This window comes from Chrysemys picta, chromosome 3 (assembly GCF_011386835.1).
Source record: "Chrysemys picta bellii isolate R12L10 chromosome 3, ASM1138683v2, whole genome shotgun sequence".
Classification (NCBI taxonomy): domain Eukaryota; kingdom Metazoa; phylum Chordata; order Testudines; family Emydidae; genus Chrysemys; species Chrysemys picta.
The window spans coordinates 153,629,779-154,732,978 of record NC_088793.1 but is presented as its reverse complement, the minus strand read 5'-3'; the positions used below and the strand labels follow the sequence as shown (position 1 = coordinate 154,732,978).

General features: G+C 43.9%; 9 protein-coding genes, 4 long non-coding RNA genes and 5 other non-coding genes across 51 annotated transcripts in view; 6 read left to right on the top strand and 12 right to left on the bottom strand.

Annotated features, from left to right (window-relative positions):
- Positions 1-19,484, top strand: part of LOC135982473 (centromere protein F-like) — a 240,687-nt gene extending 221,203 nt beyond the window's left edge. For 2 of the 3 annotated variants that reach the window (XR_010599856.1, XR_010599858.1), the window contains 3 exons: positions 6,169-6,270; positions 10,986-11,108; positions 13,469-14,663. The gene's annotated coding sequence lies outside the window, so the exon portion shown is untranslated. Of the gene's footprint in view, positions 1-6,168; positions 6,271-10,985; positions 11,109-13,468; positions 14,664-18,959 lie in introns of those variants that run through there. The other variant, XR_010599857.1, reaches the window with a different exon arrangement.
- Positions 19,485-22,370: 2,886 nt separating this feature from the next.
- LOC135982474 (uncharacterized) lies at positions 22,371-30,253 on the top strand. 2 transcript variants are annotated; one of them, XR_010599860.1, is made up of 4 exons: positions 22,371-22,508; positions 25,290-25,371; positions 28,309-28,389; positions 29,591-30,253. It is a non-coding gene; the product is annotated as an uncharacterized LOC135982474 (long non-coding RNA). The 2 variants fall into 2 exon arrangements; XR_010599859.1 differs by lacking the exon at positions 22,371-22,508 and having other exon boundaries at positions 25,180-25,371.
- Positions 30,254-61,381: 31,128 nt separating this feature from the next.
- LOC135982063 (uncharacterized) lies at positions 61,382-67,637 on the top strand. The gene is made up of 4 exons (XR_010599270.1): positions 61,382-61,495; positions 62,422-62,512; positions 65,892-66,032; positions 67,312-67,637. It is a non-coding gene; the product is annotated as an uncharacterized LOC135982063 (long non-coding RNA).
- Positions 67,638-138,295: 70,658 nt separating this feature from the next.
- On the top strand, positions 138,296-725,525 carry ALK (ALK receptor tyrosine kinase). Of its 4 annotated transcripts, none has more exons than XM_024114624.3 (29): positions 138,296-139,108; positions 292,574-292,693; positions 314,074-314,229; positions 404,090-404,291; positions 516,247-516,374; positions 574,390-574,521; positions 590,756-590,887; positions 600,986-601,086; positions 614,755-614,924; positions 636,919-637,013; positions 638,111-638,254; positions 662,446-662,608; positions 674,180-674,330; positions 677,834-677,965; positions 679,077-679,221; positions 681,500-681,562; positions 683,777-683,875; positions 685,322-685,474; positions 688,534-688,632; positions 690,726-690,912; positions 696,038-696,128; positions 700,000-700,064; positions 701,089-701,218; positions 712,772-712,869; positions 714,925-715,017; positions 716,995-717,096; positions 718,651-718,785; positions 720,037-720,127; positions 722,533-725,525. In XM_024114624.3, the coding sequence occupies exons 1-29, from the start codon at positions 138,436-138,438 to the stop codon at positions 723,235-723,237; spliced, it is 4,755 nt and encodes a 1,584-aa protein (XP_023970392.3). In that variant the 5' UTR covers positions 138,296-138,435; the 3' UTR covers positions 723,238-725,525. The 4 variants fall into 4 exon arrangements, with proteins under 4 accessions (XP_023970392.3, XP_065445386.1, XP_065445387.1 ...); XM_065589314.1 differs by lacking the exon at positions 138,296-139,108 and adding an exon at positions 242,987-243,063; XM_065589315.1 differs by lacking the exons at positions 138,296-139,108; positions 292,574-292,693; positions 314,074-314,229 and adding an exon at positions 379,518-379,648.
- Positions 318,354-358,481, bottom strand: LOC112060545 (uncharacterized). Its single transcript, XR_002889852.3, has 4 exons — positions 358,084-358,481; positions 325,188-325,352; positions 324,935-325,062; positions 318,354-318,479 (listed from the first exon to the last, which is right to left on the bottom strand). It is a non-coding gene; the product is annotated as an uncharacterized LOC112060545 (long non-coding RNA).
- LOC122173528 (uncharacterized) lies at positions 561,275-564,686 on the bottom strand. The gene is made up of 3 exons (XR_006174052.2): positions 563,573-564,686; positions 562,954-563,023; positions 561,275-561,482 (listed from the first exon to the last, which is right to left on the bottom strand). It is a non-coding gene; the product is annotated as an uncharacterized LOC122173528 (long non-coding RNA).
- Positions 725,526-729,264: 3,739 nt separating the features above from the next.
- On the bottom strand, positions 729,265-804,732 carry CLIP4 (CAP-Gly domain containing linker protein family member 4). 14 transcript variants are annotated; one of them, XM_065589324.1, is made up of 17 exons: positions 804,593-804,732; positions 778,142-778,351; positions 764,948-765,001; positions 764,156-764,303; positions 759,034-759,173; positions 757,691-757,784; positions 756,821-756,982; positions 752,966-753,084; positions 748,427-748,663; positions 746,266-746,401; positions 745,335-745,472; positions 741,341-741,427; positions 736,635-736,769; positions 734,332-734,455; positions 733,061-733,125; positions 731,786-731,858; positions 729,265-731,692 (listed from the first exon to the last, which is right to left on the bottom strand). In XM_065589324.1, exons 4-17 carry the CDS (start codon positions 764,286-764,288, stop codon positions 731,371-731,373), a joined length of 1,965 nt encoding a protein of 654 aa, XP_065445396.1. In that variant the 5' UTR covers positions 764,289-764,303; positions 764,948-765,001; positions 778,142-778,351; positions 804,593-804,732; the 3' UTR covers positions 729,265-731,370. The 14 variants fall into 14 exon arrangements, with proteins under 14 accessions (XP_065445396.1, XP_008173186.2, XP_065445392.1 ...); XM_008174964.3 differs by lacking the exon at positions 778,142-778,351 and adding an exon at positions 737,283-737,423; XM_065589320.1 differs by lacking the exon at positions 804,593-804,732 and adding an exon at positions 737,283-737,423.
- On the top strand, positions 784,421-804,342 carry PCARE (photoreceptor cilium actin regulator). Of its 2 annotated transcripts, XM_065589317.1 has the most exons (3): positions 784,421-788,772; positions 793,799-796,524; positions 802,773-804,342. In XM_065589317.1, the coding sequence occupies exons 1-2, from the start codon at positions 784,991-784,993 to the stop codon at positions 793,926-793,928; spliced, it is 3,912 nt and encodes a 1,303-aa protein (XP_065445389.1). In that variant the 5' UTR covers positions 784,421-784,990; the 3' UTR covers positions 793,929-796,524; positions 802,773-804,342. The 2 variants fall into 2 exon arrangements, with proteins under 2 accessions (XP_065445389.1, XP_065445390.1); XM_065589318.1 differs by lacking the exons at positions 793,799-796,524; positions 802,773-804,342 and adding an exon at positions 791,134-791,330.
- Positions 804,733-821,009: 16,277 nt separating the features above from the next.
- TOGARAM2 (TOG array regulator of axonemal microtubules 2) lies at positions 821,010-910,612 on the bottom strand. 2 transcript variants are annotated; one of them, XM_065589309.1, is made up of 20 exons: positions 910,470-910,612; positions 864,800-864,933; positions 862,584-862,718; positions 861,709-861,942; positions 860,821-861,050; positions 858,712-858,899; positions 853,053-853,099; positions 850,731-850,909; positions 849,450-849,621; positions 846,323-846,496; positions 844,156-844,297; positions 842,356-842,461; positions 839,446-839,681; positions 838,073-838,231; positions 836,935-837,052; positions 835,906-836,009; positions 834,943-835,141; positions 833,355-833,571; positions 823,948-824,034; positions 821,010-821,451 (listed from the first exon to the last, which is right to left on the bottom strand). In XM_065589309.1, exons 2-20 carry the CDS (start codon positions 864,825-864,827, stop codon positions 821,195-821,197), a joined length of 3,012 nt encoding a protein of 1,003 aa, XP_065445381.1. In that variant the 5' UTR covers positions 864,828-864,933; positions 910,470-910,612; the 3' UTR covers positions 821,010-821,194. The 2 variants fall into 2 exon arrangements, with proteins under 2 accessions (XP_065445381.1, XP_065445382.1); XM_065589310.1 differs by lacking the exon at positions 910,470-910,612 and adding an exon at positions 902,563-902,692.
- Positions 910,613-916,627: 6,015 nt separating this feature from the next.
- On the bottom strand, positions 916,628-954,633 carry WDR43 (WD repeat domain 43). 4 transcript variants are annotated; one of them, XM_065589312.1, is made up of 19 exons: positions 954,316-954,628; positions 948,668-948,802; positions 944,526-944,647; positions 934,146-934,266; positions 932,929-933,068; positions 932,224-932,326; positions 931,183-931,247; positions 930,538-930,709; positions 929,943-930,029; positions 926,009-926,140; positions 925,327-925,464; positions 923,789-923,875; positions 921,972-922,003; positions 920,326-920,389; positions 919,253-919,366; positions 918,660-918,729; positions 917,969-918,021; positions 917,828-917,838; positions 917,512-917,779 (listed from the first exon to the last, which is right to left on the bottom strand). In XM_065589312.1, the coding sequence occupies exons 1-19, from the start codon at positions 954,541-954,543 to the stop codon at positions 917,650-917,652; spliced, it is 2,004 nt and encodes a 667-aa protein (XP_065445384.1). In that variant the 5' UTR covers positions 954,544-954,628; the 3' UTR covers positions 917,512-917,649. The 4 variants fall into 4 exon arrangements, with proteins under 4 accessions (XP_005289582.2, XP_065445384.1, XP_065445383.1 ...); XM_065589311.1 differs by having other exon boundaries at positions 917,828-917,841; positions 954,316-954,627; XM_005289525.4 differs by having other exon boundaries at positions 916,628-917,841; positions 954,316-954,633.
- Positions 928,749-928,826, bottom strand: LOC112061665 (small nucleolar RNA SNORD53/SNORD92). The gene has a single exon (XR_002890342.1). It is a non-coding gene; the product is annotated as a small nucleolar RNA SNORD53/SNORD92 (small nucleolar RNA).
- On the bottom strand, positions 932,747-932,826 carry LOC112061679 (small nucleolar RNA SNORD53/SNORD92). The gene has a single exon (XR_002890346.1). It is a non-coding gene; the product is annotated as a small nucleolar RNA SNORD53/SNORD92 (small nucleolar RNA).
- LOC112061682 (small nucleolar RNA SNORD53/SNORD92) lies at positions 933,917-934,000 on the bottom strand. The gene has a single exon (XR_002890348.1). It is a non-coding gene; the product is annotated as a small nucleolar RNA SNORD53/SNORD92 (small nucleolar RNA).
- LOC112061669 (small nucleolar RNA SNORD53/SNORD92) lies at positions 938,222-938,299 on the bottom strand. The gene has a single exon (XR_002890343.1). It is a non-coding gene; the product is annotated as a small nucleolar RNA SNORD53/SNORD92 (small nucleolar RNA).
- On the bottom strand, positions 947,561-947,638 carry LOC112061662 (small nucleolar RNA SNORD53/SNORD92). Its single transcript, XR_002890341.1, has one exon. It is a non-coding gene; the product is annotated as a small nucleolar RNA SNORD53/SNORD92 (small nucleolar RNA).
- A 3,128-nt stretch (positions 954,634-957,761) lies between the features above and the next one.
- On the top strand, positions 957,762-968,814 carry TRMT61B (tRNA methyltransferase 61B). Of its 6 annotated transcripts, none has more exons than XR_010599852.1 (8): positions 957,762-959,914; positions 960,893-960,995; positions 963,762-963,952; positions 965,393-965,484; positions 965,979-966,151; positions 966,911-967,104; positions 967,596-967,679; positions 967,873-967,986. XR_010599852.1 is itself a non-coding variant. In XM_005289523.5 (7 exons), exons 1-7 carry the CDS (start codon positions 959,033-959,035, stop codon positions 967,938-967,940), a joined length of 1,593 nt encoding a protein of 530 aa, XP_005289580.2. In that variant the 5' UTR covers positions 957,762-959,032; the 3' UTR covers positions 967,941-968,814. The 6 variants fall into 6 exon arrangements, 3 of the variants coding, with proteins under 3 accessions (XP_005289580.2, XP_005289579.2, XP_005289578.2); XR_006174050.2 differs by having other exon boundaries at positions 965,913-966,151; positions 967,599-967,679; XR_006174049.2 differs by having other exon boundaries at positions 965,913-966,151.
- Positions 968,815-971,228: 2,414 nt separating this feature from the next.
- On the bottom strand, positions 971,229-984,413 carry SPDYA (speedy/RINGO cell cycle regulator family member A). The gene is made up of 5 exons (XM_008174908.4): positions 984,057-984,413; positions 982,481-982,539; positions 982,100-982,185; positions 978,917-979,088; positions 971,229-971,626 (listed from the first exon to the last, which is right to left on the bottom strand). The coding sequence occupies exons 1-5, from the start codon at positions 984,283-984,285 to the stop codon at positions 971,315-971,317; spliced, it is 858 nt and encodes a 285-aa protein (XP_008173130.2). The 5' UTR covers positions 984,286-984,413; the 3' UTR covers positions 971,229-971,314.
- Positions 984,414-1,004,580: 20,167 nt separating this feature from the next.
- PPP1CB (protein phosphatase 1 catalytic subunit beta) lies at positions 1,004,581-1,054,986 on the bottom strand. 5 transcript variants are annotated; one of them, XM_005289520.5, is made up of 8 exons: positions 1,054,209-1,054,986; positions 1,033,680-1,033,811; positions 1,027,251-1,027,481; positions 1,026,778-1,026,882; positions 1,017,395-1,017,466; positions 1,011,352-1,011,503; positions 1,006,971-1,007,105; positions 1,004,581-1,006,317 (listed from the first exon to the last, which is right to left on the bottom strand). In XM_005289520.5, the coding sequence occupies exons 1-8, from the start codon at positions 1,054,258-1,054,260 to the stop codon at positions 1,006,213-1,006,215; spliced, it is 984 nt and encodes a 327-aa protein (XP_005289577.1). In that variant the 5' UTR covers positions 1,054,261-1,054,986; the 3' UTR covers positions 1,004,581-1,006,212. The 5 variants fall into 5 exon arrangements, with proteins under 5 accessions (XP_005289577.1, XP_065445377.1, XP_042704460.2 ...); XM_065589305.1 differs by having other exon boundaries at positions 1,054,032-1,054,402; XM_042848526.2 differs by lacking the exon at positions 1,054,209-1,054,986 and adding an exon at positions 1,053,852-1,054,175.
- Positions 1,054,987-1,103,200: the final 48,214 nt, after the last annotated feature.

The window sequence follows — 1,103,200 nt, the reverse complement described above, 5'->3', positions numbered from 1 at the left end:
CTGCCACCAGCAGCAGCACAGTGGTAAGGGTAGCAGCACCGCAACCCCCCAGCCCCCACAATAACATTGTGACCCCCACACACACACACACACACACAAACACCTTTTTGGATCGGGACCCTACAATTACAACACTGTGACATTTCAGATTTAAATCGCTGAAATCATGAAATTTATGGTTTTTAAAATCCTATGATGGTAAAATTGACCAAAATGGACAGTAGTCCCTACCAATAATATTACATAGAGCAAGAATGACACCTGGTGGCCAATTGTGACCTTAAAGGGTCACTGTCATATAGTTTAACATTTCAAGCCTAAACTACCATAAATTAAGGGGAAAGTTACTTGGATTCTAAACTATCGCAGGCTAAATACTTGGGTAAACTCAAGTTAAGGATGAGAGTCCCTTACAATAAATTTGTAGTAATTAAAAATAACAAGTATTAAAAATACAGGAAATTCAAAGTTAATTTAAACGTAAATCACAACCCAACATTTAAAAATTTGGAAATGAATCATTAAGGCTCTCAAACAACCTCAACTCTGCCTCGTCAGTGACTCTAGCCTCTAATCTTTCTTCCTGGAAAATGTGTTGTTTTTAAGTCCTTCACATAAGAGTTTGCAAGATTAGGTCTCCATACTGAACTGGTGTTTTGATCAAGGGCTTTTTGTACTGGCTCTAGGACAATTTGTAAAAGCCAGTGTATTATCGGTTTAGTGAACAGACCACTGCTATCCCTTTGTAACTTTTTCCCCTTCAGTGGTTATCCATATGCACAGTTTGCTGACGGTGTGCAATGTACCCCACTCACCCAGGTTCAGAGTCTCATGCACTTTGAGCGGCCTCATGTCCTGCACCGAGGGCATAAAAGGGTGGAGCAGGCCAGCCACCACTCAGTTCCTCTCATGCTTCTTGGCTTCGAGATGAACATGGGCAGTGAGCAGTGCTAACAAAATAACTGGCTCTTTTCAAATTTGTGCATAGTATAGATAGGGATAGTTAGTTGTTGCCCATTGGCATTTTGGTTTTTTAACCAGAATAGCTATTTCTTTCTGGTGCCTGGATGGCTTCTTCTAAGTCCCCTGGATTTACATACTGCCCATCAAACAAGGGCACTATACCCTTTAATATTTGGCATTTAAAATATTTATTTTGTCTGGGGGAATATCCCTGGAAAATGTTCTATTTGCAAGTCCTTCACTTGCAGGACCTGCAAATCTAGAGAAGCCCTGCTCCAGATGTACTTAAGGGGTAAAGCAGTGAGACTAGCTTCAGGCCCTGGGTCATAGAATCATCGAATATCAGGGTTGGAAGGGACCTCAGGTGGTCATCTAGTCCAACTCCTTGCTCAAAGCCCAACTTATGCCTTAGGTCCGGACAAAGCGTCTTTAGGACACATCCTGTGTTCCTACTGACAGTTGTCACAGACTTCCATCTGAACTAGCAGATTCACCTGCCTATATTTTTCTCTGAACCACCCGCTTCTAAGGCTGCTGCTATGCTCTCTATGTTGAATGTCAGACATGCTTTGGCATGTTAATTTGCAAAGGATGAAATCTTTTAGATCTTCATCCAGTTAGGTGCATAAATGACTGTGTGAGGGCCTGTTTAATAAGTGGTTAATATGGATTCTCCTGCTTCATTCAGCATTTATTCTACCAGAGCTTAGGCATCATGGCTGATATATTTCTGTTGTGGAAATATGTAAAGCAGCTAGGCTGTTTGGGGAGGCACAGTCTTCCCTACCCGGCCCTCCATACAGTTTTGCACTCCGATGTGGCCCTCGGGCCAAAAAATTTGCCCACCCCTGCTTTAGGGGCAGAGGGACTTGCCTATTTTCAAATGTTAGGCTGTCTTTTATTTTGATCTTAACTCTGAATTACCTTGGTTTCTAATGTTTGATTTTGTTTGTTTTTAATAACTGCAGCATTATTATGAATTTAAAAAAACACTTACATGTACTGTCAACTTTACTCACAGATTTTAATGATTTGTTTGGTTTGGTTTCTGCCTGGGGATTTTCTTGATTATTTTTTTAAGACATTTTGAAATCTTTTCCATGCAAAGAAAGAAAGCTGGCAGAGAGTCCCCGGTGTTATGCAGAGAACAATGGGGGAGCTAAGTAACAGGGAACATTGTAGTGCTTAGAAGTACGATAGGGGCAGCCCCTATGCCTCCGGATCCTGCGCCGCCGGAGCCCGGGAGGGGAAGTGCCCGGCCGGCGGCTGTGGTCCGGAGGCAAGGGGGCTGCCCGAAGCCGGTAGCGCTCGGGCAGCCCGGCTCTTAAACAGAGCCGAAGAGTTGGGGAAGAGCAGAGCCGCCACAGCTGGAGGCTCTGCTCCTCTTCGGCTCTGTTTAAGAGCCGGGCTGCCCGAGCGCTACCGGCTTTGGGCAGCCCCCGTGCCTCTGGACCCTGCGCCGCCGGAGTACAGGAGGGGAAGTGCCCGGCTGGGGGCGCAGGGTCCGGAGGCATAGGGGCTGCCCAAAGCCCGAGCGCTACCGGATTCACGGTTTGCTGGGCAGCCTCCAGACCCTGCGCCCCCGGCTGGGCGCTTCCCCTCCCGGGCTCCAGCTGCGCTGGGGAAGCGCCGGCCGGGGACGCAGAGTCTGGGGGCTGCCCGGCAAACCCTGAAGCCGGTAGAGCTTGGGCAGCCCTTTCCCGGTGGCGGGGAGTGGGAGAGAGGAGGGGGCGGAGTTAGGGCAAGGAAGGGGCGGAGTTGGGGCGGGGCCAGGGGTGGGGAAATGGGCGGGACCAGGGCCCGTGGAGGGTCCTCTTTTTTTATTTATTAGATATGGTAACCCTAGCTAAGTAACAGGGAACATTGTAGTGCTTAGAAGTACGATAGGGGTTAACCAGTCTGTATTCCTCAGGTTCTGTTGTTACCAGGAGGACTGCAGGTTCTGGTGGAGCTTCTGAACTTTGCAGGCACTCTGAGTTGAGATTAGTGGAGAAACTCTGAGGGGCTACAGGAATTCCTGAGAACATGGGGAAGTCCAGCTGAATGTTTTGGCCTCTGCCAATTGCTGCAGCTCCACAATTTTCCTGTGCATTTGGTAGAACATTGTAGCTCATGCAAGTCATGGATTCCATGATTCTTCATATTTATCTTTAGCTTAACTCTTTTCCCATCCCCTTTGTGCCCCTCCATACACACTTAGATGAAAGAAGTTATGTTGCCGTGGAGAAAGGGACCTCCACATGTGTCTTCTGTAGATGTGATGGTTCTCACCTACCCTTTGCTGTCAGGGTTTTAATGGATGCATGCAGATTCTGCTGCCTACTTAAGAATGTTACACCCTATATACAGGATGCTGAAGATTATACCATCACATGAATGGGGGTTAAGAATTTCCCTCTGGAGAGGTACAGTAAGGGCTGTTCTTTGCTACCTCTGTGAGGAGCCCATGGAGAGACGGTCTTGGCTGGGAGTAGGTTGAGGCCAGGGACATTGAGCCAATCCAGTGTTATTACCATGTTTGTATACAGATGTTGAAGTAATTTAACAATGAGAACTTTTGACCTGTGAATAGGCCCTCTCCACTTCAGTGACTGATAGCAAATTGCAGAGGAAAGATTGATTGGTTGCTACTTCTGATGTCACAATGATGCTACTTATGAATCACCTGAGTTACTGAGCAAATTGCAGAGGAAAGATTGATTGGTTGCTACTTCTGATGTCACAATGATGCTACTTATAAATCACCTGAGTTACTGGCATAGCTCTGTCACTATAACCTCTAGGTGTGACTGTTAGGAGCTTTTCTTATTACAGTCTAGCTTCTTTAAATGAGTTGGAAATCTGATTGAATTATATTATATTATTAAATATGGAATATATGAAGAGTCTGGGGTGGTCTGTCACTGGAATATTCAAAGCCAAGAAAAAGGTGAGAGAACAAGTGGTGAATTTTATTAATATTGTGATTTTTTTTAAATTGTTTTCTTTGGCAAAGTAAGAAACTATTTTATGCAGAAAATTAATATCATTTAAAGTGTAACTCTGCTAAACTTGAAAAGTAGATTAATTTATTATACTGTGAAACAGAGATTTTTAGTTCCATTTTAAATGCCAATGTCAACCTGTTGGGTGAGAACCAAATCCACTTCAATTTAGGCTGACACAATTTATTTTAGCCTTTATTATATATGTTTTCAGACAATGCTATTATCACCTATGAATTACATAAACATGCAAAAAAAGATAAGACAAGAAAAGGAAATGCTCAAGTTATCTTTCTTGGGGACAGGGTGACTCTTTTCAAATCTCTGCTGTGCTTGGCTATTTTTCCTCTGTATCTTCTCCACTATTATGTCAATCGTCTATTTTTTTAATCCTCTGTTCTGTAACTTTGCACAGACTCAGTATAGCAAGCTACCTCATCTGTGTCTTTATCCGTATATATTCCACTCTAACCCCCTAATTAAAAGATTCTCCTGCATAAATCACAATAACTAACCCAAATTAATACATTTTTTGCTTATTCTGCTAAAACTTACTTATATCTATGTAGTTCCCAATGCATCTATTCCTTGCTGTCACGCTCACTGGCTCCATGCAGTTGTACTTGCATTACAGCAATTTTTATTCTTTTTACTCATCTGTTTTTGTGGTCTTGAGTTTTTACGTGTTGGACGGGTGGAGGATGAGGGATTGTACCTGACTTACTGAAAGCTAACAGCTCTCTTCTCTACCCTGCTCTCTGCTTGGTCAAGAACTTTATTTCTGAGACACACAAACCAGTTTTCTGATTTACAGACTGTTTCAGAAAAATCTGATGATCTAAAGCAGCAAAAATACATACAAAAAGCAAAAATTCCTTCCTATTTTCTTATAGTTTTATATATAATAATTTCTCTAACATTACTTAGTACATATTTGACTAACACAATTCATTACACAGTTCTCCAACAAAGCTTAACTATGTATGTGCTTGCTCATGGTGGCTCCATAATTTACAGTAGAACTTCAGAGTTACGAACACCAGAGTTACACACTGATCAGTCAACCACACAAATCTCATTTGGAACCAGAAGAACACAATTAGGCAGCAGCAGAGACACCCCCTTTCCCTCTTCCCCCCCCCCCCCCCCCGCAAAAGGCAAATACAGTACTGTACTGTGTTAAACTACTAAGAAATAAAGCAAAAGCAGCATTTTTTCACATCCTTTTAAAATTATATTCAAGTAAATTGTTCATCTTCTGTTTTAAAAGCATCCAACCATGAAGATGATTTAAATCTTAGCAGCAGTTCACTTTTTTATTACCTTTAAAAATAGTTACTTGTCTTAAAGAAAAGATTTCAGAAAATAAAAATGTGTTCTGTGGAGAGAAAAACAGTTATTCTGCTAGGACAGCTTTCTGGTAAATTGGTTGTAAGTCTCCCTAACATGCTGTGAATACAATGAAACTGTAAGAGGCAAAGGAGCGACGGTAGTATTGTGTTCTGAGAAAATGTATAGTAGTGTGCTTTGGACAACTTTCAGACTTTTATCAGCAGATTGTTTTCACAATAGAAATTACACTGGGAATTTATTAAATGGGGTTTCAGTGTACTCTAGTTCTTTATAAACCACCAAAATTACAAGCAATCTATTATTTTAATAAAATGACAGATAAACTGAAACACTTCTAATAGGAGAATTTCCTCTATGACAGATAAACTGAAACGCTTCTTATAGGAATTGATAGCATATTGATTTTCAGTTTAAAATTTCAGTCTAACCTACTTTAAACAATGAAAATTCTTCTGTTCTTGCTGTTCAAAATAGTTCACTAATTTTTTTCAGTTGAATCAATGTGCTGATTCCCAGTAAATTGAAAGTTGCATTGAATTTATCTCTTGTGCCTAAACACTTCTATTTTTTTTTAGTTTTTGCTGCTCATTATTGAAACTTAGCACACACTTGTACTATAGCCAAGTGTAATCTGTTATCAGTTTGGGATGGGATACCTGTGTGGGTGTTCACTAGGTCATGGAAGACTGTAAGCAGTTTTGGGGCAGAGACCATGACTTCCTCGTATGTATGTGGTCTTTTTTTTTTTTTTAACAGTGCCTACTAAAGTGGGGTTTCAATCCTGATTGCGGGGGCGGGATTGCTATTGTAGTACAAATAATAAATATTCCCCTTGCATCACTGTGATTTATGATTAAACTTTTTATAGACTGAAATGATGGAGCAAACCATGGAAAGAGTACAGAAATGGCAAAGAGAAGTTGAAATTAATCGTTGGTCCTTAGAAGAGAAAAGAAAAGAACGGGAAAAGGTAAGACAAGACCCATTTTTTCACAAGTTTAAAGTTGCCTCCAGACTGCTTTACCAGAGTGAACAAGTTGTTCCTTGAGTATTTGTCCATGTAGATTCCACTCTAGGTGCATATGTGCCTCAGGCACGCAACATTGGATTCTTCTTCTTTGAGTGCTTGCTCATGTTGATTCCATATTTGATGTGTGCGCGGCCCCTAGGGCCGGCTTTGGCAACCTATGGAGCCCTGTGCTTATGCGCTGGTACATTGGGCCCTGCTGGCCCCATGCCCTCTCAGTTCCTTCTTTCCACCAGTGACGGTTGTTGGAACGCTTCGTGTTTTCACAAGTCCGATAGTGGTTTCTCTAACTTTGGACTCTGGGTTTTTCTTGTATATCGTTACTGTAGTGTTAGCAGTTAGCATTTAGGAGCGGAATCCCATTAGGGACATAGCCCCAAGGACGGGGTATGGCCGGGTCCCTGGGGTTTAAGCCATGGGCTGGGTGCAGCAAACCTATGTCTATTAGTGACCTGAACACGAGCTGCCTTAAGTGCCTCAGAGAGGCGCATATTAAAGAGAAGTGTAGGATCTGCAAAAACTTCAGACCTCGCACTCTTAAAGACAGGGATATCTGATTAAAAGCCATGTTGATGGAGGCTGCCCTGTGCCCTGCGTTGGAACCATGCCGCTGGAGATTGTGGTGCTCAAGTGTAGTTGGCTACAGCAACTACACTTCCCCAAGTGAGGGACCTTCCTGGGACCAAAGTATTGTATTCCTGCACCTAATGATCTCCCCCGTCTCCCTGTTAGAGCCTTTATCACCTCTCTATCAAGACAGGATTTTTGGTGACTGTTATCTCTGCTCAAAGGATAAACTAGATTTAGGCGTTAATGGCAGGACCTCTTTTACTATATTTCACAAAGACAAGATGACTGTTCTTTGATCTCGCCCTAGGTTCTTATTCAGAGTGGTCTCAGGCTTTTGTTTGCATCAGGGCATAGACCCTCAGTGTTTCCCCCAAAACCTCATTTGACTCCTGGAGAGGCAAAACTTCATATGAGTGGTGTCTTTAGGGCACTTTTCTACCTCCTCCATAGAACAAAGCCTTTCCATAACTGGCCTAGAACTTTTTTTGTAATATTTGGGACAGGTCTAGAGGGCTCATTATTTCAACCCAGAGACTTTTGAAATGGATATTTGACTGCATAAAGATCTTCTGTGAACTAACTAAATTAGATCCACCTTCTCATATTATAGGGTTACCATATTTCAGCAAGCAAAAAAGAGGACGGGAGGAGCCCCGCCCTAGCCCCACCCCCGTCCTGCCCTAGCCCCGCCCCTCCCCCTCCCACTTCCCGCTCCCCTCAGAACCCACAACCCTCTCCCCAGCTCCTTGTCCCCTGACTGCCCCCTCCTGGGACCCCTGCCCCTAACTGCCCCCCAGGACTCCGCCCCCTACCTAAGCCTCCCTGCCTCTTGTCCACTGACTGCCCCCTCCTGAGACCCCCCCAATCCTAACTGGCCCCCTAGGACCCTACCCCCTACCTGTACCCTGACTGCTCCAACCCTTATCCACACCCCCACCCCCAGACAGACCCCTGGGACTCCCACACCCCATCCAACCACTCCCCATCCCCTGACAGCCCCCCCAGAACTCCCGACCCATCTAAACCCCTCTGCTCCCAGTCCCATTGACTGCTCCAATTCCTCTCCCCACTCCTGCCCCCTGACAGCCCCTCCCAGAACTGCCAACCCCCCCCCCCTCGCTCCTTGTCCCCTGACTGCCCCCTCCTGGGATCCCTGCTCCTAACTGCCCTCCAGAACCCCACCCCCTACCTAAGCCTCCCTGTTCCTTATCCCCTAACTGCCCCTTCCTAAGACCCCCCCCAACTGTCCCCCAGGACTCTACCCGCTACCTGCCCAAAACCTTATCCATACTCCCCCAGAAAGCTCCCCCCGAACTCCCAACCCCCCCGTCTCTTGACTGCCCCATCCAAAACCTCCCTGCCCCTTCTCCAACCCCCTGACCCCCTTGTTGTTGGCCTTCACCTAACGTCTCTGTGAGCTTGCTCAGGAATGCCCGGAGCCGTTCGTCCCGGCAGGCTGGCTGGCAGGGGAGGAGGAGCGGGGGCAGAGCTCCAGACTGCCGGAGGCGATCTGCGAATGCAGGGAGGGAGGGAGGGAGGGAGTGATCTCTGCTGCAGGGGGGTGGAAGAGGGGCTCTCTCTGGCTGTCGGAGCCCCATGTAAGTGGCACCATCCAGCCAGCTACCCTGTTAGCCGCGCGCGCTCTGCATGCGGGGCGGGGGAGTCCGGACATTTACAAATTCCCCCCAGATGCTATTTTTAGCTCAAAAATCCGGACATGTCCGGGGGAATCCGGATGAATGGTAACCCTATCATATTAAAGCAAACTATGCTAGGCCCCAAGTGACATGGGCATGCTTGAGGAAGGTTCCTATGTCAGAAATTTGGTAGGGAGCCAGTGGGAGCTCATTGCCTACTTTTATTCAGCAATACTCGCTAGTTGCAACTACTAGATCTGATGCCCAGTTTGTTAGGGCAGTCCTGCAGTCTTTATGTAAATTAGACTCTTGACATCCCCCTCCACAGGGAGATAACTGTTAGTCACCTAAAGTGAGATCCATGTTAACAGATAGTGGGAGACTTACCTTACAGTAATTCTGGTTCTTCTGGCTGTTCTGCCCACATGGACCCCACGACCAGTCCTCTTTCTCTACTATTGTGAAATCCATTAGTTTTGGGATTCTGTATTGGCAAAGAAACTGAGAAGTGGCTGGGCCTGCTTTGCCCTCAGTGTTATGTGTGTGTGAGGGGGGTGTGTGTGTGTGTGCGTGCATATTAAGATACCTGCTGATGCTACACTGTGCACTGTCAACCCAAAAGAACCCAATCTCATGCACATGGGGCACATGCATACCTAGAGCAGGATCCATGTAGCCAAAACAGCTCAAAAGAAACCAGTTAGTGTAAAGAAAATAACTTTTTTGTAATATGATATTCTGATTTTGCTACTAAGGGGCAAACTTTAGTAGCTCATATTCAAATTGAGGGAAAGTTAGTGGGAAAATATTTTAAGTATCTCCACTCTGATCTTCCCTCTTTTATTTTTTTTCTCCTTTGTCACACTCTCCCTTGCTACTTTTATTTGGATTTTTTCTTTTCTTTTAGTTTGGCAGCTGGATGGATCTGCATTTGTTAGTGAAACAATTTATTGGCCTACCACGAATTAAATTGACTAAAGCCATGTTCCCTACCTGTTGATAATAGTAGTCTGGTGATTATAACTTGGTAAGAGGAAGTGAATCCGTATTTCTTCAAGGTAGGCCGGGCAGGCAGGCTACCAATTTGTTCACCTCTAATTTATAGTTAGATGATAAAAAAATCAGAAAAAAGTGTGAACATTTTGCTAGTAATTGGCTCACTTATTCCTGAGTGTGACCCTCGCCACCTGCATTCTTCTGCTCCTGGCAGGCCAGCCCAGGGTAGGAGTGGGCCTTTGGAAAGGGTATGAGGGCAGAGGGGCTGGGGGTAAGTGGGGGAGACATAAAGATTTGGGGAAGTGGATCACCGGGATCCAAGAGGGTTGGGGACTTCATAGGATGGGTCTCTGGCTGGCAATGAGAGTGGGAACAGGCTGTGGGGGTACTTGAGGACATGGGATGGAGCAGGTGTCTTGCTGGAGGATACGAGGGTGCTTAGGAGAAAGCAGAGGGGAAGCACTAGCACTTCACTACCTTCTCCATCTGACAAACCTGCTATGATTTGTTAGAGGGGAGTCCTGCAACTGCTGCCAAGAGAAGTTTGGCAGAGAGGTTTGTTGCAAGGAGACGCCACTAGTGCTTTCCCTTCCCTATCTTCCTCCACTTTCTGCTCCCCCACTTAGCTCTCTCTTTTCCTTACCAACCTCAACACCCTCTACTAAAAGTCCTGTGCCCCTCATAGCCCTATTCCCCAACATAAATTCCCTCTCAAATTCATGTAGAGCCCCAACCATAAGGACCGTGGGGCTGGGAAGAAGCCTCAAAAACTAATTATACCTGGATGGATATCTACTTTGCATCTCCTAAAAATTACAGGAGATGGGCTAGATTCCTAAGGATTTTAGGAGGTGTGCATTAGTGAAGTTCTGCTCCCCCAGAACTGAGGCGGGAGGAGTGAATGCCCCTCTACCAAACTTCTGTTGCTACTCAGTCTTATGTTAAGTCAAATTGAAAAAAACTAAGGCAGTTTCCTCACAAAAAACATTTTTACAGCAGTAAGTTAAACATGTAATCATAGCAAAGCAGGGAATTTTTCCCCCAAAGGATCATGATTATTGGGGATTAGTCTGGTTGCTTAGTTGTAATGCTCAATGTTGTTATGGAGATCTACTTTTGAATTGATACATAAGCTTCATTCCATTATTTGCTAGTATTTTTTTGATCCACCTGTGTTGGTGTAACAGATTCAGTAGGCTACTCTGATTGGCCAAACTGAGTCCTGGCCATTAGTGGCCATAACAGAATTTAGGCTTTACTTAAAAATGGTTTTTAAACTCTTTTTGCTTCTGTAAGAGAGGGCTTTAGTGTAATTAGTAACTATTTACAGAGACTATTTACAGTCCCTCCCCCATGTTTTCCAGTGTTAATAGTTATAGTAACTTGACTAGAAACATGTAACAGGAGTGTGTTTCTCCCTCCGCCCTCCCCCTTCCCCATCTTCTACATTTCTAGGAAGTATTACGTCAGCTCCGTGCCTTACAGACAGTGGCTCAGCAGTGCAAGGAGATAAAACTCAACCAGGACTTGCAGCAAGCCAAGAACGATTACAATGGTCTACGGGCAGAACTTGACAACGTAGGATTTTTAATATCTCAACTATTCAAATGGAAGTGGTGATGCTGAGTTTTTATTTTATGTAAAATTTTAACTGTCCTCTTTTTTGTGTTTAAAGATCTATACATGACTAATATTTAAGTGCAACTAAATACATCACAGGTCAGAGCAAGCTGCGCTATGTTCCTGTCACAGGGTGAGCTGGTCCATTCAAAGACTGGGGCACAGCTGCACTTTTTCTCAGGTTTAGCCCATCTCCCTGTATGATGGGAATGAATACAAGGGTCATGTGACAGAAGCATGCATCTAAACAGGCCTGCTGGTTTAGATGCATGGCAGCCTGTAGTCATTCAAGAGAGAGACCCCCCCCCCCCACGCCCCAAAAGTTCAGAGAGACACACTCTCTCTCCTTAGTTCCCAGGCAGAGAGCCTGTGAAGTGGACAGGTGACAATTTTCCAGAACTCTAAGGCAGAAGACTTTGGGGGGAAGAGATTTACAAGGAACTGGAAACTGTGCAGGGATAAGCCTCCATTGATGGACCTGCAGGATGCAGAAATCCCAGCTAAGGGAGGGGCTGGACTGCAGGGATGGGCATGTTCTGAAAAAAACCTGGAAAAACTTGAGGCCTTATAAACGGAAAGGAATAATTGAGGCTGGTAAGGGTATGTTTGAGTGTTGTGTTATGATAATAAACCAAACTGGAAGAGAGCACTACTGTAAAATCGCCACATGTGATAGCTGGTTTGATGCAAGATTGAAGGTAAACTGAGGTAGCAGATGGGCCCAAAGGCAGTTTGGGGGTAATGCCCTGGAACCGTTCCCTTTAGACTTGTTCGGATTTGAGCACTGCTTCTTTTCTACCCACACTCTCTAATAGAAAACTGCTTTTTTATTTTTGATACACATGGTCTACACTGACTTAATACAGAGGTTCTAAATTTGTCCACGATAGCTGTCCGGCATAGCTATGTGTCATCCTAGCTGTGTGAGCACATTAATCAAACATTTTCTACAGCGGAGAAAATACTAACCACTACACGTACTCTTCTTTCCATGTTTACTCTTGAAACACTCGATTCATACTGAAACTTGGACGTCTAAAGGTTTTTATCCAGAAAAGCGTACTCCTTTCTAGAATGGAGCTAAATTATTTCATTCTCATTTTTTTCTCTCTTGATGTTGGTAATAAATTTACTTCCTTTTTAATTTGGAGTACTATAGAGCTCTTATGACAGATATAATACAGATTAAAAAGGTTGAAAACCAATTAGAATTTGGTGGTGTCACAGTTATGGTCTTGTTAACTTCCTGGTTTAGATAGCGATATAAAGTCAGGTGATAAATTTAAGATTGAGCATAGCACTACACTAATTTCCCTTTCCCCCGAAGAATGTAGTTCTGGAGACAGAGGTGCAAGCTGAATGTCTTTGTTGGTCCATAAATACAGGGAATTAAGGTGTACAAATACTGTTTTTTAAGAACATGTAACCTATTCCTTGAATATATAGTAAGTGGGAAAGGTAGAGTAATTTGTCAATCTCTTGATATTTGTGTGAGAGAAATAAAGCATCTGACTTGCTGTACCCAAACAAAAAGTGAGAACTGTGTTTTTCTCCGACATTTGGATTGTACAGAACTGAGTCTAGTTTGGTATTGATCCTTTCTGTTTGTTGGCTGTTCAATAGCATATTTGGTGATAGCTGATCATCAGTCCAACACCTAAACGTTACCTCTCAAATGAGCAGTTGAGGACTGAGTGGGAATGGGGAAGCATCTTCTAAACCTAATAGGTGCTTGCTTTGACAAAATATGTTACGTTAACAAAAATTGAGAGCAAGTGTTAAATCTGCTGCCCTTATGATTGAACTTAAAAGAAAGCTCTGGTTAGGATTCCCAATGATTAACAGACTGTACTATAAATATTGCTTAAATTATGAATATATTTATACATTACAACTATATACTTGAAAATGTTCCTGAAAATATTTTTCATATCCTTGCCCAGTCTTGAGTTAAAGATTTGTGTTACCTTAACATGTACTGGTTTTGGTATGATAGAGAATCTAGAACCCGGGACTGGACAGTGAAAGGAGGATGGATTTTTCAGATATCTGGCCTATTTTTAATTGTACTTTTTTAAAACCCTCATGCTGAGTTTCAAGGATTAGGGCCAAATTCTGCTCTTAGTTATACAACGCAGAAGTCAACAGTTACTCCAAAGTTCTCTTTCTGTAAGAGGAAGCAGAACATAGCTTATTCTTTTTGCTTTGTTTTATAACGGATCTTTGGAGCTCATCATTTAAAGGGACATCAGGAATTTTTAATTTTTTAAATAGATTAAATATGACTACAAATAAAATGTGATGTGTTTTCCTCATAGGCAATAGCAGTGAATCATCATTTGGAAAACAACTCCAATGAGCTTACAGAGAGGCTGTGCAGAGCAGAAGAGGCTTTACTGGCAAGCCAGTCAAAGGAAAATGAGTTGAGGAGAAACTTTGAGGTAAAGAAATCAGAGGGGCAACTGGAATAATTAACAATTTAAACTGGAAATCAGTAAGAACTGGTGCCATTTAGGCCTTACTGACTCACAGGGGAACTCTGCAAGCTGTGTGTTGGAGAATAGTGTATTTCCACCAGAAGTTGTGTTTCGATACTGTCTTAATCTGGCTGTCCTTTTTTGGACCATCTTAAGACTGTGACAATGTTCCTCCTCTGCCTTGGTGAGCCCTGCGCTTATTGGCGGATTTGCTCACCTCAGAGATTCACGGCAGCCCTCAGTTTGGACACTTTTGTGGCTCAAACCTGCCGTTCATTCAGCTAACCTCATCACTGGCCAGCATGGGGAAAAGGAAGGAGAACAATCCCCGCAGTCTCTGCTGACCCACCTTGGGTCAGGGGGACAGGCCAGGGACCTTCCCCTCTGGTGGGACTCACAGTCCAAGTCAACTCCTCTTAGACTGACCAGATGTCCCGATTTTATAGGGACAGTCCCGATTTTTGGGTCTTTTTCTTATCTAGGCTCCTATTACCCCCCACCCCCTGTCCTGATTTTTGACACTTGCTGTCTGGTCACCCTGACTCCTCTTATATCCAATAGGGGGAAAGGAGAGGGGGGAACCTGGGCCTGCCCTCTACTCTGGGTTTCAGCCCAGGGCCCTGTGGATCGCAGCTGTCTACAGAGTTTCATGTAACACCTGTGTGACAGCTACAACTCCCTGCGCTACTTCCCCATAGCCTCCTCCCAACACCTTCTTTATCCTCACTACAGGACTTTCCTCCTGATGCCAGATAGCATTTGTACTCCTCGGTCTTCCAGCAGCACGCCCTCTCACTCTCAGCTCCTTGCGCACCCTTCACTGGCTGAAGTGAGGTCCTTTTTAAACCAGGTGCCCTGATTAGCCTGCCTATCTTAATTGATTCTAGCAGCTTCTTAATTGGCCCCAGGTGTCCTAATTAGCCTGCCTGCCTTAATTGGTTTCAGAAAATTCCTGATTTTTCTGAAACTGCCCCGTTATCTTACCCAGGGAAAAGGGACCTGCTTAATCTGGGGCTCATATATCTGCCTTCTCTCACTCTCCTGTAGCGGGCCCCTTCCCTGTGGACCCAAACGGCCTCCCCGCCCTTTCACCATAAGCCGGCTACTTGACTTGGTTCTTTCCAGACTGCGCCAAGGAAACATCTATACACGCTCGTGCTCCACACCCTGCACTTCCTCACTCTCGTGTCAGACCCCGACACAAAGTGGCGGGACCTCCTGCCACTTCTAGAGGGTGAGGAGCCCCGGTGGGCCAGCCTATACTCCACCCTGCTCCCAAGGCCTGCCGGGGATGTCAGTTGGCAGCTCCTTCATGGGGCCATGAGTACGGGCATGTACTTGGCGCGGTTCACCCCCGTCCCAGGACACCTGCCTCTTCTGTGGCGTGAGGGAGACCCTGGCGCACGTTTACTTGGAGTACGCCAGGCTGCAGCCCCTATTCCGGGTCCTCACAGATATCCTGTTGCATTTCTGGCTGCACTTTTCCCCTCACCTCCTTATTTATGCACTCTCTATCCGTGGCCCCACAAAGTCTTGGGACCTCCTTGTCAACCTCCTCTTGGTCCTGGCTAAAATGGCCATCTATAAAACCAGGGAGAGGAGGTTGGCGGATGGAGTCTCCTGTGACTGTGGGGCCTCTTTCTGATCCTCCGGCCATTCATGCATCCGGGCAGAGTTCCTCTGGGCGGCGTCCACTGACTCCCTTGACGCCTTCGAGGAGCAGTAGGCGCTGTCCGGGGTTCTCTGCTCAGTTCCCATTCCCATTCAGGTTCCCTTCGGACCCTTTGACCGCACTCCTGTCCCTGTTATTTCATTAGTTGTCCCCCAAAATCACTTGGTTTCCAGGTCTTGTGGATCCCCTGCTAAGGCTGGGGGGATCTTTTAGCAGTGGGCGGGCTTTGGCCCGCCCACTTCCTGGATCCCAATAGGATCACTCTCCTCATAGACTTTAAGGTCAGAAGGGACCATTATGATCATCTGATCTGACCCCTGCATGCTGCAGGCCACAAAACCATCCCTACCCTTCCCTTGACTCTGCTGATGAAGTCCCCAAATCCTGTGTCTTGGTGACTTCAATTGGCAGAGAACCCTCCTGCTAGCGATCCCTGCCCCATGCTGCGGAGGAAGGCGAAAAAACTCCAGGGCCTCAGCCAATCTACCCTGGAGGAAAATTCCTTCCCGACCCCAAATATGGCGATCAGTAAGACCCCGAGCATGTAGGCAAGAGTCTCCAGCCTGACCCTTGTTAGCCATTATACTATTTACCTGCTATTGCTCGGTATTCCTCATCTAATATGTTTTACCATTAAACCATTCCCTCCATAAACTTATCTAATTTAATCTTAAAACCAGACAAGTCCCTCGCCCCCACCGTTTCCCTCGGAAGGCCGTTCCAATATTTCACCCCTCTGACGGTCAGAAACCTTCGTCTAATTTCAAGCCTAAACTTCCCCACTGCCAGTTTCAGCTCCCTGTGCACCAATGTAGCTGAAAAGGGGGCTTTAGCAGGAGGAGAGTCAGGCCCCACGATTTAAGCCACTTTTAAGGCTAAAGTATATTTTTTCTTAACTTGGTTATGACATGGTTTGTGTCTTCTCCACATACACAGGATCATAACAATTACAGGATAAACACGCAGCAGCATGTACCTTTTAAAAAACTCCAAAAGCAAAACCCTACTAAAACAAAACACTACACTGCACACACAATTTGCTCTCTAGGCAGAGGATAAGAACATACCCACACATGACAGACATTAGTCATGTCACAATGAACAAATGGAAAGTCCTTAGGTTGTTTTAAGGCCAGTCATTTAACACTGTATTCTACTCCATATAGGTTTTTATAGTGCACTCATCACTCTAGTGTTTTACAGTGCAGATGGGCATGAGCACACAGCTGAACGCTCTAAGTAAAATTTTTGGTGGAACTTGGTGCAGCAAGACCCTCTGAGTATTTTTAACAATTATTTTGTAAAGAATCTTTGCAGATAGGCAGTTTGGTACAATACACAGAACAGAAGAAGCCACTGAATGAGGCAGGCAGCAAATGCATTTACATTTTTCCTTGTTTACAAAACAGAGCAGCAAAGTGTCAGTTGGCAGATTTCCTGTGTTGTAGCCCTCTGGCCCGACCCTGTCACAAGACCTATAGATGTGATACAAAATAAGGCCCTGATCTTGCAGTTTTTGCAATTGATTCCATGTGGACTGACCCCAGGCACAAAATTAGTTGTATGGTCAGGGTTTCAAAAAATTATTTTGCACCAGCTATACTACAGATAGGGTTACAGTTCATATGGAATTATTTCTCTAATCTAATTATGTCGTATGGTTCAAAAGACTCTTTGTTTAGTCCTAAAAATAAAATATATAAAATATCGGGTTGAGTTCATTTGGAAATTCTAGAATCATTAGCTGCTTCCTAAGTATAAGATTTCATGGAGGAATGGGTACTTTTTTGGTCACACAATCAATTTAAAGCAAGAGAAAATCCCCAAAATGATTTGTACATTTTTACTTTTTCAAGCACTATAGACTAGCATTATCATCAAAATTCTAACTATGAAGCCAGATCCTGACCTGGAATATATCAGCATAGCTCCATTGAAATCAATTAAGTTATTCCAATTTACATGAAAAGGATTTGGCTGTAAATTTTGATTTAAAAAAAAACCTTGATTGTAGATTAAAAGATTTTCCTTTTAATTTGGAATTAGAAGGAAAATGAAAGGGAAGAGAAGTCAGAATAGTCATAGAAGCAACATCCGAGATTTTTTTTTTTTAAGTTCTTATATTGCTGGTGTATCTGAATGCTTTCCAGAGTTAAGAATAATTAAGGTGACTAGCATCTGTTATTTGAGGTTTCTATTTCTCCCATATCCCCCAGAGCAGTGGTTTTCAACCACTGGTCCACAGACCCCTGGGAGTTTGCAGACTGTCTAAGGGGTCCTCGAAAGGTTGTCGTTACAACGGAACAGTGGTTTTCAACCCGTGGTCTGTGGGGATCCACAGATTATGTCTAAGATTTCCAAAGAGGTCTGCGCCTCCATTTGAAATTTTCTAGGGTCCGCAAATGGAAAAGAGGTTGAAAGCCATTGTCCCAGAAGGTAAAGGGTGTGTGGGTGGGGTGGGGTGGGGGGAGTGTAAATATGAAAAATGGTGATGTTAGTTGTCATTCTAAGTTTTTGCAGGAGTGAATTTCATAGTATTGGGCCAGCTCCTGAAAAAGCCCTGTCTCCTGCATGTGCTAGTTTTACTTCTGATGTGTAGACAGTTGTTCCCGAGGAACACAGCTACTGAAGTCTGAGAGAGTAAGATGGTATTTTGGGCCCATGTTCTTTATAACTTCAAAAATAAAGACAGATTTGATTGAGTGTTCTGTTGGGGAATCAGCGGAGTGAGTGAAACATAGGACTGATGTACTCAAGTGAACCTGTATTACTGAGGAGGTGTGCTGCTGTGTTCTGTAACTGTTGCAGATTTTTCAGGGCAGATGCATTCGAGTCTAAATACATTGGATTTCGATTATTCAAACAAGAGTTAATGATGGCCTATGTGATTGAGGCCAAATTGTAATTGCAAATGATGGGATGGGATGTACATGAAGGTGGGAGAATGCATGTCTTGTAAATGGTTTTGTGAAAGTCCAGCATCAGAGCATGGGATTTTTTTGCAGCTATGTTAGGTTGTTGGTTCCAGATTTTTGTTGAATGCTTCTTAATCAGAGCCACTTGTGCTGAGTCACAGCAAGAGGGGCGGGCCATTTAAACCCCTTGAATTTCATTGGTATTTTGAACACAGGAAGCTCAGAATTCCTGCAGCTTTGAGACATTTGTCATACATCAGCATTGTCTAAAAATTTTGTCTCTTGACAACTCTGTATTTTAGAATGATTGATGATAGAGTGTGTGTGTGCTTGTGTGTGTTTCTCGATATAACAGTTGGATATTTTGGACTAGGAGGTTGTGAAACAAAAGGAAAATAACTAGAAGCAGCAACGGTTTTATTCATGTTCTTTGGGTGACTTCTATCCTGTGTCAAGATCTGCTATGGGCAGGCAACAGGGAACTGGTTGCAGCTCCCTGGTTCCATATCCTGAGCCAGCTAAGTACTGCTGTGATCTGTGCCAGCTGGGAGATGTCCCAAAAGGATTGTCTGCCCTCTGAGGATTGCCAAGAGTGCAGTTTGTGTTCCTAAATCATGTAAGTGCTTAGAAACCAAGGCCCAACTTTCCAGAGTCTTCATGGGACTCAGAGGGGTAGTATGCCACATCACACTACTCACAGTTTATTGACTTAATCGACTGTTTTGTAACTAATGTTTTGTTGTAGGAAATGAAGAAGGAAAAAAACCGTCTTTGCTGCCAGTCTGATGAAAAATCACAAAAAATCCATCAGCTGGAAGAAGCACTAAAAATAGCCCAACACCTTCTAAAAGAGACCCAGAAGGATGCTGAAGAGATGAAAAGTGAGTGACACATTTCTACCTATTTAAATCCCGTTACAAACTATTACTTCAGTGTGGGAGATCTGTAAACTTCATTATAAATGGTGATTTGAAGCATCCCCAAGAAATAATAAGTTCCCACTGTGTGATATAGTTACATTAACTTTCAGCTAATACACGCAATTCTCTTTCCAAACTGAGATGGAACTTCTTTATACAAATATACTAACTCATAAAATTATATGGTTTTAAAGCAATTAAAAAGGAGGAATAAATATGTCCCAAACAAAACTATATGGTCAGCAAATTAAATACTACAATGTGCTCCTGTGTTTTAAAATCCCAAGCAAACAAATATACCTCAAACTATTATCCTTTAGCTTGTATATGGACTCCATCAAGCGAAAACGTGATGAAATGTTACCCGCCGAGCCCTAATTTGACTTTTCACTACATTTGTCTATCTGGTTGGGAAAATGCATTTTGTAGACTGAGGTTTAAGAGAACAGGTAATTCTGCTAAATAGCCATTGTAAAGAAGGAGACTGCTCCCACTTATCGCAGTAGAAGTCTAACCTCACTTAATGAGATTTCAAAATTAAATTTATGGACCTAGTCCTGCTCCCATTTTAATCAGTATTTCTGCACTTGCCAATCCATGAGGCCATCCAAATAACTGTTTTGCATTTTGATCTTATTCTTGGCAAGTGGCAACACTTTCGGCTAGCTAAGAAAATGTAATGCCTTCTAAGTCCATTTTCTTGCTTTCGCTATCTTTTTCATAGATTCATTCATAGATTATAGGACTGGAAGGGACCTCGAGAGGTCATCGAGTCCAGTCCCCTGCCCGCATGGCAGGACCAAATACTGTCTAGACCATCCCTGATAGACATTTATCTAACCTACTCTTAAATATCTCCAGAGACGGAGATTCCACAACCTCCCTAGGCAATTTGTTCCAGTGTTTAACCACCCTGACAGTTAGGAACTTTTTCCTAATGTCCAACCTTGCTGCAGTTTAAACCCATTGTTTCTGGTTCTATCCTTAGAGGCTAAGGTGAACAAGTTATCTCCCTCCTCCTTATGACACCCTTTTAGATACCTGTAAACTGCTATCATGTCCCCTCTCAGTCTTCTCTTTTCCAAACTAAACAAACCCAATTCTTTCAGCCTTCCTTCATAGGTCATGTTCTCAAGACCTTTAATCATTCTTGTTGCTCTTCTTTGGACCCTTTCCAATTTCTCCACATCTTTTTTAAAATGCGGCGCCCAGAACTGGACACAATACTCCAGCTGAGGCCTAACCAGAGCAGAGTAGAGCGGAAGAATGACTTCTCGTGTCTTGCTCACAACACACCTGTTAATACATCCCAGAATCATGTTTGCTTTTTTTGCAACAGCATCACACTGTTGACTCATATTTAGCTTGTGGTCCACTATAACTCCTAGATCCCTTTCTGCCGTACTCCTACCTAGACAGTCTTTTCCCATTCTGTATGTGTGAAATTGATTTTTCCTTCCTAAGTGGAGCACTTTGCATTTGTCTTTGTTAAACTTCATCCTGTTTAACTCAGACCATTTCTCCAATTTGTTCAGATCATTTTGAATTATGACTCTGTCCTCCAAAGTAGTTGCAATCCCTCCCAGTTTTATCTGTGGTTCTTAAGGTGTCAAATGGGAGCATTCTCTCAGTTTTCTGGAGGGAATAATTATGAACAAAAAAATAAGTCAGAAGATGTTTGTGCTGTAGCTCTTCACTGCAACCAACAATAACTTGTCCTAATTGAAACATAACTGAATGTGGGTGCCCAGAGTCCTAGACTGTCACCCTAAACCCCCAGACACTTCTTCCTCTCTAAGAAGTCTCTGATTATCCTCTCTAGTTATACCTTTTCCCCCTTGTAATGGAGTGGGACTCACCCCTGCAGCGCCTCCTTCTGGTCATCCAGGGACTTAGCTCATTTCTAGCCAGAGCACCCTCTGATGGTCACCATCCTGCTCGACATTAGCCCCCGTGTCCCTCCCGGACCCTGGTGTCCTCCCCTGTCAGGGTCCTGCCCCCAGCAGTAATCCACTATCTAGGGATTCCCACCCAGGGGAATCCCCACCCCCTATCCTCCACCTTGCCTCAGTGGCTACTGCCAGTCACCCTCTAGCCCTGTTTCACTAGGGCCGGCTGCAGTCTGTAATGGCCACTCATCATTGGCAGGGGACTTTGGACCTGCTGCCTTTCCCTACAACTCAGTACCTCTCTGGGCCTTGGACAAGTTGTCAGCCTGGAGCTCCCCAGCTCCTCTGCCCTTTCCCTAGCCCTGCTTCATTCCAGTACCCTTAGCTTCCCCAACAGCTAGGTCCCTCTCCCTTCAGGGCTAGAGGAAGATTGAGTGAGTGTTTGGCTCACAGCCCTTTTATAAGGGCCAGCTGTGGCCTGATGGGGGCATGGCCCAGCTGTAGCTGCCTCCCCAATCAGCCCAGGCTTGTTGCTTTCCCCAGCCACAGCCCTCTGCAGGGTTGTTCCAATCCCTTCAGGGCTAGAGCGGGCAATTGCCCCGCTACACTCCCCTTTGAATCACCACCCTAAATAATCCTTCTCCAGCCTATGTGTTGACATAGTTCAAATATCTGTTGATTGCTATCATTTCCCTTCCCCTCTCTGTGCCCCTCTTTCTCACCAAGTTCTGGGTCTTGGAGACCTGAATTTTCCTTGTCCTGTAGGAAGGGAATGCGTAGTCTTGTTTTATATGGTAAGTTGGTGTTATTCAATAGAATTCTCTTTGCAATACAGGAAATCTCTTGTATTGTCTGTCTCTCTTAATTTTACTCCATACATCAGTCCATCAAACACCTTGATCATTTTTATATATTCTGGATTTTGACGACAGGAAAATGGACAAATAGGGCACCAAAATTCTTTATCTAGCCATTGATACTGTTACCTGTCAACCATGAGTTTCAGAGTACAAGCCATCAGACCTCAGTGAAGATGGGCTGTAGAAACAGAGTTACAATTGTGAAGCATAGAGCGATTTGACTAGCAGTATGTTCTTTCTGCAAAACTGAATTCTGGCAATGCTATACAACGTCATGGTTTGGGAATAAAGGCAGTTTTCGAACACATACGTAATTATATTCTGAAATACTAAGAAAATTTATTGATAGGTGAAAAATTGAAAATTGTCAATATTGCCAGTTTATAGTGTTACCCATAAAAGCTAATATTGCATATTTGACATAGTTTGCTTTCACAAATTAACCACTTAATTTTTTTTTATTACTATAGATAAGAGTTTGTCTCAGAAAACAGAATTGGAAGCACAAGAAGCCGAGCTTCAGCATTTAAAAAGCAACAATAAATTGCTCCAGGATTCAGTCCAGGAGCTACAACTCGAAAATGGAACCCTTAAGGACATTAACAAGGCTTTAGAAGAAGAAAAAGTAGAATTACTAGAAACAAACATAAGTTTTTCATATAGTTTAATAAGGCATTTCATACTTAAGCTTTTAAGAGCCAAAATATTTATTTGTGTCCTTTTTAATATCTAGTCTCTATTCTAATATAACATTTGCTATAACTTCTCCATTAGTAGCATGGAAATCTCATTAAATCTGTTATCTTATAAACTTCTGGCTATCAAAGATACAGGAGGTCTTTAGCGGGACACCTGAAAACATGATGAAATGTGCACGTTTTGTCTGTTCTGTGGCCCAGCTTTTCTCCTCATTTGGAACAAAGAGGTGATTCCTCTCACCTGTAGAACTGGGAGGTGGACCAGTGTTGTTGCTGAAGGCTCCAGGACTAAGCTCCATCCTTCACCTCAGGCCACCAGAAATTGTGTCCACCAGCAGAACAAGTTGGCGGTTCAGTTTCTCCCAACAACTTTGCTTTATCATTAATTTTTGTTCATTTTTCTGCTATATTGATTTCATTTCAACTTCTTGCTCCTCTTTCTCTCTCCTCAAGTAAGTTCTCTGGATCCGCAAACACAGCACTTCTCAGTAACTCCCTTTGACCACTAGTGCAGTGGTAGAAAAGCCCTGCAAAATCAAGCTAAGTCCAAGTAGTTCAGTGGGCAGCTTTTTAGGGGTCTTAGAGGGTAACCTACGTCTTGCTGCTACAAGCCACCAACCCTTGCTGTGTGAGGGGATGGGGCTTTATTGGGCCAGCGCACTAGTGCCCTGCGTGCGCACATAAACACACCCATTTGAAGCCCTGACTCCATTGTGAGAAGGCTTCATCAGGAGCATGAGGATTCTCAAAGAGATGAGAACCCCACATAGTCTGCTTAGGAATAACACTTGGAAACTCCATATGCTCTGGGTCCCAAAAAGACAAATGGAATTGTCCCCTTTGTAAGGAAGTAATATGTATAATTAATGAGCAGGGAGTATAAACATCAGGCTTTAACTCTTGTCTCTTGCCTTCCCATCCTTAGGATGTGTTTGCTGGGGTTTTCTCCTATATGCGGGTCTCCTGGAGTGCTCTGTATCAGACTCACTGCCCCCTCCCACCCTGGAGTATATCTGGGTGTGCAGAGACACGTGTTACTTCTGTGAAGCCCTGTCTCAGGTGGCAGGGTAATGTAAATTGTTCATCTCTGCTTTCCAACCTGGGATCCTCTTTCAACCAGGGAAGGGGGCCCAAATTTGAGATCACAATGGAGAGGGAATTGTCCCTGTCCGTTCATCAGGTCAAGGACCCAGGCTTTACCAGGGAAAGGAGTTTGGAGTCTCCTCCCCCTCTCCATAGGCTTGCTCAGCGTTGAAGGATTAAAGAGCACTTTAGACAGTGTGTGCCCAGAACAGAGGCACATAAGAATTCCATTCCTTATGTAGCTGCACCATCAGGGGATTACAGAGGCTTCAAGGAGAAATCCCTTCCCATGTTCAAAATGGCTCCTGCTTTACTGAGTAAAAAGCCCCAAGTGGTACTAATTCTCTTCGGAAGGGTGTAGAGAGACACCCTTTCAGGCACCTGGGGCCATCTAGCAAGCTATTCCAACAATCAGCATTTGTCTCAGTACCCCTACTTAGTTGAGAGATGCCCAGAGCAGGGTGATTAGCGTGCTACCTCACTTCTGTAAACAATCGGGGGAAGTACCCCATGTACACAACCACACAAAAAAGAAATCCCAAACCCACATGACTCTCTCAGCACTGGAAGCCAGTGTCTTGAAAAAAACCTCAATAATAATAAACTATCTAGTTTCTCATGCTTTCCTCCTTTGAGATCATCATTTCCGGTTAAAACTAGATGTTAAACTAAAATGTAAGGAAAATTTGAAAGTTTGGGGAACCTAAGTGCAGCAGTAGTCCTACCAGAGAGAGACATCGCCATGCCTCCACTTATGGTGCAAAGGAAACAATACCTTACTTGCCAGGGTCTGTACTTCAAAATTAGACCGTGTTTAAACATGTCTTTTCACTCTGCCCCTAAGATTAACCATAACTGACTGATGTGATATTAAACATAACAGCGCAGTGTCTATACTGCATGTTGTAGCATCATGTTAATGAACACATTAATTAATACCTCATGAAACTTCCCACTGTAGACGTGCCCCTATTGTCTTTAAACTGCTTCTACTACCTCATTATGTCACACGCAACTTGTGAGAGCATATCAGTTCTGATGTATGCAGAATTTCCATCTAAATTATTAATTAAGTGATTCTTCTTATGACAGCACTATTTTTGCTAATAATTTAGATAGGCGTTTTTAGTTTTTAAACCTGTCCATCTAGGTGAATTTCTTCTTATCAATTCCCTCTGCATTTTCTAGCCTGCAGTCTTTTTCTACTTCCATTTGTGGTGAATGACGGACTTTAGTTCTGTGCTCTCGCTTCAGAAATAAACACATGAAAAAGCAATCATGTAGCACAGTGTGGCAAGCAGGCACTGAGTTACAGTGCTCACTCCACTTTGGTTGTTTTGAATATTCTATTTAGATTATTATTTCTCTATCAAGGAAATCTACACACATGTAGCTTTCCAATAAACATGACTTTTATGTTTCTCTGTTGGAATTAGAAGCTGCTATAATTCAATTGTATATTACTAAGTGAATCTATTATACAAATGCATATTATAACTTTTGTCTGGTTTTTTAGTTGCACTGAACTTTCAATGACAGGTGAGATGCCATTAGTGAGAGTATAATGCTTATACAGAAGAATGAAGTTTCCTATTAGCAACTACAAACAATTTTTTATTTTATAGTTGGACAATCAGAAGTCTTCAATTCAACTGAAGAAGCAAAATGGATTTGCTTGCAGTAAAATGAAGACGTGGATGAAATCCTGTAAGCAGCTAGAGAAGGAAAAAAAATTCAGCAGAAACAAATTGCTGAACATGGTGCTCCATTAAAGGAGCAAAAGCCAAGTATGGGGTAGTTTAAGAAGGAAATGCTCTACTAGAATGTTATTATAAGGCTGCAAATCATTCATGGAAGTCATGGTTTCCGTGACCTCTGTGAATTTTGCAGTGCTGGTGCAGCTGATCCCAGGACCACCCCATCAGCTGGGGAAGCCCAAGAGCCAGCCGCACTGGCCGTTGCTCCGGCAGCACTAGGCATGGTCCCTGGTGCTGCCCTGGAGCAGGAGTCTGGGACTAGTGGCAGCGGGATCCTGGGCATCCCCCCAGCAACAGCGTCACCCTGTTCTCTCTCCCCCACTCTCCAGCAGTTTTCAGGATTGTCCCCCCTCCCAGTAGGTAAGATTTAATCACAAGTATTTTTAGTAAAAGTCATGAACAGGTCATGGGTCCGTCACTTTTTGTTTATTGCCCGTGACCTGTCCATGACTTTTACTTAAAATACCCAAGACTAAAACATAGCCTTAATCATGATCCTGTTTCTAACCTTAATGCATTTATTTATACAATATGTTTTCAAAACATGCATTATTACGTTCGATTCAGATGAGGCGCCAGATCCTCAGCTGGTGTAAATCATTATAGTTTCTGAAGCTCTGCCATTCACACCAGCTGAGAATTTGGCCCAAGACCTGTCTCCTCAAATTTCAGAGTCTCCTTCTATGTTATGAATAGAGATTTCCAATGCCTATGTTTTGAAATCAAAAATGACCTTAGGATGAAGGGGAGGCTATTTTTTAAAGAACATTAGAGTGGTGTGTATAACTTCTTGCAATGCTTTGTTTGAGACATGAGAGTGTAAAATGTTGGAGTGTGTCTGTTCTTTCCGTTGCTGGCCATCACAACAAAGAAAATTCACATTCTGGGTATAGATGGCTGATAGTTCAGCATCCACCATGGAGAAATTGACATCTTTTAGAGTTTATACATATGTCCTTCCAAACAGCTTTTGGTGTCCTTCTGGCTTGTAGACAGGGAGAGAGGAGCAACTCTTAAAGTGTTATGATTCAGACAAGTATCAGAGGGGTAGCCGTGTTAGTCTGAATCTGTAAAAAGCAACAGAGGGTCCTGTGGCACCTTTAAGACTAACAGAAGTATTGGGAGCATAAGCTTTCGTGGGTAAGAACCTCATTTCTTTAGATGCTAGTAAGGGAAATTTCCAGAGGCAGGTATAAATCAGTATGGAGATAACGAGGTTAGCTCAATCAGGGAGGGTGAGGTGCTCTGCTAGCAGTTGAGGTGTGAACACCAAGGGAGGAGAAACTGCTTCTGTAGTTGGATAGCCATTCACAGTCTTTGTTTAATCCTGATCTGATGGTGTCAAATTTGCAAATGAACTGGAGCTCAGCAGTTTCTCTTTGGAGTCTGGTCCTGAAGTTTTTTTGCTGTAAGATGGCTACCTTTACACCTGCGATTGTGTGGCCAGGGAGATTGAAGTGATCATCAGTGATCTACAACCCATCCTGGACAATGATCCCTCACTTTCACAGACCTTGGGAGGCAGGCCAGTCCTCGCCCACAGACAACCAGCCAACCTTAAGCATATTCTCACCAGCAACCACGCACCGCACCATAACAACTCTAACTCAGGAACCAAGCCATGCAACAAACCTCGATACCAACTCTGCCCAGATATCTACACCAGCAACACCATCACAGGACCTAACCAGATCAGCTACAACATCACCAGCTCATTCACCTGCACGTCCACCAATGTTATATATGCCATCATGTGCCAGCAATGCCCCTCTGCTATGTACATTGGCCAAACTGGACAGTCACTACGCAAGAGGATAAATGGACACAAATCAGCTATCAGGAATGGCAATATACAAAAACCTGTAGGAGAACACTTCAACCTCCCTGGCCACACAATAGCAGATGTAAAGGTAGCCATCTTACAGCAAAAAAAACTTCAGGACCAAACTACAAAGAGAAACTGCTGAGCTCCAGTTCATTTGCAAATTTGACACCATCAGATCAGGATTAAACAAGGACCGTGAATGACTATCCAACCACAGAAGCAGTTTCTCCTCCCTTGGTGTTCACACCTCAACTGCTAGCAGAGCACCTCACCCTCCCTGATTGAACTAACCTGGTTATCTCCATAGTGATTTATACCTGTCTCTGGAAATTTCCATTACTTGCATCTGAAAAAACATGCTTCAGACAGTTCCTCCATTTTCTAACTATCATCAGCCTGGTACTAGTTGCAGCTTTCTGGGACCAGGAAGTGCTGGAGTTTATTAACTTTAACAAATGTTTTGTAAGACACATACATTGGGGTTTTATTGATCACAAGCTTCAGTCATTTCAAGAGTTGTCAGGGGCTAAGTATAGAGCTAATAGGACAACAGTTTAAAGTGGTCACCACAGTGTGTAAAATATACTACAACTTGGCTGCCATTAGCTAGGGTAAGTTAGGCTAGCAAATATTCATGAGTGTCCAATAAGCAGAATCACTAGCGGTATAAAAAGAGATCCATATTTCTGAGACGAGCTATATTCAATTATATACCCAAAAATTGTTAAAATAATGGTAAGGTGGTAATGTTAAGCACTTAAAAGTTAGGAAATGCCAGAATTAATGTTGCCCATGCATTGTGTGTCCAGGGGCAGATTCCAAAGAATCGGGATACCTGGCACCCTGACAGTAAATATGGCATCAACAGAGATCTCTTCTGTAAAGTAACCTTTACATGATGTCTGGTTTGTTTTATTTGGTATAGTTTACTGTGGTTGCACAAGCACACATCTTATGTACTTAATTAACAAATGAATGATTGAGATCATTGCATTCTAAACTCATCTTTCCAGAGTCTCCTTAAAGTTATTTGTACAGGTAATGACTCTTTCCTTTGGTCAGGTGCTGATGAGGTTGCCATCTCCCTACATGAGAATGAGCCAGAGTATGAGCTAGACGGACTCCCAGAGGTGGTGAAAAAAGGTAATTGTTACTTCATTAGAGGAGAAGAGACCACATTGGTGGGGAGTGTGTGCGCGCACGCTTATCTAAAGAATAGTGTTGTCATATGTGTGACTTGGAAGCATTGTAAAAACTTGGACATCATCGGCCAGATTCAGCCCTCGTATAGGTTGCATAAGTCCATTTAACTCAACTGCTTGTCAGAGCTGAGTTTAGCCGCATGTGCTTTAAAAAAAAGCCCTAGTATACAATTGAGGCTATAGGGGGCTAGTATATTTTGTTGTAGATGTATGTAATTTCTAGTGGTTTTGGGTTTTGGTCGGTGTGATGTCTTCCCATCTGTACAGTTTTGTAGTATTTGATGACAAAAGCAAAACAGCCAAAAATTCTGAAATCCAGAATCCTAATATCAGGTTGTAGTTTTGAAAATCAGTCTAGATACATGTTGTTGACTTTGGGACTCCTCCGAAAACTTTGCAAAAGACCTCTGGCAAAAAGAGAGGGATTCTAGGCCCAGCCATTCCCAGTATAAAACACCTTTTTCTTCTGGTTGAGAGGAAGGGGGGAAATTTTTGCTTAAACATTTTTAACTGAATGTTTTTTCATTGAAATGTGCTGCATTGTCAAAGCCAAAATGTTTCACGGAGATGTATTGATTCAGACAAAGTTTTTGCTGGGAAGGTTTCTGAGGTGCAAAGTGGACTCTTGCAAGGAGGAAGGCCCCCAAATTGAAAACCTGATGTTTTTGATTCAATTTCATTTTGTGAAAGCATTTGAAAGGCTTATGGTTTCATTCCAATCTAGAATAAAAACAAATTTTGAAACCTCGAAAGGTGTCGCAAGACAGAATTGTTGCCCTCCGGCCAGCTCCACTTAGAACAGTAGAAGAGACATCATTTTCAGATGGAAATGATTTTCCAGTTAATGGTGTTCCTTTAAAGGGAAAAGAGAACATTTTCTTGGGGAAAACACTTTTGGCCATTTTAGTAGAGCTGCTGTTGCACAGATCCACACCCTTGCCTGAGTTCACCTATAAAATTCTAGGAACGCAAGATAGTCCTAATAATTCCCCCATTATATTTTATTCAGTGAGTAAATGCCATTTTACTGTCTTAAATTATTACCAGTTGTCATCTCCATCTTGAAATGAGCAAGATCAGATTGATTAGAACAATAAAGTAATTTAAGCAACCTTGGTTAATAGAAGCTGTTTATTTTTTAGGGTTTCCTGCTATTCCTATTGTGAAAACCGACCCTTACATTTTGTGCAGAACAACTTTTCACCTAAGGACCAGTCCCCGTCTTGCTGCCCAAAGCCAAAAATTGTCACCAGGTTCCCAACTTTTACAAAAAGGCAGGTCAGATAATCTTGGGGAGATCTGTAAACCGACAGCTGGTGGCAGCAAATCACAAAAGGTAACTGATCTTAAAAATGTATCTGAATGTGCAGGGCATGGGCAATCCACATCATGTATTTATCTCTCCAAGTGAGTTTGAAGATATGCCGTGTTATTCACACCTCCTTTCTATCTGCCATGAATATAGTGAAGGCAAGGTCATCAATGTAAATACAATCAATAAAGCGTGGCATATAACAAAGATCTGGGCATAATGGTAAACTTAAAATTGTTGGTATGATCAAATCTGTGATCTCATGCCAAGTGCTCATTAACTTGGTAAATAGAAATGAGGTAAATCTTCCCACTTTAATGCTCATCAAGAATATTTGATTATTTCTTGAAAGACCTGGCTGCCTAGAGCAGGGGGTGCGTGTGTGCGTGCATAGATGGATTACACACAAAAGCACTCAAAAGTTCGGATATGCTGGAATGAAGGCTCCTTGTCCCAATCTCTCTGTTCAGCCAGCCCCAGTTCTCTTCTCCTCCTCCTCCTCTTAGCTCTGTGTCTTCTCTCAGTGTCTCCTACACATTCCTTTCCCCGTACCCCCGCCTTCTCTTAGTCTTCTAGTCCTAGCCTCGCCTACTGGCTCCCTGTCCTTGGCCCCCTCCCCTCACCCCCGTTCCAGTCCCAATCTTGGCATACTCCTTGTCCCAGTCTGCCTTCCCACCCCCACCCCCCATTTGCCTTTTGTCCCCTCTGCATTTGAGTCCAGTATCTTCCTCCACCACCGTGCATGTGCACCAGCTTGGAGGGGTCATTGGGAGTACAGGAAAGAAAGGTTCCTGTCTCAGTTCTGGTGCTTGGCCCAAAGCAGCTGGGAAGAACCGTTGCAGGGAAACTCTGGCGTTGACCCCCGTAGGCCTGGGTTGGAGCATATCAGTTGCTCTGTGAGGATGGCTCAGTGCTGTGTTTTCATATCCAGGAGCTGTGGGGAAATGGCACATGTGCAGTCACTCTGTGGGGAATAGCTCATGCGCAGTTTGGTTAGCACTAAGAGCTGTGTGAGATCCAAGTATACGCAGCGAGGATGAAATCTTCAGAGATTTTAGCTGCTAAAAATCTAAGAATTCTCTCTACTGAGGATCTGTGAACTGTGATTTTTTTCAAAGGCTTCTAATTTGGCCAAATTTGGGCAGGTTTTCCTGGGGATGGCAAAAAGCACATTCTCTGACACAAAGGCCACCCCCTGCCAAATGACAAGTCCCTGCTCCAACACATGGAGCTTTTCAAAGAAAAGTTGCCAGAATATTTTAATATGAGAAAAATGTAGATTTCCCTAGCCTTGCTCTTGGGAATAGCTTAACCATTTTGGCTGAAATTCTGCCTCTGTCCCCCACCCCCGAAGAAAAAGAGCATGAGGCAGACATACAGCATAGAAAATTTCAGCCCAAGCAATTAAAGTTTGTAAAGTTATAAGCAGCAGAAAACAGGGTCTTGTAATGGGAGGAGACAGGTAACCTTAATAATAAATGATCCTACTAGCTTTGCCAGTAATATATGTTGGTAACAATTTTGTTTTTGCTGTTGCATTGCTGTGAACTTAGCCAATTTAAACAACACACAAAATCATTCTTTAAGTAACAATCTCTACAAAAACAATCATGCTTCAACAAATTGTTTAAAGAGATATTCTGTTTCCAGAGTTTTCATTTTTTAGGCCCAGACCCTGAAGTCGTTTTTCAGTCCTTATGCAAACTTGATCTGATTTTTTTCCTTTGCTTTTAATTATTGAGGACACTGGAATGAAAATTGATCTCATTCTTTAGAAGTTCTGGTACTGAACTTTGTCTTAATGCTTGTATTGTGATAGCCTCAACCAGACACTGGTAACTGCATGTCCACAATCGGAGATTTTGCCCATTGCTAGAAAAACACTGTTAGAGTGAAGGAACAATTAGAGAGGTGGCACACTATCTCCACAACTCTTAGGTCTAAAAAGGAATGCTTCCACAGTCTCTGCTTTCAGTGGTAAAAATTATTTATTTTTAGTCTTAGCCTTATATTTCTCAAGCTACTATTACAATTACGGAACTGTAAGGACTGGCTTCCCTTTTTCCACTTGACATCAACATTTTAACAGCTTTTATTTTGATAAGTATTGGCGCTAGAAGGATAAGCCCTGATGCTCATCTCTCACACAGGACCCACATCAGTGTAAGTGGGAGGAGAATTGAGACCAATTACCTACACTATCAGAAGCTGTGGCATTTAGGATTTCAGTTGTCGTGAAGCACACATTTATAACTACTGAAGTTTTAACTAATTGATGCTAAAATCATGTCAGAATTTGGTGGGAAGTGCAGGGGAGACAAGGATGATTGTAATAGCAGTGGGGACTGGAATTTGAGATAACCCCAAAGGTATAAATATTGTGAAATTTTTCAACAGTTTTACAAAGCTAGTGTTGAACAGCAGAACATCTGGACAAGATATCCTCTGCAGGCCAGTGTAAATGCTTCAGGATGAAACAACTTTTTCAAGTGCTATTATATTTACGGAATAAACTATAGGACATTTACAAATTCATTATGAAATATCAGTAATTAAACTTAAATTACATATCTCAAAATACAGTTCTGCAGATAAGTGATTGAGCAAGAATAGACTAGACAAGGAATTACTGTGTACTACTCCTTAGCTTTGCCTATACCTTGTTATATTATGTGACTTGCGATTTGTAAAACTTGAACGTGGTGAGGAGTAGGTAGTTGCTGTAAAGCATTCTGCATAGCACTGTTGTATTTTCAAAGTGATCAATATAAACACTGAAGATTCTTGCATTTAGCGGGTGTCTGCTAATTCATGGTATTCGGTTGCTTGGAATGCGTCTCTCACTTCCTGCTGGTACTTAACAAGACTATTTTTTGTTGTGTTGCAGGTAGATGATATTCAACAGTGCCAAGCAGAAACAGCTATTGAACCCATGGAATCTAGCGCAAGATCTCTTTGCATAAATGAGCAACCCACAAAAACTGTTGCTCAGACCTCTAGGGAGAATTTTAACACTCACAAAGGCAGATGTTCCTTGAGCACACAAACATCACCTGTGCAAAATGAAGAAGGCAAAAACTGTATAATACTGTAAACCTGAGTAGTATAAGGGCCCTACCGTCAATAAAACCCTAACCCTGCCTCTTGACCCCTTTACCCTGCCCCTTGACCCCTTAAACCCCACCCACCTGTCACAGGAAGTCCCGCCCCAGGGGGTGTTACGTCCGGGGTCAAGACGTCCACATGACCGGCAGCAAGGTGTGTCATGTGACCCTCCCCCTAAGAACTCCTCCTCGGTATTGGTTTTACCCCGATAGGACCACCTTGAGAGGAGATTTGGCCAGTCAGGGTGAGTTCCAGGGCGGGGTGACCTGTCCGGATGTGGGTCGTGTGACCCCTCTAAGAACTCCTCCACCCCACTGCTTGTTGTAAATTTACGCAATCCCTGGTTCCTAGCCCCATTATACCCCATCCTCGACCGTCGCTTCTTAATCATTCATTTACCTGAGCGACGTCTTTTCTGTTCACCTTGTCAGCTGTGACTCCCCTAAGCTATGATCGCCTTCACCTCTAGGGGGTTGAACAATGAGAGGCCGTCACACTCATCAGGGTGCCTCACAAGGGTTTCGGGGTCAGATTCCAACGTATCCATCAATGGTTGACTCAAAGGGTCCTCCTCGGGACTGTCACTGATGTAGCGCCAAAGTTCAAAGGTGCTCAGGTCTAAAACAAAGTCCGAAGTTCTCACGGGGGTGGTAAAGGAGTCCACCTTTCCTCTCAGCAGCCTTTCCACAATTTCTAAAACACGTGTCCTTGGTAAGAGACGGTCTCTTCTGCTCAGAGCTGGGACTTCTGGGGTAATGGTGCTGCACTCTGACTGGCAGAGGGTGTTGGGAGGAGTTCTTAGAGGGGTAACACGACCCACTTCCGAACAGGTCACCCCGCCCTTGGACTCACCCTAATTGGTCAAATCTCCTCTCTGGGAGGTCCTATCAGGGCAAAACCCATGGTGATTGGTAGAGGGAAGTGGGAGGAGTTCTGAGAGGGGTCACATAAGGCACCTTGCTTATAGTCATGTGGCTGCTTTGACCCCAGAATTAATACCCTCTGGGGCGGGACTTCCTTTGACAGGTGGGCGTGGTTTGATGGGTCAAGGGGTGGGGTTTAAGGGGTCAAGGGACAGGGTTAGGGTTGGATTGACGGTAGGACCCTTATGTTACTAGCCTGCATGTAGTGACTCGGTGTGGTTCCCCTCCTGCCCAGCAGAGGGAGAGCCCTTACAGACACCCAAGTGGGCGGAGTCACCGACGCCTGTTCCCGCCCCCCGCAAGTCAAGGGGCGGTACAGGAAGTATAAAAGCTGGCCGCCAGAGCTCAGTGAGGCCCAGCCACCGCAGGGAGCAGACGTGCGGCCGGGAGTTCCCGGCCAGGAGACCTCCGAGGCTGTTGCCCTAACTGGCTGGAGCTACACCGAGCCCACTACGAGGAGGAGCCGCCAAAGCCCGTCCGCTCCCGTCATTGTGTTAGGAGCCGTCAGACCTGCCCCGCACCAACTACAAAGGCAAGGAGCCCCCAGAGCCCATCCTCCCCTGCTGTTACCCGGAGGAGCCGCCGGAGCCTCAGTGGCCGGATTTCCCCGAGGAGCTGCCAGACCTGCCCCCAAGCTCCGGACGAGAGGAACCGATATTGCTGGACTGGCCCGAGCCCGGCGTGTTTCGGGCAGGATACCCCACTAACCAGCAGAGGTGATAGCCGCTGCTAGGGCCCGGGGCTAGAACGCAGTGGAGTGGGTGGGCCTGCGTCCCCCCCTGCGACCCCCGCTCCACGGGTGGCAGGCTTCCCCCTCACCCAACGCTCAGATGTAGGAGCCTGCACTTACCCCAACTGGGATATTGTTTGCTCAGCCCCTGCACCAAAGGGCCTGAGCTGTGACTGTTTGTGCCCCGCTCTTCTCCAGGGCCTGGGCCCTACCTGAACTTGCTGCTTGTTTGCTCAGCCCCTGCACCAGAGGGCCTGAGCTGTGACTGTTTGTGCCCCACCCTGATCCAGGGCCTGGGCCTCCCAACTGGCTGTTATATTATTGCTCAGCCCCTGCACCAACGGGCCTGAGCTCCCTAACTCTATACGGTTGCTCAGCCCCTGCACCAAAGGGCCTGAGCCCCTGAACTAACTGTTTGTTTGCTCAGCCCCTGCACCAGAGGGCCTGAGCCCTGAACTAACTGGTTGTTTGTTCCACCAGTAGTGAGTCGGTGTGGCTCCCCTCCTGCCCAGGAGGGTCGAGCCCCGGCACGAACCTTCTACACTGCAGTTAGATCACTTCAGATCAAGATAACCTTTGGAAGATAAATAGTTTTCATGACTAGGAATGAAAACTATATGCTCCCTGTTTTTTGTCAAAATAATTGTCAAAATAATTTGTATAATACTTTGAACACTAAATCATTTTTACAGGTCTTGTTGTTAAACATTTCCTGAGAACTATGTCAGGAAAGCTATGTTGAAAGAATGGTCATATCCATTTTTATTTCACAACATGTTGGTAATATAGCTGATCGTTGTACAATGTTCTGTAAATAATTCTGTAGAAACTTGTTTGAGATAAAATTTAATAGAAATGCAGTTAAATACCAAACCACACATTACATTAGCAGTATTCCTTCTGTATATAGATGTTTCATTAAATTTCCAAAACACGTTTCTGAGACTACTCATTACTAGAAGTTCACCTTGATCACCTTGATCGATTGGTCCTTCAGCCCTCGTCTCGATTGCACCAATCACAACACGTCTTCCATTCTTCTTGTATCATGGCCTTCCTTCTCCATGTGCGGCCATGTCTTTTCATGGTAACATCTTCCCATCTCTTTGGAGTTTGGCCGAGTGCAGCTGCTAGTCCATCGATTGTCAGTGAGCCTCACTATATGCCCGGCCTATCGCATTTTACTATGCCTGCTCTCAACAACGACGTTCAGCACTCCACTCTGCTGTCCGATCTCTTCATTGGGGACTCGGTTGTGGATTGAAATTCCCAGAATTCTTCTTTCCATCGCCCTCTCCATGACAACAGTTGCTGCTCCTCTGTCAGCACCCATGTTTCACTACCATACAACATTGCAGTACAGTAATTCCTCGCTTAACATTGTAGTTATGTTCCTGAAAAATATGACTTTACGCGAAACATTGTTAAGCAAAACCAATTTCCCCATAAGAATTAATATAAATGGGTGGGGTTAGGTTCCAGGGAAATTTTTTTCACCAGAGAAAAAACTATACACACACACACACACACACACACACACACACACACACACACACACACACCACATTTTAAACAAACACTTTAATACTGTACACAGCGATGACGATTGTGAAGCTTGGTTGAGGGGGTGGAAGAGAGTGAGATATTTCCCCAGGGAATGCCTTACTGCTAAATGATGAACTATCTTTGGCTGAGCCTTCAAGGGTTAAAATGTTGTTAATGTAGCCTCACACTCTACAAGGCAGCACCAATGGGGGGAGACAGCATGGCAAACAGAGACACACACCTTGTGTGTGGGAGAGAGAGAGAGCGAGAGATGCACATTGCCCCTTTAAGTAAGTACATTGTCTTTTTAAGTCTATCGGGAGTTGAGACAGCAGCTGCTGCCCCAAGCTCTCTCTCTCTCTCTCCATCAGTGTCCCCACCCTGCTCTATATGGAGAAGGGGTAAGTGGGGTGCAGGAGCAGGGGAGAAGGGGAAATCCTGACATTACGCCCCCCCCTTGCACAGCAAGCAGGAGGCTCCCAAGAGCAGCTCCAAGGCAGAGGACAGGAGCAGCACATGGCAGTGGGCGGAGGGACATCTGAACTGCCCGCAATTGACAGCCGGCTGGGCAGCTGCTGCACAGGGAACCTAGGGGAGTGGGAAGCTGAAACGGGGTCCTGCTGGTCCACCCAGATTCTAAGCCCTCAACAGCTAGCTGCAACAGGCTGCTCTTCCTGCAAGCAGTGGACAGAGCAGGCGGCTGCCAAACGACGTTATAAGGTGTCCTAAGTTTCATCCCCACTCTGGACTTTAGAGTACAGATATGGGGGCCTGCATGTGAACCTCTAAACTGAATTACCAGCTTAGATCTGGTTTTGCTGCCACCACTCCCAAGTGCTAACTCCCTTCCTGGGTACCCTTGAGAGACTTCTTCACCAATTCCCTGGTGAACACCGATCCAAACCCTTGGATCTTAAAACAAGGAGAAATTAACCATTCCCCCTCCTTTCTCCCCACCAATTCCTGGTGAGTCCAGATCCAACCCCCTTGGATCTTAAAACAAGGAAAAATCAAGCAGGTTCTTAAAAAGAAGGCTTTTAATTAAAGAAAAGAAAGGTAAAAGAAAACCCTCTGGGAGAGATTAGCATACCAACTACTCTCACAGACAACAGATTCAAAACACAGAGGATGTTCCCCTGGGCAAAAACTTAGTTACACAAAAAATACCCAATTTGATTATTCCCTAATGCCCAAGACAAGTTACAAAGAAAATAAACATAAACCTATATTTCCTTCACCAATACTCACTACTTGATAAAAGGCTGAATTCTGGAGCTTGCCCACTCCGGTCAAAACTTAAACTGAAACTAAACAAAGGAAACTTCCCTCCTTCCTTTTGAAACATCTTATCCCCCCATTGGTTCCTCTGGTCAGGTGTTAGCTAGACTAGGTGAACTTCTTAACCCTTTACAGGTAAAAGAGGCATTAACCCTTAACTATCTGTTATGACATAAGGCAGCATTGTGTAAGGGGACCGTTGCCCCTTACTAACATTCAGTGGGGGTGTTTTGGTTGGCTAGCTCCCAGCACTAAAAGGGGAGGGGTCGATGGGAAATCAGGACCCTGAGACTGACCGTCCCCAGGAGCAATGGCGAGAGGCCAATGCTCCAGATCAGCCTGATTGACAGGGCGGGCAGGCTAATCAGCATGACAGGAGGCCAGGGTGGGTCCCGTCTTCCATGTGAGTTGGAATTGCCTGGGTCAGACTGAGTGGGGCCGAGCTAAGGAGAAAGCAGGGGCCCAAGCTGAGCTGGAGAGCAGAACCGTGCCAGATCCAGAGGGGCCAGAGGCGCAGCCACAGAGCCAGAGACGCAGCGCAGGGAGAGCAGATCCTGTGCTGGGAGCAGAGCTGCAGCCACAGAGCCAGGTGTGGTGAGCAACTGGGACCAGCCAAAGGGGGACCTCGGGCAAAGGGCCCAGCACAGAAAGACACCCCTAGCCAAGGGCCCTTGCAGGCCAGACCGGGCGGGGGGACCTTAACCTGATGGGGGGCTGACGCTGGGAAGAAGGGTCCCACCACTCAAAGCCCGGAGGTGTGTGGCCACCACCATTGCAAGTGTCCAACCCGCAGCATACCTGCAGCACAGCCAGGGCCTGAGAAGGAAATCTGGGACCTACAAGGAACAGACTGCAAAGTGCCCTGATGTCCAGAGACACTGTTTGTGATGTTCCCTGCTACAAAGCAGGGTGATGTGTTTTCCTTTAACCTTTCCCATTTTTCCTTGTTCTTTTCCTTAGATTAATTGTTAATTAAACAACTTGTATTTGTTTAAATTGTATGGAATAATCAGTGGGTCAGGGAGGTGCCCAGTGCAGAGAAGGTACCCTGGAGTGGGGACACCCTAGCCCCTGTCCTAGGTGACCACAGCAGGGTTGGGGGTTGAGCCCCCCAGGAATCCTGGGCACAGCAATCCTGGGCCCAGCCTGGATGGGGTTACGAGGACTCTGCCAGACAGGAGAGTGGAAGGGGAGCCCTCAAGGGCAGGGAGGCCTCTGGGTAAAGGGAGAGGGAGCGAGGACTCAGATTCTTTCGCTAGCCCACTTCACCGGGGTAGTGCAGAAGCCAGGAATGACGGTCATGGCGTTCTTCCAGGAGGTGGGAGATCGGCCGAATCGCTTGCACAAGTTGAAGATGCTGGAGAGCACGAGGCAGCCAGGGTCTCGCTTCTTTAGGAGGCTGTAGGGGATGCCGTCTTTTCTAGGTGCGGTGTTCTTGGTTCTGGAGAGCCTGGCCGTCACCTCTTTAGGGATGAAGTCGGCCTCCAGATCGTCTGCATTGGTAATGTGGGACAGGGGGAGGAGGCACTCCGGGCGCTGCGCGTCATTCCTGGGCACGCTGCCGAACACGCCGTGGAAGTAGTTGTGGAGGCGCTCGGGCAGGATCGTGCAGTAGGACAGGGGCCTGTCGAGGACCTCTCTTACGGCCTTGAGGCAGTTCATCCGGTACAGCTTCTGGATCCTTGAAGCCACTGGGGGTTGTAGCGGCAGCCGGTGTTCCTCCTTCTAACTCCCCTAGTGTTGGTGTCGCGGTGCGGGCCGGGCCGCCTGGGGGCAGGCTGGATGGTCTCCTGGTTCGGTGTCTTCCTGAAGGCAATCTCCACGGACAGCTCGCAGGTGAGTCTGTCAATGAGCGGGTTGAATTCCGTGAAGGAGGCTGCCACTTGGAGTTCCTCAATCCAGGCGGCCTGCCAAGGCGTGGCTGGCCTAGCCGTCGGCCGCTGGTCCTCAGGCTCCTCGGTCGGCGTGGCCAGTGAATTTGTTGCGTGGTCGATGGGTTGTCTTGCTTGTGGTTCGGGGGACTTTTCGATTGGTTCCTGGGGCATAGTCGCCGGTGGGGCAATATCATTGCTGGTTGTTGGTGGAATCTGGATCGGGTCAATGAGTGCGGGGGTGATGCTAGGTCTTCCATGTGCAGCTGTTGTCTGGGGGGGGTTGCTGTGGAAGCGTGCGACCTTCTGGCGGCAGGGATCGGTCTGGTGGCTTTTGGGGCCGTACCGGTCCATCTGACAATGGGGGTCTGGTGTTGCGGTCTGGTTGTGGCATTGACTCCTCTGACAGTGGGAGTTTGCAGAGCAATCTGGGGGGTGGATCCCGTACCCTCGGCGGGTGGGGTTCGCGGTCCAGGCTGAGGAGTCGCGTTGGCTCTTCCTGTGGTTGGTGCTCGTAGGGTAGCCTGAGGGCCGGCGTCGGTTCCGCCGGAGGCAGGATTTCGGGTGGCCATGCGTGGCGGGGTGCTGACCCTTCTTGGGATGGGGTCGCGCTGGTTGGGCGTCGGGAGGGCACTGAGACGCCTCAGCTCAGACTGCTTCCGGGCGACCTGGGAGGATGTGATGGGTCTCCTGCTGGCAGGGGCTCGGTCGACGTCTCCCGCTGCGGGAGGCGTCGTCTCAGTGGTGGGGCCCTGGCCCATCGGTTCGGGGACTGGAGTGAGTCTCTGGGCAGCGGCTGGCAGGGGCGCCCTGTTTCCTTGCAGCACAGGAGCAGTGGGCCGGGGCACATGAGGCGGGGGGGGGGAGGGACCGGAACCGGGGTCGCTGCTGTGCAGTCTTTCTTGCAGCTGGCCTGGTGTGCCTTGCATCTCTTCTGGGACTCGAAGGGCAGGCTGCAGCAGGCGCAGCTGAAGGCGGTGGATTTGTTATGGCACGTCTTCAGGTGCCTGGTGACTCCTCCGAGGAGATGGAAACGTCGGGGCGGCAAGCAGATGGGGCAGATGAGCGCATCAGCGGCAAGGGGGTATTTCAGGTAGATGGTGTCGTCATCCGTCCCCTGTGGAGCAGGGGTACCAGCGGTACCCTGTTTCCCCGAAAATAAGACATCCTCCGAAAATAAGGCCTACTTACAGTTTTGCCTCTCGTTGTAATATAAGGCATCCCCCCGATAATAAGACCTCCCCGATAATAAGGCATCCACCGATAATAAGGCATTTTTCATTTCTGAAAAATAAGACATCCCCTGAAAATAAGACCTAGCGCATCTTTGGGAGCAAAAATTAATATAAGACACTGTCTTATTTTCGGGGAAACAGGGTAGTAGAGGTTTCTCCAGTGAGGGTGTCCTGCTGGGGGCTGGGGGGGTCGTCTCTCAGTGGCGGGGACTGCTGGAGAGCAGGGTATGTGTCTGGTGCCTGCTGGAGGACAGGGGAGCCATCTTGTGATGGCTGGAGCTGTTGGGGAGCAGGGGGCATGACCAGGGACCACAGGACAACAGGGGAGACATCTCGTGGCGGCTGGGGCCTAGTGCAGAGTTCCCTTGGCAGCTGGGGGGCATCAGGGGGAACTTTCAGTAGTTGCAGCTGCTGTGGGGTGATACCTCGTCAGCTGGAGCAGCAGGAGCGTGGAGGGGGTCCCCGGCGATTGGGGCAGCAGGGGAGCGGTTGGGGGGTCCCCCGGTGGCTGGAGCGGCTGGTGGGCAGCGGGGGAGTCACTCAGCAGCTGGAGTGTCAGGTGATGGGTGGGCAGGTCTCTCAGGTTCTGTAGTAGCCGGCAGGTGGCGGGTCGGGGTCTTGTCTGTTGCGGTGCATCGGGGGCTCCTCGGGCACCGTGAGCTGTGGTGGCTGGGGCGCGGGGTGGGAGGCCCCCCGGCGGCTCGGGCAGGTGGTGGGGATCCCCTGGCTGCATAGGCGGCAGCGGCGCAAGGCAGGAGACCCGCGGGGGCTCAGACAGCAGTGGCTGGGGCCAGTGGTGGGAATCCCCTGGCTGCACAGGCGGCAGCAGCAAGGAGCAGGAGATCCCCAGTGGCCAAGGCAGCCGTGACTGTGGCACATGGTGGGGCTCCCCAGGCTGCGGCAGCTGGGGAGCGGAGCAGGAGTCCCCTGGCAACCGGAGCAGCGGCGGCTGCGACGTGCCGCAGGGCGCCCCGCGCTGCCCAGGCAGCGGCAGCCGGGGCGCGGGGCAGGGATCCCCCGGCGGCGGCTTGGGTAGCAGTGGCTGTAGCGCGCTGCAGGGCTCCCTGGACTGCCCAGGAAGCGGCAGCCGGGGCGCGGGGCAGGGGTCCCCAGGCGGCGGCGGCTCGGGCAGCAGTGGCTGGAGCACGCCGCGGGGCTCCTCGGGCTGCTCAGGCAGCGGCAGCCGGGACACGGGGTGGGGCTCCCGGGGCTGCTCCGGCAGTGAAGCCAAGGCACCCCGGGCCAATACAACTCGCCACCCCTGACTAAGAAACACCTTCTGTCATACACAGACAAATCATCATTGTGCTTGTGGGTTTTCTTTAGTAATGTAAGTACCTACCTACTTTTAAAGATGCCCTGGAGTTGCTGCAGTTAATTCCAGATAAAAATGTATGAGCAAGGCACAATAGAAAGGTAGCTCAGGCCTCTAACCACCAGGTGTCACTCTTTCCTTTCTATAAACATAGGTAAGGCAAGAAATCTAGCAACCTCAGTGGTTCCCAAGACAAGTGTGTTATTTTCTATTCTTTGCTTTCACTCTGTGAGCCCTTACTTGGGGTGTAGGACAGTCATCACCTGGACTTCTATTTAACCAGATAAAAACATTATCCAGGGAATTCATGCAAACAGCACAATTCCCTTTTTATTGAATCCAGAATTAAGTTTTGTGATGCACCCGCAATATCTTTGAGCAACCTATTGCTTTTACTTTGGAGTCCAGGCACTGGCCCCATCCCAGTAAGCCTGTTACCCTGTTCTAGTTCTGAGATGAGTAATCACAGGAAGAAAGACTGTATTCTCTCAAAAGCTGGCAATGGATCTCCTGCTCCGTGAGGGGGATGAGCAGAAGGGTTCTCAGCAAGCCAGTATAATCCAGCCACACTGGGCCAAATTCTCTGCTGGTGTAAACTGGAGTAGCTCCATTGAAGACAGTGGAGAAGCACCTAGAAGTAGGGTGACCAGATAGCAAATGTGAAAAATCAGGATGGGGGTGGGGGAAGGGGTAATAGAAGCCTATATAAGAAAAAGACCCAAAAATCAGGCCTGTCCCTATAAAATCGGGACATCTGGTCACCCTACCTAGAAGTATGGATGCTTCTTGCATACTCACAACTTATCTGGCACTCGACTCTGTCAAATTGGTCTTCCTTGTGTGATGTACAGTGCTTCATTTCCATTACATCAATACTGGAGAATTGGCCTGTTTCATGGAATCTCTGTATCCTTTTAACAGAATGTGTGTGCATTTATCTGTACTGGTTTATGCCTCCCTAATTCTGTTATGGTTATTTTTGCCCTGCATGACAAATCAAGGCTGCCAATGCTGTGTGACGGTCACACTGTCTCTTTGAATGGTGTCTGTCTTTTGGTAACTCTGATGGCATCCATCATCCTCATATCTGAGCATCTCAAACAATGAAGTTACCTCCACAACACCGTTGTGAGGAAAAGAAGCATTCTTTCCATTTTATAGATGGGGAATTGAAGCTTAGAGAGATTAAAGCATAGAGAAAGGTAGGAGGCCAAATGAAGACTACTAGATAAGAGATTAAAGTCCAGAATGTCCATGGTAGCATTCTCTGAAATGCTTCCAGTTCCACATACAGGGCCATTTAGACAGGCCGAAACTGTCTCATTCATTCAGTAAGACCCTGCAATGGTGTCCAGAGGCGGGATTTAGCTTTATTAGAAACTGGGGAACCTTTTGGGAAAGGAGGAGCCTGTACTGGAAGTCTGTACATGTTCTATCTAAACCAAACTGGAACCAGATTGCTGGCATGTAAAATTAAAAAGTCATAGGGGACTTTTAAACTAATGGCTGGGGGAAAACTGACAGGTACAGAGGAGCACATGGTTTGAACAGACACATCCCTTAGGGGAGGATTTATTAAAGGGGATACTCTAGTCTAGATCCTATTAGAGGTGAGGATTGAAGTTGATAAAGTACAGGTAGGAATTGAAGAGAAACAGTCAAATGAAAAAGAATCCAATCCAATTACATCACATGAAGGCAGACAACTAAATATTGATAAAGTTTTACAAGTATTTGTATACAAATATTAGAAGTTTAACTACTAAAATGGTGAACTTGAGTGCCTGATATTAAATGAGGATATTGATATAGTAGGCAATACAGAAACTTGGTGGAATGATGATAATCAATGGGACACAGTAATTCCGGGGTACAAAATATATTGGAATGACAGACGAGATCATGCTGATGGGGGTGTGGCACTATATGTGAAAGAAAGCATAGACTCAAGTATGGTAAAAATATTTAATCAATCAAACAGTACCATAGAATCTCTATGGATAATCAATCTGCTAAAACAAGCACTCAAGGAAGACGAGGCCATTGCGGAGAAGCTAAATGAATTCTTTGCATTGGTCTTCACTGCAGAGGATGTGAGGGAGATTCCCACACCTGAGCCATTTTTTTAGGTGACAAATCTGAGGAACTGTCCCAGATTGAGGGGTAAATAGAGGAGGTTTTGAAACAAACTGATTAAACAAACAGTAGTAAGTCACCAGGACCAGATGGTATTCAACCAAGAGTTCTGAAGGAACTCAAATATGAAATTGCAGAACTACTCACTGTGACATATTGCTTAAATCAGCCTCTGTACCAGATGACTGGCAGATAGCTAACATAATGCAGATTTTTAAAAAAGGCTCCAGAGGAGATCCTGGCAAGTGCAGGCCAGTAAGCCTAACTTCAGTACCAGGCAAAATGATTGAAACTATAGTAAAGGACAGAATTATCAGACACAGAAGAATATGGTATGTCGGGGAAGAGTGAACATGGTTTTTGTAAAGGGAAATCATGCCGCACCAATCTAGTAGAATTCTTTGAGTGGGTCAACAAACATGTGGACTAGGGCGATCCAGTGGATATTGTGTCAAAGGCTTTCTGAAAGTCCAAATACAAGGTCCCTCACCAAAGGCTCTTATGCAAAGTAAGCAAACATGGCATAAGAGGGAAGGTCCTCTCTTGGATCAGCAACTGGTTTAAAAAAATAGGAAACAAAGAGTAGGAATAAATGGTCAGTTTTCACAGTGGAGAGAGCTATAATAGTGGGGTTCTCCAAGGATCTGTACTGGGACCTGAGTTGTTCAACATAATCATAACGGCCTGGAAAAAAGGGGTAAACAGTGAGGTGGCAAAGTTTGCAGACAATACAAAATTATTCATGATAGTTAAGTCCAAAGTTGACTGCAGATACATATATACAGTAGAGAGACAGAGCGCGCACACACTTCTGTAACAGTAGGCACTCAAATCCCAGCCTAAATTTTCAAAAATGTCCAGCTGCTCAGCATCTCTGAAAAGTCAGCCCTGGGTATCTCAGTTTGGGCACCCCAAATCATTGGACACTATTGGCAATTGAAGTATAAATGACTTGCCCAGAGTCCCATAGGAAATCTGTGGGACAGCTGGGAACCTTACCCCTTGTATCCCAGTTTAGTGCCTTGCCCACCAGACCATCCTCCCTCCTTTACTGACTCTTCCCTCTCTTCTTTTTCAAAGCAGGCTGTGGGAGGGGGTGGGCACCTTAGTATTTGTCTATCATTCTGCTTCATTGCCAGGAATGCACTTCATTCATTTTGTTTCCCTTCTGAAATATATAAACATTCACTCAGCCCAGCTGCTTCCCTTGTGTTATTCCAATAATGCTTTTCCTGCATCTCCTGGAACATATAAAAAAACCCCAAACCCTATTTTTAAAACAGAAATAGAAAAAGAAAATAACTCATAGTACAATCTCAGTTCTATTTTCCTTGGAGTTTGACTTACGAAATATTCCTGAAGTCTGTGGCTGGCAGCGGAACAGGATGGTGATTTGGGTCTGAAAACATGTAGCCAGCAAATCATTTGATGAACCTAATGGTTCATCTCACTACTCGAGTCCTCATACTTTTTCTCCTGTTAAATACCCTATGATGTTTTCCCATGGCCATCAATATGGCAGAACCCTAACCTAGAAGGAGAGAGTAGTCCATTCATTGGCTCCTCTGCTGAAGCTACTGATAAAAGAACATTTTTTGCTTATTGTGACAGTGGATTTAGTAGTGTTGTTACCTGGCCACTAGGATCTGGGTTGAAACACAAACTCTCATGCCATCTGCCATCAGACAGCTAAGGCAGGAGGAGAGCCCAAAGCATATGCACCACAGTGGGAGCTGGTCCACGATTGGGCATCCTAGTCACCACCGTCACAAATAATAAGTAATAGTAACAATAGCATAGGACACTATTGCCATCCTTAAAGCTAATCTCAGGCTTGCAGGTTTTGCTGATCAGGGCATTGGTGGCCTTCAGGTTAAGCTGCAAGAGTCACCTGTTCTCCCAGGCTTTTCCTGGGGAGGGTTTTGGTAGGGATTATTTTGGAGTGGAAGTTAGGGAAAGGATGTATACTATGGCTGAAGAGCTGCTGAGGGTTAGGACGGATATGTTGTAGATGTGTTTATTTCTTAAAGATAGCAGGGGTTCTGGGATGGCTGTTTCGTTTTAAGGCTGGAGAGCTTTTGTGATGAAGATCCTTTTAAATGTGCATTCAACACAACTGATTGAATTTTAAAATAACCCCCCGTAACCGGCCAGGCCAAAAATCTCGGTGCCCTTAATTTGTAATTTCTAAATACTCTTCAGCAACAAGAGCCAACACACACGAGATATTAACAACAGGCACATTAGACCAGGGCATTCATGGATATAGCTCTCTGGAGTTCCGTTGATTTACACCTGAGGATCTGTCCCCTTGTTTGCCTCTACACTAATCAACAGACCTTGCAAGCCAATAATAAATCAAGTGTAAAAATCAAAGCATAAATACATGAAATATACACTGCACGAAACAGATAGATAGATATATATCTGTCTGTATCCCAGCAGCCCTGGCAAAATCCTGTTTTATTTGTGTGCATAAAATAACTTTTCTTTCTAGCCCTGCAAAAAGCTGCTTGTTCTTAAGCAAAATGTTTCTTCGTGATCCATAAAAATTCTTTTTGGTGGCATTATGTCTGAAAACTCCGTGTGCCCCCTCTGTGTATGCTCTAAGTAATAAACTGCATAGAGGTGGGTTAGTAATTTTGTAGCCTGGCAAAGAGCAAGATAGTGGTTGAGTCAACCTGCCAGGGAATAGGTTTTTTTAAAGAGAGAAATGAAAGTCAGACAAACCGACACTTATTTTCAAACAAATGTATTTGCCAAAGACAGCCCACGCAGTCATTGGTCCTTCTGGAGTTGCACTGAATCATGTACAGAAAATGGCTGTACAGAAAATGAAGACCGCCAAGAGGGAAAAAAAATCCTTGCTCACGTCCAACTAATGACTAGAGGCACCAAATTGCTTTGTTTTTTCCAAACAAGTGATCACCTTAATTAGATGAGTCAGACCACTAAAGGTGGAAGATGAAGGCCAAGGAGCCCATTGGCATCTGATTCAATCTTTTAAACTAACAGGATTATGTATTTCCATGGGGGAGGATGTTTCCCCCACTCAGCTGTACAGCAGCGTGCTATGGTCAGGTGCATTGTGATGTTTTCACCGTGCAGTAAGTATTGGCCAATACTGGACATGATGGACCAGTGGTCTAATCCAGTCCTGCAAACCCTATTTTTCTTTCCAAAATCTAAGTAGCAAGACAATGCACGTGGCCATATTCTCAGTGACACTAAATGGAGGGAGTGGCCGGGAGGAAGGTTGGGAGGAAAGATTAGGAGACATCCTGAAGGCAATGCCACCAAGCCAGGCTGAGGTGAGAGAGGTTAGGCTGAGGGACACAAGTCAAGAGCGGATAGGTAGACTTGCAAGCCATTGGTATAACGTCGGTAGTTGGAGCCATGTAAGCAGTTACGATGACCCAAGAAAAGGCTGTAAAGGAACAAATTTTTTCCTGATTTTTTTCCCATCTGGATCCTGGAATTTCATCAAAATATGAAAAATTTCAACCCCCATCCCAGCCATTTAGAGACCTAAGTGAGAGCACCGTCAATGCAGTGGAGAGAGCAGAAGCCAGGCCGAAGGGGATCTGGTATGGAGCTGGAGGAGGGGAACCCGAGGCAGCAGTTGTATATGGCACTTTCTATAGGATTGGAACTCGAGGGAGACGGGGCAGTGGCTGGTGAGAGGCAGGTGGGCGCAAGGATTGGGGGGCGGCTTTTTGAGAATGGAGGAAAGCAGATTACTGCTAATGTTGTACAGAGTGACAATGAGCTTGAAAGCATTGCCTGGATCACAGAAGTATTCTTGTGTTCCCACGGACACTAACAAGGTCTGCGGAGGTGGGCACAAGTTATTCCACTTCATAGCCAGGATAACATTTGCTTCCTGAATAAGTTATTTAGGCATGATTCTGAAGTCTTCATATGGAGGGATTAGGTTTTGAGCATCCCATTCCCTTTTCCCTGGCTATGTTTCTCTCTCTATTATTATGGGAAGGACCCATGGAAAACCCACAGAATCACAAAGCCATCCCTTTTATGGCATTTCAGAATGCGGGGGCAGTTCATATAGGTGCATATGAAAGAGATGCCAATTGCACATGCATCTTGCTCTATTTTTTGCTTGTATCCTGTGCACAACTCAAGCCAGAATTTGGGTCCTGGACCAGACTTCAAAGGCCTGTGCTTTCCCCTTTATTTTAGTCACAGGAAGGGAACACTCCACAGAAGCACTTTTGCAGTGCTTTGTGACTGGCCATAGCAAAAGCTAAGCAGCAAATAGAAAGATGATGTTTCCTGACCACATAGAAGGAAGGGGAAGAGCGCAGATGAAAGCAGGGACCTATGAACAAGCCAATAGGCAGGCCATGAAAGAGGAGGAAGAAAACAAATGGAATGGAGAGCCATGAATAAGAAATGCAGGAAAATCCACCAGGAATGCAGATAAGGATATACAATGACAGATGGTCCAGATGCTTTGCAATCAAGTTTACCCAAGACAGGGTAAAACAACAGAACCTTTTCCTCCCATAGTAAGGTATGATCATTTGCCTTCCTTTGTAGCTCTGCAGTACATGATTATAGTCCTCAGCCAGGAGGAGTAATAAGGACAATATTGGGCTGAGTGTGCATATACCTTTAAGAGGATGTGACTTTTAGTCTAATGCTAGAAGAGAAAGCAAGCAGACCCGCTGCTGAGCAAGGACTAGCCTCAGTCGAGGAGAAGCAGATAGCTATTGCTCTGCTACTCACTCAAGTTTGCTCGAGATATTGAGATGCTTTTGATTCACATATGCAGAGCCATTAAGAAAACAATGTGGAGGCTTTAATTGTAGGAAAGTGATTGATTAGAGACAGGTGACAGAGGATGACAGGGTAATAAATAAGGCTGTTTACTAGCACTCTGGGAACTAAGTTTGTTAAGTTTTGGGGGTGAGAATCCTTTCTCCTCTCTTACTCAGGGAAAACTTCCATTGGAGTTAGGAGATGGGTTACTCTAAGGATCCAACTTACTTTCCTCAGTGGAGAATTTCCCATGAGTAAGGACTAAAGGAGGATTTCAGGATGTGGCCCTTCAGTTGTTTGGGGAATTCCCATCACTAGTCAGGCCATGAAATATATAGATGAGAAGATCCATTGTTGCATTGGTGACACCTCAGTTCCTCCTGTTCCCTGCCTGTGGCCAGGGCCAACGAGAGTGGGGAAGCCGGTACAAATTACCGGGGCCCGGCGGTCCAGAAGGGGGCCCACGGCCAGGCTTCCCTCCCTCTCGTCAGCCCAGTTTAGCCGGTCCGCCCTTGCTGTGGGGTCCCAAAAAAATTTTTCACCGGGGCCCGAATCCGCTCTCAGTGGCCCTGCCTGTGGCACACAATAATTTAGTCTCTTGAGGGCTGTCTTACTTTGGGTTTTGTGTGTGGAAGCTGGGTGGTGTCATCATATACTAGAGGTCAGACTAGATGATCCAGTGGTCCCTTCTGGTGTTAAATTCCATGAATAACATGTTGAGTAAGAGGACGCTGGCCTCTGTTCTATTTCTGATCATGATCACATATTAAAATCACAGCAAAATAATGGTTTTCCTTCACTTTCTTTCTAGGAAAGTCTCTGAACCCTTCCTCTATATCCAAATTGGTCACCCTCCTCTTACATAGCTCCCCATGAAAAGGGAAGCATGTTCTGAGACACTGACTACTTCTCATGCACCTGGCTGTGATGGCAACATGCTCCTACGCTGCTTTGGAAGCTTGCCTGGCACACGTCTTATTTCATGTACTCCTTAATTCTTCTACCAGGGCACTAAATCTGGACTAATCTGAAATCTGAGGACAATAACAATGCGCTGTGGAACATTAACCATGTGTTAAGACAGCAATTTGTTGTATATTAAGAATGCGGCTGTATTTAGTTTCCCCTTTGAAGTTGCTGATTCATGGATGGAGTGATGTTCTTCTACATTGGGATAGATTAACTGGAGACAGACTCAGAAGTAATAAATAAGGCTGTACAACAAAAAATGCCTGATATTATATTATTTGTGAAATGGTATTTAATCATGTCATTAAAAATGGCATCAACACACACACACCAGGGGGCAGAGTTAAGGTTACACCTGTAATCTTAACTGTGCCAGTTGCTGATTTTCAGAGATTAAATATGAAAATTTAACATCACAAGGATGTAGGGTTTTTGTGGGAGAGTCCTGGGATTCTCTACTCACCACTAGAGTCCCTCCTTCTGACCATGTCTGGGGATTAGCTCTGCCAAGCCGACACCCCTTCCTGCGGTTGCACTCTGTCACTCTCTCATTCTTTCTGTCTTGGGACTTAAATGCTCCCCTATCGTGGTTTGGCCCTCTGGCCAGGTCACTGTAGTTTCCCCTTCTGGGGGGTGTAAGTTCTCAAAGTCTCTCAGGACCCACTATCCCAGGCAGTCTTCTCATTCACGGCCACTACCCCAGTGGCTGGTAGGGGAACCCAGGCCCACCCAGTGCTCTGGGTTTAGACATCATAAATCCTGCATCTTGGCAGGGGGTTGGACTAGGTGACCCTTGTGATCCCTTCTAACCCTATGGTTCTATGATTCCAGCTCAGGGACCCTATGACACACTGCCAAGGTCTGCTTAGACTTCAACCTTGCTACTCTCTCCCTAGGCTGCATCCTACTCCACCTCCCACAGGCTTTTTCCCCCTCCTCCCTTCTTTCAGGGCCAGTCTTCCATCACCCACTCTTTGCCTGGGTTCCCTCCTTCCCCTCTGCCACCCTCTTTCTTTCTCCCTCCACCCCTTTCTTTGTGGCAAAGCAGACTTGAATGAATAGCCTATAGCCATCACTAACTATAATTCCTCACTACTTAGCGCTTTATATCTTCTCACTCTGCCCTGTGTCTTGTCAAGTAATGTAACAGCACTTTTTTGATAATACTCCATTTCCCCGATGTTTTTACTAAATCACATAATGTAATTTTTTTTAAAACCTTAAATCATTTGAATCACTCAGAAAGCTTTTCCCTTTCTTTATCAAAGCCATTACATACCCATAGAAGGTGATCAACTGTTTCTTCCACATTACAGAGTGCACATGGTCCATCTTTTATTCAAAAAAATTTTTTGTTTAAGCCAGTTAGTACTTTAAACAAAAGCAATTCATTAGTCCTGTCCTGGCCCTGAAGTATGTCGTTGTCCTCAATTCTAGGGCACAATTAAAAAAAAAATCTTCCTCTTTTCATTAATCCAAATTTGCCAGTGATCAATGGTGCATCTTTCTCTCCTAAAACCATTCTGCACCTTATCTATAATGCCATTGTTTTTCTAATAGGCAACCTTTCATTCCCTATGTAATTTTATGCAGACAGGATGTAACAGCAATTGGTCTATAGGCATCCACTTTTGTGGATAGTTTGCCTGATTTTCATATTGGAATCACTACTTCGTGTTTCCACCTACATGTATCACTCCTTTCCCCCCATATAGTGATAAATAATTCCAAGATATCTCTGAAAGCAGTTTGAGGGTTATTTAAACATTATGTTACATATATTATCTTTACCTGGGGATGTATTATTGCTGATATCAATAGCTTTCTCAAATTCACATGTACAAAATCATTCAATAGAGTATCTTCATGTTTACCCCAATTACATAATAGATCATGATTCTCTTCAATGCATTGTCTTTTAATCTGGTGGAAAACCTCACTTAGGTTTTCATCATTACTCTCCGCTTGGAGAGTTTCTGCTAAAACTTCTCTCTCATCACCACAACTTCTAACTATATTGTCAATCCCAATATGTGGCTACTTTTAGTCTGAATTCAATTCTCTCTTATTTGCCTTTATATTTCTGATGTCTTGATATCTTTATCTGTCCACAGTACTTCCTCCAGTTCTTTCTTTGATCCTTTTCCAATTGTTTGTACTATTGCCTTACTTCTTTTATATGCCATTAGGTCTTCACTATTCATTGTATTTTTTGTGTTTTTATAGACTATGTTCCTTTCTTTAACTGCCATTTTGCACTCCTCATTCCACCATGGAAGTGAGTTTTTATTTTTGGGGTACTTCAATTTCCTAGGTATGGCTACAGAAACTCATGCTATTAATCACTTGTTACATTGTCTTTGAGATTCTCTGTTATCACTCTCACAATGGTTAACAAAATTCAGTACATTCACTTGTAAATATCTCCCAATTAGCTTTCTTAAAATTCCAAGTGGGTAATTTACCATTACCTTCAACCTTACCTCGAAACCCCTTGAAAAGCAATAAGCATAGGGAAATGATCACTTCCCATTCCTTCTTCCTTATATATTTCAGTTGCATTTACTTGCAATATAGGTGGTTGTAATTCCCAGGTCTAACCAGGAAAATTTAGCATCTGTTGCATTAAATCTAGCTGAAGTGCTATTGTTTAAAACCACTAGATTATTTCCATCTATGAACTTTTCTAAGAATGCATCATTTTTATCAGTTGTCTTACTTCCCCACAATTATGATTATTTAGGTCACCACATATAATATATGGTGTTTTCATTCTTCACTATTCCTTGTAGCTCTGAGCTTTCTAATTTTCCACATAGGTTTTATATGTATTATAAATCCTTAAAGAAATATAACTCTCCTGCATTGGGATCTCAACAGCATTATATTCTAGGCTTCTTCATTCTCTACTGCTATTTAGTTTAATCTTTCCCTGATGAAAGTGCAAATGCCTCCTCTTTCTAGTTTTCAGTCTTGCTTAAGGGCAATATACCCTGGGAATTTAAAAGCAAGTTTTTCAACCAGCCAAGTTCCCTGGATACATACGGCATTTGGTTTAGTTTTCATTGCCAGGATATTTTCTTTTAGTTCTTGGCCTTGTATTATCAGATTGTGCACATTCCAACAAAAGATTGAGATCCCCATATTAGTCATATTTCTCCATTACTTTAATTCAAAATTGCACAAATGCAGTCCATTGACAAGTTGCTAATATAAAAGTATTTTTCTACCACACTTGCTGTTATTCATTTTTTCTGATTTTTCCCCAGTTTGTGATGTACAATTTATCACTTATTTTTTTCATTCTTAGTATATCATCTCTTATTCCTTCCACAGTGTTCTTTATAGAATGAGGTTGTGCCTGCAGTTCACGTTTTCCTATGCTGATTATCTCTCCCCTCTCCATTTGATGCTCTGAGAATCTTCTTTCAGCTTCTGCATAAGATAGGTTATTCACAATTTTTGGTTTTTGTATCTCTTTAGCTTGCCTTGCTGCAACTCACCCTCTATATGTTGGACTGTGATTACCACCCCAGTTACTACATTTGATGTTTGTTGCTTCTATACAGTTTTCATAGGAATACTCTCCCCTACATTTACTGCATCTTATTTTCCCTTTACAAACAGCTGCTACATGCCCATACCCTGGGCAGGAGGCTCTATGGCTTGATTCTGAATATTTGAAACCCTAGTATTACTCTCTCAGGTAGAGTCCCTCCCTTAAATGTAATCAGTACAGCTGCTGATGGTTTGTTTTCTCATCCTCCTCTACTAATTAGTCATTTACTTACTAAATACTTCATCTTCTCCTATGCTATTAGTTATCTGATCATTCATCAGCTGTAATGGCACACTACATATTACCTCCTTTATTCCAGTCAAATACTTGGGGAGCTGACAACTTCTTTTAAACTTTTAATATTTTAATTTTTAGGAGTTTATCAATTTGCTCTTTGTTTTTTCATTCAATTAAAAGATCACCCTTTCATAGCCTCCTAGCTCTTACAATATCCCCTATGCTTTTTTTCAAATCCAGTTAGCTATTTTCACAGGGTTAACAGCATCTAATCTTATTTCTTTGACTAGGAATTTTACAATTATAGCATTCGGGTTTATTTCCTTCCCTCAGCTTTGCTTTCTTACTGATATCATCATCATCTGCTCCTACTCCTTTTCCTTCCCCCACTCCCTTTGTATCTATTCTCTTTCTCTAATAGATGCTTCTTTGGTTTCATTTAGAGTCAGAGAATTCTCCACCAACCCTCTTTCTATGGCAAAACAACTTGTCAGCTTACTGGCTTTATATTAGCCCAGCCCATACCTGCTCAGGTGAACTTCATCCTCCACAGGGCCGGCTCCAGGCACCAGCCCACCAAGCTTGTGCTTGGGGAGGCACCTGGAGTGGGGCGGCGCATTGCAGTGCTCCGGCCACCGGGGAGAGCGGGGCCACGGCCGGGCTCGCCACCCTCCCCCCGGCGCTCTGGCCGCCAGGGAGAGCGGAGCCCCGGCCGGGTACTACGCCCTCCTCCCAGGGCTCCGGCCGCCCTCCCCCCCGGCGCCCTCCCCCCGGCCACCGGGGAGAGCAGAGCCCCAGCCAGGGCTCACCGCCCTCCCCCCGGGGCTCCGGCCGCCCTCCCCCCGTGCCCTCCCCTGCCACGCTGGGGGGAGGGGGGGCGGCCGGAGGCTTTTTTGCCTGGGGCGGCAAAAAAGCCAGAGCCGGCCCTGATCCTCCAGTCAGGGGTTTCTCCTCCAGCCTAGTCCACTCATGTGGGGCCTACTTTAACTGGCCCTTGCTGAGCTTCCTTAACCCTTTCAGGGCTGGTGTGGGGCGAACACCCCGTCACAGAGACGCGTGTATTTATTTAACTACAGTCACAAACTCTCCTCTTGTTCTTTACTTAATCTATAGATCTCTAAGCATGCGGCAAAGATAAAAAAGCACTGTTATCCCATTTTACAGATAAGGAAACTGAGCCAGAGAGGGGCTAAATGACCCACCCAAGAAGAAGAGCTGGTAAAAGAACTCTGGTTTCCTAGCTCCTAGTCCTATGCTCTGTCCACTGGCCACACTGCTTCCCTACTTCTAGCCCACTGCAGTCGATAAGGTTTCGTGGGTGGAATTGTGAGGAGAATTTTGGCTCATGTATTACAGCAGGGCTGTCCAAAGTACAGCCCCCACAAATAACCACCAGATCTCTATGTTCAATAAGGAAGTACAACCGCCGGATCTAGCCTGCTGAGAATCCTCTTGGTGTTGGGAGCTCTCAGCAGGTTCACTGCCAGCGTACCCAGTCTCTGTTCCCACCCTCTTCTAGGCCCTAGCACAGGGGACAAATTGGGGAAGGGGGGATCAAGACAGGGAGTAGGCAGGGCATGGCTCACTGTCCTCTACCTAGTCACAGCTAGTATTCAGTCCTTTAGGGAATGTTTCAAACAGACCTTGGCTTTTGGCTGCTCTACGCAAGGGCCAAACCAGCCCAGATGAACCATGACCATTAGGGAACTGTAACCAGTTTTCTGACTCTCCACGCTCTCTCCTTCACTTAGTGGATCTAGGTACAGGAAAGAATCTGGTCCTCTTTATTCATTGCAAGAAAACGCAACTAACAAGCCACATGTATCGGACAATACAAGGTAATGGCAAAAAGCACGGTTATGCACTGATGGAGTGTGTAAATCCCACATTGGTAGACAAGGGTTAACGAGCCTGAGAGCTCATTTAGCCCACTTGTTGTACCTAGACAGGTGTTCGATTCAATTCCTTATTAAACGCTTCCGGGGTGCTTCAGAAAGGAAGGAGTGGGCACCTAGAAGGGAGGACTACAATTATAAGCTAGAGTTCCCTCACTTTGCGGAAAGACCTATGGGGTGGGCACAGATATGCAGCCAGCCAATTTTGGTTGGATGTATTCCTGGGGGTTTCATCATATGATATAATCTTGAATTAAAGATTAATCTTTAATTCCTGGAGACTCCAGGGCAACCCTGGAGGGTTTGTGACCCTACTAGTCCTATGTCTTGGTGTTCTGGATGTGGAACAGGGATCTGGGGAGAGCCTGATGAACTGTAAGCCCAGGATGTGCAGAAATGGCGTAAGTTGTGTTTGGGCTTGTTGAGTTCTTCTGGGAAGTAACCTGGGGACCCCCTGCTGTGATAGAAGAGTGGGATTAAAGAGCAGTTTAGCAGGGGTGGGAGATGTAGTATTGATGACCAGTATTGTATCGGACAGTGTTTGACACATTGAAACCCTGGAAGGGGTGAGGCTGAATGTGATGCTGTCTGGAGGGCTGAGTCATTGGAAGAACCAGAGCAACAAAGGATCTGAACCATGGTTGGAAGGAATTGACTAAGGGAGAAAGTCCTGTAATGCCAATCCCAGCCATGAGGGGGCATGCTGACTTGTGGTCATACTTCTACATATGTCTATTTAATTCTGATCAAACACATGTAAGTAAATGTATATACAAATACCAGGGCTGGGCTTTTGGCAAGTTGCTAATTGATTTGGGCCTCCCTGAATTATCTGTCTATACAGAATTCCAGCAGCCCCCTTTCCAAAGGTGTGACTCGTACCCATTCTCCTAAGCACATAGGCTTAAATGCACTATGGTGCTTAGGTACCTAAGTCCCAGTTTTGGCTCCCCTGAGATCCACTATACTCCTGCTTAACCTAAACTCACTTGTTGCCTAAGTTTTCAGAATAAAATTTCTTTGATGCCTATGTTTCTGCCTCTTGGCATGTGCACTGCTGCCTCCCTCTAGGTGTCTGAGTGCCTATCCCCTGCCTAAGCCCCAGAGCAAGTCACGAACCAGCAGAAGACGTGTTCAGCCACCTAAGTTGCGTGCAGGGCCCAATCCACTAGGGGCAGGGCTCCGGAGCCACATGCGGCTCTTCAGAAGTTAATATGCGGCTCCTTGTATAGGCACCAACTCCGCGGCTGGAGCTACAGGCGCCAACTTTCCAATGTGCCGGGGGGTGCTCACTGCTCAAGCCCTGGCTCTGCTACAGCCCCAGCCCCCACTCCACCCCTTCCCTCCCCCTCCCCTGAGCCTGATATACCCTTGCTCCTCCCCCTGCCGCTCCGAGCTTCCTGCACGCCACAAAACAGCTGATTGGGAGGTGCAGGGAGGGAAGGAGAGGTGCTGATCGGCAGGCCTGCTGGTGGGTGGGAGGCACTTGGAGTGGGGGCGGAGTTGATGGGGGGCTGCTGATGTATTACTGTGGCTCTTTGGCAATGTACATTGGTAAATTCTGGCTCCTTCTCAGGTTGGCCACCCCTGTGCTAGGGGTGTTTAGAGGCCACCTACTGGATCAGGTCCGGTCAAAATCCTGCCAGAGGAGGAAGTGGTGCCCATCTTATGACTTTTAGCCCAGTGGGTAGAGCACTCACCTGGGCTGTGGAAGACAGAGACCTGAGTTCAATTCCCCCCTCTCTGCTAGAAAGGGAGAGACGATTTGAACAGGGGCCTCCCACCGCTCAGGGTGGTGCGCTAACCACTAGGCTGGGGCTATTATGATGTGGAGCTGCCTCAGTCTCTCCTGCTGAAGATGTTCCACTGTGGATTAAATAAGAAAAGAGTGTTTGGAGCAGGGGGACTGGAACCTGGGTCTTACCATGGGTGACCTAACCGCTGGGCTACAGAGTCATTCTCTCTCTCGCTCTAATCCAATGACTACTTAAGTATTTATCTACAGTGGAACAGCTTCAATTGGAGAGACTGGGGGAGCCCCAGCTCAGTGGTTAGAGCAAGTTCCTGAGAGGTGGAAGCCCTCCCTGCTCAAATCCGTTCTTCCAGCAGGGGAAATTGAACCAGAGTCTCCAACATTCCAGGTGAGCGTTCTAGCCACTGGATTGAAACTGATAAGGTGGGCACCACCTCCTCAGCGAGCTACTTGGTGTGGAGCAAGGCAAGTGCCTAACTCATTCCCACAAGAGACACCTAAGCCGCCTGACTCCTAGTCCCCAATTGTAGACCGCTAAGGAAAGAGAGGCACCTTCCTGAAACCCGGACTTAGGCACCTATCTCCATGAGAGGGCCAGGGCTTAGAACAACCCCATCTAGTTGGCATCTTTCATTGGCTAGCTAAGGCAGCTCCCTGCCTAGCATGGGTGCTTTTGTGGATCACATTCTAAGGTGCTTGTCTCTCCCCCACATTCATTGTAGAGGGAGCCTAGGCTTAGGCACCTCACTCAGCTTTGTGGATTGCATGGTTGTTCCTGTGGTTTTCTAGGCACCTAACAGTGAGGCACCATAATACTCAGTGTCCCAGTGCCTAAGTCCCTCTGTGGATCCCAGCCATTTGCCATCGAACCCATGAGAGGAACTTGCCCAGGAAAACCTAAAATGGGGCCTAATAATTCTCCGCAAGCCAAAGCCAGGAAGAGACTGAGTTCTGGGAAGGTGGGATGCCAGATCCCCTTTTGGTAGTATAGTGTGTGGCTATGAAAATGAGGCACCAAACCTCAAGCACACACTCAACAAGAATCCACCCCCCCTACTTGAACTCTCCCTGGCCTCTGGAATGTGAGTCTTCTTCACCGCCTCCCTCTGCCCGAGGGAAGGGGCTGGGTAAATCCTTTTATTTGGCTGTGTTGCTGGTAACCTTGCTGCATCCATTGGGGAAATTCACTATTTTTTATCAGGGCTGTTGATATTCTGGGCATGTTTCTCTCATCTTGTCCCCCAGGCATAGCAATTGATATTCTATAAACTGCTGCCTCGTGTTTGGTCAGGCTGTTTTTACAATTCGCTTTTAAGTTTCCCCTAAAACTTGCCTACTAAGAGTTTTTGTATAATTGCTCCTCTGGATTTGGATTTCAACATGGTATCACTTCTTCCAATCAACCATAGATGCTTTTCACCTCCAACGTTGTCAATCCATGGAGCCATCTTAATTGGATGATCTGTACTGCTTGAATGGTAGCTTAATAATGATTACAAAACCAGATCTTTACCATTTTATTTTAATTTGACTAACTCCTTCCTCTGTTTATTTGATAAATTTTCTCCAGAGGCTCCCTCTTAATTGAAGCCATACTTGAGCTGTAGATCTAGCAAAGAGGTTTCTTTAGCACTCCTTAACATATTAGCTTGTGAGATCTGATGAGCACTTAGATACGTGGGGTTGAGGTAGGCCTGTTTGGCTTGTGACTCTCCAAGAAATAGCTAGGTGTTTCATGAAGTGCTGATGGTGATCAATAGGTGGTGCCTTTTCCTTTGAGCCAGTACTAATCTGAAAACCCCAGCGTAGTGATGTGTTGGAGGGCTTTAGCTGGATGAGTCATCAGACTGAGGTCCCGACCAGTTATGGTCATGATAGTGATGGGTGATGCTCAAAATAAGTGGTAACCCTCTCTCTTCATGCACTTTCATTTCTCATCTTCCAAATAAAATCAACCAACCAGCTGAACAATTTGAGGCTCTTTCTAACTCCTGTGCTCTCTTTCCTACCACTGGTCCACTTACTGGAAATGAGCAGGAAGCCCTCTCTGCTCTGCTCCGATCCCTAATTCACCTTTCACCCCTTTGCCAGGTCATAGGCCCTGACCTCAAACTTCCTCAACTTTTGAAAAATTACAGAATGGCAAATGGAAAAATAGAGAGAAAGGGGAGGGGGAGGGAAGAAGAAGCGGGGAGGAATCCCAAACCCTGGACATCACTGATTTTATTGCCCTCGTTGGAAAAATGTGGGGAACATAGGGGGAAAGGAAAATTTAAAAATTGGATTTATTTTGCAAAAAGGCTCTGTTTTGCCTTTGCAGGATGAAAATGACTGACATTTTTCATGCATTTTTCAAATTGTTTTTGACCAGCTCCAGGTCTGACAATGTACTTCAGAGCTTGGTCTCTAGTGATGTATCTGCTCAGAGTGAACATGCAAATAGGAATCCCAAACGCCTGAAAACGGACTCAGTGAGTCTAAAGTGTTAAAATGTTACACTCCATGGTCCTTCATTGCCTGTTTTAGTATAAACACCCAAAACATGTTTGATCTGACTTTTCCCAAGACTTGGGGGGCCCCAGTGCAGCCACTTCTTCCCTGCCCTTGATATCCTGGAGATTGGGTTGGATGGTGGGGAGACCAAAACCTTGGTTCCAAGCACTCCTGAAGTTTGACTCCAGATTTAAACTTCATGGTTAAAATTCACTCAGATTGGCCTCTACTAGAAGCATCTTCACACTGCCAATGTAGAATTGTTCTCTAGCTTCTCTGGTGATGTCTTCAGTCTGATTTTTTTTTTCATTATTAATGATGCAATGGGGCTCTCCTCGGTAAATTGTTTGACAACCTAACAGACCTCACTGTCTGGAAATCTTTCTTGAGATTCACCCTAAATTTTCTCTTTGCTTCAGTTCACCCTGGTGTTCTCCTAGTGATAGCCCATTGGACATATAGTATTCCTCCCACTTCTCTTTGGTGTTTAGACTCTTGTAGAGAGTTTTAAGAGCTCTTCCCTCACCCATACCCTGTAAATAAATTATCTTCGTATTTCCTCAAGTCAATCTCCAGCTCCAAATTTCTCTTGTCTTGCTAGCCGATAATGCTTGTCAGGTTCAAGATCTTTGTGTGTGGGGGTTCACCATACACAGGCTCACTGACCAGGGAAGAGGGGGCAAAGGGGTCAATTGCCCAGGGGCCTGGCAATTTAAAAGGATCCGAGTGGCATCCGGGAGCCCCTCTCATGATCGATCAGCTGAGCACTAGCTCTGGTTCATGACTTCACGTCCTGCCCGTCCTCTGGGCAGCAAGTGCAGGCTGGAGAGGAGCCTGGCTCCCTTGGGGTGCGGGGCCAGGGCTGAAGCTCCTTTGCTCTGCCAGCTGCCCACACGGGTTCCTCAGTGACTGGGGGTTCAATACATTGCCCTCCTGTTTTCCTGCAGCCTGCGCTGGGATCTGAGCCCGGAGGGGGGGTGTGGCTCGTGGGGGCACCAGCAGGTGCTTCCCACCCCTGGGATCCCCACCTCTGATGTCACAGCTGTGCAATGGCCAAGTGTCCTCCAATGGGCCGTGCATTCCCGCTGGGAGCAGGTCTGAGGCCGGCCAGGAGATAAAGCCTGGGTCAGAGACATTCATCCCCTTGGCCTCTCGGAGCATTTCAGGACCCCTTCCACATTCAGACATTATGTGAGTATATATTTTTTAATCTTTTAAAATATTTGCTTTATTATTGTATATTTTAACTTTGTTGGCCATATTCAGTTGCATCCTGTACAGCAGTTTTTTCCTTGTCTTTAGACTATACATGAATCACGATTAGGTGGTTAATTAGCCTACTTGATACTTCAGTTGTTTTCTTACTTTGTGCTTCTTTAAATGTTTTATATATTCATTAATTTCATTCCATAATGTATTTATTTAATTTAAATATATAATTCAAAATTAACAAATTCTACAGCTTATATTTAGGCTCACAATATGTTTAATACTGGTGCTGTAACTGAAAAAAAATAGTTAACTAGGTCAAGCAATGCCACAACTTACGCATAGTGGGTTATAATGTGTTATCAATAGGATAAAAAGTAGTGTTGTAAAACTCAGCCATCCCTTTCTAGGAGAGCCATTGACTGTTCTGCCCTGGGGCCCGGAATTGCTGTCGGCGGGCCTGACTCCACACTTGCCCTGAAAGGGTTAATGTAGGCTAAGCAGGGGGCCAATTAACCAGATAGGCCACAGCTGAGGGGACTCAGGTGGTTTAAGTAGTCCCTGAACTGAGTGAGGATGCCCAGCTGAGGAGGAAGGAGCTGGCCTGGGCTTATAAAGACAGGAAGTTGACCATAGAGGGGAGGTTTCAGGGGAAGTAGTCTGCAGTCACTCTCTGGGAGGTGTGTTTGGGGCTGCAGAGGTAAGTAGCCTATAATTACTCCTTAGGGGAGTGGGGAGAGCCAGAAGGTAAGGCAAGGCTCAGGGGAAAGGTAGCAAGATTCAGGAGGGTGCAGACTTTGGTTGCTGCCTAGTGGGTCCCTGAACTGGAACCTGGAGTAGAGGGTGGATCTCTGAGCTGGAACCTGGAGTAGAGGCTGGGTCTTGGTTCACCTACCAGTCACTGAGGAAGTGGCACATGTCCTGGGATAATCTCCCTGAAAAACTTTGGTATCATGGAAGGGGAAACATGTATAGGGACCAGGCCAGAGGGCCATGTCACAAAGAAGGGGCACCCAGAGACATGGCAGCAGTAGGATATGAAGTGTAAGGGGGCCCTGGACCTGGAAAAAGCTAATTCCTAGAGTGGCCAGGAGGAGGCACTCCTAGCAGTGAGTGCCCCTGTGACAGTATTACTGTCACTTCTGCCCCCACTTCCCAGCATCACAACCTCTGTATTATAAAAGTTTCTCTGCACCTTGCCAAGATGCCTTGAGAGAATTAAATGGAAACAAGTAAAGATGTTAGTCATTTACTCAGTCCTCTGAGTAACCCTGCAAGTTCCTCAGGTTTGTTCTTTGGCAAAATATCCCACTTCATGCTTTGTACTTTCTGGTCTCTACAACAGAAGGCTGTAGAAAGAGGGCCTCTGTGCGCTCTGCCTCTTCTCTTCCCCTCACCCCCCCCCCCCCTGCTTTCCCTTTTGGGAATGGTTTTAAAGCCACTTTTCTAAGCAGGGCAGTTTGACTTTCACAGCTTGTTCTGTGGCAGGAGAACAGTATCACTAGAGCAGTGGCTCTGTCTGTGGGTCACACCCTCCCAAAGGGGTCACAACTAATTTATATGATGACGAGTTGGCTCCTTTTCTAGCCTTGGCCTGAAGTGTACATTCTCATTTGCCTCTTGCAGTCCAGTCCTCAGATGCCAGTGGCACCGATTAGATTCCTGCAGAGTGGGACCTGGAAGCTCCTTTGAAGAACCACACTAAGCCACACTGGAGGTATGTAGTTGCTACATGCACACAGAACTAAAGGGCATTTTCCTTGACATTCCTGGCACATACAACAGCAACAAAGTTGTCAGCCCATGTGTCCACTAAAGCTTAAAGGAAGAAGGGAGATGCACACAAATGAGGTGGCCATGGAGAGCTCCAACCAGGGTGACTAAGGAATATTAGATGACTGTTGTTTCTCAGGCATTTTTAGTGGAGTGTGGAAAGAAAGGCTTAAGATGCCACCTATCTACATCACGCTCTGGGCCTGATTCATTGCCCATTTAAGTCAAAGGGAGTGCTTCCATTAACTGTAATGAGGTTTGGCTCAAGTCTTATATGCAAATATTCTAGGTAGAGCTGGTAGTGATGCCTATAAGTTAAAGTTGCATAACACTTTTTTTCTTTTAAGAACCTTTTTAGGTTGTTTGTAACTCTGCCAAATTTCAACTGTTTGGGCTGAAATTTGCCAAGCTGGATGTCTGCTTCAGGCTGACTTGTTCTGGAAAGACTCTATCTGCACTAAGCACACCCTGTCCCCTCTCAAATCCTATGTGCCAACCAGACTGCACATGTGCCCTCCCCACAGAATGACTGAGCATGCTCCATCCCCACACAGTTCCTACCTGCAGTGCTGACTAGACTGTGCAAGCACCATCCAACGGAGCATGCTTATCCATGCCTCTCCTGTGCTCTCCAAGTCCCTGCTGTTGGCCACCAGACAGCATGGAGGAGGAGTACACAGTATGACTGGAATTTGGTGGGGTGAAGACTGGGTGGGGGTGGGAAAGGCAGGAATTGTGGGAAGAGGGACTGAGGTAGTTGTGTTGTGGGGGGGCAGGAGCTAGGTGTCAGGACAGGAGCTAAGAAGGGTAATGGGTAGGAGCTGTAGAAAAAGAAAGAAATAAGTGAAGGGCAAGGATGGGATCTGGGAGATGTGAAGTGAATGAAGCCGAGAATTGAATGAAGAGAAAAGGTGGTCTAATGGGTAAAGCAGTTCAGTACTGCCCTGGAGAACTGGATTCTGTCCCTGCCTCTGCCACAGAGGTCCTATGTGGTGCTGGAAAAGTCAAAATGTTCAGCTGATCACTAACTGTGTTCTTCATCTGCTGGGTGCCCAACGTGACCTCCTTAGGGTCTGAAGTGTGAGTGCTCTCAGCTGCAGCTGAAATCCATAGGAGGTAGAAGCTGTGCTTTGAACATCTACAGTGCTATGGAAATACTAAGTACTCTGAAAAATCAGGCCCTGGGCACCCAAAGTCAGTGGATACTTTTGACAAAGTTAGCCCTAATCTCTCTGTGCCTCAGTTCCCGCATCTGTTTATAAAATGGGGGTTGAGGGTAAGATCATTAATGTTTGCAGCACATTAATGTTTGCACACTCTAGTGATGAGTGCCATCTAAAAGCCCACAAGAAAATCAATAGTTCTGCATTCAGAGCAGGATTTAGATGTGTGGACAATAGTCCTGGGGCCTCACACTGAATGAGGATAAAAAGTATTGGACAGCTGCCCGTTCGCTGAGTCCTGTCCATCCTGTGCACTGACTGAGGCAGGAGACCTGTGGAAAAAGGAGTGTGATCAATGTAAGTAAATACAATGTGCATATGGATTATGAGAAGGGGCTTGAATTCAGGATGCACAGGCACCTTTAGTTCTGGTGTTTCCTAACTTTTGAGTACTCCATTTTGCAACCTTAATGTTTTCTTAATGTGGTTGGTCTGGATGTACTAGTACATTAAAATACACTGATTTGAAAGCTTTTAGATAGTATCTTTAATGGGCACGTTGCAGAGTGGGAATCTTGAGAGACTATTTATACCCACTCTTCAAGCTTAGCTAGGGCTCATATTAAGAGTGATGCGAGGCTGATCTTGTCCACAGACGTCAGTCCTGAAATATATCCGCTCCCTAAGTTGATTTGCATAGGACCCAGGAAAACAACAACATTGAAAGTAAAGTGTAAACATTGAGCAAAACCTGTAAAAAATGTCAAATAGGCAGACGCAAAGAGGTCAGAGTATCAGAAAATCTATGTGGCATTAACCTAAACTGCAGAGAAGAAATTAGCTCTGCACAATACCTACTTGAGGGGAAAGAGCTACGCACGTTTTCATGTTCTAGCTCTGCTAAGCAGTAGGGTGGATGTTTAAGCCTTAGGGTACGTCTTCACTACCCACCGTATCGGTGGGTAGCAATCTATTTATCCGGGATCGATATATCGCGTCTTAACAAGACGCGATATATCGATCCCCAAACGCACTCACCATCAACTCCGGAACTCCACCAGAGCGAGCGGCGGTAGCACAGTCGACGGGGGAGCCGCGGCTGTCAATCCCGCACTGTCTGGACCCCAGGTAATTTGATCCAAGATACTTCGACAATAGCGTAGCTGAAGTTGCGTATCTTGGATCGATTTTCCCCCCCCCCCCCCCCCAAGTGTAGACCAGCCCTTAGTATGCTGGCAGTTGCACAGTACTTTAGAAAACTTAGGGGATGTGTGGGTATATAGTAATACAATTGGAGAAAAGGGAGGTGGATTTTTAGGTTAGCCAGTCCATGGTTGGGCTGTCCCTGTTGCCACCTTTGGAGATGACTACACAATTTCAGTGCTTGATATTACTCCTATTGAGGTTATTGGCAAAATTACCACCAATTTCAGTGGTGCAGGATCAGCTAGTAGGATTTCTAACTTGCTATTTATCTTACTCTTCTCCTCCTGTTCTCTGTAGCACTGCCTAAACAGCTCCTCTCTCCTTGGGGCCAGATTGCCCCGTTGTGGAGTGCCACAGGAGGAGACTTTTTTTATTGAGAAATGTCAGTTATGATCGCTTGGTAGCCTCATTGTCCCACCAGGAGGCAGGGTTTGTCCCTCCCTTTCCACTGAAAAATAGCCCACAAACCTGGCAGATCCCAGGAGAGCCCATGTGGAGGCTCTCTACCCCAGAAGTGGCTCTGGTCCACAGTGGTACCTCTGTTCCCAGGTGGCATGACTCCGTTGGAGCCATAATACCAAGGCCTCTCACCTGGCTGCAGTGGCTCTTGATGTTGGCAGGTGGGTGGGTTTCCTGCAGGGCAGATGTGCAGAAATGTTCATCCAGCCTGGGGCTGTATTCAATTGCTTTTGAGGGAGGATGAGGGGCTTCCCTCTGGAACCTGCCCCAACTCTATTCCCTCCTGCTGCATGGAGCCCATGCCACCCAGAGATCCCTCCACAGGGCCAGTGAGGTGATGTCCCTGCCTACAGAGGGACTGAGATTCACCCATGAATTTCGGAACAGTCTGGCCCTTGGGATTCACATCTGTCTTTATGCAAATGACTATCATATCCCCTCTTACTCATCTGACCAAACTGTGCTTGCTGTATTGGTGTTTTGTTTTTTAATTAGTTGCCTGTTCAAAGCCCTCAAATGCTTGACAGACAGAAAATGGGATGATCACACCTATTCATGTGGATATGGAAGAACGACTTAGATGTTACAGATGGTTTCAGGCACAGCCTAATCCCCAAAACTAACCGAGTATTACAGGTAAATTAAAGGAGACCAATGTGAAACAGCTACGTGGATTATTCCACACGTACACACTTCAGTTCACACTGAAGGTGTAAGCGAAGTTACACCTTCAAACTAATGTTCTCCTCGGTCAAACAGACACACACAAAGGCTAGACTTCGTTCCAAACAGGCTGATTTGGCATTCTCCTGCTGTGCTGCAAAGGCATTGTAGCTTTCAAAATATGGCCCCCTTGTTTGCATTTATGCTGGCATAGACCGCAGGATCCTTGTAGGCAATAACTCTTAACGCTTTTCATCTGAGGATCTCAAAGTCCTTACCAAACATTGAAGAATTAAGCCTTGTAAACTCCCTCCCATCATGTGGCAGAGCAGTATTAGTATCCCCATTTTACAAGGGGGGAGGGGGGAACTGAGTCATACAGAAGTTAGCAACTGGCCCAAGCTCAATTAATGACTTAGTGCAGAGGTGGGCAAACTACAGCCTGTGGGCCACATCTGGCCTGTGGGACCATCCTGCCTGGCCCTTGAGCTCCTGGCTGGGGAGGCTAGCCCCTCCCCTGCTGTCTCTCTTCTTCTTCTCCCCCCGCCCCCCCAGCTCAGCTCGCCAAGCCGCCAGTGCTCTGGATGGTGGGGCTCCAAGCTCCTGTTGGGCAGCATGGCTGGCTCTGGCCGGGCAGTGTGGCTGCCAGTCCTGGCACTCTAAACGACATGGTAAGGGGGTGGGGAGCAGGGGGGCTGGATAAGGGGCAGAGGATCCCGGGGCAACAGGGAGCGGTTGGATAGGCGTGGGAGTCCTGGGGGGCCTGGCAGGGGGTGGGGGTTGGATAGGGGTTGGGGCAGTCAGGGGACAGGGAGCAGGGGGAGTTGGATATTGGGTAGGGTCCCGGGGGGGGGGAGGGCAGTTAGGGGCAGGGAGTCCCAAGAGGGGGCAGTCAGGGGACAAGGGAACTGGGGGGAGGTGGGGGCCAGGCTGTTTGGGGAGGCACGGCCTTCCCTACCCAGCCCTCCATACAGTTTTGAAACCCTGCTGTGGCCCTCAGGCCAAAAAGTTTGCCCACCCCTGACTTAGTGGCAGAACTGGGACTAGAACTCAGAACTTCTGTACTCCCTGCAGTAGCCTAAGGATTATAATGCATTTATGGGCTGATGGCCTCCTTGAGATGTTCTCTGAAGCATCATTGAGTAGAAGTTCAGAGGAGGAAACTCTAAAAGCAAATACTATTTGGAAAATGTATAAAACATGTTGTGATTTATAAAAGCAATATTTTAAAATCATATTTATTCTTTTGGAGCAATTTACAGATCAATGAAGACAGCACTGTGTACACAGATGAAAACAAATATCCGTCTCCAGCCCAGCGATTGCATTAGAAGAAAATATTGTTACACACAGCAGTCCAGGAAGGAAAAAAGAATATAAATGTTGCTGTCCTGGAACCCTATGCTCCAACAGAAAAGTGTCCCCCCACACTCATGCTATATGTTTAGAGACTTCCCATCCCACCTAGCAACACAGAAGGGGCAATAAACACATGGGAGGGTGAGGGAGGACTATAGTCCCCTGAAATCTGTCTTTAATCCCCCACGGGGAATTGCCCCCCCCCCCACCCCCAGCTTGAGAACCTGCAATAGGGTGTTATTGGGTGTATACCCCACACTGACTGAGGCCTTGTCTACACTACGAGAGTAGTTCGATTTTACTTGCATCGAATTTTTGGAATCGATATTGCAAAGTCGAATGTGTGTGTCCACACTAAGGACAGTAATTCGACTTTGTGAGTCCACACTAACGGTGAAAGCGTCGACATTCGAAGCGGTGCACTGTGGTCAGCTATCCCACAGTTCCCGCAGTCCCCTCTGCCCATTGGAATTCTGGGTGTAGCCGCTAATGCCTTCTGGGTAACAAAATGTGTCGAGGGTGCTTTTGGGTAACTGTCGTCATCCGTCCATCACTCCCGCCCTCCCTCCCTGAAAGCGCCGGCGGGAAATCAGTTCACGCACTTTTCTAGTCAGTGACAGCGCGGGCGCCACAGCACTGCGAGCATGGAGCACGCTGCGACCATCGCTGCAGTTGTAGCCGCTCTCAATGCCTCGCAGCTTATCATACAGGTTTCCCTGAGGCAGATGCAGAAAAGTCAGGCGAGGAGGCTACGGCACCGCGGTGATGGCCTGAAGTCTGAGAGTAGCACAGACCTCTCAAAGCACGGGACCCAGCGCCGAGGACATCACGGTGGCAATGGGTCATGTTGATGCCGTGGAACGGCGATTCTGGGCACGGGAAACAAGCACTGAGTGGTGGGACCGCATAGTGCTGCAGGTCTGGGATGAATCCCAGTGGCTGCGAAACTTTCGCATGCGGAAGGGAACTTTCCTGGAACTTTGTGAGTTGCTGTCCCCTGCCCTGAAGCGCAATGACACCCGGTTGCGAGCTGCACTGACTGTCCAGAAGCGAGTGGCCATAGCCCTCTGGAAGCTTGCAACGCCAGACAGGTACCGGTCAGTCGCGAACCAGTTTGGGGTGGGCAAATCTACCGTGGGGGTTGTTGTGTTGCAAGTAGCGAAGGCAATCGTTGATGTACTGCTGCCAAAGGTAGTGACCGTGGGAAACGTGGAGGCGATCATAGATGGCTTCGCAGCGATGGGATTCCCAAACTGCGGTGGGGCCATAGATGGAACTCACATCCCTATCCTGGCACCGGCCCACCAGGCCAGCCAGTACATTAACCGAAAGGGCTACTTTTCCATGGTGCTGCAAGCATTGGTGGACCACAGGGGACGTTTTACCAACATCTACGTGGGATGGCCGGGCAAGGTTCATGACGCTCATGTTTTCAGGAACTCTGGTCTGTTTAGACGGCTGCAGCAAGGTATTTACTTCCTGGACCACAAAATAACTGTTGGGGATGTGGAGATGCCTATAGTCATCCTCGGGGACCCAGCCTACCCGCTAATGCCCTGGCTCATGAAGCCCTATACTGGCGCCCTGGACACTGAAAAAGAACTCTTCAACTACCGGCTGAGCAAGTGCAGAATGGTGGTGGAGTGTGCTTTTGGCCGTCTCAAGGGGAGATGGAGAAGCTTACTGACTCGCTGTGATCTCAGCGAAACCAATATCCCCATTGTTATAGCAGCTTGCTGTGTGCTCCACAATCTCTGTGAGAGCAAGGGGGAGACCTTTATGGCGGGGTGGGAGGTTGAGGAAAATAGCCTGGCTGCTGATTACGCACAGCCAGACAGCCGGGCGATTAGAAGAGACCAGCGGGAAGCGCTGTGCATCCGGGAGGCTTTGAAAGCAAAGTTCCTGAGTGAGCAGGGTAACCTGTGACTTTAAAGTTTGTGTACAGAGAAGCTGAACCTGCCCCCGTTTCTTTACCCTGTTAATGTTGACTATCCTATCCAGTTACATACCCCCTTCACCCCCCTTCCAACAGACGTTTCAAAATAAAAATAGTTCTACTTTGTTAATGCACACCGTTTTCTTTAATACTGTTTTCGCAGGAATTTTTTAAAACTGGGATGCAGACTGTGGTGCGGAGCGGGTGTAGTGTAGTGACGCGAATGAAGCTTCTAAACTCAAGGATTGACAGGCTCCGCTGCGGTGGGATGGTTGTTTCAACGGAGCCTGTCACCCCTCCTGATTGGGACTGTGTGTATGGGGGGGCTATGTGACTTTGTGGCAGGGGGAGGATGGTTACAGATCCCCTGCTGCGTGGCTCTGTGATCCTGCATAAGGACCGCCGCTTAAGATCTGTAACTGCCCTCCCCCGCCACAAAGTCACAGAGCAACCCACCCCCCACCACATAACATGAAAACCACCTCCCAGACTAACCAGGGTAACTAGTCACTGCACTGTGTATGTGCCCTGCTGCTGTACCTGCCCCCGCCTATGTACCCTGCCAAAGGTGACTGTCCTGTCCAATTACCAACCCCCTTTCCCCTCCTCCTCCAAAAGAACATGATTGAAACAGTAGTTAACAGAAACGTATTTTTTATTATCAACTACACATGGAACTGGGAGGTGAAACTTGGACGGGGGCTTGTGTCAGGCGGGAAGGAAAGAACTTTTCAAATTTTGGGGAATGAGAGCCTTCTGCTACTAGAGCTCTCTGCAGGGGTGGAGTGAGAGTTAGCACGGACTCTGCCGCCTCTCCTTCTTTGCACTTTGGGTGAGGTGGGTATGGGACTTGGTGGCGGGGGAGGGCAGTTAGAGATGGACTGCAGCGGGGCTCTGTCCTCCTGCCTCCGTTCCTGCAGAACATCCACAAGGCGCCGGAGCATGTCTGTTTGCTCCCTCAGTAGTCCAAGCAGCGTTTGAGTCACCTGCTGGTCTTCCTGCCGCCACCTCTCCTCCCGATCCATGTTTGCTTGGTGCATTTGGGTCAAGTTCTCCCGCCACTGGGTCTGCTGTGCTGCCTGGGCTTGGGAACAGGCCATAAGCTCCGAGAACATGTCCTCCCGTGTCCTCTTCTTCCTACGCCTAATCCGCGCTAACCTCTGGGAGTGTGATGCCAGGCTAGGTTGTGAGACAGTCGCAGATGGGGCTGTGGAAATGGGAAAAAGGGAGTGAATTCCTCAGAAAGATAAATGTAGTTGTGAACAAAGAACATAGTCTTTCTCTGTGAACAAGACCATGCACAGCACCTATCACATGCGCACTCAGCACAAGGTCGAATTCTCGGCCTTCGCATTCAGTGCCTGGGGTCTTGCACAGCACATTTGAGAAGCGGGGCAGCACAACGGAATTTCTGTTGCAGGCAGACATGGTAAGCCGTAGACTTGTGGCAGTTTAAAACTTTTATATTACCACTGGCCTCATTTCACATTTAAAGCAATGTCAGTCCCTGCTGCCAGCAATCCGGCAAGCGGGAACTCTGCCCCTGTCCCACCCCCTCGCGGCTGTCCCCGGGAACGATCCCTTTCGGCTGCTCCTCTCCCGCCTCCACCGCGTGGCTGCAAACCAGCGGTTACAGTTCTGTAAAGGAACGGGCAAGCAGTCCCAACACTAACATTCCCCTACCTAATTCAAAGCAGGTCACCATGGGCGACATCACCCTGATGAGGATCTCTGAGAGCGAGAGAGAGAGAATGCTCCGGGAAAGCCTCCAAAGACCAGGGCCGTATGCCGCCTTGCTGTGCAGAGCAATGATTCCCGAGTACTTGATAGTCTCGTGGCGCGGCAACGTGTCGTACTTCGGAGGACCCAATAAGGCCGCTCTCCCCAGGAACCTCATGCAACGGCTTTCCAATTACCTCCAGGAGAGCTTCATCGAGATGTCCCAGGAGGATTACTGCTCTATCCCCGGACATATAGACCGCATTTTACTGTAGCTGCAGTAGCAGGGACTAAACAGTAGAGCGGCTTGGGCAGGACAATCACGGAAAACCGGACATTGCTAGATTTTTTTTTTTCAAAACTTGCACTGCCCATGACTGAACCGTTAAGCGCCTAGGGCAAAGTAATCATGAACAACCCATTCTTTTAATTGTTAATATTCCTGTTCTGTTAAAAATAAATGTTTAGATGTTTACAACACTTACTGGCTGATCCTTCCCCAGATTCTGTGTCCGGGGTAACGGCTGGGCACGCTTGGTAGGGGATCTCTGTAAGGGTGATGAAGAGATCCTGGCTGTCGGGGAAATCAGCGTTGTGAGCGCTGCCGACTGCCTCGCCCTCCTCATCTCCTTCCTCATCTTCCCCGTCCCCTAACATGTCCGAGGAACCGGCCGTGGACACTATCCCATCCTCAGAGTCCACGGTCAGTGGTGGGGTAGTGGTGGCGGCCGCACCGAGGATGGAATGCAGTGCCTCGTAGAAACGGGATGTCTGGGGATGGGATCTGGAGCGTCCGTTTGCCTCTTTGGTCTTCTGGTAGCCTTGTCTCAGCTCCTTGATTTTCACGCGGCACTGCGTTGCATCCCGGCTGTATCCTCTCTCTGACATGTCTTTAGAGATCTTCTCATAGATCTTTGCATTCCATTTCTTGGAGCGCAGCTCAGAAAGCACGGACTCATTGCCCCACACAGCGATGAGATCCAAGACTTCCCGATCAGTCCATGCTGGGGCCCTCTTTCTATTCACAGACTGCACGGCCATCACTGCTGGAGAGCTCTGCATCGTTGCCAGTGCTGCTGTGATCGCCACGATGTCCAGACAGGAAATGAGATTCAAACTGGCCAGACAGGAAAAGGAATTCAAATTCAAATTTTCCCGGGGCTTTTCCTGTGTGGCTGGTCAGAGCATCCGAGCTCGTACTGCTGTCCAGAGCGTCAACAGAGTGGTGCACTGTGGGATAGCTCCCGGAGCTATTAGCGTCGATTTCCATCCACACCTACCCTAATTCGACATGGCCATGTCGAATTTAGCGCTACTCCCCTCGTCGGGGAGGAGTACAGAAGTCGAATTAAAGAGACCTCTATGTCGAACTAAATAGCATCGCAGTGTGGACGGGTGCAGGGTTAATTCGATGTAACGGCGCTAACTTCGACATAAACGCCTAGTGTAGACCAGGCCTGAGCAAGAGCTAGCTGGAAGTGGAGCGCTCAGTGAGGGCACCTAGTTGCCTCTACAGGGTTGGCCAGGCCCACTTAAAGATAAGTCACAACTTGGAGAGGAGCTGGCTGGTTATTACTATGAGGAGATGAAGCCCAGAGTAGAGGGGGGCTGCAGGGAGAGAGGTAAAGAAGAACTCTGAAGTCCCTATCTTGGCAGTAGTGTGTGGAGAGACTGACAGGGTCAAAGATGAAGCCCGGGAGGAGAGTTAGTCCTGGGATCCTCACCTGAGTAGAGAATTCTCACAAGAGGCAATGAGTCAGACAGCGAAGCCACTGGTGGAGTGAGCTCTGACAAGGGCAGGTCCTGTACCTCTGGAGAAGAAGTCCAGGGAAGTATTCAACTGAGGAACAGAGCACAGGGGAAACTTGGGGGACAGAAATTCAAGCAGGAGGAGGGCAGAAGTGGCTTAAGTTTATATTTTCAGAGGTGATTTGTTGGAGGACTCCAGGGGGAATCCTATAAGATCCTACCCTGAAAGAAGAGTGAACCTAGAGAGGTTTGAAACCCTGACCCAAGGGGTGTAGGACTGCTGGGCTCAGTCAGCCTCACACAAGCTCTTGGAACTATTTGTTGGAGTCTCCATTACCCTGGAAAAAGGCTGGCCCTAGACCAAATGGCACCCCAGGCAAGGAGCGTCTTCAGTGCATCCTCCCCCTCCATTTTGAATGCCTTTAGAAGGTTCCATGAGATTCTACAAAGGTCCAGAAAGTTCTAGGAGGTTAGTGAAAAATTAATCCATATATGGAATGCCTGAAACATTTTACTGTAAACATTCTATTTTCCATTTTTGTCGCTAACAACAAAAACAGCACCCAAGCTCGGTGCCCCTCCAAGCCTGGCACCCAAGGTGGTCACCTGCCCCTAAATCCAGCCTTGCCTGGAAGGAGTGAGGGTGGGGATTGTAAGTGACCTGGCTGTGGGGGTTGAGTCACAAGAAGCGGCAGAGGACTGAAATGAGCAGGGCAGGGGGCATTAGATGAGAGCCTGATGTGCCACACCCAGCCATGAGGGGGCGAACCAGAAGGGAGCCCATTTGTCTACAGGGGGATTGACTGTGTTGTAGTGGAGGATTTTAAACAAAGAATTATATTAGGATTTATTAAAATAGATGTCCATAATGCAACATACCTCTAGCAAACCTTTTGCTCGTGTTTATATTCCAGTGGTTGATGAATGTGGGACCACTCCTCTTGCTTATACTTATAGGTTCTGATCCCAGGCCCTTTGTCACCAGAAATACTCCTATTCATATCAACAAACTTTGAATCAGGCCCATAACCACTATAGACAGAAAACAGAGTGAATTATTTTGTATTAAGAATGCTAGAGTCTGTGTCTCAGAAGTACAGGGGCCAGCATAGCCAGAAGATGGCAGTGTGAATCAAGTTTACAGCAGCAGATTCTTTGATTTTTCTCAAATCTAGTTTCTCCTGGGCTGCTGAGCTGCCATTCTCTTCTCCCGTTTGTACCATTTAGCTGCATCTGACTGCAAACTGTTTGTGGCACCTGCAAAGCCATTAGGAAGATCCCATCAAATTTGCAAAGCCCTCTAGGACATACTTCCTGTTCTCTTTTTCTCTGCTGCTGACTTAAACGTTCTGTAGTTCCATTATAAAGTAGGCACCAGCTGTTTTTTATCTCAAATGCTAATCTACCCCTTATGAGACATTCATGACTCTGTGTGGTGTCACTGCTGCATATTGCAATCAGATGACGAAGGCTTTCACCCACAGCCACAAATAAATGCAAGTGCATGACTGCCACTGTGCGTTTAAATCTGTTGCTCATTGGGATTTTTTTTAAATATTGTGTTTTCTGTCCAAGAGGTCTTTGCTGTGTGACGCTCTTGGAAGGAACACATTCCTTTAGGAAAAATATAGAGAGGAATAGCTGCTCTGTGGATGATTATGGAGGATTAGTCAATGTTCATCCCTACTAGGGATGCTGAATAGTATGAAGATTTCCGGTCAACATCCCTGGCTGAGCTTGTGAAAGCCATGCCCTCAGCTGAATGGCATTTCTGTCCGTAATCTTATAGCTTTTGGACACTACATCTGATAACTAGAACATGCCTTGAAATTTTAGAATTTATCAGTGGCCAGAATCTTATTGATTTTTGAGGGAAAACTAGAAAAACAAAAGGAAAAAGCAGGAGGCCTGTGGAGCTGTTGCCATCCTATTAGCACAGTCACGGTTTCAAACACCTCTGCAATTGTCTGTAGACTACAAAAACATGGTTGATGTCTCCCATTAATGCCTTCCAGCATAACAATATACCATCTCATCTCTGCCCAGCTTCCTGATAGGACACTTAGTGTACCAGCATGTTCAACTGTCTCCCAGACAGAAGAATAATAGTGGGAAGGGAAGAAAGATGGGGGCATGCACACAGCCTTGGCATGGAGGAGAAAAGGGGCCCCTGGTATGGGGTAAATGGGTGTGAACAGTGAGCCCCTAGGAATCAATAGGAGTTGGGTGTCCAAATATCTTTGTTGATCTGGGCAGATGGTAATATTAAAAAGTTTCTTTGCACAGGATATATGGCAGTTAGGTCTAATCCTGCATTTTTTGTATACTCCAAATGTCTACAGGCTTCAAGAGACAAGGTGGGTGAGGTCATATCTTTTATTGGGCCAACTTCTGCTCGAAAGCTTGTCTCTCTCACCAACAGTAAAGGATATGACCTCACCCACCTTGTCTATCTAATATCCAGTGGTGCAAGTGGAATCCATTTCTTACTGGTATGGGGGAGGGGGGCACGTGACCTCATCACGTGACTCATCCCCAGCCTGGGGCCCCCACGCGCGCCCCGTCCTCTCCCCATGATCCACCCCCCTTACTTGGGGGGGGGGCTCCTCTGTCCTCTTCCCACTGTGCTGGAGACTTCGGAACCACAGCTGCGAAAGGAGCAGAACGTGGGGCTGCCACGCCCGCAGCATCTCCAGCCTGGTTGTACTGCCTCAGCCCTTCCAGCCAGGTTCTCTTCCGTCTGTACAGCAGCCAGCCCCGCTGAAGAACAGGGATGGAGTGGGGGGCTGGGGGCAATACAGCAGCCGCAGCGGAGGAGCTGCCGGCATGGGGCTGCCTGGTGGCCCCACATTCTGCTCCTTTCACTGCTGCAGTTCCCAGGAGTGCCCTGCAGTTCAGGACTCTCCTGGAAACCGCAACGGCGAAAGGAGAAGAATGTGGAAAGGAGCCCAATGCTCTGCTGCTCCTCTTTCCAGTATGCCATACCAGCTATAAATATCTTGCTGGTATGGTGTACCATACTGTACCACCTTACTTGCACTGCTGCTAGTTGATAGAAAAATGGGAGGGAGGAAATCTCTCACACAAAAATCAACCAGATTTTTTTCTAACTCAACAGCCTTGAAAGTTGACATCTTCGTTTAGCCGTCTTCTATAGCACAGATTGCACCAAAGGCAAACACTGCTGTGCTGACAGACCTAAGCTTTGCTCTGGAGACAGCTGCTTGGATAAGAAAGGACTTCAGTTTCCATGCTCTGTGTAATTCTTGGCCATTCTACCTATCATCAAACACGCATAGTCTTTGGGGATGGCTGTGCCACCAGAGTGACCTCAGTTGATGGTGTCACACCAAGCATTGTGTAGTGAAATTCCCAGATCTGGCTCAGTCCTGGGAATCCACAAATCTCTGGGGTTGCCCAAGGTAGAATCAGGGCATGCACCCCTTTGCATGTCGATTGGAGAGTTTGAGAGCACAGTATGCTGGGGTGGTTTTGTGCAGTGTGGCGACATAGCTGAAGAACACAGTGTTTTTAATGTAATGAACAATTGAAGGAAGGCTAGATCTTGGCAAGACTAACATTTTGCACAAAGTCAAACCACTTTATGCTCAGGATTTGGCACTGACAGGGTATATGGAATGCCTTAGCCCCTCCAAGTCTGCCTGTATAAGGATCCAGCTTTCTGACCCACATAGAAATTCTGTACACATTCTACCAACTAATGCCAAATACAGAGGTGGTTTCTGGGCTGGAGATTCCTTTCCCGGAATGAGACTGGCAAATCAACTAGCTTTTGGGACACCACACAGCCTGCAGCTACTTTCAGCTTCCTGACATTGCTGGTCCAGGTAAGAGTTGAACCAGCGACCTACAAGTCAACAGCAGTATATTTGGCAGTCAATCTTCTGAGCCATCCAATCCTCTTTTATAAAAGCCTTTCTGAAAAGGCTAGACAAATACTTTGGAGAACTCCGTGTGGGCTAGAACTGCTAAGAGGTCATGAACTGCTCTGAACATCCTGGTCCAAACCTCTTATCTAAACAATGGAGTTAAGATCAGAAAATAATGAAATCCTATTTTCAATTCTCCTATTCTTTCAATTGTCACAGCTTCGAGGATGATGGTTTGGAATAAATGGAATATTTAAAAGCCCAGCCAAGCGCTACTTACTGACAAAATAGCAATTTGTATGTGCTCAGTGCTTCTGGCAGTCTTGATGCAGAGTTCACATGCTAAATGAATCCTTTTTCTTTCATCATTCAACGTATTAACTTGAGGTCATGCTCCATAGACATTTGAAAGCAGTACCAGTCTTGTGTCAATCACAGCTATGCACAGAAGGGGCATCGAAGGAATTAGTCAGTATAATAGACATAGCCAGCTTGTGTGTATGTCCCCATAGGACTGAAATGATGGCCTTAGGGACTAACATGATCTCAGGGTGTTTTTAGCATAATTGAACGGAAATTTTCATGTCATTTCAGGCCCAATATTTAGAGTGATCTGTCAAACCTACTGATCACACAAATGTCTTTATGAATTTTAAAAAATATTTTATTTTTTAAAAAGGCAGTGACAACACTTTGTGTTTGGGGTCATGGCCCTCCAATGACATTGTGCCACTTCAATGGGAAGGAAAACTGACCGAGCTAGCTTGAAGATCAAAGCTGTGTTGAAGTGCAGAAGGCCTCAATGGTGGGAGGAGAACCTGATTACTAAAAAAAATTCTTTCAGCAGCAATAACTGCAGATGCTAGTAGCATAAGGGATTTTATATCATTTCACTAACAATAAATAACCTATGCTAAGAGACTGTTATTGAAGTTGAAAAGTCAAGCCCTTCAAAATTAGGAAATGCCAGCATTCCGAGTTGCCTGTGCAACCTTAACACTTCCTCCTCAACCTCTTGTATGTATGCAGTCTTTAATTACAAGATCGCATGCTATTTTTGCAAAGGACCCCGGCTCATTCAATGCACATGAATAAAACCTGGGGGAGAAGGCGGAATCTATCATAAGCCACTGTATTGATCACAACCTCCCAAGTGGTCAGCAACATTTGAAATCGGGCCCTTCAGATCTGCAGCACAGACCTTTGCCACTTGAGCTAAAGGACTAACTCTATTGCAGCTCTTCCCCTCTTTGGGCCAGCATACAACGTTCAACATACTAAACCGGTGGGTTACATATTCTTCCTGTTAGGAGGGCTTGTTCCCAGCAACTGAGTCCTACCGACAGCATTTATGTCTCTTGTAACATCCCCCTGAATGAGTCTTTAGATGTGATTGAATGCAAGACTTTTAACATTACTGCAGAGATCTCTATCACTTGAACTGAAATATGGGTTTGCAATGAGTGTACTTCTCATGCATTATGCAGGTCCTTGCAGACAAATGATGATAAAACCTTTATACCAGACCACTCCACACCATCTCATCTTTTGTTTATGGCACATATGTTCCTGAAAAAACTATTTCACAAATGCTTGAGAGACTTTTAAAAGAACCTCTTGCTCCTGCTTTTTTGTGTCCCTCCCTCTCTGACACTGGGCTCTGTTAGGGTCTGATATAGTGCATCCAGGACTAGAGGTGGTCAGGAACTCTTCAACAAACTTTTTTTAATTTTATTTTTATTGCAAGGTGCTGATTTGTTGAATACAAAACTTTTCCCAGGAAAGGGTGACAAACTTCTTATATTGAAAAAATGTGAAAAAGTTCCCAAATATTCAATGTTTTATTTTTTTGCAATGTTGTTGTAGCCATGTTGATCCCAGGAATATGCTAATCTTTAAGGTTTTTATTAAGCAAAGGGAAGTGTGGCGATTTTTTTTTTCTTTCACAGGCAAGTAAACAAATTATTAGCCCCTACAGAACTATTTTTGTGTCCAGGAAGATGTTAAAATAATTCAATATTCCTAACTGTTGTGTGCCAGCTATTCAGACCTCACTAGACAATGATTCAAGCACATGCCAGAAACTGTTTGCCAGAAACTGGGAATGGGCAACAGGGGATGGATCATTTGATGATTACTTGTTCTGTTCATTCCCTGTGGGGCACCTGGCATTGGCCACTGTTGGAAGACAGGATACTGGGCTAGATGGACCTTTGGTTTGACCCACTATGGCCATTCTTATGTTCTTAAGATTTCAGCTGGCATCACTCTCATGATTACAAGGTATTTTACAAATGTCTATAAAAGGATGGGTCCAGTCGGAGCTCAGTCGGATAACTTGACCCGCCAGATATGAGGGTAAGAGGGTCACTATACTGGTTACAGAGCAGAGGAGTTCTTCCATAATCTCTCTGGGAAGGAGTTCTGTCAGTCTCACCTGGTTAAATTTGGAAAGACCTTTAGATAATCAGGGTTGGTCTGTACCCTGCTGCCTTGTGGAGTTGACCTTAGGCTGTGTGGGACCCCAAACGAGAAGGGGATTCTAAGCATCCAGTGTGAGGGAGAGGGCGATCTTCCTCTCAGCTTCCGCTGCCAGTAGGAGCAAGTGACTCCCCATGCAGTCCCACATTTGTAGAGGTGACTATAGTGAGAGTGGAACTGGAGAAAAAGGATCAGTTTTTCAGGAGGAACCAAGTGTCATGTGATACCAGAGGCTCGGGAAAGCAAGCTGGGCCAGTGTGCTACTAGACGAACACGGGCCTCTTAGTACGTAACAATATATGCTCAGTGAAGATCTGATTCCTACAATTCTGCCTGCCTGCTGCATTGCTTATTGTTAATCATAGAAGCGTGCAGCTGGAAGGGATCTTGAGAGCTCATCTAGTCCATACCCCTGCACCAAGGCAGGACCAAATATATCTAGACCATCCCTGACAGATCTTTGTCTAACCTGCTCTCAAAAATGTCCAATGATGGGGATTCTACCTCCTTTGGAAGCCTATTCCACAATTTAACTATCTGTACAGTTAGAAAATTTTCCTAATATCTCACCTAAATCTCCCTTGCTGCCGATTTGCTTCTTGTCCTAACTCCAGGGGACATGGAGAACAGTAGATCACCATCCTCTTTGTAACAGCTCTTGACCTATTTGGAGACTTGTCAGGTCCCTCCCCTTCAGGGCCGGCTCCAGCGTTTTTGCCAACCCAAGCGGGGAAAAAAAAAGGAAGCCACGATCAGCGGTGCTCTGCCGCCGCATCATTCTTGGCTGCAATTCAGCGGCAGGTCCTTCCCTCTGAGAAGGAGAGAGGGACCTGCCGCCGAAGAGCCGGACATGCCGCCCCTCTCTGTTGGCCGCCCCAAGCACCTGCTTGCTGCGCTGGTGCCTGGAGCCGGCCCTGCTCCCCTTAGTCATCTTTTCTCAGTTGGAATGAAACCAACTGGCCCAGTCTGTGAGTTGAGTCTTCTCAGGGCCTTTCCAAGCAAGGAGCTGCATCAGATAGCTATTGCATGAATAATTCTGAAAGCTGGCCCTGTTTCCTTATGATCTTTGCTATAAGGGTCTTGTCTGCACCTCATCTAAATTTATATAATTGTCTTGGCAGCTGTAGAATGAATGACTAGACGACTTATTGCTTTAATTTTTTTTATATGTGTGTGTGTGTGTGTGTGTGTGTGTGTGTGTATATATATATATATATATATATATATATATATATATATATATATATATATTTATTATCAATAGTTACCTATTTGTCTTTTTATTAATCTAAAACTTGTCAAAGTATAATACAAATTGCTCAAACAGCTTTTCAGCTGAAAACAGACATTCAGAGAGCTCACAAGCTCACCATTCAACTTTTGCTTAAATACTTATATTGCATATTTTTATACTGTGCATTAAAAGTATGTCAGTGGGAATGTGTGCTGATGGCAAACTCCATGCGTTCCACCAACACTTGTTCACTGATTAGTCTAATTTTGGAAGCATGTTGTAATGATAAAATTTGCCACTAGGAAGGAGCAAGAGGGCGCTTTGTTGCAAAGCAGATTACAGTAAAGAAGGTAGAGTTACATAATTAATTAAGAGGAAAGACAGTTAGGGAGCCTTCTGAGATCCTCAGCTGATCTAAATTGATGTTGGTCCATAGAAAGTGATGGAGTAACTTTGATTTACACCAGCAGAGGATCTGGGCCTATAAATTATCCATATAGAAGAGTATGCAAGAATTGTACTATATCTTGAATAAGTAGAGATGGGCCAATAAACAAAACCTTGGATCTGAACACTGAGGTGTTTGAATCTGAACTTTGATCCAGGTCAGATTTGCACATAGCCTTTATTATAATGGGTAAAACCAAAATCTGGATCTGAACTTTGAGGTGCTCAGAATCCAGATCCAAGCTTTGCAGCTTAGTCCCATACATAAAATAAAGCTGTCCCCCTTGTGGACCCTAAGCACCGTCCCATCCTGATTTTACAGGGGCACCCACTCCTTGTATCTTCACTGTGACCACACCAGGCTCAGGTTTAAACATTAAAAGCCGCATTATGAATGGGCCTCCAGAAATGTACCTAGAAGGAGTGTGCATGTAGCCATTTGTACGAGTGTCATCTTGCTTTTCTGGGCACAAAGGGTCACCAGCAGATGTACCCAGATTGCCATTTGTAGGCACAACAGAAGGTTTTTAGGTGTGATCATGGATGTAGGCCCATTGAAAAGTTCTCTAGGTCCCTCCCTCCCTGCAGAATTTCATTATTTTAAAATTAAGCCCTTTTTTGGCTCTAGACCAACTGCCAAAGAGCAAGGGCCAGATTCTCAGCTAGTCTAAATCATCATAGCTCCATTGGAGATGCTGCTACTGTCAGCCTTTCCGGTTGCCTCTTCACAAAACTGCTTTACTCCAAGCTTTGCAAGACTGATGTTAGTATGTGCTTGGGTGCTGTGAAGCTACCTACATTAATGGACGTTTATTATGAGCCTCGTTCAAATACCACTGCAGTCAGTCAACCTTTGGATCAGGCCCTAGGTCCCTTGAGAGGCTCATATTTAAGGGGCTGTGCAATTCAAGTGCAGTATTATTGGGCTGTGAAACCAACCACAGTGAGGATCTGCAAGTAGAGTAAGAACTTAAGTGTCATTTAGCTATGACCTTAATGAAGAACCATCCCATGGCGTAGACCCCTAGCGCTGTATGTTCCATGCAGGTAAGTACCAAGAATTCACCCTCTGTGCTGAATCCAACCAAGTAAGAGATATCACATCTCTACTCCTTTGCAAGTCCTGCAGACCACTACAGTCATTTTCTCCCCATAGAGCACATGCGGCTAGCACAGCTACTTTTTGCTGTGGCTACTTCTGTCTGCCAGGGAAAAGACGCCGCTTGCTCAAAACACTCAAGCTCCATGTTAAGGTAGCGATAGCTCACGTCAGCTGCCTTGATTCACACGCTGCAGTGTAACAAATGGGAACTATGACCTGCTGCGCAAGCCATTGTGCCAGTGAGTGTTTGATCCAATGTTTCCATTTCTGACCGGGACCTTGCTTAAGAAATGTTTCTTTTGTTGGTAAAAAGGATTTTAATCAGCTTCAATGACGCATGGTGAGGTGACACTTGTTTCTGCATGAACCCAACAATTGCATTAGTCCATTTTGAATGTACAGTATTAATGTAATTACATAATGTGCTGGTCTTAAGGCTGTATTGCAGAGAAGCAGGTTCAGTGAAGTTAAACTGGTTTCCTTCTATGATGATCCAGAAGTATTTACCATACAGCAAAGCAGAGGAGCACTTAGACTTTGGGGGCCTGATTCCGTCTATGCTAATCCGTCACACTAATGTAAAACTGGAATAACAGAGTGGTGAGTCAGGCTTCTGCTATTAATGTGAACTTTTATGAAATTCACCCTTGTGCAGAGGGCCAGCATATGACATGTGTGGCACTTAGGAGCTGATTGAAGCCATCAAAATAGAATACTTAGACTATTTTGATGGCGTAAGTAGGACTTAAATAATGTATAGCATAGACCAGTGGTTCTCAAACTTTTGTATTGATGACTCATTTCAGATAGCAAGCCTCTGAGTGTGACCCCCCCTTATAAAAAAGTATTTGTAATTTATATCTTTAACACCATTATAAAGGCTGGAGGTGAAGTGGGATTTGGGGTGGAGGCTGACAACTCATGACCCCCCATGTAAGAACCTCATGACCCCCTGAGGGGTCCCGACCCCCAATTTGAGAACCTCTGGCATAGACCCTGTGCTGGATCTTTGTCCAGGAGTGAATTTCACTATTAGCACTGGTGCAACATGCCTCAGTGACAGCCCTGGAGACTGATGGCTTCTCTTTGTACATAGAGCAGGTACAGCATGACCAGAAGTCTTACAAAATTCCCCCAGTGTTTCTCCTGACCCCAGATGTGGAGGGATTCCCTCTAATGTAGAGAAGATAGGCTAAGGGATGATTGGACTATGGAGATTGGGTGCTGTGAAGCACCCAATGTGTGTGTGTGTGTTTGTGAGATTTGGACATGGGTCCATTGGGAACTGGACAGAAACCTACCAATTCAGTTCACACAGCAATCAGATGGTAACAGCTATAGGACCCAAACAGAAAATATCTGCTTAATATCTGGCTCACACATACATAAGGACACTATTTTTATCTGGGGAGCAAATTCCTTCACCACCACTCCAGTTAATCCTATTTACATAATCATGAATCACCAGTGGCAAGTGTCTGATTCCATTTATCCCTCAAAAACTAAACCATGGGATCTTTAACAACCACTTATTTGACATCTCATCCTAAAGAGAGACCTTCCTGGCATATTCCAGGATAGTGAGAGTGGCAGACAAAAGCACCATCTATCAAGTCACCCACTGCACTTCTTTGGAAGGTCTCCCATCCACATAGCAACCAAACAACTCCAACCCCGTTGGCACTTAAGATCTGGCAATAGCACAGCAAGTAGTGGGTATAACTTTGGCAAGATAGTCTAGAAACAAATGTAATCTGTGCTGCTGGAGAAAATAGCACCATCCAGGCCAGATTGTTGGAATGCAAACATTCAGAGTATGTTTCCATACTAACCACAATCTCTAATTCCAGAAAAGTTTTTCCTCTATACTATGTGAACTGAAAACTTAACTTTTGTAATACATCAAACTCCTGCTTTGAATGACTGAAGTTCTGCACTATTTTCTACTCATTAAGATATTTATGGAGAGGTCGGATCTGCACTTGAGCCTACCTTGAGGGTGTAATTGTGTGTTGCTAATGTAGTGGCTGGAGTTGGTGATCCAAACCGCAGCATATGAAAGGTCAGTATGCAAACTACAAGGTTGCATAGCAAAATGGGAGGAAATATGGAGCCCAATTTAAAAGCGTCAGAAAGCAAAAGAAGGGTAAGGGCACTGAATGAGAGAGACTCGAGACTAGGACTTTACAAGTGGGCTTGTATGGCAGTGAAAATAGAAAGAAGCTTCTTTAAAAAAAAAATTCCCGCCCATTCTATGTTGCTAACAACTTAAACATGAAAACAATGGATAGAACAAAGAAACAAGTTACAGATATGGGGCTAACTCGTTAATTGCTTTAAATGGATGCCAATTTCAGTAGAGCTGTATCCATTTACACAAGCTGAGGATGAGGCCCATAAATCAGGATAGCTAATGAGATATGTAAGAGGACAAACATAGCACAGAATTCTTAACCTACAGAGTCAAATTCTGCTCTGTTACACCAGTGAAAATCCAGAATGAGACCACCTATGTCAGCTGAGGTACTCTGGATTTGTAATTCGTAAATGAGAGCAGAACTTGGTCCATAACCTTCATGTAAGAATTTATCTATTGACATTTTACTCTGTTTCATGTGACATATAAATGTAACTCTGGATTCTGGTGACAAGAAAATTAATGCTAAGCCTGGTGGAGCATTGTTACCAGGATTCATTTCCTCAGATAATTGTAAAACAATATTGTATTGTAACAAAAACAAATCAGCTCAGATTTTGTACTTTGCAATTGTGTCCTTGGATCCCGTTCATGCATTTGTATCACAATGTCAGCAGGGCTCCTCTGACTTTCATGGAAGCAGGCACTCAGATCCTATAATGACGAGGGCCTGATCTATCTATTTACTTATGACCGTCATCCCCACAGATTCTGAGCATCTAGATCAATAGATCAGGCCTAACACGACATAAGGTGATAATGTGAATTGGAATCTTGCTAAAACTGTGTTAGAAAAGGAAAATCCTGTTGACTTTTTGCCATAGTTGCTGTTGAATTCTGTCCTTCCCTTTTCTCATTCCTGTTAATTAAAAAAAAAAAAGTGAAGTAGGGTTTTAAAAAAGAAGAATCACCATGAAATACCATTAATTTGTCTACTCATCACTTTGGAGGGGGAATATACAGCCTCGAATCAGTGTACAAAGTGCTTCACATTAACTAACGTTAGTTATCCTTGTACTGAGACAGAAAGGAGAGCCCTGAACCTATCTGTGTCAATAACAGCAAGGAGAACAGAAACTTGGCCATTTTTTTTGGTTCTCCAAAGGGTTCATAACAATCCAAATTTTAAATCACAGAAGGTTAGAAGCCAATGGAGCTGCTCTGATTTATACCAGCTGAGGAACTGGCCCACTACATACTTTTCTGTTAAAAATGGCCATGTTCCACCTTGAGGTGATTGCATTTCAGTGGTAGGTGTCTTGCACCGAGTTTGTAAAGGTTTCAGAGAGGTAGCCGTCTTCGTCTGTATCAGCAAAAACAACGAGGAGTCCTTGTGGCACCTTAGAGACTAACAAATTTAAAGTACTTTGAGTTCCTTTGGGATGAAAGTCATACTGGCAATGTAAGTATTACTACATGTATCTGTTCATTGGCATGGAGAAGAGTTATTGCTGTGCCTGGCAGTTATTTAGAAATCAGGACAGAGATAAGTTTATGGGCTAAATTCTTGGTTTGGCTGATCTACATTTGGCTCAGGACCCAGGAAGAGCAGGGACAAAGGGTGTTTACACTACCTTTATGCCCCACCTACCTCTGATCCTAAGGCTGGCTGCTGCCCAATTTGGCCGAGGAGTGACTGTTCTCGCTGGTACTTAGCTACCAACATCCCCAAAGGGGCAGTCCAACAACTGTGGATTGCAGGAGCATAGGGCATGCTTCTTTTCCACTGCCCTGCCAGGCGACCACCTTGAGAATCAGTCATACTGGGGGAATTCTCAGTTGGCCAATTAGCCTATTTTATGGCTTCTTTATGGAGCACAGACTGGGGCCCTACCAGGGCTAAGAAACAGGCCCCACATTCAGGGGATCAGATGGCAAATCTTAACTGACCCAATGCTCTCAGCTATGATACTATCTATTCCATACATTTGGTAAAGAAATACCTGAGCTCTGTCACTTCCTTTACAAGAGACATGGTGGAATATGCCCTCTTGCATGAAAGCAGGTTCTGTCCTAAAGACTGTTCTTTCTATAGTGCATTTTACAGTCACAAGAAAACTAGTTCTCCCTCCCCACCCTGAAACCACATCCTGCATATGCCACCGCTACATGGCTGCTCACCTCCCTTTAGAGGCGTTTCCTGAGTACATCAAGATTGCCTTGATAAATCAAAGGCAGCACTGAAATTATTTCAAAACAAACAAAAAAAGCTGGCAGTCCTTTTCTCCTTTAATTTGAAGGCTTTCCTCTGAAAGGGTCTCTTGGTCATACATGACAACACAACACAGGAGCAATCCGGAGGCTGGTGGTGGAAACAAAACAAAAAGCAACCTCAGATCTTCTGTCCTCCTGACATTCCCAAATACAAATCACTTTAATTACCTCTTCAAACACTGCCGAGTGATAAACTGCAAGGTGGATCTCTTCTTCCCTTCTTTACGCCGTATTTTTAGGTAGCTGTTAGGATATGCAATGGCTTTGTTGAACAACAGTCCTTAGTCATTTGTGCAATGTCACAAGGATAGGGAGGAAGGAGTGACCATCACAAACTGGTTATGATGAATGGAAGACACTCAGTCTGTGCTAACTCATACAAGAATTGCATAAATGTCAACGGGCCAAGTCCCCACCCTGTCCTCAACAGAACACCAGATCCTGTGTGAAGGGCCAAATTTTTCCTTTTCCTGAAGCTTGGCTTTACTGGTAACTTCACAACATAGCCTTCCAAACCTCCAAGTTTGGCTGCTCTGAACATTTGCCTCTAGGGAAGAGGCGATCCTGGTTCTCTGTGGTCCAAATCAATATTCGCACCCTCATTTGGTCGGAGTTAATTGGACCCATCTGCCATCAGGACTCAATTACCGCAAATCTCATATGATTCAGCATTAACAGTAGTTATTTCTGAATGTAGAGTGACTGACCACAAATTTGCCCCATTCCATTAGGTATCCCCTATATTAATATATAAACAAACACTCGGGTAATGATCTTTAAGACAAAATTGGGAAGTTTTAAGTGCAACCACTGTGCTGCTAGCACTCTGCACGCAGTGCTAGTGTCCTGTATTTGAGAGGGGCCAGGGCTAAAGGCTTCAGATAGCATGGTGATGTGTGTGGCATAGAATACCTATGGCTGGGATTTTCCAAGGAGATTGGGAGTTAGATGCCCAATTCCCAATGGATCTCAATGAGATTTGGGCACTTGCTCCCTTAAGGTCCTTTGAAACTCCCAGCCTAGATGGACAGAGATTGGATCCTGCCCTGTGCAGGTTGGCATTAGGCCAGTGTGCAAAACTTCCGTGAACCCAGTAGATCCACTATCTTGAAGATTCCCCCCACCCCCCAGCCTGGTGGTGTGAAGCTGCTGAAGCAGATCTTAGGCCCCCTTCTTTCCAGTTGCTGGTGTTTCGGGGGTGTCTAAGCAAAGGTAACACAGCTGGGTTGTAATCGCCTGCTGCTGCTGGAAGGGTGTCTGAGGGGATTGCCAGCTAATGTAGCTTAAAACAGCCATCCGGTGAATGGAATTTATGTTCTGGTATAGCCCAACATTTATGGTACCAGGATCAGAGTAACACAGAGATGACTTAAGATGGTCACCTTTGTACTGCACCCCTGACATCCCATTCTCAGTGGCACAAAGTACTCCTCAAGCCCAGCTCTGGCTGTGAGCCAAGCTGTAAAACCCACACAATACGTCTAATTGTGCCATGCCATACAATGTACTGGGGATGATACCTTACTGACCCAGGTGGTGTACATCCCAAATCCATTCATGGCAGGAACCATGTTCACGGGAACCACAAATATAGCGAAAAAGTGAATTTTGACTCCTAAGCATGAATTTTTGCACCAGAAAGTTGGTTGTAAGAGTTACAGTCCTCCAATCAGAGAACAGAAACAACTCCATGTGTCTAGTCCAAGCTAAGCTACGCAAATCCAGTTTCAAATACTCACCAAGGCTTGTTCAGCAACAAGCTACAGACCAAGAATAATTCATAGAATGTTTTCAGAGAATAATTCTGAACAACAGTCTGAAGGAATCATGACTGACTCAGTGATTCACAAACAAAAAAGGAAGCAGTTTGTTGAATAAATTATTCACTGGGATTTACTTGCTCCGCTCTAGTTTCCCTTAGAAAGTAAATGGAGTGCTGGTGAAAATTGCCAGCCTGGCAGCCCTAGGGATGGAAGGAGATGACCTCAGAGCACAAGCAGCATCAGCAGAGGCACTGAAACCTGCCTCATGCACTCCACCCATGTACCTGAACGTGTTCTCTCTCTCTCTTGTTCTACAGACCAATTCATTCTCCATGGCCCACATGGTCCTGGGCCTTTCTGCTGACCCAGTTGACTAGGCAACAAAAGAATGCCAATTGTGATGGTGGGTTTTGTGATGTGGGTGCCTAGGGTCAGACCCTGGGTGCTACTTAGAGTGACCAGATGTCCCGATTTTACAGGGAGAGTCCTGATATTCGGGGCTTTTTCTTATATGGGCATCTAGTACTCCCCTTCTCTGTCCTGATTTTTTTACACTTTCTATGTGGTCACCCTACTGCCACTCCAGCACCACTCTGTGCCACTCTGGCAATGCAAAGCAGGTTGTAAGTTGCCCTAAGTGAGCAGCTGAGCAGTCCCCTCTGACATAGATGGCTCTAAGCCATTCCCTCCCAGCCCTCCCAGTGCAGGGGGCATACTAGAGGGGATCAGAGACATGGCTGGCATGAGCTGGCACTTTTCCACTAGCCTAATGGCCCCTTGGGGGTTGTTACAAGCTTGCATAGTTTAGAACAGCCCTAAAAGCTAGGAAGAGAATAGCAAAAAAGTCACAAATGTCTCTTTTCCAGCTCCTGCTCCTTAGCTGCTTCCAGTGCTTTCTCTGCATGTATTCAGTTCCATCCTACGGCCTCACATTCATTCTGCAATACTTATGCCGCATAAGAGCCATCCACACTGAACTGCGCTGATTCAAAATGGTGACCTCTTTGGAAGAGTTTCTGGTTCTCCATGATGAATCTTCTGGCATGTCCTTAGAATAAGATGTGCATTTGCTTCCACTGTAATAGTGTTGAACTTATTTAAACTCTGTGTCAGTTGGACATAGAATTCTGCATTTCCTGGCTTAACCTGCGCTGCAGAGTGGCTGTACAGCCGCCATATGCTACCCCTAAAGTGGCTGCATTTCAGTAGCCGGTGAAGCATCTGGCTGTGTCTCTACATTGCAAAGCACTTTGGGATCCTTCAAGATGAAGGGTATTATACAAATGTAGGCTGATATTATTAGTATATTATTACGCAGTCACAGACAAAGTCGTATTGTTTCACGACTTGTTCAACATTTCTAAAAATACCAGACAAATGTCTTTTTATTTGACCTGTTTAAGGCGATGTCATAGATCATTTGCGTGTTTAACAGTTCTCAAAACATCAGTGTGCGTGTGCTCACAAAATAGATATCTTCTCACGCCTTTTCCCCTCCTCTTGAATGCCATGAGAAATTATTTAAGGAAGTTTTAATGAAATGCATCTGTCACTTATGAAGATAAATAGGCGGAGTATGGCTTTCCATTACTGGAAATGGCAGAATTAAATTAGAAAATTACAATCCTCAGCATCTTCCCTGACTTGTTTTTGCATAATGTGTTAGAAAATATGCCCACATCGGCAGAATGCTGCAGTACCAATGGAGCATGTCGTAAAACAAGACTTCTTTTTATAGTTGTTTTGTTAGTTTGCATTGGGGAATTTTCTTACATGGCCAATTTTGATCCCATTTCTGGCTTCATGAAAACGCACTTAGTAGGGGAGGGTGAACCAGTTTCTGTGAAATTGAGACCATCTCACACTCAGATTTCTGGAAACCAGAACTTCATGTGACACCCCTCCCTTTTAACAGAGCTAGCCTTTTAGCCCTATGTAGGGGATTCTTGGCTAACTTTTTTTTTAAATCAAGGGGTAAACACTGTACTAATGTAAATGGGTGCAACTCTATGGATCTCAGAGATTGGCCAGTTTACACCTGCAGTGAGTTTGACCCCAAGACTCTATCCTTCAAAAAGTAAACTGATAAGTCATGCAAACTGATTGGAGCTTCATTTCTAGGGCAGCAAGCCTGGGTGGGGGGAACCTACTGTACAGATTCTGACCCTGCCCCCCCCCCCCACACACACACACACACACACAGTATGAAACATGAGTCAGTACAATTTGGCATGTATCCCAAAGAATAACCTCACTGGCCCACCCCACTATTTTTAGGATAGCCTTGTGCTCAGTGTTGTGATCATCATGGTCAGAAGTGGGTACACGTGGGAGGGAAGAAGCAAAATATTACTCCACAGCTTGCACCAACGTGTTCTAGCTGGCTCTGGTTGTTGAAATACACAGGCCAGGCCCCTCTGAGGCTTGGTCCACACTACCAATTTGTATTGGTATAATTACGTCACTCGGGAATAATCTAAATAGGTGAGAGATAGAAAAGGCACTTTATTATTCCTATTTTACAGATGGGGAATTGAAGCACAAAGAGATTTAGGGCTTGTGTAAAGGAATGTTTCATTTGTGGCAAGCGGGGGTGTGAACCTACCTTGCACTAGCTTGCTGTGGTCTAACCATCCCTGTGGACCTTGCTGACACACTTTTACAATTCATTGGTTCGCTTTAGTCCATTTTCAAATGGGACTAGATCAAAGCCCATTAATGAACTGTTAACACCAGTCAGCGTGGTCCCCACGGAAAGTCAGACCAGGCAGTCTACTGCATGGTAGTTTCACCCGCCCCTATGTTGTCACAAACTAAATGTTCATGTAGACAAGCCCTGATTTTCCCAAGGTCACATAGAGAGTTTGTGGCACAGCAAGAACTGACCCTCTTTCTTGAGTCCTAGTCCAGTGCCTCAGCCATAAGACTATTGTTGCAAATCTAGGTGCTTGTAGACTAGAGCTGGAGAGGTGATCAGCAACTGGAAATTTCACTGACGAGGATTCTATAATCTGAGGAACAAAACAAATCCATGGAGGGGCAGAGAGAAACAATGATTCTCTCTTGTTCCTTCACAGGAAGATTTTGATTTTTTTTTCTTTTAAATTTTATTTTTATTCAATTGGCATTTTCAAATTATTCTGCAGGCAGGGGCCTGTGATGGGACCTATGTACTCTGCCGTGTACAAGGCAAATAGAGTTAAACTTTTGGAGGGCTGGTCTACACACAGATTTTGTACCAGCATAAGTGTAATGGTTACAGTTTATTGCCCTAAACTTACTGTAATAAGCTGTACTTGTATTAGCACCTTTATCCCGGTGTAACGTCTGCCACAGTAGGATATTGTACCACTTTACACCAGTTTCAAACTAATATAATTATAGCAGTACAAAAATTGTGTGCATTATTATTATAATTATTTATTATCCTAGAGACTAGCAGCCCATCATGGACCAGGACCCCACTGTGAGGTTCTGTACAAACACAGAAGGAAAAAGACTGTCCAAGAAAGCAAAGCACCCACAATAGGGCTCAAGCCCACAACCCTGAGGTTAGTTTGCAGTGTTGCTGTAGCCATGTTGGTCCCAGAATATTAATTAGGGAGACAAAGGGATCTCCTGCCGACAAAAAACTTCCACCTCCAACGAGAGGCAGTGCGCTGTTCACACCGGCGCTTTTCGTTGGTAAAACTTTTGTCATTCAGGGGTGTGTGTGTTTTTTTAACACCCCGAATGACAAAAGTTTTACCAACGAAGATCCAGTGTAGACAAAGCCTCAAATTAAGGCTCCTTTAAGGAGTTGCAAGTTGGGCCTGAGGCACTCATTATCACTAGTCACTTTTGGAAATGCAGGCCCATGTAATAACATCACACACTACGAAAGGATCTTTGTAATGTGGTTTTTAGTTTCATAATCTCCCATTTTACATTTTTGTTTTGCTTCCTTCATGTTGAGAACACAACACTCCAGCAGAATGTTGGACAACTAATGAGCTACCTTCCCTACTGTCTCAAGCATGAAGGTCGTGAACTCATTAGTATGCATCTAAATGTTTATACTTGCTAAAAGTAAGATGTGCCATTAATATGCATCACAAAGCAGAGTTATCACAGAAAGAGAATACACAGGAACTATTTTAATCTCCAGACAGGTGGGGGGGGGGGAAACAATAGAAACCCTTTTATATTTCATAATATTATCAAGAAAGATTAAAAATATTTGATTAATTAAAAGTCATTAACAGATGGTTGTGTTAATAGATTCAAAGATTCCAAGGCCACAAGGGACCATTATGATAGTCTAATCTCCTGTACAACACGGGCCATAGAACTTCCCAAAAATAATTCATAGAGCAGAGCTTTTAGAAAACATCCCATCTGGATTTAAAAATGGTCAGTGATGGAGAATCCAGCATGACCCGTGGCAAATTGTTTCAGTTAGTTATCCTTACTCTTAAAAATGTATGCCTTATGTCTATTTGTCTAGCTTCAACTTTCAGCCATTGGATCATGTTACACATTTCTCTGCTCGACTGACGAGCCCGTTATTAAATATTTGTTCCCCATGTGGGTAGTTATACACTAATCAAGACACCCCTTAATGTTCCCTTTGTTAAGATAAGTAGATTGAGCTCCTTGAATCTGTCACTACAAAGCAGGTTTTCTAATCCGTTAATAATTCTCATGGCTCTTCTCTGAACGGTCTCCAATTTATCAACATCCTTCCTGAATTATGGATATCAGAACAGGACACAGTATTCCAGCAGCGGGTGCACCAGTGCCAAATACAGAGGTAAAATAACCTCTCTACTCCTACTGGAGATTCCCCTGTTTATGTATCCAAGGAAGATTTTCTCCTCTAGGTGTTATGAGCTGGCAGTATAGGAATAGTGAATGTATAACATTTGTTCATCAAAAAGATCCTTCAGTGAATGTTTGGTCAGAGCTAGGGCTGTGTGAAACACTTGCAACCATCCTTAGTCAGAGTCGAAGACAGGTGCAAAGTCTGACATGAGTACAGGATGTTTACGTAGCTGGTTTGTAAAAAGAGGGAAATGTTATAACTTTTTAATATTTTCCCTCCCATTTTTTTCAAAAATTCAAACTGAGAAATAAAAAAAGCCAACCAGCTCCAACCTAAATTTGTGAAACTTTCATGAGACACCTGCAAGAAAAAAGGAAGAAGTGGGAGCCACCCACCAGAAACCCTTAAGATATTAAAGATATTTAGGGCGGGTTCCGGGGCTGTTTGAGAGAAAAAAAGAGCTGTGGTAAGCACCACTAGGGAAAGCAATTAAAGGTGGCACTCATCACACTCCAGACTGCAGCAATTGGCTTCCTGCCTGCCCCAGACAAACTGACCTGCAGGGCTCAACTCACAAAATTCAGCATGAAATGAACCCTGCATGGTTTGCCCAGGTCTTGGCTTTAGCAACCACATCATTGAGGAGTGTAGTTTTTCCAGTAGAGATCCAGTAACTTCCCTTTCTGACTGTGTACAGGAAGAGCTGAACAAATCTGAACAGGGAGGTAAACATTTGGCAAAGAGGAATAGCATCCAAAATAAAATATAGATAGGATCTGACATTCTGGATCTGGCCAAAGGTCAATCCGTTCTCGGATCCTGCCTCCACCAGGGGTCAATATTGAAAAGGTGACTAACTCCCATAATCGTCCTAGCTAATTATGGAATCTAGTCAGACCATTTATACCATGGAGTGGACATTCCTTGCTGACCCCAGCAGATGATAGGTTTATGCTCTGAAGCTTTGAGATTTGATTACTCTTACTTTAGCTGGCATAGCGCTGCATGTTATTAGTATTCATAACATGGTCAAAAAAAACCTTCTAAAACTCCAGCCTCAGTATTTAACTCCATGACCATCTTTTCAACATATTCCACAGACTGACTTCATGCTGTGCAGAGAGGTATTTCATTTTATTTTTTTCTAAATCTATTGCCCTTTAATTTCATCAAGTGACTGCTTCTTCTCTCTGTCCTGCCACACAATCTGGGATGAGTGCCTTCTCCTCTATGGTTCCTGTCACCTGGAGCAGCCTTTCCTGTATCTCTTTGCTTCATTGGTTCTCCATCTCATCTGAAAGCTTCTCCTTTCCCCCTTACCTCTATCCCTTTCCCTCTTTCTCTGCTCTTATTTATCTCTGCAGTTGCACTGCTGGATTCTGTCGAGCATTTTGGAGATGAAGTTTGCATGACAGTTGGAATACAAAATAAAGGCCGGTTCCTTTAGCTTTTACTCATGCGAGCATCTCTAGTGAAGTCAATGGGACTACTTGTGCGAGCAAGAGTGGCCAGATCAGCTGTGCTTTCTTAAGGAAGAGGTTAAAATGAAGAGCGATCAGTTTCACTGTGGCCTTCCTAATGTTAAATACTCACCTTGAGTCCAGAGCACTTGGGAGCTCCACAGATTATGAGGGGCAAAATTAGTTTCCATCCCCAGTATGGAGAAATGTGTGTTCAGACAACCACTAAATATGTATAATGGCACTTCTTGCATTAGAGACTTTGCTTCTGTGCCCATAGGGGAGCATGTGTAACCCACACACCTTCTGTCCCATCTAGTGGCACCGAGACCACTTAGAGAGAGAGATAAAATGAGTCTGCTCTACAATCTTAGCTAACAGCCAGTTGGCTTTTAGCTCATGCGGTAGAGGCTCTTGCTTTAAGCTCCAGAGGTCCCTGGTTTGATCCCATGTGCTGACGACTGGGGTCTGTTGGCATTACACATGCACCCGCCCACTTGGCCTGGAGAGAGACAACAAGCAGAGTGTTGCCTCCACAGAATATCTCCCCCTTTCCCTGACACCCCCGAAGCCCTTCCTCTGGGATCCAGATTTAAGGTTTGGGTGTGAGGGGTGGGGAGTAAGTTGCACTTGGCAGCATGTGCAAAAGCCCACAAGGCAAAGAGGATTAAATTACTGCTGGACAAGTCTAAGATTCTTGCAGCAGCTGCCGTAGAGGGTGTGTGCTGGCCTCACAGTCCCTGCTGTCAAGGAGCTGAGGGAACCAGACAGTAGTGCAGAAGCACAGGTTCTCTGTGTGGAAGGTCCATGAATCCCCTATGACCTGCAAGAATTTGAGGTGATCTGTGCTTTGAGGGACTAAATGCCTGGCTTCTTCCATGGTAAAGAGTGTGACAGATATGGCAATTTCCTGCAGTATTGTGGGCAAACCTTATTGAATTAAGTTTAGGTATCTTGGGAGTTCATTATATTAGAAATGCAAAGTTTATGGATTACTGAGGGATTGAATTTTACATCGCTGGGGGGAAAGATGTGGCCAATTGAGACCTTGGGAAGTGTTATGAGCTCCCAAGGACTATTATAAACAATATGTCCGACAAAACAAAGCTAAGTGGGGTCCCTAGGAAATACCTGGGGCAAACTGAATACAAATTACACCCTCTGCCTATATGCAAAGATGCAACCTTTGAAGCTTTGCTCTGGGGAGGGAGCCACTCTCTGGCTGATTACCTATTCATGGTCTCTGCAGGTCAGAAGCCCAAATAGCATAAAGGAATGATTCTCAGATTCATGAGCATGCTTGTTCTGAGATACAGCTGTTATGAACTTGTGAGCACTGAAAAACTCCTTGGTGGAGTCTGAAGAACTGTTTACTGGTTGGAGACATTGTTGGAGTTGGGGGTGATTTCTGGTAAGCTTATTCATATGTGTGTAGGTTCTTTTATTGTTTAGCTGTTTTCTCTGTAATGTTTTTACTTTAAGCATAAATGTGCTTGCTCAGAAAGGGCTGTGTGGTACCTTATACTTATAGGCAATTACACTGTTTATAGCTTCTGAGGAGAAAGCAAAGCAGGTCTGTTTAGGCAGTCTGACTTGCTGGGGAACTCACAGTGTAGGCAGGTGTCATGGGGCAAGTACGCCCCATTACCCTGGGGCTGGGATAAGGGCATGGTAACCCCACAGTTAAGTCTATATGGCTGTCCTCAGCCTCAGGACTGCATGGTCCAATGGTCAGCGCTAATAGGCAAATGGTGAGAGTCAGTAGGACGCCCCTCGGCTTCAGGGAAGAATGGCCCAATGGCTAGTCCCTTCCTGGGCTACTTCCTACCGTGACTCCTGCAGTTGAAGTCAGGGTGTTTTGGGAGTCTCTTGGCTCCTCAGGCAATGACTGCAATTTCCCTGAGGCACCTGTGGATGTCCGTCTGGGCCTCAGCATCTCCTGCTCCCAAGGTCTGGGATCCCAGCTGCTCCTTGGCTGGAGCCAGCAAGGTGAATTTTTCCTCCTCAGCAGTCCACCTAGACCGAGCTGGGCTGCTCCCTTTTATACTGCAGCAGCAGGGTTGAGGGGGCGTGGCTATAGCACCCCCTGGTTTGCAGTAGTTTCCATTATATACAGGGTTTACAGTTTGGTTCAATGGCTCTCTGCATTCCCCTATAAAAATTTGTTCCAGCACCCTGGATATAACCGGCTTTTAAATTGGATATTTAACTCCCATGGCACCCAGTAACTCACATGCAAAAGGACTGGGGGGGGGGGGGGGGGGGGGGGGAGGTTGCTTTGTTTAAATATGCTGTTGGAGTAGGGGTGTTAATTAATGATTATTTAAGAAAAAGATGAAACAAAAAGACATGTGTGTCTGAAGTAAAGGAAAATTGAAATCATCTAACAACGGTTAATCTCTAAGGGCCCTTCCTGCCTTCATGGGAGCGAAGTTTGCTCAGCATCTCATAGGATTAGGCCCTGAGTAAACAGCATGGATTTTCTGCTGACTAGGTCAGTGCGTGCTGGGGGGGGCAGGGGGCTGAGGGGGTGTAAGGGAGGCTATTTCTTGCCAATGCACTGAAGGCAACAGCAGCTTAAATTGTTTTTAAATTGGTGAATATAAAAAAGTGGTGAGAGCATTTACATTGCGTATTAACGGAGATAATCATCTAGTGCTGAAGGTCCCCATTTGTCTTTTGTTAAGGCTGTAAAGCAAGGAAACATTGCTTCTTGTTCTGTCATCTGCCACCACTGAGAACAGCCTAGCTCAGTGGTGGGCAACCTGCGGCCCGCGGGCCACATGCAGACCATCAGGGTAATCCGATTGCGGGCTGCGAGACATTTTGCTGACATTGACCATCTGCAGGCATGACCCCCCACAGCTCCCAGTGGCCACAGTTCACCATTCCTGGCCAATGGGAGCTGCGGGAAGCAGCGGGCCGCAGGTTGCCCACCACTGGCAATACTCCAGATGTGGCCTCACCCGTGCCGAAATAGAGGGGAATAATCACTTCCCTCGATCTGCTGGCAATGCTTCTACTAATGCAGCCCAAATATGCACACTGCTGACTCATATCCAGCTTCTCGTCCACTGTAATCCCCAGGTCCTTTTCTGCAGAACTGTCGCTTTGCCATTTGGTACCCAGCCTGTAGCAGTGCAGGACTCTGCACTTGTCCTTGTTGAACCTCATCAGATTTCTTTTGGCCCAATCTTCCAATTTGTCTAGGTCACTCTGGGCCCTCTCCCTACCTTCCAGCCTATCTACCTCTCCCCCCAGCTTAGTGTCATCCGTGAACTTGCTGAGGGTGCAATCTATCCCATCACCCAGATCATTAATGAAGATGTTGAACAAAACCGGCCCCAGGACTGACCCTTGGGGACTGATACGAATGGTGTGTGGCTTCCAGTCACTTTTGCAGTCCCGGTGAGCTGGGGCCATGCAGGAACCTGCCCAATCCACAGTGTAAATTAAGAATAGCTTCAGTGCTGTTTTAGTCTTTGCTTCAGGGCTCCCTAAAATCCTTAGGAATCAGAATAACCATAGCACAGTGATGTCACAGGATCGGGACATGAGTGGTTATGCCTAGTGCTTGGATCAGGAGTCAGTGGCCAGGAATCAGAGTCTAGAGTCAGAACCAGATTACTTAGAGTGAGGCCAGGCTGGGAAAAAGCAATCACAAGAGCTATGCCAGCTTTGGGCAAATGCTTCGTGCAGCTACTGGACAGCTGCTGTGGCTGGGTTTGAGAGTCCGTCTGCTGACTCTTCCAACCAATCAGGCAGCCTACTACAGGCCAGCTGCACTTATTAGGTTGTCTGGAAACTGCCTGTGATTCCTGACAAGAGCACAGGTCTGGCCAAATCCCTAATTCACCCCCTGTATTGGTGGTTAGGAGCAGAACTTGGGTAGAGGTCCTGGGACAACTCTATTGTAACTGGGGAGGCCCTCTGTGCAGGATGTATACTTAGGGGGCTTTTTCCACTCACCTTAAGGCCCTTTGATGCTGCCAGAGTGGCCTTAGGGGGGTATTGCTACACTGCAGCTGGACACGTACTTCCCAGCTCGGGTAGACAGACAAGGGCTAACTCTGCTCAAGCTAGCATGCTAAAAATAGCAGTGTAGCCAAGGGTAGCATGGGCGCTGGCTTTGGCTAGCTGCCCGACCAGGTAACCAGAAGGTCTGGGCGGGGGAGGAGGGGTGCTTGTACTCAAGTGGCTAGTCCAAGTTTCTGCCTGTGCTACACCTGGCTACATTGCTATTTTTAGCACCCTTGCCTGAGCAGAGTTAGTGCATGTCTGTCTACCTAAGCAGAAAGCACTCTCCCAGCTGCAAGGCAGACCTACCCTTAGTGTAACTGAGACTCAGTAATGAAAGTTAATGCTTGCAGCAGTCCTATGTGTGAGAGAGTCTTATCCCCTGTTTACAGATAGGGAAATTAAGACTCACCAATTTAAGTGACTGGCCTAAGGCCATTTAAAAAGTCAGTTTCAAAGTGGGGATTATAATTTGGAAGCTCTTGTCACCCCATCCCACAGTCAGCATGCTAGATCATAATCTAGGTCCTTTGTGGTGTGGAGGGGATGGACAATCAACTAAACTATCCTCTCAGAGTCTAATACTTTACTGATGTTTTACTTGGACACAGTCCAAGAAGAGGGGTCCACAGAGATTAATTGTCTTCTAGCCTGTTTTGAAATATAAGTCAGTCGTTCCATGCCTTTTTTCATACCGTAAACATTCTTTATTTCCTAAAAGTGAGTGAAACTTGAACAATGTGGGGATTTCCAGGCTTTCACCACAGAGGACTTTCACAGAAGAAATAGCACCCTGACCCCTCCCCTCCGCCATCTAACTTTAACTTTTAGAGATCTACCCTAAGATTTTCACTCAAGAATTGGTAGGATTGTTTGGACCCAATCTGCCTAACTTTTCCCCACCCCGCATTTTCTAGTTCCCTTTGAACTCATCACCCTAAAAATGAATCAAATGAGTTGTCCTGTGACATCCAGCATCACTATTAGATTCAGATCCAAGCTGTGTAATTTACAAAAGACAATTGTATTATGCAGGGCTTATAGGCAGAGCCTTTGATTGGCTGTTGAACTCACTTTTTAACCTAGAGATCTCCGGGGTACATTGACATTGGTGAAAGAAATAACATTACCTGGGGTTGAGCTATTTGAATTTACCCCCTGTTGAAAACCACTTGAATGCAGAGATTTCTGCACCCTTTGCTCTTGCCAGATGCTGTCTAAAAAGAAGTTGCAAGTCCTGCTAAATTGGTGTTTGGAGTACAGATTTCCAGACTGCAGATTCTGGAGATACACACATACATAAACAGTGAAATTAAATTAAAAGATGGCAACTTTGAAACTGATACCAGGAAAGATTTTTTTCATGCAATGCATATCTAGGCTATGGAACTCACTGCCACAGGAAGTCATTGAGACCAAGAACTTCACAAGATTCAAGAAAGGCATGTAGATGAAAAACAAGACTATCCAGAGTTATCATAAATAAAGCTAACATAATTTTTGGAAGGGATTTTAAACCTCGTTCTTCAAAGCTTACACCAGTCTCTGTTAGAGATCAAGATGGGACCTAATGTGGAGGATAGATTATCCCACATCTGCCTACTTCAAGGTTCTTACACTTTCCTTTGAAATATCTGGTGCTGGCCACTGTCAGAGAGGAGATACTGTACTAGATGGACCTCAAGTCAGAGCCAGTATGTCAATTCCCATGTATCTATGTTCACTGTGTGGGCTATAGTCTGACTCAGTAGACACAGAATTAGTGCTCCTGTCTGGTTTTCTTGAGTTGGAAAGTGATCACCAGGTAGTATTTTGATATGATCACACTAATAATGTTTGGTTTTGAAAGCCTTATGAAAAAGTCCTATAGAATTTAATAGGTTGAAACCAATAGACTTCTACAGAAATGTCTTTCCAAGCCTGTCTCCAGTGTCTTGCCAATTGAATAGAATGAGATTGCTGCTCTAGAATTGTCTTAAAAATTCCATAGAAGGGTAACTACTCTCTTAAATACTATAGGACATTTCTGTAAGGGTTTAAACACATGGTGAAAAGCCCAAGACTGATAGCTCTGAGGACCCTAGAATAGGTACAGCATGGACAATGACACTGCAAACCTTCCTCAACGGTGCATTGGAGAAACCCTACCATAGTAATGTAAGGGTAATAATTATACTTAATGCTTTTAAAGGCTCTGAAAGTGAAAAGCACAATGTACAGATCCTTTCACCACTCCTGTGAAGCAGTATTATTGTTTTCATTTTACAAAAGGGGAAACTGAGCCAGAAAGGTTAAGTGAATTGTTCTAGGAAGTGGTTGGGATTAGAACTCCAGAATTCTAAGCTCTCACTCCTATATACAAATCACTATATAACACTTCACTGTAATAATTAAACCATCATCTGACTTTTGGCCACTGTTGACTTGGTCTGGATTCAAACAGATGGCTTATTCAAAGGCTTTGTATTTCATTACTTACCCCTCAATTCATCCAGTCCTTTTTCTGCTTTATGGCTTAGGGGCTCAGTGATATGATTCAGAGCCTTCCTGCTCTATTTTACTAGTTTAAATTCAACACAGGTTGGCATTAGCCCAAAAGTTATTACCTAATGACGGCTGTTCCACAGCCCCTGTGAATAAAGTATGTGTGTATACGTGCGTGCACGTGGGGGGGGAGGAGAGGATATGCTCAGTCCAATTCCCAGTGGATCTGCCTCTTCTAATACATTCCTCATGATATTGGAGAACCAGTCAATTAACCTCTCTCATATTTAACCTTACCCCACTGAGAGATTAGCTGAGCCTCTGCCCCCTTGATGTGAGTTCAGGGTATCAGTGCCAGAATAGAGGATCATCAACACGCATTTCATCTCACGGATGACTTGAGGAATGTCAAGAGAGGCTGCACTTATTTTAGGTAACATTTCTCACTGCTCTCCAGCTTCCCCATTGTCTTAGCATCAGCAGCCATTTAAATGCACTATAAGCTTTCAATATCTTTCCTAACTCAGCGTAAGCAAATATTGATCATGACAGAGATAGTAATTGCATTCATGATAATAGATGGTCCATTGGCTGCACCCATTAAGACTGGTTTAATGACAGAAAAACAGCTGTAATTGCCTATCTGGAGAGACAAGGTTGATGTTGCAGCAGATTGGACCCTATTAATAATAGTAAAGTCAGTGGTTACATTGGCACATTTATATTTGTGTATATGCCTTCCACGGAGTCTGAAAGATGTTAGTGAAAGATGCATTGCAGGCTATGGCCTAGTGTAGAATCTTCTCCATGTAAATAAGATTAAAAGGATGAACTGGTGGTCAAAGTACCAGAGGAATGAGGAGGCTGGGTGTGACGTTGCACTCTATATGATTTTATGAAAATATGCTAATGAGTATGAATATAATGTAACTGGAATATGCTTCATGCAAAAGATCTCTCATAAGGTATCATTTCAAAGCTTATAATCTACTGAGTGTGGCCATCCTATTTGTATAAATGTATCACTCTTGTATCTGAAACTAGATATATGAAATATAACTCTGAGGGCCTATTGTAATTATGCAAAGTGTGGGCCATTAATGGTGGTTTGGAACCTTGATGGCTCCCATTAACCAGGGCAATTCACTGTGGATGGCTCTGTTTGCAGGCAGGCCTTCCTGTGAGTCAGGCTGGGAGGAATGAAGGCTTGGGGTCTCACAGTGACATGTGATCATGTCACCTGAACTGGAATCCATCTTTAACCTGTTTTTTTTTCCATTGAGAAGGAGGGGGTGGGAACCCAGAAGGACAAGGATTCCTGCCTTATGCAAAAGATATATAAGTGGATGGAACAGAACAAAGTGGCAGCCATCATGAGAAATCCCCTAGCCCCCACCTGAGCTGGAACAAGGGCTATACCAGGGGAAGGGATTGTGCCCAGACTAGGAAGGCGTCCAGTCTGTGAAAGAAACTTATTGAAACATCTCTTAGGGTGAGATTTTATCTGTATTCAGCTTTATTACTGTATTAGACTTAGATTTGCATGTTTTATTTTATTTTACTTGGAAATTCACTTTGTTCTGTCTGCTACTACTTGGAACCACTTAAATCCTACCTTCTGTATTTAATAAAATCACTTTTTACTTATTAGTTAACCCAGAGTATGTATTAATACCTGGGGAGAGGGGGGCAAACAGCTGTGCCTATCTCTCTATCAGTGTTATAGAGGGCGAACAATTTATGATTTTACCTTGTACAAGCCTTATACAGGGTAAAACTGATTTATTTGGGGTTTAGACCCCATTGGGAGTTGGGCATCTGAGTGCTAAAGACAGGACCACATCTGTAAACTGCTTTCAGGTTAGGTCTGCAGTTTTGGGGCACGTGGTTCAGATACTGGGTCTGTATTGGAGCAGACTGGCGTGTCTGGCTCAGCGAGACGAGGTGCTGGAGTCCCGAGCTGGCAGGGAAGCAGGGGCAGAAGTAGTCTTGGCACATCAGTTGGCAGTTTCCAAGGGGGTTTCTGTGATCCAACCCATCATACTGGGTTCTAAGTATTGCTCTGTCACAGGTTTCCTGTAGGGCCATAGATAAATAATTGACAGTCAAAAGTGGCTTCTAATTTTGGTGCTTCAATTTTTAGATGCCCACTTTTTAATTCATGGGGCCTGATTTTCAGAGATGTTGAGCCCCCGTTGCAGTTTCCTTTGACTTTGACCAGGAAAGCAAAGTAATCCAGTGGATTTGACACTGGTCTGGAAATCAGGAGACCCAGCTATTCCTGCATGACCATCCACTCCTCCCACATCCAGCAGAAGAACTGGCTCCATTACATATACCAAGCCCTCAAGCAGCATCTATCTGCTACAACACAGGGGGACTCAGCCCGGCGTCAATACTGAGTTTCACTGGAGTCCCCATTGACAACGTCGACAGAGACAATGTGCTGTCTATATAGATGTTTATGTCGCTGTATGTAATGTCTATAAGAGGTAATGTTATATGTTGTATAAAACTGCTTTCAAGGGGGGAAAATCAGAATTGCTCAAACAGGTATCAGATATTAGGTTTTTTGGGACTGGAGCTCAGACTTGTTATACCCTGGAGCAGGAGGATCTGGGCTCTCTGCCTCCTGTTGCCATGTAGTGCTGAATGGCTCAGCTGTACAGCACAGTGACAAAGATGAAGGGCTAAGTGGCCATGCTTTTCTTACAATACAATTGGTGCCTTTGTCGAGTGCTGATATGGAGACGTCTGTGAGCAGATTCATACAGATTAAAAGGGAAACTCTGAAAAAGCTCAACATGAGTTCCCTATTCCTAAGGGAGAGTTTTATTACTGTGTTTCCTTAATAAATTATGCATTTCCAATATTGTTTGCTATTCTGTTATTAAACACTTCTTGGGGGGGGGGAGAAATAATATGGGGAAAATACAATTTTAGGCACCATTTACTTTTAGTAAGAATAAAAAAAGAGGAAACAACTAGATCTAGTAGTCAAGAATATGTCTGTAGTGTCTCTTTCTGGTAACTGCTGAGCCTCACAATCCATAGCAAGGTATTTGCGAGGATGTGTGTGTGTGTGTGTGTGTGTGTGCGCTGATATGTACAGACATTATAAAATTTGACCATAGAAGTTGGCCATTCTGTACGGTTGAATAAAGCTGTTTGTCATGGGGGAAATATGAAAAAGGTGTAAAAATCATAACATTTGCTTTAAAAATATTTTTCATTTACATAAACTTTATCGTCACTTAGAAAAATCTGAGTAAATGTGTACTGTTTCTTTAAATCTGTTGCAGGCATTCAGACTGAAGATGTCAGGGGAAGTTTTCTAATGAAACAGAGATACACAGTAGCTTTAGGCATAATGCTGCATTCATTATTTACATGAAGTTCCTTGTTTGGAGTTTGTAACCCTTTTATGTAATTCTTTATCATCACATGACAGAGTGTTTTTTTAAACAATTTCATAATTTGAAAGCAACACATAACACTAAATACAATATTTTTATAAAACATAACAGCCAGTGTCTTGCTTGTTATACATTGCCTAATTATATACTTTTAGAGTTCTCCTGTCATCTCTATGGACATCTTTATACAAAGCAAAGGCGCACTCTGCAGAAGCACAGTTTGCTGGTAAAAAGGCATTTTCATTCAATAGATGAAAGATCTGGAAATCAAAAATTCAGTTCACACCTCGTCGGCATTGGGCTAATGTGAGTTGGTTCGGATGAAGTATGTATGTGGGCTGCAAACACTCACTGTGCAGGTCTGTTATCTTCAAACACTGGAAACAATTCAAAAATATCTCTGTTCCCCACCATAAAAGTTTTGGCTTTCTGTGGATCAAAACCTCCATGAGATTTCGAAAAAAAATGGTTGCAGGGCTGATTTAAAATGTCTGGCAGATTCATCCACATCATTCCCAATCTTTAGTGAACTTTTGCTTAGTTTCTTTTTTTTTTATAAGTGTGTATAGGGTGTTTTCTGTGGGTGTACAAGCAGCAAGGACTTGCAGATAATCAAAGCAAGATGTGACTGACATTTTAAGGACTTTGTTAAGGTGTCCATAACTTTTCTAACATACAGTTCTAGAACTTCGCAGTTTTCTCAAATCCTTGGTCCCATCCCACCAACATTCTGGGGAATGTAAAACTGCTGAACTTAGTTTTGTGCTTTTTCAGCACCCTATGGGCCTGATTTTCCACTGCTCTGCATCTTGTGCAGTCATTTATCCCTGCGTAAACTGGCTGTAAACACTACCAAGTCAGAATGGTAGAAATATAGTCACACTTTGTACAGATATAAATGACTGCACAAGGTGCAAGCGAGAATCAAATGTTGACTTCAAGGTATTGTCCATAACAGTTAGGAGAATTGCCTGAAACCAACTGTTCCACCACACATGGCAAGTGTTGGGAGTACATCTGAGGACACTTCCTGTTACATCTAGAAATACACAGAACCTTCCTTTTTTTGCTAGGCATGCAGTGAAGCAACATATAACTCTTATTCTAGGTCACTTGCTTTTGAAAAAAAGTTTTTCTCCATTGGTCACCAGCAAGAATGAGTAGAGGTACTGTGTACTTGGCATGGACAGGATTTGGGAACATAGGGTTCTCATTTTCCAAGCTGGTGAGCAATCAAATCTCTAATTGAAGTCAATGGGCGCAGTGACACATGTTCAGCATCTCTGACAGTCAGACCCTAGGCCAATAAAATTAGGCAGCTAAATAAGAGTGGCCCGATCGACAAAGATGCTGATCATTCACAGCTTCCACTGAAGTCAGAGGAAGTTTGCTGGTGAAAAATCTCAGAAAAATCAGACCATTGACATAAGTGTCTAACATTAGGCACCTAAGTTTGACAGTGTTGATCACAGGTTTCAAGTATCTTTGGAATGCTTTAAGCAGGTATGTAGCACTGTCGGGAATAAAAACCTGATACATTATTTTGATTATCTGAACTTGCCAAGGGCTTCTATTTCAGCTTCACTTACAGGCTTAAAATTAACAGGTTCAACATAATTAACAGTTATGTAAGTTACTTGGACTCCAACTAGTTAACAGTCATCACTGCAATCAACACTAAGTATCACAAGCACATTCCACATATATCTGTCCATAGAATCAGTTGTTTTATCACATAGGAAAGAAAGTCCTCTGCAGTCAACCAACCTGTCCTTGTTATTTGAGTTGGCGGGTCTCAAAAAGTGCTGGCAAATGCAGAATTTGCATTTGACAAGGTATGGGACTAAACCCAGTTTCTTTTACATTGCTTTCCAGCAGGGCCAGATTAACTCTCCTGTGGGTCCAGGGCTATTAGATTTTGTGGGGCCCCTTTATAGAAGTCTTTTTCCTAATTTAAAACAAAATGATCACAATTATGGAATCGAGGCTATTAACACTATACTAAACTTGCCTTTTAATTAACAAAGCCATTCTGTGGTTACATTTCAGAATTAAAACATGTAGAATATAGTTAAGTTAATTCAAAATAGCCTACTTCTTACCTTAGAACTGCTGTTATATTAGTTTCTTTCTGGGAGGGAGTTTGGGTGCAGGAGGGGGCTCCAGGCTGGGGCAGAGTGTTGGGGTGCAGAAGAGGGTAAGAGGTGCGGGTTCTGGGAGGGAGTTTGGTGCAGGAGGGGATTCTGACCTGGGGCAGAGGGTTGGGGTGCAGGAGGGGGTGTGAGGTGCAGGCTCCATTGGGGAGGTGCTTACCACTGGTGGCTCCTGGCCAGCAGCGCAGCAGGGCTCAGGCAGGCTGCATGCCGCTCCCAGAAGCAGCTAGCTGCTGGCACGTCTCTGCGCACCCCTAGGGGGAGGGGGATAGTGTGTCTCCGTGCGCTGCCCGTGCCTGCAAGTGCTGCCTCTGCAGTGTTCCTGGTCAATGGGCGCTGCGGAGATGGTGCCCCTGTGTTAATCCGGCCCTGCTTTCCGGATGTTTGGTTGATCTATCAAGCGGACAGCCAGTCTCACTACTGCTCTCTGTCAAAGTGCTTGGGAGTGACTCACCTCTCCCTAAAGATGTAGGTAAGAGCCTGTGGAGTCACTGAGCTGTGGGGGGTGGATGGGTGGAGCATAGGCAGTCAAACAGAGAGAAACCAGAGGCACCCCCTACATTCAGTGGAGTCATGTTCTGTAGCCAATCTTCTGATTCTGCTGCATGCCCCTAGAATGTGCCTCCTGGAGATAGGTCACAGACCCAGCGCACAGCATCTCTATAAGGGGAGCCAGGGCACTGAGAAGCTTATAGTGTCAGCCCTACTGGGGAAGGGGCACACGCCTTCTGATTGGCTGTTTTCCCCTATTGCCCCACCTCCTGGAAGAACAGCAGCCAATAAAAAGCTGCTGCAGAAAGCAGGTAGTACTCTCTGGACCACATCCCCTCAGGAGCCAATGGGAGTGAAAAGACCCCAGTTGCTCAGGTCCCCTCCACCTCCTGGTGCAAGCAAAGGGGTGGCTCTTGTGCTCTTTGCTGCAAAACCCAGCCTGGGAAGGGGAAAAGGGACCCCCTGCAGCAATCTCAGGCCTGGGTGGGGGAGGTGCAGAGCCCCAGGAGTTTCAGGAGAAGCAGAAGTGAGGCTATGGGGCAGAATAGGGGGTGGGGCGAGGGCTGGGCAAATGGGATAGATGTCCTGCCTTTTTCAGCGCCCCTTAAGCATTAATGCCCCAGCTCTGCACCTTCCTCACCAATGGTTTCTAAAGTCTCCTCCCTGCAGTTGTATGCCGGGGGGCTTGCGACTCATCCTTTCACTGCAATGCTTGACTCAGCAGTACATTAGCTCTGTGGACAGCAGGTGAGACCCCATGACTGTTTTTTGGGTGGAAAGTGGGGAAAAATCATGGATGGGTCTGTGATCATTTGACCAAAAAATTGCAGCAGGGCGGTCAGATATGAATACTTGCCTGAGTTGCTGCTTGTAGTACCCGAAGGTGATTTTTACTCAATTTGCTTTAAGAACACATATGACCTACGACACCAGTGTAGAAATAGTTTGAGCCTTCTCAGTGTACTTGTTCCATTCTAAGAGAGTGAGAGGTTTGAGTATCACAGCTTGTATGGAATCCAGAAATTGTTTCATCAGTTGCTGATGTGCTTCACAGTCCTGGGGGAAAAGAACTGACTTATCTTATTCATCAGAAATTATTGCCTGCCTTGAGTATGCACTGTGCTGCTTTAGTGTAGAGCAGAAGAATTCAGTCAAGCAGCTTGCTTTTCAGGACAGGCTGATTCTTTAAGCCATTGTTCATGTCAATAAGAATAGGATCAGACCCTAATGTTGGACCAAATTCATCCCTAGTGTAACTTCTTTGACTTTCTGGATCGGGATCACTGGGTGCTCTTTAAGAAACAATATCCTCCAATTAATACCTCTCTAGTATCTGTGAAACTAGCATGTTCCTGATTTGACTAGTGGTCTTGATATTTTGGCCATCTCTGAAAATACCATGAAATGGCCCCCTTTCCTCTCCCACAATCAACTCATTCCAGGGCAAGTAAATGTTTGTGCCTGGATATTGATCATCTATGCACACTCAGGGAAGCTATCCTACTGATGATGATTTTCCTTATTGATGATGTGACTGAGCCTACAACAACAAAGTCTGCAGCACAGACAAGTGCAGTGTCAACGTGCTTTTAGTTGGGTTACAGAATTCTTCATCCACACCAATCTATCCCCTAAACTCACTTCCTATCCATATTCTCTCTACCCTCTCTTTGACCATGCCTGCCTTCAAATAGATCCACACACCTGCTCTGGCTTTAAATCCAACCCACTGCACTGTAGCCCAGTGAAGGGAGGAGATTTAAGGGCAATTCTACACTTAAAATGCCACTGTTGCACTTTAATGAAGATGCACTAAGCTGACAGGAGAGAGCGCTCCCATTGGTATAGTTAATGCACCTCCCTGAGCAGTGGAAGCTATGTGGGTGGGAGAAACTCTCCTGCTGACAAAGAACTCTCTATGTGGGGAGTTAGGTCAGTATAACTACATCGCTGAGGGGTATGCATTTTTCACACCCCTGAGTGATGTAGTTATACCGATATAGGCCTGTAGTGTAGACCAGACCTTACAGAAGAGGTAAAATTATCAAATATTCCTACCCTATTTTACATCACATCAAAGATTAAAAAAAAATGCAAGATTTGAAACACAAACAATGGTGGCATTTTTCCATTCTGAATGGGCTAGTCTATCTTACTCAGTTTTTTTTTGTCCCAGATCTTGCTTCTAGGCCAGTGTGTCTTGTTTAACAGCCTGAGGCATGTTCATCATTTATTTGTTTTTCCTTAATGACCAACTATTGTGCTGATGCACCCTGCTGCTGGGTGATATTAACAATCAGTGGTTTACTGCTGACACTTGAAAATCTGGGCATTAAGTGGGGGATTAAAATTGTCAATCAAAGGCACCTGCTTACATCTCTGACCTGCTCTGTCCCTTATACCAAACATACAACAAAAGAATGCTTGAGTCATTCAGGAAGAGAAGGGATGAGTCTGGATGAAGGTGGGGCAATCTTTTATAGGAAGAGTGACCAATCTATTCTTATTTTCCTTGAACTATGCCAGGGATGTATAAAAACCAGTGATTAAATGCAACATCAGATGAAAGAGCAGCAGCTTGGCTGGAACTGAGCACCCAGTCTGTAGTCATGCTCTTAATTAGAACACAAACGTTGTCAAATAGTAACATTATCACCTATAATTGGTCCAACAGAAAGAAACAGTAATTGTGACATTAGCAGCCAGATTGCTTTCAGGAAGGATCTTTGTTCAAAATGGAAACACACTAATTGCCATAATGAGATAGATGAAAGAATGAATGTAGTGAGAGAGGCTATTATACTTTATCCCAGTGCATGGAAATCTACTGTAGATCCAGTTAAAAGGCAGGTGTTTTATGCAGAGTGGTGAAAAAAATAATGTGCATTGTTAATTCACTGCTTCTTTCTCTGGGAGTTAGAATAGCTACATAAAGCATAGCGAAGCCAGAGTCTGCTTTCTATTACATCCGTGTAAATTCGGAGTACCTCCACTGAAATCAATGGAAATGCATCGGTGTAAATTTCCCCCCCAACGTACAAGACCTGGATAACCAGTCTTCTCTCACTCTTACTCTTCTTCAGAAGTCTCACTCTTCTGATCACGGATAGGGTGACTAATAATATAATGAGCTGTGCCTATTACAGGGCCGGCTCTAGGCACCAGCCTAGCAAGCAGGTGCTTGGGGCGGCCACTCCAGAGAGGGGCGGCATGTCCAGCTATTCGGCGGCAATTCGGAGGACGGTCCCTCACTCCCGCTTGGCGCGAAGGACCTCCCACCGAATTGCCGCCGCAGATCAAGATCGCGGCTTTTTTTTTTTTTTTTTTGGCTGCTTGTGGCGGCCAAAACCTTGGAGCCGGCCCTGGCCTGTTATAAATAAAATTTTAGTAGACAGCAAATACTCTTGTAAGGCCCAAGAATGAGAGATTTGTCTGAATAAGAAAATATAGAATTTGGCCCTTAATTTGTTCCTTCTCAATCCAACACATCTGAACAGGCATTTCAGCTTCAGCAACCAGTAAGGACTGAATGTATGCAGTGTTTTACATGCCACATACTGAGGGACTGTTAGCTGTCTGCTCCATGAGGTGATATCTTTGCCTCTATAGCCCCTAGAACAATTCATAATGCCATATCCCATTGTAAGCGCTTGTCCAGTTTGTTGGGTGCTGTTGTCTGCCTAATTGCCCCCTATGCTTGGTACTAAACAGGTGATTGCTATGCTGCTTTGAAATGTGCACATTCTCTGATCATTCGTGTGTGTGTGTGTGTGTGTGTGTGTGTGTGTGTGTTTGGAGGCAAGGGAATCCATGACGCATCCACCTTATCCTCCTTCAGATCCCTCCTTAAGCCTTACTTCTGCTGTGATACCTACAAAAAACTGGCATCCCAAAATGGCTAAGCTACTGCTTATTATGTAAAAACAAGCTCATTTTACTCTTACCTTTGTCTCCTGGGCTCTTCATCTTTTCATCCACCTATTGCATCTTGTCATAGTTAGGGCTTGTCCATGCTACAGGCTATGTCACGCAGGGGTTTGAATAAGCCTGACAACATAGCTACCACCTCTCGGGAAGTGGTTTTGTTATGCTAATGGGAGAGCCCTCTATATTGGTGCAGTTGCACCGCTGTAGCACTTCTAGGCCTTGGCTACACTTGCAGCTGTACAGCGCTGTGAGGTAAACCTGTCTTCGTACAGCTGAGTAGGGAAAAGCGCTGCAGTCTGTCCACACTGACAGCTGACAGCGCAGTGGTGTGGCCACACTTGTAACATTTGCAACTGTGTTGGGAGCAGTGCATTATGGGCAGCTATCCCAGAATTCATGTGGCTGAAACGTGCTTTTCAAAACGGGGGGTGGGGGTGGATTGTGACAGGGAGTGTGGGGGGAGAGAGAGTGCTTTTTGGAGCATGTCAGCTCTCTATTTTGCAAGTTCCGAACTCCCGGCCCCCTGCTCATTCATTTACTCACTCAAAGCAAGCTGCAAATTGTTTGGTTTTCTCTGTGGTACGAGCTTTGAAACCGGCACTTCCGCATTCCTGCAGCCGGTCACAACAATGGAGAGGATTGGCCACTTGACAAGGTGATTAGTGCAAGTGTTTACACTCACACCTCTGAGTCGGTAGCCACTCTGCTGCACTGTTATTCCTCTCGGAGATGTGGAGTACCTGTAGCAGTGTACCCAGGGAGATACAGCGCTGCAAGTGCCCTGCCAGTGTGGACGGGAAGTGAGTTACAGTGCTGGGGGAGGCTTTACAGTGCTGTAACTTGCAAGTGTAGCCAAGGCCCTAGTGTAAACTAGCCCCTAGACCAGTGGTTCTCAAACATTTTTTTTGCGGACCACTTGAAAATTGCTGAGAGCCTCAGCAGAGCACTTAATGATCTTTCCAAATGTTGTTTGTACCGTTAGCTAACTATTGTACAGCACTTCGGATAAAAGCGCTATATAAATAATAATTAAGGTTTTTTTGTTCTACTAATAAAAGCACACAGCTCATATTTTAATATCAGTAGTCTTAGCTTTCTAATGCAATGGATGTGCCCTCTCTCCCCCGCCGCGGGAGCCCCCGAGCTGGGGCTGGGAAGGAGAGGGGACTCTCTCCCACCACAGCAGCCACAGAGCTGGGAAAAGTCGGCTCTTTCTCTGGCCCAAATTCTCCCCACCCTCTTCTCACCTCACTGCCCCCTCCCACCTACCCCCTATTCCCGCCAAGGCCACCACTCACCTTACATGTGCATCTTCTCCAGGGTCCAGGCACCTAATTAGGTGATTGGCACTTCATTTTCTTGTGTGCAGCCACCCAGGCACACACGTTAGAGGGAACTATCCGTGGACCACCTGAATGGAACTCACAGACCACTGGTGGTCCACAGACCACAGTTTGAGAACCTCTGCCCTAGACTGTGAACTCTCTGTGGCAGGGACTATTTTTGTATTATGTTGACTGGGGTCCTGAGGTATGACTGTGGCACAAATAATCATGACCTGTCCAATCTGAGTTGTGAGTGCCTTGGGGGCGGGGAACCTGTCTCTCCCTCTATTTTGTACAGCACCACGCACAGTAATGGCACTCAAATTATACCAATTTCTTCCCTAAACCTAGCTCACAATGACCATTCTTCAAATCTCCCCTTCCAGTCCGTGGTTTGGGTTATTTCACCTGAATTGTCTTACACTTTCTCATTGTATTACTTCCTGCCCATATTATTAGTCTTTGTCATGCTGTCTGGAGTGGCTCATGACTGATAGTGCTTACCTCAGGGCAGATTGTCATAAACAGAGAAGACACCCCAAACTGGAGGTGTGTTCTATAATTACATTTCACCAAGCCAGTAACAAATATGAACTCCTGGATCACTATAACAGTCTTACCAATGGAGTCAGAGACAGTCCCCTTAGACTCTTCACTATCTTGCCAACCAAACTGGTCTCAGTTATAAATGGTCACTTACACCAAAAATCACACCATATTCTGTTTGCTTCTAGTCCCAAGAGACCAGTCACTTACCCCAGATCACTCGGTACCCTAGATGTTACACCAAAGACAATGCCTGTAGCCAATCCTGTAAACTATGTAAAGGTTTAGTAATGAGGAAAAAGGAATAAGGGAGTTATTTACAGGTTAAAGCAGGGAAACATATACACACAAATGAGTTACCATCTAAATCCGAAATGTGACAGAGCTGTAGTGATCTGTCAATTCAAACTGTCTTTCAGGGCAGCCCTGGGGATCTCTGGCTTCAGTTTGGTGTCTCTAGCTCTGTCAGAGTTCAAACAGCCAAAAAGATGGGAAATTTTCTTGTCTTTGTTTTATTTCCTTCATTCAGCCTCCAAGCCCACAGCAAGCTTCCTTGCATGTAGAGGTTTCAAGATGCAATAGAGCCATTAACCAATCCTTTGTTTTGCAATGTTCCTTGATGGCCCGTCTGATCATTTTTCAGGGTTGTTTGGGGAAGGGATGATTCCTGTGCGTGGGCTCACAAGTTCAGAGCAAACATTTTTAAAGTTATAAAGCAAAACGTACATATTATAGCATAGAATACAGACATTACAAGTGAGATTAATGCATGCAACAATTTACAAGTATTTCATAGAGTCTAAACACTAAATACATTCTTATAAGACTAATACCCATTTTAAGCAAAACTAACATATAGGTGAACTGGTCTGATCTCCAGCTATGAATCTGTCCATTCTTACCTAATGTTTGCAGTCTTGGCAAGAGCTGGCACCTGGTTTGCCAGCATCACAGTCTTGGTATTATTTCTCTGTTCTTATTTGTGTATGCAACCTTTCCTAAGTTGGTATCATCTGTGAATTTAACACTGAACATAAGAACATAAGAATGGCCATACAGGGTCAGACCAAAGGTCCATCTAGCCCAGTATCCTGTCATCTGACAGTGGCCAATACCAGATGCTTCAGAGGGAATGAACAGAACAAGTAATCGCCAAGTGATCTATCCCGTGTCACCCATTGCCAGCTTCTGGCAAACAAAGGCTAGGGACACCATCCCTGCCCCGCATGGCTAATAGCCATTGATGGACCTATCCTCCATGATTTTTTTCAAGTTCTTTTTTGAACCCTGTTATAGTCTTGGCGTTCACAACATCCTCTGGCAAAAAGTTCCACAGGTTGACTGTGCGTTAAGTGAAGAAAACCTTCCCTTTGTTTGTTGTAAACCTGCTGCCTATTCATTTCATTTTTTGACCCTTCGTTCTTGTGTTATGAGAAGGAGTAAATAACACTTCCTTGTTTACTTTCTCCACACCAGTCATGATTTTATAGACCTCTATCATATCCCCCTTAGTCTTCTCTTTTCCAATCTGATTAATCCTGGGATGAAAGTAATTTAAAGGACTTACCGGTACACAGAGCGGCTGGGCTCCTGGGCAAGGTGGGGAGGGGGTGATTCTAGACCCCCAGAAGGGGTGGGGCCTCAGGCAGAAAGGTGGGGCCAGGGCCAGATTCCCCCAGCCAGCCCTTCAGCACTGCCCAGCCTGCACTGCCCAGAGCTCCAGCGGCAATTTAAAGGGCCTGGGGCTTCTTCCCCCTCGGGGATCACAGAGCCTGAACACTGCAATTTTATAGCCCTGCAGCCCAAGTCTGCTGACATGGGCCAGCCGCGGGTGTTTTATTGCAGTGTAGACATAACCCGACCCTCTCCTCAACACATTTCAGTTTGCTATGGTCCTGTAGTCAATTTTCAGTCCACATGATAGGACTCAGATCTAGTAATACTTCTTGCTGTGTTGTGACAAATGTTTACTAAAGTCAGGGTATATTAAAAATCTACTGCATCCCCTCCAACCACTGTACAATTGTCATTTGAGCCCCGAAGAGTAATCATGTTTGTCTGGTACAACTTGATAAAGTCCATGCTCTTTAGCGCTTGTGTTTTTTTTTATCCTCTGGACTTGGAGAATATTAGTTCTCAGTGGTCCAGACCCTGGTGTTAACTGGGGTAGTTCCACTGTCATCTGAGGCATTGGCCCACTGTCTCTTCCATTAGTTTATTAGAGCTAAAATGTAGACTAACCAAGCTGACTTTTTCCCTCTCTTGATAAAGATCAGCACCACATTTACTTTTTTCTCCATCCTCCGAGATCTCCTAGGTTCTCCTTGACTTTTCAGAACCAACTGCCAGTGGTACAGTCAATTCATTAGCTAAATTAAGACCCTGTGATGTGTATCATCCAGACCTGCTGATATAGATCTATCATATTTTTTCCAAGTATTTCCTTACAGACCTTTTATTAGCAGCTGTACAGACAGGCTCTCCATTACTTCCCAATTGTCCATACCACTTTTTGTGTTAAAGATCAATTTAAAAAAGAGTGAAAAAGCAGCTCAAACATTGTCGAGCCCTCATTGATTGTTGGCTCTTTCTTCATTTATTAATGGACCCACCTTTTCTTTTTCTCCCCTGATATAATAAAAGACATTCTTATACCATTTAATACCTATTAAAAGAGGCACTTTCTGATTCAGCTTTTACTCTGAATACCAGTTTTTGAAACAGTGATGTGGTGGAATAAGTGGATGCACATCTGTAGTCTTTACATCTAATATACTAACTGGCTTCTTCTGCCTATGATGCTCTCTTAAATCTTATTATGTTAGCTGATCCTCATGAAAATTATTTTGTGGGGGGGTTTTTGCACATCAAAAACTATGTTAGTGGGAGTTTTTGTGCATAGGAAATGTGAGGCCAGGTCACAACCCCCAATTTCACTCTGCCATTGATGGCAGATTACATTGTCTGTTGGTCTGCTTTTCCCACAAGCATCTTCATGGCTTCTTTCACACTGTCCCTTATCCAGGGAATACCCTTCCCAATAATAAAAAAGGGGGGGTACTTGTTGCACCTTAGGCCTGGTCTACACTACGAGTTTAGGTCGAATTTAGCAGCGTTAAATCAAATTAAGCCTGGAAACATCCACACAACGAAGCCCTTTTTTTCGACTTAAAGGGCCCTTTAAACTGGTTTCTTTACTCCACCTCCGACAAGGGGATTAGCGCTGAAATCGGCCTTTCTGGGTCGGATTTGGGGTAGTGTGGACGGAATTCGATGGTATTGGCCTCCGGGAGCTATCCCAGAGTGCTTCATTGTGACCGCTCTGGACAGCACTCTCAACTCAGATGCACTGACCAGGTAGACAGGAAAAGCCCCGCAAACTTTTGAATTTCATTTCCTGTTTGCCCAGCGTGGAGAGCACAGGTGACCACGCAGAGCTCATCAGCACAGGTAACCATGATGGAGTCCCAGGATCGCAAAAGAGCTCCATCATGGACCGAACGGGAGGTACGGGATCTGCTCGCCATATGGGGAGATGAATCAGTGCTAGCTGAACTCCATAGCAGTAAATGAAATGGCAAAATATTAGAAAAAGTCTCAAAGGCCATGAAGGACAGAGGCCATAACAGGGATGCACAGCAGTGCCGCGTGAAAATTAAGGCGCTAAGGCAAGCCTACCACAAAGCCAGAGAGGCAAACGGAAGGTCTGGGGCTGAGCCGCAGACATGCCGCTTCTACGCGGAGCTGCATGCCATGCTAGTGGGTGCAGCCACCACTACCCCAACTGTGTGCTTTGACTCCATCAATGGAGAATCACGCAACAGGGAAGTGGGTTCGGGGTACGAGGAAGATGATGATGAAGACAATGAAGATAGCTCACAGCAAGGAAGCGGAGAAACCGGTTTCCCCAACAGCCAGGATATGTTTATCACCCTGGACCTGGAACCAGTAACCCCCAAACTCACCCAAGGCGTGCTCCCAGACCCTGAGGGCGCACAAGGGACTTCTGGTGAGTATACCTTTGTAAATATTACACATGATTTAAAAGCAAGCGTGTTTAATGATTAATTTTCCCTGGCAATCGTGGCCAGTACAGCTACTGGAAAAGTCTGTTAACGTGTATGGGGATGGAGCAGAAATCCTCCAGGGACATCTCCAGAAAGCTCTCCTTCATGTACTCCCAAAGCCTTTGCAAAAGTTTTCTTGGGAGGGCTGCCTTATCCCGTCCGCCATGGTAGGACACTTTACCATGCCAGGCCAGTAGCACATAGTCTGGAATCATTGCATAACAAAGCATGGCAGCGTATGGTCCCGGTGTTTGCTGGCATGCAGACAACATCCATTCCTTATCTCTCTTTGTTATCCTCAGGAGAGTGATATCATTCACGGTCACCTGGTTGAAATGGGGTGATTTTATTAAGGGGACATTCAGAGGTGCCTGTTCCTGCTTGGCTGAACAGAAATATTCCCCGCTGTTAGCCACGCAGTGAGGGGGAGGGGTGAAGTGATCATCCCAGAGAATTGGGTGTGTGCGGGGGAGGGGGGTTAGTTGGGTTTGTGCTGCATGTTAACCTGGAAACCACAGCCCCTCTTTTTACATTGCAAACCCATTTTAAATGGCCAACGCAATGGGTGCTTGGTATGGGAAATGAGGGCGCTGCTGTTTGAAACCATTCCCACATGTTATGAAGGTTAAAAAAGCCAAAAGACTGTGGCTTACCACATGGCTGCCTGCAAGCCGAATTCTGTTGCCTGGCACTGCGTGAGTGCTCTCTCACACCAAACCGGCAGGCCCTCAATATAAGAGGAAAAATGCGACCTTGTAACGAAAGCACATGTGCCGTGTAATGTGAACAGCAAAATTTAACGTGAAAGAGTGTACCCATTGTTCTCTAAAATGTGTCTTTTTTAACCACCTCTCCCTTTTCCTCCACCAGCTGCAAATGTTTCTCCTTCGCAGAGGCTAGTGAAGATTAGAAAGAGAAAACGACGGACTCGGGATGATATGTTCTCGGAACTCCAGATGTCCTCCCACACTGACAGAGCACAGCAGAATGCATGGAGGCAGTCAATGTCAGAGTGCAGAAAAGCACACTATGAACGAGAGGAGAGGTGGCGGGCTGAATCACAGGCTAAAGAGAGCAAGTGGCAGGCTGAAGAGGATAGGTGGCATCAGCTTGCTGACAGAAGGCAAGAGTCGATGTTCTGGCTGCTGGAGCATCAAACTGATATGCTCCAGCGTATGGTTGAGCTGCAGGAAAGGCAGCAGGAGCAGAGACCGCCGCTACAGCCCCTGTGTAACCAACAGCCCTCCTCCCCAAGTTCCATAGCCTCCTCACCCAGACGCCCAAGAATGTGGTGGGGGGGCCTCTGGCCACCCAGCCACTCCACCCCAGATGATTGCCCAAGCATCAGAAGGCTGGCCTTCGATAAGAGTTAAAGTTTTAAAGTTTTAAACTGCAGTGTGTCCTTGTCCTTCACTCCTCCCCCACCCCTCCTGGGCTACCTTGGCAGTTATCCCCCTAGTTGTGTGATGAATTAATAAAGAATGCATGAATGTGAAGTAACAATGACTTTATTGCCTCTGCAAGCGGTGCTCGAAGCAGGGAGGGGAGGGTGGTTAGCTTACAGGGAAGTAGAGTGAACCGGTTGGGGGGCGGGAGAGTTCATCAAGGAGAAACAAACAGAAGTTTCACACCATAGCCTGGCCAGTCACAAAACTGGTTTTCAAAGCTTCTCTGATGTGCACCACGCCCTGCTGTACTCTTCTAACTGCCCCAGTCTCTGGCTGTGCGTAATCAGCAGCCAGGCGATTTGCCTCAACCTCCCACCCCGCCATAAATGTCTTCCCCCTTACTCTCACAGATATTGTGGAGCGCACAGCAAGCAGCAATAACAATGGGTATATTGGTTTCGCTGAGGTCTATCCGAGTCAGTAAACTGCACCAGCACACTTTTAAACGTCCAAATGCACATTCTACCACCATTCTGCACTTGCTCAGCCTATAGTTGAACAGGTCCTGACTACTGTCCATGCTGCCTGTGTACGGCTTCATGAGCCATGGCATTAAGGGGTAGGCTGGGTCCCCAAGGATAACTATAGGCATTTCAACATCCCCAACGGTTATTTTCTGGTCCGGGAAGAAAGTCCCTTCCTCCAGCTTTTGAAACAGACCAGAATTCCTGAAGACGCGAGCATCATGTACCTTTCCCAGCCATCCCAAATTGATGTTAGTGAAACATCCCTTGTGATCCACCAGGGCTTGCAGCAGCATTGAAAAGTACCCTTTTCGGTTTATGTACTCGATGGCTTGGTGCTCCGGTGACAAGATAGGGATATGGGTTCCGTCTATCGCCCCACCACAGTTTGGGAATCCCATTGCAGCAAAGCCATCCACTATGGCCTGCACGTTTCCCAGAGTCACTACCCTTGATATCAGCAGGTCTTTGATTGCCCTGGCAACTTGGTTCACAGCAGCCCCCACAGTAGATTTGCCCACTCCAAATTGATTCCTGACTGACCGGTAGCTGTCTGGCGTTGCAAGCTTCCACAGGGCTATCACCATTCGCTTCTCAACTGTGAGGGCTGCTCTCATCCTGGTATTCTGGCGCTTCAGGGCAGGGGAAAGCAAGTCACAAAGTTCCATGAGAGTGCCCTTACACATGCGAAAGTTTTGCAGCCACTGGGAATCGTCCCACACCTGCAACACGATGTGGTCACACCAGTCTGTGCTTGTTTCCCGGGTCCAGAATCGGTGTTCCACGGCATGAACCTGCCCCAGTAACACCATGATTTACACATTGCTGGGGCCCATACTTTGGGAGAGGTCTATGTCCATGTCAATTTCTTCATCACTCTCGTCACCGCGTTGCAATCGCCTCCTCACCTGTTTTTGCTTTGGCATGTTTTGGCTCTGCATATAGTCCAGGACAATGCGCATGGTGTTCATAGTGCTCATAATTGCCGCAGTGATCTGAGCGGGCTTCATGATCCCAGTGCTATGGCGTCTGGGCTCAAAAAAGGCGCGAAACTATTGTCTGACGGAGGGAGGGAGGGAGGGGTGGGTGACGACATGCTTACAGGGAATTAAAATCAACAAAGGTGGCTGTGCATCAGGGAGAAACATAAACAACTGTCACACAGAATGCCCCCCCCCCCAAAGATTGAACTCAAAACCCTGGGTTTATCAGGCCATTGATTTCACGGAGGAAAGGGGAAGCAAATGAATACAGAACAAATCTGGTCCATCTATCTTTTACATCTTAGGCTGGCAGCAGACATGCAGCATGACTGATAGCCATTGACATCTTCTGGGTGCTTGGCAGAAAATGGTGCATTACGACTGCTAGCCATCATCGTCAAGACGGTGCAATAGGACTGCCAGCAGGACTGAGTCTCCAGGAGACAAAACATGTCTGCCCAGGCGCCTCTGACCGAACTCACTGAGGAGTAGGAAGATGATGGATACCAGTCGTAATACAGCATCTGCTGCCAAAAGGCAAGGAGCTACTGCTGTATAGCAATGCAGTCCCACGTCTGCCAGCACCCAGATATATATGGTGATGGTGAGCTGAGCTGAGCTGAGCGGGCTCCATGCTTGCCGTGGTATGTCATCTGCACAGGTAACCCAGGAAAAAAGGCGCGAAACAATTGTCGGCCGTTGCTCTCATGGAGGGTGGGGTGCCTGACGACATATACCCAGAATCCCCCGCGACACTGTTTTTGCCTCATCAGGCATTGGAATCTCAACCCAGAATTCCAATGTGCGGCGGAGACTGCGGGAACTGTGGGATAGCTAACTACAGTGCAACGCTCCGGAAGTCGACGCTAGCCTCGGTACTGTGGACGCGGTCCGCCGACTTAATGCACTTAGAGCATTTTATGTGGCGACACACACAATCGACTGTATAAAACCGGCTTCTATAAATTCAACCTAATTTCGTAGTGTAGGCATACCCTTAGAGACTAACAAATTTATTTGAGCATAAGCTTTCGTGGGCAACAGCCCACTTCATCGGATGCAATCAATTCATATAGCCACCTCTATGTGTAAAACACCCAGCACAACTGATTCTTACTGAGACTTTTGGAGTGCTGCTATTGTACAAACAAACAGTAATCTGACCTATTCCACAGAAAAAGAACGAAGATGATTATTTGAGGCCACTTTGCTGGTTATTTAGATGACTGCATGTAAGTAATTAAACATTAAGTAAATTATGTTTAAAATGTTTCTTCTTTTTTTCCCAACAGAAAAGCATGTAATTTTAATAATGCTGTGAAAACACATTATGAAGATGGCAGTGAATGAAACATTAATCAAATATTCAAATTTTATTAACATAGTCTCTTAGTAGTTAACCATAATGCTAAACAAAAAGTAGTCTGAATTTGAAAACTATTGTAGAGCGCTGCTTCAGTCCTTCTCCTAACTTCAAATTATACTTTTAAAACAATACACAAAAATAAAATTACAGAAGTTAAGAATAAATTAATTCAGTTAGGCCCTAAAGAAAATTAATTTCACACAATTTTTTTCTGTGTTTGCCACTAACCAGGCAAATAGAGCAACTGCCTATGTAACCAAAACAATCTAGCTGCATAACAAATATTCTCATTTTTAAGTTAAGACTTCTGGGACAAAAATGGAGACAGTAATTTATTGGAAAACTTATCAAGAGTTCTCGTAATTTACCAAACCCTTCCTCAGGTACACACTTCAACAAACATAGGCCTGAATTCTGCCCTTTTTATGCATGGGCAACTCCAACTGAAGTTATTGAGAATTTCCTTGTGTCAATAAGTGTGTGGCTCAATGATAGTTATATTGGCACCTGTGAAGGTAGGGGTATAATTTTTTTCCAAAATATTTTAAAATGGGCACCTCAAGTTAGGCTTCTAACTGCATATCTATGCACCCGCTTAAGTGGATGGAGTTTCAAAAGTGCAGAGTACCCAGCAGTTCACACTGGCTATAATGATGTTTGAAAATCAAACTACTTGTCTAGGCCTCCAAATATGGAGTAAAGAGAATGGATTTTACAGCTGGTTTGAAGAATGGAAAATCAATTTCGGAAAGTTTGGTTTCCAAAAAAACAAAACAAAAATTTCAATTTGAAATGCAACAGAATGAAAAGGTTTGTGTCCTCTAGAAATTTTCCCTTCATAAATTTGTTAAAAAGCCCCCCCAAAAAACAGAAGTGACCTTTTCCCATGAAAAATGGGGTTTTGGCAGGGAAAGTTTACAGTCAAAAATTTTCCGTCAGCTCTCATAGATTTTCAAAAATCTTGCCCTTTATTTCTGTATTTCTCAAAAGGACACAAAGGGTGAAATCCCATCCCCACTGAACTCAAAGGGAGTTTTGTCACTGGATTTCCTCCAAGATTGTTTCTAATTTACAAAAGCCCATTGTGTCTCTGTCCTACAGCCACCAGTGGCTCATGAGTGGAACCCACACATGAGGAACAAAGAAAGCACATAGCCCTTCAGGTTCTATGCAAAATGTTTTGTAGTAGTTCACAATGTAGCAACCTATATAGTTTGGAGCAGCTTAGGGAAGAGAATAATGGCAACCTGTGGATTCCCTGATGAGAAGTGAAACTGTATTAGGTTTCATTAAATTAGCTATTAGCCATGTGTGTGAAGTACTATTCTTTCTTGGATGGAAACAGAACTGCTTGGTTCTGTGTTATAGACCCTATACTGCTAAGATTCTCCATTGATTTAAAGTGACAGGAACCTGTGTTTTTGGAAAAGGAATATCTCGGGTTTATTTTTGCTGCCAGCGTGAAATTAGAAATGGCCATGTTGGTGAGCACCGTAATGACCACTATGAAGTTCTTCATGGAGAAGAATTTGTTGCACTATTTTATCTTCAAATCTATCCCAGGGTGGTATTGACCAAAAGGTTAACAGTTGTTCAGTGGACTTCTGTGAAATAAGTTGCTGTTGTCAGCCAAGTTCCAAAAGATGATAGATGGCTGCTGTACATCACAAAAGCTCACATTGTCCTATTCAACATCTGTGGTGGCAGTCGTAGCAGAGAGGTCAGAGATTGAATGGGTATGGTGTCTGAGCTACCCTTTGAACTCTAGGGGTACCTATACACTGCAATTAAAAACCCACGGCTGTCCCGTGCCAGCTGACTTGGATTTGCAGTCCTCAGGCTACGGAGCTGTTTAATTGAAGGGTAGATGTTTGGGCTCGGGCTGGAGCCTGGGGTCTAGGACACTGAGAAGTGGGAGGATCCCAGAGCTTAGGCTCCAAGCCGAGTTGAAATGCGTACACTGCAATTAAACAGCCCCTTAGCCAAGGACCGCAACCCTGAGGCAGCAGGCAGGGGCCAACTATCGGTGTCTAATTGCAGTGTAGACATACCCTAGAATGATGTGGTGCCCCCAGGATAAGGCTGTGGCACATTAGTGAGGCAGTGTGGGGGAAGCTTGCACTGCCATATGCTATACTTCTTCTGTAGATAAATAGAAGACTGCCATTTCCAGTGATGTGAAACTGACACCTTTTACACAACCTTGACTTCCTACTTGTTGTGGAGGTCATTGAATACTTTGGACAATTTCAAGAGTAAACAACATGATCTTACTTAGCAGATCAGATATAAATGAATTCATCAAAATTCATCACTGAAACTACTTAGTGGTTGAGTTGAAAATCTGAATTGGGGCCCTAGTCTTGCATGATTAAAATCAAAAGGAGTTTTGCCATTGACTTCAGCGAGCATAGAATCAAAACCTAGATGATCAACAACTAGAAATATTGAGGAATGAAAGCTTTAGAACTCCCCTAGTGGAAACTTTATTGGATGGAAATCTCATTTGCACAATCAGGCAAACAGCCTAAAATAAACTACTCAAAGAGACTTTTTAGAACATTTTCTTCCTGTACTCAACATTACATTTTCTCCAATAAATGGCATTTTTTGTGGGAGGAGGGTAAGAGGCTTGCTAGTATGTAGTGCTCAGCAGTGGTAAGATGCAAGTCCAAAATAATTTGCTGGAACAGGTTTGGGGAAACACAGACATTAATGTGATTCAACCTGCTATAGAATAAGAGGATACTTACTGAAATTAAGGACCAGCAATAAGGAACCTTGGGTTAAACAAGAGCATACAAACCAATTTTTAACACTTTTATGTTGCATTTTATATTATAGAATAGTTTTATGTATTGGCATCTTTTGGAATGTAATGAATTTGCAGAAAGAATTGTCTATTATGGCAAAAGCCTAATAACTTAAGGAATGATCCTCTTTCCAATTGATGTCAAAGGGAGATTTTTTGTAGTTGTGTCTCTGACTTGGACCCACCAGTGGATCATGCGTGGAATGCATATATGAGGAACAAAGAGTGCGTGGCTCTTCCTATTCTGTGCAAAAATGTTTTGAACACAATGTAGCAACCTCTGTAGTTTGGAGCAGCAGGGAAGAGCATAGTAGTAACTTGCTGGTTCCCTGACAAGAAGTAAAACCATATTAGGTTCCCTTAAATTTTGTGTGTTTGTGTAAATTAATCTAATAAATTGTATCTGGGGGAGTGATGGGGATGGAAAACCTGATGTTGATGATGGAACCCAGCTGAGAAGGAACAGGTGGAACTGATATAGATCCAGGAAGTCAGCAGTAGCAAGGGGGCTGCAGGGGAAGTAGTTTGCAGTCACTTCCTGGGAGAAGGGAGGTGTGTTTGGGGCTATAGAGTTTAGTCTGTGGTTACTCTGTGGAAAGAGGGAATTTGCATTGGTAAACCTAGAGAGTGGGGAGCCAGAAGATGTAGGAAGGAGTCTAGGGAAAAGCAACAGGGTCTGGGAGAAAGTAGACCATGGTTGATAGACATAGGGTCTCTGGACTGGAACCTGGAGTAGAGGATGGGGCTGGGTTCCCCTACCAGTCATAGGGGAAGTGGTTCAGACTAGGCAGTGGAGCAGAAGACTGCCTGGGACAGTCATCAGATAGGGCTTTGCCATCTTTGAAGGTGAGGAGTATAGTGACCTGGATGGAGGGCCAAGCCATGAAGAATAAGCACCCTGAGCCACAGAGAGATGCTGTGGTACAATGAACAAGTGGCAGAAGAGAGTGTCAGATCTGGAAAGAGCTCCTCCCCAGAAGAGACAGGAGGAGGTGTGCTAATGGTGAGTGGACCCTGTAACAACATGTGTATGTAGTATAGCTCCTTGTTGGATGGAATCAGCACTGCTTGGTTCTGTGTCATGGACTCTCTACTTCTTAGAATTAATGGAGATTTTCCTTTAGCTTTAAGTGGCAGGAGCCTGTGCTTTTTGAAGAGAAGCATCTCGGTTTTATTTCTGCTACCAATGTGAAATTGCAATTGGCCATGGTGATGTGCACCATAATGATAACCATGAAGTCTTACATGGCCAGGGATTTGTTGCAATATTTTATTTTATTTCAGAACACCAACTCATTTATTAGAGATACTCGATTGCATGCCGTACCTTTTTCTTCCTTCACTTTTTATGGAAATCTTAATTTGTATCTGTCCCAGCAAGTACTGTGAATTCATAGGTTTCCTCAAATATGTAAAGTAAACATTTTAGCAGTTAGGCAGCACTTAACATTTAACTTGCAGAGGTGGTAGTAAAATAGCCCTGTTGCAAGGTGTTGTCAAATGTCACCGGTGTGGTGCTCTGCTCTGTTCGATGATGATAACAGTTGGCTGCGTGCGTGTGTTCCCTCTGTGTGCTGCCCCAGCTCTGCGCAGATAGCTGACACAGCAGACCCCGAGAGAACTCCCAATGACCACAGACTCTGATAAGGTACGAAGGCACCCGGCCAGGTTTATTGTCAAACAAAGCACAGTAATAGTTCCCCGCAGACTCTACGGTACATACTACAAATATGTGCCCCCTGACAATGGACTGGCTAAGTCAGTGGCAGGACACTCCACTGTCCCCTATGCCAGACAAAGACATCCACTCAGGGATGCATTCTTATACACATGTACAAACAAGTTACACATCACTCCTGACGTATTGAGCTAAAACCCCTCCACACCTTGGGGTGCTGCCTCTCTCCTAGTACATGTTGGTTCAAACAAACAAGTCTATCCATCATATTATCCTTTTGACCCTGTCTTTTAGGATGGGTCAGCCTGTTCCTCATTATCTCTGTGGAATGTGTTGGTATTGGAGTGTTCTGGTGCCATCCTGGCCCATGTTTATCCTATTAGTGCTTGATACCCTTTAGATATGTGTATACGTCCAATTAGCAGCCTTCTTCTTGCCAACTTCTGTGAGCAGGGCCTGCCTCTGGCTCATAGCTTAACTTTGCTTTATGTTAGAAAAGTCTTGACCATTACTTTAGCTCAGGTCTCAAACCGGGCCTCAGGGCCTCATCTTACCACATTAGGTAGGCTTTCTAAAGTTCTGGTAAGATAAAATGGGTAACTGATTATTTTAGTGTAAAGCTTCCCTTAAAATCCTATCTGCCAAAGATAAAAAAGAGGAACAAAAGGGTTTATTGGGAGCAAAATTCTCAGGTATATCATGTCAGAATTTTTGGCTACTTGTTGCCAGAATATTGGACTTAATGTGGGAATTTCTGCCTCTTCTACCATAGGTGCGGAAGACCCTACAAGCAGCAGAATTGGTGTGGTTTCACTGTGCTGGGAGGGAGGAGGTGGAACTGGCAGGCTTGAAGTGCATATGCAGGGGAGTCAATGTTCCCAGGTGTGTATAGAGCCAAGATTGGCGAGAAACTCGCAGTCACACAAATCCAGTCCAACTCCCTGTGAAGAAGGGACATATAAGCAGCAAGGACTCCTGTGGTTTTAGGCCTGCACAGTGACGGTAATGAAGACACTCCACAACAATCCTATATTCTGTTTGAATTCTTCCTCCTAGGAGTTATTTCAGGGAAGTTCTCTGGCCTGTGTTATGCAGGAGGTCAGACTAGATGATCACAATGGTCCCTTCTTGCCTTAGAACTTATGAGCTCTTTCCTCCTTTATCCTATGTAGAAACTGCCCCCTCCAAACACGTGTGCACAGCATGATTGTCTTGATTTCAAATAGGTAGAACTCTCTCTTGGTAATTTTCAGTGATTCTCAAAGAATAAATACCCCCATTGTGGGGAGGAAGTGAAGGCTGGATGGCTCAGTGAGAGGTCGAGATGACAAGTTAAAATCTATCCTAGGGTGGTATTGACCAGAAGTTTAACAGTCGTTCATTGGACTCATGTGAAATAAGTGGCTGTTTGTCAGCCAAGTTCCAAAAGATAATAGATGGCTGCTGTAAACCACATTGTCCTACTCAACTTCCTTGGTGGAGAGGTCAGAGCTTGAATGGGTATGGTGCAGGAATGGCTAAAGTTTCCTAAAAGTAGGGGAGCCACCGGCACCTGAACCATGGCCCTGCCCTGCCCCCGTGCCACCCCTTCCCCTGAGGCCCTGCTACCATGCCACCTCTTCCCCCCCAAGACCCTGCCCCTTGCTCGCTCCTCTCCATCCCCTCCTCCCATCACTTGCCCTTATGGACGGTAAAAAGTGATGGGGCCATGGCCCCTTTGCCCCTCCCCATTCTGGTGCCCCTGGTATGGTGTCTGAGCTAGCCTCTGAACTCTAGATGTGGCCCCCGACTGAGGCAGCGTGGGAGGAAGCTTGCACTGCCACACACTATACTACTTCTGTAGCTAAGTAGACGGCTGTTTCTGGTGAGGTGAAACTGACACCTTTCATGCAACCTAAACTTCCCAGTTGTTGTGGAGATCATTGAATAGTTTGAATATTTTTCAGAGAATAACAGTGTGGGCTAGAGAGCCTGGGGCTAAGCCAACCTGATCAAAGAACGAGCCCCACCTGAGGGAAATCAGGAAAGTCCCCATAAGAAGGGAACCCAGGCCTAAGTGTGGGACAAAGCCTGTCGGGAGAGAGTAAGAAAACTTTCTAGGCAGGGAGGCCTGGGAGAGACCGTAACTGACCAGGGAAGAGACCCGCAGGGTAAGCAAGAGATGAGGTAGGAAGTGGCCCAGGAAAAACTGCAACACAGATAAAGGAGAAAACCTAGCTGTGCAGTATAGGGGTCCCGGGCTGAACCTGGAGTAGAGGGTGAAACTGGGTTCCCCTACCAGCCCCTAGAAAGGGAGGGGGGTACAGGCCCATTGTAAGGGTTGTCCTGCCTGGCAAGGGGGCAGTAGTCTGCGCCAAAGACTGGCCTAGGATGAGCCCCAAAGAGTGCAGAAGGACTTTTATGTCTGTTAAAGATGTTTTTGGACACTTCATTTGAGACAACTGGAGCTGCAGGAGGGGTGGTGTGAAGATGGTGCGGTCTGGCTGAAGGGCTGAGTTATTGACCAAGGAACTGCCACAGTGCTGGAGTGGTGTGACCAGAATCCCAGGGGAGCCAGCTGAGGTCACTCAATTAGGGTGAACTGCAAAGAATGGGGCAGGCAATCCCCAAAGCTGGTAGATATTCCAATACTTAAATTTATCAAGCCAGCACAAAGCAGCTTCCATTATACCTCATGGGTTACTCAGAAGTCAACAACAGTTCCCTTAAAGAAACCCAGCCTCAGGCCTCCACGAAGTCAGGTATGATGAGGATTTCTGAAAATCTTATTTCATCATATAAAAAACGGTTCTGCCAATCCCAAAGGATTGGACACATTACCTCCCAGGTTAATGAGTATTCCAGACCTTTCCCAAATACACTTACAGCCAATTCTTATTAACTAAACTAAAATTTATTAAAAAAGAAAAGGGAGAGAGAATTGGTTAAAAGAACAATATACATACAGACATGAGTCAATCTTGAGATTCAGATTCATAGCAGAAGTGGTGAGCTTTGTAGATGCATAGAGTTCTTTCAGAAATAGTTCAAAGTAGGGCTGTCGATTAATTGCAGTTAACTCACGCAATTAACTCAAAAAATTAATCACAATTAAAAAGAATTGTGATTAATCACAGTTTTAATCACACTGTTAAACAATAGAATACCAATTGAAATGTATTAAATATTTTGATGTTTTTCTACATTTTCATATATATTCTGTGTTGTAATTGAAATCAAAGCGTGTATTTTTTTTATTATAAATATTTGCACTGTAAAAATGATAAACAAAAGAAACAGTATTTTTCAATTGTACTCATACAAGTACTGTAGTGCAGTCTTGTTGTTGTGAAAGTGCCACTTACAAATGTAGATTTTTTTTTGTTATATAATTGCACTCAAGAAACAAAACAATGTAAAACTTCAGAGCCTACAAGTCCACTCAGTCCTACTTCTTGTTCACCCAATTGCTAAGACAAACACATTTGTTTACATTTACAGGAGATAATGCTGCCCTCTTCTTATTTACAGTGTCACCAGAAAGTGAGAAAAGGCATTTGCATGGCACTTTTGTAGCCGGATTGCAAGGTATTTACATGCCAGATATGCTAAACATCTGTATGCCCCTTCATGCTTCGGCCACCATTCCAGAAGACATGCTTCCATGCTGATGGTGCTCATTAAAAAAATAATGTGTTAATTAAATTTGTGACTGAACTCCTTGGGGGAGAATTGTACATCCCCTGCTCTGTTTTACCCGCATTCTGCCATATATTTCATGTTATAGCAGTCTTGGATGATGACCCAGCATATGTTGTTCATTTTAAGAACACTTTCACTGCAGATTTGACAAAATGCAAAGAAGGTACCAATGTGAGATTTCTAAAGATAGCTACAGTACTCGACCCAAAATTTAAGAATCTGAAGTGCCTTCCAAAATCTGAGAGGGATGAGGTGTGGAGTATGCTTTCAAAAGTCTTATGAGAGCAACACTCCAATGTGGAAACTACAAAACCCGAAACACCAAAAAAGAAAATCAACCTTCTGCTGGTGGCATCTGACTCAAATAATGAAAATGAACATGCGTCGGTTTGAACTGCTTTGGATCGTTATCAAGCAGAACCCATCATCAGCATTGACGCATGTCCTCTGGAATGGTGGTTGAAGCATAAAGGGACATATGAATCTTTAACACATCTGGCACATAAACATCTTGTGACGCCAGCTTCAACAGTGCCATGCGAATGCCTGTTCTCACTTTCAGGTGACATTGTAAACAAGAAGCAGGCAACATTATCTCCTGCAAATGTAAACAAACTTGTTTGTCTGAGCAGTTGGCTGAACAAGAAGTAGGACTGAGGGACTTGCAGACTCTAAAATTGTACATTGTTTTATTTTTGAATGCAGTTTTTTGTACATAATTCTACATTTGTAAGTTCAACTTCCATGATAAGGAGATTGCATTACAGTACTTGTATGAGGTGCATTGAAAAATACAATTCTTTTGTTTTTTTACAGTGCAAATATTTGTAATAAAAAATAAATATAAAGTGAGCACTGCACACTTTGTATTGTGTTGTAATTGAAATTGATATATTTGAAAATGTAGAAAACATCCAAAATATTTAAATAAGTAGTATTCTATTATTGTTTAACAGTGCAATTAGAAACGGTTAATTTTTTTAATCGCTTGACAGCCCGAGTTCAAAGGTTATAGTCCAATATTTGTATTCAGGGCCGTCCACTCAGAACTGGGATCTCGGTCCTTGTGGCTTAGGCTTCCCCTGCATGAAACCTCATGCAGATCTGAGATGACAGGATCAGGACCCACGTCATTTTTATAGGCCTTCTTTGATAGCTCGGAGTCCCTCTGCAAACAACAAACACTCATTTCCTAAGCATCACCGGTAATTATCCACAGAGATCAACATAAGGCAATTGCCTGTTTTTCCACCATTCGCAGATGATTTGCTATACATTTCAAAGAGATGAATATAGCGATATCCTATGTTTACAGTTCATTTAAATGCTAAGATGTTCTTTTGATCTCTGAATTAACAGAATACAGCATAGACAGGGACTGTTTGATTACACTGACTTCTACCAATATATATGTAAATACACAAACATTATCTCCCCATATGTTTTTATGGGTTAAATTTGATTCATTTATCCTGCAGGATGCTTAACCCTTTCTGGTCATGCGTCACAAGTGGCCATTGGCAAGGGGTGCTAGCCCAGCAAGAGAGCTCCGACACACCACCTGACCATAAGGGGGTGAGTAGTGGTAAGTGGTCTCCATGTAACAGAGTAAACAACAGACTTTGGGAGACGTGATCTTGCTTAATGGGAAGTTAGAATAATTTAATTAATCCAATTTTTTGGTAAATATTTAATGGCTGAGTTGAAAATCTGCATTAGGGTCCTGATCCTGAACTATTATAATCAATGGGAGCTTTGTCATTGACCTCAATGAGCATAGGATCAAGTCCTGTGCTTGATGATCAACAACTGGAAACACTGAGGTGTCATAGTTCAGGGAAACTGCACCTGTATTCCCATTCCATGGTCCAGTGAGGGCACCCACTTCTAGGCTCCCAGCCCCTCAGCTGTCATCTTTCTTGGGCAGAGAAGTGAATCTCTCTCCTTCCTGAGTGGGATTGTTCCAGGCTGCACAATTCTGAACACATAAGCATTGCAGAGAAAACATTAAAACAATAAAAGAAGCTACATGCGTGCAAATAAGCTTAGCAGTGATCACCCTCAACTGCAACAAGGGATCTGGTAGGAGTCAGTCCTTCAGACCCTATGCAGGGTTTTTTTCTGTGATTATAAATTCATTACATCTTTCTCAGAACAAGAACTCTCATGAACCTTTGAGTCCCTCCTTTATAATGTTTGGGCCTTTGATTTTGTCCTCACATAACAGACAATCAGCGGAGGTCGCCTCCTCGGGGTGATTCTTCAAAAGGCTGAGCTCTTGCATAATTGGATGGTGTACATTTGCATATTCATCCCCTCAGATATTTCCTGGGAACCTATTTAAGTATAAAAGTTAATTCTTGTCTGGCCCATTGTTTCAAATAGTCCTTTCGAGCTCATACCGCTTCCTATGGTTTACATGGGCTATGTCTCCCCCCTTAGAGATGCTACACGCAATCCCCCAATAATGCATAAATATTTGCATTTTTTTAATATGATCAACTCTTAAGATTAACTTAATTCAATAAGGTTTGTGCAGGACATGGCAGGAAATTGCCATATCTGTCACATGAGGAATGAAAGCTATAAAAGTTCCCTAGTGGAATCTTTATTTGATGGAAATCTGATTCATTCAAGTAGGCAAACAGCCTGCAATAAACTAGTCAAAGAGACTTTTAGAACATTTTCTTCCAGTGCACTGTATTTCATTTTCTCCAATTGCTATTTTTGTAAGAAACTTGCTACTGTATAGCGCTCAACATGATTAAGATGACAGGCCAAAATAATTTGGTGGAATGGGGTAAGTTTGAGGATCGATTTCTCAAGTCTCACTAATGCAGACATTAATGTGATTCTAGCTGCTACTGTATAAGAGGATACTGAATGGGAAAAACAACAATAAGACTATGATTAATTCATTCCATCTTTTATATATTTCAAATAAGGATCCTTGGCTTAAATAAGAGCATAAAGATCAAATGTTAACCCTTGTATATTGCATTTTATATTATATAATAGCTTGATGTGCTTGCATCTTTCTGAATGTACTAAATTACACATTTAAAAAAAAATCTGTTTGTGGCTAAAGCCTGATACCTAAGGGCATGGGATCTTCTTTCTAACTGACATTAATGGGAGCTTTGCTAATTACTCTAATTGAGGCATCATCAGGCCCTAAAATACTACAGGCCAAATTCAGAAGTGATCAGTGCAATCATAAGTCACATGTTGGGTAAGTGAGTCTAATGAAACCTAAAACAGTGAAAGTTACAAGCTGTGGGGATTGTAGGGCCCACTGAGGTCAATGGAAAGACTGCCACTGTCTTTAGTGGGCTTTAGTTAAGGGAGTTTAAAGGCCAAAGACTATGGAATATGGCACCAGTATGCTTTTTGTATTAAAAATATTATATACCTGAGTGTTACTATGCTGATTGATCTTAGTTCTTCGGCTCGTGTGTAGAAAAGATCCTTATTATATTTTTATAATACTGTGGCTATAAATTACAGCCTCTATTTGCACTACAATTATAGCATGGTTACTCTGTGATTATACTTCACAATACCTGTAACTAACACTGTTTTTTTTATTGCCAAAAGAACTAACTATGTGACAGAATAATTACTCTGTAACTACTATGTAATACCTGGATTATAAAAATACATGCATTGAGTACGAAGTACAGGGCAATAAGTAATTCATGCAGGCAACTTCCAGTAAAATGAATAATACTTGGTTATCAAGAAACATAATTACCCTACTTACAGTCTAACACTTAGAACTGGTCAAAAAAAGGAAAAATAGCTTCATAAATCTTTGAAATTATTTTCATTCCAAACTGATTTCCCACCCCCCATCCCCAGCCACACACACACTTTTTTTTTTAACCCTTTTGGGTATTTTAAAATGTTTATTTTAAAAATTGGTCTCCCTCCCCCACTTTTCCTCACTTTTTTTCAATGTTTTCTTCTGAATGCAATAGAATGAGTGATGTCCCCAGTTTGTTTGGGAAATTTCTTCAACTTTTGAGGAGTTAGAGTAGGAAAAAGGAGAATGGAAGGTAAAGGAGGGGGGATATTTTTCACTTTTCTTTCAAACAACCCTGGACATCATTCATTCTATTGCATTTAATAACAAGGTGCGGGAGAGGGGAATAGGAGAGGAATGGGACAAATACGAGAGGAAGTGTGGGGGGGAATAACTGAAAAGAAGAAAAGCCAAACAATGTCAGATTCTGACATTTCTAGTTTTGAGAAACACATTTAATAAAGGCTTTTGTGAACAATTTTACTTTTTTTGGGGGGGGAGCCTTTTTTGTTAATGCTTTAAACAAAACAAACATTCAACCAGCTCCAGTAACTGCATATGTAAACACTGGTTTACATATTATTTCTCTTTAATTTTTGCCATACAATACCTTCAAAAGCATTAGGTTTGCCAAATAACTAAAGGCCTGATCCAAAACCCATGGAAGTCAGTGAGAATCTTTCCACTAACTTTTGGGGGCTTTGGGTCGGACCTGAAGGGGCCAATACTGGTTCCTGTTCTGGCCCTTAGACACTGCTCTGCTGAGGTAAAAGGACCAAGAAATTGCTGCAAGGAGCTGAGGAGAAATCCCTGGGTGCAGGAGTAACATAAGGCTCTTTGATGGGATATTTTGCCTTCTTGAGGGTAGTGGTGCCTACTGGTACCTGTCATGAGGTATTAGCCCTTTAATATTTTGAAAGGTCTGATATCTTCTAGTGTTGTGTTTGTGTGTGTGTGTGTGTGTGTGTGTGTGTGTGTGTGTATATATATATATATATATAATATTATGAAGTAGTCATGAGGAATAAATCCAGCTCAGGAGGAAATGCCATCACTGTGCCTGGCAGAGAGGATGGGGCAAGGCTCCCTTCTTTCCCAACCAATTGGGGATGAGCTGGGAGAAGTGGACTAGCATGAGGGTGGCTTCCTACCTTATAGCACTGTAGATGCTAGCAGGCTGGCTTGTCTGAGGCCCACTTGGGGGAAGGCTCTACAGCTGGCTGACTTACAACTTCGCTCCAAGGAGGACAGCTGCAAACTCCCGGCTTAAGGAGAGAGGTAGTAAATGCCTGAATTAGCCAGCTCCAGGAGGAGGGCCGTGTTCCTGTTTCAGGAAAGACCAAGACTGAAGGGTAACCCAGAAGGAACCGACATCAGGGCTCAGAGGGCAGGTTTCAGAGAAGCCCAAAAGTCAAAAGAGAGGATTTTGTTTATCTGGGACTCTTGTTTAGATTTGTTACCCTAAAAAGGGCTTGAACTCAGAGTGAACCAGCTGGAGGGCTGAGCCACATGATCACTGGGAGAGACAGAAAACCCAGGGAGAAGGAAACTGAGGTAGAGAGTGTCTGCAACACCACACTTAGCCTGCAGGGGCTGCTACAGAGCAGTCATGCCCTGTGACAGGCTGATGAGCAGCCCTATTATACTATCCCTCCTCACAGGCAAGACGGGGCATGTCTATAGCGCTCATTACTCCCGGGATTTGTGGTTTAGCACAAATCATAGGCAGTTGTGGGTAGGGTGCCAGGGGGCTGTTCTTAAAAGACCCTCAGTATATATCCAAACATAAGAACGGCCATACTGGGTCAGACTAATGATCCATCTAGCCCAGGATTCTGTCTTTGGACAATGGCCAGTACTAGCTGCTTCAGAGGGAATGAACAGAACAGGGCAATTTTGAGTGATTCATCCCCTGTCATCCAGTCTGAGCTTCTGGCAGTTGGAGACTAAGGCTTGGTCTACACTAAACCCCCAAATCGAACTAAGGTACGCAACTTCAGCTATGTGAATAACGTAGCTGAAGTCGACGTACCTTAGTTCGAACTTACCGCCGTCCAGACCCGGCAGGCAGGCTCCCCCGTCGACTCCGCGTACTCCTCGCGGCGAGCAGGATTACCGGAGTCGACGGGGAGCACTTCTGAGTTCGATTTATCGCGTCCAGACAAGACGCGATAAATCGAACCCAGAAGTTCGATTGCCTGCCGCCGAACCAGCGCGGTAAGTATAGACAAGCCCAAAGGGATTCCGGGGCATGGGGTTGCATGCCTGACCATCTTAGCTATTAGCCATTGATGGACCTATCCTCCATGACCTTATCTAATTCTCTTTTGAACCTACTTAGACATTTGGCCTTCACAACATCCCCTGGCAACAAGTTCCACAGGCTGACTGTGCCTTGTGTGAAGAAGTTCTTTCTTATGTTTGTTTTTAAACTTGCTGCCTATAAATGTCAGTGGGTGACCCCTAATTTTTCCAGGGCTGCCTGGGGGGGGGCAAGTGGGGCAATTTGCCCTGGGCCCCGCAGGGACCCCCATGAGAATATACTATTCTATAGTATTGCAACTTTTTTTATGGAAGGGGCCCCCGAAATTGCTTTGCCCCAGGCCCCTTGAATCCTTTGGGTGGCCCTGAATTTTTCTTATGTGAAGGGGTAAATAACACTTCCCTATTCACCATTCATGATCTTGTAGAATATCACCTCTATCATTGTATTGCCCTCCTCACCACCACCACCTCCAATCCAGCAAACCACAATCTGACTCAAAAAAACCCTTTGCTGCTTTCCCCTTCGGATTGTGACTCACAAGATGCAGGACAGAATCTGTCTCCGTGTTACCTTAATGAGCTTGATGCTGTGTGTTAGGCCAGGTCTACACTACCCCCCTAATTCGAACTAAGGTACGCAACTTCAGCTACGTGAATAACGTAGCTGAAGTTCGAAATACCTTAGTTCGAACTTACCTTGGTCCACACTTGGCAGGCAGGCTCCCCCGTCGACTCCGCGGTACTCCTCTCGCCGAGCTGGAGTACCGCAGTCGACGGTGAGCACTTCCGGGTTCGACTTATCGCGTCCAGACTAGACGCGATAAGTCGAACCCAGAAGTTCGATCGCTCGCCGCCGAACTACCAGGTAAGTGTAGCCAAGGCCTTAGACATGACTTTGTCTAAGGAAGAGAGTGAATTTCTCTGGATCTCTTCTATAAAGAAGTATTTAAAACCATAGACAACTAATATTAAGTGTTTGAGTAATTTTTTTAAACTCTTACTTTCAATGTAGGGGTCAACCTACAAAACAAGATGAATATTCTCTTTCCAACTTTTAAATCTTTCCAGGATCTCATCGTGAATTACAAATAATCCCTCTTCTTTATTTTTTTTTATAAATCCAAATAACTATCAGTGTATAGTTCCCCCCATTGCAGAGGCTAGTTCTCGTCACATGATGCATAGAGGGTCTTACATGGGGCACCTCTGCTATGGAGGTATGAATTCTACATTTACAGCTGTTTTAAATACTGAAAAGTAAGAGCTAGCACTCTATTGACAGGTGTGGAAATGGAGACATGGAGGTTAGGCTCCTTTGAAAACACCTGCCTTGAAGGGATAAGCACCCTGAAAATCTCCGTTTGAGACTTGCCTAAAGTCACACAGGACATTAGTCAGTAGCACAGATGAAAAAAACAGAACCCAGATCTCCTCCCACCCCTCGTCCCCTACTCGCTCCACTGGCTTCTTCACTAGAGGAATCTTTTCGCCTCCCACCCTCGTACAATTTATTGTCATTAAAAGTCATTTCCGCAGATGAATTGCAACTGTGCGGATCACAGAGGTGGTGAACTAAACGCCTCTTCTCGCAGATGTCATCGTTTTGAGTCGTGAACTTGCTTTGCTTGTGCTTGATCTGCTTAATCTTTTGATGCATAATTAGGGAAAGGGCATTATTGCCAAATCCCCTTCAAAGGCTCTCGTTTGCCTCCAGCAGCCAGCCAGCCTGCTTCTCCACCAGTCACACGGAGCAGGGGGAGGGGAAGGGATGGTAGTGCTTTTCTCAATGAAGACACCCCCGCTAGCCTGAGCCTCCTCCCTCTCTCAGATCATTTGAATAATAATGTCCCCTGAACACGCCATTGGCTGGTGGGAGCAAGACTCAGGCGTGACGTTAGCGGTGGCAGGGTAATACCTGGCTTGTGGCGGGTAGTTGGAGCCTGTAAAAAATCCTTGCACCGGCCGCGAGCGGACCAGGCAGCTGTGAACCAGCGACTGCCACGAGCGGCGGCGGCAGCAGCGGCGGCGGCTGGCACTATAGACCGGCGGGCGGCTGCAGCTCTCCGGGGGGGCGTGAAGCTGCTGAGCCCCTCACTCAGCCTCTCACCTCCTCCCGCCACGGACACGCGCAGCGGCTCCACAAATGTGATGGTTCAAGGTGCCGAGAGCAGTAAGATGTAGGGAGCTGGCCGGGGGACCCACTATCTGAGCTCGTCCGCCCCACCAGCCGCTACAGCTACTCCAGAAAACCAGCAGCAACTGGCCAAGGGACCCAAGGGGAGGCACTGGAGAGCCGGGCGTAGAGACTGGGGGGGACCCCCCCAAACTGAGGTCCCGTCTCACCCCAGCAGCCAGCCACTCCAGAAACCCGCCAGGACCCGTCCAAGGACAGGGCCAGCTCAGAGTGCAGGCGCAGCCAGTCGGGCTGGAGCAGGGTGTCTCCGGCCAGTGACGGGAGGGGAATCGGGAACAGGAGTTGGGCTGCTCCTGAAGTTCAGCGTGGGGTTTCCTCCTGCAAAGGGTCGGGCAAGAAGAAACGTCGCAGCGAGCAGCCCAGGCGCGCGCGAGAGACTCTCTGCAACTAGCCGGGGATGGGATCAGCTCCGGCCCCAGACGCAGCCCTGCCTTCCAGGAGAGCAGCCGAGCCGGGGCTGCCCGCTGGGGAAGGTGTGCGCTGCTGAGGGGGGAGCGGGCCAGCCCAGCCGCACTTGTGAATGGCCGTGTCGTGCAGAGGAGTGTGAGAAGAGACACCCTCGTGTCTGCACATCGGGCTCGGACACACGCATCCGGCCAGCGGCGGGCTCCGGTGAGAGAGGACAGCGGCTCGCTTGGATCTGGCTGGTGATTGACTAGGAGGGATTGCCAGGAATCCAGTGGGTCCCAGGGGTGCCTGAGCGGGGAGGCGATCCAGGGATTCCCTTGGCTCCCTGCAGCTCCTGCTGGTGACGGAGTAGAGGGATCCAGCGGCTCTCCTGAGCTCTTGCAAGTGAGGGAGTCGGGGAATCACCCGGCAACCCCCGTGAATCCAGCTGGTGACTGAGTCGTGGGGATCCCCTAGAACCCAGTGACTCCTTCCCCCATCACATGCTAATATGAAAGCTGCCAGCCTTTCCCCCTTCTTTGTGGCCACCGTGCTCCTCTCCTTCCCCCCAGCCCTGAGCTTGGAAGAGAGGACCCCTCTCGCCGGCTCCCGGCCTGGGCAGCAGCTGCAGCGAGAACCCCCCAGCTTCTCCCGGCTCCAGAGGAAGAGCCTGGCGGTAGATTTCATCGTCCCTTCCCTGTTCCGGACCTACCTGCGGGACCTGCTGCTGGGCGGAGGGGAAGCAGTGGGCTGGCTCCGGGCGCGCTGCAGCCTGGTGCTGGAGTGCTCGCCCCTGCTTCGGGCGGCGAACTCCTGGCTTCCCGGGGCCGGATCCCCGCAGCAGCCAGCCCGGCCTCGAGCCCTGTCCAAGGTGCTGAAAGGGGGCTCGGTGCGAAAGCTCCGCCGAGCCAAGCAGCTGGTGCTGGAGGTGGGAGAGGGGAGCCTGCGGGAGGGCTGCGCCTGGGACCCGACCCAGGCAGCGGGCGAAGAAGCAGAGCCAGCTGCTGGCGAGCTGGAGTTTAACCTCACCGAGCTGTTCAGCTGGTGGATCCGCTCCGGAGAAGGAAGGCTGAGGATCCGGCTGATGCCCGAGAGGAAAGCGGCATTCATGGGCAGGGAGAGCAGCTTATCCGCGGCGATCAGAGCCTCCCAGCCCCGCCTGCTCTTTCAGATCTCCAGGAGAGGTGAGCAGTTGCGTTGCGTGCCCTGGCGTTATAACTTGCGCCCGTATAAGCTCAGTGTTTCCACCTAGCCCTGAGAACTTCCCCTTGGGGCTGATCGGGCCAGTTACTCTGCCCATTTACCGTCTCCCTTACACTGAGGCTGGGGAAAGTTCGGAGAACATGCCAGGATCCAAGCCCTTGTTTGTTCTCGCCCCACCGCCTGTGTTTACACCTCCTGAGTGGGGGGGCGGGAGCTTCCTTGCGCCTCCAGAGTACCATCCCTCTGGACGCGACTAAACGAGCCCTGCAAAGGGGACTTGTCGCTCTGGTTCGTCAAAGACACGTCTGAAGAGCGTGTTGTGTTGGGACCACACTAGATTGCATCAAATGGCCGGGGTCAAAAATAAATACCTGGGGGATCCTCCCTGGAAGTCTCCCGCCACACTCTCTGCTGACCCCACAACGCCTCGGGCTCCCTACGAGAGGTTTCTCTTCTCATTCTGCAAACTGGCCAGTCTGAATTGTGCATCCAGCTGCAGAGCGCAAAGCAGACAACATACATGGAAGGAGAGGAGGTGTGTGTGAATAAGGGACATTTAGAAGTGGTTTTCCTTCCTCTTCCCTCCCTTATTCCATCCTCCCACCTCCGTTCTGTGGCCGGCCGCTCCCAGTGGCAGTGGCTGGCAGTAATCAGCACTGCAGATTTCTTTACAGGGGGGTCCTGCAATGCTGTCTTATCTGCTCTATCTAGAAACATTCGTGCTGGTTCAATAATATAGCCTCGGTTAAACACCTTCGCTCGAGATTTCCCTGCTCTCCTATCTCCCCCAGCTCCAGCAGGACGAGTGGCCAGGAGAATGCCGCCTTCTATTAAGTAAGAGGGGAAAGGACCTAGAGACTCGCTGTGTGGCTAATCTTGGTTTTGAGGGACGGGCTATATCCCTCTGCCTCTGAGAAATAGTAGGGCGCAAATGCTAGATTCCTGCTTTTTCCACACACTTGATTGTTTGTAAAGAAAAATCAATTCGAGTTGGGGCTTTTTCCTCGTGTCTTGTTTTTGGTACGCTTTAGTAGAACAGAATGTGCCAGGGGATGATCGCAGTGGGGAAGATGATGTAGAAAACATCCGTCTGTTTTGTTAAACCGGGTGAGTTTGTTTGTTCCATTCAGACACAGGGACTCGAAGTCCAGCTACTCATCCATAGTGTAGTCCTGCTCTCCTTGAAGTCAATGGCAATACTGCCGCTGACCTAAGCAGTGCAGGATCCGGATCTATAAAGTGGAGAAATAGGGTATTAATTTGGTAATAACGGAGGCAAACCTCACTGTAGTGCAACGAGTGATTTCCAGGTTCTCCTCTATCACCAACCCCAAGGTAGCAAAAACACTGATACAATTATCAATTGCAACACAATTATCAATAGCAACACAATGAGGCATGAATATGATGAAGGGGCACAGCGTGATAGCAAATGCCCAGAACAAATATACGGCATGAGAACGCAGTTGATTCTCCTTCAGCTGGATATAAAGTGGGGCTTAATTGAACTTCTTCACCCTTTTGAATCAAGGAGTCTAAAGTGAACTGGCATTGCAAAGGTTAAAGTAGTAGGGAGGACAACAGCTCTGTTAGCACTGATACTTCTCTAATGAATCAAGCTATGTAAGGACAACTTGAATTCCTCAGATAAAAGGTCTTTGTTCTGTGCCAGTAAAGGAGATTTCTTCTCATTATCCACAATTATTTAAGCTCTAATATTAGCTTTCTTTTGTTGTCTCCTACAGAAAGAACATAAGCCCTAATGGACAGCATAGCCAAATACTTTGACCCAGGGAGAGTAGTTGGGTAGCTATTTAATGGACCGCAGAATATACTTAAGTAAAGTCTGAAGAGACAAGTTACTACTGGGGCTTGAAGCACAATGCTGAAGCAGCCAGCTTTGAGCTCATAACTGAAAAAATGGGCCAGCAGTTTAAATTGGTTGAAACTAACTTCAGGGGACCCACTTCAGATTTTCACTGGTATAAAACTGAAATCAGACTGGGCTTTCAAAGCTGGGTCTATACAGACCTGACAAAAAAAAAGTGGGCTTTTTCTTACAGCCAGATAACTAAAACAGGTCATTGATCTGGCTGTAAAATCCTAATGGAGACCAAACACATGTAGCGTTTACTATGATGTAGCTAGGTAGGATTCTTTCCCCCCTCCCCACTATGGCTGACCTCACATAGCTACATCATAGTAAAACTCTCTTCTGTCTCCATTGAGACTTAACAGTGTCACAACTAGCCCATGTTAGTTATCTTGCTGGTTCTGTTAACTTTTTTCCTTCAGTGAAGCCATTGCTAAAGGAGTTGTCTTCGATGTTTAAGAAAAACCATGGTTGAGCCTGAGTTAACATGCTCCACATTCATGCAACAAAATGCCTCTCTCTGTGCTACATGGTGAGGTAGCCACCACTGCCTGAGCTAGAGGGCAAACCCCGAGATATCTGTTAAGGTACATTTACCCTGAGGTAACTGCAGTGAAGACATGTTGCCAAAGGTAGTCTCAACAGTTAAGGCTTGTTGGTCCTTCAATCCATTCCCATAAGCTCCCTGACCAGAAATAAACTGTCAATCTCCCTCTGCTCAGCTCCCTCCTCCCCTCTGCCCAACTTCCTGTTTGCAGTTTCTTACCCGGCTGTGGCCAAGATCCCAGCTGAAATGGGGGACACAGTTTCTAAAACCAATTTAGCTCCACTGGTTGGAGCAGTGATGGGAGGTGTAGTGTCTGGGCGTGTATTCCTCAGGAATAAAGTTATATTTAACCTGTGTTAAGTGAACCCATGTTAGCTAACTGGTGTTACACTCCTAGTGAAAAAAAAAAAGGCAGCTGTACATTTAGCCCACGTTAGATGGTAAACCCTAATACGTTTTACAATGCCAGAGGCCATAGGCCAAAGGAAGGTGTGCTTTTTGTTTTTACTGGAGATCATCAATGTGCATTAGTGATCTCAGTGTAAAAGCCTAGCAGAGACCAGGCTTTACCTTGATGTGTCTCAGCAAGGTCCCTGCCAAGTGATGGGATAGTGTTGAGCATGATTAAAAACTACAGAGACTTGGCTCCACTTGGATTTTATACCAAGATAGCTCATGTGCTTTCATTACCTCACTGTAATCCGTACAGGGATGGCTCTATGTTTTTTGCCGCCCCAAGCACGGCAGTCAGGTGGCTTTCAGCGGCGCACCTCTGGGCGGTCCGCTGGTCACGCGGATTCGGCGGCATGCCTGCGGGTGATCTTCTGGTCACGCGTCATTGGCGTCCCCGCAGCTGAATTGCTGCTGAAGCCACGGGACCAGCGGACCTCCCACAGGCATGCCACTGAAAGCCGCCTGCCTGCTGCCCTCACAGCGACCGGCAGGCTGCCCCTCGCGGATTGCCGCCACAGGCATGCGTTTGGTGCGCTGGTGCTTGGAGCCATCCCTGAATCCGGAGATGCCCAGGATTGTAGTTCATATAGGGTATATCTATGCTGCAATTAGACACCCAGTTGACTCAAGCTTGTGCTAAAGACGGGTTCCGGAACACAGGCGGGCTAAGAGGCCATGGCCCTCCCACTTTTTGCCATGGGCCCAGCCCTCTGCTCGTCTTTTTTTCCCCCTGAGGCTCTGCCCCTGGCCAGACAGGAAGCTGAAGCCCAGCTCAGGTAAGAGAAGCCCAGGGAGCCTGGGCAGCTGTGGGGAGCCGCAGCAGACCCTCCACCTGCCTGGGGTGGGGGGCCCAATGCAGTCCCTGACCCATGTCCCCATCCCCTGGACTCCCTGCCCAGGGCAGATGGAGGATCTGTGGATCTCTACAGCTGCCTGGGTGGCTTTTGCTATGGCCCAACTACAGCTCTTCGGCCCCCAGGGCCTCAACTGAAAGCCAGGCCGGTAAGAGCTGCACGGCCAGCTGTGGGGAGCCGTGGATCCTCCATCTGCCCTGGGTGATGGACCCGGGGGTTCTGGCCACAGGCCAGGGGCTGCTCTTGGGGCTCCCCCAGCCTGGCTCTGACTTCCAGTTTGTCGGGGGGGCAAGGCCTTGGGGGAAGAGGAGGGGCAGAGGCATGGCCCTGGACGGGGGGGGGGGTCCTCATTCCCCCCCACCACACACACTTTTAGGAAAACTCCGTCACCCCTGGCTAAAGAGCTGTTTAACTGTGGTGCAAACATTTGGCCTTGGGCTGCAGCCTGAGCTCTGAGACTCTCTCATTTTGCAGGGTCCTAGAGCCTGAGCTCAAACATCTATACTGCAGTTAAACAGCCCCTTAGTTGGAGTCAGCTGGCATGGGCCAATCACGGGTTTTATTGCAGTGTAGACACACCTGTACAGACATAATTACATATTTTTGCCAAATGGTCCAAGATTAAATTTTGGTTAGATGGGAAGGGAGCCAAAAGTGGCTAAACTGTGTTTGGCTTTGCATTATTCTTTAGCTGTCCCACTCACTCAAGGATATTTAGTGAGTTAGCCCTCCCCCTTGTCAACAAGTCTTGCTAAGAGATGTTACCACACAGAATTGTGTTTGGTGGGGAGAGAGAGAAAAATTAATAAAGGATGGTACTAAGGGAACCATTGTTGTTCAGTAGACAAACCATAAAGATTCCAGGAACTTCCACAAAATATGCCTGTGAAAATTCTCAGGGCCAAATTACTGTCCCACTCCCATGGACATGAAATACTCTATATGAAATTTCGCCCTTCACAGAAGGCCTGTTCATCACCTATGCACCACTAAAGACCAACTTATGCCTTCTGGAGTCATGATAGGGTATGTGGTCTAGAAGTTAGAGTGGATCTGCATAGCTGTGAACCCACTGGCCATGCTACTAACCCTTCTTTGAACCAACCCTAAATCATCTGCTCTATGGTGCCACAGAGACTGACCACAGATTACTTATGCAGGTTGTGTGGAAGATCCCTCCATGTCAGTTCCACTGCAATTGGAATGAATACACACCTGGGCGTAAGTGGGGTTTAAGTAGTGTATAGGCCTTGTGCCGGCCCTCTTTGCAGGGAGTGAATGCCCCCCTACATGCAGTGGAACAGACATGAAGACACCATTGTGGCAGCATGGAACAGGGTAGTTTAGAAGAGGTCTAGTAGCATGACCAATGGATCTACAGCTACCTGGATAATCCACTATGGCCTAATTACTAGACCAGGCATTCTCTCACATATTAACATCACAGGTAGTCAGCACGCTTACAGTAGGACACCTGGTCTACAAATGTTAAGTGGGTTTCTTGTGAGTCTAGTCAGAAGATTTAATAAGCTATGATGCCTGTAAAATAATTTCCTGTGATTAATTACTACTTACATATGCTAAGGTGGGAAATGTTCATTAAAAAGGGGGCACAGTGGGATGAAAATGACTCATACCTTCCTCAAAAGGCCAAAGTACTTCCATTCATAAAATAGATTTAAAATTCCAATTATAATTTTTAAATAGCAATGCATAACTTATCCCTCCCTGGCTGGGGAGAGATTTCTCCTCCTCTGTGGTCTTCACATGGAATTATACTAACTTGCCACATGTGTCATGTCTGAAACAACAGCTGTCTTCTCAGCACTCACTACATAGCGGTGTCCCTACCAGAGCTATTGCAATACTGACATTTCCTAGCAACTAAACTGTACTGCTGCCGGGTGCTGCTACCATGGGCCTGATTCTCATTTACACTAAGGCCCGTTACACCATTCTGGCAGAAAAAAAGGGGATGCAAAAATACTTTTTAAAGTGGCCTTTATGTGAATGAAAACTGGACTGTGTGGGTAAAATACTGGCCCTGTTGAAGTTAATAGGAGTTTTGCCAAGGATTTCAGTGCTGCCAGGATTTCACTCATATTTTTACTTTTGTCTTTACTTTACTATTTGTTGCTATTTGCTTCCCAACAACAAAGTTGGGGTTGGGCAATAGTGAATCCAGCTGCCCTAAGGGCAGGGAGTAGGTAGAGGGGTTCAATCACCTTCTCATTAGTGTTTGTCTGTCATTCTCCTACATCCTAACTATGTACCTGGGACCTGATTTTGTTCCCACTTAAGTCAATGGTAAAACTCCCATTAACTTCAGTGGATCAACCCTTGCAGCACAGCTTCTGAAGTGCTTCCTTGTTGTGCAAGTGGTTCATCCCTAGTTCCTGACTCTTTGTCTAGACTTGGGGGTTTAACAGTCAGTGGCTGGCGGGTATTGTAACTGCACCAGTGCAAACCCCAAGGAAAGCCACAATTTGCACCAGTTGGATACTGCTTAAAGCCAAGGTAAACTCAACCAGTGCAAATTGGGGCTTTTCTTGTCTGCACTGGGGGCAGCACTCTTTAAAATCAGGTTTCTGATGCAAATATTTGTGTTTGATTTCAGTTTTGCTTTCTGCAAATTTCCTTTTACTATTGCTTAAAACTCACTGCTCCCATGAACATTCCTGCCAGTGAACTCATGCACTAAAATATTAACGGCAAGCAAACACAAAAAGGGTACAAATATAGATAAAGCGCATTCGTTTTTTTATTTGCGTGAATATTCACAGCATGCTCTTAAGGTATTTTCCCTGCTCTCCTTGCGGTGGCTCTATTTCTTCCAGTTGTAAAAATGGGGAATAAATATCTTCTTCACCTGGGATGGTGGGAGACTTGAACACTTTATTGTACAAATGCAAAGACATTGCTCAAAATCAGAGACAGTTGATAAATCTGTTTTGCACGGTGTATTTGAATGGTATCTGAACTTAGTCGGGTCACTTGGTTCACAGTGCATCTTGTGTGAACATTATCTGAGAAATCATGATCTGCCTGTGAGCCGTACACATGTGAATCAGCTATAGAAAGGTGAGAAAAAAGTAATGGTATTTTGCACTTATCCACACAGCTGATAGGAAGATCAGCATCATTATCTCCATGTTATCTATATCTTGGTATAGATAACATCTGTTTGCTCCAGATGCTAAGATCAATATTTTTTCGAAGTATTGGCTAATGTTGGGTGCCTCCATTGTTGCATGCCCAAATTGAGACACAATGGTGGGCTTGATTTTTTATTTTTTTCCAGAATTGCTGAGTTGCAACAACTCCAACTGAAGCAAAGAGGCTCAGCACCACTGATTATCAGGGTCCAACTGATCCAGGCTGGTCACTCAAAATTTAAGGCACCCAAACTTAGACCCTTTGTAAAAAAATTTTGGCTTCAGTGACCATGGCACAGTGACCAGGCACATGGCAATTCAATGGCGGAGCTGGAACCCAGGTCTCTTGACTTTTAAATCCTGCTCTATCCCTGGGATCACGGTACTGTCCTTCTGAATCATCTTCAGAGATAAGTGCTGCTGTACAGACTGAAATGCCTAACTCAGAAAGGTCCTTTCTGAAATGTGCCACATTTGTCTTGTTTCTCTAATTCAGAAAAATTTGGTTGGAGAAAAATGTCATGGAAGCATAAATGCAGATTTGATAAGTCTGACCTTTCTTCTCTTCCAAACAATAAATGTCAGGAAGCTTAAAATGACAAGGTGGAATGGTTGGAGGTTATTTATGTGTTTAAATATTTAGGCAAGAAACACATTTTGAGAATAAAGTCTAATATACATAAGGATTTTGATTTATGACTGTGTCTGTCTAGAAATTTCATAGCTGTCACTATGCTGCATACCATGGTTACTCAGAAATTCACTGTGACTGCATGGCCAGAACTTAGATCTTCCTGAAGCTATAACCCCTGTCAATTGTGCTAAAAGAGAATCCCCTTTAGCTGCTAGCAATATAGGGCTTCTGACACACTATGTACTTCTGATTGCATCCAGTAGATGGGAGTGGTAGACTAAATTAGCCAATTTATTACCCTAGAATAGGCACTGAAAAAAAAAAACAAAGTACTGTACAGAGGTGGTGGCCAACTTGGGAAAATCTGTTTATCGAAGGTGAAAATGATCCTTGATTTGCAAGAACAGAATACCGAATAATACTTTGCATTTACATAGCACGTATTTGCTAGAGAATCTCAAGGTGCTGCACAGAGTGGAAACTAAAAATCAAATTCTGTGCTAACTTATTCCACATACAACTATATTAACTGGGGGTGTGGGTCATCATGGAGTGTGTGGCACAGACAGATCATGCAGGAGGCAGCATTGTTTAGTGGCTAGAGCAGTGAACTTGTCAGGAGCGGTGCGTTTTCTATATGCAGTTGTGCCACTGACTTGCTGTGTGACATTGAGCAAATCTGTAACATCCAGCATCTGTCTCTGTGTTACCTTCCCCATAAGTAAAGTGGGGATAAATTTTAATCCCCTTTCGAAATCCTTAGAGGAAAGCTGCCATCATATTAGCACAAAGCCTTATTGTTCATGAGGCTGTTACAGAGAGAGCATGAATCTTACAGGCCGAACCTCAAGATTTTTGTAAGTTCTAAGTAGAAAAACGCAATCAGATGTACAATCTTCCCGTGCTAATCAGAATACATCTTCCCCACACCTGCCTTTTTTGTGATAGGAAACCCCAGAAACTTCAGTGTAATCTCAATTTTTTTGGTCTACCATGTCTGCTGTGGTATAACAAATTCATGTTTCTGCTTTTTGGGGAAAAAATGCAATCCTCTTCTCTGAAATTTCACCCTGTTTTAGGACCAAACTGAAGTATTCAGTCCTGGCTCCACAGAGGTATTTCAGCACGACACCCCATCACATTTTTAGGCACCACTGCCATCCCTGAAACTCCCACTGGGCTGCCGCCTCACCCTGTAGGCACACAATTTTGTTCAGTACCTAAGTTTTTGCAGTAAAAGTTCCCTAGGCATCTATCTCATGCTGCTGCCTCACTCTAGGCATCTGGATGCCTATCTCCCACTTAAGTCCCAGAGTGATCCATGAACCTGGGGAATATAGGTGTTACTCTGCCTAACTCATGTGGGGCTTAATCCAATGGACATGCGCAGAGACCACCTTTCTCTACACAAAACTCCTGAGGTGGTGTTTGCTGTGATTTTTCTAGGCACCTAACAGTTTGGCTTTGCAGTGGTCACTCTTGCAACACCTACGAGCCTTTTGTGGAGCTGGGCCTTGGATATATTGTCTGACTTCTATGTGTGGGACTTTGGCAAATGTTTAATCTTCAGTGCCATGGTTAGAGTGCTCACCTGGGATATGGGAGACAACTAGTTTACATTCTCCTCTGTTTGCTGAAGAGAAGGGATTTGAACAGGGATCTGGCACCCCTACAGCTCAGTGGTTAGGTCACCTGAAATTCATTCTTTCTCTGGGCCAAGTAATATTTAATTACTGAATTATAATGGAACAACGTCAATAGGAGAGATTGAGAGAGAGAGAGAGCCTCATCTGCTTATTCCATGGTCCATCTGAGACGTGGCATTTGAAGGCTTCAAACCATCAAAACCACTTGTGGGCAAAACTGAGCTGGCAATCTTCAGAAAATAGACTTTTTACATAAGACTTCTGGTCATTGCTGGAAACACCATGAGAATAGGTTCCCACCTCATATTTCCAGTTCTGGTCCCAGCAAAATCAAACAACCCATAAGCTGTGAGTAAGGCAGAGTGGGCTGCACCTCCATGCTGAAGAAGAGGTGTGATAAGTCTGTTTCAGACTTGGATTTCCCATGTGGTAACATATTGTAGTCAAGTGAATAGCTGCAGCCTTCTCCTGCACACATCTTCCCTGTAACAAGCAGATCTCCAATTTCACACATTCAAAATTATGCACCTGGAGAAAACTGCAATCCCATTTTCAATTAACGGGCTGGGCCTGGGGGAAGCATGTGACTCTGCAGCAGGTGACCAGGAAGCAGACCATGAATAGAGAGCTTCTAAACACAGTGAGTAGGTGAGGATAGTCTCCTGCTACAGTGATGTGTGGTGTATATAGGGCCAGCCTTTGGGGTGGATTGTATGGGCCCCTGCCCAGGAGGGCGCTCTGCACAGACTTTGGATTCCCACCTGACCTGCTGCTGAGAGACCAGCTGGGCTGACAGAGGTGGCACCACAGGCAGGCAAGCAGCAGCAGTAGCATGGGGGAGGGGGAGAGACGCGAGCTGCAGGGAACAGTTGGATGACCAGCAGTCAGAGCCAGGTGACTCCTCTGGAGCAGGGGTGCTCCTCCTTTGGACTGTTCCACATATGCAGCTGCTGATGTTCCTGCCCCTCCCTGAGTTGCCACTGGCCACTCTGGACTGGGAGCATCCTCCTGTCTGTTCTGCAGGGGGCTGATGGTGGGGTGTCCGCCGCCCTCCCCCATGTACAGGATTTCCACTAAGCTAGGATGACAGGACAGGGGGAATCTGTGTGTGCTGCTGCCTCTCTGGTCCAGAGCTGCTGGCAGCTGCTTGTGTCAGAACAAGCCTTGTTCAGGCTCCTGATCCTGAGTGCTTTCTTGAAGAGACAGTGCACTCACTCACTCAGGTGCGCACACACACTCCCCTCAACACACACACACCAGGGCTCCCTGAATCCAGGTCACTTCCCCACCTGGGCTGTGCTGAGGCATCAGGAGCTGCTGCTCTCCTGGCAGGGGCGGCTCTAGGCACCAGCAAAGCAAGCACGTGCTTGGGGCAGCCCATTTGCAGGGGCAGCAGGGATCCAGCATGGGAGCTGAGAAACAAGAGGGGGCCCTGGGAGCTGTAGTTCCTTGGTTAGCTCCCTGCCTATAGAGCCAGTCCTGGAGCAGGGAAAGAACTACGTTTCCCAGCATTCCCTTGGCCACTACCAACAGGAAAGAGGAGGAGGGAGTGAGGAAGCTGAGACCTCATGCTGCAGTGAATGGAGAGCTGCACTGTGAAGGTAGGGATACCATGTTTTAACATTCAAAAAATAGGACACTCCACGGGGAGGGAGGGTAGCCCCACCCTGCCCCCATCCACTCCTTCCGACTGCCCCACACAGAAACCCTAACCCATCCAACCCCTCCTGCTCCCTGTCCCCTGATCACCCCCTCCCGGGATAACACCCCTTATCTAAGCCTCCCTTCTCCTTGTCCCCAACTGCACCCTCCTGAGGACCCCCCCAACTTTCCCCCTAGGACCTCACCCCCTACCTGTCCCCTGACAAACCCCCGGGACTCCCATGCCTATCCAACCGCTGCCTGTCCCCTGACTGCCCCCCCGAACCTCCGCCCCTTCCAACCCCCCAGCCCCCTTACTGTGCCACTCAGACCAGCATGTCTGGCTCCATGCAGCGCCAGACACACTGCTGCATACATGCTGCCATGCTCCCCAGCAGAGCCACAGCTCCCTCCCTGCCAGTACCTGCCTTCCAGATTTGAACACCTCAAAATTCAGGAGTGCTCAAGCTCAGTTTGGGCAGCTGTTTCTTCATTTCTCCCAGATCAAATATACTGATCCACTGTAACTTGCTGTAGAAAAAGTAGGATAAAATTGAGCAAGAAATGCTTCCCAGTGGTTCTTAGGACTGGAATTGCTATTTTCAACAGCCATTGCTTTTTTTGTTTGTTTAAAAGGAAGACAGTGATATTGCATTGTCATATTCCCCATAGAAAGAAAGAGGAACAAAAGAATAATAAAGGCACCTCAACTTTTCTTCATTTATGTAGGACAGTCTTATAATATGCATCCAGATATCCTTCAATCACACAAGCTGAAAATTGTTCCACTTTACTGCAGTTCTGTAACCATATGGGAACCAATCCTGTCTATGTTCTGTGCACATCTAAAATTCCTGCTGAATGACCTGCCGTGGGGAACGAGTTACCAGTGACCCAGGGCTGCGGCGGAAGGAGGGTGCAGATGGTGGGGGGAAGAGAGCCTAGGGCTGGGGTGGCAGGAGGTGTGTGTGTGAGGCAATGGTGGGGGGGGGGGATGAGGGAGCCCAGGGCTGGGGCAGCAGGGGGGTCCGGCGAGGAGCCAAGGGCTGGGACGGGGGGAAGCCAAATTTTTTTTTGCTTGGGGTGGCAAAAAACCTAGAGCCGGCCCTGTCTCCTGCCCTCCCCTTACACAGCCCACAGGAAAAGTGACCTGGATGCAGGAAGCCCTGACATAGGGCTGCATGGGGCAGAGGAGGAGCAGTCCAGTGGGAGAGCAAGCAGCAATGCCAGCTGCTTTGTGCCTCCAGGAGAGGGATGCAAGGGTTAGGGGTGAAGGGGGCACAATGCAGGGGTTAGGGGCTCAGGAGGGAAGTGCAGGGGGTAGGAGTGAAGCAGGCACAGTGCAGGGGTTGGGGTGCAGGAAGGGAGTGCAGAGGTTGAGGTGAAGGGGGCACACAGTGCAGGCGTTAGGGGCACAGGAGGGGGCAGGTATTGGGGTGCAGGAGGCATGCACAGTGCAGGGGTTGGGGACTCAGGAGGGAGGTGCAGAGAGTAGGAGTGAAGGGGTAGAGGAATTGTGGCACAGGAGGGGAGTGCTGGGGTTGGGGTGAAGGGGGCACAGTTCAGGGTGAGGGGCACAGGAGGCGGTAGATGTTGGGTGCAGAGTTTGGGAGTGAAGGGGATGTAGGGATTGGGGTGCAGGAGGGGGAGCAGGCATTGGGGCAAAGGGGGCACAGTGCAGGGGTTAGATGGGAGGGTGGGGAGCCAATGGGGGCCAGGGGCACTGGGAGGTGCCATGTCCACAGGGGCCAGGAGTACCAAAATGCAAGTTCACCCAGGGTGCCATTTTCCCTAAGGCCTGTCCCCGTATTGAACAGTTGTCATTGCTGGGTGCTATAAGGGGGCCCCATGCACTTGTTTCCTTTGTTCTAATTATTGAGAAGTAAATCTATACTTCATATATATTGCAAAGTAGAAGGCAAAGTTCCTGTGGCGTTGTAAATGCCATATGCATTGGCAAATACAGATTCTCCCCTTCTCTTCACACTATTTTTAGTGCTGTTATATCTTCAAATGTTTTTCATCACTTTTTTCCAATCTCTTAGCTGTAAGCACTATAAGGCCTATGACACACTTGAGCATATGGAAGTTCTGACTTCTTTTAAGAATTTAGATTAGAATCCATACACTTGGATTCTCTCACTTCTACCAATTCCCATTAAATAAAGACCAAAATGCCTGGTGCTTTAGAATGCCTTTCATCTGAGAATCTAAGTGCTTTGCAGGTGCTAATTAAGCCTTAGCAGCCCTGTGACAATACTGAGTATTTATATCCATTTTACAGACTGCTCATAAAATTTAGAGTTGGAAAAACCTTGTTAGATAATTAAACCAGCCTGCAAGTGCAGGATAGTCTTCTCATAGAGAATGTCAAATACTGTTACACTCTATTCTCACCAAGAAGCAAGAATTAAGGCATAGAAATTCTCTGTATTTTGCCCACGATTATATAGCAAGTCAGGAATAGAACCCCAAAGTCTTGTTCTCTAAACACCAAACTATGCCTGCCTAGATCCTATACCAACACCCCACGCCCCCAGCCAAAAAAAGTTTTTTCTCGGCTCCTACCCCTTAGACAATTCTGCTTTTTGGTATGTTCCTCATCAGATGTATATTTTTTTTAATTTAAATTGTGTTCTCAAAAAGAACTAAGATAACTTTGCTCTGTTGGGGACCTCAAATTCTGTCTTCAGAAACTGCCCTATGGCCTTTGTTAGTAGCACTGTGTATTAAAGTATGTAGTCATTAGGGAGCATGATGGTATGGTTATTTCTGAGGGAGGTTTCGTTATTGATGCTAATTAAACTTGAAGCTAATGAGAAAGGATTACTTTTCAGGGCTTAAGACGAGGCCAGAATAGTTATTAAAGGTTAATTATTCTTCTAAAAGACTCAATTTCAGCAACAAATCATTTTATCAACTCTTTTCTTTCATGCTGGAAGAGACTTGTTTGAAGGGGATTTGAAATATAATTGCAACACTGACCTCATCTAGCTCTTGATCAGCAATCTCTTTCCATCAGCAAAAGGTTAATACAATGTTTAAAGAAAAGGAATTCCATGTATCCTCTACATATGGACAGTTCAGAATAAGTCTCCCGGCAAATATTTCCTGCTAATCTTCTGCTTGATTTCCTTGGTGTAACTTTTTAACTTTGAAAAGTATAGAATTCCTCCATGCCCAAAGATGTAATGGGTGCTCTCCAAACGGCCACATCATGGAGAATCTGATAGGCCATAGATAAGATTGCTTGGAGACATGCACTTCAAGATGATCTCAGCTCCCTCTGTTTTACACAGAGACGGAGTTTAGCCTTAACAATTGGCATGGCTCCCTTTCATATTTACTAACTAGTAGGGGAGAGAGAGATGCGTGCTCCCACCTCTGGTTTTTCACATGAGAGCTGTTACTCTGACAAACTATAGGTAGCTTGTCAGGGGGCAACTCTTCTCCTCCCCCTTCATGGCCCTCCTGCCAGAAACCTTACTTATCCCCCCACATTGTCACCCACACGGTCCTTTTTGTCCCTCATGCTTCCCAGGTGTACCACATAATGAGAGACCTTCTGCATCACAGCAGGCTTTCATGCCCTGCACAACAAGCTACGGTAGTATGCTACAGGAGGAGCAGCAACAGCTTGCTTGTGGGGGTAGGAAAGTCTGAGGAGACTCTCTTAGTGCAACTTTAGGCCCCCCATCCTCTCTCACTCCTGTACAAACAGAAGAGAGGTGGGAGACCACAGCTGGTTTTAAGCAGGAGAAGGGGTAGACGGCAGGTCTGCTCACAGGAGGAGAAGGCTTTTTGCAGGCTGGGAGGTTCCATCCCTTCCTTCCTGGGGAAGATGTACTGACTCACCCTGCTCCCTCCAACTTTGCCCCTACTCCTGGAAAACTGCTTTTGGCAGCTAGGCTTCTTCTCTGTTCCTTGGAGAGACAAACAGGGGCCTAGGACAGCAGCAATGGAACCCTGTAGGGAGGTAGGGCTGGGCCTTAATTCTCTGTGTTGGGGTGGGATGGCTTAATTCTCTATACTGGAGGTGTAAGGGCTGAATTAAATGTGTGGGGGAGAGGGGAGAATATCAGTCTTAATTGTAAGGGAGGCAGCCTGGACACCCAAATATCTTCTCTTGGTATCCCATGAGAATCCCTGGCAGGGGACCCTCTTTGCAACCCCCCGTCTGTGTGAAGCATCTGCTGTTATCATGTTACAATTAGTGATGTTACTGCAGAGGCCAAAGGCTATTGTCTATATTGGAAGGTGGTGCTCTGGACTCCAGAGAGCCAGTCAGATAGTGGCAGGTGGCAGCTTACAGCAGCCTCTCATTATGGTGTTATGTAACATTTAAATAAAAATAATTTAATGCTTTTATATAAGCTTAACAGGAACACCCTTCCTGTTCAACTCTCCCATCAGTAGCAGGTCACAAAACTGGTCTCTTTCTTTCACACAGTGAAGGAAGACCCTTGAAAATAGGTTTTAGATTTCCAAAAAAAAAAAAATCCCATTATCTGTCAATTATGATGTGAGGTGCAACAAAAGCCTGATATCCCACATTTCAGTCATTTGTCATACTTTGAAGGCTTGGCTGACAGATCTGAAGGCTGATGGGTATGATCCCAAAACACAGCATAGCTCCAACTCCAAAGGCCTCCCAGAAACCCCATGCTATCCTAATCCTCTTCCCTGCCCCATTCACAGACCAGCTCTCACTTTGGTTCTCTTCTTCCTTGCCTGGTATTCCCTAATTTTATTGGAGGACTTGTTTTGGGTTTTGTATGTGTATTCCAAGTTGTCTCAGCTCTTAACAGAGAGGCAGGAAAATCCAACTCTTCTCCCAGCTGTTTTGAATTAAATTGATATTAACAAAGCCAAACAGGCAAATGAATTTTGAACAGTCTGAAAAACTTCTCTTGCCTTCCCTATTAATCAAGTTTAATTTCAGGGTACCTTTGAGGTTATTTGAAAGTTCCTCCAGCTGTTTGTACAGTCTTTTGGGAGAAGTAAGCTAGACACGATCCTGTTCTTACCTAATATAAAAGACAAGCAAAACTTAAGCCAAAAAATCAGGTGTTTATTAGAATACACAAAGGAGCGAACAAACAAAAGCCTCAAACTACAAACCCAATTTCTATTTTCCTCTTGAAGGTCACCTTAAATGATTTATATATTTGGCATTCTATCCCACCATCAGTGCTTAATTTGTGCTACGGCTCGCCAGGGCTGAACTCCAGCACCTCTGGGCTTGGCAGTTCATAGCCCTGGCACCTGTGGGCTTGCTGCATCAGTTACTAAAGTAAAAATATTACTTGAGCCTACCACCAGATTTTTCCGCTGAGCTCCTTATTGACTGCAGTGGGGAATATTGTGCTTGGGTTAGTGGCAAGGGATGACCCTTGCCACACCTGTAAGATTGTAAAACTCTTCAGAGTTTTCCCTGTTTAGGAATGAGACAATGTGGTGTCAGTTGCTGATTTAGGTGTGGGGCTGTGGGACCATAGAACTAGGCAGTGGGATCAGGCGGCAGAGAGAGATGTGGTGGTCTATGCATTAAAGCAACAAAAACTTGTATTGAACAACTTGGTTATTTGTACTGAAAGAACACAACACAAATAAGGCAGAAGGCACCGCTTGTTGTTGACTACAAACAGCACCTCCTTCTCTGTCCCTGCAGGCCAGAACCTCACCTTCCAATGTGGAAGATGCTCCTTTGACCTCTGCAGCCACATCCTGACATAAACAGTTGCTCTACACAGGTGTCAGGCTTTAGAGCACCCTGGAGATTGCTGTTTTGCCCTCAGGAACAAGAGTTCCCTCTCTACAGTAGTGTGTGTGTAATTATATATATATATATATATACAGTAGTGTCTCTGTGTGTGTGTGTGTGTGTGTAATATATATGTAGGTAGATAGTTGTTGTTAATTGATATCTTACGTGGGAGCTGTCTGCTGCCAAACCTACTGAGATTGGAAAGGCTCTACTTGTGAAAAGCCCTGTTCCAGTCTTGAGTGTGAGAGGAAGCAAAGCTTTTTTGTTGCTGTCAAGGACCTGCAATTTTTGCAGGACTTTGTCTCTTATTAGTGCCTAAGGAATATCTAGGGGATCCATCTGAACAAGGCCCTCCTATTTTCTTTTGAAAAGAGGCTTCGTTTGTGAGGGGGAAGCTGGTATCTTTTGTTGTGTGCATTGTACTATGTTCTTGGAAGCCCCCAAGCATGCAGCAAGCATTATGCAAGGTTGCACTGGGGATGAGCCTCATTAATAGGGCTCTGTGAGAGAGCCTGCGATGCTGTACCTGTTACAAGGCTAGAACTCCTGTTTCTGGCTCCATCAATAGGACACCATTCACCAGCATTGAATTAACTTGAAAAGTAACATCCTGTGTCTCACATTCCTCCTAATGGTGTCCTCTCCAAAAATAATAATAATAAAAAAAAGTTCTTTTCCATTTATAACTGCATCCCCATTCATTCCACTCTGCTGAGTTCAGAGTGAAGTGCAAATGATAACATTTGAAGTGCTAACTTTCCAGGAGTAATTAAGGTTTTAAATCATCTGAGCATTTCTGGATCAGCCACAGGGCATGACTTTTCTTCCCTTGCCTTGCCAATCTAAAATCCTTTCTTATTTCCACACACAAAAGCTGCATAAAGTTTTAAGACCTGATTCAATAGCACTTTATGGATAATGAGTATGGCTTATATTAAGTCTTCAAAAAACAGCCTATGCATAAGACTTAATGTATTGAAGTTTATCACCAGTGTAACCTATTTGGAGTGGCAGGTTTTTTGTATTGGCTATAAAACCATATAAAATATACTGACTTGAAGAAAAAGCAATTTAAAGGAACTGGTCTCCTTTAGTTCCCTGTAGCATATTTAGGTGCTAGTTATTCCCCATAGCTAGTGTTTAAGGAGTATGTCAATTTCTCTTGAGGGGGGCAGATTGGTTGGTTCATTTAAACTGGATTGGACAAAGCAGTGCATAAATGAATATGCTACAGGGAACAATCCCGTCCTGGCAAAGGGGATGTGCTAAATTATCTAATGGGCCAAGGGGATAGTCCCTGAAGCTAATTTTGTCATACATATCTTTTCTAATGATGGGTGGATTCAGAGTTTTTAGATATTCTATATAAAGAAAAATTCAACACTTGAATCTAAAGCTTATCCAAATTACCGGAAGTTCTTGAATCTACAAAACTCATCAGGATATGCCATGTGCACAAACTTTCTCCAGAGATTTTCAGTATGGCTCGATTCTGGTCCAGTTGGAAATAAAGGAAGCACATTGATCATGGGATTTTGTGAAGATGTGCCTGGATCCAAGCATCTCCACCCTCCATTTCCAGCAATTTGGCATGTTTGGGCTTATCTGGGACATGGAAGGGCATGAAAATATGTTTGTGTGAGAACGTAAAGGTGACTTTTTCTAACTTCATAAAAATTCTGGGCAAAGCTTCAGGGAGTTGAGTTCTTATGCTATGGAAGCCCTACAGCTTAAGGGTAAAATGGTCTAATATAAATTGTGGTGGCTGGAGGGAGGAAACATAACTTAGATTCCATGCATGGACAACGCACAAAGTTCTCTTCTCATCATCATTAAAACTTCAGATGAAGGATCGAGTTCTAATCCCGACTAATTATTCAAATGGAACCTTTTGATGTTCACCCAGCTTTAAATTGATCAGGTTTTCTAGTCAGTTTTTTCTCCCTGCCTGTGTTGGCCCTCTCCATAGCTTTCTGTATTAGGCCTGCCTGAGTGGTAACTCTCCTAGTAAGATGCTGCCTGCTTGTCTCTCTTTGCCTTTTTGGTGTGAATGCAGAGTTCTAAAATGCATTGGGAGTTGCATCGTGGCCTTGCTTTGACACCTCTAAATATGTGAGTAATGGGGACACTTAAAACCGATTTTCCATGTGAAGGATATTCAGGAATGAGGAATCCCAAATTGTGTGCAGTAGAGCTTGGAGAGGAGAGCTGTTCAGCAAGATTAATGAGAAGGGAGATTTCTAGTCTGGTGAAATACACAATGCTGAGTAGGAAATAAACAATGAAACACTGGATTGAGTGTCCCAGGGACTCTGAGTGGAATCATGTGTGGATGATGGATACTAAGCAATCCTGGAGCGCTTTCCCTTTGAGGTCCTTAAAGTGCTTGGAAGACTGTAGGTCTCATGACACCCTGGTGAGGTAGCTAAATGATTGTTTCCATGTCACAGAAGAATAAACTTAGGTACAGAGAGTTTAAGTGACCTCCTCAGGGCTGAACATTGAGTCAGTGGTAGTATTGAGACTAAAACCCGGGAGTCTTGATTACATATTATAACTGCTAAAGTATGGGAAAGCAAAACATTTGGAAGAACAGAACTAAAATCAAATAGAAACACAACTGATTTCAGACAATGGAGGGCATGAGAAAGTTATAGACAAGAAGAACAAATAGAAAAGAAAATAAAGATGGATTTTTCTAATAGTATACATTTTGTTTCAAAGGCTGCGGCTATCAGAGCAATGAATTGTCAGCTTGGGTTGCAATTAGGGATAGGGTTATTGAGGGGATGGAGGAGTAAGGTTGTAGACATGGAAGGAGTCATGTAGCTGCACACTTCACCAAAAAGGGCACTAGAAAAATGACAAAGTAGAGCTCACTTTTATAGATCTTTTAATATAATAATAATAATTGGAGGACATTTGAACTTGGTTGTGGAGAAGTTGAAGCTATATGATTATAGCTCTTAGTTTCTGAGTTTAAAACCATATGGCAATGACTTTCCCTTAGAGCACCTTTAATTCAGAATGATCTCAAAGAACCTCGCCAGCTGATATACAAACGACATACTTACAGAAATGAATTCTTCCACCAAATCACTTCTAGGGTGAAGCCCAGCAACTGTTTGTCATTGCACAGCAATGCTACAAAGAATTTAGTGGCAGTGGCAGCATGAGAGGGAAGAATACCACATCCCACTGAAGCTACAGGGGGATTTTAACGGCCTGGTGTTGCCAGGACTTTGGCTCAACTAAAATATTCTCTGTTCAACATTCAGCCCCAATATATAGCCTGCTTAATTCATGTACTATAAAGAAGGCCTGAATGTCTTATTTTATATTGGCAATTAAGGGGTGAAATCCTGGTCCCACTGAAGTCCATATTAAAACTACAATTGACTTCAGTGAGGCCAGGATGTCAGTCTAGATCTTGTCTAGCCATTTTTTCCCCTTGGAAGTCTCTATGAGCAACTGGAAAGCTGTATGTTCATTACATCAGAGAAATTATGCAAGTGAAACTTGATTAAATAAAAATCAATTCCCTTCTCAATTAGCTTGAAACTGTCTTTTAAGACACATGCAACTCCTCTCTAAGGTTCAATAAACAACAATAAAAAGCAGAATAACTAATATTTTGGTGGGGAATAAAATATCTAGGTCTTTATATATCCTAATAAAGCAAATAAAAGGCACAATCTAATATTTTTTTCCTTTGCAAATAAAGTTTAAGGTTACAGAGTGGTGGTAGCTATGAAGGGTTTCACCAGGGTGATGGTGGGCAATAGTATTGATGAAATCTAACTGATGGTGGCTCAGGGATCGTTGTTAGGATTCTGTGGCTAGGTTAATGGTGTAGTGCAAGTGAAATCTGCAAGCAGGTAAAATAATTCTGACTTTAGAGTGGAAAACAGCCAGTAATAAGCAGCCGCGCAGTAATCAGATGCAGAAGGGCTTATCCTAAAGTACAATGACTTGAAAGATGGCAATGACGGTAGATAACCATAAAGAGGGATATGAAACTGAGAATAAATAGAGCAATATCCTCTAAACTGTAAAGAGCTGGAGCATAGTACCTGGAAAGAAATTCAGGAGTTATTACTTGAGAAAGTTCCCTAAAGCTATCAGGCAGATGTGCAGCTGGTGAATAGACTACTCACTAGAATCTGGACTGAACTGAGACAGTGAAATCAAAGGGGATGGCATCATTTCCTCTGCCGGGCACTATTTCACTTCAATATGAAGTGGAGTCCTGTGAATATAGTAGTCATCATGATACCATAGGAATGATGGAAGGGACAGAATCAGCCAGGTCCCAAATTTAAGCTACATTATGTAAATGCAGTTTCTGTTCCCTATGTCATCCTTAATGTAATCTTGAGAATCAGGGCTCCTAAGTGTATTGAGTTTGTTTGAAGGACCGCACTAGGGGCCTGGTCCGAAGTGCACTGAAGTCAACGGAAATCTGTCCATTTATTTCAACAGGTCTTAGATGACTAAGGAGTTTATAAAGCCTTCAAATTACCAGGTAGCATGTGAATGCTGTTTCTATCTCATGGTTGCTGGGAAGGTTGTGTGAAATGAATTGATGGGATTCAGCCGAGTTCCCAGGAAACAGGTATCTGAATAAAATAACAGAGTCTCAGCAGAGAGAGGTGGATGCTTCTTGGGGGAGACAGGGCACACAAACATTGCCTGGCCTGTTTTCTGTCAGACAATAACAGCCTTCTCCTGTAAACTGGCCCTGCTGATGCCTCTGAGTCTGTTTTCCCCACCTGTTTTCAGATGTCACCAGCCAAAAGATTGAAGGGAACCATCTTCTGATCCCTACCAAACCTCAATGAATGAGGGTTTGGGCACATTGTGCATATCTTTTGTGTGATAAACTGAGCTTCAAGGTATCAAATCCAGCACCTTTCACCAGCACTTAGACCATTTAGAAATCAGAGAAAACACTGGTGCTGGGTTTGTTTTTGACCCCATATTGTCCTCGCGCTTGTCAAATGTGCATGTGGGATAATGAAAGCCCTTGTTCTTAAATGCTTGTCACTGACTGGTGGGAAAGGCTTGGGCTTAGTCTGGCTTGTTGTAGTCTAGAGGGCTAGCTTGTGCTGTTCTCCTAAGCTGGTCTTCTGTTGGATCTTAGGCCTGAGGCGTCTCATGGCAGGGATTTGGGTCATATGTGCTAGGATCATCTCCCTTAGGGAGAAAGTGTCAGATTCTGGCCCCAAGCAGATCTGCCTTGACAGGAGGAATATGGGGCTTAACTAAGGGCTGTTTCTGTAGGCATTTTATGAACATATAACCCCTCTTTAAGAGATACTCAAGGAAAAGCTGTCATGTTATAGCTATTCTGACTAGTTCTATATCTACAGCAAACCTGAAAGATAATCAGTAGCAAGGGGACAAACTACTGGATGAACAATGTGTTGGCTAGACAGGAAAGTGGCTTGTAATTTTAGGGGGCGGGAGCTGAGACTATTTCAGCACTTGGAAAAGTTGACCTCGAATCGCTACAAAACTACATAGAAGCCTATTTTCTAACTACATGCAGAGAAAAATGTGTCACACTAAAAATATGAGCCAATAACTCATTCCCTGTTTTGTGGTTGCCAGTTTACGTGGTTTTTCAGTAAATGGAGACTTATACCAATATATTTAGTTGCCACCATTCCACCCCAATGAATTTAGATTAAAGTATTGTTTTATTTTACTTAATATTGTGTGCAACCTGATCTACTGGAGCTGAAAGGAGAAGGACATAAACCCAAAATGAGGGACCAAAGAAAACTATTAGTGCCAGGAGCTGAGTTCTGGAAGGTGACACTCTTTTGGCAGCACTAGCATTTCCATGCTCTCATGAACCTGCATTTTCATGTGCAGTAGTCACATTAATCAAAGTTAAGATTGCACTAAATTTGTGTGGGATGGAGATAAATGTGGGGTCTAACCCAGGGATAGTCAATAAGCAGACCATGGGCCAAATCTGGACTACCTGATGCTTTTGAATGGACCCCGAAATCTTTTTATTTACTTATTATTTTCTCTGGAGTCTGGACCTTGACCAAGAAATTTGGACCTTGACAAAAAATAATTGACTACCCCTAGTCTAACCTGTAGTGCTATGGATGAACTGAATGAGTTGTCTTATCTACATAGCTGGGGAATATCTCTGTGTTGATACTTCAAGTTTGGTAACAAGCTCTGACCTACTATAGACTTTAATCCTTCCAGTCTTTCATCTCTTAACACTTTACACAGTTTATTTTGTTCCCTCTCCCTCTTTTTTGTACATGCTGTGATGTATTGGCTAGTTTGAATGGATGTGAATGCTGCTCTCTACGTGACAGAATCAGCTGTGTGTCACAGGTCCCATCCCACTAAGAGTTTCTCCTTTTAGAATAGTTATTGGGGGGGCTGTTTTCTTGAAGCAGATGCTGTTGAGTTCAGTCCTGCTATCATGTGATGTTCCAAATGGCCATGGTTTGCTGCGTAATGACAGGTATGAAATTCTGAGGTATCCATGGAGCCTGACCCATCCCCTCTCAAACTGGAACAAATGTAACGTGTGATCTTACAAAATCACTGCTGCCTATAGTTGTGGCATTTAATTTAAAGAGGCCACAACCCAATTTCCAGCTCCACTGAAGACAGTAATGAACATTGCCTTTCCACTTCCAATAAATTCTTTGGGCTGCTCTTCTGGGGCAGACAAAGTTGTGCTCTATTTCCCTTCATGGTCTATGCATTCTTAATACCCTCCTCCTCTTTTTTTTTTTTTTTGTATAGACCAGCAATTTGGAAATCTCTGTAGCTTGGAATGTCATGCTCAGATTTATTGTGTTCCCATACACCTGGCTGCTCACCATGTGGGTCAGCAGAATAAAGCAATGTTCAAAGCAAGGGACTCATTAGGATAGTCTCCAAAGTCTTTTGACAAGATCCTTGAGCCCTGAGTCACACATGAGTTCTCAAAGTACTTTAAAGAAGAGCTCAGGTGTTTGGTTGCTAAACAAGACTAGTTTAACACTCACAGGGCCAGCATGTTAACCCTTTAACACTTCTTTGCTGTCATCTCCATTAACAGCCCAGTGAAATTGTTTAATATTTGTATTGCGTTAGCATCTAGAGACTCTAGTTAAGGATTGGGGCTGCATGGTACTAGGCACTTTACATAAGTATACCCTGAACATGGTTCCAGTGCCACAGAACTTACAATATAAGTATAGAATGACCCAACAGGTGGATCCAACAGAAAGACCAGGGGAACGCAAGGTAAGTGAGATAATTAGGATGAGAGAGATGGATAGGCTGTTCATGGGACGTGTTGCAGTTGCATCCTTCTCAGACATCCCAGGAATACATAGTGGCAGCCCGGCAATTAACAAGTATGATATCCCTTTAGAAAAGTATTTATTTAGAAAGCTGAGAAATGTAACGTCTGTAGAAAAGAGAACAACGATGGACCTAACCCATTCTATTTTCTACTCTACTCCTTACAAACAAACTCAGCCACCCTGAGGTTGCATTTCCAGGGTACATTTTCCAGAAAGTCTTCTTCCAGCTAACATCAGTTGGACCTGCTTCTAGCCAGCTTGAATTGACTGGTTAAAAATATTGTTTCTCTTGGGAAGGAGGGGGAAATAATTCTGTAATCTTCTTTGATGCCAGAAAAATTACGGAGTGAGTTTTTGAAAAATATAAATTGCAGGAAAATAAGAAAAGAGGACCTCCTAAGGCATACTGATATTTGTAAAGTAAGTCTTTTGTATCTGCTTCTGGGGTGTGTGTGTGTGTGTGTGTGTGTGTCAGAGAGAGTGAGATGAAGGAGGCTAGGCAGCAGTTTGGTTGAAGTATCCTTTGTTAGGATTACCCTAAAGAAACAGACTAAATTGGTGTGTGTGTGTGTGTGGGGGGGGGAGTTAGAATTAAACCTTGTCTGTTGGGGAGGGAGCTTTGTTGAGACTCAGCTTAGTAACATTGGGATCGCTAATGTGAATGGCTCTCCAGGTCTGGCATAGACCTTCTACTCTAAGGCTATCTATGCTGGATTTTCGTCATTAAAACTTTTGTCAGTCAGGGATGTGAAAAAACCACACCCCTGACCGACAACAGTTTTACCGATGAAAAGCGCCGGTGTGGACAGTGCTTTGTTGGTGAGAGACACTCCTGCCGACAAAGCTACCGCCCCTTGTTGGGGGTGGTTTTATTTTGTCGACCGGAAAGCTCTCTCCAGCCTAAAAGAGTCACTGTCCTGCTTACCTTATAGCGGCATTGCTGTAGTGGCACAGCTGTGCCGCTGTAAGGTGCACAGGGCAGACATAGCCTCTGTTATGCCAGGGATCTGGACTGGTGCACTGCCTACTCAGGATGGTGGAGTGCGAAGACCACATTGGTACTTGCCCTTCTGATCTGTGCTGTGTGCTCCTTGGATGTATCCAAGGATCTGTGCCATGATGTGTGTTATACAGAGATGGCCCCCACTAGGAAGCTAAAAATCTACCCCCCTTTGCCTCCAAATTTCAGGGGGAGGAGTTGTTTCTAATCTCTAGAGTCAAACTAGGTCTTTACAGTTGTAATTTTAAATTGGATTTAAAACCTGCAGGATCCTATTTTCCACTTCAGATGTGGCAATAATCTTAGAATCCTAGAATCTCAGGGTTGGAAGGGACCTCAGGAGGTCATCTAGTCCCATCCCCTGCTCAAAGCAGGACCAATCCCCAGACAGATTTTTGCCCCAGATCCCTAAATGGCCCCCTCAAGGATTTAACTCACAACCCTGGGTTTAGCAGGCCAATGCTCAAACCACTGAGCTATCCCTCCCCCACTTGTGTCAATGGCCTTTTATGTAAGTTTGCATGTCAGATCTTAAGAGACAAATGAACCTTACAAGCTGTTCACCATTTTGTGCTGACGTCAGGAAAAGAGTTTACAGTCTTTCAATGCCGAGCAACCTGTCTCCTGGTTCTGCCTTGAGACCTAGCCTCACACTGATGTGTAATCAAACCCCACCTCCTCAGATGATCTCATGGATACATTTAATTTTCATAGCAACACCCATCATTACTAGAGTAACATCCCAAATCCTGCATTACTTTAATAGATCTATTTGAATGAAACTGTTATTGAATTCTAAAGTGTCTCTCAACACTTAAATTAACACTGAGCAACTTTCAGAGTCCCTTCATGCATAGAGAGATACCTGGAAAGCAATGAGCAGTTTTTCAGTCTTTCATCCATCATTTAAAATGAGTTTTGTGTTTAAAAAAAAAAAAGACTACTTCCTTCCTGTCATAAGTAGGAGCAAATGGCTTTGGATTGTCACTTTGACAAACTTTGAAGTATTAGTGGTGTTATGGGCTAAGGAACCAGCCATCTGAGTCTTCCATGTGTCAGTGTTATTATGAGATACCAAAAGGACCAGAGGAATATGTCTTGACTATTTAATAAATCTTATCTCTGTGGGTGAACTGATTTTTGGATGGTTTCGTAACCAACAGAACCCTAATTGGCTATATTCTGTCTCCAAAATAACTGCTGGAATGAGACATTTTATAGAGCTGTATATTGCTTTTCCATAACCTCAAACTGGTTTTTATACCCCAAAATGGCATGTTAGCGTGGATACCACACCAATGGTGGTTCTGTATGGTGCCTGTATGGTTCTAACAACTTAATGGGTGATGTAAATGAATTTATTCTGGATGGGTGTACTATCAAACTCTTCTTCTAAGATTTTACTATAGAATATGATACAAAATGTGTATGTGGCACTTTGCACATAATCATCCCAGAGTGGGGGAAATTCAAAAGTAAATTAAATCTTACTTGGCATGTAACCAAAGAAAAGATTCTCTTTAGGATCATATACTGTGCCCATTGCTGTGATATCTGAGCATGTGATACGGCTACAATTTCAGTTCTGATGTAAAAACAAAGAGGGGATAAGCTTTACAAACCTACATATTTAAGATTTTCAAATTCCAGGAACAGACGAAACACAATTTCCAATTATATTTGAACTTAAAATAGGGAGTTGACAGAGAAGAGGACTCAGAAGGGCAATGAGGGAAATAGTTAAATTTGTAGTGTCCAAATGTTCAAAATATTATGCAGGCTTTTAGCCTTGCCATTTCCATTTGACTTTAATAGGAGCTCAAAATACTTTGAAAATTGGCCCCATAAAGTAAGTGCAATGTGCCAGATACAGTTTTGCAGCTAATATGAGATTAATATTCAGCCAGTCAAGGTAGAACTGGTGTCTTTTTAACATCGTCTTCTGAGATAATCATTGGGTCCGACTCTCATTTCACACTTATACTGGTGTGAATCTGGAGTAACTCAATTGGGCTTTCCCCCTCCCTCCCCCCAGATCCTATGGGTCTGATTCTGACCTCATGTACACTTGAGGTTCACTGTCAGTTTCAAAGGAGTTACTCCAGACTTACACTGGTGTTAGATGAGAAGTTGGGCCCATTGCATCTTGAAAATGTATCATCACAATGCTGTGTGTCCACATTACTCTTTTGGGGAACGTGAGGGTGTTGAATTAGCACAAGAAAGATTTTGGGATGCTGTTCATATCATTCGAGCCTAGTTTCCAGGGCAATGGACAGTTCCATAAAAATGGGAATGGGTGTCATCTGCACCAAAGTCAGTGGTGTTAACCCAATGTGAGATTTGAATCAAGCCCATAGGATCTAGAGCTGGTCCCAAATGAAATACCCTGCATCCCTCAAAGTTTGAATTTGGAACCAAATGTCAAGACTAGCTCTTATTTCCATAATGTGCTGAACTCCCGGAACTTCAGGAAAGTTCAGATTCATGTCCTAACTTTGAAGTCCATGCCCATCTCTGACAGGATCATTCAAACTAGAGATGGAACAGACCTGTTAAATCCTCTTGGCAGGCTCACCCAGTACTGGCCAATAATGGATTGCTGCCAATGGATATCGAGTGAACATTTGCAGAGCACACTGATAAATCCCAGAATACTAAAAAGGCATCTGTGAGTAGTGTGTGAGAGCTGCGACTCAGCAGCATAACTGGGACTACTGAATTAATTTTATACATAAGAGAAATATTCATGTTTAGCTTTCCTGAGAGCCCGAACCAAACCAGGACGAGGTCAGCAGATTGAACAGTGTGTAAGTAACAAACTGGCACAGCAGACTTAAGTAAGAAGCAGAATTCTATGAGGCCCTGAAATGCACTGTGCAATGCTAAATCAGCTGTGTTCAGCAGAGTGTGGGAAAAACACTGTCGTCTGTCTGAAGCCAAAGAACGTTACCAACCCTTACAAGGGTGGCATTGATGAGTTGTTCCTATACAGAAGGATATATTTCCAAAAGAGGGTATATACTGAAGTCATTCACTGCATCATGACAGCCTATTCCAATGGCTGAGGTGGGAAACAATATGGGATTATGAATGTCACTAAATCAGCGGTAGGGGTGGAGAACAGGCCATACAAATGGTCTCATTGCATTACTAGACTTTCTGATCCCAAAGTGTTTTAGGGGATGCTTTAAATTAATGATTGTGTGCTGTTAATACATTGTCCCAGCATACATAGTTTGCATGATCTTCCTACGTTTACCTACTTCCCTGTCTAGCAACCACCCGCTGGCTGCTTACTTTACTTTCTGGCATCTGAGTATGTGTATCAAGAGAATAGGTTTCTGCTCTCTGGCAGGTGGCCCTGATACAATTGCAACCTGCACTGCTGTGCTTCAATCTGGCTCTTCCCTTCACAGAGGAGTACTAGATAGGAGTCAGCAATGCCAACTACTCATAGTTCACTCCTAAAGAGTCCATAGACAAACACCCGAGACTCACTGCAGGCTCAGAAGAATGAAAAATCTAGGGTGGGATTGAAGGATCCCATAACATAGGAATGAGATCAGCAGGGCTAAATACGGATGATGTAAATCATTGAGGATAGTTGTAGGGATTGTGGAGAGGGTCTGGTTGACATGCATTCCCAAAAGCATTCCCAATTCCACAAGCAGTGAAAGTACTTGGAGTCAAAAATAGGAAGACAAATTTTTTGGCTGGTAGTATTTCAAAATTGCTTAAACAAAGCCAAGAACTGTAGCAAGAGCGCATAGCCCTCCCACCCCCACACCTGCATAACTCCATTGAATTCAATGGTGCTAAGCCCTCTAAGAACCTGGCTGCAAGTCTGCATTACATAGCACTTTGTGAATGCTACGAGCCTCATCTCAGCATGTAGTATCTGGAATGGGCTCTTTAGAACAGCTAAAAAGGAGGTGACCTCCACTATCCTGGTCAGGTTTCTAATCTCTGTCTACTGGGAGACAGTTTGGTCCTGTGAAGGCAGCACTGGACTGGGAGTCAGGAGACCACTACATTGGGAAACCTCCTTCCCAGCTCTGCCATTGGCATCCTCTATGATCTTGGGTAAACCACTTTCCCTTTTTGCTTTGTTTCTCCAGCTGTAAAATGGGGATAATGATACCATCCTCCTTTGTAAAGCTTTTGAGATCTGTGGCTAGAAAGCATTCTAGAAGAGATATGTATTTATTTATTAAGCACACTATTAAAACTAGAGCAGTACTCTTTCCAGGCACTGGAGGAATCTGAAGAGAGACGTCTTGAGGACTTGATTTTATGGATATTAAGATGTATATTTTTACAGGGGAGGATAGGGGGGAGAATTAAAAACAGTCTCTTCGGGTATACCCGCCTTAAGCACGTTTGTGACAGGGAAGATTTTCTGCCCAGTTTGTAATGGGTAAAGACAGCGTGCCTGAACTGCTATAGGGAAAATTCAGCAAGATGTTTGGTCACCCTACTCCTAGACGGGTACTCTGTAAATCACCTTTTTGAAAAGTTGGACTTCTGGTCATCCTAATAACAAGCTCTTTCCCCCAAAACACTCAGCTTTTTTCTACACCAGTTGAAAGAGCGCAAACCACTGTGTGGACACTGTTTCAGTGTGAGTGTCTTACTTGAGTTTAGCTTAAACCTTTTTCAAATCAACTTAAGACAAATTGAAATAAACCTGGCTTAAACCAAAATAAGCATACCACATAGGTTTTTGCACCAGTTTAAGTAAATTGGTTTAAAATCACACCCTAAGTTTAAATTGGTGCAACTCTGCATGTAGACAAGTCCTTACAGATTAAATTATTCAGCATTGTAGTGAATGAGGGATATTTATGGAGTGCCATAGTGAATTGTTAATTAACTTGTGATTTTTGAATATAGTGCAAAAAATGGATTGACATGATGGGGAGGGAGAGCATGAAGGTAGATAAATGGCAGTTTGAAAAATACAAGTGATGAGGACCCTGCATATTGTGTCTGGTAAGGTTGCCGCCTCTCCTGCCTCACAGCTGGACTGATGAGAATGTTACAGGTCTGACACTTAAGTGACAGGTACCCAGAGATCTTGCATTTGGAATGCGGTGGCATCTTTCAAAACAGTGATAGTTGTATACATAATTAAAAAGGCATAATTGCAGCAGATTTATGCAAACTATCTTGTTTTTTGATATTCCATTCAGTAAAAACTGCAAGTCAAAGAATCACCTGATCAGTGGGAAATATTAACATATTGTGTTTTAAATCAAAAATTTTTGTAATCTCTTTGAGAATGAGAGGAACATGACTTAGGATAAAAAGTAACTGTTCAGGATACTGAATCAGTGCTGTCAATCTAGGATCTTTTATGTGAACTAAAACTCATTTTACATTGATGAATATATATTGTCATTATTCTTTGTCCCTACATTAGCTCTAGATGAAAAGTTATGTAAATGAGGGGGCTTCTGCAAGGTGCTGGGCTGTCATGCTAGTAGAAGCCATTTGATTAGAGTTGGTTGAATTATTCATTGTGAATTTAGCCCCTATTTCTGTGTGAATGGTGTTTGTGAACTTGGCCCTCATTTGGGCAATTCCTTTTTTTATGAGAGGAGTACAAGATTATTATTTCACGCATCATTGCTTTATGTGCCTCCAGGCTATTGTTGTGGGCCTGTCTGAAGTATTGTGTTAGCTAAGTATTCAGTTGTTTAAAACAGGGGTCACTCTGTAACACATACTTCCAGATGTGATGGGTCTTCACCCCACACTTGCTCTGAAAGGGTTAAAGCAGATTGAGAAGGGGGCTAATTAACCCAACAAGCCACAGCTGAGGAGAATCAGGTGGCTAAGCAATCCCCTGACTGAGGGAGGGTGCCCAGCCGAGGAGGAATGAGCTGGGTGGACAGGAAATTGGCAGTTGAGGGGGCTTCTAGAAAAGTCTGCCGTCACTCTCTGGGAGAAGGGAGGAGAATTTGGAGGCTGCAGGGACAGGTAGCTTACAGTTACTCAGGGAGAGTTAGGGGGTTGGTAAACCCCAGAGAGCAGGGAATGCCAAATAGTGGGAAAGGCAGTAAGGTATAAAAGGAAACTGTTGGCTAGAGGGTCCCTGAGTCGGAATCCAGAGTAGATTGGGTGGACCTGGGTTCCCCTGTCAGCCACTTGAGGGAGTGGCAGTATATGGTGGTGAATGGGAAGACTGTTTGGGACCATTGAAGGAACCCTTTGGTACCCCAGAAAGGGAAAATATGTGTAGTGACCTTGCTGGAGGGCAGCAGCAGCTTATGGAATGAGAAAGAGACAGCGTGCAACCGCTGGAAGGGGTGTCCATCTGGTGAGCTATTCCCCAGAACAGGCAGGAGGAGGTGCCAGCCTGCGGTGAGCGAAGCAGCCCATCACACCACATCATTGCCATTTGTTGCTGATAGAAGCTTTAATTCATTAATGTAAGGCTGAAATTTGTTCAACTCTTCAGCTATGGATTGTTTGGGAACTGTGTGCATTAGCTATTTGCTACTCTTGATGTGCGATTGGTCACCTGTGTCACATAGGGTACAATTTTCAAAAGCTCCAAAGTGACTCAGGTGCTTTTGGAAACAGGTGGTAGGCTCCTATGTCCCATTGATTTTTCAGTGGTGCCAAGGCACCTAAATCACTTATTGTTTAGGTAATTTTTTTTTCTATCATCATGTGCCTGCTGCTTGCCTGAAGCTTCTTAAAGAGGAGAGTACCAAATGAATTTTAGTTGAATGATCCTGTGTCAAAAGTCCTGAAACTTGTATGATGCATGAAAATATTCACAAATACCCAGCAGCTGTCAAAATTTCCTGATACACAGGTAATATGATCCTACTTTGTGAACTCGTGATAGGAGCTAAAATCACTGCTTTTATTTGTGAAGTTTTTCCAATCGAAGTTGGGAGCTACAGCTCAGGCACTGGCAATACACGCTCCCTGACTGTTGTGTGTCACTTTTGCTGTGGAGGGACTATCCTTTGGGAGTAAGGAGGAAATTCAGTCTCCTTCACTCATGCACTCTTTGTCCTCTGAGTTGCAGTGCTAGTGTTGTGGTGTAAATGCTTGTCTGTAAAGCATTTGGCTGAACCCACCATTAAATATTACACAGCCCACTGAACAGCCACCAGAGATCAATTGCCTGTAGGTGCTACTGACCTCTGTTAAATTCAAGCTTATGCTCTGTATTCCATTTCCTGTTCGCTTATCCTTTAAAGAGAAGAGCCCATACAGTGTCACTTTCCAACAAAAGATTGTCATGCTGCGACTACAACACCAGCTGTCAGGCTTCCATGCAGTTTTGCCCCAGAATGTCCTAGAACTATGGAAGAAAGGTGGGGGGCAGCAAAGTGGAAAAAATACTATAAAGCACAAGATGCACTGACTGAGCAGATGTGCTGCATTTTATAATCAAAGCCCTGGAAAAAGTAAAAAGTCAAGCACTATAAAGCATGACCATTGATTTTTATTTAATTGTCTCCTACCCTTTCTTGCATAGGGGCACTTGAATTCAGAATATTTACAGTTGGCTGAGCAGTTTGCTATGGTATTAAACTGCAGTAATATGTTTTTTTTCCCCCTTGCTTCTTTCATGTTGCAGTATCCTGAAATACAGGGCTCATCAAATTTCAAGGAATATTTGACAGAGAGAGATAAAATGGAAGTCTTGATTTAAAGACAAGCAATTGTGTGATCATGTAAAACCCTGAAGTGAAAGAGTTTCTTTCATGCAGAGCTTCGTGAGTAAACCAGTGCAGTGGTTCCTGGACTTAAGTTTGAAGATCTCCAATTGTGCTTGAGCTAGGGTGACCAGATGTCCCGATTTTTATAGGGACAGTCCTGATTTTTAGGGTCTTTTTCTTATATAAGCTCTTATAACCTCCCATCCCCTGTTCCAATTTTTCATGCTTGCTGTCTGGTCACCCTAGCTTGAGCACTTCTCTCTATGGACCACCAAGAACCACTTTTGAGTGGTGGGTAGAGTTCCATGAGAGAATCTTATTCTTTTTGCATAGTGATCCATAAAATGAAAGAATTGAGCCATTAGTTTAGTGCAGTATGTCTTGAATATAAAGTATGTGACATACCAAACCTCAAGCATTAGTATAGCACAAGTTGCAAAACTTGCCCAGTGAGAACCAACTTTGTTCATTTAAATGCAGTATATGGGCTAGGCCGGTGTAGTGCTTTAATCTATATATTTATAGGAGGTAAGGGCAGCATTGCCTACAGCTGAGGTTGCCCAACACTTCTCATCATAAGACGCTGTTTTTAGTTTCTTATACGGTGCTAAACTTTAACAGTTTGGGCTGAAATTTCCCATGCTGGGTGTCTGCCTAAGGCTGCATTCTGGAAAGTTTCAGCTAAAATGATTGACACTTCCAAGAATGAGATTTAGAAACAAAATATAGTCTTGCCAATATATACATGTATATTTAACTCTGACTGCCATTTCATTGAGAAGTTCAAGCTCCTATGTGCTATGGAGCAGGAAGTTGAAATTTGGCAGCAGGGTGGCCCTTGCATCAGGGACATGCCTTTGCCATCCTTGTGAAAACCTACCCTAATTTGTCCATATTATGAGTCTTTGGACAATCTGTTTGCATACGATTGATAGACTTGTTAAGAGAACAAGATTCTGTAAGCAGGTCAAGCTTTGACGATTTTCAGAGCATTCTGCAAAATTGGCAAAAAGGTGAAAGACTTCCTGTAGTAACTGTAGACAAGTAAATGCAAGTGTGCGACGAAAGAGCCTGTGCTTGCAAACACGTATGCATGCCCAAGCAGGTGTACACCTCCCCACAACCAGCCAGCAAATATGGGAGAATTGAGGAACAGAATGTGCTAAGTACCTGGAGACTGTTGTGGCAGACATCTTAGAAATACATGACATTCAGATAGGATTTAATGTTTATATTTCTAAAAGTATTCAAAGGATGATGGATCTTCCATCAAATACTGTACTTAAGCTCCATGCCTGCTTTGTAACAGTAAGTCATTCATGATAAAGTGCTTCCTTTTTTTTTTCTTTTGGAGAGACTGATTCTAGAGCAGTTGGATAACCAATTCTCTGCAGTCTTTTCCAAGACAGGATGAGTGCTATAAGACACTGATGGAAGGATTAATGAGCACTGTCAATTACAGTAATAACAAAGAGCTGAAGCCAACTCAGTGAATGCTAAGAGGTATGTGGCAGTGTTTGCAGAGCCACAATTGGGATTTCTGAAGGGTTGTCACTGATTCTAAATCAAGCCATTGATTTATTGAACAAGCAGTTGTTTCCAGAGCTATACCACTGATCTATAAACCATGTGTCAGATTTCTTCATCATTCAGTGATCGCTAAATCATTGCATGCTAGTGATTTGTATGTATTTATGGAGAAGTGTGATGGAGACAAAGCCAACAAGTTAAACAGCATCAATTTAATCAATCAGTGGAACATGCCTGACTTTTAGAAGTTGAGATTAAAGGGAAATGAGAAAACATTTTCGTCAAGGGCATATTCAGTTCACTAAAGTTATTGAGAATCAAGTCTACAAATACCCTTGCTTTGGAAAATGGGTTGGATTTCAATATGAAATGGTATTTTTCAATTCCTGCCATAAACTGTGTTGTGCTAATGGAATGCAGCAGTTCTTTATCTGGGCACACACAAGCCAGAGGTGGATGCATTTCACTGGAAGAACTGATTACTGCTGGATATCTCGGTGTGTGTATAGTGGTGTGTGTGTGTGTATTGTTTTTCTCTGAAGATCTCAAAAGACTAGGCAATTGTATCTGTTGCCACTTCTGTTATTAAGGTTGCAAAATGTTTTTCATTCCAACTGCTTTGTTTCAGAAAGTTGAGCCTCTGGGCTGAAGCATACCTGGAAAGTGATTTTTGGACAGGAATGGTTCAACCAATTTGGAATATGAAAGGTGTTTGCTCTATAACCCAAACATCTAGAAGTTGATGTCCATGTAAGATATTAGCTTAGGGCCTGATTCTTTAACATATTTAAATGCTAGTCAACTAACCCAGTTTCCTCTGTTCTTGCGTACTTTTTAATAATTAATGACTCCAAGAGCTATTCAGGCCTCAAAGTATAATTTATACTTTATAAAGGATATAATTTATTAATCAGCTGAATAATTTGTGAATTGGCAACAGAAATACAGAAAGTCTCAAGGGATGTGAGTTGATATGCATATGGACATAGTGGTGTTACAAAAAATTACCATTAAAATATGCTATTGTGGCATGTATATTTTTGTGAAAATGTTGCAGTGTACAAAGGACTATTCCACTCTGTTCTTCTGCTCTCCTTCTCTTTGTACTTTAAAATGCTTAAACATGTCCTAAAATAGACTCAAGTCTCTCGAGAGTGGGGGGTACAGGAACAGCATAACTTAACATTTACTGAGCTTCTGTAAAAGAAGGTTAAAATTTCTGTCCTGATTCTTTCAGCCTGTCTTTAGGTTTCTTTTCTATCTGTTCTACACATCTGTGATGGCTGTTTTCTCAATCTGTAGAAGTTTCCCTCTTGTACAAGAACCAATAGCATTTCTGAAAAGCAGGACATTTTCTGCTTGAACTTCCTCGCTTGCCAAAAAGGCTGGCCCAGCCTCTATGGCAGCATTCCATTGTCAATCTAGGTCCTAGGAGTACATCTCTCAGCATGTCTGTCCATTTATTCCTTTCTCTTTCAGGGCTGAAGGGTAAACCCTGCCAATCAGGGTGATAAAAAATCTGTGTGTGTGGTTTTTTGTTTGTTTGTTTGTTTTAACTGGATTCTTATTTAAATAAATGAAGCACAGGTTTCCTACTTTAAAATTAAATTTGAAATTGACAACCTATTTTTAAGCATAAACTTACTATCAGCTATTGAAATTTAAATTAAATTAAGCAGTACATCTTTGCAGCAAAGTTTTAAAGAAAGTCATACTACTGAACTGGTGGAAGTCTCTGGCTGAACACCTATAACTAGAGTTTGCTGAAATTCTAAACCAGCTTTTGAAAGCAGTAGCTTCGTCTGCTTATTTAATTAATTCAGTTCAGTGACTGGTTCATGCAAAATTAAGAAACCAACTGGGAGTTGGAAAAAGCAGGAAAGCTTGTTTTCCTCATCTAATATGTGCCAAAAACTAGGTATGAGAGGATAAGATCTACTAGTTCCAAAAATTATGAAGGACATGGTGACCAGAAACAATCGGATCAAACCATTACCAAAACTTCTTTAATATATCAGTTTAGTTTTAAATGTAAAACATATTTTGATAAACTTCTTATGTATCCAGCACATTTTAAGATATTTTATTTAATAAAAAACTCCAAACATTGTTTGTGCATTTTTAAATGAATTTGATTTTTTTCCATCCAAATAATTTTTGTTGTGTTTTGTTAAACTTGATCTAATAAATGAGGCATCATTTACCATTTTCTAACATAACATCAAAATTAAGAATCTCAATAAATGTAAGCTATATAAACATGTATAGTTATTGTGTATCCTTCTGATAAGCCCCCCCCCCCACCCCCAAAAAACACCACCAAATATAGAGTAAAGGCAAAACAACATGTCTATAATTTCCTAAAGACAGACATTCTTAGTGGTTGGCAAATAGGTAAAAACTACAAACACAGAACATGATTAAAATCAGTAATTTAAGGTTGCTTGTTGATTTTAAATCATGGTTAAAATAAGGATTTATATCACTTTGATTTAAATTGTTACTTTGCTGCCAATCATAAGCCCCAATCCTGGAAAGGGATGTGCACAGGCAGACCTCTATGCCTGAATGGAGCCCCATTGACTCTGTCCCTTTTTTGTAGGATCGGGCCATTGTAAGTGACTCCTGATTTTGTATATGTTCTCAGGCATAGAATCAAGCTGCCATCTTGTTAAGTGATACACCCAGAATGCTTTTTATCAAGCATCTGGCTTGGGAACCATAGAAATTAGAGATGAACCAGACCTATTGGATCATGTGGTATGTCTCCCTGCCTGATAGTGGTATTCTTGAGCCACATCCTGAAATCTTTGATTGTGTGGGAGAATTTTTGCCTGGGGTGTAAGAACTGAATAAACACCTGATGAGGTCATTCAGGGGCTGTATTGTCTGTATAGAACAGGGGATTGGGGATCATGACCCTCTGCCTCACTGTGTGACCTCGAGTAAGCCACTTAATGTCTCTGTGCCTCATTTATGAAATAGATACAATACAATAACTATGTCTGTCAGTTCCCTTCCTCCACTCTGAACTTTGGGGTACAGATGTGGGGACCTGCATGAAAGACCCCCTAAGCTTATATTCTACCAGTTTAGGTTAAAAACTTCCCCAAGGCACAAATTCCTTTCCTTGTCCTTGGATGGTATTGCTGCCACCGCCAAGTGATTTACACAAAAATTCAGGGAAGGGTAACTTGGAATCCCTATCCCCCCAAACCCCTTCACCCCCTTTCCTGGGGAGGCTTGAGAATAATATATCAACCAATTGGTTAGCGATGGGAGCACTGACCAGACCCTTTGTCTTCAGGCCACTGAAAATCAATCTGGTTCTTAAAAGAAGAACTTTATTTAAAGAAAGAGTAAAAGAATCACACCTGCAAAATCAGGATGGATGGTAACTTTAAAGGGTAATAAGATTTTAAAACACAGAGGACTCCCCTCTAGGCTCAGCTTACAAAACAGGAATAAAACTACCTCTGTAGCATAGGAAAATTCACAAGCTAAAACAAGATAACCTAACGCATTTCCTTGCCTTACTTACAATTTCTGAGATTTTTAGATGGATTATTCCAGGTAAATTTTTCAGGAGATGTTGTACCTGCTTGGCTTCTCTCTCCATCCGGAGAGGGAACAGACAGAGAACAAACAGAGGCTTCTCTCTCCTCCTCCGGACTCTCTCTCCCCCCCCCCCCCACTCCCATTTGAAATTATTTTCTTTCCTCATTGGTCCTTCTGGTCAGGTGCCAACTAGGTTTTTGAACTGTTTAACCCCTACAAGTAAGGCAATTCAGTACAGCTGCCATGGAGGGATTTTATGCTACTCTTTCCTCTATATTTATGACAACGTCAATAAGGTCTTGTGATTAATATTTGTAAAGCATGTTCTGAGGAAAGGAACTATACCACAGTAGTAGTAGTATCCACTACAATATACATTCAATACAGTACATGATCTTCATTATCAGCTTTATATAGAGTTGGTCAGAAAATGAATTTTATTTTCACAATGGAAAATTCCACAAAAATGAGAGAAATTTTGTTCATTAGTATTTTCCATAGGAAATTTCAAGTGGTGTGTGTGTGTGTGGGGGGGGAAATGCCATGCCACGCCACTTCCTTAATTTTTAAAACTTGCTCATTGTTTTATTTTCAGGTAATCGTTCAGTTTTATTTTTTTTATTATATTTTGGGCCTATTATAGACTTACGCTAAACTCCACATTTAAGGGTGCAGTGCAGTCCCCTCTGTTCATAAACTCCCCTACTTAGCATTTAGAAGACTATTATCCATCAGGCTTTATTAAGCTCTTGTTTCAAGACAATGAGTTATATTTTATTAGTTACTTCCATAGGTGCTGGAACTGGGGGTGCTGCAGTACCCCCTGGCTTGAAGTGGTTTCCATCATATACAGGGTTTGCAGTTTGGTTCAATGGCTCTCAGCACCCCCACTATAAAAACTGTTCCAGCACCCCTGGTTACTTCCAGTTGCTTCTCAACAGGAAAACTGGTAGTCACTGACCCGCACACTCTTCCATACCATGCCCAAGTAACTTGTAACTCAGAATGGGTTAGGAAGTGTCACCCAAGAAAAATGCTTCAATTTCTCAGTTTTGGGTGTTTGCACTAGTAACTTTGTCCCACAAATATCTTTCCAGACCTTTTTATGTTTGGCATTATTTTTATGTTTAAGGAAACACTATAAGACTTCAGGTCTTCATGTAAAAATGTGTCTGCAGGTTTACACCTACATTTGTGCCTGAAAATATATAAATTAGGGACCTTGCTAGACATTTGTGTGCGTACATAATTGTGGTAGCAAATGTAAATGTGCAAGTGCCAGTGTACATTTTTGTATGCAGGTTTCATTATTTGAAAATTAGGCTTAAAAGGCATTTCTTTAGGGAGTTTACTATTCTAGACCCACAGAAGCTTTGTGAGGAACTGGTGCTTTCCCTAAGGGACTAGATTTCCTTTATTTCTATTTGTTTGGATGCTGTACGAATGTCTACTAGGTTCCTAAGGGAATAAATAAAGACTGCACTTTTGAAAAATGTATGTTAGATTCCTGCTCTGAAGAGCCTATAATCTAAATTAAAAGTGACATGGAAGAAGTGGGGATTTAAGAAGCATTTAAAGAGGCGAGGATGGTGGATTACTAAATAGAGAGTGTAGCAAAAGACAGTGATAGAAGGAAATGAATAGGGTATCAAGGCACTATGAGGGGAAGCAATTAACATTCTTCACGAGGTCAAATAACTGTGCATTTGCCACAAAATGATGTTGAGGTTTGACTAGACCAACATCTAGTCAATGAATGGATACACTGAGCTCCTTGAACCAAGCTCAGACTTTGGCTAAACAGCATTCTATGAACATGACAGAATCTGGTGCCCCAGGCATGTTATGAATCTAAAATTAGAAATGAGAATTTTCTCTCTACTTCCCATAATCCTCAAGAAATAAGCTTCCTATATACTGATTCCTTGGATTTTCATTCAGGTTTCTATCCTTAAGTATGGCCTTGGTTTGATCAAAAATCCTATATTTGCATCAAATGGATCAACAAATGATATAAAGAATTTCATTAAAATCAGTTCAGAGTGAGAGTGGATCTCCATACAGTGGAAGTTACTTGCCTTCCCTTTCACACATCAGTTCATCCACATTAAACCTAATGTAAGCTCTTTTGAGGTTTGAAATTTTTGTCCTTTTTATGTTTCTGCCCTTCCTAATTTTGATCCAGACTAGAATTGGAAATGCACAAATATTGCAAGAAAGTCATATTGCACTCTTTTTTAAATCTGAGGATCTCACAATGCTTTACAAATTCACCAAGCCTCAGAACACTCCCATGAGCTAGGTAGGTTGCATAGATGTGGAATGTGGGGCTTAGTAACTAGGACTACAGAACAAGACCAGTGATAGGAAGTCAGAATCCCCAGGTTCTCTTCTCTATTCAGTCCAAGTTAATGAACACACTGGCTGCTGGTCTCATAGGATTTCGGACTAAACCAAAACTCAAAATAATGGAAAACTTGCAAAACAGACTCTATTGCAAGATTTACAGGCTAATACCCATACTACTTTGATCTGGAAAAGAGTCTCTTGAAACTGAAGTGAATTGCCAAATCAACTGAGATTCAAGCATCTCTAGTATTTTGGGTATTAACCAGAAATATGAAGGTGGATATAACCACAACTACTTTTACATCATAGCCTTCTGCATGGAGTAAAGGTTATGCCTTGCTCCCTCTTAGAGTGACACTTTTTCTTTCACATACTCATCTGATTTGATATACAGTAATTAATTTCTAGGAGCTCTTACTCTAATTCACCTGAAAGTTCAAGGATGTTATACTGGGATATCTGCTAATTAATCAAAGGTTATATGTTGGCCATTAATCAAGGATTTCTTGTGAGATCCAGTGCCTCAAATACTGTAAGCAATATATGTGTCAGTGATAAGTAGTAACAATATTAGCTTGTTTAAAATAGATCTTAGTGCTTGGTAGGTTGTGTTAACAGACAAAGCCTAAGATAATGTGCATACAATTTATTTGGTTTTCACTGTCAATTGGTAGGCAGTAAAAGTCCTCTCAGACCCTTGCGGAAATGTGGAATTAAAATAATCAAGTGCTCTTGTGCTAATTCTCCTTTCCCTCCCAAATCTCCTTTCCCTGCTGTGGGATCAGAGAGAGAATGGGTACTTCTGCAGAGAGCTAGAGAATGACCTAATGCAGAAGTCCCTCACTTTATTAAGTCTGCTTTACAACACATCCTGATCTTCTCTAAGAATTAAAGGGTCAAGAATTCTGAGTTCAACTTAATTTATTATTTAAAGGTGGGGAGAAGTTATTATGGTCAGTGGTTTCACTGACAGTGGATAAAACAAAAGGTAAAACTCCCTGATGATCACCATGCCATAGCTTAGCTTAGCTTAGCTTTAGAGTATGCTGAATGCACTGAGATTAGGGTTACCATTTGTCCGGATTCCCCCGGACATGTCCGGCTTTTTGAGCTAAAAATAGCATCCAGGGGGAATTTGTAAATGTCCGGACTCCCCCGCCCTCCCCCGCATGCAGAGCGCGCGCGGCTAACAGGGCAGCCGGCCAGATGGTGCCACTTACATGGGGCTCCGACAGCCAGAAAGAGCCCCTCCTCCCCCCTGCAGCAGAGCTCCCTCCCTCCCTGCATTCGCAGATCGCCTCCGGCAGTCTGGAGCTCCTCCCCCGCTGCTGCCCAGCGTGCCGGGACGAACGGCTCAGGCAGTTCCTGAGCAAGTTCACAGAGACATTAGGCGAAGAAAGGCCAACAACAAGGGGGCCAGGGGGTCAGAGAAGGGGCAGGGAGGTTCTGGAGGGGGCAGTCAAGAGACGGGAGGGCGGGAGTTGGGGGGGGGGGCTTTCTGAGGGTGGGGGTGTGGATAAGGCTTTGGGCAGTCAGGGTACAGGTAGGGGGTAGGGTCCTGGGGGGTATTTGGCGGGGAGTCTTAGGAGGGGGCAGTCAGGGGACAAGAGGCAGGGAGGCTTAGGTAGGGGGTGGAGTCCTGGGGGGCAGTTAGGGGCAGGGGTCCCAGGAGGGGGCAGTCAGGGGACAAGGAGTGGGGGAGAGGGTTGGGAGTTCTGGGGGCGGGGCTGTCAGGGGGCAGGGGTAGGGAGAGGGATCAGAGCAGTCAGGGGACAAGGAGCAGAGGGGTTTAGATGGGTCGGGAGTTCTGGGGGGGGGGCTGTCGGGGTGGAGAGTGGTTGGATGGGGCGTGGGAGTCCCAGGGGTCTGTCTGGGGGCTGGGGATGTGGATAAGGTTTTGGGCAGTCAGGGTACAGGTAGGGGGTACGGTCCTGGAGGGCATTTGGGGGGGTCTTAGGAGGGGGCAGTCAGGGGACAAGAGGCAGGGAAGCTTAGGTAGGGGGTGGAGTCCTGGGGGGCAGTTAGGGGCAGGGGTCCCAGGAGGGGGCAGTCAGGGGACAAGGAGCCGGGGGAGGGTTGGGGGTTCTGAGGGGGGGGGAGTGGGAGAGGCAGAGGCGGGGCTAGTGCAGGATGGGGCGGGGCCAGGGCAGGACGGGGGCGGGGCTCCTCCCATCCTCTTTTTTGCTTGCTGAAATATGGTAACCCAAGATATCCTTATCTTCACAGTTCATCAGACCATAGGTAAACACACATGGCATAAACTAAAGCTAATCTACAGCATTGTCAATCCTGATGATGTAAAGAGATCTCCGTTCACGTTGCATAACCCAAGGGTGAGGTCTGACGTTGTCAGTGTTATGCCTCCGGTTATTCCTCGGGTGCTCCTTAAATCAAACCACTGAGATGCAACAGTGAACTAAATAAGTAGAAGCTGTATTGATTCTGTCTGTTCACACAGACAGGAAATGAGCCAACAGGAAGCAGACATGACTGGCTAATGCTGATATGTCACTGGGTGCTGCTCTTCTGGTGTCCCTTTCCACTGGCTGCCTGGTGCTGTGATATGGCTCTTTTCCCTCATAAAATACATAAACTTCTTTTAAAACACTGAAGTTTCTTGATTATTTAGCATTTTTGAGCACCCAAAATTTTGCTGGGCACTTCACAGAAACAAGTAAAGACATGGTCCCTGCCCTAAAGAGCTTAGAGTTTAAGGTCTGATCTACACTTAAAAAGATTGATCAGCAGAACATTGTCTGCAAGGGGTATAGGTGTTTCATTTGGGTGGGTGGTAAGTTTATGAAATGAAATTAATGGGCAGCAAGTTTAAAACAAATAAAAGGAAGGTAGTCTTCACACAGTGCACAGTCAACCTGTGGAACTCCTTGCCTGAGGGGGTTGTGAAGTCTAGGACTATAACAGGGTTTAAAAGAGAACTAGATAAATTCATGGAGGTAAAGTCCATTAATGGCTATTAGCCAGGTTGGGTAAGGAATGGTGTCCCTAGCCTCTGTTTGCCAGAGGGTGGAAATGGATGGCAGGAGAGAGATCACTTGATCATTACCTGTTAGGCTCACTCCCTCTAGGGCACCTGGCATTGGCCACTGTCAGCAGACAGGATACTGGGCTGGATGGACCTTTGGTCTGACCCAGTATGGCCATTCTTATGTTGTTTTTTGTTTAATTCCTGATACACGTATGCCAATAAAAGCCCTAGTGTTGTTGCAGGTATATCCATATATGGCACTTTATATCAGTATAACTTATTTTGCTTCACCGAAAGCTTCAGTAAACCTTAAGTAGAGAAGGCCTCACATGACATCAAATGCCCAATCTAGTGTCCCTGAAGTCAATGGACGTCTTTTCATTGATTTCATTGGAAGCAGCAGCCCTCAAGTGAGGGTAATAAACAGACAAGGGGCGAGGAGGGGCAATGCGTACAATAAGCTCCTTTTAGATACATTTAGATATAGTAAGGATCCTATAAAGCAAAACACCTAAGCATGTGCTTAAAATCAACACATCTGGTAGTTTTGATCTTATGCCTTGTATGTATTTTTCTTGCTTCTTATCAAACTGTCTTTTTTTTTAAGAGATGGTGGGAGGGGGTATCTAACCAAACCTCTTTAGCTGAACTACCTCTTCCTTTCTATCAAAAAGAGTGAGGCCCCAGGGGAATGCTCACATGAACCATTCCTCAACATGTCATTTGCGGGCTTGGCTTTGCCAAAACCCAAACCCCCACCCCTTTGCTCATCTCTACTTACTTTATTGTGGCCCAAAGCAAAGATTGCGTGTTCAGAATGTTGCTTGTGGGCAGTATTCTGTACATGTGTTTCTATTTATGTCTAACTCTGTATGGAATAACACTTGTCTCTGCTCCTTCATAATGGTCAATAAATTATTTAAATACAAATAAATTAATCCCAAGAGGAATTTTATGTCTCAGAAGAAAAAGTTACATGCCAGGAGCCTTTCCTGTTTGCCCAGTCCTGGTCCCTCCTGAGTAGAAGCTGCCAGATGTATAGAAAGTCATATGGTATATGATACGTTAGTGATGTGGGCAGTTTTCCCCCAGGGAGTCTATATTGAGGGCAGGCTGCAAACTCCATTTCCAGAGAATACATCAACATTGTACTTGTAATCTAAGTGTAATTTGAAGCCAGGTTATGGAAAAACTTCAGTGTATGCACACTGAGCCTTTTGTAGGAACAGAGCCTTTGTATGTCCTTTAGATTTATTTGTAATAGGGGATTAGTCTGTCATGATCCCCATTTCATTATTCCTTGGAAGCAAAAAGCTCAAGTCTCTCTCTTTTTTTTTTTTTTAAATGGAAAACATTATTCAACCTTTAAAATTGCTTGGTCGGTGGTTCTCAATTTTTCATATTTTGCCACGCTGTCATCGTTGTGTAATTAGAACATTAAAACATGCACCTGATTAGATCCAATTATAATCTAGATTTTGCTTTCTAGCAATCTGAATGTGCTGTAGTATTGGTTTCTTTGTGTTCTGTGAGATTCTGGGCTCTTCATAATGATTCTATATACCCATAATTGCTAGCCAAGCTGCATACATATAGCAGTGATGCTAGAACTTGGGTTTATCCCCTATTAAATTTTGTTCTGTAGAGCACTCATTGTCTCAACATTCTGATTTAATAGCTTCACCTTATGCCGAGAAACAGGATCACCTCTCAGAACTAGGTCGCCAAAGTTATGTTCAAAGTGGCCCTCCCAGTTCTTGGGAAAGCATGGGGGTGACTTTGGTAAAACCAGAAGGAAGAATCTGCAAATGTTGGGATAGATGATCTCTAGAGAGAAGACTCCACAATCCTCCATTCTCAGAACCCAGGCTTCTCCCACTTGAGTCATCCTCTTTTGTAGTCTCATTAACTGTAGGGTTTATATGTGCTCCATAACTGAGTCACTAGATGGCAAGATCACATTTGAGCAGGTCTGATGCCATCTAACAGGCATAGTTTGACTTCTATATTTGCAGGGGGGTGGGGGCAGCTCCAGTCAGGACAATGGGGCTGTGTATGTGGGGGCAAATTCTGCACCTGACTGAAGCTTCTAGTTTTTTTGGGGGGAGGGAGGCAATGCCCTCTGCCCCAAAACTATATACCCATGCCAGTAGGGAACAGCAGTCCAGATACAGTGTTGCCATCTCTTGCAATTTTATTGCAAGTCTTGCATTATTTGGTGGATTTTATTTTTCTTAAAGTCCCAAGTGCTGGAATCAAGAGATGGCATCAGACTCTCAGCTTTTATTTTAAAACACACAAAAAAGTCTCTAGCCTTCATGGTTTCAGCAAAAAAATTGAAAATGTGAAATGAGTGCACCCGAAAAGCTCAGAAACAAGCTTGGTGTTTTAAAAGAACCCAACATTTATAATTTACAAAATCTCATGATTTTGGGGGGTCCCTGACTCATTCATGGTTTTTTAAACACTTGTGGTTGACAATACTGGAGAGAGGTGCCAGCAAAGAATTCAGATCCAAATTTAGATTTGGAATGCATTTGATGTTTGAGGGTTTGGATCAGGAAGCCACATCTACAATTAAAACAAACTTTCCTTCTCTCTAAACACAGGAAATACTGGACAAGTATCCACCTCAGATTAAGGCCCCAAAGCCAAAATGTTGAGTCTTTGTTCTGAATTTCCTCATAAATTAAACACCCTGCCCCCTTGTGGTTTAACTTCCAAGTATCTTGGTCTGTAACTTGACATAGGTGTGGATGTCAATGTATTCAGTATTCCAGAGCACCCAAATTTATTTTTACTATTGTATCTTATTAATACTGGTGTGGGTGTTGTAAGGCAACAGTGATGGATACTATGTTATTACATACTTAAGAGCCACCATATACCTTGAGTCTGAATGACTTATTTTAGATTAAAAAGAAACCATTAAATAGCAAGGGGGACAGAGGGGAGGGGCTCAGTAAGAGGGCACAGTGTCTCTCCTCTATAGCAGCTCTGAGAACAAAATGTCAGCTGTCGCTGCCCAGAGGAGGCATTCTTAGAAACATAAAGGCATGGTACATGGAGAACAAAGTTTGATAACTATACACTGCACTGTGAAACCTACTGTACATAGCTTATGTGGCATCACCTTATGAAAGGATTAAACCTCCCAAGGTGACTCTTATGGGTTGCTTTAGCTCAGTATATGGATGGGCCAAAATTTTCCATTAAAACAGTTGATGGAATTTTGTTTCAGTAAACTTTTTTTCACAGAATCATCTACTTTGTAGAAAATGTCATTGTTTTTCACAGAAAAACCACATACCCCTAAACTGAAATGTGTATATATATATTTTTTTTATTTGGAAATCCTGCCACAGTGCCTCATGGATTTGCTAGTTAAGTAGCTCCATGTTCCCATTCTTCTCTATGGACTGGGCCCCCTGCTGGATTACATCTCTCATGATGTATTGCCTTCCTTGACTAACGGGGTGTGATGCATAATGGGAGATGTAGTCAGACCCTGGAGTCCAGTTTACAGAGAAGAATGGGAGCATGACTCATCTGAACTACAACTCCCATAAGGCACCGCAGTAGCATTTTCAAATTGAAATATTTTGGTTTTGGGGGGGAGGAAATATTTGAAGTTCTGCCAAAAACACAAAAGTTTTTATTTTTATATATATATAAAACAAGATACAGAAAATCCACAAAGAAAAAAATTTGACATGGAGAGACTTTTTAATTGGATATTTGTGTTTATTTACGTAGAAGAATTGCTGGATATCTCCACAAACTGTGGATGTCTGGTAAATTTCATCATCATCCACACAACAGACTGTTTATAGTTTTGTATTGCAGTTATTCTATTTTTATCAGTTGCCCTAGCAGTTTAGAATTTAACTAGCATACCATTGACAAATCGCTCCTTTTTGTAAGGAGGTAGTGTATATTCATTTATATTTAAAAGTAAAAGAAAAAAAATTGCTGCTTTCCAAAGCAAATAGGACAAACTTACCTGTGGAAGAGACTTTATTTCCAGCTTCCAAAAAGCATAATATATTGACTATGATGATATATTTATGCTGCTTTTCAAGGTTTTTTTTTTTTTTTTTTTAATAAAATCTCTTCCACTGCTGAGTTTGTCCTACTTGATTTGGCAAAGATTGATTCATAATTTTCTTACGTTTGAAGGTTACGTTCACACGTTCATGTTTCTAACTTCCTTGCTCAAATGCAAGTACCATGGGTATCCATAGAACAGCGCTAACAATGTGTGAGGATATGTATGCTGTTTTAAAAAAAAAAAAAGAAAAAAAATTGTAGTAGGAATCCAAGCTGTGTGTGTCTGGGGAAGGTTCTAAGCAGAAACCCTTTAGAGATGAGAAAGGAAGCAGAGTGGTGTTAGGGATTATACTGTTTTCCTATAGTACTCTCTCACTACTGAGACCATAGTTGCAGTTGCATCAGAACTCAGTTTTACAGGATCTACACCTTAATGTCTCACTCCCCACCCTGACTTTTTTTCCTTTTGTAAACCTGTCCGGGAGGGTTTGAACCAAATTTCAGCTACTCTTAATGCGTGTGGAATGGTCTCCAATGTGCATTTTTTGTGTTTGTGAGTTGTTAGGCTCTTTAGGGAACTTGAGAAAACCAGAATGCCAGATCACCTCGCCCCATGCACACTTGTTGCCCCCTGCTGCTGCCTCACCAGCAACATTGTGACATCACAGATAAGCAGCCACTCCATCACTCCCTCCCTCAGTTGATTTGCAGACCTGGGGGGAGTCACTGTTGCCTGGGCTGTCATGGCAACAGCTGCCTTTGATAACTGATTTCCTTCAGACTGCCACAGTATTATTAGAGAGAAGGCTCCCAGGGGGAGCTGTAATGAAAGCAGAATGGGTTTGGGTATGCTCCTGCTGTGCTCCTTTGGATTTGTACTAGGGTAAATTACACAGATTCCTTACAAAGGATAATTGTTTGTGACTTTCTTCAAAAAAGGTTACATGAAACTAAGATGCAAAATTCCAGCTCCTTTCCATGGATATTGTTTATCTGCTTCTTACAATTTTGGGGGAGGGGGCTGTGTCTGTCTGAATATTTACCTTTTAAAAACAGTGGGAAACGATAGCTGATTCCCTCCTCAGTTTTCTGTTATGTTTTACTGCAACTTCTAAATGACTTTATTTTAAATGGTGTATCTATTTTTTTCCATACTACTGTGAAATACTTTTCAGTACTTCTTACTTTTCATTACATTAAAACTCTCTCTCTTTCCCTTCCCCCTCCAATACTGGAAGATATATATTGAATTCAATTGACTTGTTTATGTGATTCAGGTGTGTCAAGATTCAATGAACTATATTGCTGTAGTTTAACGATGTCATATAAAACATCTTTATTCTACATTGTTTTATATATAAATCATAAAATATCGTTCTATTAAAGAGAATTCACAAACAAAACCTACATATAACATTAGTTAAGGTTGCTTTTATCAATGCACTAAACAATTAAAAAAGAATTGGGAAATACAAAGTTAAGGATTAAAAGGTTTCAAAGTGAAGCACTTGCACTTTAGGAAATGAATATGCAACCTTAATTTGTCTCCTTTGTGTATATGGGTAATGATAGTCATTAGCTATTGCTACCCTGGGGAGTTGGTATTATTATCCCTGTCTCTGGCACAGAGTTCCTATGTCATGTTATGCAAGTCACTTAAACCAAACTTTTTGTGGTGTAGTAATTTCTACAAGCAATTAAAAGCTTTCTCAAAATACATACTCACAAGGGAGGTGCATTAGGGTCGCATGGGCGACCTTCCTAACTTAAGTGCTTGACTTTGCAGCCTTTTAATCCTTAACTTTGTATTCTGTTTTTGGTTTAGTTTGAGGCTCTCATCAATAACTAAGGTTCCATAAATTCCACCCCCCATAAGGGATCGTTATGATGATCTAGGCTGATCTCCTGTATAACACAAACCATTTAACTTCCCCCAAATAATTCCTAGAGCAGAGCTTTTAGAAATGCATCCAACATTGGGTTTTTGTGAGTTCCACATAAAAATTAAGTAGTGAATATTGGGTTTTTATGTTACTTAACAAGTCAGTGGTAGATACTTTTACACAGATACTCAGAATTTGGAGGACATTACAATATTTTATGGTTAGCTTACAGGCCTAAATTACATGACAGTACTGACTGTCCCTTTAAAATATGGGGGCAAAGTGGAGTAAATCACTTACTCAGACCTTGTCTACACTACAGGGAAAAGTCAATCTATTTCTAAGCTACACAATTTTGAGTTACATGAATAGTTTAACTCGCGTCGGTGTAACTTAGATCCAATTACTGCGGGGTCCACACTAGGCAATGCCGACGGGAGATGCTCTCCCATCGACTCCCCTTACTCGTTTCTATCTGATGGAGTACAGGGGTTGATGGGAGAGCAATCTGCAGTTGATTTAGCAGGTCTAGACCCACTAAATCAACTGCTGATGCACCGATCGCTGCGCATCAATCCCCTGGTAAGTGTAGACAAGCCGAGGCAATATAAATGCATGGATATTTTAGGTACAAGTATTACAGCACTTTCCTAGGGTTGAATTTAGAGAGATGTTAAGGCCTGCTGAATGCCAGCTCAGTGATACCATGTCAAATGCCATGGCTTTGTAGCAACTCATGTTCTCGGAGTGTCATGGGTTGCATCTGTCAGCTGGTGACCAAAAGCTAAAGAGTGGATTGGGCGACACTGCTTTAGCTAGGCTGACAAGTGTCCTGAATTTATCATGGGTCTTGCAATATTTGCTCTTTTTCTTAAAGTCCCAGGCCCCTGGAGTGGTGTGACCATGTGAGAATCTTGACTGTGATTAAGAAACGTTTTTAGCCCTCATACGTGCAGAGAAAAGGCTGACGACCTGATCCCTGAAGGATTGAAAGACACTCAGAACAAACCCAAACTGTATTAGTTTTAAACTGGATGGATTGACTTTTAAATCAAAGCCATTTAAATGACTGATTTTAATCATGATGTAAATCAGCAAACAGGGAAATCTTGATTTAAATCATCACATTTAATCTTGTTGTATATTGTCCTTTTTAGTCACCTCCCTAAAGAGAGGTAAATTCTCCCAGGTTGGTAACCATTAAAACATGCTGATTTGCCAAAAAAAAAAAAAGTAGCCTTTACATTAAATTTGGTGCTGCTTTTTGCTCAACAGGTGTGCACACTATATCTATACACATTTATTTAAGCAATTATAGCTTAACTTGATTTTATTCAGATTCTTAATGTTTACATATTTCATTATGTTTGAAATTGGTGAATGATAGATTTTCAACTTACAAAATTAAGTTTTTACTTGTGATTTGTGCCAAGCACTATTTGGATAGAAATTGAAATAAAAATCCAAAGAACAGCATTTAAATTTTTTGTATTTAGTTTAGTTAAATAAAATTACCTCTTTAAATGTGCTGGATACATAAGGGGGAAAATAGTTCATCAAAACATGTTTTTGCATTTAAAACTGATGTATTCAACAAAGGAAATAGATCTCATCCTCTCACACCTAACTTTTATTCATAGATTGGAAGAGGAAAATGAGTTTTCCTGCTTTTTCAACTCCCAATTGGTTTCTTAACTTTGAATGAATTACAGTAACAGAACTGAAATAGCTAAACAAACTGAAATGAAGAAAATATTATCTCTACACTTGCGGAAGAGGCTACTGCTGTCAAAAAAAGGTTTGGCATCTTGACAAAATCTAGTTTCAGGTGCTTATCCAGTGACTTCCACCAGTTCAGTGGCTTGACTTTCTTTAAAACTTGGTAGCAAACAAGTCCGGTTAATATTTTAAAATTTATTTTACATTGTTTTAATAGATTATAGTAAGATTGTGTCTTAAAATAGGTTGCCATAATTTCAAAGTTAACTTTTAGTAGATTTTTTTTTTAAAAAGCTGTATTTTTGGTATTTAAATTAAAAATAAGATTTAAATAAATTGATATTTGGGGTGGTCTTTAAGTGATTACTTTTGATCCACTTCAATTTTAAAATCTCATGATTGCTGGTCTCATGTTTGGGGATCTGACTCATGATTTTTGAAAGCTTGACGTTGTCAATGCTTCAAAAAGCCAGATCATCCTCTCCCACAGTAAAGTGTGTGTGGTGGTGGGGGGGGGGATGCCCACTAGCACCCCTCGGAGAGATTCTCTACCATACCCCACCTGTGGGGGGCTGTGAGGGTTTGCTCCCTGCAGAAAAGTGTGCATAGGCTGTACCCACACCTGGTGTATCCCCAGGGATTTGTATGAGGTCAGGACCATCCACATGGATAGCCTATGGTCTCCTGCACCAGCTTTCAGGCAAGGCGGATCACCTGGCAACATGGTTCCAATCAAAATGTGAATTTCAAGTCTTCATTTACGTTCTGTTAATGATCTGGGAACTGTAAAATGTGCTTTTTAATAAAAGCATTCTCATTTAATCTAATTATTTCTACAACTCAAGGCACATGAGATTAAAAGGCATTTTTCACAGTTTGATTAATGGACTGAGTTTGTATCTTATGTTTTTGTGAATCTGGGTTTATTTTTTTTCCAGGCATTCTTTATCCCTTAGTATCTTGAGGCCCAGTATCAAAGAGGGGCTTCATAGAATAAAGAGTATCTTCCATGTGCTACTTAAAAATAATAATTTTGGACTATAAATCTGTGGATTCTGAATAAGGTTGAGTTGATCAGGACCATCTATTGGGTCAAATATAAAGAAACAGAAAAGTAAACATTTTGAGGTCTGAAGACAACATGGTATTTCTAATGATTTTTAATCCTCTGTGGAAAATTTAAATAAGGTTGCAATACACCTAGAACCAGGGAAAAAACATTGCTGGATTTCTGTAACTGTTCTTTTCTGTTTGTTGGGCTGAATGACTGAGGAATGTTGCATATTGACTTGTCATGCATTTCATTCTTTCCTTTTGTGGAGTCTGCTGCTTTCAAACTGGAGCTGGGTGAATGACTTCTCAGTTTGCAGGCTGTTTCAAAAATTGTGTCAGGTGGGAGGAGGGAGTACTGTGGTTGTTTTGGGTTAAACTTAATTCAAAAATTGCTCCAAAAAAAAAGAGACCTTCAGTGGATCAAAACACCTGTCTGGTTGTTCTTTATAATTTGCACTATGAATGGCTATTCACTGTCACTGGGCAAGGGAAAGAGTCTGACTGATGCTATATTCTGGTAGTTAAGGCACTTTTATATGTGGGAAACCCACATTCAGGTGCCTGCTCCACTGACTATTTGTACACAGTGGAACAGTTTCAACCAGAGAGATTGAGCCCTGCCCCCAAAATATCTTTGGGCCTACTGGTTAGGATACTCTCCTGCATCATGGGATGCCCAAATCCCTTTGCCACATCAGGCAGGGGGGAATTGAACCTGTGTCTTCCACATTCCAGGTGAGTGCTCTAACCACTGGACTAATAATTATAATGAAGCTGCCTCCTCCTTTGCCTCCCTTTTTTATTTTTTTGCTGAAACTATTTGGCAAATTTGTGTCAAATTCACATATAGATTTTTGGGTCAACCACAACTGCATTTTTCAGTCAAATGATTTGTCTGAAAAAATTCACTGCTGCCCTTTCCTGGATGGAATCAATACTGCTCAAATGTGTATCTGGCCCTGTATTGCTGTCAGGCCTGGGAGATTTTGTTAGCACAAGTGAAGGAGTCTTTGCTTAGAACTCAGAGCCTGCTGTTTCAAAACTATCTCCAATGTCATCATGAAGTTCCACATGGCCCACAGTGATAAGAGCAAAGACCTAAGGGGCTGCTGATTTGTTACAGTATGATTATTAAAATATAAAATATGCCCAATTTTTTTAAACAAAAATTACATTGGATGCTCAGCAACCCAAATATTCTAAAACATTAACAAGGACACAAGCATTGTGTTTCTCTTTATAGTCTTTGAAAATAATAGAAGAGGTATCGTCTAGGAATGTTACCTATTATTATTTTGGAAGGATATGGGGGAGGGGAGCAGGTAGGTATGGGGAGGGTGGTTAACTAGTTTGAGAGTGACTTTTTAAAAAGTCAATCATCTCTTGCATTAATGTTGGACCCAGAAATATCTGAAGGGCACCCACTTCATGCTTATGTGCCTTACCTCTGATCAAGCACATAAGTAGTTGAATGTGTCTCAAATGCCCACTATAAAATGTTTAGCTAGGTTTTATTTGATCTAAATCTTTAGTGCATGACAAGAACATAAGAATGGCCATACTGGATCAAACCAGTGGTCCATCTAGCCCAGTATCCTAGTCCAACAGTGGCCAGTGCCAGATGCTTCATAAGGAATGAAGAGAACAGGGAAATGTTTCTAGTGAATCATACCCTGTCATCCAGTGTCAGCTTCTGGCAATCAGAGGTTTAGGGACACCTGGAGCATGGGATTGTCCCCCTCACCATCTTAGCTAACAGCCATTGATGGATCTGTCCATGACTGTATCTAATTCTTTTCTGAAACCACTTATATTTTTGGCCTTCACAACATCCCCTGGCAATGAGTTCCACAGGTTGACCATGCATTGTGTGAAATACTTCCTTATGTTTTTAAACCTGCTGCTATTTAATTTCATTGGGTGACCCCTGGTTCCAGTATCATGGGAAGGAGTAAATAACACTCACTTTATTCATTCTCTGCACATCATTCATGATTTTATAGACCTCCATCATATCACCCCTCAGTTGTCTCTCTTTAATCTCTCTTCATATGGAAGCTGTTTCACACCTCTATTTTTGTTGCCCCTTTCTGTACTTTTTCCACTGCTAATACCTTTTTTGAGATGGAGTGACCAGAACTGCACACCGTATTCAAGGTGTGAACGAACCGTGGATTTATATAGTGGTGTTGTGATATTTACTGTCTTATCTATCCCTTTCCTACTGGTTCCTAACATTATTTTTTGACTGCTGCTGCATAGTGAGCAGATGTTTTCAGAGAACTATCCACGGTGACCCAAGATCTTTCGTGAGTGGTAACAGTTAATTTAGACCCCATCATTTTGCATGTATAGTTGGGAATGTTTCCCAGTGCGCATTACTCTGCAGTTATCAACATGGCATTTCATCTGCCATTTTGTTGCCAGTCACTCAGTTACTGTTTTGAGTAATTTTGTATAATCTACAAACTTTGCTACCTCACTGTTTACCACCTTTTTCAAATCATTTATGAATATGTTGAACAATACAGGTCCCAATAGAGATCCTTGGAGTACCCCACTATTTACCACTTTCCATTGTGAAAGCTAACCATTCATTCCTATCCTTTGTTTCCTGTCTTTTAACCAGTTGCTGATCCCATGACTTTCCTCTCATCCCATGAGAAAAGCCTTTGGTGTGGAACCTTGTCAAAGGCTTTCTGAAAGTCCAAGTACATTATATCAAGTGGATCACCCTTGTCCACCTGCTTGTGGACCCCCCTCAGAGTATTCTAATAGATTTGTAAAGGGAAATCATGCCTCACCAAAGCCATGTTGACTCTTCCCCAACATATAGTGTTCATCTTGGTGTCTGATAATTCTGGTCTTTAGTATTGTTTCAACCAATTTGCCTAGCACTGAAGTTAGGTTTACTGGCATGTAATTGCCAGGACCACCTCTGGAAACTTTTTAAAAAAAATCAGTATAACATTTGCTATCCTCCAGTCTTTTGATACTGAGGTCCATTTAAGCAATTGGTTCCATACCACAGTTAGTAGTTCTGCCATTTCATATCTGAATTCCTTCAACACTCCTGGGTGAATAACAAGTTACCAGGACCAGATGGTTTTGTTAAATTTATCAATTTGTTCAAAACCTCCTCTACTACCACCTCAATGTGGGGCAAGTGACAAATCTGAGGAACTGTCTCAGATTGAGGTGTCAGTAGAGGAGCTTTTGAACAAATTGATAAATTTAACAGTAATAAGTGACCAGGATGAGACAGTGTTCACCCAAGAGTGCTGAAGGAACTCAAATATGAAATGGCAGAACTACTAACTCTGGTATGTAACTGATCACTTAAATGGGCCTCTCTACCAGATGACTGGAAGATATCCCTGTTAAACTTGCTTTTTATTTTTTTTTAAACAAAACAAAAATGTTTAGATGTTGAATTAAATAGTTAATGAGAAAATATCTCTCAAAAATAATTGACAAAGAGAAAATTTCATGTGAATCCCAGTTACTCACTTAGGTGGAGCACTTGTACTGTCCAGAGCAGCATTTGGATGTCATTTTGCTAGGCAGATGAATTATGGAGATGACTGATCTGCATCTGCATGGAGCTAGCAGCACAAGTTTGGTAATGGGAACATGTGTTTTTTTATGGGCTCAATCCTGAATCCTTTACTCCTGGAAAAACTCCCACTGACTTCAGTGAGTAAGGCCTGAGTAAGGAGTAGAAGCTTGAGCCTTTAACACAATGGAAATGCTACATTTCTGCAGTTATAGGGGGCTATGAAGTGGCCCACTAAGAAAGGACTGGCTCTCTCTTCATGTGCCATGGAACAGAGCTCTATTTCTCTCATTCTTTGTGCCAGAATGCAGGCAGGGTTGGGGTAACGTCAGGGGGAAATAGGTGTCCAGTGGCTATGCAAACAGCACAGATCCACTGGCTTGAAACCAATATAGGGGATGCAGTGGACCACAGCAGCCACTCCTCTCCATGCTTCCACATGTCCCCTAGTTGCCTCCCATACCAGTGGCATATCTAGCATGGTTAGGGTTGAAGATCATCTTTCTTTATCATGGCCCAGTTACACTAAGCAGAGCCCTTTACTGCAGACTCAACTCTGTTTCTCAGGGTTTACCTGTAAGCACGTTAGCAAAGCTAAGCTAACATGCAATGAAGTGGAGTTCATGTCTAGATCCTCATCCAAAGGTTGGCTGCTTATAACACTGGGATTTCATGAAGTATCAAGAGGCTCTGTAAAGCTCTGCTTCTGTCTAAATGGCATGTTTCTTCAGTCACACGCCTCCAAGGTTTCTTAACCTTGGTCTTGCAATAAGCAGTTGAATCCTGTCATTTTAGGAATAGAATGCATTAAAAGACACTTTCTTGAAATAAAAGCACAGTCTCCGCTTTTATTGATGCATCAGTGTGCTAAACAAGCTTCCAAATGCAGCTGCAAAAGGCAGGAATGGTGCAGTGTGACCAATATTAACCACTACAGAATTTATTGCTCTGAATAATTGTGGGATGGCTTGGAGACCATTGTTCGACTGGAGTGCAGTTTCCTCCTGAGACTCAGAAGCTTATTTTTCTCATTCATTGCACACTGGAACCATGTTGCTGCTGCTTCAAGTGCAGAAAGGAGTAGCATAAACATTTTAATATTGCATGAGGTTTGTGTAAGCCTGAATGATTGTGTGAATGCTAAAACTGTAACATACAAGCACAAGTGAGAACAACCAGCTAAGATTGTCCAGTCTTATCAACTGGATAAACCATTGTGTGTGGCTTGTTAATATAACATTTTGTTCCCCCTCCTGGGCTATTTCACACACAGACATTAAAAACAAATATCCTGCTTCCCATTTTTAATGTTGCCTTAAACTTACCCCTTACCAGTAGGCTAGGGTTACCATAGTTTGTGCCTCCCAAAGGAGGACACTCCACGGGGCCCCGCCCCCAGCCCTGCCCCAACTCCGCCCCCTCCCCAAAGTCTCCGCCCCCTCCCCTGCTTCCCGCGAACATTTGAGTCGCGGGAAGCCTGAAGCAGGTAAGGGGGAGTGTGGGGGGAGGAGGCGCGGCTCAGGCTGGCCCCGGCCCTGGGGTGCCGGGCCCGGCCTCCGGCCGACCACCCCCCAGCCCGCCCAGCACTGCGGTCCCCGGCCCGGCCCCCGGGCCACCGGCCGAGCACCCCCGGCACCGCACTGCCGGTCCCCAGCCCGGCCCCCGGCACCGCCGGCCCGGCCTGGCACCGCCGGCCCGGCCCCCGAGCCGCCGGTGCCAGCCCGGCCCCCGAGCCCCCGGCCCGGCCCCGCCGGCGCCCCCGGCCTGGCCCCGGCGGAGCCCCCGAGCCCCCGGCCCGGCCCCGCCGGCCCGGCCCTGGAGCCCCCGGCCAGGCACCGCACCGCTGGCCCGGCCCCCAAGCCCCCGGCCCGGCCCCGCTCCGCCGGCCCGGCCCGGCCCCCAAGTCCCCGTCCCGGCCCCCAAGCCCCCAGCCCGACCCCCGAGCACCCGCACGGCCGGCCCGGCATGTCCCGATTTTCCCGGACATGTCCGGCTTTTTGGGCTTTCCCCCCGGACGGGGATTTGGAGCCCAAAAAGCCGTACATGTCCAGGAAAATCCGGACGTATGGTTACCCTACAGTAGGCACTTATGGCTCATTACATCCAGCCAACTATTCCACCATAGGGAATGATCTCAGATTCATAGTGTGAATGGGGGCTTTCATTTGGATAAATTTGTAGAACACCTCCAGACTTTATTAGCAACCTCTACACACAATGCTGAAGAATCACTTCACGTACCATTGTTGCTGTGGTCCTAATATAAGACAGTAGCCTTGGTTAAGGGAAATGGCAGAACCACACCTTAGAAACTGCTGAAGAGCAAAGCTAGAAAAATTCAGACACTGGAATAAGGTGCAAATTTTTAACTGTGAGGGTAATTAACCATTTGAACAACTTATTGAGGGATATGGTGGATTCTCCACCACTTGCAACCTTGAAATCAAGATAGGAGGTCTTAAGTTGCTATAGTTCATACAAAGTTTCCTGGGTGAGGTTTTTTTGGCCTGGGCTATGCAGGAGGTCAGATTAGATGATCATAATGGTCCTTTCTAGCCTTTAAAATCTATGAAATCATTTGCCCTAATCTGATCAAAAAGTCTGAAATGAGGACTGCAAAATCTTTCGAGCTTTAGTTTACTTCCTAAAAAGGCTTAATATTTGATGTTTGACCAACAAACTAATGGAAACACTCTGCTTTTGGCTCGTGTCTGTCCAGGGAACTTATCTGTCTCATCACCATAGTACCTGAGTGCCTCACAATTTTTATTCCTCCCCATGTAACCTCTTGTACTCTGCAGCAGCTGCAATAGCGATAAATTTAGGAAGGGTGAAGATGAGTGATCTTGTCTATTTTCTGGAGTTATAGCTGGTTTGGTTAGAGAAGGTTTGTGGTGGGAAGAGTAGAGGATTGCTAGAGAATTAGGAATAATTGAGGAACTTTAGTATGGTTCAATTAGGCAAATGTTTTCAGATTAGTTTCATCCCCATTCAGAAATGAAGTGTAAATGAATCCTGAGCTACTTACAAATAAACAAGACCATGGGGAAGAAAATAAGCAATTTTTGTCAATCTAAGGTACTTGGATGGCTCCTAATTACCATAGTATCTAAGTATGTCACAATGTACTTCTCCTCACAACACCCATGTAAGTTAAGGAAGTACTATTATCCCTGTGAAAGACCTAAGGACCTGAGGAATTGGCATAGTATGGAACTGAACCTGGGTGGCTTTAGGCTGAGATCCTAACCACTGGAATATCCTGCCTGTCTAGCAATGTCTTGTTAAGTGGCACTATCCATACCTGGTCTTTGTGGAAAATGCATAAAATGTTCGTGAAAGGTTCTAGGTCTCCTACCCACAGATGGGACTAGCACAGGCACAAGCAGGGCAAATTTCCCACATACCACCATTGTGCCTCAGCCCTGCCCTGAAGGGGCCACCCCAAGGAGTGAGATGTGAGTACTGGCTCTGTGCCCTGTTCAAAATTTGCAGATGGCCAATTATAGTATTAGGCTCTTCTGATGTGGATACTTGACCCATCCAAGAACAGGACTGGGACCCACCAATTTATTTTACATAAGGCAGTGAACAGTCCTCAGGTGGCAACAATTTTCAGTCATTGCTGTCATGCACTAGATCAGGAGCCTCAAAGTCCCGGGCCACCTGCGGCCCGAGAACCTCCCCACTGCAGCCCACAGAGGAGAGATGCAGGCAGCATCCTGCTGGCAATGTCTGCTGCTGGCGCCGCCCCCCGCAGCTCCCATTGTCTGGGGGAGAGGGACAGATATCCTCATTAGTTGCTGTGCAGAGTCAGCCATGGAGACAGCGTCACTTTTTTCCACAACGAATATAAACAAGTCAAAATACCAAACACAACTATCTGATGCACACCTTGCTGCAATCCTGAAGGTTTCAACTGCTCGGTCACTGAGGCCAGACATCCACAAACTGACAGAACTAAAGCATTGCCAGGTGTCTGGCAAAAACTCTCTGGCAGGCAAAAAATTGTATAAAGTTGTATGACAGTTTTATTTCTAAGAAATTCAAAATAAAAAATATACAATATAAATGTTTTCTTTCCTGAATACCATCTTCGGTGACATTATTGGCTCGCTGGGAGGATTTGAGGACTGGCACTGGCCCTAAGGTAAATTGAGTTTGAGACCCTCGCACTAGATTCAAACTGGTGATTTGCAGGTGAAAAGCCTCCATCTCCCATTAGCAGTTTTCTTATCTGGAGAGTCACAGGGTTGGAGGGAGGAAGTTTTAAACACAATCATCAGTAAAATAACATCCATGACTTGCCTTTTCTTTTCTCCAGCTAATCCTGCATTTCTTGCTTGCTAGTGTAAAGACAAGGTCAGGCTTTGGGAAAGTCCTGTCAAGAGCAGATCTAGAGGAATAGTGCTATAATGAATCATTAATCTTCATCTGAATTCTGAGTAACTGATCTGGTTCTATTCTATAGAGGTTCTTATACCATGCTCATCACCATAGTACTATATGAGTGTCTTCCAGAAGTGAATTAAGCAGTGTGACTACACATCTCACATTTGTTCTCTCATCCTCTCACCAGGGGGAAAAGTGTGTGTGCAGTCGAGTTATTTGTTTTAGGTGTGTTTATTTTTTTTTAAATATATAGGTTGCTCTGTGTGTTAGAAAAGGCAAGGTCAAAGAAATGTGCCTTACACATAGATTGGAAGGTGGTGAGGTTTATGATAGTCCTTACTACTTGTGAAAGTTCATTCCACAGTTTCAGGCTAGCCCTCGAGAGAGTTCTCTCCCACACACAAGTTCTCCCAATTCTGTCTCCTATTGTAGAGAGTTCCATTGTACCTGAGAAGCAAAGTTGTCAGCCACGGTCTTTGACATACTTTGCACAAGTAAAGGCTATAAATGTTTGTGTGCAGATGGTGGTGGGCTAAGCGGCCATGCAGAGATGCCTCTGCAAACTGTGAACATGAACTCTGAGCTGACTCTGAAGTGGAATTTCTCTGGATTTACAAGGGTAACTAAGATCAGAATGTGGTCTATGGTGTCTGTAACAATTTTCATATTTGCTTAGGGAAAATGTTTTCCCTCTTAGGTCAAAATAATTCTCTTGCCATTTAATGAGATGAATAATAAAGGGAATAAATCAGTGAACTTTCTTGGTTGGTTAGTTTTTGGTTCCCCCCCCTCCTTTTTTGTCTCCCAGCTGACAGTGGGCTTAGCAACAGTTACAACTGCAACAGTATTCATATACTAAGGTCACAAATTATATCATTTTAACAGTAGCATCTCTTTCTGTAAATATCTCCTTGGCTGTTGGATCCCAGTCTGTGTGGATTATTTCATGCTGGTCTAAAAACTATGAAGCAAGGTTAGGCACTTTAAAACAGGAAATAAAGAAAAGTTGCCCATTGATAAAACTGTTTGAGCAGCTCCATATTTGTCAGGTGTTAATGATGCATGTTGTTGGGTTTGTTTTGGAAGACACGCACCGTACCATGTTTAAGGCACTGTGTAAGTCAGTCATATCTCAAAGTGCTGAGTACCCTGCTTCTCATTGGCTTCAATTGAGGGTGTTGAGCACCTCACAAGATTAGACACACTTGTTGTGATTCTTTTGTGAACAATATTGTCTCAGCCCATCACAAAGTTGCTACCATCACTATTTAGTTTTCCTAGTTTCTATTCTCCCTCATGGTAGAGACAAGACAGGAGTAGGCTGTAATGAGTATAGAGGGGGGGCTCTTAAGTGAGGCCACTGGACGCTGACAAACCCTGTCATTCTCACTCAGGCCAACAGGGAAACAGCCTGCTCTGCCTAATGTATTCAGTGTTGTGAGCATGTTGGTCCCAGACCCAGGATATTAGAGAGACAAGGTGTGTGAGGTAATATCTTTTTACTGAACTTGGTCCAATAAAAGATATTACCTCACCCATCTGCTCAGCCTAATGTCATTAGTAGAGCTGTTAGCAAAATGGCCTCACAGAAAATTTCAATAAAAACAAACAAACACACACAAAAATAATTTTCATTAACATTTGGGGTGAAAATTTTGTTTTTTTTCTACAAGTTTTCAGTTTTCTGCCAAAAAGTGTTTTCCTTAGATCCTGGCTTGGATTAAGCAATGATGAGAAGGAACTGCTGTCTACCTTACGCTTTCCCCTCAATCTCACGTTGCTCTGCATTCTGCCTCATTACAATGCACTCAGGAAATGTGGTTAAAATGGACAAATTATTCTAATGGCATTCAAAGAAAAGATGGGTAAATCTATCCATCTAGGTTTTTGCTCTTTTTTTCTCCCCGTCCTCTACCTCGGTAGTATCTGTCACACCAGACATATATTTAAATAAACTTTATTCTAATTACAAGAAGCTATTTTTAAAATAGCTGCTATTAAACACCCAACATTTAGCCATAGCTGCCACAGTTACTTTCTGTACTATATATAGAGGGGAAGCCTGCTATCTGAGATAGCGTCTATGTAGTGTAATGCTTGCAAATGCTGAAACTTTGTTTCTTTAAAATTTAAAAAGTAGAGCAGCTATTTGTGAATGTAAATATTAGAGATGGAAGCCTAACTGATGTCTATGGAAACTGATGTCTATGGAAGCTTCAGCATCTCTGAAAATCAGGTCATTTTTTTTTTTTTTTTTGGTGCCTAAATAGGGACTTAGGATTCTAAATTTAGGTGCCCATTTTTGAAAATCTAGGCCCATGCTTTAATTCTTAATTAATAGGGCAACTAGGGTTACCATATGTCCGTTTTTTCCCAGACATGTCCGGCTTTTTGGTAATCAAACCCCCGTCCGGGGGGAATTGCCAAAAAGCCGAACATGTCCGGGAAAAATACCGGCCGGGCACTTCCCCTCCCGGGCTCCAGCTGCTCTGCTCCTCCCCTGACTCTTCGGCTCTGTTTAAGAGCCAAGCTGCCCGAGCGCTCCAGCTTTGGGCAGCCCCCTTGCCTCCGGACCCTGAGCCGCCGGCCGGGCACTTCCCCTCCCGGGCTCCAGCTGCTCTGCTCCGGCAGCGCAGGGTCCAGAGGCAAGGGGGCTGCCCGAAGCCGGTAGCGCTTGGGCAGCTTGGCTCTTAAACAGAGCCGAAGAGTCAGGGGAGGAGCACAACAGCCGGAGCCCGGGAGGGGAAGTGCCCGGCTGGGGGCGCAAGGTCCGGAGGCATGGGGGCTGCCCGAAGCCTGAGCGCTACCGGCTTCACGGGTCTGGGGGCTGCCCGGCAAACCGTGAAGCCAGTAGCACTCGGGCAGCCCTTTTCGCGTGGCTGGGAGGGAGGAGGAGGAGTTAGGGTGGGGACTTTGGGGAAGGGGCGGGGAATAGGCGGAGTTGGGGCAGGGCCGGGGTGGGAAAGGGGCGGGGCCAGGGCCTGTGGAGTGTCCTCTTTTTTTTATTTTTTAAATATGGTAACCCTAGGGTAAGAAACTTTCATGTTTATAGCACCTTTCATCCAGCAAGACCAAAAATAAAGCACTTCATAAAATTCACAAACTTTAGAGGTTCTCTAAAGCAGGGGTCTCAAACTCAAATGACCATGAGGGCCACATGAGGACTAGTACATTGGCCCGAGGGCCACATTACTGACACCTCCCCCCCTCCACTCTCCCCCCCCGCTGCCCTCGGCCCTGCCCCCACTCCACCCCTTCCATGAGGCCCCGCCCCTGCCCTGCCTCTTCCCACCCCTTCCCTGACCCCATTCCAACCCCTTCCCCGAAATCCCCACCCCAACTCTGCCCCCTCCCTGCCCCCAGGGGGTGCAGGAGGGGTGTGGGGTATGGTGGGGGCTCAGGGCAGGGAGTTGGGGTGTGGGGTGCAGGAGGGGTGAGGGGTACAGCAAGGGGTCAGGGTGTAGGGTGCGGCAGGGGGATCAGGGCAGTGGGTTGGGGTGCAGGGTGCGTCAGGGGGCTCAGGGCAGGGGTCGGGGTGCAGGGTGCGGCAGGGGGTCGGGGCACAGGAGGGGTGCGGCGTGGGGCTCAGGGCAGTGGGTTGGGATGCAGGAGGAGTGCGGGGTGAGGCAGGGGGTCGGGGTGCAGCAGGGGGCTCAGGGCAGGGGTTCAGCTGCAGGACGGGTTCGGGGGGTAGGGCATGGACCGGCGCATACCGGGGGCAGGCTCCCTGCCTGCCTGTCTGCCCTGCCCTCACAAAAGGCTGGAACGTGGGGAAGCGGGGGCGGAGGGGCTGTGTGTTTCTGTTGCTTGAGGCACTGCCTCCAGCAACTCCTATTGGCCGCGGATCCCCGTTCCCGGCCAATGGGAGCTGCTGGGGGCGCTGCCTAAAGCAACAGCCACACACAGCCCCTCCGCCCCCCCCTTCCCCACGTTCCAGCCTCTTCCCAGAGCTGGGCAGGGCAGGGCAGGCAGGCAGGCAGCCTGCCCTGCTCCCGGTGCACGTCTGGCCACCGTTCTGGTAAACACTGGGGGAGGGTGGGGGGGCTGTGAGGGGCTCGCGGGCCGCAGAAAATCATCCTGTGGGCCGCGTGTTTCAGACCCCTGCTCTAAAGTGTGGCCCATGATATATAGCAGGTCAGACTAGATTATCTGTTGGTCTCTCTGGCCTTCAATTCTGTGACTTCATTTCAAAATTTCCTGAACCATTTTTTAAACATCTGATTTAAAAAAAATTAGATTAAACAATTTTTTAGGGTTGAACAAGACATTTTGTTTGAACCATAACCAATCTTTTTTTGGACTTTCTTTGGAATTGTCAGTGACCTGAAAAACACATAATTTGTACAGCTCTCACATACACCCCTGAGTAGTTTACCCAGAGCTTTACATTTACTTGCCATAAGGAATGTGTAAATTAAGTGGAGACAATTGACATCCACATTTGAGACAAGCTTCCTCTGATCTGCGCATTTGGTGGAACTTACCTAAATAAATAATGTGCTTGCCACTGCCTTAGGACTTGTCTGCACAAATATTTAGTTCATGGCATGCTGGGGTGTGAATCTGCTGCACAGTGCTGACAGACACTAACAGTTTGTTAGTGTGCTTTGATCTACTCCCAAAGATCAAAGTGCCCTAATGAACTGCTAGTGTTTGTCAGCACGTCCATAGGACAGGCTAGTGTGGTGTAGATTCATATCCCAGGTTTCTGTGAACTAAATGCTTTTGTGTAGAAAAGCCTTTAAATTCATTACAATCAGTTGAATTAAAACTGGGTTTCAGGGATTCTCATGATTTGCTAAGGCCCCTCTACAGTGAGAATTAGTTCTTGTTTGAAAGGTGCAAACGTGGTTTCATGTTTAGCCATAGCTTTCTGGAAAGATGCTAACATGGCTTCAAATACCCAGTGTAGTTAAGGCAGCATCCAAATGCTTATGAAGTGCTATAGAACTGTTGAAGGCTGTTTAGATACAACTAGCTTATAATGGGTAGACATGCTTGTTACAACAGATGAGGCGTTAGCTGCATTCAGGTGATGCTTTGATGGTCTGAGAGGTAATTTCTCACATTTTATCAGTGATTGACAAAGGATGCCTTACACCCTGGCTAATTAAAAATGGATTATACCATGAGAACTGGAGGTACTAAAGTGCTTTAATGAATAATTGGGGGAATTTAAAAATCCTGCTGTGTTTTTTCCTTAATTTGCAGCAATTCATTTAACAATTGCATCTCTGTGACAGGCACAGAAGAAGATTTGGTACTTACAAAAGAAAAAGTAACAAGGAATGAAAGAAAAGGAACATTTGAGGCTTGCAGCTTTGGGAAGAAAAATCATGAACAAATATTTTTGAGGATATGTTTTTAGCTAAGCCTTTCTCCTTCAGATAATTTAATCTGTTCCACAGACTTCTTTTTATCCAGCTCCCATATCCCGCATCCCCCAGTCTTAAGTAATGGCTGGGTGACGATATCTCTGGCGCTGCTCTTGCTTAAGGTTCTCCTGCTGGAGGCTTTGGCTGTCACCACGCCAGTGCATTTTGGTGAGAGTCTATGATTCTTTAATCATGCCTGTTACCTTCTGAGGTTATCACCAAAGTTTGAACTTGTGAAGGAGCTCGCATCCCTGAGGTCATCCCATGGAGTTTTAATGCTAGGCCTACTTCCTATGGGGATGTGTGAAGTGGTCCACAGTCCAGTCAATGTCTGGCTAATTTGTACCAGGATTTATGGGAACTTTGTCTACAGTGGCAAAACAAAACACACACACACCCCCAACAACAAAAACCATGGCAGTGAGTCTCTGAACCCAGGGTCTACAGACTTGGGCGCATGGGGCTCATGCTATGGCACTAAAAATAGCTTGTAAATGTTCTGGCTGAGGCTGAATCTTGGCCTTTGAATACCAGGCTGGCAGAGGGGTGGTTTCAGAGCCCAGGCTTCAGCCTGAGCCAGAACATCTACACAGCTATTTTTAGCATCATATAGCAAAACCCCATGAGCCGGGCTCTAAGACTCTCTGCCACAGATTTGTTTTCAGGGTAGGACATACTCCAAGTGTGTTGACACCAACAATAATACTGTAACAAACTGTCTGCCAGGTTTGTGTACCTTACCACAGCTCCAGTATCTTCGTTCAATAGGTATGCAACAAAGAAAGGAGTTTGGCCCAATATCGCCACAATTTTATACAAACAGTTTAATTTGTCTGTATTTATTCAGGCTTTCATTATTCATGTGAGTCAGACTTGATGGATGATATTCAATTCACTAAAATTCTATTAGCTCAAGCTATGAATTATAGAGGTGAATTTAAGATTAAGTGACTTGTGGGGAATGACAGCGTAAAAGCTATTAAAAATAGACTATTATAGATTAAATTGAAAAAAAAAAGACAGACATTTTAAATGCTTGGGAAGAGACACTACATCTGAGTCTCCCTTACACCGAAGCCAATTAAAATTTATATTACTATAGCATTGTTATGTAAATATAGCTTACTTTCTCTTTAAGGTTCCTTTACACTGTCAGAGTGATCTAAAGTGGCCTTAGTGTAAATGAAAATCTTCCCACTAGGCGGAGTGGTGTGTGTATGTATAGGTCTACTACATAGATGAGTTCAAGTTCACTTTATTAGAAGATGTGTTCTATTGTAGGATCCATATTTGGCATCTGATCTTTTGAATTTGTTAAAAGGCCACTTCACCTTGAATGGTCCCTGGAAATGTGTGTTAACTACTTATGCTAACTAGTCTTTTCCTCCTTGTATTTAGCTGTAACACTAAGGACTTGTCTACACTTACATTTTATAGCGCTCTAACTTGCTGGCTCGGGGTGTGAAAGTTTGAGTGCTTTAAAGTGCTGGTGTGGACAGGCTCTTTGAAGTGTCTAGTGTAGACATAGCCTGAGTACATTTCCCAGACCTGAAGAGCAGTTTTGTATAAGCTTGAAAGCCTCTCGCTCATATCATCAGAAAGTGTCCCAATAAAGGATATTACCTCACCCATCTTGTCCCTCTCATATTCTGGGACCAACATCGCTACAACAACACTGCATACGGTAATCTTCCCCGTCTAAAGAGGGCTGCTGAAGTACTCAGTGGCATGTCCCCTCTAAAGTGATCCATCAGAAAGACATGGTATCCTGGCGAGGGATAGAGAAAATGGTCCAAATGGGAGTGCAGCGATGCTTCTACAAATTCTTATATGTAATGCCTAGATACTTAGGTGGATGGGCAAATCAGAAGCAGATTGATTACATATCAAATTTCAAGTAAAAGACAGACAGAGTTTGGAGGACAGGCAAGTTCTTTTTCGAGTGCTTGCTCATATCAATTCCAGTTAGGTGTGTGGGCGTGCCGCGTGCACGGATGTCGGAAATTTTTCCCTAGCAGCTACCCGTCAGGCCGGCTGTGCAGCCCCCTGGAGTGGCGCCGATATGGCGCTCTATATACGACCCTGCCAGCTCAACCCCCCTTCAGTTCCTTCTTACTGCCAGTGACGGTTGTTGGAACAGTGGTCTCTTGCTCACAAGTGCTCCACTAAACTCTATCTCTTCTACTTATCTTTGTATACAGTTACCCATTGTTAGTTAATTCTCTTTAGTTGTTAAGTATAGTCTTTAGCAGTTGGGGGGGGAGGGAGAAGAGTGCCCCACAGGGCTCCAGGGCATGCCGTCCCAGGGCCCCCATCTCGCCGGGAAGCCTCGCGCTCCTGGACTCCCCACAGCTGCAGGTGGAGGAGGTCATGCTGCTCTCTACACTGGACACTTTTGAAGCCGCTAAGGGGCTCATCGAAATGACAGCGCCCAAGTCCCCAGTCTCAAGGCCGCCTCTACCTCATGGCCTGGTACCATCAAGAGGCAAACTGGCAATGTTCGGGCCGTCTGCCCCCGGACCAGCGTCTCTGCGCTGCTCTGAGTCCCGGCACCACTCCTGCATGCGGCACCAGTCCAACTTGCGGCACTGGTCTCGCAACCCTGATCCTTGGAGCCGTTCCTGTTTGAGGTGGTCGTCAGCTGATAGGTTGTGGTCCCGCTTGAGGTCTAGGTCCTGCTCTGAGACTCACATAGACCTAGGACTGCACTCCCCAGTCCTCGTTCGATGGGCCGACACCACTCCACACAGTGGCACCTCACCACAGCACCGGTCCCTGACATGGCACCGCACCTCACCTCACCGTGGCACCGCTCTCCATCGCGGCACCGGTCCCCGACACTGCACCGGTCACGATCGCATTCTCGGCACCACTCCCCATCGAGGCGAATCCCGACTTCTCGATGCCGGTTGATCTCCCGGTACCGTTCCCCGCAACGGCACCGCTGGTCACCATCCAGATCCCGTCACTCTTTGAGGCACCCTTTCTGCCCGTCGGAGGATGCGGAGGCCTCCCTGGCACAATCACGCACCACCCCTCCTTGGCAGTCCCACTCCCGGTCACCCTCCTTCAGGTCAGGTAGGGCATCGGAAGTACCCCGATTGGGTCCGGGAAGTCTCAGACAGGATGCTTCAGCGCCCCACTGGCAGCCCCAGTAGCAGTTCTGGACCCCTTGGGCATACCACCAGGCCCCGGGCGCCCCTCCTGGAATCCCTCCGCCATCACGTTCGGGGTCCCGTCTCCCCAAGGCAATCCTCAGCCACCCTCCTCCAGACCCTGCATAAACTTTGGACTCAGCCCCACCCCCGGTGGTGGCTACAGCCGGTGCTCAGGAGGAACCGGCAGATCAGGAGGCGGTCACGGATCCGGCCCTGCCAGTTGCTTCCTCCTCATTGTCCCCTGACGAGGCGGTGGCGGGTGCGTCCACATCTGGCCCACCACCCATGAACTACAGGGCCCCGATGGGTGGCCCTGAACATGAACCTCCAGATGGAGGAGGTGGTCGAGGAAGAGGACCCTACGATGGATATTCTCACAGCAGAAGTGGTCTCTAGGGTAGCCCTGTCAGTCATAAAAACCATCCAATCAAACGCCAAAACTATTTGGCAGACTCTGGCCTCCATCCCCCCTATGGCCAAAGGAGACGAAAGAAAGTACTTTGTCCCCACTAAGGGGTATGAATATCTCTCTACCCATTTCCCCCTTGCCCCTCTTCCCTCCCCCCCCCCCCCCCCCGTGCTCCCTGGTGGTGGAAGCGGTGAAAGGGAATGAGAGGGAGAGTCAGCAGGGGCCAGCTCCTAAATCAAGAGATGCAAAACTCTTGGATCTCTTTTTGGGAGAAAGGTTTATTCTATGGGTGGCCTCTCCCTTCGGATTGCTAACCAGCTTGCGATCTTTAGCAGATACAGTTACAACTCATGGTCTGCAGTTCAGAAGTTCAAAGAGCTTCTTCCATCTGAGTCACGGACAGAGCTGAGAGCCATTGCCAAGGAGGGCAGACTAGTGGCTTGGACTTCTCTCCAGGGTTCCCTAGATACCGCGGATGCGGCAGCGTGTACACTGGCATCCCGTATCACCATGCAGTGCAATGCCTGGCTCCCATCCTCGGGTCTCCCGCCGGAGGTTCAGCAAACGATCCAGGACCTCCTGTTTGATGGTCAGGGTCTCTTTGCTGAACAAACGAACTCCAGACTGCATAGCCTGAAAGACTCGCGTATCACCATTAAGTCTCTTGGCATGCATACCCCGGCAACACAGAGAGCCATTCAAACCCCAGCCCACCCAGCAGCGGTCGTTCCCGGCTAGACCCAGGCAGTACTTCTCCCGCAGGAGGAGCAGATACACTTGGTGTAGGCCATCGTGCCCTCCTTCTGGGCAGGGCCAGGGACAGTCCAAGCCCCCTCTGGGCCCTAAGCACCCCTTTTGAAGATGCGCACGAGGACAGATTAAGAGTCCACCACCCGGTCAGCTATCCTCCCTTTCTGAACTGTCTATCCCGCTTCTACCATGCATGGTCCCTTATTACATCGGACCAGTGGGTGCTCTGCATGGTAGAGGTGGGCTATTCTATTCACTTCTGCTTTTTCCCACCCTCCCACACACCTTGCCCATCCCTCTTCAGGGACCCCTCTCATGAGCAACTCCTTATCCAGGAGGTCCAGTCCCTCCTCGCTCTAGGAGCAGGTGCCTCGAGCTCAGAGGCAAGGGTTTCTACTCACGCTACTTCCTCGTCCCCAAGGCAAAAGGGGGCCTATGGCCTGCCCTAGATCTCAGGGAACTCAACAAGTACATCATCAGCTTGAAGTTCCGCATGGTCTCCTTGAACACGATCATTCCCTCCCTGGATCCGGGAGACTGGGTACGCCGCCCTCGATATGAAGGATGCTTATTTTCACGTTTCAATCACCCCGTCTCACAGATGGTTTCTCCGCTTCGTGGTGAACAAGATGCATTATCAGTTCACGGCCCTCCCATTCGGCCTGTGCATGGGTCCTCGCGTCGTCACCAAATGCGTGGCCATCGTGGCAGCTTTTCTTCGTCACCATCACATGCATGTCTACCTGTATCTGGATGACTGGCTCATCCGAGGCCAGTCTCGCCAATAGGTAGAATCACAGGTGCAAATGGTCAGATACACGTTCGAGCGCTTAGGCATCATTCTCCATGCCAACAAAACTGTTCTCACCCCAACCCAAACAATAGAGTTTATTGGGGCAGTCCTGGATGCGAATCAAGCAAGAGCGTTCCTCCCAGAGGCCCGACGTCTAGCTCTTGCACCCAGGCTGCAACAGTTTGGACATGGGGTATACCCTCAATTCCCTATGTTGGTGGCTGGACCCCCACATGGTGGGCGCTGGGGTTCCGTTCCACCCTCCCAAGCCCGCTCTGACCCTGGTAAAGGATGCGTCCGTGCTGGGCTGGGGAGCACATCTCGGGAACCTGACGACTCGGGGCCTATGGCAAGTAGAGAACCTGGCTCTGCATATCAACATCAAATAGCTCAGGGCTATCCGCTTCGTGTGCCAAGCGTTCCTGTCCCACTTGCAGGGCCATTATGTAGCGATGCTGACGGACAATACCATGGTCATGTTTTATATAAACAAGCAAGGCGGAGCCCGGTCATCTCCTCTCTGTCAGGAAGCCCTCCTACTATGAACAGGAGTACTTGTGGCACCTTAGAGACTAACAAATTTATTTGAGCATAAGCTTTCGTGGGCTACAGCCCACTTCATCGGATGCATAGAATGGAAGATATAATAAGAGTGTGTGTGTGTGTGTGTGTGTGTGTGTGTAGGTAGAGAGAGAGAAAGAGAGAGAGAGAGAGAGAGACTCTAAGAGGCTAATTAATTAAGATGACCTATTATCAGCAGGAAAAATACTACGTGATAATCAAGATGGTCAATTACAAACAGTTGACGAGAGGTTAAGGATAGTTATCATAAGGAAATAGATTCAAGTAGTGTAATGACTCAGCCATTCCCAGTCTCTATTCAAGCCAGAGTTAATGGTATCTAATTTGCAAATCAATTCAAGCTCAGCAGTTTCTCGTTGGAGTCTGTTTTTGAAGTCTTTTTGTTGCAAAATTGCTACCTTCAGGTCTGTTACTGAGTGGCCAGAGAGGTTGAAGTGTTCTCCTACTGGTTTTTGAGTGTTATGATTCCTGATGTCAGATTTGTGTCCATTTATTCCTACTATGGGAATTCTGCCTAGCCCACTCCATCCTTCTCCAAGCTTCATACCTGCCGGGCGTTCAGAACGTACTGGCGGACAGCTTGAGCAAACGGTTCCTTACACACAAATGGTCGATTCGTCCGGACATTATCCACTCCATCTTCTGCAGTTGGGGGTTTCCCTGAATCGATCTGTTCGCCACGCGGGCCAACAGGAAGTGCCCAACCTTCTGCTTCTTCCGGGGGCACAGTCCGGGCTCGATTGCAGATGCCTTCCTGATCCCATGGTCCGGTCAACTATATTATATGCCTTTCCGCCATTTCCACTCATCCACAAGGTGCTTCTCAAGGTCCGCAGGGACAAGGCAGACGTTGTACTGGTGGCCCTAGCTTGGCCTCGCCAGTGCTGGTACTCCACCCTCTTGGACCTGTCGATCTAGTCCCCGATGCGTCTACCTTTCCCTCCTGACCTCATATTGCAGAATCACGGTCATCTCCACCCGGACCTTCAGTCACTCCACCTCATGGCTGGGAGGGTCTGTGGTTGAACCAAGCAGATCTTGCCCGTTCGGACCCTGTGAGGCAGGTGTTCCTGGAAAGCCGCAAGCCTTCTACCAGGAACACTTACAAAGCAAAATGGAAAAGGTTTTATATCTGGTGTGCCCAACGTCAGGTGCTTCCCCCTCCAGGCTTCAATCCCAGACTATCTGGTGCACTTGAAAGACCAGCGCCTGGCATTTGGTTCTCTTAAGGTCCACCTTGCGGCTATTTTGGTGTTTCACCCAGGGGTTTCCGAGCACTCCGTGTTTGCATACCCCATCGTGGGACGTTTCCTAAAAGGACTGGAAAAAAACAATCCCCCGATGAAGCCCCCTGTCCCGGCCTGGGACCTTAATTTTAGTCCTTTCTTGTCTCCTGGGTCCTCCTTTTGAGCAGTTAACTTCCTGCTCACTCCTCTACCTCTCCTGGAAGGTTGCCTTCTTAGTGGCCATCACCTCGGCATGATGCGTTTCTGAGCTACAGGCCCGTATACCATTTTTCATAAGAACAAGGTGCAGCTTAGGCCTCACCCAGGCTTCCTGCCAAAAGTCATGTCCTGCTTTCATGTCAGCCAGGATATTTTCCTGCCAGTTTTTTATCCAAAACCGCACGCCAGCCTTCATGAGCAGCAGCTGCATTCGCTGGACATTAGAAAGGCACTCGCTTTCTACATAGACAGAATGAAGCTGTTCCACAAAATAACCCAGTTGTTCGTCACTCTAGCGGAGTGGATGAAAGGTTTGGCGATCTCTTTCCAGCGGATATCCTCCTGGATCACGGCATGTATTCGCACTTGTTATGAGTTGGTGAAGGTCCCTCTGCCTGTTACAGCTCAATCCACGAGGGCTCAGGCCTCATCAGCAGCCTTCCTGGCACATGTACCCCGCCAGGAAATCTGCAGAGCTGCCACGTGGTCTTCAGTGCACACCTTCACGTCACACTATGCCATCGTCCACCAATCGAGGGATGATGCAGCCTTCGGCAGGGCGATACTTCAGTCTGCGATACCTTAACTCCGACCCCACCTCCGATGTAAGGCTTGGGAGTCACCTAACTGGAATTGATTATGAGCAAGCACTTGAAGAAGAAAAAACAGTTACTCACCCTTTTGTAACTGTTGTTCTTAGAGATGTGTTGTTCATATCTATTTCATTCCCCCACACCTTCCCCTTCTTCTTCTGCCGGAGTTGCCGGCAAGAAGGAACTGAAGGGAGGTCGGGCCGGCAGGGTCGTATATAGAGCGCCATATTGGCGCCACTCCAGGGGGCTCCACAGCTGGCCCGACAGGTAGCTGCTAGGGAAAAGTTTCTGACATCCCTGCATGCGGCACGCCCACACACCTAACTGGAATAGATATGAGCAACACATCTCTAAGAACAACAGTTACAAGAGGGTGAGTAACTGTTTTTTCTCTGTCAAGAATCTTAGTGCTATGTTCAAAAGAATGTATTCTATAACAACTTGGTGTTCTGTATCAATTCTCAGTCAATGTATACCTTCAAGACAGCGGCACTGCTATGGGTACCCACATGGCTCCACAGTATGCCAACATTTTTATGGCTGACTTAGAACAACGCTTCCTCAGCTCTCGTCCCCTAATGCCCATACTCTACACGTGCTACGTTGATGACATCTTCATCATCTGGACCCATGGAAAAGAAGTCCTTGAGGAATTCCACCATGATTTCAACAATTTCCATCCCACCATCAATCTCAGCCTGGACCAGTCCACACAAGAAATTCGCTTCCTGGACACTACAGTGCTAATAAATGATGGTCACATAAACACCACCCTATACCGGAAACCTACTGACCACTATATTTACCTACATGCCTCCAGCTTTCATCCAGACCACATCACATGATCCATTGTCTACAGCCAAGATACAACCGCAGTTGCTCCAATCCCTCAGACAGAGATAAACACCTACGAGATCTCTATCAAGTGTTCTTAAAACTAGAATACCCAGCTGCTGAAGTGAAGAAACAGAATACCCAGAAGTCACCTACTCCAGGACACGCCCAACAAAGAAAGTAACAGAACGCCACTAGCTGTCACCTTCAGACCCCAACTAAAACCTCTCCAGTGCATCATCAAGGATCTACAACCTATCCTGAAGGCTGATCCCTCACTCTCACAGATCTAGGGAGACAGACCAGACCTCGCTTACAGACAGTCCCCCAACCTGAAGCAAATACTCACCAGCAACCACACAACAAAAACACTAACCCAGGAACCTATCCTTGCAACACAGTTGTGTGTGTGTGTGTGTGTGTGTGATATATATATATATATATATATATATAAAAATCTTCCTACTATATTTTCGACATCTGATGAAGTGGGCTTTAGCCCATGAAAGCTTATGCCCAAATAAATTTGTTAGTTTTGAAGGTGCCGCAAGTACTCCTCATTCTTTTGCTGATACAGACTAACATGGCTACCACTTTGAAATCTGTCATCAATTCTCAGTCAGTGACTTATCAGATTTGTTCAGCATAACAAGTCAAAACAAGATTTTTTTTTTCTAACTGCCAGCATGGTGAACTCATGCTGTTGTTGGAAAATCAAGTTGTTTTTTTCTGTTTCACACATCATCATTGCCCATGATAAAGAACTTAAAATGTGAACTTGACAATTTTATTAGTGCTGCATGAGGCAAAACAGCACTCAGCTCACTCATCCACACCTATGCTGAGATTGAAAGGCTGAAAGTGCTAAAAAATCCTCTCCCTCCCCCCCCTTTTTTTTTAAATGTGGTCAGAATGTTAAGATGACCCCCCCAGAAGATGCACAGGGATCAGATAAGGGCAGTAGCAAAGTTCCACAGGTTCTTTCACAATCGATTTTTTTTTTTTATTTCTGGCGATCGCTGCAGCAAACAATAGACAAAACTCAGAAGCTGTCAGAAGTCGTCCATAAATTCTGATGCTCATCTGAACTATTTCCATATAATCAGGATTAAATTTGGTCTTAACTGATCACAGCAAACAGTTTATTCATGGAATCTAATCTCTTTTGATGTCCACTACTTATCCTCAAGCCGTTGGAACTACCATAAACTTGTTCTTTCAAAATTATTTGTTGACTGTTTTATGCAAATATGTTTGACTGAGCTCTTCACTGAGTGTATTGGTGAAATATTTGATGGTGTGAATTTACAGTTCTGTTTTTACTGCAAACACAGGTCACATGGTATTTTCCCAGCAGGTTCAGGTTTCCAGTGTGCAAATGCTTGTGATTACAAATTACAATTTTATCTCAATTTTCTATCCCACTATTCACTTAAAAATTATTGTTCCGGTGAACATTCCTGCCAGTAAATGTGCATGCTAGAATAGTCACAGAAAGAGACGACAAAAAGGGAAGCGAATCTGCAGTAAACGTGAATTTGTCCCTAATGATTTTTTGAAGTATTTTCCCAGCACTAATCAGAGATGCTCAGTTGTGCCAAATCAGACTGAAAAGCTCAGGAGAAAAGGCTTCGTGTGAGGCTCATTAGTTTCTGCTTCTGAGCAGGCCAGAAATACATCAATCTTCATAGGGCTATTTCAACACTTACTTTTTTTTGATCATGCTCCCTACTGAGGCCAGGAAGTATGGAGGCTCATGAAATTGAAAAAACAACTAGCCAAACCCTTTATTTTTATTTTTAATCCTCAACATCTGTTTGTTTCATGTTTGGATCAAGGGATAGGCAAAGTTTTGAGTCAAATGGTGGGTGCCATTAAAACCTCAGCATTCACCACTGTAGATAGAGACTGCATGTTCTGCAGACAGGTACTCTTCCTATCCTTAGAAAATGAAATCAGTCAGTGCGGAGCAGCAAATATTGAGTTTTCATGGGCACCTTCTGTATTTAGCCCATCCTTCATAGCCACACTTTAAAGAATGTGCAGTGGAAAAATACCTGCTTATTATTTTTACAACTTATATGGCCATTAAAATGCAATTTTACTCAGTAGACATAGCACTATGGGGCTCCTTATTCATAGTGTCTCACTGTTTTTTCCATCTTAAATATGCTCACTTTGTAAATAAGATGGCAATTCTCCTTCCTTTCCCATTTGCCAGCTCCACATACTGTACCCTTGGCTCCCAACAGTCAAACTGGCTTTTTTCCTTTGCATAGATCAGGTCCAATTTTAGATGGACTGTAAGCACTCAGTTATACCTGTGCAATTCCATTGTCTTGTATTATGCCCTCAGTGACACCTGTATACAGCCACGTAAGGCTAATGGAGATACAGTTATCACACTGAAGGCATAATTTGAAGACAAGTATGCAACCCTGTTAACCGTTACTGGATTTGTGACCGTGTCATGGAGGACATAATGTAAAGACTTTAGGTTGCACAGGAACAGGTGAGGGTCTAATATGGGCAGCAGAACCCCAATTAGTGATTGTGGTTTGCAAGATGGAAAGAGCCCAGGATTAGCTTATGGAGCTGACAGGTAAGACTTAATTTTTTGGGGGGGTTATCTGCAAAATGAGCAAACAGGACCTGGAAATGAATGAGGCACAATTAATTTGAAACCCCGTGGTGCCACTACTTCTTCAGAAAAAGGAATGAGGCGTACTTGTGGAACCTTAGAGACTAACAAATTTATTTGCGCATAGGCTTTCGTGGGCTAAAACACACTTCATCGAATGCATGCAGTGGAAAATACAGTAGGAAGATAGATATAGAGATATATATACACAGAGAGAACATGAAAAAATGGGTGTTGCCATACCAACTATAACGAGACTAAGGTACTTCTTCAGAGTTACTTTTTTCAGTGTTGAAATCACACTTTAAGTAGTTTTGAAGAATGTTTGAATTTTCAGATGATTTTTTTTTTAATTGCTGGAACGTGAACTATTAGCCCTGTTAGTCTGGGTCTGTAAAAAGCAACAGAGAGTCCTGTGGCACCTTTAAGACTAACAGATGTATTGGAGCATAAGCTTTCATGGGTGAATGCCCACTTCGTCGGATGCATCTGACGAAGTGGGCATTCACCCATGAAAGCTTATGCTCCAACACATCTGTTAGTCTTAAAGGTGCCACAGGACTCTGAGTACATACTATTCAATGAGAGTAAGGGTGGCAGGACTGAGTCCTTAATTTCTAACCCAGTGGTTCTGAACCTATTTACCATTGTGGGCCACATATGTGGCCCACAATGTATTATATGGGCCAAATCCAATACTACCTGTATGGCCCTGAGGATGTCACATGGGCCACAGCTCTGTGCTGATTGGGTCGCAAGCGGCCCACGGGCCACAGGTTGAGAACCACTACCCCATGTGTAAAACAGAGGCAATGCTCCTGTGAACCTGCCTTATTAGCTCATGTTGGTTCTGCTGGCTCATTAATGCCACCCTAGATATAAGGGGGGAAATGGTGTGGATCTGAGGCACAGAGGAACCTATGCTCTGGACTGAGCAGTCCTGAGGGAGCAACCCGAGAAGATCCTAAGATGTATGTTGTTGCCTTTGGGGAAAAAATTAACAATAAATACCAGGAAGGGGGTAAGGTTTTAGACTAAATGCAATGAGTGGATCACGTTTTAGAGCAGGCTGGGAAAGACACTTGTTTATACCACCGTTAGGTATTTCCTAGTGTGTGGTGATGGTGTTATCTGACACTGACCTCCAGCACAGTGTCATCTGTTATAATCTGTTGACCTTATTTGGAGATAACATTACTGTCAATCCTTGAGACATGCTGGGAATCAGCCTCGCTACTTTTTTTGTTTGCTCCCTAGTATGTTTGTCTCATCAGTCCTGAGGTTATCTAAATCATGACTCTATAGCCAGAAGGCATACAGCTAATATCCTCCTTGAAAATGCATTTGAGTAACGCTGCATATATTTTACAGATTTTATTTCCATTCTGTAATATTCTAACTGCCTTCTTCGTTGATATACAACCTCTAGATACGGTCCTGTAGTAATGGAAAAAATACTATATTTTTTTCCTGGCCTTCCTCTCCTTGTTCTCTAATTCTCCTTCCCCTTGAAATATGATCCACTTTGTTCTTTCTATTTCTGATACATGCGCTTATTATGCATCTTGATCCATTTAGGTATTTGCCATTACTGCTTATTACTTAACCCAGGCTAATTTCACTTCCCTGGAGTTCTCTCATTGTTTGTGCCTAGCTCATTTGCAGTATTAATGAGAGACTGTCAAGCTCGAAGTAATATATTTGAAAAATGAAAATTTTCAGTTTCAATAATTTACTATATTATTTTAAGTAAGTGAAAGCACATTAAAAAGTTTATTTTGATTTTTTTTTTTTTAAAAAAAGGCAAGATGCTATAAAAATACAATTACTTTTATTTCCACTATCTCTGTTTACTTTTTTATATTTCTTTCAGTGTACTATGAAAATAAACTGGTCAGTTTCACTTTGATTTTTGTGCACTAGGACCTTGATTGCATGTCTGGACCTCCAATGCTGTCGTGGCCAGCTGATTTTCATTTTCTTTCCCCCTGCTGACAGTCGCTCCTTTGCTGTGGTTGTCTCTCTTCCATAACTCTTCCCTCTGGCCAGCTCACAATATTAATGTCCACCCCTTCTGAAGTAACAGCCCAATGCAAAACAGTTCAATGTCTTCACAAGAGAGTCTTTGGCCCCAATTCCAGGTCTCTGGTCCTCACACATTTGCCTCAGGGCTTTCTAATGTCCTTGTCCACTTCTTTGGACTCCTGCCAGTGGCTGGCAGGGAAACCTGGGCCCTCCCACTACACTGGATTCCAGCCTAGGGACCCTATAACCAGCAGCCAAGGTCTTCACTGTCCCACTCCTTGTTGCTGTTTCCCTGAACTTCTTCCTACCCAGCTCTTGTCAGGCTCTCTTCCCTGTAATTTCTCTGGGATGACCCTTCTTTCAGGGCTAGGAGCCAAGAGCTTATTCTTCCTCTCCTCCCGCTAGCTTTTCTTCCTCCACACCTCTCTGTTCTCAAGTGACTGCAGACTCCTTTCCTGCATCCCCTTTCTTCTTCTTTCTTTGTTTTTTTTTTGTTTTTTTTGTTTTTTTGTTTTTGGCATAGCTGACTCGCTTTCTGAGTCTAAGACCGCCATGTACTGTACTTTTTCATGATTTAGTCTCTCACCTTTCCTGGTGTTCTTAAAGAGCCTTTTGTTGGGTTGGGGCTCATTTTCCTTGTATTTTTGATACATATTATAAAGAAATTTCTGTTATTTTAAGGCCTCTGAGTTTTCTATAGAAACATCTCCTTTCACGCGTACAGCCTTTACAATATCAAAGGATATGATCTATCATTTCCTGGACCTTATGTGTTGCTCATAATCCATTTTTGTGCATGTTAGTTACATAAGAGAATATAAGAACAGCCCTACTGGGTCAGACCAAAGGCCCGTCTAGGCCCGTATCCTGTCTTCAGACAGTAGCCAGTGCCAGGTGCCCCAAAGGGAATGAACAGAACAGGTAATCATCAAGTGATCCCATCCCCTGTCACTCATTCCCAGCTTCTGACAAACAGAGGCTAGGGACACCATTCCTGCCCATCCTGGCGAATAACCATTGATGGACCTATCCTCCATGAATTTATCTAGTTCTTTTTTGAACCCTGTTATGGTCTTGGCCTTCACAACATCCCTTGGCAAGGAGTTCCATAGGTTAACTGTGTGTTGTGTGAAGAAATACTTCCTTTTATTTGTTTTAAACCTACTGCCTATTTATTTCATTTGGTGACCCCTAGTTCTTGTGTTATGAGAAATTAATTAGAAATAAATTACTATTTAATCCACAATGCCCTGTTAGAATTCTAACTAGCCACTTCACTCTTGTTTTCAGGACCTTTTGATTATATTAATTTTATCAACTGTAGGGCATATTTATTGGAATTTTTTCCCCTTTGTTTCATTTGCATACAGTTCTTGCCATTCCTTCCTTAGTTAATTTTTGATTAGGTGTTTAAATTCCAGTTTACTTAAGAGGATTCTTAGGTCAACGTATTCATATTAATTACCTATTTATCCACTAATTTGTTGCCTGGTATCTCTACGTGCACGGGGATCCATGCCATCACTATGGTTCTATCTAATTATGCAAATGTAGTTGTTTGCAGCAATACTTCATTAAGAATATCATTTCTGCTGTTAGTCTTACCACTGTAAATTGCCCACAGCCCTGATAAGGAGTCTGTCAGGATGGTCATGGAAGTTGGCCACGCAGCTAAAGCCCAATTTAGTGTTAGCATAAGCCCTATTAGCTCATTTGTAAAGAACAAGAGAAAATAAGAATAGCTATATTGGGTCTTCCAACAGGAGGTGGTGCCAGATGCTTTGGAGGCAATGAACAGAACAGGGAAATTTATTGTATGATCCATCCCCTATTTTCTGGTCCCAGCTTCTGGCAGTCAGATGCTTAGTGACATCGAGAGCATGGTGTTGCATCTGTGACCATCTTGGCTAATAGCCATTGATGGACCTATCCTCCATAAGTTTATCTAATTCTTTTCTGAACCCACTTATACTTTTGGCCTTCACAACATCCCCTTGCAATGAGTTCTACAGGTTGACTGTGTATTGTGTGAAGAAATACTTCTTTATGTTTGTTTTAAATGTGCTGCCTGTTGTTTTTATTGAGTGACCCCTGGTTCCTGTGTTATGGGTAAATAACCCTTCCTTATTTACGCTCTCCACAACATTCATGATTTTAGAGACATCTATCATATTGCCCCACAGTCATCTCTTTTTAATCTCTCTCCATACAGAAGGTGTTCCATACCCCTAATAATTTTTGTTGCCCATCTCTGCATTTTTTCCAATTCTAATTTTTTTTTTGATTTGGGGGAAGGGAGCACAATACTGTGCACAGTATTCAAGGTGTGGGCATACTATAGCTTTATATAATGGTGTTTTGATATTTATTGTCTTATTATCTATTCCTTTCCTAATGGTTCCTAACTTTGTTAGCTTTTTTTGACTGCTGCTGCACATTGAGCAGATCTTTTCAGAGAGCTCTCCACGATGAATCCAACATCTTTCTCAAGTGGTAACAGCTTATTTAGATCCCATCATTTTATGTATATATAGTTGGGATTATATTTTCCAATGTGCATTACTTTACATTTATCAACATTAAATTTCATCTGCCATTTTGATGCCCAGTCACCAAGTTCTTTGAGATCCTTTTGTAAGTCTTCAGTCAGCTGTGGACTTAGCGGATGATACAAAATTACTCAAGATAGTTAATTTGCCACCTCCCTGCCTACCCCTTTTTCCAGATCATGTATGAATATGTTGAACAGCACTTGTCCCATTCTTTGGTGGGACCCCACCATTTACCTCTTTCCACTGTGAAAACGGATAGTTTATTCCTATTCTCTGTTTCCTATTTTTTTAACCAGTTGCTGATCCCATGATTACTTACTTTGCTTAAGAGCCTTTGTAGGACCATGTCAAAGGCTTTCTGAAAGTCCATATTCATTATGTCCCCTGGATCACCTGAGCCCTCATGCTTGTTGACAACCACCAAGAATTCTAATAGTTTTATTAGGCATAATTTCCCTTTACAAAAGCTGTTTTGACTTGGCCCCAATATGTTGTGTTCATCTAGGTGTCTGATAATTCTGTTCTTTACTGTAGTTTCAACCAGTTTGCCTGGTACTGAAGTTGGGTTTACTGGCCTGCAATTGGCAGAATCACCTCTGGAGCAGTGTTTTTTAAATTGACATCACATTATCTGTCTTCCAGTCATCTGGTACAGAGTCTGATTTAACTGATAAGTTACTGTTAGTAGTTTTGCTATTTCATATTTGAGTTCTTTCAGAACTCTTGCCACACGTGGTCAGGACTGAGGTACATTGGCAGGATGGCTGCCTATATGGACCAGTGGATAAGGCACTCAAGTTGGTAACCAGACGTCCTGCATTCCATCCCATCTCTGCTACTGACTCAAGTCACTTTTTCTCTATAGACCTCAGTTTCCCTCTTTTTGTAAAATGGTGATATTGACACATCTTTCTAAATAATTTTGAGATCTATGGTTTAGAAGTAGTATAAGAAGAGGGGGGAGAAAGCTGGCACTGCTGCTTCCCATCATCTAACTTTTGTGTGGTTCAACAGATAATTTCTACTTCCAGAGATGTGACTTGTTAGTGCTGAATTTACACCTTTAGGGTATTTTTTTTTAATTGTCAGGAAAATTACATAAGTGACCGTGTAGTGAGGCGGCCTGGCTCCCACTCGCCCCTGTGAGGGACGAGTCAGAACCACTGCCAGAGTGGGCGGAGTCACCACCGCCTGTCCCCGCCCCCCGGAAGTCATGGGGTGGGACAGGAAGTATAAAGGCCCGGCCCCAGTGCTCAGTTGCGGCCCGACCGCGGGAGAGGGCAGATGCTGGTGCCTGAGCTCCTGCTGGGCCGCGCCTGCCCCGGGCCCGGTATCCTGAGGAGGACTCGCTGCGCCTGCCCCGAGCCCGGTATCCGGAGGAGCGGACTTAACTTCCCCTCACCAAGGGTCCGGAGGAGCCGCCCAATCTACCCAGCGCTCGCTGCCCTGAGGAGCCCATGATCTGGGACACGGCAGACGAGGCTAAGGACATGCAGGTACCCATGGAGGAGGAGATGGGAAGTGGCCCGGGGATAGCAGACCCCAAACCCATATCAGTGTGTTGCGGTCACGATCCCCACTGACCCAGCAGCAGACGGGTTGCTGCTGACAGGGCCCCGGGTTGGAACACAGTGGAGTGGGTGGGCCTGTGTTCCCCCCTGCCATCCCACGCTGGGTGGCAGTCTCTCCTCCTCCCCTGCCTGAGGGCCTGAGCCCTGAACTCACTGTTTGTTTGCTCAGCCCTTGCCTGAGGGCCTGAGTCCGGGACTACTGATTGCTCGCAACCCCGCCCCAACTTAGGGCTTGGACCTGCGAGACTGATCTGTTCCCCAGCCTCGTGGAGTGAGGCGGCCTGGCTCCCACTCGCCCCTGCGAGGGACGAGCCCCACCCTGGACATCTACACGTGGTGCCTTCTCCGAGGAGTTCCGCCCAGGATGTGGGCGCGAACTCTCGACCCGGGGAGAAGGGGAACAGCAGGAGAAAGGTCCCCCTCCCGAGAGATGGATCTGTCCCAGCTCCTGGCTCTAATGACGGAAACCCAGGAGCGACAGCAGGCAGCCCAGTCGCGACAGCAACAGGAGCAACAGGCCGCCCAGCAGCAGCAGCTCGTTGAGCAGCTGGGAGCCCAACAGAATCACCTCATTCAAGAGCTGGTTACCCAGCACCAGGACTTCCAGCGGCAATGTCTCCAGCAGCTCGCAGCGGCACTGGCCCGACCTGGGGAGGCCGGGCCAGGACCCCACGGCCCAGCCCCCCGATCCGGCTGACAAAGATGGTACCCGGTGACGACCCCGAAGCCTTTCTCGTCACCTTTGAGCAAGTGGCGGTCGTCGTGGGTTAGGCCCAGGACCAATGGGCTTCCATCTTGGCCCCGTACCTGACTGGGACTGCGCAGACGGTCTACCGAGGCCTGTTGGTGGAGGCCGCCCAGGACTACAGCCAAGTAAAGGCCACGATTCTGGACGCCCTGGATGTGAGTCCAGAAACTTTCTGACAGCGGTTTAGGAGTCTGACCTATCCCACCGGGGCCTGGCCTCAGAGGGTGGCCCAGGAACTCCGGGAGACCTGTAAGCGGTGGTTGCAACCCGAACGCAGGACCTCGGAGGAGCTAATGGAACAGGTGGTACTAGAACAGTTCACCCAGGTTCTCCCTTCACGAGGAAGAGCCTGGGTCCTCCGCCACAGGCCGGCGACCCTGGCCGCCGCTGTTACCCTAATGGAGGACTTCCTGGCGGCTGAAATGCCAATAGACCGGGCGGTCCGTGCAGTTCCACCAGCGACGGAGAGACCTAACCCCGAGAGAAGGGGGGCGCCAGCCTGAGTGAACCTACGGGGCTCCCCCTGGGAGGCTGAGGCCAGGACTCGTCCTCCGGGGGCACCCGGGCGATCCGCTCGGACCCCAGCTCCCGCGCCACACCGGGGTCCTCCTGGGGGCAACCCCGGGACGCAGCTATGGGCGGAACAAGCAGCCCTGGGCCCCTGTTTCTCCTGCGGGGAGTATGGCCATGTCCAGTGGGATTGCCTGGGGCTGGAATGTACCTTTGGCCAGGTCTGCTCAGGGGAAACTCGTGCCCGCCCTTCACAAGCTGCTAAGATCACCGTACCCGTGGTTATTGAAGGATACCCGAAGGTGGCCCTCCTTGACTCGGGCTGCGGACAGACGCTAGTCTGCCGACATTTAGATCCCCAGGCTGACGCCTGGCTGGGAGAGATTCGGCTGCAGTGCATCCATGGGGACGTACAGCCCTACCGGAGTGCCTGGGCCCAATTGACGATTGAGGGAGTCACCCGGCCGATGGTGGTTGGCCTCGCTCCACGACTGGCATACCCTGTAATCCTGGGTCAAGACTGGCCCGAGTTTCCCGCCGTCCTCCGTTGCCATGCCGGGAGCAGCCCGCAGGTCACGCCGGCCTTGGAAGGGGAGGCCCCAGAGAGTGAGGGAGAAGAGAGGGAAGCCCCTGAGCCTCCCAACTCGACCGCAGAACCAGAGGACGGTCCCTTGGCCCCCACGGACTTTTGCCGGGATCAACACGCCGACCCCACACTCCAGCGGGCCTACGAACAATTGGCCACTGTGGATGGGACGGTATTCAACCCCGGTCGAGTGGCCCAGAGTTGCGGCAGGAGTGCCTGTATCGCGTCGAACAGGACCCCCACACGGGGGAGACCCGGACCCAACTCCTTGTTCCCCGCTGTCATTGGCGGGCCATCATGCAGCTGGCCCACGACGTCCCCACGGCGAGACACCTCCGTCACAAGAAGACTATGGCCCAGATCTTGGGACGCTTCTTCTGGCCGGGGGTGTACCAGGAGGTAAAGAATTATTGTAATTCCTGCCCAGATTGCCAGTTGGCTGCCCCGGTGCAGACTCCCAAGGCCCTGTTGGTCCCAATGCCCTTAATCGAGACCCCTTTGGAGCGCGTGGCCATGGACCTGGTGGGGCCTCTTCCCAAGAGCAGTGCGGGATTTCAGTACATCTTAGTGATGTTGGACTATGCCACCTGGTTCCCCGAAGTAATTCCCCTCCGAAACATCACAACCCATACCATCACCGATGAGCTGGTGAAGGTTTTTGCCCGGGTCGGCCTACCCCGCGAGATCCTTATGGATCAGGGGACTAACTTTACTTTGCGGTTGCTCCGGCAGGTGTATGAACTTCTGGGGGTCAAGCAACTGCGAACGTCAGTCTATCATCCCCAGACTGACGGGCTGGTCGAGAGGTTCAACCGGACCCTAAAAGATATGCTCCATAAGTTTCCCCAGGAGGACCTTTGCCGATGGGATCAGCTACTCCCACCCTTGCTCCTGGCGGTCCTAGAGGTTCCCCAGTCGTCGACCAAGTTCTCGCCGTTCGAACTGCTGTACGGCCGTCGACCCCGGGGCCTATTGGACCTAATGAGGGAAACTTGGGAGCAAACCTCTTCACTGGCCCAGGGCCTCTTAAAGTACGTGCTCCAGCTCCAGGAGTGACTTAAGCAGGCTGCGGCCCAGGCACAAGAGAATTTGAAAGCTGCCCAGGAGGCGCAAGCCCAGACGTACAACCGGGACGCACAAACATGGGACTTTCAACCCGGAGACTGGGTATTACGCCTCCTCCCCCCCTCCAGCAAGTCGAAGATTCTGGCTCGCTGGCAAGGGCCGTATGAGGTGGTCCGGAAGGTGGGCCTGGTTATATATGAGATCGACCAGCCCGATCGGAAGAAGAGGATACAGCGGTACCACGTCAACCTTCTCAAGCCCTGGCGAGAACGGGAAGGGCTTCTGATTGACCCCTACCCACCAGAACCCGAGCTAGGGCCCCAGATAGCCCATACTCAGGACCCTGAGGAACCCCAACTTGGGGATACCCTAATGGAGGACCAACTTAAGCAGAGCCGGTGCCTCCTGCGAGCCTTCCCCCACACCTTCACGGCCCAACCGGGGTCCACCATCCTGGTATACCATAGGATCCAGACTGAGCCAGGGGTGGTGATTCAGGGCGCGACCAGGCCCTTGCCATATCACCAGAGATGCGTCGTGGATGAGGAGGTACGGGCGATGCTGGACTTGTGGGTGATTGAACACGCACAGTGAGTGGCGTAGTCCAATCGTGCTGATACCTGTTTGTTTGCTCAGCCCCTGACCGAGGGCCTGAGAACCTGAACTCACTGTTTGTTTGCTCAGCCCCGGCCTGAGCCTGGGACTACTGATTGCTCGCGACCCCGCCCCAACTTAGGGCTTGGACCTGCGAGACTGATCTGTTCCCCAGCCTCGTGGAGTGAGGCGGCCTGGCTCCCACTCGCCCCTGCGAGGGACGAGTCCCACCCTGGACGTCTACAGACCGGTTAGGTTCATCTGAAAGTGCATTTTTGACCTGATTTTTGCAGTCTCTGTGCACTGAAATATCCCATTGAGTGCAATATAGGTGAAACTTTAAACTTAAGTGCTGGCTGGTGCAGCCAAGCTGTTAGTCTGATGGACTGGTACAATTGCTTGAAAATGCTGAGAATCACTTTTGTGGACTGTATTCTAAATATGATTGGTCCTTTATGAAAGATTATGGTATTGTGCTAGGGATACATTGTATTTGCTATATTTTTCATCAAAATTCTGTCATCTTTTTCCAATCTGTGCTACAGAGTTCTCCCTGAATTGTTACATCTGATGAGTTCTGCAGGCTGTGATCCAATATCCTGACTTTATTTGCAATTTGATAACAGCATGATAACTTCCCGCCAGTAAATGCACAGAGAGGATGGAAATAAAACAATACGAATTGTTGAATAAATCTAGAAGAATATTGGAATCCAAAGTAGAAATATGCATTTAGGAAGGCTGGATGGCTCAGTCTATTGGTAATAAAATCCAGAGCCTTTCACTTCTAAATTGTAAGTATGGTAGGAGGCCAGGCCAGGCCAATAGTGAATGGAAATCATTACTGGCTGATGGCTGTTCAGTAGCCTATGTAAAAGAGCTGCCACTCAGTCTAGTGGCTAGTGGACATGCCACACATAAAATATTAGGCATTCAAGTACAATGTGGTTGCGCTTGGTATGTTCCTATTTTACAAGTGGAGCCAAAGAGAAATGAGGCACAGAGAGGTTAAAGGCCCAATCCAACTCCTGCTGAAGTTAATGGGGAGCTTTTCTGCTGACTTCACTGGAAGATAGATCAGTTAGTAAGGCCGTGTGTACACCTCAACTGCTACAATAGGTCAGCCACAGCAGTGCAGCTGTGGCACATAGTGTTTTTCCATCAGTGTAGTTAATCCACCACTCCTGAGAGGTGGTAGCTAGGATGATGGAAGAATTCCTCCATTGATCTTGCTTCATCTATCTCGGTAGTTATGTCAATCTAACGATGGTGCTCAGGGTGCAAAATTGTTCACAGCCCTGAATGATGTAGCTTGGTCAATCTAATTTTTAATGTAAACCAGACCTAAGGTCTTGATCCAAAGCCCATGGGAGTCTGACTTTCATAGACTTCAATTGACTTTGAATCAGGCCCTAAGTAACTGTTTGTGGCAGAATTGGAATGATAACATAGGTCTTTCCATGCCTAGTTTTGTGTCTTAATCATCCCATAAGCTACCACAACAGCTGGCACTATGATACTCTTCTTAGCAGCCTCAAAAAAAGAGGTAAAAAATCTAACATGCAAAGAGAGAACAGTTAGTTCGCATCACAAGGTGCAACTGCCACAACAAAGCTGAATTACATTACGGGTGTTTCAAAGCACTCGGCTGCTGTCATTACAGTACCTGTTCTGTGGACATATAGTGCATTTAAACCTCCATGTCTGCCACTTGGTATGTTGCATAAGTGCTCAAGGGCCTGATCCGACTGCTGTTGAAGTCAACGGAGTCCTTCATTTGATTTCACTAAGATTTGGACTGAGTCCTAAAATTTGTATACAGCAGTTTGTAGGAGCCTCATCCTGCAAACTATTAACTCAGGCAAATGGTTCCACTGACCTCAGTGGGTCAGCTCATGTGAGTACTCATGCAGGGCCAGGCTTTAGATTTACAGTGCTACCCATTTCTATGGAATTTTAAGCAATATTACATCATCCCTCACCAGTGCACAGAGCATCACTTACTTTTTACAATGCCTCATAAGATCATAGTCCACAATAGCTGCTTCCTTTCTCTTCTTATATCCTGACTGAATTGTGAAAAGACAGAGGTGAATGGCTATGAATATTGAAAATCAAGGTCTGCAGCTTTGGTTTCTTCACACAGCGTTGAGGCAATGCATGTGAAGAGTAAATGTGTCCACTCCTGAAACTTCATTCTTATGATTCAAAAAAAAAAAAAAAAAAAATCCGTACGGCTAAAAAGAAAACGGTGCTAAATGAACCCATTCTTTTGCTATAGGTCATTGTGCCTCCCTGGGTTTCACTATCCATTCAGTCTTACTATAATTTTAAGACTACAATCTTGTCATTTGCTTGGCTGATAGGCTCTAAATTGGCTCTTGGTATATATTCAGCGAGCTTTTTGCTTAATATTGGCTTGTCTATTCCAGTATTTTTTTTCCACCCTGAATGAAATTGGCTGCTGAAATGATGAAATCTGTACTGGTTGCATGGGTGTTCTTAGTTTTGCTTGATCATTTCCTAGTAGATGGTGGTAAATTTGTTTCTTGATCCTCTTGGGTAAGAGCCTAGGATACTGAGTTGTTCATCCTTGTTAGTCACAAGTAGAGATTTACATTGTTAATCTTATTTGAAATATAATTGCTTGAATCCTGTATTTAGAGCAGATTTCCTTAGTTGATTGGGTGGATAAACAAATAAGGATCAGATTTTTTTCAAAAGTCCCTGAGTGATTTAGGAATGTAAGTGCCATTGAAAATCCATTAGACTTCCACTCCTAAATCACTTAGAACTTCTGAAAATCTCACATTATGCTACTAGTTGGGGTTCAGTTCCTCAAACAGATCAGTATAATTAATGCCAGTCAATATGGTTTTATAGAAAGTAGGTCTTTCAATCAAACTTGATATCACTTTTTGTTTATGAATTTGGACTTCTGAAAGGCATTTGGCCTAATTCAACAAGCCATTCTGGGGTGTGTGTGTGTATATATATTATTAGCACTATACAAAATCAGTGTAGCCCATATTAAAAAGCTGGGAACTGATAAATGTCAAAAAGTTATTGTCCACGGGCAATAATCATCCTGTAGGGGTGTTTCTAGTGGGGTTCCACAGAGATCTGTTCTCAGCCTAATTCTATTCAATATTTCTATCAATGATCTGGACTGGAAGAAAATATAAAACCATTGCTGGTAAAATTTGCAGATGATGCTCAAAAATTTGTGGAAATAACAATGGGGACTGGTCAATTACACAGACCAACCTGGATTGCTTGGTAGGGACAACTTCGAACAATCTGCATTTTAACAACGCTAAATGCAAGATCATGCATTTAGGAACAAAGAATGTTGGTCACACTGAGATGATGGGAGAAAATATCCTGGAATGCAGTGACCCTGAAAAAGACTTGGGGATCATGGTAGATAACCATTGGAACATGAGCTTCCAGTTTAATGCTGTAGCTAGGATTGTGAATGCGATCCTTGGATGCATAAGCAGGAGAATATCAAGTAGGAATAAGAAGGTGGTATTACCCCTATATAAGGTATTAGTGAGAATGTTACTGGAACACTCTGTTCAGTTCCGGCATCCACACTTCAAGAAGAATGTAGAAAATTAGGAAAGGCTTCGGAAAACTTCTGCAAGAAAGATGTGATCTCTGGAAAAGATCTCTTATAGTGACAGAAGTAAGAAGTTGAAAAATTTATCCAAGAGGGAGTGTACCGGTGACTTGATCACATCTACACGAGAAAAAGATTTCTGATAGTAGTTGACTCTTAAACCTAATAAGAAAAGGCATGTTGAGATCCCAGTTGTTGGAAGCTGAAGCTAGACATATTTAGACTAGAAAAAAGGTACAAATTTTTAACAGGGTAGTTAGGTAAATTGTTCCAATAGTTAGAGATGTGATGGATTTTCCAGCACTTTGCCTGTAAACGAAGACTGGATGTCTTTCTAAAATATATGCTATAGTTCAAAGAAGTTTTTGGGCTTGATGCTGAAATGACTGGGTAATGTTCTATGGCCTGTGTTTTGAAGGAATTAAACTTGATAGTCACCATGGTACCACCAGGCATTAAAATAAAAATCTCTGAATCCTAGCTTCTGTATGGAATTCCATTGAGTTCAGTGGGATTCTGCAAGAGAGTCAGGATCCTTGTGCACTGATCTGTTTGCTGGATCTTGCATTTGCTTTCTGACTTGCTGGTGTTTACTTGGCCAGATTATAACAGTGTTGCCAACCTAAGAGATAGGGAGAGAAGGTTTTGAAGAGAAGTATGGAGGGAAAATCTCTTCTGCACCAGTATTTTATTTACTGTTATGTTCATAGCCTTCACCATATCCTATACACAGGCAAGTAATTATTGTGACTATGGGCTTTGTTTTTTCCTTTCCCTTGCATTTATTTTCATGTGGGAGGAGATTGTGTGGCTCCAAGTTGGCAAACTTGAAAGGTAAAGATAGTTTTGTTAGGTGGCTGATCCAGTCTACTGATTTGTTAGTTAGTTTGGGGTGGAACTTGAGCTAGATCAGATGTACACTTACTACTGTATAGTAGTACTATTAGGACACTGTGCCCAAAATTTTCAAACTTGGGTGCTCAACCGTAGACACCTAAATAAGGCCTGATCCTGCAACACTTACACACATGCTTAACTTTACAGCTGTGAATGATCCCATTGAACTTAATGAGACTACTTACAGTAGTAAGAGTTAAGCACATGCATATATGTTTGTAGGACTGGGGACTACGTGGCCTGATTTTTCAGAGGCACTGAGCTCGTACAACTCCTATTGATACTAGTGAAAGCTATGGGTGCGCAGCATTTCTGGGAAAAAAATGTTAGCGGGTGCTTTCATATTCACTGGCAGCCAGTGCCTCCTGCCCGCCAGAGGCCCTGCCGATCAACACCTCCCCCTCCCTCCCAGCGCCACCTGCCCACTGCGATCAGCTATTCTGCAGTGTGCAGGGGATGAGCAGGGATGGGGCACACTTGGGGGAGGGGGCGGAACTGGGCAGGCAGAGGTGGGGCTTGGGGCAGAGCAGGGGTGGGAGGAGGCAGGGCGGGGGTTGAGCACCCCCAAGGCAAGGAGGAAACGGGGGCCTGTGATCAGGCCATTTATTTAAGCATCTAAATATTAATTTGGGTGGCTGTTTTAGGCACCCAGTTTTGAACCCCATGGTCTTTGTCTTTCCAAGGACGACAACATCACTGTGTTCAACCTAATCTAAGAAATGCATCTTGTTGGCATTGCTTCTGTAGACAGTAGGAGTCTGGCAGAGTATGAGTTGCATATTATTTCCACTTGTTTAAAAAAAAATGCAGCAACTCACTTAAATAACTTATAAGTGGTACTCTTTAATGACAAATCAATGAATGACTAAATGACAATAGATTCCCATATACATATTGTATTTGTATTAATGCCACATTAGATCATCTGTCTTTTATTGTGTTAGATATTAAATTCATTCATTAAACAGGAGAGCCAGCAATTTCTTCACGAGTTTCTCATTGTTGCTGTCTGAGGCCCCAATTCAGAAAGCATCCCTATTCAAGATAGCACTTGAGCATGTGCTTAAGTGCCTTGAATAGGGATGAATTAACACATGCCTAAGGGCTTTCCAGGATGGGATCCAGAGAACTGTGCAAAAGTGGTGAAAATAAATCCCTGAAATCTCTCTTCAAAATGCCCGTTGTTTTATTTTGGGCAATTCTCTCCCATTCAAATGCAAGTTTCCCCTGATTTCATGGAATGGTTAACTTTATATAGACAATCTATGAAAATTGACATTTAAAAAAAAATTGGAAGTTGCCTTTTATTTGTAGATAGGATTGTTTTCACTGGAAAATGTAGCTTGGTTATGTATGAAATGAGCCTATTTTCAAGTTTGTGTCTAAATACGGAGAGGAAAAACATAATCTCTCTTGAGCAACCGAATGGGGAAGCCTTGTGGCCTTCTACTTCGGTCTAAAGAAGCCAAGTCAACTATTTCTTCCATTTTTCCTATAGGGCTGGTCGAAATTTTTTCACTGAAAAATTTTCTCACCAGAAAAGGTGGCTTAATTGAAAACAACATTTCCAGACCCAGTCTAGTTTCCTACTACAAAGAATGTGTCATACTGATGATGTGTTTTGCTTGGAGTTATCTTTCATTTGTAATACACCATGGCCCCATTCATATTCAGACACCATGCTTGCCAGTGACGCTTGAGGCCAAGAGCACAAAAAAGACGGGTATGGTACCACTTGAGCTAAAAGAGAACTACTTTAGCTATGAATAAGTAGTAAGGTGTTACAGTTGCTGGTACAAGTCACTAGTGGAAAACATGGTCACATGCATTAAACTGTGTATTACTAGCCATACAAAACTGACTCTAAGAAGCAATAGTTACTGGAATTATTTCCTATCTAATGGGTACGTTTTGAAGTCCACCTTGCTTTCTACTGGATTGGCCATAACAGGAATCATCATCTGAAAAGATCCCACAAATCCTTTATTTTTACTTAAATGACCTAAACTGTTCCTTTATTTTTGTTCTTTCCATTTGTTCATAAATTGTAATAGATCGCAGCACTACATCACTCTCTGTGTTTCAGTGGGGAAATACAAGTATCTCTAGAAAAAACAACGAGGAGTCCTTGTGGCACCTTAGAGACTAACAAATTTATTTGGGCATAAGCTTTTGTGGGCTATAATATAGCAGATATAAATGTTTTGGAGGCACGTACCTTTTCATTGAGATATTTCATTGACAATATTGTCAAAAGTGTCAAGTGGGGCAGCAGGGAGTGATACGATTGGAAGCAAATGAAGACGGTGAAATCATTTTGTGCTTAGGCAAAAACTACTGAACAGTTTGCATATAGTGGTGTGTTGTTGTTTTTTTTTTAAACTCTCATTTTGCATGTTTCAAGGTAAAACAAATACAAGACTTGTAAGCTTTTGGCTTTCTGAAACAATGGCAAACTGTGAGGGTCTTTACTGACGAATGATTAATCCCTGACCTTGGATTCAAATATTCATGTCAGTTGCACTGGAAAAACTGTCTCTGCTGCATAACTTACTTTCAAGTGATATTTGCCATCATTGGTTTGTCCTTGCACAGCAGATTGAAGAACAGGGACAGAATGAGAACAAAGAGAGTGAGTTAGCATGAACATGGAGATTTATTATTTATCTGTTCACCATAAAATAGACTTTAGGTGATAGAGACTAGATAGCAGAGGGGACTGAGAATGATACATAGAACTTTTTAGCACCAAGGCACTGTTACACTCATATAAGCCAGATTTGAAACAGCCCTTGTCTCCACTCTATGGGTCATCAACTGGTACCGAACCCTGAGCATTCAGTGGCAAAGCAAGTCTCTACCACTAGAAAGAAAGGAATAATTCAATTAAGTAGTAGTGGTAGGAGGCTGTTATCCTTTATGCAGGCTAGTCATTAGTGGAGAGCACAACACGTTTATTCAGTCGGTTACAGTAGAAGTGTTCAAAAGTCTTTACCCTTTGACTTTTGCTGTCTATGTAAAATGAATTGGTGGTCTCAGCCTAGTTCCTATTATCAAATAGATACTAATTGGCCCTCTTAAGTCTTGGTAGAGAGGCCAAGTACTTAAGAGATTGATCCAGAGCTCATAAAAGTCAATAAGGATCGTTACATTGATTTCACTTGGCTTTGGGTCAAGGCCTGAATGAACTATGGAGACTGAACTCTTATCACCTCTCACCTCCTGTAGTGGTCCCTAAAAAAACAGAGTTGAAGCTCTTTTGGCAGAGCAGACAGGGTAATGTTTGCATTATCACTGATGGTATTAGTAATGTGAGTTCAGAATCAAGCCCAGTAAAATTATCACTTAAGAGCTGTTTTAAAGTTACAGGAATCACATTTCTTCAGCTTTGCATTAAATGATTAGTGATTTTCACTTACAATTAGGCCTTGTCTTAATTTGGGAAATGCCCAGCAATTGGTGTTGCCACACCAGTATAGATTCCCAAGTGTACACAAAGACAAGCTGGGGTTTGCTGACCCCTGAATTAGGGTTATTCCCTAGTATAGTCCTTCAGAATCAGATGCGATTACATGCCATGCTCTGGTGTTTGGGTAAAATAAGGTTGTTTGTAGTGGTGGTGGAGCCATGTTGGTCCCAGGATATTAGAGAGAGAAGGTAGGTGAGGTAATATCTTTTATTGGACCAACTTCTGTGGGTGAAAGAGATGAGCTTTCGAGCTACAGAGAGCTAAAGAAGAGCTTTTTGTAGTTCAAAAGCTTGTCTCTTTCATTAACAGAAGTTGGCCTAATAAAACACGACACATTTTTAACTTGTTACCATCCCAAAAAACTGTGTGCATTAAAACAAATGTGTAAACATTTTTATTCATTTTTTGAATAGTGTCATGTAAAATACAGCACTGTACAAATGTTTTTAAAGTGATTCCTCTTAGGGTTGGTAAATCCCTGCATTTGGGCTTGAACAAAGCTGACCTCTCTTGAAGGTGCTAGTAAACACCTCTGTAGTTTCATCTTCTCTTGTTTGTTGTTTCAGGTTGTAGTTTTACATACATACGAGATGGGTAAGCCAAATTCTTGCTTAAGAGATGCTAAATTATTACCATAAATCTTATATTGTTTGCTGTTAAATTATTATGAGTTGTGCTCCCAGGCACTAAAGACTGCACAAAACAATCAAATGTGTTCATATTTTCTGTTTTATGAATTTAAATTATGGTAGTGTTCTTTTCCTCTACCCTGTTTCTCATAGTTCTCTGTGGATATCCACAGATGGAAGCTGCTTGTAGCTAAGGCTGGTCTCTTCCCCCCCCCCTCATGGATTGTGAGATTCCTTTAGTTTTGCAAGTCAAATAAAAAGTCATGGCTGTTCAACAACCCTCTACGCCGCTCCTTTAGCTTTCATGGGGGGATGAGGACAGGTAGGAAGAGGAATTAGGTTTTTATAACCATAAGAGCTAGAAACCTTCTAATCATGACTCAAGTGTAACTGATAGCTCAGTGGTTTGAGCATTGGCCTGCTAAACCCAGGGTTGTGGATACAGGACTGTCTTCCTAAGTCATACCAACATACAGCACTTCTACAGAGCATTCCTTTTCTTCATATGTAGATATGATTAAAGATGACAAAGATCTAAAATCATGTCATTAAGAAATGAATAACAAGCTTGATCAAAACAAGATCTACTATCATTTTTACAATTTATTAATATCATAAACATATTACTGGTTTTTCCTATTTGAGTTTAATATGATTGTTTTTTAAAAACCCACTGATATATAGGTGGTATCTCTATTTTAAAAATGTGTGCTGTTGGTGAGGAGTGATTCAATTAAACTCAAGAGTTTTTTGCATTCTTTTGGCAAGTATAAATCTTTTTTTAATTTTTTCCACCCCATTTCTTTTCTATGACAAACCACATGCCTTAATAACAATACAGCTTGCATTTCTAAGCAACATCTAAGCTCCTTACAAACTATGCATAATCAAGAATCCTTTTCCCCCCATCGTCACTGAAATGCAGCCACCTGTTGAGTGGAATGCAGCAGCTGGTTAGGCTTTGTCTACAGTGCAGGTTAGGTCGGCATTACTTATGTCACTCAGGGGTGTGAATAAACCATCCCCCGCCCTGAGTGATGTAAGTTACATTGACATAAGTGCCAGTGTGGACAGCGCTATGTCAGCAGGAGGGCCTGTGTCAGTGGGAGAAGTAGTCTATGCTACAGACCTTACAGTGGCATAGCTGTACCGCCACAGCTGCACTGCATAAGGTCTCCTGTGTAGCCTCTCTATACCAACGGGAGGGAGCTCTCTTGCCAGCATAATTAAACCATCCCCAATGAGCAGCAGTAGCTATATCAGAGGGAGATGCTCTCCTGTTGTCACAGCACTTTCCACACTGGCGCTTTTGTTGGTGTAACTTGTTGGTCAGGGAATGTTTTTGTTTTGTTTCGCCCCCCCTTCCCCCCACGCCCGTGACCGACAAAAGTTTTGCCAACAAAGTGCTAGTGTAGACAAATCCATAGCTACTGCCATTCAGGGGAGCTGAAGTAATTAAGTGAACAGAAGAGTTCTCCCTTAAGCTTAGAGTGGCACTCTAGTGTAGCCATAGCCTAATAATATATGGCATTGATACACAATGATCGGAGGTAGTAGATAATTACTGAAAGTGGAATTTGGCTGTGGGACCGGGGTTAATACTCCAGTTTTGAAAATAAGTGCTTCCGGGATTTCTTTAACGGTCAGGAGCTCAGTTTAACTCTGGAAGGTGACATTTCCTACTCCACAGTACCCCTTATGCCATGCTGGGATTTTAGTTTGGCAGCAATACAGAGGAAAAAAATGCCACTTAGTGAACCACCAAAACTACTACTGCCTGTGGTACTTAAGTATTCCTTTGGTTATATCCCTTCCCATCCCTCCCACTCCTTGCATGTTGCTTCTCTTAGGGCTGGTCCACACTAACCCCCCAGTTCGAACTAAGATTCGCAACTTCAGCTATGTGAATAACGTAGCTGAAGTCGAAGTACCTTAATTCGAACTACAAAGTACTTACCGCGGGTCCACACGCGGCAGGCAGGCTCCCCCGTCAACTCTGCATACTCCTCTCGCGGAGCAGGCGTACCGGCATCGACGGCGAGCACTTCCGGGATCAATTTATCGCGTCTAGACAAGATGCGATAAATTGATCCCAGAAGATTGATTGCTTACCGCCGAACCCGGAGGTTAAGTATAGACGTACCCTTAGATTGTAAACTATTTAGGGCAGGGGCTATGTGACCAATATGTATGTATAGTGCTTGGCACAATGGAGCCCAAGTCCTGATAGGAGCACTAGGTCACTCTCCTAACAGAAATGATACATAATTATAACAAGTCTTCTGATTTTCCTCCAAGATTGTAGGACATGATAGAAACTGTATAGCTTCCCCTCAACTATGTCTGACTAGGACTGTAATAACTTGTGTGCAAGCTCAGCAGTATTAGCACTCTCATATATATACTGTCCCTCTTGGCTCTTTTGTATACAAAATGAATCTCCTTTTGGAGAGTGACTGCTAATGGCAGAGTTGGGGGAAAACTAAACTAAATTGACAAGATACCTGAGCCACTTGCCTGTATGACTTGGCAAACTGCCAAGCTTCAATACTAAGCACACACATTGCACTGTTGTCTCATTTCTGTAATAGGATTTCTAAGCTTGCTACTAAGTCTGTTATTGTAAAATAGAAGTAGAGGCAACAAAGATGCCCCTTCTCCATCCTGTGTGGCTGACCACACATTGGAATAAGTATACACAGACAATTCATCAGGGTTGCAACCTTTTTACCAACCTTCTTTCACATGCACTCTCATTTCACCAGCTGGTTTTAGGGGCACTATGCACGAGTGGCAGAAATGTTAGTATTTGCATGGGAAAGTAGACAGCGCTTTCATAATTGGCACAAGGAGAGACTAGGTAGAAAACTTTTGGAAAGAGTAAGTGTCTGGAGAAGCACTGTCAGATTTACATTATGAGTGAACATCACAGCAGAGAGCCTGGTCCTCAGTCATGTGTGGGAAACATGATAAATGGAAGACTTAACTTATTTCAGAGTTTAATGATTTCATCAGTTTCATCCTGTTTAATTAATATGTGACTAGGTAGAAGCTTTTTTTGCAAGCGGCAAGGCTTAAAACCCTTCTTAGCTTTACTGTAGCAAGGTCATATGGTCTAATAGTTATAACAGGCACTAGACATTAAGACTTCTGTTTTTTATTTGCAGCTCTGCCCTTGACTCTCGTGTGACCTTGGACAAACCCCATTTTATTGATGGATAATGTGGATTTTGATATTTACTTGTCTCGCAAGAGTGTTGTGAAGATCAACTAATGTAATGTCTGTAAAGTGTTTTGAGACCCTTGGGTGGGAGGAGCTATGAAATTGCAAAATATGGTTAATAATTAGCGTTAATGACATAAACAATACAAATAAGTCAAAAGACAAGACCAATGTCATTTGTTTAGTGCTTTCAACATCTTGTGCAGCTGGCAGATAGAGAATGGAGCATTCCCATTACACCATTCTCTCAAGCCATGTCCACGTCAACTTCTGCTCCACGGTGCTGGAACTGTTTGGATGAAGCAAGCAAGAGCAGCTGTATACAGTCCTTTTGAATTTTCCTTTCCCTAGAAAAGGGCAGTTTGCAGATGGTGGCTCAGCATCCATTGGAATTATTGGTCCCACATGAGTTGGGGAGCTTTACTTTGAATAAAGGCCTTGGCTCTGGAGTTTTTCAGAGGTACTATGCAGCTGCGGCTCCCATTGACTTTCGTTGGAGTTGCAGGCGTTCAGCAGCTCTGAAAAATAGAGACATCTGGTGTTTTCAGGACCAAATATCCGTGGTGGTGGTCAGTCATATACCATCCCATTGCATATAGTTTGTCTAGTTGTAATCAACAGGGATTATTAATTTTAGACAATAGCAGCAGAAATGGATGGCACCATAACACTATCAAAATTGTATCCATCAAATAGCTTATTTTCAGGTATGTGACTAAAAAATAATGCAGGACTAACCCCTAATACTGTCTTGAGACAATATTCCCTTCATAAACTTAAGAGCAAAGATAGCTGAGCTCAGAGTTTCAGAGTATATCTTACACTTTTTGTATTTTCAAAATCCTTTTACCCTTTTCTTGAGGGAGAGTGCCCATGTACTACTTCTTCCTCATCGGTCCCTTCCTTTTTTATCCACAAGGCCCCTTCTACCACCACCTTTCCTCATTTACTAAATGTTATCCTGTTAAAAACAATGAAATTCTTTAATAACATTCCCTTCCCCTTACCTGCACATTGTGGACCCTGTGGGGACTTGCCTGTATGCTCTGGGGTTCCCGATGGGCATAAATTATTTATTTTTAATATTATATTAAAATAGGGCAGATGTATTCTTATCAGTGGAACTGGAGTAAGGGAGTTAGGCTGGAAGCAACTCAGTCAGATGGAAAGAGCAGTGCACAGGGAAGTTTCACTTGTTCAACCTAACCTGCAATGAGCTTCATTCTTTTTGAATGAAATAGGCTTGTGGGAGAGGTGCAAAGTGCCCCCTCTCTGGCCCCTTAGAAATTAGCCAAGAAAGATAAACTACCATTGGGCTGTATCAGTTCTTCCTCAGATCCCCCTGCCCTCTAACCTAGCATCCTTCCCTATGGTGCAATGGAGCTGAGTTGCCCTGGAGACAGGTTGGAGGTGTCACTGGGGTCCAGAGCTGGTATGAAGGCAAGGGACCTCCATGCAGATCCTTGGGGACCTGCAAGGCTTGTGAGGGTTGACTTTGCAGCCTCATCTATGTTAGGTGAGGTTGGGGAGCAATCCTTGCCCCTGGCTGGAATCCTTGCACAGATTTTGTCTTATAGACACCCCTTCCCCGTCATCAGAGGGGATGTTATGGGATAATAGGACTGCAGAATGATTTACAGGAGGTGTCAGTCCTCCAGGAAAATATTTGCCCCTGACTCTTTGCGCTGAGATCCTAAGCCCCTATTTCTGTTTTCTTGGTAGCACACTTGCTCATAGAGTTGCTCACTAAATTAAAATAGCATGAAATAGAAGATAAGGAGAAACAGCATTTTTCCTTCAAACCTCATGCTGACTTTAAAGTGAGTCAGAAGGAGAACACTGTGCTGCAATTTATTTTTCTTAAACCAACTTTTAATCTGCATTGAAGTAACTACCCCCCCCACTCCCCCCCCCCCACACACAACTCCTCAATTCCTTGGAACACCATTTTCAATTTTCAGACAACTCTTAGCAAATTGAAAACTGGGCTGCAAAGGTGAGAAGAGGGTGGTGTAGGGTCAGAGATTTCTTACAGCCTGGTGAAGTTAGTGTAGCAATGGTTTCAGGACTTTGTTGATTAAAAGTCCTACTGGCATTCTCCAGTGTGGCTGCAAAATTTTTTTGTAAAAATGGGTACAGACCTCTGCTGTTGCACATGGACAAGAGACCAGACTCTGCTGTAATGAATGTAAAGAGGATTCATTATTTGGATCTTGATGCAGATAGAGGCCTGGAAGTTTTTATCTGACTCTTTAGTTTGCAGACTGTGGGCTTGTCTTCACTGCAAAATTGACTTGAGTGCTGCTGCCTTTGTCCACACAACACACAAACCCTTAAATGAGTGTGGTGGTGCGTTTTACTTAAGTTGCTGGCCCATTGGGGGGGTATAGACTAAAGCTCATTTAGTACAACTTGTCAGCTGCTGACATGACTGCTCTGCCGTATGGAGGCAAGCTTGTTCCGCTCAAGTGCTGCTAGTCTTCCAATGCCTTCCCACAATTCCAATGTTGCCAACTTCAAAAGATCAAAAATCATGTCAGATCCCCCAAAAATCATGAATTAAAAAAAAATATATTGTAGTTTTTGGTTTGTCTTGGTTTTTGAACTCCCCTTCCCCTTGCACGTGGGTGGGTGGGAAAAGGGGAGATATAATTTAGTGCTGCACTGTTTCCCAAGTCTAGTGGGTAGGGGTTTGGCCCTACATCTGTTCATCTCTTGCCCAGAAGTTAATTCTGTCCCACAACCTCCAAACCAGTCTTGTCCTCCCATCAGTTCAGTTCAACCCCCCTCCACCCTTATCTCTGCTCCTTCTGGGGCTCTTTCCCTCACACATAGGAAAAGGGAGTGGGGGCTTTAGGGAGGTCCTCTCCCTGTTCCAGGCTGGGGGAAGGGAGCAGGGCCGGCTCCAGTGTTTTTGCTGCCCCAAGTGGCGAGGGGGGGGGGAAGCCGCAATCGGCTTCATTATTCAGCGGCAGGTCTTTCCCTCCAAGAGGGACTGAGGGACCGGCCGCCGAAGACCCAGATGTGCTGCCCCAAGCACCTGCTTGCTGCGCTGGTACCTGGAGCCGGCCCTAGAAGGGAGGCAGCTCTGGTGTCTGTTCTCCTCCTCCTCCTCCCTCCCAAGTGTTGCAGGGAGGGGGGGGGCTGTTCTTTCCCTGTTGCTCATGGGAGGGGAGGAGGAGGAGCTGCCTTGAGCTGCTGGGCTCGTAAACTCCCTCCTCCTTCTCCTTCTCTCCCATGAGAAGGGCTTTGGGTTGCTAAGGGGAGGGGAAAGAGCTCTTGCTTCCTGAAGCAGTACTGAGTGGTTGCACTGCCTCAGGAGGTGGTTAAATGGGGCAGGCAGCCAATCAGAGGACTTACAAGAAGCTCCAGCTCTCTAGCAATGTGTCATTGCAAGTCCACATCAGATGTGGAAAAAAATCCATGAAAGTTGGTAACACTGGAATTCCCCTCAGGTGTCCAGAAAGGCCAGAGAAGTTATCCCAGAATTTATGGGGAGAGAATTCATAGAGCAGCTTAGCTTATTGAAGTGCAAAGAACTGGAGTCCTGCCTCCAGAATTCATAGACTCTCAGATGTGAGTTTAGTGCGAGTGTGGACAAAATAGCTTGAGTGAGACATTTTGCAGTGTCGCTGCTCTCACTCAACCTAGGCTAACACAAGAAGTAACTCAAGCAAACTATACTGAAGACATACCCTGACCTTCTCACCTGTGCTGCCTAATGTCACCACACAGGGCTTCCCTAAATCCTGAACTGGATTACCAAGTCATAGAAGGGCTGCTTATTGCACTTGTTAGTAACTTTTAATTCTGAGCTGAAGATCAATAAACCATGCTGCTCAGCTCCTTATCGCCCTCATACACATTGTATCGGGGTGAAAGTAAGTCCAGTGACTTACCGGTACGCTGGGGCCAGCTCTGGCCCTGGAAGGGGCGGGGCTGAGGGACTCAGAGCCGGCCCCAGGCCACCCTGTAAGTTAAGTGCCTCCGCTCCCCCCGGGTAGCAGCAGCAGCTCTGGGGGCTATTTAAAGGACCCAGGGCTCCCCTGCTGCTACCGCCCTGGCCCTGTAAATAGCCGCGGGAGCCCTGGGGAAGCAGCAGGGCTCCCGCGGCTATTTAAAGGACCTGGGAGGCAGAGGCAGCTGGAGCCCCAGGCCCTTTAAATAGCCCCTGGAGTCCCCCGCTACCCCGGGCTCTGGGGGCTATTTAAAGGGCCTGGGGCTCCCCTGCTTCTACTGCCCTGGCCCTGTAAATAGCCGCCGGAGCCCTGGAGTAGTGGCGGTGGGGCTCCGGCAGCTATTTAAAGGGCCGGGACGGTAGAAGCAGCGAGAGCCCCAGACATTTTAAATAGCCCCCAGAGCCCTGCAGCCCTACCCCGGAGCTCCAGCAGTGGGGCTCTGGTGGCAATTTAAAGCCCCTGCTGGGAGCCCCAGGCCCTTTAAATTGCCCCCTGGGGAAGCCGGGCCGCCCCGGTACAGCAAACCGGCTCTTGCTGGTATGCCGTACCGGGGCATACCGGCTTACTTTCACCTCTGCATTGTACCCTCCCCCTTGACAAGATACATGAAGCACTCCTAGCTTCTCTACTCACCCACAACTCCCCTACATAAGTGTCCCAACTCCCCTCTTCACTCCACAGGAGAGCCAAGTAGTAACCTCAATGGGATTAGTTTCTATGATAAGATTTCAGGAATGTCACAATGAAGCCTAAAATGTCTGCACAGTCAGTGTGAAGCCATGGAAACAGCTACAAGCATGGATGGGGGCTCTCTTTGTTCATGTTTCCATGTTCAATCACCACCGGGTTTCAGTCTACCACCATCCTGTTTTTAAGTTCTCAGCCATTTTGACTTCACAAATTCCACCCATTTGGTGTAAACCTACAATAAGGCATGAAGCTATGCCATGCCAAATGTGTTCAACTGTTATCAGACATAACTCATCCAATTGCCACTCCTACTTTACAGATAATTTGTATGCAACAGTTTCATTTGATGTATGAGGGAGACTGCACAGATGGTGAGCTGCTTAGCACAACTACCATATCCATGCACCCACCTGCACAAATCACACACATCTCCCAGCACAAACCTCCAAGAAACACACAACCATGCATGCAACTACACAACCAGCATACACAAAAACCCCAAACATACATAGCCCTTCAGTGCAATACACACACCCTGATTTGCCACCCCCACAAATCAATGCACATCTTGCAGTATTCTCATTCTGTCTGCATGTCACTCTGAAGCCTAGAATATCTATTGAGTCCATGTGAAGTGCTGGAAACAGCTCAGAGCATAGCTGAGAGGTGTCTCTGTTCAGAACATCACCAGGTTCAACCATCATTGGGACCTGTGGAAACCACCTGGAATGTTGGCAGGCAAAGGTTCTGTGGCAGTTGGAATGTGACAGTTGCTCAGAGGGGGTGGGAGTAACAGCTATGGGAGGGACAAAGAGGTGGTGGTGCCTGCAACCAGGGGGCTGCTCTGCATAAACCATGGGGAACATGTTAACACAGCAACCTTGCTGAGTACAACACAGCACATGAAAATAAGAGCCCTCATTTCTGGTTTTTAAACACACGACTTTATGAATTGCACCCTTGGGAGAGCACAAGCTTTCAGCTACTGGTAATTTCATAATTCCACAGAGCCTGTTAACTTGTAAAGGTTGTAGCCTATACTGGAAATGTGCATGATGTAGGGATGGTTGGCTTCTGTTGCAAGAGAGTGAGGCCGGATGGCTGGAGTTAATTTTTATATATATGTCTTACATTTGTACGTTAATTTGCAAAACTGTAACTGTGCCCATAGTTTTTAAACGCATAGGATTTTTGTTGGTTTAATGAAGTCATATTTTGGCTTTAATGTTAAGCAGCACCTTAACTTGAAGTTAACAAGGTAATTTGTGTGTTTTGTTTCAGCATGGTTCTCAGGGCCGGCTCTATGCACCAGCAAAGCAAGCAGGTGCTTGGGGCGGCAAATTTGCAGGGGCACAAGAATCCAGCCTGGGAGCTGAGAACCAACAGGGGGCCCTGGGAGCTGTAGTTCCTTGCTTAGCTCCCTGCCTATAGAGCCAGCCCTGGAGCAGGGAAAGAACTACATTTCCTAGCATTCCCTTGGCCTCTACCAACAGGAAAGGGAAGGCGTGTGGAACTGAAACCTCATGCTGCAGCTTGCTGTAACCGGTAGGGACAGAGCCAGCTCTAGGTTTTTTACTGCCCCCCCACCCCAGCCCTGGGCTCCCCCCGCACCCCTGTGTTGCCCCAGCCCTGGACTCTCCCCCGCCCACACCCCCTGCTGCCCCAGCTCTGGCCCCCACCTACACCCCCCGCTGCCTCAGCCCTGGGCTCTCCCCCCACTTGCACCACCTGCTGCCCCAGCCCTGGGCTCTTCTCCCCCTCCCCTGCACCCGCACCCCCTGCTGCCCCAGCCCTGGGCTCTCCCCCCACACCTGCACCCCCTGCCACCCCAGCCTGGGCTCTTCCCACCTTCCCACCCCCCTCGCACCCACACCTCCTGCTGCCCCAGCCCTGGGTTCTCCCCCAAAGAAGAAATTGGGGGGACTAAATGGACGGTGCACCTCTCTATCTGAAGCCTAGCAAGGCAGGTACGTGGATCCCACTAGAATTTAAAATGAGAAGTAAAGGAGGGGAGGCTCTGGACCTGGGCAGCTTTAGATACAGTACCAGGCACTTAGGAGGATTTCCACTTCTGAGCTATGGAAACAGAAATTGACTTTTCCTTTCCAGATATAGCTAATATTCAGAAAGGGAATCTAGCACCTGCCTTCCAGATTTGAACACCCTCAAAATTCAGGAGTGCTCAAGCTCAATTTCGGCAGCTGTTACTTCATTTCCCCCAAATCAAATATACTGATCCACTGTAACTTGCTGTAGAAAAAGTAGAATAAACTGAGCAAGAAATACTTCCCAGTGGTTATTAGGACTGGAATTGCTATTTTCAACAGCCATTGCTTTTTTATTATTATTATTTATTATTATTTTAAGTTTTAATTTTATTTGTTTAAAAGGAAGACAGTGATATTGCATTGGCAAATTCCCCATAGAAACAAAGAATGGAACAAAAGAATAATAAAGGCACCTCAACTTTTCCTCATTTATGTAGGACAGTCTTATAATATGCATCCAGATATCCTCCAGTCACACAAGCTGAAAATTGTTCCACTTTACTGCAGTTCTGTAACCATATGGGAACCAATCCTGTCTGTGTTCTGTGCACATCCAAAATTCCTGCTGAATGACCCGCCCTGGGAGCGAGTTACCAGTGACCCAGGGCTGGGGGTGCAGGAGGGTGCAGTGGGGTGGGGGGGCAGCCAAAATTTTTTTTGCTTGGGGCAGCAAAAAACCTAGAGCCGGCCCTGATGGTTCTCAATGTGTGCTTAAAGGGAAGTGCCAAATGCAAGTCACTTATGGGTACATGGCTGCTCTTCAAATCCCATTCAGTAGCAATGTGACATGGTTTCTTGAGTCATTCTAAAGCTGTCCCCTCATGGCATAAGTAGAAAAGAAATGCCGGCACTGTGCTGTTAAACCAGGTGTCGGCAACCTACAGCACGCGTGCCAAACACGGCCTGCGAGCCGATTCTGAGAGGCACGCTGCTGCCCGGGGAGAGGAGGAGGAGGCGGAGGGGCCGGAAAGCACCAAGCTGGGGGAAGAAGCGGGGGAGGACGGAAGCTTGGCTGCCACAGGACCAAGCTTCTCCCTCCTGCCCCTGCAGGGGAGAGCGGTGTGTGGGGGGTCCCGGCCCCCCACCCCACTCAGCTCCCCCGCCCACCGCTCTCCCCTGCGGGGGCAGGAGGCAGAATCTTGGTCCTGCGGCAGCCAAGCTCCCCACCCCTCCCCCGCTTCTTCCCACAATGTGGTGCATTCCGGCCCCTCCTCCTCCTTCTCCCCCCCCCCTGCCGGCGACGGCCCTTGCGAGGGGGAGGGGGAGCGGAGCTGAGTCAAGCGGCAGCGTGCTCGCTGGTCCGTAGAGGAGGCAGAGAGAGGTAAGGACAGGCTATTGGGAAGGGGGTGGAACAGGGCATATCCCTCCCAGCCCCCTGCCATGAGCCGCGCCGAGCACCCCAGCCTTCTGCCCTGCACCTCCCACCCCCCCCCAAGCCCTCTGCCCTGCACCCCCCACACCCTTCCCAGCCTTGTGCCCTACACCTCCACCCCCCCAGCCCTCTGCCCTGCACCCCCCACACCCAGCCTTGTGCCCTGCACCTCCACCCCCCCAGCCCTCTGCCCTGCACGCCCCACACACATCCAGCCTTGTGCCCTGCACCTCCACACCCCCCCCAGCCCTCTGCCCTGACCTCCCTCCACACCCCCCCAGCCTTCTGCCCTGCACCCCCCCCCACACCCAGCCATCTGCCCTGCCCCTCCACACACCCTCCAGCCCTCTGCCCTGCCCCTCCACACCCCCCCCCAGCCCTCTGCCCTGCCCCCCGACACCCAGCCCTCTGCCCTGCCCTTCCACACCCCCCCAGCCCTCTGCCCTGCCCCCCGACACCCAGCCCTCTGCCCTGCCCCTCCACACACCCCCAGCCTTGTGCCCTGTACCTCCCCTCCACACCCCCCCCAGCCCTCTGCCCTGCACCTCCCCTCCACACACCCCCAGCCCTCTGCCCTGCCCCCCAACACCCAGCCCTCTGCCCTGCACCTCCCCCCAACACCCAGCCTTCTGCCCTGCACCTCCACACACCCCCAGCCCTCTGCCCTGACCTCGAGTCACCCCGCTCAGCCCGCTGCAGGCCTAGGTGAACAGAACCCCAGGCTGGCAGTGAGCTGAGCAGGCTGGCGGTGTAAGATCAGCATTTTAATTTAATTTTAAAGGAAGCTTCTTAAACATTTTGAAAACCTTGTTTACTTTACATACAACAATAGTTTAGTTATATAATATAGACTTATAGAGAGAGACCTTCTAAAAAACATTAACATGTATTACCGGCACGCGAAACCTTAAATTAAAGTGAATAAATGAAGACTCGGCACACCACTTCTGAAAGGTTGCCTACCCCTGTGTTAAACTAAACTTCCAGGTTGATGAATTAGCTGTTTCAGCAACAAGGCCCATTGAAGGGAGATCAGAAGATAAATGACTGTCAAATGGTTGAGCAATGTTAAGGTCAATTGTTGCTGAGGTCAGTTTTATTGAACAATGGGCCTATTTCTGAAGGGTCACATAATGCTAATAATAATTTTTGCTTTAATGAAAGTACTAAGCATGGTGAAGGGAGAATTAACTTTTAAATGTTAGAATTAAATATTTTTTTAAACTGGGGATTTTCAGACCATCTGATTAAATTTTATTCCAATCAATGTGAAATATCTGTACAGTGAAAATATGCTTTAGAAAATAATTTGACTGAATGCCAAAAACAAATTGACTTTTTTTCCCTTTACCAATTGACTTTGAATTGCTAGTGTATATACAGTGAATAGTTAATGTATAGTTAAGGATTCAAATTTGCCAGGGCTTGAAAAACCTACTAAATGAGGGCAAATAGAAATTATACCCAGGCAAGTAGGATGAGTGGGAACAGCAACTGTAATGTGCTCTGTGTGTGTGTGTGTGTGTGTGTGTGTGTGTGTACGTACACCTTTTGGGAAAGGAGAAGTCTATAGAGGATGGGCTCCACTTAAATCAAAATGGAAACAGATTGCTGGCATGTAAAATGTAAAAAGGTCGTAGAGGAGTTTTTAAACTAACAGCTGGGGGAAAGCCAACAGGTGCAGAGATGCCAGGGCTGGCTCCAGGCACCAGCGGAGGAAGTGCGTGCCTGGGGTGGCGCATGCTAAGGGGCGGCATTCAGTCCATTCTTGGGGCGGCACAGTCTGCGCGGCTTCTTTTTTTTTTTTTTTTTGCTTGGGGCAGCAAAAATTGTAGAGCCGGCCCTGAGTGGAGCACACGGTTTGGACAGATACATCCCTTAGGGGAGGATTTATTAAAGGGGATACTTTATATACTAATAAAGAGGAGAGGATAGAAGTTGATAAAGTATAGGTAGGAACTGAAGAGAAACAGTCAAAAGAGTCTCCATTTCTCCTTTAACAGGAGGAGAGAGAATGAGAACAGCTGCCCCCATAAGTTGCTAGTAAGTGCCCACAAGTAAGCTCTGCTGGTGGGTGTCATGGAGTCCCCGGGCGATGCTCTGGAACTGCTCCCCACAAAGCCAGTCAGGACTTTGGGGAGCCTCCTCTCCCATGGAGCAGACTGTCTTCAGGGCAAGAAGCTCACACGGCTTCACCTCCTGGGTTTCTCCTGGGAGCATTCAGCATATGCCCCTCCATGCGCTTCCCACAGCGAGTCCGCCCAGGCGGGGTCCTGGGGGAGCCAGAGGGTCCTGCACGCACCCCCACTTTGCAGTCAGACGTGACTCTCAGCCAGCCAGTAAAACAGAGGTTTATTAGATGACAGGAACACGGTCTAAAACAGAGCTTGTAGGTCCAGAGAACCGGATCCCTCCGCCGGGTCCATTCTGGGGCCCAGCAAGCCAGACACTCCCGTCTGCCCTCACTCCTAGTCCCCAGCCAGCTCCAAACTGAAACCCCCTCCAGCCCCTCCTTCTCTGCTGAGTTCCTTTACCGGACCACCTGACCTCTTTGTTCTCCCACACCTTTAGCATCCCTTTGCAGGGAGGAAGGGCCTGGCCATTAGTTGCTAGGCAACAGAGGGTGGGTCAGAAACTGCGGCACCCACACAATATTCAGAGGAAACATTAAGAACAGTCCCACTTCATCACAGTGGGTATGTCTACACTGCCTCAGGAGGTGCAATTGCACCTCATAGAGGCAAGCCTGAGCTGATTGTGATCTAGAGTGCAATGTAGACATATTCAGTGAACATTTTGAAGATTTGATGTTTGTCCTGTCATCACTGAATTTGGGGTTAGGGGAACTATGCAGATGGAGGTCTGGAATCAGCCTGAATGTTCCTTGCTTCAGCCTTCCTGCTCATGTCATTGAATTTAACTCATAACAAAAGCCATTAATTATTCTGTTTCACCGCTAGGCTCTTAACTACAGTTGTTCCAAACACAGTAAGTACAAATAGTTTGATTTAACTTGCCAGTCCATTGTGGCCTCTTATACCTACTTTACGCACACATAACTGACTATAGAAAGTGGAAGGCATTGGAAAATCAGACCCTTAATTTTACGTACCCCACAGCTGGTCTTTTTTTTGATGATACAATGCTGATTTTTTTCCAGGACTTGTATCAAGGAGGTTATTAGTAAATATACCTGTTTTTTTCAGACTGCTTAGTCCTCTCCCACTCTATCTCCCTCCCAGAGTCTCTTCTTTCCTCCTTTCCCTTCTTTATTTCTTCTTTCTTTTCTTCCATGCTCCCAATTTTCCTTCTTGGCCTTGGCCCTTCAAAGGCACTAGAAAGAGTTCATAACCCCGCTATTTGTGGCAGCTACCTCCCCCCTGCCCACCCCAAATGTTAGAGAGCACTGGTCTGATTTTCAGAATTGCTGAGTCCCTGCAGCTTCCCTTGGCTCCAGTCTGAGTTGTGGAATGCTGTGCTGTACTTCCAGAAAATCAGGCCATACATTTTTATCTTTCTTTTGTGTGTGTCTGTGTGTGTGTGTGCGCGCGCACGTGGGTGTTTCACAGCAACCTTGGAGAACTGTATTTTTCTCTCTAGTCTCATCTATTTTCAGTTCCTTGTCTCTCCCTTTATTGCACGCAGCCCTCCTGGTCTGCAAGAATTACTTTCTCTTCATAAATTATTAGTATATTTTGTTGGAGGGCTCGGTTGGCTGCTCCACAGATCTGACATGCACTCCACGGAGAACCAACAGCAGCATACTCCTTGGCTGTGTGCAGGCAGCCGTAGCTCATGTTAAGGATGCCAAATGTTCTTTTGATGGTGGCTGAGGGTTCTTAGCTCATATAATCCTTTGTCTGCGTGAGCTTCTGTCAGAGCCTCACGAAAGAAGGCTAGACACTAAAGCACAATGAAAAATCAGCAATCACCTATAAAGCCTTTCTTGTTCTTTATTTTCCACTCCTGTTGCGGATGGGGTTGGAAACACCATGAAGGTTTGAATGTGTTTCAGGGTGGGGTCTATGATCTGTGACTGACGCCGGGATATACAAGAGATGGGCTCCATATGCGAGTTCCTTCAAGGGATCTTGTCTGGTTAAAAATAATGTATTTAAAGAAGGGGCCTTATTCATCATTTTCGTATGACCCCTTTGTACCTGCTTGGTGCAAAGGGGCTGTAGAGCAGATGTAAAGCTCCCTTCTCTTAATGAATATAATCCGTGCAAGGGACACTGTGGTGCTCCTCAAGACTCCCCCTCCCATGCAGAGGGCACAGCAGGGATGGGAGTAGTATGGTCTGGGCAGTGCTACCGTCTGGTGATTCTGTATAGTACAGACCCGTTTACGCGCCGATGTTGGGAGTCAAGCCGTCACGACCGCGTGTTAACAGATTGCGGGTTAAGAGGGCCATGCTGAAATATCTTAAGATAACTATATATACACATGTATAATTATCTAGGATTACATATGTATTCACAGCATCCGAAATACTGCAGGCCTATCCGTTAACAGCGCTTTGCAAGAATATAAATTCAAATGTGTAATCTAATAAAAACATTATTATTACTACACAGGCGTGAAAGTAACTCAGGACACTTACCGGTATGGGGCGGGAGCGGTTCTGGTCCCTGGAAGGGGCGAGGCCTCGGGCGGAAGGGACTAGGGGTCAGCATCCCCCAGCCAGCCCTTCCACGCCTCCTGGTCCGCTCTGCCCGGGGTTCCCGTGGCGATTTAAAGGGCCTGGGGCTCCGGACACCACTCCTGCAGTAGCAATGTCCAGAACCCCGGTCCCTTTTAAATCGCCGGTCCCGGGGGCCAAAGGGGCAGGGACCTTAAAGCGCCGCAGGGTCCTTTGCCGTGGCAGCGCTTTAACGTTGCTGCGCGCCCCCAGCAGCGCTTTAATGTCCCTGCCCTTTTTGCCTCCCCCGTCAGCGGCCCTGCTGGTGGGGGGGCGGAGGAGGGGCAGCCACATTAAAGCGCCTCCATGGCAGTGCTTTAAGGACGGTCCTTTGCTGTGGCAGCACTTTAACATTGCTGCCCTCCCCCCCCCCCCCGTCAGCAGTAAAGATGTACAACACGTTTCTGCTCCGCACTTCCTGTCAATTTCTGTCAGTGAGTTAGTGAGCAAATCTGTAGCGCTACATAGCAAATTCCTGTACCATGTGTTAACGAGTCTCGCGTGTTAAATGGGTAGCACTGGGAGGCATGGCGCTACCGCACGTTAAGCGGATTCGCGTGTAAATGGGTCTATACTGTACCTATGCAATGGCCCATAGGATTTATCTACACTGCAACCTTAAGGGAGCCTCCCAGTGAGTAGACAGACTCACGCTAGCTCTGCTCAAGCTTGCATACTAAAAATAGCAGTGTGGACATTGCCGCCCAGGCAGTGGCTTGGGCTAGCCACCCCATTTTGGATCCATGTTGTCAGGCAACCTAGGACTTGTGTGCCCCAAGTCTGAGCTGCTGCCTGTGCCACAACATCCACACTGCTATTTTGAACACACTAACTCAAGTGGATCTAGCACAGGTATATATAACTGAACTAGGAGCCACGCTCCCAGCTACAGGGTAGACCTATCTATAGAGACCACTGAACCAGGGATTCAAATAAGGGCAGCTTTCAGGACTGTCTGAGCCTGCACTGGGGCCCGTGTCAGCTCCAATTATCCCCTTAATAATGAAGCCCAATCTGCCTAGCCTCCATCTCCACACTTAAATGTATCCACCTAATTCCTTACCCGTAGGGCACATTGCAATTTAGATTAGTCCCTCTAATGTCTTAAAATCTCATTCACTTTTCACTCTTTATGCAATTTACTTTTTGCATTTTATTCAGCTTGGACTGTGGAAGTACACAAGTTTCACTTTCGGGCTCTCATGCACTAGCATAATGCTGCAGTGTTTGGGTTGCACACACTATAAGGTAAATTTTTACTCACTGGGACAATTTTGACTTGTTGGAAATTACCTAGCAACATTGGGCACACATTTCCATCCTCGTTCTGCAACTGGGTCTGTGTAGCTGGACTCTGTATGTCTGTGAAGAGCTTGGTGGCTCTACAAGGGGTTCAGCTGTGCAAATTGGGTTGCAGAATCAATGCTAAAATGTTCAAGTACTGTTATTTATTTAACCCTAATCTGAATAACCCAGAATAGCTTAGTCTGGAAAACTGGGCTGGTGTCTGAAACAGCTTACCCTATTTGTGTCAAACTGGTTGAATAATTGGACAGAACTACCCCCCCCCCCCGAATTGCTGAAGAATAGAAAAAGCACATGGATAATTGATGTGATGATCTCATTAGATTAACTGTAGAGCTGGTCAAATGCTAAAAAATAATAATAAAAATTAATAGTATAGGTCACCTGGGCATGTGGAACTTCAGTGGCATGTGGGAACCTCACTTCTGTAGTGTCCTTTGGAAATTCAAGCCTTGTTTGTCAATTGATTGGAAAAAAGGCACATGGTTTGTATATATTATTCATCCAGCTGTTTACGATATTCTGGCCCAGCTGGAACCAGGAACCAGCACAGAGGTGTATGATAATGTGCTTGTGTGTTTTGCAGATGGGGGAAGACAACGGGAAATCAGTTGCACACTTACTAATCTACAAATAAAGGTGGGGCATTGTTTAGGGTTACCATATTTCAGCAAGCAAAAAAAGAGGATGGGAGGAGCCCCGCCCCCATCCTGCCCTAGCCCCGCCTCTGCCCCTCCCACTTCCCCCCCTCAGAACCCTCAACCCTTGCCCGGCTCCTTGTCCCCTGACTGCCCAAAACCTTATCCACACCCCCACCCCCAGACAGACCCCTGGGACTCCCACGCCCCATCCAACCACTCTCCACCCCCTGACAGCCCCCCCCCCAGAACTCCCAACCCTCTCCCCCGCTCCTTGTCCCCTGACTGCCTCCTCCTGGGACCCCTGCTCCTAACTGCCCTCCAGAACCCCACCTCCTACCTAAGCCTCCCTGTTCCTTGTCCCCTAACTGCCCCCTCCTAAGATCACCCCCCCAAATGCCCCCCAGGACCCTACCCGCTACCTGTACCCTGACTGCCCAAAACCTTATCCACACCCCCCCCCACCCCCAGAATGCCCCCCCCGAACTCCCGACCCCCCCGTCTCTTGACTTCCCCCTCCAGAACCTCCCTGCCCCTTTTCCGACCCCCTGGCCCCCTTGTTGTTGGCCTTTCTTCGCCTAATGTCTCTGTGAACTTGCTCAGGAACTGCCTGAGCCATTCATCCTGGCATGCTGGGCAGCAGCGGGGGAGGAGCTCCAGACTGCCGGAGGCGATCTGCGAATGCAGGGAGGGAGGGAGCTCTGCTGCAGGGGGGAGGAGGGGAAGTGCGGACATTTACAAATTCCCCCCGGACGCTATTTTTAGCTCAAAAAGCCGGACATGTCCGGGGGAATCCAGACGAATGGTAACCCTAGCATTGTTGGTGGCTCGGCTGAGTCCTTATTAGCTCTAATTAATCTATCCTTGCATAGTATCATTAGTAGTAGTATTGTTTAAAAAATGGATTTACAAAATGCCTTTCATTTGATGATCATAACCACTTTACAGTGCCCCTGTGAGCTTGGATGTTTAATTTTTACAAATGGCTAAATTAAGGCATTTTCGGCCCACACGTTATGTGGTCATTACACCAATGCAAAGAGGGTGTAATATGCTCCCAAATCAGAATGGTTGCATTTTACACCCATTGTATATTTAGTTTGCACCGGTTTAAATATCTACACAAGGTGCTGAGCCACAAAGAATCAGGCTAAATGACTTGTAAAACATCACAAAGTTGGGACTAGAGATGGTGGGCAGCAGAACTGGGAGTAAAATAGAATCCAGGAGTCCTGTGTCCTAGGCCACTTAGTTGTGTCTTGAGTATAGTCAAGACACACATCTTGCAATATGTAAGATTTTTGTTCTTTTTGTTTAGAAGAAAATGAATAACAGCTGTTACTATTTTTTTTATTAGTTTGGCAAACTTTTTATTTGCACCCTTAGGAGCAATGGACATCTTGTGCGGAGAGACAAACGAATGGATGTAACAATGGCTTCTTAGTCACAAAGCAGTAAAATATTACGATCTTCATTTGTAATGCTGTTATACAAATATATGGGTCTGTTCATCATGTCATCCAACTGTAATGTGTTTATACAACTGCAGATTCCATTGCCTCATGCAATCAAAAAGTGAAAGCTTTGCCAAACAAGAGAGTGATCCCAGAACACTTTTAATAGGAATCTGATCAAAAACCAAAAAGAGTTTATCTTTTAAAGAAAAAAGATAGATTTGTTTTGCGGTTGGAGGGGAATATTTTCCCCATGTACAGCATTCTGCAGTTTGGCCTGGTGAATTCTGATTTTATTTTTTTTCCGGATTCCTCAGGAGTGGCCTCTGTTGGGGAAAGGGATATCAGAATTGATGAAGCATGGATCTGACCTGCAAATCCAATAGTCTTGAATATGTTAACTGCATGGCAGAACCAGGTTTAAAAAAAATAAAATTATATTAAAAAAAAATCTATCAGGTAAAACTCGAGAGTATTTTCCGTCCAACATCAGAACAAGATGAGGGATGTCATCCAGGGTATAGTTTATTGGAGTTTAAAATTCAAGGTAACATATGGTAACAGAAGACACGGTAGTGAAATTGGGGTTTCAAGTATATAGTGTTGTGGTGGTTTCAGAACATTTCCAAAATTGGAGGGCATATCTTCATTGCTGTTCAACTTTTACAGGGTCAAATTTTTAGCTATGCTCAGTATCAGTTGGGTGCAGCTGAAAAATGGGCTTCAAATAAGCTTATAACAGCATCCTAATCCTAATGAATAGAGCCCTGTGCGGATACAAAATTTGTATCTGCATCCAATCCGTGATCTGCAAACATAGGCCGCAGATATCCCGCACCCATGGAAGAGAGTTCTGCAAATTTGCAGGGCTCTACTAATGTATAGTTGGTTCTGTACTGTCTGTAGTGCATGTCAGAAAAGCCTCTGGGCTGCTCTAAAGTACACTGATTGGCTATGGCCCCTCAGGGGCGGGTCACCAGCTAACGATCACTGAAGTGCTGTAATACTCAGGCCATGCCTTCTCCTGCACACAACACCAGTGGTTGTGGAGAAACCATCTTTGTCAACTAAGCCAGTTGGAGATTCCCTTCTCAACACACTAGGGATTCTCCACCATGGGAGATTTGGCTGTTTCTGGCCTCTGCACACAACTGAAGTGGCACAGAGGGGCAGGATCACAGATGAGAATCAGTCTTCTTGGGTAAAATTTTCAAAGCTGCCACCTAAATGATTTAAGAGATGAGGGTCAGATTTACAAAGGTATTTCAGCACCTGAAGATACAGATAGGCAGCTAGTGGGAATTTCAAAAGGGCCTAAGCAAGTTGGGTACCTAATTCACTTTGGCACCTAGTGGGATTTTCTAAAGATGCTATCTGCAGCCTCAGATACCTAAATACCTTTGTAAATCTGAACTTTAGGCGCTTAAGTCCCATTGACTTTCAATGTGACTATAGTTCTGAGAGCCTAAATCCCTTTTGAAAATCAGACGTGGGCTCCTATGCCACTTAAGCACTTGTGAAAATTTTACCCCTTGTTTCTAAACTAAGATTAAGCTTTTGCAGAATGTAATTTCGGCTGTGTAAGCCGTCTTTTTATTTTCACAGTTGGTAACACTGAGGCCTTGAAAGAGGCGCAGGAGTGAAGTAGGATAATCAAGCAACTCATTGATCCAAACTTAATCTGCTGCAACAGCCTCAGCAAATGCGAACAATGGTTTTTTTTCTTCTTTCTATAATTCAGGGAACAGCCTCTGCCAATATCCCAATAATGCCTGAGGCCCTGACGCTTTTGTCGAACACACTGCAGGCTTGCACAGATCAAATGAAACTCATTTATTATTATTATTTGAGTTTAAGCTCCAGGTGTAGAATTACTTTTGATTTTTTGGGACCAACCTAATAATGCCAAAGAAGTAAAAAAAAAAAAAAAAAAAGAGAAATTCAGCTGATTGTGGTTTTAAGGTTGTTTTAGGATTCAGGTTTTACTGTCTTCAGGAGTGAATATGGAGTATTGTATTTCTCCAAGGTTAACTGAAAAAGAACACAATACCTTGCACTTGTAACACCCAAAGAGCTTAGTGTTTTCCCAAAGCTATGAGAGGTCGGATTGGGGCACAGTTCTGAGAAACAGGAAATCTTGCATTCTAGTGCTGGCTCTGATACTGACTCTGTTTGAATGTGGGCACATCATTTAAACTATTTCCCCCACCTGTAAATGGGAATATTATGTATCCCAAAGTACCCAGCCAAGCAGTGTGATTCCCCTAGATATGCTAGCACTGCAGATACAATCATTACTGAGAGAAGGACAAGTTAAAAGCAAACTCATCTAGGCAGTTCAGATTGGTCTTTGTACCTTGGTGTTTAACAACTGGGACTCTCTTTTTTTTTTTTTTTTTTTTTGCGCTATTAAGGTTTTAATTTTGGTTTTAACTGTATAATAATATTTTACACTTTCAAAGAGCTTTTATACCCAGTAACCCTCCCAACACTCCTGTGTGGTAAATCAGAATAATTATCCTGACTTTACAAATGAGGAAGTGATTTGACTATGGCCACACAGGACTGTAGCAGATCTGGGATTAAAACACAGGGATTTGGCTACTAGCTTTGTTCTCAGTTGACTAAACACTGACTTTATACATTCTATAATAAGATTTAAAAATTGTCATGATTTATTTTAAAATTTGACCCTTGCATGCTTTATTTCAGTGGTTCTTTTGTCCTGGTGACCCCTTTCACATAGCAAGCTTCTGAGTGCGACCCCCCAGTTATAAATTAAAAACACTTTTTTATATAACACCATTATAAGTGCTGGAGGTGAAGGCTGACAGCTCGTGACCCCCCCCATGTAATAACCTTGTAATCCCCTGTTTGAGAACCCCTGCTTTATTTATACCACTACACCAGTGTATTTAATTGTATTACTATATAGTTGTTTGGCTGTACTGTTTATTATTTCAATTAATACAGCTTCACTCAAAATTAAGTGAAGGATATAAGGGTGACATCCAGAAACATACAAGTCAGGAGCAATTGGGCAGCTAAGCAGCGTATTAACTGTATAGTATGAAGGAGAATTCTGTCTGCCAGCAAGTGGCAACTAATAGCATTGCCATCAGTCTCAGATGGGCTAGGACAAACTTGCAATGTAGAAGAGATACATCGGTTTATCAGAGATTATAATATTAGACCATGGGAAAAGAGCTCGATATGGGGCTCCTGCACTGAGTGCACGGAACAATTAGACAAGCTAGTGAACCCAATCCCTATATAGTGAAAAATACAATATGACTGACAGAGCTGAGTGTGAAACTCTTAATGGACAGAGTCAATTGTTTTCCACAATCAGCCAACCCACAGGTTACTAGAGAGGATAATCCGTATTTAGATAACTAAATTACTGCTATTAATTTATACATTTGGGTCCCGAGATAAAATATTTAAATACAATTTTAACTTTAAGCATGCGAACAATCCCCTGTGGGGCTACTTAGGAGCTTAACATTAAGCATGTTCTTAAGTACTTTGCTGGGTCAGGGCTTAGGCTACATCATTGATATTGAGTACACGGGTGCTAAACAAACAAAAAATAATAGATACCATGCATATGAGTGTACTCAGCAAAAGGATCTGTAGTCACAGGACACAGAAGGCAGCAAACTGAAATTTGCTGATGCTCGCTCCTGCAACCTGGCCCTAGACAGCAGTCGGCTGTAAAGAGACCAAAATCCTGGCTCCCACATGTTTCTAAGCCCCCAGGTCTGGGTAATGGCTGATCACTGTTCCTACCTTTTGGGTCTCTTAGGCACACTCAAGGATGTCTGGCACTCTTCTTGGACAGTGGGATGCCAGAGTCTGGCTGCCTTAGACCCTAGAACCAGTGCTACAGCCCTCCAGCCCTAGGTATCTAAGACACATTTCCCCAGAGTTCCACATGGCTGTGGGAGCTCTGGGTTCCCAATTAATCCCTTCAGGGACAATGTGCAGGCAGGCAAGGAACATACAAGAATTTAGCATAGAGTTGCTTAACTACAAACACATTTTATTCTTAAATTGCACTGTAGTATTACAGATCTTTGGAAAACAACACAACAATCCTGAACATAATTCCCCTGGTCTGAGCTCACCACTCCTGTGAGTCCAGGGTTTCGTCAGGGTCTTTCGAGCAGGCAGCCCATACTGTCTTCTGGTGCTAGTCATCTTGCACCTGGCCTTGGTTAGACCAATAAGACAGAACTCAGCCCTTAAATAGGGTGTGTCTCTCTCTATACCATGTATTCCACTCAGAGGTACCACATCCCACTCCATGCAGGCTTCACTTTCAGAGACCCATTGCACCATAAAGGGTGGGCCAGCAGTTGAGTCATTCTTAGGGTGACCAGATAGCAAGTGTGAAAAATCGGGACGGGTGGTGGGGGGTAATAAGAGTCCATATTTTTTTTAAAAAAGCCCCAAATATCGTCTGTCCCTATAAAATCGGGATATCTGGTCACCTTAGTCATTCTTAAACAGTGGCCCTCCATCTTGGTGTCTCTTTTCCCCCCGACAGTTCTCAAGGAGTGTCAAATACCCCACCTAGGTAGGGAAGGTTTCCCAATTGGCTGTGCATATACAAGATGAAACTAGTTTTCAACACAGAATACCAAAATGGAAACAGGCATACAAAATGGAGGACAGGCCTGTCCCGCTCTGTCATGCTCACCAGAAGTGTATTTGATTTGATTCCATTGCTCTCAGAATAAAGAGAGGCACCATGCCTCTGTGACTAGTGCATTGCACTGGGATAATAGGCCTGATGACACTTGCCCACCTTTCTAAAGCACTTCAAGATGTCAGGATAAAAGGCACTACTTATTATCATCTCTGTCTTTTGTCTAACTGTACGAGTTTCATCAAATCCTTGCGCAAGTGGTTGCCATTTAATTCACCATTACTTCAGTTACTAATGTTTTCCTGTAAATATGATCCAAATAAGAAATTAATGAGCAAATGGTATTTATTGATTGTATTCAATAAATTACATTTTATGGTTGATGGTATTAAGGTATTGCTTTCAGTTTCCAACTGGAATTTTTGTTCCCAAAATAACGTTGTGATTTTTGCTGCTTTAATATAAAACAATTTTTTAAATGCAAAAACATTATACTTCCCATCTCACCCTGGAAATGGGCCAGGGTTCAGTCAAAGTTCACAAATCTTTTAATGGACATAGTCTGAGTTGAAAAAATAAATACAAGTTCATCCACTGTGTAACTCCATGGGCTTGGTAGTAGAGTCACTGCAGGAATGAATTTAGCCTGGTATATCCTTGTAAACATTTCACAGTTAGAGTTGTCCTTGGAATTGGAGAAATCCACCACTCTGACTGCTCTTATCCTTATCAATGGCTGAGGGTAGACAACCTCTTGAGATCTTACATGCGTCCTTGTTTCAGTCTAAAGAAAAGAAAAAGGAGGACACTGGATTAAATATGAAGTTGAGTAAGATTTGAGGTTCATTCATTTTGAAATTTTAGTCAGTGAAGTTGTAATATCAGGGAATAAAAGTTAATGTGGTGGGTTTTCTGTATGTGTGTTTTTGTTGTTTAATTATGTTTTATATGATGAGATCTAGGCCAAAACCCAAAGTCTGGAAAAATCAATATGTGGAACAAGGAAAGTGTGTTTTTTCTGAATCTGTTGGAGGGTGCAAAAATTGGATTATGTCCCAGTAGTACTGGGTTTTATACTAAATCTTTATTGCCTGGAGCTGAGCCATTAGTGTGATACTGGCAGAGATATTGCTTATATTACAAAGAGGATTTTTTTTATTTAGTAAAGTATCTCCTTGATGTTTTGCCAAGACATTAAGGGCTATATTCATTAGAAAAATCTCTGGCTTTCTGCCCCATGGTAGCTACAGATAGTGGTGAATTCGGCTTCTGCTCCAGGCCAGCCTACTTGCCCTAACATTGGTGGGAATGTGGAATGCTTTGTTTTTGGTGCACAGGTTTAGGACACAATGGGCATGACATTTTTGTTTTCCTGTTTACCTACCAAACATTGTAGCAGGCTAATAAATCCTGATTTTTAACTCCCGAACTGAATGTAATTTACTAGTGATGTTAAAATGTTGTTCAGCTCTCAAGAGTGACTATCCAAAAATGGTACTTTCTTAGCCAATAGATCTATTTCGTGTGTGCAATCAGACTAATTTCTGCTAATGTTAGTCACAATATAATATATTTTATTGTTTTTGACTTCAGCTATGGGAGAGTGAGCTGGATGCTTTTCCTTCTTACACAACCTCAATAGAATTTTGATTAAGTTTCAGTCAGTTATGCACTTGTGCAACCTCATGGTTTCACTGAAAGCATAATTTGGCCTGCAGAATCTTTGTTATTGGTTATGGTGCACAAGATGGGAAAAGCCCACTTTGACTCTAGAATCCTGGGTTAAGTTTGCAGGGCTGACAGTTAAAGAAAAAAATGTTGATTTGCAAACTGTGCATATCTCATCTGGAAATCATTAAGAGCATAAATAGATAGCCACATCATACACCCCCTTTTTTTGGATCTCCTTTTCAGAGTGGAACTGCTTTTAAAAGCTTTGGAGATTTCATTCAATTTGGCTAAGGAAGTGATCATTTGGAGACAGCTCTGAACGGCTAATGTCTGCAAAATTGGACTAGAAATGTTAACATTTCTTTCCGTGTTCTGGCACTTCTGCTTTTGTTACTGATCAAAAGCTGAATGTACATCGGTGCATCACAAACAAAAAGCAATGCAGTGTAGGGGAGAGAAGGGGAATAAATTAAACAAGCTTTTTTCAGATCTCATTAAAAGTTAAGATTGTTTCTTATTTTATCCCAAATAGATCTGATTGTCCATTCATAAGGCCTCACAAAAATGGACTCGAAAATGACAGGTTGGGTTTTGATTATTGCATTGTGAACGCCCTGCCAACAGTGGTAGATTTGTGGCAAACCCATTTCCGACTAAAATAAGAATGACATTGTGCCATATAACAATTGGCTCTGAAACACTACAGAGCCATCCAAGCTACAGGGTTCCATCCCGGATTTAATTTTATATACCTCAAAAATCAAGAGTGGTCAGAGCTAGGGTTGCGGTTCAGGCCCACTTCTAGTAAATGTAGGAGGTTCCAAACTCCAGCTGCTTTTGACATAAACAACAAGTTAAATCAGGTTGGAGACAGTAAAGAGACCGACCACACTGATGCCTTGTCTACACTTAGAAGCTTACAGTGGCACAGTTGTACTGATACAGCTGCACTGCTGTAAGAGCTCTTGTGTAACCGCATTATGCTGATGGGAGAGAGCTCTCCTGTCGACATAATAAAAGCTCATTAAGCAGCAGTAGCTATGTCGGTGGGAGAGCATCTCCCGCTGACATTGTGCCGTGCACATAAATTTTGCCGGCATAAGCGCTCAAGTCGCTCAGGGGCGTGTTTTTTCACACCTCCGAGTAACAAATGGTTTGCCAACTGAAGTGCTAGTGTAGACATGGCCTGAGAAGCAAGGTCAGTTGCATTTCAGAATAGTGGAGAGTGAAGAGGGTAGAATCCTTGGAGGGTAAATTTTCTCTCTCTCTCACGCGTGCGCACACACCCACACCCGAAAGCAAAAGAACTGCTGGAAGCTTAAAGCCCAAAGTAGAGAAACTGAATTTGCGATTCATGCAGTCTGCACTGGAAGATGATGTGAATTCCTGAGACAAGTGAGCTGGATTTCTGATCAACCGATCTGTGTGTGAACAGGTATGCTACTGAGATAGTGACAAACAGAAAACCAGGCCAAATTTTTTTTTAGCAACTAGATGACAGGAGAAGACATTGGAAATCGTGGACTGTTTCTCTTGATAACTAAATTGTGGGTGTTGGGGGTGAGAACAGGCAAATTCTTATGAGCAAGGACAGAGTATGCTTTTCCTTCTGTGAGAAGCAGAAATCTGCTGCGGTCTTGCTTGCTCAGCAATGTAGAATTTCAGATTAGTAATTTCCACCTCTGATGTTCACCCTTCTCAAAACCACAGTTATTTCCTTTAGATATTCTAAAGTAAATTTAGTTCTGGTGGAAGGTATCTGGCTGATTATTCTCTGAAGAATGAAATCCTCCCTCCTTCTCTTGAACAGCTATAGCACAGGCAGGGGTGGTGCAAGCTTCCCCATCTGTGTGCTTCAGTCCTGACCTGGAGGGACCTCATTTCTAGGGGGAAAAGAGTAAGATTGAAGAGTAAACTCGTTCAATCCTTGGCCTCTCTGCTGAGACTAATAACAGATCTTCCAATTACGAAGGTGGTTTATGTGATGGGGACAATGGTCCACGGAGATCACCAAATGCCATTAGCTGGCAATACGTTCAGTTCGTTCCTTGTGAAGCTGCATTAAACTAGTGACCTAGAGGTGAAAAGCTCTAGAATCTGTTACATTCCCTTGAGCCATCTGATCTTCCTGTAGCTGTGATTTTAAAAAGTTTCCCAAATTGCTTCTCTCTCTCTCTTCACAAGCCACAATTGCGTCAGTGTGGTTATTATATGCTTAAATTTTTATCAAAGGCTTTTGTAAGACACCTTGGCTGAAAAACAGATTCTTTTTTCTTGAGATGGTAAGGAAAAGATATGCTGCCCTCTTTTTTGATCTTGCCTGGATCTCATTTTATCAATGTCATTAAAAATGTTCAATTTGCAGTAAAGTACTTTTGCTTGAGTGCGAGTCTGAGGGGCTGTTTCTAGGAACTGCAGTACGTTATGTTAGTGCTTTTAAGTTCGGAGGGATTTTTGTGCAAAACCCAACACTTTCAAAATGTATCTGGGAGCCAATAGGATTTTCTCTATTAGGGGGAGAAAGGATGCTATGATACCATTATGGGAGGTTTACTGTCTTGTAATCCAATATAGTAGCTTTCACTTGGGTGACTGGGCAACAAAATGGCAGATGAAATTCAATGTTGATAAATACAAAGTATTTGGGTATTTATTCTGTGTTGCAACTGAAATCAATATATTTGAAAATGCAGAAAAACATCCAAAAATATTTAATAAATTTAAATTGGTATTCTATTGTTTAACAGAGCAAATAATCACGATTCATTTTTAAATTGCAATTAATTTTTTGAGTTAATTGCGTGAGTTAACTGTGATTAATCAACAGCCCTAATTATTAGTACTAGTATTAAATATTTTATATGTGGTAGTGCCAGGATATATTATGGATGGTTCCTCTCATCCTCTAAAATAATCAAAAATATAATTTTCACTTGAAATTTTTCATGTGTAGTCTATAGCCAACAGTGTAGTCTTCATCTGAATTTTCAAGTGAATTCACTAGCTGTGTTTGCTTTCCTCTTGGTGTTCACTTTTGCTAATTACTCTAGGGAAGCAAATATACTGATAGGGATGTTCTCCAAAACAGCTAAGTGACTATTGGAGAATACTCACAGGAAGTGCTAGTTGTGAATATTCACCCTTGAAACACGATCTCAAGAGTGGTGTTTGGGCAATTGTGGAAATACCATTAGAACTGGTCACAATGTTTCTGATGGAACGTTTAATCAAGATTGAAATTTTCCACAGGAATGTGTCAATTTTAACAAAATTTCATTTTGGAAAATGAAGCATGTAGACCTTATTTTAATGCAGTGTTTAGACTGTGATGAAATTCATTTTATATTCTAAATTATAATATACAAGTTTAAAAAGTCAAAATCAGAATGAAATGTTTTGATATTTATTGAAAACAGAATGTTTTAATAAATAATAGGATAGCTCCATTAATTTATCTCCTAGAACTGGAAGGGACCTTGAAAGGTCATCGAGTTCAGCCCCCTGCCTTCATTAGCAGGACCAAGTACTGATTTTGCCCCCGATCCCTAGGTGGCCCCCTCAAGGATTGAACTCTCAACCCTGGGTTTAGCAGGCCAATGCTCAAACCACTGAGCTATCTCTCCCCCCTGTTTTAATTGGGGTTTTAAATGGGGTTTTAATTGAAATTTTTGTTGAAAATCTTAGAAATCACAGAATTTCCCACAAAATGGAAATTCCGGTTCCCATATGGTTCTAGTAACCATTCCAAACAGCGTACATTTAAAAAACCAGGAGATTGTCTATGCTATCAGGGCTACAGAGACACAGTTGCAGAGCTATAGCGGCACAGATATAGATGTGTGCTACAGCAACAGAAGGGGTTTTTCTGTTGATTTGTGTAATCCACTTCCCAAAGTGGTGATAGCTACATGGGCAGAAGAATTCTTCTGCCGATGTAGGTATGTCCCCACCAGGGTAAGGTTGGCTTAACTACAGTGATCAGAGGTGTGAATTTTTCACACCCCTGAGAAATGTAGTTAGTTCAATCTAAATTTTAAGTATAACCCAGGGCCAAATGGTGAATTGCTGAAGCAATACTTACAGTCACAACCTCCCCCGCACCCCTAACCAGCTATGCTCATGTAAAACATGTGGTGAGTAATTTCAAAGAACGAATATGTTCATCAAAATTGTGATCTGTGTATGGACAATTGACAAACAGAAAACAAGGACTGAGTCTGACAAATTTGTTATAAATAGTTTCCTCTTTTCTACCATAGGGATAGGATCTATGGTATTAGAAAGGCAGTGCTCTTCTTGCAAAGTTAAAGTATTTGGCTTTTTTTTTCTTATTGCTGAAAACAGTGCAGGAAGGGTGGAAGTAGATGGCTTAATGGGAATGAGATTTTGAATTTTCTCCTCTGTCATTCCTTCAAACATTTAGTTCTTTTCATCCTAGGATCTCAATGCACAGTAAATATCGTCATTCCCATTTTACAGCTAGGGAAACTGAGGCACAGAGTGATGATGTGACTTGTCCAAGATCCCACTGGAGATAAGTGGCAGAGCTGGGAATAGAATTGAGGTATCCTGAGTCCCGGTCCTGTGCCCTACCGATTGAACCATAAGCAAGTTGGCATTTATTTATTATTAAACATTTCTCTGGTGCTCATGACTATAGTCTGTGCAACTCACAAACATTAATGAACCAGTCCTCACAACACCCTCATGAGGTAGATCCATATTATCTTTGGTTTATACAGTTCAGTCTCCATTGCTCTTACCTGGGTACCTTTAATCAGCACTGAATTCATCTTAAAAGCAAAAGCATTTTAGAAGACATGCATGTAAATAAAAACACTCCAAGAATCAGAAATAAGGTACCACTAAAGAAAACAACTAACCAACTCACTCGTGACAGCTAGCAATGATTCCTCCCCGATTATTCCTTAAGGGCCTTTATTTGCAAGCACCTTATGCCTGGAGGATTTGCTAGATGGAAAAACCAAGGGAGAAGTCTCCTTAAAGAGGTGTCATCTGTCATGACAAGTTGCTGGTCCTGACGAGACTTGTGCTGAGACCGCATTATGATGACTGATGAGGCCATCAGGAGCAGTTAACTCAGCCATTTGTAATAATTTCTCTTTCAGAACTTTAGGTAATCGCTTTGGGAAATTCTTTTCGAACAGCACAGGGTCTGAGGGGAAAAAGGAGCTAAGTTATTTCACTTATGCAGGAAAGGATTTAGACAGTCATAAACTCGGGGGGGGGGGGGGAAAACAGCTCAGAATAAAATATCATATTGCCCTTCTGGATATTCCTGCAAGGCCATTTATTTTTTGAATAGTGAAAGCACTTTCCATGTTCTGCCTCTATTCCAGATTAACAGCATTTTCTTCTCTGTAAGGCACATTAAAGCCACCCAACAGGTTTGGATGGATGGCCAGAGCAGGAGACTTGGGGAGGGGGGGCAAGAATACTTGCATCTATTCTCAGCTCTGCTACTGGCTAGCTGTGAGAACTTGGGCAAATCTCTTTGTGGCTCAGTTTCCCTATCATCTGTAAAATGTATCCAATATTAGAACAATTTCCCCTCACAAACTGTTTCATCCCATCAAGTTCAGATTCTCACCCATAAAGCTCTTTGCAACTCTACCCCTCCTTACTTATGTGCTCTTGTTGCTTAAGTTCTCTCCCCCCTCTTCTTCCTGCCAATGCTGCTAGCTTTGACCTAACTAATAAAGGTTGGCGCAAGTCAGGGATATTCACTAAGGAACACACCGCTCACCCCATTTATACAATGTATATATTTTGGCCACCACCCTCTCATATCTTGTTTGGTTTGTCTTCTTAGGTTATGAGGGACTGTCTTCTTGGGTGCATGGACAGCTCCTAGCACACTGTGAGCTCTACCAGAATACAGATGATGATAATAATTGACAGCCTAGAAGTAACTTCTGCTGCTTGAGCTAAAGCACAGCCTCCATGAACTGGTACCAATTAGCATGTCACAGAAGTGAGCAGTTCTGATTCCATGCAGTAGAGGGCAGTGGTAGCTGTTCATTATAACACTCACTGGCTTTGCAGAATTGTTGAGGATTAGTTAGAGCTTAAAATCTTGTGATAAAAGGTGCTGTACAGAGCAAAACTATATCATACTACAAAAAGGCATATCTCTTATATACTTTACAGTGTCTCTTTTTCTCTTTTCCAACTGAAAAACAAAATGACGAGGTACTTTTCCCTACTAGAACTTCCATTTGTAGTCAATTCGCAGGTGCCTATCTGAGTAAAGATAAGAGCGTTTCATGTTTTACTTAGGTGTTTTATGGCCTTCATTTCAGTAGCACTTGCAAAACTTTTTCCTGAGAAATGCTTCCACATATTTAAATACCCCACAGATGTAGCCAGAGATGATATCTTTTACCTTAAAAAACATAAAATATTGTAGCAAAAATAGACAATATAAGCATGTTGGCATCCTTCCCGGTAAATGGAATATGAATGAGATTTTATTGTTACTGCCGAGACAGCTGGATTTTAGATTGAAATAGTCTTCTCATCCTTTTGCTATTTCTAGAGATAATGCAACTTTCCTAGCAATAACAAATGGCTTGTATTTTCTCTGCTGCAGAAACATCTTGTGAGTTCATTGTCTCTTTGCAATGGTACTTCTCAACAGAAAAGTCTAATGCTGCAAATAAATTATATTAAATACACAAAAAGGCAGGAAATTCATAACTCTGCTTCCTTCCAGCAATCATAATTTGTTTCCATTGTGCATATGTAGTGCTTCATATAATTCTATAGAGCATTACCATTAGTGCCTTCACACAGTAGGTACGTTTTAGAAGTGCATTCCAGTTTTAGAGAAATGACAGGGTTCGGAGATATTCCTGTACTTAAAATGGGCAATAGGTCTAGAGCTAGGCTGCCTTTTTAAGCATAGTATCAGAGGGGTAGCCGAGTTAGTCTGAATCTGTAAAAAGCAACAGAGGGTCCTGTGGCACCTTTAAGACTAACAGAAGTATTGGGAGCATAAGCTTTCGTGGGTAAGAACCTCACTTCTTGCATCTGAAGAAGTGAGGTTCTTACCCACGAAAGCTTATGCTCCCAATACTTCTGTTAGTCTTAAAGGTGCCACAGGATCCTCTGTTGCTTTTTAAGCATATGCACTGTATGGAGACACTCCAAGTTTGGTGGCTCTTATGTATTTGACGACTCCATCTTAATGCAACTTTTTGCATTTTATTTCCTGGGAGGGGGGGCGGGGCAAGGAGGGGTCGTTTTAAGAATATAAAGAATTTCAAATGTGAGCTTTAAAAAAAAAAAAGCCACTGAATTCTCACCTGTATCTTTAGTGCCAAAAAATACAATATTAAGATTTTGCAGGTCCCATATTCTGCCTGTGATGTCATAGAACTGGAAGGGACCTCAAGAGGTCATCTAGTTCAGTCCCCTGCATTCAAGGCAGGACTAAGTATTATCTAGACCATCCCTGACAGGTGTTTGTCCAACCTGCTCTTAAAAATCCCCAATGATGGAGATTCCACCGCTTCCCTAGGCAATTTATTCCAGTGTTTAACCATCCTGACAGTTAGGAAGTTTTTCCTAATGTCCAACCTAAACTGCCCTTGCTGCAATTTAAGCCCATTGCTTCTTGTCCCATCCTCAGAGGTTAAGAAGAACAAATTTTCTCCCTCCTCCTTGTAACAACCTTTTATGTATTTGAAAACTTATCATGTCCCTTCTCAGTCTTCTCTTCTCCAGACTAAACAAACCCAATTTTTTCAGTCTTCCCTCATAGGTCATGTTTTCTAGACCTTTAATCATTTTTGTTGCTCTTCTCTGGACTTTTTACAATTTGTCCACATCTTCCCTGAAATGTGGTGCCCAGAACAGGACACAATACTCCAGTTGAGGCCTAATCAGCATGGAGTAGAGTGGAAGAATTACTTCTCGTGTCTTGCTTACAATACTCCTGCTAATACATCCCAGAATGATGTTTGCTTTTTTTGCAGCAGCATTACACTGTTGACTCATATTTAGCTTGTGATCCACTATGACTCCCAGATCCCTTTCCACAGTACTCCTTCCTAGGCAGTCATTTCCCATTTTGTATGTGTGCAACTGATTGTTCCTTCCTAAGTGGAGTACTTTGCATTTGTCCTTATTGAATTTCATCCTATTTACTTCAGACCATTTGTCCAAATCATTCTGAATTTTAATCCTATCCTCCAAAGCACTTGCAACCCTTCCCAGTTTGGTATCGTCCACAAACTTTATAAGTGTGCTCTCTATGCCATTATCTAAATCACTTATGAAGATATTGAACATAACTGGACCCAGAACCAATCCCTGTGGGACCCACTCGTTATGACCTTCCAGCATGACTGTGAACCACTGATAACTACTCTCTGGGAACAATTTTCCAACTAGTTATGCACCCACCTTACAGTAGCTCCATCTAGGTTGTATTTCCCTAGTTTGTTTATGAGAAGGTCATGCGAAACAGTATCAAAAGCTTTACTAAAGTCAAGATATACCACATCTACCGCTTCCGCCCTATCCACAAGGCTTGTTACCCAGTCAAAGAAAGCTATCAGGTTGGTTTGACACAATTTGTTCTTGACAAGTACATGCTGATTGTTATTTATCACCTTATTATCTTCTAGGTGTTTGCAAATTGATTGCTTAATTATTTGCCCCATTATCTTTCAAGGTACAGAAGCTAAACTGACTGGTCTGTAATTCCACGGGTTGTCCTTATTTCCCTTTTTATAGATGAGCACTATATTTGCCTTTTTCCAGTCTTCTGGAATGTCTCCCGTCTTCCATGACTTTTCAAAGATAATTGCTAATGGGTCAGATATCTCCTCAGTCAGCTCCTTGAGTATTCTAGGATGCATTTCATCAGGCTCTGGTGATTTGAAGACATCTAACTTGTCTAAGTAATTTTTGACTTGTTCTTTTCCTATTTTAGCCTCTGATCCTACCTCATTTTCACTGGCATTCACTATGTTAGATGTCCAATCGCCACCAACCTTCTTGGTGAAAACTGAAACAAAGAAATCATTAATCACCTCTGCCATTTTCACATTTTCTGTTGTTCCCCCCTCATTGAGTAATGGGCCTACTCTGTTCTTGGTCTTCCTCTTGCTTCTAATGTATTTGTAGAATGTTTTCTTGTTTCCTTTTATGTCCCTAGCTAGTTTGATCTAGTGTTGTGTCTTGGCTTTTCTAATTTTGTCCCTACATACTTGTGTTATTTGTTTATATTCATCCTTTGTAATTTGACCAAGTTTCCACTTTTTATAGGACTCTTTTTTGAGTTTTAGATCATTGACGATCTCCTGAATAAGTTAGGGTGGTCTCTTGCCATACTTGTCTTTCCTATGCAGTGGGATAATTTGCTCTTGTGCCCTCAATAATGTCTCTTTGAAAAACTGCCAACTGTCTTCAGTTGTTTTTCCCCTTAGACTTGCTTCGCATGGGATTTTACCTACCAACTCCCTGAGTTTGCTAAAATCTGCCTTCTTGAAATCCATTGCCTTTATTGTGCTGTTCTCCCTCCTACCATTCCTTAGAATCATGAACTCTACCATTTCATGATCACTTTCACCCAAGCTGCCCTCCACTTTCAAATTCTCAACCAGTTCTTCCCTATTTGTCAAAATAAAATTTAGAATAGTCTCTCCCCTAGTAGCTTTCTCCACCTTCTGTAAGAAAAACAAAATAAAAATATCTGTAGCTCAAGTATGTGTTATAAGCATAGATTCCACCTCCTGTCTTCTTAGTAGTAGTAGTAGTAGTAGTAGTAGTAATAATAATTAAGGATGGATATACCACTTGGAGAGTGGGTTTTTTTAAAAACCACTATATTTATGCACCTGGCCCCCTTTAGCAGCCATGATTAGTTGAGCACAGTTGCAGGCATGGTAAATATGAGGGCTTTAGTTCATTGAAAAATACCTGATGACTCATGCTGTTCTGATGATTATCCTATGCTGTATGAGCAAGAAGGATTGTGTGCATTGTAAAAAGGTACATTTTCCACATAATGTAGAAGAAAAAGAAAGGAGTAAGGGAGAGAATGCTGTTACTTTGTTTAAGAGAGAAAAATACATAGCAATAACATGGAATACGCTGAAAATGAGTTTAGGAAGGAAAGTAATGAGTAGACAAAGTAATCTTTCAGTCTCCATTTGCACAGGTACTGAATGAATCACCTGGGATGAAGTAAAGACTTTTTCCAGATATTCATTCAGGCCAAACCTGAACTTTTTAAAGTCTCTCAAGTCCTGTATTAGAACTGGTAGAATTTTTTTTCTAAAATACGTATAGGAAAATGAGAACCTTTTTTTTCTTTTAAGCTAGGCTTAATGCAGTATTGGAGTGAGTGGGAGAGAGAAACTTTAAAAGGTGAGGTTTGGTCAGGGCTGAAAGTAACTTAAAGGACTTACCGGTACGCTGGAGTCCTGAGCAGGGCGTGGCCTCAACTGGAAGAGGTGTGGCCTCAACCGGAAGAGGCGGGGACTTTCAAGATTTAAAGGCCCCAGGGGGGTCCAGCTGTGGTTGGGAGCCCCAGCTCCTTTAAATCACCCCGGAGCTCCCAGCTGCAGAGTCACCTGGGAGCCCCAGGGCTCAGGGGCAAATTAAAGGGCCCGGGGCTCCAGCCCCAGCAGAGCTCCAGGCCCTTTAAATCACTGTGGGAGCCCAGCTGCCGGAGCTCCGGTGGGGATTTAAAGGGCCCGGGGATCCCCACAGTGGCTGGAGCCCTGGGCCCTTTAAATCACTGCCGCGGAAGCCAGTCCAGTCCGGCACGGCGTACTGGCTCTTGCTGGTACCGTACCGTACCGTGCCGGCTTACTTTCACCCCTGGGTTTGGTCCAAGTGAATGTAGAGATATGGGGGGAGGAGGGACGACAGAATGTGCATCTATATTAGTTTAGATGGATATATGATAAAATGTGTTTTTAAAAAAAAAAATTCAACCTTTCCTGATCAGCAACAAGAAGTACTAAAAAGGTCTCATAGAGAATCTGCTCTCATGGATTTTGAACTTTTTTTTGCAGACCAGAAAGATTCAGATGAACATCTGCATTTGTGGGTGATCATCCCCCCTGACCCTCTGAAACTTTTGAGATTCTTTCACACTCAGCTTGTTAGGAAATGTTCATCTAAACTTTTTTTTTCTTTTGACCAAACATCAGTGTGAGGAGGTACATTTTCTATAAGTTTTTCCTGAATTTTTTTTTGTTTTTGAATAGCTGTGCTCTTGTATCACTCAACTTCAGATCTGCCTTTTTTTCTTTTGTATTATAAGTACTTGTTAACAAGTTCCTTGTTTTAAGGAAATTCATAAATGTGGAAGGGGATCAATAGGAATTGGTGTGCTGGTAAAAGGAGTTGCATTAGCATTGGGAGGAAATCATCTGAGTACTATAGGCCCCCCCTAAGGCCCCGATCCAAGAATATAAATGTCCATTTTTATTTCCACAGTCAGAAACTGTGACTGTGCATGCAAATGGCCATTAAACCATCTGTCCATTTCAGTGTACAAATACCCCATGTGCATAGGCACTCATGGTAACTGCACACACAAGTGTGGGTGTGTGTTCATTCTAGCAAGTCTTCAATTTGAATATAAAAGGTGGTCCTAAATGTTTGTTTTTGTTTTTGTTTTGTTTTGGTTGTAGACATACCATTTTGATCCCATTTTAGAAAAAGACGAAACAAGGGTAAAAGTCCTTTTTTGAGAGAGACTCCAGAAAGGAATAAGTTTTAATCATGGAAATAGCTGTGCTTAATTCAAAGACGCAGACACTGTGTGGTTTGAAGTTAGCAAGCATAACAGATTATTAAGCCTCTGTCAGGATACCTGCTATTTTGTTTCTTTGAAAGTCCGCCCTTATAAAATGGGTAGATTACTTGATCTTTCTAGAGGTTATGTAGCTGGATCTCCATTCAGCAAACATCCTCACACATAAGTAACTTCATGCATGTAAATAGTCCGGTGAATAATTGTGAGCAAATGCAGAATTGGGGCTCTAGTGTGTGATTTAGAGAACAATTCACTAGCTAACATTGGGAAAGTGCTTTGAGATCCTCAGATGAAAGACCTAAATGCCAAGTCTCTTAAGGCCTTACCCAGTGCCCACTGTGAAGTCGGTTGGAAGGACTCCCATTGATATCAGTGAGTTGTAGATTAAGCTGTTAATGAATAATAACATAGTTGGGGATAAAATACTTGCCTGCAATGAGCAGGCATACACGTGTCCAAAGGGATATGGTCTGTTGGCTATGGATTGTTTAGGTCTCTATTATATTATTACTTAATCCTTCTCTGAATCTATAATTCTTCGAGTGCTTGCTCACGTCCATTCCATTCTAGGTGTGTGCGCACCCACATGCACCATTGTCGGAATTTTTTGCCTTAGTGGTATCTGTAGGGCTGGCTTTGGAACCCGTTGGAGTCCCGTGCTCATGTGCTGATATATGAGGACCGCCGGCCCTCAGTCCTTCAAAGCTGCCACACTCTTTTTCCCCTGAGAATGTAGTGTAGTAAAAATCATGCCTAGCATGAATAAATGATATGGCTATATATACTTAAAGGGATGTTGTCACGTCAAATTTGATTTAGGTTTTGTAAAATCAATAGCTTAAAAAAAGCTAGAGACTAACTGATGTGTTTTGAGAAGTCTTAAAAATCCCCGTGGAAAAAAGTTTAAAAATAAAACAAAAATTTCTCTTCACTGCTTGTAATCCGAGCACTGCTGCCTTGTACAGGTGTTTGAGAACTGAAAGTGAAGTTGACTACAAACAAAACTAAATGAACATTATAAGTAATGAAGCTTTAACATTTCTTTTAGTATTTGCCCACAACAGTATTAGTAACGCAATAAAGGAAGTTTTATGGCTAAGACACTGAACTGGGACTCAGGAGATCTGGTTTTATTCCTAGCTCTGCTACAGACTTCTTGTCTGATGGGTTAATCTCCAGGCTGTTTCCCCATCTGTAAAACTGATATATTAACACTATATTTACTTACAGGGATGTGTGTGGTGCTCAGTTTATATAGTAGTGGGTGATAGATGAATAGATTAAACTCTAATAAAGTCTCCTTTCCTTTAAATAAAAAAAAAGGAGGGGGGCGTTGACAGTGGTACAACATTTAATTTTTTTGAATCGTGTAAAACTGGAAGAAAGTGCTTTGAGAAGGTTGGCCAAGAAGGCCAACAGCATATTGGGCTGTATTAGTAGGAGCATTGCCAGCAGATTGAGGGAAGTGATTATTCCCCTCTATTCGGCACTGGTGAGGCCACTCCTGGAGTATTGTGTCCAGTTTTGGTCCCCACACTACAGAAGGGATGTGGACAAATTGGAGAGAGTCCAGCAGAGGGCAACAAAAATGATTAGGAACAGAGGGTCCTGTGGCACCTTTGAGACTAACAGAAGTACTGGGAGCATAAGCTTTCGTGGGTAAGAACCTCACTTCTTCAGATGCAAAAATGATTAGGAGGCTGGGACACACGACTTACGAGGAGAGGCTGAGGGAACTGGGGTTATTTAGTCTGCAGAAGAGAACAGTGAGGGGGGATTTGATAGCAGCCTTCAACTACCTGAAAGGGGGTTGCAAAGAGGATGGAGTTAGGCTGTTCTCAGTGGTGGCAGATGACAAAACAAGAAGGAATGGTCTCAAGTTGCAGTGGGGGAGGTCTAGGTTGGATATTAGGAAACACTATTTCACTAGGAGGGTAGTGAAGCACTGGAATGGATTACCTAGGGAGGTGGTGGAATCTCCATCCTTAGAGGTTTTTAAGGCCCGGCCTGACAAAGCCCTGGCTAGGATGATTTAGTTGGTGTTGTTCCTGCTTTGAGCAGGGGATGGGACTAGATGACCTTCTGAGGTCTCTTCCAACCCTAATATTCCATGTTTCTATTATTACAATTTTAAGTGCCATTGGCATGACATGGGGTATGAATCCCAAGATGTTGGGCAGTGTTGTTAAGAAACCAAAAGCACAGATGCTTTTGTGAATCCTTTTCTCTGGCCTCTGTATCAGGCTACAAATGTATGGGTGAAAACCGGGACCCAGCTCCATTGAAGTCGAGGGCAAAACTCCCTTTGACTTCAATGGAGCCAAGATTTCACCTGTGTGTGTTTAAAGGTTGGGCCTGGTTAATTTTTTAGTTAATAAGGCAGTTCCTTTATTTAAAAACAAACAAACAAAAACCTTACCATTTTGTCCATGCAGAATAACAGTCTAACCCAAACTGTAGAACTTCTTTTGCTCAGAATGACCTAGTAAATCCTGTCTATCTTTAATTATGATTCTGTAACATCTAAAAACTGATGCTAAGTGCTACCTCCTCCAAATTTAGAAATGTTAAACTTGGCTCTCGCAGGCTTTCTCTCCTCAAATAATTTAGCGCTGGTGAAAAGGTGCCAGATCAATTAATCTGCAGATTGAGCAGGTGCAGAATAGTCAACAGAAGTGCAAGTTTCCCACATTGCCATGCCAGTATATCTCAACATCTACCTGGAGGGTAATCTTTAGTTGAGAGAGGTCTTCAATCTTCATCATTCAGTGCTTGGCCTCTTTGCTGAGATCACCAACAAGGGTGTTAGATGTGGGCCTTTGTCCACTAGGAAGTGTATAGAGATTATCGGTTTATTTAAAAAGGCCATTCAACAAACGTGGAATGGTAAAAAATTTCAGCCACTGCTAACTTGGGCTGGATTTGACTCACTGTTGTAAGGCTCCATATCCCATGACCACTTCCCAGACGCACTATGGAACAAATTCTCAGCTAGCAAAAATCAATGGAAGTTACTGGAGCTATGATTTGGACCAGCTGAGGATCTGTTACTATATTTTTAAGCCCTTCTTAGACTGAGCTGGGTAGGATACGTGTTCTCTACTTTATTTTTGGTAGCACCTACAGTGTGCTAGGTGCTCTCCATTCAGCAAAAGACATGATCCCCATTCCAAATTATTCATAATCTAGAGACAGTCAAGTAGAGCTGGTTGAGGAGGAGAAAAAAAATCCACAAAAAAATTTCAAAGAAACAAAATTTCTTTCCATCTAAATTTTCTTTAGGGATGTGGGGGCAAAATTAAAAAAAATAATCAGACAAATCCCCAAACCTCTTAATTTGGAAACATTGCCACAATTCTTCATGAGAGTTATAGTTCAGGTGCCTCGTGCTCACATTCTCCTCCGTAAGCCAGGCTTCCTGGTTGGACTATATCCTCCCACAATGCACCATGGTCTCCCTTCTTGGAGAGGGGAGGCAGTGCATCATGGGAGTCTCTGGCAATGCATCAGGAGAGATATGGACCTGATGGGAAGCCTGGGTCGTACAGGATAATGGGGATATGAGACAACCAAAACTACACTCTCATGACACACCATGGCAGCTTTTCCAAATCAAAATATTTCAGTTTTGGGGTATTTTGGCTTTTCAATGAAAAAACAACAACAAATGCTTCTATGTAAAGCAGACACCTTGTTTTATCAAAACCTCAATTTTCAGTTAATTTTTTTTTGACAGAAAAGTTTCATCAGCCTTACAAAGAAGTGGTGGGGGGGAGGGGAAAAATCAACATTTAAGGATAGAGGGGTACAATATATGTGTAGTGTTACAAGCAGTTAATTTAACAGAGTATATTTTAAATAAGACGTGTAAAGTATTCCCAGGTTTCTCATCAGCTTATGGTTGTCAGTCAGTATTGTCTATCATTGTGTGTGCTTCATTCAGTATGTTCCAGTGAACTCCCAAAATCTGTATGCATCTGCTACTGCCCACTAAATGCTACCTGCACATTCCTTCTTTTCAATAACAATCCAGCAAAGATTATCTGACACACAAAGCACTGTTTGTTTGTGCATGTCAGTCTTGTAGAGTATGACACAAAATCATTATAACATAATACATTATTAAACATGTTTTCCAACTGAAAAAGATGAGCTGACAGGCTGTCACTGAACATTTTTTTTCACTTAGAAAGGTTTGTAAAATTAAGGAATACATCCTGACTGGTGTTATACCCATCCATGGGTGTAAGTAGAGCTGGCTAACTATTCAGAGCAAATCATTTATCTTAAGAATTTTGTGCTTTTCCTTGTTTTGTGATTTAAGTACAAACAGATCGTGAGTTTAATGATTTTGTTTGCCATTCAAAAGGGTTCGACAGATAATTTATATGAATATATTTCAATCTATGGATTATTCATGATCTCCTCACTCTGACTATTCACTATTGTTCACAGTGTGTGATTGATTGGTCACCTTGATCACATGATATTCTCTCTCTACTGTTATGGAGACTGAAATGTTTATCAACAGGAGGAAAAAAATTGGAGATTTCAAGATGGCAGTGTGAACATGAGGATGAATTAGGCTCTATTTACATATTTGCAAACACACAGTTGTAAGACTTCCACTTTCTGCAAACATTATTGTGATCAGTCATATGGAAAACAGTTATTTATGCCACCAAGTCATCCTCTGCTTTCATTTAAACATGTGAATCATTTTGTAGTATTCCCCAAAGGTGTATTTTGGGAAATTAAGGGAATTAAAGAAGTCACCTGGACTGGAAAACTTGAGGATTTAAACATGGAGGAGGCTTGGAATTTCTTCCAATCAACGGAATGCCTGAAATTTGCATCCCAAGAAAAGGGAAAGGCTCCAGACCCAGATGCGTGAATAATGACCCCAAAAAGATTATTAGGAGTAAGCACAGAGGCTATGGGGACTGGAAAAAAGATTGATCAGCAAAGAAAGCCATAACTTGGAAATTAGAAAATTTAGGGATAAAGTGAGAATTGCCAAAAGTTCAGTTGAATTAGCTCTTGCCAAGGAAATTAAAATAAATAGGGGTTTCAGTTATATAAATAAAAAGAGAATAAGGAAGGATGAGGGTGGGCAGTTATGCAGGGTGAATGGCAAGCAGATTGAAGATAATCTAGCTAAGGCTCAAATACTAAACTAATACTTTGTCTTGGTTTTCTATAAGGATGATGATATGGAACATGGGCATGAAGTCGGGAAGGCTGATGGAACTGAGTGTATAGAATGGGATATTACCGTATCCAAAGTTGGGGGGGGGGAAGAGTTTAATGCACTCAAATTGTGGGTGAGGGAATAATTTCCTTCCCAGAATACTGAAGTAACTTGCACATGAGATTGCTACTCTGGCAAGAAGGATTTTTAATCTGTCTATTCAGGGGTAGTTCCATATAACTGGAGAATAGCTAATGTTGTACCTATATTTTAAAAAGGGGTTGGAGGGACTGATCAAGCAATTATAGACCTGTTACTCTGACCTCAGTAGTATGCAAGGCTTTAGAATGCATTGTGAAGGAAATAACCATTTAAATTCATGGAAGTAAAGGGGAAGTAATGTAACATGGTTTTACCGAAGGTAGATCATGCCAGATAAACTTGATTTCCCTCTTTGAGAAAATAACTGATGATCTTTAAATAAGGAAAATGCTCTAGATCTAATATACGTGGACTCCTGTAAAGCATTTGACATGGAAAATTATTAGTTAAATTAGAGAAGTGGGGTTTAGTACAAGAATTGTAAGGTGGGCAAGGAACTGGCTAAATGGGAGAAGGCAATGGGTTGTGCTGGAAAATGAATTATCGGATGCGAGGGAGGTTGCGAGTGGAGTTCCTCAAGGATCAGTCTTAACACCGGTCTTATTGAATATTTTTATTAATGACCTTGGCAGAAAAAGTAGGCGTGTGCTAATGAAATTTGCTGATGATACAAGGTTGGGAGGCATCATCAATACAGTGGAGGATGGGAATATTACACAGGAAGGTCTGGATGACTTGAAAGACTGGAGAGACAGAAATGGGATGAAATTCAGTAGTACAAAGTGCAAGGTCATGTACTTAAGGTCTAATAATAAGAATTTCTGCTACAGGCTGGGGGCTCATAGTTGGAAGCGACACAGGACACTGGGTGTATGGGTTGTTCACAGGATAACTGAGCCACCAATGTGCCGTGACTGTGAAAAAAGACAAATATGATCCCAGGATTTATTAGGCGAGGAATATCCAGTAGGGACAGAGAAGTACTCATACCATTGTAAAAGATACTGGTGGGACCTTATTTGGAATACTGTGTACAGTGCTGACCACCCATGTTCAAGAAAGATTAATTCAAACTAGAACAGGTGCAGAGAAGAGCTATTTGAATGATAAGGGGAACAGAGGGCCTATCTTATGAGAGGAGACTAGAAGAGCTTGGCTTGCTTAGTCTAGCAAGAAAAAGGCTGGGGGCGGGGGGTGGATGTGATTTTGCTCTATAAATACATCAGGAGGGTAAACACCAGGAAGGGTAAAGAGATATTTAAGCTGAAGGACAATGGTGGACAAGAGCAAATGGGTGTAAATTGGACATGAACAAATTCAGGCTGGAAATTAGAACCATCAAAGGAGGAGTCAGGTTTTGGAAAAGCCTCCCAAAAGGAGTTGGCGGGGGGGCATAAACAACTTAGTTTTAAGAGAGAGATGGACAAATTTGAGTGTTGTTGTATGATGGGATTGCTTGTGTTGGTAGGGGACACTGGGGATCGCTTCTGGTTTTTGTGTTGTGTTCCTAAAACTCATACTTCAGGGTTTCTGCCAGCCACCTGTTGCAGTCAGGAAGGGGATTTGAGGGAAAGGGGTGTTGAGGTCACCCTGCAAGTGGTGACAAGGCTGGTGGAAGCCAGAGTGTGACTGGACTATTGCTGGCTGGCTGCAGCTATACACAGACACTCAGGGTGTGACCTTCATGCTGCTTGAGAGAGGCCCAGGTTGGGAGCTACAGCCACAGAGCATTGGGAGGCACCCAAGGTTGCAGGACAGGTGATGACACAATCCCTTATTAGTCTGGATTGCACCCTCAAATGTGATAGCCTCCTTCCTCTGAAGCATCAAATATGGTTATGGCTGGAGATGGGACAGGGTGGCCATTGGTCTCGTGTGGCACTGTGCATTCTCTCTGTTAGGTGCTTGGTTGACTACTACATGCTCACATGCCTGGGTCTAACTGATCACCATATATGGAGTTGGGAAGGAATTCCCCCCCCCCCCCAGGTCAGATTGGGAGTGACCTTTGTGGGGGTTTCGCCTTTGTTTGCAGCTTGAGGGTGCAGGGATTGCCAGGACTATCTGCGTATATCTCACTTAATCATTTCCCTGCAGCTGTAGGGGACTCAGGCATTGATGCACTTCAGTCTCTCCTACTCTCTCCCTGTAGCACATAATAGTCTAGAATCCTGTGGGCTGTAATCCTTTGGTCTAATTTGTAATATTGGGTTTATGGGTGGGTGTGGTTTGCGATGTGTAGGAGGTCAGACTACATGACCTGGTGGTCCCTTCTGGTCTTAAACTCTATTACTGTAAGTTGTAGGTGTAGCTAAGAGGGGAATTTGACCCAGAGCATTTAAAATATGACTGGTACACCACTCCAGAAGCCTAAAAAACCAGCTACTTACTAGTATGTCAGCTGGAACTAGCCGGTAACTTGAGGGTGAATACAATATGTAAGTTAGAATTAAGGTGAAACCTAGCTCTTGTCAAATTTGTGTAGCAGGAAACATGATAGTACCTGTGTATTCCAAGGCCTAGAGATATTTTGATACCTTAATTTTTTCTCAGTATGTTTTCCACAATGTCCTTGAAACATTCTAAATGTGGAGTTTGGCTGATTCTAGGATCCAAGTTTTATAAGAGCCATTATTGTAAATATGTTCCAGCAATCTGAGATAATTACAAACACAGGTAGAGTAATAAGGCAGTATCCACAGGTAGCACTAAGCAGCAGGTATTTCAATGGAGACTTTTATTAACAGTGTGTGTGAAAGAGTGTGTGTGCACTCATCAAAAAATAACCACAGTGTTTTGTTAAAAATTCAAGATTTTAATATTGTTAAACATTAAAGAAATAGTCTAAACATTTCCAACTTTCAGTAGCAGATTTAGAGTTAGTGGGGCCTTGTGCTCAGCTTCATTTTTGGGGGCCCCCACCACGGGACCCAGCCAAGAAAAAGAACATTTTCTCTTATCTCTCCCGCCCCCTGTTTTTCATTCTTTTTTTCTTCATCCTCCTCCTATATTATAAGTAATAGGAAGTAAATGAAAATAAAGTGAGGCACCTTGATTGTTTTTGTAGTCTAACTTTTTTTTCACAGACCACTTGAAAAGTGCTGAAGGTCTCGGGGACCACTTAATGATCTTTCCAAATATTGTTTGTTCCATTAGCTAATTATTGTAAAGTGCTTTGGATAATAGCGCTTTATAAAAAAAAAATCATAACCTTTCCTCGGTCCACCTGAATGGAGTTCTTAGACCACAGTTTGAGAATTTCTGGTCTAGATGAAAGCTTGTATTTGCATTATGCTGATGTGAAAAATGTGTAAATATAAAAAGTACAGATGATGCATGAATGGAAAAATAAAAGTAAACTTCCTCTGAAGAAACTTATTCAATCTGAAAAAAAAATTTATTCAGATAGTTTTTTTTTTCTACACTTTTTCTTTACAAAATCATCAATTAAGTCATCATAAGTAATATTTTGTAAAGAGGCACTTTCAATTGTCAATATTGCTGAACTTGTCAAATGTTCCTGACTCATCGTATTTCGCAAATAATTTTTAACTAGTTTCAATACAGAAAAAGAAAGTTCACCAGAAGCATTTGTGACAGGTATTGTTAAAGATACTTTCAGAATGGTTTCTACGTTTGAAAAGGTTGCCTGCAAACAGTCACGTACATGTCTATACAAATCAACTGGTGATCTCGAAGCACAGACCTCATCATTTTCGATTAAAATGAATGAAATGTTTAACTTCATCTTCAAAAAGATTTATGTCTATGTCCTCTCGGTAGAATTCACTTAATTTCTTATTGTAGTGGCTTTTAGCATTTCCATCCATACTTCTGTCAAAAAACACGCAAAATAAATCAACAGTTTTCTTTAGAGATTCACCTCTATTCTGCAATTGCACTATTATTGTGTCACAAATAACATTAACTGTCTCAACAATGATCTTCTCTTTCCCTTTTAAATTGATTTCATTGTCTCTAGTTTCATTGAAAAATAACTTCCTGGGTTTTTTTTACGCTTCTCATCGGATATATCAGAGGAACATATATTTTCTGTTAATGCTAGTGCCTCTGCTTTCACGGAGCTATAGTCATTTCAAACATCCATGACAAAACTTGTAACTGAGGCTAACAATTGTGCAGCATTCAATAAATTTGTATCAACCTTTTGCAGTGATTTGCTGATGGCATTAATTCTTTGAAGTAAACAGTTCCACAAAAGAGTAAAAGCAGCAATATCGTACTTTTCAAATTTTTCTACTAAGGATTTTGCTTCAGTTTTCGCACATGGTTTTTCAGAAATTGATGTGGCTATGTCTAATAAGGTTTTCTTTATAACATCATAGCTCATTTTCAAAGCCAAAACAGCATCTGCACGAGCAGACCACCTGGTGTCACAAATTCTTTTGACCGTCAAATGTTTTCCATTTGTCTGCTCCAAGCATGATTATAGAATACTCCACTGATGTGTGGAAACTGGAAAAAAAGGCATACAAGTTTTGAACAAAGTCAAAGTGTAGCTCCCTCACAAAATTCGGCTGCAGCACTGCAGATTAAATTTAAGCAATGGCTGGAACATGGAATGAATAAAGCAGAGGGATTTGCATTGTTCATTCTTGCCTGTAGAAATGAATATTTTCCTGCCATATTTGCGGCATTATCAAAGCTCTGCCCATGACAATTTTTGATATCCAAACCTAAATTTGCAATAATTTCCAAAACTGTTGTTGCTAGACATTCAGAAGTGTGGGATTTTAGTGGGACAAAACAAAGAAATTGCTCTACAACGTCACCATTGCTGGTCACGTATCTTAAAATTAATGTTAATTGGTCTACATGACTCACATCTGGTGTTGAATCAAGTATTATGAAATAGTACTTAGCGTCCTTTACTTCATCAGTGAATTGGTTTCTGAGCTGCTCTGCCATTATAGTGATGAATTCATTGTAGGTTTGGTGCGTTAAAAAGTTGGTCTTCCCTGAGCCACAATACTGATAATTTTTCAAATGTTCATTGAGAAAACTGTCAAATTCCCTAAGATATTCAAGGCAGGTTAAAAAAAATTACCTTTTCGATTTGACAATGATGATTCATCGTGTCGTTTTAGAGGTAATCCCAAAGAAGACAGCAGTTTGACCATGGCAACAACATGTCTCAGCACTTTCCTCCAATAAGAACACTCCTTTTCAAAGTGAGCCAAAAACACGGAATCAATTCTTCCAGATACTTTACACCTTTGAACAAACTTACACGTAGCATTAATATGAGCTTTGGAAGTTTCATGATCAGCGATATGTCTTGCAATGTTTCTCCAATTAGAGTGCCTGTTGACAAATGTTTGTTTTCCTTTACTATGGTCAGGGAATAATTTGCAAATGTAACAGTAGACTGCCTTGGTGGTTTCCGAAAAAATCAACCAATTTCTCATTTCTGTCCCATTTTTCTTCATCCTCAGAAAATGGGACTCATGAAGACCTCTAAATTGCTTTTGTCCTCCAACCTCAGACTCTTTTCTCAAATTTTCCAGATTACCTACATTTTATGGTTTATTTACTAAGAAAAAATCAATATCCAATTCAATAAAAAATATCCCATTAAACAGATTTTGGCCATAATGCATTGTCTTCAGGGTAGGTTTCTTCCCTTATTTTGACAAAATTACCAATATTTTGTAGTTCCATTTACACTTCAGAGTCCACTTGTTCAACTTTTGCAGTTGTCCTGGTATCCCCACAACTCAGCAAGTGATCAGATAATTCAGATGTTTCCTCGCCCATAGTTTTTGATGAATGTCCACTATTCAATACTTCAAGCTTTTAAAAATAAGATGACAAACTGTCTTTTTTCTTAGCTTTGCCTTCTTGCTTCGCCTTCACTTTTTTTGTGTTTTTGACTGCCAGGCTCATAGTGTCACTTCATTATTGCTAAAAAACTGACCTTGATTTTAGGCAGATTTAAAAATGTTTGAAAGAGCAGGGGTATAGTCACGGATGGGCCTGGGTGGGCCGTGGACCACCCAAATAGGTTTAATGCCAGTGGCCCTGGACAGTTCTTAATAGTAGGGTGCTGAAAGCCAGTCCCTCTCCCTTCCAGGCACGGGTTCAGACCTGGGCGCGGATCGCAGGGCAGCATCTGGGACCATAGACATAGGAACTAGGGGTGCGGGCAGGGCTGCTGACAGAATTGCCAGGCTCCGGGGCAAGGTGGGGGGCTGGCTCTTGGCACCCAGAAGGGGCGGGGCCTCAGGTGGAAGGGACAGGGCTGGGGGCCCAGCGCATGAGCAGAGCTGCCATGGAGCTGGAGAAGGAGACAGGAGAGGAGACACCAAGATCTCCATGGCCCAGTGGTCCCACGGTGGCTGGCCCGGAGGAGCGGGCAGAGACCTGCATGGGCTGAACACCCACCAGAAGATGAGGGGGGGGCACAGTTCCCTCAGCGGGCACCTGAGTGCCCTGCTGCCTCCGCACGCTCATCTCTGCTCACCTCCCCCTGCCTGCGGGCTCTGCACTGGTTCCTGCGGCCAGCTCCATCCCCCGGCCAGCCCCCTGCTTCCCACAAGCTCTGTGCCATCCCCCGGCTCCCCACCCTCCCCCCTTGGACTGCGCCCAGCCACCATTCACCAGGCAGCGGCAAGCGGCGTAAACACAGACCGAAGGACTCAGGAGAAGAAGGGGGCAGCCATGCAGCCAGCAGCCAGAGAGAAGTGGAAGTTTCCCCTTCAAAGCGCCGCTTCTCTCCTGCGGCAGTGTGGCCGCCCTGTGCTCCTCCTGCATCGTCCGGCCCACACTCGCCACCGCCCGTACCTCCTGCCCGCTCCCCTGAGGCTGCAGGTGAGCCTCCCTCCCTGCTTTCCTGCCCCCCACAGCTTCTGCCCCCACAGTCCCTCCTGTGGAGCGGGCTGCCCGAGTGCCTGGCTATGGGGCCCCCTGTTGTTGGATGGCACCATGCCAGGGCATGGTACATTTCGCAGTGAATCTGCCCCTGCCAACCTTGACAACTCCCCTTAATTTTTAAAAAAATGTATTTATTTGTTTTGTCCACCCACCTTTCTTTCTAAAATTGGGGGCGGTGGGTGGGAGAGAGAGTGTGTTTATGTATATTAAAGGAGGAAGAAAAACAAAAATGAAAAACAAAGTTATAATTTTTCATGTTATTGAATTGGAAAAATAGAATATTTATATTAATAAGCCACTTTTCATAAAAAAGCATTGAATGAATAATTTTGAACTGCTGTCTCACTCCCTGTATATATGTATGTTGTTTAAAATATAATGTACATATCATTGCATGTGGACTTATATGATCAAGTCCTGACTTCAGCAAATGTAAACTACGACCCTTTTTAATCCAAACTCTCGGTTAGCTGAATGAAATTCAAATTCCCTTCAAGTGCCCAAAGTCAGAATTTGACCCTGAAAGCTCCTTTAGGCAGACAGGTTAAAGATAGCCAAAGATGCAAACGAAGGATTTGAATGTTTAAACCTCTGTACTGAAATATGCCTCCTCTCTATAGTTTATTATATCCTGCCATGCTTCTGGCTACTAAAAATGGAGCTGTCAGCTTCCAGTTGCTAATTCATTTATTTATTTAAAAGGTTAGTGTTACTGCTATAAAAAAAGTGATAAAGCACCATGGCACAAGGAACCAGAAAGGATAGTTGGCATGTTGTGTAAGAGTTAGAGGAAGATTCCGGCTCAGATTCTGCTCCCTTAAGGAAGCAAAAACATTTTATTCTGTAAAATGACAGCAAAATAATTTATTTGTGGATTATTCTCGAGAGACTCATAAAAGCATGAGGAATTTGTTTATTTGATTTGTAGGTCTTACTGTAATTACCTTTCAGGACATGAAATACCTTGGAGCTACAATAAAGTGGAAGAGGAAAGGTCTTTCTTTCTCTTGACCTGTGACTCTTACCTGAAATCAAATAATTAATTCCTCATTGAGGAGCATGGCCTCTTGTCTATACAAAAACCTTTTACCCATCATCTTTCTCTGAAGATGACTTAATTGGGAAGGATTCATAACTTCTGATAGAATCTTCTTGCCTTTGTATTAAGGCCAATAATCCAAGCAAAGACCTTGAGATAAAGTTACAGGATTATAAAGAGTACAGGGAAGCAAAAACATCATTAGGGTAAGATCAATTGAACTGAATCTCAAGGCTGCGTCTACACTATAATATTTTTATAAAATCCTGAATTGTTAACATAAGAATAGCCGTAACAGGTCAGACCAAAGGTCCATCTAGCCCAGTATCCTGTCTACCGACAGTGGCCAAGGTGCCCCAGAGGGAGTGAACCTAACAGGCAATGATCAAGTGATCTCTCTCCTGCCATCCATCTCCATCCTCTGACAAACAGAGGCTAGGGACACCATCCTTACCCATCCTGGCTAATAGCCATTAATGGACTTAACCACCATGAATTTATCCAGTTCTCTTTTAAACGCTGTTATAGTCCTAGCCTTCACAACCTCCTCAGGCAAGGAGTTCCACAAGTTGACTGTGCGCTGAGTGAAGAACTTCCTTTTATTTGTTTTAAACCTGCTGCCTATTAATTTCATTTGGTGACCCCTAGTTCTTGTATTATGGGAATAAGTAAATAACTTTTCCTTATCCACTTTCTCCACATCACTCATGATTTTATATACCTCTATCATATCCCCCCTTAGTCTCCTCTTTTCCAAACTGAAGAGTCCTAGCCTCTTTAATCTCTCCTCATATGGGACCCGTTCCAAACCTCTAATCATTTTAGTTGCCCTTTTCTGAACCTTTTCTAGTGCCAGTATATCTTTTTTGAGATGAGGAGACCACATCTGTACACAGTATTTGAGATGTGGGCATACCATTGATTTATATAAGGGCAATAATATATTCTCAGTCTTATTCTCTATCCCCTTTTTAATGATTCCTAACATCCTGTTTGCTTTTTTGACCGCCTCTGCACACTGCGTGGACATCTTCAGAGAACTATCCATGATGACTCCAAGATCTTTTTCCTGACTCGTTGTAGCTAAATTAGCCCCCATCATATCGGATGTATAGTTGGGGTTATTTTTTCCAATGTGCATTACTTTACATTTATCCACATTAAATTTCATTTGTAATTTTGTTGCCCAATCACTTAGTTTTGTGAGATCTTTTTGAAGTTCTTCGTAGTCTGCTTTGGTCTTAACTATCTTGAGCAGTTTAGTATCATCTGCAAACTTTGCCACCTCACTGTTTACCCCTTTCTCCAGATCATTTATGAGAACTACCATTGGCTTAACTCTCTTCAGTGTTAGCAATAGCAGAAGAGCTAGTGTAGGCAGCGCTCGGGTATTTTTACTACAGTGTCATCTAGCCCTGCTCGGAGACAACTTTAATTCTGACTCCAGAATTTGGATAGGAAAAATCTTATTACACACTTTTGCAGTAAAAGCAAGTGCATTAGTAAGATATATTTCAATCTAGGTGAGGTTGGAGTTAGAGTGGCATGAATCTGAAGAAGGGGGGATATGTGCAATGGTGGGTTATAACTGACATGAAGGTGGGGAGTCTGGCAGAATGTTTGGGTGTTAGGATTTTGGGTTAGTAAGGTATAGTATGCCAAATGAGGTTGGTCTGGGTGTTAACAGTGACTTAACTCTGCTTGTAGGAAATGCAGTTGAGTGGCCTTCACTTTCAGAGGGGCGGGTGTAAGAGAGAGAGTTGGAGGCCTGCTACAAATTTCAGATCGACATCTGACCTTTTCGAGAATTCAGAGGGGTTCACAACCAAGGTTCTATCTCATAGACTCATAGACTCATAGACTTTAAGGTCAGAAGGGACCATTATGATCATCTGGTCTGACCCCCTGCATGCTGCAGGCCATAAAACCGTCCCTACCCCTTCCCTGGACTCTGCTGTTGAAGTCCCCAATCCTGTTTTTAGTGACTGCAATCGGCAGAGACCCTCCTGCTAGAGATCCCTGCCCCATGCTGCGGAGGAAGGCGAAAAACCTCCAGAGGCTCAGCCAATCTGCCCTGGAGGAAAATTCCTTCCCGACCCCAAATGTGGCGATCAGTAAGACCCCGAGCATATAGGCAAGAGTCTCCAGCCCGACCCCGTTAGCCATTATACTATTTACCCACCTTTGCTTGGCTTTCCTTGACTACTATGTTTTACCATTAAACCATTCCCTCCATAAACTTATCTAACTTTATCTTAAAACCAGACAGGTCCGTCGCCCCCACCGTTTCCCTCGGTAGGCCGTTCCAATATTTCACCCCTCTGACGGTCAGAAACCTTCGTCTAATTTCAAGTCTGAACTTCCCCACGGCCAGTTTGTATCCATTCGTTCTGGTATCCACGTTAGTACTAAGCTGGAATAATTCTTCTCCCTCCCTTGTATTAATCCCTCTAATATATTTAAAGATAGCAATCATATCCCCTCTCAGCCTTCGCTTTGTCAGACTAAACAACCCAAGCTCCTCTAGTCTCCTTTCGTACGACAGCTTTTCCATTCCTCTGATCATCCTAGTGGCCCTTCTCTGCACCCGTTCCAGTTTGAGTTCATCTTTTTTAAACATGGGAGACCAGAACTGCACACAGTACTCCAAATGAGGTCTCACCAGCGCCTTGTACAACGGAAGCAGGACCTCCTTATCCCTACTAGATATACCTCGCCTAATGCATCCCAAGACAGCATTGGCTTTTTTCACCGCCACGTCACATTGTCGACTCATAGTCATCCTGCGGTCTACAAGAACCCCTAGGTCCTTCTCCTCTTCCGTTACTTCTAACCAATGCGTCCCCATCTTGTTACTAAAATTGTTATTAGTCATCCCCAAATGCATCACCTTACACTTTTCACTATTAAATTTCATCTTATTTCTGATACTCCAATTCACAAGCTCATTCAAGTCTCCCTGCAGGATATCCCTGTCCTCCTCCGAATTTACAACGCCTCCCACCTTCGTATCATCTGCAAATTTTATCAGCCCACTCCTGCAATCGGTTCCGAGGTCAGTTATAAATAGATTAAATAAAATGGGTCCCAAAACCGAACCTTGAGGCACTCCACTAGTAACCTCCCTCCAACCCGACAGTTCACCCTTTAATACAACCCGCTGCATTCTCCCCAGTAACCAATTCCTTATCCACTTCTGGATTTTCATATCGATCCCCATGTTTTTCAGTTTAACCAATAATTCCTCATGGGGTACAGTATCAAACGCTTTACTGAAATCCAGGTATATTAGGTCCACCGCATTTCCCTTATCTAATAAATCTGTTACTTTCTCAAAGAAGGAGATCAGATTCGTTTGGCACGATCTGCCCTTCGTAAAACCATGTTGTAATTTATCGCAATTGCCACTACCCTCCAGGTCCTCAACTAGTTTCTCTTTCAGAATTTTCTCTAACACCTTGCACACTACAGATGTTAGACTAACAGGCCTGTAGTTACCCGGATCACTTTTTTTCCCTTTCTTGAAAATAGGAACCACATTAGCTATTCTCCAGTCTAACGGGACCACCCCCGAGTTTACAGATTCATTAAATATTATCGCTAACGGGCCTGCTATTTCCCGCGCCAATTCCTTCAATATTCTCGGATGTAGATCGTCCGGTCCTCCCGACTTAGCCCCATTAAGGCGTTCAAGTTTTGTTTCTACCTCGGATACGGTAATCCGCCATCCCGAATGCCCCTCTATAGTGGTGCTAGTATCCCTAATACCTTCATTGGCCTCATTAAACACCGATGCAAAATATTCATTAAGATATTGCGCCATGCCTAGATTGTCTTTAATCTCCTCTCCGGCAATAGACTTCAGCGGTCCCACTTCTTCTTTCTTTGCTTTCTTCCTATTTATGTGGCTGTAAAACCTCTTACTATTGCTTTTAATTCCCCTCGCTAGGTCCAACTCTACACGGCCTTTGGCCTTTCTCACTCTATCTCTACATTCTCTGACTTCACTTAGGTACATTTCCTTACTGATCCCTCCCCTCTTCCACTCTTTATACGCTTTTTGTTTTTTCCTAATCGCCCCTTTGAGTCGGTCGCTCATCCAGCTCGGTCTAAATCTCTTGCTTAGTAATCTTTTTCCCTTTTTTGGAATACAGGCCTCCGACAGCTCATGCATCTTTAACTTAAAGTAATCCCAGGCTTCATCTGCCTTTAAATCCATTAATATGTTTGCCCAATCCACTTCCCTTACCATTCCCCTTAATTTGTTAAAATTGGCCTTTTTAAAATTATAAACCCTAGTCTTTGACTTAATTCTGTTACTCCTTCCATGTATTTTAAACCGAATTAGCTCATGATCACTGGAGCCCAAATTGTCCCCTACTACCACTTCCTCAACAAGGTCCTCATTACTTGCTAGAATCAAATCTAAAATGGCCTCCCCCCTCGTCGGTTCAGTTACCACTTGATGGAGGAATTGATCAGCAAGCACTTCTAGGAGCATCTGAGCCCTGTTATTGCTACTAGCGTTTGTTCCCCAATCTATATCCGGGAAGTTAAAGTCCCCCATAATTACACAGTTTCTGTTAGTAATTACTTCTTTAAACACATTAAATAGTTCCTTATCCATATCCTGGGTCGATCCCGGCGGTCTATAGCACACTCCAAGCACTATCCCCGGAGAGGCTCTAGTAGTCCTATTACCCAGTGTGAGTATTGCCCAGACAGACTCTGTGTTATCTAATCCATCCACTATTATTTCTTTACAGTTTATTTCACTATTGACATACAAGGCCACCCCCCCACCTTTACCTTTGTTCCGGTCTTTCCTAAACAGCGCATACCCCTCCATACCTGTGTTCCAGTCTTGACTGCCATTCCACCACGTTTCCGTTATTCCTACGATATCCGGTTTCAGTTCCTGGACCAAGAGCTCCAATTCCTCCGTTTTATTACCTAGGCTTCTGGCATTGGTGTATAAACACCCTAATGTATGTCGTTTAGCCCGTCTCCCATTAGCAGCACTATATGTTGCGGGCCTCCTTGTGTCCGTCCCCCCTGTCCTTCCTATGTCCAATCTCATCTCCCCGGCTATGTCTCCTCTCCTTTTACTCACCTTTTCCATACTGGAATCTGGCGTGGAGATTAACTGTGCATCTCCCAACCGTCTCCCCAAACTTCCTAGTTTAAAGCTCTTTTGATTAGATGAGCCAGCCTCCCTCCCAGAAGTCTATTTCCTTCCCTACTCAGGTGAAGCCCATCCCGCGAGAACAGGTGTCTGTCCCCGAAAGCCTCCCAGTGGCCATACATCCCAAAGCCCTCCTTATAGCACCACTCCCTTAGCCAACTATTTATTCTCACAATCCTATCAGCCCTTTGCTGCCCTTCCCTCGGAACGGGCAGAATCCCACTAAAGATAATCTGAGCTTCTATCTCCTTGAGCGTCTTCCCCAGCCTGGCATAATCTCCCTTGATCCTCTCTAACGAGAACCTAGCCGTGTCATTCGTTCCCACATGAAGGATTATCAAGGGGTTCTTACCTGCTCCTTTTAGGATCCTTTTCAACCGCAGGTCTATCTACCATGAACATGTATACAAAAATTGCGCTCATTTAGGGCTTTTAGAGATCAAGAGGCCTCAAAGATCTTGTCCTTATGAAGCAGATGATTTGGAAGTAGGATGCTGAATCTCTCCACATTCTGTAGCGTCGATGGATGCTTACCTTATTATGTGACAGGGAGTATTGCCATTGGTCACCCAGTCCCAAATCAAGTGACACACCCTTAATACATGTATTTGTTTGGCTGTTTGTTTAGTGGAGTCAGCCACTTAAAGAACTTCATTTGTTCAATACAGTAACTCCTCACTTAAAGTCGTCCCGGTTAACGTTGTTTCGTGTTACATTGCTGATCAATTAGAGAACATGCTCATTTAAAGTTACACAATGCTCCTTATAATGTTGTTTAGCAGCCACCTGCTTTGTCCACGGCTTGCAGAAAGAGCAGCCCATTGGAGCTAGCTGGTGGGGGCTTGGAACCAGGGTGGACTGGCAGCCCCCCATCAGCTCCCCGCTCCCCTAAGTTCCCTGTGTGGCAGCCATCCAGCAGGCTATCAATTGCCAGCAGTTCAGGCTGTCCCTCCCCCTACTGCCATGTGCTGCTCCTGCCCTCTGCCTTGGAGATGCTCCTGGGAGCCCCCTGCTTATCAAAGGGGTGCTAATGTCAGGGTGTCCCCCTCCCCCTTGCTCCTGCCCCCCCTGCTTATCCCATCTCCATGGTGCAGGGGGAGAACACGGGAGGGAGCTTTCTGGCAGCAGCGGCTGTCTCAACTTACCAATCTACTTAAAAAGGCAATGTACTTAGAGTGGGGTCAGCATACTTAAAGGAGCAATGCGCATCTCTCTCTCTCTCTCTCTCTTCTGTCTCTGTCTGCCATAATGTCTCCCCTCCCTCCATTTGTGCTGCCTTGTAGAGTGTGAGGCTACATTAACAGCAATGTGTTAACCCTTGAGGGCTCAGCCGAGTGCTAGTTCATCATTTAGCCAGTAAGGCATTCCCTGGGAAATATCCCACCCTCTGACTTCACCACCTCAACCAAGTTTCACAATCATCATTGCTGTGTACAGTATTAAATTGTTTGTTTAAAATTTATACTATGTGTACACACACATACAGTATAAATTTTAAACAAACAATTTAATACTGTACACAGCAATGATGAAAAAAATCCCCCTCCTCCCCCCATTTACATTAATTCTTATGGGGAAATTGGATTTGCTTAACATCGTTTCATGTAAAGTCGCATTTTTCAGTAACATAACTACAATGTTAAGCAAGGAGTTACTGTATATTTTACTTTTAAATTCAGCAATACTAGTCTAATGACAGTAAAATTGTTGAAATAGTCAGACCCTAGCAACAAACAGGACTTTTGTAATGAAATCCGACATTACCACCATGATCAAGTCTCAATGAAGGACATAAGTCAACCACTAACCACTTGAGGTTAGATAGACACAAGCCCCACTGCCCCTAGCTAAGTCATTGCATAGTTGTGTATTAAGTTTGTATGTAGGGAGATTACTCCTTTATTTACAGTTAAATATGGGATACTAGACTTGATGGTCCACAGGTCTGATCCACTCTGGCAATATCTATGTTGCTAAATTCCACCCAATAATATATAGTATTCAGTTATTTTACCATAAGTTCGCAAAGGATCAAGATATAGTTCAGCCATCAAGGAAACTAAACTTTTGTCTACAATTCCAGGATGAATGACAAAATAATACTGTGTTGAAGCCAGTTTATATCCTAAAGGTTATTGTTGCAATCGGTAGAGTTAAAGTTAGCATAGATTGTGTCTTTATATGAAAGGCTAGCACTTGATTCTCCTCTTGTTTATGTCATGGTTACTCACAATTTATACCAGTATGAGTGAGATCAGAATCAAGTCCTTGCAATCTTCAGAAAACATAAAAATCTGAATCCTTTGAATTGACCACATTTCCATACCCCTGGAATTCTATTGCACCTGTCAGGCTTGCCTTTTAATTCAGGCACCATTTCTCATATGTGTAGAGTTATCCTGGTTTTGCAAAGTGGATATGGATAAAATTGACCATCGTAACCCATTCTAGTTCATTGTAACAGTCTAAATCCCTGAAGGCTTGTTTCAAACGTTTTAATTTATGCAGCAAAAACTCAGCAGAGCATGAATTGACCTGCTTTATGTGCAGGATTCCAGGTGCAAAAAACAAACACACACATACTAAGCTTAAAGCACTCTGAGGTCAAAGCAAAGCTTGGAAACACAGAGGGGCAGTGTTGACAATTCTGCTGAGCAACAATACTCGTTTTTCATATGTAAAACAAACAATTTATCCTGATTCTCCCTGTGCACATTGATGGGTAAAAGACGTCCTTTCAGCCATTGAAACTATTAAATCCTACTATGAATCTGCTTTGGATTGAAACATAACTGTATATCATTTAATTTTCAGTTTCCAATGGATATGGTATTCTTTATGTCCTGTCATAAACAGCTGCTTAGTACTGCAATGTGCTGTTAAACTGTTTCTGTGTTGTACCCAAGAGGTGACTGCATTTCAGCACTTATTACATATAGTCTGTAAAGCACTTTAGGATCCTTCAGCCTGTTATTTATATTACATTTATTTGCATTTATCCTTTTCTTTTATTTAAAGGTGTGAGCACGTTGGAATCTCCCACAAATATTCCTTCTCTCCCCCTTGATTTCTCTGCCTGGAATTTAACTTGGGTCATGAAAGACTCTTCCCCATTCTTCCCTCACAGCGGACAACATGGTAAGTAGGCTTATTCTCTATTCCCATGCAACTTTACATAAATACTGTATCGGTGTGGTAGTAGTTCAAAACATTAAAATAAGACGGTTCATGTTAAAATAGCCGTGTTCCCCCTGCTATTAGAGAGGGCCTGCACTAGCAGATCAGATTGTTGGGTCATAACCACTACACTTTTAATTTACCTACCTTTATGGTTGGGCCCAAGCCGCTAAACATGTATCTTGGATTGCAAATGCCTCAAAGTGTGTTTGGAGCTGAGAATGTGTTTGGCCTACTATAAAGATAGGGACCATTTTCAAAATTTGGGTTTGTTACATCACCTTCACTGGGGCAAGATGAGAGTGGAACAGATCTGGGATTATGGTTCAGACTATTCTCTGATATGACCTAATTAATGATAATGTAAAACCACATTCATATGGTAGAATGATATGTCAGTGTTTTCCTGGTCAGAGCAGGATGGAATAAAGATATATCCAGCATGCAATTCAGTAAAAGGACTGAAGGAGGATATATCCACTACCAGTTTCTCATGAGAAGAGATAAGGTGGAGAGAGGCTAATAAGATTTACTCACCCCAAGCCTGTAATTATCTGCTTGAGGGAAAAGTTTGACCTACCTATATGAAGGAGTTCCATATATCTTCAAATTTATGTTGCAGCCTTTTATGCTGTGCAATATATATTATTTGTACTGGCATACAATAGCTGCTTCTAGCTGTTGTAGCTGCGTGACTGATGAGGACGCACCAATTTCATTTTAGAAGGGACAGTAGCAAATCCCCCGCCCCCCCAGCTTTCACAGAGGCTTCAAGGAAGATTTCTCATTTATTCTTTATTACTTCATCCTAACCTCTTTAAATTTCTCAGAAATATGATTCCAAGAGAAGGGTTTGTTCTAAGAACCTAAAATCATGTGGATTGGTTCCATCTAATGGAATCACATGTAGATAAATGTACTGTATCTAAGTTTTAAATGACTTACAATGACTTTTGGCTGATTATATAATCTGTCTGGATGAAGTTCTATCAATGCCCAACCCACCATTCTGCAATTAATGGCAGGAAATCGATTGTATATGTTACACGAAGATGATCCCTGCTCAGTGCTCCAGAATTGGCAGAGACAATATTTTCATATGTAACCCTTCTGCCAGGTGGAGCTAGCAGCAACAAGGGCGGGGTTCGATATCTAGGGGTTCCTTTTCGACAATACTAAACAAAATCGGTTTGAGCCCGAACCCAGTGGACCTGGGACAATTACACACCACTCCCTGGGCACCTCTAAGAGGCAATAATTCCCCTCTCACAAGCAGAGAGTTTGAGTGTAGCAAAAACTTTTAATAAAAGGAGAGAAGTAACTCAGCATTAATTTGGGAAAACCCTGTAACTAGGTTTCATAAACATAAACCATGAGCAAAAGACCCAAGTAAGTTGGGCAGTGTCCTTTTCCCCTCAGGTTCTTAAGTCCAGCAACCCAAAAGTCCTTTTAATGTGCCCGTCCCACCCCACTCACAGTTTCTGTCCTTGGCCAGTGCAGCCCCAGAGTTCGGAGGTTCATCTGCACAGTTCACCTCCCGCCTTGGGTAGAAGGCGGGGCAAGGAGGCACATTACATGCATTGCCCTGCTGGCCGATTGCCACTCTGCTCTGGCCCTCTCAGCCAGCCACCCTGCTGGTCGTGTGCCTCCCCACCAGCTGCCCTGCTGGCCACTGGCCGTGCCTCTCCGCCAGCTGCCCTGCTGACCACTTGCCAAGATGTTTTCAGGGCCAACCACTTAACACGGCTCTCAGTGATTTCAGCTGTTAGTGGGGGAACCTTGCTGGTGCACGTGGGGCAGGCTCTTGAAATAGAGACACTGTCCCAAAGTAGGCCTAATACTTAGACCAGGGATTGGCCACCTTTGGCACACGGCTCGCCAGGGTAAGCACCCAGGCGGGCCAGGCCGGTTTGTTTACCTGCTGCGTCCGCAGGTTCTGCCGATCACGGCTCCCACTGGCCACAGTTCGCTGCTCCAGGGCAATGGGGGACGGCGGGAAGTCGTGCTTACTGTGGTGGGCTGCGTACCAAAGGTTGCTGATCCCTGACTTAGACCTAAGTATCAGTGATTGCAGCTCTGTAGCATGTAACAAGACTCTCAATTGAGTCTAAATTAGCTCTTTTATTATACCGTGCAGAGAAGAATGGTCAAAGGGTGTCTAGAACCCTTAAACAGGGCCCGCACCACCAGGTACAAATACCTGTCCTCCCCCCCTCAACTCATTGGGCTTTGGAACCCATGTCCCCTGCCTAGCAAGTGCCGTTCAGTTGAGAGTGAGTCCCTCCATCAGGGTATGCCGGGTACAGTTCTGCTGCCCTTGGTTCACACAACAAGGATAACAACCCTTTATTACTCCTGCCCCAATAACAAGGAGACTGGGGATCCAACACCAGCCACAAGTGATCATTTAGGCAAGCAATCCCATCATGCTGAGCACCTAAGCAGGGAGTGTGTGTCCATGCAAACAAGATCAGCTCCTGAAGTCCTTTTCCACTGCTCACCACTAGATGTCAGGAGAGAGCTCATTCAGACTCTGCTTACATCTAGAGAGGTTTCAGAGTAGCAGCCGTGTTAGTCTGTATCCGCAAAAAGAACAGGAGTACTTGTGGCACCTTAGAGACTAACGAATTTATTAGAGCATAAGCTTTCGTGGACTACAGCCCACTTCTTCGGATGCATATAGAGTGGAACGTATATTGAGGAGATATATATACACACATAGAGAGAGCATGAACAGGTGGGAGTTCTCTTACCAACTCTGAGAGGCCAATTAAGTAAGAGAAAAAAACTTTTGAAGTGATAATCAAGATAGCCCAGTACAGACAGTTTGATAAGTCTGAGTGTCTCCGGATAAAGTTGAGAAGTGTGAGCAACAAGGGTGATGTCGTGGTTGGAGTCTGCTATAGACCACCAGACCAGGGGGATGAGGTGGACGATGCTTTCTTCTGGCAACTAGCAGAAGTTGCTAGATCGCAGGCCCTGGTTCTCATGGGAGACTTTAATCACCCTGATATCTGCTGGGAGAGCAATACAGCGGTGCACAGACAATCCAGGAAATTTTTGGAAAGTGTAGGGGACAATTTCCTGGTGCAAGTGCTGGAGGAACCAACTAGGGGCAGAGCTTTTCTTGACCTGCTACTCACAAACAGGGAAGAATTAGTAGGGGAAGCAAAAGTGGATGGGAACCTGGGAGGCAGTGACCATGAGATGGTCGAGTTCAGGATCCTGACACAAGGAAGAAAGGAGAGCAGCAGAATACGGACCCTGGACTTCAGAAAAGCAGACTTTGACTCCCTCAGGGAACAGATGGGCAGGATCCCCTGGGAGAATAACATGAAGGGCAAAGGGGTCCAGGAGAGCTGGCTGTATTTTAAAGAATCCTTATTGAGGTTGCAGGAACAAACCATCCCGATGTGTAGAAAGAATAGTAAATATGGCAGGCGACCAGCTTGGCTAAACAGTGAAATCCTTGCTGATCTTAAACGCAAAAAAGAAACTTACAAGAAGTGGAAGATTGGACAAATGACCAGGGAGGAGTATAAAAATATTGCTCAGGCATGCAGGAGTGAAATCAGGAAGGCCAAATCACACTTGGAGTTGCAGTTTGCAAGAGATGTTAAGAGTAACAAGAAGGGTTTCTACAGGTATGTTAGCAAGAAGAAGAAAATCAAAGAAAGTGTTACTGAATGAGGGAGGCAACCTAGTGACCGAGGATGTGGAAAAGGCTAATGTACTCAATGATTTTTTTGCCTCTGTCTTCACGCACAAGGTCAGCTCCCAGATTGCTGCACTGGGCAGTACAGCATGGGGAGAAGGTGACCAACCCTTTGTGGAGAAAGAAGTGGTTCGGGACTATTTAGAAAAACTGGACGTGCACAAGTCCATGGGGCCGGATGCGCTGCATCCAAGGGTGCTAAAGGAGTTGGCGGGTGAGATTGCAGAGCCATTAGCCATTATTTTTGAAAACTCATGGCGATCGGGGGAGGTCCCAGATGACTGGAAAAAGGCTAATGTAGTGCCCATCTTTAAAAAAGGGAAGAAGGAGGATCCGGGGAACTACAGGCCAGTCAGCCTCACCTCAGTCCCTGGAAAAATCATGGAGCAGGTCCTCAAGGAATCAATTATGAAACATTTAGAGGAGAGGAAAGTGATCAGGAACAGTCAGCATGGATTTACGAAGGGGAAGTCGTACCTGACTAACCTAATTGCCTTCTATGATGAGATAACTGGCTCTGTGGATGAGGGGAAAGCAGTGGATGTGTTATTCCTTGACTTTAGCAAAGCTTTTGATACGGTCTCCCACAGTATTCTTGCCGCCAAGTTAAAGAAGTATGGGCTGGATGAATGGACTGTAAGGTGGATAGAAAGCTGGCTAGATCGTCGGGCTCAACGGGTAGTGATCAATGGCTCCATGTCTAGTTGGCAGCCGGTTTCAAGCGGAGTGCCCCAAGGGTCGGTCCTGGGGCCGGTTTTGTTTAATATCTTTATTAATGATCTGGAGGATGGTGTGGACTGCACTCTCAGCAAGTTTGCAGATGACACTAAACTAGGAGGCGTAGTAGATACACTAGAGGGTAGGGATCGGATACAGAGGGACCTAGACAAATTAGAGGATTGGGCCGAAAAAAACCTGATGAGGTTCAACAAGGACAAGTGCAGAGTCCTGCACTTAGGACGGAAGAATCCCATGCACTGCTACAGACTAGGGACCGAATGGCTAGGTAGCAGTTCTGCAGAAAAGGACCTAGGGGTCACAGTGGACGAGAAGCTGGATATGAGTCAACAGTGTGCTCTTGTTGCCAAGAAGGCTAACGGCATTTTGGGCTGTATAAGTAGGGGCATTGCCAGCAGATCGAGGAATGTGATCGTTCCCCTTTATTCGACATTGGTGAGGCCTCATCTGGAATACTGTGTCCAGTTTTGGGCCCCACACTACAAGAAGGATGTGGAAAAATTGGAAAGAGTCCAGCGGAGGGCAACAAAAATGATTAGGGGTCTGGAGCACATGACTTATGAGGAGAGGCTGAGGGAACTGGGATTGTTTAGTCTCCAGAAGAGAAGAATGAGGGGGGATTTGATAGCAGCCTTCAACTACCTGAAGGGGGGTTCCAAAGAGGATGGAGCTCGGCTGTTCTCAGTGGTGGCAGATGACAGAACAAGGAGCAATGGTCTCAAGTTGCAGTGGGGGAGATCCAGGTTGGATATCAGGAAAAACTATTTCACTAGGAGGGTGGTGAAACACTAGAATGCGTTACCTAGGGAGGTGGTGGAGTCTCATTCCTTGGAGGTTTTTAAGGCCCGGCTTGACAAAGCCCTGGCTGGGATGATTTAGCTGGGAATTGGTCCTGCTTTGAGCAGGGGGTTGGACTAGATGACCTCTTGAGGTCCCTTCCAACTCTGATATTCTATGATTCTATGATTCTATGATAAGAAGTGTGAGAATACTACAAGGGGAGATAGATTCAATGTTTGTAATGGCTCAGCCATTCCCAGTCCTTATTCAATCCTGAGTTGATTGTATCTAGTTTGCATATCAATTCCAGCTCAGCAGTCTCTCGTTGGAGTCTGTTTTTGAAGTTTTTCTGTTGTAAGATAGCCACCCGCAGGTCTGTCATTGAATGGCCAGACAGGTTAAAGTGTTCTCCTACTGGTTTTTGAGTATTATGATTCCTGATGTCAGATTTGTGTCCATTAATTCTTTTGTATAGAGACTGTCCGGTTTGGCCAATGTACATGGCAGAGGGGCATTGCTGGCACATATCACATTGGTAGATGTGCAGGTGAACGAGCCCCTGATGGTATGGCTGATGTGATTATAGAATAGACATATCTATTCAAGTGACATCATCATAGGACCTAATCACATCAGCCATACCTCTGCCATGTACATTGGCAGAGAATAGTCTGAACCATAATCCCAGATCTGTTCCACTTTCATCCTGCCCCAGTGAAGGTGTTGTAACACCTGGGACTGATCTATCTCCCCTAGTAAGTATTCTCACACTTCTTATCAAACTGTCTGTACTGGGCTATCTTGATTATCACTTCAAAAGTTTTTTTCTCTTACTTAATTGGCCTTTCAGAGTTGGTAAGACAACTCCCACCTGTTCATGCTCTCTGTATGTGTGTATATATATCTCCTCAATATATGTTCCACTCTATATGCATCCGAAGAAGTGGGCTGTAGTCCACGAAAGCTTATGCTCTAATAAATTCTTTAGTCTCTAAGGTGCCACAAGTACTCCTGTTCTTTTTGCTTACATCTATAAATCTTTATATTTTCAAAGCTCTTAAAAACCTCAACTAGTTTACTGATAGTATTTGAAGATAGTTCTGAATTTGGGTCAAGTATTTCCTATCGCTTTCAGGATGTGCGGTTCAGAAGAGTGGGAGGAGTCTTGAAGCGGGGCTGATCACTTTTTGTCACCATTGCACCTGGGGGGGTTGGGATTTCCAGAGATTGCTCTGGCCTATGGGTCTGCTTTAACTTACACCTGGACTGCAGTGGACCCCAAGGCACTATCCAGCAACCTGGAATACCCATAGGACAGTTTGCTTTGGCCACACCTCTGTATCCCAGGAACAGTATAGCTTGGGGCCTGGGTGGTGCATGTTTCTGTGTGAAGTAGAGCCACTACACCAGCCCCTGGGGAACAAAACAAGAGGAATTGAGGTGTAAAGGGACTAAACGCAGCCTAGTCAGGGCCCTATTTATTGTTCATCTGGTATAGTTCCTCCTTGCCAGAGGGAGAGGGAGCCTTTGGTATTCTGTGTTATGACACTACTCCCCCCCCCCCCCCCCGCCCCATCTACCTAAAGGGCCCCAAGTCACAAAGGAAATCATTATCAAAGATGGGAACAGAACCCAACTCTTCACAGTCCCAGTTCCTTTACTCTCTGAAATGGCAAAGTATCACTGAGGCCAGATGTGAGGTGGTGTTCTCAGCCAAATCTCCATTTTGACAGAGCCTATCCAGCCATCTATCCAATCTCAAAGGGATTTTTTTTTTTAAATGTAAAAGAAAAAATGTTGAATATCACCAGGTCCCTCTTGCCCCCAACTCTATTGTCTCCTTTGGAAGTTATCCCAAGTCCTCAGTATGTTGGTGTCCTTCACTGGCTCCCTTTGATTAGCTGTCTGCTCAGGATGGGTTTGCACTATAACGCCAAGTGGTTTATACAGAGAAAAGGAGAAATACTTTGCAGTTCTATGGTTTCAAAGCACGTTGCAATCATTAAGTCTCACCTCACTCCTATGAAATGAGTAAGCATCTCCATTTTGCAGGTGGGAAAACTGAGGGACAGAGTGGTTAATCTGCTTCATATGCTCTGCATCACTGTGCGGTGCTCAGATACTACAGTCTTTAATATATTTATCTTCAGAACACCCCTTGAGTGAGGGAAGTGTTATCCCCATTTTAAAGATGGGGAACTCCGGCACCGACTAAGGCCTGGCTCCACAAAGGTACTTAAGTGCCTGACTCTGAGACTTAAGCGCGTGAGTCCCATTTTTAGGCAGCACTGTGATCCACAAAACTGACCGCCTGCTGCCTAAGCTGCTAAACTGCTAAACTCACTCGTGTTTGCAGTAAAAGTTTCCAATGTGCCTATGTTTCTGCCTCTCTGGGCATGCACTCTGCGGCTTCACTCTAGGCCCTGAGATGCCGAAGCCCCAATGCAATCCACAAACTGGGGGAAGACAGATGTTTCCCCACCTAAGTCATGTGCAGGGCCTGAGCTGGTAGGTGAACTCAAGAGCTGCCTAGATCTACATAGAGCACCCTCGGTGAGGGGGAGAGAGGACCTTCCTTATAACCTTTAGTTCAGTGGTTGAGTACTCACTGGAGAAGTGGGAGACCACCAGTGCAATCTTCTACTCTGTCTAAGGAGGAGAAGGGATTTGAACAGGGTCCGTCACCTCTCAGGTGCGTGCCTAAACTGCTGGGCTATGGGATATTCTGAGGTGCTGCTTGTGACAGGTTGGATCACAGAAACCCCCTTGGGAACTGCCAACTGATGTGCCAAGATTACTTCTGCCCCTGCTTTCCCTGCCAGCCTGGGAATCCAGTACCCTGTCTTGCTGAGCCAGTCTGCTCTCACACAGACCCAGGATCTGAACCACCTGCCCCAAAGCTGCAGACTTAACTGAAAGCAACTTACAGAAGTGTTCCTGTCTTTAACACTCAGATGCCCAACTTCCAATGGGGTCTAAACCCCAAATAAATCAATTTTACCCTATATAAAGCGTATACAGGGTAAACTCATAAATTGTTCACTCTCTATAACACGGATAGAGATATGCACAGCTGTTTGCCGGTCCCCCCTCCCTCCCCCCCAGGTATTAATACATACTCTGAGTTAATTAATAAGTAAAAAGTGATTTTATTAAATACAGAAAGTAGGATTTAAGTGGTTCCAAGTAGTAACAGACAGAACAAAGTGAATTACCAAGCATGATAAAATAGAACACACAAGTCTATGTCTAAGAAAACTGAACACAGATAAAAACCTCACCAGTTAGCTTCCTTTTACAGACTAGTCTCCTTCTAATCTGGGTCCAGCAATCACTCACACCCCCTGTAGTTACTGTCCCTTGTTCCAGTTTCTTTCAGGTATCCTTGGGGGTGGAGAGGCTATCTCCTTAGCCAGCTGAAGACAAAATGGAGGGGTCTCCCAGGAGTTTAAATAGACTTTCTCTTGTGGGTGGCGATCCCCTCCTCTCTCCTATGCAAAGTCCAGCTCCAAGATGGAGTTTTGGAGTCACATGGGCAAGCCACATGTCCATGCATGACTCAGTTTTTACCAGCCAAGCCACATTCCTGTGAAAGCTCAGATGTGGATTGGTATCTTCAAGTTCATTGTTGGCTTAAGTGGTTTTTGACTGGGGACTTAATATTGCACTTTTCTCAAGAAGCTGACCAAATGCTCTTCTAGGCTAGTTAAAATCAAGGAATTATACAGCCAATATTCCTAACTTCAAGTACAAAAATGATACATGCATACAAATAGGATTAATTGATTCAGTAGATCATAACCTTTACAGAGATATGTTACATGGCATATGTAGCATAAAACATAGTCTAGTTATGTCATATATACATTCATAAGCATATTCCATAAAGCCTTAGGGGGGGGGCACCATCACAGTGCTCCCTCAATCTCTCCTATTGAAGTTGTTCTTCTTCAGTTAAATCATTGAGTAGTTAGATATGAATTAGGCTAGGGGGAGAGAGAGTGTGAGAATGTCTCACTAGTCTGGTCATTAGGGCACTCACCTGAGAGGTGGAAAATCTCTGTTCAAATCTCTTCTCATCAGCCAGATGGAGGAATTGAACCAGAGCTCTCCCACTTCCTAAGTGAGTTCCCTAACCACAGAGCTAATGGTTAAAGGGAGGGACTCCCCTCCCCCAGCTGTTTTATGTAAATCTAAGTGGCATCTGAGCACACCAATCAGATCAAGCCCCACACATGACTTAGTCAGAGCAGCTATTTCCACCTCCCACCCCAGTTTTGTGGATTGCTAGCAGAGATAGGTGCCATCCTGTAGTCCAGACTTAGGCGCCTATCTCTGTGACAAGTGTGGGGCTTAGGACACACCCATCTCTTCCCATGCATTGTATAGGGAATTTAGCATATATCTACACTGAAATTAAACACCTGTGGCTGTCACTTGCTTGGGCTAAGGGGTCCTAGAACCTGGGCTCCAGCCTGAGCCTAAAAAACTACACTGCAATTAAATAGCCCCTTAGCCTGAGCCCAAGTCAGCTGGCATGGGCCTGCCGTGGATGTTTAAGTGCAATGTACACATACCCTTGGGCACCTAACTCAGGTGTTGTGGATTGCAATATTGTTCCTGTGATTTTTCTAGGTGCTGCAATGTCTAAGTCCTTTTGTGGATGTGGGTCTAACTGACTTAGACAAGGTCACATAAGATGTCTGGGGCAGGGCAAGGAATTTAACTCAAATCTCCTGAGTCCCAGGGTAGTGGCTTAACCACTGACACATCCTTCCTCCTAGGTTAAGTGAGTCATCCCAGGTCACACAGTAAATTACTGATTGTGAAATGTGTCAGAGTAGTAGCTGTGTTAGTCTATATCAGCAAAAACAATGAGGAGTCCTTGTAGCACCTCGTTAGCACTGACCCCCTCACTTGGTAAGGCAAGTCCCATCTTTTCATGTGCTGTATATTTATACCTGCCTACTTTTTTTCACTCCATGCATCTGATGAGGTGGGTTATAGTTCACGAAAGCTTACGCCCAAATAAATGTGTTAGTCTCTAAGGTGCCACAAGGACTCCTCCTTGTTTTTGAATGTGAAATAAAACCTAGACATCCTTTTTCACTAGAGAACTGTCTTTCCCTCTCCTAGAAGAAAGTGCTGCTGTTTGCAGCATTGAGGCACAATTGAGATTATTAGTGAGTGTTTAATAAAACTTCTATTAAAACTCTGTTTGTCTAATAGTCTGATGGGATCCATCTAATTAAGTGACTGGCATTGCTGACGTGGAGAAATATTAGTTTTCTTAATTACTTTTTTCCTGTTGGTCCTGTTAATGGATTAATTTCTTAGATTGAAAGACTGAATAAATTAATTTTTTACCACCAAAAAAAAAAAAACCCTAAACAAAACTAAACTCCCCTCCCCTCCCCTCAAATAAAATAAAATAAAATAAAATAAAAATAAAAAATACTGCTGAATTGGCTGCAATGGTTCTTCCAAGCAAATGTTTATCATCACATTTGTGAAATTACATACAACTGTCCCTAGAGGTAGTCGTCAGCTCCGGCTGTTACTTCAATAGGAAGCTTTTACAATACTCTTCCCGCCGTGTCTCATCAGTGCTAGCAGTTTTCCAGACCTGCTGCTCTACCTGAGCAGTGATTTATTTACCTACCATTGTGGAGATACGGAATTTCACCTGTCCTACAGAGAAGCAAGATTTTTTTTTTTTTTTTTTAATAGGAGCCCAATGTTGTTTAAGGGACAGGAAGAAATTTTAAGAGTCTAGATTTTTAGGCTTTCCTTTATTCTTTCTCCTTGTCAAGCTGCTCTCTCTCCCTCCCACATGGCAGGGACTGAAGAATATGGGGTCAGCAAGCATTCTTAAGCATCTGTCGTGTAGTATATTAAGCTCCCCAGGGGTACGCAGGTTGGCTGCCACCTCACTACCACCTGTCCTTAACGTGAAGCAACCTTGTCTGAGCCTGCTGTGATCAGCTCCCTGAAACCACTAGCCTCTTGCAGCACAAGCACTGTCTTCCAAGCCCTTGCAGGCCTCAATCTCTCTGTACAGGTGGCAATGGGCAGACACCAAATGAAAATACTCAGAGAACTCCGTGCACTGTCCAGCTCCTCATGCACTGAACACTTACAGTATTACCAGATCTGCTGTTTCCAAAGCTACAAAACAGCTTGTAAGATTCAGCGAAGGACCAGCACTTTGCTTAATACCACTGCACTTATACTAAATCTTGTTTTCACTATAAATACATCTATTATTAAAGAATAGATTCAAGTGATAGAGAGTAAGAATATTGGAAACAAATATTACATATAGAACAAAATCAAATATGCTTTCTAGAGACTAAACTTAACTAACAAGTTACTCTCTTATCTAAAGAAGTTTATCTTACTCAACATTCTCTTCAGTGTTTTCAACCAAGCCTGGTTGAGACCCTCTTGTACCCTCTTGCCAGTTGTCATTAAGAGGCTCTTTGGTCACAAACAGAGATTAGACGTTCCTTTTGCTCGGGATAGGGGGACCAAAATCCAGGAAAACAATCTTGCTTTCCTTGTCTCTTTTTTCTCCTTCACCTGTAGACAATATTCCACTGGCAATATGCAATTTATGCAATAACTGATACAAGTATGAAGTACTATACAGTAAGAAAACAAATTGCCTTTTTCTTCTTCTGGTATTCATTTTCCCTAGAAACCACCCTAATTATTTTTTTTGGCAATGAGTCCCCTTTTAAGGCTTGTCAAAATATGACAGTTTGCAGTCTGCTACTATGTTGAGTCAACTGGAATATGAGTTTCCTAACAATCCTCTTTAGAATCAGTTCTTTAGACATTTGTACAGAACGTGCATTAGAAATTTCCTTTCATAGAGATGTTTGTCTTGTGTGCATGAGAGATTTGGGGGACAAATATTTCCATCTCTGAGCACGTGCACTATAGCTGGACCCACATAATCTGCCACTTTCTTATGGCTGGAGGAATGGAAATGAGATCTGTGTTGGCTGTTTTATTCCCCCATGAGATCTCTTGACAGACTGTGCTTATAACTGATTGATGAAGGAATCCTGGTTCCTTTTCTTTGTAGCCTGATTTTGAATGAACAAAGTAGCTGTCACAGATTTTGGTGACTGACTCTACAATGCACATAAAGGAATAGGGAAGACATAAAGTGACTGCTGTCAGTTTAGAGATCCGTGTAACAAACAAATGAGTGGCTGTGTTGTTTAATCTAAGAAGTGGGCACTCAGATGTTATTTGCCACTGTTGGATTAATTTAAAGGCTTTTGGCAGAGTTGAGTTCTCTACCTTTACTTCTCCAAAGATAGAGGTAACATGTCCTAGTGATTAGTGCACAGGCTTAAAGTCAGGACTTCTGAATTTTATTGCCAGCAATTTACAGTGTCTTTGTGGAACAGATGGATCTTCTTATTCTAAGCTCATATGGTATTTTAGATCTAGCAAGGAACATGTTCAGAGTGTGTTCAAATCATTGAGGTAAGGGATAAGTGTTTCTCCCATTTAAAAAATGGCAAGGGGGGTTGGGAGGGTGGATGATGTCACAGGATATCTGACCCTTTATGGGGAATAGGGCCCAGCCCCACCTGTGATTGTGGCTATGTCTACACTACAGATAGTACAGCCACACAACTATGGTGCTGCAGGCTAGGAAGGAGAAGAGAGTAGAGAGGCTCACCTTGACTCTGTTTTTTGAGTATCTTTCATTTATGGGATGGACTTCCCATGACTCTAAGGGTATGTCTACCCTGCTGGCCCATTCTGTCTGACTCAGGCGCGTGGCACTCAAGCTAGGAGACTAATTGCTGTGTAGACCTTTGGGCTCAGGCTGCAGCCCAAGTTCTGAGACCCTCCCAGTCACAGGGTTTGGAGCCTGGGCTCCAGGCCAAGCCAGAGTACCTACACTGCCATTAAACATCCCCATGAGCCTAAGTCAGCTGGCATGGGCCAGCCACCGTTTTTTTAATTGCAGTGCAGACATACCCCAAGACAATGCTAACTTTTGCAAGACATTTGCAATACCAGCCCTCCCCAGGATGTGAAGATGGGACTTTGGGATGGATGGCAAACACATTTGTGGGACGGACCTAATTTCCCTGGGACTGTCCTACAACCAATGCTGCTTTTTCCTGGAAGGTGTGGAGTTAATTTTGAGTGCATCTAGTGCTCCTACAAGCTGTCAAATTGATAGCCAGGGAGAACGAAGTCTAGCATTTTCCCAGCAAATGGGCAGTAACCATGTAAGTTCTTTCACCCTAGCCCCACTACACAGCCCACTGCCACCCACCACTGTCTTAACTTGACATCTCCCTGCACTGTGACAACATTACTGAAGAATCATAGGGTGATTCTTCTTCTTCTGGTGTAGATAGGGTTAAAATGGGATTCAAGACTAACCTTATAGGAGGCCCCCAGACTCCTAAAACTGTCTGTCCCATGCCATCTATACCTAAAAGGAACTGGGAAAGCTTTAGGAACTTGCTTTTTCTCTGAGATTAGTAACTGAAAACTCAATTGTTCAGTCCCCTATCATGAATTAAAAGCTTTATAGGCCTTAAATACTGAGTATATAGAGGTTAGTGGGTGTTAATGGAGGTCCCAGATCTCACTCAGCAGAGCGTTTCTCCACTATACAATTTAAATTATCTCTCTTCCCCAGTGAATAAATGTCAGTACAGTATTTATTTAAAAAGAAACCTACCGTGGTAAGAATGTTTGATCCCTGTCCACTCTCTAGCTTCTGCCATTGTTACAACTGGTAGAGCCACCCTGTTGGGTGTTGGACATGAATTAGTCAAATTTTTGCCAACATAGGCAAGATTTTTGATTTAGATGCCTATATCTGAAAATATGGCGTACGGGACAGCTGGTTAAATACCCAGTTGATATGTTTGTGCATAAGCATAGGGGCTGAGTGTGGGTGGGATTCACACTTAGTCAGAAAAGGGATAAATCAATCCTTGATCATTCCATTTCAAAACATGGTGATCCAAGGGAGGGCTATGATCCTGAAAGTCAGAAAGAGAGGAGATGGAAAAAGACCTTTCTTGCGGGGGGGGGGGAGGGGGGGTTGGAACATACAAACTTATTTATATAAATAAATTCCTTGTTCTTTCCAAAGAGCCAACTCTGGTTTCCCTTACACCAGCTGCCTCATAATGAATGTGTGTGTGTGTACTGGATAGTGAAGGAAGGGGAGCTGTCATATTGAAGGATATTTTCCAGTAGATCTCACTATTAAGATGTTCTTCTTGAGATCTGGTTTATATTTTGTTTTTACTAGGCTTTTTTTGTATAATTGAAAACTTTCACCAGCATAACTAAAATGGAGGTAGTTGCCATTCATATTGGAAAACTTACACCAACATAACTAACATAGATATAGTTATACCAGTGCAAATCCCTAATTATTTTTATTATTTATTTCTGTTCATCACACATAGTTAAGCTTAGCAATAACTCTGTGTTAGTTTGTAATGAAACTGGACTAACTACCAGTCTAAAGAAGACAATGATTATAGCAAACATATGTTGACTGTACCAGAAGTTTTAATAGTTGGCAGTGTGCTACAAGTTATGCACAAATTCTATTTTGAATCAACTATATTGGTTAACCTATCTCTTGGTGAAAAGCTTAATGCTCACTTCAGAAAGGCAGCCACCACATTCAGTCAATTGACCAAGCACATGTGAGATAACAGGAAATTGGCATTAAACACGAAAATGAGTTTACCAGACATGTGTCCTGAGAACACTTCAGTATGGTCCTGAGCACACTGCTGTACAGCAGGCATGAGAGAAGGCTAAACGCCTTCCACCCCCGCTGTCTTCTTCCTATTTTAAATATCAAGTAAGAAACTAAAGTTCCTGATACCATCATCTTTGAGAAAGCAAAATTGCCAACCCTAATTACAGTTCTTAAAAACAGATATCTTCATTGGTTTAGTTATCTGTACTGGATGGATGATGGACTTGTTCTAAAGGACCTACTGCATGGAGAATATGTGGCTGCTCTAAGGCCACTGGGCTGTTGTAGGCTTAGGTTCAAAGATGTTTGCAAGAGGGATTTGAAAACTTCCAACATCAACATTACAAGCTCCAAAGAGTCAGCTAGCAACAGGCTACACTGGAAGGTGGTGCTGGAGGGCTGTGCTATACAAGGGCTGGAAGGAGTCAAAGAGGTTGAAGAGAGGTGGTTGAGAAAGTGGAAAGAACAAAGAGGAAATTACAGCAGGTGTCCTAGCAGCAGTAGAGCACCAGATTCATCTTCTGGCCCTGTGCGTTATGCTTGCACCATCTGTGACAAGGACTGCCATGCAAGAACTAGCCTTTTTAGTAACTTGTGATGCTGCAGCATGACACATAATAACAAAACGGCTTTGGCATTTTCACCATCAACTTTTGAGATGGACAGAAGACATCTGTCTGCTGTGTATTTATTTGTATTATTGTAGCACCTAGGAGCCCCAGTCATGGACCAGAGCCCCATTTGCTAGGTCCTGTTCAAATATAAAACATATACACAAGGTCTTAACATCACTTCTCGATTACGATTTCCTACCTTCTCAATCAGGTAGTGACTTGCTTTATCTTTCTTAGCCAGATTTGGTAAGTTGGCATTTCCTTATATAGCCAGCAAGTTGTGATATACACATTGATGGCTACAACCAAAATCTTAAACAGGTGGGTGTTTACCTTTATTTGATTGTAAGCAACCAAGGTTAATTTATTTTCCATTTAAAAGTATAATGATGTAACAGATTTATTATAAATTGTCTGGACATTCAAGAAACTGGAAGATGTAACGAGCCTTCAACATCTATGCTATATTTTAAAAGTGCCTTTGTGATTTACTGGACTTAGCATCTCCTTTAGAGCATTTATGATCCATAGTGTTCATATAGCTACTGCATAAACACATACCTATAGATATAAATCTTTGTGAAAATCTCATTGCAAAAAAACTACTGAGTATGCACAATTGTCACCTTCTAGTCTTATTTGGGGAGTGGCTGGGGGAGGAAGTGGAAGGGGAGCTTGGAAAAAAATCTCTGTAGGTTCTACTAAATTTAATTACTTCTCCTACAGTGTGTGTATTTGAAAAAGGAAAATGATGGCTTATTTAATCAAATTAACTTCAAAAGCAAACAGTTATTTTCCTACACTGCTAAACACACAGAGAGCATTGTGTAGGATTTAAACATAAGACAAAGATCAGAAAAGACCTGTTGTGGGTGCATTAAAAATTGACCAGTAAATTTGTATTTGTGGAAGGAAGCAATTTGTGGAAGGAACGGATTCTTAGATGTTATAAGGAACCCTATGCTTGTAGATGTGGTATTGTCCTGCAGCAGCTACCAAAGAAGGTTCCTTACAACTCAAGAACAGCTTGTAAATGAGCTTACATATAATATATATGAAAATCATTTACTCTACATTGTGGACTGAGCATTAACTTCATTTGAGAGGAAGAATGGTCCTGTGATTAGGTTGTTGGCCTGGGACTGGGGAGATTTGTTTTCAAGTTCCTCAATACTTTTGATTTTAATTTCAATACCACTGTCTTCCTGTGTGACCTTTAGCAAATCACTTAATCCCCATGCCCTCATTTCCTAACCTGCAGAAAAGTTAGTACTTCCCTAGTACACGAGGGTGTTGTGAGAATAAATTCATTAAAGCTTGTGAAGTGGTCAGATACTATCGTGATAATGCGTGTATAAGTCCCCTAAATAGATATGAATGCTTAATCAAATCAGACACTTTTTTTAAGGTGTATATGAGTCAAATACAGCATCTTCCTATGCAAAATGATCTATTTTAAACGTTGTTCTGAGCTGCATTCAGCCAGGCTGATCCAAGGAGGTATATGTTACACACCTCCCGGCGCCCCATGGGATTCAACACGAGGGAAGACAGGTGTTCTAGTCATCCCCAGCCTTTCCTCTGGGTTCCCATTGCAGACAGGCAGCTTTAACTGCCATGAGGGGCACACTATTGAGGAGATATTTATTTGTTTCTTGTTGAGTTGTATTACTGGAGTGCTTGGATACCTCAGTCATAGACCAGGGTTTCACTGTACTAGGTGCTTTACAAACACAAAACAAAGGCAACAGAGGGTCCTGTGGCACCTTTGAGACTAACAGAAGTATTGGGAGCATAAGCTTTCGTGGGTAAGAACCTTGCATCTGAAGAAGTGAGGTTCTTACCCACGAAAGCTTATGCTCCCAATACTTCTGTTAGTCTCAAAGGTGCCACAGGACCCTCTGTTGCTTTTTACAGATTCAGACTAACATGGCTACCCCTCTGATACTTGAAAACAAAGGCAGTTTCTGTCCTGAGGCGCTTACAGTCTAACTAGAAAACAGAAGGCAACAGGTGATTACAGACAGATGGGGAGCATAAGGAAACAATAAGATAAAACTGAACAGCATAAACAGAGGTTTCAGCAGACCAGCAGCCTAGCTGGTGTCAAGTTTCTGTAGGCATCCCAGTAGGGGAGGGTTTGAAGGAAGACAATGAGATGGCTTTGCGGATATTTAGAGGGAGCCGCTTCCGTGCTTGAGAGGTGGCATGAGAGAAAACACAAAGGTCCTTGTTTGAAAATTGTAACAAATGAGAGATGAAGGGTGGCATCACTAGCACAGTGGAGGCAGGTGGTTATGTCTTGATAGTGTGAAAGAGAAGATGGGTGAGGGAGCATGGACCAGTTAATTTAATGGCTGTCCTTTCCATGCATCCTTTGTGGCATGGGCCACCCAAGGGGGTCAGTTTTGACCTTCTAACATTAGAAAGCCAAAGTTTTTTTTTCATTTCATGATGAGTTTCAGTTACGGGTCAGCTCTTTACAGTTATTGGCCAAGCTATGCATTCTTATAAAGGGAGATTTATAATGTAAATGCTGGGAAGTGGGGGAATGGAAAAGGCAGATGATGATATACAAAATATGCAAGACACATGAAATACATATGTAATAGTGTCATCCATGTCCTCCTTCCGCCTATTGTCTCCTATGCTTATACCTTGCATTTTGTCTCAAATTAGGCACTGAGCCTGGGAGCATTTAGACAGGAGGGTAACTTCACACATGTGAGAAGTCCCATTAAAGTTCTATGGGACTATTTATGTGTACAGTTAATACTTATGTATGTGCCTTTCATGATTGGAGTCTTAGACTGTAGACACTAAAGAGCAGGGATCTTGCAATGTGTTTGTACAGCACTTCGCACAATGGAACCTTGATTCTGGTTGGGGCTTTTGGAGATGCCATAATACAAATTACAAATGTATATGGTATTCTAAATAAATATGGTGCCCCCAGAAACTATTCTGGTGGGGCATATACAAATGTTGGTAGTGATAAATAGTTTAGATTGATGGAAAAGGACGAGTTCAGAACCAGCTCACCAAAAAGTCACATGCTTTTAAATCTCTCTCCTTTGATTCGTGTTGGCATAGGCAGGACTAATATTAAATCATAGGCAGGACTAATATTAAATCAAAGCTGTTTGGCTCTTCTTATGTCTTTTTGTGTGCTGGCACAAAACTGAAGAGACTCTTGCACTTTATAGATTTTTAGTAAATCCTGAAGAATGGAAAACAATGTCAGGAAATTAAGAAAGTTTGGTGGCAGTGTTGTAAACACTGGGTAGCATGTATGTGGAACAGCATCCCCCTGCTGGGTGGAATCAAATCTGCTCTACTATATCATAATTAAGGCTAAAACTTTGTCATGGATATTTTTAGTAAAAGTCACGGATAGGTCCCGGGTAAAAAAGAAAAACTAACAGAAGTGATGACCTGTCTGTGACTTTTACTAAAAATATCCATGACAAAATGGGGATCTGTGGGTTCCCATGCTGTCTGAAGTGGGCAGCTGCGCAGGGGCTAGGAGCTCTCTGCAGTAGCTGGGGGCTGTGGGGTTCCCTGCTGCTCAAGGCGGCCAGGAGCTCTGGGGGTTCCCCCACCACTGGCAGCTCCAGGGGCTTCCGCCACCTGTGGCCGATGGGAGCTCTGGGGTACCCCGCAGCGGCTTGGAGCTCCAGAGCCTATCAGAGGTGGTGTGGGTACCCCGCAGCTCCCTGCCCCTGTGGGTGGTGGGGGACCCTGCAGATCCTGACCACTGCAGGCTGAAGTCACGGAGATCACTGGAAGTCACGACCTCCGTGACTAAATTGTAACCTTAATCATAACCTTTATATTGCTAAAATGTTATCCTCTAACTCTAGAGATAGAGTCAACACATTTGCAATAGAAAGACTTGAGTTCTATCCTTGCTGCTACTGTGTGTTATGCATGTCCATCGATTTGTTACATTTATTATCTCCGTGGTGTGACAAAGGAATTGACAAAATACATGATTAGAAAGTAGAATGTAAAAAAAACAAAAAACAAACACTAGAGCTCGCTGATTCCATTTCCTCATTAAAGAGGTGAATTATCTGAAAGTATAGAGAAAAGGCAATAGTATTAACTTTAGGATTAAAAGATGTTATATCAGCAGGAGAATTGTCTGAACTGCATAAATATATGCAGTCTAGGAAGAAATGAGGTGCTTAACAGAGAATGTAATTGAAGTTTAAAAAAAATCTTAGTTTGACTAATGTCAATTTAAATTATTTGTTTTAATCTCACAATAGTGGCATGAGAGTGGATACTAAAGAAAATCTCCAGAGAACTGCATTTTCCTCCAAAAGGGCCTTAAGTGTAGGCTTTTCAAAAATATCTCAGGGCCAGTTTTTAAAGGTATTTAGGCACCTAAACATGCAGATAAATGCCTTGTGGGATTTTTCAAAAGGGAGTTTGGTTCCTAGATGCTTGGAAAATCCCATTAGGTGCCTGTCTCTATCTTTAGGCACATACACATCTTTATAAATCTGGCCCCGAGTTTATTCAGAAGCACAAGTCTCATCCAAAATCTGTGGACTGTTAACTGCAGACCAAGGCTGGGGAAGTCAACATACTAGGGGGTTTCAAAAAATAAAGGAGGAAAAATCATTGGACATAGTAGTTGGAGATGAATTCAACACGTTACTGTATGTTGTCTTGGACAACTTTACTCCATAATGTGATGGTGAAAATACTGTCTTCCGAGAAGGGAATCTTAATTGCACCAGCATCTTTAGAAAAGTGAAAAGAAAAGAGAACTTGGTGCTGGTAAAAGGTGTGGGTAGCGAGCTTTGGTGGTTGAAGTCCCACTGTCCACAGGACACTCAGCAGCAAATCAAGCTTCCACTGCTGCACTAATGTGCCTCACCTTGAAGGACCACTTTTATGAGTGAAAGGTCACTTCAGTCACCAATGAGCCATTTAACCCCAGGACTCTCTTTTGAGACTGCCATACAATATAGCAGTTGTGCTCACGGTTGGTGAGTTGCAGAACCCCTGTCCTCCAGGAGCTGGTCTGAGACCAGTAATTCATAGACCACTGAACAGTCTTCAGATTGTAATGAGTTTCTATTGACTTGGGCGGAATTTGAACTGACATCCTATAATAGAAAAGCTCTATATCCAATTTCCCTCAAAATCTGAGATATCCAGTCACCTTTCTCTAATCAGGGGTAGTCAATTATTTTTTTTGTCAAAGTCCAAATTTCTTGGTCAAGGTATAGTCAAGGTCCAGACTCCAGAGCAAATAATAAAAAATAACAACAATAATGATAATAAGTAAATAATTTTGGGGTCTCTTCAAACGCGTCTGGTGGTCTGGATTTGGCCCGCAGGCAGTCTGTTGACTACCCCGCTTTAGATCATTTTTTCCCCTGCTTTAAAATCTTTGCTGGCCCTCTTTCCCCCTAAGAGATGTGGTGGCCTCTGGCCCTTCCTCTTGGTTTGCTGCTGCTCTGTTCACCCCACAAGGCAGCTTTAGAGTTTGGTTTATTCTGAACTCCTCTCCTGTCTATCATTTGTTCTGATCTGAACTTACCTGTGTCCTTTTTATTTGGAAAGGGAGTAAAATGCAAGGAGAAACATGACTACAAATAAGTCCTAACTTATTAGTCCTAACTTAGTAAGAAATATGACTGATTAGGAGGGGAGAAGTTGGATTTTATTAATCCTGTATGTACTGTCTCTTTTCCTGTAACAGTGTTTGACTGCAATTTTGAATTGCCTTGTGAGCTGGAATATTCTCCTCCACTGAAGGACAAAGAAAACCACAACAGGACCTGGCACAGAGTGAGTGCAGAGGAGCTAAACTTTTTGGATGGACCAAAGAGAGATCACTCTGAGGATTCACCAAGAGGTAGGATGAGCAAGTGTATTTAGTCTCCTTAAAATAATGGTGGTGTGCTTGTAGATACCACACCCTATACAATGTTTGGGGCAATTCTGTTCCTTTCTCTGTGTCAAGCAACAAGTGAACTTAAGGGAATTGCTCTGTCTGTAGGAAGCAAAATAAGACTGGATTGAAATCCGCTTTGGGATTGTAAAAATCTGAATCAGACTGGACTCTGGACGTTGCACTTGGAGTTGAATAATAATATTTTACACATCTATAGCATCTTTCCTCTGAGGTTATTGGTGGAGGAGAAAGGATGAATTCTGCTTCGCATCACCCTGGGCATACTGAGGCGCATGGAGTTTGATGTGCTCAAAGTCATTCTGTGAGTCAGTAGAAGAGCAGAGAATAAAATCCATGTGTTCTGCATTATTGTCCATTGCTAAACCCTAGGCATAGATGTCTTACTTGTAAGCCAGTGCAGACAAATTTCTTGTCAGGATTTAAGATTTTTCCATCAAAGCTATTTAGAGAGAAAATAAAGACTAAGCATTTGACATTATCATCAGTAAAGCAATGTATATTTAAATAAAGAGATCTAGAAGTAGGAAAAGTAAAAAGTGTGTAAGTTTTCTTTTCTCCCTCTTTTGAATCAAAGATGGCTTCTTTGACCTTCTTGGGTATTTTTTTAATTCTGCTTTTAATCAAACCTGACAACAGCAGCATATTTCATTCAGATTATAAATGACAAAAGGATCAGCAAGCTGCACTTTGCCTTGTTAATCCTAAAAGAGTAACGGCAAATCCCACCCCCCCTTCTACCTGTTGTGGGTACCTGCTTGAAAACTGCCCCTGCTAAAAGTCAGGGTGTCATTTAAGTGGCTGGAACCACAAATGGGAGAGGAAAGTAGGGACACATCCAAATAAATGTTGGGGAAAGTTTCCTCTGCAACCTCACTCTGTATTAGTCTCAGAAAGACATCTTTATTTCTTCTATCTTCACCATGTACTATGCTTTCCCATGTGCTTCCCAAAAAGTATTCTTTATGCATCAGCTTTTAGTGCCTGTTCCTTCAACCTTACTCATGTTGAGTTATCGCATTGATTTAAGAAATTTATCATGGATGGGTAGAAAGACTGGACTGATGAAAGAAATGTCAGGATCAGGACCCCATTGTGCTAGACACCGTACAAACACATAGGATGATGAAGCTTATGTTCATTGCATTTTGTCTTAAATTTGATTGTAAGAAACAATAGGAAGGAAGGGGGGAGAAGAGAAGGAAGAATAGCAGTAATGAGAGCAATTGAAGTAGCCTAGCTAAGTGCGATGCACAAAATAAAGTCCCTGCATCAGAGAGAGATGTACCCAATGCAGGATGCATTGGGTAAACCAGAAATGGGATGCTTTACATGAAGGTGTTAAATATTTAAGTCTTCTCCTTTCACTTCTTATGGAAATTCTGGCTGAATGGGACTTAGAATGAGAAGGGTGGTTGCTTGGTGACCTGCTGTGAGAGGAGGTTCCATACTGAAAGGGCAGTGGGGAGGAAGGCATGGAGACAGAAATGGGAGGTGTGATGAGGCTGGAATAGTTGGTGGAGTAGCGAGAGAATGAAGGAACCCAGTAGGATAAGAAGTCTAAGATCTAGAGAGGGCCTTGAAACCATGAGAAAAGAGTTTAAACTCAGTGGGTGAAATCCTGGCCTTTTTAGGGTATGTCTACACTGCAATTAAAAACTCATGGCTGGCCGGTGCCAGCTGACTCAGGCTAATGGCCTGTTTAATTGCAGTATAGATGTTCGGACTTGGGCCGCAGGCTGGGCTCTAGGACCCTGTGAGATGGGAGGGTCCCAGAGCTTGGGCTGCAACCCGAGCTTCCAACATCTATATCTGTAGTTGAGCAGCCCCTTAGCCCAAGCCCCAGAAGCCCAAGCCAGCTGGCGCAGGCCAGTCACAGGTGTCTAATTGCAATGTAGACATACCCATAGAAGTCAATGGGCGTTTCACCCTTGGGTGAAATCCTGGCCCTCATGTCGTCAGTGTAGTTTTCAAGGGAGTAAATTCTCTATCTGTGAATGTGTTCTGGATCCTGCTTCTGTGATCATTAAGCTTTGAATAATTAGTAATTGGTCTTTCAAGGATTTGTTTTCATTCTGGTGTAAATATTTCAATGTTGGACTGAGGTTTAAAGCCCAACCTGAGCTAGAGGGATAATGAAGTCATTCGGCTGACATGGGGAGGGGACTAGAGTAGGAGCCTGTGCAGTCGATGGAGTCAGACTTGGATTTGTTTGGGGTTTTTAAACAAATAGACAAATTGCGGGTAGTCAATAATTCATTTTGTGGTGACTCAAGCCCTTGCAGCACCTCCTGAAAAGCCTTGCAGTTCCCAAATGACTGTAACTTCTTTTGCATATGAAGATGGATTTGAAAATTCTACACTCATAGGTTTCTATTTTACATCACTTTAATTACAGCTGCTTGGCACAGAGACATTTTGTGTGGTCTGTTTCAATCTGAAATAACTAAGCACAGTAATTCCAACCCCCACTGTTTGTTTCCTGCACGGCGTACTTCCAATTATGCGAGTCCCATTTCATCTCCATTCATGAACTGTAATGAACAGAAGTAAATAAGCAGATAGCATAACCCGATTTTGAGTCATTTTAACTCATCCTTGTCACTTGACTATCAAGTCATGTCAAGTGAATTTCCTATTAATCAAGACAAATACCCCAAGCCTGCTTCCATTATCCTCCCTTTATGTATAAAGATTAGTAGAAATTCACTGATAATATTTGACACTGAGAAGCAATATTCCCAGCTGTGACTTAGACTCAGTGTATGAATTTGGATAAACTTCTCGCAACCCTAGTATCCCCTTTTGAAAAATGGAGGTAATAGCATTTATATACATTTTGAAAACGTTGAGATTCACAGAAAAAAGGTGCTAGTAATTATTCAATGATATTAATTATTACATTATTAAAACCACCTGAATGGTATACTCTTGCTACAGAAAACTAGTGGATATTTGTAAATGAGGCACCTTTCAGTGTATGTATTAGGGAATAACCGTGGTGCATTACAGTTATACAGCAAGCTTTTCACTAAAGGTTCCCCCCTCCCCCAGTTAGTGGATCAATCAGCTATGTCCAAGACAATGCAATAAGTTGTGAATCTGCCACTTTAGGCCCTTATCCTGCAAAGTGTTATATATATGCTTAATTTCTCCCAAGCAACTAGCTCCATTGAAGCCAATGGGATGTTCACATTCTTAAAGTTTATGTGTAAGTCTTTGCAGGTTCAAAGCCTTATTATATTTAAATTTCAGTAGGAGCCTGATTCAAAGTCTACTGAAGACAATGGGAAAGACTTGCACTGACTTTGCTGGAGTCAGGATCAGGCCCATATGCATGTTATTGACTAGGTAACCTGTTGTGGGCTACCACATTTTTTGTAATTCATGAATAAGAAAATAAATGCCATAAAATATTCAGGAATACTGCATCACAGAAAGTATTCATTTATTTTGACAAGTATGATTAATTTTTAATTATTTATGATACTTCGTAATATATTCTACCAGCAAATGTACAGCAATATATTTTGTAGTGAAATATTAGTAATAGATCTTGCTGCAGTGCTATCCCTGCCGTTAAATCTTTGCTAAGAAGGCAGATGAGACAACTAGATTTTTGGTTAAAATGACTGGGTTTGCAGATTAGTGAAGTTCTACTGTATCTGTTTGTTATATCCCAAGTAAAACAGAGAGATTTCTCTCTTCATCAAAAATCAAAATGTGGCCAAACCAGAACCTCTGTCTCTGAATTCTGGATCCAGATCCAAGTTTCCTATGCCTGTGGGTGCCATTCAGACACAGCCCTGAAGTGTGTATGTGTGGGAGGGTTGATTGGGGAGAGGGGTTGAGACTGGGCCACCACATCAAGAGCTCCAGGAAACACTGTGCCTCAGGGATGTACAGTGCTTCCCAGAAAGGCACAATCCTTCTGTGTGCCATTGGTATCACCTCATAAGAAGATGCTGCATGTGCTCTCCAGATCCAGAAGGAATCCAGGCTCTGCCTTTTTCCAACAACATTTGAGGAGAGGGAGGGTGTATATACTGATGCACTTGCAGGGAGCAATATCTGTGTGCTCAGAGTTCAAAGACTACAGTTATGGCTGGCCCGTGAGTCAGATGTACAAGGAGAAAGCAAAGATTCCTTGCAGTCCCGGTACTTCCCCTGTGCCTTCCCTCCTGCTCATCTACCTATGGAAGAAAGAGCAACAGTTAGATTCAAACAGACAAAATGCAAATTGGATCCAAATTTGTATTTTTTCAAATCTCCAGGTCTTCAGATTCAGATCTATAACAGGTTTAAGCCACAAACTCAGAGATCTGTCTTGTATATGAATAGATTTGGGGGAGACAACCCCGTTTAGATGACAGAGTTTCATATCAAGGTTATACTATATTGGAAAACTGAACAATATTTGAAAAAGTTCCTCCATGGAAATGCGATTACACTTCTATCAGAGGAAGACAAATGAGGGGGTAATACCCTAACTTATGTCTGATAGCTTGAGGCTCCCTTGAATTAGAGGTAAAATAAGAATTAAACACACACACACATTTTATTAGTTGAATGATCTTCTTTGACATTGTTGTGGAAATCTGGTAGGTGACAAATCTGAGGAATTGTCACAGATTGAAATGTCATTAGAGGAGGTTTTGGAATTAATTGATAAACTTAACAGTAACAAGACACTGGGTCCAGATGGCATTTACCCAAGAGTTCTGAAAGAACTCAAATATGAAATTGCGAAACTATTAACTATGGTTTGTAACCTGTCCTTTAAATCGGCTTCTGTACCCAATGACTGGAAGATAGCTAATGCAACACCAATATTTAAAAAGGGCTCTAGTCGTGATCCCAGCAATTACAGACTGATAACTCTAACGTCAGTACCGGGCAAATTAATTGAAATAATAGTAAAGAATGAAATTGATAGACACATAGAAGAACATAAATTGTTGGGCAAAAGTCAACATGGTTTCTGTAAAGGGAAATCATGTTTTATTAATCTATTAGAGTTCTTTGAAGGAGTCAACAAACATGTAGACAAGGGGGATTTGGTGGACATAGTGTACTTAAATTTCCAGAAAGCCTTTGACAAGGTCCCTCACCAAAGGTTCTTATGTAAATTAAGTTTTTCATGGGATAAGAGGGAAGATCCTTTCATGGATTGAGAACTGGTTAAAAGACAGGGAACAAAGGGTAGGAATAAATGGTAAATTTTCAGAATGGAGAGGGGTAAATAGTGGTGTTCCCCAAGGGTCAGTCCTAGAACCAATCCTATTCAACTTATTCATAAAAGATCTGGAGAAAGGGGTAAACAGTGAGGTGGCAAAGTTTGCAGACAATACGAAACTGCTCAAGATAGTTAAGACCAAAGCAGACTGTGAAGAACTTCAAAAAGATTTCTCAAAACTAAGTGATTGGGCAACAAAATGGCAAACGAAATTTAATGTGGATAAATGTAAAGTAATGCACATTGGGAAAAATAACCCCAACTATATGTACAATATGATGGGGGTTAATTTAGCTACAACTAATCAGGAAAGAGATCTTGGAGTCATCGTGGATAGTTCTCTTAAGACGTCCATGCAGTGTGCAGCGGCAGTCAAAAAAGCAAACGGGATGTTAGGAATCATTAAAAAAGGGATAGAGAATAAAACGGAGAATATCTTAGTGCCCTTCTATAAATCCATGGTTCGCCCACATCTTGAATACTGCATACAGATGTGGTCTCCTCATCTCAAAAAAGATATACTGGCATTAGAAAAGGTTCAGAGAAGGGCAACTAAAATAATTAGGAATTTGGAACAGGTCCCATATGAGGAGAGATTAAAGAGGCTAGGACTTTTCAGCTTGGAAAAGAGGAGACTAAGGGGGGATATGATAGAGGTCTATAAAATCATGAGTGGTGTGGAGAAAGTGAGTAAGGAAAAGTTATTTACTTCTTCCCATAATATAAGAATTAGGGGCCACCAAATGAAATTAATGAGCGGAAGATTTAAAACAAATAAAAGGAAATTCTTCTTCACACAGCACACAGTCAACCTGTGGAACTCCTTGCCTGAGGAGGTTGTGAAGGCTAGGACTATAACAGGGTTTAAAAGAGAACTAGATAAATTCATGGAGGTTAAGTCCATTAATGGCTATTAGCCAGGATGGGTAAGGAATGGTGTCCCTAGCCTCTGTTTGTCAGAGGATGGAGATGGATGGCAGGAGAGAAATCACTTGATTATTACCTGTTAGGTTTATTCCCTCGGGGGCATCTGACATTGGCCACTGTTGGCAAACAGGATACTGGGCTGGATGGCCCTTTGGTCTGACCCAGTATGGGTCTTATGTTCTTATGTAAAAAATGGAGAGCAAAGGACATAGACGGTGTGGAATGAGACCCAGGCACTGAGAATATTAGCAATCAAAGATAATGAACTACTGGAGTATAAATGCCTACTGCCGTTAATTTATTGTCCCTAGGACAGAGAAAAATGAGGAAGATGCTATAAGATGATAAAGTGATAATCTGGAACAAAATATTAGATATTAAACAAACAGGATGGTATACATCAAAGCATGTGCTAGCAAGAAATTAGCTTTTTCCCCCTTTTCAGGGTTTTTAAGTAGTACAACATTTTTTCCAGTGTAAATACAACCATAAATATCAGCATATTCATCAATGGGGAAAAAATACAGGATGAATACCCAGGAACCAGGTGGACTTGAGCCAGATAGACAAATGAGGAAGAGATATTTTCATGGGTGAAGTAAGAGCTGACTTTGGTCCATAAGACCTGCTTTGAGAAGCGTCTTGAACTGACAGAAATGGACTGAGTTGTCTTTTTAGTGCTGAAAAAAACATTTTTCATTTTTGATAGTCAAAATGAAATGAAATATTTTATTTGTAAATGCAATGCAATTGTTGTATGTCAAAAATAGAAAAACTTTGACAGAATCAAAATTTTGGATTTTGTTGAAAAGCCATTCTTCATCAGAGAAAGGTTTTGCTTTAAAAACAAAACAAAAGACCTTTTACCTCTGACTGCATATTGCACCACCCTTCCGAACTGAAGGGAAAAACGAAGCTCACCTTGTTTGTCGGGACTTAATCCAGATGGTCAAACAGTTTAAAAATGGTTTAAGAACATTTTTGTTAATAAGTGTCACATTTAATCTGTGAGGTCAGTGTTAGTTATTTGTAAACATTAGGATGGCATCAGATATTCATGAAAATATATGCAAATCCTCCTAATCTTTAACAAATTTGAGCCCTAATGGTGATCCAACCAGGAGTGAATTTTTCACTATTGAGTATTCTCCTGCTTAAAAGATTTAGTCATTCAATCAGGGAGCCAAAATATTATCATATGACTTAACTAGATCAACCACACACCACAAATAGTGAATGGATGAGACAAACTATTTGCAAACAGCCCACAGTTTGAAAATTATTCATCCATAGTATTGCAAAGAAAAGATATTCACAGGGTTGATGCACAAGCTCCTTATAAACAGAAGAGGTTAGATTTTTATAATGGATATTGCTTGTAATGAATAGCTCCACCAGCTCTACATCAGATCAGATTTTGTTTGAAGACTGAACATGACAGCATATACATATCAAATACGATCACAGAGCCCCATAGGAACATATACAATATTAAAATACTAAAATGCATCTGATTTTAAAAACACAAACTCCTGATGCCAAAACCCCAAAGTGCCGTGAAGAAAAGATGCCACTTTTCACAACGGTCAGATCCCAGCTCATGCTCCCTCTTCACAGACAAAATGCACTGGATATTCTTGGCATTCTGCAGACTACCCTCCTAGTTAATGATACACTTGTGCCCTGTTATTGCAACATTATTTCACTTTAATGAGCCTGCTCTAAAGAGGCTAAAATATTATCTCATTGTAGGGCTATGTGTTTATTTCTAATTGTGAGTATTATATAATAGTTATATATATTTATACTGAATATGAATGGGTGTGTGGGTTTGTTGGCTTGGAAATCTTATTTGTTTGCTCATTTGTTCCATAATTCAGTTAAGGTTTACCAGGAATTCATCTGAAATGAAGCATCTTCTACTCCCAAAACTGAGAGAGAAAAATTACAGGATATATTAATTTCTGATGCACAGTAAAATTAATGATTTGCTCATTACCTGTGACTACACAATAATTTACAAAGTAGCTACAGAAATTACTTAGCAGATTTGAATTGATGGAAATAGTACTTGACCACTGCTGGACTTGGCATTGTTGTGGGCAGTCCCAGAAGAGAATGGGTATGAAAAATTAACTCCTCTCTCTCATATCTAGAGATGGACCCTCATGGCCAAGGTTGAGAGAGTCATTGGAGGAGCAACATAGAGCAAGCTTGCCTTACTGCAGTCTGTGCTTTCTTTTTTCTAAATAGAGATTATGGGCTTGATCTCACACCACTGAAGCTAATGAGATTTTAGCGATTGGCTTCAATGGTGTAGGATAGGTGCCCCTCATTCTGCAGAGCTATCAAATCAGTCCCTTTTAAACAACACTGCATTTACACACATGCACACTTTTTTCTTTACATAATACATTATTTATAAGCAAAGAGAACATCCACACATTACATAAGGAAGCAGAACACTGAGTAAATGAATTAATGATCATTGAATTATTAGCAGTTGCTTTACTACTATTCTAAGTACTTATTTTAGATTGTTTTGCTGTGCTGACACCAGCTACTACATATCATAAGTGTCAACAAAATGTAACATTTAATTAAGTACATAATTAAATATGACAAAGCGGAGAGTAGAGCTTGCATCTCCTATGGCTTAGCTATAAAATTGTGAGGAGTTTAACACCTAGAACTTCCGTGATCATGGAGTATTTTAGCATCATGTTGGTCCCTTGATGGTCTTAGCATATACACAATATCAAAGGGGATTTTCTCCAGCCCCATTTTTTTGAGTCTATTAAAAGCATTAGTAAATTGACAAGGGAGGTTGGATTAGAATCTATTTATTATTGCTTTTAATGTCAAGTGAAAACAGATTCTCTTTTCTGTTGTATTATACCAAGTACATTTAAACATTCATTCAGGCATATGCATAAGGGTAAGGCAGAGTCCCAGAACTCCAAAAGGTAAGATGCATGTGATAGCAGGCCAGACTCCCACCTAAGGTGGACCTTGACCAGCTAAATTCAGGCAAAGGGTGTTAACCTGCATCTACAGTAGGGAAAAGGTTGTGATTAGGTCAGTGTGTGTTAGCTAACCTCAATTTAACCTCTTTCCCTAAAGAAGCCCACTGGGGTAAAGGAAGACGGTGCATTTGACATATTCTGAATGTTTCTATATATGGTATCATACCAGATGTTTTCTGGGCAAATTATTGCTCTTTCCATTAATGCATCCATAAAGCAAAAGCCAATATAGATGCTTCATAATATATCTTTTCAATTAGAGTTTACATACTTCAGTGCCTCTGGGAAGCAGTGCATCACCAAAAATATTACCCAAGACATCATATATATGCCTTTTGAGGTTAAATCTTCCTTGGGGAAATTGATAATGCGGTTATAGCTGATATCACCAGTTTCATATATTTTAAGTAACAGGCAGGGGGTGGGGAACCACCAAAGTAGTTATTTGGTGCTAGGTTTTTTTCCTTAAAATATATATTCGTTTTACACTGTAGACCAATTATGTTTATTTTAATCCAGTTAAAGTGACTAATGAAGGCTGCAATGTAAAGGCAAGATGCTGAGGTTAGTGTAATTGAGACATCTGTATTCTGTCTGTAGATGTCTTTTTTTATATTTTTCTTAATACCGTGAGATGCATGCAGTGCGTCACTAAGCCATTTCCATAGGTACAAGAATAATTACATTGTAAGTCATGATTTATAAACTATTCCTAAAGTTCGGTCTCATTTTGTTGTATAAAATGCTAGTTGAATGGAGAATATATAGGCATCGGGCCAACTCCTATTTACTTTATTTATGTGAATAATCCCGTCCTTTAAATTGATTTGTAATTAATGGATCAAATTCATCCAGAATGCTAACTCCATTGAAATCAATCAATGAATCTGGCTTCACATGAGCAGGATTTGGCCCATCAGATGAGGCTGTTCTTCTTTTACTTACTTATTTTGAGAGTAACTGTGATAGAATAAGATCCACTGACCAACTTTTTCCCCAACAACAGCCATCTTTACATGTATCAGTGCTTCAGCCACATTCCAAGGGTTCCAGTCTCCTTTTGGTACATCCAGAGTGGATTAAGGGTAGTGCCTTGGGGTCTTGGGGATCCCGGCTGGGATCTAGGAAGGGGGATCTTGTCTTTCCATGTAGTGACACAAACGTTGCAATGTCCTGTTACTGATCACGAATATTTAAAGGTTTACTCCATCCCTAAGCTGGGCCATGTTGCCCTTTATTTAGTATATTGTGTTAGGCACCCAGTTCTCCATAAGGAACTCAAAACCCTTTGGCCTCTAAGTTCAGCCCTATTTCCTACCCAACAGTTGCTCTGTCTAGAGATGCTCCCTTCTTTGGTCTCTCTTTCACCCTTCCTTATTGGACAGGGCCAATTAGAGGTGGGTCAGGAACCATCAAGGCAAACTATTGTAAGTTACTACAGAACAAGACATCAACTCACCTTGCCTTATAGCATGGGGAGTTGAGCAGTTCTAGGTCTCTTCCCATCACTGTGTATTTGTAGGTCTTCTGTGGGGTCTCTGACAGGCCATGGTACACCAAACTTTGTTCCGGAATGCCAACCACTGCCTAGAAAAGAGGTCATTATTTGATCAGTATCCAATCCAGCCCACGCATGCTCAAAAAAACCCAAAATACCAGGACCTTATTCTTATGCTGATCAGTGCAAAGTCTGTAGCCATTAAGATCTTTACCACTATCTTATTGCAAACGAGTCACTCAGCCTGGTCTTCCTCATGGAAAAGTAGGTCAATCGACATCATAGAGCTGGCGTTGACTCATCTTGTCCTCCAGGCTCCTCTCTGAACCACAGACACAGAGAATAAATCTTGAGGCTAAGTCACCATTCTGTCCCCTTTCTGGGTGAAATAAAGGAAAGACTCAAAACAAAATCCTTTGATATGTTAATCCAGAAACAGTCATTTTTCTGATTTACAAACATTCAGGCATCAAAGGAAGGATGAGCGAGCCAAGAACCCATGAACTCAAACTGTACCCAAAATGACCTTTCTCTTGTAATTTTCAAAAAGTTCAGTTACCTTTTTGTTCTCATTGTTTCACAAGATCTTTGCTCTTTCCATGTCTGGTTGGAAGCAGAAATCTCCAACATCTGTGAAAAGCTGTTCTCCTAGGATCTTTGGCTCAACCACAAGCAAGACAGCTAGCCCAACTTTGCAGACTCAGAGGTATCCGGATGGATCCTCTGAAACCTTTGGCATTTGCCATTGGTTGTGATTAAGTGCTGGACAAGCAGCTACAATAACTTCCTTTGTATGGTTCTTGTAGCACCAGCCAACTTGCTTTCATTGACCTTCCAGCATGCAAGTGGAAAAGTCAGGAAAATGAAGGGAAGCATTTTGCTATATACCACAGATTCCAATCTCTTGAGGTTTGGAGCCTTGTAAGGTGTGTTAACAGTATAATGGAGGTCAGTTTGCAAATCTTTTTCACGTGTGTCACAGTAATTTCATTTATCAAAGAGATGGGCCCGAGCTGACCTGGAATTCTGATCTGGATCTTAAACACCCCAAAATTCAAGGATGTTCCAAGTTGAGATTTTTGGTTCACCTCATTGTAAAGATAATTGGCCTCATTGTAAAAAATCTGATTCAGATCCAATTCCAGGTTTGGGTGTCACTCAAAGTTGAGCTGTGAATGGAAATGGGGTTTTGTTTCTGACTCCTCCCTGAGAAGTGACAGCTTTTGATACTGCAAGGTATGGATAGGTCAGGCTTTGCCCAAACAAATTCATGTGCTGCCTTAAGGTCATTTCATCAGAGATGGAAGTTGCTATAACATACACAATTTGGAATTTTCCATACTGAACTCGGTACATTTGGGAACAACAGACCATGTTGTCAGACTCTGGTATCTAACTACAAAATAAAACAGAAGCACTTCAACCCTGAAGACACTGTTCCATTTTTCAGATGGACAGACAGACACGCATCTTCCTAAACTAAGCTCAAAGCTTCCAAAGAGGTGATAATTTAATTCCTCTTCAATTTATTCTGTGACAAGCTAATGATTAAAGGAAAGTGTCTAGGAACAAATACAATGAGATACCGTATGTCTTTATTTAGAAACCATAGATTCTATTAAATGTATTGACTTTCTCCTTTGGCTTGTGTAGTACAAGGAGCATCTATTAAACAAGGGCAGATCCTATTAAATACTGCTTAGTACAGGTGCATGATAAATGAGGGTGTTTACTAATCAATGGCAGCATCTGAATGAATAATACTTGGCACTCTTCATATCAAGTTTTTTTATGAACACTTATATATTAAGCGTCATAATACTGCTTTGAGAGGTAGGTCTTATCCCTACTTTACAGCTAGGTAAACTGAGGTATAGATTAAGCAATCCCATAGTGAGTCAGAGATAGAAATGGGAATAGACTCCAGAATGCCTGGCTCCCTGTCATCTGCTTGAACCACGTCCTACTCATTAAGATATACAGTACTTTAAAACTCTGAGGCAAGGTGAGACCAAAGAATAAGCCAAAGTATAATTGTGGCTCACAGAGTCTGAAAATGCATCCTGCAGCTAGCATTCCTTTTGCAGGCGGGGTGTAGGACAAAGCTGGTTAACAGTTGCTTTTTCTTGTCAACGAGCTCAAACAATTTCTGTTTCTATATCAAGTTGAGGTGAGTCTGACTCACTGTGGAATTTGAATCAGGACTTCCTTAGAGTTCAGGATTGTTCAAATCCAGGATTTTAGTTCAAGTTTATCTCTAGGATCAAAGAAGATTCAGGAACAAGAAATACATTGAAGGTATTTATTTACCTTAAACACTGGAGGGTTGGGTGTGTGGCTATGTGTGTGTATAATTGGATTTGGATTACAGGAAAATTTCTAATGTAGTCCTTAGTGTCACAAAGATTGAGCTCTAGGGGTAAGGGAAGGGGGACCAACTTGCTTCCCAGCTCTGCCATAGACTCCAGGTATGTCTTCAGTGAAGAGTTAACTCAGGTGATCAGTGCCTCGGTGTGTATAAGCATCCATACTCAAGTTAGTGTTTCCTTACTGGTGCTACTCTCCCCTGTGTATGACACTAGGACATCTGGGGGCATTACATCTAGTGGGGGTGTCTAGAAAGAGAACATATCCCAAGTGTTCAACTAATCGAAACAATTGCTCAATATGGCAAGAATGATTTGATGAGAAGGGGACTGGCAAAAACAAATTAACTTGCTGTGTAATTGATATGCCATTTTTATCATTGTAGCCAAATGGTTTTGGGGCTGAGTTATTGAACACTCCTTTATAGCCAGAAGAACCTCATTAGTTACAGTACAAACTTTGGAAAGAGCAGTGGACAACAAATCACTCCTTTTCTGCTTTCCAGGGAAAATAACCAAATCTTAATTTTCCAAAAAGGCACCGTCCACTTTTCTTTTCCCCTCTGTGGCACTGAACTCTTAACAGGCACCATCCCCTCTATCCTTTAAAAGCAGCCATGTTGAGCACACTCGCTGAACCAAAGCATGAAGTCATGCTACTAATCACACTGAAGTAACCTATCCCCTCCAAAATGGGCCTGTTTGTTAGCTTAGTTCAGTGATGACCAATTTTGGGGGAGACAGCTGCTTCAAGTCATCAGACTAAAGAGGACTAAGTTATATCTTTCAGGTAGATAGTATGGTGGGTTACTATGGAGGGGCACTGCTCCACTGTGCCTGCCTTCACTGGGTTAATAACAAAAGTGGCCCTTGCTTCATCTTTCTGCTGGGTGTGTCAGGTGCTTCCCGCTCCACAAAGCAGAGCCAGCTCAGGTGGCTGGTGTGGAGGAGTTGTCATGATACCATGGCCTCTCCTCTCTTCATTTTGGGAAGATTAACTCCACTGTCCGTGTAAGCATCCCTTTGTGGGGTGGCTGGGGCAGCAAAAACACTGGATTATGTGTCGTGCCTGCACAGAGACTTATTGGGTGTGAGCCTTTTATCGTCTCTGACTCTCTCGTGCAACCACAGTGGGCCAGACATAATATGGGCCAAAGGCTTCAGTTTTCACCACCTCCCATTTAGATGTGCTCACTCCTACCACAGTAAAGAGTGGGCTGCCCAAATTCCAGTCTCCTAGTTCAAGCATTGTAGAGATTCAGAGAGCATCCAGGTAAATAGGAGGCAGGCATGGCAGAGCACCCGTTATTGACTAGATCTGGCCAAATGCTTGACTACGCTAGCGGTTCGATATCAAAAATACCTGAGACACCAAATAGCCAAGTGTAGTCAGTTTATTGAAGACAAAGGAGTGCAGCACGAAAAGGAGATACACATACCACTTTTTCAGAGAAGCAATCTCACAATATTCACCCTACATAGTCTTGAGTGCACACTTTTGAAGCAGACCACTTGTGTTTATTTGTCTTGTAGTTATTTACAAACTAAAAGCTTTCTATATGTCAGCCAAGATTCAACCCGCCAGTTTGTAATAGTTTCTTATCTTGTTTTCTTGTACCTTCCTTATCTTTGTTTTCAATACCACATTCCACGTGTCAGGGAGCCTTGGAGGTACCAGGACATACATTCAGACACTTTATTTCTGACACGTTTTTATTTGTCTGTTCCAAGGACGATAACACAATCCACAATTATATTTCTTACATTAACTACCCAATCTTCATATATGATATACGTACAATATTAATGTTGTGCATGTAATATATAATAGTGTGATGTGCCATACGCATTACAAATATATACTGTATATTGGCTAATGCTGCGCAACAGGCACTCCTCATTGAGAGTGAGCTGCAAAGGGACAGTGAGGGGGAGGAGGAAGGCGGAACAACATTTCTTTGCTTCTTTAGAATGTATGAAGGTGGCCTGAAAGGCTGCTTTTTATGTTCATGATATACAAACAGAAGTTAGACAAACATAAAATATTATTGATGGAAGGTTGCAACGTAAGCAGGGCCGGCTCTAACTTTTTTGCTGCCCCAAGCAGCAAAAAAAAGCGCAGCACCGCCGGAACCCCTCCCCGAGCGCCGTGCCCCGCGCCCCCCCCGCCGAGCGCCGCGCCGCCGGAGCCCGTCCCCCCCCCGCCGAGCGCCGCGCCGCCGGAACCCCCCCCGAGCGCCGCGACCCCCCGCCGAGCGCCCCTCTGCCGGAGTGCCCCCCCCTGAATACCACGCCGCCCCCCGCCACCCCAAGATTGGCCGCCCCTTACCAGGTGCCGCCCCAAGCATGTGCATGGTTGCCTGGTGCCTGGAGCCGGCCCTGAATGTAAGAATACTTTTTTTCTTAGAATTCAGAATGAGAACACACAGTACCCCAAAACTGAGAGAAACAAAGCAGTCTGATCTCTAAAATGGAGAGACACAACTTACCCGACCTTACTCTGAGCTGCCTGCCCACAATCACACTCTTCCCTACCAAGCCCCCTGCCTGCAAGCAGGACCAGGAAAATCCCTGAGAATTTAAAGAGATCACATTTTAAATATTTTTCAATACACCACAGTTATATTTGAAATTCAGGTCTTGTCTAAACATTTTTCCCTAGGAGAGGATTCTGTGCGTGACTGGAGACCTAACAGGTCTATGATATCCCAGATATCAAGCAAGTAATTGGAAGTAATTACCAAGAGTAATTGAAAAGGGAAATATTTTTCGTCCAGACTGTCTTAAAGTCTGGTTTGTTTTTTGTTAATAACTATTCAACTCAAATGTCAGACAAAGAGTTGGGCGGAAAGTTTTCCCAATTAAGATTAAAATATCAATATCCCTTTCCTTGACACATGAAAGAGTTCTTAGTCCACTTGTCTGATCCATCCCGAGTGATGTCAACAAAACAGGGAAGTTGAGAAATTTCTTTCTAAAAGTAAAAAAACTAATTCAGGCCTTGGATTTTTGTGATGTAAAAACAAAAATGGGCCCAAATCTAATTTTTTTCCATTTCGTCTTCAGATAGGCCATATTTAAGCATGTCTTTAAACTTTAAAAAGAAGAACAGGAGTACTTGTGGCACCTTAGAGACTAACAAATTTATTAGAGCATAAGCTTTCGTGGACTACAGCCCACTTCTTCGGATGCATATAGAATGGAACATATATTATCTCCTCAATATATGTTCCATTCTATATGCATCCGAAGAAGTGGGCTGTAGTCCACGAAAGCTTATGCTCTAATAAATTTGTTAGTCTCTAAGGTGCCACAAGTACTCCTGTTCTTCTTTTTGCGGATACAGACTAACACGGCTGCTACTCTGAAACCTGTCTTTAAACTTTAAGCATGTGAGTAGGCCCACTGAATTTGGTGGGACCGTTTTCTATGTTAATCGTTAAGAATGTGCTTTAGAGTTTTGCTGGTTTGGAGCAGAATGCTTAGCAGCTTCAATGGTTAAGCCCTTAGAGCACATTTCATCTGTTAGTTTGTGTCTCTTTAGCTGCTGAGATCTGCAGTTTGAATGCTATCCTTCTCTGAACACTGTTACTGGAGGCTAGTGACTTGTTCCCAGCCATCAGACAGGATTACGTTTCTCTGCTTGAAAAGGGACAAAAGACCCCATAAAGATTTTTTCCCCCCTCTTCATTGGCTTAAAGGCTATCAGTGAGAGAACTGAGCAGTTTGTCATCTTTTTCTTACCAGATGTCCCTTTAATTGATGATTTTTTTTACCACCACTATTTTTAAAAATAAAATTGAGCAATGTAGTTTTTTGGCCAATTGACAGCAACTTAATGAGGGGTTGTGACTTTGTAATCAATTTTCATTATCATTGTGTTGCTAATAGTGCCAAAAATAACTCCAGATTTGCTGTTGGGTGATTGATTACTGAAACCATTTAAGAATAATTGATGCTTTATTGCCTAAAGATACTTTTTATTTACACTTTATTTTTAAAGGAATAAAATGAAGACTTTCTGGAAAATATTTCTTTGGCTTACCATACCGAATACAATATAATTTTATTTAGACCACTATTATCATAAATGGACATATGAACTATTACTAAGACAGTATTTTCTTGTGGTTAGAGCAGGAGACTGAAATTCAGAATTTCTAGGTGGTCTTCCTACCTCTGCCACTGATTCGGGATGATGGTGGACATGTCAATGAATCTTTCTGTGTCTGTTGACCCATGACCATGAGTAAAACTTAGGGTGACCAGACAGCAAATGTGAAAAATCGGGACAGGGGCTGGGGGGTAATAGGAGCCTATATAAGAAAAAGACCCAAAAATCGGGACTTTCCCTATAAAATTGGAACATTTGGTCACCCTAGTAAAACTGTGATCGTGTTTAGCAAGCTCAGGGCTTAAAAGGCTGCAGTGCTTCAGTGTCAACGCTACCTATGCCCACAGGAGGGCTTCTCCCATCATAGGGCAGGTCTTCTCTACGAGGGGGAGGGGTTGATTTAAGATACGCAAATTCAGCTACGCAAATAGCGTAGCTGAATTCGACCTATGGGAGCCGACTTACCCTGCTGTGAGGACGGTGGCAAAATCGACCTCCGCGGCTCCCCGTCGACGGCGCTTACTCCCACCTCTGCTGGTGGAGTAAGAGCGTCGATTCGGGGATCGATTGTCACGTCCCGACGAGACGCGATAATTCGATCCCCGAGAGATCGATTTCTACCCGCCGATTCAGGCGGGTAGTGTAGACCTAGCCTTAGTAGGTACTCCACCTGCCCAAGAGGTGTCCATAGGAGAAGACCTCCTGATGTTATAGTGCTGTTTACCTGGGGGAGTTAGGTTGGTATAACTGCGTCACTCCGGGCCCCAGGGTGTGCATTTTCCACACCCCTGAGCAGCATAGTTATACCAACATAAGCTGCTCATGTAGATCAAGCCTCAGTCAGATATTGTGAAACTAAAGGGTTTGACTCAGAAAAAGAACTTTTTTTTAAAGGAAGGTGGGCAAATGTGTTTTCAGCTTACATGTTTATTGTGTCTCAATGATTCAAGAGTAAATCTGCTCAATTTACAAATGAAAAGATGGCTTTCTTAAGTGTTAGCCCTGCAAGCTTAACGTGGAATCTGAAAGCAAAGTCAAGTTTTCTGGTCTTTGCATCTTCAACAATAATGAATATTTTGTGACTGGAACTTCTGCAGTCATCAGTTCTATTGCTAATTGTAACTTAACAATTCTACGGGTGATGCATGAGCAAAATGGAATCTAGCTACTCTCCCAAAAGCTAGGAGTTAAAAAGTTGTTAGTTAACAAAGCAGACGAACTTGATTGGATGCACACATCGTTGCAATCAGTTGAAAGAAAAGGCTGTTTTTACATTGTTTTTACAGCAGAATCTCATTTTAATATTTGTAAAGTGCTTTGAGTTCCTCCAAAGGGAAGGTGCTATAAGTGAATAGTAGTACTATCCCATCTGCAAATGATACTGGATCATTCTGTTCCTTGCCCAGAATTGGGTAGTGAGGATAGATTCACATTAATGTCATCAAATACGTTTTTAACAATGTTAAACCATATCTTCATGAAACTAAATGAGATTTCTCCAAACATAGCTACCTATTTACATGCAGTGTGTACTGTGCAGACCACCTCACTATTTTTAAAGTAACTACCAATCAGCACAAGGAGTCTAGCAGACTCTGCATTCTCCATAATTACACCCAATTTTCCAATTGAATTATCCATGATTTAATTCCTTTGCCTGCATCTGGAGAGCATCAGCAATGTGCAGCTGTTGGGGCTTTGAGAGCTAATTGTTGCTAAATGCATTAGAGTAGCCCTGTTACAATGATTTCAGAAAGTAATTAAAACCCAGCTCACTTCTGGACTAAACTTTCGCTACTCATTTCCAAGTCTGTTGAATCTTGTTGTGAAAGAACCTGTGGGCTAGTCGCATTTGGCACCTGCTGTCACAGACCAATCTCATTCACAGTAAATAGGTTTACGGTAGTAGCACCGAAAGAAAGATAGGCATGTTCAAATGCAAAGATTAACAGAGACATACCAGGGTCTGTTAAACCTAATGGTATGGCTTGGAGACTGCTGATAAATAGGGTTAGTTGTGTTATAATTATGATTGCAAGTCACAAGCTTTTTTTGTAGCTATACAAACAATGGGACAATGGAAATAGCTATACAGATGCCCCTATTTTTTCCGTACAGAATGAAAAATAAGTATGCATTGGGCATGACTCTTTACAGCGCAAGGTCCAATGTGCAGAGCAAGTCCTACGTTCATGTGAATATGGCACCCCTTGGGGTGGGGGTTGCCAAGCATTACAGCTGGGAACAAAAAGTATTTTCTTTTTGGAATAGAAGATGGAAGGGGTAAGAGCATTGAGACTCTCATTGGGTTAGGATAGTAGGGCCCTCCTGCAGGAGGAAGATCATTAGGAAACTGAAGAAACTAGAGTCACCCTAAATGTATCTACAACTTTTTTTTCGTCTCAGCAAGCAGCTGAGGTCTGGGGGTCCAGAAAGGTCATATTGGCAGTGGGTATGGGCAGGCTTGGAAGTTGGAAGTCTGGAAATGGATCTTTCCAGTAGATGCCAGAATGCTGCTAATGCACAATTTTGAATTCAGCTCAACATCTTCCTGTGTTACTGAAGAACTGTGCTCCAACGTTAATATACAATTAATATGTGTGAGGGAGTTTTTGCTCTGATTTTGATCCTATTTAGAGATGGTCTTGTACCAAAATCCTGGAATTTTGGGGAGATCTGAACCTTGTAAATTGGCCCCATCTTAAATTCTGTTGTTCTCAGCAGACATTGATTAGCCAGCCATCAGGGTATCGGTTTACATTATCAAGGCTATCTCTGTGAGCTGATGAGGAGAGACATTCTGGGTTTCCTTTTCTTTTTAGATGGATGATTAGATTATAATAAGAACAGTACAGTCTGTGCAGAGGCCCCAGTTCCACATTTTCCATGGAGACAGAGTATTATGGCCAGAGATGCCCTAAATGCAATCCATGATACTCAAAAATGCTTTCCATGGCAGCCCTTTCTCTGTTAGTGTAGTGTGAAAACAAAGCTGATCAACTGAGAACCAGTTTTAGAACATGATATAGGGGTGGGAGTAGGACATGAGCCTCACAAAACATGAATTCTATTTCCAGCTTTGCCAGTGACTTGCTGTGTAACCTTTTGGGCCTGTCACCTAACCTCTCTGACCTTCAATTACTCCATCTGTAGATTGGGGATAATAATATTCTCCTTTGTAAAGTGCTTTGAGGCATCTATAAATGTGAAGTGCTAATCATTATTTCATGATTTTACTACTTCTCTAATTCAAATGTCAAGCAATTTCTATTTCTCTACCAAGGAAAGTACAAGCAAATGCTATTGTTAAATATATTTCTTTATTTTTAAAAAGTGGCCCAGATAACATAGGTGCATAGTGTTAAGCCTCTGAATTTATATTTAGGCACCAAAATAGAAGTGGACTCAGTGCTGAGCAGCCATACATCACACTGAAGTCCATGGGTGCTTCAGGTGCTCAGCATCTCTGAGCATCAAGACATCTCTATCCTTTGGCCATTATAAATACACAGCCAAATAAAGTTGCAGTCCTCGGCTTGTAGCAAATTGACAGACTTATCATGTGTGCCAACAATTTTAAATGCACCTGAGACCTGATTCTCAGCTGGCGTAAGTCAAGTTAGCCCCATAGAAGTTCATGAAGTTATGCTTATTTCTGAGGATCAAAAGAACAAAACAGCAGTTGGATATTTTGATCCTAATCTATTAAATAAACCGTGGAGGTTCCAACTATCTGTATTGGTGAATTTTCTGTGAACTTGGAGTTGAAACAGACTGCTGATTACCCAGTGTTAATATCTTTAATGCATTTGAAAGGCTTTAGGTTTGTGCTGTGTGTGACACAACGTTCATGCAAGAACCAGCACAATCCTCTAAAGTAACTTGTGGTTTTTGTAAACTATATTTATTATCGTGTAGTTACTTGTTTAGGATGTAGTACAGGAATTTCAGTTCTGCTAACTGAGCCTTCTGGAGAAGTGAAGGGTTCAATATTTATCTTTCTAGTCTCACAAAAAGATGGAAAAACGATATCTTTTGAACAACTATTATTCAAACATTATTTTGATGAGTACAAGTAGACTCTGATTATATCTGAACGATATAAACATGACTGCTTTTGCCTAATGATTATGTCTGGCTCGGGATTGTTTCTTCTTCCAGAGGGAATCATATTGTGCAAGTTTAATGTACCCAGAACACTAAGGCAACAAGCAATTGAATTAGTTTCTCCTTGTGAAAGTTCCCTTTATTTGTTCTGCACAGCCAAAGAGGGAAGCAGATTTCTGCAGTGCTTGTTTGTTAAAGGATTTAAAAATCATTTTGTCCCCAAATTTGACTGCCTTCCAGGGACATAGACAAGCCCCAACATTTAAAGTTTTCATTTAAAAAAAAATAAAGGGGCGGGGGGGAGACAAGGTCTCCTCTGTTCCATGGACAGAGAGGGTGCCCCACAGAAATGAACCATTGTACTTCCACTACAAGTGGCAGGATCTAGGGGACCCATGCAGACAGATCCACATCCATAACATTGTTACAGAGCCCAGCTGCAAAGGGACTCCTCACTAGACAGGGCTTTGGGAGAGGGGGTCATAAAAGGAATAGAGCAGGACCATAGGATCTACTGCAACTTGGATTTACAAGCAATTGCCCCAGTGAGCAGGCCCAGAAGCTATGATGTAAACATCTCCATAGTCTTCCTCCTATCCCATCACATTGGATATTGGGCCAGTTTCCAGTTGAATAGTATCCAGCAATGGGCCCTTCTTAAAAACTTGAAGGTGAGTTGGATTAAGGAGAGTTTTTGACAGATGGGGCACCTCTCTGTAGTCTTGTGTGGAGAACTTTCTGACTAGAATTATGTGAAATTCAGTAGGCCTGATTCTTCTCTCATCCTTGTGTAAATCAAGAGCAATTCCATTGAAGTCAGTAGAGTTCTACTTGTGTAAAACCCAAGTAAAGGCAGAATCAGACCCACTGTGTTTAGCTTGCAGAGGATCTGATTTTTCAGAGGTGCAGCGCATCTACTGCTCTCGTTAACTTCATCTGTAGTTGGGAGTGCCCAGTACTCCTGAAAATAAAGTTGTCACAGGTTCTTATGAACATTCTCTTTGGTTTGATAGGGATGGAAACAAGCTGTAAAGCTTGGATCTAGAGGTGGATTTCAAATGACATAAATTTAGAGTTGTTCACATCCAGGGTTCATCCTGATACAGAGAGAGGGTTAAAATGAAGACAGATTTTAAAAAGTCTCAGTAGCATGCAGTAATCTGTGCTAAACTGCAATCCACAAAAAAAGCAGTAGCCAAATGACATAAAAAGGAAAAGTTCAGCTTGAGTAATGTCAGCAGAGATAGTGTAAAGTAGTTAGCTTGGCAGAACAAAAGATAATGTTCCATTGATAGAAAACCTTTCATCCAGATTAATAATAATGTGTACTAGAATAGTGCTTCTCATCCAAAGATCTTACTGCTTTACAAGCATGAATTAATCTTCATTACACTCCTGCGAGATGCGCACATTTATTAGACCCATTTTACATACGGGAAACTTGAGACAGAAAGGCCAAATGATTTGCCCAAAGGCACACAGTGAGGTGTGTACAGAGCTGAGGATAGAACCCAGGAATCTTGGCTCTCAGTTCCCTGCTCTAACCACTAACCTACAGTGATAACATATGGCTTTAATGCATGGTTTCCAAACTACATATAAATGAGTTGCTTCACTCACCACCCTTCTTGGGTGAAGAGAAGCCTTACTGCTGTGGAACAGGTGACTAACTGTGATGTATGTTGTTTTTTCTCCTTTCCCTAGGTGGATATTATATTTGATCCTGGTAGAATGCTATTCTGTTTGGGATCCCAAGGCTCCCTCTAATTATTTACTTTGTATAGTGATCACAGTGTGCTGGTTCCTGAACAGATAGGTCTGAAGACGTGGGAAGGGAAGAAACAAAAACAGCATGACTGAATAGTGCAATTTAGTTGGCAACTTGTTGGTTTCATGACTTTTGGTTGCTGCTTGTTCTTTCTGCAATTCCTTACATGAACAGTAGATTGTCATCAACCCCACATGTGGCCTCTTCCCTGTAGAGGATAATTGCTGTGGCTCTTAATCTTCTTCCAGGCCAAGGGAAGAGAGAGGCCGATGAATGGCCTCTACTGACATTGCTTCATTGTAGATTGAGGGCTTGTCTACACTTACAGCACTGCAGCAGTGCAGGTGCAGCGCTTAGTGGAGATGTTACCTACGCTGATGAGAGAGCTTCTCCTGTCGGTGTAGGTAGTCCACCTCCCCAAGAGGTGAAGCTATGTCAACAGGAGAAGCTGCCCCATACAACAGGGGTTAGCTCGGTATAACTACATTGCTCAGGGGAGTGGAAAAGTTTGTAATGTAGACCAGGGCTTACTCTTTATAAGAACGGACATGCTGGGTCAGATCAATGCTCTGTCTACCCCAGTATTCTGACTTTGGACAATGGCAAGATGCTTCAGAGAGAATGAACAGAACAGGGCAATTTCGAGTGATCCATCCCTTGTCGTCCAGTCCCAGCTTCTGTCAGGAAGAAGTTTAGGGACACCCAGACTATGAGGTCGCATCCCTGACAATCTTGGCTAATAGCCATTGATGGACCTATCCCCATTAACTTATCTAGTTTTTTGTTTGAACCCAGTTATACTTTGCTTTCACAAGATCCACTGTCAACAAGTTGCACAGGTTGACTGTGCCTTGTGTGAAAAAGCACTTCCTTTTGTTTGTTTTAAACCTGATACCCCTAGTTCTTGTGTTCTGTGAAAGGGTAAATAACACTTTCTTATTTGCTTTCCCAATACCATTCATGATTTTATAGACCTCTCTCTTAGTTGTCTCTTTTCTAAGCTGAATAGATCTAGTCTTTTTAACCTCTCCTCAAATGGAAGCTGTTCCATACCCCTCATCATTTTTGTTGCCCTCTTCTGCACCTTTTCCAATTCAAATATATCTTTGTTTTTTGAGATGAGGCGACCAGAACAGCACGCAGTATTCAAGGTGTGAGTGTACTGTGGATTTATGTAGTGGCATTATGATATTTTCTGGCTTAGTATCGATCCCTTTCCTAATGGTTCCTACATTCTGTTAGCTTTTTTGACTGCCGTTGCACATTGGTATATAGATCTCAGTATTTCTAGTGCATCCATCACTGTAGTATCTAAACTGATGAGCTGGGAGGCACTTGTTGAGGCAGCCTCCTTCCCTTCTCCTTTAAGATTCTGAGTGCTTTAATTTGTATTATTTTGATTATTATTTTACGATGTGTCTAACTTCTCCTCGAGCCTGGGGTATGCTCAACCTCCCATCGCTTCCCAGCCTGAGGTTGATGAGCCAGAGCCTCAGCTTTCTGTAAATCAGTGTAGCTCCATTGACTTCAGTGGAGCACTGCTGATTGACACCAGTTGAGGGTCTAGCCCTCTGTGTTGCTGGCAGGCTGCTGGTCTCTTTTCACTTTCCAAAATCCTTTCATGGGGTTGGCTTGTTTTTTAATGGATTTTAATGTCCTGAAGTCTCCGCAATTCTCCTGAATATATTTTTACAAGCTAGAATGAAGGGAGCTGTGGTTTGTGTTCAGTAATCTCACAGCAGAATGCAGTGGCAGCAAGCCACTTGTAGTGTTTATTTAAATATGTTGTGATGAGGTAAAAACAGGCACTCAGCAGCCTGGTTGGTTCCCTCTGCTCCTCCCAACAATCTTGTGTTGTGAGCTATGCAGTTTGCTTTTGGTAATTGTGCAATTAAGGATGTTGTATTCTAATTACCTGGCCAATTACATGAAATGCAAAATTCCCTGTCAACGCTGCCACAGTGTTCTGAACTGCAGACACTCAAGATTAAGACTGTCCCTTGATGATGAAGTTGATAATTAATAAGAGAGATTTTATTACATTGCACAGAAAATTGAAGGGAGAACAGACTTGGTTTCTGAGTTTATTTTTGATAGGAGGATATTTTCTAACAACTATCATGTTAAATGGTTGTTAACAGTGTCAGGGAGAAAAGCTGGCATTTTTCCTTTGTTTGTTTGTTTAAAATATAATAAAATTTTCATATGTATATCTGGAAGCCATTTCCTGGGCTGCTTGTTCCAGTGCAAACCTCAGTTATAACTGAGGAAAAAGTTCTCCCATCAATTCTCAAACCTAACCACTGGGCTATAGGGTATTCTGAGGGACACATTCACGCCATGAGCCAACTCTCCAAATTCTTGCCCTTGACTGTCTTTTGTGCAGGTTGTGTGTGCTTAGCCAACAGATTGGCCCCCACAGTTGAAATGGGCAGGACAAGGCCTATTCTGAGAATCCCACTGGGGCTTAGGAGTGACTTACAGTGCCAAGCAACTCTGCAGTGTCAGAGTTTAGGCTGCTTTGTGCATGCCGATGGTGGAAATTCAGATGCCATGTGGATTTTACTAGCTGAAACATAAGTGTCTACAGGATTAGGCAGCAGCTGAGCAGTGGTTTTGTAAATGCCAGTGGTGCCTAAATCCCTTTGTGAGTCTAGACTTAGCACCTTTCACATAAAATCAATTACAATAGCAAAGTCCTTAGTGGACTTTGTGATGGTGATAATGGTTATATGCTCAGATGTTCTAATCAGAAGCAAATGGTACCAATCCCTCATTATTAGTACCTCTAAAGGTACATAACTGATCTTTACACATTTCTGAACTTTCCATCCCTCTTGAGGCTTCAAAATTGGGCTGAAAATCTCTCTGACAAGGTAGGTGAGGTAATATCTTTTATTGGACCAACTTCTGTGGCTGGAAGGTACAAACTTTTGAGCCACACAGAGCTCTTCTTCAGCTCGAGAGAAGGAAGCAAGCAGAATGTCTGAGCTAAATACAAGTTGGGACAAATTGTTAAACAAAAAGGAGTAAGGAGCATTGGAGGCAGTCACCTGATATGAAGTGGGCAGGTGGGGGTTAGATTGTTATGCATGAAGGGTTTTAACTGGGCAATTAAGGGTAGCAGGCAGTGTGATGCGTTACAAATTGTTGTAATGAGCCGTAAAATCAGTGTCCCTGCTAGATGCCAAAACCCACGGACTTAACAGAGTTATGAGTTTAAGTTTCCAGGCTTGCCTTTTGAAGGTGTTGTGCAGGTTTCCTTTAAGGGAAAGTATTGAAAGAAGCAATATGGAGTGATTGCTTTGTGAAAAGCGTTCACCCACAGATGATATGGTATTTTTTTGTTTTTTATCATTTTTCTGTGTGTATTCATTCCAGAGTGTAGTGATTGTCTGGTTTCACCCACATAGCTGTTGATGGGGTATTTGATCCACAGCATGGGGTACACAACATCTTGTGGTAAGCATATGTAGGACCCACAAATCTTGAAAGTTGTGTTGTGGGTTTTTTTGTAATCACTTGCAGACAGGCTGCAAATACGATGAGTTTAGCACATCCTTACTTGTGAAATGTTGTTGTTATAATGTTACAGGTGTCTATACTAAGGCCATGGGTACACTTGCAGATGTTGAGCGCTTTGGGTTAAATCAGCCTTCAGAGAGCACATCAGGGAAAGCGCACTAGGGAAAGCGCTCCAGTCTGTGCCACATTCGCGGCACTTGAAGCGGCATTTGGAGCGGTGCATTATGGGCAGCTATCCCACAGAGCACCTCTTCCATTCTGGTGCTGTGGCTTGTGTGAAGGGGGCGTAGGGTCTGGGGCATTCTGGATCCTGTCCCAATGCCCTGTGGTGCATGGCTTCACATCCCAGCAATCCCTGTGTTTCCGTCCACATTTGGCGCCATCTTTCAACAGTTTCTATGCAGAGCGGGCTTTTGGTCTGCGGGAATGGAGCCCGAACTGCTGCAGAACATGCTGACGAGTCTCGCCAGCATGTCTCGTTTGGCAGTCGAGTTACTGCTTAAGATCCAAAGTGACAGTGAGGAGTCCGACGATGATATCGAGTCGTGTAACGCATACGACACAAAATTCCTTGTCTCATCATGGACATGCTCTCCACCGTGGAACGCCGCTTTTGGGCTTGGGAAACAAGCACTGAGTGGTGGGATCACATCATCATGCAAGTCTGGGATGACGAACAGTAGCTGCAGAACTTTCGGATGAGAAAAGCCACTTTCATGGGACTGTGTGCTGAGCTCCCCCCACCCTGCGGCGCAAGGACACGAGATTGAGAGCTGCCCTGCCGGTGGAGAAGCGGATGGCTATTGCAATCTAGAAGCTAGCAACTCCAGACAGCTACCGATCGGTCACTAACCAGTTTGGAGTGGGAAAGTAGATGGTCGGAATTGTGTTGATGCAAGTTTGCAGGGCCATTAATCGCATCCTGCTCAGAAGAACCATGACTCTGGGTAACGTGCATGACATTGTGGCTGGCTTTGAACAAATGGGCTTCCCTAACTGTGGAGGGGCGATAGAAGGCATGCATATTCCAATTCTGGCACCAGCCCACCTAGCCTCCGAGTACATTAATTGGAAGGGGTATTTCTCCATGGTTCTCCAGGCGCTTGTGGATCACCATGGTCATTTCATTGACATTAATGCAGGCTGGTCTGGAAGGGTGCATGATGCACGCATCTTTTGGAACACTGGCCTGTTCAGGAAGCTGCAAGCCGTGACTTTTTTCCCAGACCAGAGGATCACCGTAGGGGAAGTCGAAATGCCCATTGTGATCCTTGGAGACCCCGCTTACCCTTTAATGGCATGGCTCATGAAACCCTAAACAGGGAACCTGGACAGCCACCAGGAACGGTTCAACAACAGGCTGAGCTGGTGCCGAATGACTGTGGAGTGTGCTTTGGGCCGTTTGAAGGGTCGCTGGCGCTCTCTTTATGGGAAGCTGGACTTGGCCAAAGATAGCATCCCTGCAGTTATATCCGCATGCTGTACCCTCCATAACATTTGTGAAGGGAAGAGTGAAAGCTTCACTCAAGCATGGGCCTCGGAGTTTCAACACCTGGAGGCTGAATTTGCACAGCCAGAGAGCAGGGCTATTGGAGGGGCTGCAAGGATTAGGGCTGCCATGAGGGAGCAATTTGAGGCTGAAAGCACCAGTAATGTCTGGTGCTCTGCACTGGAGTTAAGTATAGTGGCTGTGTTTGGTACACTGACTTGCAGTGCTTGTTGCTTTCCTGGGCTAAGGTATATTTTGCTTTATGCACTAATAAAGTACGTTTTCAAAGTAAAAAACTCCATTTATTGAAAAGAAACACAGAAATACCAAAAGGGCGGGGACTGGTTCACTCATAGGCTTGAGTATATCCTGATTTCATACTTTCGAATCCTGTCTGGAGTGCTGTGCGCAGAGTGCTGCACTTCAGGATGGCTATAAGGCATGTTGAGGGGGGCTGAGTGCAGTGGATAAGGGTTGTAGTTTTCGTGGGTGGGTGGTGAAGCTACGGGTGTAGGAGGCAGCTGGGGACGGTAAGAACCCAGATGTTGGGGAAAGTGGGTTGGAGGGGACATGGGGGCACAAGGAGAAGAGTTTTGGGACAAGGGCTGTGGGGGGGGGGGCGAGCGCGGTAGTGTTCCGCCTGCATGGCGATGAGCGCCTGGATAGAGTCCGCTTGGCGCTCCATTATGCTAATCAGCTGTTCTGTGCTTTGCCGCCGGTGCATCGCATTTTCCTGGTGGATCCTCCTTTCGCTCTCCCTCCACTTCTGTGCCTTTCGATTCTCGTTTACAGACTGCTGCATGACTTCATGCAGCATGTCTTCTTTGCTTTTACGCGGCCTCTTCCTGAGTCTTCTCAGTCTGTCGGCCGGTGATAAGAATGACGGCTGAGATCTCAAGGTTGCACCTATACAGGCAAAATGCAACACTTAACAGAGGCAGCATTGTACACACCAGACAGAGCAATGATTCCCCCGCACTTAAGGAGGGCAGTCACAGAAACCATACTTTGCCTGTCCCAAAGCAAGCGCACATGACCCATGGGAGCCCCAGAAATGGTGAGTAAGCACAGGGTCCATGGGGACTGATTGTTTCATGGCTGTACTGTCCTATGGGTTTCTGTGCCTTGGGGAGAGCCAACAGCTGCAGCGGGCACCTACACTGAACACTGTCCCAACATTCTCCACAGGAGTTCGTCCTGGAAGATATCTCGCTGCTGAGGGTGACCAGGGAAGCAAGGGAGGGTCTTCTCCTACAATGCAGCTTCTGCCCTGGCCCATATGCAGCTTGCCTGTGTGCAGCAATGGTCCCCCCTCCTCGACCAAAGAGCCCCTACCTAAAAACTTCCTTCCCAAAAAGAAAGCCGCTTACCAGGAACCTCCTCTGTTGTTTGTCCTTCCCCAAGCATCGGATGCTGCGACTGGTTGCCTTCCTTCTGGCTCGAGAGGAGCTCCTGGCTGCATGCATCTAGGGATTCCGGGGTGTCTCCCCCTGCCTCAGCACCATCGCTCGTGCTTTCCTCCTCCTCTCCCCCCCTTGCTGTGCTGGGCTCAGAAGTGTCCATGGTGGTCGTTGCAGTGGAGGTGGGATCACCCCCAAGTATCGTGTCCAGCTCTTTGTAGAATTTGCAGGTCATGGGGGCAGCATTGGAGCGGCCGTTTGCCTCACGGGCTTTTCAGTAGGCATTCTGCAGCTCCTTCACTTTAACCTGACACTGCACCGCATCCCGGTCATGGCCCCTGTCCATCATGGCCCTTGATATGTGCCCAAAGGTATCGTAATTCCTACGTCTGGAACGCAGCTGGGACTGCACAGCTTCCTCCCCCCAAACACTGATGAGGTCCAGCACCTCGCCATTGCTCCATACTGGGGATCGCCTGGTGCGTGGAGGCATGGTCACCTGGAAAGTTGTGCTGAGAGCATTCCACGCCACGCCAGGCTGAGCAAACAGGAAGAGGATTTTCAAAATTCCCAGGGAATTTAAAGGGCGGGTCTGATGCTTGGTCACCTGAGGACAGGACAGCAGAGTTCAAAAGTGATGACCAGAGTGGCTAGAACAGGCATTGTGGGACACTTCCAGAGGCCAATCAAACCACATTAGGTGTCCACACTGGCGCCGCAGTGCTCCAGCGAGAGCGCAACAAACATTATTCCTCTCGTGGAGGTGGAGTACCAGCAGTGCTCCAGCCGTGGGGTCAGAGCGCTCTACGTGCCTTGCCAGTGTGAACGGGGAGTGAGGTAGAGTGCTCTTGGTGGCTTTATTGGGCTATAACTTGCAAATGTAGCCAAGGCCTAAGCAACAGTGTTGTTTGGTGCTCAGAATCATGTGTTGTGCTTTGGACATTTTGAGCTGTATGCTAAGTACAGGCGGGTTATATTCGTAGCCAAGCTTTGTAAAATGTCTAGCTTTCACCTGGAAATTACTGGGGTGTGAAACCAGAGTATCACAAGTATTGATTAATTTGATACAGGCTGAAAGTTCATTATTTTTGCCAGTGAACATAACTCTTCAGTAGGTTGAAAACAACACCCTGAGTTCACCGAATTTTGTTTTTGACTCAGTTGATATAGGTATACAGGAACTGTTATACTAAATCAGACTAATGGTCTATCTATACCTGTAGAGAGACAAAATGGGTAAGGTAATATCTTTTATTGGACCAACTTCTGTTGGTGAAAGAATCAAGCTTTCAAGCTACACAGCTCTTTTTCAGGTCTGGGAAAGGTGGTCAGTTTCATAGTAAAATACAACATGATGCAACAGATTGTTTAGCATAAGCAGTTAACACCTATTCTAAGGGACCATTCAAGGTGAAGTGTTCCATTAATACCCCTACAGTCATAGGACATAAAAGGGGTAGGGACTAGTGGATTACAGATTGTTGTAAAAAATCATAATCCAGTGTTATTAAAACCATGAATTTTAGGGTCTAGCAAAATTATGAATTTAAGTTTTCAGGCTTCTCTTTTGAACGTGTTGTGAAGGTTTCCTTTGGGGGTGAGGACTGAGAGGTCAGACATGGAGTGATCATTTTGTGAGAAGTGTTCACCCCACGGGTGATATGGTATCTTCACATTTTTCTGTGCGACCAGTATCTCACTGATATTGGCCAGTACCAGCTTAAAAAAAAAAGGGGGGGGGAGGGGAGTGCACGAAACTGTACAGTAGTCTGTTAGGGGATAACCTGCCCCAAGGGTAAATTACTCCTAATATCTAATAGTTTGAGATTTGTTTATATTCTCAAGCATGCTAAGCTCTTGGCCTCAATGATATCTTGTGGCAATGGATTCCACAAGTTAATTGTATGTTGTGTAAACTATTTCCTTTTATTAGTTCTTCTTCGAGTGCTTGCTCATATCCATTCCATTAGGTGTGTGCGCGCCGCATGCACGATCGTCGGAAGATTTTTACCCTAGCAACACCGGCGGGTCGGCTGTGGAGCCCCCTAGAGTGGCGCCTTCATGGCGCTGAATATATACCCCAGCCGACCCGGCGCCCCCTCAGTTCCTTCTTACCGCCCCTGACGGTCGTTGGAACTGTGGAGCGCTGCTTAGCTGTTCTCCACTCTCCCTAGCTTAGTCTGTTATTCGCAGTTATAGTTATAGTTATAGTCCTAGTGTTTATAGTTAAATAGTTCAATAGTTTTTAAAGTTGTTCTAGTTGTTATAATAGTTCAGGGGATTAAGGGGGTCGTCTCCCCCTTTCTCCCCCGGCCGCGGGGCCGGGCTCATGCCCAACGCTCCCGGCTTCAAGCTGTGCGCCTCCTGCGCTAAGCCTATGCCCACGAGCGACCCGCACGACTCCTGTCTGAAGTGCCTGGGAGAGTCCCATCAAACAGATAAGTGCAAGATCTGTAAGGCCTTCAGACCAAGGACCAAGAAGGAGCGGGACTTTCGGCTCCGGCAACTCCTGATGGAGGCGGCACTTAGTCCGGACGCTCCATCTACAAGTCAGGCCCCGGCACCTAGCGCCTCGGTGCGCAGTGCCCCGGCGGCACCGGCCATGACGACCACGCGAGTGGCGTCAGATAAGCCTCCCCGGCACCGGACCTCGTCGGCACCGCAAGCACAGCAAGTGCCTCGGCGCCGGTCATTATCCCCAGGGCATAAGAAAGCCCATAAGACGGGGACCTCCGTGCCGAAGACGCTGGCTCCCCCAGTGCCGGGGGTAGAGCCGCGTCCGCCGGTGGAGCACCGGAAACAGGTGCCTCCAGCACCGTCGACTCCGGCGCCGAGGCCGTTGAGTCCGGTGCAGACGGCGTCTCCACCGAGGCCGGCGGTGATACAGTGCCTCCCGTCGACGCCAGAGACCTTCGCGGCGGCGAGAGACTTAATAGCTCTCACGGAGCCGGCACCGCCTCAACCACCGGCACCGACGGCACCGTTGCCTCGCCCGGTCCAGTCGAGGGGGAAACCTGCCTTGATGCGCCCTCCATCGCAAGGGCTGGAACCTCGGCACCGATCCAGGTCCCGAAGCAGGTCCCCACGCCGCTCGCAGTCCCGGCACCGAATATCACCTCGGCACCGGTCGTACTCGCGGCCAAGATCTTCTTCGCGGCACCGCTCTACGTCTCGGCACCGCTATGATCGTCGGCACCGATCAACGTCGAGACGTAGTTCTCGGCACCGCTACGGTCGACGCTCGACGTCGAGAGGCCGCTCCCGGTACCGGGCATACTCCAGGTCCTCGTCGAGGTCCAGATCCGACTCCCGGCACCGACGAGGTCATCGGCACCGGTCGCGGTCCCGGCACCGATCGCCGGCACCGCGTGGAGATAGATCATCTCCGGACCGGCACCGTGCGGCACCGCAGCCCACGGGAATCGTCTCGACGCTCTCGGCACCGCCATGGCCATCGAGATCGGTGTCTCGCTCCTCGGAGGACCTCTCGAGATCGGCATACCCCCCTCAGGGGCAAGCCGAGGAACAGGACTTGGGCCATTGGCAGAACATAACAGAGGACCATTCTCATGGCCCATCTCACTGGTCGTTTTGGACCCCGTGGGCGTACCATCAGGCGCAAGGGGCTCCAGTTGCTTCGACCTCTCGCTCCGGTCACTCCGTCAGAAGAGCCCCGGAGTCCACCATCTCTCGGCCTCCGCCAGGGGGCATGGAAGCTTCTGTGTCCTCACCACCTGACGCCCTGGACCCAGGCGCAGGTGATGTTCCAGCCCAGGAACAGGGAGAACAGGACCAGCCCTTGGATCCTGTTCCACCGGAGGCATCTTCCTCTTCTTCTCCGGATGAGGCAGTGGCGGGCACATCGTGCACAGGCCCACCTCCAATAGATCTTCGGGCTCACCAGGATCTTCTGCGCAGGATGGCCCGTAACATGGACCTGCAGGCGGAGGAGATAGTGGAGGTGCACGACCCGATCGTGAATATCCTCGGAGCGGATGCCCCATCGAGGGTGGCGTTACCCCTGATCCGCACGATTCAGGCCAATGCTTCTACGATATGGCAGACTCCTGCCTCTATCCCGCCCACAGCGAGAGGGGTGGAAAGGAAATACTTTGTCCCGTCTAAAGACTACGGGTACTTGTATACCCACCCCCAGCCGTGTTCTCTGGTGGTGGCATCAGTGAACGCAAGGGAGCGCCACGGCCAGCAGGCCGCAGCGCCCAAATCAAAGGAGGCTAAGCGCCTCGATTTATTCGGCCGTAAAGTTTACTCAGCCGGGGGGCTGCAACTTAGAGCGGCTAATCAACAGGCGCTCTTAAGCCGCTATAGTTTTAACTCCTGGAACTCTATGGGGAAGTTCAAGGAGTTGGTTCCCCAAGAGTCCAGGGAGGAGTTTGGAGCCCTGGTAGAGGAGGGTAAGAAGGTGGCTCGGACCTCCTTACAGGCCTCCTTAGACATAGCGGACTCTGCTGCGAGAACCCTGGCCTCAGGTATCGCTATGCGGAGGATCTCCTGGCTCCAGGTTTCGGGTCTGCCTCAGGAACTGCAGCAAACCCTGCAGGATCTACCCTTCGAAGGTCAAGGGTTGTTTTCTGAAAAGACGGACTCTCGCCTGCAGAGCCTCAAGGACTCCAGGACGATCATGCGTTCCTTGGGGATGCATGTTGTGGGCCCTCAGCGCAGGCCATTTAGACCGCAGCCTCAGCGCTTCTACCCCCCCCCCCCGCCTCGTCAGAGACAGGACTCGGCCCGGAGGCGAGGGCGAGGTGGTAGAAGAAGGTGGACCGGCCCTCAACCTGGTCAGAACCAGGGGCCACCTAGACCACCTTCAGGCCCTAGGCAGAACTTTTGAAGGTGCGGTCGAGGACGGCGCCCCAGTCATCCCCCAGGATCCAGCCCCCTCCTTTCGGGATCGCCTCTCCCACTTCCACCGTGTTTGGTGCCTTATAACTTCGGACCGTTGGGTCCTTCGCACGGTGGAGAGTGGATACGCTATCCAGTTTTCTTCAATCCCCCCCTCCCACCCCCCTTCCCCGTCCCTCTTCAGGGACCCTTCTCACGAGCAACTTCTTATACAGGAAGTTTCTACGCTCCTCGCTATGGGGGCCATAGAGGAGGTTCCAGTGGAGTTAAGGGGCAGGGGATTTTATTCCCGTTACTTCCTCATTCCCAAGTCCAAAGGAGGTCTGCGACCCATCTTGGACTTGCGCGGACTCAACAAATTCGTAGTAAAGTTGAAGTTCCGCATGGTCTCTCTGGGGGCCATTATCCCTTCCCTCGATCCTGGAGACTGGTTCGCCACCCTCGACATGAAAGACGCATACTTTCACATTGCTATTTACCCGCCCCACAGACGCTTCCTGCGATTCGTGGTAAACAGGGTGCACTACCAATTTGCAGTCCTTCCCTTCGGCCTATCCTCGGCCCCACGGGTGTTCACGAAATGTATGGCTGTCGTGGCAGCGTACCTTCGTCGGCAAGGGATACAGGTGTTCCCGTACCTAGACGACTGGCTGGTACGCGGTCGCACCAAAGAACAAGTTCGAGATCACGTCCACATAATAGTGCACACATTCAACAAGTTGGGTATCCTACTCAACAAGGACAAATCCACTCTAGAACCTACCCAGAGAATAGAATTCATCGGCGCGGTTCTAGACTCCAGACGCGCACAAGCCATCCTGCCAGACAATCGCTTTTGCACCATCACGAGCCTCGTTCAAGGACTCAAGGCCTTCCCAACTACCACGGTAAGGTCGTGCCTTACCCTGCTGGGTCACATGGCTTCCTGCACGTACGTAACCAGGCATGCCAGACTTCTGCTTCGCCCACTCCAGACCTGGGTGTCATCAATATACCGCCCACATCGGGACAGCCTGAATATGGTGGTCACAGTCCCGAACTCGGTCCTGACCTCCCTCACATGGTGGCTAGATCACAATGTGGTTTGCGAAGGCATGCCGTTTCACGCCCCACAACCCTCTCTGCACCTGGTCACAGACGCTTCATCTCTGGGTTGGGGCGCCCATCTCAACGAGCACCATACACAGGGCCTGTGGACTGCACCCCAGCTAGCCCTGCACATCAATGTTCGGGAACTGATGGCGGTACGCCTGGCGTGCCAGGCATTTCTCAATCTCCTACGTGGTCGTTGTGTGTTAGTTCTCATCGACAACACCACGGCCATGTTTTACATCAACAAGCAGGGAGGAGCACGTTCGTCAATTCTATGCCAAGAGGCCATTCGCCTGTGGGACTTCTGCATCGCCCACTCAATCCTTCTCACGGCATCGTTCCTCCCTGGAGTCCAGAACACTTTAGCGGACCGACTCAGCAGGTCCTTTCAAACACACGAGTGGTCTATCCGTCCGGACATCATACATTCCGTTTTCCAGAAGTGGGGGTTTCCCCAGATAGACCTGTTTGCATCTCGAGACAACAGGAAGTGCCACGTGTTCTGCTCCCTGCAAGGTCGAGCTCCCGGCTCCCTCTCGGATGCGTTTCTCCTTCCCTGGAAGGACCACCTGTTTTATGCCTTCCCTCCGTTTCCTCTGGTCCACAAGGTACTGCTCAAATTGCGCAGAGACCAGGCACAGGTGATTCTGATCGCCCCAGCGTGGCCGAGACAACATTGGTACACCACGCTGTTGGAACTCTCGGTTCGGACACCGATCCCGCTTCCATTGTGCCCGGATCTCATCTCTCAGGACCACGGTCGCCTGCGTCATCCCGACCTGCAATCACTCCACCTCACGGCGTGGCTGCTCCATGGTTCACCCAGGCAGAGCAGCAGTGCTCGCACTCTGTCCAACAGATTCTGCTGAGCAGTAGGAAGCCCTCAACACGGACCACATACTTGGCCAAGTGGAAGCGGTTCTCCTGTTGGTGCGAACAACGAGCCACGTCCCCGTTGCACGCACCTATTCCTCTCATTTTGGAATATCTCCTCTCCCTAAAACAGCAGGGGTTGGCGATATCTTCAATTAGAGTTCACCTGGCCGCTATATCGGCCTTTCACCCAGGGGAACTCGCGTCCTCGGTGTTCTCTAACCCCGATGGTCGTTAGATTCCTCAAGGGCTTAGACCGGATGTACCCACAACAACGTCAGCCCGTTCCGACGTGGGACCTCAACCTGGTTCTCTCCAAGCTCACAGGTCCTCCTTTCGAGCCACTGGCCACCTGTTCACTTCTGTACCTATCCTGGAAGACAGCCTTCCTCGTAGCCATCACCTCAGCAAGGCGCGTTTCTGAACTCAGGGCGCTTACATCCGAGCCCCCTTACACAGTTTTTCATGAGGATAAAGTGCAGCTCCGCCCACATCCTGCCTTTCTCCCTAAGGTGGTTTCTCCATTTCATATCAACCAGGATATATTTCTCCCGGTCTTTCACCCTAAACCACATGCTACTCGCCAGGATCAACGTTTGCATTCTCTGGACGTACGCAGGGCCCTGGCCTTCTATATTGACCGCACAAGGCACTTTAGAAAGACGACGCAACTCTTCGTCGCAGTGGCCGACCGAATGAAAGGCTCACCGGTCTCCTCACAACGCCTATCCTCTGGATTACGTCTTGCATCCGGACTTGCTATGACCTGGCAGGTGTCTCAGCACCGCACCTCACCGCTCACTCCACGAGGGCCAGCCTCCTCGACTGCTTTCCTGGCACATGTTCCGATACAGGACATTTGTAGAGCGGCAGGTTTGGTCATCAGTCCACACGTTTACAGCTCACTATGCACTAGTGCAGCAGTCCGGGGACGATGCTGCCTTCGGATCAGCGGTTTTGCACACAGCAATGTCTCACTCCGACCCCACCACCTAAGTTGGGCTTGGGAGTCACCTAATGGAATGGATATGAGCAAGCACTCGAAGAAGAAAAGACGGTTACTCACCGTTGTAACTGTTGTTCTTCGAGATGTGTTGCTCATATCCATTCCAAACCCGCCCCCCGTCCCCACTGTCGGAGTAGCCGGCAAGAAGGAACTGAGGGGGGCGCCGGGTCGGCTGGGGTATATATTCAGCGCCATGAAGGCGCCACTCTAGGGGGCTCCACAGCCGACCCGCCGGTGTTGCTAGGGTAAAAATCTTCCGACGATCGTGCACGCGGCGCGCACACACCTAATGGAATGGATATGAGCAACACATCTCGAAGAACAACAGTTACAACGGTGAGTAACCGTCTTTTTTCAATTGCTACCTTTCAGTTTCATTGATTATGGATTATTTCTAATGTGAACAGTGTTTGTTTTTTTCAGACCTAGGCCAGGTTTTTAGAGGTATGTAGGTGCCTTTGAAAAGCCCACTAGCTATCTATCTGTATTTAGGTGCCTAAATACCACTAGCCATCTATCTGTATATTTAGGTGCCCAAATACCATTAAGTGTCTGGTTCCTAGTCTATAGCAGAAGTCTGTGCTATAACTTGATCTTGAGCTTGTTTTTTAAACCTACCAGACTGCAGTATAAAAATATTTAGCAGAATGTTCTCTTACAACATTCAAACTAAAGCTTTTCTCTAAGTTGAATGGATCGTTACACAATTGCAGTATGCATCGTGCTTCTCTTTTGAGGACAGATTAACTGATGTGATGTAACTCAAGTTACTCAAATACAGGTATAGGCATTTTGTAGCATAAACTATGTATCTGTTATGAAAGTGTTATATATGGGGTGGTTAGATTCATTTTTCAGTTGAAATAATGTACGACTCCTGTTTGATCCCTTTTATCTGTGTTCCCTGCAAGTAGGGCAATAAAAATCTTTAACTGTGTTGTTCTCCAAAACCTTAGGGCTTGTCTACACATAAAGCGCTGCAGCATGTCTGGTGAAGATGCTCTATGCTAATAAAACCACCTCCGTGAGTGGCGGTAGCTATGTTGACGAGAGAACTTCTCCTGCTAACATAGCACTGTTCACACCAGCACTTATGTCAGTGTAACTTATGTCACTTGGGGGAGAGGGCTATTCACACCCCTGAGCAACGTAAGTTATGCCAACATAAGCTGTAGTGTTGACATTGCTTTGGATTTCTTGTTCAGAAAGTCTAATAGTGATATGTATGTCATTATAAAAGGTGTCACCTTTGAGTGATGTGTGCCATTATGAAAGCTGTTGTACTTAATTATAGTTCTAACTAGTACATAAAACATCATTGTAATTAATAAAACTGGGATGCAAATAAAAGGCTTCTTCAGTTAAAGAATTTATCCCATACCTCACAGAGATTTAGAGATTATTACAAGAGAAACTAGGGCCAGGTCTACACTAACCCCCTAATTCGAACTAAGGTACGGAACTTCAGCTACGTGAATAACGTAGCTGAAGTTCGAAGTACCTTAGTTCGAACTTACCTTGGTCCACACTCGGCAGGCAAGCTCCCCCGTCGACTCCGCGGTACTCCTCTCGCCGAGCTGGAGTACCGCAGTCGACGGCGAGCACTTCCGGGTTCGACTTATCGCATCCAGACTAGACGCGATAAGTCGAACCCAGAAGTTCGATCGCTCGCCGCCGAACTACCGGGTAAGTGTAGCCAAGGCCTAGTAGCTTCTCACTATTCCAGATTGGAGCTAGAATGAAGGGGCAAGAGGACCAGGAAGCTGTATCTAAAGGGACACTGTCAAATAGTTTTAAATATAAAGGGTAAAACATGCTCTTGAATGTGCAATGGTAGAGAATCTCCTGGTAATGGAGCTAACTTTGTTCTGCAGAGTCGGGGGAGAGGGAGAGAGAGAGAGAGGCAGGACTGCGTGGTGAGATGTAGACTGTTGCCCCGCATACCTGATGTGCAGCTTTGCTGTATGCTTCAGAAAGTGGGGAAGGGATATGCAAAGGGAAGGGTGAAGCAGAGTCCTGGGGATCTGCTACTATCTGGTTTCTCTTAATGGGATGGAGTGAAATCCTGGCCCCTCTGACATCAGTGAGAGTTTTGCCATTGTCTTCTATGGGGCCAGAATTTCACCTGGGTGTTTACTCAGAGCCATGGAGCTGCTCTGTGAGATGGGGCTTATAGAAAGCAAAGTTTACAAGAAATAAGTAACTGAGTTACTAGGGAAGGAGGGAAATCACTTCTGATAATTTTGTTTTCTAGTAAATGTTGTATACTGTTAAAGTAAAACCATTTGTGTTTCTAATACAGATGTACTAGTTTGCAATATATAATGTTGATATAAAGCCAAAGTCATTGCTGATAAACTTTATTTTGGAAAGAATTCATGCCAGAATATAGCAGCCCGATGCCCAGAAAGCTCACTTTTTCCAGTGCAGAGGTTGCTTTGTCTTTATTTTAACATACAAACAGATCTGTGCACAACAATTAGGTTTTGTAGGATAAATGATGAGGCTCAGTTCCTCCTGAGGTATGTGCATCAAGGGGGTGGAGCCTCAGAGAGCCAAGGGAGAAATGAGAGGGGTGGGGCTGGAGGATGCACATTATCTCATCTGATATCCCAATGGAGTCAGGCTGCATGGGAGCTGGGAAGGGGATTCTGGTGACAAGAGCAAGTGCAGAGGCACTAGTTTTTCACATGGCATCCCATAGATACCTGTGGATTTGCCAGGTTTAGGGGCATTTCTTGGCTACCAAGGGCAAGCCCTTCCCTAGTAGGATGAAATGAGGGGGGGTTAGTACAGCAGGGGTGATGTAGGTCATGTGTAGGTATGAGAGCATATTTTATATATCAGAGAGAGAGAGAATGTATGAATCTAAAATGTTTTAATTCAACCAACATTTTTAAATAATTGAAACATGACTCTGCAAGGCTTGGGAACCCAAGTACAGTACCATTTTACTAGGGCAAAAATAACTAAAAGATGAAACACATTATAAATGGGAAAGTGAAATTGATTAGTCTACAATCACTGACTCTGGGGAAAGAAGTGCAAAGATTAAGTGGCATAAATGATGAAAAGTGATCCATATTTGAGTTTTTCTTCTTTAAATTAATAAAAGTGTTGGGGAAAAAAATCTATGCCTGTGTAACTATTAACATGTAGCTTTCATCTTGTCAGTGTCTTTTTTTTTTTTTTTTTTTAAATCTGATTCCTCCCTATTAGGTTTTTTTTTTTTTAATCCTTTCCTTACTGGATACAGCAAGATAGAGATTCTAAATGACTTTATATAAAATCAATATGGAGTGGCAGCAACTTCTAATAAATTCTTCAGTGGAGTCACAAAAACAGCACAGTCAACGAGTTTGATTTATTTTTGGTGCAAGTGAAATATATTGAAGTAGCACAATCTGCATGTGGCTAGTTTGATTCTTAAACAGAATCTTCTTTTATTTATTTTCCTTATGAAAAAGTCTTCTAGAGTTTAACAAAGAATGATCATCTTTCTTCTGTATGGGATTGTATGCAATTCTACAGCAGAGATATCATTCTCTACTAAATTCCACAGGGCTAGGTTGGCAGTGTCATGGAGTCCCTGGGCGATGCTCTGGAACTGCTCCCTATGAAGCCAGTCAGGACTCTTGTGAAGTCTCCTCTCTGTGAGCAGACTGTCTTCAGGGCAAGAAGCTCACACGGCTTCCACTTTCCTGGGTCTGACCCTGGAGCATTCAGCATCCTCTGCCCCTCCGTGCTCTTCCCACAGCAAGTCTGCCCAGGCGGGGTCCTGGGGAAACCAGAGGGTCCTGCACCCCAACTTTGCAGTCAGACGTGACTCTTAGCCAGCCAGTAAAACAGAGGTTTATTAGATGACAGAAATACGGTCAAAAACAGAGAACAGGCCCCCTCAGCCAGGTCCATTTTGGGGGGCAGCGAGCCAGACACCCACGTCTGCACTCACTCCACGTCCCCAGCCAGCTCCAAACTGAAACTCTCCAGCCCCTCCTCTCTGGCCTTTGTCTCTTTCCCGGGCCAGGAGGTCACCTGATCTTTGTTCTCCAACACCTTCAGTTGGCATCTTTGCAGAGGAGGGACCCAGGTCATTAGTTGCCAAGAGACAGAGTGCCGGCCATTCTCTGTGCATTCTTGGGTGCTGCAACAATTATACACTCTGATCCCCCCACCTAGATACCTAAGAAATGCATAGGGGAAACTGAGGCACCCACACAGTATTCAGAGAAAACATTAAGAGCATTCCCACTTCGTCACAGGCATCTTGCAATTTACCTTGGGCAAAGGGTACAGCAACAGTTGCACTATCCCAGGAGCAGAGCAGGGTGTCTCTCTCTCTTTGGTTTTGACCAGAAATCATATCCTTGATCTGAGGAACCTTCCCAATGAAATTTTCATCGAAACCTATATATTTCTGCAAAACATTTTGATTTTGACAAACTGGCATTTTTCAAGGGAAAAGGGTTTGAAACGTTTTTTGACAAATCAGCTCTAGTGCTAACCCAGAAAACCCACATTCTGGGATCACATCCCTGGTCTGTGATGAGCTGGACACACAGGGAAGTAACCAACAAAGACTCTCCAAACCAATCACTGCAGCAGAGCAAGAAGGCTGCCCATGTCTCCATACAGCCAGCCCTTGTGTATCAGCAGCACTTCATCCTTAGATTATATACTTTCATGGGCTGCCTGGTAGGGTTACCATTCGTCCGGATTTACCTGGACATGTCCTCCTTTTTGTGCTAAAAATAGCGTCCGGGGGGAATTTGTAAAGCACTCACAATGTCCGGGATTTCCCCCCTCCCCCGGCAGAGCAGAGCGAGTGGCTGGGAGGGCTGCAGGAAAGTCCCGGGCTGGACTCAGGAGCAGCTGTAGAGGAGCCGGATCCGCCCTGCATTCTGAGCAAGTGTATCAGCACAAAGTGCAGCCCTCCCCTTTTGCAACTGGGAGCGGTTTCTGCCATGCAGCGTAGCAAAACGGGAGCGAGAGCACTTTGTGCTGATACAAGGGCAGCTCTCCCCTGCAGCCCGGTCTGGGCCAGGGACCGGGTTTTGTTGTGCTGGGGAGCTTAGCCACGTGTCCAGCTCGCACAGAGCCCAACACCCTGTTCTGAGCAGCAGGGTAAGGGGGCCAGGGGGCAGGAGAAGGGGCAGGGAGGTTCTGGAGGGGGCAGTCAAGAAACGGGGGGGGGGCTTTTTGGGGGGAGTGGAGAAAGTTTTGGGCAGTCAGGGTACAGGTAGGGGGTAGGGTCCTGGGGGGCAGTTGGGGGGGTCTTAGGAGGGGGCAGTTAGGGGACAAGGAACAGGGAGTCTTAGGTAGGGGGTGGGGTTCTGGAGGGCAGTTAGGAGCAGGGGTCCCAGGAGGGGGGCAGTCAGGGGACAAGGAGCAGGGGGGTGGGGGGCTGGGAGTTCTGGGGGGGAGCTGTCAGGGGGCAGGAGTGGGGAGAGGGATCGGAGCAGTCAGGGGACAGGGAGCAGAGGGGTTTAGATGGGTTGGGAGTTCTGGGGGGGGCTGTCAGGGGGTGGGGAGTGGTTGGATGGGGTGTGGGAGTCCCAGGGGTCTGTCTGGGGGTGGGGGTGTGGATAAGGGTTGGGGCAGTCAGGGGACAAGAGGCAGGGAGGCTTAGATAGGGAGTGGAGTCCTGGGGGGCAGTTAGGGGCAGGGGTCCCAGGAGGGGGCAGTCAGGGGACAAGGAACGGGGGGAGGGTTGGGGGTTCTGGGGGGGCGGGAAGTGGGAGGGGCAGGGGCGGGGCTCCTCCCGTCCTCTTTTTTGCTTGCTGAAATATGGTAACCCTATTTTAGAGAGAGTCAGATTTTGCATCTTAACTGCAAAGTGAAAGTTTTCAATCTTGCCCACCCATCCTGTGGAGGCTGGAGGGATATTTTCTCCCCCACTGAACTGTGTCCTTATTTATTCTTTTGTCAACATTTCCCCCCCAAGAACAATAAAGTCTGAAACTTAAATGCTTACAAAATATGCATAATAAAGGCTCAATTTTCTTTAATACATGCACAATACAATTTTATGTTTATAATACCAACATTCTTTGACTCTGTTTGCTGTAAGAAAGGGTATTTCCCAAACAAACAAAAAACTGATTTAGAAGAAAGATATCACACTACTTTAAAATATTGTGCACCATATTGTGCAGTTCTCTTAATTTAGCACCCTGTTTCTGATCCAATTATTGTACCCAGGCAGCAATATGGCAGAGGAAGGGCTGGTCAGAAATGTCTAAATTCTAATCCCAGCTTTGCTTGGTGTGCCACAGACTGAACTTTGGCAAGTCATTTTAACTTCTCTGTGCCTCAGTTTCCTCATCGTTAAAAGGAAATAATACTCTATATACACCGTGAGGCTAAATTAAATGCTTCTTCAGAACATTGAGGTTCTCAGATGGAAAGTGATGTATGTGTGCATATAGTAACAGAGTCTGTGCACCCTTAATTTGGCCCCTTGTACATATACATAACGATACAGTGTGTAATTATATAATCCCATACCTTTTTCACCACCATTTTTGTCCCCTTCAGGTTAGATAATTGCTGTCCTTCGCAGCTTAAAAACGTCTTGAAATTGCAGCTAGTGCAGAATTTGGTGGAGTACTCATAAAGTGCCGTTTCACCCAGAGAGCATATTGCACTTCTGCTCTGGTTGCCAGTTGATTTCCATGTGAACTTGATGGGATCATTGTTGGCCTATAAAATCTTAAGTGATTCAGTTTCTAGGTATTGGAGAGATGGCCTCTTTTCTCCCATTTGACACTGCAGCAGCTGTGACCATGAGGAGACTGTGCTAACAGCCCTGGGTTTGAAAGGAAGGGGTATTTTTGGCAGGGTGTTCTGTGTGCCATGCCCTTCACTCTAACATTCCCTTCCTTTCTTGGTTTGCCAGAGCTCAGATTCACTGACCACCTAGGCATGGCATGGCATAGCATAGCATAGCATAGCATGCTGCACTAGCTTCCTGTTCTCCAGAGTCAGGGAATTTGATGGGGGTTAATCTAGACTGGATGTTGGAGGGGAGTTCTTGTTCTACAGCTGGGCAGAGTATATTCTTGACATATTGTCAATGTTTCATTTTGCTGCCTTGCTGGGAAGGGTCTGTGAGTGAGATCATTCTAACTGTCTTGATATATTTGATTTAGTGTATAAAATTTTAGAAACTGTTGTAAGAGCTTAAAGATTGATAGGCACAATAAATCTAAATAAATCCCTTTATGTATAGTAGCAGCAGGGCAGTTTATGTAGTGACTAAATGCAGTGAATGGGTGAACCCACTCAGATAAAGGAATAGACCTTGCCTGTGCCTTATTCATCAACATTCCCCTTTGGCTTCTGTGGGTGTTTTGCTGAATAAGAAGTCCAGGATCAGATCCAATATGCAAGTTGACTTTTTTGACAGTAGTATAAGGGCAAGTCAGTCTCAAACTTTGTGGCAATAGCTGTTCATTGGCATCAGGAAGGAATTCTTTCCCCATGATCAATATTCTATTGCTAGGTTATTTGTGGTGTTAGTGTTTTGCCTTCCTGTGAAGCATCTTGTATTATTGGCTACTGCCAAAGGCGAGACACCAAAAGTGCTGGACCGATGATTAGATCATGTATTGTAACTTCACATTTCTGTGTTGATTGGTTTCGCCTTCCCGCTCCCTCCCCCCAACTTTTAACATATCTTTATTCTTTCTGATTCCAGACAGCACCAGAAGTGGAAGTGCTGAAATGCTTAGAGCTTTTCTGAGTGTTTCTGACCCAGTATTGTAGATTTTGAAGGGTCAGACGGTTTATATAAGTACCACACCTTTTGAGTGCTTGTCTGAAATGCTCTTCCAGATCTTTGCAAGGGCATCCATCATGTTTTTTTAAGAGATCAGTAATGCAGTACTCCATTGGATATTGCCTGTCATACCCAGGGTTTTACTTACAAACTGCTCCTGTGAATAAGAGTTGGTATTCAATTACTCTAGTAAACAATGCTCCACTGGCAGGTAGTAAATAGGTCTTATCTCTTCTAAGCCATGTTGGTAGTGGTTGAAAATCATTGTCCTCTGAGTTGTGCTTGATGGCCTGTATGAAATGAATTAGTTCATAGATTTTAAGACCAGAAGGAACCATTAGATCATCTAGTCTGACCTTCTGTATAACACAGGCCACTGAAGTTCATCCAATTACCTTTTGCATTGAGCCCAATAACTTGTTTGACTAAAGCATATCTTCCAAAAAGGCATCTGTCTTTGGTCTCTTTCCAATTGTTAGTGTGGGATGGTGTCCAGAACAGCAACACCATTGTCATAATGGCTGTTGTTTGCCATCCTTGTAGGCAGCGACAGAAGTGAGGTCAAGGATTTGACTGGGCAGGGAGAATGACTTCCACTCCTGCCCCAGAAGTTGGCCAAGATCAGTGTTGAGACCACATTGGTGGGACAGCATGGAGGGAGATTGCAATGGTGCTGTCCAGTGCCAACACTAGATATTTTCAATGGGCAGAGAACTCTGTTACCTGGACTTGTCCACCCAGAACCTTTCACCAGCACTAATTTTTATTTTTTAATGGGGAAATGGAGTATTTTCTATTGCTTGAAAAGCCCTCCCTATGAAGTGAACAATGCCCGAGATCCAAAATTGCTCCAGCAGGTTAAACAGAGACCAGACTAAAATGTGTGGCAATTACATTACTTACAAAGTTTCAGAGTAGCAGCCGTGTTAGTCTGTATCCGCAAAAAGAAGAACAGGAGGACTTGTGGCACCTTAGAGACTAACAAATTTATTAGAGCATATGCATCCGAAGAAGTGGGCTGTAGTCCACGAAAGCTTATGCTCTAATAAATTTGTTAGTCTCTAAGGTGCCACAAGTCCTCCTGTTCTTCTTATTACTTACAAATACTTTGCACATACATTTGTTATATTTCATCCAGGGCTCAAAGCATGATATTGCAGGTATAAAAAGCTCTTAAAGCCTACCTATTATATCAGTTATTCTGAAAAAATATTAGTTATAAATGAAAAAAGCAGCCATTATTAACAAATAGTCAATTGAACTAAACACTAAATGGAATACTTCTACTCTTAAAAAAATATATAATAATAATCCTCTTAGCCAGTCACAGGCAACTTTCCCCAAATTATCTTTGCATTAGGCACCTGGCCATTGAACAAAACAGCGTTCCTTGGATTTGCCATCACATAACCAGCCTTTTAGTCTGTTCTGTCTGCTTTTGCAGAAACAAAATTCAGGAGCCAAAATCAAAGTGTAACAGTTGATTGTAGAGTTTACTTTTAGCACATCACCAAATTATAGCAATGTCGATGCTTCCTGTTTCAAGAATCAGACAGACAAATAGCCCCATTCCTGTGTCTCTTAATGGGAGATTTGCAGCACTTCCTATCAGAGAGGCTGGTCCGCTCTCCAGGTATAATTTTGAAAGGACATCAGGAAAACTAATTTTTACACACAGACCTCTTGATACCAACTGGCAAAGGGCATAAGAGATGTTTAAGTGTTCTGGGAATCCCCTGGGTCTGGTATTTATCGTCTATTTCACCAAAGGGTGTCATGTGAGGTCTTTAATAAAAGCCTGTGTCACTGGTCATCAATATCATTGTGAAATGTATATATGTATGTATAGATACTGGGTAAGGAGTTGTGTAGATATACTGAGAATTATGTTCTGGAGATATGCAACTGTGAGGGTTGGTCACCAGGAGAGGTGAATAGCAGATTTTTCTCTAGGCAAGAGATGTTTATCCATTTATCTGTTTACAAGTAAATCGAGTATTGTCTGCTTCACAATGGGCAACAATTAGGATTCTAATTCAAATGCTAATGTAGAGCTGGAGGGAACTTCAGAAGGAAACTAACAAGAAGAGGTAAACAGTGAGGGAGAGGCAATCTCTACGGTAAGATATCTATCTATCTATCTTTTTTATATATATATATATATATATATATCCCTTTTCCATGAAGCAAACTTGCAGTTCATTTACTTCCTAGGTGAAGGATGCCAACATGTCCACTTTGCTCTTCAAATACATCAAATGTTTGTTCTGAGATATATATATATATATAGAGAGAGAGAGAGAGAGAGATAGGAAGTAAATGAACTGCAAGTTTGCTTCATGGAAAAGGGATCTTAGCTAAGCTTGTTGAAACCACCGGAGAGAACTTTGGGTTATGTAAGCTTCTTTAGACAGGAGGATAACTTATTAGTTAAGTTTAGTCTCTAGAAAGTGTTATGATTTTGTTTTATATGTAACCTTTTGTTTCCAATATTCTTACGATCTCTTGAATCTCATTCCTTGATAATAAACTTATTCTTGTTTTCCCTATAAATATATCTAAGTTCTGTTTGTTCAGCAAAGCTGCGTTCTAAGGTATAACTAGTAAGCTGGTGTGTACTGTTCCTTTGGGAACAGCAGGCCTGGTAATTCTGAGTGTTTGGTAGATAAGGGGCTGGACTCTACAGGAAATGCTCAGAAGACTCACTAATTTGTAGAGAGGAGGTGAGGCCTACTGTGGCCTGAATGCGGGTGAGGAACACTTGTGTTGCCAGATGCTGGTGTAGTCAGGGAGCTGATGCACGGCAGGCATGCACAAGATTTCCTCGTGCTAAGGGCAGGTGATAGTGAAGTGGGTGCCTCACAACCGTGGGTACCATGGGAAGCATCACACTCATGTCTGCCATAGACTTGCTCTTCTACTATCGCTATTTATTTCTGGTAGTACCTGTGCTGTGCTAGGAGCTTTCGAAGAGAAGAAGAAGCCCCAAGTCCTGAGGAGTTCACAGTGTAAACACAGATGGAAGGTACTAGGTGGAAGGGAAGCAACAAATACACAGCTGTGATAATGTACTTATACAAATAGGACATATCAAATGTGCCCTAGTTACACCTCAAGGATGACACTGTCATTAAGTTTTTTATAGACATCACAATAGAGGTGGGTCTTCAGGAGGGACTTGAACATGGAAAGGGTGATGAGGGCCTTGCATAGAAGCTCAGGAAGCTCTTTCCCTGCATATAATAGAGGAGCATAAAGTCCCTCAAAGACCATTCACAAAGGGATGATTGAGCATAGCAGAGCTCTGCTCCGCCACATCCTTGGAACACCCTCACCTCACCGCTAGTGCACACTTTCCCTCCACCTATACCAGAGGGGCTGCTGGACTAGGAACTGTCCCTGCCACCATCTCTAACCTTACACTAGCAGAAAGCTTCCCTATGTAGGGGGAATTCTTTGGCCATTTCTGGCCCATTTCCATTGACTTGACATTATTTAAGTATCACAAAGTAGACTTGGAGGATTGATGAAACTAACCCTTAGTGTTTTAGTTAGGGATGTGTAGAATCTTGGATTTGCATTCAGTTTGTGGGGAAAGAAAGATATTTGTAAACCTATTTGAATTAGGTTAATACTGATCTGCCCCAAATGGTACCCCTATTGACTAAACACCTCACCCCATTGTTTATAAAGTCCTGTACAGTGGTTAGCACTGCAATGTTAATATTTGACCACAGTTCCAAACAATGATTTGTGTTACCACACTGTTTCCTATAATATAAGAAAATAAAGGCAGTATCTCAGAAACCAAAGTGTAGTTACTGTTGTAGCAGTAAGACCATCATGGCATGTTTCAGAATGCATTGACTGGCCTGTCAGCATTCAAGTTCGTCAGTCACACACCATTTGGCAAGTGGCCTCCATTTTCAATTTGTGCAGGAGGTTAAGAGTGAGTTTAATTAAAAATAGATTTTGTAATTATGCTACAATAAATTTTACGATGGCTTGCATACTATCTCCTTACCTAAGGTATTTATAGAGTGTTAGCCGGAGTTCTTTCTAGTGACTAGTATTATTGAATTGATCATATGTATTGTTTGGTCAGACACCAAAAAAGTAGATTCTTCACCTCTTTTGTTTAGAATTGAAGGCTTTAAAAATAAATTTTGTAATAAATATACAGTATATAGAATAACTGATGGTCAAATTATGTTCTCAATTACATTAAATTTACACTGGTGTATCTCCATTAAATTGAATGGAGTTACTCTGGATTTACACCTGTTTAGCTGTAAGAGCAGAATTTGTCCTTCAGTATTTATACAACACCTTTTCAACCAGAAAGATCCCAAAGCAATTTTAAAATCTCCATTTTGCATAATGTACATTATATCAAGCATTAATAAAACATCTACATCATAAAATATTAGTATTAAAAATTCTTGTCATCTACTTACTTGTCTAGAGGTTTCACACTCCATATTTAACAGATGTCTGGTTTAAGACAGGTGCTGTTCCTATATTTAGTACAGTAATATTCTCTTTCCCTCTTCCTCTGGCTGCAGCCAGAACCCTAGTATGCATTAGACAGTTCAGTATTTCATCTGGTGAAGTGAAATGAACACTCTCTGGGAGCTTTCAGAGTTTTAATTAAACATGTAGATTGCTGCGGAGCAGTATATATTAAAACTTTTATTAAAAACATGGATAAGATATGACGTTAATCAGCAAGAGAGATCTTGGCCTTGCTTTCCTTAATGGACAATATTAGTCATTAGATCATTAGAACCAGTTCAGAGCCCTCTCTCATGCTGTCATTTTGTTAACGCCACTCTCTTATGAGTCACCTTCCCTTTTAGGCAGTAATAAATTTTGTCACCCCCCCAGACACACACTTATTTGATTTGTTGTGTAACTTTCAAGGAAAGGCCATGTTACCTGGCTGAGGAGATTGAGAAAGACACAACTGAAATGAAACCGCTAGTCACTGAATTAGCTTTGTCGGTTCATATTCTGTTTTGATTGATATTCTTTCAAATGCTTCTGGAGCACAAAAGATGTGCTGGGCTCTGGGAATGAACACTTAATCTTGTATCTCCTCCTGCTCCTCCCTCCCCCCACTCGTGGTTGACATTAACTACTTAAGTGAAGTCTGATTTATGTGATCGGCCAATGCTTCCATTTGATACCTCCATTGTTTCCCAAGTAGGATTCCTAAAAGAAAACAAAGCCCTTAAAGAATGTACCCCTCTTATTCTTCCTCCCCCACCTCAGAAAAAGGATGTGCGCTTGAGAATGGAATGACAAACTGATCAGAGAAGCATTCTGTCTTCCTAGCAGTAAAAGCATTTGCAAGACAAGAGATAGGTAATGGGATTTGGAATCTTTCAGCTCAAGGTCGCTGGTTCAAATCCAGTTAGTCATTAGAGGCTGAAAGTCATTACCATTGGTAGGATGTTTGATAGCCAATGTGGAATGAGTTGGAGGGCTCCGTCTAGTTTCCAATGGGCATTTGTCCATATCCTAAATTGGTATTAATTTGCTGCCATATTGGGAGTCTGAGCAGAGAGGCCAAGGGTTGGGTGGGCCATGTACTTCGAGCTACCTCTAGCACAAACTCCATTTGCAATGGCTGGCAAAGCAGTGGGTGGGAAGGCTTTGTTAAGCATTGTTGCTACCTCTGCCGTGTGTGTGTGTGTTCTGAGGAATAGAAGTGAATTTCAATCTTCAGGGCTGGTAATTGGGCATCTTTTATGTATGCTACATTCACTCCAGAATGCCTCGTAGAGGCTAGATATAGGTGACCACCCTTCAAGATTTTCAGTCCTTTTCAGCTCCTGTCACCCTCACCCCCCATCCCCAGCTACTATCAGTCAATGAAATTCAATCAATGATCGCTTGTGCCATGTTATTAACTAGGGATGCAGTGAAGATGGGTTTTAAAAGGAACTGTATAGTCTTAGTCCATATGGATAGTAGAGGTGTCTGTGCAGCGAACAAAAGAGAAAGCCACACCTAATAAATAGAAGTCCTCACATACAGACTGAGTGATCTGTCTTGCACATGGGCTGTATAGTCAGGGTGATGCTGCAAAATGTACTCTCGGAATGCTGGCTGCTCACTTACTTATTTCTAACTAAAATTGTTTAGTAAAGTGAGGCAAAATTTCTCCTGCTCTTGCTGCCTCCTGCTGTTCATGCCCAACTCCTCTTTAGAGTGAGTTGCAGTCTTTATTTTTTTCTTGGTCAGCAGAAAACAGTGTTGGCTTTGTTTGTTTGCTCCTGGCTCAGAAGTGCTTCCTTCTAAGGGCACATCTATACTACCCGCCGGATCGGCGGGTAGTGTTCAATGTATTGGGGATCGATTTATTGCGTCTCGTCTAGACGTGATAAATCGATCCCCGAATTGATGCCTGTACTCCACCTCAGCAGGAGGAGTAAGCAGAGTCGACGGGGGAGCCACGGTGGTTGACTCGCCGCCGTGAGGACAGCCAGGTAAGTCGAACTAAGATACTTCGACTTCAGCTACACAAATAGCATATCGTTATGAAGTTGCATATCTTAGTTCTAATCCCCCTGCACTAGTTTAGCCCAGGCCTTAGAATTAATGCTTCCTCCAGTCATGGTACGGATATGCAGTAAAGTCCAAACATAACAGCTCAAACAGTGAATTAAGAATACTGAGTTCTCTCAGCCGTACTCTATCCAAACAATTGAGGAGTAATCTATATGTTCACACAAAACACTCTTCAAATAATTCCCAACACTGAATATACTTGTAAAATCTTCCATCTGTTTGCAGGTAATTCGTGGCTAAATTAATGGAATAAATTGTTATGCATTATTCATTCAATTCCAGTGATGTGCACCTTAGAAATACATGAAAAATAGAGGCTGCAGAGCAGGTTGCTGTCAGAGCTAGAAATATTTATTCATATTTATATTACAATAGTGTCCAGGAGGCACAGTCAGGGTCTGGGGACCCATAGTACTGAGCACTGTACAAGCACATTGAAACACAGCCCATCACATAGAGATACTATTGGAAGGTCCTAATCCATAGCCTCTTGACTTCAATATTGGACCCCAGGAGGGGAGTGTTTGAAATGAATGAGTTCTTAGAGGGCTTTCATAGAGGGGCAAACAGAGGCAGGGTGCCATAGAGTGACTTCAGGAAATGAGGGGGTGCATGTGTGTGAAACTCCTATTGACTTCAGTGGACTTTGGGTCAGGCCTTGTACCTAATTTTAAACATTGGGCCATGCTTCTTCTATAGCAAATAATTTAAATGATCCTCCTTGTGTCCTACAGTGATGATTGCTGTTTAAAAAAAAAATTAAGCACAAGACCAAAGAGCACAGAAATTTACCCTGTTCAAACATTCTGCAGATCTGAGGATGGGGAGAAATTCCCTGGAGACTCTTATTGTCCCATGAAAAGTTTCAGAGTAGCAGCCGTGTTAGTCTGTATCCGCAAAAAGAAGAACAGGAGGACTTGTGGCACCTTAGAGACTAACAAATTTATTAGAGCATAAGCTTTCGCGGACTACAGCCCACTTCTTCGGATGCATATAGAATGGAACATATATTGAGGAGATATATATACACACAGACAGAGACCTGTTTATGCTCTCTGTCTGTGTGTATATATATCTCCTCAATATATGTTCCATTCTATATGCATCCGAAGAAGTGGGCTGTAGTCCACGAAAGCTTATGCTCTAATAAATTTGTTAGTCTCTAAGGTGCCACAAGTCCTCCTGTTCTTCTTATTGTCCCAGTTTGTGCGCTATCATGAAAACTGCTTTAGAACTGAGTCTCAAGAATGGCTCACTAGAATATTGTTTTGTTTAGTACTCTTCCATCTCTTCACCTTTCCCCCCCTGTACCTCTGTTCTGTTAAGTGCTCCTTTATATTCCTGTTCTTCCATCCCTTGTGCAGTAGTGTTTCATGATTTTGAGGTGTTGCTGAAGGAGATTTCAATTCCCAACTTGTCTGACTCTAATAATCTGTTTATTATTGTGTAGTCTTTTGTCAAACGTAATGTCTGTATGTTTTGTTCTTGAGGGCTAGGAGTTCACATGTAACTCTAACCCGGTGTGGGGATTGATTGTTTCAATATAATGAGGTTTCTCTCTGGAAATGTAATTGCTGGCTTTATCTCTAGTTTACCTTCCTGCCATGTTTTTTTTAAATTGCTATAGGGTTCTACAATAATTTATCTACCATTTTAGCACACAACAATGTGACTACAGGACATGAGACCATTTCTGAAGAAGGAAACAAACTGTACATGAAATTAGACATATTTGTAGGAACCATTATTTCCAAATTGCTTTCTCTTATTTTTGCTTCCACTGTCCCCCAATATTTCTTTTTAGGGAAAATATTGAAAATACCTGCAAAAATGTGTGAAATAACAAAATTGCACAGTGTGAATATTTTTTGTTTCAAAACGGTGCTATTTTAGCATGTGAAGAGAATAGTGTTGATTTCACAATGAAATATGGGGAAATGCCCAGATTTTGAACATTTCTGGTTTTGTTGTGAACATTATATCTTTCCACCTCTGCTGTCATCTTCTGTAGTAAAGATGTCTCCTCTTTCTTGTTCCTTCAGTATGTAAGATGTTTTTAGATACGAAGTGGGCTGTAGTCCACGAAAGCTTATGCTCTAATAAATTTGTTAGTCTCTAAGGTGCCACAAGTACTCCTGTTCTATTTACATAAGAACATAAGAACGGCCATACTGGGTCAGACCAATGGTTCATCTAGCCCAGTATCCTGTCTTCCAACAGTTGCCAATGCCAGATAATCATCAAGTGATCCATCCCATGTCGCCCATTCCCAGCTTCTGGCAAACAGAGGCTAGGGACATTTCAGAAGTGTACGTTACAATCTTTGCCTAAGGAGTTTTCTCAATTACATCAAGTTACCAGTGTTTTTAGTCCTCCAGGCCAGGAGATCCTTTTTTCGCAGGAATCAGAGGGTGCTGTCCTCTTGGTTCCCTATGTAGGGTGACCATATTTCCAAAAAGGGAAAATGGGACACAATGTGGGGCTAGCCCATGCGCCCACCCTGCTCTGTGGGGCTGGCCTGAGCCACTTGCCTGATGCCCCACCCTGCGCAGGGCTGGCCTGAGCCCCCTGTCTCTTCCCGCAAGGCTGAGGCTGGCATCACTGCTCCTCCCCACCCCCACATTTCTCGTGCACACTAATTTTTTGACAAAGTGGGCATTTGTCCTGTTTGCTCTTGCCAATTGATCAAATTGGCAAGAGCAAACGGGACAAATGCCCACTTCGGTCAAAAAATGTCGGGATGGCTGGGACAGGACTTAAAAAAGGGACTGTCCTGGCCAAAATGAGACACACGGTCACCCTGTCCCTAAGGAATAGATAACTAGAATGTCTCTTTTCTTCCCTTCTATTTTCCAAAGCCCATTGCCTTGGCTTAAGAGCCAGGAAATCTTCCATGGTGTGCAGAATCTGCAGCCTGGTGTGCTCACTAAACTGTTTCCTCCCCCACTTGTTAGCTTGAGTGTTTTGTTTGACTTATATGTAAATGTACTTTCATTGTCCTCTCAACTAACAAAGCTTGACCCAGACAGGTAAATCCACATTCTTTTGTCTAAGATGAGATTCTTTTATCCACTGCCTCTGAAACCGATTTTAAGACAATATTTCCAGCACACATACATAATTCTTCACACACCAACTGTACATACATCATGCAATAATATTAATGACCAGTGTGTCACCATTTTTTTTATATAATACCTCAGAAGATGCTGTTTGGCTAAATACTCTGACAACAGTATGTAGGGTGTGCCCTTTGCTATTAGCATCACAGAAGGTCAGGAAGCAGCAATGGAAAGGTAGGATAGATAGGGAAATTAGCAACAGGAGGGAGAATGGATGTATGAAGGAATTTGAGGCAGTTGGATGTAATGAGGAAATAGCAGCAAGGAAGCCAGGTCAGATGGAAGGTGGGAAAATCTCATGGTGGAGATAGAGGAATTGTAAAATGGTAGATGAGCGGAGTGGGAGAGTGTAGATGCAACAAGAGAAGCAGATGTGCAGTAATGGCTAGAATAGAGGGTGAGATCCATGTAGGAATGGCATCCACTATAAGAACTCCCCTAGGTACCCAACAGAGCCAGGTCTGCAAGGTTCATCCATCATCCCCTCTTACCTCTGGTAGGAGTACACGTGCCTTTGTGACTGATGATATTGATGAACATGGAATAAATAAGTTGGTTCTTTACTTATTTATTTAACATATAAATGTAATTAATCTCATTTATTTAGTAAACAGAATTTAGAAGGATAATGAGAGTTTTACTGGCGGCAGTATGGTCCCCTAGAGGCATGCTGCTGTTTACCTGTTAATAAACTCAGTTTTGCTTCATAAAGATTCATTTCAGGTTACTTATTTGTTTAAGCTTCTTTAAACAATTAGGCTAAACAAAGCACAAAAGGGGATTTGTTGGATGGGGAGCTCAGCAATAGGCAAACTTCAGCGTTCTGTGATTAGGTTCAGATTATATTTAACATTTAGTGACGTTCATTCTCCTTTGTTCTGCTCAGGTACTTACATTGCACTCCATCACCACAGTGTCTGAGCTCCTTCCGAAGCTAAGCTACACAAAGTACTAGCATCTGTTGTGTGGTTTGTTCTCTAATCCTGTCCATAGGGGAAAAGGCGCATGTGTGTAAAGCTAATGTAATACATGTTGTTATTTGTGGAGGCACAGTACAAGAAGTGGGCTTTGCATTTGGAGTGTAGAGTGGTGAGGTATGTCGTCATTCTTAGTTTCTGAGTATTTGAGTTCCAATCATGGACCAGTCTCCAAGAAGGCTCCGTCTCCCACACAGACAAACTTTCCCTGTGCAGTAGATTATTCCATCATGCCAGAAGCAAGAAGTTGTTAAGATCCTGGAATGGGAGCCAGTTTTATTCCTCCCTCTCCAGTAAATCCTCTATTTTAATTGGAGACAAAATTCTTCTTCACTTCACATCCTAAACTATTGTGTAGTGTTACTGAGCACTATTAAACAGCTATTGCTTTTCACTTCAGAGATGGTTGCCTTTTAGTGCTAGGTCAAGTGAATCCCTATTTATCACTCGCCTGCAACAAAGAGGTGTTGAGGAATTAATGCTTTATAAAGCACTCTTTAAGATTCTTGGATATAGGGTGCTACAGAAGTGCAAGATGTTAATTCTTATGTTATATATTACCCAATTTTCTCAGGTTTATGCTGTCATTGGTCCAGTTGCGTGCTCCCTCTTGGTCACTTATGAATATGGCCCTCCCAAATTCACAGTCCATTTGGATAAATTTCACAATCATAGAATTTTTAAAATCTTAAATTTCACAGTTTCAGATATTTAAATATGGTGTTGTAACTGTGGGGAGTGGTCACAAGGCTGCTGCAGTGGGGAAGCGATATTGCCACCCTTCTTCTGTGTTGCTGGGCCTTCAGAACTAGGCTCCCAGCCAGCAACCGCGGAGTTTCCTGCAGCGGGGGGAAGTTTCCAGAGGTGAGTCTGACCCATTCCAAGGATCAGCCCATGCAGGGGAAGAGGAACCCCCCCCGCCCCCCCACACCCAGCTAGGACTAGCAGCTGGAGCCCCATGCACAGTAGGAGCCCCTGACTGGGGCACCTCTGGCTCTGGGCCCAGCACTTGGAGGTTAAAGGGGCCTTGGGCTGGCTGTGTGTGTGTGTGGGGGGGGGGGGGGTTTGACCATGGTGCCCTGGGTGGTTGCCCATGTCACCCACCCATAAAGCTGGCCCTGCCCACTGTAAAAAGTGACAACCCCACCTCCATACCACCCTCTCTTCTGTGCTGCTGCTGGCACTGCCTTCAGAGTTCGACTCCCAGCCAGCAGCCACTGCTCTCCGCTCTCTGGCTGGCCAGCTCTGAAGGCAGCTCAGAAGTACGGGTGGCAATCCTGCAACCCCCCTTCAATAGCCAGATTTCACAGGGGAGACCAGATTTCATGGTCCATGACACATTTTTCAAGGCTCTGAATTTGATTGGGCCCTATTCATGAGGCTGCTATCAGTGGATCCAACTGTTGAATCCCCAGATGTTTTAAGCCTCCAGAGTCTGAACAGAGCCAATGCCCTGTTCCTATTTTGGGACTTCTAAGCACAGTCTTGGGGTGCAGATTCTCTGTTTAGCACCTCCTCCTGAGAGCTGCAACCCCATGGCCCATTGTTCAGCTCTGAGAACCCGTGGAGTCCCCTCAGACTTCCTCACCCCTCATAGCTTAAACACACACTGTCCTACACCTCCAGCTACATGGATATTCTGGGCCTACAGTTTACTTCTTCAAGGGGCACATGAATAGTGTAACATAATACACAACGAGATGTTGCACAGGATTCTAAATTCATTGCTCTTTACTGAATCATATGATACTCTCACACACACACACCCTACATGCATGTCCCTGCCTATAGCATCCTTTGGACTGGGCCAGGATCATCTGGGGCTGTTCACAGTCCTGCTGCTGCAGTGTTTGACTTGTGTTCTGAAACATGGAGCCTTCTGTCCCTCACCATCTCTGACCTTGACTGATCTTGCCTTTCCCCCTTTGTTGGCCAAAACTTCCTGTGCATCATTGTCTTCTCCCGGTAAGTCTTTCTTAAAGGCTAGCATCATCACATTGATGTCTTAGTTTTGTTTCGCTGCTGCTAACTTTCCATTCTTCAATCCCCCACCCTTCCTACTGAGGGAAGTTGGAAAGAAGTGTTTTCCACTAGGATGCAGTTACTTTCTTATTCTCCCCAGGTAAGACCTACTCAGGGGCTGATAGTCCTTAACAATGGGCTATTGTCCCTGATCTGGGAGTGATGTACTTTAAAGTCTTGTCAGTGATGGCGGACACATAGAAACAGGGGCTTTCCTTGATACAGCAATTTCATAATAGCTTCACAATGTCAACCAGAATTCCGAAACTACAGATTTCCCAAATCAGCACACATCTTGCCTAAATAATTGCTGTTCAAAATCATAGACTTGACTTTAGTTTAGTTTAAATTTAAAAAGGTTTTGTTTGTGTTTGCCACAATTTGGGTATTCTGTTCATGACCACATCTCTGAGGTTTTTTTCCCCTTTAATTTAATTTAGAAATTACAAAGTCTTTGCACCTACACAAAGAGCCATATGTTATTCATCTTTCTTATTATCCCCAATTAGAGTTTTGTCTGGTGCATGTGTTTTTGTATTTTTTCCTGCAGTGATTAAAGTAAGAGTTATAATCTCAATTACAATGAAACTTTGCGGCAAGCTTATTGGATTTGAGGTGACTTCTATGTGAGTAATTTCCCAACAGCCAAAGTAGACACTCATAATTTCTGGGATTTCAATCCTTTGTAATTTCACAGTGCTATCCAGATACCAGTGCATGCCTGATAGCCAGGTTTCTGTATTTTTTTTTCCTTTAAGGGAAGCATCTGTTCTTCATTAGCTGCAATGTAATTTTACAGAAGGCCATTTTTTCAGACGTTTGGATAATCAGCTTGTTATCAAGGTAGTACAAAGTAATCGCCTGTTGACGTGAGTGTACCAAGCACAGTAAGATAACAGGAGCTGAGTGGCAAGACGGTAGTTTGCCTGAAAAACCCGAGGGTGTTTTTAATATAGACCAGCTGTATATGCTTGCATAGAATAAGATACATTGACAAATAGCTTGGTAAAGTAATGCCTTTGCCTAAAGCCTAAAATACAGTGTTTGTGTAACATCCATAGACTGGAGTAGAACTAAATGAAGATGCATATGACTGAGAAGTTTTAACCTTTAGAAAACGGGCTAGTTTTCAGGAGAATGTTACCTGGGAATTATCTTATTTAAGGGTTTGGGAATTGTGGATCTAGGAGGTGCTACTCTGGAGGTGGGAGGGTCAGGTTTGTTGTTTAGAGGGAGTTTTTCCCCATCCCCAACTTGTCTGTGTGCTGCTGAAAACTTTTCCTTTTACCAGACTCTCACTCCCCATCTGCACCTCCTTCAGTTCGTCTCTGGCTACTGGGTGTTGTGTTTCATGGGAGTGGAAGGCCAAGAGGAGAACTAGCTGAGAGGCAGGTAGGGGTATGTGTGTATGTGTGAGAGAGAGAAATTGTATGTTAGAAGAGATGGAGGGAACCATCTGGATAGTTCTTTTACTGATGGAAAAGGAGAGATCCATATTCAGGTTGGAAGGAGAGTGGTGCGTTCATTATAGCGAGTGAGAAGGGGGGGCTGATAGTGATTAAAGGTGTCTTTTATTTTTTCAGTTGTCTAAGAGATTTCTTTGTGGAATCCTGGGTAAATGTCCCATTAAGGAAGAATGGTAAAATGGTTATGGTAATTTTCCTTTTAAATTTTGATGGCACCCTGTGATTGTTCTCTGTACCTGGCAGAATTAGAGAAGTGTCCACTGGCACCTGGGTGCAGAGAGAGACATTTCTTGCTGCTTGTGTTACTGAAGCAGCAGCATCACGCTGAAAGTCAACACCATGGGCTTTTGCAGCCTGGCTATAAAGGAAAGGTGGGTAGGATATGAAGCAACAGGGGAGAAAGAGACAGATTAAATGAAGAAAACCTGAATTACAAGGACCAAAATCTGCCAGCTGATGGCTTTAGAATGGTGTGAAATAATTGTGGTTGCAACCCAGTTGCTACTGGGTAAGTATCCACATGACAAAAACTCACTGCCATAATTGGCACTCTTAACAGAAGTCTCAAGTGGCCAAGGATTGAATTGTGGCATTATTATTTGTATAGTATCAACAGTACTGCAGGCACTATAGTGAGGACGTAACCAAGCAAGTGACCCATTGATAGAGCTGTTCCACATTTTTTTCATAGAAAATGTTGACTCTTGAATGGAAAATCTAAATCCAAAATGTTGTGGCCAAAACACAAAATATTTTTATTCCAAAATGCATTGTGGTGTTCCATGGGATTTGTAGCTCAGGTGCTTCATGTGCCCATTCTCCCGTGTAGACTGGGCTCCCTAGTCAGACTACATCTCTTCTCAACTACATGGTCTCACCTCTTGGTGAGGAAAGGCTTTGCATCATGGGAGTTACATCATAGTCATCACCGCCACTGTTTTGTTTTTGGCTGTTCAGTTTTTCAAACATAAACAAACAAACTTTCCATGGAAAGGAAACACCTTTCAGGAAAAAAAAATTCACCTCGCTTTCCATTGAAAAAGTTTTGACAGTTTTTGACCAGCCCCACCCATTGCAATACACTATATCATCTTGTCTCCTTAACACTGTTTCTCAGTGATGCTTTATTTTGAGAAGCGGCAGGAAGATACTGGGATTGGGGTTGCAAGGAAAAGTATCTTAAACAGTGGTTTACAGTATGAAAAAGTTTGAGAGCCATTGAATGCAATCCTAAATGCAGTGACCACTAAAAAGACCTGATCCTACTTTTATTGAAGACAATTGGAAGTTTGCCATTGACACCTCAGCAGGTGCTGGAGTATGCCCTTGAATGCTGGGAAATACTCTTCTTGGCTAAAGAAGCAAAGGGACAAGTCTATGTGCAGCTTCTCTGATTAAAGCAACTCTGTATGAAGGCAGCAGAGAAAATAAATTATCAAAAGAAGCCAACATGTGTTATAGATTTCATATTTTAGTTATATACAATCATGTAGAGAACCATTAGATTTTAATTGAACTAGATTTTAATTAGGCTGAGATACATTTTGACAAGAGGAGGTACAGAATATTTGAATGAATTGTGCTTGATATTAACTGTGAATGAATTTACAATACTTCCACTTACTGTCATCTTTGTGGTTTATTTTACATTTCACCTTTTCCCTGCCCCAATTTTACAAACTTTATGTTCCACAAGAGCTTAGTCAAACTGAGTTTCCACTGCATTTTTTACTTTCTGTGCGTGTGGGTGAGCGCACAAATACTTATCCCTGCTCAATGTGTGATTGTGCAGTGCTGGAGTTTTACTTTTTGTTGGACTGCTCAATCTTGACAAAAAGTGTCTCTTCAGATTTCTCCGAGCTTTACATTGTTACAAGCTCAGCCCAGTCCATTAACTGTATAGTTATTAGTTGCTCACGCTTACCTTCACTGTCCAGATATAATTCTGCATCATAAAGGAAACAAAATATTTAGTCCACCTTGTTCCTGCTGGTGAATCCCTCTTCACCTCCTCCTATTCTCTCACTCTTGTCTTACACTTTGAACTCTCTTCCTATCTCAGGTAGGCCAGTCACTCATATCCCTCCTCAAAACTCATTTCTCCCCCCCTCGAAAAGAAGGTCCAAGATAGCTTTTTTTTTTTCTGTGGGTTTCCTGGCACACTTTGTGTTGGGTGTCTACATTGTAAGCACTTCAGGACAAGAGTCTTAGCTTCTGTCATTGGCTTCCTCTGTCATGCAGCACCACTGCATCTGAAGCACTTCCTGTATTTTGTATAATGCCAAGCAGGCAGTTGATGCTTATAAAGAATAGTCATTCCAGTCTGCCATTGCTTCTATGTGAAATGAGAACTATCCTGTGATCAGATTTCCATCCAGCTGTATGTGGCTGGCTTACTGTATTTCCTTAGAGAGCAAGGAACACAATTTTCTTGGCCTGTCATGCTGGGTGGTGACGAAAGACAGTTACCACGTTATAGCTGTTTACTGTTCCAAACTAAGGGAAGTCATTCACTCATTTCAGAGGCTTTCCATGGTTTCTGTGATTCATTTGCTAAGGACTATAAAATTCTATTTTAATCTTTAAAATTGAATGTGCTATATGAAAAAAATGAACATATACACCATTGCCTTAGCTTCTGGATGGTGCTGAAAGTGTTTGGTGCTATTATTCCTTTGGTGTGTGCATGCATGAGTTGTGCTCGGGAGTCCAAACTGACAGCCCTGCAAACCAAAGTCATCTATTTGTGCACCAGACAGGTACAGGATAGGAAGCAACAGTGCATGCTTCCCTACACTGCCCTGCCATTGTGCCTCAAACCTGATCTGGAGGTCCCACCTCTAGGAGTGAGATGGTCATTCCATCTCTATAGTACATTCAGGCCTTGGTCTTTCTATTCACATTGGCAACAAGGCTTTGAGTTAGTGAAGAGAACTCTGAGGACTTATTCATTTTAAACAATGTTCCCATGTCCCTTCAGAGTATTTGGTTAAAAGCCCCTGCTAGTCTCAATACAATCTCCTGTGCATGCTTATTAAAATGACTGTAGAGTAGACATATATAAAACATGCTTCTAAGCATTCATTTTGCTTGCAGTCTGGGAAATCCCAGTATTGTAACAGTATAGGATATCAAGAGTTGGTCCCTCTGCATCAGGGCCAGAATCTTTGGCTTGGCATTCAGGAGTGCTTGGATTTTTGCCTCAGTCAGTTTTTCAGTGGGGGTTATTAGGATCTCAGCCAGATTTCTCCATCTTCTATGGCATCTATAAAACTCCTGGTCTCGCCTCTAATTCCAAATAGAATTCTGAAGAGATGGAAACCAGCTAATAGAACATGCCTTTTATGTTCTATCAGTGCTTAGGTTGTCTCCATCTGCCACTATCCTTCTCTGCTGCCCATTCAGCTGATTCTCTTGTAAGAATGCCAGGAATCAAGGATAACTATATTGTTTTACTTGTGGGAATCGTATCCCTTCTAGCTGTTCAATGCCTAATGCTGCTAGAAGAGGAAGGCTGTTTCCCTTCAAGGCAAGCGTTTAAAGGGAAACTGCCAAAGCAGTGGAAAGGGAATAAAGTCTATCAACTGTCCAAAATGAGGGATGCAGCAATATTTTGATCCCAGACGATTGGGTTGACCAAATGTATGGGTCTGATAGTTTCCTTCTGATTTGTGGAGATGGAAAAGGTTTGCCCATAAATTAATGGAGATATCCTATCTCCTAGAACTGGAAGGGACCTTGATAGGTCATCGAGTCCAGCCCCCTGCCTTCACTAGCAGGACCAAGTACTGATTTTGCCCCAGATCTCTAAGTGGCCCCCTCAAGGATTGAACTCACAATCCTGGGTTTAGCAGGCCAATGCTCTGAGCTAGCCCTCCCCGCCATGGGGTGCTGAAATGCAAAGCTAGTTCTGCAGTGTAGCTACCAATCGGAAAAGTGTACCCCCGCTTGTAGTGCATCCTTAAAGACCAAGGGTCAGCGTGACAAATGTTTGCTTGTATAGTTTATGCAGTATTTATTTATTGTAAGGAAGGACAGAGAACTTGAGCTTTGCTACTAATAACCCACTATTATTTACTTAGCACTCATTCATATCCATTAAGGATTCTGGCCTACAGTGGTCAAATTGGCCTTTCCTGTTTGAAGTAGTACTAATAACACATAAATAAGCAATGGAGGGCACTCAAGAGATAATAGGTGCACCTATTACTACATTGCAGCACACATGAACACTAACACAGCAGTTGTAGTTAGCCAGCAAGATCTGTCCTTATGCTGTTTAAAAAGGACTTATGGAGTATCTGGAAAACCTTCCAGTTGCCATAAGAAACGTTGCCCACAGGAACTGTAAAACGTGCACACTGACCTGCATGGCATATGTGCGCTGATATAGACTTGGTCATAGATTCCAAGGCCAGAAGAGACAATTGTGATCATCTAGTCTGACCTCCTGTATAGCACAGGCCATAAACTTCCCCAATATAATTCCAATTGATCAACATCTTTCTTGAGTTTTGAGTGCCTTAGTGGTGACATGGTGTCAGCACTGAGTTACTACTGCATAAGATCTTGCAACATTTACACTGAAAGCAATAAGGGGACAGAGATGAAACTTAGGTTGTGGGAGACATCCTTTCTGGAATCACTACCCGGAATTGCATAACAGCCCATAGCCTGTGACTGTGCAGAGTGGAGTCTATCAAGGAGCAACTGTGGTAAATCCCACAGGGTTAGATATCGCAAGAAATAGGAGAACTCGGTATTTACTCTTCATCGCTGTGTTATAGTTTACATCACCGCTGCCACTACTTGCTTATTCCTATCGTAGTTTATTTTTCCACCCTCAAAGGGAGACTGTCAGGTTGATTTAGCCCCAGAAATGAGGCTTTGTATAAACAAGGTTTTACCAAACGTAGGATTGATAGAAATGTTGCATGAAGTTTTTTGTTTGAAAGCCAATAAAAATAGCATCTTGTTTGGATTTAAATGTCCTCCTTGTGCCCCAAGTCTTTGTAGTCTTTTGCTAGTGCATCAGAACAGGAAAGTGAAGTGGGCTGGAGAGACAAAGGAAATGCATCTTCTGAATGAAATGCAAAAAGTAAACAAACAGCATAAATGGTGTAAAAGTAAATTAGATTGTACAATCCCTTCTATTTTAATAATCTATCATACTAGTAACAAAATTATTAAAAAAAAAAAAAGACACTGGGCAACATTTTCAAAAGCTTCGAGGTAATTTAGGAGCTTAATTCTCATTGTCATGCAGAGAGACTTAAACTCCTTAGGCACTGTAAATCAGTGGGATTTAGGTTCCTAAGTGACTTTGCTTTTGAAAATTTTACCCAGTGTCTCTTTAAATTTCCAAGGAGTCACTCTTTAGGGTTGTGTTCCTTTTATACAGGGATAGGAGTTTGCAAATTTAATCCTGGGGAAAGGTGCTAGTCTGATGGTGAAGTTCTGTGTGTATCTACAGAACAAGTACAGCACGGCGGCAGTAGTGCAAGCATCACTTACGCTGCCTTACCAATGCATCTTGCTCCTGTACCAACAAGGAGCGTGGCGTGAGGCCACTAACTGAAAATAATTGTCAGATAGAAACAACTTTCAAACTCTACCAAGTACTGGCTTGAATTTGAACCAGTAGCGAAAGGCTTCATCTGCTATGTCTAAGCCACTCTGTCATCCAGTCACCTTGTGTCAGTCCTGTTATCTGCTGGTTACAATTACCGAGTTGGGGTATAGAACTAACATTTGGTAAGAGTCTGTCACAGGGGTGTCAGATGCCCAGTCTATTGATGAACAGGCTTCACTGAAGGGAGTGAGCCAACCCAGGTCCACCTGGGGATAGTTAACTGTCTACACAGCTGGAAGGAAGGCAGTTAATTAAGTAAGGAAGTTAATAAAAGTCTCTTGAGGAGAAAGGAAGCTCCAGAGTTGGAGGAAAGGGAGTTCCTAGGGAGTTGCCTGCACTAGGCAGAAGCTCTCTGGGCAGGGAGACCTGGGAGAGACCCTGAACAAGTAGGGGAAAGACTGCAGAGCTCTCCAGCAGGGGAGAAGCCTGAGGCCTTACAGCTGAAGGAGCTGCTGCTGGAACTTAGAGACTTTTGTTGTGGACTTTTTTTCTCTGAGGTAAGAGTCTTTAAACCCTTGTACAAGTGCTCCATTCAGAAGGCTTAAATAAAGGGAGAGACACCCCTGTAAAGTAGAGTGCTTGGCTTCTTGACTGGGCTGCTCAAGTGACATCACTGTTACCTACTTAAGGAGTGGGTGGAACTGAGGCAGGCCACAGCAGACCCACACTTAGGTGTAAGGGGGTGCTCGGGAGGTGGTGATGCCCCTTCTAACAGGGCCCTTTGAATAAGTCAGCAGTTCGTGTTATCTTGAAGCATCTGAGGCCAAACTTAGAATGTCAGTGAGCGAAAGATAAGCTAGCAGAATGGAGAGTCTGAACACATGAATGTATCTCCTTACATAATTTCAGAAAGAATGGAAAGTGACTAAGTATAGTTAGAAGAGTCAGTATCTTTAAAAGAAGCATAATGTCCACAGCTTTCTAGTTTTGACTCTCAGTGGTCTTTTGTACTTCGGTGTGGGGAGACTTCCTGTGTGTGTCCCTTTTCATATTCTTTTTATAGATTTAAAGAGAGAAGGGGAGGGGGGAAAAAGTTTGGACTGACTACAATCAATTCTACTTAATTGAATTCTAGGGAAAGGTTGTCCCTGCATTCAGGGCTGTATGACCCCCAAGTTCATTATTGGGAAAAAAAATCACTTTGTAAAAGTGGAATTGATTTAAAGAGCATCCTAAAGGCAGGATTATAGCAGATGCAAATGAACAGCATGTCCCATTTGGTGGGCGAATCTCCCCAAGGCTAAGTTTTCATGTTTCAGAGTGAAAGATATACAGTCTTTAATCCATAATGTTCATCAAAGGCCTGAACTTCTGCAGTCTTTACTCATGCAAAACCTACATTGAACCCCAGGGGGTTTGCCTGTGTCAAGAGAGCAGGATATGGTTTCACGTGTTGGAAAAAGTAGTGGCCTTGATATTTTAGTGAGGTTATTAGTTTTGCACAGAGCTCAAAAGTGTGCTAGGAATTTTAAAGTGGTCCCTTCCCCGAAGATTTTATTTTCTAATTTAGTCATGATATATCCCAAATAAGGGAAACAAACAATGACAAGATAGGCTCAGGGTTCTCAGTCTGATGGGCAGGAAATATGACTGTATTACAGGGCAAACATTTTGATTTGTGGAACTGATTCCTCGTACTGTAAAATTCAATATTGATATGGCCAATATTGTCTCATTGTGCCCTTGTATTCCCTCATCTGTCTGTATCACCTCTCATCTTATACTTATATTGCAAGTTCTTTGGAACAGGGACTGTCTTTTTTGTTCTGTTTGTACAGTGCCTAGCCCAAAGCAGTCTTGTCCATAACTGGGGTTCCTACAGTATGGAAATATAAACAATAATAAACAATTGGATGTCTTTTCCAACCCCTCCTTCATATGTGCCATTTCTATAGGACTTTCCAACTCCAGTCCACTACATAGAGAATTAAAACACATATATTAATTAAATAGCTAGCCAACAAGAATCATGTGAAACTAATCAACTCAAATGATGTATATTGTGTGAATGAATAACCACAAGATTGGGAGCCAAGTTTGTTACTAATCCTGGCTGTGCCACTGTTTACTGCATGACTTTGGGCAGTCACTGCACCTTTGTGTCTCAGTGTTCCCCTCTGTAAAATGGAGTTGGTATGTTTTGAGGATTAATCTGACAATGATTGTATAATGTTTTGACCATACAAAATGTTAAATGCCTCAGTGAGTTAGGCACCTAAGGCCTTTTGAAAGTCTGGTCTTAGGCTCCTATGGCACTTTGAGGCTTTTGAAAATTTTGCCTATTCAGTTCTTCTACCCAACGTTTGCCAGTGTCTTTCTCCGCACTCTTCCCTTCACTAACGCACCATGATCACGTTGTTCTTTTTGTGGTTGTCTTGGTCTAATTTTGGTTCCTTAAAGTTAAATGTTGATGACTTACATGAAACTGAAAAACTTTCCCCTTCACACCTAACCAGTATTGCATATTTAGTTCAAACAGTTTCTCAGAAAAATTAAGTTGAGAACTTGCTTCATGTGAGATTTCTGATACAGTACTTCCAAATTCTGGTAGGTGAGACTAGAAAACATTCAAAGGGCAAGGTCTTTCATTTCCAGCATTGGCCAAGCCCATTGTGATGATCTGTTTGCGATTTATTCCTAAATTTTAAAGCCAGAATGTACTGTTGTGATCATCTAGTCCAGGGGTGGGCAAACTATGGCCCGCGGGCCACTTCTGGACCATTAGATGTTTTTATCCAGCCCTCAAGCTTCCACTGGGGACCAGGGTCGGTGGCTTGCTCCACCCGCCTGGCGGTCCCCAGCCCCCAACTCACAATTCCCTTGATGAGCACCATCTTCCGGCATGCAGAGCCACACTGCACAGGCGCAACTTCACTGCATTGTTTCTGGGCTTGGAACCCTGCCCCTACGCGGCAGCCCACCTCTTCCCCCATGCGGCAGCACGCTCAGTTCCCTTCCGATATCCTACGGCCCCACCCTCAAGAGCCTCGAAACCACCCAGGAGTCGCACCCATCCCAGCTAGGGTGCCTTCACCCGTGGCAGTGCCTGATACAGCCACCTTGGTGTCACTGCCGGCAGGGCCCCTAAGAGTTCCCAGTACTGCCCCTATAGAGCTCCCCCCTGTGTCACACCCCATGAGTCCCTCCTCCCCCTACCTCGGTAACATCCCTTATAGAGTCCCCCTCCCCCACCGGGCATTCATGGCCCGCCATACAATTTCCATACCCAGATGTGGCCCTGAGGCCAAAAAGTCTGCCCACCCTTGCTCTAGTCTGACCTCCTACATACCATTGGCCATAGAACCTCACCTAGTAATTTCTGCATCAAGCCTATAACTTCTGTTTGAGATAGAGTACATCTTTTATAAAGAGATCCACTCTTGATTTTAATAATCGACAACATCCCTGCGTAAATTGTTCCAATGGTTAAATACCCTCTCTGTTAAAAAGTTGCCTTTTTTCTACTTTGAATATATCAAACAGCAGCTTCCAACCACTGGATCTCATTGTGCCTTTTTCTGCTAGTAGACATCACTTTAACCTATCAGAAATTTCTTCCCCATGTAAATACTTGTAGACTATGATCAACTCCTCTCTGAAATCTCTTGGATAAACTGAAGAGATTATTATATAGACACTAGATGTCTCTTTATGCTGTATAGGGTGACCAACAGACGTTGACCCTGGTAAATTAAGGAAACGGATCTGGAATGAAAGCTGTGTGAAGCCTACCTATTTGTCTGTAGAAGCAGTTGTTTTCTTTAATGAACAACCACTGGCTAAGAAAAACTATGATCCCATATATCATGGCATGGAAAAAAAACAGGAGAGGGGTGAGGATTTTTCAAATGTCCAGAAAAGTTTGGATGTTTAATATGAGAAGAGGGTTTGGGTCATCTCTTCTCTAAAGATAAGCACATTCTCTAAAATTCAGATATAGATTTAAAAGTCCCCACAGTCTCAGGTATGTTTTGATCCAATGGTTTTGTTCTGCTTATTGCAAAGATTCATTTCAGAATCACTGTTTTGAACACCCCCAAAATTTGGCAGGTGACTTGGATCAGGCACATCCTATTATATCTGAAATGGGACACCCAACCCCAGTGTCGTCAACTCTCCCATGAGTAATGCAGTTTTGGTCATGGCTGGAGCCAGTCTCGCAACAATGGGAAAAGCTCCAACTCTTTCATGAATTTCAGCCCTGTTGAGGAAAAACACTCTGGCTGCTCTCCCCGCATCCTGGGGAGGAGCAACCAATTGGAGCATCTGCAGGAAGCAGAGAGAGCTCTCCAGCAGTTTTTGGGTAGGAAAAGGTGGATATGGAGCTGCCAGCTAGAGCTGAGTGAATAATTGTTTTTTCAGTTTGGTAGCCAAAACTGAAAAATTCCCTAAACATTTCTTCATTTCAAACTCAAAATGATGTTTGTTTGTTTGTGTTTCTCTCTGAAACAAACACAAACAATTTTTTTTGTTTGGGTTGAATTAAATGTTTGGAATATCAATTTGAGTTGACACACTCAGCCCCCATGAACAATGGGTCAATCTACTCACTGCTCCTCTCCCTCCTGGTAACACTAGGCCTCGAGAAGGGAGTGATTAACCCCCTGGAAGTGCCCTCATCAGCCTTGGGAGAGGGGAGAAGGGAACTCTGTAGTGGCTGCCCCTAGGGATGGAAGAAGGTAGTGACGTGTGTCTGCAGTAGGGGACAGAATCACCTCACTGTACACATCTGGGGACTTGGTAATTGTAATAGAGAGAGGCATGCATGTGCACACGCTCTGGAGGTAGATAGGGCAGTTCAAAAAATAAGAAAAGGCCAAAAAATATTTTTTTTTTTTTAAACATGAATTTTAGGGCCAACCTCATGATTTTTTGAGGGGGTCTGACTCCTGATTTTTTAACTCTTGGGGTTGACAATACTGCAGCCTTTACTTCTACAGCCAAATCCTGACACGAAACAGGAGGATATGCGGATGAGTATATAGTATTGATTTTTACTCTTCTCCTTCTGCACGTCTCATTCTCCAAGGGAATAACTCTCAGTAACTGCTCCTTGTTAGATGAGGAGGATAGTGACGTTGCTGCACAGTCTGACTTGTTGCAATGCCCAGTCTGTTCCAGCAATGAGTCAGTTCAGAAACTGTGTGTCCGTTTGTTGTCAGCCTCCTTAATTTTAAAGCTCTTAACCTGCTGAGCATAATGAAATAACCATGCTCAAAGGAAAAGTGATAACTAGAGGTACAGCGTTAGACTTCCTTTCTTATTCTCCCATTAATGTGCACATAGGGATGGTGAAGCCATTAGAACGGGGGCTCTCAAACTGGGGGTTGGAACCCCTCAGGAGGTCGCAAGGTTATTACATGGGTTCGTGAGCTGTCGGCCTCCACCCCAAACCCCGCTTTGTCTCCAGCATTTATAATAGTGTTTTATTTACTTATAAATATATGTGTGTTTTTTTAATTTATGGGGGGGGGTCGCATTCAGAGGCTTGCTATGTGAAAAAGGGGTCACCAGTACAAAAGTTTGAGAACCACCGCTTTAGAAAGTGTATCTACTGCCTCTTTGTTTGTATTGACAGAACAAGCATACTATTTAGCTTTCTCTGTTGCCTCTTCTTCCCAATGCAAGATGAAGCAACCTCTCCTCTCATCTGTTCTCTGAAAGGCGGACCCGAGAGTCACTTGCTGTTTGCCTTTGTCCGTAACAAAGGAGAAAATGCATGATAGCTGATCTGCTGTGCAAGACTGAATTATTTAATTTTTTTTGTCAGTCATTAGGAAGGTTTAATTTCAGTGTTGAATTTTAAGTTTTTAATTAACTAACTACTTTTTTCAGTTCAGTGCTTCTCAGCTGGGAGCAAACTCGCTACTGAATTATTTAGGAATTGGGCCACAACAGCATCTGGTTCTAGTTCCCATTACTGAAGGCAATATCTGGAAATTTAAATTTCCCCCTTTTCTTTCTCTCTGCTATAGAAATCTTAGTCTCAAAGTCAGTTTTTCAGATTGTAAGCTCTTTGGGGCAAGGGTGGTCTTTCTTTTATGTATGTACAGCACCTCAGTCTCTGACTATAGGTACTACTGCAATACAAACCATAAATAGTAAGGATGGAAAAACAGTCTTTTATATTGAGTTCATATTCAGTTCATGCACTATTCTTTAACTGTACGGTAACACGGGCAAGCTGTGAATGAGGCTATGTGTGTGTCTGAGTTCTGATGCTTCTCACTTACGTATACAAGCTTTAGGCTCCCTTTTGGGGGATAGGTGGGGGCCTTAATAGGGATTGGAGTGTATTATTTTTTCCCCCTCACCTTTTCAAGCTGATGTTCCTGGAGCTCTGCCAAAGTTTGCAAGGGTCATAGCAAATAGGTTGTCAAATGCATGAAGGGATTTACATGAGTAGCTGCCTTGTACACAAAGGAGTGTTACCTGGGGAAATTTCCTTGCAAGGTCAATGGGCGAAAAGAGCCCTCCTTGATTTTATATCTTTATTTTGCTTTAAATAATTTCTGAATCTTTATCTTATATTTAGATACTTAGAAATGACTCACTGGGAGTCAGTGTGAGATATAGTCAAAGAAAGGGCCTAACAGTTGGGGCTCTAGGATTTCATTTCCACTTTTGGTCACAGGCTCATTTGAATCATACAACATTTTACTGAACCTCTCCATGCCTCACTATACCTATTTGTAAAATGGGTATAATACTACAATTGGTATGAATTTGTGATGGTTGGTTAATGAGCATTCATTAATTGCTCTGACATTATGTGAAATGTGTTGCATGCCTACAAAGTACTGTATTATGGGTGACATCAGGCCTCATTGACTTTATTAGGTTAGGATTTCACCCTGTTGTTCAAAGCATAGGAATAGCTCTACTCAGTGGTTTGTAATAATTCATAGCAAGCTTTCATCATGTGTTTTAGTCCCTAATGCAACAAAACATGTAGGCACATGCATATCTTTTAGTAGGTGGAGTCCCACTGACGTTGATGGGGATATTCACATACTTATAGTTAAGCACATTTCAGTGGTTTGCTTTAGTGACTGAAATATCCCCTAGCTAACCTTAGACAATCAAGAACTACAGAGATCCATACCGACGTCTTTTCTCAATGCTGCAACCCGGATGACTTTTTTGCCTCCACCTCTTCCATCGTCTGTTGCCTGCTCCCATGTCCCTGCTTTTCAAAACTGTTGTTTTATAGAGCTCCATTCATTGTCTTGACTTTTTTTTTTCTGTACAGCCCCCAATAAACATTGACTGTTAATAGTTTTTAAGGCTCTAATTTAATCTGGTGCAGTATTGAACTAATATGCAAAAGGTAATAAAATCCTTTTAGTAGTAAGATGGAGTTTATGTTCAGAATAAAAATCTATCAATTTTGCAAAGGGTTATAAAACTGCTGCTTTATAACGGTGATCAGATTAAGTTAGTCTGCCTTTGTTTTGGAGAGCTTTGCTTTTCCAGACGATAAGTTAAACTAACAAAACTATGGCCTCTAGTAATTAGAGAGGAAATCTCTCTGAATTGCTACTTCGGACACTTTAAACTAACTTGAGTCTAAGGAGACTCACTGGGTGTATATGTAATTTGGCTTTGGTGTATCGTTTTAGTTATTTTCTTCAAGTAATGCAATCTGCCCGCTTCATTATAAATTCTCATGCTTGCCGTTATTTTTTACTTTTGCCCTTGAGCTCACTGGCCTGTTTAGTGGCTATCACTGTATGGTAATAGACTCATAGACTTTAAGGCCACAAGGGACCATTGTGATCATCTAGTCTGACCTCCTGCACATTGCTGGCCACAAACTCGCCCACCCACTCCTGTAACAGATTCATAACCCCTGGCTGCAGTAGTGAATTCCTCAAATCTTGATTTAAATACCTCAAGTAACAGAATCCACCATTTACTCTAGTTTCAACCTGCAAGTGACCTATGCCCCATGCTGCAGAGGAAGGCAAAAACCCAAGGTCTCTGCTAATCCTTCCTGACCCCAAATATGGTCATAGTTTGAACCCTGAGCATTTTGGCAAGACCCAACAATTAGACAACTGGAAAGAATTCTCCGTAGTAACTCCGAGTCTTTTCTATTTAGTGTCCTATCACTGATAGTTCGGTTTGTTTGCAACTAGCAGTCACAGATTGGCTATATGCCATTGTAGGCAGTCTCATCATACCTTCCAATTGTCAAAGTTAGACTCAGGACTCATAGTTTGTCAGACCACTCTGTTTTATTAGCACAGCGCTCTGCTAATACATTCAGATAATGTGAGCCTCCATGCAAGATTCAAACAGTCTTATTTATACAGATAAAAGGGTGTGAACTAAACAAAGGGACAGAGAGAGCAAAATTGTAAAATATGCATGGAGCATAATATGCATATCCTGCTTCCTTGTTAACTCTTATCGATCTAAGACTAATGCTTCACCAATTGCCCTTAAGTGGCAAGTTAAGCAGTTAATGTCTGCTTTCCTGCCCCCCTGGCTTGCAGCTTTTCTCATTTCTACTTAAAGGTACATACAGCATTTTTTAATTCATTCTATTTCTTTAATATAATTCATTTCACTTTCACAATCCCTCCTTTTGGTCAAGCTTACGCAAAGACCAACAATTACTGGGTTCCACATATTAATAGTTCTTTATCTCTTCGTTCATCAGTGATATTTAACATCATCATATTAGCACTCTGTTTTGGGGCAGTCACCTGGGTGGCATACCTTACACAATTCTGGATACAACAGGAGATTAACTGAAAACATACAAAAATCATTAGGATTCCAAACAGGATAGTCAGGGCTCCCTGAAACAACCAGTTTCCTGTGCCAGAGAAATTGAATAGGTTACTTAGCCACTTCCATAAAGAACTTGGCTCTTCATGGGGAAGATATGCAATTTGTTCTAAGTGACTAGCACGATCTATTACCTCATTGGTGTCGTCAGGTATGAACACACAACATTCTTTCCAATGAGAGCACAGGTCCCTCCTTTGGCCGCCAGCACTATGTCCAATGCCTGACGGTTTTGGAGGGCCATCTGTCGGATCACCCCTGTTTCTTTGGCCAGGGTCTTTAAACTCTCTCCGGTTTCTTTTGCCATTATTTCAACTACTGCTTGTAACCTTAGGAGCCTTTTTGCATGGTGTATTACTCCCCCAAGTGGGATAAGGGAACCGCCAATGGCCTCTTCCCAGGTCAAGGGGCTTATGTTATTTACATACCATTGGGCATCTGATAAGTCCCTTCTTCTTCGCCTGAAATTACGGAGGCGTTCTCGTGGGAAGGACCCTAGCACTCGGAATTGTGGGAAGAGTCGGGCGGGATAACAGATACCTGACCAGTTAGCTGGTAACACAGTATAAGCTTTGGTTCCACAAACCCAATGATGGCCTATTAAGGCTGGGAAGGGTCGGTTGCACCCATTTGTCACATAGGTGCCTACAAAGGAGGAGTAATATCCTCCGAAGGGCACAGGGTAATTCTCCTTACGAGGAGTGGTGTTATTTGCATGGCATTGAAAGATTGTATTGTTTTCACTAAGGTTACTGTAGGGGGAACATGAGCTTGATTTTTCTGTTTGATCCCAGGTTGAGAAAAAAATTCATATCCCCATACCCGGCCCACCACTCTTTAGTTTTGTTTGAATAATCCCATACACCATTGACCACAATATGCTGAAGGCAATGACTTTTTCCCAGATCCAGCCCTGTCCCATTACACACCCAACACCAATGACCTTTTCCCTCCACCACACTTATCCATTTAGATACATTTATTCCCACTGCTTCCCAAGTGTCATTATTGTTCCATGTTCTGTTAAACGGACGAGGTCCTCCAGTGAGGTCTGGGGAATTGAGTGGGATTGCCAGGACAGGAACACCAGCTTGAGAGTGGGATGGGATGTGGCTGCAGACCCAGCAATTAGAAATATTAAGAGTCTGAGCTATCCACACTTGCTGCTGGATAAAAGAATTGTCATTGTGGACTCCCCAGACCTTAAGACACCAGCAGCTGAGGAACAGGCGCCACCAGAGGCACATGTTGCAGGCAAGGCCCTTCCGGTTCTGACAACCTCAACTGAGGGAACCGCAGTCACGGTTTTACATCCACCAGGCAGCAGGCGCTAGGCTCACTACTGCTTCTTTTTGGGCCTTGCTTTAGGTCCTCGTCTGCTTCTGGCAACCCTTACGAGAGCGTAGATGGTAAGGTATTGCAGGCTGTTCCTCTACGTCTTTTTCTGGAGTCAAAATTGACTCTGCGTGGTCCTGAGGTGATTGGTTTGCTGGGGGGTGCCTTCTTACACTGCGAAGCATGTATGCACGCTGTGATGCCATGCACGCTGTGATGCCAGACAGTTTAACAGCCATCTGGATAGTAAGCAGTACCTGATGATTTTTTTGATGTCCTTTAAGTCTCTTTACTCCTTCTTCCTTGACTCTGGCTATAACAATGGCCTTCACACCTTATCTTTTCCTGATGCATACATTCCTTATTCACACAGATTGAGAATACAAACAGTAGTATTTTATATGGAGCAAAAAAGGCATTGCAAATTAAACCTTGTTAAGTTTTACAATCAATAACCATGACAATTTACATTGAGACCCAGGCCTTCAATGTTCCTCTAATCTACTTAACATAGACACAATATGTATATTTAATTAGAGGCCTACTTTGTAATACATATAGGAAACCATAGTAGACATTATAACTTATTCTAAAACAAAAGGGTGACCATAATCAGTCATAAGGATTGTTCTGGTCTGTCATTCCTTTCTGCTATTCAAAAAGGGTGGCTGACAGGGATGAAATCAAATCATACATTAATTCCTATGGGACATTATAAGATCCTGCTCCTACATATCCCCCTTTTGACACCAAGATTATTAATCGCCAGTGTCACTTCTTATTTAGTCCACGTAATAGAAAATACTGGGAGGTGATTTGGGCCTGTGGCTCTAGCTTTGCATACATTTGTTTTATCCAACAGCACATTTTAAACGTTACAATTAAACACATACAATTTAAAATCAAAACCAATTAGGGTTAGTAACATTAGTACGCCAGTAGTTGTGGGAGACCATTCAGAAAATACATTATACCAATGGTAAGCTGTTATGTCTTTCTGCAGTGGCAATTCTTAACATGCTGCCATTTGCATGTATAATATGAATGGTTTGGTTTCCCACATTGCCCTTTTGTTTGTTTTTAGGAACTATATTACCTTTTTATCTTTTGTAAACACAGTACTTACATTACATTTACATTTGTCTATTGGAAGGTTGCTAACACTTCCATTCTTTTAAAACACTTTTCCCCCCAAGAATTAACACATACACATAGCCCACTATACAGTACTTTGGTCTCATTATTCATTTTATCCCACATACAGGATCCTAGTGAGATGTCTTTACTACAGGGCTTTGGGGCAACAGGCATGGATAAGCATACCCACTTTTATTTGTTTCTTATTAGGTTGTCCTGTAGCTGATATTAGCTTTTCCTGAAAGACAAAAATAATATTTTTTCTACCCCTTTTGGGGTGGCATTCATTATTGCTTAAAATATTCCTTTCTTTTACAAATACCCTTGCTGATTGCAGGCAAAACAAGAGGAATTACCTCCATATTTTCCTGTGTTTTTGTTCTATAGGCAGGCCAGGTTTTAATGGCTTCTATCTTTTAAGAGTTATGGGGAAATTATCCCACTGTTCAGTCATTAAATCCATGAGGTGGTGTACCTCAGTTTTCCCTTTACAGCAGACCAAGGTTACAATGTCTTTCCTGCTGTATTAAGCTTTAAGTTTGTTCACAGGTAACAGCTGAAAAGCATCATTACCATAAAGGATTTTTTTTCTTCAAAAATCATACACACTATACATTGTTACAGGGGTACGTAGTAACATTAAATTTATTTTAATTAAAGGTATCTTGTTATACCGTGCCTTTTATTTAGACCATTTGTTTGCTGACCAGGTATGTTCTTTATCTGCAACTTCTTTGTGCTGGCAGTTCTCTCACTTCCTTTATCAGTTAGATAATTTGCATCCACACAGGCTTGGCTTTTGGATTCAAAGCCATTAGCAGAGCTCAGAGACTCTGTCTTAAAAGGAACACAATTAACTTTTACCAGAGTTTTGATTACTTTTAACTCTTGCTTCCAAAACACACACAGAGCTGAAAAAGAACACAGTCTATTGTGGCTCCTTTGGAGCCCGAATAGGATTTTAATTAAGTAGCATGTTTCGTTTGCATTTCTTTCCTTCTATACTTTAACTTTTAAAACATTAGCCATATTAATTTTTACATAAGTGTAACTGTTTCTTTTGTTCTTACAGAGTTTTATTTACCCTTATCAAAGTGACAGTCTGATTACACAGAGCCATTTTAAGGCTCAGTGTTTCTAACATTTCTTCTTTTTGTTTTGTGCACCTCACCCCTGCTGTTGCTTCAGAGGGCCACTGATTTTATTCTTTTCCTACAGCTTTCATTTGCTATTTTGTTACAAAAACAAACAGAATCAAGAATCTCTCCCTATTTTTCTGATTTTGACTGTCCTGCTGCAGTCATGACTTGGTCTTTATTTGAAAACATTTAAATTTAGTAAAGAATCAAGTTACCCCTTAAGGCTTAAATACCAAATCTCAAAGTCAACCAACACTGATTACCTGTGTCTGGCAAAAAGGTCTTTCAGTTTTGCAGCTTTGAATTAAAGAGTCAAATGGATTTTTAGTGGCATTATAAACAAAACAAAACCAATTTATCTTAAACTTACAAAACAGGAGTTTTACAAACCTCACATATTCCCACAGACAGACAGATACATACACATTTTCTCTCCCTTAACATCCCTCTTACACTGCTTTGTTTTTACATAGCTGTACATAGATTACATTACCTTTATACATTTGGGGCAGTTAAGTTCCAATAGAACCCCCCCTATGTTCTTTTAGCAAATTTGACTCAATTGTCCATAGTCAAATTATTTTAATTAGATAGTCTCTTTACCTGGATTATTTACAGACATTCCTCTGGAAAAGGGCCCATTTTTCCTTTAGAATGGCTGCAAAGAAACCAAGAATTCTTTTAACAAGATCCTTTTTAACATTTTCACAAAGTTTAACTGTTTAATTCTCTCTAGTCTCTGTAGAGTTAACTTTTCACTCTCTTTCCTTAAATCACTTGTTTATTTCCCAAAATGACACCTTTATCAACTCAGATTTCACCATTTTAAGTATTGTTCCAGGGGTTCATACTTGCACTTACTCCTGACACTATGCCCTTAGGGCTTCCAACCTGTTTTTTTTTTTTAGTTTCTTTATCTGTTGCTTGCCTGCTTGTCTGGGCCCAATCCTGCTTTTTCCAATGAACCATTTTTGTGAGTGATATTGTGGTCATTTCACAATTTTGAAAGAAATGCTTAAGGAAAGGGCCCAGGAAGGGTGGGGGCTAGTTGAGGAGCCCACCCTCCTTGCTGAATTGGTAATGGAACACTAAAGAATCAGTTTCTGAGGCAGACAACGAAGGGGAACAGAACAAGGGGCATTTTATCCTTTTTACAATGAGAGGGGAGTATGAAGGGAGTTGGGATCGATCCGAGGTTGTTGGTTTTTTTTTTTTTTTTTTTTGTCAGAGAACAGGGTGAAGGGGAGCGCTCAGTCTGGTGGTGGGAGAGGAGGCTTTTAATAAAGCTTTTAATTTATTATTTGAATATTTGAGAGAGGTGAGTTTTGATTTTGTCCACCTACGATTTGCCTCTTCCCACCACTGCATGAAACAATTAACCTCTCCTTTAGCCAATTTAGTTTTAGGCTGACCGAGTTTGTTTTTTTTAAGATGTCCACTCGGTCCTTGTTCCAAGGTTTTAACAGTGGCCACTGAGTTTTGGGATCTCCCTGAGTTAGCCTAGACCATTTTCCCAGAAATTTACAGGAGTCCGGACCCTTCCTAAAACTGAGCCGGCGTTCCTTTAGGGAACTGTCCCGACTTAGACGTCTGGTTACCAATACAGGAGGACTTTACACACACCAATCACACAAGAAGGAAATTCGGGTTCGTCAGAGCGATGCCCGGTGCAACACACAAAAGGAGCCCACAGGCTACTGACTCAATCGCCCTTGCTTTCACACCAAGGGTTTTACCCAAGGTGCGGTGCGGCTGCGATTGTGCAGATTTCACTCACTCAGACCGCGGGGACAGGAACCCCTTGGTCGGCCGATCCCCGGACGGAGATGGCACCCAGACTCAAACACTCCACAGGAGGACGGATAGACACAGAGACAGAACAGTCCTCAGTCCGGACAAAACACAGAAATAATTACCTGACCAGATTCCTGATGTCAGATCCCGGGATCCCTACCAGAACAGAGTGGGAACCAACAGGTTCGATGGCGTAGACCTCACTGTGGTCGTGCACCCTTCCGTTCAGGAGGAGGACCGCTCGGGCCAAATGCCCAGGTGCCAGCTACCACGGTCATTCTACAAAAACGGTCAGGAATCACACAGCCCCAGTGAAGACGGTTGCCATCTCGGTAGAACCTCCAAATTGTCAAAGTTAGACTCAGGACTCATAGTTTGTCAGACCACTCTGTTTTATTAGCACAGCGCTCTGCTAATACATTCAGATAATGTGAGCCTCCATGCAAGATTCAAACAGTCTTATTTATACAGATAAAAGGGTGTGAACTAAACAAAGGGACAGAGAGAGCAAAATTGTAAAATATGCATGGAGCATAATATGCATATCCTGCTTCCTTGTTAACTCTTATCGATCTAAGACTAATGCTTCACCAATTGCCCTTAAGTGGCAAGTTAAGCAGTTAATGTCTGCTTTCCTGCCCCCCTGGCTTGCAGCTTTTCTCATTTCTACTTAAAGGTACATACAGCATTTTTTAATTCATTCTATTTCTTTAATATAATTCATTTCACTTTCACACCCTCAATAAACTTATCAAGCTCAGTCTTGAAACCAGTTAGGCTTTTTGCCCCCACTGCTCCCCTGGGAAGGCTGTTCCAGATCTTCACTTCTCTGATGGTTAAGAACCTTCACCTAATTTTGAACCTAATTTTGAACCTAAACTTGTTGATGGCATTTATATCCATTTGTTCTTGTGTGCTTAACTTAAATAACTTCTCTCCCTCGCTGGTATTTATCCCTCTGATGTAGTTAGAGAGAGCAATACTATCTCCCCTCTGCCTTCTTTAGTTTAAGCTAAACAAGTCAAGCTCCTTGAGTCTCCCTTCATAAGGTATGTTTTCCATTCCTCTGATCATCTGAGTAGCTCTTCTCTGCATCTGTTTGTAGCGAGGTGGTTACCCTGCTCCTGCCCTAAAGGGCTTAAAACAGCCCAAAAGAAGGCTGTGGTTGGGGCAAGAAGCCTGGGGTGATTGGGGAAAGTGGGCTCAGCTGTGGCCATGCCCCAATCAGGCCCAGTTGGCATGTATAAAGAGGCTGGGAGCCAGGAGCTTAGCAGTCTCTCTCTGCACTGAGAGAGAGAAGGGCCTGGCTGCAGGGAGCTGAGACAGAGTATCTGGGTGGAACAGGGCTGGGGAGCTCCAGCCTGGAAAGCCCCAGGCTGCGGCCTAGTAGAAGGTCAAGGGGTACTAGGAGTTGCAGAGGGCAACCCAGGGGTAGGCCAAGGCAGCAGGTCTAAACCCAACCTTGCCAGTGATGAGTAGGCTGATACTGCAGTCTGCCCCAGGGAGTGGGGCTAGACTATGACTGGCAGTAGCCTTATACTGAGGCGAGGTGGAAATAGTGGGTGGGGGTTCCCTGAGGAGGGGAGACCCTAAGACTGAGGGGTTACTGCTATGGGGTAGCACCCTAGGTAAAAGGGCACCGGGGTCCAGGGAGGGACACAGGGGCCAGAGGACAGGCGGATCACGGCCTGCAGAGGGTGCTCCAGGATGCTGGAAGAGCTAATACCTGAGACCAGCAGGAGGCGCCGTAGGGATGAGTCCGCTCCTCTACACTGTTCCAGTTTGAATTCATCTTTCTTAACCATAGGATGCCAGAATTGCACACAATATTCCAGATAAGGTCTCACCAGTCCCTTGCATAATGATACTAACGCTTCCCTACCTCTACTTGAAATACCTTGCCTGATGCATACTAGGACTGCATTAGCCTTTTTCACAGCCGCATCACGTTGGCAGCTCATAGTCATCCTATGATGAACCAATACACCCAAGTCTTTCTCCTCTAGGGTGACCAGATGTCCTGATTTTATAGGTACAGTCCCAATATTTGGGGCTTTTTCTTATATACGCACCTATTACCCCCAACCCCTGTCCTGATTTTTTTCACACTTGCTATCTGGTCATCCTATTCTCCTCCCCTGTCTCTTCCAACTAAGTCCTCATCTTATAGCAAAAATTCGTGTTGTTAGTCCCCTAAATACATAACTAAAAATGTAAATTTAATATAACACCCTTCATCCTGAAGAGCTTTCAAACATCATGGGTTATTGACTTCAGTGAAGCCATATCTGTTTACAGCAGCTGAGGATCTGGCCCCATAGGTACATTGTAAGGAGACCTAGCATCCCCAATGTTCATGCTTCCCATTATAACCCCCTTTTTTTCCACTAAAAAAAGAACAGGAGTACTTGTGGCACCTTAGAGACTAACAAATTTATTTGAGCATAAGCTTTTGTGGACTACAGCCCATAGCCCATGAAAGCTTATGCTCAAATAAATTTGTTAGTCTCTAAGGTGCCACAAGAACTCCTGTTCTTTTTGCAGATACAGACTAACATGGCTGCTACTTTGAAATTTGCTTTCCACTGTAACTTTTTCTGTTTGAGCTGAAATCTTCCATGCTTGGTGTCTGCTTCAGAGAGGTCCCTCAAAGAAGGTATGGATATATTTCCCTTGTTTATGGACACGAGGTCATTCACCAGAGCAACCAGTATGCCTCTACTGTATCCTGGTTTGAAGACTGACTGGGAGGAATCCAGGATACAAGCAACTGAGAGGAAGGATTGATGACTGTTTTTTGTTAGTTTCTCAATTAGCTTGCTTTAAAAAAAGGTTAGAGACTAGGGTGACCAGATCACAGGGATGAAATATCGGGGTGCGGGGGAGGGGCGGAGCAAAAAAAAAAATGGCGGCGGAGCAAAAAAAAAAAGCAGTTTCGCAGGGGTGGGGGCATTAGCAGGTCCCAGCCGTGCCGGCCGCACGTGCTGCCCACCCCAGGGCAAAAGCTGGCCCCAATGCAGAGGAGGCTGGGGATAAAGAGGGCATGGGGCGGGGGGGGACACACACCGATAAGCGGCGGTGCATGTGAGCCGGGGACCCGGGGGCAGCACGGTGCGGGCGTGCAGGGGGCCGGGGCTGGCACAGCCGAGCCTGAGGGGCTCCCCGGGGCTCCAGGCTGGTCAACGGGCAGGAGCCAAGGCTTTTCCCAGCCCGCCGTGGGCACATGCGGTGCGTCCCGCCGCCGGCAGGGAGCCCCGCGCCTCTCCTGTTCGGCTGCGCTCCAGCGGCTCCTTCCCGGCGGGGCGAGCCGCTGGAGCGCAGCCGAGCAGGAGAGGCGCGGGGCTCCCTGGCAGTGGCAGGGAAGTTTATGGGGACCCCGGCTGGCCCCTCGCCCCTGTCCGCCGGCCTCCCCGCCTGGTACAAGTCTCGCCCCCGCAGCCCCTCTTCGCCGCGTGTCTCCGGCGGCCCACGCCCCCGGTCCGCGCTGCCCACCCGGGCCAGAGCCAGCCCCGGCTGCTGCCTGCACGCAGCCCGGGCCATGCCCAGCTAGCCCCCGGCAGCCGCGGCAACTTTCCCTTCCCCTCCCACGCTCCTGGTAGTTGCCCGACCCGCCTCACTCCATCCCCCCTCCACACATCCCTCCTCCTAACCTCCTCCCTCCATGGAGGGATCCAATGGGGGAAGGAGGGGGCGGAGTCGGGGGGGGGGGGCTGAGCGCCGGAGTGGAGGGCAAAATTGCTTTTTTGTCCAGTGTCCCGACCAAACATCGGTCGGGACGCAGGACAAAGAAGGAAATATCGGGACAGTCCCGATGAAATCGGGACGTCTGGTCACCCTATTAGAGACTAGGTGGCAGCTGGCAAAGTGTATAGTAATGGTTACTTTAGTCCACCCACAGTGCCTGTTTTTACAATGGATGATAATTCTCCTCATCCAGGGTGGTGGTGATAATTAGAAGGGATACTAAATGTTCTCTACATTCTTCCAGCAGCCAGAAAGGGTAGGGGTCAGAGTTGCAGAAAGTGGTTCTGCTGTCAATGCTTCCATCTACACGTGCACATGTTGGACAGAAGATGCCTTTCTAACTTCCAACCCTGCAGATGTCTTCTGTTCATCCTGTGCACATTTGATACAAAAATCACTGAGGGGGAGCTCTGCTATGCCCTTTGGAAAAAGTTACTTTTCCAAGTAAGATTGCACTTTAAATGGGGTGGGATTAATGTCTCTAGCACAAATAAAGTTGTCTGTAACCTCGCTTCATTGATGTAGCCTCTCTGAGTGGCAAAGATGAAGTACTGCAAAATACCCAAAGGTTAGCGTGGGGTCTAGGTAGATTTTGGTTGTACAATGAGCAATACGCCTTCAAAATAATGGACAATTGAGACAGGTTTCAGAATACATTTCAGCTGCGACACAGAAATTGTTTTAGACATTTCACATAATGAGCAAAAAAGGCAAATTCCTGTTTGGAGATCTCAGAGTGAGTCTGCCCTGCTCTCCTGAGCTTGTGCACTCTTCAGACTTCATGGATAAAAATGAATTTAGTTCTCATTATAGGTTCCCAGTGCCAAGCCCTAGAGTATTCATTCTCTCTCTCTCTCTCGCATATTTACAGATTCAACCAAAAAATCTCACGGTGCATGCTTCTCTACCAATGTGCCTCAATCCTATTCTGAAGGGACCAGTTTTGAGAAATGAATTCACACTCCTTGCCCAATCACTCACTGGTATCGCTAACGGAAAAGTGGAATTTCTGTCCAGTAGATTAGGTCTGTTCCACCAGTTCAGTTCACACAGGCCATCAAACAGCTGCCAGGTGGTAATGATTTGGTCTGTGTCTTCTAATGCATTCTTATCTGATCGGTGTAAGTCTTTTCATTTGTAAGCTCCTGGGGATAAGTACTGTGGTTTAGACAACATTTGTGTCCTGTATTGCACCGAACACTCTGACAGTGATGATTCTTAAAAAGTAAATATTACACCTTCAGTCCCAAATAATCCCAGCTGAATTTGAACTAGCGAAGACAACAATATGCCATTACTAATCCTTTGAGCCATCATTCCCTTCTCACAGTATGAATTTTAAAATGCTGGAAACAAACCTCCAACCATTGGGCAGTAATTCTTAGTGCAAGATTTATTCATCTATAGAATGTTGCAATCATTAGGGTGCTCTAAATACACTTTAATGTCAGTTGCAATAATTCTTTTGTGCTTATTCTTAAATATCTTTTTTTGTGCAAGGTGTGGAGTGACAGACCATTAATACAGACACTGTAAAAGGAAATAACCAACAAAGATGGAGAAACCCATTATGGGTTGACTGCAAATATTAGGTGGAGAAACAGTGCAGATACACTATGGGAAAGTCCTAAATATCAATTTGCTCAGGCTTCTGATTTGTATCTCGGGGGGATGGACATGCTGGGGATAGGGGGAAGTTTAGGAGCTGGCATTACAAATGCAGACCCCTTTACTCAGCCGTGTTTCTTTGTTTTAAATAATGTTGCTAGCATATAATCACTCTAACTCAAAAATTGCACTTTTTCAGTGGTGGGTGTGAGATTGTAGGATATAGTCTGTGAAACACTTTGGAATCTGACTGGATGAAAGGCACAATTACGTTATAAGGTATTGCACTGAAAGTGTGTGTGAGATATGTCTACTACTGCCCTCTGCTGGATAGAATTAGAATGGCTCAACCAAGTGTCATAACCCTTAAGTTGCAACAGCTAGAGGAGATTTTCTGTTAGCTCGAGTGGTAGTGGCTTATTCTCTTGGTGCAGGAGACTTTCTGTTGAACTGCCCCCATGTAGTTGTGAGTGATCCTAGTGACTGAGCAGCACAGTGAGAGTCATGCAGAACTAAGTGGCTCTGGATTTGAGACACAGTATTGGTTATATTTATTTAGGGGATTACATCTATTCAATCGCAGCACTCAGTTGGCATGATAACTAGTGTCCACTCTAGTTTAAGTGGTGACAGCAGGCTTCTTCCATGTCTCACTAGTGAGTATACCATATCCTAAGATGAAGCATTAGTGTTTTAATTAGCTTCCCCAGTTGCAAACTCTTCACCTCACCCCTGAATAGTAAATATGGGTTACTGCAACATACCAGTGCTTTATTAATTTTTAAAAATCTTACAAGTGGTAGAACATGATACTGACAACTTGTTCTATGAAGGGCTCTTTCATCTCAGTTTATATTCCCTAGGTATCCAACTATCAGTAGAAGTTTGTTTGAAGCTGCAGTGCTCTTTCTTAGTTATTCACCCTGCAAGATCCCCGAGAGCCTCATTAGAGCTGTAAACTACTAAAGGAAAATAGCAGTCCAAGAAAATTACTGATGAAACCTTACAACCCTACAGACCTACACGATGATCTGAGATGCAGCTTGCCACATGGACTTCCTCTTGCTGGAGGAATACTGAAAACTGATAAACAGATTAGGACCCAGTTTTGCCTGGGAACCCACCAGGTGGAAAACAGTATATTTCCTTCTCATTCCCAATGAATAGGCAAACATCACTGCTATATAATGGCTCCTTAGAAAAGTTACAATCCATAACCTAATAAGGATTTTAGACACATTTCTACTGATTTACTGAATTTACCTGGAATCGTACAGGTCTGAAGTTTTGGACCCATCCTTAATGTGTATTAATGTGGCTTTGAAAAGGATCTGCATAATGTTAATAAAACTGCAGTCTACGGGCTGGTATATACTACAGAGTTAGGTTGACTTGGACTGCATTGCTTAGGGCTGTGAAATTTCACTCCCTGTGTGATGTAATTAAGTCGACCTAAGCCCCAGTGTAGACTCTGCTAGGTCTATGGAAAAATTCTTCAGTTGACCCAGCTAGTGCCTCTCAGAGAACTGGATTTACTAAAGTGATGGAAGAACCTTTTTCATAGTAGTAAGTGTCTATGCTACTGTTGTGTTTCTGGTGTAGACATACCCGTAGTAAGGGGTAGACTTAAATGCCTAGATGTATTATGGAAAGATGGGGTCTTCCTCTGAGACATCGGGTATTAGTCTCCGCAGGAAGTAGGAGCTGATGGACCAATGTTTTGTTCTGAAATGGAGAAATTTTATGTACAGTCTGTTATCAGGGATCTTTGAGGTACATGTTTTGCTTCCAGAATCTGCTGTGTGTGTTCACAGCAAATCCATCACTTCTCACCTTCTGGAAATTCTGAAAGCACCACAGCCATACAGAATTCTGAGAGTGCTTCCCTGAGTGTTTATGGAGTAGAATAGCAGTAAGTGCAGCACTAAGGTAAGTGCAGTAGACAGTGCTGTTTCCCTTGAGGGAATTGTGCTTTCAGAAACCAAGGTATGTTTACATCCTCTAAAAATGGTACATTACAGCTCCTGTGCTCTGTTTGTTGGGTAGCCTCCACAAAAGTACATTAAGAGGCTTTCCCTAGTGTGTTTATGTACTGGTCACAAGAGCACGGCTTTGGGGAGGATGGGGAGTTCTGTTGTACTTAAAGTACTGCACAGGATCTTTTCAGGGGGAATAAGACAAAACTCCACATTTATTAGTAATACATGTATTCATTAACACTGTATTATATGCATATAATATATTACACTTACACTCACAAACACACACACAAACACACTCAGTCTTGTTGTTACCAATTAGTTGCTCCCCTTAACTTCACTGGCCAGGTGAGTTAGATGGGGGAGGGGATGGAGCCGGGCTTCTGCCGATCCGGATCGATGCTCCCATGTTGACAAGACGAGACCCGGGGTCCTCTGCAAGACACCTCACTTTTATATCAGCTTTTCTCTTATGCAAATCTATACCAGATTCAAACTCTGTGTCTGTGTCCATTGGTCCTTTGTGCTGCTTTCTTTTGAGTGTTGTCCCAATGCTGCAAAGAGGGTGTTTCCAAAAGAAGGTGCTTGCTTCTAACCCCCGAGGCCGTCGGTATGTCTGCTTGTCTTTAATGAGCCCACTTGACACGTTTTATTGTCCTTGGGTCTGGCTCCCAGCCCCTCTCCAACAGTTGAGGCTGTCTGGAGGTGCTGCCTTCCATGCCTTGCTCATCCACACCTCATTCATTCAACAGGGCAATTGATTAAGAGTGGGGGGCGGGGAGAGGAGCTCTTGTTCTACTGCTAGCAAAAAGAAATTTTTCTTCTATCTTATTCTATCCTTAGGGGCTATAATATTATACCAAGGGTAATGCAAAGTTTCTAAATGAGGCTTTGATACAAAGTCCCATGAAAACAGAGGTCACACGTGGGTAGACCCACCACAAGGTTATATGAAGAGGCACAATGTAAAGTCATATGAAAATTATCAGAGATTTATCTACAGTTCCTCCAGCATGACGCTCTACCCCTCACTTTGGAACAGTGCAGCATGGGATCATTCAATGCAGCTGCCACATAGCACCGTCTGGACTGCTCCATCGCTACGGCTCTGTAACCTTCATGTGGACAGACCTGCACACTTCAGTTCATAGGTAGAATTGAGCATGGGTGAAACAATGAGCAAGTGCTTTGGGGGAGAAAACCCTGTTGTTAATAGCCCAAACGAAGGAGAGTAGTGACTGTCTAACACTTACTGGTTGCTCTGAGGTAGATATCTTTTCCTATTTGAGAGTCTCATTGTCTTTCTAAGTCTAGCCTTGAGCCTGGGCACAAAAGTGGAAGCACTTTTGCTTGGAAGCACTTTTCCTATACCTACTGCAAGTAAGCCGTGAAGGAACCAAAACTGCCTTCTAATTTATGATAGCTTTAAAATCCTACTCCCCATCACAAGGCAATAAGATGAGCCAGTGGCCCCCTGAATCTGGCAAGTTATCAGCAATTATTGCAGGGTTTAGTGTCTTTCTGCCATGAGTAGACATCTCTGCTCTCTTTCATGTCACTGTGATCTCAGTGTTCTTGTGGGGGTGGAAAAATAAAGCTATGAGATTTAATGCTGTAATTCTTGTTGTTCTCAACCACAGAGAGAGATGGGAAAGCACAAGGGTGATGTATACAGTTACCATCTCTTTACTGATCAGCCAAATAAATAAACTCCCTTAAACTTTAGGAAATGTATTTGGTCCAGGTAGTGAGGAGACTTGCACCTCCTTATCTGACACTAAAGGAACTAATAGTAATTCATGGATTCACTTTCTCTCTACTTGCCGCCCATGGAATCTTCTGTCATGAGGGGACTATTTCTGACATTTTACTGCCCAATGCTGCTTTCAGGACAAATATTTGCTAGCTAAAATTGATGTCAAGTATATGCTTGCTAACATGCCTCTGGAGACAGTGTTGTCTAGTTGTCAGAGCAATGAACTGGGAGTCAGGACACCTGGGTTCTATTCCCAACTCTTCCATTGATGTACTGTGTCCCCTTAGGCAAGTTGTTCAGTTGAAAATTTTCAGAAGTGCCCACTGGTATTAGGTGCCTAACTTGAGATATTTAGGATCTGATTTTCAGATGTACTTCCCTTTATTATGGGTGGTTAGCATTTGGAAAATCATGCCCTTGTCTCACACTGGGCATCTGAGAAAGCAAAGCACCTAACATTAGTGAGCACTTTTGAAAGGACTTCAGCCTCTTTGTGCCTCAGTTCTTCCATCAGTTAAATGAGAATACAGAACTTGAAGACTTATTGTGAACATTAATGCCTACTTTAGAAAGCTTTTTGATGTCTGTGATGTAAAGCCTTATGGGAATGCAAAGCAGAGGTAATGCAGGGGGCGGCGGGAGACGTGAGGTCACGTGCTCCCTCTCCCCCATATTTGCTGCTTGGCTTGTACTGAGTATGCTCACATGAACTGAGCATGCTCAGTTACATCTGCTGAAGCCACTGCTCTTACTCTGCCACACCACTATCAGGAGGTAAGGGTCGTCTCTAGTGCAAAGTAGTATTGCCATGTTATCTCACAGGGGTAATGAGTGCATATGGTAAAACAGAAAATATTCTGTATCAAAAACTGGCTCCCTTTTCTATTTGACTAGTGCTTGTTCTATGGAATATTTGGTAAATTGGTATCTGCCAAAAGAGGGTAATTTTGCTTACTCAAGGTGAGCTTTAATCTGCGGAGAGTTCATTAGCTCTGAACCCCTGGATAAGTCTGAGGTGTTATTGAAATAGGATTAAATGAAGGTAGTCGATGTACCAGATAATAATCAAACCTTTCATGTGGATTAAGTGCATATAAAATTAATATGTCAGAATAAATGGCTGAAGCAATAAAAATATCAAGCATTTATCCTGACACAAATAGCTTTGAATATACTGTATGGTTTATAAGAGCACAGCTGATGAATTTGTGCTTTCTATTTATACAGGAAACATAATCACTGTAAGCTTTGTTTAGGATGAGAATACAAATGGGGCCACTGACAGAGCTCTAATATAACCCAACCTGTCAAGTTGGGACCCTATTCCAGAGAGATCAGAGCCATGAACTTTGGATCTAAATCACACAGGAGACGTTTGAAGGGGTGAAGTCCCCAAGCGAATCTCTCTATTAGGAAAACTCTCAAATGTTTGATAAATCCTAATCTACTTCAGTCACCTGTAGATGTAGTGTTTTCCCTGCAAAATTTTCTATGGCATTGTCCACTCTGCATACATTTTTAAATGTCAAATCATTGCTTCAATTCAGTACAGATTCTCAGTCCACGGCATTTTACAAACTGCTTCCTCTATCTGGGGGTCTGAAAAGCACTGTTTTTTAAAAACTCTTGTTCCCTTTTTCTTCCTAGGTTCATTCCTGTTCCTCAATACATCAGAAAGCATGAGCCCCATCATCTTGAGCCCCTGGCTGAGGAGCAGTAGTGAGCAATGCACTATGCAGGTGTCTGTGTACAGGCATCTCCAACAAAGCGGGGACTATATTGCTCGGCTTCTCCCTGCTGACGAAAGTAGCAGTGAAATCCTGTTGGCCCCAAGTCAAGAGAAACATGGGTAAGTCCCCTTTCCAAACCAGAATATTGCTTTTGCTGGTTTTGATACTACATTATCAAAAGAACATTGTATTGTGGTACAAGGCCTCTGCACTTAAGTGGTACATATGTCACACCATGCTCCAAGGTGCATTTAAAAACTGTTAATGCACTTGGATCTACTCCCGTTTCAAAGAGGATTAAATTGCCTTCAGCATGATGCACAGGAACAGTTGGTCCACGGCAGGCTACTGCAGGGTAGATTCACGCCCCAGCTTGTGACATACTAAATGTTCCTGCAGACAAGCCCTATATTTTGTTTAGTAGAATCATTACACTGTTTGCGTCAATAAATGCATATTTATGGTAACATTCAGTTGTTACACAATTTTTTGTTGTCATGACCACAGCCTGAAATGTATCTATTTGTTGTCATGAATTATGCATAATTTTACCATGGCACAATTGTATCTAAGCTGATTAGCCTCTGTAGATGGCTCAGCCACCACTAGAGCAGGACAGACCACCACGCTCAGTGGTTGTGGGTCACACAAAGGCCTAGTGCGGGCTCCCTGTATGGGGTGAATTTTACCCATTGTACCCTAGTTCCAGATAATAGTATGCCTATGCAGAGCCACAAGGAGCTCGCTCACTCCTAGGTTCAAAGCCATCTGCACAATCTTTCTCGCATACCTATTCCCTTCTTTCCCCGTTCCCTCCACTACTGTGCTTAGACTGTGCAGAGAGCCTTCCGTAGATTTTCACTTTTGGTCCCTTAATTGTGTGCGTGTGCATGTGCAGGGCCAGCTCTAGGTTTTTTGCTGCCCCAAGCAATAAAAAATTTTGGCTCCCCCCTTCTCTCCCCCATAACTGCACCCTCCTGCCACCCCAGCCCTGGGTCACTGGTAACTCGCTCCCAGGGCGGGTCATTCAGCAGGAATTTTGGATGTGCACAGAACACAGACAGGATTGGTTCCCATATGGTTACTGAACTGCAGTAAAGTGGAACAATTTTCACCTTGTGTGATTGGAGGATATCTGGATGCATATTATAAGACTGTCCTACATAAATGAGGAAAAGTTGAGGTGCCTTTATTATTCTTTTGTTCCATTCTTTGTTTCTATGGGGAACTTGCCAATGCAATATTACTGTCTTCCTTTTAAACAAATAAAACTAAAACTAAAAAAAAAAAAAAAAAAGCAATGGCTGTTGAAAATAGCAATTCCAGTCCTAATAACCACTGGGAAGCATTTCTTGCTCAATTTATTCTACTTTTTCTACAGCAAGTTACAGTGGATCAGTATATTTGATTTGGGAGAAATGAAGTAACAGCTGCCCAAATTGAGCTTGAGCACTCCTGAATTTTGAGGGTGTTCAAATCTGGAAGGCAGGTGCTAGATTCCCTTTCTGAATATTAGCTAAACCTGGAAAAGAAAAGTCAGTTTCTGCTTCCATGGCTCAGAAATGTAAATCCTCCTACGTGCCTGGTACTGTATCTAAAGCTGCCCAGGTCCTAGTAGAGCCTCCCCTCCCTTACGTTTCATTTTAAATTCTAGTGGGATCTCCCTTGCTAGGCTTCAGATAGAGAGGTGCACTGTCCATTTAGTCCACCCAATTCTTTCTTTGGGGGAGAGGCCAGGGCTGGGGCAGCAGGAGGTGTGTGGGGGGGCGGGGGGCGAGGAAGAAAAGCCCAGGGCTGGGGTGGCAGGAGATGCGGGTGGGGAGAGAGTCCAGGGCTGAGGCGGCAGTGGTGGTGCAGGTGGGGGCCAGAGCTGGGGCAGCAGGGGGTGTGGGCAGGGGAGAGTCCAGGGCTGGGGCAACAGGGGGGTGCGGGGGGAGCCCAGGGCTGGGGTGGGGGGTGGCAAAAAACCTAGAGCTGGCTCTTGTCCCTACCATTCACAGCAAGCTGCAGCATGAGGTTTCAGTTCCACACTCCTTCCCCCTCACTTTCCTGTTAATTGCGGCCAAGGGAATGCTGGGAAATGTAGTTCTTTCCCTGCTCCAGGGCTGGCTCTATAGGCAGGGAGCTAACCAACGAACTACAGCTCCCAGGCCCCCCTGTTGGTTCTCAGCTCCCATGCTGGATTCTTGTGCCCCTGCAAATTTGCCGCCCCAAGCAACTGCTTGCTTTGCTGGTGCCTAGAGCTGGCCCTGTGCATGTGCATATTTGTTATACAGAAGCTCCCTGGATTACACAAGACCCGATTTATGGGTGTGTTTTGTGGTGTGGGGTGTGTGTGGTGGTTTTTTTTTTTTTTTGGCATAATGGTCAGAGATACATTTCCGACTTATGCAAAATTTGAGTTACGCAAGGCATTCCGGAAAGGAACGCTTGCATAAATCGGGAAGCGTCTGTACACATGTTAATTGTCTCTTTAATAAAAAAAAAAAAAAAAAAAAGTGGTCTCTTGCCTCACCAGGGATTTCAGTGCCATTTGTCAGGGAGAGCGTTAGATCTTTCTGGGCTACAATTGGCTGAAATATTTCCTCCTGGTGTAATTAAGATTGATTGTCAGTGACATCTCAATTTGTCAGACTTCCTATACATTTTCTTAAGTTGTGGTTAGCAGCAAAACAGCAGGCCCATAGCTGAACAAATGTATTCTGAATAGTTAAATGCGCTGGTGATTGTTTAATTTAGAATTTAATCGGAATATACGTGAAGCTAACATTCTCTCTGTTCTACTTATTGATTTTTTTACCTCCGTGCCCCAGAATGTGCATTAAGAAGCATAATTTGTACCAAGCATCTTAAACTATCTTTGTTTAATGTAATAGATTAGAGAGAGTGATTATTATATCAAGTCCTGCTGGCTTATGCCAGTAACAAGACATGGTGATTGCCTGATTACTCGGTAAAACAAACTCAATGTTTTCCAGTAACAAAAGGAGAATGTGCAATAAAAAATCTGCCAGGAGACAACCTGACTCACAGGAGTGGGCTGAATGGTTGTATTTCTACTATTATACATGGTCTTTAAAACTGAATAGGAGAGCTAGTGTGCAGCTCTAGATCGTGCTTAGTTCCAGCAATATTATCCAACTTGTAAATTACTCTTGATGTCTGGGGAAAGGTAATTAGGGGAGCTGCAGCAGCTGTCTTCTTCGCTGGCTCTTTGAAAATGCTTTTATTCTGTGTCATGGCTAATAAACATGCTTTGTGCAGAAGTACAGCTTGTGTTGGCAATGCCACTACTGCTTCACATTTGTAGGGTATACTGTTGTGTTAAGGTGCTTTGCTGTACTGCACATAGGCTCTTTAACTTTCAATTTTCACCATTAAATTAAGAAAATGTTGAGAATAATTAAATCTGAGGGTGGGAGGAAAAGCATGTCTAAACTATTGAAACAAACCGTGTGTGTGTGTGTGTGTATCACTGGCATCTACTGGAGACTATCAGAACTGCTCAACTAGATGCCCTAGGCCCTATACTGCTAACAGCTAATGGAGCATCATCTTGCTGAAGTGGTGGGGACTTGTTCTTTTAGAGCAGGAGGATCTGAGTAGTATCTTGGCTGTTGCTGCCAAGTTCCAAATTGCCAAGTTATGCATCCTAGATGACTACCAATTTGATAAACTATATTAGCATATATACCTGTCTTTGAAGCAACAGTGCTGGCACTACAGCAATTCTTCACTCAAACCTCTGTTTATGAACTGAAGGCAGCCCAGTGTGGATTCTGTCCACTCACTTTTCCCGAGTCTCAGGCAGAGCGAATTCTCGCTCTTCCTAATACAGCTATCAAATCTACCTTTCATGTTTGTAAAGTACCTATCACCTTGGTATCAAATGGAGCAAGGAGCACTGAGTAATTAGGACAGGCTTTATTATGATTTTCTGTTCTGTGTAGGGTTCTTATACCATGCTCATCACTAAGGTTAAGATTTTGGCACAGGGATTTTTATTAAAATTCACCAGCAGGACACAGACAATAAACCATAAGTCATGGAAGCCAGAGCCCTGCAGTGCAAGGCTGAAACCAAAGCCCATCGGGGTGGGGGTGGGGGGAAGGGAAGAGAAGCTGGCTGCCTGAGCTCTGCTGGCCCCTGGGGGGGCCTGAAGCGGAAGTCACAGAGATCTGTTAAAGTCATGGAATCCGTGACCAAATCGTATCCTTACTCCTCACCATTGTATGTGAGCATCTCATTTCCCCTCTGCTTTCCTGAAGATGATGAACTGCCAGGATCTCAGCTCTGTAAGTGACAGCGGATCCTCCCAGCACCAGTGGGGAAAAGCTCACTTACTTCCAGTAGTCAGCCTCCAGTTTTTTTTTTCACCCACAGATAACAGTACACCCAAATGCTGGTAATTAGGTGTCTAGCTACCTGACTGCACCCCCAGATTACCTGAAAATCAGGCCCCATAATAGGTAGAGAATACATGTTTTAATGCACTTGAAGGGTAGCCTGATGATAGATTAATTTCAGGTCAGATTTTCTCATCTCTCAAGCAGCTCATAGTGTCAGCTAGTATCTCTCTTCTCCTCTCCCCTCCCCTCCCCCCCTCCCCCCGTAGCCTGAATTACACACATTAATATCTGATAAGGTCTTCATAGCTCATGTACATTTACAGGAGGGAGAAGAAAGTACTGTCAGATACTACTTTTTGATTAGGGGTTGAGCCAACCAACCTGGGTGACCAGACAGCAAGTGTGGAAAAATTGGGACGGGGGTGAGGGATAATAGGAGCCTATATAAGAAAAAGACCCAAAAAATCAGGACTGTCCCTATAAAATCGGGACATCTGGTCACCCTACAACCAACCAAAACTGCTTGTTGGCAGCTTGTGGAGTAGGCATTAAACAGTAGCAGTAGAAGTGTTAAACCATGACACTCTTTTTTTTTTTTTTAACGCTATGTGGGAGGAACTGCCCTCCTCACTACATCCAATATGCAGTTTGCAAGCAAGATCCCAGCCTTGCAGTCCTTATGCACAATGCTCCCATTGAATTTGATGTATATTCTGTGTGCATAAAAACTGTTGGACAGGGTAAATGATGCTCTTCTCACCTGCTTTCACTGCCTTTAGAGTGGATTGTGTACTTCCATGGACTGTGGAGTCATACAAACTGCTGGATCACAGAATAAGAGTCACTACATTACACTGATTATCACATGTGTTGCCTGTTGTATTTCTTGCTTATTTGTTTTATTTGGCTAAAGTTGTCATCCTTTTCATAGGAAGAAAACTAGGTCAATTAAGCAGATTTGTATAGCAATGCATTTTGATGGGATGGGGAGGATGGAAGAGCCCCTGTGGGAAGAATGGGTCAAGAATGATGAACACTTTGAACAGTGCATGGATAATGGAGCTTGGCTTCTGAGGCTGGGAATAGGCTGAGCATAAGGAATCTCTTCACCTTTTATGCAAAAGCCCTAGGCAATCTAATAGAAAATAACTTCATTATAGAATGTTTGTAACATCCTTTATAAATTAATGGAGATTACATCGCTGTTAAATAACTCTAGGATGTGTGTTTTTTAAGTCACATAGTGAAAGGCTCTCATTCTCCACTAAATTCTGCAGGTTTTTGAAGTAACTTTAGTAGAACAGTATTGGTTGAATTGCATTTGAATTCTATAGGAAGTTTCTATGGGAGTGATACATTACTGTACACTGTTGGAATTGGATTAGTTGTGCAGTAAGAGAGCTAGTTGATTTGACTTTGTGGATTCATTTTTTGATGCCAGTCTATTCTGTCTTCTGTTGTACTGCTCTGTGGTCTCTCAGCTGGCAAAGAATCAACTACAAAAGGTAAGGGAAGGAGAATCTGTGCAGTACTTATTGATCCTTTGTAATAAAGAAATCCATTATTCCATCTTGCTGATGCAATTCCTTCCAAGGGTACCTAGCAGCTTCTGATTGTACCAAATGCCACTAGCCATAGGTACTGTATTGTTCTTTTTCTGCTTGCATAATGCTATAGGCATCCTTTCTCATCATTAACTTTTTTAAAGAGGGATTTCTTCTCTTAAATATTGCAGGTGAGGCGATGGCATTTATGTTTTCCAAGCATATTTAGCGAAGCAGTATATTCTAGCAATCTGAGAATCTACTGCAAGTGAGGAACTTCTGGGTTCTAAATCTGGCTTTGTCTGCTGACTCTCTTTGTGGATTTAGACAAGTCATTTCACCTCTCTCTGTGTACCCATGACAAAAAACACAGAATTTAATAAAATACATTAAACAGACTTGCACAAACACGCAGAAAACTGCCGCATAATCTCCCCCCCACAGCCATCTCAACTTCATTTAACCATTTCTCCCCCCCCCTTCTCTTCCTGCCTGAAAAAGCCTAGGACAAGGGTGTGTCTTGATTTTTACAGATAATTTAAATCTGAGCTGTGGTGACACTGGGCAAGAAGTGAGCTCCACAGACCATGGATGACTCCTCACCCAGAGCACCCTGCTGCCATCCCAGTTTAGATGTAGTCCCAAAACAAAGATGGTCTTGTGGTAAAATTACTGGATTGGAGTCAGGGTTCAGTTCTCAGCTCTTCGCCAACATCATATGTAACCTTGGGCAAATCACCTACCCTCCACGAGTCAAAGTTTTCCATCTGTAAAATGGGAGCTAATGATGTTTCCATTCATTCATCCCGTGTCTGTTTTGACTGTAAGCTCTTCAGGGTGTGGGGATTGCCTTTTACTAGGCATATGTACAACATCTAGTTTAATGATCTTGCTATGCATATGCATCACAATAATGTCTAGAGCCTCAGCCAATCTTGGGAGTCATCTACGATTTTCATGTAAAACAATGAAGAGAGGCTTCTCTTAAATAAACAATTTGAAGTGTGAGCATAAATATCTGAACCGAGAGGCTGCAGAATGCACTATTAGTTACATATGTAACTTTACACAGGGCACGCTTAAATGCAAGAGAACACCTACATTTTTAAGGTTCCGACAAAATATGATAGACTGTTCCCTTTCTGATGTGTATAACTTCACTTGAGATGGATTTCACTGATAGATGTCTGAGCAATAAGTGAAGGAACCACCAGCATCTGCCAGATTTGACCTTAGAGACTTGAAGTCTGAAGGTTATTTCTTGTAGTAGTTTCTTTTGCTTTTTATATAATATATATAAAAAAGCAAAGCTGTACTCATCTCTTTAATAGCTCCACAAGCTGAGAAGAAAGAAATTTGCATTCTTGACGCCCTTCAGCTTAAAAGAAATGTCCCCTTGCTAGCTCCTTTTGTTATTGGTGGTAATCTGAACCTATTTGATGTCTCACCCTCTCTCCTCCCACAAATATCTCCAACCACTTTACAGCCACATACTAATGGCTCTTCTACACTAATGTGTTGTGCAGTTATTGGCTGATGGAGACTGTGCTTTAGAACATTAGTGTGCTTTAAAAATCATACCCCTGTAGTGCACATTGCTACACCTTGTAGACAAGCACTGAGCCTCACAGCAGCCTGTTAAGAAGGAAGGTAGCATTTTCTCTTTTGCAGATGATTAAACTGAGCCACAGAGAGGTTAAGATCAATTTTTTTTCACACTTAGGTTCCCATTTTAGCACCCAAATCTGTATTGTGACCCCAAAATAAGTGACCTGATTTTTCAGAGCCACCAATCGAATCTGTTTTAAAGTCTGGGTTTTTTAAAGTTCAGCTCAATTTTGCCAAACCAAGAGATTCAGATAGTTCAGATAAGAATCCAGATATTTGGGTGTTTGTTGAATTTAACCTGTTCAGCCTTTGAAGATCACCTACCACTAATTTGTGATTTCAAAGGGGATGGGTGAAATTCCAATCAATTGCAGACAGAAAACTGGATGTCCTGTAACTTTTTCAGTTCTGGTCTCCTCCAACCAGCTATGCAGAGACTCAGCCAATCTCTCAGAAATGAAATGCAAAGGAAAATCATGAGCAAATCCTTGGCATTGTTGGGGAATCCACCCTCTTTATAACATATTTTTAGATTTGGAAACTCTGTTCATCTCCATCTAACACATTTTTTCATCAAAATCCCTGCCATAGTAAAGGAAAAAAAGACATGTCTGTATGTCTAATGAGGCACCAGGAAGTGTTACATGCTTGCTTATTTTCAGTGGCTAAAATGATTGAATTCATAGTCTTTCAAGGGCTGCTAGGTTGAAATACAGTCCTTCAAAGCCTTGTGTGAAAGCATAAACCTCATGTACAAATGCCTCAAGCCATGAAAGAATTAAATTCCAATGAGACTCAAGTACTAGATTATGTAGATTAAGTTGTCACTTCAGTATTGGAACTATGTCTTTAAATATGTTTGATATATTTCTTTTTAAACTTTTTAGTGAATTTACTGCTGGTGAAGTAAAGTGCTGGATTGCCATTCCTGCAGGCAGAATCCCAGTTTATTCCCAAAACTGGTACAGCATGGGACTGCTCAGGTTCCCACCTCCTACCCGGTCAGTTAACCTTAACTAGAGCTAGGCATATACCTCAGTGTTCCATGATGATTCCCTTGCATAAAAAAAAAATGCACTGGTTGTGTTTGCACCCTGTTTGTATTAGTTTTCTGTGGATTTTTTAGCTAATGAGTCTGCTGGCAGGAATGCTTGTGGAAACAGCACATTTTAAATGAATAATATTAGTGGAAAATAAGTTTTTGAACTCATTACTTTGAGTATTTGCGCTGGAAACATGATTCTGAGAGTCTGTTTGCATAGGTATGGCATGCATCATTATGGTATCCTGTCCAATGAGGCAACAGAAATATATCATGTGGTCTAGTTGTCCAGTCAAAACCAAACCTGTTTGATCTATTTGTCCAGCCTGGGAAGGTTGAGAGCCACTGTGCTATAGAAAGCAACAGAGGGTCCTGTGGCACCTTTGAGACTAACAGAAGTATTGGGAGCATAAGCTTTCGTGGGTAAGAACCTCACTTCTTCAGATGCAAGTTGCATCTGAAGAAGTGAGGTTCTTACCCACGAAAGCTTATGCTCCCAATACTTCTGTTAGTCTCAAAGGTGCCACAGGACCCTCTGTTGCTTTTTACAGATTCAGACTAACACGGCTACCCCTCTGATACTGTGCTATAGCATACTCTAGTGGATCTGACCACTAGGAAATTGTCCTTTCTGTTCAGTCTAAAAATTTCTTTGCTTAATTTTATCCTGTTACTCCTAATGATACCTCCTTAGATCACTCTAAACGATTTCTTCCCACTTTCAAGTACTGTGCATGAAAATGTTCCTCTCATTAACATTTTTAAAATGTTTGTGTCCATCAAAATTATTTGCAGAGTTCGGTTTGGCTGAAATATTTCTGACTTTCCAATGTCTTGTTTTCTTTTATGATTTATTTTTTAAACTCAATTCTTCCTGTTTTATAGATCTCCTGTTCTGCCTTTCTAGCTGAGGGTTATATTTTGTCTTTAAAAAAAACAACAACCAAAAACCCCCTCCTCCATTCATCCTGTACTAATCTTCACATCCCCGCACTGGCCCCTTTTGTGTTGTATATCTGTTTAGACAAGCCAGGATTATTTTCAGTTGTGTTTTCTTTAATGGTTCCTGCATTAAATGTTCCTTTGCCATATAAAATTCCAATCAGTAACTCTAGGACACTCAGTCTGGTTTCCTACAGCCAAAATACTTCCAGCATTTCATTCTGAAGATTAGGCAACATTCCTCATTAATACTGCCAATCTTTTCCCACATTATTTTTCCTGTCCTTTTAAGTAAGCTCTTTCTCATTCCACCATTAGCAAAGTTTTATAACCAGCTGTAGTACAATTGCTCTATATCTCCTAGCTAAGCTCTTCTTTAAGAATATGCTCCTTTAAGTTTGCATATCAATTCTAGCTCAGCAGTCTCTCTTTGGAGTCTGTTTTTGAAGTTTTTTGAAGTTTAAGAATGCTATCAAGCATTCTTAAAACTACAATACCCACCTGCTGAAGTGAAAAAACAGATTGACAGAGCCAGACGAGTACCCAGAAGTCACCTCCTACAAGACAGGCCCAACAAAGAAAATAACAGAACACCACTAGCTGTCACCTTCAGCCCCCAACTAAAACCTCTCCAGCGCATCATCAGAGATCTACAACCTATCCTGAAAGATGATCCTTTACTCTCACAGATCTTGGGAGACAGACCTGTCCTCGCTTACAGACAACCCCCCAACCTAAAGCAAATACTCACCAGCAACCACACATCACTGAACAAAACCACTAACCCAGGAACCTATCCTTGTAACAAACCCCGATGCCAACTCTGTCCACATATCTATTCAAGTGACATCATCATAGGACCTAATCACATCAGCCATACCATCAGGGGCTCGTTCACCTGCACATCTACCAATGTGATATATGCCATCATGTGCCAGCAATGCCCCTCTGCCATGTACATTGGCCAAACCGGACAGTCTCTACGCAAAAGAATTAATGGACACAAATCTGACATCAGGAATCAAAATACTCAAAAACCAGTGGGAGAACACTTTAACCTGTCTGGTCATTCAGTAACAGACCTGCGGGTGGCTATATTACAACAGAAAAACTTCAAAAACAGACTCCAAAGAGAGACTGCTGAGCTGGAATTGATATGCAAACTAGACACAATCAACTCCGGTTTGAATAAGGACTGGGAATGGCTGAGCCATTACAAACATTGACTCTATCTCCCCTTGTAAGTACTCTCACACTTATTATCAAACTGTCTGTACTGGGCTAGCTTGATTACCACTTCAAAAGTTTTTTTTTTTTCTCTTAATTAATTGGCCTCTCAGAGTTGGTAAGACAACTCCCACCTGTTTATGCTCTCTGTATGTGTGTATATATATCTCCTCAATATATGTTCCATTCTATATGCATCCGAAGAAGTGGGCTGTAGTCCACGAAAGCTTATGCTCTAATAAATTTGTTAGTCTCTAAGGTGCCACAAGTACTCCTGTTCTTCTTTTTGTGTTAATTTGGTGGGTTTGTTTTATACTTTGTAAGGGGCTTGGAGATCTTTTGGCATGAAAGCACTAAATATACTTTAGAGGTCAGAATTCACTAATTTCCAGCCTTAAAAGAATAAAAAATGAAGCAAGGAGTTTGCGACAGAGTCTTGCAAAAGTTACAAAGTTCTGACCTGGAAGTGGAACAACCCAAAGTTCAGGAATGTTTGGATCCAGGGATTTGATTCAGCCTATTATGGAAGAGACCTGGGGCTCCATTCCAGACTCTGCTACTGATTTATTTTATGATGTTGGGCAAGTTCTTAACCTCTGACTTTGTTTCGACATCTATGAATGCAGACAATGATACTTACCACCTTTTTATAATGTGTTTTCAGAGCTAAGCATGAAAAACTATGTGTACAGTGATTGCAAACCAATATTGTATTTAACACATTTTCTAACATTTTGTCAAATGGCTGTTTTGTTTTTGTTTGCCACGAAGAATCATAAAACTGGATAGGGCTACTGCAGTAGGAATAAAATCCCAGTAACCTCTGACTCTATACACTAGCTTTTTTCCCCCTGAGTTGTTTCTGAGCCCTGCACCATTTAGAGAAGCTTTTCTGCTCACTAAATTGCATTATGCTTATTCAAAGAATGGATCGGTATGGCAAAAGTGCAGTAGCCTTTGATACATTATCTAAACAGGAACAGCGTAAGAGATTGTGAAGTCCATCCTCTTAGCATTCAGAAGTATATGCCTCCGTACTAGCGGTTTGCAAGGATCACATAGGATCTCTAAGGTCCATTTTTCTTTGGGTATCTAATTCTCTGAATCCTAACTATAGTTGTCATTATTTACAAGAAGCAGTTCATGTTTATGACTTTTCTCAGCAGAGAGCACTTGTAGCTGTTTTTTGTCCCCCTCAGTAATAGGTTGACTAAACCTAATTTTCCATCTGAAATAGAAGCAACAAATGTTTAGCTGATTGAGAATGATTGGAGCTCTTTCTGATCATCCTTGAATTTATCATGTGTTGTTCATGCTAGTGGATTGAGACCACAAAGAGACTAAACTAGACTTTTTTGGACTACAAAAAACAATTCTTATCCAGCATTTGAACCAGTTGCATACCATCATGCTGTCCTTGCTGAGTTCTGCATGAGGGAGAGACTACAGGATATAAGCCCCTGCCCCAAACCTAAACATTGACTGAGGTTGTAAAAAGTTTCTACAACTTTGCTGCGTCTAATAAGAACACAGTGGAAAAGCATAGCATAGTGTTGCAGATGGTCTATTTTAAATGACACACAACCCCTCACAGATCACAGTGACCAGTTTTAACTTACCTCCTGGATGGAGTAAAATTATACTAAAGGGAGAAATGATTTTTAAGAACTTTTTTTTTTAATGATCTGACCTGAATAATCCAATTCATCCTTTTCAATGGAAAAATCCAAAAACTCAGTGCAAGGTGATTGTTGGCTGAAGTTTTAAAATTATTTCAACTATATGATTGCTACCTGTATTAAAGTGAATTGGATGAGTGATTACTATTTTAAGGGACTGATTATCTTAAGGGTTTCTAGCCAAATGTACAATTGTATCAGGAAATATATAACATTCATGTGAGATGATCCATCTGGACATAAGCTTAATGAGGCATGACTATGGGGAACAGAAAGACAGTCTTCTCACATCTAACAACTTTCTACAGTGTCCCCTTTAAGTGACTTGCCTTAGGAGACTAAAGGGGTCACTGGATTGATAATAGGCTCCACTAATATCCTCCATGTGTCAGGAGTTCAAAACCATCCAAAGGCAGTGATGACCAAAAGTTGTCATTTAACATCCTGTGTCAAGCAAGATGCTAGGAGTCTCAGTTCTTAACAGACAAGTATCCACCTTAAACTGGCATTACCTGGCCTCCTTGTTAGCTGTCTCACAAAGGATGCCGACGACTCCATAGAGTCTGAACTCCGTTTTCATTCCTACTCTGTGGGTCAGGGTTAAGATGCATGGCTGGGCAGTATGAGGGGAAGATGACACTGTCCTTGCTATACCTGCTCATGGGTAAAGAGAAGATTTCAATTTCCAGGGTTAAGCCAGCATCAACACTAAAGATGAAATCCTGGCCTCCTGTTGAATTCAATGGAAGCTTTGGGGCCAGGATATCACCCTATATCACTTTGAAATGGTTTGCTTGTGGGGCATCTTCCTTTTCCCTTCCCTTGTCCCTTCAGTGTTCTTCTATCTGAGAAGTCTAGATAAGTTCATCTTTTTCCCTGGGGCATTCAAAAGTGGGGAGAGGGGAATTGTCAAGGTGGGGAGTTGTTCGAGAGGGATTTGACTTTTTCAGTTGGATGGCTCAGTGGTGAGGCTTACCTTGAATTGTACTGCTACTTTTAGGGTGTATTTCTGAGTCATGTCAGGAGCACCTAGAGCATATAAGCAGGTAGCCTTTTTAGCATTCTTGTATGTCAAAAGCACTATCTATGAGAGTTAGGAGTTATTATTTTGTTAAATAAATTGATGTGGTTCTTCCCTCTGGAAGCAGTTTGTGTACTTAACTGTCTATACTTGGATCTGTCCTTGTCCGTTTCTTCCTCCCCTGGGTATCATAGGTGCTGCTAAAGGTGGCATCATTTTGGATATTTAGCTTTAAGCCAAGAATTTATGTATCCAATTATTACTAGCAGCCAGGTGTGAGGTAGCTCAGCTAGATCCCCAACATTAGTGTCATAATATGGGAAATCCTTTTAATGGAAAAAAAAATCACAAACAGCCTTATCTCAGAATCCAGTGGATTTTTATACTGAGTGGATACCATTCATTTTTGAAACTTCACATAATAAATATACAGGTATTAAAAGGTTGACTGAACACAGGTGGGTCTATTAAAAGTAATCTGTCCTGGTTATGAATAAGATTTGTTAATATTTGTGTGGAAAGCTCTGAGGACCAGCACCTGAGAGGGAATGAAACACTTTCCTAGTGGGTTTCACGGGTATTTTCTGACAGCAGAGGAATGGTGAGGAGAGGCGTGTTCTCTAACGGGCACAAGATTCTTTTTTTTTTTTTGCCTGTTTCCTGCAAGCGTGACCCTTTTTGCCACAACCCTTCCAAACTGGCCCTGTCCCAGTCCTACCTCTTCCCCACTCCTGGCTCCTTATTCCAATCCCATTCTCCTCACCTACCTAGTCCCAATTTCCACTCCTCAGTCATCTCACCCCAGTCCTGGTCTCCTTGCCCAGCAAGTCCTAGTGTCACCTCTCCAGACTCCCTTTTCCATGCCCAGTCTTTCCCCCAACTCCTAGTCATTCTCAGGTTTCCCCTCTCTCCCCGAAATTGTCCCTAGTCTGCTTGCCCAGCCAATCCCAGTTCCACATCTTCCATCTGCTTATCTGTTCTGTCTCTCTCATCCACCTTGGCCTCCAGTTGCCCCAATCCCAATCTCCTTTTTCAAGTTTCTCATCCCATTTCTGATTTCCACTTCCCCACTAATTCCTTGTCCCTCTCTCTTTGCTTAGCTAGTCCTACTCCCCTCTACTCCACACCTCAGCTCCTCTTCAAATCGGTCCCTCTTCCAATCACCTCATTCACATTGTCCCACTGGTTCTCAGTACCAGTCTCCTAGCCCAGCCAGTTATTCTTGCTCCCTGGCTCCTTGTGCCAATCAGACTTTTGCCTCCTCTGCACTTGAATCAAGCATCTATTTCCTCTGTGCTGCCTGGGCACCAGCAGAGGAGTCACTGAGCGCACAGGAGAGACAGACTCCCTGCTCTTAGTTCTGGAGCAGCTATCACAGGGAAAGTCTGGCTTTTCCCCCATAGCCCTGGGCTGGAGCATGCTTAGTCATACTTTTGGGATGCACATGTACAGTCTGTTCACACACAGGAGCTGTGAGGGGATGGAGCATTCTCAATTGATCTGTGGGAATGGTTCATATACAGCCTAGTCAGCACTTGGAGCCAGTGTTTCATTTGTAATGAAAGAGGTGCTGAGGCTCAAGCAATTTTTTTTTTACTTTCATAACTGATCCGGGAAGTCCAGAGGTACCGGGGCTATAAACTGCCCCGCTGGGCTCAGCCCTGGCACAAATTAAGCACTGCTAGACACTGAGAGAGGATGAAGTATGCTCAATGAGCATAGAATCTTCAGAGATTTTAGCTGCTAAAAGCTGAGAAGTTTCTACTGAGTATGTGCAAACTGCAATTTACTCTTTTACCCAAGGCTTGTATATTGGCCAAATTTGAGCAGACTTTCACAGGGATGTAAAAAGGCACTTCCCTGATACAAAGGCCACCCTGCTGCTAAATTTCAAGTTCCTACTCTAAAGCATGGGGGGGAAACTTTTCAAAGAAAAGGTCGCCAACATTTTTTTTTAACCTGGATAAACAAATGCATATTTTCCTTAGCCTGACTCTCAGAAACCGCTGAAGCATTTAGCTGACATTTTCCACAAAAAATCAGCCTGAGGCAGACAACTAGCATGGAAAATGTCAGCCCAAATGGTTAAAGTTTTCCAGTGTTGTAAGCAACTGAAAGCAGGGTCTCATAATAGGAAGTGTTGGGCAATCTTAAAAGGCAAAGTTATTTGCCCTGCCTGTAATATGCAGTAGCAGCTTTCATTGAATGATCTCAAAGCCTTTTAGAAACATTAATACCCTAGTGAGGTAGCCAGGTGTTATACAGATATTACAGAAGGAGAACTCAAGACATACAGAGATAAAGTAACTTGCCCAAGTTCACGGCGAATCATTGGCAAAGTCGGCAATAGAACTCATTAGTTCTTAATTCTGTTTCTTGTCCTAGCCACCAGATGACACTCCCTTCTTCACAGGTTGGCTAGCCTTGCACTTGCCCCATTTTCCCCAAAAATGCTCTCTGAAGGATTTATTCCTCCCCGCTCCAGACATCAGCCTTTAAATTAATTGGGGAATGCCTCTCTTCTCAAATTAATCTCCACCCACCCCCAATTTCATGTGCCTTTTGATGCCTGCATTTAATTGCTTTAAAACAGGAAGCTTCAGTGAGCAGGGAAATTAGAAGTTACAAAACCCTGCTGCCTTTTTTACTTATTTTCCTCTATACTCAATTTAATCAATTTTTTTTTAAGCTGGTGAATATCTGATTAGTTTTTCTTGCTGCAAGCTTAGATTCTGAATATCAAATGTATAGATCTCCTCCTGCACTTAGCCAATGTGGTTTTTATCTACAGGTCAGAGTAGAACAAATTCTTCCCTTGTTTTGGAAGCTCTTTTCCTGTAGGGATTCAATCACAAGCTATGACTGAATTGCAAATTGGAAAGGTTGAAAACTCCACTACAGCAACACCAGGGGACAGTTTGGTCGGTTTTCAATTAGATACAGTATTCCTCACTTCCTTTCAGTTTTAGCACTGGGATTAGTGTTCCGTAAGAGCTACAAAGTGCAGTTAATTGTTTATTCAGACTCCAGACCAGACCCTTCTCCCACCCTCGTTTACCCTGGCTTGTGCAGCGTGGCTGAATGCGGGAGAGGCCAGACACCAGGAACAGGGATGGTTGGGGGTGGGGGAAGGGGGGGACAAAGGAGTGCTGTGACTAACTTTTCCTCAAACAATAAAAGTGTTCCTTTTCCCTTCCCAGACCTACCCACCTCCCTGTTCTGTGTAACTCCCATTTGTAAGGGGATGCCGGGGGGTGGTAGTGGAGTGGAGGGGGGGGTAGAGAAGCACTGAAACTGTGTAATCTTCCAAGGGACAAAAGACAGCTCTTGCTAACTTTGGACAAAGTACAGGTTTTCCACAACTGTCCCATTCCCAGCCAGGACTTTTCTAAACCCGCTACCTCCCTTCCCCCAGTCCGTGTGGTGCTGGGCCTGGGCTGCCTGTTTGCTGGCCAAGAAATGCACAGACACAAGGATACAATGATTGGTCATTAATCTGTTTTTAAGACATAACTTCAGCCAAGGTCATAATAATAGTTCATTGGAAATCAATAAAATCATTGCTTTTTGATTTTTTTTTATAGCTGTGTCTAGCTTTGGGACCATTTCAGGCTGGAGCAGAGCAGGGTTTGGGCTTAAAATCTGGAATGAGGGGATATTGGCAGGAAAGGTAGAGATCCATTGTACTCGGGCTCTTGTTCCTGCTGAGGCACAGGGTCCTCCTTGGGTTCATTTTGGGTATAGGTGCAAAATCTCATGCTCCAGGTTTTCCAGGCCATGGTCCTTGTTGCCTCTTCACCCTGGCCCTCATCAGCATCCTGTCAGACAACCACGTGGCAGGGTTGAGGGTGGTAATTGTGAGCTACTTCAGGCTCTGTACTGGGAGCCCTGGAGAGCATCTGCTCCAGCTTGCTGTAGAAAGGGTGTGTATGACGAGCCCTCCTGGAGTGATTATTCAAGTCTTTTGCCCTCCAGGAACCCTTAGGTGCTTTATGTGTTCCTGGCACTGGGCCAGAGTCTGCTCAATGCCTGGCTGCCCCAGCCTCAGTGAAATTTCCTGGTACAGGTGTATGTTTTTGTCACTCTTGACATAGTCATGGAGGACGGTACACTCCAACAACCCATTGACCAGCATCTTGGTGTGATCAGCAGGCCAGGAAACTGCTCTCCAAGCAGGATCCATGTTCATCTGTATTGATCAAGACAATGCAGTGGAAAGCTATTCTGATGTGGTTAGTGCACCTCACTGCTACGCAGTGAAAACAGTGTGACAGGGACCTTTAAAGTTTGGATAAGGGTCAGGAAGAAAAGGGTTCAGTGCATTGTAAAATGGTGGAGGTGGGAGGTGAGGACTACTGAAACTAGAGAGCTGGAGCTCTTTTGCCTCCATCTGCATTGCAAACTAACATGAGTATAAGTCTGTGCCAGAGCCTGAGGCATGTACAGCCATGAGCATGCATACATGTACAGTTGCTAGTGTAAAAATACCTTTAACCAGTATGTTGCATAGACGTTAGAAATGGTCTGTGTACATCTCCTGTACTTAGGGATAGAATATGTTGGAAAATTGGAGTATATTTGCTGTATGATTAATTTGCCTGGCATTGATATTACTTTGCAACTTGCTTATTTTAATGAACTTGGATACAGTAAAACACTATAGCAAAGAATGAAAGTCCCACGTTGTTTCAGATCCTACACAGTTACTCTATTGGGGGAAAAAACTGATTTTGCTATAAAAGGACCTCACTGTATTTACTAACGAGTCAAACAAAAGCTGTCCATCAAATATTCTGGTTTCAAGAATTAAATTTGCTGCATCTCCTAATGTTGTTTGTTTCTAGGACTGATGCAATTGCTTTCCCACAGAACTGACTTTTTTTAATGGCTTCTGTCCTTTGTCTTTTATAATAATTTACCCTATGTTTATGCTTGAATAAGGAGCCTCTGACTCATAATACAATGTGTTTTACAAGCTGCATTCATTTTAACGTAAGAGTACGGTACAGGCATAGCCTACCACACTAATGACCTCTGCAGGTTAATGTCATTCTTTACTGTGGTGTTTCTCAATTACTTATAATAAAGAATTTTGTGTTAGCTGCTCCATTGTTGCCACATGCATGGGTTCACTGCTGGGAGATTTCTTTGCTTTGCGGTGTTTTTGGTGTGACTAAGCCTTGTATTTCAAAACAGATTTTGATGGATTGCTAGAGTTTGGAAGAGTTTCAAACACACTAAATTCCCAGAACATTTTCTCAAGGGCACATTATCGATGATGACAATTATTCATATCTTCCAAGGATAGAAGGGACCATTGTGATCATGTAGTCTGACCTCCTGTTAACACAAGCCATAACGCTTCCCCAAAATAATTCCTAGAACAGAGCTTTTAGACAAACATCCAGTCTTGATTTAAAATTTGTCAGTGATGGACAAATGACTCTTGCTAAATTGTTTGAAGGGTTAATTACTCTCAACATGAAAAATGTGCACCTTATTTCCAGTCTCAATTTGTTTAGCTTCAGCTTCTAGCCATTGGATCAGATTAGACCTTCCTCTGTTAGATTAAAGAGCCCATTCTTAATTATTTGTAGGTACTTATATACTGGAATCAAGTCAAGCCTTAAACATCTCTTTGTTAAGATAGGCTCAAGGTGCTCAATCTATTTATCGCTATGAGGCATGTTTTTATCTAATCGTTCTAGTGGCTCTTCTCTTGAACCCTCTTTAATTTATCATCATACTTCTTGAATTGTGGCTATCTGAACTGGACACAGTAGTTCAGCCGTGGTCGCACCATTGCCAAACAGAGGTAAAATAACCTTTCTACTCCTACTCAACATTCCCTTGTTTATGCATCCCAGGATCAAATGGCGGGAGCTCATGTTCAACTGATTATCCACCACAATTCCTAAATCTTTTTCAGAGTCCCACATCATGTAACTATGACCTGCATTCTTTGTTCCTAGATGTAAACATTTACATTTAGACATATTAAAATTGATATTGTTTGCTTGCACCTAGTTTACCAAGTGGTCCTGGATAGGACTCTATGACAATGACCTATCCTCTTCATTATTATCACTCCCAATTTTTGTTTCATCTGTAAACTTTATCAGTGGTGGTTTTGTTTTCTTCCAGGTCATTAACAAAAATGTGAAATAGCATAGCACGAACTGATCAATGCAAGATCCCATTGGAAACACAGCCGCTCAACAATTCCCCATTTACAATTACATTTGAGACCTATCAGTTGGCCAACTTTTAATCCATTTAAAATATTCCATGTTAATTTTATATTGTTATAGTTTTTAATCAAAATGCTATGCAGTACCAAGTGAAACATCTTACAGAAGTTGAAGTATATTACATCAATACTAGTGACTTTATCAATCAAACTTGGTCAAATAAAAGATTTCAAGTTAGTTTGACAGAATCTATTTTCCATAAACCTTGTGTTTATTTGCTTAAATTTACATTATGCTCCTTTAATTCTTTATTAATCAAGTCCTGTATCAGCTGCTCCATTATCTTGCTCAGGATCAATGTCAAACTGACAGGCCTGTAATTACCTGGGTCATCCTGTTTACCCTTTTTAAAAATTGACACAATATTAGCTTTATTCTAGTCTCCTGGAACTTCCTCAATGCTCCAAAACTTATTGAAAAGTCGAGTGAACTTATTAACAGTCCAGTGAACTTTTCACACAGTTCTTTTACAACTCTTACATGCAAGTTATCTGGACCTGCTGATTTTAAAAAGTCTAGCTTTAGTAGCTTCTGTATAACATCGTCCAGAAATATTAGTGGAATGGAAAGAGCATCATCACCATATGATGAGAGGTTTTTCCCCAAAATACATAACAAAAATATTTATTGAACACTTCTGTCTTTTCTGCAATATTATTGACAATTCTACTATTTTCATCTAGTAACAGACCAATACCATTGTTAGGATTCTATTTGTTCCTAATATTTTTTTAAAATCGCCTTATTGTTCTTTACTCTGCTGGTCATAGATGTCTCCTTGTGTCCCTTGGCTTCCCTTATCAATTTTCTACAGTCCTTAACTTCTGATTTTATATTCATTACTATCAACTTCCCCTTTCTCCATTTGTTATATGTATTTTTATTTTTATTATAGCTGCCTTCACATCCCCTTTAAACCAGGTCTTTTTTTAACCTGCATGGCCTTCTTTCTTGATTGTGGCTTTTTGGGCATTTAGTAAGGGGTTCTTAAATAATTTCCAATTACCATTCATGTTTTCTGACTAAATTCTCCCCCCACCCTCTCCCAGCTGATTTGGCTTTCAGTTATTTTCAGCTTTGTGAAACTGGCCCTATAAAAGTGCCGCGCGCGCGCACACACACATACTGGTCTGGACTTTATTCTGCTTGCACATTATAAATGTGATCAAGTCATGATTAAAGCTACGTTTTAGTCACAGGTATTTTTAGTAAAAGTCACGGTCAGGTCACGGGCAGTAAACAAAAATTCACAACCCCTGACTTGTCCATGAGTTTTATTAAAAATACCAGTGAATAAAACTTGGGGGAGGGGGCTACCTGGGTGGCCGGGCTGCTGGGGAGGGGGGTGGGAGGCACCCGACCCAGGACCCCCGCTGGTGCTGGGGTGGGGCATGAGCGGCAGCATGCAGCCTGGGATCCCCGCTGGTGCTGGAGGGAGAGGAGTTGGCGGGGTTGGCAGGCTCCCTACCTGGCTCCGCGCCTCCCCCCCCAGCAGCAGCAGCAGCAACAACAAACTTTGGGTGTGGGAGAGGGCAGGGGGCTGGGGCACAGGACGGGGTGAGGCAGGCTTTGGGCGGTGTGTACCTGGGGGGCTCCCCGGAAGTGGCAACATCCCCCTCGCTCAGCTGCTAGGCAGAGGTGTGGCCAGGCAGCTCTGCACACTGCCTCAGCCCAGAGCGCTAGCTTCGCAGCTCCCATTGGCAGGGAACCGCAGCCAATGGGAGTTGTGAGGGCCATGCCTGAAGGCCGAGACTGCCCCAGCAGCAGCTGTTGCACCTGACACAGGGACTGCCCGAGCTGCCTCTGAGCCAGATGCACTGGCCGCTGCAGAAGTTGTCTGTGACCTCCCTGACAAACTCATAGCCTTAGTCATGATCACTTGTACCTAAGCTACCATTAATTTCTAATTTCCCTTTATCTGTAAGGACACAGTCTAACAAAGAATTCTTCTGTGTTGGCTGCAACACTTTTTGAGTTAGAAAATTGTTTTCTATAATGTTTAGAAATTCTAAGAACTCTTACTACTGATAGCATGAGACCTCTGGCATACATCACTTAAATTGAATTCCCCCATGATCACGCAGCTTTTTTTCCCCTACACATTATAGATAAGTGTGTAAGGAGGCAGTCATCCTATTCCCTAGTGTGATTTGGTGGTCTGTAACAGACACCGACTACTACCCCATCTTGTGCTTTAACTGTTAGGACATTGATACATTAACGTTCAAGATCACTTTCTTTCAAGTTATCATTTTTGACAGTGTCATTCTCCCTCCTCTTTTGCCCACTTGATCCTTCCTAAATAGGTTATAACCACTGATTTTTGACATTCCAGTCACTCGAATCATTCCACCAGGTTTCAGTAATACCAACGAGATCAAATTTATGCTCATAAATAAGCAGTTCTCTTGTTGTTGTTGTGTGTGTTTGTTACCCTGGCTCCTAGCATTGGTGTATAGGCAATTCAAGAATTTTTTCAGTCTTTTGGTTCCTTGAATAACTTTGTTCTCAACATCTTGATTTTGTGCTGAATGCTCATATCTTCCCGCTTTTTCACCCTCCCCTAATGCTATTAGTTTAATCTTCTCCTGACTACTCTAGCCTACCTGCCCAATAGAAGGGGGACCAATCTCCTCATGAAGTGGAGACTATCCAAACTATACAGCCCTGTCTCACCATAAAGGTGGACCAATGTTCTATAAACCAAAATCCTACACCACTTACTTAGTCAGCAGTTCACTTCCAGTATCCTTTGTCTTTTGCCTTCTGTCTTCTGTTGCTTGTGGGACAGGAAGGATATCAGAGAGGATTGCATTGACATTCTTCTTCACCATGCTTCCAAGTTCCCTGAAGTCATCTACTTTCTGCAAGATATCCTGAAATGCACTGTCCTTAGCGCCAGTATGAATGATCACCTATGGATCTTTGCCCATCAACTTCAGAAGCCTATCTAATCTTAGAGTGAAGTCTCATGTCTTGGCTCTGGGAAGGCACCACACAGTCCTGCTGTCTACCTGTCTCTTACAGAATGTTCTTACAGTTGTGAATATTGAATCTTCAACAAGGATCATCTCTCTTTCTGGGTGGCTAGAGAACTCTTCATGGGCAAGCTTGATTTTTTTCTTATAGCTTGGGCTGAATTGCCATCCACATGTGTCTAGGGTTGCTAACTTTCTAATCACAAAACCAAACTCCTCTGCCCCGTCCCTTCTCCAAGGCCCCCTCTCCCCTCACTCACTTTAACCAGGCTGGGGTAGAGGGTTGGGGTGCGGGAGGGGCTCTGGGCTGAGGGCACGGACTCTGGAGTGGGGCCAGGGATGAGGAGTTTGGGGTGCAGGAGGGGGCTTTGGGCTGGGAACAAAGGGTTTGGAGTGCAGGAGGGGGTGCGGGCTCTGGGGAGGGGCCAGGGATGAGAGGTTTGGGGTGCAGGAGGGGGCTCCAGGCTGGGGGTTGAGGGGGTGAGGGTTCCAGGCTGGGCCAGGGGGTTGGGGTGCAGGAGGGGACTCTGGGCTGGGGCAGGGGGTTGGGGTGTGGGAGGAGGTTGCAGGGTCCCTGCAGCGCTTACCACGGCTCCGAAGAAGCAGCCACCAGGTCTCTGTGGCCTCTAGGCGCATCAGCTGCCAGGTGGCTCTGCGTGGTGCCCGCTGCCTTCGTGCCCGCAGGTGCTGCCCCTCACAGCTCCCATTGGTTGCAGTTCCTGGCCAATGGGAGCTGCAGATCCGGCACTCAGGGCGGGGACAGTGCACGGAGCCTCCCAGCACCTGGCTGTCCCAGCACCTAGGAGCTGCAGGGACCCAGCGGCCGCTTCCGGGAGAAGCGCGGAGCCAGGGCATGTAGGGAGCCTGCCCTAACCCCGGGCCTCTGCTGCGCTGTCGACCAGACTTTTAATGCCCTGCTCGCCGGTGCCGACCGGAGCTGCCAGGGTTCCTTTTCGATTGGGCGTTCCGATCGAAAACTAAACGCCTGGCAACCCTATGTGTGTCCTGGACATCTCTCTCTCTATTCCCTTGCACCTACTGTATTTTGTGAGGTGTCTTCCAGAGTTTCTACATTGTGGATCTGGTATTGATTTGAAACTTCTAGCTGTGTGGAATTCCTCCAAGGGTATGTCTACACTACGAGAGTAGTTCGATTTTACTTAAAGTGAATTTGTGGAACCGATATTACAAAGTCGAACGTATATATCCACACTAAGGAAAGTAATTCGACCTTGTGAGTCCACACTAACGGGGCAAGCATCGACATTGGAAGCGATGAACTGTGGGTAGCCTTCCCGCAGTCCCCGCTGCCCATTGGACTTCTGGGTCGAGCCCCCAATGCCTGCTGGGGCAAAAAATGTGTCGAGGGTGATTTGGGGTAACTGTCGTCATTCAACCCTCACTCCCGCCCTCCCTCTGTGAAAGCACTGACGGGTAATCAGTTCGCGCATTTTCTGGTGAGTGACAGCGCGGACGCCACAGCACCATGAGCATGGAGCCCACTGCGATCATCGCTGCAGTTATGGCTATTGTCAACACCTCGCGCCTTATCATCCACCTTTTTCAGAGGCAGATGCTGAGAAATCGGGCGAGGAGGCTACGGCAGTGCGGTGAGGACATTAAGTCTGAGAGGGGCACAGACCTCTCACAAAGCACGGGACTCCGCGCCGTGGTCATCATGGTGGCAATGGGTCATATTGATGCTGTGGAACGGCAATTCTGGGCCCGGGAAACAAGCACGGACTGGTGGGACCGCATAGTGCTGCAGGTCTGGGATGAATCACAGTGGCTGCGAAACTTTCAGATGCGTAAGGGAACTTTCCTGGAACTTTGTGAGGTTGCTGTCCCCTGCCCTGAAGCGCAAGGACACCTGGATGTGAGCAGCCCTGACTGTCCAGAAGTGAGTGGCCATAGCCCTCTGGAAGCTTGCAACACCAGACAGCTACCGGTCAGTCGCGAATCAATTTGGAGTGGGCAAATCTACTGTGGGGGTTGCTGTGATGCAAGTAGCCAACGCAATCGTTGAGCTACTGCTCTCAAAGGTAGTGACCCTGGGAAACGTGCAGGTGATCATAGATGGCTTTGCTGCAATGGGATTCCCAAACTGCAGTGGGGCTATAGATGGAACTCACATCCCTATCCTGGGACTGGACCACCAGGCCAGCCAGTACATTAACCGAAAGGGCTACTTTTCAATGCTGCAGGCACTGGTGGACCATAGGGGACGTTTTACCAACATCAACATCGGATGGCCGGGCAAGGTTCATGACGCTCGCATTTTCAGGAACTCTGGTCTGTTTAGACGGCTGCAGGAAGGTATTTACTTCCCGGACCACAAAATAACTGTTGGGGATGTGGAGATGCCTATAGTGATCCTCAGGGACCCAGCCTACCTGCTAATGCCCTGGCTCATGAAGCCCTATACAGGCACCCTGGACAGTGATAAAGAACTCTTCAACTACCAGCTGAGCAAGTGCAGAATGGTGGTAGAGTGTGCTTTTGGACGTCTGAAGGGGAGATGGAGAAGCTTACTGACTCGCTCTGATCTCAGCGAAAACAATATCCCCATTGTTATTGCAGCTTGCTGTGTGCTGCACAATTTCTGTGAGAGCAAGGGGGAGACGTTTATGGTGGGGTGGGAGGTTGAGGCAAATCGTCTGGCTGCTGATTTTGCCCAGCCAGACACCCAGGCAATTAGAAGAGCCCAACAGGACGCGCTGTGCATCCGGGAAGATTTGAAAGCTAGGTTCCAGAGTGACCAGGGTAACCTGTGACTATTACACTCCTCTACAGCCAAAATGCTTCTGAAATAAATGTAGTCAAACTTTACTAATTCTGGGTCACTGAGAACGAAAATGATGCTTAAAATTGTTGATTGGCTCTAGTTTTCAAGATATGCTATTGGGTCAGTATATACGACCCTTGACTTGGGAATGGCGGAGGATAAGTGAGTTCTAAAGGGAAGGGATCTCAATTTAAACCAGAAATGACTAAAATACATCTTTGACTGGATCTATGAATAAATCTATGACTGGCTTTGGCCAGTACTTGCTTTTTAGGCAAAACAGTGAATGATGCAATCTGAAGCTGGTATTGCGTCATACCTGATACGAATTGCATCATGTTATTCCTAGAAGTCATGGATGATGCAATCATAACGAAGCTTACATCACTCTGCTGAACAAATTGCCCTATATCAGCTCTAGAAATCATACAGTGTCGTGCTCTCTTATTTGTCAGTGTTTGATTTTGCAAAGGGACACATTTCTGTTTAGCCAAAGTGAGCAGAGATGCCTCGTACTTGTGTGAACAGTGCAGATAACTTCTGCTATGTTTGTGGTGAAGTGACTTTTGCATCACAAAAGCGCAGTATAACCACTATGGTTAAGAAATCCTATCACCTTTATTTTGACTGAAAAATTGGAGATCGGGACAAGAGGTGGACCCCACACATATGCTGCAACACTTGTGCAACAAATCTTCGCCAGTGGTTGAACAGGAAAAGGAAATCTATGCCTTTTGCAGTGCCAATGATTTGGAGAGAGCCAACAGATCATACCAGCAATTGTTCTGCATGGTGCGTCCAGTTGGGAAAGGTGTGTCAAAGAAGAAAAAGTGGACTGTGCATTATCCAAACATTCCATCAGCTATACGCCCAGTACCCCATGGAGAAGGACTGCCGGTTCCTGATGCACCAGAATCATTCTCACTTGAGTCAGACGAGGAAGAGGATGAAACTTCTGGTCCTGAACCATCAATGTCACAGGACCCACGTTTTCTCCCATCATCCTCCTCTGAACCACACCTCATAACACAAGGTGAACTGAATGACCTTGTCAGGGATTTGGAACTATCCAAGAGTAAGGCAGAGCTGTTGGGCTCCAGACTACAGCAGTGGAATCTCCTGGCAGGTGATGTTAGGGTTTCCATGTTCCGTGACCGTCAAAAGGATCTTGTCCCATTCTTCTTCATGGAAGGTGAGCTTGTAGCCTGCAACAACATCGATTGTGTGATGGCAGCCCTCAACCTCGTTCACGATCCAGATCAGTGGAGACTATTCATTGATTCATCGAAGACGAGTCTTAAAGCTGTTTTACTGCATAATGGCAATGTTTTGCCATCAATTCCAGTTGGTCATGCAGTCCATATGAAGGAAACCTATGACAACATGAAACAACTTTTGAGGTGCATAAACTATGACCAACATCAGTGGCAGTTTTGTGGCGATTTGAAGGTTTTTGCTCTCTTGCTTGGTCTGCAGACTGGATACACAAAGTACTGCTGTTTTCTCTGCGAATGGGATAGTCGTGCAAGAGATTCCCACTACATCAAGAAAGATTGGCCACTCCGACAGTCATTGGAGCCTGGGAGGAAAAGTATTCAGCATCCACCACTTGTTGAATCAAGGAAGATTTTACCACCACCCTTACACATCAAGCTGGGTCTGATGAAGAACTTTGTCAAGGCTATTGACAAAACACAAGCAGCTTTCAAGTACCTCCGTGGAAAATTTCCAAGGTTAAGTGAAGCTAAGATAAAGGAAGGTGTCTTTGTTGGTTCTTAGATTCGTGAACTTCTTCGAGATGATGCATTTGACCATGCACTGCGTGGCAAGGAAAAGACGGCATGGAAAGCCTTCCAGTTAGTGACAATAAATTTTCTCGGAAACAACAAGGCAGACAACTACAGGTTGTTGGTGGAAAACCTCCTCAAGGCATACAAAAACCTTGGTTGCAACTTGTCACTAAAGATAAATTTTTTGCACTCTCATCTAGATTTTTTTCCACCGAACTGCGGAGCAGTGAGTGGTGAGCAATTTCACCAGGACATTGCAACAATGGAGAAACACTATCAGGGCAAATGGAGCCCATCAATGCTTGCAGACTATTGCTGGACAGTGACAAGAGATGCTCCATTTAATGAATACAAGAGACAAGCCAAGAAGCGCCGAGTAGACACTGAATAGGACTAAACTATGTACATAATAGTTTTTTGCCTTTTGTTTCATAATAAATTTGATTTATATAACCTTTTTGCTGATTTTTAAAGTGTTACATAAACAGGACAGGTGAAATATTATCATGTAAAGCAACCATAAACACATGAAAAGACCTAGGTTTACAATTTATGATTAAAACTCTACTATCTACACAATATACATAGACATAAAATGTAAAAACTTAAATATCTTAGAAACAGTAGCCAATCAGTTGTTTTAATTGTCATATTTGAATTCAGCACATCAAAATACATAATAAATAGCACATTTTATCTCTGAAGCAGACGACTTCTCAAAAATTGTAGACCAGTGTTACGTTTGTTTAAAGCTGAACCTGTCCCCGTTTCTTTACCCAGTTAAAGTTGACTATCCTCTCCAGTTACCAACCCCCTTCCCCGCCCCTTCCACCTTTAAAAATAAAATAAATGAAACTTTGTTCATTAACACCATTTTCTTTATTAAGGATTTCACGGTAAAGGGTTGAAACTGGGACGCAGACTGTGGTGGGGAGCGGGTGTAGTGATGGAAAGGACGCTTCTAAACTCGAGGAATGACAGGCTCCTGCTCCTAGAGCGGTCCACAGTGGTGGACTGATTGTTTCAACAGAGCCTGCCACCCCTCCTTTTCGGGACTCCGTGTGTGGGGGCTGTGTGACTTTGTGGCATGGGAGGTCGGTTTACAGATCCCCTACTGTGTGGCTCTGTCATCCAGGCTAAGGACCGCTGCATAAGATCTGTAACCGCCCTCCCCCGCCACAAACTCACATAGCCCTCCCACACAGAACATGAAAACCACCTCCCAGACTGACCAACGTGCCTAGTGACTGCAATGTGTGTGTGACCTTCTGCTGAACCTGCCCCCGTGCCTGTACCCTGGTAAAGGTGACTGTCATCTCAATTATTAACCCCCTTTCCCCCCCTTCAAAAACACTATCCTCTAAAAGAATCATAGACTTTAAGGTCAGAAGGGACCATTATGATCGTCTAGTCTGACCTGCACAACGCAGGCCACAGAATCTCACCCACCTACTCCTCTATCAAACCCCTAACCTATGTCTGAGCTATTGAAGTCCTCAAATCGTGGTTTAAAGACTTCAGGGTGCAGAGAATCCACCAGCAAGTGACCCGTGCCCCATGCTGCAGAGGAAGGCGAAAAACCCCCAGGGCCTCTGCCAATCTGCCCCGGAGGAAAATTCCTTCCCAACCCCAAATATGGCGATCAGCTAAACCCCGAGCATGTGGGCAAGACTCACTAGCCAGATACCCAGGAAAGAATTCTCTGTAGTAACTCAGATCCCACCCCATTTAACATCCTACCACAGGCCATTGGGCATATTTACCGCTAATAGTCAAAGACTAATTTAATTGTCAAATTAGGCTATCCCATCATACCATCCCCTCCATAAACTTATCAAGCTTAGTCTTGAAGCCATATATGTCTTTTGCCCCCACTGCTTCCCTTGGAAGGCTGTTCCAGAACTTCACTCCTATGATGGTTCGAAACCTTTGTCTAATTTCAAGTCTAAACTTCCTGATGGCCAGTTTATATCCATTTGTTCTTGTGTCCACATTGGTACTGAGCTTAAATAATTCCTCTCCCTCCCTGGTATTTATTCTTCTGATATATTTATAGAGAGCAATCATATCTCCCCTCAGCCTTCTTTTGGTTAGGCTAAACAAGCCAAGCTCTTTAAGTCTCCTTTCATAAGGTAGGTTTTCCATTCCTCAGATCATCCTAGTAGCCCTTCTCTGTACCTGTTCCGGTTTGAATTCATCCTTCTTAAACATGGGAGACCAGAACTGCACACAGTATTCCAGATGAGGTCTCACCAGTGCCTTGTATAACAGTACTAACACCTCCTTATCTCTACTGGAAATACCTCACCTGATGCATCCCAAGACCGCATTATCTTTTTTCACGGCCATATCACATTGGCAGCTCATAGTTATCCTGTGATCAACCAATACTCCGAGGTCCTTCTCCTCCTCTGTTACTTCCAACTGATGCGTCCCCAGCTTATAACAATAATTCTTGTTATTAATCCCTAAATGCATGACCTTGCACTTTTCACTATTAAATTTCATCCTATTACTATTACTCCAGTTTACAAGGTCATCCAGGTCTTCCTGTATTGTATCCCGGTCCTTCTCTGTATTGGCAATACCTCCCAGCTTTGTGTCATCCGCAAACTTTATCAGCACATTCCCACTTTTTGTGCCAAGGTCAGTAATAAAAAGATTGATCCCAAAACAGATCCCTGAGGAACTCCACTAGTAACCTCCCTCCAGCCTGACAGTTCACCTTTCAGTACGAATGGTTTTTACATATACAGAATAGTGACATAGAGGATCGAGTGGCTTGAAAAAGGATAAAATTCTTCCTTCTAACTGCCTGACACGCTCGAAACCTCACTAGTTTTTTCAGGCTCTAATTAAAACTTTTTAAGCGGAGATGGGTGCAAGTTGTAAAGTTTTCATTCAGACCTAGGTTTTGAAGAGCCCACATTTTGCAGTTCATTAGATTTAGGGTGAGAGCCTCACCCCTGCTCCAGCTCCTTTTTAAGCAGAGTAAAAGAATTGGAGTGGTGTAAAGGGGGTCTAAAAGTTCTTTATCCAGCCAGATATCTCTTCCCGCCCCCCTCGAACCACAGGCACTGTGGAAGACACCTGTAAGGCTGCCCTCAGAGGACTCCTTTGCAAACTCTGACATAGGAGGTGTCCCAGGGGCAAGACATGACAGGGACATGAGACATAGCACTGAAGAGATTCTGGGCAGCGTTGCAGCCTATAGACCAGGACCAGGTGGTTGATGTATGTTAGACAGGCCCCCAGGACAGTCTAAGCTATGCCTGGGGCCTCTCCAGCCCCCGAAAAGCAACCCTGGATCAGGGGAGTACAAAGGTGGCTTAAAGCCACTTAAGACACTTCCTTCCTTGGGCTGTGGGTTCTGTGCTGTTCCTCTTCATCAGACCATAGAAACTTACCTCTGGGTTTTTAACTAAGGCTCAGAAGTAGCCTTTCTTGCAGTATTTTGATGATCCTGATACACTACAGGAAGTGGAGGTGGACAAGAGACCGTAGAAAGACACCAAGTGTGTTAAAATCCACAAAAGGTTCAGGCTGCGTTTTGTGAAAAGATTGTAGATTGGTGCAACTGTGGTCTGGTGGACAAAGTACAAGGTGGGCAACAGGAGCCTGACTCTACGACCACTGACTTGCTGTGTCACCTTGAGAATGTCACTTCACTTCTCTGTTTCTCAGTATTGGAAGACTAATGCTTTGTAAAGATTTTTTTTTTTTAAGCACTACATAAATGCAAACATTTTTTACTGCTTATTGGGCCTTGTTCTGTTAGGTTACACCAATGTAAATCAGGAACAACTCCAAGAAGTCAGTGGAGTTACATCTGTGGAGAAATGGAGTAAGGTCAGCATCTGGTCCAGTACCTCAGAGCTGGGGTTCACAACTTTTAATATTCCCTTGCCAATCCTGAAGTGCTGACTTGGGCAAAACTCCCACTGATGACAATGGCAGTTTTGCTCAAGTAAAGGACATCAGGAATTAGATCTTTCTCTCTCACTACCCTTCCCCACCCCCCACCCCCCACTTCACAGCCTCTGTTACATTCTCTTCTCTTGAGTTTGTGACTTTTGCTTTGAGATTCTTTTTAAACAGAGAATGTGGTGCTGTTTCTGAGAGCTCTTGTACCTCCTCCATGCTGAGATCACTGCTGAAAGATGGCTTTGTTGATCCGTGTTCCACTTTGGAAAAGCCATCAGTGGTACAGAGGGTCCATCCATCTGTTAGAGAATGGAATTCTAAAATAATCTGTAACCGAGTGAAAGAAGCATAAACTCAATGTTTTCAAGCACAGTAAGAAGGGGGCATGGAGAGGAGACCATCTCAGTTTCATTAATCAAAATACGAAATGGGAACAGCTTCCCAGTCATCTACTATTTGCTGCAAAGTAAATCTGTCTTAATATCAGTGCACTGATTTAAAAAAAAAAAAAAGAAAAAAAGAAAAGAAAAAAGTCCATGTCATTAACCTACCACACTCAATGGCAATATGCATTGGGGATATGTGCTATTGCATTTCTTTAATGAAAACTTGAGTAATAAAAGTACTTTTTACTGTACTTTAAAAAACTAGGGCTCTCAGAGGAAGAGCATTAACAATATTTCAAGTTACAAATAAGTATTACATATTTAGCTAATATTCCAAATGATAATTGTATACATAATGGGGGGAAATGATGTATTTAGTATTTTTTTCCCTAACCATATTTGAGATGTTATGTGTCTGGATATATCAGTTCTACCCTATAAATTTAAATGTATACTTTTACAGATGGAGGAGTCTATTGTCCTTGGGTTACATAGGGGATTTACATGTGTAATTACCATTAACTCTAACAGCAGTCAAATGCATAAATCTTTCCCCTTTTCCTTCTGTGTGGGGATGGAAGAATACACCCCTATGTCTGAAATTCAAATAGCTGGTTTGCTGTGCATCTCTGTTTTAGGTTCTACTTGGATGTGCTTGATTTATAGCCCTGTTGGTATAGAAGTGGGAGACTATCAAATATAAAAATCACTGTGTGTGTGTGTGTACACATACAGGCGAGGCATACTGTTTGTGTGTATTACTAATAATATTTTAGATTACTGAAACCGTTTTAAACACGTTTTCATTTTATTATTCTGCTTGTTTTTTTTATTTCTGAGTTTGGACAGTGAATCAAGACTGGTTAGTTTCACTTCCTGTTTATGCTCTAGTCATTTTTATTTTCTTGTTCTCTAGCACTAGCTGTGTCTAGCATTTATGTTCACGACAATGCAAGAGAATGTTTGTTAAAATGTTGATGTCATGGAAACCTTTCTGAATTTATTGGGATTTATAACCCTCTCCTCTTTCTCCCACTTGCCCCCTCTTCTCTTTGTTGTTGTTTTTTTTTTTTAATCTAAATTTGGGGCTGAAAACAGTTTGAAATATCCCATTAAGAATCCTCAGTAGAGCTGTGTGAAACTTATTAGCTGAAAAAAGTCGTTTTGAGCCAAAACTATTCACAAATCTGGCACACATTCACCAAATTGTTTTGGCCCAAAAAAAAAAAAAAAAATTCTTCAGGAGGTCTCCCATATATGGAATGTGGGAGACCCAGGTTCAATTCCCTGCTTTGCCTGATGTGGAGACTGGATTTGAACTTGGGTCTCCCACTTTGCAGAGTGCTCACTAACAACTGACCTATGGGATATTCTGTTGTTGGTGTCTGTCTCTCCTCTTGAAGTTGTTCCACTTCATATAAATAATTAGTCATTGGAGCAGGGATTAGAATAAAGGGCTGGCTTAGCTGACAGGTGCAGGCCCAATTTAAGACAAGACAAGCCCGAACAAGTAATTGCTGAAACAGCTACGTATTGTGAATATTTATACAACAAGGGTTTACAAATAATAGGAAGAAGAGAGATACTTTGGCAACTATATTGTGTGGAACAAGAGTTGGGGTTTCCTTATGGAATTCTGCAGACACTGAGGGATTAAACCTTAAAATTAACTCATGAACTGATGGATTTGGTCAAACCATTAAAAAAGGAGAAGGAATTAGTACTTTAACCTTTCAGCAGAAGGCATTGACTATTAGTAATATGCACTCCATTGCACAAACTTTGAAATGGATTAATATATCTGTAAATACTGCCATTGATTCATTGACTAATAATGTGTCTCAAGCAATTGCTTGCAGCATATTTGGTACTAAACTTGTTATGCATTTAGCTCAGGGAATAGAAAAAATAAAGTGTGTGTGGTGGGGGATGAGTGGTCAAGTGCGTTAAACAGCACACTGAACTGTATCACACTAGTGGAAAACGGAATGTATAATATTGATGAAGAAAACTTGCAGTTTGCAAGGCTAGAAGGCAACCTTAGGTAACATGCAAAATTAATAATGGCACTGTGCCAGTCATGACTGTTATTCCCAGACAGATCGGGAGTCCTAGAGAAATAGTATATGATAACAGTATGGGTACTATTGAGAATGAACCATATAGACAGCACTATCCTAGTGTTGAGTTGGTGACCAGGGACAGTGGAGAGATGAACACTGCATGTTGTCAAAGAATCTAGCATAGATAGTTCTGTGAATGCTCAATACAAGAGAATGCATCTACCTCAGAAGGAGGTTGGGCTCAACTGGTCACCAAGGAGAGAATGAAAGAGGTGGTACAGCTCGGTATCCCAGTGCACACATGCTGTCACTACCACTTTTCAGTTGGGACAGCACCATGCCAAGGTAGCCTGGATGGGTTTTGTCTAAACCTCACCTCTCTGACTCAGATTGGGACCCATGCGCTATAGCCAAGCATATGGATTGAGAAGAACATGATGGAGAAAGTGATGGCCAACACTGAATGGGAATCAGTAGTGACTAATGCCTTTGTACCCATATCTCCCTTGTCCATTAACACAACCGAGTTAGTAAAGAGAAACATACAGCAATTGGTGCCCATTACAAGACTGATAGCCGAGCAACAACAAATTGGGTATGATGCTGTATAGGTTGTGGAAACACCATGGTGGGTCACACCAGAGGAGGTGAGCTAGCACCCCTTGTGAGTACTTCAAGTATAGTCTTAATGGGAGGTCAAACAATAACAGTGATCATGGGAATGTGTTGCTGGATAATAAAATGAAAAAGCAAGCACAGAAAGAGAATTATGGTGGAGATGAAATAAATGCTAACATAAAAGAAAATGAAAAGAAGTGGAATATGGGGCTGGCTTAGCTGACAGGAGCAGGCCCAAGTTAAGGCAAGACAAGCCTGAACAAGTAATTGCTGAAACAACTACCTGTTGCAAATATGTTTTAGTAAAGAAGGGAAGCAGAAACTAACTAAACTAACTATTGTGGCATGTTTATAGTAAACAAAATAGGCAGAAATACCTTGAACTGATAACCTTGCTTTATGCAATGGGCAAAGTGAATGATCTTTACATGCAAGTAGTATAGGTGTCAGTAGCTAGGAAAGATGTATATAAACTGTGTGGTGTGTGAAATGGGTTGGAATTGTGGTATCACCCTATGCCTAAACTCCCTGCCTCTGAGCATGGCCAGTGTGGGCAAAGTGTTGTTACATGCTTAATAAAATAATCTGAGTGACAAGCTGTGGTCAAACTGAGTTTGACCAGAAACTTGTATTGAGGGTTCTTCCAGAACTGGACGAAGTGTTCTGGGTAAGCCAAGTGAAAAAGGTTTCAAAGGGAATCTCAGCTTTGAATCTGGGACTTCCTAATTCTAGGTGAATGCCCAAATCACCCACCGGGCTAGAATCATTCTTGCTCTTTTTCACAGGCCCAATGACTATGCATTGTCATTTATCGAATCATAGAAATGTAGGATGGGAAATGGACCTTGAGAGGTCATCTAGTCTACCTCCCTATGCTGAAGCAGAATCAAGTATACCTAGACTATCTCTGAGAAGCGTTTTGTGGCTGCAGCCACAGCTTGGTGTCCTTTACAAATTTTATAAGCATACTTTCTACCCTATCAACCAAGTCATTAATGAAAATATTGAATAGTACCAGACCCAGGATAGACCTCTGTGGGACCCCTCTGGATATGCCCTGTTGATAGCAAACCGTTAAGAGCTGCTCTTTGAGTACAGTTTTTCAATACATTGTGCATTCATTTGTAATTTAATCTTGACTCATTTTCCTAGTTTGCTTATGAGAATGTCACGTGGAACAGTGTGAAAAGCACTACTAAAATCAAGATGTATCATGTCTACTGCTTCCTCCCTATCCACTAAGCCAGTAATCCTGTCAAAGAAGGAAATTAGATTGATTTGGTATCATTTGTTCTTGACAGATCTATATTACCTATCACCCTATTGTCCTCTGGTGCCGTAAGAACAGTGGGCTTGTTCTTCATAGTGGCAAATTAAGTCATTCATAATGTTTTGTTTGACCCAAAACAGATTTATTTGATTCACTAAATTTAAAAAAAAAATTGAATTTGGTTTGACCCAAACCAATTGTTTTTCTATTGGAACTGCAGAGAACTGAAAAATCAGTTATTTGCTCAGCTCTAGTCTTCAGCCAATCATGCTGTCTATGCGAATAGCCCCTTTCACAATACAGGAGGTGAGCATTTTTTTGAATATACACTTTTTCCTCATGTTAGATTTGCCATTACCTATGACTAGCTAAGAACTGTTCAAATGTAAATCTTGTTGACCAAATGGCAGTTTTACAGTAACTGTGGACTTACAAGCTGAAGAGGAACCCACATTTCTGTAGGATTCCTTCCTGGAGAAGGAGAGTTGAGTTGAAAAAGTAGGAAGCAAAAATGCTGAGAAACCTTCTCAGAGTCTCTCTGTGGGAGATTTCTAGCCCAATTTTGCTCAGGGTTCAGATGAGCTTTGGCAAGCATCTTCTTTTTTGGGTGATTATCTAAACTGAACTTCCAGCCATTTGAAGTGCTGATAGTCAACCTTGACTAGCTGGTGTAAGGGACCGGGGCAGCGGTCAGAGGTTCTGGGGTTCACATGTCAAGGATAGTAGTCAGTGAGCAGGGGTTGGAGAAATTGCTAGAGCTCGGCTCAATAAACCAGAGTCAGGGTCAGAGTCAGGCTAGGGTTCAGACCGGAGATCAGAGGTCGTTCCAGGCTAGAATCAGGAGGCAAGAGTCAGGATCAGATTTAGGCTGGAATTGGATACCACAGATCAGAAGACAAGGTGAGGTCTGGAGTCGCAGCAGGCCAGAAGTCTGAGTGGTTGCCCAGACAGCTTCCAGGGCTAAATAGTGTGCTTGGCCAATCAGAGGGCCTCAGGGTACTGTCACTGTGCTGGAAGGAGGAGGCAGCACCGGTAGCCTTCCTCCCCACTTTACCCTACTCCTGGCTGCTTTGAAGGAACAGGAGTGATATATGTGCCGGGCTATCCCCATGCGCCTGTGAATCAACAGTGGGCTTGTTCATCAAACTGGATTTGTTTGAGTTTTATTGGACACCTAACTTACATGGTATGTTTCTGTTTCCTGACTGGATGAGGATAATTCTTAAAATCAGATTTCTGATAGCATCACTTGCATTTATAAATTTGGTCTTACATTTTTAAAAGCGGCTATTAATTTTGCTGCATCTCAGTTGAGTGCTCAACTTCAGACCCCCTAAGGGGGCCCAGTTTTCAAAAAGTACAGAGAATATGTCCTCTGAAATTCAGAACCCTTTAAGGTGTCTCACATTGGGCACCCAAAACTTGAGGCACCTGAAATAACTAGTAAAGCTGGTTGGGGTTTTTTTGTAAAATAGAAATTTTGATATTTGATTTATTTATTTTGGCAAAAAAAAAATTCTTCCAGGGGAAATTGAAACAAAATATTCAGTTTCAGGTTGCTTTGTCGCTTAACTTTTTAAGCCTAAGGTGCTGTAGTGCCTTCTGGGTATGGTAATTTGGATGCTTCATGCCCCCATTCTTTCCTATGGGCTGGGCTCCTTGGATGGACTTCACCTTTCATGACTGGTGGTGTTGGTGTTCTAACCTACCTGCCATCCACACACACAAACCTCTGACCCACATTTTTGTGATGTTTTTGACCTGGACTAGCCAGCTTATCTGGGGCTATAGGCTGAAAACAGTGCTATTCTCAATCAGGCTGGTAACACCCAACTTTGCAGTGAAGATGCAGGGTAAATCACTCGAGTGCTACTAGTCCTCCAGTACCTTCCCACAATTCCTTTGTGTTTCCACAAGTACAGACAAGTTCTCCCACAACTGACCAGGAAAGAGTCCTAGAGCAGCTCAATTTACTGTAGCATTAACATAAGAACATAAGAACGGCTGTACTGGGTCAGAGCAAAGGTCCATCTAGCCCAGTATCCTGTCTACCGACAGTGGCCAATGCAGGTGCCCCAGAAGGAGTGAACCTAACAGGTAATGATCAAGTGATCTTTCTCCTGCCATCCATCTCCACCCTCTGACAGACAGAGTCTAGGGACACTATTCCTTACCCATTGTGGCTAATAGCCATTAATGGACTTAACCTCCATGAATTTATCCAGTTCTCTTTTTAAACAATGTTCTAGTCCTAGCCTTCAAGAGTCAAGAAGCATGGGATATGACTCCAGAAGTCCTAGAGATATCCATAGCTGCATACAACACCAGTGTGGACTCAGTAACTTGAGTATGGCTTTGCAGTGTGGTCACTCACATCCAAGCTAGGCTAATCTGGGTGTTCAGACCTAGGTGTCAATTACCAGGGTTAACTCTGAATGAAGGATATCATAGGAGTCTTGTTACTGAGGTGTCTCATGAGACGTAGTTCAGCCCTGGGGCCTGACCCACAGGAGAGAGCTGGGGCATGAGGCATGAACTACAACTCCCCTAAGTCACTTCAGCTTCGTAGTCGGATACAGTTTTATGTCAGACTCTAAACAAAATGTTTGGATTTGATTCAACAAATCCAAAAAGAAATGCTTTGACTTTTCCAAATCAAAAATTGTCAGAACTTTTTATTCATGAAAAGAAGAACAGGAGTACTTGTGGCACCTTAGAGACTAACAAATTTATTAGAGCATAAGCTTTCGTGGACTACAGATGCATCCGAAGAAGTGGGCTGTAGTCCACGAAAGCTTATGCTCTAATAAATTTGTTAGTCTCTAAGGTGCCACAAGTACTCCTGTTCTTCTTTTTGCGGATACAGACTAACACGGCTGCTACTCTGAAACCTGTCTTTATTCATGAAAACATTCAAAATTTTGATCTTTCATCCCAAATCAGGATGAAAATTAATGTCAAAATATTGACTTTTCCCACGGGATTAGTCAGTCTTGAAAATATAGGCCTCAAATTTCCCTTTCCTTGAATGTGCTCCTGTCATAACTATAAAGCGAAGGGTAACAGCCCTCCTGTGTACAATACTATAAAATCCCTCCTGGCCAGAGACTCCAAAATCCTTTTACCTGTAAAGGGTTAAGAAGCTCAGGTAACCTGGCTGACACCTGACCCAAAGGACCAATAAGGGGACAAGATACTTTCAAATCTTGGTGGAGGGAAGGCTTTTGTTTGTGCTCTTTGTTTTTGGGGGAGTTCGCTCTTGGGACTAAGAGGGACCAGACATCAATCCATGCTCTCCAAATCTTTCTGAACAAGTCTCTCATATTTCAGACTTGTAAGTACAGCCAGGCAAGGCATGTTAGTTTCATCTTTGTTTTCTCAACTTGTAAATGTACCTTTTACTAGGGTGTTTACCTCTGTTTGCTGTAACTTTGAACCTAAGGCTAGAAGGGGCTCTTTAAGTTTGATTACCCTGTAAAGCTATTTTCCATCCTGATTTTACAGAGATGATTTTTACCTTTTTCTTTAATTAAAAGCCTTCTTTTTAAGAACCTGATTGATTTTTCCTTGTTTTTAGATCCAAGGGGGTTGGATCTTGATCCACCAGGAGTTGGTGGGAGAAAGGAAGGGGGATGGTTAATTTCTCCTTGTTTTAAGATCCAGGGGGTTTGGATCTGTATTCACCAGGGAATTGGTGAAGAGTCTCTCAAGGCTACCCAGGGAAGGGAATTAGCACATTGGGAGTGGTGGCAGCGGACCAGATCTAAGTTGGTAGTTAAGCTTAGAAGTTTTCATGCAGGCCCCCACATCTGTACCCTAAAGTTCAGACTGGGGAAGGAGCCTTGACAGCTCCAATATTTGCTTTAAAATTATTTCCATGAACTTTCCTGCCACTTAACTCATTTGCCTGAAAATTCTGAGAAAGCAAATGCGAAGAGTGTGCAAACAGAGTCAAAGCAAATAAATGTATCCTCCCAATTCTAGATAATACTTAACCTCACGACACCCATATTAATAAACTTAAGTCAGAAATGTTTATGAAGCATCTAGAGGTGCCGAGAAGAGTGGGGCAACGGACATAAAGCCCATAAGTTACTAATATAGAGAAATAAATGGTACATTCTCTGATTTTCCTCCTGCTCTTTCAGGGCTCAATCCAAAGCCTGTTTAATTTGATAGTCTTTCCATTGACTTGAGTAGCTTTGGAATTAGGCCCCAAGTCATCAGCTAGAAGAGCAGTCATCTTTTTTTATATTTCATTTTCCTAATGTGCTGTGAAATATGTGGAATGAGGGACTATGTGAAGCCAATATTGTAATATCCCTCAGCCCTGATGTAAACAGCATGTGGCAGATGGAGGTTCAGGGGGAGATGAATATAGAGATATTTCACCTAAATATGAACCCTTCCCTCCCCCGTCCCCATTTTTAAAAGAAACCTGAAACTGTGCCCATCTCTCCCCAGGCTTACTGCAGTTTCTATCAGGTTTTTCTAAATGAAACCCCAGAAAGTACATTTTATAATGTACATTTTCAACAGCTATAGTAAAATCGCTAAATCATGGATTTAATAAAATAAAATTGTATGTGTTAATTTCAGAGGCATGGCTGCTGACAGAAGTTGTCTTGGGAGCGATAGCAGTGATAGGGGAAGTTTGTGTACATTGAAAGTGTAAAATTAGAGCAGTAGAAAAGTTATTAGTGGCAAAGGGTTTAATCCATACATATGTTGTGTTTTGCACTTCAATAGGACCTTTCAGCTCTAACCCTTAAGTAACTCCCTCAGTTTACAGGACATTAGCTGGATGTTTGTTCTGTGGAACTTTTCTGGACCCTGAGGGTTTTGTTTTGTTTTTGTAACATTACATTGTTTCTTTACACTAGATTTCATTGTGTTTTTGTGTGTTCACCACACCTGAGTCAGATTGGTGTGATCAAAGCCCAGATTTTTCAGCTTCCCGACAGCTGCTCTGCCCTGCTCTGCCCTGGAACACCAATACTAAACTTGGTAGTTATATTTTTTGTGTTAGCTGTAGATGAATGTTTTAAGCTGATAAGATGGGGGTAACTGATGCGGTTGCTCCAAGACTTTCAAAGATATGAAACAGGATTCTGAAATTCATAATTTGTGAGGCCAGAAGGGATTGCTGTGATCACTAATCTGACCTCCTCCATAACACAGGCTATAGAACTTCCCCAGAATAATTCCTGTTTGAACTGTAGCATAGCTTTAAGAAAAACATCCAAACTGGATTTTAAAATTGCCAGTGATGGAGAGTCCACCAGGTAAGTTGATCCAATGGTTAATTACCCTTGCAATTAAATTAAGCCTTATTTCCAGTCTGAATTTGTCTGGTTTCAGCTTCCCGCCACTGGATATTGTAATACCTTTATCCGCTAGACTGAAGAGTCCATTCTCTAAAAGCTATTACCTCATCCACCTTGTCTTTCTAATATCCTGGGACTGACATGGCTACAACTACAGAATCCATTACCAGATATTTATTTTCTCACATAGATACTTACAGACTGTAATCAAGTCACCCCATAACCTCTCTTTGTTAAGCTAAATAGATTCAGCTCCTTGAGTCTATCACAATAGGCATGATTTCTAATCCTTTAATCATTCTTGTGGCTCTTCCCTGAACCTTCTCCAATTTATCAATATTCTTCTTGAATTGAGGACACCAAAACTGTACTCCAGCAGTGGTCACATCCGTGCCAAATACAGGGGTAATATAACTTTTCTCTTCCTACTCAGTATTCCCCTGTTCAGAGAGACAAGGTGGGTGAGGTCTCTCTCACTAACAGAAGTTACTCCAGTAAAAGATATTACAAGTTCTCAAGCTCTGTGTAAGCTTGAGAACTTGGTCCAATAAAAGATATTACTTCACCCACCTTGTCTCGCTAATATCCTGGGACTGGCAGGGCTACAGCAACACGGCACATTCACCAGTATATGTATCCAAGGATCTCATTAGCCCGTTTGGCCACAGTGTTGCACTGAGAGCTCATGTTTAGCTAATTATCTACTATCACCCCCCCCCCCAAGTCTTTTTCAAAGTCTCTGCTTCCCAGAGTCCCCCATCATTTAAGTATGGTCTACATTTTTTGTTCCCAGATGTATACATTAACATTGAGCCATATTAAAACTCACATTGTTTGCTTGCACCCAGCTTACCAAGCACTCCGGATCACTCTGTATCAGTGACCCATCTTCTGCACGATTCACCACTCCCCCAGTCTTTGTATCATCTGCAAACTTTATCAGTGATGATTTTGTTTTCTTTCAAGTCATTGATAAAAATGTTAAATAGCCTAGGGTCAAGTAATGATCCATATGGGATCCCATTAGAAGCACACCCACTCCATGATGATTCCCTGTTTACAGTTACATTTTGAAACCTATCCGTTATCCAGTTTTTAATCAGTGTGCCTTGGTAAGCTTGCATCATTCTTTTTAATCAAAATGTCATGCAATGCCAAGTCAAATGCCTTACAGAAGTTTACAATAATAGTGCATCAACGCTATTATTTTTTTATCAGCCAAACTTGTAATCTCATTTAAATAAAAAGTTGATATCAAGTTTGTTTGACAGGGTCTATTTTCCATAAACCAATATTGTTTGGCATTACCTATATTAACCTCTTTAATTCTTTATTAATTGGGTGGCTTATATGGGACTCCATTATTTTGCCCACGATCAATGTCAGGGTGACAGGCCTATAATTATCCTGGTCATGTTAGGATTATTGGGCTTAACATTTTTATCTTAATTGTAAGCTCAACAGTAAAAAGTATATGAAAGTTCATAAAATGTCACAATAACCTATGTTTTGCCTGTTTGGGAATTAAGCATGGAAAGTAGGTCAAAATATTTTCAATAAAGAATGTAATGAAGAAGTCCAAGAAAATCAGACTGAGAGGCTCAATTATTCCAAACAAAGAAGACCTACTCATGTGATTCAAGGACTGTGATGAGATTGGACTTAATAAACCAGAAGATGTGGGTCAATAAATTAATAGACTAAAATTGGTATGGCAGATATTAGGCCTAATTGATGGACAAAATAATGAGGTGATGAGCTATGCCACCCACTTTTCCCCCTTTTTGGGGTTCTTGAAAAGAGTCTTTGAAAAATCTTGGCAGCTTGTCTCATCTCCCAGTTTATTTTGCATAATCACTCAATTTCAGTTTCAAAATAAATACTTGTTTCAATTTTTTTTCTGTTCTTTCTTGTGTTGGATCAATAAACTTTCAATGTTAGAATGACTGCTTTTGGGTGTAGAAACCTTTGTATCACTGTTGTAATGTTTGACATTGAAAAAGCTTAGAACACCTTTAACTCGTTTGGCCCTTGAGATCCGTACAACAGTCATAACATTTATCCTTTTAAAATATTGGCACAACATTAGCTTTCTTCCAGCCTTATGGAACTTTCTCAGTGTCTCAAGAATTATTGAAAGTCAGCATTAGCAGTCCAACAAGCTCTTTGGCCAGCTGTATCAAAACATTTCGATGCAAGTTGTATAGACCTGATTTTAAAATATGTAACTCTAGTAGTTGCTATTTAACATTCTCTTGAGTTACTGTGGGAAAGGAAAGTGTTTCATAATCATCATGATGCTGTAAATACATCATCATATCCCTCCCCCACATACAGAAGTATTTACTGAACAATTCTGCCTTTTCTGCATTGTTGTTGACAGTTCCACCATTTCCATCTAGCAATAGACCAAAACCATTGTTACGATTCTTTTTGTTCCTAATAAACTTAAAAGAAACCCTCCTCCTTATTGTCCTTAACTCTGCTGGTCATAGATTTCTCTCATGTCCTTTGTTTCCCTTATCAATTTTCTACAATGCCTAGCATCTGATTTAACATTACTATTAACCTCATCTTTCTTCCATTAGTTATGTTTTTTTAATTGTTTTAGCTGTGTTCACTTCCCCTTTAAGCCTGGTTGTTTTTTAATAAGTGCAGCCTTTTTCGATTGTGTTTTTTGGGATACCTAATATAATGTTTTTAAATAATACCCAATTATGATTAACACTTTTCTATTTCATTTCTTCATCCCAGCTGATTTAACTCCTTGTTTTCAGTTTTGTGAAATGGCTCTCTTAAAGTCCCAAGTGTAAATATTTTTCAAACTTAATTCTGTTTGCACATATCAAATGTAATCAAATCACATTACTTGTACCTTCGCTACCACTAATTTTTAGTTTGTAATCAGTTTCTCTTAATCTGTCAAAAGGTCCAGTATAGAATTTTCCCATGTTGGATGGATGAACTCTTTTTGAGTTCTGAAATTGTCATATATAAGATTTAAAAATTCAGTGAATGTTTTAGCATTCCAGCATGTGTCACTCAGATTGAAGTCCTTCATGATCACTTATCTTTTCCCCCCTACACTGTATGGTAGGTAGATGCATAGAAGCCAGCCATCCTGTTCCTAGTGTGATTTGGTGGTTTGTAGCTGATACCAACTAATAATCTATTTTGTGCTTTATCTGTTAAGATATTGATCCTTAAGCATTTCAACATAATTTTTTCCAAGTTGTCAGTGACTGTGAAACAGGTAATGTTATTTTTGTTACTGAGTGCCAATCTCCCTCCCTCTTTGCTTACTCAGTCCTTCCTAATTAGGTTAAAACAATTGATTTTTAACATTCCAATCATGTGAATCATCCCACCACGCTTCAGTAATGTCAACTAGATTGAATTTATGCTCATAAATGAGCACTTCCAATTCCTCTTGTTTGTTACCCAGGCTCCTAGCCTTGGTTTATAGGCAACTAAAGACTTTCTTCCCTTCATTGGGGAAGGAAGTGCCCTCCAAACTAAACAGGAAGTAAGGAAGGATTGAAGCGTAGCTCTCACACAAAATACTCTGAGTATCCCAGCTACATCCCCTTCCACTTTTTTTTTTTAGCACAATTTACTTCTGTTGGGAGATATTTCACTTTATATTGATGATGGGCCCAAACCAACTTTCTAGGCCAAACTCCCCTGAACTTTGGGAAAGTTTCATCCAGATCTGAATCCCAATTTTGTAGTTTGCATCAATGTCTATTTTATATCATTATACTTAATAAATCACCATCCATAAATGTGATCTCCCTGAAGTCAAGACATTCAGAATTTAGGTTCTCCAGGCACCCTGAAGGGGATATATACAGTGATATATAAACATCACGTTTGGGGGTATAAACTCATAACCCACAGGTGTCAGGAAGGATTTTTTTCTTATTCATTTACAGTAATGCATAAATTGCCTAGTGCATTATAGGATTTGGGTTTTTTTTCCTCACTTTGAAGCATCACATATTGGTCAGTGCTACAGGCAAAATGCTGGACTAATTGGATGAATGGCCTGGCAAAATCTGTCTATTTGATACGTCAGTTATTTCCAAAGGAGCTGTAAGTTAAAACATAAACACTGCTACCTCGATACAGAGGGCAAGCTGACTTGCCTGAGATAGAGGAACATAGTGGGTTTAATGTTGTCAGTTTCATATAACAATTCAATATTCCAATGTATCCTTAAACTCTCGTTGTTGTGCAATGGAGAAGGGTTTCCTAGTTTAATTAAGGATGATGGTTTTTCCCCTTTATTATACACTTTGGATTAATCATAAGATATAGGTGTTTAGTCTCATTATACTTTAGTCTGATTATACAGGAGATTTTAATAGACTGCAATTTGCAAATATTAGTACTAGTGTTTTATGTAAATGATTCTAGTCTGTGAAATTCACCTTTAAGGTAATTAAATTAAATAGGATTGGTTCAGGGTATGAACATGTCATGAATATTCTATCTCAAGTTTAGTTTCTTTCATTCAATAGATTAAGAAAATGAGTGCTCTCACATCCCAATTCCCCAGCTCCCTTTCTTACACTCCCTGCCTGTCTTTCTCCCCCAGAACTGTAGGTATATCATCATGGAGGGATGGAAGTCATCGTGGAAAGCGCTGGTCATGGCTCCTACTCTGTTAACTCAGTGAGAGTGTGGCATAGAAGCTGCTACACTAGCTCTTGGCTGCTCTGCCCATACCCTGTACACTGGCTCTCTACCACCAGAGAATCCCCCTGCACTGGGGATTAACCAGCCTCTCTAGATCCTGAAACAAATGTAATGTAGGAGAAGGAAAGACTGTTCCTTTACCTCCTGCAAAGCTATGGCATAAGAGTGTAAAAACTCTATGTGGTGACTGATCAGCTTCAGCACAAGACATCTGCCCCTAGCAGTGTATTTATCTTCTCTTCTGCGTCACTTATTGAGCCCCATTCATAAACCGCCATGATCTGTGAGGGTAAAGCGGAGGAGGAGAATGCCTGTGGGTCCCCTCATCAATGGTGGTAAAATGAGGTATATGAAGATGCTGGCATGTCAGCAAATATGGCTGAGCAACTGCTAACGTCCCCTTGTTAGAGGGACAAGATGCCAGCCTGATCAGCCATGGCTTCAGGAAATACCTGACTTAATTTAGTAATGCTCTTTCTCTTCCTTGTTCTTTGTTGATTAAAATGCTTTGGGGAGATGTTAAAAGTTAACCATGTGTTCCAGAGGTGTAGGGCAGTGGATTCCCCCACCACTGAGTACTGGCTAACCATCTAACGGATCATTTCAAAGCTGTTTTGTGTCATGCAAGAAATGCTGCAGAATGGGAAAGCCAACCAACAAGAAGTAAAATCAAGCTCACCATTAATTCCTGTACACAATGTCCAAGTCCGACAAATGTCTGTTAAAACTCGAAGTGAACTTGATGAAAACTAGGTAGCTCAGGGAAAAAAAATCTGTCTGAACACTGGTAACTATTGCTCAATGTGCACAATTGAACTGGAGGTTAATTGTCAGGTTGCTTCCTAAATCAAAATGGTTTGAAAAGTTTCAATTCTTTAAAGCAGTTATAAATAAGAAATTGACTTTGTAAAAAAGGGCTCCTTGTGATAGCTTGTATCTGCATCTTCTATTCCTGTGCCAAATTCTGTAATGACTAAACAGCCTATCCCTTAATAATAATTAGATTGTAAGTTGTACAGGACAGGAATTTTCTCATTCTGGATAAGTGCAGCACCCTCTTTTAGTTTTTAAAAACTCATTTTAGCAATACGGCCATCCTAGGCATTAAAAAAATCATAAATTGAACCCTCAAAATCATGATGTTGGCTTAAAAATAGCAAACGCTGGGTTCTTCAAGTAGTGTCCCTATGGATGCTTCCCTTCAGCTGCGCATGCACCTTCGATCGGAGATTTTAGGTAGCAGTGCTAATTCAGCCCACACATGCGCTCTACTCTACCTTGTGCTCTGCACCATGGCTAGATAGAGCTGTGCAGGTGAACAACCCTCAGTTCTTTTTTTAACTGCCTCCATCTGAGATGGAGCTGCAGCAGTGTCTGAGTTGAGCTTCTCTCAATTGTAGTTTTTTTTTCTTAGTTTTTCTTAGCTTAGTCAGAGTAGTAGTTAGCAGTAGTTAAATCCATTTAAAAAATTGTTGTAAAGACTGTTGTCTTTTCGGTCTATTTCCTGTGGCTCCCCAGATTTTAAATGTTGCCTTTTCATGCAGGGAGGGCTATTCTGGTGAGTGATGGGCACTCCCAGTGTGTTTGTTTCCTTGGGGAGTCATCCATTCCCCAAAAGTGTAATTTTTGCCTGGCCTTCCTAACGAGCACCAGAAAAGAACCAGGAGACTAAATTGCGCTTCCTCGTGATGGAGAGCTCCCTTTGTCTAGCTTCTTACCCAGGCCAGGGAGATCCCTCCCATATTCTGGTCTCCGAGTAAGTTAACCACCTCAATCTCTTCAGTGCAGTACTCCCTTAGATCTTCTAAGAGGAAGACTCAAGAATCCTCTCAAAATGACTGTAGGAAATGGAGCTCATGTTCCCCAGGTAGGTAATCTACTTCAAAGAAATCTTCATCACTGATTGAGACAAATACTTCGGCACCCGCCAATTCCCAACTCGGTACCCATGAGGCTACAGGTTCCTTAGGTACTGCATGCACCATTTTACCGAAAGAATGTAAGGGTTCTGGCTTCAGAAGATCATTGGTATCATTAGGGGATTGAGGCGTCAAGGAGAAGACTACCTCTTCTAAGTTGGTACTGGTAGAATCAGCCAGGCCCTCGGTACCTACCATTTTGGTACTACAGAAGACCAGATTATCATTTAGCGCAGACACATAAAGAGCACATAAAGCCTACAGTACCATCCACTCCCTCTGCTGCAATCACCTCTGCTCAGGCTGCCGCCTCACCACCACCCACCATGTCGATACTACAGGAGTTTAGATTTTCATGAGACCTCAATGTGACAGAGATGCTTGACTTCTCTTTAAGTAACAATCCGTTCTTGGTACCAAGGACCTCCAGGTCTCCAGACATAGAACCATTACCAACAGAATCACTACCTTTTTTTCTACAAAGTGACGTTGAAGATGATGGGGCTTTCTCATCAGTCTCTCAAATTTCAGTTCAGGGCTCCCCTCCTTGCTATCAGGAGTATTTTTCCAGAGACTTGTATGGAGATGTCTCTCTAGAATATGTTCCACCTTCAAGCTCCGTCCCAGAGGTATGAGCACTCTTGGATGCCCTCACCTATTCTATATGGGCCCCCCTTATTAGCTGTACTGGGATCCCTGGGCAGGGTACTGTCAACAATTCTCTAGAACCCTTAGCATCACTCGTTGCCATGATGGGGTACACAATCCCTCCCTGCCCCGCCCTGTCTCTAAAAAGCCTGAACCACAAGAAGCGATTTTTGAGGAGCAGGAGCCTCGTGCTCCTTGAAAATCTTTTTCTGCCAACCAACATTGCTTCATCTGAGGATGAAGAAGAAATCATGTCTCCCCCATCATCCCTGATTGATGACTTCAAGCAGTTCCAGGATCTCATTAAAAAGATACTAGACTCCTTACACATACCACTTGAGGAGCTTAAGGAGTCATAACATAAACTGCTAGCTATAGAGTCATCTGCCTGAATTGCACTATCTATTAAAGAGGCTCTGCTGGATCCTGCAGAAGTAAACTGGTATACTCCAGCAACAATACTGCCCACCTCTAAAAGGGCTGATGAGAAACATTAAGTTGCATCCAGCTGCAATTAAAAATTCAGAAGTTACCTTGGCCCCGGTGCAAAGATTGGTGTTCATAGGAGCATGTCTCGATGTGGTAGTGGCCAAAGCCTACCTCACAGTGCACAGGTTTACAGTCCTATTGAATTTAATCACTACGGTCCAAATCAGCCCCCAGATATTGGTCAAAAAGTTATCTCCAGTTGTTGGGATAGATGGCAGCTGGTATGTAAGTGATAAACTGCACAAGGTTGCACGTGAGCTGCCTCCAGGAGTGGCTCAAACTTTTTATTTGCCAAGCAAACAAAGCTTGAACAAACTACTGTCAGTCCCTACTATTGTGAAGAAGTCCCTCAACTGGTGGAAAGATCCTCACATTTGCGTAGGAGTCCCCTTTGCTCAACCGTCTCCAATGGTAGTAATGACAGATGCATCTCTGTTTGGATGGGGAGCACATCTTGACATTCACATTTGTGGTCATCTCACAAAAGCACTCTACACATCAACTTGCTGAAACTCAGGGCAGTCAGAAATACCTCTCCATTTTATGCCATTGGTCAGGGGTAAATGTGAAGATCATGACAGACAATATGTTATGCATGTTTTATCTTAACCATCAAAGGGAAGCGAAATCCCCCTCCCTCTGCACCAAAGCCATGAGACTCTGGAATGGTGCATACAAAACCATATCAGTATCTCAGTATCATCTTAATAGCTTATATTTTGGGCATTCAAAACATCACTACAGATACCCTCAGCAGACACGTCTCTCAGGATCAAAAATAGGAGATCGATTCCATTATACTCCAATGCATATTTTAGTGTTGGGGCATCCTACAGATAGACCTGTTCACCACAACCAAAAACAATAAGTGCTTCCAGTTGTGCTAAGAGGTGGACTGGGCTGCCACCTTTTGGGAGATGCCTTTCTCCTTTGTTGGACATTGGGTCTGTTTTATGCATTTCTGCCAACTCCTCTAATATTCATGGTGTAGATCAAGATAAGGAAAGACAAGGCCAGAGTTATTCTGCTGGTTCCAATATGGCCAAGATAGACATGGTTTCCTTACCTCATCCAGTTGGTTACTTATTAACCAATCATCCTCCAGACTGTCCATCTTCTTTCTCAGGATGCCAGTCAAATTCTTCACTCCAACCATAGGGTGCTTTTTCTCAAAGCATGGATGATCAATGATTTGCGGGATTAGAAACAACCTATTCTGAGGAAGTGAGAAGAGTATTATTATATAGCACAAAGCAGACTACTGGTAATACTTATCTACAAAAAATGGACAAGATCAGCCACTGGTGTGACCTGAGACATCTTTCACCTGCATCCTCTTCATTGTCAAATATACTAGATTATATCCTAAAACTGAAAAAGACAGGTTTGTCTTTGAGTTCCATTAAGGTACATTTAGCAGCCCTTACGGCCTTCCATTTCCCGGTGGAGGATTTTTCAGTGTTCACACATCCAATGACTGTGGTTTCTCAAGGTGTTGGGGAATCTTTTTCCATGAATCAAACATTCTAGCCCATTTTGGGAACCTCAACTTGGTGCTTAGATGCCTTATGAGATATCCCTTCGAGCCGGTGGCAACCTGTTCCTTTCTTGACTTATCTATGAAAACAGCCTTCTTGATAGCCATTACTTCTGCTCAAAGAGTTGGGGAGATGGGGGCTCTGATGCCATATTTCTCCTTCACCATATTTTTCAAAGACAAAGTTACATTGTGGCCACTTCCCAAATTCTTACTGAAGGTGGTGTTGGATTTCCACGTTAACCAGCCTATTCACCTTCCAGTTTTCTTTCCTAAACCACACCTGAATAAGGAAGATGAGGGGTTACATAGACTTGAAGTCAAAAGGGCTAAGCCTTTTTGGGTATATCTACACTGCAATTAAAAACCCAATGCTGACCCATGCCAACTGAGTGGGCTCATGGGATTCAGGCAAAGGGGTTGTTTAATTGCAGTGTAGATGTTTGGGTTTGAGCTGGAGCCTGGGCTCTAGGCCCATCTGTGGTGGGAGTTCCCAGAGCTTGGGCTGCAGCCTAAGCCCGAATGTCTACGCTGCAGTTCGGCTCGTGGAGTTCATGCTAAGGGGCTGTTTGAGTCAACTGGCACAGGCCAGCCGTGGCTTTTTAATTGCAGAGCAGACATTCCCTTCGAAAATCTTCCAGGTTGTTTGTGTCTATTGAGGACAGGTCTAAGGGATCTCCAATTTTCAAACAAAGTCGATGGAAATCTGGCTGTGTTACCTTTTGTTATCAGTCTCATGATCTCCAACCTCCTTCTAGAGTACTAACCCATTCAATGAGCTCTTTTTCTACTTCAGTAGCTCTTCTTAAGAATGTTCCCATTGCTGAGATATGTGAAGCTGCAAGTTGGACCTCCGTACACACCTTTTGGAACATTATGCAGTGATTCATGACTCAGCTTCTGATTCTGTGTTTGGCTCTCCTGTAATGTCTTCAATTTTGGACTTGACTCCAAAGCCCCCCCTCTTTGAGGGTAGTGCTCAGTAGTCACCTGAAGTGGAGCCACAACTTAAGCATCAAAGTTTGAAATTATGGCTGAAATCCATTCATGTAAAATCCTGAGCAACTGTACTACTTATGATAAATACAGATAACTGCCATTGGTGTTAACAGGAGTTATCTGTACCTTTAGGGTAGAAACTGGCCTTATTAAACAATAACCAAAGCAATGGTTATACCCTTGTGTGCAGTAGCTGAATAGTAGTCTCAAAAACACTGGTTTTGATTTAACTGCTGTATAGAGCAGCAGTGGATATGCACTTTAGCTCCATCATTCTCAATACATGGATATACCTGGAAAGACCTAGAACAGGGCAGCACTGCTTCCCCATATGTAATGCAACAATGGAAGGTGGGGCATCCCTGAAGCTGTTGATACTACTGATGCTCAACCCCTTAACTCCAGCACCTAGCACAAAGCAGGTCCTGCTCCATGACTGGAGCTCATAGGCACTAGCACAATGCAAATAATAATTTAATAATAACACACATGTATCAGACTGACCCTCGAAGCATTTTCATCTAGCTAACTTTGGGTTCATCTGCTTTGTGTGAGGCTTAAATTTAGGAACAATCTGAACGTTGCTTGTCAATGAATGGTAAGTTTCCGTGGTTCTCAATTCTAAATCGAAATAGTAGAATTATACCAATAATAATATCAAAAAGGCAGATCTGTTCAATAAATATTTCTGTTCTGTATGTAGGGAAAAAACAGAAGATGTAGCCATCAGAACACTTTCCATTCCACTCATATCTCAGAATGATGTTAAACAGCAGCTCTTAATGTTGGACATTTTTAAATCAGCGGGTCCATATAACTTGCCACCAAGAGTTTTAAAAGATCTGGCTGAGGAGCTAGCTGGACTGTTATTGTTCAATGTCTTGGAACAATGGAGAAGTTCCAGAAGACTGGAAGAAACCTAATTTTGTGCCAGTGTTTAAAAACAGCAAAGGGGATAACCCAGGTAATTTTAGGCCTGTCAGTCTGACATCAATCCCGGGCAAGACAGTGGAGCAGCTGATACAGGTCTATATTAATAAAGAACTAAAAGAGTGTAATATAATTAATATCAATCAACATGTGCTTATTGAAAATAGATCCTGTCAAACTAACTTGATTTTTCTTTGAGGTTACAAGTTCAGTTGATAAAGGTAATAGTCTTAATGTAATATACTTTGCCTTCTGCAAGGCATTTGACTTCGTACCACATAAGAAAGATATAAAATGAACATGGCACACATGAAATGAATTAAAAGGTGACAAACCTAATAGGTCTCAAAATAGAATTGTAAACGGGGAATCATCATCGAATGGGTGTGTTTCTTATGGGGTCCTGCAAGGATCAGTTCTTAGCTCTACACTATTTCACATTTTATCAATGATCTGGAAGAAGAAAACATAAAAGCATCACTGACAAAGTTTGCAGATGACTCAAAAATTGGGGGAGTGGTAAATAATAAAGAGGACAAGTCATTGATATGGAGCAATCTGGAATGATTAGTAAGCTGGGTGGAACCAGCAATATGTTCTAATATGGCTAAATGTAAATGTGCACATCTCAGAATAAAGAATGTAGGCTACATTTACACAATGGGGGAACTCTGTTCTTGAAAGTAGTGACTCCAAAAAAGATTTGGGGGTGACAGTGGGTAATCGGCTGAACATGATGAGCTCCTACTGCAACATTGTGCCAAAATGGTTAATGCAATTTATAGATTCATAAACAGGAATCTCAAGTAGGAATAAAGAAGTTATTTTACATCTATATTTGGCAGCAGTGTGATGGCTGCTGGAATGTTGTTTCCAGTTCTGATGTTCACAGTTCAAGAATTGTATTAATAATTGGAAGAGAGTTTAGAGAAGAGCCAAGAGAATGATTAAAGGATTAGAAAATATGCATTATAGTGATACTCAAGGAGCTCCATCTATTTTGCTTAAGAAAGAGAAGGTTTAAGTAGTGAATGTATTACAGTCTAGAACAGGGGTAGGCAACTTATGGCACGCGTGCTGAAGGCGGCACGCAAGCTGATTTTCAGTGGCACTCACACTGCCCGGGTCCTGGCCACCAGTCCGGGGGGCTCTGCATTTTAATTTAATTTTAAATGAGGCTTCTTAAACATTTTAAAAACCTTATTTACTTTACATACAACAATAGTTTAGTTATATATTCTAGGCTTATAGAAAGAGACCGTCTAAAAACATTAAAATGTATTACTGGCACGCAAAACCTTAAATTAGGGTGAATAAATGAAGATTCGGCAACCCCACTTCTGAAAGGTTGCCGACCCCTGGTCTAGAAGTACATATATGGGGAACAAATATTTAATAATGGGCTCTTCTATCTAGCAAAGAAAGGTAACACAATTCAGTGGTTGGAAAGTGAAGCTAGATATAATGCATCAAATTTTAATGGTGAGAGTAATTAACCATTGGAACACTCACCAAGGGTCATGGTGTGTTCTCCATCACTGACCATTCTTAAATCAATATTGGATGTTTTTCTAAAAGATATGCTCTAGAATTATTTTGGGTAAAGTCTGTGCCTTGTATTATAGAGGAGGTTAGAATAGATTATCACAATGGTCCCTTCTGGCCTTGGAATCTAAGAATTGTCAGAATTGTTTCTTGCAGCATCACTGTAGAATGGAAATGAATCAGTCTATACATATGAGGTGGGGAGGGGTTGATTTTTTTTTTCAATTTTAGTTTAAAGTAAAACCTGTCACCCTTAGTTTCTGTTAACATTATATAACCCTGCCCTCTCCTGTTCACCATCCCAGTTTGAGGTTGTTCAAGATAGGGTAGGTCTGCCTTTGCAATTTTTTACACAACTTTAGGGGACCAGGTTGAAGGTTCCTCAATGTGCTCTGCGTCGTATGCCAGAGAGTGTTCACCTCATACCAGACACACTCAGACAAACCACCAGGAACAAAGTGTTATTTTGTAAGGAAACAGAATAGGATTACAGTCCAGCAGCCTCCTGTCTGCTTGCCTCATGTTCCCTGCTTCAGTGCTAAAACTTCCTGCTGGCCTGGGAGGGCAGAGGGTACTTCCTGGCAAGAACCAGCAGTTTGTAGTCCACAACTTTTAGCTTCCACCATGGTTGCTGAAGCACACTGGACCTTGGGCTACAATGAAATGGAAATAAAATTTAAGTTCATTATTACATTATTTGGATTTCAGTTGCAGCACTTTTATTTTAATGAAATGTCCGTTATTCCCCATTATATATTGTTTTTAATATACACCTCTACCCCGATATAACGTGACTTGATATAACATGAATTTGGATATAACGCGGTAAAGCAGCGCTCCGGGGGGGGGGGGGGGGGGGGGGGGGGGGGGGGGCTGCACAGCGCACTCCGGTGGATCAAAGCAAGTTTGATATAATGCGGTTTCACCTATAACGCGGTAAGATTTTTTGGCTCCCGAGGACAGCGTTACATCAGGGTAGAGGGGTATAATGTATAATTGTGACTAGTAAGCTGCTGTCCTGTATTAGACAAAGTAAATTATCCACTGTAAATAATATCTGTGTATGAGAGAAATGTTATAGGAAAGACATTTATTCTGAGTGAAACATTTAGAGATCTTTGCTTATTGGTTTTAATATCGTATTTGAATAGTTCATCTGCATTTTCATTTTGTGAGATAAACTCATCTCTGCAGTATCTCTTTCAAACAGCACAAAGTGCTTTGAGCAATAATGGTTTGTTTTAGGATGCCATCTAAAAATGTGCTGACTTTGGTTACGAATGCAAAAGGTGTGTGATTTAAGAGTACTAGTAGGAGCCACGTACATTAGTGGCCTAGGCACTAGCTGGGTATAGACAATCAGCCACGCCAAGGTTAGTTTTCTGTCCCTTTCTTCAGGGCTCTGTTCATTCTCTTCACAAACGAGGAAAAAAAAGTGTTCAAAAAGTAACACAAACACCACCTTGAGGTCTTCTGGCAGCTACCAGGTACAGCCCTCTCTTCACAGGGTCTGCCTGCATACAGCCTCCTGCTCTGGTTACCAGCTCCTCTTTCCCATTTTCCCCTTTTGTACTGCCCAGCTGAGTGTGGGCTGATCATGCAATGCTGGTCAACTGATTCCCAGCACCTGCCTGCTGGGCTTCTCTCTGGAGCAAGGTGGGCAGCTCCTTGTCTTCTCCCTCCCCACACCTAAGGTTATTAAAGGGGCAGATCTCCCTGCCACAAGTCCAAGTTTAACTTTCTTCAAATAACCACTGAAGTGCTCCTAAAACTTTTCTATAGCACTTTTCATCCCTGGATCTCAAAGCAGTTTGAGTAAGGTACATAAACATTTTAACCCCATTTTACAAATGGGGAAACTGAAGCACAAATGTGAAGTATCTTGCTTGACGTCACACAACAGGTAAACAGGGCCGCCCAGAGGATTCAGGGGGCCTGGGGCAAAGCAATTTCGGGGGTCCCTTCCATAAAAAAAAAGTTGCCATATTATAGAATACTATATTCTTGTGGGGGCCTGGGGCAAATTGCCCCACTTGCTCCCCCCACACCACCCCCTGCCGGGCGGCCCTGCAGGTAAGTGCAGAGCCCAGGTCCCCTGACACCACGTCTGCTGCCCTTTTTACTGGACTATACTGGATCTCTCTGTAATTAGTTTTCTTTTTGACCGAAAATGTCACAGCAGTTTGTTTATGCAGAAATAATTTGCTGAACGCAGAGATAGACACAGAGCAAAACCCTGGGATCCAAACACATCTGTACTTTGAGCAAATCTGGATGAAGATACAGACTTTCTCACTTTAGCAGCTGGAAGCAGCAAACTGGATCTAAACATGCTCAATCTTTTACCCTGCATCTGGATCTGATTTTGGGTTTGAGTCCATCTTCAATTGAAGTTGATCTGAAAGGGAAGTAGAGTACATAAATGTTACCGGACTGGGCGGTAGGGTGGGGGATGTATTCAGCATATAGTAACTAGCCACCATGTTTTGAGCCTCTCTAAAGTCATCTGGTAATCCTAATTCTCTTGAAAACCTCCCCCTCTCCCCTTGTATGCATCATTTTGAGATATAACTGGTACCAGAAATGAGTGCAACTGTCTACTCTTCTGGGATCTGTGATGCCCCAAAATGATACATTCTGGGCTGGTTGAGACCACATGAGATCTTAACACATGCAGAGCCTCATCTGAAACCCTCCTCACCTCTGACCATGTCTCCTTTGCTTCCATGACCAGTTCCTGTCTGTCTGTGACCCTTCACTGAGGCTGTGATGATTACTTCTCTCATCTCTGTGAGAGGTTCTGTGAACTCTGCTGGCTCCATATACACATCACCTAGGAGGTGAAGTAGGCACAGTTCCTAATTGACTCTGCCTTTTCAGCAGCTTCTTTCTACTACTTTGCTGTGGTCACAAGTCTGAGGCAGTGTCTCCAATAAGCATCTCAAACATAGGCTTTTTCATTGTTCTGTATATTCGATGTGCTAAGGTAAGGTGAACAGGAGATTACATGAATCTGCTCACATTAATGAGACTAGAGGGACTCCGTCTTATTGCATTCTCAAGGTGAGGCTCAAAGGTGGGGGCAATAAATTGCTCTGCTCTTTGCTAGCTGGACAAGATTTTTAAAAATCAATTCCAGCATGATCTTGTTACTAGTGTGTATGCAGTACAGCTTGACCTTCCTACCTCATTCAATGTAACCATGTTATCAATTGTTCATTCACCTACCAGCTTTTCTTAAAGGTAAGCTGTGAACCAAATAAAGAGAAAAGTCATACTGGCCATAGCTGAAAGTCAGAATAAAAGTCCATCTTCCTATCAAGTGGATAGGTAGTATCAGGTGGAGTGTAGCAAGAGCAAAAGGTTAGAAGTCATGATTCCTGTGGTCTATTCCCAATTTTGCCACTGGTTTGTGGTGTGAGCAACTCACTGTATCTCAGACTTGTCTCTCTGGAAAATGGGGATAATAACTCCCATCTCAAAAGGGGTGTTGTGAGAATTAATTGATGGTTGTAAAGAGCTCTGTGATCCTTGAATGAAAGGTTCTTGTTCCAAAAATGCCTGAGTTTGTTGTAATTTCTTTAAACAGTAACTTAAAGAAAGGGGAAATAAAAATGGAAGTGGGCACTTTAGCCATGTTTAAATTTTTCATGAAGATGTTCTTGGGAACCAATTTTTTTGAGGCTGAGGAATATGTAAACTGCCTTCTAATTAAACTTAAGCAATATACAAAGGCTCCCTGGTGCTGTAACTTTAGGGTACAATATGCGTTTGATTTTCCCCTAGGCAGAACTGGCTATCAGTGGTATAATTTTCAGAACAAAAATAATGTTTTACTGAACTGGACCAGACTGTAACAAGGTTTGGAACAGCAATCATTTTTAATGGTTCCTTAGAGATTATGGGTAAACTTTTCAAACGCTTGTCTAAAGAAGGTGCATTAATAATAAACCAAGTTATTGTGGCCCACAAATGTAAATTGGGTCTTCACCAAAGTTGGGGCCCAATCCTGCTATGTGATACGCACCCTCTGCTGCCACTGAAGTCAATGGGAGTTGAAAATGCCTCATTTCAACATCTCTGTGGAGGTTTTTCAGCTCCTTCAGCGCAGGATCTTGATGGTTTACTTTTTAATTAATAAATAATTAAGACAAGCAGGGCCGACGCAACCCATTAGGCGACCTAGGCGGTCGCCTAGGGCACTACAATTTGGGGGGTGGCGACCGCGGCGGTATTTCAGCCGCGGGACCTTCCGCCGCCTCTGTGGGGGGCAGCATTTTGGGGCGGGACCTTCCGCCACCTAGGACGTCAGAAAAGCTGGTGGCGCTCCTGAAGACTAGCTTGACCTACCAGGCTCACGGTTTGTTATAGTTCCTCCTGTCTTGAAAGGAGAACTACACAAGATGATGTGGATATTGTAAGGTTGCCCCAAGCAAAGGCAATTGTAAATCACATAATAAAAACTGCAAGTGATCCACTGATTGCTATTTTATAAGGTCTTGATCCAACTTCCATTGAAGTCAATGGAATTTCTCATATGCTTAATTCTAAGCATTAATCTAAGTCTTTGCAAGAATAGAAACTAAATTGTTTCAGAGTCTTAGGACCAGATTTTGAGTTTGCACCCATAAAAATCCATGCATAATGTTTGTTTCTGGAAACTCCATTTGTGCCCACAAAGCACATGAACTTTTTCAGGCACAACATTAAAATTTGTGCCTGAAAATTTGGCCCTTGTCGTATATTGCTGATCTTCCCCTTCCATGACGTGACACAAAAAGCCTCAGTGACTGAAAATATACAAAGCCTGGAGGCCATGAAATGCATTTTTTGTGTATGATTGTACTAAGATATATTAAAATGCTCAAAAGGATTTATGGGGGGACATCAAAATATTCCATATTCCACATCCCATATTCCTTATCTATGTTCTTCAATTTAGTTGAGAGAGAAAGGGGATTTCTAGAGCAACAACTCCCGAAGGCTTTAGGAAGATGGAATATTTAGTTACTTTCAAAATCACTAACAAATTAAAGTGTTTTAAGCCTGAATCTTCATGTGTCCCTTATGCCCAATTGTTCTCTAACACTGGTAGTAATGGAGATGGTCTTGCACAAGAGAGATCAACTTGGTAACTGGAAAAGTAAGCAGGGGGTGATTTAGCTAATCTCTTTTTCTATGCTTGACAAGTGTATTGAGAGCAATTATGACCCATGATTGGGAGGAATGATTGAACAGTTTCAAGTAAAATAAGAACTGACTTGAAACTTAACTCCAAACTCAAACCAAAATGTGGAGGTTTGAGAATATTTTGTTCCATTTTTTTTAAATACGGTAAGTTACTTTTTTCATTTTTGGACGCTTGGGTCCCTCTGTGACATGAAGTTGAAATTGTTAGAACTGTACTTGGGATATTTCGGGTCCTTTCAGAAACAGGGTCCCATTAGAGAGCCTCTTCTCATCAAATTCCATCTCAGTTTTGCAGATTGCGATGGTTTGGATGCTTCTAAGAAGCCTCCATTATGAAAACTGTAGGCCATAATGTGGCTTTAAGCCACTGGCACTAGTAAGGGCCAACGTGAAGGCTAAGCTGCCCCATGGAGAGTTCCTATAATCACTGAAAACTGAATGAAGCTTGGTTTTGAGTGCATTGTCTCCAGGAGCACTGCGGGACAGAAGGGGGTGCAGACAAGAGTGATTCTTGCAACACCCTTTGCAAAAGGCACTTCTGCTGATAAGTGAGAAAGAGGTGGCATTGGGGCATGGCCCCACCCTTGCATCTTCCAGCTTCCTTTGGGGAGGTAGGTGCTACTGGTGGTGCTAGCCTGGAGTCATCTGTTTGCTCCAGGAGAAAAAGAACTGGAATTGTGAATAGCCCCTGCAAAGATTGTGAGGGAGAAAAATTGCTGCAGCTTTTCTTCCTCATGTATGCAGCCCTTGAGTTTAAGTATGTCATGAAAACAGGGTAATAGGAGCTGTCTAAATACTGGTAAAATTAATTAATAGAAGAATCTTGGAACTCCCTGGACATGCTAACTAATGAGATTATTCGTGTATTTGTGGTGTAATTGTGATGCTTTAGAACAAGGACTGCAAGAGTTGAACTGAATGAGAATTTCTCTCTTCAGTCTTTGATCTTCCATCTTGGGGTGAATGTTTATATATTATTGCAGTAGTTCCAGAGGCAGCACCTGAGACCAGGTCTTATTGTGCTAGGCGCTGACCATCCACATAATGAGACAGGCCCTGACCCGGAGAAATCACAATATAAATAAACAAGTTAGGAAAAAGAGGTATCTTACAGTCAAGGAACTGAGACGTACAGAGATGAAGTGACTTGCCCAAGGTCACATAGGAAGTCTGTATCAGAGTTGGGAACTGAACCTAGTTCTCTTCAGTCCCAGTCCAGTGCCTTAATCACAAGACAATCCTTCTTGAAGGAAAAATGAATAAACCTGTTCTTTTTTCCTTGGATAAAGAGAAGAGGAAAGGTCTTGTCATGAATCAGTAACTGGTTAAAAGAGAGGAAACGAATGCTAGGAATAAATGGTCGGTTTTCATAATTTAAAGATGTAAGTAGTGGGGGCCCGCCAAGCATCTGTACAAGGCCTTGTGCTGTTCAATATATTCCTAAATGATCAGGAAATGGGGAGTGAACAGTGAGGGGGCAAAATTTGCAGACAACACAAAATTGCTCAGGATAGTTAAGAGCAAAGCTGACTGTGAGGAGTTACAAAGGGATCTCACAAAACTGGATAACTGGACAACAAAATAGTATATGAAAATCCATGTTGAAAAATGCAGAGTAATGCACACTGGAAAACTTAATCCCAACTGTACTTACAAAATGAGGGGGTCTAAATGAGCTGTTACCACTCGAAAAAGAGATCTTGGAGTCATCGCGGATTGTTCTCTGAAAACATCCACTCAATGTGCAGTGGCAGTCCAAAAAAAACCAAACAAAAAACCCCCTAACAATGTTAGGAATCATTAGTCAAGGGATAGGTATTAAAACAGAAAATATCATAATGCCACTATATACATCCATGGTATCCCCTTAGCTTGAATACTGTGTGCAGTTTTGGTCACACCCTCTCAAAAAACAAAAACAAAAAACAAAAAAAAACCCCATATTAGAATTGGAAAAGGTGCAGAGAAGAGCAATGAAAATGATAAAGGGTATGGAACAGCTTCCATACAAGACTGGGTGCCAGGGAATGTGGTGAAGGCCAAAGATATAACTAGGTTAAAAAAAGAATTAGATAAGTCCATGGAGGATAGGTCCATCAATGGCTATTAGCCAAGATAGTTAGGAATGCACCAGCTCCAGGTGCCCCTAAATCTCCAACTGTCAGAAGCTGTGACTGGATGACAGGGGATAGATCACTTGAAATTTCCCTGTTCATTCCCTCAGAAGCATCTGGCACTGGCTACTGTCAGAGACAGGATACTGCGCTAGATAGATCATTTGTCTGGCATTTTTATGTTCTGTGTTCTTATATATTAAATTGACAACGAGGGTTTGTACAACTTGCGTAGCCACATATCTATCTGGGAAAGAGCTTTATAATGTAAAATGTCTTGTGACTTGCTTACTTACACATTTTAGATTTTCTAGGGAAAGATTGTGGATTTTCATAATTAATCTTTTAAATTGGTGGTCAATTAATCATCAAGTGCAGAGAATATTTCCATATCATTGTCCATTAGTGCCTAGTCTTGCTTGGTGTTGTACTCTTAAATAAACGTGGATCAAAAGCAGAGCACCGTTTTTCCCCTACGTCAGGGATAAATCTGTCCCAGGCAAAATACAATTATGAATGAGAAAATGTGAATGATTTTTTGTCAAGTCAATTCTTAGCCTTGTTTAGAATTATTCTGTGAAGTGAACAGATATAAAGAGGGAAAAAAGTGTGACGGGCCAGATTCCATAGGTAGTGGAACTAGGGATGCGGGGGGGTGCTGCTGCACCCCTTGGCTTGAAGAGGCTTCCATCATATACAAAGTTTATACTTTGGTTCAATGGCTCTGAGCACCCCCACTATACAAATTGTTCCAGTGCCCCTGCCAGATTCTGATCTCAGTTACACTGGTATAAATCCAGAGGGATTCCATTCAACTAAATGGCTTCCCTTTGGGTTTACACCAGAGTAACTGAGTTCTGAATCTGTCCCACTCTGTCTTGTGATTAATTTCCCTTGCTGCATGTGATGTCTATTAGATTCTTGACATGGTTGATAATGTTACCAGCCTGATGGAAAGAGACAAATGTTTGACTTGGGAATACAGCTAATGAGCTGGTCTGTCTTTTCCAGCAGCTGCAAAACAAGACTCTAGTTTTTCAGTAGCCTCTGCAAATTAAATGTCAGTTCTTTATCTGTCTCTCACCCCACCCCCCACCTTCCACACGCAAACTTTTAGGTCTTTACAATTCTTTTTACCAGCAGTTCACCCCCACCAAAACTTCTTGGTATTTTTGTAAGATGGTATTCTCCAACTGTGCACACAACACATGTCCATGAAATTAAGTGTTTTGCTTGTATTGGAATTGAATGAAGCACAATCAAGAAGACCTGCTTTTTAACTGTTGGAAAATTAGGGCTGATTTGTTGATCTGGGACCCTCACTCTGAAGGGACTTCCAGAGCACCAAGTTGCTAGCATGCAAGTGGCACAACATTGTGACACAGCATCAAAATGTCACATTGTTCTGGGACATACTGGCATAACTTGTCCCTGCCTCTTACCATTGACAAATAATAGAAAAAAAGCTGGAAATATAAGCTGTTTCCTATGTTGCTTCCATATCCTGTCTGAGGGGGTGTACGTATGTACCTCAGATGTGCACAATTTATTCAACTATTGAACAACACAAAGGAAGTACTTCCAGTCCTCACCAACCCAATGCTCTTGGTCTCTGGAAGATTGCTTGTTATGGCATTCCCCAAAGTTGAGGATAGATACCATGGTACCTATATTCCATGTTTATGGGACACTTATTTAAATACCCAGATAGATAGATCGATATACAGTACATCATTCATAAAGGAGTGAGAAGGTCTGTGTTGGCAGCATCTTGTTAACCATTTGGAGACTGCGGAAATATGCCTTCTATTCTTGGATAGCAATGAGGAAAATGTCAGCATTTTAAGGGTTAATATCAGTTTACACTATGTATACTTTAGATCATGAACCAAACTCTTGAAGGGATTTTCATGAGGTTGTACAAGAACCAGAGTCATTGAATCTCTTACTTCTTCCCTCCACCCCAAACACCTGCTTTGCAACATAAGCTAACCACAACCTATCCAGTCATCATATATTGTTTGGTTTAGGCCTGATCCTGTAAGGTGCTGGGCCGCCACAGCTCCCCCTGACTTCAGCTCCTGTCGGGGGATCGCTGAGACACCTAGTACCATATACTGTTAAATACCTCAATGAGCAGAGAATTGAAGACATCAGAAATGTTATGCTCATTAAGAAAAACAGGGAGTTCTTTGGAATGTTTTGTATAGGAATCTGGTCTTTTGTTCTCTGCTTTTGAATCTTGCTTTTTTTTTTTGTTTGTTTTTTTTGTTAAAGAGGGTGACAAACTTCTTTTGCCCATAACTAATGGAGTCAGAGCTTTAGTTTTTACATTTGCATTTTAAAAAATGTAATTAACAATTTCAGTGAAATCTTGAATTTTATCAGAATAAAGGAATAAATTTCTCATGAACATTTTCATAGGAATTGCTCCTGTTTTCTAGTTTTCATTGTCTGATGCATCTTTATTTAATTTAATACTGTCTATATCCCAAACTATTTCATAGCACTAAGTGATGCAGTTACAAAAGGGTTATGCGAAGGAAAAAAGATGCCAGTTCAAATGAGAAGCAGAGTTGATGGAGGTACTGGGATATGAAAGCTGTTCCAGATGGCAGGAACTGCACAGGAGAAGGCTCTTGTACTGCTATTGGTGGGGGGATAGAGAACTGGCAGGTTCTAGGTTGATGGGGGAAGCAAGAGAAGGAGTAGAGAGAAACAAAGCCTGAGAAGTGGCCCGTGGCAAGTCTGCATGAGATTTGAAGAACAAGGAGGAGGATTTGAACGAGATCCTAAATGAGCAGGGATCCTGCAGAGTTGTCTGACGATGAGGGTCATATGGTTCTATTTCCTTCAATTAAATTTGAGAACTACTCAGTCTTTCACCTGAATTTGAGAACATCCTCAGACCATGTTCTAAGGATTAAGGAAACACTTTCTAAAATCAGCCTCTGGTTAGTGCAATCAGAGCAAGTGCTTCTGAGATTTTAGTTGCTAGGTAGACATTTGAGTTACTTTTATAAAGCACATCTTAGTTATGCAGTGGTTCCTTTATTTCCACTGGAAAGCTGTGGGGTTTGCGGTGACAGATGGTTAACAACGCTTGTGGTGGAAGCTGCTCAGTGAAGGAATGATCTGTTTCTCAGATGAGTCATGAATTTGAGGCCTTTAGCATGTGTGAGGGTAAGAGATCCCATGACACCCTTCTCAAGAGTAGGCATGCTCCAAGGAGGCTCCTGATCCCTGATGACCTGGTTAAATTCCAAACTCAATTACATTCTGACCTACCTAAAATCCACTCTGTGATTTCAGTTGAATAAATTATCTTTCACTTTCTTTGAAGCTGTGTAGTGTTTCTGGAGCAGAATGGCTGCCTCTTCACTCGGGGTGGCTGTATTTCAGTGGCGAGTGAAGTGATCCATGTAGATAGACTGTAAGGCACTTTGTGATCATTCGGGATGACAAGTGAAATATAAATGTGTCAACCTTACAGTTCCCCTTATGGTCTGGTGCCCTATTTAGAACAGGTAGTTCTTTGTTATAAGCTAACAGAGTTTCTTCTCTAACTGGATTGTATTAGAATGAAGAACAGAGAGCCATTAGGTTCAGTTTTACACTTTGTGGTATGGCCTCACTATTTACAGAATGGGCTGATTTAATTACTGCAGTGGTATATCAATGGCCAAGAGAAATGAACCAGTGCTTTGTGATGTGCTACAGCAATGGGACATCCCAGGGTTGCTTCCTTTAGATGCGTCTGAGAGGACAAGTTTGTGTCTTGAAATGGATCAACATATTAAATTGAGTGTGATGATCCTTTAATGTCCTGCAAGGTAGATTTGCTGGATGAAGGCTTGCCTTATTAAATTCTGGATGGTCCTGCCATCAGGACATGTGGCAACACCAGGGGTGAAAGTAACTTAAAGGACTTACCGGTACTCTGGAGTCCTTAGGAGGGGCGGGGCCTCAACTGGAAGAGGCGTGGCCTCTACCGGAAGAGTCAGAGCCTTTAAATACCCGGGCGCTTTAAATCAGGATTTAAAGGGCTCGGGGCTGTGGTAGCAGCAGCTGGGAGCCCCGGGCCCTTTAAATCACCCCCGGAGCTACCAGCTGCAGAGGGGTCCCTGGCCTCTGGCGGAGCTTTAAAGGGCCCGGGGCTCTGCTGAAGTAGCAGCATCCGGGAGCCCCTGGCCCTTTAAATCACCGCCAGAGCTCCGCTGCCGCTACCCCAGAGCTCCAGCAGCAGGGCTCAGGTGACGATTTAAAGGCCCCCAGAGGGTAGCAGCAGTGGGAGCCCTGAGCCCTTTAAATCGCCACCCGAGCCACGCTGCCGGAGCCCCAGGGTACCCTGGATAATAGGAGCCTCAGACCCTTTAAATCGTCCCCGGAGCCCTGGGGAGGCGGCGGGGCTCCGGCGGCTATTTTAAGGGCCGGGGCTGTAGTGGCTGCCGCAGCCCTGGATCCTTTAAATAGCCGCTGGAGCCCCGCTGCTGCTACCCCAGGGCTCTGGGGACGATTTAAAGGGCCCGGGTGGTAGCTGCGGCAGGCGCCCTGGGTCCTTTATATCGCCGCCCGAGCCCTGCCGCTTCCCCAGGGCTCCGGTAGCAGGGCTCTGGCGGCAATGTAAAGGGCCCAGGGCTCCAGCTGCTGCTGAGAGCCTCAGGCCCTTTAAATTGCTATCCGGGGAAGCCGATCTGCCCCAGTACGACACACCGGCTCTTGCCGGTACGCTGTACTGGGGCGTACTGGCTTACTTTCACCTCTGGGCAACACTCTCAGAAGCCAAGAACTTTTGTGATTTTTTTTTTATACAGAGCACACCACTTTTCTGTGATGTATATGAGGCCTTGGCTACACTTACCCGGTAGTTCGGCGGCGAGCGATCGAACTTCTGGGTTCGACTTATCGCGTCTAGTCTGGACGCGATAAGTCGAACCCGGAAGTGCTCGCCGTCGACTGCGGTACTCCAGCTCGGCGAGAGGAGTACCGCGGAGTCGACGGGGGAGCCTGCCTGCCGAGTGTGGACCAAGGTAAGTTCGAACTAAGGTACTTCGAACTTCAGCTACGTTATTTACGTAGCTGAAGTTGCGTACCTTAGTTCGAATTAGGGGGGTAGTGTAGACCTGGCCTGAGAGAGGCTGTCAGGAGTTTAAAGCAAAAACCTATGTGATGAACAAAAAAAATGATTTTTTTATCTTGGCTCGAAAAGTAGGGAGAAATCTCCAAGCTAAATGGCAGGTTTCATGCATATATATTGATTCCATGATTTGGCATAAATATTTTTTCTTATTTTGTGTTGTTTGAAAGAGTTTCCCCCCACCCCTTTGTAAATTAATTAGAAAGATAACAAAACAAGAACTTGTAATCTCAACCTCTTCAAGTTTCATAGCTCTTTGCATTTGAATCTCTAAATCCAACCCAGCTCTACAATTCTGGTTCTGGATCCGATCCGATCCAAACGCAGAAGGGGGTATTTTTCACTTTTAGATGTAGCCAGAATCTTATGAGAATAGCAGATTTCATTAGAGTTCAACCCAAGATGGCAAATATTTCATGCACTCACCCAGTCTTTTGAGATTTTCATCATTTTGGGCTAAAATCTCATGAGATTTCATAACCACTTAATCCAAACTTGAAACCTATTATCTTGAGTTAGCCTCAAACCTCTGAACCTTCCTCTTTATCTGTGATTTCATTACACTCTCACTCCCACTCACCTCCATGACTAAGGTTGCAAAGTCAAGCAGTCAAACATTAGGCAATGTCAGAATTAAGGGTGGCGCTGCAACCTAAATTTAGCCCCCTTGTGCATTTGCTTTATGACACAGTCTGTATAACATGCAACACTATGCGACAGTTTGAAAGGAAGTGAAGAAAACGGCATCCACTTGAAACTACACAAGTAATTTTGAAGGACCAGAATGTAATTAATAAAGGTGATCAGAAATTTTCCATCAAAAATGCAGTTTCTGCAAAATCAAAACTTTCCATGAGGAAAATCTGCTCTGGAGATCTGTACACTCCACTTTGAATGGTATCTCCCTTTGGCATCTCAAGTGGATAGACCTTTGACTATCTGGGGCAAGGTCAAGCACTACCTTTTCTGTGTGTGAAGCCACTGAGGCTGTTTCAATGAGTTGCCGGCTCTGTAGTTCAGGCCGTACAGCCAATGCTGTGACCAGATGAAAACAGATGTTTGTAATGGAAGTGCTTCTCTGGCTTCAACTACTGCTATGGCCGTTGCTAACATTCTAGTTGTAATATCACTAAAAATACCCCAGCCTAATCCAGCGTATTCTGATTTAAAGAAAACCACCAAAAGTCAAGAAATAGCTAAAAAGAAAGAACATTCATTACTACCTTGGCTTTTGGTATAAGCTAAGAATGTCAGTCTTGAAAATTAAATAGATTTGCTTTATTATTTCTCGCACTGCTACTGGCCATGCAAATGGATTTTGACCTTTTATTCCATAATGTCACAGGCAACAAGGGTTTCCCCTTAGGCTCCCTGGAAAGCAATGTTCTTTTTCCATTTCTATATCATTATGGGCCAAATCCTGCGGTTCCTACTCGGGCAAAGCCTTGTGGGATCCTACTGAGATGAACTGGCATTCTACCTGAGTAAGGCATGCAAGATCTGGATCTCATATCTTCTCATTTGAGATAAATGACTGGTTTGTTTTGTAAAGTGAGAGATACAGAATTAAAATATTAAATCATAAGGACAGAGGCAGTCAATTTAGCAATTTTATTTATTTATTGCACAGTGTAATTTTACCTTCAGCAAGTGTGTACTGTCAAGCAAAACTATATAGAAACTGGGCCCAATTCTGCTCTTGTTTACACAAGCTTATATCTGGAGCAAAACTACTGACTTCATTTTATTTGCTCTGTATTTACACCAGCATAACTGAGAGCAGAATCTGCTGCAGTGTGGGAAGAAGTGTTATGCTACAATTAAAACCTGATCTGCATACAGATTTTGTATTGATTTAATTTAGACATACAATTTTATATTGAAATAATTATACCAGATCAACAACCCTAGTGGGGACACAGCTGTATCAGTATATCAGATACAACTCCCCTTCCCCTTTATACCTGTCTAACTGCATCCACAGAAGTGGGCTGTAGTCCACGAAAGCTTATGCTCTAATAAATTTGTTAGTCTCTAAGGTGCCACAAGTCCTCCTGTTCTTCTTTTTTTAGAAGGGGAGATGTAGCGCTTTAACTCTACTGGAATACTTAAATTGGTATAATGTCTGTGTATAGACATGCCCTTAATCTTTACTGTGAATTCCATGTAGAATTTGAAGTCCCCTCTATAGTTTTCCACATAGGGGAGAACAATCTGGACCACAATTTGAACGAGTGACCAAGAAGACAGAATCCTCCTTATTCCCAAACCAGTCCTCTGAGTCTGCTAGTCCTGCCAACAGAACTTTTTTTTAAGTGACCAATTAACAAGTTGATTTATTAGTTAGTTTAAATTGAATCAGAGAATCATTGTGAGCTCTGTTTTTGAATTTCTTATATAATGTATGAATGACTTGATTAGAGTATTATATCCTTTATCTTCACAGAACGATCATCAGTAATACTGCACACATTTGCACACTTGGGCACCGTTATATTGTCGTAGTAAATGGTTCCCTGGATGTCCTCCCTCTTACCTTACATGGCTCAGACATTGTCTTCTTAGCCTACTGACCTATTTACTTTCTTATTTAGAACAAATGTTCTGTTTTCAGCTTAATAATTCATTTCCCGCCCCCCCCTCCCCCCCATATCCTATCTTCCAAGAATAAGGCCTCCCCGCATGTGTTTAATTACTGCTATCAGGCCAGGCCTACTTACATAGACCTGCCTCAGCATTATCAAAATCTGTCTTAACATCCAAAAATTACTAATCACTCTTAAGAACACATTTTTGATGCTCAGTCTTTATGCCTCTTGGGCCTGATTTGGTGAGGTTTTGAGCACGCTTAGTGGGAGTGGAAGACACAGTCCTTGCAGGATCAGATCCTATAATTTGTATCTGTACCAGAGGGCCAAATGCAGAGGTAAGGTGTAAAATGGTGTAACTTAGGGTATGTCTACACTACGAAATTAGGTCGAATTTATAGAAGCCGGTTTTATAGAAATCAGTTGTATACAGCCGATTGTGTGTGTCCTCACATAAAATGCTCTAAGTGCATTAAGTCGGCGGACCGCATCCACAGTACCGAGGCTAGCGTCGACTTCCGGAGTGTTGCACTATGGGTAGCTATCCCACAGTTCCCTCAGTCTCCGCCGCCCATTGGAATTCTGGGTTGAGATCCCAATGCCTGAATGATGCAAAACAGTGTCGCGGGGGGTTCTGGGTACATATCGTCAGGCACCTCCCGCTCCATCAGAGCAACAGCAGACAATCGATTTGCGCCTTTTTACCTGGGTTACCTGTGCAGACAACATACCACGCCAAGCATGGAGCCCGCTCAGCTCAGCTCAGCTCACTGTCACCATATGTCATCTGGGTGCCAGCAGACATGGTACTGCATTGCTACACAGCAGCAGCTAACTAATTGCCTTTTGGCAGTAGACGGTGCAGTATGACTGGTAGCCTTCATCGGCGATCTGGGTGCTGGCAGATGTGGGGCTGCATTGCTACACAGCAGCAGCCCCTTGCCTTTTGGCAGTAGGTGGTGTATTAAGACTAATATCCATCGTCGTCATATTGCAGTTCGATCATGGGCACCTGGGCAGACATGCTTAGTCCTATCGAACCATCTTGAGGATGATGGCTATCAGTCTTAGTACACTATTTTCTGCCAAGCGCCCAGTATTTTCTGCCAAGCACCCAGAAGATGCCGAGGGCTATCAGTCATGCTGCACCGTCGGCTGCCAGCTTAAGATGTAAAAAATAGATTTGTTCTGTATTCATTTGCTTCCCCCTCCTTCTGTGAAATCAATGGCCTGCTAAACCCAGGGTTTTGAGTTCAATCTTTGGGGGGGCCAGTCTGTGTGACACTTGTTTGTGTTTCTCCCTGATGCACAGCCACCTTTGTTGATTTTAATTCCCTGTACCTGTACGCCATGTCGTCACTCGCCCGCCCCTCCCTCCCTCCATCAGATACTAGTTTTGCGCCTTTTTTCAGACCAGACGCCATAGCACTGGGATCATGGAGCCCGCTCAGATCACCGCAGCAATTATGAGCACTATGAACACCACGCGCATTGTCCTGTAGTATATGCAGAGCCAGGACATGCCAAAGCAAAACCAGGACCGGCCGAGGAGGCGATTGCAGCGCGGTGACGAGAATGATGAGGAAATTGACATGGACATAGACCTCTCACAAGGCACAGGCCCCAGCAATGTGCAAATCATGGTGTTACTGGGGCAGGTTCATGCCGTGGAACGCTGATTCTGGGCCCGGGAAACAAGCACAGACTGGTGCGACCGCATCGTGTTGCAGGTGTAGGACGATTCCCAGTGGCTGCGAAACTTTCGCATGCGTAAGGGCACTTTCATGGAACTTTGTGACTTGCTTTCCCCTGCCCTGAAGCGCCAGAATACCAGGATGAGAGCAGCCCTCACAGTTGAGAAGAGAGTGGCGATAGCCCTGTGGAAGCTTGCAACGCCAGACAGCTACCGGTCAGTCGGGAATCAATTTGGAGTGGGCAAATCTACTGTGGGGGCTGCTGTGATCCAAGTTGCCAGGGCAATCAAAGACCTGCTGATATCAAGGGTAGTGACTCTGGGAAATGTGCAGGCCATAGTGGATGGCTTTGCTGCAATGGGATTCCCAAACTGTGGTGGGGCGATAGACGGAACCTATCTCCCTATCTTGTCACCGGAGCACCAAGCCACCGAGTCCATAAACCGCAAGGGGTACTTTTCAATGCTGCTGCAAGCCCTGGTGGATCACAAGGGATGTTTCACCAACATCAACGTGGGATGGCCGGGAAAGGTACATGATGCTCGCGTCTTCAGGCACTCTGGTCTGTTTCAAAAGCTGGAGGAAGGGACTTTCTTCCCGAACCAGGAACTAACCGTTGGGGATGTTGAAATGCCTATCGTGATCCTTGGGGACCCAGCCTACCCCTTAATGCCATGGCTCATGAAGCCGTACACAGGCAGTCTGGACAGTAGTCAGGACCTGTTCAACTACAGGCTAAGCAAGTGCCGAATAGTGGTGGAATGTGCATTTGGACGTTTAAAAGCGCGCTGGCGCAGCTTACTGACTCGCTCAGACCTCAGCAAAAAGAATATCCCCATTGTTATTGCTGCTTGCTGTGCGCTCCACAATATCTGTGAGAGTAAGGGGGAGACGTTTATGGCGGGATGGGAGGTTGAGGCACATCGCCTGTCCGCTGATTATGCGCAGCCAGACACCAGGGCGGTTAGAAGAGCACAGCAGGGTGCGGTCCGCATCAGAGAAGCTTTGAAAATAAGTTTTGTGACTGGCCAGGCTACGGTGTGAAACTTTTGTTTGTTTCTCCTTGATGAACCCTTCCCCCCCGCCTCCCCCCCAGTTCACTCTACTTCCCTGTAAACCAACCACCCCACCCTCCCCTCCCCCCGCTTGCAGAGGCAATAAAGTCATTGTTACTTCACATTCATGCATTCTTTATTAATTCATCTCACAACTAGGGGGATAATTGCCAAGGTAGCCCGGGATGGGTGGGGGAGGAGGGAAGGAAAAGGACCCACTGCAGTTTAAAACTTTAACTCTTATTGAAGGCCAGCCTTCTGATGCTCGGGCAATCATCTGGGGTGGAGTGACTGGGTGGCCGGAGGCCCCCCCACCGTGTTCTTGGGGGTCTGGGTGAGGAGGCTATGGAACTTGGGGAGGAGGGCTGTTGGTTACACATGGGCTGTAGCTGCGATCTCTGCTCCTGCTGCCTTTCCTGCAGCTCAACCATATGCTGGAGCATATCAGTTTGATGCTCCAGCAGCCGGAGCTTCGACTCTTGCCTTCTGTCTGCAAGCTGACGCCACCTATCATCTTCAGCCCGCCTCTTGCTCTGTTCATCCCATGATTCAGCCTGCCACCTCTCCTCTCGTTCATATTGTGCTTTTCTGTAGTCTGATATTGACTGCCTCCATGCATTCTGCTGTGTTCTGTCAGCGTGGGAGGACATCTGGAGCTCCGAGAACATATCATCCCGAGTCCGCCGTTTTCTCCTTCTAATCTTCACTAGCCTCTGCGAAGGAGAAACATTTGCAGCTGGTGGAGGAAAAGGGAGAGGTGGTTAAAAAAGACACATTTTAGAGAACAATGGGTACACTCTTTCACGTTAAATTTTGCTGTTCACATTACACGGCACATGTGCTTTCGTTACAAGGTCGCATTTTTCCTCTTATAGTGAGGGCCTGCCGGTTTGGTGTGAGAGATCACTCACGCAGTGCCAGGCAACAGAATTCGGCTTGCAGGCAGCCATGGTAAGCCACAGTCTTTTGGCTTTTTTAACCTTCTTAACATGTGGGAATGGTTTCAAACAGTAGCGCCCTCATTTCCCATACCGAGCACCCGTTGGGTTGGCCATTTAAAATGGGTTTGCAATGTAAAAGGAGGGGCTGCGGTTTCCAGGTTAACATGCAGCACAAACCCAACTAACCCCCTTCTCCCGCACACACCCAATTCTCGGGGATGATCACTTCACCCCTCCCCCCCCACTGCATGGCTAACAGCGGGGAACATTTCTGTTCAGCAGAGCAGGAACGGGCACCTCTGAATGTCCCCTTAATAAAATCGCCCCATTTCAACCAGGTGACCGTGAATAATATCACTCTCCTGAGGATAACAAAGAGTGATAAGGAATGGATGTTGTCTGCATGCCAGCAAACACCGGGACCATACGCTGCCATGCTTTGTTATGCAATGATTCCAGACTACTTGCTACTGGCCTGGCGTGGTAAAGTGTCCTACCATGGCGGACGGGATAAGGCAGCCCTCCCCAGAAACCTTTTGCAAAGGCTTTGGGAGAACATGAAGGAGAGCTTTCTGGAGATGTCCCTGGAGGATTTCCGCTCCATCCCCATACACGTTAACAGACTTTTCCAGTAGCTGTACTGGCCATGATTGCCAGGGCAAATTAATCATTAATTATTAAACACTCTTGCTTTTAAATTATGTGTAATATTTACAAAGGTACACTCACCAGAGGTCCCCTGTGTGCCCTCAGGTCTGGAAGCACGCCTTGGATGAGTTCAGGGGTTACTGGTTCCAGGCCCAGGGTAATAAACATATCCTGGCTGTTGGGGAAACCGGTTTCTCTGCTTCCTTGCTGCTGTGAGCTATCTACATTATCTGCATCATCATCTTCTACGTACCCCGAACCCACTTCCCTGTGTGTTTCTCCATTGATGGAGTCAAAGCACACGGTTGGGGTAGTGGTGGCTGCACCCCCTAGCATGGCATGCAGCTCTGTGTAGAAGCGGCATGTTTGCAGCTCTGCCCTGGACCTTCCGTTTGCCTCTCTGGCTTTGTGGTAGGCTTGCCTTAGCTCCCTAATTTTCATGCGGCACTGCTGTGTGTCCCTGTTATGGCCTCTGTCTTTCATGGCCTTTGAGACCTTTTCTAATATTTTGCCATTTCGTTTACCGCTATGGAGTTCAGCTAGCACTGATTCATCTCCCCATATGGCGAGCAGATCCCGTACCTCCCGTTCGGACCATGCTGGAGCTCTTTTGCGATCCTGGGACTCCATCACGGTTACCTGTGCTGATGAGCTCTGCGTGGTCACCTGTGCTCTCCACGCTGGGCAATCAGGAAATGAAATTCAAACGTTCGTGGGGCTTTTCCTGTCTACCTGGTCAGTGCATCTGAGTTGAGAGTGCTGTCCAGAGCGGTCACAATGAAGCACTGTGGGATAGCTCCCGGAGGCCAATACCGTCGAATTCCGTTCACACTACCCCAATTCCGACCCGCTAAGGCCGATTGAGATAGGGTATGGCTACTTTGACTTACACATTCTTATAACCCTTCTGTTAGTTGCTTTCCTTGCTATATGCCTCTCCTCTCGCTCTTTGTTATGTGAGTTTTACCAGCTTACTCAGTTGGCCAAATTCAGTGATAATGAGTAATGGGTATCAGGGCACGTAAGTTACACCTCAGTAGGAGTCCAAGTGAGTCTGAGTTGGGATAATGTGCAGCTTGAGGGGTCCAGAGGGTGGTGTAAATTATTCTGATTTAGATTCCCTTTATTTTCTTAAAATCACTTACATCCACTTCTAAACTTGCCTCCGCTCCCCCCAAAGAGCATCCTTTCTTGGCACTCAGTCTCCTTGTGTAAATGAAACCTAAACAACTAAAGATCATCCATTCAAGAGGAACCCATTGTCACTTTCCAACAGTCTCTAACCCCCAGACAATCTGGTAGTCAGCTCTTAAAGACAAGATGACACTATTTTTTTTTTCTTGCGCTAGATGCGGAGTTGTGTTGTCAGGAGTTGAAAAGTTCAGAAAGAGAATGAAATAGGATCACTTTCTCCGTATATCTAAAAGCACATAAAGTAGAATGGATCCTCTTGCTCTTGCGTTATTATGTATAGAAAAAATTTGAATTCCATTGAACTAATGCTTTAGGCATGTTAGATTGTGCCAAGACTCCAAAAAAATGAGTGCTTGAATTTGCCCTGCACAGCTCTCAGTAAGAAAACAAGAACAACAAACAAACAAGAAATCAATATAAACTTGAGGAAATGCCAAAATGAGTGTCATTGAAGGTATAAAAGCCTTGAAGTAGATCAAAGCAGAAACTGCAATGGCTTCGCAGACATCATCCATATTGTCTTCTCATTCTCACTCAGTAAAGTATCACTTTGTGATACTCTGTGATACTTTATTAGGTAAGACATCAGAGAAGAAAATAAAGACTGTACAACAAAACATGGGGCAGATTCTGTGCTGTCTTTCCTGAGTGGCACAGCATAGAAGGTGCTATCTGGGACAGTTTTGGGGAGGGCTTTCAGCCATTTTTGCATCACCTAGATTCTGGATTACTGCAGGAACAAAACCAAGACTAATGCAAGCTAGGGCTGTCTTGTGGGGGCTGCTCTAATTTACAGTAGCCTCCCCATGGCTGTCTACAGGCTGTGCTGATAGAGGCATGCCCCCTTTCTTGCTCAATCTCTCTCCTTACCTTGACCTTTCACTGCTACTGCACCAGAGAACCCACTCCTAGCCTGTTGTTGCTCTTTAAAATACCTCATTCTCCATTAGAGAAATATATAAACACCTGGATAGGGGCTAAGTCTGTGCAAATAATGGTTTTTTTAGGTCATTGCCAATTTCAGAAAGTTGGAGGGGAGATGTAGTTTTGGATTGGACCAAAAACAAAATATTCGGTAAAATGAATAGGGTAAAAAAAAAAATCACTTCGGGTTGAACTAAACATTTTGTTTTGATTGTGACCATTTGTAATGTCTTTGAATTTTTTAAAATAAAATTTAAGGAAATCTTGAAATTTAAAAGTAATTTCAAACCAAACCATCAAAATGTTTCCTTTTGAAACTCATGAAACAAAATGTTTTGTGCTTTTTTATTTTTTTCCAGAATTTTTGGGGACTTTTCCAAAGTGAATAATTCTACGAAACTTATATGAATTTGTGTAATGTTTCTGTGTTGCCAAATCTAATGTTTTTGCCAAAAAAAGCTTCAGATAAAAAATTTCACCTAGATCAAGTGGGAGCCAGAATATGGGAACTGTAAGTATGGGTTTGTATGTGTCACTTACTGTTCCCTTAAAGACAGGCTCAAAGTTGTCCTCCACCCCAGGACTGTTTAAAAAAGAAGAAGCAGCCGAGAATAATGGTTCTCAACCAGGGGTATGCGTAGGGTTGCCAACTTTCTAACTGCACAAAATGGAACTCCCTTGCCCTACCCCGAGGCCCCACCCCTAACCAACCCCTTCTCTGAGGCCCCACCCCCACTCACTCCAGCCCACCTCCTTCCATTGCTCACTCTCCCCTACCCTCACTCACTTTCATTGGGCTGGGGCAGGGGGTTGGGGTGTGGGTGAGGGCTCCAGCTGGGGTGCAGGCTCTGGGGTGGGGCCAGAAATGAGGGGCTAAGGGTGTGGGAGGGGGCTTTGGGCTGGGGCAGGAGGTTGGGGTGTGGGAGTGGGTAAGGACTCTGGCTGTGGGTGCGGGCTGTGCGCTGGGAATGGGGATGAATGGTTTGGGATGCAGCAGGGCGCTCCGGGCTGGGGCCAAGGGGTTTGGAGTACAGGAGCTGGCTCAAAGCTGGGTCATGGGGTTGGGGTGTAGGAGGGGTTAGGGATGTGGGCTCCGGGAGGGAGTTTGGGTGCAGGACGGGGCTTAGGGCTGGGGTTGGGGTGTGGGAGGGGGTGCAGCCTCTAAGAGGGAGTTTGGGTGCGGGAGAGGGTTCTGACCTGGGGTAGGGGGTGGGGTCTGGGAGGGAGTTAGGGTGCGGGAGGGGGATCCAACTGGGGCAGGGGGTTCAGGGTGCAGGCTCCAGCCGGGAGGTGCTTACCTCAGGCAGCTCCTGGTTGGCGGCACGGCAGGACTAAGGGAGGCTCCCTGCCTGCCCTGGCTCTGCACTGCTCCCGGAAATGGGCGGTATGTCCGACCCCTAGGCAGAGGCGCAGCCAGGTGGCTCTGCGTGGTGCACACTGCTCTTGCCTGCAGGTGCTGCCAAGGAGCTCCTATTGGCTGTGGTTCTTGGCCAATGGGAGCTACAGAGCCGGTGCTCAGGCCGGGGCAGCGTGCGGAGCTTCCCTGGCCATCCCTGCTGCCTGCCACCTCCAGGAGCTGCGTGGAACCAGGGCAGGCAGGAAGCCTGCCTTAGTTCCACTGCACCACCGACTGGACTTTTTGCAGCCTGGTCAGTGATGCTGATTAGAGCTGCCAGGGTCTCTTTTCAACCGGGCATTCTGGGCGAAAAATGGATGCCTGGCAACCCTAAGTACGCGCATCCTTGGGTTATGCAAAGGTCTTCCAGGGGGTACATCAACTCATCTAGATATTTGTCTAATTCTACAACAGGCTACATAAAAAGTACTACATACAGACAATGACTTGTTTATACTGCTGTATATACTATATAATATTTATATTCCAATTGATTTATTTTATAATTATATTGTCAAAATGAGAAAGTAAGTAATTTTTCAGTATTAGTGTGTTGTGACACTTTTTTGTATTTTTATGTCTGATTTTGTAAGCAAGTAGTTTTTAAGTGAAGTGAAACTTGAGATACACAAGACAAATCAGACTCCTGAAAGGGGTGCAGTAGTCTGGAAAGGTTGAGAACCACTGACTTAGAAACATAACTTCCTTATTTCCTTCCCTCTATTTTTTGCCTAGAGGGCCTTCCAATATCTCAGTAGTCACCTGAACTGCAGCTTCCTCAACCTTTAAATGAGTCAGGGTTGGGCCCTAAATCTTGTACCAAGAACTTTCTCCCCAATGCTATTTGTCAGGAGTTTAAAATAAATGGGGTTTGCTAAAAGCAAACAAAAAGTGTACCTTACTAAATATCCCTTCCCCTCTCAGCTGGGGGCTTGAAAAACTATAGCTCTGGTCTCTTGTGATGTCATAACCTACTAGGCTGCCAATGTTCCAGCAAAAGCTGGGACCTAATATTTCTGGACTAAAAAACAAACAGGAAGAACAATAGAAACCTTTACTGAAAACAGTTTGTGGCCTCTTTATGCCTAACAAAGAGCCAGGAAAGTTCATAAGCTTTCTTTTTTCTTTTGCTCTTGACCTTTAAGCTACCACTCAAGAGTCTGACAAAATCAGCATCTTAATGGTTTTTTAATAACAGAGGAGCTGGAATTGCATTCATTGCTTTGGGGGTATTTTAGGATGTGACTTAAACAAGAAGCCTACCCAGTAACCTTAATTTAGAGTTAATCCACTCAAAAATGTTCTGCTCCTAGACCATTGGCAGTGAGAGAGGAGGAAGGAACGAAGAAGAGAGAGAAAATGGGGAGAGGGAGGAGAAAATGGAGTTCCAGTTCCACCAATCTGTGACACTTTCATAAGTGAAAGGCAGTCTAGTGCCTTCCACATCAGAACTTTACAGTCAAAGCACCCAGGTGGCATTATGAAGCCACATAAAATCAAACTGAGAATGGGACCATGAATTGGAGTGCATTAGTCCTACAGCTGCATTGAGGGGGATAAACAGGATAGTGAAAACCGGGGAGGGGGAGAGACCTGTCCCCTCCGATTTAATCAGTCAATTTGGAGGTTCCCACATTTCAGTTTTGAAAACATTGGCCTTTGCTGAGTTTTCATTTTGTAGTGGTGGTGTTTGAATGTTTAATCATCTGCGAATCACCCCTTTTTCCTCATGTTCTCAAACACACCACCTCCATGTGCATCTCTCTGCAATTTTCAAGTCTGCTAAGAAAATAGAATGGTAAATAAACACTAATTGCAAATTGCGCAAAACCTGCTTTTCCTCTGAATTATTTTTCACCAAAAATTGACACGTTAAATCCACAGGCAGAAGGAGTCTCTTCATCCAGTAACTTCATAATCCAATAAGTTACTTTTGAAACCAGCAGCTTTTTCCTAGGGTGTTATCTTTGTTAGATATCTGATTCATCCTTTGTATTTTCTCTGCCCCTTCACAGTGAAACACAAAACACAATTCAGTATCCATCTGGCTTTGCAATTTTTAGCAGGCACAGGAAAAGATAATAAACATTAAATCACAGCAACTGGTCCCCAAAATCTAAAAACCCAATAATAACCTGTTTAATTTTTCTGTATTATGTTCCTGTTTGTGTGGTGTGTGTGTTAGGGAGGCTGTCATTAAATAGAAAAGATGTTTTCTTTACATTGCATATTTCAATGTTTGGTTTTTTTTTAATGAAAATAAACATAAATGCACGTTTTCTCCCTTATGGAATCCAAAATTATTTTTAAAAATTACTTCAATTTATTCTGTTTACATCAAGAAAAAACATAAATATAAATTCTACACAATATTCAAAATTCTAAGGTATATAGAAAAAATATCCTTTTGCTTACTCTCTGTCTACACTGGGAAAATCCACCATATTAGAAAACCTATTAACTAACATGTTTTAGCTGACATAGGCTTTGTCTATACTGAAGGCTTTTATACCTGGAGAAATTGACCTGCATAGTGTTGATTTGCTTTAGACTTCATACCTCTTTAGTGCGCATTCCTGCACTCTAGGTAAGACCTCAAGTGCATAGGTCTTGTGCAGACTCTCTGAACAGGGGCGAACTTCACTTTCATGATATGAAAGTCCACAGTATCCCTTGTTGCTAGATGGACCATTGCTATGTTCTGGAGGGGCATCTTCTGTGTTTCTATTTTATGAAGCTTAATAATACTAATATACTGCCTCTTAACTTATTTCCCTAGGATAAATTAACTAAAGATTTGCTAATTAGTACTGATTAGCAACCTACAGCTCACAAGAGGACAGAATTTTACTATTTGAAGCACTCTCCCAACAGGTGACCTCCTTCATGCAAAAGATAAATTATGAAGGTTTTAATGGGATGTATTTGCTTTAGTCCTCACTTGACAGCCCAATATACCAGGCTAGTTCTAGAGTCCTTATAAGTGAGTCTGTCCTGGTGATTTACATGATTAAAAGAATGAGTGTACACCAGCTCCAGACCGAGGATTGGACATCTGCTGCTCAATTAGAACTAATTTAGCTTGTTTAGAAATGATTTGTGCTGGTGCAATGCAGTATAACTGAAAGTTGTTGATTTCTTTTTTCTCTCTCTACCATAACTTTTTTACTGTTATCTGAAGGGGCCAGATGAAGTCATTTAAGGGAGATGTATTAATTATAAATCATATTTTAATAAAGAGTTCTGAAGAAAAGAATATAAAAACACACACTAGTGTCCAGGTCACAAAAAACATCAGTGTTGGTGTTAATTGGCACCTTTGTTGGCAATCTGAGCAGAGGGGCCATGCACTGAAGGGGTCTTGGAAATTGACCTACTGTCTCACCTTAATATAGCTCCTTCCAGGGTTACAGTTGAGGCAGCTTAATGGGGTAACATGAGAACGCTTGCAGGACTGCTGCTAGTGCTATACTTGTTCTGTAGATGATTAGAGGGTGTCAGGCTTCAGAGTTGTCAGTCTGACACCAGATTGAACTAAAAAATGTTAGCAGATATGGGCCTGGACTAATTAACTAGAACCCTAGAACCAAACCCTTTAGTACTTTGGTGAGGTTTGGACCAGAACTTAGCAGCTTTGAGTGTATTGGCACAAGAGGCTGAACTGGAACTTGTACTGTGAAGAGCACTGACTGTTGAGAAAATTCCAATTTCAGTAGAAAATCTGTAATTTGGCCCCATCTTTAATTAAAAATTAAGAAAAATAGAACAACAGTCTTAATGGATTTAAAGATTAAAGAAGGGAGAATTGCTGAGAAAAATGTGACAAGAAATGGCAGATTAATGCAGATAAATACTGTTGAGAAATACTGGATTGAAAGAGAGCAGACTTTGATTCTATTCCCAGCTCTCCCATTGATCTGCTGTGTGCCTTTTGGCAAGACACTCCTCCTCCCAATATCTGTTTCCCAACCTTTGTCTTGTCTATCTGATTATAAACTCTTTGGGGGCATGGACTGTCTCTTGCTATGATTTTACATGTCTATCACAATGGAGCCCCAGTCTTGATCCCGGCAGTGAGGTGCTACCATTCTATGAACAATACATAATAATAATTACATTATTTTTATCTATTCCATGATATTTTACATGGAGTTCAGAGCTAAAATAGATTTTGCTGTATGTTGGTAGCTTTGACATCTGGGTGCATTGTATGTGACTGGACCCAACCAACGCATTTCCTGTATATTGTAAGTGGTGCTTTGATACATATTCATTTTATATTTTTTAATATTCTTTTCTGCCAGTGCTTTGCAAACGTTAAAGATCTAAGTCTATTGTAACATCCTGACTGACTTAGAACCAGGCCAAAAAGACAGGTCATGAACATTCATGCTTGAAATATTTATGATGCATCTGTACTGCTTGCACACTTATACACATGAGGCAAGAAATGAAATACATTAAAAACAAAGTTTAAATTATGAGCATTCTATGATTTCATTCAATTAAATCATGAAACAAAAATATCATCAATATTAATTTCATTTTCAGTAGAGAAATATGAGATCTCTGATCTAAACATATTTCCCTGCATGATGAGCTAAGAATTGTAATTTCTCCCATTCTTCACCAGGCTCGATTGTAGTTACCATCCACCTTTGCTCTACCCTTTTTATTAAATGTGGAATTGCATTTATTTCCATGATAAATAAAATTTGATTTTTTTAAACAACTTTCAATTAATGAAACAATCATATTTCCTCTTCAGAAATGATGAGCAGCTGTGTGAAACTTTGAGCACCTCTAAACATGGGGCGCTTGCACGGATTTATACACAGCTTGCAAGTGAGACATAAACAAGGTCACCAGTTCTGCAATGAACTCCAGGGGGGTGGACCAAGGCACCCATATGAAACTCCATTGAAGATAATGAGTCTATGTGAATAAACAGGTTTGCTCATAGAGCTCATTGAAAGGTCAGGGTCAAAGTCAAGTGTAAGGCTCATCTGAAGGGTTATTTCTGCTGTCCTGACTAAATTCCAAACCGGATAATTATAGACTCCCTCTCTAACTGCATCTAGCCTATACCCTACAGTATTCTTTGCTTCCTGTTCATACATTCATAGATTCCAAGGCCCGAAAGGACCATTGTGATCCTTTAGTCTGGCCTCCTGTATAGCACAGGCCAGAGAACTTCCCCAAAATAATTCTTACAGCAGAGCTTTTAGGAAAAAACATCCAATCTTGATTTTAAAATTGCCTATGATGGAGAATCCACCATGACTCTTGGTAAATTGGTCCAGTGGTTAATTACCCTCAGTACTAATTCATGCCTTATTTCCAGTCTGAATTTGTCTAGCTTCCACTTCTAGCCATTGGATCATGTCATTGCTTTCTCTGCTAGATTGAAGAGCCCATTATCAAATATTTGTTCCCCATGTAAGTATTTATACCCTGTAATTCAGTCACCCCATAACCTTCTCTTTCTTAAACTAAATAGATTGAGCACCTTAAGTCTATGACTATAAGGCATGTTTTCTAATCCTTTAATCTGTCTCATGGCTCTTCTCTGAACCCTCTTCAATTTATCAGCATCATTCTTAAATTGTGGACACCAGAACTGGATACAGTATTTCAGCAGCACTTGCACTAGTGCCAAATATAGAGGTAAAACCCCCTCTCTATTCCTACTTGAGATTCCCATTTGTGCATCCAAGGATTGCATTAGCCCTTTTGACCACAGCTTTGCATGAGGAGCTCATGTTTAGCTGATTATCCACAACACCCAAATCCTTTTCAGAGCCACTGCTTCCCAGGATAGAGTTCCCCCATCCTGTAAGTATGGCCTATGTTCTTTGTTCCCAGATGTATACATGTACATTGAGCCATATTAAAATGCATATTTTTTTGCTTGTGCCCAGTTCACCTAGCTATCTGGATTATTCTGTATCGGTGACCTATCCTCTTCATTATTTACCACTCCCCCAATTTTTGTATCATCTGCAAATTTTATCAGTGATGATTTTGTTTTCTTCCAGGTCATTAATAAAAATGTTAAATGGTGTAGGGGCGAGAAACGATTCCTGGAGGACCCCACTAGAAAGAACCCACTCAGTGATGATTCCCTGTTTACAATTACACTTTGAGACCTATCGGCCTAGTTTTAACCCATTTAATATGTGTCATGTTAATTTTATATTCATTTTCAATCAAAATGTGCTCTACCAAATGAAATATCTTACACAACTCTAAGTATATTCCATCAACACTATTACCTTTATCAGCTAAAATTGTAATCTCACAAAAAATATCAAATTTCTTTGACAGGATCTATTTTTCATAAGCCCATGTTGATTGGCATTATTTATGCTACCCTCCTTTAATTCTTTATTAATTGAGTCCTGCATCAGTCACTCCATTATCTCGCTCAGGATGGAAGCCACCCTGATAGGTCTATAATTACTTGGGTCATCCCATTTACTCTTTTCAAATATTGGCACAATATTAGCTTTCTTCCAGTATTCTGGAACTTCCTCAGTGTTCCAAGAGTCATTGGAAGTCAACTATCCTACGAGCTCTTTAGCCATCTCTTTTCGAACTCTTGGATGTAATTCTCTGGGCCTGCGGATTTAAAAATGTCTAACTTTAGTAGCTGCTGTTTAACATCCTCCTGAGGTACTAGTGGAATGGAAAGAGTATTATCATCATTATGATATGACTACAACATCTGTTTTTTCCCCCAAATACAGAACAGAAATATTTATTGAACACTTCTGTCTTTTCTGCATTGTTATTGATAACTGTACTATATTCACCATGTTGGATGCAGCACTTTGAATCTGGAAATTGTTGTTTATAATATTAAGAAATCCCAAGGATGTTTTAGTACTGGTAGCATGAGACCTCCAGCATACATGAAATTGAAGTTCCCCATGATCATGCAGCTTTTTCCCCTAAATATGATAGGTTGGTGGATAAGGAGCCAGTCATCCTGTTCGCCAGTGTGATTTGGTGATCTGTACCAAACATCAACTAATACAGTCTTGTACTTTATCTGTTAGGACATTGATCCATAAGAATTCAAGATCATTTTCTTTCAAGTTATCAGTGACTTGAAACAGATAACACCATTTTTTACATAGAGCGCCACTCACTCTCCCTTTTTGCCCTCTCAATCCTTCCTAAATAAGTTATAACCATTGATTTTAACATTCCATTATATCAGTCTTCCCAGGTTTCAGTAATACCCACTAGATCAAATTTATACTAATAAATGAGCAATTCCCATGCCTTTTGTCTGTTGTTCAGGCTCCTAGCAATGATGTATAGGCAATTAAAGAATTTCTTCTCTTTGTATCCTTTGGTTCCTTGATAACCTTTGTTCTCAACATCTTGATTTTGCAACATCAACATTCTGATTCAATTTCTTTCCTCTTTTTACCCTCCCTTTTTGTTTTTAGTTTATTGCCTTTGTGACTACTCTAAGCTAGCATTTCCCTGAGGTGATTGGTTCCCCTTCTACAGAGGTGGAGGCCATCCAAACTGTACAGCTGCCTCTGCCCACAGAAGGTGGACCAATGTTCCACAAAACAAAAACCTTCCACCTGACACCACATTACCTAGTCGGTGGTTCACTTCCAGAATCTTCTTCCTTCACTCTTAGGACAGGAAGAATCTCAGAGAAGATTGTTTTGGGCACTGTTCTTCTTCAGTACACTTCTAAGTTCCCTGAAGTCATTTTTTATATGTGAGAGATTCCCTCAATAGATACTTAGTGTTGATGTGATCCATCAATGGATCATTGCTCATCAACTTCAGAAGCCTATACAATCTTAGAGTGACTTCTTGGTTTCTGGGCTTCCAGGAAGACAGCACCCCATCCTGTTTGTCCACCTGTCCCTTGTGTAATGTTCTTTTAATTTTTCTGAGTATTGAATCCTCAACAAGGATCATCTGTCTTCCTTGGATGGTTGGCAATCTCTTTGTGGACAAGCTTGACTTTCTTACAGCTTGGGCCAAGCTGCCATCCATGAGTGTGCCCTGTACATCCCGCTGGATCTTGCGAGATATCATCCACACCGAACACCTAGTATTGATTGGAACTTCTACTTGTGCAGAATTCTTCCTGGTCCTCTTCTCTCTGGTGGCCACAGCCTGCCCATCCTTGTTGGTCTCAAATCATGCAGAATACCTCCAGCTTGTTCTGTGTTGCTATGCACTGTTAAACACTTGTAGGATTGTATTCTGGAACTGGCTGCATTTCAGTGGCAGGTAAAGTGATTCCTATGTACTGTATATTTTATGGATCTTAGTTTATCATGACCTTTGGGATCTTTGGATGAAAGACATAATACAAGTGTAGTATACTGTTGTCCCTTGGCCAACTAATAACAGATGATGGGGCCTTGCAGGTCAGCTTCCTATTGAAGAAGGAATCAGTCATATGGAATTGGGTTATATTAGCACAAATTGCTTATTTTACACAGTATATACCAGTCCTAGAATGGAGGTGCTCACAAAGCGCACACAGACAATTCCCTCTTTCAGGAATCTCAATCCAAGCATAAATGCCCAGGTCAGAGGAAGCAACTATCCCACAAGAATGTCTCTAGTCAAAAAGATTAAGACACAGAACAAAATCTCTTGCTGCTTAACACAGCTCCCTCATCAACAAGTTACAGCACAAAACTAACAATAATACACCATGTCTCCAAGGAATGTATAGGGTTCTCGCGCTAAGAAAAAGAACTTGTAAGACTGTTATATTGTCATTTGGTGGCTCTTGCCATAACTATTTTATTATTATTACAGATAAATAAGCGTGCATTAGAACATGGAGACAATAAAATGAATTCTGATACAATAGGATCAAGATTTGAATCAACCCTCATTGTGCAAGCCATGTAAAATAATTTTTGTGAAATTTAAATTGAAGCCATACATAGATTTTGCCTATATTTACTCCTTCGTGATTTAGGAAAAAGAGAAGAAGAAGAAAATGGAAGTATATATTTGCTTCAGACTGTGCCATAACTCGAGTCTGCTGAAACTCAAAATGTCCAGTTTTGGGGAAATTTTGTTTCATTCCAATTTGGAACAAAATCAAATATTTTAAGATTTCCTGGGAATCAGAAACACCTACCCATATTTTCAAAACAAAATTTGCTCCCTTGCTGTTATGAATGGTGGGCAGCAGCAAAGTTAACAAAATCATGTCAATTTCAGTAAGACGGTGCCAGGGCTTCCATGGTCCTCAGCTCTGTGGAAATGTCATCCCCAGGCTTTCAGGCTTTTGGTTCCACGGCAGAGAGCCTGGAGTCCCCAACCGCAGTGTGGTCCACATGTAGGGCTTGTCCCTGGAAGAGCAGGCCCTGGAAGCCTGATCTCCCCAGCAGCCCACCAGGTGAGCTGTCAGGAAACTAGGAAGGTTTCATAGGGAAACTTGCCTGTGATTCATCAACCCTGATATAGTGCCTCAAATCATTTTAGTTTCGACAAATTGACATTTTCTGACAAAATGCTGTTTTATTGGAAAATTCCAGCCAGCTCTAGTCATAACTAGATATCCAGGTATTTCTAAAGTGCCGGGCACCATATTTCTTTAATTTGTATTTTATTATTTATTTTAATGTATTTATTTATTTCTGTTAGAACAGTTGGGAATCAGCTTACACACAATTCCTGCCCCAGTGAGCTTTACAACCTATACGTGTAATTATATCTAGTTGCTGACAGTAAAGAGTTAAAAAAAAGTAAGAAATAGATTGAGAAATCAACATGTCCTCTGTGTATTTCTCATTCAATTGATTGTCTCCTTAAATGAGCAAGGATCTTTAGACATCCTTCTCAAACTCTAAGGTCCCTATTATTACATTCTGTTTCATATATACATATTTAAGGCCCAGTGTCATTTCATAAATGAACATCATTTTTTCCCATAATTGACTTGAAATTGGCAACGGAGCCAATTTTATCTTAATTAAAAACTGAATTAAAACTCCTGTGTTCTGGCTCATCTTACTAATTACGTCACCACCAGTTGCCACTCTCCCCCAAATAGATATCTTAAACCTCTTGGCTTTAAGAAAGTTTAATATTTTTGTATTACTTGGAATATTTCTATTTATTTTTGTCTGAGTAACCTTATCCTTTCCTATTTTCATTTCAGTTTATTTCCTGTGCTCTTGTGGTCCTTTGTATACTAATATCTTAATGAATCATTTTTTATCCTTTTGGTTAGTTCTCTGTAACATTCTTTTTACCTTCTGTACAGAATACATTTTATAATTGCAAGGCTCATATCTGCTTACTGCTCCCTTGTATTCTGGATCATATAATCTTGGTTCATGGAACTAATAATGGTTTGAAGCATCCTTAATCTACTACATCCAAGGAAGCAGCCTTGAGAGAGCTCAACTCTTACATTTTGTTCTTCTAGTTGCTGACTACTGTTTGCGCTGAAGTAGCATCTAGAGTCCCATTGTGCAGATGCTGCTGTACAAAAACATAGGGTATGTCTACACTGCAAAAACTGATGTTTTTTAACTCACGTTAGCTAACCCAGGTTAAAATATCAATGCAGACATGACCATTCTGCTTTTAACTCAGATTAGCATTTTGAGTTAATTCCTATAGGGGAGCCTGGGGTTGAACTCACGTTGCTAAACTGAATAAGGGCAGGTCTACACGACTGCTTATGTCAATATAACTGACATTGTTCAGGGGTGTGAAAAAGCCAGCCCCCTGAGTGACAGACATGACACTGACCTAAGTGCCGATGTGGACTATGCTAAGTCAGCAGGAGATGCTCTCCCGCTGACACAGCTAATGCCTCTTGCGGAGGTGGAGTAATACGCCAACGGGAGAGCTCTCGCCTGTTAGCATAAAGCATCTTCAGCAGATGTGCTACAGCAGCGCAACCGCATTGGTGCAGCTGTGCCGACGTAGCACTTCTAGTGTAGACTAGCCCTCAAAGACATTCCCTATTTGACATAATTCATATTCATTATATATACAGCCCCTTTTCGGTTAGCTCTCATTGGCTATTCCTGAGTATTTTCTGACAGGTTGGACAGATAATTTTCACATTGGCTTGTTTGCAAACTGTTTTCTTTGACTAATGACAATTTGTGTCATTGTTTTGATCACCTAAGTCACTGACATATTGTTTCTTTTCTCTGACTTGATGACTGACCCATTATAAAACAGCAAATAATTTTCAGCCAAATAATCATTTGTGCTAAGATGTGGGAAACCCCTGTAATGTGCTAACACTTTCACTAATACCGAGCCGTCATCCAAATGCCTAGAAATAACAAATAATTATATACTTATTCATTTTGATTTATACCTCTAAACAAAGGAAAAAGTGCTCATCCCAAGCTCCGGTTGCCGTGGACCATTATTTAAAATATATAAATGAAGATTTCCCAGAACAGTTACCTCATGAAATATAGTGAACAGATCTCAGTGCTTTGATTTGCAAAAATATTCATGACTCAAAGGGGATTTGGGTGCTATTAAATAACTGAATTGTAAACCATCTTCTCTGCTCTATGGACATTCAATGAACAGCTGCCAGATTGGTCCACCTTTGGGTCCTGTACTAGTATGTCTGAATTCTGTAGAGCTGTTGCACAGTGAAGTTTGGAGTGTGAGAAAATTCACCCTTCAGCCCCTGTGTGTGCTTCTATGGTGTCCTAGGAGTGTTTATTTCATCTGAATTTCCCTCCCTTTTTTTTCTTCCCCTGAAAGGAAAACCTGTTTCTAACATGTAACTAAAAAATTAATTTGATTCCCTGAAAGGTTAAAGACTTCTAGTAATGATGACTTAAAATCTTTATTCCACATCAGAGTGTAAAGGTTAATGGTGCCTCTGAAGACCTTTCCCTCAGTGACTGGCCAATGGAAACTCCAGTAGCTGATTGGTGGCATTTTAGAGGAAGCTTTTAAGTGTTCATCGCATTAAGATTTGCCAGCAGCTGTAGTTGTCGACTGAGCCAAATGTTTCGGTGCGCACTATCAACTTGCACTTATTATTTCCTTAAGAGGCTTAACTGGAAGAATTCGCAAAAGCCCTGGAAAAACATTTTTGGCTGCCTGTTGCTTTCATGTGTTGTTCCCACAGAAACCCACCTCTTGTGAATGTGAATGATTCAGCTGCTTTTCCATGCTCTCTGTAATGGAAGCGATGGGAACGGAATCTCCACAGAGAGAACGCTGTAGGAGAAAGCATTGTAGATCACAGGAGTAAGAGGGCCCATCAAGAATCTACTTCGCTGCGTCTGCACTAGGATGGAGGAATTGGTTCAAATATGAGAAGGATCCACTCAAGCCTTGAATCTGATTCTTTTTTGGAAATTTGAAAAATTATTAATACTTGTTTAATAATTTGTTATGGTCACATGGCTCTGAACTTTTTGGTTGCAGCTGTCAGTGAAAGAGCCAAAACAGCACAGTATTTCTCACCAGAAGCAACACTTTGTTCTCATAACTTTTCAAGTACAGTTATATAGGTTTCAAAGCTTCCAATACACATCTGAAGCTTTAGCTGCTGGTTTATTTTTTTAATGTATTGTTAGTGTGCATGAAATATCATGGAATTAATTGCTTTAGAGACTGAAGTCTTCTACTTTTAGTGGCAAGAAAGTGGCTTATTCAATCTGACCCATTCAGACCTCTGCTGAGACTGCCTATGAAGTTGCCAATATGGCTCCATCCTGGCTTGGAGGGAAAATATTTAGTGGGGAGAATCTGAACCATAGGTGCTGGAACTAGGGGTGCTGCTGCACCCCCTCACTTGAAGTGGCTTCCATTATATACAGGGTTTACAGCTTGATTCCATACCTCTCAGCACCACCACTATACAAATTGTTCCAGCACCCCTGATCTGAACCTGAATCCTTCCTGTGCTTTCAGATGTTGTGTAGGGCACCAACAAAGCCCAAACCACCTCCCCCTCTGTCTATCCTGGGCCTCTCTTCGCATGTTCTGTATGTTAAGTCCCATACGTTTTCTGTATCAGAATAAAGTTCAGTTCGTTCAGGTGGCCCTTTTTGCATGTTCTTCCAGCTACCTATGTCTGCTATGGTAGACACACCGGCTTCATTCTTCACCTATGTCCCAAATATTTCCACCTTCTTTTCTGGATAACTTTAGAGATAAGAGGTGGTTGGATTAGCTGATGAATCTCAGCAAGTGTTATACATTCGTTCCATTCAATATTTAGTATTTTTGTAAGGCATTTGCTTTTGAAAGCATTTAAACACTTGTCTGTAGGGGGAAGAGTGTAGTTCAACCTTCATGGACATTCACTGCTCAAAGAGGGTGAAAACTAATGCCAGTTTTAATAATGTAGAGATCTTGCAGTAACAGGCCCTGACCACCGCTCCTTTCATCAAAGAGCCATCATATGTGAACAGTTTTTGTTCACTACCAACTCTTTGCAGGATTAAAAGAAGTGATCTAGAGGTAAGGCACCTCCCTCCCCTGTAACTGTCTGGTCTCTCACTATAGGGTGCTTTTCCCAAATGAATGAAAGCTTTTGCAGTTCTGCCCATTCCTAGACATACATTATATTTCAGGACAAGATCTCCTGCTTGCTCATTCCATTTTCACCAGAAATCTCTGTACCTGATCCACAGAGTCATCGATGATATTGAATTATTAAAAGTCCTGTTTGTTTAGTGTTTGCTTTCCCATAGGTTTTTATATTGGATTTCTGGCTCAGACCTTGAAACTCTGTGGTTATTTTCCCTTTGTGGTATAAAACAAGAGATGTTCCCATGAAGGTCACAAGTAAGTGTAAGGCTGCTCATAAAGAGTGACTGGGCAGAAGAAGAATAGCTGCAGTCTCTTCTGGCTGGTAATTCACTCAGCCTGATTATTCACCCACATAGAAGGGTCACCAGGCCTTTTTCTAAATGGCTATATTCACGATGATCGACTTCATAGGTTCTCTCGTGCTCTTCACAGAATGTGAAGTATCACAGGAGTTTTCCCTGCTTTGAGCTTGCTGCAATGTTGAACCCATATGCTCAAGAGTGGAGAGTAGGGGGAGGGATGTAGGGATGAGTGAACCAGTTTGGATGAGGAGAGAGCCAGCCCAGACTGAACCTTAGGCCATTTCAGAAGTTTAAAAATGTTTGGTTTCATTTGCCTGCATCCTTTCGCTTTCCCAGATCTTTGCAATTCATAGTTTCATCTGGTAGTGGAAGTATTAAGATACATTGGGTGAGGGGTAGGCATGGGGTATTTTTGATCCCAACTGAACGACAAACTACTAGAACACTGCCATGTCTTTTGCTGACCTATGAGCACGCTCTGTTGTTCACAAGTGCATGTGCACTCATGCTGTCACACTGACCCATTGGCTCTGTGGTGTGCTCTCTGGCCTCTTACATTTGTATTCTCCCACACAAGCTCTCTCTGGCTCACTTGCTCTCCTGTGCTTTTGCTCTTGCTTTCTCCCTGGCTCATGTTCTTTGACTCACTTGCTCTCTCACACACTTTCTAGCTTGTGTGTGATCTGCCATTCTATTCTCTGATGTCCCAATCACAGAGACCCAGACAAATTTCAGTTAAGCAAACACTTGGATGTTTAACCAAAGCTTTGAAACTCAAGGACGTTGAGTTTTGTCCTTTATTAGTGGCTATAAAAAAATCTGCAAAATTCAAGCCTAAATCTCTGAGATAAACCATGCCCATAGCAGCAAGCTGAGTCTGAAGGGTGTGTCTCTGGGGAGATGCCAAAGGCTGCAAGATAATTCATTACAAACTTGGCACATTTAACAATGAAAGTGGGTCTTCCATTTTGAGATTAATTTGAGAGAGAGGAGCAAGGATTGAATCATTTAGACTGAAATTTTAATAATAATCCATAGCATTTTCAAAGGGCTGCACAAATAGGATGGATCATGGAGAAGGGGCAAAGAATAGATTATTTTAATAAATTGTGCTAATCTGCATTTGTATTACTGTGTCAACTGCCCAGTGTACAGGGGGTTGATTTTATTTGGAGTAGCGAGTACATAGCTCAAGAATAAAGATTCAAGAGGTGGCTATTGCAGAACCTTCAGTACCATTTATCCAGAAATATCAATAATTCAACATGGTGCATGAAAGAATGAAGCAGTGGAGGTGAAGTGCTTTGATCAAAGGAGTTACCTCTAATAACGATATTGTACTTTTCATCTTCCAAGTGCTGTGTAGTCATTAACTAATTAAGCTATTGATCTAGCATCTACTCAGCAGGGTACCTGGCAGCTGTTCCTCATGGCACCACTGCAGGGAATCAAAGGGTCCTTCTAAGGGGGAAATTCTCATCCCTTGTGTGGAGCTAGAGTAAGTGGATTTGCATGGAAGTACAATGCAGGGGTATTGTGTGAATATGGGATCCGCCCCTCCCATACCAGAGACAAGGCAACTGCACAGACAAATCGCTACATTTACTACATCCGCCCTGGCCTGTAATAGCTGTGATGTTCATAGACTCCACTGCTCGCCCTTCTGATCCCCCACCTTTGCAGACAATCACTGTGGAGTTTGGATATGCTGTGTGTTGAGAGCTTCAAACAGTCATCCCAAAAATGGAATGACACAGTCTGTCAGAAGAGGCATAAAACTAGATCCTCCCTAAGATATGATAATTTATGAGAATTAAAGATCCCGTGCCAGTTTTGGTAGAGCTCAGGCCTTTACAGCCCTGGTTTTCTGGCCAAATTACAGGTTGGGAAATCATCTTCTCCCTCCCTGAATTTCCCCATTTCTGTTTCACTACTTGACCTAAGTGCTATGTAGTGTTGCTGTGCTCTGTTAATAGGGTTACCACCTATCCAGGTTTTCCCAGGATCATCCCTTTTTTGAGATAGCCGTGCCATGAAATCTGTAAGGGTGCTCAGCACACACTGCCAGCTGTCCAGTTTTATGAGCTCCAGATCATCCTGGATGATGTCTTTTTTTTGTACCTCACAGGTGGTAACCCTATCTGTTAATAACTGTTACATTTCATCCCAGAGGTGGCTGCATTACACTGGGAAGTTAAGTTTTACCAGTGCAACCTGATGAAGGTAACCAAACTTCATTGAACCAGAGTTTAGGTCAACCAGAGTTTAGGTCAACCTCAGTTTACCATCTACCTACTCTGTATATAATGTGTATATTGTGTGTTGATTTAGCCAGAATCCCTCAAGGGAAGAATTTCCCTGTATCTCAGTACAGCCAGCTTCATTATTCTCTGTATAATACTTCCTGTTAAGGAGCTTAGATATCTGATTGAACCAAAATTTCCAAGGCCACTTTTTGAATTGACATGGTCTACATTGGTAAGCATGAAATGTAATATTCATAAGTTACAGAGGTTCATGATTTCTCTGGATGTGATGATGTGACTATTAACATGGGACATTGCCTGCTGGAGACAGCTATTTCACATCCACTAACCTCTCTGTGTCTATATATTTCCCTACTGTATTTTCCACTGCATGCATCCAATGAAGTGGGTTTTAGCCCACAAAAGCTTATACCCAAATAAATTTGTTAGTCTCTAAGGTGCCACAAGTACTCCTCGTTCTTTTTGCTGATACAGACTAACACGGCTACCACTCTGAAACCCTTCAAGATACCAACCCTTATGAGGAAGCAGGAAGTCAAAATCTTCTTAGGAACAGCCAAATGCAGTACTAGAGTAGCTGATTTCTTTTGCAATCCACAGAAAGAGGGTTTGTTCATCTTTACAAAGCAGAAATAAAAATCTGGAAAATTGAATCAGAAAACAACCCACTGCCACCAAAGCACTTGCTATCTGTTTGCTTTGAATATGTGAAGGGCCTTGCTCTTTTCATTATTATCCATAAAGATCGCTCTATTCCCCACAGCTCATGGGTTTTCAGCAGCACTGAATGCCTAGGGCTTGTGCTCCCAATGCCGTAATTGAAACAGCTGTTCTACTTCCTAAATCCTTTATTCATTCACCTTTCAAAATGTTGATGGATCTGTTGTGTGCTCTGGGGTCTTTCTGCAGATGTGATTCTCAAACACAGCCACTTGCTGCACAATAGACCAGGGGAATTTGGTCTATTGTGGTTTTAAATGTGTTATACTATTTAAAAAAGAAAAACCCAAAATGCTGTTCTTAAACCAGAAAGTTCCTCTTTATGCACTTTGGGAGAAACTCACACCACCCAGAAAACCTGAAGGCCTGGTTCTCCATTGCCTTGCATCATCTGCTGTCATTTACACTAGTGCAAAGTGGGTGTAAAATGGTACTAGATTAGACGAGTAGCATTTTACACTCACTTTGCATAGATGTAAATGATTGTACAAGGTTCAGCGCTGGATGTAGGTGGAGCAGAGGAGTTGAGGAGGTAAAAATCTGCCTAACACAGGGTCAGGCTGTGTGGCTGTTATGCAGGCCCCTTGTTCCCCTGCCTGCTCCTCTACAGCTTATGACTGGGAACAGAGGCTGTAGCTCCACACTGCTATTTGCACAGGGCTTTGGGGCCCCTTGTTCCTCCTTCCTCTGAATTACTCTCGGTTGGGGACACTGACATGAAGACCTTTCAGCTACAAATAGCGGTGAGACCTTCCCTCTGCTGAGTGTTTTGATCAAGGTACAATACCTTTCATTAACCCTGTCCCAAGGTCACACAATGAGTCAAGAGATCTACATTAGAAGCTGAGATCTTCTCTACATCAGAGATCAATGGAATACCTCTCAGTTGATTGAAACACACCTTTCATTCACATGAAAAAAACCCTTCCATTGATTGTCAAGGAGGCTACAATCCATGGCAGGTACCCTGATAACTTGCAGAGGTAAATCATCAACTGACTGAGTGCCAGTGTGTACGTATCCTACTGGCATAAATGGAGCAGTCAACTCCCTCAGCTGGTGAACATCAGTCTCAGAAGTCCTCAGCCAGCCAACTGTCCTCACTACCCCCATAACCCTTACCATTAAACCCACCCTAGTCATTGTTCCCCTGCCTGCTGGCGATTGCTGGCTGCAGATAACAATTTGACCATCATATGGTGATAGCTACATGCACTGTAATCTGTGTAAGGCAGCCCTGGAATGGACACAAGGCAAAATCCTAATCCAGTTGCAGGTGGCTGATGTGGATGCACTATTGGTGCTTCTATGAGTGCAAAACAATCAGTCCAGTGCTCTGATGTGGATATGGCCTATGGGCCTTTTTGTTCCTTGCCCTTTCCTCAAACCACCACACCCTGCAGACTCAGTCAACATAAATCTCCTTATGATTGTGGCTCAGGCTCTGAAGCCAAGGGGCGGGGTGGGGGAGCTGAAACTTCAAAGTGCTGTCTATATACCTAGTGGTATTTCTCAGCACAGAATATCCATCCAAAATGTATTCGGATTGGTGCGGAGGCTGCTGAACTTTCCATCATCTAGGAATTGCTAACAAGCTGAAAATGCATGAAACCTTTGAGCTGGGCAGAGGCAAGGGCTACTGTGAGCCATAGGTGAATTTTTATTCAGCAGTATTGATTGTTCTTCCTGGCAGACTCAGAAACTGAGCGCTTTGTGGTTATGTTTGTTAAGGAAAAGTAGAGGTCAGCGTGAGACTTTGAGAGTCAATATAAATCTTAATAGTGATGAAAAAGGCAAAACCCCACTATGTACTGAGCAAGCAATGTGTGGGGGATAAGGTGGGGGAGCTGCAGAGATTAAGATGTGTTTCAGTTCAGACTAGAGCAGAGGTGGGCAAACTACGGCCCGCAGGACCCTCCTGCCCGGCCCCTGAGCCCCTGGCCCGGGAGGCTAGCCCCTGCCCCTCCTCCCCCACAGCCTCAGCTTACTGAGCCGCCAGCACAATGCTCTGGGCGGGGGGGCTTCGAACTCCTGGGGCAGCGCAGCTGCAGAGCCTGGCCTGACCCGGTGCTCTGTGCTGCGTGGTGGCGTGGCTGGCTCCAGCCAGGCGGCGCGGCTGTAGTGCCACCAGCCACCGGTGCTCCAGGCAGCGTGGTAAGGGGGCAGGGAGAAGGGGGGTTGGATAGAGGGCAGGGGAGTTCGCGTTGGTGGTCAGGAGGCGGGGGTGTGGATAGGGGTCAGGGCAGTCAGAGGTGGGGAACGGGTTGAATGGGGGCAGGAGTCCTGGGGGGGGCAGTCAGGAAGGAGAGGAGGGGTTGGATGGGAGGTGGGGAGCAGGGGTTCTGGGGGCAGTTAGTGGACAGGGAGAAGGGGTGGTTGGATGGGGCAGGGGTCCCTGGCGGGGGGCAGTCAGGAATGAGAGGCGGGGTTGGATGGGGTGGCAGGGGGCAGTCGGGGCAGGGGTTCCGGGGGCGGTCAGGGGACAGGGAGCAGGAGGATGGATGGGGCAGAGGTCCTGGGGGGAGGGGAGCCCGTCAGGGAACAGGGGGGATTGGATGGGGCAGGAGTCGGGGGGGGAGAGGTGTCGGGGCGAGAAGCGGGGGGGTCAGATAGGGGGTGGGGCCAGGCCATGCCTGGCTATTTGGGGAGGCACAGCCTCCCCTGACCGGCCCTCCATACAATTTCCAAAACCCGATGTGGCCCTCAGGCCAAAAAGTTTGCCTGCCCCTCGACTAGAGCATCCAGGTAGCTTTATGCTGGAGGGGAGCAATAAGGTAGAGAATCTTACCTGCAAGGAAGCAATTCTGGGAAATAGTAAACAAAAGTATCCTAGTGATAACATGAAGGGGCTGATAAATGTCAGGAAATTCACAGTTGAAGCTGTTTGTCTGTCTTTCTATCACCCTTAGTTAAGCCAGTAGCACATGCTGCATGATGTTATGTAGTGGTGCAAGAAGAATTCATTTCTCACTGGTACGCTGCACCAGCTAAAGAGGAGGGCACGTGACCTCTCATGTGACCCCAGCCCGGGACCCTGCACTCTCCCTCTCCCCTCCCCATGATCCATCCCATGTTACCTGGGTGGAGGGGAGGAGGGTGTGCTCTGTCCTCCTCCTGCTGTGCCAGACTTCTGAACCACAGGGCTCTCCAGAACCGCAGCAGCGAAAGGACCAGAACGTGGGGGCACCGGGTGGCCCCACGCCAGCAGCTGCTTTCAGCGCAGCTGTACTACGTCCAGCCCTGTCCTCCTGCGGGGCTGCTGAACAGACTCCAGACAGGACTCAGAAGACTCAGCAGTGTGGGAAGGCTGGGGGTGATACAGCCGCACTGGAGGAGCTGCCGGTATGGGGTCACCCAGTGGCCCCACATTCTGCTCCTCCCGTGTCTTTCTGGAATGGCATGCCGGGCATAAATAGCTTACTGGTACAGCATACCAGACCATACTGCCCTACTTGCACCACTCATGTTCTGGATCTCTGCGACACCTTCCATCCCAGGAGCTCGAAGCACTTCATTGCTATGCAGACAAACCGTTCCACTGAAGCACTCAAAATAGGGTTTGAGTGGGAATTAAAATGTTGCCTAGCCTTTTTGCTGGCCCTCTGCACAGGAGTGAATTTCACCCATCAGTGAATAACCGTTAGGATATGTCTACACAGCATTTTAGAGAGAGCCTCCCAGCCTGGTCAACAGACTTGGGCTAGCAGGACTCACGCTAGTGCTCTAAAAAGAGCTGTATAGATAGGGCTTTGAAATTGCATCTTGGTTTCAGTCTGAAGCCAAGGGGTGTGGGGGCTGAAACTTCAAAGTGCTGTCTGTAGAGCTATTGTTTAGAGCGCTAGCGTGAACCTTGCTAACCTATCTCTATTGACCCAGGCTGGGAGGCTCACTCCAACTGCTGTATCGACAAACCCTTACAATACCCACGTACAGTAAGTAGTTTGTATTATCCCCATTTTACAGATGGGGAAGCCGAGGTACAGAGAGGTGATATGATTTGTTTAAAGTCACGCAGACAGGCAGTAGCAGAGCCCCCTTATCCCACTTCTCCCTGCACCCTGAGTAAGGGGCAGAGGATGGGTGTCTTCATCCCTCCTACTTACTGGCTAGTGCTGCTGAACTGGCATAGGGTGTGTTGTGTTGTACTTTGTTGCTGGTATAGGCTAGCTTGCCATCCCCCGCCAACCAGGACTCAGAAGTATCTCTGTAATCACGGTGCCTTCTGGGGATACTCCTGGGATAGTGCAACTTATTCACCATCCTTTCTTCAGGTCTGTACCTAAAGACACAAACTATCCCAATGAGTGTGTTCGGTTGTGTGTTGTAAGTACTGCGGTAATAATAAAGGATTTATTACAAATGAAAAAGAACTAGATGTAATACTGAGGGGGAAATAGTGTTGATGGAATAACTATATTGAGGGTATGCATGAATGGAAATGGTTTGGTTTAGCATTAAACACTAAGGACAATCGTAACCTTTTAATGTTATTTTAAAATCGCCATCCAAACAACCTTCAATTTCAGCTGCAATATTAACCTGAGGGAATGAGCCTCTTAGTTCAGACATCTTTATATCTGACTTTCATTGGCCAATAAATGGCACTTTCACATCTTGGGAGTCTGTTTTCAGGGCATAGTACTAGTTAGGGGTTATATTGTTTACTCTGAAAACAGTGTGCAGAGCAAGTATTGACTAAAAAATATGGGACCAAACCAAAACCCCAGATCCAAGTACTCAGACTCAGGGGAAAGACAGATCTCAGATTTGTGGGTAGGACACATCTCAAATATTTGGCCCAAATTTTCAAAAGTGGCCACTAATTTTGACTGCCTTCTGTTTTTTGGATATGCAACTTGAGGTTCCTTGAGGCTGCATTTTAGAAGCATCCAGAATTCCAAATGAAGTCAACACAACCGGAACAGTGCCTTGAACAATCAAACCCATCACGTTTCATATTAAGCACTCAGAAATTGAGGCACTAAAAACCAATAGCCATTTTTCAATTTGGGCCTAAAATATTTAGTCTTGTCATCACAAATATTCTCACGGCCAGTTACAAGAACATTATCTCCTGTGAAGAATAGATGCTACAGAGAGCCTCGCATGCTCTCTCTGCATTTAATTTGGAATCTGAATCCAAATTTCAGTTTTTCTGGGTGGCCTTGTCTAATCTCCAGTGTACCTATTGCTATGGTGAGTCAGTGTTGACTTCCCTAGCTCTACCTCTTAAATAAGTCACTGGGACATTTTATACAATCATTTCTCTCATCTCCTTCCCCCCCCCAAAAAAAAATATTAATAGAATTTCAGGGTTGGAAGGGACCTCAGGAGGTCATCTAGTCCAACCCCCTGCTCAAAGCAGGACCAATCCCCAACTAAATCATCCCAGCCAGGGCTTTGTCAAGCCTGACCTTAAAAACCTCTAAGGAAGGAGATTCCACCGCCTCCCTAGGTAACCCATTCCAGTGCTTCACCACCCTCCTAGTGAAAAAGTTTTTCCTAATATCCAACTTAAACCTCCCCCACTGCAACTTGAGACCATTACTCCTTGTTCTGTCATCAGGTACCACTGAGAACAGTCTAGATCCATCCTCTTTGGAACCCCCTTTCAGGTAGTTGAAAGCAGCTATCAAATCCCCCCTCATTCTTCTCTTCTGCAGACTAAACAATCCCAGATCCCTCAGCCTCTCCTCATAATTGAAGTATTGTTCCTATAAAATATGTAATACAAACAAAAGTCATCTATAACAGGATAGATAACATGGTTTCTACATAAGTAAGAAGATGCACAGCTTTCCAAGCCATCACCCTCACTTCATTCAAAGGCATGCTAAAGACTAAGTTGTGCCCCAAAGCCTGCAAAAACTAAATAAATTCAATTAAAAAAAGAAAACTGTTTGTTCGTTACTAAATACACATCCTCCACGCACCACCAGGCCTCTCTTGTCGGTGCTTACCCTCACTTTGCATCATATCTACATTCTAAATTGTGAGGGACTTTGTCTAACTTATTTATTCTTTGTACCACACCTCACATATACCTGAGCATGATACAAATAATAATTGGTAGAAGGTGCTTCTTCAGATCATAAGAAGAGCCAATGTGTTGTAACTATTGTGATGCTCTGTACCTCAGGGGAACACCCTATACCCCCGTGTTCATATTTATGAAATGATTATGTGGTATCCAATGCAAAGTTTGTCATGTCGGGTGTCTTCGGAAGGCTCATGATGTACTGAGCATTGTTGTTATAGTGGTGTTATAGGTTATAATTTCATGTATATGGGTTATGAGACTGAAAATGTATCCTCATGGCTTAAAGCAAGCCTAGACAAAAACTCTCCAAGAGCAGAGAGGCAGTTCACACCTCATCAGGGCAGGTATGGGACAAACTCAACCCAGCCTCACAGGAACAAAGGACACTGGCCTAAGCAGCAACAGAAGAATCTGTTAGACTCTCGAGGGAGTCACCCCCCTTCCTTTGGTCAGTTTGGAACTGTGATGAGGTAATGCTCACCTGACTCTGAAAGGGGGGGGCAAAGCCAAGAGGGAAGAAAGGACATGATAAAAGGGAGAGACATTTGCCATACTCTTCCTCTCTCTTCCACCTACATCTACAGACACCACAGCAAGCGACTGAAGCACTGATTAAAGGGGAGAGCCTGGCTGAAAGGCAACCAGCCAGCCTGTGGTGAGAAACATCTAAGTTTGTAAGGGCACTGAAAGTATTAAGATCAGTTTAGAATGTTTTGTTTTTATTTCATTTGACTAAATCTGACTTGTTATGCTTAGATTTTAAGTGATTATAAGTCAATCTTTATAGTTAATAAATCGGTTTGTTTATTCTACCTGAAGCAGTGTGTTTGGTTTGAAGCGTGTCAGAGGCTCCCCCTGGGATAACAAGCCTGGTACATATCAATTTCTTTGTTAAATTGACAAACTCATATAAGCTTGTAGTGTCCAGCGGGTATAACTGGACACTGGAAGACGGAGGTTCCTAGGATTGTGTCTGGGACCGGAGACATTGGCTAGTGTCATTCAGTTGCAAGTAGCTGGGAGCAGCTTACATGCTAGAGGCTGTGCGTGAACAGCCCAGGAGTGGGGTTCTCACAGCAGAGCAGGGTAAGGCTGGCTCCCAGAGTCAAGGATTGGAGTGACCTAGCAGATCACTGGTCCAGATAACACTAGAGGGGAACGTCACAACTATCCAGTGGGAGATATCTAAAGTAATGGGTCTGGCAGGGATGGCATCAGATGGTAACGACTTTGTCAAGAGTTCTTTACAGATCTGGACTGGATTTCAGTGAGTCATCTGGAGATGAACGACTCTCTGTCCTCTTATTCATTCTCTGAGCCAACCAGTTCTCCGCTTAATCACTGATCCAATTCATTGATATATTGTTCTGAAACCTACATTATTAAACCCACTAACCTCTGCACACTAATGTATCCGAAGGGATATCAAAGTAGGTATGTGCAGTATCTATTCTCTGACGCAAAACCTTCACTCTCATTCATTCAGCTTTCCAGCATTAAAATATTTTATTATAATGTTTGGCCCATAAACTCTGAGCTAATGTGACCTTTAAACTCCCCTTTAGCCCCAGTCTGAAATTTCACCTCTGCACTCAGTAATAACAATTGCTTTTAATTGGTCATCCAGATGCTGCGTGAGTTCAATTATTTCAAAATAGCCTTGCCATTGGTCTTCTCTTCTGGAAGTCTGACTCATGTTACTCCATTCTGAAGCCTTGATATTGGCTTTTGGTCCATGTCTGTAATGAAAGCAAGATTGTTTTTGACATCAATGGAAATAAGACTCTGTTAGATTCTTGGACAGTGTGTGATATCCTTTAACGTAGGGAACACTCTGTAATACACCCTGCAATATCTATCCAAACTAACTGCTAATGAGGAAAAAATGGCTTGTATGGGAACATAGTCCCATTTCCTTGTTCTGTCTAGGAAGATAGGGAAGGCTGTTTCTGCTCATACTTTGCATAACCTTGGTTCTAAGTTATTCTTTGTAGAGGAACATAGGAATTTATAGACTGGATAAGGCCAGTAGCCAATCTAGTCCAGGGTCCTGCTAGTGGCTAATGTATGATAAATCAGAGGAAAATATAACTCCTGCCAAAAATGCTCCTAGAAAGTTGTGCGATGCTGTCCATTAGTTTGAGGGGATGGAATTTTTTTCTGCCACCACAAAGGCAATTAAATTATTCCCTGAAGCATGAAATTTAATTACCCTTATCCAAGGCATCATGGTTAAGGGTCTTAAGCATAGGACTAGGAATTGTGAATTCCTGAATAGTAATCCCAGCTTTGCCATCAACCTTTCTATGCCTCAGTTTCTCCACATGTAAATTGAGGATAATACATAGGGAAGTTGTCAGGAATCATTGGCTGATGTCTGTACAGTGCTCTGAAGATGGAAGAGTTTATATAAATGCTAAATGTGGCTATAGTAGTCTTAGCTTATATACTGCCAGCAATTTGTTGCTGTCTGTTTACAGCATTCAATTTAATCTCTGTGTTTCATTAAAGCAAATATAATCAGGCTTATGTGTAAATGGGAGGACGTGTGCAAGAGGAGATGGAGCTGAAGAGCCCTCATGCATTAGAGAAACACACTAAAATCTCATGAATTTGAAAAAATTAATATATTTTCTCATAACCAAGGAAGGAGGCAATCACACTTGGCCAACAAAATACATTTGCTAGACATGCAATACATTTGCTAGTACAGCACAATATTGAATTTGTATAAACTGGAATGCTCAGAGACAAAGACCTTGTAAGGGAGTCTTAAAGTATTCCTCAAGGACATTTTTTTAGAAATACCTGCCCTTTAGTGAAATCTGTTCCATTCCAATGGGACCAAACTATTTTCTTGAAAGTCAGTTTGTTCATCATCCGAACAGCCACTATTATCTTCATCCGTATCCCTCTGACCTCTCATCCTCTCCCTGATTTGTCTTTTCCTGTTATTCTCATCTTAACTCCAGATCTGATTCACCTCCGATTGAAGTCCATTAAAATATTCCCATTTACTTCAATGTGAGTTAAACTCTGCGGCGCTATTTCTTCAGTTACTCATGTGATTAAGTCTCTGCAGTACTGAGGCCATAGTTTGTAAGCTCTCCAGAGCAAGGAGACTGTTTTGTAGAATTCCAGGTGATGTGTAGGTAATTTAATAAAAATAATTAGTGTAATCTCTCTGGCAGGGATTCTTCATCAGCCTCTCAAGAAAGGGGTAAACTCCAGGCCTTATGAAAAAAGCCCTGTAGAGAAGGATAGTTCTTCTACAGGTTTGTTTTGTGTCATCATATAGAATTTACAAGAAAATTCTATATCTACTATATAATCATGTGGGATGGTTTACAAATCCTGTGGAAGGGATGTCATTCTCTATTAAATTCTCTGGGCTTAATTGTGAGTCCTCCTCCTTATACCCCAGCCCTGCATGGCCAAGGATCTCTTGTGAGGGCTCCCCACAACATCAGAGCATACATGGAAAGGAAAGCAGCTACTGCCAGGCTGCTAAACCCCCTTTCCTTGCATGTACGTGACTAGAGGCAATAGCCTGATGTGACAGCCCCAAAGGGATGGTTCAGATTGTTTCCTCCCTGGCACAAGCAAGGACATATTAGATTGCAACTCAGTCACAATCTCGTTCATGCCCAGTTTCTAGGGCAAGGGAGCTATGCACTGCTCCTGGTTTACAATCCAGGCCTAAAGATTCTAGAGTAATTTCTGTAGGGCCCTGTTATAATTCTGTAGAACCCTAGTAGTTTAATCTCTATTAAAATAATATAGGACTTCTCCTTGAAGGAACAAAAGCCAGGATATCACTGCAGCCATCCCTTCAGTTTTGTGGCAGAATTTTAACAGAGGTCTCCTAGAAGGTTCCAAGAACCCCTTCCAGCACATCCCTTAGCAAAAAGTCCTGTAGAATTTAATAGAGCTAACAATAGATTCCTATAGAAATTAATGGTCTGAACCAATGCCGGTTAAAGTCCATGGGAATCTTTGCATTGACTTCTATGGGCTTTGGATCAGGGCCTAAGCAGAGCTCTTTAGATAGTATTCTAAAAGCTATGGTATCTAAAAGATAGCAGGATTCCTACTATAGAATCCTATAGGATGGCTTAAATTCTCTATTAAATCCTATATTAAACTGTATCACTATCCATTATGACTTTTTTTTTTTAACAGGGACAAGTTTCACTGAAACATAGTGAAATAAATGCCCATTTTCCTCGTTTCCTTATCCAAGCGTTCTCCAAGTGGAATAGTTAGATACACAATTTCTGATTTGTGCAGGGGGGAGTCCTTCTGTGTTAATGCTGCATCCATAGGCAGCAATATATTACTAACTGCCTCTTTAGAAAATAGCTCTTTTCCAAAAACAGCTAACCAGTGTCCAGGTTCTTTTATTTTAAGTAGTTTTAAGATCAATTAATTGAAATAAATTTAGTGTGGATCATTTAAAATAATCTCAGGGCAATGCAGGGTAACATTAGCATACAGTTTGAGCTAATGGGGAAAAAGTCTACAGAATTTTCTGTGGTTCATTCATATTATTTTCTCTTTCCTGGAATTTTGAGAGGAATCACTTGCAGATCTTTTTCATTTTCTTTCTGCTGCAGCCCAAATAGATCTAATTTGTTCACACCTAATGCAGTATCTGTTGGTAGGCACAGCTTGACTTGAGTCTGGAGGATTATTGACTGCTATAAACCACTTTTAATCATGGAACCATGTGTTGGAAGGACATAGTTCATCTCTTTCCCAAATTCCTCTAGTAGAAGGAGGGAAGAAAAATCTCTTAAGTAATCCTGGTGAGAATTTTGTCTTTTTAATCCTCTCCTTAACAAGGTATTATTTTTAAGGAGCAAGTTTTAACTTTTTCAAAGTACTGTACCTTCATGATGCTGGATGTGTGTTTTGTTTTGAAATACTCTAACCGCAGCTATTGTTGTTGCATTTAATTGTATAGCTCTCAAAAGTGTGCAGAACACTTTAACAAAACAAAACAAATGGGTGAAAATCTGTCCTGAAAATCATAGGTTCTATTAACAGGCATGACATAATAGGCTAAAAAACAAGAGTGGGTGTGGAAGGTGAGGAAGGACATGGGTTTCAGAAATAAGATTCTGCTGATACTCAGTTTAGCTGTGGAGATTTTTAATTTTTTTTAGACATTTTTGTTTATTCGGTGGTCAAGGTAGAAGAGGTGAGCCATAACCAGAGATCCGAGGCCCTGATTCAGGGAGGCACTTAAGCTTGTGCTTCTCACTTAAGCATTTAAGCACTTGCTTAATTGCTTTCCTCAATAGGGATGCTATCCTGGATAATGAGAAAGTTGTGACTTGCCAGACCCGAACTGGGAGGGCATTCTGGATGAAACTCATCCACTTCAAATGGCCTGTACAAGGACCATGCAACACATAAGCCCCTTTTTTGAGGGCATAAGTAGTGACATAGGCCATGTGCTGGCTTTCAGAACAAGAGTGAATTTCACCCTTCATGCATAGAAGTCTTGGGAAGAGTGATTGTGTGAGAAGAGGAGATATATGGAGGATTGAGGATAAAATCATTGATACAGTTAAGTATTTTATTACACCTCCTCACTGAGGGACAAATACTCCAACAAACCAGTTTGTGCACATACATCTGGGGCAGGGATTATCAAAATCCTCTAACCATGCAGTCAGACTGGCATATGTAGGGCATGCATTTTTCAGCTTGAGATTCCATTGCTGGCTCTAGCTGATCATTTTTTCAGAACACTCTGCTTTCCAGAAAGTATTGTGACTGCTTGCACTCAAACATCTTGATGCTCATGTTATCCAGAGAAGCATGCAGAATGACATTTAATGCACTAGTGTATTGGTCGGTATTAATTGGTAATGTACCTCCCCAAATTAAATACTTTGTGAACAACTGTAGGGGGTCTAAAATTATAAATATCTCCCAAAAGTCAAGTTCTTACCAAAAAAAATCTTACTGTGTCCACTGAAACTGATGCTGTGTATAAGCAAAAGTAGTGCTTGGGAGCTAAAAAAGAGCTGGATTGTAACTGTGAGGTTTGGGGAGAGTTGGGATTGTGGGAATGCTTAGGATAGTTTGGGGGGTGACCAGAAAGACTTAACCCTGTGGTTGGTGCTGTGCAACCAATGCCATTAAAGTGCCCAGCATTCTATTCCCAGGACTGTTCTCTTCTTCCTAAAGAGTGTAGAGGAGGTAATGTGTTTGGCCCATGTTGGGGACTGAGGTTCTCTTTTAGTCCTGCAGTGATCCTTCTGACTATGGAAGACTGGCACTAATGAACTCCGAGAGTCCAGTCCAGCCCTTCTGCAAGCACTTGCTCCTCTCAAACTGTGACATGGGCCCTGGTGGCAGAGTTTGGATCTGGGTCTGAAGTTTTCCAAAGTTTGAGAATATTTGGATGAAGGGTTTTGTTTTACTCAAATTCTTGGGCAATGTCAGAAAATCATGACACTTTTAATCTGCATATTGAGCTGTTGTTTATATTCTAAATATTAGAACCATTGAAACAAATTCATCCCTGGTATAACTCTAGTGACTCTACTGGAATTACAACAGTGTTGAATTTGGCCCACTGTGTATCAGGAGAGATAGCAGTCATTGCTCAGTGTCAATCTTGCTTAGTCATCTCTGAGCAACAATGTTCAGAGCCCAAGCCTGGACGAGGACTTGGGATTGTTCCCAATGCAATAACAGGACAGGGAGAAGGAGCCACCGTCCTGTGAACAGTGTCGTCATTCAGATTAGAAGACATTAAATTGTGGTCTCTTCTGCTATTTGATAGGTGTCCAGGAAGACACTAAAGATCTCATAGGATAAAGATTAGGGAGATACTCCTGGTGTCCTCTCTTGATAACACAGGTTTTAATACTCATTGCTGCATGTGAGTTATTGCTGTGTGCCCAGCAGCTGAAGCCTTTTTCCGTACAGCCGTTGATGTGCCAGTATTTAATTCATTGTTTTGAGAAGCACTTTGGAAGATACCCTTCAAATAAAAGGTGTTATGTGAATCTGAATCTTGTTTTACTGTATCCTGTTTGTAGGAGCGGAGAGGGTTACATGTCCAACAGTTATTGAGCACGATTCCACGTTGGATATTTCCCCTCTTCTTGCCTAAATAATAGTTTAAACCCCTTACTGCTACCTTGATAAAATGATTTCTAAAGTGTCACAAAAATGTAGGCTGCTGTAATAGTGTTATGGAAATACAAATAGTTAACCTACCAGCAGATATAATTTACCCTATAGCATACCCTGCTACAGGTCAAGGGTGGGGGGGTGAAGGTTATTTGTTTGGGGGGGGGTTAGATTTTAGAGTGAATGTGATGCTGTAAAAACGTACCAGTGTGATACATCTAGAGCATGATGACTGATCTGTATTTATAGAACAACTACACTGTGGACCGTGAATCTTCTCCCATTCTGATCCACCAATCTTCCTTTATAATGATCCACTTCTAGGCATGAGGACAGCTTCTCTCCATTGGATCATTCACTCCTTGTTTGATGTCCCTGATAAATCTGCCAGTTACTGTCATATTTATAGTGTTTTTTGTGATGTGCCCACCTCTCTACTAGGAAGTGGACTGAGAATTACCCATTTTTTCACATAGATTACTTGAACCTAAACAAATCCATTTCTAGGAAGTTGCACCACAAACTCTGAAGGTTTGTAATGAATCTGGCCTCAAGTGAGCCTACCCTTCCCCTGTCTTGAATTCCAGTGACATAAAATACTTGCTTGGCCACAGCTCTGAAAGTTAATAAAGTTTCAGTGGTAAACTATGAGAGACCTGAGAATTTCAAACTAAAGTTATTGCACCAGTAACTCAGAAAAGCAATTCCTAAAAGTCTTGACACATTTATCCGGAGGGTTAGCGGTAGCACAGAAATGGAAATCATTGTTGAAGGCCACTGTGTACTTGGAATTAAAATCCATCAGTCTTTTGAAATGGAGAGGAATGTTTTTCATGATATACAGATGTTCCTGCATTTTTCAGAGTAAATTATGTCCAAAGCTGGTTCACCCTGCTCGTAGAGAAATTAGTTATCTTTTAGAGATTAAAGGGATACCAGTGAGATGGCTTTAGTCTCCGTGGGTTTTTTTTTTTTGTTTTAAAGGGATGGGTGGGAAAAGAGAGGTGGTTTAAAGAACGGCATATGAATAAAAATGCTTCCATGATTTGATTTGATTTGATTTTCTTTAATTTCAGTGAACACAGGATTTATTTTGCAGGGAATAGCAGGAGGAAGGGTAAGGTGTATATAGCCTTTATTGATTTGAAAGCTGCCTTTGACTCTTTTGATTGTCACTCCTTTGGCTGTGCCTGAAAAGTTACTGGTGTACCTAGCAAGCTCCTCAATCTTCTTGTAGAAATGCATTGCCAAAGTGTGAGCTGTGACTGCTTAGGTAGTAGGATATCCAGTTGGTTTGAGCACAGCAGTGACGTCCATTCAATGTGCGTGGCTGCCCTCAAATGATCTGTTCAACCCCATTATTGACCAAATGATGGAAGCCATCACTAGCTGCATACCCGGGTGATACTGTGTAAGGGGTCGGACTCACCCCTGCGGCACCTCCTGCTGGTCTCTCGGGGAATTAGCTCGACCCAGCCTCCGGAGCGCCCTCTGCAGGCCGGTGATCTGCCTTGTCACTTCTACTGGGCCCTGTGTCCCTCCCAGGACCCGGGTGCCCCTTGCTATGGGTACTGCCCCCTGGCAGTACCCACACACACACTGGGTCTCCCCTCCTAGGGGAACCCCTACCCACTAACCCCACCTCACCTCCGAATAAGGCTACTGCCAGTCACCATCTAGCCCCACTCCCTGGGGCAGACTGCAGTGTCAGCCACTCATCACAGGCAAGGAGGGTTTGGACCTGCTGCCTTGGCCTACACCTGGGTTGCCCTCTGCAACCCCCAGTACCCCTTAGCCTAATGCTAGGCCGCAGCCTGGGGCTTTCCAGGCTGGAGCTCCCCAGCTCCTCAGCCTTTCCCCAGCCCTGCTCCACCCAGGTACTCTGTCTTAACTCCCTGCAGCCAGGCCCTTCTCTCTCTGAGTGCAGAGAGAGACTCTGTCTGAGCTCCTGGCTCCCTGCCTTTATAGGGCCAGCTGAGTCTGTTTGGGGCGTGGCCCCAGCTGCAGCCACTTCCCCCGAATCAGGTTAGCCTTCCCTGCCCCAGCCTTCTCCCAGGGCTGTTGCAAACCCCTCAGGGCAGGAGTGGATGTCCACCCCGCTACATAATAGCATGACTTCTACATAATAGGCCTGGAATATGAGAATTACATGGCTATATTCTCATCCTCATGAACTAATTTCATCAATGCCCATAATTTATATATGGAAAAAGCAAGTAAGCTTGGTTGTCAAGTCAACTGGAAGAAGACCAACCTGATGAAGGTGGCTGATGGACCTCTACTCCTACCCATCATAATCGATGGACAAGAAGTTGAATTCATCAATTCATTTGAACATCTTGGCTCTGTTTACACCAAGGAGGGAAGTTGCCTTGCTAACACGAAGCATCAAATCAGCAAGGCTATGGGTGTTATACACGCTTTTGGGAGCCTGTGTAGTGTCAACACCACATATCAACTCAGACTAAAATGTGTATCTATCAAGCATCAGTGGCTTTTGTCCTTTTGTATGGCTCTGGGCCGCCATAGGGATGCAAATGCACCAGCTGGGCACTTTCAACATGAAGCAGTAATGATGCATTGAAGGCATATGGTGGCTTCATCACATTATAAATGAGGAGGTCAGGCATCAGACCAACCAGCCTCCAGCGTCTCCCAAAGTGATGGTGTTGGGTCAGGTAGCTTGGCCATCTGCTCCATATGTTGGGATCCATACAAATTCTCCAGCTTTATGTTTGATCCAACAAAAGCTGGATGGAGAAAACTTGCACACAGCCTTGCACATGCTGGAGGGATGTCATGGCTTCCAACTTTGCCCCCCTTGGCCTTAATATAGATCAGGATGCAATGCTGGCAGGAGACTGGGCTCTCTGGAAATGGCTGATCTGAAGTGTGTACTCTACATTCCAGAAGCAGGGGAATAAATGAAGATTAGTTTGATGTAAATGTCACCACAGGCGCCAACTTTCCCAGCCCCGCCCCGACCCCGCTCCGGGCCCGCCTCTTCCCCGAGTGCACCATGTAAATTGTGTAGTTTTTTTTCTCAAAAACATCTGCTCCAATGCTCTTTTTACTAAAGATAGATAAATTCCTGTGTCCAGCCCACTTGACAACACCATAATAACAAACCAACATGAAGTGGAGCAATTAGGGATCTTGATAAGGAAACTTCTGTTTCAAGAGTCAATTATAAAAGAGCAACTGCTTCTAAACTTTCTTGCCACTGACCCCATTAAGTTAATCTGAAATAGTTATAATGTTCCTCAAAAATGCCTAATATTGCTGTTTCAAAGTGTCCTAAGGAAGCACAATATTTTTTTTTAAACAATTGCAGCTGCAGTGTATTGGGAATTTTCTAACAGGCCTTATGGAACACCTGTTCTGTTTGTTCCCAGATGACCAATTACAATAAGCTTAAAAGGAAATCTTATATGCTTTTACCCATTTTTTGTTTCGGTATCCTGGAAGAATCTGTGAAAGGAAATGTAAAGAATAGGGGAAAGGCCTATACAACAGGGCTATAGAGTTTCTCAGCTGTATTAATGGTTTGAATATGGCCAAATGGGTAGTGAGCAAACGTTTCCATCATCCAGGGTACTGAACAGACTCATGTGAAATGAGCTGGTGGGTCCAATCTAGCTCCTAGAGTATGAATATTCCTGTCACAAAACATCCCTTTACAACTGTCACTAATTGGTATCTTTATTGGCAACCTCTACACTAGGGGTGGGCAAACTACGGCCCGTGGGCTGCATCTGGCCAATCAGCCATTTTAATCCAGCCCTCGAGCGGGGTCTGGAGCTTGGCCTGCTCCAGTGCTCCAGCCAGGAAGCAGGATCGGGGGCTGCTCTATGCAGCTCCCGAAAGCACCAGTATGTCCCCCCCCCCAGCTCCTATGCGTAGGGGCAGTCAGGGGGCTCCACTCTGCACACTGCCCCCACTCCAAGTGCTGCCCCCACAGCTCCCATTGGCCGGGAACCGCGGCCAATGGGAGCTGCAGGAGCAGCGCCTGTGGATGGGGCAGCATGCAGCAGAGCTGCCTGGCCGCGCCTCCATGTAGGAGCCTGACGGGGGACATGCTGCTGCTGCTGCTACTGGGAGCCACTTGAGGTAAGCGTTGCCCGGAGCCTGCACCCCTGAGCCACCCCCTCCCCCCGGTCCATGCCCCAACCCCCCTCCCCCTCCCACCCTCCGAATTCCTCGGTCCCAGCCCAGAGCACCCTCCTATACTCCGAACCTCTCAGCCCCACCCCAGAGCCCGCAACCACAGCCGGAGCCCTCACCCTCCTGCCCCAGTCCGGAGCTCCCTGCCACACCCTGAACTCCTCATTTCTGGCCCTACCCATCCCCAGCCAGAGCCCTCACCCCCTCCCACACCCCAACCCCAATTCCATGAGCATTCATGACCCACCATACAATTTCCATACCCAGATGTGGCCCTCAGGCCAAAAAGTTTGCCCGCCCCTGCTCTAAACAGTGACCAAGGGTGGAATGAGCCACAGAGTGTGAATTGTCCATTCATGTCCTTTTGTTCCTAAATATAAATCTGTATTTCCTGTAGGTCAGGATTGTGGCATGTTTGTGGGGAAGAGGAAGACTCACATCGTTGTGGCTTGTGTTTATACCTGTTCTGTAGACATACAATGTCAGGGCCAAATATAGGGGTGATGTGTTAAGATGCTGAAAATTGCATGTTAAGGAAGTGCCACGGTATCTAAGTACATGTAACTTTGATGCTGAGTGGCTGGGAAAGTGGGGTGCAGCAGCAAAAACAAGAAGTCGGAGGGTGAGAGGTTTGCATGTAAGGGGCTGGTCTTTAATTTTCTTCCAACCTCTCAGTGAATACATTATGCCAGGATAGACTAAGACTCCATTGTTCCCACTTACACTTGCTTAGCAACATGTAACTTACATTGCCTTACACATCATTTCTGAATTTGGCCCTTAGTCTCCAGGGCCATAGTCAAGTTAAAAGAAAAAAAAGTACAAACTAAGGGAACAGTACAGACAGGGAAATGGGCCATTTTAATTTTAAAAACTCATACGCATTTGGAGTTCCAACCAGCCACATAGAAGCAAAATGCATTACATCAAACAGATATAAAGTCTGGGAAATACAGCTATTCAGCAACCCCCTTTCCCTCTCCACCCCCACCCCCCGAGGATAACTTATTGCCTGAATCTGTATAACAGACTTTGTTGGTGGAAGGCAGGAAGGAGTGATATTTAGAGAAGGCGTGCATGTGTGTGACAGATTTCACAGCTCACTTTGCAAAGGACGTTGGGCTCCTTTTAAACAGCCGCAAGACATCTGCAAGAGATCTCAGAGCTGAGAAGTGTGGCAGATGAGAGAGAGAACCCATCATTAGCTGATGTTATTCATTTGTCATGACATCTCCATTCTTTGGGAAAAAAAATTCTTAGAGGTTTATTTTTGCAGTCTAAGAAAGCAAAGGCCACTGGTGGGGCATCATAGGGGGACAGTATGATAAGCCATGGGAGCTGCTATGTTTGGACATGTGTGCCTTGTAAAATAGCCTCCTTTCTTACCACTCTTGTCCTGTGTTGTTTCCTTTTGCTTTGTGACGAGACCAGATGGGTGCTTCTGCAGAAGAGAGTTGGACACCTTAAGAAACCTTTTCGGATCTCACTGGAATATGTTGCTAGTGGGAACAGGAGTGTAGCTGCCATGGACTCCTTTGCAATGAAGAACTGCAGTTCAGGTAACGTAGAGTATTCCATTCTTTCTAACTCATTGTGTCTTGTTACCTTTTTAGGCAAAAAGGTTTTTGTCAATTATACAATCTTCTTCATATAGTAGAAAGTTCTATTATAGCTAACTTAGTCTCCCCTAAGCGTTCAATGCAGTACATGACATTTTAGTTTTCTGGAAAGTTTAATGATAGCACTTCCATTAAATACAGGCTGTATCATTAATTCAAGCACTTCACTTCAATGTTTCACCCCAGAGGTGGCCACACTTCAATTTAGCTGTATGTATGCAGTTTGTGAATCATGTTGGAATCCTCAGGCATTATATGTAAATGAAGAGTATTATTAGTGGTAGTACTTAGCCTATTGGTTTTTGTGGATTTTATTAAAATATGTCTAGAAAACAGGGATTAGGAAAATTGGTGAAAGTTGATTTAAACATGTTCCTTTTTCAAACTCTCCAGGACAGAGAAATCTATTGAAGACTATACATAATTTTGATCATTATTTGCATTGCCATGCCCAAAAGCGCAGTTACGATTAGAGCCTTGTTATGTTAGCACTGTACAAACACATAGTAAATTGCTTCAATAATTTGTTTCAACAAGAAATGCTACCCTATGATTTCATGACACGAAGGTAAACTGTGGCCGTGTAAGTAACACAATTAATATTAACAACAAGGGGGAAGAAACGCAAGCCATAATAAGGAAAGAACAGGTTCAAGAATATTTAGATATGGTAGATGTATTGAAGGGCTTGATGAAATTCACCCTAGGGTACTTTAGGAACTAGCTAAAGCAATCTTGGACCCATTAGAGGTCATCTTTTGAAAACTCCTTGATGATGGGTGAGACTGGAGAAGGGCAAACATAGTACCAGTACCTATCTTTAAAAGAGGGAAATAATGGTTACCTGGGGAATTATAGACCAGCTGTCTAACTTCAATACCTGGAAAGATACTGGAACAAATTATTAAACAATCAGTTTGTAAGCAGCTAGAGGATAATAGGGTTGTTAGTAATAGCCAACATGGATTTGTCAAGTATAAATTATGCTAAATCAACCTAATTTCCCCCTTTGACAGGTTTACTAGCCTAGTGGATGGGGGAAGCTGTAAATGTGATATATCTTGATTTTAATAATGCTTTAGACACAGTCCCCCATGACATTCCCATAAGCGAACTAGAGAAATATGGTTTAGATTAAATTACTATAATATTGGTGCAAAACTGGTTGAAAGAGTGTGCTCCAAGAGTCGTAATCAGTAGTTCACTCTCGAACTGGGAGCATGAACCTAGTGAAGTCCTGCAAGGCTCAGTCCTGGCTCTGATACTATTCAATATTTTTATTAATGACTTCAATAATAGAGTGGAGAATATACTTCTAAAATGTATGGATGATGTCAAGCTGGGAGGGGTTGAAAGCACTTTGGAGGCCATGTTTAGAATTCAAAATGAGCTTGGTCTGAAATAAACAAGATGAAATTCAACAAAGACAAGTGCAAAGTATTACACTTGAGAAGGAAAAATCAAATGCAAAACTACAAAATTGGGAATAACTGGCTAGGCAGTAGTACTGCAGAAGAAGATCTGGGGGTTATAGTGGATCACAAATTGAATATCAGTCAACAATGTGATGCAGCTACAAAAAATGCTAAATCATTCTGGGGTATTGTGACCTCCCCAGGATACAAACTGGACTTTTGAACCGTGGTGTCCTCTTAGTTCTCCAGACCAGGGTGTCTCTCACATTGCTTTGCGAGTGAAAAGCAGCCTCCCCGGGCTTTGCTCCCACACAGCCATCAGCATGTAAAGGCACACGGAAAGTTACATGAATGCTTTCTCAGCCAATCATGAACAGATACACGGCAACACATGCATATCCCTCAGCCCCAGCCTTGCACACCAGAAATGTGCTGCTTACACTGCCCTTTGGACAGGGCAAGCCCTCATAAGTCTGTCATGTTATCAAAGAAAATGAATATGCCCCAGCCCTTTTTAAACTGAGCAGAGATTCCCCAATCACTTCAATCAAAACACACTGGTTTAGATAAAAGAATAAAACAAGTTTATTAACTGAAGCAACATAGCTAGATTTTAAGTGCGGATAAGTGATGCAGCTATAAAAAGTCAGAATTGGTAACAAAAGAAATAAAAGATAACTACACAGTCTTATTCCTAAACCTTTACCAAGCTAAGAAAAATTTTAAGCAAACTGCTTTTTTCACCACTTTGGATGTTGCAAGCAGTTCATGGTTGTTAGTACATAGGCTGGATTGGGTTCCCTGCCTGGAACCAATCTCCCCAGTTCAAAGTCTTCCAAGCATTCTTGTTGCCGTAGAGATGGGGGAAGAGAAAGGCCAGAGGCCTTTGTTCCCCGTTTTTATATCCTGACATTTTTTACTGGAAAAGTCCTTGCTGGGTTATGTGGTCAGGCAGTTCCATAGCATACATGACCTGCTAGCTGTCCTTCAGGTGAACTGTACATTTCTTGTTTACAACTCCCCTGCTGATGAATGACCGGTTAAGCAGACAGTGCTCTTAGCACCTGGCTGGGTGTTGGCCACCCCATGTTGTCTCTAAAGAGCTAAACTGTGGGTGTTCCCCAGAATTACAACATGCTCCAGTTATAAACATATAGCAAAATCTAATATCACCATATACAATGTTGATACACACATTTTAACAGGAAAATGATGGTCAGAAGGCATGTTTTGTACAAGGTTTATCATAATTTTTTAAAAGTGGTGACCATAGTAATGTAAACTGTCACAGGTATATTAACAGGAGTGATGTATGCAAGATATGAGAGGTAATTGTCCCACTGTACTCAACACTGGTGAGGTCTCAGCTGTATTACTGTGTCCAGTTCTGGGCACCATACTTTGGGAAAGATGTAGATGAACTGGAGAGCAACAAAAATGATAAAAGGATTACAAAACCTGTCCTATGAGGAAGGGCATATTTAGTCGTGAGAAAAGAAGCCTGAGGGGGGATCTAATAAGTCTTCAAATACAGTAAGGGCTGTCATTCAGAGGACAGTGATCAACTGTTCTTTATGTCCACTGACAGTAGGACAAGAAGTAATGGGCTTAATCTGCAGCAAGGTTAGGGAGATTTAGGTTAGATATTAGGGAAAACTTTCTAATTATAAAGATAGTTGAGCATTGGAATAGGCTTCCAAGGGAGGTTGTGGAATCCGTATCACTGGGTTTTTGAACAGCCCATAACATGTTGTGGACTGCATATGCGGCCCACAATTGTAAATAGGTTTAGAACCACTGGGGTAGACAAACACCTGTAAGGGATGGTCAAGGAGGTTTACTTGGTCTTGCCTCAGCATAGGGGGCTGGACTTGATGACTTCTCAAGGTCTCTTCTAGCCCTATCTGTCTATGATGCTATGATATCCTGCTGGTACCGATTCAGATAATATTTCCACAAGCTCTCCTTTCCTGGAGCCAACAGTCCATGTAACAACTGAAAGGTAGCCTTAGCTGAGCCCTAATCAGGCAATAGAAGGCATTGTAGCCCGCTGAATTATTAATATCAGTGGCACTGGGCATACAGCATTACCCAAAGCAAACATTTTCAATTGCTTTGAAGAGGGATTGACACCTTTCTTAAGGTCAGGGCCAGTGCAAGGATGTTTCGCACCCTAGGCAAAACTTCCACCTTGCGCCCTCCCTGCTCCCCGGGCCCTGCGGCAGCCCCCCCTCCTCCCCCCCCGTGAGACCTCCCCCCCCGCGGCAGCTTCCCACCCCCCCCGGCCCGGGGAGCCATGCAGCAGCTCCCCACCCCAGCTCACCTCTGCTCCATCCCCTCCCCAAGCCCTGCAGCAGCACCCCCCTCCGCCCTGAGGCACCTCCCCACCCACCCCTCCGCCCTGAGGTGCCCCCCCCGTGGCAGCTCCCCCCCCCCGCCCGGGGAGCCATGTGGCAGCTCCCCACCCCATCTCACCTCTGCTCTGCCTCCTCCCCGAGCACGCCATCACTCCTCCACTTCTCCCGCCTCCCAGGCTTGCGGCGCCAATCAGCTGTTTGGCGTCGAGCCTGGGAGGGAGAGAAGCAGAGCAGGGCAGCGTGCTCAGGGGAGGAGGCGGAGCAGAGGTGAGCTGGGGCGGGGAATTCTCCGGCGTGCCGCCCCCCACCTCCTTACTTGCTTCAGGCGGCCCTCCCCGTGCCCTCCTGCCCCAGCTCCCTCCGCCTAAATGCTGACGATGACTGGGACGTCCGAAGATCCGGCCGCCACGGTCGCCGCCGAAGAAAATGCCACCCCCCAAATGCTAGTGCCCTGGGCGACCACCTAGGTCACCTAATAGGTTGCACCAGCCCTGCTTAAGGTGACTGATTTCTACCATTAGGGCTATCAATATATACTGTGAGCCAGAAGGGGAATGAATCAGCATGGATTTCAAATGGCTGGATATAACCCTGCTCATTAAACATACACTGTGTACTGTATACAATCCACATGGAATAAGACCACTTGTTCTTTTTCATTAGCTTGTAATTAAGTCATTCATAGGCAGCTTAACATGTGCTACCATATCCTCTTACTAAAGAGAAGACAGCGATGAACAGTAGCGGGTGATGACCTTGGGGTAGGGGAGGGAACAGGAAAAAAAATAAGAAAGGATGAACCTAAATGTACTCTTTCTGCAGCTGTTTGGATCCTATCAGCAGCTTAAGTGCTTAGATGCCATAATAACCAGTGTAGTGTGCTTTATAGATTGAAGTGTTTGGAAAATAACATTCTGAGCAGAAGTATTAACAAGCAATTGTCCAAGGACTTAAATGAGTCTCTCTTTCCCTAAAGAATATTTTTTTGAATTACATATATTTAAACATAAAGGAACAAAAACCATTTTTAGGAAACAGTACTGAGGAAGATAAAGATCTGGATCTGAATTAGACATAAGGTGAGTTTTGAATGAAGGTAGGGATTTGGGTCTGGGTTTAATGGTAGAGAGATCTCACAAAATCTTGATCCCCAAAATAAGTGATATTTTCAGAGAGATGCTTCTCCTGTGAGGTTTCTGTCATTTTGAATATCAGAAATCTCAACGAGTCCTGGTCTCTGACTAGGACTCCTAAGTACTCTGATAATATAAATAATAATTTCTCCAGTCTTGGACAAAAACATCACTAGAACTGAGATTTTGGCTGCACCCGAATTGGAAAATATCCCTTCCCATTTGAGAGCCAAATCTTCAGAATTGAAGCTGGATCTCTGAAATTTGAAGAGGTTTTGGATTGAACTGTCTGGCTCAGTCCCATCTCTGCAAATTGATGATGTGGCAAGTATTTTTTAAAATAGCTTGTCTACCTCTTGTCCTAGGGATCCTTTTGGTATGGAGAGCTGAAAATAAATAAGATGATAAAGGGCAGAAAAAGAATTGAAGAAAAGAGAGAAACAGACCAAATTCTGCTCTGTGTTCCACTGGTGAAACGATGGTGCAAGCCAGGAGAGTTACTCCAGCTTTGCACTGGCAGAACAGAGAACAAGATTTTTACCATTGATGGGGAGAGGCAAGCAATGCAATAGTAGGCTATTAGAGTACAACCCCAATTTTCTAAACTGATCAACTAAACCTCCTGTTTAACTCAAGTTTAATCATGTCCCACAAGTTCATATTGTATTAGTACTATGTCTTCACTGTGCTCTGGATCTCCATACCCTCCTTCTCCTCCAGTGCTAGAAAGAATTAGAAAACCACAAGCATTTTCATTTAACTGCATTTGAGGTCCTTCAAGCCTCAGAATGCAGATACTTAACTGGCCTTGGTCAAGTCACAATGACAAGGGAGAGGATAAATCTAACGTTGGGGGCTTTTTAAGTTTGCTATATCATACCATCCAGAAGTGCACATAACAAATCTATGACACCATGTCATCTTGTTGTTCTAACCCAGTGATTCTCAAACGTTTGTACTGGTGACCCCTTTCACATAGCAAGCCTCTGAGTGCGACCCTCACCCTTATAAATTAAAAACACCTTTTTATATATTTAACACCATTATAAATGCTGGAGGCAAAGTGGAGTTTGGGGTGGAGGCTAACAGCTCGCGACCTCCCCATGTAATAACCTCACAACCCCCTGAGGGATCCCTACCCCCAGTTTAAGAACCGCTGTTCTAACCTGTATTTATTACTACTACCACCACTTCTCTCATGTATCACTTCAGTCCCATTGACTTCAATTCATGAAGAGCTCTGAAGTACATGTTTAAGTCTCATTGACTACAGTAAGATTTAAGCATGTGGTTAAGTACTCTTCCTGATTACAGATGCTTTCCTGAATCAGGGTGTCAGGTTCTGATCTAAAGCCCATAGAAATCAATGGAAAGACAATGCCCATTGCTTCAGTAGCTTTTGGATCAGGTCTTGAAACTGGTAGTATTCTCCATAATAATGAATGGTTGCCATATCCTGTAAATGTGAAACAAATTGTGGTAGTTTATAGAGCAAAATAAGCAGTCCCCTAATCTTAAAAAAGTAACATTTACTATTTAGAACAGTAGATGCCTCCAAAGCAGGCATGAACAAATAAATAAACATTGCTTACCTACAGGAGCGGTGCTAGGGTTTTTGCCACCCTAGGCGGCAGCGCTCCTCCTCAGAGCATTCGGTGGCAGGGGTCCTTCTGCTCCACGTCTTCGGGGGGCTTCGGCGGCGGGTCCCGGAGCGAGTGAAGGATCCGCCCGCCGAATTTCCGCCAAAGACCTGGAGCGGAAGGACCCCTGCCGCCGAATTGCCGCCAAGGATGGCAAAATGCCACCCCGCCAAATCCTGCTGCCCTAGGCGACCGCCTAAGGTCGCCTTGTGGAAGCGCCGGCCCTGCTTACCTATTACAATTGCAGAAAAGTAGCAGCTGACATTAACTCTACTAAAAGAACTTGTCCATTCTCTGAATACAGTGTACTGTAATTGGTATAGCAATATTTTGTAATTAATGGCAATTTCTAGTAATAAAAACAGTTAATTTCCTGAGTAATGTATTGATGTATTAATGGTATTTAATGATTTTCTACTAATATTTTATTGCATTTGTTAAGTAATTAATTTGGTAAGTTAAAAACTTAATGAATTTAAAGTACTTAATTGTAAGTAAATGAGAAGACATTTTTCTTAATCAGGGAAACTGAACATTACTAATTATTTTTACTTAAGTATAGAAGGAGATAAAATACTTATAAAACATGTACAATGTTTAGTGCTGTTCAGTGTCGGATAAAAGTAGTTCCTCAGATACATGGCGTGGCTGAGAGGAGGAAACACTTAGCTTTGAGGTTTTCATGCTTAGAAATCAACCTGGAAAAACATATTAATATATTTTTGTTGTTGCGTGGGGGGAAGAGAGTGTTTCAGTTAACATCTTCAGCAACTCAGCAGTTGCTTTTTCAATTGCAGTTTATGTGCATGAAATATATTTATTACATTCAGAGCTACTAAGTAGCCCCATAGGGATCTCCAGTTAGATTAAATAAAACTTTCTGAAAATTAAGCTGAAAGTTGTTATATAGCTAAAAAATCCAGTGTAGAAAACCTTAAGATGATAGAGAAAGGGGAACAAGCATTTGACCCCAGGGAATGATATTCCTGTGGAAAAAAGTATGGCAAAATAAAGAACTTAGAGAATAATTTTGAAACTCATATGAAAAACTACAAGCAGCCAGTGAAGGGACTTTCCATGCTTCCCCTGATAAGTAATCTGACAGCTGGGTTTCTGAATGAACTATAATTGGCAAATAAATTTTGCTGGATGTCTAGCACAGAGGGGAGTAACAATAATCTGATAATGGCTGGATCCAATCAGGATTGAGTACAGATTTGAGTGATTAAGTCAATGTATATTCCATGAATATTCACTCAAATAAAAACTGAGTTTGTTTCACTTGTGTCTGTTCCCTGTTTGCATTCACTTTCTACAAATTTTCTAGCAAATGAATATGTTGGCAGGGATGTTTGTGGAGTCAGTGAATTGAAGCGAATGACAATGAGCATTTTGTTTGTCAAAAGTTAATTCTAAGTCATAAATGTCAGTATGCCTACCAGAAAAATCTGCTTGTAAGAGTTATCCTTATCCAGTCAGAGAACTGAAGCAATACCATGTGACAAATGTGTCTGATCAGAACTTACACTGTGTGAATTGTAAATATTAAAACCGCACAACAAAATGCTGGCAACAAATCTACGGGTCAAAAATTATTCATAGAAAGTGTCTAGTGAATTGTTTTCTAGTAACAATTTCACTTGAGAGTATTATAAGTTGCTTGCAGAAAATTTATAGAGAGAGGCTAAATTAATCAAATTATGTGCTGTGAATGATTTGCTCAACTCTAATTATATGACAGAGAGAGAAGATTCCTGCTTCCAGTGGGAGCAGACACACCCTTTTGGTATGGTCTGGAGATCCATTGCTCAAGGCCCTTCTGACAGGAGAATTGATAATGAACAGAGCAATGAGCACAGACCATATTGTGAACCTGTTACACAAACTGCTGTGTGAAGAAAGGGGGAATCATGCATCTGAGAACAGCATCTCTGTCCATGTATTACACTGCTCTACAGCCAAAATGCTTCTGAAATAAATGTAGGCAAACTTTACTAATTCTGGGTTACTGAGAACGAAAATGATGCTTAAAATCGTTGATTGGCTCTAGTTTTCAAGATATGCTATTGGGTCAGTATATACAACCCTTGACTTGGGAATGGCGGAGGATAAGTGAGTTCTAAAGGGAAGGGATCTCAATTTAAACCAGAAATGACTAAAATACATCTTTGACTGGATCTATGAATAAATCTATGACTGGGTTTGGACAGTACTTGCTTTTTAGGCAAAACAATGAATGATGCAATCTGAAGCTGGTATTGCGTCATCCATTATATGAACTGCATCATGTTATTCTTAGAAGTCATGGATGATGCAATCATAACGAAGCTTACGTCACTCTGCTGAACAAATTGCCCTATATCAGCTCTAGAAATCATACAGTGTTGTGCTCTCTTATTTGTCAGTGTTTGATTTTGCAAAGGGACACATTTCTGTTTAGCCAAAGTGAGCAGAGATGTCTCGTACTTGTGTGAACAGTGCAGATAACTTCTGCTATGTTTGTGGTGAAGTGACTTTTGCATCACAAAAGCGCAGTATAACCACTATGGTTAAGAAAGCCTATCACCTTTATTTTGGCTGCAAAATTGGAGATCGGGACAAGAGGTGGACCCCACACATATGCTGCAACACTTGTGCAACAAATCTTCGCCGGTGGTTGAACAGGAAAAGGAAATCTATGCCTTTTGCAGTGCCAGTGATTTGGAGAGAGCCAACAGATCATACCAGCAATTGTTACTTCTGCATGGTGTCTCCAGTTGGGAAAGGTGTGTCAAAGAAGAAAAAGTGGACTGTGCATTATCCAAACATTCCATCAGCTATACGCCCAGTACCCCACGGAGAAGGACTGCCGGTTCCTGATGCACCAGAATCATTCTCACTTGAGTCAGACGAGGAAGAGGAAGAGGATGAAACTTCTGGTCCTGAACCATCAATGTCACAGGACCCATGTTTTCTCCCATCCTCCTCCTCTGAACCACACCTCATAACACAAGGTGAACTGAATGACCTTGTCAGGGATTTGGAACTACCCAAGAGTAAGGCAGAGCTGTTGGGTTCCAGACTACAGCAGTGGAATCTCCTGGCAGGTGATGTTAGGGTTTCCATGTTCCGTGACCGTCAAAAGGATCTTGTCCCATTCTTCTTCGTGGAAGGTGAGCTTGTAGCCTGCAACAACATTGATGGTGTGATGGCAGCCCTCAACATCGTTCATGATCCAGATGAGTGGAGACTGTTCATTGATTCATCGAAGACGAGTCTTAAAGCTGTTTTACTGCATAATGGCAATGTTTTGCCATCAATTCCAGTTGGTCTTGCAGTCTATGTGAAGGAAACCTATGACAATATGAAACAACTTTTGAGGTGCATAAACTATGACCAACATCAGTGGCAGCTTTGTGGCGATTTGAAGGTTGTTGCTCTCTTGCTTGGTCTGCAGACTGGATACACAAAGTACTGCTGTTTTCTCTGCGAATGGGATAGTCGTGCAAGGGATTCCCACTACATCAAGAAAGATTGGCCACTCCGACAGTCATTGGAGCCTGGGAGGAAAAGTGTTCAGCATCCACCACTTGTTGAATCAAGGAAGATTTTGTTACCACCCTTACACATCAAGCTGGGTCTGATGAAGAACTCTGTCAAGGCCATTGACAAAACACAAGCAGCTTTCAAGTACCTCCGTGGAAAATTTCCAAGGTTAAGTGAAGCTAAGATAAAGGAAGGTGTCTTTGTTGGTACTCAGATTCATGAACTTCTTCGAGATGATGCATTTGACCATGCACTGCGTGGCAAGGAAAAGACGGCATGGAAAGCCTTCCAGCTAGTGGCAATCAATTTTCTCGGAAACAACAAGGCAGACAACTACAGGTTGTTGATGGAAAACCTCCTCTAGGCATACAAAAGCCTTAGTTGCAACATGTCACTAAAGATAAATTTTTTGCACTCTCATCTAGATTTTTTTCCACCGAACTGCGGAGCAGTGAGCAACGAGCACGGTGAGCGATTTCACCAGGACATTGCAACAATGGAGTAACGCTATCAGGGCAAATGGAGCCCATCAATGCTTGCAGACTATTGCTGGACAGTGACAAGAGATGCTCCATTTAATGAATACAAGAGACAAGCCAAGAAGCGCCGAGTAGACACTGAATAGGACTAAACTATGTACAGAATAGTTTTTTGCCTTTTGTTTCATAATAAATTTGATTTATATAACCCTTTTGCTGATTTTTAAAGTGTTACATAAAGAGGACAGGTGAAATATTATCATGTAAAGCAACCATAAACACATGAAAAGACCTAGGTTTACAATTTAGGATTAAAACTCTACTATCTACACAATATACATAGACATAAAATGTAAAAACTTAAATATCTTAGAAACAGTAGCCAATCAGTTGTTTTAATTGTCATATTTGAATTCAGCACATCAACATACATAATAAATAGCACATTTTATCTCTGAAGCAGACAACTTCTCAAAAATTGTAGACCAGTGTTATTACAGATCCAAAATCAAATTCTGCCTTCATATTTACAGCCCTGCAGCTCCACTGAAACCAGAAGGACTGCATGGGTGTGAAGGTGGGAAGAATTTGGCCTTGCCCAGTGTCATCTAGTTGCCCTGAATCTTGAAGAAGTGAGAAAGTGGCATCCCTTTTGTAATATGGGATTTTCAGAGCAAAGAATTAACTGGATGTTCACCCTTACTATGGAGGTACTATCAAGTTAAGAGCTTGATCCAAAGCTTAGTGAAGTCAATGTGAATCTTTCTGGGGAGTTCATTGGACTTTGGTTCCAGTTGTAGGTCTCCTGCTTTTAAAATAGAAATTTGGCAGATTGGCTGTTTTTTTTCCTTATAGTGGGCTGAGCTATTCTTATAGTTCTGTTGAGTTGGTTCTCCTGTGGATCCAATTTACCTAAGTAAGTGTTTGGAAAGTCTTTGCTGTTTGTTTGCCTTCTAAAGCTTTGGCAGTCAGTTTCTTCTCTGTTCACCTTCACTCTCAAGTGTAGCAGCACTGATTATTCTGATTCTATGTCCTGTTCCAGTAATAATCTCTAGCACTCTAGCATTTTGATCCATTAGGGATGTCATGCTGTGGACAGAGCTACTCTGTAGTTATGAGAATGCAGTGGTCATATGGAATGAAGCTGCAACTGTTGAACAGTTTCCACTGTGGTTTCTGTGTCTGTTTAGGCTAAATAAAGTAAATCCACAACACTGGTGGTCTTTTCCTTTTTCGTTTCCATATTGTTAAATTTTAATGACCAGAACAATAAAAAACGTAAGTCTTAAAACAACATTTTTCCATGGCCTGCCAGAGGAAGCACAGTAGTTCAATTAGTGGTCCATCATTTCATATAATAACCATTGTAAAGATTCTTCAGCTCCATAAATCAACTAGTGGGTGCCATAGCTAACTAGTGATGGTTATGTAATATAATTGTCTATTGACCAAAAGAAATACAACATTTCTGAGCTCACTGGAGAGGGGGTTTTATGAATGTGTATTTAAAAGGCATCTATTTTCCAGGCACCTATCACAACAGCGTGTGGGGAACTCTATGCTGGTGTAACCCTCTTATGCCAAATGCTTTCCTTATCCACAGCATATATGGGGAAGGCAGAGAGTGGGGTATTCTGGGGGCAGAAGCCAGGTATGGTGGAGCTGGTGTAAGGTTTCTTATGTGACATGCACTGGGGTCAGGTGGCTTGGGATCAGGGAAACACAACTGGATCCTTGGCTTCACCCCTCTTGAGAATCTGACCCTTAACTTTCTGTTTAAATGAACTGCGAAGATAGTGCCTGATCTTGGGAGGTACTGAAAGCTCCCTGAGAGGCACTGAATGGCCCTCAGCTCCCACTGTGTATTTGATGGCAGTTTCTAGTGCTCAGTATTTATTAGCATGTTGAACAATCGGCTCTTACACTACTTTTTAACAGTCTATCTGATTTTATCTTGACCTTCCATCCTTAAGTAAAGCTTACTCTAACAGAGGAGCTGTTGATTCAGTGAAAGAAAATTAACTCTGCAATTTGCTTTCCCCACATTGAACTTATTTTTATTACTGTTAATTGCTGCCACTTAGTTCCTGTGATGTTTTAACTGCTCAGATTTATTGACATGGTTGTAGGATTCTCCATTCTCACTTGGGAAATGGGGAAGCAAAGAGATGCCTCACTGATGAAGCCCTTATTTCAAGATGATGTTGCCCCAGATTCAAAAGAAGATTTATGTGATCTGCTCCATTGCACAAGTAGATGACAATCTCTAGTTCACTTTTTTATTCTTTTTAACCATTACGTTTTCAGAAAAGTCTGCTAGTTTTAAACAGAATGGGACAAGTAAGCCCTGGGACCTCACCTGGGAGGAGAAGGCTGGCAAGGAGCCAAAGGAGGCATAGAACAGCCACTGTGCTGGAGCAGTCTCTAGTGATGTGTCCTGAAAGAAGGTCAGGATTTGGACTTCCAGGGAGAGAGCCCTGGGAGGTGCTTAGCTAAGGAACAATGTAAAGGAAACTACAGGGAGATGAAAAGTCAAGCCTGAGGAGGGCAGAAGATGGATTTGTCTCTGTACTTTTAGTTTGGGATTTGGTTGGGGAACTCTAGGGGAGACCCCCAGAGAGTCCTGGATGAACCTAGAGAGGTTGAGGAGGAGAAGGCCTGAGAGGGGCCAGGTTAGGAAGAAGCTGGGAAGCAGCATCAACTAGTCTGAAGAAACAGACTTGGCTGCTGGTTGCAGGGTCCCTGGGCTGGAACCCAGTGTAGAGGGAGGGTCTAGGTTCTCCTACCAGCCACTCACTAGTTAGTGTGAGGCTAGAGAAGGGGATAAGAAACACAGAGAGCCCTGAGAAAATGGAGTGAGAACCCTGGGGTACAGAGTCAGGGCTGAGGATCTGAAACAAGGTCTTGGACTTTGGTTTGTTGGACTACATTACAATAAAAGGTTAGGTTAGGTTGGTTAGTTGAATATCTTAGAGGCCAGCAAACATATTACGCACCTCCATATTTGTGAGGGGCAGGTGTCTGACACCATCCAGCCATCATGTTTTAAATCTTCAAGTGGTCTTTTATATCCTGCTTTCATTGGGTCCAAGTGGAAGATAATTCTCTCTGGTAAGTTGATAGGCATTCAGAGCAGATTACAGTACCACCTTGGAGAGTACTGAGTGAGGAGAGAGTGGAACCTGTTTAGTTAGAAAATAGATCTCTTCTTTCAACTTCAATTTGTACCATTTGATGTTTTTGATCATTCAGCGATGCTTCATCTGAATGGCGTCCAACTTCTTTTCAATCTTGAGAGTGAGGGGCCATGTTTCAGTCCCACGCATCAGAATACTGACCACTGAAGCATTCTATGTTCTCAGCGTTGTTTCTCTACTTATCAGGGTGTTGGGTTTGTGAAAGACGTTCTTGATGAGGCTCTCCATTACTGATGACACTTTTCCAGTGTGGATTTCAAATTCTTTCTTGATGGGATAGCTCAGTGGTTTGAGCATTGGCCTGCTAAACCCAGGGTTGTGAGTTCAATCCTTGAGGGGGCCACTTAGGGATCCGGGGCAAAAATCAGTAATGGGTCCTGCTAGTGAAGGCAGGGGGCTGGACTCAATGACCTTTCGAGGTCCCTTCCAGTTCTATGAGATAGGTATATCTCCACACATGTTATTGACAACAGAGCTGAGGTAGGTGGAATCACCAACAATCTTCATTGGATAGTCTCTCACTAAGATACTAGAACAAGCAACTTATTTGAAATGACTGATGAGAAGAATTTTGGTTTTATCCAAATTTCCAGGCTCATTTTTGCCACTGAGCTTTCCACGGCTTTAAGTGCCACAATTAGCTCATCCATTGATTTGACAACTAGAGATACATCATAAGCAAAATTGACATCAATGAGGTTCTTATCATCAAGGTATATGCCTAAAATTCATTGAAATAGTGTCTGATCAAGCATGTACTCTGATGCTATTGAAGCACTGGAATGGGTTACCTAGGGAGGTGGTGGAATCTTCTTCCTTTTAAGGTCAGGCTTGACAAAGCCCTGGCTGGGATGATTTAGTTGGGAACTGGTCCTGCTTTGAGCAGGGGGTGGACTAGATGACCTCCTGAGGTCCCTTCCAACCCTGATATTCTATGATTCTAAGAAGTCTGGAGTGGCAACACATACTTGCTGAATGCCTGACTTAATTCAGAAGAAGTTAGTTTTTTCTCCGTTTAAGAGAACACAGCTTAAGGAGTCATCATATAAGAGATGAAACATTCTACAGAGCTTGTCAGAGAGGCCTATGAGTTTCAAGATCAGCCAAAGCAATTCCCTGACAACAAAGTCAAATGTGGCTTTAATGTCCACAAATGCAGTGTGACTGGGGTGCTTGAAATCTCGTGCCTTCTCAATAAGCTGACACACTGTGAAGATTTGCTCAATTGTTGGATGGCCAGGAGTGAAGCCAGCATGTTGTGTTCTTCTTTTGCTTCTTAAGATATCAGCAGCTCAGGACAAGACAGAAGCAAAAACTTTCCCCAGGGCCATTAGAAGAGTAATACTGCAATTAATAGTTAACAACAGTCTTATTTACTGCCTTTGAGTTCCCAAAGAGGTAAAATAATGCCTGTTTGCCAGTTGGATGGGATCAACTCAGTTCTCCAGATAATATTGAACAGTATCTGCAGCCACAGAAAAATAGCTGATCCAGCATTTTTTAACAGTTCTGCAGGATTTCCACAGATTCCTGTTGCCTTATTTCCCTGAAGCTTCTTTACATCTCTTTGGATTTTGACGACTGTGAATTTGCCAGGATCGTTATGTGCAGAATGGGTCAACTTTGCAGCAGCTTTAATGTCAGGGTCCACAGAAATTGGGGGTGCATTTAGCTGCTGGATGAAATGTTCACTCCAGTGTGCTGTGCACTCCCCCTCTGTATTGATTACCTGACCAGAACTGAAGTAGACTACACAGAGCGAATGAGCTTTCTGTCAGAGAGGTCGCACAAGTGTTTTTCAGGAGCCGACATCATTCCTAGCAATGGTTTTGGTTTCCATAAAAGCCTTGCTGTCAACGTGTATTGCTTTATTACAAGCAACTTATGGCTTATGATGTGTCATCATATCTCTTTCCTAATGAGCCACACAATGATGTTCAATGATGGTTAAGATATTAGCAGAGACCTAAGCTTCTTGGCTCTTTTTGGGGCCAGCATTGATTATCTGATTGCCCTAGAAGGGGAGGACTTAAATCATTACTTGTGACTCAGGAAGAGAACCAAAGTGGTACTGGTAGATTTGGGGAGCCACACTCAGCCACAAGGAGGCACTCCAGTGGCAAGTCCCCCTTCACAGGCAGCAATAGTTCTTTTTAAATGCAATTAATTAGGCAAAGTAATCAGGACTAATCTGTGAGAGAAATGGTGAATAAGCAGTTTATTGGTTAAATAATAGCTGGTCGGGGGGGGGGGGGGGGTGTTGACATTTTTTTTTTTAAAGCCTATTTTGCAAAACCTAGGGGTTTTTTTGGACACATGGCTTCAATGAAATTTTCTCAAGGCCAGATGGAATTTTGGGTGGCAAAGGCAGGGAAAGAAAGACACTCTAGAATAGCCAATAGCCCAGGCTAGGGCTTTCACCTGGCATGAAAGAGAACAAGGTTGAAGTCCCTGCTCTGCCTGATTTGGAAAACATATTTGAACCCTCAAAAATTTTAGTGAAATGAAATTGTTGTTTTCCATCCAGCCATTTTAAATATGCAGAGGAAAGCAAGTACATAACAATGGGAAGTTAATTAAGCAAAATGATTACATGCACAAGGGATAATCAGTCAGTTTGTAAAATGATCAAGGGCAAAGATAAATGAGGCATTTGAATGAAAGTTAGTCCCTAATGCCAGGAATGTTTCAGTTAGATCCAAGATGAATCAGTGAGGAAAGTTACTAAACCAGGTTGGTAGGCTGGCGAACAAACATGAAAGGGGTATGTGTCAGAAGTGATAGTTATTAGGCACAATTCAGGTGTCAGGGGATGATGCAGAAATAGAGCAACGTCAGCAGCTGAGATTAAAAAAAGCTGCCCGAGTGGCCTTATGCCCTTTTCTCCTTGAATCTGAGAACGGTGCTGTCCCTTACAAACAGGCACTGAACATGGATGAGGATAACTCAGTGAATGAAACAACGCTTGGAAAATGTCAGTATCCAAATGTTCAAGCAGTGAAATGATCAGATTGGCCAAAGAATCTTAGCTCCTTAATAGTAATTTATGGATAAATAGAAATGTGAAAGTATCTGACAGAAATTTCTTCCTGTTTAGTTCTTAAACTTTAGTATATAATGATCACCCCAGTTGGGAGGAGTTGGGCTTAGTGCATAAATTTCATTTTGTAAACTCTTAGCTCTTCTTCAGCTCAAATAAGATTTATACTAATCAAGCTTAAGATAGCACTTTTGCTTCATCCCATCAGGCTAGGTAAAATTCTAGTTTCCCAATTCTATTACCAGTTAAAAACAAAATAAAACATATTTTTAAATGTGCTGAATGACATTAAATGTAGGATTAGAAGTATGGACGATGTGTAAGTAATGATAAACGATCACAAGGTTATTGTACACATTCAAAATGTGTAGGAGACTAGAAAGACTTGACCATCTGTACTGCCCTCCCCCCCCCCCCCCCCCCCGCCCTCCACACACAAGAAGAGGGGTCTGAAAACTGTATCCATGAAGTCCTCTTCTGTCGATCCTATGTTTTTGGAGCACATCTTTTCTTATTGTTGGTGACATGTATTGCTCAGAAGATCTCCAGGGAGGTGCCACTGGGTAGAGCAAATTGGAAAAGCAACCTTAAAGATCCAGGTACATGCAGAAGAAGGTATGATCCTTCCAGGCCACCACAACACCAACAAGGGCTGCTGTCCTCCTTCCCCAGGAAGGATGACACCCAAGTGCTTGAGGAAGCCCAAGAGCCAATGTAAGGTACCAAGGCTAGCAATGACATCACCTGATCCCTGAACTGCAGTCTTGACTCTATTGCTTTGAAGACCAAGCAAGCTAAAGAGATAGTGTTTTTGTCTAAGCAACTTTTTTCATTTTTGTTCTTTTTTTTAAGACTGCCTGGCAAGATCCTTCCCCATCACTTTTTAAGGTGTGCATGAGACAGGGGGCATGTGCATATGTATGCCAAAGAAACAGCACGTGCTTATCCTAATTCTCATAAATCCTAGCTGTATCACTTTGTGTAACTCTGGGGTATCAAAAGAGTGTTTGCACAAACCACTGTACTGACAAGGGAAATTATGGGTTGTTAATCATTTTGCATCATAGGGTACATCTACACTGTAACCAGCGGTGTGATTGCAGCATGTGCAGGCACACATCCACACTAGTTTTAATTTAGCTAGTACAAGTACTGCTAGGAGTGAAGCTGCGGCAGCACTGGCTTCAGCACTGACTGCACAGCCCTGCCAAGGGCTCTGGGTACTTCCTCAGGTGGCTGGACCATGCTGAAGCCCATGGTGCTGCAGCTTCACTGCTACTGGCGCTCACACTAGCTAGATTGAAACTAGCACAAGTATGCCTGCATGTGCTGCAATGACACATACTGACTGCAGTGTAGACATACTATCAGAGAGAGAGATGAGGTGGGAAAAGAATTAACTGTAGAAATTAGGGCTATCAAACAATTAAAAAAATAGAGCGATTAAAAAAATTAATTGAGATTAATTGCACGATTAAACAATAATAGAATACCATTTAAATATTTTTGGATGTTTTCTACATTTTCAAATATATTGATTTCAATTACAACACAGAATACAAAGTGTACAGTGCTCACTTTATATTTATTTTTATTATAAATATTTGCACAATAAAAATAAAAGAAAAAGTACTTTTCAATTCACTTAATATGAGTACTGTAGTGCAGTCTCTTTATCATGAAAGTTGAACTTACAAATGTAGAGTTATGTACAAATAACTGCATTAAAAAGAAAACAATGTAAAACTTTAGCGCCTACAAGTCCACTCAGTCCTATTTCTTGTGCAGCCAATCGCTAAAAGAAACAAGTTTTTTTACATTTATGGGAATTAGTGCTGTCCACTTCTTATTTACAATGTCACCTGAAAGTGAGAACAGATGTTTGCATGGCACTTTTGTAGCTGGCATTGCAAGGTATTTACATGCCAGATGCGTTAAAGATTCATATGCCACTTCATGCTTTGGCCACCATTCCAGAGGACATGCTTCCATGCTGATGACACTTGTTAAAAAAACAATGTGTTAATTAAATTTGTGCCTGAACTCCTTGAGGAGAACTGTATGTCTCCTAATCTGTGTTTTACTCGCATTCTGCCATATATTGCATGTTATAGCAGTCTCAGATGATGACCCAACACATGTTGTTCGTTTTAAAAATGCTTTCGTAGCAGATTTGACAAACGCAAAGAAGATACCAATGTGAGATTTCTAAAGATAGCTACAGCACTCGACCCAAGATTTAAGAATCTGAAGTGCCTCCCAAAATCTGAGAGGGACTGCTTTCAGAAGTCTTAAAAGAGCAACACTCCGATGCAGAAACTACAGAACTTGAATCACCAAAAAAGAAAATCAACCTTCTGCTGGTGACATCTGACTCAGATGATGAAAATGAACATGTGTCGGTCCGCACTGTTTTGAATCGTTATCGAGCAGAATCCGTCATCAGCATGGATGCATGTCCTCTGGAATAGCATGAACGGACATATGAATCTTTAGCGCATCTGACACGTAAATACCTTGCAATGCCACCTACAAAAGTGCCATGCGAACATCTGTTCTCACTTTCAGGTGACATTGTAAATAAGAAGTGGGCAGCATTATTTCCCATAAATGTAAATAAACTTGTTTCTCTTAGCGATTGGATGCACAAGAAGTAGGACTGAGTGGACTTGTAGGCTCTAAAGTATTACATTGTTTTCTTTTTGAATGCAGTTATTTGTACATAACTCTACATTTGTAAGTTCAACTTTCATGATAAAGAGATTGTACTACAGTACTTGTATTAAGTGAATTGAAAAGTACTATTTAGGTTCTAACATTGTTTTGTTTTTGAGTGCAGTTACGTAACAAAAAAACCCTACATTTGTAAGTTGCACTTTCACAGTAAAGAGATTGCACTACAATACTTGTATGAAGTGAATTGAAATATACTATTTCTTTTATAATTTTTACAGTGCAAATATTTGAAATAAAAATAATACAAGGGAGCTCTATACACTTTGTATTCTGTGTTGTAACTGAAATCAATATATTTGAAAATGTAGAAAAACATCCAAAATTTTTAATACATTTCAATTTGGTATTCTGTAGTTTAACAGTGCAATTAAAACTACGATTAATTGTGATTCATTTTTTGAGTTAGTCACTGAGTTAACTGCAATTAATCGACAGCCCTAGTAGAAATCATTCAGAAAGTGGCAACTTTGAAGAAGTCTAGGTACTGCTTTATAGGGCTACAAAGCAGACCATGTCTCCTTAAGTTTCCAAACTTAAGTATGTACAATAATTGGTTATATGTTATGTTAACTTCATAATTCAAATCTCAGTTGTGTTCATTCAGTGATCTGGTCCATTGGAGACTCCATTTCATATTACTGTCAATTTGTTGATATTTTTTAATTCCATTTCAGTTATGACTTAGATATAATTGTGTTTACTACTGAATCAGTAGGATTTATAGCTATCTTTAGTGAAGTTTGTTTAATTTTTAAGTTTGCTTTATTAAGTTGTAACAAAACCCATTGAAATTTTCTTTCAAAAACAGCAAGAAGGGTCACAATACCCTCACCTGGGGTCATAGGTCAAAAAGATAATTTCGTAAGGTATCTCAGAGCCCCTTGGCTCTGTTCCTAAATTAATGCCTTTATCCCTGACAGCCCTCAGAAGTAACAAGATGACCCTTATGAAATTATCATCTTTAAAATACTAAAAAGATACTAAAGGCCAGAGTCCACTACCTGTATTTAGGCTGAGTAATACCTTACTCTGCACAGTAACCTTGTTGGTTCAGTCCGATTACATGGGGAATAAGGCGCTACTCAGCCTGAGTATGGATGGCTAAATCTGGCTCTGTCTGGACCTGAGTCATAAGGTTCATGATCAACCTTAAGTCTGTACAGTAACTCCTCACTTTAAATCGTCTCGCTTAACGTTGTTTCGTTGTTACGTTGCTGATCAATTAGGGAACATACTCATTTAAAGTTGTGCAATGCTCCACTCTTACGTCGTTTGGCTGCCTGCTTTCTCCACAGCTGGTAGAAGGGCCGGCTCTAGGTTTTTTGCTGCCCCAAGCAAAAACATTTTTGCCTGCCCCCCACCCCAGCCCTGGGCCTTCCCCCCCCCCAACTGCACCCTCCTGCCACCCCAGCCCTGGGTCACTGGTAACTCACTCCCAGGGCGGGTCATTCAGCAGGAATTTTGGTTGTGCACAGAACACAGACAGGATTGGTTCCCATATGGTTACAGAACTGCAGTAACGTGGAACAATTTTCAGCTTGTGTTATTGAAGGATATCTGGATGCATATTATAAGACTGTCCTACATAAATGAGGAAACGTTGAGGTGCCTTTATTATTCTTTTGTTCCATTCTTTGTTTCTATGGGGAACTTGCCAATGCAATATTACTGTCTTCCTTTTAAACAAATACAACTAAAACTAAAAAAAGAAAAGAAAAAAAAAGCAATGGCTGTTGAAAATAGCAATTCCAGTCCTAATAACCACTGGGAAGCATTTCTTGCTCAATTTATTCTACTTTTTCTACAGCAAGTTACAGTGGATCAGTATATTTGATTTGGGAGAAATGAAGTAACAGCTGCCCAAATTGAGCTTGAGCACTCCTGAATTTTGAGGGTGTTCAAATCTGGAAGGCAGGTGCTAGATTCCCTTTCTGAATATTAGCTAAACCTGGAAAAGAAAAGTCAGTTTCTGCTTCCATGGCTCAGAAGTGTAAATCCTCCTACGTGCCTGGTACTGTATCTAAAGCTGCCCAGGTCCTAGTAGAGCCTCCCCTCCCTTACGTTTCATTTTAAATTCTAGTGGAATCTCCCTTGTTAGGCTTCAGATAGAGAGGTGCACTGTCCATTTAGTCCACCCAATTCTTTCTTTGGGGGAGAGCCCAGGGCTGGGGCAGCAGGAGGTGCGTGGGGGGGGGGGGGGGGAGAAGAGCCCAGGGCTGGGATGGCAGGAGATGCGGGTGGGGGGAGAGCCCAGGGCTGGGGCGGCAGGGGGGTGCAGGTGGGGGCCAGAGCTGGGGCAGCAGGGGGTGTGGGCGGGGGAGAGTCCAGGGCTGGGGCAACACAGGGGTGCGGGGGGAGCCCTGGGGTGGGAGGCGGCAAAAAACCTAGGGCTGGCTCTGTCCCATACCATTCACAGCAAGCTGCAGCATGAGGTTTCAGTTCCACGCTCCTTCCCCCTCCCTTTCCTGTTAATTGCGGCCAAGGGAATGCTGGGAAATGTAGTTCTTTCCCTGCTCCAGGGCTGGCTCTATAGGCAGGGAGCTAACCAACGAACTACAGCTCCCAGGCCCCCCTGTTGGTTCTCAGCTCCCATGCTGGATTCTTGTGCCCCTGCAAATTTGCCGCCCCAAGCAACTGCTTGCTTTGCTGGTGCCTAGAGCCGGCCCTGGCTGGTAGCCTCCCTATGCCCTCCCCCAGCACCTCCTGCCCGCCCGCAGATTAGCGCCTTCCCCCTTCTCCCCCCGCCTCCTGCCCGCGGCAATCAGCTGGCGTGCGGCATTTTGGAGGCAGGAGGGAGGAGCGAGGACTCGGCACGCAGGCTCCCCCTCCCTCCCCTGCCTCCTGAATGCAGCAAGCCAGCTGATTGCCCTGGGCAGGAGGGGTGGGAGGCGCGCCTCCCCTGCCTCCCGAACGCAGCAATCAACTGGCTTGCGGTGTTTAGAAGGGAGGGGGGAGGAGCCAGGACGCAGCCTGCGAAGTAAAGGGGGAGGAGGTGCAGGGGGAGAAAAGGCGGTTCAAGGGTGGGGGTTTGGGGGAAGGGGTGGAGTGGGCGGGCTGAGGGTTGAGCCCCCCTGCCCCTGGTGCTTGCAGAGTAGGGGAAGCTGCCCTGGAACCTAACCCCTCCTATTTACATTAATTCTTATGGGGAAATTGGATTCGCTTAACATCGTTTCACTTAGTTGCATTTTTCAGGAACATAACTACAATGTTAAGTGAGGAGTTACTGTATAGCACTTTTCATCAATAACTCGCACATGGTTTTACAAAGGAGGGGTAAGGATAACTAGCCTCATATGACAGACAGACAGAAACTGAGGCCCAAATTGGTGGCATGAATCACCCAATGTACCTCAGTAGATCTGCAACAGAGTCAGGAATAGAACCTAGGTTATCTGCCTTCCAGTATTGTTTGCTACCTGCTCGACCATTGTACCCAGAAATGTCTCTGATGTTCAGGAGCATTCAGAGCTAATTTCTGGTACAGGCCCATCTCCAATACTAATTGTACTAAAAATCCAGTCCACAGCTTTTACAACGGAGGCGTTGTTACCTGTGATTACCATAATTACTTATTTCCAAGTACCATAAATGTACACAGATTTTTACAAAATGTTTAGAAAAAATCCTCACAATATCCTTTCCCCAAAGACTATCAAGTTAATCTAGGACATGCAATTACAGTGGGCTACAATTCAGGCACAACATCATTTGTGGTGCTATATGTAATCTGAATTCAGTGCCAGTACAAATAATGAGTAAAAATCTATGTCCATTTTTTCTATGTAGAATTTGAGCTCTTTAAAAAACACCCCACACACACACTTTCATTGTTTTCAATGAATATGTTCATTTTACATTCTGAAATAAGGGAGCTAGCCAAGATTTTCAAAAGTGACTGACAGGAGGCCTAGATTTTGGGGTAATGAACTTGAGACTCCCTAAAGGAGTCTAACTTTCAAAGGGTGAGTGCTCAGTGCTTTCTGCAAATCAAACCCCTTTAAGGTGTCGTAGGTTGGTCACCCAGAATCATTTGTTACATTTGAAAATCTTGGTTAGTATCAGAGATGTATTGTGCTATGGGTTTGTTTTGGTTTTAGAGCTGGCCACCCAAAGCCCAAAGGAAGAGCAATCATCCTGCATAGGAGATAAGAAATTTAGGGGTGCGGTGGATCTCTGAAAGCTCCTAAATGACTAAGAAGCTTTTAAAAATATCATTACTGAACAGCAATATGACACACACTTTCTTGTGGACGTGAGAAGGGAGAAAAGTATATGCTGTACTTTCTTGAAGTAGTGTGACAGAGCACCTCCATAAATGATGTGTACGGCGCTTTTATGTATTCAACTTTTGAAAGCCCCAACTAGTGCTGCATATTGATCCAAAAGTCACACTTGAGTGGAAAGATCTTTATTTTACCAGTCAGCTATTATTACATGAAAGAGATTTTAAGAATCCTTTTTAAGTTCCAGTGGAAATACCCAAAGTTTTGCACAATCAGGAGGTCTTGTGCAATTGAATGAGTCAGCTGGAGTAAGAGTCCAAGTCATTAGGCATTTCTAATGTAAGTGGATTGCGCACAGGGACATAACTGGTGGTGCATCATCATCTTCATAACAAGAATAAAAGGATGAGAGTCTTGCTGGGCTACATTAGTTAACACTTGTGGAAATGACTATCTGGCTTAAAAATTATGAGGTGCTGTTTCTGTGTACTGGACACTAGTTTACATAGATGAAGTTGCTGGCCTGGACAAATCAGTTATCTTGTAAAGGTTGTAGCTGAGGTAGTCACATTCTTGGCGGATGGAGGTGCATAAAAATACAGGATAAACGCTATTTGTTTGCAGCATGGTTGCATTTGGGAGGTGATGGCTGATACTTCAGCTTTGTGGTATTTCTGAAGGGTCTGAGCTGCCCTTGCTGGAGGTTGGTTTGTTTGTTTGTTTGTGTATGCCACAACCTGGAGTAACCATTTTCACAGAGGTCACAGCAATGAGTACACATGCACTCAGGCACAAATTGTGTACTGAAATGTTCAGATGTCATTTACAGCTGCAAGCAATAATTCCCCAAGCCCAGAGGTCATAACATACAGTAAATAATAGAGGATGAAATATGAAAGTTCAGTAGTTCGTTAGTATTATCACTATTAGTTATATTGATTGATATAGAATCACTGGCAAGCCTTGAAGCACTTATTGCCAAAGTGTGTGTGTGTATGTGTGAGAGAGAGAGAGAGGGAGGGAGATACATATACTAGCATTATTGAAACATGAAGGTTGAGAAAGCAAGCACTGAAAGATCAGGAAAATCAAGGTTAAATTTTCTACCCAATGTTAACGCATCTGATGTTTTTATTATATGCAGTGGTAACAAACAGTGATACCATAGCCAAACCCTTTTAGAAACTAGCCAAATGGCTTAGATAGCTAAGTAACTTAACCCCAGTATTTACAGTATGCAAACTATTCCCTACAGTAATTTTAGGGGAGTGTAGGTAATGCTGCGTGAACTTAAAGTAACTTTATGTAGTTTAGGCAAAACCAAGAAGCTTTGAAGAGTGACCAGACTGCCACAGCTTTGATCAGTGAAGGTGCTTGAGCTGCAGCACCTTCTATAAAAGAGAGGGTGCTACATGCAGAGCATTCACTATAAAGGGACTTCAGCTTTGGCATTTACTCTCTCTTGTTTTGAAAGAGCTTGAATTGGTTAACCTTGAGGACATGCAGTAAAGCTGATTTGGTAGATCGTCTGTGGATGAAAACTGTCATAACTCCATTTAAGTCAATGGAGCTCTGACAGTTCACATCACCGAGGATCTGCAGAAAATCTTTACAGAAGTAAAATAACCTCTCTACTCCTACTTGAGAATCCCCTGTTTATGCATCCCAAGATCGCATAAGCTCTTTCGATGACAGCATCACACGGGGAGCTTGTGTTCAGCTGATTATCCACCATGACCTCCAAATCTTTTTCAGAGTCATTGCTTCCCAGAATAGAGTCCTCCATCCTGTAAGCATCATCTATATTCTTTGTTCCTAGATGTATACATTTACATTTAGCGGTATTAGCAAGCATATTGTTTGCTTGTCCCCAGTTTACCCACTGATCCAGATTGCTCTGAATCAGTGACCTGTTTTCTTCTATTTACCACTCCCCCAATTTTTGTGTCATCTGCAAACTTTCTCAGTGATGATTTTATGTTTTCTTCCAGGTCATTGATAAAAATGTTGAATAGCATAGGGCCAAAAATGGATCCCCACTGGAAACACACCTGCTCGATGATGATTCCCCATTTACACTTACATTTTTGAGACCTATCACTTAGCCAGTTTTTAACTCATTTAATGTGTGCCATGTTAATTTTACATTCTAGTTATTAATCAAAATGCTGTGAGCTTCCAAGTCAAATGCCTTACAGATATCTAAGTATATTATGTGAACACTATTACTTTTATCAACCAAATTGGTAATTTCATTAAAAATATATATATATATTGAGTTAGTTTAATGGGATCTATTTTCCATACATCCATTTTTATTTGTGTTAATTACATTACCCTCTTTTAGTTCTTTATTAATCAAATCCTGTATCAGCTACACTATTATCTTCCCCGGGATCGATGTCAGATTGGCAGGCCTATAATTACTTGGGTATTCCCATTTACCTGTTTAAAAATTAGCACAACATTAACTGGACAGTCCAGTGAGCTTCTTAGTCAACTCTTTTAAAAGTCTTGGATGCAAGTTATCTGGACCTACTGATTTAAAAATGTCTGACTTCAATATCTGATGTTTATCATCCTCCTCAGATGCTAGTGGAATGGAAAGAGTATTATCATCACCATATGATATTATATCATGTTTTTCCCCCAAATACAGAATAGAAATATTTATTGAACACTTCTGCCTTTTATGCATTATTATTGATAATTATATCATTTCCATCTAGTAATGGCTCAATACCATAGTCAGGATTCTTTTTGTCCCTAATATATTTTAAAATCTCCTTCTTATGATCCTTAACTCTGCAGGCCATAGATATCTGCTTGTGTCCCTTGGCTTCCCTTATCAATTTTCTACAGTTCCTAACTTCTGCTTTATATTCATTACTATCAACTCCTCCTTTCTTCCATTTGCTATATATATATTTTATAGCTGCCTTCACTTCCCCACATAAACCAGATTGGTCTTTTTTAATCAGCATAGCTGCCTTCCTCAATTGTAGGATTGTGGCTTTGGGGGCAACTAGTAAGGTGTTCTGAAATGATTCACAAGTGTTAGTCACATTTTTCTGTTTAAATTCTGCCACCCAGCAGAATCTAAACTTGTTTGGACATTATTCGGCTTGGATATTATAAATGTGATCAAGTCATGATTACTGGTACCTAAGCTACCATTAACTTTTAGTTCTGTTATCAGTTCTTCTTTATCTGTTAGGACATGTTCTTGTCTTTTTTTATTATTGTTTCTTTTGCTTTTCTGGTAAAAGTGGTTGTCGGTATAGCAATTCTGAAGTAAATTTAAAAATGGTTTTACCTAATAGAAGTCCAAATAATAATGAAAAACATGTCTGGGGAGGAGAGGGGAAGGGAGGCATGGCTGTGGCTGGCCAGGGGCTCCACCGGCTATGTCAGGGAGTTCAGGCCTTCGGCCAGCCCAGAGCTCCTCTGGACGAAGGGACAGGGGTGTTCCGGGCTTTGGCCAACCCGGGGCTCCTCTGGGCAGGTGTGTGTGTGTGTGGGGGGGGGGGCGGGTCTCAGGGCTTCGGCCAGCCCGGGGATCCTCCAGCCATGGGGGGAGGGCGCTCCAGACTTTTCCAGGTGGGGGGCTTGTGGCTCCAGCTGCGGGAGTGCAGGCAGAAGGGGTGCAGACGGGGATTAGCCTTCCCAAAGGGGGGCTCCACCCACTGCTCCTGAGCCTGCCGATCGCCTCCTCACCCGCCGCTTGCCTCCTGTGTCCCTCCTCACTCCCTTGCCACAAACAAATAATAATTAATGGAGATATCCCATCTCCTAGAACTGGAAGGGACCTTGAAAGGTCATCGAGTCCAGCCCCCTGCCTTCACTAGCAGGACCAAGTACTGATTTTGCCCCAGATCCCCAAGTGGCCCCCTCAAGGATTGAACTCACAACCCTGGGTTTAGCAGGCCAATGCTCAAACCACTGAGCTATCCCTCTCCCAGCCCACTGTGAGAACTCCTGCTCGCTGGTGGCTCACTGCTCACCTGCTCACTTCCCCCGCTCACAGCCAGACCCCCCTGTCTGCCTCGTCACCCTGGTGCTGGCTCGCCTCCTTACTCCTCCGCCAGGGCCCACTCGCCTCGCCGTTCACCTCCTCGCCTCCCGTCCACCCGTCTCCAGTCCTCACCCCTCGCCTCCTCACTCTCACCACTCACCTCCTCACTCCCCGCTTGCAGCCAGACCCCCCTGCCTGCCTCATTACCCTGTTGATGGCTCGCCTCCTTACTCCTCTGCCAGGGACCTCTCCCCGCTCGCCTCCTCACCCTTCCCGCCCACTGTTCTCACCCCGTCCTCACCACCTCACCTTGCTCCTTAAGTGTTGTGTGTCTCACCTGTGTCTCCAGAGAGGCAGCGCATGCAGGAGCAACAGGGAGGAAGGCAAGGGGCTGATGCTGCATGGAAACCCCCTGGTGGCCGCATTTGAGAAACAGTGGTCTAATATAGAATTCCCCTGTGTTGGCTGCAATACTTCTTGAGTTAGGAAACTGTCATCTATTAGGTTTAGAAGGTCCAAAGATGTTTTAGTACTGGCACATTCTATAGCCTATTCCTCTAGAAGCAGGAGTCATTTAAGGTGTGTGTGTGTGTGTGTGTGTGTGTGTGTGTGTGTGTGTGTGTGTGTGTGTGTGTGTGTGTGTGTGTGTGTGTAGGCATACATACTAGGGTCATGGATAGCCAGAATGTGGGTGCAAATTTATCCTGGCTTTCCACACTGATTTGCATCTGTTTTGGGGACTAAATGAAACAAGTACAGAACTGAGCCTTTTCTCAGCAGTAAAAATGAATGACGGCTTAATAGGGAATAGGTAGCAAGTATGAGTTGAGGGATTTGACTGAAGTAATGGGAAAGAATAGTTGGAGTCTTAGGTTAATACTAAACCTTGGCTAAGCTAAGAGTGTGTTTAAGTATAACTGGACACCTCACCTCTGGGGCTCATCACACATCATTTGAAAATTGCTCTCTTCCAGATTTGCTCACCCAAGCAGTAAAGCTGGTCACAGCAGCAGCTACATCATCTGGTGAAGGCATCTTCCCTCATACCTATGTGGGTTTCATTGCTGCAGTTGTTCATATAATCTGCATGTGAGAGTTAATAAATGAAACAAGGACAATCTCTTCTCCAGCTAACACAGCCAGGCAACAGAGATATCTTTTTCTCCTTATTTCTCCATCTTTACCTCATGCAGAAGCTTCCTCATTTTGTTCAGCTCAGGCACTAATTCTGCTAACACAAGGAGTTGGTTTTTGTTTGTTTGCACTTGAGCAAAGATCACAGTGTCCTCAGTGGGTAGAGAAGAGGCAGCAAATTATAGCCTGCTGGACACCAGTGGATCTAATTCACAGAAAGACTAACACAGTCCATAGGGCTTAGTGTCACCACAAGTGTTAGCCTGGACTAAACTATCAAGGAATAAACCCCAAACTGCATAGGAGGACATTTATCTCATTCACACTTATGGCTTTTGAGCTCCTTAGATTAGACCTATTTCATCTTAGATACTTATAGGCCCCCATAGTATTTAAGCACCTCACAGTCTTTACTATATTTACCCTTCCAAAACTGTGAGGTTGGGAAAAACTATTTTGAAAATGCAGAATTGAGGCACAAAGAGACTAAGGGCCAGATTTTAAAGGTGTTTAGGCACCTAACACCGACTGAAATGATTGGGAATTAAGCACCTAAACACCTTGAAAAAGCCATCCATCAAAAGGAGAGCCAGGAGGAGTAGGAGAATCGTGCTGAAGAAATGTAGAGTGGAATTTCGAATAGTGCTCGGGGATAGTTTAATTCTGCTCCCTGGGCAGTGGGTGAAGCTTCCCCCTGGGGAGGCTAGCCCCCTGCCCCGCCTCTTCTGGCTGAAACAATTCTTCTGCTCGCTTCTCTCAGCACCCTGTACTGGAGCAGGGCAATGAGAGCTTGGTCAGGGCCACGGAGGGGGGCTGAGAGCCTGAAGCCCCTCCCCCATTCTGCCCCTTCCCCGCGGCCCTGCCCCCACAGTGCCTCTTCCTCCCAAGGCCCCGCCACCCCTAAAGCTCTGTGGCCACAGCAGGGAGCAAGAGCTCCTTCAGCCCTGGGGCCATGGCTGGGGGGGATTTTTACAGGGCCCTGAGCACAGGCCCCGTGTGCTTGTGCAGTAATCCACCACAGCCCCCCTCTCCCTCCAGCAGCCCAAGGTTTGGGGAGGCTTAGCCTCCCCCAGCCTCCATTACCCGCCGCCCATGTTCTGCGGGGATTGAAGTCAATGGTGTTTTACACTCAGAATGTATAAAACCTGCCTATCACTTCTCTGCTTTTAATAGACAACATCAGGCACCGAGTTTTGAACAAACTGATCATGCCCCACGTTGGGTCCTACATACGTAATTTATTATAATAACCTTTCAGGAGGTGTTCAGAGCCTCTGAGGGTAAGGCCATAAAATCTTTGTGAATGATTTTTTAGTACAAGACTAATAGTGCTGGTTTAGAACACCATAGAGTAATGGCAGGATCTGTGCAAGCTTGTCCCACACACCTCTAGCAGAGCACCTCTGTTGTGCCCTGCAACACACCCTTCAGTGCCAGTCTGTAACCTCTCCTGAGTTAAGCATCACTACCTATGCACCATGATGTGGTGGTTTGGCAGCTGGGATATCCGCTCACAAAATCAGAGATGAAAGGAGCCTACAGGTGAGGAGGGTGACTTCAGTGGAATTTAAGCATGTGCATAAGTGTTTTACTGAACTGGAAACATTCCCATTTCACAGATGAGACTGCTCAGGCATAAAGAGCTTAGTGTAAGGCCCCGTGGGTTTAGAACCCAGGCCTGAAGAGCTGCCCGGTAGCTGGCATCTCCATGCTGCCATCCAGCAGCAGCTATAACCAGCTTGTGCCCCCCTGCAGACAACCTGCTGCAGACACAGACCATGGGAAGTCCCACCTCAAGAGGTCTCACAGGCAGCAGCTTCATGGCTCCTGATTAGCTCCACGCCCTATATAAACCCAAGGGATGTTCCAGGATGTGTTCTGGCAACCGTGCGGCTTTCCTGTAGCTGCCACACCATTCCTGCTCCTGAACTCCTGGCTTCGACCTCAGCTTGATTTGGATTTTGCCTCCTGACCCAGACCCTAACTCGGACTCTGACACTTGGTATCGATCTGATTTGGAACCTCACTACAAACTGTTCCACTACTTCCAGCCTCATGTTGGACCTGCTCTGACCCTTGGTCCTGACTGCCCTTGTCAGAATCCTGACAGGTGACTTGCCCAAGGTCTAGAACTGAGGCATGTCTGACACCGAGTCTCGAATGCCCTAAAAGCACTAAGCTCCTAAAAAGCTTTGGTTTCTGTTAACTATATTCCCTTATGGGAGCCTTTTTCAGTCTTTTTGAAAAATCCACATAAATTGAATTACACTTTGGATATCCAATCCTTTGCTCCTTTTCAAAGAGCATTGTGAAGAGCCGTATCACTTTCCAATTACTCCATTACCAGGAGGTGCGGTTCACTCACTCCCATTATCTTGCTTATTTTTATACCCCTGTGAATGACCCTGTCATTTTTGTTTAAGTGGGGACTGTAACTTCATCCCTTAATACAGCCTTTAACAACATTGTCTCTAAGTGATGTTAAGACCTATATTATTATACACAGCCTTTGCCGAGGACTTTAATTCGTGCTCCTTTTGCGTGGATATCTGATTACATTCAGGAGTTAGTCATTTCAAATCCAGTTGTTTAAGATCATTGAGTTCTAGCCTAAATTTCAACTGGTAGGACATTTTAGTTATAATATGCTATTAAGAGTCAGACAGGGAAATTATATTACACTACATTGTGGCAGTTGATGTGATATCTTTATTAGTAGTAGTTAAAGCAGGACGTTGTTTATCTAAATATAAAATTGTCACAAATGTCTTATTTATAGGCTCAGTCACACTTTAATAATTTTAAATACTCCTCTGCAGAAAAGCTGCCACCGTTTGCTTCGTACAAATGGGCTCTTTTCTTATCTCTAGCATTAATTAAAGATGGGCCTCAGTTGTGAAGTTCTGCTTCACTATCAGAATTTCCCCAAAGCTTAAGGGCATTTGGATTAGATATTCCAGCTCTGCCCATTTTAGAGGGAAACTCAAGATACAGTATGTAGTTCAGGTCTAGAGTTGGCTCTCCTTACAAATATTCCCAAAGTCTGAGGGAAGAAGAGGGTTTCAGATCTGATTTATGCCCATCTCAGTTAAGCAGAGGGGGGAGACCTTGAACCACTACTATGCTAGTTACTTTGGAGAAGTAATTAATATGTAATCATACGTGTAAATATATAATGAAACCATCTGTGCTACAGCTATAACCAAGTCAGGGATTCAGTTACAATCTGGTTAAAATTTGTAGTGCTGACTAAAGCAAATTGTGTCCTTATAACCTGAATAAAGTCTTGAGCTGCCCAGGATTTTAACCAGCTTACAGAAACACATTAGATCCCATTGAGAATACAACTTTTAACTGTGTTGTAACAGGTCATGGGACACCTGCACTGTAATCGGTTTCCCTGACATGGTTATAGTTGTAACGTAGGTGAGGCCAACAACTAAATGCTTCTCTTTCTTAAAGCCTATTTAGATTTCAGTGTAATTAACGTGACTAGGAAATGTGAACCAATTTAAATAAAAAAGCCAACCCAGATTTTGGGCCCAAATTCAAATCCAAGCAAAACCTTGTGGACCTTTTTTAATGCAAAAAAATAAGATCTGTTAATTTGTTTAAAATCAGTTTTTTTCATGAGGAAGCAGAAGTCCTGAGCTCCTGTAAAATAAGCAAGAAAGGGCCAGAAATCTCCAAGGGGGAAACCTTACATTGCAGGGTATCTAGTCACAGTTTGAAGACCATTCAGACATTAGGATGAAACCTCTGGACCCTTTCTGAGGTTCACCTGTTACTAATTTGTACCCTACAGTGCTAAATTTTACTGACAAATATATTTAGAATGTTAAGCAAAAGGACTAGCCCCATCTGATCCCACCTCGCTTAGGGCCTGATCCAGTGCTTACTGAAGTCAGTGGGAGTCTTTCCATTGACTTCAATGAGCTTTAGATCAGGCTCTTAATTTGTAAACCATGGTGATCGCTGTTTCTGCATGGGTGGTGTGTTAACAAGATATAACTATGCTAGGAGCCTGCTTTAATGATGGATGATCACATTCCTGCCTTCATTTTCTTGTCATTAAGTACCTGCGAGGTGCCCAAACGCCTCCTCAGCACCTTATTCCTTCACAGCCTGTTGATTGCCACTGATTTCAGGAAAAGGAGAAATTGTAACCAAGTACAGGAGGTGGATGGCTCAGCAGATTGGGCTGTTATGTGGGAGATTTTGCCAAGTTGTTATTGTTTACTATACTGCCACCTAGTGTATGCTTTAGGCCATCGCTGTTACTGTGTGCTGCGTCTTTATTGTGTGCTGTTTATCAGAGGCATGCAAAACTCCGTAGTTTTGGTTCTCAGTGATTTGTATCAAACTCAATTCATGTGTAATTAGACCCTTTTCGGTTCTTTTTTGAGTTCTGGGTTTGAATTAAACCAATAACAGTGTTTATGGGTGAAAGCAGAGGTTTGCACCTGGTTTGGAGTTGCAAAACGGTGAGTTTCAATGTGAAACCATAGTAAATCAGACCAGGTTCTCCTGAAAGGTAGATGACCATTATCAGATCTTTGGATGAAGCCTGGCAGAATTTGTAATATGACCTCTGAACAGGGCAAGCTTTGCATAATTTCAGCTTTGTCATGCAACTTTTGTACAACTCTTGTGTTTATAACAGATACAGCCAGGTACATTGCAGGGAACAATTGTGAAAATACGTGAGATCTGCAGCCGCACTGAGGAAGACATCCATAGGATAGCAAAAGACAGGGGAAATACGTCCCTCTCAATTCTCATAGTGTTTGTGCTGATGATTTATAAAAGCTTTTAGCCTACATCTGCAGTGTTTCTTCTTGCTTTTGTGAGCTGACCTGTATTGTACTGTGTATCAAAGTGATCACAGAGGGGGACACTTTTGTTACATGAACTTTCTAGATGAAATAACTTTTTTCTAGAGATAATCCCAAAGCAAATCTCTGGATACAAACACATGAACTTGGGAGAAGCTTGTATCCAGATTTGACCTTGATGGTCCCACATCACTACATTTTTCTGATATGAAAAGCAATTTTCACTGAAAATTTGAGCACAACTCAGCAATTGTCATATCACCATGTCCTCCAATGACAAAGTCTGGGGATAATTCTGATCACATATCAAAGGCCTCTGTCCATTATTCCACAGAAAGAGTATGATGTTTGATTCAAGTTTTGATGTTGTACAAATCATTGTCTTTTTGATGTACAAACAAGAAGTTTGACACAGTATACATTGCTGTTGGAAGTTAGTGATTTATATAATCACACATGGGATTTGTAAGCCTCTAATTTATTGCATTAATCAGTGAGCACCAAATCAGTTTACAAAATGCATGTAAATCAATTTAATCTGTCACAATAATTGTCAATGTAATTTTTAATGTAAACTTGACAGTAACTCTAATTTCCATACCATTTCTTGCTGAGAAAGCAATAACTCAGCACTTATATAGCACTGTACAAATAATAATCAGTTTTGCTCTGCCATGGAAGCTTGGGGGTGCCATCAGTTGAAGTAGTGGTTTGTGAATATTTACAGGTTTGAGATATTTGTGTAATTTGGAGAATGACATCATAGTCACACTATACACCAATTGCATTTTTGGTGCCATGTTTGAGTCAGTATGCGTGAGAGAGATTTTGCGAGGAAGGGTGCTTCTTACAAACAAAAGATGCAATAACAAGAAGGACCCAGAGACTTAATCAAACAGATGCTGTGTTAGCATATGGCAAGGATTCAGGTGACAATGTCATACTGAACACTGATTGTTTGCATTTGCAGTCTTTACAAGAACACCTTTCATCTGAATGTCTCTCTCTGTGTTACAAACAATAATGAAACCTCTCAACCCCCATGAGATGATGATATCCCCATTTTACAGACAAAGAAATGGAGGCAGAGAGAGAGAGGCAAACTGATTTGCTCAAGGTCACAGAGCAAGTAAGTGACCGAACTTAGGACTCCTGACTCTGATGCCCTAACTGGTAGTTATGCCTCTTGGTGACAATTCAAGAACCAGACCTAATACAAGCTGTGAAATATGTGGTGCCTAATTTGGTGAAGTGACTAAGAGAAGCGATGGAAACTCGCTGCAGTTGACTCCCTTTCACCATCTCTCTTCTTCTCGTATTTAATGCTTTAGTTTTACCAAAGAATGAAATTGGATGGCTTAAGGGACTGGAAGTGGGATGCTAAGTCTTTCACCTCCCCATTTCCACGATGCATTTCATGGACTGCAAAAGGGGTGGTGACTGAAAGCCATGACTTATCTGCAGGCTGTTGAGTGGACTTCATGAAATAAGTTGATACATTTCAATCCAGTTTCTAAGGGTAGTTCACAGAAACTGCTGTCACAACTGGCACCAAAACTGGACTGACTGGGCCTGGGGATTGCATCTGTGCTTTTGCCTTCATTAAAAGCAGAGTTGAGGAGTTCAGTGCAGAGAAAGCTTGCACAGCTGCTGCCTGTGCTGTAGCTGCCTTCTAGACAGAGGGATTTGGCCAGCAGGACTGTAAATCCAGTTCTTTTTGCCAGCTCTAAATTCGCTGGTTTTGTACAGGTCCATTGGAAGCGTCTCTCTTTAGTGAATGTAATGACTGTAACCCATTAAGAACTCACTGGCACTGATCTCGGTAGGCTTTGTGATGTGTTGATGCTTTGGGACTGTGGCTCACCGATTTTATCCCTACTAGATGCTAGGAGGAGGCACTTCTATCCTCTTTGGGACACCTCAGTGACCGGATGTTTAAAATTATATTGCTCATTAAAAAGGAACAGTAATTACACTGGGGTTGGCGTGGGAGGGTTTAGTCGAAATACAGCTGAGGGCTTTTAATACAACTCCACCTTCATAAGAATCCTGCTGGTGCTCATAAAGTAATCTCACAAAATGGGATGGTGAGGCCAGAGTCATTTCTTTGGTTAAGTACAAATTTCAGAGCAGTTAATTTTCTTGCCAATATTTCACTGAACTTTCGGAATGTAACATCTCTGTGAATTATAGATAAAGTTCCAAGACTTTGAGATATTGCAGGTGTGTGAATACTTATCTTTAGACCTTCATTATAGCTAGTGAACTGCATCCCCATCCTATTAAATTAACACCACAGGAGGGCTAGAAGTCAGGTATTTTAATTGCTGTCTTTATAGACTATATAACAGGTATCTGCTGCTCTTGGACACAGCATAAGTGAACTATGCCAGAGGGGGAAACATGGGCAGTTTAAGAAGAGATGAGCGTATGCTAGATACAATGTCATTTATGGGTCATATTTTAAACCAGGAAAGATCTGTGTTCCCCAAGATGGCTGATCTCACAAGATTTCTATTATTCAGGGCTGGAATCCCATGCAAACAACTCATGAGAACTTTGTGCCAATGAACCCTTGCCCTGACTTGGTCTTGAACTGAATAAATACATTGAAAAGACCTATGAGATCACATCTGGTCCACTTCCTGCCCGAGGCAGGGTTGTTCCTTACAGTGTATTCTTCCCTGACTTTGCCCAATCTAGTTCTCAATGTTCCAAGCAATGAAGTTTTCACCACAGCTTTGGGAATCCATTGCACAGCCTAATAGAGCTCTGTGTCAGGGAGTACTTTTTGAAACTCAGCCTAAATGTACTCTCTCTTAGCTTCATCCTAGTTCTCCTAGATACTCTTGGTGATAGGTACTTTATAATATAGTTAGGTAGATCCCTCTCCCTCTTTAATGACCCTTCAAATATTTGCAGGCTTCATCTCATGTCACTTAATGCTGTCTCTTAGCCAATCTAGACCTAATTAGCTCCTTTATTCTTTTCTCCAAACCTCAGCATAAAACTACAGTTACACAGACCTGATTGCCACTTTGTTGGCCTACATCAGTGTGTTTTTCTGTAAACATTCCAGATCTCCGTGTCCTTCAAGGGTGTTCAAGGTTTAGTGCAGAGCATATGTGCAGGAAAGGGCCCTTCTTCTTGACTTTGTTTGATGTCTGGGGTCACCAACCCGTCAGTGGTTTTGCCTCTGGAATTATTTTGTTCAGGCAAAGCAAGCCCCAACTGCACAGCAGGGCACTGAAGAGTGAAGAGCTGCCCCCACCATAGTTTGGCTTTGGATTGCAGAGACACAGGTAGTGTAACTAGTGAGCAATAGCATCCACCCACGGCATCACTATTCTCCAGTGCCCAGATAAGCAGGGGCATGTGCTACAGTGATTTCCTTTTTCATGAATGGAGCTGAAAACTGAACAACCTGCAACAATAGACAGACATCCTTCCAGCCACAAACCTACCATATGTGACCAAAGATGTTCCTCTTCCCTAATAGCAAATGGTCATATGTGATTTCATTTCACTCATGCCTGAGTCTCTTACTGTTGTCATTCCATTTTAGAGAGGTGGAAATTGGGTCCATGAAGGTGGTTTATTGCATTTGCTAGATACAGACATAGAGGAAGGAAACTTCCTTTCCACAGTTTTATATAGTGCACTTCAGTCCTTACCAGTAACACCCTCTGCTATTCCATTCCAGGGCCAGTCCCTTGCACATGGTGTATATACACCCACTCCTGTCTGTTGCATGGAATTGCATATGCTTTAGCACCTGTGATTACCTTGCTCCCTAGTGGCTGATCTGCACAAAGGGCATACCTTAATGCAGTACTGCTGAGAGCTAATGGAGAGATGGTGCTTTTAATTATGCTAGAAGAAGGTTGCATTTTCTGAGCAAAAGATGCTTAGTTCTATCTATGAAGATGCTCGTGTTCAACTTAGCTAGTTAGGAGATGCTTCTCTGTGTCTGTAGGTTTTGTTGCATCATGTCTTAAAATGCACCTCAGACCCAATATGGGAAACCAATAAAAACATATGATTGAGGGAGGTGGCTGAGGAGCCATTACTACAAGGTTCAGAGAAAAGGTCAGAAAGACATTAACAGAAGAAACAATACAGAGGTAGGACTGTATGAGACCAGCAGTCTTCGCTGACCTTTACTATCTCTGAATTTATTTTATTTCCTGGACAGTTGTGATCCAGGGGAGGGGTCATTGGAATAGGAGTCAAGGGATCTGGCAACTGTTAAACCAATGTCTTGGTGTGTTGTCTGAAGTAAGTCATTTAACCAATCCATGCCTCAATTTCCCCATCTGTAAAATTAGAATATCTTTCTACAATGCTTTGAGACCCGTGGATGATACTTTTACTTAGCGCTTATATAGTTTTTAGTGTTGCTGCTGTTTGCATTGTGGTGCCCCAGTTAACCAGGATGAGACGGACAAAACTCACTTTCATTAATGATCTGAGCAGGACTTGAACAAGGTCTCTTGGAGTCAAAGGCAACTGCAGTCACAGACTGTTCATTCAGATCCTTACTAGTTCCAGTTGTAGGTTAGCCTGTATTATTCTTTCCTGAAGCATTCGCTTCATGCTTTCTTTCTTTGTGGCTCTATTTTATTTTGTGTGCAATTCCATATCTTTGGTTGACATTGAGAGAAAAACAGCGTTCAAGCCTGTCACTGCTTTCTATAAATAAACCTGGAGATCTTAGTTAGCCACTTCATGCTTCTGTAAGCATCAGCCCCATGCTGCAAGCAGCATTTATCTTCCAGTGATTATTAACCACTCCAATTAGAGCTACCCCCATGCTAAATTAACAGCTGTGTAAAATGGATTGGAGAACTGAGAGGTGTGATAGGATGGCAGGGGTGTTAGTGAAAGTTGGACCAATCTTTTGTAGTGTCTTTTTTGGAAAAGTACAGGGTAAAAAGTATGCTTTGCCAACTTTTTTAGGATATTCCTTTGTTGTTATATAATATGGAGCTCTGTGATTTGTTTTGGTTAGCACTGAGTTGTCTGGTGGCATTCAAAGTGTTTAGTGTTAGCTAATTAGGTTCCAGTGGTCCTCCAGAGAAGATGGAATCAGACAGCTGTTTCCCTCTGAAATGAGAAACAACCTGTAGGAAGGTGATCTGGGCATTTGAACCTGAACACCAAAGTTCACAGTTCCAGGTGGATCATAGTCAAGACTCCAGTTTGTTCTTTTCCATAATTTCCATTCTTTTCCTGTTGTTCCATAATTAGAATTCCATAATTCCAAACTGTTTGTTATGGGGTTCTTTCACTTTCCTCTAAAAGAGCTGCACACCCCATATTTCACCAAGAGTGTGGGTGTGAGCATTAATTTCTCCACAGCTGTAAACTGTGTAGGTGCCGGTGAGTAAGCGGTTACTAATACATGCTAGAGGGACACATTGCTTTCCTTGTAGAACTGTCTGTTGCAGTTGCTGTTGTTTGCTGCTGATTACTATTAATTCTCCAATGTGTTGTTTGAGTTCAATGATTAGTAAGCAAATAACAGAAGAAAATGATGCATTTTATGGGGAATCCTAAGAAAAATAATAAAACCACTTAGTTTTTGTGCAAGATTAATAGGGAAGTATGCTCTGAGGTGGTTTATTATACTCAATTATTTGTTTTCTCAAGAAGAATGAAGATAAATTTAGCCTGTCAGCCAACTTTCCTAATTGAAAAAGGGAAAAGTGTAAAGTATAGGTACTTATATGTTCTAGTTCCTTATTTAATTATAATTTTAAGAAAGCTACATGTTATTACATCCAGAAAAACTTTGTCTAAAGAACTTTAATGGTGCTCTCATTGTAGTTTCTTACTTCATTCTTTACAAACATTATTGAATTGATTTTTCACAACACCCCTATGAGTTGAGATGGTATTGCTTTCCCCATTTTACACTGAATTGAGACACACAAATTAAAACCAAATCATCAAATTTTGTATGCCCAGTTTTAGAAACTGAAAGCCTGATTTTTTAAAAGCATTTATAGCACTTTATATGTTCAAAGCCGAGCCCCCATTGATCTCAGTTGCAGCTGTGAGTGCTCAGCACTTCTGCAAATCAGCCCCAGGGTCTCCAGTTGCGCACCCAGAAAATGAAGAACACACAAGTATCAGTCAATTGCCTTCACCACAAAATTGCCCTTTCTCTTCCTGCAGTTCCTTGCCTTATTAACTACACACCTTCCAACTCTGCAACAAAAAAGGCAGGAGTCCTACAGACAACAGTCTCCTTTACTGCACAACCTTGTTCTACCCTGAGAGTAGGTCCAACCTGTTCACTGAATGAGGCAGAGGTCCTGTGGGAAAAAATGTGTAATTTAAAACTCTGTCACAATGCATATGCTCAAAGGGGCCAAATGAAGATTGCACAGGCATCCTTAATTCTGGCATTTCCTAACTTCTGAGTGCTTGAGTTTGCAAACTTAATGTTATTTTAACCTGGTTTGGGGTGGGGCGTTTTGTTTGTTTGGAGTGGGAGTGGTTTTAGACTCTTATACCTATGTTTTCCCTGGCCTGTTCCTATCCCTCTCATCCCAGCTCCTGCCCCTGTCCTCCCCATCCTTCCCTTTCCCCATCCTACTTTCTGCCATTTGATTTGATAACATTGCTTAGTGTGGGGGGTTATTATTTATTTCCCTAATCCATTCTTTCTCTTCTCTCTCTGTTACTTTCCTCGCTTTCCTTTTCTTTCCTTTGAGACATTGCCAAGTCATTCTCTCTTGTCATTGGGTGTTTGTACCAAGTTGTGTCTTGCATTTTGCCCTGGCCATAGTTTGAGTAGGTCTCCTCCTGATCTCTTCAGTTAGGGCTTCTCAGTGTTTGGAGCCTGCCATTGCAAATGTGCTGTCTCCAGCCACCAGAATTTACTAATTATCTTTAATTTTTAAAGGTTGAGAATTGGAGGCCCAGAGTGATAAAGTGACAGGTCTAAGGTCACACAAGGTATTTCTACACAGCAGTTGAGAGGTTATTCCCAGTTCAGGTACAGGTACACAGGCTAGCTCTGATTGAGCTAGTCTACTAAACTTAGATGTGTTGGCTGCAACAGCACGGTGACTGGCTGCCATAGTACAATTCTGTCCAACCCCTAGGTATGTGCTCAGATGGCTAGCTCCTGTTATCATGGACAAACTGCTATTTTTAGGTGCTAGCTCAAGCAGAACTCGTGCATGAATGTCTATCCATGCTGGGAATCATACCACCCAGCTGCTTTGTAGACATCCCCACAGTGAGTCAGTGGCAGAACTGGATAAGAGAAAAGAAGAGTCCTGACACCATATTTACTCTAAGCACTAGACAAACTTTTTGGCTCGAGGGCCACATCTGGGTGAGGAAATTGCATGCAGGGCCATGAATGTAGGGTTGGGGTGTGGGAGGGGGTGTGGGAGGAGTGCGGGGTACAGGAAGGGGGTGGGGGCAGAGGAGGGGTGTGGGGTGTACAAGGAGGCTCAGGGAAGGGGGTTGGGGTGCAAGAGTGGGTGTGGAGTGTGGGAAGGGGCTCAGGGCAGGAGCGGGTGCGGAGTGCAGAAGGAGGCTAAGGGCAGGAGTGGGTGTGGAGTGCGGGAGGGGGCTCAGGGCATGGGGTTGGGGTGCAGGAGGGGTGTAAGGTGCAACGGGGGTGGGATGCAGGAACGGTGTAGGGTGCGGCAAGGGGTTGGGGTGCAGGCAGGATGCGGCAGGGGGCTCAGGGCAGGGAGTGTGGGGTGCAGGAGGGGTTTGGGGCATGGGCTCTGGACCAGTGCCACTTGCCTGGAGCGGCTCTGGGGTGGCAGTGATGCGCACTGGGGCCAGGGCAGGCTCCCTGCCTGCCTGCCTGCCCTGGCCCCACGCTGCTCCCAAAAGCGGCCAGCACCACGTCCCTGCGGCCCCTGGGGGGGGGAGAAGAGGGCTCCGCGTTCTGCCCTCGCCTGTAGGTACCTCCCCTGAAGCTCCCATTTGCCATGGTTCCCCATTCCCGGCCAATGGGAGCTGCGGGGGGCAGTGCCTGCAGGGGACGTGGTGTCCGACGCTTCTGGGAGCGGCGCGGGGCCTGCGGCACCATGGGGGTCGCAATCCTGCTGGCTGGATCCAAAGCCCTGACGGGCAGGATCCGGCCGGCGGGCCGTAGTTTGCCCACCCCTGCACTAGACAGTACACTCTCTCTCAGTGTTTAATGCCAGCATTAAATCTCTATATGCTCTGTTTTTAAACACCTCTGATTCAGAAACCTCTGAACTGCCAAAGAGAGAAGCAAATGAAATTGAAAAGCCAGTGATGAATTCTCCTAAAACACAAGGAGCATCAAGGAGGGTTTCAGTTTTAATTACCAGATTAGGGGCTTCAAAATCCAGAAATCTTTTTAAGTGGCATGCCTTGGCCGAGGAAAAGTAAATTAGAGTGCAGAGCTAACCTGTTAAAAATATTTTTGAAGATACGTTAATTAAATATCATACAAATCTCTCTTTTATTTGGGAAGAGTGTGGGGAAAGCTAATCAAGGAAAGCTTCACACGTAGGTATTTCCAGAAGCCACATGCATACAAATAAAATTAAAAACTTTTACCCAGCACACATTAATGCACAATGGAATGGGTTGATACAGAATTGTGCTCCTGCCTCTTAGAATGGAAGCAAAGTAACAAGTGCTGAGCCCATTCCTGCTTCCATTGAAACCAATGGTTATGTTCCCATTGCCTTAAATGGATAGGATGGGGCTCCCGCTGAGGAGTATCTTAGCGAGTGGAATGCCGACAGACCCGGGTGTTGTCAGGTGGGTCCGAACCGGGGACCTGTGGCACTTAGTGCATGAGCCAAAAGCCAACTGGCTGGCTTTTAGCTCATGCTGTAGAGGCTCCTGCACTAAGCTCTAGAGGTCCCCCGTTTGATCCTGCCCGCCGACGACAGGAATCTGTTGGCGTTACAAGTGGGGGCTCATCCTGGATTTCAACTGTGGGAAGTCTCTGAAGCTTGGGTCACACTCCCTCAGCTAGGGGAAGTATGTAACCCACACACCTTCTGGGTGTGGTGTTCTGTTACATCTTGAGGAACTGAGACCACTTAGAGAGAGCATTTAATGACACAGGAGCCAACTTCTTTCTGCTCCGGTGGGTGTTCGCACCCCTGCCCCAACTCTACCCCCGCCTCAAAGTCCCTGCCCTAACTCCGCCCCTCTCTGCCCCTATTGGACCCCTCTCCAAATCCCGGGCCCTGCTTCCGCCCCCAAGTGCGCCACGTTTCCCCTCCTGCCCCTCCCTCCCAGGCTTGCCACGCAAAACAGCTGGGAGGGAGGGGGGAGAAGCAGGACGCGGTGGTGTGCTCAGGGGTGGAGGTGAGCTGGGGCAGGGCGGGGAGCTTTGCTGCTGGTGGGTGCAGAGCACCCACCAATTTTTCCCCGTGGGTGCTCCAGCCATAGAGCACCCATGGAGTCAACGCCTATGATTAATGAGTCTGCTCTACAGCCTTAGCTAACAGCCAGTTGGCTTTTAGCTCATGCAGTAGAGGCTCATGCTGTAGAGGCTCCAGAGGCCCTAGGTTCGATTCTGCATGCCGCCGACCAGGGTCTGTCAGTGTTACACGAGCACTTGCTCACCCATAAAAGTTCAGCAGCATTAGGGTTACCATATTTTGTGCCTCCCAAAGGCGGACACTCCATGGGGCCCCGCCCCCACCCCAACTCCGCCCCCTCCCCAAAGTCTCCGCCCCCTCCCCTGCTTCCCGCGAACATTTGAGTCGCGGGAAGCCTGAAGCAGGTAAGGGGGAGTGTGGGGGAAGGAGGCGCGACCCAGGCTGGCCCCGGCCCCGGGCCCGGCCCCCGGCCGACCACCCCCGGCCCGCCCAGCACTGCGGTCCCCGGCCCCCGGCACCGCACCGCCGTTCCCCGGCCCCCGGCACCACCGGCCCGTCCTGGCACCGCCGGCCCGGCCCCCGAGCCGCCGGTGCCGGCCCGGCCTCCGAGTCCCCGGCCCAGCCCGGCCCCCGAGTCCCCGGCCCAGTCCCGCCGGCGCCCCCGAGCCCCCGGCCGAGCCCCCGAGCCCCTGGCCCGGCCCCGCCGGAGCCCCCGAGCCCCCGGCCCGGCCCTGGAGCCCCCGGCCAGGCACCGCACCGCCGGCCCGGCCCCGGAGCCCCCGGCCCGGCCAGGCACCGCACCGCCGGCCCGGCCCCCAAGCCGCCGGCCCGGCCCGGCCCCCAAGCCCCCGGCCCGGCCCCCGAGCACCCGCACGGCCGGCCCGGCATGTCCCGATTTTCCCGGACATGTCCAGCTTTTTGGGCTTTCCCCCCGGACGGGGATTTGGAGCCCAAAAAGCCGGACATGTCCGGGAAAAGCCGGACGTATGGTAACCCTAAGCAGCATGCTCCTTCACTTTGGGTTCTTGCACACTTTACTCGTGTTTGCAGAGCAGTACAGACCTGCTTTTCAGAAGAACTGAATATCCGCATGTCCCATTGGCTGATAGTTATTACTCTGTGCACTCATCCAGACTCTTCTGCATTTAATCCTTTCCCTGCTGCATGTGGATGTGCTGGTCCAAAAAGAGATTGGCAGCAGTGGGAACTGATGGTTCAAGAGTTTCTGTGGGTTTTACATCCACATATTATATGACTCTGCTGCTTGGATTATCCTGCAGCAACACCATGGTAGATCTACAAATTCCAGGACATCTTCATAAATGTCTGGATACTTTTCAGCATCTCCCTTTTTACTCCTATGACCAAACTGGCAAGGGGGATTGGGCAATGAGTTGCAAGTTCCTGTTCTATGTTCATCCGAGATCAGACAGAAAGGGACCACCTCTCTAGTCACATTAACAGAGGAAGTGATTGGGCTGTGAAGAGGAGTTAGTGGAAATCCTCACTTGCCCAGCTGCACAGAGATTAGGTCAAATTTGTATGATCAGGCATGAGTTCAAATCATGTCATTCATGTCCAGAGCCTGGCACTGGATTCCAATATTTACCAAATTACGGAGTGACTGGAAGCAAGACCTGTGAGATTCTAAGTCTGTGCAGGGCCCCCAAGCCATTGTTTGTGTCTCCTTTCCTTGAAATGTGCCATTTTTTTAATGTTGCTGATTAAATAATAATTTATAAGACACCAAGCCAGCTATGGTACAGCTTAATGACTAGTGTAATTTATGGATACCAACAGCTACACAAACATTGCTGTAAATATAAAACATGTCTCCCACAAATTTTACTTTGATGCCTATTTGATATCATTCATTTTTCTTCCCCCCGTCATCTTTTGTATGTTAGTCGGGGTCTGCGCAAAACTCAGCAATCCTTTCCTCGCAGGCTCTCCTGGGATGAAGCGATTGGGTCTGGAAAATGAAACGCCAAATTAATGTCTTTTTTAATATCAAATGGACATTTTAATTTAAAGCTAGTTAACCCCCCCTTAACATAAATAAAAATGCCTCCATTTAAAAAAAAACAAACAAAAAGAACATTTAAAGTATAATTTTGGGAGGGATGCTTTTCGGTACATATTTTTCTAGCTACCTAAATCTTCTCCTCCTTCGTCCAATCATTCCTTGTGTGTGTAGACACTGAATATGCAAATAGGAGAAGGGAATAATTCATCCAGTGACACTGAACTGAGCCTAATAACTCACCCTGCTGTGATCATGCTATTTCTGTTCTGTGACCTATGCTACAAGCCCAGGTATGTGCACGGCATAATGCAAATCTGAGCTAATTCAAATCTCATGTCAACAGAGATAAATGAACAGATAATATTAATGCTGCTACAAGTGCTGAGGGCCTTGGTGTTTCATCTTGTGTGTTAGTTAGGTAGCAACACAGTGCTCCATAACACCATCCTGGGGCATTGATTTAATACTTACTTGACAGCAGAAGTGAAAGTAAAATGGAGCTCTTACCGGTACAGGGCCAGCTCTGGCCCCCATGGAAGGGGCAGAGCCTTGGGCGGAAGGGTTGGGGCCTCAGGCGGAATGGGCAGGGTTAGGGTCAACATCCCCCAGCCAGTCCATCTGCGCTGCCTGGCCTACATTGCCCCAGGCTCCAGCTGCGATTTAAAGGGTCTGGGGCTCCAGCGGCAGCCGGAGCCCCGGGCCCTTTAAATCGCGGCCCTGGGGCAGCTGCTCCTTCCCCCCCCCCGCCCCGTTGGCGGCCGGGGGGTGGGGCAAAAGGGGCAACGACATTAAAGCACTGCCACGGCAGCGCTTTAACGGCACTGCCCCTTTTACACCTCTCATTGGTGGCCCTGGCGGTAGGGACCCTGCAGGACCACCGATGGGGGGAGTGCAAAAGGGGCAGTGACGTTAAAGCGCTTTAAGCAGGGTCCTTAAAGTGCTGCCACGGCAGTGCTTTAAAGTCAGCGGTATGGGCCGGTACTGATGGACACTTTTTACCAGTACGCCATACCGGCCAGTACCGCCTTACTTTCACCCCTGCTTGACAGGAAGAACGACCTACTGAGTCACCAAAGTCACTTCCTGCAACACCCTGGTTTTCCTCTAGAGATCTCCATATTGACCTAGTCCAACTCTCAGGGCTTGTCTACACTGGCAAGTTTCTGCACAGTAAAGCAGCTTTTTGCGCTCAAACTGCAGACTTGTACACACTGCCACGCCACTTTGTGCGCAGAAACAACTCAGTTGCAGCACTGCAAAACAACCCACCTCAACGAGAGTGGTTAGGCTATTTGCGCAGAGGCTTCAGCACTCCATTGCCAGTGTAGACACCTGATTGCTTTTTGCACTGTCATTGGCCTCCGGCGCTGTCCCATACTGCCTCAAGTGACCGCTCTGCTCATTGTTTTGAACTCACCTGCCCGGGAAACCTGCGCCCTGCCCCTTGCAAAGCTCCATTTCTGACAGCCGTTGCTTGCTGTGCTGATCTGCTCCAGGACACAAAGCAAAACATTAATGTGGATTGCTCATGCTGTTGAACACAGAGGGGTGGGGGGGGGGAGGTGTTCCCCCTGCCTCAGGACTGGTTGCTTCCTGTCACTCTCTGAACTTACAAGACAGCATGTGGACATACTCTCTGTCCCCCAAAACACACTGTCTCTCTCCCCCACTCCATACTCTCACACACTCCCTGTCACACAATTCCCCCCCCACACACACACACCCCTTCAGTTGAAAAGCAGCTGGCAATCTAGTAGGATGCCCATGGAACAATGGGATTGAGAAACCTGCATCATGTGATGCTGTGCCTGCCCCAAGAGGCATTGCAAATTCTTCCCAAAGCACCCTGCAGCCAGTTGCACAGTGGGATATCTACCACAATGCACTGCTCTCTTTGCCGTTGCAAGAGCTGCTAATGTGGATGTGCTCTAGTGTCACAAGGAGCATGGTGTGGACACACAACAGCAGTTTTAATTCCAGCATTTTAATAAAAGTGGTATAACTTGTGGCACAGAAACTTGCCAGTGTAGACATACCCTTAGCCTGTGAAATCTGATGAGGTTTGATTCAGACATGGGAAAGGCTCTAAGCTGTGTCTGTAGGAACTTCCAAACTGTAGATTCTGCAGGGGATAGCATGTTACAAAAAGGAAGATGCACTGTAGAAGTCTATGTAGTCCTTGCTGATAGATTCTCAGGGTTGTCCAGTTTCAGCCACTTGTCTTGTTTCTGTATGTACAGTTCTGGTCTGTAGGAATGTCTTGACCGTAACAGACATACAAGTGCAGTGCGCAGCTTGCACGCTGCAAGCCAGAATTCTGTAAGGCAATCAAAAACTATGAGCTGTCAATAACACAGAGCACCCTGTTTAGAAGCTGGGACCCTTTATTAAAATGGTTTGGCATGTTTGTTTGTTTTCCCCTTCTGAATTTATTTGCACCATAAAATGAGCTTGACAAGAAATAGGGGTTGTTTTTCTACATGCTTCATTAATTTTTAGTTTTGGCAGGCAATATAAATAAAAGTATCAAGCGCACATCTAATTGAATCACCAGCAGTTCTCAACTCTCTGTAGTATCAAGGAACATGATGTAGCTTTGCTGTTTAGCAAGCGTGGATGAGTCAGGCAAACAATGGCTCATTCTGCCAAGGGGCTTTGGGCTCGGTCTCTGATTTTACCTTTGTTATATAAAAGCGGGTAAGAGTTGTAATAGGGAATTTGCAACAATAGCCTACTTTGGATGTGACATTCTTGAAAGGCAGGTCCATGACGCATGGTACTACAGGGGAGGGTCTCTGGTTGTAAGTAGGAAGCAGAGACACTGGAGAGCAGGTGCATTCTTCTATAAATCTATCCACTTTCATAGATTCATACATTTTAAGACCAGAAGGGACCATTGTGAACATCCAGCTTGACCCCCTGCATAACACAGGCCATAGGACTTCCTTGAATTGATTATTGCTTCAGGCCCAGTAGCTGTGGTTGAACTAAAGCGTATCTTCTAGAAAAACATCCAGCCTTGAACCACGGCAGAATCCAAGAGGCTAGGTCCCCAGAAGATTTACAGTATGCAAAGTCAGGTTTATCAGGCTGCATAACTTAGGGCCACTCAGCTGTCAAAGAGATCAAAGGGGTCTCCAACAAGGGACTCTGCAAAGAGATGAGAGACTCCAGCTCACTCCTCCCTGGATGGCCTCTGATATCTTAAAACCACTCAAAGAAAGGGAGAACCTGCAAAAGTCCTGGCTCTGGGTTTAGCTGCAATATTTGGTAATCTAATTAGAGCTGGGCAAAACTTTTTCCACCAGAAATCCAGATTTAGGTCAACCAAAACATTTAGAATATATGTCGAATTCACCAAATGGTTTTGATCAGAAAAAAATCTTTAAAAATATTTGAATCATTTAGTTTCAACATTTTTTAAATACAACATTGTTGGTTTTTTTCAGTTTGGAATGATGATTCATTTTGAAATTTCTGAAATTTCCTTAAAAAATAAAGAGTAAAAAGTTTTAAAAAGCACAAATGAAATGTTTCATTTTGGGTTTGTATAGGGGTGGTCTTCTGTAGAGGGCTGCAGCTGGCCTGCCCTGTCCCAATCCATTAGCCCCACCCACCACACCTGTGAGGGTGCTGTGGGTAGGGTTACCATATTTAAAAAATAAAAAAAGAGGACACTCCACGGGGCCCTGGTCCCGCCACTTTCCTACCCCCTTTCCCACCCTAACTCCGCTCATTCCCCGCCCCTTCCCCAAAGTCTCCGCCCCCTCCCCTGAGCGCCCCGCATTTCCCCTCCTCCCTCCCAGCCACGCGAAAAGGGCTGCCCGAGCGCTACCGGCTTCACGGTTTGCCGGGCAGCCCCCAGCCCCTGTGCCCCTGGCTGGCGCTTCCCCAGCACAGCTGGAGCCCGGGAGGGGAAGCGCCCAGCCGGGGGCGCAGGGTCTGGAGGCTGCCCAGCAAACTGTGAAGCCGGTAGCGCTCGGGCTTCGGGCAGTCCCCATGCCTCCGGACCCTGCGCCCCCGGCCGGGCATTTCCCCTCCCGGGCTCTAGCAGCTGCTGTGCTCCCTGAACTCCTGGGCTCTATAAACGCCGAGTTGCCCGAGCACTACCGGCTTCGGGCAGCCCCCATGCCTCTGGACCCTGCGCCCCCGGAGCCTGGGAGGGGAAGTGCCCGGCTGGCGGCTCAGGGTTCGGAAGCATGGTGGCTGCTCGAACCCGGTAGTGCTCGGGCAGCTTGGCTTTAAACAGAGCAGAAGAGTCAAGGTAGGGAGCACAGCAGCCGTGGGAGGGGAAGTGCCCGGCCGGTGGTATTTTTCCCGGACATGTTCGGCTTTTTGGTAATTCCCCCCCAGATGGAGGTTTGATTACCAAAAAGCCGGACATGTCTGGAAAAAACCGGACGTATGATAACCCTAGCTGTGGGATTTAACTAGCTGGCTAAAGAGGGCTGATTCCCTATTACCAACCCCCCGCCCCCGTCCCCCTCACCACACACACACAAAACCAGGAAGCTGCAAGGTGAGGGAGAGGGACTGCAAAGCTCTCCAGGCAGCAGAGAAACCTGGGATCTTACAGCTGAAAGAACCACTGTTAGAGGAAGCTGAAAGCCAGTAAAGACAAGCAGGGTGGGCTGGGAAGAAGCTGCACAACTGGCAAGGGAGAATCCTGGCCCCAGCTCCTGAGGATTGATCTTAGCAGACCCAAATAATATGGTTTTGGGACATTTAAGTTTTGTCTGGGCCCCAAGGTAAGAGCTTAACTTACTGTTCAAGTGCTCTTCTCAGAGTGCTTTATTAAATGGAGATGCAATGAAGTTAATTAGACTTTGGCTCCTTGACTGGGCTGTTAAAGTAACATCATTGTTACCTTATCAAAGGGAAAACGGAGGTAAGTTGCAGTAGAGCCATAACTGGCCAGAGAGGTTCTCCAAAATAGGCATGTCAAACAAACATTTACAGGGTCCAACAAAACATTTTGTTCAACACCAAACTACTTTTTAAAAAACTTTTTGATTCAATTAAAACACTGAAAAGTGTTTGTTTGGGGTTGACCTGAAACTAATCTTTTTTCCTGATCTTTTTTTTTTTTTTTTGAACAGCCAGCAAACCAAAAAGCCAGTTATGTGCATAGCTTTATTCCTAACCCCATTCATTGTTAAGGCCATTTCATTGTGATAGCAGCCTAGTAAATCCCATGCTCTGGTGCTGGAATCCAGGTATCAGGAGAGAATTAGTCTCTGGGGAAAGCAGCCAGCCCTCCTACGCTCTGGAAGCAACTGCCCAATGGAGAATAGGCTCTTTGGAGGCGACCTCTCACTGTAACAATTGTGGGGAGATGTTTTAGTCTGCTAAACTCATACATGGCTGCTTCAAGCTGGTTTTCCATTTTTGAGTGCACAGCTCCAGTTTACATAATTGTTAAATACTGTAGTTTAACTAGTACAGTACTTTCCCCAGGCAGGATCAGGGCTTACTTTCCACACCGCTCTTTTCTAAGGCAGGATATGTTGTGTGGAGACAGGAGGAGCAGGGGTAAAGAAGGCAGAGCTGAAGCAAAAAGCAAATGGCCCAGGGCGAGCCATAAGTGTGTCTACATTGCAATCAGAGGTGAGATTGGGTTAGCATACCCATGCTAGCTGCCTCGCAAAACTAAAAATACCAGTGAAGATGCATGGGCATAGCCCTGGCACAGGCTAGCAATGCGAATACTTACCCAGGATTCTGAGCAGGTGTGTACAGCCCATGCTAAAGCCTGTGCTACTGCATCTTCACCGCTATTTTTTTTAAACTATTTATTTAGGAAGTTTTTAACAAGTTTACAAATCCTTGTCATGTAAACATCAGAAACAATACAGTCATTACAACAGTTAGCTTTTGTTTAGACACATTATACAGGAATATAGTCCTCATGCTGGATTGAGAGCCCTGGAGACTGAACTCTCTCTTTATCCACAGAATAGGAGAGACCCAGCAAGCAGCAGTGCGAGCTTCCTGTAGCCACTGCCCCAACCCTGATGCACAAGGGTGAGATGGTAAATCATATGGGCACTTGTCCACCAGGAGCTAGACTGAGATCCATCAGTCCATGTCACAGAAGCTAGCAATACCTGTCAGATGTAAGAAATGTTGGTGACTGAGCTATAATTGTTGGCTATATAGCACAACTCCTGATAACATTGGTAGGAAATTAATTGATGCTTCAAAGCAGTATAAGGCCTTTTCCTTGGGAGTGTAAGGGAGACACAAACATTTGAACAGTCCTTGTTTTATAGACACTTCTAAAATTCATAGTCTTTCACATCACATGCTTGTACATTGAATTAGATATGCTGCCCCTTTCTAGTACCTAAGACTGACCATGCAGTGCAAGCAGAGATTTGTTCCACTTTAACATATAACAGCTTATTCTACCCCTTCTCATTAAACATAAGAGTGGCTATACTGGGTCAGACCAATGGTGCATCTACACCAATATCCTGTCTTCTGACAGTGGCCAGTGACAGATGCTTCAGAGGGAATGAACAGAACAGGGCAATTATTGAATGATTCATCTCCTATCGTCCAGTCTGAGTTTCTGGAAGTCAGAGGTTTAACGACACCCAGAGCATGGGGTTGCTTCCCTGACCATGTTGGCTAATAGCTGTTGATGGACCTATCCTCCGTGAACTTATCTAATTCTTTTTTGAACACACTTTCACTTTTGGTCTTCACAACATCCCCTGGCAATGAGTTCCACAGGCTAACTATGTGTTGTGTGAAGTACTTACTTTCATTTGTTTATAAACCTGCTATCTATTAATTTCATTGGGTGACCTCTGGCTCTTGTGTTATGTGAAGGGGTAAATAACACTTCCTTATTCACTTTCTCCACACCATTCATGATTTTGTAGACCTCTATCATATCACCCCATAATTATGTCTTTTCTAAGCTGAAAAGTCAGTCTTTTTAATCTCTCCTCTCATGGAAGTTATTCCAGACCCCTAATCAGTTTCGTTGCCCTTCTCTGTACTTTTTTCCAATTCTATCTCAAAAGATATTTTAGGACAACCAGAACAGCATGCAGTATTCGAGATGTGAGCCTACCATGGATTTATGTGGTGGCAATATGATATTTTATGTCTCATCTATCCATTTCTTAATGGTTGCTAACATACTGTTAGCTATTTTGACTGCGGCTGCACACCGAGTGGATGTTTTCAGAGAAATACCACGATGACTACAAGATCTTTCTTGAATGGTAACAGCTAATTTAGATGCCGTCATTTTATCTGTATAGTCGGGATTATTTTTTCCAGTGTGCATTACTTTGCATTTATCAACATTAAATTTCATCTGCCATTTTCTTGTCTCATCACTCAGTTTTGTGAGATCCCTTTGTAATTCTTCACAGTCAGCTTTCGACATAACTCTCTTGAATAATTTTGTATAATCTGTAAACTTTGTCACCTTTTCCAGATCATTTATGAATATGTTGAACTGCACTGGTCCCCGTACAGACCCCTTGGGAACACCACTATTTACCTCTCTCCATTCTGAAAACTGACCATTTATTCCTACACTTCCTTTCCTATCTTTTAACCAGTTACTAATCCATGAGAGGATCTTCCCTCTTATGACAAGAGTGCTTGCTTTGCTTAAGAGCCTTTAATGAGGGACCTTGTCAAAGGCTTTCTGAAAGTCCAAGTACATTCTATCCACTGGATCACCATTGTCCACCTGTTTATTTACACCCTCAAAGAATTCTAATAGATTTGTGAGGCATGATTTTCCTTTATAAAAGCCATGTTAACGCTTCCCCAATATATCATGTTCATCTATGTGTAAGATAATTCTGTTCTTTACTATAGTTTCAACCAATTTGCCTGGTACTGAAGTTACGCTTACTGGCCTGTATTTGCTAGGATTGCCTCTAGAGCCTTTTTAAAAAAAATATATATATCAATGTTACATTAGCTATCCACTGGTCATCAGGTACAGAGGCTGATTTAAGTGATAGGTTACATACCACAGTTAGTAGTTCTGCAATTTCATATTTGAGTTCCTTCAGACCTCTTGGGTGAATACCATCTGGTCCTGGTGATTTATTACTGTTTAATTTATCAATTTGTTCCAAAACCTCCTCTACTGACACCTCAGTCTGGGACAGTTCCTCAGATGTGTCATCCAAAAAGAATGACTCAGGTACAGGAATCTCTCTGACATCCTCTGCAGTGAAGACCAATGCAAAGAATTCATTTAGTTTCTCCACAATGGCCTTATCTTCCTTGAGTGCTCCTTTAGCACCTCGATCATCCAGAGACCCTGCTGATCATTAGACAGGCTTCCTGCTTCTGCTGTACTTAAAAAATTGTTTTGTTAGTTTTCGGCGTTGCTAATTGTTCTTCAAATTCTTTTTTGGCCTTCCTAATTATACATTTATGCTTGACTTGCCAGAGTTTATGCTCCTTTCTCTTTTCTTTAGTGGGATTTGACTTCCAATTTTTCCAGGATGCCTTTTGCCTCTAACCACCTCTTTTAATCTGCTGTTATAGCCATGATGGCATTTTTTGGTTCCTCTTACTGGTTTTTTTTTTTTTTTTAATTTGGCTGTACATTGAGTTTGAGCCTCTATTATGGTATATTAAAATAGTTACCATGCAGCTTGCAGGCATTTCACTCTTGTGATTATTCCTTTTGCATAGGATTGTGTTTGTAGTACTTCAGACTTTATATTCAGACTGTGTGTTGCAGTCAGAAGATAGCTAGCAAGAGAGCTGGCTTGATGGACAACCTTAGGGTGGTGCAGACATTAAAGCAGCAGTAGTTCTTCCTCTTGATTAGATAGATCAGCAGACCTGGGTTCTCTTTCTGACTCTGCTGTTGATTCATTGTATTGAACTGACTCAGTGAAGTTACTTCATTTCTGTATGCCTCAGTGTCCCCATCTTTAAAATGTAAATAATAGTAGCTAACCATTTTTGTAAATCTCTGTGGTCCTTGTAAAAAAATGTACTATACAAGTATCTAGGAGTATCCCTTTACAGAAAGAAGCACTGGTATGTTTTGAGCTACTGGTATTTGAAGTTGGAAAGTGGATTGCATGTTTCACTCATACAGAGCACAAACTGCAGACTTGTATTTCTTTAGGAGGTAGGAGACCTAAGCTTCAGATTTAGATTCCAAAAAAAGATACACAGAAATGTTATCTGAAGCTTCTTTTAAAAGAGCCAAAGGCACACAAGGTGGTGTGTGTGGTATACTGTGTTATGAGCAATAAATTGACTTGTTAGACAGCCATGATAGGCATGCTGTGTTTTTAGCCAGGTCACCCAGGGCAATGAGGTAGCCAGCTCTCATATGCTAAGAAGCTTAAAGTTAGCCAGTTCTTGGGTGGAAATTCCCAACCCCTCACCAAAAAAAACAAAACAAAAACCCAACAACCAAATGCAAGTGCTACAAGAACTAACTCAGTAGATTGTTTTTTCCCCTCTGAGCTTGAATTAATAGGGACACAATAGGTAATGGTCACTTCTAGTCCATTAAAGAACTCACTACATGTTTGCAACAATTAAGATACTGACCTTGGTGTCCTGGCCAGATTTTCACTTTGGTAAACAAATGTCCTGCCAACCTCAGTTCCCCTGTAGTTTCAGAAGAAGTTATTCAGTCCTCTGAAAGCTGTTGTTTTACAGCATAGCAGTACTATACAGCTGCTTCATTACAATACAGAATAATAATACTTTGTTCTTATAGAGCTTATTTCATAGTAATGAAGGGCTGGAAGGGATCTGGAGATGTCATCAAGTCCAGTCCCCTGCACTGAAGCAGGACCAAGTAATCTTGACTATCCCTGACAGGTATTTGTCCAGCCTGTTCTTAAAAGCCTCCCTTGGAAACCTGCTCCAGAACTTAACTATCTTTATGGTTAGAAATTTTTTCCTAATATCTAATCTAAATCTCCCTTGCTGCAGATTAAGCCCATTACTTCTTGTTCTCCTTTCAGAGGAAATGGAGAACAATTGATCATGGTCCTTTTTTATAACAGCTCTTAATATATTTGAAGGCTATTATGAGGTCACCGCTCAGTCTTCTTTTCTCAAAATGAAACATGCCCAGCATTTTTGAATTTTTTTGCTCAGAAGATATTTAGAAAATCTGCCCTAACATTTGTTGCTCTCTTCTGGGCTCTCCCCAGTTGTCTACTTCTTTCCTGAAACGTCTTGCCCAGAATTGAACAAAGTACTCCAACTGAGGTCTCAACAGTGCCGAATAGCGTGGGACAGTTACCGCCTGTGTCTTACATATGGCACTTCTGTTAAAACATGCCAGAATGATATTAGCCATTTTTGCAAGTGCATCACATTGTTGACACTCATTCAGTTTGTGATCCACTATAACCCCCAGGTCTTTTTCAGCAGTACTACCACTTAGCCTGTTATTCCCATTTTGTAGTTTTGCATTTGATTTTTCTTTCCTAAGTGAAGTGCATTGCACTTGTTTTTATTGACTTTCATCTTGTAGATTTCAGACCAATTTCCTAATTTGTCAAAATTATTTTGAATTCTGATCCTGTCCTCCACAGTGCTTGCAAACCCCTCACCCCCAGCTTGGTATCATCTGCAAATTTTATAACCAGACTCTCCACTCCATTATCCATGAAAATATTGAATAGTATCAGACCCAGGATTGTCCCATTCAAGACCCCACTAGGCACACCCTACCAGTTTGACGGCAAGCCATTGCATTGATAACAACTCTTTGAATATAGGTTTTTTTTTTTTAAGGTTGGTTTGGCATGATTTGTTCTTGAATCTGTGCTGGCTATTCCTTATAACCCTATTATCCTCTACATGCTTACAAATTCATTGTTTAATCATTTATTCCAGTATTTTTCCACATATCAAAGTTATGCTGACTGGTCTATAATTCCCTAGCCCTCTTTGTTCCCCTTTTTAAAGACAGGTGGTATGTTTGCTCTTTCCCAGTCCTCTGCAACCTCTCCCATGCGCCATGAGTTCTCACAGATAATTGCTAGCAGTTCTGAGATTGCTTCAGCTAGTTTAAGTACCTAAGGCTGCATATCATCAGGCCGTACTGACTTGAATATATGTAACTTATCTAAATATTCTTTAGACTATTCTTCCCTATTTTTGCTTATGTTCATTCCCCCTTGTTGTTAATATTAATTGTGTTGAGTTTCTGGTCACCATTAATCTTTTTAGTGAGGACAGAAGCACAATAGGCATTGGCCACATCAGTTTTTTTGATTTGTCATCACTTATTAGCTCTTCTTCCCCACTAAGTAGAGGATCTACAGTTTCCTTCATCTTTCTCTTCCTCCTAATGTATTTAACAAACCTCTTCCTCTTTCCTATTGTGTCTCTTGCTAGCTGTAACTCATTTTGTGCCTTAGCCTTTCTGATTTCATCTCTAGATCTCAAAGCACTTTATGAAGGAAGTCATTATATCCTCATTTTACAGATGATGAAACTGAAGAACAGAGATGGTAAATGACTTTCTTAAAGTCACAAAGCAAATTGATGACAAAAACAGGAATGGCACCCTGGTCTTCTGACTCCCAATCTGGTGCCCCAGGCCCATCCATGCTATGTTCCTGCTTTGCAGCAATGAGTGAAGTGAATCCAATGGACAGCAGGCCAGGTTCTGACCCACCTGTGTAAATCAGGATTATCTCCATGGAAGTTAATAGAGTTTAACTGCTGGTATAGCTCTGGATTTACTAGTAATATTTGGGAGGTACTCACTAGTATAAATGAGAGCAAAATTTGACTCTCAGTTTGGCCTTCTCTTTAGACCCTTCTGCTTGCAAGGTGTTATAACTGATACGGTAAAATAAGGATAATTAAAGCAGGTTAGAAGATTGATATGTTTCTTTAGAATAATTTGACACAATTGCTGACTAGGATGTAGGGTATATGGTAACTAAAGTCTTAAACAAGGAATGTACCTTAATACACAACGCCAGTACCACCATTATCATCAGTTCTACCTTATGGTGGCTAAGTTGCCCCATACATCAGAACATACATTGTCTGGATGTCTGAAGGGGAATTATCATTAGGCTATAAAATCTTGCAGTGAGCTCAGCACTATCTAAAAGCCATTACTGTCTAAACACTGTTTGGCTCATATGAGCTGATGATTTTCCCAGTAAATGGTGGTTCACAGCACAGTTGGCTTCCTTGTTGGTACTCTCTGCTCTCGGGGAGGAGGGGAGAGAGAGGCAATGATTGATCAGCACAACTAGAGGTATGATGCCTCCACGTCATAGGTTAGGCATACTGGCAGGATGGTATAGAAGAAGCTTGCACTGTTTGCAACCCTTTGCTGTTCCAAAGCACCTCAATCTTCAGAGCTGTCAGGGTAGCAGAAAATTTGCACACAATTAAAAACCCATGGCATGTATTGTTTGACATACCACATTTTTTAGAAGTACAGCGATATAGACTATAGGAATTCAACCCTTTTTCTGAAGTATCAGCTCTTCCCCCCCCCACACACAAAAACACTGAAAATGCCTTGAGAACTGTACCTATCTAGTACTTAACGTGGACTGTTGGGCATTAGGAGAAATGAGAAGCTGCTCTAACGTAATGAACACACTATGGTGACCAAGATATCTGAGAAGATAAGAAAGGGCAGAACTGCTAATTCTCTGTCATGATGATATGCACTGCTAGGAATGTTCTTATATTTGCAGTGGGGTGGAGTGGGTAATCCATTAGGTCTTCTGTATCTCTAACTTCCATGATTCTATGGCCATGTGATTGGGATCCCAGCAGACACTGCAGTAGGGATATGGAAAAGAGGGTAATGCAGCAGTCTTAATTGACTTATTTTCCTTCTCTCTAGGATCTTCTTCTGGCTCCAAAATGGCCCTACAGGGTTCCTTCAACTGTTGGAATGGAACAGTAATCAAACTGGGGCAGGCATGTGATTTCATCAGGGACTGCGCAGAGGGAGAGGACGAGGGAGATATGTGCAGTGAGTAAATTCTGACCCCCAGTTTACATCCTTTCACCTCCTTTCTGAAAAATGGGAGCCAGATGTTGCTTCCCAAATCACAGGAGCTTTGAATGAACACATGAAGGCTAATAGCCAGAGAAACAGCCTTGTACCCACCTTGCCTCAGTGACTACTGCCAGTCATCATCTAGCCCCCTCTCACTGGCGCAAACTGCAGTCTGTAATGGCCACTCATCATTGTCAAGGGGGTTGGACCTGCGCCTTTCCCTGCAGCCCCAGTCCCTCCCCTGGCTTTTAGCCAGGCCTCAGCCTGGAAACTCACCTGGCCTGAGCCCCCCAGCTTTGCCTGCCCTTCCCCAACACTGCTCTGCTTGAGGTACCCTGTGCTCCCAGGCAGCTAGACCCTTCTTACTCCAGGGCTGGAATGAGACTGACCCAGTGCCTCCCTTAGCTCTTATATCAGGGCCAGCTGTGGCCTGATTGGGTGTGGCCACAGCTGTGGTTGCTACTCTGCCAGCCTCCCTCAGCTGCTCTCACGCTTTTTCTCCTAGGAGCAGAGTAACTGCCCGGCATACACTATCACACAACTGGGCGTGGGGAGGAATAGCTGGACAGGTGTGAAAAGTGCATATTAACCCCACTTTATAACTGAGGACGTGACCTGTCTGAGGTCACAGAATGAGTCTGGGAAAGAACCTACCTTTCCTGGCTCCTAGTCCTATGCTTTGACCACTAGTCAGTCCTTCCTCCCAAAAATATCTCTGTTTGCTCTTCCTCCTTTTCCTTATTTAAATAGCCATTCCTGGGCAGTCTGCAGTCTGACATAAAGCTATGTCTATGCTACAACCTAAGGGTGAGATTCTGCTGCTCACGTACACATACTCGCACTGGCTCTCCTTGAGCTAACACAAGTATAAAGAGCAGCGTAGTCATGGTGGCACAGGTAGCAGCAGCAGAGGCACAGCTGAACCATCCCAAGTAGAAACCCACTTGAAAACCAGCAGTTATGTACTCGGCACAGCTTAGCCATGCCTCCATTGCTCCTACCTATGCAGCTATCTATGCTCATTCTAGCTCAACGAGAGCCAGTGCAAGTATGTGTATATGAGATGGGGACGCACACCCGTAGCTCACAGTATAGACACAGCCCTATGATGACACATTTTGAGATAATCAGTTTCTTGAGTTTGCCTTAAATTTCTACATTCCTGAATATTTCACCGATGGTTGTACTGTTCCAGAGTCATCTATATAATGGGCTCTGTGATGCATGGTCTTCTTTTTAGTTGTTACTGTAGTAAGACAAATCCTAGATAAATCTGTGACCTCATGCATTGTATCTACCGCAGTTGACTCTTCTCAGCCTTTTAAAGAGATGTCAGTGCTAATAAAAGGTGCTGGATTGACAGTCCTGGAGACTGAATACTTCTGCTTCTCCACAAAACAGGTACATCAAGGGCAGCAAACGGGGGAAGCTTATCCTGTGCTGCCCTGTATGTACCTCAATCCTGACTTGGAGGGAACCAGCTCTAAGGCCAGGCTGAACGACATACTTTTGCTGGCACAACTATGTCAGTCAGGGTGTGATGAACTGTGATCCCTGAACAATCTAGCAGTGTTGGTAGAAGTCTCTAGTAAAAACAACAAGGAGTCCTTGTGGCACCTTAGAGGTTAACAAATGTATTTGGGCATCAGCTTTCATGGGCTAGATATAGTGGCGAAACTGCACGTTTGCCAGTATAGTTCACTTCACTTCTGGGGAACTAGACTAAGCTATGCTGGCAAAAGTGAAACTTTGCCCATATAAGCTCTGTCCACACTTTGCATGCTTTGCCGGTATAGTATACTGTATTCCTACGCTGGCAAAGTGATCCTACTGTATATCTAGCCTAGGAGTAACATGGGAGACCATAGAGAATTCCACCCTCTTTACTTCTAGCAAGTGTGCCAGTCAAATCAATGGTGTCATAAATTTTTATGCAATGTATAACTGGCATCTGAACTAAGAGCACCAACATAGCTCTTATAGGCTACCAAATAGCTTTTAAATGGTTAACTTTTGACATGACCACTAGAGTTTTTACAGGTGAAATTTGTTAATGAGCCTCCCAGCCCGGGTAGAGAGACTCACACTAGGGCCCTAAAAATAGCAGTGTATAGATGTTATAGATCCAGCGGAGGCCTGGACTAGCTACCCCAGCTCAGACCCAGGGCTCAGGTGGGCTTGAGAGCCTGAGCTGCCATCCAAACTGCAACAGCCACACAATTTTTAGCATGCTAAAAATTTAGCAATTTTGAGTCTGTCTACTCGGCGTGGGAGGCTCACTTCCAGCTGCAGTGTTCACATACCCAGTGGTTCACAGCAAACAGGTTTTCATAATAGCAGTGATGCTACATATAATGTTGACCTGAAGCAGATTTGAACTGGCAACCTAGATAAAGCTGTTTTTCACATTACCAATCTCCTGATCCATCCAGTCCTTCTCTGAAACACTGCATTAAAATTAAAATACACTTAAAAATGTCTCACTTACAGATCTCAAAAAATCCCCCTTTTGTCTAAAACCTTCAAGCGTAGCTTTAAAAAAATGTAATGGGATTTTTATTGTATTTTAATATTTAATTAAAAACAATAAATGGTGACAATTAGAATTCTTTTTACCACTGACTATATTTCACGTCATTTCTAGCAGGAAGTTACATTACTTACCCAGCCCAATAAATGGATCGTCTATATATGTGTTTTATGTCTTGTATCTGCTGTGCATAAATTCCTGTCTGTACTGTTAGGAGCATTGTAGTGTGGGAAGTAGAGCTGTACCAGTTGTTATTACGATCCAAGAACCATCCTTCTGGAATAGGACAGACCTATGGGAGCATGCTTATTGTTTCTCTGACAAGGAGGATGCACCTCTGGCCAGCCACAGCATGCACGCACTAGCTGGTGGTGGTGGAGGGGGAGGGGTTGGTTGTGCTCCTAGCTGCCAGATCCCACACCATGGTGGGTCAGCTGGCCAAGCAGCCAATGCCCCTCTCCCAGTGACATGAAATGCATACACCATATATGGCTCATTTCACCCACCATTGAAATGTCAACATCTATAGTCAATGGAGTTATGCAGTCAGAGAATTTGGCCCACTATGTCCAGCTGAAAATACCATGAGAGTAAAACATGAGCAGATTATAATTAATTACCTTAGAAATCTGAGTTCCCATTTTCAGCTCTTGGGGAGAAAATAATAGACAATTTTGAGTTTGACCACAACATAATATTCTGAAAGACAGCATCCTCAGTAAAACTGTGACCCTTCATTCTAGGGTGTGAGAAGAGTGCCACCTCTAGAGTCACTTCCTTCAGTACCTAGGTTTCCAATGGTGTGATAGGCTGCCTGGCCTTCTGAAAAACCTAGTGATTCACGCACCTGACTTCCAGCTCTTTGCCTTCTCTAAAAGCACACTAGACGTGCCTGTCCTTGACCCTAACCTGGGAATCTTTGGATTTTCACCTGCTGCTAGGCCTCAGCCCCCAAAAGGGATGTAGTGGGGGAATGCGGCCTTCCATCTCCACCAGGTCCCAGTCCAGGGCCAGGTGGGAACCAACACTGGAAGGGTCCTCCATACAGCGAGTCTGATTGCTGCTCTGGGCTACTTCCTACTTATATGACCCTTTAGTCTGGGGCCTGGCCCCTGAAGTCCAGTCAGTCATTTAAAGAGTCAAAAGGAGCAAGGATTTGCTGGTTCTCAAAGGGGGTGATGGTTGGAGAAGGTACTGCCTATGGGCCTTACCCACTCTGTGGTCCCCTCTCAGACTCAGCCTGCTGTCTGGCTTCCTGAAGAAGGATTTCTCTCTCCTGCAACCTGTCCACCCCTGTGCCTGGGCTTCTCAGTGCCTTTTAACCCACTCCTCCATCTAGAGCATGTTCAGGAGGCTACTTGAGCCCACTCTTGCCTTTTAGCCCCTTCAGGCCCAGCGTAAGGTTTGTATACCCCATCACAATTGGGTTCTCCAATCTTAAGTACTGACCAAGCCCACCCCTGCTTAGCTCATGAGTACTAGTCCATTCAGTTCTATTATTCAATTCTCTGCTGTTGCAGAGCTGCCCTGACCATATGGGACATTGCCTATTGTTGGCATAAGATTCTTTTGCAGAACAAAAAACAATCAAACATTTTACACATCAATTACATCAGTTTATCAGACCAACACACAATGTACCAAATCTTTTTCAGCATTAAGGTTGTCATTTAGTCCTGATAACTTAAACACTTTCATCAGTGTTTTCAAGCATGGGGAAAAAATGAATCATTGTTGTCGGTTGTTTGAGTTTTTTGTTTTATGTTTTCCCCAAGCATTGCTGCCACATACACAAAAGAACTGTCAGAAAGGGTCAAGCCAAATTATTAACTGATGGTTTCTCTCTTTATGAAGTTCAAGGTCTTGTGTTTTTCTACTGTTTCTTTTGGTTTTGAAGATACTGATTTTGTCTTTTCTTCTTTTTCTTTTGTGTTTTGTTTTGTTCTTTTCCTGCCTCAAAATGATCCCTAAAGCCTGCTGTCTGTTAACACCTCTTTACTTATTAATGGCCAATGAAAATGTCATGATGGTTCTGCTACATACAGCCAATTAGTCTTTGTAGAATAAGTAGAATCAGGGACCCCTGGAGAAAAGAAATGTTGCTGTTTGATTTTTAATCAAACAGTCTTGCAGGGAAAAGAGACCCCCTCAAAGAAGCATAAATGGAATCAGATGCCAAATCATGGTGGTTTGGGGTCATATGTACAAATGTAACAGACTGTCAACAGTGTGCTTGTAAAGGAATTTCCCCTACTGAATATTGATTTCTCCCCCAGTTATCTTGTGATCATGTTAGGATTACTTGAGGGGGGTCCTACAAGACCAACTTCCTGTGATTGCAGGGGAACCTGGATGTATATAATCAAGCTGGTTTATGTCTTTTGTTCTCTCTATTTTGATAGTATTGTGGGGGGGGGGAAGGGGTTGAAGCTCTGCATTTGTGGCTGTCACAGGGATCATGGTGGGGAGTGAAAGAAGTAGAAGAACAAATTAAGATTTCAGGGAGTGGACCATCCTATGGTCACACACAATCCTTGTGTATGAATTTGCCTATGTCTTCACTGGCAAATTCATACACAAGGATTGGAAACTGCTGTGAAGACAGCCCTTGGCCCCCTGATTTAATACAGCCATATAGGTAATGTGGCTGCTATGATGCAAGACTGATGAAAGGACAAATTCTCTTCTGGCATAAAAATTGACACAGCTTTGTTTTACGAAAGCAAAGACTTTATCTCCAGTAGTTTAGATCTGTACTTTTCCGGTGCAGGAGGTGTTGGGGTTTTGGTTTAAGAACATCCCTCATATCAGAGTGCTGTATGTGAGTGGTTCCACAGGTGAGGGAATAGCAAATCAAAGGCTGAAGATGCTCTGATGCCAGATGAGCTAACCCTATTGTGTGTATTATGGATTATGATGTATGGACTGCAGTTACACACCTGAAAACTCTTGGGTGGGGGGAACAATTCCCAAGGGTAACATCACCCTGTGACTGATCGAAACTCTCCCCCATTCACAATGTAGCCCTAATACTTGAAGAGGGAGTCACTCTGAAGTTTGAAAAGCAGCTGCTCTAGGAGAAGCAGGAGAGGAGTTGGAGAGAAGGGAAAGACATTATTTTAGATTCACATTCCTGTGTTACCAAATAAAATAATATAGGGCTCAAGTCCCATTTCAGGCTTTGGTGACTCAAACTCCACTCTGTGTGTGGGTGGAGGAATGTGCATTTATGTCTGTGGGGGGGGATGAGTATTCCTAGCATCTAGACTAGAAATGTGTATTTCAAGTTTCAGTCAGAGTGAGCAAATGACTGCAAAGCATAGGAAATTCTACTGGGCCCCATATACTATCCAGCTGAAAATCTGTGAGGAAAACCAGCTGATTCATCTGTGCATTGGTGATGAATATGACTCAACAGAAGCTACCCAGAGAAGAAATGGTGTGGTGGCATGTCGCCATGCAATGCTCTCTGTAAAAGTGCCCTACCTTCTCCTGTCTTGTGTAAACCTTTGCTAAGTTACAAACCTTTCCCCCCCTCTTTACATTGAAAGGGTTACATCTGACAGAATTCCGATTTCCACCAGTTATGATCTCAAAGTCATTTGGCATTACAAGAAAATCTTTTTTTTGTTTACTGTGGTGAAATGGATAGTTACTTTTTGCACTTCATTTCTGATGGAATTTGGCAGACCAAGTAGTAATGAAAAACATATATGTAGGCAGCTACAGTGTTAAAGATCTATCAGATGCTTTAAGTGTTATCACATTTAGATGCTCCTTTGACCCAGGATCTTGAAACTTCCTTCCATATCCAGTAAAGATTCATAGATTTTTATTTACGGCCAGAAGCGACAATAATGATCATCTAGTCTGTGCTTGTGTATAGCACGTGACATAAGATTTCATCTGTAATTCCTGCATCAAGCCCTTTGAGTCAGAGCATACCTTTTCTAAAGACATCTGATCTTGATTCAAAGATTTCAAGTGATGGAAAATCCACCACATCCTTCCATAAGTTGTTCCAAAGGTTAATTATTGTTGCTGTTAAAGGATGGGATATGTGGGTTAAAATCAGAAACCCCTGAACTTTTACCTACTTCTCAAACCAAACCTGAACCATTCTGAAAGTTTGAAAATACTTAGAGAAGGACCAAGCTGTCATCACTACATCCTTCTTCTTAGATGGAGAGGTCCCAACATGGCCTCTGCTCCCTCTCAGAATCCCTGGAACCTGCCACTCTCCTCTTTTACACAGTAGGCAGCATACGCTGGTCCCACTCTGTATGACTATTCTGCAATGTAAGCCCCGGGGGTAGTGGGACTCAAGTCAGCTGACTCATGTAATCTACACTGTTTCTTAACCCTATGTTAAGACTTTTTCTTGTATCTGGGGCTCTGACGTCCACACTGCACTGACCCAAGTCAGATAACCATATCTGAGAGCCTCTGGCACCCTCCCGAAATGTGGCAGCTCTAGCCATATGACTGATGTTCTGTGAAAAAACTTAATTCCCCACCCTGTATGTTTGAACGACCTGCCAACACCGCCTGCTGAGCAGTCATTTTGCTCTGTGTGCTCCCACCTACCAGAGCCAGCAACATGGAGAACTTTTGAAGAATTTCTCTTGCCTGCGCTTTTGCTCTTGTGTCAGGAAACTGGCAGAGCATCCGTGGGAGCTGGTGGACAATTTGAAGGTGGCTTCTGACCCACTGAAGGTATCCAATGGATTTCATGATGGAGGAGGAATACCCTGGCATGGCAGACTCACACTGGCAGATGCTGCTCAGTACAGTTGGCATAGCCGCTGTGTAGAACAGTGCATCTGGTGCAGGACCACAAGCACAGACTGGTGTGATCACATGGTCGTGCAGACCTGGGATGACCAGCAGTGGGTCCAGAACTTTTGCATGAAGAAAGCTACATTTCTGGAGCTTTGTGAGCAGCTTGCCCTGACCCTCCAGCATAAAGAGAGACACCCGAGGACACCCTTGCCAGCCCAGAAGCAGGTTGCTATAAATGTCTGGAAGCTGGCTACCCCAGACTGCTACAGGTCCGTTGCCAACCAGTTTGGGGTTGGAAAGTTGATTGTAGAGAAATTCATGGCAGAGGTATCTGAGGCAGTCGGATGTGTGGTTTATCCCAAGGTGTTGGCCATTAAAGATATTCCACAGGTAACTGCTGACTTTGAGAGAATGGGGTTTAACTGTGCCGGGGTCATTGATGGAACTCATACCCATAGTTAGCTCTCCTCAAGGAGCACATGAGTACATAAACCACAAAGGGTGGTACTCCATTGTTATGGTGGACCACAGAGGCAGATTTATGAACATCAACGTGGACTTGAAAGTTCACAATGCCAGAGGTTTTTCGTCGCTCAGGATTTTCTACATTCCTGGACAGGCTGTGACATTATTCCCACCAGATGATTTGACAAACAGAGTTACAATCCCCACCATTATTCTAAGGGACCTTGCATGCCCCTTTTGCCTTGTCTTATGAAATCGTACCCTGATTTCAGAGGCCCTGGGAAAAGGTTTAACTATATTCTCAGCAGATGTAGAATGGTGATTGAATGTGATTTGGGCAGATTAAAATACATGTTGGAGATGTCTACAGACCCATTTGGATGTCATCAATGCTGTCCATATTACTGTGGCTTGCTGTGCTTTTCACAAAGTTTGTGAAGCCAGCAGTGAGCCATGTCTCCCTGGATGGACCATGGCAGCGACAGGACGATGAATTGGTACACTCAGCCAGCACATACAACTACCACTGCGGGAACTGGTTGCAACAGGGCAACAGAAGTCAGGGATGCTTTGTGTTCTCACATTATGGACTTGCATGGCCCAGTGGAAGAGAGGGAATAGTATCTGTATGAAAATGCGTATGGGGAGAATGGGACTAATTAAATTTTGGGGTGTGTGTGGGGGGAATTTAGTGCTTGAGAAGTGTGTGAACTTGAGTTTCATGCAATGTAATTATGAATGACATGATGAATAATGAGTTGGGGGGGGAGCAGCATGGGTTTAGGTATAGAATTTATTGAAATGTGAATTGCTGTACCTGGGTAAATAGAGAAATAGTGTGTGCTTGCTACTGCAGAATTTCTCCTGCTCATGTTTTTAGCTTTATTTTCTCAACTCATGATTGTAACAAGTGATGAGTGATAGCAATAACATTTCTTGATGACCTAAAAGTCTTTATTTGTAAACAGGTATTAAAACAGTACAACAGTCACCCAGTGCTGGATAGGCCAGCTGCCTTTACAACACCCAAAAACAAGTACCAGAAGAACATTAAAAAAAAAAAATGCTGGGAGCACTGCAAATCCAGCCCAACCCCCCTACTGCTCCATGTCCCCTATTCTCTTTCCCTTCTTCCCCATTTTCCATGTACTTGGTGCTGGGAGAGGGGAATGAAGGTATCCACAGGAAGGAGATTCAAGGAGGAAGGCTGCATGGAGTTTAGTTACCCTGTCCAGCCACTCATGGGGCCTGAAATCATGGACCACCTGGACATGGAGTTGTTCAAGCTACTGCATGCCTGAGGGTATGCTACGGGGGGATCAGGCCATGCTTTTGGGGAGGCAGTAGGAGCTAGTGCTCTTGCAGCCATGATGGAGATGAGTTGCTGAAATAGGTCTCTCTACTGAGATCTGTCCTCCTACCTTAGCCATGGTTCCTGTTTCAGAAACTGGTTTACAAGCACCTGCTCCCTCTCTGAAACCCTGTCCTCCACCTAGGCGGCTAGCCTCAGCCTGCCCTCCTGCCTCTCAGCTTGGCCTCATTCCAGTAGTGTATCCCTCTGCTTCTGGTACAGGACCACTGTTGAGACCCCTCACAAACACCGACCATAACTTCGTCACAGAAACGCTTCCTTTTGGAATGATCCGGGAAGGTATATTGGGCCAGGGACTGAGTTCTTGATGAACAGCAGCCAGTAGAAATTGAGGGGCCTGAAATAGGACAAGAAACAAAAGGTTATTGTTTAAAGTAGCTTTATGGAGGAGCACAGAATTATTTCTTGTGGAATCTCAAGGACATAAAATGTTACATTTCAAAACTGAATCACCATATATTGTGATGAGGATGCTTCAGTCCACATATTTTCTCTGGACGCATCTGGTTAAGCACAATTACAAAAGTGCAGAGACAATGTGCTATGTTTAAAATTACAACCCCTTTTCAGTTTTATTAAAATTGCACAACTACTTGGCATACTAGGGGGCAGAATAGTGTCCTTGCTACAAAAGGCTTTTTCTATCATTTCTGGCCTTTCACGTTTTGGAAGACATAACTGTTCTTGGGGTGCCCTTTTTTGGCAAAGGGAGATGTTATTCCAAGCTGCTGGTAGGGGAACCTGCAGTGTGTACAGCAGAAGCATTCAAACATGGTGCTGTGGGTGGAGTAGGCTAGTCAGCTATAGAGGAGGGCCTGGAAAATGTGCCCTTCCCTACAGTGTGACTGACTATGTGGAGTTCCGGGTTCAGGAAAAGTTTGCAGCTATTAGCAACCACAATTGTGTCACATTCCATGAGGGAATTAGCAGGATGCTCTGTTAGCTTCCACATGGCTTAGTCTGTTATTACTGCATGCAAACACTCAGATCTTTATAGCTTTCCTCCTTTTCACACCTAGCACAGTTCTGGACAAAAACAGACACCCCACTCACACTTGGGAGAAGTGATTTTGTGACCCGCAGACTGCATGGACTACCTCTAACTGAAATGGATTAGATTTGGAAATGGAAAACCGTTTCCCAAACACACACACTGAGTTCAATGTTTCCAGGCTGCTCCACAGACTGTGGAGTGATTACAAAGCTGTCAATTTCAAGCTCTTACTACTGCAAGGAAAACATGAATGACCCTGGAAAACATGAATGATCCCAGCAAACATCTGTGACTCTGCAGTGAAAATACTCCTTAAAGCTGTTTTTTAAAGTTTCAAAGTCCCAGGTGCCATTTTGAACTCTGTGTGGTGGAGGGGAGGTGGGAGAAGGGGGTGCCAAGGTGGCATGATATAATCTGCCTTTAGCGGATACATGCAGCTTCTCATAATGTATCCGCTAAAGGCAGATTATATCATGCCACTTGATGGGGCGTCTCATAATTTTTGCAGTGCTTCTTGGAGCAGAAATCTCTCCCATTACTGTAACAATAAATTATATGGGAGTTAGAAAGTTACCAGGCTCTGGAGCAGCTTCTGTCTCCACTGGGTTTGCTGCAGGCTCACCAGCAGAGTGTTCTTCAGGATGGGATGGGGTCACACAGCTCTTCCAAGTAGGGACCTAGAATTTGCTTTTGATCCTTATCCACAACCTCCTCTGGGACTGGTTTCATAAACAGAGTCACTTCATATTCCTCACTGGAGCCTGCTGCTGGCTCCCATCAGTCTCCCGGCTGGATTCAGGGGCTAGCCCAGCACCATCCCGACTGAGCAGGTCATCATGAACCAGGGTTGGGCACAGTGCCTAGCACCTGGTCAAACTCCTCATCAAATGGGCATGGTGTTGGTGAGTTGCCCGAGGTGCGGTTCTTGTCCCTGGTTGTCTGGTACTCACTTTTAAGCTTAATACGCTCCCTGCACAGTCACTAGTCTGGAAAAACTGCAAAGCTACCAGCTTTTTAGCTATCTGCTGGTACGCATGATCATTCCTGGTGCTTTTGCTGAAGGCCACAGTTTTATTGGCCTTCCACCAGAGATTCACCAAAATATGGCAGTGTGCCCAAGACCATGAAGCAGCACGCTTTGCAAAAGGCGTGTTCAGTCTGGTCTCCATTGCAAACCCAGGAGGTTCTTCAGTGGTGAGCTGCAGCTGTACGCCGAGGGACATAGGTGGTGCATGAATCCCCCATGCAGGGAGGCTAGCCCCTGGCCCTGCCCTCCTCCCCCCCTTGCAGCCAGAGGAGCCCCACCCCAGCTGCCCTGAGTCCCAGGCCATCCCGGCCGGGCTGTCCAGCCAAAGCACTGGGCAGCCCTAGCCCCAGGCCAGCTGGGTGGCCCATCCTAGCCCCAACCACCACCCGCTTCGGGGGAGAATCTTAGCAAAGATGGAAAGAGGAGCAGTCTGGGCTGGGGCCCTGGGGGAAGAACGGGATGCAGGATGGGGCCTTGGGGTGGCACATGGGCGGGGCCACGCTTAGCTGTTTGGGAAGACTTGGCATCTTCTGGCCTATGATACCCGCCACCCATGCCAAAGGGGGTGGCTTCTGTTTTCAGTTGTCGATTGGAGATTGTTGCGATAGAGAGTGTGACGTTGCACTCTATATGATTTTATGAAATATGCTAATGAGTATGAATATAATGTAACTGGAATACGCTTCATGCAAAAGGTCTCGTGTAAGGTATCGTTATAAAGCTTATAATCTACTGAGTGTGGTCATCCTATTTGTATAGATGTATCACTCTTGTATCTGAAACTAGAAATATAAAATATAACTCTGAGGCCTATTGTAATTATGCAAAGTGTGGGCCATGTAAGTCTTTCCTGTATATGTATGTGCAGGCAAGGGGGTAATGAAGTCTTACAGTGACATGTGATCATGTCACCTGAACTGGAATCCATCTTTAACCTGGTGCTTTTCCATTGAGAAGAAGGGGATGGAAATCCAGAGGGACAAAGGATTCCCACCGTATGCAAAAGATATATAGGGGGGTGGAACAGAACAAAGGAGAGCCATCATGAGAAATCCCCTAGCTCTCACCTGAGCTGGAACAAGGGCTGTATCAGGGGAAAGGATTGTGCCCAGACTAGGAAGACGTCCAGTCTGTAAAAGAAACTTATTGAAACATCTCTGAGGGTGAGATTTTATCTGTATTCAGTTTTATTACTGTATTAGACTCAGACTGGCGTGTCTGGCTCAGCAAGACAGGGTGCTGGAGTCCCGAGCTGGCAGGGAAAGCAGGGGCAGAAGTAGTCTTGGCACATCAGTTGGCAGTTCCCAAGGGGGTTTCTGTGATCCAACCCGTCACAGAGAAAACTAAGGAAGTCAGCCCATGAAATTGTGGGATATTTCTGATGGACTCCCAGGACATGAGTCAAGGGGGGCGTCTACACTGCAAAGCAATAGGGCTGGAACCCTGGGTCCTAGCTTGACTCGTGCTTGAACCCTGCAGGTCCTGAGACACTGGGACCAAGCCCTGAGTTAGCACAATTTCAGTGTAGAAACAAAGGGGGTTAGGTTTGCACCCGAGTTTAAGCTCAAGCTTACGTTGCAGTGTAGACATACCCACTGAGGTTTGAACCTTTTGAGGTTTGCCTATCTCTAATACTATCAAACACACTAGGTTTCATAAAACTCGTGCTCTCCTTAATCAGGCAGAACTCTCACTGAAGTCAATGTGAGTTTTGCCTAGCTAAAAAGTTCAGAAACGTGCACTGTGTATGTGGATATTGCCTTTTCAATCCAGAATTTTTTTTCCTCTCCTCTGTGCAGTGCACAGAGCCCTCACTAATCTGGGTAATGCTAATGAGAGCCTGCTGTGTGGTAACGTGTTTAGAGTGGCTCTATCCTGAAAGCTTTCCATGGAATTGCAATAAATGGGTTCCATTGCTTTTCTACATATACGAAGCATTAAACAATAGTAGTTGAGAATGCAGCACATCTAGAGTGCAGGACATTCAGCAATTCATAATGACATATTTGAGGAGGAGGAAAGAGATGTACTGTGATAGTAATAGCTTTTATTATACATCTCTATTTCTATTATACATCACAATGAGCTGAACTACAGCTTTTTCTAGCCTCCAGGCAGAGTTTGTTGCTTAGATGTCTCCCCCACTGCTTGGGCTTGTTTACAGCATCCCAGACAGGAAAATGCATTCAACCAGACACCACACTGAGTTGTTACAATAGGAATTCAGGGCACACCTGGTTCTGTCATTTTATTCAGATCCCAGCCTGAGGCTGAGATGATGAAATAATCAAGTTCTATAGATCGGTAAAACACAGTGAAGGTTCTGTCGTCTTAGCCTAGAGAGTGTAGGGAAGGCTGCACAAATTTGGAGACTTTAAAAGGCAAAAACTTAAATGTGCTTTTAAAGGTTTGGTTTATGGTAGATTAGATGGCTATGGGATAAGGAGATTTTTTCACTTCCACTGTAGGTCACAGGTTCAAAGCTAGCCCCAGCAGTCCCTCTTGAAAGCCATGGTCGTGTGATGACTGTTGATGGCCTAAGTGGAATGAGTTGGTGATTCTCAGTCCAGTTCCTACCTAAAAAATCAGATGTTCACATCACAGACACAATCATCACAGCAGTGACTAACTGGCCTCCTGAAGAGAGACCAAGAACTAAATAGGCCATGGACTCTGAGCTACCCTTTTAACCTATCTACGTCAGCAGTGAGGCACTTTGGGAGAGCAGAGAAGTTTAGGGCCTAATCCTGTGAGGAGCTGAGTGTCCTGTGATCCTGATGGAGTGAATGGGCATTGACAGCGCTCAGCATCTTGAATGATAGGCCTCTTGTACAGTTGTTGACAAGATGATACTTCTTGAATAAACAGAAAACTTTGGGAGTGGAGTGAGGAAACGGTCTTTTAAACTACTCCTGCAAATGAAGAAGTGAAGGAGGGAAGCATTTTATTAAATCTTGTGGAGCTCAGATACCGCAGTGATGAGGGCCATACATGAGATAGGCCCCTTTAAATAAATACACATGAGAAGATAAAAAGCAACAGAGGGTCCTGTGGCACCTTTAAGACTAACAGAAGTATTGGGAGCATAAGCTTTCATGGGTAAGAACCTCACTTCTTCAGATTCAAGTGACTTGCAAGTGACTTGCATCTGAAGAAGGTTCTTACCCACGAAAGCTTATGCTCCCAATACTTCTGTTAGTCTTAAAGGTGCCACAGGACCCTCTGTTGCTTTTTACAGATTCAGACTAACACAGCTACCCCTCTGATACATGAGAAGATAGGCAGTTTCGGTTTCACGGCTGTCACTTTTGTTTTTTAAATTGCCCTTCACAGCTCCCCAATCCTAGCAGGATTATGTGAGCTATATTGAAATCACATTTTCAAACAACATAATGGAGAATCCATCCTTCCTTCACTCTCTTGCCAAGATACGTATTCAGGATCCTGTGTTTCTCTTGCAAGAGTTAATAGCACTGCCAGTGACCTTTACCAAATCACTTCCCTGTGACTCCTTGCTCCGCATTCAGTGTCTTCCCAGCACAATTAGCTGGAGTTGTAACTTGAGTATTACCCCTAATTCGTCTCCACATACAAAAATCTCAACTTGTAGTTTCAGACCTAACGGTCCCAGTGGGAGCGGTAAAGGAAGAACCCAAGACAGAGGTCCCAGCTCTCAAAGTTTTGCAATGATAATGGATGATAAAATGAACTAATTGGCTACACAAAGTGGTGCTTTAAGATTGAGCTAGCTGGCCTGTCCAGGGTCTGGACTGAAGTAACATAGTGGAGATGCAACAGCTTGAGTTATAACAACTTGTCTGTCAGCAACTAATTCAATCACTCAACTAATCCAGTCATGCTGTGCTGCTAATCAAACCACCCTGTGTAACCCCAGTGTTGTTTTGAAGTGTAGTTGCTATTCACTCTTACTCCTGCTAAAAGGGTTTATTACTCTGCTTTACTCACCTGTGTGTGTGTGTGGTATAACATCTTGAATACCCTGCAATTAGACACCCATGGCTGGCCAGTGCCAACTGACTCAGACTCACAAGGCATGGGCTAAGGGACTGTCAGTCCTCACCAGGGGTGCTCGTACCAATTGTACTATCAATGTGGGGCATTGTGGCCAGCTTCTGAAAGCCAATAACAGTTGACTTAAGCAAGGCAGTATCTACACTGACACTGCATTGACCTAACTACATTGACCTTGATTCTATGCCACTCATGGGGGTGGAGTTATTAGGTCGGCGTACTGGGGCAGATACAGTGGCAGGAGTAAAATTTAAGTGTAGATGCTACCATAGTTAGGTCAACGTAAGCTACCTTGCATCGCTCTAACTCTGTAGTGTAGATCAAACCATAGTGACAGAAAGCCAGTGACTAAGAAAACATTAGGACTTACAATGCAGAACCCCGTTAAAAAACCCAAGCCGGAAACAAAATGAAAGAGTGAGCTTCAAAACTGCAAATAGGGTTTCAGACAAAATGTTCATATTTCATCCCTAAGTGCATTCCAAAGGCAAGGAGGTATTACTATTCCCCTTTCACAGATGTGAGCACTGAGGCACAAAGAAGTGCAATGACTTGCCTGCCCCTGAGCCACTGGACTGCACTGACCTCAGTTAATTGGGGGAGGGGAGCACGGCGGTAAGAGTGCTTTACTGATGAGGATTTTCCCTGCCCAGGTGGAGTTGTGGGGGCCAGAACTTAGGAAAACCATCTCTTGATTTGTAACCTTGAGTAAATTAGTTCCTAGAAGCCACAGAGACCAAGTAAATAGGAAACCCCCCAATGTCACATATGCAGGGATTTGCCCCTCTCTTTCAGCCAACAGTCAAACCTTGAAGTGTTGTCACCTTCCCTCCCCCCCCCCCCCCGCCACTTTGTCATCCATGGCATGATGGGTAAGAGCAAATGGCCATGTGAAGATGGGAAGAGTCAGTCTGCTCCAAAATAACATTCATTGCTTTCCTTCTGCCTGTGCCCAGGAATCCACTCATCAGCTCTTCTGTGTTTTTTGGACTCTCCCTCTTGCAGAAAAGCTCCCCCCTGGCTTTTACTGTTCGTTTGAAGAAGAGGACTGTGGCTGGACCCAGGGCTCTCCCGCCTCTCTCACTTCTCCATGGCAGATCGGAAACCTGGAATACAGCCACTTCCCTTCACTGGAAGGTACGAGGGAATACCAGTAGATACAGGGAATGAATGGCAGGTAACAAAGTGGGCGGGCGGGTGGAGGGGATGCTAAAGGCAGAGGGGGAGGTCTTTTCAGTGCAGAACACAGGATTTGCACTTACCTTGTTTTCATAAGTCCTTTATATTCAGCTTTCAGTGAAACAAAACCTATCTTTCCACCTTAAACACTCTGCGCATGAGACCATTGGGGCTGTCATTGTCCTGTCTGTCTTGTCATTAGAGATTTGGTGTCCCAGGCTTCTGTGCTTTACTTCAGATATGTCCTCATCACTTTTTATCCTCTTCGCATCCTCCTGCCTCTACCCTGCCAAGCCAGCCAGATCCTTCACCCTTCCACAATTCCTTATTTACTTTCTCTTAATCCTGTCTCTGCTTCCCTGCACTCCCCCCACAATTTCAACTTTGCTCTCATAAACTCACAGTATTCAGTGGTTTATATCCTGGGCATTGAACTATCACCAGGCTGATATGTGGCATACAAAACTACCTGCCTCCATGAACATTTTCCCTCATACAGTAGTATAAATCAAAGGAGACATTTATTGCTTATATGCACAGCCACTAAAGGAAAACAGTAATTATACAGAGTAGCATCTGCCATACACGCTATCCCAAAAACACTGTTCAGAGTTAAATAAAACAGTACAGGATTTACAATGGCGCCATGGCGCTGGGCCCAGGCTCCAAAGGGGCCCCGGCCTGACCCGGCCCGCTCTGCTTGGGCTGCACTCCAAGGCCCCGCCAGCTCTTCTCCACCCCTGCCTCTGCCCCCTGCCCACCGTTCTGCTCTCTCCTGTTGGATCATAGGCCAGTCGTGGGCTCGCCTCTGGCCACAGCTGGGGCTGAGAGAGCTGGAGCCCCGTGCCGCCTGGCTGGGGCTGCTGGCCCCACCCCAGCTCCACGCTGCCAGGGGCTGACCCCTCCTCCCCGAACTCCCTGTGCTGTGGCCAGGGGCTGTCCCCCCTCTCCCCAACCCCTTCTCCCCTCCCCGAACTCCCTGTGCTGTGGCCAGGGGCTGTCCCCCCTCTCCCCAACCCCTTCTCCCCTCCCCGAACTCCCCGTGCTGTTGCCAGGGACTGTCCCCACTCTCCCCGATCCCTTCTCCCCTCCCCGAGCTCCGCGTGCCGCTGCCAGGACTGGAGCTGACCCCTCCCCCCACCCCAGCTCCCTGCATCACTGCCAGGAGCTGGGGCTGACACCCTCCCCACACCACTACAAGGGGCTGGGCAGGGGCTGGGACTGGCCCCTCCCCCTCCCCCCCCCCCGCCAAGCTCCATTCTATCTGGGGCTGACCCCCCAAGCCCTGCTTCCTGACACCTCGCGTCGCCACCCCCCCCCCACCAACATGTTCTTCCATGCCCCGCTAGGGGAGTACACTGGACTTTTTTGGTAAACTGGGCATTTTTTCGTTTGCTCTTGCCAAGTGATCAGTTGGCAAGAGCAAATGGTATAAATGCCCGTTTTTGTAAAAAAAAAAAAAAAAAAAAGTCAGGACAGAGCTTAAAAAGGGAACTGTCCCAGCCAAAAGGGGATGTATAGTCATCCTATCTCCAGGCAAGTGGATCCTGAGGGAGTCCGGCCAGGGCGGGAGCAGACCCTGACCTGGCTAATTGTGCCACTCCCAAGAGGCCAGAGTGATTCCCCGCCCTGGCACTGGACCGGCCCCAGCCATGCTGCCAGCTCAGCCTGGCAGACGCCATCACCTTCCAGCAGAGCTGGTGAGTGTGGCCAGGGGGCAGGGTGTGAGGGAGTGGGTCTCCGGAGGTGGGGGAGAGGGGGGCTGCTAGCCAGTGGGAGGTCTGTTGGGGTGGGTGGGAGAGGTCTGTGTATTGGGATGCTGGGGGTCTGAGTGGGGTAGGGTGACCAGATAGCAAATGTGAAAAATCAGGATAGGGGGTGGGGAGCAATAGGAGCCCATAAAAAAAAGCCCCAAATATCGGGACTGTCCCTATAAAATTGGGACATCTGGTCATCCTAGAGTGGGGTGCTGTGTAGTTGTGGTGGTGGGCTGTGGGGAAGTGCATTGGGCAGTAGTGGTGCGGCTGTGTGTGGGGCTGCTGGGCATTGAGGGGGTGTCTTGCGGGGCGGTGGGGGAGGTCTGGGTGTTGGGATGCTGGGCAGTGGGGGGGTGTCATAACTATAAAGGGAAGGGTAATAGCTGTCCTGTGTACAGTACTATAAATCCCTCCTGGCCAGAGACTCCAAAATCCTTTTCCCTGTAAAGGGTTAAGAAGCTCAGGTACCTGGCTGGCATCTGACCTAAAGGACCAATAAGGGGACAAGATACTTTCAAATCTTGGGGGGGGGAAGGCTTTTGTTTGTGTTCTTTGTTTGGGAGAGTGTTCGTTCTCGGGGACTGAGAGGGACCAGACATCAATCCAGGTTCTCCACATCTTTCTAAGCAAGTCTCTCCTATTTCAAACTTGTAAGTAAATAGCCAGGCAAGGCGTGTTAGTTTTCCTTTGTTTTCTCAACTTGTAAATGTACCTTTTACTAGAGTGTTTCTCTTTGTTTGCTGTACTTTGAACCTGAGACTAGAGGGGAGTCCTCTGAGCTCTTTAAGTTTGATTACCCTGTAAGGTTGATTTCCATACTGATTTTACAGAGATGATTTTTACCTTTTTCTTTAATTAAAAACCTTCTTTTTAAGAACCTGATTGATTTTTTCCTTGTTTTAGATCCAAAGGGGTTTTGGATCTTGATTCACCAGGAGTTGGTGGGAGGAAGGAGGGGAATGGTTAATTTCCCCTTGTTTTAAATCCAAGGGGTTGGATTTGTTTTCACCAGGGATTTGGTGAAGGTTTTTCAAGGTTTCCCAGGGAGGGAATCCATTGAAAATGGTGGCAGCCGAACCAGAGCTAAGCTGGTAATTAAGCTTAGAAGTTTTTATGCAGGCCCCTACATTTGTACCCTAAAGTTCAAAGTGGGGATCTCAGTCCTGACATGGTGAATAGCGGTGGGATCATTTTAAACCCAAAAGCCAGTGAGATTTTTTTTTCCTTCTAGCTGCTTGGAAAGCCGAGCTGGAAGTAGATAGATGCATATCTTATCTCTCCTTGCCTGAAGGCAGAGGTGTTAAGTTTTTTTTTACAGGTCCTTTGTTAAGAGAAGGGTTCAATTAGCAAATGACTGGTAAAAGGTATTTACAAGCTGAATTGTTTTTTTTTTCTTTTTACATCCTCCGGAGTAGCTAGTTAGAAAGTTACTGTTAACTCTGCAGCAGCCAGAGCTGAGAGCTTCCCAGTTTCAGCCCACTGCAGAGGGGGTTACCCAGCACAAGAAAACAGGAAAATGACTACCAAAGAAGTAGCTAACAAAATAGAACTGGCCAAACTAGAAGCAGAAGAAAATGAAAGAAAACATCAGAGACTGCTTCAATTAGCAAAACTCGAGACAGAGCAGAGAGAAAGAGAAGAAAAAGCCAAAAAGGAGGCCCATGAAAGAGAGATGGAGCTGGAAAAAGCCAAAGAGGAGGCTCACAAGAGAACTATGGAGCTGAAAGAAAAAGAGATGGAGGAGAGAGAAAAAGAAAGGAAGCATGAACTGGAAGTGGCAAAAGCTAAGCAGGATGCACCAGCCAATGCTAACAACCCCCCTCCCGGTACCACTTCCCATCCCAGAAAATTCCCCATCTACAAGGCAGGCGATGATACTGAGGCCTTCTTAGAAAATTTTGAAAGGGCCTGCCTTGGATACAGCATCACTGCAGACCAGTACATGGTAGAGCTGAGGCCGCAGCTCAGTGGACCCTTAGCAGAGGTGGCGGCTGAAATGCCTAAGGAACACATGAACAGTTATGAACTTTTTAAAAACAAGGCCAGACTCCGAATGGGGCTAACACCCGAGCATGCCCGTCGGCGGTTCAGAGCCCTAAAGTGGAAACCGGATGTGTCATTTACCCGTCATGCCTACCACATTGACAAAAATTGTGATGCCTGGGTATCAGGAGCAAATGTTAAATCTCTGGAAGATCTGCTTTGCCTAGTAAAAATGGAGCAGTTTTTAGAGGGTGTTCCTGAGGAAATAGAAAGGTACATCCTAGATAGGAAGCCCAAAACTGTAACTGAGGCGGGGGAGATTGGAGCCCAATGGGTGGAGGTGGCAGAAAAGAAAAAAACTAGTAGCAGTTGGAGCGAATATCAGAAGGGGCAAGCCGAAACAAAACCTTACCACCGGGGACAACCCAAGGCCCCACCCACATCCCAAGGGAAACCCCAGACGCCTTCTCACCCCACCACAGCAGTATCCACCAACCAACATCGTCCCAGTGATACCTTAGCAGGGCGATGTTTTAAATGTAATGAACTGGGACATATAAAGGCTCACTGCCCCAAGAACCCCAACCGATTACAGTTCATTACACCCCAATCACACCAAAGATCCCCAAACCCAGATGCCTCTCTCATACCCTCGGAGCGAAGGGAAACCTTGAGAGTGGGCGGAAAGAAGGTTACCGCTTGGAGGGACACTGGGGCTCAAGTGTCAACTATCCACCAATCCCTAGTGGACCCCAAACTCATCAACCCAGAGGCTACAGTGACAATTCAACCCTTCGTGTCACAATCTGTAACCTTGCCTACAGCCACGTTGCATGTCCAGTACAAGGGCTGGTCAGGAATGTGGACTTTTGCAGTCTATGACAATTATCCCATTCCCATGCTGCTGGGAGAAGACTTGGCCAACCATGTGAAGGTAGCCAAGAGGGTGGGAATAGTCACCCGCAGCCAGGCTAAGCAAGCTTTCACCCCCATCCCTGTTCCTGAGCCGTCCACCAGGGCCCCGTCTGTGTTACCGGAGACCCAGACAAAGGTGGTGGAACTGGATCCCCTGCCAACGACTGCAACAGCCGTAGTGGATCCAATCCCAGAGACCCAGCCAAAGCCAGTCCCAGAACCGGAACTGGCAACGCAACCAGCACCAGAACCATTGCCAGCCCTGAGTCCAGCGCTTGCAAACCCGTCTACAACTCCAACGCCAGAGGGCACCAGCGAGCCTGAATTGGCAGAAGCAGCAGATAACCCTACCCAAGAGGCTCAGCCAGAGCCTGAGTTACCACATAGTGCTCCAGCGGACAGCGGTTCACAGTCAATGGAAACAGCCCCAGCACCTGCATCGCTTCCAGAGGGACCAAGCCCCAGTCCACAGTCCAAGGAGGAACTGATGTCTCCAGCATCAAGGGAACAGTTCCAGGCCGAGCAGGAAGCAGATGACAACCTTCAGAAAGCTTGGGCGGCGGCGCGGAGCACCCCACCGCCTCTCAGCTCTTCTAACCGATCCCGGTTTGTTGTAGAACAAGGACTTTTATACAAGGAGACTCTTTCGGGTGGGCACCAGGAAGACTGGCATCCTCAAAGGCAGTTGGTAGTTCCCACTAAGTATCGGGTAAAGCTCTTGAGCTTAGCCCATGATCATCCCAGTGGCCATTCTGGGGTGAACAGAACCAAAGACCGGTTGGGGAAGTCCTTCCACTGGGAGGGAATGGGCAAGGACGTTGCTAATTATGTCCGGTCTTGTGAGGTGTGCCAACGAGTGGGAAAACCCCAAGACCAGGTTAAAGCCCCTCTCCAGCCACTACCCATAATTGAGGTCCCATTTCAGCGCGTAGCTGTGGATATTCTGGGTCCTTTCCCAAAGAAGACACCCAGAGGAAAGCAGTACGTACTGACTTTCATGGATTTTGCTACCCGATGGCCGGAAGCAGTACCCTTAAGCAACACCAGGGCTAAAAGTGTGTGCCAGGCATTAACAGACATTTTTGCCAGGGTAGGTTGGCCCTCCGACATCCTTACAGATTCGGGAACTAACTTCCTGGCAGGAACCATGGAAAGCCTGTGGGAAGCTCATGGGGTGAATCACTTGGTTGCCACCCCTTACCACCATGAAACCAATGGCCTGGTGGAGAGGTTTAATGGAACTTTGGGGGCCATGATACGTAAATTTGTAAATGAACACTCCAATGATTGGGACCTCGTGTTGCAGCAGTTACTTTTTGCCTACAGGGCTGTACCACATCCCAGTTTAGGGTTTTCACCATTTGAACTTGTGTATGGCCGTGAGGTTAAGGGGCCATTACAGTTGGTGAAGCAGCAATGGGAGGGGTTTACGCCTTCTCCAGGAACAAACATTCTAGACTTTGTAAGCAACCTACAAAACACCCTCCGACATTCTTTGGCCCTTGCTAAAGAAAACCTAAAGGATGCTCAGGAAGAGCAAAAGGCCTGGTATGATAAACATTCCAGAGAACGGTCCTTCAAGGTAGGAGACCAAGTCATGGTCTTAAAGGCGCTCCAGGCCCATAAAATGGAAGCGTCGTGGGAAGGACCATTCACGGTCCAGGAGCGCCTAGGAGCTGTTAACTATCTCATAGCCTCCCCCACCTCCAACATAAAGCCTAAGGTATACCATGTTAATTCTCTTAAGCCCTTTTATTCCAGAGAATTAAACGTTTGCCAGTTTACAGCCCAGGAAACAGATGATGCGGAGTGGCCTGAAGGTGTCTACTACGAAGGAAAAAAGGATGGTGGCGTGGAAGAGGTGAACCTCTCCACGACCCTTGGACGTCTGCAGCGACAGCAGATCAAGGAGCTGTGCACAAGCTTTGCACCAATTTTCTCAGCCACTCCAGGATGGACCGAACGGGCATACCACTCCATTGACACAGGTAATGCTCACCCTATTAGAACCCCACCCTACCGGGAGTCACCTCATGCCAAAACGGCTATACAAAGGGAGATCCAGGACATGCTACAGATGGGTATAATCCGCCCCTCTAAGAGTGCATGGGCATCTCCAGTGGTTCTAGTTCCCAAACCAGATGGGGAAATACGCTTTTGCGTGGACTACCGTAAGCTAAATGCTGTAACTCGTCCTGACAACTATCCAATGCCACGCACAGATGAGCTATTGGAGAAATTGGGACATGCCCAATTCATCTCTACTTTGGACTTAACCAAGGGGTACTGGCAAGTACCACTAGATGAACCCGCTAAGGAAAGGTCAGCCTTCGTCACCCAGGCAGGGGTGTATGAATTCAATGTACTTCCTTTCGGGTTGCGAAATGCACCCGCCACCTTCCAAAGACTTGTAGATGGTCTCCTAGCGGGATTGGGAGAATCTGCAGTTGCCTACCTCGATGATGTGGCCATTTTTTCTGATTCATGGGCAGAGCACATGGAGCACCTGGAAAAAGTTTTCGAGCGCATCCAGCAGGCAGGACTAACTGTTAAGGCTAAAAAGTGTCAAATAGGCCAAAACAGAGTGACTTACCTGGGGCACCAGGTGGGTCAAGGAACTATAAATCCCCTACAGGCCAAAGTGGATGCTATCCAAAAGTGGCCGGTTCCAAAGTCTAAGAAACAGGTCCAATCCTTCTTAGGGTTGGCTGGATATTATAGGCGATTTGTACCCCAATACAGCCAAATCGCCGCCCCGCTGACAGACCTAACCAGAAAGAAACAGCCAAATGCAGTTCAGTGGACTGATAAGTGTCAAAAGGCCTTTAACCAGCTTAAGGCAACACTCATGTCTGACCCTGTGCTAAGGGCCCCAGACTTTGACAAACCGTTCCTAGTAACCACAGATGCGTCCGAGCGAGGCGTGAGAGCAGTTTTAATGCAGGAAGGACCGGATCAAGAATTCCATCCTGTCGTGTTTCTCAGTAAGAAACTGTCTGAGAGGGAAAGCCATTGGTCAATCAGTGAAAAGGAATGCTACGCCATTGTGTACGCGCTGGAAAAGCTACGCCCATATGTTTGGGGACGGCGTTTCCAACTACAAACAGACCATGCTGCGCTACAGTGGCTTCATACCGCCAAGGGAAATAACAAAAAACTTCTTCGGTGGAGTTTAGCTCTCCAAGATTTTGATTTTGAAATACAACACATTTCGGGAGCTTCTAACAAAGTGGCTGATGCACTTTCCCGGGAAAGTTTCCCAGAGTTAACTGGTTAACAATTGTTCTTGGAATGAAACATATTGTTAGTTTTTATATAATCAGTAGTATGTCTAAAGGTACATGTGTCTTATTAACTCTGTTTTCTCCTAGAACTCCAGGAAGAAATCACAGCCAGTGTGGAACCGAACATCCAACACTATCTGTGATTTGGGGGGCGTGTCATAACTATAAAGGGAAGGGTAATAGCTGTCCTGTGTACAGTACTATAAATCCCTCCTGGCCAGAGACTCCAAAATCCTTTTCCCTGTAAAGGGTTAAGAAGCTCAGGTACCTGGCTGGCATCTGACCTAAAGGACCAATAAGGGGACAAGATACTTTCAAATCTTGGGGGGGGAAGGCTTTTGTTTGTGTTCTTTGTTTGGGAGAGTGTTCGTTCTCGGGGACTGAGAGGGACCAGACATCAATCCAGGTTCTCCACATCTTTCTAAGCAAGTCTCTCCTATTTCAAACTTGTAAGTAAATAGCCAGGCAAGGCGTGTTAGTTTTCCTTTGTTTTCTCAACTTGTAAATGTACCTTTTACTAGAGTGTTTCTCTTTGTTTGCTGTACTTTGAACCTGAGACTAGAGGGGAGTCCTCTGAGCTCTTTAAGTTTGATTACCCTGTAAGGTTGATTTCCATACTGATTTTACAGAGATGATTTTTACCTTTTTCTTTAATTAAAAACCTTCTTTTTAAGAACCTGATTGATTTTTTCCTTGTTTTAGATCCAAAGGGGTTTTGGATCTTGATTCACCAGGAGTTGGTGGGAGGAAGGAGGGGAATGGTTAATTTCCCCTTGTTTTAAATCCAAGGGGTTGGATTTGTTTTCACCAGGGATTTGGTGAAGGTTTTTCAAGGTTTCCCAGGGAGGGAATCCATTGAAAATGGTGGCAGCCGAACCAGAGCTAAGCTGGTAATTAAGCTTAGAAGTTTTTATGCAGGCCCCTACATTTGTACCCTAAAGTTCAAAGTGGGGATCTCAGTCCTGACAGGGGGTCTGAGTGGGTGCTGTGTAGTTGTGGTGGTGGGCTGTGGAGAAGTGCATTGGGCAGCAGTGGTGCGGCTGTTGGGGGGTGCTGGGCAGGGGTGGTGTGCAGGCTGCTGTGCATTTGCAGTGGAGGGTCTGTGGGGGGGGCTGCTGGCCATAGCAGCTCTGGGGGATGCTGGGCATAGGGAGTTGGGGGGAAGTGTGGTGCAACATGGGCCCACACCCAAGGGGAAGGGGCATGATGGCAGCACAGGGCTGGGTGGGCTAGTGTGCATCTGGCAACTGCCCGTTTGTATACAGTGTCCTTGCACTGGGCTGGGTGGAGCGGGACCGGCCCCACCATGCTATGCCCCAATGCCCCTGGCTGGCCCCTTGCTCTGGGGACCGACCTCCCCACGCCATGCTCCTTTGCCCCCATGGGGGCCCACAAATATGTTTGGGGCTGGGCCCACACCATGCAGGCAGGGTTCAGTGCAACCTAATCTCCCCTCTTTCGCAGGTACTGCAGCCCCCAGGCAGGGGGAGCAAAGCTTATGTGGAAGTTTGTAACTGCTGTATTGTCAGCATTTTGGACCCACTGATCATTTCCACAGCCTCAGCCCTCTCTGGCTCTGTGCAGAGAGAGCAAAGAATTTCCCTTTGCATTTTCCTCTACTCCCTATGCCCTCTGCAAGAAAATATCTGTGTTTCCAGATCCTCCTTCAGTCCTTGTTATGATGAGTGACCTTTAGCCTAAAGGAACAGACAGAGCTCTAACTGCATTGCTATTAATCTGGTATTTTTCACCAGCACGAAGAGTCACTTAAAATTAAATTTTTTAACAAATGCATTTTGTTGTGGATCCAGCAAAGAAAATGAATCCTAAATTACGCATAAGCAGAAAAATAATGTGTGTGAAGAAGATAGCCAGATCACTTAAATGTTTCCCGAATAGGGCCCTAGAGTATGTGAAGCTGTATTGACTGCATCCAAACTAAATTGAAAAATGCCTTTTGTCACATGTTATCCCCCTGAAACAGGGACCAGTTAACACAATCGGAACCAGACTAGGTAAAGTTCTTACAGGAATGTTCTGATGAGCCTTTTACAAACCTTGCATCCAGAGGTTAGTGGCAACAGCATGTCTGCTCTTCTCTTTTGTTTTTTATCTAGGCTCTGCACTCTTGCTGAATACCAGTAAGGTCCCAGTGGCAGAAACAACCATCGTGACCAGCACTGTGTTTCCAGCTCCAATTAGGAATTCTCCCTGTGAGGCAAGTCCTAAAGTCTCTTCTTTCTCCCACAATGCTTTCCAAACTTGATTTTCAAACACCACTACTGGCAGGTTATCCAAATCTCCCATTTGGAGGCTCAGATTGGCACACAGACATGCAAGTGCCCATTTTGTGCAGCTGTGTGCAGCGTTGAGTACCCAGGCATGAGATCCAGATGCTCTCTTAAAGCACCCACAAACTGGACTCTATGAAAAATGAAACTTGACTAGTTTACATTGTGGATGTAACCTAGTATAATGTATTTACATTAATGCATTGATCAGCCAGTGCTTTGTTAATACAGAGATGAAGGGCTATATTGTGGCTTTAGTGACCAAAGTAAAAACGAGAAGGGGATAGAGAAGTGCACTGTGCCAACAGCACTACCCAAAGACATTCTGCCTTCAGAAATCAGAGGCAGCTGTAGTGATGCATATGCATTAGGAGTGTGTTCAGGACTGGCTCCTAATCTGTTCAGAAGGTGCAGCATGTACTTTCCTCATCACCATCCAGTATTCAGGCCACCGGGGCTTTATCATGCCCCACCCAAATCCCGCCACTCCTTGCTTAGGCCCTGTTCTTGTAAGTGCTGAAGTTAACAGAAGTTGAGATTGCTCAGCACTTCAGAGCTGAGCCCTCGCTCAGATGAAAGTAGCATTGACTTTGGTGGGAAACTTCCCTGAGCCAGGAGTGACAGAACTGCAGGATTTGGTCACGCAGGAGTAACTAGCTTTGCTGAAAAAAGAACAGGAGTACTTGTGGCACCTTAGAGACTAACAAATTTATTAGAGCATAAGCTTTCGTGGACTACAGCCCACTTCTTCGGATGCATATAGAGTGGAATAAATATTGAGGAGATATATATACACACATACAGAGAGCATAAACAGGTGGGAGCATAAACACGGCTGCTACCCTGAAACCTAGCTTTGCTGAGTGACTTGTGTGTAACCTCAAATTGTGATTTAGATAATGACACGTCCAAGGGATGAGTGTCGATTGGACACATCACATGTCCCGTGGTCTGCACCCATATAGTGCATGATAGCAGTAGTGGTATTTATTTATTGTTCTACGCCTTTAACAGTAGTTGGTGATTTTGGGTGCCACGCACAGTGAGACACCACAAAAGGTTCTGATTTTCCGAGGGTTTGGCACTCTACTTTTGGAAAATCAGGCTCCTTTAAAGTATCTCAGGCTGGTCACCCAAAAATCTGGGACACCCAAAATCACTTGCCATGTTTGAAAATATAGATCATTCTGTACTTGTTAAGCACTGACAATGTACTAAGTACTGTGTAAGATGGTGTGCTCCAGTCCCTATACAGGAAGGAAGAAGACGGGATGTTCTGGGACATTTTAGAAGGGGTACTTTAGAGGAAGGGGTTTTCTTTGGTCTAATGTTTGATTTGGTTCACTTCTTGAAGGCTTCTTACTTCATGCAGAGAAATGAATGCTACTTGTTCCCAGCAAGCTCTCACACTCTTGCTTTTGTAGGAGACTCCTTCTGCCTTTTCTTCCCCATTCCAAAGGCATGCGCGGGGTCTGAATATTTAAAGACCTCATTTTGTCATGAACCAGCAAGAGTGAATATTTTTCATAACCTGCCTGCTGCAGGAAGCTGGGTGAATCATTTCCCAATATGTATAATTTTTTTCTTGAGCCTATGATAGTGCAAATAATTTGGAGCAAATAATAATGCAATCAATTTGCAAGCATCTAGAAGATAATAACGTGATAAATAACAGTCAGCACGGATTTGTCAAGAACAAATTGTGTCAAACCGACCTGATAGCTTTCTTTGACAGGGTAACAAGCCTTGTGGATGGGGGGAAGTGGTAGATGTGGTACGTCTTGACTTTAGTAAAGCTTTTGATACTGTCTCACATGGCCTTCTCAAAACAAACTAGGGAAATGAAACCTAGATGGAGCTACTATAAGGTGGGTGCATAACTGACTGGAAAACAGTTTCCAGAGAGTAGATATCAGTGTTTCACAGTCATGCTGGAAGGGCATAATGAGTGGGGTCCCCCAGGGAGCAGTTCTGGGTCCAGTTCTGTTCAATATCTTCATCAGTGATTTAGATAATGGCATAGAGAGTACACTTATAAAGTTTGCAGATGGCACCAAGCTGGGAGGGATTGCAAGTGCCTTGGAAGATAGGATTATACTTCAAAATGATCTGGACAAACTGGAGAAATAGACTGAACTAAATAGGATGAAATTCAATATGGACAAATGCAAAATATTCCACTTAGGAAGAAACAATCTGTTGCACACATAGAAAATGGGAAATGACTGCCAAGGAGGGAGTACTGTGGAAAGGGATCTGGGGGTCATAGTGGACCACAAGCTAAATATGGTTCAACAATGTAACACTGTTGCAAAAAAACCAAACATCATTCTGGGTTGTATTAACAGGAGTATTGTAAGCAAGACACAAGAAGTAATTCTTCCGCTCTATTCCGTGCTGATTAGGCCTCAACTGGAGTATTGTGTCCAGTTCTGGGCGCCACATTTCAGGGAAGATGTGGACAAATTGGAGAAAGTCCAGAGAAGAGCAACAAAAATGAATAAAGGTCTAGAAAACATGACCTATGAGGGAAGATTGAAAAAATTGGGTTTGTTTAGGCTGGAAAAGAGAAGACTGAGAGGGGACATAACAGTTTTCAAGTACATAAAAAGTTGTTACAAGGAGGGAGAAAAATGTTCTTCTTAACCTCTGAGGATAGGACAAGCAGCAATGGGCTTAAATTGCAGCAAGGGAGGTTTAGGCGCGGACATGTTAGCCTGACTGGGACAAGGACCACATTGGCTCTTCCAAGAAACCTGCGCAAGCGCATTGCCCAAGTTCTGGATGAGACCTTTGAAGAGATCACTGAGGCCGATTACCGCGATGTGAGAGAGCACATCAACGCCCTATTCCGCATCTAGGCATGCATGCAGCCCTAACCCTCCTCGCCCCAAGAGCGCGCACTGAATAACTTCCTTCCTGAAATAAAAGCTGCTTACCGGGAACCTCCTCTGGTATTTGTCCTTCCCCAAGGACTGGCCGCCGTAACTGGCTACCTTCCTCCTGGCTTGAAAACAGCTTCTGGGCTGCATGCATCTAGGGATTCCAGGGTGTCTTCGTTCTCCTCAGCACCCTCACTCCCGTTTTCCTCTCCTCCTCCTGCCTTCTTGAACTCGGCTCTGAAGTGTCCATGGTGGTACTCGGAGTGGAGGTGGGGTCACCCCAAGTATCGCATCCAGCTCTTTGTAGAAATGGCAGATCGCGGGGGCAACACCAGAGCAGCTGTTTGCCTCGCGGGCTTTGCGGTAGGCATTCCGCAGCTCCTTCACTTTAACTCTGCACTGCAGTGCATCTCGATCATGGTCCCTTTCCATCATGTCCCTTGATATCTGCCTGAAAGTATTGTAATTTCTATGGCTGGAGTGCAGCTGGGACTGGACAGGTTCCTCCCCTCAAACACTGATGAGGTCCAGCAACTCGCCATTGCTCCATACTGGGGATCGCCTGGTGCGTGGAGGCATGGTCACCTGGAAAAATTCGGTGAGAGCACTCCACGCCTGGCTAAGCAAACAGGAAGGCGATTTTCAAAATTCCCAGAGAATTTAAGGGGCGGGTCTGGCAGTTGGTCACCTGAGGACAGGGCAGTAGAGTTCAAAGTGATGACCAGAGTGGCTAGAACAGACATTGTGGGACACTTCTGGAGGCTGATCAGAGCGTATTAACAGACCAGAGCGTCCACACTGGCGCCGTGGCACTCCAGCGGGGGTGCATCACATGTTATTCCACTCGCTGAGGTGGAGTACCAGGAGCACTCTAGCCGCGGAGTCAGAGCGCTCTACGTGCCTTGCCAATGTGGACGTGTTTCTGAGTTAGAGCGCACTGGGCTGCTTTAATGCGCTTTAACTTGTAAGTGTAGCCAAGCCCTATAGTACTGTGCAGTACGAAAAACTTACTCCAGTCCCATAAAGAGACCTGACTTTCTCTTACAGGAAGATGAGGCTGACTAAGTGGGGCCATTCTCTTCAGATAAGCACCCACTAGTTTAGTTGTTCATTTGATTTTGAGCGAAACCTTTGAAGTAGCAAAATTGTGCTGGGGAACAGAGAGAACAGATTCCCACAATATGCTTCATACTTGTGGTCATGTCTGTAAAGTAGTGAGAACCCTTTTCTGAGGTTGTTTTGGCACCTCCGCTGGAGGTAGAAGCTGGAAGCCAAGATTAGGTAATTTTAGGTGCCAGAGTTAATCAAACTTATTTTAGAAAGTCTGAACTTCCCTCTTACACCCAAACGTGGTCTGTCCAGAGAAGAACTGTGGCACATTGGTGAAGAAGTTTGTGCTGATCTTCCCCCTCCTCCCTGGATACAAAGAAGGCTCCATCCTCCAGGGCCATTGATCCAGCTCCTTTCACAACCACTACATTCATTTTCAACATGTTTCTTTGATATGTAAATAAATAATGGGAGGTCCTATTGAATTTGCTAGAGCAGCTGTATTGGAAGCACCAATAGTGCATTTCTCTCTTTCTCCCTTGCTCCTGGAGTTTTAAATAAGCTAGGACATGTGTTAATAACACTGACTCCGAATATTTGTGTGTGAAAAATGCTACATGGAGATGTCTCCAGCACTGCTGGCTTTCCTTTAATGTGTTTAATTTCGCAGAACATTGCCTAAGTCCTTTCTGATTTTTAGGTGTTATTTTTAAATATCTGGAAGTGGTGAATACACTCTTCATTTTCCTTTTGTTGCTTCCATCTCTGCCTGGTTCCCTATTTCATTGGTGATCTCCAGTATCTCTGGGATTTCCGAAGGACAAGATGGGTGCCCTCTGATCTGGTAGAGGAATTGTTTCCCCTGTTGATTTTGGTTTTCAGTGAAATGAGGCCACTTTCTCTCTCTCAAGGACAAATGCAACTTGTGCTTTCATTTTTGCCCATTTTGAAGCCAGAACATAGAGATGAAATGATGAAAGTGCCAACATTTTGCAAAAGAAACTATTCTCACACAGTCGCTGGCCCGACCAGAAGCAGGACATTTCAGGAATTTCATGATACTCACAAGAGGCCCAGCACAATTTGTGCTGAGAGCCAAATAGTTATCTATAGATAACTATAGAAAAGTTATCTTTCTGAAGCTCATAGCTTGAAATGTGCTTCTTTCTATATGTTCCATTTCTAGTATGCAAAAAAGTGTCGCCATTGCCAAAGCTAGCAATGTGATGCTTCTAAAATGCTTCACATTCATGCACAAAAATTGCTCAGATTTTATAGAGCTGTGTCTCCCACATGGGATTATACTCATCTATAGCTGTGTTAAATGTGTTCAGCCTGTAGCTTCAATTTTTGCTTCAGTAAATCCACTCCACCCTGAGCATGATAAAATTTCTTCTGAGCTTCCTTAATACCTAGCTTCCAGGTAGTGAGCTAGTGCATTCACATCTGAAGGCAACTTTCACGGTTCCCTGCCCACAAAAGAAGAGCCATGGCAACACAGAGTTGAAATGCAGGAATCGGCAGTTGATTTGTGCAGGATAGCTAACGTTCAAGGATACCTGCACGAAACATTGTAGGCAGTGAAAAACCCTGCCAGCAACTGTCAAAGTCATGCTGCTTTTTCACAATATGTCAACCTCTAGCATGTACTTGGGGCTGAGGTTAGAGGGGTGTCATCCAATGGGATTAAACTCCTGCAGTTCCAAGGGGAGGTATAGGTAGATTCCTTTCTGTCTGCCTTTGAGCTACTTTTCATAGATTCATAGATTCTAGGACTGGAAGGGACCTCGAGAGGTCATCGAGTCCAGTCCCCTGCCCGCATGGCAGGACCAAATACTGTCTATACCATCCCTGATAGACATTTCTCTAACCTACTCTTAAATATCTCCAGAGATGGAGATTCCACAACCTCCCTAGGCAATTTATTCCAGTGTTTAACCACCCTGACAGTTAGGAACTTTTTCCTAATGTCCAACCTAAACCTCCCTTGCTGCAGTTTAAGCCCATTGCTTCTTGTTCTATCCTTAGAGACTAAGGTGAACAAGTTTTCTCCCTCCTCCTTATGACACCCTTTTAGATACCTGAAAACTGCTATCATGTCCCCCTCAGTCTTCTCTTTTTCAAACTAAACAAACCCAATTCTTTCAGCCTTCCTTCATAGGTCATGTTCTCCAGACCTTTAATCATTCTTGTTGCTCTTCTCTGGACCCTCTCCAATTTCTCCACATCTTTCTTGAAATATGGTGCCCAGAACTGGACACAATACTCCAGTTGAGGCCTAACCAGCGCAGAGTAGAGCGGAAGAATGACTTCTCGTGTCTTGTTCACAACACACCTGTTAATACATCCCAGAATCACGTTTTGCTTTTTTTGCAACAGCATCACACTGTTGACTCATATTTAGCTTGTGGTCCACTATAACCCCTAGATCCCTTTCTGCCATACTCCTTCCTAGACAGTCTCTTCCCATTCTGTATGTGTGAAACTGATTTTTCCTTTCCTTTGCATTTGTCTTTATTAAACTTCATCCTGTTTACCTCAGACCATTTCTCCAATTTGTCCAGATCATTTTGAATTATGACCCTGTCCTCCAAAGCAGTTGCAATCCCTCCCAGTTTGGTATCATCTGCAAACTTAATAAGCGTACTTTGTATGCCAATTTCTAAGTTGTTAATGAAGATATTGAACAGAGCCGGTCCCAAAACAGATCCCTGTGGAATCCCACTTGTTATGCCTTTCCAGCAGGATTGGGAACCATTAATAACAACTCTCTGAGTACGGTTATCCAGCCAGTTATGCACCCACCTTATAGTAGCTTCATCTAAATTGTATTTGCCTAGTTTATCGGTAAGAATATCATGCGAGACTGTATCAAATGGCTTACTAAAGTTTAGGTATACCACATCCACAGCTTCTCCCTTATCCACAAGACTCGTTATCCTATCGAAGAAAGCTATCAGATTGGTTTGACACGATTTGTTCTTTACAAATCCATGTTGGCTATTCCCTATCACCTTACCACCTTCCAAGTGTTTGCAGATGATTTCCTTAATTACTTGCGCCATTATCTTCCTTGGCACAGAAGTTAAACTAACTGGTCTGTAGTTTCCTGGGTTGTTTTTATTTCCCTTTTTATAGATGGGCACTATATTTGCCCTTTTCCAGTCTTCTGGAATTTTGTTGCTAGCTATCTTTATATATCCCTCTTTTCTCCTGTTCTTCAACGATCTTTGCTGATGCCAGGCCTTGCCTCCCTGACTGGTGGAGCCATAATGCTGACAGTGAAGGCCATTGCAGGTTAGAATAGAAAAAGGGGCTGCAACACTCCAGATTGCCATTGAGTCATCTTCCCTTTAGCAGCCCGTAGCACGTAGCATTGTCTCTCATGGTCTTCCAGAAGTTTGTTTGGGAAGTAGTTTGTACCATAGTCTCGCAGATGTAAGCGGATACAGTCTTGGTGAGGACTCAAGTGACTCTCAATATATTTGTTTCTTCTGCATTTAAGAAGCTAATGCATTGTACATGCCTCGTGATAAGTAATTCCTGGTTGGCCTAGACCAGGGGTTCTCAAACTGCGGGTTGGGAGGTTATTACATGGGGGGTTGCGAGCTGTCAACCTCCACCCCCAAATCCTGCTTTGCCTCCAGCATTTAAAATGGTGTTAAATTAAAAACACTTTTTTATATATTTATGGGGGGGGAAGGGGTCACACTCAGAAGCTTGTTATGTGAAAGGGGTCACAAGTAAAAAAGTTTGAGAGCCGCTGGCCTAGACTGATTAACCATCTGGTTTTACAAAACCTACCGTCAGTGTTTCTTTTTGTCTTCCTATGTAATCACCCAGGACGTGTTGTTATCAACAGGAATAAATCTTGTGCAATTGCTCAGGTGAAATGAGTGTCTACCTTGACCATTTTGAAGGTCCCCCTTGTCTCTAATGAAACTTGTGGAATATCTGATGGCATCGTTTTGCCTGGTGGCCTGTTGTCTGCAATGCAAAATAGTTATCGCTGTTATCTAAGTTTTGCCTCAATATACTAAATTTTAACTAGAGACTTGTTCTTTTAATTCCCCCTAATCATTTCAGGGCTTTCCATTTACTGAGTCAGTGAGGTTGCATATGAGCAGTTAATCTGCATCTAAATCAGGGCTCCAAAATCCAGAATTCAAGACACCAATGAGCCAACGTCGACCGGAGATGGTTAATTAATTCCTTAATGGTGTTTCTGGCTTCAGAATATTTTTCTGCCGGTCCAGGACACAGGGAGCCATTTGATGAATAATGCAGGGATATGCCACCAAGAGCACAGCTTCAGCTCTTTGAAAATGTTCCACCATTCTATAGCCAGGACTCATCACACATGGAGCCCCATCTGCCATCATTGATGCCTTACTCCATAAAATGATTGCCAGCCTCATTCAGAAGCCTTAACTAGGGCATCCAGCTGATCATCTGCTCCCTTTCATTTTAGCAGGTGTGAAAGTACCTGGAATATCGTGCTGTGAAGCTTAGAAACCATAAAAATCACAGCCAAAGTTTCCCATTTGAGCACCATGCCAGTCGATTCATTCAGAGCCAGTCCATTACAGTCTGCACTTCACCAACGAGTTTCTCTCACATCTGATTCCAACTACTCCTTTCCTTCAAACAGCTGACATGTGCATCCATTCCAATTCACTGACTGCTTCAACTTCCAGTTTTGCTATAGCCAAAGGCGCTCTCTGTCATCAATTCAGATTCTACAGACTCTTGTTGCCTGGCTGGTCTCCAGAGAATGCAGAGGCTAGAAGACTCCTGCGGTAGTGTATTGGGTCACTTAAGACCTTGTTTATCAGCCTGAAACTGTTGTAGTCAGAATGGCACAATGAAGTGGCTTCTCTAGTCCATGTTTGAAGTCTCAAGGTATTTTGCAGAGGAACTGGTCTTTGCATCACAAAGATGTACTCTTTTCCCCATTATAGATTAAAATGGTTGGCTTGCAGGAAAGGTTGATCAATTCAGTTTCAAATTCACCTCTTTAATTTAATATGCAAAAATATCAACACAGAAGTTTTACTTCTGATGAGTCAAGAAGGAAGTGGTTTACATCACCGCCAAACTCCAGTCCAATAGGCTGCAAGAGAAAACTATCATCACAATTTAGTAGTATAATAATCTGCTGTTTATAATCACCTGAAGGAATGTTAAGTACTTCATAGCAGCAGGATCATTTCACCTGACACTAAGATGCAGCAGAAGAGAGATGATTGTATTTCACTGGAATGGCAGGCAGCAGGGTTCCTTCAACAGCACACCAACATAAAGCTTCTCTCTCCTGCAGCATCCCTCCCTGAAACAGGCATTAGACCTCCAGCAACAGTCCAACCACCACACCAGGAGGTGTTACATCCTGCCTTGCTCTAGAGAGCTAAAACTGTCTGGGCAGGTGGCAACCTGGAAACCACTGCATCCTATTACAAAGAGATGTTTGATTTATGCTACCTTGTCTTCATACTCCTCCCTTCATCCCCATTTGTCTGTTTCATCTGGAACTGGGCAAATAATGGATACGTTGGTTCACTGGTTTCCCATACCCGAAGAAGAGCTCAGTGTAAGTTCAAAAGCTTGTCTTTCTCACCAACAGAAGTTGGGCCAATAAAAGATATTACCTCGCCCACCTTGTCCCTTTAATATCCTGCGACCAATATGACTATAAAAACACTGCATCCCTTTTGGTTCACTGTCATTTAAAAAAAAATAAAAATTGTTTTGAGTTGAATGAAAATGACATTTTTCAAAATTTAAGCGAATAGAAGAGTAAAAAAAATCTGAGTTGAAACATTTTGTTATGTCTAAAAAAACATTTGGTTTCATTTAGAAAAAAATATTTTCAATATTATTGAAACATTTTACATTTTCTGTTTGGTCAAAACTTATTGGTAAACTTGACACAAATTCGTGAATAGCTTTGGCCAACCCAAAACTGCATTTTTGGGTGAATAGACTATTCATCCAAAATATTTCGCCCAGCTCTAGTTTAATCCACCTATCACATCTTGTCATATATCTAAGTTGTGAACTCTCTGGGCCAGGGACTCTGTTCTTGCTACTTTGTCCTACACACTGTACAACGAGTTCCTGATCTTGACTGTACCTCTGGGCATTACTATAGTACAAACTATGAATAATAATTAATAATCTAGCCCAGTGGTTTGCTGCCACTGGCCTATACCCATGGCTCAGATCACTTTGTGACACCATCCCATTGGAATCATCACAGAATAGGAGATAGCCACAACATCCCCTGAGATGGATGCACAGGGTCTAACTGATCACTGTATGTGGGATCAAGAAGGAATTTTCCCCAAAATCAGATTGGCAGTGACCTTGCGTGTGGGAGATGGGGCACGGGGGGTGGGGGGGTAGGAGGAGAGGAGGACTGGGTTTGTCTTACTTTGCGGCATGAGTGTGCAGATTACTTGCCAGGATTATCTGGGCATATTTCACTTTCATTTCCCTGCCATTGTGGGGGGCCTTGGGCACTGGTGCATCTCAGTCCCTTCTATTCTCTGCCTGTTGCAGACAACAGTCTAGCTTCCTGTGGGCTGTAATACATTGGTCTAATTTTGGTTGTTGGTTTAGTGTGCAGCTGCTAGGTGGTAGTGGTGACCTGTGATATACAGGTCAGACTGGATGATCTGGTGCTCTGTTCTGGCCTTGAACTCTGACTCAAAGGAGAAACTACTTATTTGACCTACCCCTCTCCTTCCCTTCAGTGATAGCAGCAGCAGACTGGCTGCTATGAGGCCATTGGTAGGCTGCTCCTCCTATTGCTGTAGGATCCATAATTTTATGTCATGGATTCTACTGATTCGAGCGCAGAAATGGCCCCAGAGTTCTACGGGGCCTTTCCTGTACCCAGGGTCAGACTGAGTCAGCAGTCCATGGAATGCCATGCCTGTACTTCTCTGACAGTGTTTGGGCACAATACACATTTTAATTTAAATAAAATAAAATAAAATAAATAAGGGACAGACTCTCCTTTTACTTACATTAGTATAAATCAGGAGCATCTCTAGTGAAGTCCAGGGTTTAGCACTGGTGTAAAATTGGCATGAAAGAAGAACAGGGCCTTGGGGCTTTCTTCCTTACAGTTGCAAACAGAAGTCTTCTCAGTGTGGTCCTCTTCCTAACTGTGGAGACAAGTGGCCTTAAATGGTAGCTGTAAAAGAAATGAGCTGCCCCCCCTTCATTTAAATGAGGTGTTAATTTTGAAGCCAAACACAAAATTGAGTCCTGTGGCACCTTTAAGACTAACAGATGTATTGGAGCATAAGCTTTCGTGGGTGAATACCCACTTCGTCAGACACATGTCACATGCATCTGACGAAGTGGGTATTCACCCACGAAAGCTTATGCTCCAATACATCTGTTAGTCTTAAAGGTGCCACAGGACTCTCTGTTGCTTTTTACAGATCCAGACTAACACGGTTACCCCTCTGATACTTGACAAAGTTACTGGGGTAACTGGGTGAAATGTAGATGATCTCATGGTCCCTTGTGGGTGATGAGCAGTGAAATACCTGACACTCTGGGACTGTGGCCAAAGGTTCAGTTCAGCATCATCAGCATCACCACTTCATCCTCCCCATCTCCAAATCTGTCCTCTGCATAGACTTGTTGCCTCAGGCAAAGATGCTCTCACAATACACATATGTACACCCCATCTTAGCTAAGTGTACAGTGTTATGTCATGGGGAGGGGTAAAAAAACTACTGACTAGCTTTTTCCCTGGAGCATGATAGCTGCTAGCCTTTCTAATTCTGTAACCTAGCTAAATATATAATGGAGAAAATGCATATTATCAAGACAGCAAATAGTATTACCATATAAAAATATAAGTGCAATTGCCTAACCTTCCTGGTTAGGTTATGTGCTGGATTTGAAGCATTACAAAATTATGAAGGTTTTTTTTTTATGACAGTTGAATCAGGACTCAGTGCTGTGAACGCTCTCTTGTGTCCAGAAATCCATCATTAACGTAGCCTCAGTAAACTCATTCCTTGGGCAACCTCACATTTGCCGATTATTGTGATGGCTGCATAAATCCAGCCCCTGCATGCGGTATTTTTTTTCTTATTAAGCTCTTTATAAGCAAAGAGTTTGAGGGGGTTATTTCAAAGAAAATTAGACAGCAATGTTCATGTTAGAGATTTTGAGACCAGACCAAATTGCAAAGGTTTATATATCATTCCTGACAATGAGAGAAAATGAGTCCTAAAATGAGAAAACGCCAGGAAGTAATTTTATATACAGAGATAAAGAGCCACTAAGGGACTTTGTTACATTAGATCTAACAAAAATGCTTGAGACTGTGCTCCATACAGTACTTTAATTAATAAAAAGCCAAATATCACTGGATCATAATTGGAAAGTCTATAAAAACCTGAAGAGAAGGAGGGAAAAACTAATTTTTGAAAGGAATATCTAGGGGATGAGCATGTAATTGCTAGCAACACCCTCTTATTGCAGTCATTCTGCACTTGTTTCTGCTGCTGCCTGAATATAAGAGAGTTCATCACTGAAAGAGCTGTCAGTTTTAACTTGTATCTATTAGATCATGTCTAAAGGAAGAGTGAGCCTTAAAGTTATGGATCACACAAGTATTAAAGTCATCCTTTTATAATAAAGTATATGTGCACTGAACATAGAAGTGATATGTAAACGGTCCATGTTTTAAACTTATCTGTCGGGGTTTTTTTTGTTTTTGTTTTTAAAAGGCACTGCTCCAATGGCATATATGAGGTACTGGAGGTTTCCATATATATAGACTCAGAGACTAAGGTCAGAAAGGATCATCATGATTAAAGGCAGAACAGAAAACTATCCCACTGTGTAGGAAAGATAGGAAGTCTGGCAAGAGACCACTCTGGCTTACTCAGGTGATCTTCAGTGATCTTAAAACTAAAAAAAAAAGAGTCCTACAAAAAGTGGAAACTAGGTCAAATTACAAAGGATGAATATAAACAAATAGCACACCGATGTAAGGACAAAATTAGCAAGGCGCAAATTAAGATTAAACTAGCTCAAGACATAAAAAGTAACCAGAAAACATTCTACAAATACATTAGAAACAAAAGGAAGGACAAGGACAAGGTAGACCCATTACTCAATGAGGGGGAAAAACAATAACAGAAAATGTGGAAATGGCAGAAGTGCTAAATGACTTTTTTGTTTTGGTTTTCACCAAAAAGGTTAGTAGTGATTGGTCATCTAACATAGTGAGGGCCTGACTTTCATTTAAACTATCACCATTTATACATGGACTGTAAAGGGACCTTAAAATGGGTATAAATTACATGTGAACCCACTTTTTAGACCCCTTTGCACTACCAGAGTGGTGTACAGGGGGCCTTAGTGTAAATGAGAATCAGGCCCACAAATTTTCCATTAACTTTTTGTGTCTTTATCAGCATATTGCACCAAATACTTCTGCACAGCAATCCTGCCTCAAATATTTGGCGGCTACCCCATGCCGAGAGAAGGAGAAGGACATCAGGGAAAAAGGATTGAGGATTTGGAGGGAGGGAAAGAAGGAACTGAATGAGAAGAATTGGGGATTTAGTTTATTTATGGATAACTAAAGTATCTTACTTGCTTCCTTATATGTTCTCTTCCTTGTAGCTCCGAATGTCATGGCTCATCCACGGCTTCTTGTTTGGAAATATTTCCCTGGTCCTTGTCGAGAACAAAACGGGGAAGGAACAGAGCAGGACGTTCTGGCACTTCACTAACAGTGAAGGTTTGGGAGTCTGGCAGTGGATGGTTTTATCTCTTCCTGACGTGTCAGACAGGTGGGAGCCTCTCCTCTTTCTTCTCATCCTTTGCTTCCCTCCCAATGAGAAGGCACTTCATCAGCGGCTGATTAGCATCCAAAATTGCCTGAGCAGTCTTAGAAACAGAGTATTCAGCTCTCAGAGGGAGGGAGGTGCTTTGTCTCCCATTGGGACATTCAGTTATGGGTAGGGAGTATGCATCAGTGAGAGGTTAGAGCAGAGCACACTCTGCATAAGCTTGAAAGCTGGTCTTTTTCACCAACAGAAGTTGGTCCAATAAAAGATATTCTCTCCAATATCCTGGGACCGACATGGCTACAACAACACTGCATACAGAGTGCTAGGTGTCAGCACTCCTGCGTTCCATTCCTGGCTCTCCCACTGAATCACCATGTGGCTCTGAGCAAGCCACTTAAATTGTGCCTTGGTTTCCCTGACTGGATGTAATATTTCATGTCCATTACTGTTTGCAAACCATGTTTAGATCTTCAGATGAAAGATCTTATAGACAGTGTACTAGAGCTGGGCCTGGGCTATATAATTCAGTTCTAGTTCCAGATTTCAAACTCCCTAAATTTCAGGGCATGTTTGGATCTGGGATTTAATTCAGTCCAATATGGAAGGACCAGCCACAAAACTAGAACCCGGATGTGATTGAGAATTCTACCCCCCTGCACCAACCAATAGCAGCCCACTTCTAATAAGGCGTCATCTCATTCCTGGCAGTGGTGTGTGTTCTGCTTAACTTGCACGTAGTAGTTCTCTCACCAAATGACTTTTATACCGTAAAATGTCCACATGACAACCTGTGCTAAGTTGCAGAGTGTCATGTGACTAGGACATAGGCGGGTTGTGCCTAGTAGCTGGAGTCAGTCCTAGTGGCTGGAGCTGAGGGTCAGACCCAGAGGTCAGGAATCAGAGCTGAGGGTCAGAGCTGAATTAGCTGGAGTGAGGCAAGGCAGAAGCAGGACTGGATCTGAGGCAATATTTGCAAACGCTTTCAGCAGCCAGTGCCCTGCTGCTGATCTTAAGAGCAGGTCTCCTTATCCTCTCAGCCTATTGGGCAGATGGGTCAATCAGGTGGCTGAGTTGGGGCCCACTTGTGTTTGCTAGACTGCCTGAGGTTTAAGCTAGGAGGTAAGCTGGTTAGCTGCAGGCAGGGCCGGCTCCAACATTTCTGTTGCCCCAATCAAAAAAAAAAAAAAAAGTCGCGATCGGCGGTGGCAATTGGAAAGAAAAAAAAAAGCCGCGGCAGTTCAGCGGCAGGTCCTTCGCTCCTAGAGGGAATGAGGGACCTGCTGCCCCCGAATTGCCGCAGGTGCCGCCCCTCTCCCTTGGCCGCCCCAAGCACCTGCTTGTTAAGCTGGTGCCTGGAGCCGGCCCTGGCTGCAGGCCCTTACACATAGGGTGACCAGATGTCTGTTTTTAAAGGGACAGTCCCGTTTTTTGGGACTTTTTCTTTTATAGGTGCCTATTACCCTCCACCCCCGTCCTGTTTTTTCACAATTGCTATCTGGTCACCCTACTTACACCTGACACAGAGTATTGTTTTATCAGTCGACTGCAGATCTCCTTCAAAGGGATGCTGTGTGATTTGTTTACTTCTATTTAAAATGCACTGCAACGTGTGCTGTTCATAGAGGAGGCATCTATATAGTCACCTTCCATTGCTCTGACCTTTAGGACACAATATGTATCTCTTTTCTATGTGGTAAGGATCAAATCTCTGATCTTTCTGGAGCTCTCTGCCCTTTCTGGAGCTCTCTGCCCTAGGAATAATGGATTTCATTAAAGGGTTAGCTTGCCTCATGAGAAGTTATGAAAAACATGATGCAGTTGTGTCTTTTTATCTAGCTGCGTCTTGGGAATGTGTGTAGGGTGACAATACAAAAGTGCACAGCCATTACTTTATCATCAAATGCATAGTTAATATGGATACATCAAAGATTTTTAAAATATCAACATTAGCCTTATTATGCAGTCACCACTGGTGGCACACCTGGCTGCTTCCTTCCCTTTAGCTGTGTTTTCCTTTGAAGAAGGCTGTATTTTGCCATTATTATTCCTGTGAATTATTATTTACTTAAGTGTTGCCATGGAAATGCCTCCACTTGAATTAATCTCTACCTCCACCCTCCTGTTATGTCTATGTGTGCGCTTTAAACTTTCTCTCACGGCAGATTGAATAAAATAGGATATTTTGATCTTGGGAACCAGGTCCAGTAGTAAGTCAATAAATCCTTGCAAAATGCTGAGCTTTTCCTGTGAGGTGCCGAGCACCCTCAAATCCCAGTGTTTAGATGGAAAAACTGTTGAGTCCATTGAAGGGATGGGAGGGGAGGGGTTAGAAGAGGAAGATCAAGGGCTCTGAGGAGGCTTCAGAGTTTTGATGCATCTTAGAAAGTCTTAGGCCTTATATACACCCAGAAGTTATATACACTATGCTAATTAAAATACATTTTTAAAATGGATTTAGTTTAAATCAGTGAAAGTCTTGTTTGGGAAGGATGCATGGTTCCTGTGAGGCTTGGAAAGACTGCGGAAATTCCTGCAGGCCTCTTCCCCAGCACCTGAGACCTGCTTCTTAGGAAGTCTGAAATGCTTAGAGACTCACAGTTTAGGAACTGCACAGCTGAAGATACAGATGTGCTGCTAAAAGATACTGCAGCGTATACTATTTTAACGGTGACTTAGGAAGGTTTTAGGATAACATGTATTTAACTAACCAGAAGAAGTAAACAAGTTACTGATGCGGAAATCTAGCCTGTCTGCATCCTTTGCCTGATAGTATGTCAAAGTCAACACTTTAAGCTGGAGGTGTAATTTCCAGCTCAAGAAGATAAATCTGTGCTAGTTCTGATCCAGCAAGTGAGCTAAAAATAGAGTCTAACTGCAGCAGCACCAGCGGCAGGAGGGGCTAGCTGCCCAAGTACATACTTGTGTCTGAGACAGGATTGTACTCAGGGTAGCTAGCCCTCCCATCGCTTGTGCTGCCATGGCTACACTTCTGGCTTTTTAGCGTGCTAGCTTGATCAGAGGTAGCACAAGTATGTCTCCTTGAGTTGGGAATCACACCTCCCACCCCGAAGTGTAAACATACTTTCAGTCTCTGTAACTGGTTTCTCTCTCTGAGCAGGGCCGGCTCCAGGCACCAGCCAACCAAGCACGTGCTTGGGGCGGCAACTGGTAAGGGGCAGCCAATCTTGGGGTGGCGGGGGGCGCTCAGGGTTTTTTGTTTTTTGGGGGAGGGTTCGGTCGGGTGGAGCTGGGGGTGGGGTGAGTAGTTTTTGTTTTGGCGGCTGGGGGGGGATTTGGCAGCGCGGCTCGGCGGTGGGTGTGTTTAGCGGTGCTTGGCGGGAGGTGTGTGTGGTGGCGGGAGGGTTCGGCGGCGCGGCGCTCCGCGGTGGGGTGGTGGTGTTCAGCGGTGCTCGGCGGCGCTCTGCAGGGGGCTGGGGGGTTCGGCGGCACTCCGCGGGAGGTGTGTGTGGCGGCGGGAAGGTTCGGCGGCGCGGCGCTCCGTGGGGGGAGGTGTTCGGCAGGGGGGCTTCGGCGGCACTCCGCGGGGGGCTGGTGTGTTCGGCGGCGCGGCACTCCGCTGGGGGGGGGGTTCGGTGGCGCTCCGCAGGGGGCTGGGAGGTTTGGCGGGGGGGTTCAGCGGTGCTCCGCAGGAGGCTGGCATGTTCGGTGGCGCGGCGCTCCGCAGGGGACTGGGGGGGGGTTGGCGGCGCAGCGCTGGGGGGCGGGGGGGTTGGCGGTGCGGCGCTGAGGGGGTGTGTTATGGCGGCGCTATGGAGGGCAGCACTCTTTTTTTTTTTTTTGCTTGGGGCGGCAAAAAAGTTAGAGCCGGCCCTGTCTCTGAGGGTGAGAGTCTGTATTGAACACCTGAAAATGTGACACTCTATAGTATTGTGCAGGAAGTACAGCATCTTTAAACATCGAACTGAAGCTTAACTCTTTAATAGCACACACCAGGCCAGTATACCTCTTCTACAGGAGATATGAGCTAGCATGTGGAAACCTGCCTGGAAAGTTCTACTGATAACTAAACAATACCTACCTAAAACTGCTCAGAGGCGTGTATTCTCACCAGGAACAACATGTTTACTCAAAAATTGCTTAGTCAAGAAACTCTAAGTTAGGCTTATGGTATTTCAAAGAAGCATTAGGAAAGTGTCCAAGAAATTAGATCACCTCTGTCTTTGGATCCAGGTATCCACTAAATGCCTGATCTGTCTCAAACTGCTTAGGAGAAAATATATACTTTGGCACAGGACCATAACTGTGACGTTTCAGTGGTTTGGTTGGGCCAGGAAGAGTGGTTTTTACAGAGAAGACATTGAATTGGGACTCAGGAGATTTAGTTTACATTCCCAGACTGTGTGACCCTGGGCAAAACATTTAATTTCCTGGGTAAAATGGGAATAAAGCACTTCCTTTCTCCTGTCCTTTGTGTCTTATCTTTTTAGATTCTAAGGAATCATCCAGTTGAGGCCTTCACAGCTAAGGTCCTATATATTCCATGTGGACATTAAAAATCCTGGAACTCTATTCATAAGAGTAGGAGTTTGGCTTTATGTCCTTGTCCAAAGTTTGCCCTCCCCACTCATGCTGCAAAGAGCTGTGGCAGAGGAATGTCAGGCACATCAAGGTGAAACAGTATAAGGAGTAGCTAGAGTGGTATGGGGACTAGAGGGATTGAAATGCATTTCCAGAGCCTCTGATACTTTTGTTGGGTGTGAGGAAAGGAAGTAAAGGTCCTAGTGAAGGACATGCTACAAAGCTAGCTATGATAAAAACAAAAGAAACAGGTTGTGGCAAAAACCTCCTGTTGTATGGGGAAAATATCTGAATTGCCTTCTCTCCATTGTCCAAATATCAACCACCCTCTTCAATTTCCCTTGCAAGGAGGCAAACCCTGCTACCTTTCACACATGCTGTCCCACTGTTTAAAGGGAGACTGTCAGGGTAAAAATAATTATATAATTTCCTATGTTACAAATTTCACCTTTTCATAAGTGAAATAATGTTTGAAATCCAATCTACTTTTCAGTGCCTATGCTTTTTGTTTGCCTTTTGCATTTCATTTGACTGTGACAGTGGCCCAGATCTACAAAGGGACAGATCATAGTAATACTTAACTTTTAGGCATCTAGAAAATCACAGGAACAATACTGCAATCCACAAAACCTGAGTTTGGCACCTACGGTCCCTATTCAATGAATGGGGAGAAACAGGCACCTTAGAATGTGATCCACAAAACCAGCATGCTAGGTAGGCAAGGAGCAGCCTAAGCTAGCCAATGGGAGATGCGAACGACGGGTGTGTTCTAAGTCCCGCTCCTCTCTGAGATAGACTCTAAGTGTGGGCTGCAGAGAGGTGCCTATCTCTGCTTGCAATCCACAAACTGGGGAATATAAGAGTTCAGCTGCCTAACTTACATGTAGGGCCCAATCTGGTAGGTGCACTCAGCGACTATCTAGTTCCACACAAAACAGTTAGGAGGGGGACAACCAACATCCCTTATAACTCTTTGTCCAGTAGTTAAGGGTACTCACCTGGGATGTGGGAGATTCCTCAGTTCACGTCCCCCATCTGCCTGAGGAGGAGAAGGGATTTGAACAGGCATCTGCCACCTCGCAGGTGAGTGCCTTAATCATGGGACTATTGGATATTCTGATGTGCAGCTTCTTCAGTCTTTCTAGTTTAAGTTCTTCCACTCTATTCATTAGGTCAGAGAGAGTGAGAATCACTCTGTAGCCCAGTGGTTAGTGCACTCACTTGAGAGGTGGCAGATCCCTGTTCAAATCTCTTCACTTCCTCAGGCAGAGGGGGGACTTGAACTGAAGCTCTCCCACATCCCAGGTGAGTATACCCTAACCACTAGGCTAACAATTATAAGGGTGGTGGTCCTCCTCTCCCCAGCTGTCATGTCTGGAGTTAGGTGGCCTCTAAGCACTCCTACTTAGATTGAGCTCCACCTATGGCTCTCCTCCACCTGTCTTCCCATAATTAGTGTATCACTCTGGGGCTTAAGCAGGCAGATGCCTAGGGGGAAATAGCTATGCTCATGCTCAGAGATAGAAAAGTAGGCACCTAGGGAATTTTTACTGCAAAAACATAAGTGCTGAGTGGGTTTAGTCACCTACAAGTTTAGGCAGTAGCCAAGCAGGAGTTTTGTGGATTACAATGATGCCAAAAAAAAGGTGTGGGGGGGGAGTTAGGCACCTAAATACCTTTGTTGATCCAGCCAATGAGACAAGACTAGTCAGTTTAAGGTTTGTTTTTTTGTGAGTTTCAAGTCATTTTCACATTCTGGCTCTTATGCATTAGCACAGTCTAAAATATTTGGGTTGCAAGCAGTGCTGGGAAATGTTTGTTTATTTACACTATTTCCATTGGCAATAGGAAAAATAAAAAAATAGGAACATATCTTGGTTAGGGCTTTTTATTTTCTTTGAATCCTTTCATCAGGTTTGTTATTTAGGGTTACAAAACCTATATTTGGGGTCAGTTTTAAGTGGCTGTGACTCTTTGGAAAGGAGGGGTTCATCTCTGATTCCCCAGCAGCAAAGCTGCAGAGTTATCAGTAATAATAGTATCACTCTCCTTGTTACAGATAGAGGCACCCTACATCCCAAATCAATCTATTACCTTTCATTAAACTAGGTTATTTACCACTCCAGTGCCACCAGCCCAAATAGATTTAATTAAACCACACTGAAGCATATCATCTAACTGATGCTTTGTCTTCCCTTCCTAGAGAAGATCAGTGCCACAGCCTCTCCCCTAACCCCACCTTTTGTTCAGAAGGCTAAGAAGTGATTGGGGATGGGGGAAGGGGGAGTAACTGTTTTGCATTAAAGGCCTAATGTAGCATGAAACTATCAGGGGCTGAGACATATCACCATTCTTATTACCCTTAAGGCAAATAGAACGTGATTTTTTCCACTGGATAGAGTTAAAGGTAATTTTTCAAAATTAGATATGGGTTCAAGCCACAGAATTGTCATCTAGATTTAACCAACTAATATTTAGTGTTGGGACCCAGGCTTTCAGTTCAGTTTATTACAAAGAGATAAAAGCCATTAGCAAGGTTGGTATGTTTAACATTGGGTGTTGGATTGGGCTATCTCTGTCAGAAATCAATCTATGAGCAACAGCTTTGGAAGGGATGTCTTTCCAGCCAGGGGCAACAGAAGGTCCCTAAAAGTGGGGGAACCACTGGCGCCCAAACCATGGCCCCACCCCCTGTGCTGCCCCTTCTCCCCAAGGCCCTGCCCTGATGCTGCCTCTTTCCCCCAAGACCCCATCCTCTGCTCACTCCTTTCTGCCCCCTCCCTTACTGCTGGTAATGGAGCCATAGCCCCCTACCCCGCCCCCCACACACACACACGTTCCAGTGCCCCTGTTTCCAGCAGGTGAGAAGGGAAATTGTGGAATTTTGGAGAGCCAATGACAGTGTTGCCAACTCTTGTGATTTTATCACCAGTATCACAATATTTGGTGTTTTATTTACAGCCTCAGCTTCTGGAGACAAGTGATCAAATGAGAATCTCCACCTTCTTTCTTTCTTTTCTTTTTTTAAGTTTCTAGACCTCAGAGTTACTGAGAGAAGCTGGAAAATATAACTAGAGTGAATCTTGGAGGCTCAGAAGCCAGATGGCAAATAAAAAAACCCAGAATGTAGGGGGTTCAATCTCATGATTTTTAAATCAATCCCATGATTTTGGGGGAGTCTGACTAATGATTTTGAATGTTTAGGGTTGGCAATACTAGGATTATCTCAAAGCTCGTGTTAGCTCACCCAGGTATTCTTTTATGTTTCACACTGATTCTTGCTGTCCAGATTTTCCTGAGTCTAGTAGGTATTCCCTTAATTCAGCCTCTTCAAGAGGGTTTAGAAAATGATCAATGGGAGAAAAAAAGTCCTAACAACACAAGGAAAGCCCATAATTTCTTTTTCGTGGCAAGCTCATGTCACTTTGACTGAGTTGTTCAGCTTCTCATGCCAATCACAGGCCTTGTCAACACTAAACGGTTAGGTTGACCAAGCTACATCACTCAGGTGTCAAAAATCCTTCCCCACCCCCCCGAGCATCATAGTTAAGCTGACCTAATAGTGTAGACAGCACTAGGTAGACAGAAGACTACTCTCAGGGAAGTGGATTACCTAAACCAGTGGTGGGCAACCTGTGGCCTATGGGCCTCAAACGGCCCATCAGGGTAATCTGCTTGCGGGTCTTGAGACATTTTGCTGACGTTGACTGTCTGCAGGCACGGCCCCCTGCCACTCCCAGTGGCCACAGTTCTCCCTGCAGCCCACCGCTTCCCGCAGCTCCCATTGGCTGGGAACGGTGAACCATGGCCACTGGAAGCTGCGGGGGGGCCATGCCTGCAGACGGTCAACGTCAGCAAAATGTCTCGTGGCCCTCAAGCAGATTACCATGGGTTGCCCACCACTGACCTAAACTGATGGGACAGCCCCTCTTGGCAGCATAGGTTGTGTATACACTGATGTGCTACAGCAGTGCAATTGCAGCGCTGCAGCATTTCAAGAGTAGACAAGCCCACATCCATTGTTCCATACAGCCTCTTAGGTGCCTAACACATTCAGCCTCAAACGTAGATGGTGAGGAAGAGAGCTCTACAGTAAAAGAACCATTCATGCAGGTAGGTGTTCAGCATATCCTGCTGGCATGTCAGTTCATTCAATGAGGTCACAATCTAGATATATGGCTCTCCTTAAAAATGTCCCAGTTTCTGAGATCTGCAGGGCTGCTTACATGGTCTTCGGCACATACCTTCTCCAGACACTATGCCTTAGTCGATGCCTCTAGATCTGATGCAGCAGTTGGCAATGTAGTTCTCTCCTCCATAATGGACTCAACTCCGAAGCGGTCCCTTCCTTATGGGAGTCACCTGAAGTGGAGCATCCACATGGATGTTACTCGAAAAAGAAAGAGAGGTTACTCACCCTGTGCAGTAACTGTAGTTCTTTGAGGTGTGTGTCCGTACGGGTGCTCCACTACCCACTCTCCTTCCCCTCTGCTTCGAAGTTTCCTCCTGAGACTCAGTGGTGGAGAAACAACTGAGGGCAGTTCACGTACACACCCTGATATAACCTCGGTGAGGGGCATGAGGATATCAACGGCGCATGTGCAGGCCAAACAGACGGCTGCTAATGAAAATCTCCAATCAGAGGCACTTGGGGGTGCACATGTACCTGAAGTAACCAAAGTGGAGCACCCATAGAGGGACACATCTCCAAGAACTGCAGTTACTCACAGGATGTGAAACGTCTCTTTTTTCCTCAATGTATAACAGTATATTCTGTGGCAGGAAGGACAGTCTCTAATGCCCACCTACTGCAGTTCTGTTTTGTAATGTTCTTCACTCATCCTAATGCCCTACTTTTGAAACACAGTTGGTAATAGGTGCATTAGCAATGCCTGTGATAGAATTGGTGCATGTATGTTTATTCCCTACAGTACCCTCCCCTTTAATAACAACTTTGAATCCCAGCTGCCCTTTTATTGTTGGCTCATAGGTAACTTTCTGAATGAAAGTTCTTTTTAACTTTGCTTGACTGAGATGCCTCTATTTCTCCAAATAATTTCATTCCAACCAGGGGTATCTCTTCTCTCATTTTCCAAGTATTTCTCTCTGTGGTAAGTGCTACCAGTGTGACATTTGTGCTATGGAAGCTATTAAGGCAACTGGGGTCGGAGCTTAGAAAGTTTGCTATTCCATTGGTACTTCAGTCCTGTGCAGGACAAATAATAATTATTCTAGTTAGAGACAGACCTTGGCCTTTAGAGAAATACCATTCTTAAGTAAGAAACATTACCTGTACGTACTGGCTCTCTGTGTCTCTATCTCTGAATGTGTGTTTGTACGTGTAGTGACTCTCATGTGTTCCTTTTCTCGGTCATCCTTGACTGGAATGGATTTTTGATTGTAGTGATTATGAACCATTCCACGCTATAGCATGAAGAGAGCTGCATGAGACTGGCTGTTGGTTACCTGCACGGTGTCTGTGAGCTGACATTAAAAGCACTGTTGGGATTCTGAGTTGTTATTAAAAGGAGGGAGTTGTGGGGACTTAATATAAATACAGGCTTTCTGAGCTCTCCACTCTAGGCAAAATGTTCTCTGCTTCTCCCCAGACAGGAGCAGAACTATTATACACAAAAAATAACAAAGCTATGGAATACGATCTCAATTTAGGTGATGGAAGCAAAGAGAATTAGGGCTATTCTGTACAGGGAAATTTACCAGTATGACTATACCACTATAATTATACGTGCTGGTAAATTTCCCTGTATAAATAAGGTCTAAATGAATTCAAGAGAATCCTTAAACTACTTCATCAGGGCTGGAGGAAATAAGAAGGTAGGGTTAAGATCAAATACTGATGGGTCTGAAGTGAAACCCCGGATTTAAAGATCCTGAGTTTGGGAGGAATTGGGATCCAGATCTAACCTCATAGATCGGTGCCTGTTGCTATAATAGGCTTAGCCAAACTCCCAGATCCAAACTCTCCTACTGTTTGGGGAAATTATTATCTGAATCCATACTTTCCGGCTCAGGCCAAAGAAACCAACCAACCAAAGAAAATGAATTCAGCTTGGCCTTAGATCGCCTTTCTCATCTCTAACTCTCAATAATTTGAGCTGTCACCATCGTCTCTTGTGGTTTAAGTTTAAATAAAGCATTATCCCTACAGTCAGCTCAGCTGAGGTTGCTCAAAAGGGAGATTTGAATTAGTCTTCCTGTCCACCTAGTGAAACATTTCCCGTCTGCTTCAGAAAGAAAGCAAATCCCATGGAATATCATCAGATATTCCCGTAGATCAGCCAAGATTAATTTATTTTTAGCCAACACTCCACCACCTGCCATGCATCAGAGGAACCATTTTAAACATGGTCTTAGGGTTGAACAGGACAAAAGTAGTGACAACAAGGACATCAGCACTTGAATGAAACCAAGAAGTTCCTCTTGTCCTCAAGCTAAGATTTTCCAGGACTCGAGCCATTAAAACCACAATCAACCATCACGTTGTTCCTGTAATGGAACTCAGCGTGCAAACCTAAAACTGTCTGACTAGCATTTGCAATTCATGTGCAGATGCTGCCGAGGCAGGTTTAATAAGCAGCAAACTCATGGCACAATTGTCAGCATTGATTTTTGTTGTTAGGTTTTTTTTTGTTTTTCAAATATCGTCTGCAGTCTCTGTTCAAAACATCTCTGTTTGTAAGACACAATGTGAACATTAAATCACTTAAGTCCATGTTAATCCACAACCTTTGAGCATGCTTATGGTCTGCCAACAGTCACTGCCTTTAGGACTTAATTCCAATGCCTATTAAAGTCAATGTGAATCTTACCATTGAGTTCAATGGGCATTGGATCAGGCTCTGAGTGATTAGATTAGTGACAATGTTCCTGTGCTACATTTTTTGTAAAGAAAGAGGAGAGAAAAGTCATCCATATTTTTTCTCACTAATATGACATCTCCATCTTCAGTTTTGATTAAATTTCGCTTAATTAGCCCATTAAGCTAAACCACTGAAGCTAATGATTGAAATGTTGGTTGACTAATGAGCTTGTTTCAGTGGAATTTGAGAGACATCATATTTCTAAATGAATAGTGACATTAAATCAGAGAGAAAAAAGATGAACTATTTGTTGCAGACATGCTGGTCTCAGGGGACAACGTTTTCACTGAAGCTCCATTTGTTTTAGAAAATAAATAAATGAGATTAACATAATCCCACAGTAATCATGGTGGATCTGAAGGTGTTTGACATTTGCATGTTTTTTTTCCATTTGGGACCCTATAACACTTACACTCCTTGCATCTGGATCTGGGGATCATCTCTTGCTTGGTCTAGCACCCCTTCCCCAGGACTCACCACCTTTTCTAGAAGTTGCTGTTGCCCTTTGGGCTTTATCTCTTATAACATCGTGCAGACACTTTTGCTATGCTGCCTGCAAACAAGGGCTGGCTCTCTATGTGGTGGGATTGTTGGAAACTTTTCAGAGTCTTCTGCAGCTCTTCTTGCAGTTTCCCAGCCACTGCAGAGGCTTCTCCTGGTCCAGGCTGCAAAACCCTCAAGCTAGCTATAGATCCTGGACAAGCTCCTAAACGTGAAAGTGTGGGGTCCCATTCTTGTCTCTTTTCAAGCTACAAACTGCTTGGAGATCACCTTCTCGTCAAACACCGCATGGTTTATTTCACTGTGTTTGCCCAGCAACCTGTACAAACTCAAGCAGTTCTGCATTGACAATATCCTACAATCCTTAGCTCACCTTCATCCCTTCCCTTCCCTCCCCCAATCTGTCCTGCTCTGCCTTTCAAAAGCCTGCTAATCTCTGTTTTCCCCACAAGCACTTCCTTTCCTGTGTCTTTTTTATCTTGTGGGTAATGGGCTAATTAGTCTTTGGGCTCTCCTCAGCCCCTCCCAATCCAGCAATTAGGCACAGCTCTTCCTAATCAGGGCTACTCCCAAGCAACTGCTTGTTGTTGCAGTGACCAGACTACTGTATCAATTACTGTTTCCCAGTTGTCACAGACCCCCTCTGAATTGAGACAGATTCCAGTCTTGTTCATATCTCCTTATGTAGTTAAGAAAATAAGAGTTCTGGGCCTAGAACAGGGGAATAAAAGTTCAGTGTTTCTGTCACTGACAAATAGAGACAAGACTATCAATTTATTGGCCATACAGGAAGTCTGAACACAATGGGACAATTTCTGCCATCTGTTATGTCTGTGCAGCCCAAGTTGTAGCAACGATGATTAGTGTTAACTTCAGTGAATGTAACAAAAGACAGAAATTGACCTATTCCATTTACCGGACTTCTTATGTGGCCATCTTAGATGATAGTTCTCTCCCCATAATCAGAACAATTCTGTGCTGGCAGGAGAGACTGATGAGACATGACTATAACAGGCAGTGAAGAGCAGACTTCAAAAGATGAAGAGCTTGGATTCAGCCCAGCCAATCACCCAAAACTCCAGAATCAGTAAGGGTCAGAATTCAGAAGTGCCTAAAGAAGGAGATAGGCTCCCAGTGGGATTTTCAGTTTCCCTCTTTAGGCATCTAAATACCTTTGAAATCTGGCTCTAAGGGCCTATCTGAATATTTTTGAGTCTGCAAAAGTTGCCTTGAAAACTGGCATGAAGAGCCTTTCTTTTACCTCTGTGAAATGAATTGGTGGGTCTCAATTCCGCTTCTAATGGACAGATGTCCACATCACAAAAGTCACCTCTCTAACTGGCATTCATTTGGCAGCCTCAGAAGAAAGGTGCTTGGGTGAGGGTCATGTTAGAGATAGGGCACTCTATTTGTTTTGGTTTTGAGACCAAGAGAAAGAAGCCTAGGGAGGAATGTCTCTGTTACATCCTGATGGAGACCACTCTTAGATGGGCATTGGACCCCACTTGGTCATCCAAGGGAAGTTCTTCCTCCCAAAGTGCTTGCCCGGCTGCAGTAGAGTCCCTTCACTGGGACAGTCTTTTTCAAGGCCCAAGACTTGAGAGCAGTCCCAGCTTCAGAAACACAAGGATACATCGGCATCGGCTTTTTTGAAGTCCAGAGAGCAGGACTCCTCTGCAGAATGTCATGCCAGTACCCACAGTGTGTCTTTTGTCTTGCCACTTCCTGGTACCAGTGCATACAGAGAGATCTGAACCCTTAACTGCAGTGCCCTCCTGTCAAGACCTCTTTGGCTGCAATGGAGCAATCATTCCTGATCACTGTGTCTGTATGACTACGCCAGAGGCTTATGCCATGGGATTTGTTATGCCTGTCAGTACCACCATCCCCATTCCTTCAGAGTGAAGTCCCTTTTCCAGCACCAGCACAGCTGCCAAGGCCATTGGCACCTGAATGCTTTATTGTGGGGCCGCCAACTTCAGGCTTGGTACCGGCTCCTTTCACCTCTTGTGGTTTGGTACCAGCTCCTACACAGCACATGTTACCGGCGGCCAGGAAGCCAGATCCAGATCTCGGTCACCAAGGACCTCTCTTAGTACTGTGCCACCGTGGGTCTCGGAATACTTAGAGTGTCCATTGGACCCCAAGGTAGGCTTTCAGGTATCTCAACGCTGAGAGTCCAGAGCTTCCTCCTGATCCCATTCGCATATTCCCTGGTGTGGGTTTCAGAAGATTTCAGCCAGGGGTTGTGATGCAGGGGCCAGACATGCCTGGGGCCTGATACCACACCGGCCCCCTCAATGGCCCTATTATATGCCCTAGGGGACACCTCCAGCTTCCAGATCTACATCACCCATACAGACAGTACTGAGGGGTGACAGTCTCTACTGAACAGCCTTTGGACTCTCAAGCTCAGGACTTACTTCAACCTACTTTGGAGCTGCAGCCTGCTGTGGTAGCCCAGGAACAGCCTGAGGAGCTCTTTCTTTTCCCTTCCCTTCAGATATCCTCCTCATTGCCTGATGAGGCTCTGGTACCAGATGACTTCAAGATATATCAGGGGCTCCTCAGGAGAATGGCAGCTTATCTGGGCATTCAAGTGGAGCTAGTGGAGGCGAATACCCACAAACTGATCAACATTTTCCATCCCACTTCAGAAGGAAAGATAGTCCTTACCTATCAATGAGGCTATTATGCAGCCAGCCAAAATACTCTGGCAAACCCCATCCTCCTTTCCCCATGTGGCCAAACATATTAAACACAAATACCAACTTCCATCTTAGGGATTTGGATAGTTTTATTGTATCTAGTGTTCTGTGTTTTCAGTTTTTATTTATAAAAAAAAAACAATAATACAGGAATTTTTCAGTGTTTATTTTCCAAACATTAAAACCAGGGTGAAATCGGGTTAAAAAATAAAAATGAAAACATTGGGGAAAATCAGGGGGAAAAGAAAACCAAAACAACTTTTATAATATACACATTTTACTAGAATATAATTGAAACCTTTTTTTACGTACAAAAGTATTTTTTTGTCTCTCAGAGGTAGTAGTTTTTCCAGAAATCCACATAAATTTCTTCACAGTATCCTCACTCATGTTGAGGTTCATGCTGGGTTCAGACTGCGGGTCACAGTCATCTCCCATTGCTTGCTGAGCATTGTGTTGAAGGTTTTGAACACTTTTTGGTTTTCTTGCGTTCTGGGGTCAGAAGGAGTGCCAGAAACAGCTGGGGTTTCTCACCATATGTTTCTCTTGCAGATTTTGTGCTCAATTCAGCTGAGATTCTGGTTGTCAGGATCCAGTAAACATCTGTATTGGAAATGTGTTGGCAGTGGTCAGAGAAAACGACAATGTTTTCTGTGCATCACACAATTATTCCAAATTTTCAACAATGAACATTAGCTTGGTGCACAGAAGCTGGCAGTCATTTTGGTTATTTGCCAGTCTCTTCAGAGTTTCTGCTTTAGAACCAACAAACTCAGGATGATTTATGAGATGCATTAGCATAGTCCACACGTGTTATTTACATGACAGGCAGCGAAGTACAAGCTCATGCACCGATGTGGCGCAACAGGGGTAGGTAATTGGCAGTCGGCTCTGCGCTTGTCTCACACTGTGTAAAACAAAGCCTTCAACTTGTCTGAGTGCTTGAAAATGGCTCTGAATCCAGTGAGTCAAGATTTCACATTTTTCATTTCTTCTGTAGCAGTAGCTGCTGACTGCGCAACGTTAATCAGATGAGCAGGACAGGTAATATGCGGCAGCTCCAGTTTCTGATTGAGTTTAATCTCCCTTGCAAATTTAGCCGTGTAGGAAGCAGAATCTGTGTTAGTTGTGGCCACATTTTCCCAAGTTAGCTGGTAAATCTCAAACATATCAGTTATTGGATTAACGAAACAGGTATCTGCAGAGCAGATGAATGTCACATTAGCACAAAGCAATGCGAGTTTATTCTCTTTGAAAGCAAAAACAAAAGGCCAAGAATCGGCGGTCCAAAGCATCAAGAGACTCATTAAAAATCTGACTAGACACCATATTTCCATCAATTTGTTCCATCCGTTTAGACACTAAAGCATCATTTTCTTTCAGATACTTACGAGTGAGGTTGTCTGCATTAGCAAGGGTTTTTGTTGCTAGACACTATTGTTGCACAAAGTCACCAGTAGACCCCTCTGCTATTAACAGTGGTTGTCCAGTGAAACAAAGAGTATGCACAAATTCATTGACACAATTGTGCTGTGTCCTCTCTTTCCTTAGAGCCCTGGTGAAACCTCCTGATACTGACTGTTTATCCCAAAGCTCACTTGCTTCTTTAAGCTTCTTCTGTCACTTGTGTTCAACATGCTCCTTTAGTCTGTCAATACGAGCACTGACCTCAATGCTGCTGTACTTGCAGCACAAGGCATCCTCTTCACTCCCGGCTTTACTTTTCTTGAAAATTTCTAAGCACTGATTTTCCTGTTCGTATTCAGGCACAGATTTGTGGTTTTGCCCCATGTTTACCTTTTCTATCTGTAACTCCCAAGGAGCTTAGCTAGGTTCCTGGGACTCTGTGTGCTGGCAGTTCAGGGAGAGGCACATTGTCCCAGATAGGAAGGGGAAGCCAAGGGCAGATTCCGAGTCTACTAAGCAACCAAGAGGGAGAGAGGAGAGGCACCATATAGAACAAGAGGGGCCCCTATTGATTGGGGAAGGATTGTAGGCATGCCTGTTTGGGGGAGGGGGCAAAGTCAAATGATTGACAAGGGAAAGCCTGGGAAGAAGAGCTAATCTGACCAATAGGGAGTGAGATACCCTCCCCTGGGAATCCTGGAGGCGGGACAAGCCATTTTGGGAGTAGTCTGGAGCCAGCCACAGAGAGGGCAGAACTAGCTGTGTGGGGATGCAGAAGAACCCAGGCCTAGTCCATCCAACCCCATAAGGAGAGTGGCACTAAAGGAGGTAACTAGGTGGATAGGGGGTATTACACATATTTCTCTGGGGAGGATTGATTGTTTCAATTCAGTGCCGCACTAAATGGACTCAAGTGAAATAGGCAGGGAGCCCCTCTTTGTGAGCCAATCATAGCATGATATTTATGTTGTTTGATTTTCCAACCACCACCATGTGGGTGTTCTGTGTTTTACACCGTGGAACTGCTTCATTCCTAGCACTGCAGGACACAACAGTCACGTAAAGGACTAGTGTTTAACAATAAAAAGTACCCAACAAAATACCAAGTGGATTGATAAACGGGTGTAAATCAGTAAAAACTGAACTCCTTTTAATAAAGAAATTGGTAATTCATCAGTGGAAACCGGTAACAACTGAAAATGCGGAACACTATTTACATCCCACCCCTGACCTTTTAGTAGTGGCCGTGGTGATGAGAAGAGCCAGCAGGGCTGGGCCAAGGCTACCTCAGAGACAAAGGTGCCTAAAAGCTTGACTGTTCTGGTAGAAAGACTTTTATTCTTCAGCAAATTTACAACTTCATATTGCAATTACCATCAGTTGTCAAGGTAGGACTCCTGTAACTAGGTGGCAATATCTCAGTTTGTGAGCAAGTTATCAGAAGGTTCCAGAGAACAATTTTAGTCACTCATCTCAGAGAGCTGCCTCATTTCTCAATCAGCTTTGCAGGCTTCTTTGGATGCAGCAGATTCTGCAGCCAAGACAACAGTGATGGTGGTGACTATGCTCCATTCCTCCTGATTGTAGTCCTCAGGGATTCTTGCGGATGTGCACCAGGCAGCTAAGGACTTCCCCTTTGAGAGATGTGCAGCGTTCTTATCTAAAACAGAGGATGATTTGTACATGCTAAGGGACTCAAGTGGTTTTGAAATTCTTGGGCCTCTACACTCTGGCAACAAAGAGGGCAAACCTTATTCTAATACCAGCCTAGGCAGCAATATTACCCTTACTGTCAGTTGACCAATCTAAGAGAAGGCAAAGGTCCAAGAGGAGAAGACTGATGCCTTCTACCTCCTCAGTTTCTTCGTCTCGGCAACCTGAGGCCTCAAAGCAGTTGATTTGATTCTCTTGTCAAGGACATGCTACTTGACCTGGATCTCACTAGCCCTCCTCCACCTTTCTTGGACAGGTTATGCTATTTCCTACATGTGTGGCAGTCCATCACCTTGGAGCACTAATTCTCCACGTCAGTTTATTTCATTGCTTGTGTCTTATAAAACCAGAATCCCAAAGCACTGGAGAATAGACTGTATGCAAAAGTGATGCATTAGCCAGGATAATGGCCTACTGAGTCTTTTCTGTCTCTCACTTCTGTGGTTTCATTGGATTTTCAAGCAATAAACTTTGATGGCCTGGATAAGCCCTGTGCTAGGGCAATAATAATTTATATTCATATAGCACCTTCCATCCAAGGATCAGAACACACTTTGACAAACATTAATTTAGGTATCCTCATAATCTCCCCTCTTCCAGGTATTATCCTTATTTAATATGGAAAAAACTGAGGCACAAGGAGATAAAAGACTTGTCTATGTGATGCAGCAGAGTGCTCTAGAGAGGTGTGATTTACAAAATGCTCTAGCCTGTTGTGCTTTAGTTGTCCCTATGTAGGCCCTGCTGGTGCACTCATTAATGCAGACTAGGTACCTAGAGCACAACACATTAAAGTGCTTTCCAAATCACACCCCTTTAGAACACTTTACATGCCATTTAAACCAGCTCTAAGTGATTTTCCCAAGGACACATAGTGAGTCAGTGACGCAGCCTGTAATATAACTCAAGTCTCCAGCCATTCAGTCCTGTGCCTTAAATGCTAAACGTGTTGTGCCAAGTATTGAGTGAGGGGAAGGTGAGCCATTTGGGATGCCTAATGTCACTGTGTCCATTCGTACACCAGTACCTAGAATACTTTGATTATTTTATTCAAAGCATATTGGGGTTTCAGCTTTGGATGGGTGGGTAGAGAGAGGCCTGTGTGTGCGTGCAACACTGTGGACTGCAAAAGCAAAAAATGTTGTGCAAGGCTTTCCCCAGATTTACCCCCATGCCCGTATTAATTAGGACTCAGGTGATTGACTAGAAACTTCAGAGCTTCTGGCAGTACCAGGTTGTTGCAGCACATAGCTGGGGAGGGAAAGGACTATGCTTCTGTGATTTTTCTCAGGAGTTATTTAGATCGAGCTGTTGCTTCCTAGGTAATAAAGGTAGTTCAGTTCAGAAAACATGTTTATGTTTTGACATCTCATTGAGTTTCCTCTGATTGTTAGCAATGTTTCTCCTTCAGAATATATGCAATTCCCAGTGTCAATCAGCCTCTTTTAAACAGCTACTGCTTCTGTCTTTCAGAACATTTTAAAAATCATTCTATTTTTGATACATTCTCTAGCTCATATCGCCCCTTTCATGCTGAGGGGAGAAACTTCAGTATCACAACATTACAGTTTTCTATTTGCAGAAATAAAGAGTAAAGGAATAAATAAACTCTTCTCTGATCAGGGCATTTGCATGGAGATAAGGGGGCAGATTTTTCTACTCTGTTTCACTCCCTTTATGCCACTCAGGTGGTGCAAAGAGATCACCAGCAACTTTGCTGCTTGTGAATTCCTGGTTGTGCCAGATCCTTTGCCTCTGTCCCCGTGGTCCCTAGCACAGGAAGGATGACATTGGTGGGGACTGGAAGTAGGTGGAGTGGGCTTCACCCCAGCTATCCCCAGCTTGACAAATAGTCTCTTTGGATATGCCTGCAGTGCAATTAAAAAACCACAGCTGGCCATGTCAGATGACTCATGCTTGCAGAGCTTGAGCTAAGGGGCTGTTTAATTGCAGTGTCGAGGTTTAGGCTCAGGCTGGAGCCTGGGCTCTAGGACCCTGCAAGGAGGGAGGGTCCCAGAGCTCGGGCTGCAGTCCAAGCCTGAACATCTACACTGCAATTAAACAGCCCTTGTCTGAGCCCCATGAGCCAGAGTCTGGCCAGCGGCGGGTGCCTAATTGGAGCGTACGTATACCCTGGGAGACCATAGACAAGGTAGACCAGGGTAGACTGTTCTACCCTGGGCTGGGGATAAGGCAGAGAATCAGGAAGCGGCAGAGAATTTGGCTCAAGATCTCTCCTGTTTTTAAGATTTCATATTCTCTTGCTCCTCGGTCCTCACCTGAAGGTATCATTTTTTGTGGCCTTCATACAACCTTTGAGACCAACATCTTGTCCCAGCGTCACAGTTGGTTACTGTTAGAAATTATTCTTGTGTCCTAAGGAAAGGATTATGACTCCAGGCGGCAAATAAGCAGCAGGAACAGATGAAATTGCACAGCTTAGACTCTAAGAGTCAGTTTAAGCCCATGAGTACCCTATATCATTACACTGACTATATATTGTAGAACTGGAAATATTTATTGTAAATTAATATTTTTGCTATATCAGTTGGCTTGAAAAATAATTGAAAATGAATTTGCCATGATATTTCTTCCTAGCTCCCCTCTGAAGGCCAGCTGGGAGCATGAAAGTGATTTAATGCAAATGTATGCTCAGTCTCTTTTGCACTAAAGTAAACAGTTCTACAGTTCCCATAGTCTGGAAGTGGCAAATTCTTCTGTCATTTGTCTTGCAAGATCTGAGTTAGAGATTCTGAATTTCCTTTTGTGATGAATCAGTGGTAAATGTATACTCCAGTGTAGAGGGCAGCAGATTGATAGTAAAATTTTCAACAGCACCTTAGTGACTTAGGCTTCTAAAGGGTAGATCCACAAAGGGATTTAGGTGCTTAACTGCTTCTTTAGGTACCTAAATCCAAAATTTAGATCCTCAAAACCTCTACTCAGTTGCCACCTAACTTTATAGGTGTCTAAATTCCCTAGGCGTCTCCTTGGTGCTTAAAATTCTGCTGCTAGGCATGCGCAAAACTGCCCAAGTCTTGACACCCAGTGCCTAACTCATGTCTAAGCCCCGGCATGTTCCTCAAAGTAGACATCCTCCTGCCTATCGTACATATAGGACCCAATCCAGAAGGCTTTCTCAGAAGTCCCCTACTGGATGGGGCCTCCCACAAAACACAGTTAGAGGGGGAGGTGGTGGGGGATCTCCCTTTTTACCCAATAGCCCTGTGGCTAGAGCACTCACCCAGGTTTAGAAACGATGATTTTTTTTTTTTCAGTGAATAGTTAAGTTGTTGAAAAACGCATTTCTCAGGGAACCAAAACTGTTTGTGAATTTGGGTCAGATACAACAAATCTTGATTGGGCCAGAGAGCGAATGGAAGTCATTGTATATAAGCCCAGCGGTTAGGGTGGGAGACCTGGGTTTAAATCCCTACCCCACATCTGGCAGAGGAGGGGTTTGAACCTCATCCTCCTTGATTTCTTTGAAAGAAAGGCCTGACCTGGCTTAGGCACCTATCTCCAGGAAAGGGTTCACAGCTGTGAATCCCGAATGGAGGGATGAGCTTCCCTCCGGCCTGAAGTTAGACATCTAACTGCCTTTGAAGGGTAGGAGTTATACCACACTCCTCTCCTCAGCATTACCTATTGACTAGCGTGGACAGGGGCCCGCTCGGCATGCTGGCTTTTGTGAATCCCTTTCTTGGGCACCTAACTCTCCACATGTATTGAATAGGGAGCCTGGGCACCTAACTCAGGGCTGTGAATCCCACTAGGCGGCAGGGCCCCTAAACATTAGGCAGTTCAATGCTGAGCCTAAGTCATCATGGTGAATCCAGCCCAAAGTGCCTAAGTCACTTTTGAAAAGGGAACCTATGCTCTGAAGTCACACTGCTTTTGAAAATTTTACACTAAGAATTAAGAGAACTGGTTTCTTTTCATGGTTCTGCCCCGGACTTGCTGTCTGAGCTTGGACAAGACACTTATTCTCCTTGTGCCTCAGTTTTGCTTTCTGTAACAAAAGTATAAGCATACTCCCCTTTGTATCTATCTAGGTATTTCTACAGTCCCCATCAGCATAGTACTCAATTGACCTTGCGAGGCAGGGTTCAGTATTCTTTCTCCATTACTATAAGATTGCATGATCGTATGTCAAAGGAGAAGTTTTCTCTTTTCTAAAACTTATCCTTTTATTTTTTGTAACTCTGGAGTCGCATCTCCTTTTCTTTTTCCCCATCTGTACAGGTTTTGGCTTCAGATCATCACTTCATGGGAGGAAGAATCCGATGCCATTATTGCTTTTGACAATGTGTCTCTTAGCCTGGACTGTTATCTAACAAGTAAGTGTGCCTCTCATTAGCGATTTATTTGTGATTGGGTGAAGGGGTACAGTTGTATTCTAAATCTTTCCAGAAATATCAGGGTAAATCCCTGAAATTGTACCTGTGTGCAGATGAAGGAGACTCTTTCACTACATGCTTTATCAGTTTGCTTGAGCTTTGACTTTGCATTTGAATGGATAATGAGACATATGGTGCAGGAGTGTCCACTGCAAATCCAGATGGTGGCATCACCTGTCTACACAATATGGCTCAAAAGTCAATTTGTGGTTGCAAAACATTCGTCCTTAGCTGGTTTGTTATCTGTGACAAATAAATGAATAGAAATTGGATGCTGCCTGGGAAAAGAGGTAAACCTAGGTATTCTGTGATTGACACTAATTTCGTAAGACCATCGAGTGAAGTGTTCTTGTTGGAATGGGGCAGTTTCATTTGACTCACACAAAGATAGGTCTGAATCAAAACCCAGGATCTAAACTGTCCTCCAAACTTCAAAGAAAGTTTGGATCTAGACCTAAACTTCATGGCTGGCCCAATATCTATAGCTTGCCCAGTCAAAACACCAGCTTACAGAATCTCCCCATGCTCTGGGGAAGTTCAGATTTGGATTCAGCATTTATGGCTGACCCATCTCTAGCCTCATATGTGGCTAATTATTTAATATATAAGTGTGCTAAATTATCCCAGCATCTTCCTGCAACCTAGATCAGGAACTGATGTGAAGATGAGGTCACCAGACTTTAAATAGCAAATAAATATTGTTAACCTATCTACCATTTTAGTACCTACATGTTGGTGAGGCCCACTCTGTTAGACTGTGTCCCTTTCAGTTCTCTATTTCAGCTTATTAGCTTCATTTGCTTTGCATTTTTGTTCAGCATGCTTTCCTCCCGCCTCCTTTTCCCCTTTGTTTGTTTCAACTCCCACAGCAGCAATAAATTGCCCTTCTGCCCTCCTTTTAATATTGTTTTGCCCTGTGGCTGGCAGACAATTGACCCAGGCAGAGTGGCCATCAGCTGTAACTTACCTCCATTTGCTGAGACACACACTGTCTGAGTGCAGTCATAAACCAGACTGTGGCTTTTTTTGTGTTCTAGTCAATGGAGAGAAGACATCTCGAGATGCAGCTCCGGATTCGAGCAATCTGTTCATCAAAGGAGACAGCCAGAAAAGGATCAGATTGGAACAAAAGATTCTGGAGAGCCTCCAACTCAGCACTGTTCCCATCTCTGGTCCTGCAGGTAGGGAATTTCTCTGGCTGAGAATCATTCCAGGGCATTCAGCTTTCACAGTCGTGCAGATTTCAGTTAAACACAATGGAATCCAGTATAGTTTATTATCAAAGAAAACATATAAAGCCTTTCATAAGCCCCTGGCAAATCAAACAGATCAGAGGAAATCAAGCATCATTAGGTTGTTAATTACAACTAATTTGGTTTGTGAGCTGCAAAAGAAAGGAACATGGGTGTGTGTGAGTGGAGGGAGGTTCTTCTCAAATTAGAGTAATGGTCACTTTGAGACTGTATATTTGTTTGGCCTCTTGATTGTTTGGGGGGAAAAGCCATACTCAAAGCAAAATATACAGCGAAGTCCACATCACTAGTCCAATCCATCCTGGTCTAGTCACACACCTTTGTAGCTAATATATCTTTGCATCAACTAGTGCCACTTCCCCTCTTTTTGGCACTAGATTAAAATAATAGTGAGAGATTTTTAAAGACATCATCTCAGGCTAGCTTTAAGATGCAGCAGTTAACATAAGAACATAAGAATGGCCGTACTGGGTCAGATCAAAGGTCCAGCTAGCCCAGTATCCTGTTTACCGACAGTGGCCAATGCCAGGTGCCTGAGAGGGAGTGAACCCAACAGGTAATGATCAAGTGATCTCTCTCCTGCCATCCATTGCCACCCTCTGACAGACAGAGGCTAGGGACACCATTCTTTACCCATCCTGGCTAATAGCCATTAACGGACTTAACCTCCATGAATTTATCCAGTTCTCTTTTAAACCCTGTTATAATCCTCGCCTTCACAACCTCCTCAGGCAAGGAGTTCCACAAGTTGACTGTGTGCTGTGTGAAAAAGAACTTCCTTTTATTTGTTTTAAACCTGCTTCCCATTAATTTCATTTGGTGGCCCCTAGTTCTTGTATTATGGGATCAAGTAAATAACTTTTCCTTATTCACTTTCTCCACACCACTCATGATTTTATAGACCTCTATCATATCCCCCCTTAGACTTTTCCAAGCTGAAAAGTCCTAGCCTCTTTAATCTCTCCTCATATGGGACCTGTTCCAAACCCCTAATCATTTTAGTTGCCCTTCTCTGAACCTTTTCTAGTGCCTGTATATCTTTTTTGAGAGGAGGAGACCACATCTGTACACAGTATTCAAGATGTGGGAGTACCATGGATTTATATAAGGGCAATAAGATACTCTCCGTCTTATTTTCTATCCCCTTTTTAATGATTCCTAACATCCTGTTTGCTTTTTTGAGCGCCACTGCACACTGCGTGGACGTCTTCAGAGAACTATCCACGATGACTCCAAGATCTTTTTCCTGATTCGTTGTAGCTAAATTAGCCCCCATCATATTGTATGTATAGTTTGGGTTATTTCTTCCAATGTGCATTACTTTACATTTATCCACATTAAATTTCGTTTGCCATTTTGTTGCCCAGTCACTTAGTTTTGTGAGATCTTTTTGAAGTTCTTCACAGTCTGCTTTGGTCTTAACTATCTTGAGCAGTTTAGTATCATCTGCAAACTTTGCCACCTCACTTTTTACCCCTTTCTCCAGATCATTTATGAATAAATTGAATAGGATTGGTCCTAGGACAGTCCTTTGGAAGACACCACTTTTTACCCCTCTCCATTCTGAGAATTTACCATTTATTCCTACCCTTTGTTTCCTGTCTTTTAACCAGTTCTCAGTCCATGAAAGGATCTTCCCTCTTATCCCATGACAACTTAATTTAGGTAAGAGCCTTTGGAGAGGGACCTTGTCAAAGGCTTTCTGGAAATCTAAGTACTCTATGTCCACTGGATCCCCCTTGTCCACATGTTTGTTGACCCCTTCAAAGAACTCTAATAGATTAGTAAGACATGATTTCCCTTTACAGAAACCATGTTGACTTTTGCCCAATAATTTATGTTCTTCTACGTGTCTGACCATTTTATTCTTTACTATTGTTTCAACTAATTTGCCCGGTACTGACGTTAGACTTACCGGTCTGTAATTGCTGGGATCACCTCTAGAGCCCTTTTTAAATCTTGGCGTTACATTAGCTATCTTCCAGTCATTGGGTACAGAAGCCGATTTAAAGAACAGGTTACAAACCATAGTTAATAGTTCCGCAACTTCACATTTGAGTTCTTTCAGAATGTGAATGCCATCTGGTCCCGGTGACTTGTTACTGTTAAGTTTATCAATTAATTCCAAAATCTCCTCTAGTGACACCTCAATCTGTGACAATACCTCTGATTTGTCACCTACAAAAGCCGGCTCAGGTTTGGGAATCTCCCTAACATCCTCAGCCGTGAAGACTGAAGCAAAGAATCCATTTAGTTTCTCCGCAATGACTTTATCATCTTTAAGCGCTCCTTTTGTATCTCGATTGTCCAGGAGCCCCACTGGTTGTTTAGCAGGCTTCCTGCTTCTGATGTACTTAAAAAACATTTTGTTATTACCTTTTGAGTTTTTGGCTAGCCGTTCTTCAAACTCATATTTTCTTATTACATTTTTACACTTAATTAGGCAGTGTTTATGTTCCTTTCTATTTACCTTACTAGGATTTGACTTCCACTTTTTAAAAGATGCCTTTTTATCTCTCACTGCTTCTTTTACATGGTTGTTAAGCCACGGTGGCTCTTTTCTAGTTCTTTTACTGTGTTTTTTAATTTGGGGTATACATTTAAGTTGGGCCTCTATTATGGTGTCTTTTGAAAAGCGTCCATGCAGCTTGCAGGGATTTCACTTTAGTCACTGTACCTTTTAATTTCTGTTTAACTAACCCCCTCATTTTTGCATAGTTCCCCTTTCTGAAATTAAATGCCACAGTGTTGGGCTGTTGAGGTGTTCTTCCCACCATAGGGATGTTAAATGTTGTTATATTATGGTCACTATTTCCAAGCGGTCCTGTTATAGTTACATCTTGGACCAGCTCCTGCGCTCCACTCAGGACTAAATTGAGAGTTGCCTCTCCCCTTGTGGGTTCCCGTCCCAATTGCTCTCATGGTTGGTTAGCCCTGTTGCTAAGGTTGTTGCTATGTTGGGTCCAAATTCTTCTCATCAACTTGGCTGTGTTGTGTGGGGGAGAAAAATGTACAATGAATGGGAAACATATCTTACTCGTGAGACACTGTAAATAAAATTGCACAGGCAACCTTACTTATGGCATTTTCTAACTTTTGAGTTCTTGATTTTGCAACCATAACAATATTCTTTTACAGTATTTTTTTCTATGTAATTTGCTAGGTTTTTAAAAAAACAAACTGAAAAAAAAAATTAATTCCTTTATGTGGCATCACATTGAGATGGGGGTGGGCCATCAGTAGGACTGGAACCTTTAAATCCACCACACTGACCTCTGTCAGTTGAGCTAATGAAGTACTGATAGTGATAGTAGGTTGTCAACCTCTTTGTGGACCACTGCCAGAAGGTGATGACATGCACTTTGCCAGTGGGGTTCTCAGATATTTGCTGATAGCAGAGGCATGGTGAGTCTCAGGAATCTCTGGTTCAATTTTAGATTCTGGAAGGGAGTGTAGTCTTCTGCTAATTTCTCTTGCCTTGTCCCCTCCAACCTGTCCCTGTCCCAGTCCTCTCTTGCCCCTGCCCCTTGGTCCCAGTCCCATTTTCATTACATACCCAGTCCCAGTCTCCACTCCTCACACTTCTTATCCCAGACTCCTTGCCCAGCAAGTCCTAGTATCCTTCTCCAGGCTCACTGAGGCCCCATCTATCCCTCCTACTTCTAGTCTCTCCCATCCCTAAACCCAGTCCCAGTTTCCTTGTCCCTCCCACCTCTCCATCCAAACTCCATCTGTCCTCCCCACCCCCTTCCTGGCTCCATATTCCAATCTCTTTGCCCAGTTCTCCTTCCACACCCCAACTCCTTGTGAGATCTATCTCCCCTTCCCCCACTCCTGTTCCCCCCAGACTGGTTCATAATGCCAGTCTCCTTACTCAGCCAGTCCTAGTCTTCCCCCTTTCTCCACAGCTTTTTGTCCAATTTCAGTGTCCTCCCCCCCCCACACACACACACAACCAACTTGCTTCTATTCCCCCCATTTCCATCACTGACTTCCAGTCCCAGTCTCCACTCCTCACAGCTCCCATTCCCAGTCTCCTTGCCCAGCCACAGAGGGTCCTGTGGCACCTTTGAGACTAACAGAAGTATAGGGAGCATAAGCTTTCGTGGGTAAGAACCTCACTTCTTCAGATGCAAGTAATGGAAATCTCCAGAGGCAGGCATAAATCAGTATGGAGCTGACGAGGTTAGTTCAATCAGGGAGGGTGAGGTGCTCTGCTAGCAGTTGAGGTGTGAACACCAAGGGAGGAGAAACTGCTTCTGTAGTTGGATAGCCATTCACAGTCTTTGTTTAATCCTGATCTGATGGTGTCAAATTTGCAAATGAACTGGAGCTCAGCAGTTTCTCTTTGGAGTCTGGTCCTGAAGTTTTTTTGCTGTAAGATGGCTACCTTTACATCTGCTATTGTGTGGCCAGGGAGGTTGAAGTGTTCTCCTACAGGTTTTTGTATATTGCCATTCCTGATATCTGACTTGTGTCCATTTATCCTCTTGCGTAGTGACTGTCCAGTTTGGCCAATGTACATAGCAGAGGGGCATTGCTGGCATATGATGGCATATATAACATTGGTGGACGTGCAGGTGAATGAGACGGTGATGTTGTAGCTGATCTGGTTAGGTCCTGTAATGGTGTTGCTGGTGTAGATATGTGGGCAGAGTTGGCATCGAGGTTTGTTGCATGGGTTGGTTCCTGAGTTAGAGTTGTTATGGTGCGGTGCATGGTTGCTGGTGAGAATATGCTTAAGGTTGGCAGGTTGTCTGTGGGCGAGGACTGGCCTGCCTCCCAAGGTCTGTGAAAGTGAGGGATCATTGTCCAGGATGGGTTGTAGATCACTGATGATGCGTTGGAGAGGTTTAAGCTAAGGACTGTAGGTGATGGCCAGTGGAGTTCTGTTGGTTTCTCTTCTGGGCCTGTCTTGTAGCAGGAGGCTTCTGGGTACACGTCTGGCTCTGTTGATTTGTTTCTTTATTTCCTTGTGTGGGTATCGTAGTTTTGAGAATGCTTGGTGAAGATCTTGTAGGTGTTGGTCTCTGTCTGAGGGGTTGGAGCAGATGCGATTGTACCTCAGTGCTTGGCTGTAGACGATGGATCGTGTGGTGTGACCGGGGTGGAAGCTGGAGGCATGAAGGTAGGTGTAGCAGTCGGTGGGTTTTCGGTATAGGGTGGTGTTAATGTGGCCATCGCTTATTTGTACGGCTACCCCTCTGATACTTGCCCAGCCAGTTATAGTCAGTTTCTCTCCTCCCCTATCTCCATTCTCAGTCTCAGCAGACTCCTTGTTCCCTCTCACCATCTTTTGTCCCCTCTGCATTCAAATCAGACAAATCCCTGCTCTTCCTGAGCACTGGCAGATGGGTCATTGAGAGCCCAGGACAGACAAACTCTCAGGGATTCATTTGCTTGAGTTTCTGTTCTCCATTGCATGGGCACCTGATTTTCCTGACTGAGGATCAGAGTTATTAACAAGTTATTTATCTGCCAACTTGAAATGCCATCCTTTCTGCTGCCAGATACCCCTCCCCAGGCAGGTTGGGGAACACAGGGCCGTGGGTGGTACACGATTTATAAACCTGGTTAACAAGCTCTGGGATTTGTTCATACCTCTTCCTTCCCAGCAGGCAGCTGAACATTTACCATAGAGTAGTACCAACAGAAGGAATGTGCTGCTATTCTCTATAGCAAGCACTGTACAGCAGCAGAATGCAAGAACAAAGGTTGGGAGTTAGGGAACTGGACTAGGACTCGAGATCTAAGTTCAGTTTCTGGGGCTGCCAGAGACTGTGGGTATGTCTTCACTACCCGCCGTATCGGTGGGTAGCAATTGATTTATCCGGGATCGATATATCACGTCTCGTTAAGACGCGATATATCGATCCCCGAACGCGCTCACCGTCGACTCCGGAACTCCACCAGAGTGAGCGGCGGTAGCGCAGTCGACGGGGGAGCCGCAGCCGTTGATCCCGCGCCGTGTGGACTCCGGGTAATTCGATCCAAGATACTTCGACTTCAGCTACGCTATTTGCGTAGCTGAAGTTGCATATCTTGGATCGATTTCCCTCCTCCCCCCCCCCCCCCCCCGTGTAGACCAGCCCTTCCTGTGTGACCTTGGGCAAGTCACTAAGGGTAACATTTTCAGCAGCTCCTAAGCAATTTAGGAGCCTAAGTTGCATTTCCAAAGTGACTTAGACACTCATGAAACTAAGTCTTATGTAAATCAATGGTACTTAGGAGCCTAAAATGCACTTTTGAAAGGTGACAGAATCCTAATCCATTTAGGCACCTTTGAAAATGTTACCCTTAATCTCTCTATGCCTCGGTTTCCCATGTATAAGTGGGGATAATTTTATTGTCCTACATCACAGAGGTGTTGTGAGAATAACTTACTAATGTTTGTGAGGTGTTTAGAATCTATGATGTTATGGTACTGAAGAATTTCAAGTATTATAATCGCTTTGTTCTTTCTTCTCACATTCCTCTATCACTTCCCTTTATAATGACCCACATCAAGATCACATCTGTAAAGCCCAAGTATCCTACTGTTAAAAACTCAATCCATTCTGAATGGAGCCATTTCAGCCACCCTGTGGCCACTCTCTTACCAATCTCCCTTATGGGGAGAGTCAAGCTTGTCTGCAAAGAGCTGTGTGGAAGCAAAGAAAGAACTGACAGGAAGGGGATGCAATGCATGACAGTTCGTTAGCAAGAGTCAGGCTAACTGTAACCCTAATAACGCGAGATTTGTAGAAGCAAGGAATGTGTAAGGCAAGTGGAAAAAAACTGTGTAAAAAGTTGTTGCGACCTTGTGTAGATAATGTGTAAATAATATGGAATGTAGACTAAGAGTCTACATTAGTAAGCAAAACAAAATATCAAAATAACCTATGTATAAACAAAATGCAGCTATTGCTCATTATTGTCTGTAGCAAAAGGTATAAATGCTTGCTAAAATTGTTTACCTGTTAAAAGACCTGCTTAGCTCTCTCCCTCTATGCAATTAATAAAAAGAAAGAAAATAAAGTATCTAATTTGCTGTACCCAAACAAAAAGTAAGAACTCTGTTATTCTCCGACAATTTGGGGGCTTGTTTGGGATAGCAACGCCCGCGGAGGCACCGGCAGTTGCTATGAATCGTTCCCCTTCGAACCCCATGGCGCCACAATAGAGGTAGGAGACCTTTTGAAATCTCTATTGGGGTATCAGAGGAGGACTGTCCGTGGGGCCGTCTGTCCCTGTTGGGCTCACGCCATCCGAACTTATTGACTGTGCAGCAAGGTCAGATGCAGAGCGGCGTAGGGGAATTGTTTGCCGCCCCCTGAATGCATATGCGAGGTGCATAGGTATGCACCAGTGCTGAGGGGTTGTTACCGCCTCAGCAGGAGGGGTTTTTACCTATGCACCTCGCATATGCGTTCAGGGGGCGGCAAACAATTCCCCTACGCTGCTCTGCATCTGACCTTGCTGCACAGTCAGTAAGTTCGGATGGCGTGAGCCCAACAGGGACAGACGCCCCAAACCACGCCGGCTCCAGGGTCACAAAGGCAGACAGTTGGATCTCACTGGACAGTTAAGCTTTGCAAATGTAATCTCAGCACTGTAACTTGTATTGCCTTTGGTTTGACTATGTCTATATTTCGGCCCCAGCTGTCTGCAATTCAGAGAGGTACCTGGAAACTCAAAATAATGGGCGAAAGGCTCGGGTGGGGGAGGGGAGGGGAGGGGAGGGTAGGAAAGGGTACCCATGCTTCTTTGAACCTCAGAAAAGGTTTGTTTTGAATCTTGGCTGCAGGTTCAGGTCACTTATGTTATCCAAGCCAGTTTGCCTGTCCCTACTTTTTACCCATATTGCTATTCCTGGCCCTTTTTACAATGGCTTCTGGCATCTGGACCTTGAATAGCTCCTATGTGCAAAGAGGGGGCAATCTTCACCTCTTTGTACCTGTGGAAACAGCTGTCCCAGAGCCGGAGTTCATACCCAGGAGAGGGTAGACAGTGGTACTACCACCTTCTTCTATAAGGGCTCCTTCAGGAGAGAACAGCAATAACTTCTTGAAGGAACTTCACGGGAACCATTTTTACACAGACTCCCAGAGATGCACTAAGTCAGTACATCTCCCAGGTGCCCCAGCACCAGCCACTTTGAGCTTCTTGTGTTACGGAGCCTCTGCTCTGGATGAACTTTCCAGTGTCTGTGTCCCATTGTTCAATAAGAGAAGCAGGTCCCTGATCTCTACATTTCACACGGCTTTCATCTCTTGCTTCCTGCATCCCAGTAATGCATTTAAGAAACCTCAGGTTGAGCCTGTCAGGGCCATTAGTTTGATGACTGCATGTTTACAGTTGTGCAAGTGAACCCGCAGCATCAGCACCACCGTGACGTCCCTAAGAGTGCATTGATCAATATGAGCCCAGCCAAAAGTAATTACAGCTAATGTGATCTTTGGCTTTGTGATGGATCACAGACTGTAATGTTTCCTTCTTAACCAATCAGATTAAAACAACTATGTTTCTGTAACTAGAGAGACAATAAAACTTCAGCTTCAACTCCCTGAACTGACCCAGCTCACACAGCAGGAAGCTCAGTTTAAGAGGTGTTGTTACTCAGTTGCATGAGTATAAATCCAGAGTAACTCCATTTACTTCACCGACGCTATTCTGGATTACATCTGGGTAACTCAGAGCGGCCTCTAGCCCACAGTCTTTGTTGATTCTGTTCTTGTTCAGGAAAACCTGTTCCAGCAGAAGTAGTGAATGTTCATCACCACCAACCATCCCTATCCATTCTCAGACCAGTACATAGCAAAAGACCTTCTCAACCCTGTTCCTGCTCATCATGGCTGGAACCTCTCCATGCCTTAGACCCTGTGTGTGACTGTAGTAGCACAGAATTACTATAAATGATATTGAAGTACCCAGAGATAGTCTATGACACCAACAGCATGTGAACACACTAAGTGTGTTGCATCCTACTCTAGCATCTGGTCCACATAGATGATGAGAACCCAATACTACTACCAGCTAGTGCAGTTACTCCTCTTCCTCAAGTGTTGAAGGGCTGTGATTTGGTGCTGAAAGTCCTAGAGTTCTGTGATGGCTGGTGATCCTGGGGAAGGCAGGTTTATGACACAAAGTTCATAAAGAACTTGTCAGAGTTGTTGCTTCATCTCCCTCAGGTACTTCAGGGGTGGTTATTAGATGAATGCTGATTGTGTGCTCAGAGCTCTGTACAATGGAGTCTTGACCCTTAAGAACACAAGAACATAAGAATGGCCGTACTGGGTCAGACCAAAGGACCATCCAGCCCAGTACCCTGTCAACCTACAGTGGCCAATGCCAGGTGCTCCAGAGGGAGTGGACCTAACAGGTAATGATCAAGTGATCTCTCTCCTGCCATCCATTGCCACCCTCTGACAGACAAAGGCTAGGGACAGCATTCTTTACCCATCCTGGGTAATAGCCATTAATGGACTTAACCTCCATGAATTTATCCAGTTCTATTTTAAACCCTGTTATAGTCCTAGCCTTCACAACCTCCTCAGGCAAGGAGTTCCACAAGTTGACTGTGCGCTGTGTGAAGAAGAACTTCCTTTTGTTTGTTTTAAACCTGCTATCCATTAATTTCATTTGGTGGCCCCTAATTCTTATATTATGGGAACAAGTAAATAACTTTTCCTTATTCACTTTCTCCACATCACTCATGATTTTATATACCTCTATCATATTCCTCCTCAGTCTCCTCTTTTCCAAGCTGAAAAGTCCTAGCCTCTTTAATCTCTCCTCATATGGGACCAGTTCCAAACTCCTAATCATTTTAGTTGCCCTTCTCTGAGCCTTTTCTAATGCCAGTATATCTTTTTTGAGATGAGGAGACCACATCTGTACGCAATATTCAAGATGTGGGTGTACCATCAATTTATATAAGGGCAATAAGATATTCTCTGTCTTATTCTCTATCCCTTTTTTAATGATTCCTAACATCCTGTTTGCCTTTTTCACTGCCGCTGCACTCTGCTTGGACGTCTTAGATAACTATCCACTATGACTCCAAGATCTTTTTCCTGATTCGTTGTAGCTAAATTAGCCCCCATCTTATTGTATATATAGTTGGGGTTATTTTTCCCAATGTGCATTACTTTATATTTATTCACATTAAATTTCATTTGCCATTTTGTTGTCCAATCACTTAGTTTTGTTAGCTCTTTTTGAAGTTCACAGTCTGCTTTGGTCTTAACTAATTTGAGCAGTTTAGTATCATCTGCAAACTTTGCCACCTCACTTTTTACTCCTTTCTCCAGATCATTTATGAATAAGTTGAATAGGATTGGTCCTAGGACTGATCCTTGGGGGACACCACTTGTTACCCCTCTCCATTCTGAAAATTTACCATTTATTCCTACCCTTTGTTCCCTGTCTTTTAACAAGTTCTCAGTCCATGAAAGGATCTTCTCTCTTATCCCATGACAACATCCCTACCACTAAGATCACATAGTCTAAACAGGCAAACAGTCCAGTGCAGACACAAAGCACCAGATAAGGTTGCTTGATCACACAGCAGTGTAGATCCTTTTATTTTTAATTTTAAAAGTGGCCACTGTTTGTGTGGCAGATTCTTGTTGAAAGGCATTGTGGAAGAAGCTTTTTTGACAAGGATTTCTCAGGAGGAAAGGGTGGTGCCAAGAGCAAGCTTGTCTACATGAGAAGGTTGCACTGATTTAACTAAAAGTGTCATTTTAAATAAATTTCATTCAACCTGTGTCAGTGTGGACACTTATTTTTGTTGAAAACAGATTTATTCTCGATTGTTTTAAAATCAGTTAGGTACCAGTTTAAGCAAAATTGAAATACGTCATTCTTAAACTGTAATCGTTTTCCAGCTAAAAGCCAATTTAAATTAAACCAGTGCAGCTTTATTGTGTAGATAAGGCCAGATTGTGGGAATTTCAGGCATAGGAGGAGACGCAAAGTTGAAAGTGGCAGAAGGTTGCAAAAGGTCAATGATGAATTATTAACACATTAAACAAATGACTAGCCCGGAAGAAACAGAGATGGGTCTCTGGGTAGGCAAAAAGAGACAGAAGGAAAAGGCCTTGATGGCAGTACTGACCGTGATTAGGTTTTAATCACAAGATTTCTGATGCGCCTGGACAGGCTGCAAATACCATACAAATAGCCTCTCTTCTAATATTTCAGCCTCTCTTTCGGTCCCAATCACAGTTCAGAAATGCCACAGCAAATGACAGATCACCGAACAACAAAACAGTGATTTTTTTTTCAAGTCTCACTACTTGTGTCCATCAGCTGCTGCATGATCCAATTTTCTCACCTGGCTAATGTCAGTGGGTTGCTTTGTGATTTGGGCTGAATTGTCTTTTTCCTTCAGCTTCAGTCTTTCCCAGGACAGCTGATACTTACAGGGTTTTTGCAGTTTGCATCAGAGAAAGTTCTGCGTAGGATACTGCGCTGGTGTTTCTCGGAAGAACTCTGAGTCATATTAGTTAATCAGATGAAGGAGCTGAAAGGAGCAACGGAGCAAGTATTAAGCAGAAGAAAATTGCATTTGTTGGCTCTTCACGTGCAATTATACCAACTGAACCACTGGCATAATGCAATAAAGATGTCTGCAGAATTGCTTTTCCATATTAAGCAGCAGTAAACTCAGTGAACAAGCAGCTCCCCCCTCAAAAGTAGTATGCAAAGTAGTGCTGGAAAGTGTGTTGAGAGTACAGTAGTAGTGGGGGGGGTGGACACAAATCTGTAGACACAAATCTTTTACACTATCTAGTCCTTCACATTTGCTTTCCCCCAGGGGTTAAACTGAGGAGGAATAGTGGTGGCACTGTACTCAGGCTACGTCTTCACTGGGGGGGGGGGGTGTCGATTTAAGATACGCAAATTCAGCTACGCAAATAGCGTAGCTGAATTTGACGTATCTGAGCCGACTTACCCCGCTGTGAGGACGGCGGCAAATCGACCGCCGCGGCTCCCCCGTCGACTGCGCTTACTCCTACCTGCGCTGGTGGAGTACAAGCATCGATTTGGGGATCGATTGTCGCGTCCCAACAAGACGCGATAATTCAATCCCCGAGAGATCGATTTCTACCCGCCGATTCAGGCGAGTAGTGAAGACGTAGCCTCAGACTACATCCACAATGCCAATTCAGCGGCATGCCCCTGCTGAAATCATCAAAACATATCGCTGTGCAGTTATATTGGAATTACTACTCTCCAGAGTTACCCATCCAGTTGAGATGAATTGGGCAGTTCACACGTTTTAGACCTATGACTTAACGCTGTCCACTCTTTTATAAACAGCTTAAATTCTGCAAAAATTGGTTTGATTATCAGGGGAGGTTTTCGAATAGCCATGCTGACTTGGTCCCTATTTTACCCTCTGTTCTTTTCTGTTATCCTTTGTGGCTTCTTATTAGATATGGATAAGCTAATTCCAATAAAATAAGAAACATCTCTCATCCAAAATCTTCACTCCAAATTCCATCTCTTTTTTTAAAGTTTGTTGTTTGTTTGTTTTTTGTTTTCAGGTGTGTTGAATTTTTTAATTGTTGTTAATTAATTGGTTAATTTTTGATTAATAAATTTTTTGACTCCAGAAAATAGCACGAGACAAATTGTTCTTATGGTGGTTCTAGCTCAGCCACTCACGCAGGAGATTTCCAGCCCAGCTTTGCCAGTGACGACAGTTCAGAAAAGGTTGAAAGAAGAATCTGAGTTTCTGAGTACTTCTGTGAAGCAGACCTTTCAACCATTTGAAGTTCACCCATCACCGCCACGGAGGCGCTGTCTGTTGATTTGAGAAGTATTTTCAGGTCTTCCTCTGCCTTTTTCGCCTTCCTCAGAGGACTGATAGATTGAAGAGGAGTGGTTGGAGAGGGTGGATGGATGGATAGAGATTGGTACTATATAAATAGTTGAGAGGTGGGCTAGCTAGACTTTCCTGTAATGATACCAACATCACTAGCAAAATTTGCTTACTTCCACATAATGCAAAACACAGTATTCGCTTGTCTTTTTATGTCCCATTAATATATCACTACTTAGGCTACGTCTGCACTACAGAACTTACAGTGGCACAGCTGTACCGCTGCAGCTGCGCCGCTCTAAGGTCTCCCATGTAGCTGCTCTATGCTAAAGGGAGAGAGCTCTCCTGCCGGCATAATTAAACCACCCCCAATGAGCGGTGGTAGCTCTGTCGGCAGGAGAGCGTCTCCTGCTGACATAGCGCTGTCCGCACCAGCACTTTTGTCAGTGAAACTTATGTTGGTCAGAGGGGTGTTTTTTTTCACACCCCGATCAACAAAAGTTTTACCGACAAACGTGCTAGTAGACAGACATAATGATACAGAGGCCTAAAAATGTGAGCAAAGCCAACGCCGCTCTTTAACACCATTTTTTCACATCTTGCCCTCAGTGTTAACCCATGTCACTTTTAATGCTGGAAAAGGTAATGGCTGCAGGTCTCACATTACCAGTCACCAAGTCACTATTAAACCACTTAATGTAAAGCAAAATTGAAAAGCTTCCTCTTTTCACAGTATTAAATATATTTCTTATGAATTGATGCAGTATATTTTGTCTGGATGCTTTCAGCGCAGAATGACCACTGGAATGAATGGGAGTGAGTAGCAAAAATCTCTCATGCACTGAGGTGAGGATGTATTGCTCCATGTTTTATGATGTGTCACTGGCTGCAAAATGTTAGTTAGGATTGAGCTAGGCAATCCGGCTCTGCTGTAAGTTCCTGCTTCAGTTGCTTGGTGAAATATCAGAGGGGATTTGTGAATGTTTTCACAAATACTTGGAGCGTATTAGTTGTTCTGTGGTTTGTGGCATCATATTATTTGTTGAGCAACAGCTGCTTCAGAGGAAGGTGCAAGAAGATCCCTGAAAGACCATTACAAAATTACCTGCCCACCGGTGAAATTGTTTTCTAGCCCTTCTCAGTTAGGATATATCCACACTGCAATTAAAAACCCGCAGCTGGCCCGCCCCAGCTGACTCAGGCTAAGGGGTTGTTTAATTGCAGTGTAGACGTTCAGGGTGGTGCTGGAGCCTGGGCTCAAAGACCCTGCGAGGTGGGAGGATCTGAGTGTCTACACTGCAATTAAACAACCGTGGAGCCGCGCATGCCCCAGTCAGCTGGCACTGGCCAGCCGCAAATGTCTCATTGCAGTGTAGATTTACCCTTAGTGATTAACCTTTGCCCTGAAGCATGAGAGCTCATACTCCTTATATGTATATATGTATTATTCTATCTAACATTAAGTGTGGATGGTCTCTTGGCCTTGATATATTGTAACAGTGAATTGCATGGACTGTTTATGCACTGTTTGAAAAATATTGAAATCTTTCAGTAATGCATTACACCTGAATTCTGAAATACAGATAAGGATGTGGAGCATGTGGGAACAGTGAATTTGTGATCATCTCAAGGCTGAATAAATCAATTTACCCTAAACTTAAGCTGGTTTGAGCCAACAGATGCCAGTTAATGTATTTATGCCTTTGAGGAATGGCTAAGATGCTTATTGCCATTTTTGTTACACTTGTTTGGCATATTTGTGAGCAGTGAAATTGCTTTTCACTCCAGTAGAGCAAATATGTCTCATTCTTTCTTCCTCTGAGTCCCATTCTTTGATAAAGTTACTCTTTAGAATGCCTGCGTCTGTGCCACCTTGAGCTGTGTTTGTGCCCAACCCACAAACAAATTGTGAACATTGAAAATCCCATGGCATTTTTTGCCAGTGTCAGGGGTGCTACCCTCTGCGGCCTGGCTGAATTCCAGTTTGGTTAATTACAGTACATTACCTATTAGAGCTGTGTGGGAATCAGAATTTCCCTCCTGCAGAAAATTTTGCATTCCTCTACTCGCGCCCCCCAAAAAAGTTTCAAATTTTAACAAATCAGATATGTGACATTTTCCATGGGAAGGACATTTTCAAAAAAAATTCCATTTCCAAAGAACCAAACATGAATTTTTCAAAACTTTCTGGCCCAGCAGCTCACCAAGTGGGCTCTTGAGAAGCCTGCAAACCCAGGGAGCCTAGGTCCACAGTACCCCATCAGGCAGTTTCCTGCGGAGGTGGGGGAGCTGGCAGGAAACTAGGCAGGGCCTGCCAGGTTTCCATTGCAAGTTTCAAGTCCTACAGAATATGGGGATTCTGTCAAACCAGCATTTTCTGTCCAAAACCTGTTCAGTTGGAAAATTTTCTACCAGCTCCAGTACCTAGATATTCCCTGTGCAGTTTCAATTTATTTACAATATTCTTCTTCACTTCTTATACTAAACAGTTGCATGGATTTGCTGTGAGCCTTTAACCAGCTGCTGTGTTTCATTTCTAGAATGGCTGCATTTCATTGGTGCATGTTTGATTTCTGTGCATATAACATATAATAATTGGTACACTATTTGGGGGTCCTTGTGGATAAAAAGCACTATAGACCTGGAATATATCATTATTGTTAGGGATGCTGCTGATTCAAACACCAATGGAAACATAAGTGAGCACTTCGGGAATTGTTAGAGACAGAAAATGGGATTATAAATGCTATATTTGTTGCCACGTAAAATTAAAAATATTGAAACAAATATATCTACGGGCAGATGCTGAAATGTTTTCCTCACCTTGTGAGTGTACTTTCTGCACATGCATGCACACACGCTCATATAGGGCTGAATTTAGGGGCAGACGACCCAGGCAACTGGTTTTTGTTGTTAGTGGCAAAAGGGGAAATAGAATGTTTGAAGTAACATATTTCAGGTATTCCGTATGTGGATTCATTTTTCACTAACTTCCTAAAATGTTCTGGACCTTTGTAGAATCTCGTGGAACCTTCCAGACTTTCTGAGAACTACGTTTTCCTTGAATCTCCTAGAATGTTGTTAGCCATGCCCACGCAGGTATATAAGGGGCAGGGCGTCGCCAGTCAGTCAGTGAGATATAAAAACAAAGTGAGAGCCCAGATGGGATATTGTGAACCTTGTTTTATTGGGTAATTGTGAAAGTGTACTTGTGTTTTAAGACTTGAAGAGTGTAAGTAGCGACTAATAAAGAACATATTTAATGAAATGCCAGAGATCTCTATCAAACACAACAATATAAAAGAAATACTGTTACTTTTCTTACCATGCTTAACAGGTAATGTTTGATGACTTTCTAATGCTGCAGAACATAGACTTTTGCTCTCCCTAATACTGTCTGTTTCTCCCAGAGAAAATAAAAGATGCCCCTGAAGAAGCCTTCAGGAGCTCAGCATAGGAAGCAAAATCTCAATTGTAATCTAGTTTGCAGCAAGGGGCAAAATTGATGGGAAAATATCTGAAAAAGAACAACATACACCGGGCTTTAGGCAGTAGCGATCATCCCAGTGCAGAAGAAATCGAGGAGTGAAGCGTAAATGATGGAAGTCCTATTACTAAGGAATTAGCAGATTTACCGGACGATAAGGAATGGGCATGTGAGGAAAGTGATGGAGAATCGTCCAATTCTGGCAGCATAGAGGAGAGTGATGATAAAGAAGAATGTGGCTCACAGGAAAAGGAGAGTAATGACAAAGAATAACCTGGTTTACATGAAAAGGAGAGAAACAATAAAGAAGAATCAGCTTTGCGTGATGACAAAAACAGCAATGAGAAAAAGTGTACACTGCAGATCGAGACATCAGATCCTGCTTTATGGCCAACAATCCTAAACTCTGCCAATATTGATCGTACAATTTTGAACAGGCCAGGCAAAACTGAAGACATGATATTTCCAGTAAATGAGCAGAAGTGACACTTCTCAAAGTCACACTGCAAAAGAGTGCTCAAAAATGGTGAGAAACTGAATCAGCATTGGCTAGTTTACTCAAAATCAACTGACAAAGTGTTCTGTTTTTATTGCAAAATATTTGACAAGAATGCCAAATCGTTGATTGCACTTTCTGGGTACAATTACTGGCATAACTTAGCTAATGTTCTGAAGCAACATGAAAAGTCACCTGGCCATTTTATGGCCTACTCCAAATGGGTGGAGGTCGAGTCCAGGCTCAAGCTGAATAAATACATAGATGCAGAAAACCAGCACATTGTTACTGTAGAAACCCAGCATTGAAGGAGCATGCTTGAGCGTCTGATCTCAATTTTCCTCTTTCTCGCAAAGAATAATTTGGCTTTCTGGGCTCGATGGATAAGTTCATTGAACATAATGGTAATTTCCTCATTTTTTGTAGAATTCCTTGGGAGATATGATGACGTCACATGTGAGCACCTACATCAAACAGTTTGTAAAGAAGCTATGGACCATTACTGGAGCAAAACAATTCAAAACAAATTGATTGACCTTATGGCAAGGAAGGTGTTTGATAACATATTAATATGGCTTGCCAAAGCAAAGTACTATGCTGTAATAATGGACTGCAGTCCCGACATTAATCACAGTGAAAAGATATAATTTACAATTAGATTTATTGACGATGAGATTGGTTATATCCAAGTACAGGAACACTTTATCCGGTCTGTGGACAACTCTACTGGAAAAGGCCTAACAGAACTGTTTATGAATGTTTTGAATGAGAGTAAAATAAAGCTCCAGGATGGCCACAGCGAAGGCTATGACAACAGTGCGAACATGAAAGGAAGAAACCATGGCATCCAGGCAAAGATTCGGGTGCTGAATCCAAGAGCTTTCTTCATGCCATGTGGCTGCCATTCACTCAACCTGGTTATGTCAGATGCAGCGTCATCATCTTTAGATTCAGTACCTCTCTTTGGAGTACTGCAAAGGATATACGTCCTGTTTTCAGCATCAGCTATCAGGTGGAAGATCCTCATGGACAATGTTACAAATCTGACTGTGAAGTCACTAAGTGACACTCGCTGGCAGAGCTGCATTGACAGCATAAGGCCAGTGAGGTACCAAGTGACTGAGGTTTACGATGCCCTGATGGAACTGGAGCAATTGAATAAAGCTGAGACTGGAATCTGATACGAGTGCAAAGCCTGAGAAACCAGATCACTGACTTCAGTTTGCAAGGTCAAAGGCAGGAAAAGCGACCTTTTGAACCAAAGGGCTAGATTTAACATTCTAACGCTGTCACCTACTGTAACACTCACTGTTTAATACTGGTCCACCCAATGTTGGTGCACAGTTCAATTTCTTGATGTTAGTACATTTCAGTTATTCTTAAAATTTAAAAAGTTTCTATCAGCTTAGGAAATGAATTTTTTTATTTGCTTATATATGGCATGAATAAATACAAATTTACAGCTCCTAGCTTGCAAATTTATTGTCTTAAATGACAGGGATAAATCATGCCTGCAAATCGTACATCAAAATCGTGAAATGGGCTACAAATGCAATAAAAATAAGGTATTCAAAGGTTTAACAAATGGGGGGGGGAGGCGGAAGACACTCCTCGCCTGCCCCCCAGGGTCTAGGGACGGCCCTGCACATACATGTACATCTATTTAGGAGCACTAGCCCTGGTATATGCACGTCATAGACTGTAACCCCTCCATTTTCAGATGACAGAAGCTTCATACCCAAGGCCCATTTGGATAAATAGATATTGGCCTGTGAAAATTCTGTTGCCTGCACATGCTAGGATTAGAATAGTTCAACTGTGTATGCAGGCTGGTGAGAGGCTAAGACTCCACTGTAAAATCAGGTCCAGAATCTTTTTAGCCTCTGCCCCCAGCCATAACTGTTTAGATCAGGGTTTCCTAAACTTTTTGCTGACACAACCCCTTTTTAATAAAATTGCCTCCCAGGAGTCCAGAGAGCATGGAGGATGCCATTTTGTAGAGCAAAATTGTGTCCTCCATGCATCATGACTTCACATGCACCATCCATGCGAGGTCATGCTGTGCGGAGCAAAATGGTGTCCTCCACCCATTAGGAATCACCATGACCCCATCTTCTGAGGGCAGGGCCCCATTTGTGGTCACGATCCACAGTTTGGGAACTGCTGGTAGAGATAGTTGACACTAATGTATGGGATAAGAGGCTAAGGTTTGATATTTTCCTCAGCGTATGTTTGTCAGGTCACTAATTGGCATCTTTATTGGCATTCTTAGGATAAGGCTAAGCACTGCAAGAGACATGGAATCTGAGCTCTAGTCTCACCCCAGCTCCTTCTGGCTCAGAGCTCAGGCACATACGTTGGAGGCAGGGTGGCTGGTGAAGTTTAAAGTATTAGTTGCTCTCAGTTACTCTTCAGGGTGATGGTCAACAGAAGGGTCAAGCGCCACTTAAATCCCACTTTAAGACTTCAGAATAGGGCCTAGTGAGATTTAAGTGACGGCTAGAATTGCTGGCTATCTGCACCAGGGAGAATTCCACCCTCTGTATATTGTCCACATAGTCAGACAAACGCTACACAATCTTCCTGGCAAATGTTCATTTGAATTTTTAATTGCATTTGTTTTGGTTACACTTTCACTTCTTTGGTGTTTGTTTTCTCCGACTATTTGATGGGTCAAAGGTGAGTATTGGCCAAAACAGACAATTTTAATAAAATATTGTAGAGTTTTCACAGAAAAAGAATTTTTAATTTGTAATCATGATTAATTATAATGGAAACCCCATTCAAAGAGTTAATGCTCATCCAATCAAAGAACAAGTGTAAACATACCACATGGCCTTTGCATGCAATCAAAACATTCATTTTAATGCTAGCAGACATGCTACAGGCCAAGAATTATTCCCAGAAACTACTTGGCAAATAATTTTGAACAATAAATAAGTCTGAGAAATGACAGTCCAGTCACAGACAGGAAAAAGAGATTAATGATTGTATAAATTATTCATTATAATTTATTAGCTTGGCTCTGATTCTCAGTGCAGTTTTTTATTTCATTTTTTTCTTAAATTGAAAGCTTCAGTTTATTAACCCAATTAGTGGTCTGATCCAAGATGTCTGAATCCGGTCCAGAGGGTACAACAGAAGGTCCTAAAAATATAGGCCTAAATCTTCCAAAGTGACTAGTGATTTTGCGTGCCTCTGTTATTGGGTGTCCTGGCTTTCAGCGTATTGGCGCTCAGCACTTTCTGGACATCAGGCCTCTTTAAAGTATCCAAACTGGGACCCAAAATACTTAGTCACTTTGGAAAATTTAGACCAGAATATATTACTTTTTGGCAGGACTGGATAATTATGGTTTGCTGAAGGTACTACCCCATCATGCATTGCAGAACAAAGGAGAGTTGTACTATATGTTACATGACTGCATCACAATTGCGTGCAAGTGAAAAATGCTATGCTGCTATACCTGTTGCTTAAAGGGTTGTGTTTCAGTGTTGCTGTTTCATCTGTGGAGTTCAAAGTTGTGTTCAAAATTGAATTACTCTAAACTGCCATGACATACAGCAACCTGTGGAAACAGGTTTCTGAGAGGTTTCTAATGGCTCGTGTAGAATGTTGCAGTAGTTTCTGGTACCAGGGGGAAATCAATAATACTCGGGGAGGAAATAGCCACTTTTACTGGAAAAAGGCCACTTCTGAGGTTGTATAGACATTAAGAGAACCTTGGACGCTTGTTTTGTTATTTAAGACTTCAAGCAAGTGCTGTATTTAATACATTTTTAGATCAATGTGGGTTTTGTGGGGAAAAAGTCTGAGTTTAGTCTAGATCCAAACTTTTTGAGACCCGTCGTCCTAATTTTTTTAAAACCAGGATCGACTTCCCCCCCCAGGCTACATTCTGTTCCTGCTTGATCCAGCTGTAAAGTTGGACTGGCCTTCAGTATCAAACAAGAAGGAGATTCTGAACTAGGAGGAAGAATGTGGTTCATAAGTCACTACAGTAGTGATTAAGAGGGAATACTGAAAACAGCTGCAGTGGATATTAGGAGAAATCCTGGCCCCTTTGACGTTAATGGGAAAACCTGTCATTGACTTCCAGGGAGCCAGGATATCACCCATTACGTTTTATATGCAACTCATCTTCATATGTGTACGTTTCTTCAGAAAGAGAAAAGATCCATAAAAATTAGAGATGCAAAAAGACCTATAATATCCCAAGCAGCCGACCCTCAGGGGCCAGTGCAGGATTGGTGCCTCCACTGTATGTTCTTGAGCTTTATCCACACTCGTCCAAACTATGGAAGAGAGGAGAGGAACTTCCACTTAGTTCAGAGAAGCTGTCAGACCTTTGGCTTCTTATCGGAATTCCAAACTTTTGAGACTCTGGTTATTAAAAATTCATCAGGTTTGTATAACAAACTTCTTGTGATTTAGCCTTCCCCAGTCCTCCAGCTTTTTGGAGATCGATATAATAGGAGGCTCATAGGAGAGAAAGCACAACATTTTTAGTTAACTGCACAAGCACTCAGTTCCATCTGAGTCTGCTGAGGGCTCTGGAAACCTCTAATCCATACTGAACACAGGTATTAGCATAGTCACTCCCATAATAGCATTACATCACCACCTTTAGGGCTTGTCTACTCTGTTCCTAAATAATTCCATGTGCAGACAGATTTTCACTAGAGAGATAAGAGCTGTTGCTTATTATTCCAAACTAAGATGCTCACCTGCCCATTTTACTAAGCATATGCTTCAGTGCAGCTGGCTTAGCCCACTGGGATATTACCATGTTAAGCCACTATGATAGCTGGAAGGAGAGGCCTCAGCTTTCTTTCTGGCAATGAAGCAAATGAACACAACACATTTCTGGTGTAAGACTGTCAGTATTTGAAGGATCAGATCCACAGAAGCATTGTGTGAAAATTCTGATAAACATTCTGCTTATAAACCATTAGTCCCTGAGATCATATTTTCTGAGGTTCTCTTCCCCCGTTTTTTGTTTTTCCCCCATTATCTCTATAATCTTCTGATCTATCTATCTAAAATGTTTTATGCTGCTTCCCATAGCTGTAGTATCTGAGCACCTTCCATGCAAAGTCAATAGCAAAGTCCCCAGCAGACTTTGTAGTGTCTCTGGCACTTCTCCCTTTCCAGGGTCAAAACTGCTTGAGACAGGGATTTTTTGGGAGGTGGGGAAATTGGGAGGAGGTTGGGAATAGAAGGGGATGTTTATATTATGAGCATCACATATGGTGGAAAGGCTTTCTCAAAGAGGATGGCTTTGCAATGTTTCCTGAAGATGGTCAGGCTCTGGATTAAGAAAGTCATCAAGAAAACTGGATACTTTATTCTTAAGAACCTGGTCCAAACTTCCATTGACTTCAATGGGTTTGGAACAGGCCTTAAGCCTAGAAAAGATAGGTGGATAGAGCACTGGAGCTCAAGAGACCTGGATTCACTTCCAGATTTTGTCATAGACTTCCTGTGTGAGCATGGGCAAGTCAATTAATCTATCCTGTGCCTCAGTTCCCCATCTGAAAATTGGGAAAATACCTCCCTATCTCATAGGGGTGGTTTGAGGATAAATTCTGTTAATTGTGAAGTGAAAAAAGCCGTATTTGTAGATAGCTCTTCTGCACTATATATCTTGATCCCTTCTATGTCAAATCCCAAACAGCTGCTGTGATAATAAATAATTGAATCTCACAGCTTTACAAATGTTAATGAATTTAGCCTCACCGCAGTAGTAGTATTATCCTCCCTTCGCCCCCCCCCCAGGAAATTCCACCAGTAATAGCAAGAGTGGAATGGCTGGCATAAACCACCTAGTGGTGTTTTGACCATCCTGTCTAGACCAGCTCTGGTTTAGATGGCAGAGTGGTTAAAATACCAGCAGCCAGTCTAAGCTAACACTTCCTCTGTTGCTACCACCAGTGCAGCTGCATATGTTGTAATGAATTGGTGGGAATGTTGAAAAGTAATGCCACTGCAGACACAGCTAGAAGGGTGAATTGGCTTGCCCACAGTCATGGTTACAGATATTTCAACAAAATGTTTTAAATCTTTCATTTTTAATGACAGTAGAATCTTACTAATGGAATTTACTGGATTTTATGAATTAGCATATAAGTAAAGATCCCAATAGAGAAACCAAGGACACGTGCATCAAATGCAGTTTGTCCATTTAGTTTTGATTATATATAATGCTTTAGAGTACATTAGCAAATGTTGCATATATAATTTGCAAAACTAATGAGGTCTTAATAATATAAGGCCTCACATCAGTGCTGGCTCTGGTGGTGAAACTGCAGAGAAATGGGGAGGTATTGCAATTTCATCGGTGTGAATTATGAAGTGTGAAGATTCTACTGTACAAATCTATGCACATAGGGCCAAATCCCCATCTGGTGAAAATAATTACTGTGGAGCTATGCTGATTTCTGCCTGAGGGTCTGGCAAATAATGTATACAGCTGAATTCTGGTTATATCAATCTCAGTTATCTCAAACTCTCTGTTATCTGAAACTGAGCCATGATTGCTTGTGTATTAATTACAGTGAAAATTCCCCAATTATCCAAAATCTCAGTTATCCAGAATTATTCAGTCTTCTCATTCAGGCCCCAATAACTGAGTATTGTATATTCTTATTTAGTAAACTACAGTACAATAGCAGAGGGGTAAATTGCAATGGTCTAGTTATTAATGGAGCACACATTATTCATGGTCCAGTGGACAGTGCACTAAACTTGGATTCTGTTCCTCATTCTACTATTTACTTGCAGTGTGACTTTGAACAAATTACTTTGGGTACATCTATACTTACCTCCGGGTCCGGCGGTATGCAATCGATCTTCTGGGATCGATCCCGGAAGTCCTCGCCGTCGACGCCGGTACTCCTGCTCCGCGAGAGGAGTACGTGGAGTCGACGGGGGAGCCTGCCTGCCGCGTGTGGACCCGCGGTAAGTTCGAACTAAGATAGTTCGACTTCAGCTACGTGAATAACGTAGCTGAAGTTGCGTATCTTAGTTCGAAGTGGGGGGTTAGTGTGGACCAGCCCTCTGCCTCCCTGTGACTCAGTAAAAGAGAGGTAATATTCCTCATTGTGAGGCTGGGGACTACAGAAGAAAATCACTGCATAAGTGCTAAGTATTGTTATGATGTGCTAGATTATGAGGTGCCTTGTGAATGACTATCCTTTCTCCCTTAAAAACAGATTCCACAGATTCTCCTCTTGGTCCCAGTCCAAGGAGGAGAAAGTAAAAGGAAGAACAGTGAGACTGTCATATATTCAAAGTGTATTTTACATGTTTCCTTATTTTAGATCAGTGGTTGTTCACCACATGTGGTGCCAGTGGACCGCAGGGACCCACTCAGACCCAGTGCAACGACGCCTATAGGAACTCCAATCTCAGTGTTATAGTGGGGGCTGAAGGAATTCTTCAAGGTGTGCAGATCTGGAGAGTGCCAGCAACCAATACTTACAGGTGAGAGATTCTGTCAGTTTCTTGACATGTCACTGACAAGATTGAAATTTCTCCCTCATCTCCAAATGTGTCCTGAGCACATCAAATGACTGTTCTCAGAATATTAGAACTTGGCCAAATGTGGATGGATTTTCATGGGAACAGCAAAAGGCACATCTCTGACCCAAGGGCTACTATCCTGCCAAATTTCAAGTTTGTGATCCAAAGAATGGAGACACAAGAGTGCTTCAAATAAGTGGTTGGAGAAAAAATAATGGCGAAATTGTCTGTTTTCCTTACTTCGTTCTGAGGAATAGCTGAACTGTTATGCTGAAACTTAAAAACAGCCTGAGGCAGAGACCAAGCATGGGAAATTTCAGCTCAAATTATTACAGTCTGGCAACGTTATAAGCAACTGGCAACAGGGGCTTTATATGGGAAGTGATGAGCAACCTTAGCTATATGCATCACTATCAGTCCTACCTCTAATTTAATAGAATCATTGAGATGTGCACATACCAAAATTGAATAAACTCTCCAGGGCAGGAAACATATGTATTTTTTTTGATCTGTGAAGTGTCTATCCACCTCTGAGCCCTGTAAAACAATGATAATAAAAAAGAAAATGAGAGAGCAAGATTGACAGCTCAAGCAGTTGCACATACATGTGCTCTAACCGCATAGGCAAACTCCATCATTGCCAGCTAAATGACATTAATTTCACACTGATTTCTGCAGCACTTGCTGAATTAACGGAACTGCTCCATTAATTCATTGAGTAGAGCAGACCTATAAACCCCGGATTAGGTCTGACATCCCATCCACTTGAGAGCAATAATGTGTATGCAAAGGTCAGCAGCCCAAAACTACCCTCCACCAAACCCGAATTGGTGCTCAATAACCCAAAGCACATACACATCCCACTAATTTCAGTGGAATGATGGGCAGCACAACAGGTACATCAATACACTAACTGGTCAAATTTGGCCCTGAATTTTTTGATTGCTATAAACAAAATTTTATGAAATGTACAATTTAAGAAATTTTTCCACACTTTTTTAACAAATAATAATTCCCCTACAGTGTGTGCAATGGCAGGTTTGTGCTAGTGGATGAGACGACAAAAGTGGCGTTGAATAGAAACAAAAGTGAAACTGACTTATCTACGTTTCCTTCTTTCATTGCCAGAGCTGAAAGAAGTGCAAACTGGTAAATAAACATATACATAGTGTAGGGCCAGAAAGATTTTTTTTTTTCATTTTAATAATCTACGCTGTAGCTTATAACAAAAAGACAATTTTTTTTAAACTTAAATGACTTACTACCAGATACTTTTAATAACTGGGTCCCTTTCTTTTTCTTCTGTGAATTTTTATTGATGTGGATATTTGCTACCCTGAACTAATTGTGCTTGTTAGCATGACCTTTCCAGGCTTATGCAACAGGCAATTCTGCTACAGAAGTGGTAAAATTAGCCGTTTAAATTTAACAGGCCTGTTTAATTGGCTACACTCTAGTCAACAAATAGAGATAGTCAGACATGGTTCAAAATAATTTAATCAGGCTACTACTGGAAAAAAATAGTTGTTGTTCCTTGATAAAAGAGCACAGTCAAAATTGAGCCTACTGTAACTAAACAATAACTATCCATTTCTTTTTAAACAGAACTCTCCATTCAAATCAATTATTCTGCAGTGGATTTTTAAGCAGAACTCCCCTCTGAAGATAATAGTAGAGTTCTGCTTAACACTCATTGACACATTCTGATCTTCTATTATTTTTAAACTTTTTTGTTTTTATTGAAAAGGATTTACGGTATTGGGGATGCATCTCAATCCTCAATATCAGGACACCAACAAAATAACAGACAGCAGCCTTGTGAAATTGACTAGGCCAGGCACAAAATCTGCTTGCGCACCTATTACCATGAGGATTGATGATAATGAGAAAAAAAAAACTAATGATGTTTTACTCACCCATCAAAAAAAAAATGACTTGCCCCGGGTGTGTGGGTGAGTAGAATTTTTCAAGGCTGGCATACAGTGAATATGCATATAAAATATAACCCCAAAGAGGTGAAGCAATAAATTAAACACATAAAACTGACATTTCTTTAATACCATACAGCCCAGGGAAGATCCAAAATTCTGCAGCAACTACAGGCTGATTTTGCCGCATAGTACAGATTGCAAGTAGCGCTAAAATTACAACTCGTCAGTGTAGATACCTGTCTTCTTCCATGTCTGTAAAACCCCAGCACACTTTTAGGGTGTGTGTAAGTAATTAATGGCTAACAAACTAACTTGGTTCCTGATCTACAACTGGAGTCAGATGCTGTTCCGCACCCCTTAAAGATGCAGCACAGAACTCGCAGCCAATTGGAATGTGTGTGTGGGGAGGGGGGGCGCTATGGTGGGTTCAAACCATCTTTGTGCCCTTCTGATCTTGGACTTCTGCAGGAGCTGGAGCGGCCCCCAGCATAACCTAGATGGCCCTGGGGACATGTCAAGTTACGACAGCTTCCCAGGGCTGCCCAGAATAGCACTGCATGCCGCATCCCTGCCCCTGATATATCCCTCCCGCTCCTAACCCCCAGCATCCCCGCTGTTCAAGGAGGGTCTGTAGAAGTTAGCCTTACAGCTGTCTGCACACGGCCTGCACCAAGAGAGAAAAGACCCTCTGCTGGATATGGGGCTTTTACAGCCACTTTCTGTCACTCCGGGCCTTTCGTCCAGTGTGAAGGAGCAGGAGCAGGGAGGAGGCCCTCAGTCCTGATATTGATCTATCTAATACATATTAAAAATCCGCTGGGCACTTTGGACACAAGTTAAAATGTATTTTTGTGACCTTCTGTTCTCAAGACACCCAGATCTAAACCATTGCGTTTCCTCTCAGCACCAGCGAGAGTGAACTTTGCTAGAGTCAGCTCCCTGCCACATCAGTCTGTCTGCTTCACCAGTCAATTCCTCAATACTCTGCCAGTCTAAACCTTGATTTGTAGGTAACAGTCACTGAACTCCAGTTCCTGTGTTCCCCAAAGATGTCTCCCTGACGTGTCCACTCACTCGCTTACAGAAATTACTAAGTTCGCTGCCTACAAAGAGACAATGTATACACCTGTCTGTTAAGCTAGATGAAAACTCGAACTCAGTTCATTATAGCAACACTAAGGTAACTTAATAATAAAACAAGAATAAGTTTATTAACAAAGAACAGAGATTTAAATGATATTAAGCAAGAGAAAAAGAGACAGGTTACAAACAAAGCACACTTTCTAGTGACAAACTTAATTTTAGCAAGTTACAAACTTTTCCTAAGCACTTTTCTCACTTACATCAAATTCCCAGCATGTTTAGCCTTCAGACTAGGGGATCTAACTTTCACAGGCTCAGAGGGTGCTGTTCCTTAAGTTCCCTAAATGACAGATAACTAGAATGTCTTTTTGCTCTCCTTATATTGCCCAAAGTCCATTGTCTCTGCCTCAAGAGCCAGGAAGGAGTCCTGGGGAGCAGACTCTATCCCCTGGTGTGCTTACTAGGTTGTCTCCTTCCCCGCTCATTGGCTTGAGAGCTTTGTTTACCTTATATGTAAACATACTTTTGTTGTCCTCTGCCTGTAATCAAGCCGGCCAGATAAGTAAACCCACATTCCTTTGGCTAGGGCAGGTTGGCTGTATGCACTGCCTCCCAAACCACATTTTAAGACCATATTTCCAGCACAGATATAATTCTTTGTACACAACCTGTACTTACATCACAAAATGATTTTCAAGGACCAGCGTGTCACCAGTTGACACATGATACCTTCCATGACATCTTTTGGATACATATAATGATAAGTGTGTTGGGAGTAGTGAGTGTGTCAGGCCTGATGTGAGTGACGGTAGAGTGGGCCCTTTGGCATTGAGGCATTCCCAGGGTCACAACTTACCAGAATAAAAACAGTAGCAAAAGGATAGTTCAGCCCTCGGCAAAACTCCCCTCTGACATGAACAGCAGCCCCCAGCAAAGCCCACCCTCACCAAAGTTCTGAATAGACAGCTAAGCCTTGCAGCCTGCCCTGAAGGTCAACAGACCGGGACTATTTCAGTTCAAGGCCCTAATGGGCTTTCCATGTGAGCAAGGAGAGCTGGATTTGGCCCCAGTTGGGTTTTACACGACAAAGACCAGCAGCATCAGGCAAAACAAGACATTATGTATTTTATCGTCAGATTTCCTTCTGGAGCTTACTATGAAATCTTCCATCCCTTCATACTCAGGGCTATGGAGGAAAAAATAAGACCCACTCCCATCCGCCATGCACGTTCACCCATTTTTAGAACCACACCCTAAAAGATCCTTTCAGTCAGGTTCACTGTATTTTCCACTCTGTCATTTTAACTGGCGCCTGGCACTTCCAAGTCCCATGTGGGACAGGAATCCTATGAGAGAGGCTATTCTTGATCATGTAGTGGTCCAGCCTTGACATCCTGATCATTTTCCCTCTCCCCAAATCATCTCCATTACTTTCTCCACGCTGCTGCTTATGTGTGGAATGGCATCACCATCCCCAGTTTGCTGAGCCACTGTCCTCTCCTTTCATGTAGATCCCCCTAAAGACTCACATCTTCCTCAATGTGCACAAGTCATGATATAATAAAATATAATAAAAGCCAAAAGGAAGGAAGGCAGGAAGGAAATGTAAATTATTCCCTCCTCTGGATTTTCTTGCCTGCTGTCTGTCTCTTTTAGGCCTCAATCCTGCAAGCCAACACCCACCCCCTCATGCGCCCGTGGTCTCTGTATTGGTGCAGGGATCCATACTATAGAGACTAAACATTCTGTTTGTTTAAATAGCAGTTGGTTCCTTTGATGAATGGGGAGCAGCCGTGGTGCTGCATCTGCTGCTCACATTCGCCTGCAGCTTGTGAATGAGCCACTAATGGGGTCTCTTGCACGTCCTGACTTTATTGCATGTATGCAAAATCTATTCAGATGTAGAAAAATATGGCTCCTAATTGCAGCTGATTAGCCCTGCCAGTCTGCCTTGCTTCATGGTGCACCTCATTAGCCATTACAATGTCCTGCTGCAAATCAGCTCAGTAATCTCCTGGTCTGTGCAGCATCTGTTCAGGGGACCCTAGGCAGTGTCCCTCACTGTCTCTCCTGGCTTGGGTACAGCCTTATTGAGGAATGATTGGTTTGGTTACAAAAAGTGGCACCAACATAATTATGTCACATTCCAAGGATCTCATCTGCTTTCTGAGGCACTTGGTACACCACAGTTGCTTCAGCATTATGCTCACTTCGTGCTGGCTGCCTCGGAGCAGAATCTCAAAGCCTCATTTTTTCACACTAGTAACTAGCACGTGAAGCTTGGCTGAACGAGCTGCTTAAGGTTCTTTGGGGAAACAGTCCTAGTGCAGAGCCAGGGCCAGCCTTAGGCATACACAGAATACACAGCTGCGTAGGACACCATGAAATTTGGGGCACAAAATTGCCCCAAATTTCATGGTGCCCTGTGCAGCTGCGTGCTTCGTATGCGGCAGTGCTGGCGGCCAGCCCCATCCCCCAGCTGGCCCTCCTGTGCTTTCTGGGGGAGAGAGGGGGTATTGCGGGAATACTCCCTCCACCCCTGACCCGCTTCTTCCCGCCCCCATTTTCCATCCCTTCTCCCAAGCCCACTCCCCCAGCGATGGACACAGCCCCGGGGATTAGCTGGGGGGTTGGCGCTGGCAACGTGGGTCAGGCCTACCCCTGCACTAACTGGTGGTGGCGGGAAGCAGAGCAACCCAGGCCACTCCACTCCACTGGCTCCCCACTGTGTCGCTCTGCTTCCCGCCGCTGGTGAGTACGGGGAGGGACCCCTTTCCCCAAGCCCCTGCCCCAAGCGACACCTCTGGGGCAGGGGGAGCGGAGCAGGCTGGGGCCGGGTCGTTCTGCTTCCTGCTGCCAGCGCCAGGCCCCCTGCTAATCCCCCGGGCTGCTCTGGGCCTGTGGGCCCCCCTCCAAAGCGGCCCCCCACAGCTTCTGCTTCCGCGGCCCTGCAGGCCTTGAGCGCAGCCCAGATCCTCCACGGGGCAGGGGAGCGGGAGAGCAGGTGCTCAGGCTGCATAGGGCACCATAATTGGTAGGGACGGGGCTGTGCAGAGCAGTCCTGTGCCATGTATGGTACTGTTTCTAGTTCATTTACATGTGGTGCCATGTCAGGCAAAGTTCAGAGCCCAAATTGAAGGAATGGGGATTAAAGGAAAGCCGGTTCTCCTTAAATAAAGTAATTTGATTAGTTTCATTAGAGGACGATACAGCTAGTGGTTAGAGCAGGGAATGAGCTCTCTTGGGTTGCATTCCTGACTCTGCTTGAGGATCATCTGTCACTCTGGAAAAGTGACTTACCCTCACTGGGCCAAATTCCACCCTGTTGTAAGTGGTTGTAATGCCACTGAAGTCAGTGGAGACTCATCTGCGAACACTGGATTGAAATTTGGCTCTCTGTGTCCCAATCTCCCCACTGCTAAAATGAGTATTGTAATTCATACCTGTCTCACAGTGGGAGTTGCCGGGCTTAGTTCAGTGTTTCTGAAGTACTTTGAGGTCCTTGGATGAATGCTGCTATAGAGGAGCACATTTATTTTTATTATTTTGCATAAAAGAGGGAGGATTTGAGGGATATAATTGTAACGTGACATTTTTGGGTGGGTTGTCTGCAGTGGGGGTTGTATCTGGAACATCTGGTTTTCAAACTGTGAGGCCCTACTGATTGAGTTAAAAGCCCAAGGCTGTAGGAGGCTCATCCCTAGAACAGGGTGGGAAATAGGTTTCCTCTCATGGGAAAATTCAATATTTTTTCCCATTTTGAATTGGGACAAAAAGCCAAAATCTCAAAAAAAAAATTGCCATCTGGTCATCCAAAAAAAACCCAAACGCTGGTTTGAGTCCATCAAAACATTTTGTTTTAATCATTTTGAAACATTTCATTTCAGTTTTAACCCTTTTTTGTTTAAAAAAAATATGTTTACATAAATTAATTTTAATTTTGTAATGAAAAGCCTTTTCTTACAGTCAAAAAAGGAACATTTCATTGTGGAAATGCCAGTCAGGCTGTCTTGATGATTTTGAAACTTTTTTTGAAAAATTTTTCGAAACAGGAAATTCTTTGACAGCAATCCTTTCCCATGAAAAGCTTCACTTTCAATGAATGGCCAAAAATATCACCCTTTATATGTGGAGCAGACACCACTCGAGTGGGACAGAGCACCACCTTGAGAAGGTGCATGTTACACACTAAATATAAAGGTCAGGTGACTTTGCCTGCCTTATTTGTCAAAGTACACTTGAACTTGCTCCAGCCAGAGTTTCTCTCTATGCTCCTTCAGTCCCTTCACACAGTCTTGCCACTGTTGGTGTGAGAGAGCCTTCTCCCCTGCAGCCCCTGTCATCTGGAACAGTTTCCTTGTCTGCTTCCTCGAGTCTCCTCCTGTTGAATCTCATATTTATAGACCCTCGTTGTGTTCTCTCTCCCTGTGTTCAATTCTAAAGCTAGCAAGGAGTACGCAGTCCAGAGGAGAGGAATCTCTCTACACAACAAAGTTGTGTTTACAAGCCCTTGCTCGGCATCAGCTGTTCTTACTCTGGAGTAGAAGCGAGAGATGCTTGCACTGCTGTTGCCCTGGCTGTACTGTTCTGTGGATAAGCAGAGGACATCAGTCTTCAGAGTTCACAATCCTGCTTTTCCAAGGAGGTTTTGGATCTTGATTTTCTTAGACTGTAAGCTCTTTGGCGCAGACTCCATCTTTTTGTTATGTGTTCATATAGTGCCTACCACAATGGAGCCCTGATTCCCTGATTGAGGCTCCTAAGTGCTACAGCAGTACAAATAAATAATAATAATTGGCTGATGTTCTTTGCAAGTGTAATCACAGAATCTGCTATTGACAGGGGAAAGGATCAATTCTGTTCCATCTGTAGTTCCTGTGATTCTTCTTAGAAGCTGCTTATCATGTATTTCTTGTACACGGTAGGTTGCAGGGTTGCTACTAGCAGGTCAGGCTTCTGTACCCAATATGGACTGGCCACAGAGCTTTCCTAGGGTTGCCAGGCATCCAGTTTTTGACCGGAGCGCCCGGTCGAAAAGGGACCCTGGCGGCTCCAGTCAGCATCACTGACCGGGCCATTAAAAGTCTGGTTGGTGGCGCAGTGGGGGTCTGGAGCTAAGGCAGGCTTCCTGCCTGCCTTAGCTCCATGTGGCTCTTGGAAGTGGCCACCAGGTCCCTGCAGCCCCTAGACACATGAGCAGCCAGGGAGGCTCCACGTGCTGCCCCCGCCCCGAGGCCAGCTCCGCAGCTCCCGTTAGCCAAGAACTGCGACCAATAGGAGCTGTGGGGGGGGGTGCCTGCGGGAACAAGGGCAGTGCGTGGAGCCTCCCTGGCCTCCCATGCATCTAGGGGAGGCAGGGACCTGGCGGCCATTTCCTGAGAGCCGCAGTAAGTACTGCCTGGACCCTGCACCCCGAACCCTCTCCAGCACCCGAACCCCCTGCCCCAGCCCAGAGTCCCCTCCCACACCCAAACTCCCTCCTGGAGCCCACACCTCCCAATACCCCAACACCCTGCCCCACCCCCTCCTGTACCCCAAACCCCTCATCCCTCCTGCACCCCAATCCCTCATCCCCACCCCAGAGCCTGCACCCCCAGATGGAATCCTCACCCTTCCACACACCCCAACCCACTGCCCCAGCCCGGAGCCCTCTCCCAAATCCTGAACCCCTTATTTCTGGCCCCGCCTGGAGCCTGCTATCCCAGCCCAGACCTCATACCCCCCCACCCTGGCCCGGAGCCCTCTCCTGCACCCCAAACCCCTCATCCCCAGCCCCACCCTGGAGCTCTCACCCTCCTCCCGCACCCCAAATCCTGCCCCAGCCCAGTGAGAGTGAGGGTGGGGAAGAGTGAGCGACAGAGGGACGGGGGATGGAGAGAGTGGGCCTCAGAGAAGGGGCGGGGCAGGGGAGAGGCCTCGGTGAAGGGGTGTTTGGTTTTGTGTGATTAGAAAGTTGGCAACCCTAAGCTTTCCTAGAGAGAGAGACCAGATCTGTTCACTATACGCTCATTTAATGTTCTGCCATGTAAGTCTGAAATTAGCTTAAATAAGGTATGTTACACACAGTACCACCTAGTGGCTTAACAGTATAATACAGTTTAGCATTCCCTTACATCTCCCCCTTTAAGTTCTACATTCCTTCCATTTACCAAATTTACACTGTCTTTGAAATTCAGAACGGATCAGTCTGTTAAGTGTCTCTGAATCACACTGGTTTTCTAATTATGTGACTCTGGCTGTCCATTAGTTGCAATAACTGCCTGTAGTTGGTCTGGAATCCTTGAGTCATCATCTTGTTCTGCATCTGCCATCTATAGAGTTTACTCTGTTGATTGTTTTTTCTGAAGAACAAATTATAGATGTCAGTGGTTCCTGTTGAACTATTCACTGTTGGTCTCAATCACATATGACTTGGGGCACTGAATTCTTTTCTTTATGACAGGTGGAGCTGTTCATCCTTTTTCTAAATCCAATTGATACGAACATGGACACCGAGTTCTAGACCTGGCAGTTCTCTGACTGCGTGTCTGTCATCTGATGTAAAATTGTCACTTTTAAAGTCAATAGTCTTTACTGGACTATTCAGTTTCACTCTCCAGGAAGGCTCTATGTTATCACAAGGGATAGATCCCAGAAACAATGGCTTTTGATTGTAATATGAGTCAATTCCCTGACTGCTTTGATGCAGCAAACAACTGCAAAATGTCCATAATTTTGTGCATTTATCACAGCTTATGCCTTTGGCTGGACATGCATCATCTGTTGAGATATGAATTTTTCCACATCTTGTGCATTTAGGCTGTCAGACTTTGGTGTTTGGCTGGAATTTGTGCCTCTTACCTGGCAGTTCTCTCTTTGCTTCAGCGGTCTTATGGTAAAGCCTTGTAGCACTCATGCTGCATCTGACAGGTTTCAGAGTAGCAGCCATGTTAGTCTGAATCTGCAAAAAGAACAGGAGTACTTGTGGCACCTTAGAGACTAACAAATTTAATTGCTGCATCTGTTAACTGCTTCTAAGCTAGTTTCTTGTTTTTCAAGTTTGGCAAGTTGCTCTTGGTTTTGCTGTCTCACTGCTCAGACTGCTTTGCTATCTGGATAGCTGTGCTTAGGGTTAAATCTCTTCAGTTGTAGCTGCTGTGAAAGGTTTTTATCTGTTAATAACCATCCTGTCTCTGAGGGCAGGTCTACAATACGGGGCTAAGTTGACCTAAGTTACGCTTTGACGTTGCGTATCTAAGTTGACGTATCTTAGGTCGACTTATTGCGGTGTCTACACCACGCTGGGTCAACTGGGGAAACTCTCCCGTCAACTTGCCTTATGCTTCTCCTTCCAGTGAAGTACCAGAGTCGAGGAGAGAGCGATCGGCGGTCGATTTAGTGGGTCTTCACTAGACCCGCTAAATCGACCCCCAGTGGATCAATCGCTACCCATCGATCCCCTGGTAAGCCCTGACATTTTCATGTTTTGCAGTTCCAAACTTGCAGTTTTCAGCCAATGTGTGCAGAGTTCTTATGAAACATTCAACGCTTTCCCCTGGTCCTTGAATTCTCTGGTGAAAACATGTTCTTTTATAAACCGCATTTTTCTGGGGTATAAAGTATGCATCAAATATAGCCAGAACCCTTTCTTAGGCTATGTCTACACTGGGGGGGGCGGGGAGGGGAAGGATCGACCTAAGATACGCAATTTCAGCTACGCGAATAGCGTAGCTGAAGTTGGCGTATCTTAGGTCGATTTACCTGGCCGTGAGGACGACGGCGAGTCAACTGCTGCCACTCCCCTGTCGACTCTGCTTCCGCCTCTCGCTGCGGTGGAGTTCTGGAGTTGATGGCAGAGCGATCAGGGATCGATTTTATCGCGTCTACACTAGACACGATAAATCGATCCCCAATAGATTGATCACTACCCGCCAATCCGGCGGGTAGTGTAGACATACCCATAGTCTTCATTGTGACTGTTTTTAGTAAAGTCAAAGGATATAAAGATATGCTCTGCCTGCTTTCCCATAGCATAAATTAAAGAGCATACTTGTAGTGTTCGGTTTGGTAGCAATTCCAAACCTTGCAAAATACTGCTTCAGTCTGTTCATTGTGAAGGTTTCTCAAAGCTGAAATTCTCTGGGGCATTGAAGAGAGGCATGTAGATGAGAGCCTGCAACCTTTGGTGCTTTGTTCCTTCTGGCTGCAACTTTTGTTGCTGCTTCCCTTCTGTTTCTATTCTCCTCTGTCACTAGTTTACTCCTGACACTGTGCCATGCACACCTTGTACACAGTAGGTTTCAGGGCTGCTACTGTCTGCACCAGATATGGTCTAGCCACAGAGCTTTCCTTTCCCAGAAAGACACATGCCAAATGTGTTCACTATAAGCTCTAATGTACTGACATTAGCTTAAATAAGGTATGTTACACATATCACCACCTACTGGCTGAACAGTGTAATACGGTTTAGGATTCCATTACACTGCTTTCACCCATGCAATTTGGTTCCAGGCTTTTATCTTCTTTTCTTTCATTGCAGCATCTCAGGCTATGGAGCAGCTGGTGGGAAAGGAGGGAAGAATACTATGGTGAGGTCCCATGGTGTGTCCATATTGGGGATTTTTGACCTCCAAAAGGATGATGCCTTATACATCTTGGTGGGCCAGCAAGGAGAAGATGCCTGCCCTAGTGTAAGTGATTGCCAATTCTGTCTCATGTTGAACCTTTTCCAGCACTGGGATCTTTAATATTACAACGGTCTGAATTGGTTTGAGTAGTTCAAACTACAGATACAAGATTTCTGGTAGTGACTTAATGGTATGTCTATACTACAGTTAAACACCTGCAGCTGGCCCATGTCAGGTACATGGGGCTCGGGCTATGGGGTCTGAGCCCTGGGTCTCTGCGAGGGGAGAGGGTCTCAGAGCCCAGGGTCCAGCCCAAGCTGAACATCCTCATTACAATTGTACAGTCTTGCAGCCTGAGTCCAAGTCAGCTGACCTGGGCCAGCTGCGGGTGTTTCTTTGTTGTGTAGACATACCCAAAAGGGCCTGATGTTGCAGTCCTACCATGGAACAGTGGGGGCCCCAGTGGATCTGCGTGCATCTCAGGGAATCTTTGGTTTTAAGTACCAAATCCCTTTCTCATTCTACAGAAGTGATGGGACAGCCTCACCCACCCTTTCTCCCACAGACTAATCTGGGGGAAGCTCTGCAAGTTTGGCCTCATGGGGTTTTCCCTTCCTTCCAACCTCAGCCCCATCTTTGATATGGGCCCCTCAAATCCTACATGGATCACCACACAAACCCCATTTGCTCAGGCTTTGTTTGTGCATGGGGGAGGCTGAAGGCATTACTATTAAATTAATCCAACTTCCACTGTTACTAAGAATCATTACAAATTGCTTACAAGATGATCACCTTCCATTACTACTGCTGGAAGCCCTGATGGAGGAAAATTAAGCATTATCCTGTGAAATTTCACCACAGCTTTTGATCTGGGCGTTTAGTATTCTGCAGGATTGTTGGCGGTGGACTTGTTATGCGGCTGGGGTTCACGAAACCAAAGCATTGCTGCCCCTTACAGACTTTGAGCAGGGAAAGGAAGGGAAGGAGGCTACAGGCAGGAAAGTGGAAGGGTCTGGGGGCCCCATAGCCAAATCTTGCAGAAAATGCTAAAACTGGAATAATGTCCCCAACACACACGCACTCATGTACACACACGGTTAATGTAAGAACCCTTTAGAATCAGATATGTCCTAACTCAGACTTTCATTCAGCATGTATAATCAAGCCATTCCAGTGCAATATAATATATGGAGTCATTAAATTACAGGCCACTGTAAGCTTAGCGAGAATTTATTGAGTGCTAATGTAATTCTTTCATCGAAGCAAAGAGAGTGCATTGACTTGTGGAAGGGACTTTTACTTGATTGGATTGTAATCAGTTATGTCTTTGCAATGAAGGTGTTTTTTTTTTAATCCAATTGTAATTTACTGGTCTCTCTGGATCATTGCACTTTGTCATTTTATTAATCATCCCCTTCCAAACTCTGAATCAAATTCTTGCCTGAAGTGGATTTTTAATTGTGCCTGTGTTACTCAGCAGCAAGTTTTGAGTCCACTTTATGGTAAACAAAACACTTCAGTTCTAAATTGGAAGGATGCATGCATCAAGTTCTTCTCCTGCAATAAAATACTTATGTGACAGAGTAGGAAGATACAGAGGGAGGATTATATTTAGACAAATATTATCTGTAAATATTTCCAATACGACTCATTACCCCAGTGTTGAGCCCAGTATAAATAACAAGATAGAAATTGAGAGACAGATATTTAAAGGACAACCAGAAAGTAATATAACTAATGGCTGAGCTGCAACCAATGTAAATCGTCAGAGCTAAATCATGCTCATTGGACACACACACACACACAAGTGCTCTGATTGACTTTAGGGAGAAAACAGGTGTGAACCACATGAACATAATTAGTCACCAAATGACTGTTCTTTCTCCTGGGTTAGGGATGGTAATTGTAGTTCTCTGTTGGTCTATTTGAAATGAGTTGGTGTGGATTCAGCTGATTGCCTAGTGAACTAGTGTCCACCACAAAAACTGTCTTGGCATTTGGCACTGATTGGTAGTGAAGCTTTATCCTTAGCTGGTCCCTCAAAATCAGGACTGAAACAGGTTGGCAGTAGGGCTCAGTGGCTAGGGCACTGGACTGGGAGTCAGGAGACCAGGGTTCTATTCCTGGCTGCCACTGACTTGCTGTGTCACTTGGAGCAAGTCATGTCATTGCCAAGTGCCTCGGTTTCCCCATTTGTAAAATGTAGATAGTAACAATACTTACCTGCCTTTGTAAAGCCCATGGAAATGTATGGGTAAAAAGTGCTAGGTGAAAACCAGGTTGTTGTTACAGGTAGGAGGAAGTGGGAGGGGTTTGCACTGGCTACATCTGCACTATGATGCACACTAGGGGTGTGATTCCCCTCCTTGTGTACACATATTGAGCTAGCATGAGTATAAATTGTGTGGCTGTGGCAGCAGCAGCAGTGGAAGGGTGACTGAGCTGTGCCGAATATACCCACCAGTTTCTGTCAGGTTTGTGCTCTGCACAGCTCAGCCGCGCCTCTGCTGCCGCTATCCATGGTAGCACAGCTACACGGCTATTTATACTTATGCTAGCTCGGTGAGAGCTAGCATGAGTATGTGCATCACTGCTGGAAGTAGGGGGTGCTGTGGCGCCCCCCAGCTTGAAGTGGCTTCCATCGTATACAGGATTTACAGTTTGGTTCAATGGCTCTTAGCACCCCCACTATACATATTGTTCCAGCATCCCTGAGTATGTGCGCACGAGTAGAGGAATCATACCCCCTAGCACGTAGAGTAGAGTCACCCTTAGGTTATGCCATACCTCTCCTGTGGATAAATATAGGACATCAGTTTCTAGGGATGTCTGTTTGCCTCTTTTGATCAGCACTCATAGGCGCCGACTCTGTGGGAGCTCCGGGGCTAGAGAACCCACAGGGAAAAAAGGGTGGGTGCTGAGCACCCACCGGCAGCCCCCCTATCAGCACCACCCTCCCCCCCAGCACCTCCCACCCGCTGGTGGGCCTTGAAGATCAGCGCCTATCCCTCCCTCCCCGCGCCTCTCACCTGCCGCAAACAGCTGTTTTGCGGCGTGCAGGAGGCTGTGGGGGGGGAGGAGTGAGGACGTGGCATGTTTGGGGGAGGGAGTGGAACTGGGCGGGAAGGGGTGGGGCCTTGAGACAAGGGGGTGGAGTGGGGGCAGGGCCTGGGTCAGAGCCAGGGGTCGAGCACCCCCCAGCATTTTGGAAGGTCAGTGCCTGTGTCAGCACTGGATTCATTTTTAAAGGATTCAATTTTAAAAAGCCACAAATTCCTCTGGTCAGAAGCAGAGCAAAAGGTGACACTCTTGTAAGAGCGTGTGAGCCTGCTTCTGCTCCCTTTGGAGTCAGAGGCAAAATTCCCTTTGGTTTTGGTGGAAGCACATTTAGACCATTGGTTTGCAAATGCAGGGGAGGGAGGCATATGAGGCCAGACTAGATGACCTCCTGAGGTCCCTTCCAACCCTGATATTCTATGATTTCTTTGTAGCTGATGAACTTACTTTGTGTGTGCAGCAAAATGGAAGCTCCTTGTCTGAACTCAGATTTGCTGTTCTATCTGCAGACTAACCATGTTATACAGAAAGTATGCATTGGAGAGAATAACGTGATTGAAGAGGAGATTCGAGTGAACAGGAGTGTCCATGAATGGGCAGGAGGAGGTGGTGGAGGGGGAGGAGCAACGTATATATTTAAGGTACAGGAACATACCCATTATATCCTATTACATAAAAATGCTGCACACTACCTAGACTTTTACGTGAATGCCATCCTTTGTTTAGTAAGTGCCCCCTACAATGTACCCTGGAGCACCAAGAACTCTCTGGGCCTGATTCTCACTTAAACTAAGGACCTTTTAAACTGCTCCCACAGAATAAACAAGCCTTAAAGTGAGCTTAAATATAACTTATATTTACAATTTATGGCTGTGGAGGCACAGAGGTCCTGAGCCCTTATTGAGCTGAATGGCCCTGTTCATACCTCTTCAAGCTTTTGCTAAGGCTGTCTGCTCACTCAGGCAGGGTCACTGCATCAGTTTACATTCTGTTCACATTTTTAAGGTTTATCTTGCAACCACAAGGACTAAAAATATAATTTTTTATTGTGACCTGAGATTCTGGAGCACAGTTCTGTCCAATGGGTACATTCCACGGCAGTTTCTTGAGCTGTGGAATCACAGAATACACAAGGCCCAATAGCCTTTGACTTCTGCTGTGCTATGGCATATGAACAATTGGGATCAGCCTTTATGCTCTGCCGTAGGTGTAGCCTTTCAGCCAAAGACCATTGATCTCCACTGCAGGTCATTTACATTTTATCAAAAGTTGGCTAATCAATCAGCATTCATCCCGACTCCCAGTTTTATGTGTTCTCAATATGCTTCAAATCAATAGACTTGTACCATATCATAGTAACTCTGCACACTCAAGTAGCTCCCAAAGTGATAATCCCCTGCAAAGTGGAGCCACTGTACTGCACTACACAGAGCAGTGTACCTTAGAGCTCTTGTAATTGATATACTACATCATACAGGGTAACATTACATGCTTTACAAGATCCGTGAGCACTGGCGTGCACAATACATATAGCCATCGAAGCTGCTGTTCTCCACTGAACGTGGTATGATTAGTAGTATCCATTAATCTTTGGATGCAGGTACATGAATAAGGCAATTGTAATTTGGACTGCTCAGCAGTCCTAGGGACTTGCTTAGTGCAACATGAAGTAACTAGCGTGTGAGATGAACTTGTATTTGGATGTTGACACAGCGTAAACCCCAGCTTCATTTCTCAATTCACCCTGTTAAGATGGAGAATGGAGAACCAGTCCCCTTGATAATTGCAGCAGGAGGTGGTGGCAGGGCCTACAGGGCCAAAACAGATACTTTTCATCCAGAAAGGCTGGAGAATGATTCATCTGTTCCAGGGCTGAATGGAAATTCAGGAGCTGCAGGTAAGGAACATTTACTCTGTTCAGAAAACCTTTCCCAGACCTGAAGAAGAGCTCTGTGTAAACTCCAAAGCTTGTCTCTCTCACCAACAGAAGTTGGTCCAGTAAAGGATATTACCTCACCCACCTTGTCTCAGCAAATCTTTGAGGGACAAAACATAAGATGCAAAAATGTGAGACTCTCAGAAACCATTGTCACCACAGGGAAGATATCCCTGTAGACATGGAAATCATGTAGTATTTCTACAGCATAGCTTCCCAGGCTAGTGCAGACAGGTTAGCAGTCCCTGCAAAAAGGTCAAGGGCTGAACGAGCCACAGAGGTGGGGACCACCCTCTCGCATCAGGGCAAGTGCATTCTCTATGAGTAGCTTGTGTTTCGGCGGTCTCTGCTTACAGAACCATAAAAACAGAGATGGGCAGGACCTATTGTCATTCAGTCCATCTCCCTACCAAGGCAGGATTGTTCCCTACAGAACATTGTCTAGTTTCGTTCTCGGATTGTACTGTTCTGTGGTTAGTGGACTTCAGTCTTACAGACAATCAGTCTGGCACCTTTCCCAAGCATGAAATTCACTTTAATCTCCGTATTTTTGTTTGTTTTGTTTCCTGAGACTGAAAAGCCTCTTCCATAGCTCTGTAATGTCCAGCGCTTTGGATCTTGAACCTTCAATCCTCATGAACCCTGCAAAAATAAACAAAATCACAATTAACAATATTAAGTGTTTACGGATGTGGCAGTTTGTACAATTTCAAACTAACTCAACCCAATCCTTGTCTGAAAGAGAGAAGTATTAGTATCCCCAATTTACAGATGGGGAATGGAGGCACAGAAATGGGTTTTTTAATGTTCCAAACTGAATGCTATGTAGTGGGGACTGCATAGAGAGCAGAGGGCTGGAAGTCAGGACTCTTAATTTTCTTCTTGACATCCACTTACTTTGTGGCCTTTGGCAAGTCACTTAACCTCTCTAGGCCTCTGTTTGGCCACCTATAAAATGGGGATAATGCTTCTCTACATCCAGGGCTGTTGTGAGCTTTAACTAATTACTGTTTGTTAAGTACATTGAGCTCCTCAAATGAAAGGCACCAGTAGTGCTAGTAAGAATCACTGTAGTATTTTAGGCTATTAAAGAGTATAAGCACAAACTCTTTGATATCAGAAAATTAGATGGCTCAAGGTAGTAGAAATATTAGTTAGAATTTGGTTTCAAGAAAAATGGTTTGTGTTGGGTGGTCCATTAATTTAAAAGATAATTAAATATTTGTTTGAAAAACATATTTCAGACCCCAGGCTGGTGACAGAGTAATAGAAAGTTAGTTCCTCCCTCATCCACTCTACTTCCCATAGCTTGAGCTCAGGTTTCTGCGTATAACTTGTCAGTGTGCGGGAAGCCATTCACCCCCACCACTGCACAATCTCAAGTTATTCAGGCTTTGTATGGCAAACTAAAGAGTTGTGGTGGTGAAGGTTACTCCAACTACCCCATTCTCACTGTGTTGCACACTCTGGCCATGTGGAACTTAACAGCAACAGCAAGAATATGCTTAAATCCTCCTGCTCCAAAAAGTGCTAGCAACTACAGTCAAGCTAAAGGAGATTCTGTGTTAGCTGTCACTAATATGAGACCAAAGACACACAATTGAGAATATCTGATTTCATCCTGGAGAGGGCAATAGAGCACATACACAGCAGCCGGTCCATTACAGTTAGAGCTAGTCAAAATGTTTCAATCAAAAAAAGTTGGTGAAGAAAAATTGCATTTTTAATTAATTTATTTGCAGAAAAATGTTTCTTTTAACATTTTCTATGGGTTTTTTAGTGAAAAAAATATTTCAGTATTTTTTGAAAACCAATAACCTTTTGAAAAAGTTTTGGGTTTCGTTTTTCATTAAAAAACTGGAAAATTTCCTCCCCCCTTCCCCCCGCCCAAAAATCCTATGTCCTCCTACATCCCCACACACACTCAAATTTTTCATCTCTTTACATTTTTCATGGAAAAATACCATTTTCTGACCAGCTCTCATTACAGTATTACACTTCTTTTATAGATGGATGAAAAGAGGCACAGAGAGTTTGTGGTGGCCACAAGTCATACACAGCCAGTTAGTGGCAGACTGGCAATAGAACCCAGCAGTCCTGACTCATCCCATTCTCTAACCACTATATGATGATCTCCCTTGCAGCTGACGTGTTTGGAATGTGCATTCATTCTGCTGATATATATATTTTGGATGTAACAGAAACTTACATGGGCTGCTTTCTCTTTTCTTAACTGCAGGTGGTGGAGGTGGCTGGAATGATAACACTTCCTTCCTGTGGTCAGGAAAGTCCTTGCTGGAAGGTGCTACTGGAGGAAAATCCTGCCCCCAGGCCATGAAGAAGTGGGGGTGGGAGACAAGAGGGGGTTTCGGAGGGGGTGGAGGGGGGTGCTCCTCAGGTGGAGGAGGCGGAGGATATATAGGTAAAGTGGCTTCATGTTCAAGGTGTCCCTTCCCCTCCTTTAGTGCTAACAGTCAGCAAAACACTGATCAAAAATTCTCCTATAGCTAGTATATATGATTGTTATGTAATAGGATGTCTGTGTGTCGCCTTTTTAGCTCTGGGTGAACTTATGTTGTTTAGCCTTTAAGCAAATAGCCGGATGTCAGTTCTTCAGCTGGAATCCTGGCTTTGCATTGTGGAAAACTATGCCATCAAGATCCTGCTGTGATTCTTGACTCATAATTATATATTGAGTCTTTCATTTCTTGGCCATGATGCTGAAGAAGCAGGAGCCATAGGCTTTGCATTCCTGTTGTCAAGACCAGCATCTGGGGGCATTTGCCATGGAGTCTGATGGCCAGTGTTTGCACTTAGGGTATGTCTACATTGCAGAGTTAACCCGGGTTTTAGTTTTCACCCCACTTACCATCCATGCAGGGGGGAAAGAAAACACCCTTTATCCGAGTCTGGAGCCCAAGCTAGCTGACCCAGCTGAGGGGTGGTGAGAGCCATGACTCCACTTTAACTCAGGCTGAAACCCACCTACTGTTCAGTGGGGACACAGGCTAAATCATTCGAGTCCGCCAATGCCCTTCCCACCATTCCCTGTGAAGGAGAGACGGATTCTCCCACAATTGGCTGGGAAAGAAATCCTAGAGTGTCTCAGCATGAAAAACCATGGGGAATTCCCCCAGACACACACAGGCAAGTGTGGAAATAGCCAGATATGGCTTTGCTGTGGAGGTGCTCTCACCAAGCAGGGCTAACCCAGATGCTCAGACCCTGGTGCCAATTACCGGGTTAACGGTGCAGTGTAGACATAGCCTTAAAGGAGATTCAGCATGAGCAGTGGCAATCCAAGCTTCCTCCACACTGCCCCAAGACCAGCATGCCTCAACCCTAGAGGAATCACCTCTAAGGGCAAGGCAGGTATTTTGGTCTCCATAGTCCAATCCTTGGCTCTTGTGCTAAGACTGCCAACAAGGGAGGCCAATTAATGACAGCTATGATGGTGGCTTTCATCAACAAGGAACTGAACGGAGGCCACTAATTCCTTTCCAGTAGGCTCCAGGTCAGCCATTAGATGGTAATGACACTGAATTACTACTGATATGGGCCAGACTGAAAGCCGTCACCATAGGGTGAACAGCTCCACAACTCATAATCAGTCCCTGTGGCCACCCATCTCTTCAGCTGTGGTGGACTTCTTACCCCTGGTTATCCACCACTGTGGCTTGAAATCAGGGCAATCGTAGACTCAAAACACTGCAAGGAAGTAATTAGCCTGAATTCCTAGCTTGACCACATGCATTGTGATGATATTATGTGTAACGATTTTTTCAACAGAATGCCTCATGTAAGATACTTTTGTTTGCAGTATGCTATTTTCTCCCCTGCCAAAGGTGATGAAAGTGGAAAAACAACCCTCTCTTTTGTGGGGGGGGAGGAAGGGCATCTGTGCATGTTAACAGATCAAATATTGGTCTACAGCTCCGCTTCTGAGATCCTCTGCTTGTCCAAGGCACACTTGAACATTTCCCATGCAATCTCCTTCAGTCCCCCATCGCTGTTGGACCACCCTGGCCCAAGGGGTGTAGAGGAGAGAAAGCAGATCAGCTGAATGTTACTCCCAGTGCTGGTGGAGTACGTAGCCTGATCAGCAACTGTGCGGAATTAACCCTTATGCACTGGCATTGACCAGTCTGCTAGCCAAATGACTGCATAGGACGATCTGTTCATATGTTTTTCACAGCATCCGAATGATTAAAGGTGATGTTTGTGCTTAGTGGGCAATGGTCTGCTTGGGACTGAGTTGAGAGATTAATTTGCTTAATTAAGAGCCACAAGCATTATTAAGCCGAAATCCCAGAAGTGAAAGGCCAATAGTCCGTACCACTATCCACTAAACCTTTCCACCATCCATTAAACATCCCAGTTGGATATTTTGACTGATTAATTGCCCTTTCTCATTTGGATGCTTCATACTGTGAATTTGCTTGCATGTTGCAATTCTTAACTGTATTTTAGATCTAATGAACCACAGTACGTTAAGGTACCTTCTGATTTGACATAGGTGGCAATGCTGCAGCGGACAATGACCCAGAGATGGATGGGGAGGATGGTGTGTCCTTTATTAGTCCACTGGGTACTTTATACACCCCCGCACTGAAAGGTATTGATATCGGTCAGAAATCAGTTCTCGTGAGTTTCCTTCATGTTTGGAGTAGGCTGTGTCTGGAAATCTTTGGGATCCTTAGATGGAAAATGTAGATTAGTGTGGTTGTGAACACCAAGGAAGGAGAGAAGTTGTTTAGTGTAGTCCAGTGAGGAATAAGGAGATGAAAGGGAGCAAAGAAAAAAATTGAGGCTGTTGGGGAAACATTTCCTAACAGTGAGAAGTGGTGAAAGCTTCATTTCTTAAGTCACTTAAAACTGGACTGGACAATGAACCCAAGAAATACTGTAGGGAACAAATTGTTATAATGTGTGTAATAAGACAGCCAGTAGGGGGAGTAGGCAGACTGTTAAACAAGGACATTTGTGGGTGTTCCAGTGTTGTGTTGTATGTTGTTGGCAACTGTGGCAAGTGTGGATCTGTGGAGCTACTGCCGGGATAGGTGTGTTGCCTGAAATAAAAGATGTTACTCAAAGAAGTTGGAATACGTCTGGTTTACAACAATCTATGACCACAATCCAGTCCTGGGTGGAGCACGGACCAGATGATTTAGCAGGCCCCTCTCTCCAAGCTGTCAGCCTGTGATTTATATGTTGTGCTTCTGCTAGTGCTGGAAGCTGAGAGCGATCTTATGGGAAATGTTTCAGTGCTCAGCTCTTCCCCCATTAAAGCTTCTCCTGGGTCAGACTGACAGAGTTGCTGGAGAGGGCAGTGAGGCATTTCCCCCAGTTCCTACAGGTGGAGTGTGCAACCTTGGCAGCCTTCCCAGTCTGTGCTGGCCCCAAGAGTTGAGGACTTGAACCTGATCTCCCCCAGTGGGTAAGTAGGGGATGCTGTGGATGGTTCAGCCCCAGCACAGACTAGGAAACTCCTGAGGGCTGCCCTAACTTGCATCTCCTCCCCCCACTCCCATAGCCCCAATGGGGCTTGCTGTAGCATGGAGGGCACAGGACTGCTCCTGCAACACTTCCTCCTGGCCTCAGCATGCCCTGGGCCTGCCCCACAATGCCCCTTGTGCTCTGTAGAGGCAATACAAGGCTGGCAGGACGCCTTGCTGCATTGGGGATTTCACTGAAGGGGGTGGGGCTGTGTGGCCACTCTGCACCAGCATAGCTGGTTCAACATGGCTACAGTGCAGGTGTCCAAGACAGCTTAGCAGAGGGATCTTTTTTGTAAATGAAAACTATTAGCTGAGATTCCTTCAGTCTCCTCTCCCCTAATACAGGTGCCAGTGAGAAGTGGGGATACAGTCAGCAGAGAGGGGTGAATGGCAGTCAGGAAAGGTTTTCAGACAGGGCCCATCCCACCCGACGTGGGGCACTTGGGCACCATACACGTGTGCATTTCCCATCCCATAATGCGGCAGTTCTCCTGTTGCTGTCTGCGGAAAGCTCTTGGGTTATCTCTACAATAACAACTCAGCCTCTTTCATCTGTTCCCTAGTGACAGAGGGGCACGGAGAGGTGGCTATTAAGCTGCACCTCAACTGCAGCCACTGTGAGCTTGATGAGTGCCGTGTTGATCTGGAGACTCAAAAAGTCATTTGCTTCTGTGAGCCTGGGACAGACCTGGCTGATGATGGTGTCTCTTGTGTAGGTAAGAAGGTGCAGGGAGGAAGGGGCTCCTTTGGGATGGGTAGGTCTATGAGTGAATACATAGTGAAAGCCTCTTTAATGACCTGGACTGCAAGACAGCACAGAAGCACTTAGATAGCCTTTCTTTAAAGTCGACCCTGATTAATTATCCCCTTTGTTGCTGGCATTTGCAGTGAAAACGCAGTGCACTTCAGTGGTGAGGAAGCTGGCACATGGGGCAGCACTGTTAATGTGTTTTGCCTTATATACCTGCATCATTGGGCAGTTAAATGATATTTTGCACTGAAGGGGCAAGATATGTGATCTGTGGGTGTGAGTGCCCCTTAAAGAGCCTTTGGTTACATTGACACTGTATCAGGCACAGATCAAAGAGAGAAGCCCTGATCTGAAATTAACTCGCACTCACTCACCCCAAACAAACAAGGAATTTTCCCAGGGTTGCAATTGGGGGGGGGGAGTTGCTCTTTTCCCCCACCTGTGCTTAATTTCAAGGTGCTGCCCATGGCCCAGGAGGAAGACAAGTACCTGCAGGGTCCCTCCTGTGGGCTGCACCTGGGGCTGCCCTGGAGAGTAGCTCGGGTTCCAGGCCCAGAGACCTGCTCTGTTCCCTGAAACCTTCAGCAGCTGGAGACCCACAAGCAGCCTGGAGCTTGCTCCTTGACCTACCCATCCCAGCTCCAGGGACCCACCTGTCCTCTGGGCTGAAGCAACTGCAGTTCTGCTCCAACCTCATCTGGTGCCACACACCCTCACTACTGATTGGCCCTAGTGCTCGGGCTAGAAGCTGTGATTGGCAAAGGTGGCCAGAACGTCGGCTGCTAGAGGAGCGATGAAGCACCCTTTGCCCAACGGTGCACTGGGGGCTGCCATCTTGTGCTTCAGAGTCTCAGCTTTTCCTAGGAAAAGCACAGTGAGGTCTCTCCCCTTGCAGCTGTGAAGGGAACTGACTGATTTTGGATTTTTACTTCTTATCCTTCAAAAATCCCAAGAACTTCCAGGGGTCTAAGTGGCCCCTGGGCCTCTGCTGAAAGCTGCCCCCTCTCCACTGAAATCTGAAATGGCGCCCCTGAATTTTCCAGTCAAACTCAACCCTAAGCTTAGGCTTCCCAAGAGCCAGAGATGACATGTCACAGGCATGAGGCAGAGGGAGGGGTAAACATCATGGGAGAGGGGAAAGCAAGGAGGAGAATCCGAGTCAGTGCTTCATTTGAGAGCTGAATGCAAAACATAGGCAGGCAGAGTGGAGTATATTTGCCCTGCTTACACTCAGAGCTCCAGTACTGGGCTTTCCCCACATTTGTACATTAAGAAGAGGTACTGAGTCCAGCAGGTAGAGTGAGGGACTCTAAGCCAGGGTTCTTGGTCCTATTCCCAGCTCTGCCACTGAGTTGGGAAAATTGTTCAACCTCTTTATGTTGCAGTCTCCCCATCTGTAAAATGGGGATAGTCAGATGTATTTATACGGGTGTGGTGATGGTCATCATTTGCCTTTTGATCCCTGATTGGAAACTGCTCCATAAGTATTATTAAATGGTAGATATTGCATGGGGGGTGGAGGGGGGAGGAATGTTATAAACCAGCTAACACTGCTTCCATGTAGTAGGGTTTTCCCCAGTAGTCATCTGTCCTTTCTGTGTGGATGCATTTAGCAGATGATATACTGCAATTGTCCTCACCCTATTTTCGCTATGACTTGGCATTGATGGCACCACTCAGCCCCCACTGACAATTTAACTCCCCACCCTCACCCCCCATCCCTGTTTTTATGACCTTGCTTTCATAGCCAGTGAGTGTGTGTATTAATTTCCTGATAGGAAACCATCTGTTTTTATGGCTCAAACTTAATTGAGGGAAGTGAAACAATGAGCCATTGGAAGTCATAGATCTGGGAGTTGATTGCAGCAGAGGTTATCCTCTGTTTCCTACAGTGCAAGAGTGACAGATGGAGTCAACGGGAGGAGGCATAGAAAAAAATATTACATTAAAAATGACCCGAGGCAGGCCTGCTGATGGGGTGAGGGGATGGGAAGGGGGCAATTGCCCAGGGGCCCAGATGATTTAAAAGGGCCCGGGGGACCCCAGCATCCACCACTGGCGGCAGTGCAGCGCAGCAGAGCTCAGGCAGGCTTCCCGCTCGCTCATGCTCCGTGCCACTCCTGGAAGCGGACAGAACGCTCCTACAGCCCTTGGGGGTGCAGGGGGTCTCCGTGCACTGCCCCCATCCTGAGCACTGACTCCGCAGCTCCCATTGGCCAGGAACTGCAGCCAATGAGACGTGGGGGCGGTGCCTGTGGGCAGTGGCACCTGGAGACCCCTTGGGCCCCCCGTCTAGAAGCCACTTCCAGAGGTGTGTGCTGGTTGCTTTCAGGAGCCACCTGAGGTAAGAGCCGACCCTGACCCCCTCCTGCACCTCTGCACCCAAACTTCCTCCCAGAGCCCCTACCCTGCATCCCCTTCTGCACCCAAACTTCCTCCCAGAGCCTGCACCCCACACCTCCTCCCATACCCAAACTGCCTCCCAGAGCCTGCACCCCGCACCCCCTCCCATACCCAAACTGCCTCCCAGAGCCTGCACCCTCTCCCGCACCCAAACTCCCTCCCAGAGCTTACACCCGCACCCCCTCCCACACCGCAACCCCCTGCCCCAGCCTGGTGAAAGTGAGTGAGGGTGCAGGAGAGTGAGCGACACAGGGAGGGGTGATAGAGTGAGCGGGGACAGGGCCTCAGAAGGGGCAGGACAGGGGCATGGCCTCAGGGAAGGGGCAGGGCAAGAGTCTGGGTTTGCGCAATTAGATAGTTGGCAACCCTCCTGGGTGGGCATGTGAAAGCCCTGGCCATGCTGGAAGAGCAGACCCAGCGGCGCAGCCGGCAGCACCCCCAGGCACCAGCCAGTGCAGGCGCAGCACTGCCAAATGTCAGGCGAACTATGTCCACGGCTTGTGCGTGCGTGGGGGCCCATTGACTGTTCTGCCCTGAGGCCCGGAATTGCTGTCGGCAGGCCTGACCATAGGGAGATCAGTTAAAACAAGTAACTCCCCCTTCCTTATGTATCTCTTTCAGCTGATCCCGTGGCTCATCTCCCCCTCTCCTTGGTCTTGTCTGTAGTGACGTCAGCACTGGTGGCTGCTCTCATTCTGGCTTTTTCCGGGATCATGATAGGTGAGTGTCTCATAAAGCAAAATGTGCAGAGAGCAGCAAAAGTGGCAGCATATTGTGCTTCTCACCTAAGCCATTTCTAGTAGAGCCAAGAACGTTGGCATTAGGACTCAAGCTTTACACCGTGTTGGTTGTTTTTTTTTTTTTAATGAAAACTCATCTGTTTTCTTCTTTGATAAATGTTTTAACCAAAACAACCAATTTAGGGACATTTTTTCTTGTGAAGGGAAAGTTGGAAAAAAAATTAGTTTGAGTAATATTTTTACACTTTATATTTCACTAGGCAGCAAATATGGTATAAATGGATATCCAGGTATAATTAAAATACCATCTTTGTCTTCCTTTTCATTACTAGCTAGTTGCAAGGTCCTTCCAGTGACTGATTGCAGCATTGCCGTACTTCTCATGATTACATCCTTAAAGAGAGACCGTTGTGTGGTTTGGGGTGTAAAAATGTCAGACCACAATTTCCAATTTTCACTGATTTTAAAGGGAGCTGTGAGTGCTCACACTTTAAAAAAAATCAGGCCTCTTTTAGTTTAGGGTACCTACAATGTGCATTTAGGTGCTTACATTTAGTTACCCAAGTTTGAAAACCTTGGCTTAGATTCCAATTTTACAAATTATGGTTTAGTAAGACATGGATGTTCATGGCCTTTGTCAGAATTTCAATTACATCTTTTTTAAAATTTTTATTTAAACAATCCCATGCCTACATTCCTACTCTAAACATACCAGGATTATTGCACTAATGCATGAGAACCAGTGATTCAAACTAGCCAGTATCCTTCCATTGTCCACACTGAGGGAAATGCTTTTTAAAAAAACACACACCCAGAAGGTCAGATGGTGACTAGTAAATTAGATTTGTGTAGTTATTTCAGGTGTTGCTATTAATACATACACGTGGTTTCAGATGTACAGTTTCTGTTCTAACAATATCCCCTTAAAGAACTAATTACTTTTCAGGGAATAGAAGAATAACCAAATTCTTTCTGGCCATCCCTATCATTCTCATTTCAGGAATGAGCAGAGATCTGAGCAATCAAACCAAGAGCAATGATAAGGTGAAAGGAGAACTAGGAGGGCTTGATAATAAGTCATTAAATTCAGCCCCCTTTGCTAGTGGAAGTTTTCCCCTTAAACTCTTCCTCTCAGTGACTTATCTATCAGAGCAGACATGGGACCTAGTACAGCCACAGTCTTCGGGCCCAGTCTTGCTCCCATTGAAGTCAGTGGAAAAATTACTGTTGGGCCTGTCCATGACTGGGCCCTACTTTGTAAACTTACATGTGGAATTCAAATTACTTTCACAGTAAGACTAGCTTTGGTCTGTGATTTCCTAAGAAATGCCTGTCTTCCATAGGTGTGGAGAGCTAACATAACAACTGAATGAATTGATTCCGAGACTATAAGAACTGATTTCAGCTTTCCCCCAAATTTGAACCATGTCTGACGTTTAGAAACATTTGATCAAGTGGATGGGTGTCTTTAAAAACTTTACACTTATCCGCTAGACTCCCTTCATGCTTATGGGAATCAAGAGGGAGTTTCATAAAGTGAAGTCATTTTATTTACACAACTTCATTGTGAGGGGAGAGATTTTACTTCTAAAGAGATTTCAGTGTGAACATTGTGATACAACGCAACTAAGTATGGACTTTTATTCAACTTCCTCATAAGCTAGGTGCTTAACCAAAACCCTGCATCCAAACGCCCTTGAACTTCGGGAAAATTGGATCTGGATACTTTGAAGCCCAGACAATTTCTAACAAAACAGATTTGTTACTTCAGAGTTCACTGCTAGTGGATTTCACCCTATTCTTCAAATCAAGAAATACTGGGAGACTCATGAGTGAACTTGTTCTTAGCCTAATTTCTAAATCAAACAAGTTGGATAATTTCAGCCTGAGCTTTGGAGAAGCACCCAGACTTCTGCATATACGTGAAGTACAGATGGTTGACAATGCCCCCGTTTATTTTGTTTCACTGGAGTCTGAACACTATATCAGTTCCACAGCACATATGTTCTGTGTTGGTTGCCTTCATGTTCACAAGGCAGTCTGCCTCCCAGATTCACTGTGCTCTATTTCCAGTGTATCGCCGGAAACACCAGGAGCTGCAAGCCATGCAGTTGGAATTACAGAGCCCCGAGTACAAACTGAGCAGACTGCGCACCTCCACTATTATGACGGACTACAATCCCAACTACTGCTTTGCAGGAAAGACCACCTCCATCAGTGATCTCAAAGAGGTGCCTCGGAAAAATATCTCCCTCATAAGGTAAGCTCATCTGTTTGCCTTCCCCATACTTCACCCCATCCACTCATATACACTCTCTTTTATATATATATATATATATATATATACACACACACACATGCACACTTGATCTCTCACATTCTCTTTCTTTCCATACATTCACACACCTTGGACACACAAAAGAGCTATGGTGGATAGGGTGGTATTCCATGCTTACCACGTGACCATTGTGGGGACTGGACTCCAGCTAGGTGTCCTTAGCCTTTCATAGGCACATTGTTCATCTTCTGTCTTGTAGAAAGAACTGAAGAGCTATCACCAGGCAGCCCAGTAGTTCAGACCCCAGACATCTTTCTTTCAGGGTCTCAAACATTTTGTGGAATACCCTTGTGTTTAGACCAAATATTAACTGATGTAATATGGAGAGCATGAGGATTGGAGGAGGTTCATTAGAAGTCTGTGACTGGATTCCTGGCAATGAGAGTGACATCAGCAACTGCAACAACAGCAGTGAGCAATGAGACTCTAGATGCTACCGGACAGTGGGACTTGGACTATAAAAGCCAGAGATGGGGAAATCTATCCATGGCCCTGAGCCACATTAGGATCTGGATCAGAACTTTTAAAAAGATTAGGAGGCCTTGGGTTGGAGATCATCTCTAGGAAAGACCTGCAGAATCATCGAGTCCAGCCCCTCTACTGTTGCAGGATACAGTCCTCCTCCATAGAGGATATGATGTGACACTGATACTACATGATCTTAGACACAAAGCCAAAAGACAGGATTAAGAAGCAGGAGGGTATGGGAGATTCAGGAGCTTGTATTTCCAAAATCCTCCCGGAGATACAACAGAGATGAAGCCCACAACATCCACTACCACCCTCACTGTGTTGTCAGGTACTGCAGGGCTCCTCTGTCATATCTAATACCTCATTGATCAGAAATTAGGACTTCCCAATGCAATGTGTGCTGCCAAATGCCTTTACCACCGAGGGTAAAGGAAACAGCTGGGAATTGATGGGGGAGGAGGGATAGGTTTATGAGCCGTAGCAGCTCTGTTTTATATCCCCATTTTACAAAGGGTGGGTTAGTGCTGCAGAGAACAATGTTTCAGGCTGACACTTATTGGGACTAATTGATAGCTGCAGTCAAGCCACAGGCAATTTGACTCTGCAGTGTGGGTTAGCTGCCAGGACTGAGGCCTGACAGTCAGAGAATGTAACATTCTTTATCCTGGCAAGGAGTAAAGCCACTCTAAATTGAACTGTATCTACAGAACAGGTACAGCATGGACAACAATAGCACAAGCTTCCCCCACCCTCACCCACAAGGCATGTACCTTAACCTTCTCTAGGAGGGACCATGATCTGGGGAGTTCACTCTCTGTGATCTGCTGAGACTGTCCACAGAGGTGCCATTTAGAACTGGAATGAGGCAGCCAGCTCAATGGAACGCAGACCACCCAGCAGCCATTCGATCTGGCCATCAGTCCGGGCCTGGTTCATACGAATGACTCGGCATCTCGCTGCATGAGAGAACCCCTAGAAAGCCCCCTCCGTGTCAGAGTTGAGGAAGAGGAGTATCAGGGGGAGGGCTTGCACTGCCCCTGCCAAAGCTGAACCCCTCAGTGGTTGAAGAGGGGATTCCAGCGCTGTCAGTCCAGCAGCTTCCATCTCCGCTACATTCACCACGGTGGTGGTGTGTTGTGTACCTGAGCCCATAATGCCCATGTGATGTGCTGGCTGTTGCACTTAGTGCTTTAACTTTCATTAATTGAAAACCAGAATAAGCAGTGACACAAAACTTCTCTAATGAGCACAATGGAGAAAATGCGCATTAGTGGGATGTACGATTTATTTATTTGCTTTTTTCTCTATCTTGTTTCATAATTAAACCTCAAACTTCTTCATAATATGTTAACATCTACAGTAACCATTTTTAGCACTTACATAGCACACTATACTACACAGCCTCTCGCTTGATGCTTTCTTTAAGTGAGATGTATAATTGTATGAGGAGTTGTTAGCAGATTTAGAGTACGGCTATCAAATGAAAAGTGTATCCATGATAGGCCCATCGTTTTTAGCTCACTTTTGAGTTACACAGCAAGTAGACTAAAATTAAACACTGTTCTTGTACTAGCGTAAGAGAACAATGCTGTGTGCTATGTACGACTGTGCCAACACTTTAACTCCAGTACACTGGCTTCATCGGGATAGTTTGTAGTTTCCAAGGCCAGAAGGGACTATTGTGGTCATCTAGTCTGACCTCCTGTATAGTGCAAGCCATAGAACTGCCCCCAAAGTAATTCCTAGAGCAGAGCTATCAGAAAAACATCCCAGCTTGGTTTAAAAATTGTCGGTGATGGAGATGAGCCTTGGTAACTTGTTCCAATGGTTAATTACCCTCACTCTCAAAAATGTACACCTTATTTCCAGACTGAATTTGTTTAGCTTCAACTTCCACCCATTGAATCATGTTATACCTTTCTCTGCTAGACTAAAGAGCCCCAGTATTGAATATTTGTTCCCCATGTAGGTACTTATAGACTGTAATCAAGTCAATCCTTAACTTTCTCTTTGTTTGAGAGAGCTCTCTGAGTCTATCACTAGAAAACCTGTCTTATAACCCTTTAATTAGTCTCGTGGTTCTGCTCTGAATCCTCTCAAATTTATCAACATTCTTCTTGAACTGTGGGCACCAGAACCGGGGACACTATTCCAGCAGCGGTTGCACCAGTCCCAAATACAGAGGTAAAATAACCTCTATACACCTACTTGAGATTTCCCTATTTATGCATCCCAGTATTGTATTAGCTCTTTTGGCCACAGTGTGACACTGGCAGTTTGTGTTCAGCTGATTATCCACCATGACCCCCTAAGTCTTTTTCAGAGTCACTGCTTCCCAGAATAGAGTTCCCCATCCTGTAAATATGGCCTACGTTCTTTGTTCATAGATGTGCACATTTACATACTGTATAGCCATGTTAAAATGCATATTGTTTGCTTGCGCCCAGTTTCCCAACTGATCTGGATTGCTCTGAATCAGTGACCTGTCCTCTTCATCATCTACCACTCCCCCAATTTTTGTGTCATCTGCAAACTTTATCAGTGATGATTTTATTTTTTCTTCCAGGTTCTTGATAAAAATGTTAAATAGCATAGGGCCAAAGACCCAGCCCTGTGGTAGCCCACTGGAAACACACCCATTCAATTATGATGTCCCTTTTACATTTATATTTTGAGACCTGTCAGTTAGCCAGTGTTTAATCCCTTTAATGTATGCCATGTTAATTTTACATCATTCTAATTTTTAATCAAAATGTTGTGCGGTACCAGGTCAAACACTTCACAGAAGTCTAAGTATATTACATCAGAATTATTACCTTTATCAACCAAACTTGTAATCTCATAAAAAAAAAGGGGGATATCAAGTGAGTTGGACAGGATCTATTTTCCATAAACCAATGTTGATTTGCATTAATGACATTACCCTCCTTTAATTTTTTAATTCTTTATTAATCGAGTCCCACATCAGCCGCTCCAGGATCGATGTCAGGCTGACAGACCTATCGTCTTGGCCCTTTTTAAAAACTGGTGCAACATTAGCTTTCTTCCAGTCTTCTGGAACTTCCCCAGTGCTCCAAGACTTATTGAAAATCAATGTTAATGGTCCAGGAAGTTCTTCAGCTGGCTCTTTTAAAACTCTTGGATGCAGGTTATCCAGAGCTGCTGACTTTAAAATATTCAACTTTAGTAGCTTCTGTTCAATGATCTTCTCAGACACTAGTGGAATGGAAAGAGTGTTATCATCACTATATGATGAGACTATATCGTCTGTTTTTCTCCAAATACAGAACAGAAATATTTATTGAACACTTCTGCCTTTTCTGCATTATTATTGGTAATTCTGCCATTTCCATCTAGTAATGGACCAATACCATGGTCAGAATTCTTTTTATTCCTAATATTTTTTTAAAAATCCTTATTGTCCTTAACTCTGCTGGCCACAGATTTCACCTTGTGTCCCTTGGCTTCCCTTATCAATTTTCTATAATTTCTAACTTCAGATGTATATTCATTACTATCAACTTCCCCCTTGTTCCATTTGTAATGATAAATATTATATTTATTTTTTATAGCTACATTCACTTCCTTTCTAAACCAGTTTTTTAACCAGCACAGCTTTCTTCCTCGATTATGGATTTTGGCTGTTTTGGCATCTAGTATAAGGTGTTCTTTATTATAATTCACGTTTTTCTGTTTAAATTCTTCCTCCCAGCTAGTTTGATTCATCATTCTTTTCAGCTTTGTGAAACTGATCCTATTAAAGCGTATGTGAGCACGCACACACACACACACACACACACACACACAGATCTAGATGATATATACACACACGTGTGTGTGTATATATATATATATATATACATATATATACACACACGTGTGTGTGTATATATATATATATACATATATATATATATATATATATATAATTACTAGTCTGGACTTTATTCTGCTTGTACATTATAAATGTGATCAAGTCATGATCACTTGTACCTAAGCTACCATTAATGTTTAATGTTGTGATCAGTTCTTCTTTATCTGTTAAGACAAGGTCTAATAAAGAATTCCTCCAACATATGTCATTCACATTGAAATCTCCCGTGATCATGTAGCTTTTTTTCCTACACACTACAGATGGGTATATAAGAAGCCCGTCATCTTGTTCCCTAGTGTGATTTGATGCTCAGTAGCAGACACTTACTAGTACCCCATCTTGTGCTTTATCTGTTAGGACATTGATCCATAAGCATTCAAGATCACTTTCCTCCGAGTTATCAGTGACTCAGAAATGGGTTATTATACATTAAGGAGCCACAAGCTGTTACTTGTAAGGGCCACCTCCCCTAGCACTTTTTACATTGTAGGTCAAAGATAGACAAAATCGAGATTGGAAATCAAACCATGCTCCCACAAATGGCTGTGCAGAGTGTTACCAATTGCATGGCCAAGACTGAAGGTTCAGTTCTTCATATTTTACTGTCATAGAAGCTATACCCATGTTCTGTTTCCTGTGATCAGAACATTACAGTGTGCATGCTCTGCATTAAAACCTCCTTATCTTTTCTGATTTATCCAGGGGTTTGGGCCATGGAGCCTTTGGCGAAGTATATGAAGGTCAGGTGGTGGGGATCCCCAGTGACCCCAGTCCCTTGCAGGTGGCTGTGAAGGTAAGTGACAATATGTGAATAATCACAGTAGTAACACTTTGGGCATCTTTCATCCAGGGGTCTCAAAGCATTATAAAAATATTGATAAATTAAGCCTCACAACCCCTCTGGAAGATAGGTATGAATTGTCCCTGTTTTGCAGTTAGGGACACTGAGGCACAAAACAGGTGAGATGATTTCCTTAGGGTCACTTGGGCAGAGTAATACCACCTAGCTTTTACATAGCGCTTTTCATCCATAGATCTCAAAGCCCTTTACAAAGGACAGTAGGTATCACTGTGCCTGTTGTACATGATCTACTGACTCCCTAGTCCAGTGCCCTGTCTTTGCCATGGGCCATGTTGCATCATTCACAATCCCCTGCCCCGACCACTAGCCAGGCTCCCATGGTCTCTTCTGGTGCTGCAGGCATCATGTCCATCAACAAGATTGTTTATTTTCAGAATCTCTGAGAAATTAATCCAGCTGACTCAACCTTATCTAAAAGAGAAATTGCATTACAGAGAACTTTATTTCCAAGCTGTCAGCTTGCATCTATTACCATCCGACCATGTTCTGTGTGATGTCTGACATTGCTGTAAGTGAAGCTAACACATAGCTGGTAATGATGAGCTCCAGCCACGGGGATACTAGAGCCCAGTAATCGTTCGGCTGTTACAATTTATAAAAAGCCACTAATGAACGGTGGTGACTTGCATCCTCTCGGTTTGGGAAGGCAGCTCATTGTTTCAGTTCTGCAGCATGATGCCCTCTGCTATGTGTGACCGATGCGCAGCAGTGCTGATCTATGGAGGTGGCATGCACTTCCATGTCTGCTCCATTATAGTGCAGCTCAACAGAAAGGACCATATGCACAACAAGAGACATGTATATCCTTTCTCTCTTCCCTTCTTTCCTTGGGGGTTCATTTACACCTTTGGGGGAACCCTGAGGAGCCCCACTACATCCCCCCTCCCTCTACCCTCTGAACTATCCTGATCATCAAGTCCCTGCTTCAGAGCCATCATCTTCTCATCTTGAAACGGCTGAGCAAGCCTCCCCTTCAATCCCAGCCAATACCATGCTTCGCACAACCAAAGGGGTCACTACTGGACGGTAGCATTGGGTTGATATGCCCGTTAATGTGTGAGGGTGTTAGACCATATAAAAGAATCTCTAACTACTCTCTTAGAAACTCTTCCAATGATCAGTGATGACATATCTGCTGAATGAGTATCCCTGCGTGACACGATCTGTAACATTGTTCCGGATTGCATTACGAAATGCCATCATGCAGAGTGGTGTGACAACAATGACCCTGAAATATCAAATGTCCTTGATGTCAAGCGACAAGCGCATGCCATGCTCATAGCTGACCCACTCTCTGAGTCGAAAAAGGCCAGATATGAGGCAGCTTGCGGCACACTCCAGCGCAAACTCCGCCAAATGCAAAATATGTGTTTGACTGTAAAGCAGATGAACTACGCACCCTAGCAGATAAACATGACTCCAGAGGTTTCTGTGACGCGGTCAAAGCTGTGAACAGTCCTACCCAATCTGCCTTGACGCCACTAACAAGTGCTGATGGTGACTCTCTCATCACAGGTCGCACTGCCATCTACCAACAGTGGCATGAACGATTTAGTGAACTACTTAATCATTTTTCTACTGTGTCTCATGAATTACTGGATAATGTCCACAAATTGTCCACATCTAATGCATTTGCCAGTCCACCCATACGTGCCAAGGCGTTGAAAGCTGTTGAAGTAATGAAAAATAACAAATCTCCTTATCCTAATGCCATTCCAACTGAAGTTTTCAAGCATGGAGGAAATCTTCTCATTGACAGGATTTTTGAATCTTTGTTACATGTCTGGCGTCATATCGCAATAACTGAAAGATGCCAACATCGTCATTGTCTATAAGCATGAAGACTCAAAGAATAACTGTGGTAGCTACTGTGGTATCTCTTTGCTGTCTGTGACCAGCAAGATTCTTGCATGGATCCTCCTGAACTAACGCCTGACCCAATCGTTGACAATGTTCTATCTGAGTTAGTGTGGCTTTTTGTGCTTAAAGGAGCACTGTGGACATGATTTTCCTCATTCAACAATTACAGAAAAAATGTCACAAACAACACCAACCTTTGTACATCGTGTTTCTTGATCTAATTAAGGCATTCAACATGTTCAACTGCACTGCCATCTGGAAATTGCCCGCTAAATTTGGATGTCCAGACAAATTTATTAACATCACTCAGCAATTCCATGAAGGCATGGCTGAAGAAGTTAATATTGATGGTGATGTAACAGATCCATTTCCAATCACAAACAAGGTAAAGCAAGGATGTGTCCTCGTTCCTAGCCTTTTTGGTCTATTCTTTGCTGCGATGTTACAGAAAGTCCTTTGTGGGTCTTGAAATGGCATGTTAATATGCTTCTGCACTGATAAGCTCTTCTATCTTCCCTGTTTACGTGCGAACACCAAGCTGATAGATGCATTGGGCCAGGAACTGCTGTATGCCAATGATTGTGCCTTGATGGCACACTCTGAAGCAACTCTACAAGATCTTACAAACCGCTTTGCTGTGGTGGCTCGTAATTTTGGCCTCACTGTCAGCAAACGAAAAGCAAGGTTATGGACTAGTCAGCTCCTCAACAACCTTACCAAGACCCATCAATGATCTTGAAAGGTGCCACGCTCCAAGCCATCAAACAGTTTACTTATCTCGCTAGCACATTGGACAACGAAGCGACAATTGACCAGAAAGTTGATACATGAATTAAGAAAGTCAATGCTGCATATGATTACCTCCAGCACCAAATCTGGAAGCAACGTGGAATCTGACTACAGACAAAAATCAAAGTCTATAATGCTGTTGTCCTCAAAACTTTGCTCTGTGGGAGCAAAACATGGATCTGTTATAAATGGCACATAAAAATCTAGACAGTTTCCATTTATGACACCGATGATGATTGCTGGGCATCAGATGACAGGACTGGGTTTCTGATATGGAATTCCTGGCAAAAGCTGGTTCGGTTGGTATTGAGCTCATTTCATCTCAAGCACCCACTTAGATGGACTGGCCATGTAATTCGTATGACTGAGACGTTGCATATTCCCAATTAATCTCCAGCAATTGTAAGCATGGAGGACAGATGAAACGCTTCAAAGACCCCCTCAAACAAAATCTGCCCCAAAACGAACATTTCCGACTCAACCTTTTGAGCAACTGGCAGTTGAGCACTTTGCATGGTGCCACAGCCGTAAGGGTGAGTGGCCACAATTTGGAAAAGAATCATGTTGAGTAGCTGGAAGCATAGTGCCAAGCACGAAAACAGCAAGCAGCTCAATCAGCACAACTAGGCAAATGGCTCTGCGGCCAGTCTGGTAAATGTTGTTCTTCCCAAATTGGTCTGAGGAGTCGCGCAAAAACCCGTTAGTACAAACTATGATTGTTGACGTCATCCTTGAAATTGAGGTGACTAGCATCAGATGCAGATTTCCAGTAGAGCAGTAGCTGATTGTAATGGTCGGGAAAGAATCTGTCTATTCATTATATCACACTCAACATGATAGAGTCCCCAATATACAACATTGTGCAGTTCACTGTTTGCATTATGGGGTGTTTCTTCTTCATCTGAAGTATCTGGCTATAGGCCACTGCCAGAAGGAGGGTTCTGGGCTTGATGGACCAATGTTCTGATCTGATGGCAAATCCCCCGGGCCTGCCAACAGGGCTTCACAACCCAGTCTGAAAATGGCATGTTAGTTAGCTTGGTGTGCGAGTTTCTTGTGAAGAGAAGGGGATCGCTGCAGACTGTGTTTGTTCTGGGATTCTACAATCATGAGACTAAAACCTCTCTCTCCCTTCTTGTCCGGTCTTTTCCAGACATTGCCAGAGATGTGTTCAGAGCAAGATGAGCTGGATTTCCTTATGGAAGCTCTTATTATCAGGTGTGTTAATAAAAGGTAACCAAGGGCTTATGTAGGCTATGCATGGCAAAGCACGGGTCCTACAAGATGAAAAGCGCTCTGTGAGATGATGTTGAATACATCATATTGCACTTTTCACCCAAAGATATCAAAGTGCTTGACAATGGCAGGTGGGCACTATTCTCTCTTTTTAAAAAATCAGATGGTGAAACTGAGGTTCAGAAAGGTTGATGCTAATGTTCTTAAAATGGTCCATTGAGTTTAGATGCTTTAAGGTCTGGGTGCCCAACCTGGAACACTGAGGCCCTAGTTTTCAAACATAATTACCTCCCCCATTCACCTGGAGCTCAGCGCATGAGACGATCCAGCCCTGTTTGTCTTAGGTTGGGCATTCAAAGTTAGTGGACAGTTTTGACAATGTTGGCATTAAGTAATTTGCCCTCCCAAGATCACACAGTGCAGGTGGCAGAGTCACAGATCCCAGGCAGCCAATTTTCCATTCCACTAAGAGCTGGAGACACAAATGGGCATTGAAAGCGGTGGCATTAGGACCCAGGGTAATACCCGCTGCATAACTGACTCCAATGTCTGTGTATTGCTGCTGGAGCAACCCTACTCCCAATCCCACGCATAGGGAAGTCAGAGGGGAGGTAGAAGATGTGGGTGAGGAGGGCGCATGTCCAGAGCACAGTGAATTGTGGCTGTTATCTGCTTCCTGGGGCCCATAGGCTGTGCCAGACCCTTAATATAGGGAGTGCAAAGGGAGCAGAAAGCCCCATCCTCCATTCCGGTTCCAAGCACAAAGACAAACTAACAGAGAACTGTGGCCAGTGTCTCCAAAGTAGTAGTGTTGCTAATTAGATCTACCAACCTTAGACTTGGTAGTATCACAGACCATACCTGCATTTGACTGGCTCAGCACCCCTTCAGATGCGTTGTTTCCTCTGGAAAAACAACTTCTCTGTGGTAGGGCAGGTTGACTTTCCACATCAAGGTGCCTTTTGGTTCAAAGCTGCCCTTCAGTTTAGTCTCGCTCTCTCTGCAGCAAGTTCAACCACCAGAACATCGTGCGCTGTATTGGGGTCAGCTTGCAGGCGCTGCCACGCTTCATCCTGCTGGAGCTTATGGCTGGAGGGGACCTGAAATCCTTCCTGAGGGAGACACGGCCTCGACCGGTAAGGTGGGATGGGGGGAATTATCTTTCCCCACTAGCTGTGCAGCCTGTGCCTTACTCTCTTTGCCATTTCTTCCTTGTTTAACCACACTGGTGTTCTTCCTGGCTCAGAGCGCGCCAAGCATTACAAATAGCTAAACTAAAGCACACTCACACCACTGACCGATTAATAATTGGGAATGGCCTCCAGTAATTTTACCCTAATAACATGCTGAATCCACATAATTAGAACCTGTTTATTTTCTGAGAGACCCTGATGCTTTAGAGCAGCAGTTCCCAAACTGTATTTCAGAGACATGTGTAAGGGTGAGGCTGTGGATGTGGTATACCTAGACTTTAGTAAGGCATTTGATACGGTCTCGCATGATATTCTTATCGATAAACTAGGCAAATACAATTTAGATGGGGCTACTATAAGGTGGGTGCATAACTGGCTGGATAACCGTACTCAGAGAGGAGTTGTTAATGGTTCCCAATCCTGCTGGAAAGGCATAACGAGTGGGGTACTGCAGGGGTCTGTTTTGGGACCGGCTCTGTTCAATATCTTCATCAACGACTTAGATATTGGCATAGAAAGTACGCTTATTAAGTTTGCAGATGATACCAAACTGGGAGGGATTGCAACTGCTTTGGAGGACAGGGTCATAATTCAAAATGATCTGGACAAATTGGAGAAATGGTCTGAGTTAAACAGGATGAAGTTTAACAAAGACAAATGCAAAGTGCTCCACTTAGGAAGAAAAAATCAGTTTCACACATACAGAATGGGAAGAGACTGTCTAGGAAGGAGTACGGCAGAAAGGGATCTAGGGGTTATAGTGGACCACCAGCTAAATATGAGTCAACAGTGTGATGCTGTTGCAAAAAAAGCAAACATGATTCTGGGATGTATTAACAGGTGTGTTGTGAGCAAGACACGAGAAGTCATTCTTTCGCTCTACTCTGCTCTGGTTAGGCTTCAGCTGGAGTATTGTGTCCAGTTCTGGGCACCGCATTTTAAAAAAGATGTGGAGAAATTGGAAAGGGTCCAGAGAAGAGCAACAAGAATGATTAAAGGTCTTGAGAACATGACCTATGAAGGAAGGCTGAAAGAATTGAGTTTGTTTAGTTTGGAAAAGAGAAGACTGAGAGGGGACATGATAGCAGTTTTCAGGTATTTAAAAGGGTGTCATAAGGAGGAGGGAGGAAACTTGTTCACCTTAGCCTCTAAGGATAGAACAAGAAGCAATGGGTTTAAACTGCAGCAAGGGAGGTCTAGGTTGGACATTAGGAAAAAGTTCCTAACTGTCAGGGTGGTTAAACACTGGAATAAATTGCCTAGGGAGGTTGTGGAATCTCCATCTCTGGAGATATTTAAGAGTAGGTTAGATAAATGTCTATCAGGGATGGTCTAGACAGTATTTGGTCCTGCCATGCGGGCAGGGGACTGGACTCGATGACCTCTCGAGGTCCCTTCCAGTCCTAGAATCTATGAATCTATGAATCCACAGAGCACTTGCTGGTGGCCTGCAGAGAGCTGGCTGGTCACATGGTGCTGGATCCTTCTCCTAGTTTCCAGCCACTTCTACAGGTCTCCAGGCTCTCCAAAGACTAGGAGGAGGAGCCAGTCTAGCTGCCTTTGATAAAGTCCACTGCTCTGTAAAAGGAGGAGGAAGAGAAGCCACCCCTAAGTCAGGAACCTGAGCCACCAGTGGTTCTGAAGCTGCCAGACAACTCCAGAAGAGGAACATGTAGGGAAGAGGGGGACACAAGGTAGCCAGATACTATACCCATGGGACCGGGGAGATGGGCCAGTTGGTGAAGGAGCAGCATCTCCAGTGGAGAGGGGGAGGAAGAGGAACAGATCAGATGAGAAGGGGAGAAGAAAAGCAGAGTGTGGGATTTGCCTTTTTTTTTTTTAACTATGTAACATTTATCACAGAGCCCCTTAAATCACATAAATCCTTCCCCAATGGCACTTTGCCATGTCCGCAATTGCCACAAGGCTACAATGTGACAGCAAATGGGAGGTGAGGTGTCCACCAGATAATCTTGCTAATAATTCCACACCACTAAAAAGTCTCCAACCCTCTTGTATAGAGGGTTCGTTAAGGGAGCAGAGCCTTTCATTGCTAGATCCCTAGTTCAAATACTGCTTGGTAGGGACTGCAAGCTCTTGTTATTTTATTTATTTGAATTGCAGTAGCACCTAGGAGCCCCAGTCAAGGACCAGGACCCCATTGTTCTGCGTGCTGTATAAATACAGAACAAAAAGGTGGTCCTGCCCCAATGAGCTGATAAATTTAAGCAGAGTTCAGTGGCTGATGTGGAAAGAATCGGTGGTTTCACTTGTGAGCTTTCCTCGGTGTTTACCCCTTTTAAAAATGGTGTGGCTTTTTCATTGCCTGTGGCAACGGTTTCTAAAATCCCGGCATGCATAAAATCTGGAGGTCTTTGTCAGCCCATTGGTAACAATAGCAAAAAAAGAACTAAAGACAGTTCAGATGAAAGAGTATAAATAAGTCCCAGAGCCATCAGCCCCTTTCTGGAAAAGGAGGGGATTAAACTGTGCTGAGAAATTTATGCCTGCACCTGCACTCACTCCAAAAAGAAGACATTGGTGAGCTGGAGCTGATTTGTTTGCACTGATGTAAGTAGCTTCATTTCAGTCTGTGGAGTCTCACCAGCATAAAACTGATGTAAACAAGAGGAGACTCATTCCTTGAATTGGGTTCGAGAACCTGCTATGCTATTTGGAATGTCCTGTGTTCTTAGAGCCTTTCCCAGTGAAACCAGAACATGCTGTATAACCATAACTAGAAAGTCCTGGGAAATGGGCGGTCCCTGCCAAAGTTTACTGATGCTAAGCAAAATAGATTAGAGTCCAGTCAAGCCACTGGATCAGAAAAGGTCTAGATTTTGGGGAAGCTTAGCACCAGAGCCAAACTTGTCAGATTGTCTGGACAGGCGAGTCGTATCATATGCACATTTAACTTATGCAAATTCAACTATACGCTCTCGGCAAAAAAAAGAAAAACAACAAGATACCTGTAAATAGTGGGGGCGATTCCACCCAATGAGCATATACCCCAGAGTGATCGTGAGATGGGAGACATGAATCTTCTGTTCCCTCAGCCGGTCTCAGTTCCCATGTGCCTCTCATAGTGTGAGCATCTCGCCGCGCTGAGTGTGATTCTAGTGTTTAAATATGCGTATTTTTCGTACAACATGGCCCCTAAACGCAAGACAACTACTTCATCTGGTGCTCAACCAAAGAAATGGCGATCTGTTCCAACGCTGGAGGGAAAACTGGCTGTGTTGGACTTATTGAGAGACAGTATGTTGGTCTCCAACGTGGCACGTAAATATGGCCGCAACGAATCTAGCATCCGTGCCATCAAGTTTCGAGAGAGAGAAATTCATCAAGCCGTGGCATCAAGTGCTTCAATAACTGCTAAGGTGACGAGCCAGGTGCGTGATAAGACTTTAGTGAAGACCGAAAAGGCATTAAACTTATGGCTGGAAGACATGAACTGTAAACGTGTGCCTATCGATGGCAACACGTTGCGAGAAAAGGCTCTTAACCTCTACGCGCTGTTCAAACCTCCTGCCAAAGAGGGACAGCCTTCTGATGAGAAGGAATTCAAAGCCAGCCAAGGTTGGCTTAACAGTTTTAGGAACCGCTTCAACCTCAAAAACGTGCAGACTACTGGTGAAGAGGCAGCAAAAGCCTATCCCAAACAATTAAAGAAAATCATAGAAGAAAAGGGCTATCTTCCGGAACAAGTTTTTAATACTGATGAGACTGGGCTTTTCTGGAAAAAATGCCCAACCGCACTTACATTTCGAAATCAGAAAGACAAGCCCCTGGCTTCAAAGCAGCTAAAGACCGTGTGACTGTGTTGTTTTGTGGCAATGCAGCTGGGCATTTAATAAAGCCGAGCTTGCTCTACAGGGCTGCAAATCCCTGTGCCCTAAAAGGCAAGAACAAATATCTCCTCCCTGTGTTCTGGCAATCAAATAAAAAGGCTCGGGTGACAGCAGCATTATTTCTGGATTGGTTCCACAAGTGTTTCATTCCGGAGGTCAAGCGGTACCTCGAAGAGAAAGGACTTGACTTTAAAGTGTTGCTGATTGTAGACAATGCTCCTGGCCACCCTGCGGCACTCCAGTTTGCACATAATGACGTTGAAGTCGTCTTTCTCCCCCCCAATACCACCTCCATCCTCCAACCTTTCAACCAAGGTGCGATTCGCTGTTTCAAGGCCACGTACCCGAGGCTTACATTCTCACGGATACATAGAACCATGGATGCTGATCCCAATCTTAATGTGATGGAGTGTTGGAAGTCCTTCAACATTGCTGATTGCATCACTTATATTAAACAGGCAATGGATGCAATCAAGCCTGAAACAGTCAATGCATATGGGCGAAACCTATGGAAAGAATGTGTGAATGATTTTAATGTGTCAATGATTCATTGACAAAGAAGTGAAACGCATTGTTCAGGTGGCCAGGCAAGTGGGTAGTGATGGCTTCGTCGACATCCTTGAGGAAGAAATTGAAGAATTAATTGAGAGCCATAGAGAAACATTGACTAACGAAGAGTTAGAGGAACTGCTAAAATCGTCTACAGAAGACAAAGATGATGATGACGAACAGGAAGAGCCAGCAAGTTGGAATCTTCATAAATTTGCTGAAGTGTTCCAAGCGGCGAAACACTTGAATGATTTAATTTCTGAATACGATCCCTCTATGGAACGAAGTCTCAAAATCACAAGTAGTATTACGGACGATTTGAGACCATATCAAGAAATGTTTGAGCAGCTCAAGAGACAACAGCGACAGTTGCCGATCACCATGTTTTTCAAGGAAAAACAGCCAGCAGCAAATGAGCCTACGCAATCAACTTCTCAAGCCGAACCAGAGCCAACCACTTGGTCTATGACTCGCTCTCCGTCACCCAAGCTCTCTGTCACCTCCGTTTCCTGGATCGACATCAAGCCCTGACGACCCCCTGTAATTACCACCTGTAATTAAAAATACAGTACTGTAAAAGTATATTTTGCATATGTACTCTTTATTATATACTGTACATTACTGTATACATTATACATTTATACATATTACTGTACAGGGTTGTATACACAAAGCCATGTACAGTATACTGTGCTTTATGAGCGATTTAAGGGATTTTCAAGGGTAATTTTGACTATATGCGATTTTCGCCTTATGCACTGACTTTAGAACTTAACCCCCGCGTAAGATGCGACTCACTGTATCTTTCTTTGAGCCCAGAGCAAAACTCTGGATCCTGTAGTACCCTAGCAGTAGAGAAGAGAGAGGAGTTGGCTTCTATTGCATACAAAGGAGGTTCTTTATTGAGGCTGTTGGACACAAACAGACTCTGTAGTTCTACCTGGTGCTCTAGCTTCCAGACTGACTAAAAACAACCTATGCTGCTTAATCTCACTACACAGGGTCTCCCTAAGCCATGGCCTGGATTAAGCATTCATGAAAGTCTCTGCTGACCACACTATGGGGCCGAACACCCAGACTGTGGGGGTATGAAATATGCAGCTGGACAGACAATTTCTAGAATAGAATCGAGTTCGGTTCTTTGCAACACCATGTGTTGTGGTCCTGTCAGACATCACAATGAAGCAGCGTCTGACTAGAGATGAGCCCACACTGGAACACTGGACTGAAAGCAGAGCTGAGCACAGGGGTAGTTCAGAGCCAAGGCCAGATATCTAAAGGCAGGTTTATACTACCCGCCTGAATCGGCGGGTAGAAATCGATCTCTCGGGGATCGAATTATCGCGTCTCGTCGGGATGCGACAATCGATCCCTGAATCGACGCTTCTACTCCACCAGTGGAGGTAGGAGTAAGCGCCATCAACGGGGGAGCCGTGGAGGTCGATTTGCCGCTGTCCTCACAGCAGGGTAAGTCGGCTCCGATACGTTGAATTCAGCTATGCTATTCGCGTAGCTGAATTTGTGTATCTTAAATCGACACCCTCCCCCCCCCATAGTGAGGACGTAGCCTTAGACTTTATAACTTGGGCTTTGCCACGGGAAATAGCATTAGTGGTGCAGCCGGTGGCGTCTTCCCACTGAGTCGGTACAGATCCACAGCCCTAACACCAGGGCAAGCAGTGCTGCCGGAGGTGCTGTCTGTCAGATGAAACAGGAATGGGGTTTGGCTGGGCACACCATCACTCCACAGTGTAGTCCTTGTTTTAGCTCATTAAATGAGAGAGAGAAGCCAAGACAGCAATCCCTTGGGCCCTAGTAGAGAAGCACCAAGGACATTCATCGTGAACTGCAGGCATTTTGACCTATTTCTTACAAGAAAATAAACCAGACACTTTTGATGATAAAAGGCCCTTTATCTTCATAGAATGAAATCACTGACATTGCTTGATCTGAGGGTTTTGTCTTTTCTTTGCGCTGCTGCGGTTTGTAAGTACCACCCCATGTGTCAGTGCTTTCATCTCCCCATGCCAGCGGCTGCTCTGCTCAGCCTCTCTAACAGCTAGTGTCGAACACAGACAGTTAAGAGATTTGCACACACAAATGAGGGAATGTGGAAAGCTTCATTGTGCCTGTGCTCTATGCAACAAGTATTCTTTCCTTCTTACTTCTCCCTTTACCCCTCTCCTTCCTTCCCAATCTCTTCCTTGACCTTCCTTCTGCCCTTCCTGGGCTCCATTAGGTGGTTCAGGAATAACAACATCAGATATTATGTAGGGGACTATTGTTTTGAGAGGGTAGCCCAGCTGGCAACTTGAGGAGCTCCCATATCCCCCATTTTTGGACTTGAACTAGAGATACTCCATCTCACCCCCCACCAAACTATGAGAAAGAGGAGGCTCAAACACTGACTTGAACTTGGTGGCTTGCGCCGAACCAGAACCCCAGTTCTGAACATCCCTAAACTTTGTGCAAGTTCAGATTTGGATCCAAATGTTCCAGCTCTACTTTGAATCCATCCTCATCCTTGGGGCCACGTATCACTGACACCATCCTGTTTGAGGACTGCCAGGCAAGAGTCCCACTGCAGCTCGTTCTTTAGCTGTCAGAGTGGCTTTTGGGTGACTGGAGGCACCTTCCAGGTCTGAGAATGCTGCCTCCTTTGTTCACCCTGCATCTGCTGGCTCGGGAAGTACAAAGCCAGGGATTGCGCTCATTGGTGAGATATCAGAGATGGGCAGTGTGCTGTGCTCAAATGGTTAACAGTTATCATGGTAAAGTTGGAAATATTGGGCTGAAATATGGATGCTCACTTATTTGGCTGGTGGGCTCCTTCCCATATGCTGGAGTGTGACCGATCCTGCGTACAACTACTCTGGCCTGCATCTATGCACTTGTATCTACTCAATCCTGCTCCCCGTGACCCCAAACTGAAGTTCAAAGTAGACAATCTGAGGCTATGTCTACACTTAAAGGCTGCAGCGGCACGGCTGCAGCACTTCAATGTAGACACTCACTACAGCGACTGCAGGGGTTCTCCCATTGCTGTAGTTAATCCACCTCCCCAAGAGGCAGGAGCTAGGTCAACGTAGGGTTACCATACGTCCTCTTTTTCCCGGACATGTCGGGCTTTTCGGCACTCAAACCCCCGTCCGGGGGGAATTGCCAAAAAGCCGAACATGTCCGGGAAAATGCCGGCCGGGCACTTCCCCTCCCGCGGCGGCTCTGCTCCTCCCCTGACTCTTCGGCTCTGTTTAAGAGCCGAGCTGCCCGAGCGCTATGGGCTTCAGGCAGCCCCCTTGCCTCCGGACCCCAGCCGCCCGCCGGGCACTTCCCCTCCCGGGCTCCGGCGGCGCAGGGTCCGGAGGCATGGGGGCTGCCAGAAGCCGGTAGCGCTGGGGCAGCTCGGCTCTTAAACAGAGCCGAAGAGTCAGGGGAGGAGCAGAGCCTCCGGCCGCGGCGGCTCTGCTCCTCCCCTGACTCTTCAGCTCTGTTTAAGAGCCGAGCGCTACCGGCTTTGGGCAGCCCCCATGCCTCCGGACCCTGCACCGCCGGAGCCCGGGAGGGGAAGTGCCCGGCTGGGGGCGCAGGGTCTGGAGGCAAGGGGGCTGCCCGAAGCCCAAGCGCTACCAGCTTCCTGGTTTGCCAGGCAGCCTCCAGACCCTGCGCCCCCGGCTGGGCGCTTCCCCTCCCGGGCTCCAGCTGCGCTGGGGAAGCGCCAGCCGGGGGCGCAGGGTCTGGGGGCTGCCCGGCAAACCGTGAAGCCGGTAGCGCTCGGGCAGCCCTTTCCGCGTGGCTGGGAGTGGGAGGGAGGAGGGGGCGGAGTTAGGGCGGGGAAGGGGCAGAGTTGGACGGGGCTGTGGGTGGGGAAATGGGTGGGGCCAAGGCCCGTGGAGGGTCCTCTTTTTTTATTTGTTAGATATGGTAACCCTAGTCAACAGAAGAATTCTTCCATAGACCTAGCACTATCTACACCAGGGCGTAGGTCGTCTGAACTATATCTCTCAGGGTGTGATTTTTCAGTGTAGTCCAGCCCTCAGAGGGCAGGCTGTAGCAAAGTGACTTTCCCTTTGATCACGCAGATTTCTAGTCTCACAGACCGTGTCATGCCCAGCCAGACAATGATGTTTTTTTCAAAACACACTGACGGACCTTTCTTGAGAAAAAGGAGTTTAGCTTCTTAGGGAAAATTAAGTACAAAGAGAAATCAGCGTTGGCAGGTACAGTGGTAATGCTTTACTGCCTACTGCATAACTACCCCTTTTGTCTCTCCCTTCTTGCCTTTCCTCCTCACTCTTTCTCTCCATTCTTCACCTCTTTTTCCTACCTTCCCTGTCCTTCCCTTATTGTTATCATTTACAATTTGCCTGTCACCATCGCATCAAGGTACCACATACAATAAAAGAAACATTCAACTGGGCTGAACAAAAGAAACATTCCATTGGACTCTAAACAAGAAATGTAACATTTATACCCATAGGCCAAATCCTCAGCTGGTGACAAGTAGCCGATAATAAATAAGAATAAATCCAGTGACTTCTGTGGCGCTTTACCAATTTATCCTAGCTGCGGGTTATCAAGATCAGAGGTGAGCCCAAGCCAGAAAGTTCAGATCCAAACTCTCCCAAATTTCAGGGATTTATGGACTCAGGGCTTTTGTTCTGTCCCACCTCTAACGAAGATCAGTGTCTGTTTAGGGGCTGTACTTCCCTCCTTCTCAGCAGTGAGATAAACTCAATAGATCTGGGCGGTACTTAGCTGCTCAAATGCCAGGAACATACTGAGAACATTGCAAAATTCTCCTTTCTGTGGAGTTCAAAACCCTATCTGTTTGATCCTTTTCTCACCTGGCAAAGCAATCAGAGGATGGCTTTGGAAGATAAGCAGTAATTTCCCCTCCTTTGTATCCTGCAGCTTGTTGTGCAGAGTAGTGATTATACTGAACAATAGACAGAGTTTGTTTTGCGGTCACCTTCACCTTTCCAGAGGTTGGACCTAAAGGGGAGGGGTGGGACGGAAGATGTCGCTTTAGCACTTCCAATGCACCTCTCGCTCGAAAGGCTGATCGTGAGCTAGTTTCCAGCTGGTTTCTTCCTCTCCTTTGGGCTACAAAGCTACAAACAGCTGTAAACCCTGCTCAGACCCCTAAGAAAAGACACCATCACCCTTTTGTTGATCGTTTTAGCCATATGTTCAATGCTGGTGAATCACTCAGTAGTCAGCAGAGTGAGACTAAAAGAGAGTCTCCATCAAAAAGTAAGGCTTCAGGGAACAACACTATGCACAAATAAATAAATGAAAGCCCAGCCCTCTTCTCCTATGTATTAGGGCACTTCAGTAATCCCTGTGCATGTTAAACAAACCGTGTGTATAGTAAAACACAGGCAGGATAGATGTGTCTACACCAGGGCCGGCTCCAGCATTTCTGCCGCCCCAAGCAAAAAAAAAAAAAGCCGTGATCGCGATTGGCGGCGGCAATTGGAAAAGGACAAGGAAAAAAAAAGCCGCGGGCGGCGGCGGCGGCAGTTCAGCCGCAGGTCCTTCGCTCCTAGAGGGAGTGAGGGACCTGCCGCCCACGAATTGCCGCCGGTGCCGTCCCTCTCCCTTGGCCGTCCCAAGCACCTGCTTGTTAAGCTGGTGCCTGGAGCCGGCCCTGGTCTACACTGTCCTTTTTGCTTAGCTGTGTGTGTGTGTGATGCTGTGCAGGTAAGCCTCTGCTCAGACAACATATAACGCAGGGTGCTTTGCAGTTCTTTGGTGCTCTCTTCATTAGACTAGGGTACCTTAGGGCTTAGAGTATCCAACCCTTTCAGCCAGACTAAGACCTCGCTTGTAGCAGCCAGTGCTCACTGTTTCCTGTTCAGTTGTGCATGCTGCAAACTGCAGGGAAGCTAGGAGCTCGTTCTAATCCTAGTCAGCTGGTTGAAGTCTAAAGTCCATTATGACTCAGGCTGGAAGATGGCAGGGAGCAGCATACCAGGACCTAGTACCTTTCATCATGAAGGGAGGGGGGCGTTTAGAGTCCTAGGCACTGATGAACCAGTACCGGTGTGTGTATCAGTGGGTGGGGTATACAGCGTTAAAAGATGCTGCTTTTTAATAGGTGTGATGAAGATGAGCTGCTTGATTCGTGTGCAGAGTCCTGGCATGCCCACCTATCAGTCATGTCCCTTAAAGGCAATTCTTCCTCTCCAAAGTACATCATGTAGTTCTGTATGAATGCACCCTCCCCTTCCTGTCACAAGACATCAGCTCCCTGCACTGATGCACTCCTGGAGATTAAGCTAAATAACTAAACGGGCAATTGATAAAAATCTACACATACGTGAAGGATGCAAATACAAAGATGGCACTCAGGAACTCAGATAATATGTGCGGGCTGTAGAAGAGGAGGGGTTGATTGTTTAGGGTGACTTATGGAAGTATGAATAATGGGATGAAACTGAGCAAAGATAAATTCAGGTTAAATATCACCAAAATACTTATAATACTGAGACTATGGAATAGTCTCCCATGAGAGGTGGTGTAAGCACATTTAAAGCTAGACTGCATAAAGCAGTGGAGAATACACTGTAAGGAATAATCCTGCTGCAGCTCTGAGGGGAATTAGATGACCTACTACAATAAGATATCAGATCTAGTGATTCTGCTTCTATTAGTGCGATTTGTGTGTATGATTAGGTGCCAGCACCTTTTCATAACCTCCCCAGACAGGGCTGGCTCCGCGATCGGCGGCGGCAATTGGGGGGAAAAAAAAAAAAAAAAGCCGCGATCGGCGGCGGCAGTTCAGCGGCAGGTCCTTCGCTCCTAGAGGGAGTGAGGGACCTGCCGCCCCCGAATTGCCACAGGTGCCGCCCCTCTCCCTTGGCCGCTCCAAGCACCTGCTTGTTAAGCTGGTGCCTGGAGCTGGCCCTGTCCCCAGATATGAAACATTTATGCTAGTTGGAAAGCTGTGTATGAGGTAGTTTACATCCGTTGTATTTGTGTTAGCATTTGCTCCACTTCCCTCATTTGAGATCTCAGTGGTGGCTCATAGTTCTGAAGATGAACCATGCATCATTTCTGCTTTAACCTCACTTTGTACCTTGTCTTTTGGTAGAGCCAGCCCTCTTCCCTTTGCATGCTGGACTTGCTACATGTGGCTCGCGACATTGCATGTGGCTGTCAGTATTTGGAAGAAAACCACTTCATTCACAGGTGAGTAAGACCATTTGCTATTAAGGACTATTTACTGTTGCCCTTTGTATGTGTGGGTGTATATTGTATTGTAATATATTGGCCAGCATGTACGAGTAATACTGTGGTGAATATGTTTGTGTACCACTGCCCTCTAGAGGTTGGATGTTTTTAGAAGATAAGAGCCAAAAGCCTGACTTAGGGCTGGTCCACACTGGGGCGGGGGATCGATCTAGGAAACGCAACTTCAGCTACAAGAATAGCGTAGCTGAAGTCGACGTTTCCTAGATCGAACTAAGTTTACTTACTGCGGGTCCACACGGCACAGGCAAACTCCCCCGTCGACCGTGCTTCCTCCTCTCGGCGAGCAGGAGTTCCGCAGTCGACAGGGGAGCGCTTCTGGGATCGATTTATCGCGTCCAGATGAGACGCGATAAATCGATCCCAGAAGATCGATCTCTACCTGCCGAATCGGGCGGGTAGTGTGGACCTACCCTAATAGTAATTATACACAGGGACTCTACTTTATCTCAAGTGAGGAAGGCTTGTATTCATGGTGCCAAGGAACCTGAGCTCTATCCCCAGGGTCACAACAGGCATTCAGTTTATTTGTCATCAAAAGCAACCAGGAATTTGTTACAGTAAGTTGTAGGCCTTCCCTCCAGCAAGCTTTGATTATTGCCCTTCTGTGGTACTGTTCAGACCTGGAATGAAAAATGGCACCATATGCCTGACTGCCCCCAGTGTGTAAGATTTTTGAGATGGGCCTGATTCTATCCACAAAGTCAAGCAAGGCTAGAGAGCCACTCACCTGTCCCCTTTTCAGTTGGGGTTGTTCCTATCCATGCCTCAGACATGTGGTTTGTCAGCAATACTCTCTCCACTCCCAGAGTTGGGGCGGCAGAGGGTGTGGGTGTGGATGAGGGGGGGGGGAGGGAGAGCCCAGTGCTGCGGCAGCAGGGGGTGCGGGTGGGGGGAGAGCCCAGGGCTGGGGCGGGAGGCGGCAAAAAACCTAGAGCTGGCCCTGGCCCCACCACAATACTCAAACATATAGAGGTACACAAAATATTCATAAAAATAATGCAGATCTAGTCACCATTCTTCAGACCTTTTCAATATCCTCAATAGTTCTAGTTTTAAGGAAATAATTTGAGAGTTTTGTAGCATCCAGCATTCTTAAGAGTAGCCACATTTGTGGTCCTTCTGGCTGCGAAGTCTGAGGTGCTAACCATCAGTGCTTTCCCATTATCTGTCCCTCATCTCTCCCCACTGTCCTGAACAGGCCCTGGAAAAGCTCAGCAGCCACATGGAGCAGAGTTGCATGGCTTTGCAGGGGAGCCACAAACTTATAGCTGCCATTTTTTAGTTCACTTCTCTGAGGTGATTTTGCCAGGGTTGTGCTCCTGGTTTTCATTCTAGTAGAGATGGGACCAAGCCACAAGGGATCTATGCCCAGACCCAGGGTTTTAGTGCAGCCCATTAGAGATGGGTGAGAGAGTTCAAGGCAAGGGTATGGATTTAGGGTTTGGTTCAGGTGTCTGTCTAGTTTCTGAAATCCAGGTTTGAGCATTTTCCTTGTAGCACTGACTATTCTGCCTGCCTCTGGCATAGATGTGACTACATGTGACAAAGATGTACTAGGTATAGGGCCAGTAGTCATGATGGGACAGTGTGTTGTTGGAAGAGGTGGGTTGTCCAACTCAGATCTTTTACTGCCAACTTTCTAGAGTCTCAACAACACTTGCAAGGAGGGGTGTTGGCAGGAGGCCCTTGCCATACTGAGTAATCCATGTGTGATGATAAAAGGCATTAAGGAATTATTACAAATAGCAAATGGAATGTTTAAATTCAAAAGAGTTCTACTAAAACAATGGGACATAGCTTTAAAACAATGGGACATAGCTTGTTATCTGCAGATATTGACTTCACTGGGATTTGAGGGGTCTCAACCCCTCAGGAAAGCAGGACATGTTTTCTTGTCATTTCCTTTGGCTTTTGCAAAACTGTTGAAAGGTTAAATGATTTTTTCTTTTCTCTCTCCCGTTCTTTCTGCTGCTTTCCTTCTTTCTTTCTCAGGGACATTGCTGCCAGGAACTGTCTCCTTACTTGTCAAGGGCCTGGAAGAGTAGCTAAAATTGGAGATTTTGGAATGGCCCGGGACATATACAGGTAATAGAACTCAGTTTATGGCATCACTAGGCAGAAATTTACCAGAACGGGGGATTATGTGCCTGGTTAAGTGTTGTCATGTGCTGGTCTGTTTAACCCCAGAAAAGGGATATTTCTGAAATCCTTCCCATATGACTCCCTGTCTGATGCTATTGTTTGCTTTCAAGCTGTGGATTGACAGGCTGCTCACTGCTTCCTCAGAGCCTTCTCCTGGGAAGAGTTTTCCATATGGTTAGAGAACATTTTCCCCTTCTCTTGGATTCCATCCCTAATTGTTTTCCTTTCATTTTCTCAGCACTAAGTGGCATAAGTCATTGATGTGCCCTTTTGTTCTGTGGCTCCAAATCACTTTGAGTTTAATCTCCCTCCTCCTTGCTGTTGACCCTGTTCCCTTCCATTTTTGTCATAAGTAAATCTCCTCAATTGACTGCATGTAAAGGAGGAAAGATCAGGAGACTGTAATTACCCAAACTGGAATTTAGCCAGGCCACTAGGGTTAATGACACTGTACTTCCAAGAAGTGCCAGGAAATCTTTAATGATCACAAGTGGTCAGGACCTCAGTTTACAGCTCATCTGCAACCCAGCACCACAGCACCCCCTAACACTGTGCTGGAGAACTGGTTCACTCTTGGCTCAGTGGAAAGAAAGCCACTTACTGAATCACTAAGAAATTGTGTTGGTACCTTGGGTTTTTTTCTGTTGAGGTCACCCATGCAAGTACAGAGCAGGCCTGACCCTACTTAGCTTGAGTTCTGGGAAGATCACAGCCTGTGGTGATGTGACTGTAGCTCTCCCTTAAAGATGTGAGTGCAGCTGAGCTGTTTGGTTTCTATTACCAAACAAGGCAAGACCCTAATACCATGAAGCCCTGCAATACAAGAGGACTCTGATATGGCAAAACAGCACACTTGGCACAACTAATTGCTAGTACCCTTTACTCCTTTTCAAAGGAGCCTATGAAATTTACACACTTTTCCATACACATTCACTTTGTGTGCACACAAGCACAAGCTCCCATCTGTGCCTGCCAGTACAAGGGTTTGAGCTTGATGGATTTCATTTTAAATGATATTGACACAAAGAGCCTGATATCTAGCTAAGATTGTTAGGGTTTTATGCTAGCAGCCATCACCCCAGTGTCTGGGTACCATCTACATAAAATTCAAAATCCCTAGTGGACTTCATGTGCACTCTGGCTTTTCTCACTTACCATGCTAAGAATGCTGCTGTCTGGGGTATTCTCATAGACTCATAAACTTTAAGGCCAGAAAGGACCATCATGGTCTGACCTCCTGCACATCGCAGGCCACAGAACCTCGCCCACCCACTCCTGTAATAGACCCTAACCACTGCCTGAGTTACTGATGTCCTCAAATCATGGTTTAAAGACTTCAAGTTACAGAGAATCCACCATTTAGGCTAGTTTAAACCTGCAAGTGACCCAGGCCCCATGCTGCGGAGGAAGGTGAAAAACCCCAAGGTCTCTGCCAACCTGACCTAGCAGAGTTGTTTTCTGGTGGTTGGGTTGATTTATTTGTTGTTTTTGAGGGGGGTGCTTACCTGCATGTGGGTATCAATGCGGTGAAATGTCTTTCCTGCTACAGTGAAAAAGCTTTTCCAAGGAGGAAGGTTTTGCTCTGGGACTCTTACTCATGTGAGTAATTCCAGTGATTTCAGTGGGACTATCCACAGGATTACTCACAGGTTGTGGGATCAGGCACAAAGCGAGGGAAAGTACAGAACTGTCCCTACATTAAATGCCTGTTCCCACTGTTTCTATGAATAGAAAAAGATCTTGTCAGTATAATCTCTGCCATGTTGCTTTGTCTATAAGAAAAGCCCCGATTTAAGCTCTTTACTAAATGAGCCAGCCCCCAGGCTGGTCACTGTAATCCTTTAATTAGAAAAGTACTATATTAATGCCACTTTCTTTCTGAATCCTGGGCCGACTGCTCACTTTGTTTTTCCTCTGCAGGGCCAGCTATTATCGAAAGGGCGGGTGTGCCATGCTGCCAGTCAAATGGATGCCACCTGAGGCCTTTATGGAAGGAATATTTACATCAAAAACTGATACATGGTGGGCTTCTTTTTTCTTGATCTGTTTTTACAAATGACTCACTATCTACTTCCCTTGTAAAAGGAACACGTTCCTGTCCTTCCCCCCTCCTAAAAAGAAGAGATGGAACTTTGAAAGCAAGGGATCTAGTGGAGGGAATGAGGGAGCGAATAGCCAGAGCCTTGCAAAGTGAAGGCTCTCTCCTGGGAGCAATGGATCTGGCTTTAATGCTGTATTGGTTATGAACAGGTGATCTAGGAAGGAAGGTGTCCGTTGTACGCTATTGAAAGGAGTCTAATCTCTTTGTAGGAGCAAACCATCTTTCAGCGGCAGGGTCAGACACAGACAGTGTCAGAGGAGCAAGTGTAAACACGCCCTAAATTGCCACCTCCTCTTGGCCCAATGCAACACACGAAGCCGTGTGGTCCAGGGGAGGGTGGGAGGGATTGGGCTGGCATGTAAATTGCCGAGTCAGTGAAGGGCTGTGGATACCCCCAAAAGGGCAGGGTCTTGAGCAGTCACTTGCCCTGTGTGTCTGAGCCTGGCCCTGCTCACTCTGCCGTGGCTGGCGGTCCCTAGTGTCAGGAAGCGGAGGGCCAGTGTTGACAGAGCAAGTGCACTGCTGATTGGGAAAGAATTGCTCAGGCGAAGCTGGGTCAGGAAGCCAGGAGTGCAGGAGAGTGTTTGGGGAGAAGGGGAGACTGTGAAGCCACCAGTACTAATGTTCACCAGCTGCCTTCCCAGGGTGTGGAGTGAGAGTATAGAGCCTGTTTCACAGCTGATGGAGCAAGTTAAATCCTCCCAAGGACACAGTAGTGTTGTTTGCTGTCCATCAGCACCAAAGTGGTGATCATTGGGCTGTTTTATTCTGTTCCCAACTGCACTGCAGCCTTTAACCCATAAAATGTTGGCGTTTTCCAAGCTGCCAGTCAAATGAATGCTGAGGAGGTTCTATTTTCAATCTTCAGAGTGTTACATGCCCAGCCACAGAGACCAAAGCTTGTGATGTAACCCAGGGAATGTTCTAATTTTAATTCCCTGAAACATATGGGGCTAGGACTCTTCAGCTAGGGGTCACTTGTATCCTCTGTACAAGAGCAAAGTGCATTGTTGTTTATTCAGGAACACAGGATTTGCCATAAAGGATCAAACCACAGTCCTGGCTCCAGCAGGGGCTAATACCCAATGCCTCAAAAGAAGGCAAGTCCTCTCACAATAATACACCTGTTGTATCCAATTATAACATGCTAGACACCAAGTATATATGATTATTTCCTGACCCTGCTGGGCAAACAGTGTAGTTGTACTCTGAAGCATGACATTTAATTACCCACATCACAGTCTTGGCTTGCTTAACAACAGTTGTTACTGATGCCCATAAAGTCATCCAGCCCTTCTTTTACATCAGCCACTTTGTCTTAGTGTTCTCCTGCAGCTGAGAGTTCCGCAGGTTGACTGACTGTAAGGTGCACAAAGCAAATACTGGTTTTAATGGCTCTAAGTGCATAGCCACTGAATTGCAATACTATTTTGTGCCTGTGTCCTTGACCTTCTTTCCTTTTGTTCTGTGTCCAGGTCCTTTGGTGTGTTGCTGTGGGAGATATTCTCTCTTGGATATATGCCTTATCCTAGCAAAAGTAACCAGGAGGTTCTGGAGTTCGTAACAAATGGAGGAAGGATGGATCCACCCAAAAACTGCCCTGGCCCTGTGTATGAGACTAACTCATTTTGTGCATGAACACTCTGCTCTGGCTAGAAGATTATTAGCTTTATTACCATATATTTAATGACCTTCCTTAATTAACTCAAGTTCCAGAGACTTTTTTCTACTGGTAATGTTATCTGTCAGCTCTTTTAGGTTAATAGTCGGTGCCTTCTTGGGAAGTATGGACCATTGGCTAATGTGTTAAAAAATATCGGTCAATAGCTCTGTCCTTCAGATTAGATGTAAAACTGCAAGTTCTGACCACCTGTGGCCATTAAAGATCCCAGGTGTTGCTCACAAGTAGCAAAGCCGTGGCTCAGTTAATTAGGTTCTAACCTGCCTACAGTAAATTCCCTGTGTGGTTTCAATTGGGGCTAGATCATTTTTCTGAAGTGTCGCTGGATTCCACCCCACAGGTGCCAGGTGAAGCAATCCGTCTACCTGGACAGCCTGATTTTCAAATATGCTGTAGGGGCTCAGTGCCTTTGAAAATCAGTTCAATAGTGTTGGGACCATTTGGAATAAAGGTAGCACACAATTATCACTAGATCTCTTGCAGTGCAGCGGCTTCCAATTTAGTTTCTCAAGGCGATACTTCGCTGAGCAGCCACCAAGGGCAGTGTATGACAACATCGGGTAACATCCTGTCTTCATCTGAATGGCCCACCTAAGTCTGTGTGGAAAAGGAACATCATGGTTTGGAAGGAATATTTTCAAAGGATGTATGGTAGAAGAGACTCCTGGCAAGGCATCTGTGTGGGAATTCCCAACCCACTTCTTTGAATCCATACCCCCGCATTCTTATCAGTTTGATTTCTAAGTGGGAGTTGGAGCAGCTTCCCTCTCCGTAGAGGTGTTTTTCCCCCCAATACCAGACATAATGTTTCGAGTGTGTGGGAAGTGAGGAGGGGATTGGATGGAAATAGCCACTTTGTTAGGTCTTCCCCATATGTAGCAAAGGCCTGATTTTTTTCACCAGTGGTGTCAATTTCACAACATGTTCCAAACAGCAGCATTTAAGGGTATATTTGGCCCTTGAGGTGCACTATCTGCATGCAGATGGAGAGTGGTATAGGACCCTACACTTGAACCCACAGCAGGATGGACTTTTTCACTAATCGTGGAAGGTGACAATGAACACTTGGTGGGCTGATGGGTACTGATGGACCGTGGTGAACTGAAGTCCATTAACTACCAAACGCATCTTCCTTTTGCCTTCCTGCTTTTCATGATTTTCTCTCCTGCTGCTGTTGTAGGTATCGTATAATGACCCAGTGCTGGCAGCACCAGCCTGAAGACAGGCCAAACTTTGCCATAATACTGGAGAGGATTGAATACTGCACCCAGGTATTCGTTCTTTCATCTTTCAGCGTAAGACACCCAGGGGGCAGTACTGCACTACTGCAGTGAGCTATAAACACATATGTTGTGTTAGCCTGAAATCAGTGTCCTATAGTAAACTGAGGTGATGGCTCCTCTCTGGGCAGTGAGATGGAAGCATGTGTTTCTGAAGGGCAAAGAGAGGGTGCTCCTCACTGCCCATGCACACACCCCACAGAAGAGAGGCCGTACACAGGTATAGCAACTCTGTGATTGCTGTTTCTACATCAAGGTACAGTTCCCCAGCAAGCCAAAGGCCTGAGCCAGTCCACCAGGTTGCACTCTAGCACTTTCACTCCTTTCTTCCTTAGCTGTGCTGCAAGGGGATTGCCAGATAACAGCCACTTTGCACATTTTAATTCTTAAGATATTGACCAGTACTGAGCAGGGATGTATCTGACCCAGGGCACCAGTTCCAGTAGACCCCTTTAATTGTGGAAAGGTTTGGATCCAGACTGAAATTTCTTGGTTAGAGCCAAGCTGGATCTGAACTGGAACACTGGATGCAGTGATGAACTCTGGGGCAGTCTGGATCTAGAATCAGATTACATTTCTTACCTTGGGCCCATCTCTAGCTTCATGTGTTTTAGGGCCTCGGACCTGGCCAGTTTGGAGAAGACAATTGGGGGCTGCAGTGCTGTAAGAGCTGGGAGCTTTTAGGTCAGGCAGAGGGATTGGGTTGGGTCTCCTGGCCTGAACCTGATTTCCCTTTTTAGTACACAGCTCATTAACCCAGCTCTTCTAGTCTAGTGGTCTTGCAAATGAAGCAGTCAGGAAACTGTTGGCTTGCAAGCTTTGGCACAGACCTGCACAGGCCAGACAGCACGTCATTTCACCACTCCGAGCTTCAGTTTCCCCATGTATAAAATAGGTCTGGTACTGAGCCACCCGCTGGGGTATTGTGAGCTATGTTCCCTCTAAGGTGCGCAGCCGTGCACAAGGCCATCAAAGGCTGCACACTTAATTGGCAGAGCCACACAGGCGTGCACATTCCACAAAGGTGGGCCTGAAAGATGGCAGTGGGGTGAGGTGGGGACTAGGGAGTAGGTGGGGGCAGTGAGGTGAGATGTGGATTGAGGATAGGTGGGGGCAGTGGGGTGAGGTGGGGACTAGGAGGTAGGTGGGGGCAGTGGGGTGAGGTGGGAGGTGGTGATAGGGAAGCTTGGGGCATGCAGGGCTGTGGCGACTCCTCCAGCCCCAGTGCTGTGGCACGGCAAGTAGAGACATCTCTGCCCCCCAGCCCCAGGGCTGCAGCGGCCCAAGATGCCTCTCCCCGAGCCCGAGACGCCTCTTCCTCCCAACTCCGGGGCTGCGGTGGGGAGAGACGCCTCTCCCCCGACCCAAGATGCCTCTCCCTCCCAACTCCGGGGCTGCGGCAGGGAGAGACGCCTCTTCCCCGGCCTGAGACGCCTCTCCCTCCCAACTCCGGGGCTGCGGCGGGGAGAGACGCCTCCCTCCCCCAGCCGGAACCCTTACCATCTCCCAAACTCTAACCCCGAGCCTGGAGCCCCCTCCTGCACCCTGAATCCTTCATCCCCCCCCAGCCCCACCCCAGAGCCCGCACCCCCAGCTGGAGCCCTCACCCCCCTGTACTCCATCCCTCTGCCCCAGCCCTAAGCCCCATACCACACTGCGAACCTCTTGGCCCCATCCCCGCCACACATCACCTTCATATTGGCGCACATAACAAAATTCATTCTGCACATGGATGGGAAAAATTAGAGGGAACATTGTGAGGTTTAATCCATTAATTTTTGAAAGGTGCTTTTAGATCCTCAGGCGGAGACATTAACTCCAGGTTTTGTGTTTGTTTTTTTGGTTGTCTATTACTAGTAAGCAGTTGACCAGCTTCCCACACTTTTACAGCTTTCTGGGTAACATTTTCAAAAGTGCCTAAGTCCCATTGAAACGCCGAAACTACTTAGGCGCCCGACTCCTAAGGCTTATGCTCCTAAGTGGCTTAGGTGCTTTTGAAAATGTTACCCTGCATGCCTGAGTCTCCACCCTGCACCACATTGCTGCTACATTTTCACAGCTGTAACTGCTTCTGGACTAAAAAAGAATGTTATGAACTCTGTGTTCCAATCTGTATCAGCCCAACTTTCTCCCTGCAGTTTCAGTTGCACATGGGAATTCTTCACTAAATTAAACTAATGTGCTGTGTTTTTCTGTGCTGGTAAAAAAGCTGTCACGTTCCACCCCAGTGGTAGTTGCATTTCCCTGAGATTCCTTTTATAAAGTTTGGGCTCCTCTTTGGCAAAAGATGCTCTTTGGCTACAGGACAATTATTATAAATAGGAGGCAATTGGCAACAATGCCTGAATATCAGCAGTGGCAAGAGTTTGAAAGAATCTCATTGTTCTTCCCTCTAGGATCCTGATGTCATCACCACCGCTTTACCTGTGGAATATGGCCCATCCATTGAGGAGGAGGAGAAGGTTCCAATGCGCCCAGAAGACCCCAAAGCAATCCCTCCTCTGGTGATCTCCCCACACCAAAAGAGAGAGGGTGACAAGCAGGCCCTGCCTTCTCCACCCCCTCTGCCTTCAGCCGTCACACCTGGAAAACCTTTGGCAAAAGTGGCAGCCCCCGAGCCTCTGGTCCCTGTTAATGTGCGACCAGCCCTCGAAGCGGGACACATCAACATGGCCTATGCGCAGTCCACCCCGGCTTCTGACCTTCAGAAAGGCAGGGGGTCCAGAAATAAGCCCACCAATCTCTGGAATCCAACATATGGCTCCTGGTTTGCAGAGAAGCCTGTCATCAAAAACAATTCTCTGCTGGAGAAAGAGGTGTCCGAGAGGGAGAATTTGGGGCACGAAGGAAACTGTACTGTGGGGCCTGGTGTCGTGACTAGCAGGCTGCCAGGCTCCTCTCTGCTCTTAGAACCGTCTTCACTAACAGCCAGTGTGAAAGAAGTGCCTCTCTTTAGGCTCCGCCACTTCCCCTGTGGGAACGTCAACTATGGATACCAACAGCAGGGCTTACCCCTGGAAACCTCTGCCCCACCTTGCGCTAGCAATTATGAGGACTCTGTCCTTAGAAACAAGAGCCACGTAGTCCATCAGGGGCCTTGAGAGCCCTCTGCACTCTTGACTCTCATTCTGTGTGGCTCTTGAGCTTGGAGAGTATTGTCCTTGTCATCCAAGAGAGAGCAGACAACGCTAACTTTCATTATGTGCCAACTAGCTCTGAAGTGCCACCCTTTGAAGCCGTGTTTTCAGATAACCCAAGAAGCTTCAACTCATTGGAGCCTCTGCTACTACTACTACGAGAAAGGGGGGATATTAACGTTAACTGCAAGGCCCAGCTTTCGGTTGCATAAACGTATATGCATGGTCATTGTCGTGTCGTGCCCTTCCCTGTGTGCTTCTTCTCAATTGTGTATGCTCCGCTAAAATGTAAGGTCAGGTTTCACTGCCTGAGTATTTCATGTTTGGGGTTTTCCTTGCCAAGCTGCTGGTTGCTGTGGAATGGGACTCTTAAAATCCCCTATGGATGGCAGAGGTTTGAGGTGGCTTGGGAAAGAACCATTTATTCAAAACAAAAAGGATAAAACATCTTTGAATGAAGACACCAGGGAACATTCCCAAGTTGCATTACTGCAGTAACATAGTCTGCACCAGCCCTTGAATATGCAGTAATTACGGTATCATTGGCAAGGCAATGGAAAGATGCCAGTCACACTGTCTGGTTTGTGAGTAAGATGGGAAGATAACTAACTGTAGAGGAAGAGAATGAAGTGCAAAAGGAGGAGGATTTATATTTTTTTCAGACCCAAAGCCAAGGACAGTACTGGCCCCTTAAAATTCTTTCTATGCTACAGAAAGGAAACACCGGGTTCTACAGGAACCTCTTGTTGTTCAGTGGAATTCAGATGGAATTTTACAGGGCCAGTTTTGTGTGAGAGAGATGTTAAAAAGGCCTTTACAGAGAGAAGTCACCAGTAGATGGAAATACAAAGGTCTGAAATGCCCTTTACTAACAACTCCAACCAGAAGGCTTGACTTTGTACCCTCATCTGATTCTAGGCAGTGTCTGCATTTCAAGGGTTCATTACCCTCGTTCCTTTAACAGAATTCTTGTATGCTAGTCCGTTAAAAAACCAAAGCTGCACTGCTGCATTCTGTACACCTTGTGCATGAAACGTGTGTTGTTACAATATACACATAAGAGTTGAATTCAGATGTACATTAATCATTTACAATATACTCCGCTGGGGCTGCTGAAGCAGCAGTGCTGTCTAAAATACACGGTGCCTATTTCCATAGAAATAGGTCTATCGGAGCAGCAGCAAAGGAATATAGAAGAGATGGGGCTGGATCCAAGACCTTTAACGTTGGGGGAGTGGTTCAGCATCCAGTCCTGGATCCAAACTTTGCAGTAAAATCTCTAACGAAAGAAACCAGAGCCCCAGATCAAAACACCCCAGGCTTTGGGGTGTCAGAGAAAGATCCAAATCTGACGACTATGACCTGAGACCCCCATCTTTAAAGTGAAGTTCTTGTCCCTGCTCTGCCTTCCCCCACCCCTCTGGTAAATAATGCTGACGTCTTAGTAGCGTAATGTTGAAATTGTGCATCAAACTTTTTTTTTTTTTTAAATGAGGCTTATGTTAGCAGGTCTGAATTGTGAACTGTAATGATTCTGTGGGTGCTTTGGACTTCACTCATCTGCTACTGGTATGTCGCATGTCATGGCTGCATGGATTTCATGTAGTGGGGACCAGAACTCAGGACCATCTGTGGCAAATACAGAGGCCTCTTCCACTTGAGCTAAAAGGATATTGGGGTGTCTAATCCTCTCGGTGGACCAGCCACTAGAGGAGTGACTTGCTTCCAGACACTGGAACAGGGCTGCCATTCCATCTAGCTTAGCACTGTTGCATTCACACTACTCTTGCTACTACAAGAAGTGAAGAACTCTTCTACGGTCTCAGGAAAGACAACGTGTTCCATGGGAGAACAAGGACTGAGCTTTACTGTGTACCATCAAGGCTGTTTGCACTGCAATATTATCCATGTGGAACTGAAATTTTCTTTAGACATTTCAGCTTTCTTTTCCTTTTTCAAAAAGGGTCCAAATGAATTTTTTTCAAGCAGACCCCAAGGGAAAGCTTTTTGCTTTCTCTCACTCCTTTCAAGGCAAGAAACCGCTCTGAGTTTTTACTGCTCTACTAGCATGTATAGCTGAGGGCAGAACCTAGTCATATGGTCTTAAAGGAGCATAGCTGAAAACTTAATAAACTGTGACCGTCAGTTTCAAGCGTATTGAGCTACAGAGCTGGGATTGCCTAACCCTGCAACTCCACAGTTATTGTTAGTTTCCAATTGCTTCTGTTAAAAGTAGCATTAAAAAAAAAAAAGACCCCTTACATCATCAGCAAAGGAAGAAGAACAAATGCCTGGATAGCTTTTTTTCCTCCTCCCGATTCAAGGGGAGAGCATGGAGACATACTGATTGATTGCTTTTCTGCCTCTGCCTTGTGGTGTGCATCTATAATTTTATTGTGGGGGGCGGGGGTCACCTTACATGGATGAAGCTCACAACGAGAGCTAAAACCATTGCTACCATTTACAGCTGGCCCACATGAACAGCATGTTTTGGTCAGTGAAAAATGGGGAATTGTAATTCAGATTTGCTGACAATATTTTCTTCTCCCATACTTGGTGAGACTAGCGTAGGATGAGATCTTCAAAGAGGCACAAACCTCAGATAGTTCTAATGAAATCTTCCTTTTGATAGTCTCTGTGCAAAGTGCTTTGGACTAGGACAGTGGTGTTCAGCGTGCCGCTGGGCTTAGGATCTGTTGAATCAAGACTAGGTTTAGAGCTGAGGTTGAATGGTGTGGAGCAAGATTTTGGCCCAAATGTCAGAACTCTGAGTTGGCATTTCTCATGAGGTTTCCATCATCTTGCATAATCAGTTTCAGACACAGCCACAACATGACCAGTAATGAGCTGCTTTTGTAGTTTTGGAGCCAGTGCAGACATGGCCCCACAGAGGTAGGTCTGAATTCAGCTACTGACATACGTCTCCTGGTATTGAGGCATTCAGAACATGTAGTTGTGACTTATTTCTAATACAAAATGTGACCCAGCTCATCGCACACCCACCCTCCCCCCCTTCTTGTGCAGTTCAGTATACTGCATGGGCCGATGCCGGTCACCAGTGACAGTGACCTCCAGCTTAGCACTGTGTGGATCATATTCTGCCCTGTGCTACACGTATACACCCACTCCCCCCTCAGAGTTGCATTCATGCTTTTAAACTCATTGCTTAATTGTAAGCCTCTCCGTAGTCTCGCTGACAATGTGTTTGCAGGATCAGGGCTTTAATCCCTGCACACTAACCCCAGTAGTGTGGTAATGAAAGGAAACTTCTCCCTGCTGCCGCCTGTTTGCTCTGTGGGTAAAATAGCATTTCACACTCCCAGTATTGCACAGTGCCTGTTCGCTTGAAATTTTTATTGATAATAGTCTTGTCTAAAGGGGTTGCAATAGGGTGTGGTAATAGCTCTGCTTCACTTGGATTGTCACTGCTCTGCTTTGTGAAATGATCTGCAGCAATCAGTTCAGACAAGGAATTAAAAATGCAATGGTTCAAGACATGCATAACAAGTTCTTTCCTAGCAGGTGGGAAGGGCAACTTCACAGCAGCCGGGTTTGTTACCTTTGTCACCACATAGAACTACAAGGGAGGAGGGATGAAGTTAGAACACATGAATGGGATGAAAAACAGCTCAGTGTCTGCATGGTCATGCACTGATTGATGGATATTTCAGGTTTTTTTTTTTTTAAAGTCTTTTATTTTAGCTATTCCCCCTCCCGCCCACCCAAAGTCTCCCTTGGAGGCTCTGACACTATTCAGTGTTCATAAACCTAATGCTGTAGGATCCGCATAATGCCGCCGTCTTTTCACTGGGTTACTCCAGCTGTATACCAAAAGCAGACTTGTCCCACGAACATGTGTGTGGGAGGGGAGGTTTGTATGTAGAGGGGGAAATTGAGGGCTTGCTTCAGGCAGGCTCTGTTTTAAATGCCTGATCATGTGAGCTCACATGATTGGAGCACTTTGACATGTCATGTCTCCCAGGAGTCCCATCTAAAACACTAGAAGCTATTTTACACTTGTAACAAACTTTTGTCCAGAACCAATATTTTAAAAGTAAGCATGTCTTGGAGTAACAGTTATATAAAATATTCATGTACATAGTTTATAGTAGAATCACAAGGCCCACATGGGGGGGGAATACTATCTCATTGTAAATGTCTTCATTTGGCTATCATATGTAGCTACCTTTATGCTATAGTGAAATGTGGGTAGCACGACAGCCTATAAGACACGTAGTGTGATGGAAAAATAACTACAGAATAGCTGTAGGACATTTAACAAACTGGTTAAAGCCCATGTGGACTAGAGCTAGGCAGTAGTTGTTTCTTGTAGAATTTCAGTAGGTTCTAGGTGGGTGCCCCCACCTATGTACCTCATCAGAGTTGTACATTCAGGCAGCTATAAGATGAATTACAACAGGGAAAGGAAGGGGTATGGCAGTGTGAGAGGGGGACATGGGCCAGGAAGTACAGGGCAATGGCCTCCATCTGCGTTTAGGTTGCTCCATGTCATGCTGGGACTGGCAGGGAGCTCATGGGCAAGTTTACTTGAGGCCCCACAGTTTGTTTCAGGTAGCTGACTTGAGTTGAAAAATGGTGATGGCTTCAGCCTCTAATGAACCAGTCAAGTGGCGCATCCAACTGTAGCACCACCCGCTTCCCTTTCTGCGTCTGGGCAAAGGTGGTGCGTTGGCACAGAAGTCTCTGTGGTCTCATTTCTACAATGCATGACAGGATTAGTCTATTGTCTATTAAGAAGAGTTTGATTTTTGCAAGCCTGGCCTAAAGCTGACACCATCAGCTTAGTGTAAAAAAAAAAACTTGAAAAACGAGTAGTATAAAAATCCTTTACAGGGATAAAAGACCTCACATGTTGCCTATCCCATATTCCTCAAAGGAGAGTATCTGCATCCAGCTTTTCTGGTCTGTAACACTGCTTCATTAGAATGTCTATCACAGGTACCGCAGCTTATGCAACACTATGTATAAAGGAAGGGCCTATGCACTTCAGGGATATTAAAAGACATACTAATATATGGTCATTGAGTATTTTGTATTGAATAGTGTATTTGTATTGTAAACAAGTGTAGTGAACCAAACGGCATGAAGATAAATAAAATGACAAACTAACTCCAGCTGTTGGGTTATATATTGAAATCTCTGCCATCATTATCTCAACATCAGTTCATTTACAGGACATCACCCCTGGCTTGTAATCCGAGGATGAACTATTGTCATCACTAGGCTTAGAAGTAACTTCACATAATATTTCAACTCCTACCTAAAAATCAGATCAAGTCCTGTTAAGCTCCTTTCAGGCTAGCTGCAGTGGCTATTTAGCAAAGTAAATGTGTTTCAAAGTTCATGGTGGTTTTTTTCTAGTGGCAACAGGACTGACAAAGTTGTGGGAAAAAAGCTATTCAAGCCCAAACAGATAAAGATCAGACAGGGAGGTTAAATGACTCACTCAAGGTCATATAGGAATACCATCAGAGCCATGACTGACACTTGTATACCACGGGAGAGCTTTTGGCTGAAGATTTCCTATTGCTTTAGAAAAGGTTAAATATCAGCCCCTGATTGTAGACTGGGAAATAGAGCACAATAGGGCAAGTGACATGCCTAAAAATTAGAGCCAGGTTCGATCTCAGCCTTCCGGTCATCACCGGCCTTCAGCCTTGACACTACAGAGAGATTAACTATCCCCCTGCTGATCATTTTTGGCACAAAGAACAGGAAAGCAAGGCCCTCCAACAGTGGGAACCAGGAGTAGCTGTGCCTTTGCACAGATGAACTATGGCACCTGAACATTATCCTCATTAGCAATTAAAAGAGTGGACAAAGAACCTGCCCAAGCACACTTACTGAGTCTAGGCCGATCTGGAATTAAAAATCAGGAATGCCTAGGGCCTAGGCGACTGCTGAGACCAGAAAGTTATTACAGACATTGCACTATCCAAAACGGGTGGAGAGAGAGAAAAACAAGACCAGTTTAAGTGATGTATACACTTTGTTTGGCAGCTTGCAATTCTATACCATACAGCAATATGATAAACTGCACGAAGATATAAAACCTGTTTATATATTAGAGTTGCCATTGCTCTGTCCTATTTACATAATTTGTAAGGGAAAAAAGGACAATCATTTTGTGACATGCTCCCCCAAAAGCAAATGATCTTTAAAAGAATGGGCATTAATAAATCAAAGATCGGTGAATACTGAGTTAATTACAGAAAAAAAGATACCTATAGATATAAAACATGGAAGAAACAGATTTGGACATACAGATGTTCAGAACCTTGCTAATTTCAAATACAAAGCTATAATTTAGACAGTTTATAATAAAATGTGTACATTCAAAAATTTACAATTTTTATCTTCAGTTAAAAACTTCCATAGATCAGAATACAATATGCAGCCTTTTTTAATAGTCCAGGAAAAATAGCCATATTTAAAATACATTGTATAAGCTGCACAAAGTCAGTCTAAAAATAGGATACTACAAATGTAATTTAAAGCGCGGTACATTTCTCAACTAAGTGAAATGCAACAAACAGCTCATTCAGAAGTGTCAAACCATTGTACTGTTTGAGATATTCTGAAACTTGTATGCTTGCACTAACAAAGATAGTTAATACATGCTAAACATGTTATGTATTTTAGCTGTTCAAGATGTATATGAAACAAATTCTAAAAACACTGAGTATTTTAAAAGGCTGAGACAAATCATGTTGCAGCCAAATAATCAAAAGAAGAGTGTTAAACATGCTACCTCTAAAAAGATTCATAGGCAATTTTTGAATTTTATAAATGGCAAATGTAGCAAAGAAGAAACGGTGCTCTGAAGGACAATGACGAAATATATAAAATGCAAACAAAGTAAAAACTGAATAATGTTTGCTTTAAAAATATATATATACTGTATAGTACCTCCTGCAGACAGTACATAAAAAGGACTTTGATGCAAGTACTATGTGAGGTGAACCTAAGTTCTATCTATATGCATTGAAACAGGTTGATGATTGTAGCCTGCAGCAACAGCAAACAAAAGAATTTCTTCAAACAATGGGGGAAAGCTCTCCAGAGAGGAGATGAAAGTGCATTATATTTTCAAAAGTGCATCTTGCATGCTGCTGTCTTTTTACAAATCCACACAGAGAAAAGTGCAAACCAGAAACAGTGTATTTGTGCTTTTTACAGTCTTTTTTCTGTTTCATTCATGCTGTTCACTGGCATAGCACGGGAGCAGCAAATTCTTCCAATTACAGTTTTTCCATTAGCCCCGTGTGGTTTTTTTTGAGATGGGTTTTTTATGAATGATAAAATACTTAATTGTTTCACAACTGATTTTTTTTTTTAAAAGAGTAATTTCTCCTGCTTATTACTACTAGCTCACAGGGAGATGGACAAAGTGTCTGGTAAACAGACTAATGTGAGAAACAAGGTGGAGGAGGAATATTTTTCCCTGGATCAACTACTGTTGGTGAGAGAGCAGCTTTCAAGCTATACAGAGTTCTTCTTCAGGTCTGGGAAGAAGAAGAAAAAAAAGAGCTCTGCATACTCAAAAGCTTGTCTCCCTCCCCAACAGAAGTTGGTCCAATAAAAGATATATTCTGGTACTCACCCTTGTCTCTAATATCCTGGGACCAATACTGCATAGACTAATGTGACTCATTTAACAATCTCCTTTGTTATGAAAAGGCAGGAGAATGATGTATCAGTTCATTAGTACATGGAAGAAAACCTTCCAAATACACTGAATCACAAAGCAACTTAAAAGAATGTCAACTATACTGGCCTTCTCAGAGTGGGCCATTATTCAAATAATACAGTATCAAACCCATAATGCTTTTACAAGAAACTCACAGGCAGGGACTGTGTCAAAATAGGAGAGAGGGGTATATGATTTCCACTTCTTATTATGATTCTGAGGTGGTTAGAGCCTGAAGAGATACATTACCAAAAAAAGCAGGTTTAATAGTTTAGATAAAATTTCAGTCAGTATTCCGTGCAGATGATGTTGGGGTTATTGTATGTGGTTTAATGCTTATATATCATTGCACTAGCACTTGATGCACAGGTTGTAAGCATTCTGGTTCAACAAATATCATCCACAAGTTTTGCTCCATTAATCCCACGATAGGTTACTCTACTAGGCCGAACTAAGACTCCATGGTTTGTCTTACAGGTGAAGTAGCGCTTGTCACCCACAGATCCATCATTCTTTCCCTTGGCACTTCTGAGTTCAAGTCCTAGCCATATCCCTGGTGCAAAGTCGGTAGGGCCAATGTATCTAATTGTGCCCATCTCATTAGAGCTGGTTAGAAGGACCTGAGAACCCTCATGTAGTTTCACAGGTCCCTCAGTGTTAGTCGTAGTGGTGTTGCTCCAACTACGCCGCAGCATCGAGCTTCTAGATCTAGTTAGAGAAAGAAATGAGGCTTCTTTCAGTGATTCTAAACTACAGCTGCCCAGTTTTGCAGAGTTAATACATATTTAAACAAACACTCACTTGACAAAGGAGTTTCTCCTGTTTATCTCCTTCTGTGAAGATGCAGAAGTTGTACTTAAACTTCGTCTAAAACCTACAGGAGAAAGTGAATAAATAAGGTGACTAAGCTGCTTGATTTAAAAATAAAACGTGCACAACCGCTTTCTTTGCTCCCTTCTCGTTTGCTAAGCACCCTCCCCACTACTCCCTAACTACAGCTGCTTGGGAAACGGTAAGTATTTTGTTGTGAAAAATTCCATAACAACCAATAAATGTTCAAGAATTTTGAGGAGGAAGAGGAACAAGGTGTAGGTAGAAATAAATAAATCAAAATTTTGAAAATTTCCATAACAAAATTTGTTTAGAAAAAATGCCAATTTTTCATAAATAATTCACTAGCCCTGTATCAAACCCAAATTATCTGTGAATCATCCCTATTCTGATCTCAACAATCCCTTCTATGCCCCCCACTGCCCTCGGTTTTGTTTTCTTTTTGTATTAGATGGTAACATTTTTGGCAAGAATTTTAATTATCATCAGTAAAAAGAGTACTATGGTAGCAATTGAGCGCAGGACCCTATCATGCCAAGCACTGTAAAAATACACATTAAGGCACAGTTTCTGCCCCAAAGAGCTTACAGCGTAAACAGACGCAGAAAGAGGGGAAGTTCACTTGCCCAGGGGCACACAGCAGGTCTGGGGCCATGACAGGAAAATAACTCCTGGCTCCCGAGTCCCAGCCTAGCACTCTATCCATTGGGCCAAAGTGCCTTGTATTTTATATAATACAATTGAGTGCATAAAAAGTACCCAGAGCTTTTCAAAACAACTTTCTAAGTCAACAGTAGACAAAGGGGGAAATATCCATTTATTGCAGTAAGTCCATTCCGAAGCCAGGGTTTTGTTTGTTTTTTTAGTACAAGCAAAAACCCCAGTATGTATAAATAGGGACCAAAAGAACTGGTCAAGGAAGTAAATTCATTTTTATTCACTGGATTGATGGGTTACATTCCAATGCCTGATGCAATTACTTCCTCCATTTTTGCAACTGAAGGAACTGATAGCATGTCAGTCTCCTAACTCCAATCCTGCTTGCAGACAGCGACTGGGCAATCAATGTCAGTAAAGGAGGGAGAAGTCAAATAGCAATGCATCTTGGGGCATCTGGGTTGCTCTAAAAGTCTGTTTTGCTTTGGCCATTCAAAGAACCTGGGTGGCATGTCCAGGAAGCTGCAATTTCTAGAAATGTTCTACAGGCTATCCAAAAAAAACCAGACCCACGTCTCAGATTCTTACCTGGGAAAGAATGATTCATTTTACCTGTTGAAACTTCTGTGAGGGAGTCTAAGGAACCTGTTAACCTAAAGTGAGATAATGGGTTAAAGTCTCAAATTAATATTGTTTAATTTCAACTTTAAGAAATATATTGCTGGGCTATTTTGGCTAAAGATCTGTTGCAAGGTTTTTCAAAAGACTTAATATGTTGGATTAATTTAGGGTTGAATCCTCCCCACCATGCTGGTTAAATTTTCATCCTAAATAGATTGAGCTTTTAGTTGCCCATAAGTCAGTAAATGCAGAGTTCAGAGTCCCAGAGGCCTTACCTCTTCCTTGTATACATTGCTACAGAAAGTCTTGTCAACCGACAGCTAGTAATATAAAATGTTGCATGTGTGTATCTAAGGATACAGAAAAGGTGCAGTATGCTCAAGATCAAGAAAACTCAGAAGACATCTTAAGTCTTACTGAAGGTGCAGGATGAAAGTTTGCCTGAGAGCATATGCAGCAACAGAAAATGATTATAATATATATATATATATATATATATATATACACACATACATACACACACACACACACACACATCTAAACGCTACAGATAGAGTTCTGATTCCTCTGCGTGTTATAACCCAACAGTAGAAAGGGGGAAACTATGCATCATCTTTTATGCTGTGGGGCATCACTCTGTGATGGTTTGCCATACTAGAAGACTGGAGGAGAAGAAAAAGGGGAAGTGGAATGGGTATGTCAGTCATGGTAACTAGACACAAGCATTGTGCTCCTCCACCAATCAAAAGCACACATGGCTAGAGAGCACAGGGTTATCTCTGGCATTCCTTACCCCAAGCCCAATGGTAGTGGCTGTGATCCAACTGGTGAGATCTATACCCACCAGGAAGCTATATAGCATCCACAGGCAGAATCCTTGTACTTGAATTCTGCTCACAGTATCAGGATTTGGCCCTAAAAGAGAGAGCTTTCGAAAGCATCTACTGAATTAGTTACGTCCCTAAATTTAATCACTCGATGTAGAGGCAATGGGATGGAATGAAATATTTTTAGATTTGTGAGGTTGCTGAAACAGCCACCTGGATATGCTTCCTGTTTATATAGCACTGGTACTGGGACATACTAGTACTCTTTCAACAACCTAGTCTCAGAACCAAGGGGATCTACCACCTCCCCAGCAGCGGGAATAATTGCTTTTCCTCTTTGGTTTGTTCCCCATTGGAGAGGAAGTGAGAAAACGTTTTGTGACACAGACATAAAACAGTATCATTACTCACCTCTGCACTCTGGTTGGTGGGGCAAATATGCCATATCTGGGGAGACAACTGAAGTACTGGACCCCTCCAACTGAACCATCATTCTTGCCGTGAGGTTTATTCAGTTCAATGCCACACCAAAAGCCTACAGTTGGAATTTGGAATTTCAATATTACTTTTACCCAGGGATAACATTAAAATTTTGTACTTAAAATAGTTAACAGATGTTCAAGTTTTTGTGCATATGACTAACTTATACATAACAATCTATGTATTTAACCAAACCCGAGACAGGATTTCCCTGACCCAGAAGTGACCTCATTAAGTCAAATCAAAATGTACGCCACCACTAACATACAGAAGAAAAATAAGAACAGTTAACTAAATTATATTAAAATACACTGAGATACGAATGGTCTATTCAAAATAGACTAGAAATACTGTTGATTACTTGAAACTTAAATCTATTTTAAGAAAAATGGCCTATTTTAGCGACAAACAGAAAAGATAAAAAGCAATTTATTTAAGTGAATTTAAGGCTACTGAAAACAGCAGTTTGACAAAGCTGTCCTGGCAATTTCTCTGCACTTATGCCTTAATCCTGATCTCAAATGACCACTACTAAGATTCAAATGTCACTCGATGCTCATTCAGTCCTTTTCCCTCTCTAAAATCTGAAGTAATTATTACCAATTGCAAGGTAGATTTTATGATACAAATACAAGTGTATAAGAACTGGGATTGGCCAGCAATTCATTTCACACAGGCTACTGAACAGCCATCAGATGGTAATAACTTTGATCACTACCAACCTGTGATAAGTGTCAGCTAATTACGCAAAGGTGAGAAGTTCTGTATCCTATCAGCAATCCTTATGCTGTCCAGTCCCAAAAGACTCAAAATTAAATTCAAGCAATTTGGTGCTGAGGCTACAGGTTTAAGGGCAATACTAATTATCAGCTGAAGAAATAAGAACAGTGACCTATGAATTAGAAGTGATCAATATATCAAAAGTTCCTTCTTTCCTGTCCACCAAAGGCAGATGAGACAAAACTATTTGAAAAAGATCTGCATTGCCACCAAAAATAAACTGGGGGGTGCGGAGGGGGGCAAGTTTTTGACAATTGCTCAGAAAGCAGAGCTCTGTATCGTTGGCTACTTTTTGCCATTTTAAAATATGGCTGTTTCAAAGGTGAAGAGTTGCAATGGTGATGTTTTCTTTAAAAAAAAAAAAAAAAAACACCACGTACATGGTGACCACTCAGCTAGTCAGGAAATCCATTCCCACAATACAAGTTAAATTCAGGAACATAACCATTTGAGGTTAATAGACTATTTTGGCTTTTCAATTAGAGTAATATAGATTCGATAGAACCTATCAAGTTAGAGAATAACGACATCTTAAATGGGGATTGCTTCACAGAACATATTTCTTGAGATGATGAATGTGGCTTGTGCCTGCTGATATTTCATTCTGACATTTTATCTTAAGCAATTTTTTTTAAATACTGATACCACCAAGTGTCAAGACAGGGTATTGCCACATTAAATGGAAGCCCACTTGCTTGAGATTTAAACTATTGGAGGTACAAATATACCAGTCACCCAAAGTGCAGACATTGGGTCATGGAACCTTTTTTGCCTCAACCTTATGGTTATGTTCTAGGCAGCGGTTTGGATTATGAAAGAGCTCAAAAATGACAGGAGAGCATAAGAATAATTTGGCTGGAAAGGATACATTTTCAAAAGTTTTAGTTCCTATGGTTTCAGGACAACCCACTTCCCTCTGAAGACACCTAACTATAGAATACTGGGGGGGGGGAATTTCCAGCAGGTAAGTTCTCTAGTTATCGGTAACTTCATCGGGCATAAAAATACAAAAAACGGTCCTGACAAGTAACTGAATTCAAACAAAAACTCTCAAAAAGCTCAATATATCACCATGACACATCTAAAAAGTGAAGAGCACTAAATGTTCTAGCAGAGCTTCAGTAACGCAAGACATCAGTGTGGTCAAAAACAGCTGCATATAAAAGCCCAGAGGAAAAAAAGGTGTGCCGCCTTAAGAAAATGAATATTATTACTGTACTTTCTGAGAACGACTACAATGTCAAGTGGCAGTCACAATTTAAAATACTGTACCATCTTCTCCATTACTCTAGCAGCTCCATGTCAAAGTCAAATATTCAATTACAATAAAGTGAAATTGAGATAGAACTCTTAAATTGTTGGATTTCTATTTTAAATAATAAGGTCCAAACATTTATATTGTTCCTAGGACATAACTCTGATTCTACAATGTATTTTAAGAACAGATAAATTACCTGGTGCAAACTTTGTTGTCCCATAGAATCTAACAGTGCCAGTTCTCTGCCCTACCACTAGCACTTTGTCTCCAAGCTGAATTTCTCCTTCATCAAAAGGGTTTTTTCTTGTAGATGGAGAAGCATTATTCAGTCCTGTTTAATGAAGGGAAAAACTGAAATTAGGACAGTGGCAGTTTTGAAATGCAAAGAGGAGTACATCATGAGGTCTCAGCAGAGAGTCAGCCAACCGACCGGTCAAATATTCATATATGCTCTTAACACAAGGCCCTGGTTCCACACACACTGCTTAGATAAAACATTCCTTTGCTTCAGTGGGTATTCAGTCTAATTAAAAAATGCTGGATTTAAGGTTTACTTGGGCGTTAGAAGTTGCAGTAATAGTCCAAAGTGCAGTTCATCTGTAAGTGAGACTAAGAACAGCACCTTCTTCCGCAAATTTTCTAATAGTAAAAATGTTACAAAAATACAAAACTTAAGTTTAAGGACTAACTATCTGACAAGTGCCTCCTCTAAGTTATCACCCCAAGCAGTGACAAAGCAAAAGCAAGTACATTTATACGAATATTTGACCAAACAGTTAACTGACCTGCCATCCCTATTTCCAGCCTGTGACGGTGTTCTTTAATAATACAACAGATACAGTACCAGCACTGCTTTTAGATGAGGTAGAAGCTACTTTAGGCACTGCCTTTTTAGTGCTGTTAGTTGAGTTCCATTTCTTGGGCGGATTCGGTTTGCTCTCTAAAGAGGTAGTGGAAGAGGAAGAACTGCTGGATCCAAGGAAAGCTGACAGAGGTAATGCAAATAATTATCCAGAGATGGTAAGCAGGAAAGGACAAGTCAACTAAAGCAAACAAGCATGTATGATACAGAACAACCTCATTAATTTACAAAGCAAGCAAGGGAGCAACCAATTAAAAGGCAAAGTTGATACTTCACAGCACGAACTTTATCCATTTATTTTCAGACCAGTAGATTATTTTTAGGTATTTATAATACTTCTTGATGTGCTGGTAAATATTCTAGGGTACAGTTGTTAAACGAATGAAGAATTAGTAATATGAGCCCTCATCACCTCACTCTCAGTATCCAGTTTATTAAATGGTTGATGAGAAGTAGGGAAAGTGACATTTTTGTTGGCGAGTAATGGTGTGTGGACCACTGCCTAATGTATGCATTATATACACTGTATTAACATTCAAATCCTTACGATCAAAGAAGAATGGGAGATAAATCACTTATCTCCATTTGTGAACATATTCAATAAGATTGGTCCCGTTTCAACTTTTGCTTTTAGCTCTCTCCTTTTCAGCTCAAAAGTAACACCAGGTATGTCTCCACCTCAAGCTGGAGACATAATTCCCAGCTCATGGAGGCATACCCATGCTAGCTCTGATCATATGCGGGGCAGCTCCTGACACTGAGGCGAGACACTATTTTTAGTATGTTAGCTTGATCAGAGCTAGCCTGGGTATGTCTCTTCAAGCTGGAAATGATCCCACCAGCTCAAAGTGTAGATGTACCAACTGACTGTGAAGCAAGATTTTAACCTCTTTGTGCCTCAGTTTTCCGATCTATGAAATTAGAGATAATGCTGCTTATCTGACTCTCAGGGCTGTTGTGAGAACAGGGCTTTGGAGCTGTACTCCGGCTCCGCTCCAGCTCCAGGCAAAAACCTGCAGCTCCACTGCTCCGGAGCTGCTCCGCGCTCCAGCTCCGGGCTCCGCTCCAAAGCCCTGGTTGTGAAGCTCTCTCATTCAGTGTTTGAGATCTCCACATGGTTGGCGCTAGGACAGATTCAGTATTCATATCACTATATCCTCTATCTTGTGGGGTGGGGGAGGTAAGTCAAAAAATATGAAGTGCAACTGCTGTGAGCCAGAACACAGATTAAAGAATGGGGTACCTAAGGAAAGAATACAAGAACCCAAAGGCTCCAAAGTTAAGATACTGGTGGTCTCAACATGAACTAAAAAAGTATAAAAATAGTGATTCTGAGCGTGCAAAAGTAACATTCCAAGTTCAAGATTTTAAAAAGTGGATGCCTAACGTCCATATTTAGGCACCCAATTAGGTAGCCCAATTTTCGAAAATGCTGAGCACCAAGCACCTCTGACTGAAGTCAGAAGTGGCTGGGTTTTCAGCACTTTTTGAAAATTAAGCCAGTTATTTAGGTGCCTCATTAGGGATATGGATGCCTAAAGTAGTTAGGCTCCTACATCTTGAAACCCGGTATCTAACTAGTAACTGTTCATGAACTGAAACTTTTGGGATGAGAAAAAAAAAATTTTTTTTTCCTCAAGAAAAAATACAGTCAGTCAGATGAAGGGTAGGTTTCTGTTTTGTTTTAAATAACTGTAAATACTCAAAATCTTCAAAGGCAAATAGTAATATAATACATGTTCAACTTGAGAAACGTTGGGGGGGCTGGATTTTTATAAAGTGCTGAGCAACCACCCTCTGAGAATCAGACCCCTTTGCGTTGTCAAGTTGAGCACCCAAAAACCGAAGCATCAGAAGTCACTAGCCAATTATAAACCTATAGATCATTAGAGACTGGATTCCAATTTAAAAAGTTAAAATAATATTTTTAAAGATTGAAAATGTTTTTGAAATGATTACATTACAGAAGACGAATCTAAAAATGCTGTTACACCGTTATAATTTGTTACTCAACGCTCAAACATACAAGTAATAAAAGGGTCAAAATTCTGGTACTTGTTGAACATAGTTCCCATTGGAATACATGCAGCCAGCAGCAGGAACACAGGGAGAAAGATCCACCAAAACCTACAAAAAGGCTGTTCTACAGATCATCTGCAGCATGACGTGGTTTTCTTAGACAGAACCTAAGGCTTAGGGGCTGGGCTCCAGGGTTATACATATATCTGCCATGCCATGCTGCCCTGGCAGCGGGCCATATGACTCAGACTAAGACCTGAAGGGACCATCATGATTAAAGCTACGTCTTAGTAATGGGTATTTTTAGTAAGAGTCATGGACAGGTCACAGGCAGTAAACAAAAATTCACGGCCTGTGACCTGTCCATGATTTGTACTATATACCCCTAACTAAAATTTTAACCGGGGGCCGCAGGTGTGGGGGGAGAGGGTGTGTGGCGGCCCAGGGGGCACTGCGGGTGCTGGGGGAGGGGCGGGCAGTGTGCAGACTGGGACTCCCACTGATGCTGGGGGGTGAGGGTTGGCGGAGCTGGCAGGCTCCCTACCCGGCCCGCACGGGTCCCCAAAAGCGGCCGGCACGTCCCTGCAGCTCCTAAGGGGAGGGAAAGCCAGGAAGTTACTGCGTGCTGCTTCTGCCACGAACCCCCGGCTCCGCAGTTCGCATTGGCCGAGAACAGCAGCCAATGGGAGCGGCAGGGGTGGTGCCTGCCACCCTGAGCCTCCTCCCACACCCAAACTACTACTCCTGCTGCTGGGGGGTGGGAGGCAGTGGCTCGAGACTGCCCCAGCAGCAGCCCGTGCAGCTGGCCCACAGAACCCGTGACTTCCATGACGGGCACACAGCCTTAATTATGATGATCTAGTCTGACCTCATGCACGTCACAGGGCACAGCCTCACTCACTCACTTCAGTAATAGGCCCATAGCCTCTGGCTGAGTTACAGAAGGCCTCAAATCTGGATTTGAAGACTTCAAGTTATAGAGAATACACCATTCACTCTAGTTCAAACAAGCAAATGACCCAGACCCCACACTGGAGAGGTAGGCAAAAAAAAAAAAAAAATAGAAATGAACAAACCAACCCAGGGTCTCTGACAATCTGGGGGTACAATTCCTTCCCGACGCCCAATATGGCGATTAGACCCCAAGCATATGAGCAAGACCCACCAGCCAGACAGGTGGGAGATAATTCTCTGTAGTAACTCAGAACTCTCCCCATCTAGTGTCCAATCGCCAGCCACTGGAGAGATTTGCTACTAGCAGTCGCAATGGGCCATATGCCATTGTAAGGAGACTCATCCACCAGCTCAGCCTCCAAAAAAGTTCGTTTTTTTGCCCCCAGCGCTCCCTTTGAAAGACCGTTCCAGAACTTCACTCCTCTGATGGTTAGAAACCTTTGTTTCATTTTAAGCCTAAACTTACTGATTGCCAGTTTATATCCATTTGTTCTAGTGCCAGTATCGGCCCTTAACTTAAAACAACTCCGCCCCTTGCTAGCGTTTATCCACTTGGTGTATTTATAGAGAGGAATCATATCTCCCTTCAGCCTTTGTTTTGTTAGGCCTAACAAGCCAACCTCCTTGTCTCTTCTCGTAAGGTAGGTTCTCCATTTCTCTGATCACTCTAGTAGTCCTTCTTTGCACCTGTTCCAGTTTGAATTCATCTTTCTTGAACATGGGAGATCAGAAATGCACTCGCTATTCCAGATGAGGTCTCACCATTGCCTCGTATAATGGTACTAACTCTTTCCTAGCTCTACTGGGAATACCTCGCTGGACTCCTCCTAGGACTGCATTAGCCTTTTTCACAACGGCATCACATTGGTCCCATTCAGATTAATCCTGCTCCTAGCAGACAGGTGTACAGGGCTGCTTGGAACTAGAATGCAAGTATACATTAGCACTGCTTTTGCAGCATATTTGAGTGCCCGTGAAGAGGGGTAGGGGAAGGAAGAGAGATGCGATACTTCCTTTGCCCTACCCAGAATTGGCCCAAAATGAATCAACAAGGGGAATTTAGTTACCTTCTTTACCAGGCATAATTTTCATTCCTTCTTCAGTAGCCAAAAAGGTGGATTCAGAACTACTATCTTTTTTTGATGTAGCTAAGCCTAGGATACAAAAAAAGACAAAAAACAAATAGGGTCAGGAAATATCCCGGCAATTAACAATTAATAATTTTACAAAAAAAAACACATATGCAAACAGATACAGTACTGGGTTTGTAGATCACTGAATAAACGATGAAACCTCCAAGTCCATCATTTCAATCCAACTGTTCTACATACATACTATAGACACTAGTAATCTTTACAGAAGAGTGTGATATCTAATATTTAGAACGTGGTACTGGGAAAATAAGGATTTATGTCCTAATCCTGACTGATACTAGTTTCCTGTGTCACCACTGGCAAGCCACAACTTCTCTGTGCTCTCTCCCATCCCTCTCTTCACCCACCTGTGAAATGGGGCAAAGGTCTGCCTAATTTACAGGTTTCAGGATGCTTATTTAGTACTTGTAAAATGTGATTCTTCAAATATGAGTACTACAAAACCACAGTATTTTTATATAAAACTTCTAGTTGTAAAATAATTTACCAACCATGTTAAACCACTGACACTTAAAAACGCTCCAAAGCAATCAAGCCATATTATAAACAAATTGCTTGCCAAATGTTTATATTGAAACAATCTGAGTTAACACGAGTGAACAAAAAAATCCTTTAAAAATCACAAAATTCTGATTTCCTTAAACACACTCAAAACTGAACATTTTTGCTTTTACTATTGGAATAAGACTACCAACTGTTCAATCTATAATTTCTATGTATGCATGTATTTATACAAATCTGAGTTTCAACGACATAACTTTTAGTTTCAAGCCTACGAAAATGGATTGAATATGCCAATATTAATCTAATTAAAGAGCCTATTACACTACATAGCAACAATGTAACAACATGTCTGACCTAATATTGCTGCTTAAATACATGCTTCATGGACAAGTTATTTTGTATTCATAAGTGGTTGTCTGCCACGACTAGGCAAAGAGAACAAAACCTTCCGGGCGATTTTGCTGGTACTAGCGATGAGGGCAAAGCGGACTTTTTATTTAATTATATTTATTGGCTTAGCCCAGATGATATATTATTTTGGTACTTATTTATGACTGCATTATATTTAAAGGTGTTTTATATTTCAGCCTTAAGAGTCAGACATGTGAGAACATTGTTCATGGCCGGAGATATGTTTTATAACAGAAAATCCTTGATTAGTCCCAGTACTTATTGTGATCAGGTGACTATTATTGATAAAATCTAATGGACTACTTAAAGAGCAAATATTTTTACCACAAATACCAAAAGTACAAATAAAAAAGCATTAAAAATATCTATATACAATATTAAAAGTAAGGTTTGACAGAACTCTGCAGTCTATCTACAATGTTTATAGAAGATGTACTAATGATTTTGCATGGCCTGTAATGCAAATAATTTACTGGTGGTTAAGACATTGAAGAAATTTACTCCAGTAATGCAAGTAAACGTTTCAAAAGAAAGCTCTGTATTTGCAACTTTAATCTTCCACCTAGCAAGTGAATCCACCAAGCACATTAAGGGTGCGTCTATACTTACCTGCTGGTTCGACGGCAAGCAATTGATCTTCTGGGATCGATTTAACGCGTCTTGTCTAGACGCGATAAATCGATCCCGGAAGTGCTCGCTGTCGACGCCAGTAATCCTGCTCCGCGAGAGGAGTAGGCGGAGTCGATGGGGGAGCCTGCCTGCCGCGTGTGGACCCGCGGTAAGTACCTTTAAGTTCGAACTAAGATACTTCGACTTCAGCTACGTTATTCACGTATCTTAGTTCGAACTGGGGGCTTAGTGTGGACCAGCCCTAAGATAAATGGGCCCTTTGGCCTAAGAATATCTTACAATGGCAGCTCACTGATACTGCTTACACATGTAAGCCCTAGTGGGTGTACCATGTATAACTTACTCTGATTTTTACTTAAAGCAAATGTCAAATTTTTGGATGTATAAAGATGGCTAGGCACAGCTGTGTCAAAACACAGGTTCATCACAAACTGTTGTCACAAATGCATTGCCTCAGAGGAAAACAATCCTTTTCCATTTTAGTCAAGATCTTTTGAAAATAAATCATAGCTCAATCTTAACAAACAGCTGTCTTATGCCTCACAATACTCTGAGTGACCAAACAGCCAAAATGTTTTATAGAAAGAGATAGCTTATGCCATCCATTTTACAGTTTTGCAAACAAATGTAATTATTTTACTGAAGTGTAGCATTTTATGCAAGGTGTCAGTTTTTCCACATCATGTTAAACTGCCTGGATGTTAAGTTAATTGTCTAAGTTGATATGATTAGGACAAGGCATTTCAAAAAAAGATGAGCTCTGTGGAGCATGTCATTTTTCAGATCAAATCGTAACCATGCAACTTATACTATTCAAATGCCCCATTTCTAGTAAAGGTCAGACAGAGAATTTCAGAAAGTGTGAAGTATGTCAGTGTGTAGAAAATTGTAGATGTCCAATTATTTTTAATGGTCACAGAGCAGCACATGTCTACCACATAGACATGACAGCGAGAGTCAAATGACTTTTGCAAGTTATCCCAAATCACTGCTAAAGAAATGTATTCCACCATCCCATCATGTAGTCTGTATATGCTGCATATTTTACAGTTAAAAAAGGAATGTTTTAGAGGATTTTAATAATTTTGTAGGAATATATGTATACTCCTCCACCTGTAAAGTCATGCTGCTTTATTATAAAGGGTCCAACTGGACAGGACTGAGAGAGAGGGGAAATTATAAAACAATACATATAATAGCATTATTTTTACATCATTTAATCAAGATCAGGGCCCATTTGTATATGCTAGGCACTGTACAAACACATGAGAGTCCCTGCTCCAAAGAGCTTAGAAGCTAAATTGACAAGAAAGGCAAAGGGTGGAGGAAAAGGAATATTATCTTGACTTTACAGATGGGGACCTGAGACACAGAGAGAGTAAGTGATTTGCCTAAACTAAGGTCACACAGGAGGTCTGTGACAGAGCCAGGAATTAAACCCAGATCTCCTAAGCCCCCACCCACGGACTTAAACACAAGAATATCCATCCCCTCCAGATATATGCTTCATTTCTCAGGTGAACTAATTCATTCCCTTGACACATAATGTAGTTATTAAAATAGCTTCTAATTATTTTTGCCTGAAGGGTTTTTATTGAAGAAATTGGTGTTAATACTTCTTACAATATTTTAATACTTATACACAGCTGCATATAAATTAGCATTTCAATTTGTTTTCCTCAACAGTTTGAAAGCCTGCTGATCAAGTCAAATAAAATCTACGTAATTAAAGCAAAGAGATTTTAGACATTTACAGATATCATCTCCAATCACAAACAGCTTTAAAAGCTTCAGAGAGTGTGTGCTATGGTAAGCCTTTCCCGAACAGTACATCAATATGTAATGTTAGATCCCCTTGGTATATTATACCACCAAAATGACCATTCACTGAGAATAGACCCGTTAGTCACTCTACCGATTCCCCTGGCTCAGCCCTAGAAAAAGTCATAGCAATTGTCTTATCAGAATTGGGCAACGGTGTAACTAGTCCCATCTCTTACCTTCCAGCAATCAATGTTACATCATGCTGCAGGGGACTGTAAAAAGGCATAGCACAACAGTGCTCTAGTACAGTGACATACCATATGGTAGAACATTAATTGTTACTGTGATTGAGCCATAGGGCCTGATCCTGAGCCATAAGCACCTGCAGTTCAAAGTTATTTCAATGTGAGCGACAGATGCTCAACACCTCTCAGCACCAACAACTTCAGTTAACGAGAAGGCATAATTAATAAATGTCATACTCCTTTCTTATTCCAAGAGGATGAATTAACCACAAGCTAGGATTTTAATATAAAGATATGCAAAATTACCGTCTGATTTTTGGAGAGACTAGCTTTATAACAAAAAAAATATTTACCAGTATTCACTTTTGAAGTTATGTGCGTTACATCAATTTTCTTGGACTTGACCAAAGTAGATCGTGTGGAAGGACTTCTGACAAAATTCTTCTTGTGATCTGAAGCCTTACTTATTTTAGAAAGAGGTGCAAAGATACCTGGAGAATAAAAAAAAAGAGAGAGACGCATCTCTTTCTGTATGCAGTATGTAAACCAGGAGAAGCAGTCACGCAACAAAAAAAATCTAGCTATTCTTTCTTAGGTTACTCTGTTTAACGAAGTATCTCAGTACCTCAATTAATGGATTGTTATACTCACAGCTGGTGAGGTAGGGAAGTACGATTCCTATTTTATAGATAGGAAAGTCATTTACTCTATCCTGTGCCTCAGTGCTCTGCCCAGCATCACAAAGAATGCTTGTGGCTAAGCTGAAAACAGAGGTAGAACATCCCTCAGCACAAGCTCCTGCATCATCTCACAGGTGGAAATGAAATGCCAGGCAAATTTACAACACAGACACCTCAATTTGACAAACAAAGAAGAGAGACTACATCACATTCCTTTGATGGAGAGAAAATTTTAGGAAGAATATATGAATGCTCCAACGAATCTCTTTCAAAGAGGAAGGCCAAGTAAGCTATGAGAGAAAATGTCAAATAGAAAAGAAACAATTACACTATGGTTGTGAGAAAAGCCAATAACCAATGAAGATACTACATTGCAGTTTCAAGGAAGTAATCAGAAATGGCTTCTTCTGCAACACTTAGAACTGATAAAGTTAGGAGCAGTTAAAGGAATTTACAAAATAGAAAAATCTGGGACAAACAATTTGTATTTATTGACCCACAGACACCTTGTCTAATCAAACCAATATTTTTCCTTTTCTTTTTTTTTTTTTTTTAACTTAAGGTTCCAAAGTATCTGTAAAACATCTAGAAAATAAAGTTATACCACATCTTGGTGCACACTTGAAGTACTGGACTTTTCCAACACTTCCGTCATTCTTTCCTTCTGGTTCATCCAGCTCTACACCAGCCCATTGCCCGCTGGCAAATTCTGTTGTGCCACAAAATCTTAATGTACCAACCTAAAGAAAGGAATTAACACAGAATGACTTTGTGAATAATAAATAAATACCATGTCTATTAGACACTATGTAAGATAGTAAGTCATCTCCAGATCCATGATCACTATTCAGATTGCCACTTTCACATTCCTCTGCCTTCCTTGAGGGCAGAGATCCTTTTCCTTCAAAAATGCCAGCCAGTATGTGTTCTAAGATATAAGAGACACGACTAAGTCACCTGAGATTGAACAAAAGCAGCATTTTTTGGCAGTTATCACAACAGAAAGAAGTCACAAACAAGATGTACCATTAGACAATGCCATCACTTCAGCAAAGTACTTCAGTGCACGTCTTACTAAGCAGGTTCATTCATTTTGACTTCAAAGGGTAACTCACCTGCTTAAAGTTAGGCACATGCTTAAGTATCCTGAAGAATACAGGCCTCTACCGGATGCAGAAGGCATGACTGAGGCCCAGGCCCACCCTCACGGGGAGGGAGAGTGCTTTAGTGCAATGTCAAAATAAAAACTAGCATTCTATGTATGTAACTGAAATAAGTAAAAATTTCTTTCTTCTTGTTCTGAGGTTTTATTGACTCGCAGCTCGAGTATTTTTGATGGCTGTTATTTTCTTCTTCGCTTTCATTGTGTAATGGTTTCTGGCTAAACAACTTTCATATGTTAATTATCTTGTCAGAACAAGCAGTTTCTTGTATATATTTCAGTTAGCATGCCTTTTGTATAGCTAATGATTGTGTCACCTTTCCTGACACAATTTCAATAACATATCAAATGCAAATTCAAAATGGAAACTGCTTCATACACTGCGAGGGAAAGTTTTTGAATTGAAAAGAACAAATTATCAATCTAAAGTTAATATAATAAAAATTAGAAAAATCAAATATGCAAGTACTGTTGTCACAGGTGCATGAAAACCCAAATGCTGAATTCTGCTCTTATAAATAGATTTTTCTGCAAAGTTTGCATGTGTGCTTATGGCAATCTTTAAAAAAATCCTATAGCTTTTAAATCATTTCTAAGTCCTTGCTACCTACAAGAAGAGGAAAAAAGTATATGACTTCATATATACCAGGGGTAGGCAACCTATGGCACGTGTGCCAAAGGTGGCATGCGAGCTGATTTTCATTGGCACTCACACTGCCCGGGTCCTGGCCACCGGTCCGGGGGGCTCTGCATTTTAATTTAATTTTAAATGAAGCTTCATAAACATTTTGAAACCTTATATAACTAAACTATTGTTGTCTGTAAAGTAAATATTATAGACCTATAGAAAGAGACCTTCTAAAAACGTTCAAATGTATTACTGGCACGCAAAACCTTAAATTAGAGTGAATAAATGAAGACTCGGCACACCACTTCTGAAAGGTTGCCGACCCCTGATATAAACCAATATAGTTACCAATAGAACAACACTTTTCCAAACTTCTCTAGTTTAAAGCAATTAAAATTTGAGCTGCAGTTATTTAACTAAAGTTCTCATTGTTCCTTAGATTATATTGCTACCTCTATAACACGGCAGTGTTTCATCAAAGAAGATGTTAGCTGCATTGTACCAATTAAATAACTAATGGCTAAGCAGAATTAAACGTACCTTTTACCAGTTTCTGGAATGGAAACTAGATTAATTCTACAGAATATAAATTCCTGTCACAAGATCCTGCAAATGGTATCTGTGAGCCCTGGCAGCATTTTGGATCCACACACTATAAAGTCTAAGACTCACTTATTTATTATGATGGACTGTTAAGGGTTTGCAGGTACAAAATACAGATTTTGCCTGCCAAAACCTGCTTTTCACAACAGTGAAAAAGTTTCACTACTACATAAGCTTTCAGCTTCTCATGAGGGGATTTTCCTTTCAACCTGTTTTCCAGCAATAGAAATATCTTCGCATCTCTACTGCCACCCGTATTTCATATCTTCCAGAAGTTATTTTACATTTACAGATAAGAAATCAGTTTCAAGCGTACTACAAATGCCCAATTCACAGGAGATTACTTGTGCAGTTTCAAATTTACTCACTTACCTTTTGTCCTGCGATAACAACACGATCTCCCAGTTTCAAGCCAAGTGACATAAGCATGGCCTTGCCAGTGACATGATCATAGTTTGGAAGCATGGCCTTTGAGATGTCACATGACAGAGGCACTGCATCCAACAGCATCTGCTTGATTTCTTTTGCACTTGCTGCAGCATCTGCCATCTCCAATGGCATATCTACTGGATCAGGAACCACGTCTGCTGGAATCTGTCCTTTGTCATTCTACATAAACAAGGTAGAATAATGAAAAGACTTAACATAAAGACAGGCCAAAACTTGGCTGTGCAGAAGTAGTGTCCATTTATAAGATTTAAAATCCCCTTGCTACCTTTTTTTTGTTGTTGTTGTTGTTGTTGTTAGTAACCAGCAGCCAAAATTTTCAAACATGTATATATATAATAATATAAAATAAGCATTTGACTGAGACAAAATACAGCATTTTAAAGTGCATGTTATGAAGGACTAAGAAAACAGACTGCAATGATCTGAAAGTTTCCATACCATCATTGACACACAAACTAAGGATTCTCCAAGTGGCCTTAATACAATTTATATTTGCTCGCTGAAAAAGAATTATATTATATATAGTCCCTGGAACTAGTTGACCAAGAGCAGCCCACTGAAAAGCTACTAGCTGGCAATGGCTTTCCATCATTACCAAATTTGATATGGCGAGCCAAACCATGGTCTATGCTACAATTTTTCACAAGGTTTTTAACTAGGTTGTGCTATGCTTGGCTCTAACATGGCTTGTGTCTGTTCACAACACTGGATGCCTAGTATTTGGTTAGTAACTAGGGAGCTAACAATGCTTCATTCTCAGTGCCTAAGTTGCCACATCGTTGTGGCCCAGTTTACTGGTCCTCCTGTCTCTCAGTTATGTGCTAGTCCATCCCAACGTACACTGTCCAGATGCTGCATGCATGCATCCTGGAAACTTTATTTCAAGACAATATAAAACAGCTACCTAGACTTTCCCAGAAGGCAGGATACAAAGCCTGTTAGACAGCATGGTAGCTGCAGCAGACACAAACAAGGTTGCCATGACTGTATGTGAAAACAGCTGCCTCATGGACAATTTAGCTATGCTTGTTGTAATCAAGGTCAGATTATTATTTAGCATTTATATTATGATAGCATCTAAAGGATAACAGGTTGAGATCCAGGTTGGGACCCACTGTAAAAAACATGATAAATGACAGTCCCCACAGTGCAAATGAGAGCTGTACTTTAGTATTGACAGGCCTTAGAAGACAGACATTCTATGTGTGGAAAAACATGGACGCTCTTAGTCTAGCTCCTAATGGACAGTGCAATCCAAGTACATACACTAACAACTGATGGAGCATGAAGACTGACCCACAATGCAATTTTTAAAATGAGCAAATCAAACACTTCTAGAAGCATTTACAATTGAGACTGTTAAAGGTTTAAAACTGGCTCTCTCATTCAGTATCAGCAGAAGTACAAATGGCAGCTACAAGGAACATGCAAGTTTGGATACTGTGATGGAAGATCTTATGGAATTATTTTAAAATAATACAGTAAGCTCTTTCATTTTCTCTCTTTAGTAACATGGTCCAGGCACACCCACAATTTGCCACAGACAGATTGTTTTTAGCAGAACAGCTGTAGGAGGAAAACATGCAAGAGCTTGTGGAAGATCATTAAATATGATAGGTGTGGCAAAATCTCTCCTTTTTTCCAGGGATCACTAGTTGAGGAGGTACTCATTAAACTGTTTTGAAGCCATACAACTGAATGTATAAAGGCAAACAAGGCACTATTCTTAATGAACACATTGATAATTATAACCAAAATCCCACATCTTAATATTTCCATAACTCCAAATCTTTTCTTTCTTAGGAGCGTCTATTGCGGAAGCCACCCTTGTTTCCTTCAGAACAAAGTCAGAGTTACTAATCTGCAATATGGGAGATTCAGGTTCAGCATCCACCACAAGACTCTTTCCCCATGCACAAGTGGCATTCAGATCTGTCAGAGAGACTGTGTTTGGGCTCATGTGATTAGGGCAAGACTATTAATACACAGCATTTGTGATGATCTTAGGTTGCATTCCTATGTTTCTGAACGGAGGTACAGCTATGTGATAATGGCTACTTTAGGGGACAAAGGAGCACTAACCAATAAAAAGACAGGCATTCATACAGTAATGGGAAAATCTGAGGAATGTGGCTAAACTGACTTTTAGACAGAACTGGATCTTGACAGAAATCTAGGGTTGGATACATAACAGATCACAACTGCCCCAAAAGGAAAATCTTCCAAAATTAATTACCAATGACTTTCAGGCAATACCACTCAATATAATACATTTTCACGTGACCAAAACCCAGGACTGGTTGTTACTCTTTTGTGTGTGTGACTATTTTTCTTAAATGAAGATAGACAAGTTAGGTCTGCTGGTGAGAGAGACAAACTTTTGAGCTTACACAGAGCTCTTCTTCAGGACTGGTAAATGTATTCAGTGGGTATGTCTATGCTGCAATTAAAAACCCATGGCTGGCTCGTGTCAGTTGACTCAGGCTCACGGGGCGCAGGCTAAGGGGCTGTTCAATTATGGGATAGTATAGACACTGGGGCACACAGTTACCTGAGCCCTGCAAGACAAGGTGATACAGGCCAGCCATGGTTTTTTCATTGCAGTGTAGGTATATGCAGAGTGTCACCTTGTACTTAGCTGTGAAAGATTACTTAGCATACGCTGTTATGCGCATCTTACAAAGAACCTTTCAAGGGACCATTCAAGGTGAGGTGGCCAGTTAACACCTCTCCAATCAGAGTGGGAAAGGAAGAAAAAGAAAAGCTGGGGGGAGAGGACGTTGTTACAGATTGTTGTAAAAAGCCATGAATTCAATGTATGTATTTAGTTCATGGTTTTTAGTATCTAGCAAAATTACAAATTTAAATTCCCAGACTCATCCTTTGAAGGTGTTATGCAGATTTCCTTTGAGGATGAGAACAGAGAACTCAGATAATCACACACCCCAGCTTTTCCCCCTCCTTCATTTCCTCCTTATGACTGGAGAGGTTAACTGGACACTTCACCTTGAATGTTCCCTTGAAATATGTGTTAACTACTTATGCTAAACAATCTGTTCAGCCTTGTATTCAGAGTGTCACAGCTAAATACACTTCCCAGACCAGAAGGAGAGCTCTGTGTAAACATGACTTTCTCATCAACCACCTTGTCTTTCTTACATCCTGGGACCAACAGGGCTACAACACCACTGCATACAAGTTTTCTTAAATGACAGTCAATTAAAATGATGTTTAAAAAAAGTGAACAGTACAGAGTTTAAGCATAGAAGTTTCTGATTATCAGGGAATAACGTACAGATTATCAAGGGGTGCGAAGTTCAGCTTAAGATCAGGTGGCATAAGGAATACATAATCTGCAATATCCCTGATTGGGGGTAAAAGGTTGACGGGTCAAAGTACAGACATTGAGATATGAGGGTATGATATTCATGTAATAGCTATGTTCGGGTGTTGAGTATAATGAGTGGATACGATGATGAGGATGAGTTGACCCTCATTTGGTGAGATTTAATGTGCAGGGAGTTTATGGTTCCAGTTCATTTGGCCCAACGGATAAAGTCTCTCGGTCCCTTTCTTGTAGTCGAAGACACTACACTCTTGAATGAACTCGCACAGAAAAATCATAAAAGACAAAAAATCCCTTACACCTATGGACCACCACTCTTCACAAGTGATCACTGCATATCTGACCTTTCAACACTCATCCTTAAAGAAAATCTGTGCAACACCTTCAAAAGTCAAGCCTGGAAACTTAAATTCATAACACTGCTAGACACTAAAACCAAGGACATGGCTCATTACAACAACCTAACACACACCAGCCTGCTAACCCTCAATGGCCCACATCAAACCCCTTTGCATAAACAATCTAACCCTTATTGCCCACTCCATGGGCTTGTCTACATTACCCGCTGGATGAACAGGCAGCAATCGATCCAGCGGGGGTCAATTTATCGCGTCTAGTCTAGCCACGATAAATCGATCACCGAGTGCTCTCCTGCTGACTCCGGTACTCCACCCGGGCAAGAAGCGCAGGCGGAGTCGACGGGAGAGCGTCAGCCATCGACTTACTGCAGTGAAGACACCACAGTAAGTAGATCTAAGTACGTCGACTTCAGCTACATTATTCACGTAGCTGAAGTTGCGTAACTTAGATCGATCACCCTCCTCCCCACCAGTGTAGACCAGGCCTATTTCAAGGGACCTCCTAACGTTACCCATTATGCTTAACTGTGTCCCAACTTGTATTTAGCACAGAAACGCTATTTCTTTCCCCAGACATTAAGAACTCTGGGTAGTTTTGAAAGCTTGAACCTTTCGCCAACAGAAGTTGATCCAATAAAAGATATCTTTGCTACCTTGTCTTGCTCATATCCTGAGACCAACCTGGCTACAGCAACATTAAACTGTCAAAATAATTACTTTTCATCCTTTTGATTCATCTGAAATCTTACACCTTACCCTAAAGGCAGGATTCGCTCCATGTTCCAGTAAACACTTCACTGCTGCAGTACACAAGTTAAACGCAGCAATATGCAAAGCCGTTCCAAAATCAAAGTCACTGCAGGTGGCATCCACATCTGCAATTAAACATCACATGAGTGAGAATGGAAGAGGTGTTACTTGAAACATTTCAACATATAAATAAGCACTATTATCTGTAACCCAGATGCTAGTTACATATATAGACACACACACATATATATTCTTTACAAACTCCCATCTTCTACCTTAGTTACCTCCTGTCATTGAATAATGCTAACTAATAATAGCTAAATAGCACATCGCATCTAAGACTGAGCATTCTGGGTAAGTAACAAGATGCTTGTCCATTTATATTTCTATTCGTTGTTTAAACATGTAAAAACTTTGAAAAAGGTGCATTTTCCACACAACTGTGTTCTTTTTTATTGGGCAAACACTGATTGCACCCCTGCTTCCTGTATTTACTTCATAAAAAGCAAATGAATTAGTGATAATAAAGGGTCTTAGATTGACAGTTTACAGAATGAAATGTTATAATCCAATCAAGAATGGGTACAGTATAATATAAATTCCCCCAGATTACCCCAATGTGCCTCAACCTCCTTTTGGAGCAATTACTTTTATCTGATAGAAAAGAGTTCAGTCTCAATATCCAAGCAATCTTTGGCATCAACACTGAGGCTAACAAAATGGGTGCCAGTTCAGGATGTAGACATTTGTCCACAACTCCAACTCATTTCACATACGGTACCAAGCAACCTTCATGTGACTTTCAGATGTTACTAATCTAGTTCAAATTTGAACCAGTGGCCATGAAAATGGACACAGAACCTTTCAACTCTGAGCTATCTAACTTCAGAAAGGTTGTATACATGGCATATCAAAGCACACCAGTGCTCTAATGTGTTGCATTCTAACTGCCCCATGTAGACCCTGCTGACATACTTTAAAAAGTATCTATTTTGCGTTAACATAGTCCTGTTTGAAATGGGACTACACCAATGTGAACTAGGTACCTTTATATATGAGCTTGAAATTACTATTATCAGTAAAATATCTAAGATAATCCATCTATAAAACCAGGCAAATTTGCATGCCTAGTTAGGTTACCAACCAGACATTTCCATGTCCATATATGGCCTGATTTTCAGAAGTGCTAAATACAGACATCACCAACTAAAGTCAATGAGAGTTACAGGTGTTCGGCACCTCTGAAAATCCAGTCTTTTTTTTTTTTTTTTTTTTTTTTAATGAAAGCCTGCAAATATATCTATCAGACCACCATCATGTCCTCAAAACTTAGTCACACACTTTGAGATTATTAGCATTACCCCTTTATTGCATTGTACATAGACTTTGTAAATTTGCACAACATACACCCCTATCCCGATAGAACGCTGTCCTCGGGAGCCAAAATATCTTACCGCGTTATAGGTGACACCGCGTTATATCGAACTTGCTTTGATCCGCCGGAGGGCGCAGCCTCCCCACCCCCACCCCCCGAGTACTGCTTTACCGCGTTATATCCAAATTCGTGTTATATCAGGTCACGTTATATCGGGGTAGAGGTGTGTATGAAAACAAAAGTACATAGACAAAACCTGGAGGCATGTTTACACACATTTCCAGCTTAACTAGGTGGCCTGTATAATTACGTGGGAACTATCTGAAGGGAAAGAAATATGCAGCAATACAGTTTGTTGTGAATGATGTATATGGGATTATATACCAGAAGCATGACACATAAAAACATTATTTCATTCCGAAGGAATGAAACAGTTCTCATATCTGAATATGTTTGCCAATTTGAGGATAAACCAGTTCTCTATATAGGTTCACTCTAAAATTCTTAGAATTGAGATTATAACATGAAGGCATGCAGGGCATTTTACTGCTGCAGTAAATCAAACTCGTGGTAACTGGTTCTTCTTTGGAAGAGTGTTTCTAAATTCATGCCATACTCATTACACCTTTTGCTTGAAAGGTTACGTAAATCTTGTGACTTTTTTTTCCAGAACAGTATGGACCCCTCCAAGGTACACTTGGGTCCCTCCACACAGCTCACTGCAAACCAAAAAAAACCTATGTTTTGTTTGTACATGCATACTTGTTTCTCCACAAGATCTGAAATGAAATAGCAACCACATTCTTATGGAACAGTCTGCCCAATTAAGTCTTGTTCCCCAAATGTTAAGAGTATCTCTTACACTAATCCAAACCTCCTGACACATTAAGTCAACTAATAGAAACTGTGCCAGGCAGATTGTTTTATAAACATCTTAGGGCAATCACATTTTTCTTAGGTTGTGGGTGTTACGCATATGGGAGCTGATGAGGGGCACGTCATTTGCCCAGATACCTTTTCTTTGATGTCTGGACAAAACCCTGCCCTTCCTTGGAGCAGCTGTGCATGAGAACTGAACAAGTACGAGGCCAGGTGTTTGGCACAAGAGCCATTCTGCTGCTGCAAGTCATGGGGGGGGGGGGGGGGGGGGCTGTTGCAACATGATGTTGACTGCTTTTTTGAACATGAGCAATAGTGGTTTGTCTCTTGTTGCTGGCTACAGTTCGTTGCCCCTAGACTCTCAGGAAATATGGTGCATTAGAAGGGAGAATTCTGACTAGCGTTCGAGCACTGTGGAAAGATCCAGGCTTTCCTCAAGCGGTGACAGGGATTCAAAGGGAAAGGAGCTCGCTACAACACCAGAATCCAGGACTTTGCCTTTTAATTGTACCCCTAGATATGAGCGCCCGCCCACCCTCCATTTGTTTTTGAGAGATGCTAAAGCAGTCACTAGCACCTATGCTTATGGATGAATACTCTGACAATTCCTTATGCAAGATCTGGTAAACAAACCCTGTGTGTCTACATGACGTTTTTAGATATAAAATGGGGTATTAAGTTGTCAATATTTATAAAAGGACATCTTTTCAGTTCTAAAAATGAAGTCTTTTTAATTACCGCTAGTTAAAAAGAGGCATCTGACAACTCTACAAGACAGCACAACCAGAAGAATGTTTATTTAGTACAATGCACAAACTGTTTATTGGTGTAGATATTCATGCAGATTAGGAACACAGTAATATTGGCTTCTGCTTCAGAAACCAGTGTCAGTTACCTTTTGCATTAATATACTGGGTTAGACTTTGATTATTAATTTATACTATTATTTGCAGAACTTTAAATGCATTTATAACTACCAGTGGAGTTTCCCATCCCAATCTGTACCCATTTTACTATCTCAGATATGACACTTTAGTTGCTTCATTTTTAAATGGGCGGTGGAGGTGAGACATATGAACACATCAATAGCAGCTCCAATTGCTAGCAACATGCATCTTTTTCACCTTCTGTTATGTACTCCAGAACTGATCTACCCCATAGCCTGCTTCTTCCTTTCTGAGTCTGCCTCTTGATCATAAAGGCACCCTCAGAAAGCCTGAGATTTCACAAATAGAACAGTTGTGCTTGTTTCTTCACATCTGCTCTTTCACTCTGTCAGCAAAAGTTTAGAGGTAAGTAAACTGATGTTATATTACCCTCCCCCCGCCCCCATTCCCTCACTTCCCATTCACTATTTATGAAGTCTGATCCCATCATACTCCCTCTTCTTTAAAAACAACCTGGCCTATGCACTACAACATAAACTCAGTTCAGAGAAAATGGTCCAAAAAAGCAAACTAAAGAGAATGAGAAATTACTTTAAAAAAAAATTATGGGAAAGTGCAGCTTTCATCTATGCCTACACAACCCCATTTACTGGATGGGTCAGTTAACTGAAAGGCAGAATGGCATATTATCTAAGAAAACTGATACTTGATAATACCTACCTTTGGGCTTTGCATTTTTCAAAATAACTCTAATAAGTTCTGGAACATCAAAGTAGGCAGCATAATGCAAAGCATTCATATTTGTCCAGCGACTACGCAAACTGGTATCTGCACCCAGATCAATAAGGTGAGAGGCAAATTTGGCAGCAGTCTCAACATCACCTGTAAAGCAGATTTTTTTAAAAAAGTTGTTTTAAATGTTAGTTAAGAGTTTAATAGTATGGTATAAATATACCAGCCTAGATATCACATATAATGCATTAGAAAACCTTTGTGTTCCAAATTATGGCTACACAGAGCAAAGCCTATAGAAAGACATTTTGCTACAAAAAGGCTCTCTTGAAAATTAGGCATCAGAGACAGGTCAGGGAGGTGGTGGAGTGAGGCTCCACAATGCCTAATTTTCAGACCTTCTGCCAGCAAAGTTAAAGCTCCATCAGCCAACCCACCTCCTTTTGCTGGAGCAGAGTGGACAACTGGGTTCAGTATCAGTGTAAAAAGGTATTTGATAAAAGCCAACAGGAGTCAACAAGAAAGAGAGGGCTAAATGCACTCTTATTTCCTATAAATGTACATGAAATGCAATCAAAAATTCCTTTTCTCTCCCAAGGAGCCTGAGATTTCAATATTACCAAGCGAGAAACCTCTCGGTTATGTTTAGTTTTTTTAATTGGTATTAATACATAAAATAATTTCTGAATCATCCCTTCTAACAGCCATTAAGGCACTGTACAAATAAAATGTTTACAAGAGTTAAGGCTAAGCACTAGCAAATTTACTATAAGGAACAATTTTCAAACGGAAGAGGGGTAGACTCTGATTTATCAAGGCAAACAGTTCCATTTCTAATTTCTATTTTTCTTTACTCACCAATACCATGAGCCCCTGACTTGCAGGTGTAATGTAAGAGAGTCATATCAGTCAGTCCATCTCTATCATTCACACTGCAGCCTCTCTTAATGATCTGCAGAAAAACAGCACAACTGGTGTAATTATTGAATAAATTCTGCTTTCACACATAGACTTATGCATTTGTTGCAGTGGAGACTAGCAAAGCAGTTTGCTAAAGTGCATTACCAGTGCAACGTACAGTAGAATCTCAGAGTTACAAACACCAGAGTTACAAATTGACCAGTCAACCACACATCTCATTTGGAACCGCAAGTGCCCAATCAGGCAGCAGAGACCAAAAAAAAAAAAAAAAGAGCAAATACTATACAGCACAGTACTGTGTTAAATGTAAACTACTAAAAAAATACAAGGAAAGTTTAAAAAAAGATTTGACAAGGTAAGGAAACTTTCTGTGCTTGTTTCATTTAAATTAAGATGGTTAAAAGCAGCATTTTTCTTCTGCATAATAAAGTTTCAAAGCTCTATTAAGTCAACATTCCATTGTAAACTTTTGAAAGAACAACCATAATGTTTTGTTCAAAGTTACAAACAACCTCCATTCCCGAGGTGTTCGTAACTCTGAGGTTCTACTGTAGTTATACATAACTCAGCAAAATGGATACTTAGTCATTTGTATCTATCATTATTAACCTTCAGTGCTTACTGGTTTTATATCATTTTTCCATCATTAGCACCAGCTTGGCTTTAATGTGTTGAAGAGCTAACTGTTCCAGTTCAGATGCAATGCATCCCAGGAAAACTAAATCTGTTTAAAACACTAATTTTGCTTCCTCACCAACATTTTAATCGTTTGGTCCCCCAGGACCCTGATAAAACCTGTAGTTATGATGCTGTACGAAGAATGCATGCTGGACTATCTGGAAAAGCCTACACAACCTGATGAAATAAGGAAAAAGACTTCAGCTTCCAAGTGACTTAGTTGCTTTTGCAAGTCCCACCTTTGTCAGAATTTTAAAAGTTACTGTAAACAGAAAAGTGGAAGATGGGAAATCCTAATCATTTTAGTTCCAAAAAGAATTTCTCTATTTGTTTCTTCAACCCATACTTGCTTCCTTCTCACAATTTTCTTGAATAGTTATATACTGATCTTCCTTCTCTTTCGCAAAGATAGCTGAATGTCACCTCGACGAATGGTGCCTATATCACTGTTATACTGGTCAGTAGCTATGTGCTATAAGGCAAAAACAATCTCTTGAACCTATTATTTCAGCTATTGAATAAGATCAGTTCTGATCATTATCAACACTATACCATTTTTCTTGAACACTGAAACTGTTCAGGAATCCTCCTTCATTCCTCACCTCATTTCCAATTATATCGATGTTCTGCTGGACCTGTGGGACCCATTGCCGTAAGATGGCGAACAATTCAGAGACTGATGTCTTAGGGTTGAAAAGAATTTCTTGGCATGCTGCATCATTAGGATCGAAGAAGGAGAACTCTGTTTTTAAGAAAAGATTTGGAGTATTATACACAAATTTGGGTATTAAAATGCTTCAATAATGCATCTACTTTTCAAAACTTTTTTGAGGCAAGAAGTAGAGAGGAGATGCACAGATCTGAACTTCAGAATCACAAGCAAATTCAGCCTCTTCCCTTAACTTTTTATCTTTTCTTCTCATTGAGGCCTTATCTACACTTTGCGAAAGCCATGATTCAGCAATCAGTATAGCTGTATTGGTGCTCTGGGGCTGAGTTTTAAGTTTAGACAAGGACATACAAGTGTTTGCAACAATTATGCTAACAGACATTTACCCATGCTTCAGGCTGGTCACAGACTGCCGAATCAAAGCTATTCTTGAGCGCAGACAAGCCCTTAGTAGATTCAATTACAGTGATGGAACTTGCACTTGCTTACTCAACGTTATGAACCTGCCCCTCCCTCCCCAAAAAAATAATATCACAGAAAAACTATGCACACTTATACATGACATCCAGGAGAACAGAAATAAAGAATAATCAGGATAATAAGGAAAAGGCATTCACTACAACCCAAAATGCAGGCATCAAAGATACAGTCTTCCAGATTAAAAACCTATGTATGTCCCCCACCAACACAAGGTAGTATGCTGTGTATTAGTGAAAATTTTTAAACCCTGAAAATAAGAATTTGGATAGCTATGATTATTTGCAGGAGGAATGGAAACTAGATGTGTCTTACTCAGCCAGTGATTGGAAACTGGAAATCACTGAACTTTTATCACCCCAAAGGCTACTATGGTGCTGCCTTCTAAAAGGTTTATAATGAATGCACAAAATGTCAACTTGTCTTGCATCAGTTGCAGATACAGGGCTAGCTGGACAGAGATATTACTCTGAGTAAATATAGGTCTCAGACTTCTGGGACAGGGCTGAGAGCATGACACTGGAGGAGTTGAGATGGTATAAACTACCTCTGGATGCATCGCCATGACTTTTCCCAAAAAAAGTGAGACTCACCACAACTTCAATTGGGTCAAGAGAGAAAGCAAATGAGGTGCGCACACATCAATATTCTAAAGCTTCTTTCATCACGTCCCCTTGACTCCAAAGGGCAGAAAACAGTGTAGAGCTTCAAAGCTATTTATCACTTAGCAATTCTAATTCAAATCCAAATTCTGTCAAAAATCTCAACTCTCAGCACCACTCAAGCCTTGCTTCTTAACACAAGCCACCCTGCACCAACAAATCATATAGCTTTGGGAATAAGTAGAACGTACCCATTACATTTATCCTCTTTCTGGGCCCAAGAAAATCTCATGCTGAAAGCTATCACAGCAAGTCACAAGCAGACAGTGGCCTAGCCATGATTATCTCCCATGTATCTCCTCCAGATCTCTAAACTGCTAGGAAGTTGTTTCTCTATTATGTACTGGAAGGCAACTTTTTAATATAACATAACAACCATTTGGATAAAAAAAACTATAGTATCCCAAACAAATACTGAGGAGAGAAACTAATAAAAAGCGTATACCAGTTCACCAGCTATGATATCCATACCAGTAAACAGTAAAACGTTTTATAAACCTGACAGATAAACAGCACAACCACCACCATACACAGGAAGAAAGGATCTGATAGGAGGCTAAAAAGCAGATCCAATACCCTTGGTTCTTACCCAGTACCTGCTCTCTCAAGGCGCACACACATTGCTGAAGCTAAGCTCTAGATACCATTAAGAGGTAATCAGCGAGAGTATCCAGGCTGAGCAGAAATAACGACCATTTTGGTATGGTTATGGTTAAACAGGTGACTGTAAAATGGCATCTTTGTACTCATCACAGTGGCTACATAATCTAATGGCTAAAGCATGGGATTGCAAGTCAACAGGAATGGGTTTCTCTACTACACCCCTACCCCGATATAACGCGACCCGATATAACATGGGTTCGCAGAAATTGCGGTGAAGCAGCGCTCTAGGGGGCGGGGCTGTGCGTTCTGGGGGGTCAGCGTGTTTGGCTCCGACACGCGGCTCTGAGTGGCGTGTTAAGGGTGGGAGGCAGGCTGGAGGTGGGTGGGCAAGCGGGGTGAGGAGGCGAATGGGGAGCGGCAGGCAGGAGGGGGGTGAGGAGGCAGGCGGGTGGGAAGACTGCTAGGAGAGCGGCGGGTGGGCGGAGGCAGGGAGACGTGCCGGACAGACGATGAGGAGACTAGCGGGGAGGCGAGTGATGGGTGGGTGGCGGGTAGGTGGGGTGAGGACACGAGCGGCGGCCGGGCGGGAGCGCTGGGCGGACAGTGAGGAGACTAGCGGGGAGGCTGATTTGTCCCGGGCCCCGCACCCCCTCTAGGGACGGCTCTGACACGCTGCTCTGAGAAGCGTGTTAAGGGTGCCAGGCTGGGGCGTTGGATAAGGGGCAGAGGGTCTTGGGAGGCGGTCAGGGGACAAGGAGCGGGGGGGGGGTTGGATGGGTCGGAGGTTCTGAGGGGTCACCCAGGAGGTGGGAAATAGGTGGGGGTCGGATGGCGGCGGGGCCAGGCTGTTTGGGGAGGTACAGCCTTCCCTACCCGATATAACGTGGTTTCACCTATAACACGGTAAGATTTTTTGGCTCCCGAGGACCGCGTTATATCAGGGTAGAGGTGTACTAGTACACTAATGCCCTGTGAGACTTTTGGTAAGTCTCTTCACGTTTAGTGAAAAAGAGGATAATGCCCTTCATCGTCCCATGCCTCAGTTTCCCCCAAAATCTAAAATGAAAACGCCACATGCCACACTTAAATCTCCAATAGAGTTGAGGAATAAACAAATATTTGTTAAATGCTTTGAGATCCTCTGACAGAAGAAGTTATAACTATATTATTGACAGTTCTGCTCACTTGTTCCGATTCTCTTCTCCATTACAGTGTTATAATAGGTTAAAAACAGTGTTTCAGAGTGAAGCTGGAATAAAGCTGGTAAGGTAGAGTTCAGACTCACGGTGCATATTCAAATCTGTTTATTATTTTGATACAAATAAAGGTTAGTTATTAATTTTTATTCCTGATAGCGTCAGACAGCTCTGGAAGTGCAAGAGAATTGTTATTTGAATGGAGAAGCAGTAGTGTTAAATAATGTACAAACCAGAAAGTGTACAGTTAAGCTTTCAGATCCCAGACTTAGTTTGTGGTGCTGGTAGTTAAAAAGAAATTATCTTTTTAACTGGTAAACTGAGCAACTTAGCTATGGAAAGTTAAGAGAACAAACATGAACCCCATGACTCAATTTTTACAGAGTCCTTTCAGCATGTAACAAAAAAACAAAACTTTGAACACGAAGTCATATATAGGAGTCTATAAATATTAGCGCAAACCCCTACATTATTTACGTTAGGGAATTGCCCAGAACCCCAAACATGGATCAAGCCCCATTGTGCTAAGTAACAAAGACGACAGTTCCTGACCCAGAGAGCTCACAATTTGGATTTCAAACAGACTTCAACAGGTGGACAAAATAGAAATCATGTGGTATGGGAGATCAGATGAGGTTACATTTAAACGAAGTTCAGCAGAACAACAGAAGTCCCATCTCACCACTAGCCTAACTACTGCCTAACTGGTGATTTGTGTCCCTTCCCTGCTCTGCCTGCTTCCATATCACAAGAAGATTTTAAGGAAAGATATAGAATAGGGTGGTGCCTTTACATATTCAGATAGGGAGGTTTTCCCACAAACACAGGGTGCAGAATGGGAGAAACCAGGGAGGTGCTTGAGGGAGAAGTGGAAAAACAGGCAATCTAGGCCAGCATCACTGGCAGAAATGATTGGCTCATTGAGTAAGTAGATCTATCAAAAAAAGTGGGACTAAGCAATAAAAGATACATATTCACATATTAAAATACAGCATGTTCAATCCTTAAAACCTTAAATCCCAGATCCTCACACCAGCAATTGAGATTGGTCTCAAGAACATTAATTTTCCTGAACATAGAATACTACAGTGTTCAGCAGCATGGAAGTACAATAAAGATGTTATATGGAATCAATGCCTGGGGAAACTAGAATTGAAAAATAGCTTTTTACACTTCCCAAGCACCCTTGATATCTGAAGGGAGGGTAAAGATTTTCTTAAACATTTCCAATTAATCACTAAATCAAATGGGACAATATTTATTTAACCTGTTTCAAATATATAACTCTATTTTCAAAGAATGAATATAAAGACAATTTAATAATATCTCAAAAAGGCAAATTCCACTATCTTTATGGAAGTTATACTGTTCTCCTTAGTAATGAACACAATGTTTCCAAGAGAAGTTTTCTTCCCCCTGAAAGTCCCACTGTGTGTTTCGAAAATGGAGTACTTATGGGGCCTCTCCCACTAGAAATCTGGTAAATTCTTAAAAGTGATTTTAAAATATTTTCAGGCACTGCACCTGCATTTGAGTCAACCTACCAATTTTTGTGGATTTACAGACCTTTTCTTTTTTAAAAAAAAAAATTTAGACAACTTTCACTTCCAAGTTGACGTGTGAGGAGCCTACAAAAAACAGGTGAAGGTCATGGTAACTGAATGTGCAGAAGAAATAGCAAAACTGACTGAAATCAAACAAAGTGCTTTGAAATGTACAAACTAGAAAATATTTTTCCACTAATTTCACTTGTAGAAATTTCAGGTATTACACCTCTACCTCAATATAACGCTGTCCTTAGGAGCCAAAAAATCTTACCGCGTTATAGGTGAAACCGCATTATATCGAACTTGCTTTGATCCACCGGAGTGCGCAGCCCCCCCCCCCCCCCCCCAGAGCACTGCTTTACCGCGTTATATCCGAATTCGTGTTATATCAGATCGCGTTATATCGGGGTAGAGGTGTACTTGTAATAAACTGTAGATACATTTTCAGACAGAAGCATAATTTTTAAATTGATGGTATTCTTTAATCTCACTTCACTCTCTCAAACTCAGGCACTGCACATGATCTCAAAGTAGTTTCACAAACACTTGCCTTCTGTAAATATACATACCACAGTCTGAAGGCATTGGTGCTGCTGCAACTGAAAAAGTAACTGATGTTTCAGAGCCTGGGAATAAAAACTGATATCTTTCAATCAATGAATCTCCTTCTTGGGAAGGTTCTGGGAGATCCTCTATGGTCATCTTCTAGAAAGCCACCTTAAACAAGGAGAAAAAACCCACTCCAAATACTGTAGGTTACATTCTATTACAATACACAACTATAAACAGTGATTTACACTGAAGTTCATCTCATTCCTTTTTGAAACATGCAAAACATTGTAATTATTAAAGTTTTGTGATAATAAACTGTACTTATTAGTAGAAACTAGTAGCTTGAGCATGCTGCTGGGAACACCCAAGTTGTAATCCTGTCTGTCACAGATTTGCTTTATTATCTTAGGGAAGTCATTTAAAATCCTTGTCTCAGTTTCTCCATCTGTCAAATGGTTAAAGGGATACTGCCATAGTTCACAGGCATGCTGTAAGTAAGGTTTAATGTCTGTACACCCTTATGAAAATGTGAAGTGCTAACTATTACTCATCTTCAGCATTCTCATCTCAAGCTTCACCTCCCTTTCCTGCCCCCACAAACAAGAAACCAGTCAATCTACCCACTCCCTTTCCCAAAAATGAAGAGTGTTCTCACCATGTTAATCTTCCCACGGATGGCCCCAATTCTCATGGGCTGATTCATTCCTGAGCCTTGCCTAAATTTCCCTGTGCCCCTCCCTGCTCTGCCTGCCTCCATGTCAGTTCCCTTCCCAATTTGCCTGCCCTAAATTTTAATACAGTGTACTTACCGTGGTGCTGTAACCTCCAGTGCTTCCAGACAACTTTCTAAGCCCCAGAATAACCTAGTAAAAATAATAATTAAAATCAAATGGCCATACAGAAATATTTAACAGCATGATTAATTACATTTTCTATTAGCCAGGCTGCAATCTAGTCCAATCTGAACAGGATCAAATGAGACTTGGTCAGTAAATGTAAAAGAGAACACCCACCTTAGCAAGTACTATAGAAGCTGGCACCACTTCTTAGCTAGAACTGAATCAATACCCTAGCAGAATGATGGTGGTAACTGTGCTATTGGAAATACTATCTTTTGGATGAGAAATTGAAAACCTAGGTCCTGGGCACTAACACTTAAAGGTACCATGACACTTTTTACAAGAATAGAGGTGCCATAACACAGGGGTTACTACTTTCTGCTACCCTAAACTTCTTATGCACATGAAATTGTTTCCAATCATGTTTACTTCCTGAAAAGTTAGATATATTACTAGAATACCACAATTTCAAAGGGTTTTCTCCAAAAACAAAAAAACACCATAGAGACATCCCATCCCTATGGATCACTACACTTATTTCTGGCTATTGAGTAAAACCATCTTGCTAGTGACTCTGTAAACTTCTATTCACAGGAAGAGTGACATAATCATCAGCTATACAGTTCTGTCACATATACCAATCAAAAGAACACTAAAACCTAAATAGTTAGGTGTGAAGTTTAAACAGGGTAGGTTCTTCATAAAATTAGTAGATCACAATCACAGAATCGTAGGACTGGAAGGGACCTTGAGAGGTCTTCTAGTCTAGTCCCCTGCACTCATGGAATGATTAAGTATTATCTAGACCAGGGGCGAGCAAGCTTTTTGGCCTGAGGACTGCAACGGGTTTTGTAAATTGTATGGAGGGCCGGTTAGGGGAGGGGGTCGTGGCCTGCCCCCCCACCTCCTATCTGCCCCCCCCCCGGGGAAACCCTGCCCCATCCAACCAGTCACCCCTTCTCCCTGTCCCCTGACTGCCCCTGGAACCCCTGCCCGACTGCCCCCCGCCACCCCATCCAACTTCCCCCTTCCTGACTGCCCCCCGGGACCCCTGCCCCCATTCAACCCTGTTTCCCCCCCCGATCCCTATCCACACCCCCATCCACAGACCACCACCCCAAATTCCCTTGCCCTCTATCCAACCCCCTGCACCCTGCCCCATAAGCACGCTGCCTGGCGCACTGGTGGCTGGCAACGCTACAGCCGCACCGCCCGGCTGGAGCCAGGCCATGCCGCTGCCACCGCGCAGCACAGAGCACCGGGTCAGGCCAGGTTCTGCAGCTGCACTGCCCCAGGAGCTCACAGCTCTGCCACCCAGAGCATTGCGCCGGTGGGGGGGTGAGCTGAGGCTGCGGGGGAAGAGGATCCGGGGGCGAGCCTCCCGGGCCAGGAGCTCGGGGGCTGGGCAGGACACGAACCGTAGTTTGCCCACCCCGATCTAGACCATCCCTGACAGGTGTTTGTCTAACCTGCTCTTAAAAATCTCCAATAATGGAGATTCCAAAACCTCCCTAGGCAAAAGTTTTTCCTAACGCCCAACCTAAACTGTCCTTGCTGCAATTTAAGCCCATTGCTTCTTAACCTCTGAGCATAGGACAAGGAGAACAATTTTTCTCCCTCCTCCTTGTAACAACCTTTTATGTACTTAAAAACTATTATGTCCCACTGAATCTTCTCTTCTCCAGATTAAACAAACCCCATTTTTTCAATCTTCCCTCATAGGTCATGTCTTCTAGACCTTTAATCATTTTTGTTGCTCTTCTCTGGATTTTCTCCAATTTGTCTACATCTTTCCTGAAATGTGAAGCCCAGAATGGGGCACAATACTCCAGTTGAGGTTGTATCAGTACGCAGTACAGCAGAAGAATTACTTCTCATGTCTTGCTTACAATTCTGCTAATACATCCCAGAATGACGTTTGCTTTTTTTTTTTTTGCAACAGTATTACACCGTTCACTCATATTTAGCTTGTGATCCACTATGACCCCCAGATCCCTTTCTGCAGCACTCCTTCCTAGGCAGTCATTTCCCATTTTGTATGTGTGTGCGCAACTGACTGTTCCTTCCTAAGTGGAGTACTTTGCATTTGTCCTTACTGACTTTCATCCTATTTACTTCAAACCATTTATCTAGTTTCTCCAAATCATTTTGACTTTTAATCCTATCCTCCAAAGCACTTGCAACCCCTCCCTGCTTGGTATCATCCGGAAGCTTTATAAGTGTGCTCTCTATGACATTATCTAAATCACGGATGAAAATTTGAACAGAACTGGACCCAAAACTGAGCCCGGTGGGACCCCACTTTATATGCCCTTCCAGCTTGACTGTGAACCACTGATAACTACTCGCTGGGAACGGTTTTCCAACCAGTTATGCGCCCCCTTAAAGTAGCTCCATCAAGGTTGTATTTCCCTAGCTTGTTTGTGAGATCATGCGAGAGCATCAAAAGTCAAGATATACCACATCTACTGCTTCCCCTCATCCACAAGGCTTGTTACCCTCCCAAAGAAAGCTATTAGGTTGGTTTGACATGATTTGTTCTTGACAAATCCACGCTGACTGTTACCTATCACCTTATCTTCTAGATGTTTGCAAACTGATTGCTTAATCATTTGTTCCATTATCTTTCCGGGTACTGAAGTTACGCTCACTGGTCTGTAATTCCCCAGGTTGTCCTTATTTCCTTTTATATAGACTGGAACTATATTTGCCCTTTTCCAGTCCTCTGAAATCTCTCCCATGACTTTTTGAAGATAATCACTAATGGCTCAGATATCTCCTCAGTCAGCTCCTTGAGTATTCCATGCATTTTTGGAAGTCAATGTGTATACCTCTTACGGAGGAATTTATAGGGCTCCATGTTTGTCACAGAGGTCAAGAAAGTCATGGATTCTGTGACTTCCTGCGACCTCCGTAACTTCTGCAGCGGCCAGTGTGGCTGATCCCAGAACTGTACCAGCCACTGGGACTACCCAAGCAGTAGCCAGTGCGGCTTGCCCAAGGGAACACCTGAGCAGCAGTCCCGGGGGGTGGCAGGAGCAGCTCGGTGGCTCCCAGCAGCAATCCCGGGGCGGCCGGGGCTCCCCCCCAGCGGTAGCCAGAGTGGCAGCGGAGCCTCCCGGGTTCCCCACCCCCCATGATTCAATCAGGGGTATTTATGGTATAAGACATGGACAGGTCACGGGCCGTGAATTTTTGTTTCTTGCCCGTGACCTGTCCATGACTTTTGCTAAAAATACCCGTGATTAAATCATAGCCTTATTTATACCGTATTCATCACTGATGCATCACTTGTGCACCTTCTAATGAAATTTCTATTATGAAGACTGGTTGTAGAGCACTGTTGACTCAGAAATTCACTTATTCAGTTGGCCTGAGAGAGCTAGAATTTATTCAGCTTCAAGGCTCACTTGTTATTATTAAGATTCATCTATTTATCTAGGCTTTTGCCTGAGTGAATGGGGAAGGAACAAGTGAAGGTCACTTTTGACAATTTATTAATTTATCTGAAGTTGTTTTATGTATACTACACATGCATCAGGCTACTCGGGCTCCTTTTGATGACTCCCTAAGTAAAGTCACTGCCTTGTTTGAGAGGCCCACACTGCAAAATGTTCTCAGACCAATCCACCTTCCAAAATATTAAATCGTAAGTTTTAAAAATGGATTGAAGATGTTGATCTTAAACCAAGTAAAAACCTTATCTCCTTCAGCACCAAGCACAGTTCATTGTTGGGTGCCATGTTCTCAACTTAGATCTGAAGTGGACTCACCATTACATCAGACAATAAGGGAAAATAAGAACAATTTTACAAGGGAGTCTGCTTTATAACCATCAAGAACATGATAGAAAAGCAAATCTCATATTTACATCATGATGGCCTATAAAGCCTGGAATGGAAGATGTTGGTAGGATCAGAAATGTGGGGGTCTGTAGAGGGATGGTTGAGGAAATTTAGAGGAAGTGAGGAAAGAACTGTAAGGTAACGGTAATGTAAGTTGCGGCTGAAGAACGTTTGAAAATGACAATGGGAAATGTCATTGCATATGATAGGAAGCATGAAGGAGTCATCAGAGCACTGAATGTTGAAAAGCAAGCATGAATTTCTTAACCTTTGGAGATTAAGAATAAGAACAGTGTCTTTGCAAATCAAAGGAGAGTCAGGTAGAAGACCTTGTCTTTACACTGAAGAGTGAGATTTTTGGTGCACCAGTGCTTCTGTAGTTGACAATCTTTTATCCTAAAGGTTGAAAAGTACTTGTTGGATGAGGGCCTCTAGAAAGGTGGGTAACTGAAAGCATTTATAAGGGGGAAGTTGGTTAGAGATACATTAAAATGGTGCTAGAGATTTTTCAGGCAAAACTTACTACATGTGCTTTTATTTGTGATGACAAGTGTACACAATGAACCATCCCGTTGCCTGAGAACTCTTCTATTGTGAGCAAGCAGGATATCCAAGCACTTTAGAGAGCAGGCAGGATTTGCAAGAATCTTGCGCTCTCTGAAGTATAAAGGGAAAAGTACAGTGCAGAAAGCTATCATGTGAAAACTCAACACCTTGGATGTTAACTGGTTTCCAGGCCAAGAAGCTGGACTTCCGCCCTGGCAGAGGGGCAGGCATACCAGCACCTGGGCACGCCAACCGGGTTCCGTGTCCGGCAGACACCCGAGGACACCATCCAGGAGATCTTGCAGGATGCCGCCAAGATTGATGCCTCCCTGCTGGCACCATGGCAGAAGATAAACGCCCTGAACACCTTCCTGATCCCACGTATCTCGTTCACCCTAAGGGGATCCGCCGTGGCGAAGCTGCCCCTCAACAAGGCAGACAAGATCATCCGGAAGCTGGTGAAGAAGCGGCTGTTCCTTCCCCAGAGAGCCAGCAACGAGCTGGTCTACATCGCACACAGGCACGGCGGCGCAAATGTCCCCTGCATGGATGACCTGTGTGACATTGCGGTGATCACCCACGCCTTCCGCCTGCTGACATGTCCTGACGCCACGGTGAGGAACATTGCGGCGAACGCCCTGCGCGATGAGACAGAGAAGCGGATTGGCAGAGCCCCCTCGAACCAAGACATCGCCACCTTCCTGAGCAGCTCCCTGGGATGGGGAATTCGGAAGGGACGGGCGCGACATCGCTTCACTGTGGTCCCACACTCGCAATGCCACCCGTCGCCTGGGGAAGCGGATTGGCTGCCGCTGGCAATGGTGCGAGGAGCGCCAGGAGCTGGGAGTCCGGGTGCCGCAGATCAGGTCGGACGACAACACCATCGTCACCCCAACGGCCAGGGGCTTGCTGGAGAGGACTCTGAAGGCCGCCATCCGCTCGCTGTACGTGGAAACCCTGAAGCGTAAACCGGACCAGGGTAAAGCCTTTGAGTTGACCAGCAAGTGGGACGCTAGCAACCACTTCCTTGCCGGGGGTGGCTTCACCCGTTTTGCCGACTGGCGGTTCATTCACCATGCCCGGCTCAACTGCGTCCCGCTCAATGGAGCCGTCCGCCACGGGAATTGAGACAAGCGTTGCAGGAAGAGCGGCTACCCCAACGAGACCCTGCCCCATGTCCTGTGCAGCTGCGAACCCCACTCCAGAGCCTGGCAGCTGCGCCACAACGCCATCCAGAACCGCCTGGTGAAAGCCACCACGCCACGCCTAGGGGAGATCTCCGTGAACTGTACCATCGCCGGTACTGACGGCCAGCTACAACCTGACGTGGTCGTCACCGACGAGGCCCAGAAAAAGATCATTCTCGTCGACGTCACGGTCTCCTTTGAGAACAGGACCCCGGCATTTTGCGACGCCTGAGCTCGTAAGCTGGAAAAGTACGCCCCCCTGGCTGACACCCTGAGAGCGAAGGGTTATGAGGTACAGATGGACGCCCTGATTGTCGAAACCCTGGGCGCCTGGGACCCCTGCAACGAGCGTGTGCTGCGGACCTGCGGGATTGGTCGACGCTACGCACGTCTCATGCGGCGCCTCATGGTCTCAGACGCCATCCGACGGTCCAGGGACATCTACATCGAGCACATCACTGGCCACCGACAGTACCAGGAGGCGTGAGCCAGAGTGACATCATTCTCCCACTACGAGAAAGAGACCAAGTGACCTTCTCCGTTGGATCATATGAACTGGAACCATAAACTCCCTGAACATTAAATCTCACCAAATGAGGGTCAATCCATCCTCATCATCATATGCACTCGTTATTATCCACACCCGAAGATAGCCACTTTATGAACTTCATACCCTCATATCTCAATATCTGTATTTGACCCATCAACCTTTTACCCCCAATCGGGGATATTGCAGATTATGTATTCCTCATGCCACTTTATCTTAAACCAAACTTTGCACCCTCGATAATCTGTATGTTATTCCCTGATAACCAGAAACTTCTATGCTCAAACTCTGTTCACTATTTTTTTTTAACATCATCTTAATAAAATTTTTAAATCTGTTTTCATTTTGGGTATGTGTGAGCCGCTGAAAAGTTCAGAAAAATTTTGTGAAGCTTTGGGCCTGCCAACCTTGACGATGTTGCATTAAACTGCTGTTCACCACCTCCTCTCAAAAATCCAACAGAAATCAGGTGGGCAAAGAAAATGCATACAAGTAATATTTAAATGCTGCTACACATAGGTCTCTAGAGTTAGATAACAGTATTGTACACAGCAAATATTTTAAGTAACAGCAGCCAACATTTTCTACATAGCAGAGGTCAGACACACGATAATGTTTCAAGAGCCAAGTGCATATCAAATCCAATAAAGTACAAGAATTACATAGTAGTATCTTTGTGTTACATTACTACATACACTACACAATGTAAACATGGGAAGGTGAAATCTATGCAGCCTGTAAGGGTTTATAAAGTTGCAAGGAATAATACTTTCTCAAATTAAAAAAGTGTCCTCTTTAATATGAAATCCAGTCTGATGCTTTAAACCTACTACTTTACCTACAGTATGACAGGTTCCCTGAAACTCCCCCAATTCCTTCACTGTAGCAATTTGTAAAATTTGTATAAATTGGGGGAAGCTATGCAAAGATCTCAAAATGTAAAGAGAACACTTTGTAATATATTTAGCCAAATATGCAAGCCACATTATATAAGGGAAACAATATTCCTTAGGTCGAAAGTTATTGAACATTTAGAGCAAGAGAAGAAATAGACCCGGGTGAGGGAAGGAGATTAATGATAGAGGAAGAGAGTTTGCCTGCTTTGTCTCCTAGAAATAAGTCACTAGTTTTATTAAATACTGTTTCTTGGATGGTCTCTAAAATGAGCTGAAATACAGCCCACCAAGTAATGAAACCCTGATCACTCTAATACCACACTTTCTGCCTTACTAAATTCCCATCAACCTCTCCCACACACATGTATGTGTCCCTTCACAAATGGCAACTCTACAATAAAATTAGAATAAGTTCTGCTATTCTTAACCTGTTTTACAGCCTGCAACCAAAGGAAAATGAGACCACAGGAGACAGGATTGCCCACACATAGCCTGCTGCTCTAACAATACGACTAGACACACTGTATAAAACCTCATTATCAGAGTGAATCCTGTCTGAGAAAGATACTTAGTGGAACTTAATACATTAATACTTGCATGCCTCATTATTAAAGCTAAAAGAATAACTGATTTTTTTTGTTTGTTTTTGTGTTTAGTGACAGTTCCAAAAACAAAAAGTTTGGTTTGGGTCATACCAAATGTGAAATTTTTCACAATTTTCAATTAATAAGTTTTGGGCCTGTTCCAGAACAGATATTTGAACCTGGGTCTCCAACATCCCAGATGCGTGCCCTAACCTCTCGACTAAAAGGTCAGAATGTTAGAAAGCGACAGCAGCATCACCACCACCATTCCCTTCTCCTTTGGCTGTTTTTAACAGCCAAAACTATTTGTGTGAAACTCATGAACAGTTTCATATTGATCAAAAATTTATTTTTCATTCAATAAACTATTTTCCCAAAAACTTTCACCCAGCTCTACCCAGCATGCCAATAAAGTTACGGAAACTGAACTACACAGGGACTCAGGGGCTGTGATCTGACTCACGCAGGGCAGCCCATTTCACAGCCCCGTCTCTTCCAAAGGGTGGGAGGACAAAGAAAGGGGAGTATTCTGGGGGGGTTGATTTTTAAAAAACGAGGGTCAGCAATTCATCAATAAACCTAATTGGAGAGACAGCCCGGCAGCAGATTGCGGAGGAGGAGATCCCTCAGCAGCGTCAGGAAAATCCACCTTGCCCCCGCTTTGACCCAACCAGAGAACGGGATGTCCAGCGCCTGTCCCCTCCTAGTCCGCACCTGCTGTCAGCTACGCGGGCAGGGAATTACGGAGACCAGGGAGACTGGACCTGCCTCTGCCGCCCCACCCGCTTTGGGGACACTTGTCCAGCTGGTCACTGAACTGTTGTCACGAGAAGTAAATTCCCCTCAGCACCCACAGGACCGACCCGGAGGGACCCGACCTCTCACACCTGCAGGCCCTGCCACACGCGCCCCCATTGCCCCCAGCGCGCCTGCACGCCCGCCCCCTGCGGCCACACGCACCAGCCCCCGCGCTACGCGAGTGGGACACGCACCAGCCCACCCCTAGTCGCGCCGCCGCCGCCGCCGCCGCCGGGCCGCCCGCCGCGGGGAGAGGGGAACACACCCGCCTGCTGCTCCGCTCCAGCCCGCTCGGCTCAGAGCGCGCCGCCCCCGGCCGCCCGACGCCAGCGCCGCAGGCTCCGCCCCCCGCCAGGCGCGGCGCCACCAGCCCCGCCTCCCGCTCAGCCCCGCCCCCGTACGTACCCTCATCCCACCCCCTGCGCCACACCGCGTAGCCCCGCCCCCGAACGTGCCCTCGCCCCGCCCCCTGCGCCACACCGCTCAGCTCCGCCCCCGAACGTGTCCTCGGCCCGCCTCATCCCTGTCCCCGAACTAGCCCTAGCCCCACCCCTTGCCCCCCGTCCAGTCCTGTTCCAGTCGCGGGGCGGCCCGAGGGCTGCGCTGGGTCGCCCCAGACAGGGATGGAGCTGGGGGGGAGCCGGGAGACGCGGGGTAGCTGGGCACTTCCGAGGGGGTAGGGGGGTAGCTGGGTGCCCCCGAGGGGGGTGGGGCTGTGGGTATATGTGGGCGTCTCCGAGAAAGGGTGGGGCTGTGGAGGGGGTTGGGGGGATAGCTGGGTGCCCCCCAGGGGGGTAGGGCTGTGTATGGGGTGGGGGGTAGCTGGGTACCCCCTGAGGGGGGTGGGGCTGGGTATGGGGGGTAGCTGGGCGCTTCCGAGGGGGTAGGGGGGTAGCTGGGTGCCCCCTGAGAGGGAGGGGGATAGCTGGGTGCCCCCGAGGGGGGTGGGGCTGTGGGTAGATGTGGGCATCTCTGAGGAAGGGTGGGTCTGTGGAGGGGGTTGGGGGGATAGCTGGGTGCCCCCCAGGGGGGTGGGGCTGTGTATGGGGGGGTAGCTGGGTGCCCCCAAGGGGGTAGGGGAGATAGCTGGGCGCCTCTGCAGAGGATGAGGCTTGCGGGAAGTGATAGTGGGGTACGACGGAGGCAGGAGCGGCAGCTGGCGTTACTGAACTCTAGCGTTAAGGATTTGTGCTGTCTATAGCCTGCTGGGGCATTGCCATAGTACAGTGCACACACAGAGGGAAGTCCCAGCACTTGCGCTAGTTTTCAAAATGCCCATCACATGCATGTGTTTTCCAATTGCCGCCTTCCTCCTCCTTGCTGAATGACAAGAAGTCATGGAAACTATACACAACAAGACCCTGCTTTCACGCACACACAAAGTTGGTGTTAAGACCAAGTAACTACAGGACACGTTTATGAAGCCTGAACCAGATGCTGTGCATTAGGCAAGCTTTTTAATCCCAGGCTGATTTTAAAATCATCTGCCCACATGGGATTTTATCCACAGCTGCCAGAGGCTAGAAGAAAATGGTAAACATGCTAGAGCTGCTCGTGCAGTGTGGCACTTCAAAGATTTGTATTTTGTGGGTATGACGAGCCTGGTGATTCACATAGCTAAGAAACGCAGATAAGATGCAGCCTTGTACTATGAGAGCTCCCATTTTAGAAAGCACTGTCTTTCTAATATAAACACTGTTAAACCAAAGTCACGCATGGCTTATGATCTTTTCATATTTGGGGAGGAAGCAAGAGTCTAACTCAGACAAGGTTGGTGGCACTGTATGAAAGGAAAGATATTAAAAAAGGAAGAGGTGTATATTGCCACCTATGGTCCAATACTCAAAGACCAGAGGTGAAAGTAGAAATAGGGACTTACCAGTACGAGGCTGGGTTGGGGCCAGCTCTGGCCCCCAGAAGGGGCAGGGATGGGGGATCAGAGCCAGTCCCGGCCTGCCCTATACTGGTAAGTGCCCTCCCCCGCTGGGGTAGCAGCGGCAGCTGGGGGCTCCAACAGCAATTTAAAGGGCCCAGGGCTCAGCCGCTGCTACCGCCCCGGGCCCTTTAAACCGCTGCCGGAGCCCCCAGCTGCCGCTGCTACCCCCGGGCTCCGACAGCAGGGCTCCGGGGGCTATTTAAAGGGCCCAGGGCAGTAGAGGCAGCGGGAGCTCCGGCCCTTTAAATAGCCCCCGGAGCCCCGCCACTACTCCAGGGCTCTAGGGCTATTTAAAGGATCCAGGACTCCCCTGCTTCTACCGTCCCAACCCTTTAAATAGCCCCTGGAGCCCTGGGGTAGCGACGGCGGGGCTCTGACAGCTATTTAAAGGACCCAGAGCAGTAGAGGCAGCAGGAGCCCCAGCCCTTTAAATTGTCGCCAGAGCCCCGCTGCCGCTACCCCAGGGCTCCAGCAGCGGAGCTCTGGCGGCAATTTAAAGGGCCTAGGGCTCCAGCTGCTGCTGGGAGCCCCAGGCCCTTTAAATTGCCGCCTGGGGAAGCCGAGCCGCCCCGGTACAGCGTACTGGCTTACTTTCACCTCTGACAAAGACTTACTTGGATGTTTCCTTGATAGCAAAACATACTAAGGGTTAGTTTTTCAAGTGCTGAGCACACACAACTGAGATTAGATTTTTTTTGAAATACCCAGCATCTCCCATTATGCTGAGCTCTTTTGAAAACCTGGCCCTAAGAAGTCAAACATCAGCAGGAAGATTGTTATGTCCTAAGGCCAACACCAGTGTGGTTGTATTGATGCAAAGAGGGATGACTTACATCACAGCACTAGACCCAGGAAATGGGCTACAATTTTTGATTGTGACATACATAGGAAGTCTGTTATCATGGTCAAGAAACAACTTTTTGTGTCTGTTTCCCCATCTCTAAAGAAAGGTATAATACCTCTCATCTCACCCTTCTTTCCTTCCAAGTGCATGACTCTTAATATTTGTAAAAGTGCCTTGACATACATGGGTAGAAGTCAGTATAAATGTACAGTATTAAATTTGGGGGCTCAGGGGGATATTGTTTGGCACCACAAACTGCTTATGTTCTTTATTATGGACTAAATCTTGCTTTTTGCAGTAACAACGCCAAAATTGTTCTTTAAACCTGACTCCCTTTTATATCAACAGGCAACACTGTTAGTGTTACAAAAATTGCTACAGCTCCTTTGTCAACATGTCCCTGTGAGCCATGATGATTCATATAATTATAGACTAGAGATATAGCTAGAGGGGGGAAAAGTTACAAAACACAGTTGATTTTCTTGTTATGCATAATCTACATTAAAATTGAGTCTTTGATTTATTACTAAGTGAAAAAAGCATCATACTTTATGTTAGAGCAGGTAAATGGAGTTGCTTTCTTCCTCTGCAGTCCTAAATTCAAGCCTGGTTTACAAGAGGTCATAAGTTAAATTAGTTTGCTGATATCTTGAATTAACCTATAATGTACATTTGTTCATATTACAAAATTTCTGCACTGCTAGTATCCTTTTTAATCTGCAGCTGTTAAAAGACTAGTGTTGCTAACGAACTGATGTCCACTAACCTAGAATACATGGCATGAGGACATGCTGTATACATTGTCTTCAGCCTGTATCTTTCAACAGTATTAACATTTGCAAAATATACCCAAAATATATGTATATTTTTTAAAAGGAAAGATATTTACAGGCAACTCTTCATATCACTGTGTGATTGGAAGTCACATCTGTAAATATGCTCTCCTGTATATGACATGAGATACTGTTTCATCTACTTTGTTTGCGTGAGCCGGCACTAGAATGTTGTTGGCCCGTTCCATATGCAGACAGATTATGTCTCTTGTTTACACTACACACGGATTGGTTGGAAATCATCCAAAATTGCTTAGAGGACATTTCAGTCAGTTTAATCAACTGCACCTGCCTGGGTTCACCCAGTACTTTGGCACAGAGGAGCTTACTGTATATGGCAGTGATCTGGTGCTGAGAAGTAAAGCCAATGGAAAATTACAAGCCACCAAATAACTACAAATTAGACAGCTTGGAGCTGTGGACAAGTCGGGAACTGATACCAATGTTCTATATTTAAAGACCTAAAGAAATATTAAGAGTCAGAAAAAGACACGCACGGATGGATAATAGGGGCAAGTAGAAAGTAAAGAGACGGGAGAAGGGAAGGGAGAGGAGAGAATGCACTTAGATCATACTTTAAAACCAAGCACTTTACAAACATAAATGAATTAAGCCTCAACATCCTTGTGAGGTACATAAACATTATTATAACCATTTTTAAATGGGTAAGATGAAGCACAGGGAAGTAAAGTGATTTGCCCAAGATTGCTCAGGAATTAGTGGCAGAGATGAGAGTAGAAGGTAGGAATCCTGACTCCACATCATTTGCCAATCACTACACCAACTGGAAGAGAGAAAGTAGGAGAAAAACAGTGCTTACCCAGCACTGTAAACCTACTCAGTCTAAATCCCGGGTCATCTCTAAATTACATATGCAACAGTAAACCTACTTTCTTAGCTCTTGATCCTGCACCATTCAAATCAATGGGAATCTTTCCATTAACCTGATGAGAAGCAGGATCAAGTCCTTACAGAATCCATGCTTAACTTGGACCAGCACTATATATATATTGTTTACAACATCACAATTCATCAAGTGGTAAGCAATTATGATGCTCCTAGCATCAGGCCATAGCATCACTACATGAGCCAGGCAGGAGGAGGCAAGATTATAAATAAAGCTAAATAATATTTTTTAAATTATGTACCTTTTCAGAATATCTTCTCCAGTCACTACTTATCATCAGGATGTGTAGTCAAATAAAAGCCCTCTCAATCTCGCCTCCTCCTGCCTGGCTCATTTAGTGATGTTATGGACTGATGCTTGGAGCATCATAATTGCTTGCCACTTGGTGAATTGTGATGTTGTAAACAATGGATTGCGGAATCATTGATCATCAGAGAGGAGAAGGAAGAGGCTGGGAATATAAAGGAGGGATTCTGTTTACCACATGCATTTTGTTAATTAAAATATTACTTTACTTCTCCCAGTGTAGAATCTGGGTATTTCTACCCCAAACTCTTTGCTCCCATGAATGCTAGTATCTATGTGAAAGAAAAACTTAATTACAGAAACATACCTTTATCTGGGGTAAAATGTGGTAACTTTAACCAAGCACATCCACTCTCCATAGAAGTTTAGGATAGGAAGTGAAGAATAACATTAAACTTATTTGAAACTTCAGGGGAACTTAGGGAAGCAATAGGTAATTGTTCATACTGCAATTTGGTGAAGACAGAAGGCTAAACAGACCTCTGGAATCTTTCACAACGACATGAAGTCAGGACCTTATTTTTACACCATATTCACCACAACAGTGTTCCCTAACTTCATGCTAGTACTGGTTTAGTACTTAGAAGAATGCTACCCATTGAATCACCAGTATCTCTTCCTACAAAACCTGGGTTTTCCTTCAAAATCTTCCACCTTACATTCTGATTCCCAAACCCGCGTAGGTTTGTGAGAGCTGATGCAATCACAGCCAAAGGTGATAGGGATCTGCCCTTTTATTTTTTTTAATTTGCATGAAAGAACGTGGGAGTCTATCTGTAAAGCTAATCTCTTCTTGCAGTTCCATGCAATTAATATATAAACCTAAAACTTCCATTTCTGCCATCATTACCATTTACTGTTTTAACTATTGGAACAAGCAGAAAGCGTAGATTAGCTATGACAGACAGGAGGTTTTAAATACACAGAGGTGGCTTAGCAACCAGAAGCTTTGAGAAAGAAAACAGAATGAACAATCCAAAGGTAATAAAGATTCATGTAAATTATTTTCAGTTTTGATGTTTAACTCATCTTCCACAGAATGTGATACCTTTGCTGTACTGCAGCTGTCTAACTGCCCTAGCTTGCAATTCTACCTCCTAGGTAGCAAAGTGCAAAGCCTGATTCTGAGTGGGGGTTATCGTCCTGCAATTCCACTTGGCTACGATAGGATAGATGGTTGCTCAATACCTCCTATGAGCAGGCCCCACATTTGTGTTGCTACAAAAGTTGAGGAGCAAAAGGGAAAGAAGCAACAGTTCTGTAGATTTACCAAATACATTTGGAGTGTGCTTACTAATTTTGTTAATCTATGTTTTTAATAAAGATGTATTTGATGTAGCCTTTAAGTTTCTACAAGCAAACCAGTAAGCTATAAGCTCAAGTATATACCACTGTCTTTCCTTTGCAATTAATTCCCTAAAAAGGTCATAAAACATTATGGATGAGATAGATAAAGATTTCTTAAAAGTTTTCTCATGCCCTTCTCTTAACTTTTTAAAGTTGGGTTCTACTCTGAAAAGCAGATCTGTTAAAATACCATTATTTGGTGCTTTTTTATTGTCTCTCAATGGCACCTGATCAAATTTCCTCAGCTTAAAAGTCAGGCTGCCAGCCTGGAAAATTTACCCTGGGATCTGAGAGTCAAGATGAATTATTTCTTTGTCATGCACCATCACCAGTAGTAAAGATTCTATACATACAAGCTGTCTTCAGTTAAACCTGTGCAACTCCATTTTCTTCATATAATGCCCTCAATGGTACCTCTGCTATCCTATTGCTTTAACTGGATTTGTACAGATGGAATGGATTGGAACTTAATAAACAATGCTGTTGATGATGCACAAGAAAGAATAGAATCTATTTCCATCTCCCAGAGCTGTGTTGGCTCTACAGGACTTGTAGAAATAAAAACCAGAGAAAACACGTTGTCACCAAAGTCAGCAGCTATGAGTGAGCTGCTCTGTTGAGTAAAGAGTTGTTTTACATAGACACATTTCAAAGTAAAATCACATTTAAGCTTCTTGTCTTCATCTTCAAGGTGTTACATAATCTCTCTTCTGCCAACATCTCTATTCTCATTTCTGTCCACTCCCCCTCTCGCTCACTACACTCTTAAAACAAATTCTGTTATGTGCAACTGTCACACCATTCTCCAAATTATGCACCATCAGCAAAGTGTAAACTGAATCTTTAGCACTGCAGCAGCGCTAGCTGGCAGAAGGCCAAAGACAGTTGGCTCCCCAGCATCCCATTCCCTGTACTGGGATATGTGCTGGATCCCCCCCCCCCCCCCCCCCCCCCCCCCCCCCCCCCCGCTCTTCTCCTCCCCTGGTAGGTGTCTAGAGTTCCTCTCCATGTGGTGCCCCTCCAGTGGAGGATGGGTAACTGCAACCATGTGATGGGTTTGGAGAGAGCTTATTGAGGGGTAGCCTGGCTGAATTCTTACTGCCCCACTACTGGAGAAGCTGTCGGCTCATGGGTGTTACCTTACCAAGAAGTGTGTGCTGCTGTGATGGTGGTCACGGTAACACCGTGAGCCCAGATTAGCATGTCCACGTTCAGCTATTATTTTTTTGGCATGCTGCTAAAATTATCATGAGGAAAGTAAGCAACAGAAGGGAAATAGTAATTTTTAAAAGTTTATATCTTGGCCAAACCTGAATGGAATTTCACCAGATTAAGAAAAGGTTCTTTTCTGGCCCCAGGGCTTTCTCCTTGCCAAATATCAAATGCCTGCTGCAAACAATGGCGCTATTACTGCTTCTCAAAGAAAGGTTACAAGCAGATTTTATAACTGAAATAGTTAGGCACCTAAATATAGATGTTGTGGTCATAGTTCAGGGCAATGGCACCTGTATTCCCCCTCTGTGGTCCAGCAAGGGCACCCACCCTTGGCTCCCAGCTCCTCAGCAGTCACCTTTCTTGGGTGGAAACCTGCTTCTCTCTCCACCCTGACCAGGGTTTTTCAAAGCTGCCTGGAGGGCAGAGAGTGGATAGAGGGTGGCCTAACCCCAGCTTCTCTGGGGGAAGAAGAGTACTGATCACCCCACTGTGGTGGCCTTTTGCTCCACACACACTGAGTTAAGGTGTGTGGCTTGACCCGGCTTATGGTTTTTTACATTTTCTCAGACTATCAGGCAGTCAGAGACTGTGGGGTGGGAAGAAGTCCCCACTCTTTCCTGGCTGTAGTTACCTTAATCATCTCCCAAGCAGCAGTTGAACCCTTTATTAGGGCATTTCCCACCATGGGGTGGGTGTCATAGATTTGGCAGTGCACCGCAGCTGCCTCAGTGTCCCTACTTTTGGCTGGAGACATTGTCCTTGCCATGCTCTGTACTGCCTTTGGTTCTCTGGGAAGGGTAGGCAGAGAACTTACATCCCTGGACTGTGCTTCAGGATTCAAGAGAATTTCTCTTTAGGTCAGTAGCTCTTGGCACTTCCCTGGAGAAGGAGGCAGTCTCATCTATTCTCTCCTCATGTATTTGTCTGCATACTCTGGGAAGGTAACTTGATTCCTTTTGGATACTGGCAGGGGGATCCACCCCAGCCTTCTACCCCCTCCTCCCTGTCAGCTACCCCATCTGCATTTTGGCTGACACAGTCGCTTGCCGATCTGGAGCTGAGGGGGATTGATTCACCCATTCTGCTTTTAAAGCCATAATAGCAAAAGATATGGAATATCTGACAATATACGTACAGCCAGCACCTCTGACCCTTCCTGGGTCTGTATAGAAAGTGCTGCTGTAGGTAAAGTGAAGGTTTTTACACAAGGAATTATAACCCAGGTTTCACATACAGAGCATTTGATGGGTATTTCGACATGGGGCTTAACCATAGTCTTAGCAGTGCCAGTATCCCTCCATCCAATAAACATTTCCTCACTGACCACCATCTTCCACTCCCACTGGCCATCTGAGGGATCTGTACCCAGGAGGGTGCAGCCTGGCATACGGGCAGTGGTTTGAGATGTGAATGTGTCAGCAGGAACATTATATGCCATGGTTGCTCTGGCTGGGTGGCTCCCTCCCTCCGGAGATTTAATCACACAGGTAACTCTTTGAGGTCGGGGGAAACTGGCCTTTCCAGCACTGCACTGAGCCTCAAGGCCTGGACAGGGCAATCCCGGGCAAAGTAACCCCACCGGTCACATACGGAACACCGCTTCCCCCACACCCCGAGCTTCTTGGAGGTGTTTTCCCTCCCTCCAGTCATGGGTTTCTCCCTGTCCTCTGATTCCATTTCATCCCTATTTAGTTTTCTATCAAACCCTAGCTGACTATGTACATATCAGTCTGCCAATTACCCCATTATCATTAAATCCCTAGGATCTTTTTCTGCTAACCCTGATTTTAGGTCAGGGTGGCAGTTTATAAAATTGTTCTAAACCCATTAATTCCTAGGCCTCATCAACTATGGTAACCCCCAACCAGTTCTCCATTTTCTTACATAACCCCTAAGTTGAAGTGAAACCTTAGTATAGGTCATGCCCCCATTTTTCTGAACACCCTGAACCCTTCTCCTATGTCCTTCAAGGGTCAGCTTAGACTTTTGCAACATAGCTTGTTTACACAGCTCAAACTCTTTAAAGTCTTCTCTGTCCATAAGGATGTGAACGTTGAAAGCATTTGTCCCTAACAGTAGTGAATCCTATAAAACTCATTCATTAAAGTATGAGTGCATTATATGCACCCGGTAGGGTGACCAGATGTCCCGATTTTACAGGGACAGTCCCGATTTGGGGGTCTTTTTCTTATATAGGCTCCTATTACCCCACACCCCCTGTCCCGATTTTTCACATTTGCTGTCTGGTCATCCTAGCACCCGGCAACTTGAAGAGTTTTATTAGAAATCAGATAGATTAGATATCTGCATCCAAACAGTTAGCGATCACACTGCTAGCGGGAGATGATTGGCTCTGTCAGCATAAAGCAGCCTAATGCTACACAGTAATTAGAGTGGGTGGCAAGCACCTTTTCCATTCCTTATTACACTGGGAGATGGCTGCCTTCTCTAGGAAAGCTGTGTTTGGAAGGTAAAACAACAACAAAAAAATCATCTTAATCCATTTAGCCTTAGTCTTAATAACATAAGGAGAGATTTTGCTTGGGGAGAATTTTCTTTCTACATTATCTTTTACAGAGCACCCTTGAGAAGTCATTTTTTTTAAATTAAACTATCTGCTGTTTTATTGCAGAGTTTTAATTCCTTCTTTCTTTTTTTGATTTCTCTTTAAGAAATGGATTGTTGGTGTTTGTCTAGGGGCGGCGGCGGTGGTTGGTTGTTAGTTTGAGGAGTTTTTTTTATTTTATTTTATTTGTAATTGTATCAACAAATGAAAAGGGAACAGTCCTGTATTGGGGCCTGGGAGATGGTCTGATCAATTGTTCTCAGCTGGGATGCAGAATTGGGCCTTGTGTTTCTAGCCCAATATTGAAATTTGGTTTTGCTTGTTTGTTTATTTTCCTTAAAGCCTTGGCTCTTGGAGTAATGTGACTATGAGAATCTCAGGCTTCACTTACCAAAAAAAAAAAAAAAAAATAAGTTTCTAGCCATCATGATTGCAAAGAAAAAATTGAAAAATTGATCCCTAAAGGCTCAGACACTGGAAGATAAATTAAAAGATCCCCAAATTTCTTAATTTTTCAAGATCTCATAATTTTTAAGCCAACCTCCTAATTGTTTGGGCCTGACTCATAATTTTTGAAAGCTTGAAGTTTGCAATGCTGCTATCTTGTGGGGTCATTGTGAATATTGAGCATTGTGGCATGTACACTTCAGTAAGAACACAAATTATACTTCTAAATATATATTTTTAATTTTAAATTCTCCTTTGTATATGCACTTAATGTCAATGCTATCTTTGGCCATATCTGCCAAATTAATTAAAATATTTGATTATTGTGAAGTATTTTAGGTTGAGGTGAAAACTAGATGAAGTAGCAAAAAAGGATTCCTGGAAAGTTCATTCGAGAAAAAAATTGTTTGTTTTGGAGGTCACAGTAGGAAATAGTGAATGGTTTGGGACTTGCAGGTGGAAGCATATTGAAAATTTCTGGATGAGATGACCTAATAGGCATCTCAACTGTAACCTCTTTGATTCTATGTCTTGTGCCTCCTAGCTCTTCTGTATTCTGTCAAAGTCACCCTTCCTCCTCGCAAAGGGCTGTGCATTGGCATTTCCCCCCGTTAAAATGTGTTTCTTCTAGAAATTGCCTGAAACAATCTCTTCCTTTGGATTTCAAAGTTCCATTTGTAGAGGGTTTTTTTGGGGTGGGGGGACATTTGGGAGGGGAGAAAGAGTGGAGGGAAAGAAGCTATCTATTGCAGTACATCAATACAAATTTGCCTCCCAATACAGTATTTTTAAAAAGTTTTCCGTTACAAACGCAGCATGTGTGCTGATGCCGGATTAAGCTAATGAGCTTAAGATCTTATTTATACATGACATCTGTCAAGACAGAAACAAGTACATGAGTCCTCTTAATCCACTAGCTCTAACCCAACACAGCTTTCACATGATTTGTTTCCAGTAGAAGAACTCCTTAAAGGAAACAAAATACAACGGGACAATGTGTAGCTCTTTTAAGACAGGATCCTGGGAAGTAGGAAAAGTTAATTGTAATTAACAAGGCTATCTACAAAACTAGGAGAATTCTTGATGAAACCTTGGGAGAAAAATGAAATGTTCCAATACAGGATGAAACAGTAAGTTTTATTGTCTTCTATTCTTTCCCTGATCATCTGGATATTTTTAACAGAAAATAAAGCCAGGCAGAGAGACAGGATGGGCTGTACACCTTCCCACAGTGAGATTGCTAACCATGTTGCAAAAACTGGAACTAATCCTTTGAATAAACCCAAAGGTATCCTGCCTGTCGATCCTGGAGACGAAGCATTTTCAATTCCATTGCTGGTCAAAGGCTCCTCTTGTTATGATATTGACAAGTTCTGTCAGAGAGGGTCTCTGGGGAAAGATCACCAGCTGGAAAGGGAGGAGAAAACATCAGAGCTGATCAAAAATGTTAACTTCCATTTGTCATCTGAGGATCTCTCTCTTTCCGAGATTCATGAGGAAGAGAAGAAAATTGAGAGGACAGCCACAGAGGCTGAAATAGCCATGTCTGAACTGATTGAGTCTCAAAAACATCTAGCAGAAGACATACAGATCAAAAAGCAAAGCTCCTGCGAATCAGAGGCAACAACTTTCACTTGGGACAACAAGAATGAAAGCAATACAAAGCAAACCCCAAAGAAAGGGAAGAAGCAAAAAAGCCATAAACCAGCAAAACAGGGTCGTCTTTGCAAACCCAAAGAAAAATCCACTCCACCTATATGCAAGACTGAGAAAAAGGTGGATTTCCCAGATCAGCTTGTTAAGGCTCATCAAAATGCTTATGCCTACCTAAATCCCAACCTCTCCAAATACGAAGCTATCCTATGTATGGCCCATCAGGCTACACAAACTCAGCTGCTTTTACAGCAGATGGTGAGCTTTCTAGTGTTCCGCTTTGATGAAATCAACCAGCTCTTGGAAGAAATTGCCAATGATGGAGAAGAGCTCCTCAAAGAGGTGGGAGGAAATCTGGCTTGGCCAGCTGGAAAAGGGGATCCAAAAGAGCAGCCAGATCTGTTGCAGCAGTTATTGCAGTATACAGTCAACAAAATGCAGCTGCTAAACGGAACAGTGGCTTCCCTGACCTCCAGTGCCCTGCAGGAGACATGGAGCTACTTACAGTCTGCAGCCAGCAACTTGGAAGAAAAACTTAAAGCAAAACAAGGCTTTGATGAACGCCTGCTAAGGGCAATAAAATTGCTCGAAGCCTCTGCAGTGGTCTCCTCTCAGGCCCAGGCTGATGATAGGGCTCTGTATTCAGAAGACAGTGGTATTGGCGCAGACAATGAATCTATCAAAGAGTTCAATTCCCTAGATAAACTTGGAAGGCAAACAAGCTGCGATTCTTGTGCACATGATCATCCATCTCAGAAACACAACAGAATACCAGGAGAACATCTGTGTAATGGCACATTGTCTGTTACAACTAGATCCCATGACTGTGCACTTGAAAGGCATTTTAAGGATATATTTTACCCATCTGTACACAGCAAAGGAACAACTTCTTCCCTTGGGGCAACACCAGAAAATGTTTCCACCAGGATCCAATGTTCAAACGTGATCAAAAGTCCCTCTTTTAATTCCCTCCAGTCTGATGCCGCCCAGGATGGTAAAGATTTCAAAGACTGCGAATCAATAGATTCTCCTTCTGCAAATGAAGAGGAAGAGAGTACCCTAGAGGAGGATGACAATGATAATATAAGTCTATCAGAAATGGGGAAGAATGCCCTGCCCAGAAGGCCAATGTCTTCACCTGCAGTAACAGATAAAACAAGGAAGCCATCCATCAAAAGAATAGAAAATCCAGAGAATGAGGAGATGATACTGAAGATGAAAGATGCGATCAGTGAAAAAATCAAGTTTGTCCCAGCTAAATGCGGACGAAAGGAGTGGACAGAAGATGAAGGTGGAAAAGCAGCCCTAACAGCAAGACCCAGTACAGCAAGTGGTAGCCAGAAAACCTTAGTTAAACAAAGAAGGTCCAGGTCAGAGGAATCCCTCAGGAGCCGTGCAGAAGACCCAACCCTTTTAGAACTTCAAAGGACCCAAAAAGATCTCAACAAAAGATTAGAAACATTTTATATGCTTAACGGGAACAAAGAAACAGATGGCAAGCAGGAGATCCTGAAGCCAAGAGCAGCAGCTTACTTGCAGGACACTGAACATGTTACACCCAGATCTTCTACCAACAAACTGAAGGCATCCCTCTCTAAAAACTTCAGCATATTGCCTAATCAGGATAAGGTCCCTTTACATAAATCCGAGCAAAACACTGTCAGTCATCCAGATGAGAGAAGGGGAAGGAAGCCTATAAAAGCCACCGCATCCACACAGGATTTATCATACAGGAAAGAAAATGAGCCACCTGGGATAGAGAAATTCAATAGCGGTGTCTGCGCCCCTCGGAAATCTGTCAAGAAACTTATTGAAACTTTTAGTCCTTCCGAAGGCCTTGTGAAACCTATACATTTAAGAACTTTAGGACCAATAAAATGCATTAGAAAGTTTGGAGTTCCAGTGATTCCTCCCACCATTCCCCTTCAGAGAGCCCTGGCACCTTTAATTCACAAGCATCGTGTTTCACCAATAGGAGACATAAACCTTCCAAACACAAATGCATCCCACTGCAACTTTCCAACTGCCTTTCCGCCTGTTGCAGAATTAAGCAGAAGTGACACAAATGAGGAAACTGATGAAGACTTGGAGAACCTGCCACCACCACCTCCTGAAATGCTAATGGACAGTTCTTTTGACTTATCTGAGTCTGAAGAAAGTACAATAATGGAAGGAAACTCTTCAGACATTGCCAAAAAGCCTGCCAAAACAGAGCTTCATGCTACAAAGAGAATGCACATTTCTCCAAAGATAAAAGCCTCTCTACATTCCATTGACTTTTTACCAAGTAAAAATATCAACAGTCCCAACATGATTGCCAGTAAAGTACTAAGAAACACTGGGTCGGACTCCAAATTTAGAAAATATTCATTGGAGCTGAATTCTACCAACATGTTCATCCACAGCCAAGAGGGTAAATTAGCATCCCAAAGGGACAATGAAATGAAAGAGGCTGCAGATTTGTATAAGCAATCGCATAAAATAATACCTCTTCAAGATCCCAGTGGAGTTTCAAAACAGAACAGAAACTGCTCAGAAAGTAAAGAAACTGGCACAAATTTAGCATCAGTGCAAAACCAAAAGCAAATTTATCCTGATTCACTCGGGAGAAATGAGAAAAGTCCAGCTTTTGTCAGAAGAATCTCCCCAACAAGAACACCCCCTTCTTCTCCACCCACCGAGAAACGACTCTCAAGTCCACCTGCATATCCCAGACACATCCTGCAGACTTTTAACCACTTTCCTCCTACTCGCAGGCAACCTAGTCCCCCAGCTAACCCCAGAGTATCAAGCCCTCCAATGCAAAAGAAGCTGCCTTCTTCACCAAACCAACGAAAACTGCCTAGCCCTCCAGTGGGGCGCAAACAAAGCCCACCAGTTCAGCGGAAGTTGTCAAGCCCACCAGCTCAGCGCAGAGAGGCAAGTCCACCTCCATTCTGCACCACCCCTTCTCCACCAGCGTCTCCATCACGGTCACACAAAGTACTACAAAATAGTTTGGATTCTGGTGATGAGCAACAGCTTTCTCCACCAAAGGTTGTCAGTAATGCACGTTCAATATTTTGCCCAGCAACTCCTTCTTTATTTGAAGCCAAGCCTCCATCACCACCTAGCAACTGCACTACAGAGGTTGCAGGCCAGCCTGAAGTTTCAGCTTTTGCCCAGAAAAACAGCATGCTGCTCAGGCAGTGTGGGGATCAGCAGAGGAGGATGGCTCTGAGTGCTGCCAACCCTCAGCCTTTCATAAAGAGAAGTTTCTCCGACCGCAGACCAGGAGTTTACCTTCGACTTCCAGCTCCTGTCTCAGCTGGCAGTGAACCTCTACTTAACCAAGCAAGGTGAGACACATTCTACTTTAAGTCAAGCGCTTTGGGTTGTATTTTATGCTTTGTTGTTTTTTTCAGTTTTTGATGAGAGCTTAGTACAGTTAAAACTGTCCTATTTATGTGCAGAATAGCAGTGCAAACATCCACCATCCCCACCAATATTGCTTTAACCAAGACCTAAATAGACCATCTGTCAGGGTGGAGAAGATAGATCACTCTGCATAGGTCATTCAAGCCTGTTTGTTCTGTCTGCTGAGACTGGCAAGCAGGGTAATAATGAATGCCATTTGGAAGTGTACTGCAGCAGATCACCAGATTCAATTCACAAAAGATATGAAATAACCCTCAGATGGTACCAGCTTTAGATTACTAATGCCTTACGTTGGATTTGAATTGGCAACCTATTATCAGTCCCTGAGCTAGCCAGCTCCCCAGTTGAATTCTGTGTTTAAATATTTCAAAGCAGTAAGCACAGGTAATTTGCAGGCGGGGATCTCTTAAATTGTAAAGCTCTATTTATAAAATTCTTACTTGAAGCCTTGAGCTAATTATGTAGATCTAATTTGTCAAAACTGGTCACTGATTATGGGTGACTCAGTTGATGGGTGCACAATTTGAGCCTGGTTTTCAAAGGCACAAGGCACCTGTGGCTGCCAAGGACTTGGAACTCTGATTGCTCAGCTCTTCTGAAAAAAATCAGGCCCTAAGGGTCACATGATGGGCATGCAACAATTGAGTCACCCATAATCTGTGGCCACGTTTGAAAAATTTGGCCTTTAACCTCCCTACTCTTTAATTTACTCAACCACAAAGTGAGTATACCTCTATCTGAAATCACAAGAGGGGCTATGATACTCGATATATTTTTGGCAAAATATTTTGCAATCATTAAATGGCACGTAAGGGCAAAATGTTGTTCTATTTTTTCCCATCTTAGTACCTTAAGCTAATTAAGCTTTAAGATACACAAAAGAATTAAGAGCCTCTCATGCAAGTAGTGTTTTACTCATGCAAGCAGTCCTGCTGAAGTCAGTTGGACTACTCACTTGAATAAATATTTGCAATTATGCTCCACATTATGTGTGTGTACACAACTATGTCATCAGTACAGGAATGAGCTCAGCAACTAAATCTAAATAGCCCCCAACTTCTCTCCTGTACTGTGAATGACAGTATATCCCAGGTTATCATTACCAAAATAAAACAATGACAAAACCTTCCGCAAATGCTAATTGTTTTGCATCCTGCACTCTGTTTTATTATACATTCTACTCTGTGACTTCTAAGCAAATTTTATCTCCTAAAGGATACTTTTTTTTTATGTGCAGTGTGAAATCAGCATTGTCTATACGAATGTCTGTTGGCTAAAATGAATGTTTTCAAAAAGGTTTTACGTCAAATCTCATGAGAAGAAAGTGCTGGCAGTTTTATAGATGAATTTTAAAAGCAGCCTGTTATAAATTGTTAGTTAATTTCTGCTTCAGCAATGCATATTATCTATGTGTTGCAGTTTGTTGCAACACAAATGGTAATATAAAAAGACACTGCACTAAACCATAAAAAAATCATCCTTTTCATGAAATATTTTATATTTTGTGACTCTTTGGGATATCTATCAATTTCTTTAGTCATTTTGGGAGAATGAAATATTTATTGACCTAAATTCAGCTCTCCGTTTATACCGATGTATATCCAGAGTAATTCCACTGAGTTACTACAGATATATACCAGGGTGAGAGTGGCCCATTATTTACAGCTTGGACTGATTTAAGATGCAATGTTTTTTATAGGTTTAAAATAAATAAAATAAATTGCCCAGCCCCAGCTTTATAGACACTGCTTTGAATGTCATAATATACATATCAGAGCCATAATAGCATGCATGGTGACAGATAGATGCCAGATGTTTTAGGAATCTGCCCACTGAATATTACCTAAACGGTTGAAATACCCAGTATCACTGCCTATAGAACCAGCACTTCATGCTCTAGGTCTAGGATACTGAAATATAACGGGTTCCACTGATCAGAGCCTCGGCATGCTGAGGCACAGATACCGACTCATAGCCCTAACGTTTTCGTTAACAGTACAGTACGTGCTGATTCATCACTCTCCTCAGAGCTCACTAGCCATACAAGGCTGCCTCAGCTTCTCATTTCATTCCCTGAACAGAAGAAAAAATTCAGAATATTTCCCCTTCAAATGTCAGTACTAGGCATCTGCCTGCACCATACCCTGGATCCCAACACCCTCAAATTCTGGGGGAGTTCAGATCCAGATGTGAACTTCAGATTGCAGGCCCAGCTGAGGGCAAATCTCTTTTAACCCTCTCCTTTCCATTCCCTCCACCTTCCATTTCCTCTCCTCACCAAGCCTAACATGGGCCCTTCCACACCCCTGGCCACCCTCTCTCTGATGAGAACCAGCAGTGGCCTTCTCCCACCAGGCTGACTTGTTCTCGCTGCCAGCCTACTTGTCTGCATGGACCTATTCTGGGATCTGTCAGTTCCTCTCCACACCTGGATGGCCTCCTGATGTGCACAGCTACCTCCTGTGATGGCTGCCAGCTGGCGAGAAGGGACAGGAAGTGGCAGCAGAGGGAGGCAGGACACATCAGGAGTGCAGACCAGAACAGGGGTTACTTTCCAGGGGGAAGTGGAGCTACCTGGAGCTCACTGTAAGCAAGCGTCCTGACCCAGCCTGCCTCTCAGCAAGTAGAAACTCTGTCTTCTTCAGTACAGCACCCTCTACCAGCTCATTATTAACCACAAGAAACTGACCACACTGAATTTAGGAAACTGATCAAACCTCAGGTGTTTTACAAGGGCCTAAGGGTTAATCATTCAATCATTAGACATTTCAGTGGATATATAATATTCTCACACTCCAAAGCCTTAATGCAGCTACATATTGCCAGTTTCTACAGTGAAACAACATGCCACAAAAATGTTCCTCCTTTCCCTCCTCCAGAACAATGTATTTTTTTTCTTCCCAGAATTACATTGTCCTGATGCCCAGACAGACAGTAAAGTGCTGGACCCGCAACAGGTTTAACGTGTGAAATCTTGAGACCCTAGAGAGACAGAAATGGGGGAACTTGACACTGTCAGAAAGGAGAGAGCCTCAGTTTTCCAGTAAGAGCATGCCTCTTGTCCTGGAGAGCCCGTAGGACATTAAAATCACAATGTTATTATGTTGGGAAAAGATATTTTAGATTATTAGAGGTTGCTATCACTAATTAGTTGGGGAACTAGGAGGAGAGGGCGAGGTGGATCCACAAGATTTCTCTCTTATGAAGTAGTCCACACACAAGCGTTGGCGAATCAATGATTTACCCCATTTCTGAGACCTCTATGCATCTTTGGGGATTTTTCCTTCCATTTCCCCGCACTCTGGTAATTGTCCTTTTGCTGGGAAACAGACTGCTATAGTTAGGCTGCCAGGCTTGGCCCTAGGCAGAAGCAAATACAAACAACCATGTGGGATCCTGTGGTGACCCAGCAATTCATCTCAGCAGCCCAGTTTCCCTGTTCAGCTGCAGGACCAGGGGAGAGGTAGCTTTCATCACATTCTGCCAGTAGTATAGATGAGGGTTAATACAGATAAATGGAGTTTACCCACTTTTCATTTGGGGAATGTGGAGTTTAGCTTAGATTAGTTTACCCACTTCTTTTTTTACCTCTACACCATTGCATTCTGAGCATCAATAGCTTTGGGCCCTGTAAATTGTAGGTCAGTCTAATATGAAACTCTGCTAGTTTTCCTGCACTCTCAGTGTTGCGCTAGAAAACTGTGAATGTCCTCTCTCCAAGCGTATAAACTTCCCATTTAAAGCTCTGCAGGGTATCCAGATAAAAGATCTTAAACATGTCACTAGCCCCGATTAGAGCTGTAGCTAGAGCTCTGCACAGCTACTGTTACTTTATAAGTTCCAAGAGCCGTGGGTTTAGGTTTCAGTATCCTAGCCACGACAACTAGATGCTGTTTGGATAGGTAGATGTACAGAGCTACTTTGCTCTTTTCTGAGCCTGGCCTTTGGGTAACAATCAACGCTGGTGGGCACGTTTTCAAGGCATACCTCGCATGACACTTTGCTCAGGCAAATCCTGTTAATCCTTAACAGGATTTGTCTGCATGTGTGTATAGTAAAAAATAGTATTTCAGTTGTACTGTTGCTCTCAGATTAAAGCCCTCCCCCACAGCTGAGATGGAAGGAAGCTTAAAATACAAGCTATTTGGATTTCATTCACTTCAGAGAAAAGAAGAGGAACTGATTCAGTAACACAGGACCAAAAGCAAAACCTTGAATATGAATCCTCCCAGATTTTGGGGAAGTCTGGATGAGAACTTCATGCATAATCCTCTATTTATATACTTGGCTAAATCTATTCATCCAGTACCATTCTAGCACTAGTTCCACCACAACAGAGAGGCAGGACAATCCAGTGGTTAGAGCATTAGCTTAGGATACAGGAGTCCTAGGTTTAAGTCCCTGCTTCACCACAGACCTCCCATGTGACCTTGTACAAGTCACTTAGCCTCCCTGTGCCTCAGTTCCCCCTGTGTAAAATCAGGATAGTAATTCCAGCTGTATAGAGGTTAAACATCATTAAAGATTATGAGGCAGTTACTACAATAATGGGGAGAGAGTCTTATAAGTACCTAGGATAAGATAGATAGAAACTTCCCTTTTGTGGGATCTGGATCCCAGCTTTGTAGCTCAGGCCTTTCTCTTACTGTAAGTGAATCTATTTGCCCATCTGTACATTCAAACACATCACAGTGGCTTTCAGGCGATCAAATATTATAATGTTTGGCTCCAAACAGAGTTTCAGGGAGAGGAGACTACAATGCACTTGGCATCAGGAAACAGGGACCAGAAAGAAAACCTGTACTGTACTAAACAGCTGAATTGGAGGAAGGCTTTGCAGAATGCCTTGCTGCATTTCGTTTTAACGGGTTAACATGCTCTCCTTAGCATTTTAAAAAAGGACATGATTCATTATCCTCTTTTCTTAATCTTCTTTTCTATCTGCAGCATGGAGGAGAGCCCTAGAAAGGAGGGTGATTCCTGGAACAGCACATGCTTCTCTGAGTTCAAGGGATCCAGCAGGTCTGCTTCTCACCCTGAACTCTACATCGTGGGCCAGGGGCTCCACAGGGAGTGACGATACAATCTGCTTGGAAGATGGATGGTATGGCTCAAGGCAGAGGACCTTCGTGTGATTAAATATCTTAGTCCCAGGCTCCAAAGTATGGCTTCAGACCATATCAAAGAGGAATAAGTACAATATAATTGCACCTGCAAACCCAAATTGGCTATGACTTCCTAATTAAATATCAGCAGGGAGCTTGGCAACTGCTTCTCTCTTTCATGGTGTTTTACAATTTTACTAAAAGACTTAAATTTAGTACCAGAAACAATAAAATATTGGAAAGACACAGGTCAGATCAGTACTATTTTATAAAGACAGGGTCTTGCTGCCAAATCTTTTGTTGCACTATTTAACTAAAATGGTCACAAAGGTGCAGAAATTAACATTAGGTGATATGACATTTATTCAGAGGTGTTCAAAGCTTCTGTTTTAAATCAAACCCACAATCCTGCATTTTCCTGCTAAGGATGAAGTCCTATCCCCATTGGAATCAATGGCAAAACTCCCACTGACTAAGTGAAGTCAGGACTTTATCCTATGTGTTTCATGGGCAGGCAGGGAATAAAATCAAGTCCAGTTAATAAAAAATAAAATTGTTTTTAAAAAAACAGAATAAGATACATTCCTCCTGCAGAGAGGTTTTGATCTTATGACATATGTTTAACCATTGTGTAATCTCATCACTTCTAGTTCCCAGAACAACCACCTTAATCCTTCTTAGAGAAACACTGTAATACCTAATCAGCCATTTTATAAATACTAGAGCACCTACACGACTGCACATTTTACAGTATATATGGGAGAATCCTATTCTCCCACAGGAAGGTCTGTTCTCCTTTTGATCCATGAATTAAGACAGGATTTATCCCACTTCCACTAAAGATTCTGGAAGGATCACTGTTGACTTAAATGGCAGTTGGATTGGGCCCTAACTGTCAAGCATCTAGAGGATATTGGTAGGCAGCTCCAATGTCTACGTGAAATAGCAACTCCTTTGGATCTAAGGCTCCACGGCTTTCATCCAAAATCCTTCACAATATGTATATTTTTTAAAACAATTGGGTATTTTCAGACTATTGGACCTCTAGGTTTTGACACAAAAGCTTGTTAGCTCTTTGTAACACATTCCTAATCTAAGATATTGATCATTAGTTAATACTAGGTTGTAAGAGCAACCACTGAGATATAGGTTGAGTATTTTTTCAGCTTTGATCAAAGGATTAGGGTCCCCTTTATACTAGTATGCAGCTTTTTAACTAATACTGGACCTCTTTCCAAATGTGATTTGGATAATGTAAAATCCAGAGGGACAGGATGGAACCCTGTAAAATCCTACCCTTTATTTATAGATTTTTCTCTGGTTCTCAACATTATGGTATCTGAGCATTTCACATACACAAATGATTTTTATCCTCACACACCAGTTTTACAGAGGAGGAACTGAGGCACAGAGAGATGAAATGACTTGTAGAAGATCTCATAGGAAGTCTGTGGCAAAGCTGAGAATGGGACCTTGACCTCTTGAGTTCCAATCCAGTGCCTTAACCACAAGACAGCCTTCCTCCGTCTTCTTTTTAATACACTGAAACAGTGCCATTCTCTACCAATGACAAGGTGAAAGACCTCAATAATAGCATTTACAGGTCTGTCGCATCTTACGCGCATTTAACATGTGTGATTTCAGCTTTATGCAGTCGGCAAAAACAAAAAAAAAAGAGAAAAATAACAATTTTAATACTGTACTTGTAGTGCGGGCGATTCCGCCCGCCATTCAACTCAATGTAATTTTGACTATACGCTGTTTTCGCTTTACGCACTAACCGTGGAACGGAACCCCCGCGTAAGATGAGACTCGCCTGTATTCCTTTCCGTTATTACTAAGTAATTTCATTTCCTCTCTCACTTAAGGCCTTATGTTAAAATTTCCTGTCATCGATATTATACAAATGGCAGGTTTATCAAAAAGTGTTTACTTATGTTTTCCAAGTACCATGTCCTGCCCTAGCCCAAGATTAATAGCACATCAAGGAGACGAAAAGTTGATGGTAGATATATCCTCTGCAAAAAGATTTCTGCTGGCAGAGAATGTCCAGGAATCCAGTGATCTGGAAGAGCACTTTGCTAGTCCACTCACCAGGAGCAATGCATGTCCTGGTAGAAGCAGCATGGTGTATGTGCTAACTGGCTAGAAAGCCCAATAAGGCCTCTTGTCTTGAAAATCACATACCCTTGAGGATGTGATGCATGTGCTGACATGTTAACTCAAGGGCTTTCCTAGCACTGTCTTGGACATTAGGGAGGAAACTCCCTGGCAAATGAAAACACACACCGCTTATGCAGAATTTTGGAGCTGGCCTGAATATGTTGTAATGAACTGACTAGTGTGTATTATACTACTACCCTCTATTAGATAGAATCTGAATTGCTCAACTGTGTGTCATAGAACCTATACTACTTATAGTTAAGAGATTCTTTTTTAGCTTATGTAGAAGGGGTACTGAGCATTTGGACAACAAGAGTCTATGTTCTAGTCAAGGGGTAAGAGGGAAGGTCCTCTCATGGATCAGTAACTAATTAAAAGACAGGAAACAAAGGGTAGAAAAAGACGGTTACTCACCGTTGTAACTGTTGTTCTTCGAGATGTGTTGCTCATATCCATTCCATTAGGTGTGCGCGCGCCGCGTGCACGATCGTCGGAAGATTTTTCCCTAGCAACACCGGCGGGTCGGCTGTGGAGCCCCCTAGAGTGGCGCCTTCATGGCGCTGAATATATACCCCAGCCGACCCGGCGCCCCCTCAGTTCCTTCTTGCCGGCTACTCCGACAGTGGGGACGGGGGGCGGGTTTGGAATGGATATGAGCAACACATCTCGAAGAACAACAGTTACAACGGTGAGTAACCGTCTTTTCTTCTTCGAGTGCTTGCTCATATCCATTCCATTAGGTGACTCCCAAGCCCAACTTAGGTGGTGGGGTCGGAGTGAGACATTGCTGTGTGCAAAACCGCTGATCCGAAGGCAGCATCGTCCCTGGACTGCTGCACTAGTGCATAGTGAGCTGTAAACGTGTGGACTGATGACCAAACCGCAGCTCTACAAATGACCTGGATCGGAACTTGCGCCAGGAAAGCAGTCGAGGAAGCTTGGGCCCTCGTGGAATGAGCGGTGAGGTGCGGTGCTGAGACACCTGCCAGGTCATAGCAAGTCCGGATGCAAGACGTAATCCAAGAGGATAGGCGTTGTGAGGAGACCGGTGAGCCTTTCATTCGGTCGGCCACTGCAACGAAGAGTTGCGTCGTCTTTCTAAAGTGCCTTGTGCGGTCAATATAGAAGGCCAGGGCCCTGCGTACGTCCAGAGAATGCAAACGTTGATCCTGGCGAGTAGCATGTGGTTTAGGATGAAAGACCGGGAGAAATATATCCTGGTTGATATGAAATGGAGAAACCACCTTAGGGAGAAAGGCAGGATGTGGGCGGAGCTGCACTTTATCCTTATGGAAAACTGTGTAAGGGGGCTCGGATGTAAGCGCCCTGAGTTCAGAAACGCGCCTTGCTGAGGTGATGGCTACGAGGAAGGCTGTCTTCCAGGATAGGTACAAAAGTGAACAGGTGGCCAGTGGCTCGAATGGAGGACCTGTGAGCTTGGAGAGAACCAGGTTGAGGTCCCACGTCGGAACGGGCTGACGTTGTTGTGGGTACATGCGGCCTAAGCCCTTGAGGAATCTAACGACCATCGGGTTAGAGAATACCGAGGACGCGAGTTCCCCTGGGTGAAAGGCCGATATAGCGGCCAGGTGAACTCTAATTGAAGATATCGCCAACCCTTGCTGTTTTAGGGAGAGGAGATATTCCAAAATGAGAGGGATAGGTGCCTGTAACGGGGACGTGGCTCGTTGTTCGCACCAACAGGAGAACCGCTTCCACTTGGCCAAGTATGTGGTCCGTGTTGAGGGCTTCCTACTGCTCAGCAGAATCTGTTGGACAGAGTGCGAGCACTGCTGCTCTGCCTGGGTGAACCATGGAGCAGCCACGCCGTGAGGTGGAGTGATTGCAGGTCGGGGTGACGCAGGCGGCCGTGGTCCTGAGAGATGAGGTCCGGGCATAATGGAAGCGGGATCGGTGTCTGAACCGAGAGCTCCAACAGCGTGGTGTACCAATGTTGTCTCGGCCACGCTGGGGCGATCAGAATCACCTGTGCCTGGTCTCTGCGCAATTTGAGCAGTACCTTGTGGACCAGAGGAAACGGAGGGAAGGCATAAAACAGGTGGTCTTTCCAGGGAAGGAGAAACGCGTCCGAGAGGGAGCCCGGAGCTCGACCTTGCAGGGAGCAGAACACGTGGCACTTCCTGTTGTCTCGAGATGCAAACAGGTCTATCTGGGGAAACCCCCACTTCTGGAAAACGGAATGTATGATGTCCGGACGGATAGACCACTCGTGTGTTTGAAAGGACCTGCTGAGTCGGTCCGCCAGAGTGTTCTGGACTCCAGGGAGGAACGATGCCGTGAGATGGATTGAGTGGGCGATGCAGAAGTCCCACAGGCGAATGGCCTCTTGGCATAGAATTGACGAACGTGCTCCTCCTTGCTTGTTGATGTAAAACATGGCAGTGGTGTTGTCGATGAGAACTAACACACAACGACCACGTAGGAGATTGAGAAATGCCTGGCACGCCAGGCGCACCGCCATCAGTTCCCGAACATTGATGTGCAGGGCTATCTGGGGTGCAGTCCACAGGCCCTGGGTATGGTGTTCGTTGAGATGGGCGCCCCAACCCAGGGATGAAGCGTCTGTGACCAGGTGCAGAGAGGGTTGTGGGGCGTGAAACGGCATCCCCTCGCAAACCACCTTGTGGTCTAGCCACCATGTGAGGGAGGTCAGGACCGAGTTCGGGACCGTGACCACCATGTTCAGGCTGTCCCGATGTGGGCGGTATCTTGATGACACCCAGGTCTGGAGTGGGCGAAGCCGAAGTCTGGCATGCCTGGTTACGTACGTGCAGGAAGCCATGTGACCCAGCAGGGTAAGGCACGACCTCACCGTGGTAGTTGGGAAGGCCTTGAGTCCTTGAATGAGGCTCGTGATGGTGCAAAAGCGATTGTCTGGCAGGATGGCTTGTGCACGTCTGGAGTCTAGAACCGCGCCGATGAATTCTATTCTCTGGGTAGGTTCTAGAGCGGATTTGTCCTTGTTGAGTAGGATACCCAACTTGTTGAATGTGTGCACTATTATGTGGACGTGATCTCGAACTTGTTCTTTGGTGCGACCGCGTACCAGCCAGTCGTCTAGGTACGGGAACACCTGTATCCCTTGCCGACGAAGGTACGCTGCCACGACAGCCATACATTTCGTGAACACCCTTGGGGCCGAGGATAGGCCGAAGGGAAGGACTGCAAATTGGTAGTGCACCTTGCTTACCACGAACCGCAGGAAGCGTCTGTGAGGCGGGTAAATTGCTATGTGAAAGTATGCATCTTTCATGTCGAGGGCGGCGAACCAGTCTCCAGGATCGAGGGAAGGGATAATGGCCCCCAAAGAGACCATGCGGAACTTCAACTTTACTACGAATTTGTTGAGTCCGCGCAAGTCCAAGATGGGTCGCAGACCTCCTTTGGACTTGGGAATGAGGAAGTAACGGGAATAGAATCCCCTGCCCCTTAACTCCACTGGAACCTCCTCTATGGCCCCCATAGCAAGGAGCGTGGAAACTTCCTGTATAAGAAGTTGCTCGTGAGAAGGGTCCCTGAAGAGGGACGGGGAAGGGGTGGAGGAGGGGGGAATTGAGGAAAGCTGGATAGCATATCCCCTGTCCACCGTGCGAAGGACCCAACGGTCCGAGGTTATAAGGGACCAGGCATGGTGGAAATGGGAAAGGCGATCCCGAAAGGATGGGGCTGGATCCTGTGGGATGACTGGGGCGCCGTCCTCGACCGCACCTTCAAAAGTTCTGCCTGGGGCCCGAAGGTGGTCTAGGTGGCCCCTGGTTCTGACCAGGTTGAGGGCCGGTCCACCTTCTTCTACCACCTCGTCCTCGCCTCCGGGTCGAGTCCTGTCTCTGACGAGGCGGGGGGGGGGTAGAAGCGCTGAGGCTGCGGTCTAAATGGCCTGCGCTGAGGGCCCACAACATGCATCCCCAAGGAACGCATGATCGTCCTGGAGTCCTTGAGGCTCTGCAGGCGAGAGTCCGTCTTTTCTGAAAACAACCCTTGTCCTTCAAAGGGCAGATCCTGCAGGGTTTGCTGCAGTTCCTGAGGCAGACCCGAAACCTGGAGCCAGGAGATCCTCCGCATAGCGATACCTGAGGCCAGGGTTCTCGCAGCAGAGTCCGCTATGTCTAAGGAGGCCTGTAAGGAGGTCCGAGCCACCTTCTTACCCTCCTCCACCAGGGCTCCAAACTCCTCCCTGGACTCTTGGGGAACCAACTCCTTGAACTTCCCCATAGAGTTCCAGGAGTTAAAGCTATAGCGGCTCAAGAGCGCCTGTTGATTAGCCGCTCTAAGTTGCAGCCCTCCGGCTGAGTAAACTTTACGGCCGAATAAATCGAGGCGCTTAGCCTCCTTCGATTTGGGCGCTGCGGCCTGCTGACCGTGGCGCTCCCTTGCGTTCACTGATGCCACCACCAGTGAACACGGCTGGGGGTGGGTATACAAGTACCCGTAGTCTTTAGACGGGACAAAGTATTTCCTTTCCACCCCTCTCGCTGTGGGTGGGATAGAGGCAGGAGTCTGCCATATCGTAGATACATTGGCTTGTATCGTGCGGATCAGGGGTAACGCCACCCTCGATGGGGCATCCGCTCCGAGGATATTCACGATGGGGTCGTGCACCTCCACTATCTCCTCCGCCTGCAGGTCCATATTACGGGCCATCCTACGCAGAAGATCTTGGTGAGCCCGAAGATCTATTGGAGGTGGACCTGTGCACGATGTGCCCGCCACTGCCTCATCCGGAGAGGAAGAGGAAGATGCCTCCGGTGGAACAGGATCCAAGGGAGGGTCCTGGTCTCCCTGCTCCTGGGCCGGAGCATCACCTGCGCTTGAGTCCAGGGCGTCAGGTGGTGCGGACACGGAAGCCTCCATGCCCCCTGGCGGAGGCCGAGAGATGGTGGACTCCGGGGCCCTTCTAACAGAGTGACCGGAGCGAGAGGTCGAAGCAACTGGAGCCCCTTGCGCCTGATGGTACGCCCACGGGGTCCAAAACGACCAGTGAGATGGGCCATGAGAATGGTCCTCTGTTATGTTCTGCCAATGGCCCAAGTCCTGTTCCTCGGCTTGCCCCTGAGGGGGGTATGCCGATCTCGAGAGGTCCTCCGAGGAGCGAGACCCCGATCTCGATGGCCATGGCGGTGCCGAGAGCGTCGAGACGATTCCCGTGGGCTGCGGTGCCGCACGGTGCCGGTCTGGAGATGATCTATCTCCACGCGGTGCCGGCGATCGGTGCCGGGACCGCGACCGGTGCCGATGACCTCGTCGGTGCCGGGAGTCGGATCTGGACCTCGACGAGGACCTGGAGTATGCCCGGTACCGGGAGCGGCCTCTCGACGTCGAGCGGCGACCGTAGCGGTGCCGAGAACTACGTCTCGACGTTGATCGGTGCCGACGATCATAGCGGTGCCGAGACGTAGAGCGGTGCCGCGAAGAAGATCTTGGCCGCGAGTACGACCGGTGCCGAGGTGATATTCGGTGCCGGGACTGCGAGCGGCGTGGGGACCTGCTTCGGGACCTGGATCGGTGCCGAGGTTCCAGCCCTTGCGATGGAGGGCGCATCAAGGCAGGTTTCCCCCTCGACTGGACCGGGCGAGGCAACGGTGCCGTCGGTGCCGGTGGTTGAGGCGGTGCCGGCTCCGTGAGAGCTATTAAGTCTCTCGCCGCCGCGAAGGTCTCTGGCGTCGACGGGAGGCACTGTATCACCGCCGGCCTCGGTGGAGACGCCGTCTGCACCGGACTCAACGGCCTCGGCGCCGGAGTCGACGGTGCTGGAGGCACCTGTTTCCGGTGCTCCACCGGCGTACGCGGCTCTACCCCCGGCACTGGGGGAGCCAGCGTCTTCGGCACGGAGGTCCCCGTCTTATGGGCTTTCTTATGCCCTGGGGATAATGACCGGCGCCGAGGCACTTGCTGTGCTTGCGGTGCCGACGAGGTCCGGTGCCGGGAAGGCTCATCTGACGCCACTCGCGTGGTCGTCATGGCCGGTGCCGCCGGGGCACTGCGCACTGAGGCGCTAGGTGCCGGGGCCTGACTTGTAGATGGAGCGTCCGGACTAAGTGCCGCCTCCATCAGGAGTTGCCGGAGCCGAAAGTCCCGCTCCTTCTTGGTCCTTGGTCTGAAGGCCTTACAGATCTTGCACTTATCTGTTTGATGGGACTCTCCCAGGCACTTCAGACAGGAGTCGTGCGGGTCGCTCGTGGGCATAGGCTTAGCGCAGGAGGCGCACAGCTTGAAGCCGGGAGCGTTGGGCATGAGCCCGGCCCCGCGGCCGGGGGAGAAAGGGGGAGACGACCCCCTTAATCCCCTGAACTATTATAACAACTAGACAACTTTTAAAACTATTGAACTATTTAACTATAAACACTAGGACTATAACTATAACTATAACTGCGAATGACTAACTAAGCTAGGGAGAGTGGAGAACAGCTAAGCAGCGCTCCACAGTTCCAACGACCGTCAGGGGCGGTAAGAAGGAACTGAGGGGGCGCCGGGTCGGCTGGGGTATATATTCAGCGCCATGAAGGCGCCACTCTAGGGGGCTCCACAGCCGACCCGCCGGTGTTGCTAGGGAAAAATCTTCCGACGATCGTGCACGCGGCGCGCGCACACCTAATGGAATGGATATGAGCAAGCACTCGAAGAAGAATAAACAGTTTTCACAATAGAGAGAGGTAAATAGCGGAGTCCCCAAGGATCTGTACTGGGGCCACTGCTGTTCAACATGTTCATAAATTATCTGGAAAAGAGGGTGAACATTGAGGTGGCAAAGTTGCAGATGATACAAAATTACTCAAGATAGTTAAGTCCAAAGCAAAGAGTCACAAAAGGATCTCACTAAACTGGGTGACTGGGCAACAAAATGGCAGATGAAATTCAATGTTGATAAATGCAAAGTAAACATAATCCCAACTATACGTACAAAATGATGGGGTCTAAATTAGCTCAAGAAGATGTTGGAGTCATTGTGGGTAGTTCTCTGAAAACATCTGCAGCTGCAGTCAAAAAAGCTAACAATGTTAGGAACCGTTTGGAAAGGGATAGGTAATAAGACAGAAAATATCATAATGCCAATATATAAATCCATGGTACGCCCACACCTTGAATCCTGCATACAGGTCTGGTCACCTCATCTCAAATAAAGATGTATTAGAATTGGAAAAAGTACGGGCAGCAAATATGATTAGGAGTATGGAACAGCTTCCATATGAGGAGAAGTTAAAAAGACTGGGAATGTACATCTTAGAAAAGACATGACAAATGGGGATATGATAGAGGTCTATAAAATCATGAATGGTGTGGAGAAAGCGAATAAGGAAATGTTATTTACCTCTTCACATAACATGAGAACCAGGGGTCACCCAATGAAATTAATAGGCAGCAGGTTTAAAACAAACATAAGGAAGTACTTCATACAACACAGTCAACCTGTGCAACTCATTGGCAGGTAGGATGACCAGATACCAAGTGTAAAAAATCAGGACAAGGGGTGGGGGGGTAATAGGTGCCTATATAAGAAAAAGCCCCCAAAATCGAGATTGTCCCTATAAAATCGGGACATCTGGTCACCCTATTGGCTGGGGATGTTGTGAAGGCCAAAATATAACTGGGTTCAAAAAAGAATTAGATAAAGTCATGGAAAATAGGTCCATCAATGGCTCTTCAGCCAAGATGGTCAGGGAAACAATCCTGAGCTCTGGGTGTCCCTAAGCCGCTGACTGCCAGAAGTTGGGACTGGACAACTCGGTAATTGCCCTCTTCTGTTCACTCCCTCTGAAGTATCTGGCACCCCACAGTCAGAAGTCAGGATACTGGGCTAGACGGACCATTGGTCTGACCCAATATGGCCATTCTTATGTTCTTAGTCTTGTTGCTGCATGAGGTTCTGAGTGGCCATGATGTGCAGTATAGTGATAATACTGACAGCTGACGTGGCTATAGTTTTGTTACAGTATATTTTTGGCCAATGCTTGTAATTGCACATAAATCCAACATTCCTGGCACCGAACTGTTTTATAACTTTTGTAAGATTTTTTTACTGCTGTAAAGTAACCCAGAGTTTATATGTATTATATAGGTGTGAATATACTCTCTCTCTCTTTCTCTGTATATATGTGTATACTAAGAGTGTAAATATTTATTCAAAATGATTTTTGCTGATTTCTTGCACAGCATGTTAAGCGTGTACTATGTGCTATAAAAATAAAGGAAATGGTTTCAAGTGCAGTGAGTTAATTTTGGTTTCTTTTTAACTGGAAAAGGCCCTTATACCAATTATTTTACATTGAACCTTCATTAACAAAAAATATGTTCCCCTAGGCTAAAAGATCCCAAGTGGAGAGGATTGGCATAGCTAATAACTGTCCTGGCTTATTAGCCCCTTTGCTCTCTAATTTAAGCTTAGTTTGGTACCAGCTGACAACATTGTATTAATTTCAATTGAGATTCTATGTAAAGTTACTGCAAACACACCCACCTTGTGAAGGCAGCAGCCAAAGGGTTAACACCAGAAAGTGTTCAGCGAAGCAGATCCTCATTGCAGAAGAAGCCCGCATAGCTCTAGACACACACCATGCCCTGCTGTACACTTTGTGAAGCTAAATGCAAGGTAAAATTGCACCTGTGCTTCTAATCATATTTCACTTGTCTTGCAAGAAGATTCAAACAGTATCAGCTTTCCAGCCAGGAGCTGCTGTTTGCATAGCCATGAGGTAAGTGCTCTGTGCAGCATTTCATCTGCTGACCTTTACCAGACTGAGAACTGGTCCAGCGCCAACTACCAGTGACACTGCTTAAATTTTAAACAGTGTGAAATGACAAGGCCCTTGGCATCTACAGACAACAACCTGAAAACACCATAGACGGGTCTGATTGCTTCCTTTGGCTTCAAAAAACTATCCCAGCTCTTCGAAACAGACTTGTGAATATTGCTCAAGTTAGTGGTACCCTATGAAATAAAATAGTAATAACAACAGTACTTGTATTTCTAGAGCTTGTATTTCATAATCATTAATTAAGTCATCCCTGCAAGCCAGTTATTCTGAGAAGCAGTTGTTATCCCCCATGTTATAGACGGGAAGAAACTAAGGCACAGAGCAATTAAGCCTCAGATCCACAAAGGTACTTAGGTGCCTAAATCCCAGATTTAAGCACCTAAATCAGAGCAGGGGGACTAGACCCAGCATCTCCCACATGTGTCTGGGGGGGGGGGGGTTTCCCTAACCAGTGGACTACAGATTCTGTCTCTTTCTCTCACCCTCCTCCACTTCCCCAATGACTGTTCTAATGTTGATAATACCTAAATAGTCATTAGGTAAGAAAGAGAGACTTACTCTGTAGCCCAGTGCTTAGGACATCTACCTGGGAGGTGGGAGAACCTGGATCCAGCTCCCCTGCTCCAGTCACTCTCATTATTTGTCCATGGTGGATCAGCTTCAACAGAAGAGACTGAGGGAGCCCCTCACCATCAGAATATCCCAAAGCTCAGTGGTTAGAGCAGTGGGAGATCCCTGTTCAAATCCTTTTCTTCCCCCCTGTGGCAGAGAGGAGGGAATTGAACTCTGGTTACCCACATGCCAGGTGAGTGCCCTAACCACTGGGCTAAAAGCGATAAGGTGGGCACCCAGCAGCCTTCTCCTCCTCCACTATTTTGTGTGGAGCGAGGCAGACGTCTACCTAATTCCTGCAAAAAACACCTTGGGTGCCTAAGCCACCTGACTCCAGGCAGTTGGTTCCTGTTCATGAAATGCCAAGCAGAGATAGGCACCTATCTTCAAGAGAGAGGCAGGGCTCAGCCCACACTCCTCTCACCAGCACCTCCCATTGGCCAGCATAGGCGGCTCCTTGTCTAGCATTCTGGGTTTTGTGGATCGCAGTCAAAAGTGCCTGTCTCTCCCCATTCATTGTATGGGAGCCTACGTGCCTAACTTGGCTTTGTGGATCACAGTGTGTTCTTGTGATTTTCTAGGTGCCTAAAAGCAAGGCGCTGTGCCGCTCAGCATTGCAATGCCTCAGTCTCTTCTGGCTGCCACCCCAAGTGATTTGCTCAAACCGTCCTGTGTCATCAGTTAGGGAATCGCCAGTACTTCCTGAAAAACAATTCGTTTAGAGATGATTCAACCATTTTTCTTTCCACATCAGACAAACTTAATTCCATCCAGGGTTACCATGTCTGCGTGTGCCCCACTTCCTGACGAGCCCTTAAAAACTAAGGGCTAAATCCACCATTCTACTTAGACATTGCAATACTGAGTGTTGCAACACCTAACCCCTAGGCATCCTGCTACCTAGTGGAATCTCAGCCCTGAGTTAGGCATGGGGAGACGTAGGCGTCTAAAAACGGGATTCACAGAAGCCAGCATCCTGTCCGGGGAGCTGTCTAAGCCAGCCAAAAGAAATTCAGAGGAAAAGCCCCAGATTCATAAAGATTCTTAGACTCCTAACTTCCATGGATCTGAACATCTGACTGATGGGCTAGAGCAGTGGTTCCCAAACTTGTTCTGCTGCTTGTTTAGGGAAAGCCCCTGGCAGGCCGGGCCGGTTTGTTTACCTGCCGTGTCCGCAGGTTCGGCCGATCGCGGCTTCCCAGTGGCCGCGGTTCGCTGCTCCAGGCCAATGGGAGCTGCTGGAAGTGGCGCGGGCCGAGGGACGTACTGGCTGCCGCTTCCAGCAGCTCCCATTGGCCTGGAGCAGTGAACCGTGGCCACTGGGAGCCGCGATCGGCCGAACCTGCAGACACGGCAGGTAAACAAACCGGCCTGGCCCACCAGGGGCTTTCCGTAAACAAGCGGCGGAACAAGTTTGGGAACCACTGGGCTAGAGGGAGGCACCTATCTCTGGTTGGGATTCTCAGCCACGAACCCTCTCCTGGAGTTAGGTGCCAAAGCCAGGTCAGCAGCCCCGTCTCACAGAAAAATTCACCCCATTAGAGCACTCACCTGAATCTGGGCCTCTCATGTCCCACGTAAGTGTCCTGACCACTGGATTATGGGTTTTTCTGGGATGGGTCTCAAACGCTCCTGTTAGTATAAATAATTAAGCCATCCTCGGGGCAGAGACATGAACCTGGGTCTCCTTCAGCCCAGGAGAGTGTTCTAAGCTGGGCCAGGGACTAGGACACACACACACCTGAGCTTGAAAACACCCAATCGGCTCACCCTGGCCATCATTTGTGTAGGGCCCGAACCTGTAGGCATGCGCTGAAAATGCCGACCCCACAGGCAAGATAGGTGGGGGAACGCCGACTTGAGAATCCTGTTTTGGGACTGCCAGGGCTTCGGCTTCAGTGTGGGCCCTGAGCAGCTTTCCAGCTGTGGGCGGCTTCTGTGCTTAGGCGACTTTAGGGACGCTGACTGGTGGACACTTAGTGTCCTCTGGGATTAGGCAGAAGCTGAGCAGTGGTTTTGAGAACATCAGTGTTGCCTAAATATTGGACTTAGGCACTTAAAGACGCAGTTAGGTACCTAAGAACTATTGTGGACCTAGCCAAAAGAGCCTGTGTGTCTTCTCCATAGACATGGACGCTGTCATAGCACTTTAAGTATGAGTAGGGGGCTTGTCCCATTGTCCTCCTCAGCTACAGTCTATAATCAGCCAAACCAAAACTCTGGATTGGAGCATCAAGCATTTTGAAATCAGGATCCAAACTACACATTGTAGGCCGTTTATGATGAATAATGTCACAAACAAAGGTTGTGACTTCCACTGGGAAATAGGTGGCAGGCATAGGGGCAAAGACGATGGACCTTGCAACTTTTCCATAAATAAATAGAATAAATCCAGTCTCCAGAGCTCATCCTACACTTGCCTACTCTCTGTCCCTCCATACAGGCTCACCACTGTTAGTGCAAGAGCTTTCTCTCAACTTCCGCCACCTGGAACAACACCTTTCAGCCTCTTAATTTTTCCTCTCCCTTTGCTAACATTTAATTCTGTGACTGCATTATTTAACACTGTCAAGGCTTTGGGGAGACAGTGGTATGAAAGATGCAATACAGAATATATATATTTTTATTTTCAATACGGGGCCTGTATGCTAAAATATAGGCAATACTGCCTGCAGGCAAGGTGCTTTCTAAACGTTTTCTATGAGGCCTTAATTGCTCTTTAATCAGTTGTATAATTAACAGCTTTGGACACCATAGATGTCATCAGTTCTATCATTTTTTATTCTTAATTATTACTATTGGACCTGAAGCCCCAGTTGAAGCCAAGGGCAGCTAATAATGACGATGGCCTTCCCCAAAGTAGTCATTACAAAACTATGAACCAAACTTTCCTGACTTTCACCCATCAGTGCAAAAGATCCTACAGATAACAGGGCTGAGATTTACTGTATAGCCTGCAACTAAAAATTTGTACCAGCTGCACAGCTTTTAAATCTGAGTCAAAGAAGTTAATCTAACTGGATAGTTTCCATCTTGCAGCCTCACTTCCTCCCTCTTTCATCTGAAGATATATATATATATACACACACACACACACACACATACTAACTAAACCTCACAAAAATGATGGGGTGAAAGTATTATCCCCATTTTACAGAGGGGATACACAAAGGCATAGAAAAGTTATGTGAGTCAGTGCATAAGCTGCAACTAAAACTGATGAGTCCTAACACCCAGTTCTCTACTCTGATCATTAGACCACTCTTCAAGGACAACAATCCACATGGCAAATAAATTGCCACCTGTTACAGAGGATCTAGTAGAGGCAAACTAAAATAATCCAGAAATGAATATGGCAAATAAAAAATGGGATAATACAGTCTTCTTGTTGAAAAACTTCAGTATTTATCCTGGAAATTGTCTTCTCTTATGAGATCTGGTAAGTGATCTGCTCCTGTAACAGTTTCCCCTACATTAGTGGAATCATATCTGTAAGGATGTCTTCTGAAGGACAATGAGTCATACATAACTTTTGTGCCCCACAAATAAAAATACAAGATATTTTTGGCAGGTCTGAACAGGTGTGCTCCCATGTAAATACCGATTAAAAGCATGGGTTTGTGTCTCCAGGGAACAATGCAAAGCACATGGTACTGAAATGGTTTCCCAGGTTCACCTGATATTTTAAGTAAATTCCAGTATTAAGGATAATGTTAAAGACTTCTTGGTTTAGGTCCTAACCTAGAGTCCTAATCGAAATAGGTTTGCTGAACCCAACCTCATTGCTTGGTCTCCTACCCAGCAGCAGTCTCACTTCACAGAAACCATTCTGCAAAAGGGAGTAATCTGCAGGTTACCATCTCAGCAGAGGGTCTCTGAACAAGGAGCCCACAGCACCTCTCACTCCTGGGGAAGGATGGAAAGTCTGTGCTGTCAATTATTGGCAAGAGAGAGTGGAAAAAGCTCAGATTGCATCGGCCTGGACTATACTGTTGACAAATAGCAGATTTTCAGTTTCCAACCCTGCCACATTGTGTCGACCTTCACAAGGTCAAAATAGTTGGACTGGGTTTTGACATACAAGAAGATTGGAAATCTCAGGCAGGGTGGAATCCAGGAAGCGCATCTAGGCAGTTGCTGTAATTCCCAATCCCCTTGACTGAGTAGTTGTGCCCTCACACCCTGTAGCCCTCCCAGTACACAGTGAAACCTGTCTTAAGGGACCTCTCCAAGGGGCCAGCAAAAATCAGTTCCCATTTAGATCTCTTTCTGCACTGGAGAGCTGCTCCTTATGCAGGCTGCACTGTTCTTTGGCCTACCTGGGGTGATAATGACATCCCTACAGCATGGGGCTACAGCTCTGTGGCTTACTATTTAAGAGGACTAAAACAAGTGCTGCCAAGAGATAAACAGTCCTGAAGACTAGAGACTGGCCACCAGAACCATTCCTTCCAAGCCCTCTTTTTGTCCCCATTCCTCATAAAATGGGACCCAGGTCCAAACCATCCTGGCATTCAGTTTTGCATCTCTAAAGCCAGACCCATGTTGCTATTTCCACAAACACTGCTGGTGATGCTATCATCGATGTAGGGGGTCAATGCACCATAATGCTCTTCACATCCCCCTTTGAAAACTAAAAGCCATATCCCCAGCTAGAGTAAAAAAGCCTTGAAGTCAACGGACTTATGCTCATTTATACCAGCTGAGAATCTAGCCCTTAAATGCTCATTTTTGTTTTTCTCTGATGCATTAAATAAAGGCCTGAAGGGGCTTTTTCCTGCTTAGTTTTTTTGTTTTTTGTTTTTTTTTTAAGGGCAGTTCTTGTCTACCCCTGTTTTTCCTGAAAGACTCGGAGGACTGTTGTGACGATAAATTCACAGCATGGTGATGTTGACCATGTCAGTACTGGTCTGGATTGGGATGGGGGATTCCATTCACCTATGAATGATCCCTGCTTGGGCTGTGTGCAGCTGTCAGGATTAGGCCCATAACTGTTGGGAGATACAATAGGATTCAATCGAGCGATTCAAAAAACCTAATTTATAAACATCACACACACATTTCTGCCTGTAACACCAGAGACTGGCTGCCATGATTTTAGCATTGAGATGTTATTGTTCACACTGGGTTATGAACTGGTTTTTCCAAGCTATACGGATAACAATAGCTACCAATTAAACTGCTGGTTTAAATGGCCCAGCTCAAACTAATATGAAACCAAATAACAAAATTTTAAAATAAGGAACTAGACCAGAGGTCCGCAAACTGTCAGGCGCACCCCCCCCCTCCCCCGGGGGGCATGGAGGAATGTTCGGGGGTGCACAGTGGGCCTGGGCCAGCCCCCACGGGGGGGCGAGGAGGGAGCACAACCCAGCTCTGCTCTGGCCCCACTCACAGCTGCAGCCCCAGCTCCCGGCCCCACACCTGACCCCATCCCCTGCCTCGGTGTGGCTCCGTATCCGGCCCTGCACCTGGCTGCTGGCCCCCACCGCGGCCCGGCTGTGGCTCCACTCCCGCCCCCGTCTCCATTCTTGGCCCTGGGCCCCAGCTCTGTTCCCAGCCCAGGGCCAAGGCTGGGGATGGGAGCAGAGCCACACCCAGCCGCGAGCCCAGCTGCTGCCTTCCACTACGGCCCAGCTGTGGCTCTGCTCCCACCCCTGCCCCCAGCTGCAGCCCCAGCCTCGGCCCTCTTACCCCTTCCATGTCCCTATTCCCACCACCCTGGGACCTGCAGCCCCACTCCCAGGTGCGAGGGGTGGGGGGTGTGGATAGAAGAAAGGTGGGCATGACCCTGAAAAGTTTAGGGACTGCTGAACTAGACCCAACTATTACAAACTTTATCATCATTCTGTGCCAAGTATAAATGAGATGGTTTAATCCACGGAGGAATCTGTTACAATAGGAAGCATTAGCTCACCTCAACATATTATCACTTAGCTCTGAGCTGAACAGTCACTCAGGCAGGGGTTATATAGACTTCAGCTACCCATCCCAACTACATTTAGCTCTTTAAATTGAGTAGTAGCTGCAACAAACAAATATCTTGACTGCTGTTCAAGCTGGATAGATATGTGTATTGCACATTGTCAAGGCTGATTCCCCACTCTGGCACTTTGAGTGCAGAAGGTGGGGGTCCGCAAGGATTCAAAAACTTAATACTGGCCACTCCAGGCTTGAATTATGCTCCCAATGTTACAGCTTTTCTCTGACCTTGGCTTGGTAAACGCTGCCACCACCCAAATGCAAAGCCCCTTTTGAACCCAGGAAGTTGCACTTGGGAATTCCTTCCTGTGGGATACCCTCAAGCACTTTCACTCCCCCCTCCCCCCCCCGGGAAGAGCTGAGAAGGAAAATAAAGGAAATTAGCTGTTGCCACCAACTAATTAAACAACATATGCACAAACCTCTTAGGACACCAAAAAGCCAATCCTGTTCTTAAAAAAATGTAAATTTTATTAAAAACAAAAAGAAAGAAAATACATCTGAAACTTAGGCTTTTGCTAGATTTTAAAAGAGCAATTCCAAAAATTAAGCACCCAAAATAGCTTTCTTGGTGGTTCAGCTTAAAGGTTACGAGCAAACAAAAGCATCTGGGGTTAGCACAGAGGAGTCCAATAGCCATAAGAAAAACAGAAATAAGCCTAATTGCGTCTTTCTAAACATTCCTGATCTACTTACAAATTTGGGGGTTCCAAATAGTAGTTCTAGGTATGATCTATGATCTATGATCATACCTGGCTTAAAGCTTCTCATAGCATAACTGCTCCCAGTTCCCCTCTTTCCCGGAGAACCACAACAGACAGACAAAGGGAAGTTTTTTCCCCCAATTTTAAAAAGTTCTAGCCCTCCCAATTGGCTCTTTTGGTCAGGTGCCCACTCCTTTCCTTTTACCTGTGGGCTTGTTAACTGTTTACAGGTAAAGCAAGTAGAGAACAGCTATTAAGAGGAATTTTATAGCTAACTGGCTGGCTGGGTGTCCATAAAAGGGAGCTATTCTCCCCCCTTTATTTATCACACATATAGATGATATACTCTTACCTCTGAGGTATGTTTAATGTTTATTATTGTGTATGTACACATCAGAGGTAGTCCCAAAGTACAAGATTCAAATAGGAGTTAGCTGTGATCCAGAACTGGGTAAATTCCAAGCACACCCAATGTTATGGTATTCAGATCTGAATATTTTGTTTGGATGCCTCTCTAGTACACATATTTTAAATATCTATATTTATAGCTATACAACTTTACTCAGTGCGGATCTTTAATGTATACTTTTCCCAAGACACTTAAATAAATATTGCAGTCACAGTGTTAAATAATGAATAATAGCAGAGAGAGACATAAATTCATAGATTCGAAGGCCAGAAGGGACCAGTGTGATCATCTAGTCTGACCTTCTGTATAACTCAGGCTATAGAATGTCTCTAAAATAATTCCTGGAGCATATAAATAAAGAAGCATAGGCAAAACAAGAGAGTGAGTTTAAGATGGAGAGTCAATGAGCCGAAGCGATAGTGGGTCAGATTAATTGACCTCACTGGAGTTACATCAGGGATGAATTTGGCAAATTATTTATTGATGAAAGACCAATTTAGTAATTTGCACTGAAACATCCTCAGCTAAAGCATCCTCAGAAGGGAACAAACGGCAACAAGTCAAGCGTAAAAGTATAATTAGGCAGGCCAAAAAAGAATTTGAAGAGAAACTAGCAAAAGATACAAAAACTCACTGCAATTTTTTATAAGTACATTGGAAGCAGGAAGCCTACCAAACAATCAGTGGGGACAATGGAAGATTGAGGTTTAAAGGAGCACTCAAGGAAGACAAGGCAGTTGCAGAGAAGCTAAATGAATTCTTTGCATAGATCTTCACTGCAGAGGATGTGAGGGAGATTTCTACACCTGAGCTGTTCTTTTTAGGTGACAAATCTGAGGAACTGTCCTAGAGTTGGTGTATCAATAGAGGAGGTTTTGGAACAAACTGATAAATTAGACAGTAATAAGTCACCAGGACCAGATGGTGTTCACCCAAGAGTTCTGAAAGAACTCAGATATGAAATTGGAGCACTACTAACTGTGGTATGCAATCTATTGCTTAAATCAGCCTCTGTACCAGATGACTGGCAGATAGCAGATTTTTTTTAAAAAAGCTCTAGAGGCAATCCTGGCAATTACAGGCCAGTAAGCCTAACCTAGTACCAGGCAAATTGGTTGAAACTAGACTAAAGAAAAGGATGATCAGACACATACATGAACATGATATGTGGGGAAAGAGTCAGCATGGCTTACATAAAGGGAAATCATGCCTCATCAAACTATTAGAATTCTTTGAGGCTTTAAACAAATATGTGGACAAAGGTGATTCTAGTGAATATAGTATTCTTGGACTTTCAGTAAGCCTTTGACAACGTCCCTCACCAAAGGCTCATAAGCAAAGTAGATAGTTGAGGAATAACAGGGACGGTCCTCTCATGGAACAGTAACTGCTTAAAAGATAGGAAAGAAAGGGTAGGAATAAATGGTCAGTTTTCACAAGGGAGAGAGGTAAACATTGGGGTCCCTCAAGGATCTGTACTCTGACCAGTGCTGTTCAATATATTCATAAATGATCTGTAAAAAGCGGTAAACAGTCAGGTGGCAAAGTTTTCAGAAGATACAAAATTATTCAAGATAGTTCTGTCCAAAGCTGACTGTGAAGAGTTATAAAGGGATCTCACAAAACTGCATGATTGGGCCACAAAATGGCAGATGAAATTAAGTGTTGATAAATGCAAAGTAATGCACATTGGAAAACATAATCCCAACTATACATACAAAATAATGGGATCTAAATCAGCTGTTACCACTCAAGAAAGATCTTGGAGTCATCGTGGATAGCTCTCTGAAAACGTCTGCTCAATGTGCAGCAGCAGTCAAAAAAAGCTAACAGAAAGTTAGGAACCATTAGATAATAAAACAGAAAATATCATAAAGCCACTATATAAATCCATGGTACGCTCACACCTTTAATACTGCGTGCAGGTCAAATACAGTGCCAAATACAAAGGTAAAACGACCTTTCTACTCCTACTTTAGATTCCCCCATTTATGCATCCCAGGATTGCATTATTTCTTTTGGCCACAGCATCACACTGGGATCACACCTTAGGGATTCATTTTTATGAGGTGTCAACAGATTATTGTCAAAAGCCTGATTATTTTTTCCTTAGCAGAGAGACGTTTCCAGCTTGGCTCTAGCTCAGATAAATTGTGAGAAGATGATAATAATGGAGCTGTCATTGGTGAGCTGCAATTACTCGAACGTCAGTGCTTTGAACACCAAGTGCCCCACAAACTGGCTGGCATGCACTTCCTGAAGGGGATGGCAAGTAGTAACAAAAATAGATGGCCTGCAGATTCACAGCTATTTCAAATGCAGGCAAAACCTAGGAAAGTGTTTTTCTTTTCTTCACTAAAAAGTGAAAGGTGCTGACTGACTGGGCAGGGGGACTGAAGTCCTCCATTTATCCACAGAAAAGGTATTACCACAGGCAATGCAGGCTCCTCCCATAACACTCTTCCCCCTTTTGTGGCTCAAACCCCGTTCCTTGGGCACTACTTTTGAGGATGAGGTGAGAGAGCTCATGCTCCAAACCCATTCAGTTACTGGCTTCTCAGCTGAGACTCCCAACACAGGGGCACAGTTCAACTATGTGGCAAATGTTTCCAAGATTCCAGTATCAGAGGGGTAGCCTGAATCTGTAAAAAGCAACAGAGGGTCCTGTGGCACCTTTAAGACTAACAGAAGTATTGGGAGCATGAGCTTTCGTGGGTAAGAACCTCACTTCTTCAGATGCAAGTAATGGAAATTTCCAGAGGCAGGTATAAATCAGTATACTGACATTCGATTATACTGATTTATACCTGCCTCTGGAAATTTCCATTACTTGCATCTGAAGAAGTGAGGTTCTTACCCACGAAAGCTCATGCTCCCAATACTTCTGTTAGTCTTAAAGGTGCCACAGGACCCTCTGTTGCTTTTTCCAAGATTCCAGTCAGCTCTAATTCTATCTGTCACTGTTTTCCTACCTCTGCTTAAATCAACTGACATCAGAGGCTTTATTGCAGTATCAGAATTCAAAGTCAACTGGCAGGAATTTGGTAGAGACAACAGCACCTTCTTTTCCAGTCATTATATAACAAGGATGAAAATAGCTCACTCAATGCAGTCTCTCTCCCAAGTGAAAAGACAAGTTTCTAACAGCTGGTTTTCAGTCGGCTCCAGTAAATTCTATATACATACACCATTCCTCCGATACTGCATGTTCAGCCACTTGCAACCAGCCCCTTTCAGATGCACCCCAGAATCATTTGCTCCAGCTCTCGCAGCATTTCAGAGAGGCAGCACAGGGGGTTGTTTACAGGGTACTACTTCACCTTCAGCAGCAGAGTTGGAAGATAAGCACTTCCCAGGTCTTGCCTGTCTCTGCTCCTCCCCCTGCATTCTAGATGTCATTTGGATTGAATAAGACATGAAAATGTTCTGTCTGAGGTCCCCAGCCTCCATTCTGCTCATTTCCCACCTACCATTTCTCTCCTTTCAACACTTTCAAAATTTTCCTCCTTTCCCCAGTATTCTCACAAGTCCCCAAACCGCATCCTCAATATTTGCCCCCCTCTCAAGTGCATATCTCTGCCCCACTATCCTTCTCAGCCTGGACACATTCTCATTTCCCTCCCCCCATCAATTCTTCACTTTGCTCTCTATCTGCCTTCTCCTAGGGTTACCATTCGTCCGGATTTACCCGGACATGTCCTCCTTTTTGTTCTAAAAATAGCATCGGGGGGAATTTGTAAAGCACTCACAATGTCCGGGATTTTCCCCCTCCCCCGGCAGAGCAGAGCGAGCGGCTGGGAGGGCTGCAGGAAAGTCACGGGCTGGACTCCAGAGCAGCTGTAGAGGAGCCGGATCCGCCCTGCATTCTGAGCCGGCAGCTCTCCCCTGCAGCCCGGTCCAGCAGCACTGTGCAGGTCCAGGGACCGGGATTTGTTGTGCTGGGGAGCGCAGCCACGTGTCCGGCTCCACAGAGCTCAACACCCTTTTCTGAGCAGCAGGGTAAGGGGGCCAGGGAGGTTCTGGAGGGGGCAGTCAAGAAACGGCGGGGGGGCTTTTTGGGGGGAGTGGAGAAAGTTTTGGGCAGTCAGGGTACAGGTAGGGGGTAGGGTCCTGGGGGGCAGTTGGGGGGGTCTTAGGAGGGGGCAGTTAGGGGACAAGGAACAGGGAGTCTTAGGTAGGGGGTGGGGTTCTGGGGGGCAGTTAGGAGCAGGTGTCCCAGGAGCGGGCAGGCAGGGGACAAGGAGCGGGGGGGTGGGGGGCTGGGAGTTCTGGGGGGGAGCTGTCAGGGGGCAGGAGTGGGGAGAGGGATCGGAGCAGTCAGGGGACAGGGAGCAGAGGGGTTTAGATGGGTTGGGAGTTCTGGGGGGGGCTGTCAGGGGGCAGGAGTGCGGAGAGGGATCGGAGCAGTCAGGGGACAGGGAGCAGAGGGGTTTAGATGGGTTGGGAGTTCTGGGGGGGGCTGTCAGGGGGTGGGGAGTGGTTGGATGGGGCGTGGGAGTCCCAGGAGTCTGTCTGGGGGTGGGGGTGGGGATAAGGGTTGGGGCAGTCAGGGGACAAGAGGCAGGGAGGCTTAGATAGGGAGTGGAGTCCTAGGGGGCAGTTAGGGGCAGGGGTCCCAGGAGGGGGCAGTCAGGGGACAAGGAACGGGGGAAGGGTTGGGGGTTCTGGGGGGGGCGGGAAGTGGGAGGGGCGGGGCTAGGGCGGGGCTCCTCCCGTCCTCTTTTTTGCTTGCTGAAATATGGTAACCCTACCTTCTCCTCAGGTCCCCAAAGGTCCCCTTGGCTCTGGCAGGTTCTACTGTTGAAATCTCACATGCACTGAGGATTCTCCAGTTGCATGTGCGAATCAGGTAACCGGGCTCATAAGAAGTTAGATGGATTTGGGCACCACTACCTTAATTGCATAGCACAAGCTTCACTGTAACTGTGTACACAAACTGGACATGTGACTGCGTACCCTAAGCTTTCTGAAAATCAGGCCCTAAATAGCTGCTGTTTGGTGAGGAGAGAGTGGCAATTTCTGAGAGAAATGATGAGGTTTGCCGTGTATTAGCAATGTTCTACTATATTGTGCATCCCCCTTGATCCCAATCTTCAATTCATTCACCTTTGTCTTTCAAATCCTTATTACAAAGTAAAAATTCTCCCCAAAGCAAGAAAACAAACAAAATTAAGAGTCAAGACAACTCTCTCCCCACCCTGGCATCTGAACATTAGCCTGCCCCTCCCTGTGCTTGGTCCCAACCCAAAGGGCAGAGTACTAGAGTTTTCCTCACCCTATTATTTTAGAGCCATTTTGCTCCCCCATTATGACAACAGCTCTTACCTTTGGCTAGCAATTTACATGCCATCCTGCTATCCGTGGGCACTGTCAATGCATCGCTCCATTGCTGAACTAGCAGGGTGGTGAAAGTGGGGCATTCAGTCTGCATCTAGCCTCCAGGAGCCACAGTGGATTAGCATCTGTGATATACCTCAGCAAAATAGGCTGGGAGAGCCTCAAGGTTGGCCCTAAAGCCCAGGGAGTGTTCAGTAAACTGGTGTAATGACTCAGCAGAAAAAGCACTTGCAGTCAGCAGGGTCATCTCAAGGATTAGTGTTCTAGCAAGAAAGGCAGGGTAGGTTAGTGAATTGGCCTCTGGCCACTGAATCAGGCAACCCCAGTTCTGTTGCCAGTTTGGCCATTGACCTGATGTTTGATCTCCGGCAAGTCACTTCACCTCTTTGTACCTCCAACTCCCCCACCCTTGGTCTTGATTATTTAGATTCTGAGCCAGGGATATCACATGTTCATGCTGTACCTAGCAAAATAGGCCTCTGATGTTAGTTGGGGCCTCTAGGTGCTACTGTAATAAAATTACACTAAGGATAAATTAACAAATGCAGAAAGGAAACAGGAAACACATCGTTTGGCTTTGTGCCAGTCCTAGTATCCTGGGTGGGGATCCCATTCCCAACCTTCCCAAAAGCATTTTGTCTTTTTTGTTTCCCAAGCAACCACCCCAGTTGTATTCCACATGTTCTCCTATTCAAGAGGAGGGAGAAGAGGAGCTGCAGTTAGCCCAGTGTTCACTAGGGAGCACCCCTGCTACATCTTCCATAAGGCATGGAGCCCCCTTGTCAGCAGGGGCAAAACTGGATCCTTCTGTGTTCTGAGTTCCCATCACATAGTAAAACTGTCTCAACTGTACAGCTGACACAAAAACCCAACCAGACAGAACCAATATACTGTCAGGAAACACTTTATTCCCATCAACCCTGTGAAACAATATACACATGAGCTACACTCCAGGCCAGTAGCAAGTTAAGAGGTGGTTACATAAGCTACCTTTTAATTTGACTCCATGAACCCTACAACTGAACAAATAAAACAGACTCGGGGGGGTGGGGGGAGGGTTCTTTTGCTATACACAAAAGCCTCTTTTCTCCTAAGTACAAAAACTTCCCGCTGTATCCCCAGGGGCTGGAGAGAAGCTGAAGAAGAAGCTAAAACAAATAATATTTATTCAGCAGTGAAGGGATCTAGAGGGAGGTGTGCCTAAAGGGAGGGGAACTGTGAGGAGAGAGGACTTTGAGATTGAGGGAGGGAGAAACCGGGGATCTCAGAAGATGCTACCCCTAAAAAAACCCCACAACTTTAAAATAAGCTCTGGGTAGTGAGCAAGTTCAAGTTGCTTGAAGGAGTAAATGTAATGCAGGCTTTGTTTATTTAACTCAGGTCATTCTTTAACAGTATCACTCCCCACAGAAGCCTCAGTTCAACATTTTGGCATTTGGTGTTTTCTGCAGTGCCTTGCTCCTTCTCTAAAGAACAATTCCACACCACACTAAGCCTATACCATTTTCACCTGGCTTTTAGAAAAATCTTCCAAAATCCCAAGTTCCAAGGTGTTGTAGAACACCTCTGAAGATACTAAGTTCCTGGATGCTGTTAGAAGTTTTCTGAAGGTGGCAAGTTCCAGGGCACTCCGTAATGTTTCAGAACTAGGTTCCTGGCTCAGAGGTGCACTAGAATGTTCCAGAAGATTCTGAATTCCTGGTGCTCTAGAACATTACATTTACACTACATTACCTATGCAGTTCTAAGTTAATCTAAAACACTTCCGAAGGTTTGAATCATTTCACCCATTCTTTACTGTGATAAAAGACCTTGGTGATGGAGGGAAATTCACAGAAAGATAATACAGAATGCAACAACAAGTTAGACTACTGTATAGCTTCAGGTATGAAAAAATAAAGACGTAAATTTAAAATTCTCAGACTCATGGGCCTCTTTGGCGGCTGGGTCCTTCTGTGCTGCTCTTTGGCCTTGTGACTTAATGGGCAAGGCCCCATTTTCAAGGTCCTTCTATTTTTCTGCTCTCATGGGCCCCATGTACCTCACTCTGCCTGTGTTCAGGATCCTATATATCCCTTCTTTCTTTCCCTCTGCCTTTCAGGGTTGTGTGAATATGTGTAGGAGTGCTCAATTTTTCAGAAATGGATATATACCCAGGTCACTTTTTCTGCTTCCAGGGCCCCACCTCTCTCCTTTATCCCCTTTCCCACAAGCTCTTGTTGGTATGTCTACACTATGGCTAGGAGCAAGCCTCTCAGCCCAAGTAGGCAAACTTGTGCTAGTGGCACTCGAACAAGTATGTTAAAAATAGCAGTGTTGCCATTGTGGCTTGGATAGCAGCTTGGACTCTCAAGCCTATAGGGACAGGTAGGCTTCAGATCCAAGCTCCAGCCTGAGCTGCAAGGTCCACACTGCTATTTTTAGCATGCTAGCTTGAGCCCCACTAGTGCAAATCTCCCAGCTCCAATGTAGACGTACCCTTTGTGTCTTGGGGGCAGCATATTTCTCTCTTCCTCACTCACTTTATTTTCTTAGCCTGGAGTATTTGCCTCTCACTCTCTGCTTCTGGGCAGGGCCGGCTCCAGGCACCAGCTAAGGAAGCAGGTGCTTGGGGTGGCCAATACAAAGGGGCGGCACTCCGTCTGCTATTGGGGCGGCCTGTCCACGTCTTCGGTGGGAATTCAGTGGCGGGTCCCTCAGTCCCTCTCTTCCTCTTTGAGCTACTGCTGAAGGGGAAGAGAGACACTGAAGGACCCGCCACCGAAGTGCCGCCGAAGAATGGAGCGGCGAGATTGAGCTACCGCCGAAGTGCCGCCGATCGGCTTTTTTTTTTTTTTTTCTCCCGCCGCTTGGGGCAGCAGAAAACCTGGAGCCGGCCCTGCTTCTAGGGCCCAATCATCCACCCCTCTCTCTCTCATTGTGTCTAAGGCCCATCTCTCCCTCCCTAAATGTGTCTGTGTATAAATACATTATTTTCTTTTTTACACAATTACAAAACACAACATTTATACATAATTATTGTTTTTAAAAGATCTATGTAAAACCTCTCAGGAACAAATGCTGAAGAAATAAAACCTTATAAAAATACGTGATTTGTTTAATTCTACTTCATAATATACTATATACATCTGGATCTATAAACTTATTCCTTTCTCCAAAAACATAGAATAAAATCATTGCCAGTATAATGTCCACCACTTCATTTATCCACCCCATCAAGTGCCACACTGTAAACTGTCCTGGAGGCTACCGGTCCTCCTTCACTGGAGTTCCATGTCTAAAAGGTCCCGGAGGGATTTTATCACATGTTGTGGTTGGCTGGAAGCATGATCCTCTAGGCTGCGTCCCATCTCTTTGTACAGGTTTTTAGCAAGCTTGCAGACCACAGTCCTGACATTCCCGCTCCTACCAGGTAACACCCCATTTCCGATCATGTTGTTCAGGAAATACCAGAGAACAGGCAGGGTGTGACGTTCCACAGCCTGGGGTTTCCGAGGGTAGACAGAAGCTACAAGCGCTGCAGGACAGAAGATAAAGCATCTTAACAATCAAGATGGAAGCCCATCTTTATTTTTAGTTCCTCAAAACTGTTTCTGACTGCTGTCTGGAATCTGAATGCAAACCGTACAATTCTCTATAAGCAAACTGAAATATTATCCATTAAATAGAACTATTGACCTCAAATTATCTTAATTTCGCCAAATCAGGGGCCTCATGCTGAACACGACAGCCCTAAAGAAGTAATTAATATAATTCTTGTAAACTGTTGGACTGATGAACCTTTGATAACATATGATAGAAGTGTCAAATCTCTATTTCCAGTAATCAGCAGTCTAAAATAGCTGTACCAAATTTCAAGATTATAGCTCAAAAGGGCTCTTGTATGGTTGAACTCCAATAAGAGACACTGTTGACCTTTTGGTGAACTCTGATGAAAAAAACATAAGTCTAATTTGGGGTTTCCTTGTGCTCAGTGGCTCACAATGAATGTCTGTACTAAATTTCAAAATTCTAACCCCCGGGACTAAAATCCGATCAGAAAGATGGATGATCTATTGGTGCTTCTGATGGGAAGGTCTAATTTGAGCTTTTTCTTGTACTTAGTGACTCATAATGAATGTTCCAAATTTCAAGATGTCAAGCTATCTAAGGTACTAATATAGCCACCATGATCAGTGTTTGGGTGCCTGACAATCTTTAATATATTTATCCTCACAACATGCCTGTGATGTAGGAAGGTGCTATTATACCCATTTTAGAGAGAAGAAACTGAGGCACAGATAGAGCATAAGTGACTTGCCCCAGATCACACAGAAAGGCTGTAGTGGAACAGGGAATTAAATCCAGGTCTCCCAAATACAAGGATAAAGCCCTAATCACTAGACAATTCTTCCTTTCACCCTTCATGAGATGAGATCTCAATTCACTTTCTCAATTGGATAGATGGCTACATTAAAAACAAACAAAAACCTGACACTACCGGGCATCTTTGCTGGCAGTTTCCATAGAGAGGCCAAGAACTGATATGGCCTGGAGACTGAATTCTCAGTCTGATAGAGGTAAACTGAGGCACATTAGCTGGTGATAGTGTGAGGGAAGCATACATTGCTATTCTGTGGTTAAAGCAATTTCATATTCCCAGCACTGTAAGTCTGGCACTTTCACCAGCATTAAATTCACTTTTTTTTTTTTTAAATCAGCCTTAAATAATACTTAAACAACCATAATAAATCAGCAAAGGGTTACAGTCCCTCATTTAAAAAGGAGATAATTAGAGCACAGGTGCTATTAAATGTAGTGGCCACCACGGAGTTTAGAAGAGAGAGCTGCCTGTTCCCAATAAATCCCAGAGGGAACATCTGCTCTTTCTAAACTGGCCCCAATTTATATTTAAATGCTTTATTTGCAAAAAGAGATTAAATTGCTGTAGAATTCAATTCTATGTGTACAGAGATTTACTTTATGCAAATTACCTTTAACGGCCCTGTTAGGTTTGCCATGGATGCCCTTAAGAGAGTCGTAATGAACGAGCAAACCTTATTAAACCTTGGATTAAAAGAAGCTGGAATAATTAGCAGTAGATTTAGCCCTAATTAAAGCAAGGCTATAATTAGGCTGCTTTCAGCGTACATTGAGAAGATCGATTTTGCCATTTCTTGGCTGCCACTGGACATAAACTGTGATTATAGGTCAAGAAACAGCAGCATTTTTAGCTTGTAGGATTCAGCTGATGTGGAAATAGACTATATTTATACACATTGAAATAATGGAAATGCAATGTCATGCTTCTGGGTAGAAGCAGATAGCCTGCAGGGTCAGGAAGGAAGTGCCTGCTCAGAGGGAGGGACATCCTTGCAACAACCATTATTCACATGGACAGTCTGCACGCATGCTGGTAGTCCCAGCTTTTGTGGGATCCAGCCCAAAATGTTTGCCACAAGAGAACTCCTTCCTCAGAACTCTTTGTCAGAGAGGCAAAACAGACCCCAAGAATAGAAAAATATCAGTGACCACAAAATGTTCCATAGCTGGGTGTGGGTGTCTGTAAGCTGTCAGGGATAGACATTTGTTTAAGGAAGCAGAACCTGTGGGCCTAGCCCTGATCTCACACTGCCACACTTTTAAAAATGTTCAGGAGACAGCCGCAATACTTGTAGTTTCTCTTTCTTAGGAGAGAATTTTGAGACCTTCCATCAATGATTCATTACTAGACTCTGAAAGCCCAATTCTCCATTGCCTTGCATCTTGCACAGTCATTTACACCTGTGCAAAGTGTATGTAATACATAACTAGATCAGAGCAGGAGCATTTTACAAGCACTTTACACAGGTGTAATTGACTTCACAGGGTGCAGGGCACTGGAGGAACAGACCTAGTGCCTCCTGCTGTTCCATGGGCTATAGCTTTGTAAATGCATAGGGGATTTCCTCACATCTGTCATTTCCCAAGAGTCTTTTTTTAATTTAATCCAAGTGAATCATGAAAAGTCCAGTTCAGCTGAGCTGTTTGTTACCTGACAGGTGTTCCGTGATGTCCTGCATGGCTCGACCACTGATGAAATGCACTCTGCTGGCAAATGCTTGTAGAAGCAACGCATTATCTGAAAGGGACAGAGACACATTCATGATCCTTGTTTCTGAGATTGTAAACAACAAAGAAAATATTTGCACCTTCTAAAATACAGCAAATTTCAGAGAATATGGGGTACATTTAATCTTCTCTTGACGTTAACGTTGGATGGTTTCAAATTCAGAACAAAAGTTCCTGATCCCACATCAGCATGTGTGAAATTCACCACTGTGCGGAGTTCTAGCACAAGTCCCACACCCTGCAACTAAATCAGTCCCTCACAGTTTAAATGGGATGTAGGTGACACATAGGCCTTGTTTTATTTCTGCAGAGAAGTGATTTTTACACTCAGTGAACATCTGTGCAAATTTAAAATCAGTTCCTCCTTTACTTACTTGCCAAGAACTCTGCACAAGATTTTGTGTTGTCCCTGCAAGAACAAATTATCTGATCACCACCAACATCTGCAACTTGTGCTTGTGATATCAAGAGCCATTTCAGAAAAAGAGAGAGAAAAAGACCCAATAACTCAGATCTTGGCAGGGAGGTAAAAGAAGAACTGATTTCCCAATATTTTGTTGTCAAATGTATTTTTCATCCACAGCTTGTGATTGATTTAGGATCCTGGCTGTTGTTTTAAAACTACTGCACAAAGTGACCTACAATAGTTGGTTCTGTTGGTTCTGACAAGCTTGGCAGAGTTGTTTTTGGATGGTAGTATTTGGATGAGCTACCTCCATGGAACTTCTAGATGCCTTAAATAGTGAGGGTGATGGGTCCGTAGGTAACATGCTTCCTTCTGTATCAACACTGAGCCAAAGCCCCAACACGGTTTTAAGGGACACAGTATTGTTATAGATGCCATCTTTTGTATGAGACATAAAACTGAGATCATTAATGATCACATTGTACTTTTTGCAAGCAGACAACAGGGGTATTTGGCACTGGTGCTCTGGCTAAATTCCAACACTGGTAATTACATTCGGTTCCTCAAAAATTCCAATATAGACGCTTCACTTCCAGCCCTAAACTGTTGTGTGGTATTGATATGTGCTGTTAAATAGTTGCTGTGTTCCCCTCAGACAGAGATGGTTACATGTCAGTTGCTGTTTTGAAACAATTGCTTTGAAATCCTGATATGAAAGGTGTTATAGCAGTGCAAAATATTAGTTATTAGTATTGATCTCAATAAAGCTTTTCCATTCACCGTTAAAACTATTGTTGGGACCCCTTCATTTTTTTAAGGTGCTAAGTTTACAGGCAATGCTCTCTTCTCAATTAAAAATTTTGAAACACTGCAAGCTCGCAAGAGTCAACAACCAATTTATACAAGCTTTACCTCGGAACTGCCTGCAGCACAGGGCAGCTTTAAATGGAGGCTGGGAGTGAGAAAGCAATGCAGCAGGTGATGCTATTTTCAGTAACTCAGCTTTGACTCTATCCAATAAATACTAAATTGGTTTACTGGTTGCAAGACAGGCAGTTCAGTGTTAGCCACAGTATTAAATATGATGAGATGATTCCTTTGCATTCTCATGTCATTTTCAATACAGCAGTGTCAGCCTCCTTAGAAGGAATCTCCCTTGGAGACCTGATGTTATATCATTAACACGATGCTTATTAGTACTGTTTGTTATAATGAGTCCTCCTTCCCTGTGATTTACCCTGGCAGAAGGCTCGAGGCGCTATATATAGCATAGTAAAAATTACTTCAAATGCATTTACAAATATAAAAGCCTCCCTGTAAAAGCTTAACAAGTAAAACCATCCAAGGGGTTTAAAAAAAACCATAGGTATATACTGGACTTGCCACACCAGATCAGACCAGTGGTCCATTTAGAATGAGGTTTTCAAAGTTCTTTGTGTATATATATATATATATATAATCTTCCTACTGTATTTTCCACAGCATGCATCTGATGAAGTGGGCTGCAGCCCACGAAAGCTTATGCTCAAATAAATTTGTTAGTGTCTAAGGTGCCATAAGTACTCCTGTTCTTTTTGCGAATACAGACTAACATGGCTGCAACTCTGAAACCTGAGAGAAGAGTTAGGCTCCCAATTCCCATTGACCTCCTATAGGAATTAGGCACCTGTCATTTGTGCCTTTGAAATTCTCCCCCCTAGTCCAGTGTCCTGTAACAAACTGAAATAAGCCCAAATCGATCTTAGGCACTCAAACCAATTTAAGTGTCCACACTGAGGAATTGCCCCAGTTTGACTCCGTCGATTTAGAACCCGATTTAGTTAAATCAGGGCAATTTTGGTGCGGTTGCTCATCTGTAAAATGGAGATAATGATACCTCCTTTATCTCATCATTTGTCTGCCTTGTTTATTTAAACTGTAAGCTTTTTGGGACAGGGACTGTCTCTAGCTATGTTTGCACAGCATCTAATACAACAGGGCCCTAAGTTCATTTGGAGCATATCTAAGCACTATCGGAATGCATGTAATAAGGAAAAACAGTCTCTGTTGGTTAGAGGTTATGTCCTGAAGCACAAGGATTTATAAAAAGGACAAAAAAATAAATACAGGACAAAGTGGGGGTCAAATTAAAAAACCCAAACACACAAAAAAACCCACTGGAATAGAAAGGTTTAAAGTGTTTTAAAAGTGGGGAGAGATGGATGCCAGGGAAGATAGAGTTCCATATTCTAGGCCCCATCACCATAAAGGGCTGATTAGCCCCCAACCTATCGTGCTGGGTCCTTTAAATGGTGATGGATTGTGTTCTGTTCACTGATAATGGACAGAAAAAAGTACAGGGCCATTTATGGGCTTCAGACAAAAACTGGGGACTCTCCAAGCTAGATATCAAAGTAAAGGTAGATAAATGGTGCTGGGGATTATTCAGAGCCAATTCAGTTTGTTTCCAGGTGGATTTTTGGTCTCAAGAGCAATAATTTTACGATAGGCTACTGAGCAATTTTGTAAGCACTTTGCATTGCTGCCAGGATCATCAAAGATGGTAGATGGGAAAATCCTGCCTAAAATTCATATTTTGATGCCTGTGAACAACCAGAGTTTCCCAGCTGCATCTAGGGTCCAAAATAAAGGAGTAAGAGTGATTGGGGCATGCACACAACTTACCTCCTGTAGGTTAGGAAAGTAATAGGGACTTGCCACGCATGGTTTTTTAACTGTGAAGGTGACAATATTTAAAGACAAGGGGCCTGATTCACTCTACAGGGTTTGCCACTACAATCCCAATTAGGGCTGTCAATTAATCACAGTTAACTCATGCGATTAACTAAAAAAAATAATCGTGATTAATCTCTGTTTTAATTGCCTTGTTCCACTAGAATACCAATTGAAATTTATTAAATATTTTGGATGTTTTTCTATATTTTCATTTATATTGTATTCTGTGTAATTGAAATCAAAGTGTATATTTTTTTTTATTACAAATATTTGCACTGTAAAAATGATAAAAGAAACAGTATTTTTCAATTCAGCTCATACACGTACTGTAGTGCAATCTCTTTGTCATGAAAGTGCAACCTACAAATGTAGATTTTTTTTTTTTTTGTTACATACAGCAGCGGCTCCAGGCACCAGCGCTCCAAGTGCATGCCTGGGGCGGCAAGCCGCGGGGGGCGCCCTGTCGGTCCCTGTGAGGGCGGCAGTCAGGCAGCCTTTGGCGGCTTGCCTGTGGGAGGTCCACCAGTCCTGCGGATTCGGCGGCAATTCGGCGGAGGATACGCTGAAGGCGCGGGACCGGCAGACCTCCCGCAGGCATGCCGCCGAATCTGCGGGACCGGGGACCTCCTGCAGGCATGCCGCCGAATCCACGGGACCGGGGACCTCCCGCAGACATGCCGCCGAAGACAGCCTGCCTGCCGTGCTTGGGGCGGCAAAAAAGCTAGAGCCACCCCTGGTTACATAACTGCACTCAAGAAACAAAACAATGTAAAACTTTAGCACCTACTAGTCCATTCAGTCCTACTTCTTGTTCAGCCAACTTTGTTTACATTTACAGGAGATAATGCTGCTCACTTCTTGTTTACAATGTCACCTGAAAGTGAGAACAGGCATTTGCATGGCACTTTCGTAGCTGGCATTGAAAGGTATTTAGGTGCCAGATATGCTAAACATTCGTATGCCCCTTCATGCTTTGGCCACCATTCCATAGGACATGTTTCCATGCTGATGACACTCGTTAAAAAATCATGTGTTAATTAAATTTGTGACTGAACTCCTTGGGAGAGAATTATATGTCCCCTGCTCTGTTTTACCTGCATCCTGCCATATATTTCATGTTATAGCAGTCTCGAATGATGACTCAGTACATGTTCATTTTAAGAACACTTTCACTGCAGATTTCACAAAATGCAAAGAAGATACCTATGTGAGATTTCTAATGATAGCTACAGCACTCCACCCAAGGTTTAAGAATCTGAAGTGCCTACCAAAATCTGAGAGAGATGAGGTGTGAAGCATGCTTTCAGAAGTCTTAAAAGAGCAACACTTTGATGCAGAAACTACAGAACCTGAACCACCAAAAAAGAAAATCAACCTTCTGCTGGTGGCATCTGATTCAGATGGTGAAAATGAACATGTCGGTCCGCACTGCTTTGGATTGTTATCAAGCAGAACCTGTCATCAGCATGGACGCATGTCCCCTGGAATGGTGGTTGAAGCATGAAGGGACATATGAATCTTTAGCACATCTGGCTTGTAAATATCTTGTGACGCTGGCTACAACAGTGCCATGCAAACACCTGTTTTCACTTTCAGGTGAGATAGTAAACAAGAAGAGGGCAGCATTATCTTCTGCAAATGTAAACAAACGTTTTTGTCTGAGCGACTGGCTGAACAAGAAGTAGGACTGGGTGGACTTGCAGACTCTAAAATTTTATATTGTTTTATTTTTGAATGCAGGTTTTTTGTACATAATTCTACATTTGTAAGTTCAACTTTCGTGATAAAGAGATTGCACACCAGTACTTGTATTAGGTGAATTGAAAAATACTATTTCTTTTGTTTTTTACAGTGCACATACTTGTAATCAAAAATAAATATAAAGTGAGCACTGTACACTTTGTATTCTGTGTTGTAGTTGAAATCAATGCATTTGAAAATGTAGAAAACATCCAAAAATATTTTTAAAAAGTGGTATTCTATTATTGTTTAACAGTGCGATTAATCGCACAATTAATCGTGATTAATTTTTTTAATTGCTTGACAGCCCTAATCCCAATCAAAATCCCGGATCCTTGAATTTTGGGGTGTATAAGATCCAGTTCTGGATCTGAATTTTGCAAATGGCTCATATCTGGCAGAACCAAAAGCCTGGATCTAAAATATTAAAAACTTTGCAGCTTGAACTCATCTCTAGTTGAAACCTACACGAATATAGACAAATGTGTTTTGCGCAGCTCCAGCACTGACACTTGCCAGTGCTTACAGGTTACAGTGTTTCATTTAATACACAGCCTGGGGTGGGGGGGGGCGGAGAGGAGAAGCTCCTAGAGACAATATACTTGAACCTGACACAAGATCAACAGGGATCATGGCTGCTGGATACTGTAATACAAGGGTGAGACATATGCTCACCTCCGTTCTGCTGGCTGGTGTGGAGAGCGGGTCTAGGTCCACCACCTACTGTGGAGAGGCCAGAACACAGTGGTGCTGACCTCACACAATTCTCTCTGCTTTACACTCAGACACAATCTTGTCCTTATGGTCTAAACAATTTCCCTTCACAGAGGAACCGCGACAGGCAAGCAGTGAGCAAATTCTATTAGCTATATAAGAGCTCTGGCTCACTGATGCAAAGAGAGTTAATAATTCCATTCTAAGGCCTGACTCTTGAACACTCTAAATATTTCAGGCATATTCACCCAGTGCAGTATTTCTATAGCTGACATAAATCTGTATGGCAAGGGAATTTACAACAGGCCTTGGTTATGTAGTTATTGGCAATAGTAATCTCGCCCTATACAGAACAACATTTGGAACAAGCCATCATTTAGTTCTGGATTTATACTTGTTTGTTCTAGTAAGGAACTTGGCAAATCATAAATTTCATTTAAAAAAAAGAAGAGCAAGGGTTGAAGATATTTATGAACTGAAGAGAGGAGAAGGAACCAGTCAAGCCCCATAATTTAGAGCTTCCTAGGAGGCGGTACAGCAGAAGCTCTGCTGGGTCAAGGTCCCCTTCAGATCTGCATCAAAGCAACTTGCCTGGGAAACCAAGATGGGCCAGAAACAACCTCAAAATCCATGCACTCCTTTGTCCCTATGCTCTAGGGTTGTTCAGTACCAGGTCTTACTGCTTAGCCCCATCTTTATAACAAACCAAATTAAGAGTCCAGATCCAATGAATTCTAACATGTTGGGGAAATTTAGATGCAGATTCAAGCTTTGCCACTCTGACCCCTTTCTTCTTGGAAGCTGGTGACTAAACACCTTTGAGGATCCGGGGCTAAGGGCCTCATTTCTAGAGGAGCTGAGCGCCCATAACTCCAGTTGAAGTCAATGGAAATTATGGGTGCTCAGCACCTCGGATCATCATGTAGTGAGTGATTTGCAAACCTAGCATCATCGGAAGACTCCAGTATTTTGTGTGGAACTCATAGCTCACTCAAACTGCAGTCCACCATGGTCTGAAGATGAGTCCTGTACAAGGTATAAGACTATGCCTCTGCAGAAGGGAAACAGTTTTATTTTAATGTGTAAAACTCATTACAAGGGACATCTCTCATTTCAGACTCAAACTCGTCTCTCATCACATACACATCTGCTCTGATCTCATATTTTATTTATTTTCATGTATGAATTTGGTGCTGCTAATAATATGCCAGACTGACAAACCTGGAGACTGAAAGCCTCTGTTGACAGAACAGGCACAACAAAAACAGTGCTAGCACAAACTTCACCCCAACCCACCCCCATCCACTGGCAAGGTGTCTCAACCCTAACCCAGATGGTTGAGTGGGTAATTCAGTCTCTATTGCCCATTCAGGCTATCTGGGATACTCTTATCATTGTATTAAAACCTCCTCCTTGAGAGGCGGTAGCCAAGTCAATGGAAGAATTCTTCTGTTGGCCTAGCGCTGTCTACATAGGGATTTAGGTCCGCTTAACTACAGGCAGGCCTACTCTACACTTGAAAAGATCCACCTCCACAACAGGTGGTAGCTATGTCAGCAGGAGAAACTCTCCTGTCGACCTAGCACTGTCTACACCGGGGGTTAGGTCAGTATAACTGCGTCGCTTGGGGGTGTGGATTTTTCACATCTCTGATCGACATAGCTGGGTCAATCTAATTTTCTAGTATAGACCAGCCCTCAGTCTTAACCCTCCCTAATGAAATTACCACCAGGGAAGCCAAATGTGATGTAAACACCTGTCCACTGGCAAATGGGTCAGACTAGTAAAATCAGTCCATACAGACAATCAGGCAGCCATCTGAAAGTAACAACTTTCACTCCCTATTGACTTGGGCTTGACTTGAACTAGTGTCCTAGAGGCAAAAACTCCATATCCCACCCCCAATTAGGGTGACCAGACAGCAAATGTGAAAAATCGGGACGGGGGTGGGGGGTAATAGGAGCCTATATAAGAAAAAGACCCAAAAATCGGGACTGTCCCTATAAATCAGGACATCTGGTCCCCCTACCCCCAATAGATATCCGGACCTCCATGCTCACATTTATTGTTGTGAATAATTAATATCAGGAAACGCTGACTCATGAAACCGAGATGAGAGAAAATATTAGCTGAGAGGGGGAAAAGTTAATCTTACAGCATTTTAAAACATTGATCCATATTACTGTTTTTCCTTTTGTTCTTCCTTCATTGTGGGTTTTCGTCCCAAAATTAGGATCATGGTGGATTGAGAGCTGTGGTGGGTGGGAGACAGCATGAGATGGATGTTTGTGTTTGTCTAAGATGTACATACTGGCTGTGCATCTGAGATCAGTTGTGAGAGGGATAGTGCAAGAGAATGAGTCCCAATGCGTGGCCCAAAAACTCTGCACTCAGAGGTTAATATGTAGAACAATAATGACACCAATCTACATGTATATAGGGTGAGGGCTTTATTCATGTAGAGGGATCTCACAGCACTTTCCAAGCTGTGGGGCCTGTTGTGGCTTTAAGAGTGTCGTAAGGGGCAGTGTGGAGGTGCACCACCCCAGCAGGAGCACCTGGAGGAAATGAAAGTGAGGCAGGTGCAATATCGCTAGGAATGCTAGGGCAACTCTGGAAGAGTGCAAAGTGCATTCTGCACTCCCTGCAATAGGCCAGCTTAACTAACTGGTGGGGACGGGGCTTGTGTCATGGCCTCACTTCCTGCCCATCCCATTTGGGGTTTCTAGCATCCCTGATTACACTAGAGACCCCTGGTCTTTGCACTTGAGGAGGGGGGGTTGTGCTTAGTCCCTCTACAGGTGCACAAAAGAGGGGCTGAAGGCAGTTCCAGCCCCCCCCCCCCCTTGTACATGCATGCAGGACCAGGCACAATCTGTGCCAGGCGTCCATCACCTGATCTCTGCTTACTGCGCTGGCTTGCTGCAAAATACAGTAACGTGTCAAATTCTAGATCTCAGTCCTGATCTTTAAGGCACTCAATGGTTTGGGTCCAGGACACCTTAAAAGATCACATAAAATTCTGGGAGTAGGACCCCACTCCAGGACTCCCACCCCCAGGTACAGCTGAACTGTCCACTGCAAGGGTAAAGCTCATCAGTACAGGGGACAGAACTTCCCCAGGAGCTGCTCCAAGACAGTGGAATAAAGTCCTGCAAAAACTAAGAAACACCACAAGCCACACCATCTCCCACTCCAAGCACAAGGTATACTTCTCTGATCTTGCCTGAGGTAATATAGACATAGCACAGCAGACATGTAATATATTACATGAAATAAAAATAAAAATCCCTACACAATCTCTCACTGGGGAGAAGGAAAGAACCAGACATAATAGATGTTAGTCACATTATTTCATGCACTTCTGGAAAGAGCTCAGATGCTATGGTTGTGAGTGTGGTTTATGGTTGTGAGCGTGGTTTATGGTTAAGAACATAAACAGAAGAGAGAAGAATCACTGAAATGCAGCCAGACACATGTTTTTGGTGAAAAACTGCATCCATCTACAGAGCCATTTAGAAGAATTCAGTCAAGACACTTAAGCTGCTAGGCTAAGGGACACCCCTACAGCCGCTGGGCATTCCCTCAAACCAGAGTGGAGTTCATCAGCCAAATGAGGTAATTAAGGGACTACTTTGAAATTTTTGATCTGAGGCCTAGAAGTGGCTTTCTGACTCCAAGATGGAGCAACAGCAATTGTGCAGGTATCACACGATGGGAGATCTACTGTAGAAACAGGAAGAAGTAAATATTACCTAGGTTAGCGATCATTGTGTCCAGCACCCTCACTGCTGCAGTATAAATCCCAGAATTCTTAGAGTTCAAGTTATCAGTGACAACCGTCACCATGGAGACCACAACTGGGTGTAAACCATCTTTGAGGATAGGGATCATGGAGGCAGCTGACTCTAGCGCGTGCTGGTTCACTTTCTTGTTGGAGTCCTGAAGTCTCAGGGCAAAAGCATCAAAAATCTGTTCAAAAATAAAAAAGCAAAAGCAGGATGTATATCACTGTTGGGGCTGGCAGGGAATGTAGAATCAGAGGCTTCCAGCAAGCACAAAAATATGGGCCAGATCCTGCCAACACGTCATACCAGGTCGACACTTACTACTGTGAGAAGTCTCACGGACTTCCCTGTGCTGCTCACAATAGTGAGCTCTATGTACAGTACTGTTTGCAGAATCAGGTTCTAGCTTCTTTAATAGCTTCTCATTTTCCAGTGTGTTAGGGAAAGGTGATTTGGGGAGGAGGGGTTGGGGGGGAGGGATAAAAATACTTATTATCCCTCCTCAATAAAGTTCAGAAATCCTTTTACTGAAGGGAGCAGCCAATCTCTTTAAGGCCCCCACATTTACCTTCCTTTGAGTCATTTCAGTGCTTGGGTAGAAGTCTCACAATTACCAGTTAATAACAGAGTTTGGGAAGACAGGTGAGACAAACTGGGGGTAGCTCTGGCTTTGCCAAACTAGGGTTGGTTCTGATCCAAGTCTTGTTTTAGCCAACCCTCCCAAAACCCGGGGTTGGTGGAGTGCAGGGCTCTGAGAAGTGGTTTGGGGTCTGATCAGTCTCTCTAACAGGCAGGCCTCTCAGGTGTAATGCATCATGCACTCCTCATTAGAGCAGATTCTGACTCCCTGTCCCACTGCCACCACATTCTCAGGCAGTGATCCCTGGGACAGAGAGCATCAGCAGCAGCTCCCTGTGGCAGTGGGGGTGGGAGAAGAGGAGAAGAGACCCTCCTCTTCCACCTCTGAGCCCTCTGCCCTACCCTTCAAGAGGCAGAGAGAGGGTCCCAGTATGGGAGCCCAGGAGCTGACAGGTTTTTTCAGGTAGAGGAGAGATGAGGAGGAAGTGATCAGGCTGAACCACTACATTATCCACAGAAGAGAAAGGAAGAGCACAAAGCTGGAGCTGCGCTCTTCAGGGCTAGGAGGTTCCATACCCATCTCCCAACCCTCTCTTACAAAAAATGTAGCAGCCCAGCCTACTCCTTCCAACCGCCCCATTCCACTCCTGGAAAACAGTGAGCAGCTCTGGGCAGCTGGGCTCTCTCTCACTGTTCTTTGGAGGGGAGGAGAAAGCAGAAAGCAGCAGGGCCATAAGCAGCAGTAGCTGCAAAGACCTTCTTGGGGGCAGCAGCAGTGGAACCTTGCAGAAGGGTAGGGCCAGGCTTAAATTAACTGTATTGGAGGCAGGGGCTGAATTAACTGTATTGAATAAGGGTGTGCCAGCCTGGCCTGAATTAATTGGATGGAGGGTGAAGATAGCTGGAATTGATTGTATTGGGGGCAGCCTGGGCAGGATACATGGGGAAAGGGAACAAGAGAAAAGGCTCTTGAGACCTGGACAATGTTTGCGGAGACAAACTGGGGGTTGTTCCTGCAGTGCTCCACCAGCAGTGTCACTCCCTCCATTCGTGTCTGAAACTCCTTGGCCATCAGGAGTTTGTTTAGCTCCTTGAGCTGCTCCATCGCTTCCACGCTACGGAGAGATGAGCGACGAACCACTGGCTGTGCTGGTGCTAGGATGTCTGATCTGGACCTGGTGTTGGGACAGAAAAACTCAATGTCACCTTTGGGTAACAACGTTTTCAGTATAACAATGACAAACACAGCCTCAGGGTGCTTCCTGCTCACTTGGTTACAGTGCGAACCGTATTGTAACAGGAAGCAACATCTAGTTAACATTCTCTCCAGTTTATAATTAGGAAACTGAAGCATGGGGGGTTAAAGCGATCTACCCAAGGTCACCCAGAGGAATCAGTAGCAAAGCTGGGACTAGAAGCCAGCAGTGCTGGCTCCCAGTCCTGTGCTCAGACCATTTCTCTCTTAGGGCTTGATCCAAAGTCCACTGAGTTAATGGAAAGATTCCCATTGATTTCAATGGGCTGGGGACTAGTCCCTTATAAGTGGGGCTCATTAATTCCATTTTTCGTACCTGGGAAAAAATCTAAACACAATGGTGAGGCTTATGCTCTCTTTCTTCTGGCCACCACTGAACACAATGGAACAAATCCACTGTGTTATCAAAAGAGAAAAGACACTGGTGGCTCCACTGCCAGCCCTGGGAGCAAAAAGGACCAAGTTCCTGTCTTGAATGCTGATCCCCAGCACAGCAGGTGTGGCATTGCCATTGGATTAGCAGCAGCCACCTGGCTCAGTAATGTTCTCTTTGGGTCTGATCCTTATAAACAGCTACAAAAAATTCAGATTAGCCTAGAGATAGTTTATTGATTAATAAGGCTGAAAACTCCATCATGCATATCCTCAAAGATAATGAAATAGTAACAAAGAAATGTTCAGTACCCTTCACTGGAAGGCAGACTGTCCTGGGAGGCAGTCAAGCTGCTGTTCCTAGACTCCCTGCGGCCTTTGGTAGAAGGAGGTTCAGATACATTGTCTTCCATCCCCTATATATATATATATATAAAAAATGCATCTATAAAAAGCGAGATAAGATGGGAAATGATTTCTTATGACAGTGTAAAACACAGCTTAGAGCCAGGATCCGTGTTCTTCAGATGGGAAAGCGGAGAGTTTTATAGCCCAAACAGGGAGAAGAGCCAGAGATGCCCTGAAAACCACTGGAGACTTTGCTATTGCCATCCTAATCAATCTGAGGCATTCAGATGCTACAGTGATGGGCAGCAGTATAAAACCCTATGACAGTCAGCTAGATCTGGTCACGTGCAAAACCACTGCAGTCACAAACTGGTGCCTGTTGCAGAGCAGGTAACTCTGGGAACAGCTGAACCCCCCTAGTAGTTTTAAAGGTATCCTTGGCCTACAGAATACTGGGAGAATTCCACCTGAGGCATTCTTCCAGCTCCTCGACAAACCCATGTTCTTTCTAGAAGAGAAATGAATACAAAGACCATGCTCATCAGGATGATTTTCTACTGGCTGTAGGGATTCTTGGAGCACTTTCTAGTTCCACAGCACATGAGTGCAGAGGTAGTATTTTCTGACTGGAGCAGGTATGTGCTCCGGTTAAGACAGCGACACATTTCTCTTATTTTAGGAAATCTTCCAGGGACATCTCCTCCCCTATCTATTAAAAAGAGGTTTGACACTTCCAAGAGAACTACTCCCACCCCTGCCCTCTTTTTCTTTCTGGATGTGAGGAAGACCATTTTCTTCTACTTTCCTTTCTTATTTGTGTCCATAATTCCACCTACTTTACCTCCCTCACTGCCAACTGATAAACTGGGTCAGAATCTGCAGTTCCTTTCCATGAACCAGAAGAGCGGGGGGTGGGGGGTGGGTTGTGCATGATCATGTATAGGCTCTCTCCGTACATATAAACAGAAGATATATCTCCTACTAAGCACTTACTTTCTGCTTTATTGTTGCCATAACATTTCGCAAGTTATGTGATGGGAGAGACTGTTTCAAATACCCATCGAATTTCGGATGAGGCATCAGCACATTCAGCATCTTCCGGCCGTAAAACCTAGCATGGGGAGGGGGAGAAATTAATGAAGGAACATTTTGTCTCAAAATATCACCATTTTATTTATCTATCCAGGAGACAGGTAGGGATTACAAAAAGAAACTGAAATGTTATGCTCTCCATGTTCAGTACAAGCTAGTGGCACTTTGTAAGGACTTTTATCCTCTCAAAAGAGATATAAATAAAGACTAAGATTTACCTCAAATTGGCATCACTATACAATATGGCCTGCTGCATACAATAGGCCATGGAGCAGCAGAGCAATGAGGAAATATCCTCTCACTCTATGGAGATCTACTAAATAATTAAGGAATCTATTTTTCCTTTGATGAGGATGTGTAATGGTCATAACAATTTACTTCCTTAAAAAGGCTTTCATTCTGCAAGATTCTAACCTGCTTTAACAAATTATTGCAGAGGAGTTTTTTTCATCCACTACCAAAGAGCAGCTACCTCTGTGGTGGAACATGGCAACTGCTCAACAGCACACAGTAGTTTAGGGTGGAAAGTGATAAATATCACAGCCAATTGAAACTGCAAGGGGAATTTAGGGAGGCAGAATGCATTGATTCAATACCACCAGAATTTGACCAGGATACTGGGTGCTAACACCCCTAATCTTACCAGAAATGCTCCGGGATCTTTCCATGACCATAAGTGGCCAGGGATTCAGTTTTACATAACACCCAAAAGATACCCAAGGAAGTCATATATGCATATTGAAGCCAAAGGAAACTGATTGGTGGACTAGTCCTATTGCATTCCTTTCCACTAAAGGATGTCTCATGCAATGTAAATGCTTGAATGGATCTTTATTGCTCGATAACCCATAAGAGACGGATTCCGCACCCTTCTTTAGCCAACAGTATATACACTGGAATCATGCTTTCCTTATGCTTATGTTATATTATGTTTTCCTTATGCTTGTTTTACATTAGTTTGCATTGTCATGGTTTGTTTTTTGCCAGCTACTGATTACAAAAGGTTTCTGCGTCTGCAAGAGGAAAGGGACATCATTACCTAGTGTCTTGATTGCAGTCCTGAGCAAGCTTCACCAGAGTCTGGACCAGTAGTTCTGTGTTGTCTCTGGTGCCTGACAGAAGTTTCTCAGCCCCAATCTGTTCCATGACAGTCAGTAAGTGTTCAGCGGCGCACTTTCGAACGGGGGGGTTACGATGGCTGAAGACAAGACATCAAACCAGCACATGTCTATATGGCCCTTCATCTCCAAAACCACAGGCCTCTGCCACTTGACCAAGAGAGAGCGCCCTAATTGTTGGTAGTAGCAGGTCTCTTATCCTCTCTGTGGACCCTGCTATTAGTGATCACAGTATCCATTCATACACACAGAACCACTATGTTACAGATGGACCATGTACAAGGATGAGAGGGGAATTCAATCTCCATGGCACATTTGGTCCTTGGGGTTCCTGCTGAGATTAACAACCCAGACAGGGATAGGAGGGGCAATTATGCCTTTGACACAGATATTGGTGCACTAGCATCTGGACTTAGTTCACCAACTTGTTTCATATCCAGCAGCCCATTGAATGGTCAGAGACCTAAAACCACAATGAGGGACAGTGCTATAGTATATTCACCAACACAGCCTCTGCCTGGATATCCCCAGAGCATTTGGTGTTTTAATGTTTTCAGGGCTGCAGAAGGTATACAGACATGTATCTCACCAACAGTTTTAGCCAGACCTTCATTTACTGGAATGAATAGCACCTGTTTGAAAGCGCCAGGTACAGTACCATCACTTTGAAGTGGTGCCAGCTTAGTGGTTCCCACAAAAGTCTGTATCTCAAAACCCAGAGAATCTGCCGCACTGAACTGAAGTTGGCATTCTGGTGATGCTCAGCTGTGCATTTTGAACTGAAAGTCAAGTTTTTAAAGGCAATGATGGGAGACTCTCAGGAATTGACCCTGTGTGGCACGTCCCTACCAAACCATGCATTTTCTCCTGTGGGTACACTCTAACCATACATATGACTGGTCCCTGCTTCTCTTGTTAATAATGCCCTGATGATGTGTGGTTTGTCCCAGTGGCCCCATGATTAGTGCTCTATGGTCATTAAGCAGGAAACTTGGTTTTGGCCACACACCAGGATTCCTGTGGTCCCATCACCTGGAGAGTGGAGGGAGCACATTATAGGGCCCTGCACTGATCTATCACATCCCCATCACCACAGTATCTGGGCAATGTTGATGGACTGTGCTAGAAGAGAGGTCATCATAATGTGGTGACCTGATGATAATGGGAGGTGTAAATGGGTAGTGGCAGTGAAATACCCCAGAGCAGAGGGAATTCCTTCTTCTCCACCACTCTCTTGTTCCCCACAAAGCAAGTAGTCAGATTGCAGAGTTCAGACAAGGGAAGAGTCACATACTTTACTCCACCGGCCATGAGGGCAGCCATTGCTCGCATGGGAGTCACACTCCCCACCATGACGCCCAGGGATCGATCAGCTGCTTTCTGAATGAACTCGCTGGAATCCCCTGTCCTGTGGAGCAGGACCCGGGCAATCTCCTCAACCTCCTGGTCCATGTGCTTCTTCATGGTCCTGAAGAGCTCGCCAAGAGTGCTGATAGCAAAGCGAGACACCTTTGAGCGGAGGTTGCTAACCTGGAGGAGGAAGAGTTACGAGTAGGACACAGGAGTCAGCTTAGAAAGAAGATCTACCTGCATGTATCTAGGGGGCCAAGGGGAAACCAGAGTTTTATATCACATCAAAGGTGAAATATAGTCTATTGGTCTAAGCATATGACTGGAAGCACGGAACTACCCCTGGCTCTGACACTAGCTCCTTCTGTAGGCTTGAGCAAATCACTTAAGGCCTGATTCAATGGGACTGCTTGTGGAGTAAGGAACAACAGGGTGAAGTATTGAGCCCTTAACGTCTCTGCTTTGGTTTCTCCATCTGCTAATGGAGAAAATAATCCCTCCCTCTCTCCACCCCTTTTTCCCTCTGTCATGTTCTGAGGATTCATTAGGATTGGTAAAGCACTTTGGAGGAATGCGCTTTGTAAAGATCTGATCCTGCAAGATGCTGAGCACCCTTAATTCCCTCTGCAGTCAGTGGGCATCCAGGTGCTCAGCATTACTGTGGATTGGGCCCTAATGACAAAGCCTTATCCCATAGACTGGAATGGATCAGCAGCTGAGAGTTCACAGCGTTGTTTTTGAAAGATAGATTGATGCTGCCCAAAGGCGGGGATGGTCCAATGGTTCTAGCCATCTTCATAGCCTGTGTTATTACTATAAAGCAGGAATGGCCAAACTGCAGCTCGTGAGCTGTATGTGACTCTTTTATAGTTAAAGTGTGGCTCCCAGAGCCCCCCCCCCCCCATTCTCCACCTACCAGACTTGGGGTGTGGGAAGCTCAGGGCTTCTGCCCTGTGGTGGGGCTAGGGGCTTCTGCCAAACACAACTGGTGCAGCTGAGAGTGCGTGGGCACAATTTAAAGGTTTGCCCCCCTCAACAGCTTGAGTTACAGCCCCGAGGCACACCCCCCTTCTTTCTCTCAATGGCCTCGTCCCTTCAGCTCCCAGGTGTTAGCTCTGCATGGTGAGGCAGTGGCAAACAGTTGGGAGTTGCAGGGCGGGGCCTCTGGCTTTAGCTCCTTAGGGAGAGGCAGCAGCAATAGCAGTGGTTCTCCCTGCAGGTCCCAGCTGTTTGTTGCTGCCTCTACCCAAGGCTCAGATCCCAGCTTGCCAGTTCCAGCAGCCGCCATGCAGGGAGGTGCCCCGGTGGCACCATGTGACTGAACGATGCCAGCAAACCCTGGCAAAAATTGGGGGGGGGGACGTGACTCCCATATGTCCCCCTCACACACCTCTAGCTTCTGCCCAGTGGGGAGGAGGGATCTCAGGCTTCAGCCCCATGGAAGGCATCTGCTGGGGCTTCAGCCCCACAGGGAACACGTGCCAAGGCTCAGGGCTTCAGCAGAAGCAGGGCTGAAACCCCAAGCCTGGGCAGGCGCCTCCTGTGGGGCTGAAGCTCTGAGACCCAGCAGGCATGCCCCAGCTTTCGAACTTCTGAAGATTGTTGTATGCGGCTCAGAGGGTCCGGAAGTTTGGCCGCACCTGCTATAAAGGGTTCAATGCAGGCCCCAGAAAATGCAACTGGACTGTGAAAGCAAAATCTGGGACAAGAGTGAAATGAAAGATGAACCCATGTCCCTGCATGTGAACTTCTGCAAGGAAGAGAAAAAGGTACCTCTTCCTAAAGATAACAGTGAGGTAAGAATCAGAAAAGAGCCTGAGCTGAAAAGTACAATCTGAACATCTGCCTCCCACATCCCTGAATTTCAAAGAGGGTGGGGGGGATTTGAATCCTGCAGATCTGAACATAGTGATCTATGAGCTCTGTAGCCCTCTAACCCACTATTATTCAAGCCTGCTAGATCTTTGTATTGCTGACAGAAGATGGAGATCGGAGTTTACAGAAGTGAGCCAACTCTCATTGTTTGTTGCAGATGGAAGAAGGTTTAGTGTGCTTGGCAAACCATGCCTAGTAATAGCACAATCAGCTGTGCAGGCCACAAACAAGTGCTGAATTGGAACTTGCGGCTGCTTTTAACTCATTGAAGAGTCTAACATGGGCACAATAAAATCTCTCAATTAACTGATCAAATAAAAAGTAAAGATGTTCAGAGCAGTCATGGATGACTGCCCTGGAATCCCAGTGCTGTCTGGCTCATGGAGTCCAACACACATTCTCCAGAACTCTGGATATGCAAGGAGATATTTGTGTCTGAAGCAGCAGGGGAAACATTTCTATGGAGCAAGGCACTAAAAACAAGCACTGGAAGAAAGAGGGAGAAAAGGTCAGCAGGGACCTCTGAGAGAGAGAGAAAGAAACGTGGTCTAGTGAGTCGAGCATAAACCTGGGAGCCAAAACTCTAGAGTTTAATCCTGACTGACAATGATGCAGTCTGGTTTAGGCAAATCAGTTTTTCTGTGCCTCAGTTTCCCCATCTGTACAATGCATAATTGTAATACTAACTCAAAGAGGCAACAGAGAGAGAGAGAGAGAGAGAGAGAGAGAGAGAGACTGCATTCAGCTGTAGGGATAGACAGATCTATATATACAACATCTATCTATGTAGATATCAGACAGAGATCTAAAGATGTAGATATAAAAATAGCTATAGAAACAGACACAGAGCAAATCATAGAACTGGAAGGGACCTCGAGAGGTCATCTAGTCCAGTCCCCTGCAAATATCTAAATAAAGATAAAACACACACACTTATTCTATACACTGTGTAGACATACATTTAATACAAATTTCTTACCTCTCTGGTAACTGCCAAGGAAACATCATGAAGTCGACAAAGGAGGACTTCTGAATGGCAGGTAGCCAGGCATTTGATGCTGAAAAGTCCTTTCTCCTTCAGTGGCCTGAGAGGCAATTACAAAACAGACAAACATAGAAGAGACAAATCATTGGTCTTGCATAGCACTGTGCTAAACACAGTTTCACACACCTGCAACCTGGGGATAGACTCTGGAACCCACACAAGTGGGACACTAAAAGTAAAGGTGCTGAATGTTTGAGAAACTCCCTATTCGTTTTTTAAACTGCTAATAAAAAAATGCTTTCAGTAGCCTGTGTGTGCAATTCCCCAGTGACCTAAGCTGGAGGAAGGTGTATGATTGATTTACTAGTTCCACATGATAGACTCAATCCTTGAGAAAACTAGAGATTTTCATGGCAGACTATGGATTTTCCATCTCCCTTTAGACTCAGGAGACAACTTGCATTTTTCTTCTCTAACCCTTATTGATGTTGCCAGTTTGTTTCAGGACTCAACTCACTGAATTAACAGTGCCACCTATTGGTGAATGACAAGAAGCACAGCCTCCTCTGACAGTCTGGGGTACATGGATTTAACTTAATAGAGAAAACCTTCATTTTTTCCTGTGTGGGGTATGGGGGAGTTGTTAAAGAAAAGAGGAAGAAAGTAGTGGAGGATTAGCGGGGAGAAGGAGAGAGGAGCAGATGAGAGAGGGAAAGTTTAAAGTAAAGGGGTTTAAAATAAAATCAAATAACTGTGTTTATACAAGCATATGCAGGGTGGCAGATTTTGACCTCAGATACACCATTGTTAATCTGGAGTAATTCCACCGAACTGAATGGATTCACTCTGGATTTACACTGGTGTAGCTGAGATCAGAAATGGCTCTATAGCTTCTGAATCCATGAATGTTCCCTTCCCTCTCTATGCCTAATTTCAGTATAGTGTGATCATCAGTTACATATTGTTGTTTGTGCCCCTGTTAGGCAGTGAGGAAAGTTCTTATTCTGAGGATCCTGGCTTCCTAATAAATTACTCCTCACACCCCAGGCCTCTCTCCCCAAAACTCCTGCCTTAGAGAGACTACAGGCAGAGCAATTCCCATCTAGTATGCATTGAATCCTAGAGTTTACCTTAATCACAAGGAATACAACTGATTGCTTGGGCTCCACTCACAGATCTATAACTTGCAGAGCTAGGGGAGGATGCAGTTTTTGAAATGAACACACACTCACCAGTAGCAAGGCTAAGGGGAAGAGGCCCAGTTCTCTCCCCTATGCTTCCAGCAATGAGACCAGAGCGGAAGGTAATTCATGACGACCCAATCCCATCTCCCCCAGTAGCTTGAGGGCCTGCAAATTGTAGGGCCAACCCTACTTCTGCCTTTATGACTGCTGAAGTGGCCTCCATCTCCTTTGGCTGGGAGTCAAGGTAGGGATATGATACATAGGAAACACAGGCTTCTAGCTGGAGTATCTTCTGATTATCCTATAATTTTATCTCTTCTCTGTAACTACTATTTGTGGCTACACAAAGGGCCAAAGGAGAAGGTTAATGAATGATGTTAACCTGCTGTTAGCCACAGCAGCATTACAGCCTGGGCAGGAGAACCAGGCTGTAGGGCTTTCCCTGGCTCATATCTACTGGAAAGCAATTGCATTGTGAAGATTGGCTTCCCTTAGTTCCCTCCAAGCCCCTGATCCTGAAAGAGACTGAGCATAGCACTGGAGGAGGCAACCACTCACACATCTTTATGTTGAGGGGAAGGAGGGACTTGAGGATGGAGTGTTTCCCTACCAGTCATTGCTACTGAGCCACTTGAGAGCATCAACCAGCCCTTGCTCCGGATGAGAGAAGGGTCTCATCTCCAAGGCTTCCCCACTTTCAGACTCCTCCTCCCCCTCTGGAGAATCCAGAGTGTTTGCTGGCAGGGAGTTAGCTGTATGGAAAAATCAAACACACAGATATCAATATGGCAGGTGCTGGTCACGACTCCACAGTTAAGGTCGCAACCAAGGTTCTATTGTGAGGCTTATTTTGTCTTCTGCCTCTTCTAACTTCTTAGCTGAAATTGCTATTGGTCTGAATTTTCCTACCATTAAAATGGGCAGTCTAATTTTTAACGAGTTTCAGCAGTTTAGGATTAGAACTGTTTTAATGGCTAGGAGACCAAAAAATATGAGCCACATCCTAAACTGGTATAAAGCAGCATAGTTTCATTGATTTCGATAGAAGATCTGGCCCATGGTTTTCACAGTACCGTATTTTATTTAGCCCCTAGCACAGCGGGATTCTGGTCCATCACTAGAGCTCTTAGGTGCTATAGTAATACAAATAAATTAATAATAATACTATCCTCATGATTTTTCAACCACTTATCGCTGGACACTAGCTTGTTATGGAAGTCTGAAAATTCACATATATGTATATTTTAACATACCGTTGAGAATGTGATTATTCAGGGATTTTCATAGATGTCTGAGTCTTGTATATATTTCTGTTCTTTAGGAGCTATCCACTGACGTATATCAGGGATTGTGGGGTAGAATATATTTGTCTCTTCAAATATATTTGTTTACAGACCATGCAGAATCTAAGCTTTCTTTAATAGGAAACATTAATTTCTAACCCTTATGGTTTCAAAGAAACCATAAGGGTTAGAAACCTTCCAAATGTGAACTGTAAGTAAGGAGATTCAGTGTTAGCAAATGTGGTTGATGATGAATATACTAGTCATCTTAAATTTTACATGATAAATGTATTTTGTCACAAAGCCTATTTGTCATCCGAAGTGCTAGAAGTAAAAAATTTTCGCACCTAAAGATCTTTAGGCCAAAATTTTCTCTTCTAAATTGTATACGAGAAAACTTTTGACTTCTAACAGTGCAAATGTTGTGTCAAGGCTAGAAAGAATGTAGGTTCTGGAGGATAGGATATCATATTTTATATGTGGTCTATAGGGTTTGTATGATATATAGGGTACAAAAACTAAAGTTGAGAATTTCAAAAGCGTTCAGCAATGGCCTAACTCTGCTCCCACTGGTCAACAGTAAAAACCCCATTAACTTTAATGCCAACCATTTTAAAAAAATCCCCTCCTACATAGAAAGGTGTTCCATAAAAGATTCCCTTCCAAGTACCAACCCAGCCTATCCCTTCTTAGCTTGCAAGATTTAATAGAATCACAAGGTCCTATGGTTGTAGGCTAAACAAAACAAAAGCTTCCTAACAAACAAAGAAAGAACAGAGTCACTAGTACACCCACTGTCTGTTATCCATTAATTGCAGGGGGGAAAACAATTTCAATATCACCCTGCAGCATCCCACATACGTCACCTGTTATATTTAAGCTATAGGACATAATAATACTGTGCGGTTCGTGGTGCGTGAGGCATGACGCCAAAGGTGGGTGTCTCCAACCTCCTCTGGCTGCAATGGTATTAGACAGTATTGCTACAGCTGAGAGTGACTGGATAATGATTGGTTGAAAAATCATGAGATGTGATAGGCAGCTGCTCAGAGGTCAATGACAATGAGCAACCAATCAGATCACATATGCAAATGAGTTCATCCTGACTGGCTGCAGTTGAGCTCAGTGTTTTCGTAGGAAGTGAACAACAGGTTTTCTGGATTTAAACATTCATTTCCCTTTTATGATGTCATCTTACAACCAAAAACAATGTTACACTTTAGAAATTCAAAATGGGTAAAGTGCCATATCCTGAGGTCCCTGTTAAATTTGTATTCAGGCAAAATTCCCATTGGCTACATAAGAAATGCCCACTTCAGTTTCACTCAGTCTGGAGTGACTACACTGGGGTTACTATGGATTTATACCAGTGAAACTGAGAGCAGAATTCAGTCCATTTGTGCTTTAAACTGTATCAGCCCTCACTCCCAGGGGAACAGAACACCTGAGATTGTGATGATAGCTTTGTGACCCCACTGACACAGCAAGTCTCACCTGATGAGTGTCGCATGAAGCTGCTGTCATGATTGATGATAGGGATACTAGGCAGAGATGGCCTGTTGACCCGTTTCTTTAAGGCAATACCAACGCTGGCTCTGCATGGGTTGGTCACGTTGGGGGTAATGGAAATGATCCCATTGGTGTTAAGCAGGCCAAAACCTGTGGGGACTGAAAGAGCACTTCTAGAATGATGCACTGGATGGCTCCAGGATTGGTAATGGGTGAAGGTGCATTGGTGAAGGGGTGTCCCTTATTTAAAAGTACTACAGTGCTGTTCTTAATTACCCCTACCCTCCACCCCCAGAAATAACATGATTGAAAACTGCATTACTAGGGACAATGACTGTAAAATACAGCCGTACCTTCTACAAGGGGTGAGGGAAATTAAGCTTTCCACTTCCTCTCCTCTACTTGTTTTGGGGATGAATAGAGGATTTATGCTGCTGGGGCTGTCAGTCTAGCACTTCTCACCAGCATTAGATTCACTCCACCAAATAGTAATAATAAAAAGTAAAAGTAACCTTCTATAATGCCCTTGGGCTAAGTGCTGACTTGCAACTTTCTCTGCCGCTGCACTCTTTAGAGTTTGTGCTGCAGCACAATCAGAGCCCGTCAGATGCAATTAAATCAGAGTCAGTAAACCATGCTCTAGTACATTTTTTTAAAATGTGAACTACTTTTGTAACAGCTTCAGTGCTCCTCTAAAACATAAGCTTCTCGGGAGTGTGTGTAGGGGGTGATTTGTGTTACTGCGTAAGCAGGATCTTCCTTCATATTTTAATTAGAAACATTTCCATCAAAACTCCTCCAGATCATAACATGATTAAAAGCATTTTTGGACACAATTAGTTTGTCTTAATTATGGCAGGCTGTGCTATAATGAGAGGGATAGGTCTGATATATAAGGCAGCATTGTCTAGTGGATAGATCTTGGGGCTAGGGAGACAGGAACGCCACAGTCTGTTCCTGGCTCTGCCACTGACTCACTGTGTGGCCTTGGGCAAGTCACCTCATGCCTCAGTTTATCCATCTGCAAAAGAATAATAATAATATTCCCCCTTCCTTTGTAAAGTGCTCTGAGGTCTTGGATGAAAGGCATTACAGAAGTGCTCAGTAATATCATTGTGATTATTATTAGAAAGGAAGAATAGTCCAATAGTTAGGACACTAGCCTGGGTCTTGGGAGATCAGGGTTCAATTCCTGACCCTGCTACAGGCTTCTTATATGACCATAGGCAAGTCACTTAGTTTCTCTGTGCCTCGATCTCTCCCATATCTAAAATGGGACTAATAACTCCTTATAGGAGTGTTGTGAAAATAAATGTGTTAAAGACTGTGAAGTGCTCAAATACTACAATGATGGGGTAGGTAAGTACCTGAGACCATCATGTCTTGCTGCCTGAGCCAGCTTAGGCTGGGAGCACTACCGTAGGCGGCGAGTTATATTCCCGCATGGTGCCCGGGCACCAGCAATATTCAGAGTCTGGCTCCACCAGTATTTGGGGCCGGGTGTCCCCCCCTGCCCCACCTGCCCTTCCCCCGAGTGTTCCCCGGTCCCCCTCTTGCCTTCCTGGGGCCCCGGAGCAGAGAGTCTCTTCCCTGCATCTCCATGCTGTCTCCCTGCAGCAACTGATGCTGCAGAGTCCTAGTGCCCCCCATCCCGACTGCCAGGGCAGACTGACTCAGCCTGCCCTTCCACCTCAGACCCTTCCCTTTTCTGGCGGGACCCTCCAGCAGCACAGGGCCCCCTCTTCGTGCCCCCCCCCGCCTGCAGTCACCGCTCCTGCCCCATGCTGGGCAAGGAGGCAGCCCCATCCCTCACCCACAGTGAGGCTATAGTCAGGGGCAACAGCAGGGGAGGAGGCACACACAGCATCTCCCGGCATCCACCACAGGGGAGGCAAGGGAGATTCCTGGACCTGAGAGAGGCCCTAGGATCACATGCAGTGACAGTGGTGGGGGTGAGTGTGCTGCTGGGGGGGCGGGAAAGGGAGGCTCCTCCCCCAGAGCTCGCTGCTGCTGGCAGGGAAAGGGCTGTGGGGAGTCGTTCTCTCTGTCCCCTGTCCCAGAGCAGCCTGCCTGCACCCCAAATTCATCCCCAGCCTTGCCCCACCCCAGAGCCCACTCCCCAGCCAGAGCTTTTACCCCCCACCTCGCCCTCAACCCTCTACCCTAGCCCTGAGCCCCTCCCACACCCCAAACATCTTATTCCCAGTCCCAGCCAGAGCCTTCATCCCCCTGCACTCCAACCCTTTGCCCCAGCCCTGAGCCTAACACCCCAAACCCCCCAGCCCCAGACAGAGCCTTCATCCCCCACACTCCTCCTCTCGCCCTGAGCTCCTCCCACACCCCAAACCCCTCATTCCCAGCCTGACAGAGCCCTCACCCCCTACATCCCTACTCTTGCCCTGAGCCCCTCCCACACTCTCATCTGCAGCCACACCCCACAGCCCTCACCCCTGCACCCCCTCCCATCCCCAAACTCCCTCCCAGAGCCTGCACCCCAATCCCCTGCCCCAGCCTAGGGCCTGCACCCCAGACCTCCTCCTCCCCCACCCAAACTCCCTCCGAGAGCCTTGGGCGGGTGGGGGGGCAGAGTTTGGGCGGGGGAGGGTTCTGGGCGCCACCAAAATTTCTACAAACCTGCCACCCCTGAGCACTATGTCAGGCAAATAGTCAGCCACACTTTGGTAGAGAGGCAGTCTCCCATATATTTAGAGTGATGTCTCCAACTGACTGAGCCAGCCGTACTGACAGGCTCTGACAGGAGTTTCATCCAGCCTCCTCAGCAGTAGGGAAATTTGCAATGATGTCTAGAGGGAGGGGTAATTGGGTGGGATTTCTCCATAGAAAATCCCCGTGGAAATGATGGTTATTTCTCTCTAAAGGGATCTTCCTGCCCTGCAGCTCTGGTTATAAGAATGGAATATAGTGACCCTAATTCATGGGGCCTGACACTGCAGTGCCTCACACACTATTCATTTACACCTGTGCACAGTAGGTTTAACATGCTACCAGTTGGAGTGAGCAGAATTTTTCACTCACTTTGCACAGGTGTCAACGGCTAAACAAGATGTGAGGCAGTGGAGAACCAGGCCTATAGCCGTTAGCAGCCACTTACCTTCCTGAGGAATAGCCCCTGGGTCAACTTTCTGCAATTGCTCATGGAGCTGCAGGGACCTTTCCTTCTCTCTCTCTTTTTCCTTCTCCCTCTCGCTCCGCAAAAGCTCCATCTCTTTCATTTGCTTCTGGCGCATTTTCTCCTGAGCTGACTTGGATATTGTGACGTGGATCTGGACACAACACAAACACACCAAGGTACACAAATGATACAGAAAGCAGGAAACACTGTGGTACAATGTCACAAACACTGATATGCTTCAATATACACCTCAATAGTTTCAGAAGCAATTGCCCTCCCTGCGTATAATTAAACAGAAAAGGTACTTGGCCAGATTTACAAGCGGTGTAATTTTCATGTCTTTAAGCTACTGCGAGTGGATGGAAAGGGAGTGGGTGGGATGGTTAGGGGTCACAGGAAGGCAAGCAGCCAACAGGAAGGCGTCAGGAAAAGCAAGCTCCTCTATTTTAATTTACATCCTCGCTGGCCATTGAAGGGCTGTTGGGCCCAGCATCACCTGGAACAGGTGAGGTCAGCTACCTCTCAGCTCAGACTGATCAGCTAGAGGTCAGGTGATTATAAAAGCCAGCAAGTAGCTGAGTTGGGGTGGAGAGCTGCGAGGAGCAGGGAGATTCTGGCAGGAAATCCCTGAATAAAGAGAGAGCTATAGGAAGTAGGTTGGTTCCTGTTGCAGGCCTGGGAGCAGGGTGACTCTCAGACAAGGGGGCTGGTAGAGTGGGAACCTGCAGAGAATGGACAGGCCTCTGCATTAGAAGGGAAGGGACAATTGAGGTGCTGACTTTATGTTATCTGGAGGAAATAAAGCTGAAGCCCTGAGAAAAGGACCTCACCCGACTCTGAGGATGGTGCCACTCCTTCCTGGGCTGGGTAGACAGGCCAGTATCCTACACACCCTCTCGGTTGCTTCCGATATTACAACCCTTGCCTCCACCGTCTCAGCATGTAATTCACACTCACCAGTGGGTAACTTGCACCACCTCTGAATTCACGTCAGAAACAGAACTCATCCTACTTAACCTTATCACTATTTCCCAGACAATAATTTCTGCTTCTCCTTTGTTCAGAAAAAATACACAGCGAATGTCTGACTCTTTAACCTAATCAAACAGGGAAGAGGGTCCCTGACAGAGGAAGTTTATTATTTTTATTATTAGTTGTGATTTGTATTGCAGTCATGCCTAGGACCTCATTGTAGGAGGTACTGTACAATCACCGAAGAAAAAGGATATCCCTGCTCCAATGACCTTAGCACATACATACCCTTCCATTGCTCTCCTTCCAATCATCACCCTTTAAAAGATGAGGGCTCGATAGGGGTCCTGTCTCCTTGGCCTGGCTGAGGGAGAGGGTTGTTAATGGCAGTAAATATTCAGCAGGCTTCATGCTACCAGTCAAGCCATTTTTGGGAGCAGGCAAAATGGGTTCCAGAGTTCTGAATTCTGATAAGCCAAAGACACATACCATATATTAGTGCAGCAAGCAGCACACCAGCACCAACAGGTTGATGGGACTCTGGCTTTTTGCATCTGCTGTAGAAATTACATTTCTTGAAATACAGATCTACTGAGTGAGGGAAAATGCTCAATCTGCAGCCCCTGGGGAGCCGCTGTGATTGCTGAAGAAGGGTGAAAATAAAGATTTTCCCTGTGGAAAAAGAAACATTTTCCTATATCTTCCCAGCTATTCAGGCCTGAGTAAAGCATTCTCCTTCCCTGAGTTTACAGACTTTGTGTTCATGCGACGCTTCTACCTTCTGACACCCCATGTATTAGGTAAAAATCAATTATTCCTCCTCTCTATTGGCAAATTAAAAGCTTTTAAAGAAAAGTTTTGGGTTGTTGAAATATGAACAATAAAATAAGAATCCTGGTTGCTGCAATGAATTTCCTGCAAGTGGATTCATTATCAAAACTAGCAGCTCAGCCCCTGAAATTAGCACCTCTGTCCACACACACACATGCTCTAGGGGACTGGGTGTGAAAGTTTCCTTTAATATGTATAGCACAGGGCATCTGATGCTCAATTACTCTCCAACAGACCTGCTAAGGCTCATAGAACTAATAATTCCATGCACTGCTTCACAAATCATAAAATCATACCATAAACTAAACTAAAAAAAAAGAAGATATGTTTTAAAAATCAGGAATTTTTTTCACTGGCTGGTCAAGCCAAAGTCTTATCAACTAAAGAGATGGATTAACTTTAAAGGGCAGTTCTTCTCTGAAAAATAGTTATGTAAAAACATCACCTTCGTAACTCAGCAAATCTGCTCCCTGGTTATATTTATAGTCATAGCTGCATATCAGCAACTAAATTAAGCGTTTGCTTTTACTCCTGGCACCCCTGGAGGGCCCACACAGCTCTGGGAGAGGTAAGCTGGTTTCTATTCCTTTTCAAACATTATCAATAGAATTATTTACTAAGTTCCAGTGGTTATATCTGTGTAAATCCACTGAAGGTAATGGGGTAGCGAAGGTGTCACTCAAGGCTTAACCTAAAAATACTGGGGTTGCACACGTGTAACTGAGGCCCTAATTTAACTCGCAGAATATTCTCAGTGATGATGCATGAGAAAGAAAGAACTCAGCTTGACTCTCAATCCAAGGTTGAGTTTGCAGGGCTGGTAGTTAGGGGAACAAAACATTTTTAAGTGTCAACTGATCTCATTTGATCTGGGGTAACTGAGAGGTGACTTAATAAATGCCTTTGATAAAATAACCAATAAATGCCTCTTTTACAGATGTAATATTTAGAACTATACTTTAGGAGGTTGAAAAGTTCAGTTCAGATAAGCACTCCAGTGTGAATCCATATCTGAACCTCTTGGTCCAGTAAAACTGGGCTGGAAAGATCGCAAGAACAACCTCTGTCATGGAGTTTTGGAATTACCAGTGAAAAAATAAACAAAGTGGATCAGACTAGTATAGATCTCAAAAAAGGTTCAGTTTGGGTTCAGTTCAAGTTTAAAGTGAAGGTTCATGGGGGTAGAAGGGGCAAATGAGGGCATTTCTTATTTTGTGTGAAATGGTTCATCTCTCTCTAACCTTGAATGGCACCAACAGCCAGTGCTTAATTTGTAATGAAAGAGGTACCAGGGTTCACGCAATTAGATGCCAGGGCTCAAGCAATATTTTACCTTCATAACTGATGCAGCAAGCCCAGAGGTGCCTGGGTTATGAACTGCCAAACCTAGAGGTGCTAGAGCTCAGCATTAAGGCATAAATTAAGCACTGCTAACAGTCATATAGAGAGGCAAGTTCCCATCTAGTAAAGTGTATGAGACAAAGGAGCTGAGAAAATGCTTTCTATTTTATTTATGAGCTGTTGGGGGTGAACTTCTCAATCCCTGCCATCAAACATGTGAAGTCATCTATTGGATCCATTCACATCTGGCAAGGCCACCTCACTGCTTCCTGGGTGTCTGGACTCTGGGTTAGTTTTCTAAAGTATCTCCCTCTAATAATGAAGGATTGTGGAATGTTTTTCCAGTAAGACATTTATATAATTTCACCTATGGGTGTGTGGGGGGGAGAACTCCCTGTCTTCATTTTATGACAAAATAAATACACGCCCTGTACATACCCAGAGATTTAAGGATCTTCTCCTCAGCATTGCTGTCTGGCCTTGACCTTAAAACAATTGAGGAGAAAAGAATTTATGAGGAAATATAGAGGAAGAGAGAGCATTTTAATGGAGGAGAGGTTCCTTGTCAGAATCACCATCACAGAGCAGGAAATGTAACCCACAGGTTTCAGTTTGCTGGCAACTGCTTTACAATGGTCATTGGGTCCATCAGTTAGTAAAGCCACATGAGGGGCAAATCCTGCTCCGACTGAAAGCAGTGGGTCACCTCTTTGGATTCCAGCCTTGCGTCCCCCAATGCAGCTCAGGAGGGAGGGGCACATTAGTGACTTTCAAACATCTATATGGTCCTGGTTCCACTAGAGGTTAGGCTGGTCCTACAGCTCAAATCAGAGCAGCCACGTTTACACTAGTGTGAGAGAGAAAAGAATCAAGCTTTGTCTGTTCCAGTTTTAGATCAGATTGTGATTCAGAGATTCATGGATTCATAGATTATAAGAAGGGACCATTGTGATCATCTAGTCTGGCTTCCTGTATAACACAGGTCATAGAACTTGAATTAATTCCAGTTTGAACCAGGGTATATCTTTTTAAAAAACAACTAATCTGATTTAAAAGTTGCCAGTGACAGAGAATCCACCTGATTCTCAGTTCCACTGATGTAACTTCCCTAACTTCCCCAGAGGGAAGAATTAGGCCCTTCTGCTCTTAAAGAAATAAATAATTTATCTTCAAAATCTATTTGTGAGTAAGAACCTAATAAGCATATTATGATGCAACTAGACATGTATATACAATATCTTAGTGAAGTATATAAACTGCAATTGTAGCTTAACACTATTTATTATTATATCAAGCATAAGGCTGACAGGTAGTTTTCCCCAAGCACAGAAGCTAAACTAATAAATGGGGATAATACTTATAATGTATATTAATTTTATAATCATCCCATAGTTCCTTAATAGAATCATAGGACTGGAAGGGACCTCGAGAGGTCATCTAGTCTAGTTCCATGCATTCATAGCAGGACTAAGGCCTTGGCTACACTTACAAGTTACAACGCAATAAAGGAGCCCCGGGCGCACTAGCTCACTCCCAGTCCACACTAGCAAGGCACATAGAGCACTCTGACTCTGCGGCTACAGCGCTGCTAGTACTCCACCTCGGCGAGTGGAATAATGCTTGCTGCGCCCCCACTGGAGCACCGCGGCGCCAGTGTAGATGCCCTGGTCCTATAGTGCGCTCTGATCCACCTCCAGAAGTGATTCCAACGGTCGACTTTCCCACTCCAAACTGGTTAGCGACCGATCGGTAGCTGTCTGGAGTTGCCAGCTTCCAGATTGCAATAGCCACCCGCTTCTCCACCGTCAGGTCAGCTCTCAATCTCATGTCCTTGCACCGCAGGGTGGGGGCGAGCTCCTCACACAGTCCCATGAAAGTGGCTTTTCTGATCTGAAAGTTCTGCAGCCACTGCTCGTCATCCCAGACTTGCATGACGATGTGATCCCACCACTCATTGCTTGTTTCCTGAGCCCAAAAGCGGCATTCCACGGTGGTCAGCATGTCCGTGAATGCCACAAGCAAACTTGCGTCATATGCATTACTTGAGTTGATATCATCATTGGAGCTCTCCACTGTCACTTTGGATCATAAAGAATAACTAGACTGCCAAATGCGACATGCTGGCGAGACTCATCAGCATATTCCTCAGCAGTTCGGGCTCCATTCCCACAGACCGAAAGGTAAGACAGAGCACCCAGTACAAAAAACGTTGAAAGATGGCGCTGGGATGCGAACCGATGCATCACGGGGCATTGGGACAGGACCCAGAATGCCCTGCAGTCTACGCCCCCTTCCCACAAGCCACAGCACCAGAATGGGAAGAGGTGCTCTGTGGGATAGCTGCCCATAATGCACCGCTCCCAATGCCGCTGCAAATGTGGCCACGCCAGTGCACTTGCAGCTTCAGTGTGGACAGACTGCAGCGCTTTCCCTACTGCGCTCTCTGAAGGCAGGTTTAACTCACAGCGCTCTACATCTGCAAGTGTAGCCATGCCCTAAGTATTATCTAAACGATCCCTGACAGGTGTTTGTCTAACCTGCTCTTAAAAATCTCCAATGACAGAGATTCCACAACCTCTCTAGGCAATTTATTCCAGTGCTTAACCACCCTGACAGTTAGGAAGTTTTTCCTAATGTCCAACCTAAACCTCCCTTGCTGCAATTTAAGCCCATTGCTGCTTGTCCTATCCTCAGAGGTTAAGAAAAACATTTTTTTCTCCCTCCTTGTAACAACTTTTTATGTACTTGAAAACTGTTATCATGTCCCCTCTCAGTCTTCTCTTTTCCAGACTAAACAAACCCAATTTTTTTCAATCTTCCCTCATAGGTCATGTTTTCTAGACCTTTAATAATTTTTATTGCTCTTCTCTGGACTTCCTACAATTTGTCCACATCTTCTCTGAAATGTGGCGCCCAGAAGTGGACACAATATTCCAGTTGAAGCCTAATCAGCACGGAGTAGAGCGGAAGAATTACTTCCCATGTCTTGCTTACAATACTCCTGTTAATACAACCCAGAATGATGTTCGTTTTTTTTGCAACAATGTTACATTGCTGACTCATATTTAGCTTGTGGTCCACTATGACCCCCAGATCCCTTTCCACAGTACTACCTCCTTGGCAGTCATTTCCCATTTTCTATGTGTGCAACAGATTGTTTCTTCCTAAGTGGAATATTTTGCATTTGTCCATATTGAATTTCATCCTATTTAGTTCAGACCATTTCTCCAGTTTGTCCAGATCATTTTGAAGTATAATCCTATCCTACAAAGCACTTGCAACCCCTCCCAGCTTGCAAACTTGATAAGTGTACTCTCTATGCCATTATCTAAATCATTGATGAAGATATTGAACAGAACTGGACCTAGAACTGATCCCTGGGGGACCCCACTCATTATGCCCTTCCAGCATGACTATAAACCACTGATATCTACTTTCTGGGAACTGTTTTCCAGTCAGTTATGCACCCACCTTATAGTAGCTCCATCTAGGTTTCATTTCCCTAGTTTGTTTTGAGAAGGTCACGACAGTATCAAAAGCTTTATTAAAGTCAAGATGTACCACATCTACCGCTTCCCCCCATCCACAAGGCTTGTTACCCAGTCAAAGAAAGCTATCAGGTTGGTTTGACACAATTTGTTCTTGAAAAATCCATGCTGTTACTTATCACCTTATTATCTTCTAGATGTTTGCAAATTGGTTGCATTATTATTTGCTCCATTATCTTTCCAGTTACAGAAGTTAAGCTGACTGTTTTGTAATTCCCCGGGTTGTCCTTATTTCCCTTTTTATAGATTGGCACTATATTTGCCCTTTTCAAGTCTTCTGGAATCTCCCCACTCTTCCATGACTTTTCAAAGATAATCACTAATGGCTCAGATATCTCCTCTGTCAGCTCCTTGAGTATTCTAGGATGCATTTCATCAGGCCCTGGTGACTTGAAGACATTTAACTCTTTTTTGAGTTTCAGATCATTGAAGATCTCCTGGTTAAGCCAAGATGGTCTCTTGCCATACTTCCTATCTTTCCCACGCAGTGGGATAGTTTGCTCTTGTGCCCCTAATAATGTCTCTTTGAAAAACTGCCAACTGTCTTCAATTGTTTTTCCCCTTAGACTTGCTTCCCATTGGATCTTACCTACCAACTCCCTGAGTTTGCTAAAGTTTGCCTTCTTGAAATCCATTGTCTTTATTTTGCTGTTCTCCCTCCTACCATTCTTTAAAATCATGAACTCTACCATTTCATGATCACTTTCACCCAAGCTGCCTTCTACTTTCAAAATTTCAAAATCAGTTCCTCCCTATTTGTCAAAATCAAATCTAGAACAATCTCTCCCCAGTAGATTTCTCCACCTTCTGAAATAAAAAAATGTCTCCAATAAAATTCCAAGAACTTGTTGAATAATCTGTGCCCTGTTGTGTTATTTTCCCAACAGATGTCTTGGTAGTTGAAGTCCCTCATTTACCACCAAGTCCTGTGCTTTGGATGATTTTGCTTGTTGCTTTAAAAAAGCCTCATCCACCTCTTCTTCCTGGTTAAGTGTCTGTAGTAGACCCCTACTATGACATCACGCTTGGTTTTTACCTCTTTTATCCTTACCCAGAGACTTTCAACAAGTCTGTCTCCTATTTCCATCTCAACCTCAGTCCAAGTGTATAAATTTTTAATATATAAAGCAATACCTCCTCCCTGTTTTCCCTGCCTGTCCTTCCTGAGCAAGCTGTACCCTTCTATACCAATACTACTTGTCTTTCACCTAAGAGCTCAAAGCATTTTACAAATATTAGTTATTTAAGCCTCACAATCTCCTGAGAAGTTGGTAAGTATCTGGGCTCTCATTTTGTGATGGGAAGACCAAGGCACAGAAGGGATTAAGGCCTATATTTATAGAAATGGCTTCTAACTTTGGTAACTAGATACCCAGTTGACAATATGTGCACCAGCAAATTGTCGCAGAAACAAGTATTTGCAGATGCAAAATTCTGTCCTCACAATGAGGGGCCAGACTCAGGTCCAGCTGAAGCGTGGGTCTTAAATGATTTGCCCAAAATTACATAGTGAGTCATTCTGCAGTACACTTGTAACCGTGCTGGTCCCAGGATAGTAGAGAGACAAGATGGGTGACATAATATCTTTTATTGGACCAACTTCTGTTGGTCAAAAAGACAAGCTTTCAAGCTACAAAGAACTCTTCTTCAGGTATAGTGAGTCAGTGGCAGTCAGGAATAGACATAAGAACATGAGAATGGCCACACTGGGTCAGACCAAAGGTCCATCTAGCCCAGTATCCTGTCTTCTGACAGTGGCCAATGCCAGGTGTCTCAGAGGGAATGAACAGAACAGGTAATCAAGTGATCCATCCCGTCACCCATTCCCAGTTTCTGGCAAACAGAGGCTAGGGACACAATCTCTGCTCATCCTGGCTGATAGCCATTGATGGACAAATCTTCCATGAACTTATCTAGTTCCTTTTTGAACCCTGTTATAGTCTTAGCCTTCACAACATCCTCTGGCAAGGAGTTCCATAGGTTGACTGTGCGTTATGTGAAAAAATACTTCCTTTTGTTTGTTTTAAACCTGCTGCCTATCATTTGGTGATCCCTAGTTCTTGTGTTATGAGAAGGAATAAATAACACTTCCATATTTACTTTCTCCACACCAGTCATGATTTTATAGACCTTTTTCATATCCCTCCTTAGTCGTCTCTTTTCCAAGCTGAAAAGTCCCAGTCTTATTAATCTCTCCTCATACAGAAGCCATTCCATACCCCTAATCATTTTTGTTGCTCTTTTCTGAACCTTTTCCAATTCCAATATATCTTTTTTGAGATGGTGCAGTATCTGCACGTGACCACATCTGCATGCACTCAGGAGTCCTGGTTCCTACTCCTAAACCGTAACCACTAGAACATACTCCCATATATCTGGAGTGATTTTGGTTCATATCAGACATACAATCTACAGTATACACATAACTAGTGTATACTAGTATACAAATATCTTGGAGTGTCGACTGTGACAAATAAACAAACTACTTAGATGAGATCTGTAGGATGAGGCTACACTGGAAGGGAAGAAGATGCCAGGAAGACGTTTACCTTATCTCAGCAGTCTCCTGTATAGTGAGAGCAGCCTGGTCCAATTGCTGAGAGCTTGGAAGAGGCATTGGAGAATTGCCAGAGTCTCCATCAGGTGGTCTCACTGATTTGGGAATAGGTGGAATCAAAGCAGAACCTAATGACTTCCTCATCTTCTCATCATTGCAATGCAAGTACTGCCGGGAAGTCTGGAATTGGAAGAGTTCAGGCCCCACAGGGTTAAAGTTCAAACTGAAACAAGTAACTTTCACCTTAACTTTACAAAACAGTTCAATCCAGCTCAGTGATTATGCAGAGGCAGGTGAGGTTTAGAAGGGAAGGCTGGTCACATGGGTTAGCACAGGCAGGAATTCATTCTGTTAGGCAACAAAGTGGAAGATCTCTGCAGAGATAAAGGGAGTATATCTGGAGGTCTAACAGCCAGCATTCCACTCTAACCACAAAAGAAAGTGCACCTTCTTCCATGCACTGTGTAGTGGACTAGCACTGTCAAACTCTCCTCTCTCACACTCCATTGAAACCTCAGTCGAGAGGAAGAAGCTATCTGAGGGAGGGAGAATTGATGGCACCCCTATGCTCCCGAGCTGGGAAAGGGGAAATGAAGGGAAAGCAGTAAGAAAGGGGCCAGTGCCCCACTCTGCCTCCCATCTATCTAAGTATTTTTATCGTGCTCATCACTGCAGAAGCTGTGCACCCTCTGCCTATCTTTCCTCCTTCCCGCCATCTCCCTGCTTTGCCAGTGTAGTTTCTGGGAAGCTGTTGCTCTTTCAGACTTTCTGATTGTACTGGGATGAGTTTGGATTGCAATCCCATGGCTGTACCTAAACCACCTACCATACACCAGTGAACTCCAGCCAATTTTCTACTGCTTATTTCACATTCTGTCCAAATATACTTCTCTAAAGTCCATTTTTTCCTGTTATTGCCCTTTCTACAGACCCTCATCAGCCTTTCAGCCCTGACATTAATGTGATCACTGGATCCTAGGTGTGCTCCAATTTCCATCTAATTTATCATATCTGGCTCATTGTCAGTTATCAACTCCAGTAGAGCCACCTACCTTGCTGACAGTGCAATGTGTTGTGTATGAAACCATCCTGTACTATCTCCATAACAACAAACATTTCTATTGGAATGGGTCCCCTTCTGGGTCATCGATATTGTGACTGGGAGAGTGGAGGAATGGAGAACAAACATTGATCCTTTCTTAGTTCTCCCATTATCTTCTTCACTGTCAATTGGCCAAATTAATTCCTGATGAAAATCCAGTGAAGCCAGTAGAATTATGGTAGGCCTGGATCTGGCCCAGTATCTAGATAACTGAAATCCAATGCACTAGCCTTTTGATAGGCTTCCTTTGTTTGCAAAAGTATTTTCTAATCACCTTCCTTCTCCTGTGTAGTGAGGTCTAATAGCTGTAACTCCTGTCACCCTTGCAGAGTCAACAAAGTTAATGGAAAGGGTGCAGTATTCTATCCCTTTTAGGGTATCCTTAGTAGAATTGTTTGCAAAGTTCCAGTCAGTTACCCCTGCGCAAATCTACGCAAGGCAATGCGGCTGTACCGGGGCTACTGAGGATCTCACTTGAATTCTAGAAACTTTATTAGAGTTGATGATGGACTTTTGGATTCCAGGTTGAGTTTGCAGGGCAGGCAGCTACAGCAAACACCTTCATAGTACCTTTGATATGAAAATCATTGAGACACGATTGCATCTTTTGCTCTTTACACAATATTAACCATAAGGAACCACACAAGCACAGTTGGGTCACAAATGCCCATGTTTACTAACTATACTGAAACATGCAAGGCCTTACTACATACATATGGTGCCTCTGACTGGTTTCTGGTGGCTTCTCCTCAAAACACAGAACATGATGAGCACTATTTAAAAAGATACAACCCAATTCCTATACAGTACAGACACTAAACCCATAGTACCTCCATGATTCCATCTTTAGAGAGTAACTTTTCATAGTACAACCACACTTCAGATAGGATCCTAGACTTTACCCATGTCAGAGAAATCTCTTAGAGCTCTGCCAGGCACTAAAACTTCAGAGGAACCATATTTGGTTTGGTTCAGTTTTCTTATTCAATGCCCATTTACCTCTTGGGAAGTTGGAGTCAGCTCAGTGTGGGTCTCACCACGGCTCCAGCTGATCATGCCATTCTCCAAGGTCTTCTGCTCACTTTCATCTGTGCCATTGGCTTCTGGGGAGGTAGGGATGCTTTGAATGGGAGGCATGGGCTTGGAAGTTAGCAGCAGCCTTTGAGAGGCAGATCTGGAAACAGCTGGCTTCAGGGCAACCTCCTTGGGGCCACTGGAGTCAAGCAAGCCTGAAAATAAAAAAAAATAGCACTAGGTATACTACCTTTTAGATCCAAGATAACAGAGATCTGACTCCAAATCAGGTGACTTTCTTCAAAACGTGTGGTTAACCGAATGGTGAGAATTGTGTTCCCATGGACACATGTTAACATAGAGAGGCTACAGCCATCTGCAGTTGAGTGGGCCAGTCACATCCATCCAATTCCATAGAAATACCTCAGATAACATGATGGTTTTCTATGCTCCTATTTACTATTTGAAAACTGACATCTGGATTCACATGGATTAAGAAAACAAACTTTTAAACCCCTGTGAAAGAAAGATTAAAGCAGGTAAAGGAAGGGGGGAAAGGAAATATAGACAAGATGAAAATATAAACCAAGCAAAAGTAGTGGCTCCAGATAGTTAAAGCTCTATTACAGCAATCAGTAACATAAACAAGGATGAACATTTGTCATTTTTTCTCCACAGGAAAGGAAGGTCTCCTCATTTTTGTCCTTCAAGAATGTTTTGATGCTAGCATCCACATACAGATCCCAACACTCTGGGTGAAACCTGGACATTGCTGGCAATTGAACTGAGTATTTGTCAGTGTCACATGCTAATCCCTCTATTCTTGGAAGGGTTTCATTTCATCAGAGATAGCAGATAGGCACCCAGCTTTACCTCTGTGTGATGCAAATAAGCCCTCAGAGATCCTCCTCTTCTTGAGCTTGTCCTTGATCTGAGCAGTTTCCATGGCCGCACTGCTCACCTCCAGTTCTTTGGGATCCTGTTTCAAGGTGGGGCTGTCCAAGCCCTCTAGAGAGGAAATGGCTCTGGGATAAGGTGGGCCCCCATCTCCACTCCACAAGCATGACTGTTTTTTCATCTGGACTTTCAGTACAGACTGAAGAGAGGCTGCAGGCCAATTTAAAAGCAAGAGTCAAGTAAGTCAACCTCACTCATCAAGAATCCATCAGTCAATTTGAGACATTTATTTTATTCTAATTTTTAGAGATCAATTTAATTTTATTTTCATTTTGGATCAAAATACTATGACCCTAGTGCTTGTTAAGAGTGCTGCATTGACTGGCCAGGAAAGTGAAGCTGAGGGTCCCACCTCTAGTAATGAGAAGGGAGCATCATCTCAGTCTTTGGCCTCTCTGCTGGGACTGCCCTCAAGGATCCCAGTGGCGGTGGTTTTTATTCAAAGGAATATGGACCATATTGGCAGTTAGAAACAGTCCTCAGATGGTCACATGCAGTTTTCAGCTGAGTTCTATTAGCAAGAGGACAAAGCCCAGCTACTAATCAGTGACCTTCAGATCTACTTAATGGCGGAAATTCTACCAGAGGAAGGGGGTGATCAGCACTTTACCAACAGCATTCTCTGACTTGCAACTAGTTCCTGGACTCATCACTCATGGCAAATGAAAAACAAAAGGGTAGATCTAGACACCAGGCTCAGAGAGTGCCTCCCCTTCCAGGCAGCCAGGCTTGCAGCCTCATGTTTCTATGTGGCCTAGGCCACAGGTCAGTCATTCTGTCCCCATCCTCACCTTCATCTGCTGTCGTCCATCTGCTTCCATACAGCTGCAAGTTTGAATCGATGCTTCCTCCTCGCAGCGATCTGTATCTGGGTTTGACTTTGGGGACACTCCCACAATACACCGCAACAGGGGCTCGGTACTTAGCTTTAAATTAAGAACAGTACAAATAATCCAAGTGTGTGTGGTGCTTGAAAAGAAGGGGGGAAAAATAACAGCTGTCCCCTTTCACAGATTACACATCAGATAGTGTGGGCTAAACCCTGCATTCCTGGCTCAGGCAAAAACTTCATTGACTGCAGCCTCTCTAATCTAACACTCATCACTGGGATATCTGACTGCCTTGCAAAATTACATAATTCCTTGTTAGTGATCTACCCTGTATTTCCTCTCCTCTCCTGGCTAAGGTTACTGAACCTCAAAGAGGTCAAGCTTTTGCAAAACTCAAACCATCTGGAAGGTTCACAAAACTAGATCAAAAATCCTTCTTTCCTTGTAATTCAAATCCAGGCTTCTTTCCTCCAAGAGAGACTCAATTAAAAAAAAAAAAGTAAAAGCACAACGTCAATTAATAATGTCTGTGTTTCTAGCTAGAGGGGGCCTGTGATCCAGATTAGAAGTCCCCAAAGCTCACCTAACACATATGGGTATCCTATCTACCAAATGCAGACTTATTTCTTGATTCAAATGTCCTCCTTTGCCCCTCTGCTCCAACTGCACCCTATATTTTCATTGGATTTTGTTCTCCTTTCTCCTCTCTGTTCCTTCTCCTACAGAGAATCCTAAAAACTACACAAACCCGTAATGCTTGAGTTAAACTTTCTAATCTATGATGCTCATGCAGATTCAAAATTAGGCAAGGCAATTTTTCTCCTTCCTCATCCAGGCCAGCATCCCGTACCTTTGCACATCAAAGACAGACCATAAACTCTTGCTGAATGCAAAATGGTAGCCACGCTTGCCAAGCATAGTCACCACCCCCTGATATCGAGCTCACTGTACAGTGTTTTGAACACAGCACTCGCACACACGCTGCCGGTCCTAGAGCATGATAGCATTACTCGGCACAGACACAAGACTCTGTGGTTAATTTCCTCTGGGTAACAAGTGAGTGGGTGGGATTGCCGCAAGCCCCAGTTGTGTAGGGTTACCATATGTCCGGTTTTTCCCGGACATGTCCGGCTTTTCAGCAATCAAACCCCTGTCCGGGGGGAATTGCCAAAAAGCCGACCATGTCCAGGAAAATGCCAGCCGGGCACTTCCCCTCCCGCAGCTGCTCTGCTCCTCCCCTGACTCTTCGGCTCTGTTCGGGCAGCCCCCGTGCCTCCGGACCCCAGCTGCCGGCCGGGCACTTCCCCTCCCGGGCTCCGGCGGCACAGGATCCGGAGGCATGGGGGCTGCCCGAAGCCGGTAGCGCTTGGGCAGCCCAGCTCTTAAACAGAGCCGAAGAGTCAGGGGAGGAGCAGAGCCTCCGGCCGCGGCGGTTCTGCTCCTCCCCGACTCTTCGGCTCTGTTTAAGAGCCGAGCGCTACGGGCTTTGGGCAGCCCCCATGCCTCCGGACCCTGCACCGCCAGAGCCTGGGAGGGGAAGTGCCCGGCCGGGGGCGCAGGGTCAGAGGCATGGGGGCTGCCCGAAGCCGGTAGCGCTCGGGCAGCCCGGCTCTTAAACAGAGCCGAAGAGTCAGGGGAGGAGCAGAGCCTCCGGCCGTGGCGGCTCTGCTCCTCCCCGACTCTTCGGTTCTATTTAAGAGGCGAGCGCTACGGGCTTTGGGCAGCCCCCATGCCTCCGGACCCTGCACCGCCGGAGCCCGGGAGGGGAAGTGCCCGGCTGGGGGCGCAGGGTCCGGAGGCAAGGGGGCTGCCCGAAGCCCAAGCGCTACCGGCTTCACGGTTTGCTGGGCAGCCTCCAGACCCTGCGCCCCCGGCTGGGCGCAGCCCCTCCCGGGCTCCAGCTGTGCTGGGGAAGCGTCGGCCGGGGGCGCAGGGTCTGGGGGCTGCCCGGCAAACCGTGAAGCCGGTAGCGCTCGGGCAGCCCTTTCCGCGTGGCTGGGAGTGGGAGGGGCGGAGTTAGGGCGGGGAAGGGGCGGAGTTGGGGCGGGGAAGGGGGTGGGAAATGGGTGGGGCCAAGACCCCGTGGAGGGTCCTCTTTTTTTATTTGTTAAGTATGGTAACCCTACAGTTGTGGTGCTGCAAAAGGCAGAGTACTAGCGTCTAATCCAGTCCTTTACCTGCTGTGAAATCATCATGTGTTGCCATGTGTCTGGGCAGAAGGGCTCTTTTCAGTTCAGAGGCTACTTGCTGTTTTGCTTTTCACTCGACCTGCTGCTGCTGGTGGTACCTTCTCTTTATAATGTCCAGAGGCCTGCATGGAAATACAGCCGCATTAACATGGATGACAAACTGTCTTTCCCTCACATTTCCCTGTCTAATGGGGTTCTTGCCTGGAACATATCAGAAAACTGGTGAAGTCAAGGGAGAGCTTAAAAAGCACTTGCAGAGTAGCTCAATGCCAAATTCAAACTGAACAATCTCTACCTGTTGCAAACCCGGCAATTTTATGTAGCCTTGCTCCAATCTGTTTCCTTATTTTTTGGTCCCTATCACTTCAGTAATTCAGAGCATTTAATGCTTCTAAACAGAGGGTAGCCAGCACACAGGTGGGAGTATAATTCCTCCAGCAGCCATTCTCCCCAAAGCTGTGCAGGCAAGGGGAGCACAGAGGCAGGGAGCTGTCTCTGAAAGGGTTGCCACTGAAGCATCCAGACAGCAGACTGTGTAGCAGAAACTACATTTTCAAACTCTTGATGGTAAAGGGGCAAATTTATGCCTGGTGTAACTCCATTGTAGAGTTACACTAGGAAGGGCTGTGACCCACCGTAAGGAGGGACAGAAGGGGAAGAGTGGCAGATTTTCTTTTCTTTTTCTTTAATTCAACTGAATTTGAACATTAGTGAAAGGTGCCTGATTAACAGCTGAAGGCCGGAGTCCTCTGTATATCCACAGCCTAGTTAAAGCAACATCAGTGCGAGCTGCCCGTATCCTGCCCTCCCCCACCAATCTGCTTCAATCCTGATCTGTCTCTGGGGTGAGAGGGTAGATCAGCCTTGTTGGCCCATTTGTGCTGAACGTTGCAGCTAGATTTTAAACCAGAAGCTGAATTCTTCTGAATCCGTCAACCCTTACTACAGCAGACAGAAAAACAGACCAACACACACTTGGTGCCACCCAACATTTGCTGCACCACTGGTATTTGTAATATTTACTTCGGCGTAGGAAATAGCATGGTGAAGCCAAACACCACTGCACTGTCCATGTTGATTTTTAGTGGTGACCTCTGTGTGCACATGCACCAAAACCATACTCACACTCTAGACACACACACTTACCAATACATACACACACTTCCCAGGGGCTAATGCGCCTTGGGGCCAATATTATAGTGCTCAAAGCCTAGCAGGGTAAAGGGTAGTTTGTGTAGAAGCAGGAAGAGTGCTGTAAAGGATGTACTTTCCAATTTTATTTAGCCTTGCTCCAGTCTGTTTCCTTACTTATTTGGTCCCTATCACTTCAGTAATCCAGACAGTACTCTACTGTTTATAACTGCCTCTTCTTTGGACATTTTGGCCAATATATTGCAGTGTGAAATAAAGATAAATTGGCCTAAATTTTATCCACTGAAGTTGATGATAAAACTCCCATTGACTTCAATAGGAGCAGAATTTCTCCAATGTCGAATGCTTTTGAAAATTTCATCCTTAGATGCTAAAAAAAAAAGCATGGAGAAAAGATCTTTGCTCACAGTAAGCTGACTGCAGCAAGGAGCCAGAGAAATGGATTCATTAAAAGGACTAAATGCATATAGCTTGGTTGAACTCTGACTAAAGGAGGAGTGTGCGGAATAGCCAAAGTAATTTATTTATTAACATATTCTTTCAATTAGAAAACATAGCACAAATAATGCCTGTACATGAGGTCTAGGAGCCCTACCATCAATTAAATTTGCAATCAATTAAAATAGCACCCTGCAGCCCAATACAATAGAAAATGAACAGACCAGCCAATAAACACAGGAGCAAAGGCCCTGCCCCTCTCCACCCATAGCCCCAGACACTGGGCTCTCTCTAGGTGCACTATTGAAGCATTTGTGTACACTAGAAAAAGTGCTTGAGGTTAAATCAGAGTTAGCAAACATGTTTAACTAACTCTGTCTTAACCTCGACCACTTTTCCCATTCTAGACAAACCCAAATGGATGGCTTTTGCAGCTTGCCCATAAGATCAAAGAATTCAGGCTATTTTGGGGCAACGTGTGTAAGGAATGAGAGCAATCATTTCTAGTGGTGCAAAGGGTATAAAATTAGGGGTTGGGGGGGGGGGGGGGGGGGAATGGAACATAAGAAAATGTAGGGTGAATATGAGAGAAATGTCCCAAGGGTAAGTTCTGCTAGACTGTAATTATCTCCCAAAGGAAGTAGAAGATGCCCCATAGCTTGAGGTATTTAAAAATGGGACCAAAAAATACCCTGGAAAGGAGTGTGGTCCGGGCTTGTATACCCAACTCTGCCACTGCCTGTTGTGTAACCTTGGCCCAGTCACTTAATCTCTCTGTGCCCCAGTTTACCAGTATGCAAGACTGGTTCAGTAAATGCAAACCACTTTGTTAGTGTAATGTGAAGGTTACACAGGCAATGTACAATTACACAGATCCACCTCTCCCCTTCAGAGTGAAGGTGAAGTTAGGTAATTGCCACAGAAGCCAGGGTAACCCAGAGCGGTAGCTATGGTGAGACTCTCCTGCTGCCTTGCAGCCTTTAGGAAGGGCTGGGGGAGTAGGATTCTGTCCTTACCTGTCCAATGTGAAAAAAATCTCCCACACGCCAAATCCATTCAAACTGGGCTCATTGCAGGGACCAGGATTTGGGCCTCTGATATTATAAAACCAATCCCAGCAGGATGAAGGAAATGAACACAGAAAGGAACTTCATGGCATTCTCCATCGCACACAAGTCACAACCAGCAACAGCACTGGGACGCCACGATGTGAAAACAATAATGCTAAAAAAACAACCTTTTCCAAAGAGATAAGGGAAATTCAGCTGCATTTGAACAGTTCTGGGCCCTGCTAACATTTGGACAAACAGGAATTTATACTCCTTTCTAATTATGTACTGGGTCAAGCTAAAAGAAGTTCATCCTCCTGGGATTCTCGTTTCCTTGGGATGATTAGCAGCCAGGAAATGAAAATGGAAATGTTTTTGTTATTGTTATTAATTTTTATTTAAATCTCTCTCAGTCCACCAGCCATTTCTGTGATGGTTTCTCAGTGTTGCAAGCCTACAGGATTAGTTTGTAAAATAGACTTGACTTTTAACCTCCCTATAAAGCTCTCTATGAACTGGAATTGGCTTGAATTGGGCCCCACAGGTTAATGGCCGTAGGATTAGGCTAGCTCTGAGGAGCTGATGAAAACTCAGCTGCTGACATTCCCCTGCCATGGAAGCCCATCTTAAACAGAATAATGCAGCTGTAGCAATGTAATGTACACAGTCACAACTTTGGCTGACAACAAACCAACAGGGGCAGATGACAAAGGTTCTCAAGCCTAGTTGCTGTTGCTAAATCAGGGCAAATTCACAGCTACCGGCCAGCCACTGATTTAGCTGTATGGGGGCAAACACCAAGGGAACACAAGCAAACCCACAATTTGAAGCTTACTCTGGATTCAAGCAGGGATAAGCAAAAAGCATTCCTTAGCTACACTGCAGAGTTGAACCAGTGCAGCTGCTTCAGTGGCTGGCCATCGATTGCTGGAAACAGGGCCAACTCCCTATGTAGACAAGGCAAAAGAAAGAAGGGAAGAAAGATCTCTGAGCTGCTAGTTTCACCATTTTTTTCTTCTTGCTAATCATGCATGAGCAGCTTGTGTTTTTCTCAAACTCATTCACCCTTCAAGTTTATCTGCAGAATCATTTCTGCCCACGGACTTTGTCATTGTTTGTAAGCAGATCATTGCAAGTTGTCAATATCTGAGCAGCTTTGATTAGATGCACAGAATACATGACATGTTCCTGTTCCCTGGCTGGATGAGCACTACCCTTAAGATAATGTTTCTAGAATGAATTCTTGAGTTTACATGTTTGAAATCTGCTCTCCACAGATATAAAATTCCCTGTTTGCAGGAGTTTTTCTGCTAGCAAACTTGTTTGCTGGAATATCCACAGAACACAAGCACAGCAAGAAGCACAAGCAAAGAAAATGCAATTTCAAATGTAACAGGCTTTCTTGCAGTTCTGGTACCACAGTTACATGCCCAGAAGGGGTCCCGAGGAGTTCTTTCAGCCCGAGAGACTAAAGAGCGCAGTACCCCCATCGAAAGACATTGCACAAAAGACTCCTTGCAAGGGCTGCGCTCACTTCAGCAGAACTGTTTGCTCATCCCTGAAACAAGAGTGATTGCAAGCAGGAGTTCGTTCAGGGCAGCAAATGAAGAGTTAGGAGCAAACTGGTTTGAAAGCCAAACCTTGTCAGCTACTTCAGTGGTAACCAAACATCAGTTAGAACAGTACTGACTGCCAGCCCTAATGAGGTGTGATGTTGAACACCAGAGCTATTTGAGTATTGTACACAATGTATTCATAACACATACTGTAACTGTCTCCACTAAGAGCTGTGGCCAAGTACATTCATTTCTCAAAGGTGGCTGACAGATTGTTCTGCAACCTTTTGTGACTGCAAGAAACAAAGAGGCAACAGAGACAAGCACACAGATTACGTTTTACCATTTCTTGCCTTAGGGCCTGATCCAAGCCCCATTGAGATCAATGGAAAGCCTCTCAGAGACATCAGTGGGCTTTGGATTGGGCCCCTAAATTGTAGTTTCTTATACATTGTGAGCTGTTTCTGGGAGGGAAAGTGCCCTTATCCTGACTGGGGCCTCTGGCTGCTACTCTACTATAAACGTTAAATAATAATACAAAACAATAGTGCAGCCACAATGGAAGGTGTTCTAGAAATATCTGCACAAATAGACAATGAGCATGTGAAATCTTGCGCGGGTTGGGTCGCTTCCAGGCCAAAAAGTGACAAGGTTAAATTTGGTTTTCAAGGACTCAGACAATGGTTGAGTGCAGAAGGAGAGCCTCCATGGGTATGTACCCAAGTGTAAGGGAACGGATTGCAGTGTGAAAGAAAGAGCAGGGTCAGTATGATACACTTTGCTGGTATGTGCCAAACCAACACCCCATGCCTGAAGACCCCATGGGCCAGGTTGTGCGGCCTGCTCAGCTCCCCTTGTGCAAAGGGGACAAAGATTGTCCATAACTCCCTAGCTGGGGATTCCCCTGGCATGGAAAAGTGGTGCAAGTGAGAGCATCAGCACCAATCTCTTAGGGAACACTGCTGCTTGGGCCCACCCCATCAACCGCTACTCACGCAAAACACCCATTGATCTGAAGAGAATGTGTCCTTTTCCACATCCTTTTGCCTGAAACCATTTTGTTGTAGTGCTAGTATCAAGTACTTTAACACATATACTTTCACATGTACTTTTCCCTGGCGGGTGGAATCACACACTCTGCTCTGTGCCTCTTTCCTGAAAGTTAAGCCATTTCTGTATGCTGGGCCAGAATCTGATTTCAGTTATACTCATAGAATCATAGAAATGTAGGACAGGAAGGGACCTCAATAGCTCATCTAGTCCAGTCCCCTGCACTGAGGCAGGCCTAAGTACTATCTAGACTATCACTGACAGGTGTTTGTCTAACCTGTTCTTAAAAAATCTCCAGTGATGGAGATTTCACCACCTCCCTAGGCAATTTATTCCAGTGCTTAACCACCCTTCTAGTTAGGAAGTTTTTCCTATTGTCTAACCTAAATCTCCCTTGCTGCAATTTAAGCCCATTACTTTTTTGTCCTAAGGAGAACAATTTATCATTATCCTCTTTATAACACCCTTTTATGTACTTGAAGACTGTTATCAGGTCCCCTCTCAGTCTTCTCTTCTCCAGACTAAACAAACCCAATTTTTTCAATCTTGCCTTGCAGTTCATGTTTTCTAGAACTTTAATATTCTTTGTTGCTCTCCTCTGGACTCTCTCAAATTTATCCACATCTTTCCTGAAGTGTGGTGCCCAGAACTGGATATTTGTGACGTTATTAGTGCTGAGTAGAGTGGAAAAATTATTTCTCGTGTCTTGCTTATAACACTCCTACTAATACATCCCAGAATGATGTTTGTTTGTTTTTAAACAATAATACATTGTTGACCCATATTTAGTTTGTGAGCCACTAAAACCCCCAGATCCTTTTCTGCAATACTTCTTCCTAGGAAGTCAGTTTCCATTTTTATTTATGCAATTGCTTATTCCTCTTTAAGTGTAGTACTTTGCATTTGTCCTTAATGAATTTCATCCTATTTAATTCAGACCATTTCTCCGGTTTGTTAAGATCATTTTGAATTTTAATCCTGTCCTCCAAAGCACTTGCAACCCCTCCCAGCTTGGTATCGTCCACAAACTTTATGAGCGTATTCTTTATGCCATTATCCAAATCATTTATGAAGATATTTAATAGAACTGGACACAGGACAGATCCCTGTGGCATCCCACTCAATATGCCTTTCCAGTTTGATTGTGAACCATTGATAACTACACTCTGAGTATGGTTTTCCAGCCAGTTGTGCACCCACTTTATAGTAGGTTCAACTAGGCTATATTTCTCTAGTTTGCTTATGAGATAGTCACGTGAGATAATATCAAAAGCCTTACTAAAGTCAAAATACATGACATCTCCTGGTTCCCCTTCATCCACAAGGCTTGTTACCCTGTCAAAGAAGGATATTTGTTTGGTTTGATATGATTTATTCTTGACAACTCCATATTTATTGTTACTTATTATCTGATTATCTTCTAGGTGCTTACAAATTGATTGTTTGATTACTTGCTCCATTATCTTTCTGGGCACCAAAGTTAAGCTGACTGGTCTATAATTCCCTGGGTTGTCCTTATTCCCCTTTTTATAGATAGGTAGGTACTACATTTACCCTTTTCCAGTCCTCAGTTATCTCTCCCATCCTTCATGAGTTCTCAGAGAATCGCTAATATTGGCTCAGAGATCTCGGCAGACAGTCCCTTAAGTATTCTAGGATGTATTTCCTCAAGCTCTGCTGACTCATGTAAATCCAAGATAACTCCAAGTGACTTCCCAAGGCTTTCTCTCCTAAACAATAATCAAGTGTGGGAAATCCCCATGATCTGAAGAGATTTCATTCAGTTAGAAAGAACCAAGTGAGATTTTAGTTTCATAACAGAGATTCCTCATTACAAACAATATGTTAACAGGTGTGAAACATGGGGCCTGTTTCTCCTCTCTCTTACATCATTGTAAATCAGCAGCCAATGGAGTCAGACCTCTCACTTACACCAGTGAGTGTATCAGACCTCATTTTACTGTAATTAAGAAGGTGCGGTAGCCCTTCTTACTATTATATGATTTGTTCATCCCAACACTGCTTAGTGGTACACAAATCACAAAAGAAGACAGTTCCTTCCCTTAGGAAGTTACAGTCTAAGGGTCTGGTCCTGCAAGCCTTGCTCACACATGCAGTCCTTACTGACTCGTGGCTAGTCATATTGATTGGCCTCTGAAAAGATACACAAAAGCAATAAAGACAAGGCTCAGATCCTCCAGAGCAGCGAAACTGCACTCAGTAAAAGTTTGGAGGCAGGGGAGGACACAGAAGTAGCTTTTCTTCACTTGAGTGACCAGCTGGCCACTGAAATTCAGCAACACAGACCAAGCGGGGTACCAGCAGTTCATGTGATGATAGAAACCAAGATCCCCAGAAATTCCAGGAGAAAGTTAAACACTCAAGTGAATCTGTGCAAAGTCTGGTGTCAGGGACTCCAGGGAAACCTCTGTTAGATGGACTTAGGAGAGAAGGTTTGGCAACCTGGAGGGAGAGTTTGGTCACTTGTCGTTGGGGGGGAGGGGAGAGGAATAGGGAAGGTTTGACAGCTGGGGTAGGCCTTTCCATCCCACGCTCTGAGGATGGGGGTCCTGGAAAGTTACAGTCCCAAAAGCACGGAACCTTGCACCCTGTGTGCTCAGTGCATTCCTAGGTTCATTCCTGAACTCTGTCTCAGCTTACATCAGGAGCTATTGCAGGGGAAAGGCCCAGTGGCAGAAGTTAGGGATCAGGCTCATGCTTAAAATGCTGAACTTTTCAACAATTCAACTTACAGACTTTGCAGGAAAAAAACATTCAAATGATTGTCATTTGAAACTGCACAGCATCAAAACTAACAAATGATAAGGCAAAGGAAGCAACATTGTCTAATGCTAAGAACACAGGGCTGGGAGACAGCAGAAGTGGGTTCTAATTCCCACTCTGCCACGGGGTACACTGTGGCCTTCTAGATTCATAGATCTTAGGGCCAGAAGGGACCATTATGACATCTAGTCTGACCTCCTGTATAACATTGACCACAGAATTTGGGTCAGCCACTTCATCCCTGTGACTTGTTTCCCCACCTGTATAATGGAAATGGTACTCACCCACCTTTGCAAAATGCTTTGAGATCCTTGGATGAAAGATTCTGGATAAGTACTAAGTAATACTGTCATCATCCCAGCAACGCTGCCTAGCTCAGAACTGCAGTTTGCAGGAAAGGGGCATACACACTATCAAAGAAGGAAAGGAAAGAAACATGAAGCAAAGATTTATCTCTGGAGAGGGAGGGAGGGAGAGAGAGTAACTGGCAAACATCTCTAATAATGAGCAGAGGGAGTCCTGCATCTTATCCCTTAGAGAGATTGAGTGGCTCTTCATTTGCTATCTCTGACAGGCTATCATCTCTGGATTTCAAATGGAAAAGAAGCTGCTTTTGAGCAAGTCTCTTCCCTTCTTCTACTTGCTGAAGCTTTCCCAGCTCTGGTTTCCACAGATCCTTATTTCCTTGATAATTTACACTCACTTGTAAACAAAGGGTGAATGTGAGCTGGGCTAGTTCCTACACAGTGCTTGTGCGTTGGAGCGGGCACCTATATACCAGAGAGGCTGCAAGCTTACCTAGATTTTCTATCATCCATTTATTCAGAGGAAAAACAAAATCCGTCCTCTTCCCTGCCCCACTCCCCTCCAGCTTTTCATTGGGGTATAAAGGTTACTTTTACTGAAACCTAGCAAGTTATAATATTGGCCAGGTAGGATTTTAATACTGTCTTACAGGGATGGGCCAGAAATACACTGAGCCCTGATCTTGATCCAAATAGCTCTGAAGTTCAGCCAGGGTCTGATTTGGGGGAGGATTTGGCTTGAGCCTAGCTCAGTTCTATTGGGAAAACAGCAGCGTGCTTCTATCAAATACCTGAAATGCAGCTGATGCTTCATGGCCCCACTGAGACACAAATCAAGTTGGGTCAGAAGCTGAGACGCAAGCTCTCCTATTTGCCTACACACAATAATGATCTAACACCAACGAAAAAAATCTTAGTCAAGAGACCTGACTCTGCAGTGTGTGAATGGAAGATGGCAGTTTCCCTACCCCTCTCTGGATAGTGCTAGACTCCTCCTGCCAGGAGCCACAACTATGCCAAGCTACGAAAAGCCTGTTCTCACTCAGCAGGTTGCATGAAATATCCTGGCTTATCAGACAGTAGTTCCTGCCCCTTCCTTGTCCTCCCATCACCCTTCTGCTGCAAAGCGATCCAAGCTCTGATCTTCTTCCACTCATCTCAGGATTCCCTCTCCTAAAAAGTGGCCTAGCTTCACTCACTCTCAGCTAAACCAAAGGGATTCGCCCACCAGAAATTTCCGTGACGCTCATTTTTTCCTGTTACATTAATAAACTATTGGGAAAAATCATCAACCAAACTTTTCCCCCAAATTCTCTTTCACTTCTGAGCACCTGTCACTTTATGGGAAAAGAACCCTCACACCAAGCAAGCTCCCCCCCAGGTCACAATGCAACAGATCATCAGCATGGTCCATCCATCCCCCACACGAGTGTCACCTCAGAAAAAGCAGCAAAGTACGAGTCAGGGCAGTTCACTAACCTCCTTCACAAACAGGTTTGCTTTTTCACTTTGGACGCCTAGTTGCCATGTTGTTAAATTTGTGATCCTTCGGGGAGCTACAAAGCCCAGCTGCCTCCCACAGTGAATCCCGGCTCCCACCCAGCTCCAGACCCTAGGATTTTGAAAGTGATGGGTATGGATGGCAGCTCTGTAGCCCAGCCCTCTTCTGTGTGAAGATAATAGGCTCTCACTTACAGGTTACACACACAGCAGGCAAACAGTGTTACATACCGTGAACAAACAAGGCTGCATAGCAACCACTTCTCTAAAGTAGTCTTGAGCAGGAGGTGCGAGCGGAAGGCTTTGCCTGCAGGGCTGGCCCGCGTCTCCCAGGGTGCTGGAATGGAGAGGACCTGAGTGACCTTAACAGCACCCAAACTCTGGAACAGAGACACACTCTGAATAGCCACGTGTGCGCTGAGTCCTGGTCTGCCTGTGATTGATTCCCAAAAGCACACACACAAAGGCTGTGTTATACCCAGTCAAGCAGTGGAGTCTTCAGTATTCATGAATGAGAGGGCAAGGTTTAGAACCTCCCTTACTACAGAATACAATTTGCAGGTAACTTATCCAGGTTGTAAATTCTTTGGAGCAAGGCTTGTGAGCTTGATTCTCCTCTCATTTACATCCGTGTAAATCAGGAATGATTCCACTGAATGGAGTCTCACCAGGGTAAAAATCAGTAGGAGAGTAGAACTAACTAACTAATCACTGTGGGCTGGATTCCCCCCTGGTTTGCACCTTGGGCAGTTACTGACACCTCTGCAAAGTGCTACTAAATCAAACTCCTCCATTTGCCCTGGGATGGCACCTTACACCCAGTTGCAGGGGTGTCAGTAGCTACACAAGGTATAGGGCAGAATCAGAGCTGGGGGTCTTTTTTCTTTCTGTACAGTGCCAGGCACATCTATGCTGCCAAGTACAAATGCTAAAGAATAATGAATTTTTCATTCATGCACAATACATCAGTGTCTAGCTTTGAAATTTTTTCAAAATAGCTTCTCAGCTGGGTTTTTACACACACATGCGTGCACACACACTTATGTGTAGCTGAATTTAGTGCTGTTGAAAGGTACCTTGTTGGTCACCCCTGGACAACGAAACCCTCTATCCACCATCAAGGTATAAACACATGCAGAAGCAGTACAAGCTTCTCCCACCGTGTCTGGGACCAGGAGGGAGTACACCAAGAGTCAGAGGGGAATTCAGGCTCCATAGCTCATTCAATCCCTGGCCTCTCTGTTCAGACTGCCAGCAAGGGGGTGAATAGTGGTGGTGATTTCTGTGATGTGCAATAATTCACACCACAAGGAGAACAGAGGAAACCAACACAGTTAATTTGTCCCTTGGGGCTACCAGCCCTTCTCCAGTCACATACAGCAACAGGAGAACCCATCTATTACAACACTTACCTATTATGATTTGGAGAGACAACCCCCAACTCATTTAATATAGGCCATGAAACAGACACCAAATTATAATATCTTCCTCTCACTGCTAAACTTGTTTGAACCAGTAAAAAGTTCCATCTCACATCATCACCCTAAACCATCCAAGTCCCACAGTTTGTTGGTATCCAGTTATATATATTTTTAAATCTTATATTGTAGAATGCCAGAAAATTAGCTGATCCCTCCAGACTAACCTCAAAATGTATTTTATTAGGTACATGTCACCCGGCTAAGTAAGTCTCCCTATAAGATTCACACTGTTTGAAATAGAACAGAAAGGAAGGATCATTCTGTGGTTAAGACACTACACTAAGCCTCACAAGACCTAAGTTCAGTTCCCAGTTTTGCCACAGACTTGCTGTGTGACCTTGGGCAAGTCATTTAATGCCACGGTGTGCCCATCTATAAAATGGGCAAAGCAATACTTCCTCTCTCTCATCCTTTGTCCATCTGTTCTATTTAGACTATAAACTCTTCAGGGCAGGGCCTGTCTCTTGCTATATGTATGTGCAGTGCCTTGTACCCCGGGGCCTTGATCTTGGTTAGGGGTGGTACTATAATACTATTAAAATGATAGCAGCAGCGGATCTTCAAAGGACCAATGCCTTTCACTGGTAAACTCCCTCAAAACAAAGGAATCAACAAGGTGAATTAAAATAATTCTTAGCATTTTGTGCCAATCCCGCATATACCCAATGAAAAGAAGGCTTTTAGCCTACTTTCATCTGCTAACCCAGAATCCAAGCTGGTTAAACCCTAGCATATCATGAGTTTTTCAGGGGGGATGGTGTTAATTATCATTGTAACCAATTTACCAGGTACAGATGAAAAACTTCTCTTTCCCTCAGCTCACTCCTAGAGCCTTTGTCACATATAGGTACAACATCTGCTACCCTCTAGTCTTGTGGAACAGAGGCTATTTTGACTGAGATATTGTATATTTTTGTAAGTGCCTCCAGAACTCTCGGATGCACCATCTGGCCTGGTGATTTATTGCTATTTAAATTATCAGTTTGCTCCAGAACCTCATTTTCTGACACCACAATCTCTGATAATACCTCATCTTCCTTAGCAGAAAAGAATGGGTCCAGGGTAAGAATCTCCCTGACATTTTACAGACTCCAACGAGAGACTGCTGAGCTGGAATTGATATGCAAACTAGACACAATCAACAAAGGATTGAATAAGGACGGGGAATGGCTGAGCCATTACAAACATTGAATCTATCTCCCCTTGTAAGTATTCTCACACTTCTTATCAAACTGTCTGTACTGGGCTATCTTGATTATCACTTCAAAAGTTTTTTTTCTCTTACTTAATTGGTCTCTCAGAATTGGTAAGACAACTCCCACCTGTTTATGCTCTCTGTATGTGTGTGTATATATATATCTCTCTCCTCAATATTTATTCCACTCTGTATGCATCCGAAGAAGTGGGCTGTAGTCCACGAAAGCTTATGCTCTAATAAATTTGTTAGTCTCTAAGGTGCCACAAGTACTCCTGTTCTTTTTGCGGATACAGACTAACACGGCTGCTACTCTGAAACCTGACATTTTAAGCAGTGAAGAATGATTGTTTACCTTCTCAGCAGTGTCCTTAAGTGCCCTAATTTCTCTCTTGAATTCCTGGTGATCCAGAAGACCCATTGATTCTTTCACAGGCTTCCTGCTTCTGATAGACTTAAAGAATATCTTGTTGTTTGCTTTTATACCTTTAGCTATTTGTTCTTTGAATTCCACTGCAGCCCTTCTAATTTCCTTCTTACACACTGTCTATTGCTCCTGTTTATTGGTTTCACCAGGGTCAGATTTCGAATTTTTGAAGGATTTGCATTTGACTCAAATAGCCTCTCGAACCTTGCCATTTAGACCATATTGATTTACTCCTTGTCTTCCCGACTCTCTTTTTGCTCACAGGCACAAATGCCTTCTGAGTCTCCAATATTGTTTAAGTAAGTAGCACCCATGCCACTTCCAAGGATTTTTACTTCCCTTTCTTTTAACATCAAGTCTTTTTGACTAATGTCATTTTATTGACATCTTACTTTTTAAAGTTTACTGTCACTTTTAAGTACCTGCCTTGCCCCTTGAACCTAATTATATTGCAGTCACTATTACTTAGTGGCTCAGTAACTAGCACGTCTTGAATTAGCTCTTGTGTGTTACTTAAGACTAAGGGCTTCTCTACACGAAGGTTTTAAACCAGAACGACTCAAGTTAATCCAGTTTGAAAACAGTTGCGTATGTACCATGCAACCCATCACTGTGCACTAACTCTGGAGTCCTCTTGCAAAGTGGATTAAGTTTGCTTTGAATTGAAATAGTTTGGTCAATTGTTCATGTGCACATAATTGCTGCCGACCACTTTTGCATGCTTCTAACAGCTATCCCACAGTGCTTTGCAGTTCGACCTTTACCAACCTGTCTGTTTACTTGTGTCCCCTCCCCATCATGGTGTCACGTTTCCAGAATGACCCTTCGGTAGTGCAGAGCCAGATTTTGCTCCTGGATCCCAGTGTATCACTATTCTGGTTATATAACCATGATAGCACTCCAGAAGCCCCACAACATGTCTCACATAGCTGCTTGAAGCTGTGCTGAAACCCTGGATCTTGTTGCCATCTGGGGAGAAGCATTGGTTCAGGAAAAAGCTCTTGTGGGCAACCACAGGACTAGGGACATATTGTGGACATTGCAAAGCAGATGTCTGCAAGGGGTCAAGACTGGAATGCGGATCAGGGCCGGATAAAGAGAAATCAGCTCAGGATAAAGTATATTGAAACAAGGGATAAAAGGAGACAATCTGGTAGGGGGCATGTGACTTGTCAGTGTTTTGATGAACTGGACAGGATTCTACACAATTACAGTACAATCCCTCAGACACTATTCAAAGCCTGCTGCCTGTACTCCCCACCACTGAGAACGACTGGCTTGACCCATCAGGGGAGGAGCAGAAGGATGCCGGAAAGGAGCTACCCCCTAAACCCAGGATTTTTTGTGACTCAAGACCCTGACAACGTCCAGTTGGAAAGCCAGCCCCAGTCCTGCCCAGCTACAACGCATCCTGATTCCTGCCCTGCCTCAGCTGTGCCCAAGTCACAGCCAGAAACCCAGGCCAGGACCAAAGAGATTCCCTGGAAGGATCTTTAGCATGTAAGTACCTATCTTTACAATTTATTATTAATGATTATTATTATTGTTGGCTGATGTGAGCTAGGAGCCCCTGCCCCCACCTTAAGATGCTTCAAAATGGCACCTGCCAGCATGGTGCAGTCTGTGGCTGCCCCCCTCCCATAGCAGATTCAAACGACGAAAGTATTAATTTCTGCAAAACTCAACAGTGTATTGAGACAGTTCTTACAGGAAAAGAAACTTGGTTAGTTTTCGTAGTTTGCATCAGGTATCAGGGCACACTGCACACCCGGTCAAGGTACAGACACTACTGCTCCTCACTGAGGTGCAATTGCCCTCTGACATGCATCGTAGCTGACAATCAGGGCCGGCTCCAGGCACCAGCTTAACAAGCAGGTGCTTGGGGCGGCCAAAGGAGAGGGGCGGCACCTGCAGCAATTCGGGGGCGGCAGGTCCCTCACTCCCTCTAGGAGCGAAGGACCTGCCGCTGAACTGCTGCCGCTGATCGCGGCTTTTTTCTTTTTTTTTCCAATTGCCGCCGCCAATCACAATGGCGATCGCAGCTTTTTTTTTTTTTGCTTGGGGTGGCAGAAATGCTGGAGCCGGCCCTGCTGACAATCATGGCAGGACCTTATCTGTTTCATACATTTTAAGGAACAGCCACACACCCATGCCTCCCAGCATAGCTTAAGAGCCCCTTCCACTCCTGCAGCACTTCTGGGGGACAACCTGGTGAACAATTTCACAGCATATCTTGCTGGTCTGCCTTTGTCTTTTTGAATAAGGCCATTCTCTGCCTCCTAGTCACCTGCCTCAGCATAATGTCATCAAAAGAGAGGACAGCCTAAAGGGGATGTAGAGGGAATTACTATCCAGCTTGCCCCCAAGTTCCCCCACTTTACATGCCAATGTGATTGTAGTACCTCCAGCATACAAAAAAAAACCCTACAAAAACCAACCTGCAATATAGGTCCAAACACCGTCCTCACCCTGAACAGCATGAAAGCAGATACAGTGGACTGAAATCCAGTTGCACCCAGCACCCTCCATAAATGCAGACCACTTGCCAGCTCTGAGGCTCTCCCAAGAATAGAAAGAGTCTCAGGAAGGTAAAGTCATATATCACACTAAAAAAACAAACACGATGACGACTTGTCTGTGATACAAACAATAAGCAACATTTATTCCCTACTTCCCCAGCCACAGCACCTGCAGCAGCAAGATCTTCAAGCACGGGGCCTCTATGTACTGCTGGCAGACTGGCCAACCTGAAGGGAGAAAGGAAGACTTAGGACCAGACGTTTGCAGAGCTCTTGGCAGAGTCACAGAGGAAAACAAAGCTGCTGAGAGGTGGATGCTGGACATGAGGACCAGAGAGAGAAAGATCTTCCAAGAGGTTATGGCAGTGGCTCAGGACAGCAACGGAATGACCAGGGAAAGCATAGCTGGGGCCATGGACAGCATCAACATGGCAAAGGACAGTATGGAAAAAGACAGATGCAGAGGCAACCTATGGACGTTTTCCTGAACCAGAATACCCTCCTGCTAGGCCAGCTGGCCCTGCAGTCCTGTCATTTAGGATGCAGACACGTCCTTCAGCCTCTGGACAATGCTGGCTACTGGGACCAGCAGCAACTCCTAACCTCCACATCCCCACAACAGGGCTCCCAGCAGCTCCCATTTACCTCTCTGGTCCAACCTCTGGGCACCAAGAACACTTCACCTGGGAGGCCAGCTCTTTAGAGCCCTACAGTGTCCCTGAGAATTTTGAGCCAAGGCACTCAACCCCTGAACCCACATGGACAAGAAGAGCCAGAGGCAAGGCGTATACTCACTTTGAACTTTATGCACACACACCCCAAATTGCTGTATTTGAAATGTTCTTACTGTTGCACTTTGAGATTTGTTTGCACTGTTGCAGAAATTAAAGGTCCGTGCACAGTTGGCTGCTTAAGAAGATTGGTTTATTAAATGTGTTTCCAAATACAAAGAAATTATTTTTCCATTGGTTTCATTAAAAAATTTTTTTTTGTTCTTTCATAGTAAAACCTTTATGGGTCATAACTGCATTTAACACAGAGAATCCTTTAAGTAAAGTAGAAATAATGCACAGGCTTTTACAAAAGCACGTAGGGAATGTTAAACTTCAACCACCCCCACACAATATCCAACTTTCACAATACCAATACACCCCCACGAGCTAATCTGTTCAGGCATGTGACTCAAAATACAAACAGTAGGCAGCCCTGTCAGGATGCCCATGGGTGTTTGTGTTCTCTATGGAATGCCTTACTGGATGACTGAACCTTTGAGCAAGTCCCTGCACCTCAGCCTCTCACCCACCGGTAAGGCTTTTCTCCTTGCTATCAAAAATATTATGCAAAACACAACATGCTGCTATAATGGTTGGAACGTTTTTCCTGCGCCTTCCAACCAATTCCATAAACAGCGCCACCTGCTTTCCAATGGCCAAATGCATACTCAGCCACCATTCTGCAACTACTCAGGTGATAGTTAAAATGTTCCTTCCTTCTGTTCAAGCAGCAGTCTGTGTATGGCTTCATTAGCCCGGGCATCAGGGGATAAGCCAAGCGTCTCAGAATAACCAGACAAACCTCCACACCACTAATGTCCACAGTGCTCATAAGAACATAAGAGTGGTCATACTGGGTCAGACCAAAGGTCCATCTAGCCTAGTATCCTGTCTTCTGACAGTGGCCAATGCCAGGTGCCCCAAAGGGAATGAACAGAACACGTAATCATCAAGTGATCCATCCCCTGTGGCAAACAGAAGCTAGGGACACCATCCCTGCCCATCCTGGCGAATAGCCATTGATGGATCTATCCTCCATTAACTTATCTAGTTCTTTTTTGAAACCTGTTATAGTCCTGGCCTTCACAACATCCTCTGGCAAAGAGCTCCACAGGCTGACTGTGCGCAATGTGAAAAAATACTTCCTTTTTGTTTTTTTTAAACTTTAAACTGCTGCCTATTAATTCCATTTGGTGACCCCTAGTTCTTGCATTATGAGGAGTAAATAACACTCATTTACTTTCTTCACACCAGTTTTGATTTTATAGATCTTTATCATATCCCTCCTTAGTCGTCTCTTTTCCAAGCTGAAAAGTCCCAGTTTTATTAATCTCTCCTCATACGGAAGCCGTTCCATACCCCTAATAATTTTTGTTGCACTTTTCTGAACCTTTTCCAATTCCAATATATCTTTTTTGAGATGGAGCGACCACATATGCACGCAGTATTCAAGATGTGGGCATACCGTGGATTTATAGAGAAGCAATATGATACTGCCAGAGGAGCTGCTGCTCTAGAATATTCTCCTGCTCCTGCATCATCTGTTTGTTGATGCAACAATCAAATGCCAGTGCAGAAGTCATCGGTTCCAAGTGCAGTAATACAGCCCAAGATGCCTGTCAGTATTCACGCTTGTCACCATAGCATTGTGGAGCATTGTTGGGTCAATATTGGCTAACAGCAACTTGAAAATGGTGTGGCCCAGCCCAGAAAGAAAGTATGGGGCAGAGACAGCAGAATCATGGGATTTTAAAAAAAATATTTGACCCCAGCTGGCTTCCCACAATTCACAGCGAAAACAGTCCCAAGATGGACACTGCTCAACAGCAAAGCAAAGGACCATTGGATACTCCGGGAGAATGTTATGCTCTGAGTTTGCAGGAAACAGCTACTGTGTGTCCACGCAAGGCGAATTGAAAACGGAAAAAGTGTTGTGTGTACACTGTTGGTATGACTTGTGTAATGCAAGTTACTTGATGTGCATCAAAAAGATTTGGATTAAATCCCCCATGTACATACACCCTAACAAAGGAGGTCAGATCATTTTTTCCCATTTTACAGATGAGGAAACTGAGGCACAGAGAGGTGATGTGATTTGTCCATCATCATCCAGCAGAGCCAGGAATAGTACCCAAATCTCCTGATCTATCTACTAGGCCACCCCTCTGTGATTTTAGCCTTACTGTAACTTCAGCATCCCATAGATGCTGAATTTAAGTTCCACGTGGAAGATGCTGTGTCCATAGCCCTTTGGAGCATCAAGGGAAGGAAAATGGATGAGAGCTACTCACAAGTCTATACCGTGATATCTGTAGCCACAGAAAGAGTTCATAATAATATAAACAAACAGTGTTAGGAGATCAAAAGTAATCTCTAATCTGTCCATCTATCTCTACCACTTGTACAGCCTCCATCGACCTCAGCCCAACCCGACAAAAAAAACAAACTGAACATCCCTCGGCTGTTTAAGGAGATCAGCTACGTTTACATTCCCTGATCCAGATTCCAGTGATGGATGAACACTGCTTCCTCCTCATGGTGGGCAATGTGGACAAGTTCCACTGAACTTTTGAACGCTCTCATCTAGGTAGCCCCTGCACTGCATTTTCACAGGCAGAAGGGGGAGCTGTTAGGAAACAGGCCTGCTCTGGGTGGGAGGCACTGTGTGAGGAGTCTTTTCCAGTTGTGAAGGAGGCAGACCCAGGGACAGCTCTAAGTTTTTTGCTGCCCCAAGCAAAAAAAAATTTTGGCTGCCCCCCACCCCAGCCCTGGGCTCTCACCTCCTCCCCACCAATGCCCTCCCCCACCCCCTGCTGCCCCAGCCCTGGGATACCCCCCACCAGCGCTGACTCCACCCGCTCCCCCCTCACCTCCAGCCAGTCCGGCGCTGGCAGGGTTGGGGTAAGCAGTGGGGCTCCCGGGCTGCGCCTCAGCCCAGGGTCCCTCCAGCCAGGGCTCCCGCCTCCAGGACCAGCCGGGACCCAGAAGGGCAGAGCTGGGGGACCGCCCCGGCAGGGGGCTGAGGAGCCGGGGCAGGGCAGCCCCAGAGGGAGTGGAGCCCCGGAGAGCGGGACATGGGCCCCGCACAGCAGTGCCCTGCCCTCTATGGCCCCACTGCTGCTTCTGGCTACCCTGCCGCAGTCCCTGGGTGGCTCTGGCCACGGCGCTGGGGGGCGGCCGCCCTGTGGCACCTGCAGGCGGCTCCATGTGCCCTGTGGGGATGCCTCCAGCCAAAATGTCTCCCGCTCTGAGCCTGCCTGGCCCAGCCACAAGGTGCGGGCACTGCTCCCCCCGCGTCGCAAACCGCAGCAGCCCCAGGGCGCCCTCCCCCGCGTTGCTGCTGCCAGGGCCGGCTCTAGGCTTTTGCCACCCGAAGCAACAAAAAAAACCAAACAAACAAAAAGATGGCCAGAATCCCGCCCCTGAAAATGTGCCACCCCAAGCACATTCGTGGTTTGCTGGTGCCTAGAGCCAGCCCTGGGCAGACCACCGTCTCCACATGCCCTTCCATGGCTGTAACCTGATACCTGCTCAGCTATTGCTGTACTCAGGTATTGTTTGCATCCTACACACATACACAAAAGGCACATTTGGCAGCAGAACCATTCGCTGCTGCTGCAGCCACCTCCTGGCACTCCGACAGGCACCTTTTGTTCACAAGAACCTCTGCTGAATTGGGAGCCCTTGGGCTTTCCCCATAGCAACTTCTGCCATGCATTGGACAGGTGCCTGGGTGATCAACATGCCACTGCAACTGAGTCCATGAGGAACGAGAGCATGCATAACATCCGCATTAATTAGAGCCCAGTGGACACATCCAGAGCAGGTTAGTTTATACAGACCCTCCCCCACCCCCCACCCCCAGTTATATAACCAAGAGTAACAGACTGATATTATTAATTCAGCACCATAGGTGTGAATGGGCTTTGCAGACATATAGGAAAGAGTTCACAATCTCTCTAATAAGTACGAGCTGAGCTCCAAAGCAGCCTCCAGTGCTAAACAAAAGAATGATTGAAAGCAAAAATATTGATGGAAATAATAATAGAAGGAAATTGATTAAAGAGACCTTATATCATTTTTAAACTATTTCCACTATTATCATCCTGGTGATCCCTTCTGTGCAATGAGAGGGAATGTGACAGTGATTGGAGACAGTGAGCAAAAAGGCTGCTGAGACACAACCCTGTCCATGTCTCCCCTGTGCTCTACTCCCCAGCTCAGCCCAGCTCTGAAGGTTTACAGCTGAATTCCACCATTTATTTATTCCCTCTCTGAACACACCAAATAATCCAACAATCTATAAGAGTGGCTTTCAGTAATCCTGGGGCAGGGCTTAAATTCAGCCAGAGCTGTCCAGAGTGGCGCTCCAGTAAATATTTTCAAACCTATGGGGCAGAAGCCCTGAATCCCAGCACCTCCCATGGGGCTGAAGCCCCGAGCACCAGGGCCCCGTGCACTGCTGAAGCCCTGAGTCCTGTGAGCATTTAAGCCCTGACCTGAGGAATAAGTCACGGTGCCTTTTGGGGCTTCAAATACAGGAAATCTAGATGTAAAATGAAACCAACTGACACAGACACTACACCCGGCACCATTGTATTCTAAAAAGCATGAGATTGTACCAAACAGCAACCTGCTTCAGCTGCACCATGAGGCAGGAGGCAAAGGCTAAGTGCTGAGGTGGCTGCCAGCAGCGGAGGCTGACTGTGCAAAGAACAGGTAGAATATAGGCAGTGGCAATGCAAGCTAGTGCTCTATTAATGTGCCTCATCCCTGAGATGCAGGGATCACCCTATTGGGAGGAGAGAGGATGTCTCAGTCCTCATAGTTTGTCCAATCCTTGGCCTTCCTGCCAAGACTGCAAAACGAGAGTGCTGGTTAGTGCCAACTGTGATGATACTCAGAGACTACAGTGAGGGATGCCATCGAAGTCATGTCTGATAGGTGCCAGGTCTTTCTAACAGATATGCTGTAGTTCAAACAGAAGTGATGCACCTGAGGCATAGATTCCTGGGTGAGGTTCTGTGGCCAGTGCTATGCAGGAGATCAGACTATGATCACAATGGTCCCTTTTGGTCTTATAATCTATGAATGGAGGAAGCTGCATTGCAAAGGAAAGACTAGTTTATAGTTTTGTGGAGTGAATACCTGCCCACAAGGAAATGGATTGAACCACCAGCCTATTTCACACAGGGCCATTGGATGGGAATAGTTCAAGGAGGAGAAGAATGCCAGTTACTAGTACTGCTAGCCAGGATAAGCCCTGGTGACGCTGGGTATAGGGCAACAGTAGAACCCGAGGCACACAAGAACCCACCACTGTCAAGGGTGAACACTCAACCATCACAGTGGTCCCTTCTGGCCCCTATGAACATTCTGACCCCTACATCAACACACCATAAACCAGCACCAAAATAATGCTGCTTAGCATTCATCTGTAGATCTCAAAGCCACAGAAGGTCAGTAGCTTTAGCCCCATGTTATCGATGGCAAAAGGCACAGAGAAGAAAAGTGATTTGCACATGGTCACACAGCAGAGCCAGGAACAGGATTCCTGATTCCTAGTGCAGTGCCCTAGCCACTAGAGTTTGGAACATCAATAGACTGGAACATCAACACAATGAGACATGTCAAGTTGTGATAAGACCATCTTCAAAATAAAGGAAAGTAGAAAAGAAGTGCGGAGCTGAGGTCTCTATTTTCATAAATGTCTCTTGGGGCAAAAGGTTTCTCAACTATAGTACAAGGAGGTCAGTGCTTAAGACACTCCCCCAAAGCCAATTTTTCTGACCCCTCTGCAGGCTGATGCCAGGTAAATCTGCTTTGTGAGTAAAGCTCATGGGAGTCTGTGGGAAAGGAAATGGCAATGTCTTCACCCCTTTGAGTGTAAACATGTTCCTGCGCCCTCCTCCCAGTATGCATTTTCCCACAAGAAGGCTAAGGAGGGGAGGGAGAATATTATAATACTAGTATAATACTTTGCACCCCCAGCATATAGCAATTTGCTTCTGACAAGCTCAAAGCACTTTGCAAACGTTATCATAATTAGCACTCATCATACCTGCATGAGATAACAAGCACTCTATGCATTTTACAGATGGGGAAACTGAGGCATGGAGCAGTTAAGTGACTTGCCTAAGGTCACAAAGCAAGTTAGTTTTAATAGTGCCTAGGAATCCTGCACCCGATTCCTCTTGGTCCAACCACTAGACAACACTCCCTCTCAGTGGACTGTCCACAAACTTACAGATTGGGACGGTGAGAAGCTGCAGAGATGCTAACATGCTGTGATTAAGGTAAAACAGATTTTATAGATACTGCTCCTATTTAAAGGAGTACTGGGATAAAAGCCCCAGAGTCTGCACTATCATTATTCTATCCTTCAAAGATTGGGACAATTGTAGGAGCATCCCATTCAGTATGCTCAGCGGAGCTGATTGAAATTGTCATCTTCTGCAGACAGTGTTGGCTTATTTGAATTTTTTGATGAAAAAAATTGAAATGATTCATTGTGATAAGGTCAAAATATTCAATTTGGATTTTTATGTTTAATAAAATAATATTTACTATAATTATATTATATATTATAGTTGAAATATTTCAATAAGGTTGAAATGAAATGTCATTTTGATTTTTTTCCTAAAAAATCTCAGAAGTTATTCTGCAGGAAGTTTCAATTTTTCATTCTGATTTAGAATGAAAAAAATTCAAAATGGTGTCATTTCCTGTAGAATGGAAATTCTGGGTTCTGACCAGCTCTAATCCTGAATGGTGAACAATGTAAAAGACTGATTTGGCCACATAAAGCAAGAGTGCCTGAGGACTGGTTTAGCAACTTGCAAAAAACATGAATGTCTGCACCTAATTTGTCTCAAAGCTACACCATTTTTCCCTCTGCCAAAATAAGGGTCTGATCCTGAGAAAGGCTGAGGGCCCCTAATGCCCTCTGAAGCCAATGGGAGCTGCAGGCCCTAGGCACTCTGCAAGATCAGGCCCTGAAGGCAAATAAGCCTATTTCCTTGTGCTTCTCTCCTCTTCATGCAGCAGATGAACAGAAAATGGTGCTTGTTTGAGTTCCTGAAGTTAATGAGCTTTGCCTGATCTTATAAGGCAGCCATGGGACACATTTTAAAATGCTCCTTTGGGCTGTAACAGGCCTTCAGGCCATACTTTGGACACCATGGTGTAAAGGGGAAGGGAAGTTAAATAGGAATACAGTTTTGAGCTGTATATGTGTTTCAAATGGCAACCATGTGAGCATCTGTCATGTCACAGCCTCACACACAGGGAGCGGCCACTCACCACTAAACAGACCAGATGCAATAGTGAGGCAGTGAGCTGAGAGTGAATTTCAGGATAGATGTGAGCCCAGCTCAACGTGGCCATCCATCACAGACATAGTGGTACAGTGCACTCGATCTACCTGCTCAGTGCTTTGCTACCTAATCCACTTACATGCATGAAAATCACATGGTCATGAGCAAACCCCATTTGGTTGCCTGGGCTGCTAATCCAGTTAATTGCATATTAACTAATTGCATACTTCAGCTCTCTGCCAACTGCATTGAAATCCAAATGCTGCTACTCACAGTTTATTCACTCTGGATAACAGAATAGTTATATTCCACATGAGATTTTGACTGTTCATCTGGTTTGGGGAACACAGGAATGATGGTTAGCATAAGTGGGAAATATCAGGGGTCTCAAAGAACCTGGTTTTCACTTGAAAACCACCATAGTGGGGGTGATTTTAATGGAAGTATAGAACAAATTCCAGGGCATCTTACACAAGGGTCTGAGGTCTGATCACAATTGAAACATGTGGCTGTCTAGGAGCAAAAGCAGAGGAGACCTTCATAGGTGGGGGAACATGGGTATGTCAAGGGCATAGCCAGTGCATATATACACAGCACAAATCCAGTAGGCCAAGACTGCATGTGGAAGGGAGGAACAGTAGACTCACACACACACTCTCTCTCTCTCTCTCTCTCCCCCCTCTGGTAGCCCCAGCTCACTCTGAGGACTCAGGGGGCCAAAATCCTTTAAGCCCAAGCTTTGCTCTGTTTCCCAGGATTTGACTCCAAATCATTTTGAAAACAGAACTTAGTTTTTTTGGTTTTCATTTAATGAATATGAATGTTCAGTCCCCTAAATGCCAGCTTAGGTTGATTGCATACTCCTCTGACAGGCACATTCAGAGCTGGTGCTTAGCTACAAGCACAGTACTAACCAAGGCACTGCCTATGTACATGGGCCTATTTAACCTGGTTATGGAACAATATTATAGTGCAATGTACCCTACAAATTGGAACGGTCTTGTACCCAGCTCCCCTGCCTAGGCAGCTCTGTAGTGTAGATGGGCCCTTGGGGACTTTCCTTTGAGGTGGCTGGGCAAGCTGCTGTCCAGCAGTACAAGTGCTGAATGCAGAGGAACTTGCTAAGAGTGAAGTCAGTTATTTTTCCATAGAACTGCGCTGAAGCCCAGGTGAGAGTCATTAACAACATGAATTACAGTCCTGGGGCTTTAAAATCCCACTTCCCCTTCAGAAAGGGAGGTTTTGTTGTTGTTTTTACAAGAGCCCATGTTCTTCAGTTGCATTCACCCTTCAGAGCAGGAAATCCTCATGTAGGAATTGAGGCAGAGGTGCTCCAGGGCTATATTAAAGCTTTGAAGAGGCCATGTAGATTAACAACAATCGCATCATAAGTAGCTTCAGAAATTTTAAATGACAATGAGGGTCACGGTGGTGGAAATACTTTTTCTTGGAGATGAAGGATGCCGAGGTGCTATATTCAGCAGCAGAAGTTTACCTTGCATAGATTTCATCAGGTCACATGCAGCAAACCAGATTGGCCTAGAATGTCTGACAATCCTGGATCCTCTATGACATGCACTAAGATAGCACAGCTCATGTCACAGGAGGTCATCAGTACATTCAGGCAGTCAACAGAAAATGATGTTGGATGGGAAAAATTGACCTGTTTCTTCATTTAAATAAAGTCTTTACATTAGTTAAATAAAGAACTTTGTTTCATTCTACCAGTAAATACCATGAAGGGAGGGGGAATTGTTTTAGGTGGACTCAGAGGATATAAATAGGAGTACAGGGATGAAATGGGGGAAAGGGAAGTGTTGGCAAGGAAAATGTCCTAGCAGGCAGGTGGATAGTCTCCCAGTGGAGGTGGTGGAACATAGTGGACATTTAAAAGCAGAGACAGGCATGATACAGAGGATCTTGATCTGAGACCCATTTCATCTGAGCCACCAACATTTAAGGGTCCAGATAGACAGTTCTGGCTTGGGCCCATCTTTGTTGAAAACTGGACAAAGAGTGTGTGTTGTGAGCCGGACAACACAGGCTCTAGGGTACAACCCTGCACCAGTCCCTGGGAGACTGGGACTTATGATGCATTGTTATTCTCCAGCCTCTGGGGATTCCATGATTAAATAAATAAGGAGACAGGATATGAAAAGAGAGAACTTCATTCACTATTCAAGTTCTCCAGCAGTCTGGGACATGAGTCTGATGGCCAAGGGTTGGGGGGGGGGGGCAGGGAAGACATCTTGTTTTGCTAAAAAAGCTACAGGTGTTAGGCTGCTGCATGATGTTACAGTCCTTAGTGGAGTCATGGAAAAGTCCCTTCTTTGTGAGTGCAGGGAAATGGGATATTATTACATTTTTACCTCCACAATTTTCTTTTGACCAATGCTCTGTGTGAGAGATGGGGAAAAGCAGTATTTCTACAAGAATGTGCCTGGCTGCATTAGGTTTGCTTCCAGGATTTGTCTTGTAGAAACCAGCTCTTGAAGTGAAATAATCCATTCTGTATTTCTAGCTCTTTTTTCCTCCTTGAAACAGCTGAAAAATGCATAAGAATCACAAGCCAAGAATCCTGTTCCAACTGAAGTCAAATGGCAGCAGGAACCAGCCCCAATCTTGTTTCACATCATTTCAAAAACTGCTCTTTTGGTGAGCTGTGCTACCCCCCGCTGTTCCATGTAGATAGCGCTCCATAATTACCAGCCCAAGGAGGCTGAAAAACCCCTCATTCGTATAGTGCCAACCTATAGTTTGTGGCAGACACTGAAAATGAAACATGTAGAAAGTTTATAGGGTGTGTACCAAAGAATAGCTGGGGAGGAAAGGTATCTAACATACTGGCAAGGAAAAGGCAGTATGCAATGGGAAAGGCTCATTCAGCAGTTTGCTGTTTTATTAAACTAGCTGTCTGGTGTGCCTTAGATAGCAGATTAGGTTTGCTCCAGAAAAAAGGTAAAGGATAAACAGGTAGGGGCTGCTGTCTACCCTAGATAATTTATCTAGTCCATTTTAACTACACCTATTCTGGGATGAATCAACATTATCATGGTTGAAATCTATCCCCTTTAAAGAACAAGTCCATCTAATCAGGTAGAAATGTGTTGTAAAGTTCATGTTAAACTTAAATGTTAAAAGGCAAATAAAAACACCCACATACAAGAGGACAAATGGTCTTATAATGATGGGACTAGACTGAGATGCAAGAGAGCTGGGTTCTGTTTCCAGCTCTTCCAATGACTTTCTGTGTAACCTTGGGCACATCACTTAGGCTCTCTGTGCCTCAATGCCCCATCTGTAAAATGGGATAATAATATATCCTTTCTTTCTCTCCACCCTGCTGCCCCTGCACCCATCTATCCCCAATAAATCTCTGTCTCAGCCAGAAGCTGGAGTCAGAAGTTCAGTTTATATTTGTAAATGATTGTTCTATAAGCTTTGCTCTTTATAACTCTTAACATTATTCTTATCTCTCACAAATACTAAGAGGTACCTGCCTCCTGCCAACAAGGCCAGCAAAACAAAAACATTGGAGTTTGTGGATCAAATTATTTGGGAGCTATGATGAGCTAAGAATCAGAAAAATATTCAAAATTCAACTGGAGGTGAATTTTCAACATCCCCTGGATGAAATCCCAGACCCATTGAAGTCAATAGGAGTTTTGCCATTGACTTCAATAGAGCCAGGATTTAACCACATAACTTTAAAAGTTTTGTCTAGTAGTTACCAAACTTCCCTAACAAGATCTAGCAGAGTTTCAGGAAAATCAGTTTTGTCTGAGTCAAGTCCGGGATCGTAATGGGGCAGCTGTTGTTCTGTAACACTGAAAGCGTTTTTCAGCACATCCCTGACTTCATCCATCAGCCGTCAAATCAAGTAGATCCAGACAAGTCAATGAGACATGGTTGAGGTTAGCGTAGGTCCACAATGTTATGTCTAGGAGCAATAGCTAGTTCATCCAAACAAAGAATAGAATTTATATCTGGGAATCCCAAAGAGTATCACAACTATGGGAGCACCGACTCTCACAACAGCTCATGCACAGCCTCAGATATTAGAGCCAGAGGAGGAAATATTGGCCAAGACATCATGATTGGACTTAGAGCTCTCCATGGGCATTGAAATCAATGGCAAAGCTCCCACCAGCATCAGTGATGGTGATGGTGGCCTTGACCATTTTGTCTGAAAGACAGTGAACAAAATTAATCCCTGGTGCAGTTCCACTGACACTGAAGTGACACCAGGGAGGAATTTAGCCCTAAAGGTTTTAGAAAACTTATTGTCAAAACTTTTTTGATGACAAAGGGCCTTTCAATCAAAATGAAAACATTTTCTATCAACATTTTCATTTTGGAGGAGTACGTTTTACTTTTTTTCTATAAAAACAGAAATTGAAAGCCAAACAATATTTGGTAAAAAAAAATTCAAGATTTGGTTTTTGAAAAGTTGCAATGAAAAATTATTTTTTTAAAGAAAAGCTGTTTTTGAAAACCAAACATTTTTCAGTTTCAGATTAGAAAATAAAAATATTTGCAGGAAATATAGAAAAAATTCCCCACTAAAAATGATTGCCATTTTCCACCAGTATCTTTAACACTGCAGTGATAAGTGTTAAGTGATAAGCCTAAGATTTTGTCACAAAGGTCATGGAAGTCACTGAATCTGCTTCAGCCCCAAGATGGTGGGGCTGGAGCTGTCAGCCAGCAGGGCCCCCCTGCAACTCCTAGCCACTGCTGGAGGCAGGAGCCCCTCCATAGCCCCCAGCTGGCACTGCAGGTAGCAGGGGGATCTCCACAGCTCCGAGCCACTGCCAGGGGTGGCGGGTGGGGGGGACCCCGCAGCTCCCAACTGCCAGGGCAGACCTCATAGTTCCAAGCTGCTGCCAGCGGGCAGTAGGGACCTTGTGCTTTCAGTCACCATGGGTGGGGGGAACCCTGGAGCCCCAGCAGCGGTGGGTACTGTACCCCTCTCCTTCCCCATTTTGCCATAGTTATTTTTAATAAAAGTCAGACACAGGTCAGATACTTCCGTGAATTTTTGGTTATTGCGCGTGACCTGTCAGTGACTTTTATTAAAAATAACCATGACAAAATCTTAGCCTTATAGTTTTAAAATATACCCTGAGACCCTTGACTGTACAGTAGAGATGAAGGGCGTGGCAAATTTCTTTTTTTAATAAAGCTCTTTTCTCCTATTGGAACATAAAAAAGCTCTAAAAAGAACCCCCTAGCACTCTTAGCAGGTTTTAGTCTACAAGTCTTACATAAGTGTCTCCAATCAATGTTTGCACAGCATCCAACAGGTAAGCCCTGCTTATAGTACATTTCAATCCATCCTAGGTTCAGTCAAACCAGCATATTACTTTCTGAACCAGTCTACCCTTACCACTGCCAGCAGAACCCCAGAACCACTGCCAAAACCTGGCCAAACAAAAAGTGCTTCTGTTCCAGATTCCAACAACATGGTCCTCTCCTAGTGACAGAGAGCCATAGCAAATCAGTTCACACAGGATCAGTGCTATCGCTTAGTGCTAGCTTTGTTCAGGGTTGCAAGTGCACCTTCCAGTCTTTGAACACACAAAACCTAATCTGCTACAAAGTCAGCATGGAAATAAGTACCTCTAATTAAGGCATTTCTAATGCACCATCCCCATAGTATCTAGGCCCCAGCATAGCACATAGTGAATTGCTGTGATTCAAGTGCACTCTGTGTGAAGTAACACTGGTTACTACAGCTCCTTCCTCCTTAAAAGATCCCTTTAAAAATGGTTGAAACCACAGTTCAATAAAGCCCAGTAGTAAATAAAACCTATTCAAGTTCAGCTTGACAAACAGTTCCAGGCCACCTGGCAAAAGGCATGAACTACAAAGCAAATAACTTTCCTGCAACAATGACAACAAGGGAAACCTACCTTCATCCTTATTTAGATGGTTCCATTAACACTGGGGAAGATTTGCACAGGGCTTGGCTATGGCTTTTACTGTAGCATAGTAACGATTCCAGGTTTTTGCGGTCCCCTAGCCATCCATCACCCCTCTGCAGTCATTGTCCAGGTGTTAAACTGTCACAGCTTGCTAAGAAATTAGACCTGATGGCACCTAAGGAGATTCATAAATCCATTAGGCGAATGTGATCTGATTGGTTCCTTTTTTAGGCATTTGGCAAACAGGAGGCAAACAGATCTGCGGGACCAGGGGAGACCGGGCGACCTGCCAATGTACTTGCTTAAAAGGGGGGGAAAGAAAGTACCAGCTCCCTAAGTCTGAGCCAAAAGAATTTACAACCCACCAATTGTTTCAATACAGTAAAGCCAGAAGCTGCCTTTGCCATATGGAAAAATTATATTTTTTCCACGTTATCTTTCACAAGGTGTAGAAGGTTTATACTACAAAGGGAAAGTGTCATGATTAGCAGGCCCAAAATTTGACCTCCTTCAGGCAATTTGCTTCTACCGCTTCTGCTTTGGGCTGTGACTTCACAAACTAAGCAAGGTCAAGCTGGGTCAATACTTGGCTGGGAATCCTCCAAGGAGAAACCGGAGTACTGCAGAAAGCAGTGCTGGTGATTCAGTAGGCAGCACTCTTCTGGGAGTCATCACTTAATAAGCCTAGCACAGATCATTTGTGAAGCTCTTTGGGATTCTTCAAAATGACAAGCTTTTATATATAAATCATAGCTATTGTGTATTTTTTCATTTATATTTTGTACAAAACTCATTCCTTTACGTTAGGGCTTTGGTTTTGTTTAAATGCTCAAAATAACCCCCCATCAATGCCACTCACACAGTTTCAGGAAACCCAACAAACCAGTGTGCACACCCCTGAGCTGACATTTAACTCTCCAATACAAAATAAGTGTGCACAGCTTAATACATGTGCAATCTCACCACAAATAATAAATGTGCCTAGTTCTCACACAACGTGAGGTCAATAGCATATCCTTATTCTACAGTGGGGAAACTGAGGCAGGGGGAAGGGAGTGACTTGCCCAAGATCACCCAGCAAAGCAGTGGCAGACCCAGGAATAAAACCCAGGTCTTTCTGCATGCTAATCCAGTGCTCTAGCTGCTAGCCCACACTGCCTCACAAACAACCCTAATTAAACCTAGTCAGCACTGCCCATCTCTCATAAGCAACTCTACAACAATAAACCAGTAGACAAGGCCTTACACTTACTAACAACCCAACCATAACAAGCCAGCAGAGCTGGTTGAACAGTACCAAGAGAGGTCAGTTTATATTTTGTGAATCAACAAGGTGACCTCACTTTGATGTCATTGCTGGAGAAGGGCTGTGTTCTGTCATTCCTTGTTTGCGAGTATTTAGATAACCATTGGTTTGTTCATGAAAATGTTGGCGAAACCTAAAGTTTCAAGAAGTTTAGCACAAAATAGTGGATGAGAGCCCATGCTGTTACACAGCTGTGGTAATCCATTATCTGTGTGCTGTATCGGATTCATTTTTCCTTAATGTTTTCCTTCTTGTAGCCTCTCTCTGGCCAGTGTGGGGAGCTTTCTTTCTTGGCATGGTGGGTGGCAAAGCTTAGAGTGGTACTGGTAACGGTGCCACCATATACCAATAGCTATGGGAAAGGTTTTCACTTGTGTCCATTTCAGTACGGCATGGAGTCAGATTATTTAAAGTACTTGTGGCAGACCTTCACCCCAGTGTGCCTGTGTACTATTTCATCGAACGCTGTCACAACGCACCGCAGCAGTAGCCACACTAAAACAACACAAAGCAGTGTGTGCTAGTGACCAGGAAATCGTACAGAGAGGCAGTACAGCCACATAGGTAGGTAGGGCTTTGGGGCTCATTTGCATGTGTTGCATTGATCAACATTGCTGTGTTAACATGTTCCCCATGGTTTGTGACAGAGCTGCTCCCTGGCTGCACCACCACCTTTGTGCCTCTCTCCCTCCCCCCCATAGCTGTTACTCCCACCTCCTCTAATCAACTGTCACATTCCAACTGCTACAGAACCTGTGTGTGCCAACGTTCCATCTGGTTCCACAGGGCTCAGCTAGTGATGTTCTGAACAGAGAGAGCTCTCAGCCATGCTCCCAGCTGTTTCTGTTGCGACACACTGGAACAGTTGTGTTGGTTTGTGCAGGTGGTGAATGAAGGGCATACGCTACGGTGAGTGGCTCTGTGTGTTTTGGGTTATTTGTTTGTGCTGGCTGTGTTGTGTGGGTGCTTTTTGAAGAACTGTGGCAAACGAGCCAAGTAATCCACTACTCTCCCTCATTTAACCAATGTAATTGTTGCACACAACTTAGCTGTAGAGTAAGGGTGGCAATTGGTTGAATTACCTCTGATGTCACTATGACCTCGGCCCCTTGGCATGGCACAGATATATCCCTTACTGTCATTATACACTACATGGGTATAATTTATATAGTCAAAATAGCTGGGAACTTATAAACTGGAGAGTAACAGACTGTGAATCTCAGTGATAAGAATATCACCAGGTTGAATTAACAAAAAGAGCTCTTAATCATGCTCACAGAAGTTTCTGTCACTTCACGCTGACTATACAGTTTAGGCTTCAGGGTTACACAGAGTGACAATATTGGAATCTTATTCTGTAGATAATTATTTGTTCAAAAATGTCTACCAACAAGTGTGCTATTTGTTTGTTTGTTATTCTTCCGTTGCAGAAGTTTCAGTCAGTCGGTTAGGAAACAGAAACATCACTCATGGGGACAATCATACACCCTGAGTAACAAACAGCAGGCAGTTATAGTGAACCATTCTGAGAATAATCCACAGGCTGAAAATCATTTATCTAAAATATCAGGTGCTTATTTGTGAATAATCAATCCATTCACTAAAGTTGGAATTGGTTTGCAGACAGCAAAATGAGCTACATTTGTCAGATAACTTATTCACAAATAAGCCAACCAACTCTCCAAACCAGCAGGTACTCCACAGTACCCAAGAGGAGCCCCTAAAGGCCAGTGAAATGTGCACATGCTAGTCAGTTCATACAAGAGAGTGTAATTAATCTGAATCATCATTCATTGTTGCTTTGGTTGGCTTTCATTTTGGTTTGGGCTTTAGTACAATACGAGAGTTGCATAGAGATGAGATGGATTCTGAATGGGATGGCACCATCAGATAGGGTTACCATATCTCATAAATAAAAAAAGAGGACCCTCCATGGGCCCTGGTCCCGCCCATTTCCCCACCCCTAGCCCCGCCCCAACTCCGCCCCTTCCCCACCCTAACTCCGCCCCCTCCTCCTCCCACTCCCAGCCAGGGAGAAAGGGCTGCCCCAGTGCTACCGGCTTCAGGGTTTGCCGGGCAGCCCCCAGACCCTGCGCCCCCAGCCGGCGCTTCCCCAGCGCAGCTGGAGCCCGGGAGGGGAAGCGCCCAGCCGGGGGCGCAGGGTCTGGAGGCTGCCCGGCAAACCATGAAGCCGGTAGCGCTCGGGCTTTGGGCAGCCCCTATGCCTCCAGACCCTGCGCCCCCAGCCGGGCACTTCCCCACCCGGGCTCCGGCGGCGCAGGGTCCGGAGGCACGGGGGCTGCCCGAAGCCGGTAGCGCTCGGGCAGCCCGGCTCTTAAACAGAGCCGAAGAGTCGGGGAGGAGCAGAGCCGCCGCGGCTGGAGGCTCTGCTCCTCTTCGGCTCTGTGTAACTTACACAGTGTAAGTTACGCAGAGCCGCAGTGGCTGGAGGCTCTGCTCCTCTTCGGCTCTGTGTAATTTACACAGTGTAAGTTACGCAGAGCCGCCGCGGCTGGAGGCTCTGCTCCTCTTTGGCTCTGTTTAAGAGCCGGGCTGCCCGAGCGGTACCGGCAGCCCCAGTGCCTCCAGACCCTGCGCCGCTGGAGCCCGGGAGGGGAAGTGCCCGGCTGGGGGCGCAGGGTCTGGAGGCACGGGGGCTGCCCGAAGCCGGTAGCGCTCGGGCAGCCCGGCTCTTACACAGAGACGAAGAGACGGGGAGGAGCAGAGCCGCCATTTTCCCGGACATGTTCGGCTTTTTGGCAATTCCCCCCGGACGGGGGTTTGACTGCCGAAAAGCCGGACATGTCCGGGAAAAAGAGGACGTATGGTAACCCTACATCAGATCACTTGAATTTTTCCTTCTTCGGGATTTGGCTTCAGAGGCAATTTGACCTGTACAGAACCCTTGGAGAAGCCTAACCCACACTAAGTCCTTCTCTCAAATGTTCATGAAACTTCCAGATTTTTGCCTGGAAGCCAGTCATTCAATACATGTGTTTACATTTTAATACACAATCTCCTTCTACCTCTCCTTGAGCTGGGCCCAGCAGCTAGCTCTGTTCTCACACCTGGCCATTTCTTCATTTTTATAAGCTTTGTAATTAAAAGCTTATATAGTTGATTTTTTAAAAGCCTGCCCTTTGGGTGACCCAACCAAGAATAAGGTAAAGGGGCTGTGGCTGGTCAGGATTTGGGTTTGTTTGTTTGTTTGTTTCCTTTAAGCACTCCAAGCAGGAGTTCTAAAAAGCATAAAAAGACTTGAACCAAGGCATCAACCAGATATCAAATTTCTTGGGTTTTTTCCCCCCCTCTATAAATAAGTACATGATTTTCCTAGGACTGGGCAAACGGGTTTGGCTGAAAAGAACAGAATCTTCTCCTCTTTCACCCCTCCACCAAATAAAGTCTCAAACCTGAACCTTTTAGAGGTTTGGAAAATACCTTATTTAACTAGAAAAAAAAGTCACACCTCTGCCCTTCTTGGTTTCCATGAGAAATACCACGAGAAAGGTCAATACCTGCTATTTTCAGTGTTGTACCTGAGGCAGAGGGAATAGAACTGGAGGGAGAAGGTGCAGCATGTGCTTTGGAATAGTAGAGGGACCTTCCATGAGGAAAGGAAGCAAGGGATGGTGGTGAAAGCTGTTAAAATGTGTGAGTTAGCATAAATGAAGAATCTAGTTTCAGACTTCTTACTGACCACAGTCAAATTCAGCATTCAGAACAATCATAACTGGGAGATACAACCTGTTGTGTTTCACATACAAAGGGTGAAACATATACTCTCTTATCTAAAATCATTATTTTAGAAAGCCAAGAACAAGCAAAACTCCTGTCATCTTCAGGAAAGATAGCACCGTGTGATGGGCTCCTTGTAAAGAGCCGAGAACAAAAGAGCCACTGTCTGTGCCGACAGAGAGTTCTTCAAAGTAGAGATACAGTACTCAGAGAACAAAGGCATCAGAGTCTTAAGCTACTATACAACAAAACTAGACCCACTCCTAGTGGGGTGCCTTAATCACATGACTAATTTTCCTCTAGCAGTTTCTATAGCGAAAACAAGCCCTTGTTTGACTCACAAAAATGATAATAGTTAATACTCCTTTAATTATTCCTTTGATGACGAGGACTGATTTGTCAGATAGAGAGTGATCACTTTGTGTAGAGCAGGGGTCGGCAACATTTCAGAAGTGGTTGCCGAGTCTTCATTTATTCACTCTAATTTAAGGTTTTGCGTGCCAGTAATACATTTGAACGTTTTTAAAAGGTCTCTTTCTATAAGTCTATAATATAACTAAACTATTGTTGTGTGTAAAGTAAATAAGGTTTTTAAAATGTTTAAGAAGCTTCATTTAAAATTAAATTCAAATGCAGAGCCCCCCGGACCGGTGGTCAGGACCTAGGCAGTGTGAGTGCCACTGAAAAATCAGCTCGTGTGCCACCTTCGGCACACATGCCATAGGTTGTCTACCCCTGGTTTAGAGTGTTCACCCTCTGGTGATAGAGTGTTTTTGTCTTTATCATTTTCCTGTGTGAGTCCATTCCAGAGCATAGTGATTGTCTGGTTTCACCCACAGTTGTTAAGGTATCAGGTGCTAGGGATGAACTCCACCACATGTGATAGGCAATGGCATGTGTAGGACCCATAGATCTTGAAAGGTGTGTTGTGTGTGTGTATGTGTGTGTGTGTTGGGGGGGGGTGTTGATCATTGTAGCAGTAGAGATATGTCTACAGGTTTTGCATCGATTGTTCTGGCAGGGTCTGGTGCTGCTTTGAGTTGGTGGGTCCTGGTCTGTGGGGAGCTTGCTTCTGGTGATGAGCTTGGAGAGGTTGGGGGTTGTTTAAAGGCCAGAGAGGGGGTTCAGGAAAGACTTTTCAGGATTGGGGTTCCCATCAAGTATGGGTTCTAGTCTGATGATAGCCTGTAGGGGTATCAGAGTGGGGTGGTAGGTGACAACTAGGGGTGTGCAGCCAGAGCAGTCACTCTATATCTGACCTCATCCTCAAAGGAAACCTGCATGATACTTTCAAAAGATGAGCTGGGAGCTTAAATTCATTAGTCTGCTAGACACTAAAAATCAGAGTCTTCAGAAAGACATTGGATTTATGGTTTATTACAACAATCTGAACCCCACTAACCCCCTTTTTTTGTCCTATGACTACAGGGGTGTTAACGGGCCACTTCACTTTGAATGGTCCCTTAGAATATGTGCTAACTACTTCTACTAAACTATCTATTTGATCTTGTATTTACCTTTCCCAGACCTAAAGAAGGGTGCTGTGTAGGTCAAAAGCTTGTCTCTCACCAACAGAAGTTGGTCCAATAAAAGATATTACCTCTCCCACCTTTGTCTCCCTAATATCCTGGGACCAACATGGCTACAATAACACTGCATAGAATAGTTAATACTAACAGGTCTTGGAAGGGATTTTAAACTTCATGCTTCAGGGCTTAAGCCAGTCTCAGAGGTCAGGATGAGATGTAATATGGGAGCAGATTATCCCATATCTGCCTACTGCAGAGTTCTTGCACTTTCCTCTAAAGTGTCTGGTGCTAGCCACTGTCAGAGATGAGATACTGGAATAAATGGATCTCAAATCTGATCCGAAATTGCAATTCCTATGTTCCTAATTCAGCACACCTGTCTTTGTGGGACAGATCCATCAGCTACCCAGTTAAGTGCAACTTTAGCAGCAGCTTCATTCCTTTAACTAATTTTTATCTAAAAGTCAACTTGCTGATTTCACATTCACTCATGGCCTTGTAAACAATAAGGTGTCTAATTCCTTCAGGCTTCATAAACAATACTGACATGTAATAGCAGTGACTCCAAGATCAGATAAACACCCCAAATACAGAGATGGATAGATATACATTCTGGCCTGTGCTACAATCAGTAATGCACAGCATGTTACAACAAGCTCAACAGTATATTATCAGGAATTAGACAGGGGTGTTTCAGTGTGGTCAACAAATAGGGTGACCAGATGTCCCGATTTTATAGGGACAGTCCCGATTTTTGTGCCTTTTTCTTATATAGGCTCCTATTACCCCCCACCCCCTGTCCCAATTTTTCACACTTGCTGTCTGGTCACCCTATCAACAAATCACTACGGGCCTAGAGTGTAAAACACCAGGTGTCAGGCAGAGACTATTCACGGACTAATTAGAAGGGAAGGAGTGAGAGGGGAACCACAAATATTGGAGTATTATAAATGACAAGGACATGTACTATGGATTTGCAATTGAATATTGTTTGTCCAAAGGATTGGAAGACTCAGGGGGTTGGTCTTGGGTGCAGAGCCTTCCTTCTCCAGATTGCTAAATCCCAGGACATTAGTGAAAAAAAGTCATCATCATCTGTTGGCTGGACTGAGGCTAAAAACTCTTTTCATGCAGGCCTCTGAAAAGTTGCTAGTGAATCAGTATCCCTATCACAAAATCACCAGCACCACTGGGTCTCTTGTTGTCAGACAGGTTAAGCTCAGATGGGCCATGGAGTCTGAGTTCTCCTCTTGCTCCTAGCAGTTGTTCCTCTCAGTCACAGATTGTGCATATGAGCAGGGACACGTGGATGAATCTTTCACTGCCTTCCCTGTGCTGAAGCTCTTCTGTGGATAGAGGACCTCAGACTCCAAAACTATCAAACCTGGCACCTTTCACTAGCATTAATGGTCACTTACAAAAATCAAAGAAAGAGACATTTTCTGTTCTAAATCTATCCCTGTCACTTTGGATCTGGTAACCAGCTTTATGGCATATCTCTTGGCACTGTAGCATGGATTCATTTGCTGCTGGGAGTGAGATTTCCCAAGTGTTCCTTTCAATGCTGGTAATGGGGGCACGATGGAAGCATTGCACCATAGGAAGCAGGAAACTAGTCTGAACTAAATTTAGCCTGTAAACTTCTTTTACATTTAGAGATGGGGCTGAGCTGCCGAGTTCAGATCTGGAAAGGAGAGGTTACTTACTTGTACAGTAATTAGAGTTCTTTGAGATGTGCTCTACTCCAGGTGCGCACATACACTACTATGCCTTCATTAGAAATTTTTGATAGCAGTGTCTCCAGTCCATTCTGGCACTTTACACATTGTCGTGCTTCAATACTAGAGCTTACAGAGACGTGCAGACCCACCAGGAAATTCAGCCAGGAGTGGAATTTCTTCCATTTTTGCAAGGATGTCTTTCTTGTGGACTGTTTCATACTATTCAGCAATATGGTCAGTACCTTGGATAAGCAGTCCATCGCTAAGCTTGAGAGCCATCCAAGAGCTGGACCTTGAGGTATAGCTGGGAAAGGTTGGGATGCTGTAGTTTCCCCAGTTCCTGTGTCGGAAGATCCAGAGTTAGAGGCAGGTGAAGAGCTGGCTTCGTTACTCTATTCAGGAGTTTGAGAAATAACAGTGTCAGTGTAGAGCAGCGCTCGTGGTTGAGGGGTAGTCAGAGCATCTCCCAGTGAATCGCAGCCATCAAATACCCTCAAGCAAAATTTGTAGCATTTCATGTTAGATGGGGTTGTGAAAAGGTCTATGTCAGGGAAGTCCCAGCTACCCTAAACTGAAGAGTAACTTTTGTGACCAAGGTAGTCCAACTGTTTGAGCTCCTTGTCATGTGGCATAGACTTGGAGTGATGTTGTTCAGTGATTCTCAAACTTCTGTACTGGTGACCCCTTTCACATAGCAAGCCTCTGAGTGCGACCCCCCTTATCAATTAAAAACACTTTTGTGTATATTTAACACCATTATAAATGCTGGAGGCAAAGTGGGGTTTAGGGTGGAGGCTGACAGCTCGCAACCCCCCATGTAATAACCTCGCGACCCCCAGTTTGAGAACCCCTGTTGTTGAATAAACCTCTAGGAATCAGGATTAAGCTCTGGCTGAAAAGGACTAATGAATTATCCCAAGGGCATGGAGTCCCCCAAAGGCCGGACAGGTAAAGAAAATGTTACTAGCAGGCACCGCACCAGGGACAGTAACAGGGAAATCCCAACATGGATGAAATTGCTGGGAACTATCTGTAATCTACAAAGGGAGAAGAGCCAGACTTCAGGAAGTCTGCTAGGAACTTCTGTTATTGCCAAACTAATTGCCATGAGATGTGCTCATCTAGGGTGATGGATGGTAGCACAAGACACTTAGTAGACAGTTATAATTCCTTAGACTGTGCCCAGAAGTGGGCCAGGTGACTCTGAGTATGGATCCCAAGGTCGCTGACCTAAGAATTTACAATTGACATTTCATACCTGTCATAAATGAAGGAGCAACCAAAACAGAGAGGGGACAGGGCAGAAAAGAGGAGAAAGGTCCTACCGTCACACTCTCAAGAAAGAAGTGGGAGGGGCAGCATGTTTCTCCAGGCTTCGGGGAGCTACTGACATCAAAGTGCCAATTGAGGGTCCTGTGGCACCTTTGAGACTAACAGAAGTATTGGGAGCATAAGCTTTCGTGGGTAAGAACCTCACTTCTTCAGATGCAAGCCAATTGTTAGCTTCACTCTGTGGTCTCTAATGCGGGGAGGAGGAGGAGGAAGTCACAGGGTAACTAGAGCAGAATATGGCCCATACTCTATGCACTTGGTAGAAAAAAAAAATAAGAGTGTGGGAGGGTCCAGAGTCAGAACTTTAATCTCTGCCGAGGGGAACCAGCCTGCCCTGCACAGAGCATGTCACCAAAATCCTGCTGGGGCGGCTGTAGATGAGCTAGGGTGCATGAGGAAGTCCTAGCAAATAAATAATCACACTCACAGGCAGGTGTCCCTGCACCAAATTGAAATAAGGTGCCATTTGCCAAGAGCTTGAAATTATGGGCAGGTAACTGCAGCTGCTTAAGACTTCTCATCAGCTCCAGCAATATTTACAGTCCTGCTGAAAGGAAGGAAAGAACAGGGCTACGTGTGGGGAGCACATCCTCTCAGGCATTCAGGGGAGCTGGAGCTAAGCTATTTCTCATCTCTGCTTTCCCCACCATCCTTCATCTACGGGAGTTTGTCTCATACACCTTACATCTCCCCTTCATCCTGCCAGCCAGCTCTGCTCTCAGGCATTGAGCTGAAATGGTTCCCAACAAAACCACAGAGCTAATCCCCCACAAACTCTGGAAATCTGGATTTAGATCTGAATTTCGTGGCTCCGACACTTGGAACTGAGCAGAATCCAAATCTCTCCCCCCTTCCCAATATAGGAGCTCTTAAGTTATTACTTTGTAAAGCGCTTTAGCGTACAAAGCGCTGCTGAAAGCTAGCTTCTAGTCTGTGCCATTTATCTGCCTCCCCCAGCCAGCAGCTTGGCTCCTGGCACTAAAGCCATAAACAAAGCCAGGACTGACAAAGGAAGTGATGCCAAGAGAAATGAGAGCATCCTTAAGAGAGACTAATCTGGCAACAGAGAGTCAAGCTGAGCGGGGAAGTTAATGGAAGGAAGATTTGTACAGGGGGATCTACTCTAATCTAATCCTTCAACCCAAGTCAATGAGCCCTATTTCTGATGATCAGGGCATCTCTCATCAGCTGTAATTAGGGCTCTAATCTTAAATCCTTGAGAGAAAAAAAAATCTTAGCCTCAAAGTTAAATGAGCTCACTGCCTAATCTGCCATTTCCTCTCTTTACTGTGTCACTCGCTCGTGATTGTTTCTGTCTCTGGGCAGATCCTCAGCTTTCGTAAATCAGCACCCCTCCAGTGACTTCATTGCCTTCAATGGAGTACGGCTGATTTCCGCCAGCCATTGATCATGCAGATCAGTTCTGGATTTCATTCCTTTGTCTGCCTCTGCTTCCCCTCTCCGCTACTTGCGGCAGAATTAAGATCAGCTGTGCAGGTCTCCGGAGCACCCTACAGCAGGAGTGTCAAACTCATTTGAAAGGCAGGCTGAATTCCATGTTTAATTAGTAGGCCAGGGTACAAGCTCTGTGATACACACTCCTCCCAGTGTACAGCAGAATGCTCACTGATGGCACTGGTAGACTTGTGCAGAGATTGGGGGCTGGGGTGGAAATATTGCCTTTATGTAATAACTAGATGTAGTTATTTGTCCCATGCTTTACTGATGCATTCACTCATTGAGAAAACATCCTTTTTTAGGTCCACTGCTGTTCCTGCCCCTTGTTTCTGTTTCTTCCTCACCCTCCTTTCACTGTTTCGCTCCCCCAGCCCTATTTAAGAGTCACGTCTGTTCTTTCCTCCGCATTGCCTTCACTGCAGCAACTCCCACTTCCCAAAAGTTTCACTCCCCTGCTAAAACATACTTACCTATTTCATTGCCGATTGTCTCATCATTAGGCTTCAGAGCTGACACTTCCCATCCCCTCCAAGGCTGATTGAAGTCCACTCCCTGAGTCACTGTTTCAGGCTGTCTGCAGACTCAGGCAAAACTTGGTTCATGTGTGGAAAGTGCTCTCTGCAGCCAGGAAGAGGGGGTTTGGGATTTTTTTTTTTTTTTTTTTTAATGAGAATTCTGCCCAGTCTGGATATGCCCTGTGGACCACATAAATATGACTTATGGTCTGGATCCAGCTACCATACATTTGTCACCCCTGCCCCACCTAGTCTTGTGGGAAGTTGATTAGCTTCCTCTAGGGCCCAAGAGTGCATGTAAATATCCACAAAGCTGCTTTCATTTTTTGCTTCAAACATCCTTGTTATGTTCCCTTTTTTGTTTTTATAACACTCCAGGCTTCTGAGAACATAGCAACATCCTCCCCTCTAGAGGAGAAAGATTTATGTTGCACAAGAGTGAGAGCCAAAGCCACATTGGAAGGCTTAACTGTTCAGAGCACCCTGAGGGGGAGGGAGAGCTCAGTGGTTTGAGCATTGGCCTGCTAAACCCAGGTTGAGAGTTAAATCCTTGAGGGGGCCATTTAGGGATCTAGGGCAAAAATCTGTCTGGGAATTGGTCCTGCTTTAAGCAGGGGGTTGGACTAGATGACCTCCTGAGGTCCCTTCCAACCCTGATATTCTATGGTTCTGGGGGCAGATCCTCAGCTGGTGTAACTGACATGGAGGTTACATCAGCTAAGGATCTTTGAAAGCCTGGGGATTGCAGAGCTAGGCTCAAAATCTACAGAATAGACTTTGATGGTTATTTTGGCACTTTTCCTTCCAGCTTGTGGTGGAACCAGAAAACAAAGACCCCTGTGAGGAGAGCTGAAAACATCAACTGAACTTCCAACTTAAAAATTGGTTCAATTCCAATTTTGGATGGCAGAGGGAAACTAGATGCCAATTCCTGTTACTGAAGAATAATTTCTGAATGTTGGTCCCTTCTCCTTTAGCTGTAGGGTCGGAAGAAGTCATCAGTCGTCAGCATTTGGATTTTATACTACTTACCTTTTGGCTTCTGGGTGCGTGTGGAGGGAAACAGCTCTGTTAGGCTTTGTTCAGATTTCACTACCAGTCAGACTTTTTTTTGGCTGTTTGAGAATTACGTAGGGGTCCCAGGGCCCACCCCAAACATGTGTTTAACCCTGCTCTGCCCCCTCGACATAGATTATCCAGCCACTTTACCACTGCCATCTTCCAGCTCTCACTGTGTCACCCCACTCCTGGGGTCTCTTCCACTCTGAAGCAAAATGGTGAAAGGGAAGATGGACACCGTCCGCTAAGACATGCCAGGATCTTCATTTCCTGCTCCCTACAGGTGAGGCAGCAGCACCAGGGACACCCTGTTCCCTATGGGAGTGGGCTGCTGGGCCACCGCTGCTAGTGCTGATGGTATATCCAAGCCTTGCTACAAAGACCACACACTCTGTATTGGAGTGGTTCTCAACCTGTTTATCATTGTAGCCCGCAAATGCAGCCCACCATGTATTATGTGGGCTGCAGGTTGAGAACAGCACCCCTCCCCCAAAAAACTGCCTACAGTCCCCTATTCCCAACACCCCCACCAGAGCAGGGCCAGGAGCGGAGCTCTGGGCGCGGGCCGGGCATCCGGGACCCAGACCCACTGCATGGAGCCGGACCGCAGGACCCCGCCATGCAGGGCCGGGCAGCAGCCGGACCGTGGAACCCCGCCGCATGGGGCTGGGCAGCAGCCAGATCTGGACCCCGAGTGCTTCAGTGCGGGGGTGGGCAGCCGGGAGCCCCGGCACCAGGCCAGAAGCACAGTGCCCGGCCTGGGTCGGCAGCCAGGACCTGAGAAGACGGGCAGGAGTGGTGTCCCACCTAAAACCTGGGGGTGCTGCAGCACTCCAGCAAACCCCTAGTTCCCAGTGCCCCCCCCCCGCCAACCCTACCCACAGACCCTCTCTCCCGCCCCCTGCTTTCCTGTGGCACTCACCAGCCCCCTGCTGGCAGGAGCACTGGGGCAGGCTGAAAGATGCTGTCTCCCCCTCAGCCAGCCACACCCCCTGCCAGACCAGAGGGGGAAATTTTGAATTTTTTTTTTTTTAAGCACACAGCTGGGCCACATGCAGCCCGCAAGTTGAGAACCGCTGTTGTATAGGCAATGGCCAGCTCCCTAGCTGTGGTCCAGTGAATAGGGTGTCTGGACTGGAAGTCTACAGGCCTGGGTTCTATTCCTAGCTCTGGCACTGACTCACCATTCATCCTAGGACAAAGCACCACCTCTGTGCCTCAGTTTCTCCAGTTGTAAGATGGAAATAACAGTGCTTGTGCATCTTAGTAAAGCAGGTAGATGAAGTGCTATTATTGCCTCCCTTTTGAAATGGTGATACCATCACAGGACCATCACTTATCCCAGGACCAGTTCTGTACAGTGAGAAAGATTCAAAGGGTCAGTCAAGTGACAGAAGAGGAGTCCTGGGGGAGGATTATACACCTCAATAATGGCTTCTAGCTGGCTCCCTCACTCTGAATACCTTCTCTCACCAACTCCTGCCTCAGGAGTCACTTCAAACAACACCCAGCTCTTGTGTAGCTCTTCATCAGTAGATCTCAAAGCTCTGGGAGATCAATATCGTTATCCCCATGATACAGATGGGAAAACTGAGGCACAGAAACGTTAAGTGACTTGCCCAAAGTCACCCAGCAGGCCACTGGCAGAGCTGGGTTCTGAAGAGGAGGAGGAATTTTCAAGCCAGAGCCAGTGAGCAGAGATTAACCCCGTGCCCATGGCAATTTATCAGCCCACTCACACATTCAGATAAAAACTAAGAATAAGCTGGCAAGGGAGGTTGAGGAGTCACCACTGGAGGTAGTCACAGTTCTGCCAGAGACCCATCCATGAAGAATGGGGTAGAGATAATGAGATCAGCCCTGCCATTACACAGAAGAATGTTATAAATCAGCCCCTTTTGTTAGCAGGGCAAATCTCCCAGCATTAAGAAAGGCCTGGAAGCCACCTACTCCTCTCCATAAACATCAAGGCTCTTAATTGCATAGAAGTGCAAGCAGTGCAGTCTTCCTGATCTTTTATTGTTTCAATGAATCACGTATCGAGGCTGGCCTCCGATTTCTGTAGCAAAATCCCACTAGAAAAGCCACAAGAATTTGGCACAGAAACCTGTTCCTCCTCCTGACAGTGTTCGCTCATGAGCGCATAGCACCTGGAGGAAAAGCCAGCTGATGGACTGGAACAGCTCTTCCTGTCTTCTTCCTTCATGTTCTCTAGAATAGGGGTTCTCAACCTTTTTCTTTCTGAGGCTCCCCCCCAACATGCTATAAAAACTCCACGGCCCACCTGTGTCACAACAACTTTTTCTGCATATAAAAGCCGGGCCCAGCATTAGGGGGTAGCAAGCAGGGCAATTGCCTGGGGCCCCATGCCATAGGGGCCCCTGTGAAGCTACATTGCTCAGGCTTCAGCTTCACCCCGCGTGGTGGGGCTCAGAGCCCCAGGCTTCAATCCCATGCGGTGGGGATTCAGCTTTCTGCCCTGGGCCCTAGCGAGTCTAACACCGACCCTGCTTGGCGGCCCCCCTGAAACCTGCTTGCGGCCCCCTAGGGCGCCCTAGACCCATGGTTGAGAACCACTGCTGTAGAAAGAAGTATCAGGATGCAGAATCTATGTTCATAACCATAATAAGGACAGTTTGCCCAAGCAGATAAGAGGTGGACACAACCAGGTCGGAATGAACAGATCTGTGTGAGCAAAATCATCACTCCCCTGAGCATCACCTGTGACATGGAACCCCCTCGCAGCAGAAAACTCCTCCCAGAAGCTGCAGCACCTCTGGCTTTCAGCTTCTTACACAGAGAAACCACAGTGTAATGACCTCCTTTAAATGGTTACTAATATTGACAGCTAAAGAGAGAAAATTGTCCACCACCTAAAACAGAATTTAATTGAAATGGAGAAGTCTGCAGAAGAGTCACAAGTTGACTATAAAGGTCTCTCTCCATAGGGATAAAAATCTGTTTTAGGGCCTCCTCAGGAATTTGGTTTCATTAATTCTTTCCAAACTGGCCTCCCCTTACTCCTTGCAGTTCTCTTTTCCAAACTTTTGAGCCGTCTCTTTCCGATGCCTTTCATCCAATGTATAAAATTCCCCACTGATTCTCTAATTATATCATTAACCATACATTGCTCTGAGAAACCTGTATGTCAGACAATTGTAAAACTTCACATATGCATGAGTTTGGATGATCACCAAACTTTTTTTTTTTACCACCCCCAAACACTGGAAACCCATCAACTGAAACAGCTACTACACATACCAATCAAGTTCATACAGCTTGTATTCAAGAGTTCAATCAAAAGCATTTTGCGTTACAGAAATCACTGAACCAACACTCAAATTGAGTAAAACAAGGAACAGCAGAATCCTACCAGTTCCAGTTGACATCATCCATCAGACACATTCACTTTGGGGTAGGAAGTTTTTTTTTGGGGGGGATAACAAGTAGCTCCACTTCAGGAAAACTTAGGGTGCCATCAGTCCCAGCACTAGACATTTTGCTTGATATGATTTCAATTTCACTTACCTTTATAACTTTTTTTTTTTTTTAAAGTGTCTCAAATGGTCTTGTTCGACTCAGAGTGGGAGGATTTTTAATACACTCATTGACGTGGACATGAAAGATTCTTGTTGATCCCAGTTTCCTACAGCAACTGTTGCCATGGTTATAAATCATTTCTTATTGCCCCCCATGGGTCAGCAGCAGAATATAAAACGGGTGAGTTTACTATGTGAGAGAGAGCGTGACACACACACAAATACTCCTCCAGAAACATGCCATCGGGTGCTGAGGTACTATAGACAACTTTATTGCCAAGACTTTGGGAAGTCAGTAAAATAACGAAGGGACAAGTGCTCTCTACTGTTGATGCCAGTGCATGTATTAGGGAAAGACTGAGTGTTTGTATTCACATGGGAGCCAGCGTGTAAACATGCAAGCACATTGGAAGTGCAGAAAAAACAAGGACATGTACAGACATGAAAATACATTGGTCCCTATAGGCTTGATCTATCTCCAATTCCTAAGAACTTTAGAAGACACCACTAAGGCTGCTCGCTGCTTAGCCAAGGCATTTAAGGTGAGCTAGTTAATTCCATCTCCGCGATTACGAGAGCCATGGAAAGTCTGAGTCTGACCATGACTTCCTTTCCACCCCCAGCTTCCATGAGAGTCATGTACACGTGTAAATCTTAGCACTATAGCGAGCAGCACTAAATCACTGTGAATGCAAATGCAGCGATGGGGGCACATGGACCTCTTATTGCACAGAGCCTCAGGCTCCATACTAAATAAAGGAATTTTTTTGGCTTTGGGAATTCTAGATGTTGTGGCACGTTTTAGAAAACAGACCAAAAAGTGGGTGCAATCAGACAGGCTGCTCAGATAATTCCAAATAATTCAGAGGATTACGCTTTGGACAGCATCTGAGCCATTAAAACCCATCAGCATGATGATAAGGACAAACTCTGGTGGCTATATACTCTGTTTGAGAGAGGGGCTGTTTTTCATATTTTCCATTATTTCTGGAACTAACCCACCCTAAATTGGAAGCCACTTTCGCTCTCTGGCTTAAAAACTCTTGATCTTTAAAGTAAGCTGCCAAAACCTGAGCACAGGGGTCTGGTATCTCTGCTGCAATTACTATTAATTATTTTTATGATGGTAGTGCCCAGAGGCCCTGGCTTTGAGAATCAGAACTGTACTACATGCTGTATGTACACAGTCAAGACAGTGCCTGTCCTAGAGAGCTTAAGGTCTATACAGGAGCTTACGATCTATATAATGGTCAGAGAGCTGGCACTAGGCATAAGCAGGCTAAGCAATTGCTTAGGGCCCCAAGCAGCTCAAAGGGGCCCCCTATTTGCTTTTATTGTGTTGGGGGGGGGACGACAAATGGGCTAGCACCACCTCTGAATGGTCGACATCATCATTAACAGAACAGGAGACTGCCTTCTTCACACTGTTCTGGGGTTATCAGCTGTTGCAGGGGATGCACAAAACCCTGAACTCAGGACCTGGCATGATGAACTAATTTTCAACTGATTCTACAGCAGATTAGCAGCTTTTCTATAGTACTTAATATTTATAACATGCTTTGCACATATACATTAACCTGCACGCTGCCAACAAGGCAGTTATTGCCCTATTTGGCTGATTGGGGTGATAGGAAGAAATTTCCCTGCCAACACTATGAACCAGATTGAATACTGAAGAACTGAAGATTCACAACACACCCACTGCACGTTGATTCATAAAATGCTTATCTGTTACACACAACAATGAAAAGAGAATCTCCAAGTCAACCAGGCAGCTTTCGAGCCACTGATACAGGTCTTCTGCATAGTTTCTCCAAGCTCACATGGGCAAGCTAGAACATTAATTATGAAAGTCTCTCTCTCTGCCCCCTTCCTTCCCATTGCTCCTAGAGAATAGGGAAACCATCAACACATCGCCTATAGATTAGTCAGTATGCATAACCTAACACCAACATAGAACTGTGCAGAGACAAGGAGAGCAGTTTTCTCTGACTTCACAAAACTGTGCTATCCCCGGGAAAATGTAATTAAAGAAATGAAGGCAAAAAGATTGAGATTGCACAATGCCAGCATTCCCCCAGCCCAACCTAGAGCTCAGGTGCTGGTGCACACGCCGGACCTCAACATTTTTCATATTCAGTTTTCAAACATTTTACTGAAAACAGCAATAATAGATTTGCTACACTATTTTTTTCCCAAAGCTAACAAGCATGTGTACAGACACATCTCCCAAACCTTTCCCACTCCACTTCTGCTCTCCCCTTCCCTGACGCCCCCATCACACATTTTTTTCTCTCCCATCTCTTATCTGCATATTCTCCTAACAATTTCAGGTTTTTGTGTTTAATGTTGGATGAATAAGCCCTGAACAGGGAAATTTAAAGGTGAACTGAAAAGCTTTATAAAAAAAAAATCTCAATCTGTCACGTCACAGAATGCAAGGGGGTCTGAGAATGAAGCTTCAATACTCCCAGCTATGCTATGTCCTTAGAGAGCAGCAGGACAGCAACTGCAGACTGTAATCAGAGAGAGGCCTGCTTAAGAAGTATTTCCCCAGCAGAGCTTTACAAGGTCAGAAAGCATTTGAAAGGCCTGGCAGCACACAGCGGAAGAAATGACACACACGGAGATTTGCATACCTGGCAAAACTAAGCGTAAGCACAGCCATGACAGCCGACATGAATTGCAGAGCCACACTGCCCAACAGCACGCGTCAGCAGCAGCGGGGTTAAGCCAGCCTGAAGTTCATCAACTCCCTTCATATCTTTGTGCCCTCCTAACCCAGGATGTTTTCATAGAGCAATTTTGACACCTACTGGCCACCTTTGGTACTGACTGTTACAGCATTCAAAGATCATGCAGAGGATGGGGTGCACACAAAGCTGATGGTATGGGAGAATGAGCACAAGGAGACCCTGGGAGGGAAGAGATTGGGAGGGAATTGAAGGGAGTCCCTGAAAGAGAGGCGGATGGGAAGGTGGCACACAAGGAGCTTGTGGAGTAGGGGAGGGAAAGTGGAGGGATGCAAGGAACCCCTGGTGTGTGCAGTAAACAGCTTACACAAGCTATGAAGTGTCCGACCCTCTAGCAAGCCCTCATCTTGGCACTTCTATCAGATACTTGCACAAACTGTCAGCCAAATCCCCCATTCAGATAAGACCTATTTTAGAATTAGCATTTGATCTGACCCCCCTTCACACCAAAACAAAATTAATACCAGCACTAGGGAGGGAATAGAAGTCCAGACACTGCAGCAACAGCAAGTGGGGAGATCCGAGTCAGGTGGATACATTCAGTCTGATATTTCCCCCACCCCTTCACCAGAATGTCATAGCTCCTCCTCCAGAAACAGGAACAGCTTACAAGTTCACCAGAAAACCAAGAGTCTTAGGCTTTTGAGGCAGATACAAGTAGTGACTTTTGTAATACGAGTTGCTCTTTGTTCTGGATGCCAGGTGGGTCATGCTGAAAGAGGACCTTTTCACATCTGAAAACAAAAGCAGGTGCAGGCTCTATGCTTTTTACTGCTGAAGTCAGTAATCCCAAATACAAGTTAGGTGACCCTTGCATTTTGAAAGTCGGGCTATTCTGATTAATCCCATACACTCCACAACTTCAATTTTAGCATTATAGAAATCAATTAGTTTTTTTTTTTTTAAAGTAATGTATCCTAGTGGATAGAGCCCTGGAATGGGATTCAGCCCCCCTGGGATCTATTTAAGGCTCTGCCACTAGTATGCTGGGTGACCATGGGTAAGTCACTTCACTTCCATGCCTCAGTTTCCCCAATGAGACCTGATCTCCTTTGTAAAACACTTTGAGATGTACTGATGAAGAATAATGTATAAGAGCTAAGTATTATTGGTGGTTGAAACAGGGAATCAAAGTCTAGGCTCTATTCTAGTGCCTTGCCCAGTCATGGCAAATCTGGGGCAGTCACTTAAAACCACTTTGTGCACCTCGGTTTCCTCAGTTTTTTATGGTGGACAGTACAACCTGTCAGGATATGACGCTTAATGAATGTTTGTAACGCACTGAGATCCTCAAATGGTGGGTGTTCGAGAAATGCGAAGCATTAGTTGTGTGTTTCAGGAAAGCTTGGAACCATGGGACAGGTCTACACTAGAAAGTGTTTTGTTCTGATTTGGTTTGTTTTTTTGCCAGCATAGCTATGTCAGTTAAGGATATGATTTTTTAGGACACAGGTTGGTCCATAATAGCCAAAACTGGAGATTTTCTGGGTAGACTGCCAAAGACATCTCTTTGACCGAGTCTCTGAAGAATGCTCAGGGTGCACTTCATAGAGGCTGAAGTGGGTAGATGGATGGGTGGTGGAATCCCTGCAGAACTGATTTAAATGCTGCTGAGGTTTAATTTAATTATATTTATTGTATATTAATTATGTAAAGTGTTTATTTTTATATCTAAGTAAATAGCTATAGCAGTAAAGCTCTCTAGTGTAGATGGTTGTACTGGCATAAAAGTGTTTTGGCGATATAGCTTATTTTGTTCCCTGAACCAGTATAACCTACACTGCCAAAAACAAACACTCTCGTATCAGTATAACTGTGTCTACACTAGAGGGTTTGCAGGCATAGATATAGCAGTTAATCTTTTCCAGTGTAGACCAGGCCTTACTTTTACAGTTGTTTACAGCAGTGGTTCTCAACCTTTTCCATACCAGAAACCCTTTCTGTTCAGGACCCTCCTTCCACCTAGAAAGGGATGGTCATGCCTCTGGATTTGTGTCCCCCACAGGTTGAGAATCTATGGTTTACAGCCTTTGTTTCTAGCTGTGGCAGATCACAAGGTATTAGCCCTTTAACTATTTGGACAAGCAAATTTTTTTTGGCACTCATCCAAAAATTATAGCTGCAGAAAAGCATTTTCCTATCCCTGTATCAAACTCAGGACTCACAGGGGGTCCCTAAAACTACACAAGCAAGAGCAAAACCAGAGACATATCACAATGCAGAAAAACCAATTACGTGCAATCCAACTTTGCAAAGTTTAAATATGTGGTGCTAGTGAAGGCACCCAGCCAATGAACTCATTAAGAGTGAACTCCTATGATATCAATGTCATAGGTCCAATCTGAGACATAACAGTACACCTCAGGAAAATTACCTTTCCTGTAAGTTATGGGAGCACATTCAGTTCCTAAGAGCCTGGACGGGGTTCATACATTCAGAATCCCATATTACACAAAGAGCATAAATCAGATACGATCACTTAGCCAGTCAAGTTTCTCAGTTGGCAGAACATTATCAACTGAGTTACTGCCACCACCACAAACAGCAGCCATAATGAAATGGTCCCACTATTGAGGGTAGGAAAGGAAGGGAGGGAGAGACTTCACATTTAGTTTTTAAAAGCCACCTGTGGGCAGTTTTCATGTACTAAGCATGCACCACTCTTGGAAGTGTCTCTCCATAAGCATTCTGCTACCTTTTTTGCTTTAAATACCAACTGCTCATTCAATGTAACAGATATGAAGAAAAGCTAACAGTAAAAGTGCCAATATGCTCCGAAATGGGACTGGATTTTCTGAGTTTGGATTTGCCAACACTCAAAAGTTGCAATGGTATCACTAAAATCTGTTTTAAATTGATTTAAACTGGCACAGACCTCTCCATGGGAACACACATTGTTTAACAATGGTCATATCAATTTAGCTTAGTTTGGTAACTGAATGTGTGCAGGCAAGGCCTCAGGGCTTCTGTATTTACCTTCTCTCCATGGCACAGGTTTAATGTGCGCCTAGTTTATGCTACCAAGGAGATTTTTTCCAATTGACACTTTGAAACATCACCTAGGATTGGGACAAACCAAGCCATGCTTCTCCTGCCTTCCACCTTCACCTATAAGATTTTGAAGTGAACTTGGCGGACAATGCCATGCAGAACACGAGAGAATCCAACTTGCTCTCCCTCAGAGCACCTGGAAGTCAAATGTAGTGAATGCTTGTTTGTGTCGGTGAAGTCAGCAGATACAGCTAAAGACATAGGGAGCTGAGAATCTGAGTTACCACTGGATGTGCTTCAAGCCCAGAACATGGTCAGCATTTTCCCCTGGATACCTGCTTATGAGACAACTCCCTCAAGCACACAACCTCTTCTATCCACACATATATTACAGAACAAGTACTTGGTAAAGGAGATGTATATTTATTCACTTTACAAAGAGGGCAGTATTTAGTTGCAACAGCTCCATTTATAGACAAATATACTGTACATTATATTGGTGAATGGCTCAAACCTTTACCATATCTTGCTCTTAAAAATGTGTTTATACCACTTCAGCTTCCATTAGCTGAGCAAATAGCAATCCTTGTTCTGCCACTGAGAGATTAAAAATCAGTAATAAACGTATACACTTTGCGTTACATATTCACAAGCATTCACCCTCCCTCTCCCCTAATTTTTTTCCATTCCCCCTCCCCCTCAAGATGAAGTCTCTTCCCGGGTCAGCATTAAACTTATATACAGGATCAATTAAAACAAATTAGAAACCACTGATAGTTCTAATGTCCTTCTGAAGCACAAAAAAAGCCATAGATTTATACATACATATAAAAGTCGAGTCCAATTTTATTTAAAAAAGAAAAAGCTGTTTGAAACCAGGTTGGCATTCAGACATTGCCAAGGCATGGGTGAACCTATGAGGAGAAAATGAAGAAATTCAATAGTGAATTTAAATATTACAAAAATATTTTTTATTTTTATTTTTATTTTTTTGAAAAAATGCAGCAGGATGCCCACTTGCTATCGCTAACTGAAGCGAGAAGAGAAGGTATAGTCTGATCTTTGATCTGTTATATTTTAAACAAATTCAATGTAAAGCTGCAACAAGTTTACCACACAAATGGCGGTGGCAAGTTTATTTCACTTGAATACAAATATGCTTGTCCATGAGACGGGCGTAATATGACCATGAGATGGCAAAAAATTTATATATAAGCTCAGGGATATGGGACAAGAGAAGGCTGGCATGGTTAAACATTCTGGATTCAGGAATGCACAGTGCCCAGAAGTGCCTCTGCACATGGGGAGTGCAGACTCTTGCCTGGCTATGTGACTACAGCAACTTTCAGCAAGGCGATCAGAATTTTAGAGTTCTGGCAGCCCACTTCTTTTAATAGGTGTTTCATTTTTGTTTAAAACCATCTGTTATTCTTCTTCACTTTCATTTTCTGGGTCCAAATCAGATTCCCCATTGATTTCTTTTTCAGCCGCCATTTCTTGTTCATCTGATTGCTCCCCTTTCTCTTCATCTGATTGCTCCCCTTTCTCTTCATCTGATTGCTCCCCTTTCTCTTCATCTGATTGCTCCCCTTTCTCTTCATCTTCATCCCAGTTCTCCTGGAACGAACAAACAAAAAAAAAAGACAGGAACAGCTTAATATTTGGTACAAGCATTTCTGCAATCCTATACTCCTGCGATCAGTCAAGTGAAGGACAGAAGTCCTGGACAAAGAATTTTACTTACATCCGAATCTTTATCTGCAATCATCTCATCTTCAGAACCATCCTCGGAGGATTCTGTAAATGGAAAATGCTACATAAGTCAGGAGTACACAACAGATTTGATGCAGTCTTTACTCAAATGAAATCCAAGATCATGTGCCATTACATATATTAACTAGCTGTGCCATTTAAAACATCTACCAAAACTGAACGTTCAGTTATTTTGATCAGTATAAATCAAGCACTGTTGCTCAATCATCATCCTATGCACAATATTTCAGAGTTGACATAAGACCCAAACCTCAGGTCTACAGATATTTTAAATCCTCTTGATTCTGGACAGATATGGAAGCACCTTCTAGTGATTCATCTTCAGGAAAGGTGCATTCTGCATAGAGACCTGGGCCAACAAATCTGGATTCCTGGCACTAGAGTTAAGCAGTATGTTGGACTTGCAGTTACCACCAGGGTTTTCATAACTGGAGAGGAAAAAATCCAACCAACCAAAAAGCTACTTGACAACTCCATACCACCTTCTCCCCTCCACTGTCTTCAAGCAAAACCTCCATGGTAGATCACACAGCGAGAGGCACAGAATTGGAATGTGGATGGCTGGCAAACTTTAGCTGTAACCTTAGTAAAGGAGCTGAGCTACACCAACTGTACAATGGTTCGATCTGTTCTCAAGGTAACCCCACAGGAAGTCTTCTTACCTTCCTCATACACTAGTTTTGCAGTCTGATTAATATCAGTTGCATCCTGAATTTTTTCCAGTGCTGCAACCTGGAAGAGATTTACAAATCACAATAAACTGCAGTCATGTAATCCAACCTTAAAACCTACCAAGTGTTTACAAAACTCATCACAATTTAAGTGAAATCTCCATCAAGCCTGGATTTTATTCTTCCATCCATATCTATAGTTTTAAAACAGCTGAGTATTTAGGATGGGCAGAAAAGTTATAATACTAAAGAGAAGAGAGACACATCTTAAGTGGTTTAAAATTCTCCTGCTTATTTCCAGTCTAAAAATCTTGAGGATCAGCATATAAATCAGAAGGAAAAATGTGACTGAACCTTCAATGAAAACACATCCCCAATTAAGTAATATTAAGTCAGTTTAGAAAAATATGGTCAGTAGCAAGATGCTCGTTAATCAACTGTGCTGCCTTCAGCATTATCAGTGTGACTATCCAGCAACTGTACTGAGCTGTGGATGGCAGGTTTGGTCGCATCAAATTTGAAAACAACCACTATTTCCAACAACATTTCCATCTTATACCCCAATGTTTATAGCTTGAACTTACCTGGGTGATGATAAGATAGAGTTTTCCATGGAGGCGAGAGAGCTTCTGCAATGTTTTTACTCTGCTCTCCATTAACTGATATAGCATACCAAGCTGGGGAACCAGGTCTGGCAACTTTAGAGAGAAAAAGCATAAGAATGAGGCTGTTTTGTTGTTCTCCTCCACTTCATAAGAAGATTCTAAACTGCATTTTAGGTGCTGCCTACGGAGTCCTTGCTCACACTGCCTCTCAGACAAAATGAGAGCTGAGATTTCACTATGTATGAATGATTATTACTTCAAGCAGTCTGTTAAACCAATGCTTGTCTAGGCTCTCATCCACTTTCAGCTCATGCAGATCTAATTTTCCTTCTTCACTTGATTGTGGTTTACAGCATTAAGAGAACTAATGGGAAGGGCTAGTACGAACGGGAACTGCACAAGTATCAGCTGAGAGTCTGGGAATGTCAATGCACATCAATCCTAACCCACAAACTCCCACACTGTAGACCTGGACCTTTCTGGAACAGAAGACCGATTGTGCCAAACTAGTGGTTTCTATCACTAGGTCAAGCCTAAATTCATCCTTCACTTGTGGTAGGCTTTGAAGCCAGAAGCCAAGAGGCTAAATGTTCCTGCATTAGCTTATCCATGACACCCAGCTAATACTCCATTTCCAGCATACTTGTATGCAGTAAAGCTAGCTGCACTCAAGATAGTCTCAGGTCAGTCTGCAGTAAGAAAGTACTTGGGCAATTTCTGTTTAGGAAGTTCACCCAACAAGGCTAGATCATCATCTATTAAGCCAGCTCTGTGTATAGGTCCATAACTAATAGAGGCATGCTAATCAGTTTGATTTAGTGCTAATGGCTGTACTGGATAATGCCAGCTACCAGGTAATTTATAGCATGTTGTGGCAAAAAAAGTGTTGCAAATGACATGAAACATCCTTTTGGGGGAGGTTCATTTAGACAGTAGTAGCAGCAGATTAAGATGTTAAGAGGGTTGACTTTTAATGGAAGAGCAATAGCAAAACAAGAACAGAGGTACATTTTAGTTAGCTGCAAGTATCAACCGTAGAGCAAGATACTTACTGTGGAAAGGTAGGATGCATGTATAGTGAAAACAGACTTTAGCCACCGGACCATCTGTGAGGCACTGGAGGAGAGAAGAGCAGAATAAATCAAAGATGAGTGTAGCCAAGAGAACACCTTCTGTTTTGACCACTAAAAAGGTTTAAATCAAAATGCGTCAGCGTTTTGTTTTAGAAAAGAGAAGCCAAGCTAGAAATAAGAACAAGAACAATTCATCTACACAGATATGAGACTTAAACAGTTCCATTAGAACTGGAATAGTAATTTAAGTGTCTGAGTTATACTAAATTTGCTCTTAGTTGTTGCTTCCAATATCTTCCCTGACAAGTTTAGATTGATCAAAGATCTAAAGCATTTTTTCTTTTTCCCTTCAAATTATGGAGTAAACTTTGCCTCCCAACATAAGAGCAGAGTAGATAGCTTTGGGAGTCCTAAAACGGTCCCAGTACTGATAGAACAGGTTCTACACAGTGCTGAGATGACTAATCTAGTAGCTATTTAACAATTCTTTTCTCAATATGAACAAGTTTTACTATTTTGTGATTTATGGGTTAATATTCAATTCAGATTAGATTATCCTTTGTGGTATTTATCTTTGTAAACCATACATATTAATTCCCAATATTGACAGCTATACAAATATATCTGAGATCACTTGACCCCGCCACACAAACTTCTGCCACCCTTCCCGCCCCCACTCCAGGTCATAAGTAACGTTCTGATTTGGGAAAGGCAATGAACAAGTATGTTCTAACTGCAACTTGTTTAACCCAACTATTAAGAGCGGTTTCATTATATATCACTAACACACACACACACACACACACTTTCTTAATGGCTGACCTATTCATTTAAGGATTTTAACTGAGTTTCTGAAACATTAAAAGGGCACTGGGTTAACAAAGATTTTTGGTCAATTTAACTGAGATTTTAGAAGCCCTCCACTGAGCAAAATGTCTTCTATTAACACAATAAAAGTGCACAATCAAAAAAATTCCAGTATAAAGTTTATTCAGAAGTACTACTCTGTATTATATTCATTCAAAAATCTCACTGCATTTATCGCATATTTTGTTTCTTTAACAAAAATATGAAAAGAATGCTTAAGTGTTAGCCATTTCTCTCTAGGGCAATTAAGGCACCTATTGAAGTTCTGTTTATGTGTGATAACAGAATTATTATTTATATGCAATATCACAAAATGGACATATGCAGTTTCTTCATTTCCCTGCCCTCCTCTATTAACAAGTTTTTGGATATTTGTCCTCAACTCTACTGCTTTATTTGTATACGGATACTTGTAGGTTTTAGCTGCTGGCTGTGAGTTTAACTATTTTGTTTTAATTATAAACAGCTGATATGGGCGACAAGAAGTCCAGTGGGTAAAGAGTTAAGGGAATATTGTTTCCAGACTCAGACGTCCTTTTCCATTTCTCTTACATTTTGATGTATGCAATGATTTCTCAAACAGACTGAATTCAGACAGAAACGCCCCCAAACAGCTGGAACCTCCATCAGTCAAGTCAGATATTTCCTTTCATGAGGCTATAGTTTTATAACCACTACCATGGGCCTCCTCCAAACAAATGAAAAGGCACCATTCCTTTAAAAGTCAGCTAAGCTTCCTTGTGAATCATTTCTCTTACCTGTACGGGTGGCCTTGCAACCTCTTTGTAATCTGAAGAAAGAAAGATGAGGTCACTTAGAAGTATTGTATACATGACAGTTCTCATCCTGACATTACATCTGTATATCAGCCCAGAAATCAGGGCACAAAAATCCTCAGATATTTAAAGTCTGCTAGAAATCACCAGCACTAAATAAGACGTACACTGTGAAGCGCATGTTGGTTGCACTATGTCCTTGTTCAGTGCACTGACTGCTTTTGGGGAAGCAGAGCTTCATTACAGTAATAGTACTGAAGCTAATACGAGTCAAACGATATGTTACAAGTGCACATGGAAACCAGGTCATAGATGGCAGCAAGGACCAGAACTGAATCCCTCTGTGGCTGTGCATGCAAAATCTCACTAGATGTAATATCTATTACAGCACCTGCTGCACAGGTGATACGTTGATAAGACAAGCTACTATTGCAGGAAAAGGGCGCTGAGCACCAAGTAAAATGTTTCAAGCACTGGAAAGGATATACTTGTCAAGTGAAGGTCTTTTCCTCTCCCCGATTAACACAGTCAAATGCACTCGCACATAGCGGAAAGTGTGATCACTCAAATAAAGAGGGGTCTATATTAGAAACATTGAATCTCAGTACCTACTTAGAATCAGTGGATCAGCGTGTATGCTTGGTGCAAGTTTAACATTCAAAACAAGGCAGAGTCAGCATTTCTCATTCAGGGTTACCATCAAGCCAAAGCCATTTGTATTAAAAAGTAGACAACATGCCTTAATTTTAAAGGAAATGGACTTATTTCACATTCAGGTAACTCAAGTGTCTGAATGGGTTATCAGTTCAAAAGAGAAATCCACTTCTGGGTAAAGCTACACGAGACGTTTCAGTCCAAATACAAGTGGTGGGGTTTTTTCAAACCTAGTTGAATACATGTAGAGAATTAAGATTTAAAAAAGGTAACAATGCTTAAGTGACTTAGGCTCAAAACCAATTTTCAAAAGTGACTCAAGGTACTTAGGAACCCAAGTATCATTGGAAGTCAATGGGACTTGGGCTCCTAAATCACTTCTGACAATGGGACTTTAGCACTGTAAACAAAATTTTCACCCTCAACTGGAAGTTCAATACAACACTGTTGCTACCATGCCAACTAAGTATGTATAGGGTCCCCATCACTGTAGTATTGCTGAGTGCCTCTAAGTATGAATGGAGTTATTCTCACACCACCCTCAGGTAGGATAATTATCCCCATTTTATACATGAGGATCTGAGGAGCAGATATTCATTAAGTCACCCATAGTCTCAAAGGAAGTCACAGAAGAAGGAGATAGCACAACCAGGAACTGAACTCTGATCTCCTGAGTCCTAGGCCAGTGTCTTCACAAAACCATCTTCCCAGTTTTTATTGTGAAAAAAACACCAGAGTTAATCCCTAGTAGGATTGACAGTGAGACAAGTCCACTGAATGTGCAGTTATTTTGCATGGTTTCAGAGTAACAGAACCTGACTCAGCTCTCCTGAATTAAACGTTTCAGTGACAAGTCAGAATCGTCAAAGCTGGCCTCTGATAAGTGCCCACGCCAGTATGAGGTTAATATCTCATCAACACAACCAGGAGGATACACCCAACTCTGGGAATGACATGGTTTCCATATGTTTGCCTCAGAAGACAATTGTCAGAGTCAAGACAAAAACTGCTTCAATACTGGATGACCTCCACACCGATTCTATGGAATAAAAGCAGGTGTATATTTGGACTTCCCAAGTAAGAGGAAAAGCCCAGTGTTAACTTGTTCTACAACAGTGGAAGTTCTATAGCAGTAATTCTCCTACCTCATGCAGCAATGGAATGACAGCATGTACAGGTATCTTAGTTATTGTGTTCTTTATTAAAGCGTCCTTCCTTGTTTGAAGCACTTTCTGTGAAACGAGGGGGAAAATATGAGATCAGAGAAACATTCATCAATAAATACATATGTATACAATCAAGGACACCAAGGACATATCTACAGGGCACAGAACAACGGGAGACAGAAAAAGATGAGGTTTGAATCTCTGATGCTCACATCTCAACCTTGTATGTAAAGTCTGAGGACATGTGTGCCAGAGAGAAGATGAGCACGGAGTCATCATTAATGGGCACTTTCTAAAGAGACAAGCAAGTTCTTTGAGTGATATGCAAAAAAAGCTGCTAGCATGTTTGCACATTACAGAAGAGGTGTTTTTTCAGTAAATATAGTGCTCATGAAAAAATACTGGAATGATTGGGTCATGGACACAACTTCATTTTATCCATCATGTAGCCACTCCATGTTAAGATTGAGGCACGCTGGAGGAGGCAAGGAAGTTTTCCTTGCTACTGTCGGTGTTCCACCAGTCCTGTGGATAAAGGACTTCAGATTCAGGACTCCCAATGCAGCACCAAGTTTCTCTTAAATTTAACACTCCTATTCCTACACACACCCAACAGCAACTGACTCGTGGGCCCTCCAATACTTATTGATCCAAAGCATATCCACTCAGATCTCAAGTCAGGTCTAAGTAGAAACCATGCTCTAATCAAACCCCAAAGGAAAAAGTGACACATTATTAATATTAATGGAAGAACAGGTGAACTGTGACACTATAGAATTTATATGGTTAGATAACTATTTTTAACCTGACCTGTGAGGAAAGGTTATGTTTAGTTTTGAGAAAAGAAGACTGATGGGGACCTGATAACAGTCTTCAAATATGTTACAAAGAGAATGGTGATCAATTGTTCTCCATGTTCATTGAAGGTAGAACAAGAAACACTCAATCAGCTTAATCTGCAGCAAGGGAAATTTAAGTTACATATTAGGAAAAACTTTCTAACTATAAGGATAGTTAAGTACTGAAACATGTTACCTAGAGAGGCTGTGGAATACCCATCACTGAAGGTCTTTAAGTATAATTTAGACAAACAACTGCTGGGGATGGTCTAGATATACTGTATGTGGGCTTGCCTCAATGGGAGATGAAGACCTTTCGAAGTCCCTTCCAGCCCTACATTTCTATCTTGTATAACACAAACCGACTAGCTTTGAAATCCAGGGGTTCAGTTGGGAGGGGGTGGGGGGGGGAGAAGAGGGGAAATCCAGAAGACATCTTGCAAAGCAGATCAAATAGAAAAAAATATAGCAAATGTCATCAATTAAAACAATGTATATGACAGGTAAACATAATGGCACTACTGTTTCTATGCTGCAAGGCAGTGGGATAATGCAAAAAGCAGCGGAGCGCAAGTGGCAAGTTTAACACTAGTCATACAGCCTAGTATGCACAAGAAGCCACTTCACAAGTCTAAGCAGAATAACTTGAGCATCACGTGGTGCTCTTATAACACTTACATTTAAGATATTAGGATCATTGCTTTCCAAGCCCTGAACCAAAAGCACCGCAAAGCTGTCAGTTTGTGGAAGGCCACCTTTTGTTTTTATTTTCACAGTATCAATATCCATTGCACCAAGACGGTCTTCAATGCTATCCTGCAGAAGAAATAAATATGAGCAGTGTCACTTAAACCAACTTGCAACCAAATACATAAGACTCGGACTCCATCAATTATGTTTTCTCAGAGGTGTTTTTTGAGCCACCAGCTGAAGCAGAGCATTGAGCCCTCTGCAACAGTTCTCAATGTCAAGTCCTATCTTGCTATATTTTTTAGGCAGGACAAGTTCTCATCTCTCATGACATGGCAGAGACATTCAGGAAGGAAGGAGCAAGCAGAGCTGGAGAAGGGGAATATGGCATCTGGGTGGAGACGTAGGGGTTCAAAGCCCAGCAACATGCTCTAGCAGAGAGAAGGCAAGAATACAACCTTCTTCAACAACATGGTAGATTTGTGGGCAACGTGTAGGACTTGGATGCAAGACTGCCATCATTCACAGCTGCAGGGGAGCTCATCCCAGATGAAGCTCATTCACATCAAGTGATAGAATAACAGTTAGCTCTGGGTGATTATTTTGGCCAAAAAGGGAAACAGTCCAATCTGGCATGCTTATTACTGTTTGGTAAGAGCACTTTGATTACCTCTTTGTCTCCAGGTTTTCTTTTGCTTTCCATTTTCTGCATTCCAGAGGACTGAGATTTGATGGTTGCACTATGTCCAGGAATTCCAGGCACTAAAACTTTGGCTTCTTTGTTCACAACAGGCGTTTTTACCTAGTGACAAAGAGACATCCACACACAAATAGGAAACATGTTCAGGTGTGTTTTCTGTAGTCCAAAACACTGGTTTATTTTTTCAGACCCATACACATGGTAAAATCATTCCCTGCCACGTATTAATATCTCCTCTCAGAATCCATGTCCGGTAGTAAGACAAGAAAGTCTATAAGGAAGTTTAAGGTTGATCCCAGTGGACCATTTGCTGAACTAACTCAATTAATATTTGTAACTGGGCTAATTATACACCGAGTGAGAATCATTTATTTATTTTCCAGGGTGTTCAACTAGAGGAAGTGTTTCCTAATTACACTTAACAGAAACACTTGAGTCTTTGCTGGAAATATATATAGTAAGTATAGAAAATCTAACACCTTCAAACAGGGATCACCCTATCTACCACTGAAAGACAGCAACCATTTAACAGCAGCACCTTACAATAGTTTAGGGCAATTAGTGGATCTCTGGGGCAGAGGTTATCCAACGGGGGGCAAGACCTCTTGGGGAGGTACATGTTTTCAGGGGTGAGGGAGGGGGAAAAAATTAAAAACTTCCTACACACATTTTACCAACAGCAATTAATAATTAGCAAAACTGATTCCTCCGGACACATCGGGTCCTCAGATGGCACTGTGAATTTGTCTCTAGATGGCGGTGTGCATTTTGATGGGTTTCTGTTAAGTTGCACAGCATTATACAAAGTGGTTGCCATCTGTACGTTAATACATTTGCTACGATGTGGTGTGCACATTTAATTGTAAGCATCGACCACAGTCGCAGTTTCTTTTGCTCTCTTTACAATAGATCGTTGGCTCTGTTTGAATCAATGACTTACTGTTTTTAATATTTAATGAGAGTTGCATGTTGATTTATTTTTATTGGTACAGCAATTCCTCACTTAACGAAAGAACGTTAAGTGGGGCAACATTGTTACATCGCTGATCTATTAGAGAACATGCTTGTTTAAGGTTGTGCAATGCTCCCTTATAACATTGTTTGGCGGACACCTGCTTTGTCCACTGCTTGCAGGAAGAGCAGCCCGTTGGAGCTAGCTGGTGGGGGCTTAGAACCAGGGTTGGTTGGCAGTACCCCCCCATCAGCTCCCTTAAGTTCCTTGTGCAGCAGCCGCCCAGCAGGCTGTCAATTGTTAGGCAGTTCAGATGTTCCTCCCCACACTGCCCTGTGCTGTTCCTGCCCTCTGCCTTGGAGCTGCTCCCAGGAGCCTCCTGAATGCTGTGCAGGGGGTAGGGAGGAAGAGGGGTGCTGATGTCAGGGTGCCCCACCCCGCTCCTGTACCCCATCTCCACAGAGCAGGGTGGGGACATGACAGAGCTCAGGACCAGGATGAAGGGAGCTTGCTGGCAGCAGCTGCTGCCTCAACTTGCTGATCTACTTAAAAAGGCAGTGTACTTCAGCATACTTAAATGGGCAATGCTCTCTCTCACACGACATCTCTCTGTCACACACACATGCACCCCCCAGCACTTTGGAAAGTGGAGGAAGTGGTGCGCTCCAGTGAGATAGTGTGGGTTCATTATTATTAAGTTCAGTTTCCGCAGGGAATGTTTGCAGCCACTGCCATGCGTCTATTGTGTCTCCTCCCTTCATTCGTAGTGCCTTGTAGAGTGTGAGGCTACATTAACAACGTGTTAACCCTTCAGGGCTCAGCCGAGTGCTAGTTCATCATTTAGCAGCAAGGCATTCCCTGGGAAATATCCCACCCTCTGACTTCACCACCTCAACCAAGCTTCACAATCATCATTGCTGTGTACAGTATTAAATTGTTTAAAAAAAAAAAAAAACTTATACTGTGTCTGTGTCTTTTGTCTGGCGAAAAAAATTCCCTGGAACCTACCCCCTCTCCCCCTTTACATTAATTATGGGGAAATTGGATTCGCTTAACATCGTTTCGCTTAAAGTAGCATTTTTCAGGAACACAACTATAACATTAAGCGAGGAGTTACTGTATATGTACTTGTGCGGCAGGAGAGAGGGCATAAATTACAACAGACAAAAAGAAGGGGGGGTGCAATCAAGGAAGTTTGCATCCTAGAGCAGTGGTTCTCATTTAGGGAGGTAGAATACAAGTATCTGAATTAAATCAGGCCAGGATGCTTGAATAAGCAACCCTTTATCACACAAAGAAACGCCACGGGATCTTTAATGAACACAAGGAAGTTGAGTTGTAAGTCTCAACTGAAAGTCAGCACATCCAGCAGCACAGTGATCCTTCTGGATCAGTGCGGATGCAGGGACACGTGACACATACAGAATTCCAATAATCACTTATTGCAGACACCTGTTTACTTAGAGGTCATCCATTCAAGCACTGACCCGACCTAATCCTTCTTGCTTTGAGATAGGATAGGTTCCCAATAAGCAGTAGCACTGGCTGTCAGTATACCAATACAGACTACTATAATAACTGTAGCAAACTCCCTCTATCACCTCACTTCTAGTAAGGTTTAGATATAGTAGGCAAAATGAGATACTCCAGTTTCAGGTTGTTACAGTACAGCAGATGTGGTTTTGAAACCTTCTCTAGCTACAGATATTCGTAGGGAAGTGCCAAGTGCATGACACATGGAACTCTTCTCCAGAAGGCATGCTCAGACAGCCAAGAGAAACGTGTCTTCATGGAATTCAGCAATAAGCGAAACCAAGACGAAGGTCATCACAGCAAGCCCAAGATTCCCTATAGCTTTCAGTTTGGTGCGTCTATCATTGGCTTCATGACTACAAAAGAACACAAGCCCACATCTGGCTCACAGAAACCCAGAGATGTAGCAGTAGTCCAAAACCCAATAAGCCAACTCATACAATAAAATTAAGTGTGCCACAGATTCTCGGTGTTTCAACTCCGAGTTATCAGTAAGTGTAGTTTGAGAAAATGCCACCTCTATACATTTACACTTGTGGGATAAGTGCACTGAGTCTACAAGCCAGGAATCTTCTGAGCAGAGTGTCCACTGGGCCAACTCATACCATAATATAGGGTTCCCAGGGTACAAAAGGGGGAGCAGCCTCAACTGCCTTTTTGTTCTTTCCAATAATTCAGAAATTCTTAACCTGAAGAAAGCTGAGACTCCAAGTTCCAAAGGTGGGGGCAGGAATTATACAGTAACAACACCCTTCACCAAAAGCCACTTACTGATAAGTATCTTCAAGGTTCCCTCCCCTTTTAATACCCTGTGAACCCTGCACATGGGCTAGAGGTGAAAAATGGTCTCAACAGACGTTGCTGTGTAAGATTTCAAGTTCACACTCCCAGGTGCTGTATCCCTGGGAATTGGAACATATGAAGGCAACCTCACAGAAAAGACAGGACACCTGATTTAAGAATCTACAAAAAAGGCAGGATTAATTTTACAGAAATACTAAAACAAGAACACCCAAACACTGCCCAACTGAGGGCTGCAAAGGCAACTTCTCATGACCCAAGGATCTGCCCCAACTAGCAAAAATTGGAGATGCCTAATCTTGAGCATAGAGATGAAGGCAGTAGTAGTCCTAGTCTGCAATACCTATCTCCATCTAAGCACTGTGTGCTAGGACTAGTAAAAGCCAATGAGATGCATTTTGTTCAAGGAATGCTATTTGTTACTGAACTTCTCCTCAGAGTGAGCTGTAGCCCACAAAAGCTTATGCTGAAATAAATTTGTTAGTCTCTAAGGTGCCACAATTACTCCTGTTCTTTTTTCAGTGTAGAATCCTATCTTCTCTGCTAAAATGGAAGGTTTAGTATTGATAAATATAAAACCGGAACAGGGACTAGGATGATGTTTCAAACAACACTCACCTTTGTTACAGACATTTCTGTTTGAAGCGCCATGGTCTTTTGAACATCCCTTATCAAGCATATGTGAGATTCGGTGGTGTTCAAGGACTAACACAGGGGAAGAAAAGAAACAGTCCACATAATTTAAACACACCACTGTGACTCATGAAGCTACTTCAACAGGTTAGAAATAACTTAGCAGGCATTATCAGTAAAGTGAAATTTCGGTTACTTCAGGAAAGCAGTTGCTTTGCTTTTCCCCAAGTCACCAGATTCCTATGTCTTTCAAGGGAACTTGTTCAGGTAATGGAGGACCTTCAACTGAAGCTTAATTTATTAACACCAGTTTTAAAGTTGCTGCAATGGAGTGGTCAACAATGCCTGTTGAAACAGCAGGAAATACCAACATTAGCTATATTGTATTTAATAAAAGAAAGCAGAATCAAAATTCCCTTTCAGACAGCTGTACTGAGGGCACTGGACACACCACAGGAAAGAGTGGCTTTACCTTGCTACGCAAGTCCACATTAAAAATTCCTCCATTCAGAGAGTAATTGGGAGTTTGTGTTACATGCTTACAAAATATTAGGTTACAAATCGAGTAGGCTTTACATACCACTCTCTCAATGATGGGTTGTAAGGTGTTTCCATACACAAGCAGTAATGACTGCTTGTTGGAGCAAAATGCAGCTGCTAGAATAGGGACTGGTTTTGGCGTGGCGTCACTGTCCTTTCCAGACGTTGCTATCTGGATAGTACAATTTGATGTTAAGGGCTTTTTGCAGTATCTGAAAAGAAATGATTTCATCAAAACAGATTTAGCTAAAAACAAGAATACTTTGCCTTTCTACAGCACCTTCTATCAGCTCTCCAATCAACTCAATCTCAACAGTTTATAATTTTAAAGGTGGGTTAAGTGAAGCACAAGGAGGTTAAGCAACTTGTCTAATGTGACAGTCAATAGCAGAGCTGAGTGCAGAATGCAAGAAACTAATTTTCACAGTCCTCTGATCTAGCCACTAGATAACGGTATCCCACAGTTCCATATCCAAGATACCAACTTTATAGAACACAAGTTCTGCAAAATAAGCACCGTGTCTGAGGCGCGACTGGGTCCTATCTTATGACCAGGATGTAACAGTTTAAGACCCGAACAGGACCATACTTGGAAATGACTACAAACTGTCTTGCAGTATCCCCAGGTTCTTCTAAAATACAAGGTTAAGATAAAGAACTTTGAATTTTTAAAATACCAACTTACCCATTTAAGATGTGTTCAAATAAATGCAACTGTCCATCTCTGCATACAACTGCTAACTTCACTGGCTGAAAGAAAGTCACAATATATGGTCTTTATTAGATCAGAACAAACCCCCAGTTATTGATACTTCATGAGAAATTAACATATGCTACCATGGTAGGAACTTAAAATTAAACCTACTGAAGTACCACTGATATAGGTAGTCCTACTAAAATGGCTTGGGCACAAGTGGAGAGGCATAGGTTTGGTAAGTGTTTAATAAAGCAGGATTTTCAGCATTTCTACATGGAGGCTGTTTCTATAGAAGAACATGATGCGAGATAGCAAGTCAGCCATAACATGCCTCTTTGGCCAATTACTGGTATACATATAATATATCATATTCCATCTGAGATCTCTACAGTAATGGATGAAAAAGTAGAAAACCTGGCTTGACGTAGTGCATTTTAAGAAGGAAAGTGAAGGATGTAGGAAAGAAGCTTAAATAGAGACTGAAATATGTTATGGAACATGCTTCAGCTGTGTCATCTGTGAATAAGATTTCTTTCAATTCCCCGATTCTTTTATGTAGAAGTTTCCCGCAGAACATCGTAACGTGCTAAAAATCTGACTTATGGAATGCATATCTGATACAATATATTAAATTGTAGTTCATTCAAAATTCAGTGGGATTGTCCTTGCCTCCTCATTTCAGGAAAACCATGGCAATACCTGAACCGTATTTTGGAAAGAAACATGTTTATTTTGTGCTACAAGATGTGGCAAGTAACTGACTGCTAATAAATTGTTTCAATTTTAGAGTCAGTTAACATTTTCACATTATTAACAAGAATGCTGAAAAACATTTAAGGGACGGAAGTCTGAATGCTGTTACTTTGTAACTCCCTAGTCTGTAATGTCAGTTCTCAAACAAACCCATTAATTCACATTCAACACTCATCCTTGCTTACCACACACCAGAGTGTTTTCTTCCAACATTAACAAGAAATCAGCACTGAAAACTTCAAACCAAAATGTACAAGTTCAAACTACTTCTCTTACCTCCTCTTTGCTTTCTGACATTGTTAGGTCAACAAAGATTGGCTCATCTGTAACAGTAAAAGACATCACAGCATTCTTGTCTTTCCTATCTGATCTGATCTGCCTGGAGACACAAACAGCACAATATTTAGTGTAGTAAGAAAAAACATTCATTACTCTGTTACCCTCTGCATCATCACTGAAGCAGAGCACAATATTATAAATCCCCTAAAGAGTGACCATCTACAACCCAGCTCTATGTGGATTAAAGACTTCTCAACTAAAAAGTGTTTTAACTATTCAAAGCTCACCATGCCAATCATAAGTTTTCTTAAAATAAGAGTGTTCTAGCCCCAAACTGTAAATTACTAAAAAAATAAAAAAAATTTGTCAAGATTCTTGTACAAAACAATCCCCAAGTGCAAAGAAAATGTGAATGTTTAACACACACTTTTTAAAAAATAAGACACTAAGAACAAAGAAGTCAGTCATGTAACAATGCTCATAGCATGTATTATAGTCCTGAGTAGGGTCTACAGGTAGAATGCTCAGACACAGCCAAGGAAATTCACATCCTCATTTTATTGTCAGTGAATTGAAACCACAGTTGAATCATCATCGCATCAAACCAGAATAACCCTTCTGTTTATCTATGAGCAACAGAATTCAATTAATACTTTTGTGAAAAAGAGTATCAACAGATTTTCACAAGAAAAGCCTACATACCATACACTGAGTAACCGGTCACGTGTTGCTCCAGACAAGAAATAGAGCCCTGTAATTCCATCAAAGGGCTGACTTTCATTCGGAGGTCGTACCGTGGTGAACAGTAGCGCTGAAACTGCTGTTGCATGGCCTGTGAAATTCTAGAGGAAATGAAATTTTACTTGTGATGGGATAGTGAGGAGTAGTCATAGTAAAATTTTGATGTTCGAGCTGTGATAAAGAACATTATGCAAGCTGCACAAGTCATATCCAAGTATTACAGAATAAGTCAAGATGTTTCTACAGTGTTTTCAGTTAGAACTAGAATCCAGCTGCCTTGAACCTCATGATATTCATCAGAGAGAGAAATGAAAGAGGTTACACAAAGAAAAGAGACAGACTGATAGGTGGAATTTCAGGTTGGGAAAAAAATTGAGTGAGAAAACATCATCCTCCCCAACAACCTTCTGTATTTTACAAAGTCCCCTGTGGGACTACCCCATGAAGCAGTGTTACACAGGTACCTCCGTTACCGCCCAGTTATTTCCCATCTATTCATCTTCTCACGGGGCTTACAAGAAAATGAAGACCTGTTTTCGTTTTCAGCCTACAGTTGAGTATACTGGTCGGTCAATGCACCTACTATTTTTAATTGGAGATTACCAGCAAGTAATTAAGTTCCATGTGTTTAGACCAGGTTTTTGTCTGTGTACCAAACAACAGGATGTTTGCTACTATGCCTCCCAACCTGCTAAGTAATAGATAAATAATGTAGCCGGTTACATTAAGATTTGAAAAACTGGAAAGATGCTGTCTGAAGTCTAATAGCACTGGGTCTCTGCTGAATGCTGCTGGCAGAGTCCATTGTCACATCTGAAAGGAGCTGGTTTGGTCTATTTTTATGCCTCTAGAGTCAGAATTAGGAGAACACGCAAAAAAAGGCATGCAATGAAAAGGAGCCATACGAAGCTTATGTTAATAGTTGGTTTGCACAGGGGCTACTGATGGCACACTCAGACACAGCCAAGGAATTTAGTGTCCTCATTCAACTGTCAGCAAGTCAAAACCACAGTTGAAGGTATCATCATAGCAGCAACTTACAGTAGCCCCTGGACTGACAATTATTTCTTTATACTCAACACAACTTGGACATGCTGCACCAGGAAATACTAGCCACACTAGGTCAGTTTAATCGGGGAAGGATTTTATTAGATCCAGTATAAAAAAAATTCACTTACTCTGTAGACTTCTTTGGTCTCCAGGTCCCACAGTTTGATAGTTCGACCAGCGGAAAGTAACATCTTTCCATCGGGGCTGATGCACAGGCAACTAACGCTGCTATTGTCACCTTTCCATTTGCTAGATTTTTGTTTGCAAGGGAACAGAGGAAGGTAGGAAGGGAGACAGGAAAGGGGCACCAGTTAATATATCTCAAACTCAGAGCAGCAATGTTGAAGAGACTAAGAAAAATGCAATAGATTTAAGAAGCTACAAGTTGTGTCACAGCAACTAGTTTTTTGTCCCCCCACAACCAAAGCCATTTAATATTCTTGTGTGTAATGTGCATCAAATAAAAAGGCCACAGTCTTGGTCCATTGCTGCCCATACTTTACCATTTGTATGTAATGCTGGTGAAAGGTTCTGGACTAACTACCCCAAAGTCCTCTACACCCAAAATAGATGTAGCATGGGCCACAGTAGTACATGATTCCTAGTGCACCAGACCCCAGAAAGTGTGCTCAGCTTTTTCTGGACACTCTCCCAACAGAGTAATTCTGCTGTGTGCCAATATTGAGGCTTAGTTCATTAAGGGACTTTTGAGGTCCTTGAATAAAGGTGTTATAAAAGTGTCAAACGTTGCCATGTACACTTGTCTCCACTAGGAACTAGTCAGTGACCAACACATTTCACACAGGCTACTAAACTGCAAGAGGACGATCAGTGTTCATTCAGTGTAAGAAGTCACCCACGCAACCCCATCATAAATATTTGGTTCTTTGTTACAATTTTAAGACAGTTTTTTCTGAAATGCTTCAATGCAATATTCACAAGGTTGAATATCTTCAAAATCACGCTAATTTATTCCACACCATCCTTGACAATCCAACAGAAAAGTCTAAATGGAACAGGTTTCATTGCCTGTACATTTCACGGGCAATGCTATGTTCAATTCAATAGAGTTCTTTGGTTTTGTATGCTCTTCCAAAGAGGAAAAGGAAAAGACTAAGCAAACAGCATCCAAATTGACTCTTTCCTATTTGAATACTCGGCTCTGGGCACATTTAAAAATGTTTTAAACCAATCAATATAAAATATGACTAAAAATCACACATTACTATTTAAAGATTCCTTCCATATAAAATATTTAGATATGAAACTATACGGCAAGGAAGAGCTATATTGTGATGCTGATGACAGATAGCAAGGATGCCGTCAGACAATAAGCAGCTACAGCAGGCGAGAGAACAGCAGAAGTTTTCCACTGCTCTTTTGGGTAGGTTTTGTATTTAATCCCCTTCTCTAACCCTCGGCCCTCCCCCGCCCCCCCCAAAATAAAGGCAGTTCAGTGTATACACCCATTCAATGCTTTCATTTCTTACCAAACAAAGTGTGGAAGTTTCCTGCTGTTCTCTGTGTTTGATCTTTCTGCTCTTGGAACATGTGTTATTGGGCAGTGTTTCCCCTTGGAATTAGCAAAATGGATACACACCGGGATCACAGATTCGATATTCATAGAAGTGGAGATTTCAAAACATAATACGGTTTCACAGTCTTTGTTTAAAGGGATACAATTTGAACTTTAGTCCATTTTAGGAAGTTTAAAGTAGTTTCAAGTCCCATACCTGTCCCTAGATCATTCTAGGAGGACCCTTGACAGTTTGACAATCACCTTTTTCTAGGTCTTGAAAAAATGTTTCTCTGCCCTGTTACTGTGTGAAATACTCACAAAAACAGGAGAAACAGGGAAAATTCTTGTATCTTAGCTATCAACTACACATAGTAAATATAACAGAATAAAGAAAACGTTTTTTTGTTCAGTTGTTCAATCACACTATGTGTGACTTGTAACAACTGCAGGTAAGGGATTTTCAGACAGAAGTGTGATTTTTATGTTGTTAGTGTGCCTTCAGTTTATATATTCTAATTAAATAAATGTTTTCTGTAGTTATCTACAACAGCAGGTAACTGCAGCGAATATGGTTTCTTTCAAACTTTCATTCCCACAATGTAGGATAGGAAGGCAATCATTGTTAAATGCTTTGAGCAGCTACTGTGAGACACTGAATACAGGTAACATGATAAACCCACACCTCTGAACAATCTGGTCCCTAGCTGTGATTTTTCAGGCATCTGCAAATCCACATGTTGCATTGATCAAAGGATTGTGTTGGTTCCAGTGATGGAGCTACAAAAACAAGACTTTAAGTGACTTGCATGGAAGCAATATTAGCTAATCAAACATACCGTGGTACTTTTGGCTTGGTGAGCTACTGAGAACTCAGTGACAAACAGACTCAGGGCAATCCACTGAGATCAATGCTACCATAAGGAAATTCTTTAAGGAATAAATATATCAATACAGATCAGTTCCCACTGAGCATGAGGATTAGCTCCTCCAGGAAGACCCACCCCTTCTGGGGGAGCCAAAAAGAAGTCCAGGGAAGAAAGACAACTTCCTCTTCTGACACAATTTTTTAAATTTATCATTAAACCAAGCAGAGACGTATCTACACAGTAATAATCAATCATTAGATGCTGTTGCTTTTGCAGATTCCTAAAAACAGAAATGTGGCTTCCAGTGAAAGAATTAGGAGAAACATACAGGCTTATTGCTGCTTTGACAACTGAACTATCTGAGAAGAGATGGGCTGAGGCAGACTTACCGAGAACAAAAAAATCTTCTATAACCACCAAGTTTTACTTACTAACTGTTAACTTCCATCACCACAACACTGATGGTTTTTAATAATGTCTACTAAAATCTCTTTTAATGCTTTTGTAAGAAGTCAACTATTCTGTTTAAATTATTAAAGACAATTATTTCAGGGAAATGGCACAGAAGAATAAAATTTACAGGTCACCATATTTGAGTGTACATCTACACTGCAGTAAGGGGTGTGAATGGCAGCTTATGTAAACATACCCACACTAGCTGTACTCTAGCTAGCTCGCTAAAAACAGAAGTGAGGACGCGGTGGTGAGTGCTTCAGTGCAAGCTGCAGAGGCAAATACGTACTCAGGGGAGTCAGGCAGGCTTGTGAAACCCACACCATGGCATCCTCCCTTCTAGTTTTAGTGAGCTAGCTAGAATACAGCTAGCGCCAGTAGGTCTACAGAAGCTGGCACTCACTACCCTGGCTGCAATGCAGACATACCCTGAGAATGTCCTTTCAAAACACATCTGGCTAGATTCTGTGCGGTACCACCCAGGGCAAGAGGGGGGCAAAGGTTGCTTTATGCGACCTTTGTCTCTTTCAGATTCTGGGCTGCTGCAGGACTGAAACAGCTCAAGAAGCCCTATGTGCTTCTGTAACTTATGGCAGCCTCTCCAGTGCTCAATAAGGGCCGTGCAGCAGCTTAGAATCTATGCAGCACCCAGCAGTATGGGAACACCTCCTCCTCCCACCCCTATGCACTGGGATATGTCGTACAGAGCTACCTGCACCAATGCCATGTTGTCAGAGCAGCATATAGTAGCAAAAGGAGAGAGGCCAAATCAGTCCCACCCTCTCTTACTAAGATCACTTCAGAGAGACTGCCCCCATTCCAGATACGTTTCATAATTTCCAACACACACCAGCACATTGGCAAAGCCTTTGTATCAATATTCTGTACTCCAAACACATTGTGAGTTAGATGTTGAAAGAATGACTGTACCAGCTGACAAGACGACAGTGGTCAAACAAAGGCATTAAAGTGATTTTAAAGACAATACAGTACTACACAGATTGAGATACAGAATCTGAGACACCCTGTGACAACCTAAGGCTGTGTCCGCACTAACATTTTTTTCCCAATTCCCACTGGCGGTAGCATTAGAGTAGCCTGTGGCTGGCGAGTCCGCACTAGCACTTCCACCCTTACCACCACCAGTGGAGCTACACCAATGATAATGAAATGTTACAAGGCTTAAGTGACCTACTGAGTGCTAGCTTTATCAAAGACGGCACTTACAAGTCAAGAGGATATGGTTTGTTCTTTAATTTTCAAAGCCTATTTTGCAATATTAAAAAAAATAATCGGCTACTCTGATCCTCTAGCAATTGCTACCTTCAGCTCTTTCTTGTTTCACAGTATTACAATCAGCACCAGCCTGCTCAGACAGCCAAGAGGAAGTTGTCCCCACTGCACATCAGTAGTGAGCGAAACCAAGTGGGTATCATCACAGCGAGGCATTCTGCTTAATGAATGGGCAGGGAAAACTGATTTAATGAACACTACAGTGTCAGGATAAATATTACTTCCTGACTTTACACCATCGTGTAAGAACATCCTCTGGATTCCAAAGGTAAAATTTTCAAAAGTGTGTAAGTGACATAGGAGTTTAAACGCCACACTCACTTTTGAAAATGTTGTCCCTAGTACTAAATTTTCCAAAGTTTCAGGACTTAGCATGTCAAAAAAAGCAAGTAGTTAAAGAGTGCTTGGAAGAAAAAAAAAAAAAAAAAAATCAAAGGCCATGCCCATGAAACACAACAAACCAACAGTGGTGAGTATTGCATAGCTGTTGGTATCATTTGCACATTCTTGTGCCAGATAAGATTTTCAAATCAACGAGCCACAAATAGCAGTGGTAGGAAAGCCATGGACAATGATGAACCCAGCACAACAATGGCAGGTCACAGGGCAAGAGCCCACTCATCTGTAGCTGAGCGTGGTTTCAGTGGTCACATACCTCCTGTGCTGTAACAAGAGGATAGATGTGGTCCCTAGAAGACAGATACTGATGCTGAACAAAATGAAATACAAACACGACAATAGGCGGGAAGAAGAACAGGAGTACTTGTGGCACCTTAGAGACTAACAAATTTATTAGAGCATAAGCTTTCGTGGACTACAGCCCACTTCTTCGGATGCATATAGAATGGAACATAATTCAAAATATATATCTCCTCAATATATGTTCCATTCTATATGCATCCGAAGAAGTGGGCTGTAATCCACGAAAGCTTATGCTCTAATAAATTTGTTAGTCTCTAAGGTGCCACAAGTACTCCTGTTCTTCTTTTTGCGGATACAGACTAACACGGCTGTTACTCTGAAACCTGACAATAGGCAGGGTTGAGCCAATAGATTGGTATGTGTTGGGGTATGTGTGATGATGATGATGTGATTCATACGACATCTTATTGTGCTACTTTTGGTCAGTGTGAACTACCACTTCAACCAGAAAATGCCATCTGCAGAACGAGTCATTCTGAAAAGAACTTCACTTGGAAAGAATTCATGAGATGGCCAGCTCACCACTCCCTCCCTGCTCTGTACTAAATTGCAGCAGCGATAGTGGAATGGGGGGAAAGAAATAGTGCCTGAGAAACTACAGGAGGGCCAATGAGGGTGTCTTAAGCACGTAGGTGACTGGATACCATGTCATATTAAATAGGTCATTTTCCCCCCATGCAGCCACTCATCCCTGTCAGGGGTCTGCAATGGCAGTGTGTTTGTGGATGGCTCAGCATCCAACAACACAATACCCTCCAAGTAATATCACCTGCAGCAGAGGAGTGCACAATACAGCTCAGGAAGGAATTGCAAATGTGGATTTAAACCACCTTTGCATTCCCTGTTCTGCTCTGGCTGTGCTAAAGGCTGGTTGGTCAGTCCCCTTGGTGTACATTAGAACTGCCTGAAAGCATCTCTATTCTTTAACGAATGCTAACATCACTAAGAGGCTCATGAAGCTGCTCGGGTTCATGCAACTATTCTACCTTACCCAAACCCATATCCCATTATGCTGGCTCTAGAGCAGGCCTGCACAACATGCGGCCCGCGGGGGCTCACTGTGCGGCCCGCGGGGGGATTCTAAACCCCACGAACACATCTGTCTTGCGTCCCAACCGCACATTGGTCGGGATGCCCTTTAACCGCTCGCTCACCATCACCGCCAAAGTCCCGAGGCTGGCGTGGCGGCACTTCCTGGGGCAGCTCCCGGTGGCGTGCCCACCCGCCGACAGGAGCCAGCAATGCGGGCGGCTGAGTCCAGCCCAATCAGAGCTGCAGGGGCGGGGCTTTCAGGCACCCCCCCTCCCCTCGACCCGACGCCAGCGCAAGGATCTTTTTGCGCCCTCGCGCGCCACCGGCCCCCCTGCCCCAAGCGGGACACAGGCATGGAGCCCTCGCGCGCTGCCGGTGCGCGCCGCCGCGCCCCCCATGCCCCAAGCGGGACAAAGGCACGGAGCCCTCGGGCGCTGCCGCGCCTCCACCCCCCCGGCCTCAAGCGGGACAAAGGCACGGAGCCCTCAGGCGCCCCCCAAGAGGACACGGAGCCCTCGCGCGCTGCTGCCCTTCCCCCCTGCCCCAAGCGGGACACGGGCATGGAGCCCTCGCACACCGCCGGCACCCCGCCCCCCCCCCCCATGGGACACGGGCAAAGAGCCCTCGCACACCGCCGCTGCCCCCTCCCCCCCAGCGGGACACGGGCACGGACCCCTTGCGCCCCGCCCCCCCCGCCAAGCAGGACACGGGGCTCAGCCACCGCCCCAGTCCTGAGCGCTTTTGGCCCACCCCCCTGGGACTCCTGCCCCATCCAACCCCTCGTGTTCCTTGATGCCCCCCCGGGACCCCTGCCCCATCCAACTCCTTGTGTTCCTTGATGCCCCCCCGGGACCCCTGCCCCATCTATTGCCCTTCCCTGTCCCCTGACTGCCCCCCGCCGCCCCATCCAACCCCTCCTCTCATTCCTGATGACCCCCTGGCACCCCTGCCCCATCCAACCACCCCTTCTCCCTGTCCCCTGACCACCCTTGGAACCCCTGCCCCGACTGCCTCCCACCGCCCCATCCAACCCCTGCTCCTTCCTGACTGCCCCCTGGGACCCTTGCCCCCATTCAATCCCCCTGTTCCCTGCCCTCTGACCGCCCCAACTCCTATCCACCCCCCCGCACCCTCTGAACTCCCCTGCCCTCTATCCAACACCCCCTCCCTGCTCCCTTACCACGCTGCCTGGAGGTGGCTGGCGGCGCTACAGCCGCGCCGCTCGGCTGGAGCCAGGCCATGCCGCCACCGCACAGTGCCTGGAGCACCGGGTCCGGCTGAGCTTGCAGTCCCCCCGCTTCCCGCGAATCAGCTGTTCGCGCAGGAAGCCTGGGAGGGCTGAGAAGCAAACGGCGGCTTCGCGCTCAGGCCTAGGGAGGCGGAGCGGAGGTGAGCTGGGGCAGGGAGCGGTTCCCCTTTGCGCCCCTCCCCCCGGGTTACCTGCTGTGGTGCGGGCGGCTCCCCCCCCCCTCAGCTCACCTCCGCTCCGTCTCCGCCTCCCTGGGCTTGAGCACGAAGCTGCCGCTTGCTTCTCTGCCCTCCCAGGCTTCCCGCGTGAACAGCTGATTCGCAGGAAGCGGGGCGGAGTGTTCAGAGACTGAGGCGGAGCGGAGGTGAGCTGGGGTGGGGGGAGCCGCGGGGTAGTGCTGAGGAAGGAGGGGTTGTTTCCACGGGGCTGGGCGGCGCTGGGGGTGTGTGTGTGTGGGGGGGGTTTCCGCGGGGCCGGGAGGTTTTGGCCCTCAGCTGTTTTCTTTGGAGTAATATGGCCCTCGCCGCTTTACAAGTTGTTCAGGTCTGCTCTAGAGGATCCCCATAAACTAATGTGACCCTCCCATGGCTCATTTTCAGTCATTTTCAGACGGCTTTGTTTTGGTGCTGATGTGCAAAGCTGCTTCACCACAAAAGAAAATGTGGCCCGATCTATGGGTTTTAGCCAATGCCCACTGAAGTGAACAGAACTCTTTCCATTCACTTCAGTGGGATGTGCATCAGCCTTCAACTGTAGCACAAGTAGATCATCTTGACTGTCTCATGATCATGAGTAAGACACAGCAGTTTCAGGTCAGAGAAGTATGACATATTGGTTCTGTTGCTTGAATCTGAATGGAAGGAACCAGCAAACTTCTGCCTAAAAACTACTCACTTTTACAGAAAGGTGGGGTGGGGGGGTCATTTTCAATGCTGAAGAAAGTTTGAGGCTCAAAAAAAGTCTGACTGAAACCTTACCAATTCTTTTGTGAACCTAAAACCCAAATGAGTTTAGCATATTAGATTTTACTGCAAATAATTTATTGCAAACAGGACTATTGTGTGTTTCAAAGAGTATCGGGTTTGTTTGGGGTTAAGGGTAAGGCACCTTCTTGATTTAGGAGTTCAAGACCTATTTTCAAAAATGAATTAGCAGCCTAAGTGCCCGAGTCACTTTTGAAAACAGTATTTGAGCTCCTAAATCATTTAGGGCACTTGAAAATTTTACCCTAAATATGTATTGTGGAGACATCTCACAAGAGTCCACTATTCTGCTGCTGAAAACCAACAGACATTTCTATAGACTCAGAAAAATGTGAACTCCACCAGTTTTGTAGCAGCAGTAAACCGAGGCGCTGTCTACACACAGTTGAGATGTTTGGTCAAATTTGTGCAATCATCTTTGATGAACACTTGTTAATCCATTTCAGAGTGACTGATGTTGATTTAACATAAGGAATTGACTTAAATTGATACATTGGTAAGTTAAGGCCTGAGATAGACAACGCAAGACAGATGAAAAGAGTTTTAACAGTGGTCAAGCTTTTATACAGAAAGTTTCAGTGGCAGATGAGAGGACTTTTTTATGCGCCTGCACTCACCCTCTCAATCTTACATTGGGTGGTAGCTGAGTTACAACAGTGCAACAGGAAACAGAAACACTCTCAGTTTCACACACATGAAGCTATTAAACCAAGAGGATGCTGGAGTATAGAAAGTAGTCATCCTGTGGACTGAGGAATTCCATCAAATTTAGTTCTGCTGAAAACATTCTCAGTAGTCAGGCTAAAAGGACATTTTTGTGCATTACTTAAAAGAAAGGCTTACACAACCTTTCACATTTTGTGGTGTCTGTCTGCCACAACCAGATTCCACACCAATGTAGCAACCCTACCATACATATTGCTGAAGTCAGAGCAACCAATGAACTATTGAACACTATGTTAATAGTGAAGTCCCATGATGTTCTGTAAAACTGTGTAATATACTTACTGTTGCATCAGAGAGGGAAAAAAACCCTCCTTTTAAGATTTCCTACTTTTTAAAGCTGGTTCTGTTTCAAAGGTTTCAGTTCTTGCAAGATATGAGTTTAACAAGTCCTGTCTAGATTACCTGGGGTGATCACTAGCTGCGGTGTAAGCCATTTTACAAATCTGTCATGGACTACCACAGTTGCATACGGTCTACACTAGCTAGAATAGACAAGCTAGCATCATTTCCCTCACTAGCGTGAACAAAAGCACCAACACCTTATGTATACTACAGACAGGTTATGCACTAGCATGGTTGCCTGACACAGTTAGTGATATCCATAATCTAACACTGATAATCTTAACTGTGGCATGCAACTGTACAAGCATATGGTTGTGTGTAATGCAGACAATCTGACAGGCTGCCAGCTACCGTACCTTACTGGAAATGGATCTGACACAATATTGCTACCCCAGCTGCTTTCTGCACAGCATACAATCTAACAAGAGCAAATTAAGATAGCTGTTATGGACATATTTCAGAGATGTTTAAATATTTAGCCCTTTTATACTAGAACATATATGTGTTTTGTTGTGGCTATATATTAGCAATTTAATCTATGAATTTTCTGCCTTTTGCATTTGTCTTACCACTTTAATAATTTTCAGTTCATACCTTCAAAAAATTGGGTGCCTGAGGCTACGCTCTGAATCTGTATTTAAACATTCAAACAAATGGTCTGACTTTCGGAAGCAATGAGCGCACACCCAATGAAGTCAGCAGGAGATGCTGGGTATTCAACCTTTTTGAAAACCTTGTCCAGCATTTCAATAGGCTGACGTAGATTTATATAACTACGTGACTGTGAAATACTAGATGAAGACAGTGCACAGCACATTTCAGAGTTTCAATAGACCTACCTTATAATACAAGAATATGTTCTAAATTAAATGCTTGTGAAATCTGGTTTTGTGAAGACAGCCCAAAACCAGTTCTGAATAAAAGACAGTTACCTTTTCCATAACTGGTTTTCTTCGGTGTTCACCTAATATGGAATGGACATGAGCAAGCACTCAAAGAATTCAAATTTATATTTTTGCTGAGACTTGTGACCAGAATGTCTGATATTTTTTAAAATTGATTTTGAAGACATTCCAGACCCAATTATTTTCTTGACACAGTGCATCCTTTATGTCCTTAACAGAGCCACAACAGTCCCCCTCAGAAGCCCAGAGTGACAGCTTTCCCTTCAGCACAGAAGACTGGCTACCAGCCCCTGCTTGCATGAAAGTCAGCGTCCAAACACCTTGCATAGCAAAATATGGCACCTCCAACTAGACCTGACCAAAATGCTTTGATGAGGGGAAGAAGGGCATGTGTAAAAGAAATGCTGACACTATTGACTGCAGACCAGTCTCACTCACCACTTCACTTTGCAGGTCTGTGTGTTCCATTCCACAATGTGTTTGTCTTCTGAACAACTATATAAACAACCATTGTCCTGGTGCCACCGTACACAGTTTATTCTATTGTCATGACCACCATCCTACAAGAGAAACAAAGATTTAATTGCTAATGGGCAAATGAAACGGGCCTTGGCTAATGAGTTTTTGTGCAATCAACATACCGAACAGGCCACTTTTGGGGAGCTAAATCAGGTTATGGAAAATATGAAAAGGGTTATTCACTCAAACAGAAAGATGGCACTATACTGCAGTTTTGAGTTGGTCTCACACACATGCATCCAGATAGATGCTAGAAATATAAGTGGTTACACCTTTAAAATTCTTTAAGTAATGAAAGGTTTAGTGAGAGAATTCAAGCCTGCTCTAGCACTTTAAAGTCACAGATAAAGAAAACCATCCCCCTCCTCATTACACTGACATAAATACAGTCCAAACAGAGACATCTGAATAAACTATGTATCTTGCTAGCCTTCTTCCCTGATGATACAGATATCTCCCAGATGGACACTTCAAGAGCCTGCCTGTCCAAGCAAGCTGCTAAATAAGTGCCATTTCCATGTATTCAGCACTTCAGAAGGAGCCATCAACAGATCAGACCCAAGGACTTAGCAAGAAACATCAGCCACCTCTCCTGTCCGTCAAGTTATCAAAATGGCTGCAAGCTCACAGGCCTGGAAAACAACTGGATGGGTGTAGCTAAACACTCTACTGAATATCTCAATAATGAATAGACCAAACAAGGAAGAAAATGGGGATGTCACGATCTAATCTCTAAAGGCAGCTAAATCTGATACCATACACAAGGAGTTTTTTTTTTGTTTTTGTTTTTTATAAGGGGCAGAGTCGAATTAGAAAAGGCAGGAGGAAGAAAACCAGAGGCACTAGCAGAAGGGTTTCCAGCTGAGATTTTAGAGAAGGTTGGGGTTGTGACATTCTATACCTTGGGAGAGCATCCTCTAACCCCCATATTCCTCATTTTTATATAATTGTGATCTTACATATAAACCATGCCTTATATGGTATCGGGGAAAGGTTATGATCAGTTGAAAGTCATTTCTCTATCCATATATGTATATCATTAATGTATATGAAGTTATGAGAATTGTGTTGTATGGTTGTCACTGAACAACTATATAAACAACTGAACCACCATACAACACAATTCTCATAACTTCATATGTAAGAGAATGTAAGTTGGGAAATCAGCCAGATATTAGCTCCCAGAGGCAACAGCAAGGAAAGTAACCAACACCTGGGCAGGGGTCAATCAACTCATCAACAACCACAGTCCAGCAAGGGAGCTACTGGAAATGTGTTCGATTATCTTTTGTTTTAGCTTGTGAATTTTCCCTATGCTAAGAGGGAGTTTTATTCCTGGTTTCTAGAACTGTGAAACTAAGTCCAGAGGGGGAGTCCTCTGTGTTTTAAATCTTATTACCCTGTAAAGTTACCTTCCAGCCTGATTTTGCAGAGGTGCTTCTTTTACTTTTTTTCTTTATAATAAAGTTCTTCTTTTAAGAGCCTGATTGATTTTAGTGTCCTAAAGATAAAGGGTCTGGTCTGTACTCATATTAAAGGCAACTGATTGGTATATTATTCTCAAGCCTCCCCAGGAAAGGGGGTGAAGAGGCTTGTGGGGATATTTTGGGGGAATAGGGACTCGAAGTGACCCTTTCCTGCATTTTTGTCTAAATCACTTGGTGGTGGCAACAATACCGTCCAAGGACAAGGAAAGGAATTTATGCCTTGGGGAAGTTTTTAACCTAAGCTGGTAGAAATAAGCTTAGGAGAGTCTTTCATGCAGATCCCCACATCTGTACCCTAGCGTTCAGAGTGGGGAGGGAACCCTGACAGTGACTCACCTGCATGAGGCCACACCAGGGGAATTGCTCAATCTTGCCTGGAGACTCAGCAATGCCCACCCAGACATGCCTGGACTTGTGCTCCCCAAGCACATAGGACTGAGGATATAAAACAGACACAGGCCCAGCATGTGTCCCCTTTCTCCTTCACCCACCCATGCTGCAACCAACAAGGACACTCTGAAGACTCCAACTGAGGGGACTGGCCCGGATTTCAAGGGTGAAATCTGTGTACTATGAACTGCAATATCCACTGGGATGAGGAAAAACTGCTTAGTCTAGTTGCTGCCCAGTCTAATAGGGTTGACAGTTTAGACTGCGTGCTTACATTTTATTTCTTTTGGTAACTGATTTTTTGCCTATCACTTAAAATCTATCTTTTGTAGTCACTAAATCTGTTTTACTGTTTAACTTTACCCATGAGTTTGTATGAAGCGTGTGGCAAATCTGCTCAGGTTTTGCAAACGCGAGTGTATATCCGTTGCCCATTGATGAAGTGGTGAACCAAATTAATAAATTTGCACTGCTCATCTTGAGCATTGCAAGATGGTATATTCCTGAGGTGCTGTGCTGGGAGCTGCAGGGATTTGGCTCTGGTGCCTTTTCTGTGTGATTTCTGGCTCTAGGAGCATTCGTGCAATCTAGCTAGGTGCGGCGCTCCACATGCTGTTGTGCAGAACGATAACAGCAACTGGAGGTGTTTGCTGCTGGTCACTAGTAAGGCATTGTGAAAGACAGCCCAGGTTGGAGAGAGTTCAGGAGTCACAGCGGTCCCACCGTTCCATGCTGCACCCTGGGGATCCCATCACAGGGCCATTGGTCAAGTCATCGAATAATCCTGGCATCACGTGTCCCAAACATGGGAGTCTATCAGTGTGGGGAAAATGCACTGGGTTATACTTAATCTGAGACCTGGTATTAGAACTCAAGTCCTACCAAAGGAGCAGCAACAGCATTTTACTGAGAATCTGTTCTAACCAGAATGAGAGGATGAACACATGCCTAGAAAAGTTACTGGATCTTCTTCCAAAAGATTAACGCAGTTTTGTAAGAGCATCGCTAACCCAATTTTAGTCATAATTTGAGTTTCCTGTAAATTTCCTGAATTTTACTATTTAATTCAGCACCAGCCTGCTCAGACAGCCAAGAGGAAAATGTCTTCACTGCAAGTCAGCAGTGAGCGAAACCAAGTAAGCATCATCACAGCAAGGCATTATGCTTAAATATGGGCAGAGAAAAAAATTAATTTGATATATTTCAAAACCAAAAATGACTTTTCAGTTATGACAGAGTGAGGAATGTTCTTGCCATTCCAAATATTAAAAAAAAAAAAAAAAAAAATGACACCCAAATACAAGCCACTATTCTGTTACTAACAAAAGAAAAATAGTCAACATTTCTGTGGACCCATCAAAAACATGAACTTTGTGGGTAAAATAAAGACATGTCACCAGCAAAGTTTCAGCATTCACCCTATCAATTTTAAACCAATGTTGCTAAACCACTACCCAACTTAACAAGGCGCACAGATGCTTTCCCATATGTAATAAATACACACTGTGCATCAATGTCCACGACTAATAGCCTAGAACCAGGAGGAGGAAATCAGTCTCATATGTCTATTCCAAAATATTATCATTGATATCAACCATTATATTCCTTTGTTTTGTTACAATTCAAGGCTAAATGAAGATGCAGAGAAGAGGTGATGTTAATAAAAAGAAGGAAAAATGACAGAAGGATGGAACCACCACCTGATACATATGCTGAGAATATAAGGACTCACACAAGACATCATATGGAAAGCTAAGTCTGTGATTCACACTTTTATAGACAAGCCAACATGCCAGTGCAAGTAGCATCTCCATGCTAGCCAATGCAATTTTTAAAATTCTCTGACACAGAATATCGTCTAATTGTTGAAGATGCAATACACGCAAGATGAATTTCATGGTGTCTAAATCCTTACTATCCTCTTGAGTTAAAAGGAACTCAAGAATTACAAATGTACATGTAATCGTATGATGTTGCGCTAGTCTAGAAAAAGTAATCCTCAGTCTATACATACTAGCAACACTAGAAGCAGAATCATTCTGACATTCTTGTGGATACCACATACCCATTCATGTGTGTAACTACATAACCATTCAGAATTTAAAACTTTGTTAAATTAGCTTAGCCCACCCCTTTGAGCAACAGATATGACCTTACAAATAGGCAGAAAGATGTGACGCTTACTAGTTTGCTCTGTAATTCTCCTTTAACTGTGCTGTATAATAAAATACTGCCAACCGCTGTACCAATGGCCAACAGATCAAACTGTTCGCCTGCTTCTGCAGCTTCAGATTTCCTTTTTTTCCTCTGAGGACCCTCCTGAAAAGAGATTGGGAGCGGGGTTAAAAAAAAGTAAGTTAGTCTGATCAGCTTCCCCAAATAAGGATTCTGTAACCCTAGAGTTCAAACACAATTGGGAACAAATGTGTGTAAATTCTAGTGTAGACAGGACACAATCATATTTTAACATGTTAACTAACAGGATTACAAATCTTAGTGTCAACAAGCCCAAAGAGTATTATTTCCACCACTATGGCTCAAAATCAAATTTTAAAAGATCAGATGAAATCATCCTGATAGCATAGTGGCAGTGTGCTGTTCCATGAAGAAAACCCCAAGGTCATTTTCTAGTCTTTGCTTTATTCCCAGAGCGAGGCTGAAAGGTAGTACACGGGGTATGCTTCATCCCCAAAGGGGAAGGTCAAAACCATAACAGAATTTAGCATTTCTATAGTACTTTTCATTTTTCAAAGCACTTTACAAACATTAAATAAATCTTCAACTTCCCTGAGAGGAAAGTGCTATTCCATTTTACAGATGGGGAAAATTAGGACAACACAGTGATTTGCTCAAGGCCACAAAGGAAGTCAGTATCAGAACAGGCATTATATCTCGTAGTTCCTGGCTCCCATGCTCAGGCCATTTTTTAATCCCTTGCCCTCACAGTTTGAGAGCCACTGAATCTCTACACAGAGTTTCAGCCTGTCCTCCTTGGCCAGAAGTGTGGTGGGATGGCCAGGTTAGGTAAGTGAAAGGAGACTAGAATCAGTTCCTCGGGATGCCAAACCATAAAGAAAGGAGGAGGAAAAGCCACCACCACACTTCTGCTCACAAGGGTTTTATGTCAGACTGTGTTCATACTTAACTCTTTAAGGGCTTCAGAAGAATGAAGCAGCCCCAACCCCACAGGCAAAAGGAAAATATTTTTCTGCCGAGTTTGTTGTACCTTATGTAGACACTACCTCATCTCAGATTTCATTTTTAAAAACTTTCTACCCACAAGACACAAAATGATGTTTCCTCTACAGAACAGGATATCTGCACTAATGCACCGCAAGGAAGCCCAAAAAGGACTCCTTGTGGGCTTAAAACAAGAGCCTTGCTGCTCCTCCTACATAGGTGTCTATTTTACATTACAATAGGTCACATGCAGCATGTAATTAATTTGTGCCCAAGCCCAAAGATGAGAGCTGCAGGTCATCTGGAAGCTTACACATTTAAGTTTAAAATTTTAAACAATGCAAAAAAAAAAAAAAAAAAAAAAGAGAGAGAGACTTTGGATCCTTGAAGTTACAGTACTCTAAACTTTTGACACAGGGCTAAATGTAGGTATTTGGGAAGCAAAAAGACACTAATTTTAGCTGAAGTTAACTCTATGCCAGTTTAATAAAAATCAGAACTGACATTTGAATAAAAAAATATCTAACTCCATTACTCCATTCCAAAAGCTTTCGCATAAAGCCAAACCTAAGTGGAAAGCTGAGGTCTCTGCTTGTCACAAACATACTTTCAGGCTTCATTTTCAGAGACAAAGGAAGAGTTTTTAAAAGTGCAGCAAAAATTATAACACACATCCCAAAGCATGTTCATACCTGGAACTAAACATTTCAAACCAGGTCTAGTGCATGTTAATCTAGATTTTAAAGTCATGATCGACACTAGGTCTGAACATTAAACCAACTAACTAAACTTGTTTGGAGGCAGTCACATTAAAGCTGTGTTTAAACACTGTTCTTTGGTCAGTGAAGATGAGGCCTATGTTCGCACTGGATGCCAGATAGTACCGGAAGACCCTAAACACTATCTGCATTAAATGAAACCAGTTAAGCACAGATGGGTGCTGAAAACCCTTTCTCCTTGAAATAGCAAGCAACCAGCCATAAGCACAGAAGCACCTACTAATTTATCTAAAATTCTTCCAACCTCCCATCACCTCTACCCTCCTCCCCCCAATTCTTAGTTCACTGGAGATATTCCAGAACACATTACAAATACAAGCAAGTCTTACCTAAGTCCATCCAATCATAGCATTTCTGATGTCACAGAATGAGAGAGCCAGGTAGTAGCAAAGGTTCTCCAAAGGAAACTTGTTTTTAAGTTACCCTAAGTCTTTGCTGAAATGCTCCCAAAAGCTTGGCTAATGAGCGCATTTGGGTATGGCGTCTTTGGAATAAAAGGTGCTAAGCCAGTGGTTCTCAAAGTTTTGCACTGGTGACCCCTTTCACATAGCAAGCCTCTGAGTGCAAGCCCCCTTATAAATGAGCACTTTTAAATATATTTAACACCATTATAAATGCTGGAGGTGAAGCAGGGTTAGGGTGGAGGCTGGCAGCTCGCAGCCCCCCATGTAATAACCTTGCGATCCCCAGGGTCTCCAGTTTGAGAACCCCTCTGCTAAACAAACACGAGAATTAGATATTGATCTAGAAAATGCCTCGCTCACACCCTTCCAAAAAATCCACAGAACTAAAATACAAACCAGTCTTAGGTTCTGATCCTGCAATGATCGACACATGGCGATATCTCTTATTACACTGCGACCCAACATGGAGCTCACTGCAGGATCAGGACGCTTTTGATACCAGATAACATCCAGGCTTTCGTGTGCAAGACATAGAACTTGATTCTGCCAGATACGAGTGTCTTACTATTTTTTCAGATGCTAGGGATTGAAGAAATATTTAGAATTCATTTACAATTTTGACTGAGGAATATTAGTATTTTAGTTAAAGCAGTTATGGTAAAATAATTTGATTTTTTTCTTTTAAGAAGGCATGCTTTTCCATAATATCCTCACTGGAAAAGTAGATTTTTATAAGTGACTATTTCAGGGAGACTTTCTACTGACCAGCACTTTAAGAAAATTGTGTCACCATAACAAAAGCTAAAATACCTCCCACACTACAAGCACATATACAGAGATTGGGGAGATGTGTGCTCCAAGCAGCTATCACAGAACTAGGAATTCCCAGGATTAGAGTTCAAGATCTCACTGATTTCTACAACTCATCCCCATACTGGCCAAAAAACGTGTGGTCATCATTAAAGTGGCAAGAGTCCAGAACATACTTTGCCTTTGTGTAAGTGGAACCTGGCCAAACACCACCTAGAGGCATCTACTGGCATATGATTGCTCTTAAAGCATATGACACATTAGCAGAAAACAGCAAGCTTTCCAGTGCAAAAGGAAACAAAACTTATGTTACAAGCATCCTTTAGTTGGCTCAGCTATCAGAGCTTTATTTTTTTTCCTGCTCAATCTGAGCACAAACCAACAAGTTACAAAGCTACAGAAAATACATACTGCAAGATATGAAAAGTTACCAGTTCCACAAGAGAACATGCTGAAATCCAGGTAATGCTCTGAGTTCAATATGTTAAGAGATAATTAGCACTAAGATGTGGCCCAGTGTTTGACAAAAAGTTCCTTACACAAGATAAAAAGCCCTGTCTACACCTAGATTTTAAAACGTTAGCCCTTTTCTGAAGAACCATTTTCAGACAGTTCTTGCTAGAAAGCTGCTTAAGAAGCTCATGTACACATTGTATCATGCCAGGACACCATGTTATAACAATGTTTGAAAGCTATATTACAGGTTATAACATACTTTGGTTCCATCCACACAGGCAAAACCAAATCCATGCTATGAAATGGTGTCCCAACATGCAATAGACTAAGTGAGAGAGGCCCGCAGTTTCTTCAGTCAGCATAGATACCAAATTATAAATATGGTTTTCAAAAGTGTATTGTTATAATTGAGCAAATTAAAGTACAGGACAATAAGTTAGGAGAGCTAAACTACTTCTCTCTGCCACAGAAATCCTGTGTCCTTGGGCAATTCACAATCTCTCAGATTTCCCAATCAGTAATATGGGATAATACTCGGGAGCACCTCAGAATAAATTAAACAAGTATGTAAAGCACTTTGAAATCCTTGTACAGCTGTTACAGAAATAAAAAATATTATAATATGGTTACGCCCTATCTATACTACTAGCCAGGGGAAAACTGCACTTTCTGAACAAGAACAAGGTTCAAATACTGTTTTTAATCCTAAAATAATGGTTGAGATGGTGGCTTCAAATCTCAGTGTAGACAGGACGTAACTGAGCTAGCGCCTTGTTTTAATTTTGATCACACCTTTGGTTTGATAATGAACTGTAAAAAATAAGATAAATGCTCTGAAATTCACCACTAGAATTTCCAAGTTCCCGGATGATTGCTCAGAATGAAATCACTGAATGTCACTCATACCTATTTAAAGAATTCCTAATTCCTGGAAAAATTCCCTTCCACAAATAACTTGCAAAGAGCAAAAAGTGGTGAGGTAGATGTTATCCCAAAAGGAGACTGAATTCTACATAAATTAGTAGTGTATGAATTCCTAATGCCATTACTCTCTCCTTAACAGTATCTCACCAATAGAGCTAATATGAAGGACAGCTGGTTACAAATATAATTCATTCTTTGAGCAAAGGATACTTACAGCTATTATACATACACACAGTTCAATTAATTTACATGGCTAATACAAACCTATTTCAGAAGAACTACCCATCAGCAAAATCATTCTGTCACAGCCACAGGTGAGAATGGCTTACCCAAGTGCTTCCCCCCACCCCCAATTATCTGGAACCCCACATATTTTTTATTACACAACCATTTTGGATAAATGGGGCTGTACTAGGTACATGTCAAAACTGTCCAATGCATACAAGAAGTCATTGTTCCTTAGTTCTCTTCCTAGCTTTGGACACTGGGTGACCTTGGGCAAGACACATACTCCCATCATCAGTTTCCCCAACCTGTAAAAGTGGAAAATATTTACCCACATCACAAAGGGACTGGGAGTCTTAGTTCAATAACACCTCTAAAGTGCTTAGAGACTCCCTAATGAAAGACACCGCCGGTGTTATTGTGGCATATATATAAAGTATACACAGGCACAGATGCAACACCATACACCAAGCGACTGTAGGTCCAAAGGAGACACTTAACACCAGCCTGGGCCACCCAAGGACTACCTCCCCACTAGGCGCACACACGATGGGTGCTAAGATTCCCCCATCCCATGTTCTCCCCCCCCCCAAGCCTAGGACTAGGTTCACCTAATTCTTCCCTTCCCCCAGGGTTTGCGCGCACTAGCTCCCCTCACTGGAGCAGCTCCCCCGGGAGGGGACCCTGTCGGCCTCACCACCCCTAGCCTCGGCCCCACCACCTCTAGCCTCGGCCCGAGCGGGGGTGGATGCCCCACGTGCGCTGCCGGTGGCCCGTCTGCACTAGCGCTGCCCGGCAGGGTGCTGCGGACAGGAGGCGGGAGGCCAGCAAGGGGAGGGGGGGGCTATGGCCGTGTCCCCGTCACACGGGGGCTGTTTCCCGGCTGTAGGGGGGGCTCCCCCCACTCGGGGCCTGCTGGCTGCTCTCCCTGGGGAAGCCACATGGTGCCGGGGGGTGGGGCGGAGCAGGCCCGGCCCCGCACGGGGCGAGCGGGCCATGCGGTGCGGGCGGCGGCACCCCCGGCCCGGCCCCGCGTTCCCTCCCGCCCCGGTACCTTGCTCGGGGGCTGGCGGCCCCCCGGCGGGGCCCAGGCCAGGCAGGTGCAGGCGGCGCTGAGGTGGGCGGAGGGCACGTACTCGTGCTGCAGGCGGCTGCTCGGCGTGTCCCACACCCGGAGGCGCCCGTCGGGACCGCACAGCGCCAGGGAGCGGCAGCCGCCCGGAGAGAAGGCGCAGGGGGCCCGTGGGGCGTCCCCACCACACACTGCTCCGGCCGCCGCCATGGCGCTCTGGGCCCGGCCTCTGCTCCAGGCCAGCGGCGCAGCGGCCACGTGTTTCCGCCCCGCGCAGGCGCACTGGCCTGGGACGGGCTCCCCCTGCGCCGCTCCTCCCCTCAGCTGCTCCGCCCGCGGCGGGGCGGGGGGCTGAGTGTGGCAGGAGGGGGAGTCCTTTGGGGGAAGTTGAGGGTGGCAGGACAGAAGGAGGTCGGGGGAGGGGGTGGAATGTGTGTTCAAATAGTATTTTGAGGCGGGTGGGTTATGAGAGTATCAAGGGTGAAAGTTGGGATCCTGGGGGCTGAGTATATGACAGCTTTGGGAGGTACTTTCTGTGTGCTGGGGGGTTTTGGGGTGTGTGTGTGTGTCAAGAGATGTGTGTGTGACAAGCTTTTTTAAAAAGTTTTTTTAAGGCTTCTCATTTTGCAGGCCTGATAATGTAGGATATAATGTGACTGTACCAAGGGATGCCTGGGACATAATTGTTACATATACTGCAGAAACATCTGTCAGAACTGATCAAGTAGCGGGGGTAGCTGTGCTAGTCTGTATCTACAAAAACAAGGAGTCTGGTGGCACCTTAAAGACTAACAGATTTATTTGGGCATATGAGGTTTTTACCCACAAAAGCTTATGCCCAAATAAATCTGTTAGTCTTTAAGGTGCCACCAGACTCCTTGTTGTTTTTGCAGAACTGATCAAGATTCATAGATTTCAAGGCCAGAAGGCATCCGTGTGACTTCTCTGAAACAGGCCATAGAAAGTCTCCACAGTAATTCCTAGAGCAGAGCTTTTAGAAAAACATCCAATCTTGATTTTAAAATGGTCAGTGATGGAGGATCCACCATGACTGTTCCAATGGTTAATTACTTTCAATGTTAAAAATGCACACTTTATTTCCAGTCTGAATTTGTATATCTTCAATTTCTAGCCATTGGATAGTGTTATACCTTTCTCTGATAGATTGAAGAGCTCAGGATTAAATATTTGTTCTTGGACGTATACATTCCCATTTAGTTAAATCAAAACACATATTGTTTTCTTGCACATACCTTTCCAAGCAATCCAGTGACCCGTCCTCTTCATTATTTACCACTCCCCCAACTTTTGTGCCGTCACCAAACTTTTTCAGTGATGATTTTATGTTTTCGTCCAGGTCATTAGTAAAAATGTTAAATAGCATAAGGCCAAGAACTGATCCCTTTGTGAGCCCACTAGAAACACACCTGTCTATGATGGTTCCTTGTTTTTAATTACATTTTGAGACCAATCTGCCAATTTTTAATCCATTTATTGTGTGCCATGTTAATTTTATATTGTTCTAGTTTTTTAATCAAAATGTCAGGCAGTACCAAGTCAAATGCCTTAAAGAAATTGAGGGAGATAATATCTTTTATTTGGATCAACTTCTGTTGGTGGAAGGTACAAGCTTTCTAGCTTCAGGGCTGGGGAAGGTACAGAAGTGTATTACATCAATACCAAACTTGCAAACTTATAAAAAAAAAAACCAAGTTAGTTTGACAGAATCTGATTTCCATAAACCTATGCAGATTGGCATTAATTATATTACTCTCCTGTATTAATTGAGTTGTGTATTAGCTGCTCCATTATCCTGTGGGAGTGATAGGAAATAGAAAATATAGCCTGGCAATCAGAAAAAAAAGTCTTGGGCATTGGGAAACTATGTTGCATTTTAATAGACCCCATGAGTAGTGGTGGAAGCCCCAGTGGTTAAGCAAGAATGGAAAAAGCACTAAAAAGTGTAATCTAGAGATCAATCCTTCACTTATCAGGAGGTAGACTAGATGATTTAAGAGAGATTTTTCTTCTGTAATTTCTATATTTTCCCCTGATTATTAGGACAGTGCATTGCAAATTGTTGTATCAGGCCAGATATACATATAAACAGGGATGTGAAAAGGTGTGATTCCTGGCCAACGTAGCTGTGCTGGCAGAAACCCTCTAATGTAGACACAGTTATAACGGTAAAACTACACCTTTGCCAATCTAGTTTATTTCACCTGGTGTTGTTTTGGAGGGGTTGGGGACATGAGTAGGGGGTGGGGCTAGAATAAACTATGCTTGTAAAAGTACAGTTCTGCCAATTCAAGCTGCAACCACAGTGGCACTCTAGGAGCACTTTGCTAGTACAGTTAAGCTTTCCAAAGGTAAACCTGGATTAATTTTAATTTATTATAATAATTCAGTACACTGTAAACAATTATTTTTAAAAGTACATTTCAGGTGCATCACCAGCTTTTCAGGATGCATATTAAATATATACTTAGTCCTTTCTGTACTGTACCAATTACATATCTTCTTTATTCCCCTTGAGGCACATACAGTCAGAAGAAGCATAAGATAAATACTTCCTTGCAAATGTAATGTTTTTCATACCCTCTCATTTAATCATTCCTGTCTACTTCCTTTAACATGGGGGAAATTATATATGATGGGGGGGGGGGGAAATCAATGAAAATATTGCTAATGACTAATGTGTCTCTATCATAAATAGTTTTCCAGAGAAGGGGGGGGGGGGGACAGGAAAAGCCCAGAAACCTGTTCTGAATGTAAACAGTTTAAAATTGTAGTTTATAGACTGCAAGTATAAATGTATAATGACTTATGTTCACCATTAAAACCATGCACATCTCACAGCCAGATCTTCAAGAGCTATTAACATGATTAATTATTTGATTTACAGCACCCAGAAATATGATAGTCACTTTACAGAAACATGAGAAAAGACAACCAAAAACATTTTCAAAGGTGCCTTTAAAAACAGGACTTGGGCTCATAAGTCACATAGGTGCTTTTGAAAATTTTACTCAAGGTCTGTGTCCCATAGGGATGATGGCAAGGGATGAGAAAGTACATAATAGTTTACAGTAACAATATAAGAATTCACTCTGGGCCTGAGTACATCTTATGGTTCTGATGCAAATAATGAAGCTTTGCATTTTCCCCCCCAGTGAAGTGTAACACTTCTAAACAACACAGCAGAAATGAATTTTACGGAAGGATTTAAAGGATATGGGTAGGAGGGAGGGTGGATTTTTAAATGGGTTTTTCTTAGTTTTAGGTTTTCAGCTATTGTTTTTTGAAATAGGCACATGCCATCAGTGGATTCCCATTGTCTTTCCTCTTTTAGGCTCTAGTCCTGCAGTGAGCTCCCTGTAGTCACAGGGTCCATCCACACTGAGCTCATTGCAAATGGGGGCCTTATAATTCATTCTGAAAAATAAAGATGCAAAGAAATTGCTCAGACTATGTTGCAACATAGACAAAAACCTTAAATCTTCAGAAAATGTAGTCAATCCCTGACCTCCGGCCTAGTGATTTTGCAGTTGTTCCTTCTCCACCATTATGCATTGTAAGTGAAAACAAGCTTCTAGACAAGCTTCTAGAGACAAAGTTCTATTCAAATTTACAACATATTGTAATTTTCTTTTGATTGTATGTTTTTTAAAAACATTAAATTGCAGCAGCATATCTGCCTTACCTATGTTTTGTCTTTTGTGCCAAACTGTTTTGCTCAAATAAACTTAAAATTACATTATGATTCATTTAAATCAAAAAAAGTCAGGCTCCGTGTTTTTGTCTGGCTGAACAAGAAGCCAGATTTAAACTATATTCATTCAGATTAGTTGTTACTTCTAAAGTATGTTTTTCTTTTTCTTGTTTTGGAGGGAGGGGAGTGTGGCAACAACTATAAGAAGGTATAATAAATAATAATCTTAACATTCTTATAGCATTTTTTTTTGTTCAAAATACTTTAACTGGCTTTTGATTAATGTTTGTAATCTTCAGAACAGATTTAAGAGTCAATTCTCCCTTTTTATAGATGGGAATGTTTATGGGATTGTATTTCAAATCCTTCCAAATCTCTTAAGAATATAAGAACGGACATACTGGGTCAGACCAAAGGTCCATCTAGCCCAGTATCCTGTCTTCAGACGGTGGCCAATGCCAGGTGCCCCAGAGGGAATGAACAGAACAGGTAATCATCAAGTGATCCGCTCCTTGTCGCCCACTTGTTCCTACTTGGAAGGAACCATCTTCGCAGTCTGTATTCATTTTAAAGCCGTTTTAAAATCTTCCCCTCTACATGATGAAGGGGTTTCGTGGGTCATTTTCAAACTCTCACGCTATTAGGGTGAGGGGGGGTCGAAGGAACACAAGGCTGTTTGTGAAGGAAACAGCAGCTGCCGGACGCCAATCTGATCGGCGCTGCCTGGGCCATGTGGGCAAACACGTGGATCCGGACGGTCGCAGGCTTACAGACGTGTGCCGCTGTGTTGGTCCTCGTGGTTCCTGCAGGGGGAAGGCAAAGGCGAGTCCGCCTGCGCGTGAACAAGTCCTTAGTCCAGCCCAGGGGGAACAACCAGCCTGCAGCACAGGCTAGACCGGCAAGCAGCGCCCGGGCCTCTCCCGGCCACGGCAGCTTTGTATGTAGCGCCCCCGGCCGGCGCCGTGCGGACGGGTGGAGGGGGCAGCCATGCTGCAGTGTGCCAGGCGGCGGCTGAGCCTGCAAGTGCTGGGAAGGGAGAGTCGGACGCAGCCCGCGCGCGAGGGGCCGGAGAGGACCGCGTTGGTGCCGCAGTGCGGGAGGAGGCGGGCGAGCTGGTTCCGGGCGCTGCTAGGCAGGGAAATGTTTGAGGCTAGCGATCGCTTAGGGGCACCGCGCACCCGGGAGCGGGGTTCTCGTCCCCTGCCTTCCGCCCATCGCCTCCGGGCGGTCAGAGCGGTGTGTTCCGGCTCGCCCCGGGATGGAGGTGGGGCCGAGTCGGAAGAGCAGGTCAGTGCCGCTGCATCGCGTGTAGCCGACTCCCCCCAGGCGGCTGCATCGCAGGCGGACCTGGGTCAGGTGCTGAGGAGCCGGAGGAGGCGAGCCTGGGAAAGGGCCCTGACTCCTCTGGAAAGAGTGAGCCGACTGCTACCAGAGGAGTTGCTCTCGGAAGAGATCAGGGACCTACGGCGCGCAGACCAGGGGGAAACAAGGCAGGAGGACAGCAGTGAATCTCACCTCCAGCTGCCTGCTGCCAGTAGGTCTTCCCCCGCACAACTGCAGAGGGATGAAGACAAGACGCCTGTTGACACCCATAACACATCGGCTAAAGATATGCCTTTCCAAGCCGGGGACTTGATTTTAGCAGAGTTTCGCAGAAAAACCTACACGGAGTTTAAACATATGCATAACCTGACAGCTGTCGGGAAATTGAATAGCAATTGGGGAGCTATTAGCCACCTGGAGATAATAGGCAAACTACCGGGCCAAATGTTTAGGACTTCTAGTGGGTTTCAGTTCCTGATAAGGAGACCAGCCTTAGAAGATTTTGTGTTGTTGATGAAGAGAGGACCTACTATTTCATATCCAAAGGTAAGTCACTGTTGCGTGGGTTGTCAGTTGTTGCAATGGATGTTTCCACAACTGAACAATTTTAACTTAAAAACCGTTTAAACAGCAGCTGGTGATGATTATTGGTTTTAAAAAGGCAGGAACACCCCAGTTCACCCAGCTACAAGATGGGTACCGGAACCATTGGGTTAGGGTGGTGAAGGGTCTGATGAGCCATGGGTTTAGGGAACTTTGATTAGATGTACAGTTCCAATCTCAAGGATCTGGAGATGTTTTGGATTTCTATTAAGCAGCCCTTCACATATAAAAGTTCGGGTAGTCCTAATTTAAAACCTTGTTAGAGATGCAGTCTCTAAGGGAGAGTCTTTTGTTGTTAATTTGTATATCCAAGCATTTTCAGTTTAGGGAAACAGCAATACAATTTACTTTTAGACAGCTTCCTTCCTACTAAACAGTCAGTGTTTTACAGTGGGATATTTTAGCTTTTACAACAGGGGTTCTCAAACTGGGGGTCGGGACCCTTGGGGGTCACGAGCTGTCAACCTCCACCCCAAACCCTGCTTGCCTCCAGCATGTATAATGGTGTTAAATATATTAAAAAGTGTGTTTAAATTTATTAGGAGGTCGCACTCAGAGGCTTGCTGTGTGAAAGGGGTCGCTAGTAAAAAAGTTTGAGAACCACTGTTTTACAATCATAATTTGCCACTTGTGTTTTACTATATTAAGGAGTCCTATCATTCCTGTATTAGTAAATTACTTCTTTCTATTAATATTTGATTTGTTGACCTGAATAGCTGCAGGAGCTTCAGGTGGCTTATGCGATTGCATAGTGATTGTCAGAGGTGCAGCATACCCACAGCTCCTATTGATTTCAATGGAACCTAAGAGTACTCAGCACCGCTGGAAATCAGGCTGTCCCTTTAAGCAGTATTCTAACATATTAAAGTTTGAATATACAGTATAAAAGTATTGGTATTTTATTTCTCTTTTAACCCTTAGGATATTAATGCAATGCTGATGATGATGGATATCAACCAGGGAGACACTGTGGTGGAAACTGGTACTGGGTCTGGTGGGATGAGCTTGTTTCTATCAAGAGCAGGTAAAAGACCCTAGATTTAGCAAATATAGGAGTTTATTTAAGAAGCAACACAGAAATCTTAGTATAACAAGTGCTGCTTTTCCATTAATCAAAAAAACTTGAAGTCACTCTCTATGTCCACTTTCAGGATTTGCTGTGACTTCAGATTTATGTATGCTGTTTACCTAGGGTGAAATTTCGCACTGTGCAGAGGGCTAGCACGTAGCCTGGAAGCCATTTAGGCTGCATTTTGATGTCATAAGGTGTACCGGCCTTGTGCTGATGCTCTGTACGGGGTTGAATTTCACTCCATGTTTTTATCATTGGTATCCTTGTATTGCCTTTCTAGCCTCTTTCTTGCTATTCTTGGGTTACTCTTTCCTCACCCCTGTTTGTAGACTGCATCACTGAAGTCATGATCATAGTGGAGGAGCAGCTCTGCTATTAAGGTTGAGACTTGCGTATGCCATATCTACACTACAGTAACACAGAGTCCGGTGGTACCTTAAATTTAATTTAAGGTGCCACTGAACTCCTTGTTGTTTTTGTGAATACCGACTAACTCCGCTACCCCCTGATACTTAACACCATGCACTACAGTGCTGTAGTGTAGATGTTTCCTACATTGATGGGAAGGGGTTTATTGATGTAGTTAATCTACCTCTTTGAGAGGGACTAGCTAGGTCGATGGAAGAATTCTTCCATCGACCTAGCTGCATCTACAGTGGGGGTTAGGTTGACCAAACTATGTGTCGCAGGGCGGAAATATGAAGCCGAAGTGGCAGTGGTGGGGCCAGGATGATATGGGAGGAACTAGTTGCCACATTTGTGCTGGCTCTGATGCCATTTTGCAGAGTCCCAGCCAGAACAGATCATTTATTTTCTGGGATAGGCTTGATGAAGTCTCCTGCATTAGGAATGATAAACCAAGTCTGCGCCAGGCACTTAGAACAGGTATGTGTGGCACAGAAACTCACGGCTGAGATCAGGGTGAGGCATAGTCAGTGCATGGCACAGTATACAATGCAGAGACTGTACTGGGGAGCTGAGAACAGGAGTGCTTGGCACTTACAGTGCTGAGGCCAAGGCAAGATGCTGAGAACCAGCAAGTTTGACATAGGCCCACAAGAGCTGACGAATAAGGAGGGCAGGATGAGAGGCCCACAAGAGCTGACGAATAAGGAGGGCAGGATGAGAACATGCTTTGAGAGGAATGGAGCAATAAACACCCATGGTTTCAGGCTGTATCATCTCCACCATGGGGTGTTCTCATTCAGCTGAGAACATTTCTTTGAGATGAATGGGCTACTTCACACCTCCCTGAGCTTTCCTTGAGGAAGATGGAAATGTAAACCCCCTTCCCTATACACTAGATCCCACTTCTGTATGCATTCCTCACAGCCTTCTGTCCTCAAAATTTACCAGGGGCATGTAGGTTTTTTTCCTACAATTCCTCAATGAATAACGGATCATCCTCAAAGTGGTCTTTGCTCTCTAGGAACTCGGATGCACTGACAGAACATAACCATAAGGGAGGGAACGTTGGGCACCTTCCCGTCCAGTGACATACCTGGTAATGTCCAGAAAGTGGAACCTTTGATTCCTTTCCTACAAATATCCCCACATTCCTCCCAAATTCTTCTCTTTGGCTGATCCACCAGGCTTGGAGAAGGAGCTCCTTCGCTCCCCTTCCCTCACTTGGGGAAGAAACCCAGAACTCTCCACCTCCCTCTGCTGCTTCCAATGGTAGAAAAGGGGCTCTACAGGCTCCCCTTCCCCCACAATTGCTGCTGCTCCTCCTATGGAAAAGGGGATGTCTGAGCTGTGCAGGGGAATGGGGAGAGAAGGGGATCAGAGTTGTGTAATGTTGGCACAAAGCTTAAGTGGTCCATGGACACCTTGTGTTGGCCCTCTGCACAGAGGTAAATTTCAGCAAGTGAGCCATGCTTCTGTTACTGTGAATGTAAAACCAACTCTGATTTAGGCACTAGAAATGAATGTGTGTCCATGTTTGTCTTTCCCAAACTCCTGTATCTGCTACAGAGTGAGTTAACTGAAAGACAGGGTGTCTGGCTAACGCTGCTGTTTCACTCCTGGAGACCTGCACTCTGATGCGGGTCACAAGTGAAAATAAGTACATTGGGTTTCACTGTAGTCTCTCTTTGGCGACTGCTTTAATCTCATCCCAGTGTTAGGCATAACTGAGGCTATGCCCTGCAGTTGCTGCACTGTAACTCCCGCATGTGGATGCTGCGGGCATAAACTAAAAGGTTCCTAGTTCTCATTAATGTAATCCTGTCTGAAAAGGACTACATTAATGTGCCTTGGAAACCTTTTAGTTTGTGCCTGCAGCATCTGCCCTGGAGAGATACAGCACATAACTTTATTGCAGCAGTGTAGACGAGCCCATACCATTGTTGGCAGCATTAGCAGAGAGATCAGAGACTGAAAGGACCATAGATATTGAATTCTTCTCTTATTGCTAGAGGTGCTCTCTCCAGGTGAGGGTTGAGACAAATGGTTCTGCCAGCCTCTGCTGTATCTATTCATAGAGTAGGCAAATTTCAGCCTCCAAGATGTTAATCTGGCACTTTTACCTGCACAGGATCACTTATATTTGAACAAAAATAAATTGTAGTTGATTATCTTTTATATAATAACTTGTTAAGGTGAGAAAGGGGAGACAATTTAGACTAACCCGTTCTGTTATTTACTTTGATGTTTTTAACCTGTTAACTTGAATCAGGAAAAAAAATAGTAAATTTAGTGTGTTTCATTTGCTTTAAGTTGGACCTCGAGGACATGTTATAAGTTATGAAATCAGAAAAGATCACCATGCTGTAGCCAAGAAGAATTACAGGCGCTGGCGTGATGCATGGGAAATAGGACATGCAGAAGAGTGGCCAGACAACGTGGATTTCATTAATAAAGATATTTTAACAGCTGCTGAGGATATGAAATCTATAACATTTGATGCAGTAAGTCTTTAGTAGAAAATTCCCTACCTTAAAGAGATTGGCATCTGATTTTTTTTTTCTGATGAAATGAAAAGCAATTTTCTTATCCTCTCCATTGTGGGATTTCCCACATCTAGCCTAAGCATAAACTATAAAGAAACAACCAAGTCTCTGTTAGCGGGGATGGACAAATCCCATCTCCTATTGTCAGCAAGTGTCTTTGAAGGTCTGATGGTGTATCATCCTCAAAAGAAACACTATGTCCATACATTTACTCCTTTCTGTCTTATAGGGAAAAGCATACTTTGTCGGTCTCCATTTGCAACAATAGTACAGTTGTGAGGGGAAATAGATTTTTTCCACCGCTGAACTTGGCACATGCTTTGTATATATTAAGTTCAAGAAAAATTGCAGACTTATTTGTACTATAACTGTTATTTAAAAATATAAATAAATAAATAACTTTGATATCACCTGTGCTCCTGAATAGAATGTTACTACAGTCTAAACTGAAGTAATGAAGGGTATTGTCAATTCCTCTGTCTTCATGCTGTAACTTTTAATATTAACATTTTCATGCAAAGTATGTAAACAAAATACACTTTTGGTTTTTATATCCTTATTCTTTTAAATTGATGTGTTTTACAAGAAATGTTTGAACCCAACATAAACAGTGGGAAGCTAGTTAATGCAGTAATTTATTATTATCAGTCTTATTGGATCAACATAAATCTTTAGATTAAACAAATAAATAAACTCGTCAACTAAATTTCATGTGCACAGATACAAAATGGCCAGCAACCTAAAAATATAATCTCTGACTCAGAATCTTGGATATAACAGTTTATTAGTCCACAAAACAGGTATTCTTACATGCTCCATTCTTTGTTTGCAGTTTAAATAGTTTCTTGAAGAGCAGTTGTCAGAGAGTTTGCTGAGATAGAAGTCTCATGAGTTAAACATCTGAATTTTAATATTTAATAGTATGATGTGATTATTTCATTGCAAAATATAGTTTGAACACTTCTTAACTTTTTTTAAAGCAGATATGCAAAAATCAATTACATGCAATCTGTTTCAGGCATTCGTTTTTTTATTTTGCCAGCATGATACAGTTTAGTTGCTGGACAGTTTGACATTAAGCCATGACTACTGTATGTTGGTTAAATATGAATTGTTCATTTAGTAAAAACTACCAGATCTTGTCAACACTTCATCTGGAATGCAGTAACACTGAGCGGTCTAAGCGTTCAGGGATTTAAAAAACAAAACAAAACACATGGATCTTAGGCCTGCATAAGCTGTTCAAAGACTGGAATAAAGTTATTTTTTGCAAATGTATATTGTAGATCTATGCATTAATTTTCCATAAACAAACTCCTAGTTTCTCCAAGTCAACAAAAGCAGAAAACAGATTTATGTCTATTCAGTCTGGTTAATAATTCTCTTGTTCTTCTATAGGTAGCTCTGGATATGCTTAACCCTCAGATTGCTTTGCCTGTTGTGTATCCAAACCTTAAGCAAGGTGGCGTGTGTGCTGTATACCTAGCAAAGTAAGTATTCAAACCTGGCATTGATAAACTTCTTTGAGTCAGACAGCAAATAACTGTAGTTTTGTTAAGCATGTTTTTATGAATAATAGATTTTAAATACAAAATGTTTATTTTTTGTAACAGTTTTCTACATTTGTTGTTCCTGTAATACTTTATGAGCTGCACTCAGTATAAGTCCTGCAGTCCTTACTTAGGGAAAATTGCCATTGGAGTCAGAGGGCATTTTACCTGAATAATGTCTGCAGGATAATTGCCCAGGTTCTTCTGTGCAGTATTCAGATTTGTTGCTGGCTTATACTAAAACTGATGGCTTTGTGTTCACCAAGAAGTGAAGAGCACAGTGCAGTGCACAGGTCCAGGACTAGCAGTTATATAAAAGGATCTCAAAAAAAAAATGTAACACCATATCTCTTGCATTTCTCTGAAAGTATCACACAGGTTATTGATCTGTTGGAAGGAATACGGACCTGCAATTTCTCTCTTTTATGTGAAAGGATCATTGAGGTGACTCACAAAGATTGGTTGGTACTCCCTGCTAAGCAGAAGGATGGCAGGTTAGCCCCAAGAGTGGAACCTCAACAAATTGTAGATGAGGAACCTCAACCAAAAGAAGATGAAGAACTTCCTATTCGGGATCAAGCAGTAATTGGAGAAAGTGACGATGTTGGTAAGGAGCTACCCTGAATTAGATATATATTGGCAGGGCCGGCTCAGGCTTTTTTGCTGCCCCAAGCGGCGAAGGGAAAAAAAAAAAAAAGGTGCAATCGGCGGCAGCTCAACTGCGCCACTTCATTCCTCGGCAGCAATTCAGCGGTGGGTCCTTCACTCTGAGAGGGACTGAGGGACCCACCGCCGAAGACCCGGGCGTGCCGCCCTTTCCCATTGGCCACCCCAAGCACCTGTTTCATTTGCTGGTGCCTGGAGCCACCCCTGTATATTGGACTAGGAGACTAATGTAAATTTTCCCCCCTTTGAAGGGAGATTCTCCCTTACCACATCTATTTTGAACAAGATATAATTCAGAGAAGTCTGCTACAATTTCACACACCCTTCCTCTCTCAAATAATCTGCTTACATCACTTCAGATGCACATATGTCCTCCACATTTATGAGCCAAAGTTATCCGCTTGTGATGTATGCAAGCTCCATTGGTCCATAGCGGCATCTGCTGGTTTTCTAACACCTTTCCTGAAGCATTGCTGTTGCATGATGTAAAAGTATTAGCCCATGCTTACCAGACAGAGACTTGTTGTTGGTGTGGTTGGCTTGAAGTATAACTTTTTTCTGTAGTCTGAAAGCTGAAAATCTGGATCTCTAAGCATATAAACAAACACTTTTTTTTTTTTACTTTTATCATAAAAAAATGAGGATGAGGGTTTGAGAGCTAAAAATGTAATCACGTAAAATACCATTTTCTGTTTTTCAGACACCACCTGATCTACTCACCCCTAGCTCTTGTACTACTTCCTATGAAAAGTACTAGGAGTAGTGAAGCTGAAAGTCTGGGTTGTGGAGAACAGGTTTAGCACCCAAGTCCTCTCCTACAAATGAACTTTTTCTGGCTACAATCAATATTTTTTGGGGAGCTTTCCTAAATTTTGATTGGCAGCTATATTAATGGTAAATATAAATTTAAATGAGATGGCCTTTTAATAAATCCAGTTGCAAATTTAAATAAATAAAAATAAATTCTAATTGGTAGCTTAATCATGCTATTGAGTGAAACTTTTTAAACTTGAATTCAGGAACTGTTTTAGGGTAGCTTCCATATTCAGACTGTTGCTGCTTTATAATCCATTATGATTATGGTGTTTTTGGGACTGCATGTAGCAGATATTAACCAAAAATAGGATGCTTTGTCTGCAAGCTGCAGCTCTGGCAAATTCAGGCAGTACAGCTCATTCTAGCTATAGGTTTGTGAATATAGCAAAAGAGGCTGTCTATACTGATGCATGGCTGCAGAGCAGCCTGATAGGAGTGGATTAACAAAAGAGAGAAAGGCAAGATGTTAGAGAAATTAGTATTTGGACATAAAATACTCTAATATGATGTATGTAAGTTATTTATGTTTACCTGCCAGGAAATAAATATTTTTTTTTATTTTAATTCAGCAGAATCGCTTTCTGATTATGTCAAACCATATGGTTCAGTGCCTTACATTGCTAGACCTTACCCTTGGCAAACTGGTCACACAGGTAAGAAATGTTTGGGAAATGTTTTTATAATCTTAAGATTTGTTAAATAGTATTGTATTTTTCACAAACACTCGCTCTTTCTAAACTAGTATTTTATCATTGACATAATGAATTGATATAACTTATAGTAGTTATCTATTAAATGCACACTGACGTTCCTGTGGCAATAATATTTTTTTTTCCCTCCAACTAGTATTTCTCATCAAGCTGAGGAAATACAAAGTGGCATATCCAGACACTGCTCCAGATGGCAGCTGCTAATTTGAGTACTGTACTTTGCCAGAATAAAATTAAATGTTGTTGTAAATGGCTGTTTAATTTTGTAGACTTGTAAATTTTTTAAAATTACTACTTTGATTTATATTGAATGTATATTTTTATATTCCATGTACAATCTAAAGAAGGGACGCTAATGAAATAGTGAACTATGGTACAGCTATGCAATACCATTAGAAACAAACATTTTATAATTGATCTTGCAATGAGTTTGGTATTCTGAGCTGTGTCTAATAACTCTGGTCAAACATTTCATTCTTCATTTCCTGTAAACCAATCCATGGATTTGTCTTGATTCATGCAGCTAATCTTTCTCCCTTTGGTGGATAGACTGTTGCAATCTACCAGAAATAATAATAATAAAAAAAAAGAGAAGGTAAGAATACAATAGACCAAATTCTGCCTTCTGCTACAGATTCAGTTCCTGTTTGCATTGTTATGTACCAATCAATACTGATCACCTTTGTTAGGAGCAAAATATGTTTGCACAATTCTACACTGAGTCATTAGGAAATGCAATTCACAGAATTGTGACCCTATTATATATACTTATTTACCTCAAGGCACTGTTTACACAAAGAAAAAGACCAGTTATTGACAAGATTTTCCTTGCTATACCTCTGTCAATCAGGGCTGAAGATTGTTTGGCTGATAGTGGTCAGATCATTTTCAACACCATTACAGAAAGCATGTCTACTATTTGTTGGAGGGAGAAGAGGAGGGATGGTACTGTGGACAAAGCAAAGGACTGAAGAGTCAGGAGTTCTAGTTTTAATCCCATCCCTGTAATGTACTTCTTATGTAGTTTTGGAAAAATCTGTGCCTGAGTTTCTTCCTAATTAAAATGGATATGCTAAAACTTCTCTACCCTATGGGGTATTCTGAGGTTGAAATGGAAACCATCCCTGGGTCTGGACCACTTAAAATACATTAGAAATAGTTTCAAGTATTACCACCTTCCTCTGCGTTCTTGTGTCAGTTGTGGTTATATAAATAACTTATTCTATCTTTTAAAATGTTTTTCTCATCTGAAGCTATGTGGAAAACCCACACAAGCAGAGCAAAAGGACTTGTTCCAGGGACACCATGAACCTGTCTATATACAAAGTGCTATCAAATGCATGAAGTAAATGAACTAATTTTTTTCCTAATCTTTCAGATATAGTAATCTTAACTCTTATCTGTAACAGTAGTAAGTTTAAAAAAATTGGGACAGAAGTGTGATTATAGTCTCAGTTTGGAGGCTCTGTGTAAGTGCAAAGTAGTTTAATAGTAAGCTGAACCTGTGATATGTTCTACTGGCCTCGTATGCCTAATTCCTTTTCTGTTAAAAATATCACACAATTGAAAAACTTCCAAGGTTTAAAAAGCCCCTTAGAGTTGGAGCAGTTTACGGACGATATCAAAACAATAAGTATAAGACTCTAGGATTCCTAATGCCAACATTTCAATCCCCTTTGCACTAATGGAAAAATGGATATTAAAGAGAATTTATTATGTCACCATTTATTATTTAGATAAATTAATTCCACTCCTTCAAAGATGTATGCATGTATTTAATGTTTCACACTGTGAGTAGTGCCCAGTGGTTAAGCACATGTGTAAATCTTGGTTGATTTGGGCCTTACACATTTTTATAAAATGAATCTACCAAAAGATAATCATCTAAAGCATGATCCAGTCTTAATATTTAATTTTAAAAGGAACAAATACCTACTTTATATGATGGAGATGTCTCAGATACAATAAAAGCTATCCAAGATTTTGGGGTGGGAGGTGGGTTAGAAAAAAAACAATTGATTTCATGAGTGATCAAGTTCAGAATATATATGATAGAGGGCTGCACTGTTTTGTTTTTAAAACCCTGAACTTGTGTTGCTCACAACAGTAATCTTAAAACTCAGATAAGCATAATTTATTCTTATTGTTGCTTCTAACAAGCAGGAAATGTTAGAAAGGAATTTTCAGAATTAATTTGAGACATTAATATTGGACAACTTCTTGCTCATAGTAGTATATATTCATCAACAGTCCGCTGAAGTCAGTGAGTAGCTATGAATAAAAGTTAACAGGATTTGTCAACTCCCAGAAGAGTTAGAATTGAGAACAGTTAAGGAGACAAGGATAATTTCAATAGACGTAGAACATCTTTAGTTCATTCAGCCACAGCGTGTTTAGATTAATACTAACAAGAAAAGGTAATTTGCAGCAAAAAATCATAAAAATAGTCTGTTATTGTGATAGTGAATTTAGTCTAACAAGACTTCAGAATAGTTTGGTGAAACAAAACATACTGCTCTTTATTACAAGTATGTAAAGAACCATGGAAGGAACTCAGAATACTTTTGCAAAAGATGCTTTAAGATAAAACATTAGCTGTTCAAACAGACGGATGCGCTTTCTGATAGTAAAATGTCTGAGACCTGTCTCCTAACAAGGGTTTACTCAAAATACACTCATTTATTTTACCAAGAATAGCACACAATCTGGATAGAGTTCTGGTTACAAATGGGATTGTTAACTGGCTGCACAACACTGCTAAATCCTTGGAGGTTAAGAAAATTGATTTAATAAATGTTCACAATTCAAAACTAAAACATGCTTGGCACTAATTAGCACATTTGTTGGTAGTCTCTGTCTAGGTGCCTATATGACCCCCATTCCCATAAATCTGAGTCTTAATAGAGTGTCCAAGGATTTAATAGGCATGAAGACTACACTGTAGTCTTATTACTAGAAAAGCTTCACCATACTGCTCTGCCGGTGTTTCTCCAGGTTAGAGATAAGCAACCTTGGCAGGGCAGCTAAAAGAGCTTTTATTGCTGCTATTTGTGCTATCCCAATTCTGTAGATAAATAAAGCGATGGAGATTCTAGTCTCCTTTCACAAGCACTACATTCATACTTTCCAAAACTAACATGCAAGCGGAATATGAAGTGGCTTGTTTCTCACTTTGTCAAGCTTTTGGTTAAGTGACAGACCTCTTACATACAGAGCAAGGGAAAAGCAGAGTTTAGTCCCACTTTGTACAGAACTCAGTCCTGCAGCAGAGGTGTGTGCTTTAGAAATGCTGATATATTAGATGTGCTAGACCAGTGATTCTCAAACTTTTGTACTGGTGACCCCTTTCACATAGCAATCCTCTGAGTGCAAACCCGCCCCCCCTTATACATTAAAAACACTTTTTAATATATTTAACACCATTATAAATACAGGAGGCAAAGCAGGGCTTGGGGTGGAGGCTGACAGCTCGCGACCCCCTCACCCCCCATGTAATAACCTTATGACCCCCCGAGGGGTCCCAACCCCCATGCTATACAGATACAGCAGATTCCAAGGTAATAAAGCGACTTACAATACTAAACTGTACCTTGGGAATAACAGCAAGAAGAAGGATCAACTAGCATTTTTTCAACTGGGAAAGTGTCCTTCAATTCCTGATATACATGTTGCTCCATGATCTCCAAAGTCCCAGTGGATGAAGACGATGAGGATGATAATCCCAGTCCTACAAATCTTCCTTTCTTACCACAAAGCGAACAATCTGCTGGTGTGGCACTCGGTCCCCGGGGCAGCTGCACTTCATCTCTGCTGTAATTTCTGACAGCCCCACTGTGATGCATGGAACGTTCTCGCTGCCATATATAATGTGATGGAGCAATAGCCATTACCTAGATTAGAAAAATCTTAATTATGTATGGAACCAGTATCAGAAAAACAACAAGCAAATACTATACAACAGAAATGAAGAGAAACCTATTTCTATTTCTAAGTATATGTTTGTCCTGGAAGATGGTACCTCTCTATGAAACTGAACATTATGGAGGAAAGAACAAGTTTGAAAATATCTCCTCTGTGCAAAAATTATTTGGTGATGCAATAATCAGTTTAATTTCTAATTGATGTAGGGTTTCAAGGAAGAAAAGCCACATTCAGTTTCCATCATATCTGTGTCTGAGAAATACACATCATTGGTTTAGAGTGGTAGGGAAATTAGAAGTGCTCTTTGCTGGCTGAACCGCTCTGAATAACTTAATTAAAATTCCCTTAACTTTACAGTTTGACAAAGTCTTGTGCCATTCCACTTATCCCATTTAAAACCCCAGTGTAAACTGTATCATGCTTTCCAACAATTGATGATGCCATAGTTTCAATATGGAACCTCCTAACCGAAAAAGTAGTTTGTTTGGGGAATTTTTTTGTTTCCTCAATCTTAAATCTGGTATCAGTTCTCGCTGTGCTAGGCTGTAACTATGCAGTTTCACAAGATTTAATGGAAATAGATAAGCTCCCATCTTTTCCAAATCCAAACAGAAAATGTATTTCACTACTTTCTGTAGTTCAATCCCTCATGTCATTACAGGGCCTTTCCTGGCAGGAGGAATAAATCCAAACAGAGAATACTGAGGAACAGTATTTATCAGGGTGACTTTTTTTTCCTTTTCTCTTAAGCTCAGGTTTGAAAAAAAGAAAGAAATAATGCAACAGCAATTAAGGGGTTGTTAAAACACCTTGAATTTTTAGAAATAAAGGGTAAAATCCTGGCCTTACTGAAGTCAAATGGAGTTTTACTGTTGAGTTCACTTGGGCCAGGATTTCACCCAAAGTATTGGATTTTTATCTAAAAATTGAAATTTGACAATTTTCTAAGTAGTTTGAAAAATGAAATAATTCTAAACTGAATGAGGTGACTTGTATAATCAGTTTCAACTTTGCTGCAAATTCCTTCATTCAGGACCAATAGTAAATAGGGTATTTGTATAAGACACAAGGATTCTGGTCAGCAAAAACTCATGGAGCAACTTTGGTAGTGAATGCTGAGTGGCAAAATGTAAAACTTTCCAAATGCAAGGTGGACTGGCTATGTGGGCAAATTTTTAAACATTTGGATATGGAGTTTACCCTAAAAACAGAGGCCTAGATCCACAAAGGTAGTTAAGCATGAAACCCCAGACTTAGGCACCCAATGGCTTCAGTCCCAGTTTTTGGCTCTACTGCGATCCACAAAACTCCCACCAAGCCCTGTGGGAGCCTAAACTGACTCAGCAAGTTTTCAGGGTAAAAGTTCCTGAGGTGTCAGAGGCCTGGTCTACACTACGAGTTTAGGTCGAATTTAGCAGCGTTAAAACGAATTAGGCCTGGACACATCCACACGACGAAGCCCTTTTTTTCGACCTAAAGGGCCCTTTTAACTGATTTCTTTACTCCACTTCTGACGAGGGGATTAGCGCTGAAATCGGCCTTTCCGGGTCGGATTTGGGGTAGTTTGGATGGAATTCGACAGTATTGGTCTCCGGGAGCTATTCCAGAGTGCTTCATTGTGACCGCTCTGGACAGCACTCTCAACTCAGATAAACAGACCAGGTAGACAGGAAAAGCCCCGCGAACTTTTGAATTTAATTTCCTGTTTGCCCAGCGTGGAGAGCACAGGTGACCATGCAGCGCTCATCAGCACAGGTAACCATGATGGAGTCCCAGGATCGCAAAAGAGCTCCAGCATGGACCGAACGGGAGGTACGGGATCTGCTCGCCATATGGGGAGACGAATCAGTGCTAGCTGAACTTCGTTGCAGTAAACGAAATGCCAAAACATTAGAAAAAGTCTCAAAGGCCATGAAGGACAGAGGCCATAACAGGGACGCACAGTAGTGCCGCGTGAAAATTAAAGAGCTAAGGCAAGCCTACCACAAAGCCAGAGAGGCAAACGGAAGGTCCGGGGCAGAGCCGCAGACATGCCGCTTCTATGCGGAGCTGCATGCCATGCTAGGGGGTGCAGCCACCACTACCCCAACCCTGTGCTTTGACTCCATCAATGGAGAATCACGCAACAGGGAAGCGGGTTCGGGGTACGAGGAAGATGATGATGAAGACAATGAAGATAGCTCACAGCAAGGAAGCGGAGAAACCGGTTTCCCCAACAGCCAGGATATGTTTATCACCCTGGACCTGGAACCAGTAACCCCCGAACTCACCCAAGGCGTGCTCCCAGACCCTGAGGGCACACAAGGGACCTCTGGTGAGTGTACCTTTGTAAATATTACACATGGTTTATAAAGAAGCGTGTTTAATGATTAATTTGCCCTGGCAATCGCGGCCAGTACATCTACTGGAAAAGTCTGTTAACGTGTATGGGGATGGAGCAGATTCCAGGGACATCTCCAGAAAGCTCTCCTTCATGTACTCCCAAAGCCTTTGCAAAAGGTTTCTGGGGAGGGCTGCCTTATCCCGTCCGCCATGGTAGGACACTTTACCACGCCAGGCCAGTAGCACGTAGTCTGGAATCATTGCATAACAAAGCATGGCAGCGTATGGTCCTGGTGTTTGCTGTCATGCAGACAACATCCATTCCTTATCTCTCTTTGTTATCCTCAGGAGAGTGATATCATTCATGGTCACCTGGTTGAAATGGGGTGATTTTATTAAGGGGACATTCAGAGGTGCCCGTTCCTGCTCGGCTGAACAGAAATATTCCCCGCTGTTAGCCATGCAGTGGGGGGGAGGGGTGAAGTGATCAGCCCAGAGAATTGGGGGGGGGGAGGCTAGTTGGGTTTGTGTGTGTTATGAAGGTTAAAAAAGCCAAAAGACTGTGGCTTACCATGGCTGCCTGCAAGCCGAATTCTGTTGCCTGGCACTGCATGAGTGATCTCTCACACCAAACCGGCAGGCCCTCAATATAAGAGGAAAAATGCGACCTTGTAATGAAAGCACACGTGCTGTGTAATGTGAACAGCAAAATTTAACATGAAAGAGTGTACCCATTGTTCTCTAAAATGTGTCTTTTTAACCACCTCTCTCTTTTCCTCCACCAGCTGTAAATGTTTCTCCTTCGCAGAGGCTAGTGAAGATTAGAAGGAGAAAACGGCGGACTCGGGATATGTTCTCGGAGCTCCAGATGTCCTCCCACACTGACAGAGCACAGCAGAATGCGTGGAGGCAGTCAATGTCAGAGTGAAAAAAAGCACAGTATGAACGAGAGGAGAGATGGCGGGCTGAATCGCAGGCTGAAGAGACCAAGTGTCAGGCTGAAGAGGATATGTGGTGTCAGCTTGCTGACAGAAGGCAAGAGTTGATGCTCTGGCTGCTGGAGTATCAAAATGATATGCTCCAGAGTATGGTTGAGCTGCAGGAAAGGCAGCAGGAGCAGAGACCGCCGCTACAGCCCCTGTGTAACCAACAGCCCTCCTCTCCAAGTTCCGCAACCTCCTCACCCAGACGCCCAAGAACGCGGTGGGGGCCCTCTGGCCACCAAGCCACTCCACCCCAGAGGATTGCCCAAGCATCAGAAGGCTGGCCTTCAATAAGTGTTAAAGTTTTAAAGTGCAGTGTGTCCTTGTCCTTCCCTCCTCCCCCACCCCTCCCGGGCTACCTTGGCAGTTATTCCCCTGTTTGTGTGATGAATTAATAAAGAATGCATGAATGTGAAGTAACAATGACTTTATTGCCTCTGCAAGCGGTGCTCGAAGGGGGGGAGGGGAGGGTGGTTAGCTTACAGGGAAGTAGAGTGAACCGGGGGTGGGGGGGGGGGGGGAGCAGTTCATCAAGGAGAAACAAACAGAAGTTTCACACCATAGCCTGGCCAGTCACAAAACTGGTTTTCAAAGCTTCTCTGATGCGCACCGCGCCCTGCTGTACTCTTCTAACTGCCCTGGTGTCCGGCTGCACGTAATCAGCGGACAGGCGATTTGCCTCAACCTCCCACCCCGCCATAAATGTCTCCCCCTTACTCTCACAGATATTATGGAGCGCACAGCAAGCAGCAATAACATTGGGGATATTTGTTTCGCTGAGGTCTATCCGAGTCAGTAAACTGCGCCAGTGCGCTTTTAAACGTCCAAATGCACATTCTACCACCATTCTGCACTTGCTCAGCCTATAGTTGAACAGGTCCTGACTATTGTCCAGGCTGTCTGTGTACGGCTTCATGAGCGATGGCATTAAGGGGTAGGCTGGGTCCCCAAGGATAACTATAGGCATTTCAACATCCCCAACGGTTATTTTCTGGTCCAGGAAGAAAGTCCCTTCCTCCAGCTTTTGAAACAGACCAGAGTTCCTGAAGACGCGAGCATCATGTACCTTTCCCGGCCATCCCACATTGATGTTAGTGAAACGTCCCTTGTGATCCACCAGGGCTTGCAGCAGCATTGAAAAGCACCCTTTTCGGTTTATGTACTCGCTGGCTTGGTGCTCCGGTGACAAGATAGGGATATGGGTTCCGTCTATCGCCCCACCACAGTTAGGGAATCTCATTGCAGCAAAGCCATCCACTATGACCTGCATGTTTCCCAGAGTCACTACCCTTGATATCAGCAGCTCTTTGATTGCATTGGCTACTTGGATCACAGCAGCCCCCACAGTAGATTTGCCCACTCCAAATTGATTCCCGACTGACCGGTAGCTGTCTGGCGTTGCAAGCTTCCACAGGGCTATCGCCACTCGCTTCTCAACTGTGAAGGCTGCTCTCATCGTGGTATTCTGGCGCTTCAGGGCAGGGGAAAGCAAGTCACAAAGTTCCATGAAAGTGCCCTTACGCATGCGAAAGTTTCGCAGCCACTGGGAATCGTCTCATACCTGCAGCACGATGCGGTCACACCAGTCTGTGCTTGTTTCCCGGGCCCAGAATCGGCGTTCCACGGCATGAACCTGCCCCAGTAACACCATGATTTGCACATTGCTGGGTCCTGTACTTTGTGAGAGGTCTATGTCCATGTCAATTTCTTCATCACTCTCGTCGCCGCGCTGCAGTCGCCTCCTCGCCTGGTTTTGCCTTGGCAGGTTCTGGCTCTGCATATGCTCCAGGATAATGCGCATGGTGTTCATAGTGCTCATAATTGCCGCAGTGATCTGAGCGGGCTCCATGATCCCAGTGCTATGGCATCTGGGCTCAAAAAAGCCGCAAAACGGAGGGAGGGAGGCAGGAAGGGGTGACTGACAACTGATGACATGGCTTACAGGGAATTAAAATCAACAAAGGTAGCTGTGCATCAGGGAGAAACACAAACACAAACAACTGTCACACAGAATGCCTCCCCCCCAAAGATTGAACTCAAAACCCTGGGTTTAGCAGGCCGTTGATTTCACGGAGGGAGAGGGAAGCAAATGAATACAGAACAAATCTGGTCCATCTATCTTTTACATCTTAGGCTGACAGCAGACGGTGCAGCATGATTGATAACTATCGGCATCTTCTGGGTGCTTGGCAGAAAATGCTGCATTATGATTGCTAGTCATCATTGTCAAGACGGTGCGATAGGACTGCCGGCAGGACTGAGTCTCCAGGAGACAAAACATGTCTGCCCAGGCGCCTCTGACCGAACTCACTGAGGAGTACGACGATGACGGATACCAATCGTAATACAGCATCTGCTGCCAAAAGGCAAGAAGCTGCTGCTGTATAGCAATGCAGTCCCACGTCTGCCAGCACCCAGATAGCCGATGATGGCTACCAGTCATACTGCACCGTCTACTGCCAAAAGGCAATTAGCTGCTGCTGTGTAGCAATGCAGTACCACTTCTGCCAGCACCCAGATGACATATGGTAATGCTGAGCTGAGCTGAGCAGGCTCCATGCTTGCCGTAGTATGTCGTCTGCACAAGTAACCCAGGAAAAAGGCGCAAAACGATTGTCTGCCATTGCTCTCACGGGGGGGTCTGACAACATGTACCCAGAATCCCCTGCGACACTGTTTTTGCCTCATCAGGCATTGGGATCTCAACCCAGAATTCCAATGGGCAGCGGAGACTGCGGGAACTGTGGGATAGCTAACTACAGTGCAACGCTCCGGAAGTCGACGCGAGCCTCAGTACTGTGGACGCAGTCCGCCGACTTAATGCCCTTAGAGCATTTATGTGGGGACACACACAATCAACTGTATAAAAACGATTTCTAAACAACCGACTTCTATAAATTCGACCTAATTTTGTAGTGTAGACATACCCTAAGTTTCTGCCTCCGGGCATGCACACTGCTGCGTCACTCTAGGTATCCAGGCACCTGTCTCCCACCTAAGTGCCAGAGCAATTCACAAGCTCGGGGAAGATATGCATTCATCCCCCTAAATCATGTGAGGGGCCCAATCCAGAAGGTGTGCTCATAGGCCACCTACCAAATCAGGTCCCATTCAAAATCTGTGCAGAGGAGGTGGTAGTGGTGCCTGGCTTATAACATTTATCTCAGTGATAAGAGCACCCAGTGGGAGAGACAGGTTCAATTCTTCCCTCTGCCAGAGTGGGAGAAAAGAGGTGGGAGAGCCCTGTTCAAATCCTGTCTTCCCTTCTGGGTTTCCCACATCCCAGGTGATTGCTCTAACCACTGCGATAAATGTTATAAGATGAGCAGCACCATCTCCTCCTTCTCTGGCCATTTTGTGTAGAGTGAGGCAGGGGCCTAACTCATTCCTGCAAAAACTATTTAGGTAGCTAAGCCACCTGACTCTAGGAGACAGGTTCCTATATGTGGATTGCTAGGAAGAGATAGGCGCGTCCTTGAAGCCTAGATTTAGGCACTTATCTCCATGACACCATTTTGCATACCCCGCTCGTTGGCTAACTTAGGCAGCTCCGAACCTAACATGCTGGCTTTTGTAGATCATATTTAAGGCACCTATCTCTTCCCATTCATTATATAGGGACCCTAGGCGCCTAATTTAGGCTTTGTGGATTATGGTGGTATTCCTGTGGTTTTATAGGCACCTAGAAGTTAGGTGCCACAATGCTCATAGTTGCAAGCCTAAATCCCTTTCTGAATCCAGGCCAGAGTTCCTAAGAATGCATATTAAATGCAAAGGAAAATAATCCGTTTCAAAACAGAATAGGCAAATCATTAAATTTCAGCTGCTTTTCCCCCCTTATTCCCTGGTTTATCAATACATTTCTGTTAAAGAAAATGCATGTAATATATATCCGACCAGATCCTCAACTGGTGTAAATAGCTCAAGAATCAAATGCATGAAAAGCCTGCCTACCTCTTCACAGCAACGTCTGCTTACAATAGCTCTGTAGTCAATTCTACCCCAGAGCTGGTCTCTTAACTTTAAGAAATTAGGGAAAAGCTTCCGCCAGGTTTTTCCCAAAGCCCATGGAAAAATTTCATACTTGGACTCTTCATCGTCTTCTTCAACTGTATTTGCGAGATACCTACAAAAATATATATTAAGGATCTCCAACCTTGAGTCATCACATCACATGATTTTAAATTTATACACCTTTAAAATAATTCCTTACTTCCACTAGTTTGGGGAAATTTGCTACCAAACTTTAGACTTCTCCCAGGATGAGAGGAATTTTCTGGTTTACTTCAATCCATTAATACAAATGTATATGAAACAGTCATAAAAATTGGCTTTGTGCTAAAGTTCACTGGATGGGCACATACATTAAATATCATCCAGTTTCACTGCTTTCGCCAAATCAACAGGGCATCCTCACATTAAAATGAATAGTTTTAGATTGACTCCTTAGAATATGAGGCACAAATACATTGTCTGAGGTTTAAAAGTTTAAAGAAAATGTCAGTGATAGATCTGCTTCAAAACTAAGGCCTTACAGACCTTGTCTACATGTGAAAATTGTACTTCCTAAACCAAGTCTGTTTAGAAACCAGGAAGCAAAAAAATATTCAACATTAATAAAGCAGCAAAATAAATAAAAACATACAATAGGTACAACACCATTTTTAAGGAGAACCCAATTTTTTAACATCCACCTTTCTCCATTCTTTCAGAAAATGATATTTCTTGTTCCTTGGTTTTGTCCTTCCTACATCCCCACCCCCGACCACAGGCAAATATTGTTACCTCCTATCTAGAGCCACAAATCCACCACAATCAGTTATCAGTACTGCTTGCCAAAGGGTCATGAAAGTTTAGCAGCCCAGACACAAAAGTCCAGGTTCACAAAAGAAACAAGGCATTTAACTCGCCACTTTAGGTTCTTAAGTCAAAAATTTAGGCACCAGTGAGGTCCTCAAAACCCCTGGTTCAGCAGCCACTTAACCCAATAAGCACCTAAATTCACTCAGCATCTAAATTTTCACTGTAAAAGTCCTCTACATGCCTACATTTTTGCCCCTGGGCATGCGCACTGCTGCCTCACTCTAGGTGTCCAGACACTTATCTAATACCTAAGTCCCCATGAGATCCTCTAACCAGGTGAAGATAAGTGTTCTCCTGCCTATCTCACCTTCAGGGCCCAATCTGGCAGATGTGATCAGAGATGCCTATTGGATTGGGGACCATACAAAACTGAGGAGGCAGCAGAGATGGCAGCACCTCCTTTCAGCCTAGTGGGATTAGAGCACTCACTCGGGATGTGGGAGACTTGAGTTGCATACTCCCCTCTGCCTGATCAGGTGAAAGGATTTACATAGGAATTTCCCATCTCTTAGAGGAGTGTTTTAGCCACTGGCCTAGGGGATATTCTGATGTGGGTTGCTGGCAGTTTCTCCTGTTGAAGCTGTCCATTTTGGATAAATATTTAAATAGTCATTAGGTCAGAAAGAGGGAGAGAGAGAGAATGATTCTATAGCCTGGAGGATAAACCACTAATGTGGGAGACCCAGAATTGAGTCCCGCTGCTCCAGTAACTGTTGCCATCTTTGCCACTTGGTTTCACACACATTTGCTGACAGCAGAGACATGGAGAGACACAGGAATCATGGGTTCCATTCCAGGCTCTGGAAGGGAGTGTGCTCTAGAAGGCAAATACTGTTCTGCCCCTTTCCCTGAAGTTTGATCCCTTCTGCCCTGTCTGTCTCCTCCCCACAACTGGATCCTTGTTGCAGTGCCATTCACCCGGTCTATCCAATCCGGTCTCCACTCCTCAGGCTTCTTATCCTAGTCTTCTTACCCAGACAGTCCCAGCTGTCCTCTATCCAGCCCCAACTCCTTGTCCCCAGTCCCCATGCCCTGACAATCCAAGTTCCCCCTTCCAGCTCCTCAACCAATCAGTCTTTCCCTCCTCCCCACTGTATCCAAGTTACAGTCTCCCTCCGAAGGATCCTCATCTAATCTCAGTCTCCCTTTCCACCTGTCTCCAATTCCTTTTCCCAGTTTCTTTTCTCCTTCCACACCCCAGTTCGTTGTCAGATCTATCTCTCTTCCACCTCCTGCCCCCACTCCTCCAACTGGTTCCTAGTCTCAGTCTCCTTGTCCAGCCAGTCCTAGTCTCCCTCTTTCCCCAGTTCCACATCTGATCTCAGTGTTTTCCCCGACCAACTGGCTCCAAGTCCCCCCACATTTCCCCCAATGGCTCCTGGTCCCAGCCTGCTTGCCCAATTCATCCCAGCCTCCCCGTTCAACCAGTCCTAGCCTGCTCTCTCCTCTTTGGTTCCCAATCTCCTTGCCCAGCCAGTCCTCATCTCCCACCTTCAACTCTCGGTCACAGTTTCTCTCCCCTCTCCAATCCCAGTCTCATGAGACTCCTTGTCCCAATCTACTCCTTTCCCTCTCCCAGGTCTGATCTGTCTCCTCTGCATTTGAATCAGACATCTTTCTCCATGCTGCCTGGGTCCCAACTGTGATAAAGATGCAGTGGTGGGGAAGAGCACAGTAAGAACACAGGAGAGAGAGACTCCCTTCCTCTCAGTTCCAATGCCCAGTCCTGCCCCCAAGCCAGGAGGAGCCATTATAGGGAAAGTTGTTCTGAGGCTCTGTAGCTGCACCATGCTCAGTTGCTCTGTGGGGATGGTGCAGGTGCAGACTTGTCAGCTAGGAGCTGTGAGAATCTTGAGCTTGCTTCATGAGGGCAGAATTTTTGGAGATTACAGCTGCTAACATTAAAGAAGTGTCTACTGAACAACATGTATGAACTGCAGTTTTTAAAGGCTTATAATTTGGCCATATTTGGGCAGATTTTCACAGGGATAGCAAAAGGCACTCCCTTAATACAAAGGCAATCCCCCTGCCAAATTTCTAGTCCCTGCTTCAAAGTCTGGGGGCGCTATTCAAAGAAAAGATCTCAAGAAGTTTTTAACCTGGACAAATTAATGTATTTTTCTCTAGCCTGCTCATATGGGGAAGGGTTGTGATGTGAAACCTCTCCCCATAAGAATCCTAATTTATAAATCAAAGTTATTAATGGAATAAACACAGAACTAAATCAATGAAAAAACATGTTATAATTGAACCAAATATTTAAAAAATACTTACAGAGCAACAAAGAAATTAAGTCTGGTGTGCTCATTTATACTGAAGCTAGCCCTCTTGAAATAAACAAAAGTCATTGCCAAAAGATACTGTTAAAAAAACATAAAATATTAAAATAGAACATTAGTATTCTTTTGTTTTCTATATAAAATTTCCTAAAAGGACGTAGCATCTTTTAAATCTGTTTCCGACATCACCACAGGATTATATTTTATTAATGTCCCACACTCAGAAAAGTGTAATTTGTTTCCTATGTTACTTTGCCAGAAGCTGTGTGAATACATTAGAAAGCAGAATATGGTTTATGTTCATATTACAATATCAAGTGATTAAAAGTAAAAGACACAAAAAGTGGCCAACTAACCAAAACTATACCAAATTCACCTTATCTGCAATTTTACAGCAGCAGTCCATCCACAGGAAATCTTGAATTAGATCATCATCTGCAACAAAAAACAGCAATGATATTTCAATTGAAAAATGATTTTGTTATTATTGGGTGGGGAGGGTAGGAAGCATTTGTTACTACAGATATAGCTACAGATGGGCATTTTATCAAGCCAAAGAAAAGAAGATTGGCTGGACTGATCAGTAGGGAGCAGAGCAGCTGACAGAAGAGATAGGTTAGGCTTAGAAAAAAATCTGAACAACAAAAGCAAAAAGAAAAGCCATAACAAAGGCAAAGTGGAGAACACAAAGAACCAAATTCTCTGTTAACATTAGTGAGTGCAACTCAAATGAAAGCCACTGTACGGTGTTTTTCTCTGTTTATTTTATTCCCTACACTCTTAATGGGTTGTATATAATTTACATTATAATTTACAATTATTTCTGATTAACCATACAGTTTTGAGAATCTCTGCACTCTGACAACCATTAGTAAGCAAAACGAATTTGGTGGTTTGCCTAATCAATGTACCACTTTTAATAATCATTCTACAAATATGAAAATTTACTGTAATTGGCTACTATAAATTCTCTGCTCTGATTGACAACATTTTCAAGTCAGCAACAAAACAGCTTTCCTCTATTTCTCACTTTTTTCAGCTGAAGAAGAAAAAAAACAACAAAAATTATATGGAAGGGAGAAAAATACTAACTTCTCCAAACTCCTTTCTTCCTTCTACATTCATTCCACTTTCCACCATACATAACTACAAGGCTTTTCTTCCCACAATAATGTATTTGCTTACATTGGTGGGAAATTCAGCCTCTTTCAAATCTGTTCTGAAACATAATGTAAAACAAATCTATATTGGTAAAAAGAGCCTTGCTGACCTGTAGGGTGGGATCGGGATGAAGGAAGAAATAGAAAGGAGATGATATGTGTAGGAAGGGTCAAATGATTTTTGTTTTATCTTTAAGCCAGGGGTAGGCAACCTATGGCACGCGTGCCGAAGGCGGCACGCGAGCTGATTTTCAGTGGCACTCATACTGCCCAGGTCCTGGCCAGCAGTCTGGGGGCTGTACATTTTAATTTAATTTTAAACGAAGCTTCTTAAACATTTTAAAAACCTTATTTACTTTACATATAACAATAGTTTAGTTCTATATTATAGACATTCAGAAAGAGACCTTCTAAAAACATTCAAATGTATTACTGGCACGCAAAACCTGAAATTAGAGTGAATAAATGAAGACTCGGCACATCACTTCTGAAAGGTTGCTGACCCCTGACTTTAAGCAATGTATTTTCAGCAGTTTGACAGTCCTTTTGTAGTTATTTTTATTTAAAATGTAAATATTTATACATTGAAATATAACAGTTGTGGTGGAGGAATGGGGGTGTTTTCAGTTAACTGAGGAATAATATTCAGCCACTTCAGTGCAAGATATGGCTGTTAACTTATGCATGAGAAGCACTCTCAAGTTATTATATTTAGAAAACATAGTTGCTTATAAAAAGTATTTTAGTGTTCAATCAACACATTTTACCCAAAATGTATAATTGTTAACCTACCAAATAGTTTAAAGAAAGCAGTCATTTCCTGACGCTGAATAACCAGACATGCACCTTTTGGACGTTTAGACTTATTACTGTGCACATCTTTTTCACAATTTTCCTGACTGTCTTTAAAAATAGGACGTTTTAGACTAATAGATTTTTTTTGCTGGTGTGATCTAGATGCACTTGACTTGATATGAACAGTGACAGTGCGAGGTGTCTGACAGACCAGATTATGTCTCATTTTTGTAATTGAAGATTCCTGTTAAAATAAAAAAAGACAATATTAACAATACAGATGATTATATAGATAAGTTGCAAAATAAAAGGCACCAATAACTCTTTTTTCTATATCCATTTTGGTGCCAAGAGAAACCATAGATATAATAAAAAATTCATACACAATTGCTTTGCAGATTCCCTCTCTGTAACTGTATTATTTAGCCTAAGCGTTTTCATGTATAGTTTGTATGGAAGATGAAATACAAAACAGTTGTAATGTACTAACATAAGTCCCAATCCTGCAAATACTAATGTAAACAACTTTACATATGAGTAGTCCCAACTCTAAGTGGCAATTCATATGCATAAAGTTCTTGGGTATAAGTATTCACATGATTGGGGCCACGATGTGTTATAGTGAGCAATATAATGCACATTCTATTTTTGCTTTTTTGTACCACTCAGATTGTGTGGTCATCTTGTGAAAATAAAATAATAGTTGGCATTAAAGTGCCCATAGTCAAAGATTCTCTCTACATTATATGAAATTTTATAATAAATATTTTCCCTGTAGGTAATCTGTATTAAACTGTACAATACGAGATTTTACTAGATAAGTATTGTGTGTATTAAAGATTGGAATTGGAAACTTGATTTTTTAAGTGAAAGTATAAATATGTGCTCATGAATGTTAGAGCTATATTAAGTTGTATACAGATTTATCAATACATTTTGCAACTAGAATTTGGACTGAGATCAGCAATTTAACTTTTATAGGCTAACAAACAATTTCAGCTGGATGCTACCTACCTGTACCAATTCAAATTAATGATGTAGGGGTGAAATTCTAACATTACCCATTACTAATCTTCTGAGCCATCTAGCACCTCGTATTAATAATAAATAAATAAATAAATAAAAATAATAAAACAAAACAGTCAGAACATTATCATCCCAAAAATGGTACGACTCCTCATAAGCCACCCAAGCACCCATGATATAACACCAGTACTTTGAAATTCTATAGTACCTTTCATCCCAGCATCTCAAAGAACTTTATATCTTCTGAGATAAGGAATGTGATAATTACCTAAGACTAAGGCCCTATCTTCTATCAATATGAATTGTAGACAAGGGCCTTACTTGAGGTAAAACTCTCCCATAGAGGAAGAGACTTCATCATTCTTTTCTCATTCAGAATTTCCAGTGAAATATCCCGTATTAAAAAGGTTGTATGATCAGACTTACATGCTCCCATTTTTTCATTAAAACCTATAGTAATCAAAGGCATCTTTATTTTTACTTTATTTGCAATTAGTGACAAAGGACTGGAAGGGGCCTCCTGAATCAGAGTCCAGTCTCCTGTTACTGCAGGCAACCAATTTATATAATCCCAATCATAAATGTATGAAGCTCCATCTAAATCTAGTTAAATTGTTTGCTCCCACAATTCTTATTGGAAGACTGTTCCTGAACCTCACTCCTCTGATGGTTAAAAACGTTCTTCTAATTTCCAGCCTAAATTTATTCACTGCCAGTTTATACCCATTTGTTCTTTTCTCAACATTGTTCTTTAGCTTAACTGTGTGCTCATAAATAATACCAATGGAATTAAATTATTGGCAATTTTAACAAACTGTTATTAAATTCAAGCACAACATAATGTTACAGTAACAATAAGGTCCTGAACTATTTTTATAACATTTGTTTCTGAAGTGTTGCAAGTACAGCTTGGACAGAGAAAACTCCCCCTTAAACAGATTATCAAGAAACTCAAGCTTTTAGATAAAGTGAGGTTGCATACAATTTCAGCTTCAAAAAGATACCAGAATGAGGGTGAGCAGAATATTCTTGGGTGGAGGGTGGGAAGAGAAGAGAAGTGTAATCCCCTGGCCAAGAAAAATAATTGGGGGTGGGAGAGGTGAAATGGTCTGTTAATCACCACAATAGGAGGAAGAAGGGACTGCTAATCTCTAGGAAAAGAAAGGAACAATCTTTGGCAGCAAACACAAGGGGAGGGAAGTATTCTTTAGAGAGGGTGTTAATGCCCAGGAGAAATTATCCATCTCTCCCTTACCCCCAATATAATCCTCTTTTCTCAGATTTATCCCTGCACAAAATACAGAGATTTCTTAAAAGAGCAGTTTGTACATGGCCAAAATAAGACATAGGCACTACAGACCCATATCAAGGGCCTCAGCTCCTGGAATCATGGGATTGCATCAGAATCTGAGCTTTTTGTTTTTAAGTAAATTTCTAGCCTGGTGGTTGTGAAATTAAGTTGGAGCCTGTGGCCCAGGTCTCACTGATGTGGTGACGTACATCTGAGTCTGTAGAGAGCCTGAGAGAGTAGCTCAGAAGGGTGCAAATGTCCCCGTGCGGCTCATTGGGGCGTAACCGCCAAGACCCAGTGCTCTGCCGGGCCCTGCCAAAGCCACTTCAGCAGCAGCAGGAGGAGAAAAGCACAGCAGGCCCCGCGCAGCTGCCCTCGCCAAGTACTCACTAAAGGAGCCCCATGCCCCTGCCACTCTGGAGAGAAAGGAGGCCCGCGAGAGCCCCAGGACCCTGTGCAGGGCGAGCCGTGGGCCTGGCCGTGTGCTGTGCCTGAGGCCCCAGACCGCCTGACTCCGGCGCTGAGTTTGCCTGCTGGAGAGGCAGGAGGCGGGGGGAGGCCACTGACCAGCGGAGAGCACCCCCCCCCCATGGGGTACTGTGGGGCGGGGTCATTGTTCCGAATGGGGGCAGGGTGGAGATTGCTGGAACAGTTACCTCAGGCTGGGCACCTCAGGTGGGAGGGGGAGGTGGGGAAGCCGGCTGCCTCCCAGCCTCCCTCCTACCTTCACCGCAAAGTCCAGCACGAGGCTGTTCTAGCTGGAGGCCGCCCAGCCCCACCCCTTGTATAGCCAATCAGGGGGAGGATAGGAGCAGCCTCGGCCAATCAGAACGTGAGGGACACGGCCTCATGCTATCCTGGCCAGGCGGTGTTGGTTTCCCCTCAGGCCCTTTCCTTGGGGGAGGGGAGGCGAGGCTAGTGTTACCCAATCAAAAAAGGGAGAGCCCTGTTGCTAGGCAAGATTGCAGATGGAAAGGCCACAGTCAAGTCGTGCCCCACCTTGCCAGTCTCTCAGGCCCAGGCTGTAGACAGAGTTAGGGACCCCCCACCCTGGAGTGCCTGCCCCAGGGGCTTCTGGCCAAGTCCCTGCAGCCCTCCTCCTAGCAGGCAGGGGGCACCATGACACTCCCTTTTCCTACTGTTAGCCAGCAGCAACTGCTGCTCTGCTCCTGCCCAGCTCTCAGCCCAAGGCGGCTCAGGGCACTGCGGCAGGGGAGAATGGGCCAGCCATGAGGATCCTGTGCGGGGAGGTTGGGTGATAGCAGAGGATAAGCAGATGGGAGGCTGGGGGCAGAGCAGGGAGATGGGAGGTAGAGGGTGTAATACTTAGCGACCTTTGGGGGAAGAGGTGGTTGGTGCTTAGGGGCTGCTAAAATGGTGGTTCATAGAGTTTAAGGCCATTAGATCATCTAGTCTGGGTTACTGGGGTGCCACTAGTTAGGGGTGCAAGGGGGAATGAGGAGGTGCTGGAGGCAGAATAGGTTGGAGGCTGGGTGTTAAGGACTAAGACAGAGATGGTGCACCACAGTGGGGCAGAACAGGGAAGTGATTAAGTGCCAGTGGCAGAAGGGGTGAGTTAGAGGCTGGAATACAAGGGGCAGAAGCTGCTGTGCAATAAGGGGTGTGTGTGCTGGGACAGAGGATTTGATGCAAAGGGGAGCAGGGCACTATTGAGATTTGAGTGAGGTTGAGAGTCCAAACGGAATAAAGAAGGGGACTGTAGTGTGGGGAACAGGGCTGGCTCCAGCTTTTTTGCCGCCCCAAGCGGCAAAGAAAAAAAAAAAAGAAAAAAGAAAAACCCGTTTGAGCTGCCGCCAAAGTGCCGCCGAACAAGAAGAGAGGGACTGAAGGCTCCGCCACCAAATTGCCGCCGAAGACCCGGACGTGCCGCCCCAATAACGGACGGAGTGCCGCCCCTTTCTATTGGCCGCCCCAGGCACCTGCTTCCTTCACTGGTGCCTGGAGCCAGCCCTGGTGGGAAAAATACTAAGGATGTGTGGGAAACTGAGACTTACTAGGAGGGGTGAGACCTCTTGTTATGAATGGAAATCTGTGTAGAGAGGGGTTGGAAGAAGGAGCCCACTGAAAAGATAAAGAGAGTCCCAAGAAGATAGAGAGCATACAGGGGAAAAGCAAAAAAAAAAAAAAAAAAAGGATAAAGAGCCTCTAGGACAGCAATTTTCAACCTTTTTTCATTTGCAGACCCCTAAAATATTTCAAATGGAGGGGTGGACCCCCTAGGACATCTTAGGCATAGTCTGCAGAACCCCAGGGGTCTGCGGACTACAGGTTGAAAACCACTGATCTAGGAGAATGGAGAGGACAAGGGATCTGAGGGATAGGAGATCCAAGGTGGGGAGGTGCAGAAATTTACAGGGTGTTGGAGCCAGGCAGGGAGAGAGAGAGATTGTCATTGAGTAGAAACCTCCCAAGCACCCCTGGGTGGCCTCAGAGCAGACCTGTAAGTGGACTTTTACTTCAGTTTCTCCTCTTGGTTCCTCAAATAAACTTCACATACCTGTTTTGTCTATTCACAACACTGTTTCTTGGGGTCTTGGTTTATTCACAAAGTAAACTTAAAATAAAACTCAAAGTCCATCTGTTTACTCTCTTATTGAGGCACTCCTATGCCTTTTCTGCCTGCAGTCTCACTTCCCAGTCTCCCTGCGCAACACCCCAACCCCTTCTCTGCAACTTCCTGTCGATCTTATAGGGGAATCACTTGATTCCTGCTCAGGTGTGGCAACTTGGAAATCAGGGTTTGCTGATCCCAGATCTCTAGCCTTTAATGGCAAGCCACTCTATTAGAGGGATGAAGGAAACATTTAGAGGAAGGTAGGGTGTAAAAAATAAATGAAAGTTAAATCAGAAGGATAACAGACACTGGAAAAAGATGAGAAAGAAAAGTACACTCAAGAAAGAAACAGGAGAGAGCCCAGGATAAAAAAGTAGCAGGTACTTGTACAGTAACTGGAGTTCAAGGTGTTTTATCTCTCTGGCTGCTCCACATTAGATGTGCACATGCGTTTTAGCCTTCAGAGATTTGTTTCATCAGCAGAGTTCATGGGTCTGTGTCGTACACACCCTCATGTTCCAGAACGAGGATATATAGGAAGGGTGGAACCACCACTGCTCCAGTTTCTTCTTAAACACAGTCTGAAGAAGAGAACTCCAAAGCAGAGGAGAAAGAAGGGCAGTTAGTGGAGCACCCATAGGGAGAAAACCTCTCCAAGAACTCCAGTGTCCATACAAGTAGTCTCCTTCTTCGAGCTATTGTCCCTGTGAGTGCTCCGTGTTAGATGACTCCCGAGCAGTATCTCAATTACGGAGGAGGATGCTGAGAAATTGAGTTTAGAATAGTTTGGAGAATGGCCTCAGCAAAGGCCACATCTGATCTGGAGGCATGAATGACAGCATAGTGTTGGGAAAAGGTATGTATAGATGACCAGATGGCAGGTTTGCAAATGTGTGTAATGGGCATGTTTATAAGCAGGGCTACAGAAGTGGATTGAGCTCTGATGGAATGGGCTGTCATCCTAGGTGGAAGGTGCACCTCAGAAGCTTTGTAACAGGCTAAGTTGCATCCTGAAGACCCATTTAGACAATCTTTGTGTGGAAAGAGACACTCCCTTCATGGATCTGAAGGATTTGATCCTGTTGAGATCGAAAGCAAGTGGTCTTCTCACACCTAGAGTATGTAGATTGGCTTCTTCCATTGAAGTATGAGGTTCTGGGGTAAAAAAATGGTAGATGAATGTCCTGATTCTTGTTCGTTTTTCACATAATTTTGGATAGAAAATAAGGATGAGGATTAAGAGTCACCTTGTCTTGATAGAATATTGTATCCAGTGGATCAGCTACAAAAGCCCTGTGACAGGGTCCCCTGCTGGAGGCCCTGCGGTCCTGCTAAACCCTGCCCCAGGAAGAAGCAGCAGAGGTGGGTTCTCCAGGCCTGCCTAGAGAGGCCTGATGGAAGCAGCCAATCAGAGCCCAGCAGGAGCAGATAAAAAGTTGCAGGCCCTTTACAAGGCAGTTCCTGGCTGGGAACAGAGGGGCTAGGAAGGGTTCTGCTCCCTGGCCAAAGGAGCTTGACTGACTGTATAGCCTGGATCTGGGAGAGAGAGAGAGCGAGCACCTGAGAACTATAACCCAGGTAATGGGCAAAGGCGAAGGGATCAGGTAGGAAGAGGCCTAGGGATCATAGCAGCAACCAATTGATGGAAGCAGTACATGGCTGCTGTTTATAGGGTCCCTGGGCTGGAACCTGGAGTAGTGAGCAGGTCCGGGTTCCCCCCACTGGCAAAGTGGCCTAAGCCCGGAGAAGAGGACAAGGCTTCTTTACAAACCCGAGAAAAGGGCTGGGTTTAAAGGGCCCAGAGATGGTGCTGAAGGCAGACAGGTGAGCTCTTTGCTATCCTTGAAGGGATCTATTCTTGACTGTGTGTCTTGGTCAGAGGGCTGAGCCACTCAAGACCCACCTAGTGAGATTGGTAACCTACAGGAGGTGCCAGTAGCAGGGAAAAGATTGCAATACCACACCCCCATCACTAGCTCCCAATTCACTTATCCTTCTGGCTGAAATAATGGCTACAAGGAACATGGTTTTGTAGGATAAGTGCAGAAGCAAACAACTCCCCAAGGGTTCAAGGGCGGGTGGGGGCTCTCTTGGCATTGAGAACTAAATAAAGACCCCTAGGTGAAGCAGGCTGTCCTAGGTGAGGAAAGAGGTTGATCAGTTTCTTCAGGAATCTTGTAGTAGGATACACAAAAACTGAAAACCTTTCAACTGGTTGGTGAAAGGCTGAAATGGCAGCTAGGTGGACTTTGATAGAGCTGAATGATAACCCAAGGGTTTTTAAGTTTAACATGTAGCCAAGTATGACAGAGAGGTGAACTTCACATGGAGATAATGACTGCTATGCGCACCAAAGCTTGAAACTCTTCCACTTTGGCAGGTAGGTTTTCCTTGTTGTGGGTTTTATATTCTTCAGCAGCACGGACTGCACCTCAAGAGAACAATCCTGCTGTAGGCCTGAAAGCCACGCATGGAGGTGTAACGAGGAGAGATTGGGATGAGTTACATGGCCAGACTCCTGGGTCAGGAGGTCTGTGACCAAAGAGAGAAGAGGTGGCCTTTGACTTAGACAAATCAGGTCCAGGAACCCAACCTGTTTCAGTTATGTTGGGGCTCTGAGGTTAACCACTGCTTTCTCCTGTTTCAGTGTCTTCAAGACTCTGAGGAGCAGTGGTGTTGGAACACAGACATATAACGGAATCCAAGGCCAAGGTGTGAGGAAGGCATCTTCCCAGAGAATTGCAGCTGAGTCCTTCCCTTGAGGAGTGCTGGCATTTCATGTTGGATGGTGTCAAAGATTTCTATTTGTGGGGAGGCCCAGATCTTGCAAGAGTTAGGATTACCCAGCTCACACTTGTGATCCTGACAAAAATGCCTGTCCAGAGTGTCTGCTAAGGTGTTCTGCAGACCCAATAGGTAGCAGCTAAGATATTGATTTGGTGGGTTAGACACCAATTCCAGAGCTTCATCGCTTCTATGCATGAAGACTGAGATCTTGCTCCTCCTTGGCAGATGATCTAGTACATCACTGCGCTGTTGTCAGTTGTGACACTTGATCCTGGGCAGGAAGTGGAGGCATGCGTATCAGACTGCCCTGAGGGCAAGAATGTTAATGTGGGGCAGCAATTCTTAGAGGGCTCCATTTACCCTGCACTATGGAGTCCATAAGGTGAGCTCCCCAACCCAGCAAGGATGCATTTGTCGTGATGATCTTTGAGGGAGGTGGACATGAAAATGGGATCCCAATACAAACCCTGTGTGAGTTGTTGTATTAGTTTAGATATAATACACAGGCCAAAGGTATTAACATAATCCAGTCACTGTTCAATATTAAACAGTGATAAACCAGGTCCAGGGTTTGATAGACAGAGACCTCAGCCTGCTTAATACCACGTCAAACACATTATAAAATTCAGACTAGCTACTGGGATACTTTTCCACTGATTAACAGTATTAACTCAATATCCCATTAAAAATATTTTAAAAACCCCTTTCATGACTGCACTAGCAAGTTAATCCCAACACAGAGCGTACTGCTGACCAATTGTGTATGCAGAATTTATCCCCTATTTCTCAATAAGGATGCCTTTATCCCAGTCTACACATGAAGCTCACATAACTGCAAGGAGAAGCAGTGAGTTTTGGGGATGAATTTTGCTCCTTCCCTCTAGCCATTGACCTGGATCCTCTCAATAATGCTCTACAGATCTTAAGGGAGGGGGGAGGATCTCTGACAGGTCTGGCAGGGTTTGAAGCTTGGAATTTTGGGCAGAAGAAAGGCTACAGAGGCTAAGATGGCAGATGCCCTAGCTAGCTGTAGCAAACCAAGGATTGAGGCGTGGGGACCCCATGGCATGAAACTGCCAGGAAAAGAAATAAAGTAAAAATAAAGAACGTTAAGTAGAAATGTAAACTGTCAGATAGCAGGCTTTGCTTATGAATGTTGCAATGCTCCATCTCTAGCCACAGTCAGCTGAGAAGAACTAGAGCAGCAGCAGGTCTCCCCTTCCTATATCCTCAGTTCAGAGCAAAAGGATGTGTAGGCATGGCCTCTCGGGCACTTCTGATGAAAAATCTCTGATCAAAGGTGGACAGGAATGCACACACCTTACTTTGGCCTGGTCCCCACTAAGCCCCCACTTCGGACTAAGGTACGCAAATTCAGCTACGTTAATAATGTAGCTGAATTCGAAGTACCTTAGTCCGAACTTACCACGGGTCCAGACGCGGCAGGAAGGCTCCCCCGTCAATGCCGCGTACTCCTCTCGGCGAGCTGGAGTACCGGCGTCGACGGCGAGCACTTCCGGGATCGATCCCAGAACATCGATTGCCTGCCGCCGGACCCTCCGGTAAGTGAAGACGTACCCTTAGACATTGGGACAGTAACTCGAAGAACAGAAGAATCTACACAATGGGGAGTCAGGAGACTTGGGTTCCACTGACATCTTACTTTGTGCCCGTGTGTTCCTATCTGTAAAAACAATTTCAAACTCCAATTTTATAGTGAGTTTCACAATATTTGGTGTTTTTCTAAAAGTCCAAGCTCCTGGTGTTGTGATATTACATAAGACACTCAGCAGTTTTTATTTCCCCCCAAGTCTCTAGCTTTCAGGGTTGCAGGGAAAAGCTTGAAAACCCAAACCTAGAAGGAAAATAAAAGAATCGTGAATTTATTTTTAAAATCTCACTAGTTTTAAGCCAATCTAATGATTTTTTGGGGAGCCCAATTCATGTCTTTTGAACACTTGGAGTTGACAATATTGGCAATGGGGTGGTCCAGTGGAACTGGAGTGGCTAGCCATTGGGGGGAGGGAGGTGTCTATACTGGGAAAATTTGTATTTTTTTTACAGTGGTGCAAATTCCAATCCTAACAGAAGCTGCAGTGTAGACAGGGCAAAGACTTTTTTAAGCACTGCTCCTTCAAGGAGAAACATAATAGATGGGAGAGGGAGGTGAAGTGAAGAAAAAAAACCCCCATCAAAATCAGAGTTAAAATATATAAATAATATCCTAATGTTACCATACCATGCACGCAATTACCTTAGTTGTCACAAAAAATATTGATTGCAAATGAGAGGGAAGAAGGTCCATGAGACACTATTGAGTTTTGGTCCACACTATACAAGAGTTTGAGAACCCCTGAACTAGTGAGATTCAGCTTTATCAATTTTTTTCTTCACAGATTAAATCTCACAAGAAATATTGAGCAATAAAATCCTGGTTTAAATTCTTGTCTGTTTTATAGCAGAATTAAAGATTTACTGGAGGATGGAAAGAAACACTCAGCATCATTGTTTTCCACTCTACAGACCAATAGAAGCAGCAGTGGTGTCAGACATGCCTTCAGGGACATCATTTCTTATGGCAACAAGGAAGAGTTTTTTCCATTTCTCCATGTTTTATTAATACTTTAATAGATATTTTAAGTGAAGCAGCTGCAAGAGAAGTGTAGAGAAAAACAAAAACCACTGTACATAGCCTTTATCGATCTGAGGAAGGCCTTTGATACGGTCAACAGACAAGGCCTTTTTATTCTGAAGAAACTGGGTTGCCCCCCAAATTGTTTAACATTTGTTCATTACATCAAGGTATGAGGGCAACTATAGTGCATGAGAATATAGAATCAAATGTCTTTGATATCAACAACGGGGTGAAACAGGTATGTTTTAGCCCCTGTGCTTTTTAACACATACTTTTCATTCTTGCTTTTTCATGCCTTTAAGGGCAACAGTGATGGCATTTATCTTCGAACTGGACTAGATGGAAGCTTGTTTAACATCGCAAGCGTTAGAGTGAAAAACAAGGTGAAAGAGCAGCTTCTGAGAGATTTCCTGTTTGTGGATGACACAGCCATGGTTGCCCACTGTGAATCTTCCCTGCAAAATCCCTTGGGTAGATTTTCTGCATCATGCAAAAACTTTGGGTTGACAATTTGTTTCAAGAAGATTGTGATCATGTACCAAGGGGTGGAATAACCAATGCCTGACATCCCTCTGCAAGGTAAATCTTTTGGCATCGTTGATAGCTTTTGTTACTTGGGTGCTACACAGCGGGAATCTTGCCCTTCAGATTTAATTGACAAATAGAACTGGAAAAGCAGCTAAGAATTTTGGCCTATTACAGAAACATGCCTGGAATAACAGCAAACCATCGACTAAGGTGATGATGCGAATTTATGAGACTTGCGGGCCGTCATCCCTGCTTTATAGTTCAGAAATGTGGGCTACATATGCTAGGCACATCAGATTGAACAGCAGAGGCCTGCACAGGCTCCTGAAAATAAAGTGGGAAGACAAAATACCAAACAGAGGAACTGGAGTACACTTGACTGACACACTTAGAAACTGAGACAGTGATCACATGGTGAGAAAGGGCATGTGGGCTTCTGGAGATCAAACGTATAATGCAAGCAGGGGGAAATGGGTCAGTCAGTCTGTGTGCAAATTGCTAGCTATAAATTTGCACAGAAGAGGCTGAAATGGGGAACACTGACAGTATAAAGCTAAGTCAGCCAGGCAGAAATCTGCTCTTTTGTACCTCTTTCCTGCTTCATGCCTGTATTTGAGTTTAATCAATCTGCATCAGTTCCTGCCTGCAGTTTGTGTGTCCAAGAAAAGTGTTTAAAATGTACAGTATACTTTGCACTTATGGCACCTTTCATCCAAGGACCTCGAAGCACTTTACAAAACAATTAATTCATCCTCCCACACATTGGCAGCTAAAAATTACCCCTAAAAACTACCCTTGGAAACTCAGGCACAGAGAAGCTAAGTGATTTATCTAATCTCACACCTTCATCCATACACTAGGCATAATTCCTCTCTAATGTTTACAGTGCTTCTTTAAATTGTCAATAAATACATATTATATTTGTAAATTAAGGCACTTTTTTTTTTCAGCTTCAAATTTACAGTTCACCCCTATAAAAATCAACATAAGGGGGCTGGGGTACAGGACAAGTAGCAGTTGCTTGTTCCCACATATCTCCCAAATGGACCGCTCCTGTTTTTGTCTTTTATCCGCTGTAGAGGATGGCGGTTCTGCAACAAGATGCTACAGGGTTTTTTTCTTCCCATTCTCAGCTATAAGGTCAAAGGTCTGTTACACTCAAGTCTAGGGTTACCATACATCCGGATTTCCCTGGACATGTCCGGCTTTTTGGTACTCAAATCCCCGTCTGGGAGGAATTGCCAAAAAGCCGAACATGTCCGGGGAAATAGGGAGGCAGCATAAGCCAGGGTCCGCCTGGCCCCAGCACGACCCACTGGGTCCGCAGTGCAGCCCAGCTGCTCGGCTACATTGTAGTGAGCTCGGGCGGGGGAAGGGGGGTGGTGCAGCCGCAGAAGGCGGTGAAGGGGCTGCTGCTGCCCCCGGAGGCCGGGCGGACCGCGCGCCCCAGCCGAGCCCGCAGGGCCATGGGGAGGCCGGGCCCAGCCAGCGGCTCCGGCTTCCCTCACCGGCGAGGACTCCCTGGCCACTGGGGGACCCTTCCTGCGGCCCCGTCACCCCGCACGGCAGGAAGGGGGCTGTGGCGTGGGGCAGGGAGTGCGGCGTGTGCCGGGGCTGCAGGGACCTGCGCTGCCCCGGTTGCCGCTGAGCATCCGAAGCCCCCGCCAGGCAGAGGCTGCTGGGGGAGCGGGGCAGGTGGGGGGGTGCAGAGGCTGCAGGGCGAGGAGCAGCAGGGCAGGCAGGGGCATAGAGGCTGCAGGGACAGGGGGTGCAGGGGCAGGGCAGGCGGGGGCGCAGAGGCTGCAGGGGTGGGGGGGCGCAGAGGCAGGGCAGACAGGGGACACAGAGGCTGTGGGGCGGGAGGTGCAGGGGCTGCAAGGCGAGTGGGGAACAGGGGTCTCAGAGGGTGCAGGGCCAGTGGGGAGCAGGGGGCACAGAGGCTGCAGGGGCGGGGGGGGATGCAGGGGCTGCAGGGCGAGTGGGGAGCAGGGAAGCACTTAGCAACCCCCAACCAAGATCAGAGCGGGAGGGAGGAGGGGGCAGAGTTGGGGCAGGGACTTTGGGGAAGGGGTTGGAATGGGGGTGGGGAAGGGATGGGGTTGGGGCGGGGCCAGGACTGGGACCCCACGGAGTGTCCTCTTTTTTAAATGTTTGAATATGGTAACCCTACTCAAGTCACTCCATAGTAATAAAAACATTATCATCAAGTTACATGCCCTGCACACAATACATTGAAACTGGTCCTTTAAACATTGTAAAATACAATTTAAAAAATAGTCCAAATAATTTCAGGAAGTTTTTTTGTTTGTTCACCATATGTTTGGCTCAGACACCAGGAGGCACTGTTACACCACTTTCAATTTAAACCTAGTATGAGCAGGAAACAGATTTCTGTTAAATGTCAAATACTGGATTTAGCGTTGCATGTAATCCCTATTTAGCTTCTATTAAAACAAGTTGAATCAATATGGTTATTTTGTTTACATTCTAAAAAAGGCAGGCAAATTATGCAGGAACTATTCTGTATTGTCTGTAAGCTTTTCCATAATAAATGAGTCCCAGATGATTTTAAATCAAGCACTTGTATCCAAATAGGTCGCTAGGGAGCAGTTTGCTACTTCTAAGAGTTGAAAAATAAGCTTAGAATGTTTTAATTAATGATTTCCTTGCCGTTAGACCCAGACATATCACTGAAGTATCCAAGGGCAATCTGGATTGAGTGGTTTTAAAGATTAATCCAAGATACAAGTTGAAAATGTAGCCACTTCCAAACATTTCCACCAGTTGTACAAGGAAATCTCTCTCCCTCACTCTGTACATTTACATTTTTGCATATTTTTTATTCAAGAAAGGCAAAGTGGCATTGGAACAGTACCTTGTAATGATTCTCTATAATGGAAAGGCATTCAGAGGAAGCATGAGAGGGGTCTGGTCAGAAAGATACAGTAGATCAGCAAATTGATGAAAGAGCGCAAGAAAAGTAGACGATATGCCTGAAAATATTTAATACAGCCAGGCCGAAGTATGTAACACGGATTATACAAAGTGATGGATTTTCAGAAACTCTTGCAATCCGAATCTAGATAATTTAGGAACACTGATAAAATGAGCCACTAAAAGGTGTATTCTCTTTATAAAAAGCCCTATATTTTAAGTATATGTCCTTTAAAAATATTATTTCCTTCTTAAAAGCATGAGGTTGCATTCACTGCTGCACCAGAGCAAGCATAACAGTGCTATCGGTTTTTCAAAAAGGCTGTGTTTACAGGGAAAAACTGAATCATTGGTAATTGAACTGATTGGTTAGCACAGTTGAGCATCAACAATACAGCAAGTCCATGTTTAATTCAATGCATATGTGGATGTGGTGCAAAATGTATAGTACTGCAGTTGCATTTCCCTGTGGGTACCTATCCCAGAGTTCCAGGAGCAAAGACTTCTGGAAACTTTTGAGGAAGCCAACAGAAGTATAGAAGGAGAGAAACTCCTATAAATTCTTGGGTACCAGCTCATTTCCTCTAGGGCTTTTCTCAAAATGGAGGTCAAGGTGAATGTTCAGAAAGAAAGGTGTCTGCCAGAGCTTGAGAAAAGCAGTTGCATGGTGTCTGCAGCAATACAATGGAAGCTATACCTGAACTTGCAGGCAGGCAGAGACAGAGCAATAGTTGGAGGTGTTGTTGCAATGATTGTATGTCCCTTACCCCAAAGAAACTGGGTCTTTGTGCTACTTGAGGATGAAGGAGCACAACTTTTGGGTCTGGACCATGAGCAGATTGGTAGAACAAAATTGTTAAGATCTGGGATGAGCAACAGCTGCTGAACTTCAGAGTTACAGAAAAGCTCCTTCTTAATTCTGTAGTGAGCTAACCCCAACATCCCACCACCAGAATGAAAGTTTCACTCTCTGTGAATTACCCTATGGAACCTAGCTATCCCAGATAACTGTTGGTCAGTAGAGCACCAGTTCAGGTCAGGAAAGTCCATTTTGTTGTGGAGGTTTACGGGGCAATTTGAATTCCAGTTTTAAACTGGATGATCTAATGGTCCCTTCTAGTCTGACCTGTATATAACAGGCCATTAACTTTCACCCTGTTATCCCTGTATTGAGCCCAATAAGTTGGGTTAGACTAAAACATTTTAACTCCATGGGGAATAAACTGTTGTGTGCCACTGGCAGAGAACAGAGGAGCCTGACTTGCCACCAATGTCTGAGGCCCTTGCAGTGGCAGGGAACTGATTAGGTGAGAGGTGACCAAATGCTTCTTAGTATGTTACAGGGACTTAACCAACTGGCAGAGATCGCTGAACAATTGGGATTCACGTACTGTGCTGTAGCAGTGGAAGGAACCCATATGCCCATTTTCTCTCTCCTTCCCCAAGCCAGCCCCGTCTGCCTCCCCTCTGTCCCCCACCCTACAAAAACAGCAGTCCAGGATTACATTAGCAGAGAAATGTACTACTCAGTGGTGAACTAGGCATAGAAGCAGGCTATTGGACATAGGGTAGTGGCCAGGCAGTGACTTTTAAGGGTGGACATTGGGATACTGTGTTACCACTGTGCAATATTGACATTCATCATAGCTTATGGCATGATCTACCCAAGGTTTTGTGCTGGCACCAATGCTTTCAACCTGCACACAAATGAGCTTCCGCTTACCCACTGCTGCAGGTTCATGTACACACATAACATTTGCTTAGGCATTCAAGCACGGTCATTCCCAGAACTTGAAGACACCCTAAACGCTCACTTGTTTAAGATGGCCTAATACTTTAGTTGTAAATTCCACCAACTACATGTGACCCAGACAGTTTTGAGTGTGTTCCATCTTTACAAGTGTGTGTTTCATCTTTACAGGGCCAGAGCAGCCCAATAACTCAGTATCTTTCTCAATGGTCATCGCTTGAACACACAAATCCCACCTAGTCTACCTCAGAGTAACCCTAGATAGAGCTCTCTCATATCTTAACCACCTGAGGAAAAACTGCTGCTAAGGTGAGGTCATGTAACAACCTTCTAAGCAAACTGGCCAATATTCACAGGGAGCAAACTCTCAAATAATCTGGTTTAGCCCTCAGTTACTTTGTAGCAATACTGTGCTTGAACACAGCCAGATCAATCTCATGTCAAGTTGATTAACACACAACTACACTCAACCATGCACATCATAACTGGGGTGATTCGACCCACACCAGTACCATGGCTCCCTGTGTTAATCAGAATCACTTCTCCAGCTGTCCATCATGAGGATGTTACACCCAGAATGATTGAGATGATCAGGGCAAACCCAAGCCTACCACTATACACAGATCTGTTTGACCACCCAAGGGTGCGCTTGTCGAGGCACCTGTTGTGGTGCCACTTGTCCTGCTCAGATTTCTCTGTGATGTCGACGTGGTATGAAGAATGGTCTGTAGCTGATGTCAGAAACCAGTCTCCTGTAACTGACCCGATCATGGTTGGTCCCAACTTTGATTTGCCACACCACTCATTGGCCCTTCTGTACCCTAAATGTCAATGTGGAGAGCCTAGGCAAGCAGTTGCACCACATCAGGCAGTGTTCCCCTGTCAATATCTTGTACTCCGACAGAACTATTCAAGATAAGTGATAACACCAGGTCTTGGCTGTGGGTTTGGAGCCGCTGCTGCTTATCAGATGCAGAGCTTGCCAAGCCAATGTGTGGCAGCTTCATCAGTGAAGCGTAGAGCCCTCAGATCACCATCAAATCTGGTCCAAGGACAGTTGTCAATGATGTGTGATATCTGTCTTTGGCCACAGCCGCATGTGGGATTCTCTTGTTGGCCCCAGGAGTGAAGGCTGACTGCACATTGACCCTGGCCTGTTCAAAGTGGGGCTCTGGCTTTGGCTCCCTTGTCCAGGGCGGCAGTGCTTGGGGAGGCTCAGGCTTCAGTCCCCACTCCTGGAGTGGTGTAGCAATTTTTGTTGTCAGAAGGGGGTCACTGTGCAATGAAGTTTGAGAACCCCAGGTCTGGTGTATACCAGCCTTCAGTCTTAACCCTTCCTAATGAAATTACCAGCAGGGAAGCTAAATGTGATATAAACACCTGTCCACTGGAAAGTGAGTTAGACCAATAAAATCAGTCCATGAAGACAATCAGGCGGCCATCCAATAGTAAGAACTTTCACTCACTACTGACTTGGAGCTGAACTTGGTGTCCTAGAGCTCAAAAGCTTCTCTCTCACTAACAGAAGATGGTCCAATAAAAGATATTACCTCACCCATCTATCTCACTAGGACAAAGACGGTAGAGATGGCATGTGGTATATAGCAATCTACCAACAAATCAGAAATGGCCACAAGCCAACCCTGAAGGAGTGTGTAGTCTTTACTGTGGAGGAATCTCACTTACTTCTTGCAGATAGTGGGAGGTCTGTCTCTTCTGTTCACATCTATATCCTCCTTGACCCTTACCAATACAATGTATAATGCCTCCATGCTATCCAAAAGCACTTTGGGTTAGACAGAAATGCAAGTCCTGAGGACTTGTGCCAGCTCTTTGAAAAGGGGTGAATTTTCCACTGTAAATCTGACTAGTTTATTGTCCCAGGGCTTACTATACAAGACCCATCTCTATCTTCTTGCTTTACTGCTTGACACTCCAAGTGGTGCCTATCTATACATGAAGAGCGTCTAAAAATCTTTTCTAGCATAGGCCATAGCTTAAGATTAATTTGTGAACCACCTTGCTTCATTCACAATTGCTAATATCCTTATGCCACCTACATAAGTTGTTTATATGGAAGAAATATTTCTAGCTGTTTCATTCAATTTAGCAGCTAGAAACAAGGAAAGCTAGCAGTATATGAGGAGCCAGCTCGCTACAAGCTACTAGTACATTCTCTTTGGACAAGTTTGAGAACCAATGCGTCAAAGCAGCAGTTTCCAAACTTGCAGCCCTTGAGGGTAACACTTAAGATAATTTGTCATGATTATGAATTGAAAAAAAATGTGCTTCTGGAATTGCACCCAGTAATTCAGTAGAAGTGTCAATCAGCCCTGAGACCACAAGGAGGCAGAGGGGACATTGCCTCTTACTGCTTCCTCTGCACTACCAGATGCAAGCCAGGAGGACTGAAGCTGCTCTCTCTTGCTTGCTGCAGTTGATCAGCAGCTCCCCTGCTGCTTTGCTGGGGAGGGAGGGAGGGAGGGAGGGAGGAAGGTGGAGCAGCCAGAACCATCACTTGCAAAGCTGTAAGAACCCCAGGAGAGAAAGAGATACTTGAGTGACTCTGCCCAGTGTTCAGGGATCCCCTAGCAATGGGCAGCTTCCCCTCCTCCCTGCACTCAAGAGGGACAAAAAACTGTAGGCAAAAAAACCCCCCCACAGTTATGACTGGCTCATTCTCTGCCCAGCTGGAAATGGTTACCAAGAACCATACACCAGCTGTTGATAGCCAGAGGGTAGCACACATTACCCACGTACCTTTCCTGCCCCCAACATGATCCCTGCACCAAAGACTGTGGGGAGGAAGATAAAAGGTGCTGAATATGCTGCCAAGGCCTCATTCACATTGATGGACTCCCTAGAGGGGGATTTGGGGATGGTTTCTGCTTCTTCTGTATTACCTGACTGGGACAAAATAAAGCAGAGCAGGCCAAAAGTATCTCCCCTAATGTATGATTGGCCCTTTAGCTGAACGTCACTGCACTAAAATATTGCAGAACAGAATTCAGTTGACCCTAAATCACCTCTCTTCAGCTACCAGTGTTCACATGTCTGCCTTTGGCCAACTGGATCATGCAGGTGATCTGAATCAAATTAATCACTGCAGTTTTCCCAGCACAAGCTTCACACAGCTTTGCTCCACAGTGAATATTTTTTTTTGTATAGTTGGTGGCTGCTGCTAACTTGATGCCTGGAAAGTGAAATGCAGAAAGCAGACCAGACTGGCCATCTAAGCACTCCAAGGCACTCTATAGACCAATTATGGGGCAGTTACACCATCAGTCTATCCATACCAACATTGCACCAGTGGAGATCGACAATGGTGGACCACAGTGTGGTATAGTCTTGCTTGAAGCACTAACTTAAGTTTATTATAGCATTATAAGCACTTGTGTGAACAAAATGTACATTAGAAGTGTGCTATAACCACCATGGTAGCGTGCCAAATTTCTATAGTGTAGATACTGCTTTAGTGACTTATTCTTAAATGTCGTTGAGAAATAAATCTTTCCACTTCCCCATTTTTTTTTTTAAATTTGAGAATTCTGTGCCTCAATCTGCCCATTTATAAAATGGAGATTTCCATTCCTTTGTAAAATGCTTTGAGATCTAAAAATATATAGATATAAAAAGTGAGCTAGTCTCAACCATAATAAGCTCCCCAAATTCAATATTTAGTAGGTTAACTCAAATGTTAACTCATTATAGCAATGTTTAGAAGCCTCCTAATGTAGAAACTTTAATTCCCTCAAATCTCACCATAAGTCAGGACAGTGCTTTTATGGTACCATAGACCTTCAGATCTTCCAAGAAAATTGGGATCCCACTCATTCTCCACACCTGAAAACCACCCGACGCATTTCTAAGCAAGTGAAATTATGAAAGCCATTGATGTATGGGTCTAAATCTGAAAGCTCTTTTGCTTCAGTAAATTTTGCCTTTCAATGCAGTTAAAGGTTAAGTGTTCTATTTTCACTATTACTTTTTGCATAGGGGGGGGCATCTATGATAAATTTCATTTGTTACACATCACCTCATTCATGTCAAGATAAAAAAAGAATGCGAAGTAATATTCAACATTGCTAAGCATGTGATTGCATCATTATAGAATGCACTAAGACATTAATTGCTTGTTTGATGTTTGTTGTTATGTTTGTGTTTGCCCTCAAAGTATCAAGAATGTCAATACTGGTTTTTCCTTTTTTTGCTGAATGTTTTAGATGTGGAACAGGAGCTGTCAGCCTTGGATGGGGCAGGGATATTCAGTCTAACAGACCATTTATTCTAGCATTTTAGTTACAGGTGTTAAGTCCATCCCCATAGCCAGTCTAAAAATCACTTCCTCTCAGTCAGATTTCACTTGTATGGTATCACCAGTGTATGATGTTTCTCCTGGAGAAACATTACCTCAATTTCTATTATAACAGGAAATAGGAATTAAAAAAAAACAAAAAACACACCTAAGAGACACTCTCTGAAGATACTTGAATTCTCTTCTGAAGATCACCTCGAGGAAACATTTGCAACACAAGTGAGCACATTATACACATAATGTACTATACTATCCAACTCTAGACATCAGTATTTTAGAATACAAAAAGCATTTCCCAATTTTGCTTAGATTCTGAAAGTATTAATCTCACTACTTGATATTGTGATTTCCCCCCTTTTTGGGGGGGAGGAGGGCAAGAGGAAGGGGAGAGAATTTTGGAGACCAGTGCTTGGACAGAAATCCACCCTTTCCAAACTTGAACTGATACAGTCATCATTGATCAACTCAGAAAAGTATCGTATGGTTGTCCTGATGTTACAATACTGTAACATTATGAACCAAGTAAAGAACATCAGTGCTCACCTCAAAAAAGACTGTAAGCCACTGTCCAAACAGCAGCTGATCCAGTCTGCCTCAAGGACAGAAAGATAAGTATTAGCAAAATCAATTGCTGGGTAGCAATTGAAAAGAGTTTTAAAATAACCAGACAGACTTCAAAATCAATTAGACAACTTTTACTAAATGAAAAACTACATTTAAAATATGCATTTAAAACAAAATGGAATTAGAAAAAAAGACTTAAATCCATTTTAAAGAACTTTTTCACTGTGTCAGAAATCACTCTTGCATTATATACTGTGCCAGTTCATAAAATGTAAGTTGCCAGAATCCTCAATTTAACATTTTCAAAGACAATATTAAAGTCAAGAGTTTTACATCTACTGTTGCACATTTAGAATGGTATAAATCTGAAGCCTTCCCCCAAAGAATCTTGGCAAATTTGCCATGTTCAATAAAAACTGTTATAATCATACCCAATAGTGTTACATCCTAACATCAAATCTGTGTCTTACAATTTTTACCCTACTACTAACTTTATAACTTCCTTACACCTTGCCATTTGTCAATATGAACCTTAAGAAAGGAGAGAACAAGAAAAGAAATACTGCATAACTCTTGATCATGTACAGAAATTATTGCTACTATAGTACACTACAAAGCAAAAGTCTATACAATATATGAACTTTGATCATGAAAATCCAGTATATAATCTTTAGTGACATAAGCCTTACAATCATGTAGAACATTCACATGGCAATATTAGACAGTTCAACCATCAGTTGATCAGTGAATGGTAGGTTAACACCCATTTAAATACACCCTCTTATGAAAAAACTTCACCTTTCCAAGGCTTATCAAATATGGATCTTCATGTTTTGTGGAGCAACGCAAGATGCATTTTGATGCAGATAGTATGTTACTGGGAAGCTAAGCATGCCAAAGGTGTTTCGTGCTAATAAAACCTAAAGCCAACGTACCACATAATCACGTTACCAACTAATAGGCAATACCATTTTAGTCCTAAGTGAAGTGCCACTGCACAGTGTAATGTCAATAATTTAAAACAGTGTAGTGCGCAAATCCATTCTGTGGCAATTTAAGTTAAAAAGCAAGACCGTTTTCTGTCCCTCAAACAATGCTGACTGTCAGGGTGCTTTATTGGGTCACTAATTTAGACATAGTTTGCCTTTTTTATTCACTACCATCCTATCACCTTTTTGTTACAATGGGGCACACATTTAAATAGCAAGATTACAAAGAATGAGGGAGGAAAGAAAAAAAAAGTCAGTGGCTGTCCTAAAAAGCCCCTTCCGTATTTCGTTAAAAAAAAAAAAAAGCGCCAGGGAACATGACTAGATACCATATTTGCATCATTCTAGCTACAAAATAACCAAAATAAAAGCAATCAAGCAACAATAAGACCACATTACACAAATGGAACATCATGCTCTCATCTGGTTTAGCTATTACATCAAGTTTTAACTGGGATGTTGGTCAACTTTAAAAACCGTGATAAGTGAATATGTAATTCAATAGATATTTTTTAAATCTGGATTTTACTCTACGTTGGATATTAGAACTTGGAGCTATACTTGTTACAATACAGTGTCGCACATCTTTCTACTAGAAAAAATTAGTAAAGATCCTTTACCCGTCTCTTTAAGTTAAACGTGTGACATCATAAAGGGTGTCAAATGGCTGGATGGTTTTACAGTGCACACTTATTATATACTGTAATATGGAGTTTTGTCCTTGATAGATCTGATGGTGTTTTGACATTGTTCCTTTCTTCACCTCTTCTTCGGTGGATTAGCTGTACGAGGTGGAGTGACTGGACGTCCAGAATTCAATCCACCATACTGGTACTTGGCTTTCTTTTCAGATGGTTTCAATATCTTTCAAAAGAAACAAGGAAACATTTTTAATAAGTCCATGAAAATTGAGATACATTCCATACACTATGAGTCAATGGGACAATTCAAATTTTTGACTGTATTTTGATTACTTTTGAGGAGCAAAAACATGGAATATAAACCTTGCCACCCCGTTTATTTCCTTATCCCACTCATGTCTCCACATATTATTCTCTATAGACTGACTTCATTTCCAACCGCTTTTGATGGTGACCGTTCTATCTAGGTAAAAAACGGGAGCTGCTAGTATGTGACTTGTCTGACGCAGAAAGAAAACACTAGTTGAGGAGAGAAGTCACAGTACAGGATGCCATCATCTCTGAATAAGGATTTGTTCTGCTGCCCGGAATTGGACTCCGAAGGAAGGTTAAATCCAATTCTAAATGTGCACTGAGAATGCACACAAGAATCTAGCATATGGCAGCTATGGAACATGGCAAGTTTATTTACAGGAATTCCAGGCCTCTTAAAGAGCTCCCTGTGGCAAAGTTGGTTTGATGCCAGCCTGCTGTGTAGTACCATCTTCTGCAGCTTATTTTCTCTTGGTGGCACATGTGGAGTGCCAATTTATAGTTTCTATAAACCTAGCCACTAAAAAAAAGAACACTAAGTTTTAATCTAGCAGCATAGTATACCTGAAAGGAACACATCAAAGTTTCATCCACGCTCATCATGCCTCCAGCATTATCAAACTCTCCACAGTAATTTGGAGCTGAAAATAGGGTGACCAACTGTCGTTTAGCAAAGAATTCATATCCATCTTCAACCACCTGTTAATGGGAGGAGAGGGGGAAGAAGAAAAAAAAGGAGAGAAAAAAAAAAGGGCAGTTGAAGTCAATACAGCTATCTATTGAGATAAATCCTGCAGGAATTAGATTCATTCTACGACCTAAACTCGAGTTCTCAGGCAGGCAGCAATTGCTTATGTTATGGAGGTGACACAAGTAGGTAGTGAAAGGAACAACATTTAATGATTGAGAGGTGAACACAGAACACTGGGCTGTGGTGACAAATCAGAAAAAATTTAAGTATCTGAAATCATATAGCTTAAAAACAACTATAGCTAACATGCTGATAACTTTGATTAAGATTTTCAAACTTGAAGTTTGGTGACCATGCTCTCAATTGATAAACATTTGGAAACCTTATACTGAGTACAAAAGAGTAGTTTTATAATTCAACAAATGTTTTAGAGAACATTTTTAAAAGATACCACACATTACTACTGCATCCCATATCATTCTCTTATTATACTCTGGTACCATTCATACAAACCCCTGTAACATGTTACAATTCCCATGTTCTAAAGAGAGCTTTCATGAAAATGATTCTACTGTACTTAGAAGAATTAACTTCTGCCAGAGACATTGATGATTCTTTTTACTAAAGAAAAAGCAGTAAGTAATTCAGCCCAAACTATAGTGCAAGAATGACCAGTACCTAGGTAAGGCAGATCTCCATGCTGAATCCCACCACCACAAACACCACCACCACATACATACCATGGGGCAATGAAAGACAAAGTAATGTATGACTAAAACAAAATAGCTTCCATGGGCAGCTAATCCTCATTGTCGGGGTAACGGTTACATTAACACTATTGTTTGCCTACAATCAATAAAGATATTCCAGACATAAAATTGTGAAGTTATTTTGCAACAATAATGCCTAGAAGGATGTTTTTAAAGAGACAAGGTAGATGAGATCATATCTTTTATTGGACCAACTTCTGTTGGTGAGAGACAAGCTTTCGCGCTCATACAGAGTTCTTCTTCAGGTCTGGGAAAGGTAATCCCACCATCACAGCAAAATGCAAGGTGGAACAGATAGTTTAGCATAAGTAGTTAGCACATATTCTAAATGAACCATTCAAGGCAGAGTGGCCTGTTAACGCCTCTGCAGTCCTGGGACAAAAAAAAAAAGGGGGGTTAGTAGGTTACAGATTATTATAAGCAGCCATAAATCCAGGGTCTGTTCAGTCCATGGGTTTTAGTGTATAGAAGAATAATGAATTTAAGCTACCACACTTGTATTTTGAAAATGTTGTGCAGGCTTCCTTTGAGGAAGAGGACTGATAGGTCAGATAGAGGGACTGCTTTGTGATAACATATCACCTGTGGGTGAACACTTATTTGTCTTATTTTCCTATGTGAGTTTATTTGAGAGCCCAGTGATAGTCTGGTTTCACCCACAGAGCTATTGGGGCATTTAGTGCACTGGACGAGATATACCATATGTTGTAACAGGCATGTGTAGGATGATCCATGGATCATGAAAGATGTTTTGTGGGGAGTGTTGATCATTGTAGCAGTGGAGATATGTCTGCAAGATTTTGCATCTGTTCTGGCAGGGTCTGGTGCAGCTTTGAGTTGGTGTGTGTGTGGAGTTTGCTTCTGATGAAGAGCTTGGGAGATTGTTTGAAAAGCGGAAGTGGGGGTTCCTGAAAGATCTCTTTCAGGATGGAGTCCCCTTCAATTATGGGTTGTAGTCGGATGAGACCCTGTATGGGTCCCGGTGTGGGGTGGTAGGTGATAACTGGGGGAGTGTGGTCGGGGGGCGGGGCGCGTATTTCTGTATTGAAGCAGGTTCTCTCGGGGTACTTGGGTTGCTCATTCCATGATGCAATCTACTTCTCTGGTGGAGTGTCCTTGTTTGGTGAAGGTGGTTTTAAGTGTATATCCCAGACTTATTCCTTGGTATCTGAGTGCCTGGCCGTACTTAACAGATTGCTTAATATGTTTGGGGTGGTTACTGGATCTATGAAGGTAGGTGTAGTGATCTGTGGGTTTCTTGTATATGGTTGTCTGTAGGGCTGAAGCAGATACTACTGTGGGAGTGTTCCAGAGAGAGTTTAATGGATGGGTGCTGGTTGTTGAAGTTGTGGTGGAAGTCTAGGAGGGCGTTTAAGCTGTCTGTCCAGAGGATGAAAATATTGATGTATCATTTGTTTTGTGGTGCATTTGTCCAGAAATTCATCTTCAAGGTGACCCATAAAGATGTTGACATATTGGGGAGCCATCCTGGTACCCCTGGCTGTTCCCATGGTTTGGACAAAGTTTGTTATCGAACATAAAATTGTTATGGGCAAGGATGAAATGGATGAGTTTGGCGAGGGCATCTGAGGGTCATCCATTGTCTTGTAAATATTTGAGGCAGGCAGCTATGCCATCATGTAAGGGATGCTGTGTTTAGGGAAGTGATATCCATGGTGGCGTGGATGGTGTTCTGAGGGAGGCTTTTAATATTGCAGAGTTTGTGGAGCAAGTCGGTTATGTCCTGGAGGAAGGTGGCTCTTTGTGCAGGGAATGGTTTGAGGATAGTTTCTATGGGTCCCAATATTTCTTCACATTGAGCCATGGGATGTTTACTGATGACTCTGCCTGGGTTCCCTTGTTTGTGTATCTTGGGAAGCATGTAGAAGGTCCCTGGGATGAGTTCATTGGGGGGGGGGGAGTGGGGGTGAATTTGTAGAGTTTCTCTTGGAATTGGTTGAGGAAGGATTTGATGATATGCTTAAGTTTCTGGGTAAATCGTGGTGTGGGGTCTTTTTTGAGTTCTTTATAATAAGTGGTGCCAGAGAGCTGTCAGTTGGCCTCGTTAACACAATCATGGTTGAGCACTACAATGGCACCCCTTTGTCTGCTGGTTTGATCATGAACTGGAAAATTACTCAACATTTTCAGAAGACAAACCTGGGAGCTTAAAATTAATTACTTTGCTAGACTTGTCCTATGACTGCATGTGTTAACTGACTACTCTACCTTGAATGGTTCCTTCCAGTATGTGCTAACTACTTAGGTGGGAGTACCTTTCCCAGACCTGAAGAGCTGTGTGTAGCTCAAATGCTTCTCTCGCTCACCAATAGAAGTTGGTCTAATAAAAGATATTGCCTCACCCACCTTGCCTCTAACATCCTGGGACCAACAAAGCTACAACTACACTGCATATTTTTAAAGAGACTGCCTGAATAACTGATATGTTGGCAGCAGTGTTATCTGAAGGTACTGATCTTGAAACACCTACAGTCCATCACAATTATTGCTGCAGGAGAAAAGAGCTGTGACTTGCATCAGTGGAGAGAGATCCATGAGTGTCCAACCAAAGTGCCTGTGCAAAATTTTGTTACTGCAAGACATGCAGTAAAAGCTTGCATCCTTTTATTTTCCAGAAGTAGAAAAAGTTAATTTAAAAACACAGTACAAGTAATGAAACTTAACTCCAAGATGGGAACCACTCTCAAGAGAGGTCAATTCTTAGCCTACGAAGCTTAATGATATTCCTTTTGAATAGAAACATTTAACATTAAAGTCATCTGTGTACTTAAGCATTACATTAGGCAGTTTCAGAATCTTTAACAAATCACACAAATAGATTCTTCCATGGGAAAAATTTATATATGTACTGGAACCAGAATAAAGGTAGCAACTCTGGAATGCAGATTTCAATACAATACATTTGTTTATATTTCCACAATTTAAAGGGGCTCAGTACCTCTGAAAATGTGTGTGTTAAGTTGGAGACCCAAAAATGTAGAACGCCAAAATCAGATGTCACTTAAATTTTGGCTCAAGTTGTATTGTTTGGTGCCTTTGATTCCAAGTCCTGTTTTTAAGCCACTAATCTATACCATTCTTGAAGCGTAGGCACCTAAATTGCTCCAGTAAAATATTCATATGCTCCCACTGAACAAGACAATCACAGCAATTACATAATGTGGGGGACAGGGTATGCATGACATCATGGTTGTTGAAACTGAAATAAGTATTCATAAATATTGGTGACAGGAATTAGATATTGGTTTCTGAGGAACACCCCAGTATTTGGTGCTTCTAGAAGTACCAAGACAACTACATCTGGTCAAACTGTAAATGTTAGATTGGAAAATGCATTCTGCAGAATCCAGATACCTGCAAGTGATATCCTAAATATAAATGAAGATAATTCTTTCAATCCCTAATACCTCAAAGTAAGACTAGAAGTGGAGATTTAAAGTAGCAAAGATGGTAGAGTTTGTACCTGATGAGCTCGACAGATCAAATCCAGATCATGACGGTTCAGAAATTTACTGACCACATCAGCACCAAAAGTGAACGAGACCCCACGATCATTTTCGCCCCATCCTTGCACATCTTTGTCCGGATCCGACCACAGCAAGTCACACAGCAAGCCTTTGAAAGACAGTAATCTTAGAAAGTGTCCTAATATTTCCCCTTTAAAAAAAAACCCTATAATTGTAGGGATTATCAATAGTCAGTGATTACTTATGCAAATATGATGAAAAGCTCTCAAAACAGAGTGGATAAAAATGTTTCTTTGGGGGAAAAAAGGATTATAGTACGTCTCGCTTTTTAAAAATAAAACCTGTTTAATGTGAAATCTGAATTTAACACAATAAGTTCGGGCCTTAATGTATTTTCTGACCTCTCACCACATTTACATAAAAAGTAGATATGCTGAATCTATGAGCCCCTATCGAAAACTTTGAGTAAAAGGCTGCTTTTCTATATAAAAGACAGATTCAGGGTTAAAAAAAATTTTAACTTTTGAGATCAAGCTTTATTATTATGGCACAAGAGGTCAGCCTAAGTAACTTAGGAAACTCTCTTTTTCAAGAGATATACGCAAGTGGGAACTTAAGTTCCAGTCAGTTTCACACAGGCATATTTAAAAAATTTATCCAGTTTGAGCTGTAATAATCAGCTTGATTCACTGACTACAGTTAATCTGTTTAATAAATCATTTAATTGTAGATGTGAAACATGTTTTGATAAGAGATGCTAACATGCTGTTGTGTGTTTAAACAGCAGCTTGACAAATCATGAGCAAAACTACATCTAGTAAATAAGCATCATTCATTTTCTAACATACTAAAAATGTACAAGAATCTGTACAAGAATCTGAAAATACTATGCTATAATCGCTTAAATAAATATATGTATTTGTAGCGTATCCTCCTACACATCAAAAAGATGTAACCAAATCTAAAATAAAGGCTCTATTTAGTTGTAAATAAACATATTTTAAACATTATATCAATGAGACTGCATCTTTCTTTAGAAAATAAATACAAATGAGAAATTTCATTAAAATTGATTTAAATAAAATCAAGGGTTTCAACTTGGTGATTTAAATTGCTAATCTGAGTTGCTTAAAAAAAAAAAAAAAAAAAACCCTGCCTCCACAAATGCTATCGTCATGACCTTTCACAGCTAAAGGCCTGTGGGATTTGGTAAGCTGTAGTAAGAAGCTTCTGGAGGCTATTGGGTGGAACATGGTTGGGAAAAAAAAAAAAAAAACAAAAAAAAACAACACATTTAGATAAACTACATACACCTCTACCCCGATATAACGAATTCGGATATAACACGGTAAAGCAGCGCTCCAGGGGGGCGGGGCTGCACACTCCGGCGGATCAAAGCAAGTTCGACATAACATGGTTTCACCTATAACGCAGTAAGATTTTTTGGGTCCTGAGGACAGTGTTATATCAGGGTAGAGGTGTAATAATAAGATATAGCACATTTATGTGATTATGTGAGCAGTTCTTGAATACTGCTACACATGCATATTGTAGAGCAGCAACCAACTCTGATTAGCCCATAGATCAATATTCAGTCTCTGAAATGCAGTCTCAGATGGCTCTCCACAATACTGTAGTACAGCAGTCAGGCTTGCGAAATACATTCTTCGCTATGAAGTTTCACAAGGATTTCATCTTTGTGAATCATTGACTCAACACCTCTAAAAACCAAGAAATGTAGTATCTAATTAGGCTGCATAGTATCTTGTCAAGACCACCACTTTAGTACTCCTAGTTACAAATTGCTGCTGTTGAATGGGTTACATCCAGGACCCTACTAGTTTTTCCAGAGTTCCGCAAGAGACAGGACATTTGATTCTAGATGTATAATTTCAATTGACAGGTTTAATGTATTTTAAAAATCTCCTCCATTCATAGTCATGCTTCAAGTGTAGTAAAACTACAGAGTAGGATTAAGTGGATTAGGTATTCTAGGATGGTACTCAATTACAAATATGCTAGTCTTCTGTTATAGAAAAAAAACACACTATTAAGAAGTAAAATAAATCTAGCTATTGACAGTATTAAAATGGCCAGTTACTGCTCAGTGTCTTATCTAGATTGAAGCAAGTGATGCTACTGTACACTTTAAAAGCTGAAAACTTACCATATGAGCTTATTTGTGTGGATGTTACTTCATAAATCTACTATCAAACTGCCAAAAAAACACTGTATTTATAAAGAAAACAGAGTTCACACTTCTTCCTTTTGTTTTGCATTCAACACTCCAGTTTGGTGCCCATAATGCAGTTATTCATTCTGCCAAAATAAAGTTACTTCATTTTTTCCTCAGACAAAACCTTTTTCAGGTACCCAACTTTGTCATAAAATGTTATGAGACCAAATTTTGGTATACTGATTCAGTCAATTTGTTTAAAAACAAAAACCCAAAGCACTAGTTTTATGGTGTACTACTTTTCATAGAACCCATTCAACCATTTTGAAATCTGAGGTTGTCTACAGTAGAGCTGGAAAGTGTAAATTTCCAATTCGAAGAGCCATACAGATCTCAGATGGGACTATATGGAGGGTGATGGACCCCTCCCATCACTTGTGGTACCACAGAAATGTCTATTTTTTAAGAGCACTAGATCAATCAGGTATCACCTTAAGCTGTAATGTATACCTTCCAGCTCTTGTGTAGACATACTCCGTGTGTGTAAGCCATTCACTTTTCAGATGTTTTGTACTTCTAAACAGTGGCTTTGTTTTGACAACCATTCTTGCCTGCTTAGAAATGTAACTAAACAGACAAATCTGAAAGTCAAACAACAGTAGTTGTGTCATTTTAACTAGAGCTTTTAGGGTACATCTACACAGCAATTAAACACCTGTGGCTGGCCTGGGTCAGCTAACTTGGGATCACAGGGCTGTATAACTGCTGTGTAGATGTTCAGACTCAGGCTGGAGCCCAAGCTCTGGGACTCCGTGAGGAGGGAGGGTTCCAGAGCCAGGTTCCAGACCAAGTCCGAACGTCTACACAACGATTTTTAGCCCTGCAGCCCGGGCCAGGGCAGCTGTGTCATGGGTCTTTTATTCCAGTGTATATGTACCCTTAGACAGATAACAGCTGTATGAAGAAAATGCACCAAAACTGTTTTCCAGTACAGAGTGGTTTTTCTGGTTAGTTTGAAGATGTTTCTGGTAAGTATTTCAGAATTTTACATGAAGGTGTCTTCAAATTTCTTTTCAGTCACCGTGCTCTGTCCTAACTTGTCCCATCCCCGCCAAATAAAGTACGGACATTAAAATTTACTTGTCTATATTTGACTGGTCATCCAAAACACAAGGTACAGCTACAGACTGCATGGAAACATCTAGTACTTAGTCCACCCGATATGCTAAAATGTACTGCCTGCATTCAGCAATTTGTATCTACCAGGAAAGCTTGCTTTTTGGTTAGTACTCTATTTTAAATAGTAAAGAACCTACAAGAGACTACTGATACCCTTAATTCTAGATTTGGGCATACCTTGAGAGGGGGGAGAAGGAGGTGGCATCACTGCCCTCCCTGATGGTTCTCTCTACCAAGATTTCTATAGGAACATGCTGCCAGAAACTACCTTGGAGCTCTCACTTTTTGGGCTGCACTTGTCCCCTGATTAAGGGGATCTTATGACCTTTCCTTTATGACTCCACACAAGTGTCAGGTTAGATGAATCTGGCCCGTGACCTATACAGTGCTATAACAAAACTCCACAACATATTTTGGTTTCATCTACACAATTAAGACTAAATCATATTACCGCACTGTATGTTTAATGATATTTTTACATGGTGTTAGGAGATCATGTTAACAGCATATAGACTGAACCTTAATATACTCAATAAAATTAACACAAGTAATTCTGAAGACATTAGAATAAGAAAGCGCAATGGTAATTTTCCGATGACCATTCTGATTACCAAACACTCAATTCATTGTCACTACACCAGCCACTTCAGCTTTATCACATCAAGTGTATGAAGGTGAAAATACTATTTAAAATTACTGAAGAGAAGAGTATAGAGGTAGGCCTCAGGGAAAAAAAGACTTAACATTCAGAGCCCCATAATATTGCCAACTTAAAGGAATGTTCAACTTCATTTTTTCAAAATTAGATGTTAAAATTCAATTTCATAGGCTTTTTTGAAGATAAATTTTAATGCTAGAAGGGACTAGAATGATCTAGTCTAACCTCCTACCAACAGACTACAGAAACTTTCCCAATAATTCCTGCATCAAGCCAAATCATTTGTGGCTGAACTAGATTGGAGAAACTGCCAGTCATGATTTAAAGAAGTTATTAAGAATCTATCACATTTGTCAGAGATCTTGAAATATATATTTTTTTTGGGAGGGAAGGGGGGAATTTAAGTGGGTTTTCCTTGTTGATGCTTAGAAGAACAACCCTCCTTTTTCTTTCTATACAAGCACACATTTTTCCTTTAGCCGCCTCAGTTTCAGCTTTGATTTTACTGTTGCTGGTCAACACGGTCTTAAAGCTTGGCATGGGCATGCACCAGCAATAGAACAGTGAAACTGTTTTGGGGGTCATTTGCAACAAAAGCAGGTATAAGATTTTTCAGAAGAAAATGTCCTTGTGAACTAGAATCAAATAATTCTGCAGGCAGCCTTAAGATGGATTGGCTCTAGCAGTGACGCCAGACACACTGGTTAAAAAGCCCTCCTTTTTTAAAGGACTTTCTGATGGAAGCTAAGTACTGAAGTTTAAATTTCTTCTTTAAATGGATTTTTAAAAAAACATGAAAAAGGAATACAATGTAAGGAGATATTTTAGGTATGAATTAGTGTTGTAATTTACACTTGTGTTGTGAAAGTTCTCCACTACTTGCCTCATGCCGCATCTGGATGCGATATACATAGGTATTAACTTGCACCCTCATGTATTTTTGCTTATGGTGATGGACAGGATACTACCCATTCATAATTTGATATGATAAAATTAATACAGACTGACATTTGAAGAAGTCAGCTGTGAAAGAGGATCTTTATAATAAAACCTTGGCCTTAAAGGAGATGGTGTACTGATAGACAAAGATAACCCTATTGTGAGATCTCCTTTAACATGCAAATTGACTTCAAACCAACAACTACTCACTCAAAGCAAGATCATGCATTGCTAAACACCACCTATGTAGGGCTAAGGATCTTCTTTAATACTAGGGAACAAAATAGTAATTCCGTCTCCTACAGTTCTGGGGAAGGGGGTAGTTTTCAATAAAAATGATATAGAAGTGGCTATTGTAGTGGTAAAAGGGACAGATCAATTTGCTCCCCCCCATAAAATATATTTATGCAAGTATTAATATGATCGTAGAAAAGAGAACTTTAGGGCTAGAACGTTAATACAAACAAGTAGCAGAAGAGGTTATAAAAAAACTGACAAGCCTGCACAGCAAAGAGATTACTACGAACCCCAGATTAATTTAAACTCTGATGTTATGATGAGAAACAGAGGCCTGAGAAACCAAGAGAACTCTAGAAATGCGGGTTATGTTGCTTGATAGATTTTGAACAACTAAATGTTTGGGGCCTATTTAACCCGAACCTGTATTTTCGGTTTAGTTTTTCTGATTTCACTTAGATATTCTATTGATTTTCTAGAAAGCCTTGTTTTATTTGGGATAATTCACTGCAATCCATTCTCTTAGACAAGGAATACAAATGTCATAATTCTGCCAAGAGGACGACAAAAGGTACAAAAAGTATCTGATCTCAGGGGCTCGCTCTGTCAAAACAAATACTCGATTAGTTACCAAAAAGCACAATGAAATTCATAGTTTGAACAAAGAAAGCCTCGGGAGCTCAGGAAGGAACAGGAATAGGGTACTGAAGATTACAACTGAAGCACAATTAGACTGTTTCAAGGCTCTGAACTGCATAAATAGGAACTGGTTCTGATATTCTAATGCCACTGGTAAGTTTGCTTTGGCATCACTGCAAGATACATGTACAATAAATTCTGTATGTCTTACCTGTGTCAGGAACATCTGTGGGTCTCATAATTCTCCGAATCTGCTCCATTGACTGGAGATCTGGTGACAGTCCTGTAAACATATACAAAAATAAACTAAGCTGTCTGTATTCTTACTTTTAAAAGGGTACCAGGAAATGCACAACTGGAGGCTCAAGGTGATACAGCATGCATCATTTTCACTGTAACATAAAGTGAAAAAAGTCAGCAGGTTTCTAGACACCACTTAAAATACAACTGGTCTGTGCATTAGGACTGTAACAGCACTTAATGGGCTTACTACAGCAGAACCTCAGAGTTACAAACACCCCAGGAACGGCGATTGTTCGTAAGTCTGAACAAAACGTTAGTTGTTCTTCTAAAAGTTTACAACTGAACCTTGACTTAGAGCTTTGAAACTTTGCTATGCAGAAGAAAAACAGTGCTTTTAAACCATCTTAATTTAATTCAAACAAGCACAGAAACATTTCCTTACCTTGTCTAATCTTTTTTTTAAATCTCTTTATTTTAAGAGTTTACATTTAACACAGTACTGTACTATGCAGTATTTGCTTTTTTCCGGCTCTGCTGCCTGATAGCGTACTTGTGGTTCAAATGAGGTGTGTGATTGACCGGTCAGTTCATAACTCAGAGGTTCTACTGTAGTACTTATTTATTTGTATGTATGCCACCTTCTTATTCAAGGAGGGGGGGGAGGGAATTTACGTGGGTTTTCCCTGTTGATGCTTAGAACTGCAACTGCAGAGTAAGTCAGTCTCATACCCATTACACAAACAGGTAAACTTAGGCAGTTGAACTTTATTTCATCTGCATAAAGCACAAGTAACTGGGTTTTATACAGGTGAAGCAAAGTTCACTGAGAAAACTAGCTTAAAGAGCATACTCCATACTATAGTCAGGATGCAAAGCTGCAGCACACCACTTCACTTATGCAGAGTATGAAGGCTAGTCTACACTAGAAACGCTACAGCAGCAGTGCTGTAGTGCGTCTGGTGAAGATGTTCTACGCCAACAGGAGAGAGCTCTCCCATAATAAAACTACTTCAGAGAGGCAGTAACTATGTCGGCGGGAGAGCATCTCCCGCCGACATAGTGCTGTCCATACCAGTGCTTAGGTCAGCATAACTTACACTGCTCGGGGGGTGGCTTATTCATACCCCTGAGTGACATAAGTTATACTGACATAAGTGGTAATGTGTACAAGTCCTTTAGTGTCACTACAGCCACAGTTTGTGACTCCCACTGTCCCTCTCCACACTAGCCTAAGCTGTGCAGGCATGGAAGCAGTCTCCTTGGCATGCAGGGATTTAGAAGAGTACCTACAAGGCTGCTCAACTTTAATAGCCCCACAGCAAGACTTAAGATGGTTGAAAGGGGCTTGAAAAGCCCTCAACGGATTGTTTTATCTAGAGAAGTTAAGTGATTTGTCCAAACCCACATAAATCAGTCACAAAGCTGAGAATAGAACTTAAGAGCTCTAACTTATGATACAACTCCTTTCCCTTACATACACTTTATTTTTAATGTTAAGCCTATTTTGCTCAGTCCAATGTTCTAAAGAGTTCACATAGCAGGAAGAATCTTTCACTAAAAAAGAGTCACTTACATTTTGATTTCACTTGACATTTCAGAGTTGACAGATAGTGGAAGCTCTTTTATCCAAGAACACCCCTTTAGGTCAGTAAGAGAGCCTACTATTATGAATACTAACTTTCAATCTATTTTAAGACTGATTATTTTTGTTCAATATTCCAAGCATTTAATAAGACAGTTTTATCTTTAGTCATTATTTAAGAAAGACTGGTTCTTTGGCTGAATATCAAGATAGATATGTAGATTGGTGCAAATTACACCTTCGAGATTGGGTCCAAACAAGTTTAAAATTTCTGTTACCTACACATCAAGAAGGAAGTAGTCATGTAAAAGTAGGCCCTAGTCAGCTTTAACTGACACCCTTCTGTCAGTTACTTATCCTTCCTTCCACAATCCTCTTCTGACCTACTGACATGCAAGTTGCATCAATTTAAAATCTCTTCTGGATTTGTCTCTTAGATCTTATCCAGCAAAATTATCGTGTGATATGGTACAAGGCAGGGTCATGTGCAAAGGTTAGTCAATGTGGACTCCTAGGAAAAAGGTACTGGTATCCAATGCATCCAAAGCTACTCAAAACACCATCAACAAATACAAATTGCCTTTAAAACAAAGTGGGCTACGTGGATCAGCAGAGCATTGTAAGTCCAGTGGGTGCAAGGTTGAAGACTGTGCAAGACAGCAGTATATAGCAGCATAAGGATGGTTTTAAATGCTGAAATACAATCTGAACATCTGCAAATAAAGATCACTTTTGCAAGAAGCTGAGATTGCCTCTTATCCCACCTCCTCCTATTGTGAGCAACAGAGTTGAGAGTGGTCAAGGGTTAAGATCCACAAATTTAATTTAATACAAATCAGAAAAACTACTGTCAAATTGCCCCCACTACAATGATTACCTGTGCACCTCAGTACCTTGTGGATAAATAGTGTAGTTTTCAGACTGCAACTTGTGACATGGCAGCAGTTACAAGCCTGGTTCTCTGATGCAACCATTTGCTGGTAACGAGACACAGACAAGCGTTTTTATACATTTAAATGCACTAAAAGGATTATACGGGTGCATGTTTAGGCTAAGCCAAAGCAAGATCAAAACAAGGAAGTTAAGGGGCCTTATTGTCCTCATCAAATCCAAGCACTGTTGAATCAAAAAGGGAAGAACATTATAAACAGTAAGAAGAGCACGGAGAAAGCCCTGCTGGCTGTCTCAGATTTTTACTTTAGGAAAAAGTGCATCCCATATAGCATCATATGATAAAGAAGGCAAAAGGGATACTCTGCAAATTCGGAATTTAACCCATGGCTCTCCTCAGGTAGCCTCGAGTCATCTTTTGCTATTTGCATATTGATGCATCCCCTCAGAGGAAGCCCCAACACTATGCTAGTGGTGTCACCAATCACAGAATTCCCACCACTGAAACCACTTCTATGCTTTGTGTTGCACATAAAGATCTTGCCTCCTCCCCCAAGAGATTAAAACCTAATTCAGGCAGGCAAACTATTTTGACAATAGACACGGTGACAGTATGAGATTAGCAGTGCAGAAGGTTAACAGCAGTTATCACTGAAAGGTCTCCTGAAAGAGTGGCTTTAAGGAAGGCTTTAAAGCAGCAAAGCCCTTTCACTCATGAGGAGAAGAGGAAAGCAAGGAGCAGCATGGAAGAGGACTCACAGAGAAGAGTAAAAGGAGGAAACTGGGGATGGTTCAGAGGTAGGCTAAATTTAAGCAAAAAGACAGGGTAAAATGAAGAAGTGAGTACAGAGCTGTGGAAGGCCCTAAAGGCAAGGATGAGAAACTTGAATTTGATGTGTAGTCAAAAAGCCAGTGAAGAGATTCAAAGAGGGGAACATCTGAGTCAGTGATAGAAGATAATTTCAGCAGCAACATATTGGAGAGACTGTAGCAGAGGGGAGATTTGGTTTATATAATCAGATGGGGGGGGGTGCAAAGAAGAGGACTGAAGAAATGTAAGCAGGGAAGGAACAAAGGTGTGAAATCGGGATTTCAGCACGCTGCCTAATTGGATAAGTGAGGTGCCTTTTGTTTACTATGTTATGCGGTTTTGCAAAGTTTTTATTGTATATCCCAGAGGGCAAGTTTTAAAAATAAACTATGCAAAAATACGCAATATAGTAAAAAAAAGGCACCTACCTCACCCCTATAAGCTGGCTCCGAGCTCCAGCAGGTTTGTGTTATTACCAGTACAGTGTACACAGACTCAAGACATCATGAGTAGGTGCTGACAATCCATAACTCAGGGACCTGAAAAGCAGTTTGGAGGGGATGGGGAGGAGAAGAGAGGGCAAGGTTTACCACTCAAATGTGCTAAGTGTCACCCTGGGTTGCTGTTATTTTGGAGTATTCAGGACATTCTGCTAAGCTTTTCATATCTGCAAATCAGCTTTAATAGTGCTAATACTTTTGCTTCCATCTGGAAGTGTTACAAGTCTTAAAGGGGCATTTGTTTTTAAAGTTAGAATATCCTTTAAATGGTACATAGAATTTGAGCTCGTCTTTTATTTTTAAAAATAAAACAGACGTGTTTTTAAATCCCCAATTATGTTTACAAGGGAAGTTTGTTTACACCTTGTATTTGTTTTCCAGAAATAATCACCTTCTGGAATTCTCTCATGGGCCTCTGGTCCCAAGTACAATGCATGCAGAACTTCAAGCTCTTAAGTTTGTTTTTTTAGTCTATGGTTAGCAGTAAGAGGGTCTGCACAAGCCACATACTCCTACCACCACCTCACTGGTTAGTGCCTATCACCTGAGTTTAACTGCTATCGGTGTCATGATTTGGGAAATATTTCTGCACATCTTATGAATTCTAGTTCACAGGTAAGTTATGACATTTCTGTATCATGGCAATTTATAAAGTATTTCTATGGAGCGTAAATCTTGTCAACTGGAGTAGCTATCTCCACTAAAGGGATTAGCAAAAACCTTCAATTATATGAGGTTTTAAGAAACATAAGTATTATACCTACTAAACTACTTGGAAGAGAGATTCCATACCTGTAAAATCAAGATTCTTTGACAATGCAGTCAATCTGAACCAATGGTTTTCTTTCTGCTGTTCAAACTTGCTAGACAGAGTGATAAGTGACCAGCTTCCAAATTTATCACTCTGCCCAGATGCACTCCCCTCTACAGGCTTGCTTCTACTCTTTCCTTTGGATTCACTGTTGGCATACACACTTATGAAAAATTAAATTAGATAATCCCAGAGAGTAGCTTTTTAAAAAGGTTGTAATTCTCAGGATCAAAATAAAATTCTGGGAGAACTTGAATATTTCACTGAAAAAGCCTGTATTACAGGTAGTGAAATCTGCTTCTACTCATTTAACAACCTGGACCAATGCTAAGTAGCAGTGCGCAGGGGCTCCCCAACTCGGGAGAGAGAGCCCAGTATTTCAGCATATAAAGCTGTTGAGTTGTATTACCCTAGCAAGACTCTGCCACTCTACTAAAGCAATGGATTCCTCATGAGCTAAAAAGGAAATGGGCTTTAATTGAAAGTTAGGCAAGGCATTAGCAGATGCCACTTTGGGCTGGCAGAAACTGAACACCTGTGGTTGATAAAGGAACACACACTCAGCCTTTGCAGATAGTGCCCATCACACACTGAATAGGCCAATGACATCTGTAGGACAGAGTAAAACCTTCTCTTTGCTAAGGCAAAGCTTGTTTTCAGGCGAGCGGTACTGAACAGGAAGTACCTATACCTGTTCTACACCCAAACACTGAACCCATACCCTAGAAACAAACTGCTCCTTACATTTTATAAATCCCTCACCATTACTCACACAGACTGCTCTCATATCCCACCTCATTGCTAACAATCAGCATCTCAAGACGGTCCCTGTGCACTGCTACTGACAACCTACACAACTTAACACTGAAATTATGCAAACTGGATCCCTCAAGGTACACATGCATCTCTTTCATTTGAAATCTTTCACATATGCGAAGGGGTGAGGGGAGTGGAGATCCAGATCTCCTATCATAATCACCCCTCTACCTAACTGTTCCAACTAATGCCCCATCATTCAGCACAGCTATACCCAACAGTGAATGGGGCTGGAGTGCATGCAGATAATTACCAATGGCTACTGTGAGGTTGAGGGGGCTATTATCCATCTAGCTAGGATGATGTGGAAATAAACCTTTGAGAACCTTCTAGGCCATAAGTACAGAATTCTCTTCCTTGTTTTTGTTGAAAAGCTAGGCACACAGCCTTAATGCCAGTCAGAGAAAGCATGCTTCTGGTGGCTTTTTATTGGGAGATCGACAGGAGACTGTGAAGATAAGAAGGGACTGAGACAGATGAAGTGGAAAAAAATTAATATATAGCTATTATGGACAGGACCTACTGCAGACTGAAGAACTTTCCTCTCACTCCCTCTAACAAAGGAGCCTCTGGAGCAAGATGGATACTAGATCAGCAGTCCTTGGAGATCGGTGAATCCTATAAGCTTAAAAGTTAATATGGGGCATCTGGAATATTGAAACCTGAATGAAATCCTTTAGGGGACCTTTAAGAGGACACTCCATTCCTAGCAGACTTAGGTAAGGTGCTATCAGGCTTTATGGGCTTATCTTGAGGAAGCAATATCTTGAAATCAGCCAGGACTTTCAAAGTTTGGTCCACACACTTTCTGAAGAGGTGATGCCCCTACCAGGACAGGGTCGTAAGTCACATACCTGTGGCCTTAGTCAGAGGAAACAGTCAGTGTTGCCTTGTCATTATCTGGACATGTCTCCCAGGTTGATTGGCAAGGAGAAAGAGGTCTAGTTTAACTTTCTAGGCAGGCAAAAATTAGCTTCCAAGAGTCTTGTAAGAAGACAGATAATCAGCAGTGAGGAACACACAGAAACATTAAGTTTTATTAGAGCCAAACTACAATGCCATACATCTAGGAACAAGGAATTCAGGTTATACCTACAGAATGGAGGACTGTATTCAGGAAGGCAGTGAATTTGAAGATGATTACGAGGACACAAAAGACAGGCAAGTCCACATGATCTCCCAGTATGATGCTATGGCAAGTGCTAATTTGATCCTTGGATGCATTATCAGTACTGAGTAGAAACAATGAGATGATTTCACCTCCACATGGCACTGAGGAGACAACCTGGAATACTGTGTGCAGTTCTGGTATCTACTTAAAATAAATAAATAAATAAGAATGTTGAAAAAAATTGGATGGGGTACAGAGAAGTACCACAAAAAGGATTAGAAAACTGGAAAAAAAGGGCCTTACAGTGAGCCTTAAGGAGCTTAAGTCTATTAAATTTATCAAAAAGATCAAGAGGCGACTTGTTTATGGTTTTCTCCCCATAAAGGTAGTTAATACACCAGTTACTACAGGGCTCTTTGAGCTAACCGAGAAAGGCATAAGAGGAGCCAATGTCTGGAAGCTGAAGTCAGACAAAAATCAAGTAAAAAATTTTGTCTCGTTTCTCACAATGAGGGTGATTAGTCGTTGGAACAAACTACCAAGTGGTGGAATCTCCATTTTTGAGTCTAAACATCTTTTAGAAAGGAATACCTTAGTCAAACAAGTTATCCGGCTGTGTACTGGGTCAAGTACTATAGCTTGTGTTATAAAGGTAAGACTAGATGATTTAAGTCCTAATTCATGATGTTTCCTTAAGACTGAGTCCAGATTCTGTCTTTCACATCCATGACAGGGTAAGTTAAAAGGGTAATGGGATGGAAGACTCTCCACAGACTTTGTGACCACTTGGCCAATCTTTGTGAGGACCATCACTTTTCCGAAGTACCAGTGGGAGGTTGTGGAAACCTACAGCCTGGAGTTGTGGAGAACAGACAATTCTGGATTCTTCCAAGTATATCTTGGCCAACTTCTTAGAGAAAGGAAATGTTTGTAGGACTTGTCTATATGGGGGATTTGTCCCTATAATAGTATAAACTCCAAGTGTATAGACAAAGTGGCACTATCTACCTCAGTTTCAAGTAGAAGCAAGCGGCACTCATAAGTTGCAATTTTGCCTGTCTCCCCCAGATACTTGCTCCAGTGCAGCTATCCTGCTGGCTGAAATCCCCAATGGAGACAAAGCCATATCCTTTCAAGTCCCCTAGGAATCTTTGTTCTGACAATCCTCTTCAAGGACAGATCTTCCTAAGGCATTGAACTCTACTAATTTGCTTATTAGTTAAATCAGGTCATGAGAATTTAAAAAAAATAAAGTCATTCTTTTCCTTTGGCCTTCTCTTAGGGGCAGACTCTGGACCTTTCAGAGCTTTTGCCTTTTCGACCCTGATTTACATTTCCTGTCTGGTTTGGGAAAGAATAAGCACAGGACAAAGGAGAGGAGCAGCAGGGGAAAGGTAACCTCACAAGCATATGGAGCTGATCCACTAGGGACAGTAGTTCAAGTGAACTCCCACAGAAAGCATTCCTTACTACCCTTATGGCATATTTTAGAGTTAGAGCCCATATTTTGGATTTAGGGTCTATAAGTAATATCCCCCTACTGCCCTTGTGAGGGGAAACAAAAGTTATGGAGGTTGCCACAGTCTTCAGCTTCTGCAAAGACAGAGGTTAATCCTTATTAGAAGAGGGCTGGAGCATCAACGGCTGTGATGTGCCAAGGCTACAGTCCAGCAGCATTTTATTATTCTGCACCATCAGTGGCAAGAAGGGTAGAGGCTTGAAGTAAGCAGAGGCACTAAGCCAGGTGGGAGTAGAGTGATGGTTCTTTTGAGATGCTACTCACCCAAGAAGGAGAGGGGAAGTGCTTAAGAAACAGGATTGGACTACTGCTCAGCAGCTCTTGCAAAAGGCATGCTGCCTGCCCCACGTTGTATTGGGAAAATGGAAGCCTGAGCTCCAATTTAGGCAGCCTCCAATTGTTGGTCAAAACAGGGGCTGCACTCACCACCTGATTCTTGAGGCAAAACTGAGCCACTCCTACATTGTTACCATTGCCTTGCTGTCAGAAGCCCTCCTGTTCACCAAGAAAACAGAAGGAAAGTTAAAGCCTGGGCCTGCTCCAGTCAGTCTTGAGGGAGGTAGCGAAGGTGTCATATCTGCAGCACCACGAAGCCCATAGCTGGAGCAGTTTGGGCACAAAACACTACAGGCATGGCTCTGCCCACTTGGCTGGCTGATCATTCTACAAGGAAGCAAATATGTTACATTCTGCCTAGGCTCCAGTGAGAAAAAGTGAAGAAAGCTAAGAAGCCAGCTGTGGAGGGAATGGATATGGGCAGGGAGAAAAAGCCTTGTAAGCCACTGAATGTTCACATAGGTGAGGAAAATACACTGGTCCAAATGATTGGACACAGGAGCAGAAACACTTTATGAACTTGTCAAATAGAGAGGCAAACAAGTTGTTTATTCCACGATTGGACAATTTATTATGCAATTCTAGGGGAGGGGGGGAAGAAATCTGCATGTGTATGCAAGTTAATTCTTTAAAGTTGACTTCACATTAAACTTCAGTCTGATTCTGAAGGAGAAAAGTGCAATTTTTGGTTTTGCATTTTCTGTTATCATGTAGCACAATGACCTAAGCAAAGATCTCGTTCCTGAGCAAAACAATAAGGGAGAACATAGAGTGAGGATGAGGAGATGAACAGGAATAAGCCACAGTTATCTTAATGGTGCCATTAAAGTTACTCTCAATGATAATTTCATTGCTATTGTATGCAACATGGAACAGTGTTTTAGTCTGATCCTGGGCCAGAGATTGACACTAATTATGCAATGGATAGGAAAAATATAACTACATTCACTGTCAGATTGAAGTAATTATCTTACCTCCATGACAGCAGAAGATCTTCTCATCCACAATGGCTGCAATAGGCAGACAGTTAAAGCAGTCTGTGAATGTCTTCCAAAGTTTAATATTAAATCGCCGTTTGCCTGCAGGAACAGAGTAGTCTATTAGAAAAGGAATTACATAGCCAACCTACAATGTGCATTATACCCTGCCCAAAGACGTAGACAAAGTCTGAAAGTTGAATTATTCACGTTTCATAAAACCTGTGAAGATGATCACCTGTTAAAAGCATTTCACAGTAAGTTTACTTCAAGTAAAAACCACATATGTAATACCAAGTATTAAGAGACACAAGGTGTGTTTCAAAATAATTTATGGAAAGCTTTTCCTACAGATTGCTTTGATAAATTCTTGCAATGAACCATTATTTGGTTAAAAATAATCTACTTTCTACTCCTACAACATATAGTTAAATGGAAGCAACTTTTGAGAACTAGAAGGTTTTGCTTACATTCATCATAGAATCCATAGATACGATTAATGCTAGCACACTCATGGTTTCCTCTGAGGAGAAAGAAGTTTTCTGGATACTTGATTTTGTATGCCAGTAATAGGCAGATGGTTTCCAGAGACTGCTTGCCTCTGTCTACGTAATCTCCCAGGAAAAGATAGTTGGCTTCTGGTGGGAATCCTCCATACTCAAACAATCGAAGTAAATCTGTATATTGCCCATGAATGTCACCTGAATAAGGTAAATTTAAAGAGATAAAAAGTTTAGTACAATATCATAAATACCTTACTGAAACCAAGACATTGAATTAGTACTCATTTTAGAGGGTCAGTTAAGAATTGAGAGGTAGTTGACAGACTGATATTCTGGCAAGATCTTTCAGATGGTCTGTTGAGAAAGGATAAAGAAAGCTAAAATTGAAGCACTCAATCTATGGAAATTGCCCACAAGATTTGCAGAGAATTGCAGTGTCAGTTCCAGAAACTTTCTGAAGGGTACAAAATCTTCCTTCCCATTTAACTAAGTAGTCTCTGGAAAAGATGGGAAATTCCAGTTTATCTGTACAAATTTAAACGTAAATTTAGAAGAAAGCTGACTTGATGCAACTAATACATAGAAGGTGGCAAATTAACTATTTTAAAAAGCAAAACTTGTAGGTTTACTACCACACTCCACTCTCCTCCCAAAAGCAATCAGTAAAGAAACTGGACAAATCAGTAGAGGCAGGTGCTGCATTAAGCTATTCTAAGCTTGTTTTATACCCTAAAAAGTCAACTGTTGACCTGCTGGTCACTCCGGCAATATTACAGCTACTATACAATGTCACTGGACAAGGTAGCTTGGCTAAGTGCCTTCTTTCATGTGATTTTTTGTGTGTGTGCGCAATTTGCTATACCACACAGTACAGAACTCTTTAAAATCAAATCCTATACAAAAGATATCCAGCAAGCTTGCAAGAAGTTAATCAAAAACTGATACAGTAAGTATTATTCTGACAAATTATTCTGCCAGATTCACCTACCACTTACCATATATTCCACAACGGGCCACTTCCAAAAAAAATAGGCAGGCTGCATGGTGCAACAGTTCTGTCGTAAGTAGTTGGCACAGAATACCATATCACCCATAACACTGTATCACCTAACTATAACTGTGTAGGTGGGTGTGATGGAAGAAGAATAGAAACCTAAACACTAAAGAATTCTTTAAAATTACTTGTGTACAGGAAGGCAGAGTGGCTTACAGAATAGATTGCTGGCAAGGGGTTCTATTCCTGGCTCTGCAACTGGTCTACTGGGTGACCTTGGGCTAGTCACTTCACCTTGCTATTCCTCAGTTTCCCCATCTGTAAATGGGGATATGATACTCCCGTTGTAAAGCCTTTGAGACTTACTGTTAAAATAGCTATGTACCCTTGCTATTTGCAGCATTCATCACATAAGCATACAGTCTTTAAATCAGTCAGTAGTAAGTTTATACAACTTGATCCATTTAGGTTTTGACTGATTTGTGGAACACTTCGATGTGATCTAATTCGACTGCTGGCAAAATGGTGAAGTGCCTACAGTGGTCAAGCAAAGATGCTTCTTGCTAATTGTAAGCCAGTCTCGGTCTCAGTTGCCAGAGGCTTTTTGAACAAGCAAGCCCAAGCTCCTCTCCATACTCTACACACTTAGGTCCATGTCTTTTTGGCTTCTCTGTTTCAAGTTCAAAATGTGCAGAAGCTAACAGGACTTCAGAACCACACCCATCTCTGTAGAAACTTCCTTTTTCATGCAACAGAGCACTAATTGCAACAGAAAAGGTGGATAAAAGGTGGATTGGGGGGAGGGATAGCTCAGTGGTTTGAGCATTGGCCTGCTAAACCCAGGGTTGTGAGTTCAATCCCTGAAGGGGATCTGGGGCAAAATCAGTACTTGGTCTTGCTAGTGAAGGCAGGGGGCTGGATTGGATGACTTTTCAAGGTCCCTTCCAGTTCTAGGAGATAAATTATAAATTAATGGAGATATCCTAATTTTAATGTAAGAGATAGATAATATAATATTTTATGGAGTGATCCACAACATGATCAGATAGGTATGGGACATCATGATGGATATCAAGAGTATCCCAGAACAAAGTTCCCTCTAAGCTGCGTGGCCACGCGGCAGGCAAACAAGGGCCACACAGGTGCGCAGTGAGGAGAGGCACCTCTCCTGCAGCCCTGGGCTGCTGCAGCAAGAGAGAGCTAGGGGGAGTCCTCTCTTCCTGTCACAGCCTACAGCAGCCTGCACCCCAAATCTTTCATCCCCACCCCAGAGCCCACACCCTAATGCCCTGTCCCAGCCCTGAGCCCCCTCCCGCACCCAAACTCCTTCCCAGAGCCCACATCCCCTCCTGTACCCCAACTCCCTGCCCCAGTCCAGAGCCCTCACCCCATCCCTCTGCCCTAGCCCTGAGCCCCCACCGACACTCTGAACCCCTCTGCCCCACCCCCGCCACATATCACCTCCATAATGGTGCACATAACAAAATTCATTCTGCACATAGATCTAAAAAAGAGGAAACATTAGAATTCTGGGACAATTTTTTTTAAAGGGATATTAAACCTTATGCTTCAGGGTTTAAGCCAATCTCTAGCTACAACAGATCAGGATGAGACTTAACACAGGAGGCAGATTATCAGACATCTGCCTTTCACAAAGATCTCTGAAGAATCTGGTACCAGTCATTGTCAGACAGGATAGATGGACCTCAAATGGGATCCAATCTGGCTATTCCTCTTAAAGTGTTCGAGAACCACTAAAAGAAAGATAGTCATACATATTATTTTATGCCATGTCCCTGGTTCATTGAAAAAAAAAAAAAAGAATACAAGCTTATTAGCTTGGTATATGGCAGTGGTTTTCAAACTTTTCATTTCCAGACCCTTACAAAAATTCAAATGGAGGTGTGGACTCCTTTGGAAATCTTAGTCTGTGGACCCCGAGGAGTCCATGGACCACAGGTTAAAAACCACTAGCGTATGGAGTTAAAGCTATTGCTGTACACCATTCACTATGTTAAACAGTTATGTTGCTTATTCCAGAGAAAGATACGTAACGTAGCTTCTATAAAAGGGGCCCAGAAGCCAACTTGGTGTTTGAGGACACGTGCTATCCTGGACCTGTCATAATACTAGACAAACTGCATTGTTTGACTTTGTATCTAGTGAAAGTTACTGATTCCTCTAAAGAGAAAGATAGCTAAGTCCACATAAGCAAATTCCTACAGCGCATACTGATGTAGTTAGTCTTTCACCTTAGATATACACCTCTACCCTGATATAATGCGACCCCATATAACACGAATTCGGATATAATGCAGTAAAGCAGTGCTCCGGGGGGGGGGGGGGGGCGCGGGGCTGCGCACTCCGGTGGATCAAAGCAAGTTCAATATAACGCGGTAAGATTTTTTTGGCTCCCGAGGACAGCGTTATATCGAGGTAGAGGTGTACAAGATAATGGTCACAAGAATAAAGGGATTTTGTTTAAGTTTTCCTTTACAGCCTGGTACCTTATAGACAAATACCTGGATGCATACTGAACTAGAACTAGCATCTGACAAAGATCACAGATGCTGCAAAGATGACAATGGTAAACTGACAATGTTTGTAGGCCACAAACTGGAGCAGAGAGCTCTCCTTAAGACCCACATTTAGGGCAGAGTAGTGTTAGTTGAATGGGTATACATATTCTATCAATATTTCCAATAAACCTAATTTAACAATGTAACTAAGTATATGGAACCTCATTGTCAGGCACGAACTAATAACATGGATAATTAATAAAATATTTGGGTAATGTTTCATTATATTTTATTTCCAATTAGACCCACAGTCAAGTGTTCAAAGAGGGTAACTGGGCAATATTTTGCAGAAGCCATTTTGTAAGTAGGCCGTGACTCCACATTTAGAGAGACATTTAGTAAACTGTTCACGATGCCCGATAGATACAAGTTTGAGCTAAACTGCAAGTCAAATCTGAAGCCTGCCAGAACAAGAACTACATTGTTTTTAAAAGAGAAAATTGGCATAAAATGAAAATTTGTTATATGAAAGGTATTGAGTTATGTAACCCACATAAATCCCAAATGTATGAGTTAATTTAGCTCTACATTTTAATGTGATTTTACAGTACAAAAATCTCATCCCATAGTAGCTCCTTCGATTTGGCTTGAGATAAAATTAATTTGTAGGCCAGATGATTAGTGTAGTTGCACATTGTTTTATTTATTTTAAGACTAGTTTAAAAATGATTTCTACCTGTACAAGAGCTTCTCTTAGTCGCCATACGTAGGACTCAAGCTCCCTAAACATCAGAAACATCCTAATGCCTATATCAGCGGTGGGCAAACTACGGCCCGTGGGCCGGATCCGGCCCCTCAGGGCTTTGGATCCAGCCCACAGGATTGCCACTCCCGTGGTGCTGCAGGCCCCACACTGTTCCCAGAAGGGGCCAGCACCACGTCCCTGTGGCCCCAGGGGAACTTTGCATGCTGCCCTTGCCTCTGGGTACCTCCCCTGAAGCTCCCACTGGCCGGGAATGGGGAACCAGGGCCAATAGGAACTTCGGGGGAGATATCCACAGGTGCTCAGAGCCCTCTGTGCCCCCTCCCCCAGGGGCCACAGGGACATGGTGCCAGCCACTTCCCGGAGCGGGGGCAGGGACCTGCCCTGGCCCCGCTGCGGGCCGCTGCCACCCTGGAGCCACTCCAGGTAAGTGGTGCTAAGCTGGAGCCTGCACCCCAAACCCCTCCTGCACACCAGCTCCCTGCCCTGAGCCCCCTGCCTGCAACCCAACCCACTGCCTGCAACCCTGCACCCTAACCCCCTTCCCTGAGCTCCCTCATGCACCACACACCCCTCCTCTGCCCCAATCCCTTGCCTTGAGCCCCTTCCTGCATACCACACCCCAACCCCCTGCCCCAGCCTACATTCATGACCCTGCAAGCAATTTCCCCTCCCCGATGGGGCCCTCAGGCCAAAAAGTTTGCCCACCCCGGCCTATATCATGTTCTCCTGCAAGTTATCACTACTTAAGTTTAGCTTCAGATTTGTTACCACATCATTTTCTGCACACAGAACACCCTCAGATAAGTTGGATCCAAAATTTAGCTTAAAGGGGCATGGCTACAGGTTTGCCTAGTATAATGAGTCTTCTGATTGGATTAAAATATCCCCTTACATCATCATTAGTTTCACTTTGTCTTTTTTTTTTTTTAAACTCAGTTTATTGTTCAGACCAAGTGAAGTACAGAGGGTTAACAGCAAAACTAGATTAAGCTTCAGTTTTAAGATACCGTATAATAGGCAATGCTTAAAAAAAAAGCCATTTAAGATGAGTTTGCCATTAATATTAGGATATTGGTAATTAGAAAAATCCCTGTGACCATATAGCACAAGTTAGGAAAGTTGATGATTTCTACATGACTGGTCTAATCTAAGGACTGGGATGGCCCATGAAAGTCTTTGGGCCCACACATATGAGCAAGTTTGAACCATGACACTTCAGTATTGAATACCTAATTCAAGAAATTCAGGATTTTAAAAGGCAGCATCATAGTATTGTTCATTACATGCAACACTTCCTCCATATGTAAAAGCCTGACAAACAAACTGGGGAGTGTTTACTAACCAGCATTGGGAACTATATTGTGCTTGTACACCAATTACTGCAAATATCCAGCATTAACTTTATAAAGAGGTTAATAAGGAATTAAGTGGATTTTAGGTTTACAAATATTTATCTGAAGGGACCTGCCAAAGTCTTCTACAAAGCTTGAAGAGTTCATATGTAGAATGAAATCCAACTGGTTTAAAAATACACATCCGATGTAATTACATAAAGTGAATTTTAAAATTTCATTTAAATTGCTTTAAGTGAATGGGAATCCATTCTGAAAATACAATGAATTAAGTAAATGTAGCAATGCACGTTGGTTAAGGGATTTTGCATACATTTTGAAATGAACGTGTTCTATTATGATACAAGTGTTTATGCTATGTTTTAATGTGACTCACCATTTACAGAATAATACACCTGAAATTAGATCAACACCCCAGTCTAGTGGTTCTCCTCCTCTAGGTGTGGAGCCACACAATTCGCACTACAGAAGGCTAAATTTAATCACACTAAACCCTAAATGATGACAGTCTCTCAGAGTAAATGCTCTACCAACTGTCAATCAGCTCTTCAGTATTAAATCAACGTACTTTCTTATCTAGCTAGTGAAGAGGGCCATTTCTGCAACCCACATTACCCAAGGCCATTTGGCATGTCACTCAGACAAGGATGCAAAACCACCACAAAATCCATCTTCAATTTATTATGTTTCCACCTTCCCCAATAAAATGTCAATTTTGAAGTATACACTAGAGATACAAGACAAGATACACACTTATTTACATACCACAAATTTTCAGTGGTGCCTCCAGTTCCAGGAGAATAGGCTGGCTAAGAAAGATTTCTCGTGATTTTATGCACAATCCCCGAACTTCTGCTTCGGTCATCTGCACGATCTTGCCAGGACGACATCCTCGAACTGAAACAAAACAATTTTTGCATGTAAATATCACCAAGGCACACTTTTGTTTAGGAGGATTGCACAGTGGACACCTAGCTGCCATATGACTGGCCTTTTATTCACACATTTATACTGCTTTTGTCACGACAGTGTATTACGGGAATAAAATGTATTATATGTTTAGACTATTGGGGTGGGGTGGAACACTAGTATCTAGAGTTCACAGACATCCTTATTGTATCAAGAACTTGAACAATTTCGTTTTCATTTTAACCTTGATCTGAAACAAATCATGTTCTAGCATGGTTTGTGTTAAAGCAACACTAGAAAGCTTAATTGGAGAAGCTTCTATAAAGAGGCCAAAACTCGCCTTTAAAAAAATTTAAGTGTACCACAAAAACATGTCTGACTAGTCTCCAATTCCTATTGAAGAGCTGGCTTATTTCCTGCTTCTGTGAAATAATATCTACTGGGGAGAACTCTAACACTTAACTTCTTTATTGTACACACCAGGGCTCCTTGCATCCCTTCATCCTCCCTGGAGTGCCACCCTCCCATTTCTCTCTATCGCAGGAGTCCCCGCAATTCCTATGTTCTCTCCCTCATGCCTGGGGGCTACTGTGTCCTCCATTCTCCCCACCACCACATGCTAGGGCCCACCCATTCTCCCCTCACCCTGTGTTGTGTGCCCCCCAACATCTCCCCTCCTCCCCCATGTCCCCTCATTCTCCATACCCATACCTGCAGTTGGGTGTGCAGCACCACTGCCCCTTCCCCATACCAAGGCCCCCAAATCTCCTACGCCTCTAGGGATTATGTACCCCCATTCCAAGATCTCTCACTCACACACACACACTTTTCTGTTTGGGAGATAAATCATTCAGGATGGCAATATATTCAACTTTGGAGAGAATGGGCAGAGGTGAGATAGTGGAAGGCATTCATGAGTTCCATCAACTAGTTCTTTGATCTACAGACAATCGTAGAGGAACTTGAAGCTGTGGCTTTACTAAACAGAGGCGCTCGTGTTCCCTACTTTCCCTCTTTTGGTGTTTTGATTTCCCCAGAAATCAATTGGGTACCATCTACTGATGCCTAGAACATTCCATGACATTTTAGGATTGATCAGATGCAGAATGAAGAGTTATCACATTAGCCAGACAAATATCAAGACATTATGGCTTCGCAAGCTCAACCAACTAACCAGAGAGATTACAGAGTGTTCCATATGTAGGTTAGAACAAGGAATATTTCACCCTATCTTCAAGAGCAGGATCCAGGAACCAGAGGAAACCGACAGCTGTTCTAGTAAGGTATGGCAAGAGTACTGGTACTCAATGGTAGATCAAAAGTGGATGCAAGCAAGGCTAAACGATACTCCTATAGTTAATAAAGAAGAATATGGTATACAAAGATAAGGGTTGAAAGCCCCTTACTATCTGGTGGTCAATACTGATGAGGTTATTTTTAAGTGGAATCAAAGGGGCTGAAAGTGTTAACAATAGAGTGTAGATTTTCAATTCATGAACAAAGTTAATGAACTTTTTAGTCACAAGCTAAAAGTTTTCAAAAATAGAAGCCTAAACTTAGGCTTAAACCACATGGCACCTAACCAACGTATTTTCAAAAGCACCTAAAATGACTTAAAAGCACAAGATCCATTGACTTCAGACTGAAAATCCTGATCAAATATAGCCTGGTCAGAGCATTTTAGCTTTGGATTCTCCCCACCCCACAATAAATTAGCATTTTAAGGGTGAAACGCAATATAAAAATACTGCATAAAATCTGAAATTCTACTAACAATTAAGAAAATTGTACAAAATCAACTTTTGCAATTTAAGACTATAAAATGAGAAATAAAGAACTAGCAACTTGTAAACAAAAATGAATTTTAAAAAGCTGAAAAATCAATTTGATTTCTTTTTAAACAAATCATTTTTATCCACCTTGTGTAACTCCAGGCATATTTCAGATTTACCTCTAAAAATGACAGTGTGAACACTCCTGATAGACAATGGAAACAAGCTTAAAGACTCACATGGAATTTTCCCTAGATAATCCCACATGTGGATATTCTTATTCTGCAGTAAGCATGCCTTGTTCCCAAGTGGGCTTATTCCAGAATAAGAGTGTCCATACATTGAATTAATCAGGAAAACTGCAGACAAGCCCTGAGTCATCCATGTTTTATTCTATTAAAAAAATATATTTTTAACCACTGCACAGCTGGGTTTTCCCTCCCCTTACTTTCAATTCTAAGTCAAGAGTTTAGTATCGTGGTTATAAAAGTTGCTTTCAAATCCCCAAATCATGTCAAAAGCTCCCTTTATATTTTATAACAAAGTACAGAAAGAGGAAGTCATTCTTTTAAGTAATGCAACTAATTCAAAATTGATCAATTTGAAACAGGTGTGTTAACCAGTAGTGTAGGGTCACATGGACAGTTACACCTACAGTTCCCTTTCTTGTCCTCTATCAAGCATAGAAGACATTCTTAGCGGAAAGATAACTTTACCTAAATATTTATATTAGTGGCTCCATTGTGGCCAATGAAGACCTCAACTACTGCAGAAATCTTTCTTCCTCTCCAGCCTCTAGAACAGTGGTCCCCAAACTTATGTTGCACCCCCTCCTCACCCGTAATGTAATCTGCCCACACACCTCTGGGACCTGGGCAGAGGAAAGGGGCTGGAGTCAGGGTCCCACCATGCTCTCCCCCCTGCCAAATGTTCCTCTACGCCTCCTGGGGAGTCATGCCCCACAGTTTGGGGACCAATGATCTAGAAAAAGTGGGTCAATTAGTTCATAAAGAGAGTGTGCTCAAGTACACAAGATACTTATTGGGTTAAGTTGATTAAATTTATTTTGCATCTACTTCTGAAAATAGTGACGCCAGTTGGTTATTAGCCCTTTGGGGAGCAAATTCTCTAATCCAACTCCTGTGAAAAAACGTGCGGTCTCTCACACTCAGGTTTAGTTGTTCCAGTAAAACAATTGTTATGGATGGTCCTGGCTATGGAGGGAAACCAGGTCTGAGACAGCTATGGCCACTACCATAGAGGACTTTGAATATCTGGACAACGACATCAGTTATTCAATAAAATCTAGTTCAATGTAGAGAGCAAAGCATTATGCTGATATGAACATAGCAGCCTATGCTGCTAAGCATACTGGCATTTTGTATCTTTTGGCGCTTTTATGAAGGCATGTAGCCTTACCAGCATCCAAAGGGTAAAATAATCCATGAGGAGTGTGAATAAGTTAGGATATTATATGTATGCCAGCTGTAGTGCCATACTGACATATTGTAACAGACACTTGAAAAATACATATAGCAGAACCTCAGTAACAAATACCAGAGTTATGAACTGACCAGTCAACCACACACTTCATTTGGAACCAGAAGTATGCAATCAGGCAGCAGAGACAAAAAAAGCAAATACAGTACTGTACTGTGTTAAACAAACTATTAAAAAAAACAAGAGTTTGATAAGGTAAGGAAACTGTTTCTGTTCTTGTTTCATTTAAATTAAGATGGTTAATACCAGCATTTTTCTTCCGCATAGTGAAGTTTCAAAGCTGTATTATTTCCAATGTTCAGTTGTAAAAACTTTTGAAAGAGCTACCATAACTCTGAACAAACATTTATGAACAACCTCCATTCCTTAGGTGTTCATAACTGAGGTTTTACTGTAATAGTTTTACTAGAATATGTCTATGTTTCAGGGGTGCCTAACCTCCAGCCCACCAGAGCATTTCATAAGGCCCATGACTTGCTTCAACACAATATACTAATGGCTGATTCATTAGTGTTTTGTCATTATGTTATATCATTTTAGTTTACACAAGTCTGTAAAAAGACAATACTGTACATAGAAATAACCTAATACATACAAACAAGCAGAATATAAAATATAAATCAATAGTTAACTTTAAATCTTATTAAAATATGTAGAATCTGTTTGGCCCACACAAGGTTGTGCTGAGGTTTGTGTGATCCTCTGTGTAATAAGGTCAGGCAAGACTGCCTAGTTAATGGCTTCCCAAGTTAAAATAGCCAGAATAAGTGTTTCCTCCTCAGGAATTGTCTACATTAGGAAATAAGGTGCTTAAAAAAAAAAAAAAGTTAATTTATAGCAAAACGCTAGTGGAGGCAAGATACAGGGTAGTTTTACTTTGATGTAGCTAGATGAGGTGAACCCTAGACACCCCTTCCCCCCAAAATACACACTCCAACCATCAGTTTTCACTTCTACTAGATTCATCAAGGTAAAACTACTCTATACCTTGTCTCCACTAGCATTTTACAACAAAATAGCGAAAAACCATACCTTTACCCCATTGAAGCTACAGCCTTGGCATTCTTTAATAGACTTAATTTTCTGATGTGCTGAAAGCCCTTTGCTTCCATTAACTTACAGGATTACACCTAAAGACTTCAGGCCATGAACGACTCATTGTCCCTTAATATTACACAGAGCTATATGTACACCTCTACCTCGATATAATGCGACCAATATAACACGAATTTGGATATAACACAATAAAGCAGTGCTCCAGGGGGGCGTAAAGTGTAGTTGGGATAACAGTATTCCTATGTTGTACATTTAGTGAAGTCCAGTGCTTCTGTGAACATCAAAACACTAATTTTCACTGCGCTTGTTTTCCAATATGTTCCCATAATAAATATTGCAACTTAAAAATATGCATATGTCTAAGTATATAATACTTGATTTTCAAAACAGCAGCCAAATAGGAAAAATCTGTTCTTTATAACCATCAAAAGGTACATCTATACAGCAGAAAAATCCCAGGAAGCAAGTCTCAGATCCCAGATCAGCTGACCTCGACTCACCGTACAAGGCTAAAAATAGCAGAGTAGACATTCCCACTTGGCCTGGAGCCCAGGCTCTAAGAACCTCACCCACTTGGTGGATTTCAGAGCCAGGGCTCCAGTCCGAGCAGGAACGTCTACACTGCTATTTAGTCTTGTAATGCAAGGCCCTGACACTTGAGCCAGGTTCTGAGCGTCACTACCGTGGGAGTTGGGAGGCAGGCAGGCATTGGTGCTGTGTAGATGTAAACTATCAGCAGTACGATACTATGGTAAGAGCTCAGGACTGGGAGTAGGGCAACTGGACTGTTAAGTTTACAACAATAGGTTCTTGGGTCAAAAACAAAAGAAAACAAAAAACCACTGCTGAGTAATCTGGTTAAATAAGCTATGGCTCAAACACAAGCTAGAAATTGCTTTGTTCTACTGATGCACGCCAGCTGTAATACTAGTCTAATCAACAAGAACAATGCCAACATGTCACACATCTTGTTAGTTAGAATTTTTAGCCATATAACCATACTAAGATTAGAAATAAAATATAGACAGGCAACTCAGATCTTGCATTCACTAGGAATAAGCGTTTTAACATATGACCCAACGCGTTAGTTCATGTGCTAAAAACACCTTTTCCTAGCAATGATAAGGCCAGAGGCTAAACACAAGAGTTGGGTCAAGAGCCACATGGATGTATGGGCTTTCAGTTCTGAACATATTAAGAATGCTCGCTGAATGGTATTCTTTAGTATGTTTTCCTTTAACACTTTATGTAAACACACATTCTGGAAGTATTCCAGCCAAAGGAAGTGATGAATAATGGTAAAGGTCTTGCAGTTAATAGCCCTTGCACTTGTGTTGCGTGCTCAGTTTGCACCACACTAAAATGACCCTCACTCCTACAACATTTTAGTTGTTTGTATTATGTGGTAGCACATAGGTATTGCACTGTGCTAAGAAATTACTGTACAAACACAGCAAAAAGAGTCCCTGTCCCGAAGAATTTACAAAGTTATAAAGCTTCAATAATGTTATGGTTGGCTTTAAATATAAAAGCTATTAAGAATTAATTTTGAAGCTTTACCGACAAGGCTCTTGTCCAAGAATGTGATCAAACTGTATGCAGTCTATGACTCAAACTATAGTCATTGAACTTCAGTTTCCTTCAACAAATTGTTGTTTCTTTTGATTTAATTTGCCTTGTCAAGAATGTTAAAAAAATCTAATTTTCCCTTCCTTTTCTAGTTTGGGAGTAAAATGAGTTTTAGCATGTTCTCATCTCATTTTCAATGTATACTGCTTCATCTACTGATGATCCTACAGATAACACTGAAAGAGCAGGTATGTAGCAAAAATACACAGGAGACTATATCCTAACCAGAAAAATATGCTCCTCTGTAGATTTAAGCACATCTACTGCCCATTTTTTTGGGCACTTACTAACATCCACAAAAAGGAGTTTTTTAAATATGTAAAAACACAGTAAGCTTTTATGTAATTCATAGTATCAAACCAGATACAAAGTCAAACTTCTTATCTCATTATAGATTCATAGATTCTAGGACTGGAAGGGACCTCAAGAGGTCATCGAGTCCAATCCCCTGCCTTCATGGCAGGACCAAATACTGTCTAGAGACCATCCCTGATAGACATTTCTCTAACCTACTGTTAAGTATCTCCAGAGATGGAGATTCCACAACCTCCCTAGGCAATTTATTCCAGTGTTTAACCACCCTGACAGTTAGGAACTTTTTCCTAATGTCCAACCTAAACCTCCCTTGCTGCAGTTTAAGCCCATTGCTTCTTGTTCTATCCTTAGAGGCTAAGGTGAACAAGTTTTCTCCCTCCTCCTTATGACACCCTTTTAGATACCTGAAAACTGCTATCATGTCCCCTCTCAGTCTTCTCTTTTCCAAACTAAACAAACTCAATTCTTTCAGCCTTCCTTCATAGGTCATGTTCTCAAGACCTTTAATCATTCTTGTTGCTCTTCTCTGGACCCTCTCCAATTTCTCCACATCTTTCTTGAAATGCGGTGCCCAGAACTAGACACAATACTCCAGCTGAGGCCTAACCAGCGCTGAGTAGAGCGGAAGAATGATTTCTCGTGTCTTGCTCACAACACACCTGTTAATACATCCCAGAATCATGTTTGCAATTTTTGCAACAGCATCACACTGTTGACTCATTTAGCTTGTGGTCCACTATAACCCCTAGATCCCTTTCTGCCATACTCCTTCCTAGACAGTCTCTTTCCATTCTGTATGTGTGAAATTGATTTTTCCTTCCTAAGTGGAGCACTTTGCATTTGTCTTTGTTAAACTTCATCCTGTTTACCTCAGACCATTTCTCCAATTTGTCCAGATCATTTTGAATTATGACCCTGTCCTCCAAAGCAGTTGCAATTCCTCCCAGTTTGGTATCATCTGCAAACTTAATAAGCGTACTTTCTATGCCAATATCTAAGTCGTTAATGAAGATATTGAACAGAGCCAGTCCCCAAAACAGACCCCTGCAAAACCCCACTTGTTATATCTTTCCAGCAGGATTGGGAACCATTAACAACAACTCTCTGAGTACGGTTATCCAGCCAGTTATGCACCCATTAATTACTTGCCTAGCAAACCAATGCCTAGAAGTTTTACAAGGTCTGAGCTTCTTGAAGACTGGAAAGGGGGAAACAAAGCAAGCTTCAGAACCAAGGGATTTTTCATGAAAAATATGCTGCCAACAGCCTCCATAGATTTACAGTTGAGAAAAACTTTAGTATTAGAACAAGAGAGGCAATACAGTACATGGATAGATGTAATCAGAGGTCATCTGGTACCAAATCACTCAGGCATTGTCTCTACAAAAAAAAAAGATGCATTCTTAACTTAAGTTAGCAAGCTAGTTAATTAACTGAAGTAAAATTCTAGTGAAGATAAGGCAGCTTTGTACGTTCAACTCAAGTTAGCAGGTTGAGGTACACTACCTTCCACAGTGACAAAAACTGGGAAAAAGTTAAAACTATAAAAAAACTATACTGCAATGTGTCCCCACATGGGGAGTTATACCAGTATAACAGTTTGAATTCACACCTTATACCAGTATAACATCCCTACATACAAGCTCAAAGACACCGATATCGATAGCAAAGTCCACTCCCAAAAAGGTGGCTGCATTTGCCTTACCAGATGCAGATGAAGAGAGGTACTGCCATCCATGTTATCTTACATCTAACAGCAATCATGGATCTAATATCCCTCTAATACTGCAAGTCTGTTATAAATGGCACACTAATCTACCCAACTAGGTACGAGCATGGCTCTCACCATATCTTGTTGCTTTTCAGAGCCTACCAACTTTAACTTGGTTTTTAGCTGGATTGGGCTTCAACCATCTAGCAGCCTTCCAGACACAGACTTCCTATAGGCACTGCATTATCTGTTCCACAGTACACTGAAGACTCCATCTCTCACATCTCCTTACCTAGGCTAGTTCTGTCTCAGAAATCATGCATCAGAATAAAGTCTGAGACATCTTGGAAACAACTGTAAAAACACATTTGATTAGACCCAAACTGAGTGGCACTGCGACCTGAAGTACAGGGTAACAATGCCTGGATTGGGGAGCTGTACCCAGCCCTAAAAGACAGGAGCTGCCACTACAAGTGGAGTGTGGGATGGGCTCAATCTCCAAAACTCTGCCTGCCTGCCCACCCGCCCGCCCCCAGCTTTCAGCACCCCCACTACAAACTCGTGTATGCTAATGTTGTGAAGTTACATCATTTAGTGACCTTTCAATTACTTATCTTTTTATCTTGCACTTCTGCTGTGAAATTTATTAAAATTTCCATGACAAAATTGTAGCCTTACTAACCCTCCAGAGTAGCTTCTAGTGTTAGAGGATAGACTGGAACCCTGCAAGAGGGCCCTCGGACAGACTCATAACTGTTTTTTCTTTGGAAGAAGTCGAGACTCAGAGGATAAAGGATGAGACATTTTCAGAGACTAATCTACCCCGTCTTACTAAGGACCACAATTGCATCAACACCTCATAAGCAGTGGAATTTAAGGCAGATGATACACCCAAGAGTTGTCTTCATTGCAGAGTTAACTCTGGGTATATCTACACTACAAGTGCTACTGTCATCCACACACCAAACCTCACTCAAGACTGTGGTACTTTATAGTCAAAGTAACTGGCCAATCCTGGGATACAAGCTAAAGCCTGAGCACTGCTTACACTCAGGCTGGTAACCTCCTCCTTTTACACTGTGAGCATAGGCTAAACCACTCAAATGCTGATAGTCAGGGTCGTCCCTACCAATTATGGTGCTTTATGCAACCCTAGAACTTACTTTCCCCCCCCACCGCTTGCAGAGGGTCTGGGCTGCGCTCAAGGCCTGCAGGGCCATGAAGGCAGGAACTTTGGGAGGCTGCTTGGGGGGCCCCACAGGCCCAGAGCGTCCTGGGGGATTAGCCCGGGGCCTGGCGCCGGCAGCGGGAAGCAGAACGACCTGGCCCCAGCCCACTCCACTCCCCCCGCCTCAGCCATGTCGCTCGGGGGAGGAGGCTTGGGGGAAGCGTTCCCTCCCCCCACACTCACTGGCGGCGGGATGTGGAGCGACACAGTGGGGAACCAGCCAGCGGAGTGGAGTGGGCTGGGTTGCTCTGCTTCCTGCCACCGCTGGTGAGTGCAGGGGTAGGCCTGACCCCTGCTAACAGCAGCAGGCCCCTCCCGCTAATCCCCTGGGCTGCGTCCATCACTAGGGGTGGGGGGTTGGGAGAAGGGATGGAAAATGGGGGTGGGGTGGAGGGAGTTGTCTAGGGCCCCACACCCCCATAGGAACGCACAGGAGGGCTGGCGGGGGGATGGGAGGGCTGGTCGCTGGTGCCCTATGCAGCTGCATATTCTGCGTATGCCTAAGGACAGTCCTGCTGATAGTCCTCCAATGCCTTCCCACAATTCCTCTCATGTGCCCAGAAGGACAGACAAATTCTCCCACAATTCACTGAGGGGGAAAAAAAAAAGTGACAGCTCACTGCAGAACTAAGAATCATGAAAATGACCCCAGAAGTCCTAGCACCTCACACAAGTACAGCACCACTGTGGAAGCAGCCACTCACACCCAAATTAGGCCAATGAAGGGGTAAGCCCCAGGGTATTGATCACCACAATTAACTCTGCAGTGAAGACCTACTCCTCGACAAGGACACGAGTTTCATCTTTCACTAGGAAATGGAACTATGCTACTAGTGCAATTTCAGTTCAATATCACACTGACAGGATTCAAGGAAATTCAAGAATTCTAGATACGGCCATAAATGCTTTTATTCAGTTTTAATCTGTTTTTGAGGTTAGCAAAAAAAAGTACCCAAAACAACCAATTCAATAGTATAAGCTTTTTCATTATACTTAAAACACAAATGTCAAACTTATTCAAAAAATAGTTAACCATTCTCAACGAGCCATGCAAAACTAGAACTGTTCTACATACTATAAGTCTTGAAGAGGCCTTCTAAATTAAAAAAAATAAAATAAAATAAAAAACACAACACAAGAAACCTCTAACTACACTAGGAAAGTAATCCACTGCAGTAATCTACGATTGCCATTTCCCCAGGTGTACTGTTAGACAAAGCCTTAGGATTAAGCAAACATTTTTCAACATGGTTTTGAATCCGAAAAAGGTCTTATTTTATACATAATGACCCGCATCAAGGCTCTCTGATTATATTTCAGAAGTTCCTAGGTAAGGATAGGGACTCGGATTACTATTTATGTAATGCTATGCATGTGCATGGTGTTTAGACAACTAAGAATAGATACCTGCCTCCAAGGTGATTTATCTGTATTAGACAAACAGCAAAAAACTGTATATATAAAAGGAATGCAAAGCTCACCATTTAATGTTAAGATTTGTATTTATTTATTTATTTATTTTTAGGCGTTGTGGGGTTTGTTAAAATACTAAAATGAACTAGTCTACATTAGGAAAGCATGAAATTGTACCACAAAAGTAAAAACAAACAAACAAACAACCCCCCACACACAAAAAAAACCCCTATGCTTTGGAGACAAGCTTAAGGTGTGTTTTTTCAAACACCCTTAAAATTTGGAAGGAAAAATGTTACAGGTTACATTGTTAAACAGTAAGATCTGATATTCTCCCCTGAGGTCAGTTTCATAGGAAACTTGACCTGACTAAGTAGCCAAATATAGTATGCTTCACTGTTAGAACACACAGTACCAACTACATTGATTTGATTTTCTAAAATCCACAACCGCATCCCTGGGTCACTGACTTAAAAATTCAGCTCAACTGTCCACATTAAAAGCACATTTCATTATATTAAAATTAAATCATTGCTTTTTTCCTCATCTCTATTAAAATGCAGCTGTACTCTGAATGCAAGTAAGTTGAGGGATTCATGCTAAAATTGTTCTTTACATGGCACAGAATATATAAACAAAGATATGTTAAGTGATCAATACTTTGTTACAACCTTAATGAGATACAAAAGTGGCAAACTGAAAATTTCCTTACTTTTATAATCATGAGGTCATCCAAATGGACAAGGGTTTTAGCACGCTCTCTCTCTCCCCCTATTTCAACCTTTCCATGATTTATAGATTGCTATGATTTTAGTACCCTTCAGGACTGATGTTTAAAATACAATATGATTCCTGCCTTTTTATTACGCTCCCTACCCAAGATTAATTTCAAGATACTCCTACCCTCCCAACACTAACTATTACAATTGTCTCTGAAGTTTTTTTCAGGGGGAGAAGATAAAGCAAACTCGTATCTTGCTTCTTTTTTCCCAGTTATATTCTCCCTCCCCCCATTGGCTGTATCTATGATACTTTATGTCTGAATCAAAATGACTATTTGTTCCTTGCAGTCTATTTTTCATAATTTGTTTGTGTATCCTTGAAATAGACCTTTTCTAGTTCTATTTTTCTTTTCTGAGAATGTCCCTCATTTCCCACATCTATGACGATCCATTCTGGGATGTGGCATACAACAGCATTATGCCAGACTGCCAAATTACTTTCCCCACAAGCCAAGTATAAAACATTTTTGGAGCAATAAAGTACGGAAGAAGAGAGGAAAAAGCATGACTCCTCCTTTATGCTTAAGTGCTTTGTGAAAAGGAAGAAAAGTGATCTTTCAAAACAACCAAAACAGTTTGTCATTTTCTTCCACAATATTGAATGGTTTGAATTTAGTTTACAGTTTTCATTTTGGAACTATTCCAATCTCAGCCTTTAGTTTGAGTTCTGCAAGAAGACCTGACCATGCAAGGTGCCAAGTGTTTAACTCCTATTGAAAATCAACAGGAATTAAAGATGTTTAGTACCTTGTAGGATTAGGTCCCAACATTACATAGTAGGAATATTGCACAACGCAAACTATTTTACTATAACAAATAAATAAGACAAAAATGTAACAGTTGCAGAATATGGCAGCTTAGGTGTAAATCTAAGCAAGCAAGAGGGTTTTTTCAAGTTACTGGTACTGTGTAGCAAGGACTGACTAGACAAGGATGACTAGGAATCTGAAGACTGCCTGTATTTTTTTTTTTTTTTTTTTTTTTTAAATCTGGTCAGAGGAACCAGTGATTATTTTAAGTAAAACACCTCAAGCAACCAGGGATGGAAACTAATAACAGCAATCAGAAAGTTGGGAGTTGCATCTTTCCAAGGATTAGTTTCAGCTATGGGGGTTTGCAATGTACAGCTTAAAAATCTCTCATACTCTTGCCTCCCTTACATATTTACAATTCCTATCTGATTTTAGTGGCCTCCGGCTCAAAAATTCTTTGAGCTAGAACCAATATTGTATAGTGTATAAAAACTTTTGTTCTGTCAATAGTGAAACATTTGTCTCTCTATTCCTGTGTTTTCATGAACTCCTAGAGTCTTGATGAAACTGAAGTTAAAGAAAGGACTAGTCCAAATGACATGATTTTAAAGCAAAGCGTAATCTAGTTTGTTTTTTCAGTATTTGTTATTGAATGTTAACTACACAAAATGTCAACAGTTCCACAAAACAAATGGACATCACTAACTAGATTTTCAGCTTTTTCAAAGAATTATGTATACTCTGTGAAACTACTGCTATCTCCCAACCCCTTATGCCATGTAAGTGCTTTTACATGCACAATTTATTATTTTTTAAAAAAATGTTTCTTTCCTTTGCTGCTCTGGAAGCTGGTTATGCTCGGAGTGCTGCAAATGCACCAAGTAAAGCCGAACAGACTGTCAACCACCAATCTTATAGTAACCTTTAGATCAGCAGACAATTGCACTTTTGGCTGAAAAGAACAGTGTTTCCAAAGAATGTATGTTGGCTGCAATTCTCTCCCAGAACTATGAGAGGCTGTTTGAGTTTCATGTTACCAGCAGACTTTCTTGCCTCCACGTTCAAGTAGCTACAACTGTCCAATGAGGTCAAATGCCCCCAAAAAATCAATTTTGGAAACAGAAGGTTAAAATAAGTTTTCTCCACTTGATTGGGAACTCACAGCTTTTCTTGAATATGGAAACAAGTCTTATATCAGCAAACGTCTCAGACTGTACCAGAGAGGGAGCCAGCTGAGACCATTATCTTTCTTTAAACGGTAAGGTTCTGAAGTGTTACATATATTTTGAACAAATGTAATAAGTTAAGAGACACTCACACTATGGAATAACGTTTCACAACTTATGTGACAGACAATTTGATGAACCAGTATTAACAGAACTAGTAAGCTTTCTTACGCCTGGCCAAAAAAAAAACAACAGATTTTAGAAAGAAAAATGGTCTCACAGAATACATCTACACCAGGGAATAGTCTATTTTTTGGTAAAGGTCCAAATTTCTTGGTCAAGTTATAGTCAAGGTCCAGACTCCAGAGAAACATTTTTCACATCGCAATATCAATAACGGTAATAATAAGTATACAAAAAGATTTCACGGCCCACTCAAAAGCAGCTGGCAGTCAGGATTTGGCCTGCAATCCACCTATTGATTACCTATGGTCTACGCCAGGGGTAGGCAACCTTTCAGAAGTGGTGTGCCGAGACTTCATTTATTCACTCTAATTTAAGGTTTTGCGTGCCGGTAATACATTTTAACATTTTTAGAAGGTCTCTTTCTATAAGTCTATATTATATAACTAAACTATTGTATGTAAAGTAAACAAGGTTTTCAAAATGTTTAAGAAGCGGCATTTAAAATTAAGTTAAAATGCTGATCTTATGCCACCAGCCTGCTCAGCTCGCTGCCAGCCTGGGGTTCTGTTCACCTAGGCTGGTAGCGGGCTGAGTAGGGCCTACAGCCAGGACCCCAGACCTGGGAATGGGTGTTTCAGGGATCAGGGCAAATGGCTGGGGGGGGTGTGGGGTGCAGGGCAGATGGCTGTATGTGTGTTGGGTGGGGAGGTTCAGGGCAGAGGGCTGAGGGGTGTGGGGGTGCAGGGCAGAAGGCTGAGTGTGTGTTGGTGGGGGGGTCAGGGCAGAGGGCTGGGGTGCTCAGCTTGTGGGGGTGCTCCCAGCCCCCTGCCCTGAGCGGCTCATGGCAGGGGACTGGAAGGGATATGCCCTGTTCCACCCCCTTCTCCCCAGGGTCCGTCTCTACCTCTTCTCTGCCTCCTCTACAGAGCTGTGTGCACGCTGCCGCTCTTCCCCCTCCCCCTCACTAGGGCCATCAGCTGATTGGCCAGGGACAGAGAGGAGGAGGGGGGGGCAGAAAAGCGCTGCTGGGGGAAGAAGCGGGGGAGGGGGAAAGCTTGGCTGCCACAGAACCAAGCTTCTGCCTCCTGCCCCCGCAGGGGAGAGCGGTGTGTGTGTGCTGTGTGTGTGTGTGTGTGTGTGTGTGTGGGGGGGGGGGGGGGGGGGGGGGGCCTGAGTGCCGGGACTGCGTCAGGGGAGCTGCGTGCCACTCAAAATCAGCTTGCGTGCCGTGTTTGGCATGCATGCCATAGGTTGCCAACCCCTGGTCTACACGATGGGCTCTACAGTGTCACAGCTACAGCACTGCAGCCATGCCACTATAAATGTCATACTGTAGATTCTTTCTACTGCAACAGATAGGTTTTCTTCCTCCGCTGTAGTTAATCTGCCTTCCTGAGCAACATTAGCTAGATCAGAGGAATTCTTCCACTGACCTAGCTGCATCTACACCAGGGTTTGGTCAGCTTAACTAACTACAGAGCTCAGGGGTGTAATTTTTCACACCCCCGACCAATATAGCTATTCCAACAAACCTAAGTGTAGATCAGGCCTTAAATTGATTTAAATCTGATGTTTGGTGATGCTCTGGCCAAAATGCCTAATGCAATCCTTGGATGCATAAACAGGGGAATATCAAATAGAAGTAGGTTTCATTACATCTGTATTTGGCACTGGGGCAACCACTGCTGTAGTACTATGCCCAGAACTTGTGTCCACAATTCAAGAAGGATGTTGAAAATTGAAGGCTTGGGGCCTGTAACCTCAGCCCCACTGCCCAGGGTTAAAGCCGTTGGGCTCAGGCTTTAGATTCGGCCCTGGGCAGTGGCGCTCCAGCTTTGGCCCCAGGTCCCAGCAAGTCTAACGCCAGCCTTGGTAACCCCACTAAAATGGGGTTGTGACCCACTTTAGGGTCCTGACCCACACTTTGAGAACCACTGGATTTAAGGATTGGAAGGCGTACCTTAGTGATAGACTCAATGCTCCAGTTCAAACTGGAATTAATCCAGGGAAGTCCTATATTCTGTGTTTTACAGGATGTCAGACAATGTGATCACAATGTTCTTCTGGCTTTATAATCTATGAAACTCTTATGTTTGGTTTACATCAGTAAATTTACAGGCTGAAGCTAAACAGAGCTCTGTGAAGCAGGAAAGAGTCTTTATTTTGTGTTTGTATAGTACCCAACACAAAGGGGATCTGGTCTATGTTGGGGGCTCCCAGGTGCTACTACAATACAAACAATCAGTTTCAAACAGGTGAGTCTATAGAGGTTTGCACTGGCTTAAGTTTTAAAACTTCTTTAAGTTAGACCAACACAACTTCTGTGTCTAGACAAGCCCTGATTCTCAGCAGCCCCCTAATCAACACACATACCCTGTATCTAGTAGCCATAACTCAATAGCCACCAGGTTCAAAGACCAGGCTTATCGTACACGTCTGCAAGCATTAAGTGAAAAAGCAGAGGGTCTCTCTCCCCATCCCAGTGCCAAAAGAATTGGTGTGGATGTCTGCCAGCTCTTAGGAGCTGGAGGGCAGGAAAATGAGACAAAGGACAAGGTGTGCCTGATATGTTCTGTGCTAGCAGCATACCTTATAAACCAGCCAGTTTACTCATAGTATGCAGTATTCATTCTACTTGTTTTCTTTACATAATAGGTACTTCTAAGGCAGTGGTTCTCAATCTTTCTAGATTACTGTACCCCTTTCAGGAGTCTGATTTGATTTGCATATCCCCAAGTTACACCTCACTGAACAACTACTTGCTTATAAAAATCAGACAAAAATACAAAAGTGTCACAGCACGCTACTGCTGAAAAATTGCTTACTTTCTCATTTTTACTATACAATTAGAAAGTAAATCAATTGGAATATAAGTTTTGTACTTACATTTCAGTGTATAGAGCAGTATAAAGTCATCTGTATGAAATTTTAGTTTGTACTGACTTCGCTAGTGCATTTTACGTAGCCTGTTGTAAAACTAGGCAAATATCTAGATGAATTGATATACCTCATGGAAGACCTCTACATACCCCCAGGGGACACATACCCCTGGTTGAGAACCACAGTTCTAAGGCACCAATTTATGTAGCATTTATGTTCTGGACATGTTACAAACAAAGAAAGTGAATTCCAAAATGGGCTCCACTTGGCATCCTGGCATTCACCACTTAAAAAGGGAGGGAAGAATCTAAGTTCTCTAGCATGTATGGGAATATGATGTTATGAAAAGGTGGGTTTTGCAATGATCTCTGACAAGCCAATCTAAGAATTGCTCTGATCTCTCCAAGAGGAGTGTTCAGTCTAGAATCCAGCATTAAGAAGCTTGCCTTCCAGCTCTCAAGAGTTTCCATTCTCTGAAATGAGTGTGTGTGTTCATGAGTGCAGGTATCCATGAGCTTCAGATGGTAAGGCATTTTCAGAAGTAGTATGCTTCTGAACTTTGAGAACTAGGACCTAGCAACAAAAGGGAGGCAAGTGGAGGGTGGAATCAACTGATGTGCTCTCAGCAGCTAGTTCCGATCAAGAGAGACAGGTTGCTCTGTGCTGTACAAGACGGAGTTTAATTGGCCTTGATTGACTAGGCACAGGCAATTACAGTACTGTAATCCAGTCTCAAAGTGAGTGCGTGGATCATGACTGCTAGGTTAATGTTCAAAAATAGGTGTAGTCATTCAACAACCTAAAGAGGGCAGAAATTTCTTGCTACTGTTGCTATTTTTGTAAGTAGTTAGTACAGTGGTTCTCAAACTGTGGGTCAGGACTCCAAAGTGGGTCGCAACCCTGTTTTAATGGGGTCACCAGGGCTGGCTTAGACTTGCTGGGGCCTGGGGCAAAGCCAGAGCGCCACTGCCCAGGGCCAAAGCCGAAGCCCAACGGCTTTAACCCTGGGCAGTGGGGCTCAGGTTACAGGTCCCAAGCCCTTAGGTTTAGGCTTTGCCCCTCCTCCCCTCCCCAGGACAGTGGGGCTCGGGCGAGCTCAGTCCCCCTTCCTGGGGTTGTGTAGTAATTTTTGTAGTCAGAAGGGGGTCGCAGTGCACTGAAGTTTGAGAAACCCTGAGTTAGTACATTGCAAAATGGGTTGTAAGCACCAGCTATTGAAAGACTACTGTCACTGCTGTTCAAAGTTAAAGCCATCTGTTTCATTTAAAGGGAGAAGAAGGCCCTAGCACATGCTATGGACCAACACACTGCAATAAGATTCCCTTAAAGCTTTTAAATCCATTTTTGCACTATAAAAACCACTATTTCTGGCCATCTAATTGGAAATGGTAAAAACAATTGACAATATGTAAAATCTTGCTCCTAGATTGAGAATTAACAGGCTTACTTTTTGCTTTAAACACATTTTACAGTACAACTTTACCAAAGTAGAAGCAATGCCATAACAAACTATAAATTGCTAAGTATCTGATTACATAAAAGAAACTTTAGAGTTAAAACTGCAGTAGTCACGCTTTTATTCATCCTATGGTGCATTCACAGTGCAGAAATTGGAAGATGGGAAATAAGCGCAAAAATGTAAATTAAAGAAAAAAAAACCCCTACAACCCATACCTGTTTGGGGACACCTACAAAAACACACAAGAGCAATGCAGTGATAGAGGGATCTATTTTCCCTCTGATGCAGAGAGACGTTATACAAGCTCTGATAAACTTAATGGCAGTTAAGTGAAGAAAAAAAATCTGTCTGGTTCAGTCAACGTTAAGGAAAATCATTTCTGTTTACAAAACAGTCAAACAAAAAGTAAATCAAAATCTTAGGTTCTAAAGACAGTTTAGAAAAAATTGTCTGTACAAAGACTTAGCAAATTTTAGACTTAACGGTTCAAATTTGTGCTTGATCACACACATTTTAATATTGGAGAAATTTGTGCTTAAATCTTTTCACAATACTATCTTGACTGTGAATCTAAGTAACCTACAAGGTGGCTGTGACCTGAGACTAACAGTTACATACACCCTGATATGTGTAACACTTAGTATTATTTTATCAACTATTTTAATATGGATATGCACGTCAAATAAAACCAAAACAATTAATGGACATACACAAGTTTTTAGCTTTATTGTCTTAACAGGCTAATACTTTAAGATAAATGGTCACAGGCAGGCTTAGACACCAACATATAACAGCGACTATTTAAAAACACAAGTCTATAATTTATAGATTAATAAAGTGAAAACAATTAAAACATATTAGAAAGTGCTATCCCAGACAAAGATTAAAGCCAGAGCATTCCCCCAGACACACACAGACAACATTGAGCTTATGGTAGGAAGTGAATGCTGACTAAGTCACAAATGGGCCTATCTATAATCCAGGAGTAAAAACAAAACAGAAGACAGCCTTCATTAGTACAAGTGTCTTGTTAAAACTTGTTAGAAGTATTTCAAGCTTCAAGTCACTCACAGAAATGAACTCTTGCCTAATGCTGAACAGACAACAATATCTATCTATGTTTAATTATAAATACAGGTGCCTGCAAGTTCTCATACTACACTGGATACTTTAAATACAGACATACTAACAGAACCACAACAAAACACAAAAAGTTTAGGATTTGTTATTTCTTTAAGTGTTGCTAGTTATACATTCCATTTCACCCTCAGAAGGATGGAGGAATGACTACAATATGGTATTCACAAACCTATACATTATATTACGTTACCAAAGTAGTTAAACAAGATACCACCCAAAAATTAGAGGATATGCAAAATTCAAAACAGATTTATTAAACTTCTGTTTCTCTCTTCTAGGCCAAGAATTCCGGCTCCAAAACAAAACCTGTATGAAAGTCACCTTGGTAGCCTTCCAAATCCAGAAGTTACATCCATTTTTAAAATGAACTACACTTATCCATACCCGTTCCCTTCCCTCACCAGATATTTGTTGGGGGCAATGAGAAGGAGGCTGGGAAGACTGGATAGTCACTATCCAAGAACATCAAATGATGAGGCTAAGGATAGAAGTAGTATCCTGCTCCTTGAAAAATGGGAAGTTAGTCAACAGTTTTCCCTTACCTTAACAAAAGATCTCTTTGGTAACACTGAAAAAAGGCATATTGACCCCCCTCACTGATTATTCTCTCTCTCTATAGAGAACATTAGAAATAGCCCCAGAGCTGGGCAGAGGAACTGCAGTACACTAAATTCCTTCTGCTTCCCCTTTTACACCCTCCCTCCCCAAACATTTGTCAATTTTTGACAAATTGAAAAAGTTCTACTAACCTGATGGGAAGGAGGGAGACACCTCCCACTAGCTAGGCTTTTTCTATCTCACCCATCACTGGGCAGCTTTAGCAGGACAATCCTGGGCTTTAAACACATGCATCACTGATCTGAGCCAGGCATTCGCATTACAGAGACCCCGCCACAGGGGCGCGCACGCACACACATACACACTCCTGTATATTGGTTCAAAAATAATATTTCAAAGCACTAGTCCTCGATGGCCCCTCTAACATAATAATAGCACACTCTGATGGCGAAGGGGCCAGTGCACCCAGGACATCACCTACCTCCCACACCCTTCTCCGTCTCAGCAGCAAAGTATGTAGCAGTATGAGGTGTGTCCCCCCCCACCCCATCACTAAAATAGCTTCGAGCACCCAGTACCACGGGAGTGACCGTCCCCCCCCCCCCCCAATCCTTCATTCGCTGTTGCTTTCCCTTCCCCCACTGGGCAAAGAGAGCCTCACCCCCATCTCCTGCCGTGTGCGCGTAGGGATGGGGGGGGGGCTCCCGCCTCCCCCCGGTGTGAGGTTGGGAAGGATCCCGCCTTGCACCCCCCCGCCGTTCCCCGGGTGTGTGCGCGCGGGAGTATCCCCTGCCTCGCGTCCCCCGTGTGTACGTGCCGGGGGGTGGGGCTCGCTCACCTTCCAGCAGCCGGGTGATGAGGCTATCCACATTCAGCTCCCCGTCCGCCATCTTGTGTGCACCCGACTCAGTAGTCCCGGGCGGGGAGAAGGCGGGGTGGAGAGGGCTTCACAGACGAGGGGGGCCGGCGACTCGCCCCAGGAATCCCGCCGGGCGCTTTGCTGCTCCCGCACTGGCACCCAAAAGCGCCGGGCTCGGTCCCGCTCCGTTAAATGCGGGAGAACAACCCCCGCGCCTCCTCCCCGCCTCAGAGACCAGACTGCCACCACCGCGCATGCGCCAACCCCCCCTTCCCGCGGCGACTTCGCCTCGGCACTTCAACAACTGCGCAGGCGCAAGGGACTCTGCGGGGGGGGGGTGGCGGGTATTCGCAGGCGCAATGGGGTGTTCTTGCTGCGCTTCAGGCCCGCCTGTAGGTGCGCATACGTTTGAGATGATTTTCCTTTGCTCCCCGGGGCCCCCGGTCTGGTAACCGGTTGGGCCTGGCAGTGCTGCAAGCGAGGCCGGGCCGAGCTAAAGTCAGGTGGGGGCAGGGAGGGGGTTCTCCCGATTGAGTGTCAGGTAGTCCGAGAAGCACCTACCCGCAGTCACGTTCCGGGCAGGTGGGAATCTGTCAGGCAGCCCCAAGCTTCCCCAGCTGGAACTCACGTGCTCACATCTGCCCCGATCAACTCGTGTGATCTGATCTTGTGTCACATTCGTTTATGCTTTTCTGAAAGGCTCAGCTCTTGGAACCATGTCTGAGAAGCTCAGTTTACATTAAAAGTATGTTTCAAATAGGCTGACCCAGCCTCCCAGCAGACGCACTCCTGCTAAAACCACACTGGTCATAGGTCACAATTTATTTAAACAAACTATCCGCACTGAAATGCCAAGTTGTGCTCACTACACCCATGTTCTAATGCAGATGTCAGGAATGATTTTCTAGCTAGCCTGGTCTATGCTCCCGTGTGGATGGGATCTTTAACATTATTATTTTTCTCATTCCTGAAATATTTTTCAGCATTACTTCTTGACCATTTCAATGTATATGGTTTTGCCAACAGGTGCCTTACCTGAGTGGACATAAAATACTTTTGAAAGCAACTGTTAAAATTCTCAAGAGTAGGGCCAACATGTTCAATTGTATGTAGGCTGCTAAAATGTAGCTGACTATGCTGTGCAAACTGCAGCTGCGCTAGAAAAAATCAGGCCACTTACATACCTAAATATAGATGCAGATTAGGTTCCTAGCTTTAGGAGCCCAAGTCTGAATTTTTGCCTTAATCCATACAGCCCATGTAACTATACATGATTTTCAAGAACTCATTTTCATGTCACGATCAAGGAAAAACTAGTATGAACAAAGCTTTAAAAGTTCTTTAATGATGCAATGAATATGTGGGAGTCTATGTTACGGGTCCCAGCAACTAAAGTGAGAAAGAGCTCCTTCAAAATGTGTGGGGTGATAATAAGGTTTCACTGGATGTGCTAAAAGAAAAGAAGAGACCATAAAAAGGCTCAACATTTGATTTTATATTCCCAGTTGGAGACAGACACCAAAATGTCAGAGGGGTAGCCGTGTTAGTCTGAATCTGTAAAAAGCAACAGAGGGTCCTGTGGCACCTTTAAGACTAACAGAAGTATTGGGAGATTGCATCTGAAGAAGTGAGGTTCTTAGCCACGAAAGCTTATGCTCCCAATACTTCTGTTAGTCTTAAAGGTGCCACAGGACCCTCTGTTGCTTTTTACAGACACCAAAATGTAATTCCAACTTATCTGCTAAAAGTTCATATGCATATACAAACTCTCTTCATTTTCAGTCTTTTCCATAAACAGCAAAGCACTAAGTGACACTTGGAAATTTGTTTTTTGTCAAGTTAGAAAAAGTAATTATTCAGCTTTTAAAAATAGGACTTTCAGCGCTGCCCAATATAGTAGATATGCTACCCATCCTGAATTTTAAAGCATTATCCCAGTTTCAGTGGATCAGTCCCACATTATTGAACTGCCCTGAAAGTCATCACAACATTGTGCTGTGGAATGATGATGTTGCACAGTGATAGAATGTTGCATGACAACAGGATGGAGTTGTGTAGTGATATTGCATTGTGACACTGATACAAATCATTTGCAGCACAAACTCCAAAAGATGGCAAATGATTGCTGCACTGGGCAAAGCCGTGTGGTAGCTGTATGTACAAGGTACATTAAAAATCCATACTGTACAAACCATAGTCTTGCCAACCACAATTCAAGTTATATCAAACACAGCACAGATCATGGTATACTATATAGTAACATGAAATAATTTGAAACATTTTGTGATATAGTATATTAAGGACTCCATAAAAAAAATGCTCAGTCTTAAAAGGGAATTTAATTCAATCTGCTTGTTGAAAGAAAATAATTGTCTGGTGGTATTATGGCCCAATTAAGGAAATTAAATTTACAGGGGAGAAAGTTGGAATTTTATGCATTTATTACACAGTACAATGAAACTGAGATTTTTTTTATTTCAAAGAATAAAGTTATTTAACTCTAACTTTGTAACTGTGATGAACCATTTAAAATTAAACAGTAATATGCCAAAAAATCTTGTGAATCACCGAGTTCACTTTGTATACTATTAAGTTTATTAATTTTGGTTAAAGATGCAGCAATAAAAAAAAAAAAAGCCCATAGGTGCAGTTTATGCAACACTAACTTTAATTGAAAAAGAAGATGTGCTTAGCCACTTTTGCCAAGCAAGGATGCAGAGCAGAGATATCTTACTGGTGTTTTGGGTGGAAAAAGGAGGAGTTGAGTATGTACTGATGTAAATTCCCATTAATCTTTCTCCCCTTTGTTAATTTCTTATTATTTTGAAATTGCCTTCACTGATCCCACACTTCTCTTGTTGCTTACTCTCCCCTTCTCAGCTTCATTACCATCAACCCTAAACAGCCTTTCCCCCCTTCAAATTATAAAGGAGAGGGACAAAAGAGGGTGCAGGGGGAAATGGTGCACCTAAGGGTATGTCTACACTGGCAGACTTACAGCGCCGGCAGCTACAGCGCCGCTCAGAGAGCACGGAAGGGAAACCATTGTTGTATGTTCACACTGTCAGCTGCCTGCGCAATAGAGTATTCACACTTGTGGCACTCGCAGTGGTATTTGGAGCAGTGCACTCTGGGCAGCTATCCCGCAGAGCATCTCTTCCTCTTCCGCTGCTAAGAGTTGTGGGAAGGCAGAGGGGGTCGTGGGGCATCCTGGGTCCTGTCCCAATGCCCCGTGATGCATTGCTTCGCATACCAGCAATCCCTATGCTTCCATCCGCATTTGGTGCCATCTTTTAACGGTACTGTGCGCTCTGTCTCTTCGGTCTGCAGGAATGGATCCCGAACTGTTGACCATTATGCTGCTCGCTCTGACTAACACGTCACGAGTGGCAGTGAAGTTATTCCTTAAACTACAAAGACAAGAGAAGTGTGACATTAATCTCGCCACATGTAGTAGCTATGACATGAGATTGCTTGTGGCATTCACGGAGGTGCTGACCACCATGGAATGCCACTTTTGGGCTCAGGAAACAAGCACTGAGTGGTGGAATCACATCGTGATGCGTGTCTGGGATGACAAGCAGTGGCTGCAGAACTTTCAGATGAGGAAAGCCACATTCATGGGACTGTGTGATGAGCTCACCCCAGCCCTGCAGTGCAAGGACATGAGAACGAGAGCTGTCCTGCTGTTGGAGAAGTGCATGGCAATTGCACTGTGGAAGGTGGCTACTCCAGACTGCTACCGATTGATCGCTAACCAGTTTGGAGTCGGAAACTCTACCATTGGACTTGTGTTGATGGAAGCATGCAGGGCCATTAATCGCATCCTGCTCCAAAAGATCGTGACTCTGGGCAATGTGCATGACATTGTGGATAGCTTTGCACAAATGGGCTTCCCTAACTGCGGAGGGGTGATAGATGGCATGCATATTCCAATTCTGGTACCAGACCACCTAGCTACCGAGTACATTAATTGGAAGCAGTATTTCTCTATGGTTCTCCAGGCACTTGTGGATCACTGTAGGCGTTTCACAGTCATTAACGCAGGCTGGCCTGGAAGGGTGCATGACGGAGGCATCTTTCGGAACACTGGCCTGTTCAGGAAGCTGCAAGCAGGGACTTTCTCCCTGGACCAGAAGATCACTGCAGGGGAAGTCGAAAGGCCCATTGTGATCCTGGGAGACCCCACCTACCCCTTAATGCCATGGCTTATGAAGCCATACATGGGGCATCTTGACAGCAGCAAGGAGCAGTTCAACAATAGGCTGAGCGAGTGCAGAATGACTGTTGAGTGTGCTTTTGGCCAGTTAAAGGCCCGCTGGTGCTGCCTATATGGGAAGCTGGATCTGGCCAATGACAATATTCCTATGCTTATAGCTGCGTGCTGTACACTCCATAATATTTGTGACGGGAAGGGTGAAAGCTTCACTCAGGGCTGGACTGCTGAGGCTCAGCGACTGGCGGCTGAATTTGAACAGCCAGAGAGCAGGGCTATTAGAGGGGCGCAGCGCGGGGCCATAAGGATCAAGGATGCCTTGAGGCAGCAAATTGAAGCTGAAAGACACTAATATTTGTTGCTATGCTTGGGAGTGCAGTGCTTGTAATGCTAGAAAGTGATTGTGATAGGTAGAGACAGTGCAATATGAAGCTTTAAGATAATAGCCTGTTGCTTTGCAGGGCTCTGTTTGCTTTCAATTAATAGAATACAGATTGCTTTCAAACCAACACAATTCTTTTATTAAAAAACAACAATCGGAGGGGAGAGACAAACAAAAAATACATCAGCGCTGAGGGGGATCCCAGGAGGAGGTGGGGTCCCGGGACGGTTAAAGATTTGTGTATGTCCAGGGATTATATCCAACCGTCTCCTTTGGAGTACAATGCAGCGGGTACTGTACTTCAACAGGGCTAAACTGCAGAGGGACCGGTGTTGAGTGCAGTGGGTACTGGGAGTTCGCAGTGCTGGACTGTGATGGGGGAGGAGTGGAATGCAGCGGGTACAGACTGGAGCCAGAAGGTTGATAAGAGTGTCTTGGTGGTATCTGGGGAGTGCATGGGAAAGAGTTTTGCGACAACAGTTGCAGGGGAGGGCGGGTGTGGAGCTGCTCGGTTTGCAGTGCTAGTATCGCCTGGAGTGTGTCCACTTGACTCTCCATAATGTTTAAGAGCCGCTCCGTGACTTCATTCTGGCGTGCTGCATTCTCCTTTCGGTCCTTCTTCTCGTTGTCCTGTCACTCCTTCAATTCCTGTTTTTTGGCCGTAGAGTGCATCATAATCTCATGCAGAAAGTCCTCCTTAGTTCTTCTTGGCCGCTTTCTAATTCTGCGCAGCCGTTCAGCCGGCGATAACAAAGAGGGAGGCTGGGTTCCCAAGGTCATCTCTGTGAAGCCAAAATGCAACATTTTACAGAAGCAGTATTGTTTGCAACACAGAGAACACTGATTCAGTGATTTAAAACACAGCCACTATTCACACACCTGTCACTAACTGGCTGACCCCAGGCAAGTACACATGAGCCACAAGACCCCAAAATGATGAGTAGCTGCAGGGGCAGGGTAAATCAGTGTTCCCGGACCCTGCTGTACACTGGGCATCTGGCTCTTGGGGAGAGACAGCACTGTAGGGAAGTCCTGATAATCATTCCTGTCCCCACATTTTCCACAAGCTGTGTTCATTATGGAAGATATCTCACTGCTGAGGGTGAGCAGGGAATCAAGGGAGGGTCTTCTCCAGACTACATTGTTCCAAGCGGGGGATCGTCTGGTGTACGGAGCAGGCATGGCCACCTGGAAAGATGCGCTGAGACCACTGCACGCATCACCAAGCAAACAGGAAGGGGACTTTCAAAATTCCAAAGGAATTTACTGAGTGGGGATGACGGTTGGTCACCTGAGGGCAGGGTAGTAGAGTTCAAACCAGTGACCAGAGAGGCAAGAACAGGCATTGTGGGACACCTCCCGGAGGCCAATCGCAGCACTGTAATCGACCAGGATGCTGCACCCCTGGCTCAGAAAGCTGTACGCCTCTCATCGGGATGGGTTTTTTTTACAGTTTCTGCGCACTAAGTGGCTTGGCAGTGTATACACCTCGGAAGTTACAACGTAAAAAGCTGCTTTACTGCGCAGAAACTTGCCAGTGTAGACAAGGCCTTAGTAATATTGTCCTCGGTACACTCAAGCTTCCACGTTATTGTAAATAGCATGAGACTGACCCCATTCCCACCTTCACAGCATTGTTTCAACCTCTCAAACTACTTCTAGTCATTCAGAACAACACTATACTGGCCCACCCAGTCAGTCACTATGTCATTGACATAGCAGTTATTAATCACCCCAAGATCAAGTTCTCTAAGGGTACGGTATTTACTCAGACTCTCAGTTGCTACTTGATAGGCAGCGGCCCCAGCAGCATTGTTCCCCTAACCCTATCTGTTATTGTCTGCCTTATAAGGATATACAGCAGCATTCTATAAGCTGGTTCAAAACTCTGCAGATTGTCTCTATTGTTTCCCCTTTGCTAAGCAAAAGGAAATTTTAGGGACCTTGTATGTCAGTTTTCTGTTTGGAGCACAAATCAGTGATGCAGAGTTAGTTGCTTTCTTTTTGTAAATAAATAAATTAAACTATGTACATAAGCCCTGTTTCTTTGAACAGAGGCGGTAACAAACTGCACACAGGCAATGCCTTTTGCAGAAACCTCAGATATGGCACCATTCCCCTGTCCAAGAATGAAACACCTGTTTTGTGCTTCTAGCTCTGTCCACAGTTAACACGAAACTCAAAACAGATCTAACTGCTTACCCAAACAGCCATCCACCCATCCTGCTCCTTTTCCTCCCTCAGCTCCTGTACTTTAAATCTGGACTGGGAAATGCCTAGTCCAAGGCTACTGCTCAGGCCAAATGGTGTGGAAAGGTGCCCTGACCATTAATCTTTTGGATATCTGCTCTGCAACAGAAAGGAAGCTCAGAAGCTAAAGACCGAGGCAGAGAGGATTCCTTTAAACCTATATATTACCCTTAAAGTCTCTGACTTCGGTTACTACATGACATTTTTAACTCCCTTTATGGAGCATTTCATCCTGGGTGGTGCTCAAATATCACTGACCATTAGCACCTTTTGCTACAGTAGTATTTTATTTTAAACTAAGCAACACCTGAACCTTGACTTTCTGTTACTTTTCCCCCCTCCTCCCACCAACCTGTATTCCCACTCCCATCTCCCTTGTGCTCTCTCTCCTCCGCCCCCCCACCCCACCCCAGTCTATTTTTATTAGCAGAGAGCTGTTCTGGAATTGTTCTGATGCACTGCAGAATACATTATGTCACTCCCTCATTCTGAAAGCACACCTTACATGAGATTATAGATGCCCAGCTAAAGTCAGGCTTTTTTCAAGAATTTAGTGACAGTCTATTAAACTACTATAAGAGAATAAACTGTAAATGTTCTGCCTACATTTTACATTTCTGTTCTCCACATCAAAGAGCTAAAGAGGCAGCGTAGTGGTTAGAGCAGATGATTGGGCTTGAGGCTTTCTGGATTCTTCTTCATAGATATCTCCTGCCTAAACCCCAGTGCAATCCATAATTCAAACTGGGGAAATTTATTTTACCTATGGGGCATAGCAGTGCTGGAACTAGAGGTGTTGGGGGTGCTGCCAAACTCCCTGGCTTGAAGTAGTAATAACTCAAATACATGGTTTCCACCTTCAGCATCCCCACAAAAAAATTGTTTCAGCACCACTGCCATGGGGCCCAATCCAGTAGACATGTTGAATCAGGTCCTATTCAAAATCAAACTGGAGGAGGAAGTAGTGATGCTGTCTCCGTTGTAACTTTTAGCCTTCTGGTTAGAGCACTTACGTAGGACATCCAGGTTCAATTCCTCCCTTTGTCTGATAGGGACAAAGGATTTGAACAGGGTTCTGCCACCTCTCAGGAGAGTGCATTAACCACTGAACTATGGGATATCCCTCCACCTCGCGTCTTAAATCTGTTCCAGTTTGGATAAACACTGAGGGCACGTCTTCACTACTTGCCGGATCGGCGGGTAGCGATCGATCCCCGATCGCTCTGCCGTCGACTCCGGAACTCCACTGCAGCGAGAGGCGGAAGCGGAGTCGACGGGGGAGCGTCAGTGGTCGACTCGCCGCCGTCCTCACAGCCAGGTAAGTCGACCTAAAATACACAACTTCAGCTACGTTATTCGTATCTTAGGTCGACCCCCGCCCTCCCCGTAGTGTAGACCTAGCCTTACAGTGAATGGGCCCGAGAAAGAGAATGACTCTGTAGCCATGGCCCTCCCACTTTTTGCAAGTGGACAGGCTTGACCCATCCAGCTCCAGGCAGATGGAGGGGCCAGACTCCCTAGCCCCGCTCTGGCTCCAGCTTCTGTCTTGGCCTGGGCGGGGCCTTGGGTGGGGGGAAGAGGCAGGGCAGGGATGGGGCCACAGAGGTGATGGGGGACCCCACACCCACTTTTGGGAAGGCTCCGCCGCCCCTGGCTCATGCACCAGGGCTAAAGATAGCAGTGTAGCCTTTCAGGCTCAAGCTTGGGCCCTGAGACCCTCCCGGTGTTTCAGAGTCTGGCTCCCAGTCTGAGCCTGAACATCTGCACTGCTACTTTAAGCCCTCTGGTGCAAGCCTAGGACAACTGACTCAGCTCTGAGACTTGCTGTTGCAGGTATTTTTTTGCTGTATAGACATACCCCACCCCCAGAGTACAGTGCTCCTTCTCCAAAGAATTTGTAAGTATTCAGTGGAACAGCATCAACAGGCGAGACTGAGCAAGGCCCACATCTGACTAACCCATCATTCATCATTTTCCTAAGAGGTAGGAGACCCCTGCTCCCCATCAGACAAAGGGAGAAATGGAACCTGGGTTTCCCATATCTCTCATTCATGCTCTAATTACTATGATAAAAGTTATAAGCGTGGTGGCAGCAGCACCACCACCTCCTCCTCCTTCGGCCATTTTGAGTGGAGTGAAACAGGCATCTGTCTCAGGTCATGTCTACACTACCTTTTATGTCGGCAAAACTTATGTCACTCAGTGGTGTGAAAAATACACTCTCCTAAGTGACATAAGTTTTACCAGCACAAGCGCTCATGTGCACAGCGCTATGATGGGTGACGCTCTCCCTCCGACATAGCTACCGCCGCTCATTGGAGGTGGTTTAATTATGTCGACGGGGGATCTCTCTCCCATCAACACAGAGCAGCTACACAGGGTCTTACAGCAGTACAGCTGCATCGGGACAGCTGTGCTGCTGCAAGCTCTCTAGTGTAGACATGGCCTTAGGCACCTAAGCCTCCTGACCAGACTCCAGGAGAGGATTCCCAGCTGTGGATTGCTAGCAGAGAAAAGTGCCTCCCTGCAGTTCAGACTTAGACATTTAACTCTGGATACACCTCTATCATTGGCATCTCCTGTTGTGTTTAAAACAGACATCCTCAAACAAAAGGCAAGTATTTATTATCCCCACAACATGAGTCATGACATTATCTGTCGTAGAGGCGTGTATCATCGCCCCTTTATTCCTACTGCATGTGCCATGTATTTTGCTTTCGATCATACCCAGGTATGTCTAGACATTCCATTAATTGCTATGGAACATTTGCAGAATGACAGTAGCCACCAAGGACCAGCGATGAAAGAGTAAAAAAGGTAGAAGGGGAGTTTCACTCTCCTAAACAACACATCAGTAAGTCTTGCTTTGAAAAGGCCAATGACTGAATCATGCATCTATGGCAGCCTTATATCCCAGTATTTCCAATATACCCATACAGATTGGGCAGGGCCCTCGCAACCCTGAAGAGATCATAAAGCCTCACAGGAGTCCCCTACAAAAACAGTGAAAAACTCACATGTAAGGCATACACAACCGCACGTGCGTCAGACTACTTCAGCTGCTAGTGTCAGAACTATTTAAAAGTGCGATGAGGGTTTTTATTAGATTATGATACAATCTTAGTTCCTCTGCCAACTTGTCCTACTGCCCACCGGTTGTCATAAATAAAGGACACCTGCTGCTGCATTATTTCCCAACCCAGGCTGGGGGATGGGCTCTTGAAGCAAAACATGACAGATGATTCTGGCCTCAGACCAAGTCTCTGGCATGACATGACACTCAAATTTACCACTCCTTTGCATCACAGAAAATGTTCTTGCTGTATCTCCTAGGAAGGAACAGCTGTAGGAATCGAAAAAGTGTCTGCATTCATTTTCCTATGTAAATGTAAGAATAGTCAATTTCAGGGAAAACAGATGGTTTATGCCCTGCAAATTTGCTGGCATTTGACACTAGCAGCTATAGTTTCACAAAAATAAAATGCATGGTGAGCTTCAGGAAGAAATCCTTTAAATTTGGGGACTAAGCTCCAGCGATGTGAGCAACTTTTATCCTTTGATCTCACAGTGCTTTATATACATTATTAATCAAACTTTCCAACGGCCCAGTAGTTAAGTATTAGTTAACAGTAGTTAAGTATTAGTTTATCCAGCTGTAAGAAAGATATAAGGCGGCACAGATAGGTTAAGGGAGTTGCTTACGATTATACAGTGGGTCACAATTCTGAGTCTTCAGCACGAACCCCTAGGCAATTTTCTTTAGTATTGTTTTAAACCATTCTTTGCTACTTAATCCCTTGTGTGCCCTGTCCTCATCTGTGTGCCCAGGATTTGCAAACAATCCTCAAACCCAATCACCACTGGCAGTTGTGAAGGGTGCTAGGTGCATGAAGGAGTCTATATACGTAGTGACTTGTGTTTTCAGGCTTTACAAAAACCTTACTTTTTACCAATATAGCAATTCTCACACGGCTTCACAAATAGTAGATAATTAAACTTTACAACCCTGAGAGGTACATAAATTATATATATTTTACTGAAAAAATATCAGAGAGTAATGTGACTTGGCAAGGTCACACAGTGCAAATCATCAGAGTTGGGTATCAAATCTAAGAATACTGAATCACAGTCCTCTTTGCTGGATACAAATGGGGTTTGAGGGAGAAATTTCTATTTCCTCTCTTTTCAGTGAAAGCCTCTATTCAAAAGTCTGCCCAGCATACCTTTAGGTGCAGTAATGAACAATAATAATCCAGAAGCAAACCAGGCCAGCAACCATTAGAAATACATTTTCAGTTTGTAGAGAAAAGTTAGGTTTATGGTAAAGAATACAAGATTTATATAAAAGTTTGGAAGACAGATATGGGTATCTGAACTATTATGAATCATGCAAAACTGTAAGGCACTTTTACTGAAATGGTCTAGCTTCTTCATGATCTGCATTTTAAAAGTCTGAATTATGTCTTTCTATTGTATACAGTTATATAATAATAATCTGGGGGAACATATACAATGTTTGCATGGAGTATTGCTATTGGTTCTTACATTAACCAGCAGATATTTATTTACAAGATTGATGTATTTCAGCTTCAAACATAATATGTTATTTCACATAAAAAGGAAGTGGGGAGAAAGCACAGACATTTATATAATGTTTAGAAAAAATATTTTTTTTAAAAAGAAATGTTTACCCATATCGCCTGATCCTGCTTTGGTTTATTAATATGCTGGCTGCAATGCTTTTAGCTATTGAAATCAAGAGATCACAGTATTTTTAGTCTGTCTAGAAAAAAATCCACGTTAGATTCAAAAGTTGAAATGATATGAGGAGTAAAATTAATCACTGGAGCAGAGAAGATTACCTGTTTTTTTTAGATGAAAGAACATTTTAGTCTTTAAACCTGCTCATGAGAAGCGATGTTTCCATGTATATTCTAGGCACACTAGAAGAATCACAAGAAATTAACATCCAAATTTAAAAGTCCCAAAGTATCACATAACTTGATATCTGTAGAGATGTAACAGATCATTAACATGTGCAGGTCATTCCTATGTATTTATCCACTGATTTCATGATCAGTTAATCTAATTTATGCTAGATGCATCTAAAACAGGGCACTTTTCTATAGTATAAAGCTGCAGCGGACAAAAGAGCAGCAGTTGGGATATACCATATTCCTTTGACTGTTAAAGATTCATACCTCTCATACTGAAACAAGCCCCACCTCAACAAAGCACCTAAGCATCTACTCAACTTCAAGCATGCGAGTAGATCCTCTGACTCATCAGGACTACTCACATGCTTAATACTGACCATGAGCTTAAGTGCTTTGCTATAGTTAGGTCTGTCTGCAGTAACTGAGATGTAGCTCCTCAAAGTTATTTAGGTGCCTAACTCCCCTAAAGGATGTGGATGAGTGTGGTCTAGTGGCTAGGGCAGGACTCTTGAGTTTCACTGACTCAGGGCATGTCTACACTTACCTCCAGAGCGATCGATCCAATGGGGGTTGATTTATCGCATCTAGTGAAGACGCGATAAATCAACCACCGAGGGCTCTACCATTAACTCCGGTACTCCACTGGAGCGAGAAGCGTAGGCAGAGTCAACGGGGAAGTGTCAGCAGTCGACCTACCGCAGTGAAGACACCGTGGTAAGTAGATCTAAGTACATTGACTTCAGCTACGTTATACACGTAGCTGAAGTTGCGTAACTTAGATTGATCCCCCCCCCCCGCCGCCAGTGTAGACCAGGCCTCAGTGTATGACCTCAAGGAAGCCACTTACCATATCTGTGCCTCAGTCCCCCTTTCCCCACCTAGAAATTGGAGATAATAGTTAGAAACCTCAGAGGAATGTTGGGAGCCTTAATTAGTGTTTGTAAAGTATTCTGAACTCATCATATGATAGGATCTGTGTAGTATTTAAGAGATACAAATATCAGTGTTCAGTTAGCTTTGGTATCCCTGTTTTGGATGATTTCTAATTTAAATTTTATATTTCGAATCCCGGTTGACAACTTCAAAATGCTAGTTTTCTGCTGCTACATTATACAGCTGGTTTCTTGACGAAACCTAGCAACAAGAATATAAATTGGAAATAACTACAGCCCCCTAGACTATTGAAATCTCTTAAAACTTGAATTACTCACTATTAGTAGAATTTGAGTAATTATAGGTTATGCTATCACTTAGGGCTCAGTATTCATCTTCTCCACTGCTAATTTTTATCTCTCCATCTGTATTAGTAACTTCAATTTCCTAAATTAAAGGAGAGTGCCTCCAGTTAGCCTAAATTTAACATTTAGGAACAGATCTCTAGTGGGATAGAGCTTGTGAATCTAGAACATACAGCTAATTAACAGAGACTGAAATTTGATTGTAACACATTTTCAGGATTTTCAGAAGGGTTGAAATAGAGGGGGAAGTTGTTTTTGGTGTAATAAACTAAGAATCTCAAAAATTAACTGCTTTATTAAGTAACTTAATTCAAACCATATAAACAGGAGAGACTGCTAGTGACAGTTTTGTCCAGTTAGACATATCCACCAAAGCTCTCCCTACCTGTCCCCCCTACCCCCCACTCACCCATTGAAAGGCAAAATACAAGCATTATATCATCAGAAAAAAACTATCATTGGCTGACAGTGATCCCGAGGGCAGGACACTGTTAGGTTGCAATTAGTGATCTGATTAATTCTTTCATGAGTGCCATATACACCACTGCAGCATCAGTGGCAAGGCCTAGCATTGTCTTTTGCCACTGGGAGGCAAAGAGATCAGTTGACTCTCTATATACCAGAGTGGGAGGGACAATCTTTTCTCTCTCCCAGAGAGATGTTCCCAGAGGCTCTTTCACGGCAGACCTCTATACATTTGCACGGGTGCTGGAACAATATGCATAGTGGGGGTGCTAAGAGCCATTGAACCAAACTGTAAACCCCATATATGATGGAAACCACTTCAAGCCAAGGGGTGCTGCAGCACCCCCTGCTCCTCTAGTTCCAGCACCTATGTACATTTGCTCAGCTGTTCTGACTTTTGTGATAGGCACGCAGCTCACTCTGCCTAAGGTCAGCATCACACTGTCACACAAGGGCTACCAACTGGAGCAAACACCTTTCAAAACACATCTAAGGAGATGGTGCTTTAAAACTTAGTACTAGTGATTATGAGTCTCCATTCCCACATGCTGATCAGCAGTGTGTCTGCGAGAAATTTCTTGGTTTCGTCTTGCCCTGAGAAGAGGTGTAGTTTGAGAAAATGTCCCTTGGGATATACAAAAATCCAATAAGAGACATTTAAATAAACATCACTGAGCTTGTTAAAGAAATGCACTGCATTTGGTGTTTGTATATTAGCATCATATTATGTAATTAAAAAAACAATTGCTAATATTGCTGGGTGGTTCTAGAGGAAAGCCTGGGGCAGTGAGCAATCTCCTTGCCAGTAGATTTTATTGTCTGATTCAGATTGGCAACAGATAAGGCAGAAGGAGGGTCAAGCACTAAATTGGAATAGGCTATTAAAAATAAAGAAATGCAAAATTGTTTCAAGCTTAGTCACAGCTTTCACAGAGAAAAGCTTGTTGTAAAGCCTGGATTTTACTGAAGACAAACAGAAGACGATTAAGCTACTAATGCCTTCTTTTTTGCTGTACACAGATTTAAAGAACAAAATACAAGTGCAGCAGAAAAAAAGATATCCTCAGATCACAATCAGCGCGCTCTCTCTCTCAGCTGGGAGATTAAACTTTGCTGTGTAAAGCTTTTAGTCACAGCAAGCAAACAGTGGGCATACCAGTGGTGCTAGCGTGTGGGGCCGCCCAGTTGTCCCACGTTCTGCTTCTTTCCCTGCTGCGGTTCCTGGGAGAGCCCTGCGATTCAGGGCTCTCCTGGGAACCCCAGCAGGGAAAGGAACAGAATGCCGGCAGCTCCTCCAGCGTGGCTGCTGTACCAACCCCCAGCCTCAGCCCACCCCTGCCCTGTCCTCCGGCGGGGCTGGCTGCTGTACGGATGGAGGAGACCCTGTGTGGAAGGGTTGGGGGCAGTACAGCTGCACCGGAAGAGATGCCGGAGTGGGGCTGCCTAACAGCCCCACGTTCTGCTCCTCCTGTGTCTTTCCAGTATGCCGTACCAGCTATAAATATCTTGCTGGTATGGCGTACTAGACTGGCCTACTTGCACTGCTGGTCTTACCCCTTAATAAAAAATTTGCACATTTTCTATCCTTGTGCGTGCCCATCACTACACCATTTTAAAGAAATTTAGAATTCCCTTGCCCACTCTGAAAGCAATTGGTTACGTATGATTTGTGTTAGTCAGAAGAACAGAGACTTATTTTTCCCGTGTTAATTTTCTGCCTCAAATTTTGTTTATTGTTTATCTTTACTTGAGACTTTATAAAGGACTTTTCCTTCACATTCTTCGCAGGCTACTACTACTGATCAAAACAATCTTCTCTCTCATTTAATCTCATTTTTAATACAATTAACTCCTAAAATACTTAATTACATAAGAACATAAGAACGGCCGTACCGGGTCAGACCAAAGGTCCATCTAGCCCAGTATCCTGTCTACCGACAGTGGCCAATGCCAGGTGCCCCAGAGGGAGTGGACCAACAGGCAATGATCAAGTGATCTCTCTCCTGCCATCCATCTCCATCCTCTGACAAACAGAGGCTAGGGACACCATTCCTTATCCATCCTGGCTAATAGCCATTAATGGACTTAACCACCATGAATTTATCCAGTTCTCTTTTAAACGCTGTTATAGTCCTAGCCTTCACAACCTCCTCAGGTAAGGAATTCCACAAATTGACTGTGTGCTGCGTGAAGAAGAACTTGCTTGTATTTGTTTTAAACCTGCTGCCTATTGATTTCATTTGGTGACCCCTAGTTCTTGTATTATGGGAATAAATAAATAACTTTTCCTTATTCACTTTCTCCACATCACTCATGATTTTATATACCTCTGTCATATCCCCCCTTAGTCTCCTCTTTTCCAAGCTGAAGAGTCCTAGCCTCTTTAATCTCTCCTCAGATGGGACCCATTCCAAACCCCTAATCATTTTACTTGCCCTTTTCTGAACCCTTTCTAGTGCCAGGATATCTTTTTTTAAATGAGGAGACCACATCTGTACGCAGTATTCGAGATGTGGGCGTACCATCGATTTATATAAGGGCAATAATATATTCTCAGTCTTATTCTCTATCCCCTTTTTAATGATTCCTAACATCCTGTTTGCTTTTTTGACCGCCTCTGCACACTGTGCGGACATCTTCAAAGAACTATCCACGATGACTCCAAGATCTTTTTCCTGACTTGTTGTAGCTAAATTAGCCCCCATCATATTGTATGTATAGTTGGGGTTATTTTTTCCAATGTGCATTACTTTACATTTATCCACATTAAATTTCATTTGCCATTTTTTTGCCCAATCACTTAGTTTTGTGAGATCTTTTTGAAGTTCAATTGAATGAGGTTTGTTGAGGATATTACCATAATTGTCACAGTGAGGACATGGATTCAGATTCATTCAGGGGGAAGAGTGCCATTTCCTGAATCATCAGTCCCATTTCTTGCACCAACTTTTTGACAATCATCCTGTAATTCAAGTAGGGCCTTACATATGTTAGTATTGTTCCTGTGACATTCTATACCTTGGGGGAGCATCCTGGAACCCCCATATTCCTCATTTTTATATCATCGTGATCTTACATATAAAGCATGACTTGTAAGGTATCAGGGAAAGGCTATGATCTGCTGAAAGTCATTTATCCATATATGTATATCATTAATGCATATGAAGTTATGAGAATTGTGTTGTATGGTGGTCACTAAAACATGCTGTAAGTTGGGGAATCAGCCAGACATTAGCTCCCCAGAGGCAACAGCAAGGAAAGTAACCAACACCCGGGTGGGGTATCAATCAACCCATCAACAACCATTGTTCAGCAAGGGAGCTACAATGCAATGACTCACCTGCATCAGGCCACACCAGGGGAATTGCTCAACCTTACCTGGAGACTCAGCAATGCCCCCCAGACATTCCTGGACTTATGCTTCTCAAGCACATGGGACTGAGGTTATAAAACAGACACAGTGATCACATGCAGGAGCCTTTCTCCTGCCCCCACCTATGCTGCAAGCAATAAAGACACTGAGAAGAAGACTGAAGATTCCAAAAGAGGAGACTGGCCCAGATTTAAGGGACAAATCTGTATATTAAGGACTGCAATATCTAGTGGGGTGAGAAAAACTGCTTAATCTAGGTGTTGCCCAGTCTAATAGGGTTGAGAGTTTAGACTGTGTGCTTATATTTTATTTCTTTTGGTAACTAACTCTGACTATTTGCCTATCACTTAATATCACTTAAAATCTATCTTTTGTAGTCAATAAACTTCTTTTACTGTTTATCTTTACCAGTGAGTTTGCCTGAAGTGTGTGGCAAATGTGCTCAGGTTTGCAAAGGCTGGTGTATATCCACTTTCCATTGTTGAAGTGGAACCAATTAATAAATCTGTATTGCTCGTCTTGAGCAGTGCAAGATGGTATATTCCTGAGGTGCAGTGTTGGGAGCTGGGGGATTTCGCTCTGGTGCCTTTCTCTGTGTGATTCATGAGTAGCTCTGGGAGCATTCATGCAGTGTACCTGGGTGTGGGGCTCCACATGCTGTTGTGCTGAGTGATCACAGCGCCTGGAGTGGTTTGCTGCTGGTCACTAGCAAGGCATTGTGAGAGACAGCCCAGGCTGGAGAGAGTTCAGGGGGGCACAGCGGTCCCACAGTCCCAGGCTGCACCCCAGGGATCCCGTCACAATTCCTTTCTGCCACAGGGAACAGTACAGGAATTACTGGTATTAGAATCTTCCTTCAGTCCAAGGTTCTTGCACTAAATAATGAAATTCTTACCTCGCTACTTGAGCAAGCAGACCCAAGAGTGTTTTTATGAAAACAAACAGAAGTGGTGTTAATGCGTCTAACTCCAGCAAACCCCCTACACATCTACTGCACCCAGCTGCTTCTGCTTTGGTGGCAGACTGAAGTGAAAACAATATAAAGAGCTGCACAGTTGCTTACTGTCATTCCTGCAAGGCTAACTGTGGGGCTGTCTCTGACCGTGTACTTACCACTTATCAGTGCCAGTCAATATCACCATAGGACAAGAATCTTCTCTTTTGCTGCAAGTTTTCATGGGAGCATCTTCAACTGCAGCACAAATTGATTTCCCAGTAGAGATAATAAATAATAATCATTGTAATGATAGAATGCATGTTTTCTAAAAGGGGACATAATAAGAATGAAGAATGTGAACAGGCAGAAACCGTATCTTAAAAGAACACTGTAATTTTCGTGAATATTTTTAAGCAATATATTTTCAGGGCGATTGGGTGACTCATGTTGCTAAGGCATGAGATTCCAAACTTCTCCTCTCCAGGCCAGGTCAGTAATGGCTGAAGGTTATCTGATGACCGATAGATGACCTAGGTAGAGAATTGGTGCTTCTCAGTCCAGTTTCTAGTGGACAGGTGACAACATGAGAATATTGTCACTGTAGTCAGCATTAAGGGACCCCTTGTCAGTCTCAGCAGAGGCGCCAAGCAAGGACTGAATGAGCTAAGGAGAGCAAACACCTCTTGCAACCCTGTCCTAGAGGTAATCACTTTCGATAAGGGTTGAGATGCAATGGCAATGCGGGGCAAGCTTGCTCTGCCACTGCCTGATTTATGGATAAAAAGACAGGGACCGATCTTCAGCAGGCGTAAGTTGTCATAACTTCACTGACTTCAATGGAGCAATGACAATTTGCATTAGCTAGAGAGTCTGCCACACAGTGCCGATGTGTGGAGCTGTCAATCTGAAGATTTTCCTGAGTGCTACATATATTTCTTAAATATAACTTTTTTTAAAAAAAGTGGATCTATTTATATAAAATAGTTTAAAAAAAAACCCCAAATGACTGAATGCAATGTCTTTTTCCATCCGGATGATACACCATATCTTAAATTCAGACATTTGCTCAGATTTCCATGTGTTTGAACAAAATATATGGATTTAGTAATTTGTTTTGTATTTTAGATTTTGTGTCTGTTTTGCTTGACTAATGCTTTTAAAGTTTTGCTCTAGCTTTTAAAGCTTTGTGTATGTGTCCATAAATCCATGAACAAATCCTTTTACTTTTGTACTTTTCACCCTTTGGTAGCTATGAAAAGAATTTATCACACTATTCACAATCTTACAATTAAATTAAAAGCCTATGGATTTCTCATATATAGATGAAGGAGACCTATTCTACTGGAAATGTAGGATATAGTCCCCTATGAGATAACTGCTGGGTATTAAATAATACTATAAAACACTACATTGTCAGCCAAAAGCCTAAAGAAAAGCCATATATGCCACTATATGTTATGTGATACATGGAGAACATAATTTTCTAACCTTCTCAAGGAAAGAAAAAGGATTGTAGTCTTATTGAAAAATAATAATCTCTATTGTTCGGTACACACAATAAATAGCTTTTGTGATTAATGAAATTAACTAATTAAACCTTCTCAAGCCCTGCTTCATCATTCAGTTAGTCACAGCAGTTTTTTGTAATACTACAAAGCAATAGATTATTGTAACTACTGACCTGTAATTTGAAGTTATAATACATAATTAGTAGGGTCTGGGTTTATATATAGTTTGTTGACAGATTTTCTGGGGTTAAAAAACTGATCTAAACTTGAATATTACTCAGTGTTTCCCTAATATCCCCCTCCCTTTAGGGTGCTAGATCTCCCCAGCCTGAGACAAGGCACAATCCTCCAATAGCTTGAGTTGTGGGTGAGGGAAGCAGGAACGAAATCTGTGTGAGACCGTGTTGGAGGCATTATGGACCAAATTATGTGCCTGCATAATTCCACTGAAAGCCAACTGGAAGAAGTGAATAGGAGCGTCCAGTGCAGCAGGATATTTGAGGAAGGGTGAGGGGAGACAACTTGGATAAAGGGAGGGTCCTTTACAGGAAGAAAAACAGAACAAACAAAAGAACTAATATCCCAGAGTTCCAGGATAACTGGTTAGTCTCCACTGTTAGTGTTTTAAACAACCAAAGTCAGAGTAGTAAATAGTAACCATATGTGCCTTTTTGCATCCTTGAGCAAGAAGCTTCAGGCTCCCTTTCACATTTCTGCAGCTCCCATTAATATTAATATGGTGCCAGGTAGCTTTTTATCTCCTAAGAGTCTTTAACATACAAGACTTAAAAAACCCAAAGCAGCTCATCTGATCCACAGTGTTAAATGGTTTAACGTAACTTACAGGCCTTTCTTCAGCAAAGAAATGCTTCTGTCTGGGGGGAGCACCCACTGATCTACTGACTTTAATGTCAAGTAATCTGACTGATCACACTAAGAAGCTCCTTTATCTCTGACTGCCCTACTTTCCCTGTAGCTTAGCAACTATGGCTCCCAGTGACTGATTTACTGAAGTAAAGTGCAATGCTTTCAAGCAGCATTTTCTTTTGTAAAAACCCATCGTCATGATTAGAGACTCCACGCTCACTAGCCACACTGGCAGCAGTGCTAGGCAATTATATGCTTTAGCAAGCTTCAGTGCTCCCCAAACCACGGAGGAAATCGGGTGAAACACAGAATGGTCTTTGGCCTCAAGAAAGAAAACAGTTTAGCTCATTCTACTAAAAAACTTGGTGATCATAACACAGAGCAGGATACATTTTCACCTGGACCAAATTTCAGTTTGAAAGTAAGGAAAATGTGAAGTATTCATAGGCTTGAAGATAAACTTCATATTCTGTGCCAAAGAAAGCTGCTCCATCAGATAAGTAAGTGTTTGCATGAATAAGAAAATAAAGGAGCCTTTTATCCAGTCTCAGCCAAAAGAAATTAATTTGTTTATACAAACAGATGATGTCCCAATTTAGCCCTGAATCTTCAGGGAAAGGCAGTGCTGTTGGCTGGCTGTGTTTCTGGGGAACTATAGTATTCATAATAGGAAGAAAAGCATGAGGGAGCGACTGTAACACAGCAGCACAGGTCTGAGTAGCTCCTGTAATGCTGCCAGCAGGTCTAAGATAAGGGGCAAAACCTATAGACAACCACTTGTAATGTTGCAGGGGAGATCTGAGAAAGGGAGACTTCATCCCACCTCTCGTAAGGTGCCACAGTGTCCAGTTTTCAACCAAACACCCGGTCGCAAAGGGACCCTCCCCCCTAGCCCGGTGAAAATGAGCGAGTGAGTGAGGGTGGGGGAGAGCAAGTGACAGGAGAGGGGAGGAAGATGGAGTGAGCAGGGCAGGGCCTCGGAGGAGGGGTGGGGCAAGGGCGCTTGGTTTTGTTTGGTCAGAAAATTGGCAACCCTATGCCACACGCATGAACAGGAGAGCACAACATTCAGATTGTAAACTCATTAGGGTAAGGACCATCTTGTTTGTTCAAAATCTGTTCAGTACCTAGCATAATGGGATCGTGGCTCCGAGGTGCTACTTCAATACAATTCTAATAAGGGGGAATAGACAGAGTAAAGGAGGAGTGAGAAGTGAAGTGAGTCTGATCAGCCCCCAACTTGTTCTCTTCCCTTCCTGCCATGCCTTCTTACATCCAAACTCTTGAAATCAGCGCATCTTTCCATTGAATTCAAAGGGATGTAGCTCAAGCTCTAACTGTATTTCTTCAGACTTCCTAATTTACTTCCTCCACTATCATGATTCCATATTTTTCTTGTTTGAGTGAAACAAGAACAGAGTGAAGGACTAATATTCCATTCCTGCCAGAAAAAAAGCGCCAGAGCTCAGCTCTTTAGAATGCCGGTTTCCTCCGAGCACTGTTTTCTACTGTTGTCAGCCGGCCATACCAGAGAGTACAATTAATTGTGTGTTCCTAGAGGGACTGGTGAGCTCAGAAAGCACACTGAATTCTTTACTGTCTCTGGGGAGGCTGCCTCTGCGGGGGAAAATTATACATACCTTGCTGTGATGGATTTGGAGCTGCTGTGCATTAATTTGTGAACACTGCATGTTGACCTGGTTACTGGGATGTTTATTGTACAAATATATTGGTTTAGTTTAATAGGGGATATTGTGTGTGTGTGTAGAGAAAGGAGAAAGAATGGCTCAGGGTAAGCCTCCCCTCAGGGGGTATTTAGGGGACAGTTCCAGGAGTATTAATTTTGAAGATTTTTCCTTCTTTCTAGCTAACCTACTAACCAGTTTGAAGAGACCCACAAACACAGGAGACCCAAAGACCTGTGGCAGTTTTAAGAAGGAAGTCGCGCTCAAGAGAGAAGGCAGCTGTTTGGGGAACTAGGCGAAAACACCCACTGAGGTGTTGGAAGGAGTTAGGGCTGCCTAGATTGCTATAAGAAGATGGTATGCTTTTGGGTAAGATAGATCAGCCTGTAGCATTCTCTAGATACTTTGTTCCTACTGCAAAATCAACAGTGCTTTGGTTTATACAGGCTGCCTGATCACTCTATAATCACTCGTCACAGACTCCCGAAGGGAAGAACTGTGCGTACCTGAACTCAGACTTGCTGGGGAAGCATGGTTGATATGCAGGGTACTGTAACCCAGGGTTGGATTTAGAGTGGAGGAACTGTGGAATTCCACCCTGGGGTAAGTAAAGGCACAAGACCTGATACCTGAAGGGGCACAATTGAGGGAGACTATAAGGGGGACAGAAGTGCAGCTCGCTCTCTAACTGTGACACTGTTTTCCTAATGGAGAAAGCTAAGGCTATATAATAATGCTTAGCCCATCTTGCAGTGTCTGTCTGTAATATTCCAGCAGGCTCAATCTCAGATTCCCTTTAGGTGCACAATAAGTGCAGGATTTGGTCCCATAAGTTAATTCTTGAAGACAATTATTCTACCTCAGGTTGAAAATGGGGGCCCACAAAAGCCCCTCATTGGTACAGCACCTGTTGTGCCAAGTTTGAACATCTGGCACTTACAGCAAAACGTACAGTCAGAAAGTAAGTGATATCTTACTCAAAGGGCCAGAGTCTCATCCCTGTCCAGATCTCCCAGCTCCAAACAGGCTCTGGCTCCAGCCTCGGTGTAGTTTAGAACAGAATTTCTGCTTCTTGGGTCTAAATGCTGAGGCCAACATTTCGAAAGTTGCATCTAATTTTGAGTGCCCAACTTTAGACATCTGGAGCACCCACAATTCCAATGACATGTATACTGTTTCTTTAACTCTGTAGCAGGAAGCCAGGCAGTAGGGGGCCTGGGAAGATTCTAGGTCATGGGTTCTCAGGCAGGTTCTCAACCCCTTTGGAAGATCACAACCAGCTGTCAGGGGGTTGCGTCCACCCTACCCTTCCCATATAAGTAAGTGGGAAGGGGGAGATCCCAGCTAGAGCCCTGCTATGGGCCAGGGGGGGATCCACACCATTGAAAAGAAGATCTGGGCGTGAAAGTTTGAGAACCACTGTTCTAGAAGCTTTGCAGCAAAGCAGAGAGAGAGCATGAGCACATCTTTAGGGAATATGTTGTTTTCCTGATTCTATCAGAGTTCCTCGTTAGAGGAAAGTGACTCTTTCTGTGGTTCCTTACCATTGTCGTGTGGCAGATATTTAAACACAGCACCAGTAAAAGGAAGACTGCAACATGAGTCAGGGAAAGATTAGAACTTGGAGCATCGCAGTAGGAAAACTCTGAACGTCTCAAGGACGGTGCCAAAAAAGCCACAAGTGAGTCACGTGAACTGGAGAACATGTGTCAGTGATGGGGGAGGAGTGGAATGTCGTGGGTACAGACAGTGATGGATGATTCTTCTGTGTGTGTAACAATTCAGTCAATTGCCCTGTGTGCACATCTGTCATCTGTCATACTTTGTCTCTATACATTCACTAGCAGTTTTAGAAATAATTTAAGCCACTAAGCAGCTTTTCCCCTTAATGCCTATGGCCCAGATTCTGGAACACCACATAATGGCCCTTAAAATGGGCAGGTACAGTACATGTGCGCCAAGAGCAGTGTTAACGGGCTAAATCCTGAATCAATGGGAGTTTTGCCTGAGTAAGAACGAAAGGATCAGGATGGAGCCCAATGCTTTCCTATTTTCTGGCCAGCAGAGCCATGCATCCATGGCATCCATGTGGCTATCAGTGCCAGGAGCACAAATAGTCTGTATGTGGGTGTGTGCTTAGAGGCCACATTAGGGGCGGCACACATACAACACAAAAATCATGGCCTCTACATTCCAGAATGCCTCCTGTCATGGAGGCCTGTGAATCAGCCTCTACACTGTAGGGAGACAAAATAGAGGAGCAACTTATATCTTGTGCCCCTGCTATTGGGCATTGGTTTTCTGAAGTGTAGCCAAGCATACTAGACTTCAGTCTAGGCTAACAAGAGCAGCACAATACCCCTCTCCCCCCACTATTTTGCAAGGACAATCTTGATCTTGGACAAGGCTGTCTCCTGTTCCCAGCACTAACTGGCTTGTCGCTTTAAGAGTCTTACAAGAACCATCTGTTGGTTAAAAGCAACATCACCACATGTCTGTTTGTGACAGCAATATGATCGAGTGTGATGTAGTCATCGTGCTTCAAAATATCACAATGCAAATGTCACATAAGCGGAGAAGAAAGGCAGCTCTTGATGAAATTAATAGGTTTCTTAGAACAAACGAAAAGAACCTTTGGAGGTCACGGTGATTGAGGGTATGTCAACACTACAATTAAAAACCCGCTGTTGGCCCATGGCCAGCTCACTCAGGCTTGCGGGGCTCTAGCTAAGGGGCTGTTTAATTGAGGCACAGACGTTTGGGCTCAGGCTGGAGCCCGGCTCTAGGACACTGCAAGGAGGAAGAGTCCTAGGGTTTAGGCTGCAGCCCAAGCCCAAATAGCTACACCGCAATTAACCAGCCCCTTAGCCGGAGCCCTGTGAGTCTGCATCAGCTGGCATGGGACAGCCGTGGGTTTTTAACTGCAGCATAGACATATCTTCAGTGAATGCTACAGCTGAGTCTCAAGGGGGAAGGATATTTGTGTACATAAGGAATGGGACTGGAATCACAATATGTGGGTTCAGATCCTAGTTCTGCTAATGACTCACCATGTGGCCTCAAGCAAACCAGTTCATTTCTCCCAAATTTCTAATAGTGAGGGTAATTAACCACTGGAACAGTTTATGGGGTTGCGGGGAAGTGGATTCTCCATTCCCTGAAATGGTTACATCAAGATTGGATGTCTTAAATACATATGCTCTTATTTAGCCTCAAGCTGTTGGCCTTGATGCAGCACTTACCAGGTGAAAGCTTCTGGCCTGTGCTAGGCATGAATGGGACTGGAGGACCTTGGTGGTCCCTTTTGGTCTTAAAAAATAAAAACACATTCAATTTTTTAATTTATTTCTCTCAGTTTCAAAGTCTGCAAAAATGAGGAAATAAGTAACACTTCTATGAAGTAGATGAATGTTAGGAGGCTACGTTTGTGAATGTCTCTAATGCCTTTGAGCATCTCTGATGGAAGATACTATAGAAATGATGAAGATGCAATGGGCTTAAATTGCAGCAAGGGCAGTTTAGGTTGGACATTAGGAAAAACTTCCTAATGGTCAGAGTGGTTAAGCACTGGAATAAATTGCCTAGGGAGGTTGTGGAATCTCCATCACTGAGGATTTTTAAGAGCAGGTTGGACAAACACCTGTCAGGGATGGTCTAGATAATGCTTAATCCTGCCATGAGTGCAGGGGACTGGACTAGATGACCTCTTGAGGTCCCTCGGGGTGGGTGGTTAGAGCTTTCTAGACAGACAGAGGGGAAAAAAAGAGAGGCTAGATAATATTATCAGAGACATCTGCAGTTGTATAAGCTAAAGTAAGGGTAATCAAATCTCATGCTTCAGAGTGGAAACTGATCACCAGCGAGATCAGGAAGGAATTTTTCCTGCCCACATACAACACGCCACAATGGTTAGGGGGATTATAGATTGTTGGTGAGGTTTTTTGTTTGCTTATTTTTGTTTCAGCTATCATAATTGACCAGTATTCAAGTCCAGTTACTAGACAGACTAAAGGTCCCACCCCGGAGGGCAAGTCATATCTTCCTTAAATATGTTAATAGATGAGGAGAGATCCTTTTCAATAGTACACAGAGCAGCTAACCCTTTCAAAAGTCTCTTATGGTTTCAGTGTGAGCTCCTAGGTCCAAATGGCTATCTAATATACAGTACAGCCCCTAATGTTGATTTAAGGGCTTGTTAAAGCTTGCATGCTACTCCACCGATTGAATCTATTAGCACCACTATTATTGTTCCATCCGCTCAGCACAGCAAGTCCACTGATTACGTTTACGAATTTTGCCCATATGCCTGTAAGTGATGGCTCTGTCATCTCAGGGAAAAATACTGCCAAAAAAGAATGACATGGTCCATCCTTTTTAATTTATTGTCCTAATAAAAATCAATTACCTGGGGCCCAGCTTCCAGAAAGCTCCAGGGAGAATAAAATCCTAACAATGACATATTCATCAGTGGTAAATGGAGTAGAAAGTGAGTCATCACACAGGGTTAGATGCAAAATACAAGTGACCTTGGAATTACCATCAACTTTGAAAAGTTCACATTTCACTGAAAACCTTAAGATGAGCAATTGGAGATGGCTGCATTGGGTTGGAAATGTTTCAGTGCTTCTAAGTGTTCGTGTGGGATGGGTGGCAGTGTACCCCTCATAGCACTGGCTTTAAGATTTTGGGCCCCCCTCTAACTCAGCCCCTTTGTTATATACAGGACCAGCTCTAGGCACCAGCAAACCAAGCACGTGCTTGGGGCAGCACAATTTCAGGGGAGGCATTCCAGCCACCTTTTTTTTTTTTTTTTGCTTCGGCAGTTGCGCTTTCGGGGTTTTTTTGTTTTGTTTTTTTTTTTGCTTGGGGCAGCAAAAAACCTAGCGCCAGCCCTGGTTATATACCAGGAAGTTTACATGATGGGGTAATACCCCTGTATGCAATATGCTGAAACCCACAATAGATTTAGGATCTAGTTTGCAGAACAAACGAAGGGGCAGATTTTGCCACTGCTACTCATTGTATCCTATTCCATGAGCAGTAACAATGAAATCAGCAGCACTAGGGGCTGCAACATATAATCCTAGGCTTGGAGGGCAGAGCCATGAAGAAGCCAAATTTCAAGTTAGTTGGCAATCCCACTCCGATTGTTGGGGAGGTCTCACGCTGGTGACTAGCACTGCCAGTGCCTACTGCCAGCCGTGCCTACCATTTGCAGAACGGACAAGTATGTTACTGCCTCCACCTCACCATCCAGGCCTGTTTTATGCAGTCTGAGACTCATGATTGGCACCTGATAACATGCAGTTTTTATACAATGCTTCAAACTTCAGGGTGCTTTGCAAGCATTAATTAATTCTGACAACACCTAAAGCGGCAGCTGCCCCACTGTTCAGCTGTCGCTGTTTGTTTAATGGCAGGACGTCACGCTCCTATAACACTTTCCATCCAAGGAGCTCAGTTGCTTGGCAGACATTGATGAATGAAACCTCAGAATGAGACAGGGACATATTATCCCATTTTAAGGAAGAGGAAACTAACACACAGAGTCAATGGCTTTAAAATCCTCCAATGCTTTAGTATTAATGCCAGTGGTTTGGGTAGGGGAGGAGGGAGAGGGTCACTGAGACTAAAAATACAGCCAGTGATTTGCAGTCCCACTGCTTTTCACATCCAAGTGTCAAGAGAGGTCAGTTATATGAGTAAGAGGATGGTCTTTTCAAGAGACTATTTCCTGAGAAGTCCATTCAGGAGCTGACACTTTGCACTCCATATGTTTTATAAAAATATGTTTATAACTGGAATATGCTTTATGCAAAAGGTCTCTTGTAAGGTATCATTACAAAGCTTATAATCTACTGAGTGTGGTCATCCTATTTGTATGAATGTATCATTCTTGTATCTAAAACTAGAAATATGAAGTATAACTCTGAAGTCCTATTGTAATTATGCAAAGTGTGGGCCATTAATGGTGGCTTGGAATCTTGAGGGCTCCCATTGACTAGGACAATTGGTTGTAAATGGCTCTGTTTACTTGCAAACCTTCCTGCATTCCAGCGAGTCAGGCTGGGAAGAATGAAGGCTTGGGGTCTCACAGGATATGTGACCATGTCACCTGGGTACTGGAATCCATCTTAAACCTAGTGCTTTTCCATTTAGAAGGAGGGGTAGGGACCCAAAGAGACAAAAGATTCTCGCCTTGTGCCAAAGCTATAAAAGGGGGTGGAACAGAACAAAGGGGGCTGCCAGTCATGAGAAATCCCCTAGTTACCACCTGAGCTGGAACTAACAAGGACTGTACCCGGGGAAAGGATTGGGCCCAGACTAGGAAGGAGTCTAGTCTGTGAAAGAAGCTTATTGGAACATCTCTGAGGGTGAGATTTACCTGTATTCAGTTTCTCAATGTATTAGGCTTAGACTTTTTTTGTTTTATTTTGCTTGGTAACTTACTTTGTTCTGTCTGTTATTACTTGGAATCACTTAAATTCTACTTTTTATTCTTAATAAAATCACTTTGTTTAGTAATTAACCCAGAGTAAGTGATTAATACCTGGGGGACCAAACAGCTGTGCATTTCTCTCTATCAGTGTTATAGAGGGCAGACAATTTATGAGTTTACGCTCTATAAGCTTTATACAGAGTAAAACAAATTTATTTGGATCCCATTGGGATCTGGGTGTTGGAGACAGGAGTACTTGCTGAGCTGTTTTCAGTTAAGTCTGCAGCTTTGGGGATGTGGTTCAGACCCTGGGTCTGTGTTGGAGCAGACTGGCGTGTCTGGCTCAACAAGATAGGGTTCTGGAGTCCCAAGCTGGCAAAGAAAACGGGCTCAGAGGTAGTTTCAGCACATCAGGTGACAGTCCCAAGGGGGTCTCTGTGACCGAATCCATCACAGGAGCCTTCAAGCCGCAGTCCTGGTTCTGCCACTGAATTGCTGCATGACCTCAGGCCATTCACTTTAAAGGTGGGAGACAGTATTACCCTGTGCCCCATTAACTACTTACCTCCTTGTGTGGTGCACATGAAGTGCTAAATAAATGCCAAGTATCACCACTTGGGACACTCCAATAGCTCCAGTGTTTACTAGCCAATTAGGACATCACACATGCATCTCCTGGGATTATCAAGAAATTCAGACATTGTGGACTCACACCAATCTACAGGAGGCATGTGCTCATTTTCAGAATTGAAGGAAGTGTCTCCCAGGACATATTTTTAAAAATCAAACTGTACCAAAGAGCTTCTTAGTTATAATATCTGGCAGCAAGAAAATGCGGCCCCAGGGGCTTGCAATGGAAGATTCACTGATTACAGCAGAGACAACGCTTACAGACCTGTTTGCTAAGAGTTGTGCTTCAGACTAGACTGGTATCTGATGACACTAAGAGATGCACACCAACAAGAACTAATAAATACTGGTCCAGATCATCAGCTGGTGTAAAGGGTCAGAGCCCTTGATTTTAGCTGAACTACGACCATTTACACAAGTGGAGGATCCGGCCCACAGTCTCTTAGGAAACTTGGAAAACATGAGTTCTTGCTTCTCCTGCTTATCTACATCTCTTATAGAGACCAATCCAACCCAAGGGAACTTCCATTGCCCCCCTCCCCTTTCCATTCCAGATCTTCCTTGCGTACTACTCTTGGGTAACATGCCTGACAGCATCACATCTGTCTGTAAAAGCAAGTCAACTGCCTAGATCCCTGGTTGTATAATGCACCTGTCAAAGATGCACTAGGCCCATCTACAGTTCCTAAGGAAACATTTTACAAATACATCTGAGTGACATGATGTCCACTAAAAATTCTCCAAATCACAAAAATTAAGATTCTCCCCATTCAGCCCCCACCACAGTAAAAAGCAATGTTAAACAGATAGATTTTGCAATTTACCCAGAAGAGTAATAATCTCAGAGCCAGGGGGGAATAAATGCTGATCATGCACAGAAAATTATTTATTAGGGCCCTGATACTGTAAATGTGTTCATAACTTTACTCATGTTATTAGTCCTCTTGAAGTCAGACTACTCACATGAGTAAGTGATTAAAGGTTTGCAGGATCAGGGCTTAATTATCGTTACCATAGTCTGCAAACCAGCCTGATCAAACTGCCAGTTTATAGGCTTCTCGGGATGCATCTCTCTCTATCCCCAACTGATATACCTACCCACCTGTGTATCTTCTACCAGCAACACTTACCTGCTACGCTGCCTTTCATTAAAATTATTTTTGAAGGCTGTCATTGGGCAAATGAAGAACAGTAAAATGCATAGGGCTAAGATCATTCATATGCTTGAAGTGCTTTTGGAAGGTACGCAGTAAGCACGAGGTAGAGACAGTAGCAGCTGAGATGAAGAGGTGTCTCCCTGTGAACAAGTTGCTACCTCAAGGCCCTCCCGGCTGCCAGTAATATTCCAGCAACTTTTGCCTCAGTTTCCCCCACTGTCCTATGATCTACTGCAGCCATCAGAGCGCTCAGGCCCTCTTGCCCAAGTCCTGCCCCTCAAATCCTTTACCCACAGCCAAACAGAACTGTCTGCAAACCAAACCTTCAGCCCAGCTAGCAACCACCTCCTTACAGGCATGCATCTGGTGCTCTGGGATGTCCTCCTGACAGACTTGTACTCCTCAATTCCACAGCCTAGGACTGGCAAATCCCTCCCAATGACCAGGAAGGCTACAGCTCCTCAGGGCCCCTGCCTCCACTCAGACTTCTACTTTCCCCCACTGTAGCCCAGCTATTGGGCTATCCTTCTCAGCCTTCTTTCCAGCTGTTTATTAAAGAGAGGAAACTCTCCACTAGGTCTCCTTCCCCCAAGCTGCCTCACCCAGCTCTTTATGGAACCAAGCCCTACTCTTCCCCAGCTGGGTTTTATTTCTATATAGGCCTGACCCACCCTCCAGGTGCAAGCAGGCAGGTAAACTGGCCTCTCAATCCCATATCACTCTCCCAACCTACTACACAAATGCACTTCATCCTTTCCCTCACTAGCCATCACAGCCCTCTTCTATCCCCTGTGTAGACACAAGTGCTTCCTCCTCCCATGACATACCCCTATTTTCCTACCCTACATTCTATTCTCTTTACCCTTCCTTCCTCCATTTTCCATATGCACAAGCCTCCCTCACCCCTTTGTGCCTCTTCATCTCCGCTCTCCCTCAACATGCACCCTTCCCCTCCCCGCACACTCCTGTCATACACCACACCCAATTCCTCCTGATGTGAGCAATTACAGTGGGAGTAGAGTTGGTAGATCTTGGTCTTTCCTACCTTCTACCTCTATGCTTTTAGGTCTCAACCACTCCTCGTGGTGCCCAGGATGCAGTGAGTTCCTTGAGATAACTAGGCTGCATTGTCTCAGGGAATTAGCAATTAATTATTTAATTTGTCTCTGGAACAGTCTCCCAGCTGTAGAGACAATAAGTAAGCTAAGCACTTAAGTGCTATAAGTGTCTATCTCCATAACACTGCACTACTGTATCATATACAGCAGCCTAATTTCTCTGTAACTCACCTTGGAATGGAGAGCCATGAACCCTCAGTGATGGAGCAGCACCTGCTGTAGAGGAATGGAGTGATGGAGCAGCACCTGCTTGTGGGTCAAATAGCATAAGCTTGTTGTGACCCAGTGTGCCTGGGGCAGCCCTCACTGGAAATGCCAAGGTCAGGGCAAGCTGCAAAGAGGAGAGCAGATACTCCCAAGACCAGGGCCGGCGCTTCCACTAGGTGACCCTAGGCAGTTGCCTAGGGCGGCAGGATTTGGGGGGCGGCATTTTGCCATCCTTGGCGGAAATTCGGCGGTGGAGGGTTCTTCCGCTTCAGGTCTTCGGTGGAAATTCAGCAGCGGGTCCTTCACTTGCTCCAGGACCCGCCACCAAAGTGCCCTGAAGACGCGGAGCGGAAGGACCCCCACCGCCAAATGCTCAAAGGAGGAGCGCTGCCGCCTAGGGCGGCAAAAACTCTGGCGCCGCTCCTGCCCAAGACTGGTGGGTAACACTGACGTTAAACTCCCCAACCAGTCACAAACTGTGCTTCTTCTGATCCCCCACACTGGTTATCAGGAAGCAAAAAGGGCTCTGGCTCCCAATCAGCACCTAGGTCCAGTACAGTGAGAAGTTATTTAAAAAACTCTGCTCACATATACAAAATGTTCTTCTGACCCCAAAGAGCAGCCACATTGCCAGGCCAATATTAGGTTGGATCTTACCTAAAATACCATATGACCAGCCAAACCTTTAGCATCTAAAACTAAAGGTTTATTATTAAGAAAAAAGAAAGAACAAGAAAACAGCTATTAAATGGTAAAGCAGTCACATACAGACAAAGACTTCAAAGTCCATATATCAGGTTCCTAGCAATATTGGTGAGTTTGCTGGCTTGAAAGTTCCCCCTGGAAGACATCCATAGCGTGGATGGGTCATTCAGAGCTTTGTTTGTAGAAAGATTACCCCAGAGGTCAGGGCCGGCTTTAGGAAGTGCGGGGCCCGATTCGAACAATTTCGACGGGGCCCCGACAGGGATGACTTAAAAAAAAAAAAACACGTTAAAAAAAACACGTGGGGCTTGTACTCACCGGGCCGCGCTCCTAGTCTTTGGCAGCGGGTCCTTCACTCGCTCCGGGTCTTCGGCGGCACTGAAGGACCCGCCGCCAAAGTTCCGCCAAAGACCCGGAGCGAGTGAAGGACCCGCTGCCAAAGACCTGGAGCGCCGCCGGGTGAGTAAAAATTAAAAAGGTGCCTCTAGCCAGGGAAGGGATTCTCTGCCACTTGCCCCCCACTCTGGGCGACCCTGCCACTGCACGCGGGGCCCTCTTAAGCGCGGGGCCCGATTCGGGGGAATTGGTGGAATTGGCCTAAAGCCAGCCCTGCCAGAGGTAAGAAGCAGGAATGAAGACAAAATGGAGACGACACAGCTGCCTTTTATCGTCTTTTGCCCATGCAGATTGTATTTCCTTCATTCCAAACACAAGCTGCCCAGCACATAGCCTGGAAGCCTTAGAGTTCTGTCCATAGGCATGTCCTTGCATGCCTTGCGGAGTCATAAGGTGTATCCCTTGCCTTCTCTCAATGGGTCAGTTGTGTAGCTGATGTCCCTTGATGCGTCGTCAAGCAGGCTAGGCAGTGCTGATGCCAGTCTGAGGGTGTCACCCAAAGGCACAGCACAACTTTGGAACTACAGATATACCCTACATACTACTTACAATACAAAGGTGATATAAATGAGATTATCATCCCTGGCAAATTATAACATTTTTGCAGATACCTTACATGGCATATCTGACATAACTCATTGCAATTTTACAGTATTGGTATTCAATGGTATTGTATTGGGGGGAGGGATAGCTCAGTGGTTTGAGCATTGGCCTGCTAAATCCAGGGTTGTGAGTTCAATCCTTGAGGGGGCCACTTAGGGATCTGGGGCAAAAATCTGTCTGGGGATTGGTCCTGCTTTGAGCAGGGGGTTGGACTAGATGATCTTCTGAGATCCCATCCAACCCTGATATTCTATAATATCCTAAAGTGTCCCCCAGATTCCATACAGCATCACACTTGTGTCCTCACGTAAAACCCTTTTGCTGTAGGACATTTCACTCCCCCCACTCTGTGCATGACTTGGAGTCAGAAGCTTTGGGCCAAGTTCAGACCAGGTGTCAACAGGTGCGACTCAGTTGGCTTCAGTGGAATTACTCCTGCTTATACGTGGGGCCAGATCACTGGCCCTACTGCAGCCCTTTTGCACCCCTTTGGTAGCACAAAGGAGCCATACACCTGGCCTAGTGACCCCTAAGATTTTCATCGAAAGGAGGGGGGAACCTTGGGTGGCATAAAGTGCAAGGCTGTGGAAAAGGGTGTATGGCTACTGCATTGCAGCTGTGCCTGGCTGCTGGGATGGCCCATGGGCAACCAGACACAACTTAGGGCAGCCCTGAGGCTCCAAGATCAGGGAGGTGGAAAGGTAACATAAAGCCACTTTTTCCTCTGTCCCTGATCCTGTGCTGAACCTGCTTGGCTGGACCACTGGATCCAGCTCTAGGTCAAACTTAGAGCACGAGGACTGAGTCAGATTTTGACAGGGAAGTGCCAGAGTAATTTATGGGGCAGTTCCAGACCCAACAAGATTACAGAAAGGGCATTGCCCTGAAAACAGACCCTGGATGGAGTTAATTGAACCTTCATTTGCCAATTTTGGTTAATACTCCTGTATATATTAATTAATTATTATTATTATTATTATTATTATTAATTTATGTACATGGTAACACACCTAGCAACCTCGGCCAGGAATCAGTGCTCCATTGTGCAAGACACTGTACAAACTCATTAAAAAGACAATCCCTGCCCCAAACATATCACGAACGAGGTTGCAACAGAACACAACAGGTGGATGAAATGAACAAATACAGACGCATGTGGGGCGGGGTGGGAGGAGAGGTTGAGGATGAGGTAACAGTAAAATCAAGCATAACATGAGATAAATGAGCATTAGTCACCGCTCACCATTGTGAGCTGGCGAAGTCTTGTGGCCATCATGGGAGAGGTGTTTTATGGAAGGATTTGAAGTCAGATTCAGCGGTTGCTAGATGGATTTTGTCACAGTTTTTCTGATGCATATAACGAGGTCTGGAAGAAAACATGGAGCACTGAAGGCTGGGAGCACTGACAGAGAGAGAGAGTGGTGATTGAAATCACGATGATTAACAGAACAACTAGGTTGGGTAGAGCTAAATTTTGAAGGGCCATAAGTGTGACGGTACGAACCTTGTGTTTGATAATGGTGCAGGGGTAGCCAATGGAGGCATGAGGAGATGAATGGTCAAAGTGACAATCCAGGACAATTATTATGGCAATAGCGTTTTGAGTAGATTAGAAGCCTGGATAAGTGGAAGTGTAGACCATAGTGACAAAGAAAGTGGGGAAGAGACAGATTGTGGGGGAAAATCAAGAGCTTAGTATTGGCCCTATTGAGCTTAGGTTGGTGGCTGGACTTCCACAAGGAGCTGTCGGAAAAAGAGGCCAAGATTTTAATTTGGACAGAGTAAGACAGGTGTGGAATAGAGAAGTAGATGTGAGAATCATTAGTTGCAGCTGTGAGGAATCAAGCGCAGCCAAGCTCCATGCCACCCCCACCTCCTCTCCCCACCTTTCTCTCTTTGACCTATGCCGAAGCCCTAAAATACCTTTGCCATGCTGTGACACGGGCACCCTGGCAAAGGGTCCCCTGTTCTTTGCAAACAGCTCTCATCTCGGACCTGACAAACTCACTACATCAAGTACATTGCTTACAGAGTATTTATCCACAAAGAATAACATGAAAGGTCTCTGTTGAAAGGTTGCAACTTATCAATGTTCATAATCATGGTGTGATGTATGTACAGGTGGTATGTAAGGAATAATGTAATTATATTGAAGTTTATGCCTTTACCGTCTTAAGGCTAAATGGCGTCACCAGAGAGCAATATTACTCAGTGATGGCTTGTTCAGGCAGGAGGAAGTTGCCACCCTTCCCTGGTTAGCTGGTGAGGTAATGCCAGTCTTAGTTGTCTACCGTTGCCTCATCCCAGAAGAGTCAATGACAAACCACCAAAGACACCTGCAAACAGTCCAAGCCACCTGGAGGTAAAAATGGACCATTACAACAGACAAGGGATTGCCCTGCCTCTGAACAGAGACAAACAAGTGTTTCCGTATAACACAGAATGGGGAGAGGCACTCTGGATCCATTCACCAAGGAGACCTCATGAATGTTTGCACCCTGGTTCCTGTGAAACCAGCCAGCTCTGCAACAGACTGAACTTTGAGGGGAAAGCCTACTGAATTAGATAGGAAAGATAACTTTTAATAAGTGTAGGTCCTAGTTCATGTTTTCTGATTTTGTTTTCCATTGTAACCATTTGTTTCCATCACTCTCTCTTGTTTCTAGGGGAATCGCTATGCTTTCTTAAATAAATCTTCTTTTGTTTCATTGAAAGTGCTGTATGTTCTACAGAAATGGTGGTTTATGGTAAAATTGGGCACCCTGCTCCTTTGGGGGCGGAGAATCTGGGATTTCTGTGAGTAGCCAGTGTGAGGCGCTGAGTATTACAGGGGAATAATTCAAAGGGACTTGGGGTGCACCTCTTGTTAACTTGCAATGCAAAGACAATGCTGGCTTAGCCCAGAGCAGAGTGTTTGAGTGGCTGAAGGTCTGGTGGTGTTAGGGAGCTAATACCCAGTTACCACAAGCAAGATTCCCTCATGCTAGAGGCAGATGGTCATAAGGTGTCTCACAGTCCTGGGTACCCCGGGAACCATTTCACACACCCTCTCCCTTTGCTTACATCAAGATGATGAGGTGGCTGACATACCAGAGGAGAGAACCATTTCCACCAACTTTCTGTGGATGGAGTTTCTCAGCAAACAGGAAATTCTCCCCTAACCACCCCAGGTCTTTTAGGTCAGTTTGGGTTACTTAGGTATTGCAAAGTGACCTTAGCAAACCACAGAATCTGGCACTAATTCCCTAAATGTGAACTGAGCAACCCTGACGATGAAAACTGCTGTATAAAAGCAAATTCTCCTCTATATTCCAACCTGTCACTAATTATACATACCAAATATATGTAAGACTTACAAATGCATTATCAACGTATTTAATAATACTCAGCACTTACACTGGGCCTTAGATCTGTAAAACATTTTGGACACTGATGAGTTCATCCTCACAGCACCCCTGAGAAGGAGGGAGGGAGGCAAGTACAGTAAATATTATCCCTATTTTGCAGATGCAGGAAGAAGACACAGAAGAAGCCAGTGTCAGAGTTGGGACAACTGAGCAGGAGTTAGTATGGCTCAGTGCATAGAGCACTGGTGTGGGACTCAGGAGACCTAAGTGCTATTCCTAGCTCTGCCACTGACCTGCTGTCTGAGCTTTGGCAAATCACTTCACCTCTGTGTGCTTTAGTTTGGGGATATGGGGATATGACAACTAACCTTCCTTTGAGATCTAGGGCTGAAAGGTGCTATCGAAAGGACAAGCATTATTATTCCTGCCTCCTCATTAGTCCATTAAAGGACTCTTTATTAGTCTCTTGATTAGTGTGTTGGTTGTGCTTCTCTTGCATAATATGGCCCAATAAAATGACTTCATATAGGTAACTATGAATACAACACATTTCTTAGCAACATAATGTTACATGGGTAGCATGCAAGGTTGGTTTGTTTGCTTTCTAAATATTTGTTTAATATCTCTTTAGCCGTAATGACTTTGGTTTTGTCTGCAATGTACAAGCAGAGCAGGACATCAATATTCCATGCTGTCAAGGACAGACGCACATAAGTTAAACGGTGCATGTTTCAAATGATAAGTTGTGTGTTAAAAAACACTGCAGGCAGCGGCCAAAGGCGTCTTCCAGAAGAAAAACCAAGAACATAGTATTCAAAGGTTAACTGGCAAAATAGTACAAATGTTATGCTGCAGTGAGAACGCACGCTTTAGGAATATACCGGACAAATGTGTTTTACATTCCTGCAATAAATTCAAATAAAAATCATAATGGACCCAATTTGTCCCCAGTGTAATCCCATTAATTAATGTGCCCAAATACGCAGCAAACCAAATAATTAAATGTGGCCCAATTTTACAGAGCTTACAGTACCTGTCCATACTCACCGATTGATTCTGTTCACTTCAATGAGACCATTCATGTGAGACCAACTCATGTGAGTAAGAGTTGCAGGATCAGGACCTGGGTGTTTGATATATGTGCAACATGTAACAATGTAACAAATAAAAAGAGTCTGATCTTGCCCTCTCTGATGTCATATAATTGTCAATACAGTTGTAGCTACAAATGTATTATGGAGACATCACTTGTTATATCAACTTTTTCTCTTAATTTTAGTGAAAAACAAAGGAATTTAAATCTCACCGTAACACATTTCATCACCAAATACAACAATTACTCAGCAGAGCTGCACTCAATTACCTATATAATTATATTAAATGAATCAATGTTTTTCCTATTCTACATACTTGTAAAAATCACTCCTTTTCGAACATGTTTTCAGAGTCCTATAGCATGAGACACACAATGTAGATGTCAGATTGTCCACATTTATTACCACTTTTCATGAGATCCCCCACCCAGGGTTATTTTTTTTTTAAATCTATCATCAAAAAAAGGAAAGCGTTATTCCTGTTACTCAACACAGCTGTTTTCACATATGCCAGGGGAAGCTGAGGGAGAAGGCAACAAGCTCTGAGGCTATAAGCAGAGACCTGTTCCCCAAATCTGTCTCCTGTATCTTGGGAAGTCCATGGGAGGAAAGCTCCTCCACTGACCCTACTGAACAGATTGGCAGGCTCCCTTGGCCACTAGCCCCCAGCCAGTTCGTTGATGTGTGCCAGGGGGGTAACAGCATTGTTGAACGGAAAGTGAGTGCATTACAGGGGGTATTGGGGCTTGATTTTGTAACGTGGCCCTGACCCAACAAAGCTCTTAAGCATGAGTAGTCTCACTGATACTGTTCAGTGGCCTGTGTTATGCAGGAAGTCAGACTACATGATCAAAAGGACATCTTCTGGCATTAAACTCTATGAATCTATGACTACTCACGTGCTTAAGGTACTTAGCTTGATAGGTTCAGAGTCCTCAGCGAGCTGATGTGGTTCAGTATTGCGATGGTAGTGAGGTAATGCTTAAATTAAAGGAGATATCCTAACCCCTAGAACTGGAAAGGGCCTTGAAAGGTCATTGAGTCCAGCCCCCTACCTTCAGTAGCAGGACCAAGTATTGATTTTTGCCCCAGATCCCTAAGTGGCCCCCTCAAGGATTGAACTCACAAGCCTGGGTTTAACAGGCAAATGCTCAAACCACTGAGCTATCCCGTCTCCCAGATTTGTTTGGAGATTTGTATTGTGTTGTGTGTGAATGTCACTCTAACTTATAATTTCCTTGCTTTTCAGTGTTTGCATTGTATTGAAGAAATACACCAGAGCAAACTCTTGGGGACACAGTCAGCTTGGAAAACTCACATTTTGGACTGGAAAAAAAGGTGTGTATATATTAAATGATTTGTTTTTATATTTGGGTCCTTTATTTTTTGCATTTGACATCACTTAGCATATGGTCACTTTCACTGCTCTCCCTGCATCATCACACCATTAGGAATTCGCTTCATTTCTGAAAATACTATTATAAACATCAACAGGGGGAAATGTATACCTATACCACCTCTTTAAAATACAGCTTTAATAAGTATCAGAACAGATTATTTAAAGGATGATTAATAAGAAACTAGAATTTTTTAAAATTACTCCATTTCAATAAGTGCAAGCAGACTGTCCCCCTTTTGAAAGTCACAGTTGGTTGTGCATTTTCTGCAGCGACACGGGGGTGCAGTTTTAGAAAGCGATAGGGGGCAAAATTCATCCCTGCACCAGTGCTAAGTCTTGAGCAGAGAGAGAGGGGAGGCAGCTTGTGTCGCCCTTGTTCTGGGACTGCCAGGGATGGGCTCAGTCCCCCAGTGTAGACTGAAGTAGCCATTAGGGCTGCCTTACATTGCAACCCTGCTGCCTCAGGGGCCATGGCAGCACCACAGAATTTCCTGAGCATAAGAAGCCCCAGCCAATCCCTCTCCCACCTCCCTGATACACTCTCCTGCCTGCCCCAGAATGGCTTGTGTGCCAAGGCTTTCTCCAAGGTGGGAGGGGACAAAGCCAGCTCGGTAACTCTCACAGAAGGCCTCTTGGGCATTCCCTGGGAGAATCTATGTGGGTGCTTTGCCGACCCTTTGCAAATTGAATTTGTGGTCCCTGCCCTGGGGTGCATTCAATTGACTTGGGTGGGGCAATTCCTGATTGTAAGAATTTTGCTGGGCAGTAAGTATTTACAGGATCTAGGGCTAGAGGCTGGATCAAAGCCCCTTTGAAAATGGCACGTTAAACAGTCTATTGTGCAATTAAAATACATTTTCAGAACCATTATTTCTACAGCTCCTAAGGGTACATGAAAGAGATTTGACGTTCAAAGGGCAGGTGTTCCCTCAAACCTCTCTATAGGGCTCAGAAAAATGATGATGAGATGGACCCTGACCCAAGTCCTTGGATGTGAATACTGCCCCACAGTTCAGAAAGTCTGGATCTGGATCTAGATTCAAGCCTTGCCACTTGTATTTGCCCCTAGATGGGGCAATGTTAAGTCAGCACCAACCCCTTCAGATTACCTTGGTATATTGTACTGAACGGGTCTGATAATGACCTCACCCATGTAAATCATGAGTAGGTCCACTAAAGTCAATGGAGTGACAACAGGGTAAAGCCAGTGAAAGTGAGATCAGAATCAGGCCCAAAGTATTCAAAGCTGGTATAACCCGAACAGGGACTTAGCCACTTCTCTGAAGTGGAGAGAGAGCCTGAAATCTTACACCGCTTTCAAACTCTAACCTAAATGCCTCTCTGACCATAATTGGTCACAGATGGGATCCCTTTGGTTGGCTTCAGCTAAAAGGCAGTCTACAGTATGTAACGCAAAACATATGTGAACTACAGCCCTTGCTAAACAGCCACAGCCAGAGGTCTTTATTTCTGATGTGGTGGCATTTTGTGCAGCAGCAGAGGGGTTGTAGAAGTGCAGCTTCACCGTTTGCTCTTAGCTATTCAGACATGAAGTAGTTATTGCATGTATAATGTAGGCTAGCGGTGGTATGACATTGTACAGCAACAGTCCTGAGGACCATGTCAATAATGCAAAAAGAGATTGGGAAACTCAGACCCTGTGCCCAATCTGTGAAATAGGACCTACCAATGCATCAGTGAGGGTTGTAAGGGCTTGTAAGACATTTCTGAAGATGAGAAGCACTTTATGGGCTATGTTTTATTATAGCAGTGGCATTGTATAGCAGGGTATAGCTATGGGACTGTACAACAGGGCATAGAAATGCTGCTGCTTATTTCCAGCACAGCTACCTTACAACGGTGGAATAAAATTACACACCACAGTGTCTGTGACATGCTGTTTGTGGTGGGGTCCTCTACAGAAAGTCAAGTCTCAGTCAGCTGCCCTTTACAAACCGATCCAATTAGAAAAGGTCATGGAGGGATTAAGACTTTCAGGCTCTGCACAGACGCCTAGATGGACATTGGCTTCAGTTTTCGTTTCTCCTCATCTTTATTTAATAAAGAAGAAGAACAGCCTATTTAAATTCTGGGATGATGGGCATCAGCAAGAAAAGGCCCATTGGAAGGGGCCAATGGATCCAGCAGATAAATGATTGTGGGGAACAAAAATGAAACACAGAGACAGGAGTGTAGGTCACTTCAAAACAAGGGATCCAGAGGGGAACTTGAGCAGAGAACCCTGGACAACACCTTCTGCTCTGAGGAGTAATCTAAGGAGTCAGTGGATGCTGCCCAGAGGAACTCTGCCCCAATATGTGCATAAACGAGGGATTGGAAAAAGGTCCCAGAGTTGCGAAGAAACCCCTCCTCCTCATCCAGCTTCCTCCTCCTGAACAGATGGATGGCCACCTTGACCAGTGCCAGGAGGTGGTTGATGGGGAGATCTCAGGACTTTCTGAGGCCATGGATAGGGAATGCATAGAAGAAGAGGTGCAGGGAAGAGTGAAGCCAGCTGTATCCACAGAACAGGTACAGCCTAGGTAATTTTCCCTTGCACTGCTCTAGCCCTGTTGTCTCTTCAGTCATCTCCCCAGAAGTTTAGGGAAGTGGGAGCCAGACTGAGGTGGGGAATCTTGTCTCCTCTCTGCTAAGGCCGAGGTCTGGGCAGGCCAGGCAGCGAGCGGCGCAGGAGGTGTGGCTGCAGGCACGGTTTAGGAGCGTTCTGAACCTAGCCTGAATAAGACATTTCAACTGCTCACCTTCAACTCCTGGTCACTGACTTCTGTCCTTGATGATTAAAGAAATGTGGAGGGAGGGGCGCACAAGAGAAACACCCCAATTGTGGATTTCAAGGAGTTGAGAGCTTTGGGAAGGAGAACCAATCACAAACTGGTGCCCCCCAAAATAAAAATGTTTCTGTCCCTCATGGCTTTGGAGAAAAGCTTGAAGATGTGAACCCCAAAGGCTCCAACACCAGAAGATAAATAAGAAGAATCCCAACATCATTATTATTAATTTTAAATCTCATGATTTTGGGGGGCCTGACTCAGGATTTTTGAATGCCTGACATTGGCAATACTGCAGCTGATTGCTGCTGGCAGCTTGCCTGGGCTAGATTTCTTCATTTGGGAATGAGACTGAGGGGGCTGAGAAGGGAAGTCTGCTGGCAAGGAGTGAAGGGAAGAGGAGGTGGTGACTGAGCTGTGCAAAACAATCTGTTCAAGGGAGCCCAACGTTTTTCAGTTTTGGGAGGGGATGAGGGAAGAGTGGGGTGGATCCTAGCTGAGCCTTAAATCCCCCTGAGGCTTTGTGAGCTCTCTCACATGCCCTGGAGTCGTTTGCAGGCATTTGTGAAGCTCGTCGCTCACTGAGCTATTTTTAAAAAGCCCCGCAAGGCTCATAGCCACCTCCAGGCCTTGTGAGAAGAGACGTATGAGCAGCCGGACGCAGAGGGCATGAGGAAGTTAAGAATGTAGCTGCCACAAATCCACTTCTAATCCTCCTTTAATTACACTGGTGAGCAAAGCATTAATGCTGAGGCAGTGCCATGCTGCAGTGGGCCTCAGCGGCCATAAAGGAAGCAGCAGCACCTGATGATGCGTAGCTGTGCAGCATGGGGAATATAGTGTAGGCTGTAATCAGGAAACCACTTAACTGTGAAGCAGGCTGCCCAATAAAAGCAGCTGATGGGGCCAGCTGACTGCCTGTACACAGACACTAGCCTGCTAGTATTATTGATTTTTTTTTCCTGGGGTGTTTCTGAATGTCTGGAGTGAGGTAATCTCCCAGCACCATGGAGACTGAAAATTTGTCTTTAAATTGCACCATTGAGCTCTGTCCCAGCTTGTCCATTACCACAGCCATTAAGCTAGGCAAACAGCAGGGAAGTTTACCTGCAGGCACACCTCTGGGCAGACAGCCACGAGATGCTGGATGCATCATGCACCTGCTTCCCGGGTGCTCTCTCACTGCACTGGGGAGATGTAAAAACTAAAGACATTTTGAAATGTTGTGAAGGAAAGAGTCTGGACTAAAACTAAATAGAAAACTATATAATAGCAGTAACGCAAGTTCTTCTACAGCCGCCTTCATCCAAGGATCTCAAACTGCTTTACAGACATGAATGAATTAAGCCTTATCACCCCAGCCCCATGACGTAGATAAGTGTTTTAGCCCAATTTCACAGATGGGGAAACTCAGGCAGAGAGCCATTAAGTTATTTAGGAACAGAACTCAGGTCCAGTGACTCTCAGTCCTCCTGCTACCTTCATGTCTCATTAAGCTTTATTAAGCCATCTAGTCCAGTGGTCTCAAACTTGTTCCGCCGCTGATTCAGGGAAAGCCCCTGGCGGGATGGGATGGTTTGTTTACCTGCCGTGTCCGCAGGTTCAGCCGATCGCAGCTCCTACTGGCCGCAGTTCACCGCTCCAGGCCAATGGGGACTGTGGGAAGCGGCGTGGGCCGAGGGACGTGCTGGCCGCCCTTTCTGCAGCCCCCATTGGCCTGGAGCAGCGATCCGCGGCCAGTGGGAGCCGCGATCGGCCAAACCTGTGGACGCGGCAGGTAAACAAACCAGCCCGGCCTGCCAGGGGCTTTCCCTGAACAAGCGGCGGCCCTAGTTTGAGAACCACTGATCTAGTCCATCCACCTCCTGGCCAACACAGGCGTGTACCCTGCACTGTATTACTTAGTGCCTTTAGTTTGTCCAGACACTAAAGTGACTGATCCAGCTGCTCACCTCTGAGGTTGGTCTCTCAGATCAGGCTGAGGATGTATTGGCAGAGCCTATGTGGTAGGCGTTTGCCCTACTGCTGCTGCCCATGCTGTACCAGCTCTGTGCATCAAAAAGAGGATTTCAGTCTCCAGGGCTGCCAGGCTAGCACCTCACAAAAGCACTAACAAAGTCGCTACTTTGGGTTTTTTAAAGCAATTAAGAAAACAAACCCTCCCTCCCAACGTTTCTGTACCGAGAATTGCTGGGGAAGGCTAGAGCGGGAGAACCATTCCTCGTGTGCTGATTAAAGTGCCACTTCATGGGAGCTGACGTCAGCCATTTCAGAGAGGCAGAGAGCTGCTCATTTGTCCTCTCCTTGTTTGTGTTCCATCTGGATGGGCTCCAAGGAAGGGGTGGGGGGGGGGAAGCTAATGTATTTCTAACAGGTTTCTGGACACCTCTGGCTTTATGCAGGGAAAGATTCCAGAGTGACTTAACCTTCAATTATCCAGTTCAATTAAAACAAAAACAAAAACAAAAACACAACCAAAGGCCGCTTCTGCTAGCAGCCAAGCTAAACTATAATTAGAATGCAATAATGAAGGGGAACATGGTAAGGCTCCAAAGATGATTGCATGAAAGGACACTGCTGCATAATGCAAGCTTAGGACTCAATAACTGATAGAGGCAGGCATAGCTCCAGTCACCCAGATCCAATGGCGCCAGAACTAGGGGTCCTGCCACGCCACCGGGCTGGAAGTAGTGCTAACAAACACCAAACACATGGTTTCCATCAGCAGCACCCCCACTGTAAAAATTGTTCCAGGGCCATTGGAGCCCCTCCATCTCAGGCTTGCTTTCCTTCAAAGTCTGATCTAACACAGTAAAAGCCTTTGATGTGTCAGGTTTCCACCAAACACACTGCAGCAGGGGGATTAGAAAAAACACAGGCACAACTCCCTGACTGAGCCTCTATTCTCAGGTCAAAGGCTAGCCAGGGTCAGCATTATGGTAACAATTAAAGCAGATCTCCCTTCCCCTGAACAGACCAGCAACCAGAGTGCCTCATGTCTCCTACTTCCATAATGCGGAATTATGGGCTGAGGATGGCCCTGCTAACTAGGTCAAGTGGGGTGGCTTGTCAGAAGGTGTGAGCCGTGAGATCAGATGCTCGCTGATGAGACAGGCAGCTAGGACTCAGCCTTATATGGAAAGGCATCTTTATTTGTTCTGGGCTGCAGCTGAGACACACTGTGAAATGTTTGGCCAGTAACACCGTTTCACACACCCACCCACATGCGCACACACAATAAATGACACAGTGATTACACTGTGGGGCGTTTGTTGGGGATGGCTAAATATAATTTACTTTTTGGAAACATACGTGATCTGCGAAGCAGCAACAGGAACCTGGGTGGAAGTAGGGAAATTGGTTCTGTGAAAGGGCAATACCCCTACCACAGCTAATCCATGTGTCTTTCATACCTCAGAGCCCTGAACCTGCCTCCTCTTTCCAAAATTAGATTGACATGAATGCCAACATTTGGCCCAGGTCATTGCTCAGACTAGGATCCATGCTTTGCCACTGATTGGAACAAAGGCCCTGGACAGAAATATGGAGCATTCAGAGCTGGAACTGGTTGACTTTAATGAGTTAAGCTAACACCACTTCCATCCACACACACAAAAAGGAAAGACAAGTGCTCCCACCATACGCTGGGAAAGAATGAATAGAGTGGCTCAGCAAAGTGCAGCACTAAGAACCATGTGATATGCCCCTCAAAAGTCTTTGTGCACCACGCAAGTGAGTGCGACACCAATGTGGATACAAGTCATTACAGCCTAGCATGAGTGAGAGTTGCTAAGACAAAAGAAGTCACCCAAGTAAAAATCACTCAAGTAACTCTGCAGTGAGGATGCACCCAAAGCACTTTACACACTGGAATGACGTTAGAACAGCTGTTCTGAAAATGGAATTTTCATCCCAGGGGAAATGTTGTTAAGTCAAAGAACATTTTGCACTTCTAAACAAGAAGTTTTGTTCCAAAGACCATTTTTGAAGTGACATTTTGAAATGACTTGGTTCATGTTGACTCCTCCTACTGAAAACTGAAACAAACAAACAAACCACAAATTGACATTTTCCAATAGGAAATTTCAATATCAACAAAACCACATTTTACACCAGCAACGTTTTTTCCTGTAAAATGTTCATCCCGCCCTCGCCTCACAGTGAGACCTAGGAGCAGACCCTGCTAGTACCTGATCCCCAGTTCTTCTAAACACCAGTCCACACTCCCTCCAGCACTGCGTAAGCCCCATGAGGATGCCATTTGCAGCTTTGCCTTCTGGCTGACAGGAGGCTGATGCTGGCTAAGTAACTGCTGGGGTGTGGGTAAAGCAAGTGGGAGCATGACAAGCGGCCACTGAATTTCTCTGCACCTCTCCTCTCCACCCTGTAATAACTGTAATTAGGGTGGACCTCTTCCAAAGCATTGCTGAGTGCTGAATGCTCCCTCCCAGGGAATGTGACATCAGCACTGCCCTGATTCTCAGCCATGTGCAAGCTTCAGAGGGTGCAACTTCCTGCTTCCTTCTCTACTGCTGCTGACTAGGGATGTTCTGTTGTATTTACATTAACCAGCCTAGAGGAAAACATGCTTAAAACTGGTATTTTGCCTGGTTTAGTCACGCAAGTTGTGCAGTAGTTACACAGCAGGAAATGGGGCTGGGTGCACATGGGGAACCAGGCCTGCTGAGGTCTAGTTTCTGCTCTGCCACTGACTCACTGCGTAATCTTGGGCAAGTCACTTCACCTCTCCGCGCTTACATTTCATCACTGGGAAAATGAATGTAGCAATTCTAACTCAGAGGGGTGTTGAGATGCATAATTACAATCATTAGCATTTGCAAAGTGCTTTGGGATCCTCAGACAAAGGCCTTATAGAAAAGCTGAGTATGTCATTGTTGAGCATAAACAAGCGGCAGCTCTGGGAATGCGACTTGGCTACATGTTCTAATTAGCAGACTGTTGTATTTATGTACTTTGCAAGACAGATTATTGGCAGCTATACAGAGAAGGCAGCTTAAGCTGGGGAATAGGTGAACAGGTTGTTCAAGTGGTGCAGCAAGAGCAGCAGAAACCGTTCAGCCCATGCCATAGGGAAAGTGTGAGGAGACACGCACTCCTTGTGTGTGAGAGAGAGAGAGATAGATAGCCATGGTTCGTAGCTAAGGCTAAGATTCTGTCACGGACAGGTCACGGGCAATAAAGAAAAATTCACAGAAGCCCCTGACCTGCCTGTGACTTCTACTAAAAATATGCATGACGGAATGGGAAGCTGCAGGCTCCGCACATCACCCAGAGGGACTGGCTTAGAGGTGCAGGGCCCCCCCACTGCCCGCGGTAGCTCCAAGCTCGGGGTTCCAAGCTCTGGGGAGCCCTGGCTGCCCGCAGCGGCTCTGAGCTCCGGAGTGCCCATGGTGGCGCCAAGCTCCGTGCTGCCCCTGGAGGCTCTGTGCTCTGGGGCACCCATGGAGGCTCCAAGCCCCAGGGTACCTCGGCTGCCTGCGGCGGCTCCGAGCTCCGGGCACCCTTGTCTCTGCCCTGGCTGGGAGCTGCCTGCGGGGCAACCCTGCCACCTCTAAGGCTGGGAGCTCGGACCCCTGCAGTTCCCAGCTGCCAGGGGCGGTGGGGTCCCTGCAGCTCCCAGGCACTGGGGGCTCAAGTCACGAAGGTCTCTGCCTTCCATGACAAAATCGTAGCCTATTCATAGCACTCATGTGTGCGTGTGAAAGTGAGATGGTTCCTAGGTTTTTAAGCCTTTGGCCCAATCATGCTAATCATGTGCCTTCCACCTGGAAGGACAAAACAGCTGCGCTCCTGGGAACAGGAGGGAGGAGGTAAAATCAGTTTTATGTATTTGGTAACATTTTGGGTAGGATTAAGGAGACCATGTGCAGGGCCAACCTTGAGCGTTCTAGGTCTTCAAGCTACCATAGGACCCTCAAACAAGTGGGGTCTCTTATCTCCATGTGGGAGGGAGTCTGGTGGCAGTCTCTCCCTCTCCTGCAGCAGGTTGGGAGGCAAACAGAGTGCTGAATCATGAATTGCTGCAGTATTTGCACTGGCCTACTACACCTCCAAGTGCACAGCCCCAAATGGACACTTGCCTCATTTGCATTGGAGTTGGCCAGGGCCATGTAATCATCTAGGTGTGTCCATATCGAATTCAGCGGCTCAGTGTGTGAGCATTTCTTCCTCTAGTGGCTGGCTCCAGCAAAGAGAAAGCCAGCTCATTATTCACATCTAATAGTTACCCTTTTTGCTCAAGTGTTAGGGGTGGGTTTGATCTTTGCTGATGGCCGATTGCCCTCTTGCTCGTTCCCGATTTTTCCCTCTCACCTTGTTTTAGGGTCTTCATCGTTCCTCTTTGTGGATTCAGGGGGAACTAGGAATAAAATTCTGCTGATTTAAAATCCCCCTGAAGTTTCAAGTAGATAGGTTTTTTTCTTTGCTTCTTATCTTGCACTGTGGTGTCTTTTGTCTGTGAGATGTTAAACAGCTGCCACATTCCAGTGCCAAGGTAGCTGCGTTTCAATGATGGATGATCGTTTCAGCAGACCCTATATATAGTTTGTGCATCAGTGTATTTTTAACATTTATAAAGTGCTGTGAGATCCTCAAATAAAAAGCACTAGAGAAACAAGAGAGCCTTATCTGTCTGGGGCACAGTGGGAACAGAACCCACATCTCTTGACTGACCATAGTGCCTTACAAGTATTGGGTAAATTGCATCCCATCAGCCTCACTAGGCCAAGGTGGAGCTAGGATGGCTTCTTGTAGGGGATGGGTACTATTCCTTGGTTGTTTAGGGACAGACATGTCTGATGTCTTTTCAGGCCTCCAGCCACTAGGGGGTGGGATTGTTACCAACTAATAAACACATGAGCAGATCACATGCTCTATCCAATAGATGGCAGTGGTGAACTTTACACATGTACTGGGATATTATAACTGTTGTTAAGGGCCCTTGATTAAAAGGCTATTCATATACAGTTCAAAGAACCAACAAGTGGCTGACCGTCATAGAGAGCCTTTAACTTTACAAATCTACTCCTGAAATCTACATAAGTACTCAAGACTTGAAGCTAGTTATTATTGTACCATGAGTGACAGAATCATATAGATTATAGAAATGGAATAGATGTATTAGGGCACTGACTCTATCCCCTAGCCAGTGCAGCATTGTTTTCTTTTCCCTTTAAGAATGTACACTTGTGCTTTGTTCAGTCCAGTTA

Bases quoted from the DNA above. Each gene is read 5' to 3' on its own strand.
- ALK (XM_024114624.3), top strand. From the start codon at position 138,436: ATGAAAGCTGCCAGCCTTTCCCCCTTCTTTGTGGCCACCGTGCTCCTC. The intron at 590,888-600,985 runs GTACGAGGGAAT...TTTTTTATCTAG, and splicing joins CCACTTCCCTTCACTGGAAG to GCTCTGCACTCTTGCTGAAT. The intron at 638,255-662,445 runs GTAGGGAATTTC...TCCTTATTTTAG, and splicing joins TCCCATCTCTGGTCCTGCAG to ATCAGTGGTTGTTCACCACA.
- CLIP4 (XM_008174964.3), bottom strand. From the start codon at position 764,288: ATGACCATAGAGGATCTCCCAGAACCTTCCCAAGAAGGAGATTCATTG. The intron at 753,085-756,820 runs GTAGGTATTATC...GTTTAATTGCAG, and splicing joins GAAAAATGCAAAGCCCAAAG to ATGTGGATGCCACCTGCAGT. The intron at 731,859-733,060 runs GTAAGAATCTGA...TTTCTCCTGTAG, and splicing joins AATGAATCATTCTTTCCCAG to GTTTTAGACGAAGTTTAAGT.
- PCARE (XM_065589317.1), top strand. From the start codon at position 784,991: ATGGGCTGTACACCTTCCCACAGTGAGATTGCTAACCATGTTGCAAAA. The intron at 788,773-793,798 runs GTGAGACACATT...TTCTATCTGCAG, and splicing joins CCTCTACTTAACCAAGCAAG to CATGGAGGAGAGCCCTAGAA.
- TOGARAM2 (XM_065589309.1), bottom strand. From the start codon at position 864,827: ATGGCAACACATGATGATTTCACAGCAG. The intron at 839,682-842,355 runs GTAAGAAATTTG...TTCCTCCTCCAG, and splicing joins CCTTGGCAGTTACCAGAGAG to GTTAGCAACCTCCGCTCAAA. The intron at 824,035-833,354 runs GTAATATTTACT...TGTCCCTTTCAG, and splicing joins CACAATGATCGCTAACCTAG to ATAATGCGTTGCTTCTACAA.
- WDR43 (XM_005289525.4), bottom strand. From the start codon at position 954,543: ATGGCGGCGGCCGGAGCAGTGTGTGGTGGGGACGCCCCACGGGCCCCC. The intron at 948,803-954,315 runs GTACCGGGGCGG...ATCTCTTTTCAG, and splicing joins GCCGCCAGCCCCCGAGCAAG to GAGGGTCCTCAGAGGAAAAA. The intron at 917,842-917,968 runs GTAAGTAAAATT...TGTTCGTTCCAG, and splicing joins TTGCAGATAAAGATTCGGAT to GAGAACTGGGATGAAGATGA.
- TRMT61B (XM_005289521.5), top strand. From the start codon at position 959,033: ATGCTGCAGTGTGCCAGGCGGCGGCTGAGCCTGCAAGTGCTGGGAAGG. The intron at 965,485-965,912 runs GTAAGTATTCAA...TTTCTCTGAAAG, and splicing joins TGTGCTGTATACCTAGCAAA to TATCACACAGGTTATTGATC. The intron at 967,680-967,872 runs GTAAGAAATGTT...CCCTCCAACTAG, and splicing joins TTGGCAAACTGGTCACACAG to TATTTCTCATCAAGCTGAGG.
- SPDYA (XM_008174908.4), bottom strand. From the start codon at position 984,285: ATGAGACATAATCTGGTCTGTCAGACACCTCGCACTGTCACTGTTCAT. The intron at 982,186-982,480 runs GTGAATTTGGTA...TTTTTTTAACAG, and splicing joins GCTGTAAAATTGCAGATAAG to TATCTTTTGGCAATGACTTT. The intron at 971,627-978,916 runs GTAGGCAGGCTT...TTTCTAATCTAG, and splicing joins GCAGACGTTGCTGTGAAGAG to GTAATGGCTATTGCTCCATC.
- PPP1CB (XM_065589305.1), bottom strand. From the start codon at position 1,054,260: ATGGCGGACGGGGAGCTGAATGTGGATAGCCTCATCACCCGGCTGCTG. The intron at 1,017,467-1,026,777 runs GTAAGATAATTA...ATATGTTTACAG, and splicing joins GATCTTCTGCTGTCATGGAG to GACTGTCACCAGATCTCCAG. The intron at 1,011,504-1,017,394 runs GTAAGACATACA...TGTCTTTCAAAG, and splicing joins CACAGATGTTCCTGACACAG to GCTTGCTGTGTGACTTGCTG.